This window comes from Dromiciops gliroides, chromosome 4 (genome assembly GCF_019393635.1).
Source record: "Dromiciops gliroides isolate mDroGli1 chromosome 4, mDroGli1.pri, whole genome shotgun sequence".
NCBI lineage: Eukaryota > Metazoa > Chordata > Mammalia > Microbiotheria > Microbiotheriidae > Dromiciops > Dromiciops gliroides.
This window is the reverse complement of record NC_057864.1, coordinates 391,440,688-392,314,223: the sequence shown is the minus strand read 5'-3', so window position 1 is coordinate 392,314,223 and position 873,536 is coordinate 391,440,688. Positions and strand designations below refer to the sequence as shown.

Here is an 873,536-nt window from a genome sequence, read left to right as displayed (position 1 = left end):
GAGAAAAGACCCCAGAGACTGCTGTGGATGAGCCAGGCTCTTGCAAGGACTGGGGCCCATGTGGTGAAGAGGGATGGCGAGAATTGATTTCTCCAGGACTCAAGTCCTTCAAGTGTGGGCCACAGCCCCGGCACACAGCTTGGGCAGGCAATGCCATTTCAGGCAGAATAGCTGGAGCGAAATCATGAACAATGCACATTTTCCTCTCCCTTTCCTTTAGGTTGTCTCTTTTCCTTTCTTCTATTTATTTCTATACTGTATTTGGTGGTGATTCCAGGGGAAATGTTTTTTTTTTTTTTTAGATTTTTTAAAGGCTTTCAACCAGGATTTTTTAAAAGCTTTCAACCAGGATTCTATCAGTCCTCGAATAAAGGTCAAGGCTTCTGGCAGCCATGAATATGTGGTTTGTAAGCCTTTTCCACAACGAGACTGATTTCCTAATGAAAAGGCATCTGATGACAGGGAGATGCATCCCCTAAATGAGGATCAGGAAAGTATAGAATCAGCCCTGACCACCCATATTGTCCTTATAGCTATCTGTCCCATAGATAAGGGTGAGGGGTGTAAGCAGCAGCCCTTCCTTGAAGTGCACTGATTCCCCTTGGAAACTGTCTCTAACAGTCTGGCCAGGGTCTTTGTCCAGTCTGTTTAATAGAGGTTGTCTGACTTCATCTATCAATCATCTCTCTCACATCTCTCATCTATCCATCCATCTATCCATCTGTCTGTCTATCTATCTATATCTATCTATCTATCTATCTATCTATCTATCTATCTATCTATCTATCTATCTATCTATCTATCTATCTATCTATCATCTATCATTTCTCTCTCTCCATACATGTGTGTATGTATGTATGCATGTATGTATGTATCTTGGGCAATGAATAGAGCTCCAGGCCTGAAGTCAGGAAGATACAATTTTAAAATCTGTCCTCAGAGCGGCAGCTAGGTGGCGCAGTGGATAGAGCACCAACCCTGGAGTCAGGAGGACCTGAGTTCAAACCCAACTTCAGACACTTAACACTTACTAGCTGTGTGACTCTGGGCAAGTCACTTAACTCCAATTGCCTCAAAAAAAAATCTGGCCTCAGACACTAGCTGTGTGACCCTGGCCAAGTCATTTAACCCTGTTTGCCTGTAAAAAGAGCTGGAAAAGGAAATGGCAAACCACTTCAGTATCTTTGCAAAGAAAACCCCAGAGGGGTCACAAAGAGTTGGGCATGACTGAAACAACTGAACGACATGTATATAGCTGGACTACATATCATATACATATGAAAAATATCACATATGAATATATACATAAATCTATGATAATACATATCTTCAAGTATACATTTAAAAATATGGTAGCATGGTGTAGTGCCATGGTATCAAATTCAAATAGAAATGGAGGCCACTAAATCATACATAAGGATCCCTGAAGACAGGCTATTGACTCATAAAACCACATATTAACATCATCTACACTCTCTTGTATTTTTATTTATTATGTTCAATATTTCTCAATCACATTTTAATCTGGTTCCAGCAGCATTTAGGAGTGTTGTTGGCCTGCATGTGTTTGACACCTCTGGTCCAGTGGACAGTGCAATGCACCTCAAATTAGGAAAATCTGGGTTCAAATCTTACCTCAAACACTTACTAGCTGTGTGACTGGACAAATTGCTTAATTTCTCTGAGCTTCAGTTTCAAAAGTGTGCTGAAGTCAGCTCATAATTGGTAAATTTTCAGTGAGATCATTTGTAACTCGTAGACAACTAGACAACTACAAATCAGAACTTAATTTACTGTTTTGTTGATTGTCTAGACTTAAGAAAGTAATGGAGGAAATGTTAATAGTGTAAATTAAACTTGAGTATGTCTTATATGCATTTCTTTCTGAGAGCCAGTTTTTATTTACCAGCACACTCCCTGTTCATCTCAGAGAGCATGTTGTTAAACATTTACCAAAGTATCCCTGTTGTAAAACAAGGGGTTAAACTCAATAATCTCCGAAGTCCTTTCTAGCTCTAATCTATGATGAAAGCTCCAGTGTGCTATTGTAGTATGAGCTAAACTCTGGGTTCTTTTTTTTTAATTAAAAAAATAAATTTATTGTCTTTTTAATTTATGGAATAAAACAAACATTTCCATAACAGTATAATTTAAAAAAAAAGATGATTGCACATGAAACTGCAAATCTAGTCTGTACAATTTGCTAATCCTTTTAAATATAGAATAAAGTTATTGATATGGGGTTGGGACATATCAAGGATTTTGGAACTATTAAAGTTTAAACTGGCCAGCTAAAGGACCGACACACCTTGAGAAGTAAGGGAGATAAACCCATTAGGCGTGGCTGCTGCCTAATTGGCCCCAAGGGACAGAGATAAGTCAGAAGTCAGACCCACCACCTTTCTTTCAAACTTTCCCCACCTCCAAAGGGAACTTTCCATTATCTACCGTCTATAAAAGCTTTTGACTTTCTTCTGTTTGAGGAGCTAGGTATCTCAGAGAATCTTGTCTCTGAACCATCTCCCCTTGAGGCAAAGTCTTGACTTCTCTCTAGGTCCCTTTCTCTACCCTAAATAAAAGATTATTTTATTCTAATTGAATTATATGTGAAAGGGTGTGGATTTTTTTTGGGGGGGGGGCGGGGCAATGAGGGTTAAATGACTTGCCCAGGGTCATACAGCTAGTAAGTGTCATGTATCTGAGGTTAGATTTGAACTCAGGTCCTCCTGAATCCAGGGCAGGTGCTTTATCCACTGCTTCACCTAGCTGCCCCCAAAGAGAGGGTGTAATTCTTTAAAGAGGAATACAACCTATTTCCCCATGATAGTTCTCATGTCTTTTTTTTTTTAAATTTTTTTCCTTCCCTCCTTCTCTCCCTCACCCCCACACTGCTATGTCCTAGACATGACTATTTTTATCCTATGCATATTTCCACTGATCAGTTCTTTCTCTGGATGCAGGTAGTGTCTTCCTTCATATGTCCCTTGTAGTTGGGTTGTCAAACACCATGTTCACAGAGCACAAACTCAGGAAGGGCTCAACCAAGTTGTAAAAAGCTTTAAGCATGTCCCTAGCATAAGGGTCATCCTAGCTAAGTTTGGGGCTACATTGGCAGCAGGAGACACTGGTGAATTTTTTGGTTGTGAAACTCTCAGGTCATATAGATGATGTGGGCCCCCTTCAGTGGAAGGAACACATGGTAATGGAATCCTGGATCTTTGAAGTATTGAAAAAGAACAGATCTGCTTCTGAGTTCCCGGCCTGGTTCCCTTCATGTCCTAATTCATGCTTTTGAACTATAGTGGTTTTCCCAGCAGAAGCAGAAAGGGAGAGACTTAGGGTTTGAATCTCAATCCTACTACATCAGAGAAATCACTAAATCTATGTAGGCCCCATATAACCTCTTCTGTAAAATTCATGCCTTAACCAAAATCACTCTGGCTCTCATTGATCACCTCAAGCCTCATTTGGCCATTGTTTGACCTCTTGATGGCTTACAATGGGTATAAATAGCAATTGTTTCTATTTTGTCCCAAACCCTGAGGGTCTCTCCCCACCCCACCCCCCACCTCATTAATTTGTTTGTTTATTTTTCTTTTTGAGTTGTTAAAAGAAGTCATTCTTTGCTTCTTTCTTCTTTTCTTACCTAGCCTTAAGTTACTGAATGAGCTTTGCTTCAGACAAACTAAGACCTGGAAAGACTTTAGCTTAAAAAGGCCAAGGAATCCCACTGCATCCAAGGCCATCCACAGTTGTCCTGATCTACATCTTGCTACTAGACCCAGATGGTTCTGGAGGAGAGAGTGAGGCTGGTGACCTTGCACATCCCTGCTTCACTTAGATTCAAGCCATGACATCACCTCCCTATGTCTAGGTCCACTTCAAAAGAAGGACAAACAACAACAAGATTAGATTAGATGAGGGAGTTGGTAACTTTTTTTTCCTGTCATAGTCCTCCTAAACCAATTATATTGAAATAAAAATGCAATTTTCCACCCATCTAAGTTCACAGATCCCTTGAAGTATAATCCAAAGACTCCTTGGAGGGAGAGAATTGGTGGACCCCAGGTTAGGAATCCCTAAATTATATGATCTTTAGAGTCTGTGCCAGTTCTAAATTCTATGATCTCATTCCTATGGATCCCAGATAATGAACACCATGATTGTGGTCTAAAATATCTCTCTCTCTCTCTCTCTCTCTCTCTCTCTCTCTTTTTTTTTTTTTCTCAAAGGTTTTCCCTTGTGTTGTTCAGCACATGTTGGGGCTGAGTAAAGATGAGCTGAGGGGAGGATGCATGCCTAAAATGTCATTAAGCTCTGATCCTGGCACAGTTGTTAATGAGTTCAAAACCCTGAACATCAGTGCCTAGAAATAGAGCCACTTTCTCTGCCAAGGCACATACAGATATCTTCCCTCAGTTCATCTCCATACTATTGACAGGAACTTGGCAAGGAAGGGAACAGGGCTGAGAACTAAAATGTGAAGGTATAATTTAGGAAACCAAGAGTTGCTTTTGCGCCTAAGTGTATTTTTTTTCCCCTAAATTAGGGACATCTAGAATATAGATGCAAAAATTTGTTTACCATTCAACTGAGCAATTGGACAATATGTGCTCCTGTTGGCCTCTTTTCATGGACTCCTCTTCTTCTCTCTCAGGACATGCCTGGCCCTGGTCTGGGCTTAATAAATACTTGTTAATTGACTCCCCTTTCCTTTTATCACTTTACTCTCCACATCTCTGTCCAAAACCTGGTGATTTATTCAAGATCAAGCAGGGCAAGGGGCTTGAGAATGGCAAACCCTTTTTTTCTAATGGGATAACTGGCATAGTTTACACCAAAGTAGGGGGGGTAGGCTAGATCATGTCTTCCAGCCCACTTATTTCTTTGTTTCAAAAGCTAATTAACTGATGGAAGTGGGCCATCTTCTGCTGCATCAACTGATCGACAAATATCAGTTGTGTGACTATAAAGCAGTAAAATTGATTTGGTGAAGGAGAAACATTTATGAGAATTGATGTACCCAAATAAATGCTATCTTTCAAAGTAGTCTTTATGGCAGGTCATGTGCTAATTCAAACAAGGCTTCCTTTGCCTCCAGTGAGTTTGGAATTCTTCAAGAACTACCTTCTAGAGGCAATATTCAAACTATACAAAAACTGAGTGCTAAGACTTTGCCATTGCATTTCATTTTCTACCCAATAGTATTACCTATATTGTTTACCCTCTATATTTGTTTCTAAGTGACCTTGGAGGAGTTTTTCTAAAAATTAAATCCATTTTTTTTGTTTGTTTTGGGGGTTTATTTTTGGTTTGTTTTTGTTTTTGCAGGGCAATGAGGGTTAAGTGACTTGCCCAGGGCCACATGGCTAGTAAGTGTCAAGTGTCTGAGGCTGGATTTGAACTCAGGTCCTCCTGAATCCAGGGCCAGTGCTTTATCCACTGTGCCACCTTGTTGTCCCTCCCAAAATCCATTCTTAAAAGAAAAGAAATTCACCACCATTTAGATTATTCAGAAGAATACCCTTATAATGATTGGAATGATGCCACCTACTGGAGACTTGCTGTGGGAAAGCTCCACCATGAGGAAAATGCCTCAGGGCAAGGCCATGTGGCTTTTCCTTGGCATCAGGAAATAACGTTTGCTCATGGGTGCTGCCTATCAAGGCTACCAGCCAATCAACTTGAGGAGCCTCCTATTTTCTGGGAGGAGACAGGAAGGAGGAAAGAGAGCCTGTGTGGAGAGCTCTCGCTCTTTTTGGGTTCCTGACTTGATGGTGGTGGTGATGGCAGAGGACTTCACAGGAAATTTGAGGAAAGATAGGAATGTCAGGCTGTTGGAATTCTGTTCTCAATCTTTTTCTTTCTATTTTCCAATGAACCCTTAAAAACCTAAACTCGTTTTATCAGTGATTTTAGTCAGTTTCCCCCAAAACTGGGGGAACAGATTAGAATCCACATTTGGAATCTTAAATTACACACCCTGCAGGATCCAAATTTTGATGTAGAAGCAGGGTTCCCAAAATTTTTGGATTTAGGGGAAATAAGTGAAGCTTCCCTTGGCAGCTGGAAGATAGTGATACTCATTTGGAGAGTCAAGTTGACTCTTATAGATCACAACATAACTGACTGCAGGGGTTGCAAAAAATTTGGCAATAGTAAAAGGTTATGTATACCTATTTTATATACCTCTATACGGGGGGGGGGGTCACATAAAAATTTTGCAGGTGAAAAGGGGTTGCAAATGGAAAAAGTTTAAGAAACCCTGTTCTAGGTACTCAATTGATGCTACTGTCATCCACTTAATACTTTGACTTATTTTTCTTTCCAGTAGTGAGGTGTTTGGCTGACCCCTAAATATATTCTTGATAACCTCATGACAAACAGGGAGCATTTGTCAGAAAGCTGTTCCTAGTTCCCCTACTAAAGTTGTCTTCTCAAGCCTCATTGTGACTTGGAAGCAATCCTGACTTTTAAAAGACAATGCCTGTGAAGCAGCAAGCTCTTTAGCCGGTCCTAATAAGAAAGAAAGTCTTCAAGCAAGGGCCTTTTGATGGTCTTGCCCTAGTCAGAGAGGTTCATCACCAGGTGGGCTTACTCCCCAACTGGGGAGGCCATAACCACCCTGAAAGACCATTGCAGAGGGGTGGTACTCTGGAGTGATGGAAGAAGTAGCAACTTTCCCCATCCCCAAACCATGGATGAGGCACTAGAAAGGATGCTGGATTCCAAGTTAGAAGACCAGGGTTCAAACACTAAGCTCCATTAGATAATGCCTATTGGACCTTTGGCATACACTTTCTATCCCTGGGTCTCAGGTTCCTCATTAGTAAGGAAAGAAGAAAATAAGCATTAAAAACAACAACAACAACAACAACACTTAATATTTACTAGGTACTGTGCTAAAAGACTGTGCCTGAATTTAAGGAGTTTCTATTCTAATGGGGGAAGAGAATATGCAAAAGGCAATTGAAAAGTCCGGATTCAGAAATGAAAATATCTGGTAGAGGATGGAGAGTGAGCATTGTTTTGATGTACAGAGGAAGCCCTGGCCCCTGGCATAGGGTCAGAGGGGAATTAAGGAAGACCAGATTCCACGCCTCCAAAAATTGGAGGTTTCAGGAGGTACTCACCGATGGCAAAAGGCAGGGTGCCTTGTGGAGGGATATTCTATTGTGAATGGGCTGTAGGGGTCATTCTAGGATGAGGAGGTCCCAGATATTGAAGGAGGCTCTAGAATGAGTCAATAGTAGGGGGCATGGTTTTAAAGTCCAAGGGAAATCAGGAACAGGACTGGAGGAGAATGAAGAATTAGGTATAAAATGGAAAGTTGGCCCCAGTGGCTTCCAAAGTCCATTCCAATTCTCTGTCTCTGTTGATCTGTCTCTAGATAAATAGATAGTCAGACAGACAGACAGATAGATACACACACACACACACACACACACACACACACACACACATACACAGACAAACAAGGTGGGCCAAAAGTCACGAAGGGGTTTCAATATTCAATAACTCCTTTATTTTTGTTTTTAATTTATAATACCATAGCGACATATACAGTATATATAGGAAATGAATTCATGTGATGTGTGAAAAATAAAATCTTGTAAATGGTGGAAAAGAAAGAAAAATAATTTTCAAAAAGTTATTAAAACATTGTAACTTTTGACCCAACCTGTAAACCCTCTGGTATGTCTATCCTATATTGCATGATACTTGAAGTACTAAAGCATTGCCCATACAACAAAGGAAGTCTAAGTAATCTATCCTAGCTTGATATTACTGGCACTAGTTTCCCTTTAAAAAAAAAATCCTTTTAGCATTAAGAATTTGAAAAGCATAAACAAACATGAATACTTCCTTATACCAGGAATGGAAATGTTAGTTTGCAAATGAATCTATGAATCTCTGCTACTTATAGCTTGGTTTTTTGTTTTGTTTTGCTTTATATACATATACATATACGTATACATATACGTATACATATACGTATACATATACATATATGTGTGTGTGTGTATACATATATCATATTTGGCACAATACTTCCAACACTGCCCTGCTTGTTTGTGTCCCCTTCTGAACTCCCTTCTGCTACTGGCACTATTTTCTAACCAATAGTAGCTTAGCATTTATGAGTAACCATGAATCCTTCTTATGTTTAACAACTCCTAAATTGTTTGGGATTATTTTAGGATCAAAGAATTAGAGGTGAAAAGGGACTCTGGAGGTCATCTAGCAGAGTGGTTTCAAACTCAAATTTTAAAAATGGGGGCTAAAAAAAACCATACATAAGGATCTCTTTATGCAACTTGGAATCTCTGTATTGACTTGGAAAACCACGTTATCTCTGCTTTATTATATTTTTATTGTTGTATTTTTTTCCTAAATATTTTTCAATTACATTTTAATCTGGTTCAGCTCACACTGGGGAATATTGTTGGCTATTGTTGGCCTATAGACCATGTGTTTGATGCCTCTGATCAAGCATAATCCTTCATTTTATTATTAAGGAAAGTGACTCTGAGAGTTACTCATCAAAATTTACACATAGTGTCAGAGCCAGGTTTCAAACTAGAGTATCTCTAGCAAGAGCACTCTCTTTCCCTGAATGCAGCTATCATTGTCTCATTGCCCCTCCTCCGAGCCCCACCTCCAGTCTTCTCTTTGAATGAACATTCCTAGTCTTAAAATTCCATCTTCATATGACATGAACTCAAGGGTCTTAATGATCTTGGTTACCATTGTTGATCTTTTTAAAAAAAATTTTAAACACATTATCATTGTTTTTGTTGACATAGTACCCTGAATTGACCCCAATACTCTAAATGTGGTCTGACGAGAGAAGAATACAACCATGGTTATCATCTCTTTGTTCCTAGAAGATACAACTTAATAGGACCCCAAATCACATTACGTTTCATGGTCTGGTATCAAAGAGGGCCTTAGAGATCATTTTACTTCAACCTCTTCATTTTATAGCTTAGGAAGCTGGAACGTAGTGTGATGTTTAAAATCTATATTGTGTGATCCCCTTAAATTAGAAGTTTCAGCACCAGTCTTTGGGCATTAAACATTTATTAAAGCATAGAGGTATTAACATGGAGTTCAGAAAGTTAAGAAAAGGTCTATCTAGCCTAGATTTCCAGCCTGGTTGGGTTCTTCCTCAGGTCCTCCTCCATGAGCCTGCTTTAATCAGGAACTCTCCAGCAAGCTGATTGTGGAAGCTTTTTATAGGTCTGGAACAGAGGCAGTCCTTACAGACTGCTTCAACCTGATTGGTTGGCGTCATCCAAATCCTTTGGTTTTGAAGGTGTTCTCAAGTTGAGTTCACAGTCTAGCTTCTGAGAACAATACCTTCTTAAGGGCTAGCCAGGTGTGATTACAATCCAGTTAACTTGAAGTAGGCTAATCAACAGTCAATCACTCTCACTTGATTCAATCAATCTAGATTAATCTCCAGGTGGGTCTTTGAGTATCTGCTAAATCCCATTATTTCATCACAGTAGAGAAGGGAAGTAACATTACAGAGGTTCTTAGTCTCTATTTCCCATTGCTACAATACTAAAATAGAACTTGAGCCCTTAGTTTGAGCCCTGCTCTTCAGATACTTCCCCAAGCTACAAAAGGCAGGTGTCCATTGGATTGTCGTCTTGCCTACCCAGAGAGACAGGCAAAGGACAGATGGTAATAGACAGGTCTGAGCATTAAATTACCTAAGATGTGCATACTACTTTGACTAAGTTAAGACAATGCGAAGTTTATTTTGTAAAGCTACCCCACACAAACCATAGTGGTAAAAAGGACCTTCAAGTATAGAAATGCCATCCATTCTGAATTAAATCTATTTACTGTCAATTAGACATGTCAAATTCTTAAGCTTTCACCAGATAGTTGTGTATATGGTTCCTGAGAACCCGAAGCAAATACCCTACAACAGCGATGTTAGGGCTCCTCATCTTGGTCAAACTGAAAAGTTACTTTTTTGGAAGACTCCCATGAAGACTCAGAGATATCCAAAGCCCTATGCAGCAGCAAAGCCAATTTCATGTGGATAAGTGTAAATCTGTCTCTAGGAAGTGGCAACCCAGGACTAACCCTGGGAAATTAGGTTGTAGGGCCAGGGGAAGCACAACAGAAGATTTGAGGTTGAATCTAGCTTCAGTTATATAATACTGGGCAAGTTAATTTACCTTTCTCTGCCTCAGTTTCCTCACCTGTAAAATGGGGATAATATCATTATCACCAACCTCATATGGTTGATGTGAAGCTCAGAGGAAATAATATGTGTGAAGTACTTTTCAAATCTTAATGTGCTATATTGTTAGCTATTTGCATAACAATAACAACAATAATAATTCTTATTATGTAGGATAATTTAAACAATTAATGAATTTAAATTAAGTTCATAAAAGGAATATCAAAGCAGGTTCTGAAGAGGAAAAGAAGTTATAGAAAGGCAACCTGAGGCTTGACAAGTGTATATGGAAGAAAGGATTATGATGGAGAAGTTTATGGACTGAATCACATTTCCCACATCCCCTCCCCCCCATCTCCCACCTCACCTGATTGCAATAATCCAGAACCTTCTTCCAATGTACCACCACACCAAGGGCAAGGCTGAGACAATTGGTAGTTCTCACACATTAGAAACTAGGGTTAGGTCTGGATATATTCATATAAATATATTGCTAGCAGGAATGGGGGGAAAAAGGAGGGTTGAGCTATTAGTAAGAAAGAGAGCAAGTGCAAACCAAACTGAGCTGCTTCTGTTTAATTGTTTATTTGAACATCAAAGAGATTGAGAAAAATGTCTACAAGTTCTTGAGTATCCCACCAAATTTTTTACTTCTTAAAGGTGCAAAAGAGGTTTACATGTGTGTTTCATTTAACAAAGCAAGGCAGCAACGAAACAAAATTACGTCAAAAAACAGTTATGCATCAGCGAAAGAGCAGAATAATCCAGCCAACACATCATGGCAGCTGAGCCTCCTCCCATAAAACAAAGACTCTACATGGAAAGACTATGTAGAGTGCACCAAAAAAAAAAAAAAAAGCATCATTATCTGAAGCTGTGAGAGTACATAGACTGGCATAAAGTCGCTTGTTAATTCAAGTCTCTGTGACCAAGGACCTCTCTTCATTCACAGAGGGGTCAGTTGTTGGTGGTACCTGGTTTCTAGTGGGGACTATGTGTTGGTTTTCCAGGTGCCCTGCTGTGCAGCACATACACGCTGAGGATGGGCTTGGAACATGGCAGCATTTACATATTTTAAAAGTTCAGGCACATTTGGATGCAAAAAAGATAATAGAAATTTTTTTTCCTTTAATCTCTAAAAGAGTGCAAAATTGAAATGCTTAATAAAGGCAGCAATCACTTAGAAAATAATCTTCAATGACTTTAAAATAGCCCACATTTTTAATCAAGACAGAAACACAGCTAGAAACAGAAGAAAATTGCAATAATGGAAAGATGGATATTTGGTACCCACAATTTAATTCATTTGACTCCAGTTTAATATATATTAAATTTCTGGGATACTGGCAAAGAAAAGTACGCAATAAGATATGTGTCCAACTCCCAGGACTTGCTCAAAATAGAACACTGATCAATGAGTCAAGGCTTATAATGACCAAAAAAAAAAAAAAAAGCTAGTTTCCCTTTGCAAATTTGCCTGCAGATAGATAAGACATCTATCAGAGTATCCACAGCCATCTAATCTCATTTTTTGAGACTGGGCAGGCCCTGAAAATAGACAATTCAGAGTTGGGCAAGTCATTATGAATGGAAAATGGTTTTGAATTGCTTCCTTTCAAGTGATGCTGCCTCAAATCCTTTTTGAAAGTGGGCATAGTATATATCCTAAATAAATAAATTTCATTCAGTACTTTAGACCAATTGTTTACATCTTAGTCATTCCAATGAATAGCAATTTCAATATAAGAGCTGTCCTTCCCACAAACCAACTCTTCCCAAAGGAAATAAAATGGGGAAAAACAGTATTACCCCAGTGTATTTAAAGATGAATGATAAATGTGTGTGTGTGTGTGTGTGTGTGTGTGTGTGTTTTCTCTCACATAAGGACAGAGGCTTTAGCTTTATTTAAAAGTGGATGAGGCAAATCAAATCAAAGACTGCTTTTCCTCAGGGGCTGGCTTAAGCAATGAAGGTTGGGTATTGGATTTGGTTTATTTACACTCTCTCATTACTGTATGATATCATTAAACTATCACTCCATTAAATCCATAGCTAGACTGAGGTTAAGAGAAAATGTAGTCCAGCTCTTTCTTTAGCTTTATTTCTCCAGAAAATATATTGTCTATCTGGGCCTGAAACAAGTCCTGTTCTTCCTTCACTATTTCTGAAAGCTCTAAAACTACCATTTTCTAAGTGATTGTCCATTTAAGCAAGTTATCTGCATGTAGTTTGTGGGGCAGTTTTGATGGCAAATCCTTGATATATATTTTACTAATCTGCCCAAGAAAGCATTAGGCAATTGACAATTGTTGTATTGTCCCCTAAAAGAAAATAAAGTAGATCCTCCCTTTCCATCTATAAGTTTCTCCAGAAAGAAAACTACCAACAATGGATCTCCAGCACATGCCTGAATAAGGAAGAGCAGTCTAAGCTAACAATTGTCAATCACTCACTAGTTGCCATTTCGGTTAAGGCCAGGAAGAAATTTCTAAAATTACTTAAGACTCAGATATAGCAGGCTAATATTGAGTCCATCCAACTTTTTTCTTCCCATCTTGAGTTTAGTGGGATCTTGACATGAATACAAACTCTTTGGATGAGCTAAGTAAAATATTCCACTCTATTTCTGTTTGGTTTCAGCTGGAATTAAGTCATCTATAGTTCTAGGGTGTTTTTTTTATTTGTTTTTTTGTGTTTGTTTTTTTTAAAAAGGAAATCCAAGTATAAACATTAAAAAGAATCCACCGTCCCAATGGCTACTGTCCACAAATATCATGACTAATATTATTTTGGTAAAAGCAAAATTAGCTGCCCTGAATAGTCTTCCTTCCCAGGTCTAGGCTCTGCTACATGAAATTGACCATCTTCCCATATCCAGCAATAGGCACCAAGATTCATGCTGCTTTTGTCTACTATGGATATAAAAGTTGATATGAAATGTGATTTTCATGTAAATGAACAATCACCAGGCCTTAAGTGATGGCATACATGATAAGGTTGCTTGAAGAGTATCTAAGAGTTAAACATTTTGTTGGTTGGTTTTTTTGCATGGTAACCCAGTCAACCAAAATCTAGAACACAATCGCTACATTCAATTGTCTGATAAGCAAGTGATGCAATTTAAAAATATATTACACTATATAAGGTGCTTTTTTTCCCCACAAAAATGACAAAAAAAGAAAAAATATATATATTTTCTGAACAAATTAGTGATGTAGACAAGTAAAATTGCCCAGAAAGTTAAATGCACATACATACACCAGAAATTAACATTGTTTTGTCCTTTCCCATTTCCCAACATTTCCATCATGGCTCACACTGGGTGTCTGGAAATGAACACATTTGAATTTGCTTTACATACTACATATATGATGAGAATCCCAAGCAGCTGATCCTAGTTGTGATTCACCAAGTAACCTCTGAATCTTGTTTTGAATCTTAGACTATGGGCCTATTAGGGAGGAAAGTGGCTAATAGCAGATGTTTATCTTAGTGCCCTGGGCCCATGTGTGTCCTAGTTGTTGTGAAATGAAAATCCCTCATGCTGCAGTCTAACAAGGGAACAGTTCCTGGAAGGTTGGGAGACCATTTCTTTTTTAGTTTAATTAGGAAGGATTCCTGTGGCCTTGGGCTAACTTCCCATTCTTGGCTTATGAAATGAAGTGGGCCATGGAGAAGACTTTTTCTAGACTGAATTTTTTGGGGGAAATTAAGGAAATACAACTTGATATAGTTTTGGCCAGCCCTCCCACTCTTTTCCAAATGATCTAGCCTAAGGCTTCTAAACCTTCAGCCTGACTATATGGGCACTACCTCTCTATATCAGAAGCACTAACTTAATGCAGTCCCCACAGGCTTAGTGTTCTGGGAACACAGTGAAGGCAACACTGCCTCTCTTGACAAGACAAGAGCACTATGACCCAAGCTGAACCTGCTTAAGGAAAATGTTGGAGAAATGTAAAGGCCGATGAATTTGCTCACTGGGCAACCTTAGAGCTAAGTTTGAAATCAGAAGACCTTTCCATGTATGGCTGAGGATTGCCACGCAAGCATAGCCATTCAGCCTGATCCCCTTCCTTCTTGTCTGGTTCTCTCCTTTTCTCTCTTCTAGAACTTTATAATTCTTGGACATAGCTTTTTATGACTACTGAGCTAGATGTCTCTGGCCTAATTGAGTCACTGTACCTTCTCTGGGGTCTCACATACTGCCAGGAGATAATCTACATGAGAGGAGACTTTTGTTACTCATCAAAATCCAAATTGTTCAAATGGAGTTCTTTGACCAGTAAATGAGACTCCATTGCAGGGAAGATCTTGTCAACCTCCCACCAGTTTCATTAAAAGTCAATAGGAAGGTTTGGACTACTCCAAAAAAAGTTGGAGGGAGGGGTTTAGTATGTGCATAGGGGGTTCAACAGGGACAAACTTGCCTGTAACTATTGGCAATGGCAAGCATGAATTAACCAGAGACCACTGCCTCAAATGCAATGCATGTATCCTCTAGAACACTGTCTTCAATGATGCAGTTCTCAGCAAGCCCTAGCATTTGATGCATGAAGCCCACAGAGCTTTGGCAATGAGGATCAATATTTAAGACTGGATGCATCTTGTATTGCTACAGTGGAAACAAACAAATAATCACAGGAACATTTTACTATCACCATGCAATAGAGCAAAAGCTGTAGAATATGACTTTAATAAAAATGATACATTTCTATAGGAATACAAGAGTAGGCTAAAACTAATGCATGACCTATCCTTTCCTAAGCCAGAAGTTAAAGAAGCTGGTTAAAATTTGTGTGAATGACCCATTCTTAGAGCCAGCCTGCAAAAGGCATGTGTTGTTTAACACAAAAGTTACCTGCCTACCTCCTAGGTCATGGCTTCAACATGGCTTTAAAGCAAAGGGCCAATTGAGACCCAACTCTTAGGCTGAGCTCAGTCATGAAGAGCTACAGGAATCCTTAAGCTAATTAATGCAGCAAAGGGGGTAAAAAGAGCCATTGCAAAAAAATTACAAGTAATTTGGCCCTGGAATCCCTATTGGCTATTTGCAACAACTGAATGTTTGCTGTTGAGAATGGTAGCAAGCAAATGAATGGCCACTCATATTCAAAATCACTGGTGATGGATGCATACTGGAGTGTGTTATGTGATATTATTCAGCTTAAGTGATGCATGAAGTAGGTTATTATGCTGCTGGGATTCTCAGGACCTCCTAGGATTTGGGACTCAGGAGCTCTTAGATTGTGGTGGGGAAACTCTCCTCATCCCTTGTGATATAATAGGTTTGCAAGGAATGCGCTGAAGTTGACGCAGTTGCTAGCTGGTTCTGGTTGTCTTCCTCCATAGGGGCACCCCCTCTGTTCCCTGGTGCATGTAAGCGGTGGGCATCCAGCATCTCCAGGAGCAGGTCATAGAGTGGGACCACATTCTTGCACTTCATGCTGTACAGGTGCTCCATTCCTTTGTTACTGTGGTTTCCAAGGAAAACAGAATGATGATTATGGGTTTAGCCAGATCAATTAATCAGTGACTCAACAAGCTTTTATTTAATGTCTTCTATAGACCAACTAGCCAAGAGTAGAAAAAGGAATGTCCAGGTTACCTCTGCTAGCCTGCCCTTAAACCCTGCCCAGCCCTTAAACTTCTCAGACTTTTCATCTTGACCTTCTAAGTATCATCCCTTTTGTTTCCTCTACCTCCCAGCTTTTCAAATATCTTTGAAGTGTTATCTTTGCTCATTAGAATTTAAGATCTTTAAGTGAAGGGACTGTCTTTCTTTTTGTTTGTATTTGTATTCCCTGAATTTAACAGAGTCTGGCTCATAGTACATATTTGATACTTGCTTTATTCTCTCTCTCTCTCTCTCTCTCTCTCTCTCTCTCTCTCTCTCTCTCTCCCTATCTCTCTCCCTGTGTTTCTGCCTATCTCGCTGTCTCTGTATTTCTCTCTGTCGGTCTCTGATCATTTCTACTGCTACAGAGAGAGGAAGGTGGTCCACGGCTCCCAAGACTTTTAGTCTATGGCTTATGTGTATGCTATCTCTCTCTCTCTCTCTCTCTCTCTCTCTCTCTCTCTCTCTCTCTCTCTCTCTCTCTCTCTCTCTCTCTCCCCCCCCACACACACACACACACACAGGGCAATAAGGGCTAAGTGACTTGCCCAGGGTCACACAGCTAGTAAGTGTCAAGTGTCTGAGGCCAAATTTGAACTCAGGTCCTCCTGAATCCAGGGCTGGTGCTTTATCCACTGCATCACCTAGCTGCCCCTGTTTCTTCGATCTCACCCCACAGTCGCTGGATATCCAAATTCCCCTCCTATTAGCTATGGTTGAAAAAGCTGTAGGAGCCATTGATATAACCAAGCATCAGACTTAATCAGTCTTCTGCACAGTTTTAATTTTTATTATTTTAAGAGGGACAAGACCCATAATAGTTCTGCAGTTGCCATACTTGATAACCCACCTTAATATAAAAACCTGAGTTTACTCTATGAGCCAATTCATTACAAATGAGCTCTTTCTAACTTCTATATATGTTTTGTTTTGTTTTTTACTTGTTTAGTAATGTCAGTTGTGTCCAACTCTTTGTGACCCCATTTGAGGTTTTTCTTGGCAAAGATACTAAAGTGGTTTGCTATCTCCTTCTCCAATATATGTAGTCTCTCATAATTAGAATGTGAGCTCTTTGAGAGCAGTAATCATCATGCTTTTTTTTTTTTTTGGTATGTATCCTCAGCCCTTAACATAGTACTTGCACATAGTAGCAGCATAACCAATGGTTTTTGTTGTTGTTGTTTTTAAACTCTATGCCATTTCATCTGTAAGTTGCTGTGAAAGAGAACTAAAGCATCTCAGATAATCAATAAATTGCCACCCTTTTCTGCTCCATGACTCTTTCCCCACAAAAGAAGTCCAACAAAGAAACTTCTATAGCTAATGTTTAGAGGTCTTTGTGGTGAGCAGCAGGATAGCATCAGAATACTACATTAGCTAAGTAGTGCAGTGGGTAGAGCACCAGACCTAGAGTTAAGAAGATGTGAGCCTGCTAACCTCAGATAACACTGGCTTTGTGACTCTAGGCAAGTCAATTAACTATTGTTGCCTCAGTTTCCTCATCTGAAAATTGAGCTGGAGAAAGAAATAGATAACCACTCCAAACACCCAAGAAAATTGTAAATGGGGTTACAAAGAGTTAGTCATGACTGAAATGACTGAACAACAACAACAAAATAGAGCAGAAAGTATATGTATTATTAATTGTCAAAAATTTGGCAAGGAACAGGAGAAGTGCCTTTGAAAAGTAGAACCAAAGTGTTATCACCACATCAGCCTAAATTCAATTTCTTAAATTGTTTTATTTTGTCATTTTAATTAAAGTATTGTCAAATTTCTTTTGGGCCCTGCAACTTTCTTCCTGGTAGAAGCTAATGAATCCCATTCACAGTCATGTTAAATTTAGTATAAGCCTTTTGAGAAACAGCATATGATATGGGTCAAGTTGTAACCCAATATAGTTTGTAGGCTAGATGGTCATCAAAATGCTATTTCATTTTCTTTTATATCATAACATTTATGGCTTGAAACATTTCCTGTAAATGCTGGTTGTTTGTGGCTTTTCATAGAATTCTGGCAAAAATTCATAAGCCCATATTTCCTGATTCCATAATCCCCTTACTTATAAACTGTATTTGGAAGGAACAAAGGTTGCATTTAGGCTACAAATCTACACCATGCAACTAACTAATTAGACATCTTTAAAAAGGCCCAGAGTAGGCTGCTATGTGGTACAATGGATAGGAGTACCAGGCCTGGCTTCAGAAGACTCATCTTCCTGAGTTCAAATCTGGCCTCAGACATATTGTAGCTGGTGTGACCCTGGGCAATTCACTCAACCCTGTTTGTCTCAGTTTCCTCATCTGTAAAATGAGCTAGAGAAGAAAATGGGAAACCACTCTAGGATCTTTCCTGAGAATGCCCGAAATGGGATCACAAAGATTCAGACATGACTGAAATGACTGAACAATAAGAAACAGGTCAATGAAAAAGCATGGTTTTGGAGCCAAGTAGATGGGTCCTAGTCTGGTCTCTGACAAATATGGACTGTGTAAGCCTGGGCAAATCACTTAACTTGTGAATCCCAGGCAACCCTCTAAGACTACTAAATGAAGAAAAGATTCCAACCTCCATTAGTAAAGGTGATTTCCTTATCTAGTAGTTACCTCTACCAGTGAAGACACAAGTTGAATCCCTAACTCTAAAAGTTCCAGAAGGTATTAATAGTGTTGAAGCTGTCCTTCCTGAAAACAAAACAGGAAATATCTGTATGGTTTCTACCATATTCCTATTCTAGCATAAGGAAGAAAAAGGAATGTACTTTCTTCAAGGCTGAGGTAAAAAATACCTATTTTGGAAAAGAAAATTTAGTTATGATCTTCCTTTCCCCACCTACTCCATCTTTATCCTGTACCCCTTATCAAGAGAATAAAATAATCCAGGATTCTCCAGTTAGAAATTTGTGCTGAAGAAAACAGCCTTCCCCTTCCCTACCTTCTGTGACCATAGGCATTCCCTCAGAATTAATACGGATCTCAAAGTTCATTTAGTCCAGCACTCTCCAAGCTATTGAATATAGACTTGGGAACTGTGGACCTGCAAATGATACCTTCATGGGCTAAGAATTCCAGAGCCTTCAGAAGCCATCTAGTTCATGTATAGTTGAGGAAGATGAGATCCAGGGATATTAAATAACTTGCCCAAAGTAACAAAAGAAGCATCCATTGAATGATGAATACATGAAAAAGTAAATATTCTGGATTGTACATTCTAAGATTATCCATGTGTATTACTCTTTTTCGAATGTATGTAAATTCTGTGATTAAAAATAAAATTTGGGGGCAGCTAAGTGGTGCAGTGGATAAAGCACCAGCCCTGGATTCAGGAGGACCTGAGTTCAAATCTGGTCTCAGACACTTGACATTTACTAACTGTGTGACCTTGGGCAAGTCACTTAACCCTTATTGCCCAGCAAAAACCAATAACAAAAAACCCCCCAAAAAACAAAAATAAAATGCAAATTCATTTCAAAATCTTACTAAATTCATAGTGACTTTTTGCCATTATACATTTTCTCAGTCAACAAATACTAATGATACAATTCTTATTATTAGAAGACTATGAAATTTTTTTGATGTTAAACAGGAGTCCTCATACTCAGTAGTGGTTGGCATCAACAGTGATCACGTCTACAATATCCGTAATAAGTGGTTTGCTTGAAAACCTCCAGTGAGGGGGAACCCACTACCTTCAGAAATGGCTTATTCCACTTTTCAATATTTTTGCTTGTTAGAAATTGTTCCATCAATCTGAAACCTGTCTCTGCAATTTCCACCCATTGTAACTATTCTTGCTCCCTGAGGCCAAGTAGAACAAGCTTTCCATAATCCCTCTTTCATAAGGCAATAGCAACATGGCATGTGGCAACACTTGAAGACAGTCATTTTATCCCTCCTTAGTCTTCTTTAAGCCAATTATCTCCATTTCTTTCAACTAATCCTTAAATAACACTGACTCTAATCCCCTCACCATCTTTGTTACCTTCCTTTGGATACACTACAGGTTGTCAATGATCTTCCTAAAATGTAGCTACTAGAACTAAACACATTACCCTAGATGTGGTTTTAAAAAACAAACAGAAAACACCTTTTTGAGCCTCCCTTTAATCGGGGATAATGAATGCTTCCTTACATCATTGTTCTAAAGAAAGCATTTCTATAAATGTGAGCATATTATGATTACTTTCACCTCTTGGATTTGAGCTGTTTCTCTTCTCTCAGAGATACTTTGGGAATCCGTAGAGGTTCTTTCTCTATTGCATAGTGGAAAGCATTAGTGGTAGATTACATTTTTTTCTTAAGTCACAGTTCAGGAAAGGACCTCAGGATTCAAGTGGATTGTCATTTATTCAACATTGATGATTTGAGCCCCTACCATTCGCAAAACACTATGTTAGACACTATAGAGCTTACAAAGATGTTTACTATAGAGACTCTGCCCTCAAGAAGAAAGCAATCTAATAGGTATTAGGAATACTGAAAAGTGAGGCCTAAATAATGTTTTCTCTTTTCCAGGACAGTCAAACAAACAAGTTTTTGTCCCTTTTCTACAGTTTCTGGAAAAGGGAAAAGAAGCTATAATTCTAGGATATTCTCCTCATGATGATCCAAAAATACATATGAAATATTTGACCCAAATTGGTTAATTTCCCTTGTATCTCCATCACTACTGAACTTCTCTAGCTTTCCTAGAGTCGACAATAAAGAATTAAAAATGCCTTCCTTACTTCTGACCAATTGCAGTCTTCATTCATTGCAGTTGCATCTAATTCATTCCCTGGGAACTCTAAGAGGAAAACTTTGTACCAGGGCTTAGAATAGGTTACTGCCACCTTCTGATATAATATATGCTTTATTCTGATAACATAGAGTTTCTCTTTGGCAGTATTGATGTCAATGGAGTGACTAACCATTCTTGGACTTTCTGAAAGACAGTAGTCAAATGTAAGTGGTAAAAAAAAGGAAAGAAGGACAAATGTGTGGTCCAAGTGTAGGGAAGAAGAGTGTGCTCCCAGTAGTTGTGCTGGCCTAATGGGTCAGTTAATGGGTGTCTGGCTAGCATCAGGCTTGACAACTTTATTGGCAACCATATCTAGAATCAATCATCAAATATTTACTAAGTGCCTGCTATGTGACCAGCACTGTGCTTGGCACTAGAGATACAAAGGCACAAACAAAACAATCTCTCCTATAAAGGAACTTTCATTATATTATGAAAGACATATGCCAAAAAAAAAAAAAAGGAAGGAAAGAAGGAAGGAAAAGAAAAAAATAGAGGAGAAAGAAAGAAAATAGAAAAATAGTGGTAGATAAAGGCACTAGGTGGGATCCAAAAAGACCTCATGTAGAAAGTAATGCATAAGGAAGAAAACTAGATTATACAGGGAAGATGTGAGGAGGAAGTACAATTGAGAAAAGAGAAGGAGTGTTGTAGCCAATTTTACTGGAGAGTTGAGTGCTTGAAAGGAAGAAATATAGAATAATCCTAAAAAAGTAGATTGGATCTAGGTTGTAAGGTATCTCAACCATCAAACAAGGAGTTTGTATTGACCTTAGAAATTACAAGGAGTTAACAGATTATAGTGTGTAGACAGCTAGCTTTGGAATGAGGAAGACTTTGTCTCTAACACATGCTAGCTGTGTGACCTTGAACATGTCAATTAACCCCTCAGGGTCCAGGCAACTTTCCAAGACTTCAAAGCTATAGAGGTATTGATCTGTACTGGTAGAGTTTCCTCATCTAGAGTACCTTATAACAATGAAATCATAGGTCTGGTCTTTAAAAAAAAAAGATACTTATTCTCTACTTCTAGGTCATCTAATAAAACTGTATGTCTTTTCTCTCTCTCTCTCTCTGCAGGGCAATGAGAGTTAAGTGACTTGCTCAGGGTCACACAGCTAGTAAGTGTCAAGTGTCTGAGGCTGGATTTGAACTCAGATCCTCCTGAATCCATGACTGGTGCTTTATCCACTGTACCACCTAGCTGCCCCTGTATGTGTCTTGAGTGTACATAGTTATTTACATGTTTTCTTACCAGTTAGGATAACAATAATAGTAACAACAATAATAGCATTTTATAGAGCTTTAAGCTTTACAAAGTACCTTACAAATATCTCATTTCATCCTCACAACAATTTGTGAGGTAGGTGCTATTATTATTCCCATTGTAGAGGTGAAAAAATTAAGGCAAATAAATGGTATATGACTTATCCAGAGTAACAGAGCCTGAATTTGAAATGTGATGCTCCTTGAGTGAAGAGGACATGGTTTTGTTTTTTGTTTTTCATCTTTTTTAGTATCTCCAGTACTTAGCATAGTGGTTGGCCCATAGTAAACATTTTTTTTTGCAGGGCAATGGGGATTAAGTGACTTGCCCAGGGTCACACAGCTAGTAAGTGTTAAGTGTCAGAGGCCAGATTTGAACTCAGGCCCTCCTGAATCCAGGGTGAGTGCTTTATCCACTGTGCCACCTAGCTGCCCGTATAGTAAACATTTAATAAATGATTCTCAAATTATTGACTTCACTATGATATTGGTTATATTTCAATATGAAGGAAGATATGGAAATACAGGGTATCCAGAAGCTCAATAGGCTACCTACAATCCAACTGCAGCTCAGCATATGGAACCACCAAAGACAAACTGTGGTGAGGACAGTTCTTTCTTGTTAGTAACGGTCTTTTGTCAAAGGAAAAAGTGGAGGGAAGATCTTAGCTCTGCAACTGATACCAATGCAATGACCTACAACCCATTAAGGTATCTCACCTCATGTGCCTAATATGGGAAAGAATCAGGAGGAGTTGAGCTAGGCGCCGGTGCTGTTGTTGCAAAGAGAGACCAGCTTTGGCCATCAGGTGAATCAAAGTATCTGTGATCTTATCCAGGACCCTGTGAATGTGGTCTTTTTCTTCCAAAGACTTCAAAGTGCTCGAAAGAAATGTATATACTCCTAGAAGAAAAAAAGAGAAAAATCCAAAAAAATGTGAGCTCTAGGGTTGGTTAAAGGTACTTACATCAAAACTTTATTTAAAAATTGTGTTGATTTCTTTTGCTTTTGTATCACCTTCATTTCTGAATATATCCCTCTTCCCTTCCTTACCCAGTAAGCCATCATTTGAAACAAAGAGAGGGGAAATAATGTAGCTTATTAGCAAAGCTATTCAACACATCAACAGAGTTCGACAATTTACTCAATGCTCCATACCCATAGCCCTCCAATTCTACAAAAAAGGAGGTATATTTATTTATCTTTTCTCTGGGCACAAGTTTGATCATTACAATTACACAGGGATCAGTTTCATTTTGTTGTTTCTGTCCTCTTCATTTATATCCTGCTAGTCATTGTTCCATCAATACTTTATGTCTTCGTGATTTCATTGGTGTGTATACAACCACTCCACACCATATTAGATCTAGAAGAAGAAGTAGAAGTTACCTTAAAGGTCATCAGGTCTAACTTTGTCATTTTATAGACTATGGAAACTGAGGTTCAGAAAGATTAATTGACTTAAGATCATAACATCATTGGGTTAAAGCTAGAAGGGAATTTAGGGGCCATGGAGTCCAAGCCCCTCATTTTATACGTGAGGAAGTATAGGCAAAGAGAGATGAAGTGACTTGCTCAGTCTAACTTGCCACATAGCTAATAAATGTCAGAGATAGTAAATTGCAGTTCTAGGATTCAAACTCAGAGCCTTTGCCTCCAAACCTAGAATACCATACATACTATTCAGAGAGTCTTTTTGAGTTGTTTCTGGAAAAAAATATGTCACCTGGTGACTAACCTTTTGGTGATGGAGCCTTTCTGTAATCAACTAGTGGGTCTATGACAAAATACATTAGGTTGATAGGCTTGTACTCAAAGACATTCTGGATTGGTAGTGTGTCAAGATAATGGAATGTGATAGATGAGATTTAACAGATACTCAGGGGCCCACCTCAGACTGGTTTAAACTGATTGAATTGGATAAGGTGACTGACAGCTGACTAGATTACTGGCTTACTTCCCTGGCTGGTACTTAAGGGTACTTAAGAAAGTAATTGTGGGGGCAGCTAGGTGGTGCAGCGGATAGAGCACTGGCCCTGGAGTCAGGAGTACCTGAGTTCAAATCTGGCCTCAGACACTTAACACTTACTAGCTGTGTGACCCTGGGCAAGTCACTTAACCCCAATTGCCTCACACAAAATAAATAAATAAAAATTAAAAAAAAAAGAAAGAAAGTAATTGTGCTCAGAAGCTAAAAAATGACACTAGTCAATAAGCTTGAAGAACCTCCCATTTCTGGGAAGGGAACAGGAAGGAGGAAGCAGATGCTGGAGCTTCTATTTTTGGTGCGAGAGATTGGCGTGGTGGCAGAGGACTACAGAAGTGGGATCTTAGGAAGGTTAGGATTGCCAGGTTATAGGAAATCTGTTTTCAATCTTTCTCTTTCTTTTACTATCTTTCAATAAACCCTTAAAAAACCTAAACTCATTTATCAGTGACTTTAGTCAGTTTCTCCCCAAAATTGGGGGGACAGATTAGAACCCATATTTAAAATTTTAAATTACACAGTTGGATCAGTCAGAGGTTATATTTGGACTACATAACCCTCAGGAACCCCAGGACAGCTTCATTCCACAAGGTAGACTCACAATAAGACTTTAGTGGAGACATTGAATATTTAATAATTGGATAGGTTAGGGATTGGACCTGTAATTTCATTGCCATAGGGAACTCCCAAGTGTGGAAACTCTTTTTCTGGAACTTATCATCTTAGAGTTGTTTAGAATACTGTAGCTTGTGGTTAAATGACTTGCCCAGGGTCACTGAGCTAGCATACATCAGAGGTGGCACATGAACCCCAGTTTTCTTGGTTTTCTATCCACTACAATACACTGCCTTTCAGAATAGCTGAATAAATATTTAAATATCAATAGCAGACATTTCTATCTTTTAAGATTTTCCTTTTCCTTTTTAAGTTTTATTGAGGTTCTTTTTTTTTTCATTACTCTCATTTCCCAGTGTCTTTTCACCCACCAAAAGAACCCTCTCATAACAAATAAATACAGTTGAGCAAAACAAATCAATCTGTTAACCATATCTGAAAGTGTGTGCCTCATCGTACCCCAATAATCAACCACCTCTGTGCCATGATGTGGGAAGCATACTTTATCACTCCTCTGAAATCATGATTGGTCCCCAAGCTGATCAGAATTCTGGTATTTCTTTTTTAAAAATTCTGTTTTATGGTACTTTCAAATGATTTGCCTTCTCTCTCTTCCACTTCTCCCTCAAATGAGAAGGTATCTTAAGATGTCCAGAGTTTTCAAGTATCTCATTAAGGAGAGGAAAATAAAGCATTATCCCAGCTCTTCCCCCATGCACAAAAACAAGAAAGCTTAGAATTTCTTTTGAAGAAGTCAGATATAAAAATGAAGACTCCTAATGAAAATCGGCAACAGGGAATGCAAATAGCCCTCACTATGCTAGAAAATCCCAAAGATCTTAAGAAGGGTCCATTTGGTGAATCATATACCTTAAAACCTTAAAGACAATGCTATCTACTATCTGGTAGACACTAATAGTTAGAAAGGTGTTAGTGAAGATAGAAAGTCATATTGTGAGAGCAGGATGGATGTAATCCAATTGTAGCAGGAAAGCTCATCTAAGCCCTGCTTGAACTACTTCATCCTACTTAATGGCTCTCATTTCTTATTGCATCCCAGCACACACCCTCTACTCTAGTCAAGAAATTCTCCTTGTTTTCTCCCTCCTCCAAAACTTATATAGGTTCATACTACTCTACTTGCAGGAATAGCTTTGTCTTGAAATTTGTCAAGATATGTCAATGTTTTGACAGTCCTTTTAAGCAACCACTTGAAGTCTATATCCTCCACAAAGGATTCTCTATTTGTGACAAACCAGTGCCTGCCCCAGAAGATAATTGGGGAGGAGGAGTGAGGGAGTAGGGGTGTGTGATTCCCTAGTACATGGAGCCATACTGATTCCTTATAAATTAGCTACAATTACAAGTCAGTAAGAAGCCAAAACACTATGACTTCCTAAAGGGTCTCATGGTGTCCCTTCCTCTTTTGGATGCCCTAGCCTTGCAAAGATTACTTATATGACTGTTGGGCCCATGAACACCACAGGACATCTAATATATCTGAGCTATGCATAGTATTTGATATAGGGAAGGGTGTTGGGAAGCAGTCATGTTTCTCTCCAAAGTATGAGACTCAAAGAATCTACTTTCCTCCTTTACTTAATCAACTATTCAATCAGCAAACATTTATTGGTACCTACTATGTGACAGACATTCACTCTCCACCTAGGCCTGACTTTTCCACCTCTTATTTTATAACTGCAGTTGGGTTGAGGTATTATGGTCATATTGCAAAGGAAAAAGGAAAAAAAAAACCCTACTCTCCAGAGAGGGGTCCATAGTAAATAAGGGACAATTACCTAAAATGAAACATAACCTTGAAAATAAAATCTCTCAGAAATCACCACATGCACAATGAAGATGTCTAAGGTCAATAGAATAATATGACCTTTGAATTACAGGTTCATAAAGTCAGAACTGGAAAACACTTCAGGGGTCATATAGTACAGAGGTATCAAACACACTACCTGTGGATCATGTGACAACAAAACTCCTGTGTGCCCTGAATCAGATTAAAATGTAAATAAAAACACAATAAAGCAATAATAATGTTAATGTATGGTTTTCTAAGTCAATATGCAGCCCCCTCCTAAAAGGGATTAATTTCTATTTGAGTTCAACACCAATGAACTAGTTGTTCTTGTTCCATTATTCAGCTGTGACTGACTCTTCATGAACCCATGGACTTCCAATCCCTTCTATCCTCTACTATCTCTGGAAGTCTACCAAAGTTCATGATCACTGTTTCCATGACACTATCTATCCATCTCTTCTTCTGTTGTCCCCTTTCCCTTTTGCCTTCAATATTTCCCAATATCAGGGTCTTTTTCAATGGATCCTGCCTTCTTATTATGTGGCCAAAGTATTTAAGCTTCAGTGTCAATTTTTGGCCTTCCAGTGAATAGTCTGAATTAATTTCTTTATGTCTTGACTGATTTGATTTCTCGTCTAAAGAACTCCCAAAAGTCTTCTCTAACACCACAATTAAAAAATATCAATTCTTCAGCACTCGGTTTTCCTTATAGTCTAAACCTCAAAGCCATACATTGCTACTGGAAAAACCATAGCTTTGACTATATGGACCTTTGTCAACAAGGTGATGTTTCTGCTTTTTAGTATGCTGTCCAGATTTGTTATAGCTTTCCTTCCAAGGAGCAAGCATCTTTTAATTAATAGGAGAATTTAATTCAGGTGATCATTACAAATACTACTATGGACAAGAATCCTTTAGAAGAAACGAAGTAGACCTCAGAGTCGATAAAAGGGTGAGAAAAACAGTACTGAGGTATAATCTTAAAATGACAGAATGATATCTGTTCAAATCCAGAGCAAACTGTTAAACATCATGGTAATATAAGTCCACTATCAAACCACAGATGCAAAGAGGACAAAGTTGATCAGTTTTTGTTTTTTGGGGTTGTTTTTCTTTGCAGGTCAATGAGAGTTAAGTGACTTGCCCAGGGTCACACAGCTAAGTGTCAAGTGTCTGAGGCTGCATTTGAACTCAGGTCCTCCCGAATCTAGGGCCAGTGTTTTATCCACTGCACCACCTAGCTGTCCTCAAAAGTTGATCAATTCTATGAAAGCCTTCAAAATCTTTAGAAATAACACTCAAAAAAAGACATCACATTCACCATAGGGGATTGGAATGCTAAAGTGGGAAATGAAAAGATAATTGGAATAACAGGCAAGTTTGGCCTTAGAGCACAAAATGAAACAGGGCAGAGACTAATAGAGTTTTGTCAAAATAACTTGTTGCTCATAGCAAAACACTTTTTAAACAACCCAAAAGGTGACATGTGAACATAACCAGATGGTCAAAATATAAATCTGATTAATTATATACTTTGCAATCCAAGATGGGGAAGCTTTATACAGTCAGTTAGAATAACACCTGGAGCTGATTGACTCATATCATGAACCTCTTATTGCAAAATTTCAGACAAATAAAAAAAAAAAGTAGGGGAAACCATTGGACAGTATTGGTATGATTGATCTAGTACAATCCCTAATGGCACAAATGAAGAAACTGAGGACAATAGAGGTCTAGTAACTTGCCCTAGGTCACACAGGCAGCAAGTGATGAAGCCAGTGTTGGAACATACATCCTATGAATTCAATATAGTGCTCCAAGTTCAATATGCTTTCCCCTTGGTGTACAAAGGTCCTTTTATCTAAAATCATAATAATAACGTCAGACATTTATACCATGAACTTTACATACATTATCTGATTTGAGTCATACAACAACCCTGTGAGGTACAGTACGTGCTATCATTATATTCATTTTACAGTGAAAAAACTGACATGCAGAAAGATTAAATCTTTTGCCAGAGTCAAATGTCTAGAGGAGAAAGAGACAAAGGGAGACATAGAGAGAAATTCTGATATAGATAAAAATAGAGAGATATAGATATACAGATAAATGTATATACACATAGGTACAAATATATGTGCACACAGACCAATATATACATATGCACATATGTGAATGTATATACACACACAACGCATACTTGCATATGCATTTATACATGTATGTAAGCATGTAAAGGCATGCATAGTTCTATTTATACATGTGTATGCCTCATATATATAGGTGTCCATATAAATATGCTCATACATATATATGGCAAAATTTTAATTTAAGTCTTTCTGCCTACAAGTCCAGGAGTCCATCCACCATACATGTCACCTATATCAAGTTTATAATGAATAGGCAGTTGGCAAGTGGTGGAAGACAATGGAACTGACTGGAACTTTCTGATTCAGTTTACAGAGAAAGAATTTTGATCAGATTTAGCCAACTGTTAAAAAAAGAAATAAAAAATAGGTTAGTTCTCAGTGATAGCTGCAATAGGCCATGGTTTTTAGAGATGATGGATGGTTGAAGAAGGTGAGGCCTGGGGAATAAGCGTAGCTCATTGCCAAGCTGTTTATTGACTCTGACTCTCACTGCTTCCCCTTCCAATCTACAGTTCCAAAACCAGTCTGATGACACAACATTTCCTCAGTTTCCCAGGAATTCTGCATGGGGAATGAGCTGAGCCTAATGAGATAAGCCAGAGAAACTCTGATATCAAACTTCCTACTAGCTCCTACTTGTCTTTGGCCTCATTCACCAAACCCTCTTATTATACAAATGACATACAAGCAGCACAGTTCTTCCTAAAAAGATAGTAAGAACATTAGATGAGGTTAAGAGTGCTTCAAGTTTTACAAGATTCCAAGGGGCAGCACGGTACGGTATGGAAAGGGTCAGATCCCAAAAGTTCTGGGTTCTCATCTTACCTCCAACACATACTGGCCATATGAAGCTAGGCATGTCAATTAACTTCCAAGTGTCAGAGGTGTCAAACACCATGCCCAGGCCATAAGCAGCCCACAAGACTCTTGAGTGTAGCCCAAACCAGATTAAAATGAAATTGGGAAATATTTAACCAAGTAAATAAAAATGCAATGAAACAAATAATATCAACATGTGGCTTTCTATATCACTATGTGTCTTGCAAAGATCCTTATGTATTAGTGGTTTAGTGGTTCTGTTTCTATTGGAGTTTGACATGACTGCTCTAGGAAAACCTTTAAGACTGTAAGTTTCAGAAAAGGTATTAAGCTACATTGGTAGACGGAGTTTCCTTACATGGGAGCACCAACGAAACCACAAGTCCAATTCTCATCCCTTTCCCTTTACATAAATTATGGCATTATCAAAACAACCTAAGGTAGCAACTTTTCCCATCCCTAATGAGTTCTTTCATCTCTTCCTTTCCAAACTGCCAACCCTTTTATGTCCGCATTCATCTCTGCTTTCTTCCTTGTAGTCTTCTCTCATGCCAAAGCTAACTCCTCCACTAATGTTTAAATCCCTGCAAAACTTGTCCTGCCTACACCCTGTTTGATTACAAGGGTTTGGTTAAAGAGTTATGGTCCCATCACTATATTAGCTCCACCTGTCCCCTCAACCTCATTCCTTCACACCTTCTTAGTGCTCCCATATGCGAAAAAGCATGCATTTTCAACCTCTTCCACTTGACTGGCTGCATCCTGTTGCTTATAAACATGCTCATTTCCCCATCCTAAAACAACAAAAGTCCAGTGCCTAGAACTAAATAAATGCCTTTGAAATTAATTGTGGATGGTTACTTGGGGACAAAGGGCACAAGGAAGGTGAGTAATCTGGAGTTTTCCTACCTCCAGGCAACAAAGTGGAGGTGTTAGTGGACCCATGGATGCCTGATAACATTCTTTGCTAAACCTCCCAAGAAGTGAAAGAGAATTCTAGATAGGGTATCCTGGGAGTAGGACCTGTGGTGCTGCAATCAGTAGCACCCCTGCTTACCTTGTGGGGCAAGAAGTCCTCTCCTATTGGCTTTAGGGACAACCATCATAATAACTGTCACCCCCTTCTAAGATGCTTAATTTAGCTTCTACGCTTTTTCCTTGTACTCTGTTCTATTATACTCAAGTCTGGAGAAGGAAAGAATTGACTGTGTCTGAAGCCTATAAAACTGGGATAGAAGAATGCACGTAGACCAGAGTTGCATTCTGAAAATATTTCCTATTCACTCCCTCCAACATGGGTGTGGTCATACTCAGATATGCCTGGTTTAGATGAATTATCTAGACATGTTCCCACCATTTTCCCATCTCAGTGGAGGGTACTAGCCTTTTCCTATCTCTTGCTTGAGACCAGATCTCACTCAGTATCAACATGATTGGGGGAAAGATCTTCCTTGATTGCTAATAGTATTGATGGAAAGGGATAGGCAAATGGGGAGAAAAGAATATCAGGGAAGAATGTGACCCAACCATGTTTAGTCTAAGTAATATCTAGTTAACAGGAATAATTGACTAAAATAGGACTCTTTAGTCCAATAAAAATAGGACTGCTGCCATTCATAGTTAAATTCCTAGAAAAAGTCATCTACACTCTCTGCTTCCATTTCCTCTCCTCCCACTTGCTTCTCAACCCTTTGCAATCTGCCTTCCAATTTTACCACTCAACTGAAACTGCTCTCTCCAAGGGTACCAAAGGTCCAATTGTGAAATTTCATAACTATTTCCTCAATCTGTATCCTTCTTAGTCTCTCTGAAGCTTTTAATATTGTTGAGGGACCTCTGTTTGGAGGCTGGATTGGAATAGGGAGAAACTTAAGGCAGGGAAGGCAATTAGAAGACTATTGCTATAGTTAAAATGAGAGGTGATAAGGGCTTGAACCAGGGTGGTGGCTATGTAAATAGACAAAAAGGATGGATATGGAATGATGGTATAGAGTTAGCAATGACAAGATGTGACAACTTGATTAGATATGTGGAGTGAGACAAAGTGAGGAATTTATACTGATGCTGAAGATGAGAACCTGGATAGTTGGAAACATGACTGTACCCTCAATAGAACAAGAGAAATTTGTAGGAGAGAGAGGTTTATTGGGAAAGATAATGTGTTCTGTTTCAGAAATGTTGAGTTTGAGATGACTACAGGACATCCATTTTGAAATTTCAGGTAGGAAATTGGTAATATATGATTGAAGTACAGAAGAGAGTTTATGACTGGATATTTAGATTTGGGAGTCATTTGCAAAGAAATTATAATTAAGCCCAGGGGAACTGATGAAGTTACTGATAGAAAAATGGAAGGAGATAAAAGGGATAAGGATAGGGCTTTGGTATACCCCATACTGTTGGCATATGATGATGAAACAGTAAGAAGACTGAGGAATCATCAGGCTGAAAGGAGAACTAAAGAGAACAGTAAAAAATATCCATAACAAGGTGGAGGTTAAAGGCATAGTCAAGAAGGATTCAGCAAGTAAAAGATTACTGGTAATTTGAAAGAGAGAATTTTCAGTTGAATAATGCCATGTGGTCAGAAGTCAGATTGTAAAAGGTTGAGAAGTGAATAAAAGGATAGGAAGTGGAGGCAATGTGTATAAGCAACTTTTTTTTAGGAGTTTGACTATGGAAGGGAGGAGAAAATTAGGGTGATGATCTGAGGGAATGGTAGGATCTAATGAGGGATGATATAATGTTCATTGATTATTATATCCATTTTATGGATGAGAAAATGAAGGCTCAGAGATGTTATGACTTGAACCTGGTCACAAAATTAATAAATATATAAAATGAGATTTAAATTCAGGTCTTTTTTACTCTAATATCAGCATTCTATCTATAATACCATATTGACTTTCTATGTCCCTATCACACCCTAGGAAAAGTAATATTTATTAAGTTGTTCATTTATTTATTTGCACATGATAAACTAACCAATATATTGTAAGTTCCTATTTGAAGTCAGGAACAGTACAATTTTTTACCTTCGTATACCATTTTTTAACCTTTGTATCTGACATAGTCTATTAATCTTAGCTATTGTTTCATCATGCTTTGATCAGTGCTGGTGTTTAATATAAGATTTGTTAATTTTTTTTTACAGATGAGAAAACAGGTTCAGAGAGTTAAAAGTGGCTTGCCAAGTGATAGCTAGATAGTGGAAAAAAATTTGAAACCAGTCCTGTGCTGTTTTACTCACATAAAATTGCTTGGAAGCCATTGGAAGTGGTTCCTTCTATGTGTTTACCCTTAATCTGGGTACTCTTGTCGCACACTGTACTGACCTGAACATCCTGAGTGCTAACATTTCATACAGCTTCCTTTCAATGGAAGTACGAGACTTGGCATTGTTATTTCCGACATTGGAGTTTTGTCCTATGCAGATGGGCCTTGTCTTTCCCTGGCCACAGAGCCTAGTCTGTTTCTTTGTTGGTCATTTTATCTATCCCTCTGTTCCTCCCTCCATCCATTGATCCATTGATATTTGCATCCATTTATGGATTTACTTATGTATGTCAATAGTATGCTAATTTCCTACCTATCCATTTGTCTTTTTCTTTTTTAAGTGAGGCAATTGGGGTTAAGTGACTTGCCCAGGGTCACACAGCTAGAAAGTGTCAAGTGTCTGAGGCCGGATTTGAACTCAGGTCCTCCTGAATCCAGGGCCAGTGCTTTATCCACTGTGCCACCTAGCTGCCCCCTTATCTTTTTTTTTTAAGCCATTTGTCTTTTTATATTTATTTTTAAGTGACAATGTTTAAGGAATAGTTTCTACATTTTGGAAAAATAGCTTTTCTTCACTGACTTATTAAAAAAGACATTCACAGGAAAAAGGTCCATTTTTGTTATCTCAGTCTGGCACAAGTATAGCTTCTCATCCTCCCAGGGCCATTGTGAAGATCAAGAGATAATATATGTAAATTTATTTGCAAACAAATGCTATAGAAATGTTGGCTGAGATTATTATTAACTTGTTCTTATCAGAATATATTTCCATGCCTCTTAAATACACAAAGTAAAACTACCTTCTTTGTTCTTGTTGAAACTCTGTTGAAAACAGCCATCACATTTTTTAGTTCTCTGGCAAAAAAGCTAACTGGTTGTGCCCCTCTGCCACCTTCAATCCCATGGAGCCATTTTAAAGAGACAACCGAAACATCCAAATTCCCAGAATGCTACAGGCACTCAGTCAGCGCTAATGAATACGAGCAAAACAGTTTTCTGTCAATTTCCATACTTCAGTTGCTTCACCCATCCTTGCACACTTACACCATTATTCCCCCCAGCACTAATTCCAGCTCCAGTGAGTGCCTTAAGAAATATTCAGGCAACAAACCCAGCTTTGACAATTTAGGAGGCTGCTCAAGTTCTCAAGCAGGAGAAAAAAAAATCTGTATGTCATTATCCACTTTTGAAGTATTGCTGGCATGCCTGAGCTTTGACATATCTTGAATACCGCAGCCAAAGCTGAGAGATTTAGAAACAATCTGTTAGTTCTAGAGGACAAGGTCCAGTGGTGGACATTAACATAGAGTGAAACCACATGGACCTCCCAAATGGAAATGATCCCAGTCTCTTGCCTTTTCCCTCCTTTCTGAACCTTTAAAGACAGCAGAATTGTTACTAGAAGTCTAAAGGCACCTGGGGGTGGGTTGTGGGAATGCATATATTACACTTCGTTGGTGGGATGGTTATGCAACTACTAAAGTACTTAACTAATCTCCACGAAATCCCACTCTGATTCCTACTGTTGGTATGGAGATGACCCTAAATTAGATTCTCAAAGGTTATGGTAGCTTAAGTTCTGGAAAGGTCTTCTAAGTCACTATTCTAGCACCAGATTGAGTTTGCTGTTTGAAGCGCAACCAAGCTAAATATGGAGAGAATCATCAATAAGTATGATAGAAATTAGGTCATCATTATTTCTTGGCTATGGCAATCCATTAAACCATGAAAGAAAAAAGTCTTAAAAGACTCCCCCTTATACTTTAGAGTCACATTATCTCAGAATTAGCAGTGATCTCAGAGATTATCTGGTCCGAGTAATACCTGAGCAAGAATCCCTTCTATAAAACACCTAACATCTGATTTTCTAGCCTTCTGGAAGATTTCTAATTATGGGGAACTACTTACTCCATCATTTCATGTTTCACTATCTGTCATAGCTTTGTGTCACCTAGAAATCTATTAAACATGTCACCTGTCACTTTATCGAAATTGCTGGTAAAAATAGTAAATAGTATAGATAAGGGTCAGATCTCTGGGCCTCTACTAGAAACCTTTTTCTAAGATGACATTGAACCACAGTGATTTTACAACGGGCCAAGCTCTTCAGCTAGTTCTGAATCCAGCAAATTGGGTCATTACCTAGCCCACTTCTCTCTATCTTAAAAAAAAAATAGCATGGTAGCCATCTTGGCAATATCTACATTCCTCTGAACTACAGTACCCAGCAAGTGATCTGTCACAAAAGGAAATGAGGTTACTCCATCATGACTCAGAGCCAGTGGTGGAGTGGTGGGAAAGGGGTCAGTGGGTCCTAAGAATCATACAGTTCAATGAATATTAACTTTATAGTTGGTACATTTAATGTGACACTGTTTCCAAAGACAAAAAAAAATTGAAATATTAATGGAATAATTGAACCACATCAATATGGACATTCTTGTGATAAATGAAACCAGGGAAGAAAATGACGTCTCAGAAGAGTGGAAGGATGACTAATAGCTTCTTCACTAAGAGATTAAACAAAGGAGCTAGTAGTATTTGTTTTATGGTGCACATTAGGTCAAAATGTTGCAGTATTTCATAGGACATTGGTCATCTTGTCTTAGAATGTTCATGATGGGCATAAATAAAAAGAATACCATGAAGATCATTGTGGCTTATTTGTCAACATTTGTTGCAGAAGCTAAAGAGATAAAGCACTTCTATGAAGAACTTAATGAGATCATCTAAATCAAAGCTGATACACAGTGATTCTGACCTTCTAAGTTGGGCACAGGGAAGAGAGCCAGAAAGCGTGATGGGTAATATGATTCAGGTATTAGAAATGAATGAGGGAAAGCCCTTAAAAATCTGGGTTCAGCCTTCATTTCCAGGCTTTTTCAACATTATTTCACTCTATGTTCCTACCAAATTAGCCTACTTATTATATTATTGTGTTGTGTTGTTGTGTTATGTTATATCAGCCTAATACACAACATTCCAAATCCCATTTCTGAGCTTTTGACCAGGACTGTCCCCCAATCCTGTAATTCATGTCCTCTCCTCTTAGAATTTCTAGTTCTCTCCAGAACTCAGCTCCAGTATTTGCTCCCTCAATAGCTTGTCCTGATCCTCCAGTTGCTAGTGTATTCCTCCCACTAATATTAACTTGTATTTACTTTAAATATGTTTTGTATTTACATATATATGCAACATATTTATGCATATAAACAAATATATATAGGTATAGATTATATGTTTTTCTTTGGAAATAATTCATGCTCTTCACATGCAGGGACTGTCTTTTCCTTTCTTTTAAAAAAATATCCAGCACCTAGAATAGTGACTGGCACATAATATGTTTAATAAATGCTTGTTGATTTATGGTAGACGATACTAAAACTTCATACCCTACATATATTTTTTTAAATTGTTTTTTCAAAAATAGTTAGAAAGTTTTGGGCATGACGAGTACCAAATCATATCACCCTGACCATCACCTCTGCCCCCCACATCCCCTCACATATGCATGCACATGAAATTGACCTTTTTTTAATAGTTAGGAAGCAACTGGTTCCTGATGTAAGAGTCACATCAGAATTACTACCATGTACAAGCAGACTATTGATGCTAGTTAATGAACACAAGTAAAAATCAATGTCAAATAAGATGAAAGAATAAAGCACACTATGTACAATGGCAACAGCATCAACCTGACCTATTAAATAGTCACTGATGGTGAGAAAAGGTAAATATAGATATATCTAATGACTCAAAGTTCTTAGCGTAGTTTTAGACTTTGAGATTTAAATTTTGTTTATACTTATTTAATTTTATGAATTTTGAAGAACCTATTTTTAATTTTAACAATATGGGGCACACTCCCATTATTCATTGTGTGTGTGACAGTTTCTAGATGCCACTTTCTCAAAACAATGGATTAGTAGGTCGTCTTACTTGGCTACCTCATTCACCTGATCTATCTCCATTAGATTTTTTTCTTTTTTGGGCCATATTAACACTGTTGTGGATGCATCAACACCACATTATTCGGATGATCTTAAAGCCAGGGTTTATAAATACAATCTTTCTACCCACTGAACAGCAGCTGATGAAAAATTTTACAAAGTTCAAAAACTGAAAAGAGAGAGGTATGTATAATATAAGGTGATGTTTATTTTCATTTTAATAAGAAATAGCAATATTTTAATATTAAATAATTAACTTTTCAAAAATTGTTTTTATAATTTTGTAGCATTTATACTTCTGAATTTATGAAAATATAAAACTACTAAGACTTTTGGGACATACTGTACAATAATTCTGATTATCGTTATTTCTCATAGAAGGTTAACTTGTGTGAGAGGTGTCCTCTGTTGTTCAGTCATGTCCAACTCTTCATGATCCCATTTGGGGTTTTCTTGGCAAAAGTAGTAGAGTGGTTTGCATTTCCTTCTCTGGCTCATTTTATAGATGAGAAAACTGAAGCACACAGGGTGAAGTGCCTTGCCCAGGGTGACACAACTAGAAGTGTCTGAGACAGGATTTGAACTCAGGAAGATGAGTCTTTCTGACTCCAGTGCCTGTACTCTATCCACTGGAGAGACCTAGCTGCCCCTTGCTGGTGTCACTAGAAAAGAGTTCAAATTCTACCTCAGATACTTATTAGCTTTGTAACCTTGGGGAAGTTGTTCATCCTCTCAGAACTTTAGCTTCCTCATCTTTCAAATGGCTATGATATTACTTGTACTACTTACCTCATTGGCTGTGAGATATGTTTACAAACTCTATAACTCTATGTAAATGTAAATTATTATTGTGTAAAGCAGCCAAAAGCAAATACACTGAAAGAATACAGAAAAATTCTCAGCTAGCAAACACTAGCCCTTGCCAAGTGTGGTAAAAATTATTTGTGGTAAAGATAAATATCGGAAGTTTTAGCTGAATCATTTGAGAGATTGCATATGCTACTGAAGCAGCTTTTGAAGGACCTCCCCTTTTGGGGAGGAACACATGAGGAACTTTCATGATGTCAACTTAAAAGTAAAGGCAGGAATGGAAGTTCACTCTCTCTGGCTGTTAAACTTAGCTGTGGCAGCGCTCGGGTGAGGGGAGTTCAGAAGCATGTGGTTGGTGTTCAGTCTTGGGTGTGCTGGTTCGCAGCCTGGCGGGCAGTTTGGGATTCAGTGAGTTTTATAAAGGAAAATCCTAAATTCCTTTAAACCAGCTTAATCTCTGGGATTGAATAGACTAAGCTTAGATCTAAGACTCTTCATCTGTATTTCTACTTCCTTATTTCCCTAATTGGTTTCACCTTTGTGGTCTCATTAATTCCCAAGCAATAAAAACTAATCCCTCACAGATTAAAGCTCAGAGGCTCCTTTTCTTATTGGCCTGGGAGATATATATATATATATATATATATATATATATATATATATATATATATATATATATATATATATATATATATATATATATATATATATATATATATATATAAAAGGTAAAGTTCAAAGAGGCAGCTTAATGCTCTGTATATCCAGTTTTGAATCTCACACAAGTTTAGAAACAGCTAATGACAATAATAATTTAGAATATGAGCTCATATGTAAAACACTATGGAGGAGGATGGGATAAGATTAAGCCTCATCACTTTAAAAAAATCAATAGAAATCCGTAAGAAGGGACAGGAGGAAGAGACCCCCCAAATGGGAAAACAAATCTCAGATGATATTGGGAAGTAAGAAGAGAACAATAAAAAGGACATCAGTCAACACTATCCCACAGACTATCTTTATAAACTCTTTAAGGCAATTTTTATATATGTGTAAATATGTACATACATACATACATCTATCTCTATCTCTATATCAGCTAGTTGAGTGTTGCTGTACTACTTTTTTTTCTTTGTTCTTTTTAAACAAATTCTTTGTTATAAGGAACTGCTTTCTGGTTAGGGGAGGACATCGATAAAAGTTTTGAAATAAATAAAAATATATACATATAATATATACATATATACATACATACACAAATGTAGACATGTATATCAAGGATATCATTGATGAAAATTAGAGAAGGGAGTAACAGGCAGACTTTGCTAATGTTCTCCTCAGAGTTTCTACTAGTTAAGTGAATGGTATAGAGGAGGCAAGTGCCCGCTGTTTTTTTGTTTGTTGATTAAAACCTAAAAATTAACTAATTATTTTTAAATAAAAGAATTGATTAATTATAAATTTACAAGATAGCATTTGGCTCAATAGAGCCAAGCCAAGCCTTCTGGACTCTCTTGTAAGTCATTCTCATGAATATGCTTTGATTCTAAAAGCTACCTAGAGAAATGCAAGGAGACAATTCTGTTCAATGATCCTCTAATTACTATTGAGCAAGGAATCAAACAGCAAGGTGTGCTCATGAAAGATTTTTAGTCACCATCACAGAGAATATCCCCTAGGGGTTTTTTTTGTTTGTTTGTTTGTGGGTTGTTTTTTTTTTTTTAATACCATCAGTGTCTACTTTACCTAAGGGGCATTTAACTTTAACTTTTAACTTTAATTCAGGGGCATTCCTTGACCTAAGGAGCATTTAACTTTGAAAGATATGTTTAAATAGCAAAAAGAATGCTCTAGATTCTGGGGCCCAGGGCATGGCTGTTTTAGACATGAATAGTAAATATCTGAGCAAGATAAAGGCTTTTAGGAAGTTGTCTAATCAAGAGGGAGTCCTAAAAACCTCTTCAGAAGACCTTTGAGATTTCTACCATGACATTTTCCCATACCTTAGGCAACTAGGTGGCTCAATGAATAGAATGCTTGGCCTGGAGTCAGGAAGATCTGAGTTTAAATCTGGTCTCAAACACTTTGTGACCCTAAGTAACTTACTTAGCCCTATTTATCCTCAATTTCTTTATCTGTAAAATGAGCTAGAGAAGGAAATGGCAAACCACTCCAGTATCTTTGCAAAGAAAATCCCAAATTAAGTTACAAAGAGTCAAACGTGACTGAAACTGAACAACAGATTGCTCCCTATGCTATTCTTTATATCTACTAATGTGACTCCTTGGCTGCTTTCTACTTGATGTCATATATGTCTGAACTAAGCAGACATGGAGCAATCGTGTCTATTCATATGTGCTTCAAGGTTTACAAAGTATTTTACAAGAGTCTTGGGGATATGACCTTTGGCATTACAACAGGAAGGCTAGTAAAGGCAGCTAGCCCCCTTCCCTCCAAGTGCTTCTAAAGCATCCTGAGGCGCATAGAAGTTTCAAGACAATTTTCTAGTTACTGGGGGTGAATGACGAGAATTGAAAAGACACACAAAAAACTTTCATTTATACCTATCCTAAGAAAGACTCAGCAGGACACACTGAGCAGGTAAGAAGCTGACAGCTTATACCTGAGGCAGGAAAGAGCTAAGAAGAATGCATCAGCAATAACTCTATTAGTAATAATATCTGAAGGGGGCGGCTAGGTGGCGCAGTGGATAAAGCACCAGCCCTGGATTCAGGAGTTCCTGAGTTCAAATCCAGCCTCAGACACTTGACACTTACTGGCTGTGTGACCGTGGGCAAGTCACTTAACCCCCATTGCCCCGCAAAAAAAAAAAAAAAAAAAAAAGAAGATCCAGTAATAATATCTGGGAACTTTCAACTAGGAAAGATAAGGAAAGTAAGTCTTATCACTTCCTTAAAGGCACTTTTTTTCTCATCCTGTAGGCAGAAGCCTAGAAATAAATAAATAAGTAGATAGATATGTGTGTGTGTGTGTGTGTGTGTGTGTGTATATATATATAGAGAGAGAGAGAGACAGACAGACAGACAGACAGAGACAGAGACAGAGAGAGACAGAGAAAGAGAGACAGAGACAGAGAGAGAGAGACAGAGACAGAGACACAGAGACAGACAGAGAGAGACAGACAGAGGCAGACAGACAGACAGACACCTCAAAAGAAAAGTGGCAAGAAATAATGGAGATGAATCTTTAGGTTGATGAAAGATAAGGAACTAGAGTAAGCAACAACGTGTATCTGGAGAGAAAAATGGATGGAACCATATTTCTTCCTCATTGATCCAAGTAATTTATGATTCGAGTGTTAAGTTGAAAAGTACTCTGATGCACATACCTCTGAAAAAACCTTCACATATTATTAAAATAACCCTACCACCCCCTTTCTTGACATCAGATAGCATCTTCTTATCTGATAAAAATCTAGAGCCTACATCTCCCTCTCTGTAGTTAGAATAACAACAGCAGCAAACAAGTTTATAGTATTTAATTTGTGCTAGCCTCTAGCTAAGAAGTGCTTTATAATTATTATTTCATTTTATCCTCACAACAACCCAGGCAGATAGGTGCAGATGAATAAACTGAGGTAAATAGAGGTTAAGTGATTTATCCAAGGTAACACAACTAGTATATATCTGAGGCTGAATTTTAATTCAGGTCTTCCTGATTCCAGGCCCAGCATACTATCTATTTGCCATTTTCTTCTCCTAGCCCATTTTATGGATCAGGTAACTGAGGCAAACAGGGTGAAGTGATTTGCCCAGGGTCACACAGTTAGTAAGTGTCTGAGGCCAGATTTGAATTCAGGAAGATGAGTCTTCCTGACTCCAGGTCAGTGTTCAATCCACTGCATCACTTTTTTTTTTTTAACTTCAGAAGGCCTAAGGTCATATTTGTAATTCATTTCTGAAATGTTTTCCCCTCCCTCAAAGCCAACAATACTAGATTTTTCTCATAGGAATCATGATCTAGAGAATACCTTGTCATCTCTTGGCTTGCTTATCTTTCATTCATAGCTTATCTTCCAAGTCATAGCTGACTTGGAAGTAAACCATAAGTTTAAAGGACAAAAAGACAAGACCAGAGTCATCTGAGTAGTTTAGTTTTCTGTTATCCAAAGGCACATATCCAAATATCTCTAAATGATTCAGAGAAATTGTCCCATACCATTTGGGAATTGATTTATCAACTTTTGAATAGGTTGGTGGATGAGCAAAGAAAGAAGTAATTGGGGGGAAGATTTCAACACGCCACCTTGCCAGCAACTCTTCACCTGAAATGTGAAACTACCATCTTTGAATCCAGCCATGATCCTAGAAAATGAATTATTGTCATGTTGTTTTGTTCATGGGAGCCTCTAGGCTCTCTTTTAAGTGGCTTTGAAGCTATGGAGATTCAAATCAGAGATTAGTACCATTACCACAATGCAACACTGGACCATGATCATGTTCAGCCTGGCACCATTACTTACCCACTGGAATCCTCCTTGCACAGATTGCTAGAAAAACCATATGTTTCTGATTCAGTGACATTTATAAGTTTGGAATAATTTTTCATGAAAGCAACTGAATGTTCTAAGAGCCAAATAACACATGTTTTTTTTTTTCCTCCAATTAACTCAGAAGATACATCTTCATACTGGTCTCATACAGTAATAATGTAATTTGATTATCTTGAATAGACACCTAAATATCTCATCCCTTCCCTATTACCACTACTACTACCACCTTTGAGCAGCAGTAACCTATCTAGTAATAACCATCAATAAACCTTAGCTTCTTATCATCTCCTCAAGCACATGGTTGAAATCTGTCATATGAGGAGGAATTTTGCCTTATGATCTTAATGGACAAAAAAAAAAAGTTAACATGAACAAATCTGTGTCCAAATGCTTCTCTGCATGACCTAAGTAAAGTGGGAGGGAGATCCTCTTTCTTTGGCCTTCCTTGGTTTCTTCATGGCTGGCTGAGACATTTGAAAATTTGAATCGTTTCTACAGAAGATAAATAGTTGGAAGGCAACTACTCATTGCACAACTTGTTGCATCTGAAGAGTATTTATCTGCATCTAACATAAATCCATTGGATGGTATTTCCTATTTCTAGGTGGAAAGGAAACCAAAATTGTTTCCCTTCTGGATCTCTCTTAAACTCTCATGTAAGTATTTGCTTGTTCTATTATTCCCTTCCCCAAGAAGAAGGGCATAAAGTTGAAAGTTGACCTAACTGAATGAAACTTCTTTACTTTGCACTAATGGAGCTCTATTTATGTTAACTGGTGATAATCAGTAAGTAACAGCTAGTGATGAAAGAGATAAGCAGGTCCTCCTCTATTGGTTCTTATCTCCTTTATATTCACTTCTGGGGCCACATTGTCCCAGGACTCCTGTTTTTCTTGTTGCATAAATATAATAGGGATAATAATGCTTTCTTGTTATGCCTATAATAATAAATAAACAAACAAACAAATACATAACAAGAGTCTCATGTCCTAAAGATAAATGGGGACCAATATATCAAATTTTCTTGAGATAATCTGTTATAACATTAGCTATACCTTTTGTTGTTGTTGTTTTTTGGTGAGGCAGTTGGGGTTAAGTGACTTGCCCAGGGTTACACAGCTAGTAAGTGTTAAGTGTCTGAGGCCAGATTTGAACTCAGGTCCTCCTGAATCCAGGGCTGGTGCTCTATCTACTGCGCCACCTAGCTGTCCCAGCTATAACTTTTAAAACAAATTCAAAGAATTATATAGACTGACTGGTGGTGACTAGCTCATTCACCCTAAGGACAAAATCATGACTTTGCAGTAGGTAGGATTGAGGTATTTAACACAGACCTCAAGAAGAACTTCCAAATAAATGGCTTGTGAAATATAAAATGCATTGCCAAAGAAAGATTGTAAGGACTTCTACAGAGATATTAAAGAAAAACCTTAGTCATATTCTTTCCCCTAGATTCTAGAACTGGTCAGTTTGGAGGAGAGGTGAAGATATCTGCATGACCTCTCAAAGTCCTTTCCATTCTTATAATTGCTAACACTTTATTGATTGTTGAATGTATAAAATAGAGGTTTATTGTGAAATTATATACAAAGGAGTAGCACTGTTGAAGTTATATTATCACAGTTATTCTTTTCATAATACCACTGCCATCTGTGATGCTGTTAACACTTCAAAAATGCTCAGAGTAACTTGTAGCTTTGGCAGGCACTATGAAGTAACAGAATTGTAGATAAATTATCATAGAAGCAGCTCCAAAGTAATAAATATTTTTTCTTTTAAAAATTTATTATTTATTTTAATATTCATTTTAAAAAATTATTTCAAAATTTTCTCCCTCCCTTCTGCCCTTCCCCCACACAATGAGAAGGCAAGAAATGTGATATCAATTATAGATGTGAAATCATGCAAAATATACTTTCATATTAGCCATTGGGGGGGAACTAAGAAAAATAAAGTGAAAAAAAATATGCTTCAATTATTGCTTAGACTCCATCAGTTCTTGAATTTTTCAGCATAAGTCCTTCAGAATTGTCTTAGATCATTGTATTGATAAAAAAAACTGTCATTCACAGTTGATCATAGCATTATATTGCCATTAATGTGTACAGTGTTGTCCTGGTTGCACTTACTTCTCTTTATGTTAGTCTTCCCAGGTTTTTCTGACCATTCTGCTCATCATTTCTTAAGAATAATAGTATTCCATTGAGATAATATGCCATAACTTATTCAGTCATTAATCAACTGATGAGTTTCTCCCTTTCTTCTAATTCTTTGCCAACACAAAAAGAGCTTTCACACGCGCACACACATACATATATATACACACATATACATATTGATATTTATATAAAACATACAGGTCTTTTTATTTTTTTCTTTGATCTCTTTGGGATACAGACCTTGTAGTAGTATATGTCAAAGAGTTTTATAGGCCTTAGCACTTAATTCCAAATTGTTCTTCAGAATGGTTGAATGAGTTCACAACAGCAACAACAGTTCATTAGTGTCCCAATTTTTTACACATCCTATCCAAAATGTGCCATTTTCCTTTTCTTTCATATTAATCACCCTGATAAGTATGAGGTGGTAACTCAGAGTTATTTTAATGGACATTTCTCTCAGCTATTTGGAACATTTTTTCAAATAACTATAGATAGCTGTGATTTCTTCTGAAAACTGAATGTTTATATCCTCTGATCATTTATCAATTGGGGAATGACTCACATTTTTATAAATTTGATTCCATGCCCTATATATTTGAGAAATGAGGCTTTTATCAGTGAAACTTGGTGTAAAAATATTTTCTCTGTTTTCTGCTTTCTTGGCTATATTGGGTTTGTTTATGTAAATTTCCTGTTAAAAATTAAAAATTTCACATTATAAAAATTTTTCCTGAGATCCTTTCTAACTCTTATTTGGTCATAAATTCTTCCCTTCTCCATAGATTTAACAGGCAAAATTTCCCATGCTTCCCTAATTTGCTCATATCACTATGTCTAAGTCATGTACCCATTTTGACCTTATCTTAGCATACAGTATAAGATTTTGATCCACATGTAGTTTCTGCCAAAGTGTTTTTCTGTTTCCTTAGCAACAGAGTTCTTATCCCCAAAGCTTGGATCTTTGAGTTTATCAAATGTTAGAATACTATGGTCATTTACTCTTGTATCTTGTATACCTATCTATTCCACTGATCTACTACTCTATTTCTTATTCAGTAGCAGATTGTTTTGATGATTAATGCTTTGTGAAACAGTTCAGAATCTGGTATGGCTAGGCCACATTTTTTTTTACCTTTTTTCATTCATTCTCTTGATATTATTGACTGTTTGCTCTTTTGGATGAATTTTGTTACAATTTTTCTATTTCTATAAAATAATTTTTTTTAGTTTGATTGGTATGGCACTGAATAAGTAAATTAATTTAAGTGGAATTGTCATTTCTATTATATTGGCTCCGCCTGTCCATGAGCATTTAATGTTTTTCCAGTTGTTCAGATCTGATCTTATTTGTGTGAAAAATGCTTTGTAATTTTGTTCAGCTATTACCTAGACTTGTCTTGGCAGGTAGACTCCCAAGTATTTTCTAATGTCTGCTGTTATTTTAAATGGAATTTCTCTTTCTATTTCTTGCGGGGGAACTTTGTTGTTAATATATAGAAATGCTAATGATTTATATAGGTTTATTTTATATCCTGCAACTTTGCTAAAGTTGTAAATTATTTCAACTAGTTTTTTAATTTGATTTTCTTGGATTCACTAAGTACATCATCATATCATTTGCAAAGAATGATAGCTTTGTTTCCTCATTGCCTATTCAATCCTTCAATTTCTTTTTCTTTTCTTATTCCTATAGCTAACATTTCTAATACAATATGGAATAATGTGGTGATAATGGACATCCTTGCATCTTCCGATCTTATTAGGAAGGCTTCTAGCTTATCCCCATTATAGATAATGCTTGTTTATGATTTTAGATAGATACTACTTATCATTTTAAGGAAAACTCAATTCCTATGCTTTTTAGTGTTTTAAATAGGAATGTGTTATATTTTGTCAAAAGCTCTTTCTGCATCTATTGGGACACTATTTTTTTGTTATTGATATGGTCAATTATGCTGATAGTTTTCTTAATATTGCACAAACCTTGCATTCCTGGTATAAATCCTACCTAGTAGGATGATCCTTATGATATATGCAGTGACTCTGTCTAAACATCACCACCTCCTTACTCTTCTACTGTACCTGTAAGAAGCAGAAGACTGTCTGCTCAGCCACATGAAGAAAAGCAGAATGAAGAGAGGAAGTCAGCACAACCTGTGTAGGTGGCTACCTCAGACCCGAGGGAAAGGTGACTGGAAACCAATGAAGACCAAATCTGACTTAAGGGAAGAGCCCCAAACATGCTTGTTTTGTGCAGTTATGTAAAGGAAAGGAAGGATGAGGTAGTCTGAAAACAGGCCTCCTCAGATCATGACCTTAGCCTGAAAATATAAAAAAGCATTTATCAGAACCTACTGGGTGCCAAGCAATGTGCTAGACCCTAGGGATTTAAAAACAAAAGTGGGAGAGGTCATGCCCTCAAGTGGGAGAATAAACACATATAGAAGGAGCAGCCAAGCAAAGGAGTCACAGAAATGAGAGGATCCATAGAGTACTCCATTGGTACCTCCTTTCCAAAAATGAGAGGCATTGTGGTAAAGTTAATAGAAAGCTGGTCTTGGAACCAGGAAGACCTGGGTTGAACTCCTGTCTCTGATACATACTAGCTATATAACCCAGAGCATATAGCACTCAGGTCTCTAGCAAATCTGAGACTATAATTTGCACAGAAGGTGCGCACTTACACTGATAAAAGGAATCTCCTAATCTTGGACCTAAAATCAGAGGAAAGCTCTCAATAGAAGCTCTTTACACAGATAAATCAATAGAGACAATTCTAACACTCAAAAGGAAAAATGCATGAAACTATGATGAGAACCAAAATATGATTAGCAAATATTATAATGTGAAGGAAAGTGAACAAATAATACTCGATGAAAGACAGAATCCTGTGGGAGACTCTACTATCATCACTCTACTCCCCTATTCCAATAATAGGATAATAAGAAGGTACCTCAGAAGGATTCAAAAGAAAAATAAATCTCAGTAAGGAAGACATTAGGAATTACTTGAAGTCAGAAATTAGAGCTCTCAACACAGAAAATAGAATGCTTAGTGTCAAATTGTAAAACAATTAGCAGATTAGGAAAAACTGAATATATAACTGAATCCATGATGAGGACTCTTTCTAAAGAAGTACAAAGAAGATTAATAGATTTGGAACAAAAACATACTGAGCTGGAGAAAAATTTGGAAAAAATGTAAAAAAGAGGCAACAACATTAAAAGAACACACGAATGCCATGAAAACCAAAGTAACTGACCTTGAAAAAAATGTACAGTGATAACTTAAGGATCATAGATCTCTCAAAAGAACAAGGCAAAAAACAAAAACAAAAACAAAGGAACCATCAATTGACTAGAAGTTCTGTCTACAGACAACAAGACATCAATAACGAGAATCCACAGGACTGCTGATAGAAAAGAACTTGGTGGTTAAACTCCAAGACACATAGTGCTTAGATTTAACAGTTTTAATGACAAACAACCAATTTTGCATTGGGGTAGGAGAAAGACCTTCATATGTGAAGGAAAAACAGTATAAATTATATCATATTTTCCTGTAGTTACAAGAAATCAGAGAATGGAAAGAAATAACATGTTTCCCAAAGCAAAGGAGCTCAAACTACAACCCAAAATGACATCCTGCAAACTTGAGTCTAATAATTAAGGAAAAAAGCTCAACATTAAATAGAAGGGAGACATTGGAGGAATTCTTAGGGGGTGGGGGAGGAGATGAATAGTTTACTTGACTTGAAAATATTCCTAAAGAGAATCACAAGGAATATAAATAAGTGAAATTATCAAGAAAAGACTAATTGTTTTAGATTTATAGATTATTAATTTTATAAATTATATAAAATACATCTATATATATTATACATAATTATGTTTTATAATTATAACTAAGCTATTTTATATATACACACACACACACACATATATATAGGAAGACTAATATTTGAGCAAAATACAAAGTGAGACCACAAAGTACCTAAGGGACTCAAGATTTCAGGGGAATTTATAATTTTGTTCAAAATATTGAGAGAAATGTTGACCACACAAGGGCCATGGGAAGACACAAGGGACACTCAAATAGAGTCACACTTTCCAAAACCAAATGAAAGGGCATAAGGTCTCACCTGTGAAGAGGCTGACTACTTTAGCTTTCTGAGTTTCTGAGATTCTTTCCTTTTGCTCTTGTGGAAATTGTTAATGTCAGGTTTGGAAGAACCTGCAAATGGTTATAGCCAATCTCTCACTTTAGCAGCAACACTGTCTTCAAGACTGAGCAGTGTACTTTTGGCCCCCAGTTCTACACCAGTAACACCGTGCTTTGATCTTCCTCCCATCAGCATCTGTTTGTGTTGTGTTTGGGCCAAATTTAGTATGGGGAAAGTTAATTGGGTGGCTCGCCATAATATTGGGGTTCAGGAAATAATGAGAGACCTCTAAGTCCAGAGTTAACTTTTTTTTAGTAATTTCACTAAGACTAATAAGAAAGGAGATTAACAGCCTCTTTTCCACAAACAAATCAGGTTTTATTAATGGGAATAAATTTACAACCCAAGTGAAGTTAATAGAGCTAGGGACAATGAGAAAAGGGATAGAGAAAGGGAAAAATATGACCCACTTCACAGATGGTTAGAATCTAAATCTCTAGGGTAAAAAAGGCCCCCAGGTATCTTGAACAAGCTCTGCTTCCTCAGCTACCCAGAACAGCCAGTCTCACTTCAATAACACAAACTTACAACCACCACCTGGAATCTGTAGTTCCAAGAAGAATCAGCTGTGCAGTGTCTCCCGCTTCAGGTCCTCTCCCTCTCCCTCTCCCTCTCCCTCTCCCTCTCCCTCTCCCTCTCCCTCTCCCTCTCCCTCTCCCTCTCCCTCTCCCTCTCCCTCTCCCTCTCCCTCTCCCTCTCCCTTCTCTCTTCTCTCTTCTCTCTTCTCTCTTCTCTCTCTCTCTCTCTCTCCCCCTCCCCCCCTTCTCTCTCACTTCCTTCCTGCCTCCCCCACTAGAAGGGAGGTTCTTAGCCATGCTGAGTCTCCAATTAGTTCAACAAACCCCCTGGGCTGTCCCATTATAATTTGGCCAGGCCCATGTGGGCGTGGGGGAACTCCTAGGTGGGGCTTTTTCAAGGCTACATCTTTTCAGTCTGACCATGATGAAGCAAAGATGGGGTCATAGAAACCCCAAATCACAATTAATTCCTTACAATTGTTGTGGGAAAATTAATTAAATATTCTATCTGTAACTGTAAAGACTTTTACCCATCATGTTTGGAACCAGATATCGGCACTGCTTGATGTTTATTGAGGGGCATGTAAAGCTTCTTCTTAGATCATTACTGATCAGAACTCAAAATTTTTAAAAAGAGAATGTTAAAAATAAGCAAATGAAAAAAATTTATTTATTTATTTTTAAAAAGATCATTACTGAGTTAGAACCACCCAAATCCCAAGGGCACCTTAAGAGCCAAGCTCTCCTATCCTAGACAAAGCTTAAAGAGATACATGCTTTTAGTTGTTTGACCTATAAGCTTCTTTTTTCTTTCCTTTTGTAAAAAAATGTCTTTATAAAAATCACATCAAGTGAACTGGCGCCATGGTAATAAAACATGATCCCTGCAAACTATGCTTATGAACTCAAATGCAGACACCGCACTATGACCATCATGGCATTCATAAAACCTGAAATATTCATAAACCATTAGTGGAAAGCCAATGGTCCCTCTAACAGGGTGACTTAGAATGACTAACAGTAGAGTCTACATGATTTGTGTGAAAGTGATTCCCCTTTTGTGCTTCTGCCTCTGAAAACCTCTCACAAACTGATAAAACAACACAAGCACATAGACTCTTACTATCTAACATAATCTCCACTAAAAAAAAATATTTTGAATCTGCACTTTGCTCTTTTGTTTAGAGTAAAGTCTCAGGGTGAATGGAAGTTTATCACTGGGTGAAATCACTTGATCCAAAAGGACAACAAATCACTTGATCCAACAGGACAACATGAAGCAGAAGCTGAGGGAAATCGGGACTCAAGGCAGCTTGAAAATTAATCAACCAAAGATTAGTCACTAGGTCCCTTGAGAGAAGAAGCTGGCATGGGCTAAAAAGTTGAGGTTTGTGTGCAATGGAGCTACTGTAGAGGGAGGGAAGAAACAGAGGGCAGCAAAGTCATGTTCTTTGTTTCTTCCTCTCCCTTCTGTTGCTTACTGGCAACAACTCAAAGGAACCACAGTTTCAGAAATGTGGAGAAAAGTTGCCTGTGAGGCTGCAAGTTGTACCAGCAGCAGAGACTCCAAGCAAATGAAATAGGCTTTTAGACCTAACTTGGTGAGGATTTTGATGTTATAGTAAAATAGTTTTAGAAAATGCTCTAGGCTATTTTGATGCACCATTTTAGTAGCTTTAGAAAATATGTGAGCTCTGTTCTGGTTTGGAATGACAGGTGGGGGGAAATTTCAGTTAAAATAAAAGGCAATATTTAGATTCAGTTAAGATCAGGGTTGAGGAGAACAGTGCAGTTCATTCTGGGTTCTGGCTCATGGTTCGTTCAGAAGAAGTTGATTTTCTTTCAAGAGAGAGGTAGACCAGTATATGGAAAAACACTTGCCATTGACTGTCAGCTGATTCTAGTCTATGGACAAGACAATATATGCATGCCTGGTTTAAGGAATAAGACAGTGAACTTTGTGACTGTTCTGTATTTTGACTCCCAAAGTAGAGTAAAGCCTTAGGTTACTTAATATTTCTTCTATAATTTGAAAATAGAGGTAATGTGAAGCTAATACACATGAAATAATGGTGTAGCATGAGGTTAGTCATATGGTCCTTTAATCTAGATATGGGGGAGAAGGAGGACCCTGAAACTATTTAGAAACCACTCAGTATATTGTCAGTAGCTCCTCTCTCAGAACCATATTTAATGAATCAATGAATCAACAAGCACTTATTAAACACCTACTATGTTCCAGATGTCACACTAGGCATTGGGGATAGAAAGATGAAGAATGAAACAAGGCCTACCCTCAAGAAGTTTATATTCTATCTGAGATTATAAATTTCTCATTAGATTGTAAGCTTCCTGGGGATAGAGGATGTCTTATTTTACCTTTGTATTAACAGAACCCAACACTGCCTTCTGTATAATTGAAGTGCCAAGCATTTAATTCATGTTCTCTGGGTTGAAAAAGAAATTCCAGTTATTAGTTTCACAGTATGAAGTTTCCTTTCATTTGAGCTAGATAAAAGCTTCTTAATCTGTGGGGCATGACCCCATATGGGGTAATTGAATGTTGGGGTCCTGAAAAATTTTGCAACAGTAAAATGTCATGTATACCTATTTTATATATACATACAGCCAGGGTCATGTAAAAATTTCTTGTGTGAAAAGGAGTCATGAGTGGGAAAAGTTTGAGAACCCCTGAGCTAGGTAAAAGAGATTCCCTGACATTTCAGAAGCAATGAGCTTCTTGCTTCACCCACTGTCCCCTCAAAATCCTTCCAGGAAGCAATAGCTACTTAATATGACACAGGGCATTTGGGCCAGATCCAAGGCAACTCTAAAGGATTTCAGAGAGAAGATATGGGGGTTGGAATAGTCTCATAAATTCAAGCCTGGTTGCCATATTGCTGATACTACAGAATTTCAGAATCACAGAACTTCAGAGTAGCAAGCGGTCTCATCAGTCACGTCCTCAAGTCACCACAAACATTAGGAGGCCTCATTCAAAGCATTTTGTTAACCTTGATTCTAAATCAGAATGGGTTTGTCATGGTGAGTTTTTTGGAGAAGGAAACTAAATTAAGAAAGCTAGCTTGATGACTGAAGGCAAGGATCTTATTAAGATCATGGAGCAAATTGGCAAAGCAAAGATTTGAGCATCTAGTTGAATTCTTATGGATTCAAGCTATAGAAGAGGAATAAAATGATTGTGAAGTGTTTAATAAATACGAAGTGCCATTTAAATAGAAAATAATGATGATGAGCATTGTCCTGGGAGAGGAAGCTTGATGTGACAGAGGGCTCAAGTGATAATATAATTAAAAAGAAATTCTCCACTCTGACAATAGCAGTCCCACCTGACAATGTGCCCATTTGCTAGTTCTAACTCAGCCGTGCTCCTGCTGGAAACCTTAAAGTGATGAGAATTAACCATTCTCCATGAGTGATGATGAGCTGCAGCTGAACTATGTTTATAGTCAGTGTGCTTTTTAAAATGTTCTTTGGTCTAAATATAGGGGCTTTTTGAATCATTGCCGTATTACAAAAAGGTAAAAATATAAATGCTCTAAGTAATTGGTCTAATAATACAGAGGGAGGGCAAAGTGTTCATCTTTGGAGAGAGGAAATATTATTTGTGATGAAAGCTGGTTATAATTAAACATTAAACAAATGCTACTTCTTGCCAGAATCTGGCCTGTCATGAACATGAATAAAAACCAAAAATTGATTTTATCCACCCAGTATCTTGTGTTTTCATCCAGGTAGCAAGATGACATGATTGGCTCTGTTAATAAAGGGAAATTGAAAAATGCACAAAATTCTGAGAACTGTCATTTCATTCACTGGGAGTTGCATTTGCTATGAGGAAGAGACTATGGTCCCAGCTTTGGGGTTTGAAAATTAGGCATGGCCATGAAACTAAGAGAAGGTCAACAAATAGATGTGAAAAGAAGCAAATTAGTTGGTGTTTTATGGTGATTTATTCTCATCAGTAATCACAGTCGAGCACTTTGGTCTTCTCTTTAAAGGTTCTTCTGAAACAATATGTCACTCTGCAAACATTAACATAAATCAAGATTCTATGATACAAGTAACCATGAAGATAAATATGTTCAATGAGTAGCTAATTATCAACATCAGGGAAGATATGAAATAGGAAGACACCTGCTTGCCAAAGAGGGTTTTTTTTTTATTTTCATAAATATTTTTTGACCCAAAATCCAAGTAGAAGACAGATTCTAAAGATGCTCCTGTCTGCAGTTAACATTGTACTGATTGCATTAAGAACCAAAAATCATTACCGGACACTTTCACTAAAATCCAAATTCATTCAAAAAAGATCAGACATCCACACAGGAAAAACAAAGTGGATGGAGAATTTTTATTGTCCATAACATGTAGTTGGATGGAACTATCCCATTGAGTTCATTCATGAGTACAAATATTTTGGATATTTCCTAATTATAAAGGCAATGAGCTAGGTTCAGAACTGAATAGGAGAAGGAAAATAGGCAGGATTTTACCCATTGTAATGGGTACAATGTGCAGTGCTTTCAATGAACCTAATGTGCTCTCAATCAGATGTTAAAATGGTTTGAAAGCATTTTTCAAAACATAAAGCACTGTATACATAATTATTATTGTTATTTGATTTTAACATAAATATTATCCCCTGCAGTACCTGCATTTCCACTTTTGGGTCTCATTTAGATTCTTTTAGTTCTGAATCTGTTCCATTACCTAGAACCCACTATTTATACTTGTCCCAACTCTTGAGTCTCAGAATACAACAGCCACCCTGGTAAGAAAGAACTCAGTCTGAATCTTCAACACACCCTTGTTTGCCTTCCAAGGTCTACCAAGGTAGGTGCTATTGTGGTCCCCATTTCACAGATGAATAAGATGAGGATAAGAGGCATTCAGTGACTTGGCCAGGGACATTCAGCTAGTACATGTCTGAAATAATATTCAAACCCAATACTTCCTCACTCTAAAACCAGCACTCTATCTACTCTACCACTTTGCTGCCTAGGAGTATTCCATCATTATCTACTCTAAGTTTAAAAATCTAGCACATTCCCAAAGTACTTGGCAGCTCAATCAGCACTAGATGTGCCGCATAGTAGTTTTCATAAGATTCAAGTCTGTTATTACTTATAGTATTAAAAGATTGAAGTTATAAAACTAAATGAAACCTTAGAGCTAAATGGAACCAACTTTCATTTTATGCATGAGAAAACTGAGGCCATAGAGGTTAAGTGATTTGTACAAGGTCACACAGTTACAAGTGACAAAGATGGGATTTGAATCCAGACCTTCTGATTCATTAGTCAGCTCTCTTTCTGCTGCCTACTCTCTATACTCCTGGACAAAAATAATCTGGGCACAAATGCATTGCTTCAAAAATCTGAATGGTGACACCCAATGTAACAGCCTGCCTGATTTCCCTCCATTGAACTTTTCAGTCACTAAGCCCAATAGGAGATAATAGATCTAATCCAAAAGCAAGATGCAACACTCAAGTTCCATTTACTGCCTTTCAAATGGTTAATATGTCTGCACTCAAGAGAGTGTTGGCCTCAGATGGACTCATATAACTCGTATGCTAATTATGCCACCCTTCTAGAAAACTCATAGCTGGTTTTCCATATGCACCAAAACCGTACAGCACTGGTAAACAGGAGCTTGCTCAAAACCTTACAAAGAGTCAACCATGACTTTTTGAGTCCACAACAAATATGCCCAGTCATATGAAGAGTGTCAGGAAACGACTCAATGGTCCACCAAGAAAGTTTGCTGTAATCTCTGCCAGTTACCCTTTGATCCTGGATGAGACCAACACTAGATTTTATCATAAACTTTCCCCCCCACATCCCATGATGCCATCTTGGTGGTGGTTTGACTACTTCTTCCTATGTCCTGAAACTCCCAACAAAGACCAAGGTTACTCATCTATTCCTGAGGACTTCTATGGTTTCACCATATTCTGTCTTTCACTTCTGATTGGGCTACCTAGTATATTTCACACTTCTTGACTATATTATATCTGGCTTTTCAAGTAAAGATCCACTTTTTCCATCAATTAATTATTTATTCAATGGGGATACAAAAAAAAGGCAAAAGATAATTCCTGTCCTCAAGGAACCTACAATCTAATGGGAGAGATTACATGCAAAAATATATATACAGGGGCAGCTAGGTGTCACAGTGGATAGAGCACTGGTCCTGAAGTCAGGAGGACCTGAGTTCAAATCTGACCTCAGACACTTAACACTAGCTGGGTGTCCCTGGGCAAGTGACTTAACCCCAATTGCCTCATACACACATACACACACACACATACACACACATATATATATATATATACACACACACACACATACATATTATATATATATATATATATATGTACACACAGGATAAACAGAGAATAATTAAAAGATAGAAAGCATTGGAATTAAGAGGGTTATGGAAGGTTTCTTGTAGAAGGTGAGATTTTAGTTGGAACTTAAAGCAAGCCAGGGAGATATGTAGTCAGAGTAGAGGAGGGAGCGTTCCAGGCATGGGGTACAGCCAGAAAAATGCCTAGAGCCAAGATATGGAGTGTCTTGTTTGTGGACTATCCAGAGGCTAGTGTCATTGGATCAAAGATTAAGGTATAAGATGACTTGAAAGGTAGGAGGGAGCTAAGTTATGAAGGCTTTGAATGCCAAACAGAACATTTTGTATTTGATCCTGAGGCAAAAGGGAGTCATTGGAGTTTACTGAGTAGGGGTTGGGGATAGAATGACATGATCAGACCTGCATTTTAGAGAAATCACTTTAGGGGCTGAATGAAGAATGGATTTCAGTGAGGAGACACTTAAGGCAAGCAAACCCCTCAGCAAGCTATTGCAATAATCAAGGGGTGAGGTGATGACCTCCTACACTCAGAGTAGATAAGGGGGAATATTTCAAAGACACTGCAAAGGTGAAAATGGTAGGCTTTGGCAACAGCTTGCAATGTGGGGAATGAGAGAGAGTGAGGGATCCAGGATGATTCTTATGGTTGAGAATCTGTAGAACTGGGATGATGCTGTTGACCTCTACAGTACTAGGGAAGGTAGGAGGGAAGATAATGAGCTCTCTTTTGGACATATTAAGTTTAAGATGTCTGCTCGACATTCTGTTTGAGATGTCTGAAAGGCAATTGGAGATGTGAGTTTGGGGGACAGCAGAGAGATTGGGGCAGCAAAAAGAGATTTGAAAATTGTCAGCACAGAGATCATATTTAATTCCATGGGGGCTGATAAGATGACCAAGTGAAGATGTATAGAGGGAGGAGAGAAGAAGGCCAAGAAGGTAGGTATAAAGAGTCCACAAGTTGAATACAGGAACATTATATCTGGGTTATATCACCCTCTATCAAACTGATTAGGCTGCCCTGAAATTCACTCTTCTATATGAACGATGGATTCCAATCAAGAACTTTTCCTTTATTCACTCTTTGTACAGTAGTTCTCAGGTAATCACTGATTAACTGGGATAGCATCAGGCTAACTTGTACCCACTCTACAAGCCAGAAGACTATAATACAAACATGGTATATAAACATCATTTTCTCTTCAAGGAACCCTTGTAAACTGGGGACCAAGTTCAACTATCCTCTTACTGCCTCTATGCCAAAACCCATTCCTAGAACTGGCAGATAGGGCAATAGACACAGTCCCTATTCATCTAGTGGCTTACCAGCTGGACCTGTCCTTCTTATTTAATATTTATTTCATATTCTATCAGCGTTTCTTGCAACAAACTCAAAACCAGATCCTCTATTCACAATCAAAAAATTATAAGAAAATTTTTTTTCAGGCTACCTCTGACTCAAGGATGTGATTAAAGTGATTCTAATATTTAGTGGAATGATTGTGGTTTGGAACTTAGAAAAGGACACAGGAGTCAGTGCATGCTGTTTATGCCCCAGAATTGGTAAATCCTTCCAAAACACCATGGACCCAACATAGAAGGAGGTGCTGTAGAGGGGAGGAATGATGGACATACCAATGGCTTAATGGAAGTGGCTGAGTCAAAAGGTGGCTTTGCAGTTCTTCCCAGAGAAAACAAGTTGCTATAATAAAAAAGACCAAAGTTTAGGGAAATAAGGTTGTATCAGATGCATGGTCAATTCCCTGGCTTCCTAATCTCATCCAAACTCCCTCAGCTCTGAATCTTTGCCCAGAACCCAGGCTTCTTGCCCATCTCAGCCTTTCTATCTTGGCATGCTGGTGGAGACCTGGACTGGCTTTTCAGTTTACATTTTCTCTTTCCAGCTCAGACCATGGCTGCTCAGCTCCAGGAAGGTCTGGTCCTTCCCCCAGTCCTAGGGATTGGCTAGTAGCCATCTGTTGTGTCTATTTGTAGGATACCATACTAAGGAATGTTCTAATTTGCTAGATATGGAAATATGCTTACAATCTTTATTTCACTACTATATTTACCATTATATAGAGAGACAGACACAGACAGACAGACACTGAACAAGTAGAATCACAGAATCTCTGAATTGGAAGAAATCTCAGTGGTCACGTTATCCATACAGGAATAGGAATTCCTTTTGCAATATACCTGAACCATGGCCATCCAACCTCTGAATGAAGACTTTCAGTTGATAAGAGGATATCACATCTTGAGTCAGTCCATGAAACTTTTAGAAAGCTCTAATTGTTAGGAAAATTTTCCCAGTCTAAAACTACTGTTTCACCTTAGTAATTGTTCCTAGTTCTGCCTTGTGGGTCTAAAACCACCTTGATACCTTACTCATTGTTCCTAGTTCTGCCCTTGTGGGGCCAGATAGAACAAGTTTAATCCTTCTATAGCTTTTCAAATACTTGAGGATAGCTATTATTTCCTGATAACACCCCTCTCATGCACATGCACATGCACACACACGGAATTATCACCCAGCCCATTTTGTTCACAAAGAGAGACTATCGATTGCATTGCTGGGTGTTCTAGATCTAAGGCAGCTCTGGGATCTAATATTCTAGCAACTCTACTTCAAAAATCAAGTTAGTTTTGCATGACCTGACCTTGATGAAGCCAAGGGGTTCTAAGTAATTGACACTTCCCTTTCTAAATCCTCAGAATAATTTTCAGGTTTATGCGGTGGCAAAGCAGAGATCTAGGAAAGAAAGATATAATGTCTCTGGCAAGCATGAGAAGAATCACACTCAGTGTAAGCTTATTGGGATGGAATAGCCATCAAAGCTAATATCAGTCAACTAACATCTATTATGAATCGATTATGTGCCAGGCACTGGGCTAAGTACTTTTGCTCTTAGGTAACCTAAATTAAAATAGTGTCCAGAATTAGGAAGGTGAGAGTCTTACTATATTCAACCCATGTCAGATCATTTCTAAAATATTATTTTAGGTTCTAGACATGACTTTTTGATAAGAATGCTGATAAACTGGAGAGTATCCAGTTGATAAAGGACCTTAAGATCATGCCACATTAGGATTGTTTGAAAGAATCAGAGAGGTTTAGTTTGGAGAAGAAAAGACTTGGGGGAGAAAAGCAGGATAGCTCTTTTCAAGTTTAAAGGACTAAAACATGGAAGAAGAGGTGCTTTGTTCTACATGATCTCTGTGAGCAGAACCAGGAGCAAGTAGCAGATGTGGTTGAGGGGAAAATTAGTCTTGATATTGGGAACAACAACCTAACAAGTAGAGTAGTTCCAAAGTAGATTTGAGCTTCCTCAGGAAATAGTGCTTCACAAAATCTGGAAAAACCCTTTTCAAATAAAATCTACAGAGAAATATTGTTCAGGTTCATGTTCAACTAAGTAGATTCTGAGCTCCTTTTCAACTCTGAGATTCTGTGATCCCATGTGGTTCTAGAAATAGGTCTTATACTCAAATGGATCAATGATCCATTGATTTGGAAATTCCATCTAACAATGCGCATCACAACCCAGTCATGCCTAATGAAGTCTGTCTTCTAAGGGCCCTCCTAGAATTATGGGGGGGAGGGGAAATCACTAGGAGACAAGCTCATCAATAAGCTGGTCACCTAGTATTGACATTTTTGACCATAGTAAGCCATAAAAGAAAGAAAAGTTAAAATTGTTCTCAGATTCAAAAAAATCAATATCACAAGGACAAGATGGGAGAGGCTTGCTTTGAAAGCAGTTTGTCTGTAAAAGATGTAGGAATTGTAGGGAAATGTGAAATCAAAACAAGTCAACAGTGTGATATTGCAGCCAAAAAAAAATGAAGCTAAAATAGTATATTTCTGGCAGAGGTGATCAGGGGTAGGAAGGTGATAGTCCCACTGGCCTCTGCCCTGATCAGACCACGGCTGGAATCCTGGACTCACTTCTGGATCTCAGTTTTAGGAGGGGCACTGATAATTTGGAGAGTACCTAGAGAAGGGTGATAAGGATGGTTAGGGGTCTCAAAGTCATGCCATATGAGGATATAATGAATAACTGGGAACAATACACAGAAGATGGAAAGAGACTAATTTAGGGTTGCCATTAGAATAATTTATAATAAAGGTTTCAGTGGCTACTTATTACATCTAGATTAATATACAAACTCATTTATTAGATATTTAAAGCCCTTCACAACTTGGCTCCAATGTCATTTCCTCTCATTTTACATATCACTCTGCTTCATACACGTTACAGTACAGACTAACACACATTCTTGCTCTTCCCAGATGTGACTTTTCTCTGTGCATTTTCTAGTCCATTCCCCCATAGAAAAAATACACTTCCTCCTCTCTTCTACCTCCTAAAATCCCTAGTTTCCTCCAAAGTTCAGTTCAAGTACCACCTTCTACAAAAGGTCTTTCCTTTATGTCCAAAGGGCTATAAAACTGTGCATACCCTTTGATCCAGCAATACCATTGTCAGGTTTATATCCCAAAGACATCTCCCCAAGAAGAAAAAGACTTATTTGTACAAAAATATTTCTAGCAGCTCTTTTTGTGGAGTCTGAGAATTGGAAATCAAAGGAATGCCCATAAATTGGGGAATGGCTAAACAAGCTGTGTTATATGATTTTAATGGAATATTTTTATGCTATAAGAAATGACAAGCAGGATGATTTCAGAAAAACCTGGAAAAACTTATATGAACTGATGTATTAAGTGAGCAGAACCAGGAAAGCATTGTGCACAGTGACAGCAATATTGTTTGATGAAGAACTGTGAATGATTTAACTATTCTCAGCAATACAATGAACCAAGACAATCCTGAAGGACTAAGAATGAAAGATATTATTCACCTCCAAAGAAAGAACTAATATGATACAACCCAGATGGAAGCATGCTATTTTTCTCTTTCTTTCGTTTTTTCTTTTGTTTCTTATGCAAAATGACTAATACGGTAATGTTTTACATAATTGCATGTTTAACCTATATCTGATTGTTTACCACCTCAGGGAGGGGGAAGGGGAAAGAGGGAGGAATAGAATTTGAAATGCAAAACTTTAAATAAAAATGCTTATTAAAATTAAAAAATAATAATAGTAAAGATTATGTTACATATCAAAAACATCAAAAAATGTCTTTATTGATCCTTCCTTTCAAGATGTACATCTCATATATACTTGTGAAAGTATATGTTGCCTTCCTGGTTAGAACATAAGCACCTTGAAGTTAGGGCCTATTTTACTTTTGTCTTTGCACCTAGCACCTTTAATGAATGCTAGTTAATTAATTGACATTGACTTTCTAACAAATACAGCTATCTAAAAATATCATAGGCCATTTTAGGAGGTGCTAATTTACTATTTCCTAGAAGTCAGTGAATATATCTCAGGCTTAATCAGGAAAAACTTTGTCTTTTGGAACAAGGTAGAAAAGTGAAGGGTTGGGTCACTCTGTGGACAAAACAGATTTTGGGGAGTGGGGTAATGAATTAAATTATTTTCCCCACAGCACATTAAAGTCATGATGAATATCATGGGCCTTTCCTCTGACTGCTAAACCCAGACTCAATGTGGTGGGATTTGAGGGATCTTCTTGCCTTTCTGGGAAACTATTCTAGGAGATCTCTTCTCCTCTGACCCAAAGTTAGAGCCAATGTAAATAAAGCAAAGTGAAATTCTCAGACAGTGGCCATAGCAACTCAAGGAGAAATCTGAGCCTGTTACATTTTGAGGGCTTGGGCGGTTGAGCAGCATGTTCAGGCCCCAGTTTTCTGTCTCCTTTCCCCTGTGGTTTCTTCCGGGTATGCCTATAGGAACCACTGGCTACTCCTCAGATCTTCTCAGGTTCCCATCCAGACCCCTGACCTCATTGCCTCCCTTGTTTTGTTTTGTTTTGAATTTTCCATTTCTGGAGGTGAGAAAATCACTGTTGACACAATTATCCCAATCTTTCATTAACTGTCTTTCTTTCCTCTGCAAAAGGGTCCCATACCATGTAGCTTCCTGTGTGATTCCGATATTTATTCCCCTTGACCTCACTTTTTAAGGAAGAGCATGAGGCAATCAGAGCAGTTCTTGGTAGAAAATCTGATCTTTGAAGTTACAGCTCATTTTCTACAGAGCTAGAGGGACAGATACTGTTTTATTATTGAGCTAGCAAAAAAGCAGCACTGTCCTTGATAGGAGAGACAAGCTGTCGCCTTGGTATCTCAGGGATTTATTTATTTTTTTAAATCTTGTCAATGTACAGTGTCTTATATCTCAAAAACAGGCTTTCAATCCCTCTGAAGGACTGCAAGTGAAGCTCATAGAAGCTCCAACTTTTACTCTGACTGGAATCAAAGATATGGGCAATGAATGAATAATTGAATAAAGCTCTAGCAAGAATCAAGAAGGCCTTGACTGGTATGAGAAGAGAGCAGGATTAATTCCAAATCTGGCTGTGGGCAATGATTCTGAGTTTACCAGAGCCTATTCTTTGACATGGAATTGCTTTTTTTTTTTTTAAACCTAGACTTTGTATGGTTCCAAAACCAATACAATTTAATCTTCTGATTACAAATGGCTTACTTTCTTATTCAGCATTAAAATGAAATGAAATGAAAACCTTTCATGTGAACAAAACATTAGTATAGGCAAAAGACTAGATTGATTCTGATCCATTCTTTTTGATTTCCTAAGACCAGAAAATAAGCTAACATTGATTATCCAGTCCTGGCTAATTTCACTTCCTATCTGAGTATTATTTCCTGGTTAAGGGGGGTTGGAAGGGGGAGAGAAAGCCCAACACTTCAAAAAAGCCTGCTTTCACTGAAGTTAGCCAGATTGCCCACTCAGAACCTATCAGTATTTGCCAGGCTCTCCATCTAAGAAGGAGCAGGTTCAAGACCTGGCACTGTCTAGCCGAATGGCACTGCTCCCAGAACTCTCATCCCACTAAAAAGCAATTGTGGGATCTGGACCCTTCACTATGCAGGACAAACGATCAAAATGAAAAGCACAATATATGTGAGTGGAACCAGAAACTTGAATCAAGTGGTAATCACTTCCTCAGTATAGACTAGATTTTTTTTTTTACCCATATAACTTTGGTCCAGTATTTCATGCCTCGGCTAAGGCAATAGTACAGATTTCCATTTATCAGTTGATAAGTGAATGTGATTACCATGATAACCATTGAGTAATGTAGGCTACTAGCATTGGCTGTAAGGAGTGAAAATTATTTTGCTTCCATTCTCAAATGGCTCAGGGGAGATGGAAAGGGATTAATATTGGTCAGAAAGATATAAAATGTGAAAATAGATGTCAGGTTGGAGAGAACTAGATGTACATTCTCCATGGCTTTATGAATGGGGTCTATACCAGATACATAGACTTTGGCAACTGGGGCAAAAAAGTAATTGATTCAGGATTTAGGGAACCTAAAGCAAAATATTACTGAGATGTTCTTGGGGGTAGAATGCACCCATAACCAATGGGTTGCTTTTTAATATACATTATACTTCTAACTAGTGGTTGCCTTTCATGTTCTAGAAGCTATCATTCTATCTAGGGCTTATATCTGAAGATAAAGATTTGGGAGAAGGCTGGACACTGATTTGGGCTGAGCTTTAGATTCCATCTGTGTGACCTAGGATGACTCTTTATATATCAGCCAGCCTCAGCATAAAAAAAACAGATGCCGCTCTTAGCTAAGCTTTCTAAAATGAATAAATAGGAGGGGTCCATGGAATTAGACTCCATAGACAAAATGAAAAACACTCCTTTTAGCTGGACCAATTTACTGCATTCCAGTGTTTTAGGCTCTGGTTCCTTCTAATGCCCTATTTCTAATCCAGCTATGCTTCTCATCCTGTCATTTTTGAGCAAGAGTGTTGTCACTCTCAAATATGTTCCTTTCTTTATGACTGAGAGCTTGCAATGGTCCATCATTTCCTAATGGGATCATCAACTCTGCACTTTGCAAAAGTATATGTGATGTGTACCCATAAAAACATTTGTTGATGGTTGAAAAAGGCAGTAATCTTTCTGACAAAAAGGAATCTGTTTTCTCCAGTACTTCAATACCTATTTGACTCCTTGGATCTGACCAGTACAACTTCAATTTCTTTGAGTCAATTCAGATAAGAAGTAGTTGGCTGCTTCTTTCAATTTATACCACTTCCTCCTTCAAGTATGTATACTATGTATGGTTGAAAAATGCAACAAACCTATCTGTCATCCTGAAACTTGGCATTCTCTGCTCCCCATCTCAGTAACTCACCAGAATTAAGTAAGATGATGGACTTGAGGCACACAAACTCTTCCCCCTGGAGATTCATCATTCGAAAGCGAGAGGATGTAGCCAGCAACATGTCAAAGATCTCCACCATACCTTCCACACATTTCCCCTGGTTCCTGTGAAAATAAAAACAGAGCTAAAGGCTGGTTCTATATTCATAGAAGTGAACTGAATTAAAATCTGTGATAGGAGTCTGTGGTCCATTTTTCCCTTAGAATAAATGAAAGATCATTTTGGTACAGGAAGACAAAGCACTGGCAAAGGCTTATCATCATTAAAAAACATTCATTTTCAAATCTTAGAAAAAAATTAATGTAAGGGAGAGTATAAAAGAGGTGAATTACAGCAGCCCTTGTTTGAATTGTGGATTCTTCTTAAACAACATAAGAAGAGGGGGCAGTTAGGTGGCGCAGTGGATAAAGCACTGGCCCTGGATTCAGGAGGACCTGAGTTCAAATCCGGCCTCAGACATTTGATACTTACTAGCTGTGTGACCCTGGGCAAGTCACTTAACCCTCATTGCCCAACCAAAAAAACCCAAACAAAAAAACCCAAACAAAACCAACCCAAAACATAAAAAGAGAGAACAACAGAGTTATAAAAACCACCTTGTAAGAGTGTGAACAATTTAGTAACATTACAAGTCATTGACCATTGGATATAGGTAACTAATGATCAGTCTGCCACTTATGGCCTACATAAAGGGCTTATTGGTCCCAGTCTGTGTCAGTCAGCTCTGGGAGTAAAGTATGGAGCTTTGAAAGACTTGCTTTTTACCATTTTCCTCATTGTGCTCAAAGTACATGAGGAAGAAGGAATTTTTCTCTATTAAATAGCAGTGTTGTCTTGTGACAGAGCACCATGGCCATAAAAGACAGGCACCAACACATAGTTTTAGAGGCAATCGTTGAGTGGAACCCCTTCATTTTATAGATGAGGAAACTCGGTCCCAGAGATGTTTGTTATTTTCCCAGCATCATATAGCTAGTAAATATCATATGCAAGGTCACAGAGACAGTAAGTTGTAACAACAGTTGTAAAAGCATGAGCAAGAAAAGTCAAGTCAATAAATATTATTAAGTGACTACCACGTGCCAAGCACTGTGCTAAGTATTGGGGATTCAAAGAAAGGTAAAAAAGATAGTCTGTCCTCTCAAGGAACATGACAGGGGAGCCAACATCAATGTCTACATGCAAAAAAAGACATAGGATAAACTGAAGATAATTTTACAAGGGAAAGAATGATCATTGAAGGGGATGAGGAAAGTCTTCATACAGTAGTTTGAATTTTAACTGAGACCTAAAAGAAGTCAGAGAAACCAGGAGATGGAGATGAGGGGAGATAGAATTCTAGGAAGGAGTGACAAGCAGTAAAAAAGCCCAGAATTGAGAGAATGATGCATGCCTTATACAAGGCATATCAGGCAGGACAGTATCACTGTATCACAGAGGGTGTGAAGGATAACAAGAAGGCTGGAAAGGTTGGAAGAGGCCACGTTAAGAAGGAACTTAAAAGCCAAACAAAAGATTCTATATTTGATCCTAGGGGTAATAGGAAGTCGCTGAAGCTTACTGAGATGGGCATTGGGGTATGACCTATAAGTCACCTATATAGGTCAGACCTATGGTTTAGGAAGATTGATTTGACCTGAAGCAAGGGAGAACAACTGGAATGCAGGAGGTGATAAGGCTTTGTATGAGGATGTTGGCAGTATCAGAGAAGGACGGAAGAATATATATGAAACATATTGTGAAGATAGAATTGACAGTACTTAGCAACAGATTGGATTGGTGGAGACAGGTTGTGATAAAGAGAAAAGAGTAGTAGATGACACAGAGGTTGCAAGCCTGTGTGACTGGGAGGGCCCTTAACAGTAATAAGGAAATTAGGAAGAGGGATGGCTTGAGGAAAAAGTTTTGGACATGATAAGTTTAAGATGTTTATGGGACATATAATTTGAGATGTCTGATAGGTAGTTGGAGATGTAAGACTAGAGGCTAGAAGAGAGGTTGGGGCTGGATAAGTGGATATGGGAATCATTAGCATAGAGATGATAATTGGATCCCTGGGAACTGGTAAAATAGTATAAATGGTGAAATGAGTGAAATAGAATAGTAAGAAAAATGAATAAGATCTAGGACAGATCTTAAGGAAACAGGGGACGTGACCTGGACAAAGCTCCTGCAAAGGAGAATGTGAAGGAGTTAAACAGGTGGGAGGAAAATCAGGAGAGAGATTAGTGTCATGAAAACCTAGAGAGAAGAGTGTATCAAGAGGAGGGTGATCAATAGTGTCAATGGCCACAGAGAGGTCATGAAGGATGATGATTGTGAAGAGGTCATTAGATTTGGAGAGTAGGGGATCAGAGGTAAGACTGCAGAGAGTTAAGAGAATAAGAAGAAAGGAAGTGGAGGCACTAACTGTAGATGCATTTATCAAGGCGTTTAGCCACAAAATGGAGGGAGAGATACGAGACATTAGTGAGCAGAGATGGATAGATAAATTGAGGGCTTTTTGAGGCTGAGGCAGACATGTATGTGTTTTAAGGCAATAGTGAAACAAGCAGTAGTAGAAAGGGAAAGATGGAGTGATGAAAGAATAGCGATGATAGAGTGGGTTATCTTCTGGAGAAGAAAGGACAAACAGGATCATTTGTGCATATAAAGGAGTTTGCCTTGGCAAAGAGAAGAGAGACCTTTTCATATGAGACAGGGGTGAAGGAGGCAATAGAAGCAGAAGACATCTGAGAGATGTGAGATGAGGAATAGAGAAGTGGAGCTCTCAGCAAATGGCCTTGATTTTTTCCAGTAAAATATGAAATGAGGTTCTCACTGAGAGGCATAGGAAGTCTGAGGAAGGATACAAAGATTTCTTAAGGCTGCTGCAGTGAATGAGATGGTGAATTAATTATGGAGGTGTAAAAAGATTGCCTGTTTCCCTAAGCACCTTTCTGCAACTCTAAATTCCTGAGAAGGTATTGTTCTGCATTGGTTTAAAAAAAAAAGTTTCCACCTTGAGAGTTCCCCTATACCAATTAAATCATAGATTGAGTCCAAAAAAGAGAATCATACAAAAACAATAGGATGTTGGCTTTCCTTAAGCTGTTCAAAAATGTCTAAAATGAATCAAAAATGAATTTTAATAGGAAGATCTGGTTTACTTTTCCTCATAGCCCATGTCTATTTGATTAGATGCCTTAAACCAGTGATCTCAGCATGTGTCATGTATAAAACCCTTTTTACCTTTATTTATTTATTTATTTATTTATCTATCTATCTATCTATCTATCTATCTATCTATCTATCTATCTATCTATCTATCTATCTATCTATCTATCTATTTATTTATTTATTTTTTGGTGAGGCAACTGGGGTTAAGTGACTTGCCCAGGGTCACACAGCCAGCAAGTGTTAAGTGTCTGAGGCCGGACCTGAACTCAGGCACTCCTGACCCCAGGGCCGGTGCTCCATCCACTGCGCCACCTAGCTGCCCCTACCTTTAATTTTTAAAATTCAGATTAAAAAAAAAATACTAATTCATTTTTTCCCCAGGAATTCAATTCACATGTGGTTTCTTTTCTTTTTTTTTTAGAATAAGATAATAGTTTATTTAGGGGATGGGGAAGGGGAAACCAAGAGAGAAATCCTTGAACTTTTCATGGGGAGAAAGCATGGCACAGAGCGTGGCTCCAAGATACCAATCTCCTCACATGTGGTTTCTTGCCTGAGATTGAGAGAAGAAAGAGTTTCTTAACTCTGAATTTTGCCTTGACTATAAAGCTGAATGCATGCATTAAGGGGAGGATCTCTGAGGCTCAGATAGGCCACATGTGAGAAAATATCCAAAAGATGGTCACTCAATAAAGGTGGTCACTCTGAATAGCAAGGTGGCCTTTTGTGTTGAGAGTGCACACAACAAATCTAATTGTTTTTAAACGTAGCAATTTTTCTTTCTAGTGAAAAAAATCAAACAAGGATAGAGAAAATGTTTGGAGAATGAAGCTTTAAAAATAACAACTCATAGCCAAAATAGAGAAATGTTCCTTTCTCAGTATAAAGTCTCTGTTTACTTAACAGACTGTACACCGGCAGGGGAGGAAGTTTAAGTGTAGGAGGAAACCATCATTCACCTGCTGTGAGCAAAAGTTCAGTTTAGAAACTGAGAAAGTAGTATCTTAATAACCATGCTTTCCTCTGATCCCTTTGGAATATTCTGTCATTTTCCCCATGAGAAGCCATATTTTTCATTTTCTTCTAACAAATTGGTTTTCCCAAGTCTTCTTCCTTTTTGTTTTTCATTGGCTTTTTTTTCTAAGAAGGTTTGGCACATGTTAAGGACCCACAGTATAAAGAAAGCTTTTGAAACATATGAAAAAGCAAGTAGCCTGTGCCTTGAGGGATGTTTCCATCTTAAACTGTCTAGGCTCTGGCCTCATCCATTGTTCTATTGTCCCCAAACATTTCAGTGGATCCAACAAATACTTCTTCAACATCTGCCATATGCTGTCCATCTGTGGCAGAGGTTTAGGATACAAAGGTTGAAAAACAACATAGCCCTTGCCCTCAAAGAGTTTACAATCTAGAAGAACTGTAGGTGGGGGTGGGGTGGGATTAGATGGGTACACATATGACTATTATTTCAGTCAGAATTCTAAACATGTGCAAAGAGGTCAAAAAGAGAGGAATGGGAGATGGAGAGGGTGAGGTCACTTTTATTTGGAGGGATCAGTCCACACAGTATTATGGATTCAGACCCAGAATGGCACTGAAACACCAGATAAGCCACATCCCTCATTTTACTGATGAGGAAATTAGGAGAATGAAAATGACTTGCCAAAGGTCATACAAGCCAATCCCAACAGAACCAGAACTTGAAGCCAGGCTATCCTCTGGTCCTTTCAATCTACTCTTGGTCATTATAGTACAGTAAATAGTATACATGACCAAGGAAGATGCTATCCACCTCCAGAGAAAGAAATGACAAATAGAAATATGTGTAGTATTATCTTACAAAGATGCATATGTGTGTATATGTATATAAGTATGTACATAGATATGTTTGTGTATTTTATATATACACATATATGCATGAACACATATTTAATGTTTAATTGTGATCTCTAGGGCAGGGTGGGTAGGGAGGGAGAAAAAATAAAATAAAAAGTATACAGTAGACAAAAGAAAATTTAGAAGGAAGCACAGAAAACCTGGGTAGTTTGGGATATGTATAGTATTTATTACATAGGTTTTTAAATAAAACTAAACAGTTTGAAATGGAAATTTATTGTTTTTTTTATATTGAATCCTTTCTATGTTCTGCTATATACATGGAAATGTTCTTTTTTTTTCCTTTTCTTGTTTTGTGCTTGTCTAAAATGAATTAATTTGTTAAAAATAGCATACTTGACCCCATGAGCAAGGGAGGAGAAAACTATTCATAGATTTAGTAAACCTGTGGGTCTTGAAAATAGCATTCAGTGCCTCAGAGCCATAATTGACTAAATTGTCACAATAGCTTATAAGCAGCTGTATGGTATCATAGATAGACTTCTAGGCCAGGAGCCTGGAAGAGCTAAATTCAGATGTGACCTTAGACACTTACTAGTTGTGTGACCCATGGCAAGATAATTAACTTCTGTTTGCCTCAGTTTCCTCAATTGTAAAATGGGGATAATAACAGTACCTACCTTGCAGGGTTGTTGTAAGGATCAAAGGAGATAATTTAGCTTAGCACAGTGCATGACATGTAACAAGTGATATATGCCAATTATTTATTTATTTGTTTATTTTTTGTGGTGCAATGAGGATTAAGTGACTTGCCCAGAATCATACAGCTAGTAAGTGTCAAGTGTCTGAGGCCAGATTTGAACTCAGGTCCTCTTGAATCCAGGGTTGGTGCTTTATCCACTGAGCCACCTAGCTGCCCGCTATGTCAGGTATTATTAAGGATAATAGTAGTAAACTATTTGCTCTCTGCTTCTTAAAATTATCACTGGGCAAAGTTCAAACTTAGTCTAAAGATCCAACCAACCAAGTCCTTACCTTCTCTCCAAGGTTCTCCCCCTCTCTAAAAGAGATTTACTCTAAAGATCCAAGTTATATTAGTGTTCAACCATTAGCAGTCTTACTGAGTCAAGTGGTTCCACTGAATACTGCCTGCAGGCCCTTCTCCATCATCTCTGGGGATGCTTGACACACAAAGTGATAAAATTGATATGAAAGCTAGTGAGAGGTTGATACACTAACCTAAGTCTCATAGAGTGCCATGCACCTTTGGAGGGCTCTGTAAATACTTCTTTGTATTTGTATCTGACACAGTGGAATCTCCTAGCTCTAGAGGTACTCACTCAGAAGTTACATGTCACAGCAAGCCAGAACTTGCTTTTTTTTTTTTTTTGAAAATCCACTGATTTCATATCTAACCTCCATTCCAAGACCCAAATAGGAATAAAGTATTTAAGAGGGTGTTAGATAAAATGATTTAATCAAGAGCTTCGGAAAGTAGGCGATTACTGAGGAACTTGAGATAACAATACTATAATAAGACTAGATCTGTCTCAATTTAGGAGGTGCTTCTGAGGCTGTGAAACACATGGGGACCAGAAAAACAAGATTTATTTTTAAAGGAAACAGTTTCAGTCATAGATCAGAAGAACAGAGGTTTATCAAGCAGCCCCAGCCTCTAACTCCTACTGTGAGACGTGACAGTCTGGAATGATTAACTTGTCCAAGTATTTTATCAGTCTGGTTTTCAGAGACTCTCAAAATCCCCTTGTGGGGGAATCTTGTTCTACTACTTATCCTTTCAAATGCAGTTGATTTGTTCTTAAGTGAAGGTAGGACACCCAAAGAACAGAATTTGAAGGAGCATTCGCTCTTGGCACGTACTAAAAGTTTCTCCTCTACAGAGAGCAAGTCAGTTTGTATGTTTTTCAGAAGCACTCAGGTACCCATTCCTCTGTATGGGATATCAGGAGCTCCAGGAAGGGGTTGCAGATGACATCTGCACTTACGCTGCTTAGAAAATGCATCTTACAAAAAGATAAATACGGATGTGAGAGATCAATTCTTTGTATAAAAGGAATTTAGTCAACAGGAGGATGAGAGAAGCTGGGAGGCTAGCAAAAGAAGTATAGACAACTTGTATAGTCTAGATAGAAAAAAAGTGTTGCGAATATTGGGTGCTATGATCCTATGTAAAATCTATATATTTTCAGGGTCATCAGCTCTTTGGGGCAAACCCTTTTCACCCCTTTCTCCATTCTTACTCCTCCCCACCACTACCATTAAAGAATGTTGGGATCATGATTAAAAGAATTAAATATATACCTTGCTAAAATATGACATTAGCTGTGTTATTCTGAGCAATTCATCTAGACTCTTTAGGCTTCAGTTTCTCTATCTCCAAAATAAGGGTTATGGATAAGGTGGTTGCTACCCTCAGGTTCAGTTCTAGTGTCTTATTCTTTTACTCAGACAAAGAAGTGTGGGAAAGAGGATAGCATAGCAGAATAAATCATATGGTCATATGGATCATCTGAATCCAGTCTTTTGTTGACAAACTTCTCAAAACTTAGCCAGGCTGGTACCGAGTGACAGACAAATGGTCATCCCATGCCCCAGGCCTTTCCAAAATGGTGAAATCTACCAGAACTTGCACTCTTCTGACATAGCCATGGAGAAGCCAGAGTCACTTCTACAGGGTGGGCCAAGAATCACGAAGTGGTCTTATATTTTAATGACATTTTTCATAATAAACATTTTTTATTTAAAGTTTTGAGTTCCAAATTCTATCCCTCTTCCCCTCCTTCTCCCTGGAGGTGGTAACCAATCAGATATAGGTTAAACATGTGCAATTATATAGAATATTCCCATATTAGTCTTTTGGTATAAGAAAACAAATAAAAGAAAAAATGAAAGAAAGAAAGTGAAAAATAGCATGCTTCATTCTGTATTCAATCAATATCAGTTCTTTCTTTGGTGGTGGATAGTATGTTGCATCATCAGTCTTTTGGGATTGTCTTGGATCATTGTATTGTTGAGAATAATTGTCATTCATAGTTTTCTATCATACAGTATTGCTGTTACTGTGTACAATGTTCTCCTGGTTCTGTCCACTTCACTATACATCTGTTCATATAAGTCTTTCCAGGTTTGTCTGAAATCATCCTGCTTTTAATTTATTATAGAACAATAATATCCTATTTAAAATCATGAACCACATTCCCCAATTGATGGACATTCCCTTGATTTCCAATTCTTAGCCACCACAAAAAGAGCTGCTATAAATATTTTTATACAAATAGGCCCTTTTGTCTTTTGGGGATGTCAACCTAGCAGTGGTTTTGCTGGATCAAAGGGTATGCAGTTTTATAGCCCATTGCGCATTATTCCAAATTGCTCTTCAGCATAGTGAGATCAGTTCACAACTCCAACAGCAATGGATTAGTGTCCCAGTTTTCCCACAGCCCCTCCAACATTCAACATATTCCTTTTTTGTTTCTTTTTTGTCGTTGAACTGCCTGTTCATATCCTTTGACCATTTATCAATTGGGGAATGACTTGTATTTTTATAAATTTGACTTAATTCTCTATATACTTGAGAAATGAGGCCTTTATCAGAGATACTTCTTGCAAAAACTCCCAATTTTCTGTTTTCCTTATAATTTTAGTTACATTGGTTTTGTTTATGCAAATAATTTTTTGAAAATAATTTTTTTCTTTATTTTTGCCATTTACTGGACCACATTTTATCTTTTCACAAGAACAATATGGAAGTATGTGACTGGGAGATATTTCTAAAAATATATCTGTGGGTTTTAATGAACTGAAATTTCGATATTATTCAAAGATGTAATCAGGTAATTGATGAAGCTAATATGACTTTATGCTGAATTGAAAGAGGCACAATGTCAAGATTTGTGCTCTGTGCAAGTGTGACTTCATCTAGAGCAGCCATAGAGTTTGTGATCAAGTCCAATGAAGAGTTAATAACTAGTCAGTTGCTTAGATAAATAAATGAAATAGGGTACATTGGGTTCTTCCTTTTCAAATTGAACTTTAAAAGTCTTTTCCTCTAGGATTATCATTCTGAATGACTCCCTAATACTGTCAGGAGTTTTGAAGTTTAAGAGAGGTATTGGTGAATATAATAATCATGAACTTGATGCTAGAGGATTTTCCAGAAGGATGCAGTTCAACAATGGAAGCTATTTTCCTTCTGTTCCCAACCTTCTCCCATACTCCTGTGTCTTGTCTTTCTGTAACAAACCCCCAGTGAGAAACAGGGCTGTGTAACTCCAAGCTCTTAATATTGGAGGAACATAATATTCAGTTAGCATAAGAGAAGTGAGGTGGGTCAAAAAGAAAACAAAGTAACCACCAACATTGCTCTTTCAATTCAATAAACCTATTAGCAGTATTGAGGTAGAGAAGTAGAGGACAAGATGGAAGAAATTACCACAAAATGAAAGATTTTAAGGAAATGCCAGGAGTACCATTTATAGTATATTCTGAGAACACTTATTCTGAGAAAAAAGGATTAAAAAATCAAGTTGTATGATTCATTTAGAAGGAGGAAATGCAGTCAAGTAGAAATGACTTTTGGTCCATTACCCAGAGGAGATTGGCAGTGACAATGAAACCAGTGCTATCTGTACTAAGAGTTTAGGGAGTAAATGCACTGAGCAATTTAGACAGTATTTTAGAAATGTAAAGTTCTCAGAAGGCATATTCCAAGTCAAGGAGACCTTATTGAAGAGCTTGGGCAGAATACACCTATGGGAATAAATGTTTCCTTCTTATCTTGGTTTAGCAACATCGTAGAATGTATTAAAGAATGAAGTCTCCCTTTAAATTGACTTTTTACATAAGAAGCTATGCAAATGATGTCCAGCTTCAGTGTCTTCACTGAATGAAAAAAATATATGTTTCCTGAGCAATTTAGAAAAAAAAGGAAGTTTTCCTATGGGAAATTCCTTACATTGGGATTATCTGTATGACCCTGGACACATAATTGGATTATAGAACTGAAAACTAGATGAGACTTTACAAGTGATCTAGGGCCAGCCTCTTCAGATTAAGATTCTGAGACTCAGAGAGGGAAAGTAGCTAGCCTGCCACAGTCATCCAGCTGATATGTCGACAGGTACATTGTCTCTTTCCATTGCCCCATGCTGCCCTCCAGCTGTGTTACCACCCCCACCCCTGCCACGTCAAGAATGCTTTCTGTTCAGATCTCTCTGCCCCCCGGCTTCTCTGGCTTTCTTCAAGTCCCAGCCAAAAACTCATTTCCTATAAGAAGCCTTTCCTGATCCATCTTATTGCTAGTGCCTCAGTGGACATATATGTGCACAAGTGTGTATGTGTATGTATTGTATATATGTGTATACATGTATGCATACAGTATAAATTGTACACACATATATACATATGTGTTTGTGTATGTGTGTATATTTGGGTATATAATATATGTATATGTGTGTGTGTGTGTGTGTACAAATCACATGGTTGTTTGCTTGTTGTTTGTTTCCCCTATTAGACGATAAGAGCAAGGACTGGTTGTTGTTTTGATTTTTCTTCCTTTCTTTGTTTCATTAATATTTATCAGAAGTGACACCTAACCAATGTTTTTTGACTTGTCTTAAACTCTCTGTATCTGTTTCCTCACCTATAAAATGAAGGTAATATCAGCCCTATCTACTTTACTGGGGAGGTGGGCTTAAATGAGATGCAGCACATGAAATAACTCTGATGCTCTGAAGAGCAAATGAGGTGATAGGGATGACAGAATTTTCTGAACTGGAGAGTGTTACACAAATAGAAGATATCATTATCACTAAGAGGAAAATCTCTTTGCTTCAGGGACCTCCTCAGCCTAGAAATGTATTGAATCTGGAGGACATTGATTTCTGAAGGTTTCTTGTCTGTTCTCACTCTAATCCCATTCCAGCTCATGACACCCTCCCCCCCCCCCCCGTTTCTTCCCCACATACTCTACAGAGGTACAGCACTCATTCAGAGAGACTTTCTTTCCATTCTTCTCCCACTCAACTACCATATTTGCAGAAATGATATAGCCCTCTGCCCCATCAGGAGTTGCCATGAGCCCTCTTTCTAGCATCTGAGTTACAAAGGACTCATGGATAAATCTATTACTAACACCAGAAAGATTTTTGGCCCTATTTGTTTCCACTAGTACAGATGGTTGTAGCAAGATTTACACAGGGAACATTGCTTTGACCTTGCCTGGAAGATCTTCTGACTTTTGGTTCTAAACACAGGGTCACATGCTGTTAGATTGCCTTTATTGGGCTATAGATCACATTGCAAACCACTGGGAAAAGAAGAGCCACAGTCTAGGGAATCCTTGCTGCCTATTTTTCTCAGATCAGGAGAGTAATGGTCAAAAGACCTGACTAGCCAAGGAATGTTTTAAAATAGAGGTAGTATATGTTAACCCATGTTCTTTTCCTGTACTTTTCTCTGCCAAAGTGTCAAGAAAAAAGGTTAGAGTTCAATGCAAGAGCAGCTTCTTTCAGAGTGTGTAAAACAAACTTTTCCTGAGTTAGAATCCTGTGCTGAAGATAGAGGAAATTTTGCATTGCTACAAAGAATTTACTTCTTTGTTCAATTTATATGAGTAAAATTTCAGAGTAGAATCCACCTTTCTATAATTCCCAGGGAGAACAATGGACTAAATGGCTGTGTGGGGGAAATTGCCTACAGAATGCTAAACCATCCAAATGCACGGTTAAAAAAAAATAAGCCATCCAGATGTTTCAAAGTATCCTAATGCTTGGCTAGACTAGGTAGGTGAAAGGAGGACAATGAATGAATCATACTTTTTATCTAGGTTTTTGGTCATTGCAGAGATATAGCTATAGTCTAGTCTTTCCTCCATTGAAAATAGAAGTGAATTTTTTTCCTCTGTTGAAAACAAAAGTGAATTTTAGAGGGAATTACTCTATATAAACAAAGAAAACAAAAATAAGACAATGATTGTCTATGAAATTCATATTCATCTTTCACAAACCATCTAATAACAAAAAACTAATTAAATCTCCAGGAGAAAATAGTATTAGCTGTTATCAAGGGTGATTCTTACATAGACTCCCTTCCCACCCCCATTTGAAATGAAAAGGAAATAAATAAAAGTTCTTTATTTCCTAATAATTCTAGATATTAGAATTTATCTAATGTACAAAATCCAGTGAGAGAAAAACAGTGACAGAAACAGAGAGGCAGATAGCATGAAAGATAGAGGCAGAGACAGAAATAACATGCAAAATCATATGGAGGAGAATGAAGGAAGAGAAAGGAGGGGAGAAAAGGGGGATAAAGAGAGGAGGGAGAGGAAAAAGTGGGACAGGGAAAGGAATAGGAGAGGAGAGAGGAATAAGAAAGGGAAGAGGAGAGGGGTGGAAGAGGAGAGGGAAGACAAGGTAAAGGGAAGAAGGAAAGTGAGAGAACACTTTTTAAATGTAGCAACAGTAGCTTTAGAAATGGATGAAGATGGTGGAAAATGCTCTCTATATCCAGAAAAAGACCTGTGGGATCTGAATGCAAATTGAACCAGCCTATTTTTACTTTTTTTTTCCTTTCTTGAGATTTTTCCTTTTTCTTCTGATTCTTCCTTCACAACATCATTAAAGTGGAAATATGTTTAATGTGAGTGTACATATATAGCCTATCTCAGATTGCTTGCCATCTTGGGGAGGGGAAAAGGAAGGGAAGGAGAAAAATTTGAAACTCAAAACATCATAAAAACGAATGTTGAAAACTATCTTTACATGTAACTGGAAAAAAAATAAAGTACTATGAAGACTGAAAAAAAAAAGATATCAAAAAGAAAGCCTGGGGGCAGCTAGGTGGCACAGTGGATAAAGCATCAGCCCTGGATTCAGGAGTTCCTGAGTTTAAATTCAGTCTCAGACACTTACTAGCTGTGTGACCCTGGGCAAGTCACTTAACCCCCATTGCCCCACAAAAAACAAACAAACAAAAAGAAAGAAAGAAAGAAATGGATGAAGAGAAATGAAGGGGTTTGTTTCTTCTTTTTAAATAAATAATATTCAGGATTCTCTAAGGGTAGGGCCAATATGTACTATTTTAGTCCCTCACAATACAACATGTGAATATTAGGAGAGCTAGAAATCCTCATGTTTTCTTTTTTTTCAGAGGAATTCCAGTTGTCCACAAGGCAGTTGAAATCATATTTTTTTTATTAAGGGAGTCGTAAAAGTATTTTGCTTCTAGGTAATAAACATATAAGTTGCTAGTTATTGGGATGATTGATTACTGTTCTTGGAAAAGCTTTTTAGGCTTTGAAACCCAATAGGGAAAACCAGCTGACACAAGTACTGCATCAAGCCATCCAAGTAACTCAAGATAGCAAAGTGGAAATGGAAATAGCATGAGCACAATCTTCCTCCTGCATCCCAGAAGCACTTCCCTTTATACCAGGCTGGAATAGGATCCAACATACATGCCATTTTTCTTTCTGTAGCAAGTTCTTAAGCTATTCCATGAGAAATGACTCGACCAAAGGTAACTACAATTCTTAACTTGAATTATGAGGCAATCTAGGTTGTTTTTTCCCCTTCTGAATTTGTCATCCTTTCTCTATACTTTCCATTGCTTTCTCCATGACTCTTATTTTGCCATCTTTCTTCTGGAAAGGTATCCTTTCTTGGTGTTGTTTATATTGTTGTTTTTTAAAGTACATTATTTCATACTCACTTCAATCCGGTTAGAGAAATATTATTTAAGTGCCTCCTCTGGGGCAGCTAGGTGGCACAGTGGATAAATTTCTGGCCCTGGATTCAGGAGGACCTGAGTTCATATCTGGCCTCAGACACTTGACACTTACTAGCTGTGTGGCCCTTGGCAAGTCACTTAACCCTGTTTGCCTCACCAAATAAAGAAAAAAATTTTTTTAATTAAATAAATAAATAAGTAAATGAGTGAATGAATAAATAAATAAATAGATCAATAAATAGATAATAGCTAGATAGATGATAGATAAATAGATAAACAAACAAACAAATGTGCCAGCTTTGTGAAAAGCTATCAGAGAAACAGTTCTTGTCCTCAAGGAGCTTATATTTAAAGGTGCAGAGGTGGGAAAAATCCATAGAATGGAGTGAAAGGGGGAGTGGAGAGATCAGACAAAGAAAACTAGAGGTAGGAGAAAGTAAAAACATTTAGTCAAGAGGGAATTAGGGAAAATTTAGGAGGAAATAGCATCTGAACTGACACATAAAGGCTAATGAATGAGTCTCAAAAAGTAAACATAGAGACTGCTTATAGGGGAAAGTTTGCACAGTGGAAGGAGATTGAATATCAAATTTAGTCAGTTTATCTGAACAAAAAATCAATCAATCAATAAACATTTAAGTGCCTGTTATGCTCCAGGGACTTTGCTAAACACAGGTGGCACAAAAAAGAGACAAAGATAATCTATGCCCTCAAGGGGTTTACAACCTAATGACAGGAAGAGAATAGTGTATAGTAAGGTGGGAAAGATTGGTTGAAGCTGGATCTTGGATAGCATTAAAATGTCATACTGGGTGGCTAGGTGGTGTAGTGAATAGAGCATTGGCCCTGGAGTCAAGAGAAGATGATATTTTACCCTAGAGGTAATAAGGAGGCTTTGAAGCTAGGGAATGAGATAATCACATCTATAAACCTTTAAAAGAACCTGAAATTGCCCCTTCAGGTTCTCTCCCTATGATCACCACTCAGGAACTTCTCCTCCTTTAAAGTCCATACAATTAACATCTTCCACTCAATCAAAATTTCAGTAGCTGTTGTCAATAGACTTCCAGGACACTCTCCTTTCCTCAATGAGGTCAGTACCTGGCTCACAAAATTTTTTCTCCCCTTCCCCCCACCAACTTTTCTCCTCATAGTAGAGTACTTCAACACACATATAGAAACTCTCTCAAACATGCTGTTTAATTCTTAACCCTACTCATTCCCCATGATCTACTCCTCCACTTTATTTCAATGACACACAAAGATGGTCTTACCTATTGTAGGGACCAATTTTTAATTGGGGAGTGTTAGCTAGGCGGCTCACCACAATATTGGGGCAAGGAAGGAGACCTACAGCCTCCCTCAAGACAGAGCAGGATTCATTTAACAAGAACAAACTTAAAAAAACACAAACAGGATCAGTAGGATTAAGGGAAAGGAAATAAAATGGGGAAAGGGAAATTATACAACCTGAATCACACCACCGCCCAGGAATCAGCTGAGAACACATAGCAGAGTCTGTCACCTTCCAACTTCAAGCTAGAATGGCAAAAATCCTCCCTTCTTCCCAGCAGACCCCAGGCTGACCACACACAGCCCCAAGCCAATTGGCTGGCTGCTCTGACAGTCACATGACTGCCCTCACTGGGCTTCCAGTCATTATAATTTTGCCAGGCCCATGTAGGCGTCAGTGAGTGGTGATGACGTGAGGTGCCAGCACCATTGCTATGGATACAAGCAGTGGGTGGAGCACCATGCCCTTTGCAGAGGCACTGCATCTGAGCCCCAGGCCAGTGAGTGAACTGGGTTTTTAAAAATTCTAGCCAAAAGATGGGGTTATAAAAACCTCAAATAACAATTAATTCTTTACACTATGACCTTTATATCACCCACAAATGCACTACCTCCATGGTCAAGAACTCTGAAATACCCTTATCTGACCATGATTGATTGGTTTTCCATCTCTCCCTCTGCTTTCTTATATCAAACTCTACTCCACCAAGTCTGTAACCTCCAATCCCTTGACCTCTCAGTTCTCTCCCAGGTCATTTCCTTTGCATTAGTTACTATCTTCGCTTTTCTCCATCTTGAGCATTTGGTGAACCAGTTCAATTGTACATTGCTCTTTTCTCTCAAGTCCCTGCCCCACTTAACATCACTGAGTATAACTTTCTAAGTCTTAGACTTGGTTCACTCCCACCATCTGTTGTTTATGCTGCTATATAGGTGGTTCTGAGTGAAGGTGGAGAAAATCACTACAAATTTATGTCACACAACCTGAACTGGGCTCTCACTCACTGATGCTAGACAATCCTTCTCTACCTCCCTCATCAACTCATTGTCTCACTCTCCACAGTATTTCTTCCAAATCTTTTCATCTCTCCTCTAATTTTCCATGGCCTCTGTTTTCCCCAAACCTCTCAGCTGAGACCTTTGGCTCATCTTTTACTAAAAAGAAATTGAAGACATTTACCTAGATGTTCTTCTTCCCCACCAGGTCCTTATCTCATATTACTCAGATGCCTTCTGCCACCATCTTCTCTTTCACTTCTATCTCAAGTTAAGAGGTGGCCCTAGACAAACCCCTCCACCTGCACAAATGATACAATTCCACTTCATCTCTTCCAGTAGTTTGCCCCTTCTCTATTCCCCATTCTCTCATGCATCTTCAATCTTTTCCTGTCTACTGGCTCCCTGCCTACTGCCTATAAACATGCTGATATCTACCCCATCCTCAACCAACTTTCACCTGCTTGTCCCAGCTCCATTAACTATCATCCATATCTCCCTTGCTCTTTGTGGTTAAACTCCTAGGGAAGGCTATCTACAGAGATGGAATGTTTACAACTGTACCCATATATATTAATTTTCAGAATTTATCTCTTGATTCAGTCTCTGTCAGATTAAAACATTATTCTTAAACTAAGCTGAAAAATTTTTCCTGTTTCATAAGAATTTTTTTATAAATACAACTTAAACAGAAAATTCAATTTTCTTTAAAAAAAGACTAGAAAGGAGAAGGCAAGTATGCCCAAACAGGGCCCATTTATGTGGTAGCAGGAATTCGGGGTTGTTCAAGATGTGTTGAAGGTACTTGGGTTTGAGCTTTTCTCTTGTTGCTGAATAAGATTACCAGACCAGGGCTGTTAATACTTATGGGGATCTCCATTTTGCTGATATAGAGGAGATCTGTGATGAGAGAAGAAGTAGTTTTGGGTGACCTAAAACACCTAGAGAATGTGACCTTGTGAGTTCCTAATATTCCTGCCTTCTTGTAAGAGTGACAAGAGGAAGTCTAAATCTAGGCACTCGAACTTGCTCCATATTGATCCTCACTGTCTAGCGTGGCCTCTTCAAGTAAAATCAATTTTGGATTGATTTTTCTTCAACAAATTTATAGCATCTGTATACCCTGAAACTCTATTTTCTGTTCTATTATATAGTAACCACTAGGGTCCAAGAGCTTCCTTATTACCCAACTTAAGATTATTCCCTGTACATTCTGATATCTTTAAACTACTTATATCCTTGTCTTTATGACTTCTCCACTACTCCAGATATTAGGTTTGCTTGTGCTAAGTCCACTGGTCCTTCACCTCTTATCCTCCAACTAATACTCCATTCTACAAATGACTTTCTTCTCAGTGACTTATGACCTTAGAGTCTATTTATCAATGAGCAGATCATAGGGAACAGTCAAATGTGTTTGAAACTTAATCCAAAGAAGTGATTATGAACTCAAAAGTATTACAAAGGTTTGGTAAAATTAGATTAGATTGTTCTGCAAAAATACCAGAGGAAGGAAATACTATGTTCTAAAATAGATTCAAAGAAGGGGATGTGTTAATATCAAAGTAAATCAAAAAGGTATCTGCATGGTAGGTGTAAAAGCCTTGATGATATATAGAGAAAAGCAGTAGTAATATGGATATAGGAGTACATTAAAGACAGCCTTGTTTGACAGAAAACATGAAAAATGGTTGCCTAAGGCGGATTAAAAAACTGGTATACATGCATTGTATGATAATGATATCGGACACTAAGTATCTGATGAAAAACTCACCCCACCAAAAGTAGATCACCTAACAGATTCTCTACTTGCTTTTTAAATCAATGTTGTCTTTTGGGGATTGAGAAGATAATGAATGAAGGGAACAATTATTCTGAACATAATTCAATTCCAAAAATAATAGGGAACTGATTAGTGAAGCTTAAGCACCAAGAACCTTGAGAGAAAATGTCCATGGCATTTTTCATTAAAAATAGCCCAGGATTGTCATAAACCTTCAAAGGACTCATAATCTAAAGGCTAACCTGTTTGTGATGAGACTATTTGTATTTAGTTAGGTTAGTCCTTGGACAACTCATTACCAGAACCAAAAGCTTAAAGAAATTACAGCTTGATAAGATGAATAAAGAAAGAGAAAGGGGCCAGTTAGATGGCACAGTGGATAAAAGTCCCTGGATTCAGGAGGACCTGAGTTCAAATCCGACCTCGAAAACTTGACACTTACTAGCTCTGTGACCCTGGGCAAGTCACTTAACCCTCATTGCCACACCCCCCCCCCCAAAAAAAGGAAGCGAAAGAGGAAGAGAGAGGAGGAAAGGAGAGAAGGAAAGAGAGAGGAAAGAAAGAGGGAAAGAAGAAGGAAGAAAGGAAGGAACAAAGAAGGACAGATAGAAATAAGCATTTATTAAGCTCCTGTTATATGCCAAGGACTGTGCTAAGTACTTTACAAATGTTATCTCATTTAATTCTCACAACAACCCTGGGAAGTAGATGCTATTATTATCTCTACTTTACAGTTAAGAAAACTGAGTCAGACAGAGGTTAAATGACTTAGCCAGGGTCACACATCCAGCTCAGGACAGATTTAACTCAAGTCTTCCTGATTCCAGACCCAGCACTATCCACTGTGCCACCAGCTTCTTCTAAAATCTATAGGGCTTGTATTCTTCTGGCATAACCTTAGCTAAAACAGAATGATGAGTTAGCATCATGACAGAGAGCCAGTCTCAAAGCCAGGAAGACCTTGGTTCAGGTCCTGTTTCTTACACATACTACCTTTGTAGCCTGGGAAAAGTCATTTAATTTCTCAGAGCTTTAGGCAACTTTTAATAACTGTAAATTTCAAAGATGGTGTTGACTGGCATTGGTAAAAGGAGTTTTCTAGACCAACATTAACAATTATAAGCACAATCCCTATTTTTATCACTAACAGTACAAATTAATTATGAATGTAAGTGGACCTTCTCAAGGCAATCCATGAGATAGACAAACAATATAAAATGCTCCTCAGTCTTATGTAGCCTCATTCTACTTCTGAAGAGATTTACACTAAGTAGTGTAAAAAGGGAGGTGTTAAGATTATATAGCTTCGGGGCAGCTAGGTGGCGCAGTGGATAGAGCACCAGCCCTGGAGTCAGGAGTACCTGAGTTCAAATCCGGCCTCAGACAGTTAACACTTACTAGCTGTGTGACCTTGGGCAAGTCACTTAACCCCAATTGCCTCACCAAAAAAAAAAAAAAAAAGATTATATAGCTTCATCTCTAAATGCTTACATGAATAAAAAAGAGAAAGAAGAGATCAATGAATTGGGCATGCAACTAAAAAAGCTAGAAAAAGAACAAATTAAAAATCCCCAACTAAATACTAAATTAGAAACCCTGAAAATCAAAAGAGAAATTAATAAAATCGAAAGCAAGAAAACTATAGAACTAATCAATAAATCTAAGAGCTGGTTTTATGAAAAAAATAATAAAATAGATAAGCCTTTGGTTAATTTGATTTAAAAAAAAGAAAGAAGAAAACCAAATTACCAGTATCAAAAATGAAAGGGGTGATTTTGCCATCAATGAAGTGGCAATTAAAGCAATAATTAGGAGCTATTTTGCCCAACTGTATGCCAATAAATTTCACAATCTAAATGAAATAGATGAATATTTACAAAAAATACAAATTGCGCAAGTTAACGGAAAAGGAAATAAAATCCTTAAATAAGCCCATTTTAGAAAAAGAAATTGAACAAGTCATCAATGAACTCCCTAAGAAAAAATCTCCAGGGCCAGATGGGTTTACAAGTGAATTCTACCAAACATTTAAAGAATAATTAATTACAATACTATGCAAACTATTTGGAAAAAATAGGTGAAGAAGGAGTTCTACCAAATTCCTTTTATGATACAAATATGGTGTTGATACCTAAACCAGGCAGAGCCAAACCAGAGAAAGAAAATTCCAGACCATTTTCCCTAATGAATATTGATGCAAAAATCTTAAATAAAATATTATCAGGGAGATTGCAGCAAGTGATCATCAGGATAATATACTATGACCAGGTGGGATTTATACCAGGAATGCAAGGCTGGTTCAATATTAGAAAAACTGTTAATATAATCAACCACATCAATAATAAAACTAACCAAAATCAAATGATTATCTCAGTAGATGCAGAGAAAGAATTTGACAAAATATAACACTCATTCCTATTAAAAACTATAGAGAGCATAGGAATAGGTAGAGCTTTCCTTAAAAATAATAATCAGTATCTACCTAAAACCATCAGCAAACATTATATGCAATGGGTATAAGTTAGAGGCATTCCCAATAAGATCAGGGGTAAAACAGGGATGTCTATTATAATCTCTATTATTTAATATTGTACTAGAAATGTTAGCTATAGCAATAAGAGAAGAAAAAGGAATTAAAGGAATTAGAATAGGCAAGGAAGAAACAAAACTTTCACTCTTTGCAGATGATATGATGGTATACTTAGAGAATCCTAAAGAATCAACTAAAAACTGCTTGAAAAAATTAACAACTTTAGCAAAGTTGCAGGATATAAAATAAACCCACATAAATCATCAGCATTTCTATACATGACCAACAAAGCTCAGCAGCAAGAGGTAGAAAGAGAAATTCCATTTAAAGTAATAGTAGAGAACATTAAATACTTGGGAGTCTACCTGCCAAGAAAAACCCAGGAACTCTATGAACACAGTTACAAAACATTTTTCACACAAATAAAATCAGTTCTATGTAATTGGAAAAATATTAATTGCTCATGGATAGGCTGAGCTAATATAATAAAAATGACAATTCTAAGTAAATTAATTTACCTATTCAGTGCCATACCAATCAGATTACCAAAAAATTATTTTATACAGCTAGAAAAACTAATAACAAAATTCATCTGGAAGAACAAAAAGTCAAGAATATGAAGGGAAATAATGAAAAAAAAATGCACAGGAAGGTGGGCTAGCTATACCAAATTTGAAGCTATACTATAAAGCAGCAGTCATCAAAACTATTTGGTACTGGCTAAGAAATAGAGTGGTGAATCAATGGAATAGGCTGGGAACAGGAGACACAGTTGTAAATGACTATAGTAATCTACTGTTTGATAAACCCAAAGACTGCAGCTTCTGGGATAGGAACTCAGTATTTGACAAAAACTGCAGCGAAAACTGGAAGATAGTATGACAGAAACTAGGAATAGACCAACTTCTTATACCTTATACAAAAATAAGGTCAAAATGGGTTCAAGATTTAGACATAAAGGGTGATACCATAGATAAATTAGGAGAGGAAGGAATAGTTTTCCTTTCAGATCTATGGAGAGGAAAACAATTTATGTCCAAATGAGAGATAGAGAATATTATGAAATGCAAGATGGAAGACTTTGATTACATCGAATTAAAAAGCTTTTGTACAAACAGAAGCAATGCAGCCAAAATTAGAAGAGAGACAGAAAGCTGGGAAACAATTTTTATAGCCAGTATTTCTGATAAAGGCCTCATTTCTAAATTATATTGGGAACTAAATTAAATTTATAAGAAACCAAGTCATTCCCCAATTGAGAAATGGTCAAAGGATATGAAAGGCAGTTTTCTGATGAAGAAGTCAAAGCTATCTATTGCCATATGAAAAAATGCTCTAAATCACTATTGATCAGAGAAATGCAAATTAAAACAACTCTGAGGTACCACCTCACAACTATGAGATTGGCTAATATGACAAAAAAGGAAAATAATAAATGTTGGAGAAGCTGTGGAAAAATTGGAACACTAATGCATTGTTGGTGGAGCTGTGAACTGATCCAACCATTCTGGAGAGCAGTTTGGAACTATTGCCCAAAGGGCTATGGAACTGTTCATACACTTTGACCTAGTGGTACCACTGCTAGGTCTGTATCCCAAAGAGACCATAGAAAAGGGAAAGGGACCCACATGTACAAAAATATTTATAGCAGCTCTCTTTGTGGTGGCAAAGAATTGGAAATTCAGGGGATGCCTATCAATAGGGGAATGGCTAAACAAGTTGTGGTATATGAACATAATGTAATACTATCATGCTGTAAGAAACAATGAGCAGGAGGAGTTCAGAGAAACCTGGAAGGACTTACATGAACCGATGCTAACTGAGAGGAGCAGAATCAAGACACCATTGTACACAGTAACAGCAACATTGTGTGATGAACAATGGGGACTTGGCTCTTTTCAGCAGTGCAATGATCCAAAACAGTTTCAAAGAACTAGTGGTAGAAAATGTTCTCAACATCCAGAAAAAAGAACTGTGAATTATGAATGCAGATTGAACCATACTGTTTCTACTTTTGGACTGTTTTTTCCCCTTCTTGTTTGAGGTTTTTCCTTTTTGCTCTGATTCTCCTTTCACAAGATGACTAATGTAGAAATATGTTTAATGTGATTGTACATATACAAAAAAGTAGTATTAGCCATATAATAAAAGAGGCACAAAAAGATTATATAACTTCTAGACAATCTACAAGAATTCATTTAAACTGTTCATACTCCAAATTATTACCAACATAACCATTTTCACTCTGCCCTTTCTGCTATACCTTGCCCAAGGTTAACCTTCATGTCTGGATCTCTCCTTCTTATTTTCTCTCTGTTGAAGTTCCTTTTCCATTCCTTAAAGGCCCAACTCAGATTCAGTCTCTTCAATGAACTCTTCCCCATGACCATTCCCCCCAGTAAAGATTCATTTACTTATCTAGTTCTAGAAGGCACTTTAAAGGCTACCTATTGCATTTCAGAGAGGTTGTGACTTACCCCATGCAATATAGGTAATAAGTATCAGAAGTAGGTTTTGAAGCCCATTCCCCTGACTCTAAAGCCAGTGAACTCTCCATGGTACCAAGCTGCCTGATTATCCCTCCTCAAATGTTAGTAGCACAATTCCTGGACCTTTCATTTGCATTCATGACACTCTCCCTTTTACCAAAATTGCTATTATTTGCATATGCGTATTTTCCTGGCTATTGGGTTGTAAGCTCCTTAAAAACTGGATCATTTGGGGTATGAAAAATCATCGTTTCTTTCCTTTGATTCTGATCTGTAAAATGCTTGTGAATTATGATATTTGCTACTTCCTTACCTCACCAGGATACTAAGAGGATTAACAACTTTGCTGAATGCTGGCAAAGAGCATTAAGAGCCCTAGAGAAATAGTGAGATATAAATCAAACATGTTGTTTAAAGTTTCAGGCTTCTTTCCATACTCCCTTCCCTCAGAACAGGGCTTCTGATTAGGCTTGATGGAAAGTCAGGCAGGGAACAAAGAAAGAATTCTGGGATCTCAGTACTGGAATGGACTTTAGGGCTTATCATATCAAACTGATACTTAAACAGGAATCCCATGTAAGCATATTCTGCCTGTACTTGAAGATATCTAGTGAAGGGACATTCGCTATTGTTATCACCTCCCATAAAAACATTTATCTATTTTATAAAAGCATTGGGGGAGGTTATAAAGGATTTTAAAGGTTTCCTAGGATACTTAATTTATGTCTATGGTGTCTCAGGAATCCCTTAGGAATAATCATACTGCATGAGATCAGGGGTGGCTTTCTATTGAGGAGATCTGTGACAAAGCTCAGCTTGGGCTTTGGGCTATAGTGTCTGCCAATAAGCTTTTGGAGGGCATCCCACACTCATTTCTTCTTTCTGATTCCCCCAGCTCTCTCATAGGAGAGGATACAGACACTCAAATGTCTGCTGACTACCTGACTGACATCAGAGTCTTCTCTCTTACCTTTATTAGCTCAGAACTAGAGAGAAAAGTTGACTGTTAAGGACAATAGCATTGGGAAGAATAGGAGGCCTACCAGCTGAGGTCTGAGGGAAAGGACAGATATTTTTCTTCAAAACTTCTGAGATGAAAGTGGAAAAGGTAAAGGAACCATTTCCATCTAAACTTCTTGCACAAATAAGAAATCATGGATCAATTATTAAATTGTGATACCACATGCCTGAAATGTACAGTGTTGGACACATGAGAGGTTATTTAAGAATCTGAAGATCCTCAGAGGTCATCTCTAGCCCAGCTAACTCATATTACATATGAGGAAACTGAGGCCCAAGAGAGCTCAAGAGACCTACCTACTCAATGTTACAGAGGGAGCATGAGGCAGAACCAAGACTGAAATCCAAACCTCCCAATCCCAATCCAGTGCACAGATTACACTAAAACATGGAAAACTACGTATTGATTAACAACTGCCAAAATGTCAAAAAGCAGAGAAATAATTTTTTAAGGTGCAAAGTAAAGACATGATAAAGAATAAATACATCTAAGGGGGGATTGTTTGTTTGTTTTCTTTGAGAAGCAGTATGGTATCTGTCAGTCAATAAACACTTATTAAGAGCTTATTGTATGCCAGGAGCTTTGCTAGGAGTACCAGATACAAAAACAAACAAACAAAGGCAGAAACATTGCCTGTGTTCTCAACAAGCTAATGGAGAAGACAATTGCATAATACAATCGACCAATAAATATTTATTAAGCTCCTACTATGTGCCAGGCACTGTGCTAGGTGCTATATACATATATGCAGTCTAGGGAAGATAGTTTTTTTTGTTGTTGTTCTTTTTCAGGGCAATGAGGGTTAAGTGACTTGCCCAGGGTCACACAGCTGGTAAGTGTCAAGTGTTTGAGGCCAGATTTGAACTCAGGTCTACCTGAATCAAGGGCCTGTGCTTTATCCACTGCCCCACCTAGCTATCCCTGGGAAGATAGTTTTAAAGCAGAAACTTTTGGATTTGGGGGAGGAGTGAAACTGGGAAAAGCCTCCTACCAAAGATAGATTGGGAACTGTCTTTCTTTAATGTAGGAAAGCTAAGTGTTTGAGGTTAGGACAGATAGTGTTCAGACCTAGGGACAAGTAGTACAAAGATATTAGAGACCAAAGATGGATTATTGTGGTCAAGGAATTTCATGTAGGTGAATTTAGCTGGATCATAGAGTGTATGGAAGGACATGAAGTATTGGAACTCTGGAAAAGTAGGTTGGAGCCAGGTTGAGAAAGGTTTTAAATTATGGAGGAATTAATGTTTGGGCATGGTGGTAATAGGGAACCACTGGAGTTTATTGAGTAGGGGAGCTATATAGTCAAATCAGAACTTTAGGAAAGTTACCAAAAGGAACAATAAGATAAGAAACTGAAACTTTCTAGAAGCAATGCTACTATTGACTTGATTATAGTTTTCAGCATCTGGGCTGAGACAAAGCTGGAGTTCAGAACAGAGTGACTTAGCTCAGGGCTTTTAAAACTTTTTCCACTCACAACCCCTTTTCACCTGAGAAATTTTTACACAGCCCCAGAATTATAAGTATATAAAATAAGTATACAAATCAAATATTTACTGCCAATTTTTTGGCAACCCCCACATTCAGTTATGCGACCCTATATGGGGTTGTGACCCACAGTTTAGCAAGTTTTGACTTAGCAAACTTGGCAGGATTTCCCAGAACTATTCTTCTGAGAGTATAAACTTATAAGCTTAGTGTAAACTCCATGTCACAATGAGGTATCAAAGTAAGATATAAAAGTAATAATAAGAGAAGCAAATGCATGTTGATAGTATTTAAAATTTACAGTATTAAACTCCTGGGATTCAGGTAGTACAATCCATGGGATTTTCTTGGAAAGATTTTGGAGTGGTTTGCCATTTCCTTCTCTAGTGGATTGAGGCAAATAGAGGTTATGTTATTTGCCCAAAGTCACATAGCAAGTAAGTGTCCGAGGCTAGATTTGAACTCAAGTCTTCCTGACTCCAAGATCAGTGCTCTATCCACTAAGCCATCTAGCTGTCCCTTCCACTATGCCACAATTTAATTCATTTGTTCATAGATAGCAGGAAAACCACAGTCATCATGCTTGAGCTAAGTGTAGTGATTGTTCCTTCTTCTGAGTTCCAGTAGTATTTAGTGTATCTACCATTAATATGCTGCCTCATTACTTTATTATACATATATCCCATCTTCCCTGTGAAAAGAGGTCCCTATCTTACCCTTGAAAGCAGAGATCACATCTTATAATATTTTTTGGAGATTCAGCACCTGTCAAAGTGCCTTGCAAAAGGTACATAATATATTTTTTACAATGATATGTTTAAAAAAGTGGTTTTGTCTTTTATTCTTTCTCTCTAACCCTAGAGAATGTAGGAAGCTTATAGCTATTTGTTAAATAAAATGAAGATGGAAAAAATGAATGAAACAAATTATTTTCTAGTTACTATTGCAAATGAAATTTCAATGCTGTCCATGTGACTTTCAATGCTTGGTGAGTTGTTTATAGATTTACCCTTGGCTGACCTAGGAATATTTTAGCCTTTATGGTTTCATGTGTTAGCATTTTTTGAAAATGGACTTCCTTGATCATCCTAATTTTAAAAGGCAATGTGTTTTGTGCATCTTTCTCTTTGTATTTATCAAATAGTTCCAAAGTTTCAGTTTGTGGCAATTCTAGATACCTTGACAATAGATTAAAAGAGTAACATGACAAAAATTATGGAATAGAATGAAATAATCATGCTAATTTACCAATGGCTTATTTGAGAAGCAAAAATAAAGGGAACTGAGATGGAATCCTACTATTTCATCAGTGATTGGTACTTCATATTTATTGCCAAGGAAACAAGCCCATAAGTACAAATTGAACCCAATGGTAGGCTTTTAGAAAAATATTTTTCTCTCCCTCTCAACTTCTCCCTGGTCTATTCCTGAGGGCTCCATGTGCACTCAGTAAAACCCCTAAACTTCAGAAGTAATTCTGAAACAAGGCAAACAAGGTCCCTACTTTAACTTCATGGAGTGCATCAGTCTGCAGAGAGCTAATGAAGCTCTTGAAATGCCAAGCTTCTCTTGGGCCTGTTATTTTATTGAAATGTTTTTGAGTCTTATTACTGCATTGCAATTACATTCCATAGAAAACTTGAAAAACATCCATTTCAAGGATTGGGCCCATGACTCTTACTGAAAGATTTCGATTCTGTTTACTTGAACATACAATCTCTAAATGCAGCAGTGAGTGCCCTTACCTTCAACAAGTATCTCCATTTCACAATTGAGAAAACTTAAGGCAATGCAGGCTGTCGGCTTGGTTGGTGATGGGCAAGAAGGCAGTGTCATTATCTGCTACTTGTTTATAAAGAGGCTCTGAATTTGTATCTTGGTACAACAGTAACAACAACAGAAACTTGGCTTCTTGTCTGCATTTGGGTAGTTCCATTTTCATTGCTTTGTAACTAGGCTTGTTAATAATACTTTGTACTTTCAAAGGAGTTTTGGTCATTAGTTATCGCATATTCAAGTAAGTAATACCTTTAAATTCATGTTCACAGTTAAATATGTTAAGATCTTAAATGTACAAGACACTTAAAAGCACTCTCATTTCTAAAGATTTATAGAGTGGGAGACATGCTCTTTTCCTTATGAGTTTCCTTATGTTGGAGGAACTTAAGGATTCATGGTATCATAAGAAACACAAAAATAGAATTACATAGGCATTTAGAGGTAGGAGTAATTTGAAAAAAAAAAACAATTCAGACATCAATATAAACTTAAACAGTAATAAAGTGAAACTGAGTTTTGAAGAGAAATAATTTGCTATTTATATCAGTAGTCCTAAAAAGTTTATCTGTGGACACAGAAAATTGTTTTCCAAGGTCTAAAGGTTATTTATCAAAATGTTACTAGAAGTGATTATATTAAATGTGATAAAAAAAAAATAGCTCATGAGGTGTGATGTATAACAAAGAGAAAGCTTTGCTTTGGAGGAAGTTCTGCCTCTGACACTTACTGGCTGTGTGCCCCAGCCAAGTCATTAAACTTCCCTGCTTTCCTAGCAGCTCTCTAAGACAAGGGTTGGCAAACTTTTTCTGTAAAGGGACAAAAAGTGAAAATTTTAGAATTTTCAGGTTGGGGCAAAAATCAAGAACATTGTGGAGGCATTTATATAACAAGAAAGAAAAACAAATTTCCACAAAAGTTTTATTGATGAAATTGAAAATATGATAATAAAATGAGTTGGTTTTTTTTTTTTGTGATACAAGTCTACAAATGAGAAGAATGGATTTTTTTTTATAGGGCAATGAGGGTTAAGCAACTTGCCCAGGGTCATACAACTAGTAAGTGTCAAGTGTCTGAGGCTGGATTTGAACTCAGTTCCTCCTGAATACAGGGCTGTTGCTTTATCCACTGTGCCACCTAGCGGCCCCCAAGAATGGAATTCTTTTGGAGAGAATATCATTTTGCTCAATTGTGATTCAAAATGATTGTTCCCTATCTTCAAAATAAATTTTAAATGTTAATCCATTAATACTGAGGTATAAATTAAGTTTTATGTATTTTACCTTTGAGAATGTCTTTTCACACAGATAGGCACTGCCAAATATGCATATAAATCCATGAACATATGATTTTAATTGAACCAGAAGGCTAATAGTTTTGAACATGTTTATTTTCTCTGTACACATTTCTTTATCTACTGCAATTAAACAATATAAGTAATTCATCTTCAGTAAGGTTTTTCTCTGCTTGGCTAACAAATAAATGACTTGGAAATATACTTTGGTTTCCAGTGTTGTTTTTTTTTAATTTATACTTTTTTCAAGAAATTCTTCTGTGAAAGAAAAAAAAAGTAGAAATAGTATGGTTCAATCTGCATTCAGATTTCACAGTTCTTTTTCTAGATGTGGAGAGCATTTCCCATCATGAGTCCTTTGGAACTATCTTGGATCATTGTATTGCTGAGAAAAGCTAAGACTTTCACAGCTGATCATCACAAAACATTGCTGTTACTGTGTACAATGTTCTCCTGGTTTGGATCACTTAACTCAGTATCAGCTCATGTAAGCCATTACAGAGTTTTCTGAAATCTGTCTGCTCATCATTTCTTATAGGACAATAGCATTCCATGACATTAATATACCACGATTTGTTCAGCTATTCCCCAATTGAACGGCAACCCCTCAATTTCTAATTCTTTGCCACCACAAAGAGAGCTGCTATAAATTTTTTTGTACATGTAGGTCCTTTTCCCTTTTTATGATCTCTTTGTGACACAGATCTAGTAGTGGTATTACTGAGTCAAAGGGTATGCATAGGCCTATATCCCTTTGTTTTTTTGGTTTGGTTTTGTTTTGTTTTTGATTTTTGCAGGGCAATAGGGTTTAAGTGACTTTCCTAAGGTCATACAGCTAGTAATTGTCAAGTGTTTGAGACCAGATTTGAACTCAGGTCCTCCTGAATCCAGGGCCAGTGCTTTATCCACTGTACCACCTGGATGCCCCCAGCCCATAGCCCTTTGGGCATAGTTCCAAATTGCTCTCCAGAATGGTTGGATCAATTCACAACCTCACCAACAATGCATTAGTGTTCCAGTTTCCCCACATCCCCTCCAACATCCAACATTTTCCTTTTTTGTCATATTAGCAAATCTAATAGGTGTGAACTGGTACCTCAGAGTTGTTTTAATTTGCATCTCTGTGATCAATAGTAGAGCTATCTACAGGAAATTTTGAACTGGGTGTCCCTTACACTTCTGAAAACACATATACACACATACATACACATATACACACATATCAAATAGAACTCAATATCTTTCCTCCAAAATTCTATCTTCTTCTAAACTTCCCTACATCTATCAAAGCGGGTACCATTCTGCTGGTCATCAAAGTTCACAAATTTGGACTTAGTCTCCATTCTCCAATTGAGTTATTCTCCATTTTCCAATTCTCATTCTTTCTCTGTCTCTCTATGTGTGTCTGTGTTTGTGTATACACATAAATATGCATATATACACAAATACATCTTTATATCTATATATGTATGTGTTTCATCTCTCTCTCTCTCTCTCTCTCTCTCTCTCTCTCTCTCTCTCTCATCAGTTAGCAAGCCTTGTTATTTCTACTTCCGCAAGATCTCTTGAATTTGTCTTCTTCTTTCTACTCATCTAGATACCATGCTGATTTAAGCCTTTATCACTTCTTACTTGGCAGCCTATGAATTGGTCTCTCTGCCTCAAGTCTATCCCCTGGCCAGTCTATTATCCCCTTAGTTACAAAAGTGATTTTCCTAAAGCACAGCATCTGACCACATGACTCACCTTCTCAAGAAACTTTAGTGGCTCCCTTTTAGCTCTAGAATCAAACACAAGCCTCAGACTGCCATTTGAAGCACTTCATACCCTGGTCCCAAACTTCATTTTGGGACATTTTATTCATTACCCCTCTTCCCACACACTAAGAGCCAGCCAAATAGGGCTTTTTTATTACTGTCCATCTAAGACACCCCATCTCTAGTGTCAGTGTCTTTACCCTGATTGTCTCTCATGCTTGAAATGAACTTCTTCCACCTCTGAAAATATTTAGTTTCCTTCAAAGCTCATTCAAATACCATCTCTTTGTGACCTTTCCTGATTTTGCTGTTTCCTAGGAAGTACTTGTAAGTTGGCTAATTGCTTGAAAAGTACAATGCAGTACTTGAAAAACACAGGCACAGAAGGACCACTTTTAGCACAATAAAAAAGCATATACGACTGAAACTAAAAGCTAGCATCTGAAATGGGAGAAATCTAGAAGTTTTACAAATAAATATTGAAATAAGTGTTATTATTTGCCATAATTTTAAAAGTAGTAATATTAAGAAGATAAGATTAAAAAATTAAAGGCACAAATATTTGCAAATAGGAGACAAAATTATTCCCATTTGCATATGACATTCCAACTTACTTAGAAAACCCCAGAGAATGAATAAAGGACCCAAGACAATGTAATAACCTCAGTAAAATAGCAGTATAAAAATTAAATCTACAAAAATCATCAGTATTTGCATATAACTGAAATAAAGTCCAGAAAGATATAGTAGAGAAGGATAATTTCATTCAAAATTATGATACATTTAAAAAATCTGGGACTCAGTTTACCAAGATACACACTCAAGACAACTATTAAATACACTTTAAAGTAATAAAGAAAGAAAAGTGGTTAGGATGAGAAGGAAAGTGATCAACTGGGAAAAAACTTTTATATCAAATATCTCTAATAAGGGTCTGATATGCAAAATATATAGAAAACTAACACAAACACTTAAGATTGACACCTATCATCCAATGGATCAAAGGATATGGAAAAAAAGCTTTCAAGATAAGAACCACAAATGATAAACAATCATGTGAAGTGTTGTTCTATATCACTAATATATATATATATATATATATATATATATATATATATATATATATATATATATATATATATATATATATACATAGTTTTTTTTTCAGGGCTATGGGGTTTAAGTGACTTGCCCAGGGTCACACAGCTAGTAAGTGTCAAGTATCTGAGGCTGGATTTGAACTCAGGTACTCCTAAATCCAGGGCTGGTGTTTTATTCACTGTGTCACCTAGCTACCCCCTAAATCACTAATATTAAGAGAAATATACATCAAAGCAACTCTGAGGTTTTACCTCAAAATCTTAAAATAGGTAAATGACAAAAGATGGAAAGGTTCAATGTTGGGGGGATTGTGAAAAAACAGGCACATTCAAATACTTTTGGTAGAGCTATGAATTAGTTCCACCATTCTGGAAAGCAATTTGGAAATACACCACCAAGATAACTAATATGTCTCTTCTCTCTGAATCTGAGATTCTGTGTTAGGCATATACCTTAAGGATGTTAAAGATGTAAGGTTCCACATATAACAAAATATTCATAGAAGTACTTTCCCCTCTTTGGAAGACAAGAACTGAAAACAAAGTAGATATCAATTGAGTGGCAAATGGCAAAATGGATGGTGGCACATTAAGATAATAGAATATTGCTGAACCATAGCAAAAGATAAACCTGAAAATTTTTGAAAAACAAGGAAAGGCTTATTAGCCTTGAATCAGTATAGAATGAAGCAGTCAAAGCTAGGAAACAAAATATAAAATGCCTACAACAATGCAAATGGAAAGAACAACAAAACAAACCTCAATGCATGAAATTGTAATGAAGCTTGACCATGGAGAAGAGTTTCTTAAAAATGTACTTTCATCCATTCATTACAGGAGGTGGGGGGATGGGGGGAACTATGAATGTAGACTATTGTTTATACTGTCAGACCTTTTTGGTGTGTTTGCTGGTTTTCCCAAACTGCTTTGTCCCCTTTAGCTTTCTAAATCCCTTTTATTTATTTATTTATTCATTTATTTATCTATCCATCTATTCATTTATTTGTTTATTTCTTTGTTCTTTAGCAAAGGATGACTTTGGTAGTAGGAGATAACAGAGTGTTATCTTTGAAATGAATACGATATAAAAATAAAAGATATTTTAAAAATAAGAGCTTCTCCTCTTCTTCAATTTTATTCTTTATTTAGCTATCCCTAGTTCAACCCATGTCATGTGACCACTTTAAAATGGGTCCTTTTGTACTTCAGAAACTACCTGTGGATGAAATCCAAGATAAACTTGCCTCATAAAAAACTCAACTGTTGAGTAAATAATTTTGTAGGGAGGTTCTATTATATCATTAAAATAACAGAATAATCCAGAGTATTTTCCATCTTGAATTTCCCTTAAATTGATTCTTCTGAATTTTCCTCAGAAATCAAACTTTTAAAAAGCCTCATTTCATCTCCCTCTCCAATTTCCCAGGGAAGTTTAGCAGCATACAGAGAATGAGATGACCTCCCTCCCTCTCCCCACCCCCATTCCCCACCTCCATTGGAAGAACATTTGCTGTTTTCAATAGCCAGAAAAAGTTTCCCATGAGCATAGACTTAAAGAATGCCACATGAACATTTTCCCTTGGAACCCCCTTCCAGAACTCTATGGCTTTGGTTTGCTCAGATGGTCTCCTAATCTCAACTGTGCATTCATTTTTAAGTTTTATTAGTGCCTTTTTTAAACATCATAGTCATTTGCAGATATACCCACCACCAACCACTATCCAATGAACATTTCTGTGTAAAAAAAAAAAAAAGGAAGGAAGGAAGGAAGGAAGGAAGGAAGGAAGGAAGGAAGGAAGGAAGGAAGGAAGGAAGGAAGGAAGAAAAGAAAAGAAAAGCAGACTGACCCAGAAAATACATATGATAGTTTGTGCAATATTTTCCACCTAGAGTTTCCTACCCCTCCAATGAAAGGAGTGTTTCTTTATTCCTTATCCAGAACCAAAACTGGTTATTACAGTTACATAGGATTCATTTTAATATTGTTTTTTGTTTATATTTTTGTAGCCATGTACATTGTTTTCCTGGTTCTGCTTCACTCTACATCAGTTAAATTTTTCTTTCCATGTTTATTTGAATTCCTCATATTCAACATTTCTTATGACTGAATAGCATACTATTACATTCATGTACCAAAATTTGTCCGATTCCTAGCAGAATGTCTGGCACATAGCACGTAGTAATTAAATCCTTATTGCTTGACTGACAGATTTAGCCATTCTCTATTCATGTAGCATACTTTGTTTCTTGTGTTTTGATATGGCAAAAACTGCCATTATATGTTTTTTGAAGTACATTGGACCTTTCCTCCTTTCTTTAATACCTTGGAGAGACGTAACCCAAAGTGAGCTTTTGTTTCAAGTTGCTGCCAGGGATCTGGTTACTGTTACTACCCCCTTCCCCCACAATGATCCTTATAAGCTGAGAAGAGTGAGACATTGTCCCTCACAACATAAAGGCAATATCAGCAATTGTATACATTTTTGACATGCCTATTATTCCCTCTGCAAGGGAGAGAATAATTGGTTTAATCAATGAATTGATGTTTTAGAAGATTAATATTGCCTTTTCTATTAATGCACAGAGCCTAAGAGGAAACAGACCAGTCATACCTGAGTAAGAATGAGGACTTCACTCTAGACCAGAAGACCACATAACCATGATGTTAGAAGACAATTTTAACTTGTAGTAGGCAAAGCAAATAAATATATTGACTTCATTTCATTCAAACCAACTTTCCATCCCCTTATAAAATAAGGAATCGTGGTAATGGGAAAATGGCTATGCAAGATGAGCTCCTAATATAATCAATGTTTCAAAGTCTAGAATCTTCTTGCAAATCTAGCGTGTGTGCTAAACTCTTTGATACTTTCTCAATGGTGCTGATGAGCCAAATGCTCTTACTTTTATAATCGCATATTTTAGAAACTTCTTTTTGGGAGACAAATTAAAAGCAATAGTTTAGGGGCAAAGGTTCATTTCTAATATGTAAATGCTGAGTATGAAGTAGGTGTAAGTTTTCAAACCAAACCTCTATCCTGCCAGGATATGAGAAAGATAAAATAAAAACGGACAATGTAGAATAAATCTGGCAAATCAGCATGTAGCTGTATCCAAAAGGAACAGATGCCTATCTAAATCAGCACAGACTGGATATCACCTTGAAAAATTCATGAAGTGAGGTGCAGATGCACCCCGACTAACTTCGTTCATTGTTTCCAGGAAAACATGATGTTAGAGAAAATAACATTATAGGAAAGTCCACAGGAACAGAGTTGAGGGAAACCAGCTGGGAGGGCAGAAGGCACTGAGCTGAATTCAGAAGAATAACTCAGAGATAAGCACTGAGTAGTCCTGTAAAGGCTGAGCTGGGTGAGGCAGGGGAAGAACAGATATGGGGGAGACCAAGGACAGCTATATAGAGAGCCAGGGAGCCAGTGCAGAGTTGAGTGACTCTTCCTCTGACATTATAGTGAGGGATTTGAAATATTCTAGTAGAGTTGTAATTTCTTAATGACCACATTTTGAAACAATGGTTAGGAAGTGTTGAATAGGCTTTGCCTATATATAAGGAATGACCCCTTTCCTTGATTGTTAGACCTAAAATAAATGACTACTGTACTAATATTAACCTACAGGGGAGATATCACTGTTAAAGACAGATAAAATGGAGGTGGGTGGGGTGGGAAAGAGGGATTTAGTTCTCTCTGAGTTGTGTGCTCATTCATATACATTAAGATGTTCTTAAATTAGGCTTTGTCTATTCTCTAATTTAGCCTATATTTTAGCTGGATCAATCCAAATAATGTTCAATTGATATGCAGAAAGTGGCAAATGTAGAAATAAGGTAATATAAGAAAAATCAAATTAACCTCCATTTAAGATTAATTCTTTGGTTGGAATAATGTCTTTTACTCTTTAGGAGATGTGTATCAAGTGTACTGTGGATTGAATTTTAGGACTTGTCAAGGAAACATGACTTTAAAAAATGAACTACCTCTTTCCAAATAATTATTTGGCATCAAAATGGAGACTCATAAAAACCAGTCTGATTTGTTTATTACCCAAACTGACTTTTCCTGAAACTCCTTTAGTAATTTACTTCATGACTAACACAGTGATGATTTCAATTTGACATTTGTGACTATTTCTCCTCTTTCCACTATTATTTTGCTCCTTTGCAATCTCTAGTTTCATATTCACTAAACAAGGCAGGAGAAGAGACTAAGAAAAGAGACATAGGGTACTCTGGAGGCCAGGAAGAGTACATTTAAAGGACACTTCCAAATAAACTTTGTTCAAGTGAATATATGTTCAGTTTCAAAAAATACCATTTGTCATGGCAAGTAGGTATTTTTTGTCTTATGCCTCACGCAATACAGTTAAACTATGAATCTCCTGTAACTCCTCTCCCAAAATGGGACCCTCTTTATTGGTGTAGATCTATACCCTACCCTGCATGAGGGGCAGAGTGGAGTTGGTGGGAGTGGAAGAGACTATCTCTTCAACTCCACCAATAAGGAAAGAGTCACATACCAATAGGCTTGGAGACAGGAGTTACATTCCATTGTATAATGGTATGCAAAAATGATTCATTTGCAAACACAAGGAGACACAACTTCAAAACAGAGATCATACATCAACTTTGTCCTGAATCATATGCCAGGACAGTAAACACAATGGAAATGGTGACTCCATCAATGATTAAATATGTTTCAGGACAGTATTGCGAAGAAATCAAAACACGGATCCTGCCCAGAGAGGGAGCCAGTAGTTAGGTTAGTGAGGCCCTTGATTTCCTTCCATATCTCTGACTGTGTTATTTTCCTATTTAATAGATCCCAGTGGTTCCCTATTGCCTATAAAATCATATATAAACTTCTGTTGGCCATTGAAGGATATTCACAACCTGTCTTTCCAAGGTTCTTATACATTCCTCCTCTTGCTGCCCTGCATATAGGTTTTCTTTTCTTCTGTCTAACAGAGGACACTCATCCCATCCCCTGTTTCATCTGGGCCTTTGCCCTGGCTGTTCCATATGTCTGAAATTCATATCTTTCTCACCTCAAACTCTGAAAAAAAATTGTTTTCTTCAAGTCTCAGTTTAAGTGCCACCTCCTGCAAGAAATGTTTCCTCAACAGGTCTCCCCAGACTTAGTTCTCTCCACAATTATCTCATATCTATGTGTATATGTATTAATACATGTGTGTCTATGTACATATACACTTACAATCTATGCCTAAATGTAATTCTCTATTCCTCACTCATATTGACTCCACACATCCAATTTGTGGCCAAATCCCATTGTTTTGACCTTTGCAAAATGCCTCCTATAGGTCCCTTTCTGTCCCAGGACCACCACCTTGGTGCAAACCCTCCACCTTACTCCTATACTATTGTAATAGCCTTCTCTAGTCTCCCTGCCTCAAGTCTCTTCCCACTGAAGTCCATCTTCCACTCAGCTGTCAAATTGATCCTCCTAAAGCACTGCTCTGACCATTTCTTCCCCACCCCTATTACCTCCAAGATCAAATATTAAATCATTTGTTTGGCTTTTAAAACCTTTCATAATCTGGCCCCACTCCTACCTTCCCCTCTTACCTCTTAGAATTCTGAATTCCTTTTAAGATTTAGCTCAAATATCAACTTCTACATTCCTCCAGCTGCTAGGAGCTCCCCACTCCCACCCCCAAATAACCTATTTTTATTTAACTCATATATATGTTATTTGTGCATAGTTCTTTTCTGTTGTCTCTCCCATGAAATTGTGAGATCTGTCACTGCAGGGACAATTTTTGCCTTTCTTTGTATCACTGGAATTTAGTTTAGTATCTGATATACAGTAGGTGTTTAAAAAGACTTATTGACTGGACTCAGGTTATATTACATATATTATATTATATATGTATTTAACACAAGAACCAGGACTATTGTATTTTTGTCATTGTGTTGCCAGATCCTGCCACAGTGCCCAGTGGATAGTAATGCTAATTCATTTTACCCTGTATTCATGAACTAATTTTATTTTTCAGTTGTTGCAGTAATGGCCAATTCTTTCTGACCCCATTTAAGGTCTTCTTGGCAAAGACACTGAAGTGGTTTGCCATCTCCTTCCCCAGCTCCTTTTACAGACAAGGAAACTGTGGCAAATAGGATTGTGTCTTGCTTATTCACACAGCTAACATATTGGGTCAAATTTGAACTCATGACTTCCTGATGCCAGACCGAGTGCTGTATCTAGTGAGCTGCCTAAATGCCCCATAAATTGATTATCAGAGCTATATAGAGCCTTTGATTCTTCTGCTGTAAAAAAGAATGTTAGATGTGGTCAGGGATTGGAAGTTTAATGATATGAGCTGTTGCAAGAATTCTATCATTTGAATATTTTTTCTCCTTAATGCTTCAGGAAACATCCCCACCCCCACATACACAAAGGCAAATCTTAAGTAAAAATGCTCATATTTCTAGAAAATATATTACTTTCCAGTTAAAAATGAATTTGTTATCAGAAAAGAGAATATTATTTGGAAGAGCAGAAGAAATGCTCCCTCAGCTACAACAACCTGTTTTTCTCCCAAGGCAGAAACTTATTACTATTCCATTCTTACAAGTAAAAGAGTTTTCTGTTGTCCAAGAATATTTGCTGCAGGCAGAGCCCAGGAACTCGCCTCATGATGGGGAGGGTTGTGGAAAGAGCGACATTAACAACATTCTGGCTAGAGACTGTGGTGAAGAGAACATTCTGCTTGTCAAATTGGTCTCTGCTTTTTGATTGGAGGGACAGTGTTTCCTCTGAGAGTATAGGGCAGCCTAGAGAGAGGCTTTGGCTCCACTGGGCAATCCACAAATATTTCTCAGAATTTGTTAGTGCCGATGGTGCCAACAGTGCCGAAAGAGACAGTCCCTTGGAAATTGGATGGTCTTACTGAACAGGCAATTTAGATGGTTTCCTCAAAAATGGCATTTGCCTTCCAGCCACCATAAATTTTATTTCTGCAGCAGCTAGGAGATCCCACAAGAAAAGAAGCATCATGAACACTTTTGCTTCTGTTTCCTCCTATATTTTTCCATCATGAGCATTCAGGCAAATCGGAGTGAGGAAATGCATTCCTAGAATATGCGGAGAAAATATTTTGTGTTTTCTGGTGCCAAAGTACACCAAACGATCAAAAGCTAGTATTAAGAGGCAGGCTAAACAGGGATTTTACCAACTCAAAATTATTTTTCTTCTTTTCCTGATTAATTTCACATGGATTCATTTTCTCCTGTGCTTTCTTCATATTAACACATCTAAATGTAAGGTGAAAACCACTCCATTTGACTCTGTAACCTTAACTAGGTGTAAAAACTTTTTGATCATTCAAGGAGTTATATAGGCCTTGTTCACACTCAGGTATAATTATTTGATGCAATCAAAAAGTCTTTTTATCTATTCAAGATACAAAAGCAAAATGGGTTGGTTTCAACCCCACTCATACAAAAATACCAATACGCACACACACACACAACAATGATGTAGTGCTTAATTTGTATTTTACAATGATCCCTCATTCCTTGGTTTTCAAAGAAATAGATGGATACAGCAAATGGTTATAGTTTATTTTTCTAGGATATAAGAAAGACCTAAGAATTATGAGTGGGCTAAGCATTACAAAAAAACAATGAAACTCATATAAAATTATACTATAGCATATTTACCAAGAAAATTAGTAAAGGTCAATGGAAAGCCAAATTCCTTTGGAATTAGAGGTCCTGCATTTGAATCTTGCCCCTGTTAATATTATCTATGTGACCTTGGCTAAGTTACTTAACCTCTCTAGGTCTCACTTCATTTATAAAACAAGGAGGTTGGACTAGCTGGTCTTTAAGGTCCTTTCTAGAACTAAACTATTGATCCTATGAGTGAAAGGAAAAGAAAAACAAAATCATTGTTGATGGTTTACATATCTATTGATCATTCAACAAACATTTATGACTACTATGTACTTGGTGCTGGGCTAGGTATTATATGACCCCTGCCCTCAAGGAATGTATATAGGAGGAGGAGAGACCTAACAGATGCTATATTTTCCATGTCATTAAAACTCATTTGTCAATCTTCTCACTTCAGTGACTCCAAGCTGAGATGAGAGAGCAAACTCTTCCCTCTCATATAGCCTTGTAATGAGCAACAAGCAATGTATGTAATAGGAGGTTAAGAGAAAACTGAGCCAGCCGACTAAACTCCAAAGGAAACTCTCTTTGCTCCTGTAGTGGAAACTTTTAGTTCAATTCAGTCCAACAAGGATTTGATCTGCATCTAAAAGACATTGTGCTTGTTACAGTGATACAAGCACAAAATATGAACTATTCTTTGCCCTGAAGGGGATCACATTCATTGAGACAGCAGTTTCCATAAGGAATGCAAACCTGGTTAAGAGTACCAGAGTTTCCATTTGCCTCCCACATTTCCTTATTCCTAAACAATCACAAAGTCTCCTATTGAGAGGAGGTGATATCAGGATATCTTCAGTATTCAAAGCAGTATCCCAGCTGGGAAGGGCAGGAAAGGCCTTAACTTCATGGAAAACAAGGTGGGAGTTTCCAAGCAGGACATATGCATAACACTTCCCTTAAAATAGTCAAGGAAATGCCATGGTATTTTTTTTCTTTTGGTGAGGCAATTGGGGTTAAGTGACTTGCCCAGGGTCACATAGCTAGTAAGTGTCAAGTGTCTGAGGCCAGTTTTGAACTCAGGTCCTCCTGACTCCAGGGCCAGTGCTCTATCCACTGGGCCATCCAGCTGCCCCCAAAGCCATAGTATTTTAAAGCTACCAAGTTTATAAATATTTTTGGAAGAAAAGCAAAAAACTGAGCATAACGTCCATCTTCTAGCTCAATGATATACTTCAACCTGACTAAAATTGGAGCCTTTGGCCCTAATATGGCAGGAAGGGCATGATCTCTCCATCAAACCAGACACTCAGAGAATAAAAAAGAAAAATAGAGAGAACAAGTAGGTCTAATTCAGTATCGTTCTTTTTTTTAAGAGGGATATTATAGAAGTCCATGCTCAGTCACTAATAGTTCATTTTAGAAAATGGGCTCTACTTATGCTCAGACCTGTGATTTCATTGTTATCAAGTACTTTAGGTGAAGAAACTCTCTCTACCAATGCAGATCATCATTTATTTTGTAATTTCCAATCATAGAGAGTTGCCTAGTGTCACACAGCCATTTTGAACTTAGGTCTCCCTGATTCAGACTATGGATCCCTATCCATTATGTCATACTGGCTATCAGAGGTATCTTTGGTCAGTATGATGGGCAGATAAGTAATACAGTTGACACAGTGTGGGGCCAGGAGTCCGGAAGACCCATATTCGTGAGTTCAAATCTGACATCAGACATTTACTAGCTGTATGGCCCTAGACAAGTCACTTAACCCTGTTTGCCTCAGTTTCTTCATCTGTAAAGTGAGCTGGAGAAGGAAAGGTAAACCATCCCAGTATCTTTGCCAAGAAAACTCAAATGGCAACACAAAGAGTCAGACATGACCGAAATGACTTAACAACAAGAATAACAAATAGTATGAGCCAGACCAATTAGGATTCAAACGTGTCCACAGACCTTACAATAGCCCTTGGTTTGCATCTATTTGATATGCTTTCAACATATATCAGATGTATTATGATATATCTCATTCTGTAGTCCTTCCTCCTTACGAATGGAGAAGTGATGAATATAAGGAATTCAGAAAATTTGAGATTTATATGAGATGATGGAGAACAGAACTAAAAAAGGAATAAGTGAAATGACTAGAACAGCATCAAAAAAAAGATTTTTTAAAGCAAGTTGAGGGTTAAGTAATTTTTTAAAAAAAACAATGAAGGTCTTGACAAAGAGAAAATGAAAAATTGATTCTTCCCTTATGGCAGAGAAGTAGGGGACTACTAGGACACAATGTTGTATACATTGTCAGATGTTTCTGAGTCAGGTGTGTTTGGCCAATAGTTTTTCTTTGTCACATGAGTGGGTTCAATCTGGGATGGGAACACTATGATGTAAAGGCAAAAGATATCAATAAAATGAATTTTTAAAATGAAAAAAGACATAGAAAAGACAGAGGCAAATATACATAATAGAGCAGGAATACAAACCTGGCATGGCATTGAAAGAATAATGTCAAGACTACTTAATCTAGGGGCCGCTAGGTGGCACAGTGGATAGAGCACCAGCCCTGGATTCAGGAGGACCTGAGTTTAAATCAAGCCTCAGACACTTGACACTTACTAGCTGTGTGACCCTGGGCAAGTCAATTAACCCTCATTGCTCCCCCCCCCCCCAAAGACTACTTAATCTAAAAAATGAGCTGGGGTTAGTAGGGGAAACTAAGGAAAATGAAAAAAAAAGATTTTAATTTTTTTTTAGAAATATGGGGCGGGGGGAAGAAGGAGAATGAAAGAAGGGTAGGGCCATTGATTGGGGTAGAAAGGCTGAAAAAATTGATAATGGAAAGAAGGTTGAGCTGCTCATTTTTCATTTAGTTGTTATTTTCTTTGTCAAAGAGAATGACCTTTAGACTAGAAAAGATAGAACAAAAATAGTCAATAGTGAACTGATATTCAAGGTACGTAGGAAAATAGGAAGGGAGAACTTAGCTGTCCTTATTGAGTTCAAGCTGCCTAGCCCAGATGAATAACATTTGAGGGTACTAAATGAACTGGCAGATGTGTTTGCTGAGTCAGTAAATGATCATGAAGAACAAGAAAATTCCTATAGGATTAGGGAAAGGCAAATGAACCTCTTTACAAAAAAGGGAAGAGAATGGAGACTGAAAATTATTTGCTACTAAGCTTGCCTTTTATTTCCATCAAGATTCTAAAATATGTCATTGAAAGGCTAACTAGTGACCATCTAGAAATGAAATCAATGATCACAAAGAGCCAGCATGACTTCATTAAGAGTATGTCATCTGGTCCTTTAAAGGACCGAAGGGCATGGAATATGATATTCCAGAGGGCAAAGGAACTGGGACTATAGTCAAAAATCACAAACCCAGCAAAACTGAGTATAATCTTTCAGAGGAAAAAAAGGGATTTCAATGAGAAAGAGGTCTTTCAGGCATTTGTGATGAAAAGACCTGAACTGAATAGAAAATTTGACTTTCAAAGAGTATGTCATTTGGGCAGCTAGGTGGCACAGCGGACAGAGCACCGGCCCTGGAGGTCGGAGGACCTGAGTTCAAATCCAGCCTCAGACACTTGATACTTACTAGCTGTGTGACCTGTGGCAAGTCACTTAACCCTAATTTCCTCACCAAAAAAACCAACAAACAAAAACAGAACAAAAGAGTATGTCATCTGAGATTGAACTGAGTCCTTTTTTTTAAATAGTCACTAGGCTGACCAATCAGATAATCCTACATAATTAATCCAGAAGTTAGCAAACCATTTGATAACCTCTTATGTTTCTCATAGAAAAGATGGAAAGATGTAGACTAAACAACAGAGCAATTAAATAGACTTAAAACTGTTTAAATGTCTAAACATAGAGTAAGTCATCAGTAATAGTATGTTGCCTTGAAAGGAGGGTCCAGGGGCAGCTAGGTGGCGCAGTGGATAGAGCACCAGCCCTGGAGTCAGGAGTACCTGAGTTCAAATCTGGCCTCAGACACTTACCACTTACTAGCTGTGTGACCCTGGGCAAGTCACGTAACCTCAATTACCTCACTAAAAAAAAAAGAAGAAGAACAAAAGGAGGGTCCAGTTGCCATGCCCAAGGATGTATGCTTAGCCCTGTGATATAGAACATTTTTCTCAATGACTTGAATAAAGGCATAGATGGACTGTTTATCAAATTTGTAGATGACATAGAACTAGGAGGATTAATATACCCTAAATGATCATCAGGATTGCAAAATCTCAGTAGACTAGAACATTGGACCAAATCTAATACAAAGGATTTTTTTTTTTTTTTAGTGTGGCAATTGGGGTTCCGTGACTTGCCCACGGTCACAAAGCTAGTAAGTGTTAAGTGTCTGAGGCCAGATTTGAACTCAGGTACTCCTGAATCCAGGGCCCTTGCTTTATCCACTGCACCACCTAGGTGCCCCTAATACAATGGAATTTCAAAGGAAAATATAAACTCTAATATGAACTCACAAGTCTGGTAAAAAAAAAGTCTTACATTTAGGTTTTTAAAGCAGCTTTTTAAGTATAATATGGAAGAGATATGGCTAGGTAGCAATTTGGGGGAAAAATAATTGGGGCTTTTTGTGAACCTTAAGTTCAAAATAAAGCTAGTGTAGACATGAATACTGTGTTCAGATTTTTGAAGGGCTGTCATTGTTTGTCCTTCATTTTTGAAGAGGACCATGACATCGGGGTGATGTCATGACTTGCACCGAATTGGATTTAAGTGAGGTAGGGCTGTGCAAAGTCACCAACCTCACTCTCTCCTCAAGAGCCATCTGGGTCCAGGGGCAAGATATATATATATATATATATATATATGTGTGTGTGTGTGTGTGTGTGTGTGTGTGTGTGTGTGTGTGTGTACACACATATATGTGTATATACATGTATGCATATATGTATGTATGTGTATATATGTTCATGTGTGTATTCAGTGACATGCTCAGGGTCACACAGATAGTGAGTGTCTGAGGTAAGAAGGACTGTGACATGGAAGAGCGATGAAATTTGTTCTATCTTCATTCCATAAGGCAGAAGAAAGGCAATGGATCAAGGTTTGATGTGGCAAGTTAAGCTTTATGTCAGGAACCTGAATTAAACACTAACCTCAGTCACTTACTAGCTGTGTGATCATGGTTAGGTTATTTAACATCTCAACTTCCTCATCAGTAAGCTGGGGATAATGAGAATACTTCCATTGACTCCTTCCTGGGCTGAGGAGAATGATTTGTATACCTTTAAAAAATGTTATCAATCAAAATCAGCATTACAAAATGCAATGGAAAATTTAAATGCTTAATTTTTGTAGGTAGCTAGGGGACACAGTGCAGAGTGTGTTGGAGTTGGAGTCAGGAAATCTGGAATTCAAATCCTGCCTCAGAAACTTTCTGTCTGTGTGACTCAGGACAAATAATTTAATTTATTTTAGACTCAGTTTTCTCATCTGAAAAATGGAGATAATAATAGCACCTACCTCCTAGAGTTGTTATAAGGATCAAATAAGACAATATTTGTTTCATTTTGTTTGTTTTGTGGGGCAATGAGGGTTATGTGACTTGCCCAGGGTCACACAGCTAATAAGCGTCAAGTGTCTGAGGCAGATTTGAACTCAAGTCCTCCTGAATCCAGGGCTGGTGCTTTATCTACTGTACCACCTAGCTGCCCCTGTGTTTTACAAATTCCAAAGTGTCATATAAATGTTTGCTATGACTAGGAATTTTTTTTTTTACTATATATGTGCATGTTTTTTTAAGTTCTTAAGGCTATTATATGATGATAGGGATAACTATAGAATAATTGAGGACAAAACAGTTCATGTATTACCTATTGCCAGGCAGCTAGATGATGCAATGGATAGATCACCATGTTAGTTGTATGACCCTGGACAAGTCACTTAAACATGTTTGCCTCAGTTTCTTCATCTGTAACATGATCTGGAGGGAAAAATGGCAAACCACTCCAATATCTTTGCCAAGAAAGCCCCAAATGTAGTCATGAAGAGTTGGACATAACTGAAAAATGACTGAACAACAACACAGTGTTAGAGAACTGCCTGGGGCCTAGAAATGTTAAGTGACTTGCCAACTCACACAGGCAGAATATCAGAGACTGCACTTGTATCCAGTCCTTGGCTTTGAAGTCAGCTCTCTATTCAATTCATCGCTACCCTTGGGAATGTAAAACAAATTAATATACTTAAGAAAACCTACTTTGATACAGCAAAGATCTTTGCCTTCATCGGTGTGGGTACTCCCTCAACTAATTATGTTTACTGTCTTTCTTTTTTCTTTTTTTTGGTGAGGCAATTGGGTTTAAGTGACTTGCCCAGGGTCACACAGCTAGTGTTAAGTATCTGGATCCAGATTTGAACTCAGGTCCTCCTGAATCCAGGGCCGGCGCTCTATCCACTGTGCCACCTAGCTGTCCCTATTTACTATCTTTCTACAATAAGGAGAAGATCTTTAGAAGTTGCTCTTTAAAAAAAAAAAAAAAAAAAAACAAAAACAAACAAGAAGTTGTTCTGACTGAAAAAAAAAGTTCATCTTCCTGTAATCAGTCTGATAAGTCTTTCTGACAATACTTAGACAATAATAAATAGTCAGCCCATCCCTGGGCCTGTAGAAGACAAATTTCTAGCTTGGTAAAATTTACCAGGGTTTCTGTTCCACTGGCCTGGGTATCATGTCCACACTGCAAGGAAACATTGGCAGAACCTGGCTAAGGATAGGATGAAGATACTACTTGTGTTTGTCTACGGTAGAATTCCCCTCAATTCTAATATTCAAGCAGTGCTCAGGGGTATAGGTGGGTCTCAGCTAGTAGTCACCCCTTGCATCCCCTCTTCTCCCTGGCACAGGGAGGGGGGCAATATTTGGGTCCCACGAGTGAGGCAGGGCAGAAGCATAGCCATCTGTAGTGGGCCAGAAATGGTCAGCAAGGCTATCACTTCTCACCTGTCACACAATGCAAATTCATGGGGAAACTGGTGATAAATCAGTCATAGACAACCTGTTTTTGAGTTGAGGGTTTATACATACTAGACCAGCTAGTTCACTTAGGGTCTATTGAAATAGAATCCTGAATGTTCTAAAAGAAACAGAAGGATTCTTAGAGCTGCGAGGAACCTCAGACTCCAACCCTCCAGGATACTAGAGAGGGAAAACAGAGATTTTAGTGGTTTGGACCCATGGAAAGCTAAAACTTATTTGAATTAGGCAGAGGGTGATTCATCATCTGAATAAGAGACCACATGGCTATGGAGGCAGAAAACTTCACAAAAGTATGCTGGCTTAGCGATCAGGATGATTTAGAAACCTGGTAGCTTTCCTTCAAAGTCTGTCTTTGGTCATTGCTTCTTGTATAAACTTGAACAAGCCACACTGCCTATCAGTTTGCCCATTTATAAAAGGAACCAAACAGCTCAGTAAAGTTTCTTGGCTTGCCTGGAGTATTCACGAGCAAAGTCTGGTGATGAGAAGGGAGGCTACAGAAGCAGCATAAAGCAGTCAGTGTACTCACCTGTCCAGCAGTAGGTTAGGAGCAAACAAAAGTTTTCCTGGATGTTCCATTGAGCGCCACACAAGGCCAATCATGAGGATCTCTAACCAGGCACATTCTAGAAGGTGGACTTGATCATGGAGCGTCAAATCCACGAAACCTAAAACAAAGCAAGAGGCAAAAGTCCATTAAAATGAGTGGTTCTCATTTTCTGCCTCAGTCATGCTACCAGGGTAAAATAGAAGTTCCCATTGGGTGGGATCACCTCACTTTTTTTATTTGTATCCTCCACACCTAGCATATACTAGGAACATCATAAATGCTTTCAAATCCCTCTCAACAGAGTCAAAGGTCACAGAGAGTTTAAGAGGGATAAAGACAAAGAAAAAGCCATTAGACTTGGCTGTGAAGAGAACAATGATAGATTTGGAGTTCTTTTTGAATGATGAGATTGGAAGCCACACTACAGAGAGTTAGGAAGAGAATAAGAGTAAAGGAAGCAGAAGTATCAATTGTAGATAGCCTTCTCAAGGAGTTTAGCCACAAAAGGAAGGAGAGATCTAAAACAATAGGAGAGGTTTAGCCACAAAATGGAGAAGAGAGAATAAGATAATAGCAGAATAGACAGATTGAATGAATGACTCTTCTCAAGGAATTTACATTCCACTGGGTGTCAGAGGTGAGAACAACACATATACACAAAATAGTCAGTATCTCCCCCTAAAGAGTAAGCAGGGGGCTTGTGGATTGTTAGAAGCAATAAAGAGGCTAAATGCTGTGTAGGGAGCAAAGGAAGAAGGGAATATAGTTTCTGTCCTGTCATGACTTTGCTGAAGCCTATAACAAACAACACCTCATCCTTAGACCATCTGCAAGCTTCAGTTATTCCCAATCCTATATCACTCCCTCTAATCCTGCTTTGCATGTTTCAGTACCGTTTCTAGTACAGGATGAGGTCTGCCTACTTCTCTCTTTTCCCAACCTGATTGCACAGGGAAAAGACAGAAGAGCTCCTCAGTTCCTATTTTTTCTTATCCTGGAGTCCTTCAGGTCTTTATTAGTTTGGAAAGGGAGAGAATGCTACACATTAAATATAAGGAAAAGCCCAGTCTTTTGTGAGATTCAATTGTGGGTCAGGCTGCTGTGCTACCTTCTTCTTCTTCTTCTTTTTTTTTTTTTTTGCAGGGCAATAAGGGTTAAGTGACTTGCCCAGGGTCACATAGCTAGTAAGTATCAAGTGTCTGGGGCCAGATTTGAACTCAGGTCCTCCTGAATCCAGGGCCAGTGCTTAATCCACCGTGCCATCTAGCTACCCTGCTGTGCTATCTTCTTAATTCCTTAACCATATGAATGAATGGTTACAAATAAAAATGGATCAATGTATGCTTGACCATTTGAAAGAACTTTTGAATGTGACCGATTTAATATATTTCCCTGACTTTTAAAATCTTAGACTGACTCCTAGGTGCAAAGCAAATTTATTGAACTCTGCACCAATCCTTTTTTACAGAAGAGAAACTATAAGGTATAAGGAAGCTCAAGGATTTTCTTTAAGTCTGGAAGATACAAAGGGACTAGGAGTCTAGTCCGAATTTGAACTCTAGTAAGTAAGCTGCTGCTTAATCACAGAACTGTTCTATGTCATCAGACTGCATAAAACTTATGACATAGTATAAATACAGGGTGTCATAAAAGTCTAGATGTAGTCTGAAGATATTAAAGTTTAAAAACCACAGTAAGGATTTGGGAACATCCTGTGTAAAATACAAGAGGGAAAAGTGTCCACATGAAATTAACTACGATAATATATCTATATTTCCTGATAGTTGATTCACAGATAAAAACTTCTCCATCCACAAAGTGACATTATAAAAACAACAATTAAAATGTACTTGAGGGACCAGGGCCTTAAAGAAATCATGCAGCAGTAGGGTCTTAAATTTGAGGCTAGAAGGGAAAGACTTTAGAGGTTATTTCAACCCCCTGATTTTACAGATAAGGAAACTGAGGTTCAATAAATCAATAGACATGTATTAAGTGTCTACTAGCCTCAGGGTGATGAATCCACTTCCTGAGGGTTGCAGAGCTCAGATGTGGAGCTCTTGTTCATGTCATCCCCATGCTAGCCTCAGAAGGTCCACCCAATGGGCTTAAGTCCTTCTTTACTTTCTCTTGATGTCTGGAGGATATCAGTTGAGCTCTTGATTCATCCAGCTGTTATCTCTTGCTTTTTCTCATATAACCAGTCCATTTTCTTTTTTGAATTATACATTTCCCCAATGGCATACTTTATTCCAGTTCTTCTTGGAAGTTCTTCATTTGTTGTATGTTGCAGCCTGCTCACACCCACCACACATACGCACATCCGTCCATTTGCCCTCTGTACAATACTCATTTTTAAGTCTTTGGAGACCACAGTTCCATTACTCAATCATATAAAAACAGTGGTAGAATATTGATATTAAAATATGGACCTTTGTTTCTGAAAAATGTTCGAGGGCTCATTAAGGGAGCTTTGACATTTCCTAAAGGCAGTCTAGCCTACTCTCTTCTTTCTGTATAATTCTGGACTAACTTGTCTGTTTGTATTGTCTGTCCCTATGTAAACCACAACAACAACAACCACACACAAAAATCTGGAAGTGATATACATCCCTTAATCAGTAGGTAGTCAAATACAGTTATCTCTATTATATTTCTTTTTCTTTTTTTTTTTTTTTACGGGGCAATGGGGTTAAGTGACTTGCCCAGGGTCACACAACTAGTAAGTGTTAAGTGTCTGAGGCCGGATTTGAACTCAGGAACTCCTGAATCCAGGGCCGGTGCTTTATCCACTGTGCCACCTAGCCACCCCTCTATTATATTTCCTAAGGAATCTTGAATAATTCTGATGGATGAATGGATTGTATACACCTTGTTGAAATAGAACATTTTAAAATGGTATTTTGTGCTCTAAATCTCTAATGATTAGAGAGATGCAAATTAAAACAACTCTGAGGTACCACCTGACACCTATCAGATTGGCTAAAATGACAAAAAAGGAAAATAATAAATGTTGGAGAAGCTGTGGGAACATTAGAACACTAATGCACTGTTGGTGGAGCTGTGAACTGATCCAACCATTCTGGAGAGCAATTTGGAATTATGCCCAAAGGGCGATAAAGCTGTCCATACCCTTTGACCCAGCAATACCACTATTGGATCTTTTCCCCAAAGAAATCATGGAAAGGAGAAAGGGACCCACATGTACAAAAATATTTATAGCTGCTCTTTATGTGGTGGCAAGGAATTGGAAGTTGAGGGGATGCCTATCAATTGGGGAATGGCTGGACAAGTTGTGGTATATGAATACAATGGAATACTATTGTGCTGTAAGAAATGATGAGCAGGAGGAGTTCAGAGAAACCTGGAGGGTCTTGCGAGGGCTGATGATAAGTGAGATGAGCAGAATCAGAAGAACATTGTACACAGTATCATCAACATTGAGTGTTGATCTACTGTGATGGACTATATTCCTCGCACCAATGCAATGGCACAGAAGAGTTCCAGGGAACTCATGATAGAAGAGGCTCTCCAAATCCAAGGGGAAAAAAAAAAAGAACTGTGGAGTATAGATGCTGATTGAACCATACTCTTTCTTTTGTTGTTGGTGCTGTTGTTTTTTCTATTTTGAGGTTTTTCATCATTGCTCTGATTTTTCTCTTATAACATGACTAATGCAGAAATAGGATTAATGTTATTATGTGTATGTATATATATATATATACATATATATATACATATATATATATATATATATATATATATATATATATATATATATATAAAACCTATATCAGATTACCTGCTGTCTAGGGGAGGGGGGAGGGAGGGGAGGGAGGGAGAAAAATCTGAAATTGGAAAGCATGTATAAACAAAAGTTGAGAACTATCTTTACACGTAACAGGAAAAAATAAAATACTTTATCAATTTTTTTAAAATGGCATTTTGTTCTGCTGAATCAAATGTTTTCTTATAAATGTAATCTCTATGTCCTGTTTATTACAGGATGGTAAAGATGTAGTCTACAGTGGAATATTTCTTTTGAAAAACTACTTTTTCTCTACTAACATCCTTGGTGTATGTGTGTGTGTGTGTGTATTCAGTAGTGCCATAAAAGATTTATATAGATGGAAAAGTAGACATAGATGTCAGTAGTTGTTTGTGTTCTCTCAGTTGCTATGTTATAGTATTATTAAGGTCTGAAAATTTACTTTTTTTTTTTTTTTTGCTTTTTTTCAGGGCAATGACGGTTAAGTGACTTGCCCAAGGTCACACAGCTTGTAAGTGTCAAGTGTCTGAGGCTCAATTTGAACTTAGGTCCACCTGAATCCAGGGTCGGTGCTTTATCCACTTTGCCACCTAGCTGTTCCCACGCATGTTTTTTGAATCTTGATTAAAGCACCTTATGAATGAACTGTTATTGGAATGACCATTATGTCATCTCCAGCACTGATCTCTTCTATATATCTTTGGTCTAATTCAGCTTCTTTTTCCATGTTTTGTGTGCTGTTTCTACCTCATCCAGAAGTATGAATTTAGGATTCAAGTGTAGTAGCCATACTATATCTGATGTTGAAAAAATTATAATAAAAATCTTTGCAGAATTAAAAATAAATTTTCTTATTTGTTGCCCAGCTTCAATTTTTCATCCCTAAAAACCTTTTGGAAGACTTTGTCTAATTTGGCCTATTACCAAGCCCTCTCTAAATTGGTTTTATTCTCCATTGCTTCTCTCTGTGTTATGAGGCAATACTGCTCATAATTGTCCATCATCCTTTTCCATAAAAATTTTAAAATGAGTTTACATTATAACCCAGTGTTGTATTTGGCTGCCATTATCTTTCTACTTGGCAAATAAAGTGATTGCTGTCTAAGTTTTTCTTTTGTTCTTCTTGTCATAGCAATGGATTTATATTAGTTAAACTTTCAAATGAAATTATTATTGTAGTCTGCTATACTGATTTTATTTGGAGGGTCTTGTGCAGTTCTTTTTATAATTTTTCTACCTCTTCATCATCTATAACAAATGTTTATGCAGAAAAGTCTTTTTTCAAGGTGGTCTTGTTGCAAGTATTTATCATAGGCATGGAAATATATGATGACCAAATGTCCCCTGAAATTATTTTATTGTTTTTATTTCCTTTGGCTACAATAAAACTGTTTCATCAATTCTTTTATTTGCCTATTCAAAGAGAATCTATGAGCTGTTCTTCCCATGACTCACAACTGCCTTCTTATAGTTTTATTTATGTTGAGAATTTCAATATTGATACAGTTTACTTGTTCTAATAGTACTCTATTCATTGGCCACTTGAACAAGACCTCACATTCAGGGTACTAGTAGACAAGGTAAAGTTTATAGGAAGCCCCTTCAATGTGTGAATGTTAGCACCCTTTCCCTCTTTTTCTACCATGCATCACTAGGCATCCAGGCTTCAAGTAATAAGTCTCTCTATATGTATGGATGCTGATCCTTGGAAATCACCCTAAATCTGGACTTGGCCCATACCTGAAAATTTTAGAATATGTCAGAGCTTGTGCTCCATTGAGGTAGTCTTCAAAACTCTAGGGTCATTTCCATGCCACAATGAGGAAACTTGCACACAGTGGACACTTGATTGTGTCTTAATGGAATTGAATTAAATCTCAAAAAGAAGTGTACTGATATCTAACTGTCCTGATAACTACATAGGTTAAATAGGGGATTCTAGCAGACTAACCTGGCTTATAAAGAAAATATGCCCTGAGGTCAGAAAGAAGTTCCTCTCCTATTCATGCCCAGTGAAATTCAACAGTCATTTATTAAGTACCTAATACATACATACATATGTGTATACATATGCATGTATATATACATACACACATGTATATATGTGTGTGTGTGTATATATATATAACTTTGTGGAGCATCAAATCCAATATACATTGTTCAAAATTAAAGATCAAAAATAATTTTGAAACCCTCAAGACTTAGCTTCAACTCTTTTTTAGAAAATTTAAATCATTATTTTAAACTTCCTTGAAAATGACATTCACTTTCATAAAGGTTAACATTTCAAAGGAAGGCTTTTACTCTCCCCTCCTGATATTCATTGCTATTTGCAAGATGCACAATCACATGATATTAAGTCACCTACTATATAACCTGTACCAGATTATTCATTCCTTCTAAAAAACCTCTAAAAACTATATGGAATGAGATTGGGGTGGACCTGCAGGAGCCACTATGGTTTCGACATCAACGATTTGCTGTTAACCAGATAATGTCTCCATTTTAAAGAACGTAAGGAGTGATTTTGGAAGGTAATTCTATGTATTTGAAATAATAACACTTTTTAATTTTCACATCATAAGTGCAGCATTGCTAAAGACTGACAGTTTTAAAGGTCTCTGGGGAGCCAAAAAAGATCATCGTAACCATTTGTACTAAATAGGCAGGATGATTACGAAACATGTCTGTCTGAAGAATGTCTATTTGTAATGGTTTTCATTGGAAGTCCAGTAGATTTGCTTGGTCCTGGTGTTGAAATGCTGTCGGTTTTTCAAAATGAAATGACCTATTTAATTATCTTTTGCAGCTGTGGGCAATGCCTGAGGACAAGAACTAATCTATTTTGTAGAGCATTTTCAGCAAGTCTAATGGGGATGGAGGGGAGAATGGGAACTAAACTGCTAGGTGTGAGAACTAATGGATGGAATGATTCCTCTCTTAAGCCATAGACTTAGCATGAATCTTTCGATCACTACTACCTAATACAGTAATGTAAACTTTATCATTGCTCAGTAGCTGTTTTATAGTTTAGTTTTGTGGCGTTTTTTCATAGATTTTTTTTTCCAGTTAAAAGGGGCTTTAGAGGCTTTCTCATCCAACCCATATTCCCCAAAGAATCCTCACAACCCACCCAACAGATTGTCAATCATTCATTGCCAGAAGACCTTGATGAGTGAGCAGCCTTCATTTCTCAAGATAGCCTCTTTTACTTTGGAAAATTAAACAGGATTATTTACATGTACAACCTGATGGGGAAGAGAATTTATATGAGGCATAGGCTATTTTTTCAATCACCAAATAGCCAACATATTTCATGAAATATCCATAAATTTCAGGTAGCACCTCTTCTCAGGGTGTCTTATTTGCATCTGTGTACAGCAATTTCACCCCCCAGGCATCAAGAATGAGCCAGAGTACATTTGCAAATGTTCCAAAATAGAGGAATTCAAGACAGCACATTTGCATTCATTTGGGGAAACCTTGAGAAAGTTATCACCAACTTGAAAATGGAAACTCTCTGGCAAACCTTGTATTTGCTAGTCCTCTTTCCAAGGATCCCTCAAGCTTTCCCCTGTGTCACAGATTCCAGGCAGCCTCCAGAAGAATTTAAAGAGAACAGTGCAGATTCAATATTTTTTCAGGGAGCAGAAGTCAGGGATTCAAGGTACTTTTCCTAATTTGCCCCGCAAGATGGTTAATAGTTTAATTTGCCTATACTCAGTTTCTCCTCAAGTAAAATAACACTTGGCTCTGTGTTTGCCTTCTACCTTCCTTAGTCATGATGGTGAGACTTTAAACAAATAATGTTGTAAAAAGCACTTTTAGATCCTTAGATAAATGAAGTAGCATAATATTAACTCTTGTTAAAGTCTCCCTTAAAATATCTAAAAGGATAAATTACAATGGTTGCAGGAAAATTCAAGCCAAGAAAAAATGACATGCAAGATTAGCTATATTTCTTATTTTCATGAGGCATAAATGTGGAGTCAATCAAATCAATTGAAAAAAATCTGTTGGAAAGTAAAAGTAACTATTCTCTGGGGAGCTATGTGTATAAAGTCAGAAACCAGGTGGTTGGGTCCCTAAATAAATCAACTGAGAAAATATTGGTTCTTTGACCTTCAGGAGGAAAAAATTAATCATGTTCTTACTGATGTGATGACCCTGATGTACTCCAAAATGTCAGTTATGAAATTGCTGCTTGCATTTTTTTCAATTCTGCCTTATTACTCAATGAGTGAAGATTTGAATAACTCATTTATTTCCCCTTCAATGCCAAAGAACCAGAGAAAAGTGGAATAAGGTGGAAAAGTGGGGAAAAACAGTAATCGAGAGATGGCAGTACAAGCAAGGATATGGATTCAGACTTTCCCAGGAGGAAACTGGGAACAATCCCATTAGCCTTAGAAAAACCTAAATGCAGAGATAGAGAATTCTAGAGCTTGAAGAGATCTAAAAGATTATCTAGCCCAGCTCTCTCATTTTATAGAAGAGTGATTGTGGCCCAGAGAGGTAAAGTAATTTACCCAAAGTTTACATAGCAAGTTAGTGGCAGAACAGAGACAAAAAGTCAGATATTATGACTCATGGGTCAGTATTTTATTTATTATAACAGAGCTTCCTTCTTCTTGGCTCAAACCCAAGGTATACTTACTTAATTTATCTTCATATATGATCTTCAGAGGGTCATCTAATAATTTGACATTTCATTGGAATGAAGTTCTATGCTTAGTTTCAAAAAGTCAACTTTACAAGTATAAAAAAGGAAAGCATGTTTAAACATTCCATATGGAAAAGGTCTGAGCGTTTTTTAGTAGAATGCAAGTCCAATGTGAATCTGTGGTATGATGTGTCAGCAAAAAAAAAAAAAGCTAATGAGATCTTAGATTGCATTAAGGGTGGGAGGTGCTACTATTCTTCTCTGAATTAGTCAAGCCTCACCTGGAGTACTATATTCACTTAATGGCAGCACATTTTAGCAATGGTATTGACAAGCTGGAGGGCATCCAAAAGAGAACAACTAGGATGGTGAGGGCCTTGGCTTGAGACCAAACCAAGCATGAACTAATAAAGAACTGGAAATGTTTATTTTTGAAAAGATAAGACTTATGGTGACATTTTAATTGTTCCCAAGTATTTGAAGGACATTCAAGTGGGTGACAGTGTCACACAGATAGAGAGCTGGTCTTGAAGCCAGGAAGACCTGGGTTCTAGTCCCACCTCTGACATGACCATGGGTAAGTCATCTAACTCTGGTCTCTCAGTCCTCTATGCAAATCTCTAAGACCATAAATTGCAGAGATGACCTAAATTGATATAGGGAGTTTCCTAATCCAGAAACAACTCACATTAGGGAAATCATAGGTCTGGTCCTTATCTCTATCAAGCAGGTACACATTAGACTAGTTTTAAGAGAGGAAAAACTAGGAGCAATAGACATTTCAGAAAAGTAGATATAAGCACAAAATAAAGACATCAATTCTATAAAAGCCAGACAAAAGTAGAATTGGATGACTCAGTAAGTGGTGAGTTCCTCTTTTCCAAAAGAGAATATAATCTTTCCTTCACAAAACCCTTCTCTCTTCTGAACTTGACTTTTTCTGTTGATAGTGTTAATATGCTTCCAATTCCCCAAGTTCTCAAATTGGGTGCCATCTTTCTTTCTTTGATCCTTCCACATGTGTTAAATCAGTTTCTAATTCTTGTCATTTCTACCTCTAAAATCCTTCACAACCATACTCTTTTCTTTGTATATAGAGGCCACTCCAGTTTAGGTCCTTGTCATGTCTCCCTTAAAGTAACAATAACAGCTTCCTGATGGACTTCTTTGCCTAAAATTTCTACCTACTCCAATCCATCCTCCACACAGAAACAAACATTTTCCCAAGGCATCAATCTGAACATTTTATTCCCTTATTCATTAAATACTATTTTCACCTCAATTTAATAACCAGTATTTTTAATGTGTATACTCTGTGTCACACATTCTGGTAGGCATTACAGATATAAAAACAAAAATGAACAATCTCTGTCTTTGAGGATCTTGCATTTTAGCCAGGAGACATGACATGTACACATATGAGTTAAGTATACATAAAACAGATACAAGGGGATTTGGGAGGAAAGGCTCTGTCACCTGGAGGAATCAGGAATGACTTGATGTAGATAGAAGGTAGCAACTGAACTGAGCCTTGATGGAAAATAGGGACTCTGAGAAACATAGAAGAAAAGAGAGAACGCTCCAAGCATGGGTGACATCCACAGAATGTAAAGGAAGGTGACAAAGTGTCATGTAGCAGTAACAACATGAAAGACAAAATATGAATTCTTCAGTTTGAAATTTAGAGGTATTCATAATTTGACTCTGACCTACCTTTTCAACATTATTTCGCATGATTCACCTTCATATATACCAAATTTTAGCCAGACTTGTTCCTTACACCCAGCTCTCCATCTCCTGATTCTATGCCTTCAAATTGTCTGCTCCTTCTATTTGGAATGCCCTTCACTTCCATGCCTTTCCAGCCATTACTTGGTTTCTTTCAAAGCTCAGGCCAGGATCCATCTTCTCCACATCTTCCTCATCTCCCCAGATGTCGGTACCTTTTCCCTCAAACACCTTTTATCAATTAAATCTATTTTGTATTTGCCTGCATATTTAGGTATGGTCATCCTGATAAAAAGAAAGCTTAATTTAAAAAGGAAAAACAATCTTTCTTATTAATAGCAAGGACTATTTTGGTCTTATCTTATATCCCCAGAACTTAGCCTAAGCACACTTTCAGAGCTTAACAAATGTTTGGTGATTGATTCATTGAGGGCTGGGTGACCATTTGGGAGGAATGTTGTAGAGAATATTCCTGGTAAAGAATTCTTGGGGTGAATGACCTCTGTAGTCCCTTTTCAATTTGAAATTCTGGGACACTGTGATTCTCCCTCACCCCACAAAAACAGCATTCTGATTTTATAAAACTTGTAGATCATATCCTCTATGACAGCTCAGCAAGGAGAAATTATCCCCAAATGCACTAGTAATAATAGTTCACAATAATCTAGAGCTTTAAGATTTAAAAGCATTTCACACAATATTGAGGTATATAGTAAAAGGAAGATGATTGACAGTTCATGGAAGAAAAAAAAATTGAGTCTCACATAGGTTAAGGAACTTGCTTAGGATCACACAGCTCCTCATTCTAAACTGAGATTCCTACCTAGTCCAGCTGATTCTAAATAAGAAAGCTCTTTCTACAAGCTGCAGCTGCCTTTCAATATTGATAAAGTAATCCAGCCTTATTCTTCCAATGCATTTTCCCCCTAAGCCTGGCTTCCTGTCAGCTCTGGGTATTTCTAATTACCTCAATTGGACTTATAAAATTCTCAAAGGAAAATTTGGTTTAATTCATTTAATTAAATGATCAAAATAGACTTTTATGGCATGCTGCACTCTTAGAGGGGAGTAGAATCGTCAAGACAGTGATAATCAAGGATCATTACTGAGGGGAAAAATCGTTTTAAGTTTGTGTTAGTGTGTCCAGGTTCTTCCTATATATTTCCTCTATGGCTTCAAGGAGATTTCCACTTTCTGCAGCTATAATGAAGAGCCTACTTATATTACAACAACCATCGCCTCTGATAAAAGCTCATTCCAGACTGAAATGAAGGCTTGGTTGACTCTTCCTTGAAGCAAAAGGAGTCCTAGGGCTATTTTTTGGCCTTCTGAGATGTTCTCCATCCTCCAGTCTAATGCAGTCAACAAAACTCTTTTTTTTTTTTAGAAGTGTTAACATACTGGGTTTAGAGCTCCAAAACTCAATACTTTATATTTCAGTATTTTTGCTTGAAGCAAGCCACGATGTCATGTTGTCTTTTTTTGTTTAATTTTCCTTCTTTAAATATAAAAATATTAATAAAAAAGAGATAAAAGACTTCCTGGACATGAAACAGCTCTTACAAAACAACATTTTCATGATTTAGTGAGGGAACAAGAACATGTGGGTTATATTTCCCTTAAAATACATATGCATGAAAAAAATCTTAGAAAAGTGGTCAAGAAAGCACATTTTGAGTTTTATTGCCCTTGAAGCATTTCAAGATGTTTAGCAAATCCCAAATGCAGCTGTGCTCATCCATCCCTCAAATGAACGGTCAGTGCTCTGCTATTATGCTCACCCATGTTTCACTTGGAGCTTATTCATTCTGATTTTACACTGGAGTGCAGAAAATAAAATTTGTTAACCTCTGGTGAGTTCTTGGCAGGGGAAATGAAGTGGTGGTCTCAAAACAGTTGTTAAAGTTTACAAAGCAATGATAAGTTGGAAATCACACATAATGAATTAGATATATAAATACATTTGTAATTAGTCATCTGTGGAGTGGCTAAACAATTTAGTTTGAGCAAAAATAGAAGAATCCTACCTAGAAAATAATTAAACACATGTCAACCCTACATCCCTGTATCATGTGCCTAAAATATTAGAATAGTAAACTGGTAACCCTGGTAATCCCAAGTGCTAGGTCATAAATGAGTTGATAGTCTCCTGAAATATTTCCCTATTGAGGATGTTAGAGCTTAGACTACCTGACCTTGCTACAATGGTACAAAATTGCAATGGCTGGGCAGTCCTGACAGTTTTATAACATGTTACTTCACAAGATATCAAATTAATGTCATGTATGAGATCATCTCACCATCTAAAGTCTCATTCTTGCACAGGAGAAATTCTTGGGTTTCAAAGATTATGCCAATAGAACAGCAGTTCTGGGCAATTCTACCAGTCTGGAAAGGCTCTGAAAATGGCCCTTCCATCTGTACACATACGACCAGCATAGACTAAGCTCAAAATGGTTTATCACTGGTAGACCTGCCATCAGACAAGGAGCTTTTTTCACTTTAGCAACAATCAAAGACTCTCAGCTAAGGTATGGGGAGGGCAGTGAATACCCACATCAATGAAATGATACATTCTTGAAATAAATCATTTACTACTAATCCTTTTTGAATACCAAAGAACACAATTATTATGACATAACAATTTGACAACTAGATGGCACAGTGGATAAAGTTCCAAGCCCAGAGCCAGGAAGACTCTCCTTCCTGAGTTAAAATCAAACCTCAGACACTTATTAGCTGTGTGACCCTAGGCAAGTTACTTAACCCTATTTGCCTCAGTTTCCTCATCTGTAAAATGAGCTGTTGAAGGAAATGGAAAATCCTGATTGGGGTCACAAAGAGTTGGACGTGGCTAAAAGCACCGAACAACAATAGCTCTTTATTTAGTGCCGGTCTAATTCATGCATGTATTCCCAGTCGTTTTAAAGTACAAAGTCACATACAGAGTGTACAATGAATACTGGGGCCAGCCTTGGACACAGGAGGACATGGGTTTAAGTCCTGCCCTTGAAACATATTAGTTGTGTCACCATGTTCAGGTCACTTAATCTGTCAGCTACCATGGCAACACTAAATTATAGACAAATAACAAATTTGCATCAGTGGACAGAATCTCCATTTTGGAAATTCCCCACATTAATTAAATCACAGCTCCAGATCCCTTCTCTCTTGCCCTCAACCACATAAATCCCAGACTCTAGGTAATGTTAACATCAGAAGATAGGTTAATGTTAACACTTGCAAAAAACTGAGAAAATTTGCATACTGAACAGGCTTAAGAAAGTCTCAGTCATATATTGGATATCACCTTGGATCTAGATCATAGCCAGGACTTGGATTTTGACTTTATGATTAAAGTCATGTAGACCAGTAATATCAAACTCATATAGAACCAGGGGCCACTAAACCATATATACATGTGTGGGTGCACCTTGACTTAGAAAACCTCATGTTAACATTATCTATGTTTTATTGTATTTTCATTTATTTTGTTAAATATTTCCAAGTTACGTTTTAATCTGATTTGAGGCATATTTGGAAACCTTGCGAGCCACATGTGGTGTGTAGACCCTGAGTTTGGCAGCTCTGGTGCAGATATATGGTTTCTATATATCTTTATGTAAGGAAAAGCATTTTTGAGTCCTATACAAGATAGCTAAGCCCTCCAAAACTTGCCAGTAAAGAATGCTATGATCTGTTTATGACATGCAATTATGGGTGAAAATTCCTCTATCTGACAATTGTAACATATACTTGTGTGCACTGCAAATACATGTGTGTAGTGTGTATATACATAGATACCATGTATATATGCACACATTCACAGGCATACATGAAAGCAGAGATAGACTTTTGCCTTTCTTTGTATTCTCAGCACTTAGCACAGGGCCAGACACATAAGAGGTGCTTAATAAATGTTTATAAACTGACTGACTGAAAAGGTATGCCTTCATCTTCTTATAGATCTTCCAAAGATCACACACTATATAAAGATTTGTACATGTGTGTGATTATGTATGTAAAATATGTGTTTGTATATATTTGTATGTATATATATAATATATATATATATATATACACATTGATGATATATGTAATGTATTTTTTTTGGTGAGGCAGTTGGGGTTAAGTGACTTGCCTAGGTTCACACAGCTAGTAAGTGTTAAGTGTCTGAGACTGGATTTGAACTCAGGTCCTCCTGACTCCAGGGCCAGTGCTCTATCCACTGAACCACCTAGCTTCCCCTATAATGCATATTTTTGTGCATTTATATGCACATATATAATATTATATATTAATGCCCTCCACCCAAGTCCTATCCCAACCCTTTCATCATCACATTATGAAAGTGACTTTGAGTTCTCAAAGGTTGCAAGGTCTGGAAAGTCTCACCAAGTCATAAAAGTTTCAAGGATGGGCTCAGTGACCAACTATTTACCTGGCACCTGGGGACCAGCCCAGAGAAAAGCAGTGACTCATAATTAAGTCAGTTGCAAGGTAAAAATTTGGAGGCATAACTTTCCAAATTATCTATCAATGATTTACTAATTATTCTTTGTGGCAGACATTGAACATTAACAGCTAATATTTGCAGTGGGTAAGGGTAAAGAAAGCTGCTGAACCAAATTTCTATTTACATTTATAATGTGAAAAATAGCTATTTGGGTTTTTTGGTTTGTCTGCTTTTCATTTTGAAAACAGGACCTGTGATTTCATTGGTAAAGACAACAATTAGTTACAAACACCCACTACCAAGGAAGATTGGCAAAATTTATCTTCTTAGAGAGTCTCTTGGGTTAAGTGACTTGTCCCAGGGCCATACAGCTAGTATGTGTCAGAGGTAGGCCTTGAACTCATATCTTTTTGACCCTGATGCAGGCTTTCTATCTACTATACTATGCTCCCTCTCAAAACAATTTTTAGCTTGATTAAAACCTTGTCTGTAAGTATTAACCGATGAAAAATATTACCTGAGTCTGATTCCCTTCTATAAATGATCATTATCACTAATGTCTTCAATTAAAGCTTCTCCTTTCACTTCATAGAGATTAATGGGGTTGACAACAGAAGTATATGTAAGATCTAGATTGATTAATCAGTTAATTGATCTTTCCTCCTATAGACATTAGTGTATGTTTAGTTTTAGCCACTGTGTATGTCTGTACAATGTATTACACTTATAATTAACGCATCCAGTAGCGTTAAACTATGTTTACCTACAGACATATGGCACCACAAATATAGATCAAGGAAATGAAATGTCTCTGTAGAGTAAAGCACAGCAGGTATTTGAAAGCATCTCAAAATTGCTATACACTTGGAATGGGAAATGAAATAGGTGTATCTAGATGTGTGCAGATATAGCTACACAAATCTTCATTTCCTATCACAAAGTCACAGAATCTCCAAGTTGGAAGGAATCATCCAATTTAGGTCATCCCTGAAAATAATCCCCTCCATTTAATACCATAAAAAGTCCTCTAGTCTTTACTTAAAGACTTCCAGAAAGGTAGATCCTACTACTTTCCAAGGCAATCCATTACAATTTTGGATATCTATAATTAAAAATTTTTCCTCCTGGGGAAGTTAGGTGGTGCAGTGGATAGAGCACCAGCCCTGGGTTCAGAAGGACCTGAGTTCAAATCTGGTCTCAGATACTTGACACTTACTAGCTGTGTGACCCTGTACAAATCACTTAACCCTCATTGCCCTGCCAAAAAAAGGTTAAAAATTGTTTTAAAAAAAAAAAAGAATTTTTCCTCCTATCCAACCTAAATGTGGCTGATCAATTCTACCCCTATTCCTGTTGGTGTTTGTCGTTCATTCTCAAAGAGGACCATGACAGACTTCATGACTTACAATGAATTGGATTTAAGTGAGGAAGGGTCATGCGAAATCACCAGCCTCATTTTCTCCTCCAGACCCATCTGGGTCCAGTGACAAAGATATGTTATCAGGAGAACTGAGAAATGGCCCCAGATGTTAAAGGCAACTGGGGTTAAGTGACTTGCCCAAATCACACAGCTAGTAAGTGTCTGAGGTCGCATTTGAACTCAGGTCCTCCCAACTTCAGGGCCAGTGCTGTATCCACTGAATCACTGAGCTGCTCTAACTTTGGTTCCTAGTTTTTTATTTGTTTAGTTTTTTACCTTTGGTGGCCAAGCATAACAAATTGAATCCCTTTTAAATAAAAATAGTTCATATGCTCCCATAAGTTCTTCCTTCTCCAGCATAAGCATTCCAAGTTCTTTCAAAGGATTCTTGTATGACTTGCTCTGGGGTTCCCTTCACAATTCCAGAAGTCTTCTTTTAGGTGTTTTCCAGCTTCTCAAAATCTTTCTTAAAGGTGATGCTTTGAACTAAACATGATACTTTATATATGGTCTGAGGATAGGGCCATAATGGGTTTAATCATAAAAGAGGCAGCATTGCATAATGGAAAGAACACTGACTTGGGAGTCAGGGGACCTAGGTCTGAATCCCAGTTCTACCACTGACTATCCACATGACATTGGGAAAGACATTTAACTCTCTGGGCCTTGGTTTCCTGCAAAATAAGGACACCTGCTAGGATCGATGATTGTTTGATGCTGTGACCTTCCCTTTCCCTCAGTCTTGGATATAATCCCACCCTTATTGTGACCCAAGATTGCCTTAGATTCTTTATCTGCCTTATCACAGTATCTGACAAGATTTAGGATTATAGACCACAGTGAATCTAAAAAGATACATAGAGGAATCATCCACTGGGTTCCAAATATTGGTTTGAAAAAAAAAGTATTCTCATGATTTTGGCTATCTTTTTTTATTAGTTTGTCACACATCATTCTCTTCTTTTTAGAAGCTAAGACCATTTTTTTTTACATTTTTTTTTTGTGAGGCAATTGGGGTTAAGTGACCTGCCCAGGGTCACACAGCTAGTAAGTGTTAAGTGTCTGAGGCCAGATTTGAACTCAGGTCCTCCTGACTCCAGGGCCGGTGCTCTATCCACTGTGCCACCTAGCTGCCTCCATTCTTAATTCTGATGCCATTGACTTTAGATATCCTGAATATACATCTGCCTTTTCTCCACAGATCAACCAGCAAGGCATCGGGATCAGAAAGCCTGGAGCAGCTTGTCACCTGGGAAATGGCAAACCTAACAGCCAGACCAGTAGAGAAGAAGAAAACAAGATGAAGACCTTGTAGCCCTAGGACCAGACTTAGGGATCAGGAAAACAGATCCCTCAGCTAAAATTAAGCAGATGGTAACACTACTTCATTACCAGCCCCGTCTGGATTACACTCTGAGCCTTGGTTTATGAAGAGATGGTTGTCATGACAATAAGCATTTGAGAAGAGTTGAGGGGGGGAGAAGCTGATGGATACAGGAGTGTCTCCTCTCCTGCTGTTCTTCCTGCTCCCAAACAATACAAAAATGGCACTGTACCCCTAAGGACAGAGTATTTCATCATTTTAAAAAGCGAAATTCATCTAAGCAGGGCAGAGAATCCATTAGCTACAAGCAGTTCCACATGAAGGTAAACTAATCTTTATTTTGAAGTCCACAAAACCAGTCTATAACTGCAACGTAACTTTCCTTTACATGCCTGGAGGGCAAATCAATGTTGGCTAAATGAGAAGAGACAAAAGAAAAATAAATGATTCCCAACTTCTCAGAGTAAGTTGCAAACTGAAACAGAGGGTGGAGGAATTAATAAACTATAAAAAACATACTTATAACTGTCCTTTTTAAGTGTTTGTCAAATGGACAGACAGGACTTGCAACCCCAGGGCAATTCTGAGCCTTCTGACAAAGGGCACTGACTGCTTGTATTCTAAAAGTCAACAAGCACTTGTACCTTGGAACAAGCATTTATTCCTTCCTACGCTCCTGGAGATATGCACACACACACACACACACACACACACACGCACACACGCACACACGCACACACACACACACAGAGTTCACTTATTGTCAGCAGATATTTTCTGATACCATGTGCTCCCTATAAACCTTAGGGATGTCTGTTCACATAAAAACTGAGAGGGACAAAGTTGACAAACCAAATGAATAGAAATTCTCTTCACCCTCCTCATCGTCCCTACAAATATTCTTGGAGCAACAGATCGGCGAATTGTATAATAGTTTGGGGGTATGCTCTTCTAGTATCCAGAGAAAACATCTGATTTTAAAGGAAGGGTCTATTCCAGAAGAATGTTTGTCGTCAGTGGTCCGAAGGAAAGCCAGCTGTATGTAGAGAAAATGAGAGGAGAGAAAGGGCTTGTTCTGCCATTATCCTCCTTAAATTTTAAAATGTTGCAGTTGGGACTTTTTTTTTTTTAAATAAGGCAAGTGGGGGCCAAGAAGTGTCACTGAAGCAAATGAAACACTCAGGGCTAAATCAGATAATAAAACTCACACAGGAAAAACAAAACAAACACACAGGGAATTGAGAGGACAACCTGCATTGCTTTGTGGTAGGGGACAGGGAGGAGAGTGAGGCTCGCTGACCTATAAGCTTCTTTCCACACAAGCTGGGGCATATCAGGGATTTCAATGATGTAGATGATGTTGTTTCTCTTAGTGCTCCCTCTTCCTGTCTGTCTCCCCCATCATCATTCACTTTCTCCTGTAATACTAATTTTAGCATTAGAGTATTCTCCATTCAAGAGGTCTCAAGAATTTGCAATTTGACCTCGCCTCTATCTCCCAATTTAAACTGATCTTTGTGGTAAAGCAGACAGCACTGGTCCCAGAGGCAGAGCGCATGGGTTCAAATCTCACCTCTGACACCATCTGTGGGATTTTGATCATGACACAAACTCTCTGGAACAATAACAACAACGATGATGATGATGATGATAATTTACACAGTAGTTAAAATTTATAAAAAGCCTTTATTTGATTATCTCATCTGATACCCACCCTTCTGTTTGAGGAAGGGGCTTTTATTATGCCTATACTATAGATATGGAAACTGAGTCTGAAAAAAGATTATGTGACTTACTCAGGGTTGCAACTCTAGTAAGTGTCTGGGGCAGGATTTGAATTTAGGTTTTTTCTGACTCCAAACCTATCACTCTATCCACTATGCCATGGTCCCTTCCAGTATATCTATAAGCCAATAATTCTACATAGATATAAGAACTCCTAAGAAATCATGAGGCAGTACTTAAGCTCTTTGGGTATAATTTAAGTGAAAGAAAGAGTACCCAGAAGGAGAGGGTGGGCCACAGGGTAAAATGCTATAAGGAGTTCAAGAAAAAGATCTAAAAAGAGGTAGTTATGCAGTTATCCAGTGATAAACATGAAGAGAGCTATTTTAGTAGAGTAGAAGGGGTAGAATCCCTATTGCAGAGGGTTAAAAAGTGGTGGTAGGGGCAGCTAGGTAGCGCAGTGGATAGAGCACCGGCCCTGGAGTCAGGAGGACCTGAGTTCAAATCCGGCCTCAGACACTTAACACTTACTAGCTGTGTGACCCTGGGCAAGTCACTTAACCCCAATTGCCTCACTAAAAAACAAACAAACAAAAAACCAAAAAAAACCAAAAAAGTGGTGGTAGACAGGGGGCAGCAAGGTGGTGCAGTAGATAAAGCACTGGCTCTGAATTCAGGAGGACCTGGGTTCAAATCTGGCCTCAGACACTTGACACTTACTAGCTGTGTGACCCTGGGCAAGTCACTTAACCCTTATTGCCCTGCAAAAACCAAAAAACAAAAGAAATGCTGATAGAGAGGCAGCTAGGTGGCACAGTCGATAAAGCACTGGTTTTGGATTCATGAGGACCTGAGTTCAAATTCGGATTCAGACACTTGACACTTACTAGCTGGGTGACTCTAGGCAAGTCAGTTAACCTTTATTGCCCTGCCCCCCTCCAAATAAATGGTGGTAGGGAGTAGAAATAATGTTTCATATAAAGTGGTTTAAATATTTTTCCAGTTACATATAAACCATTTTAACATTCTCTCTCCCTCCCTCTCATTCCCCCTCAATGAGAAGGCAAACAATTTCATGTTATACACGTATAGTCAGGTGAAACATATTTCAATATTAGTCATGTTATGAAAAAAAACACAAACTAAAAAAATACCAAGAAAAATAAAGTAAAAACAATATTGTTCAATCTGCATTCAGACCTCCATCTGGAGGTAGGCAGTATTTTTCATAAGTCCTTCAGAATTGTCTTGGATCTTTATATTAATCAGAATAGCTAAGTCATTCACAGTTGGTCATCATATAGTATTGCTATTATTGTCCACAACATTCTCCTGGTTCTGTTCATTTCACTTTGCATTACTTCATTTAAGGATTTCCAGTTTTTTCTAAATACATTCAACCCGTCATTTCTTATAGCATAATAGTATTCTATCACAATCATTTACCACAACTTGTTCAGCCATTACCCAACTGATGGGCATCTCCTTGATTTTCAATTTTTTTACCAACACAAAAAAGAGCTGCTATAATTATTTTTGTACATTTAAATCTTTTCCTTTTTTTTTATCTTTTTGGAATACAGGCCTAGTAGTATTATTGCTGGATCAAAGAGTATGTACAATTTGATTGCCCTTTGGGTATAGTTCCAAATTGCTCTCCAGAATGTTTAGATCAGCTCACAACTCCACCAACAGTGAATGTGTCCCAATTTTCTCATATCCTCTCCAACAGTCATCATTTTCCTTTTCTGTTATATTAGCCAATCTGATAGGTGTGAGGTGATACCTCCGAGTTGTTTTAATTTTATTTCCCTAATCAATAGTAATATAGTACACTTGCTCATAAGACTATAAAAAGCTTGATTTCTTCATCTGAAAACTGTCTTTCATATCTTTTGTCCATTTAGCAACTGGGGAATGATTTGTATTGTTATAAATTTGACTCAGTTCTCTATATATTTGAGAAATTAGGCCTTTATTGGAGAAACTTGCTATAATTTTTTTCATAGTTATAATTACAGTGTAGAAGAAATAACTTCAAGAAGTTTGGTCATAAAATCAAAGAGACAGTTTAAGAGCATCAAAGGAAATTTTTCCTAGGTCTAGGGAAGTCTGAGCATTTTTATAAGCAAATAGTACAGATGCAGTCAAAAGGAAAAATTAAAAATTCTTGAAGGAGGAAGCTTGTTGTAGTGAATTCTTGGAGGGGATGGATCAGGCTATAGGGATGTTAACCTTAAAGGTCAGATTAAATCTTCCTCAGAGGAAGGGAGGAGAGAATGTCTGATCATCATAAGTTTTGAGAACAGAAGGGAATTCTTTGTAAGCCTCAGTCTTCTCAGTGCAATAGAAAGACAGATAAATCCTCTTCCATTAGAGAAGGAATGATGAGGAAATTGAACAGTTGCTATGGGGAATGCAATTGTTTATTTGTCCAGTTGTGTCTAATTCTACATGACCTCATGTATTTTGACCATGGAGTTATCTTGGCAAAGATAATGGAGTGGTTTTCCACATCCTTCTTCAGTGTGTCCCTGTTTGATAGATGAGGAACTGAGGCAAATATGGGTTAAGTGACTTGCCCAGGGTCACACAGCTATTAAGTGTTTGAGGCTGAATTTTAACTCAGATAAATCGAGGACTCAATTGAGGTTGTATACCATAAAGCAACTAATATTGAGATCTGGCATGCTGCTTGGAGTCCCTTACTGTCCTGATAAGGGAAAATCCAAATTCTCTTAATAAAAAAGAGTAAACTAGGAATATGTCATATTTTATTAATTATCATTGTCATCAACCAATATTCATTGAGTACCCACTGTAAGCAAAGCATTGTACCAGTAAATGTGTACTTAAAAGGGTATAACACAGCTTCAGTTCTCAAGAACCTTATGGTAAGCTGTGATGCCTGTAACAACTCCTATTTCTATGAACTTAAAGGCTTATAAAATGATTTTTTGCAATTATCCCATGTATCATTACTTTCATATATTTTATAATTATCTCTATGTATTATTATTACTATTTCACAGATGAAGTTCAGAGAAATTAAGCAACTTCTCTATAACAATATAATGAGCAATTGGCATAGCTAGAATTTGAACCCACTTCCTCTATCTTCAAACTTAGTACTTTTCTATAATGCTGTGTATTACTTAGGGACCTTGGAAGAAACACCTGCCTGCTCACAGCTTTAGCTTCCTCATGTAAAATGAGGAATTGGGTTAAATATCTCTAACATCTCTTCTAGTTCTAAATTTTATGATTTATTAAGATTTGGAACCCACTGAAAACAACTGAACAAAAAGAAAGACAGCTCAAAACAGGCATTTTTAGACAATGTAGTAAGAGCAGTTGCTACAAAACATTCCTGCCATATGTGTTAGCAACATCCACTTATGTCCTACTAATCTATGAGCAATATCAATATGTAGTTTATTCTATTTTCTTTTTTTTTTCCCAAGGAGGCACATTTAATAGCAAAAAACCTTCCTTAGAGTCTGGAGCAATCCTGATGTCGCTGTAACATCAAACAAAGGACTCCTATCTTATCAAGACTCTGAAGTAGGGACAGCCCAGTTGGAACAAATATACAAGTGGCTCCCCAGCACAGAGGGTTATGATAGGTGATGACATGTCACTTAGATTGTATGGGTCAAAAAAAAATAAATGAAGCCTTAGGTTAGGTGTGTAGCATGGGTGGGGTGAGGGAAGCTACTTCCTCTCTATACTATCACAAAAAATAAGGGGCCAATAGCAACGAAGTATATATGTGCTAAAGGAAGTATAGATATGTCCACAGGATTATCATCTCTTTGTAAAGTGTAAAAACTAGATAAAATTAGAGAATGGCTAGCTATTGGCTGCCTACGAATAGGTCTTGTACCTTTTGGCCTTTAAAAAATTGGACACTTATTGGGGGTACACACACACACACACACACACACACACACACACACACAGTTGGGAAAAGGCAGGAAGTCGTTTCAAGAAGCATGACCTCTGGCAGCAAAGAAGGGAGCTACTAGACCAAGGAACTAGTCCTGGTCATTGATAGTTGACCTAGAGAGAAGAACAGACTGGGAAAGTTCAGCCAAATGACCTGAATAGCAGATATGCTGCACTCTTGTGTCATCCTCACTGTGTCCCTGAACCCTGAGTGCAGCATTGCGACCCTGTAATACACTAAAGGCAATGTGCTTCATTATCACTGTACTCTAAATTTGTGTCCATTCTTCCCACTGCCACTGTGCATATTTGGGAGAGAGTGTGCCTCGGGTTTATGGCAGGAATGTTTTGTAGCTACTGCTTTTACTACATTGTCTAAAACTATGGGTTTTGAGCTGTCTTTCTTGTTGTTCAGTTGTTTTCAGTGGCATCCAAATCTTAATAAGCCCATTTGGGGTTTTCTTGGCAAAAATACTAGAGTGGTTCATCAAATGGTGAACCTTCTCTACCTCATTTTATAGATAAAGAAACTGAGGCAAACAGGATTAAGTGAGTTGCCCAGGACTGCACAGCTAGTAGGTGTCTAAGGTTGGATTTGAACTCATGTCTACATGACTCAAGGCCCAGCACTCTATCTACATCTAACTGCTTTAACTGTATCTACTGGCTGATTATTGAAAGTAAAGGCATAGGTGGGGGCTCATGGGCTGTGGTTTTAGCAATGTAAATATACAGATTAATTCTGAACTCAATTCTGTTGTTATGCCTTCAGTGGAACCAAATCATGGGTGAAAGTTTGAGTTCGGGACTAGCTCCTAGAGTGGACAATGTATATATAAGCGATGTTGGAGATACTATTGACAAAAATTCATAATTGATTGAATATAGGGTTTGAGAGAGAAGTAGGAGGCAAAGAGTATGACACATGCTTCATGTAGCTTATTCTAATAGCTTGATTTGAATGAAGGAAAAAAAAAGAAACATTTTTTTTTTCCTTATGAAAAGAACCAAACTATCTCAAAATAGGGGGACAGGTGTTTTGGCCAATAGGGTTGAGTGAGGCATTAACACTAATGATGAATTTGATTGTAAGAAAAGATTGACAGTAAGTCCTTTGTTATCAGGAGTATATGTACTTCACTTATTCAAAAACTCTTCTGTGATTAGCTCTGTAAGGATTCAAGCTTTAGTCTGAGATGCAGTTTCTCTGCATTGGATATTGGGATACAAACAGTAGCAGCAGCAACCTGGACATGGTGTAAGGAACCAACCTCAGAGTAGCCTCACCTCATTTTATACATTAGAAATATACCTAAACGTTTTGTGTTATGCTAAAGTGGCATATTCCTATTGGCTTGCTTTATAAGTTCAAAATTAAATTCTAGTTAGGAGAAAAAAAAAACCCACCTTTGAATACTGCCACACTCAAGAAGTTTAACAGTTTATGTGTGGTCTATGTTCATTTAATTCTCTCCCTTCATGCTGCCCTCTGACACACACATGACCTTTGGAAAGAAATGATTTTTTTTTTTTTTTTGCGGGGCAGTGGGGGTTAAGTGACTTGCCCAGGGTCACACAGCTAGTAAGTGTCAAGTGTCTGAGGCCGGATTCGAACTCAGGTACTCCTGAATCCAGGGCCGGTGCTTTATCCACTGCGCCACCTAGCCGCCCCCAAGAAATGATTTTTTACTGATGATTTTTTTAAAGTCTTTTTTCAACATATGTCTAAAAATGGAAAAAGCAAGTGCTGACAACTAATCGACTTATCATCAACTGGCAGCAACTAGAAAAGGTAAAGTTTCCTTGGTGCTACACTGACCTGTAGAGAAAAAGCAGGGTGACTAGGTGACATTTGTCATGTAACTGAATCAGCAAATCCAGAGCTAGGGAATAGGTGGGAAACATGGTCTGGTAGCAGTGGGGTCCTGCTCTGTCTCTTTATTCTCAGCATTTAGATTGGGCAAAGTAAAGTCACAAAAAGTGGGAATGAGATGAGAGATGGACATTTTCCATGCTATTTTAAGTGGCTAGGTTTGTTTGTTTGGAATCAGTGGATATTATTGGGAGAAAAAAAAAGTCTATCTGCAGGGTAAACATCTTCACTCAAAGATGGAATCAATGAATTACTGAATTTGGGAGTGAGTCCTTTATGCAAAGCATGAATATAGTTTACTCTATCCCTAAAAATGAATTTTTCCAACTTCTTGAATCCCTAGTGATGGTGGCAAGGATTGGCTTTATGGAATTATTAGAGAGCTAAGTCACAATGAAGAACAGATCGGCTTAATAAGGCTACAATAACAGTAAATCTGTGGGCATAACACTAAACCAATTCTTCTCATTTCAAGGTATCACTTGTTGAATGGCTATTATGTGTAGGGAGAGAATAAAAAAAAATGATGTGGTCTCTGTTCTCATAGAATTGTCTATTGGAGGGACAAAGTATATGAAACATCTAACACATACAAAAATGACTATAACACCAAATACATGATGACTAGAAGCAATGGTACAGCAGGAGGAGTAGAAGATTCAAAGGTTTGGATTCAAATACTGGGTCTGTAACTTGCTAATTGTGCAACCTTAGTAACCTGTTTTGGCTTCCCTTTCCTCATCATTAGTGGAGTGGATTAAATGACATATAAGATTCCTGCCACCTCTACATCCTATGGGTCTATCAATGTAGAAGAGATACAAACAAAATGCTACATGAGTTCCCTTTTGATTTGTAAAATGCATTTATGGTGCCTACTATTGAGAGGTTTGGGGCTAGGCATTAGCGATATGGAGAAGATTTTAAAATAGTCCCTGCCCTCAATGTTCTACCTTCCATGCTACCAGGTCCAAATATGGAAAGCAAAGATGACTCCTTGGATTGAGCTTCAGTGCTTGGGAGAATGGTAGGAGCATTAAGGCAAATAAGGAAATCAAAAGGGGGAGCTGGATTGGTGCAGGAAAGATGATGACTAGAAAATCTATGGATATACTTTTCTTATAAATAAAAAATAATAAACACCTGTTCAGGGAACAACTATTAGTTCTCATTAAAATTTGAGGACATATTAATTAAATTGCTGCTAAGTAAGAGAGGTGCAATAATAGGCATTAAATAATGACTACTGGATCGTCTCTGAAGCTCATTCTACTTTTGTATCTTCTGAGTTTTCTTTTTGGCTTAGCTCAGACACTGATGATAACATCAGCTGAATACTATATTATTTTCATTCATTTCTTGAATTGATATTAACAATGAAAAGAAGCTCTGTATATAAATAGCCAACATGTTTCAGAGTTGAAAATAATAACTGCAAATGAACATTTTTTTCCCAATAGAATATCTCTAAGATAAAAGAGATACTGCATGGAGTTGTAGAAAGGGCTAAAAAAATCTCTGTACTCATTTGCTCCCATATTATTAAACAAACATAAAAGAAGAAAAAAAAGGGGCAGTTAAGTGGTGCAGTGGATTCAGGAGGACCTGAGTTCAAAATTTGGCCTCAGACACTTGACACTTGCTAGCTGTGTGACCTTGGGCAAGTCACTTAACCCTTATTGTCTTGCCCCCCCTGATAAAAACCAAAAACAAAGAAAAAAAGAAAAAGATTAGCACCTGTTACTCTCTTAGATGTCAAATCCAATGGCCTTTTCATAGTCCTCCTCCTTCTTGACCTTTACGCATCATTGGACATGGTTGATCACTGTCTTCCTGGATACCATCTCCTCTGTGGGCTTCCATGACCCTGTTCTTTCTTAGTTCTCCTCTGACCTGTCTGGCTACTATGTCTCAGCCTCCTTTGCTAGATTAGCATCCATGTTTCACTACCTATGCAAAGGGATATCTCAAGGTTCTGTCTCAGCAAACATTTTTAGCTCCCATGGGCTCAATAATCATTTCTAATCACATCATTCCCATATCTACATATCTAAGCCTAGTCTCTCTCCTGAATGCCATTCTCACATCACTAACTACTTACTAGAATTTCCAACTTGATATTCCATAGGCACTCAAATTCAATATATACAAAATAGAATTCACTATTTTTTTGTCTCTACATCCAATTTATCTTCCTAATTTAGCTATGTTTGTTGAGGGTACTATTATCTTTCAAGTCATTCAGGTTTGCCACCTTGTGACCTTTAACCCTCTACTCTCCCTCAGTTACTAAATTTTGTCTATTCTATCTCCACAACATGACTTACGTCTATGCCATTCTCTCTACTCACATGACCACCATGCCTGGCTCTGGCCCTTGAGGCCTTTTGAACAGACTATTGTAATGGTCTTCTAACTGACCTGCCTGCCTTTAGTCTGGCCCTTTCACAATCACTCCTCAACACTTACCAAAGTGATAGTTCTGAAGCATGGCACTATGTTATTCCCTTGTTCAAAAAACACTAAGGGCTTCTTATTTCCTCTACATTGAAATGAAATCCACTCTGAGAGTTTAAAGTCTTTAACAAACCGACTCCTGCCTATCTATCTTTCAAAGCTTACACACATACATACATAAATGCATACATACATACACATGCACAATATATGTATATATACATATAAACAAGCAGGTATATATGTGCATGTATATATGTAAGTGTATAAATGTATATGTGTGTATGTGAATACACACACACATATACAAACACAAATATATATGATACTCTAAACTCTGAACTCTAAGTTCAGGCCATACTGGTCTACTATTGCTTTCTATTTACATTCCATCATCCACCTTGTACACAGGCCTTCCCCCCATGATTCTAAGGCATTCCTTACTCATTTTTAGTTCATAGAATCTCTAGCTTCCTTTGAAACTCAGGTGACAAACCCCTTCCTCCATTCAGTTCTTCCTGATGCCCAGAACTGCTAGCATTCTCCCTCACCTCTTATTATTGTGCAACATACATATGTATATATTCATATAAAATGTATGCATATCATATATTCTGCATATATACAGAGAAGCAACATGTACACATGTCACTAACTCTATCTAGTAACCTTCTATATATACATATGTATGTACATACATCAATGTGTATACACTGAATATAATATGTGCATGTATCAGTTACTATATATAGTTACACATATGTAATATGTACATCACCATATATAGTAAATATAACTATATATGGATATACAATATAATATATGGTATATATAAAATATTTATCCACATCACTAACTATACATAGTTATTGATATGTGCACATATTGTATACATATATGTAACTATTTATGGTATACATCCGATATATCCACACTTATTACTATATATGTACACATAAGTGTGTATACATATTATATATACATATGTAACTATACATGCACACATACTATATATACTATATGTAGTTACTGGGTGTGTGTACATATTGCTTCTCCTAATAGAATGTAAGCTTCTTGAAAGCAGAGACAGTTTATTTTTGCCTTTGTATTCCCAAAGTTTAGCACAGTGTTTAGGACCTAATAGGTGCTTAATTAGTGATTTACATACTTTAACAAAGATATTTTCAATAGAAAGAATTCATTCAGGGGCAGAAATTAAAATGCATCCCTCCTTAAAAAACAAACAACAGGTTAGCATAGCTCCCCTTTTTCTAGATTTGGAGGATTAACATAACAAAATCAGTTCAATTCTTCCCCTCAGCATCCAGGAAGGACTCTGAGGGAGGGGAAGGCCCTAGCTGCCAAAAGCCTAAGCAGCTGCAGGCAGGAGTTTTGTTACTCCCAACATTGTGGGCGAACCAAAAGCCCGGTCAGGTAATAAATCAGCAGCCTCCACGAAGAATAATTCCCTTAACCCTGTAGCCAGCACCCCTCCCTCCACACACCTTGAGCTATGCCCCCCCCTACCCTTTGGGGACAAAGCAGGGAGTTCCTGGCTGAGCCTCTCCACCTGTGCGTGGGCCTTGGGAGCTTTCCAGAAGCTCCCTCCCCCTAGAGCAGTGGGCAGAGCTGGATGGAAAATGTTCTTCTTACAAAGCTGGCAAGCAAGGTGCCAGCCTGGAACCAAATTTGAGGAAAATGAAACAAAAAAATCACTTTGTGCATTTTGAATCCTTAGAGCTCTTTTTTTTTTCTTTCTTTCTTTTCAAAACAGAAATATTTTGGGGTTTGGGTGTTCCAGAGAATGTTTGTGTTTCTTCATAGTACATTAAAATTAGCTCTAGCTCTTCATTTGGAAGAGGAAGGGCAGTTGACTGTCAGCAGAGAGATCTCTAACTCTGGGAACACTAGCCCCACTTCCATAAACCCCTACAGCTGAAAGCTCTCCTGGAATGTATGCAGAAAGGATGATAAGGGATAAAGCCAAGGAAGGATTTGTCTCCCCCTAGGAAGGAGTAGAATGGTTTTTATTAGGGCCATTTTGCAAGCATGCCTGCCCCTAAGAATTCTTCCAAGAGAGGATCACTAGACTAAATCTCCCTGTATCACTTTCCCAAAGGCTATCCTGATACTTGGAAACAGTCAAAATAGGCTTCCAAGTATAAGGACAGTCGCTGTGCCAAAAGGAATGGGAGGAGTCTGGAGAGACTGGGGAAGGGAACCATCAATACCCCTCCAAAGCAGAGAATGTGTATTTATCCTCACAATGACATCAATGGATGGTCCTGGCATCTGGAACACTAAGTGAGCTCAGGTTTTCTTACATTAGACAGAAGGGAAGTGTAGTACCAATAACTTCTACCTTCTAGAAAGGCCAAACTCAAATCTTTTAGACCTAGATGGAAAGAAAGCTATATATTGTCTACCTGGCCTAAGTTGCTCTCTCTCCTCAGAATCCAAAAGATTTTCTGGCCTTGCCAATCTGTGGCCAATTATTACCATTGTTAATATTAGCCTTGGTATAGGATCCAAGATGTGCTAAGTGCTATACAGATCCAAGGGTACTGAAAAGAGCACTAGATTTGAAATATAGCCTTCATTCATTGCTCCTAGACCTGCTCTTTGGGAGCAGAGAAGACTGAGTCTCTAATCCGTCTAACTCATGACAGCCCTGCAAATACTTGATAGTTATTTTCTCTCCTCTAAGTCTTTTCTCCTCTAGACTAAATATACATCATTCATAGAATAATAGATTTAGAACTGGTTGGGACTAGAGAGGTCATCTAGTCCAATCCTCTCATTTTACAGATGAAGTTACTGAGGCCCAGAAAGGTTAAATGACCTGCCCATCCTGTAGACAGCAAGTGGCAAAGCTGAGATGCAAACTCACATCCTTTGGTTCCAAACCCTACACTCTTTCCACTGCATCATATGACTCCCAACCAATTCTTACATAGAATAATTTTGAAGCCATTCATCATTCTGATAGCCTTCCTCTGGATGCCCTCCAAATTAGCTATCTTCTTCCTAAAATAAGTCTCTCAGAAATAAACTGAAGCTTCTAGGTCTGACCTGACCTGACCATGGAGCAATGAAGTACTATAAAATCACATTTTTTGTATGATTTCTTTTTTTTTTCCTTTCTTTCTTTCGTTTGTGTGTGTGTGTGTGTGTGTATGTGTGTGTGTGTGTGTGTGTGTGTGTGTGTGTGTGTGAGGCAATTGGGGTTAAATGACTTCCCCAGGGTCACACAGCCAGTAAGTGTTAAGTGTCTGAGGCCGGATTTGAACTCAGGTCCTCCTGACTCCAGGGCCGGTGCTCTATCCACTGCGCCACCTAGCTGCCCCATGATTTCTTAATATGACCAAAGATCTATATACCATTTTTGGCTTTGATATCATACAGTTGATTCACATTGTGCTTATACTTCATAAAAATCTTTTTTCAGGTAGATTATTATACAGCCAAACCTCCCCATCTTATTATCCTTGACAATATTATAATTAGCAAATAATATCAAGCCCCCTTTCCAAGATTTGGAATTGATAGATGGGGACAAGAAATATAGTATAGAGGGGGAAAATACTGAATTTGGAGTCTGAGGACCTGGGTTTGGATCTTAGCTCTGCTGCTTACTACCTCTGTGACATCGGGTATCACTTAACTTCTCTTGGTCTCAGTTTCCTCATCTGTAAAATGAGGGGCTTTTACTAGATGTCCCCTAAGATCTTTTTTAGCTCTAACTCTGTGATCCTTCAATCCTATTCTCCCTTAACTCACTCAGTTCCAACCAGGACTAATAGAGGTCTGGAAAGACTGATTCCTCAATGGCTAACAAATTTAGGGACCAGCTTTCTATCATGAATAGGGCAGGGCCTATTTGTTTCAAGACCAAGCTCTTCCTTGGAAAAGGGGAAACTTCCTTGGACCTTCAAGTCTGGTGGAGCTTTGAATATACAAAGGACAATGTGACTTCCACCTCTACAAAAATATGTTAGGAAAATGTGGCTTAACTTAGCATGAAGTAATAGGCACAGTTCTAAGACATGTTTTCTGGGTCTTTCTCTTGGTCTTACTCTCTCTCCTCTTCCAAATGGTCATGAAAGTAACAGTCTATGTTCTACTTACCCCTGCAACCTTACTTGGAGACCAGGAAAAGGTGTTTGGGGTTCTGCTCCTTGTTCTACCTTTCCTCCCACTTGATATACCAGGGGAGCTGAACTCTTTCTCTGCCCTACTCCATCTTTTTTTCCTCATGACATTGGCTCCTTCAGTCTTCTCAGGTGACTCTGGAACAGGTACTTTAGTATCTGACATATCTGCATATAATCTCTTACAAGTCTAGTTTTTAGGAAGAATTATATATATTGTATTTTATATTTATTTCTATAATTCTATTTTCATTATTCGGGAGTGATTTTTGCATAGATTTGTCTATTGTTAGCTAGTTATGAATTTCCCCCTGATGTTATTCATAATGGGTCTGAATGATCATTTCTGATAGATTTGTATGTTTATGTTGTCTTAATAATGTCACCTATAGTCAATATACCCAATAGTTTCCATCCAATGGTGTCCTTCTTAATTGCCCTTTTCCTTCCTCACTCTTCCTAAATTTGTGTCCTTATTTTATGGGCTTCAGCTTTCCAGGTTCTCTATTGGCCAATGCCTCAAAGATCCTAAGATTTATGATCCTCAAAAAATCTAGGGTATGGCAGTGTTGGTAAGAAATTATAAAAGTTGCGACTATGAATTTTATTAAATATTTCCCCTTTTATACTAACAACTTGTAGAGATGATTTTCTGAATCCAAGTGCAAGACCTTATAATTATGCAAATTAAATTTCATCTTGTCAAATTTGGTTCATCATTCTTGCCTGTCTCATTGGCTCTATGATTTTGAGTAAGTCACTTCTTCACCCTAGATCTCCGTTTCTTACTTTAAACTGAAAGGCTCTGGTGTCTATACCAACTCAAAATTCTATTTCCATCTGAGGTTAGGCAGACACCCGATTTGCTTTCCCTCCTATAGCAAGATGGTAGAGTTATAGGTTCATTAAGTGCCCTGGCTGCCCATAAGTCTAACTAGCTATATTTGATAGGCAAGATATGCTTTGAGAAATCATAGATGTAAATCTCTTCCTAAAGTGATGAAAAGTTGCTGGCAAATTGTATGATGAAGATAAGATGTTCTTGTCAGGAAGATATAAAAAACATTCTGATCATTGAGTAATCCAGTAAATGAAATATTTTCCCTTGGTTTATATCACAAGCTTTAAAAAAACACCCTAAGAAACAAGTGGTAAAAATGGTGACAACAGTGACCTTTCAGTCACTCACTTTTGCTTGGAATTCCTCCATCAAATTGCTGAAGAGCAAAAGGGGTTGTAGATGATTGAGAATGGTTCATATTTGTAAGGCAAGGAGTAGTAATGGGGCATATAAAGAACTGGTCTAGGTAGGTAACTGCAGGAGCAGTTTCAGGGTATGGCTAATAAGCTCATGTTATGAGTGCATGGGAAATATTTTGCAAACATTTTAAAAATCTGACAAATATGAGTTAATGATCATTATAATTATTTTTGGAAATCATCAGGGATTTAAGTTAGAATGGATTGACAATATAAAGGAAAAAAATAAATATGGTAGAAGATAAGAGAATTAGCTTTAAAAGGCATCAAGAACAAAGTTTACTTGACAAAGTTTACTGTTTTACTAGTTTGCCGATTCAATCAATTTAGAGAACGGTAACACATAACATGTTTATAGAAAGCCCCAGAAAATATATGCCTCCCTTCCTTGGAAGGGTTTATTCCTTCCATGAATTTTTTTTAGACTTCTATAGAGTAGTCTTTGAAGCTAGGCTCACCATTGGATCTATGGAACCAAGGCTTCAGTATGATCAAAATAGTAAAATTGCTGGATGGAAAGGGTTGGGGAATAATTATTCTGAGCTGGTAGCATTATTAATAAAAAAATTCTGGTGGGTAGGTAGATGTCTTTTAAAAATTGATTTAATTTTTAGTTTATGGAATAAAACAAGTATTTCCTTTACATAGTGCAAAAAATAGATGATTGCAAATGAAACTGCAAATCGAATATGTACAACTTGCTGTTGCTTTTATATATATAATAAAAGTATCATGTAAATTTATTTTTTCCTCTTTTTTTCTTCCTTCCCCCACCCCCAACCTACAGAAGGCTACCATTAGACACAAATAGGTATATACGTATGTGTGTATGCATGTATATACACACATATATGTGTGTGTGTGTATATATATATATATATATATATATATATATATATATATATATATATATATATATATATATATATGCTATCTGCATCCAGAAAAAGAACTGATAAATAGAAGTATGTATGGAATAATTTTACACACACACACACACACACACACACATATATATACATATATACATATATACACACACATATATACTATATACAGTGTTCTCTTGGTTCTGCTCCTTTCACTCTTCATTGTTTCATGCAAGTCTTTCCATGTTTTTCTAAGATCATTGAGCTCGTCATTTCTTCTATCATAATAGTATTGCATTGCAATCATATAATACAAGTTTTTCAGCCATTCCCCAACTGAAGGACATCGTTTCAACTTTCAGTTCTCTATCAGCACAAAATTTTCTGGTTTAAAAATCAGGGCTGACATAAATGGGTGTGAACAGCAATGGATAAAGAAAGCAGTGCTTAGTGGCCAAAATGCAAAGATTGAAGGATGGTATATTATCATGGCATTCCTAAAACCCAAGAGGGCCAACAGGATCCTGATAAGCTAGACCCAAGTTGAGAAATTTTAGATCAGTTCCTTAGCCTCCTTCAAGACTTCAGCAGAAATTCATGAGGCACTGAACAGGGAACACTAAGTTTTTACCACTGGGTCATGATGTCAGAGATAACTATGTTCTACCATCAACAGTCTATGTCACTACTGAAAATTTAGGTGCAATCTGCTTATAATTTTTTTGGTGCCTGGGAGGAGTTGCACTTCTCTTTGATGGGGGAAGAAAGTCTTTCTATTATATGACTCATTCATGTTATTTACACTTATATGTCCAAATTAAGTGTTTTTTATATTGTATTTGTGGTCTTACATGATCTATAAATAGAGCATTAAGTACTGGTCAGGGTTCTATGGATAACCCTAAACAACCTGCACTGAATGATATATGGATCAAATTTCCCTGGCAACAAAGCCAAAAAGAGCATTTAGTTTAAAGAAAGGAATATGGAAACTATGAGACAATGCTATATTGAGAACTCAAGATGCAATAAGGGGAGAGAACACTAGTAAAAGAGTTTAAAAATACCAAAACTAGATTAAGAATTAGGCTGATAAAGTCCATAGAAATACAACCAGAACTAGAATTTCTCTTTTGATTAGTCCTAGAAGGTTTTGTCATCATCCTCTTAATTTTATTAAATTTACAATTATTGTTGCCGTTGCTGCTATTACTACTACTAGTACTACTTTATTATAATTATAGTTATTATTATTATTATATATCAGACAGTGACAGAGTTGGGGACAGAACTGATGTCTACTTGAGTTGCTTCCAAAGTAATGATGATGATAGCCAAAATTTATACAACACATATTTTAAAGATGCTCCTTAGAAATTTGATTTAATCCCAACAAAAATTCTGAGGTACTTGGCGAAATTATCATTCTTACTTTACATAAGAAGGAAGTTGAAATAGTTTGTCCAAGGTCACATAAACAACAAGAAGTGTCACGAAGGAATGTCTTAGTGACTCTTCCCTCCCTTAGCTTTCTTTAACATGCCTATTTTTTTTGTAGTCTGGCATCTCCATCATCCTTCTAGTGTTCTTTCCATCCATCTATCTATCATTCCTCTTCCCTACTCCTCTGCTATGATATCTTGTCAGCTCTCAGTAAGCTAACTGTGATTAGAAACTCTTGCCCAAAGGGATATTTTCATTCATTTTGGCCCATCTTGAAAGATAGTCAATGCCAAGAAAGCTGAAGAAAATGGAAAGGCAGGAGGTCTTTAGACCTCCCTGGCTTTCAGCAATCAGAGCTATTCTACACGATGCTTCTCAGAATGGAGTTTTCCTTGCTGTATCAGTATTAACAACTGTCTGCTGGAAATCGACTATACTTGTCCATTTGAAGCTCCTGCAGCTATATCGTTTACTGTCTGGGACACACGCTTGGTGCAATATTCCCAGACTTCATTTTGTCACAAAGTAGAGGGGAGATTTCTTTTTCCTTTTCTTTCTTTTTTTGCCTTTAATAGAACTATAAAAAGTGTGGTTGTTCCAGCTTTCATAAAATTCCTGCTAAAAGATTATTTAACTCAAGGAATAGCACATGTAGATACATGTTCATCTACAGACATGTGTTACAGGAAGATCCCCAAACCATTTACATGGAGATTACATATCTTCTACTGTTATCCTCAGGTAGCATTCAAATCAGGATATTCATCTTTGTGCAACAAATCGGAGCAAACTTAACAAACCAAGACAATGGGATTTTATCCATAAAAAAGGACACATGATTTTTTGCCAACTCTACTCCTTAGCAAGGTGACTAGGGTTGAGATGGATATCCCAAACATCACTCCATTCTCTATATGAAAGGGAAAGAGAAATTCTGTGTGAGAGGTTCCAAATTGTACTGTTTAAGAGGCAGCTTGATAGACTGGAAAGGGTACATTTTTGGAGTTATAAGACCTGATTTCAGATCATAGTGCTTGGCACAGTCCTTGGTATATATGTGACAAATAAATGCTTGATTGGTCTTGCAATCTGGGGCAAGACATTTAACCCAAGTGGACTTTCCCCCTCTTATCTGTAAAATGAAGTGTTAGATTATATGACTTTTAAGATCCTTTCCAGCTCTACATCTATGATACTATCAAAGGAGGGATTATAATCAGGGATGGCATTCACTTGAAGGATTTCTAAATTTTGCCAGACTGCCAGTCTTCTAGTATCGTCTTCAATAACAGACGAGCTACTTTTTGACATAATGAGACATCAAATGAAGCAAGCCAGTCAGTCTAACTGAAGCAGCAAGGCATATTGAAAGAGAGATGAGAGGAAGCAAGTCCCAGGTGGGTCAAAACAATGCCAACTTCAACCACAACATTCTTTTAGACTTTGGTGGTGAAGGCCTAATATTTAAAACCCAAGAACTCAGGGGACAAAAATGACCCCCTATACCCTTGACCCTGCTTCCAGCACACGCTCAACAGCTATCATCAAGGAGAAAACTCTATTAACAAAAAGACTAGTCATCTTCCCCATGACTGCCACCAATCATAGATTAACTGCTACTGACAGGCATACAATGTCCAAGAGCTTTGGAAATAGCAATGATCTCCTCCCACAGACTACCAGCCCTTTTTCCATTCTGGCCCCCATGACTAACATCCATGATGGATGCCACTTGTCAACTACTGTAATATGTTGTATGTATCAAGTTGAAATTTGTTCTATATGAGTTATATTTTGAAGAACTCTCACTGTTTAATTTGATCATTGACAATGCTATACTAAAGATTAGTGGAAATCCAGCAGTTCAACAGCTAAAGAAGTAAAAGTATCCAGAGACAACCAGAATCCAGAATCCAGACCAGAATCCAGTCCCCCTGAAGGCATCTTAACACTCAACAAAGACAAGATTTCAAGGACTCTAAATGAACCTTTTTGTTTTTCGTTTTTCCTTCTGTTACTATATACATCATGTGTAATATATATTTTCCATTTCCTATATTGTTATTAGTATATTGTTTGTTAGCATAGGTTATGATATTCTGTTATTTTATTTATTTATTGTTTATTGTTCCATCAAGGAAACACCCCGTGGTTTTTTTATTTGTATCTCTAGCTCTTAACACTTAATAAATACCTGTTGATTGACTGATTGATTGTTGGATAGGGTGGGGGCAGACTGCACAATGGTTTGGAATGCCAGATTGAATGGTTGAGACTTGATTCTGAACTATTGGAGGCTTTTAAACAGCAGGTTAACTTGATGACAGTGATTTAGAGAAATAATGTGGCAGCAGTGTATAGCATGACATTGGCAGGTGGGGATATAGACCGAGGGCAAGGAGACAAGTTAGGAGATGTTTATGGTAAGTAATCTAGGAATAAAGTATCAAGTTCCTGATGCTAAAAATGATAATAAGATTATTCTTTTATTAAACTGTAACTAGCAAAAAAGTACTTTTGTAAAAGTATCAGTATGCTTCACAGATGAAGATCTTTCATGAAAGAAAACATAAATTTGAAAGCAGATTCTTTTAGGGGAAAATTCAGAATTGTAAGAATTGTGAATTTTTTTGATGTTAAATGGTTTCTGCATCCTTTCCTACCCACATGGATTAAGAAAAAAAATTCCAGAATAAATATTATTCCATTCATGAAGCAGAAGCTAAGAATTTTAACTCCAGGTTCTTATCTAAAAGCCAGAAATACTGGCCAAGTACGCTAGTCAAAATCACTTTCCTTAACACCACATCTAGATTTTTCTAGATTCATTTTTCTCAACAGAATAGAAATAATTGAACCTCATTCAGTAAAACCATATTTAAGTCCAAATCCCTCCTGTACTTGGAAAGACTTGTATGAACTGATATATAGTGAAGTGAGCAGAACCAAGAGAACATTGTGCACAGAGACAGCAATATTGTTTGATGAAGAACTGTGAATGACAGCTATTCTCAGCAATACAATGATCTAAGAAAATCCTAAAGGACTGATGAAGTATATTATCCACATCTAAAGAAAGAACAGCTATTGATTGAACATAGACTGAAGCATGTTATTTTTCACTTTCTTTCATTTTTTCTCTTTATTTAAATTTTCTTATACAAAATGACTAATATGGCAAAGTTTTACATAATTGCGCATGTATAACCTATAGCTAAATGCTTACCACCTCAGGGAGGGCTGGAGAGAGGGAAGAAGGAATAAAATTTGAACTTCAAAACTTTAAAGAAAAATGTTTATTATTTTAAAAAACCAAATCTTTCCTATAAGTTCAGAAGATATTTACCAATCTTTCTCCTTGTATTTCAGGGGTTCATCATTTTCTTTGTGTCATGGATCCATTGCCATTATAATCAACTCTTCACAGTATAATGGTTTTGAATGCATAAAACAGGTGATGTAAGATCAAAAAGGACTTATATTGAAATATAGCTATGTATTTTTTTTTTTGCAGGGCAATGGGGGTTAAGTGACTTGCCCAGGGTCACACAGCTAGTAAGTGTCAAGTGTCTGAGGCCAGATTTGAACTCGGGTACTCCTGAATCCAGGAACAGTGCTTTATCCACTGCGCCACCTAGCTGCCCCCTTATCTATGTATTTTTAAAGAGACATTCACAGATCCTGGGTTTAGAATCCCTGCTCTATATGGAAGGAATTAGCTTTTTGATTTATAATCTCCATTTTGAAAATGGAAGGACTTGTGGTTATAAAATCCTATCTCCTTTGATATTTTATGCAATCTCAAAAAATTTTTGATATTAAAGAATGAAAGGAAAGATATTTTAAGTGAAAGTAGAAGACTTAAACTGAAATATGGATCAATTAATCTTTCCACTTATAAACTCACACATGTAAGTAACCCAACTAAACAGAAAAATGAATTCACTTAACTAGGTCTTTTTCTTTTTTATCAGCATCTCTGGAAGTGTTATGTTGTGAAGAGTATTTGTTAATGAGGGTGCACTTTAATAGGCTGTCTGATAATCTGGTAAAATACTATATATCTGCTAAAGAAAAAACGACAAAAACCTATTTCTTACCATGTCAATCTCACCTGTGAAATAACTACTATACCTGCCTTTCTACTCCCATTGCCAGCATTATAGTTCAAGACCTCATTGCCTCTTGATTGGATTATTGTACAGAAATGGCTTCATAACTTGCACCTAACCTCTCCCTTCTCCAATCTATCATTCTGATAGTTGCCAAGTTCATCTTCCTCATGCACAGGTCTGTACACACACGCACACACACACACACACACACACACACACACACACACACACACAAACCTTCAATGGCTCCCCATAACCTACACACAGCATTTAAGGTATAATACATAAGCTATATCCAACCAATTTTCTAGGTAATTCCCCATTAATACACTTTATTTTCTAAAGAAACTCAACTTGTCCTCAAGTACATGATAAACAACTTTGTCAAAGGCCTTGCTAAAAATTCAAGTATATTATGTGTGCTCTACAGCATTCTCTTGATCTACCAGACCAATAAGCCTCTTTATATCATATTGTGTGGGCAGCAGAGAATCATGATAGATTTCTTAACAAGGGAATGACATGATAAAATCAGCTTATTAAATATATTATTTTGACAATTGTGTGAAAGATGTATTGGAGGGGGCAGCTAGGTGGCACAGTAGATAAAGCACTGGACCTGGATTCAGGAGGACCTGAGTTCAAATCCAGCCTCAGACACTTGACACTTACTAGCTGTATGACCCTGTGCAAGTCACTTAATCCTCATTGCCCCGCAAAAAAAGAGGCTATTACAAAGGTCCACATGAGAGATGAATATAGCAGTATGAGTGAGGAAGAGATGATAAATGTAAGAGGCATTACTAAAGGTGAACCAAAAGACCTTGGTCAGCATTTGGATACTGCAGGGGTGGGAGAGGGGAAGAGTTAGAAAGAGGGAAAAGCTGAAGATAATGAAATTATTAAAGCTAATATAGCAGAAGATTATACTAACAAAAACAGAGAAATTGGGAAGAGGCAAACTGAGAGGGGAAAATATTCAAAGTTGAATTAAAGATGCTGGTCATCAAAGTAAGCATAAGCAAAAAATTGTTGGAAATTGAGATTAGAAGAGAAGAAATTGGCACTGCATGTGCAGATTAGAAATGATCACTGAAGCTATGGTAATAGATGAAATTATCAAGGAGGAATGTAGGGCAAAAAAAGATTAAGATAATGATAGCTAGAGCAAGGTCCCCCAGCCTTGAGTTCAAAAACAAGAATAGAAGAATTAAACTTGGTGTGTTGGAAGGCCATCCTTATCCAGAAGGAGGTAGGTAAAGAATAGGGGTTCTTTATTTTTTGTAGGACAATGAGGGCTAAGTGACTTGCCCAAGGTCACACATCTAGTAAGTGTCAAGTGTCTGAGGCCAGATTTGAACTCAGGTCCTCCTGAATTCAGGGCCGGTGTTTTATCCAACTCCAGTCAGCTGCCCCAACTCCAGTCTCCTTAACTCAGTCTCTTTAATTCCAGGTCCAGACTCTGGGCTCTATCCTCCTATGACCCTCTCTTACCTAGACCTATCTTACATGAAGATTGCCTAATTCAGTATAAAAGTAGTGCTCTGAGTTCAAGGAAATCAAAGATTTCATGTTATTAACAGGGTCCATGTTTCATAATTACCAAAAAATTTTGGTTTGGGAAATATGTGGTTTTGTTAATGAAGGGAGTTCTCTGGTGTAGAAACTTCCTCAATCATTAAAAATAGTACTTTCTCTTTGGTTTAGAGAGTTGTATGTGACATTTAAAGTTATTTTTATTATCACATACTTCGCCATAAAGTCATTTAAATTTTAATATCAGAACTAACATCATAATACATATTATACATCGTTATAAAAAAGATTGGAAATTAAATTGAATAAAATGTAGTGTTATCTGTAGTCATATGCACAAAATAATTTATTTACACATTCTGTGCAAAATCCTAGTGGGTCTAGGATAATAGGGTTCATAACAACAAGAATTAAGTCAAATTAAAGAGTAGCATGATTTTGTATCTGTAGACAGTGGCACTAAACAAGAAAATGCAAAAATCAGGAGTCAGAAAAATGTTTCTAGTCAAAAGAAAAAGAACTAATTCTGTGTTCACTTCTGGCTTACCCTCTGTTGCTTTCTGAAAGTCATTTCAACCTCAGTGAATCTCTACTTCCTCATCTTTACAATAAGCTAAATATAATGATTTTACAAGAATATTGAAGGAATTAATTAATGTTTTTCAGGTGCACAAGAACCAAAATGTCAGGCACAGTATGAGCATTACTATTTTATTTTTTCAATCAATGTAAAAGAAACATGTTTGAGCATCATAGGAAAACAATAGTAAAGGAAATTGCAGAATCTGCGTTATCATAAAAGCATTCATTAAAATTGAACTGCCTCATCTGTGTTTCTTCCCAAATAAAATGAATCATTTAAATATTTTAATTAAATATGCAAATATGAAAAAGCTAGTTTAATGTTGGTGCTAAATTTACTGTCTGAGACTCAGCTCCAAAGATCTTGAGAAATCTGGATAATTAGCGACCAAAGGCAGCTAGGCAGCATTGGTGAATGCCTGGAATCAGGAAGCCCTAAATTCAAATCAGACCTCTGACACTTCAATTTTTCAATTAAAAAAAGCTTATTAAGCACCTATTTTGGGCTGGGCACTATACTAAGTGCCCTCAAGGGTTTTATAATCTAATGCAAGAAGACAACACACAAAAGGAAGCTGGAAAAGGTGGGGGATGGGAAGGCCACATATCTTAAACAACCCTTTTTTTTTTTTTAATTTTGGTGAGGCAATCGGGGTCAAGTGACTTTCCTAGGGTCACACAGCTAGTAAGTGTCAAGTGTCTCAGGCTGGGTTTGAACTCAGGTCCTCCTGAATCCAGGGCCAGTGCTCTATCCACTGCACCACCAAGGTGCCCCGGCCACATATCTTGATTAGTGGAATTAAAACCAAGCAGAATTGCAGATGGTGTGACCCTGAACTAGTCACTTAATCTTTCTGCCTCAGTTTCCTCATCTGTAAAGTGGGGAAAATAATAGCACTTACCTCCTAGGGCTATTGAGGAGGCAAACGAAGTTATAGAGTAAAGAACTTAGCATAGTGCCCACTAGCTATTATCATTAAATAAAACCCTACACTTTAAGTTCATAATTACTATCCACTTTTTGTGGCGGGGGGGAAACCAGTGAGGGTTAAGTGACTTGTCCAGGGTCACATAGCTAGTAAGTGTCAAGTGTTTGAGTCTGGATTTGAACTCAAGTCCTCCTGAATCCAGGGCTGGTGCTTTAGCCACTGCGCCACCTAGCTGCCCCATAGTGCTATTCTTATTCCCATTCTACAGTTAAGGAAACAGGCTGAGAAAGGTAAAAGGACTTGCCCACTCCTGTCTAATCCCTGACCTTTAAACTACTAAGAACTAATGTACTGTGACCATAGAGGATAGAGCCATCCACAGTAGAGAATTTAGAGAATGTAATGTTCTCGGGGAAGGTTTTAGAAGTCCACTATTCTAGACCATAACAGTGATTCTTTTTTTTTCCACCAAAGATATGCCTTCTTATTTTTTCTTAAAATAATATTTTAATTAATATTCTTCTTCCTCATATCCAGTTGTTCTTATATTTTCTTCATCTTTAATTTCTCTCAAATCTGCACTCTTTCTGTTCCTATTGATATCACACTAGTTGAGGCCTTCATTAACACCTACTTGAATGACTGCAATTGCCTCCCTTCTCTCTTATTCTTCAATTCAGAATTTATACTGTTGCCAGATGAACTCAGAAACACTCCTCAAAAATCTTATAATGGCCCCCTATTACTTATCACAGTTCTACCTTATATTCCCAACATTAACTCATCATCGCTTCCACATGCTTTAGCCAAACTGAACTGTTTTCTGTGTTCTAGATGAAGTGTGTGTTTTTCCTTTGCCCTCACTGTTACCCCACTCCCCATGTGTAAGTCAATTATTTTAATCAGCCAACAAGTATTTGCTGTGTTTATTATGTGCCAAGCATTATGCTAAGTCCTGGGGATAAAAAGAAAGGCAAAAACATGGTCCCTGATCTCAAGAAGCTCATATTATAAAGGGAGAAATAATACACAAGAAATCGTGCTCATTCAAGATATGTCCAGGGGAAACAGAGGGCAGTAATGAAGAGGAGTGAGAATGGTTTCCGGCAGAAGATGGAATTTAATCTTTCTTGAGGGAAGTCAGAAGACAACAACAGTGAGGAGGAAACATATTCCAGACATGGCGACAGCTAGCAAAAAGACAGAAGAGGAAGAGGGAATATCGTGTGCAAGGAACAGTAAGAAGAACAGTGTCAATGGACTGTATAGTGCATGGAGAGGAATCAAGTATAAGAAGAAAAAATGTAGGAAGGAGCCAGGTAATAAAGGGTTTTAAATATTAGAGGATTGTATGTTTGGTCCTGAGGGTAATAGAGAACTACTACAGAGTTTTGAGTATGGCAATGACAAACCTGTGATTTAGTAACATCACAAGGACAAGGGTGGTGACTGTAAGAGTGGAAAGAAAGGAATATATGAGAGATATCATGAAAGTACAAACAAGCCGTTTGGATATGTGGAGTATGAGAAAAGAGTCAAGGATGTACCAAGATTGAAGGCCCGAATGACTGTGAGGATGCTGGTAATCTCAATAGAGAAATTTGGAAAATGCAAGGGTTCTGAAGAAAATATAATGTTTTAGGCTGTTAAGGGCTAAAATTCTAGCTAAACTGTCTAAAATATCTAATGAGTGGTCGCCAATAAATTATAAGCTTTAGCAAGAGTTAGACTTTTAAGCATTTATTAAGGAGAATACGAATTTAGTAAAGAGAGAGAAAGGCCTACATTCATCTATCTATTAAAGGGAGAGCACGTTTCTAGCTCCGCTCTCCACCAGAGTCCAAAGGAAAGAGAGTGAGACCGAGCGCCAGTCTCTTCCTTCCTCCTCCCACTAGCCTGCATCACTTCCTGACTCCAAAGAAAAGACTCCTGGTCTTGCCCTCAAAGACCTTCGCTTCATGGGCAGAACTCTTCTACAGTAAGTCTCCAGAAGGTGGCGTCATTCCAATCGTTACAAGGCACGTTTATGTTCATGTTCCAATTTGAGATGTCCAAGAGACAGTTGGTATTGTGAGATTGGAAGACAGAAGGGATATTAGGGATATAAAAGTGTGTGTATATATTTACACACACATTTGTGTGTGTGTGTGTGTGTGTGTGTGTGTATAGAGAGAGAGTTAGAGTTGAATTCACAGACAAAATCAACAAATGAAATAGTATAAAGGAAGAAAAGAAGAGCACCAATGTCAGAACTATAGGGTACACCCATGGTTGGTGGCTTTAACCTGGATCATGGATAAAGACTTAGCAAAGGTGACAGAGAATATCAGGAAGAGAGTGATGAACAATGTCAAAGTCTCAAGAGGTCAAGAATGAAGAGTGAGAAAATACAATTCAATTTGGCAATTAAGAGATCACCTGGTGACTTTGGAATGAATAGTTTCAGCCAAATGATGAGGTCAGAAGCAAGATTGGAGATTTAGAAAAGATTGAGATGAGAGGAAATGGAGGCAGCAAGTATAGATAGATTTTTTTTTTTGCAGGGCAAGGAGAGTTAAGTGACTTACCCAGGGTCACACAGCTAGTAAGTGTCAAGTGCCTGAGGGCAGATTTGAACCCAGGTACTCCTGAATCCAGAGCTGGCACTTTACCATTGAGCCATCTAGCTGCCCTAATAGATTTCTTAAGGAGTTTAGCTGAGTAGGAAAGGAGAGATAAAGGATCAAGTGAAGTTTCATTTGTTTGTTTTTAGATATGGCATGTCTGTAGGCAGGAGGGAAAGGGGCATTAGGATGAGATTAAAGATTAGAGAATGTGGATGACTGATAGGACAATCTCCTAGAAAAGATAAAATGGGATGAGAATGATTGAGGGCTTTGCTTGGCCAAGGATAAGGGCCACCTATTCATATGAGATGCAGTTGAAGGAAAAAGGTACTGATTAAAGATATTTGAGTGGTGTGAGATGAGAAGGAAAGCAGATGGGGCTCTTGGCAAATGACCCCAAAGTTTTTTTTTTAAAGTATGAATTTAGGGGGATTGCTATGAAAGGCTTGAGAAGGGATGAAGTGACTTGAAATGGCTGCTCTTTGGTAAGTTGAGATTGACTTGATTAGGTAGGTGTAATAAGATTGCCTTTCTTCATCAAGGGCCCATGAAAACCAGGTGACACAAATTTTCAGTTGACACAGTCAGTATGATTTCATGACTTTCTCCAACTTCATTCAATAGCACGTGAGTAAAATCAAAGGTGGAAGATAGTGGGAATAATCTAAGGCTTCAGATAGGTGATAGGACAAGGGGGCAAAGGATTCCAGCATAGACAGCAGTTCAGGGTTGAACCAACTCACCAAAGGATCAAGACAGGAAAACAATGGGAGTGCAGTCTCTTGTAGGAGTGATAACCAGGAAAAGAATGGAGAAGGGAAAGAACTTCAGGTCATGGTGAACACCAAGATCAAGGTTAAAAATCTACATAAACTAATAGTGCCAATATTTAAAGGCAAACATAATGTATTATCTCCTCCATGAAACACTTCCTGACACCCATTACCACTAGTTAGCATATTTTCCCCTTCAGCCTTCATATAGTAAGCACTTAATTGACACTACTCTCTTACACTTATCATGGACTGTTTTGTATTTTAGTTATTTATCTAGTATATGTTGTAGCTCTGTACCCAAGTTAGCTCCATCAGGGTTGAGACTGGGTCTTATTTCATCTTCATGACTCTATCAATATCATACATGATAAATTAAAAATGTTTTCTGAAGTTGAAGATAAAAATATCAATATTAGCTTAAATTCCTCTAAACATAATAAACTGACCATGAGAAGCACTCATGAGTATGTTAAGTGATAGTGGGAAGTAAGTTGGGGATTTTAAATTGGTTAATAATGACCCAGAAATGATTGATTTTTTATGCAGATGATCAAGAGCTGACCATAATGAAGTATTCAGAAAGTTTGTGGTAGAATAACTTTGTCTCAGGATAGTCACAAATACCCATCAGCATTATAAAAGCCATAGCAGGAGCTGACAATGGTATTTATGTTTGTTGGATACAACTTAAAGAAACACTTTAGTACAGCCTAGAAATCAAAAGTGGCAGGGTGGAGATTGTAAAGACAGTAATAGTATTTTCTACATTGGGACATCAGTATGAAGGCTAGTGATTCTGTGTAATTTATTGGAGAACTTATCAGTTCTATTTTTTTCTTAATATGGATTCTTTTGAGAAATGTTATTTCCTCTATGAATGACTTTACTAGACTTTTAGACTTTCCAGCTACTTATGCTATCTTTGGTTCTGCCTTCTCTGATACTTCTTAGTAGATAAAAAGGGAAATTGTATGAGTTATCTAGAATAGGAGTTTTACATTTCTATTAAGAACATGGAGAGAGTGAACAAACCTGTGTCACACCATGAAGGATTCAGTTTAGGTATTAGTAAGAACTTTCTGGCTAAAAGAATTATGAAATAGTAGAATATGTAAGATAAAATGAATAACCAAGGAAGATGATCTCCTGGGATATCTTTAAGAACAGAATATAAAGAAAAATATGCCTTTCAAAGTCAGATTGAATTTAGGTCTATCTAAAGACAGAAAACTGACTTGAGCCCTATTAGCTTTATCAGTTTATGCTTTTCATAGTTCTGTATAGAATTCTCTGGAACAACTAGAGAAAAAAAAAAGGAAAATAGCCATGATTGAAAAAGATCATAAGGCCAACTGAATAAACATTCACAATTGTGGAACTTATCTCAGCCTGGATAAAAACTCAGCACCACTAAACAACTGTGTTGACAGAGGATTTCATCTGGATCTAGCTGATGAGACTTCAGAATCTAAATAATTTTGGGCTTGTCCCAGGAACAAGGCCAGCTGTCCAGAGGAATGACATAAGGATGAATAACTATATCAATTAATGAAGAGTTGGGTATGACTGTACAGGTATTCAAAGGGAAGAAATGAAGACCGGCATGGAGTTTGGCTCCACAGAGAGTTGAATATCACTAATAAAACAAGCATGTTCTATGATCAAGACCCTCCATCTCTTGGCTCAGGGCATTTTCTCTAGTTGTCCCACATGCCTAAAACACTCTCCCTCCTCCACTCTGACTACTGATCTCCTTGACTTCCTTTAAGTCCCAACTAAAATCCCAACTTCTATAGGAAGCCTTCCCTAACCCCTCAATTCTAGTCCCTCCCATCCTTTATTTGCTCTCAATTTATCCTGTATACAGCTTGTTTGTAGTTATTTTTTTGCTTCCCAGGTGAGTTATTTGTTTGCTTCCTAGGCTCTTAACCAAAGAGCCATTCTTATCTTCAGGAAGCCTGCACTTTTTAACCAGTGAAAGGCTTTAGGAAGGATGCACATGACACAACGAGAGAAGATTTTCATACTTTTTTACTGAATGAATCCTGGTGATCAGTGGAAAGCCAGATGTAGCTTCCAGGTTGCCTTCATACCCAATTTGTGTGTGTATGTGTGTTTTGCAACAATGCCTACATCATTATAAGTTCTCCAACACTGAGTAGCTACTTTTCTGAAGAAATTATACTTTTGTACATTTGTGTATGCTATAAACCCAACAGGCATTGCTTGGAGGCAAACAGTTTCCCTTGGGCATTCCTTGACCTTTAAATATGGTTTTAAAACACACACACACACACACAAACACACACGTGTGTGCAGATTGGAGGAGGGAGGAAGAAAAAGTAGCCAATTTATTAAAAGAGGAATGCAGAAAAGTTTGTCCTTGATCTTTCCCTTGGTTAAAAAAAATGGTATTTCACACATCAGGACTGGAAGGGGGGATCCTTACAGATATAAAATTTTGCTGCATTTTTCTTATTTATCTCTCAAAATAAGAAATTCCTTTAAGCATGGCAATATAAGAGGGGCTGAAGCATTCTTATAGAGAATGATGGGAAAAGAAATAATCTGAACTTAAAAAAAAATATCACAAGCATAGAATGAGCATGAAACCTACAACTACATCACGACTACAAATAGAAACTGCTCAGAACATACTGTGCTGTCCATGAGAAATGAAGCATGACCCTAGAGTTCATGGTCTGGTCATTCTTTAGTCATTAGAAAATAAAATTAGTCTCCTACCAAGACACCTGCAGCCATGTTAAATCTTCAACTGGCTTAAATTTGGGAAGCTCTTCTATCTGAGTTTCTTTTGGGCAAGATAACCTAGACATCCTGGATGTGAAGTTTTTCCATGTCTAGGTCTTACCTTAAAAGTGTGTGTCCTATCATCAAATCCAGGACATACCTTGATTTCAGATTATTGAGACTTAGATGCCAATTAGATGTCTTTCATTCACCTATTCAGCACCAAAAAAAAATCTATTTTTTTAGCTCATGTCCCTTCCCCCACCCCTGAACAATCAAACTACCTTTGAAAAAAAGCCAGACAAATTATTCGAGGCCTCATATGACACATCAAAGGGAGAGCAGACAGCAAAATTAATTGCTACAATTTCCTGTGAGTACTATAATGACATGAGTGCTTTAGCTATTGTGGAGGAGTGTCAGAATCCAGAACAGCAAAGGGGGCTGCCTTATAGAGAGAGAATCATCATTTGGAATGTAGCTGACCATTTGAATTTATTTTCTTGTCTATTAACAAGTAGTATGTTCCAAGGAAACCCATCTCCTAATAAATTAGAGGGTTTGGGTTTTCCAGAATTAGTTTGTTCTAAAATACAAGACATATTAACTGTACATTCTTTGTCAATGTTCTGCCAACTTCAGACAATCAAATATTTAACAAAATATGTTCCAGATAGAGTAATGTGCCTACAGTTAGACTATGATACTGCACAAGGACAATTTTTTTTCTGATTGTCTTGTACAGTACACATATCAATTCCATTATGTATGCACTGAAATAATTCTCTACCCCTTCTACCAAAAATCAATTATTAAAATGTCACTCGGGGCAGCTAGGTGGTGCAGTGGATAAAGCACCAGCCCTGGATTCAGGAGGACCTGAGTTCAAATCGGCCTCAGATGCTTGACACTTACTAGCTGTGTGACCCTGGGCAAGTCACTTAAACCCCGTTGCCCCACAAAAAAAAATGTCACTGGGATATCAGATAAGATATTACCGTCATACAACTCAATTAAATTCAACAAAATCTGTTAGGCTCCTACTATGGGCAAGATCCTGATTTGAAATGGCATAGATAACTGAATAAATCAGAGACTATTTGGACAGTTTTGCTTTTCCATTACAGATAGTAAAGGGATCTGCTAAGAAAATCAATAGTGTAAACAAAATAGCAGAGAAAAGTGATGCTTACTCTAATTCACAAAACATTGTTTGCAAGAATTTTATAATTGAAATGTTAATTATTAATCATTCTTGTCTATTCACCAAAATGAATAGTCTATAGTCCCATAGTCTATTTGTATAAATAGTTATGATATATACTTTAAAGTGCAATCAAATTCAATTTAATGGAATGTCATGTGAGCAGAAATGTCAGTTTTACAAAATGAAACTTACACAAAAAATGGGATACTGTGAATGAACTCTGTGCATTCTTGTTAAATTGCATTAAAAGGACATCTCTTTTGTTTGAATTGTGTTCTATGAATATTGTTTTATTCACATTTTTTTTCTAAAAAAATTTTATGGTAAATTTCCAGGTTATATTTTCCTGAAATTACTTTGATCCCAACTCATTCTGTTTTTTAAAATGGGATTTTACTGTAATGACATTTTTTACATGACAATATGTGACAAATCCTGTTTTAGAATTCAGTCACATTTACATTATGAAGATGCCAAGAATATAGCTAAGCCAGTAGTAGAGGCCATGACTTACCCCTAGCAGAGACCATGACTTTCCCCTCTGGACTTTGATCATTATCTTTCTGTGCCTTTCTCCATCCATTCATTATGGTTTAAAAAAAATTTGGAAATCCCAATCTCCTGAACTGTTTGGTAGTTAATAAACCATTTCCTATTTTATAATTTAGCCTTCAAAGATTGAAAACGGAAGAGAATATGGTATCCTCACCATAAGCTAGACAACTCTGCCTGAAAGACCTAACATCTTAGACTTAGAAAATGACTAAGCCTGAAAGAATTAGTTAGCTGGGAGGGCCCTGCTTTTTTCTAGAGAGTTTGGCACTTGGGGCTAAGAATCTCCTAGTGGAAAAATGCGGAATTTACTAACTTAGACCTTGAGGAAGACAGAAGTTCTGCTAATCTCTAGGGCTAAAGTTTTTTGCCTTTTTAAAAATAGATAGAAAAAGCACAAACACACTCTGAAGAAGAAAGATATCTGAAGATTTCAGCCAAGTCTAACACTAAAAGTGATAGATCTATCAACAAGATCGACAAGTATTTATTAATCATCTACAATGTGCCAGACATGAGGGTAAGGCACCAAAGATACAAGTACAAAGAGTGAAACAATCCCTTCCTTCCTGATGACTTTATATTCTAAAGTGGAAGACAATAGGTACTTATAAAAATATAAACAGAATAAATACATAGTTAATAAATTACAATATATACAAAGTAGATAAATCAAAGTAGTTTGGAAGTAAAGATGAACTCTAAGGCAGGGCTTTTTTGGGGGGGCGGGGCAATGAGGGTTAAGTGACTTGCCTAAAGTCACACAGCTATTAAGTGTCAAGTGTCTGAGGTAGGATTTGAACTCAGGTCCTTCTGAATTCAGGGCTGGTGCTTTATTCACTGTGTCACCTAGCTGTCCCCATAGGGCAGGGTTTCTTAAACTTTTTCCACTTGTGACCCTTTTTTTTTGGTCTGGGGAATTTTTATGCAACTATATATAGGTATATAAAATAGGTATACATAACCTTTCACTGTTGCCAAAATTTTCATGACCCCCCACATTCAGGTACATGACCTACAATTTAAGAAGCTTTGCTCTAGGGGTACCAGCTGTGTGATCCTGGGCAAATCACTTAACCTCTTTTTGACCCAGTTTCCTTATCTGTAAAATGATGTTAATGATTGCACCTATGTCTCATTGTTTCTGTATATCTTTTTCTATGTTCCTCTTGATGTATTTCCCACAAGCTGTGCGTGTTAGACATGGAAGTCTTGGCAGTTAAACTCTTAACAGTTAAGGCACAAAGAACTCCAGGAAGATTAAGCAAGAAATGTTTGAGAGAAGATGCCTGCTTAGCTGCAGTTTGAACTAGATAACTTCTAGATACCTCTCCCTCACCTTTGCAATTCTACCCTGAATCCCCATTTACCCAAACTTTCTTTCTTTGCTCCAATCTCTAAGCAAAGAGGCCCTTCCTTTAGTCAAGGATGACTCCCTCTATGTGTACCTTTGATCTGATGCCATACACAAAAGTATTCAAGGCCTCATATGACATGTCCTTTGCTAATTCACCATCAACTTCCCACCTGTTATGCATGTCTGTTGCATACTTTGTTCTGGACCCTATCTTTTTTCTTTCCTTTATACTCTCTCCCTTAGTAATTTCATCATGGTACTTGTCATGACCTCAACATAGGTTCAGTTATTATCTCAACACAAATGACTCCCAAATCTATATATACAGACCTAATCTCTCTCCTGAACCCTACTCCCACAATGTTAACTGCCTGATGAATATCTCCACCAAGATGTACCTTTGGCTTCTGTGAGAATTGGAATGACACACCTTGCTGGGAGAGATATTGCAGAGAAGGTCCACCATGAGGAGAAAGCATGTGACTTGGAAACCATGTGAGTTTAGCATCTAGAAGTTACCTAGCATCCGGGAAGTTGCCTGGGCATCTGGAAGTTACATCTATAGAACCACCGTGAGACCTGTCAATCAGAGCTACCAACCAATTAGCTTGGAGTTGTATGTATGTGGACGACCCTGTTTCTGGTTTCACAAGGGGGATTCTGGGAGAAGCCCCTGAGGAGGGGCCTTTTGGGTGCCTGACCTCAGCTTGGCAGGTTAGATGCTGCGGTCTATTAGATAGTTAGAGGAAGCTTGCCTTTTACCCCTCTCTCCTCACCAACTTCTGATGCACTTTAATAAATACTTAAAAGTCTAAACTCTTGCTAAAGCTTCTAATTTAAGGCGACCAGTCATTAGATTTTGGACATCATAGCTAGAATTTTAGTCCCTGACACTTCTCAAATACATGTCTAAAGTGTTTTTCATATTTCCTCTTGAAGCTTCTGTTCCTCCAAATTTCCTAGTTCTATTAATGGTATCACCATTCTCCCATGTGCCCAGGTAGGTAAACTCAAAATTATCCTTAACTCATTCCTCTACTTTATTCCGACTACTCCCTCAACATTCATCCTATTGTCAAGTCTTGTCAAATCTACTACCAAAACATCTCTCACATCCATTCCCTTTTATCCATGCTGGTTTAAAGTGGACTCTTCATCATTTGCCTGGACCATTTTCATAGCCTTCTAATTAATTTTCCTGCTTCTAATCTCCTGACTTCCCAATATACTCTCTACATAACTGATAAAGCAATCAGGTCTGATAATGTCACTTTCCTGATCAGAGATCTTGAACAGTTCTCTATTGCCTCTAAAATAAAATAGCAATTCATCTACATGGCATTTAAAGCTCCCAACAATCTGTGTCCAGTGTACCTTTCCAGCTTTATTTTCTAGTACTTCCCTTCATAAATTCTATGCCCTAGGTAAACTGGACAATTAGCTATTTTCCAAACTTAGTATTTCATCTCCAACCTCCATCATTTTTTTTTTAGTGAGGCAATTGGGGTTAAGTGACTTTCCCAGGGTCACACAGCTAGTAAGTATTAAGTGTCGGAGGCCAGATTTGAACTCAGGTACTCCTGACTCCAGGGCCGGTGCTTTATCCACTGCACCACCTAGCCGCCCCAAACCTCCATCATTTTTACACAAGCTGTATCCCTTGCCTTAAATGCACTACTTTTCCATTGATGCTTTTCAGAATCCTTCTCTTCATTCAAGGTGCTTCCTCCTCAGCTGAGACCTTCCAGATCCTCTTAGCTGTTAATTATCTTTCCTCCCTCAAATCTCCTTACATTTATTTATCTGTCATTATGTTCTAAGTCTTCTTCCCTCCCTCTGGTAGAATGTAAGTTCTTTGAGGGCAAAGACTATATGTAATTTTCGTCTGTGTCCCCAGAGTCTAGTATAGCATCTTGCAAATAGTAAATACTTAATAAAGGCTTGATGAATTGAAATAAATGTTAGTGATAAAAATCTGGTAATCCCCACAATCAGATGCTGTGGTACCCTCACATTTAGCAAATACAAGAACACTTATGATAAGTGCATGGTAGATATTCAGAGTGCTTAAGAAGTGAAAAGAGGAGAGGCTTTACAAATTTACACTTTCCACCTAACTTCAGGCACCATGTCATCATGGACAAAATTTCATGCAAGTAGAGCAGCATCTCTGGGCCAAAGACCAGGTTGGAAAGATAACAAAGATCCAATATATTAAATTATTTTAAACTTTAAAAAATGTGATTCATATCATTGATAAAACTACCAGAAACTTAAATTGAAAGGAAAATTCTCTCACGACTTTGACCAGGGAAGTCAAAAACCATCTTCAGTTTTATGCATTTCTGACCTTCACTGTTAATCCTCAATTTATCAGTTCAGGATTATATGCTTGGAACCAATTGCAGGAAATTCCTCATGTTGATAAGTGAATTGTAATATCTTAAATGCTGCCAAGAAATTAGCAATGCTATTTGACTTACTACTAAGCTAAAGAAGACTACTTAATTTGTTTATTGAAATTTTAAAATTAGATTTGTTTTTTTTTCCCGTTCAAATTTCTAGATATTTGCTATGTATAAAGATTCTTCATAGAGATGTAATTCCCCATTTAGTTGATATTGCCAAAAAAGGAAATAAGCTTAGTAGAAATTATTAAGTATAGTAATGTAAGAAAAATTGCACCAGAGGGAAATGCGCACCAGACTTTTCCCCTTCTGCCTTTCCTTAAAGGTAATGGGCAGCAGTGAAATTGCTTTACTTAGACAATCTACCTAATAACCAGCTATGGGGCAAAAGCCAGGACAGGGAATGAAGGGCTGGTCCCAGAGGTCAATTTTTGACCCTGATGTTAGTTTAAGTACCATGAATCTTTGCACAGAGCAAGAAACAACTACACTTTTCAGTGTTTTTGTGGAATTGTTTTATTGTATTTCCTAGAAAAGTTTCTTTTGAAAAATTGAGATCTTTCCACTTAAAAAATAGAGCTGTTCCCAGGTAACACAGGTAAGTGGGACCAAGATCTACTTGGCTTGGCTGTTTTAAATAAAATGGTAAAATAAGCAGGAACTTTGCAGCTTCAAACAGGAGGAGACTGGGTCAGATAACTTATGTTTCTATTCTGCCACTACTGCTAATTCTGTTACTGTTTGAAGAATGAACACAGGGAAGTAGAGACATAATGACTTCCTATTGAAGTCATTTAGGTTCTGAAAGTGGCTGCCTTCAAAGTAGGAATGTATGCAAGAAGTCAGCAGCTCAGATCACATTGTTAAAGGGGAAGACATTGAAGCCTCATCTCACTTACCCAAGCTGATACCCCTCCCTCCATCTCTGTGTAGAGATCTATCTGGATATATACCTTGACTTACAAATGGTCAATACTTTGAAAAACATTTCTAAGGTTGAGTTGATTTTTTTTTTCAGTATAAGTTGTTGTTTTCCGCATGTCTATTGTATTTTTCCTAGATCACATTCAAATTCAGGCATGCCTCATTTTATTGCACTTTGCTTTATTGAGTTTTTTTTTTATTGAGCTTTGAAAATATTAAATTTTTTAAATTGAAAGTTTGTGGCAATCCTGTTTCCAGCAAGTCAATTGGCACCATTTTTCCAACAGCATATATGTTCACTTCATGTCTCTGTATCACATTTTGGTGATCCTCACAATATATCAAATGTCTTCATTATTATTATATCTGTTATGGTGATCTATGATCAATAGTAGGCTTCCACCAGTCGCTGACGACCATGGATCAGCGCCTTGTAGAGCCACAGGCCACAGTGTGGCTGTGTAGTCCTATAGGGGAGCCGCAGCTCCTGCCACAACGAGGACATCGGAAAACTGCTCTCTCAGTTGCCCATTGGTTCCTGTGTCTCAGTTTTTCTTCCTCCAGAGCTTGAAGGACCATCCCAGCTGCGCGCAAGCTCCTCCTGAGTACTGAATTCCATCCGGCACGGTCCTTGGCCATCTTCTCCCAGCTGTCCTTGTCTATTCCCAGAGCCCTCAAGTCTTGCGTACATCTCTGTAGTGAAGCTGGGGGCATCCAGCAGGTCTTTGGCCTGAGGCTAACTCGCCATAGAGTAGGTCTTTAGGAATGTATTCTTTGACTTTACTATTGTAATTATTTTGGGACTCCTTGAGCCACATCCATACAGGAAGATGAACTTAACTGATCTGACTATTCCATTGACCTGCCCTAGCTCATCTCTCTCCCTCCCCTCAGGCCTCTTTATACCGTAAGACACGATATTGAAATTAGGCCAATTAATAACTCTAAAATGACCTCTCAGTGTTCAAGTGAAGGGAAGAGTCAATCAGTGTGCAAACTTCATTGTTGTTTTATTTTAAGAAATTCCTAAAGCCACCACAACCTTTAGCAACCACCATCCTGATGAATCAGCAGTCATCAACATTGAGTCAAGACCCTCCACCAGCAAAAAAAATTACAATTTTCTGAAGGCTCAGAGGGTGGTTAACATTTTTTAGTAGTAAAGTAATTTTAATTAGGGTACATACATTTTAGACATAATGCTATTGCATACTTAATAGACTATAATATAATATAAGCATAACTTTTATATGTGCTGGGAAAACAAAAAATTCCTGTGACTTATTTTATTGTGATCCTCACTTTATTGCAGTGGTCTGGAGCCAAACTGGCAATATCTCTGAGGTTTACCTGTAGTGAACATATACTGAATACTTACTGTGTGCAAAGTAATGTGCTTGGTGTTGGGCAGAGGTTTTATAAAAATGAAGAAGACACTATCCCTCCATTTCTCTCAAGAAGCGTATAGTGAGAAAGAAGATATAGACATAAATAGCTATAATAAACAGTAGAATAAGAAAAGAGTACAAGGTAGAACATTCCATAAAGGTTCAGAAAGAATGATCACTTAGGGGGCAGCTAGGTGGCGCAGTGGATAGAGCACCAGCCCTGGAATCAGGAGTACCTGAGTTCAAATCAGGCCTCAGACACTTAACACTTACTAGCTGTGTGACCTTGGGCAAGTCACTTAACCCCAATTGCCTCACTAAAAACAAAAAAGAATGATCACTTAGGTCTGAGAGGAACAGGGAAGATTTCCTTTGAATAGCCTTGAAGAATAGTTAATATTTCAACAGGTAGAAATAGAGATGGAACAAATTAGAGGTATAGGGAACAACATGAGCATTGTCATGGAGGAGGCATATATTTAGGAGATAGCAAGTGTACCAACTGCTTGGGGCATTACTTAAAGGATGCAGTAACATATAAGGTTGTGAAGGTAGTTTGGATCTAGCCTTGAGGGTCATTAAAGACTACGCTAAGGAGATTGGCTTCTTTGGGGTAAATAATAGGAAGCTCCAGATCAAGAGAGTGGAATGAGAAAAAATGGACATTAGGAAGATCAGTTTGACAGAGAATTGTAGGTAGACTGTAGGAAGGAAAGGCTACTGAAATAAGGTAATGGTCTATCAAATTAGGATGCTTCTTGTGTCTGTTATTTCTAGCATCCTAATTTGAGCCTTACTTAGAAGGTCCTGCTTTTATTCCCATTTAAAGATGATGAAACAAAGATTTAAAGGGATTAACTGACCTGCTTATGGTCACCAACTAGGGCTAAAAGTGTGATTTGAACCAAAGTCTTCCCAATTCAAAATCATATTCTGTTTGCAACATTGCATTAGCTTATTAGAGAGCAGGATGGTGTTAGAGCTCTCATCGATAAAGGACAATTTAATTTTTAAAAATCAGCCAAATGCAATGACCAATTTCTAAAATCACTCAAGACAATAGCATTCATTGAATTATCAGAATTCTCTGTTGCTTTGTGCTTCATTTCAATTTGAATAGCAAGCTACTGAGTACCAGGGTTCAATGCTAGCTCTGACTTATAAATTACTAGTATTTGTTTACAATGATACAGGAAAATAAGTGTTGTCCCTTGGAGTGAGAGGATAGAAAGTAGGAAAGCAGAGGTGAAAAATCCACCAAAACCATAATAGGAGTTTTTGTTGCCTTCTGGGAATTCAAAGGAAGCAATGAATGATGAAAATTGATCCCTACAATTAGAGACCAAGTCTACACTAACAAATAAGGGCTTTTTAAAAGATTTAGGCCAGAAATTCTTCAAAAACTTGTCCTCCAGATCTTCTGAATTGCTAACAAATAGCCAAAATTAAAGTTTAATACTGGGGGAAAAATTCCTGATTTCCTTGGACACAGAATGTGACCTCTCCACATTTTTTCCCTTTTTCTTTTTGTTTTTGTCTTTTTTTTTGTTTTTTTTTTGTAGGGCAATGGGGGTTAAGTGACTTGTCCAGGGTCACACAGCTAGTAAGTGTCAAGTGTCTGAGGCTGGATTTGAACTCAGGTCCTCCTGAATCCAGGGCCAGTCCTTTATCCACTGTGCCACCTAGCAGCCCCCATTTTTTCCCTTTTTAAAAACATTTTTGTTTAAAGTTTTGAGTTCCAAATTCTATTCTTCCCCCCCTCCCCTACTCCCTTTCTGGGGTAATAAACAATTACATAGAGGTTATACATGTGCAATTATGTAAAATATTTCCATATTAGAAATTTTTAATAAAAAGTACCAAAGAAAGAAAGTAAAAAATATCATGCTTCAGAAAAAAAACTGGAAAGACTTATATGAATTGATGTATGGTGAAGTGAACAGAACCAGGAGATTGGTGTATACAGTAACAGTAATGTTGTTCAATGAAGAACTTTGGATGACTTAGCTATTCTCAGCAATATAATAATATAAGACAATCCTAAAGGCCTAATGATGAAGCACACCATCCACCTCCAGAAAAAGAACTGATATTGATTGAATACATACTGAAGCATGGCCTTTATGAGTTACTGTGGTCAAAGGATGTATAATGGTCAAAATTTTTGTAATGAGCTTCTTTAAACATAGATAGGTTCCCAGGCATACAGCAGGCATATAGTCCTTCATTGGGCATATACTTAGAGGTTAATTAGAACTGCCAGAGCTAATACTCCAATAAGATATAACCTTCAAGAATCCATAGTTACCTCCTATTATAAGATATCGAGAGTAGAATTTTTGACAAATAACCCAGCCTGCCCCAGAAAAGGTGAAGGCAGAGGCAAGCCAGGGCCCTTCTCAGAAAACTTTGCAGCAAGGGACTAGTGTCAACACCATCTACAAACATTCTTCATGTCCACCCATTCCTGAGGAGGAATAGGTACAAAGTCCAAGACCCTTAATGCCCCTTACCCTGAAACAATACCCCTTTAAGGCTATGAGCATTATTATTCTTTTGTTACCTACTAATACCCCTATGGCTAACAAACTACCACTATTTCTTTCCCCAACCTGTATTCTTCAATCACTGGTCAACCATCTAAAAGTATATTATCTCCAAATTCCATACCCCATTCTCTCTTTTCCTCCTTAAACGTATGTCCCTACTCCAACTCTTCTCAACCCTTCCATTGAGCCCTTTGGAATTTTCATCCTATACTTACCACACTTCTCTTTCTTCTTTATTCCTTCTCTGAAACCTGGCTTCCCCCAATAATATTGTATCTCTAGCCATACTCTGAAGAACTACATGTACCATCACTCACACCCATGACACTCTGGTGCTGGAGGGTGAATTAGAATACTCCTTGCTCCCCACTGCCAATTCCAGTCTTTTACTTTGATACCTTTGATTAGAAAACTCTCCTCCTCTGAAGTTCACAGTATCGAAATTTTACACCTTATTCAGATCATGGTGGTTATGGTCTACTGGTCTTCAGGTCATTCTCCCTTTTGGCACCAGATTCACTGTTTTATACTCCAATTGTACTCCAATTCCTATCCTTGGTCTAGGAGACTCCACCATCCCTATTGATGCTCCTTCAAATACCCTAACTTCTCCATTCCTCAGAGTTCGTAAATCCCATGACCTACTCTTTTATTATAAATCAACCACACACAGGGATAGTCACATTCTGAATTTCACTTACCCATGTGTTCCACTTCCTTAGCCCCAAACTGGCATTCTTTTATCTAACTATATCCTCATATCACATCATTTCTTTCTTTGCCTCACAGATCCTAAACCTAATCTTCTACCTCTTTGCAGCCTTCAAAGGCTCTACTTTTTAGTATCTTCTCAGGTCATCACCTCTGCTATGACTTCACTTTCCTCCCTTCTCAACATTAGTCTTATAGCTAGTTAATTCATCTCCATACTGTCATCAACTACCAAATTCCTTGCCCTCTTGTCCTATCCCCATGCATCCTTTGCCAAACCATAGCACCAGATATTCCTCTCACATGTTGCTGAATGTCAATTGTGTTGACTGGGTATACTGTATTTGTGTTATCCAACTATAGTTGGGTACTGACTGAAAATAAGATAATCATTATATTCCTCCATGATTATTTCTCTGTTTCAAAAGTTATTCCAAACCTTCTCTCCTTTGGCCTCCCACTGCTCTCAGTAATCTAGGTGATTCTCTAAGACTACAAATTCCAGAGGAAGTATAGAACTACATTGATAGAGGAGGTTTCTGCATCAGGGAATTTCCAGTATCAGTGAAATTCCAGGTTGAGTCTCTATCCCCTATCTATGTTTTTTTCTCCATTATGTTCCTTGAGTGTTCCTTGACTATTTCAGCTTTTGTATTTATATCCCTAGTATCTGCTATAGTATCTAGTTAGTAAGCACTTATTATTAATTGATTGATAAGCCAAGAAGATGCTTATTTCACTTATTTTCTTCATTAGAGAAACAGAAGTGGCTCAGTCACTTGACTCATTTCAAAAAAGTAGTATTTTCCCCTGCCTCTTACTACTACCCTGAAACAATATCCCTTTAAGATTGTGAGCACTATTATTCATTTGTTGCCCATTAATATCCCTATGGCTAACAAACTCCTGCAACCTATTTTAGGAAGTCAAAAAATGAAAGTGATTAGGGCACACACCAGGGTTTGGGCATTGGGTGGTTCTAAACCAGGATCCAAGTTAATATCAGCCAAATGTCTAGTATGAATTGTTACCAGCATTGTTGTTTTTCCAGAGCTTCAAAATCCAAGGAGTTAAGAGGAACCCAGGATTTTGTTGCAGGTGGTGACGTTAGCTGAGGAGGTGAAGAGTGAACTAGTAGGTAAGGTACAGGGCTATTGGGAGAGTTAGAGTATTTACAGGACTCAACCCTTGTGTCTATGGCTTTGGCTTCTTATGCCAACAGTTTGTGTTTCTTGTCTCCTGCCCTCATTGAGATATATCAATGTGGCCATATCCAGAGCTGCCATGACTTTTCCTTACTCAGCCATGCCAGTGTGAGTGACAGTTCAGATAGGTTTAAGTGTTGGCTTGGTCATTTTCTTGTCTTATATACAAAATGGCGATAAATAATAACCATATTAGGAACCTGGAAGTGATTGTTAAATGCAATTGAGATGTGTATATAAAGTGCTATATGATAGTACATATGCACTACATAAATAATACCTATTATTATTTCCCCAAGATAAAGGTATGGATTGGTAGTGAAATGATAAAAGGTAATAAATAGGAGGAAGAAGTAGTAAGTGTTTTAGAAAATCAGGCCTAAATAATAGTCAATGGTAATGTAATGTTTTAATTTAATAAAAACAAGGAACTGAACAGAACAAAATACCACTTAAAGACTGATGTAAGAAGGTATCTTTTGTGTATATGTTAAAATTGTGAAAGAATCCATAAAAGATGCCATGGAGGAAGATGTTTGAAAATTCTCTGGTTATTAATTTCAAGAAAAGCATAATATAGGAAGATAAATGTTTGCCAAAAAGTATTTGCTGCTGTCATGGAGGAAGTCAAGGTCAGAGTACAAACTGAAGAGGGGAGTCCCTCTGGATGCTAAAGTCCTCCAGAGGATCTTGTTTGCAAATAACAGCATGTTGATTGCATTACTTCTCTTAGCACATTGCAGAACCTCCTAGATTAGATCTATAATTATTTAGAAACCTAACTATCTACACAGGAAGAATCAAGAAAACCTATTGTTTGGATGTTTATAGATAGCTGGATACATAATTAATAAAACATATCTACTGGTTCAAGAAAGTTGGCTAGACACACCAGATATCAGACTAGACCCAGAACAGAAAAAGAGGTTTGGACTACTTTTGACAAACCTTACCTTGCTTTTCATGACCTCAAGCTCCTCCCTGAAACAAAGGCCCATATTTTAATGTCAATATTTCCTCAGCAATGCTGAATGGCAGCAAATCATGGAATAGCAAGACCTTTGAAGAATTAAAGTCTTTGCTCACCCAAGAGCCCCAGAGAGGTGAACAGTGGGAGTACCAGTATTACCAACAAAGAATTGCACAATAAAAGTGAAATAAAGCACAGCATTAAAGAGATCTATGACTAGAAAAAGAGATGGACTCAGTCATTTAACAAGAATAAAGGATAACCAATAAAGAGCCCATAGTTTCCTACTGTATACACACTCATTGTCAAAAGTTCTAGAAGAAGGCTGCCATTACATTGAATGGACACTCTGGATTTATAGGAAGACATGGAGGATTACGTAATCAAGAAAAATGTGTATTGGTTGCAATATGTATGCTGGGGAAAGTGCTCATATGAAAGAGACCATGGATCCATTAAAGCCTCCTAGTAGGCAAGTAAAAGTAGAATTTTGTTAAATGAACACTTAATTTGAAAGTAAAAGAAGAAATATTAAGGTTGAACAAGAACTTTTACTCCCCCTTTGACCTAGTGCAAGTCTTACTCCTGTGTCTTTCTTTCCAACAAGAAAATGGAAATAGAAATGATAATAATCACATTGACTCAAAAATCTTCTTTGATTTTTCTAAAATAATTATGAAGAGAATAATTAAAAGGCTTTGTCCTTATAAAGTTCTTTTCCCAAAAGGAATGCAAATTCCTTTCTAAGCATTAACTCTTTGGCTATCACAATGCTTTTGATGGAATGTGTGAGCAGTACAATTTATCATTGGAGACAATGCTTCTGTAGTATCTTTTCACTTCTGCAGAGCCCCAAAAGCCCACAAAATTAACACAGAGGGAGATAGATTGAACAGAATTTGCAAAAAAAAAAAAAAACACCGTGGGAATCAAGATTATCCCAAACTTCACTAGGACAAAAAGAAAACAATGGAAACTGTCATGTCTTAATGAATTGTTGAACAGAAGCCGTGCAAATGAAATGAAGTTGTGATCTGTATTTTATGGAGTCCAGGAATGATTTCTGCTCTCCTATCCATTTTTCTTGTAGTCAGAATGTCATGAATTTGATGAGAGCAAGCAACCAGTGATTGGTACTACATGGAAAAGTACAGACTCTGATGAGTGCTGACCTGAAGACATAATTTGTGGAGAGTGAAATAACTAGAGGCCAAAATGTTGGGAGATATCTTTATCCTGGAGTAGAGATGAGACTTGAAGACATGAGGAGAGAAGATATAGAAATGATAAGACTACCTACCATTTATTGTGAATTCTGTTGGGCTGGTGAGCTTATATGTAGAGAAGACTGATTTTCCTCATCATATTACCCTTTTCCCTTGGGTTTTTTTCAGTTATATAATTCAATGTAAATACTCTCCACATCATATTCTTTTTCATGAGCTCTATATACATGTGCTTGGGAATTTCTTTAACAAAACCTGAAGATCTTAGATGACAACTGGGAGGAGGTTTAAGAGATGGCTACAGGAAAATACCTCCATATAGGAGTGCTTCATCTATTGCTTTTCCATTGTAGGAAACATACAATAAACTGCATGGTCAGCATGTGCTAAGTTTTTTATTTTTTATATGCAGGGGATTTTGAATTTTCAGAGGTGAGCCCAGATGGGATTAGGACTCGAAATATGCTTCAACCTCAGGCTTTATATTTAAGTATTTTGAGTAATATTACATTTGACTCCCTAGATTAATGTTGGACCTGCCCAGTGGGGCTTAATCCAAACTATTTTTTCCCTAGTATAGAAGCACGAGCATGACTGTGGGAGACTAGTCCTGGTGTTCATAGGCTGAATGTCCTCTAGTAGCCAGGTAGTATACTACAATCTCTTGAAAAGGCCATCCATGAACTAGAAAGAAATTAATAAGATCACTGATCTAATAATGTCAGTAGAATGCTTCTTAGTGATCAAGTCAATTATTATACTCTTTTGCTAGATAATTAATGCAGTGAAATTCTATCTTCCTTTAAGCATAAGGAAGGCAGTGCTAGAGCCACATTACTCAAGAAACCAAGGTAAGGGTACAAAAAAGATCAGCCAGAGTCATATCTTTGTTTTGCCCAATGCAAAACCTAATCTCAGAATTTGCTTTCCTTTCTTTAAGCAGCACTCATCAGAGGTAGCAAACAAAAACTATACCAGATTAATGTTCTACAGTTGATGTGATGCAACTCTAGTACTGCCTACTAAGACTTTGCAACAAAATCTTCTTGGATGTCTGAGAAAATAATTATTAATAATGGATTTCTTGGCGGGGACACAGGGAACCAGTCTTAGTCAGCTTTCTCTTCACCCCCAACTTCAAAAAGTTTAGTTCAGGAATTTTAACTAATCTTTTTCAGAGCCAACCCAAAGGAAAATAGAGATAAGACTCTTTTTGTCTAGGCTGGTGAAATAAGGGGATTTAAACCACATCTATCTGAGTGGACCTCTGCTCCTCCATGTCTCTCCCATTAGACCCTGATGGCATTATGGTAGAGCTTATTTCCAAATTGCTCTCCAGAATAGTTAGATCAGTTCACAAGTCCACCAACAGTGCAGTAATGTCCCAGTTTTCCCACATTCCATCCAACATCCAACATTTTCCTTTTTTGTCATATTAGTACTCTGATAGGTATGGGGTAGTACCTCAGAGTTGTTTTAATTTTAATTTCTCTGATCAATAATTACTTAGAGCATTTTTTCACATGACTATAGATAGCTTTGATTTCTTTGTATGAAAATCGCCTATTCATATCTTTTAACCATTTATCAATTGGGGAATGACTTATATTTTTATAAATTTGACTTAGGTCTCTATACATTTGAGCAATGGGGCCCTTATCAGAAAGGGGGGTGACTGAAAGATTGGTAAAATCTTAAAAGTTTAATTCAGTCAATAAATAATATAGAATAAAGGAAAGTGAAGTCTTTAAAAGAAACAATTTGCCAACAGCTACCTACCCAGAATCTGACTGAAAAACCCTTTAGAGAACATAATATGTTCCATATAATAAACGAACGAAGATCCAAAGATAGAAAAATGTACATAACATCAATGAAAGTATAGGAAAAATGGTAGTATGAAATTCAACCACTTAAATGGGTGAATTTTCTCAGGAACAGAATGACCTTGTTCATGAAAAAAAAGATTTGAAAAAAGATATAAAACAAAATAAAACATCACAACTAGAAGACTGAGATCCCTATAAGTGAAGGTAAAAGAATAGAGAAGACAGATTGGTGAGACAACTGGAGAATTATTGGTTTCCTATAAAAATAATATGAAGACCAAATAACATGAAAATCATATTTCAGCTAAAGAAAATTTCCTGGAAGTACTAAAAACAGAAAACAAAGCAACATAAATGTGGTCACCAATCCAATTTCAGTGAGAGGGAGAAAAATCTTATAAGGATCCAAAAGGAAGTACACTGGTCAATGAGTTTAATTTCAAGTAATAAAATATTTCTCATTAAGAATAATGCATAAAGACTGAAATACAATAGAGCAAAAAGCAAGGGAAATTTTACTTCACCCTAAAATTGTTTGACTAACAAAAATTAGCATATTCCTTCATGATAGGGAATGGGTTTTAAATATTAATAAATAATTGCATGACATCCTTCCAAAGGCAAGCAAACAAAAACAAAAGAAAAAAGACAATTTTGAGCAAGACTTCTGACATTTAAGTATATGAAAAAGTAGGACTGTTAAGAGTTTTTTTTTAAAGCTTTTAAAACAAAGAATCACTAAGTGGCAGCACAACATTCACATGCTTTCAGAAGTAGAAAGACTATTGTTTCTTTGAAGTACCACCTTAGTGGAAAATTTATTTAGACCAATATTTTACATGTTGTATTAAACATCGTGACAATTTAAGGTTCCATTGTAAGGGCTACCCTCAGGGTACTACACACCACTTACATTACATTATTATGCCATGAGGAATGGTGAAGATTAAGAATTCCAAGTAATATGAAAATCGTTATATGAATTGATAGAAGGGAGACAGCAGATCCAAAAGAACAGTCACTTGCTTCAATGTCTTTTTTTTTCATTTTTTTTTTTTTTTTTTAGTGAGGCAATTGGGGTTAACTGACTTGCCCAAGGTCACACAGCTAGTAAGTGTCTGAGGCCAGATTTGAACTCAGGTACTCCTGACTCCAGGGCCAGTGCTCTATCCACTGCACCACTTAGCTGCCCCCACTTGCTTCAATGTCAATACCCCAGACATCCAATTCCCTAAATCTTGCAAGAAAAGTTATATTGTTTTCTTCCCTCTACCAGCTCTCCTCTAGTACACTAATGAAACTTCAAGAAGAAGGATCCAGAAGCCTCCTCCCTCCATAGTATTCCAAAGGATTCTGTTCCTAAAAGCCAACTCCTAAAAACATCCCAGATATTTTAGAACCTTTTTCTTCAGAGCTTTTTTTGTTACAAAACTTTGACAGATGTACAGAGAGAGAGAGAGAGAGAGAGAGAGAGAGAGAGAGAGGTTGGGATTTATGATGGACATTTAGCTCCCTTTGCTAAGGGCAGTAATTGTCTTTTACCTAATCAGAAAGTTTTCTTTACCATTTTAGCCAATGGGTACCAGGTTCTCTCCTCCCTTTGTCAGATATGTGCTTAAAATTTGAAGCATTGGCATCTTAACTTTAAATAATAAATACTCTCATCAGCAATGCTGTAGCTTCCTTGAAACTCTTGTAACCTTTTGACAGTGACTGTGTACAAACAAAAATACATAGCTAGAACATCTCAGCTAAATTAGAGCAAACCTAAAAAAGCTCACATAATTTAAAATTGCTACAAAAAGACAGAAAGCTTGTCTGGAGCTTGTCTTAGTAGATTCATTTTAGTATCACCTCTGCCTTTCAGTATTATTTTTCTAGCTATATCCTTTTTTTTTCTTTTTATAGCAAATTTTATTTCCCCCCAACTACATGTTAAGAGAATTTTTAACATTTAAAAAAAAAGTTTTGAGTTCCAAATTCTATCCTTCACTTCCCTCTCCCTTCCCTGAGACTGTGAGCAATCTGATATAGGTTATAAGTGTGCAATGATGTAAAATATTTCAATATTAGTTATTTTGTACATAGCTCTATTCTTAAAGGAACAAATTTTATTACTTTTTTTTTGAGTGGGTCAATGAGGGTTAAGTGACTTGCCCAGGGTCACAGAGCTAGTAAGTGTCAAGTGTCTGAGGCCGGATTTGAACTCAGGATCTCCTGAATCCAGGGCCAGTGCTTTATCCACTGTGCCATCTAGCTGCCCCCTATTACTTTTTTATAAAAGATAATAAACTATACACAAATACAGAAAATACTAATGAATTATTTCAGTGTTGCCATATTTAATCCCACTGAACATTTTATCTGGATCAAGCTCTTCCACCCAAGAAATTAAGGAAACCCTGTGGCTAGAGGGTTCTCTCAAAGCTCTATACGCAGTCCAGAGAGTGCTTTCTCCAACCTGATTGTTGTTGTTTCCTTGCAATGGCATGGCTCAGCTCTATTCACTCCACATTTTGGTGGTTTACCTCACCACAAGAAATCAGTAAAATAAGGTGATATGCATACACTTTTATTCTTGCTAATGGGGAAAAGAAAATCTCTGAGAAGGCATTCCCTTCTCTCTATTTCTTCTCCTCCACAAAAACAGCATGTTACTTCATTTACATTAGTCAATTTGACATCACTTCTCATGCTCTGTAATAATAGGTCCTTGTGATCTGAAGTAGTCTCCTGCACAGAATGAGTACTGATTTAAGGAGACAATAATTTAACATTTATAACAGCCTGGATTCATGTAAGCAGTGGGATCTTTATTTGTAAGAAAATGTAAGTGCTTCTCTTCACAAAATGGAGGACTCTCAATCTCTTTCAGAGCACTTCAGGGCCTCCTGGTAGTATATGAGAACTTCATTTTTAAGAAAATTATGAAATTCACCTTCTATCATCACTGTTATTACAGACTCTAACTAAAGAACTACTAATATTTGGGTATATCACAAGGGATCTATTGACCAGGTATACACTAAAGGCCATGGGGAAATGTCATAGAAGATAAAAAAAAAGGGATTGGATATTACTGACCTCCTTTGGCACTTCAGTCCTCTGAGGTCTCCCAGGTTGGGGGAGGTGTGTACCAGAATGGGTGGAAAACAGCCACTTTAGTCTACAACAGCTGTATCTGAGTTTCTTCTAATATAAGCGCCCCCCCAACCCCAACCCCCCTCTCCCCACCCACACTGGGTCTTCTGCAAGATTCCTGTATAATGCAGCAGAAAAATCCCAGCACTGGGCATCAAGACAACCACTTTTGGGTCAAAGTATTTCTACTACTTCTCAATGTGACCCTGGACAAATCATTTCTATGGCTCTCATTTAACCCATCCATAAAATAAGGAGGCAGGATTATATGATCTCTAAGGTCCTTTTAAACTTTAAAATTCTTCAACTATGATTTTTTGAAAAATAGATTTTTATTAAATCTTTTATTTTTACATCATATAGATTTCCCCCTGTGCTCCTGAACTTTCCCCCAACAGAAAGGCATCCCTTTAATGCAGACCTTTTTTGGAAAAAAAAAAAGAACAAAATTTAGTCAAACCAATCAATACATTTGAAAAATCTAACATAACATGCAATGTTTTATATCCATGGACCCCACCCTTACTTCCCTACATACACATATGAAAACAAGCACAGAAAGACATGGGGGAGGTATATGATTATGACACATTTTGGTAAGGTCCCAAAGTTTACAAATTGAACTTGGGACTCAGCAGAGCCCTTGGGAGATCTCAGATTTACGTGATCCTTTTTCCTGTTTCCTGTTCCCCTTGGGACTTAACCCTGTTCTGTATCACACCTGGTAACAGATTTGGGCTCTCCAAAAGAATCAGCTACATAGGGATATTCTCCTTCTGTCCCTCTGGATATTCTCCTTCTGTCCCTCTGAGTTTTCTCTCTCCCCATATTGGGTTCTCCAAAAACTTCCTGAAAGTACAGGTTTCTAGGCAGTCGGTTATGTCATTTTATACCAATGGACTTCAGTTCTGTGGATGATGGGGCTGACCCAGATGACTTTTGAAGGCCCTTCCAACTCTAACATGCTATGATTCTAGAATTCCCCCAGCATGAGGCTGCCCTGAAGTGAATGTAAGGTGGAGTAGAATGTTAATAAAGAGTAAAGGAAAATTTAGTAAATGATGGAGAAAATAGAAAAGCATAGTTTAAGCATGTTCATCTGTAGGAGAATGTGGGCTGTGCCAGTGGTTCCTAACAATGAATAGTTTGCATGCTTTGAACTAAGGCTAATTAAGGAAGTTATTAAAACAATGATGAAATGGGTAGAGCTTTTGGTACAACACCTACAGTTACTCTTAACATAGAAGAAATGAAGCTGCCCCCTTGGGAGTTTCATCCCTGAAGAAATAGTTCATATACAGGGTAGAATTTGCCACAGAAACTTCAAATAAAAGTTGGCAAACTACTTTAATAAGCAAAACCTACTGCCTGCCTCACAATGATGATACAGCCCTGTCCTTTATGATACATGGAGAGGACTTATCTCCTTCAAATTTACTACTCCTAAAGCCAAAGGAGAGGTATAGGTGGCAACCAGTGGGTAGCTTCGGGGCAAAATGGCTTACTGAGATCACTATTGATGGTAGACTCTGTATCTCAGGACAATAGCACCTTTTGATGATTTCTATTTATTGTCAGTATACCATTAACTTAAATGATAGTTCCATACTCCCTATCCTTAGAAATTCTCCCACTATTATCAAAGGGCTATTTTAAGCATGTTTGTGAATTTTGAACATTAGATTCATAAAATCCAAATATAAACAATTTTTTTAAAAATTCAGAATCTGATAAACAAAAAGTTGTCGCAAATTTTTTGTACAGAATCCTGAAAACCATAGAACATGCCCAACAAAGTTTAAGTACATGTTGTATTTTTTGAATGCTCCTTGACAGAATGCAGAAAGTGCAAGCACAGTGTCTTGCAGAGTGTGGGTGCTTAAAAAAAAAAAAGAACTAAAATAATAATAATGTAGTTATATTTATATATTTCTTAAATTCCTTACATATGTTATCTCATTTTATTATGTTAATAATCCTATGATTATATTAATTTTAGAGATGAGAAAACTGAGGCTTAGAGATACTAAATGACTTATCCATGGTGTTTAAGGTAAAATTCAGATGCAGGTCTTCCTGATGCTGAATCCAATACTCTATCAACTATACTGCACTGCCAAATGAATTGAATTGAAATGATATTAATTCAATTCCATTTTTTGGAGAAAAAAAAACAATTCAAAAATAATTCAGTATAGTGAACCTTGAAGTCAAGAAGACCTAGGGTCAAATCCTATTTCTGATATAGACTAGCTATATAACCATGGCAATTCATTTTGCCTCTCATTGTCCCGGGTATCTAAAATCATAAATTGAAGACTTCTTTCCTATCTGTATAGGTGGAAGGATTTTTTATACTAGGAGTTTCCTAGAGATATTAAATTATAGAATTAAACAAAAAATAGTGAGTTGTTTATGGTGTAAGTGCTCATAACTTATTAGAATATTCAATTCGAAACTCTCTGTTTTCCAAATAATTTAGAGAGATGGTACTTTAGTGTGTCTTAGGTAGAATAATGACTGTTGCACAACAGATGCTGGTTTTTAACTCTACATAATACATATTGCAATGAAACATTTTGATTTCAAATACCTTAATATACCAAATAATTTAAAAATATTCCACCCAAAATCTAGGTTTAATGCCAACCCAGAAAATTGGCAAGAGTTAATAAACCTCAAATTTTATTTATTGTTGTTGTAGCAACAAAGTAAAAGGAAAACAAATGTTGAAAGGAATCAAAACACATGATAAAGGAAAGATAGGAAAGTAGAAATTGTCCATCTGAGGGAAAATGAAACATAAATATTAAATAGTCATAGAATCATGGTATCTTAGACACATGGTAGGTGCCTATGCTAAATGAGATCTTCCTTTTGTAAACAGGTTCTAGCCTCTCAAAAGCCAACTTTATCAGATTTCATGTGTGGAAAGCCTGGGATTTTTCAAGATTTTTCAAGATACTGTAATTCAACAAAAAATAAACATTTGAATATAATGATTATGCATTTTAATTGGAGGAACACACACACATATATATTTATATATTTGTATGTGTGTGTATATGTAATTTAGCATGTAAATTCCTTTAGAATAGGGATTGCTTCATTCTTTGTACTTGTATTCCTAGCACTAAATGCAGTATTTGAGCATACTAGATTCATGTACCTCAATTATTGTTCATTTAGTACTTCTGAGAAGACAAGGAGGGTAAAAAATAAAACTGATATAGAGTAATCATTCAATCAGCCAGTCGATAAATGTTTATAAACCACCTACTATGTGTCAGGTACTATCTAAGCACTGGACAAAAAAAAAGAAAAGGTCTCTACCTTCCAGCAGTTCACAGTCTACTAAGGGAGACAATGTTCCACAAACTATGTACAGCCAAGCTAAATATAGGATAAATTCAGGAGATAAATACAGGAGATAATCAAGTCACTAGAACCAAGAGGGATTGGGAAAGACTTCCTATAGAAGGTGAGATACTGGTTGGGGATTTGAAAGAAACTTCAAATGTTCCTATTTGCTAGCCTAAAGTTTTTTCCCCCTTTCATGAAGTTCACATATGGAAATTAGCTATTGTTTATTTTCTAGCACTTTGTCATATGACTTTGCAGATGTATCACAAGCTTTTTGTGCTTTGATTTATTAATTTATAAAATTATCATGATAATAATGATTACATTTACCTCTATAAGGGCCTAAAATTCTAGCTATGATGTCTAAAATCTAATGAGTGATCACCTTAAATAAGAAAATGTATAGCACCAATCTTGGGGCATTATGTATTTATTAAAGTATATTAGGGGTTAGTAAAGAGAGATGCATGGATCAAGTATCCCTATTCTGCCTGTCCCTCCTCCCTCTGCCACCAAGCCAAGGTCCCACAAATGCCAGGGCCGCTCCTCAACAGCTTCTTCCAGACCTCTTGTGAAACAGGAAACAACCGTTCATACACACACAGCTCCAAGCTAATTGGCTGGTAACTTTGATTGACACAACTAACAGGCAATACCTTCCTGACGCTAAAGTTACATGGTTTCCAAGTCATATGCTTTCTCCTCATGGCAGAGCTTCCCTGCAATATCTTTCTCAACAGGTTGGTAGCGCTCTAAATATCACACCTACCAAGTGGGTAGAATAGGTAGTACCTATTAAAATGTTTCCTACTCTTTCTCTGAAAGGCTCTATCTAAATAGAAGGGGTCATTATCACTATTGTTTACACTTTCTTTATTAATTATAGGATCTTATATTATATTGCTTCCTGGTCCTTCAAAATATAGTGCTACTTTCATGTATTTAAATTTGTCCTCAATAACAATTGTTTCTTTCATGTACCTTAATTTTTCTATCCATTACTTATTAGCGTAATTTTTCAGACAATATCCATAAAACATTCATGTCACTTATCAAAACAGTCATGTGTATTCTAAATTTGAAGTTAGTTGTCTGGGAATATAATAACCTTTTTCCAATATATAATTTGTACTGACTATTGTAGAATCTGAAGAAATGACCTGTTATTTAGTAGGCAAGATAATTAAAGATTTAAACAGAAGTGGCTAATTTCTTTGCCTGGAGCCTCATGCTTTAACATTAAGTTGTTAAATGCCAATTTGATTAAAAATTATTTAAGATATACATGCCTTAATTTTTCATTTGAAACCTTTCTTGCTAATCTTAATGGTGTTTTCCAGTAACCAAGCTCAGAACCAAAGGCAAGAACACTGATTGGAAGGCATTCTTTGCAGTACATGATCTGTATTTCATGTCAGGTCTGAAAGTACATAAAAAACAAAGTCTGGGGTCAGCATCTGAGAAAAATAGAATGTGATTGCTTCCCACTTTCTGTCTCTCCTTGTACAAGGATAAAAAGGACCAACATGTAGAATGCATGCTTCAGAAAATTTCCCATCAATAACTCAAGGTCTCATAGTAGGGACATATTGGAATTCATAGTACTTAACTCCTAGATTAAAAGCATGCATTTCAAATACCCAGAAAAATCTGAAGCAAGCATCTTGACCAAACAAGAGACAAATTTTAAGTTCATGGAGAACATGTGGTTTTAATTCCTTTTGGGGAAGATATAAGCCATCATTCCCCCCTCCCCCTTTATTCATTTGTATTTAACACAATTACAGTGATCAAGTCTTTGTTATACCTCTCCCTGAGAACAATATTCTACTTCTACAAGTCTATAGACATTTTATCTTCTGTTTTTCTATATAAAGTGATCCCAAACTTCTATATTGCATTCATGTTGTCCCTCAATTACTTACTTCCCCAAGAAAAGAATCAATGAAGGGATTTGCTAACCAGAGAATCCTTGAGAATTGTTATCTTTCCACACATCTAGGCTTTCATCATTTTGAAAATTATACAATATTTAATAACCTTTTAAATGTTAATACTTCACCAAAGCAGCCTTCAAATAATTAAAATATTATCATTACAGAATCTTATTAGGCCAAATACTTTCTCTCTGTCTCTGTCTCTCTCTGTCTCTCTTTCTCCCTCTGTCTTTCTGACTCTTTGTCTCTCTCTCTCTCTCTCACACACACACACACAGTCATATAACAAAGTTAGGTTCTCAGAAATAATTCTAAATATCATCATTTGCTATTTCAGCATTACATTAGTACAGAAAAAAAATGGATTATTATCAGCAGCAGCAACAAACATTTTATTGAGTGCTCACCGAATCCTGCCTGGACACTATGCTAGGTATCTGAAAACTGAGTAATAAATTCTAATCTGAAAGAATATCTTTTATTTTGAAAATTAGACCAAAAGGAATCTCATTTGTCCTGATTCAATCAGGCATCATTTGCCTCAAGTATTTTTAAATGTCTTTCTTGAATTTTAGCATATCAAGGAGGTTGCTCATAAGGAAGATAGTTCCAAAGAGAAGCCCCCATTAAAAGTTCACCAAACTGCAGGGAAGAGCTTAGTAACCTAGGCAACAGGACTGAAACATTTAGATTCCCTGGAACCAAGGGTTCCTAACCAGGAACACTTAATTCACTTACTCATCCTGAAGCCTATGAACAGAACACTAGGCAGCATGCTGTGACCTCAGGTGGATTAAAAAAAAACACCCTAAACATAAACAACTCCAAGGATGCATCTTCTTCATGAGAACATTACAAAATCTTAGTGAAGTTTTGCCTTTGTGCCTGATTTATGCTATTTCTTCTATTAGGCACAGTGGTATTCTACCTACTGATACCTTTCCTTTCCATCTGTGAATGGCTTTAGGTAATAACTACACTCTTGAATCTAGTCAAGTAAAACTTTTGATTTGGGAGAAGGAAACAATATTCCCATTGTATATTGGATATAGCCATTACCATGAAATGATGCATTTGGGGCAAGCACCAAGAACTTTGAACAGGAGATATTGTACCTTCAGCTAAAGGGGGAGACCACCCCATAGTGTGGAGACACTGACTCTAGGACACTGGTCTGACACAGCTGCTATAGAGACCCATGTTTCTGACCATTGATCAGGAAAGTGAGTCACACCAATGCCAATCTCTAATAGCTTTATATTTCTACTGATTATTCTTGCTAATCAGATGCTAAACTCTCCTATTTCTATGCTGAGGACTACAAGGGTTGTTGGTGCCATCTAAATTTGGTACCCTAGGGGAGAACCTTCATTGTATTGCTTTGATAAGAGCTGTTTTATTCTTAGTAAAGACTCTTCCTCTTTCTAGGCCTCAGTTGCCTCAAATGTAGAAAGAGTAGTCTTTTAATCCTAAATTCTGTGAATTGTGCTATAATGTTTTTCCCACTGTTTTTTTTTCCTTCAAAGATTAGCCAGATGCACAGACTCTGATGTTCACTTGAAACAGTAGATTCTATATTTTCACACTGCCTAGAAAGACACTTGAAATGTCATTTTGGCAATTGTGTCAGTGCTATGCATTGTCCTTCAAATGCTTCTGGCAGTAATTATAAATATTGACCAATTTTCATAGAAGGATTAAGGATAATCTGAAATTGATCCTATCACATAAACCTGTCTAATTAACTAATGGAGTTCTTTGGTTCATATCATCCTGTCCTTGAGAGAAAAAGTACCATCACAGTCCTGGTATAAACTAAATTTGAATCATTTTGTGAGTTTTCTCCAAGAATATGTAAGCTCTACCTATAGCTATTTATCCAGCATCTATTATATAGAGTGATATTGTTCAGGGTAGGGAGAGGAAGGGGAAGGGCAGATTTCCCCCATATCTTCTTCTTTTATTTTGTTTTCAGGGCAATGAGGGTTAAGGAACTTGCCCAGGGTCACACAGCTAGTTAAGTGTCAAGTGTCTGAGGCTGGATTTGAACTCAGGTCCTCCTGAATCCAGGGCCAGTGCTTTATCCACTGAGCCACCTCGCTGCCTCTCCCTCATATCCTCTAATTCAATTTAAGTCATGGCAATTCATTTTCATTTTCCAAGTAACAAAGTTCTCACCAGGAGCTCACCATTCCCAAGTGCTCCCAAATGCTCCTCTTCCTTTGATCTCAATAACTGTGTTAGTGATTTCTTCTCTCTTCATATCATTCCATTAAAATGGCAACTCTTTAAGTTACTCATAAAAGTAGCATAATATCCTATGCAATGATGAAAACCTAAATCTAACCCAGCTATTTCTAGGTCAACAAGATAGAATAGTCTTTCTAGAGTTGTTGGGGCAGAGCCAAGATGGTGGAAAGAAGCCAGGAAGTTGCCTGTGCTCTCTCAAATTTCCCTTAGAAACAAGATTAAATCAAGCCTTTAAATGAATTCTGGAGTTACAGAACCTACACGAAGATAGAGTCAAACAATCTTTCAATTTAAGACAACCTAGAAGGACTTCAAGAAAGGTCTATTTCACTTGGGTAAAAAGAAAGCACAACATATTGCAGAAGGTTTCTGGGCAAGCCAGCAGAAGACTCTTAGCTACAGCACAGATCAACAGCTGAGGACCTTCTGTTCTGCAGACTAGTGGTATAGCAGGCCAGTTGTGAGGGCCCCAACCCCAACCCAGAAGACAATCTTTCAACTAGGTATACAATAAATAATAGGCACAACTAGGCCAGGCCACCCCCATGCACTGAGCAAGCCTTGAGCTGCTGCCTCAGCACAGAAAACCAGTGATCAGGCCCCTGGGCCTCAGAAAAAGAATCTTGGGACAGGAATAGTGCTCATATTTAAAAGGCATGAAATAGGATAAAATATGAGTAAAAAACATAAAAGAACCATCACCATATAAAAGCTACTATGGTGTCAGGGAAGACCAAAACACAAACTCAGAAGAGGACAACAAAGTAAAAATACCTACATGCAAAGTCTCAAAAGGGAAGATAAATTGGTCTCCAGAGTAAAAAGTCCTCTTGGAAGAGCTCAAAAAGGATTTTATTAATCAAATAAGAGAGGTAGAAGAAATTAGAAAAGGGAAAAGATATTAGAATTATGTGAGAGTCAATAGCTTGGGGAAAAAAACAACTCCTTAAAAATACAATTGGCCAAATGGAAAAGGAGGTACAAAAGTTGACTGGGGAAATAATTCCTTAAGAATCAGAATTGGGAAGATGGAAGCTGATGACTTAATGAGACATCAGGAAGCAGTAAAGCAGAAGCAAAAGAATGTAAAAGTAGAAGAAAACCATAACATACCTCATAAGAAAAAAAAAAACAGATCTATTTGATCCAGGAGGGACAATTTAAGAATTATTGGACTACCTGAGAGCCATGATGATCATAAAAAGAGCCTGGACAGCATATTTCAGGAAATTATAAAGGAGAAACAATCAATAATTTTTATCCAAGAATATGACAGTAAGGAGACAATATATCAAAACTTATGGGGTGCAGCCAGAGTAGTTCCTAGGGAAAATGTTATATCTCTAAATGCCTACATAAATAAAATGGAGAAAGAGGAGATCAATAAATTGGGCATGCAACCAAAAGGCTAGAAAAATAACAAGTTTAAAATCCCAATTAAATACCAAATTAGAAATTCTGAAATCAAAGGAGAGATTAATAAAATTGAAAGTAATAAAACTATTGAATTAATAAATAAAACTAAAAACTGGTTTTATTTTAAAAACAATAAAATGGATAAGCCTTTGGTTAATTTGATGTAAAAAGAGAAAAAAACAACAAATTATCAGTATCAAAAATGAAAACGGTGAATGCACCACCAATGAAGAGGAAATTAAAGCAATAATTAGGAGCTATTTTGCCCATCTGTATGCCAATAAATTTGACAATCTAAATGAAATGCATGAATATTTAACAAAATTATAAATTGTCCATATTAAGAGAAGAGGAAATAAAATACTTAGAATCAATTTTAGAAAAAGAAATTGAACAAGCCATTAATGAGCTCTCTAAGAAAAAGTCTCCAGGGCTAGATGGATTTACAAGTCAATTCTACCAAACATTTAAAGAACAATTAATCCGGATACCATATAAACTATTTAGAAAAGTAGTGGAGTCCTACCAAATGCTTTTTATGAGACAATTATCATGGTGATACCTAAACCAGAAAGAGGCAAAACAGAGAAAGAAAAGTATAAACCAAATTGCATAATGACTATATATGCAAAAATTTTAAATAGAATATTAGCAAAGAGATTACAGCAATTTGTCATCATGATAATACATTATGACCAGGTGTGATTTATACTAGGAATGCAGGACTGGTTCAATATTAGGACAACTATCAACATAATCAACCACATTAATAACAAAACTAATCAAAATAATATGATTATCTTAATAGATGCAAGAAGGTATTCTAGAAACCAAATTGTCCAACTACCTGTTTTTACAAATATGAAAACAGGCCCAGAAAGGACCTGCAATTTATCAAAGGTCACAAAAAGAGCAAGTAAGATAGCCAAGAAGTATAAGCAAATCTTTAGATTCTAGATGCAGTATTCCTTTTATAGTGCTACATACCATATCCCACTAATTCAAGGAAAGTAGAGATAAATATGATGTCAGTCAATAAATATTATGTGCCTACTATGTGCAAGGCACTTCTGTAAGTTATATCAGTGAATATGAAAAGTAAGGGACAAAGCTAGAAACATTGCAAAGAAGTGACAGGAGGAATTAGTGAAGAATGAGGCAATCAAGAACACTCTGAAGCTCCATTCTTCAAAGATGAAGAAATCAAAGTGGCATTGACAGTAATAAGCAATTTTGGCTGAAGAAGCTGGTTTGGGGGAGTAGAGAGATATTTTAAATATATTGATATTGGAATATTCAAGCAGTAATGTCCTTCTTGAATTTGAAAGAAGAAGACAAAACTTATTTGAGTCTTTGTTCCTGAAGAAATAAATGATAAGGGGGGCAACTAGGTGGCGCAGTGGCTAAAGCACCGGCCCTGGGATTCAGGAGGACCTGAGTTCAATCTGTCATCAAACACTTGACACTTACTAGCTGTGTGACCCTGGGCAAGTCACTTAACCCCCATTGCCCTGCCCTCCCAAAAGAAAGAAAGAAAGAAATGAGAGGAAAGGGAGGGATATGGAAGGAAATGAGTAATATAGAGGTAATCATTTATATATGGAGACTGTATTAACTCTTCAAGAAACCACCAACTCGGGGGCAGCTAGGTGTGCAGTGGATAAAGCACCAGCCCTGGATTCAGGAAGACCTGATTTCAAATCCAGCCTTGGACACTTGACATTTACTAGCTGTGTGACCCTGGGCAAGTCACTTAACCCCCATTGCCCCACAAAAACAAAAACAAACAAAGAAACAAACAAAAGAAATCACCAACTCTTTTGAGAAGGTTAAGCCTATGGATCTCTTCTTAGAATAATGTTTTAAATGCACAGGATTATAAAGGAAACCAATAATATTAAAATACTCTCTTTCTTTCTTTCTCCCTTCCTCTTTTCCTTCATATATAGATATAGAAAAGCATATGCATATACATGCATATTTATGTATTTGCAAAACAAGTGCACAGACCCTTGGTCAAGAACCCTGGTGTAGAAGAATTGTTCAAGGCCAATGACCAATATATTAGTGATATGGTAGCTAGAGAGCAGGAGGAGGGAAAGAGAAGTCTTGTAAGACCTAATAGTTTCTTTGGCCACATTGAAGCTATCATGCATTTTGTGAGTGATGATATGCCCCAATGATATCTCATCTAGCATCAATCATATTTATGGAATACCATGAACTTTCTTCTCATTTTCACCATTAGCCAAAAGTTGTGTCAATAAATACTACTACATGTGGCTATGAAGTAGTAGCCCTTCTCTATATTTCATAACTTGTAAGGAACCAAAATAATAACAGAAAATAAAAGTTTGCAAATAAATAACATTTCACTTTTCATTTTTGATTTCAGGGTCAGAAGAACACCCATGAAATAATGGACTTCATAGCCTTTCACAAAATGTTCTTAACAAGCAGCTTTGGAAGGTTTAACTAGAGAAAAAAGCCTAAAGAAAATCATTCTGGAACTTAAAAGAATCTTGTACAAAATGTTTACCTTGTAGATTTCATGAAACTGTTTAAAGTTCTATGCATTGAGAATAATCTAAGAACTTTGAAGCAAATGGCCTAATGTATTATTTTCAGAAAAGAGAACTGGGCAGCTAGGTGGCGCAGTGGATAGAGCACTGGCTCTGGAATCAGGAGTACCTGAGTTCAAATATGGCCTCAGACACTTAACACTTACTAGCTGTGTGACCCTGGGCAAGTCACTTAACCCCAATTGCCTCACTAAAAAACAAAAACAAAAACAGAAAAGAGAATCATTAAGGAGTGAATTATTATCTAAGCTTGTACTGGTTGACCCCCAAACTCCTCCTTAGATAAAAAAAAAAAAAAAAAAAAACCCTTTAGACTGCCTTTCTTCATGTTCCTTTAAAATGAAAGACTTAGAAACACTACTCATGATACCAAAGACTAAAGTCCACGAGGGCAGTCAAAAATATATTAAATCTTCTAATTTTGACAGAATGGGCCTTGTAAAGAAATTCAGGCACTTTCTGCCCCCCCTTCCCCCCCCATCAATAGAATCATTGACCAACCAAGCATTTTATCAGACACTTGTCAAGTACTGTGTTAAGCACCAGGGTTACAAAAACAAAAATGAAAGTCTTCAAGGAGAATCTATGATAATAATCAATATGTGCACCATCATATACCCACACAGATGTAGAAAAATAAATGTAAAGTTGGAGGGGAGGAACTTAAAAAATGGGAGGTTAATCAAGAAAGGCCTCTTATATGGGTACCATTTAGACTGAGTTTTGAAAGAAACTAGGGAATCTAAGGGGCAGGAGTGAGAAGCTAGTGTGAATCATGCATTCGAAGCAGCTCATGCAAAGTCATGGAGATGAAAGGCAAAAACTCAAGTGTGAATTGGCAAAGAAGGAAAACCTAATTGGTTATTTACAAGATGTAAAGAGGAGTAATGTGTAATATGATTTTGAAAGGTAGGTTGATGCCAGATTGTGAAAGACCTTAACTAACAAGAACAGGAATTTGTATGTTATTCTAGAGGTAATACAGAAATTTACTGAACAGAGGAGTGATATGATCAAACACATGCTTGTAATAGACACACAGAATTATCTATATGTTTCCTGGGTGATTTCACTTCATTCCTCCAATTCAGAGGTTCCTCTATGCATTCTCACTATACAACAAGAAGCAGGCTGCCCAAGCTTATCTTACTAATAGTTTGGAGGATTATATATTATTTATTATTTGGGTCAGTGGTTCCCTTTATTAGCACAGAAAATTATATTTTTATTACACTGGGATTTTCAGGATGGGATGGAGCTATTGCTTCAATGAAGACAAATGGCATTCAGACAGAATGATGTTGCAGAATTTAACCTTTGTAAATCCTTCTCAAAAACTTGTAAGCCAAATTAACATATTTTCCTGCTTCAGAAAACTTCATTTCTTTGACTTTTTAAAGTCCATAGCTATTTTTATTTTCTGCATGGACAAGTATACTTCTGATTTTTAACAGCTGTGGGCATAAAATTAATAAAAATACATTTTATTTGGGTCTGGTTTAAAATTCAAGTAATAAGATATATTTTGGTCTCAGGTTTAAGGAATTTGTTTGGGTTTTAAAAATAGCAATCAAGTCACAGAGCAATGGCCCTAGATACTCCATTAATATAAATTTGTGCAGTATGGGTAGAACATCTAAGAGAGGGATAATATTTTTCAGTTCCTTTTAATACATTTTCTATTTCTGGGTTGAGATGTCACTGTATGACTCATCTCTGATTATCAACAAGAATAGAGGTTCATAGCAGCTCTTTTAGATGCCCTTCAATTTCCCCCCTTTTTCCTATTAGAAAAATATATTGACTGCTATCAATTGAAAAAGATAAGAGAAAGGACTGTGTTGGATTCTTTAAATTATTCCAGAATACCTTAGGGAGAGAGGAAATATGTTAACGAATCAAAGGATGTTATCACAAAAGCCAACAGCTGTTCAAGTTCGCAGATGGAGGAAGTGAGCAGTCAGACCTACTGATATCAACTTTTTTCACCTTTCAAATTGAGGGGGGAAAATAACTTTAGATGCAAAGGGAAACAAAGCCAACTGACATACCACTTTGGGTTTCTTTTAAGATGTAGAGACACAAAATAAAACACTCACCCCTAGGCAGCCTATCCTAGAGGCCAGAAACTGGACAATCTAAGTCCTCTTTATAGAGATATGGCAGCTAAGAAAGATACTTCTAGAATTACATGCCTTCATATCTTTAAAACTGACATTAGACACATAAGGTCACTAGAAGGAAAGGTATATGTTCCAAAGAGAGTAGCAAAGCTTGTTCTGTTTTCCTGAAACTTTCTATACCATATAATTATGGGAATATATTTTTAAAAAGAAAGACAATAAGCGTAGAGTGTAGAATTAGAAACCAAAAGGTCCTAAATTTTCATTTTTTCCTCAGATGGATTAAACATGTGAGGACCAACCTCTTTGACTAATGCTTTCAAGTGGTACTGTAAGAATTTCAAGAGTATTACACAAGTATATTATTTATGGGAGGGTTTAAATGGATCTACAATAAGAAGTGAGGTTTGGATTAGTTAGTGATGAATTCTCAAGATTATTTCAAGAGCTATAACTCTATTATATAATTCTGAGTTCTATCATTCAAAAGCCTTTTATCAATATTTTGTGCTAAAGATCACAGCGTTTTCAGGAAGTGCTTTTTTATTTACAAATGCTCTAAAATCCATTAGCTTATATTAGTCAACTATCATTTATTAAATGCCTATAGCATGCCAAGCATTATGCTAAGCAATGGGGATACAAGGAAAAGAAAAGAAAAATGAAAAACTCAGTCCCTGATCTCAAGCAGCTCATACATAGTCCAACGGGGAAGACAATGTGCAAGGTTCCAAACAAGATGTATACAGGAGAAATTGAGGTTAGTATCAAAAGGAAGACAAAAAGATTAAGGAAGACTGGAAAAGGCTTCTCGTAGAAGGTGGTACTTAAGCTAAGAACTGAAGGAAGCTGGAGAAGCCAAGAGGCTAAGATGAGGACAGACAGAATTCCAGCAATGGGGGACAGCCAATGAAAATACTGAGTCAGAAGGTGGAATAGTGTGCTCAAGGAACAACCAGGATGTGGTGAGGAGTAACATTTAAATAGATTAAGATGGTAGAATGGGGCCAAGTTATGAAGGGCTTTTAAAGCCAAACAGAGGATTCTATGCTGGAGGTAATAGGGAGCTACAGGGGTTTATTTAATAAAGGAGTGACATGGCCAGACCTTTGTTTTAGAAGTAGTTTGACAGTCATGTAGAAGATGGATCAGAACCAGAAAAGACAAGGCAGGAAGAAAAGCCTGCAGGTTATTACAACATGATAATAGCCTGTACCAGTGAGTGCTGGCAGTGTAAGAGAAGAGAAGGGGTCATACATGATGCTAATCAGTAGAAATTCATGAATGTGATTTTGAAATCAGTCAATTAGATTCTTTCTGCTCCATAGCTACAGGCTACCCTTAACCCTAGCCATCTTACAAATGAATTCGGCTGGTCTTTTATTGATGCCAATTTGAACATAACAGTGAAGCAATGCAGGAAGAACTAATGGAAAATGTGTGGTTGAATCAGTACAAATCCAATACTTAAAATAATAATAATAATAATAATGATAAGTATATGGTCTTTTGAATGTGGAGAATGTTCACATTATCTTCATATCAGAAAATAATTGTCTTTACTTATTAACATATGGATAATATATGATATTTTCTAAATATACTGTAGTGGGAAAATGTGACTTTAGGTCATGTATAGACCTACAAATAGTTAGAAGTTTGTACTAAATAAAAATTCATTTTACTTAGATAATAACTATTCATATCTATTTTTTTAAAAAAGCAAAAAGAAGAGCATCTCTATACAATTCCACCAGTGACTTGCTGTGTAACCTCAGAAAACAAAAGTTTCACTGCTTTTGGTCCTAATCTGCATTAGATCATAAATGTAGATATAAGGTCAGGAAAGGGGGTGGGAAAAAGAACTAGAAAAAAAATATTGCTTCTCAGGATAAGCACAGTAATTTTGACAGAAATAGGGCCAAAGAGTACAATTTTAGCCCACTTCTTTCTCTCTCTCTCTCTTCTCCTCTCTCTCTCTCTCTCTCTCTCTCTGGTGGGGCAATGAGGGTTTAAGTGACTTGCCCAGGGCCACATAGCTGGTAAGTGTCAAGTGTCTGAGGCCCACTATTCTCTTTTTTTGGAAATCTATCTTCCTGGAAACCCCTTGAGGGCAAGGATCCAGCTTTACTACTTGTCCTACATACCACTCTCCACTATTACCTTAGACAGCACTGGGAAGAAATTAAACACTTGGCAAATAATTGTTGGTTTATAATCTTCTATTGGGATCTTATTAGTCCACTTCCTACAGTGACATGAGAAGCTTTTTAAAAATTCAGAGCCATTTACTAATAACATAATTGTTTTAATAATAATCTTGAACATGAAAGCTTTCATAGCACATGATTTTTTTTAATGTTCGGCCTCATCCTCCTCCATTATTATTCAATGAATTTGTTAGATGAAGTTTATTTTTCAATAGCATTTTAAAAGCTACGCCTAATTTTTAAGGGAATTCCGACACATTAATCTTGAAATTTCAGGAGAATTATCTATTAATTGTTATCAATTATTTTGGAGATTACCTGGAAACTAAGTAGATGAAGAGTTGTTGTTTTCATTGATTCTCCCATCAATCTACAAAAAGTTTGTTATTACAACAAAAGCTCAGACCCAGCATCCTTACCTGGCACCCTCTTTGCCCAGTTGATCATGTGAACAAGTTCCCTGTCTGCAGGTTGGTCAATAAAGTCATCATTGAAGCTTCACTGAAAGGTCTATTCGGATCATATTCAGAATAGAGTATCGGTGGCTCGGCTTCCAGCAAGGCGCTGACCATTTGTTCAGCTGTCAGTGACAAGGCTGGACTATTCTTCTTGGTATGTTTTATCAAGAGAGGACTTGGCCAAAGGGCAGAAGCTCTCATGTCAGTTGAAGGACCCGCTTCATTTCTCCCATCCTGATCATCTCTTTGGCGTTTATGCTTCAACATACGCCCACCTCGGCGGTCCTTCCGGATTCCTGTGGTTATAAAAACAAACTAGTTAGTCCCCTCTGCTTTAACTTTACACTTGTAAACTAAAACCACCACTATTGGTCCATTTAAAAAAAAAATTCTGTTACGGACACTAGGAAGATAATAAAAATGCTAAATTGGCTAATTATCTATTACTCCTAGGAATTGACTGAATTTTGAAATATCAATATTTTTGAAATAGAGATAACTTTGTTCTTAGACAAAAACACTCAATTCTCATTACTTTCAAAGTAAACCACTTTGTAGAAATTACTAAGGCACAATGACTTGCCCAAGGTGACTGCTAACTATGCCCTATGGGACACAAAACTGACAGTTCATCATTAATGATGTTTTGTCCTTTGCTGAAAGAATAGGGGTAGCTAGGTGGTGCAGTGGATAAAACACTGACCCTGGATTCAGGAGGACCTGAGTTCAAATCTGGCCTCAGACACTTGACACTTACTAGCTGTGTGACCTTGGGCAAGTCACTTAACCCTCATTGCCCTACCAAAAAAAAAAGAAAGACAGAATAGCTATCACTCAGGTTCAAAAATTTTGCTGCACTCTTGTTTTTCACAAGTGTTCTTCTATTTTCCCATCATAAGTTTCCAAACAGTTTATTATTTTCTGGCCAAATCTATACTCAGCTGTGGTTCTCACTAACAAAATTATGAGGACATATTCCATCTCTTTCATATTGCCTTTTTTTGGTTGTATCCCAGTTCACCAAAGGCAGCGCTACAAAACAAAGAGCAAGCTTGCAATTAAGTAGGAAGAAATGAAAGATGAAAATTAGCATGTCCCACTAAAAAGCCTTTAACTTCACCACATCTAGCCAAATTGCAAGTGTTATTAAAGCTTGGCTTGCAAGAACATTTGCATTAGTGAAAAAAAAGGTTTTGAATGTTTTGTTTTTGATTGAGAACACACAAGAAAACTTATTCTTTAGAAAATACGTCTTGACTAAACATAGACTTAATGTAGTGATATTGATAAACTGTTGTTTTTTTTCTTTTTATTCTTTGGATGTCTCTCTCAGTAGAGAAGATGGTAGGCATATACAGGGTGTCCCAAAAGTCTTTAAACTATTAAAGCTTAAAACTGCACTAAGACTTTGGAGTCATTTTGTATTTGGAAACAAAGATGGTATGAGAAGAAAAGACACCAATTTAAAAAAGATTTTTCTGAGCCAATTAAAACCAGAAAAAAAGATATGGAAGTGGCCAGACTCTTTCTTTAAAATGCCAAGGGACCTAGAAAAATATTTTCTTTTAGAGATATTAGTTTCACTTATTATTATTCTCCATTGTACAGATTTGGGACCTGAAGCTGAGAGAGGTCAAATGACTTGCCCAGGATTGAAATTAGGGTCTTCCTCGGGGGCAAGCTAGGGGACACAGTGGATAAGCACCAGCCCTGGATTCAGGGGGACCTGAATTGAAATCCGGCCTCAGACACTTGACACTTACTGTGTGACCCTGGGCAAGTCATTTAACCCTCATTACCCCACAAAAACAAAACAAAAGAAAACAGAAAAAAAAAAAAGAAATTAGGGTCTTCCTATTCCCAAGTCTAGCATGCTATCTACTACACAATTTGGCTCTCTCATTTCTTTTTTTTTTTTTTAGTCAGGCAGTTGGGGTTAAGTGACTTGCCCAGGGTCACACAGCTAGTAAGTGTTAAGTGTCTGAGGCCGGATTTGAACTCAGGTACTCCTGACTCCAGGGCCGGTGCTCTATCCACTGCGCCATCTAGCTGCCCTCTCTCATTTTTCTACTGTTAATTAGGATTTATATAGTGCTTAAAAGTTTTCCTATTTATGTGTGTGCATGTATACATGTATATATATATATATATACATATATATATATATATATACACACACATATGACATCGTTTAAGCCTCACAACAACCCTGAGAAGTAGGTACTAGAGATACAATTATCTGTGTTTTATAGATGAGAAAATTGAGGCCATGGTCAAGGTCAGAGATAAGATTTGAACCCAGACCTTCCTTGATCCGTGTCCCAGCAAGGTCTCTGTACATGCTCTGAGAAAGAGTACAGATTCCACAGTTAGAGGACCTAGTTTTATTTCCTACCTGTGATGCTTACTAGTTGTGTGATCTTGGCAAGTCACTTAAAGCTTTCTGCTCAGCTTCCTCATCTGTAAAATGAGGAGTTTGGACCAGAAGTAATTCCTTTCAGCTAGGTAACAGAGAGGTGGCACAGTATATAGAATGCTAGATTTGGAAACAAAAAGACATGGGTTAAGACCCTGCCTCAGGCACTGTGACCCTAGACAAGTCATTTAACATCCATCATCCTCAGTTTCTTCATCTATAAAATGAGGATAATTATAGCACCAACAACTGTGACAATCAATGAGATCCTATTCGGGCATTACGTTGCAAACCTTAAAGCCCTATATAAACGATAGCTATTGTTACTACTCCTGCTTTTAATGTTATTATTCTGGCTTTAAGTTTATAATCCTATAAGGTTATAATTAGTTAAACCTCCACTTATATTCAAATCGATCAGATAATTTTCAATTTGTAGTTAAACTTTAGCCATCACATAATGTAAAGAGTGGACATGCTCGGAGAAACATTTAGTTGGAAAAATGAATTGAGGAGAATGACTATAGTATTTGTATCAAGACTGAGCAGGCCCCCTCATCCCTTCACCTGAAACATCATGATAATCTCCTAATTGATGTTCCTCCGTCATATCTCTCTGTACTCCAATCCATTCTCCAAAGAACCACTTGAGCGATTTACCTAACTCACCTCCCCTACTCATCAAATGCCAGTGACTCCCTATTACCACTAGAACCAATTTCAGCTCCTCTATTTGACATTTAAAGTTCCTTAAAACTCAATCCTTCTTGCCTCATTACACATCACTTTCCTCCAAGCACAGTTCAGTCTGATCAAAATGACATTTTTTTGCAATTCTTCATTATAACATTCCATCTGTTTGGGTATCTTTGCACACTGGTTGTCCCCTATGCCCAGGAATTAATCCTTCTTCTTCTTCTCTGCCTCCTGGGATCCTCTATATTTTTAATATTTATCAAAGGCATCATCCTCTACACAATCCGATTTCTCCAACCTGTTAGTGCAGCTAGGTGGCACAGTGCACAGGGTGCTAGACTTGGAATCTGGAAGACCATTCAGACCCTGCCCTCAACCACTTACCAGCTATATGACTCTAGATAACTTCTTTCAGTGTCAGTTTCCTCATCTGTTAATGATAGCACCTACCCTTGAGGTTTGTTATGAGGATCAAATGATATTATGCAAGGTAAAGAGCTTGCCAAAAGTTGAAGCACTACATAAATGCTGCATAACATTATTGTTATGATTCATTGCTATGCCTCTTTCCAGCCCCCTTGCCTTGTATCTACTTTTTAATATTTATATCGCATCATCCTCTTTCCATTAGAATGCAAGTTCCTTGAGGTCAAAAACTGTTTTACTTTTGTCTCTGTATCCATCCCAGCACCTAACTAAGTCTCTGTCACATATTGGGTGCTTAAGAAATGTTTGTTGTTGTTGTTGTAAGGTTGATTTTTTTGTATTGAAGCTAAATTATTTCACTGTCTAATGTCTTAAACAAGAACAGCAGAATATGCTAGAATATGATAGGGCTTCAGAACAGAAGATTTTTAAAGCATGCTGAAAACTGATACTTTTAAGGGTAATCCATAGTTAGATGCTTGGTCTTATAGTAGAAGATAAAATCCAATTATAATTTCACTTAGATTGATGGGATGGATTTTACCTCAGTGTTATTAAGCCTCTTCCTGAAATAATTGTTTAGTCCTGGAGTCTACAACCTCAGAGAGTTAGTAAGGTAATTAAAATTTAGAAAATAGGACCTATCAGGAATGAAGAAGTGATTCAATTAAAGAAGGGATGGCTGAGGTATGTCATTAGCTTCATTAAAGTCAAAGCAAGAGTTAATCAGCTTCAAGTAAAGAATAAGAGATTTAGGTTAGAACCAAGGACTGACAGCAATGATTGTTAAATGTTGGCATAGTTATAAAGGTAGACTATGAACTCTTGTTCTTTGGAAGTATTTGAAATTTGTGCAGTTATTCATACGAATCAATGATGGTTTTGACAGTACTGGGTAACATAGTGGAATTGACTCACCCTCCCTTAAAGTCTCATGAAGGTATGATTCACTTTGGTACTTCTAAGCCAAAATGAATTAAATTTAGGTGTGAAGTAGAAAAGCAGGCAGTCTAATCCTTATAAAATTGCCTACCAGCTAAAAATAAGTGATGAGTAGAAATAGTCAATATTAAAACTCAGTTTATTTCCATGTCTTAAGCTTTCTAAATAGTGAAATTTAGTATGAGAAGGAAAATAAGGAAACCTCTAAATCATTAGTAATGAAAAAATGTAAATCTAAACAATTTATACATCATATCCTGCAAGTTGGCGAAGATGACAAAAGATGGAATTAAGTTCTATTGGAATCATAGTAAGACAGACACAGTAAAACACAATTAGTGGATCTGTGATTTGGTTGTGGAAAGGAATTTTATATTTGTTTTTGTATTTTGAAAAGTGGTCAAAATGTCTATACCCTCTGAGCCAGAGATATCACTGTTAAGGATACCACAAGGATGTCAAGAACAGAAAGGTTTTAAATACACTAAAAGATTTATAGCAGCACTTTTTATAGTTTGTTTTTTGGGTTTTTTTGGGGGGGATGTGTGGGGGAGCAATGGGGGCTAAGTGACTTGCTCAGGGTCACACAGCTAGTAAGTGTCAAGTATCTGAAGTTGGATTTGAACTCAGGTACTCCTGAATCCAGGGCCAGTGCTTTATCCACTGGGCCACCTAAGTGCCCCCCCACTTTTTTTAAATTTTTCTTTTTTTTTTTTTTTTTGCAGGGCAATGAGGGTTAAGTAACTTGCCCAGGGTCACATAGCTAGTAAGTGTGAAGTGTCTGAGTCAGGATTTGAACTCAGGTTCTCCTGAATCCAGGGCCAGTGCTCTATCTACTGCACCACCTAGCTGCCCCCTGCAGCACTTTAAAAAAAATATTAAATTACTGGAAATAAGTAGATATCCTACAATTGAGAGAATGACTAATCAGATTGTGGTGTATTAATGTAACATATTGTTATTGTACTGTAAGAGATGAGAAATGTAAAGAATTTTTTTGAAATATATGAAAAAATAGTGATAGAAAGAAGTAAAAAGAATCAGGAACGTAATAAACATAATTACTACAACCCAATTCAATGTAAAAAAGGAGAAGATGATGGTGATGAAGGAAAAGAAGATGAAGAAACTGAAAACTACATAATTATAATGACTACAGTTAGCACCAGAGAAAAGATGAAGAAAGTATATCTCCTTTTTTCTTAGAAGATATGTGGGAAGGGCAGCTAGGTTGCCCAGTGGATAAAGCACCAGCCCTGGATTCAGGAGGACCTGAGTTCAAATCCAGCCTCAGACACTTGACACCTACTAGTTGTGTGTCTCTGTGCAAGTCACTTAACCCTCATTGCCCCCCACACAAAAAAAAAGATATGCGGGGGGTGTAGGATATTTTATATGCTATCAGATTTTATTGATAGTATTGGTTGGTTTTGTGAATTTTTCTTTTGTTCTTTGTACAAGGGATGAATGGCTCACTAAATGTGGAGGACCAGAGATATATTCTGAAATTAGAATGATATAAAAACAAAAGGTATCAATTGGAAAAATTCTAAAACAGGATATATGATTTTAAAAACTTAAATAATCATTAAAACATTAATTGGACAAAATGTTGAACACATGAGAAAGACAAGTTCAAAGTATTACCAGACTGGCTTCTGTTAAAATAATTTTAACATTGACTTCACTGAAGATATATATGAAATGCTTATCAAATATTACATGAAACTATGAGGACTGGTTACTATATAGAAGGCAGAATCATGATTCAAAAGATCTAGACAATTTGAACAATAGGCCAAAACCAATAGAGTAATTTTCCCCCTGAACATATGAATTTCTTGATTTAGGAATTCCTGCTGAGAAAAATCCCTCTACCAATGCAAATCAAGAATGTTATCATCTTAGAGATTTTTCCGCAATGCTGGGAGATTAAGCTCAGGGTCACACAGTCAGTTATATGCCAAAGGTGGGACTTGAATGCAGGACTTACTGACTCCAGGGTTAGCTTTAAGCATTCTCCCACATTTTTTCATAGGGGGCATCAATATAATTATAATGTTCCAAAACACAGACAACATTTCTGTAATGATGTTTTGATCATCAATGACAAAGGACTACCAGATTTGGCCTTAAACCCACCATTCCCATTGGGAAAAAAAAATCCTAAAGTAACTGTGACACTTTATAGAAGAAGTTAGGAAGAATGGCTAGACAAGATGAAATATAAACTTAAGAGATTTGTGCTGAAAGCAACTCAGTCTTGAAAGCATTGAAGGACCTATATCACAAGATCCCTCAAGAATGTTAAGATAAGCTAGCAATGGAAAGAAGCCTGATTAATATTACTATATAGGAAAATAATTGAGAAGAAATAAAAAACTATTGATACATATACATAATTTCCCATATTTAAGCTTTATGAGGATCATCTATGTTTATATATCATGCTATGTAGATGGCTATCTATGTAAATATATAACACTTATATCTATATACACAAAGAGAAAGATACAAATAGAGGTTTTCTTTTTCTTTTTTTTTTTTGGTGAGGCAATTGGGGTTAAGTGACTTGCCCAGGGTCACACTGCTAGTAAGTGTTAAGTGTCTGAGGCCGGATTTGAACTCAGGTACTCCTGACTCCAGGGCCATGCTCTATTCACTGCACCACCTAGCTGCCCCCTTAGAGGTTTTCTTAATAAAAATATGAGAAGGAAAGTCTAGCTTTTGCAAATGACTTTCAAAGGAAGATCACAATGCTGGAGTAATAGAATTGACTGAAAGACACAGAGGGTGAAAAGTCCTATTATGTATATTTTTTCTTGACTAAAAAAGAGCATTTAACTTAGAACAAAATTGAAACCTTAAAGGCTGTCTTTCCAACAAGGACTTTCTAATGCATATGTTTTAGATAGACATCCAGATAAAGAGACAGATGGATAGATAGATGATGTTAGAAAAAACAGATGATAGATAAACAGATGGATAGATAGATGATAGACAGACAGATGAGAAATAAATGATAGATAATAGATGATAGATGAAGAGATAGATGATAGATGATTGATAAGCAAATATATACAGATATAGATATATAGATACTTACTATGTACAGGCACTATACTAAGCTTTGAGAATGCAAATAAAGCAAACAAGACACTCCCTGCCCTCAGTGAGCTTATGTTCTAATGGAGGAAGATAACATAAAAAGGGAAACAGAAAGGAGTGGAGGACTAAACCAGTAAGTTTCGGTAGAAGCTTGGTTCTAGGCAAGATAAAGGAAAAAACTCATTTGTCAGAATGCAGACAATTTCCTGGGGCAGAATTCAAGTTCCTGTGGAAGTTAGGAAGGAAGGAAATAAGCATTTAATAAGAAAGTACTATGTATCAGGCACTGTGGCAAAGCACTTTACAATATTATTTCATTTGATCCTCACAACAAACCTAGGAAGTAGATGTTTATTATGTCCTTTTACAATGAGGAAACTGAGGCAAACAAAAGTTAAACGACTTGAACAGGGTTACAAAGTCAGTATCTGAAGTTGGATTTGAACACAAGTGTTCCTGACTCCAGCCCAGCATTCTATCAACTCTGCCACCTCACTGCCTCAGGGAGGATAAAGTGAGGGTGATGACTAGAATGGATATGGCATGATTTGGAGATGACAGACAAGAGTATCTTGAACAAACCATTGATAAACACAACTATATAGGTAACTCTAACCAACAACCCAGAAGCAACAGCAAGATATAAAATAAAGATACATGTTTGCCAAAAGAATTTACTCTTCTCATGGAGAACGTCTAAATGGACTAGAGATTCCTTGTAGATATTGAGGTATTTTTAGCGTGCTCTAGTTTTTAGATGGCATTAAGTTTTAGTTCTTCCAGCAGTTTTACAGGTTCTTCCCAATAATATCCAGGATTATTCCAAATAAATCAGTCTAATAATCCACATAGAAAAAAAAAAGATAGGTAAAAAACACAAAATTATGCAATTGCATAGCCAATCCATTGAAATACTAGAGGTGGACAATGAGCTGGGACTAGAATTACAAAAGGGGCACAAAGTAGTCCAGATTACATTAAGAAAAATGCACAGTGCTTTAAATGTTCTTAAACTGTTCTTGTAAAATTCATCTTTTAACACAAATTGCTGCCCCCCGCCCCCCCGCAGTGATGCTTTATGGGTGAGTATCTTGGGACACCACAATCTCAAAAGAATAAAAATACAGATGCCCCAAAGGCCAACAGAGAGGTGAAGGATGGGTTGAAATAGGCCAGTACACATGTCTGATGATTACCCTATGCCTTATGAACAAGAAGTAATATAAGGGATATACAAAAAAATGTATAACCAATGAGGGGATGCAAAATCATGTCATAAGAAAAGAGTTGAAGGGACTAGAAATGTTTAGGTTGGGAGATTAGGGTTGATTATAATCTTCCCATTGTGGGGAATGATACATGAGTACCATCTTTCAATATTTTATGGGCTGTCCTGTGGAAAGGGAATATATATATATATATATATATATATATATATATGTATGTATATATGTATATATGTGTATATATATATGTTGAAAAAATATATATATATGTATATGTGTGTGCCTATATGTATGTATGTATGTATTGGGTGGGACAATGAGGGTTAAGTGACTTTCCCAGGGTCACAAAGCTAGCAAGTGTCAAGGTTTGAGGCCAGATTTGAACTCAGGTCCTCCTGAATCCAGGGCCAGTGCTTTATCCAATGTGCCACTTAGCTTCCCCCCATAAGATATATTTAATACCAAATGGAAAAAAATTAAGGGAGGTAGAGTTTGTACTCAAAATAGGGGAGAACTTCCTAACAGAGGTGTTACTGTTCCTGTTCCTCTTATTGCTGTTGCTAGTTTAATGGAATAGGCAGTTTGGGGAGCCCTGCCCCCCACTCACTGAAGCTTTTCAAGGAAAAGTTGGATGGCTACTTACTGGGGATGGAAAAAATTCTTCAAGCAGTATTTGGACTAGATATTCCTTAAGATTCCTTCCATTTCTAAGATTCTATGATTCTAAGTGCATGTGACAATCTTAGGATACTACACAGGGGAGGCATACATATCTGCCCCTAAGAATACATAACACAAGTAACAATATGGCAAGAAACTGAAAAATTCTCACTTTAATGGGAATCGAATTGGGAAAAAATGGACTCCATTTGTAGATCAACCTTGCTTTTAATGAAGTCTAAAGAAGCAGCATAATTTAATGGCTAGAGTGTTAGAATTGGAGGCAAGAGATATGAGTTCAAATTCCACCTCAGAATTTTATTGGTTCTGTGAATAATAAGCAAATCACTGAATTTCTGAGAGTCCCTTTCCTCATTTGTAAAATGAAGATAATAATGCTTGTACTTTATACCCCAGCATGTTACCAATGAGTCAGTCCACAAGCATTTATTCAGCACCTAGAATGTGCGGGAGGAGCTGCACTGTGGCCTGTGGCTCTTCAAGGCGCTGATTCCTGGTCGTCTGCGACTGGTGGAAGCCTACTACTAGAATGTGCCAGGTACTGTGTTAAACACTGGAGCTACCAAAAAAAAAGAAAAAAGATAGTTCTTGCTCTCAAGGTTGTCACAGTCTAGTTGGGGAGTTGTTTGGTTTAAGCACTTTACAAACTTTAAGGTACTACACAAACATGAGCTGCTATTATGATCCACTGTAGAATTAGACCTAATATAATAGAGACTGTGCCTATCTTATAGCCAATTTTTCCTTATTCAAGATTGTGGACAATAGGAATAGCATTGATAATTGAAATTCACAGATAATTTAAAAAAATGTCTTCTCTTCTCCTCAACCAAGACATTTTAAATAAAATTTCTAAGTAGCAAAAAAAAAATCCAGTTTAGTATATGGCCAAATGACCAACATGCCAGGTAGCAAAAATGAGAGATATAAACAATTAGTTTGGATAATAAAAAAAAAAACTAGATATGACAATCAAAATTGTCTGTTTAATTCATATTGTCTGTATAATACATAGTACTTTAGTATGTTTGCAAACATTGTGTACAATTTTTAATAGCACACAAATAAGATTTGCTGCCATCTAATTTAAAATAGATGCCACTCAAAATGAATCAGGATAATAAAGCAAAATATTTCAATAACATTATGAAAAGCTTCCACATTTATTATGCTGGTGCACTTGCCCTCATTTGTACAAGGTTATGGACCCCTCATAGGATGGGAAAGAAAAGGTTTGAAATGAGAGGTCTTACCAGAAGAAGATGCTCCCACCGGAAGGTGCTGCAAGGCCAGGGAGCACCCTAAAGATATTTGCTGGGGCAAGAGTAGGTGGATGAGATGTGAAGTGGAGAGGTTGAAAGGGGAAAGGAAAATAGGAAAATAGAAAAATCAGTCAAACATAAACTTCTTTAAAATAGAGTCCTCCCAATAATATTATTGTCAGGGGATTGTCCCACGGACCTCCTATGTCAAGCTTGCAATTCTGAAAGCCTATTTCTAATTATACCAGGTTGTCATTAACTGCTCATTTTTTTTCATTCTATCCTTGAATTCTTTAGCTTGGCAATTTGTGTCTCAACAAAATGCTAAAGAACTAGCTGAATATTCATTAATGATAGAATTCAATCTATTATTCCACTTTAAACGCAGGGTTAATTTTTTTAACACAGACTTCTTAAATGATCTTTTATTTTCCTTAATATTGTACACCCCCAGTGAAATCTTATATGTAAGGTTAGTCTCATAACTGCCTATAGACTGCTTTGAAATGTAATCAAATATATAAAACATAATAACTTCCCTTCTGTTCTGAATAAGGCCACAATGCTCCCTTTAAATCAAAAGACAAAGAAATAGAGCAAAAGATTTCTTAAACAAATTATTTAACATGTTGGGAGAAAGTGGAGTTCTAAGTAATGTTAAAAATCCATTTAACTAACACTTAACTCAACCGACAGGCTCCTTCTGAATTGATTTTTATCATTTCCCTCCAAACACCCCAGACGATACCAGCTTCCAGTCCACAGCCCAAAGTCCCAAACTCTAATAGTCCTTTAAATGGCAATCAACAGAGGGGTTATTAGCATGAGGGCAGTGAGCCAGGAAAGCCCTAACAAGGAATATGACCTGGAAAACAACAACAACAACAACAAATCCATTTCATGTTCCAACATGAACTTAACCAACCTAAACTATTAAAATATCCACCCAAACCACTGGATGAAAATAAAATTTACTTCAGAATTAAAATGGCGAACTTTGAAAACAAATGCATTGGTGTTTATGACAAGGTGTCCTTGAAAGAGAGCTTTGAGAAATGCTCACACCAAATGTCACAGAGCCATGATGGTGGGTAGGTAGTACCAGAAAGATCTGAGTTTGGTTCCTACCTTATACACATACTGTGTGACTCTAGATAAATCACTCAACTTCCCTGTTGTTTCAACTTCTTCATCTATAAAATGAGGTAGTTGAATGCAATAAACAGTGAAATCCCATCCTAGTCTAGGTAGTCCAATAATATTTCAAGTTATCTCTCATGGGATCTATTTCCGGGTCAGCTGTTTATTCCAAGAAGATATTTCACATTGCCCTCTTTTAAAAATTCATTTGGATGTGATTTATTTTGTTTTGTGTTTCTCAGAAAGTCACTAGCATCCATTTGTCCATGTCCGCAGTAAATAGGCAATTATTTCTTCAGAGAGCTTTCCATTTGGCTTTTCCAGCTGGTGACTTTTTTCCATGACTTTCCTGCATCATTCTCTTTTCTCTTTCCATTATTTCTCTACCTCTCTTACTTTATCTTCAAAGTCCTTTTTAACACTTCTATAGCCTGAAACCAATTCATATTTTTCTTGGAAGCTTGGATGTAGGAGCCCTGACATTGCTATCCTCTTCTGAGGGTGTACCTCAGTCTTTCTTGTCACAAAAAGAAACTTTCTATGATCTGCACCTTTTCTGCCTGCTCATCTTGCCAGCCTATTTCTTGACTTTTGACTCCTTAAAGTGGGAAGCACTGCTTCTTGGATGCATTGTCCTGAGCTTCAGGGGGGTCCAAGGTGGTAAGATTTAAGGAGAGGCACGTTCTCAGCTCACCTTGCCTGTGTTCTAGTCTGTAAGCAACCACAGTCTGCTTGCTTTTTAAACCCATACAATAAATCTGGTTCCCTTTGGTTGCAAGCACAGGTGTGCCTGCACCCCTCCCCCAACCTGGGACTGACACCCAAGACTGTGATCTGTATACAAGCCCAGACAAAAGGTCAGAGTTCCACTTAGTGCCAGCAGAGAACCCCTATAATGTCCCCCCAGCCAACTGCTCAACCCTCTCACCAGACTGTGAACTGAGTTAGCTGCAGCTGCAGTCACTTCAGAGGCTCTGGAAGTCTCTTTCTCTCGGTGTGTGGCCTGAGGCTGGATCTGCATCAGAGCAGCTGCCAGTGTTGGGCTCCACTCCCATCCTGGTATATCAGACCCCTCCTGATGAACTTCTAAGCTGTCTTTGGCTGGAAAAATGGTCTCATCTTGTCCTTTTGTGGGTTGTGCAGCTCCAGGAATTGTCTTATGGCATTATCTGCATTTTTGGAGTGATTCTGATAGGAGATCTGAGTGCTTACTGCCTTTCCTTCACTATCTTGGCTCCCAGGAGTTTACATTTTCCCCATCCTAGTCTAAATTGATGATTCTCAGGATGGGAGGAGGACCAACATGGCCATGGTATTTTAGTAGAAAGGGCAAAAGAACAAAAGACTGTGATAAGCTCTGCCACGATTAACCTACAGGATTTTGTGAGAAGAAGCAATATGACATAGGAGGGTGAAAGTATCATACCTAGAATCAGAGACCTAGGTCAAGATCATACCTCAGACATTTATGAGTTCTATGACCTTGGGCAAGTCACAAAGTCCTCAGCTTCAGTTTCTTCTGCTTTAAATAAGCATTCATGGCCTCAAATGACAAAGTTTATAGCATCATAGATTTAGAGCTGGAAAGGGATTTGCAGGTCAGTGAAGCCCCTCATTTTACAATGAGGAAAGTAAAGCCCGAAAGGCTAAGTAATTTGCCCAAGGTTATTCAGTTGTGTCTGAGTAGAATGGAACTCAGGGCTTCCTGATTCCAAGTCCAGCCCTATTTCTGCTATATCTACGTTGCCTCTTATGGGTCATAAATGACAAAGTCATTGCCAGGAAAATTCTTTAGAAGCATTATGTGTCATATAAATGCAAGCTGTTTTCATGAAATGTGATTTTTTTCAACAATGAAAGCTCTTTGCAAACTATTAAGTTTCTAAGGTGTTCTTATGATCTCATCCTCAAAATAACATGACTGTAGGTCTATTTTAACATTTCTCTTGGTCAGCTTTGGCATTATTTGGTTTATCAAATAGAAAATTTGTATTAAAAGGATTTGAAATGACGGGTTTTTTTTTTTTACCTTTTCATCTGATAAACTGTCAAGTAATGCAATTTTTACTCTAATGGCCCCAAGAAGCAAATGACTTTAGTAATATTGTTCTTTTTCCTTGCCCTTTTATCCAGTGATATAAGTACTATTCCCATTACTATATTTAATAGAAAAACAAATTATCGGATGACACCCAGCCTTGGAATTAGTAAGGCTTGGTAACAGTCTCATCTTTAACACATAATGGCTGTGGATGCCTTGGGTAAATCACTTTCCCAGGTAATTCTCCAAGATTCTAAATTGCACAACAGGTTCCAGTGTGAATTGATATAGGAAAATGGCCTCACAAGGAGTTCCCTCCACTAATTGTAATCAGCAGGTCAGGTTGAAAAAAAATGTAATGGACAAACAAAACCTAATGTAATAAGTACAACTAGCCCACATCCCCAAAACCTAATCTCAATCGCAATCTCAAAATCTCTCTCTCCATCTCTCTCTCTCTCTCTCTCTCTCGCTCAGTCTCTCTGCATCCTTCTCTCTCCTCTCATCCTCTCTCCTCTTTCCTTCTGTCTTTTCCTCCCTCCCTTCCCACCCCCGCCCCTTCCTACTTACCCTCACTCAGATAAGATGTCAAGCCCTCCTTTACATTTACATTCACACAGTCAACATTTTATTCTCAGCTCTTTTCATTAATAATAAAGTTATTGCAGTAGCCCCTGAACTGATTCTCTGTTATACTTCTCCAATTTGTTCTGCACTACTACTGCCCAGTGAATCTTCTAAAACACAATTTCACCAACTATCCTATGGTCAAAATCTTGTATGTTCTCTATGATATACAGCATACAATTGTTCAATCATTCAATAATTGAGCACTTATGCATAAAATAGCCTGGTCCAGTGATAATTAAGATGCAAAGATTGATAAAACCCAGTTCCTGCCCTACCTGAAATATAGCAATCTTCTCATATGCTAAAAGCAATGAAATTTTCCCCTTTGTAAAGTCCTATCAAAGTTTTTTTTTTCCTCTTTTTTTTGCAGGGCAATGAGGGTTAAGTGGACTTGTCCAGGATCACACAGCTAGCAAGTTTTCAAGTGTTTGAGGTTGGATTTGATTCAGGTCCTCCTGAATCCAGGGTGAGTGCTTTATCCACTGCACCACCTAAAGTACTATCAAAGTTTAAATTAATTAATAAATATAATAGTTCATATTTATAAAACTTCACAGAAAATATGCATATGATAATATTTTCCCTCAAATGGCAAATAAGGTAACCTAAAAGAACAAGTAAAAAGAAACATTAATCTCTAATATTAGCATCCTATCATGAAAATGTTCTCAAATTAACATAAACTTAAGCATAATGCATGCTTGCCTAATGGGCTTATTCAAAGATCATTTGGCTATTTTCTTTCTGAATATCATCTGAATGTCAGATCAAGGGAAGAAAGTGTCACCTAAAAACACAGAAGAATGAGAATGTCATATTACAATAATTTGACACTGATTGATTACAGAAAAAAACCTAAAATTAATACAATACTAGAAGAAAAAATTATGATAAAATTTTGTTATATGTAAAATAGAACAATTCCATCTTATCTATTTAAACAAGTTATTGATGCCAAAAATGGGAAGTGGATGGAGGAAAGGACATTAACGTGGATTGTAAGTTTCATAGAGTTTAACCAATGGAAATCAATTGCCATAATGAGGATCACAGGAGACCAAAAGAGGCGCAAAAGAAAAAAATTGCCTTAGGAGACACTTTATCTCCTTGCCAAGTGGAGAGATGAAACAGCCAAGGGCAACACTGGTTTAAAATATAAACTTGTTTGTAAAATCTTACAGAGAAGGATGGTGGAAGATTATGAGCAATATCTCCTCATAAAACAGTAAGAAGCAGTGGAAGAATAACAAGTTTAAAGAAAGTTTGGCGAGGCACTCAAAACTAAGCAAGTCAGCCCAAGGTCATTTAAGTACAAAAATGGGAAGGAGGACAGCAAGTAGCAAAAGATGGAAAATATCTGTAAATGTTTTATAACAAGCTCTTTTCAACAAACAAGGATGGAGGATCTACCACATTTGGACTGTAGTATCATAATTCTGGATATACTACTTGAGGAGTAGAACATCATTGAAGAAAACAAGACATGGAAAAGCAGCTAGAGTAGACCAAGCAGAGACAGAGGATGTCTCTACTAAAGGTGAGATTAGGAGGGTGTTTGGGAATTGATTCTCAAGGTATGTAAAGGAGGGAGATGTCAAAAGCATGGGGGGAAATCTTGGTCCTTATTATTAACCACAACTACCAAGGCAGCTGAAATTGGCAGCTAGGTGGCGATGGTGATAGAGCACTGGGCCTGAATCAGAGAAGACCTGAGTTCAAATCTGGCCTGAGGCACTTGCTAGCTGTGTGACCTCTGATAAGTCATTTATTCTCTCTATGCCTCAGGTTTTCTCACTATAAAATAGGGATAATAATAAGCATCTAAATAGCAAGGGTTGTTAAGGGTAACATGAGATAGTGCTTAGTACAATGACTAGCACATAGTAGATACTTAATGTTTGTTTCCTTCCTAGTGAGAAAACTCAATAACTATAATATCATATGCATACATTTACCAATCTACTGCATAATAAAATTTTATGAGAATGAACTGTACATGCAACAAGAGAGTCCTTAATGAGAGTATTAGGAGGAGAACAGATAAGTTTCTCAAGTGATATTTGCATGTTAGAATAAAATTAACTGAATATAGAGATTATAAGATACCAGTATATTTATTCTTTGTTGACTCTAAAAATGATTTATTTGGGGAGAAAAAAATTCTGCATTAAAGCTCTCCTCCAATACAATGTTTTCCATGAATGTATCTTCCCATGAATGTATTGCCCTTTGGTTGATCTCTATTTTACTTCTTTAGTGACAATATTATTCCATAATTTATAGCTACACAACATCATCAGAATATTGGTATGGAAATGAGTCTTTGTTTTAGGGGAAATTTTTTTCTTATTTAAAAAAAAACCTTGCAGAAATAACTTTGATAATCCTCTGACCATTAATATCTAATGAAGCATGAAATTGGGACAACATTTGCTTGGCCAAAGACTTGCTCCCCATTGTCACAGAAGAGATCCAGTGGAGATTCCGTGTTGAAGAGTGATTTCTTAGAGATAATAAGGTTCTTCAGATACTCCTATTGGATAGTGACATTGTGCTGATTGCAATAAGACCCTGAACTTCCCAATTGAGATCTATGAGGCACTCAAAAGAGTTTGACTTCACACTATCCTAGAGGAGGAGAAAAGCAAGTGAATGTGAAGAATGTCATTAACCTTGATGTTAAAATGCAGATCAATGGACAACTTATAGAGTTATATCACAGTATGGCATTTTAGACATATACCAATGCACATACATAGAATCATCTCACATCAAACCAGAGGATGACAGAAGGCTGGATTATTTTTGGGAAAATTACAAAGTTCTTTTAAAAATAATGTGCTCTCTCCCTAAAACAGAAGACCCATATTTTAACACCAATGTTCTGATCATGTCGTATGGATGGGATGGAATACTATTTTTTTTGGTGAGGCAATGAGGGTTAAGTGACTTGCTCAGGGTCACACAGCTAATAAGTGTCAAGTGTCTGAGGTCAGATTTGAACTCAGATCCTCCCTGAATCCAGGACCAGTGCTTTATCCACTGTGCCACTTGGCTGCCCCTTAGAATACTATTTTGTGCTAAAGAAGTGAGAGGATCACCCCAAGTACAATGAAATAGACTGTATTCATTTATTCATTATTTGTAAAACACCTACAATGTGCCCAGGTATCATGCTAGGCACTGAAGACACCAAGACAAAAAACCAAAATAAACAAAACAAACAAACAACAAAAAACAACCCTCCCTTAAGGAGCTTATATGCTATTGGAGTCAACACATTATAATTGAGGGAAAAAACTTCCATTTTCTCTGCCAAGATCTTATTTGTACATAATTATTTACCAGCTATCTTCACCATTAGGATTAGTATGTGAGAGCCTTGAGGATAGGAACAATGTTGTTTGTTCTTGTTTCTTTTTTTAAATTTTCTTCATGTCCCCAGTACTTATCAGTGTCTAACATATGGTTAAGTGCTTAATAAATGTTTGTTAATTGTGGACTATTGAGAAGTGGTATAAAGTATGACATGGGAAATGTATGATTGAAAAAGAATAAGTTTGGTAATATGTCAAGATAGATAACCTCTCTTAACCTCCTGATATTAAGAGAAAGTGAGGAAGATGCCCAGCACCTTAGGTGTACCACCTGTGGCAAACAAACAAGAGGACTGAACTAGAGGAATACATACTAGGCAGCCACAGATAGGTTATAATCCTACATTATTGGAGATATGTGTACATACTAATAATAACTAATACATTACATAACATTTAGAAAGAAGTTATAAAAGCATTTGGCGCACATTATCTTATTTGGTCATTCATAAAATCTATGGGAATAGTAGAATGTCTCTAAATGTAGGACACTAATAAAATCTAGCTTTAGACCTCCTTGGAGTCAAAGCTCAATCAGACATTCAAAGTCCTCCAAGATCTGTTCCAACCAAGCTTTCCAGTTTTATGCTCTTCCATACCAAAACTACATGGGTTTTCCCTACTTTATTTCATTAAGGTACAGATTACAATCTCCAAAATGTAAGGTACCCTTGAAGTATCTGTTTCAACCCCTTCATTTTATGGATGAAGAAAATGAGATTTCAAAGAGGATAGAATGGTTTCTCACTTTCATGGTATTTCCACAGAATATGGGTATGGTACCTTGAATAGCATAGGTGCTTAATAAATGTTTTTTCTTTTTAAAAATGTGTTCATTAAAACCAGATCATTTAAATTCTAAAGGAATAATTCAATGTATATAAGCTTTGCAAAAGTAAAATAACAGTATTGTCTCAGTGTACTTTGTTTCCTGTGTATATATATATATGTACATACATGCATATGTATACAGAAGGAAAGAGAAAATTTTAAATGCTCAAGGAAGATTAAACTGTTTCACATGTAACTTTAAATTATTAAATCTGGAAGATGAACAAGTAAAAATAATCCTGATCACCAGCATCAGTATGTTAAAATAAATATTGCATCACTGCACCCCCAAGAGTTATAGAACTAAACCTAAAGCAAAACAATTCAATAACATGCAATTGGTTTCTCAGGTAATGTGAATAAAGAATTCATGCATAATCCATTATTATTGACCAAAAATGATTTCTTCCTCTTTCTGCATTAAATACTTCCCACTCAAATCTCTTTTTCTCCTTCTAATGAGCAGACACTTCTTACATAGGATTTTGCTTCAGGCTCTGATTTAATTCTTTATAAAGTTTTGATTACTGAGTCATAGATGAAGGGCCACTCTTAGGCAGAATTTTGGGGTAGGTGGTAAGGTGAAGCTTGTAGGCATCCACCCTCTCTCTACCTTCTTCATCACCAGGTGCTCAGTGACAATTAGATACAGCCTCTCTAGCCTCATGCCCTTAATTACCTGCCTACCAACAGGGCTTATTCTTTCCTTGCTGGCAAGTCAGAACCTTTTTAGGCCTCTCTTTCTTATTCCATAAAATGAAAAGGTTGAATAAATGATTGCTAGGTTCTTTTCTTACATCTAAAATGACATGATTTTTATTGCATGGACAACTGCCTGCTTCGCCCATTCACAAGGCCATCCATCCTTCAATGTATATAACTCAATTCCATTGAATATTCAATATCTGCAATCAGAAATTAAATCGATTTTGATAATGAATCCAAGCCTCATTCTAGGCCTAGAAGTGAAAAATGAGCAGACTAATATTATCATAATCCTAACCATGCACAAACTTCCAAATAAATACTATGGATTTTTTTTCCTAAATAGAACAGGGACAATTTATTAAATTTTCAATTTACCAAATCAATATCTGTTATTTATTTGTAAAAATATTTTTTTTATAAAATAGAGAAGTAGCATGGTGTAGTGCAGTAGAGAGAGCTGATCATGGAGCTAAGATCTGGGTTTGAGTTCTCCTGGCTAACCCATAATGGTAGTCAGACATCAAGCCCTTGATAAGTCACTTAGCCTCTGAGTGCTCTAGGAAATTCTCTGAGACTAGAAGTTACAGAAAAAGTGCTACTCTAATTGGTAGAAGGAGTTTTCCTAATCTCAGGGATTTCCTATCTCAATTAGAATATAGGTCCAGTTCTTTTTTTTTTTTTTTTTTGCAGGGCAATGGGGTTAAGTGATTTGCCCAGGTTCACACAGCTAATAAGTGTCAAGTGTCTGAGGCCGATTTGAAACTCAGGTACTCCTGAATCCAGGGCCTGTGCTTTATTCACTGCACCACCTAGCTGCCTGAGGTCCAGTTCTTATAGCTATACCTATCCCTACAAGCAAATACAAAGAGTCATTCTCTAATACATAAGCGGTCAGAAATTATGAAAAAAATAGTTTCCACAATAATTTCAAACTACAAATGGCTATATGGAGAACATGCTCCAAAAAATAGTAAGAGAAATGGAAAAATTAAAATAATTAGAGGCAGCATGACATAGTAGAGAGGAGTCAGAAAACCTGTATGCAAATGTTTTTGTGATTGGAATTACAATATTATCATCCCTTGATTTTTCCTTCCTTGGTAATTTTTTTAATCCAACCTAGAAATGTAATTCAAAGATGAGAAGCCAACGTTATTTCTATACACACATATGCATGTACACACACACACAACACACATACACACACACTGTATCTTTATTGAACAATTCTGCTGGTGCTGCTAAGTTGGACCTATCAGCTCTAATCTTTGTGACTCAGCAGAGCAGTTAGCAAGGATGTACATTTTTTTTTAAGCTGGGATCATCAATGATATTTGTCTCATAGGATCATTGTAAGGGAGAATTATAAAATGATGGAAAAACCCAAAGGAAGTAAAAAGTGCTAAACCATAAAAAAATAGTATTGTCTTGCTCTTAATTCATTGTTGGGAATAGCTGGTATCCAATAAATATGTTGCTATATAGAAGGACCATAGATGAATTGGTCAAAAGAATTACAGTGAAAATAATCATATAACAAGTCTGTCATGGTACGTTCAGAACAGCGAGATAATGAGGAGAAAAATTGAGGGGTTTATCAGAAATTGGATGGGCCATAAATACATGGCTCCTAGTGATGAGTTTCATCTCCATTTATTGAAGGCAATCCATTAACAGTGACAGATCCCCTAGCCTTTCCCCAGGTATTTTCCCCTCAGCATCAGTCTAGATCTGTGTGCCAGATCAGTTTTCAGGTCTGCTGGAGGTCACTGAGCACCAATACTAAGCACTACCATTTTGTGTGTGTGTGTGTGTGTGAGAGAGAGAGAGAGAGAGAGAGAGAGAGAGAGAGAGAGAGAGAGAGAGAGAGAGAGGCAGTTGGGGTTAAGTGACTTGCCCAGGGTCACACAGCTAGTAAGTGTCAAGTGTCTGAGGTCAAATTTGAACTCAGGTCCTCCTGACTCCAGGGCCGGTGCTCTATCCACTGCACCACCTTGCTGCCCCAGCACTACCATTTTTAAGGGCTTTGCCATCTATTTTATTATTAGCACTCCTTCATGATCCCATGATTTGGGGGACAGGCTAATCCCATCTTCAGAGAGCTTAACCAGCAACTAGTCCACTTCTTCCTCCAAACTAGATTTCCTCATAATTATTCTGTACATTATATATATAAACATACATATATAAGTATATATGCATATATACACATATAAATATATATACATATACACATGTATATAAGCATATATACATATACATACACATATAAGCATATATACATGTATACACATATAAGTATATATACATATATAAGTATATATACATACACACATATATAAGTGTGTGTGTGTGTGTGTGTGTGTGTGTATATATATATATATATAAATGTACTTGCATATACCATGTTTATTACCTCTTATTTGAATACAAGGGCCTTAAGGCATGGAATGCTTTATTTTTGTCCTTGTATCTCTTATCAGGCTTAGCATAGTGCCTGATAAAAGGTACGCACTTTTAAAATGTTTATTGGCACTAGCATACTTGATGGTAGGAAATAATTAGAAATGAGGCTAATTTTTCAATACCTTTAATATTGAACTACCAAACTTCCAGATCTCTCACTGTCCTTCATATGCTCTATTTTCCAATGTAATTTGACTACTAGCTATTCATTGATCTCAAATTGTCATCTGTGTCCTGCATTTGTGCCTGCAAGACTGGCATTCTCATACTTGGAGATTACTTCTTCCTATCCTATCCCTTTCACAATCCCTTCCTTTAGGATTAAGCAGGGTATGATTATTTCATTGAAATTTTCCTTTGGTCCTCTCCTCTCCAATTGAAAATGTTTCTCCTTGTTCACATTTTTCTAGACTATTTTGACTGGATCTCTTTTTTCCTGTCCATCATGCTCTACCTTTTATTATACTTATCTATCTCCTTAAGTAGATGGCAAGCTTCTTAGGGACAGGTTTTTTCCTTCATCTTCCCAGCGCTTTACACAGAATAGACACTCAATAAATGTTCATTAAATTTATATGAATTCTCTCTTTCTTTAGATTTCAGAGGGAGGGGGCAGTTAGGTGGTGCAGTGGATAAAGCACTGGCCCTGGATTCAGGAGGACCTGAGTTCAAATCCAGCCTCAGACACTTGACACATACTAGCTGTGTGATCCTGGGCAAGTCATTATTGCCTCGAAAAACAAACAAACAAATAAAAAACTTAGATGGAGGAAGCAATGTGCCTTCCTGCTTCAACAAAATTCTCTCTCTTGCCCATCCCCATAATTCCCCTTGAATGAGATTTTCTGACAGCAGGAAAGCTATCATATTGGAGTAGTAAAAGAGAGTATTAGTACCTTAAAGAGGAAGAAAATAGAGTTGAGCTGACCACAGCCCACTGGAGGGGATATACCCATACATTTAAAATAACTTAATCTTCTTACTTTGCACATAGATTGGAGAAAACGCTATCCATAAATCCAAAGATCACTCTCCATAAGATTCATGTCTTCCTTAGTGCGAAAGCACATTCCCTTGATATGATACAATTGGAAACTAATTTAGCTCAATAAAATTGTTTTCAATTTCAATTCAACATGGTATCCCACACTTTATTCTGTAACTTGTTGCCCTTCCCTAAACGCTGAGCCTGAAAAACTCTGAAGTGACTGGTAAACATATGCCTAGTATAAGAACTTAACTATTAAAAATTTTCAGTGGAACTTACCCATAATCTAGGCAACTATCATGAAAGAGAAAATTGTCACTGACATACCTTTTGTAGGATGTAGGAAAAGACCTATAGTCTTTTCCCAATGACAGAGATCCTATGAGCCAAGAGTCCAACTAGCCAAAAGCATGCTATCTCATGGTCCTTAATACTGCCATTTTTTAGTTAGAAGTATATTGGCTTCTTCAAACTACTGTGCATTTTAATAGAAAGGCTGATAATAAAGCCTTTCTTTTCAGGATAGCTGTAGCACATTATTCTATAAAAATTTGATTTATTAATAACAAATTTATGGGGTGAGGAGAAAGGCAATACATATTTTCCTTGCCTGGCTCCCCTTTCCTGTAATATCTTAGTGATGAGTCTCCTGCTGGCAGTCATTCTGTGGCCAAGAGGAATAAATAAAGATACCAGAACTACTCAGCCTGTGAAGATTTCTCTCTCTCTCTCTCTCTCTCTCTCTCTCTCTCTCTCTCTCTCTCTCTCTCTCTCCTTCCCTCTCTCTTTCTCTCCCTCTCTCCATCTCTTTGCCTCTCTCTCCCATTCCAAAGTAGGCTACAAGTCAGACTTGCATTTTTCCTCTCCAGGTCTTAAAGCACACCCATTCTGTCTTCTCAGGTCCTGATGGTACCCTCCTTTGACTTGTGCTGAATTAATTCTACATCAGTGACAGGGGTCCATGCTCTAAAGAATGAACATGGCTAACTTTACTTCAGTCACCAAAGCTGAATTGAATCTCTGTGCTTCTTGGTTATGGTATGTCTGCCAGGGTGACAGTCATCCAACAACAATCCTACGACTAGTCTACTCTAAGTCCACCTTGTTCCAACTGGCTTCTTATCACATGCTGAACTAATGTCATCATGGAGTATTTATCATGCCTTTCTGAGATGAAAAAATTTTCCTTTTTTTTAAGAGATGTTCTCATGCATTTTTTAAAGAGATATTCTCACAGCAAATGAAGACCCTGAAAAGAAAATTCTTGCTACTGAAGTCTGTGGCACTATCAAATAGCTGAATATCAGAAACTAATGGTGATTTAAGCCATGCATATGTGTTGTTCAACCCATTAGAGAGAGCCTTGAGAGCAGGGACTATCTTTTCTATTTTTGTTCCCAGTGCTTAGCACAGTGCTCTGCATATAGTAAGTGCTTAATAAATGTTTTGTTTATTTATTCATTCATTCATTATTCTATCACTCCAGGAAATTCTAAGTTCATTGAGGTGAAGGGAAAACTTTATATCCTTAATATATCTCAATCAATGCTTGACATAGAAAACACTCCAATGGTATTTGTTTCATTGATCTGGGCTTTGGGAGAGGGGGCAAAGAAGTATCCTTTTATTTATCATCATTAGAAAGCTACTGATTTTTATGAGCCTAGGTTAGTAAAACACTTTTCTATCTGATATCATGGGCATTGGAGCTATTATAGAAAAAAGTCATAAGATCATAAATCATTTCTTTGTTGTCCATATTACTGATAGGACAGGGACTTCTGTTCTAACCCCTCTATACATCTCCTGCTACAGCCACCATTATCGCTCTCTCCAATTTCAAGGGTCCTTTCCATTCACACTGGCTGAATAAGTGGGAGAAGTGTCAGAGGAAGTCTTTCTCCTCACTATGCTTTTCTCCATCACCAGTGCATTCTGTTTTCATGGAGTAAAGAAGAGAAATAAGAAAAGCAGATCAAATATTTGTCTATATATACTTGACTGGGGCATCTCAGAACCTTTGTTTGGGTCTCCCAGGTAGAGAGAGGAGCATACATAATACTCAAATTGAAATCAGAGGGCACAAGTGACAACAAATGAATAAATTATCACCTAAAACCCCTTCATTTTCTTTCCGCTATCATGATTTTTTGTTGTTGTTGTTGAGTCATTTCAGTCACATACCACTCTTTGTAACCCCATTTGGAGTTTTCTTGGCAAAGGTACTGGAGTGGTTTGCCATTTCCCTCTCCAACTAATTTTATAGATGAGGAACTGAGGCAAAAAAAAGTTAAGTGACTTGTACAGGGTCATACAGCTAATGTGTCTGAGGCCAAATTTGAACTCTGGAAGATGAGTCTTCCTGACTCCAGGTTAGACATTCTATCTACTGTATCACCTAACTGCCTCATCATGATTTAGCACTAATATATTCCTATTTTTTTCAAACAAAGATGCTCATTTATTAGGCTGCATTTTATTTCTAAGTATCAGATATAACTCTGTAGATAACGTGAATTCCATTAATGTCACAAGTTCTTTTTTTCACAAGTTCTAATCCATTTCTCCTCCCCTCCTTCTCCCCTCACAAAAAAGCTACTAAATCTTGATGCAAGCAATATGTACACATCAATTTACTTCATAAAATACCAATGCTTGCAACTACCAAGTAGAAACTATATTGAGAATGTCTTAAGCATGTTTATCAAATGTCAAATGCTAAATATATGCTACACCAGAATACTTGTCCTTCAGTGGGTAGATACTTAGCAACCTAACATAACTACTACTTTCCTATTAAATACAAAATTTGTTGCTAGAGGGAAAAAATAGAGAAGGAAGCCTTCAGCTGAAATTCAAAGACTGATTTCAGATATCCTGTAATAATAGTAATAATAGCAATGATTATTGTTAAAAATAATAATAATAGCAGTTATATAGTGCTTTTAGGTTTGCAAAACACTTTACAAATGTTAACTCGTTTGATGTTCACAACAACTCGGGGGGACAGCTGCATTTTGCAGATGAGGGAAATGGGACAAAAAGAGGTTGAGTAGCTTGCTCAAGGCAACACAGGTTGTAAATATTTGAGGCTCAATATGAACTTGGGTCTTCCTGACCCCAGTTGCATACTCTATCCACTGTACCACCTAACTGCCTATTCTATAATAACTAACTCTTATAGTATCAACAGAAACACCCCCAATAAAGTAACCAGAATAATTGTCTTAAACCTGGGCAAAAAGATTCATTTGTAACCTCCATAAAACTAATGACCAAGCAAATAATTCAAGCTTTTCATTAACATAATGTAATAAGACTGATAAAGAAACTGCTTAGCCAACCATGGAACATGGATGCTGATTCTATCCTAAAGAGGGCCTGGGGGGGGGCTAAGTCCCTTTCAAAATCCCTGATTCTGAAAAAGAAAGCAAAATTTTCTCTCTAGTGTCAGAGTCTGACTAAGAGTGGTAGCTCTATGAGGTAAGTAGAAGGGGATGGAAGAGATAGATGTGGAGATAGAAACAAGATTAGGCAATCGATTGTATATGTAAGCTGAAGAAGATATAAAGAAGAGACACAAATAATTCAAGCTTTTCATTAACATAATGTAATAAGGCTTATAAAGAAACTGCTTAGCCAACCATGGAACATGGATGCTGATTCTATCCTAAAGAGGGCCTGGGGGGGGGCTAAGTCCCTTTCAAAATCCCTGATTCTATGAGGTTGGAAGAGTTTGTGAAGATAATAGAGCTGCCCTGGGAGATGGCAACCCATATATACAATCGCCTAAAACCAGGTTAGATTGTTTATTTGACCATGTGAAGAAGAAATCAGAAATACTTATACTAAATAATTGGGAATCAAAATGAAAAAGAAGATATCTTGGGATGAAAAAGAAAGCAAAATTTTCTCTCTAGTGTCAGAGTAAAGCCTTTTATTCTTTAGTCATAGCTCAAGAAAAAGCAATATAGTCAATGAGACATAAAATATAATATTTTATTAATGCAAAACAACAATAGGACTCTAGCAAGGAAGCACTTGATTTGTTCATGTAAATTAATTTCTTGGTAGATACTTTTCCATCTGTCTGGGAGGCCAGAAATAAAATTCTGAGCTATCCAGTCACATGGATAAGCAAGCATTTGAACTATCTCTCTTATCTCTCTTCTTTACCCCCACGAAAAATACACTATTATATTAAAGGATAATGCAGGGGACAGTTAATTTCACAGCAATGATGTTATAAATTGAAGTTATATTCCAATGTGGTCAAAATTTGTACTAGAAAGACCAAAATTGCATAGCTAGTATGTGTCATTTAACCCTGTTTGCCTTAATTTCCTCATCTGTAAAATGAGCTGAGGAGATGGCAAACCAGTCTAGTATCTTTGCCAAGAAAACCCCAAATGGGGTCGTGAAGAGTCAGAAATGACAGAAAAGACAGAGAAAAGACAATGGCATAACTATATAGGTTAAAAATGATAAAAGTCTGACTAAGAGTGGTAGCTCTATGAGGTAAGTAGAAGGGGATGGAAGAGATAGATGTGGAGATAGAAACAAGATTAGGCAATCGATTGTATATGTAAGCTGAAGAAGATATAAAGAAGAGACACAGAGGGAGATAGAGAGAAACAGAGACAAGACTCCTTCACATTGAGGTTGTAAAGCAGTTAAACAGGGTACCTGGAAGGATTGTGGTACCCTCAATAGAAATAGGGAAGTTCTCGAGTGGTTGTTTTTCCTCACACGTATCAGAGTGGCAAATATTAACAAAAACTGAAAATACTGGATATTGGAGGGGATGTGGGAAAGCTGGGATGCTAAGGCACTCTTTGTGGAGTTGGGAAAAGATCCAACTATTCTGGAGAGCAATTTGGAACTATTCCCAAAGGGCTATAGAACTGTGCACACCCTTTGATCCACCAGTACCACTGCTAGGTTTATATTCCAAAGACATCCCCCCAAAGGAAAAAAACCTTTGTGTACAAAAAATATTTATAGCAGCTCTTTTTGTGGTGGCTAAGAATTGGAAATCAAAGGAATACCCATCAATTGGGAAATGGCTAAACAAACTGTGGTATATGATGTTAATGGAACATTATTGTGCTATAAGAAATGACAATTAGGACGACTTCAGAAAATACATGTATCAAATGATATATAGGGAAGTAAGAAAAACCAAGAGAACATTGTGCACAGAGACAGAAATATTGTTTGATGAAGAATTATGAATGACTTGACTATTCTTAACAATACAATTATCAAAGAGAATCCCCAAGGACTATTGATGAAACATACTATCCACCTCCAAAGAAAGAACTGACATTGATAGAACAGACAGAACCATGCTATTTTTACTTTTAATCAAGTTTTCTTGTACAAAATGACAAATATGATAATGTTTTACATAATCATACATATATAATCCATATCTGATTGTTTGCCACCTTGGGGAGGGGAGGAAGGGAAAGAGGGATAAAGATTGGAACCCAAAACTATAAATAAAAATGTTTATTACAAAAATAAGAGTGGTTGTTTTAGGAGGAAGATAATGGAATAAAATCAGGTTCAGTTTCAACTTATCCATGCTTGCTTGTGCTGTGAGACTCACTTCACCCCTCCTTCCCCAAAATGAAAGTGGGAGAGGGGACACTGACTCACCAGCCACTTCCCCCAACAAACTATCAGAGCTCCAAAGTGATCTATGGTGGAGCAATAGGGAATTTGAGCAGTAGAAGGAAGGGGCCCCTTGAGGAAGAATTGAGATGTAGAGTAGGTCTCATTGTATTGGCAGACAATTCCCATGACTCATGGAAAGGCAGAATGTGCCCTATCTTCCTGTACTATGTATGAATGATCACAAACCCCTTGGAGTTAGGCTATAAGTAGAATAGTTGACTAAGAGTCTTTGTAGCTTTGATTCCCTTCTTCAGGAATCCCCTGATTTCTACTCTAAGATCAAAATACAGATGATGATTCATACATAAATTGTGTGTGTGTGTGTGTGTGTGTGTGTGTGTGTGAGAGAGAGAGAGAGAGAGAGAGAGAGAGAGGAACAATTTTCAGCAGATGGAGAAAGTATAATCATTCACTACATAGGAACTCAATGGAATAGGGGAGGGTAGATCAGAGCTAGATTCTCCCCAAACATCCACACCCAGGCAGCTAGCTGTTAGAGTGGATAGAGTGCTAGAGTCAAGAAAACTCATCTTCCTGAGTTCAAATCTGGTCTTGGACCCTTACTAGTTGTGTGACCCTGGGCAATTAACTTAACCCTGTTTGCTTCAGTTTCCCTATCTATAAAATGAGCTGGAGAATGAAATGGCAAATGAATCCAGTATCTTTGCCAAGAAAACTCCAAATGAGTCACAAAAAGTGGGACGCGACTGAAGGACTGAACAACAAAAAACACCTACTTCCCCCTCTTCTTCAAGAGGCTGGAGGAACAGGGCAATCAATAGGCTAGTAACTTTGACCTTGAAAAATGGGGTAATCTCAGATATTCTGGAGCCTGTGAGCCAAGGACTTTAAGACTGTTTAAAACTTTAAAAATATGGGGTCAGCTAGGTGGCACAGTAGATTAAAGCACTGGCCCTGGATTCAGGAGTACCTGAGTTCAAATCCAGCCTCAGACACTTGACACTTACCAGCTGTGTGACCTTGGGCAAGTCACTTAACCCCTATTGCCCCACAAAAAAAAAATAAAAATACATCAAGATTTGGGATGGAGGTCTGTCCTTTTTTTCTTTATATTTTCAGTAAAATTCATGCATTCTGCAATAAACCTTTCCTAGTCCTTCTTAATCTTAGTGACTTGTCTTTGAGATTATCTCCAGTTTATCCTGTATATATCTTATTTGTATGTATTTATTTAAAAGTCATCTCTCCCATTAGAATATGGGGTCCAGTTTTTTCTTGTTTATTTTTTAATTTTTATTTATTTATTTATTTATTTGTTTGTTTGTTTGTTTGTTTATTTATTTATTTATTTTTGCGGGGCAATGGGGGTTAAGTGACTTGCCCAGGATCACACAGCTAGTAAATGTCAAGTGTCCAAGGCTGGATTTAAACTCAGGTACTCCTGAATCCAGGGCAGGTGCTTTATCCACTGCACCACCTAGCTGCCCCACTGTTTATTTTTGTTTTGTATCCCCAGTGCTTAGTACCATGTCTGGCTATACTAAGTACTTATTAAATTCTTGTTGACTGTCTGATGGAAACCACAAGGTGAAAGATTAACTCTATGCACCTTTGTTATGACTGCTACTTACTGGTGGGATTCTGTAAAGGAAGTCAAGTCTAAGGGGAACTCTTTATATAAGCACTTAAAATCTCATTTTTAACCTCCCTCTTGGCTTTCTTAAGTTATCTTTCTGCAAGAGGCTTGAGCATTTGTTTAGTAGCAGGAGTAGCCAACAGAGCCATTTGCAGGGAGCAAGAATCATCAGCCTTCTCCTAGGGCTTAGAGGGGAAAAAACAAAACACCTGGGGTCAAGGAATTAAGAAGAAAGACTCAAACAGGGCTCTGAAGCTGGGCCAGTTTTAAGGTATTACAAGAATTCAGTTACAAAGCAGTTTCTCCATTTAGGATAGTTTGAGTTATAAATGAATAATGTATCTTAAACATTAATTATATTATTGATATTAGGAGAATACCATATGGACTATCTACACTACAACCTTATATTACTTGCATTACTGATGATGGTGGAAAATATTATATAGTGTGTGTTGATCCTTAAAACAATCTTATGAATTAGGTAACAGAAGCATTATTGTACCCATTTTGCAGATAAGAAAGCTGATGTTCAGAAGGGTTAGGTGATTTATGCAAGGCCATCTAGCTAGTAAATGGTGGAAGCAAGAATCAAATCCATTATGCCATGCTAGCAATAGAAAGCCTAAAGCAGTTTATCTTTCTTTCCACTGCATTCTAGAATAGTAACGTCCCATTATCAACAAATAGGCTTCAAAACTCCTGAATCTAATCTTAGGGTCTTTGAGACAATATCAACTTCAATACTTCTAGTGTTAGAATTTTTCATACTTCTGATCAATAAGTCAGTTTTTTTTAATGGGCTGTTGACCTAGTTGTAACTCTATACCCAGATTTTCACCTTTGTTTTTAGTGTAAACATCCACTATAAATTGATATTTCTATATAAATCCCTGGGGGATTCCATGATGCTATGAAGCTGATGGAAAATTTTTATATGCAGTGTTTAATTCACCCCAAAGTTACATATTTAAAAGAACCCTGCAAGATTAAATAGGGATGGAAAGTTTGGTTCAGTAAATAAGCAGATATAGTTTTTAAATATGTGCAATATACAGGTAATAGAGTAGAAAGAAAATTGGAGCAGGTTTTTTTTAATCAAAAAGTAGAAGCAAGTACAAAAGATAATCTGAGAAGCTCTAAGAAATTGTGAGCCTTGAATTGCTGAGAACAGTGCAGAGTAAAAAGTTCCTCACGGTAGACAGGAGAGAAAGGAGAAAATTGCCCCCCTGAAAATGATAAGAGGGAATTGGAGACAGGGATAAGGAAATGACAGTTATTTTTCCCATGTCTTTAAAGTAAAGGAATAGGACACAGAGCTACTGAAACTAAAGATCTTATTTCTCAAGTAGAGAGCACATAAAGACCAAGTAGAGTAAAGGAAAGACAAATTTAAGTTTTGATGAAATGTCCTGAATGGAAACAAGAAGAATAATGAAAAAGTTTCTATAGATGCTACTTCTAAAATTACCAGATTACCAGAAAGTCTTAAAATGCAATCATTTCTGAGCTAAGAAATTGATTCTTACAACAAGGATTTCCTGGTCCTTTTGTGATGCTTATCATTTGAAGTCTAGGATGGGGGCTGGCTGGCTGTTATTCCTCTTAATAATATTACAATGGGTAAAAGCTGAAATGTTACCCTGTGCAAGATTTAGTATTATTTGAGGATGAAATTAAAATTGAAGAGATTTGGGCTGAAATGAAAATTTCTCTATAGTAAACAGGTGCTATCAGATCAAATCCATTAGATAAATTGGGCCACTCTCTTTTCATACATGTTCCAATGATAACACCAAATCTTTTAGAGTTAATATCCACATATTAGGAACTAATAATTCCAGTGATTAAATACAATAACTGGCATGTCTGCCAAAGATATGAGTTAACCTATCATTTTAATAATTCTGCTTTGTGCCAGTGAATGCCAGTCTCCTAAATAGGGTGAAACTTAACAGAATGAACCTGTTAAAAAATAAATTGTATGCATCTCAAAATCTTAATTATAATTACATAGTCATTTGTGATCATTTTCAATAGTTCTTAGCAAAGACAAATGAGCATAATGAGTTCCTTTAGTGTACCAATGTGTTCTGTTTACATGTGGGGGAGGGACTTAATAAAAGTGTCCTAAATACCAAGAGGTATGGATAAGAATCCAAAAAATGCAGTGTGTGTACCATGTCCTGGAGACAGTATCCAAATTGTACAAGAAACTCTTTATTACCAGTAGTCAACAAATATTCAGTAGTTAAAAGAATGTACAATTTTCATTTTAAGTTTTTTGGCAAATTAAATGGTGTCAGTCCTTGTTCCTGTACTCTTATCTCTCTCAAGACTTTCCCATACCATTTTAGAAAGATGCAGATATTGATATAATATCCGTGTTTTATTCTCATCATCATGTTAGATTTCACAAATGTCATGGTACCAAATCCCTGGCACCATATTTTCCATTAGTAGGATTAAAAACCTTGGGACTATTTTGCCAGCTGTTCACCCATTTAAACAAAACAATATATATATATATATATTCTGGAGATCACCAATATGAGTAAGAAGGACGGTTTAGAACACTTTGGGAAAGAAAAAGAAAAATTACTGGCACATTCTTCTAAAAATAATTTAAGAACTATTAATAAAGATGTTACTGACTAATGTGGAAATGTTTAATGTGATTATCCGTGTATAACCTATATCAGATAGCTTGCTGTCTTGGGGTTGGGGGAGAGAAGAGAGAGAGGGAGAAAAATTTGGAACTGAAAATCTTATAAAAATGAATGTTCAGGGCAGCTAGATGGCGCAGTGGATAAAGCACCAGCCCTGGATTCAGGAGTACCTGAGTTCAAATCTGGCCTCAGACACTTAACACTTACTAGCTGTGTGACCTTGGGCAAGTCACTTAACCCCAATTACCTCACACACACACACACACACACACACACACACAATGAATGTTGAAAACTATCTTTAAATGTAATTGGAAAAAATAAAATACTATTAAGTTTGCGAGAAAGAAAGGTGTTACTAAAGAAATGGTATTGAAAGAGCAAGGCAGAAGGAAGTCAAACACCACTTTATATTAAAAACAATCATCTCTCACAAAGAATGATGGATTATAAATCCACCCACAAAACATGAGGGATTAAGGAATCCCTTCTTGCAACCACCCTGATACAATTCCTTCTCTCCTCAAGAATTTGTTTTTCCTCAGTAGGACTATTAGACCAATCTCCTGTGAGTGACTATCTAGCAAATGATAAGCACTTTTCCAGATTCATTATTATTAAGCAAGCAAAGCATTAGCCCAGGAACAGAATGGCCAACAGTCATGGTCTAACTTATGCCTGCAGGAGAATGGAAGCTCCTTTGGACACAGAATTTGTTGCCATTGTTGTTTTTCTTTTCTTTTCTTTTTTCTCCAAGTAGCCCCAGCACAATATCTGGCATATAGCAGATACACCATTAATAAATACTCATTGAATGAAACTGAATCAAACTCCTCATTAGACAGAAGCCAAATTATAGGGTAACTACATGTCTCAGTAGACATTTCAGTGACTATTATTGAAGATTAAACATTTCAATCATCAGCTTTATAAATTCCTCCTGTTCAAAAGGCTATAAAAACTATATATGGAGTTATAAAGAGGATAATTGTAGCAATAGTTGACATTTATATATTAACTATAATATATACTTATTTGTAATTATAGCCTGAATTTAGTGCTTCATATGCCATCATATCTTTTGGGACATTTTTATTAAGTCCCTCCCCAATATGTAAAGAGATCTTATTAATCCATTAAGGGAACTCATTATGCTCATTTGTCTTTGATAAGAATTATAGAAAATGATCACAAATAACTATGTAATCATAAAGTGCTTTATATCTTATTTGATCTACATTAACAGCCCTGTGAGGCAATTACTATGGGTTTTATTATTCCCATTTTACATATGAAGAAACCAAGGCTCAAAGAGGTAAAGTGACTTGCATATGATCACATAGCCACTAAGTATCAGAGGTGAAATTTGAACCCAGGTCTTACCAGAGTCCAATTCCAATATTCTATCACTGTAAGATCTAGAAAGAAGCCAGTTAAGTACAAATGTTGAACAAAGAATGGAGGGGGAGGGAGGGAGGAAGAAAGGAAGGAAGGAAGGAAGGAAGGAAGGAAGGAAGGAAGGAAGGAAGGAAGGAAGGAAGGAAGGAAGGAAGGAAGGAAGGAAGGAAGGAAGGAAGGAAGGAAGGAAGGAAGGAAAGAAAGAGGAAAACAGAAAAGAGAAGAAAAGACATTATCTTGAACATAAAGCTAGAAGTAAAGATGATCTAAGACTAATAAAAAATTTAATACAATTGCTAAAGGTTTGCTGATTGCTACCTGAGCATGGGAACAATATATGAAGCAAAAGAAGAAAAATAATCATACTCAGTGTTTCTGTTATCAAACTAGATTTTTACTTTGTGAACTGAGTACACAGTATTTTTTTATACTCTGAGCAATGATATTAAATATGATTTAAATGATCATAAAGTAAACTGTTTATTCTTTTGAGACAATGTTTGTTAAATTCTTAAATGTGATTGTCACAATCAAAATTTTTTCTAACATAAGGCAACTGATTTTATAATCAGTCAATTGGAAAATGGAAGTCACCTAAACAAAATTTTACTTTAAAGTACATTGTTGGAATGTCTATTCTCTAAAGGTTGTATGGTAGAGATTGATTGTAAAACAAAACTAAAACTTGTCCATTGACACTGTAATTTTTCATCCTGCTCCTAGATGGCAGGAATGATGCGTCGACCAGTGCCATAAGTTTACTTTTTCCATCAAACTTTAAATTATACTTAGAAACCAGCACCTTGGATCTGGGAGGTGGGAGAGGGGAAAAACAATAAAGCAAGAGAACAAAAAGACATACAAGAGCAGGGAGATTTTTTTTTAAGTCACAGGAGTAGAAAATCTGATATAAGAATAGTACTGCTAGAAAAGAAGTGAAGAAAGGGTAACAGCCATACCTGGATAAATTAGAGCACCCCACCACCCATGGTATGGCTATACTCTTTTATCAAGATGAGTCATGTTCAATATGTGGCAACTGAACAGATTTTTTTCTTCCATATGAATTTAAACTGGCTTGTATACCTGTAAACATTCTCTGTACAGGGAATGAAGTCCATGATCACAGTTGGCTTCATCTATAACAGGTTCTAATCAACTGTACCAATTAGACCAAATGTTTCAGGAATACATAAAAAGTCCAAGGTCAGAGATATGTTTGCCCCTTTTCCCATTTTACTACCTGAATATAGAATGCATTACCTCGATTGCTGAAGTTTGCTAAATAAAAATAATTAATCATTGAGATTTGTGGAACAACATTACTGCCAACACATGTGGAGAGGGCACTTCAAATGTTGTATGGAATATATAGTATGAAGTTACAATATTCTTTCCAATAGAAACTTGAAGAGAGAAGGTAGCCATTCTGGGATGTTACTTTAAACATAAAATATTACAGCTTTTAGCCAGTTTCAGTTTTAAGAAAGTAATTAAAAAAAAACACTCTTAAGATCATGAGTCATTGACTCATCACTGATCTTTATTTTCCCCGATTGAAGTTAGAAAGTTTTGGAAAAAACCAAAGTTTTTTTGATTGTTATTTTGTGTTGTTCTACCTGAATTCAAAGTATAAGCCAAAAGAACCTTAATAAAGACACTGAAAAATTAACTTATTTCCTTGGGGTTTCAATAAGTATCTCCTTACTGAATCTCACCAAACTGTTATTACTACAGTTTTAACAACCTGGAGGGGGCTGGAGACTCAGGTAGCTCTTTTTTCCTCCTTCTGTCCTCCGTGGTGTACTCCAGTGTCCCCAAAAGCACAAATACATCCTACAGATTTAATAATACCTAAGAAAGTACTTTAACAGAAGTTAATGCTGCTTCTGTTAAGAATTAGAAAAGCTACCTTGAGGCAAATAAAATTATTCAATTCAGAAAACTCATCAGCCAGATATAAAAAAAAATCAGTATGCATTTGTAAAAGGAAGGTATCTGGTTAATTTCAATAGAAACTCAGGTAGAAACAGTTAAAGAGAAAAAAGGGGCCATTAGTGGAGCCAATATTCCACCAATAAGGAAGATAAATATAAATTGTTCCTCAGTTAGAGATGGATTTTTAAGACCAAGATCATTTGTTTTAGTGGCTATACATTAAACTCCAAATTGTTGGTACACAATTCAGTCTGCATTATAAACACTACAAGCTCTCCAGGAGCCATTTTCCACCAGAAACAGATTTCCCACTATGGAAAACAAAGCCATACTACTATCAATGCTAGATAGCAGATTTTCTTATGACCCCAGCAGGGACTGGACCATGTCAAAGTCCCACATGACTATTTCTCAATAGAATTCATGGATTTGTACACATTGCTTCTTTTTCTTGAGCTGCCTCTCAAAAATCAAGAAACTCCAGAAGAAGGGAATAGAAATAACATTGGACACCAGATGGATTCCATTTTCAACAGTACTATTCCCATTCTGAATATTCTTGCTAACGGTGCTTTCATAGGCTGCCCCACCCCCAGCTATTTATTTTCTAAAATGTACATAAATATAGCTGTCGTAACACTTCCCCGTCCTTCTTAGGCCTAGCAATCAGTGTAGTATGTTTCAACAACTGAAAGGTATTACCTTCATTTGACTGATATAAAAAGCCCAACTACTGTGCTCAAAGAGGCAGCCTAGCACAGTGCCTGGCATGAAGAATGTACTTAAAAACAATGTTTGTTAGTTGCAAATTAATTTTGACCAAGTCACTTGACTTCCATGATGTAGAGCACTGGTTCTGGAATCAGAGGACCTGCATGTCACTTTGAACAAATCACTTAACCTATCAGCTTCACTTTTCGCATCTGGTTTGGATTAGGTGGGAAGGAGAGGTAAAAAGAGAATAAGCATTTATTGAACACCTATGCTATACCAAGAACTGTGCTAAGCACTTCACAAGTATTATCTCATTTGATCCTCACAACAAACCTGTGTGATAGGTACTGTTATTATCACTATTTTACAGTTGGGGAAACTGAGGCAGGCAAGGGTTAAGAGATTTGACCAGGATCATATGGCTATTAAGTTTCCAAAGCCAGATTTGAAATCAGGTCTTCTTAACGTTCGGCCCTACCTAACTGTCTCTGAGGTCCCTTCCAGATCTAATTCCATGATCCTATAATCTTAAGTCATAAGTTGTTATCAGCATCAATCCAAGGTGTTCTTACAGTAGAAATTCCCCATGCTGATCAAATCATAAATGCTTCATGTATTCATTTATTGAGAAGGAAAAAAGTAAAGACATCTGGGGTACAGTATGACCCTGGAAGTTCATAGCAAATATCATTAACTAGCCTTATGGACTCAAAGGGTAATGGGATTGAAAGCTTTTTGGATCTGATCTTGGTGGGTCATGTATAGTATAACAAGAGTCATAAATAGGTCAGAGGGGAATGCTTCCATTTAAGTTAGCTATAAACACTCTTCTAGCCCATTACCACTATTGTGGGCAGGAAACAAGCCCTATTCTTTGGGAGAAAACTATTTCAACATGTGATGTGAATTAATTCTTCACTGATTTCTTTTAAAGGCTTGGAAGACACAGTTGAATTGATAGAAACCTGTTGTCCTGGGGCAAGAATAAGATGTTTATCATCAAGGAATGATTTACTAGTCTAGACTTATCCTAGAATCAGCTACTCTCTTATTCAGTTCAAATGTCCAGAGATCTCGACTAGGAATTAAAAAGATTTGGGTGTTAAGGCTTAATACCTCCCTTCAAGAAACTTATAATCTAGCCTTATTAAAGATTCTCTCCTGTAGACCCTGAGAGTAGTTCAAATCACAGAAATTACAAATTTATATCTTCAATTATAATAGCTAGGTTGCCTTTAGCTGAATTGTGATTAGATGATTTAATAATCATGGTTAGCATATCCCCTGCCTAGAGATGATAATTAAATCCATAGGAGCTAATTATAGGGTCAGGTGAAAGAATATAGAGGGAGAAAAGAATAGGACCCAGGACGGATCCTTGGGAGAGACACATCATTAGCAGGCATGACTTGGATAAAGATCCAGCAAAGGAATCTGAAAATTGATCAAAAAGGAAGGAGAACCAGTAGAATAGTGAACAGTATCCCAAAAACCTAGAGAGAAGAGATGAGGATGAGCAGAAAGATCCTGAAGGACAATGATTGAGAAAAGGATGTTAGATCTGAAAATTAAGAGATCACTGGTAACTTTGGAGAGGGGAGATTTTTGTTTTTGTTTTCTGGGCAATGAGGGTGAAGTGACTTGCCCAAGGTCACACAGCTAGTAAGTGTCAAGTGTCTGAGGCTGGATTAGAACTCAGGTCCTCCTGAATTCAAGGCCAGTGCTTTATCCACTGTGCCACCTAGCTGCCCCCTGAGAGAGAAATTTTAATTGAATGAGGAGGTCAGAAGCCAGACTACAGAAAGTTAAGAAGAGAATGAAAAGAAAAAAGTGGAGACATCAATTGTAGATGGACTTCTCAAGGAGTTTAGCCACAAAAGGGAAGAGACATATGGGATGACATCTAGTTAGTAGGGATGGGCAGATCAACTAAGGGTTTATTTAGGATGGAGGGAGACATGGACATGTTTGTAGGCAATAAAGAAGCAGCCAGGAGACAAGGAGAGATAGAAGATGGGTAATAAAGCAGGGATGATAGAAGGTGAAATTATGGAGAAGATAGGATAGAATGGGATCAATTGCACATATAGAGGAATTTGTCTTGACAAGGAGGAGAGCCTCCTCTCTGTATACAGGGATGAAGATGGAGATAGAAGCAGGAGGTCTCTGAGAGATAAAAACATTAGATAAAGTAGAGAGGAAAAGAAAAAGATGCTGAATAATAGCCTAAATTTCTCAATGAAATGCAAAATGAGATATTCAGCTGAGAAGGTGGAGATGGGAGATTATGGAGAATGGGGATGATAGAAGGGCAATCAGTTTTTGACAACAAGGCAGCATATCTCAACCATTTTTTAAACTAGAAGTTCACTTCCTACAGAGTGTCATTCCTACATCTTCAGAGGTCTGAACCACAGTTCAGTTATCCCTAGAGCCCCCATTTAGGGGAATGGCTCTCAAAGGGTGTGCACTCTAGTGTGGTAGGTGCTTGCCCAAGTATGCTGGGAATTGTACACAGTTTACATTTACAATCACGTGTGAGAGTCAGTTGATTTTCTTTTAGAGTGCCCTGATTCTACATTTAAAAAAAAAAAAAGAAAAGGGGCAGCTAGGTGGCACAGTGGATTCAGGAGTACCTGAGTTCAAATCCGGCCTCAGACACTTGACACTTACTAGCTGTGTGACCCTGGGCAAGTCACTTAACCCCAATTGCCTCACTAAAAAAAGAAAAAAAAAAGAAAAAAAGAAAAGAAAAAAGAAAAATACTGTGCTATGTGCAAAACAAGCTTAAGAACCACTGATGTAGGGCCTCAGGTAATGTTCATGGCAATTAAGTTTTCTTTTTTCCTTTCTGTTTTTCTTTGTTTTCTATTTAATAAATCCTACAATACTGTTGCATTGGGCCAGCTAGGTGGAACAGTGGATAAAGCACCAACCCTGGATTCAGGAGGACCTGAGTTCAAATTCAACCTCACTTGACACTTATTAGCTGTGTGATCCTGGGCAAGTCACTTAACCCTCACTGCCCCACAAAACAAAACAAAAACAACAACAACAAAAACAAAACAAAACTGTTTCATCCCCATAATTGACTGATATATGTCAGTAATTAGAACTTTACCATAGAGTCTGAACAGGGATCCTACATTCCTAGATTTGGGGCTCAGAGGAACTTGAACATCTATTCTAATACTTTCATTTTATAGGTTAGGGAACTGAGACCAGTGAAATTAAGGAAGTTGTCTGAGACCATACAGCAATTAAGACCGGATGTCGAATTCAATTTCTCCAAAACTCTGAAATCCAAGTGGCTAAAGCAGAAGCAGCAGCAAGTTTTAGGAGCTAAAGGCTCAAACTGGGGCAGTCAGAACAGGATAAAGAGTTAATTACAAGGTGGATTTGCAAGGTAACTTTTTCTGACTGATTTGGTCTCTCCAAATCTTTGATCATCAATGGGTTTGTTCTCTACCCAAATCATGCACCAATGGGTGGATATGGTCACAATTTCTGCTATCCCCACAAACAAGCAGAACAACTTTTAAAGTCACACATTTCATGGATTATAGTCTTAAGGGAAAGACAAACAGTAGATAATAGAGATTTGTGATTTCATGGATAATCTCCTTTTTTGTATTCTTCTTTATCTGTGGAATATCTAATTGTATTGGATGTTTGTTACATTTAGAGTAATTTAAAAAAAAATCTGCTATACTCCCCCTACCTCAGCTATGCTTGTGAGACCTGGAACATTTACAGTCATGTCTTGATGAGAGATATCAGCAAATGAAAGTGTTGAATGATCTTAGCTCCTTGGTATAAAAGGCAAAATTGTGAGATTCCAAATTCTTGTTACAAAATAAATGGCAAAAGGTTTCAATCTACTAATGACTTGTAATAAATCAATGAAAGAGAATTGAATTTAGAGTCAGAAGGACCTGGATTAGAATTCCAACTCCACCACTTACAACTGGGGGATGGCTTTGGGCATAGTCACTTCAACTATCTGACCTCAGTTTCCTCATCTGTAAAATGAGGAGGATTGAACCAGATAACCTCTGAGTTCCCTTCTAACTCCAATTGAGTGAGCCAATGGGCTTGCTTCAAAGTTAAATAGAAGTTTGGAAACAGAAAGTTAAATAGACATAGAATTCTGGAACTTGTTATCTACTCTTACCTGCTATGTACAAAGATGACATAATTTTTGGTAAGTATTTATGGTATCATATCTCACAGTAGACTATGAGTTGTAGAGGCTGGGAAATTGTCTTGCTGTGCAACTGCCTTATTTCTAGAATCTTCTGCTACTTTTGAAACAAATCTCTTTTCCTTCCTATCTCACTCAGCCCAAACCAGCTCCTCTCCATGATGGGTAGGATGAGCAGTGGGGCTCTGCAAGAAGAATAGGGAGACTGGAGAAGTGAGAGCTTGCCAAAAATGCCCAGGAAAATAACTGGGATTTGTCATTATTTAGATCCAAGGACCAAAATAACCAGAAGTCAACCCAGAATTCACAGGGGGGGAGCCTGAAGGTTTGGCCTTTAATTTTAGCAGACAGTTTGACCTCATTGGCAAACAATATCCAAGAAGGGCTAAGTCATAGTCTAGGTGGGAAGTAACAACAGGAAGACATGTGAAGTAAAGGATTAAAGACATTAGCTTACTCAACTCAGCAACCTTGTTCAGTATTCTTCACTGATCTGACTGGACATACCTCCCCATTCTGACTAATAAGCCACAGCTACAATTAGGAATTGGACAAATTTTGATGGAATTCAAGTTATATGTTCTATGTATACATACACACATCTATACACACATATGTATATTTTCTCTATAACAGATAAGGTTATCCCATCCTTCCTATATGTACAATTATTCGATAAACAATAATACCCACTAGGTACAAAACACTATTCTAGGCACCATAGAGAGAAAAGATTAAATAGGACTTCCCAGGAGCATTTTATATTATAGTAAAGGAGATAAGACAAAAACACAAATATCTATAAGAAAAACTGGAGCATGCTAAGTGCATAAGAAGTACATGAAAAAAACATTCTTTAAGAGAACTAAATAAGGAGAGATAGATCTCACCTCAGAATAATACTAGAAGTCTTCCTATGAAAGATGACACTTAAACTAGACACATGCATATACCATACTGTAGTATTCCATATAAACATAAATGCATACAGTCTACAAAATGTTTCATAAAATTGGGTTTACCCTATAATGGTAAGAATACAAATATAAAACTTGTCAAAAACAAATTTATGTAGGCAATATGAACTACATGTACATTAAGGAAAAGGTTCACAAAGGCTTCTAATACATTGGAGTCTAGCCAGTGTCTCTAGGACTAGTTGGGTCTCATTATCTTTACCTATTCAGTTTCTGAAACTTTTTACTGTCATTAGTTGGGCTCCATGCCTGGTTTTGTTTTGTTTTGTTTTGTTTTGTTTTGTTTTGTTTTGTTTTGTTACTGTTAGAGTAGTTGGAACATTTGTTGGCATCATGTAATCAATCAATCAACTAGCATTTATGAAATATCTACAATGTGCCAGGCACCATGCTAAGTACTGTGGGTATGAAGACAAAACCAAAACAACCCCTGTCCTCATAGGGCTTCCATTCTATAGAGGGAGACACCATATACTCATTAAGTCTATGTAGAATATAAATAAAATAAATACAAAGTAATTGGGGTTGGGCATGGGGACAAGGAAAGAGAGACAAGAGCAGGAGCTGGAAGCAATAAAGGCTTCATATAGGAAGTGGAGTTCAGCTAAGCTTTGATGGAAAGAAACTACCTATTCTAAGAGGAAGAAGTGAGGAAGAAAAGCATTTATCTATTCATTCAGTTTTCATATTCTGTCTTCATAAGTTATCCACAGTTCTTGCTAAATCTATACCATTGTAACTATGTGATTGGAACAGGTTTTTACCATAGGCATGTGTGTTTTTACTTTTTTCTGAGACTGAACTAAGTATAACATTTTTCCATTTTCCTTTATCATCATCATAACACATTTGTATAATGCTTTTGCATTTATAAGTCACCAACAATACAATATTTATTATCTAATATGCTTGTGTGTGTGTGGAGAGAGACAGAGACAGAGAGAGAGACAGAGAGAGCCATAGCGCCATAGGGGCTATATGTATAGTTATTTATATATACATAAGGATATATACATGTTTGTATATGTACATGTATGTATACTTAAACATGTCCATCTATACATATATGTCTATGTGGTAGGCACTATAGGTTCCATATGAATAAGCACATAAGACATGGCTCCCAGCCTCCAGGAGCTTAAAATCTAGTTGAGGAGAAAAAACATGCATATATAGGGGAAAAACAAAACCAAAACAACATAAAATAAAATGCAATACATGACAATTACCACATGAAGAGTATAAACAAGTACTGTAGGAATTAAAAAAAAAAAGAGGTCAGGGAAAGTTTCACAGAGGATGTGGGATCTGATCTGAAATTTGAAAGATAGGTTGGATTTCAGTAATAGTAAAGAAGAAAGGGGCAGCTAGGTGGTACAGTGGATAGAGCACTGGCCCTGGATTCAAGAGGACCTGAGTTCAAATCCGACCTTAGACCCTTAACACTTACTAGCTGTGTGACCTTGGGCAACTTACTTAACCCTAATTGCCTCACAAAAAAAAAAAGATTAATAGTAAAGGAGAAAGAAGGGGAATCTCAGGGGATGCAAATGGTATATGCAAGGGAATTAAAGCAAGAAGGTACAAGGTGTGCTTGGTGAACAATGAAGAGACTAGTTTTGAATGGATGGTTTGTGTAGGGAAATAGTGGGCACTAAAGCTAAACTGTGGAAAGGTTTGAACATCCTTCTTGGGGCAAGGAAAGCATATTTTAAGTCTTTATCCCATATTAGAGCACCTTGCAGATACTAAATGCTTGATAAAGATTTGATGAATACTTGGGCAAATAAACTCATGAATGAGTGTGCTCATCATTTTATTAATAATGAGATCCTCATGGTCAGAGACATTATCTTAAGGCTCTTTATATCCCAGGAATTTAGCAAATATGACATGTTTAATAAACATTGCATTATTGATGATAATGCTACCCTAGTCAGACCAAGTAGGTTGGACTGTCTTAGATTTTCAAAGTCAGAAATATAACAATTAAAACATATGACAGATAGTGAATAGTAAAGTAGGTAGTCTTAGAGAACTCATTTTCAAATAATAAATGCACAAGTATGATTTTAAATGTTTCTCACTAATCCTCAACTCTATCCATCATAACTTAACTTAATCCTTTCCTCATTCCCAGTTTTGGCAGACCACTTCTAATTGATCTGCCCTGGGAGGGGAACATAGCTCTCAATCTTCAGACTAATCTGTCATAAAATGTATAACTTCTGAGCTATTAGTTATGAATTTCTTAGTAAGAGTTCTGATTTAGGATTTCATTTTTGCTGTTCAGTCATCTCAGTTGTGTTTGACTCTTTGCCACCCCCTTTTGGGTTTTCTTGGCAAAGATACTAGAGCGGTTTGCCATTTTCTTCTCTGGCTCACTTTACAAACTGAGGCAAACAAGGTTAAGCTAGTAAGTGTCTGAGGCTAGATTTGAATTCACAAGGTTGAGTCTTCTAGAATTTAGCTCCAGCACTCTATCTACTAAGCCACATAGCCACCCTAGGATTTCATACTCTGAGGTTTTTCGGCATTTTATACTATCAATATTTAGAAGCAGGAAAGAATGCTGGAATTGGCCCCAAGAGACCTGGACTGAATATCTCACCCTGGATATTTACTAGCTATGTAGCCATGGGCTACATATTCATGGGCTAAATATTCAGAACCTGTTTTCTCATCTGTTAAAAAGTTTAATAATAAGTGTCAAATCTCACAGGCTTATTCTAAGGAAACTGCCTCACAGAAATGTTAATAATTATCACTATTAGTATTATATTTCTAATATCATTTAATCACCTAACATGAAGAGACAACTGACAAATTTTTCTGACTCTTGGTTATCAAAATGTTAATTATGCTGGCTTTTTGCAAATCACAACGTTCCCTTGAACACAAAGAGTTTTGACCTATTTCCATCCCCATGATTGAAGAATTAAGAAAGTTATTATACCCATGTAGTCATGTTCTCATTTTGCCAATGTAAAACCAAAACCAGTATCTTTACCCAATCGGAAGGGAATAACTTCCTTTCTACTTAAATAGAGGTCTTCCCCCTTCCCAGCAGATATTTCTAGTTGATATTTCCTTTACTAGATGTCACTTGAATTTATATTACAAAAGTAATTTTAAGTAGCTAAGGCTGCCTTTAGAAACCAGAAACATTTACAAACTGTCTTTCGATACAGACAAAATCCTGAAATTTCATCTATGCCTGAGTTCAGATCACAGTTCATAGAATTTTAGAGCTGAAAGAGACATTTGACACTCTCTAATTTTAACACCTTCAGTTTGGTTTTTTTTGTTTTTTGTTTTTTGTTTTTTTTTTTTGGTGAGGCAATTGGGGTTAAGTGAGTTGCCTAGGGTCACACAGCTAGTTAAGTGTTAAGTGTCTGAGGCCGAATTTGAACTCAGGTCTGCCTGACTCTAGGGCTGGTGCTCTATCCACTGCGCCACCTAGCTGCCCCAACACCATCAGTTTTTATGGATGGGAAGTCCAGTGAGTTTATCTGAATTATTCCAGCTTACCCAACTAGTTGGTAGCAGAGACACTGCTAAAATTCAGGTCTCTGAACAACCACTTTATCATTCTACTATACAACACTAACTCTCTTTTATACCAGAACATTTTAAAATGCAAAACATAATGTAGTCTTTGAACAAAGATTTAAAGTGATTTCATGGCAGTAGTAAAAATGTTTAGTTTAGGAGAGATGTTCACTTTCAACTTTATTAATAAGAAATTAAGTCTAAAAACTACCCCTAAATAGGAATCATCTTTTTATAAGTACTTTGGTGGACTTCCTTGAAGGAAAAGAATTTCACTTCACAGCTCTGGGACCAGCTGCTCGTGCTGGAGGCCCAGAGGGCCAAAGTGACATGGCCAAACACACACAGCTTATAAGTAGATGGAGCTGGGGCAGCTAGGTGGCGCAGTGGATAGAGCACCGGCCCTGGAGTCAGGAGTACCTGAGTTCAAATCCAGCCTCAGACACTTAGACTAGCTGTGTGACCCTGGGAAAGTCACTTAACCCCAATTGCCTCACTTAAAAAAAAAAAGTCAGAAATAAGTAGATGGAGCCTCTGATCCTACAAGTACAGTGTAAATAAACATGGCTTGTGGTCTCAAGAAGCATCTGAAGATATAGCAGCTCAAAGAGTTTTTGCTCCAAACCCACCCACAGGTCCTCACAAGCTGAGTGTCTCCCACTCATCATCTTCCTGAGAAACCAACTCAAGTATGCCCTGACTGGAGATGAAGTAAAGAAGATCTGCATGCAGTGTTTCATCAAGATTGATGGCAAGGTCCACACTGATATTACATACCCTGTTGGCTTTATGGATGTCATTAGCATTGAGAAGATGGGTGAACATTTCCATCTGGTTTATGACACAAAGAAACACTTTGCTGTCCATTGTATCACAGCTGAGGAAGCTAAATATAAACTGTGAAAAGTGAGAAAAATCTTTGTGGATACAAAAGGTATTCCCCATCTGGTAACCCATGATGCCCATACTATCCATTACCCAGATCCTCTCATCAAAGTCAATGATACAGCTCAGATTGATTTAGAAGCTGGCAAGATCACTGATTTTATCAAGCTTGATACTGGTAATCTATGTATGGTGACCAGTGGAGCTAACTTGGGTAGAACTGGTGTGATTACCAACCAGGGAGAACACATCCTGGTTCTTTTGATATTGTCCATGTAAAAATGGCAATAGTTTTGCAACTAGGCTCTCAAACATTTTTATTATTGGCAAAGGTAATAAGCCTTAGATATCTCTTCCCCAAGGAAAGGGTATCTGCCTTACAATTGCTGAAGAGAGAGACGAGAGATTTGGCAGCTAAGCAGAGCAGTGGCTAAATGATTACAGATAAGAATGTGTAGGGTTTCAGTCAAATTGGGATGTTACAATACAATTTTTAACAAAAAATTACCCTACAAAAATATAAAATATACAAAATAAGAAATTGGTAGCTTAGCTCAAGTCTTATAAAGTGAAATTAAATGAGCCATAAATGCCTTTCTCTTTCCTTGAATTAGGGTACCCTGGGTATGAATGTTACATAAAATGTTAGAAGATGTAGCTGTATTGGTTTTACCTAACTGCTTCTTTTTTGTTACATGGAAAGACTGGAGGATAGGGAGAGGACATATCTCAAAATGGCTGATGTTAAAAAAAAAAAAGATACCAATAAAGGAAAACAAATATACTTGACTGATATGAATTTCAGGGATGTGGAGTGCTAGAAGAAAACTTCCTTATTGCTTCATTGTTATTTGTTCCAGCTGATGTTATGATTGTACTTCAGAGGGGGCAGCTAGGTGGCACAGTGGATAGAGCACCAGCCCTGGACTTAGGAGGACCTGAGTTCAAATTCGACCTCAGACACTTAACACTTACTAGCTGTGTGACCCTGGGCAAGTCACATAACCCCAATTACCTCATTAAAGAAGAAGAAGAAGAAGAAGAAGAAGAAGAAGAAGAAGAAGAAGAAGAAGAAGAAGAAGAAGAAGAAGAAGAAGAAGATGATGATGATTATGATTCTACTTCAGGACCAATCCCTTTTATGATGAGTTTAACCACATAATAACTGACATAACACTTTAGATTTTGCCAAACACTTTACATACACATTTGATTCTCACAAAAATCTTGTGTAATAGATACTACTATCCCCATTGTACAGATGAGGTAAGGATAAAGCCGAAAGAGGTTAAATGACTTACTTGTCCCTGGCAATATAGCTTTTAAGTGTCAGAAGAAACTAGATCTTAATACAGGTCTTCCTGGCTCCAAGTCCAGCATGTTCTCCACTGTTCTATTCTCTGTTACCATTTACTAGCTGCCTTCTCTAATCATAGCCATTAAAAACATGAAATGGGCTTGGGGACCTCTAAGCTTTTGAAGCTTATAGAATATGAAACTAGCAATTTGACATTATATTCAAATTTTATATGAATCAATGCTACTCATGCAGGGGGGCATAAAAGGAACCCATAAATATCCATTTATTTTCCAGTTAGAAAAGGACACAGGCAAGAGGGATCCTTTCTGATTTTTTTTTAGTGAGGCAATTGTGGTTAAGTGATTTGCCCAGAGTCCCACAGCTAGTAAGTATTAAGTGTCTGAGGCCAGATTTGAACTCAGGTCCTACTGACTCGAGGGCTGGTGCTTTGCCCACTGTGCCACCTAGCTGCCCACTCTGATTTTTTTTTAATAAGCTGAAACTTAAGCACATATTGCCACCAAAATTTCTTCTTCTAATCAAAAATTCTTTGGAATGGTTGATTAAAATTCCTTTCTCAAAAAATCAAACATATTTTAATCATATAACAGAGAAATAATATCTATATTGTTTTCTTCTTCCTATACCTTAATCTATAAATGTAGTATGAATATGACACATTTTGCTTAGAAAATCTAGCAGATTTCAAGCAGAAGACAAAAATGTCCTTCCATTTACATGGGATATTTTTTGGTCCATTCACTTCAAATTCTAACAACCACCACCACCAACCAAAAAGATAAATAAATAACTTGCATTAGGAGATAACTGCATGAATCTCGCATGTCTGGACAAAATCCATTTATTGCATTAAATATTGGCTTGCTTCTATTTCTGGGAATTTTTTTAGTAGTGCCCTGATTTTCTGCCTTTTTTATTAACTTAAAAACATGACATTATGAGTGTGTATATATGTATATAAACGCATATATAGAGACTATTTAATTCAAAAAATAGAATTTTTCCATAGTGGCAAAGTCTGTACAATTATCTTCTGATATAGACATTTTTTACCAAAGGGATAGAGGATTGTTATAATGGGTGGTAAAACAACAAAAAACTCAATTAGATAAAAGGATATTTCTATTTCGCATAGAAGGTAGCACCTAAACTGAACCTTGAAGAAAGAGAAGAATTCTGAATAGAATAGTCTTTATTTAAAAACTAATATTAAACATATCAGAATAGGCATTGATTAGTTTCAATACCTACTATTACAAATTGGCATAGCATTTGCATTTTTCAGCCCATAAGGTTATAGGTTGCTCCAGAATTAAAAACAAACAAAAAAATAGCTCCTCCAATAAAATATAAGCTTCTTGAAAGCAGGGAAGGTTTAATATTTTGTCTTGTATTTCCAATGCCTAGCACAGTACCTGACACAAGACAGGCATTTTTAAAATGTTAGTTAATTGATTTTACCTTTTCTCTGACTCTTTTTAAAATCAAACCCTTAACATTCATTCTCAACCCTCCCTTCTGAAGCATCTTTGATTTATTGTAACAATCCACTTTATATTTAGGTCATCCAAATGATATTTGGTTCTACCCTCTTTAATGACTCATTTGACTTTGCTCTATTAGTATTAATGATCTCTTTAGTAGTACTTATGGAGAATAGCCAAATAATACCAACAAAAGGTATCAACATAGAGGAGATGATTGGAATGGGAGCTCATTTAACAGAAATGCCAAAGGGGAGAAACTCCTGGCAATGAATATTAATTTGGGCAACTTAGCAAGATTGCATACAGTGCATTCTTTTGAGACTTCTGGCCATACAGGCTCATTAGCCTTCCTGTGTTATTAGGAAACTATGTTCTCAATTTTCAATAATGTGGCTTGTTATTTTAAAGCTACAGTAGTTCTTTCTTATAATTTCTAGTTTTGTAATAGTGGTAAAATATAAGTAATATTATTATCACTAGATTCACATAAGGTAAATGATTAGACATGGATCAATTTTCATTATAGGTGTCCTTTAAATAGTATTAGGAAACCCTACAGTATTACCACTAACTTACTATTTGTCCTAAAAGAAATCAAATAATTATCTATGTCAGTTTCCTCATTTGCAAGATAGAGAAGATACTATAAACCTGTTTCTGAACCTTTCATGAAAAAAAGGGTTTTTAAAAAATAAATTTGTGTTAAAATCAAGAATTATGTATTAAAATAAACAACACTATACCTCATTCAGGATTCTTCAATATCTGAATTTCATGAACATTTCCATGAAAATACATTTCAATCAACAAACATTTACCAAGCATCTACTGTGTACCAGGTACTATGCACTAAGGATACAAAGACAGAAGGAAGGAAGGAAGGAAGGAAGGAAGGAAGGAAGGAAGGAAGGAAGGAAGGAAGGAAGGAAGGAAGGAAGGAAGGAAGGAAGGAAGGAAAGAATGTCTGCCCTTTGGTTTCATTACTATAAAAAACAAAGAGACATTTTAAAAGGCTTTGACACCCAAGTATGAGTAATGAATGTTGTCATTTCACTTCCTGGTTGAGAAATATTGGAGATCTCAGACCTGACAAGATATCTTAGAGGTAGCTAATACATGTATAGAAACACTATATGAGCATTTAGATAATATGGTCACAGACATTGTATCAACACAGAAGAGTCAGAAAGTCTGAGTTATAGACTAAGTTGGAATAATCCCATGAGCATTTGGACAAATGTTTCCTGGTCTGCTGGGCTCCTAGCCCAGTCCCTCTTGGCTTCATCAAACCTACTTCTAGTCCAGGACCAATCTGCCTCCCAGTTTTCCCAATAACTTTCTTATTTCAACCACCCAGAAGCCTAAAAACCACATGGGAATTTTGACTAACAAATCCAGTGGGCCCAAAAAGAGAAATTAAGTTGAGGGAAAGAAGTCATTACAAGAGTAAAAAGACTTGTCTGAAATTTTCAAGATAAAATTGGTTAAAGTGAATGAGTAAGAGAGACCAAGTAAATAAAATAGAATTAGTAGGCATTATGTGGAAGAAGGGAGTATACCAAACCATATCTCATTGTCTATACTATAAAAAGTAGGGGCAGCTAGGTGGGGCAGTGGATAGAGCACCAGCCCCGGAGTCAGGAGTACCTGAGTTCAAATCTGGCCTCAGACACTTAACACTTACTAGCTGTGTGACCCTGGGCAAGTCACTTAACCCCAACTGCCTCACTAAAAAAAAAAAAAAAGTAGTCCAGGTGACTCTCAGAAGGTAACCTAACCCTAGTTGTAGGCTAAATGTTGCTACCCAATTCTAATGTCACCCCTGACAAATAACTGCTTTAATAAGAACAATGTACATGCTGACCTCCCAAGATATGAACCTCATTGATGATTATTTTGATTAAAATAATTATTGTATTATCTGGTCTATGACATGTAGTGAGATGAAATCCCATAGAGCTAGTCCACCAATTCATATTTATTAGACAAACACTGTAGATAATGAATGGGGCAGAATTGAACAGAAAGAAAAAAGTTGGGTTGCCTTTGAGAAAGCATCTCATTCTTCTCAATCTTTTCCCTGGAACAAAAAGCTATCTTTTTCACACTGATAGTCTTGCAGTGAAATTATAAGGCTGAGAATCACAGCATACCATAGTCTTTGAAGATGTGTAGTTGAGGATCATGTAAATGAAATAGAGAAATACATTGGGGAGGGAGGAGGAGATGATCAGGCTGTAACACATCACAAATGAGTAATTAAGCAAAGAGGTTGTATAAATGATGTCATCAGATAAAGGTATGACAAAAAGAATATGAGATGGTTGGGTAGCAAGAATAGAAGATAATAGTGTACAGCCAATCTGCTCCATTGAAATCTATGTAATATCAAAATGTGAAGACCTTTCAAGTCCTCAATACACTGAATAGACCCAGGGTTGCTTTAAGAGGAAATGGGAAAATTGCACGATAGGCAGGTATCAGGTATGGATGTATTACAATCTACTTTGTTGGTGAGAGAATCCATATTGACGAGATCATAGGCTCATTTAAGTACCGGAGTATCTGTGACAGACTGCTGGTAAGCATCTCAAAATGGATCAGCAATATTTTTCCATTTATCCTCACAACTAAGGAATAGACAGGAAGCACCAGAGAATTCAATGATACCCAACCAAATAACTCAAGCTTCTTTATTCTCAGTTCAAGTGTTCTTTGCTTTAAGATCTAGCTCTTTCTGTCTCTGTTCCCATGCTATTTTTGTACTATTTTCCTATGACTTGTCATCATTTCTATGGCTACATAAGTATAATAAGGTTTTGAAAGGTAAGATAGATGTCTACAGAGCTTTTGTCAGGAAGATACTAGCAGATAAAATTAAGGTTAAGTATTGCCAACTTCCAAAGAAGTGATATGAAGAAATATTAGACTTAATGAAATATAGGCTAAATAAGTTCAATATTATCTAGGTTTGTTCATATACTTCAGTATTAGTTCTTGTGTTATTTTGCTGGTTTGTGTCTCCTAGATTTTGAAACTATAATTATTAGATGTCAAATATGAAAATGAAACTAGTGATTATCAGCATCTTAGGTGCTTTTTCTGCTCAGGCAGGGGACAGGCTCAGCAAGTCTGTAAACACCAGGCTTTGGCTCTCACAGCTTCACTGGATGATCACCTGCTTACTACAAGGAGAAGGAAGCTCCTCCAACTGTGGCAGTTGTTGCCACTTAAACCTCAAATAGGGATTACCAGCAGAGTATCTCTACCTGTCAATACAGCCTCTCACAAAAGTGGTCATTCTCATCAGTGGTTATCCTCACCATATAGCCAGCCACTGAAGTTTATTGAAGGTCTCCAGTGACTGCACACTCACTCCGGTATCACTGTCCCTACAACTATCAGACGCCCCCTATAGTTTTCCTTGTCAACAGCATCTTGGTCAGTGGCTCAGGAAAGGGTAATTAGTATCCCTTGGAGAGTAGGAGCCTTCTGTTGGGCTATATTGAGTATGTGTATAGTTGCAAGTTGATGGTCCTTGGAATATGGTTTTACTTTGGTAAAAGACTCAATTGAAGCAGTGTTCTGGAACAAGAAAGAGTCTCTTATTGGAGGCACAATATTTTGAGATCAACTTTACTTACAGGCCTTGATTAGGGAGAAAACAGCTGCCTATTAAAGCTATATTGTTCACTCAAGAGTATTGAATGAATGAATGAAAAGGCATTTATCAAGTACTACTATATTGTCAATGAATGGATGAAGAAGCATTTATTAAACATTTAGTTTTACAGATCTCTGTGCTAAGCACCAGGCACGCAAATTTTAAATAAAATTAAAGAAAGCAAGAGTCCTTGCTCTCAAATTCATTTTCTAATAGGAAGCAACAAAACCTATTAGGAGGGTTCAGCTGCAGAAATGAAAAACCCCAGTGATCTTTAGGGTACCATGGCAGGGCAAATTCTATAGCTAGAGTAAAGAGATCAGGTTGATATACCTAAAACGACATTGGTGTCATTTTGATTGGCAAACAGCATCAATTTTTAATGTTGAACCATTTGATAATGTCAAGGACTTGGGTGGTAAAATTTTTTCTTTCAGGCTTTCAAGAACTATGCTACTAAGGAGATGAGGTCTACAGGGTGGGCAGAGAAAGTTTCTGGAGAGACAGATTTATAGGAGTTGTTCCTCTGGGTGATGGCTCGAGACCCCATACTCAGAGCACTGCTCTCCTCATACTAATTTCCCTATAATATCCTATAGAAGCAAAATCATTTCGACCTTCAAGACATCTCTCACATATACTCCCTATTCTCCTCTGACACTACCCTGATGCAGGCTGTCATCACTCCAAATCTGGACTACTGCAATTACCTGTTTGTTGGTCTTCCTGCCACAAGTCTCTCTCCACTGAAGTCCATTCTCTATTCAGCTGTCAACGTGATCTTCGTAAAGCACAGAACTATCCATGACATCTCCCTAGTCAATAAACTCCAGTGGCTCTCTATTGCTAAGCCCTTCAAAACCTGCCCCTTCCTACTTTTCCAGGCTTCTTTCATCTTATCTCCCATCCTTTCCCCCCTGACTTGTCCAGTCACAGTGACCTCCTTGCTATTCCTCCTGGGCAATACTCCATCTTCCAACTCCAGGCATTTTCAGTGGTTGTTATCCCTGTCTGCAATTTTCCTTCTTTGTCTACTTGTCATCTCTTTCCCAACACTACTTAAACTTAATGCTTCCCTCTGAGTATATCTCCAATTTATCTCCATATATATTTTATGTATATACAGTTGTTTGGATGTTGTCTCTCCATTAGAGTATGAACTGCTTAAGAGAAAGGGCAGCTTCTTAACATCCTTAGTAAGAATCTATGTAGCACACAATAGGTATTTAATAAATATCTACTGACTGACCTAGGGGCATTTCTATTCCAGAGGTTCTCAGCTTCTAGATCCTTGGAAGCTTCCATAGGTCCTGAAGAAAGGTAGTGGATGTGATATGGCTCTTCTTGATTATAGAGCTTCCTGTATCTCCCCTCCAAGAACCTTGCTAAATCAGCTAGAGTCATTTTCCTGCTTCTTAGTGGGTTTTGGTGAGGAGTGGTGGTGGTGGTGGTAGGAGTTGCTTCCTTGGATGCTGGGAGGGTAACAGATGGGACTGGATTCTGGAAGCAGGACAAGTGGCATGGGGGAGGAGGATCCTTCTAATGCTGTGCTTGGGACTTGGGCTCTCAACTCGAGACTAAGATTGGGAATACAAATACAAAATCTAAAAGTCTCTGCTCTCAATGACCTTATATTCTAATAGGGGTTGACAACAAATATAAGAGAATAGTTATTAAATGTGTGGACAAATTCTAAGTTACTCCATAGAAGGAAATTAAACCCTTATGGATAGGCATATGTAAGGGTATGGATGTGTATACATACACATACTTTTATACATATAATCTATCATTTGTTCAAATTAAAACATTCTTTCTTCATATAAACAAAAAACCCTTAAGATTTAATCTTCAAACTAGTATAAAGGATGATATCTGTCAGATAAAATGATGGAATCACTGGCCTGGAACTGAAGAGGACCTTAAAGATTATATAGTTCACCTTCCTTTTTTTACCCAGGTGCAAAAAGGTTAGGTGACTTGCCCACAGTCTCATAGACAGTCCGTCAGAAATGAGATTTGAACTAGGGCCCTGTGACTCCATTCTGTGCTTTTCCTACCACACCAAGAACCCTTTAATAGTTTTACTTTTTTCTTTTTTACCAGAAGGGGAGCAATGATTCATGAGAAGCCCAGCTAAATTATTTTAAATTGTCATCAAGATCCAAACTGCCATAACTCTACTTTACAACTAATGTTGAAGTTTATATTTAATCATATTTCCAGTTGTCAGATGAACAGATTTTCACAGTGGGATTTGAGAGGTTGATGACTGGGATTTTTTGCATCAGTTGTATCAAATATTGTGAGAAATATAATAAACTGTACAGTTTTATGGCAAATATTTTATGCAATTTATGCTCAATGCCTTCACAGCTTACAATTTTACAACTTGGAAGCCTGGCTTTTGCCAAAAAGCTACCTAAATTCAAATTTATCGGTGCATAGATAAACACACAACAAAAAATAACTGATCGTTAAGAAACATGCACTTTTGAGTCACATAAATATACATGTGTACCAAAACATATGTGGCAAGACTTTTTGTAGAATCAAAGAACTCGGAACAAAGCATTAGCAAAGAACTGAAAACAAACGCATCAATTGGGAGACGACTAAACAAACTATGGCACATGAATACAATTGAATGTTACTGCACCATGGCAGAGGAGTTCTGGAGCCAGCTCTAAGTACCAGCTCAGGAGAGTCAATTGTTGGAGGTTCAATGAGCATTTACACAGGAAATTGGCAAACTCTACAAATAAGGGCCTGAATTATGGCTTTTGAGATTGTCTAGACGTAATAAAGTATCAGAGAAAATGTTAATATTGCAGATTAAATTTAAAAGCATGTCACGCTACCATTTATTTGGGGGGATGGGAACCGAGAGGAACTGGATGTTGAACATTTACTATCACAGACGACTATAAGAAATAATAAATACAATTACTACTGAATAATCCAATGCAAAGTGAAATAAAGGGAAGAATGGGAATGCATGCATGTGTGTGTGTGTGTCTTTGTGTGTGTAAAACACATACACACAATGACCATTACAATATAAATGGAAAAAACAACAAAACCTAAAACTAAAAATAATCGGTGTGAAATTGTGCTGAATAAGTTTGGCTTCCACTAAGAGATTGAGAATGTATTCTTACCCCACTCTCTTCTCCCTTACTTCTTTTGAAGAGATAGGAGATTATGGGTATGGAATAGTACATATAATTGTGGACTAGACTGATATTTTAGTTTTTCTGAATTGCTTATTTTTCTTTTTTGTTTTTTATTTATTTTATTTTAAGAGACAGTACTGGGGAAAAGGAGAAGGAAAGTAGAATACAAGAGTAAATGAAAATTGCATAAAAAAGAATAGTTAGCATTCATATATTGCTTTAAGATTTGCAAATCCCTTTACAAATATTATTTCATTTGAACCTCAAAACATCCCTGGGAGATAAGTGCTTTTCCATTTTATAGATGAGAAAACTGAAGTAGACATGGTAAATGATTCATCCAGGGTCACACAACTAGTATCTGAGGTCATATTTGAATTTATCTTCCTGACACCAGGGCCAGTTCTCTTTCCACTATGCCACTTAGCTGTCATATCAATAAATATTTAAATATGTGTGTGTTTATTCAGAGTTTTCCCAAAATCTAAGCTATAACAGCTTAAAAGTGCACTAAGCCTTTGGGGACACCCTTCAGTAGAGATATATGACAAACTGTGTAGAAGGGAAACAATCAGTTAAATTGCATTTATGTTTCCTTTTCTTTTTAAATGGTGGTGATAGTTTTTGTTCAACTTAGGAAACGTGTTAAGTTGAACCAAGAGACATATCCACACATCATATAGAATATCGTAGAAAAGCAGAAGTCTTTTGGGTGATGGAAAGACTCCATAAGAGAATATCACTCCCATTTGGGCCTCCTCAAAGAAAAAAAAGCTAGTTTCAGACTCAACAAGTGGACACTTTTGGCTTTCTGGGGGGAATTTGGGGAATTTAAACAGCTGTTTTGAAACAAGCTCAGAAAGCAGAGCAATTTAACTTGGACTTTTACTGTTTCAAATTGCAGCTCTTTCGCATAACTATTAAATTCTTGTCACATATCAAGTTACCTTAAGTAGCTTTTTGTGAGTTTAATTAAGTCTTACTAATTCTCCAACAGCTCAGAGAGAGATGAATTCCTTAAATATTTAATCTGTTTATGACTCAAAGTGTCATTTTCTGAATAGAGCAGTAAAATTCTTGGAATTAATTACTCTTTGAATTAAAGCTGCTTTTTTATACACTCGACATGTAGTCATAGTTCATCCAATGTGTAAATCAAACAATCCATCTATGCATCATGGAAAATTTACTTCAAATGTTGCATTTAGCAATGAGCTACAGAGCCCCAGTGCTGACCACAGGCAAATTTCCTTACTGTTCTTACATCATCCCACACCCTCAGTCCTATCCAGGCTTATCTTTTCATTATTCCCACACTTGGTTCTTCCTCCCTCTCCTTCTTCCTTTTGTTCAAGTCCTTCTGAATGTTTTAAGCAGCCAGCTACCTCTTATTTGTCAAACCAGAAGTTCAAACCTGTTTTCCATATTACCCTTTTTAAAATCACAATTTAACACCTCCATTAGGACACTTTTTTCTTATTAGCACAGATGTCAAGCAAAATTCTTGTCCTATTTCTGTCCTGAATGCACTTCTGTACACGTTGTATCTATCTGTCTATAGGCATAGCAGGGGCAGCTAGGTGGTGCAATGGATAAAGCATTATCCCTGGATTCAGGAGGACCTGAGTTCAAATCCAACCTCAGACACTTGACACTTACTAGCTGTGTGACCCTGGGCAAATCACTTAACCCTCATTGCCCCGAGGAAAAAAAAATGCTTATTGACTGTTTATAGACATAGCAATAGGGATTAGTCCTATATTTATATTGCCATAGGGAACTCTCTCTCCCAATGGAGACTGCATTTAATAGTCTTGGAGAGTTGTTTAGATCACTGAGAAGTTCAATAATTGGCCTAGGGCCAGTATATTTCAAATGTAGAATTTGTACCCAGGTGTCCATGGTTCTGAGGCCCACTACATTGCACTTCCTTTCTATCTGCTTATATGTTAACCCTACATTTGTCCCCATGGCTATACTGTAATCTCTTCTAAAGCCCTAACCTGATCCCTCATTGCTGTGTGGAGGCAAGCCTGTGTTATCAAAGGCTACAAAAGTGTAGCAAAGTCCTGGAATATACTGTAAATGTATGAGGACAGAGACAGACTGTCTCTCTCTGTCATCCAAGGATGAGCCTAGCTGGGTTCAGAATGGTTTTTTACCAGAAGGTAATGAGGTCAAATCCTGACTCCACCACTTTGTACCTGTATAACCTTGGGCAAGTCATTTTTTATCTCTCAGTTTCAGTTTGTTCATTTATAAAAATAAAAGGGAAGGGAGTGGTTTGAACGAAATAATCTCTGAGGTCCCTTCTAGCTATAGCTCTTTGATGCTATGATCTGAATTTGGTACAATAATTTATGAAATCAGCTATTTGTAGAGGAATTATAATTTACATTGGGGGCAGGGGTATCCACTCAGGTTAAATCCTAGAAATAACAACGAAGTATCATAACATGTGCTTATGAGGATAGAGACTAGGTTAACCAAAATAAGCCTCCAACTGTGTGCACTCAATCACACAATTGTTCAATACCACTATGAGCAGAGCAGTCTGCTAAATGTTGTAAGAAGGACACAAAGAAATTAAAAGACAGTGTAATGGCAGAGATGAAGAACGTGTTTATACTCCTATGTAACTTGAGAATATTTAATATTTAATAGGTATCTTATGCCTAGCACTGAGTCAGGAATTATAAAATGAACATGGTTTGATTGATAGAATGATAGCCAGTCATTTCAGTAAAGACCCAGGTTCTTCTAAGATACAGTACTTTGTTCTTTCACTTGCAAGACTTGATTTTGAGAAGAACAAGGCATTTTTAAGCATAGTTTCCCACCCCCAAATACTAGCAGGTGGTAACAGAAAGATCATTTCTAAGATGATTTTTAAAATGGTCTCTTCCTTCCTTTTGTAATGTGGTATCCACACCTTTGTTTTAAAGCACATTGAGGGAACATGAAATAATCATGTAAGGAATTTAAATTCTACTTTCACATTTATAGATGCATACATACATGTACACACATATACACATGTGTGCATACACATTCATATACATGTGTGTACAATTATACATGTATGTATGTGTTTATATATTTGGGTGATGGATTGTGATGCTTTTTTAGTAATAATACTCTCACTAAAAATGAAATTAAAAGTATGATAACTAAATTCATCTCACTTATGCCTCTGACACTGAACAAGTACAAGATAATATGGTAATAAAGTGTAGAGTGTGTGGTCCTGGACAGGTGGTACCTACCCCCTTTCATCATGCCCACTTCATAGCACTTTCGCAGTCGGCAGGCCTGACAACTCTTTCTCCTGTTCTTGTCAATGGTGCACTGGTTGGTCGCAGGACACATGTAATCATTATGCCCTGTTCAAAGCAAGAAGAGACAACGAATATGATTTCTGGGAACTCAAGAAGTTCAATCTAAACACAATGGAGTTGTTTGCATAAGACTCCATCACACATACCTAATTATGTGGCTAACACTTTAAGTGATTCACATAAGCATCATTTTAACCAAATCAGAAGCCAATCATTTAGACTTTGAGGTCAATTGACCTGTCTTACACTCTTATATTAGGCACTGTAACAGTCAATCCTATCTCAGAACAAGGTCTTCAGTTCATCTTGTAGCTGCATGTATTTCATGTTGTTCATTTCATTTTTTTTAAAATTTCATTTTGATTCTTCTTTTCCTTGAAGATAAGGCCAGCATTTTCATCATATTTTATAACTTGTAATTCCTAGTCTACCTAGAGTGGCATATATAAGGCACAGTTATAAAGAGTGAAGAAGAATGTTATTTCTTTCTAGTTATCTACACCATTAAAATAGTTTATTTAATCTAATTAAGTGGAACTAAGAAGTTTTAAAAACCTATTACCATCATCATCATCACTAATAATAGTATTTTTTGTTGTTTAGTCATCTCCAATCCTGGGACTCTGTGACCCCTTTTGGAGTTCTCTTGGCAAAGATACTAGAGTAGTTTGCCATTTCCTTCTCTAGCTCATTTTACAGATGAGGAAATTGAGGCAACCAGAGGTAAGTGACCTGCCCAGAGTCACATAGCTAGTAAGTGTCTTTAGTCAAATTTGAACACAGGTCTTCCTGACTCCAGCCCTGGCATTTTATCCACTGAGCCACCTACTTGCCCTCAATAATAACAATAATAACTAGCATGTATATAGTGCTTTATGGCCTTTATAAATATTATGTCATTTTATACTCATTATGACCCTGTGAGGTAGATGTTATTACCATTTTACAGTTAAGGAAACTAAGGCAATCAGAGGTTGCCAGCTCAGGATTACACAGCTACTAAGTCTCTGAGGCCAGATTTACGCTCGGATCTTCCTGACTCCAGGTCTAGGACTCTATCTAATGCTCTACCTAGTTGCCTACTACTATCAATAATAGTAATACCTGGTTTTTATATAGTGCTTTGAGTGCTATATATAATATATAATATTATATGTGTATATATAATTTCATTTGATACTTGCAACAGTCGTGTGAGATAATTTCTATAGGCCATGTTACCCTCACTTTGGATAAGAGAAAATAGACTTAGAGAAACTAACTTGCTTGCTCACAGTTGCACAGATTGTAAATGTCAGAATTAGAATTCAAATATAAGCTTCTACTTCCTCCAAATAACGCTTCATTCTTATACCATGCCATATCAGGTAACTTTCCCTTTCAAACATTTTTATATTACCATAAAGAATTGGTTAGATTCCAGAAATCATTAAAAAAATTAAAATATCTATTTATATCCTCCTAATATTTTACTTTCAATTTTGAAAATCACAAAATCCACCCTGTAAGTCTGAAAGATAGGCTTGGGGGAATATTTCTCTGGACTCATAGTAAGAAAGGCCCAGATTAAAATCATGCTTCTACCTACTTCATTTTTCACCAAATCATGCTTCACCTACCAGTAGTGTTAACCCTATATAAATCTTCTGCAAACTGTAGTTAATAAGTGTCTAACTCACAGGGCTTTTGTGAGGATCAAATGAAATAATATGTGTGGAACATTTTCCAAGCCTTAAAGTATTATAAAAATGTGAGCTATCTTCAAATCTACATATGATCATCATATGGAATGTATATCTAATTAAAATAACTGTGTCTTTGTCCATGGGTATTCTCCCTCTGAAGCAACCCCTCTGTGGCTTAGTAGATGATCACGTGTGTGTGTGTGTGTGTGTGTGTGTGTGTGTGTGTGTGGTCAAAAACATTCTTATCCTATGGAAAATCTGATAATACACCTCTCTGAAACTCCTCAAACAAGAGGCATCACCAGCACTGTACTTGAAAATTTTCTAGTTTGTTAAGGCCTGTCAAAGCTTAAAAGAACCCAGGATCACCTCCATAACTCAATAAAGAATAGAGTTCTTGAATAGAATCATAAGTGGTAGTTATAAGAGAAAATATCATTCACATTTGTTGTTTCTCATCTATATTGATTTCTGAACTAAAGAAAATAATACCGAAGGGTTGGAGATCACAGATTTAGAGTGGCAAGGATCCTGCATTCATCTAGTCCAAATGAGACCCAGGAATGGTTACATTTTCCCAAGTGCACATAAAAATACTAAATAAACAGTAGAGTCAGTATTTGAATTCATATTAGCCCAAGGAAAAACAATTCATTGCCACTAGAACAAGTAACTGACAAAGACAGAAGAATCTCTTCCTAAAAAGCATTGATAATAATACAATTGTCTAGAATTGCTTATCACACTGTAATTTGAGATCAAGGAAAATGGAATTCTAGAAATTCTGATTCTATATTTCTATTCTATTTAAGTAATTCAAAAGAAAAGAGTTAACTTATATAAAGCACTTTGAAAACCTTAAAGCATTATGAAAGTGCTAGTTTATTATTATTGTTATTGTTATTAAGAAAGGATCCAGCCTGAGATCTGGACAGTCACTAAATGCAATACCAGATTAGAAATTAAGGGAATTAGTTGCTATGCATGCTAATCTCATCAGCATTACTAAATCCCTTTTCAAACCTTAAACAATATTTTGCTTTAATATCATGGGCTGTCGATGTCTTTCTCTCTGGTCTTCTCTATAAAGGAGACTTGGTTCAGGCCTGCTAAATAGTAGGCCTCAAAGACCAGGTGATAAATATAACCTCATTACTTTTAGTGAAAACTAAATTCTTGGGAAAGTGTTTTGGATTTGTGATTAAGGGATTTTTTTTAGTTTTTTTAATGTGTTTTCCATTTATGAAGAATTTGGGAGATGAGTTGCACTATCTAACAGAAACTTACTGGATAAAGTTATAAATTTTCCAATTTACTGAGGGCAAGATATGACATGCCATGAGATACTTTAGTTGCAGAACTCTTTGTTCTTTATTCAGCTCTGGGGTCAGCCCCAATTAGAGTAGGGTGGAGTGGGAACTTGACAGAAATCCTGGTCTCATAAAACTTGGTCCTCTATCCTTAGATATACATTATAAAATACAGTGTATAAACAGGCTTCAGATCAAATTAACATCTGCATTCTTTTGTTGCAGAATAGGAACCAAAGAGTCAGCTGAATTATAAATGTGTAACCGTGGTGATAGACCACACACTGCCTCAAACATACAGGCAACGGGGTTATTTTTAGAATTGTCCTTATTAATGGGGACAGATTAAGGAAGTAATAGAACCAAAAACTAATTCTATTTGGCCAAATTCCAACTCTGAGTGAGCAAAAAGAGTTGTGTAATTATCCTACCCACACCTAAAATACACTATTTTTGTGTTCAGACAGTTACACAGTGCATTTCATTCTGTATCAGATCCCAAACACTTCACAGGTTTTTTTCAAAAAGCCTACAATTTTGAGAAAGAACAGCTAGATCCTAAAGAGCTGTAGTAACTATACACAGTCATATTCAAAAATGATTAGCTGTAACTATGTATTGGGGGAAAAATACTTTGGACTTTCTCCCTGAATACCTTGAATTTTGCAAGCTAAAAGATGGGAGCCCTGAATTAGGCAAGAGGGATATTGGCTGAGCCTCTTGTTTAAGTTGGCCATAAAACCAGCCAACCCGTTTTAGATATATATCTTTATAGGGCTGAAGTGAAATTCCTGAACGATCTTGTTTAACATGGACAATGGTTGGGTTTGATGCAATTGAATTAATTCTCTAAAGTTAACAAAAGTCCAACCCATAGCAGGATAGTAAAATGCTTTTGTCACAAAGCTGTGTATTTTTTCTTCCTTTTAACATCTATGAAAATAAAGAACTGATAAACCATCAAGGAAAAAACTCATTAAAATCAAATAATTGAGTCATGCCATTAAGACAAACTCTTTAAACTCAATACCTAATAACAACTATTTATTTCTTGCAATAAAACACAAGAAAGAGCCCATAAAGTACAGAATGTCTTAATAAGCACCCTGAAATCTTACATCAAAAAAAGGAAAAATAAAACACCTACTAAAACAACTTGCTGTGTCTATGTTGTTAAAGTGGTCAGAGCCTTTGAGAAGAACTCCATTGCAAGATTTATTGCTTTATCTTGTAAAGACAATGCAATATCAAATTTCACATACATGAGAAAAACTCCTATTGAGGTAATGTTCTTTTTTTAAAAAAATTAGTTAAACGTTAATTAAATCTACAGGATTTGTAACATTGGAGACCAAACAAATTGCAGTTGTGCATCAGAAAGAGCCCTACAAAGCTTCCTTCTACTTCTCCACTCAGCTTGTCCAGTATTGGATCATAAACCACAAGGCATAGACCATGATTTGAGATTCATACCACAATTTTGAGAAATTCTAAATGTTTCCTTTATGTAAACACTCTTGGAATTTGGATGCTGAGTTAGGTGAACAGGAGGAGAGACCACAGGGCACCTAGAAAACAGAGAGACTTGGGAGCTTTACTATTGGGTCCTTGGAATCAACTGGCTTTCCTTTTGGTGTTTTGACGAGAGATGAGTTTATACCAACTCATCTCTAGCATGCCTTCCCTTGTCTCTCTTCTTCCTTTCTGATGCTCTTTGACTCTGAATCTGGTCACTGGGAAGCTAAGTCAACAGCAGGAAGCAGAAGGTGTGTGTTTGCTAGGGGGAGAGGTAACAATTCTTCCTCTCCTTACAGCAGGGGAAATATTTGTCAATAATGAAAGTAATACCAAAGGACCAAGAGGCAATGAGGTACACTGGAAAGCTACTGCCTTTAATGAGCTCTGGAATAGGAAAACTTGACTTGGCAACCAAATCCTGCTATTTACTTCCTTTTTTGTTGTTTGTTTTATTAATGTATTTTGTTTTTACATTACAAAAAATTTACAATTACCTTGATTCTGTAAGAGGTTTCATAACCAAGCAAAACAATTAAGCAAAACTAATAATATGTTGACAATCTGAAAGTACATGCTATTTTCCATATCTGCAGCACCCCTCCATCTCTCTATTTTTAAAAATTTAATTCACAGAAATCTATTTCATCTCCCTCTCTACCTCAGTGAAAATTTTAAAAGAGAGAAAATCAAAGAAAATTCCTTCTAACAAATATGCAGTCAAGCAAAGCAAATTCCCTCATTGGCCGCATACAAAAATTTTTTTAGTCGTGTCCAACTCATCATGACCCCATTTGGGGTTTTCTTGGCAGGGATACTGGAGTGGTTTGTCACTTGCTTCTCCAGATCATTTTATAGATGAAGAATTGAGGCAAACATGAATAAATGACTTGCACAGGGTCACCCAGTTAGTCTGAGGCCAGATTTTCCTGACTCTAGACCCAGGACTCTATCCACTGTACCACCCAGCTGCCCCTGAATACAAAAATAGCTAGGTCTTATTCTGTACTCTAAATCTATCCTTTCTCTGTCAGGAAGTAAAAAGCATGTTTCATCATCAATCTTCTGAAATCAAAGATGGTTATTGTACTGATCATAATTCTTATAACTCTCAAAGTTATTTGTCTTTACAGTATTGATATTGTATGACCTGTTTTCCCAGTTCTACTCATTTCATATCTCATCAGTTTATAAAAACCTTCAGATTTTTGTTCCTTTTTTATATTACTGATATTAGAGTATGTATTATTCTAGTTCTGCTTCCTTCACTATGTATCAGTTCTGTCCATGCCTCTTTGAAATCATATATTTCCTAATTTCTTACAACACAACAGTATTCTATCACATTCATGCACTGAAATTTGTTTAGCCACTCCTCAATTGACTGGCATTCCTTTGGTTTCTAAATCTTGTTGGGGGTGGGGGGGACAGTTGCCAACACAAAAAAGAACTGCTACAAATATTTTCTTTTCTTATTTCTTTGCTCTCTTTTGGATCGACTAGCGTGGTATACCTCAACTAAATGGCACACACTATTTACTAATGTTTTGTGTATAATTCCAAATTTCTTCCTTTGTAACTCTGGGTAAATCATCTAAATTCTCTGGGCTCCAGTTTCTTTAAATGACTGGCTTGGTCTAAAGGTGCTTTAAGATTCCTTCCACTATTAAGTCAATGATCCTATAAAATCAGGAGAGGTCCAAGAAGAATTAGGTAAAAATTAGGTAATGTGGTAAAAAGAAACAATAATCAATGCCTCTTTTTTTTCAGCATTCTTTTCACTGAGTTTTTAATAGAAATGTGTTCTTGTCTAGAACTAGTAAATTTGGGGGGCTACAGAAATATGCAGAGTCCTCATCCTAATTCTAACCTATCCTTTTAGGTGGGAAAAAGAGACTAGATTGTGTTGGCATAAGGGTGGAACTAATGCAATTCTGTGGGCCAAAACCATTTTTATGAGCCAAATAATTTTCAAAAATTATTTGCAAGACTGATATTTATGAGTCTGTATATTCCTGCTTATAAATTTTCTGTAAAGTGCTTGGAAATGTTAAGTGCCATGCAAACGTTAAGTGCTTAGTAAGTACTAAATAATATCAGTAATGTCCTGAATCACTATTTTGTTTTCATGACTTGCTATTTTTCTAATGTGAATATATTTTGTGATTGACATAAATTAATAATACTAATATAGTTCAAGTTTTTCAAATATATTAACTATGCCTAAAAATGTTGTCCTAATTTGAGCACTACTTTTTCTTCAGGTGGTTAGGTATGAATTTTGATGGGGTTGATTCTACTACTAACTTTTTAATATTCCTAGAGATGTTTTAATTTAAATAAATTTCTATACTTAGTTTTCCCAAGGGATGGCCTAATAACAGATGCTAATAATTTCATCAGTTCACCTCTGCTCCAAAAAAATTTACAGGTTTTACCATGAGTGTGACTGATCTACTTCATTGTTTTGATCTGAAAATAAAAACTTTCACAAAAGTGTCTTTAACAAGGACAAAGCTCTTAGTAAAAGAGATGGTACATCCTGCTGAAAGTTGTTTCACTTACAATAGATGATCTTAACCATTTAATGAGACTGTTACAATTTATATGGGAAGAAAAGCTAAGGTACACAGTGCTCCACCACAGACTTATTGCTTGAAGTATTAATCAAAATGGTTTGCTTGAATAACATACTGCATCAATCCAAAAACCAACCCTCAGCTTCACTTATCCCTGTGTTACAAATCACGTGCAATATTTGCTATGAAAGAGCCGGACCTGATTGCCTCTCAAAGTTACTTCCAGGTCTATATCTATGATCTTATGGTTGTCATCTATTGTTGTTTTTGTTCCTCTTATAGCAGTGAATATTGTTCTTCTGAACTTAGATTCGATTTTAATTTTATTTATCTGTGAATATGTCTTATCTCCCTCTACTAAAGCATAAACTTGAGGAAAGAGATTGTAATTTATCCTTCTGTCTTCCTCCAGTGATAATCACAGTACGTTACCCATGGTAGGTGCTTACTGAACAAGAAAATTAATGAACTCTTATTGAATTAGACAATGCATTTGAAGTTTATATGTCTATGTATCTCTATCTACACAATTGACCAGTGAACTTCAAAGAACCCCACAGGGTTACAGAGCACCTCAGAAAGTAGAATTCATTTTTGAAAATAATCAACAAAAGACTATAATAGTAAACATTATGTCAGATCTTTATCATAATTTTTATAAATGAACTGATTAAAGGGATACAAACTTTAAAAATACACTAGTGAAAAGCACATTTTTACAAGGATAGGAAAAAATCAAAAATCAAATTAGAGAAAGACTATACATCACCAAAGTATAATGGATCTGTTAAAATTTTTCACCAACCCAATATCAGTTTTTATCAGGCAGATCATATCCAACAATGCATGGACGATGTTTAATCCTCAAATCAAAGATAAATTCGTTTTTCACCATCTAAAGCATTCACAAACAAAATGAAAGCCATTTGTGTCTTTGGAGAAAATGGCTAGCATGCACCCTGAAGTCCCACTGGATGCATATTGCTCCTCCCAGTGATATTTCTTATTATAGGACAATGATAAGAACACTGGATTTGATGTCATAAGACCTGGTCTCCAATCCTGGCTCTGATGTTTCCTACCTGTGTGTCCTTAGACTATGCACTATAGCCCTCTGGAGTTTGGCATCTTTACCTATAAAATGAGTACACTAGATTAGAAGCTCTTTAAAAAAAATTTTTTTTAATATAATGGACTTCTTCAGCAGTTCACTGAAACCTATTGTGTCTTTTAAATTATTGTGCTAAATTGTGTTTTCTAGAATTATTGCTATTACTGTATTAATTGTTATTGTACCCATTTTGGCAGTAAGCATTTATTACTAATTAATATTATATATTAGTAAAGTATTGACTGCATGACAGCACAAGCAGGAGAAAAGCCCCAGACCCATGTTGTCTCTCAGAGAGACAGCATGTGGTATCAAGGAGAGTTCAGAAACCCTACAAAACCTACACTGTCCTAAGAAGGAGAGCATGCAGCACCAAGAGACAGCATTCTGAGCCAAGGGAGTGGGTTCAGGGAGCCAAGAGAAAGAAAACCTCTAGTGGTCAAGGTGTTTTCTCCTCTTTTGATAGAGGTGGGTCATTATACATTGATCAAAACTAATTGGTTAGCATCATTCAATTCCATTGGTGAACTTGACTTGAGGGTGGTCTAAATTAAAATTAACTCAACTAATGACATAATGGAAGAGACCCTCCCTGAGGGGCAAAGGCAAAGGTCAGTATCTAGGTGTGGTTGAATCCGACCAGTTCACTGAACTAGACAAAAGAATCAATCTCCATTTCTTTTGTACCCTTGGGTTTTTCCTGGACTTTCTGGAGTGGGGGATGGGGGTTGGAGAAAGGACTGAAACTGATCTCTGGGTCCCCCCAAGAAACTCATTATTAATTATTTTCTCACAGTATGAACCCCTGTTTTTAAATGTGTAAAATAAAATTCATATGCTTCAAAAGAAACTAATTATACTGAAACAATTGTCAAAATTAAAAAAAAAAATTCACAGTCAATATTCTAAAAACTCCTGCACTAGATAATCTCCAAGGTATGTTATGACTTTTTACCCTAACTCTATGATCCTAGGATACATTTAAAAGGGGATAGTATTGCCAGGAAACAGCTCTGAGGCAAAAGTATAGGTGAGAGTTGGAAATAGATCAAGCAAACATTTACCGCCTTCTGTGTTCAAAGGTTGTGTGTGTTTATGTTGGTACGAATTATGTGTAGGAGATTTGGGCTGCATGTGTTTGAACCCTCTGATGAAAACTGAGATTTATCACCCTGGAAAGTAAATGTTGATTTGGTCTCAGAAGTTAACTTGCTGATCAGTGGGTTTATTCAATGGAAGACAATGGCATTGATTCCATTTTAACCTATGACTAACCTTTCTTACAGCCAAAAACCCATGGATGCCAGTAACAGAGAATCTTCCCATTGTTACTGAAATCTTTATTGCTGTGTGGGAAAAGGGAAATTCCCCCTTCTGGGCACTGCCTACTGTGTCCTTCCACAATGGAAGGTCAATTTCTCCACTTGAAGGAGTGACCAAAATGACAACTTTTTGAAATTCACTGCCTAATCAGATGCTAGGGAATGAAGCAGTATGAGTTGTAGAATTATCAGGTGGAATTTCCAATTCAAGCCATAAGTTGCTGGTTCCTGAAAACAGTGATAACATTTTTTTTTAATTTTGATAATATTTTTTAAATGTTTAAACCATCCAAATATGAAAGCTTAGAGTTTAGTGACATGTTTTCTTGAATTGAAATACTCATAGGAAAAGATAATCATTGACTAAGAAAATGAGAAATGATAGTAACATACATTTAGGATAATATAGTGTCCTAAGATTAATGAAAAGATATGTGGTGGACACAGATCAGCTACAGCATGTTATCAAGAAATAACTCTACACAAGAAATCCCATAAAGATATCATCAGTGATATGCCACCAGAAAAAGAAGTGGACCAGTCATATAGCAGGAATGAAGGGTAATAACAGATGAACAGCCCATATGTTCCATTGCTACACAGGAAAGCCAGAGAAAGGCCCTAGCATGTCTATGGAGGATTTATGAGATGATATTGACAAGTAGGCATCAGTAGATTTCAGTCTTCCCTTTGGAGAGAATATTCATGAGGTAATATCAATGAGCTAACACTAAAGCATCAAAGTACTTCCTAAAAACTTCAAAGTCCAAACAAATTAAGGTGATCAAACCAGCAGTCCAATGAGACCCTTGACTCGCAGTCACTGGGAAGGTAGTCAGATGTTAGATAGGTACCTTCAAAAAATTTTAGAACAGAGAGAAAATCTAGTCTAACCATTCAATTTCATCCAACATTGATTTATCAAGTACCTACCATTTGTAGGGGCCTGTGATACTATTGAAGATATAAAGAAGAAAACTAAATAATCCTTGTGTCTAAAGAATTTGCATTCTACTAGCAGTCAAAAAGTATTTATTAAGTACCATGTGTTAACTATATGCAAACATAGTATATACAAATATATAATACATGTGTATTTATATCTATATATACCCTTTATATAACTAAACATATAATACAGATAGTGTCAATTCTATGCAGTTGACTTTACTAGGCTCTTGGTGGGAGATATATAGGTGAATAAAACATAGACCCTGAACTCATGACGCTTAGTACACATCCAAGTAGAAATATGCTTCCTGTTTACATTCTAATGGAAGATGACAACCCATTAAAGGAAGCTGAAAAGAAAGAGGTAGAAGGAGACAAAGGTACCTCGCAGGAGGACAGCCTGAAGAGGAATGAGACATGACTGACCTAGGTGCCTTCCTTAAAGGGAGGTTCTGGGAAAAACCATTACATCAGGGAAAGAGGCCACCTGGGGAGAATTATACAAATATGCAAAATAAATATTAAACTCCATTCCTTATTGATGCTAGGTCCAGAAAAATTCAATTAACTTTTATATAATTATAAGCAACTTAATGGCAAAATTGAAATTATAATCTAGGGGCAGCTAGGTAGCACAGTGGATAAAGCACTGGCCTTGGATTCAGGAGGACCTGAGTTCAAATCCAGCCTCAGACACTTGACACTTAACTAGCCGTGTGACTCTGGGCAAGTCACTTAACCCTCATTGCTCTGCAGAAAAGAAAAAAAGAAGAAGAAAAAAAAAGAAATTATAATCTAGATCCTCTAAATACAATATGCTGAACTTTGGGTTAGGTAAGATGAAAAAGAATCAGATGCCTGAGATTTCAGAAAAACTGGAAAGACTTTGGGGCAGCTGGGTGGCACAGTGGATAGAGCACCGGCCCTGGAGTCAGGAGGACCTGAGTTCAAATCTGGCCTCAGACATTTAACACTTACTAGCTGTGTGACTCTGGGCAAGTCGCTTAAACCCAATTGCCTTCCCCCCCCCCCCAATGGAAAGACTTGAGTGAACTGATGCTGAATGAAGTGAACAGAACTAGGAGAACATTGTACACAGTAACAGCAACATTGTGAAGATCAACTGTGATAGACTTAGTTCTTCTCAGTAACACAATGACCCAAGACAATTCCAAAGGACTCATGATGGAAAATGCTCTCAAGATCCAGAAAAAAAACTGTAGAATCTGAATGCAGATTGAACCATACTATTTCTCCTTTTTGTTCTGCTTTGTTTTTTCTTTTTTGAGGTTTTTCCTTTTTGTTCTAATTCTTCTTTTACAACATGACTAATGTGGAAATATGTGTAATGTGACTGTACCTATATATAACCTATATCTGATTGCTTTCTGTCTTGGGGAAGGGGGAAGGAAGGAAGGGAGGGAGAAAAATTTGGAAGGCAAAATCTTATAAAAAACAAATGTTGAAAACTAAAAAAAGGAATTAGATGCCTGAATTAGTCTGTCAATATTTACAAAGGGTGAAAATCATCACAGCATCTCCATTTAGTTGAGGAAAGCTTCATGGAGGTGGGACTTCAGAGGATGTTGGAATGATAAAGAGGACTATGACTGACATGCAGGGAAATGGGTTAGTATATGCATTTGTTGTTGTTGTTGAGTCTTTGTTTTTGTAAAGGTCTCATGACATCATGATAGTAGAGTAAAATAGTAGATGGTGAGTGAATTGGGTTTGAGTGAGAGAGAGTTGCACAAAGTCATCAGCCTCAGTCTCTCTTCCAGAGTCATCAAAGTCCAATGGCAAGACAACAGTCAAAACTAATGGTGATGGCCTAGGATGCAGTAGATGACCTTTGTATCTTCAAAGTCTGACCAAACTCTAAGTGCTCCACAGCACCTGTTTCAGCTGCCTTCGTGGGCATTTGAACAAATTGTTCTCATCTACCCATTCCACCCCAACACACTTGTAGTAGACATCCACCTAAATCACTGATGGGTCTGTGGTCTGTTGGTTACCTTCAACCTGGTTTGGGTCATCTGCCAAGATGTTTTTATTTGGGTGTGGCCACTGAACATGATACAGATTCATGGAGCCACAAATAAGAGTTGGGTGACAAGTGGACACCAAATGTGGATGAGTAGCCCTGAGAAGGGCTCAGCAATTCCTCAAACCAGAGGTGCTAGTCCTCCCTGAACACCCCATACATCCTAGTAGTACATATAGCACTACTATGGGAGGAATAGGACATAGTCAGAAAATAAGGTGGCAAAAGAAAAAAGCAGCATTAGGCAAATGAAGTGAAATTGTCAAAAGTGGTTTGATGAAATGCTTTAGATTGGATGATGATGAATTTTGTTGTTATACATCAAATGATAAAATGTCTTGAGAGATTTATACTAAAAGCAGCAAATGAGAAATAAGCTGGATTGATTGTGAGGATTGAGTTGGGAAGCTCAGTAGGAAAGGTTGCAGAAAACAAATTGTAATTCAGGAAATCCTAGGCTAAGGATTTCTATGTATGACTAAAGAGAGCCATTTATTAATATGTATACTTAAAAATGAGTGTCTGCTATATACACTGTACTAGGCACTTTGGTGGGAAATGCAAAGATAGATAAAACATGAACCTAGATCTCAAGAAGCTTAGTATCTAGTTAGAAAGATAAACTACATCATTTTTTTAAACTACAAGCCGTATGACTTCTAAGACAAGTCGAAGAGAAGGTAGCAAACTGCATTGGTAGAAGTTTCTCAAAAGGCACTCCCCATAACACTGAAATCACAAGTATAATTTTTATCCCCATTGCTATACTGTATTCCTAGACTAGTTCATAGGTAAATGCTACCCCTTATTCTATACTCACCAACTGTAGCAGTTTCAAACATTAATGTTTCAATGGTATACATTATTATTCTATGTACCAAAGTACTATGAAATCTTAGCAGGGCCATACTTAAAGATTACAGAACTTGGCTCTGTTTCAAAAACCCATTATTCGACTCTAATGCTAAAATGTGTTCCGCCCCCCCTCCCCCCAGGGCATCTAGCATACACATCAGGATAAATTTTAAGAGAGAAAAGAAAAATCATTGAGGAAAACAGTAAGAAAAGTATATCTAAAGAACAAAAAAAGAACAAGGGTATTATGTTTGGAAGAAAACTTTAATTCTTTAGAGAGAGTACTTTCTGACTTAGAACTATGACAAAATACCAACTAAAGAAAAGTGGAGTTGCCTGTCCCAGTGAACTTCTTCAACATTCCTTCAAATCTCATGAGACCACTAAATATGCTGTGATCTAGCTGTTTCATAATCTAATTTGAGTAGAATGGAATGAAATGCAAGGGATAAAATACTACCTGAAGAACCGTTACAACATTTTTATAGCTAATCCCTTTAGAATATTCTATCAGTGACTGCGAAACTTCAATCAATATTTCACTTTCAATTCAATATAGTATCTCTACATTCCATCTTTTTCTAAAATGGAAATTTATTCATTTTTAGAGAAGAGAATCAGTTAATGAGGGTTGTTTTCTTGTGTTCTTTTTTTTCCAAATTAAAATACACTCTTTAAAAAATTGTCAATACAGTTTGGCTGTGGCATTTGCAGATCTTATTGAGAAATCTGACTGGTTAAGAATCCCACTCCACTTCCCATAGGCAAAATAATCACAATTGTTTTAAGCATCTGGCACATGATCAAACAAGCAACGTCAACAAAGGAAAGAATAATCAGTAACCACCATCTCATTGTCCAGAGACAATGAACCATTTTCAATAATGCTTCTTGTGGATCAACAAATAAGCAAGTGCTGTTCCACACCACAGTAGAGGACTTTCTGAAATTATGCCTTCTGTAACATTAGATAATCATCAAACAAAGAGAAGAGAGGTGTGACAACTTATATGATTAGCTCAATACCCAACCAACCTGTTAGCCCAACATCCCGGTAGGGCTCCTTTCAACTGTTCAATTGTTAAGAGAGTTCTAAAAAAACTATCTTTCTACCTAATCCCATTGAAAATCCAAACATTAATGGTCAAACTCAGAGAAAAACAATTCTTGTCCTGAAGAATAATAAAGGAGGAAAATGGTCTAGTGATCATGGCAAAGGTATAGCAATCAAAAAATAAGATCAGAATTGTTCTAATAGGTCTAGATCTCTAGATGAATTGTTCCTATGCTTCTAGGAGTAAAAAGATAACATACACAGGACTACTGTGGACCTTGAGTATAGGTCAATATATCAAGTAGCCACTCTTCAATCTGCTAACTACTCTCTGATGATCTATAGCTCAATTTCATGTCCCCTCTGGACAGTTGTTCTGATCACCCAAGTGAAAGTTGATAGAAAAAAGTTCAGTTCAGTGAGCACTTAATAAATGTCATATTAAATTACATATATTTTTTACACACCTATATGTTCACATGCATATACACACCTACACATTATGGCATAGTGCTTACTGTGGAGATACCTAAAAGCACTATGAGTTTCAAGCTATTAAAGTTTAAGATACAACAGAGAACAGAGGGAAGATTATCAACAATTCAGAAAACAAAGAGAAGATTATCAACTAGGGGATCAGGAAAGGGTTGCATAGGAGATGTAAGCTGAGCTGAACTTTGAATGGAAGCTAAGTCAGCAGCTTACTTGTGGTCAGGAAACATCTGCAGCACATACAAAACATTTAAGCTTCAAAATGATTTATATTCATTTCTGAATTTAGTCCTAAAAATAAGCATATGTTGGTATGTTTGCTTGAAAAAATAAGGAAAGAGAAACACAATGAGGCCTAGAGCCTATTGCAGAACCTTGAATGTAGTAGGTACTCATATATTTGCTTGAATGAATAATTGAAATCAGCCTTGGAAATCAGTAGTAATCTGCTTTCACAGAATGAACAATAATTTGTACCAAGCAAGTGGAAGCATATGCTGATTTGATTCATTTTATCTTTGGGAGGCTGGAAGTCCTAGTTTGTACAGGTTTGGTTGGTTGGTTGGTTTTTAGAAAACCTTGCAGAGGCTGACAAATTTTTTATAACCAAGGCAGTATAACCTAAAGTTACACGCAAAATTATACTTCGTAATCTTCTTAAGGACAGAGGTTTTCCTTACAGTTTCATATCACTTGTAGCCTAGCATGTGCATATATCAATCAATAAATACTTTTTGAATGAATGGATCCTCAAGAGCAGAGTCAGTATATACTCCCTGGCTCCATTTCCTCATTACTGCTCAACTCTTTGAAAACTAATTTCTCATCCAGAACTCTACTGAAACTTCTCTTCCAAAGGCGACTCTCATTTGCCAAATCTTATGACCTTTTCTCGGTCTTCATCCTCCATAAGCTCATAGAACACTTAAGAATAAGAACTACTTCCTTCTTGAAACTTGCTCTTCTCTTGTCTTCTGTAATATGGCACTCTATCAATTTTTCCTTTTATCTCTCTGCCTAATTCTTCTCAGTCTCCTTCAGTCAGTCAGCTGGCATTTACTAAATGCTCATCATATTCCAGGCACCGTGTTAAGTGCTGGGGATACAAAGAAAGGCCAAAAAAACAAAAACAAGAAACAAGTCCCTGTTCACAAGGAACTCACAATGTAATGAGGCAGATAAGATGAAATCAACTATGTGCAAACAAGATATGTACAGGATAAACTGGAAGAAGGCACTAACATTAAGGGGACTGGGAAAGGCTTCTTGAAGAAGATGGGACTTTAGCTGAGCCTTGAAGCAAGCCAGGAAAGTTAGGAGGAAGAGATGAGGAGGAATAATGTTCTGATCACGGGGGACAGCAAGTGAAAATGTTTAGAGTCAGGAGATGTAGTGTCATGTGCAAGCAACAGGAAAGCGAACAGTGTTACTGGATCACAGATTACAGGGAGTAAGATATAAAAAAATTGAAAAAGATAAAAAGGGTCAGGTTATGAAGGGCTTCAGAAGGAGGCAGCTAGGTGGTGCAGTGGATGAAGCACTGGCCCTGGATTCAGGAGGACCTGAGTTCAAATCCAGCCTCACACACTTGATATTTACCAGCTGTGTGACCCTGGGCAAGTCACTTAACCTTCATTGCCCCATAGAAAATAAAGAGAATAAAAGTCTTTGTGTTATGGGCCCAGAGCCCCCAGTAGTTCTCTGGGGTATATCAAAGAACCTTCTCCTTGAGAAACTAAACCAAAGGACAGACACACCTAAAAAGATAAGTGGATAATCCTTCATCAGTAATTAGACTATAATCTACATGAGAACAAAAATGATGTCTTATCTAAATTTTTTTAAATTTAATCAAAGTCCCAACCCCTGTCTTTTGTTATCTATACCTAATGCAGTACCTTAAAAGAAAAAGAGCAAGTGAAAATGTCTTACAGCACTCAAGAGAAGAGTGACTTTTATTATTTCTTTGATGGGTTTCCTTTAGCAGGGTACAACTTTACTCCACCTTCTATTGTCCTTTTTCTGGAGTTTTATCTTTCCTGACCCTACCCTTAATTTTCTTCTGACTATTCTATGTGGGGTGATTACCACTTCTGCTCAGTAATCTTTCTAGTGTTTCCTATTGAAGCTTTTCCAGGATACCTCTCTGAAAAATAAGTAGGATAGAATGCAAAAAGGTATAAGATGTTTGGTATTTGGGGCAGAAGTTAAATATTCTTTATGAACTATGCAAAAAAGTTAAATATTCCCTATGCAACTATGTACAAACATGTAGGTATGCTGAGTACTACAGAAACATGACAATCAGGAAATAAAAAATGCTATTTGTTATTTTTATAAGATTTAGATCTTCAACAATGATATAGATGAATCTATGCTAATCTTTCATTTTCATATTTAAATAATTGTCATTTGCTACTTAAGTTATTCTCAACATGTATAACTTGATAGGTTAGACTAACACAAAGATAAGTATAAATAAACTAAGAATCAGAACTACACCCTTCTTTCTCATCTTAACTTCCTTATTCTTCACATAAGCCTAGCTGACTAAGCTAGAGGAGTATTCTAAGACTTGAAAAAGCAAGAAATATAATAATGATCCTAACTTATTGTATTTTTTACATTGTATGCCCACCAACCTCAGCAATAAGAAACAGGAATGTGACAGGGAGAGAGTCCAGGAATGTGGAAAGCCAAAACATCCCTTTACAAGCACTGTCATCAGACCAAGAATCCATTTCTGGGCTCCCAGAGTCATTTGGTTGATTCTGCTATTGAACTACAGGATAATATTTGTCTACAATATCTCAAAAAACAATTAATCCAGGGGTTGTTATCTTAGAGTCCATGAAATTTAAAAATAGATAGATAGATAGATAGATAGATAGATAGATAGATAGATAATTGTATTTCAATATAATTGATTTTTATATTTTATTTTATATAGTTTATATATATATACATATATATATATACACATATGTACAAAGTTTTTATAAATTTTAAAACATTATTCTGAGAGGAGTCCATAGGCTGCCAAATGGGGTCCATAAGACACAAAAGATTAAAAATTCCTAAAGTAAGTCATGATGAGGAAGAGAAAATGTATTCCTTTCTAAGATGCTTGATAATCATGTTAATTTCCTATGGCCTAAGAGGACAGGGAACAGTATCTGAATTTTATAGAACAGTTTTGAGAAAAGGTTATATTAAGTATAACGGAATTTTTGTGACATTTCTCTTTCTAGAGGTTAAAGACTTGTAATTCTGAAGGTTTGTTTGAAGTAATCATCATCTGTCCTTTAAAAAAAAAAAAGTTTTCCAGAAAACTCAACAAGTACTGTAGCATAATGGATACAGAGCAGGTCTTACAGTAGAAAGACCTGAGTTCAAGTTCCACTTCTGATGCATACTAGCTTTGTAACCATAAGCAAGTTATTTAACATTTGTGTCTCAGGCAGCTCTCTAAGACTATATATTCTAGAGAAGACACTGGTCTGCTTGGTAGAAGTTCCTCATTGGAGGCTCCCTACACAAAGGAAATACTAGATAAATTTATAAGCAAATAAACAAAACCCAAAAGATCATAGGATTATAGATTTACAGCAAGAAGAAACCTCAGGGATCATTTAGAAAGTTAAAACCCCCTTCCATTAGAGATGCTCTCATAGAGCATAAAGTCCATGTTTCCAGTTGTCTCTATCATATAAACCCACCAGGCTGAATAGAATGCTGACCTAGACTCACATTACAAAGCAAACATAGACTCTACAAACTGTTAGCCAGTAAGTTTCATTTTAATTCTTGGCAAAATCCAAAATGTGTTATAAAGGCAACAGTTGGTGAACACCTAGAAAAAGAAGCAGTGATAACAAATTGATCATGTCAGACTAACATATTACTTTTTTCAAAGAGTACAGTAAAAAGACCCATAAATTAAGGGAAGGTTATAGATAAGTTTAACCTAGATTTTAGAAAAGCATTAGAAGAGCATAGTATGCTATTCTTGGCAACAAGATTTGGAAATGTAGGCTAGACATTAGTGCAATTAGGTGGACTTGGATCTATAGTCTATGATCTTATCCCTCCCTCCACCAATGTAGATTACAATTTATTCATGCCTGCTCATTCTGTGCTTGTTCATTGCTTCACAAAAATTTCCCAAAGCAGGTCAACCTAACATGCTAGGGGGAAGAGGGAGTTTCTTGATTTCTTTACATCAAAAGCCTCCCAAGGAGCACTTGGGGTATGAAGTGATACTTCATTCTCACCATGTGGCTAGTACATCAAGAGTAATCAATCATTAATGTGAAAGGAGAGTTTTTTTGGAATGTCCCAGAATTTGCCCCAGTGCTAACATTTTTATCAATTATTTGAAAAAAGAGATAGATGACATGCTTATTATATTTGTAGACAACTCAAACATATGAAAGCTAGCTAGATGGCATTCAGGACATGAAAAGATCTTGACAAACTGAGCTAAATCTAATGAGATGAAATTTAAAAGAAATAAATATAAATTATTATATTTAGGTTCAAAAAACATCAGCTTTCCAAGTATAAAATAAGGGAGGTGATGTCAATTCATCTGAAATCTGGGTATATCAGTGTACTATAAACTTAATATGAGTGTGATGAAACAACCCCCAAAAAAGCTAATTTGATCATCAACTACATTAAGAGAAACAGAGTCCAGGACTGGGGAGGTGATAGACATGATACATTAAGATATGTAAGCCTATATTTGGGGTATTGTCTTCAGTTTATGGTGCTGAATTTTAGGAAATACATTGATAAGCTCTGGAGAGCATGCAGCAGAGAGTGACCAGGACTGGATATTTAGTCTGAAGAAAAAGAAAAAAAAAAACCTCAAGACTTAAGCAAGAAGAGGATAGGAATGAAAAGTATCTTCAAGTACTTAAAGACCTATCATAATGGGGGCAGCTAGGTGGTGCAGTGGATAAAGCACCAGCCCTGGATTCAGGCGGACATGAGTTCAAATCCACCCTCAGACACTTGACACTTACTAGCTATGTGACCCTGGGGAAGTCACTTAACCCTCACTGTCCTGAAAAAAAACAAAACAAAACAAAACTATCATACACAAGAAGAGTTCTGTTTGGCCATAGAAGACAAAAAAAGGAGTAATGGTAGGAAGTTACAAGGAGGCAGATTAAGGCTTGATGTAAAGGTAAAACTTCCTCTTAATCATAGATGTCCAAAATTGGAATGGGACTCCTTTAGAAAGTAATTCAACTTACTGTCACATTAGAAATATTCAAGTCAAAGCTGGGAATGACCATTTGCCAAATATATTTCAGAAGAGATACTTCTTCAAATATGAGTTAGTCTATATGGTTTCTAAGGTCCTTTCTAGCTCTGAATTTCTGTGGTTTTGTAATTTATTGTGTTCTTACAATTTACAAAAGCAGAATCTTAGAACCAAAGAGTTTGTTACATTATTAATTCTGTCAACAACTCAGTTACAGAATTAATTTTTAAAAAACTATTCTACCCCAATTCCATTCTAAAGTCTTACACATTTTTTAGTCTTACTTTAATACAGAAGTTTTCTATGTACCCCAAATCCAAATTTTAAGCAATCAAGGACAGGTTATCAGAAAGACTTGAAAATTATTAAAGTATTAATTACAAAGGAAATAGAAAGACCTATTCATTCATTTATTTAATAAATATTTACCGAGTGCCTAATAAGTATTTTCATAATATCATGCTCTAGCCTAAACATTCCAGAAGATGTAAAGGCATATAAGGCACATTCATTTCAAAGCACTTAATGTTTTCATTTAACTAAAAAAAGGAAAACTACCTTTTGAAGTAAAATGACTAAAGAGAAATTTTCCAAAATTCAGATTTTATTTCAGTTGAAGTTGTAGCAATAAAAATTAATGGAATGGACAGAGGTCAGAGGCATAAAAAGAGCATTCAATATCAGGTTGTAGAATAGGAAAAGGTAGGAAGAAACAAAACAAATGTCCAAGTGTTTGCTGGAAACATAAGAAAAATAATGCTGTTTCTGACAGGAAATTAAAAGAATAGAAAATAAAGAGTTGCTTTGGAAGAGAAAAATAAGAATTTAAATTCCTTGTTGCACCTTAGCTTCAACCAGCCAGATGGAATCCTTGAACAAGCATCTTATAGGCACAAATAGATATCTTGTACCAAAAATGGAAAAAAAAAAAAAAAAGAAATAGGAGATGGAGAATAGATTTAGAAATTTAGCAGAGGGAATCAACCTGTGAGAGGTTGAAGATGGGCATAAATGAAAGACAGAGATTCAGTGGCATATTCTTGCTTCTTGTTTTAAGCTCATCTATTGTCTATTCTGAACTTTTTAGATCTGTTGCCATATCTACATATAGAAAGTGCTTAGTTGTGTTATAGCTGACCAATATGAAAGTTTTTCATAGTGAAAAATACAAGTGTAATCCAGATCACATTTCTTTTAACTGTTCATCTCACTTAATTGGCAATTGAAACAAAACAGCTTTTGATTGCTACTACCTCATAGAGATAAAGCTGTCAGATCAGGTGGTTCATCTTATGATTCAGTCTTCTATATCTATTCATTCCATTTTGCCTGCCATTATGCACTTCACAGATTTCACACTACACATACCCCAACCCATTAGTCTCTAAAACAATTTTCATTTTCAGAATGAAGATGGATCTAAGCAGCAGCCAGACTAGGTGTGATTTTAAGTAATTCCCCTTTTTCAATAAATTAAACTCCCTAAAAAAATTAACTCAACAAGGGTGCTAGAGTTCACAGACATAATGTTGGACTCTTGGGGGCTGCATACTATCCAGATAGCAGAAAAGAATGATCCCAAGAGACAGAGGTATGACCTAAGTAATCTCTCAGGGTCACTTGAAAGCCTGTGCTTCTGTGGAAGATGTCTGGAAGGTCCACATACTTGGTTTTTGCAAGTCTGTCCAAGAATTATTGTTTGGGACTACATAACCTTTCCAGAAGCCAACAATATAATCTAATAATTAAGAGCATGCAGCACACTAATAGTCCATACCAATTTAAAAATGCAACAAAGCTTCCTGATGAAAGCTAAAATATAAAGTATGTTGAGGAATAACTGGAAAAGTCAAATTTAAATTAATTTGTGCAAATGCTTCTAATACTTTGATAACCAACTTGGGAGAATCTGGTTTCCTACATGTAGAAACTGCTAGGATTTAGCAGATAGATTTACTAGAACTAGATGAGGCACCTACTACTATTCTTGGAAAAGAAAAAAAAGCTCATGAAGGCACTTAAATGAAGACCAGGGAATAGCTCCTCTTTCATGCATAGGTGAGATGCCTTCATGTTATATCATCACGTAGTTGAGCCTGGCTCACAGTGACCTCACATCATAACATATTTTGCAATAAAATATCTGGAATACACTTTCTTTCAACCAGTCCTCAAATGTCATGAATTCAAGATGATTCACTATTCCTGTATGCCCTTTTCTTCTCTCCCCCTCCCCCAACCCAGGAATCAATGTCCTTCTGAAACTGTGGCAACTCAGAATTGAACACAATACTCCAGATTTGAATTGATCAGAGCAGAGTATAGCTGAACATCTTCGTTTTCTATAAGCTTTGTCTTCCCCTTTCCTTCTTAATCCAGTTTAAGGGCATGTTAGTTGTTTTTGTTTGTTTCTTTTTGGCCATCTAGGCCAGTTAATCCATATTGAGTTTACAGTCTCCTAAATCCTCTGGATCTTTTTCAGACAAATTGCTATCTATACATGCCTTCCCTAGCTTATGCTTGTTAAATTGATTTTTTTCATCTTATGTGCAAACCTTTTTATTTATCCCTATTAAATTTCATCTTGTTAGATTTAGCCCAGTGTTTTAATCTATCATGTTCTTTTTGTATTTTGACCTGTCATTTAGCTTTTAGCTGTCCCTTCAAACTTTATGTCATCTGCAAAGTTGATAATGGAACCATCATTGCTTTTACTCAAGTTATTGACTAAAATGTTAAACTATATAGGATTAAATACAGATTCTGGGCATTCTGTTGTAGTTCTCATTTCAAACTGACTTTTTTTGGTTTTTGGTTTTTGGTTAGGCAATGAGGGTTAAGTGACTTGCCCAAGGTCACACAGCTAGTAAGTGTCAAGTGTCTGAGGCCAGATTTGAACTCAGGTACTCCTGACTCCAGGGCTGGTGCTCTATCCACTGTGCCACCTAGCTGTCCCTCAAACTGACTTTGAAACATTAATTACTACTCTTTAAGTCCAATTTAGCTATTGTCATCTAGACCAGTGTTGTTAAACTCAAATAGAAATGGGGACCAATAATCATACATAAGGATCCTTCTGGAATTATATTGACTTAGAAAACCATATAGTAATATTATCTATGTACTATTATATTTTTATTTAGATGCACCTCTGATCAAGAATAGAAGGAAGAACTTTACTAAACCCTTTGTTAAAACCTAGATAAACTATGTAGCAATCCTCTGATCTATCAGTTTAATCATTTGTGCAAAAATGAAGGAATGAATGAATAAAAATGCATAGATAGATAGATGAATAAAGTTAGTCTGGAATGACTTCGTGAATCAAGGGTTAATCTTTGTGATAATTCTTTCCCTTTGTAGACTTTCACTATCTCTTAAGGTGAAGGAAAGGCAATAAGCATTTATATAAACATATGAAATAAACATGAATACTATGTGCCAGACACTATACTATGAACTTTACAAATATTATCTCATTTTATCTTCACAAGAACCCTGACAAGTAGCTGCTGTTATAATCCCATTTTATACCTGAGGAAACTGAAACAAAAAGAGGTTTAATGATTTGCCAATGGTTCCACAGCTAGTATCTGATGCCACATTTGAACTCAGGTCTTCATAACTTCATATCAGGTGTTCTACCCGTTGTGACAACTAGCTGCAATAATTCATTCCAAAATTTTTCCAGGTATTTCATTTTATATACCTAAGTTTATTATTTCTTTTAAGCTTGTCAAAGGCAGGAATTATCACATTGTACATTATGAAGTTTATTATAATCCTCAATAAGTTGTTATCAGAAAATAAGGCAGCATTGCTTTGTGATTAGCTTACTAAATTATTCAGAATCACTTTCATATACTGTCATTCATAAACCTCCCAGGAATTTTTTATTTAATGTGGTGGAAAGTATACTAATTTTCAAATTACAAAATTAAAGGATAGTAATTTGACAGACTTTGGCCTGTGAGTGACAATGTCAAAAATAAAATTTAGCCTCCTAATTCACTGTATAGTCCTTTGGTTTTTAAGCTAAAGTGTTGAACAAAAAATAAATAAATTCCTATTTTAAGGCACCAGGAGTCTCCATTATTCTGCTAGATTCAAGTGTAATGAAAAATATTGCATCACAAAAACTGCTTTACTTAAGTGGTTAGATTTTTAATATCCCTTTTGATATATTACAAATGTTCTTGGTAAATATGAAGTAGGAGGACTTTAGAAGATGGAACAAAGTAGAAAACTGCTCGATTAGGAAATTAAATTCCATGAAAATGAAATTTTTCATTTTAATAGTGTTACAGCCCTAGTACCATACAAATAAAATTAACAAATGAGAAATAAAATGTCCTGATAATTTCTTCTCTTTCTATAATTTTTGGCTGTTACAAACAATCCTTTTTCAACTGCATGGATAGAAATATCTCATCCTTGGTAGGTTCAACAAACTATTATAAAAATCCACATGCTTGGGCGTTATTAGTAAAGAAAAACATAGGTACCAGGAAGTTTTTTCATGAGTGTAAGGTTTGGAGTGAAATAAAACTTCTAGCTTCAGCGATCCAGCTTCTTATTGATATGAGTTTACCTTACTGTCTCTGCTTCATAACTAATAATAGGAAATTAGTCCCCTTGTGGTTATAGGAAAAAATAATCAAATACAGAAAATTTGGTAGTGACACAAATAAAATGGATGTTACAATATTTCAGGTCTCGGGGAAGACAAGTGGAATGCTAGTGATTGATGAGTAACTACACTGGAACATAAAGAGATCCTGTCCTCTTGTAAAAATCTGCAGATCAAGAATCATGTTGTCCTCTATTGCCTTCAGAAAATAATGCCTCCAAAGGAATCATTTAAAAAAGAAAAGTGAACATTTTTTCTGGAAAAAAGTTTGAATTTAACATGCAAGAATCAAGGGGTTTCAGAAGCAAAATGTTAACAAAGAGTGGGTACCTACATTTGAAAACGTATAAATAACTATATGATATGATGTAGCAATAACTTTATTTTTAAGGATTTTATTATTTTCCAGTTACATATAAGGATAGTTTTCAACATTTGTTTTCACGGGATTTTTAGTTCCAAATTTTTCTTCCACCCTTCCTTCCCTCCCTCCTCCCCAAGATGGGAAGTAGTCTGATATAGGTTGTATATGTACAATCACATTAAACATATTTCTACATTAGGTCATCTTGTGAAAGAAGAATCAGAGCACAAGGGAAAAATCTCAGAAAAGGGGAAAAATCAGTCCAAAAGTAAAAACAGTATGGTTCAATCTGCATTCATAATTCATAGTTCTTTTTCTGGATGTTGAGAACATTTTCCATCATGAGTTCTTTGAAACCGTTTTGTATCATTGAATTGCTGAGAAGAGCCAAGTCTATCCCCAATGTTCATCACACAATGTTGCTATTACTGTGTACAATGCTGTCCTAGTTCTGCTCCCCTCCATCAGCATCAATTCATGTAAGTCGTTCCAGGTTTCTCTGAACTCCTCCTGCTCATCGTTTCTTACAGTACAATAGTATTCCATTACATTCATATACAACTATTTGTTTAGCCATTCCCCTATTGATGGGTATTTCCTTGATTTCCAATTTTTTTGCCACCACAAAGAGAGCTGCTATAAATATTTTTGTGCATGTGGGTCCTTTTCCCTTTTCTATGGTCTCTTTGGGATACAGACCAGCAGTGGTACTACTGGGTCAAAGGGTATGAACAGTTCCATAGCCCTTTGGGCATAGTTTCAAATTGCTCTCCAGAATGGCTGGATCAGTTCACAGCTCAACCAACAATGCATTGGTGTTCCAATTTTTCCACAGCTTCTCCAACATTTATTATTTTCCTTTTTTGTCATATTAGCCGATCTGATAGGTGTGAGGTGGTACCTTAGAGTTGTTTTAATTTACATTTCTCTTATCAATAGTGATTTAGAGGGGGCAGCTAGGTAGCACAGTGGATAAAGCACAGGCCTTGGATTCAGGAGGACCTGAGTTCAAATCCAGCCTCAGATACTTGACACTTACTAGCTGTGTGACCCTGGGCAAGTCACTTAACCTTCATTGCCCCACAAAAAAATTAAAAATAAATAAAAATAAATAGTGATTTAGAGCATTTTTTCATATGGCAATAGATAGCTTTGGCTTCATCAGAAAACTGCCTGTTCATATCCTTTGATCATTTCTCAATTGGGGATGTCTTACATTCTTATAAATTTTATTTAGTTCCCTATATATTTTAGAAATGAGATCTTTATCAGAAATGCTGGCTGTAAAAATTGTTTCCCAGTTTTCTGCTTCCCTTCTAATTTTGGCTGCATTGCTTCTGTTCGTACAAAAGCTTTTTAATTTAATGTAATCAAAGTCTTCCATCTTGCATTTCATAATATTTCCTATCTCTCATTTGGACATAAATTGTTTTCCTTTCCATAGATCTGAGATCTAAACTATTCCTTCCTTTCCTAATTCATCTATGGTATTACCCTTTATGTCTAAATTTTGAACCCATTTTGACCATATTTTTTGTATAAGGTCTAAGATATGGGTCTATGCCTAGTTTCTGCCATACTATCTTCCAGTTTTTCCAGCAGTTTTTGTCAAATACTAAGTTCCTATCCCAGAAGCTGGAGTCTTTGGGTTTATCAAACAGTATATTACTATACTCATTTACTACTGTGTCTCATGTGCCTACCCTATTCCATTGATTCACCACTCTATTTCTTAGCCAGTACCAAATAGTTTTGGTGACTGTCACTTTGAAGTATAGCTTCATATTTGGTATGGCTTGCCCACCTTCCTGTGCATTTTTTAAATTAGTTCCCTTGATATTCTTGACTTTTTGTTTTTCCAGATGAATTTTGTTATTATTTTTTCTAACTATAAAATAATTTTTAGGTAGTTTGATTGGTATGACACTGAATAGGTAAATTAATTTAAGTAGAATTGTCATTTTTATTATATAGCTTGGCCTATGCATGAGGAATTGATATTTTTCCAATTACATAGATCTGATTTTATTTGTATGAAAAGTGTTTTGTAATTGTGTTCATAGAGTTCCTGGGTTTGTCTTGACAGGTATACTTCCAAGTATTTTATATTGTCCACTGTTACTTTAAGTGGAATTTCTCTTTCTATCTCTTGCTGCTGAGCTTTGTTGGTCATTGTAGCAATAACTTTAAAATAGCATCATTAAATAATGATTAAAGAGTTATCATATTTCATTTTCAAGATATTTTTACTCTCTATATTAGATTGCATGAAAGATAAAATGCCAGACAAAACTGCCAAAATTTCATCATTGTATCGTCTATAGCATTCATTCATTCATTCATTTATTTTGGTGGAGCAGTAAGGGTTAAGTGGCTTGCCCGGGGTCACACAGCTAGTAAGTGTCAAGTGTCCAAGGCGAAATTTGAACTCAGGTCCTCCTGAATCCAGGGCCAGTGCTTTATCTACTGTGTCATCTAGCTGTGCCTATAGTATTCATTTTGGTTTTTTTGTTTGTTTGTTTGTTTGTTTGTTTGTTTTTTTGCGGGGCAATGGGGGTTAAGTAACTTGCCCAGGGTCACACAGCTAGTAAGTGTCAAGTGTCTGAGGCCGGATTTGAACTCAGGTCCTCCTGAATCCAGGGCCGGTGCTTTATCCACTGCACCACCTAGCCACCCCCTATAGTATTCATTTTAAATGGCTTAAAGGGATGTTTTTACTATCACTAATATTTTGGTGATGTACTGTCTGTCCTTCATAGAAGTTTTTTTTTTTTCTTTCTGTTAAATTCCACAAAATGTGCCCTGAGTACAATATCTCATATATTTATTTACTTTCTTGTCATATTCTGGGCCCCAGGTAGTGTTTTGCTCTTGCCATAAAATCCTGGTTCTTCAAGGTTCATGAATGAATTTTTCCTCATTCCCTTTCTCTTCATTATACATCATCTCCAGCTCAACGCTTCTGCTCTAGACAAGCTAATTTATTTAACATACTTATTGCTCCATTCCTCACAGGATTTGTTCCTTTCTATTCCCTTGCACAAACTATCCTCAGTAACTGGGATGTATTTCTAGTCCTCTATATCAATCCATATCCTTTACCTTTTCACCCTCAAAACTATCTCAAATCCTATTTCCTGTAGGATGTTTTTTCTGTAAGATTGCGTCTTTTTCCTATGCTCAAAGGCTGAAAGAAACTATCATTCATCAATTGGTTCATATGATCATAGAACTATAGATTATTAGAACAATTAATATGTAGCAAGAAGGCACCTCAGAACTCAACTAGTCCATTTGGATAATAGCTTTAGAGCTTGGAGGGAGATCAGAGCTCATCTAGGCCGCAGGAGTACACATCTAGAGCTAGAAGAAGCCTCTTAACTCAACTACTTCATAACACCATAGCTTTAGAGGCTAAAGGGAGCTCAGAATGCATCTTGTCAATAGCACAATAACTCCAGACCTAAAAGAGAGCTCAGGATTCATACAGACCAAAAGAAAGATACAACCACAGAGCCAGAGTCAGAAAATGCTTCAGAGGTCATCTAGGTCAACTTCCTCATTTTATAGGAAAAGAAACTGAGGCCCAAGAAAATGAAGGAACCTGAGTAAGGTCACTCAAGCAGTAAAACATCAGATCCAGGTTACAAATCCAGGTCCTCTGATTCCAGAAAATCATACAGCCTTCCTTATTGTGCTCAGTTTAATTATTTAGAATGCGTTCTGTTCTCTCAAGGGTTTTTAGTTTAGCTATATAAACAAGACACATATGCTTATTTAAAAATTGAAATAATAATACAGGAGTTAAATAACATTATGTGGCAATACCACAGGAGAGGCCACAAAGCTTCATGGAGCCAAATGAGTGGTACAAACAATAGACTATGAGTCCAGGGTAAGGCTGAGATAGTGATGGGCTGCGCTAGTCAGGGAAAGCTACTCCAGCCACTCACTGTAGATGGTATCCTTCCCTCTCTCCTTCACCCCTGACGACCAATCTAGAACCTATAGTTTCTGAGCAGATGTTTAATATATCCTTGTCAGTAGGAGGCCTGTGCTAATCTAGTAATTTAAGTACTTTAGAACTTTAGACATGAGGTTTTAGAATAGTCTAAGGTTTCTTCTGTTTCCAACAAAAGAGACCTAAACAATGCTTCCTGCAGGAAGAAATAAGATTATTGCTTTAAAAAATAAGCAGAGTGGATAGAGCACTGGCCCTGGAGTCAGGAGGACCTGAGTTCAAATCCGGCCTCAGACACTTAACACTTACTAGCTATGTGACCCTGGGCAAGTCACTTAACCCCAATTGCCTCACCAAAAGAAAGGGGGGGGGGCGCAGCTAGGTGGTGCAGTGGATAAAGCACTGGCCCTGGATTCAGGAGTACCTGAGTTCAAATCCAGCCTTGGACACTTGACACTTACTAGCTGTGTAACCCTGGGGAAGTCACTTAACCCTTATTGCCCTGCAAAAAAAAAAAAAGGAAGAAAGAAAGAAAAAAACAGTAGCAGCAGCTAGGTGGCACAGTGGATAGAGCACTGGCCCTGGACTCAGGAGGACCTGAGTTCAAATTCGGCCCCAGACCCTTGACACTTACCCGCTGTGTGACTCTGGGCAAGTCACTTAACCCCAGTTGCCTCACACACACAAAAAAAAGGAGCTTTAGCATACTTGGAAAATTAAAATCCTTATACTTATTTCTAGAATGAAAGACATGGATATTTTGCCCAAGGATTGCTATTTTATTGGAAACTATAGAAGCTATAGTAATTCTCTGACATGTTGTTCGGTAATTAGTACTATAATTATAGATGATGTGGTTGATGATAGTTGGTATTTCTTATTATGTATATATTCATTGGACAAAAGTAAATTGATCTCAGACTGAGATTTCTTAAGCAAGGTCAACCTTAACAGGGTTTTCCTGTCTTTAACTGTTTTGATTTGATTTGCTATTTCCAGTTCTTTAAGGTACTCATAAGGGGCTAGGAATGGACTGTTAGTGACTTGTGCTTCTAAGGAATTCATATAAACTATATCATAACAAGAACCTATTAGTGGAAATTGCAGCACCAGAATGTGGTACAATTAGATTCCAATTTGTTTGGCCAACTTGTTGCCCTGATGCAGAATTTGGGGAAGGTGTGAAATGGTTTATCTGGGTTTTGTTGGTGTGACTGCAGAATTTGTGGTAGGAAGTCTTTTCTCCCTATTTTCTCTCCATCCCTTGGTTAAAGGCTGCCATTCTGGGTATTTATTGTAAATTTACAAAATACCAACTGCTAACAGAGTGTAGAAGTGTGTTCCTTATGTCTCATCATTATCCTGTCTTGCTACTGTGCTTTTATGTCCCATCATTCAAGCCCTGTGATGAAGAAGGAGATGGGATACTAACAAAGCTTTGATTTTGAGAGATAGCTCTTCTCTCATGGTGCCTTCTCCCTGCCTCCCATTGACTCAGAGCATGGAATTTGTGTAGAGCAATACAGTATCTACTACTGAATTTACCTTGCCTAAGATATTGGCTAATAGTTGTATAGCACATTAAAGACTGGACTTAGAAAAAAATAAATTTTAAATTTTAAAAAATTTTAAAAGATTGGACTCAGAAGGAATCTTATGGCACTTACTAGAAGACCAAAAAAAAGAGAAAATAATCCTACAAAGATTGTAATGTACTAATAAAAGAACCTCCTGAAATATCAATGGCAAAATACACCTCTAACCCTTTAAAAATGAATTTCATTATTAATAACTCTGAAATGCCACAGACAACATAATTATAAAAGTTTGCCAGTATTGCAGACTGCATTTATCTTTCATGAGGTTTAATATATGGAGTGACAGTGTCTAGAAATTTGTATTAAGAAGTATAATATTTAATCAGATATTTTAAATGGTTATATAACCATTCTTTTGAGTTATTGAACTAATTCAATATATTATATTATCCTATATTTATAAAATTTTCAATATAGTGATCCAAATGGATGAGCAAAATACCTATATCTACCCAGCTGTTCCATACTTAGCCCCCACCCCATAAAAATTTTGCTTCAACCTACTCAATTAGTCCAGATCCAGAAACTATTGATTTGCATCAAAGTTAAAATCAATATACTATTTCTCTAAAGAACCCAAGAAAATGAATGCCTTTTATAGAGAAATTTTCTAACTAAAATAATTAAACCATTTATACTTTTGTTCTTTGTCACACTTCAGCTGAAAAATAACATTTTAAGCTTTACGAACATAGGAAAATGGGAAAGAATATATGAGACTTCCCACTACAATCTTTTTGAATCAAGAATTTCTTAGCTTTGGTAAAAATGAAAATTCAACATGTTCTGAAACTCACAAGTACACTAAGGCTTTACATAGCAACAAAGGACCAATCTTCACAAAGTGGCTGCTGGTTTAGCAAAAGGAATTTTTCACACAAATTTGTTCAAATCTAAAAGACAAGCGTTTGAGTTATGGTACATATGGGTTGGGAGTAGGCTGCCTGACTCTCACATATTCCTTTACCTGAAGGAATACTGGAGTGTATATGAAAAGACTTCCCTTTTAAAGGATGCAGCATTTTACAGAGATCAATAGTTATTCATATGTGGAGGGTGACACATATGTGTGAAAGGAGAGATGTGAATTAGAACACTAGTCCACCATTATCAGGTTTATAGGAACCAATGTTGGCACATCATTTTGAAAGCTAGTTGATGACCCTTGGAAATGTGTCCATTAAAACCTGCCTGAAATATTTGCACTAAATTATGACCACTTATACACATGAATTTCTTAATGGAATTGTTGATTAGCTTAACCACTATCTGAGCTTAACCACACAATCTGCCATTTTAACACAAATGGCTGATGCTATTGCCAAGAGAGAAGCACTTATTGGGGAAATTGAAATTTTAATTTTGATGAAACAAAAAAAAATTAAGAAGAATATTTGAAGAGATAGTATGAAAACACTTTGGATTAAAACATTTGGAACCTTCCCTTATCCTTAAAAGATATTTGTTGCCATGGTTTTTAAAGAGCTCTAAAAGCTTCAGCTGTGACCAAGAGAGTTGCCAAGAAATAAGGGGTCCTACCTATACTGTATATATTTATCAGATATATTTTTTAATTATCTTCCAGGTAAAACACTTATTCCATCTCCCCACCATTGAAAATATATTCCATTATCATTACACTAATAGGAATAACAGTTTCCTATCTTGAAATAAACATGTACTCCCATGCTAATCTACATATTCTTACCCACGAGTGGACATCTGTGTATGTGCATACCTGCATACACACACATGCGCACACATACATACACCATTATTTCCTCCCCTTGGCTATATTTAAGAGCTATGACCATAATAAATGTGTTAGTGGGGCTGACATTCTTATAAAGGATAAGGTTTTCCAGTCTTGTCTTTAAAAATTGCATAGTTTCCTTTTCTCATCAATTAATAGCACCCAAGTATCTGGAGGTTAGACAGATTTTAAGACTTTTCTATAAGAGGTTTTCATTTGATTATTACATGATGATCCCTAAGTGTGCCCCTGGAAATTCTGTGGCCTTGTCAATGTCCTTGTACCATTGTTTAGCATGCATGAGTCTTTAAGATGAAAGGCAATGTTGAAGCAGAAATAAAGATTTCAAAAAGAAATAAAAATGTAGCAAAAAGAATTCCCAGGGTTCCCACACTGTTCAGCATTCTTCACAATTAAACCTACATGTGTAGTTCAATGTAGTTTCTTAAATTAGCATTTTGTCCTTACTGTCTTTGTGATCTCTCTTAAATCTTAAGACCTTTGCTGATTGGAATCTATCCAGAGAAAGGCAACCAGGGTAGTAAAAAGACAAGAAAGCTTAAACTAGGACTTAACCTAAAGAGGGCAAGTCTTAAGAAGACCATAATAGTTATCTTCAAGTACTAGAAGGTTTGTCACATGGAGGACGGGCCACTAGCTCTTGATTCTTGATTAAAAAATTGGGAAAATGTGTACAAGTCATCAAGCAAACACTTATTAAGTACTTACTATTTGCCAGGTATTGGGAGAGCCAATTTCAGCTCAACACAAGAAAAATCTTACTAATTATTAGAGCAATAGAAAAGTGGAATGGGCTAGCTCAATGGGGCACTGGAGAATAAGGGCACATGGCACATGGAGGCCATTGAGTTAGGTGTTATGTTAATTCAATAAGCTATTATTAGATCTGTTACAGATAAAATTCAGACAATAATTGGAGTAGGGGATGGAAGAGATGAACTATGATACCCCTATAACAAACTTTTAGACATTGGGTCAAGTATGGTTGATTCAATTTCTGTAGTGCTATGATACTCTGTCAGATGGATAAGGATTGAAACAAAATTTTTATTTCTTTAAAGAAATTCTTTCACCATGATGCCCGGTAAAATATTATTAGTGGAATCACAACAGAGTCTAATTTCAATTCAATTCAAAATAACAACTCTGCCATTTCCAATTTGCATCACACTAGGTAAGTCTTTCCCCCTCTCTGGGCTATAGCTACTTATCTTTAAAATGGAGGGTTTAGAATCAATGATTTCTAGTCTCTTTCTTCTGTAAAGCCCATCCTTTTATTTGAAGCATGAATTCCCTCTACAAAATACCTGAGAAATGAATAGTTCATCATCCATGGGATATTTAGACCCAAACTATTCCAGGCTCAATCCTTTGATGGACATTCTACCTACCCTTGTCCCTTGGTAGAAAAGTTTTATTGCTGAGAGGGTAAAGGAGAAGACAATTTGAAGAATCCCAATCCCTTCTTAGATAGATTATTAGATAATATCCTCCTAACTGGTTGTCCTTCCTCTGAACCATGGCTTCTTAAACTTTCTCCACTCGTGACCCCTTTTTGCCTGATAAATTTTTACACAACCCTAGATATATATGTATATGAAATAGGTATACATAACCTTTTACTGTTGCCAAGTTTTTCATAACCCCCACACTCAGTTACATGACCCCATATGGGGTCACAATGCAAAGTTTAAGAAACTAGGCATAAACTACCCTTTTTTAAATCCATTGTCACACTACTGCTTGAGTAAGCTTCCTAATATACTGCTTGTTCCTCTATTTAAAAATTTTTTGTGCTTCCTCATCAGCTAAGGAATAAAGTACAAATTCCTCATATTGGCATATTAGTTTTGGTCCTGGTATTGCCTCTTGTTTGGCCCATTTCAATAGCTTCTGAATTATTCTCCCTGCTTTGCAGCCTCTTCACTCCAATCTAGCCAGACAAATGCCAGCACAATTTCCCTAATATAACAAATCTGGCCATGTCTCTTCTGGGCTTGAGAATTTTGGGTGGATCTCTGTTCCTTCCTAGATAAAATTCTGATTCCTCTGTCATTTAAAACCCTATAGAGCCTTATTCTAGTCTTCCTTTCCAGATCTATTTTACATTGCACTTCATTCACCCTACATTTTAGTCATGATGGCCTATTTTCTCTTTGCCAAATTATTTCCTGCCTCTATGTCTTTGCATAGGCTGTCTCCTATTCCTGGAATATACTCCCATGTCTTAAAATCTTTAACTTCCTTCACTGCCCAACTCAGGTGCCACCTTCTATAAGAAGCCTTTCCTATTCAGCCTAGTTGGCAATGCTTTCTCTCTCACCAAATTATCTTATATTTACCTATATGTGTACAGATCAGTATCCCTAGAGGAAACTATAAGTCTTTCAATGACAAGGACTGTTTTTCTTTTAGTCTTTGTAACTCAATCACTGAACATGATGTCTTGCCTATTATTGGTGCTTATTAACTGCAAGTTAAATTAAATTGAATTGAATGCTCTATATTTCAGGCAAACTGTGTTGCTTTGTTCCCTAGTTTCATCCTGTCCTCTCTTATATCTGTGCCTTTGTTTATAATATCAGCCTAAAATGGATCACCCCCTCCATATTTCTATTTGTCGAAGTTCTCTATTCAAAGGCTTAAATTTCATATAGGAGATGATATCTCAGCTAGATCTTGAAGAAAGAGAAGAATTGTAATGGAGGAGGGCACTTGTTATACTCACTTCAAGCACAGTTTCATTATTAGCAATTTAAAATTAGCAAGTCTTTGAAGGCTTCTTTACAATTAATTGAACAACACAAGTCCCAAGGTATCCTGTATCCTGGGTGTTAATTCCAAACCTCCAAGTGAACAGTGGACATTTCTAAATATACCACCACCACCTCAAATTGATACTGTCCTGAAATTGAGTTCCTGATCTTCCCAAACCAGTCTTCCTTCCTTTGGTACCATTATTTTCCATGTCACTCAGACTTGACATTTCTTTCTTCCCTAATCTTGGCCGTTCATATTCATGCAATAGGATCACAGAATTTTAGAACTTGAAGTCATAGAGTCCAACTAATATCTGAAGCAAACAATCTATTTAAGCCTTCTGAACAAGACATTAGTCAGCCTCTACCTGAAGATTGTCAATGATGGAGAACCCATTATCTGCCACTTGGGTACAGTTCTAATTTTTTTAAAAAAACTTTTTATGTTAATATGAAATCTGACCCCTTCAATAACTTCTACACTTCAGTCCTTGTTCTATCCTCTGAGACCATGAAAATAGAAATTTTACTCAGTCATTAAGACCTATAGGTTTTTCCTTCATATTGTCTCTCACAACTATATTTTTCTTTCTATTTCCGCTGCCACCAGATGAGTTCAGGCACTTCTCAGCTCCTATGTAGATTATTGCAATAGCTAACTAATTATTCTCCCTGTCTCTATTCTCTTCCCCATCTAATCCATCCTGCATGCAGCTGCCAGACCAATTTTCTTTAAATACTGTTTTCATCATGTCACTCTCTAGCTTAAAAAAAAAAAACCTTTAATGGCTTCCCATTGTCTGCTGGAAAAAGTCCAAAATCCTTAGCCTAGCATTCAAGGGCCTTCATAATCTGGTCTCAGTCTGCCATTCAGTCATTCACTTCTTTTTGAAAATAGTAGGTAATGTACCCCAACTGAAATCTAAGAGGGATATAAAGAAGAATAAGACATAGTTCCTGCCTTCATGAAACTTAGTTCCATAGTTGTTTTCTATGAAGACTAAACTGGATGACAGTGGGCAAGGAAGATAGGAGTGAGGAGAATCTGCAAGTATGGAGGCCTATTAGGAGGCTATTGTAATAATGCAAGAAAGAGATGATAATGCCTTAACTGTGATAGTTAGAGAAATTTCTGAGGTAGTTATAGACATAACTTGGTGACTGAGTAAATGCAGGGAATGAGGGAAAGGAGGAAGTCAAAGAGGATTCCAACTCTTTAGGCATTGAATTACTGGGGACATGATGGTGCTATTAAAAGAGTGAAAAAAAGTCAGAAGGAATAGATGATTTTCCAGGGAAGGTAGTGAGTTTGGTTTTATACTTGCTGAGTTTGAGGTGCTGAGTGGATGAATGGCAGATGTAGCAAGTTGTTGAAAATGGGGGATCAGAGCCTAGGAGAAAGAATAGTCCTATAGTCATAGATTTGGGAATCATTCATGTAATGGAGAAAGATAAAACTCTAGGAATGGATGCCCCAAAAGGAGCAATTGTGGGGAAAGAATAAAGATTTAGGATAAAATCTTATTTTATTTAGAATATAATATAGAGCAGAAAATATAGAATAGAAAATAGAATCATTTTATTTAGAATCTCCTTCATTTAGGAAGTAAGATAAAGAAGAGGGACCAAAGAAGGAGACAGTTTAGGTGGCCTAGTCACTATGCTCCTAACTTTACTTATGCCAGTGCCTCCCCACTACTTAACAGTAATCCAAATTCTACCAATCATTCAAAACCCAGCTCAATCACCAGCTCCTCTTAGTCAGCCTGTAAGTCAACAAGCATTTATTAAGTGCTTACTATGTGATAGGGACTATGCCAAGAACTGAAGATCCAAAAAAAGTAGAAATAGTCCCTGCCCTCAAGAAGTATGTATTCCTTTGTCTTCAAGCACACTAATCCCAAATTAGCTTTGCCTTTCCCAAACCATAACAACACCGACATCATGTTCCATAACGTTTTGTGTATGTGTTATGAAAAACCCAATTCTGAGCATACTTGGCTAGTCTCCCAACTATATGAAAATTGAAGCACCCCTTCAGTGGAAGCTCAATCCATCCAGAAAATATGGTCTTTCAATCTGATGTAGAAATTAGAAGTTCTTAGCATAAGAATGATTTTCCATCTCCATAGGAACAGAAAAACCAAAGAAAGATCCAGGTCAAATGAAAAGGTCTGGGGCTCTGAGAATAAAGAGGACCCTGTATGAACTCAGAACCCTCAACTTCCTCATGATTCACTTATTCCTTAGCAACTTACCATCTAAACACTGCCACCATCACTTTACAAAAATTGCTCTTTCAAAGGTCACCAAAGACCTCCTTATTGGAAGATCTAACAGCCTTTTCAGTCTCCGTTCTTCTTAAACTACCTGGAACTGTTGACATTTGACCACTTGCTTCTTCTGGATATACTTTCCTCCATGGGCTTCCAAGACATGACTCTCTTAGTTCTTAATTTTCTTTGGCTTTATTCATCATCTGAAATACCCTTGGGTGATCTATTCTTACAGTGAATCACAGAATCTCAGAAGTAGAAAAATCTCCACAGGATTTTGTCTGCCATGCCATAGAAAACCCTTTGCCCTCAAATCTCAGTCCACATTTGGACTACTTCTCACCTTCTAAGCATTCCCTACCCCAAGGTCTTCCCTGTTAATTGGCTAGGTTCTCCCAGAACCTCCAGTTTTAGAAAAAGGGCAGACCAACCATGTCTTCTTCATTCCTTTCCAGGCTGCCCTATTGATTCATATGTACAGGACTTTCCCTAGAATATGTCCATCCAGGTACCCTCTGCTGCTTTCTGCCCTCCCCCACATCTTTTCAGCTCCATTTTACGTATTATCTTGCCCCATTCGAATATAAGCTTGTTTTGAGGGAAGGGACTGACTTTCTTTCTGTTTATACTTTTTCTCCCAGCACTTAGCAAAGTGCTTGAGGCATACTTAGTAAATGCTTGTTTCTGGTTGAATGGAAGAGCCTTAGAGACCCCTCCCATCTAGACCTCTCTCTCTATCATCTCCAAGAAGTAGTCATACAATTTTGCTTGGAAACCTCCAGTGAGGAAACTGCACTACCTCCCAAGACAACATATTGTACTTTTGCAAAGCTCCCTTGAGAATTTTTCCTTACATAAAGCTGCCTTCCTTCTTTGAAACTTCTACTGAGGGAGGAGCAACTAGGTGGCACAGTGGATAAAGCACCAGCCCTGGATTCAGGAAGACCTGAATGCAGATCCAGCCTCAGACACTTGACACTTACTAGCTATGTGACCCTGGGCAAGTCACTTAACCCTCATTGCCCCACAAAAAAAAAGAAAAAAAAGAAACTTCTACTGATTACTCACTCCTAGTACCATCCTTAGTAGTGAAGCAAAAACCAGCCTAATCATTCCTATAGATGACCATTTATTGACACTTGTTATACTCCCCTAAGTCTTCTCTAAGCTAAACATTCTCAGTTTCTTCATTTAAAAAATTTTTAATTTAAAAAAATTTTTGCAGGGCAGTGAAGGTTAAGTGACTTGCCCAGGGTCACAAACCTAGTAAGTGTCAAGTGTCTGAGGCTGAATTTGAACTCAGTTCCTCCTGAATCCAGGGCCAGTGCTTTATCCACTGTGCCACCTAGCTGCCCTTCTCACTTTCTTCAATGGATTATTGCCTGGCATAGTCTTGAGACTTTTCACCATCATGGTGGCCTTCCTGAATTTCTCCAACTGTCTAAAACATGGCAGCCAAAATTAAATGCAATACTTCACATGTGGTCTGCTCAGGGCCAGTAACAGAACTATCATTCTCTATGCCTCTGTTGATGAAGCTAAAGATCATAATATCATAAATTTGCAATGAAGAGAACTCAGAGCCCATTTAGTCCAATACTATTATTTTATTGATAAGGAAACCAAAGTCTATGAAGACAAAGTGATGCACCAAAGGTGGTATGTAGTAAATACCAAATTCCTATTTGGCCCCAAGGTCTCTGACTCCACAGCCAATGTTCTTTTCCCTCTACCCTGGTGCATTAACCATTTTTTAATGTCATAAAATATTATCGTCTGTATTTGAGATTGTAGTCCACAAATCTTTTTTTTTCAATCTAATCCAATAAATGTTTATTAAGTGACTACTATTTGCCAGGCACTGTGCTAAGCCATCAGTGATGTTCACTCAAACTGCTATCTAGCCATGTACTTTTAAGACTGATTTTTTTTAATTCAAGTATACAATTTGACATTTATCATAATTATATTTCATCTTGTTGGTTTGGGATATTTTGTATTCTAATTGTCATTCCTTCTATATTTGTGTCATCTGTGAGTTTAATAAGAATACTATTTGTGCCTTGTCTGAGTAATTTTTCTCTTCTATTCATCTCACATAGCCCATCATTTATCAATCCTAAATTGGCATTAACTTTTGTTTCTTTTGTATCTGTCCTATTCTCTCTCATTTCCCTTCCCAAACCCTCATTACTGTCCACCTGAACTATTGAAATAAACAACTATATGTTCTTCCTTCTATGAGTCTACTACCATGTAATGACTGCTCTCCTCACAACTCTTCCATTGCTTCTTCTTATGCACTTTACAAAGTTCAGACTCCTTAGCTTCCCATTTAAGACCTTCCACAATCTGGCATCATCTTACCTATCTAGCCTTAACTCACATGACTTTTATTACACATGCAATACATTCAACTAAAATGGAGGAATCACTATCCTTTGCACATATCCTGCCTTGTCCAATCTGCATGCCTTTGCTTACACTGTTCCACTTACCAAACATTCCTTATTCCCTTAGTTCCTTTCTCCTATCCTGATCTCTGCCATATCCACCTGTTGAAATTCAACCTATCCTTTAAGGCTCACCTCAAATACCCTTCATGAAACCTATACTGATCACTATCAATAAAAATCCCACTCCTCTGGGATGTCACAGAACAGTCTGTGAGGACTTTAAAGCACTGATCATGTTGTCTAATTCCTCTACTGGACATGAGTGCAGGGATTATGTTTTAGTTAATTTGTATATTTCACCCAACAATTAACACACAGCAGGTATAAAACATCTGTCAAAGTTTTGGTTTTCATAGTATTCCCAGGAGCTATCCAGGGTACTTGACTACCTTCGCCTTTCTTCAGTATTATCCTCACTTCAACTACTCCTGAAATCATCCATCAATCCCCAAACTTATTATGCCTATCTTCAACTAATCCCTAACCAGCTACCTGCTCCAACTTGGACACCTAGTTTAATTCCAACACACATTGCCTCCCCCCACCATCCCTCAAGGACCCCAACCAGGTTACCAGTATACACACACACACACACACACACACACACACACACACATACATATATATTATATATATATTATTTTTATGTATGTATATATATACCACCTCAATGAGACTAAATCTCTTCCATACTTATTTTGCATCCTACAAAGTACTGTATGCATAGTACATGCTTAAAAACATTTAATTAAACACCTAATATTCAAAAACCTCTAATGAAAGGTAAAATGGTTATGTGGTTTGAATTCATCAGAAAAAAGAAACTATGCAAATTTGATGCATCACTAACTACAGATTGTCTCAGGTCATTCTTCTTACTTAAACTGAAGAGTGGCATTTCATTGGGTCAAATACAATATATACAATTAGTCCATTAAAGTCTTTCACCATGAGCAAGGCAAAGTCTTCACACAGTCACACACACACACACACACACACACACACACACACATACACACAAGTTCCTAGGACTGCTTGTTTCCCATTGTGATTGCTTTTCTCCTTTAATTCTTTCCTCTTCCATTTAAAACTTTTGGGGGAGGGGGGCAACTGGGTGGTGCAGTGAATAGAGTACCAGCCCTGGAGTCAGGAGTACCTGAGTCCAAATCTGGCCTCAGACACTTAACACTTACTAACTATGTGACCTTGGGCAAGTCACTTAACCCTCATTGCCCTGCAAAAAAAAAAAAAAAGAATTGGTATAGGCAGGGGTGGCTAGGTGGCACAGTGGATAGAGCGCCGGTCCTGGAGTCAGGAGTACCTGAGTTCAAATCTGGCCTCAGACACTTAATACTTACTAGCTGTGTGACCCTGGGCAAGTCACTTAACCCCAATTGCCTCACTAAATTAAAAAAAAAAAGAATTGGTATAGGCGATAACATGTTTTCAGACATCAGTAAATTCTCTCCAGATCTAAATGGGCATCTTGCTAGCTTATTTGTCTGTTCAATATGAAAAATCCAGAGATTCTATGTGTATACATCTCCATATAAATATATACTTCCTAACACCAAAAGTATTGGATAAGGTCAGCATAGATTTTATTCTATAACTTTTGTTTCTAGTGAATTAGTAATTTGGGGGGTGAATATTCAAAGTAAGAAGAATACTGATCAGATGTTATTCACCGAAAAGAATGATAGTTTTGGACAGATAAGTAGATAAAGAAATATATACAATATAAGGCTACTCTCCTCAGCATGGTATAGAAGACAAGTAGATATAGAAGTAAGAAGGCTTTGGTTCAAATTTCAATTCTATTTCCTAAGTAGGCAAGTCTCTATGCCTCAGTTTTCTCATTCATAAAATGAGGAGGTTGATTGTCATAATATCTAAACTCTTTCAGCACTAACATGACTTCCCTTAAGCAAATAGTTGTTACCAACACAAAATGTTTCAGAAAACTTGCCACTTTTTCTTGAGATTTTTTCTTGGTCCTTATCTCACCCAGACTGGAAGTGCTACTCACAGGGCTGATCTTAATATGGATTGCCACAGGAAGCTTTGACTTGCTCTGTTTTCCAACTTGGACCAGCTCACTCCTCCTTAGGCAGCTTGGTGGCCTTCTATTCTCAGGGACTTCAGGACCACATTGGTGTTAGTAATGTGGACACTGAATCAGCTTTAGCCATACTGTAGCTTAGAATTTCAGAGTTCAAGTGATCCACAGCCTCAACCTTCTTCAGCAGAAAGGATTACATGTATAGACCACCACCCCTTCTCAATCACTGCCTTATCATGGTAGAGAGGCTTGCAAAATTCAATGAAACTATGAACTCTGCCATTCGGGGTTTTCCAAAATGGACAGATCATAGTGGAGAATTCTGACAAAAGGTGATACACTAGAGAAGGATCATTGTATCTAGTATCTTTGCCAAGACAACCCCATGGACAGTTGGTCCATGAGATCGCAAAGAGTTAGACATTACGGAATGACTGAACAACCACCACCACTCCTAGCTACTTCCTACTTTCTTTCCAAAGTTCTACCAGTTTTAATGCTCTTTTAATTATTCTGATTGCATCAGAGAGAATGCCTTACTTAAGTGCTTGTGCTCTTTAATATTTGTCAGTCTTCATTTTAACAAAACGCTGTGCCCTGGACTTTACACAGTCTACATTTAGCAACAAGAGGAATAACATGTGGGGATGAAGAGGCACCAAGCTAAATATAGAGAATCCTGAAGCCAGGAATAAAAAGGATTTCCTCTGTGTGTGTCTATAACATCTATTGGTTTTTCTAGTTATACTATTAGTTTTCTAGTATACACATTGGACTGGGGGAGGCATTTTCATTGTAAACATGAAGAAGTTAAGTAACCTTGTTAGCCCAGAACACTACCTAGCTGCCTACTCCAGGATGCATAACTATATGAATTACTATAGGGAGAAAAGCAAGCTGGCCATTATACCAAGGTCTGATCTTTAAACCATTCCGGAGTCTACCCTCACACATGCATCTGTTACCCAGTCCTAGGTCTCTAATATCAGTGATTTATAGTGCCTGGAAGTCCCCTCTGTCTACCCATGGCACCCTTAGTTCATTTTTAAAAACAAGATATTCTAAACCGGATGCTTTTCTACAAGTTCTTGAGTAATCAGGTTTGCACAGCAAGTTCAATATTAATTTCTAAGAAGCAAAAGTAGATTTAAATCTGGGGGCTTTTCCATCAGGTGCACTGCCTCTTCAGTTAAAGGATTCACTGCACTACAATGAGGAGATAGAGATTGTCATCTAATAAGCAATGGGAAAACTAAAATAGCCCCAGCGTTTTCACTGCTCTTCAACAGCAGCTCAGATTTTTCATTTTTCCCTCTGCCTTGTTGAGTGGGGGAGGGGAGGCAGTGTAACTGACAAAGAGGCAAAGGCTTTTTATCCTCACAAAGCTTTTCAGTACCAAACTATCAAATTTATGATGACAACATGAGAAGCAAAACCCTTATGACTCAGCCTAGTGTCCCCCATCAAGTTCACAAACACTTCCATCTAAAACCCAAAAATATAATTAAGGTAGGAAAAAAGCCACATCAGTTTTGCACATAAGCCTGAACCAGACAGTTTTCAACTCAGAGACAGTATTCAACTCATTATCTTCATCTTCTGCTTAGATATGTTAGCAAATTCACTTAAAAATAATAACTGGCATTTATATAGTGTTTTAAAGTTTGTAAAACACATTATAGATATTATTTTATCTACAAAATCTACATCTACAAAATCAAATCTACAAAATAAGGTTTTTTGAAGGAATAAAATTCCTTCCTTTTAAAATTCTATTTGTCCCTTCCAGGATTCTAATCAATTCAGATTTTGGATTCACTATATCACTGTGATGAAAGTACGTTGAAGACCTTACAAGTATACAATATGTAATATGTTTTATTCTAATAAAATAATAAATAATAGTATTTACATTATTAATAACAAATAAAGTAATAATAAAATAATATAGATTAATGTCAGAAAAGCAGAGCACAAGTAGTTAGGAGCTATTTTAATATACAAATCTCAATAATAATTTTTAAGGATTATAAAAATATAATAATTTCTAGGGATTGTAAAAAAATCTTCCTGTTTTATAAGTATGATCATATCTCTCCCTTATTTAAAGATCTTTGGTGGTTCCCCCACTGCCTATAGGATAAAGTACAAATTTATTATTATGGTATTCACCTCCTTTCTACCTTTTCAATCATATTCCACACTGGTTTTCACAGACCTAAATTTCAGCTGAACTACTAATTGTACCCTATTCTCAACCTGCCTTCTCCTGTCACACTACTGGTACACACCATCTTCTAGGTCTGAAATAGTCTTTTTCCACATCTTTAACTTTTGGAATTTTTCCCTTACTTCAAGGTCCAGTAATAAGCCCACCTCTTTCATAACTCCTTGATCATCACTACATACTTTCCCTCTTTCACCAAAACTTTAATCTGTTTGACTTCTGTTCACTTGTCTATCTTCTACTATAGTTATCTTTATATATCTTACTGCCCTTATTAGATTTTTTTTTTGCGGGGCAATGGGGGTTAAGTGACTTGCCCAGGGTCATACAGCTAATAAGTGTCAAGTGTCTGAGGTCAGATTTGAACTCAGGTACTCATGACTCCAGGGCCGGTGCTCTACTACACCACCTAGCTGCCCCCAAATTGGTTATTTTTTCAAAGAAAGGATGGAGAAAGCCTTTTTTCTATTTTACTTTGTAAAATATTGTATTTTGTGATAACTGGGTCAGTGGTTCACAAGATTAAGTTCTGTATTCTGAAAATAAACTCATTAGCTTTACAAAAAGTTATCTGAGACTGCAATGACTCTATAAACACTGCATGTATATGCAGTTATCCAACAAAATCCTGCTCAAAATCTCTAATTTTTAACCAACATAAAGTAAGGGAGCTCATCACAAGATGCAGTTTCACACTAGGGAGCATCCAGAATTGAACTGTAAGTCATACCAGTAAATGAATCTGTAGATATAAAACATAAAGAAAAGACAGGCCCATCTTTCCTCCACTGTTTCACCGTTGTGGGGACCAATTTTTAACTGGGGAGTGCTAGCTAAGCAGCTCGCCGCAATATTGGGGCAAGGAAGGAGACCGACAGCCTACCTCAAAACAGAACAAAATTTATTTTAACAAGAATGAACTTTAAAAAAAAAAAACCACAAACAGGATCAGTAGGATCAAGGGAAAGGAAATAAAATGGGGAAAGGGAAATTATAATACCTGAAAAAATACCACCGCCCAGGAATCAGCTGAAAATACTCAGCAGAACTCCTGTCCCTTTCCAACTTCCACCTAGAATGCCCAATTCTCTTCCCCCAAACCTAGAAACACCCCACACAGCCCCAGCCAATGGGATGGCTGCTCTGACAGTCACATGACTGCCCTCACTAGGCTTCCAATCATTATAATTTTGCCAGGCCCATGTAGGCATCAGAGAGTGGTGATGACATGGGGTGCCAGAGCCCTGGCAATGGCTACAACCAGTGGGTGGAGCACCGTGCAGTTTGTGGAGCCCCAGGCCAGTGAGTGCCGAGGCATAAAAACCTCAAATAACAATTCATTCTTTACACCATGGAATGTATGTTTTGTTTTTCTGTTTTCTGTAGGCTTAATGCTTATTAAAAAGGAAGTATAGGAGGGCAGCTAGGTGGCACAGTGGATAAAGACTGGCCCTGGATTCAGGAGGACCTGAGTTCAAATCCAGTATCAGACACTTGACAGTAGTTGTGTGACCCTGGGCAAGTCACTGAACCCTCAGTGCCCCACAAAAAAAAGCATCAGATTCAATACAAATGTATATTGTGTGGAACCTAAATATTAGCTACTAAAGAAAGGAACAAAAATGAATGAAGTGGGCTTTTTTTGTTTCTCCAAGAAACCTCAACTTTTTCCTCTTTGTTTAAATATCAAATTGTCTGCCTTTAGCTATTTAGCTTCTCTTGTATACTTGTTAGTTTTAATACACAATTGATCCTTAATTTTGTGTTTCGTTATAGTATAATTATACCATAAGGGTATTTTTGTCACCCCTCTCAAAGTTTTCTGTAGTACAGATCCACTCTTCTTTTGAATCCTTCAAGAAAACTAGTGCAGCACACAAGTAGGCATTCTAAATACTTAGAATCTTATAACTTTGCAACTAAGGTTTTTAGAATTCATCTAGAATACCCTCAATTTAGGGAAAAAGAAAAATAAGGGCCCAGGTGGTTAAGCAACTTATCTGAGATCTTAGACCTACTAAGGTCTAAGGCCCAGAATCCAGATCTCCCAACATCCAGGCCAGGGTAATATGCTATCTGCTTTATTGAAACACTGATAATTTTATTTTGCATTTTCTTTTTGTTTTTGTTTGTTTGTTTGTTTTTGCAGGGCAATGAGTGTTAAGTGACTTGCCCAGGGTCACACAGCTAGTAAGTGTCAAGTGTCTAAGGTCATATTTGAACTCAGGTCCTCCTGAATCTAGGGTCGGTGCTTTATCCACTGTGCCACCTAGTTGCCCTTGAATCACTGATAATTAAGATTTGATCAGATTAAACATAAAGTGAAATCACAAAGGAAAAAAGGCATTATAAAGAAAAATACAAATATGAACAGGTACACACTAAACCCCCAAAGTGTTAATATTATTTTTCTGAAATAAGATCAGTCATTATTAACTGATAGGGACCAGTTTCTCTGCCTGGAAACATCTTAAAAATAGAGATCAGACTTTTTAGAATGTCATCAATTTTACAGAAATACCACTGCAAAAAAGTCACACATAATTATAGCATGTTATGAATGATGTTGAAAGCATAAAAATGTTTTTAATTTGTACCGGGTTGACCTCTCTGATAACTTTATGAAAAATACTAACAGTTGTACAAAATCATGCAAGTGAAAATGGACCATGGGCACCATCTTCCAACTTCCAAGTAATTTCATGCAATGAAAAGCATTAATATCCAACCAATGAAGAGCAGTTCCCTAAGCATCTCCTAATAATTTAATAGGTGTCAGCTCTCAAAGAGTTTTATTATGCTGAAGATCCCAAAGAGAAAAGCACACAGTGAATAGTTAAATAGTACCAAAAGGAAATGTTGCCAGCCAGGCAACACCTGTGGTGTTCAAAAAACTAGACAATGAGGACTTCGAAAATGGCATCATTCTGAACAAATGGAGCTAGTTCACCGGGAACTTCTTAGGAACTCTCAAAGACTTCTTTAGTGCAATCATTTATTATTTTTTCTTTTCTTTTTTGGTGAGACAATTGGGGTTAAGTGACTTGCCCAGGGTCACACAGCTAGTAAGTGTCAAGTGTCCGAGGCTGGATTTGAACTCAGGTCCTCCTGAATCCGGGGCCAGTGCTCTATCCACTATGCCACCTAGCTGCCCCCAATCATTTACTTTTGAGAAGTAAACAGTATCTCCTCCCAAAGCAATTTACATAACAGACAGGATATTCTCCCTTTGGGATAGAGATAAAAACTAGCTGGCTTAAGAAAACTGTATTTGGGGAAAAGAATGGGCGGGAAAGGAAGACAAATTTTATAGGGGAACACTTATCAAATGTTATTTAATGCTGATGATAACTCCCTCACTACTGAAGTTACCAGCCAGTAAACTGATAGTTTTCTAAACTGAACTAAAGGATAAAATTTAAGATTGTGATGGGACTGCAGAAGAGAAATGCTACATATGGCATCAGATGCATTCATTGGGGTAATTGAATTCTGTGCTTAAAAGAGTTTTCTTGGTTATAAGAGAAGGCTCAGTGGGCTGGGACCAAGGGGTAAAAGGCTAGATCTGGATATGACTGTGAAACAAAAACAGAAGGCATCAATATTTTTTTAAAATATAAAGTGTCTTAATCTATTGTCCCCAAAATTTGCACATTGGCAAGGTATCTTTCCTCTCCCTCTCCTTCTTTCTATTTTTTTTTCCATTGAAGAAGGAAATGGTTCACTCTCTGTCCCTTTCTCTCATGTTCTTTTTCTCTTCCTCCATACATAAGATAAGATGTCATCACCTTAGAGACTTCAAAATTCATGGCAGATGCTAAAGAACTCAGTAACATCTATCCTAATAACAACTAGCCCTTTTCTCCTGATGCTCTTTGAGAAGCAATGCAGTGCAGTGAAAAGAGCACTAAACTTGGAGTTTGAGGACCTAGGATCAGTTTTCAGTTCTACCATTTACCATTTATGTGTCCCTGTGAAATTCATGTAACTTCTCTGGGCCTTAATTTCCTCATTTGTAAAATGTGGTAATTGGATTAGGTTACCTGTAAGGTGGCTCCCAATTCTAAATCGATGATGCTACAAACCAAGTCTTTCCTCTGTATTCACTTTTAGTTCAATTCAAGAAACATGCATCAAGTACTTGGGAGGGTAGAGATACAATTTGCACTAATCTAGCACGAAAACATCCAAGTTGGTCCCACCAGCTATCAGCTTATATGTTAAATGAACTCAGTCTCTAATATTTCTTCCTTCTTAATCACATCCATTTTTATCTGAGGGATAAACATGTTGATTAATTGTTTTCAACACACTATTACCTTGAATGCTTCTTTTGAAGAAGGCCTTACAGCCCTCGCAGGACCAGACACCGTAGTGGTAGCCGGAAGCATAATCATTGCATACCGCACAGTAGCGAGTCTCCTTGGTGGATTCCATGGCCATGGTTCCCTTGTCACCAGCACTGGCCAATCTGTCTCTACCACCCTGGCGTCGGTTGTCTGAACTTGGCCTGGAAAACAAGCACTGAGTGAATCCACTGACGTTAGGAAAGCAAAAATTTTATTCTCTACTAAAGAATGGAAAAAAAGACCCAAAAAGTCCCATAACAAATCCACCTTATTCTGACATTTTGAAATAATGAATCATAATGTAAGCTAATCTTTCATTAGCTCTTGCCTGCTGCAGCAAAAGGTGTTTGCCTATTATATTAACCTTGAGGGGAAATTGTTTATTAGGAACCTGCTAGGAAAACTGATCTCCTGCACCAGAATATATTAACTGGATCTTTACTCATAGAAAAAGGAAACAAACTGGTTTCTAATAGACTTTTAGATTTTTCACAGAGATTCACAATTAATTCAGAATCATTAGAAGCTAATGCACATTCTAATTGTAGTCCACACTAGGGCCTTAGGGAGGGCCAAGGCAGATCAGGAAGCAGCTATAGCACTTGGAATTTGGAGAAGTTTTACTGGTGTGGAACCAGGATGATGTAAATTAAGTCCTGTTGCCATCAGATAAACTTGGACATCAAGAAGGCTTAATCTAACTTCTCCTCTATCAAGTGAAGAAGTTCATAGATTACTTCTTAGGTTTTTCCAGTTCTAAAATTCTATTAGTCTTGTGATTCTAATTGGCTAAAGGTATCCTGTATACTTAGCAGCTAGCAACATCATTGTTCAAGCATAATACAAAGTTGATAATTGCAAAACCAGTCAGTCACAGTAAGGTACATCATAGTCAAGCAATGGTAAAGGTAAAGCTACCTTCTCTGTCTCTGAATTGTAATTGCTATTCAAGAAAATAAGATACTGTTGAATCTTTATGAATGATAATGGTGTAGCAGAAAGCAAATTGAATTTAGATTCATAATAGCTGGGGTCAAATCCTAGTATGCACTACCTCTGTGACCTTGGGCAACCCACTTAACTTTTCTGTAAAATGAAGTTTTCTCATCTGTAAAAATGAAGGAATTAGATTAGATAGCTTCTAAAGTTTCTTCTGGCTCTGAATCTGTGCTCCTATGATAATATACAAACATGATAATACTAATCAAAGTCTTTAAAGGATTTAGTTTATGAAATTAAGAATTTTTTTAAAAAAACAGGTAATTTTTACCCTTTCAAAAGTCTCTGGAGGGGCATCTATGTGGCACAGTGGATAGAGCACCAGCCCTGGAGTCAGGAGGATCTGAGTTCAAACCTGGCCTCAGACACTTGACACTTACTAGCTGCGTGACCCTGAGCAAGACACTTAACCCCAATCGCCTCACAAAAAAACAAACAAAAAAAACAAAAACAAAAACAAAAGTCCATGGAGAGTCCTTGTAATAAGGAAAAGTCTTGACAAATGACTAATTAAAAAGTCTGTTGGTTCTGTGCCAGTACCAACATAGACTATCAAAAGTAGTGTGTATATAGAAAAGATTGGAACAGACAAACTTTTTATCTAAACTTATATACTACAATATTATTTTTAAATAAAAAGGATAAGGAAATGAATAAACATAAATACAAATATACTTACAGAGTTACACATCTGTCAAAGCCTTCCATATTCATTTCAGTAACATTATTATTGCCTTTCAAGGGCAAGGACAAAGAAAAAACAACATTCCTGAACATAGTTTATCAATTCAAGTTATCAAAGTTCCTTTATTACATTTTATATTTGATTCCCCAAATTCAGAATTTTCAAATTGCCATGGCTGCCATATTTACATATGTTCTAGTTACATTTCAAGATTCCCTGATTCTATTCTATAGTTTCTCTTTTTGGGGAGGGAGGGAGAAGGTGGGGCAATGAGGGTTAAGTGACTTGCCCAGGGTCACACAGCTAGTAAGTGTCAAATGTCTGAGGCCAAATTTGAACTCAGGTCCTCCTGAATCCAGGGCTGGTGCTCTATCCACTGCACCACCTAGCTGTCCCTATTCTATAGGTTTCTAAGAACATAACAACAAGTGGTCCTCAATTAGAAGGGGATCTCCTAATTTTCTAGGTGGCAATTTATTTATGGGACTAATGTTACCAAGAGGCAAACTCCATTAAAATATTAACTCAAGAATAATATTTTCAGTGCTCAATATCCCTTTTCACAATTTATCAAATATTTCTATTTTGTTGAGCTTGAAGACTTTTTAATTGCAGGAGATTGTTTTGCTCAAAGAGTGTCAAATGTACATTGACAGAATGAAGCTTTATACACATTGGTTGATACAGGCACTACCATTACCTTTGTTGATATGAGGTTGGGACATATGGAGGAATTTGGAACTATTAAAGTTTAAACTGGCCTACTGGCAAAAAGGATGAACACAACTTGAGAAGTAAGAGAGATAAGCCCATTAGGCATGACTCCTGCCTAATTGGCCAGGGGACAGATAATTCCAGAAGTCAAGACCACCACATCACTCAAGCTTTCTCCCACCCTCAAAGGGAACTTTCCATTGTCAGGTGGTGATCACCCCATCTATCATCTATAAAACCTTTTGCCTTTCTCCTGTTCAAGGAGAGAGGTATCTCAGAGAATCATGTCTCTGAACCATCTCCCCTTGAGAGAAGTCTTTCTCTCTTGATTACTTTCTCTAGCACCCAAATAAAAGATGATTTTATTTTAATTAGATTTGTGTGTAAGAGGGTGTGATTCTTGAGAGAGGAATACCTAAAGACCTCCCACCACCACCTATTTGCCCTGTGACATTTGTGAATAAACATTTCAGTTATCCAAATATTTTTTAAAATTTTTTGGGGGGTGGGGCAGGGCAATGAGGATTTAAGTGACTTGCCCAGGGTCACACAGCTAGTGTTAAGTGTCTGTGGCCGTGTGAATATACATTTCAATCTGAGTTCATTCATATTTATCAAACTGAAATGTATACTACCTCTTATGGTCATACCAGCAACATCAACTTCTTGAGCTTTGAGTACCACCAGAAAGGCTTAACAATGGCTTTCAGGGGGCCCTCATCCATTGTTTACTCTAAGGAACAGACCATTCGACACATGGTTTACAATCTTGTATTCCAAAAACCCATTTCTTTCTTTGCTCTCTTATCAGAAGGGGTTAGCATTTTTTAGCTTTATTTCATAGGTATGGAAACTAAAACATAAAAAGAAATTAAAAGCCAGTCTACTCAAAGAACAACGCCAAATCCTAGGCCTAGACATGGGCTCCCTCTGCCATGGTCACCCTAAATGTTTTTCTTAAAAAAATTTTTTTTTAAGTGTCTGCTCCTTAATTTTTCAACTAATTGATAAGGCTAGTATAATTCTTTCTTTACTCTTTTGGATGGCTCAGGTAGAAATTTGATACTTTTTCCTCACACTGTCCCCTTTTTTAAACTGTCACAGGAGCTAAGGAACTGATTGTCATCTCTTAGGATAATATCAGTTCTTTCCTGATATCCTATAACCCTACAAGATGACTTTGTGAATAACTTATCTTCCTAAAGTAAACTAATAATAATAATAATAATCATTCCTCAATTGCCAATCCTTTGCTTTCCCCTCTATTCCTTTGGGGATTTTGCCATCTCCCTTCCTTGAGTTCTCATCCCAGAGCCCACCAGCAACCTTTCGCTAATATACCCATTCTCAAATCTGGCATTTCTTTTCAGTCCCTGTTCTCCAAAACAGTTCCCCCAAATGCTGCCAACCGAATTTTCTTTGTAGCTCTAGATTACATTTGCCATTCAGATGAAATTCATAAAATCTTGGCTCCTTGGGGTGGGTAAATCTGGCATTTTCTATTTAATCCATCGTGAATGACTTATGCTTTCAAGTTGGCAACCTCAAATATGGTTTCTTTGGGTTTTTTTTTTTAATGTTCCAGTGAGACTGCTGGTTTTGAACTCCATATTCTTATTCATTCTCTGCTACCCACTGCCTTCCATTTCCTCACCTCAGTACTATTTCTCAAACTAGCAATTCTAAACCTTTTTTTAAAAATGTTTGTTTGCTGGCATAATTCACACCAGTAGGAAACTACTGTGACTATTTAAATATATGGGCTTAGTGTTTTGGAGTCTATGGAGGTCGCTGTGTTTCAAAAAGTATGGAATTGCAGAATTTTTCTGAGATATTATACAGGAGGCAAAATCCAAATAAGACCCTCAGTCAACATTCTTCATATCTCCATCTGACCAAATCCTACCTATACTTCAAGTCATAGATATCATCTCCTCCATGAAATCCTCCCTGATTTCCTGCCCAGAAGTGTTTTCTCCTTATTCTAAACAATGTATTTTTCTTATGATTCTCATCACAGCCTATATTTTATTAAATGATTACTTCTGTGTGTGAGAATCAGGGTGGCACCCTGATTCTCACACTAGATTTTAAACATCACATGTGTAAACTTTCGTGTGGCCTAGTTGTGTTATAAGTTCTTTAAGGATAGGGACCACATCTTATTTATCTTTGTTCTTCTATTAGTATCTAATACAGTGCCTCGGCCATAGAAGTTGCATAATAGTTTAATCTCTCTCTTCCTCATGACAGTCCTTTAAATATATGAAAGCTGCTACTGTGTCTCCTTTAAGTTTGCCCTTTTGATTAGACATCAAAAGTAACTCAAAGCATCCCTCAAATGACATAATTGGAGACCCTTCACCATTTTGGTTTCCTTTCTCTAGACAAGTATCAGATTATTCATTTAAACGAGATAGCCAGAAGTCAATGCAATACTCCATATGTGGTATGACCAGGGCATAGTACGGTGGGGCTAGTCCCTCCCTTGTTCTAGACACTATGCCTCTCTTAATGCAACATTAATTTTCTTATCAATTACCCTAGGATTCACATTAGCCTTGTCGTCAATGAAATCTCCTAACCATTTGGTCATATTAACTGTTTTGAAGACAAATTCTTCCCAGCATACTTGCATAGTTAATATTTTTGGATGTAAGTGAAGGGCTTTACATTGATCCCTATAGTTTCAGCTCTTCTTGATAGTTTTAGCTCATCATTTCAACCTTTTAAGGGAATAAACATTTATATAGCTACTATGTGCCAGACACCCTGCTAAGCACTAGTTTGTTTTGGGGGTTGCCGTTGTTTCCTTTTTAATAAATATTATCTCATTTAAGGCTCACAATAATCCTGAAAGGTAGGTGCTATTATTATCCCCACATTACAGTTGAAGAAACTGAGGCAAACAGAGGTTAAGTGACTTGTCCAGTGTCCCATAGCTAGGAATTATTTGAAATCAGATTTGAACTCAGGTCCAATGTTCCATCCACTGTACCACCTGCTGCCTCTATAAGCATACTTCCGATTGTTCATGGAAACACTGATTAAAATGTGTGGTGTGCTAGAAAGAACACAGGCCTAGGAATCAGTTTGCCTAGGTTCTAGCTCTAGTTCTACTACTAAATACCAAGCACGTAACTTGGTTTCCCTGAACCTAGCTTTTATTTTTAAATTTAAAAAACATTATATCATTTATAAAATCCCTTTAAGGTCTAACATTCTATTTACTAGGTTCCTTCCTTTGCTGAATAAGACAAGTCTAAATACAAAGCTTTGTGGCTCATCAGTAGAGACTGGCTCTCCATTTCTCCATAAATTAATGATCTTTTCTCATATATGATAGAAGAACCTAGAGAAAAAAAGACCTGAACTTTGTCTTGAAGGTGGGGAAACTAAGATATAAAAAGAAAGTCAATCCCAATCTACACATTGAGCAAGGGTGGCTTTCCCTATGGCTCAAAGTTAATGGGAACCCTGTATTATGATGAGATAACCTCCAAAAACCAGGTGTTACACATTTCCATAAAACTCAGTAACTAGGTAGTTTCTAGTGGGTGACAGGTTACTGTAGCTCCTGTCTTTCATATTCTGCCAGAAGTATAGATTATCTACCTCCACCAATCTTAATCAGATAAGCCACTAAATAAATTCCTGATTCCTATCCAATCTAGCAAATATAAACTGAGGGCTGGATGGTAGAGAGGAGGAAGGGGAAGCAAAGGAGGGTGCAGGAAATCTATGAAATTTTGTTCAAAATTGACTGTTTTAGGGCATCTAGGGGTTCAGTGGATAAAGCACTGGCCTTGGATTCAGGAGTACCTGAGTTCAAATCCGGCCTCAGATACTTGACACTTACTAGCTGTGTGACCCTGGGCAAGTCACTTGACCCCCATGTCCCTGCCCCCCCAAAAAATGACTTTTGTTTAATGTTCATTAAGGGAATCCTTGCAAGTTGGAAGTTAGTATTGAAGTATTAAGTGAGTGTATAAAAAGAAAGTCTGTGTAACTACCCTCAGAACTTCAAAATTGAAAATGTTTCATAGGCCAAAGGAAAACTCCTTCAACCCTCCACTAATGTACAGAACTTGCAGCTGTGAAATCCCTTCAGAAATCTATAATTCTTCAGTATAATATACATATGTTTTCCCTCCATTTCTGAGGGAAAATACTCTCACTATGCCTTTCAAGTTTAAAAATTAAGCACTGTATGGAACCATCAAACCAATAATAAGCAAAAGAGGCTGTTTCTGTCAGTCACACACAAAGACGACTGAATGAAAGTATTGATTTTCTTTTAAAATTATGACAAATGAATGTCAAATTTGACTAATTCATCAACTAAAAGGCTAATAGAAAGAGATGTGTTATTCATGCTTGGCTCCAAGTGCCCTGCCAGAAGCCCTTTAAACATGACAACATCAGCCAGAGATTAATGTTTTCATTAGAATGTTTAGAAATTTCTGCTCACTTAAAAAAAAAATGTCTCCACCAAAAGACATAGCCAAGTGTTGATTTTCTGAGCTAATGGGGAGCAAGACTAATGTGACATGAAATAACCTAAAAAGAAACTTTGTTTAACCAATAATTGTAAATTCATTTCAGAGTTCCTAATAAGCAACATAGCTGACTGACTTGAGTTTCTCTCTCTCCTTCTTCTCTGTTTCCCATACACTGGAAGGACTAATGAGTAGTGAAACCAAAAGGTGGGAAGAAAAAAAAAAGGTGTGGATGACCAAAAAGAAGCCAATCAGGAGATACTTATGGTTTCTGACACCACACCTAGATGGAAAAGAGGTTTGACTAGAGGACAGATTTAAAAGCTTAATTTCAACAGAAAAAAATGTAACACTGAACTAAAGAATAATAAATGTCACACATGTGCAGAATTATTAAGCAGGAATGACATAAAGTTAAATGAATGTTACTCTAGAAATATATACCTATGAGAAAAGGATTTTCTAAACAACTCAAAACAAAGTGAGTGCCCATCAATTGTGAAATGGCTAAAAATGGTATTATATAAACATAATGAAAGATTATGTTTCAGCAAAAAAATAATCATGAGAAATTAAAAGATATTGGAAAGAAGTACACAAACTAATATACAATTAATAAACATACCCACATACCAATATGCACAATGACAACTACATAAGTGAAAAAGATTACTGTAACTTGAATTCTGAGTAATGAGAAAAATATAGTGAAAATTCTGGAGGAGAGGTTAACAAATCACAACTGCTAGGTAGTATAGTGGATAGTGTGCTGGGCCTGAAGTCAGCAAAATTCATATTCCTGAGTTCAAATCTGATTTCAGACACTTACTAGTTGTGTGACCCTGGTCAAGTCACTTAACCATGTTTGCCTCAGTTCCTCCTTTGTAAAATGAGTTGGAGAAGGAAACTGCAAAATCCAGTATCTTTCCCAAGAAAACCCCAAATGGGAACACAAAGAGTTGTACATGACTGAAAAACAACTGAAACTATAGCAGCAGAGAAGTGAAGGATCACTAGCAAGTCTAACAAGGTTCCTTTAGCATATATTTTTTCCTTAATAAATTTTCTTTGTCACAAAGACTCAATATGAGAGTGAGAGATGACTATGATGTGAGGAGAAAAGGCATGATATGTTGTTGTTGTTTTTTAATTCTAGACACTTTAATATGGAATGCACAAAAGGAAATAATTTTGGTGTAGTATTCATGGAGTATTCCAAGAGCTTATAAGATATGTTCATCATATATCAAGACCATGCAAACAACCATAAAAGAAAATGGAAAACCAGCCTTTGTTATTACTGTTTTGAGAACTGTCTGAAGTCTGAAGATTATAAAGCTACGATTTTTAGAAAGTTGGTTTTTGTGGCTAATATGGAAATGTTTTACATAATTATACATATATAACCTATATCAAACTGCTTAACATCTTAGGGAGGAGGGAGGGGAGAGAGAGAGAAAATTTGAAGGTCAAAATTATTTTTAAAATGAATGTTAAAAATTGTCTTTAGGGGCAGCTAGGTGGCGCAGTGGATAGAGCACCAGCCCTGGAGTCAGGAGGACCTGAGTTCAAATCTGACCTCAGACACTTAACACTTACTAGCTGTGTGACCCTAGGCAAGTCACTTAGCCCCAATTGCCTCACCCCCCCCAAGTTGTCTTTAAATGTAATTGGAAAAAATGCTATTATTTTTTAAAGAAATAAGCATTTTTCTTCATAGCTTGGGGTTCCAATTTTTATCCCTCCTTCCCTCCCTCCCCTCCCTCCTCCCTGAGGCAGTAAGCAATCAGATATGGGTTATACATGTATGATTATGAAAAACATTACCATATTAGTCATTTTGTATAATAAAACTTGAATAAAAGAAAAAAATGAAAGAAAGTGAAAAATAGCATGCTTCAGTCTGTTCCATCAATATCAGTTCTTTCTTTGGAGGTGGATGGTATGCTTCATAAATAGTCCTTTGGGATTGTCTTGGATCATTATATTGTTGAGAATAGTCAAGTTAATCACAGTTCTTCTATTGCTATCTCTGTGCACAATGTTCTTTTGGTTCTCCATACTTCACTATATAGTAGTTCATACATGTCTTTCCACGCTTTTCTGATATCATCCTACTTGCCATTTCTTATAGCACAATAATATTCCACAGCTTGTTTAGCCATTCCCCAGTGACCCCATTTGGGGTTTTCTTGGCAAAAATGCTGGAGTGGTTTGCCATTTTCTTCTCCAGTTCATTTTTCTCCCCCCCCCCCACTTTATTCTATTTATTTATTTATTTATTAGTAAGGCAATTGGGGTTAAGTGACTTGCCCAGGGTCACACAGCTAGTAAGTGTTAAGTGAGACCAGATTTGAATTCAGGTACTTCTGAGGGCAATGAGGGTTAAGTGACTTGCCCAGGATCACACAAGTGTCAAGTGTCAAGTGTTTGAGGCCAGATTTGAACTCAGGTCCTCCTGAATGTAGGGCCAGTGCTTTATCCACTGTGCCACCTAGCTGCCCCTGCAGTTCATTTTTCAGATGAAGAAACAAGATTAAGTGACTTGTCCAGGGTTACACTGCTAGGAAGTATCTGAGGTCAGATTTGAATTTATGAAGTGGAGTCATTCTGACTTCTGGCCCAGCACTCTATCCTCTCTGCCACCTAGCAGCCCACTTTAGGAAGTGCAGGGTTGAATTTGAAGGCTCAGGTGATAAAAGACAAAACACCGGCCTGGTAGTTGGGAAGCTTAACTTGTTTATCCCAGAAAACCTGTTTCATTTGCAGAAGCCTGGGTAAGTTAGAGCTTCTCTGAAATTCCAATTCCACATGAGTAAATAAAGGCGGTTGGACTTGATGGTTTCTCAGATCCCTTCTAGCCCTAACTTTCCATGCTTCTCTCCTTCTACTTAGTATCTCTGACTAAAATCCCCATCTCTATCTAGCTATCATTTCTTCATTGAGTCTATGTTGCAATGGAAAGAATATTAGATTTGTTCCAGAGGCTTACTGGATCTAGAGCTGAAGGGACCCTAGAGGCTATTAAGTTTAAGTTCCTCATTTTGAAGGCTAGCAAAAAAGAAGCTAAATGACTTGCCCAGGGTCACGCAGCTAGTATCTTGATTTCAATTTATCCTCTGCTACTTACTACATGTGTTAACTTGGTAAATTATTTCATTTACCTGGGCCGCAATTTCTTCATCTTGAAAAAAGTGAGATTGAATTAGATGATCTCCAGGGAAGGAAGCAAGAGAGGAAAGAAAAGGAAAGAAAAAAGAGATGGAAGGAGGGAGGAAGGGAAGGAAAGCAGGAAGGGATAAAAAAGGGAAAAGAGTAAGGAAGGGAAAGAATTGAATAAAGGTAAGGCGGGGGAGAGAGAAGGCAGCAAGGGAAGGAGAGAGTGAGAAAAGGAATGGAAAGAGGGAGGTAAAGTAGGAAGAAAAGAAAAGAGGAAGGGAAAGAGAAAAGCAAGGAGGAGGAAAAAAGGTGGGAGGGAGGAAAGGAAGGATGGGAGAAAGGAAAAGAGGGAGAAAGAAGGAAGGAAAGGAGAGCAGGAAAGAAAGGAGGGAAACTTGAGGACTGTTCTGTACTATTCTAAGGCAGTTGCCAATGTTTTGCCCATTGTGCTTCTAATGGGCAATATAATTTTCCCACATATTGTTCTTCTAACAGGAGGTGTATGAGAAGATAGGGATAGTTAGAACTGAAGGAAGCCAGAAAAAGGAAGAGGTAATGAAAGAGGAAAAACTGGTTATGCATATTTGACATACTCCAAACTCACTGAGCTCATTCAAGAATGATGAAGGTGGAAACTGGATCATAACAAACAACTGCTGGAACAATACAGGTCAAAGGAACCTCCCTCATCTGCTGCACCACTGCCCAGTCCTGCACATAGACTGGGGAAAATCCAAAACAAATGAACAATTCTAGAACCTAAAAATTCAACTGATTGAGAATAGTTATTTGGCTGTGACTTAAGATGAGTAGAGGCTTTGTCACAGAAAGTAAAAACATGCAAGAGGCTAACAATATAAAACATGATAATAATTATAACTCATATTTATTGTGCTTTATTGTTTTAGGGGGAAATGTTTCATTTGGACCTCATAATAACTCTGAGAAAAGGAGGAAAGGTATTATTATCCCCACTTTAGAGCTAAAGAAACCAAGCAGATTCTTGTTACTGTATGACTCCTGGTTTTTCCAACTCAAAGATTCACCAAGCTATAGGATTTTATGATTAATAAATTCTCCATTGTTATTTTTACCCTGTAGTCTCACATAGTTTCCTTTAGAAAATCTGAAAGTGGATTAAGAGGAAGCATTTTAGTAGAAAGAGCAACACAGTTGGAAGCAGAAGACCAAGTATGGCTGAGTGATTTGAAGCAAGTCACTTATATTTCTTCATCTGTAAAACTGGAATAGAATCACTATGGCACATTGTTGGTGTGAAGATCAAATAAATGATATTTATATATAAAGTACCTAGAAACCATAGAAAGTATGTCTAAGCATGACCTAGGAAGAAACAGGGAAGCCACTCATATGTCTCCTCAGGTGTGAATTCCCTAGACAAAATGTGAATATTCTCCTTGTCTTGAGTTTTCAATTGCCCCCCATTCACGAGTCCTTTGTTCTGACAATGGCTCAAAAAAGGAAATTGGACAGAGAAAAGCAAGGAGGAGCTACACAAAGGCATGGACTAAATCAAACCCCTGGAGAGAGAATTGTGCATCCACAAGTCTTTTTCAAGGAACTCCAGAGCTTCTTCTATGAGAAAAGAAAGTAATGTTAAATAAAGACACAGACGGACAGAGATTTAGTGACAAAAAGACAGAACCATCACTGTATAAAAACTCAAAGGGGAAAACAGATGGGCATAGCAGATAGCCAAGATTTGGGGGAGAAAAAAATGGACTTGTTCCCTTTGCTGGCAATGTGAGTCACGTATATGGTGTAGGTAAGGCCTGAAGGAGAGTGAAAACAACCAGAGATAAAAGTTGCAGGACTCTCTAGGACTGAGTTCATTTATAAATGGGATGGGCTTGAGGGGGAGTTAACCACCAGGGACAGTATTATAAATACTAGGAGTTTGTATGAGAGCTAAGGGCTCTTTTTAGACATATTCTAAATTCTGATATTCTCAGAGGAAACCCTAGGTGGGTGTATAACCCAAGGAATAATTTTGAAGAATCTTAAAGATTGATCTCAGTTCAAGTGAGCCCAGAGCCTTAGATCTGAGCCATGGGTAATGTAATCATAAAGTACTACATAGAAGCATAACCTGTTAAAGTTTTAAGGGAACTTTAAAATCTTCTAGTCCAATACATTCAATTTACAAATGAGGAAATTGCAGTAGACCCAGAGAAATGAAGCAATTTTTAAAAGGTCACAAAGATGATCCAGGAAGTGTGGTATACTAAAAGGTATTGTTATAATGGAAAAGATTATAAGGACTTGGTGTCACCACACCTGGGTTTGAGTCCCCATTCTGTTAATCCATGGTGTCTGACACATAGTAAATGCCTAATAAATTATCTATGTTACAACTTACGTGGTCATCAACCTCTCTAGGACACAATCTCACCATCTAACAAATGAATGAATTGGAAGTATACCAACTCTAAGGTTTCTTCCTGTTCTAAACCTAGGATTCTTGGTGGAAGAGCTAACATTTGAATTCAGGTGCTCTGACTTCAAATCTAATATTCCTGATATAAAATCTTCCATTTACTTCCACACAAGGTCAAAAAATAAAGAGTATTGGCATTGAAAACTGGAAGTGAAAAAGCCAATCAGTTTCTGGGGGCAATGGAAAAGAGGAAAAGAGTCAACTGGAACCCAACTCCAAGTGTCCCTGAGTTTACTAGCAGGAATCCCGGTTGCCCCCCATATACTCTCCTTATGGAAGTACTACTAAGCTCTCCGCATAAGTTTTCCCACATTCTGCTGTCCACCCAACTATAAACCTACTTGGGACCTTCAAATTTGTATCTGCTGCCACATGAGGCATTTGCTTATCTCAAAGGAAACCTAGAATTATCCTATGACACAAGCAACTCTACCCTGTCTTCTCAGAATTTTTACAACCTATATTTTGTTAGGTATTATAACAATTGGAATGACACCACCTGCTGGAGACTTACTGTAGAAAGGCTCTACCATGAGGAGAAGGCCTCTGAGGGCAAGCCATGCGGTTGAGGTCCTTGGCGTCAGGAAGTGACGTTTGCTCGTGGGTACTGTCTATCAAGGCTGCCAGCCAATCAACTTGAGGAGCCTCCCATTTCTGGAAGGAGGACACGAAGTAGGAAGCAGATGCTGGTGAAGGGGGTCTCTCTTTTTTTGGTTCCTGACCTCACCATGGTGGGTCAGATGATAGGGTCTCTTAGAAATAGTTAGATTTTTACCTTTCTCTCTGATCCTAATGCTCTTTAATAAATACTTAAACACTTAAATACTCTTGCTATTATAATTTGTTGGTGACCACTCATTAGATTTTAGATAGTATAACTAGAATTTTTAGCCCCTTACATTATCATAATGTATACATTATTAAAGGCCCCGAGAAATCATAAAATTATGGTTTCTCCAGTTCTAAACTGAGTAAAGGAATTGAACATTAAAGACCTTGACCCATAATAGGTCAATGAGCATAGGATCATCTACTTGGAAGGGACCAGAGAAATTTCATATAGCCTAAACTCCTGACTTTATAGATAAGAAAACTGAGGCTCCAAGAGATTAATGGGACCATGTTTTCAGGTGGGTTGGATTGGAAATCAGAAGACGTGGGTTCTATTACTAGCTCTGCCACTTAATACCTGTGTGACCTTGGCCAAATTACTTTGCCTCTGTACTTCAGTCTCCATATCTATTAAATAGAATAGATGTCCTTTAAAGTTCTCTGCATCTCTAAATCTACTATTCTATGATTGCTAACTGACCTACCCAAGGTTGTAACAGAAGCAAGTAGAAAATCTATGATCCCTTAGGATATAATGTCATTTCCATATTATGTTTCAGAATATCTCTGGGATGAGGGAGTCAGTGACATTATTGTAATAGATTCCAGTTTATCATTGAAAGCAGAGATAATCTTCCCTCTTAAAATATACGACTGGCTACACTTTACTAAAAGCCACCAGTTAAAAGGCAACAATTCACAAAGAGATTCTTGTCCTCCTGGTAGTGATTCTGTTTGTTTCTCCTAGTCTAAGCCTTAGCCCACTCTTCATTATCCCTGTAACACCACTCCATACATCCTCATCTTCTCCAGTTGTCCCCTAATCTGTTTCTAGCTACAACTCCTTTCCATCAGCTTGATTTTCCTGCTTCATAAAGGATTCTTGTCCTCCATTTTGTCTCCATCCTGACCCCTGACCCATCTAGCTCCAGCCTCCATTTGGAACCAATTCAATCAATCATTTATTTAGTGCCCATTTTAGAGGACACTAAATACTACTATGCACTGTGAATACAGAGAAAATAATGAAACCATCCCTGTGGATTCATGGGGATAATAATAACACTCATCTGCCAGGGTTGTCATGAGTATCAGATGAGTTAATATTTTGTAGAGGCATCTGGTGGGCCAGGGGAAACAGCAATGCTGACCCTGGAGTCAAGAAGACTTGAGTTCAAATCTGGCCTCAGACACTCACTAGTTCAGTGACCCTGGGCAAGTTACAACCTCTGTTTGCCTCAGTTTCCTCAAATGCAAAATGGGGGTAATAAAAGCACCTAGTTCACAAAGTAGTTATGAGGACTAAAAGGACTGATATTTTAAATACTTGGCACATAGTATGTGCTATATAAATACTTACTCCCTTCCCTTAAAATGCTTATCAGAGTGTCTGGAAATTAGTAGGCACTTAAAAAATACTGGTTCCCGGGGCAGCTGGGTGGCACAAGGGGCAGCTAGGTGACACAGTGGATAAGGCACAGGCCCTGGATTCAGGAGGACCTGAGTTCAGGTCTGGCCTCAGACACTTGACACTTACTAGCTGTGTGACCTTGGGCAAGTCACTTAACTCTCATTGCCCTGCCCCCTCCAAAAAAATTAATAAATACTGGCTCCCTTCTCTTCTTGATTTTTTGTCCTTTACATTCCTGTCAAGGAACATAGCAATCTATATCCTGCCTCTTTTTTCTTCACTCAGGCAGGTTTAGAAACACCCTCCTTCCTCACCTTCACCATTAATAACCATTAGTTTCCTTTAACCATAAAGTCAGGTGCCACCTGCCATGTGAAAGCTTTCCTGATCCCTGGGAAAATAAATGGACTCTTCCTCTTCAAAATTTTTGTTGTTCATTCATGTCCAAATCTTCATGACCCCATGTGGGTTTTCTCAGCAAAGATACTGAAGCGGTTTGCCAATACTTTCTCCAGATCATTTTACATATGGGGAAACTGAGGCAAACAGGAAGATGATTCTTCCTGACTTTAGGCAAAGAGCTCTATCCATTGCACACCTAAATGCCACCTTGAAATGATGTTATTTATGTATCCCTATGTTGTTATGTTATGTATTCCTATCCTATATGTTGTATCCCTCTAGTAGACTGTAAACTTCATAAGAGCAGAGTCTCTATCATTTTTACCTTTAAAAAATTGTCTCTTTGTATCTCAATCACCAATATGCCTTCAACATGTTATTGTTGTTACTGAATCAGATTACGATTTTATTGGTGTCAACTGCTTTGTAACTAAGAATCTTAGACAGTTGCCCCAAAATTAGGGGGTTAAGTGGTTTGCCCAGTGTCATACAACTAGTATTTGTCAGAGGCATAACTTGAATCTAGATCTATCTGACCTCAAGGCCTTGGTCTTTTTCTGTTATTCCAGGCTGCTTCTTGCTTTATACAGAGATAGGAGATGAAGTGGATAGACTGCTATGTCTGGAGTCAGAAAGACCTGAGTTCAAATCCAGCATCAGATATTTACTAGCTATATAACCCTGGGCAAGTCACTTCATCTCTGTCTGCCTCAGTTTCCTCATCTGTAAATGGGGATAATAATAACACCTACCTCCCAAGGTTGTTGAGTAGACCAAATGAGATAACAATTTCAAATAAAAGCACTTAGCACTATATAAATGTCAGGTATTATTATTATCAATAAGCACTTAATAAATACTTCCTGAGTTGAGTGTAGTGCAGGCATGGGGGATGGGACCCCCAAATGCTTGAAAACAGGAGATAAAATGTCAAATTCTGGGAAGAGTTAGTTGTCCAGTTTAGCTGGAATGAGTGCATGGCATATGGAATAAGACTGAAAAGGTTGGTCTGATGTAGATAGTGTACGGCCTTCAATTTCAGGCAGAGTATTCTCTATTGCCTAAGGCCTTAAGCAATTAGGCAGTGACAACAACCATGGCCCTTCAGCCTGAAAGCATCTTAATGTAAAAATTACCCACAGTTGTTCAGCCTGACCACACTCCCCCATGACTAGACAAGTGCCACAACAAAGTAAAGACCTAAATATACTTTTGGTTCTATTTTTTTTAGCACTTAAGCTACTTTTTATACTGTTTATACTGCTTCAAAGGAATAAAAAGAAAGAGATGTCATATTCTCTGCTTTAAAATAAGTATAATGCCATAAATTAAAAATAAAATAAAATTTTAAAATTATAAAGAGAGACAACTTCCCACAACTCACTATGTAGAGAAGACACATTAGCAGCAACTTGTCACCAACTGTTCTAGCTCTACATATGCTAGAGAGGATGAAGGTACTTGGGCTGTGTTTGGGGATATAAGAAAAGATGCCACACACAATGGTACATGTCCTCCATATGAAATCCAGAATCATGTGTTTTTCAAGAATGTGAATAGTCTATATAATTAAAATCTACACTTAATCCAAAAAGAAACTGATAACCTGACATTAAAATAATTTTTTAATTGATGAAAATGGTTAAAGAAACATATGCAAATACTTCAAAGATCTCTGGTTTCATTAATGCATATACTCCTTCCACCAATGTGGATTACAATCCTTTTTTAACTTTCACCTTTGTGGGTAGGCTGTAGCTGAAAAACTCCTTTGGCCAACCAAGTTATAACTTTCTTCCAATTCAAGCTGGCTCTTGGACAAAAGACATATGATGCCTCACCAGATCCATAATCAAAGCCTTTATATCTTATAAGACCTGCCAGAGACAATATGATACAGTGGAAAGAGGACTGGATTTAGGGTCAAAGGGTTGTTCTCTACAACCCTATGAAAATTTATGCTCCATTGGCTTAGATTTCAAGAACTTCAACTCCACACCTCAGTGAGTTGACATTATTAAGAGGTTGATAGTTGGGGCAGCTATGTAGTGCAGTGGATAAAGCACTGGCCCTCGATTCAGGAGGACCTGAGTTCAAATCTGGCCTCAGACACTTGACACTTAACAGCTGTGTGACCCTGGGCAAGTCACTTAACCTTCATTGCCCCCCCCACACACAAAAAAAAATGTTGAAAAAGAGGTTGATAGTCTATGAATAGATCAGGGACAAAGAGGTACCTCCTAGATCATGTAATACAACTCCCTTATTTTGCTGATGAGAAAAATAAGATCTACACAAGTTAAGTCATAGGCAATAAAGTGACAGCTCTGCCAGACTAGAATTTCTACATAATTGATATGCAAATCAACACAAATCTGACCATGTCACTTCCCCAATCAATCAACTCCAATCTCTCCCTATTGCCTCTAGGACAAAATATAAACTTGACTTTTTAGCATTTAAAGCTTATAATCTGATCCCACTCTATCCAGCCTCATTGGATGTGACTCCCTTACCATGCTCTGTGATCAGCCAGATGGTTCTTCTCTATGTCCCCCACACAAGAACCTACACCTCCCCACTCTATACGCATGCACTAGCTGTCCACTTTCTGCCTGGAATTAATTCTTTCACTTCTAGCCCACTGAATCCCTCTTTTCTTTCAAGATATAGTCAAAGCACTGTCTTCTACATGAAACTTTCCCTGATCCCATCAAAAACTAATATTCTACCCCCAATAAACTATTTCATATTTACTTTTTATTTATTCTCTTTATATTTATTCTGTATATACACTTACATGTACTTATTGTCATCTCCAATAGAATATAAAGCATTATATCATTCTATGTCCTTGCATTCCTAGCTCCTAGCACATATCTGCCACATATCTTAATAAATGCTTGTTGATCAATTGTTTATTGACAATTAAATGCGAAAGCAATAATTTTCTAAGGACAAATCTAGTCTGTATTCATCCAGTGAAGTATTAGTCACGTTTAATATACTCCTTTATGTGATGTGTTTAATTGTAGTGCAACCATAATAAATACTGAAATAAGCCATTTTTGCTGCAGGATTGCAAATCAATTTTGTATTTGCTTGCAAAGATATGGAGCATACAAGACAATACTAAGGCAATATTAAAAGGCTAACAATCATAACTTTGTACTGGACAAATTCTGAGAATTGTGCTTTCCACCTGCTGAAAGACTCCATAATGCAGACACAACTAGAAAGTGTCAGTCTCAGAAAATATATATGAGATCAGTATATGAGAAAATAACAAATGTCATTGTTTAAATGAATGAAAAATTCTCTCAAAGACTGAAATGTTGATTTAGGAATACTTTTTCCTATCTTCAAGGAACAACCTGGATTCAAAATACTAGGAAAAAGTTAACAGAAAATATAGCTCCCCTGGTTTCATTTTAATCCTTTGAGCGGTCAGCTTTTTACCTCCCAGTAGAGGCTTCAGATATGCACAAGAGAGATATCAATTCCTTTGGTTTCATTATGCTTCCTTTATGCATAAAGAGCTTAACAAAGGGGCCATGTTAATTTCATTCATTGTGCCTGATTTAAGTTGTTTTTCCATACATTAAACACATTGTTGTTATTGTTGTTCTTGCTTAGCTTTTTTTCAGTTGTATCTGATTCTTCATGACCCCATTTGGGGTTTTCTTGGCAGAGATACTTCTCCATCTCATTTAACAGATGAGGAAACTGAGGCAAACAGGGTTAAGTGACTTACCCAGGGTTACACAGAGCTAATAAATGTCTGAGGCCTGATTTCAACTCAGTCTTTCTGATGCTAGGCCCAGAATTCTACACACTGTGCCACTTAGTTGCCCCAAAACACATTAAAATGTTATTAAAATATATTAAATGTTATTAAAAGTCCACCCAATCTTCAATCCTCTGCTCTTTTCATATAATGAAACAGAAGCACGTTAATACTCTTTTAAATGTCAGGAGTTCTATTCATTCTTATAATGAGAGTATATTCTTTTTTACTTTTACTTTATTGCTTTTTAAAAAAATTTGGAGGTTTAAAAAAAGTATACCTTAGTTCATTCTATCCTAAAAAATAGAGATTGCTACAAAATAAGGCATAAATGTCTAAATGTTCCAGTATAGCTCAACAACCTCCCCCAAAGGTATAGTCTCCTTGGTCACGGAATCTAACTAAATTTAAAACAGATGGTTTACCTCCCCCCAACCATTTCTATTAAATTTACATTAATTTCCTGGAAGAGATATTAAAATATGAAGGAAATAAACAGTAGCAACCAAAATAAACAGTAGCAACTCAATACTCATTGAGTTCAGTAAGCCAATTTCAAAGAATGCAGGTGTTTCTTTAGAAGGAGTGACTAGGCAAATAAAGTTTCATTTCAGCATGTTTCGCCTCCATAAAACACTTCCTTTGATGCCTCATTGTGGCATAGAAGTGCCATTGGGTACCATTAGAGCCCTGCTCTGGCATGTCCTTTCAAATATAGATCAGTGATAGACTGACTGTTTAGTGTGACTCATCATTAACTTGCTACCAGGGTGATGATTTTTATAGCAACAGAAACTTTTGAATACCATCTATTAAATAATTGCAGGGGTTTATAATAGGCATTGGTAGTGGGAGAATCTATACAAAGAGAACCATAATCTTTGAAGTATTCATTGAAACTTTATTAGATAAGTGTTTAAGTATACATTGAATACTCTCTCCATGTGTATGTATATGCATGTGTATATATGTACACACATACATATACCTCAATAGTTCTGATATATCATTTCTACCCACCCTTGAAAATCAAAATCCTTCCAAACTTTCCTAATCCCGTAAAAATAATTATACTTAACTAATGCATGCTTTATTTACACACTAGAGTTATGGATGAAAATTTGCACTTATTTGTAGTTGGAATCTACAAGTAGTAGTTGCAAGTCTTCAGAGAAAATTGGTAAACCTCTACACTTTAACTTCAGGTGATAGAAGAAAAGAATAGGAACCTTCATTTATGAAGGGAAAAAAGATCAATTACCATTAGCAAGTCAACAGAACAAAACCATTTGTAACTCTATAAACATTGATTCTAACCACAGAAACAAAATTACCATCAGTAACCTAAACCTGAAGTAGAAACAAAGGTTAATAATGCTAATAATATAATTGTAATTTATATAAAATTTAATTATTGCAAAGTTCTTTATACATATAATCTCATTTATTCCTCACAAAAACCCTGTATAGTAATTATTATGAATATTATTTCCCAGGGGCAGCTAGGTGGCACAGTGGATAGAGCACTAGCCCTGGATTTAGGAGTACGTGAGTTCAAATCCAGCCTCAGACATTTGACACATACTAGCTGTGTGACCCTGGGCAAGTCACTTAACCCCCATTGCCCTGTAAAAAAAAGAAATTAATATTATTTCCCATCTCTAATGCTTAGTAGCTAAATAATTTTGTGTGGTTAATATCTGTGAACTCCAATATACTTATCTGTAAAGTGGGAATAATGATACCCGAAGTATCAGTCACAAAATGATTGTGAGGATCAAATGGAATAATGTAACCTTAGGGTATTATATAAATAGTTATTATTGTTGACATTTGCAGATGAGGAACTGAGGCTCAGTAAGGTTAGATGACTTGCCCAAAGTCACACAGAAGGGACAAGGTCACTTGCCCAAGATCACACCACAAGGACAGTGCTAGAACCCAGATTTTTTTTAAAATTCTAAGTCCATTATGCTTTCTACTATACCATTCAATTCTTAAAACAACTACAAGCAAGATGCAGATGGTATCTGTGTATTTATATCACTTGATAAAATGGAAATGTAGCCACTAACCAGTAAATTATATCTACAAAGACAGTGAGACCAGCCTTAAGGTCAAATTGGATACTTTGATTTGGTTTAACTGTCTACAACTTCAGGTTCCATTAATAGGCAATAATGGCTTAAAAGCAGGTTTAACTTAGTGGAAAGCAGCTTAAATTTGTGTCTTAAGAGCAGTTATCCCTTGTAAATCCAACAGGTGCAAACTCAGGCTATAGTCAAGGATAAAAACCATGAATCTAATTAACTCTATAAAATTCTATAGCTATCATAGTACTTCATGACATAGTTACATTCATTCCTCAATGAAAGAAAGAGCCTGGCCAATCTTGTGATAACTTTTCTCTAGGATTCTGGATCACTATACCGCCTCTTTCTTTATTTCCCATACTCCCTTCCAGTCCATCCTCTCAGGATACTCTTAAACACAACAGCATTACAGATTGAGTAACTAATAAAACAAAGCATATAAACTAAACATTGCACCAGAGTTCAATATGTGACAATCCTAGAATCTATAAGGAAAGAATGTTTCTATGCACCACAATATAATTTTGTTTATGTTGTTTCACTATTTGAGACCTACCTGTCTTCGGAGAGAAGATTGAAATTGTTATAGAAAAGCAAGTTTGGTTTGATCAGTCTTCATTTTGGACTCTACTTACCAAAGATCAAAAACAAAGAACAAAGAAATAGATATAGCCCTTGGCAAGTAAGTTTATATCCTTCAACTGTTTGTTTTATTCCTAGAACCTGTTATTCAAGTAGCCTGGCCACCAGAAGAATCAAACGTGGACTTCCAACCCAAAGAGCTACACTGCCACTTTTTTTTTTTTTGAGATTTTTGAAGTCAAGCTGTCAATCTCTGATTTCTGTTTTTCTTCAGAAAAACATATATTGTGGGTGCCTATGATTTCATTAATTTAAGGAAATCTTCCCCCTCCCCCAAAACAACCCCAAAAGGAAACTCCTTCTATCAATATAGAACAGTAAATGATCTGCAACTTATAGTTTCAGAGAATTGCCTAGGCATAGAAAGGCTGATTGACTTCCCTAATGTCACAAAACTAACATGTGGTTTGGACCCTAGTCTTCCTGATTCTGAGGCTAGAATATTTGTCCACTACCCCATATGACCTCACAAGAACAAAAACTTCTTCACACATTTATATAGTGTTTGCATAAAGTATGTCATTTGACCACAATCCTCAAATATCACACAATTTCTTTGTGCTTCAGACTTAGATGAGTTTTGAAAATTCAAATTTTTTATAAAAGACAAAATTAAAATCATGGCCTGCATAGAGTTTGCTGGATAGTATCATGTAAGTACTTTAAAATAGAAATTAGTTAATGGGGCAGATGGTACAGGCAGGTACCATCTAGGTGGTAGAGCCAATAGAGTACAAAACTTGGAATCAGGAAAACCTGAAGTTCAAATACCACCTCGACTCTCACTAGCTATGTGCTCCTGGGCAACTCAATCACTATATGCCTTAGTTTTCTTATCTGTAAAATAGAGATAATAATAGCATCTACTTCATGGGGTTATTTCGAGGATAAAATGAGTTTACATATAAGAACTTTGTAAACCTTAAAGTACAACACAAATGTTAGCTATAATTGTTATAAAAAAGAGTGCTAGCTCTGAAGTCAGAGGACGTGGGTTCAAACTCTGGCTCTGCTACCTCTGTTTTCTTATCTGTGAAATGACAGGAATGGAGGAATGGAGTAAATAATGATGAAAATACTGTAATTCAATACTCCCCAAAACTTGCGATTTAGCCCTTCTAATTAAAAACAAATAAGCAAACAAGTTTGTATCGAAACAATGCCAAGCATATGCTTACAAAAAATGTAATTGTCCTGATTTTTAAATAATGTGGAAACATGTATAACAGTTGGAAATATATTGATAGCTTATTAAATTTTAGGGTCCTATAAGTATATCCATAGGCTATGCTAAACAAACACCATAAAAGGAGCTGAATAGACTATCTGTAGAATTCAAAGAAAAACAAGTTCAAAACTTTAATGATATAAAGAAATGAAAGGCAAAGAAAACTGTGATGAATAAAAAGGAGTTTGAGAAGTCTTTAATTATCCAGATCATATTCATAATCAAAATTCATATTTCTTTTGTTCCCAATTAGTACAGAAGGTTTTAGAAATCATGCTAAAAGATTTAGGCCTGGCACCCTATCTTTGGCCCTACATTCAGTGGCCTTGTCACAACATTCTACTACTATATTCAGTGACTTTGCCACAACATTCCCCAGCTTCATCCTCATATCTTCCAGCCTTTTGCATCTTGATTTCTCTATCACCATCTTTCTTTTCTCTCTCTAGTCAATACCAAAAGCTGCTGCCATAAGGATTTTTCACTTCATTATTCTGGTTGGATCTTCTTTGTTTGAACACCTTCTGATACATTCCTTTCTTCTAATTTATGGAGATATTTCTGTTATATACCTTGAAAAGTCCTCTCCACCATGTCAAAATGCTACTTGTCCCAAATTCCAGCCTCAACCCTAACTATTTATCTTTAGGAAGATAATCTTGGGAGATTTTCCAAAGCCTCATCAGTCATCACTCTTTCTCTACTTTGCCTGTAGTAAACCCTATGTTCTTCAACATTAATAGTCTCCGTCTCATATCAAGTTATTTCTTTCTCTTCAAAGAGAAACAAAAAGGGTTAAATTCACCCCCACAATGTTTTTCAGCTACAACTACCTATATAAATGTCTTGCTGCACTAATTGTGTCATTGGATTCTTTTTTGTTTTTTATAGTCTCTTTCCCATTTCAGGCAAGCCATTCTCATTTTCTGATTTGTGTTGATCATTCTAGTTGTCGCAAAAGTCTACGTGGTTTTGTGATCAAGAGTCAATGTTCTGGGGCACCTAGGTGGCGCAGTGGATAGAACACCAGCCCTGGAGTCAGGAGGACCTGAGTTCAAATCCAGCTTCAGAAACTTGACACGTACTAGCTGTGTGACCCTGGGCAAGTCACTTAACCCCAATTGCCTCACCAAAAAACAACAAAAAACAGAGTCAATGTTCCAAGAGGTAGCCATAAGAATAATAACATTAGTAGTCACACTTTGTGAATGTTTAAAAGAGGCACATTAAATATTACAAAGAGGGAGAGGAGCTTAGTTAGTAAAATTTGTTATGGGTGTATTTACCTTCTGCAAAATGCAGGAGCATTCTTAATGATTAAGAACTGAATTAAGGGGCAGAAAGAATAAGCAACTTGCCTAAACTGAGAAAGAACTTACATAGCAGCTCTGTGGATCAACTTTCAGAATCGGTCCTGATGTGTAAATTGTTGTGTAAACTACTAATAACAAAGCCTCTTTTAAAAAATTGTTTCAACACTTACATTTATCCTACAAAAGCAACCACACAGAAAATAGTCATAAATCAAACCTTATTTATAGTCTACACAACTTAATAAATATATTTCATGATTCTAATCGAAGGAACAAAATAATTTATTGTATTGGATCCCTAGGTGCATTACCTTTTCTAGACAACTAAATGACTTCCTCACCACCTAAGAGTTAATGTAGCTTCAGGGCACCATCATGTTCATAGTATCTAGACCAAGTTCTCTGTTTTACAGTATAACACAAGAGGCAAATTGAATATCAGGAAGTGTTGAAATTATTTCCTAGAAAAGCATACACAAATACATTAATTTCACAAAATATGCAATCAAAAGTTAGTAATATTCTAATTTGTATATATTAATCAATTATTCAAATAGAAATATGCATACACCTGTACTGTTTTACAGGTGCAAGTGTATTTGTCTTAGGTAATTTTTCAGTTCACAAATTGACATATGAATTTTAAAATAAAGCCTATGTCCAATTCAACTAAATTTTGCTAAGTTTCAGATTCTTAGTAGAGAATATCTTCAGCAGAGAAAACATTTGTCCTATTTTGTCTTTTAACATTTAAAAAGAAGAATCATTATATGGAGAAGACATTTTTATCTAACCTACTAATCTGGCTAACATACCAAATTCAGGAGAAAAAAATTATACATGTTCATTTATTCACTCAATAAGTTATTTGTGGAAATCTTTGCTGGGCAATGCATTTTGCCAAATGTTTCAGGGGATAGAAATGAAATGGTTGTTGCCATTACAAAATTTTCAGAAAATAGTCTTTCTACCAATTGAATGAAGAATTTATTGTGTAACATTGTGCCTTGATAAGAACATGCATTTTTGATTTTATTGGTGAATAGCTTTCACCCTTAGTCATACAAAATGATAACAGGTAATTTTCAATCTAAAGCAAATTCTTACACTGTGGACTTTTCCTTCTTAACTTTTTATCCACCTGTGTCTTAAGTCCTATTCCAATGTGAGCTAAATCAATAGGTGAAACAAAGCATTGAGCTGAGACAGAAGTAGTACAGAAAAACCCATCAAGGATGAGAGAGAACAACTAGAAAACAATTGAGAAAAATACAAGACTGATAGGAAAAGAAGTCAATAGGAAGGAATAAGAACATTGGAAGATGAAGCAAAGAGAGAGGGAATAAGAATGAAAACCCACTGGTGGGAAAGGACTATTTTTGCCTTTCTTTGTATCCCTTACACTGAGCAGTGCCTGGCACATTATAAACACCAAAGAAATACTTGTTGGATTGATTGATTAGAAATAACTTTAATAAGATAAACCATCAAAGAAAAAGCAAAGATGTATTAATGCAGAGACTGTGACATTAAAATTCTAATTTCTGATTTCCAAGAAATCCCATGGTATTTTGTCTTCTAATACGTAAGCAGAAACAGGCTGTTCATCTTTGTATGACTAGGCTCCCATAAGAATCTGGGAGCCATAATATTTCTTGAAATAACTTGAAAAAATATTGGCACATTACAATAAGCTTTCTTCTAGTGCTGCACCGAACGTCTTAAGGGACACAAAGCATTTCCTTTACGACTTTTTTCATTCTCATAAAAGAGCAAAGAAAGCAAGAATGCCAGTAAGAAATCTCACAAAAGTCACTGGAATACAACTTCCAACTCTCATAGTACCCTACCCATATGATTACCTGTGCTTTTTTGCCCTACCTGGAATTGCATGGAAGCAGATGATGGTTTCTGACAACAGTTGAGCCCTTTTTTGGGTTCAAATGCACCACAAGTAAGATGCTAGGCCAGGTGTGTAGTTTCTCCTTTCCTCTCTAGTCCAGGAGAGCACATTACAGAAATGTTCTCATCCTTCAGAAGAAACTCAAGCTGAAAGTGTTTAATATGACCACCCCCAATATTTCTTAAAGACTTCATTCTAGACTGAGTTGAAATGAGCTTCCACAAATCACAGATTATAATGTGGAGTTGTTCTTTGAGATGAATGAGCAAATTGAGGAAGAGAGCATTAGATCTGAGTTCCAATCCCAGCTCTGCCCAATATTTCATTTGTGTATATCCTTGCATGAGTCACTTGACTCCTCTGGGCTCCAGATTCTTCATGTACAAAAAGATAAAGTTAGACTTGGTGTCTAAATCTCTGATGCTGAGTACCTACTATGTGCATTATACTGTGGAAAGTAATTGAGGGGGGTCATATAATAGAAACATTAGATATATTCCTAACCCTCAAAGTGCTTACAATTATATTCGTGGAGATACCGTACACACACACAAAGACAAACATTTAAATACAAATACCAGTGTATGTGCCAAAATAAATGGTACTAGAAGACTTCAAAGGAAAAGCAAGTGCTAGAGTACTTCTGAGAAGGAAGAAAGAAATCAATATTGGCCAAATGGATATTTTATATGGTCTTTGTTTAAAATGTTATAGTGGAAGAGCCAACTAAAGGAGAATACTAGCCTAGAGCCCTGAATCTCCTTGCTTTCATAGGCTACCTATGTTGTTCAGCTGTATTCAATTATGTCTGACTCCATGTGACCCCACTTGGGGTTTTCTTGACAAAGATACTGGAGTAGTTTGCCATTTCCTTTTCTTGCTCATATTAGAGATGAGGAAACTGAGGCAAACAGGATTTCCCAGGATTACACAGCTATTAAGTGTCTGAGGCTGGATATTAACTTATGAAGAAGAGTCTTCCTTCATCCATGAGTATTTAAAATATTTTTAACTTTTCATATAAATTTTAGTTTACATTATGATAATATGGGCATTAGCCAAATACAATTTAAGATGAGTATCTCCAGGTTATGATAGCTATGCCAAATTGATGCCCACTGTGTCATTTTTTCCATAAAGAGTACCACCACCATCATTATGTTTTGGTGGTATTCCACAGTTTTTACCATTTGACTGTACTCTTTTAAATTATTACTGTATAAAACGATTGTAAAACATGTGAAACAATACTTCCAAGACCATATTCATGTCTGTTTTTTCCTCTAACTTTCTTTCTCAAAGGGGCAAAAATCAATTTTGGATACATTCTAAACTAGAACAGCATTCCCCTCAGATATTTAACAATCTACCCTGAAGTAGAGAGCCTGAACATTAAAGGCATGTATTCAGATAAGAGTTGTGATTTGTTCATTGCAGACCATTCCAAAGGTCTTTTCTTCAAGCCATTACTCTCCAGATCACTAAGTATTCATTCTGTGGGCATTTTGTGTGAGAAAGAGCAAGTGTCAGAGCAAATACTTATGAAAACCAATAGAAATTACGAATTCTTTTATATTAATGCTTTAAGAGAGTTTGGGACATAAAACGAAACTGTCTGTGATGGAATTGCCTGTAAGCCAACACCCTACCCTGTACTGTGCACTTTCTGTTTGGGTTGCTTTCTTTTAAAGTAACCATATGCTTTATATTTACATAGAATGGCTCTTTTGAAACACTTTCATTTTGGAGAGTGGTTCTAATTAATTGAAGCAGTTAGGTAGAGACTATCATGTTTTTTCCCTTTTTCATTGGGAAAACTGAGGCACAGAATGGTTAACTGGTCAGGTACTGTAATGTGACAGTCCTTCTGATGGATCCCAAGAATAGAACTGGAGACTCTATACTCTATAAACTAACCAGTTTCTTTTAGAAGCAAAATTTCAAAATAAATAAATAAATAACACAGGAGGAAGAGGCAGAAGTCACTGCATACTATTTTGTGCTATCTGTAGACTTTGGAAAGAAAACATGTAACAAAAATTCATAAATTTTCATTTGCATAAAGACGTGCATTCACAACAGTAGAATTGCATGGATGAGTACACCCAGATAGCATCTACACATTGTATATCTGGGTGGAATTTATATATTTATACATATATAACTTCAAATTTGCTTTCATAGAAAATGATTTCTTAATTCTATTCATTTTCTCCAAACTCTTTACTCTGAGTAATATGAGAACTTAATCATCCTTCATCTGATTTCCATGCTGCCCCCCCACCCCAACACACACACCTAAGTTCATTCAAGCAACAAATATAAATAGGGGGTTGGAAGTCCAGTCACTGAGGTTCACATACTAAAAACTACTCTTCTGCCTTCATTATATTATGTCTTTTATATTCAATTTCTTGCTTCGGTCTTTATTTTATTTGTTATATGAATTGAAGATGCTAAATCTGAGTTATTTCAAATCATGATTTTTTTGTATCCTGCATGTATTCACAAAAGCAAATAGAAGGCACTTAAAATTCAGGTTTAAAAAATTAGTGAGAGAAGGAAGGCAAGAGAAAGTGATAATTAAGCATAAGGGTCTTGTTATTATACATACCTGTAAGTCACATGCAATGGGTAAAGATGAAATCAAGAATAAAAAGGTGATATTATTTGATAGTTTTCCTTCTAGAATATATACATATTATATGTGATTTGTTTGATTTAAAAAAAAAACCAACACAATGCATCAGATAATTTTTTTTAATTAAATGAGCAAAATGACTAAAAGGTGTTTTTTTAAGTGACTAGGGCAGAAAGGTGAGCAAAATGTCAACTTACTACTAAATTAATTAATGCAAAGTAATTAAGACAAAGTATTCAAATAAATTATCCTAATCCTTTCCTAGAGGTTAGTCTTATTTAAAATTGAAAAATAGTTCAAGTTTTTCATAAGTAAACTGTATCAATAAGTTGTCTAATGTAATTGCCAGTTTTTTGCAAATTTCAGGTATCTAACCCTAAAAACAGATACATTTTTGAATTTATAAATAATAAGGTGTGACTGGGGAATGTTACTTTCTTCCACATAAGAAAAGGAAGGCTATCTTGCAGGCATTTCCCACAATTTTTCCTTCTTTTCACCACAAATAGATATTTTGTACAGTTTTTAAAATAACACAACAAGAGAAGGGTTTTTTTTGGGGGGGTTGCAAGATTTTTGTTTTGTTTTGTTTTTGCTTTAATAAGTAATCCACTCTTAGGATTCATGAAATGGGGATGCAAATTCCTAGGTCAGCAAATCTATTTTAATTGGCTTACAGAGTTTAAAGAGTTTGCTAAGAAAGAACAAAAGTTTAGCCCTTAAGATATACAGAATTATAAAACCCTCCACAGACCCAATACAGTTAAGTAGGTAAGGCTAATTAATTATTTAATGGTTCAGTTAATTTCAACTTCAGGATTCTTTGGGGGGGTGTGCATGCGAGGATGTGTTTTATTTCAAGGAGGAAAAGTCCCCTCATTTTCATTTTAGAAAGTTCGATGTGATTGACAGTTATCATCTTAATTATTCTAAGTTAATGAAATTTTAGATAAAATGACAGCCTTAAGCTACAAACTTACAGTTTTCCTATTAACTAATTCAGCTTTCTAATATTTTTGGTACATAAGACCAACTCTCATCATTGGAATTGGATCAGAATGTTTCATTTAGATCCCAATTCCTTGCTATCTATTAAATCCTAGGCAAGTCACATCACGCTGCTCCTCACATTCTTCATCTGTAAAATGGGGATACTAATATTTCACTACCTGCCACAGAATTGCTGTAAGTTATTTGTAATCTGCAGAGTGCTATATAAATATGAATGTTATTCTTGTTATTGTTGCTATGATGTTGATGATGATGCTTTAGCCACCATAAACTAAAAGAGCAGATTATAAATCCTGTGATATATATCTATTTCATAGCTGTACAAAAGAAAAAATGAATTAGCACCACAGTAATTCAATGTAAGATACTTTGTTTTCAGCATTTGAGAGGAGTTCTTAGACTGGTGATAATACCACCAGGCTGGGAGATTTACATAGGCTAAAATATCATTAACACTTGCAAAAACATGAGTTTTAACTCAATTCCATTTCTTCAATCAATGTAAAATAAAAATAGGGAAATGGTCAAGAGGAAAACATGTTTTGAAGAAAAAAGTATCCTAAGTAACATCTATCCGTTCATATTTATACATGTGTATGGTCCTCATTCTTTGACTAATAAATTCTGATGTTCCACACATTGTCCAATACCTACATTTTAAATTTTTCTTTAAAATTGATTGCCAAATTTGCTTCTTAGACTGAATTTCTAACAGAAGTTCTTAACCTTTTTGTGTGTGTCATGGACCCTTTTGGCAGTTCAGTGAAGCCTTTGGACCTTTTTCTCAGAGTAATGCTTTTGAATGCATAAAATTAAATACACAGAATTACAAAGGAAACAAATTATGTAGAAATGCAGTCATCATTTTTTTCTTAACTTTAGGGATCCCAGCTTCAGAACCTCTGGCCTAATACAAAGTTCTTTGGAGTTGGGGAATACTACAGAGTTAAGATACAGTGTTCATATTTGCCATTGGGATAATAAAAGATGTAATTTTAAGTAAAATTTGAACTCCTCTTGATTTGAACAGGTTTGGTTTGCCAATTATTAGCAAGGCAACAAAATAATCTGCCAAAGCAGTCTCATTAGGGCCCATTAAAATTCAGTGACATTTAATTCACCATAAAAGACCTAAAAAAAAAATGAAAAAAGTTTCTGAAGTCCACTATAAAGTTAAGGAACTCACACCAATGCTTAACTACCAAAGAAAGTAAAATGCCTTGAGAATTACACTTAACATAAATTTTGTTCTCTTATTGGAAAGGGGTGGAAATACTGGATAGAAGAATACTTCCTCTTCCATTTTAATCCTGACTTAAAATACTTAAAGGAAGTTAGAAAGGAACTTAGAAATCATTAAAACGGAAAAGAAGATAATGCCACAGGTTGTGCCTTCAACAATTGGATTCTCATTGGTCCTAGGACATTAAATCCCTTTGAATTTGGCTTTAGCTGTATGAGCCCAACCATCTCAAAGGCCTACCATCCCAACTACCAGAACTTGGTTTTTCCATTGGGAAACACCTGCCCTTTAACCCTCTTTCCTCAGCTATAAATATCCCTGGGAATAGAATACCAAACTGAAGAGCTGCAATTTAGGATAGTAATTGAGTTCAGGCACTTGTATAGAAAGTTAGTCCTGAAGCCCAACACAAGAGGAATCAAAATTCAGCACCTAATTGTCCAGGTGCATTGACGACAACTCCATCTTTAGTCCTGGGGAGGAAGGGAGGAGGGGTGGGGAGCGGTAAGGGCGGGGGAGGTTGACAGTGAAGTGAGGACATTGGATCATTCTTCCTTGAAAATGAAATGTTCAGGGGTTATTCTGACCCAGACTGCTCTCAAACAAATTCATTCACCTGAAATACATCTGGGCAATACTAGAGATAAGGCAAAGGAAGAAAAAGTGAGGTGGGAATAAAGGGAAGGAGACGAATTTAGAAAAGGTATAGGTTAAAAAAAATCTCCCCCAAAACAGTGAATGAAAGAAACGCTTGCCACCAAAATGGGGTGGGGGGAGATATTCCTCCGATTTATACTGAACAGCAAATGGCTAGACTACAAAGCGCCGAGCTGCACTTGGGCCATTTTCTAGAGTTTTTTCTCCCTAGCAGGCGAGCTGGAGGTGCGCCGTTGACAGAAAATCTAACTTATCTGGCAGCAAAGAGTATAAAATCAGGAACAGCTCGGTGGGGCATGTTTTCTTGGTTACACGCTACCTATAAATTCCCTGCCGTCAGATGTCACATGGCATCATCTGCTCCAACATTGGCTCAGATACGTTTGCAGCTAGCAAATTGTTGAGACCTGTAGAACTTCTTTCCATTTTCCCTTTTGTTTTGTTTTGTTTTGCTTCTTCCATGGGGCAACACTGTCAAGAAAATGCTAGGGTGGTCTGAGGGCCGAGGGTAGCTGTGAAGCGGCCAAAACTGCAGACCGGGAAAGCGAGGGTCCCCTTAGCTTTGTACCCTCCCGCGCTCCACGCTGTCACTAACCTCAAACACCTCCAACCCCAAATACCTGCGCTGGACATTTACTAGTAAGTCACAGTTCTCAGTGTTTATTTGGGTTTTGTTCTCCGCCCCACGCCACTGACCGTCGCCGCCACCCCCACTCCCCAGATAACTAGTGCTTTGTATGTGCAGTTTTTTAAGGGTTTGTTTGGTTAGAAAGCACACGGGGTTCCTGACCTGTTTCTCACGGGGAGGGGAAGGGGAGGGGAGCTGGGAAGACGATTTTCAAAATGCAGCCAAGGGAGAAAACCTGGCCTCAGGAGATGGGGACAGAAAATAAGTCCATCTTTTCTTACTCTTCCCACTACGCCCAACCCACCCAACTTCTTCTGTCTCTTCCTGTCTATGTCTAATTCGTGTGTGTCTCTGGGGATCTCTCCGTTCTCTGTCTCTGTCCCTTCCAGTTTATTTCGTAGGTCTCGCTGTCTCTTTGTTTCTATCTTGCTCTTTGTCAATATCTGTCTCTTTCTCTTTGTCTCTATCTCTCTGTCCCCGTCTTTCTTCCTTTCCGTTTCTCTGTCTCTACCTGTCTTTGTCTCTCTGTCTCTGTCGGTGTGTCTCTTGTTCTCTTTATCTCTCTGCCTGGGTTTCTGTCTCTCCCTCTCTCTCCTCAGCCCGAGCGCAATTTGCTGCCCGACTTCCCCAGGGCGGCATCGGTGGCGGCGGCGGCCCTCCTCCCCTCCTTCATTCCTTCCCTCCTTCAGTCCTCCCCTCCTCTCCCTCGTTCCTCCAGCCAAGAGCCTGGGCAAGTTTCACCCTCACCTGCCCAGGTAGTTGGAGGGAGGGACCGAAGGGGGCGGGGAGTGTTCTAGCTCGGGCCCAAGGTCGCCCAGAGGTGCACCTCTGACCCAGAACAGCTGCTGAGCTGTCGGCTGAGCTCGGGGAGGAAGCCGCCCTCACCCCTAGGCCGCTAAACGCCCGCTCCTGCCCCGCAACTCCTGGTCCCCTTGCACTCTAGATCCCGGCCTGGAGGAAACACTTCCCCTAAAGTACCGAGGCGCGCGCGCACACACGCACACACGCACACGCGCGCTCTCTCTCCCTTTCTCTCTCACACACACACACACACACCGAGAGACACACTAGTCGTCCAGGGGGAAGGCGGGTCCCCCTCCCCCCCCCTCAAGATCTCGGCTCGAGGTACCTGTAGAAAGCCGGGGGGGCGGCCTCTCTCATGGCATAGCTACTCTGCTCGTTTTCCAGGTAATAGGGCACCTGCTGGCTGTGATGATGCAGGAAGGGCGAGAGCTGGGGCGGTGGGTGCAAGAGGACCAGCGGGCTTGGAGACACGTTATTCAGAGAGTGGAAGCCCCCCAGGCCGTTGGAGTTGAATGTCTCCGAGCTGGGGGCATAGGTGAGATTGGACGAGCCATAGACCGGCGCTGCGGCGGTGTTGAAGTCGTAGGCAGCCCCCTCTGGGTAGTTGTAGACCCCCGTCTTGTTGCTGTCCACGTACATATCGCCCAGGGGCCGATCCAGGGGGATCTTCAGCTGCTGGCGATTTAGGGGCTCCAGCTCATTGCCTTGGATCTGGTGGAGCAGGGCCACTCCAGACGATTTGGTGTGAAGGGTCATGGTCATGGTCAGTAGCAGCGAGCAAGGCGCATAACTGGTTCGCGGAGCAGCAGTGGGCTCAGCAGCCGGTGGGCCACCTGTAGAAAGAGGACAAGACGCAGTGAGTCCCAGCGCAGAGCATGTCTACTTGGGCCCTCCCCAGGTACCTCACTGGAGCAGGAGCAAAAGTGCACAGTGGCAGCACTCAGAAAAACTCAGTCTCTAACTTTAAGTACTTACTCCTCATCTGAGCTAATATGCATTACAAAGGTACTGGAAACTGGCCAGAAACTGTTGCCTTGCACTGACATTGGCTTAAACATCACTCCAGGCACAACTCATTTTGGAGAGAACCCAAAGAATTGCTTCCCTGAACTTTACTTTACTAGTATTAGTTGTTTAATTGAATCTGAATTTTACAAGGGAAGGGGAGAGGAGAGCCATTAATACTTCCCCAAAGGTAGCTAAGGAAAAACAGAACTTTATATCAAAGTGGGAAGACAAATCTAGTGGTCAGCTTTTTCTCATTTATTGCCTTCTGCCCCCTACTAGGCTCCAATCTATCTTTGTTTATCTCTTCCTCCGTTTGATTCACTTTTCATGTTTTCTAGAAATATGTAGTGTGTACAGAAAATGACCCTGGGTAGGCTTATTCTGTAACCAAGATATGGCAGATAGAATTGGGTGTGTGGTTGCCTATGCAGTCAGCCACAGACGGCAAGACTATATTTAGCCCCTGCAGGAGAGGATAGGAGGCATCTTTGTAGGGAAGAAAAAAGGAAAGGAACATATATTTTTATGTATATACTTAGTTGTCACTCATATTAGGAAGGGATGATACTGCCTGAGAATTGAACGCAGTTTCCTTATCCACAAAATGAAGTTGGACTACTTAATCACTAAGGCTCCCTCCAGTTCTAACCTTATCTGGTATCATGGAGTATAGTACTCACTACCATTACCTAAATGATTCTTTTGTGAATGACAATTCACAAATGTTCCCATACATGCTACCTTCGTGTTTGTGCCTCTTCAGGCTCTGCTACCAAAACTTCAAAAAACTGCCTGCAAAATCTGGTATTCTTAGACAAAATTAAATCTCAGGCCCTTAGCCAGAGTAGCAGCAAATGTGTAGTACTGAATAGATGACTAAACAAATAAAATTTTAAAATACAGTAGTACTTTTCTCCATTTCTCCAAATGATTCTCCTCAGTGCACTCTGGCTAGGCTCTTCAGCTGGTTATCTGTACTTCCTAGAATCAAATGTCCGGATTTAAAAAAAAAATTTAGCCAAATAGAAAAATTGAAAAAGCTTACAAACTGGATTTTAAACTCAGCAAATGAAACCATAGTTGGAACAAAGGTATGGTGAGTACATTTGTACCGTTTATCCATATTCTTCTGATATTTTTTACTTCTATTTTTTTTTTAATTTTGCACTGGGCTAGAACACTCCAATTAGCCCATTAGTCTTTCTCTCTGATCTTCCCCAACTCTTAACATAGGTATATAAGAATATGTAGATAATAGATGTAAATGTATTTCCTTTAACATCAACAATAGATGTGCCTTTTTTATCAGACATTTGTATAGACTAAAATTCATGCTTTCAAAGTCAATCTTCAATAAATTGTTGTGGATGAAATGACGTCTCATTAATTTTTCATTACCACAAAAATGAACTTAGTAAATATAGACTGTTGCCAATGGAAAGGTTAAAAAAAAACCTATAAAGTTAATCAGATGCTTCTCCATATACCTAACTCCAACTACTTTGCAAAACAACTTTTCTCCAAATTATTCATTTAGCTCCAATGAACCCTAATTCCATTGTTTTAAAACGCACTTCAGAGCATAAGCAAAAATCTTTAAATTTCTTTGGAATCAGGACCTGCAACATTTAAGTGAATAACACAAAGAAATCCTGCAAGTCTTAAGAGCACAAAACACACATGCCAAACCACAAGCAGCAAATCCTCTTCTCCTTTCTAGCAGCAGACACTGACCAAAACGATAAGGTGCACACATTCAAACCAGGCTGGGACTACAAATAAGAGAAAGAAACCAAAAACAATCTTACCCTACAGGATAGAGAGTGGCTTTCCTGAAATGTTCCATGGATATGCAGAACTCAAGGGCTGAGAGAGTGAGAATGAAGGAAAGAATGTGCGTGTATGTGCATGTGGCTCTGTGTGCGTGTGCGAAATTGCAGGGGTTCATGAAGCAGCCAGTAGGCAGGGCACTTGGCAGCTTCCTGTATGTAAGTCACAGCAGCTCTGCTGCTGCACAAAACCGAATGAATGGCAGTTGGGAGTTTAAGGTTCCTTTACTGCCAACAGAGAGCAACATGGGGCCACTATTGTGAATCTGCCCCGTGAGAGCCGGACCTCTCAGGCCCCTGACAGTATTCCTGGTCCTGCTCCATGCCCTCAGACCTGAAATCAGCCAGTACTTTCTGAAGCTATCCGGAGCAAGAGCAAAAACAGACCTACTGTAAATCATAGGCTTACTGATTAAATAGAATGTCAGTTCAAATGGGAAAAAAAGATATCAAGTTTGGGAAATTTAAACAGGGTGAGTTTTCCAAAAGAAAATAATTTAATGTCAAAAGCTTTATGATATATTCTTGGAGCAGATACCCCTTTCCCAAATCTCAGAACTGATATTCTCTTGCTATGCCTCCAATTGTACCAAACAACAAAAGTTTTTAATAAATATTTTGGCATCATATAGATGTTTCCGACTGAAATTTAATTCCTCCACCTCCCTGACCAGACCCATAAACCTCCATGAATAGTTCAGTTAATAGTGTTCTATCAACATACCGAGCATTTTATAAATGGCACAGGGTAAGAAGATTAAACAAGGTGAGTGCTTCTGTTGTAAATTGTTTTTGTGCCTGCAAAAGGTGCTGGTGTTATGTTCTACTAAGGGCGCCTCTTTCTGTGCTGAATATCTCCTCAGTGATCATCCTACTGGTTGACATTTCACTTGGCCATGGCATTGAAAAACTATAAATAGAGCTCCTGCTGGTCTCATGTTCAGGTTTTCAGGATTTGCCTGCTATCCTGTGCTATAAGGCATTCTGTCATTCCCTAGGATGTATTCCTTAGGATCAGGACCCACTAAACCAACCCCTGGCTAGCCTTTAACCCTCTAGTCCTAAGTACCTGTTCACAGCCTTGTGGGTGTCCTTGAAAGCATGAGGGGGTGGGGGGAGGGGAAGAATATCATTGAGAATTGCAATGATCCTAGGATTACAAGTAATATTCTGCTCTTGGGAAAACCCTAAAATATTACGATGTAGAGACACATGAGGGCGCTTTAACTAGCCAGCAATTTAAAAAATAGTGTTTGGAAAAAAAATAATTGTCTGCAGCCCTTTGTACATGACATTGGCAAATTCTGAACCTCATTTTTGTTCAGGTTAGTCACTCTAACACAAGGCCTATCCAAAAGGGGACCACTCAAAGGGGAAAAAAGGAAAAGAAAAAAGCCTTTCAAATTATGCTTTTACTGGAGATCGTGAGCTATCTTGTCAGTCTTTGTGTCTTTTAAGCAAAACAAAGTCAATCCAAGATGTATAATAAAGGCCATTTTTCCTTCTCTTTCCCCTACTCCCCACCTCGCCCCTCTTCCAAAATCTCCTCCATTCTAATCCTAGATAATTCTTTAGAAGATTATTGTCTCCTCCCTAGAATCTTAGAGACAAGAGAGAGAACCATTTCTTTTATGGGACACAATAGTTAACTCATTCATAATAGACTACAAGGATTTATGCCCAAAAGACTACCTCTAATTATCTTAATGTCCATCTCTAAAAACTAACTTACCAAGTAAGAGACACATTTTCCCCTTCTCTATAACTTATCCAAAATTATCTTGGTATGTTCATATGGAATGTATCCATAGATTCCAATTCAAGTGCATATAGATTTGGGAATTAAGCTTGCAATTCTCAACACCATGATTTGTATGTGAAACTGGATTTTTCCTTTATTGCCAGGTAATACCATGGCCAGGCAGAGTTTCTTTTCGAGCTCCATTAGAAGCTTCTTAATAATACAAAACATTACCCCTCCACAAGAAGAAAGAAGTAAATGAGTGTTGTGATGTCTTCAAAAGAGCTCCTCAAGGTATTATAACTGGTTCATTCCCTCTCACTCACGGTGGTTTGGCATTGCTCAATTTGATTATGGTATTGCATATAAATGCTTTATTCTTAAGCTGGTTCTTGAATGTTTTTGACATCACCAATTTTATTCTAAAATGGAAGAATAATAAAACTTTTTTTGCCCAAGTCTGTGGTCTTTGTACTATTTCCTAAATATGTCATGGCCCTCTATTTTTAGTGGTTTTGCTGTAGCTCTTAGACTTTTGCCCGGGGCTAAGATTTTTAATTTTCTCAGAATGTGAAATGGATCATTTTCAGCTTTGAACAGACTAGCTATATTTTTAACCAGTGACATAACTGGGCAGGTGCAAGGGGGTGTAGCCACACCAGGATCAACACCAAAAGGGTCACAGAGCCATCTTTGAGTCAGCCCCACCTATTTTGATGTGATCATACTCCCTCAAGCTCAAACGATTTTAATATGCCATTTTAATATGGACTTGCTAAGTTTGCAAAGATCCAAAGGAGTGCAAAATCAGAAGAATTTATTAGTTTTTAAAATCTATTTACAAGCTATTATTTCTGCATCTCAAAAAGATATGCATTAATTGATCCTAAATCCCATTGTTACCTTTTAAATACTACTGTGATAGATACCTTGATTTACAGACGTACAGAATAATTTGCTGGCCTCTTATTTTAGGAGTTGGTAAAATTGACCTAAATTTATGTTAGCAAGCAATAAAGCAGCCCCTATTGCCACTCTCAATTATGAACCTTCACAAGATTAGTATTCTAACTATAATGTGCATGGGAATTAATCATTTCTATTGTACACTAATTAGAAAATATTCTATTTCTTGTTTTGCGCAGTTTACAAAATACTTTTCTCACAAGAACTCAGGAAATTAGAATATGAGCTACTTAAGAGCAGGACTAGTTTCTTTCTTTTTATTATTATTATTATTTTTGGTGAGGCAATGGGGGTTAAATGACTTGCCCAGGGTCACACAGCTAGTAAGTGCTAAATGTCTGAGGCCGGATTTGAACTCAGGTCCTCCTGAATCCAGGGCCAGTGCTCTATCCACTGCGCCACCTAGGTGCCCCTGAACCACCTAGCTGCCCCAGGACCTGTTTCTTTTGCTGTTATTCTAATATCCTCAGTGCTTAGCACTGGGCTTGGAACATAGAAAATACTTCATGTGTTTGTTGACTTGAGTCAAGGTTAATAGAGAAAATGCTATTTCGCTTGTTTTATAAATGAGAAAACTGAGTCTCAGAAAGATAAAGGAACTAACAGAGTCTCATAGCCAGTAAATTTCAGGCATAGTTCTTGAACCCAGGCCCTCACAAATCTCATCACTGATCTAGGTCATCCCACACTTCAATACCACTTATGAACTAGGTCCTCCACTAGTGCTAAGTGTTAAACAGATTTTTAAATTATTTCAATGTCCAATAGTTCTAGAGCCCTAAAAGGAGAGAGACTCATATTTGTTATCTTATGTTACTATCCTTTCTATTCTATCCTGTTTTCCTGATTGTTTGAGGAAATTATATGATTTGTTTGGGGCATTATTTCTAAGCAGAAAGCATTTGAAATGATCTCTACCTTTTCTGGGGTGGTTAGGTGGCACAAGGGATAGAATGCTCAGCCTAGAAAAAAGATAATTCATCTTCATGAGTTTAAATAAAGCCATAGACACTTATTAGCTGTGTGATCCTAGTCAAGTCACTTAACCCTGTTTGCCTCAGTTCCTCATATATAATATGAACTAAGGAAGGAAATGTCAATCCACTCCAGTCCCTTTGCCAAGAAAACCCCAGGATTGAAAAATGACTCAACAACAATACCTTTTCTGGCCTTGAATCAAATACTTTTTGGTAGAGTACACTATACTGTGTTCAGTGTTGCATGTATGAGAGAATATAGTCACTTAAGTGACTTCTAAATCCATTATAAGTCTGAGGAAATGGATGAAGTATTAGTCTTCTTGGTTCTTGCCTCTTTAAGTGCTTTCTTCCCTCTCTCCCTCTCTCCCTCTCTCTCCTTCCTAACCTTCTAGACACCAAATGTTGAAGCTATTCACTGTCAGTCAACCAATTATTAAGCAACTACTATGTGCCACTCACTTTGCCAGCCTCTTGGGATACAAAGAGAAAAATGAAACCCCCTGTTCTCAAGGCCCTAATTGCCCTTATAAGGAAATTGGGATTGTTTCTTATGAACTCTGACATGACACCATACGTTGACAGTTTTATAGAGTTGAAAGACCTCAGGGGTTGTATAGGTCACAATCAAAGTTAAAAAAAATTGGCCACAAGAGTGTGAGTAGAAATTAATACCTTGGTCTCCTGAGTCTCAGAAGAGTGCTTTCACCCCCCATCAATCACTAATGAACAAGCAACTTTATGTTCCTACTCTCAAGGAGCTCACACCTAATGGTAGAGACAAGAACATAGAATAAATATAATATGTAATATTTCTATAAATATAATATATAGTATTTGTATGTATAATATATAAATATACCAAATAAATATAAGGACAATGAATAGAGATAAATGTAAGGGAAGAGATGTGATTCCCTCCTCTCCCCCACCCCCACCCCTGACTCAGTCACAGAAATTAGTCACAGATGATGTTTTCATGTGGTAACAAGGTGTTAGACTAACTCTAAAATTGGGGCCACACACAGAGATCCCTTTACAAAGTAAGCACACTATTCTGATTGAGTCAGAGGGAAACAACTTGATTGAGAAAAAAATAGCCATGTCCAAGAAGGATATAAATAGTTATGGCTTAAGGAACTTAAAAGTAAAAGGAGTCCTTTGGAGACTCCTAAAGTGGGACAAGGGAAAATGTTCTCTCTACTACTTCCCCTCCAGTGGCCACGGTGTCTAGCAAAAACTTGTCCAAAGGAGGACCTTCCACATCAGTTTTAGCAAGAAATAGAGGGAAAAACTCTCTACCCCACCCCCAAGTGGTCTCTTTAATGTAAAACTACTCATCCACTAAAAAAAAAAAACCCACTAAATCTGTCCATATGGACACAAATACAGAGGTAGTATGAGCTGGCTACACAATCAAGAGAAAGCTATCATGGCAAACAAGAGCTATTCTATAGAGAGGAGTCTTCAAATAAAGAAGAGGCATCAAGGCCCTGCATTGCCTTGGCCACAATTCTTCCTTTTGTGTCTCAGTACCATTATAATATGTTCCTATTTTTCCCATAGACACTGTGTATTTGTGGAAATGTGTGCCCCAGATGTATAGGGAAAATATTTTGTGGCTGTTGTTTTTTAGTTTTATCTTAATAAATGCCTTCACTAATTGCTAATTGCATTGCCACCTAACCATTTAAGAAGTACACTGATGGGAATTTATAAGACATAGAATTAGGAGTAGCTACCTATAGTGTACCCTCTAGAATCTATGCAAGGAGTAGTTAACTTCTGGAGACCCAAATCTCTAATGAAAATGGCAAGTTGATAGAGAATCCCAGAGGTATAAAATATAAACACAAGATTGAGGAAGGGTAAGGACTAAAAGTTGGGAATGTTCCTGTAGAAGATAGAGCTTGAGTTGAATCCTGAAGGAAGAAAGGGATTACATGAGAAAGTGTGTTCAGGTCATGACAGATGGTCAGTACAAAGACTTGAAGATGAGAAAGAGTGGTGTGTGTGAAGAACAGAGAGAAGGACAATTTGGCTGGATCGTGGAATGCATGGAAGTGAGTGATATATGAGACTGTATAGACTGAGGGAAAGATTATGAGAGCTTTAAAAGGTAGGCAGAAGAGTTTATACTTTATCCTTCAAGCAATATGGAACCACTGGAAGTCATTCAGTATCTTTACTTAAGGAAAATAACTTTGGCAACTGTATTTAGGATAAATTGTAGGGCAGAGAGACTTGAGACAGAAAGGCCAATTAAAAGGCTCTTGCAATGGTAGGTTATAGGTGTTGAGAACTTGAACTAAGGTGGTGGCTGCATGAGTTAAGAAAAGGGTTTAGATGCAAGAGAAGTTGCAAAGGTAGAAAGAACAAGTTCTGGCAACTGATTAGCCATGTGGGCAGAGGGAACAGAAAAATTGAGAACTCCAAGGTTACAAATCTGGAAGGCTAGAAGAATGATGTTTCCTCCAGCAGCAACAACAATAAAAGGAAGCTTGGAAAAGAGGGTTTCTGGGAAATGGTAATGAGTTCTAGTTTTTAAAATAATATTTTATTTTTCCCAGTCACATGTTAAAACAATTTTAAACATTTTTAGAAAGTTTTGAGTTCCAAATTCTATCCCTCTCTTTCTTCTTCCCTCCTTTTCCCCCTCCCTGAAATGGTAAGCAATCTGATACAGTTTATACATGTGCAATCATATAAACCATTTCCATATTAGTCATTTGATACAAGAAGATTCTAACAAAAAAATTTAAAAGAAAAGAAAAGGAAGGAAGGCGGGAGGGAAGGAAGATAGTATGCTTCAGCTTTATTCAGACAATATCAGTTTTTTCTCTGGAGGCAGATAGCATATTTCATCATGAGTTCTTTGGGATTGTCTCACATTATTGTATTGCTGAGAATGACTGTCATACACAATTCTTCATCTACAATATTTCTGTTACAGTGTACAACATTCTCTTGGTTCTACTCACTTCATTTTGCATCAGTTCATGTAAGTCTTTCCAGGTTTTTTTCTAAAATCCTCTTCCTCAGTACCTCTTATACCACAATAATATTCCATCACAATGCGATTTCTGTTTGAACATATTGACTTTGAGATGTCTCTGGGACATACAATTTGAAATGTCTCATAGGCAATTAATGATGGAGGAAATGACAAAATGAGTGGGTGAGACTAAGGACAGTGGAGGCAAGGAATACAGACAGCTATCTTTAGGAGACTAATGGAGAAAAGTAGAAGAGATAAAGCATGACAACTTAAGGGAATGGTAAAGTCTGTTGAAACTTAGATGGTGAGAATAGGGTAATATAGGAGGCTTGAGGAGAGAAGAAAAGGTTTGCAGTCATTTCTGCAGAGAGTAAGATAGGGAAGAATAAAAGAATTTCCTTGTTGCAGTGAGGGTCCAGTTATAGTTGGATAACATTAATGTAAGTAAAAATTAGGTGATAATATTGGGCTTATAGAAATGTTTTGCATGAGATAGAAATGCATTATGCATGACTTTACATGTATAATGGGCATCATATCATGTGACTTCTCAATGGGTGGGGGACTGTCAAGGGAGGGAGAGAATTTGGAACTCAAACAAATTTTTTAAAGAATGTTAAAAAGTAGAACTGAGTGGTAAAATATGATGGCGGCAACAGAAGAAAATGGAAAGGTAATTAATAAACTTCTAGTTAGGATGGTTATGTGAAAAGTCATAAAGGAACTCAGATCTACACAACTCCAGTAATGACCTTTTTAAAAGGTAAAGAAATTAAAAAGCATTGGTAATCTACATCTAGCTCACAATTATTCAGAAAGACACTCAGAAATCCAAGTGCCAGAAGAAACATCATGCTGTTATAACAAGGATCTGACATATGTATACTGGGTCTCTGAAGGTATTTCCCTATGTGATGAGTCTAAGAAGCCTGCTTTCAGGAGAGTCATGATGACATGGAATGTAGGTGCCTTGGAGAGACTGTGGAACATATGCAGATATTTTATAACTGGTTCTGGTCTGCTCAACATATGGTTAGATGCCTTGGCTGTAGAGACGGAACTAGGGGTGCCTTCAAAAAGGCTTAATCTCTTCCCCTCATTCTCTTCGAGCTATGGAGTTTTAGCTCTTCTAATGGCACCCAGTAAACATCAATATTGTAAGTAAATAGGACTTACTTTGGACCTTCTCCACTTCTACCCCTGCTTCAACCCCCAGACTAAGTGACTTCTAAAGAGGGACCCTTTGTTTGCCTCCATGTTTATTCTTTTTTATTTTAGTTGAAGAGAGAATAGCATATTGCCATCTTAGCATCCAGGTTTTTGCAACTAGCTGAATATTTATACACCAAAGAGTAAAATGTGATCTTCAGGACTTAGACCCAGGACAAAAGTACCTGAGACAAGGACAACCCAATAGCTATTCCTCATTTGAACATGAATTTCCTGTACTATGTACAAACTAAGGTAAGTCTGGCACCACTCTTCCATAGGTCTGAGGTGGGATGGGGGAGAGTGTGCCCTCAAAGGGTTGGAGGTAAATACTTGTACTTTTGTTCTTTTTCACATATTTGAAATAAATACTCCATTGTAAAAATTAATTGATTTAAATGGTTAAATGGAACTAGGGTGCAAGTCAATGGCACCCAACCCCAGGAGGAATGTAAACAATGGGGGATGAACTTTATTGCTTTAAAGAATTAATTTCCCCTAGAGTACCCCTAGAACCTTGAGAGGCCATATAATCATCATTGCTTTGGAAGAGTTAACCCAGAACAAACTCACTATACTTTGAAAGCCAACAACATAAGATCAAGTGAAGAGTCTGAAAGCTAATAGGAGTACCCAGATTAGGGAATGTGGAGATGGCAAAAAAGCCTACAGTAATACCTGGAATGGGGACACTGAAGCTTGCCAGCTCTCTGAGCACAGATATATCAGGGGAGGGAGAAGCCAGGAGCAAGAACCTAGGAAATTAAGGTCAAGACAAAACTGGATAGCTACCCCATTCAAGAGTACAGAAAAGAGTGGAACCTAGCCCTAGCACAAAAACTCAAATTAGAAATTAAGGCTAGAAATATGTCTGAACAAAAAATATAACAAAACCTATAAAGAAATGTGGTGGGTCAAGATACTGGAAAAATAGAGTAAGTGTACAAGCAAATTCTGAGTGAAAATATGTCTTGACCATAAGGAATAGAAAAGGACCTAGTAGAAATGAAGCAAGATTTTTTTTTTAAATTGAAGTATAGGGGCAGTTAGGTGGTGTAGTGAATAGAGTACCGGCCCTGGATTCAGGAGGACCTGAGTTCAAGTCCAGCCTCAGACATTTTACACACTTACTAGCTGTGTGAACCTGGGCAAGTCACTTAACCCCAATTGCCTCACACACACACAAAAATTTTTAATTGAAGTATAGAAGAAATAAACACTCTGGAGGAAAAAATTGGAAATGAAATTAAAATCTTAGAACAGAAGACAGAAAAACTAATACAAGTAACAGACCTCCTGAAAATTAAAATAAAGACCACACAGAACTAAATGACTCTATATGAGACAAGGGGGGATGTTAACATAAAATCAAACGATCTCAATGAATAGAAGACAACATGAAGTATCTATTTATCAAAAACATCTAATCTGAAAACAGACCAAGGACAGCAAATTTAAGAATTCCTATAAAAACCCTGACCAAACAAAAAGTCTGGACACCATATTCCAAGAAAGCCTAAATGAAAACTGCCCAGATTTACTAGAACCATAGAGCAAGTGAAAATAGAATCTACCAGTTATTTCCTGGGGGAAAAAAAAGTCCCCAAGGAATGCCATGGCAGAAATAGGAGCTTCCAGGTGAAAGAATAATTAATATAAGGAGCAAATAAAGATTCAGGTACCAAGGAAGCACAATCAGGATCACGTAGAAATTGACCACAACTGCTATAAAGTTAAAGGCAAGATCAACTTACCCTTGCAAGATTGAGTATAATACTATTACTACTAGTAATAGTATAGTACTATTACTACTAGTCTTTTAATGATAGATGACTTTCAAGCATTCCTGAAAGACAAGAACTGAACAGAAATCTTAAACTGCAAACACAAAAATGAAGAGAAGCCCAGAAAGGCTGAGTAATTAGGAGCTTAAACAAGAACAAAGTACTTATGTTCTATAAGGGGAAGAAGAGAAAAATATCTGTTCAAAATCCTAATGTCTTCAAGGGTAACGGAAAGAATTAAATAAGAGAAACATAAATATTGAAAGTAGTTTTGTTCTGTTTTGATTGCCTTAATAGAAGAAAAAGGAAAGGGAAATTTACTAGGGAAGAAATGAAGATAAAAGTAGAACTTAACTACACATCAGCATTTAGTGTGTGAAAGAAGAGTATATAAACATAGAAGAAAAGGAACCTCAGTCTTATAGAATTGGAACTTCACTCTTATCTGAACCAGAAAAGAGAATTGAGCGCACACACACACACACACAGAAAGAGAGACAGACAGAGACAGAGAGGAAGAGAGATGGAGGGAGGGAGGGAGGAGAGAAAGAGAGAGAGAGAGAGAGAGAGAGAGAGAGAGAGAGAGAGAGAGAGAGAGAGATTGGTGTAAAACAGTGTAGAAATAGGGGAAAGGGAGAGGAGCCAGAGAAGAAATAGTCACAGGAAAAAAATATCACTTTTGGAGGGTGGATTGGAAAAGGGCAATTAAAAGGAAACAGCAACTGGGTCTGAATGAGGGAAAGAGGAAAGTGACAAGAGTAAAAGCTATTTGACTGATTATAAATCACTGCTGTTGACCATATTTCTTCTCTTTCACTACTATCTTCTTTATAAAGAGTGAGATAGGGGCAAAGAGAGGAAAAGGGGAAAGAGGATATAATGAAGTGAAATGCAAAATTAATAGTCATAAACATGAATGTGAATAGCATGAACTTGCACATAAAACAAAATAGCATAGGTAAATGGATTAGAATCTAATAATACATTGTTTACAAGAAACACATTTGAAACATAAAATATATAGAGAGTTAATATGAGGGGAAGCAGCAGAATTTCTTTCTTTCAGACTAACCTAAAAAATAGGGGTAACAGTCATAATCTAGAATGAAGCAACAGGAACAATGGGAATGGTGAAAAAAAGATAAAAAGGGAAAATATGTTTTGCTCAAAGTCAGCATAGACAATGAAATTATATCAATACTTAATACATAATCACTGAATAGCATAGAATTTAAGTACTTAAAGGTAAATTTGGTCAACTTAGAGGGAGAAATAACAAAACTATAAGACATGGGAACTTTAATGTACCTTAATGGAAAAAAAAAAAGAAAGAAAGTTAAGGAAAAAATAAGAAGAGAAACATGTAAGGACACAAAGAGAATTTTTTAAAAAGTTAGATATGGCAAATCTCTGGTGATTACTGAGTGGAAATAGAAAGGTATTCTTGACCTGTCTATGGCAGCGGTATACCATGCATCAGGACATAAAAAGGTCATAAATAAATGTAAAAAAACCAAGTTGAAATATTAAACTATTATTAAAATATTAAAATTGTCTTTACTGACCACAATGAAACAAAAATTATCATCAATGAAAAGCTTTCAAGAAAGGATTCAAACATAAATGGAGGTTAAATAATTAAATACTAAAAAATTAGTGAATAAAAGATAAATTATTAAAAAATTAGATAATTTCACAAAAGAAAATTATAAGAAATGAGGCTTATGAGATGGAAACAAAATTTATATTCCTAAACATTTTCATTGACAGAGAAAAAACAGATCAATGAAATGTGCAGGCAACTAAAAAAACCTAGAAGAGGAATGAATGAATGGATAAATGAATGAATTTTAAAGAATTAATTGTTATTTGAGGTTTTTATGACCCTGTCTTTTGGCTAGAATTTTTTTTTAAATCTCGCCACACGCACTGGCCTCTGGGGCTCTGCAAATGGCATGGTGCTTCACCCACTGGTTGTAGCCATCGTCATGGCACTGGCACCTCACGTCATCACCACTCGACAACGCCTACATGGGCCTGGCAAAATTATAATGATTGGAAGCCTAGTAAGGGCAGTCATGTGATTGTCAGAGCGGCCAGCCAATTGGCTAGGGGCTGTCTGGGGTCTGCTGGGAAGAAGGGAGCAGATTCGCCATTCTAGCTTGAAGCTGGAAGGCAACAGGATGCTGCTGTGTGTTCTCAGCTGATTCCTGGGTGGTGGTGTTATTCAGGTTGTATAATTTCCCTTTTCCCCATTTTATTTCCTTTCCCTTGATCCTACTGATCTTGTTTGTGTTTTGTTTTGTTTTTAAGTTCCTTCTTGTTAAATAAATCCTGCTCTGTTTTGAGGGAGGCTGCCGGTCTCCTTCCTTGCCCCAATATTGTGGTAAGCCGCTTAGCTAACACTCCCCAATTAAAAATTGGTCCCCACAGAATGAATAGATGGATGGATGAATAAACAATCATGAATAAATAAATAAGTGGATGGATGAATAAATAAATAAATGAGTAAATGGATGAATGGATGAATAAATGAATAAAAAATGCATGCATGCATGCATGAATGAATGAATGAACAAATAAATAAATGAATGGCTAAACAAAATAAACAAATAGATAAGTAAATGAATGAATAAATAAATGGGTGAAGAATAAATAAGTGAATAAATCCAAATAAGAACAAGGAGCCTAGAACTACCAGAAATCCAACTGTAATACAAAGTAGTAATCATCAAATCTATTTGTTATTGATTAAGAATAGAAAGGTTGATCAGTGGGACAGATTAGGAACATGAGCTTCCAGAAGCAAACTAGTAGCATAATGTTTGATTTGCAAAAACTTCTGGGGAAACTGGAAAATGGTGTGGCAGAAACTAGGTTTGGACCAGCATAACCTAATTTTTAAAAGGTCACATCATAAAGAAATTAGAAGAATAAGGAAGAAGATATGAATAGGGGAAAGGTTCTTGACAAAAGTTTTAGAGCAGATCACAGAAGACAAAAATGGACACTCAATTACACAAAATGGAAAAAAACTTTTATACAACTAAAACTGATGTAGCTTATATTAGTATTGAAATGGTTAGTTAGGAGAAAAAATCTTTGCAACAAGATTCCTGGATGAGGGTAAAATATTGAAGAACTATAGGCAAGTATGAGGTGTGTGTGTGTGTGTGTGTGTGTGTGTGTGTGTATACACATTTGTATACATATGTATCACACATATATATATTACACAAATACACATATATATGTAAGCTCAATAGCCATTCCATGATAGTAAAAATAATGATAGAAAAATTCTTAAAAGAAGAAAGCTATCAATAATCATTAAAAATGCTCCAAATGGCTCTCTCTTTTCCTCAGAGCTTCCTGAGGAGGGGAAGCTCTCTCTTCACCGGTATCATGCCTGTCCTCAGACTACTCGTGAAGCCCAAAATCATCAAGAGGACCAAGAAGTTCATCCGCCACCAGTCAGACTGATATGTCAAGATCAAGAGAAACTGGCATAAACCAAGAGGAATAGACAACAGATTGTGAAGACGATTCAAGGGCCAGATATTGATATCCAATATTGGTTATGGAAGCAATAAGAAGACAAAACACGTTACCTAGTGGATTCAGGAAGTTTCTGGTGCACAACACTAAAGAGCTAGAAGTGCTGCTGATGTGCAACAAATCTTATTGTGCTGAGATTGCTCAGAATGTTTCCTCAAAGAATCGGAAAGTCATAGTTGAGAAAGCAGCTCAGCTAGCCATCAAGATCACCAACCCAAAAAGCTAGACTGAGGAGTGAAGAAAATGAGTAAAAATTTGCACATTTTTATTTATGTTAAATAAACTGCCAATGATCAAAAAAAAATGCTCCAAATGGGGGCAGCTAGGTGGTGCAGTAGATAACCAGGAGGACCTGAGTTCAAATCCAACCTCAGACACTTACTAGCTGTGTGACCCTGGGCAAGTCACTTAACCCTCATTGCCCTGTGCAAATTTTTTTTTAATGCTCCAAATCACTAATAATAAAAGAACTGCAAATTAAACAACTCTGACATTCTACTTTACCTATCAGATTGGCAAAGATGACCAAAAAAGGGCAAATGGCAGATACACTAATGAACTGGTGGGTGAACTATTGATTAATGCATCCATTCAGGAAAACAATTTCCAGCAACTATACCTAAAACACTATCAAACTGTGCATTCCCTCCGATACAAGAATATATTCCAAAGACATGTTTTAAAGGGTAGAATGTTCACAAATATTTGTAGCAATACTTTTGTTTTGTTTTTTTCCAAAGAACTGAAAAGTAATAGGATGTCCATCAATTGGGTAATGGCTAAACAAAGGTTTGCATAGCAATGTAATGGAACGTTCTTGCCCAGTAGAAATGAAGGGGATGAATTCAGCGAAAACTTCAAAACTGTGTATGAAATGATGCAGTGAAGAGAGCAGAACCAGAATAATGCCCACAATGACTGCAACATTGAAAAAAAAAATTTGAAAGTAATAGAATTCTGAATGATTCAGTGGCCAACCATAATTCCAGAGGACTGATGATGAATCATCCTTCCCACCTCTTAACAGAAAGGTGATGGATTAGAGGTGCAAATGAGACATACATTTTTAGATATGTGAAAGGACAAGGTATGGATTTGGTTTGCTTCACTATGAAAACATGTTAAAAGGGGGGCTTATTTGGGAGGGGTAGAGAATTGAGGGGAGGGGTAAAGGGAACAGTACAAAGAAGCTAGTGATAACAATGTGCCCAAAAAAGGAAGAAAAAAGAGCAGGGGTGAAACATTTAGAGAAAATGCTCCAGATATGGAGATTTAGAGCAAGACTGCTTTGGAACCAACAGGCTGAAATGAGTAAATTCTCTGACTAAAAAAAAAATCTGAAATATAACAAAATTTACTGATTCATATGCAATTTTCTTTTTTTTGCATGTTGGAATGTTAGGTTTTTTTAAAGTTTAGAATAGCAAAAAATTTAACATTTAAAAAAAAAAACTAATTAGAGTACATTGCAGCAAATATCTGAATCCAAGAAGCTAAGCTTGCTCTGGGACTGAGAAAGGTCAAGGGACTTGATGCCTTGAGGTTCAGTGATCAAGAAAACCTCAGAAAATAGCAAAAGCCCTAAGGACTGAAAGCAAAGGCCTCCTGAACCAGTTCCAAGGAGGAGCTTGGTACACTGGGAAGCTGGCCAAATTCATCGAAGTCTCAAGATCATGATAAGATCTTACACTGCTCCTCACTCGTGCCACACCTTGGCCCAACCTCCTAAGCAGTGGCTCATTCCTCAAACCTTTCCTGTTCCCCTCCTAGCCCATCAAAAATTATCTGTCCTATCTCCCATTATCCATGGGGCTCTGCTGTATCATAAGCAGCTAATAAACTAATTCTATACTATGGAATTGATCCTGCGTTAAATCCTCTTCCATTGTCTCATCATGGCATGGAGATGATTCTGAATCCTTAAAGACTATGACAGTGGATTGCCAGTTCTGGACATTTTGTTGTTGTTGTTGTTGTTGTTGTTGTTGTTGTTGTTGTTGTTGTTGTTGTTTTGTGAGGCAATTGGGGTTAAGTGACTAAATGATTAATTTTTTTTTTTTTTGGTGAGGCAATTGGGGTTAAGTGACTTGCCTAGGGTCACACAGCTAGTAAGTGATAAGTGTCTGAGGCCGGATTTGATCTCATTTTCTTGTGAATCCAGGGCTGGTGCTCTATCCACTGCACCACCTAGCTGCCCAGAGTTCTGGCCATTTTGATCAAGCTGGAAAGACTTTGAGCATGAGCCTGGCGGCAGATGGTAGCTAAAAATTCCCAAGAGGTATTCAAGCAAAGGCTGGTCAACCTCTGTCCAGTACATTATACTGGGGATTCCCTTTCATGCATGAGTTGGAATAGATGGCATCTTCCAACTCTCAGATTTAATGAATTTATAATTTTCTGTCACAGAACATAAAGGGTCAGAGGCATGGGGATGGGCTAGCTGTAAGGGGAGGGGGATTGAGAGGTGTCCAAAGTAGAATCAGGAACAAAAACAGGAATTATGAAATATACAAGGAGGCCAGCAAGAAGTAGGATGTGCAATTCAAGTTCAGTACTTGGCATGCAATGGTTTAAGCAAAAGAAAAAGTGATCTGAATTTGTCACACTAAATTTGACAGTCAAAATCCACTTATTTTTATGCCAAGACATGTGTGTTCATCCTTGTCCTCCAGTTTCTTTTGCAGTCCCTTCAGCTGGAGATCTGTAATCACTGTCTTTGTTATTCTACTCAGCCACTGACAAACCAATAAGATGTCAACCAGGGCAAGGGGTTTGGGAAAAGCTGTGGGAATTCCAGCACTATATGAGAGACATAAAAATATGTTTACAATTATTGAGAAGCTACTAGAAAGTATTAATTCAGAGAGCCCTAATAATATACATATCTTACTGGCATATTACTACCCCAAAGAGGCCTTGTTTATTCTTATGTATTTAGAATTTCTAATACTTCCAAATACTCGGGACTTCAACAGTGTGGATACTCATCCAATAATGCAAATCACAACCCTTGTATGTTTTAACAGATGGTTTCATGAGCTGTTTTGACCAAACTTCTTTTGAGTTTCAAAGCTTTTTAGTTAATATTAAAGAAAAACTTTAAATCATTCTATTTAATTGACACATTACTCAAATTTGTGAATGTGACAATCTCAACTAAGATTAATGATTTGAAATCACATTGAGATGTGAGTAAAAAATGAAAGATATTATCTATTTCAAGTTAGATGGCAAGTCCAGCTTCAGAGATGGGCAAAGTTCATTTTCATTCTGCTATCACGCTGACTTGACATCAAAGAAACTATTTCATTACTAAAGGTAAAAGTCTTCTTACATATTCAACAGTCTCTTCAAAGAAGTAGAAAGGGCATTAGGGATAACATTGTAAAATCTAAAGGACTAAAATGGATTTGGTGACAAAACAGTTGGTTCGTTTCTAAAAACATTTTTTAAAATAGCTGATAGCTTCTATCTACTACTGAAACAGAGAAAGGTAAAGAAAAATGAACATTCTGGATTTAGTTCCACTTCAGTGCTATTAGATCATTGGAGTAGGTGCTTCATACTCAGGTATTAATCACAACCCATCTACACCTTTTCATCCATTGTGATTCTTGTCTAAGTCTTCCGATCGATCCTAGTCATTGGACTATTCCATTACTTCCAGTGAAAGATTCAGACCATCCATCTATTATTATTCCTCTTGCCAGATGATTAGTATTCCCTCCTTTCCTAGTTGGGCATGTCCTTTGTTACATCTTTTATGCTATTTGCCTTGTGCTTGTTGGCAATGTGTGACATAATTGTCCCCTGCCCTGTATCTTTTGTGTTGTACTTTAGAACACCTACCATTTTAATTCTTCAGATATCATGGTATTCTATGGTTCACAGTCATAGTAGAATCTCTGATAGTATAGACTTTTTCAGGGTGAGTGGTCTCTTCAAAGACACAAATCAAAACCCCTCTACAACTTAGTTTAAAGGATTCAAGAATTGTTGCAGGGGCAATTAGGTGGCACAGTGGATAGAGCATAAGCCCTAACATCAGGAGGACTTGAGTTCAAATCAAGACTCAGACACTTACTAGTTAGCTATGTGACTCTGGGTAAATAACTTAACCTGAATTGCCTTAATTTTTAAAAAAAGAGTTGTTGTAGCCCAAGAATCATCATTCTTCAGCCAACCCAGATTCTGACCCTCACTGAACTTGGGTCTTCAGAAGAGTTTATTCCTTGGTCTACACTTGAAGCATTTCCACACTGATAGGACCTGGAAGAAATTATACTTTTCTGATGGGGTTACTTCTCACTATGATGAACTGGATTACAACTTCAGTGGAGGCACAAAAAGAATATCATGATTTAAACAAAAATGTGCTTTTGTAATATTATGGCACAGTTTTCCAAATTTGATCCGACCCATACTACTCCATTTTAAGCTCAACTCACTTAACAACTACAATAACCATCTAAGTTATATAGTCTGATGGACTAATTCAATGGGCTGCCATCTAAATGTACACAGTAATCTGAGTAATATGCATTCTTCTTACATGCTTTTTCCTAGTTGCCAATTTTTTTTTAATAACTGAGGATCTCATTTGGAGACCCTGGTGTGTTCTAGGGTTTTATGCAATCAACCGAACAGTGTCATTACCAAGCAAGTACATGTGGAGACACATCCTCCAAAGAGAATCTTACATGATATTGCTTTTTAAAAAAATCTCTGGGAAGCACTTGTTATATACTTTTGCTTGAGCAAATTTATGTCTGAGAGCATAGATTTTAATAGATACATGGAAAATGTCTTAGTATAGTCTTCAAGGCTGTATTCTATTTATTCTACTGACATAGTCATTTGAAATAATCAAGCAATAGGAGTGGTGGATCTTGTGTTTTCTATGCCTTAATTAATTGTGAGATACTATTATTTGCTATAGAAGACTGTGTGCAAAAACTTGCTTCTTCCCTTCTTAAGTTTTCATCATGGATACCATCAATATATGTACAAACCATTCTCATAAAGATTTTAAAGAGTTGAGGAAGTAAACTTATGGGTTGGTAGATGCTGATGTTAATAATCTTTCATCCTATGCTTTCATTATGATATTTTGCAAAAGCTCTTCCCCAGATTGCCCATGACTACATTACTTCTCTATTTGGCAAAAAGACCAAATGTTTCCTCAGTGAAGCAGCCTCTGGGATCCTTAAACCTCTTCAATGTGACAAATGTTTTGCATGAGAAAACTTCTCTAAGAAATGGCAGTAGTTAGGATCAGTGCCTTGGCTTTTATCTATTTTCCATTTTGTGTAGACAATAGCTTGTTTAAGCAATCTACTTAGAATGACTATGATGACTATACTGTCATGTTTTCATCTATATATTATCATTTGGTATTGACTTTTTCCTTTACCTCTAACCAGTTGATTACTTGAATCACATAGACAGCTAATTCTGTAATGACCCCCAAGGCATGGCAAATATTTCATTCAAAAGCCGTCTCTTAGGAATTGGCTGCTATATCCAAGAAACTCAGAATTCTAAGATTTTTTAATGACAAAAAATTTGGCATCAAGAAGCTTTCATTATTTTGGGTGAGGGAGAGAAGGGATATGACATGGACATATATAAATATGTACAAAATGGCACATGATGAAGGGTCAATGGACCAAAGATTAAGTGCTTTAGTAAAATTTGGGGAGAAAAAAATATAAGTTCCTTCTATTGAGATACCATAAGTTTCATTTTTTATGTTTACCATATGCAATGATTTATGATTCTCTTTTATTTGTTTTTTGTTTGGTTGGTTTTTTTACAGGGCAATGAGGGTTAAGTGACTTGCCCAGGGTCACACAGCTAGTAAGTGTCAAGGGTCTGAGGCCAGATTTGAACTCAGGTACTCCTGAATCCAGGACTGGCACTTTATCCACTGTGCCACCTAGCTGCCCCCTATGATTCTCTTTTAAAAGAAAATATTCCTAATATACAGGTATGAAAATATTCATGGTACACACATTTTTGAACATTAAAGTTAATTTAATAAGTTGAAGAGCATCCAGAGAATGACTGATGGGACAGTGAAGGACATCGAGGTGATGCCACAGGAAGATTAATTGAAAAAACTGAGGACATTTAGCCTGGAGAAGATAAGATTTAAAAGGGATGTGAAAGACATCTGTAAGTCTTTGAAAGACTGTTGTATAGAAGGATTAAACGTGTTCTGCTTAGCCCCAGAGAGTAGAACAAGGAGCAATGGTTGGAAGTTGTAATTGGGCTGAAGGCTATTTGTCTACTGGTAATGTAATGCTACAGATTAGGTATTATTTTGGTACAGGCTAAACCTGATGGCCTCTTGGTCCCCTTTTGAACCCAGATTCTATCATTCTGTTGGCAAGATTCCTAGAATGTAAACTCAACCACTGGTAGTCTAGAAGAGTGAAGCGGCTCTACCATATTTGGTTCTGGCCATTGAACACTTTTTTTTTTTAAGTTCAAAGTATATTCTTTAAGGGAGAAAATTTGAGGAAGAGATGAAATATGTAACCAAAATAGCAGTTCTTGAACCAATTATATGTTTCCAGTGGCCTACATCCATTCTATCCATTCTTCTATCTCTAAAGTAAGGTGACATTTTGTGGAGACTAAGAGTGCACAGTTAACAAGGTATATATGTGTCACCCAGAGCGAGCACCTGAATTGAATCATCTCTGATATTTTTCCTGGAGAAAGGTCTTTGTAAAAATCAACCTTGTCCAAGCTAATCAATTCCCAATAGTCGGTGATACTACAACAGATCCCTGAACAATCATTAGTCAGAATTCCAAGTTGTACCTTTACTTGGAAGATGCTCTCAGCAGTTTTCATATTGTAGTAACCATAAAATCATTAGGAACAGACTGAGAATGGAGGGAAACAGTTAACAAGAGTAATCATGAAAAAGAGAAAAGGGGGAAAAATTGTACAAAAAGTATTTATAGCAACTCTTTGTGGTGGCTAAGAATTGGGAATCAAGGGAATGTCCAACAATTGAGGAATGACTGAAGAAGCTGTGGTATATGATTGTAGTAGAATGGCATGGTGCTATAGGAAATGAGAAACAGGATGATACCAGAAAAATCTGGAAAGACTCATATGAACTGATGTATAGTGAAGTGAGCAGAACTGGGAGGACATTGTGCATAGTGACAGCAGTATTGTTCTTTGAGCAACTGTGAATTACTTTACTCTCAGCAATATGATGATCCAAGACAATCCCAAGGGACTAATGACTAAGCATACTATCCACCCCCATAGAAAGAACTGATAAAAAGAGCCCTTGTGGATTGTAGATATATAGCCTATATCAGATTGGCTGATGTCTTGTGGAGGCGGGGAGGAAAGGGAGGGAGGGAGAAAAATTTGGAAATCTAAATCTTGTGAAAATGAATGTCGAACAGTACTCTTACATGTAACTGGAAAAAATAAAATAAGTGTTTGTTGCACTGAAAAAAGCAACGGGTCTAAAAAGAAAAAAAGAAAAAGAAAAAAGAAAATCTGGTAGCTGAATTTTAGATGGATTGAAAAGGAAAGAAGGAAAGAGATTATCAGGAAAGAAACTCTTTCAATAGTCTGAGCAGATTTCAGAGAAACCTGGAAGGACTTATATGAACGGATGCTGAGTGAGATGAGCAGAACCAGGAGAACATTGTACACAGTATCAACAACATTGTGTGTTGATCAACTGTGATAGATTTGACTCTTCTTAGCAATACAATGGTCCAAAATTGTTCGAAAGGACTCATGATGGAAAATGCTCTCCAAATCCAGGGAAAAAAAGAATTATGGAATCTAGATACAGATTGAACCATACTATCTCTATTTTTTTTTGCTTTTCCTTTTTTCTCTGATTCTTCTTGCACAGCATGACAAATGCAGAAATGTGTTTTATATGATTGTACATATAGCCTAGATCAGATTGCTTGCTGTCTTGGGGAGGGGGGAGGGAGGGAGAAAAAATTGAAATTAGAAATCTTATAAGGGCAGATGTTGCAAGCTATCTCTACATGTAACTGGAAAATAATAAAATACTTTTATGGAAAAAAGAACAGACTGATAGCTATAGGGTGGGAACAAATGGAGCTTTGCCCAAGGGTACCACTATGGGGGGAGGTTATCACATGCTTCTTTCTTGGGAGATTCATTTCCATGTTCCCTTCTCTCAACAATCTACTGTTTACTATATATCACCCCTCAGAGTACAATGGAGAAAACTCACAGACTATTCTCAGTGATGAGGTTTCCCTTTCTAGTACAACTGTACCTTCAGAATAACTCCTTTTCATAACTACTATGACCCCTAGCTCAACTAAATTTGCCCCAGCCACACTTTCAGTTTGTTCTAGCAATGATCTCATATATCTTTGTATCTCTCCCAGCCAGCACCTAGAACGGTGTTTACACATAGTAGGTACTTAATAAGTGTTTGTAGAATGAAGTGTTTACTAAAGTATTGATCACTAGAATAACAGAGGGTAAAGTGTTGAGACTTTGATGTATTTGATATCTATGTGAGAAAAAAGAAAATGAAGTCAAAACTTCCTGTTCTGCCTTCATGGCCTACCACCTACCTTCTTGTGTTATTCACCCCACCTATTATAAAGTACATGAAATTCATTAACGAAGTGCCTCCTCGAAAATTCAAGAAAGAGTTTCAAGTTCCCCTACAGCCATTCAATTTTGACCAGCTTTTCATTCCATAAAAGGAGACCATTGCTGAGTTACTCCCTAGCACTGGACTTGCCAGCATGAGGACAGTTTCTGGAATGTCAAGCAGTTATTGACTTCAGCCTATGTGGTAATAAATTACAAAGCACATAAGTCACTACTCTAACACTTTGTCTTATGGCGTTGGAGGTGCTTACAAACAAAATGCCCAAAGCGCTGAGACCCCAATTACTTGTTAAGAAAAAACAATGTCATTTGCAGATCAGAACTGAGGACAAATTGACAAAAACCTGACCAGTATTGTGGGAGTCAAGAAGTTTGATAACTACCTTTGTGGTTGTGCTTTTATAATTTGGCCTGATCACCAGCCTCTTATGTTACTTTTTTTCTAAGGATAAGCCTACACCTTAATTATGCCACCACCTCTGCAGTGCTGGAGTCTTTTACTCATTATTTATTGACTATATTGCTGCCTATAAACCTGGAAGAGCAATGTTAAGTGCTGGTCCCTTGAGCTCTGTGACAAATCTTATCCCAGATGATATCACGCTACCTCCAATGGAAGTCCTTGGTCTACCTTTTCAAGATGGTCACATTGAACTGTGTATTGTCTCAGATTTACCTACGTCTTAAACTCAATGTAAAAGGTGGGGAGCCAGCAAAGAAAATGCCTGAGAAGTTTAAGCTTCTCACAGCCCCTCAATAAGAGTTAACTGCCCATAAAGAATATATTTTATTATTAATTCAAATTTTTGTTGCTGAAGGTGACTATTTCATTCTCTTAGCCCCACTGCACATACCACTTCTTTGAATGGTTTGAATGAAAGCATCATATAAAAACTATATCTGGGGGCAGCTAGGTGGCACAGTGGATAGAGCACCGGCCTTGGAGTCAGGAGTACCTGAGTTCAAATCTGGCTTCAGACACTTAACACTTACTAGCTGTGTGACCCTGGGCAAGTCACCTAACCCCAATTGCCTCACTAAAAAAAAAAACAAAAACTATATCTGGTGGTCTGGAACTGATTCTGATGTTCAAAAGACTATAAAGGACTATACACCATGCCAAACAGAACACACCAAAGGCACCTATTTTTCCATGGAAAGTGATCAAGAAAGAAGCTTTAGTCAAGAGTCATATTGATTTTTCAGGATCTGTTGAGAGAACTCAATCAACAAGCATTTATTAAGCACCTACTGTTACATTTGGTATTGTGCTAGATGTTGGAAATACAAAGACAGAAAAAAATGAAAACAGATATTTTGAATCATGGTAGGATTCTTTTCAGAATGATTCCAAAAAAAGTCTGCAAGTAACACTAGAGATAGGCAAAGGACCTATCCTTTCATGGATAAAGGGAATACCCAGGTGAGAAAATTCTATTTCCCAATGAAGGTCAGCACCTTCTCTGCAATTTACTGTCTCAGAGAGAACTGCCTAGAGCACTAAGGTTAAGTAACAATAAAGGTCACACAGCCAGAATGTGTGGGTCTTGCAAGACAGCAAGACCCCAGGCCTTCCAACTTCCAGCTCTCTATTCAGGAGACCTCACTGGTTCTGGTCATTATCCCTGTCAGTCCTCACGTTTACCCCCAATTAAGTATGTGGGTTTTTTGTTTGTTTTTTTGCCGGGCAATGGGGATTAAGTGACTTGCCCAGGGTCACACAGCTAGTAAGTGTCAAGTGTCTGAGCCTGGATTTGAACTCAGGTACTCCTGAATCCAGGGCCGGTGCTCTATCCACTGCGCCACCTAGCCACCCCCCACCCCCCAATTAAGTTTAAAGATTTTGTGGACAGGAACATATCTGAGCTACCACTATTGCAGCAGTTGTCTTTAATTACTAAATTCCAACTTCCTCCAGACTCATCTCAGATGCCTCCTCTATATGAAGACTTCCCTAACCACCACCCAGCCCAACCCCACCACATGCACACAAAGATCTTCCCCAGATGAGAAATGATGTCTCCTCAAACATTTTTAGAGCACTCTGTTCCCTCTACTTCTAGATCCTCCACCATTACACTGGGCATCCAAGAGATTTCTCCTCATCATTTCCTACCTGGCTACTTTCCTGGTGCTCACGATCTCCAGAAATTCATCATTCCTCATGATGAAATCAGCTCTGAAACTTACACCACCTCAGCACTCTCTGTCCCAGAGCCCCTCCCCTCTGTCTGGTTGGAAAAATCACTTTGTCTGGCTCACTTCTCCTCCCAGATCCTCCACCTTTTAAGGAGGACATCCAGGGAATTTGCCTCATCATATCCCACCTGGTTACTTTCCTGGACTCCACCATCTCCAGAAACTCATCATTATGCAAGATGAAATCAACTCTGAAGTGATCACTTCCTTCGATCATTTTCCATTCCATTTATAGTATTTCCTCATGCCTCTGCACCAGGTAACCTTTTCCTTCACACTCCCCCCACCCCTTACACACACACACACACACACACACACACACACACACACACACACACACACACACACAGAGTCTCTTTTTATATGTTGTCTTCCCCCATTACTTAGAGATTTCTTGAAGGTAGGGGTTGTCTTTATTTTTCTTATCTATATCCCCAGAGCTTAAGCAAAGTACCTTGCACAGGCTTAAGAAATGTTCATTGACTTTGACTCTGACTCCAATCACATTCTACTTGGCATCATACTTATTTGCATTCATATCCTATCTATTTCCACAAAGCCCCAGTTTGTTTAATTTTCATTTCTGCAGCCCCAGAACCAAACACTGGGCCTTGCCTACAGTAGGTGCTTAATGTTTGTTGCGTCTTCCTGACCTCAGGCCCAGTACTCTATCCATTGTGCCACCTCTCTGCCCCCCCCACCCAGGATAAATGCTTTAAAAAGTTTGTTGAACTGAAGTCAACTGGTCTAAACATAAAAGCTTCCTTCCCTGCCTAAGTAGAAAGGAGCCATGTGTCAATGGGATTTACAAGTTCAAAAGCCAAAACTCATCTGGTTGTAATGGTTATTCCTGTCGCTGACAACTGGAAATATAGGTGAGGAAACTTCAAGGGATTAGAGGTTTTTCTGCTTCCCAGCTTATTCGGCCCTATGAACTGCTGCCTCCTGATATTAGCAGCAGGTTTGACACTGAGTCCCAGTGCATTTGAGTTCCCCCTTGAAGTAGTTCATTAGTTAATGGTTGACAGACCATTTCAAAGCATTTTGTTTTATTTTTTCAAAAGCATTTTCATTCACGCCTGAAAAACAATGATTATGTCAACAATCTGCCTCATTTATTGAAGTTGAAAACCTGATGATGGATATTTACTTGTGGCCTACAACGTCTCAATGGGAGCAGCACAGGGCAGTTTGCAGTAGTTTTAAAAACACCACTGAATTGAAAAAACAACAGCCACAATGGCAACAAAGCATCTAAAGGTTCAACTTCAAAAGCACAATAGGCTCAAGCATTTTGTTCTCAGTTTTAAGCGTCTTATCCCTGGTATTGCTGTTCTATGCCTTTGTGGTCATTGTGCTCAGTGATTTTTTTTTTTACTCCTGAGGAAGCAACCTTGGTTTGTATTAGATTTTAGTGAATTTTGGTAAGTAGGCACTTAGAGAGAATCACTTAAATAGGGTTTACTTTCCTAAGGACAGCAGGACTGAATCTCATCTTCCTTAGGAGGGGGTGGTGATTTATGTGTTTAAAAATCATGACTATTCCTAACAAAGGTTATGGTTAAAACAAAGAACAGATGAAGACAGAAGTGCATCCAGGGGATGGCCTTGTTTGTCTTCTAAGTCCTCAGATAAGTCTAGGAGGAAATGGCTGAGGGAAGTTATGTTACTGTCATTTTTCAGTCATATCCAGCATTTTCTGACCCCATTTGGGGTTTTCATGGTGGAGATACTGAAGTGGTTTGCATTTCCTTCCCTGGCTCATTTTCCAAATGAGGAAATGGAGGCAAACAGGGCTGAGTGACTTGCTCGGGGTCACACAGGTGGTAAGTGTCTGAGGCCAGATTTGAACTCATGAAGTTGAGACTGCTTTTTTTTTTTTTTTGAGACTTCTTGACTTCAAGCCCAGCACTCTGAGTCAGAGAATGGTTAAGGGAGTTGCCCAGAGTCATACAGCTTTTAAATGTCTCAAGCTGGATTTGAACTCTGGTCTTCCTGAATCTAGGTTCAGTACTCTACTCACTGCACTACCTAGCAGTCTAATCAATTGCTAACCAGATCATACCAATAATGATAGTTACCTTCCTGAGTTCAAATCTGGCCTCAGATACTTACTAGCTGTATGACCCTGGGTAAGACCCTTAACCTTGTTTGCCTCAGTTTCTCCCCTGTAAAATGAACTAGAGAAGGAAATGGCAAACCACTCCAGTATCTTTACCAAGAAAACCCCAAATGGGATCATGAAGAGTCAGACATGATTGAAAAACGACTGAACAACAACAAGCATTTACATAGTACTTACCACATGTCAGGTACTATGCTAAGGACTTTACAAATATTACCTCATTTTTATCTTCACAACCACCGTGGGTATGCCCATTTTACAGTTGAGGAAAGGAAACAGAGAGAGGTTAAGTGACTTGCCAAAGGTTAAACAGCTAGTAAGTATCTGAGGCCAGATTTGAACTTACCAAATCCATCTACAAATCAAAAAATATTTATTACCTGTTATGTATTGGGGACTGGACTACAAAGACAAAAAAAGAAATAACCTGTGATCTCAAGGAGCTTAAATTCACTTGTATGAAGCTTGGCTCCTTCCAACCACCACAAGACCTGACTCAGGGGCTAAAAGGGTGAAAATAATGGTAAATAAAGGCAAAATTATTTATGTGTATGTGTGTAGTATGTGTGCATGTTTGTATATATATATATATATATAAATATACTTTTTGTTCAGTCATGTCCAACTACTCATGATCCATTTGGGATTTTCTTGGCAAAAATATTGGAGTGGTTTGCCATTTTCATCTCCAGCTCATTTGACAGATGAAGAAACTGAGGCAAACAGGGTTAAGTGACTTTCCCAGGGTCACATAGCTAGTAAATGTCTGAGGCCAGATTTGAACTCAGGTCTTCGTATTCATAAATATAACTTAGAACTGGAAGGAGTCTCAGAAAATATTTAATTCAACCTTTCATCTAGAAGATGAGAAAACTTAGGCCTAAAGAAGAAAAATAATTTGCCCCAGTTCTCCCAGGTTTTAAGTGTTGAAGCCAGTATTCAATCCCATGTCATCCGATTCCAAACCTAGTACTTCTTTTCCTATATAACACTGCCTCAATCCAGGTTCTGGTTTGCCACTATGCCTGGAAATTCATCATGCTGCCTAATCTCTTCAACTCATCTTTTTTCAAGAATTGGTGATAATAGGGGGAAGCTAGGTGGTGCAGTGGATAAAGTACCAGCCCTGGATTCAGGAGGACCTGAGTTCAAATCCAGCCTCAAACAGTTGAAATTTACTAGCTGTGTGAGCCTGGGCAAGTCACTTAACCCTCATTGCCCCACCCCACCCCCCAAAATTGGTGATAATGAAATATGGATGTGAAGGTTTCAGTTTCTATATTTAATTTAGTACATTAAGATCCCTTCCTGAATATCTGAGGTATAGTCACATGATGCTAAATAACAATGCTAGTTATTATCTTTTTTATTAATTTTTCCGATGGTTACTTGTGTTGAGTCATGTAGATGCGTGTTAAATGTGAGAGACTGTTTACAAGCTCTTTGACTTGGTCAGAACTCTGGGAGTGGAGGATCTATTGTGTTCTGTAGTAGCTGTTCTAAGGGCTGACTTCCAGCCCTGGAATATAGACACTTTTCTCTCCAGTCAGGCCCACCCTGGAATTCTGAGTTAATGGTTGTTCCAGGTCTCCCAAAGTCCTTCCAAATCAAAATAGATTAGTAACCCAAGTCAATCTCCCTTCTAAAGGGTCTTTCAGACCCTTCAGGGTCAGCCCATACCTGATACACCACTAAGCCAGCCCCCATAAGCCTACTTTGATCCAAACCAGTGCTAAAGTCTCTAGAATCCACCCTGACAAATCAATAGTGCTAATTAGTGTCGATTTTATGGTGTGGGGGCTCTTCCCAACACGACATCTCTCATAAATGTTAAACTGGGTAAGGGAATAAGCATTTCTTAAGGACTTACTATGTGCCAGGCACTGTGCTCAGTGCTTTACAAACATGATCTCATTTTATCCTCATAACACCTAGGAGAGAGGTGTTATTGTTGTCCCCATATTACAGTTAGGAAAACTGAGGGACACAGAGGTTATATGACTTGCCCAGGATCACATAGACAAAGAATATCTGAGGTCAGATTCTAACTCAGGGCTTCCTGACTCTAGGCCCAGCCCTCTAACCATTCTGCCACCCAGCTACCTCTAATTAATCACTTAGACCAAGCTATTCTATTAATCCTTAGTTTCAATAGCTTCATCCAACATTGATTGCTACCTTTCGTGTCCATTCATAAAAATGCCAAGTTTCCTTATTTCTCTTGGAGGCACTATCATTCATACAGTATCTCAGATTTGTAAGCTTGGCACCACTCATATTCAAACATTTTATCTATGCCTCCACAACCCCTTCTAGCATCTGTCCTTCTCTCTCAACTCAGTCACCACCCTTATTTCCTCCACAATAGATTATTACAATTGCCTCATTCATCCTCCTGCCTCAAGTCTCTTCCCATCCCAATCTATTCTACACACAGCTGACAAAGTGATTTTCCTAACCATTTTTACTCCTCTACTCAGTAAAAATCAGTGCCTTACTGTTGCCTTTGGGATAGAATATAACTTCTCTGTTTAGCTTTTAAAACCCTTCACAACCTGTCCCCAACCCATCCTTCTAACATCACTGCACACTACTTCCCCTTCCACATTCTACCCTTGAGCTAGCCTGTCCTTCTCTGTGTTCCTCACACTTGGCAATTCGTCTTTCATCTCCAGGCCTGAGCCTTGATTGTCCTCCATGCCTAGAATGGACACTGCTCTCGCCCGTCACCTCTTAGATCCCCTCTCTTTCTTCAAAACACATCTCAAGCATCACTTTCTATATGAAGTCTTTCCCCATCTGCTTATCTGCTAGTGTCCTCTCTCTAACTACTGTTTAAGCATCCTGCATTGATTTGTATTTATTCTCTTTATACAAGGTGACCCAAAAGGCTGGTTACATTCTGGATACATTTATATGTGTATTTGATGCTTCCCGCTTAAATGTGAGGTCCTTGTGAGTAGGCATTATTTCATTCTTAGACTTTGTGTTCCTAGCACCTAGCACAGTGCTTGACACATAGTAAATGCTTTAAAAATGTTAATGATGGACTAAGTGATTCTCCATAGTACATATCTAGAATAGGTATCGTGCCCTAAGACATTCATTTCACAAACGAGTAAAAGCAAAACATGGTTTCTTAATACTATGAACCATATTGGCCCAGATAAATAATTCTGAGCACATAGTAGGTGTTGAAAAATACTTGCTGTTGTCAAAACAAGCCTCCATCAAGATTCTACTGGTGTTTCTATATAATCAAAATTATCAGCCTGGTAAGGTGGATACTATTATTTTCACCATCTTAACACCTGAGTCAGGTCATGTGGTGGCTGGAAGGAGCCAAGCTTTACACAAGTGATCAAGAAGATGGTTAAAAATAGCTATATCCAATAACAATAAGCCAAGCTTATTGTTGTTGTTCAATCATTATCATTCATGTTCAATTCTTTGTGACCCCATTTGAAGTTTTCTTGGCAGAGATACAAGAGCAGTTTGTTATTTCCTTCTCCAGTTCATTTTACAGATGAGGAAGTGAGACAAATAGCATTAAGTGACTTGTCCAGGGTCACACATTAAATGTCTGAAGCTAGATTTGAATTCAGGAAGCTGAGTCTTTCTAACTCCAGGCCCAATACTCTGTCTACTATGCTACCTAGAAGCCCCACAACCTTAATTTACTGAAAGTTTTAGAAAGAAAGTACCAAAATTGGCACCTTTGGTCAACTGGAGAGCATTTACCATCTTGGACTGGCCACCTTATTGAGAGATGACTTTTTTAACAATACATTTCATATATACCAGACTATATTTCATGATAATCCTTGACATGCAGAATAAAAGCTTTTGAAAAACATCCTAAAAATGGATCTTATCATGCATGCCCTGAGATGTTCATTTCATAAGCTAATAAAAGCAAAACATGTCTCTTGATACTGTGAATCATACTGACACAAATAAAAGATGAGTATTGGTTTTTGTTTTAAGTAAAATTTCAAGATAACTATTCCTCATATCTGTGGACTGAACTTCAAATTGAATCAAGTCACTGTGGAATGATAAAAGTGACTATACATTTTAATGAGTTCTAGGCACACTAAGCCTTCTACCTTCTTGGGACTTCCCACTTGCAATTACCAACTTGTGCTTCAACTAGAAATGCTTCAAGGTCTGAAAAAGTCAGCCCAGAGGTGGTAGATGGAAACAGTCTGGCAGTGAGAAGGAAAGGATTTAAAAAGTGAAAAGATAGCTGGGCCTCAGGCTTGCCTTGGACCTAGCAGCATTAAGCAGAAATGAAGAGGGAAAGTGCTAGAAAAATGAACTACTGTTTCCCACTGCCCTACAGTCAGAGTTGGTAGCTACCACGTGTACATAATTTTAAAACTACAGAGTATATGATGGGTAGAGAATATGAACTGGTCACAGGGTGAGCTGGAGAGATGACAGATTGAAAGTGCAAGTGGTCCACTGGGACCCTTGGGATATTGGGGAAAATTGAGGAAAGGCTCCAGTATATTAGATGGGACTTTTGTAGTGAAAATCAGGAAGAACTGGGACAAGAGTCAAATAGGATGGGTAGGCATGGATGCAAGCATCATCATTGGAAGGAACCCCCAAATCAACAAGATAACAGATTCATTTAAGTATCAGTTAATAATACAGTCTGTAGCAGTTGCTTAATAAATGTCTTTAGGTTGAATTGAATCAGAAGGGGAAAAGAGTTTAAATTAGAGGAGCCAATAGTTGTTTATCTACATTCTGGTTATTGATAAGCCAAGGAAATTTGTACAACTTCAGGGCAAGGGGAAGCTTAAAAATTAGACGAAAGATTGATCTGAGAGAGTTCAGGACCCTCCTCCAGTCAAGCCTCAGAATGGAGACTTTTTTTTTTGGTGGGGCATTGAGGGTTAAGTGACTTGCCTAGGGTCACACTGCTAGAAAGTGTCAAATGTCTGAGGCCGAATTTGAACTCAGGTCTTCCTGAATTCAGGGCCAGTGCATTATCCACTGTGACACCTAGATGCCCCCAGATGGAATGGAGACTTTTTGAGTAATCTTTGACTTGCTACATGTTCTAAGCCAGCAGACATGGCCTAATTACTGTAATTGCCTCTCTTCATTTCCATTCTCACAAAACTTATTCAAATTTAGGGCCTTGTGATGCTACTGGATAGACTGCTGCAATAGTTTCAAAGGTGGACACCTGATTCTGGGCTGCCTCTCTCTCTTCTACTCTACCTTTATCACATAAGGTTTTCATTACATCATTCTTCCCCCACCCTCCACTTCAAAAACCAGTGTCTCCTTATTATCTAACATGACAAATCTTAACTTCCTCGTGTTTCCCTCCCTCATCTCACCAACCTAATTTCTTATTATTCCAATACACAGACTTCCCTCCAATAAAATTTGTCTATTTGCGATCCCCAGCAGACTACTTTCCTGCCTTACTGCTTGCTAAAATTCCGAGAAGGTCCCAGCCCTTTGCTTCTGGCTCTAACCCAAAATAAATGGTACCTGTGCATCTCCACCCCTCCCTGGCTGCCAACACACAACCTGTCCACTCTTGTCTGTCCACACTAAGTAGGAAGCATAAATGCAGCCCAGAGTAATCTTCACCCTATGGACAATGGATTTTAACCCAGTTGGAAGTGTAGCTTCTATTATCCAGCCTCTCTGTCTGTGATCTGACCCCTGTTATCTCATCATTCTATGCCCCCAGTGCCCCTTTCCCTGGGCTCCTAGCCTGGCAGCTAAGTAGTATAATAGATAGACAGAAAGACCTGAATTGGCATCCTGCCTTGCAGTTGTTCATCCTTCATTTTCAAAGAGGACGGATGATATCATGAGGTTGGGGCAAAATAGTGGAGGATGGGTAATGTCTTGACTTGTGCTTGAATTGGATTTAAGTGAGGCAGAGTTGCACAAAACTATCAGTCTCACTCTCTCTTCCAGAGTCACTGAAGTCCAGCGTGGGACAAAAGTCAGAATGACTATCGATGGGCCGGGATGCAGTGGGTGACCTTGTCATCTGTGGGGTTTTTTTAATTTTAAAATTTTTAAGTTTTAAAAAATATTTTGACCATCTTTTTTTGCATTTTTAATGTCTGAAGAGGTTCTAAACACTCCACAAAACCTACTTCAGTTGCCTTCATGGCCCAGTGGAACAAATTGTTCTAATTCACCACTTCTACCAGGGAAGGTGTCATGTGCATAGGGTAGACTTCCCCCTAACTCACCTATGGGTTTGAGGCCTGTCAGTTGCCCTCAGCTTGGTTTAACCTGCCTGCCAAGATAGTTTTACTGGGGTGTGGCCACTGAACATGCTATAGCTTCTTGGAGCCACAGGTGAGAGTTGAGTGCCAGGTGGATACCAAAGGTGTGTAAGCAGCCCTAAAAAGAGCTTGGCAAGTCATCACACCAGAGGTGCTAATCCTCCTTGAACACTCCATCATGCCTTACATACTTTCTGACTATGTGACTCTGGACAAATCATTTAAACTCTTTCATCCTCAGTTTATTCATCTGTGAAGTGGAAATATCAGTATCTACCTTGTAGATTTGTTGTGAGGATAAAATGAGTTAAAAATAGAGGTGGCTAGGTTGCTCAGTAGTTAGAACACTAGGCCTAGAATCAAGAATAACTGAATTAAAATCTAGCCTGAGCCACTTGAGCAATCACTTTACCTCTGCCAGCCTCAATTTCCTCAACTGTGAAATGGAGATAATAATAGCACCTACCTTCCATGGATATTGTGAGGACCAAATGAGATAATATTTGAAAGGCACTCAGGATAGTGCCTGGCACATCATAGACACTTAATAACTGCTGATTCTATCTGTTCATATTAAAACACTTTGTAAATCATAAAGTGCTATGTAAATGCTGGTTATCATTAATCCTAATCCCTGCTATGGGGCAGCTAGGTGGTGCAGTACCCTGATAGATAAAGCAAGCAGCCTAAGGTCAGAAGGACTAATCTTCCTGAGTTTAAGTCTGGCCTGAGACACTTACTAGTTATGTAACCCTGGGCAAGTCACTTAACCGTGTTTGCCTCAGTTTCCTCATATGTCCAATGAGCTAGAAAAGGAAATGGCAAACCACTCCAGTATCTTTGCCAAGAAAACCCCAAATGGGGTCAGGAAGAATTGGACACAACTGAACAACAAAGACAATCCCTGCTATATGATTTCTTCCCAACACACATACACATACACACACATACATACATCCTCTGATCTGAACCCTACCTTCAAGGATATCCACTACTTACCAATCAATCAATAATCATTTATTAAGCACCTATTATGTATCAGACACTATATTAGGTGCTGGTGTGATACAGGGTGGACCAAAAGTCACCAAGGGATCTGATGTTTTATTGAATTTTTGAAAATTATTTTTTCTATTTTTCACCATTTAGAAGATTTGATCTTTCACACGTAATGTAAATTCATTTCCTACATATACTGTATATGATGCTATGGTATTGTAAATTATAAACAAAAAATAAAGGAATTCTTAAATATTCACCACCTTTAGCCCATTCTGTAGAAAGAAAGGCAAAAGCAAACAGTATCTCCTCTTAAGGTACCTACTATGTGTAATGATTGGAATGACGCCACCTACTGGAGACTTGCTGTGGAAAGCTCCACCATGAGGAAAATGCCTCAGAGGCATTGTGGCTTTTCCTTGGCGTCAGGAAATGACGTTTGCTCATGGGTGCTGTCTATCAAGGCTACCAGCCAATCAACTTGAGGAGCCTTCTATGGTCTGGGAGGAGACAGGAAGGAGGAAAGGGAGCCTGCGCAGAGAGCGCTGGCCTTTTTGGCTTCCTGACTTGGTGGTGGCGGCAGAGGACTTCACAGGAAATTTGAGGAAAGATAGGAATGCCAGGCTGTTAGAATTCTGTTCTCAATCTTTTTCTTTCTATTTTCCAATAAACCTTTAAAAACCTAAACTCGTTTTATCAGTGATTTTTAGTCAGTTTCCCCCAAACTGGGGGAACAGATTAGAATCCACATTTAGAATCTTAAATTACACATATGCTCAAAGGATTATAAAATTGTGCATACCCTTTGATCCAGTAATACCACTGCTAGATCTATATCTCAAAGATATTTTAAAAGTGAAAAGGACCAATTTGTACAAAAAAATTTATAGTAGCTCTTTTTGCAGTGGCTAAGAATGAGAAATAAAGGGATGTCTATCAACTGGGGAATGGTTAAACAAGCTGTGGCATATGATTGTGATGGAATATTATTGTGCTATAAGAAATGACAAGCAGGATGGTTTCAGGAAAACCTGGAAAGACCTTCATGAACTAATGCAAAGTGAAGTGAGCAGAACCAGGAGAACACTGTACACAGTAACAGCAATACTGTATGATTAATGGGGCAGCTAGGTGGCGCAGTGGATAGAGCACCGGCCCTGGAGTCAGGAGGACCTGAGTTCAAATCCGGCCTCTGACACTTACCACTTACTAGCTGTGTGACCTGGGCAAGTCATTTAACCCCAATTGCCTCACTAAAAAAGAAAAGAAAAGAAAAGAAAAAAATACTGTATGATTAACAACTGTGAATGACTTACTGTTTCAGCGATACAATGACCCATGACAATACCAAGGGACTAATGATGAAGCATACTATTCACCTCCAGAGAAAGAGCTGATATTGTTTGAATACAGACTGAAGCATGCTGTTTTCACTTTCTTTCATTCATTCTTTTTCTCTTATTTGAGTCTTCTTGTACAAAATGATTAATATGGAAATGTTTTACATGATTGCACATGCATAACCTATATCTGATTGCTTACTTTCTCAGAGAGGGGAGAGAGCAAGACAGGCTAGAACTTGGAACTTAAAACTTTTTTAAATGTTAAAAATTGTTTTTCTATGTAATTGGGGAAAACAAAATACACTAAATAAAAAGATAAAGATTTTAAAAGGAGGATACCCCCTTGTTCTCCATCAATCCTTGCTCCTCACCTCCTTGGCAACTCATTTCCAGACTGACCTTCCCAAGTTAGTCACCCCTAGCTGACCCATCTGACTTTGTTCATCACTTCAAACTGTAATGCTTCACCACTTAAATACTCAATTCTGTGTTCATTTGCACTTGGAATATTACTCCACAAACATTATTTTCAGGCATTTTGTGTATTTTTGTCCATTGTGAAATATTCTTTTACCATACTACTTCTTGTCTTATCTCCCTATTCCTTCTACTAACATGTCTTTCCTCACTTCTGCATTTATCTAGAGACCTAATGGCTCTATGGAGAGCTGAGGCCTGCCTGAATCAAACGGATGGTATATATGATCTCTCAAGTCTCCTCCTGAGCAACAAGCCTACAGTTCTGTGACTGACAAAATTTGGAGGGTGTGGGGCATAGTAAAATGTGCACTGTAATTCAGAGTCAGAAGGCCTGAATTCTAATCCAGAATCTGTCATTTACTAGCCAGGGAATTGTGGGTAGGCTATTTATCTTCTCTGAGATTTGGATTCCTCCTCTGTAAAATGTATTTGAGAATACTTATACTACTTCCTGCCCCACAGGGCTGTTGTACACAAAGTACTTTGCAAACCTGACATCACTTTATAAATGTGAAATTGTTTAGAACAAGTCAATTAAGACTGAAATTAACATGAAATGGGTAACAAATCATGAGAAAAGTCATTAGAATGGCAGAATAATTATTTAATCATTAATGGTTATTTAAATTAAGCAAAGGTTTACTTTATCAACTGTCTAATCCTATTGCTGCAACGAGGCAGATGTGATTCTAGATGACCTGGAGTTTCCTGTTCCTCCAATTTTACCTACAAATTTCTGACTGTTGATTGAGGACATCCTTCTTTAACAGAGAATTATCTAATTCAGGAATCTCTAACCACCATCAATCATCATGAAGGAAGAACATGTGTTTGAGGCTTCTGTAGATGAGAGACAGTCAAAAGAAATTCACTCTAACCTTGGCCAAGAAACCAAGCTGGACCAAGGCCAGTGCCTTTCACGGGCTACTTAAGCTTTTAGATGTTGTAGGAAGACCACAAGGCAGTTTCATCTCTGTTCTGTAACTAATTGGTCCCTGGTGATCCAGAAACTGTTACTCTCTTGACAGATGTTGCCTTGTTCAGGGACAGAAAGGCTCAAATGACATACTTGACATCAGACAATGTCAAAGTTAATTATTATTTCCAAGCACCCTTTCTGTTTTCTTCAGTGACCTTTCCCCCTACCCAGCTGCATGCCCCTCCATTTCATTGGTCTCTCCAAGATGGCATACTTCCCAAAGTGGTAATGTTCAACATGACTGTTGATCTGAGATTTCAGTACCGGTTCATTGGAGTGGTTTCAGAAGAAACATCTCTAGTACAGGACAGTCTCTACATTCAATGACAAACAGAGTAAAATGGTCCATAACCAGGGTCAAGTGGTAACTAGCCAGACATCTTGGTGGAATTTTTCTTTCTTGCCTTATAAACTTACAGTGAGAAAGAAGCAAGTTAAAAGAGTCGTAAATCATCAGCTACCAATGAAACAGTAACCACATGAAGGCCTTAACTGCAGAGAAAGATCATGAGATTTTATGTCAGATATGTACTGGGTTGAAATGTTATGTCCTTGAGTTGTAGAACCAACAAGATAGACTAGTTACTTTCCCTCATCCCCAATAACTGAAAAATTCCCCCAAAGAAAAATTTGTTAGACATAGAACAATTTCAATCAAATGCAAAGGATAAAAATTACCGCCCTCCCAAAAGATAAAATACTCATGAATTAAGTTCATAGAATGCCAATCTTTCAAGTGTTTACTCAGCACTTTGGAACTACTAGCCTCCATTCTCCTAGCACGTCTATGTAAAGCGACCTAAATTCTGGGGCCCATAATGATATAACCTATTGCTAAGTTGCTCATACATCTCTCCCCTAAATGATCTCCAACTTGACAATAAATGGCAGATAATGTCCCATTGTAGAGAGAGGGAAAGTAGAGTATAGTGTCTTTTGCATGGGGCAATCCCTAAATTAGAACACCCAAGCCTATTGCCCTTCCTCAGTAAATCCAACTATGCAAAAAGGAGCAGATACTGATTCAGCCCATCTAGGGAAGGAGAGACAAGGAAGGAACCACTGAAGCAAGGGGAGATAAAACTCATTTAGGACCAGTCTTGCTCCCCCAAGGTCTACAAAGTGTAAGGACCAAACCTAGTGAAACAAATTCTCCACATGGTAGAAATTGAGGCAGCTTTACAGTCAAGTATCAGGAGTATATCCATTAGCAAAAGGAAGTTATCAGAAAGTGAGTAATGGGGGAATAAAACAAAAGCTGAAATATCAAAAATTGCAAGAAATTATATTAAAAACTCAGAGCACAAAAATATAAAATTAGCATAGAAGATCCTAAAACTAGAGAAAAGGATGAGTACTAAATAGCCAAAGAGATTATAAACTTGCTTTAAAACAACACATGATAAAGGAGAGACTGTGATAATGAGACAACAAGCAATTTCTGGGATGAAGCTGAAGTAGCTGTCAGGGGGAATTATATTCTAAAAACATACTAATAAGATAGAAGTGGATTAAAGAACATGTGATTTCAAAATTAGAAAGTTAACAAATAAACAAACCCAAAATATTCACACAAAAAAAGAATCTCAAAAATTAAAGGAGAAATAAATTTGGAACCAAAAAGATTGTACAACTGATAAGCAAAACTAAAGCTGCTTCTTAAAAATGCTAACAAAAGGATAAAACTTTCACCAATTTTATTATAAAGAGAATGGAAAATCAAATTAACAAAATATAAATTACAAAGGTAAAAGCACAACAAGCTTGAAAGAAATAAAAATAATTATCAAGACTTACTATACATAGTTATATACTAAAAAAAACCCTGAGAATTCAAAATAAAAAACTACCTATAAAAATATAGAATATCTATATTAATACAACAAATAAAGATATTACATAGTTGAATCACAGAAAAGAAAATTGAACTAGCTATAAAATTACCAAAAAGCAGGGTGGAATAGGAGAGACTCCTATTCCAAATATATTTACATGAGAATTCTGTCAAACATTTTAAATGAATAGGAGTGGGGAGCAGCTAGGTGGTGCAGTGGATAAACACCAGCCCTGGATTTAGGAGGACCTGAATTCAAATCCAGCCTCAGACATTTGACAATTGCTAGCTTTGTGACCCTGGGCAAGTCACTTAACCCTCATTGCCCTGCAAATAAAACAAGCAAATAAATAAAAATAGGATGAATACATGTACAATACAAATTATTCTCAAAAATTGAGAAGAAATCACTCTACTAAACTTCTTTTCTGAGACAAATAACCTCTTGCTACCTGAATTAGGGAAAAGATAAAACAAAAGAATAGACCTATAAACCAATATCAAAATGAATATTGATTAAAATTTTAAAATAAAATCCCGCCCCCTTCAAAAAAGTAGAACAATTTATTGAAAAAAATTATTCACTATGATAAAGTTGGTTTTATACCTAGGATAACCGAATGCTTCAACATTAGTAAAACAATTAACATAAGTAATCTCACTTTTTAAAAGTTCAAAAATTACATCTATTAAATCAATAAGTGTAGAAAAAGCTTTGATAAAGTACAATGATCATTTATGCTTCTAAAAATTGACAAAGTATAACCATAGAAGGATCTTTTTAATATGTAAAAAAAAGTACCTGAAACCAAAAACTAACATTATGTGTAATGAGAACGTTATATATAATAGGAAATACCAGAAACTTTCTCAACAAAGACAGGAGTAAAATAAGGCTGTCCCCTTTCCTTACAGTTATTTTACATTGCTCTAGAAATGCTAGCAACAACATTAAGAGAAGAGAAATGAATTAAATACATCAAAACCAAACGTAAACAGGAGAAAGCTATCTCTATCTAACGATGACATGAGGGTTTACTTAGACTATGCTAGATGGAAAAATAAATGTTTCTTGCACTGAAAAAAAAAATAGACTACACTAGGAAATCCACAATGGAACTAACTGAGATAATAGCTTCAGTAAACTTGCAAATTAAAAAATAAAGCCAGAAAAATCAATAACATTTCTGTATAATAATCACAGAATCCCTAAAGCAATAATAAAAAAGGAATTCCTACTAAAGATAACTATAAAATGAATAAAATATCTGGAAGATAATCCACCAAAGCATATTCAATGTCAAGTCTATTAGGGAACTTAAAATATAATTTCATATCCCATGACAACCTATAATATCCAGTATTGTTGGGGAGTTCAGTTTTTTAAGGAATATTCTTGCTTTTCTTAAAGATCTTATCCATTTATATTATGCACATCTGGGACAGATAGTACAGCTAGACAGTAAATTGGGCCCAGAATTAAGAGGAAAATGTTCTTTAGCTTTATTAATGACCCCAAACTTCTCCAAGAAACAAAGGCCCATCTTTTAAGGACCCATATCTTGACGAGTGTTGTGAGCTATAGTGGCTGTGAGCTATAAACAACTATAGTTTCTGAAGAAATAAAATTGAGTATGACAGAGAAGACATTGAAACAACTCATGGTGGATCAAAACAGACTATAACATAGAAAAATAAGGACCTTTGAAACCTGTTGTAAAGAAAGTCTTCAAGGAAATGCATGAGCAAAAAAAGATGGGTTCATCACATGGTAAAAACTAGTGATGTGAGATTTTTAAGCTTAATCTGCATTATTTTCTTCTCCATCGTTTTCTTGTTCTAAATAATCAACAAAAAATAAATCAACCCCTGATTTATAACATTTTCCAATTCCCGAGTTTTTAAATGCTCACACTGAAAAGTTAACAACTACCTGGCAACCTACACAACCATCCAAGAAGGCTCAAGAGCCCTTTCAAAATGAACTAGAATATATGTAACAACATTAGCAAAAAGTTGCTCGACTCCTCAATACATTATTCTTCTTGAGGTACCCCAGCATAGGCCTAGATTTTGCTTCATTTATAGATTTTTTTTAATCACACTAAAGTTTGGTTTGGATGATCTAGGGAAGAACTATGTGAGTTAGATAGCAATACAAAGCAATACGGATGATGACCTAAATAGCAATGGAGGCATTACAACTGAAGTAGGGATCAATCTCACCACCAGAACCACTGAAGTCCAGCATTTACATGTATAGAATAAAGAACTTTGTTTTTCCTTTGGTCACGGCCTTGGCACTACCTGAAAGCCTTCTCTTACACTCTGTAGTAAACATGTTTCCACCATAAATCAGTCAAAAAGAGAGGATGTTAGGAGCTCATGCTTGTGCAAAAGGGAGTACGTGAAGACTGGGAAACATCCCAGCCACACTATGAGTCATCTGGCTGCCCTCCTAGAGGCCTACTTTATTTTCCTGATAGATTTGATAAAGGAGCCAAATATCTCAGGTTGCTTGCTACCTTCTGCCCCGAGCTGGAAGAAGGCCAACTGTCTTTCAACTGTTGCCTTGTAACAATAATTGCCCCTGAAAGAGTTACTCTTCATCAAAAGAAGTAAGGCAGCTAGGTGGCACAGTGGATAAAGCATCAGCCCTGGATTCAGGAGGACCTGAGTTCAAATCCCACCTTAGACAGGACACTTACTAGTTGTGTGACCCTGGGCAAGTCACTTAACCCTCATTGCCCCGCCCCCCCTCAAAAAACTGTAAAAAAATAATAATAACAAAAGGAAGGATAGTTTTAAACAGCAATCAGGTCAGAAGAGGAGGCAGTCTGAGAGTTAAGGGAATAGTTTGGATCCCTGTGCTACAGTTCCTGGACAGGAGACTCTCCACAAATGGTTCATTGTAATTACAGTTTCCATTCACCTATATAAAATCTATTATCTATGTCAAAATATACAAATTTGGAATCTGAAAAGACCTAGGCTTTTCTTTATACCTTTTTTCTTTTCTTTTCTTTTCTTTTTTAGTGAGGCAATTGGGGTTAAGTGACTTGCCCAGGGTCACACAGCTAGTAAGTGTTAAGTGTCTGAGGCCAGATTTGAACTCAGGTCCTCCTGAATCCAGGGCCCATGCTCTATCCACTGCGCCACCTAGCTGCCCCTCTATACCATTTTTGATCAATAATCATCCTGATTATTTGAGCTCCTCCAGTGACAGAGATCTCACTACCTATCAGAGAAGTATGTTTCTTTGAGAAGGCTCTAACTCAGGAATTCTTAACATATTTTCAGTCACAGATCCCTCTGGCAGACTGGTGAGACCCGTCGACCCCTTTTCAGAATAATGTTTGATTTCTCCATTGAGAAGGAAATGCTAAATTTCAGTCAGAGGTTAATAAAAATTGATGCCATTTTTTCCCCATCCAAGTTCACAGACCTCCTGAAATGACTGGCATGAGGCTAAAACTCCCTGTTCTGTTTTTTCTTTATACTGGGCTGAAATGGGCCCCTTTTTGATTTCTCGCCCCAGGTCAACTAATTGACACAGTGGATAGAGCACCAGGCCTGGAGTCAGGAAGACCTGAGTTCAAATTTGGCCTCAGACACTTAGTAGCTGCATGACCCTGGGCAAATCATTCAACCCTGTTTACCTCAGTTTCTTCATTTGTAAAGTGAACCAAAAAAGAAAATGGCAAATCATTCTAGTATCTTTGCTAAGAAATTCCAAATGGGGTCATGAAGAGTCAAACATGACTGAAACAACTAGACAGAAACAATTTCTCCCCCCTTCTTTCCCTATGATCCTAGTTCTGCCCTCAAAAATAATAAATCTAACCCTTCTTTAACATTCATTCTTTCACTGAAACAAACTTGTTAAGTTCCTAATACATGTAATTTCACTATACTAGGTGCTGGGAGAGATAAAGAGACAAATATTCCGTCACCACCCTCACAGAGCTTATAATAAGTAAATTCACTATTCATATCTACAAGTTATATTTACAAGTTATTTCAGTACCACAGACCAGTCTGGGATCAATCTAAATCCACCTTCATGAACAGGGATCTTCTCAGCAAAAGAATATTTCTTTACCTGTAGAAGTTTGATTAGTGGTGGAGGAATTTTTTACTTATTATCTCTCAAAATTAAATCCCAGAGAAAATCAATTCTATTCCAAGAATCATAGGGGGAAAACTGGTTTAAAACTGAAAAATTTTATGTTCATTTTGTTTTCATGAACACATAAAACCCAACCCAGTCCATCCTCCTCAATAAGAGTTCAGAGAGAGAGAGAAATAGAAATAGCATGCAATATAATCATACATGTATAACCCATAGCTGATTGTTTGCCGCCTTAGGGAGGGGGAAGGGGAGGGAGGGAAAGAAGGATAAATTGGAACCCCAAACTGTAAATAAAAATCTTTATCATTTAAAAAACGTTTTTAAAAAATAAATAGCAGGGGCAGCTAGGTGGCACAGTGGATAGAGCATGGGCCCTGGATTCAGGAGGACCTGAGTTCAAATCCAGTCTCAGACATTTGACACTTACTGGCTGTGTGACCCTGGGCAAGTCACTTAACCTCAATTGCCTCACCAAAAAAAAAGAAAAAAAAGAAAAAAAAAGAAATAGCATACAGTACACATTATGTGTATGTGTGTATATATGTATGTATTTTTTAGTGTATAAATTTTACAAAGAACTTGAGAGCTGGTTGGAGCCGGATCCATCCAGCATACCTCAACACAACTATCCATACATATTGACATATGCAAGTATGTGTGTGTGTGAGTACCTACATACATATATATGTGCTTGTATCCACATTGGCAACATTACTCATTTGAGAGAGATTGAGATTGAAATTGATTTGGTCTAGACCAGTGATTTCATCATTGTAGGAAACTCCTTGAACCAATGCTGCTAGGTAACTCCCCTATAAATTATGGTCTTGGAGAGTTGCCTGGAACATGGAGTGACTTGCCCATAGTCACACATTAAGCATGTGTCAGGGACAAGACCCGAACCCAGGTCTTTCTAACTCCAAGTCTGGCCCTCCATCTACTATGCCAGGCTTCCAACTCTCATATTTAAATAATACTGTACAACTCAGAATGCATTTTTCTCATAGTAACCTTGTGAAGTAAAAATTTTATAGGTAGAGGCTTTGGAATTCAAAGAAATGACATGACTTGCCCAAGATTACCCATCAGTCTCTACTAAGTAGCAGAACTAGGGAGAATCCCCCTACCCCTGACCAACCTACTGGTCAGGTGCTCTTTCCATGACCCCAAACTGTATTTATAACAAGATCCCATTAAGCACATACCCCTTGAAAGATGGCCTATACTCCAGCTAGGTGTTTTTTTTTTCTTTTTTCCCCCTCTTACTTTTGGTAGTCAAGAAACTTAGGAGATGGGCGGCAAAGTTTAAAACACCAATCTTAAATAACATTTTGGGGTGCTGTGTCACAGTGCCCCATTGGCACCCCATTTCCTGTTGTTTAAATCCTTCCTTCTTGTTCTACTTTGACAAATGGACTATTGAAAAGCCTCATTTCCATTCATCCTGGCAGGGGGTACCATCCTGTTAAACACCCACATTCTCTGATCTACCTTAAAGATCTGCATGTAGCATTTATTACTCACAAAACTGAAATGAGGAATTTAAGCCAGAGGTGGGAAGGCTGTGCTGTTTATTTCATTAGAAATGTTCACTGTACCTTTTTAAGACAACCCCCTGAAAGAGGCAGGGGAGTTTTATTTTTGCAAAGGAGAATAATAGCCAAGCAAACTCCTGGCAAATTAATTATTTAAACTAAATTCCATTCCAAGTAATTTCTTACTTCATATTATCCTAAAAAAAAATTTTTTTTAAAAAGGTCTGGTTTTTTGTTTTGTTTTTCAGGAGGAACTGGTAAAGAAAGTATGAACCAAAATTCAACTCCATGGAAATGGGGTTGCTAGCATCACCCCCAAGAAATCCCTACTTTCTCTCTTACTCAAGACTGAATTCTCAATATAGGCTAAACCAGAAACAGTGGAAACTTTAGAACAAAGCTGAGTGAACGGTATTGTCTGTACCATGGACAAAGGTGGAGGATTTCATTACTTCCAAGTGCCCAATTTTTCTACTAAGAGAGGATAAACGCTTTCAATTACATGAATTCCCATCAGGCTGACAACAATAGAGACAGACACAATTCTATAGCTCTTGAGCAATAAAAAGTATATCATTGGGTAGGGAACAGGACAGAAAGAAACAGCTCTGCCTCCCTAATAAGGTGGAGAATGATCGCCTCCATCTGTAAAATGCTGCCAAAGCACACCCTTGGAAAGTTTTAAGCAAATAACTTGTAAGCTATAAATCAGTGACTTACAGTACTACTGAAATGTTGTAAAGCTATGGGATACTAGAAGCCCAAGTCTGACTTATCTTAAGTTTTCTCTCTCTTTTTCCTTCTCTCCCTTCTTCTCACTTTCCTCTTTTTTTCCTTTTCCTTTTATCAAGGCAGCTAGGTGGCACAAGGGATAACTGGGCCTGGAGTCAGGAAGACTTAAGTTCAAATCCAGCCTCAGACACTTCGTTCTCTCAAGCCTCAATGTCCTTATCTGTAAAACTAGCATAATCATTGTACTTATGTCCAGGGTTGTTGTGATGATCAGATAAGGTAACTGTTCCTTAGCACTTTAAAGTTAACACTATATAAATGTTAGCTGTTATAATAATTTTTATTATCTTCATTCTAGTGATGAACAGTTGACGTGCTCAAGCTAATAGACTTCAAATCCCAACTCAAAGCATAGGTGGGTCTCTAAGACAGATTTTCTTGTCTAATACTCTTGCCTGCCTTCTTACCTGAGTTTTGCTTTGTCATTGCTTAAAGCTTAGGTCTGATGTACATTTGCAAAGTTACTTGATCATTCAAAGAAAACCTAAATGGAACCCAAATGAAAAAAATATTTTTGCCCTGAATTTGAAGGTAATTTCCTCTGATCTCCATTTTACACATGTGGCTATAAAATCTATTAGTAATGTTATGATTTGGGGAATGAGAGGTAAGAAAAGAAACTACCACTCTGCTTTATTGAATATAGGGAACTACCTCTATTAACACAGTTTGGCAACTGCTCTACAACTTAGAATGGTTTCTTAATCTGGAGTCCACAAATAACCTAACGGGTTTATGGAAAGATTTCAGGAGGTACATTGCCTTGGATGGGAATAATATTCTCTCTATTTTCACTAACTTCTAACTGAAATTTAGCATTTGTTTTCATTGTGAATGTAGACAACATTCTGAGAAGGAATTCATAGCCTTAACCAACCTGCCAAAAGGGGTCTATGACACATATACACAAAAAGGTGATGAACTCCTGTTCTAGAGACTTGTTTGGGACATTAAAAGGTTAAATGACTTGCCCATGGTTACACAGCCTGAATGTATCAAATGTAAAATGTAAACTCAGGTCTTGATGACTCCCAAGTCAACTCAACTGTCTACTTCAATCCTGCTAATGATTCTTAAGATGATTTAATCCCTATCATTTTCAATTTCATTATATTGTCTTTATAGTTACATTGTTTTCATATGGTAGCTGAAAGCATGCATTCGTTTTGTTAATGCTGATCATGTTTTTAAAATGCTGTTACAAATATTTCTAGAGAGTTTTTCCCAAACAATCTATATATGCACACATATACGATATATATATATTTATGATATATACAAAATAGGTATAAGGTAACCCATATTAGAAAGGAAGGCGGGGGCAGCTAGATGGCGCAGTGGTTAAGCACCGGCCCTGGATTCAGGAGTACCTGAGTTCAAATCCGGCCTCAGACACTTGACACTTACTAGCTGTGTGACCCTGGGCAAGTCACTTTACCCCCGTTGCCTGCCAAAAAAAAAAAAATTATTAAAAAAAAAAAAAGAAGGGAAGGCACTGGTAACTGGAGAATCTCCTGTAGAAAAGATCTCCCATAAAAGGTTGTACTGGAGTAAAGTCTTGAAGGAAGTCAAGGAGTCCATGAGGCAGAGGTGAATTGAGAGAATGGCAAGCATATGAAAAGGCATGGATAGAGCAGATGGTGTTTATGGGTAAGGAACAGAAAGTATCCTAATATGGCTTGACTGGAGAATATGTGGAGGGGAGTAACATATAAGAATCTAGAAATATAGGAAAGGGATAGTTTGTGAAGTGCTTTAAGTGACAAATAATGGAACCTATATTTGGTCCCAGAGGCCACTGGGTTTTGTTGAATTGGGGGTGGGGGAGGTGACAGTCAAATTCGCACTTTAGGAAAAATCATTTGGCAGCTGTTTAGTTTATATTGGCAGGTGAAGAGACTTGATCCAGGAAGACCAATTAAGAGACTATTGCAACAATCCAGGAAAAAAAAAGCAAACTAGGTCAGTGGCTGTGTGGGTAGAAAGGAGGGGATGCATGGGAGAGATATTTTGGAAATAAAAATTAAAAGATTTGGAAACTGATTTGCTCTGTGCGGTGACAGCGAGCAGCCAAGGATAACACTAAGATTGCAAAACTGAGTGACTAGGAGAATGGGGGAAGTTCAGCAAAGGGGTGGGTATGGAGGAAAGATAATGAGTTGGGTTTTTTGAATGGCGAGTTTGAAATGCCTATGGGACACACAGTTTGAGGTGGCCAAAAGGCATTTGGTGATATGGGACTGGAGCTCAGGAGAGAAGCTATGGCTAGATATATAGATTTGGAAATTATTTTTATGGTTATGGTAATTAAACCCCATAGCATCTTACCAAGTCAGAAATTATAGACAGAATAGATAAGATGAATTAGAACAGAGCTTTGAGAAACACCCACAGTGGGTGTGCATGTATATTGAGAAGTGATCAGACAGGTAGGGGCAAAACCAAGACAGATAAGCATTTTTTTTCAGGGCAATGAGGGTTAAGTAACTTGCCCAGGGTCACACAACTAGCTAAGTGTCAAGTGTCTGAGGCTGGATTTGAACTCAGGTCCTCCTGAATCCAAGGTCAGTGCTTTATCTACTGTGCCACCAGCTGCCCCCTAGACGAGCATTTTTTAAAAATAGAGAAGAGAATATCCAGATGGAAAAGGTGATCAGGAGTATAAAATGATGCAGGAAATTTTTTTTTTAATTATGAGGACTGGAAAATGCCATTAGAGGAAATAATAATATCTTACATTTATACAATGTTTTGAAGTTTATAAAGTATTGTATGTGTTTTGTTCTTGCAATAACCCTGGGAGATGGGGACTATTATTACTCCCAGTCTACAGATGAGGAAGCTGAAGTAGACACAAGTTATGTGACTTGCATTTGTAAGGATCACACAGCTAGTAAGTTTCTGAAGCAGGGTTCAAATTTAAGTCTTTTTCTAGTCCAGAATTCTATTCATTATGCTAGCAGTTTCCGTTGGATAATGAAGTTGGAAGCCAGAATGCAGAGGCTTTAAAAGTTAGAGGAAAGTCGAGGTGCCAACTAGATGTTTGGGTTTTTCCCCCAGGAGTTGAGATGAGAAAGGATAGAAAAGATATAGGATGAAAACTGCTGGTAAAGTGGGATATAGTGAGAGTTCTTTTTTTAAGGATGAAAGAGACTTGGAGGTGTTTGTGGGCAACAAGGAAAACACCAGAAGAAAATGAGATATTGGAGATTAGAGATAGAGGAGGATGATAGTAGAGACAATCTAATGAAAAAAATAGAAGGGGATGAGATCAAAGGTACATGTAGAGTTGTTGATGTTGGCAAAGAAGAAAGGCCACCTTGTCCTCAGAGACTAGAGGAAAGAAGATAGTCAGGGATTCTGTCAGGGGCATATAAAATGAGAGAAAGTGATAAGTGGGAGCTTATGCTGAATGCTTCTAGTTTTTCAGTGAAGTATGGGTCAAGGTTTTCAGCTAGAGGGAAGGCAAAGAAAGGGAGGGCAAGTTAACGGAAGTGAGAGGAAGTTTGGAAACAACCACCATGGTAAATGGTGTAGAGAATCAATTAGGAAGGAGTTGAAGAAGTCTCTAATTACAAAGGAGGCCAAGTTGTGATAATATTACTTATATTTTTAACGAAAACAGAGAGCATAGTTTTGTGACTTCTAATTTTGTAGAGGCAGTTAGTAAAATTAATCTAGAGTTTAGCAAGGTATAAGCAGCAATAGGACAGTGAGGGAAAGATTTGAAAGTAGATTAAAGAGGAGAATTGAATTGTATAAAAAAGGTACAATTGGTAATAGAAAAGATGGGTAGTAATGTAGTGTCATTTGAGGGAAACCTGATCTCCATAAGTTCCAGAAGATACAAGGAGCAAGAGATGAAAAGGTTTAAAATGAAAGAAAAAGTCTGTTAACTATATAGCAGAAATTCCATAGGATTCAGTAGAATAAAGGAAAGCATTATGGGAAAAGCATTGAAGTGAATGGGAATAAAGGAATAGACAATAAGATTTGGAGAAATAGGGTTGTTTTTAGCATCCAAGGGTTTAGTACCACTGGGTTGCATAGAGTAAAATAGAATAAGGGAATATTAATTATTGTAGAATAAGTCCCCAATATGGTTTTTTAGTCATTATTAACACATGTAAGGAAAATAATATTTTTATTTACATCAATTTACCTAAAATGTAGTCCTGATCATTTTGGGGGGGAAGGGGGGGGTTGTACAGTTTGAATTAATACTGGATTATAAATTGATGTCTGCCAGCAAACTTATCAAAAGCCACACTTATGCTGTCATGTGGCATCTCCACTGCCAGTTACTTTAAGGCTAGAACTGAGTGTGAATTAGGGCTAACCTTGATATGAAATCTCTTTCTGATGCCATTATACCTTTTCCCTTCCACCAAGAGAAGTTCTTTCAGAAGTGAACCAGGAACAAGTCACTATCCAGTTCAAGATCAGTGATGAGACAAGCTACTGTAGATCGTACACGGAAGGTTCATTTGGATTCTTATTTTTCCCAGTACACACACACACACACACACACACACACACACACACACACACACACACACACGGCACAAAATAACACTTTTTTCCTCTTGCCTTTCTTGACCCCCGAGGTAATTTTAACTGAGTTATTTCAAATTGTTTGAAATTGCTGATTTTTTTTTCTTTTTCCTTTTTTTTTTTAAGTAGACCTCCACTCAATAGGCAGGGAGTATTAGATATAGTAGCTTCTACAAATCCTCATCAGTATATGCCAATCCATGGTTCTCTTGTAGCTTCTGAAATATTGTTGTAATAGAAAAGATGGGTAGTAATGTAGTGTCATTTGAGGGAAACCTGATCTCCATGAGTTCCAGAAGATACCTTATATGAGATTTAACATTTAGCATATAGAATATTTTGAAAATATATTTTAATTTGCCTCAGCCACTGATTTACCCTGGTAGCATTTCCCTTTTACAAATGACTTGCCCAAGACTGCAGAGAAACTCAGAGCCAAACTGAGCCTCCCAAACCATCCAAACAAGTTGAAAGCTTCCACTGCTTGGCTTTCTCTTTAACTCACCACCTCATACCACACAACCCCTTCTGTCTTGAAGCCTGCCCACTCTAGACTAATTTAATCTTAGCTCCCCTCACCCTGCTTGCCTGCAAGCTTCTCTTATGACAACCGTCTTCCTGGAACCGACTCTCCCTTCCATTTCACCAGGCTCTCTCCTCTTCATCTTTCAAAATATTCCTGAAATCTCATCCCCAGCCTGAAGCCTTCCCTATCCAACTGGAAAGGACATATTTATTTCCCCTGGCTTTCCCTGTCTGAACACACAAATTCTGAGAATTGAGTCTTCCTTCCCAACATCCAAAATACAATTGCACCACTGCTCATATTCATCAATATTTATTAATGCACGAACCTCTCTCTTTATTTGCTGGACTAAATCAGCATTGTCTGTCTGGCTGTAAACAACCAAGTCTCAGAAACCTTCTCTTCTCAGTCGCTTTAATAACCACACAGCAGAGCATTCCAGTGGGCCCTTCTGTCCTTTTTAGCATCATTGCTTCTGCTGATGGCTCCAGGATAGTCTGTGGCACCTTTTTAATGCTAAAACACCTATATTACATTAAGGTAATTGTATGAATTTGTAACAGTCAGAATAGAAAGAATAACTATATAACAGAATGTTCAGAACCTTCATAATGAGATGATAACCATACAACAAAGATACAGAGCTAGACACTCATCTCAAAAACCTGGATCATCTTCAGTGTTTTAATTAGATAGTATGAGGAGATCAGATAAATGGTCTACTCACTGGCCCCCAAACATGCAATGTTTATCTCTAGCACTATTCTAATTCTTTGCCTAATTTCCCATTGGGATTGTCCCTACCCCCAACTCCATGTATTTAGATCTATTTAACAAAGATTTATAGAATACCCATCACCAAAATTATTGGAGGCAGGCTAGAAAAACAAAACAAACAAAAAAACCCCACACAATGCCAAACAGAACATTTAAAGATTAAAAAAGGAACAAGTTTTAAAAATTAAATATAATCCTCAAGGAGGAGAACAGAAAAGAGATTACATAAAGGGGATAGGTGTTAGTAGGTACCTGAAATGTGCTAATTACTATAATAGACTATGGCTCAGAGTTTCCTGGAAGTTGTGGCAAAAAAGGGAAATATGATAGATGATACAGTTTTCATGGGTTGATTGAAAAAAAAGCATACAAATCGATCATCACAGAAACTTTTTCCTGGAACTAACCACCCAGAGGAAATTGCCATGTAGGTCCTTGTTGTAGAAGGGACACTAGATAATAGAGTGAGCAATTCCTTGTGCACATTTTTACAAAAGACATGGGAAAGCTATTCAAATGGATGTTTTCTATATAAAGGCAGAGGACATAATATGAAATTGAAACTCAGTAAAGGAATTTGGTAGGGAGCAGGAATAGGAGAGAGAAAGTTGAAATAATATGCTTTCACATGATCTGGCAACACAGAGGTAGAATTTGGACAATCTGAAAAAGTAGAAAGTTAATATGGCCATCAAAACTTCTCTTTCAAACCTCAACTATCTTAGCACAGTCAATTTATGAGTAAGTGCCTGGAGTACAGTCATTCTGTATTGTTGGCTAAGGTTAGAGGCAAGGGTTTTGGATACTAATCAATCACTCAATAAATAATTTTTACTATCAATACCAGAAGTAAGAGTAGTGGAGTTTTATGCTGGGATAAAAAACTTGAAAGCTCAACTTACATTTTTACCCAGATGGAAGGCTGACTCATTTCAGAAAACCCATGAGCAACCAGGGAGCCTACAGGTAGAATCAATATTGGAAAGGAGGGTGAGGGATGAAAGAGGAAAGCTTTTAAACATCTCAAGCACTTGTAAAAGTACTTGGTTAAGACCTACACAGTTTTCTATCATTTTGCATAAAATAGAGAATTTTAGCCTGAAAAGTTTTCAGAGAGATATTACCACATAATTGCTTTGTCCTTGAAAGAACTTCTTTTGGGGTCCATGGAACTTCAGGAGAGTTGGCCTCAAAGCATCCCTAACTAGGATGAACTGACTTTCTGTGCAGAGTTACTTGGGATTATTCATTTCAATGCTGGGGAATGCCTACTAAATACTATGATTTTTAGTTTGTGTCATGAATATTGAACTTATGCCCATAAGTAGATAATATGTGCAAAAGCTTCTTAAGACCCACTCTGGCCAATCATGTTATGGGTAAACAAGAGAATGTTTTTTTCCTAATTGTTCTGCCATTAAGTATACATCACCTAATAGCTGTTCCAAGTTGTTTAGTCAGAAATGTAAAAGAAGGGGCTCTAAGACACATAATCCATTTATCCATTTGACATTTTTTAGAAATGAAAGCTCCATCCCGTCGTGAGACTATTCTTATTCATTCTGTTTTTAGCAGGAATGTTGTCATAAAGGCTCCAAAGAAACATGTGTAGTTTGAGACCTGTAATGAAATTGTTTCTTCCATTGATGATTCCTACCTATGGAACGAAAAGCTGATCAATCAATGTTGCAAATAGTCTTGTTATTCTTCAATATTTTCCAAATAAGGTAAAGCTGAACAGAACATGAGTGGTAGTAGAATAATTGGGTCTGAAATCTTATTGTACCTTATATGAGATTCTTGTTTGTAAAACTCAGTTTTTATAATTTGTTGAATAGGCCTAGACATGACTTCTTTCTTTCTTTCTTTCTTCTTCTTCTTCTTCTTCCTCTTCTTCTTCTTCTTCCTCTTCTTCTTCTTCTTCCTCTTCTTCTTCTTCTTCTTCTTCTTCTTCTTCTTCTTCTTCTTCTTCTTCTTCTTCTTCTTCTTCTTCTTCTTCTTCTTCTTCTTCTTCTTCTTCTTCTTCTTCTTCTTCGCAATAAGGGTTAAGTGACTTGCCCGGGATCACACAGAAGCAAGTGTCAAGTGTCTGAGGTCAGATTTGAACTCAGGTCCTCCTGAATCCAGGGCCAGTGCTTTATCCGCTGTGCCACATAGCTGCCTCCTAGACATGACTTCTTAACCTGGGCTCTGTGAACTTTTTAAAAATTTTGATTATGTTATTTCAGTAAAATTGGTTTTCTCTATAACCCCATGTATTTTTATGCATTTTTTAAAAAGTACTCTAGGGGGCATCTAGGTGGCACAATGGATAAAGCACGGGCCCTAGATTCAGGAGGACCTGAGTTCAAATCCAGCCTCAAGACACTTGACACTTAGTAGCTGTGTGATCCTGGGCAAATCACTTAAACCTCATTGCCCTGCCCCCCCCAAACAAGTATTCTATGAAGCATCTCATAAGCTTCATCAGACTGCTAATGGGGTCCAGGACCACCAAAAAAAAAAAAGGCTAAGAACCCCTGGCCTGAGTTTTGATAGGCTGTCTAACAGAATGATCAGTGGAAAAATTGGGGAAGATAAAGGATTAGCCTTTTAAAAAATGGGACATCCCACATTGAGAAATCTATGCCTATGGAACTAGGAAGGAGGAAAGTCCAAATCTAGGATTTCATGGTTTAGGGGACTCCGACAATGCAGATAAGCAATTATTCTTGAAGTAAGTTGTATAGCATTGCCTGGGGCACTAAGGGGTTAAGTGACTTTACCACAGTACCATAGTCAATAATTATTGGAGGAGGTGTGTCAGAGGAAGGGCTTGAATCTAGGTACTCTGAGACCAGTTCTGTAGCCACTACATCAAGCTGAAGTTTGGCAAGGATTAGATCCCAACAAGATTTTGAACAATCCTCCTGGCAAGAATTCTTCACCCAGGATCTTTTTCAGTTTTAAATGGTTGATCCTTTTGTAAACAATTTATCTTCTCCAAAACACATTGGATTAAAATAGATCCCAATGGAAGGTTTTGAACTTAATGTCTAGGCCAATATGAAATATAGACCTGGGGATATCATTGTCTAGGAAATGGCTTTTGGCTACCCAAGGAAGGAGTCCTCTGGAATCTATAAAATATAGAAAGACCATTGCTGAACCATTTTTAGTAGAAATAAATAATCTTGTTCGTTCATCAACAGAGATGTGTACTTCTATAATTGTTTCAAAAAGCCATTACCTGGGCAATAATGTACCCAGATCTACATTTCATATTGACCTAGACATTAAGCTCAAAACCTTCCATTGGGATCTATTTTAATCCAATGTGTTTTGGAGAAGATAAATTGTTTATAAAAGGAACTGAAGTTTAAAAGTCTTTGGGTAGCTGCCACTGAAGTTTGCCTATGGTGGTGTCTTAATAGCTTTACCAGGGTACTATTTGACATTCTAGCAATCTACTGAATCAAAAGACAAAATGATAAATTTTATTTCTCCAGGAAAGGGACAATCAAAGTTGTTTTCAGACAGTCTACTCTATGCCTGTGAAAAGGGAATTGTTTTTTTTTTCCAAAATATAACATGAGCAAAGTACAATTGGAGCCTTAGGTCTCAAAAGTTTAATTAAGAAATTAAAGGAATTTTTATTCAAAGATATGAACAGGCAGTTTTTAAGAGGGAAAAAATGCATGTTATCAACAACCACATGAAAGAATGCTCCAAATCACTGATAAGAAGAGAAATTCAAATTAAAACAAGATAACAAAATATTTAAAAACGATAAATGTTGGAGTTGCTGTTGAAAACAGATACACTAACCTAGGTGGCACAGAGAATAGAATGCTGTACTGGCATCAGAAAAAAACTGAGTTCAAATCCAGCCTCAGACACTTAAAAGCTGTATGACCCTGGGAAGGTCACTTACCTTGAGGGTGTGTTGTTGTTTTTTTAGTTTCCCCATCTATAAAACAGGGATGATAATAGGGCCTGCTTCCCAGGATTGTTTGTGAGGATAAAATAAGATAATAATTGTAAAGCACTTAGTACAGTGCCTGGCACATAGCAAATGTTATATAATTTTAGTATTATTAGTTATTATTATATTGTTGACAAGCTGTGAATTGGCCCCAACCTTCTCGAAAACAATTTAGAATTATACTAAAAAGCCATTAAATGATACATACTCTTTGACCCATCAAAATCACTACTAGACAAACATCCCAAAAAGGTCGAAGTTAGAGGGTAAGTTCACACATACAAAATAGTTATAGCACCACTTTCTGTGGCAGCAGAGAATTGGAAGGAAAGTAGGTGCCCATTGATTGGAGAGTGATTGAACAATATGAATATAATGGAATATGATGGCAGTGTAAGAAATGAGAAATGTGATGAATTCAGAGAAACTTAGGAAGACTATTGTGAAATGATACAGAGTAAAGAAAGCAGAACCAGAAAATTTCTATAATGACCACGATGATGTAAAATTAAAAAAAAAACACATTGAAGATATTAAAAATACTGACCAAAAAAAAAATACTGATCAATGCAATGATCAATCAGATACCCACTGGACTAAGCATATTTCCTATCTCTCAGCAGATAAGGGACAACCACTGGTTAAGTTTTTCAGTTTTTCAGACTTGGTCAACTATTGATTTGTTTTTCTTAACTGTACAAATCTGTTACAAGAAAGGCTTAGGGGTGGGGGAGTACATTGGGTCATTGGGAACTGAGATCTTTTTAGAAGACCATCAATAAATCATTTTAGAAAATAGAAGTGCTAATTGGATTATAAATACTATATATCCATAAACTCACCATTCCATTTGCATTTGTACTCAGGGTCCAAATGTTTTTGAGGAAAATGATCATTTAGGTTACAATCCTGAATATCCATCTCTAGGGTTAACAAATGCAACTAAGGATTGATAAAAACGTTGGTCCCTTACTTTTAAAATTGCCATTTAACATTACAAGACTGAGATGCTAAATGAGTTTGGGCAAATACTGTATTTTTGGTTCAAACACTTGAATATTGTTTTTTCCTGAAGAAATGACCCAAAGGCTGCACAAAGTGATTTCTTCCATCCCTAAGTTTCTATGAAGCTGTCTTCCCAATTCAAATTTCCTAAACATAATGCCTTGGCAGAACCATTGCTAATTCCAACATTCAAGCCCTCTAAAATTACATCTGCTAATGGATGCTTAAAGAATAGAATGTTCAGAAACTATCAGATTGGTTCCAGACACCTAAGGGATCTGTGTATAAATTAATAGCTATTATACTTTCGTATACTTGAACCTAGCACAGTGCTTTACACACAATAGCCATTCAACCAATAATTGCTGAATGAATAGATGGAGGAAAGGTTCATGTACATTAAAGCACACTAAATTGGTCTTATCAGGAAACTGAGCCAGGAGCGGGAGAAACATGTCCTTCTTATATAGACCAGGTTGCCCCTCTGAAAGAAATGAAAATGCATTCATTCGGTCAGTCCATTAGTCAATAAATATTTACTGAATGCCTTTGAAATGCAATATATTCCACTTTTGAGCCTTGAAGGATATAAATATGAGTAAGACACAGTCCTCACTCTCATTGAGTTTACGATCTAATAAGATACACAACATATATAATATGTATTGTAATATAACATACAAATATACAAAGGCTTGGTGATTCTGTCAGTGTGAGGAATTCCTACTGTGGGGAACTCCCTCCATCCTAGGAGATTCAGTTGATCTCCTTGGATCTCAATTTCTTCATATGTAAAATGAGAGAGTTGAACCAGACCTCTAAGATCTCTTCCAGTTTTAAATCTGTGATCTTATGACTGATACAGATGGCCACCAATAGATAATTGAGTAGATAAGTCCTAGGAAGTTGCTTGGGGTACATAGAGGTTAAATGACTTGAATCGGGCCAAACAGCTGTTAGGTATCAGAGATAGAATTTAACCCAGGTCTTCCTAGTCAAAGCCTAGCACTCCTTTATGGACCATGTTGCCTCTTCTTGAACACACGAGTAACTATCACAAAAGGTAGAATTTAAAAAGAACCCTAAGGGAGATACAAACTAAATGTTATTGGAATTCAATGGAAGGAGAAATTACTTCTGGCTTAGTATATCAGGAAAGGTTTCTTGGACAAGGTGACACAATCTAGGCCTTGAGGGACAATAGGAAATGGAGATTTCCATGGAGAAAGAACAAGAGTACAGCAAAGAGGAAGGAAAAGGCAGGTATATTAAAAAAACAAAAACAAAAAAACACTTGACTTGGATTCAATGCAAAATTCTAGGCTATCTTGTGAAAAAAAGGTTTCTGAATATTTAGAAAGAGAAGCAAAGATCCTTATGAGCCAACAGGAGTTCATCATAAGAACCATAATAATGTTTATTTATTTCATTTATAAAGTGCTTTAGAGTTAGTAAAGTACTTTACAAATATTGTCTCATTTTATCCTCATAACCCTGGGAGGTAGGTGTGATTATGCCCATTTACATATGAAGAAACTGAAGAGAGTAGAGGTTAAGTGACTTGGGCAGGGACATGCAGCAAGTAAATGTCTGAGGGTGGATTTGAACTCAGGTGTTCCTGACTCCAGGTCTAGCTTTCTATCCACAGTGACACCTAGATGCCTCAAGAACAAGTCATTCCAGACTATCTCCCTTTTTAATTGTTATTAGACTTGTAGAGCCAAGAGACTACTCAGACAAAGCATACTCAAAGGCATTTGATAAAGCTTCTAAGGAGAGAGAAGTGTGGCCTAGATAATAGTCTAGGTGGGTGGATTTGGATTTGGTTGAATGACCACACCCAAGACTAGTAATTAATGGATCCACATTAACCTGGATAGAAGTCTCTAGTGAAATACCCCAAGAATCTGTCTTTGTCTCCATTTTATTTAACTTTTCATCAGTGACTTAAATGATGGCACAGATAGCATATTTACCAAATTTTTGAGTAATTAAAAGCTAAGAACTCTAGCTAATATATTGGGTCACAGAATTTTTAAAAATCAACAAAATAGAAGTTCTTCTAATAAGATGAAATATAACATCAATCAATCAATCAACTTTTATTAAGTGCCTACTATGTGCCAGGCACTGTACTAAATGCTGGGAATACAAAGAGGCAAGAGACAGTCTCTTCCCTCAAGGAATTTACAGTCTAATAGAGGAACTTACACTCTAATGATATGATTCTAGGTCTGAGTTTTTTTTTTCTTTATGAACAACAGCTTATCAAAAAAATATGAAGATCTTAGTGAACAACAAACTCAAGATGTTAACAAAACAACAGGGTAGAACAAACTAATACAATCTTAAACTATATTAATAAAGGCAGACAAAAAGGAGGTGATGTCTTACTGTACTTTGCTCTGGCCATAACAAATCTAGGGAATTAGCTTTAATTCTATGTACCATGTTTTAGAAAGGATATTGGCAAACTAGAATACAACCAGATGAGGATAAGCAAAATGGAAAGAGAACTGGAGATCATGTCATGGGAAATAGCAGGATTATTTTAGTAGTTTTCCTGATCTATCTTTGGATCTGATCTGATTACCCTTTGGAGACGGAGCTTTAAGGTGAGATTTGACTATATTCTAAGGAATTTGGTTGTTAGATATAGACCTGCAATCTCTCCATAGGTAAGCAGCCCTTTAGGTCAAGAGGATCATCTGTATCAGATGTTGGGTATCCATTAAGAAGGAGCATGATAATTGGGGGAGGGAGCAATAAAAAAGCAAAACACTTTTGAGGAAGGTAAAGATGTTCTGCATAACTGCACATGTATGACATATTAAATTGCTTGATTTCATAGAGAGGATTGAGGAGGGAGGGAGGAAGAAAGTTTAGAACACAAAAGTAGCTCAAAGACCTTAATTTCATCAGAGTGGGCTCAAGGAGGGAATAACATACACACCCAATTGGGAAGAGTAATCTACTTAACCCTACTGGAAAGTAGGAAGGGAAGAGGATAAGGAGGGAACGGCGGGGAAAAAAGGGAGGGCAGAGCGGGGGAGGGGGCAGTCAGAAGCAAAACAGGTTTGAGGAGGAATAGGGTAAAAGAAGATAGAAAATAGATTAAATATCATGGGAAGGGAATAGGATGGAAGGAAATAGTTATGATGATTGACTATAATGGCAAAACATATGGTACCTACTTTGCTGGGCTATTATGAAGAAAATTCTTTCTCAAGTTTAAGGTACTATATATACATCGTGATGAACAGGATACTATCAGAAAAACCTGGAAAGACCTATATGAACTGAAGCAGAGTGAAATGTACTGTATACAAAATAACAGCAATAGTGTAAGATGATCTGCTGGGAAGCACGTGGTTATTTTCAGCGATGCAGTGATCCAATATAGCTCTGAAGGACTTATGAAGATTACAATCCATCTACAGAGAAAGAATTGATGGTGTCTGAAAAAAAGATTGAAGCATATTTTTTGACAGTTCCTTAATCTGAAGTTTTGTTTTTGCCTGTTTTCTCTCACAACCTAATTAATGTGGAGATGTTTTCCATGACTGCTCATGTATAGCTTATATTGAATTGCTTGAGTTCTTGGGGGTGGCAGATGGGAAGGGAGGGAGGGGGAGAGGTTGGAACACAAAATTTTAAAAAATTGATGTCAAAATTTGTTTTTACATGTAATTTGGAAAACAAAATTCTAAACACAAACATGTGCGCGCGCACACACACACACACACACACACACACACAAGAAGGAGCATGATATAGGATATAGTGGAAAGAATACTGTTTTGGAGGGCAAGAGACCTGGATCTGAATTCTGAGTCTCCAATATTTACTCCTTGTAAGACCCTGGGAGAATCATTTAATCTCTCAATTTCCTCATTGGAAAAATGGGGATCATAACATTTGACTACTTTTCTTAGAAGATTTTTATAAGTATTCTGTAAACCCTGAAACATTATACAGATATTATCTGATCTGTAATTACTTGAGTTTATGAGGAACTAACAGAAAGGAAAAAATACTATCTTCTCTTTCCTGGGGTATGGGTTATCCACTCAACAACTCCCTTCAATTTATGCCTTTAGCTCCCAATGAAAATAAACAAACAAGTAAAATAACATAAAGAAAAAAAGATAATATTGTACAATTCAAAGAGAGTTGAACCTTTACCAGGGCCCAAGCTGAGACCAAGTCTAAATTAGTTTTTGAAAAAGGATAAAACTTTAAGGATTAAATAACTGAATTGATAGCCTGGAGTAACTTAGGAAACTGATGATGGATTTCTTAAAAGTGCACACGGTGAGCCAGCTAGGTGGTGCAGTGGATAAAGCACCAGCCCTGGATTCAGGAGGCCCTGAGTTCAAATCTGGCCTCAGACACTTGACACTTGACACTTACTAGCTGTGTGACCCTGGGCAAGTAACTTAACCCCAACTGCCTCACCAAAAAAAAAAAAAAGTGCACACAGGGTAGAATTCTTCACACACTGCTACTTCATGAAAGTTTGGGTTGTAGGTTGAGGATCCAAAGTTGGGGACTTTAGAATAACATTCCTCTATCAGAACCCTCCACATTTTATACCAGAGAAAGGAAGAGATACACCTCATTAATGAGCAAAAAAGTCAGATAGAACTACTCATTATCACTCAAGTATCACTTATAAGTAACAGAAGCACCCACCCCCCACTCCCATGGCCTATCTAAATCTTTCTCCTTCTCTTACCACAACTCCCAGTGATTTCCCTCCTCCAAAATGCTATAATATTTACCATCAGTATCACTTATCAGAGTCCTAATTAGCCATAATTCTTTCTGAGACAAGTTCAGTTGGAGATTAGATGAGCATGCAGGAAATGGGTAAAGCATCACCAGGAGAAGTAGTGTTCTATGCACCTGTTGGAGTTAGAAGAGAAGATAGGCCTCTGGAGTAGGGTTCCATAGTGGGAACATGGTGGAAGTGGTAATCTGAGGGAGGTTGTTACCACAGGATTCAAAGAGATAGCAAAGTATGGGGAAAGCAGGTCACCATAGAGAGGAAGCATCCCCTTCCACCACCATGCCTCCAACAAATATAAGCACCCTGGACAAAGCCCCATTCACCCCATACTAGTTTTGTCTTTGTTATTCCTTAAGAGCAGGCATTATTCGTTTTTGCCTTTATATCTCTAGTAAGTCAGTCAGTAAGTATATAGTGTTGTTCAGTTGTTTTTCAGTTGTGTCTGACTCTTCATGACCCCATTTAGGGTTTTTCTTGGCAAAGATACTGGAGCAGTTTTCCATTTTCTTCTCCAGCTCATCTTACAGATGAGGAAACTGAGGCAAACAAGCTTAGGTGACTTACTCAGGCTCAGGCCAGATTTGAACTCAAGTCTTCCTGACTCCCGGCCCAGAGCTCTATCTATTGGGACACCTAACTGCCCCCAAAGCATTTATTAAGTGACTACTATGTGCCAGAAACTGGGAATACAAAGAAAAGCAAAAGGCAGTCCCTGACCTCAGAAAGCTCACAATCTAATAGGGGAGACAAAAAGCAAATAAATATGTGCAAACAAATTATATACAAGAAAACAGGAAATAATTAACAAAAGAAAAGCACAAGAATTAAGAGGGATGGAGAAGCACAGTGCTTGGCATACAATAGACACTTCTTGCTGCTTGACTGATTACTACTCACTAAAATACTTATCATTCTTGAATTGATAATTATATTTTTATGTATATATTCTATATAGATCATATCTCCTTAAGGCCAGGAACATTTCATATGCATGTTTGTATGTTCAGCACTTTGCCCATAGCAAGAACTTAATGTTTTGATTGATTAATTGGTTCTACATTCTCCAATTCCATCCCTGGATATACAACTTGGCAACTTGGCTTGTGATTCAGCTGCAAATGTTTATCATTTACTGACACACACACATAAAAATGTGCACTTCAAGTTGAACATTGTGCTAGCAAACAGAGACCACTTTTCAGAATTTTACAATTTAAAATGTTAAAATAATATTCTTATAATTCATGTACCCAAACAAGAATATAAAACTTAGTTAGATTTTTGAAAGATATCTTTGATTTGTGTAAAGGCTTAGAGTAAATAAACTGAGTGAGTTGGGCCACCATAGAATGATGAGAGAAATTATTATTGTTCTCTTGTGTGGTGTTTAAAGTTATATGTGGTCATTTTATTTCTGTCCCAACTTTAGGGAAAATTAGCTGGGGTTCCTAATATATTGCTACTTATAAATTAAAAGTTTTAGCACCAGTTTGGGGCATTAAAAATTAATTAAAGCATACCAAATATTAGTAAAGAAAGAGAACACATGGCTCAGAAAGTTAAGAAGGCCTATCTAGCCTAGAGGAGAGATAGAGCTCAGCCTGGTTTCCTTCTTTCTCCAAGTACTCCACCACAAGTGTGTCTGAGAGCATGTCTGTATGGAAGCTTCCTTTGGGTCTGAAGGAAAGGTGGCCTTTCTACACTGCTCACAGCTAATAGGCTAGCATCATTCAAATCTATTGGTTTACTGGACTTCAGAGAATACACCCTCTGAGGGCCAGGCTTTTAGGTAGGTGTAGTTTTAATTAAGTTAACTTTAAGTGAGTTAATCAGCAAAGTCAATCCAATCAATCTTTTTTTGTTGTTTTGTTTTGTTTTGTTGTTTTTTGGGGGTTTTTTGGTGGGACAATGGGGGTTAAGTAACTTGCCCAGGGTCACACAGCTAGTAAGTGTTAAGTGTCTGAGGCCGGATTTGAACTCAGGTACTCCTGAATCCAGGGCCGGTGCTTTATCCACTGCGCCACCTAGCCACCTCCACTGTGCCACCTAGCTGCCCCCCCCCAATCAATCTTAATATTATCCCCTCCAGTGGGGGCCTCTGGGCTCCCAAAACCCACTATTTTCTCACACTTGTATTAATAACTAATTATTGAATCAGAACCAAATTTTTTCCCCTTTCCTACTCCTTCAGCCAGAAATCAATCAGTGGGGGAAATCTTTCTCAAAGATTTTTTGAGAACAAGATCTAATCAGACAGTAAAAGAAATTCTAAGTTTGGGCTAATGGGAGGATTCCTAATCATTGTGTTTACTCAGACAGGTTTGGGAAAATGTGGATCCTCCCTTTTGTCAGACAGGTGATAAGGAAATTGATACATCTCTTTGACCAAGACTTGGGTAACCCAAGTCACATACTTCAAGATCCTCATTGAAATACAGCCCAGCCCCCCATTATAATATTCATTTTCTCATTAATAGTTAACCAATCAGAATTGATTATCATCCTCAGGAACACCTACTCTTCCAAGGGTGTATAGACTGTGAGCCCAATATCATGAGATTCTTCAGCATTCAAGAGTGTCACTGATGTCGTTTTATGAATAAACATGCTCACCTTATTAATAAAATAATTACTCAAACTTTTAAAATGCCACAATGACAAAAAGAATCATTGAGCAAAGTCACTGGCTTTCAGCCTCATCCTCCATCTTCACAGTCCCCAATCTCCTTTACAGAACCATCATTCATGTTCTGCCCTAACAATACATATTCTCCAAGGTCCTCTTCTGGACTCTTTCTCTACTCTTAGTGATCTCATCAGCTCTCATGGATTCAATGATCATTTCTGTGGGCATGACTCCCAGACCTACAAATATCCAGCCTCAGCCATTCTTTGAACCTGTAGTTCTAGAATGCTGTCATTTGGACATTCTATTTAATTTTATTTTTTTGGTGGGGCAATGGGTGTTAAGTGACTTGCCCAGGGTCACACAGGTAGTAAGTGTCAAGTGTCTGAGGCCAGATTTGAACTCAGGTCCTCCTAAATCCAGGGCCTGTGCTTTATCCACTGTGCTATCTAGCCACCCCCTCATTTGAACATTCTAAACCAGATGTCCCGTAGACATCTCAAGCTCAGTATGTCCAGATCACAACTCACTATCTTTTGCCACAAAACACACCTTGAACTCAGGTCTTCTTGACTCCAGGTCCAGTAATCTATCTACTGTGCCACCTGGATGCCTAATAAATAATAACCTTTGAATCATCTCCACCCTACCCCAAAATATACCTCATTATCTTTCCCACAAATTGTACCTCTCTACAATAACTTCTCTATTTCTGTCAAGGGCACCACTTTCCTTCCTCATCCAGATTTCCAAACTTGCAGTCATCCCTGACTCCTTACTTTTTTTCACTCCATGTAATTAATCAGTTGCCAAATTTTAAAAATTCTACAGCCCAAACATTTCCTGAATCCATCCCCTTCTCTCTAGTCACCTAGCCTAGTCTTCTTAACTTCTCTTTTTCTATTGAGACTACCACTGTCCTTGTAGTCATTCAGTTTCCCAATCCTGGAGTTATACTTCACTATTCATTATTCTTTGCACCATGTGAGGTCAAAGCTTATTGAGTTTACTCCCACGACTCCCAAAATGAACTTTTATGTAATTTGGATATATTTTGTTTCTAATTCTACATGTATATGATGTATCTCCCACAAACTGGTTTGCTCTACATATGGTAAGAACTTAATGAAAGATTGTTGAATTAGATTTTGACTCAGTTTTAATGTCTAAATTTATGCTGAAGTTCTTCTGTGGGGCCTGTGGAATGGATCCTAGACATCTGAATGTACTCAGGCTGAAGAAACTTGGGATAAAAAGGACAGTTCTATGGTTGATCCTGGATTTTGAATTTGCTAGTAGTGGATTTCCCAGAGTTTTGTTTAATCTAGGACCCCAAACTCTCTCCCAGGCCTAAAATGAACCCAGAGTATGACCCTAAAAAAATTGGTCAGCTAGATGGCACAATGGATTGAGTGCTGGGTCTGGAATCAAGATTTATCTCCCTGACCTCAGACACTTACTAACTGTGTGACCCTGGTCAAATAACTTAACCCTGTTTGCCTCACTTTCCTCATCTATAAAATGAGCTGGAGAAGGAAATGACAAATCATTCTAGTGCCTTTGCCAAAAAAAAAAAAAAAACAAATGGGGTCACAAAGTAGGACACAACTGAAACAAATGAATAACAACAACAGCAAAAATGAATGTCCACCTCAAGGAAACCAATACAGATTTTCTTTTAAGTCATCAGTTTTTATCATTCAACAAAATTCACTTCAATATGATTCAATAGCAATCCACAAGCATTTATTAAGCACTGACTCTATGCCTATTACTGTTAGGTAGTGGGGATACAGGGATAAAAAATAAACAGTTTGTACTCTCAAGGAGTTTACATCAGATAGATAGATAGATATACATGCGTGTGTATGTATACATGTATGTATGCATGTATGTGTACATGTGTGTGTATCAAAATCTGTGCAAAGCATTGAGACAAGGTCAATTCGGTCAGAGAGTATAAAGGGGAAAATAGGTAATAATACTATAAAGATAGGTTGAAGGTAGATTGTAAAGGGCTTTTAGTTCCAAACAGGCATTTCTATTTTTATTCAAGAGGCAGTAGGGAGCCATGAGAGTTTATTGAACACGGGAGTGACAAAGTCAAACCTGAGCTTTAAGAATATTACCTGGGCAGAAGTGCAGAGGATGGTTTTTTGAAGAGAGAGACTAGTAGCAGAACAATTAGAAGGCTACTTCAATAGCCCAGGCAATGAATGACAAAGGGCTGAATTAGTGTGGGGGCCAGGTGACTAGAAGAGAAGGGAAATGGATGCAGGAAATGTTTGGGCTATAGAATTTTTTAAATCTGGCAACTGATTAAATTACATGGAGTAAAAAAAAGTAAGGAGTCAGGGATGACTGCAAGTTTGGGAATCTGGATGAGGAAGGAAAGTGGTGCCCTTGACAGAAATAGAAGTTATAGAAGAGAGGTACAATCTGTGGGAAAGATAATGAGGTGTATTTTGGGGTAGGGTGGAGATGATTCAAAGTTTATTATTTATTAGGCATCCAGGTGGCACAGAAGATAGATTTCTGGACCTGGATTCAAGAAGACCTGACTTCAAATCCAGGCTCACACCCTTACTAGCTATGGGAACTCCAGGCAAGTCACTTAACCTCTGTTTGCCTCAGTTTTCTCAGCTGTAAAATGAGATTAACAGCCTGGCAGGGTTCTTGTGAATATCAAATGAGATAATATTTGTATAACTCTTCATACAGTGACTGGCACAGAGTAGGGGGTATGTAAATGCTTATTCATTTCCCCCTTTTAATGACTACCTACTATGGGCAAGTCATTATGCTAGGCATTAGGGATAAAAAAGAACCCATATTCTACTGGGTGGGGAGTGCCAGCTAAGAGGGAGAATATGGCATTTAAACAAACAAATGAATAAACAGTAATTGACAAGCAAGAAAGCACAATGACAACTGGAAGTGTCTAGAGTGCTTCCTGGAGCTGGTGGCAAGTGAGCAGAGCCGTGAAAGGGTAAAAAGATTTAATTAAAAGTTTTAAAGAGACAGAGTTTAGAAGGGAACAAATTAAGACCACGGGGAAAATTTGCAGACTGTGTAGCACCCTTTGGACACAGATCTCTGCCCACAGAGGAATCTCTAGGGATTAGTTACATGGGGCTCAGTGATTCAATGTCTCAAAGAGACAGAACATTCCCAAATCAGGGAGGAAATGGCAAGATCTGGATTTGGATTTTGACCACAGACAACCAAGTTATTCCCCTGGGGAAGCTGGAATTAGTCTGCAAGGGGGACAGAGAAGGGCTACCTTAACTGTTGTTATTGTTGTTTGTCCTTTGTTCTCAGAGAGCCCATGTAACATAGGGGCAATGCCATGATTTTCAGTGAATTCTATTTAAATGAGGGAGGGCTGTGCAAGGTCACCAACCTCACTATCTTCTCCAGAGCCATCTAGGTCCAGTGGCGAGAGAGAGGGGGAGAGGGAGAAGGAGAAAGAGAGAGAGAGGGAGGGAGAGGGAGAAGTGGGAGAGGGAGATTATCTCTATCTATCTATCTATCTATCTATCTATCTATCTATCTATCTATCAGGATGAATGGAGATGGCCCTGATGTTTAAGGCAATTAAGGTTAAGTGACTTGCCCAGGGTCACACAGCTAGTAAGTTTCTGAGGTGAAATTTGAACTCAGGGCCTTCCAACTGTGCCACCTATTTGCCCCATTACCCCAGCAGCTGCAGCAGCAGCAGCAGCAACAAGGACTGTTCTGCACCTGCTCCATGAAATGACTCCCCCAACTTTAGGCCCATTCAGCCTGGAACTTCACTCGGCACCCAAAGGTGGAACAGTTAATTGTCCAGTTGAATTTATTCTTCTATTGAACTATTTCATAGGCTTGGCAGTGGAATAAAAAGGAAGTAAATAGTATAGTTCTTACCCTCAAGGTAAGAATAAAGGCTCTCCCAGTTTCCTTAAATGGAAATCTCCTTTAATGCTTTTTTTTTTTTTTGTGAGGCAATTGGGGTTAAGTGACTTGCCCAGGGTCACACAGCTAGTAAGTGTGTAAAGTGTCTGAGGCTGGACTTGAACTCAGGTCCTTCTGAATCCAGGGCCCGTGCTCTATCCACTGCGCCACCTAGCTGCCCCTCCTTTAATGCTGACATGGTCTTTACCTCATTCCACTCTTTTCAGGCCCATTTCTACATGTGGATCAGACCTTTCAGTCTCAAAGATGAGGAAAATAATATTCTTTAAAATGAGAATGTGTTATGAGAAAGGTAGACCAAATCTGAAAACCCACATTTTCGACATTATCTTTTCTGAAATATGAACATTCTGACTGTAAAACCAAGATAATCAAAAATATGATAAAAACTCAAAAAGAACATTTGATAGTCTATTTAAGGAAATGAGATTAGGTAATAATTAAAGAAATAAGAGCCTATGATTAAAAACCCATCAATCAAAGAGAACCAAGCAACCAAACCGTACGTTTGTGATATTCAGCCTCAGAGGGCTCTTGCAGGCTACAAAAGATCTATGGTGGGGGCTTCACAGCACCCACCCCTGAATCCCTCCCTTTTCTCTCTGCTGTAACCTTCCTCATATACCCTATTCTACTCATAAATACCCTGAAAGGATGTGGGTGAGGGCTCTCAGAAAATTAGAATGTAAAACAACCTTCCCTCCCCACCCCTCATCGTACCATGTCTACTTTGAGTATTTCACAAATTCTATTAAGTGTGTGTGTTTTAGATTTCAGCAGGCAGAATAATCTGGACTCTTTCCTATGGGCACCAAGAATTAAATTTTTTTAAAAAGCCCAATGGGAAATGAGAGAAAAGGTTAATATGTTTATGGTGTTTCCAGTTCTAATCAGCTATATCACAAGGCGTTCTTGAGAGGGCAACTAGGCACCCTCACCTAAATTTTGTGTCCAAAATGGGAATTGGGGAAAATGACTCATCTTGACCTTTTTGTAAAAACCTATTTTTCCCCTTCATTTTGATATGACCAGATCCCTTTTTCTTCTTCCTGGAATCTCTTTCCACTATTTTGTCACAGTCCAAACCGAGGTATTTTTAATTCACCTGCAGTATGTTGGGTTTGTGGCTGCCGAGGGTTAAAGATGGGCAGTACTTTGCCAACAAAGAATTTTCCACAAAACTGCATCACTTTCTGGCTTCCTTTTTTTTTAATGACAAATGTAGGCATTTGTGAAACAAATTCCTTCTTTCCCTCCCCTATGACCCTCCCCCCCCCTTAATATTTTCATGAAGGAAGTGCTGCCACCTAAAGGAGGAAGAGAAAATGAACAGCTCCAGTGACCACAGTCATTTGTTCAATTCCCAGTGAATTCAAAGCCTCCTCATAAAAAATGGGAGCCCTGGAAGGGGCGCTAATAGAATATCTATTTCACTTTACAGGTGAAATGAAGTGGTTTGGTGGAAAAATGTCAAAGAAAATGGAAACCAATGCAAGATTTCCTACCTGTCTTTTACAAAAGGCAAGGAGACAGCCAGGGACCCTTACACCACCCCTCAACACTGGTAACAAATCTTGATGAACGGAATTATGATTTTTACATGCCCAGAGACAAGTATTGGTGGTTAGGGTTGCTGATAAATGCTATGAATCAGAGATTGTGAATTTTATGTTCCCAAGTCACTCATAATGGATACACTTCTTGGTTTGGGTTTTGATTTTCTTTTGAAGCTATAAATAGCCTATTAGTTAGATGTATGTGTGTGGTTAGCATTTTTTAAAATCTTAGTGAAAGAACAGCAAAATATATAAGAAAGTTTCATGAACCTGTTTTTCCATTGTTGTACCCAGTACCCTGCTACATTTAAAGGCAGAAAAAACTGTCCATTTTCCATGTCATAGTACTGCAAGAAGACTTGGTCCATTTTCCATGGTTATAGTTCTACATCAAGACTTGTTTCCAAAAAAAAAGTTTGAATGTGATTGTACATATATAACTTATATCAGTTTACTTGCTGTCTTGGGGAGGGGGGAGGAAGGGGGGATGGAGAAAAATTTGAAACTAGAAATCTTATAAAAACAAATGTTGAAAACTATCTCTAAATGTAACTGGAAAATAATAAAATATTTGTATGGGGAAAAAAGTTTGCTTTCCTGACAGATCCAAAAATGAAAAGTGAAAAACAGATAACAAATACTTATCCTCATGTGTATATAAAATAGTATTTGCTGCATTATCTTTCCAGTCTTGTAGGAAATTTAGTGTCAGGGGCAAGGGGTTGGAATCCCAAATATGATATTTCCTAGCCCTTGTATCTTTAGTCAATTCATTTCATCCATCTGACCAACCCTTTGTTCACACATGTATACAATGGAAATGATAATATTAGCACTACCTATCTCATAAGATGGTTTGGGGGAAAAGCATTTAGAAACCTTAAGGCAATGTGTGTGTGTATATATATATATATGGGCATATATTGTTGTTATTATTGAAATGAAAAAAACTTTGTTGGTAAGCCCCCTCCTAAGGGAAGGAAAAGTGGCTCAAAATAGAGGATGTTGGCAAAAAAATATTTTTTTTTAATTTAGCTTGTGACTATGTGGCAGTAGCCACATAAGTACATACCTTTAAAAAAAATTCAAGAGATCATAGGCTGAGAGTTAAAAGAGACCTGAAGGAGAAGTATTGTCTAATTCAAACTCTCTTATTTTCCAGGAGGAAACTGGGACTCAGAAAGGTGAAATAACTTACCCAAAGTAACAAAAGTAGTAATGGCAGAGTTAGGCTATGAGCCCAAATTTTCTTTGTCAAAATCCTGTAATTTTGCTCTATACCACATGTATTAAGCTTCCACTTTCTCCATCATTTCCCATTGTTTTCTGCCCCCTTTTGACCTTCTTCAGGTCAGTAGATCAAAAAGAATTTTTAAGAGATAACTAAAGACATCTCCAAAAAGAGAAAAAGACCTATTTGTATAAAAATATTTATAGCAGCTCTTTTTGTGGTGGCTAAAAATTGGAAATCAAAGGTATGGCCATCAATTGGGGAATGGCTAAACAAACTGTGGTATATGATGGTGATAGTATATTACTGTGCAATAAGAAATGACAAACAGGATGACTTCAAAAAGTTTGGAAAGATATGTATGAAATAATGTATTGGGAAGTGAGCAAAACCAAGAGAACACTGTCCACAGAGACAGCAATATTGTTCAATGAAGAACTAACTGTGAATGACTTGACTATTCTCAACAATGCAATAATCCAAGACAATACCAAAAGAATATTGATGAAACATACCATCCACCTCCAAGAAAAGAACTGTTATTGACGGAACAGACTGAAGCATGCCATTTTTTACATTCTTTCATTAAGTGAAAAATATTATGATGTTTTGCATGATCATATATGTATAACCCATATGGGATTATTTACTGCCTCATGAAGGGGGAGGAGGGGAGAGAAGGAGGGATAGAGATTGGAACAGAAAAATATAAATAAAAATGTTTAACCTGAAAAAAAAAGTTAAAAAAAAAGGAAAGAAATAACTAAGACAGGTGTGGTAATTCTCACATGTAATCCCTGCTGCTAGGGAGGATTAAGCCAGCTCATCCATCCACTTAAGGAGTGTTAAACTGCAGTAGGGCTAAAGTTGATTGGGAGTCAGCACCAATATGGTGAGCCCCTCAGTGTGAAAGGCCATGAGGCTGCCCAAGGAGAGACAAAATGGCCTAAACAGAGTAGGTCAAAACTTCTTGAATCAATGAGTAATGGGATCAAGCTGTGAGTGGCTACTGCACTTCCAGCCTGGGTGACATAGGGAAACTCCACATCTCCAAAAAAGAGGTAGCTATGTTCCAGGAACTGTCCTAAGGACTGGAAATACACACCAAAAAGGTGAAACACTTCCTATCCTCAAAAGAATTACATTCTACTGTGGAAGATAACCTATACATATATAAGTATATGAATAATATAGACAAGGAAGTTTGAAGAGGGAGTGGACTGAGGTTCATTCTGAAGGAAGCAAGGGATTAAAGGAGGCAGAAATGAGGAGGGAAAGCATTATAGGCATGAAGGAAAGAAAATGCAAAGGCACATAAATACTAGATGAAGCATCCTATGGACTGAACATGTATGCCAGTTTGGCCAAATCACAGAGTGTGTTGAGAGACTCAAGGTGTAAGAAGACTGGAAAAGAAGAAAGGAACCCTGTTTTAAAGACTTAAATATCAAATGGAGGAGTTTGTATTTCTTTCTAAAAGGAATAGGGAGCTACTGGAGTTTGTTGAGTAAGAGAATAACACGGTCAGAACTGTACTTTAAAAAAAGTCCTTTGATGATGGTGTGATGGGTGGTATGGAGTAGAAAATGACTTAAATCAGAAAGATCAGTTAGGAGCCTATTAGAGTCTCAGTGAGATGTGATAAGGACCTGAAGCATATTAGTATTAATTTGAATAGAGAAAGGGGACTTATATGAGAGATGCTGTGGATATAGAAATGATAAAATTTGGCAACTCTTTGGATATTCAGGATAAGTGAGAGTGAAGAGTCAAGGACACTATGGCTACAAGACTAGATGACTGGAAAGCTAGTGATGTCCTTAATAGTAATAAGGAAATTTGGAATAGAGATGTATTTAAAGGTTAAAAATGTGTTTTGGACATGCTAAATTTGTGATATCAAGAGACATATGGTTTGAAATGTTCAATATTTAGTTTGTAATATGATATTGGATGTCAAGAGAGCCATTGGGGTAGACATATAGAGAGATCTTAGAGTAATCTGCAAAGAGAGAATGAATGAAACAATGGGAGCTGGTAAAGCCGTCAAGTAATAATGTATAGAGAGAAAAGTAAGCCCAGGACAGAGCCCTGGGAAGCACACACCTTTATTTAGCATGATATGAATGATTAATTATGAGAGTGAGAAAGATTGGTCAAACAGGTAGGAGGAGGGGCAGCTAGGTGGCGCAGTGGATAAAAGCATTGGCCTTGGATTCCGGAGTACCCGAGTTCAAACCTGGCCTCAGACACTTGACACTTACTAGCTGTGTGACCCCAGGCAAGTCACTTAACCCCCATTGCCCAGCAAAAAAACAAAAACAAAAAACAAAAAAAACCAAACAAACAGGTAGGAGGAGAGTCAAGAGAAGACAGAGTCACAAAGACGCACAAAGGAAAGAGTAGGAAAAGATGTTCAACGATGTCAAGTGATATAGGGAGGTCAAGAAAAATGAGGTTTGGGGGGGAGAATTAAATTTGACAATTAAGCAATCACTTTTAGCATTGGAGATAACAGTTTCAGTTGAGTTATAAGGGTAGAAGCTAAATTGTATGGGTTCAGAAACAAGTGAGAGAAGAAGAGAGGAGGTAAAGACAATGAGTTTAGATAACATTTCTAAAAGAGCTTTGCCAATAAAGGGAAGGGGAAATAGGGCAATAGTTATCAGAGAGGGTGAGATAGAGTGTGTTCTTTTCAAGAATGGGACAAATATTATGCATTTTTGTAAGTAGTAGAGAAGGAACAAGTAGATAGAGAGATGCTTAAAATTAGGGAGTTGGGTGTATGATGGTGGAAGCAATTTTGGAGAGAAGATGGAAGGGAAGAAGGAAATGAGCATTTTAATAGTGCCAGGTACTGTTTTAAGTGCTCTTTTACAGGTGTTATCTTATTTAATCCCCACAACAACTCTGCAAAGTAGGTGCTATCAATATCCCCATTTTACAGTTGAAAAAACCAAGGCAAATAAAGGTTAAGTGACTTGCCCAGGATCCTATAATTATTAAGTGTCTGAGGTTAGATTTGAATTCAGGTCTTCCATCTAATTCCAGGTTCAGTGTTCTATCCTGTGTGACACCAGCTGGCTCTAGAAACAAGAACAGGAGCAAAGGAATTTATGGAGAGGTTAGTCTCAGAAAGAAAAAGGTCAATCTCTACATTATATACAGGAATAAGGAGAGGATATGGTAGAAGATGATGTTGAAGAACTACCCGAGGAGGAATCATGAGATGAAGAGGAGAAGGGGAAAAGAAGGAGCTTATGGTGAATGAGCTCATTTTTTGTGGGGCAATGAGTATTAAGTGACTTGCCCAGGGTCACACAGCTAATGAGCTCACTTTTTAGTTAAAAAAGAATCAAGTACCTAAACTGACAAGGTAGGGGTGCTACCAGATGCTCTGAGTCTTGAGGAGAAAAAGACAAATTTTGGAATAGTCATTGTGGATAATAGTATATGGAATCAATTAGGGAGGGATAAAGGATTGACATTCAGTTGAGATCAGGTAACATATTTGTTGATGACCTGGTCAGGAAAGTTGTATGATTTCTTACAGTTCCATTTCATAGAACATGAGTAAAAGGGATGGAGGCAGAGAGTGAGGATAATGTCAAATTGACGTTTACTTAAGAGGGGCATACAAGATACTCATCTTTTCATTTCCCATTAAGCTATACTTCTCCATCATTCTTCATCTTTCCCTTCCATCTTGTCAGCATTCTTGAATATGTTGTCTTTCCCATTAAAATGTAAGCTCCTTGAGGACAGGGATTGTCTTTCTTTGGTTCTCAGAGAAGGCAAGTGACTTACCTAAGATCAGAGCTAGGATTCAATCTATGATTTTCTGATTTTGAATCCAATGCTCTTTTCAATATATTATGCTGCTTCAAACATTTATCTCCTATACAATTTCAAGTCCATCTCTGGCATTAACATAAGAGGGGAAAAAGAGAAGGGTATATTTACTTGGCTAGGGAAAGGAGCTGGATTAGAATTTGGGCTCTACCACATTGCATTTGCACGCCATTGGCAAATCTCACCAATTCCACAAGATTGCATTTTGTCAGCTGTAAAATGAAGAAAATACTTGCCCTTCTAACTTGATGGATGGCCGAAAGAAAGTCCTCTTCAGACCTTCAAGGGCTATAGAAATACAAGCGTAGGTGAGTTGCTGACCAACCTAGAGTTGTCACAGTCTTGTCATCTTTCAGCCTCTCAGTAGCAAAGGAAAGCAATGGAGGGGAGAACTTTGATTTCCATTGGTCTGCTTGGCCTACTCTCACCCACCGTGTCAACTATGGCATATGCCAAAACAAACACTGGCTTCCAAATGGAACAGTTGATTGTGAAGACAGAGACACATCTCCTTCCCAAAATGTTCTCCTTGACTCCTGTAGCCTCTAGCAGTTGGGCAGTCATGCCATACCACTAACCTTTGAAGCAGAACACCTCAATTTCATTTTCTGGCTTCCACTGGTGTTTTCCTCCAGAGCCCTCAGTGTGACTCAAAATGTTGGTCTTTCATTTCATTTCAACAAGCCATTCATTAAACACCTACTATGTGCCCAGCAATGTGCTGCACTAGGTACTGAGACAAATAGCAAAGAACTATGAGACCAGTTCCTGCACTCCAGGAGGCAAAAAGTTTTGTCATTCTACTACTGAAAGATGTGCACTGTCATCATGTGGAGTCACAAATGAAAAGAAGAATATGCTATTAAAGTTTGAAATTCCAGGTAACACCCAAACTCTTAGAAGCAAGGAAGTCTGCCCACACCATTAATCAACAAATCAAGTAACATTTCAGCTGGAATTATTTATCACTGAACCTGCTAAGCCTGAGGTACTTTTCATCTGTACCAAGTTATAGCTAATCAAGCCCAGCTGAAACAGCAGCTTCCTGTTAATAATCACTAGAATAATAGACTAGACTCTAATTGATGGACATGTCTTAATTATCTTTGCACTTGTTTTGTCTGGTCCCCCTCTCCAAGACCTATGATTTCACTGTTGTTGTGAAATCCAAGTACGGAAATTCTCCTCACTGATGCAACTCCTAGGCTTAGAATATTAGCTGGAGTGTGGAAAGGTTAAATCCTTCTATTGGTATAGTGGATAGCTGGAATTGGATTCAAAAAGACCTGAGTTCAAAGCCTGTCTCAGACACCTACTAGTTGTATGACCTTGGGCAAATCACTTAACCACTCTAAAGCCTAAGTGTGTAATATCCCTCCTTTGTAAAAAGGAGATAATAATAGTACCTAGCACCTATATAAATGCTAAGTATTTTTATTCTATCCACTGCATCATGCTGCCTTTCATTTTTGCATTTAATGTCCATTTAATAAGTGGGTTTTTTTTAAATAATTGAGGAAATTAGTGAATAATCCAAGGGAATTTTTCTACAGGTCTACATATTTATGAAGAAATATCTTTTTTTTTTTTTGAGGAACAAGAGTAGGGAGCAATGTCACATAAATTGAAAGTCTTTTATTTAACCTCATAATTTTACAGATGAGGAAACTGAGGATCCAACACTATCCAAAGTCTTACAAGTTTTTTTTTTAAATTGACTCCCCATGTCTTTTGCATCTAATTCTAGTTTTGTTTCCACTATTTTTTGATAGGTTGAAACAGTTTTAATATATGTCCATGAACTTAAGTCACCATGTTGCTTTTTTTTTGGATATAGCCAATGCTCATATCTATGACCAGAGATTTAGAGCTGGAAATATCCTAAAAGGTCATATAATCCAAATCTCCTCCCCTTCCCCCTGATACAGAGGAAGAATCAAGTTCATAGAGATCAAGAGATTTGTGCAAAATCATATCAGTAGTAACCGTTGGAGTCATAATTTGAACCCAGGTCCTCTGACTGCAAATACAATAAATATCCTTTCCATTGTACCAAGCAGAGCAATGTTGTCCTGCAAATACATACATATGGTCATATACTGGAAGAGTTACCTATAGGTACTACTTTGAAAATGTCTTCTAGGGGGCAGCTAGGTGGCGCAGTGGATAGAGCACTGACCCTGGATTCAGGAGTACCCGAGTTCAAATCCAGCCTTAGACACTTTACACTGACTAGCTGTGTGACCCTGGGCAAGTCACTTAACCCCCATGCTCGCCCCCCCCCCAAAAAAGAAAATGTCTTCTTGACTAATGATGAAGCATGCTTCATGACACTTGACAGAGAGGTGATGAACTAGGCAAGCAAAATGAAACATGCATTTTCAGACTTGGTCGCGCGAGCGCGTGTGTGTGTGTGTGTGTGTGTGTGTGTGAGTGTGTGTGTGTGTGTGTGTGTGTGTGTGTGTGTGTGTTTTGCTTGATTATGCTCATTTGTTTAAAAGGGAAGCTTTTGGGGGCTGAGGAAGAGGAAGGTAATGCCTGATGCAAACAAAAGAAAAGAAAGAAAAGATATTAATGGCATTCTTAATGAACAGAAGAAAACAGAAGGAAGTTATAAGAGATATAGAAAATCAGTTTTAAAACTAAAATTTGGAATTCCTTTTATATTTCAAAAATGTTGTATATAATATAATCCCATTGTTTTCAATGCATTCTTGTTTTCTTTTATATATAGATATGTTTATGTTTGTCAAAAATTAAAATCCTGGAAAAAACAAAGTAGGGCTTCTAGGGGGGAGGAACAATGAAAAGAATATAAAAAGAAAGAAAAGAGAATCTATAAAATATTTTTTAAAAAAGAGAAAACAAATAGAAGTTCAGAAAGGGACACACACAGGGAAACTTTGTTACTACCTATTTAAATTTCACATATACTTTTTTTTTTTAGTGAGGCAGTTGGGGTTAAGTGACTTGCCCAGGGTCACACAGCTAGTAAGTGTTAAGTGTCTGAGGCTGGATTTGAACTCAGGTACTCCTGACTCCAGGGCTGGTGCTTTATCCACTGTGCCACCTAGCCACCCCTCACATATACTTTTTAAAACTGCACATAGAAGAATTTCAACTTCTTTGTATATTGAAATATGTTTATTGATGATTATGTTCATAATAAAAAAGATTTTTAAAGTCTTCTTTACAAATTAATGTTTATCTACAGAGAAGGGAAATGGCCTATAGGTACTAACTCACACACAATATCCTTTTCTATAAGTCTATGAAACTTATCATTGAGTGCATATCTATATAACACAGAATTATAAATACATAATTGCTTGAAATAAAATATTCTATGTCATGGTATTTCATTTAATAACAAGGGGATAGCCTCAAGAGCTCACCTATATGGAAGAAAATTCCATACTCTGCATTTTAGGTGCAAAGCTGCCAGAAATAATTTTTTATTAATCTATATTGTTTTAATCTAAGCATTTCTGTTTGGAGAAAGAACCAAAAAGATGGTCAGTTACCCCATGATTCCAAAATCTCTTTCTCTCCCAAGCCATTTCAAAATTAATTACAGCATCCTCAGACAACAGACCAAATTCTACTATGAGATAAAACACAGACTCAGTTCTCAGAGCAAAGCCCAGTTCAGATTTTGTTTCATCAGACAGAACAATAGTCATTTAACTTTCAGCCCACCCGGGGAGAATCATTTTCCTACAATGATTCAATACCTCTTTGACCACTCCCTTTAAAGATTCTCTTTTCCAGCTAGTCAAGAGTGAACTCAATAGATGCTTTCATGAACTGATGGAATCAGAGACTTCTTCCCTCTCTTAAGAATATCATCACCCAAATCTAGTCATAGGTACTGTTTTTAGATGAATCAGTCAAGGGTCCCTTGCCCTGACACTATTTTAATTACTTCAGGAAGAAATCTTTCCTAGGCTGAGCTAGAAAGGGGGTGGTAACAGGATATTGTTTTGAAAGAGATAGTTAAAAACTTACAAGATGTCTCTTTCAGATTAGTTCCAAAGGCTTCAGACTAAGATAATTTTTGAATTCTTTCTTAATATTTCTGAAAGAAGGATCAAGTGAGACTTTAATCTCTTTCCACAGCTATCTAGAGATCATTTAACCAACCACCTGAATATCTACTCCATTTACTGTAAACAATAATGCCCATTCCTGGGGCAGAGCTCTCAAAAGGGTGGAATAGCATAGATCAAGGTCCAGTAACAGTCAACAGAAGAGTCTTACTTGACTGGCAAATACATACAAGTTGGTAGTATAGGAGATAAGGTTGGAAAGTAAAATTGAGGCAAAATAGTGACTAACCATGTTCCTTGATGAAAAGTCTTCAGTGGCTCCCTATTTCCTTTTGAGTAATGATCCAACAGGGCAGCTAGGTACCTGATACAGTGCATAGAGCACCACACCTGGAGTCAGGAAGACTTGAGTTCAAACCCAGTTTTAGACACATACTAGCTATGTGACCCTGGGCAAGTCACTTAACCCTGTTTGCCTCAATTTCCTCATCTGTCAAATGAGCTGGAGAAGGATATGGCATACCACTTTATTATCTTTGCCAAGAAAACATCAAATGGGTTCACAAAGAGTTGGACATGACTGAAATGACTGAATACACACACACACACACACACACACACACACACACACAAAATGATCTAATTCTTGTTTTGCACTTAAGGCCCTTCATAATATGGTACCTTTCCAGACTCATTCCATCCCCTCCCTGATGACTTTATGTTCTAAGTTGGATAACTCTCTGCCCCCTCGCCATGCACTGATGTTTCCTACCTTAGTGCCTTTGCTTGGAAAAACAGTATAATGTAGTGAACAGCATGTTACATGTTCCAAATCCTACCTCCAACAGTTCCTACTTGTATGACCAAGGATAGGTCACAAGCTCTTTGAGCTCCTATTTTCTCACCTGCAGAATGGGCATAATAATATCCATAGTACCTGCCATATAGAATTGCTATAAGACTCATATGAGTAGGGGGCAGCTGGGTGGTGCAATGGATAAAGTACCAGCCTGGGATTCAGGAATACCTGAGTTCAAATCTGGCCTCAGGCATTTGACACTTACTCACTGTGTGACCCTGGGCAAGTCACTTAACCTTCATTGTCCCGCAAAAATAAATAAATAAATTTTTTAAAAAATGATTTATATGAGTAAAGTGCTTTTCAAATCATAAAGTATTATATAAATAAGTTATTTTTTTTCATTCATCCCTATTCCTGTAATGGCATCATTCTTCATCTTCTAAATTCCTACCCATCCTTAAAGACCAAATTAAATGGTATCTCCTCTATTAAGCAAGCCATCCTCATACGCTACTGATTGCTAACATCCTTCCCTTTGGGACTTCAGATCACTTTGTTTTGAAATTTTTAATACACCTAACAAATGATATTACATAGAATAGTTACTTGTGTATGTGTCTTAGCCACCCACTGAAATATAAGCCCCATAAGGATGTGAACTGTACCTCATCTGAATTTTTGTATCTTCCCCAAATCCTGTTTATAATAGGAACTCAATAAATGATGAAGGAATAGCTATGCAAGAATTCTTATCATGCAATCTAAAATTCTCATCAAGTATCCTAGAATAAATCTGCAGTTCTAGCCTCAGTAGCTCAGCAGCATGTGGAAACATTCATTGGTTCAAGCCATTTCCATTGCTTTTTCACAGTATGTAAGTACATGGGCTACATAACATACATATGAGATGAAAAGGCCATTTTCAGATTATAAACCTTTCCTAAAGGAAAAAATTATAGACATCTGGTTTTTATACATTTGGGTCAAAAACATAGTGAGAAACCAACCTCTTTCCTTGAAGAAAGAATGCCGTTAAGTAACAAACTAATTTTTTTGGCATGTGGTTGCCCTTCCAGTTTTGCGGTGCTGATATTCTAGGAAGGAAAGGACATCGTCAATGATTTACTCATCATCAATGTCTTATACACTAGTAGAAGCTGAAATATCTTACAAAACATGCAGAGCACTTTTCGACCCCTGCTCCTTAGATTGTGAGCTCCTTGAGGGCAGGGACTTTTCTTGCTTCTTTTTTTATATCTTCACCACTCAACATAGTGCCTGGCACATAGTAGGGGCTTAATGTTATTGACTTATTGACTAAATGCTACATTCATTGTACACAACTTTTGGAAGAGGGTAAAAATGAATCTAATAATTTTTTGAATGAGTCTACTCTTTTGGCCCAATTGTGTGTAATGACCACCTTGATGCTTGCAACAGATATTTACAAAGTTCATTCTTCCTACAATTGTATTTCTTTCTGTCCGGTTTTCAGACCTTTCCAGGATTTGCCAAATTCTAGACATTGACCACCAGGGGGTGTACTAATCCCCTTCCGGACATTCCAAATGCCCCAGTCTTGCTATTAATATTAACATAGATTATTTTTTAATATTTATTTTTGGCTGAAAATTTCAGTTACAAACACAGGTCTCTCTATTCTAGGAGGGTTATGGCTTTTCTCCACTAGAATTCTGTGGAAAATACATTTGCTGTTCTTTATGATTCTAGAGAAATCATAGCAGGATTTATTAAGGTCTTTTTTTTTTTCGTGTAGTTTAATTATTCCAACTTTTATTATACTTGATATTTCCTCCTGTGACCAGAACACACAGAAAGAATTGTTTCAGGAATTATTTTCAGGAAGTATATTGTTCTTATTGTTTCTGTTGCAGAACAAACAGCCTGGGAATCAAAATCAAAAGGAAGGTCCATGAAACAGAGCCATAAAATCAAATGAAGAGACAAATGTATGACGAGCTTCATTGACAAAAAGGATCCCAAAGAGACCTTTGTAATAACAAAAGCATTTTGCCACTTAGCTGGTCTTTGGCTGCATCTGTCAAAAAAAAAAAAAGAACCCTGAAAAACTAAACCAAAAACAAAAAAACTACTCCCCAAACCAACCAAAGCACACAGATACCCTCCCAAATATTGTTCAGGGGTTTTTTTCCCCCTAAAGGCACCAAACTACAAAGGAACCACACGGTATAAGCACAAAGATTTCAAAGCTCCTGGAGATATCAGAGGTTTCCTAAAACAGAATCTTAACCCTGTTTCAGATTACATTAAAGAAAGAGATACCCATTCCTCATCCAGTACCTAGAAATAGAAAAGGTATATGGAGGTACACGTGAGTAGGTTCCTAGAGGTCACAGCCCTGCTTCATTACAGGAAGTTGGTGAAGTCAATACTGGCTCGGAATGTTTATAATGTTCTGCCTGCTTTCACAGTTTGAACACACTGACAAATAAAACATGATATGGTTTTGCCTATGCTGTGTATCTTGCTAATCAATAATAATAATTCACATGTATCTTGTGTTTTAAGATTCACAAAGCACCCTTTTCATGACAACCCTGTGGGGGAGGAGAGTGCAACTATTATTAGTCCCATTTTACAGATGAAAAAACTGAGGATCAAAGAAGTAAAGTCATTTACCTGTGTTAGCCCAGCTAGTAAGTGTCATGCCTGGAATTTGAATCCAGGACTCCTAAATTCATTTCCAATTATCTGCAACATACCCTGTTAGTGTACCACACAAGGAGGCAATTGGAAGATAGCTAGATGAGCAAAAGGGGAAATGGAATACAATCACTTTTACATAAAACAGCAACTAGATGAATCCATGGAAGGGGGAAATGGAGAATTCTATTTTCTGGAGAAAATCATTAAAGGGGTAGATTTAATGCCAGAGAGCCCCAGTTCTAGTCCCATTTTACCATGACTTGGACTGGGACCATGATCAGTCTCTTTAGGATTCCCTGGACTTTGCTTTCACCATTTGGGAAGCAAGGGAGGACAGATGAGAAGGAGAACAAGAGACAAGAGAGATGGAAACTTTTTAATATGTCCTTAAAAGCCTCTTTATAGAGATGAGTAATAAAAGATTGGGGCCAGCAAACATATTCAACCTTTCCACATTTTTGCTAAACAGTTATAAAACTAGGAGTATCCTAAGGTCACTGTTAAAGGCATACTGCCTCTTTTTATGCATTTAAATGAAAGGGAAAAAAAAGAAAAGTTAAAATAGCTTCATCCCTAGTAAAAATCCATGCTCTGTACTGCTTGATGACTATATTGCAGGAAGTGTTGAATCTGGCTCAACAGACTGCGTGGGTCAATGGAAAGAGTGGTGGATTTGAAGTCAGGAGACCTGGGTTTGAATCTCAGTTCTTCTAACTTGTCTATATGATCTGGGGTAAGTTAGTTAACTTCTCTGGGCCTCTGCTACTTTATCTGTGAGAAGTGAGGGTGGGCATCTAAGGTAAATCTATGGTGCTAATGGGAGATCCACAAAATTACAAAAAGAACGAGTTCTGCTCTCTAATCTTAGTTCAAATGCCAACATTTACCTTTCTCCTTTTATTTTCACTCAAAAACAAGTAAGATATTAGGAAATTCTGTCCAATTAGTACCTTTTTCCAATGAGGTCAATGAAGACTTGAATGTTACTATAATTGGGTCATTGACATGAGTGAAATAAGTCAGTGATTTCAATCCATTTTATAATGTTTGAATATCTGCAACCATTAATTGTCCTCTGGGTGACTGGATAAACTGAACTTTGTATATTGGTCCCTTAGCAGGAAAAAAGGGCTATTTTATCAGTTCACAAATGCACTCAAATTAAATTTTGGTTTTGTTTTTTGGTGAGGCAATTGAGGTTAAGTGACTTGCCCAGGGTCACACAGCTGGTAAGTGTCAAATATCTGAGGCCGGATTTGAATTCAGGTCCTCCTGAATCCAAAGTCGATGCTCTATCCACTGTGCCATCTAGCTGCCTCACTCAAATTAAATTTTAACATTTCTTACTATATGAACTGATGCAGGATAAAGTGAATAGAACCAGAAGAACAATTATACTATAACATCAATATTATACAGTTTTGAAATTTTTTATAAACTGATGAGCAGTGAAATGAATAGAGTAGAACAATTTATATAATAACAACTCTGTAACTATAAATAACTGAAAATTGTAAGACTTATGATCAATACAATGATTATTCTTGATTTCAGAGTATAGAAAATGAAACACATTATCCACCACCTGACCATAGTTAGGCCTGAGTTCAAAACCCAGCTCTGATACTATCTGGAGAACTATTGGGATAGACATTTAACTTCTTTGCACGTCAGTTTCTTCATCTGCAAAAACATGGGATGGGATCCCTAATATGTTTTCTGGTTCTCATTTCTATGTGCCTCCTAGGGCTCACCTTAAGATGATTGTTGTTAGCTATATTTTTGTTTTTGTTTTTAAGGGGCAAGTTTTTATGAGGGTTAAGTGACTTGCCCAGGGTCACACAGCTAGTAAGTGTCAAGTGTCTCAGGCAGGATTTGAACTCAGGTCCTCCTGAATCCATAGCTGGTGCTTTATCCACTGTACCACCTAGCTGCCCCCTGATTGTTAGCTATCCTAACAACATCCTTAAGTCACCAAGATTTTATTAAAAGCGTCCTATATGCCAAGAACAGGATAAAACAAAACAAAACAAAAAACCCTTGCAAGCCATTGTTGCTTTGATTTGTGCCATCAGTTTTAGAGAGTTAGGATGTATCAGGACAGGTAATTGATGTTTTCACATTGTTGGAAAATGACTTTTTAAAGGCAAAACCATTGACTTCTATAGTTCTTGAAGGGTTTTATCCATAATAACCTATGAGGTAGATGGTGGAAAGACTATTATTTTCTTTTTACAGATGAGTAAAATCAGGTTCAAGAAATGAGCCATTGATTTGGAAAATTTTCTGAAGGTTTTTACTTTTGAACTAAATTAGTATGTTTATGTGTGTGTGTGTGTGTGTGTGAGCCTATAATGTTGGCATTTATTAGTTAAAAGTATGGTATTGCACAGGGCAAAGTTTGCTGAGCCATTATGAATATTACTATATGTTAGATGCCTCAAGTTATGGTTTCAATTCTGTATATGGGAAATAATGGAAAGATTTATTTACCAACTAAAGCCTTACCTCTCTGAACTGATCCTTTTCTCTTTCTGCCTGGCGATTCTTAGAATTCATTATTTTCTGTCAGTGACATCAGTCTGTTGCTGTGGGAATGGCTAGATTTTTACAATGCCTGAGATCAAAATGGATTATGATATCTCAGTGGGAGGAGGGAGAAAGCTGTGGCAGTGATGGTGGAGTGATGGAGGATGGGGTGGAGGGAAGAAACCTTTGGCTCACTCACACAGACAGAACCTCTCCTTTCAGATAAGCAAATAAGAGAAAGAAACTGGAAAACAAAAACACAAATCTGGAAGGTAAACAGGGTTATCATTTTCTGTTTTTCCAAAGGCTTTGGAAGAGGAACAAAAAGTTCATTTTAAACCAATACAACTAAACAACAGTACCTCACTGGGTTTGTAAAATATGGCGGCAATTGCTTTCAGGTAGAACTAAATCTGACTTGGACCCAATATTTTGATTTTATGTTTTATTTATGTGTTTTGCTTTTATATTACAAACATTTCCACACTAAGAAAGAGATCTCTTATAACAAACTAAAATGAGTAAGCAAAAACTAATAAAACAGAGACTGTTTTTAAGAGTATATACAACATCCCATATTGGGAGCACCTTCCTTTTTATTTTTTAGTGTTTTTTATGTAGAAAACCCTTTATTTTTTACTCCCTCTATCCTCTTGCTTCATTGAAAAAAAAGGAGAAAAGACAAATTCCTTTCAACAATTATGCATAGTCAAACAAAACTAAATCCCTCATTGGCTTTATAAAAAATGCACGTTTCATTTTGTACCCTAAATGTATCCCATACCATGTTTTTGCAGATGAAGAAACTGAGGTTCAAAGAAGTTAAATGTCTATCCCAATAGTTCTCCAGATAGTATCAGAGCTGGGTTTTGAACTCAGGCCTTCTGATTCCAAATCCAGTGCTCCTTCCACTAGCTATCCTGCCTCCCAAACTTATGAAAGTATTTATGCTCAAGTCTTTACGGAACATGATATCAAATAATCAACAAGTATTTATTATTAATATTATTGTTTATTTACAGTATGCTAGGGACTCCCTTCAGTACTAGAACTGCAAATAGGAAAGAGAAATGAATTCTCCCCCCAAGGAATTTACACTATTCTGGGGAGGAGGCATATGATCACAGAGAAGTAAATACAGTATATGTACAAGATAAATCCACAATGATTTGGAAGGAGAGTGCAGAAACAAGAGGAATCAGAAAAGTGGCTCATGCTGAGTCTTGAAAGAAGCTAAGGAAGTCCACAGTTGGAGGTGAGAAGGGCAGAGACTGCAAAGGTACAGAGAAAGGAGACAGAATGACATGCACTAGAACACAGTGTATAATGGAGAGGAACGATAGGTTCTCACTAGACTGGAAAAGGGCTTTAAATGTCAAAAAGAGGAGTTGAGATTTTATCCTAAAGGCCAAACAGAGCCATTGAAGATTCTGGAGGAAGTGACATGGTCAGTCCTATGCTTTCAGAATATCAATTTGGTAGCTCTGTGTAAAAACAGAATGGAGAGGAGACCAGATGCAGGGAGACGGTAGGAGGCTCTTCTAACAGTACAGGAGAGAGGAGACAAAGACCTGATACCTCACAACAGAACTTTTCAATGTAGCAAAGAAATGGAAAAAAATGTGGTGCCTGTTAAATGGGAAATGGATAAACAAACTATAGTATCAAAATGTGATGGAATATTATTGTGCAGAAAGAAATTACCAGTATGAGGAAACCTGAGAAACACAGATTTCTATGAACTAATACTCTGTGAAATAAACACTAGAAAAACACAATGACTACAGCAAGATGTAAGTGAAAGCATCACTAAAAAGAAACAACAGAGTAATTGACAAAATGGTAATGGTCTTGAAGAACTGATGATGAAATATACCTCCCTCCCTTCAGCAGAGAGGCGGAGGATTAGGAGGACATTGTCAGACATGATCATGGTTTTGTTTGGTTTTGTATATTTGTCTTTGTTATAAGCAATATTTCAATTATGTTGGGTATGGGAAAGGTGGTAGAATATAAAAAGAAATTATTTTGATTTATAAATAAAAATATTAATAGAAAAGAAGCTTCCTGTCATACTTTCTATTTGTCCATCATGATCATATTAAATATGTGAAGATATAAATTAAAAAGTACCTTATCTGGGGGCAGCTAGGTGGTGCAGTGGATAAAGCACTGGCCCTGGATTCAGGAAGACCTGAGTTCAAATCCGGCCTCAGACACTTGACACTTACTAGCTGTGTGACCCTGGGCAAGTCACTTAACCCCCGTTGCCCCACAAAAAACAAATATATTGATAACTGTAATTTGACATCCTTTTAAGGGCAGCTAGGTGGCACAATGGATAGAGCACTGGCCCTGGAGTCAGGAGTACCTGAGTTCAAATCTGGCCTCAGACACTTAACAGTTACTAGCTGTGTGACCTTGGGCAAGTCACTTAACCCCAATTGCCTCACTAAAAAAAAAAAGTACCTTATCTGACTTCTGGCTTAATCAGAAACTATGCCCCATTTTTTCCCCTAAAAGTGGAAATTCCTTCCATTGAAATGATAGGGACCGAGCCATTAGTCTATTAGCCTCATTAAAACACCAAACAACTGGCAAAATGGTTGACTCAACAGATGGTCTGCTCCTATAATTTACTTTAGAAGAGGAAAAATGGGAAAATATAATAAATAAATAACACCCTAACCAGACTCCTCCTACATATTTTTAAAAGCAAACAAATTTATTTGCAAAAACAAACAAACCAGAGAACCAGCCTATTTGAGGAAAACACTGATGAAAACAATTTAAAACATGAACTGTGTTTTTGAAAAGAACACTTTGATTGCATGTCAGTTTTCATTGTGATGAGTGAAACATGTTAAAGAGGGGGTTGGATAGATAAGTTAATGTTCCATTTCTATAATTACTGCTATTTTTACCCTCTTTCATGGACAGGGCTTAGCACAGTTGAACAGAGAAACGTGAACAAGATGTGTCAGAGAAGTCACTGGAGCCAGTCTTTGTTTTCCTATAATCCGTACCCCAGAAAATGAAATTCACAATTTAAGAGGGAAAGAAGGAGGGAGGGAATGGATGCGAATGCAGGACTTACAGGTTTGTTGCTGGTTTTGAAAATGTCCATTGGTTTGGCAATTCTTCCAAACGTTCTTAACCAACAATAACAACAAACCCAGGAATGCTTACTTTTTGCCAATACTAATTTTTTCTTTGTTCCCTAGAGCAAATTTTGTGTAAGGCTCTTTTTAAAGAGCTACAACGAGGTTCAACCTCAGGGGAAAAAAAAAGGTTGAATTCTTAGTAACTGCAGGTGCATGGCACTTACTGCTAATTGGACATCATTGCTTTTAGCAAATCTGGTAGCCGCTAAAAGCTTGCTTTTGCAGTAAAACTGCCTTACCAGTATAACAGGGTTCACATATTACTTTTCTTCTGCTAAGGCAACATTTCAGCCAAATTTGCCTACCCAAAATAAGGAGCCAACTTCTTTCCCTCTGATGCATACAGGTAGCAACTCTCTTAAAGAATTCTCTTCCTGTGATCGAGGGCATACTGTGAATTCTTAGTACAGATTAATATTTTCATTTACATAGTATTCAAATGAGGGAACTAGCCATGATAAATGGCCAGGCTTTGTTTCCAGGTCTGAGACATTTATACCATATTACATAATGAAACTTTATTAGCACTTTCTTTATCTTGCTTTCCCATCTGTTATATCAATTGGTGGATTCAGATTTTGTAAAGCATTCTCAATTAAGTTTTTTCTTTATAGGGAAAACCAATTCACACTAGAGTATTATTTTTTTCAGCATCATCATTTGTGTTTACATAGGGTTTTGGCTCTGGGATATCTAAAACTATTTTATTGAAGTTGGGCTGTAGCCTTTCAAATGAGTAAGCTGCTCACCAGATTTGTGCATTGACTCTTTCAGACCACCAGAATGTTGATTTGGTTTTATTTTGCAATCATAGAGTTAGAATGTTGAAGATGGAAGAAATTCTAAAAGTTGTTCTGATCAGTAGTTTCCAAAGTGAGGAAATGGCCTGACTCCCAGTGGATGTGAAATAAACTAATCAGAGGGCAGAAAGATGGATCTCGGCACCCCTTCCCCATGATAGACTAGCATGGAGCTTAACTCTAACATAAGCAAGATTATTCCTGTGCCCATTATTCCTTAATACTCCCCATTCCACCTACTACCTTCACTTTCAAGTGTACCAACCCATCTTCTGAGCCCAGCATCAACCCTTCAGTGCAATCTGAAGTACTATTAGGCATCTAATGTAGTAGCTACCCAGGTACGATTGGTGAAATTCAACATTGCCATCCTCAAACATACCTGCACTTTGATGCCCAAATTGCCTTGTGGCTACACTTTGGAGTACTCTGGAGCAATGACCTGTGAATAAGAGCACTACTCTTTCCCTCTTCATTTTTTATGAAATGGAATGGATCTCAAAGGATAAGCTGGTATTCATGGGCTGTGGGCTATATCTTACATCCCATTTCTTGTCTTTCACCCCAAACCCACCATCTTATGTAATACTCTATTTTTGTCAAGGACACAACCATCTTTCCAGTTATTCAGGTTCATAACCTCAGTGTTGTATTCTGTTTCTCAATCCAACTCACCCCCCATATCCAATGTTACCGAATCTTGTGTTTCCACCTCAACAGTATCTTACTTCTGTTCCCTCCAATCCCTCACACAAGCAGCATCTTAGAGCAGGCTCTCATTACCACTCAATATTACACTAATTGGGGGTGGGGGCAGCTAGGTGGTACAGTGGATAAAGCACCAGCCCTGAATTCAGGAGGACCTGAGTTCATATCCAGACTCAGACACTTGACACTTACTAGCTGTGTGACTCTGGGCAAGTCACTTAACTCTCATTGCCTTGCAAAAGGAAGGAAGGAAGGAAGGAAGGAAGGAAGGAAGGAAGGAAGGAAGGAAGGAAGGAAGGAAGGAAGGAAGGAAGGAAGGAAGGAAGGAAGGAAGGAAGGAAGGAAGGAAGGAAGGAAGGAAGGAAGGAAGGAAAGAAAAGAAGGAAAGAAAGAAATAGTACCCTAATTCATCTCATTTTCTCATCAATCTTCCACACAGATGCCAAAGTGATTTTCCTAAAACACAGAATCACTCCTGTGATTCCCAAATACCATTAGGATCAAATATTTCATCTTTATTTCACCCTTTTTAAATTTCTATTTTGTGTAAGATTTCTAATGTATATAAATATTAACACAATGTTGTTGTTGAGATGTTTTCAGTTGTGTCTAACTCTTCATGACTCCTTTAGGGTTTTCTTGGCAAAGATACTGGAATGATTTGCCATTTCCTTCACCGGCTCATTTTTCAGTTGAGGGAACTAAGGCAATTGGTGTTAAGTGATTTGCCCAGGGTTAAATAGCTAGTAAGTATCTGAGGCCAGATTTGAACTTGGGAAGAATCTTTCTCACTCTAGACCCAGCATTCTATCCACTGTGTCACCTAGGTGCCCTCTAATACAATAGTACATGTATATAATTTATCAGTAAGTAAACATACATGTATTGGGGGTATATGCTCAAAAAATGTTGGGTACATTTTAACTTAGAGTAATCAAAAATGTTTAAGAAACATTAGTAGACCAACATCTTACATGTTATACAAAAATAAGGTCAAAATGTGTCCAAGATTTAGACATAAAGGGTGATACCATAGATGAATTAGGAGAGGAAGGAATAGTTTACTTCTCAGATCTTTGGAAAGGAGAACAGTTTATGACCAAACAAGAGATAGAGAATTTTATGAAATGCAAAATGGATGATTTTGATTACGTTAAATTAAAATGCTTTTGTACAAACAGATGCAATGCATCCAAAATTAGAAGAAAGACAGAAATCTGGGAAACAATTATTATTTTTTTTTGCAGGGCAATGGGGGTTAAGTGACTTGCCTAGGGTCACACAGCTAGTAAGTGTCAAGTGTCTGAGGCCGAATTTGAACTCAGGTACTCCTGAATCCAGAGCCGGTACTTTATCCACTGCACCAACTAGCCGCCCGGAAACAATTTTTATAGTCAGTGTTTCTGATAAAGGCCTCATTTCTAAATTATATTGGGAACTAAATCAAATTTATAAGAAACCAAGTCATTCCCCAATTGAGAAATTATCAAAGGATATGAACAGGTAGTTTTCTGATGAAGAAATCAAAGCTACTTATTGCCATATGAGAAAATGTTCTAAATCACTATTGATTAGAGAAATGCAAATTGAAACAACTCTGAGGTACCACCTGACACCTATTAGATTGGCTAATATGACAAAAAAGGAAAATAATAAATGTTGGTGAAACTGTGGAAAAATTGGAACACTAATGCATTGTTGGTGTAGCTGTGAAATGATCCAACCATTCTGGAGAGCAGTTTGGAACTATGCCCAAAGGGCATACTCTTTCATACTCTTTGACCCAGTGGTACCACTGCTAGGTCTGTATCCCAAAGAGACCATAGAAAAGAGAAAAGGACCCACATGTACAAAAATATTTATAGCATCTCTCTTTGTGGTGGCAAAAAAAATTGGAAATCAAGGGAATGCCCATCAATAGGGGAATGGCTAAATAAGTTGTGGTATATGAATGTAATGAAATACTATTGTGCTGTAAGAAATGATGAGCAGGAGGAGTTCAGAGAAACCTGAAAGGACTTAGATAAATTGATGCTAACTGAGCGGAGCAGAACCAGGAGAACAGTAACAGCAACATTGTGTGTTGATCAGCTGTGATAGGCTTGGCTCTTCTCAGCAGTGCAATGATACAAAACAGTTTCAAAGAACTCATGATAGAAAATGTTCTCAACATCCAGAAAAAAGAACTGTGGATTATGAATGCAGATTGAACCAGACTGTTTCTACCTTTGGACTGTTTTTTTTCCCTCCTTTTTTGAGGTTTTTCCCTTGTTCTCTGGTTCTTCTTTCACAAGATGACCAATGTAGAAATATGTTTAATGTGATTGTACATATATAACCTATATCAGACTGCTTTCCATCTTGGGGAGGAGGGAAGGAAAGGAGGGTGGGAGAAAAATTTGAAACTAAAATCCCATGAAAACAAATGTTGAAAACTAGCCTTGTATGTAACTGGAAAATAATAAAATACTTTTAAAAAACCATTAGTCTAGTTCACCACCCTCAATTTGCAATTTAGGAAACAGAAGTCCAATGAGGTTCAATGACTTGTCCAAGGTAACATATATTGGAAGAGGGGGCAAAACTGGGAATCAAATTCAGGCCCTCCGTCTGCCTGTTATCCCAAACTTTGTCCACTATACCACACTGCCTCCTGTTTTCAGGCTTCAGATCAAGGAATTTAGTCAACTCTTGATTTTTCCAAAGCCAGTTATGCAATTTGTAGACTAGCCATGTTTTAGGCTTCTTCTCCTGTTTAACCATTTTCACTGTTCAGTTCTACCTCTGACAGAAAATAAGCAGAAGGGTAAAAGAGATGACATTCGGGTCAGTCTATTTAGTTCTTGAAAGGTGTCTCTAATAAAAGTTGTGTTGAGAGAAAAGGTTGAAATTACAGGCTAAAATGAGGTTCCTGGGTTATTCACTCCATTTATCTTTGCCACATCTATTCCCTGCTACCATGGACATTCTATAGGAATATGTCTAGAAAGCTCTCTTACAACTCTATGGGACTACAAAATAGCCATTGGACAAGTGGTTCTCCAAAAAGGAAAATATGCAATTATAAACACACAATTAAAACCTGGAGTCAAGAATATGGTCCAAAAGAATGTGAAGAATTTGAAGAAACTTCTGGAAAATAATTCTCTAGTAAAAGAAAACCTTTTGGTCTTGATATTTTGGTGATTTTTTTTTAACTGAAGGGTTTACCTCCTACAACCCATCTGTCTAGTCGATGATTCATTCATTAAAGACATATACTTACCAAGAATGTATTTGGATGTGCTCAATTTCCTGATATTCCCTTCTCATTGAGGTTTTAAGAATATCTTATATACATAATGCTCTAAGTAGCTAGCTAGTGCCACATATTTCACTTCTTGTTTATGGAATATTTACAAATCAGGAAGAAAAACAGCCATTTATTTGACTAATCTAATCATGTTCATAACCATTAAATAAAATTAATGCCAATTTTTCATAGATAGCAGTATTGACTTCCTTTTGAATAATGAAGATACATGTTTCCAATCTAAAACCAAAAGGAATAATTTTTTTTAAAAAAAACCTTAGTGCATGATCAATGCTAGAAAATAAATCATTTTAACCTATTCCTTACTTAAATCTCCATGGCTAACCAAAACAGCCACAAGAGAATGTGAAACTCTATTAACATTCTCAGGCCAAAGCAAACCCCTTAATTAAACCCATTTATTCAGTGGAAGTAATGTTTCTATCACATTAGTATTCCTTAACCTGACCAACTTTTAAACTCTCTCTCTCTCTCTCTCTCTCTCTCTCTCTCTCTCTCTCTCTCTCTCTCTCTCTCTCTCTCTCTCTCTCTCTATATATATATATATATATATATATATATATATATATATATATATATATATATATATATATATAAAACTTATGAGGATACAATAGTATTTTAAATGTAATAGCAGTTTTATTACCTGGCATTTACCTTTGGGAAATTTTTTGTAGTCAAGAAGAGAATTACTATGGAAAAACTATAAGTAATTTAGTAAAATTTGCTCAAAACAGTTGGGAAAAATCAATGTGCTAATTCCCCAAATGATACCAAAATAACTGATTAAACAGTAAACAATTCTGCTAGTCAACTCATTATGGGATCTATACAATGACAAACAACTAACCTAGCTTTCGACAAATAATTGTTCTTTTTAAAGATTTATTGTCTTTTTTGCTGTATATCACATTCATTTTCAAATCTGTTCTAATCCCCTCCCCTACCCAGAAAACACTTTTTTAGAATCATGGAAAAATAAATTTTGAGTTGGAAGGTACCATAGAGAACATCTAGTTCAGCCCTTCAGTTTACAGACAAATGACTGAGGAAAAGAGTTGTTATGTGAGGAAGGAAGGAAGAAAGGAAAGAAGGAGGGAGGGAGAAAGGAAGAGAGAGAGAGTGAGAGCAAGCTTGGATAGATGGATGGACAGAGTGAGCACACCTTTATTAGGTATTTACTTTATGCCGTGGACTGTTAAACACAGAGGATACAGATACAGGTGGGGCAGTCTGGTGGTGCACTGCATAGAGCACTGGCCTGAAGTTGGGAGGATCTAAGTTCAAATCTCACTTCAGACACTTAGTAGCTATGTGGCCCTAGACAAGGCACTTAACCCCAATTTCCTTAAAGATATCTAGGGCCATCTCCAGGTGTATGGATGTATAATCTCACCACTGGACCCAAATGGCTCTGGAGGAGAGAGTGGGGTTGGTGACTTTGCACAGCCCTCCCTCACTTAAATCCAATTCAATGTAAGTCATGGTATCACCTAATGCCATGGTCCTCTTTGGAAATGAAGGACAAATAATACAAATAAACAGTCCCTACCTTCAAGGAACTTTTTTTTTCTGTTTTTTTATTTTTGGTGAGGCAATTGGGGTTAAGTGACTTGCCCACGGTCAAACAGCTAGTAAGTGTTAAGTGCTTGATTCCAGATTTGAACTCAGGTCCTCCTGAATCCAGGGCCGGTGCTCTATCCACTGCACCACCTAGCTGCCCCCCAGGAACTTATATTTTAATGGAGGAAAACAACACATAAAGTGGGGTTGAAAATCTGAGATGTAAGTTAGCTAGGCTACAAGTGAGGAGGTGAAATCCAGAAAGTGAGAAAAGCCAAAAATGAAGTCAGCATGAATGGTGTCCTCATAAAATGATGATCTGGACTAGGAACTGACCAATCAGAAGAGCAGGCAAAGGTATCAATCTTCAAGTCTTTATGAGACAAGCCAGGAATGAAATAAGTATGGTTAGAGCCTCTCATGAAATGATGGTTTGGTCCTATTCAAGGTCACACAGGTAATAAATGACAGAGCTAGGATTCAAATCCAAATCTTCTTATTCTAAAGCCAGAACTATTTCCATTTCCATCTTCCATCCATTATAACCAACTGATGGACTTCATTCCAGATGGCAAAGTGAATTGAAGCAGAATAGCTCAAATCTAATACAACTACTCCAACATGGATGAAAAAAGGGCTTAAAACTGAGCAATGATCAAAAATCCAGGGATTTCTTGCTACATTTTTCCAGTCCATGTTCCTAGAAAGACATAGACATAGGCCCTCTGGAAGGGCTCCAGCCAAAAAAGGCCTACTTTGGAGCTATTACACTTACTATGAAAATAGGTTCTTCATAAAGGCAATTGAATACAATAGATAGATATAAGTTTGGGCTTGAATCCTAGCTCACTCAGGTAAGTACTGAGTAACTACTGCTATTGTGATTGGTAGGTCATTACTTGACCTACCAAATTTCTTCTTTAATATAAATTTGGTCTTAATACCTAAAAAGGGCAGAGACAAACAAATAAAGAAAACTATAGTGCAATTAATCTAATGAATATCTACACAAAAATTTTAAAATAAAATATAAACAGACTACTGTAATATATAAAAATATTTTTCATATGACAGTTTGGACCAATACATAAAATGAAGGATGGATTCAATAAGACTAAAAACAATGAATATAATAGACTATATTGATAACAATAACAACAAAATCATATTATTATATAAGATGCAGAGAAAACTTTTGACAAAATATAAAGCCTATTATTCTTTTTTAAGCTATAAAGTGAAGGAATAAATGGGCCTTTCCTCAATATAATAAATAATATCTATTCAAAACCAACTTCTAGTGTTATATGTATGAAAATAAACTAGAGGCTTTTCAAAAAATCAAAAATGGGCAATATAACCTCTATTATTTGTTATATGTCTGCAAATGCTAACAGAGAAATAAGAAAAGGAAACAGGGAATAAGCATGGGCAAAAGTAAACAAAATTGTCCCTCTCTGAAGATGATATGACCTTTAAGTCCACTTAAAGAACACTAGAGATTCAACTAAACTTCAATTTGACAATTAACAAAAATAAAATACCTTCACAAAATGTCAACCTTTGTATATGTTACTATCAAAATCCAGCAAGAGATAGAAAGAGATATTACATTCAAAACAACTATCGAATGCACTTAGGAATCCATCTACCAAAGTACACACAAGAACTATATGAACACAACTACAAGATGCTCTTTGCAGAAATAGTCTGACTTAAATAAGTAGAGATGTTAACTGCTCATAGTTGGGCCATTCCAAGATAATTAAAATGACAATACTGACTACCTTGGTTTATATAGTAAGTGCCATAACAACTTATTCTTGCTCTACTTGGTGAGAAAGAAAACAACAAAATTCAACTGAAGAAACAACTGTTTAATAATCTCAAGGGGAATGATAAAAAGAAGTAAAAAAAGTTGGCCTCATAGTTAACAGGTCTCAAACCATACTACAAAACAGTAATTATTAAAATTATCTGGCAATTGTTGAAAATTGATCAATGAGACAAATCAGATATTCAACATATAGAAACATGAAACACAGTCACATAGTATTCAACAAACCCAAAATACCCAACTTCTGAGGAAAGGATTCACTATTTGACCAAAAAAAAAAGTTGATAAAACTGAAAAGTAGTCTAGAAGGAATTAGGTTTTGATGAACATCTCACACTGTATTAAAAAACAAAAACAAGCTCTAAATGGATACAAGACAAGTATAAAAGGCCATATAACAGATCAATTAAAGGAGCAAAGAAGAAAATACTTTTTGTAATTATGGATAAAAGAATAATTTTTGACCAAATAAATAATAAAATCACAGCAGATAAAATGGACTGTTTTGGTTACATCAAATTTATAATTTTTTTCACAGACAAAACTAATTCAGTTACAACTGTAAGGAAAGTGGTTAACTTGAAATTTTAACAACAAATTTCTCTCATAATGGTCTAATATCTAAGATATTTGGGAACTGTTTCAAATATATAAGAACAAGAACTATTTCCCAATAGAGATATTATCAAAGGACATGGCCATGGAATTCTCAAAGGAAGAAATACAATGCTGGAAGAGCTACAGGAAAATAATCTCATGAATGCATTGTTGTCAGAGCTGTGAATCAGTTCTGAAAAGCAACAGTTCTGGAAAGCAATTTGGAATCATGATCAAAAAGTCACTAAATTGTGTGTACTCTTTGACCTAGCAATAATTTTACTTTACCTATATTTCAAGGAGATCAAAGAGTCAGGTAAGGGATTCCTATATACAAATATGTTTAAGCAGCTCTCTTTTTGTTACAGTAAAGAACTATCAATTGAAGAATTTCTGAACACATTATGGTATATGAATGCATTAAAATATTGTGCTTTTTTAAAAATGATGGAATGGACAATTTCAGAGAAACCTGGGAAGTTTGGCATAAAGTGATGCAGAGCAAAGTAAGCTGAACCTAAAATTTTTGTGTAGTAACAATATTGTGAAAAAAGAAAAACAATTTTGAAGGAATTAAGCACTCTATTCAATGCAATAGACAACCATTCCAGAGGACTTATGAAAAATATGCTACTTACCTCATGACAGAGAGATGACTCAAGACACAAAATGAGAACACATTTTCAGATATGAAAAATTGGGTGTTATGTTTTACTTTATTATACATGTTTTTTACAAAAGTATTTCCCCTTTGGGGGAGGTAAGAGGGGAGATATAGGGTTGCCCCCCCAAAAGAAATTTATTGTAGATTTTTAATACACAAAAGAGCAAGAAAAAATGTCAGAAAGGAAAACAGACAGATAACTTGGACAGTTCTGAACACATATTGAATTTATTATATACTTAAAAGGAAAAGCAAACTATACATAATAGACATTCACAGTTCCCTGTATAATTCTCTATATTGTGAAAGGAAGGAGGTGCACTCTTTTATCTCTTCTCCAGGGCCATCATAATCCTCCCATAGCATTCAATTACATATTTTTTCTTTCTAGTTATATTGTAGTCAATGTGTATTGTGTTTTTCTGGTCCTACTTACTTCACTCTGTGACAGTACATATAAGTCATCCCTTGTTTCTCTCAATTTCTCATATTCATTTTCTTATATCACAATAACATTCCATTATATTCATTTTTTAGCCATTTCCCTAGTGACATGCACCCACTTTGTTTCCATTTCCATTTGCTGCTACAAATAGTCTGCTACATTTGGCTTCATTTTTCATTTATTTGAATGATTCTTTTTGTTTTGAACAGAACAATATTTTAGATCCATATAAATACAGACATTAACTCAACAGCAATGAGAGATTATATTCTTCCTGTTTTGTAACGATTGGAATGACGCCACCTGCTGGAGACTTACTGTAGAAAAGCTCCACCATGAAAGGAAGGTCTTTGAGGGCAAGGCCATGCAGCTTTTCTTTGGCATCAGAAATTGACGTTGGCTGGTGGGAGGAAGAAGGGGGAGCCAGGCGCTCTGTCTCACGCTCTTTTCCTGAGGACACTGGTGGAGAAGGGAGCTGGAAATGTGCTCTCCCTTATAGATAGGAATCTAGGCCTTTTTCTTCTCTCTTTACCAAATTCTCATTCTCCTTAATAGATGCTTAAAAGTCTAACTCTTGCTAAAGCTTATAATTTATTGGTGACCACTCATTAGATATTTTACACAGACTAGCTAGAATTTTAGCTCTTAACAGTTTATAAAGTCAATTAATCATTTTCCAAATTATCTGACTCCCTTTTCTTAACCTCAAGCCTTCTACCATAAAAAAGAGAAAATCTAAGAAAAGTAGCATATATCCCATAAGCTATGTGATGATAAGAAAAATTAGTAAAAGCATGCCTAAATTAAGGAAAGAAAACACCAGCCCAACTAAGTCAACTGGCTAGGTGATACAATAGATACAACACTGGACCTGGAGTCTGGAAAACCTGAGTTCAAATCCAGCTTCCAACATTTACTAGCTATATGCTCCTAGACAAATCACTTAGCCTTTGTCTGCCTCAGTTTGCTCATCTATAAAAATGGAGATAATAATAGTATCTATTTCCTTGAGTTTTTTTAAAGATCAAATGAGAAAGGAAACCCTTAAAGCACCATATAAAGGCTAGATACTATTCAGTGCAGAGAGACTGTTGGTCATGCGTTGCTCAATATTTTCAGTCACAGTAATACATAAATCATTGAGTGTTTGAAATATATAAGAATGGAGGAACCACTTTAATGAATCATACATATTTCAGTGTTAATCCCATAGCTTCATCTGTCCTCCTAACTCAGAAATCTGCTGCCTTTGCAGATTTCAAATGCAAAGACTTCAAACACAAAGATTAAACTATAGGTTTGTTTTGTTAATAAAACTTTGGGCCTTGACTATGGGTGTTAGCAGATGATGCTAGTGACTGAAAATCAAACACACTTATGAAATGCACACCTCATCTTACATATCACTAAGAGTTTCTAATTCTCTTGGTTTGTTGTAAACAAGGTATTTAGGTGTTGATAAAGTCTATCTAGCAGATGTCATAGAGAACAGAGAGGACATCAGAAAGGAAAAGAAACAGGACAAATGAGTCCCTGAAAGGCCAGAGAGAGAGAAGGGGCATATATGTGCTACATTTTACAGATGAGCTTCCTGGGATGAGAAAGACGACAGCAAACTATACTGCAATCAGAATAGTTGGCTGAAAGATGAGGCTAATGGTTAGATACCAAGACTGGGAATAGGAACAATATATGGGAAATCTCGATGAGTTCAATTGAATTGGACAAACTGTATCCTGAGGGAGGTACTCAGCTGGAACTGGCATTCATGTTATGCTACCAGACCTAAATACATTTATTGGAAGATCATGTGGATTTGGAGTTCCCAGTAAACCATTTGTGTATTTTTCTTGTTTTCCTTTCCTTTCATTTATGGTATAGCTGCCTATAATATATTGTGAACACAATACCTACAAAGGTAAAATTTGACTATAGTTCATGATTATTTTCTGGGATTCTATGTGGTATTCTGAGACAAAAATGGAAAAAAATAGCTCTGGAAGATGACCGGGACCATTAATGCCACAGGGGAACCATGCTATCAAAGAGAAGTCATGAGTTAGGCAGCAAGACTCAGGAAGTTTGGAGTTCAGGGTCTAGATAGACCGAGAGTTACTTTCTACATGAAGTCTTTCTTGATCTCCCTATGTACTGGTGAATCTCTTCTCCACCACCATCTCCACACAAACCCCGCTCCCATGCAAATTACCTTCTATTTATTCTTTACATACCATATATTCTGATATATGTGCATGTCTCCCCAATGGAATGTGAGTTCTTTGAGAGCACTGTGGGTTTTTTGCCCAGATTGGAACCTGAGTCTGCACTTAATAAATGCTTGTTGATTGATTGCCCAAGGTCATATCACCAGTTAGTGACAGAATTAGGATTTGAGCCCAAACCTCTTGATTCTCAGTTTGTTCTTCACTGTATGATATGTTTTATTATTGTTTTTCTATCATCCTGATATATTTTTTCAAGGCCCAAAAACATTTAAATAAAATTAGTCAAATAAATGTCAAGAACAAAGCAGAATAGGACATTTTGCCACCAAGGGGAAAAGGTATCCATAAATTGTGTAGTAGTGGTTTTGTTTTGGGTTTTTTTGGTATTGAATTTAGGGGGAGTGAGAAAAATGGGACTACTACATAGCTTGCTTACAGGTGGCTGATAATGGAAAGACCTTCAGTGAATGTTTACTTTAAAATAAGCTGAAGAATTCCTGTTGATAAATGTGGCCATGGTCCAAAATTCCCAGTGCCAGAATAAGCCAAAAAATCAGGAGTTTAAGAAGCATAAAGGCAGATGAAGGGCACAGTAAATGAGGTGTTCTGCAACTTTGGAGCAGAAGCTAATGTTGACAAGGGATGAGATTGAAAGTGATAAACAGAGGCAGCTAGGTGCCCCAGAGGATAGAGCACCGGCCCTGGAGTCAGGAGTACCTGAGTTCAAATCCGGCCTCAGACACTTAACACTTACTAGCTGTGTGACCCTGGGCAAGTCACTTAACCCCAATTGCCTCACTTAAAAAAAAAGTGACAAACAAAAGGAGAATCTTTGACCAGTGCCTTAATTTAAACCTATACAACCACCAAGAAACAACATCAGTGGATTCTTTTTAGCCCTTAAAGTGCCTGGATACTTACCCTCAACAACTTCTGCTAAGACATATTTGGGTTCTCTACAAACCAATATCAAGATTTTTTATGGGAATGATAATCATGATAATAACTATTTTTAATGCCACTTTACATGCATTGTTGATTTGATCCTCGCAGAAACCCTTGAAATGGGGTCCTAGAGGTATCATCATACTCATTTTATAACTGAGGAAACTTTGATACAGTTAAGTGACTTGCCTATGGTCACTCAGATGACAGACATAGAGATGAGATCCAAGGCCAGAATTCAATTGTGATATCAGTATGCTTTCTGGTTTAGCATGCTTCTGCATAGATACAAGAAGGTAGCTCCAAGATGGAGGAATGATCAAGGTGCAAATGTAGTTCATCCTAATGTAATCCTAATACTACCCTGCCTCTCTAATAATAATCATAATTGGGGCAGCTAGGTGGCGCAGTGGATAGAGCACCGACCCTGGAGTCAGGAGTACCTGAGTTCAAATCTGGCCTCAGACACTTAACACTTACTAGCTGTGTGACCCTGGGCAAGTCACTTAACCCCAATTGCCTCACTAAAATATATATATATATATATATATATATATAATCATAATCATAATCATAATTATACCTATCATTTATACAATGCTTTAAGGTTTACAAAGCACTTTATAAATATTACTTCATATTATCCCAGCAACAATGCTGGGAGGTAGAAGCTATTATTATCCCCATTTTACAGATAATGACACTTAGACTGAGACAGGTTAAGTGATTTGTGCAGCAGTCACACAGCTAAGTGAGGTCAGATTTAAACTCATCTTTCTGACTCTGATGGCAGAGATTTAAGAGTTAATTAACTTAGGTATTAGTAAAATATAATCTAATTCCAGTGAAGGAAACTTAGATACTGTATCTATAAACAAGGGCAGAGATACAAAAGGCAATTTGTAACAGAGAATATGTTAAGAATAAGTTAAAGGTTGAATGATTCACCTATCTATATTATATATTTCAATGCTTTCAAAACATTTTCTGAATATTCAGGGCCATTCTTGACTCAGAGTCTCAAATATTCAAATAGATCTGTGATCTCATTGATGTGCATTTTTCCTACAATGATGCAGATTGCAACCCATTGGTGGTTGCCCATTTGCAAGTCTTATACTTATCCTTCATTAAGTTCAACACAAGGGCAGTCAAAAATAATTTATTTAAACTTCTGAGTTATGTGACAAACAAGATGGAAGACTAGCCATTTTCTTTGATTTTCTAAACTTTTCAAACCTCTCCAAAACAGAAATTATGCACCAAAGAAAAGGCAACTCCATCTATCTTCATGGTCTTAGACACCCAGAATACAAAAGATTGAAAAAAATTACGAACTTCCACCTATTCTGAGCTCATATAGCTTCTCCTCCCCTACTACCTACAATGCTACCAAAAGCAAAGCTACACTAGCACTTAGCACAGTGCCTGACATATAGTAGGCACTTAAATATTTGCTGACTGATTGATTGATAGCTGACCAAGGATCCAACCCACACCCTTCCTCTCTCCATCTTTCCAGTACCAAAGGAATCTAGACTATAGAAATTTGCTTGGTCCTTGGTGATCAGTACCCAAAAAATGCTCTGGGTAGGAAAAGATCTCAGCAAAATAGTTGAGGAACAGAAGCGATGGAGCAGGACATGTGTCTGGACTCAAAATAGAAGACAATCACACACCTCATGTCACTTTCATACCAGAACCTTGGAGATCAAAACTCCAAATAACATAAATCACCCCCAGATACAGTGGCATTGATGTGACAGTGCTCTGAACTGCTAGACCAGACAGCTAAGGATCAGAGGGAATGAGACAGGACAGTATGGGGGGGGGGCCTGTTCTCCCAAATCTCTCTTATAAGGGTGTGGTATCCAAGATATATAAACAATGTATTTGTATAATAGCCATCGACCCTTCAATAGATGAGTGGTCAATGAATATGAACAAACAGTTCTCAAAAGAAGAATTGCAAAGTATTCACATGAAAGAATGCTCCAAATCACAAATAATAAGAAAAATTCAAATTGAAACAACCCTGAGGTTTCACCTCACACCCTACAAATTGGCAAAGATGAGATAAAATAGAAAGAGTCAATGTTGAAGAGATAGTGGAGTGATAGGCACACTAATACATTGTTGATAGGGCTGTAAAATGGTGCAGCCTAGGTGTTTACCAGTAGGAGTCAATGACCTATTACCTGAAAGACAATCAGTAAGATTTATGGCAGGTCATATGCAATGGCAGGACTATTAAATTATCCCTATGGACCCTGGTTTTAGTAAGATAGTTCTATCCCTCCCCATCACCCAGACTTACCTTCAAAGTTGTCCTACTCTTTGATAAGCCTGCTGCAGTTTCCATGCTTGGTGGGGGAAGGTGGAGTTGAATGGAAGGTATACCTTCCCAGATGCCCTGATGATATTCCATACAGTGTAAACTGACAATTACTATCAATCCCTCGATTCTTTTTATGAGGATATAACTATTTTGCTCCAAGGAACTAAGTTAGGGAGCTTCCTGGGATGACATCCATTCCCTGACATACAATGAGATTTTAGGAGTCTTCACTGCCTGTCAGGGAATATGAAATATCTTGACAAGAAACTTACTTTGTTAGTGGCCAAATTTTCCCCCAAGGGAAAAAAAAAAATCTCTGAACTTGAAAGTCAATCAATGGAAAAGTGTGATTTACTTCACCAAAAATTCACGTCACAAACTTCTTTTCAGCAATGTTTCATTTTGTTAAAGAGGTGCACTTGTCATTTGAAGGAATAAATTAAGTCAATTATAGACCAAAAAGGTATCATCTTGGAAAAAAAGTTACATTTTGATATCATTGTAATATCAAAGGCTCTTAACTAGAGAAGTTACCTTCAAATCCTTCTAGTCCAATCCCTTCATTTTACAGATAAGGAAACTAGAGTCCACAGAAGTTACGTGAGTTCCCCAGGTCATACATGTTGTAAGCATCATTAATGGGACTTGAACTGACATCATCTGACTCCAAAGGCTGAATTTTCTTGTGCACCACACTGCCTCAGTTCATGAAGTATATTCTTCATCATAACTGTATGCAAATATCTTTATCTATGGGAAAACTGAAGCTCAGAGATAGAATGTGATTTGCCTATGTTCAGGCTGCTAGTAAGTATCAGAGTTGGGATTGGAACCCAGGTCCTCTAGAACTCTAAATTCAGTGTGCTTTCTCCTACACCACCCTTTTTTACATAAGTGTAATAGTGTGCTCTTAAGGAGTGATGTTCTGCTTGCCAAATTCAGTAAATAGACCAAATACATTACAAATACAAATATCCTCCAAAGTGACATAATGCAATTATCTTTTATAAAAGGCTTCATTATCATTCCATTACTCTCTTGGTTGATGCAAGCAAACCACTGCCAAGTTCAACGTTGAATTAAAGCAAAACAATTCCAAAATTAAGATCACCGGATCCAAAGTTGAACTCCAGTATGTGACTATTATGAAAAAAGATCCTTGCTGTTTCACATACAAGACAAATGTCAGATAGTAATGACAACACTCAGAAGACAGAAAATTTCTCTCAACAACTTTATCGCAGTGTAGTACCCACTCCTGACAATGTTGAGCATGTTGATCTTGGAAACTATCTTTCAAAAAATGCTTAAATTGACAGAAAAGGTTATCTTCAAATATATGAAAGGCATTCATTTAGAAGAGGGAGCGGATTTGTTCTATATTGATTCAAAAGATGAAACAGTGGAAATTAGAAGAGAGTCAATTTTTCAGTTGAGCTTAAGAATTTTCGAATCATTGGAGCTGTCCAACAGTAAAGTATACTGCCCAGCAGACACTGCATCATGTGTAACTATAAGTCAGAGAAGCATAGAATATTTGAACTGGAAAGAATCTTAAAGCTTTTTTAATCTATCCATTTAGTTTACAGATGAAGAAAGCAACTTTCAAATCCTTTTCTGAATGTCAGAAAAGGAAGTAGAAAGCAACCAGAGGATGAACAATTGTTCTTCAGTTGTTTCAGTCATGTCTGACTCTTCTTGACCATATTTGGGGTATTCTTGACAAAGATACTACAATGGTTTGCCATTTCCTTTTCCAACTCATTTTACAAATGAGGAAGATGAGGCAAACAAGATTAAGGGACTTGCCCAAGGTCACACAGATAGTAAGTGTCTGAGGCCAGATTTGAAGTCAGATCTCTCTAACTTTAGGCCCAGTACTCTATCCACTAAACAACTATAAGGGATGATATAGTGATAATACATTTAGAGCCGAGATATCTATTAAAACACATTAAAAGGAGCATTGCCAAGATGTTGAAGTAAAGACAAGAACTCACATTCCCCTCCAAACGACTTTAAAATATTACCAGAAAATGAATTCTGTAGCAGCAGAACCAACAAAAGGGCAGAGTTAAATAATTTTCCAGCCCAAGACAACTTAAAAGGTATACAGGACGGGTCTGTCAGATTGGGGTGAGAGTGGAGTGCAGTCTGGCACAGATGATACCTCAGCAAGCCATCATAGGCTTTGGAGGAGACTGAATCAATGTCAGCAACTTACAGAGCTATCAGCCCACAGATGGCAAATGGATTGAATAACTGGAAAGAAGGAGCTTACAGGAGATACTTTGCTGGCACTGGGTGCAGAATTCTGTTGCACTACCCATACATGGATCCTGATTACAGGCTTCAGTTGCACTCTCAGGGTGTGGAGGAGCACTAACATACTAGAGCTCACAATCACAGGGGAGTGGGGACCCTGATTACAGTCTCAGGAAAGAAAAGAGTGCTTGTGATTGCTCCCAGATGAGAGCACAGGTTAAGAGATCAGTGACCACACCTCTCTTAGATAATACCACCTTAGAAGAACTGAAAACTTACAGGTTGCCAGAATTATCTCTGAAAAAAGAAACAGAACAAAAAACCTGAAACTTCAGACAATGCCCCTTCACCCCAGGAGCAAAGCCCAACTTTAACATAAAGTTAAGAGTCAAGAAATAGGCTGGAAATGAGCAAACACCATTATCATCATAACAACAACAACAACAATAATAATAATAACTTAATCATAGAAACTTACTATGGTGACAGGGAAGAACAAAACAAACTCAGAAGAAGACAACAATGTAAAAATGAATACAGGCAAAGCATCAAAGAAGAATATGATTTGGTGTCAGACCCATAAAGACTGTTTGACACTAATACAATGTTGGTGGAGTTGTGAACATTCTGGAAAGCAATTTGGAACCATGGGGAAAAGTCTATAAAACTGTGCAACCATGAATCACCTTTCCAGAGAAAGGAAGTATGATCCTTTGCAGGGAAATGGACATTTAATGAAATAGAAGATTTTCAAGCCTTCCTGGTAAAAATAAATAAAGACCAGCTAAAGAGAAAATCTGATTTTCAAATACAATACTCAAGAGAAGTATAAAAAGGTAAACAGGAAAGAGAAAACATAAGGAATTCAATAAGGCTAAACTTATGTTTACATCCTTTCTTGGGAAGATGATACTTGTAACTCTTAAGAACTTTCTCATTATTAGAGCAATTAGAAGGCATATACATAGACAGAAAACATGAGTATAAATTGACCTTAATGGGTTGATGTCCAAAAAAAAATTAAGGGGTGAGAGTCTTGCACTGGAAAAAGAGGAAAGGGAGAGGTAGAATGAAGGAAATTATCTCACATGAAGAGGTGCAAATGACCATTACAGTGAAGGGAAATATTGGGGAGGGGGAGTAATGGGCATCACTTGAACTTTACTTTCATCAGAATTGGCTGAAAGAGGGAAGAATATACACATTCAATTGAGTATATAAATCTAGCTTACCCTACAGGGAATTAGGAGGGGAAGAAGATAAGAAAAGGAGAGATGATGGAAGAGAAGGTAGATTAGAGAAGGTGTTGGTCAGAAGCAAAACACTTTTGAGGAGGGATAGGGGAAACAATAGGATGGAGGGAAATAGTTCATAATCATAACTGAATGGAAGCAGATAGACCAGAATCTTACAATAAATTATTTACAAAACCAAAATCTTACAATCTTACAAAAACCAGAATCCTACAAGATATTGTTTATAAGAAACACACTTGAAACAGACACAGATTGAGTAAAGGTAAAGTGCTGGCAAAGAATCCATTATGCTTCAGCTGAAGAAGAAAAAAAAGCAGGGGTAGCAATCATGATCTTAGACAAAGCAAAAGGAAAAATAGATCTAATCAAAAGAGATAAGCAAGGAAACTATCTTACTAAAAATATCATAGACAATGAAGTCATATCAATATTAAACATGTATGTACCAAATGGTGTAGCATCCAAATTCTTTTTTCCTTTGTTTAAAAAATTATTTATTTTAATTATTTTTTCCAATTATATGTAAAGATTTTGTTTGAGTTCCAGATTTTTCTTCCATCCTCCCTTCCCTCCTCCCTCCTGAGGCCAGCAAACAATTTGATATAGGTTATATATTACAATCATGTTAAGCATATTTCCACATTAGTCATGTTGTAAGAGAAGAATCAGAACAAAATGAAAAAATGCAAGAAAGAATAAACAAGAACAATAACAACAAAAAATAACAACAAAAGTGAAAAGAATATGCTTTAATCTGCATTCAGACTCCATGGTTCTTTTTTCAGAATGTGGAGAGCATTTTCCATCATAAGTCTAGCTGCCAAATTCTTAAAGGAAAAGTTAAATGAATTATAAGAGGAAATAGACAGTAAAGCTATACTAGTGGGAGGCCTCCACTTTTCCCTTTCAGAACTAGATCAACTAACCAAAAAATAAAGAGGTTAAGGGCATAAACAGTAGTTAGAGGAGAACTCTCAAGAAAATGTAATGGGAATAGAAAGGAATACATATCTTTTTCTCAGCAGTACCTGGCACCTAAACAAAAATTTGCGATGTTTAGGGCATAAAAATCTCACAACCAAATGAAGAAAAGCAGGCAAATTAAATTGCATGTAGTTCAGACCATAATGCAATATAAATTGCATTCAGTAAAATACCATAGGAACATAAATTAAAAATTAATTGGAAACAAAATAATTTAATCCTAAGGAATGAGTGGGTAAAATAAAAGATTACAGAAACAATCAATAATTTCATTAAAGAGAATAACAATGAGACAACATACAAAAATTTATGTGATGCAGTCAAAGCAGTACCTAGGGTAAAGTTTCTATCTCTAAGTGCTTACACTAGTAAAATAGAAAAAGAATAGACAATGAATTGGGCATGCAACTAAAAAAAATGAACTAAAAAAGAACAATTTAAAAATCCCCATATTGAAAATCTTGAAAATCAAAGGAGAGATTCATAAAATTTAAAGTAAAAAAAGCATTTAACTAATAAACAAAACTAGGTTCTGGTTTTATGAAAAAAAAACAAAATAGATAAATCATTGTTTAATTTGATTTTTTTTTTGCAGGGCAATGAGGGTTAAGTGATTTACCCAGGGTCACACAGCTAGTAAGTGTCAAGTGTCTGAGGCCAAATTTTAACTTAGGTCCTCCTGAATCCAGGTCCAGTGCTTTATCTACTGCACCACCTAGCTGCCCCCTAATTTGATTTTTTTAGAAGAGTACCAAATTACCAGAATCAAAAATGAAAAAGGTAAACTCAGGACCAATGAAGATGAAATTAAAACAACTATTAAGAGCTATTTTGCCCAATTATGTGCCAATAAATCTGACAATTGAAGTGAAATTGATGAATGCTTATAAATATATAAATTGCCCAAATAATTGGAAGATGAAATAGAATATTTAAATAACCCCATCTTAGAAAAAGACATTGAAAAAACCATCAATAAGCATCCTAAAGAAAAAAAAATCCCTAGGACCAAATGAATTCATAAGTAAATGCTGCCAAATATTTAAAGAACATTTAGTTCCCAAACTTATAAAGTATTTAGGGAAATAGGCAAAGAAGGAGTCCTACCAAATTCCCTTCATAACACAAATATGGTGCTAATACTTAAACTGGGAAAAGAAAAAAGAGAAATAAACAATAAACCTACTTCTCTAATGAATTTTGATGCAATTTTTAAAAATAAAACACCAACAAGGGGATTGCAACAATGCATTACAAAGATCATACAGCCAGATGGACTTTATACCAGAAATGCAGAGATGGTTCAATATGAGGAAAACTATTGGCATAATTGACCACATAGATGAAAAAAACAAAAATTATGATTATATCAAAAGATGCAAAAAAGTGTTTTGCAAAATGAAATACTCATTCTATTAAAAAGGCTAGAAAGCATAGGAATAAATGAAACTTTCTTTAAAATGATAAGTACTCTTTATGTAAAACCATCAGAAAGCATTGTCTGTAATAAGCATAAGCTAGAAGCCTTCCCAGTCAGATCAGGGGTGAAGCAAGGATGCCCAGTATCACCAGTATTATTTACTATTTTGCTAAAAATGCTAACCATAGCAATAAGAGAAGAAAAAGAAATTGAAGGAATTAGTATGAAGAAACAAAACTATTACTCTTTGAAGATGACATGATGGCATTCTTGGAGAATCCTAGAGAATCAACTAAAAAAACTACTTGAATTAATGAACAACATTAGCAAAGTTGCGGCATATAAAATAAGCCCACATAAATCATCTATATTTCTATATATTACCAACAAAGCCCAACAGCATAAGACAGAAAGAGAAATTCCATTTAGTATAACTGTAAGTAATAAAAATAGTTGGGAGTCTACCTGCCAAGACAAAACCAGGAAATATATGAACACAATTACAAAACACTTTCTTGCATGAAAGTCAGATCTGAACAATTGGGAAAATATTAATTGCTCATAAGTAGATCAAGCCAATATAATAAAAGTGATAATTATACCTAAATTAAATTACTTATTCAGTGTTATACCAATCAAAGAACCAAAAAAAAAGATTTTGTAGAGCTAGAAAAAAATAACAATATAATTCATCCAGAAGGAAAAAAGGTAAAGAATATCAAGAAAATTAATAGAGGGGAGCAAATGTAAAGAAAGGTGGCCTAGCAATTCCAGACTTCAAACTGCACTACAAAGTGGTAATCATCAAAACAATCTAGTACTGTCTAAGAGATAGAATAGTGGATCAATGGAATAGATTGGGTATGCAATGCACAGTAGTTAAAGACCATAATAATCTAGTGTTTGATAAACCCAGATATCCCAGCTCTGGGGACAAAAACTCACTATTTGAAAAAAACTTGGGAAAACTGGAAAGCAGTTTGGCAGAAACTAAGCATAGACCAACATCCCACACCATATACCAAGATAAGGTCAAAATCGGTACATGATTTAGATATAAATCTAGTCTACCTGCCAGATTTATGGATAAGAGAAGAATTTATGACCAAACAAAAGAGAGAGAGAGAGAAAGAGCATTACAAGATGTAAAATGGAAAATTTTGATTACATTAAATGAAAAGGTTTTTGTACAAACAAAATCTATTCAGCCAAGATCAGGAGGGAGAAGAGAAAGAAAATTCGGAATTCAAAAAAAATTTTTTATGAATACTAAAAAGTACTTTGACATAAAATTGGAAAATATAAAATATTTAAAATGCTATTTAATCCAACCCATTCATTTTTCCAGATGAGGTAACTGAGGCCCAGAGAGATTAAATGATTGGTATTCTTGTACTCCATGGAAAGTTGGGTGAAATTATCTTGAAAGTCCCTTTCTAATTCTACCTTCTTTAGTTCTATAATAATATAGAACAAATAAATTCAATTAAATAAATGGATGAGTACATCATTTGTCTACCTTGTATAATCATTCAGAAACAAAACAAAATATATGACCTATTATTCAGTGAACTCCAGTGGCTCCCTATCACCTGTATGATCAAAATAAAATCCTCTAATTTTAAGATCCTCCATTACCAGGACCTCTCCTATCTTTCCAGACTTATAATTTACTTCTTCTACTCCACATACTCTGCAATGCTGTGACACTGATCTCCTTGCTCTTCTTTGTACAAGACACCCCATATCCTCACTGCATATTTTTACTGGTTATCCCAGATGCCTGGAATTCTCTCCCTCCTCATTTCTGCTTCATGATCTCCCTAACTTCTTTCAAGTCTTGGCTAAAATACTGCCTTCTAAAAGAAGGTTTTCCCAATCCCCCTTAATGCTAGTCCCTTCCCTATTAAAATTATCTCTCATTCAGCCTGCATGCATCTAATTTTCATATATTTATTTGCATTAGACTATGAGCTCTTCAAGAGCAAGGACTGTCTTTTTTCTTTTTTGTATTCTTAGTACTTAGTACAGTTCCTTCCATAGTAGGTGCTTAATAAATCCTTGTTAAATGACTGATTATTTTCATCTTATTCTATGATACTGAGGACATAAAATTAACAGTATTAAATATGGGGCCAGACCATAAGAACACTATACTCAAAAGAGAGAAAATTCTATTAGAATATTTTACCACCAGCAATCTAATAAAACTGAAAAACACTCACTCTAATATTAGTGTTCTTACGCAATAAAATATAGACATTGAAGTCATGGTTGGCCATCAGCTTTCTTTGAAGTGCCACACCATTCCAATGCCAGCCATCCAAAACAAATCTTGTTTTTCCAGGAGGAGTAATGAGAAAACAGTGTGCAGAGGAATAACTCTAGGAATGTTCACAAGGCAATATGAAGATGAACAAAACTTTTACCAAACTGTTGGAGACTAATGACTAGTACCACATTATTTAGAGGAGAAATCTGTTGCTAGGATTCCAACACTTCAAAATTTGCAATAACAACAGGAAACTGATAAAATAGGCATGGCAGAAATTACAAGCCCTGGATCAACAGGCCCAGAGCTATGCATTGTGCCAAGAAAAATAATGGGGGAAAATGTGTCTGTCTTAGGTTGGTCTCAGGCATCTTCAGTCCCAGAGATAATACAATCAGCAAAGCTTGCCCAATGAAGACATGGACCAAGAAGACCATATGCTTGATCATCTGAGAATTTTATAAATGTCTTATTATTTCAGTGCTTATTATTCACACAAAGATTAATTCAAATTATAGACAATGCAAATTTACACGACTTTAACCCTACATATGGGCCTACAAAGCTGCCTACCTAATGATGTCCTGGACAATCTAGCAGGGAGCAAAGGATACCTACACTCCCCATCATATTAGTGTCTGAACCACTAAACAGCAGCAGTGAAATTGGCCACAGTTTGTGAGTTAGGATGTGACAAGAGTGAAGGAAAGCAGTGCCAACAAATCTCCAGGTGATTAGCTAGCATGTATGTAAGTCCTTCAAAGTGCTCGTGGTGTCTTTTCCTTGGCATAGTATTTAAGGAGCTTAGACCAGCCTATGGCAATGTATAGCACTGGTGCCAATGACAATAAGGGAAATGTTTTTCAACGCTAGTCTGAACAGTTGTCACTTGCCTGAACCTAGACTGAATTGCAAACTGAGTAAACTTTTTCTTGGAAGACATTTTGCCTTCCTTTCTATGTCCCTCTGCTAGGGCTAGCATTAGCACTCTCCAATCTGTGCAAATGCCCTAATGGGGTTATGTGACTGTCCCACATGTAGCCCTCCTTTCAGGCCCACCTGCTCTCTTCTGAACTGCTCAATACTCCAAAATTATCCTCATTCTTAACTTAATCAAAATCAAAAGTACTATTTCTCAGGGGCAGCTAGGTGGCGCAGTGGATAGAGCACTGACCCTGGAGTCAGGACGACCTGAGTTTGAATCTGACCCCAGACACTTGACACTTACTAGCTGTGTGACCCTGGGCAAGTCACTTAACCCCAATTGCCTCACCCCCCCCAAAGAAAAAAGTACTATTTCTCCACTGAGATAAGGGAAACAGCCTGATTAAAGTTAAGTTCTTGGATAACACAATTCAATTCAATAAACATTAATTAAACACTATGTCCCAAGCATTGTACTATGTACTAGGGATACAAAGACAACAATGGTAAAGTCCTTGCCCTCAAGGAGCTTACATTCTACTAGGGTGAAAGGAATAATATGTATACAGATAAGTAAATATGACATATAAATAATGAATACAAAGCAATGTTGGTAGAGATTAGGGGAAAGCACTAACTATAGAGAGCAGGAAAGTGCTTGTGAAGGAGGTGGCACTTGAACTGAGCTTTGAAGGGAGCTAAGGATTACAAGAGGTCTTGGTGAGGAGGCAGAATATTTCAGGCATAGAGGAGAGACTGTAGAAGCACAGAAATGCCTGATGTAATGTCCTGTGTAGGGGAATAGGAATTAGGCCAGTTTGACTATAATGTAGAATTAAAAAGGTGAGTAATATGAAATCAGTCTAGAAAACTAGGTTGTAACTATATTATGAAGGTCTTTAAATTCCAAACAGAAATTTGTATTTTATACCCTATGGCAAGAGGGAGCCATTGAAGATTCTTGAGCAGCCAAATCATTTAATTTTTCCAGGCTCTAGTTTCCTCATTTATAAAATGAAGGGATTGAACTAGATGATATCTAGGGTCCCTTCCAATACTAACAACCTACATATCTAATTTACAGTGTTATGAATGCCTGCAAGGCTTAAGCTTCCCAAGAGCTACTTGCATTTAAAAAGAAAAGTAATCTAAATAAATTTGTAATTGTTAGACTGTGTCAAGAAAGAGTTTTGGTTTGTTTTTTTTAACCAAGGGAGTCTTTCTAAGCACTTTGTCTACATCAGTCATCCTTGCTATTCTTCACCTCTCTCCAATGAAAAAAACCATGGTCAAACACTTGTCACCCCACTCTTGAAAAGTTAATGACTCCTGACCTAACTATTCTGTGTTCCTTTTAGGAGGGGGAAGATTTATGATTCTCATTTTTTCCTTTATCAACATCCAGGAAAATATTTAACTATTATGCCATTGAATAAAAAAAGGAAACTAGAGCCCATTGCTTCATTTATTTTTCTTTCCTTGCCCAACTTTTCTTTCATCATCTTCCTTTTTCTCCTTCTGATTCTCCTGTTCATGCTATATTTCTCCTTTTCCTCTCCTCTACCTCCAAAAATCCAATCCTGTCAAATGTGACTTTGTGATTAAAAAAAAAATTGTTTCCTGTCTCATCCTATGATCTTTTTCAGTCCTCTTTTCTCAACATATATTCTGTTCTTGACATTGCTGACCACCTTCCCTTCCTGGATATCTCTCCTCTTCTTTTCTGGTTTGCTTCCCACCTGTCTGACTGCTCCCTTTTAGCATTCTTTGATGGCTCATCAACCACATCATACCTCCTAACTGGGATTGTTCCCCAAGTTTCTTCTCTTCTCTCTCCATATTCCCCCTAATTGCTCTGCCTTTTTCAAGTCTCTCCTCAATCCAACATACTGCTGCCAAAGTAATTTTCCTTAAATGGATATCTACCAATGTTAGATACTCAGTTAATTTCACTGGCTTCCTTTTGCCTCAAGGATAAAATAAAAACTTGTCTTTTTATGTTTTAAAGGCCTACACAACCATTCCACTATATCTTTCCAGCTTCTTTGGACATTTCTTCCCTCTCATGCACTCTCTGATCGAGCCAAACTGGCCGCCTCTCTGTTCCTTACCCATAAGGGTCTATATTGGTGTCCCCTCTTTTACACTGACCATTCCCCATCACTGGACTGTAATACTCTTTACCACTACCTCATAGAGTCTCTCTTTCCTTTGAAGATGCAGGTTGAGCACTATCTCTTGCATGAAGCTTTTTCTGATCTCCCCAAATGGTAATACTATTCCTCCTAAACTACCTTGTTTTCAACTACTTTGCGTATATTCATATGTATTAACTTCATATTTATGCTGTATACATTTTATATGTACTTGTTTCCCTCATTGGAATGTAAGCTCTTTGTGAGTTGAAATTATTTTATTCAATATACTATATGTGAAACACCTAGCACAATGCCTAGCACTGTGTAGGTATTTAATAAATACTTCTTGATGGAAAATGATACTAATAGGGGCAGCTAGGTGGTGCAGTGGATAGAGCACCAGCCCTGGATTTGGGAGGACCTGAGTTCAAATCCGGCCTCAGACACTTGACACTTACTAGCTGTGTGACCCTGGGCAAGTCACTTAACCCTGATTGTCTCACCAAAAAAAGAAGAAGAAGAAAGAAAATAATACTAATAACATTTTCCCCATTTGTATAGTTAGCCATGTCATTATTATTACAATAGAGTTGCAAGAGACATTGAGGAATGGGTCTTCCAAAGCCCTACCATTGCTGAGGCATCCACTGGAAGGGTTCAGCACACCTTAAAAGCCACTAACAGTACTGTCCCTGAGAAGAGGGAAGGGGAGTGGTAAAAAGGTAGCAGTCCCACATCTGTGCTCCTGCAAGGCATCCTAAGCCCTCAGAACTAATTCTTATCCTGAAGCAATCCTTCTGACTCGATGACTTAATGTGCCTTTTTTCCAGCATGGGTTTGTCCTAGCAATTATACTATCAATAGCTCCAGATTCAGAGATCTGAACTCGACTCCCTTTTGATTCCTGAAAGATAGCTTTATGGACAATTTAAGGGATTTGAAAAAAAGGGAATTTTGACTATGCCCAGTTTTCATCTCAGCCACTGACTTTGAAACCTAATTCCCGAGGAAGCTGTGACAAGACTCTACTAGTATTATATAATAATACTAACAATAGTATAATAATAGTAACAACTTTTCCTGACCTCAGTTTCCACATGTATAAAATGAGGGAGCTGGACTAGATGATTTTTAAGGTTCGTCCTAGCTCTAATATTCTATGAATCTTTGATCCATAGGCTGTGCTAAATTTGTTCTTACACTACAAAATACAATTAACTATTTATCTAAGAATGTAGAGAAATAGCCATAACTTCCCCTCCCCACAACTTGAGTTATTTGAACAAATATAAGGATATAGCAATTCCTTCAATGAGGGGAGGATTCTTTCTTTCTTTTTCTTTTTTTGTCAAATTGAATGGTGTTATGTAGTGGAAGGAACACTGGGCTATGAGTCAGAAGGCCTGGAATTATCAACATCCATTTTTATGATATAAATTAACTGCTTGATGAGACTAATATCATTACTATAAAGTTAGGCAAGTTATTTATAGTGGCAGTTTTATGACTGAAATGTAAAAGTTGGTCCAGACGAAAAGGAATGCTACTTGCCCCCTTCTCATAACACCTCCTTCCCCTGCCAAAAGCCATCAGCAAAAGCAACCAATGATAACCTGAAGTTACTTGGATCTTGAAATGCTACCTTAAAAAATCAGCAGGGGGAGGGGGTATAATACCAAAGGCAATAATAATGTTTTGATAGACAAAGAGGAGAAGAAGTTCCCTGGTCTTAAAGTACCTGAGTATATGTCACTATTGTCCCAAAGTTGATGTATCCTCTTTTCTTGTCTCATTTCACATTAGAACTAATGTGGCACAATGACTAAGCAGTGTCTTTTTTAGAGCAGATGGAAAGTATCATTTCCTACTTGTGATCAATACTACCTTTTCTTATATTGCTTGAACCCTTGGCTTCACCTTCATCCTATTTCTCCACTTGTGAAATGGAGGAGAAAAGGTAGACAATATCTTTATGGGTACTCACGAATGTTGTCTATCCAGTCAGGCTGTAAGCTTCTTGAAGACAGGGACTGTTTTTGCCTTTCTTGGTGTCCTCAGTGTTTAGCAATGGCACAAAATGGGCACTTAATAAATGCTTGTTGATTTGACTTGATCCAGTCCAACCTTCTAGTGAGAGTAAAAAAGTGAAAGAAATAAAGTTATCAATAGATAACTTTAGAGATCAATAAGGAATCCACAAATCCATTTCACTGGGATCACCCAGACTCCTACTAGCTAAGGCCAGCAAAAGGTTTGGGTAGGGGCAGCTAGGTGGCGCAGTGGATAGAGCACTGGCCCTGGAGTCGGGAATACCTGAGTTCAAATCCAGCCTCAGACACTTAACACTTACTAGCTGTGTGACCCTGGGCAAGTCACTTAACCCCAATTGCCTCACTAAAAAAAAAAAAAAGAAAGAAAGAAAAAAGATTTGGGTAGTGTTCCAAAGCATATGAGGCCATAATGACAGAAACACCTACTTCCCCAGAGATGTAGAGAGATAGAGAGATAGAGAGAAAACATCCCTCTTGACTGCCCAGAAGCAAAGCCGCACTGTGATCATAATTTTTAATTATTAAGAAATTCCGTCAAGGAGTCATTGTAGTATGAGGAGATCTGCACATGTCTGTTCCCTTTCTGAATTTCTCTGGGTTCATATCTTACAATGTACTTGGGGCATTTTCCCCAAAGGAGAAAAGCCACTTCTTCATACCAAGAAAACCATTTGTTTTCTGTCTCTTTTGACTCAGAGAATAGCACAGAGACAGACATGTTGGAGACCAATATGTAGAAGAAAGGGATGAAAGAAGGAAGGATTGTGAAGGAGACTTCCCCATCACATTTGGCTACTATGCATGCAATCATCCCTGGGAGGAGAAGAAAATGACATTTTCACTTTATGACTAGATTTATGCAAAGATTTTTAACCGCATGATACTGTTCAAACAGCTTGACTAGAGGAGCAAATAAAAAAATTCTAATTACTCATAAGGAGTTTCAGCTTCCTGGAATGGAAGTTATTTCAAAGATAGAAAGGATGATTAGGTAAAACATTTCACTGAGAAAGAAACAAAGGTACTTCTTTGTCCTCATCTAACTAGTCTCTTCATTCAAGTGGTCATGTAAGCAACACACTGGCAGAGTTTCTTCATATGCTATAAAACATAAGCAGCAGACTCCTGAGTCCTTTCAGTGATGTGTCATAGCCATCAATACAATACACTGCTACCTACCAGGATCAGCTCCATAAAGGTGAATACCAAATAGAAAATCATTCATCCTGAAACCTAAGTTTTCTTGGTTTTAGTATTACTCTTATAGTAGAGCTCAAATTATGCCAAAAGAGAAAAAAAAACAAAGCAGGCAATTAAGAAGGATGATCAGTTTACAAGTATTTATTAAGAACTGACTATGAGCCAGGTACTATATTAAGTGCAGGGCCTACAAAGAAAAAAAGAAAATGGTCCCTGCCCTCAAGAGGATTACATTCTATCAGGAGAGACAACATGTACACATACGTGTATGATGTATACATAAAGTAATATCTAATGACACAAAGAGTTAGGGACATGTCCTTAGAGAAGGCATGAGAGAGAGAAAAGTGAAGCTAAAAGATTTCAGAGATAGAAGAAGTAGGCATAAGAAAAGCTTACATAGAAGAGAAAATTGAAAGAAAGGAAGAGGGGGAGAAGAGGGTTACAGGAAGGAAAAGAAAAGAAGACATGACAAGATAAAGTCTACAGAGCAAGCAGAGTGACAGGCTAAGTAATCCCTTCATCACAACCTTCTGCCCCATCCCAGATGCTTCAATTAACTGGTCTCCACCTAAGTATCCTAGTTCCCTCAATGACTTTAGCACCTGCCTTACCATCCTCCTCTACACCAACTCCCCTGAATTATCATTAGGGATAATATTAATATTAACAAAGCATACACATGCACACACACACACACACACACACCACGATTGCTCGATATCAACCCCAATGACTTTCTTCCCTGCCTCAATTCCATGCCATCAGACCACATCCATAGCCTCTCCTTTCATATATTTTATGTCCATGGTATTACCCTTTATCTTGCCTCTGATGTTCATCACTTTCAGTTCTATGAGTCTTCCCTCACTCTTACCTCTCCTACTCAGTCAGTTACCAAATCCAGTCTAGTTTATTTCTGCAACATCTCCGGGATCCATGTTGCCACAGCTTGAATAAAGAACCTTAATATATCTAGCTGGACTCTTTTTGATAGTTCACTAATATGTCTTTCCCACCTCAATTCTCTGCTACTTTCAAGCTATCCTTCAATACTTCCAAAACATGATTTCCTATGCCTATCATAGAACTCTTCTGCTCACAACTTTTCAGCTACTATAAGTAAAATTCAAATAAAATTCAAACTCTTGTATTTTAAGGCCACCACCATTAATTAGGTACTAGTCTGCCTTTCTAGCTTTAAATCATCCTATTCCCATCCTTGAACATTGCATTCCAGAAGAATTGACCTACTCTCTGCCCAAACTCTCATAGGTAAGCTTCTTTTTAATTCTTTGTATATGGAAATGTTTGTGTTTTGTCAATCTTGCCAAGTTCAAATTTTTTAATTGGTTAAATTACATTTTGAAAATTAAAAATAAAATTTTCTTTTAAGGGATTTAAATTTTTTAAAAGTTGGTTTTTTAAACAATGGAATTTCTTGAAGAAAGAGACCCTCTCCCATTTATATGTGTATCCCTTGCTCCTAATTCAGTGTCTGGAAAAGAGTAGGCACTTAATAAATGATTTCTGCTTATTTATACATAGTCTATATCCTGCTCATCTCCAGACATCTGCTCAAATTGCTCCCTACCTAACTCAAAAATGCCTTCTAACCCTCTGCTGAATTCATCCCCATATTTTAAAATCCAAATCAAAAGCTATCCCTTTTAACCAATCTCTTACTTCTTTTGTTGGTAATGACCTTCTCCCTCTGACCTTTGTTTTGTGATTCTCTGATGTACTTATCTTATAATAGTGTGCATTACAATGTTTCTGTCTCATCCCATGCCTAATGTGAAAACACTATGAGAGCTACATTTCATCAAAACTATGTATTTCTTCCAGTACCTATCCCAAACTGTTTTGCTCACTATAGGTGTTTTTAAAATGTTTGCTGAATTAATGCTATTTCTTTCCTTATTTTATGCTATCACAACATCGCATTCTCCTGGGTCTCCCCTTACTTCTGTAAGCACTTTTTCTCTGTCTCCTTTTCAAACTTTTCATCCCATTATTGATTCCTTTAAGATGCATAGTGCACAAGGTTCTGTTCTTGGTCCTCTTCTCTTCTCTTTCTATATTCTTCTTTGGAAATTACCTTCATTCCCACATAGTAGCAACTAATACTTCTATGAAAGTGTAGCCCATCGATATTTGAAGTCTTTATCTTTCTCCTAAGTTCAACATTTCTTGTTATCTACAGGACATCTCTATTTTAGATGTCAAAAACTAGAACTTACTCTTACTTCTAATAGCTCTATTTCTGTAAATGACAACCCCATTTCCATCTATCATAGAAGATTGAGAGTCAGCCTCAAAACCAGGAAATTCTGGGTTCAAGTCCTGCCTCTGAGGCATGTTGCCTGTGTGATCCTGGGAAACCTTTTAAGACCAAAAGTTGCAACAACAACGACAACAAAACCATCAAGTGCAGAGAAGTGCCATCTATATTGGGAGGGGAAGTTCTTCACTGGAAGCCCCTTCCACTGATGAAATCACATTTCTCATTGCCTCTCTGTCCGTTACCTCCTATATTCAATTGCCAAGTCCTGTTACTTTTACATCTACAATAGCTCTCAAATCCATCCCCTGCTCTATTCCCACTTTCACTGGGGTTGCTAAGACCGGCCCCCAATCCTCTTTGTCTGAACTGTTTCACCAGCTGCCCAGTAGGTTTTTCCACCTCTGTCCCTACCAAAATAGTCTTCACATCACTGAGAATTCTTATCCTTAGTATTAGATCTAGTCATGTGACTCCTCTGATGAGAGCCCTTCAGTGGCTCTCTATTACCTGCTGAGTAAAGATCAAACTCCAATTCCTGGCTTTCATCTTACTTGCCCAAACTTGTTTTATGGTACCTCCTCCATATCTAGGCTCTATCCAAACTGTACTCCTCATCACTGTTCATACATGTTCTATTCTTTCCCACTTCTATGCTTTTGCTCACTCCATGTCTTATGCCTAGAATGCCCTTCTGTATGATCCTCTTCACTTGTTGAATTTCTACCCATTTTTGAAAGTCTAATTCTTTAAATCTTCTTCCAGGAGGCATCCCCAGATGGCCCCAATGGATTCTGGTCTCCTTCCCTTCAGATATCACATAGCATTTCTTTGCTCCATTCTGATGCATTTCTTATGTATTATTTTTCATTGTAGTGATTTGTGTGTGTTATTATTTTCTCCTAGACTATAAACTCCATGAGGACATGTCTTTTCTAAATTCTGCACTTCACCCAGCCCCCAATAGGGTGCTCTGCCCTTAGGTTGATGCCTCACCAAATTGCAGTGAATTGAGTTGAATTGAGCTGAAATACAAATAGATCCCTGTACTTGGCCTAATAAGGACCTGCTTTGGGGTTTGGAGACAGTGCAGGGAAGGGCTTTTATATACATACGTTGTTTTATCCTTGCCTTTTCTGAAACCCACTTAGTATCTCAGCTCAGGGTTTATGTGACTTGAAGTATCTCTGTTCATTAAAATCCAGTTGGCCCTCTCAGTGAATAAGCACTTATGTTGCCATTTTCTGCTATATTTTCCAAGCAGGGTCGGACTGCCCTAAAGGGCAATCAGGCATTTTTCAAGGCCATAGGGGGAGTAACCTGAACTTTTTGCATTTTCCTAAGGTAGAAAGTAGAAGGATTGGCATAACCACCCCCTGAAGCCCTGCCTGGAGGCCTGACCTCATGGGAATTTGCCCAGCCTGCTGTGTAGAATTGGTTCAGGCCAACTTCTAAGGTTGTAATGTCCTAGAAAATGCATTCTTGATATTGCTGCTCTGCTGTGAATAGAAAATATTAAGGAAAAGTACAGGCAATAATCCCTTATTTACATATGCCCATCTTAGGTATGGCTTTCATTTGAATGACCACACTAGAATAGCTAGCCTACCCAGGTAGCCTTGTTGTAATGGCTTATGAAATCCCACAGAATCAGAGTTGGAAGGGACCTCAGAGACCACATCAATCCAATCCATACCTGAACAAGAATCCCCTCTACTACCTCTCTAACAAGTGGCCATCCAACCTTTACTTGAATCCCTCTAATAAGAAAGAACCTACTACCTCTTGGAGCAGAATTCACGCTCTGGAAAGTCCCGAATGTTAAAAAGTTTCTCTTGTGGCAGCTAGGTGACACAGTGGATGGAACACTGGCCCTGGGATCAGGAGGCACTGAGTTCAAATCCAGCCTCAGACACTTACTAGCTGTGTGGCCCTGGAAAAGTCACTTGACTACAGTTGCCTCCAAAAGAAAAAAAAAAGACATTTTTCTTCCATAAAACTTAAATTTGCTTCTTTGAAATTTCCACTATATGGTCCTAGCTCTGTGCTCTAGAACAAGTGAAATAAATCTAATTCCTTTTCTATATGACAGTTCTTCAGATAATTAAATACACCTGTCCCATTGCTCAAAGTCATCTTTTTTCATGCTATCATGGCCAGCTCCTGTAGCCAATCCCTGCATGGAATAGTTGAAGACACAACCTCAGTGTCTATGAATATCATTCCTAAATTGTAGTTCCCAGAACCGAACACCATAATCCAGATGTGCCCTGACGAGAGGAGAGTACAGAAAGAATATTATACCTCTTTTGGCCTCTGTTTTTGCAGCCTAAGTTCTAACTCATTTAACTGTTCATTCATAATAAGCATACAGCTCACTAATTCCCTTGTAGCCACCCAGATCTTTCAGGTAAACTTCTTGTCTAGCCATATCTCTTCACCATCTACTTGGATAATTGATCTTTTTGATCCATAAAAAGATATAAAACTAGATTTATATCTGTTAAACATCACCTTGAGAAGTCTAGTGATTAGAGAGCTGACCTTGGATTCTGGAAGCCCTGGGTTCAAGTACCATCTCTGATGCATACTGGTTCTGTGACCATTGGCAAGTCATTTAACTTCTCAATGCCCCCAGGTAACTCTGTAAGAGTATCAGTTACAAAGTAGGTGTGGATTTACATTGTTTGAAGGAGTTTTCTTTATTGGGAATTCTTTACACAAATGAAATCACAGATACAGCACACCAAACAAAATCATCTTTTTTAGACTCATCCCAGTGTTCTAACATGTTGAGATCATGTTGGATCTTGACTGTATGCTAGCTATGCCTCATCAGCAGATCTGATAAACTTTTATCTTCCCATCTATGCCTTTATCCAAGGCTTGATTAAAATGTTGAACACACATTGCCAAACATAAATCATGAAGACACTTCACTAGAGACCTTCCAACTTGACATTGACCCACTTTACCCCTCATTTGTCGAGCCCATGTCACCATCCTGTCTAATAGAGACTTTGTCAAGTGCTTCACTAACATTGAGTTTAACCATATCTATAACTTGTCCCTCATCTGTGTCTCTAACAACAACGTCAAAAATGAGCAAGCACAAGCTATCTGGCATGACCTGTTCTTGATGAAGTCGTCATGACTCTTTCTGATCCTGGCTTCCTTTTCTAGATGTTCACTAATATTCCCTTTAATACCGTCTTTTGCAATGGTGTCAAGCTCCCTAACTTATAGCTCAAAGACCTTATTCTGTGACACATCAACTGGTTCTGTGACCATGGGTAAGTCAATTAATCTCTCAGTGCTCAGAGGCAACTCCCTAAGACTGGAGGTTTTGGGGAAATCAGGCTATTTGCCCTTCACCAGTCCTGCACCACTTCTATTCTCCACAACCCTTCAAAACTTAGCAACCACATCTGCAGAATCTGTAAATACTCTGGAGTTCCCCAGAGCCTGACTACTTGAACTCATCAAAGGCATCCAGGAACTCTTACTATCTCCCTACTTATCTTGGCTTTCTACTCCTTAGCAGCCATGTTCCTTCTCCCTTTTCCGGTCCAAACACTATTTTCTTTGACACAGAAAACAAGCAAAATATGTGTTGCGTAGTTCTACTTTCTCTCCATTACTCATTAGGCCTGGTCCTATCCCTTCTTTATTTCCTCTTATTTTCTCCAGTACAGCTAAAAAAACAAAAAGAACTTTTACTTGTCTTTAGTATACCTGAGATTTAATGTCCTTGGCACTATTACCATAGGAACTTGTCATCTTTTTTTCTCTATTCCATTATCTACCTGCCTGTGCTTATATCTTCAGGAGTGCATATCTTTCTTAAATTGAAATTAGTCATAGAGTTCCCTCTATATCCTCATTAGTCTCTAGACAACTCCCCCCTTTTCTGTCTCATAGGAATTGTTTAACGTTGTGTCTTCAGAATTTCATTTTTTTATCCCTTCTGGGATGACTTGGCTTGTAGAATTTTAACCCATGGAATCCCATCGGTCCTATTTACTAACCCTTTGAAACCTGTTTTGCAAAATAAAAGATGCATGTCTTGTGCCTGGCTGTTCTGGATCTATCACAAATACTAAGCCAAATGCTGGTCACTTTCAGCAAGCTTTCTAGCCTTTATTTGTTTTCTTCTTCCTTTCTTTTTTCTTTCCTTTTTCTTTTCCTTCCTTTCTACCTTTCTATCTCTTTTCTCTTTTTTCTTCATTCCTTTCTTCCTTCCTTCCTTCCCCTCCTGCCTGCCTGGGTCTCCCTATATCATTTGGGCTAAAAAATGCAGCACTCATCTATGAAGCTGATTCTATGACTGATTACCACAGAAATTCTGACTTTGCTACTTTACTGTCTTGAGCCAATTCCTTAGGTAAGCTGCTGGACCTGCACTCCCAGGGGCTTACCATATTGGTTCCAGATTTAGTATGATTATCCAATTGGCTTAGGCCACTGAAGGTCAAAATTCTTTACCTTAAGTGATCCACCAGCCTCAGCCTTCTCAGTAGCTAGAATTACAAGTGTGTGCAACCATGCCCACTCCCTAGACTTTCTATTTCAGGTACCAGTTCTCCCTTGATTATAAGTATATCGGATCCCCTCTGCCTTTTGAAGAATGAAATTACAATTAAGGCAAATTAATATGACATTATTTGGTTTGATTTTTGTCAAAAGAACACTCCAGAAAACATCTGGATACTAGATAAGCCTCTATGTCAGGGATGTGATTTATTGTCTGAATTCTTTATCTATTTCTTCTCTCTGTCCAGATAGTACATACTTTGATGATATCACTTCTGTTTCTACTTCCAATAATCTTTACCAGGCCTCCTCTTTTAGACCCTGAATTTCCTCATCTATGTGTTTGTATGTATTTATATGTGTATATATGTATGTATGTGTGTATGTATAACATATAATACTATTCTTCCATCCAGCTGGCTCTCTACCTATCCTATTCCTTTTGGATAAGGCAAACCCTTTCAGACCTATATTCTAAGCATAGGTCCCATTTCACTGGATTTCAGAAATAAATGTACCTCCAAGTATTCAAGTTGATTATTACCTATGATTTGAACATTTATCTATAGACTTTTTATGTCACGGGGTTTAATGATGATTTCTCTTTTTTTATTTTGTATTTTGTCTCCTTCAAATTTCCATACATTTTCCTACCCACCATCACTTTGAGATTCCCCTCTCCCTCATGAACTTTACTCTCATCTTTTTTTCCCTTTCCCCAAATAAAAAGTCTAAGATCAGCTCCCTTATTTACCACTCTACCACTCCAATACTGCTTCTTTCCTTGTCTTCTGAAGTACATGTCCAAAATAAAGTCCAAAGACTGTTCTTCTGTCCTCTGGACTATTATGATACCATCAATGCTGGTCTCATCTACTGGTTTTATCCAGTAGAGTGGCCAATCTCTAGGTTGTCTCCTTCTTTCCTTCCTTCCTTCCTTCCTTGCTCCCTCTCATCCTTTCTTCCTTCTTTCTTTCCTTCTCATCATCTCTTCTTTCACTCCAGTGTTACATGGAAGTGGCTTTTCTCCTTAAAAAAGCCAAAGCCTCAATACATATACTTGATCCCATCTCCTCCTATGTTCCCCAGTAGATTGTCCCCACTATCATCTTTGCTTTTATCATAAATCTCTTCCTATATTGTGGCTCCATCCTTGCAACCTACAAATTTAATGTCTCCCCATCCTTTAAGAAAGATAAAACCTTCACCAGATCCTAATGTTCCCACTAGCTATCATCCCACATTTCTCCTCCTTTTCTTGGCTAAACTCCTTAAGAAAGCAGTCTACATTTTCCAAAGTATTGTGACTATGTCAACTCTCTTCCCCTATCCCAATTCAATAAGTTCTAGTGACTCCCTATTCTCTCCAAGATGAAACACGAAGTCTTCCATTTGGCATTTAAAGTATTTTTCATAATCTGACTCCTTCCTACTTTTCTAGTCTTCTTACAATCCACATCCTAATTCTATCCTTTTGTTCAGGATGTCTCCCATGCCTGGAATGTTCTCCTCCTCAACTCTGCCCTTTATTTTCCCTAGAATGTGAGCTCCTAGAAAGTGGGAATGTTTTTTTTTAACTTTTACCTTTCTTTGTTTCTAGAATGCTTAGCATAGTATCTAGCAAGTAGTAAGAACTTAATAAGCATTTGTTGATTCACTTATTGATTGATTTTAATTCAGTTGTTTGTATATCCCAAAATCCTATTAGTAATATCAATAACAGTAGCTGGGGCATCTAAATGAAAAACAATAGGGGTGGGGGGGAGGACACAGTGCACATAGAAATCATAGTGTCTTTGAGTTGGAAGAGATCTTAAAACACATATGAAGAAAATGAGACCCAGACATTGTGGTTTGCTTAAGGACACGTAGCTACTAAGTAAAAGAGTGAGACTTGAACCTGAATTTTCAGACTCCCATTGTGATGATCATTTCACCTTATCATGCTCCCTGTTAATCTCTTACTTGCTAACAGCAATGCATTTTCTTGGAAAACTTGCCAAAAGCTGTGTGATTACTTCAGGGAAGCCTATCAGGGAAGAGCTATGAAACTATATTTTGTTCTACAGTAAATCAAGAAAGGAGAAAAATCTTAGAATTAATCCATGGTGGCAGTGGAAAAGAAAGCAGGCAAATTATTCCCTGAGGCCCAGTGAAAAAAAGAAAAAAGAAAGAAGTGCATTGTGTCTACAGAGCCAGCCCAGAACCTAGAAGGGCTCCCAAGAGTTTACATAAGCCAGAGACTCTACTCCTCCTCCTCCTTGCTTCTAAATCTGGAAACTCTGTCTGTATTCCTCACAGCCTCCCCGTTCCTCTTTCCCACTCCTCATGGCAGAATTTCCATCCCATTCCAGCCCTACAGAGCCCTGAAGTCCCTGACTCAGGCCACAGAACTACCACCCAAATTTCAAAACTGGTATAGTCCAGACTCCCATTGCTTAGCAAATAGGAAAGAGAAAGGTGATGAGAGAAGAGGGGAGGGTCAAACTGAGAAGGGACACAGAGAGAGGCCCTGTTCCCCAAGACTGGCAGTTGAACTAGGGTGGAGGGGGGCCAGGTAAAGAGTAAAAGACGAATTGTTGGTATCTCAAATTGGAACTCAACTTTCTTTCTCCAGAAAGAAATATTGTCACTCATGATGGTCAGGTTCTTCCAGGTGGTTACTATAGCACAACAGAAGACACATTTTGGACTATATGTACTTTTTGGAGACTAGAAAGGGTGACCGACTACCATTTTTAACATTGTATATAAGGGGAGAATGTGTTCCAGGTTTGAAACAAGTTACTTACATGTGTTTTGGTTTTTTTTGGACCAAAACTCATTTGTAAATTGGGAATGGCCTCAGCCTAAAATCTTAAAGAAAATGTTATATGCCATAAAAGAAACACAAATTCTTAATTCTTCCATGTTGTAAAGAATTCACATTCATCTTTGGCATGTTTATAGGATTAAATTGTTAAAGCATGCAAATATAGTCATTGGACATGCAGTTTGGAGATGAAGCTACTTATCTGTGTGAGCTCTGAATCCCATTATCCTATGATCTATGAGCATCATGGGAAGAATGAGTACAAATATACAGAGCATACAATTTAAGATTTTTACATGATGTCCTTTCATATTCTGTATGGTACAACCAAACAAGTTTTCTTGTGTAAGACTCATATCTGTAATTCTATATTTTCCTTTTCATAGGTTGTCCCTTTTAACTAGAATGCTCTGCCTCCTCAGTTTTCTCTCTTAGAATCCTTTTTCCAAAACTCATTTCAAATGTTGCCTGTTACAAGAAACCTTTTCCAATGCCTTCAGCCGCTAGTGGCCCTCCCTGCCAAAATACCTTGCATATGTATATATATATATATATATATATATGTGTGTGTGTATATATATATATATATATATATATATATATATATATATATATATATATATATATATATATATATATATATATATATATATATATATATATATATATATATATATATATATGTATATATGTGTGTGTGTATATATATATATATACACACACACATATATACATATATATATATGTACATATACCCATAGATATATATGTATATATGCACATATATACATATATAAAGAGAGATAAGTATATCTATATATCTGTTTGTAAGCATAGTCTATTTCCTTGATAGAATGTAAGTTCCCTAAGGGTAGGAACTGTTTTATTTTTGTCTTTATATATGTAGAATATAACAGGCACTTAATATAATCTTGTTGATTGGTTGGCAACTTAATAGAGAAGTCTTCTACCCCCTCCCCCCACCCCCCGCAAAAAAAAAGATCTACCTTAGAGGCTCAATGATACTTGAAATTCTACAATTAAAGTTTTATCCTTTTAGCTTATAAATTCTTATCCTCCATTAACATGCAAATATCTCTGAAAGATAACTGGGTTAGAAGAGATTTTTGCCTAAATAATCTGAATAAATTTATAAGGCCCTTTCCTGAGGGCCATCTTTGAGAGGACAAAGGTTAAAAAGATATGGGAAGGATAGGAAGGAAGGAAATAAATATTTATTGTCAACCGTGAAGGAAACAAACATTTATTAAGTGTCAACCATGTGCCAGGCTAAGCCCTTTACAAATATTATCTCATTTGATCTTCACAACAACCCTGGGAGGTAGAGTCTATTATTATGCCCATACTACAGTTGAGGAAACTGAGGCAGATAGAGGTTAAATGACTTGCCCAGGGTCATAGAGTTAGGGAATGTCAGGACCTGGATTTGAACTCAGGTCTTCATGACTTTAGGCCCAGTGCACTGAGGCACCTAACTACCTAATCATACAGTTGGTAGTTTCTACCAACATCCAGATACTCAAAGGTAAAAAGTGATAACGTTTGAATAAATTGCAGTATTGACACTGAATGAGAACTATAAAGCCAAAAGAAACTGAGAGTGGGAAGGAAAATGCCAGAGTAAGTGCTGTGAGGTAATTCCTCGTGATTAGACCCACCTCAATGGGAAGTTGGGTATTTTAAACCTGCTTCCAGTAGTAGTAGACTCATAGCCATTTTAACCAGAGACTTTTCATTGCTAAAGCATGTGGTCTGCTATGATCTAGGAGCTATATTACCTAAGTGGTGTGGGAAACTACCTCCTTGATGCCATGTGAGGAGTGATAATAAACCCTCTATCCAAAAGATACCCACCCATGGGCCTGTTATCATGCCTGAAATGCCCTCTATTGAGGTCTTTCTTATTTGGTAAGATGTTAATTTCAGAAGACCCTCTCAAAAGAAAAACATGTTCTCTGAAAAGATCAATCTATTCTATTGAAATAGTCATTTCATATTAGTGTACTTTCAATTCCAATCAGACTATCCTGCTAGGGCAGTAGGGGTCAATGACTTAAGTCCTCCATGTCTGGAAAATGATTCCTTCTCACCTCTTCTCCTTAGAATGGCTTCTGCTAAAACATAGCTCAGGTACTATCGCTTACATGAGGCTTTTCTGATTCCCTACTGCCAGTTACACACTCTGTGTGTGTGTGTGTGTGTGTGTGTGTGTGTGTGTGTGTGTGTTCTCTGTCTGTCTCATTCTCTCTTTCCCCTCTGTGTCTCTCTCCATTTCTCTGTCTCCATTTCTCTCTGTCTCTTTCCATTTCTCTCGGGGTCTCTCTCTCTTTCCCCCCCTCCCACACAAAAGCACAGGCATGCACACTTTATATATAACTTCATTAAAGCCAAGGATGGTATCTTTTTTGTCTTTGCACCCATTATTGACTAGCAAAGTGTCTGACACATAGTAGATGCTTAATGAATACTTAATGTTTATTTGAATTGATTATTTCATTGAGCTAGGTAGTAAAGATCAGGGCCCTTAGGACAGAAATAGACATTGACAGGAAAAAGTAGATGAATAAAATCTGAAGAATGGGGAACTGCTCGGGGAGGGCATACCCAGGTAGAGTGAGAAGGGTAGTATAGTGTGAGACCCAGGGTACTCAGAAGGGAATATGAAAGTGCTAGAGAGGCCACTGAAAAGGAAAAGTTGGATGACAAAAGAGGAAATCAAGTATGTGTCAACAATGCATGTTGTCATCATCACAGTTTTACTTACAGCTGGCCCTACCTGTTTTGAATAACTTGGTTTGGGTATCTGAATACTGGTAGAAGATGTTGAGAGAACCAGACTAACCAACTGGTCCCCTCTCTACTGATTATTTTTGGACAATTGAGAAATAACCATATATAACAACATGCTGAGCTCACGAGAAGAAGAAGTCTGTATTGCCTAGATATACTGCCGACAAAAGGACAATTTCTGAAAAGCAAAAGAGAAAAAGTTGGCTGAAATGTAGGTTGGAAAATCCAACTTGTTTAGATATAGCCAATGAACTTTATAGAAGTATTCAAGATTTCAGACTGTCGTAAAAATTATTTGTGGTAAAAATTATTGCAGTTTTTAGTTGACTCATTTGGGAGGGGCCACACCTGGCCCACCCTGAGGTTATGTATGCTACTGAGGTCAGAAGGAGAACTCTCCATAGGCAGTTTTTGAAGGACCTCCCCTTTTGGGGGAGGAAAGATTGAAGGCTTCCTGAAGGGAGGCAGAGGGTTCTTCCAGAATGCTAGGCTTCTTCTGGAATGTGCTCTCTCGGACTTCTCCCCTTGCGGTGGTAGTGTGAGTTCTCTGTCTTGGGCGGCTGTTTTTCCTGGCAGTCACAGGCAACTGTGGACTGTCCAGGTTTTGGTGAGTTAATTACGGAAAACCCTAAATTCCTTTGAACTAGCTTAATTGGAAATGGTCTGGGGATTGCATAGGTTAAGTTTAGAGTTAAGAGTATTTATTTTTATTTCTATTTTCCTATTTCCTTATCTTTGATTTTTATTAGTTTCATCTTTGTTGTTTAATTAATTCCCAAGTAATAAAACCTGATCCTTCTGTGAATTAAAGCTGTAAGACTCCTTTCTTATTGACCTGGGAGAAATATCTAAAAAGAGCAGTTCAGAGGGGAGGGTGAACCTAAAAGGTCCCTTATTATTTCTGGGACCCCAATATTCTGATGAGTCACCCAAATAATGCTCCATATATCAAATTTTGGTCCTCACAAGACAAATATATAAGTTCTACATAATGCCAATGGAGACTAGAAACACCTTTGGTCAATGATTAGAAAAAAATTCTTAAGGTTGACTTGGCAGAGGTGAGAGAATTACACCCTAGGTTATTTTGGGTTTTTTTTTCCCCCTCTCAACAACTGACTTACTAACCTCTTACTTTCCCACCTACAAGTTTTTGCTCATGCCATTCCACACATTTATCATCCCAATTCTGTTCCAACTGTCCAAGTCCCACTCACTCTTCAAGACCCAGCTCAAATTCAGCTTTATTAAAACAAAACAAAACCTTTCTTAACTTCAGTCTCAGAATTTCTTTTCTCTGCATGAAGATTGAATAAGATATTTATAGCACTTAGCACAGTATCTGAAATATAGTAGGCATGTAATAAATGCTTATTCTCTTCCTTGATTTCACTCCTTTCACTTCAATGAAGTTATCATCTAATTCACTTAGCAATTAATCTTCTTCTAGTACAGTGGATAGAGTATTAAGCCTGAAATCAGTAAGACCTTGGGGGACCAATTTTTAATTGGTGAGTGTTAGCTAAGTGGACTGCCGCAATATTGGGGCAAGGAAGGAGACAGACAGCCTCCCTCAAAACAGAGCAGGATTTACTCAACAAGAACAAACTTAAAAAAACACAAACAGGATCAGTAGGATCAAGGGAAAGGAAATAAACTGGGGAAAGGGAAATTATACAACCTGAACACCACCGCCCAGGAATCATCTGAGAACACACTGCAGCATCCTGTTGCCTTCCAGCTTCAAGCTAGAGTGGTGGAAAAAACTCCCTTCTTCCCAGCAGACCCCAGGCTGACCACACACAGCCCCCAGCCAATTGGCTGGCCGCTCTGACAGTCACATGACTGCCCTCACTGGGCTTCCAATCATTATAATTTTGCCAGGCCCATGTAGGCATCGGCAAGTGGTGATGACATGAGGTGCCAGCGCCATGGCAATGGTTATAACCAGTGAGTGGAGCACCATGCCGTTTGCAGAGCCCCAGAGGCCAGTGCATGCTGAGGTTTGTTTGTTTTTTAATTCTAGCCAAAAGATGGGGTCATAAAAACCTCAAATAACAATTAATTCTTTACATTTTTGAGGTTTTTATGGCCCCATCTTTTGGCTAGAATTTTAAAAACTCACTCAGGAGCCTAAAGAACAACCTAATAGATTTTATGATAACCTAAATTCAAATATGACTGATCTCAGACACTTACACTAGGCAACTCACTTAACCTCTGTCTGCCTTATTTCCTCAACTGTAAAATGGGATAATAATAGCATCTAAGTCTCAAGGTTGTTGTAAAATGTAATAATAATAATTTGTGTAGTGCTTAGCATAGTGCCTGGTATACAGTAGGCACCTGCTAAATGCTATTTACCTTCTCTTCTGCCCCAATTTAATTTTTTCTTATGTTTATATCTTGTCTTCTCAACAAGACTGAAAGCTCCTTAAGAACCAGGAAGGGTCCTACAATTTGTTTAATCCTTGATGAGATGGGGTACAATACCTTGCCTATTGTGAACATTAAATGTATATTGATTTGATTTTTATTTGATCTGATTTGTTCCTTTGATAAGATGGTGGTGCCATTACTGGGTAAGAATAGAAGGCAATTGGCTACAAAGGCAATTATATTCAATAACAAAGAGGCTTCAGAAATTTATGACTTTTTATCCAGTTCTTTTTCCACTAATTAGAATAATACAACCAGCAGTATTCTTGGGAACTGGGTCTTTGCAATTTCTAAGAATTTATACAGAAAACTTCAAAATATTAAAAAATTTAGCCAGAAACCCCCAAACCCCAAACCAAAGAACATAGCCTTCAGATTTTTTGGAAAACTAACAAACAAAATAAGTAGTGTCTCTTAATGAAATCTTTGTTCTTACTGCTATATAACAGGAGAGTCTTAATTAGAACCATTCTCCTCCCATCCCTGATATCCCCAAAACTCATGAATTAAAATATATTTTGTTCATCAAATAAAAGAACAAGGAGACAACAAAAAGGGAAACTTTATGAATGGTACACAAACTGTCTTGGGAAACTGATATGTGCATTTGTCAAATGATCACATTTGTGTTCTACAAGAAGTGGTCAGAAATGGGATTTTAGTCAACTGTAAGAGGGAAGCCCCTCGTGGGATTGCTGAAGGAATAGAAATCTTTGGGGAAAGTGCAGTATGCTGAAATACACACTAGCCCTGGTGTCAGAGGTACTGGGTTCAAATTTGACCTCTGAGGCTTGCTACCTGTGCGTGACCTAAAACAATCCCTTTCATCCTCCTAGGCCCCAATTTCCTCTATTGTAAAGTGAAGGGGTTGGATTAAATGGGTTCAGAGGTCCTCTCTAGCTCTAGAAAAATGATCTCATCTAGCCTGAACTATGGATTGCAGAATGGCAGAGGAAAGAATTTTCTCCCCCTGTGTAGCTCCAATATGTACATTTTTCTGTATTCAAGAACATGAAGCAGAGAATGAAAAGTATGGTGGGTTTTTTAAATGTGTTAACAAACTGGAACCAATTAGTACAATGTTGTGGTGAGTAGAAATTTGTAAGAAATGGAGTTTCTTGGTAAATTATAATCGATTTTATTAATTATGGCTAGCAAATAATTAATAAAATGAGCTTAGTTGTTCCTCTTAGTGACCAAAGAGAGCTAACATGGGATACTTTGCATACTTATTGGAAGCATTTAGAAAAGAGGTGCACCTGAGGGTGGAAATCAACTCTGATTGGTTAACCAATAACGAAAGCATTGGTTAACAGGTAAGGAGAGAATGACTATTATAATGAGATATGGGTTTATTCTAATGAAGGGCTGGCTGATCACTCAGTCCTGGAGATAGAGACTTATCTCTACCCAGACCCCCCCAAAAACCCCCAACCCCACAGACCCCCACACCCCACAGCCCCATCTAGGGCAATGTAGACAAAAGGAGAAAATCCATTTCCATTCAGATCTCTCTGACTAAATCACAAAGGGCCAGAATTCAACAATTCACCTGGACTAGAATTTCTTCACCATTTGATCAGATCTAAGTTTTTCCAGTTGGGTAAGTTTCTCCAAAGATTTCTTCTCATTATGAGCCCTGTACTTCGAAGGCTGGATGAATAACCTACAGGGGCTGATTTCTGAATTAGGAAATAGAAAGGGGAAAAACCTTAGTCCTAGTTCAATAATTGGTTATAAATATAAGAGAGAATACCATTCACCTATGGACCCTTTTACCAGATAGATAGATAGATAGATAGATAGATAGATAGATAGATAGATAGATAGATAGATAGATAGATAGATAGATAGATAGATAGATAGATGAGTGAGAGAGAGAGAGAGAGAGAGAGAGAGAGAGAGAGAAAGAGGCAGATAGATAGATAGATAGATAGATAGATAGATAGATAGATAGATAGACAGACAGACAGACAGACAGACAGATAGATAGACAGACAGACAGGCAGATAGATATGGAAGAATAAACACTTAAAAAAAACCAAAAAATGCAACTTTTAAAAGATGAAGTTAGTTTAACACCTCCTCTTAAGCTTCCTAGATGAGCATTAAGGAGGAAAATGCATCTGTAAGAATTTAATCAGCATTATGTAAATGTAACCCAAGTGCAACAGACAACCTGTATTAACCTGTATTAAAACTCTGATGGAATCTGAAAAGAATGAGAGTTGGGATAAGAAAAAGTGGAGAGATAGAGAGGCAGAATGCTAGAAGAGCCAAACTAAAACTATACAGATTCCTTCTACCTCACAAATATTGATTTCTAAGTTGGGGGTATACTACCTGCTATCCCGAGTTCCCAATAGAATGGAGATCAAGAACTTTGGTCCAACAGGGACCAGGGCAAGGGATTGATGCTGCCAATCCGGGGCCACTATTTTCTATTGTTTCTCTAAATTTAATAGCATCCATGACTAGCAATGAACATATACTAGGCACTTGATAAATATTTGATGTTTGGTTTGATTTGATTAGAATGATTAATGGTTTGACTGTTAGTTATCTTTTTTTTCTTCTTTTTTTTTTTTAGTGAGCAATTGGGGTTAAGTGACTTGCCCAGGTTCACACAGCTAGTAAGTGCTAAGTGTCTGAGGCCAGATTTGAACTCAGGTACTCCTGATTCCAGGGCCAGTGCTCTATCCACTGCGCCACCTAGCTGCCCCTGACTGGTAGTTTTCTTAAAGAAACATCATGTTAAAACAGATTAAACAGATACAAGAATTTGAAATAAGATTGACACCTTAATGCAAGAATACTAATAATCAGAATTATCAAAAAGATATTTCCCTTTAAAAACAACTTACCCTTTGAAACACTGTCTTTTGGTTTGGCGAGGAGGGTTACTTAATTAACTTTAGATAAGTTACTTTAACAAAACATACAACCTGATATAAAAATTTGTCTTGGCATAATTTTAATAGCCAAAAAGAGATGCCCTATCCATCTACTCTCATGCAGATTTTCCTATAGATATGGAAAGATACAGATATGTGTTGGAGACAGCTTGAACCAACTCAAACTAGAGCTGATTGTAAAATTCCCAGTGTTAAGTATTTATACTTCAGAAATCAGCAAATGGTATAAATTAATGCTGGGTTATTGCATTGTTTATCTAGACATAAAAATGAGGGAGAAAATGGTAATAATGCAGATTCAGTGTTAAAGTGTTTTGTTCATTCTTTTTTTTTTTTTGGAGAGCCAATTGTTAAATATTTACTAGCATACTTCTATCCAAATGTATTTTTCAGGTAACTCCTACCAGTCTCTCTCTTAATCAGAAATTCTCTTGTAGGAGAAATGCTCTTGTATTTATTTTGAATATATTTTAAATCTACTTATTTGTGTGCATGTTATTTCCACATAGAGTATTTTTAAGGGTCAGAGACAGTTTAGTTTTTGTCCTTTTATTACCAGGCCTGCCACGTAGTAGACATCTAATAAAATCTTGTTGATTGTGACTATTTCCAACAATGAAGTACAACTTTTGAAAAGATTTCTGTTGTACATAGGTAAATAGGGTTGTATTCTCTGAAGGAAAAGAGAAGGGTTTCAAAGAGGTGCTAGAAGACATTATATTTAAACATAGTATCCATATTGTTGCTATCAGTTGTTTCAGTCATGTCCAACTCTTTGTAACCCCATTTGGGGTTTTCTTGGCAAAGATACTAGCATGGTTTGCCATTTCTTTCTCCAGTTTATTTTACAGATGAGGAAACTGAGGCAAACAGGGTGAAGTGACTTGCCCAGATTCATACAGCTTGTGTCTGATGCTAATTTGAACTCAGGTCTTCCTGATTCCAGGCCCCATGTGCCAACTACCTGCCATTGTATCCATATGTTGGCCTTATATCCTCTTTCATATGTAATATTAACAAAGTGGAAAGGTACAAGCATTTCTATAGCACCTACTATGTTTTAAGTACTGTGCTAAGGTTTTTACACATATTACCTCCATTTGATCTTTATAACACCCCTGGGAGGTGGGTGCCATCCGTATTTTACATTTGAGAAAACTGAGGCAGACAAAGGTTAAGTGACTTGCCCAAGGTCACACAGCTCAGAATTGTTGGTCTGAATTTGAACTCAGATCTAACAGAATTCTTATTTTGATCATTCTCTTGCTTCTAGCCAAGTTTCATTTTAGTGTCTATTATTTAAAAATATGTAATATGTAAATCAGAAACATAAATGAATATGTACCCACTCCATTACTCTGATATGGAAAGACACTTCTTCAGGGAAGAACTGGAGTGATCTGTAAATCAGTAGAAGTTCAGCAACATAGAAGGATTGATAAATATTTGGATGCATTAGATACAAAATTGCTACTCTAATGGAAAATATGCACTTATGTGATTTTTATGGCACGTCTCCATGTAGATGTCCTGCTGTTACCATAAACCCAACAAGCTCAAACCTGAAAGGCTCATCTTCTTCTCCAGAGTATATTCTACCTTCCAACTTGATTTCCGGTTGTGTTACATCACTCCCCTCGTCATGCAGCCTTGAAGTCTAGGAGCCATTCCTCGCTCTCCCTTTTCCTTCATCTCCTGCATGCAGTCACCAGGTCTTTGGGGTTGTTTTTTTCACATTTTTATATCACTCTGTTTCCTTCATTTCCTCTGTCACTACCTGCCTCTAGGCACTCTTGACTTCACACTGAACTCCTGTAACTGCTTTCTAATTGTTTTTTTTTTCTGCCTATCTCTCCCCCTCCATTATCTTCTAGTCCACTGCTTGAATTGTATCTTCCAAATACTATTTTCATTGTCTTGTAACATACACAAACATACATTCCCACAAACACATCCAATGACCACCACTACCCATGACTCTAGAATAAGCTGCAAATGCTCACCCCTGCATTCAAGGCTCCAATAATCTGGCCCCACTCTATATATTCAATCTTTTCATCCAATACTCCTCAATGCAAACTCAGCCCTCCAGCTGAATTAGTCTACACACCATTCCCTGAATACATGTTCAGTACCTTTGCTTATTCTGTCCTTTCTCACCAAAGAGTATGGAGAGATCTTCCTTTCCACCCCCACCCCAACCCCCACCATCCTATTACAACTCTACTGATCATTCAAGGTCCAGTTCAAAATCAACATCCTTCAAAAGATTGCTTTAGCCCACATTGGTTCTTTCCTTTTTTCTAAGCAACTAGAGCAATAATTTTCTATATCTTTGATTTGGTCACTAAATTCCACACTGCTTTGCAATATTATTTATTCCCTGTGTCTCTTAGTTTCTTGTTAACCAGCTAGTTTAGAAGGTCCTGAAAAGTAAAGACCAAGACCATGTTTTACATCCCTCATTATCCTTCCACCTCTACAACCTAGCATCTTGTATACTATGCATATAGTAAGAGTTCACTTACTGAGCTCTTCAAGGATGCATGAACAAATCTTCTTTGAAATAATCTTCACCATTTTCCCAAGTTGTAATTCTCAAATTTCACAAAAGTATTACTTTGCTACCTCATTATGGTGCAAATAGCCACTCACATGACAGGCAAGTCAACCTAGCTAAAGAATTGGGGCACCCAGAGGGGGAGACCAGAGGCAGCCCGGCAAATCAAACTACCAATACCACCTTGAGTACCATCTCCCCTCACACCCTCAAGGAGACAGTCCAGGGCCTTGAACCCAAGAACTTTAGGAATGACAACCAACCACCAGACCTTCTTCCAACCCAGTTTCTGCAGCCATTATTGCAGGTATAAATCACTGTGGAGATGGTAAGGGGCCCTTCTCCTTCACCACAACCAGCAACAGCTGTTGCCCAACTGCCACCATCAGTCTGATAGGCACAAGAGCCATGGGAGTGGAAGCACCTGCCAGACCACTGGTCCTGCTTCCAGCATAGCACTCACAGCCATCCAATACTGTGGAGAAGGGGTTAGCCGTCTCTACCACCTGCCAACCAACTGCCAACCATAGGATATACACACTAGCCTTGCTGAAACAAGGAAAGCACTCTTCAGGAGAGACAGGAGACAGTACATGTCAAGAAATTTGAGCCACCACCACCACACCTCTTCAGATCTTGATGGAGCCAGCCCAGGCCCTTTGAATTAGCAATGATTCTAGCCCAATGTCTGTAGCCATCATCCTGAAAAACTAATGCCTCCTATGGAGATGCAGCCTGGCAGCTCCTCTTGAGAGTGCTACAGCCCTGTTTATTGAAGACCCAGAAGAGAAAGTTTTCATCAGTAAAGGTCCTGGCACTGTTAGATGCCTCAACACCAGGAACTGGTGAGCTTTCATCCATGAAAACAACATTACAGAAGAAGTATTACCCCCTACTTTGCTACTCACTAACAAAACTCTGAATTTCAGCTGAAACCTCCCATATATATTTTCTCCCCCATTAAAATATGAGTTTCTTGAGACCACGGAGTCCCTAAAGCTTAGCATAGGGTTTTACAGATGATAATAATATATGCTTTATTTGGACTCTAACATCTCAGTAGTAAATATACTATATGAGAAAGCAGAAGAAATTCTCCAGAAGTTGGAGTCAGGAAGAGTGAATGGACCTGACTAAATCCATGACAAGGAAATTGTTCTAGAGGCAACAATTTTAATGGTAATTGATTTTCCTGATATTTCATTAAGGAAAGATTCCACAAGAATGGAAATGAGGAAGCCTTCTATAGGTGAGGGGGGGCGCATCACATGCAATGGGGAAAAGCACTGGAATCGAACCTAGCTTCAATAATTAGCTATGCCTCTAACTGCCTGTGTGATTTAGGGCAAGTCACTTAACATAATTGGACCTCAATTTCCTCACCTATAAAATAAGGGGATTGGGCTAACTGATCACTGAGTCCCCTTCCAGCTTTAAAACTATGGTCCTACAGCCACCAAGGACTCTGGTAGGTCAGGGTTACCTATATGAGAAAATAGATATTGCTGGTACCAGCAGCCTATCCCCCATCCCAACTTATTGCTGCCTTTTTCACATGCTGCCTTCTGTCCTCCATCACCATCAAAGGCCTGAGCAAAGAGGGGTGATGCTATGGAAGACAAAGGAGACACTGCTACCTATACACATCTTCAGTAAATAGGGAAGGCTTTGTTGAAAAATTACAGAGGGACAGAAGGCAGGGTTGTTTTGTGGTCTACACTACACTGATAATGACCATTGACATCCTGCATCCACAGAGTAAATGGGTAGAGAAAAATAAATGTAGGAGACACAAATGAATCAATGTTGCTACTACTGAGTTAAATTTAATATGCATTTTTTAAAAAAACTACATGTAACATAAATTCAGTTTCTCAGACAATGCTATTTCTTGTTCTTTATCATTGAAATGTTTGCATTTGTTGGTGATTGCTAAGTTCATCATAAAAAAGAAAATGGAATTTTTAATAATAAAGAGAAGTCTAAGAAGGAAGGCAGTGTGGTATAGTGGATAGGGCACTGGATTTGGAGTTGAGAAAACTTGGGTTTGAATCTTGGTTCAGACACATACTAATGCTGGGCAAATCATTCAACCTCTTTAGGACTCAGTTTCCTTATCTGTAAAAAGAAGATTTTGAATTCAATGCCCTCTGAAGTTCCTTTATTATTCTCAATCTATGGTCATTTTATCCTAGAGACAATTCCTTTAACCAGGCATAGTCATGCATGTGTGCACTCTCATATGTGCACACAACTGACAATCAGTCATAAGAGCAGCCTTGGTTTCATGTTCTTTTGGTCTTAAAAAATAATTATAATAATGTTAAAACTATGACTTACTCAAACATGTGACTCATGTATACAGGATAAAAATAGAGGCAAGGTTCAAAGACTCCCAGATTAACAAACTGTCCAGCCAGTCCAGCATAAGTGAAGTAGCATGATAAAAAAAAAAACCCCTCCCAATTCCAAGGTTACATCATTCAAGCAAACAGTTTTTCAAAGATGCTGCACTTGGCCTTGGGGGGGAAGGGAAGGAAAGAAGGAGGCACTGTTGTTGTTCCATGTATCATCCCTATTGGACACATTTCTTCGTTTGTTCACTTGGATTTCTAGCCACTAGGGATTTCTGTCCTTTGGATTTATGTCTGAAATCCTGAAGTGTTTCCCCTGCTCTATGCTGCAGCCTTCCTCACCAATTCAAAGGATTATGGATGATACGCAAGACAAGGACACTTATGTAGGAAGGCAAATGACCTTATATTGAGGGGACCTGATGCTATCTAATGGCACAACAAGGACAACCCACAATATCTGTCCTTCTCCCAGGAAACCTTCATGAAATTGACCCAATGCACTACCAAGATAAATATCAAAACCTCTGAGGCAGGCTGTGTCCCTCCCACTTAAGCACAAATCCTCAGAAGGACTTTTGTGTCAGGAAGCAAACAAGGATTCCAGGCTGCCTTTTTTTTTTTTTTTTTTTTGCCTCAGGGCCCAGTGTTGTTGAGAAAAACAGCTGAGGGACACATAGGTGGAGCTGGACAGAGTAGGCTAATCTCCTGTTGCCAAGGTAATCTGAAGAAATTCATCCTGTACCCTTGATAGGAAGAGAATGCACACAGGCATTCTGAATTTTCCTTAATTTCTTTTTTAAGTGAAAAAATACTGTTTTTACACTGATGGTCTGAGGGGGAAATGTCTAGTATTTAATATACATTAAAAGCAATAGCATTCATAAGTACTTCCCCTCTGTAGTCCTGTTTCTCACCTATAAAATGAAGGGGTTTGAATGAGCTGACCTCAGGTCTGTTTCATCTTTAGAAATATGATCCTGTGATTCTATGATGAGTAGTTAGCATCTTTCAAAGTTGAGCTTAAATGCCTCAGTCTACATAAGGTCTTTTGGGATCCTTTCTAGCTATTAGCAGCACACACCCTCTCTATTGCCTTGAATCTTATTTTATATGTGTGTGTGTGTGTGTGTGTGTGTATGTATGTGTGTGTATATATATATATGTGTGTGTATTTATGCATATATATGTGTGTGTGTGTGTGTGTGTGTGTACACACACATATACAGATATGTGTTGTTTTCCCCAGGAGAGTATCAGCACCTTAAAGAAAGGTCTGATTTTAGCCCTTTGTATCCCCAGTGCCTGGTATATAGCAGGCACTTATTAGATCAATTATTCTTTTATTTTATTTTATTTTATTTATTATTTTTATTATTTCTTTTTTTTTTTTTTAGTGAGGCAGTTGGGGTTAAGTGACTTGCCCAGGGTCACACAGCTAGATCAATTATTCTTAATCCTTTGGTGTGTGAGAATTGGAATGACACCCCCTTCTGGGAAAGATATTGCAGGGAAGCTCTGCCATGAGGAGAAAGTATGTGATTTAGAAACCATGTGACTTTAGGGTCCAGAAGTTACCGGCATCCAGAAGTTGCCCAGCGTCCGGAAGTTACATCTATAGAACCACCTGTGGGACCTATCAATAAGAACTACCAGCCAATTAGCTTGGAGCTGTGTGTGTGTGGACAGCCCTGTTTCTGGTTTCTCAGGAGGCTTCTGGGGAAGCTGAGGAGCAAGGGGGCCTTTCAGGAGGAGGCTTCAGCTGGGGAGCAAAAGACAGGCAGGATAGGGAGAGCAACCAAATTTCATACTTGATCCACGTGTTTCTCTTTACTTACCCCTAATATACTTTAATAAATACTTAATGCCCAAAGATTGGTGCTATACGTTTTCTAATTTAAGGAGACCACTCATTGGCCCCTTACAGGTGTCATGGATCCCTTTGGCAATCTGATGAAGCTTATGGATTCCTCAGAATAATTATTTTAAATACCTAAAGTAAAACACTTAGAATGACAGAAGAAACCAATTATATTGAAAAAGTTATCAGAATATTTTTATGAATAAATTCATGGATGCCAAGTTTGTTATTGTGTGATTTCAATTGTGTCTGACTCTTTGTGACCCCATTGGGTGTTTTCTTGAGAAAAGAGTGGTTTGCCATTTCCTTCTCCAGTTCATTTTACATATGAGGAACTGAGGCAAACAGGGTTTATTTAGTGACTTGCCTTAGGTTACACAGCTAATAAGTGTCTGAGGCCAGATTTGAACTCAGGAAGAGGAGTCCTCCTGACTTTAGGCCAAGCACTTTAACCACTGCGCCACTTAGCTGCCCAGATCCCAGGTTAAGAATTCTTTTTTAGATGTTTGTGAGTGAGGGATTGCATTGATAGCCACAGATCATCCGTGACTCGATATTCACAGCTGGTTCAGGCTTCGAATATTTGGCCTGTGAGCCAAACAACTGGGCTGACTGTAGTTTTCACTTCTCATCTGAATGCTCAAGTGTTGCAGAAAAACAACCACACAAATAATGGAAAGAGTTGGGTCATTGGGTTTCCCACCATATATTTAAAGAAAGCCACTGCCACACCACACGGCAAATTGAATTTACTAGACTTCATCTTTCAGTCCTACTGAAATATAATGGAAAGAGTATTGGAATTAAGAGTCAGAAAATGGTTCACTGGCTTAGAGTAGAAAGAACCTTCCACATGTCCTCTTTCTTTTCTGTTTTTCACAGCAATTCAGTACAGAGCTTTACACACAGTAAGGGCTAGAGGACACTTTGATTAGATCAAGGAGCAAGGACAAAGAAGATTACCAAAAAAAAAAAAAAAAATGGAAACCCTAAGAAAAGATAAAGATATTTGAAGCAGGAATTGTGCTTGTAACTTCAGAGCTGAGAATATGAACTCTAAAACCACAAAGCACTTAAAAGTAGAACAGACCCTAATTGTGACTTGTCGCCTCTTTGCCATGTTGTATTGGTTAACTCCAAGATGATAATTACATGAAAAGTACTGTGATAGGTTTGTGTTAAGCATATGATAATACTGAGGCTAAACTCCTTAGAAAGAATGGTGTCTGGTGCTTATCTGCATAAATAATAACTAGAAAAATGAGACAAACAAGTCTGGTCACCATGAACGGGCTTGTCTTACTGCTTTTATGATTCTCTGTTATAGGCCAGATGCACACCTTGTAGCCCCACCCCTAGTTCCCGTCCCAGGTTCAGTTATTGAGATCCTGAGGGCCTCCTCACTAGTGTTTATTTTCAAAACTCAACCAAATTCCCAAAGGGAGAAAAGGCATGGGTCTCTATGAAGCAGTCAGCATCATAGTTAAATCTTTAGGACTTTGAGAATCCTCTCTAGAGATCTCTAATGACATCTTACTTGCCAAATCCAAAGGACATTTTCACAGTTCTCCTTCCACTGGACCTTTCTGCAGTCTGTGACACCATAGATTTACTTGAACAGAAATTCATTAGGTATGAGGTACAAGGCGAACACACACACACACACACATTGTAACTGCCCTCAATGATCTTACATTCTACTAGTGGGATACAAATATGCAAACCACTAAAATAAAAGATTAAGAATGATGGGGATGGGGCAGCTAGGTGGCGCAGTGGATAAAGTACCGGTCCTGGATTCAGGAGGACCTGAGTTCAAATCTGACCTCAGACACTTAACAGTTACTAGCTGTGTGACCCTGGGCAAGTCACTTAACCCCAATTGCCCTGCAAAAAAAAAAAAAAAGAAAGAATGATGGGGATGAAGGGGGAAACAGGAAAAAATGCTATAGATATATTTAAGAAAATAGCAAACTCTATCCACTGGTGGAATTGGGGGAAAGATAAATAGTTCACCTGAGCTGAGCCTTAAAGGATGATAGAGAATCTGAAGAAGGTAAGGAGAGAGTAAACTACAAGCATCAGGGATGGTCTGTGTAGATATGCAAAGGTAAAAGACAGAATATCAAAATAAGGGAAAAGCTAGCAGTCCAGTTTGGCTTGGAACACTGAGTACATCAAGGGAAATAATGTGAAACAAGTCTAGAAAGGCAGGTTGAAGACAAATTGTGGAGGGCCTCAAATTTCAGGCAGGGGAATTTGTATTTTATCCTAAGAGAATGTTGGAGCTCCTGAAGGTTTTTGAGTGGAGTGATGTGGTCAGACATGTGCCTCAACAAGTTAATTTGAGCATCTATTTGAAATCTGGGAAGAAAATGGAGGTAAGAAAACAAAACAGAGCATTTATTCAGAGGCTATTAAAATAATCTAAGTGACAGGCAACAAAGGCTTGAAGAAGGATTGTGGTTGTGCAAATGGAGAGAAGAAGATGAATTTGAGGGATATTTAGTGGTAGAATAGATGTGATGTAGCAACTGATTAAATGTCAAAGGGAAGAACAAGGACAGATAAGAATCAAGGATTCTTGTATTTGGAGCATCTGTAGAATCTTTGGGTAAAATTGCCCAGTGGGTAGATGGAGACAGGGTATTGGAGTTTAGAAGAAAAATTAAGACTGAATACTTACATTTGGGAATCATCTAAAATTGTTACAGTTAGAAAATGGATGGTTAGAAAGCCTGAGAGCAGATGAGGTCATTTTGGCAAAAAGTATGGGGAAAAGAGAGAAGAGAATATGATACTAGACAGCATTTCAGATACACTCACTCTTAAAGGGCAAGAGATAGATACTGGAGTAGCAAAGGAGACTAAAAATGAGCAACAAGACAAATAGGGGAAGAACGAGGAGAAAACAACATCAAGGAAGTCAGGGGAGGGACAGAGTATCCTGTAAAAGGGGATGGTTAACAGTGCCCAAAGCTACATAAAGGTCAAGAAGAATGAGGGCTGAGGAAAGTCCATTGTATTTAGTGATTAAGTGACTATTGATATGGTCTTGAAAGATCATTTTGAAAAGTTATAGGGGCAGCTAGGTGGCACAGTGGATAAAGCACCGGCCCTGGATTCAGGAGGACTTGAGTTCAAATCTAACCTCAGACACTTGACACTTACTAGCTGTATGACCCTGAGCAAGTCACTTAACCCTCACTGTCCCACAAAAAAGAGAAAAAAGAGACAAAAAGAAAGTAAAGGAAAAAAGAAAAGTTATAGTGTTGGCAGCCTGATTACAAGGAGTTGAGAATTGAAAGGATAGTGAGGAAATAAAGTTATCAAATGTAAACTACTCCTTCCTTGGCTTCTCTCTCTTCTCCTACCTGTCTATCCTTCCTCAGTCTCCTTTCCTTAGTTCAACTTCTTCTTCACACCCCCTAAGTATAGATATCTCTTAGCCCTCATTTCTTTCTTCTCTATGATATCTGCTTTGGCGACCTCATCTACAGGGTAGGCTAAAAGTCACAAGTATTTAATAACTCCTTTATTTTTTGTTTTTACAATACTATAGCATCACATACAGTATGTATAGGAAATGGATTTACATCTTGTATGAAAAAGCAAGCCTCGCAAATGGTGAAAAATAAAGAAAAAATAATTTTCAAAAAGTTATGAAAACAGACCCCTTTGTGACTTTTTTTTTGTGGGACAGTGAGGGTTAAGTGACTTTCCCAGGGTCACACAGCCAGTAAGTGTCAAGTGTCTGAGGCTGGATTTGAACTCATGTCCTCCAGAATCCAGGGCCAATGCTTTATCCACTGCGCCACCTAGCTGCCCCTCCTTTGTGACTTTTGGTCCACCTTGTACTTCCATGAGTTCCATGATCCTTTCATGAAGATAACTTACAAATCTATATTTTCAATCACAATTTCTCCTCTGAGATCTAGTCACACATTTACAAACTGTCTACTTGACCTGGATACTTCTCTGAAACCTCAAATTCAACATGTTTCTTTATCTGTACACTGGATGATTGAACTAAGAGAATCTCCAACTTCCATTCCACAAATCTACTCCCAGCTGGCAAGCTCAACCATTAGGGGTACAGCCAATCATTTCCCTGCCATTGGTTGCCCTTTCCAATTCAATCAAAGAAAAATTTTCACATTTTGTAAAGGAATACAGTGTTGGGATCAGAAGCATCTTTACAAATCAATACTTTGTTATCTGCACCTTACTTTCAATATAACCACATTGACTAAAAGAAGGACAAATGGAGAGAAAACCAAATATCCCTCCCTTATACTTATTCCTGTGTTTCTTATTCTCCTCCCCATTAGAACACAAGCTTCTTGACAGTAGGAGCTGCTTCCTACATATAGGTGAAACAGTAAAAAGTGGAATATTTATGGAATTAATTTTAGTTAGGAGGGAGGATTATAAGGGCAATTCAAAGACTGAAAGAAGTAAGGAAAGTGATCTACCAAAAGAGTCATATATGGATTTGAATCTACTCCAATGGCCCCAACAGCACTGGTACCCATTTTGCTGATGCTATCATCAGTATCTTCTGCCCCCTTCCTTCTCTTACCTTTCTCTCTGTTCTTGTTCTTTTCAGGTCTAATTGCTTTTAAAATGTCTCCTTTCTCCTTTGCCTTTCTTCTTAATGAGTCTCTAGGAATGGCATGCATTTACCTAGGTTGTCCTGGCACATGACCTCAGACAGCCTGTGCGCAGAAGTAATAAGCCCTGGTCATTTCCTCCATAATTTAACTTTGAAGGTGTTTACCTTTGTTCATAGCTCAAAAATCATGGTAAAAAAATTAACAAGTGTACCTTTATAAGATCTTCAAGGCTGGGGGGAGGGGACAGCCTGCAGCTTTTCTTTCTTCGAGTCCAGTCAAAGTCTCCAGGCTGCAATGCAACAGGCTGCAAGTTAATTCAGTTATGCATACCCACTGACAGTTAAGATCTGCCACTCAGGCATGACTTGTTTGACCTGCTTACCAACCATGAGGTACATAGACAAAGGTGCAGCCTGCTATGGCAAACTGCTATGGATGTCTTGATTAGCCACTGATTAACTTCTCCCCACCACCCCACCCCAACCTAAAAACCTCTTGTCATTATTACAGAACAATGGACTAGATTCAACTAGGGGTTTCTTGAAGTATTAGAAGCAGCAAGGTGGATTGGCTAGAACTCTGGACTTGGAGTCCAGAAGACCTGCAATTCAAATCCTACTGTCAATACTTAATTAGCTGTATAAGCTTCTTTCCTTCCAGATCTCTTAGCCTACAGTCTCCTGGTCTATAAAATAGTGGTAATAATATCTCCAGTACTTATCTCACAAGGTCCATGTGGGGCTCAAATGAGATATGTACAAAGTACTTTGTAAATCTTGAAGTGCTATATGAATATCAGTTATCATTCTTTTTTTTTTTTTTTTTTTTTGGTGAGGCAATTGGAGTTAAGTGATTTGCCCAGGGTCACACAGCTAGTATGTGTCATTTGACTGAGGCCAGATTTGAACTCAGGTCTTCCTGACTCCAGGGCTGGTACTCTATTCACTGTGCCACCTAGCTGCCCCAGTTATCATTCTTATTTCGTTGAAGTGCCTTATAGAGAGTAGAAGCAAAATCAATATAAGATCAGGATTATTGAGCTGAATTTCACTTGAGTTGAATTTCACAGTCCTGTTATGCAGTTAAGAAGTTAACCAAGTTAATATGCACCTATTCCTGAAATAAAGTATTTATTTGTACTTCAGTTAGTACCACACAGCAGCTACTCAACAAGTTTTTGCCCCACAGTCCTAGACACTGTCAAATGGTTCAATGTCAGCAATTGATATGATTTTATCAATGAAAATGACATCAAGGAAGAGGCATTACACTGAAAAGGGAAGCTAGAACAGCAGAGAGAATGCTAGACTTGAAGTCAGGAAGACACATTACTGAGTTCAAATCTGGCCTCAGATACTTGATAGCTGTGTGATCATAGGCAAGTCACTTAACCCTGTTTGCCTCAGTTTTCTCATCTATAAAATGAGCTGAAGAAGGAAATGTCAAACCATTCTAGTATCTTTGCCTAGAAAACTCCAAATGGGTCATGAAGAGTTGGACATGACTAAAACGATTCAACAACAACATTACCACGAAGCATAGTAGAGCGCATGCTAGACCCAGTTCAAGTGCAGCATGAAACACTTAGTAGTTGTGGGACCCTGAGCAAGTTACTTAACTTTTGTATCCCTCAATTTCTTCATCTCTAAAATTGGGATAATAATAGTATATGTGGGCAGTACTTCACAGGGTTGTTATGCGGATCAAATAAATGAAAATTTATAAAGCAATTAGCATAGTGGCTGGCACATAAAAAATTAATAAATGCTTGTTTCCTTCTCCCTATCTATCTGCTCTGCTACTGCATCTGAAGATATTTTTTCTAAGGGATCTTTCTGGCTTATTTACAGCTGACATTTCCTATGTGCTCTAGAATGTGAGCTCCTTGAAAACAGGGACTCTCTGCTTTTCTATTTGTATTTACAGTGCTTAGCAGAAGGGTTTGCTTGTAAGTGTTGACTAAATGTTTTATTCATTCGTTCATTCAACAAATACTTGATGATTGACTGATGCCATGTTTGTCCTTTTGACACGACCAAATCCTTGGGGACTCTTCAGGGTATATAATAATGATAATAAACAATTCATATCATTTGTCAGCTAAATATGGATCTGCTGTTACCCTCCAATATCCAGAATGCTATACACGTCAGAAGAGCTTTTTGTCTTCTGTATGCACTGCTCACTAAATAAAAACATTGCCTTCAAGATAGCACTAGACAACAGTGCCAATAGGCCCCATCTTTTGAATTGTGGCTTTTGCCAAGGTTTTACAACCGAGCTTCTCCAAAGATTATTGCCTGCCAATAATATCTTGTTTGACAGTCTTTGAAAGAGGAAAAAAAAAGGGAAGCAGAGTGGCAATTGTATAATCAGCATATGGTTGTGAGACAGTAGAATGGCTTTTGTCTGTCCAAGTGACTTTGAAAGGAAGGCATATTCCTAAGTATTTTGAGGAGTCAGTAAATAAATGTGACAATTGATTTGTAGAGTGGTGGGGACCATGAGCACCATTTCATTCTTTTTAAGTAAAAATTAGAATAAAATATTACAGATCCATACTCTAAAAGTGATTTTGATTTCCTTTCTTGGGGTGAGAGGCAACATAGGTTAGTGGATAGAGGGGTGACTTTGGAAGCAGGAAGACCTGGGTTCAAGTCCTGTTTTGTAACACATATTAGCCATATGTCTAGCAGGTTGTTGAATCTCTTTGTGCCTCGTGCCAAATACGTATTTGAGATTGAGTTCCAGATCTTTGTCAATGGATAGAGTTTCCATCCCCATATTTCCCAAAAACCAAAAACGTAGGGTTAAACATGATTTTTCTTATTCATCCCAAACAATATATAAGGTAAATAAGGAGGTCAAAAAATATCAAGGCAGAAAAAGCTGTTTTAATGGATAGGGTGAAATTTCTTATTGGAAAAAGACTGAATCCAATGGCTAAAATGAGATTTTAAAAAATAATTTTCCCATATTGATTATATTTCTTCTATGTTATTTGTATCTGTAATTGAGAACTGTAGGTATACCATTAGTGCCTTGAACACTGAATTAGGATCATTTCAACTCCAGTGGGTTTAAGATGCTGGTATTTTATAGATTTTATTCTCCTGTTGATAATTTATTATATTTCTTATTATCATCCTCTTTATTACCAAGTGATCCTCATGAGTTAGAGATTAATTACTGTGCCCCACACCTGCTTGAGGGGTGGGTGAAATTAGTGAGAGCTGGAGAAAAGAAAGAACTGAGCTCTTCAGGCTACCAGCACCAAGAAAGAAAACACATGATGCCAACCTCTCTTTGGGTCTATGAAGGGAGAAATACTCTGGGAAGAAGTGAGCATGTTGAAAAGCTGACAATTGCTATCATGTCTCTATTCCCACTTGGTACAATGGAGACTTTGGGAAATTTTTCCTTGAGGGATATCTAAGGCTCTCTGTCCCAGTGAAACTGAGTTAAATCACTCTCAAAGGAAGAGTGCCTTTTGTCTATATTGTCTGATATATAATTCCATTTGAAAACTTTTTTTAATTTCTGTTTTCTGTTTGGATAAATGGGTTCATTTTCTATTTGTTATGTGTGTTCACTGTGGAATTGGTATTTGGTGGGAAGGACTAAAACCCTGGATAGATAGCTAGGGGCCCTCCTAGGATAGCAGTCAGGAGTGTAGCATGAACCTAAAAATTACTTCCCCTAGACCAACAATATTTAAAGGAAAAGAAAAATACAATTCCAGGCACACCCTTCTCTCTGAGGAGGGTAGAGTGGTAAACTTTTTGCCCCAGTCTTCTGTTTCCCATCGTGGTGGGATGGAGGTTGGAGAAAAGTGGAGGAAGAAGACCCTAGAGATGTCTTTTCTTGCCTCCCTATGAGGCATATTTTGACAGACCTATGTGGATATGCATAACTTACATGGGAAAAACAAAAATGGCAACACCATAGTCCTTCCCTTAAAGATAGAAAAAAGATAAAAGAATAGATGAGAGAGAGAGAGAGAGAGAGAGAGAGAGAGAGAGAGAGAAATTTAAAGGAAAATCTCTGCCTACTTAATATATTTAATGCACTTTTTTCATGAGAGACATTGGAGCAAGCCCATTGTCATGTACAATGCTCAAGATTGGTAGCACCACAGCTGAAGTGATCAGTATTCAGCTACAAATATCAAAGTGAATTGGTTCATTATATGTAGAAATCATAATAACCATCAATTTATGGAATTTCTTAGGATTTCTTTCACTTTCATACACAGAATTATAGCAAGTTACTTGTACAATGATCAAATGTGAATAACTTCGTTATCCCCAGCAATGTAATGATCTAAGACAATTCCAAGGGACTTATGATGAAAAATGCTATCCATCTCCAAAGAAAGAAATGATAAAATCTGAATACAAATCAAAGTAATTTTTAAAGATTTTTTTTAAATTTTCTTATTTGTTTGAAGTTTTTTTGGAGGGGAGCCTGTGTTTTCTTTCACAACATGGTTAATATGAAAATATACTTTGCATGACTGCACATGTATAATCTATATCAAATCACTTGCTTTCTCCAGGAAGGAAGAAAAGGAGGAAGTAGAAATTTTTAATGAATTTAACTCAAAAATTTTTCAATGACTGGTAAACTTAAAATTTTTTAAATGAATGTTTTAAATTATTTTACATGTAATTGGAAAAATATAGAAAAATCCTCCCCAAAACCCTCTATTGGGGGTTTCTTTATTTACAGATTGAGAGGGTTAGATTAAATGAGCTCTAGGGTACCTCTGAGCTCTAAATTCTATGACTTATAAGACAGCTCCTTCAATTCCCTAATTTATTAAATTTGATATCTAAATCCCATTACGAATTTCTCCCATATCATAGAATGTGTCTATATTTGCCTTGCTCAATTTGTAGAGCAGTATCCAGGTAGGGGATCCCCCAACCTAGGGATCCATTTTTTTCTTTTCCTCTAATTCACAGATTTTCCTCCAAAAATAATAAAAGTGATTTCAGTGTATTCATTGTGTATTTCTATTGGTCATTTCATTCCCTACCCTTTGCTCTTAAAAACCTCCAGATTTCTTTTTGCAACACTGTATGTGAGGAGAACAACAAAGGCCTATCCTAACTATGATATACCACAGAGGTGAATAACGGGTATACATAATGAAGGCAAAAATGGGAAATAGAAGCCAAAGTTAATGTTTCACTTGATCCTTCGTTCTTGTTCCCAGTTTCTTTTGCTTGCCAATCAGGGAAGTTCCAAGGAAAGAAGAGATCTTCTTCATTCTACCTCCTATAGAATTTCTGTGGGTTAGTTTTCCTTTGGGGGGGGCGGTGTGCAACCCCCAGTAAGGGTTTGGGGGACACAGATTCACAATGAGGAATTTAACAGAAGTTAAAAGGCATTTTTTTTTGGTGAGGCAATTGGGGTTAAGTGACTTACCCTGGGTCCCACAGCTAGTAAGTGTGTAAAGTGTCTGAGGCCGGATTTGAACTCAGGTCCTCCTGAATCCAGGGCCGGTGCTCTATCCACTGTGCTACCTAGCTGCCCCTAAAAGGCATTTTTTAATTCCAAGTGAAACAGTTGTCTGGAATCAAGGACCTTGAATGAGTCATAAGATACTGCCAAAATAATGGTTTAATCTTAACCTAGCATATTCTGCTGACTTTTCTTGGTTTCCTGGTTAGATGTGGTAGCTCAAAGCTCCTGCCATAGAGGAACTTTCTAGCCCCTGCACTCCAGTAGATGGTAGCAGATGGCAGCAATCAGTCTTGAAGAGGCTAAATGGTCCTGAACATGCTAAGTAGCTGAAACCCAGAAAATGGTAGCAGAAAGCCGCTTGATAAACACAAGATAAGGGAAGATACTCGCATTGATGACACAATGGAAAGAGATGTGAATCCAGCAGAGAATATTGACAGCTCTGTAACATTAGAGATATGAGTTAGCCTTGTCATCTGCATCCCCTGGACCCATGTGTCCCTATGTAAGTACCCTTGAAGCATGTTTCCTAGTCATATATGTCCACTGTGTGAATCTCCCCCCACTGATAGTATGATAACTTGAGGTGATGTGTACCCCACATATGCAAAGGAAAGTCTTTTCTTGTCATTATATTTGTTTTGCAATATGATTAACATGTCTTTGTGCTTTGAACTAATGTTTTCCAAAAAATAAATACATATGTGGAAGCTCATGTATTATGGATTAGAGTCAGTACTGCTCTAAGACACAAACCTCCTTCAAACATGGTGTAGTTTTTCTGGGAGCCCACATGTGGGCAGGGTGAAACAGGTGCTACATGTATAAGGACTCTCATGTACAAGACATCTGAGGGTAAAAAAAGAACTATTTAACCTCAACTTTGTTTTTCCCATCTGAAACATTAGTACATCTGTGTCTTTTCCAATCTAAGGCAGCAGTGATCTAATTTATGAACCTTTTCCCAATAAAAAACAACAAATGGAAAATTTAACGTGGAATTTAGGAGTCTTTGGAATTAGCAGGTACACATTGACAGATTTACAGGGGGCGATGCACCGATAACTACATTTTAGGAGTGGGAAACAGCTGCTCCAAAGAAGTAGTTTATGTTTCCCATATCACAGAGAGCAGAAAGCACCATACTCATCTAGTGCCTTTGGTAATTATTGCCTAAAGTTGTACAACAAAGTCCGTTCTCTTGGATTTGAACCACTTTACCATTTTCCCCCATTAAAACCTTGGAGAAAAGAAAATTAACCTATGAGGATACAATTAAGAAAACAACAGACTTTCAAATTAAAAAGCTTTAAATACGTGACATGAAAACCAGGTCAAGTAGCCACAATCCCCAGCTAAACTATAGCCAAATCCAGCTACCAAGAAGTCAACAAGCTCTTACTATGTGCCAGGCTTCTGTCATGTCAGACTGTGGGATGGCCTTGCTTAGCCATACTTAGTGACTACCTCAACAAGAGTGAAATCTTATTCCTGGAAATAGTCAAAACCAGGCATGCAGAAAAAATTAATAGAGTTAGAGCAATTCTGCACAAATATGAAGCAAGTGGGGTGGATTCACTTTTCTCCCAGGCTCCTAGGCAGTTCTAATAAAGAACTTAAGAGCAAAAGAAAATTGGCAATTATGCAGTGAAATTGGGTTGTGGAGGCTACCCAAATTGACTTGACATTTCACCTTCTGTTTTAAGCCTCTATTTTCCCTCCAGTAACTTTTTGGTTATGCATTATCTGGTTTTGGCTGTCTACACCACCCACTTCATCAGATAGTTGCTCAACCCCTCCACTTGGATTAAAGCCGGGTAGGCTTGACTTAAGAAGATTGATGAAAACAGCCAGTGCTCTCTTTTGATCTCCCTAGCAGTCCATATTCCACTGAATAATCTATTACAAATCCTGAATGCAGGGATTGACATCAACTCCAAATCGTGTCATAACAAGACACTCCTCAGATTTATTCCAGACTCTGTGAATTCTTAATTAATCAGAAGTCCATATTTCAGTTCGATCAGTGACAAGACATTTTTTCTTGGTTGTCTCCTTAAGAGCTTTGAGGGTCCCTGGAGTAATTTTTCTCCTCTGAAATCTACATTTTATAGGCCAAATGTTCTAACTGGCAATCTGCCACTAAGGTCTAAGCCTTGCAGATGTTTTCTTGTGACCACACTAAATACCACTCCTCTGAGAAACAGCTTGATAAGTTAGCAGTAAATTTAGGACTCTAGAGTGAGATAAAGAACTCAAATGCAACTCACTTTACCTACAGGTCTAGAAGAAGGCTTTGAAATGCTTTAAGGCAGTGAATGCTCAAGTATCTGTGATAATGGGTAAGAATCACATCAATAAATCTAAGTCAAAAATAATCCCCAAACCTCTTTCCTACTTAACAGTTTCATTCTCCTTCCTCACAAATCCTATCAGTAAAGCTGCTAACAAGAGAATATCTGGCAGATTTGTTTGACCTTCCTTGACTTCTTGGGACCCAACTTACAATGGAAGGGCTGAGGGATCAATAAAAATGGCAAAATGCAAACAGTAAGAAGAAGGAGAGAGCAAAGAAACAGATTCAGCTATTCTAAAACAACTAACGAACTGGTAAACAGTAAGTTCCTTGAGGACAGGACTCTTTTCCTTCTTTGTAATGTTTGGAACCATTTCTGGCACATATTAGGTGCTTAATAAATGTGTGTTGACCACAACCAACAGTAACATACATTAATATTTGTCCATTATTATTTGTTAACAATTCATTATGAATATAGTCATAAAATGTTTTGCTTTCTGAGTTTTATCCTGAGAAAATGTCACAGTGATTTTTTTAAAAGTTGTATTCATGAGCCAAAAATGGAAGCACCTAAATTTGTAAGGACTAGATTTGTGAAGTCTAAATAGTATGGAGGGATAGCTTCAACCCAACCAAAACAGTGTAGAATTCTGTGATAGTACCATCTCTCAAAAATTGGCCACTCAACATCTAAAATTCTTCTCCAGTCAACCACGGCAAAAGGATTCTTAGACTTTCTCAAATGGAACATTCTCTCACAAATAGAATATCATCACTTCAGATTTTTGGCAAAATGACATATTGTGTTTGGCCTTCCTGTCCCCCATATTTCCTTGCTTGTTATTTGCCATCACCCCTCACCCTCCTTGGAAGAGAAGAAAGAAGAGGAAGAGAAAAAAGTACAAACTGTTCCTTTTCCTTTACCCTCAAACCACTGAACTCCATTCCCCCATTCCCATAAGTGAAGAACATTTCTGGGCAGCTGCAGGAGTAGGTGCCTCAGCCCATCTTTCCATTTGGAATATTGAATCAAAGGAATGCTGAAACATGAATTCTTAATAATAACAATAATAACATCTATGTAGTGCTATCACATCCTCTCAAAAACTCTGTCAGGGAATTGCTCTTAATATTCCTATTTCACAGATGAAAAAATTGAGGTTGAGAAAAGTTGTGTCTTGCCCAAGGTCACAGCTGGTTAGTAACTGTCTAAAGAAGGATTTGAATTCAGGTCCTCCTAACTCCAATTCCAGCTTTTTGCCTAACTCGTCTAATATTTTAGGATAGCAGGTCCTCAGGGAAAGGGACATAGAATTATAGATTGTTAATGCTGGAAGGAATGCTCTAACCTATGCACAGAGATATGATATGATGCTTTTGATTAATACTGAGAGGTCAAGTAACTCGACCAGGATCACATAGCCAATATATATATGAGGACTTGAATCCATGTCTTCCTAACAACAAGACCAGTTTTCTATCCACTGTATCACACTGCCTCAGGAAAGTGCAATCACAGACTTCTTGAGGTACAATCAGTTAAATTATCTATCTTAGGATAAATAGACAATGCATAGAATGCTCTGGTTTCCCACCTGTATGAGTTCTGAAATGTTTCCAAGGTTATTGTAGGTGCACCACCATCACTACTCTTGGCATTATTAGAAGTTAACTTTAAAAGCATCTATTTTACATGGGTATGATGCCAAATCCTATGCAGAACAAGTTAGGCAGTCAAGGTGTGTCCATCCTTCCTAGAAAAAGATATCACCCACCCACATCAGATATGGACTTTGAGGCTACACTGAGCTTAATAAACTACCTCATCCTTTGCCTAGTATTAACCAGTAATATGTATCTATGAAGTGTCTAGACTCGATTAGGGATATATAATCTATGGCTCTAAAACAGAAATTTTTTCTGTTTATTGGTAACAAGCAATCCATAATGAGTTCAAACCTAGCACCTTGGCCCCATTTGAACTATGCTTTAAGTAAGCAGACCTATTATGGACAAATATGCAAAGAAAATACAGATATCATGAAAAAATGATGGAGAAGCCATCAGAAATTATTTCTAGCATATAGATGTCAAGTGTAAGTGTATTTGAGGGGTAGAAAGTAAGCATGTTGTCTATCACTCCCTTATTCCCCACCAAGATAGAAGGTTGTAGAGCTGAGAATAAATTTTAGGAAAGAAGATAGTTATGCAACTACATCCTCATTGCTAATTCAAGAAGCATGTGATCTGTCCCTCTCCCTGTCACAAATAAAATTTATATATATATTTCCACATTGCTAAGAAAAAGATTCTATTGACAAATGCTTTTATCTTAAAGCACTATATAAATATTATTATTTTTAGGGGGCAGCTAGGTGGCGCAGTGGATAAAGCACTGGCCTTGGATTCAGGAGTACCTGAGTTCAAATCCAGCCTCAGACACTTGACACTTAACTAGCTGTGTGACCCTGGGCAAGTCACTTAACCCTCATTGCCCTGCAAAAATTTTAAAAAATATATTATTATTTTTTAAATTAAGCCTGTTGCTCACTACTCAATATTAATCATGTATAAATTATTGAAAATTACTCATCTTTTTTTTCACTTAAAAGACCCCTGAAAACTTCTGCTGCAATATTTCAAGTGTCCAAAGGCCTAGTAGATACCATTAAGATATCCATGAAATAAAATAAATATTATGAAATGAAACCAAAAGAGGCTGCATGGAATAGTGATTTGAGAGCCTAAACCAGAATAGGAAAGGTCTGGGTTCTAGGTCCATCTGTGACACTTATTAGTGACATAATCTCAGGTGAATCCCTGCTACCAGGCAACTCTCTAAGACTATAAATTACAGGGAAGTTGGGGATTCACATTGATAGAGGGAATTTCCTTACCTGCAAGCTCCCTACACTGATGAAATTAGAGGTCTGAACAACAGCAACAAAGGGTGCTGTCAACAAAAACCATCTCAGATGATGCTTTCATTTAGCAAATAGAGAAATGGAGGTTAAAAAAATCAAGTACATCATTCATGAGTAAATAGGAAGTGATTTAAAACATCCATTTTAATTTCTTTGGTTCTTTGTGCATTTTTTTAAAAAGGCTCAGTGAAGTTTGAATGGTTAGCCTATGTTCATCCTCATCTTACACCCAAGCTAGTTTACAATTAAAGCCAAAAAAAAAAAAAAAGAAAGAAATTCACCACAAACAAGACAATTTTCCCAGCAAGCTCCTTCTCAAAGTTGTTCTGCAAGTCCATTCGCTCTTGCCCATGAAGCCACATGAAATCTGGTACCTTGAAACAGGAGTACATGCCGTGATTTAATGTCCAGATACAATCTAACCCTTACATATATATGCATACATATGTGTTTTTTAAATTATATCAGTTCCTATGGGGGGGGTAGTTCCTTTCTTGCTACAGAGTTAAACTGACAACTAAAATGAACGTTTCCTGAAACTTGTGGCTTTCCTCTCACCAAAATGAAAGTGTACCGTCCTTGCTGTGTGCTTGCCACATCATTACTGGACTAGCACCATGTGATGCTGTCATATGTGGTACAGTCATTAATGAGGACACCAGCCTGCTGAAACAAACAAACCAATATATTTTTTTTCTTCTTCACACAAAAGAAAACTGAGGTCAGGAGTCGAAATAAGTTGCTTGAGATTACAAAGCAAATCAATGACAAGCTCTTTCTTCCTAGGCTCATATCACTGGATTAGATGGCTTTTTGGAAATCTTCCTTTCCTCTAGGAAACAGCTTGTTCAAAATATTTGGTTGGAACTGCCAAAAGTGACTGTATTTATACTATAACATAACAGGTAGCTGCCATATGGTCTTGATAACTTCATTCTGTTTCAGATCTGATCAATGTGCATGGTTGGCTGGATAGAGAGACTTGAGTGATTCTGGAATATTTCTATGGATTTCATAGGGAGAGCTGTGTCCAAAAAATATATTTTTTTGGGAGCAATAAGTCCATCACTATTGCACTAAGAAAAGAGTACCCTTCTTGCCCTCTGACTCAGCTGATTATTATTCCAAAAGTGAATTTCCATTGCACTTAGTTCAGACTTAACACTTGAACATAGTAATACTCTTGCCAACAGACTTTGCAAAATATGCCTCAAGCCATATGGAAAAAAAGAAAGTGAATGCCTGTAAGCACTAGAGTTACAACATGCTTGTAAATAACATGCACACACACAAATACATATACACACAGATTCCCTCCCCCTCAAAAAAGAAAAAAAGAGGGGAAAAAATAAAAGAAAAAGAAAGAGAGGAGGGAAAAAATAGGAGTACCTACTTGGACAGAAGAATCTCCCTCACAGCCTGTCTGTCTTCTTATACTATAGAATATGCAGGAAGAAGGACTATTAACCTTTCTAGCCCATTAAACAGCTTCTGTGCATGTGCCCTTGCATTCTCTGTTTTGGTGAAATCTGCTCTGTGGCAATACACAGGAGGTTGTTATGACCAAGAAATTAGGAAATGCAATGCCTCAAAAATGAAGAACTAGCACCACCATTTGACTAGAACTGGAAAATCTCGGTTTGAAAAATGAAGGCCTGCCTTTTCTCCATGCTAGGCCAGATTTTTTAACTTTCTGAGCACTTCAGCTAAGATGGAGATTTGACAAAAAGTGGAGTGTGTGTCATTAATCTGCCAGCGAAACTCTAACATGGTCCAGCTGATGTGTTTTCTGCCTATAATAAAGCATAAAGCTCTTGACAGAGGTGAATCTAACTAGGAAAAAGCATTCGTTCAGCCTATAAATTTTGGCAAGCCTAAATTAGTTGCTGCTAAAAAGCCACGTGAAAACTCTTGTGTGAAAGGGATTCTAGCCATGCCATTCAGTCATTCCCTCAACCCATTTGCTTTCTTCTTGACACTGATTAAATGGGTACTTCACGACAGTCAATTTAGACTAGTTTAGCTTCTCCATGACTCTTAAGCCCTTCCCCCTGTCATATGATCTTCCTATAAACTGTCTGGCATTTCCTGCAGCGATTTAAGTTTCTCTCTGACCCAGGAGATAAACATTCTGAAGTAAAAAATGAACAAATAAAAGGACCTGGAAATTTAAAGAGGTTTTGAAACCTGTTTGTAATTTAAGAGCTTGTATCTTAAAGGTCTTTAAAAATTACTTAGTTGATGAACTTTGGTCTACTGTAAAAAAAAAATTAAGGAGTTTTGGGGAAGAGGAGTAGGTAGGAGGAAAGGCATCTCTCATGTCTACTTTCCTAGACATGTTGCCATTTATTAAATGGATAGGAACCTTAGAATGGGAAAAAGAGAGATGGACAGTCAGAAACGGAGAATGGCAAAGACAGACAGACCTAGATAAAGATAGGTAGACAGAGACAGAGAGGTAGAGAAACAGAGAGAGGAAACAAGAGGGAGGGAGGGAGGGAGGGAGGGAAGGAAGGAAGGAAGGAAGGAAGGAAGGAAGGAAGGAAGGAAGGAAGGAAGGAAGGAAGGAAGGAAGGAAGGAAGGAAGGAAGGAAGGAAGGAAGGGCAGGAGGGTGGGAGGGAAGAAGGAAAGAAGGAAGGAAGGATGGGCAGGAGCGTGGGAGGGAGGAGGGAGGAATGAAGGAGGGAGGAAGAAAAGCCAAGGGAGATGTTAAAGTTGGAAGACTGAAGGGTTGAAAAGGAGGCCCCTCCTCTTCATAAATTTAAGATTAGTAACAACTAAAAGATATATTATCCAATAAATCAGTTCTTTGAATGCAAGTTTGAGAAGAGCAACAATAAAAGCTTTTTCTATATTAATCAAATTATTCAGTTAAATGATTTACAAAGACTATTGAGTCAAGGCATGTAGTGATTTCTGCCTTTTACTGCCAAATCTTCTGAGTCACTCATATGCTCGATACATTGCTACCTGCACATGAGTATATGATTAAAGGTACAATAGTACTCTATCAATTGAGGGATCTATGAGAAGTACAATGAATCACTGTGAAGTTATAATGCTGACATTTACTTTACATACTCATCTGGGAACATATCTCATTTGATCCTCCCCAAAACCCTATGATATGGCTAACACAAGTATTATTTCCTCATTTTATACATGATGAAATGAAGGCTAAAGGAAGGCAAGTAATTTGCCCAAAATGACATGGCTACTAAGAAGAACTAAAATTCAAACTCAGATTTTTTTTTTGGCTTAGCCCAGGATTCTTTTCACTTTACCGCCCTGCTTTTCTAATTACACATCACCTTTCTCTTTCCTCATTAGTTTCTAGTAAAGCTGTGTAACTATTCATGTGCCCTCTCAAGAAAACAATATCCACGATGACCACAATAACATAAAGGAAAACAAGGCTTAAAGGTGTTAGAATTCAAATTAATGCATTGAGCAATCGATTCCAGAGGACTGATACAAAGATATTCCTTATTCCTCTCAGTAGAAAAGTGGTAGACTAGAGATGAGGAATAAGGCATATGCTGTCAGGCATGATCAATGTGTTGGTTTGCTTTCTTTAACTGTTCTGCTCTGTAGCAAGAGAAGGTTCTATCATTGGCAGAATGGCCTTGGAAAATGATAGCTATACCACGAAAAGCATCAATGAAACATTTTTTTAAATATTTTTCTCTCTTATTTTGTCAAAAATTGGTAACTATTTCATTAAATGGAATTTATCATCATCAACCAGAATAAATGATGAGAAAATGAGCAAATTAGTATTTTGGAACAAATCGTGAAAACATTGAACAAATTTATAATTAATACCATTTAAAGGAAAATGAAATTATATGTAATATAATTCAATGAGCATTTATTAAGTACCTACAGTGTTCAAGGCATGGTACTAGGCATGGGCATACAAAGACAAAATGAAAAAGTTCTAACTATGAGGAGCTTCCATCCCAAAACTCATAGATTTACTTCTCCAATGTAACTGATTCAACTGACAGATAAGGGCAACTATTTAATTGTAACTGGGCTAGCTCTAGCAATTTTGTAAAACAACCAGGGTCAGTGTATAGTTCATTCTGGACCACACTGTACCTAATATCCTGAAATATTTTATTAAGGATTCAAGACAATGGAACTGTGGCATCTCGTCACCCATTATTGTATCCCAATGTAATACAAGTTCCAACTAAAGGACAGGTCTCTACTAGCAAAGTAAATCAGATAAATAAGGCAACATATATGGGTCATTCAAGCAGAAATCTACTTTGTCTGAGTCCAGACTAAATCAGTTTGTGTTGTTTTTTTAATCTAATGGCTCAGATAATGGTTGGGTTTAGACTTGAATTCCATAGATCATCTCTTCCTGGCTTTAATAATTGAGATCAATCCAATGAGTCCCCTTAAAAATTTTTCCTCAACTTGATCATAATACCCAAGTGACCCAGAGCTTCTTTTCTTATTAAAGGTGAAGCTCTGCTCTCCAACTATATACATTAGCCAGCCTGTGGGAGTTTTCTAAGGCGAATGTCATTCTACATGTATAAGTTCTAGGCCCAGAAAGTCACATCATTATAGCTTTGCCCAGTCTCTGGGTATAGATTATTGAAAACAGTCATAAATCATAATGTAGTCAACATCCAGTACCTACTTACCTTTAAGTATCATTTGCTCAAAACGTAAGGTACTTAGAAAGCAGAAAGCTAAAGACAATTCAAGTCTCAAAAAAAGGTATAGCTTTGCTTCAGGAGCCCAGTCAATCAGAAAATATTGTGGGAGAAAAATCAACAAGTTCAATTAAAGTTCACATTTTATGTAAAGGTAGAGGCTAGTCAAATCTCACTGTGTAGATCACAAATGATTTGCATGTAGCAACCTTTCATTTATTCTATATGTAAAAGGAGATAATAAATCAAAGTTGTAAACATTTTAAAAAGGAAAAGAGCTGTGTGTGTGCGTGTGTGTGTGTGTGTGTGTGTGTGTGTGTGTGTGTGTGAGTTTTAAGAATTCTACCCAAAGAACAAAAACCTGCTTTCAGGATGACTTGTTTGTCTAAACAAGATCCCTGAGAGATTAAAGCATTTCAAAAGAAGAAAAAGTGTTACTTGGACATACCATAAATGGAGACAGATGGTAGTGTTCCTTTAAGGGACACTCCACAACACTAAATGCAGTGGGAAAATAGAGGGGTACAACCATCTGGGGCTTTCTCCTCAACACCTTGCTGTGCATATGGCTTTTCAGACTATAGATAAGGGATGGTGCTATTTCTAAGGAATATCAACACAAAACTGCCAACAATGGAGAAGCGCATAAATCTCCCAGTATTTATAAACTGTCCTAAAAAAAATGCAATCTACTTGAAGACAGAACCTGTTTTTCTTTGGTCTTTGTATTGTAAGAGTCTACCATAGAACCTGATATAGATATATAGATATATAATAGGTTTTAATAAATACTCATTGGATTGAATACAATATGAACTGAGAATTATTTTTAAATAGTACCAATAAAAGAATAGAGTTTGATCAGATCACAGATCTCTTTAAAAGCATCAAGAAGCTGAAGCCTAGTATCTTAACCAGGTGAAAACTCTTCACCATTAAATCAATCAATCAATCAATCAGTCAGTCAGTCGTGGGCTCTAGACTAAGTACAGAAAAAAGTCCTTGTTTGATCAACTAAAGTGACTTTGCACATGCATTATGTTCCCATTAATTGAGGGAATTGTCACGTCATATGGATAATCAATAAAATATCAGGCCATTTGGGGCCTGAAGGATTTGAGGAAATGGAGAAGAGAAAGCTTTCCATCAAAATCCCTAAGAAAGATTCCATGGGGAAAGGGGAAGCAGGGCCCTGGACATTGGTCTTCTCAGTTTCCTCATCTCCTCCTCCATACCCCCAGCCAGAGAAGAATCTCTCAAAGTTAGGAGGACCAAATTAGGAACCAAGGACAAACAAGACTTAGATTCAAAGCTCTGTAAAGATCAAAGCAGAAAAGCTAAACCATACCTAACAGGAACATCTTTATGATGCCAGCAGGAGGTTTTTCCAGAACCTGTGTTACCCTCTACCACACTTGTGCTTTCTAAACTTGGATTTACATTCCCTTGATTCTGTATATACTTACTGGAAAGTGTCACAGACTTTTTCTAGGCTGCTTTGTACCAACTCTACTACTCTAATAAATACCTCTTTCAAAAATTAATTGTCTGGCTGACAGATTGATAATCAATTTATCATGGGGCAGCTAGGTGGCACAGTGCATAAAGCACTTGCCTTGGATTCAGGAGGACCTGAATTCAAATCCAGCCTCAGACACTTTACACTTACTAGCTATGTGACCCTGAGCAAGTCACTTAACCCTCATTGGCCAGCAAAAAAAAAAAAAAAGAAGAAGAAGAAGTTGCTACTGATAATCAATTTATCATTTTGGCAGGATGCACACTGGTGGGGGCTCATAAGCATTAGAAAGATACCCTCCCCAGGAAAAGCCTTAAAGCCCTAAGGACATAGCTATACTCTTTGGACCTGATTTATCAGTACAAATGAGAGCTGGGATAAAGACCCCTAGAATCTACGATGCTATACAAAAAAAAAAGCACTTAAAGAGTTTATAATCTAGTCAAGAGATAAGACAACCTCATGAAATAATTAAAGAATGATGGAACACAATGCATGAGTAAAATATGATATTTAATGTAAACTATCTGATATTGATTGTATGTAACCAAAGAATAATTTGGTAAATATAGGGTAATTTGAATAGTGGCTACAATCAGGGGATAAAACACCCTTTGTTTTTTTGTATAGTAGAGAGAAACCTGGATTTGAGATTTATGAGAACTGGATTCTAATCATGGCTCTATTACTGATAAGCTGTTTGACTTTGGATGAATCACCTATCTGCACCTTGATTACTTCATCTATAAAACTGAAGGGGTTGAATTCAATGGCCTCTAACATAACTTTCAGCCTTAAAATCTCAACTTCATGAGGAATAAATATAATTTGGATAGCAGCTACAACAGGGTATCTGTCCATTCTGTCATTATATTAAAACTTTTGCTTAAATTGGGGGAATGCCCATCAATTAGAGAATGGCTGAACAAATTATGCTATGTTATTATGATGGAATACTATTGCAATATGAAAAATGATGAGCAAGATGCTCCCAGAAAAATCTAGAAAGACTTACATGAGCTGATGCAAAGTAAAATATACTGTGTACAAAGTAACAGCAATATTGTAAGATGATCAGCTATGAATGACTTAGCTATTCTTAGCACTACGATAATCCAACTCTGAAGGATTTATGATGAAAAATGCTATCTATCCTCAGAGAAAGAATTGATGGTATGTGAATGCTGATTGAAGCATACTTTTTTTTACTTTATTTGTTTTTCTTGAGACTTTTTTGGTCTATGTTTTCTTTCACAACATGACTAATATGTAAATATGCTTTGCAAGGACTTCCATGGCAGAGCCAAGATGGTGGAGGAAAGGCAGTGAGCTCTTGAACTCATGACAAGATCGCTCAAAAAAAACATCCAAATAATGCTATGGGACAATTCCTGGAGCAGCAAAATCCATGGAAGAATGTACTGAAATCATCTTCCAACCAAGGATGGCTTGGGAAGTCAGAAGGAGGGAGCTGCTGTGCTAATACAGGAGTGGAGCCCAAGCCCACAGTTACCCTGACACAGATCCAGTCCCAGGAAGGCCTCACCAAAGAAAGAGACCCCCATAGCCTCTGAATCAGCTGTTGCACCAGTGTTGTCTGGAACTAAGCTGACAGTCTGGTGAGAGGGCTGAGCCTTTGGCAGGGGAGAGATTACAGGGGTCTATGCTGGTAATGAGGCAGAACTTGGGTTTTTCACCCCTGCTGGGAACCAGGAGGTAGGATTGAGTAGCAGTAGCCCAGGTGGGGGAGGGGCACAGGCTCATTGGAGCTGACGACGACAACAACAACAACAACAACAACAACAACACACAAAGCTGGTTGATTAGCAAATTGGTCTGGGGTCAGCTATGAACCAGGGAACAGGCCGGGCAAGTGAAGATCCTGCTCCTCCTTAAATCATACCACCTGGGACCTTCTGAAGCTTCTGATACTGCAGCCTAGAAATAGTGCTTCACTTTAAGGAGCTAAAAGTCAAGTAAAAGAAAGGCAAGATGAGCAGACAGAGAAAGGCAAGGACCACAGAAAGTTTCCTGAGCGACAAGGAAGATTGAGGTGCACCCTAGAGGAAGATGTCAATGTCAGGGCCCCTATATCTAAAGCTTCCAAGAAATATGCTTTGCATGACTACACATGTATAACCTCTATCAAATTGCTTGCCTTCTCAATCAGGGGTGTGGGAAGGGAGGAAGGGAGAAAATCTGGAAGTCAAAGTTTTAAAAATGAATATTAAAATTGTTTTGCTTGTAATTGGGGCAAAATAAAATAATAGAGATATTTTAAAACAAATAAACAAAAAAAAGCCCTTTCTTTAAATATTGTCTCAATCAGCAAATTAGATTGGAACTTACTTGGAATAACCTTCTTTTGGGTAATGTTGTTTTCAAGGCAGTTAAACTGTTGCTGACTTAATAATAATAAAAAAATCTCATTTCCAGTTTGCTCCGTGATTTCCTCACAACAACCCTGTGAGGTAGGCAGTGAGCACATTTTTATTCTTCCATTTTTTCAGAAGAGGAAACATGTTCAAAGAAGTTCAGTAACTAGCATTTCAATTCAACAAGTATGTCTGAAGTCATCCTATGTACGTGGTAAAATGCTAGGCACTAAGGGTACAAAATGACAATGAAAACCAATCCTCCTCCTGAAGAAGTTTTCTTTCTGTTGGGGGGTTCGGGTAGAATACAACATGTAGAGAGGCAAGGATGATGAAGTGGCTTTTTGATAAGACCAATCAAATCAATAAATTATTAGCTGATTTGCTCAAAAAAGAGAGGCAAACCAAATTACCAAGATCAAAAAAGAGAAGGTATATTCAAAATAAAGAGAAGAGAAATAAAGAAATTATTGCTCAATTGCTTAATTAACAGTCACTTTATTTTTTTTGTGGGGCAATGAGGGTTAAGTGACTTGTCCAGGGTCACACAGCTAATAAGTGTCAAGTGTCTGAGGCCACGTTTGAACCCAAGTCCTCCTAAATCCAGGGGCGGTGCTTTATCCACTGCGCCACCTAGCTGCCCCCCTCTTCCCCCAATCACTTAATTTATGACAGGTGCTAGTACTATAGAAAGAAAAGTGAAAACAGATCCATGCCCTCAAGAAGTTCATATCATAATAGAAGAAACAACATGCATATCGTGTACATGCTATAAAAACATATATATGTGTGTGTATATACATATTATATATGTATATATATATATATAATAAGAAAGGGGAAGAGAAGGAGGAGGAGGAGGAGAAAGAAGAGGTAAGGAAAGGAGGAGGAGAACAACAAGAATAAAAACAAGAACAAGAAGACAACCTCTAAAAGAGACATAAAGTAAAACCACAAATGCTAAGAATATTTTTTTTAAAACTGGTCCACAAGGATTTGCAAATGCATGCTGGGAAGCTTTTAAAGAACCAAAAAAGTCCACAAACTAGTTACAAAGTAAAGAATGAAGGCATTTAACCAAACTCCTATTACACAGATAAGAATTTCTGACCTAAATCAAGGAAATATAAAACAGAGAAAGAAAATTATAGACAGTATCATTAATTATTAGTGGTGAAAATAGAGGCTATAGCAAAATATTTTAAAATCATTCATTATTAATAAAATTGCATTTATACTAAGAACACAAGGATGGTTCAAGATCAGACAACTTATTCACATTGAATCATATTAATAACAATATTTTAAAATACATTATTACATCAATGGATTGTGAAAAGCATTCAACAAAATAAAGTACCAATTTGTGTGTCTTAAATGCTTAAAGCATAAGAATAAAAACCTTTTTCTTAATAGGACAGATTATCTATCTGAAGCCAAGTGTTTACACTATATGAAATGGTGAAACATTGGAAACTTTCCCAGTAAGTTCAAGGATAAAATGAGGAAACTCGCTGTGTCCACTAATATTTAACAATGCTCAGACTTAGATATAGCTGTCTTCTAAGTCCTAGTTCAGTACATTATTTAATACACTGGATTTTGGGGGGTTTTTTGCAGGGCAATGAGGGTTAAGTGACTTGCCCAGGGTCACACAGCTAGTAAGTGTCAAGTGTCTGAGGCCACGTTTGAACTCAGGTCCTCCTGAATCCAGGGCCAGTACTTTATCCACCACTACACCTAGCTGCCCCTTTAATACACATTTTGCAGGGATTGGATATTGTATTTCATCCATGTAGAAGACCCCCAGTAAGGAACTCCAATACCAAACTGCTTTTCAATTTATTATCATACAAAACCAAGTTTGAAGTTTCATTGGCATATGATTGAGTATAGTAGCTTCTAGTGATTTTTATTCCATTTCCATTCATTTGGGGCTTTTGTGGTTTTGGAGGCAACCAGGGTTTAGTGACTTGCCCAGAGGTCACACAACTAGTAAGTGTCTGTGGTCACATTTGAACTCAGGTCATCCTGACTCCAAGACTGGCACTTAGCTTACACTCCAACCATTTTGAGAGGTAGTGTTGTGTAGTGGACAGCTGACTGGCCTCAGAAGCAGGGAGTTGTGCATTCAAGTCTTCCCCCTGACACTAGTTGTGCAAATTATTAAACTTTTCAGTGAAAGACAAATTGCCAATCTGCCTTGATGAGGGGATTTCTACAAGAGACACCTTGTGATAAAATTTCAAATCTCCACCAAAAAAAGAGAGAGAAGAAAATTCCAATTCCATTGCATAAAATAGCTCTGTCTTTACTTGCTAGAAATGATGTCCTTAAGCCATTATGAAAGGCAAAAAGGTAATTGTTTTAAAATTCATATTTAACATATCATATGCTTTTGCTGTTTTGTATATGCAAAAATGTATAACTATGTTAAATCATTTCTAAAATTATCATCATTTCAGAAGATGGTAACATTTTGCTACTATCATCTAACCTCCAAATTAAATGTAATAGGAAATTTTATACCTTATAGTTAACATATTTATGGATTTGGGTCCCTAGAAAACATGGATAGAGACCTGGATCTTTTTTTTAATATTGTAGCTATCAACACTTGATAAAGTTTGCTACCCCACCTAAGGGGTCAAAAAGAAATTTTAGCACAAGGATCAGCATCAAGAGACATGAAACTATGTTAATGAAGATTATACTTGAACTTCTGTGAGATCGGGAATAGACTTAGATTTGATTTTGTAGGCATACAGAATTCTCAGGTGAGGAACCTCCCCCTACCAATGGAGGTTGGTAGCTTCTCTGTCTTTAATACTCTATTAATACTCTTTTTTTTTTTTTAGTGAAGCTATTGGGGTTAAGTGACTTGCCCAGGGTCACACAGCTAGTAAGTGTCAAGTGTCTGAGGCCAGATTTGAACTCAGGTCCTCCTAAATCCAGGTCTGGTGCTTTATCTACTGCACCACCTAGCTGTCCCCTCAATTGACTTTTTAATCACCTCAGTACTACCTCTAAAAGTATGATATTGATACAATTGGGTAGTGGTTGAACTACAGATTCTTACTATCTGTGTGACTTGGACAAATCACTTACCCTCATTGAATCTCAGTGTCTTCATCTGTAAAATATGATTGAACTAGATGCCCTCTGAGGTCCCTTTCCTTCCAGCCCAATTCAAAGACCTTCGGATTCTATGGTAGGGAAAGTCCTTGAAGGGGTGAAGACCCTCGAAGCTTCTTTACCTGGGTGAAGGGGTCTTTAAATCCTATTCTTCAAAAAGAGGCAGAGTCACTCCAGACTTGATCACAACAATCTGACTTAATTGCTCACCCATTGCTTTCTCTGTTACCTGACCCCAGCATCCTGGGTTAATCTGACCTTACCTTTGGACGATGACCCCCAGCAAGCTCTGGCTCTAGCTCTGGCTTTTGATCCACCACTTCCTATCCAATACTGCCTGTCCTCGGTCAGTACAAACAGTATTCACTCTTGCCTCATGCATCTATCTGGATAATGGCCCTATTCTGTCCCTTGGCTTCTAAAAACTAGATCCTGTGCTCTTTCTAGGGTTGTGGCAAACCATACTAGGTGGTTCAATCCCAATGACCGATCCTGGGCATCGATCCTTGGCTCTTGACTGTCCTCTAGTGGCTGCTTGACATACAACTGACCAGGACGTTGACCCTTTGTGAGATGGAAGCGCAGACCTTTAGACTGGCCCTAGATCCCAGAATGCCATGCCTATTCTTTCTTTGGACTTTATCAACCAAAAACTGCAGGTTGGTTCTTTGCTTTGAAATGAAAATTTGTCTGGTGCCTTGATAGATTCTCCAATCTCAGAAGAAGATATTGTAAAGGGCTGCAGAACCAACAGAGGCCTGGAATCAGCTTGAATTGTAGCCACCCACTAAAACCTCCTAAATTGGCTAGAGGCATCCGAAGAGAGCAAAAGCAGAGGGAGGACTATTCCTTCAGGAGTTTTTACTCTCTGTTTATTCAGGCACAAAAAGGTACTTCCTTTCAACCAGCAAGGGGAAATGTTCAGTTATATAACCCTGAGGAAGAAGAGAGAGAGGCTTTTCCCCCCAAGAATTCAACTGTTGTGAAAGGACCCAGACACAGCCACCAGCCTCCGTTTCCCCAAAATGTTTCTTTAGCATAAGATCAACAGGAAAATCAGAATTCACAGGGCTGGTTTTATGGGGAAAATTCCCTCAGAGTCACGGAAGCCTTTTGAGTCTTAGAAACAGAAGGAGAAAAGGCCAGTAGAGATCACATACACTCTCAAACATGCACAAAGAAGACCTCTTCTTTTCTCTCTCGTCACTGTAATTACAACAAATCGAGAGAATGGAAAAAATTGGCCATACCATTCTCAAAAACCTGTTCTAAATAAACTTTATGTTTATCCTTCCAATTCTCATTCTACCTTCTCACACTTCAGTGCAATAGAAAGGGTGTGGTTTTTTTTAAATCATAAAAGTATTTTGTTATTTTCCAATTACATGTAAAGGAAAGAGTGTGTTTTTTATTTAGCCTGCTATCCAGGGCAGGACCTAGGCATGACTGAAAAGTGTCACAACCAGGGCTCAGGTGATGGGGAGATGATTTGATTGAGTCAGGCAAAGGCTAGGTTCCTGGATTTGGGAACAAGGCCAAAGAGCTGTTGTTCTGCTGACTCAGGTGGAGGTATATGAATACATACAAAGGTAGGTTTGAAACCAAAAGATGAATCCATAGGGGGAAAGATAAGTAATATCTGACTATCATTAGCGAAAGATCCAAACTGAGTTCAGGGTTTAAAGTACACAGTTATCAAAGCTGCATGACACAGAGTCCAAATCCTGCCTGTGCACAATCTCTCTGAGCCTCTGTTTCCTCAACTATAAAATGAGGGGATTTGATTTGAAGATCTTAAAGGTTCCCTCCAACTCAAAACCTCTGATACTGTGAGGATATACCTCTCGAGACATCTAGGTGGCACAGTGGATAGAGCACTGGGCCTAAAGTCAGGAAGACCTGAGGTCAAATACAGCCTGTCTTACTAGTTGTAGGACTCTAAGCAAGTCATTTAACCTCTGTTTACCTCAGTTTTCTCAACTTTAAAATGGGGTTAATAATAGTACCTACCTTGCAAAGTAATTGTGAGGCTCAAGTGAGATAATATTTGTAAAGTGGTTAGCACAGAGCCCAGCATATAGTACATACTATGTAAATACTTACTCTCTTCCTTTCCCTTGTCTGATATATGAGTAGGAGATCAAGAAAGGTCTAAATATCAGGTAACAAGCAAGAGACCTAAATATCCAGGTAGCATTAGAGAGATTAAATAACCTGCCCTATTAGTCCCAGGTGGGCTAGAACTCAAAGGCAAAATATCAAATATCTGAGAATTAATGTCAAAATCAAAGGGTTACTGAGGCACCAAGCAGGGATTTGGTCTTCTATGGAAAAGAAACCCACATAGAATGTTAGAGGTTGGAAAACAATTTGAGGATCATTTAGATTTGCCCTTGATTCTATACATGAGAAAAATGAAGCCCAAAGAAACTAAATGATTTCCCCAAGATTATACAACTAAGGGGCAAAGTCAAGATCAGAACTCCTGTTGGCTAACCTCAGTGATCCTTCTTCTCACTAGATATTTGGTTAAAGGGAGAAGAGGCAGGAGCCCAAGTACTGGTTTAAAAAGGCCAGAATGGGGCAGCTAGGTGGTGCAGTAGATAGAGCATGGGCCCTGGAATCAGGAGTACCTGAGTTCAAATCCGGCCTCAGACACTTAACACTTACTAGCTGTGTGACCCTGGGCAAGTCACTTAACCCCAATTGCCTCACCAAAAAAAAAAAAAAAGAAAAGAAAAGAAAAAGAAAAAGGCCAGAACAAGATCAAAGTAGATAAAACTAAGTCATTTGGTACACTGACCTAGGATTCCTAAAGTAGATCCCAAGATGGAGTCAGCCCAGCAGAACAAGATTCAGCGACCACCATTTCAAGGATCAGGACACCTCAGAGATAGCGACCCAGGAATATTTTCCTTGTATATAATTGTTTGTCATGTGGTCTCCCCCATTCAACTGTGAGTTCCTTGAGAACTGGGACAGAATTTTTCCTTTCTTTCAATCCCTAGTTTTTAACAAAGTGAGTCACACACACTTTGTTTTTTCAGTCATTTTTTTTTTCAGGCATGTCCCACTCTTCATGATCCCATTTAGGGTTTTCTTGGCAAAGATACTGAAGCAGTTTGCCATTCCATTTCCAATGCATTTTTTAGATAAGGAAACTAAGGCAAACAGGGTTAAATGACTTGCTCAGGATCAAACTGCTAGTAAGTGTCTGAGGCCAGATTTGAATTCAGGAAGGTGAGTCTTCCTCACTGCAGACCCAGCACTCTATTTACTGTACCACCTGGCTGCCTGAGTATACACTTAGTAATTGCTTATTGAGTGAATGACTGCCAACCATTACATTAAATAAGTAAAATTTGTTCTAAGTGTCTGTCCCTACACCACACCAGGCTCTCAGTATCCTCATGTTATTTTCTGGTTGTATCTGGTCCCCCAGTGAAGTGCTTCTAGCTGGATCTGCCTTCCTGGGGCACGAAAACATGGTCTATACCTTTACTTCATTCTTCCCCTTCCTCAAAATTTGCTTTTCCTATATCCTATCCTCTTAGAATCCTATCTTCTGATAGATAACAGCTAACCAGACTGATAAATTAATGCATGTTAATGTTTTAACACTCCAAGGAAAGATAGCAATATTTGTCATTAGTAGTAGTAATCATAATAATGATTGGTCTTCATATGGCACTTTATAGTTTACATAGTACTTACATACAAAATGTGCCTTCTAGAAGGGAATTTCTAAAGTTCTAAAGGCATGGCTCAACCCCAATGACTACAAGGCTGAGGATGTCAGAGTGGAAAGGGCAAAGGTAAAGCTGATCTGGGGATGGAGCAGCAATTAAGACTTCAGGGGAATCACTCAAAGCATTTTCTAGGAGCAGCCGGTCCTACTTACTGATGGCCAAGTACCTTTGAGGTAAGAAACAATATAGGTCATCGAGAGAGAAAAGAGATGGAGGGGGGAGGAAGGATTTTCACTAGCAAAACAAGGTATCCTGTAAATTTCCACAGCCTCATCAATGCCAAACCCACCTTTGTGTTTCTGTGTCATCCCCTAGTACTGTTGCCAACCTCGGAAAGGATAAAGTGCAGACAACCACAAACAAAAATTCTCGGTATTCACTCCACAGCACTAATCCTAAGAATTAATGCCAAAAGGCAAAAGACAAAGCTCACGTCATTGCGATATGTGACTTTGGTTAGGTCCTCAGAATAATGGACCTCATAAATGCTAGAATTTCTTGATTGGTTGGCTTCGATTATTAAGAGAGGAAGGAAGAGAGTTAGGGATTTAAGCCGTTTACTGTTTTTGTAGCACACTTGGGCAGTCAAATCAGTTTTGCTCTTGATCTGTGGTCCTGTTCAACTTGTTTTTTCAACAGACCAGTGACCACAGAGCTGTGGACTTGAGATTTCCAATACCACAAGGCTTAAGGTTGGGAAAGGGAGAAAAAGCTCTGAAAAAAGCACCTCATTGAGAGACAAGAAGAGCTAAATCCTTCTATCAAGAATGGCTCAGGTTATCACACTTTTAAGACTTTTACAAAGTACCTTCCTCACAACAACCCTACAAAGTGGGCCACGCCATTCTACAGTGAGCCTCAGAGAGGTTGAGCCATTTGTCCAATAGCACACAACTAATAAATATGACAACCAAGACTCAAACCCAGAATCCAGACTCCAAGGCTACTACATCATGCTTGTAGGTTACAGGAATCTCAGTCTTCTATGAGTGGCCCCTCCTTCATTTCCCAGGGGTACTGACATTTCACAAAGCCTTTCAACTATGAAGGGTTTTTTTTTGTTTTCTTTTAAATTCACCATTTATTTCATTTAGTGTTTTGATTGTGCCTCCTGTCATAAGTCCTAAGTGGTTTACAACTGATTACAAAAATACAACCTAGAGAAAACAAATCCTCAAGAGGCTAGAAACCATAAATCAATGACTTCCTATTCAATAATAGAATCAGTGCCAAAAGAACTGAGCTTTGGGAATCAAGTCAATTCAAAAGACATGTGTTGATATACATGGCATGTAAGGCATTGTTCTTGGCTCTGAAGAGGATATAAAGAAATATGACACATTCTGTACTCTCAAGGAGTTTATATTCTAGTTGTAAGGACTTGACTCTGCTAAGTTTCCTTTTCCTGACCATTCTTAGTAATCCAGTTGCCTTCACTCCATTCTGTTTTTCCACAACTGTATACCACATATGCACATGTGACCAAGCCAAAAAAAAAACAAAAAACCATTCCCCTGCCCCCATACTAATAAAGTCCATTCACCATACTGGCTTTTCCATGTTAAATGTAGTATTCCCAAATAGTCATAATCATAGTAGTAGTAGTCATTGTAGTAGTAGTAATGCTAATCATATGATGATATTATATGTAATTAAAATTACAATCTTCAATTGTTTTCAGTTATGTTTGACTCTGTGATCTCATTTGAGGTTTTCTTAGCAAAGATACTGGAGTGGTTTGCCATTTCCTTCTTCAGCTCATTCTACAGATAAGGAAACTGAGTGGAAAAGGGGTAAGTGACTTGCCCAGGGTCACACAGCTAGTAAGTATCTGAGGCTTGACTCCAGGCCTAGCATTCTATCCACTGTGCCACCTAGCTACCCCATAATTATAATAGCTGACATTTATATAGTATTGTAAGGTTTACTAAGCACTTTCTATACATGATATGCATTGGCTCACTATTCTTTCCTTTTCTTATCCATTTTTTTCATCAAATTTGGTTTTCATCTATTTAATATGGATCTTTAAGAGAATACTTTTTTACTGAAAAAAGTCCATGGGAGAGTCTCAGCATCTGAGAAAATAACATTTTCAGCTAAAACAATACAGACACCAAAGGAGCCCTCCATTTGCTGACTCTTCAGCAGAAATTAAATTACAAGTCCCACTCCCAGGATAGTTCTATTATTGACAATGTGGGTACAGAAGTAAACAAAACCAAAAAATAAAAAAAAGCCATGTTCATTTCAAGCTGCTAAGAATCCCAGGCCAAAAGAAAAATAAAATCAATCAACCTTTGCCAAGTGGAAAAGAACAAAAAACAGCAGGGAAAGAAGTTCTGCATTCAGCTTTTTCAGAGAAGGTTTCAAACAATGGAGAATAAATGCCCCGTAATCACTGCAAAGATTTACACACAGCCAAAGAAAACAATGAGAATGGAGATAAATCTATTGGATATCCATTTATTCACCCAAGGAACTACTGGACATGCTGAAGTTCATTAACAAAAATGTTCTCACTCATTTGCCTTCATTCACAGTGACCTTGTTGCCTAGAAAGCCTTTGCAAGAGCAGTATTATTTTTTTCTTATATTTCAATTAAAAAAAAAAAACCTCACATTAAAAACTCAGTTTCCACTGGGGACAAAAAAACAAAGGAAACTAAGTAACTGACCCAACAGTGTGGCAGTTCTCTGGCCATAGGGAAAGAATGAAAGTTCAAAGAAGATTTCCCAGTTATAGTATCTTCGCTAGGTTAAATTTTGAATATTTGTATTTTCAAACATAAGTTGTCAGAAGGAAAATACTTTGGTTAAACATAGATTTCCCTTCTATTTTCCCACAAGAATGCATTAGCAGAAAGAATCTATTTGTGGCTCAATAGCCAAGTCCTCATTTTGCTTCCCATGTTCAAGAAATTCTTCTTCCTCCCATTTTCTTTTCTTTCCCATTTTTTGCCTTTCTCTTTAAATTGCCTCATGTAGGGGACTAACTTCAAAAGACTGTTTGAAAGTCTTTCACTGTGTTGGAATTTGTTTGAGCTAATGTTAACCTGAATTGAATGCAACTTGTGTTTGCTTAGGAGTAGCTAGGTGGCCCAGTGGATAGAGCACCAGGCCTAGAGTCAGAAAGACCTGAGTTCAAATCATGTCTCAGACCCTTACTAATTGTATGACCTGGGCAAGTCACTTGACCTCTGTTTGCCTCTGTTTCCTCATGTGTAAAATGGTGGTAATAATAGTGCCTACCTCCCAGAGTTCTTATGAAGATCATATGAGGGGGCAGCTAGGTGGCACAGTAGATAAAGAACTGGCCTTAGATTCAGGAGGACCTGAGTTCAAATCCAGCCTCAGACACTTGATACTTACTAGCTGTGTGACCTTGGGCAAGTCACTTAACCCTCATTGCCCCACCAAAAAAAGATCATATGAGACAATAATTGTAAAGCACTTAGTACAATGCCTAGCACATAGTAAGTGCTATGTAAATATTAATTATTAGTATTTGGGGACTTGGTCTTTTTTTTATTCTTTGACATGATATTCATAGTAATAAGATTTGACCTACCTAATAACCGGCTTCTATGCAACATGTCTCTGCGAGTGAATCAGGTTGGGAATAAAATAAGGTAACATCAGAGAAACTTCTAAAAGGGTTCTTCAATTCAATGACCAAAACAGTTATGTGTTGGTTCCACTAACTTGATAATTATCATAAGATCACACACACACACACACACACACACCTATTTCAAGTGTAGTGCATTATTAAGTAAGCAAGAATGCTGAACCACTAGTATTTCCCAGGCTAGTGTAAAAAATATTCAGGAAGATGGAGGAGAGGAATCTGGGGTTTCTCTTTTTCTAATGACCCAAAGGAAAAGCACAAGAAAACTGCATAAACACAATACTGACAACTATAAAACAATCCTTTTTTTTTTCAAAATTGGTTACCATACTTAAAACATTTTCATTAAAAAAGTCAATTCAAAAGGGATTGACTATCACTGTAGCATAATAGCCACTTAATAAATGCTTGTCAAATGAATGTAGACATCTGAATACTCAAATATGATTAGAGGGAAAGGGTGTGTATGGACAAATGATTTCAGTAGAGCAAGGTGAATGCTCACACACATATACAGGTATACACACACTCAAATATATATGTGTGTGTGTATAATTTCATACATAGGTATATATCTAGATATTAACATTCTCTTAGATAGGTTATGGAAAAGGGGAATAGCTGAATAGGTGATAACATGTCCCTGTGTATGAGGAAAAAGAAGAGGGAAATAGTGGCCTCAAAACTATAAAAAGTATGAATATTTGATTATATAGCTAAAACCAACATAAAACACATGGAGATCAAAAAATCAAGTAAACTAAGGAAAGAACATCAAGTAACCTGTTTTTATAGATCATCAAAATTAGTGGTGTCAACTCAAATAGAAATGGGAGCCAATAATCTGCACATAAGGATCTATGCAAGTCACATATTTCATTTTTAAATGTAGTATTATCTATATTTTATTGTATTTTTCTTTATTTTATTAAATATTTCCCAATTACATTTTTGGTGGGGTAATGAGGGTTAAGTGACTTGCCCAGGGTCACATAGCTAGTAAGTGTCAAGTGTCTGAGGCTGGATTTGAACTCAGGTCCTCCTGAATCCGGGGCCAGTGCTTTATCCACTGTGCAACCTAGCTGCCCCTAACTGTAGTTTTTTTTCTTTTCTTTTTTTTTTTTTTGCAGGGCAAGGGCAGGGGCAGGGGGACGGTGTTAAGTGACTTGTCCAGGGTCACACAGCTAGTAAGTGTCAAGTGTCTGAGGCTGGATTTGAACTCAGGGCCTCCTGAATCCAGGACTGGTGCTTTATCCACTGAACCACCTAGCTGCCCCCCAATTACATTTTAATCTAGTTTGAGTCACACTCAGAATTAAATGAATTCAAGATTGAGGTGTCTTGTCTCAAAGACAAGAATTGTAATTGGCCTAATGGCTCAACAGTGATATTACACTATTTTAATCATATATGAGGAAATTCTTATTCTTTTCTGCAAAGCTAATATCTGAACCTTTGAATTCAATAGTAGTTGTCAGAGAAAGACTAACAAAATGAAATAAGAAAGAATAAAAGTGTTACATTCTAGTTAAGTGTGCCTAAGGGTAGCATTTGTTTCCATTTGTCCCCTATAGACCTTTAAACTCTGCAAGCAACAAGAGAAAAAACCAGCAGCCTGACTCAACTGCTTACAAGACTAACAATAACTCACACTTAAGAGAAGGAACAATGATGTATTATGGCAATATCCCCTTGAAAAGGACAAAGATGGCTCAATTCAAGTGAAATAAAATTCAATAGCTTGAGGGAAAACTAGACAGTCTCTTGGCATTTGAGGCTTCATCATAATGAATTTGTTCTTCAGATGTTGGAAAGCTGATACATGAAGTTTGTTGAGCTTGCATATAATTTTACATGAGTCTATGATTATTAACATATCAGTGCTGAACTTGGGAATTTTCCTGACAAGGGAAATCTTGACTTATGACACTTACTAGCTGTGTGACCACAGACAAGTCACTTCACCTTGGAGCCTCAGTTTCTTCATCCATAAAATGATAGGGTTAGAGTAGATGACTTCTAATCCCCTTCCAGTTTAGGTTTATGAATTTATGATCAAAGGAAATAACATGTACATTGCTTTGAAAACCTTTAAAGTGTTATATAAATGCTAGATATCTGATAAACAACCCAACAAGGTACGTATCACAAACATTTTTGTCCTTGTTTTATGGATCAAAGCTTCTTAAACTATGGGTCACAACCCTATATGGGGTCATATAATTGAATATGGGGGGAGGGTGGGGTCACAAAATTTTGGCAAGAGTAAAAGGTTAGGCATACCTATTTTATATGCCTGTATATCAGGGGTCCCATAAAAATTTCTTGGGCAAAATGGGGTCATGAGTGGAAATAGTTTAAGAAGCCCTGTTATAGATGAGGTGACTTGCCCAGAGAGGGGACGTGCCCAGCTAGTATGCTGTGAAGCTATGAATAGAGTTCATATTCCAATACTAGCACACATTGTCTCAAAATTCCTGGAGCAAAACTGGAGTAAGCAGACATTCCCATAAGCAACTTCCCTGCAGTGTCAGAAGCTGCATAAGCAGGACCTTGATCGCCCAACTCTGTCTCCACCCATTACCACACCAGTTTGACTTACATAATTAGATATTCTATCTCTAATTTGACCATTATTGCTTTACAAGGGCAACCTTTGTCCGTGGTTGTCTCCTCCTGTTGGTTGTGACATATGTACTTTCCCATAGCAGTTGTCTAATATCCTTCCTTAACCACCTTAACACTCTATATTACCATAATATTAAGTGCTGATTTTCTGTTGTACATTGTGGTTTACAAACCACTTTGCACACATGGGTGATCTCAGAATGTCTGTCCATCCTATCATGTTGGCGTCCATCGTAATGACTATTACTTCACTCTCCTAGTCTTTCCCCAAGTCCTCTTTGTGCATTAGAAATCCAAAAACTCTAATTCACTAGGGAGGTCACATGGTAGAACGAGGGAAAAAATGGCTTGGGAGTCAGAAGACATAAATTTAAATCCTGGCTCTGTCATCTACTAGATGACCTTGGGGAAGTCCTGTAACTTCTCTGGGCATGTTTCCTCCAATATAAGATGAGTAGGCTAGATTACATGACCTTTAAAGTCCCTTCCATTTCTAAGTCTTCCGTCCATCTGATGACAACAACAAAAATGTCTTAAGCACCTATTATACACAATGCAATATCATAGAGTCACATGAAGGGGTTGATCTAGAGATTCTCAAGGGACCCTTCCAGTTCTAAATCTATGATCCATCTCCAGAAACCCATAGAGACATTTTAAGTTGCCACTACTGGGACACTTTGTACCATATCCTCTTCTCATGTGCTCCTTTAAGAACAAATTACACACCCGAGTCCGGCAGAGCTCTGTGTAGATAAAGTCATCTCATAAATGCTCTACTAGTACTACACTTGTGAACAACCTTGGGTCGGCAGCACCAGTGTGTGCTACGGCAACACCCCCTTCCTGCCATTGCCTGAAATGTCAGAGCAACTAGCCACAAGAGAAGGTACTTCTGCCTTTGTGGACATCCATGAAATGCATACCTGCAGCCTTCAGGGGGCCCTCGGTAATGACCAGGCCAGTGAAATCACCAATGACATAGGCTGGCATTATGAACATAAGATCTAATTTCAAAGGCTATGAGGTGGATAATGGTTAAAATAAAAGGGCAGGATTATTACTCCTTCCCTACCAGCTCTAAATATTTTCTTAGTCCCTTGACTGGCAGAAGAAAAAAAGATTACATTACCAAAGTTCTATGAACCCTCAACATTCTGAGACTTGGGAATGAAACTCTATTTCTTCCGGGGTAGCTTTTCTTCTCTACTCCTGCTTTATATCAGTTTCAGAATGGCAATTACTTACAACATACACATTTCAACAATTTTCCACGAAAAACTGAGAGACTGAAAGTAGCCGATTTCTTCCGATCACTGTAGTTGTTTTAATGGAAATTTTATCTGTAATCCCTAACTTATTCAATGTAATTCCTTAGACCTTTACAAAAATACAATGTAATTTTTAAGTGATACAAGAAAAATATAGAAGGAAATAACTATCCAAGAGATTTAACCAAAAAAAATTAAATGAAACCACTATGATTTAAGAACTGGAAATGCTATAAAATTCCCATCTTTCTGTCCTCAGGGTAATAATTCAGAGATAATGCCTACTACTAGCCTAAAGGAGAATATGGAATAAGAATGAATCATTTCTTAATATGCCAATTTACTTTGAGAAATGTGATAAAACATTTTAAGTTAATAGTCTGGGGTGATTTAAAAATCATTTTTGTAGTTGAAACCATTTAAGCACAGGAAAAGGTGAAGAAAAAGGGGGACTCTATAGAAAGAACATGTAATCTGGCAGGAGAGCACTTAACTAAGAGTTAGAAGTCTTATTCCTAAAAGAAGAAGAAGAAAGAGGAGGAGGAGGGGGAGGAGGAGGAGGAGAAGGAAGAGGAGGGGGAGGAGGAGGAGGAGAAGGAAGAGGAGGAGGGGGAGGAGGAGGAGTAGGAGAAGGAGGAGGAGAAGGAGGAGAAGGAGGAGGAGGAGGAGGAGAAGGAGAAGAAGAAGAAGAAGAAGAAGAAGAAGAAGAAGAAGAAGAAGAAGAAGAGAAAAGGAGAAGAAAAAGAAGCAGAAGCATTAGTCTTATTCCTGGTTCTGTAACTAACTACCCACATGATCTTAACTTTTCTAGGCCTTAGTTTCATCATCTAGAAAATGGGGGTAAGGAAAAGACCAGATGATTGCTTGGGTTTCTTCCAGCTCAAAAATTCTAGGATTGAATTTTACAGCTGTCTTCCCTTTCTAAAATAATAATCCTAATGGGGACAGTTTAGTGTTGCAATCAAGAATAAACTGAGGAACAGCTAGGTGGTGCAGTGGATAAAGTACCACCCCTGGATTCAGGAGGACCTGAGTTCAAATCCAACCTTGGATGCTTGACATTTACTAGCTGTGTGAGCCAGCCAAAAAAAAGAATAAACTGAAATATGTAGTATAACAGGCCAACTTTAAAACTGAAGCATTGCTTTTTGTGGTGGCTGAGTTGGAAATCAAAGGAATGCTCATCAATTGGGGAATGACTAAACAAGCTGTGGTATATGATTGTGATGGAATACTATATTGTGCAGTAAGAAATGACAAACAGGATGATTTCAGAAAGGCCTGGAAAGACATGTATAAACTGTTGTATAGTAAAGTAAGCAGAACCAAGAAAACGTTGTGCACAGAGACAGCAATATGATTTGATGAAGAACTGTGAATGACAACTATTCTCAGCAATACAAAGATCCAACACAATCCCAAAGGACCAATAATGAGGCATTCTATCTGCCTCCAAAGAAAGAACTGATATTGATTGAACACAGAGTCAAGCACGCTATTTTTCACTTTCTTTCATTTTTTCTTTTATTAAAGTTTTCTTATACAAAATGACTAATATGGCCATGTTTTACTTAATTTCACATGTATAATTTATATCTGATTGCTTACTGCCTCAGAGGAGGGAGAGAGAAGGGAGGAAAAGAGGGATAGAATTTAGAACTCAAAACTTTAAATAAAAAAATGTTAAAAAAAAAAAGACTAAAGCCTTGGACTAGATTTGAAATATCTAGGTTCAGGTCCTATTCCTTTACCTGCCAAGGCTTCTTCTGTGAATCATTTCCCCATTTCCTTTATTTGTGTAGTTGTGGGGGAGGGAATGGAAAGGGGGAGAAAGCAGGAGAAAGTTATGCAAGCCAGACAAATTAACAATGGCCCAAAATACTGAAGAAATTTGTGCTGGGTTAATATGAAATTAGGATGCAGGCTACTAAATCTTTTAATTTTCTTGAAAATTGAAACTCTGCCTTAATATGTAATAGATGGCTTCTGAGGTCCTTTCCTGAGATTCTAAAAATGACCTGGGCTCATGGCCTTTTTCTGTGGCATTGAGTTGACATTGCTATAAAAAATAAATAAATAAATAAACAAACAAAATCCCTTGTAGTAGGGCAGCTAGGTGTGCAGTGGATAGAGCATCGGCCCTGGATTCAGGAATACTCGAGTTCAAATCGGGCCTCAGACACTTAACACTTACTAAATGTGTGACCCTGGGCAAGTCACTTAACCCCAATTGCCCCACTAAATAAATAAATAAACAAATAAATAAATGAATGAATAAATGAATAAGTGAATGAATGAATGAATAAATGAATAAACAAATGAATGAATGAATGAATGAATAAATAAACGAATAAATAAACAAATAAACAAATAAATAAATAAATGAATGAATGAATGAATGAATGAATAGATAGATAGATAGATAGATAGATAGATAGATAGATAGATAGATAGATAAATAGATAAATAAATAAATAAATAAAATCCCTTGTAGTTCTTCTAGAAGTTTGGACATTTAAATAGGTAAGTTTCTCTAACCTCTACTCGACTGAGTTCTTCACAGTTGAAATTAGTATGGCCATATCTGTATGATATTTAGATTACTTGACTTAACAGAACAAGAAAGTAAGACTTGGAGTCAGAAGACCCAAGGACCTGGTTTCAGGTTCCAGTTCTAACACTTACCAGCTGTGTGACCCTAGGCTAAGCAGTTAATCTCTCTCTGCCTCAGTTTCCTCATCTATAAAATAGATATAATAATGCTTTTTTATTGCCTACTTCACTTTGCAGTGGTTGTTGTGGGGAAAAGCATTTTTTTAAACCTTAAAGTACATTGAGAGAAAGAACCGATGGAATCTAACTACAGATCGAAGCATACTATTTTTTACTTTATTTTTTATGTGGCTTTTTTTTGGTCTGTTTTCTTTCACAACATGACTAATATAGAAATATGTTTTCCATAACTACACATGTATAACATCAAATTGTTTGCCATCTTGGGACGGGGGGTAGGGTAGGAAAGGAGAAAGGGAGGGAGAGAATTTGGAATTCCAAATTTTAAAAAAATGAATGTGAAAATTGTTTTTATATGTAATTGGAAAAAAATAAGTTCATTGAAATGAAGGAAAGGAGCAACTGTTACTTTGCAATGAAGTTTTAGTTATTTTTAGGAAACTTTTAAATTCCTCTTTCCAGTGAATCAAGATTATTTTAAGAATGATTTACAGGCTTTTCCTCATCAAATTCATATGTGGTAGAGTCACCATAAGTGTTTAGAATGCTAGGTCAAACAGCAAAAAACAGATGTGTCGTGCAAATCTTCACTGGGTTTTCGGGACAAAAAAGGATTTGTCTTTGGGGTAGAAAGGAAAGATCATATGTTATATATCCAATAGTAGAATTCATGATTACTTTTTCATAGTAAAAAAAAAAAAGATAGTTTTGCATTGAGAAAAAAATAATTTAACTGTTTCAGTCAGGCAGGTGCTGCATGTATAAACTTGTTTGGGTGTTCAATAGTTGACCTTTATCAGATTGGCTGACTAACAGTGATTTGGCAGGTCACTTTGTCAAAGATAAATCTTTTCCCAGGATTTTTCTGCCTAAAGAAAACTTATCTTCACGTGTTATCTCAGACCTCATCCTTACCATAAGTTGATACATTTTAAATAGCTATTTCTCCATAGTGTTTTTTTTTTATATTAAGCTACTGAACTAACTGGAAGATTATCATTTAAGTCAATTAATATCAGTCTTTCTATATCTCTGATATTTAACTCATTTGAAAAAAGTTAGTAATACTGTTCTTGTTTGTTTTCTATGACTGAAGGGTGACTAAAATCCTCCAAATAATCAAAAAATAAATTTAAAAAATCCTCAGTTCTTCATTAGATCCCATCTATTGGTAACAGGAACAATGATTTTTTTTTCCCAGCATCTCTTACTATCTAAGTATCTCCTAACTTTCTCTGCTGCCATTACAATCTGTTTGACTTAGCTTATACTTAGGATCATTGTACCATAATCCAGTGCTGGAAGGGAAGTCAGAGGACATTGAGTTCAACCCCTTGGTTCTGCAGAAGAGGAATTTGAGAGATTAAGTGGTTTGCCAAGGACATAACTGGTATTATGCATCAGAGACAATATTTGAACATGTCTTCTGAATAAAGAACCGGAACTCCTTCCACCATACCACTCTGCCTCAACTTGTCTGAGCTAATTATTGTTTCCTCATTAAATAAGAGTAAAAGGCAAGGAAATCAGTAATCATACACAATAGGCAACAGGAAACACTACATAAAGACCATTTGTTCATATGCTACCCTAATGCCTAATGTAATTCTCTAAGACTTAGAAAGGTGGCTAGGTGGCACAGTAGACAGAGTGCTTGATGTGGAGTCACAAAGACTCATCTTCTTGAGTTCAAATCTGACCTCAGATACTTACTAGCTATATAACCCTAGGCAAGTCACTTAACTCTGCCTCAGTTTCCTCATCTGTAAAATGAGCTGCAGAAGGAAATGGCAAACCACTCCATGATCTTTGCTAAGAAAGCCCCAAATGGCCTTTCAAATAGTGGGATACAACTGAAATGACTAAACTACAACAAAGACTTAGAAAATTGACTCATCCTAAAGGAGTAAAGCAGAACTAATGCCTAAAACATGCCTACATGTTCTAAGAGTATGACAATGGAAAATATCATTCTCAAGTCTTTCTTTGAAATTAAAATATTTTAACTTGGAGCATTCATATTGGTGACCTCCTATTCTGCCCATACCCATAGTATAGGTCCCTACTGTCTAGAACACTTTAGATTTTAATTTATAACATAAAGCACAAATAGCAGAGTCTTTATGGAATTTCTCTATTTTCTTTTTTTTTGGGGGGGGGAAGGCGGGACAATGAGGGTTAAGTGACTTGCCCAGGGTCACACAGCTAGTAATTGTTAAGTGTGTGAGGCCGGATTTGAACTCAGGTCCTCCTGAATCCAGGGCCAGTGCCTTATCCACTGTGCCACCTAGTTGCACTGAATTTCTCTATTTTCTGCATAGGTCTTGTCTTCCCAATCAAACTATAACCTTAAATGCAAGAGTAGGCTTTCTCTTCCTTTGTATTCTCTAGCTGACCTTACCCTCAGATAGCACCTAGCACCAGGTTGAGCACATTTTTATGTCTAGAGCTATCATTTTACCTTATAGGGAAACCCCACTATGGAAACTTCCTCAAATAATGCAGATCAGCAACTTTTCTAGCATGTTCTGAAGCCAACTTGAACCAGCTTTGAAAGCCAATTTTAAATTTTCAGTGTTGAGCCTTAGAAATCAGCAAACTCTACAAATCAGAGTTTGAATTATTATTTTGTCTATACCTAAGAAGGTGATAAAGAAAATGTTAATGATGCAAATTAAACTTTAAAATGTGTCATGTATACATTTGGAGGTTAATTTTTTTCATTTTTGTTGTTGTTATTGTTGTTGTTGTTCAGTTATTCAGTCATGTCTGACTTTGTGGGAAAATAGCCCATGGGATTTTCTTGGCAAAGATACTGGAGAGGTTTTCCATTTCCTTCTCCAATGAATCACCTTTTAAAAAAATTTTTGTGGTCAGAGCTCTCCACTAAGACTTGTCCGTTTTGAGTAACTGCACAGCATAGCTCAGAGTTTCATTGAGCTACACCAGCCTTTCTTCCACCACAAAGCAATGATCCAGGAGGGGGGCTTTTTTTAGACAAAAAATGATTGAGTGACTCACTTAGAGTCACACAAGTAGTGTCTAAGGCTGCATTCAAACTCAAGTCTTCCTGTCTCCAGGACCAGCACTCTACCCACTTTGTTACCTAACTGCTCCACCCCTTTTTTCATCTAACAGCTTATTAAACATTTACCAGAGGGGCAGCTAGGTGGTGCAGTGGATTAAGCACCAGCCCTGGATTCAGGAGGACCTGAATTCAAATCTGGCCTCAGACACTTGATACTAGCTGTGTGACCCTGGGCAAGTCACTTAACCCCCATTTCCCTGAAAAAAAAAACACAAATGAACAACAACAACAACAAACATTTACCAGAATACCCTCTTATTCTTAGTGAGTTACCTGAGGTACCAGGAGGATAAGTGACTGGCCCATAATCACACAACTAATATGTGTCACAGGTGGAACATGAACCAAGCTTCCTAGCTTTATGGACTCACAGTACCATGGTGCTTCTAACTGGGAACATAATTAGTGTAAAATAAATATGAATTGATTTGAACTGAACAAACCATTGGAGTGAGCCTAGTACTCATGTCATCAATTCTTTATAAATCCATTCAATTGAACAAACATTTACTAAGGGTTAGCTCTGTTCAAGTCATTATGCTAGGCCAGTGACTAGGGATACCAAAGTATCCCAAATGCCACAGTCCATGTGTTTCAGTTCCTTATTAGCAGTTTACCTAAAACAAAACAAACTGAGACCTCCTAACTGAGAGAATTAAGACTAGAACTCTGTGACTGCGGGTGTATTCAGAATCAACAGCTAACAATAAGAATTTGATTGTTGTTAGGTGAAAAAAACAAATTTTTCTCCTCATTGCATTAGAAGGAAAGATTGTAAAACAAAAGGTTCAATTAAATAGTTTGGAAGACAGAAAAAGACTAAGCAACTCATAATGATTCTGGTAATACACACAAGGTTAAACACTGGTCAATTCCCTTTTTAAACATTTCTGTCATTCAAAAAACATTTATTCAACAACTGTTTTGTACAAAGGATTATGATGGGAACTGGGAGAGATACAAAAACAATTCAAACATATCTATGCCTTCCTGGCATTTATAGTCGGGAGTGGGAGGAGAGCTAGAAGCTGTTCAGTCATTTTTCAGTCATGTCCAACTCTTTATGACCCCATTTGTGATTTTCTTGGCAAAGATACTGAAGTGGTTTGCCATTTCCTTCTTATTTTACAGATAAGGAAACTGAGGCAAACAGTGTTAAGTGACTTCCCCAGGGTCACATAGCTAGTGTCTGAGGCTATATTTGAACTCAGAAAGATGAGTCTTCCTGACTCCAATATGGGTTAAGTGACTTGCCCAGGGTCACACAGCTCAGTAAGTGTGTTTAACAATAGACTGGCTCTCTTCCTCCAAAAAAATGTACATATGATACAATTTTAATTTTAATCTGCACTATCAACATTTTCTCCATGACTTTCTTAAGTCTAAACAATCAACAAAACAGCAACTCAAGCCCTGATTTTTAGCATTTTCAGATTTCTAAGGTGTAACTACTTGCACTGAAAATTGAACAATCCCATGAGCCAATTCGAACTGGATTCAGGTCACCTCTCCATGTTTCCCACTTCTGATTTGCTCACAAAACCTAGTAATAATAATAGTAGCCATGGTCATATTTAAGATGGTTAAAGAGCCCAGATTCTTGGAAATTTCAGGAAAGACCTCCCAATCTGTTTGCACCTTGGTAGAGGGGCAGCTAGGTGGTACAGTGGATAGAACACCAGACCTAAAGTCAGGAGAATCTGAGTTCAAATCCAGTCTTAAGATACCTACTATCTGTGTGACCCTGGCCAAGTCACTTAACCTCTGTTTGCTTTAATCCACTGAAGAAGGAAATGGCAAACCACTCTAGTATCTTCGCCAAGAAAACCCCAAATGGGGTCATAAGGAGATGGACACAACTGAAATGACTGAACAACAAGGGCTCTCACAGAGATCCAGGGTACAATCTATCCAAGCCAAATGACTCCCTGACCTTTCAAACATGCCCTGTACTTATCTATCTCCACCTCTCTGTTCTTAGTATTTACTATGCCTGGAATACTCTTCCCACCAGTGCTATCACTGCCAAATCCCATCTCTATTTGATAGTCTCCCTGTTCCACAAGGTCCATTCAAATATCACCACCTCCAGAAAGCCTCCCCTAATCTCCCTCTACCTGGAAATGCTGTTTTCATCACTGAATCTTAAAGTATTTTGTATTCATGTAATTAATCACATTTTGATTTGTATTCCCATTTGTCTGTATACATATCTTAACACCTCTGTTAGATTGTTATCTTCTTGAGGGAAAGGGACCTGTTTTATTTTTGTATATCTCTCTCAGTGGCTAACAAAGTACAGTAAACATAATAGGTGCTTAATAAGAATTTCTTGACTGAATCAATGGATTTCAAGAATTGTTTATCAATTTATTCAGGAGCAATTAAAGTACTCCTAATTCGTAGTATTCAAAGTCACAAAATATTAAGATATAAAACAGAAAGTTTTTTTTTTTTAATTTTTAAAAAATGGCTATACCTTCCCAATGACTGTAATATAGGATTGTAAGAAGGAAGGAGGGGAGGTTAATGATATAGTGCCTACTAAGTGCCAAGCACTGTGCTAAGTACTTTTTAAAGATATTATTACCTCATTTGATCCTCACAATCCAGTAATGCAGTTGCTATTATTGTCTCTATTTAACAGGAAGTAATGAGGTAAACACACATTAAGTGACTTTCCCAAGATCACACAGCTATTGTCTAAAGTCAAATTTGCATTCAGGTCTTCCTGACCCCAGACTCAGTATTCTATCAGTGTGCCATCTAGCCACTTCCTAGTAGCAGGGCGCCTAAGAAATTCACGATGAAATCAGAAGGTTACTTGGTGAGCAAAATAATCTGAACAAAGCAGGTTAGTTGAATGGTCTTGTGGGATATTTCATTCAGCATGTTAAAAGTATCTAAAAATTCTGTGATTCTGTGATTTTTTTTTGTCATTCACACATTTTAAAATTTTAACTTAGATAGTTCCTGTCATCAATTTTATATTGTTATCTTTGGTTTGAAATGGTGATGTTTCACTACCCTGTACCTCAAATTTGTGATGGTTATATCCTGAGGTTTGCATCTCTATGTGCATATGTGTATGTCTCTCTCTCTTTTTCTCTCTCTGTCTGTCTCTGTCTCTGTCTCTATCTCTCCCTCCCTCCTTCTCTCTCTCTCTCTCTCTCTCTCTCTCTCAGATAGAGATGATAGAGAGATGATATAAATGTAGATATATGGCACCAGAGTCAGGAAGACCTAAGAAAAAATTTTATTCCAGTCACTTAGTAGCTATGTGACCCTTAGCAAATCACAACTTCTGTCTGTCTCAGTTTCCTCATCTGTTAAATGGGAGAACATAATAGCACTTACCTTTCAGAGTTGTGAGGATAAAATAAAGTCATATCTTTAAAGTGTATTGAAAATTTTATAATGCTATCATTATTAGATACTTTTGAAATAGCAATTATAATAATGTTATAATTACACAGAATTTTATCCTTTTTATAAAATAAAAATAGTATGAAGCAGTTCAGGTGAGTGAATAAAGTATAGTTAAGATATTGAATGATTGGGTAGAAATGTTGGCTCTAGAGCGACCTCCCTGGCAGTCTGGTAAAGCATATGGGCCACTTCTCAAAATAATTATTTTAAATGCCTAAAATAAAAGACAAGGGATCACAAAGGAAAGCAATTATATTGAAATATAATCATCAAAAAATTTTTAAGTTCATGGACCTCAGGTTATTCACTGACCTGCTCTAGAAGATGGACAGCACCTGGGAATGCTGACTCAGGAGGATAAGGGAAAGGGAGGTAATTGTCAATCATCAACCAGGAGCTACTCCAAGGCCAGTGTCAGAATCAAAAGGTTGCTGGTGTTACAAAACTGGTCAACATCATTTTGCAATGACAATGAGGTGCAGTAGGAGTTTACAGTGTAGTGAACTGACTGGGTCACATTGACCTGTGGAGTCCAGTGGTTCCATTTCTTCTACATAAATTCTCCATGACTGCGTAAGACATCTGTGTATCACCAGGGAATATGTCTTTTTATTTTTCTGTTTTCCCTATGGCAATTAGATAATAGAATACCACTCATTTTGTGGGTCTGAAGCTGTGAAGGTAATTAACATGAAGACTAGGGTTGTGAGGAAGAATGTTATCATTCAGTTACTTTTTTGAATTTTTGATGTTCCATCTTACTTCCCCGCCCCCAAGAATAAGGACTTCCCTTTTCCCCCACTGAGGTGCCCAGTCCAGAGGCTGTGGCCATTGAGAGAGAAAAAGGCTTACTGTTTTGTCCAAATTCACATGGCAGGCACCAGTGGAACCAATATAGAACCCAAATTCTGTATCCACTATGTACACAGAAGGCATTTAATAAATGCTTGTTGGATGTATGTAGTCAAGTGGGTCAGCATTCTAATTATTAAACCAATATTCCTTTAAATGAAGCTTTTCAGATTATAGGGTTTAATCCTAGCTTTTTATGTCTCTAACCCTAATCTCACCACTCACCCCAAGAAAATGAAAAGTTTAAAATAAGAGAAATTTCCAGATTGTTTTCAGAACAATTTCATTGAGAAAACATCAGAATTTAGAATGAATTGGGACCTGAGGAAACAGAAAAAAAATTTTCTTCTGTTGATTTCCACTTTATAATTATATGTACTTCACTCAATCTGAAAATTGATATACAGAAAAACTTTTAAAAGGCATCTTTTTAAAGAAAATTAATATATTGTTTCCCATATATGAATTTTTAATATGATAACTAATTCTAAGCAAAAATTTAGGAATAAGGCTGGAACCTATCCATTGGGATACTTAGGGGTATGACTCTTAAATAGGGTTTCTTAACTTTTTTTGCATCATGGACCCCTTTGGCAAAATGATGAAGCCCATGGACCACTTCTCAGAAAATAAAAGGGGGGGTTCATTCATAATTAAAGGAAATGTGAAGATTTAGTGAAAGGTTAGTGAAAATAAAGACTTTTTTCCCCATTCTAGTTCACTGATCATCCTGACATCATTCCATGGATCCCAGGTCAAGAATCTCGGTCTTAAAGGGAGACAAAATGGCAGTTAAGCCTTTGTCTCAACCAGTCACACACCAATGTCAGAGCCCCCTCAAGTTAACACCCTTATTTCTTAGTCCTATAACTCATTGAAGGAAAAAGAGATTAGAGCAGCTCTCAGACTTTTCTTCTCACTCCTCTTTGCTGCTCTATTCTCCAGAAAGTTGAAGTTACTCATGGCAGACAGAAGAAGCTAAACTCCTTCCATCTCTTCATGTGGGACATGCTGCCACTACTGCTCTTCCCTTCTTTTGTCCCCATCAGTCAGCTCTTCTTACCCTGGGGGGAAATGGTTCAGAGGGGGTATGAAAGGAATACAATAGGAGCAGGGCCAGGTATGAGAATTCGGAAAGCCCAGGAACTAGCTACAGAAAGTACAGTAAGGATCCATAAGATGGTGTTAGATTAAGTATCAAAATGTGATCATGCTGCTAGCCCTTTATGAAATATAAATACATCTACATAAGCTCATAGGCTTTGAACGCATAGGCCTAAACCTTCATTTAATAGATGAGGCAATTGAGGTCTGGAGAGGTTATGAAATGTGTCAAGGGCACACAGGTAGTAAGTAACAGAGCTGGGATCTGAACCCAACTCCTCTGACTCCAAACTTGATATTCTTTCCACTATACTACAATGCCGCTGAATCTCTTGAAGCAGTTATATAAGGAGGAGTGCAATTGTACAAGGAATGATTGTTCACACCTCTGGGTAACTCATAAAAGACAATGGAGGGGCAGCTAGGTGGTACAGTGGATAGAGCACCAGCCCTGGATTCAGGAGGACCTGAGTTCTAATCCAGCCTCAGATACTTGACACTTACTAGCTGTGTGACCCTGGGCAAGTCACTTAACCCTCATTGCCCCGCCAAAAAACAAAACAAAACAAAACAAACAAAAAAATGGAATGTGAAAAACAGAAAAACTTGCATGAAATAATGAAGAGTAAAATGAGCAGAACTAAGAGAACATTGTATACAATAACAGCAATATTGTTTCAAAAATGACTTTGAGCAAATAAGTTATTTTGAATATTATAAATATCCAAATTATATAACTATAAAAGACATGAAGAAAGATCCTATCTGTGTCCAGAGAAAGAACTGATAACTAGAAGTATACAAAGAATAATTTTATATACATCCACATCTTTTACATACATACGTACATACAGATCTAATGGAGCCATCTCTAGGACAGGGAGATAGGAAGGAAAGAAAAAAAGAAATTTACATGATAATTTTGTTGTATATTTGAAAGGAATAGCAAGTTGTACATAGTAGATTTGCAGTTTCATGTGTAGTCATCTTTTTTTATTGCACTATGTGATAGAAATGCTTGTTTTAATCCATAAATTAAAAATTTTTTTTTTAATTTTAAGACAATGGAATGTTCCAGAGTAAGCCCAGAAAATTCTCAGAATAATATTTTTTAAAATTCATAATTGTATGAAATATGAAAATTCAGTTAAAGGTTAGTAAAAATATTTTATTTTTCCTATCCAAGTTCATAGATTCCCTGAAATCAGTCCATGTATCTCAGCTTAAAAATCTCAACAAGGAACATGGATCCCTTTGAAGTAGGGAAAAGATGTAGGGAGTTAGAAAAGACGCAGTTTCCCAGCTTCCTCTCTCCCAACTTCGTGCAACTTCTTGCTGAGTTTTATAATGGAAAACTTCCATATTAGCCTCTTACTTCCTGTGGTTAGGCCCTGGTCTTTCACTATGTAATGCCTTGCATTATGTAATGGTGTGGTAAAGAAGACAGTGAAAGTGAGGCCTTGCCTTCAAATTCCTCCTACCCCTTCCTTCTCAACAGCTCAGGATATTGAGGGTTCAGAAGCATGAATTAAGGAGTAACTGTGTGTGTGTGTGTGTGTGTGTGTGTGTGTGTGTATAATGTGCATGTATATATAAATACATCTTAGATCACATCCTATAATATACAAATTCATTCTTGTAAGCACAAATTATTATGCGATATTTATTATTCATTAAGAGAATATTTTAATCCAGGTCAAAAAAATGGAATTTGTGTGCATGCTGGTTTTGAAGGGAGAAACCAGACCTATTATTTCATTGTTATAGTGGAACTACCAATTTTTTTAAAAATCCCTCTATCAATGCCAGTCAGCACCTGCTCTGTAATTTATACTCTTAGTGAATTGCCTTGGAGCCTGAGAGATTATGTGACTTGTCCATAGTCAGACAACCAATATGTGTGAGAGGCAAGATTTGAAGTCAGGTGTACTTAACTTTGCAGACCACTGACTATCCACTATACCACAGTGCCTCTCACAGATTGATTTAGGATGTGTTAAATTTTCAAAGATAACCAATTAATATTTGGATCTTTTTTTTCTTTTCTTTGGGGCAATGAGGGTTTAGTGACTTGCCCAGGGGTCACACAGCTAGTAAGTGTCAAGTGTCTGAAGTCAGATTTAAACTCAGATCCTCCTGAATCCAGGGCCAGTGCTTTATCCCCTGCTCCAACTAGCTGCCCTGATAACCAATTTATATTACTATAATGTTAACATATAATATAATGTTAATATTGCTCCACCAAAATCCTATTCTGATATCTGATAGTGGAATGAATTAAATGACTGAATAAAAAAGCATTTATTTAACCCTTGCTATGTGTCAAGCACTATGCTATGTGCTGGCAGTATGAAAGTAAAGTGAGTCTGTCCCTACCCCAAAGAAGTTTACATTCTAATAGACATATTTGAGAGGTGGAGAAGTAGCCAGGGAAGGGCATTTTGGTCTGGGAGGTCACTGGAATAATGAATGTAACCATTAAGGAGTCAATTGACACACCCTCTCTAGAAACAATGGCAGTGTTGATTTGATTATGCAGGTGACCAAGAATTCTCACATAATCACAGAATCTCAGAATTGGAAAAGACCTCTGAGAACATCTGGTCAAAGAGTATTCAAAATATGGTGAGGGGGGCAGCTAGATGGCACAGTGGATAGAGCACCGGCCCTGGATTCAGGAGTACCTGAGTTCAAATCCGACCTCAGACACTTAACACTTACTAGCTGTGTGACCCTGGGCAAGTCACTTAACCCCAATTGCCCCACAAAAAAATATATATATATATATGGTGAGGGTTCTCCTGGGCATCCCTGAGACCCTCTGCAGAGCCTATAAAGTCAAAACTATTTTCATAAGAATACAAAGACATTTTAATTTCTAATATGGTAAATATTGGTAGACATAAACCAGATAAACAAAAGCTTTTAAGAGTGGAAGGGGGTCTTGGGACCAAAAAGTATGAGAACTAATTTAGTTCAATCTGCAACTGATCAAAAATTCCCCTCTACAACATTGACAACAAAAGGTCATCTAGTGTCTTCTTTCAAGACCTCCAGTGAAGAGAAACCCACTAACTTCCCATGTAACATATTCTTCTTTGGGATATTAGAAAGTTTTCCTTAGAGAGAGTCAAAATTTGTCTACATCTAATGTTCAGCCATTTACTACTCCTCACTCTGCTCTATGGAGCTGTAAGGAATTAATCATGATTTGGGGTTTCTATGACACCATCTTTGGCTAAAATTGGAAGCCCCAGCACATGCCCGTGCGTGCTGACCTCGCACCAGACACCGTACGCCTGCATGGGCCTGCCCAGATTGTGCTGTGGGGAAGCCCCACCATGACAGGAAGTCTGGTAAGGGCAAGCCAGGTGGTCTTCAGCATCTAGAAAAGGCCGGCTTGCATTTGTAGAGTGGCCTGTTAGTTCTGTCAATCAGGGCTGCCAGCCAATTAGCTTGGGGCTGTGTGTATGGATGCCCCTGTTTCCTGTGGGAGAGGGGGCTTCTGGGAGAGAGAAGGGAGGAGAGGTTTCACTTTGGTGCATGAGAGAGAGGGAGCAAGAAGCTGGTGTGGCAGACCGGCAGTCTGGACCATGCAGCACTGCCAGCTGGTTCTCTTTGGAACTGCTGCTGATTTTGGGTGGTGGTGAGTTTACGGGTTGTATTTTTTTCCTTCCCCTATTCCCTTTTTCATTGTCCCTAGCTTTATTAACCTCACTTGTGTTTTAAATTTGTTCCCATTAATAAGCCCTGTTTTCTTTATTGAAAAGAGGCCATTAATCACCTTTCTTACTCCAATATTATGGTGAGCTGCCCAACTAACTTTCCCCATACTAAATTTGGCCCTTACAGAGCAAAGCAGATCAAGTCTAATTTCTCTTCCACTCTTTAAATACATGAAGAGAGTTCTAATGCTCCTTCTCCTATACCTGATTCTTTTTGTGTTGTTGTTGTTTTGGTTTGGTTTGGTTTGGTTTTTTTGTTTTGTTTTGTTTTGTTTTGTTTTTTGCAGGGGCAATGAGGGTTAAGTGACTTGCTGGGGGTCTCACAGCTAGTAAGTGTCAAGTATCTGAGGCCTCATTTGAACTCAGGTCCTCCTGAATCCAAGGCCCGTGCTTTATCCACTGTGCCATCTAGCTGCCCCCCTATACCTGATTCTTCAAGATTATTTCAGTGGCATGGGAACTTGGACTGACTTTACCAAGATGAAAGGGTTTCAAATAACATCTGACTAAATCTGGTATCTGAGAACCAGCCTCGCTTAATAGCAATAATGATTTGTTTTAGCCACAGCAATTTACAAAGATTACAAAGATTATCTGCAAAGGCATAGAGGGATTATAATCTGGATCTGTGGGGGGAGTGGCAGACAGGAGGGAGGAAAATAAACAATAGACCATTAAGATCTTACATTGTACTAGGCTCCATACTAAATCATGCAGACACAAATACAAAAGTGAGACAGTCTCTACTCTTGAGGAGTTTACATATTTCTAGGATAGAGTTTGAACATGACCAAGCTATACACAGCCAGCCAATTCAAGTATTAATTTAGACAAAAATCAATGTAAAATATGAGTAAACTATAAACTGTGCAACATAAAATAAAGTAAATTATAATTTCAGGGAATGTGGCAAAGGCAAAAACAAATGAGAATGATGAGTAACCAGACATCCTATCACTGGTATAAAGCATCAAAAACTGGTCAAGTTCATTGTGAGAAAAGCTTCCTTGCAGCCACAGGAATGAAAAGGCAAAACTACCAAAAATGATGGCCACAACCAAAGAATAGACACATGTATACTCAGTTTTCTTTAAAAAATAATAATAATGGGGCAGCTAGGTGGCATAGTAGATAAAGCACCGGCCCTGGAGTCAGGAGGACCTGAGTTCAAATCTGGCCTCAGACACTTTACACTTACCAGCAGTGTGACCCTGGGCAAGTCACTTAACCCCAATTGCCTCACCAAAATACATAAAGAAAAATTTTTTTAAAATAATAATAATAATAAAGGACTTCTTCAATATGTCTAAGTACACAATAACTTTGAAGATGTATATATAGATATATTTTGTGTTATGGGGTTGGGATATATCAAGGAATTAGGGATTAAAGTTTAAACTGGCCAGCTAAACTAAAGGATAGACACACCTTGAGAAGCAAGGGAGATAAGGGAGATGAGGCATGGCTGCTGCCTGATGCCAGAGGACAGAGATAAGTCCAGAAGTCCTGACTACCATCTCTCACTCAAGCTTTCCCCACCTCCAAAGGAAACTTTCCATTATCATGTGGTCACCCCATCTACCATCTATAAAAGCTTTTGCCTTTCTTCTATTCCAGGAGAAATGTGTTTCAGAGAATCATATCTCTAAACCATTTTCTCCCCCAGAGTCTATCTTTCTTGCTTCCTTTCTCTGGTGACCAAATAAAAGATTATTTTATTCTAATTGGATTTGTGTACAAGAGGGTGTCATTCTTTAAAGAGAAATATCTAAGGACCCCCACACCACCCACCAATTTCACCTGTGACATATTATATCCATATTAAACATCTAAATGGAAATCAAACAAGTCTACCAAAATGTAAGCTCCCTTTAGACAAAGATCATCTCACTTATGTGTTTGTATATCCAACAATTAACAATGTTCCTGGCAAACAGTAGTTAGTAATAAGCAATGGTTGAATGATTGATTATGGGCAGGTAGGCATAGTGGGGCCTAGAGTCAGGAAGACTCTGTTTCCTGAGTTTTATTCTGGCCTCAGACACTTACTAGCTCTGTGACCCCGGACAAGTCACTTAACCCCATTTGCCTCAGTTTCCCCATCTGTAAAATGAGTTGGAGAAGGAAATGCAAACTACTCCAATATCTTTGCCAAGAAAACCCCGAAGCAGGTCATGAAGAGTCAAACATGACTGAACAAACAACAAGAATGATCAACTGATTGAAGATTGATTTTAAAAGAGAGGTATCAACTGATGAGTCAATAACATTGGGCAAATCTCTATCCAAGGCTATCAAGTCATATATTTTAAACAAAAATTTGGGGGGTTACCAAGTTGTATGACCACCCTTCAGATCACAAAAACAAAATTAAACATGTTCCAAGAAAATAACCATGCTAAAAAGTAATTAATCTGTCCTGGGAAGATTTAGGCTTAACTGCTTGATACTAAAGCAAAAATAGTCAGCTTTGGAGGGCAGTGGAAAAACAGGCACACTAATATACTCTTGGTGGAACTCTGAATGGGTTTGATTATCATGGAAAATGACTTGGAATTATGTGAAAGAAGTCACCAAACATTTTAAAGCCTTTAATCCCACTATAGAGCATGTTTCGAACACTGGACAGAGACAGAAAGGTTTTATATTTTCAATTCAAGAAACATATATTAAGTGCCAAATTATGTGCAAGGACCTAAGAATACAAAGGCAGATATGAAATAGTTCCTGTGCTCAAGGAATTTGCATTCTGTTGGGAGGATTCAATAGATACACAAATAAGTATGCCACAAGATAAATTGAGGTGGGAGAGCACATTAATAAATGAGAGAGATGTGAGAAGGGGAGATCAAGGAATACTTCACAGGGAAGATGGCACCTGAGCTGAGCCTTGAAGATTCTAAGAAGAAGAGATGAGGAAAGGGTACAATCCAGGTAGAAAAATAGCCTGTAGGAAATCATCGTGGAGAGTCTTAAGTTCCAGGCTAAGGAGTTGATGCCCTCAATAAAAATAGAGAAATTTGGGAGAGGAAAAATTGTAGGGGGAAGATAATGAGTCTTGTGGACCTACTGAATTAGAGATGGCTGTGGTATATCCAGGAGATGTCCAGTGGGCAATTTACAAAACAGGACTGAAGTTCAAGAAAGATATTGGGGGGGCAGCTAGGTGGCACAGTGGATAGAGCACCAGCCCTGAATTCAGGAGGACCTGAGTTCAAATCCAACCTCAGACACTTGACGCTTACTAGCTGTGTGACCCTGGGCAAGTCACTTAACCCTCATTGCCCCACAAAAAAAAAAAGAAAGAAAGAAAGATATTAGGGTAACTAATATATAAATTAGAGAATCATCTGTATAGGATTGATACTTGAACCCATAGAAGCAAATGAGATGAGAAATGTCCTTTACATGATTGACCAAGGCAATCTTTGAAGAAGAAACCATCCTCCCTTAGGGGTCACCACAAGAAGAAAATTTTCCTACTGGCAAAACCCTTCAAGGAATATTCTCTGGTAGTACCCTGGACAAGTATTATCATAAAACAGTATTCAGGTTAGAAATATGGGACTGTGGCATCACATTAATTAGATTTATATCTGGAAAGGCCCTTAGAGATTATCTAGTCCAACCAGGTGGCTGGATGGGTTGGTTTGGGTGGGATATTTTTTATTTTTTACAAAGGAAGATGGCAGGTGATTGGGCCATAATATTGAGTAGTGACTGAAGTATTCTTGAAGAAAGAAAAAAAAAGGCAACAAAACAATTTTTTTAACTTTGTGCTCAAACCCAGTATTTAGCCTAAGTGCTACATTTACATAATCATTGATTACTTTTGCTAAGAGCAATTCCACTAGTGTTGTTTGCTTAGCTTTGGCCTAACCACAGCTCTCTCAGTGAGCTCATACCAGTTAGTCCTGGTAAGGGAAGGGGAAATGGGAAAAAGAAAGATCAACCAAATTCCACCATCAATTTGGTTGAAATCTTCCATTTCTGAATTTTTAAAATATTGGTCAATTATGTCAAGGCTAAAATTGAATACAAAATCAACAGTTCCACTTTCAAACACTTTTGAGGCTTCTGAGTAGACACGGTCTTCCAGATCAACCACAGTGTACACATACTCAATGGAAACATACAAAAAGGAAGTAGAAGGCACTATTCATGAAATGAAGTTACTTTGCTAAACACATAATGCGCACGCGCACACACACACACACACACACACACACACACATACACACACAAATAAGCAATAATTTAGTAGGAACTCATTACTTAACAGCAAATGCTGTTTTCTATTTTTGGAGAGAGCTCCTCTCAAAGATGAACTAGAATGAAGAGTCAGAATCCTAGTGATCTATGAATATACTACTTTGTAAATGGCCCTTTCTGGAACCAAGCAACAATACTGTCTGGTAAATTAGCATTAAAATGAGTAAATTCTATGAATTATACCAAGCAGTTATTCTAAACCTTTCAACACCAATAGCATATCCTGGAGTAGGGTCTAAGTCACCAGGTCTAACCAGGAAACAAAAGCATCCTTGACCATGAATTTCCTGAACCCAGATGCCTGGCTGGATTGCCATCCTGGTTCAACCCTTTCTTCCTTAGTGTTTGAGAGTATGTATTCAGGGGCAGCTAGGTGACACAGTGGATAAAGCACCGGCCCTGGATTCAGGAGGACCTGAGTTCAAATCCTGCCTCAGACGCTTGACACTTACTAGCTGTGTGACTCTGGGTAAGTCACTTAATCCTTATTGCCCTGAAAAAAGTGAGAGAGAGAGAGAGAGAGAATGAATATACCCAGGTCCTGTCTTCTTGTCTTCTTTCACCATGCGTCCCTGAAGTGTGAAAACATCAGGCAGTTAGGACTGCTCTAGGTACAGAGCTAGAAGTAGGAATGCCTCTCGATCAATTGTCACTGCAATTTCCAGGTCTTTACCTTTGCCACCTTCACTTAGCCATCTCTGCTGTTTTCAGGTTTATGTAATATAGTGACACCACCTAGTCTAGACCCTTGTGACAGCTTTCAAGTCAGCCTCCCTCCTTTCTCATCATCCTTGACCCTCTCTTTTCCTCACCAATCTCCCCCAACCAATTAGTTGACAAATCTTGTCGATTCTACTTCCACCATATCTGTCTCATCTATCTCCTCTCCACTAACATGAACACTTCCCTAATTCAGACCCTCACCAAGACTATTGCTGTATTGGTCTCCCTGCTTCCACTCTCTCTCTCCTCCAATCCATCCATACATCAACTCAGCTGCTAAAATAATATTCCTGAGATGTAGGTCTGATGATGTCATTGCCTTCCTCAACATCACACATGACTTCCTGTTGTCTCTAGCATAAAATACAAATTCCTATTCAGGTATTTAAAGTCCTCTTCTAATATCTGGTTCCCACCTGTCTGGACTTGGTTCTTATTATTCTCCTTTCTGTGTGCTATAGTTTAGCCCAACTGGCCTATTAGCTATTTGATAGACTCCACATTCTAACTTTCTGTCTCACCTCTGCACCCATAGGCTGCCCCCATGTCTGGAAAACACTTACTCCTCAACATGTAACTCTTCCTTTCAATGACAACTGAGGTGTCAAAATCTACAAGAGAGTTTTTTGATCTATGCAATTGGCAATGCTTCCTCCCTGGTATTTATATAACTGTGTATATGTTGTATAATTCTCCCCCACCACAATGGAATAGTATCTCCTTGAAGGCAGGGACTGTTTTGTTTCTGCATTTCCTACACCCAGTACAATGCTTTTACACATAGAAGTACTTAATAAACCTTTGTTTTCTTTAGTTGTACACAAGATTTTCATATTTTTAACTTTCAATAATGAGATAGGACTGCAGAACAAGAGAAAATAGATTCAATATCTTAAAGAGAGAATAGAGCCAACTGAAAAGGACAGTAGGGTAGATTTCAGTTATTTATTCTGTTTTTATTTTAAAGGTATTCGGCAAAAGGGCCAAGCTAAAGAGAAGTTTGAGATATTAGAGAAAGAGAAGCAAATGTGAAACTTAAAGGCAGGGGAGAGGGGATAAGGGACAACAATTGAAGAAAGAGGACTGGGAAACATTATTTTGTTTCAAGATATGCCATGGATTGTGCAAGAATGAAAGTGGGAAGAAAGACAAGGGGAATAGTGGCGTGGAGATATGACAGCAGAGAATAGCAAAGAATAGACCCAAAGGTGGGTGGGATGGAGGAAGGAAGGGGAGGAAGGAAGACAGGACCAAAAACTCAGCAAGAAAAGAATGGATTCAAGACATGGGAAAAGATTTGCATGTAAAATGGAACCAGCTGGAGATTAAAAAGTAGGCTTTTCTGACTGTAAAAAAAAAATAGAGACTGGGGAAAATAATGGTGTGCAGAGAGAATGGAATGAAAATAGGGAGAGAGAGAAAAGAAGCCATCTTATAAGAAATAGGGATAGGCAGTAATTAGGGCATTTTAGTGGAATGCGGCAAATGGAAGTTTGCAGCAACTGCTTTCCCTACTTTAAAAAGAGATTTGGCAGGCAAAGATGTTCAGAAAAGGACAAGGTGGTGAGCAGAAATAGCAACAAATGGCTGTGTGAAAGCCTATTTATCAAAAACTTTTTCTGAAAATAAAGTTTTATTTATCAAAAAGTAGTTGGACATTTGGCTATTGTTAATTCTGGTTAAATGTTTATGGGAGCTTTAAAAAATATACCAAATAATCCAGAAGAACTGATTAATTGCGGTCAGCTAGGGGGCACAGTGGATAAAGTATTAGAATTCAGGAAGACTTGAATCTGAATCTTACTTCAGGTACTTACTGGCTGTGTGAGTCATTGAATTTCCTTTAGCTTCAATTTCCTCAAATGTAAAATGGGGATCATAGCAGAACTTCCTTCACAAGGTTGTTGTGAGGAACAAATGAAATAACATGTGGAAAGTGTTTTGCAAACCTCAAAGTACAATATAAATGGTTGCTATTATTACTAATAATGATTACTAATACACCTAAAATCTTATTTTACTGAAAAAAATTTAAGTGGTCCTCTCCTAAATTTAGGATTATCGTCATCGACAAGTATTTATGAATAAAGCATGGTGCTTGTTGATGTGGGAGATACAACAAAGTTTAAAATATGATGATCTCCGACCTGAAGAAACTTTATTCTTTTTTTTTTTTTTTAGCGAGGCAATTGGGGTTAAGTGACTTGCCCAGAGTCACACAGCTAGTAAGTGTCAAGTGTCTGAGGCCGGATTTGAACTCAGGTACTCCTGACTCCAGGGCCAGTGCTCTATCCACTGTGCCACCTAGCTGCCCCAGAAACTTTATTCTTACTGGGGAGAGAACACATATAAATTAAATGACACTCAGAAAATTTTGGCAACATTCTTTATGAGCAAAGTCCACAGCTAGTTGTTTCACCAAGAAACATTTTATAGCTATAACATGTCCATACGCCCCCCATAACAACTTGTATTCCATCTACTGTAAATCATATGAACCCCCTCTGGGTCTTCTGGATCTTTGTGGAGAATTACTATATTAGATTGATATTATATGACAGATTAGATTGATAAAATGTGATAGATGAGTAGATGGATGGGTAGGTAGATAGATGCATAGATAGATGATAGATGGGTGATAAATGGATGGTAGGTGACAGATGATAGATAGACAGACAAATAGATAAATAGATGATTGGTAGATAGAGATAGTTTCTACTATCACAGTAATTGACATATATGAATAAAAATAGAGATTGGATTTGTGATATCATGGGTATAGAGAACTCTCAGACAAGGAAATTACCTCTATCAATGTAGGTCAGAACCTTCTCTGCTGACTAAGCCATACATATGATAGACATTCAATAAATATTGACTGGTTGATTCACATTCAGGAATCATTTGAAGAAAAAAATCTGAATTGGTATACTAAAAATGGAGAGGCAGCATTGCATCCTGGATAGAGAGTTGATATGAGTCAAGTCAGAGAAACCAATGTTCAAGTCCCTCCCCTTTGACACGTGGTAGTTGGATGACCTTAGGCAAGTCATTTAATGTTTCAGTGCCCCCTAGTCAATCTTCTAGGATTAAAATGCAGAACAGCTGCTAATCTGTACTGGTAGATGAAGTTTCCTCTTGGGTCTTTACCAAAAAATAAAAATGAAAGTATATCTGTGAAGCATAAAATGTCACTCAATTGGTTTGATTCTTTAAAAACAAATATAGTGTAAAATCTTAAGGATCCACATGGATGAACTTACCTGACAGTAAAATTTCAGATTCATTTTTATAAAAAAGAATTAAGTGATGAAACTAAGGATGTTTACAAAATGGTAGAGCAGATCTATAACATAGAATTGGAACCAAATATATTTAATAGTTACCAATTACTACTTACATATATCTCAGAGTTCAAAATGTCTGCTGTGAAATAGGAGGGTTGAAATTTTCTTTGTAAGGAACAGGTGTATTTAAAGTTGTTTTACTTGGTAAATGATGCCTTTTCAATAGAACAATGATTCTTTAAAGTCATGATTCATGTGTCCAATGAAAACAATAACTTCTGAGCTCTGAACAGGTTGAGTATTTCCTCTTTAACTCTTTTAAATGGATGAATGAATGGATAGATGGTTGGGCTAAAAGATTTTTTTCAAAACCAATTTTAAATCTCCACAGTAGAATTAAGTTATTGGGAACTTTCCCATAATGAGAATAAAAATCAAAATTTTGTTAAAAGAGAAGTATAGAGCAACCTACTTAGGTTCAGAGAAACCTAACAGGACTTTGCATCATCCTTTGCAGAATGTGACAGATTCATGCAGTTCTGCCCAAAGTATAAAAAACCACTTGATCCAGGTGATACAAGCTTATGGCCTCATTCATTGTCCCCGCCAATTGTGCTCTTAATTATTCAAGAAGGTTTGCTGCCTTCATCGCATTGTCTGAAAGCTCCCCCTATCAGAAAAATATGCAGATAGTGACTCCTAATTTGGAAGCTCAAAATTTATGGATCATATAGCAAAACTGAAAAAGTTATCCAGCATTGTTCAATGTTTCACACATTAGTATCATTTTGAAAACCAAACTGATGCCACTCTGATCTGTCATTTCTTCTATTTTGATGCTCTGGTTAACAATGAACAGCCTGGTCACATTAATTATAAAGTACAATTACATTCAATGAGAGATAAAGAGGATCATAAAAAAATTAGAACTTACCATTCAGGAGGAAACGCTAAAGAATGTAATCCCTAATGAGCTAGGGAAGATATCAGATTCTGAGGGTATTAAAAGTTGGGGTTTTATTTATCCCACAGGTTTAGAATCCACCACAATAAAATCAATTAACCAAATATTTTTCTGGACAAAGCTTAGGTACTTTATCCAATCACTGGTGACATGCTTTCAGGAATCATTTCTGTATTCTGATAGCTACTGTTTGTAGAGGGAAAGCACAGAACATTCCACGAAAGCTATTCAGTAAGTATTTTTCATGAGATGGGTTGATATCACATTTATATGGGGGAAGGTGAGGAGAATGTTGAATTGCCAGAAATGAACCTAAATCTGGGTCATCAATGCTTATGCACAAGCTGAAGAAGCACAAAGTCTAGCTACCTAAGCAAAAAAGGAAAAGAAAGAAAAAGAAAGAAAAAATGCCTTTATTCATTTTTAATCAGATTAAAAATGGAAAGGGGGCCTGTTCCTTTAGAGTACTTTCTCCTTCCTTTTGATGAGGGGGTTTCTGGGGCAGTAGTCCTGTATCCATTTTTTAAGATCTCCTATTACAGAGTTGGCTCTGTGGATAGAGCACTGGACTTGAAATCAGGAAGACCTGAGTTCAAACCCTGACTCAGACACTTAATAGCTATGTGACCCTGGGCAAATCATTTAACCTCTGCTTGCCTTAATCCACTGGAGAAGGAAATGGCAAAACAGCTCTAGTATTTTGCCAAGAAAACCCCATGGACAGCATTAGTGTGAATTGGTCCACAGGGTGACAAAGGGTCAGACACAACTGAATGACTAAACAGCCACAGTAAATTACCCATTATATGAGCAACATATCCTCTAAGATTAATGACAAATTTTCTACTGGGGGGAGGAGCAATCTAAGAAATTTCTTCCGAATCCTTCTATGTTCTGTGGCTTAGTTGATCCAATGCTAGGCTTGGAGTCAGGAAGACCTGAGTTCAAATCCTACCTTATATACTTCCTAGCTGTATAACAAGTCCTTTTTTAACAAGCTATATAACTCAACCTTTTTCAGCCTCAGTTTCTTCATCTATAAAATAAGGATGATAAAAGCATCTACCTCACAGGATTGTTCTGAGGAATGAATGAGATTATATATATATGTATGTATGTATATGCATATATATATATTCTATATATAAAGCACCTTATACAATTTAAATAGCTATAAAAATGTAAATATAAAACAGAAATATCAAATATAAAAATATTAGTTACTATTATTATTCTAAACATAATAATAGATACCACCTATTTTGGGATGCTGAGTTTCCAGGGTTATTTTCCATGAACCAGCCATGCCCAACTTTCTGATTCTTTGACCAGCCAGATTTTTTTCGTTATCAGCTTCTCTTCATATAAAGTCTCTATAGTTTTAGAGGGGGAAAAAAGATGAGAGTCTTTAGTTCAAAAATACCCTTTCTCATTCTTTCATTAAAATATTGTTTATGAGCAATTAAAAGGGATATTCAGACAATTAAAATTAAAAGCCTGGGGTAGCTAGGTGGCACAGTGGATAAAGCACCTGCCCTGGATTCAAGAGGACCTGAGTTCAATTCTGGACTCAGACACTTGACACTTACTAGCTGTGTGACCCTGAGCAAGTCACTTAACCTTCATTGTCCTGCCCTTCATAAATATATGTGCATATATGTTTTGTAAGATATATATTAGATAGAAATATATGTATAGAGTTAAATTCTTTCAAATGTTCTATCATACTTTATCTTCAAAACAAGCTTGTGAGCGAACTTCAGTAGATTAGGGAGGAGGGGAAAATTGGAATCTAGACCAATGATTTCAAGAGTATAGGAAATGCCTTCTGTCAATGAAAATCAACATCTGATCTATAGATATGATCTCAGAAAGTTGCCTTGGGCACTGAGGTGAAATGACTCACTCAGGTCTCCCCAGCCAATAAATGGGACTTGGACAGAGGTTTTCCTGACTCTGGGGCAAGTTCTCTTATAAATGATGCCACATTACTTCTTTGTGTAAATATTACTATTCCCATTTGACATAAGAAGAAACTGAGGCTGGGTAAATCAAGCATTTATTTCTGGACATACAAAGAAAGGCAAAACCACAGGCTTTGCCCTTAAGAAGCTCATATTCTAGTGGGGGAGACAACACTCAGACAACTATGTATGTTTAGGAATGAGAGGTAATCTCAGAGGAAAGGCACTGACAGGAAGGGGGAGGAAGGGATTGAGCTGAGTCTTTCGAGGAAGCCAGGAAGTAGAGACAAAGAAGGAGAACCTTCCAGACTTGGAGGACAGCCAGGGAAAAGTCATGGTGCTGGGAAATGGAATGTTTTGTGTAACATAGCAAGAAGGCCAATGTTGCTGGATGGTAGACCATATATGGCTTGCCTGAAGTCATAACTGGCTGGAACTAAAATTCAGATCTCCTGGCTCTCAGTTGGTATGCTTGTGCTTGGGTCATGCGTGCTCATAGTAAATTATGATGAACATTTAGAGATGGTACATCAGCCTATCTCGCCCAGAAATTTCTCCCTGATGAAACATCACTCAGGAAAATTGTGCCATTGGCTTTATAGGCTGAGTAATTTCTTTTTAGTTGTGTGTGAAAATAACTTAGTTGCAAATAAATATGACAAACAAGAAATAAAGTTCAAAATCCACATATAAAAGACAATTTCATACTACTGAAGTCTTGGCAGTCATATGGACACATTATTTTCAGATTAATATGAGTCAGATGACAATTCAAATTCTTGTGACCTTGGACAAGTCACTTAAATTCTCTGGACTTGTTTCCTAATTTGGAAATGAATGGATTGCATGAGAGGGCCTCTCATGTCCCTTTGATCACAGATCAAATAATATTTGTAAAGTGCTCATTCTGGCATATAGTAGGCACTTAATAAATGTTCATTCACTTCCCCCACTTTCCAGCTGTACATCTGTGACCTATGATCCTATAATCTTGGCAAAAGATGCTAAAAGGAAAAGATCTGCTGGAACCAGCTTATACTGACCCAGCTTATACTGACTGGTCATTAAATCGTAGGTGCTGAGTGCTGGATTTCTTTTAATTTATGAATATATGAAATTAAAACTTAAGCAGAGGAAAATTAGGGAATGAAACTCATTCTCATAATCCTTGCTATTTTGAGTACAATGATTTTTTCTCTGGTCCTCACCTTGATATCCCTGCTGCCTCAAGCTTTGTAAGGGCTGCTTTGAATGTTGGATGTAAATGTCTATATCTTAGGGGAGCCTGAAGCCTCAGACAACTTTTGTCAACTTAATACTTGCCCAATTCAGAGAATCAAAGGTGCTACCCTCCAGTGAGGTGTGGAGACTTCAGGTCTCTAAACTGGAAAGACTCTCAGAGGCTCTCTGAGAGAACCGCACTCAATTTACACCCAAATATGGACCTTTCCACAAAAGCCCTAAAAGTGCCTCTAGCATCTTTTCCAAAGTCTCAATACTATTTGGGAGGCAGTAAGGGATAGTGGAAAGAGTACTTGATTTAGAGAAAAGATTTCTTTGATTTAAATTTTGGGGTCTAATACTCACTTTGTGGCCTTGGACAAATCCCTGAACTTCTCTGAGATTCCATTTCATCATCTACAAAAGCATCATTAATTATATTTGCATTACCTGCATATCACAGGTCTGAGATGTTGAAAATGCTTCATGGGACAGCTAGGTGGTGTAGTGAATAAAGCACTGGCCCTGGATTCAGGAGGACCTGAGTTCAAATCCGACCTCAGATATTTAACACTTACTACCTGTGTGACCCTGAGCAAGCAACTGTAGGGGCCAAATTTAATATGGAGAGAGTTAATTGCATGGCTCACCATAATATTGGGGTTCAGAAAATAATGAGGGACCTCTAGGTCCAAAATTTCCTCCCCTCCAGACTGCTTTTTATAGTTATTTATCCCAGGCCAATAAGAAAGGAGCTTAACAGCCTCTTTTCCACAAACAAATCAGGTTTTATTTAATGGGAATAAAATACACAACAAAGGTGAAATTAATAAAGTCAAGGACAAGGGAATAGAGAAAAAGGAAAATGGATAATCTCCCTGGCTCTAGCAAGGGCTGTCTCAAATCCAAACTCGCTTTCAGCTCAGCTAATTCAAAGGGCTAGATTTAACTCTCCACCAGGGGTCCATAATTTCTTTGGGAGTCAGCTGTTCAGTCTGTATTCCTTTACAAATGCTCCTCCAAGGCCAGAGAGAGACCAAGAGTGTGTGTGTGTTACTTCTTGTTGGGGTCCCCTTTTCTACCTTTTTCTCCCTCCCCCAAAGGGGAGGTCCTTCAAGTAGTATGGCTGAGACTGGTTCCCTGTTGATGACGCAGTCCACAGCCTCTGAGGACACTCCTTCTCAGGATTGGTCAAGTTAGACTAGGTCTGACAGGGAAGGCCAGGTGTGGCTCAAATCTAATCATCTTTAAGTGCGTACTTAGTAATTCCTCATTTACACCCAATTCAAACACAATTAAATCAATCAAGTCAGATTCCATTGCCCTGTCCAAAAAAAAAAAAAAAAAAAAGAAGAAAAAGAAGAAAAGAAAATGCTTCATAATCCTGAAACTGTAGTGCAAATATCTTTTCTTTTCTTTCCTGAGGCAGTCTATTATTCCACTTTTGGATAGCTCTAATTGTTAGAAAGTTTTTCTCCCAAATCAAAACAATGTATAGTCATATTTTAAAATGCTCTAAATTACTATTGATTATAGAAATGCAAATTAAAAGAACTCTGAGTTTCTACCTCACACCTATCAGGTTGGTTAATATGACAGAAAAGGAAAATTATAAATGTTGGAAAAGATGTGGGAAAATTGAGACACTAATGCACTGTTAGTGTAGTTGTGAACTCAACCAACCTTTCTAAAGAGCAATTTGGAACTATGTCCAAAGGACTATAAAACTGTGCATACCCTTTGATCCAGCAATACCATTACTGAGAGTGTATCTTAGATCACAAAAAAAGGGAAAAGGGCCTACACATACAAAAATATTTATAGCAGCTCTTTTTGTGATGGCAAAGAGTTGGAAACTAAAGAGATACCCATCAATTGGGGAATGACTGAACAAGTTGTGGTATAGGAATATAATGGAATACTATGGTGCTATAAGAATTGAAAAGCAGGAAGATTTCAGAAAAAACTGGAAATATGTATGTTAACTGATGCAAAGTGAAGTGAACAGAACCAGGAAAACATTGTACACAATAACAGCAACATTGTGTGATAATCAACTATGATTGACTTAGCTCTTCTGAGCAATACAATGATCTAAGACAATTCCAAAAAACTCGTGATGGAAAATGCTATCCATATCCAGAGAAAGAACTGGTGAAATCTGAATGCAGATCAAAGAATTTCACTTTTTAATTTTTTTTTGTTTCTTCCTTTTGTTCTGCTTCTTTCACAACATGACTAACATAGAAATATGTTTTACATAATTGCACACACAAAACCTATATCAAATTGCTTACCATCTTAGCAAGGAGGGAAGGGAAGGAGGGAGGACAGGTAGGGAGGGAGAAGATTTGGAACTCAAAATTTTATTTTAAAAATGAATGCCAAAAATCGTCTTTACATGTAATTGGAAAAATAAAATACTATTTTTAAAAAGTTTTTCTCCATATGAAAGTCCTTCAAATGTTTGAAGAGAGCTATCTTTTCTTCTCTAAGTCTCTTCTACAAACTAACTGTCCTCAATGTTTTCATTCCCAATCTCCCAAGTGGTAGTTATTCCTTTCCTATGGCCTTGCCCTTGTGACCTTTAAGGTCAGCCTCAAAAAATCCATAAACTACAATATTTATATACAGTACCTATGTCAGCTTTAGACTTGTAGGACCAAACAACCCTTCTAAAAAAGTCATAACCACTCTCCTTCCTTTCCTTTTCTCTGATTTCTTTGGCACCTGGTGTGTTTCTACTAATTCAAAAAAGAGAGAGTTGCATTAACATATAGTTAGATAACAGATAGTTGTATTAACATATATGATAATATACACATATGTTGACATACATATGTATGCTATATTAGTTTCTGTACAGGCTACATTTTTCTCTCAAATATGACTTATATAAAGCCTTAATGAAACTATAGTTAGTGGGGGGTTTTGTATGTATGCTTTTTTTTTCTCTTTCAAGGATATTTCATTTTATAGGTACAGCCAACTAATATGATACCCAATTAATGGTACCATATTACTCTTAGTGGCCCCCAGTTAAGCTAATTCCTCTAACTCAAAAGATCCAGCAAATGGGAGAACCTGAGACATGTCTGTGAACTACCCCAATTTCTTCTAGTCGATGTGACTGAGGCTAACTGACAAGAAAACCCATTGTGTTTGGAGTGACCTTTGTATACTTATATATGATAGTTCACAGTTAAATATGGATAGCATGCTGCCATTCTTGGAATGTGGGAGATGCTGCTATCCACATGTCTTAGCAGGTAAAATATATAATAAAGGGACAGGCTAGCATAACAGAACTTTATCCAAGTCACATGTTAATGCTTTTTTATTCAAATGCCCTCACTGTCAAGTAAATAATTTACTAGAATGAGACCATCATTGAAATAATTAGGCAATAGGATTATTTATTTACCCATGACCTAATATCCATCTGATTTTAATATCTACAATGAAAACTTCAAAGCCTTTGAGTCATAACCCAATTCTTTGTAGGAACCAGAACATATTTCAGCATCTTTTACAAAAATAGCACCAAAGCAAATAGTTACACCAGCTGACCAATAGCAACAATGAGTTCTTCCTTGATTTGGCTTCTGGTGATAAAACCAGAGGTTAAGTTAGAATATAGGGGGTAGCTAGGTGGCGTAGTAGATAAAGCACCGGCCCTGGATTCAGGAAGAGCTGAGTTCAAATCTGCCCTCAGACACTTGACACTAGCTGTGTGACCCTGGCCAAGTCACTTAACCCCCATTGCCCTACCCCACAAAAAAAGTTAGAATATAGGCTAAAACTCTTACTTCCTATGTCTTTATCTGATCACCAGTCTATGCTCTCTCTGGTCAGCAAACTCCAGATGTAGCAAAGGGCAATATTTCTGCTGCTGGCAATACCCTATAATTGGTTTCTGACCATAGTCCCATGTCTCCTACTGCCTGTCTGAGCCACAATCAACTTTAGTGCTCCCACTCTTCAGTCAGCTGTGATTACTCCTACTGCAAAGCATCGACACTCAACAGTAAATATAAAAATATGAAAGTGGTCACAGGACAAACCAGATTTGCACCCAAACCAGACTCATGTCTATATTCCATGTGCTGGAGCAGTTGTCCTGAGCTACTCAACTTCCTGGATGTCATATCCTTCCTTACCCGCCTTGACTACTGAGACCTACACCTTCCCACTTCTACTTTGACATCCTGGTGCCCAGACCCCTGGCATGTTCTCACCAACTCATTCCTTGCATTGACCTCCTTTCTTCTGCTTTCTTGACCCCTAACTACCAAGAACTTCTGATGATCTGTTTTTGTAACACTATTGAGAGAAAAATAAAAACAAACAAGTGGAGCTCTATCAAATTGTATCCTGACATTGATAATTTCAAGTACTACCTTACATACATAATTGACTGACATACAGAAGAAAAGGGGTTCATTCCAGGGCTCAGATAATTTATATGGAAATGAAAGTTACCTCAAGTGAATATGATATAGAGATGAATTTCTGTGAAAGATCAGGATTGATTTTTTTCCTCTGTGGTCTACTATCTGAATCTGAAAGCTTCCCCTTCCATGAAAAGCAAGACACTAGGAGTAAATTAAAGTGATATAGGAAAGTCAAAAGACACCTGGGTTCAAATCCTCATGCATCCTTTACTTACTAGCCATGTAACTGACAATAGGCAAGTCACAGAGAGCCTTACTTCCCTTGATAAATGGAAATGTAAACACTGACTGACTGATAACTTTGATTATTAAAACTTCAATTATTCCTGGAAACAAAATTTTTGTCAAGTTTTAAAAGTAATTGAATGACAAATCTGATTCCTGGTTGTATTTTTTGTCATTATTTGAGGTGCTGGGGTGGCATTGCAGTTATAAATACTTAACAATATTGTTTGGTTCATCTTGCTAAAAAACCTGCTTGTTCTAAATATGTTGGTCAGTCCACAGACATTTATCAAGTGACTACTGTGTACTTAGCACAGTGCTAAGCAGTGGAGAAACAAAGGAAGGCAAAAGACAGTCCCTGCCTAAAAGGAACTCACAATCTAATGGGGGAGACAAGCAAATAAATATGTAAAAAACAATTTATGTGTAGTATAAATAGAAAATAATTAAGAGAGGGAAGGTGCTAAATATGTTTAGCACTTGGAGTCACCAAGAGCAGAATGATATTTATCAGGTTTCCTCCTCATTTTGCCCTGACCTTAGGACTGGCAAAGAGACTGACCTTGACTTACAAGCTCTGACCCCCTCCACCCTTGGATTTGGGGAGTTACAAGTTACAGAGGGGTTGCAGCTAGATATATAAATGTAGGACTTTAGAATCCAGGGTAGTGTAGACAAAGTATATACAAGTCATAAGTGGGGAAGGTCCTGTAGTGCTGAAATTGATTCTGACCCAAAACCAAGGTTGATAATCATTTTTCCTCTCCTCCCTTTCCTCCTCTCTCTGATTTCTTTGGCATCTAATATGGTTTGGGTTTGGGTTTGGTTTTGTCTTCTTATAGGGGGGAGAGGTCTGAGAGGATAGAGGGGCTTGTGAGGCAATTATCTTTTTGTGATTAAAAATTATTTTCAGCAGATATGATACAATTGCATTATCAATGGCTTGCTAAAAAAAGTACACTATTGCTTGAATGCAATTTAGTGATGGAGAACTTTGGAGAAGGGGAAAGAGATTTCCATCTACTTTATTTGCCAAAGTGAGATTTCTGACTGATAACTCCAAGTTAAAAGGAATATCTTATTGATTATTTTTTTACAATTTCCCTTAACAAAGAGAATATATTCACCAGCGTTTCTCTGAGTATGAATTAACAATAGTGCCTGGGCAGTTAATTGGATGGAAAGGTATTGACACAGGCATTCACGATCACTATAGCATGATTTGAAAAGAAAATGTTCTTCACCAGATGGTGAAATGCCATTCTATCATCCTCCCTCCAGGAGTCATCTGGCCTGGCCTGCCACCCTGGAAAGGAGAGAAATACCATTGCATCATACTCCCTCCATGGTTGCTTTACTGGACCTTCCTGAGCCTGACTGCTGGCAAAGAGTTATGGTATTACATTGACCTTTCCCCATTTGACACCTAGCTTGACCAACCTTCCCACAGGCACCACCACCTCCCCTCCACTTCCAGGTGCACACTCTTGCCTAACACTCTGAAAGGACTAGACCCTGAGGCTGAACCCCTAGGGAGGGAGATAGCACTACTCATTCCTCAATGATTAACAAACCCACATCCCATCATGCCCTCCCTATCCTACTGATTCTGAACTCTGAACTGTTATTAATCAAATGTCACTTTCTATCCCCTCAGTGCCTGCTCCATTATTCCCGTTCCTTCATGTCCCAATCTAAAGCTATACATACCTTCCACTGTGCACTCTAGAACGCCTGCTCCATAGGTAACAAACTTGCTTTCATCTTAAATCATTTTCCTGGATCACTACTTCCATCTTTTGGCTCTGAGACCTAGCCTCCCTCCTAATGATCCAACTTCCCTGGCCACCTTTTCCAATACCAGTTGCAATTTTACTTGCTCCCCATGATACATTGGTCAAGGTGGAGGAGTTGGAATAATAGGTTTTCCCTATACCACAATCACTCAGTAACCCCTCTTTCTTTGAGGTTCATGCAATCCATATCTGCCAACTGTGTTTTTTAAATTAATGTGCTAAACTGTGTTTTATAAATTAATTGCTACTTATATATTAATGGCTATTGCACCTGTTTTGGAAGTAAGCATTTGTTATTAATTAACATCATATATACCAGTAAATAGTTGATCATGTAGCATTTAGCACAGGCAGAAGGAAAGCCCCAGAACATCCATGCTGTCTCTCAGAGAGACAACATGTGGTCTCAAGCAGAGTTCAGAAGCCCTACAAAAGCTACACTGACCCAAGGGGGAAAGCACACACCAAGTAACCACATTCCAAGCCAAGAGCACGAGCCAGGATCAAGCCAAGATGGCAACTCTCATGGTCAAGGCTTCTTAACCTATCTTGATAGAGATAGGTCATTATGTATTGATCAAAACTAATTGGTTAGCATCATTCAGTTCCATTAGTTAACATGACTTGATGGTGGTCCAAATTAAAATGAACTCTACTGGGTGACATAAGGGGGAAGTGTACAAAAGACTCTCACCTAAATTGCACAAGGCAAAGTCCATTATATAGGTATGATTTAATCCCATCAGTCTTTCAATGAGCTGGACAAAAGAATCAATCTCCATCACTACTCTACCCTTAGGCTGCTCCCAAATAAGATTCCAGTGGACTTTCTGGAGTGGGGGAGAGAAAGCAACTAAAACTGGGTCTCTGGGTCCCCAAGAAATTCATTATTAAGTATTATTTTCTCACACACCCTAACAAAATTCTGGTAGCTATGGTTTACAGACCTCTAGGACACACACCTTCTTTCTTCAATGAGTTCAATGGCTGGCTTACAGTCTTTCTCTTCTTCACAACTCTTTCCCTTGTACTATTAATACTCCCCCGAATGCCCTAACCTCCCATTTCCTCAACCTACTCATTTCCCATGACCTCCTCCTCTATCCTTCCTCAGCCACACACAAAGATGGTCATCCCCTTGATCTTGATGGTCATACTCTTGATCACCCATAAATGCATCATTTCCATGTTCATGAACTTTGAAATTGCCTTTTCTGATAACAATCTGTTGTCATTCCACCTCTCCCTCTGCTTGGTAACCCATAAACCCTTGTTCGTCCTCATCATAACCTCCAATCCCATACTTTTCTCCTTTCCTCATTTTGACCCCTTGGTGAACCAGTGGAACCTTTCCCAGCCTTCCCCCCTCAAATAGTCTTGATTCAGTGACTGACTTCCTTACTGTTCCTTGCACAAAACCCACCATCTCCTAAATCTGCACATTTTCACTGGCTCTCTGCCCTGCCTAGAATCTCTGCTTCCTTGTGTCATTTTAAAGATTGGGGAAAAAAAGAAGCCTAAAACTGAGAGATTAAATCACAAAGCTCATAAGTATTAGAAGTGGGATTTGAACCTAGGTCTCTCCTGACTAATGTCCAACACTCTTACTGCCACACCACATTGCCTTATGACCCTTATGTTGCCAGTCTCTACCTTGGTCTAATTTATTTGTATTGCAAGTTGTATACTACAACTCCAAGGTGGCATCGTAAAATATGGTAACTATAAAACATTCTACCCATAAACCTCGGGTTTATTCTCCCACAAATGCGCACAGCATCCATGGAAGGAGTGGGACTCAGAGTATGATAGTGGTAAAGTGCTTGTGTATACATGTAGAAAAGGCAACTCACAATTCCTGCTACTGCAGGACAAGAAGTCCTTTCTTTTTTTATAGAATCCTAGCATGGTTCTGCTTGGGGACAGCATCTCCTCTGATCTGGTTGCTCAGCTGGATCTCTAAGGTCTACACTTCTCTACAAGTCAGCTCTCAATTGCTGGGGCTCTTTCACAATGCACAGTTGGTTCTCTTCTCAATACCAGGAATGCCATTCCTCAAAGCTGCTTTCCTCCTTGAATGACTGCCTCTCTGTATTTGTGGCAATCTGGAGTTCATGACCAGTCCATCTATCATATCTCAACCTTTCTCAAACTAACTCAAACTTTTGAATGTCTCCCTCTGTGCAAGTTTCTATTAGACACCAGGGCTGGTGGGATTGGGAGAAGGAGGGAGGATAGAGAAATCCTTTTCTCACCTTCCCATTCCCAGCTTCACCATGGGGGTCACCTCCAAATAGTGCCCCCAAACATGTACTTTTTGTTGGTGCTCCCTCTAGGGTTTAGCTATTTATTACCCTGCAAAGGCATATCAAATTTTTCGCTCATCCAATGAGATTGTTCCTTTTAATTCCATCTGGGAAAAAAAGGTTTCACACTTCATAAAGGGAAATCACCTTAGTATAACCTAAATTACTTTGTTAATTAATACCTCATTATTGGTGACTGAAGTCTGTGTTTATATCACCTGAGATGAGGGATGATCACACCCCAACTCCCTCTGTAAGGATCAAAAAGATCTCAATGTATCTGGAATTCTCAAGACTACTGTCTTTCTTGTTAGTCAAGATGCTCGTATTGCAGCATTCTTCAAGCTTTTGACTTTTGCTGCCTATATCCTATTTCTACACATATAAAATGAAAGGGAAGATAGAAAGCATTTTTCAGGTCACTCGCCTAAGGCAATTCAGGCCCAAACTACCTAGTTGCATTTTTTTTTATTCTTCACTTAGCATGTGTTAACACAACCTGACAGTTTTATTTGCATCATTTTTTAAAAGACAAATCATATGAACCTGCTATCTTTTACAGATTTGTTCGTTTAAATTCCATTCTAATTTGTAACAGTTTTTTCCCATAAGTCCACAGTGAATCTGGCTAACAGAGTCAATTATCCTGATAGATCTATTCTCTACTTTTGAGCATTCATTATATTACCAATTCTTATCTACTTCTTGAGCAGCAATAATATCTTTTACTGAAATCCATAAATCCATTTCATTAGGTCCTTCCCTTTCATAGAATTAATCTGATTTCCTAAAGAAATGGCAAAAAATTTTAAATGCTATTTCTGAAATTAGAACATGATTATTAACACAGTTTTTACTTCCATTGCATGGGTGTTCTAAAAAAAAAGAGGGGGGAGGCATTTGATGTTTGGATTCCACTCTATAACAAGCTTGATTTAAATTTCAACAATATCTTTTCTTTTTACCAAAAATCAAAGTTATTGACTCAAAATTGACCTACTGATTACATACAAGACACTACACTAGGCTTTAGGTTCTAATAGTGATCTTGTCACCCACTAGCTCTATGAGTCCCTTGGAAAGGCTGTCCACTTCCCTGTCCCTAAATTTCCTCTTATAGCAAATGAAAGAGCTTCAGTGCCTTCCCACTATGATGTCCTATTGTTCAAAGACCAAATAAGAGAGATGTTTCAATAGGTTATCATGGTCTACTAATCAGCAAATTTAGTGAGGGCCAAAAACAAAAAACAAAAAAAAAATAGAATAATATTCATCCAATAGCATATGAAAAGTACATTGTGTAATGTTAATAGATCTCAAAATAATGAATTCATTTCAAAAAAATAATAATTTTGTGTATCATTTGGGATGCAGTTTCAACTATCATCAGTTTATTCCATCTAATCTCAATGGGACTATTTTGTGGACTTCACCAAATGATGGGATTTATAAAGAGAATGAAATAACTTCTGGGGAAAATTCAGCTAAGGAATGTGGGATGTTTTTAATGAAGAGCACAACAGAAACATTTGTTCTTTTGATGCTTAGATAAACATCTTAATGTGCATTTTGTGTTCTAAGGGAAATCCAGAGAAAACCAAAGTTATTAACATTGCAAAGATTACAATTGAATTTTAATTCCGTACAATTTAACAAACATGTATAAAATAACTAACTGCTGCAATGATTCCTGTTACCTCTAGGATCAAACATAAATTCTTTGGTCTGGCATTTAAAGGTCTTCCCAATAAAACATGGCCCCTTCTTACCTTTTGAGTCTTCCTACACATTTCTCCTCTACAATCCAGCTACAGAGTTCCTCACTCATGACCCCCTCTCCCTTATCACTGCTTTCCCCCATCCATGCCTGGAATGTCCTCCTCACATTCCTCCTCACCCTCACCTTCTTATCATCCCCAATTTCCTTCAAACCTCAACTCAAGCACCATCTTCCAAAACAAGGTTTCCCTGATTCCTAGCCCCACCCGCACCAAGTTGTTAGACCCCTCCCTCCCTAAAGTACCTTGTATTCACTTTGTGTATATATGTATCTTTATATATATTTTAATAAAAGTCAATGCAATTCATATATGTGTATATGTGTGTATATGTATGCATAGATGAGCTGTGTACATGGGTACAGATGTGTCCACATGTGTCATGTACACATGCGCACACATGTAGGCTATAATATACCTCTTGTATATACATCATGTACATATGTGTATACCTGTGCATGTACGCACATATACGTGTGTGCATGCAGATTTAAGCTTACACCTATGTGTGTATGCATACATGTGCATGAACACATATACATTAATGTTAAAGTTGACTCTTTAGTAGAATGTAAACTTCTTGAAGACAGTAATTGTTTTACTTTTGTCTTCACATCCCTTGTGTTTAGCTCAATTTGACACCTAGAAGGGACTTAAATGCTTGTTAAATGATTGATTAACTGACAAAAAGGCACTGTGCTAGGATACTGTAGATACATAGATCAAAACCCAATAACCACTGACCTCAAGGAGCTTAAATTCTACAGAGTGGTGGAAAAGGAAGTCTACAACATATAGAAAGACCTACCAGGATAATTGACACTGTTAGCCAGATTCACTGTGGACTTATGGGAAAAAACTGTTACAAAGACTTCACATAGAGGCCAGCACCTGGTGGAACCTTAAAGGAAGCTAAGGATTCTAAAGAGCAGATGTGAGGAGGGAGTGTATTCCAGACATGGGAGACCAGCCTGGGCTATGTGATGCAGGCAAGAAATGGAATGCCAAGTCTATGGAGTATCTGACAGGCCATGTTCACCAGGGAATATAATAATGTGAAAGGGAATAGTAGGAAATAAGTCAGGAAAAGTATGTTGGGTCCAGATTATTGAGAACCAGACTACAGAATTTATAAATTATCATAGAGGCAATATGGAGCCACTGAAAATTTTTGAGTAAGGGAATAATGTGGTCAGAAGTGTACTTAAGAAGCTAATCCTAGAAGTTCTAATAAGATAGATTAGAGGGAAAAGAGATTAGAAAGAGGCAGGATAAATTAGGAATTATAATGACCAAAGCAAGAGATGATGACCTAAACCAGAGTATTGGCCGTATGAGCACCCAAGTAGCCAATGGTACAATGGATAGAGCCCTGGCTCTGAAGTCAGGAAGACCTCAGTCAGTCAGTCAGTAAACAAGCATTTATGAAGCATTCACTATGTACCAGGTGCTATACTAAGTGTTGGGAATACAAATAGAAGCAGAAAGAAAGGCCCTTCCCTCAAAGAGTTTATATTTAATGGGGGAAGATAGCATATAAAAGAAAGCTGAAAAGGAGGTAGAGAGAAAAGGTACTAGGTAGAGGTCTGATAGTGAAAATTCTGTGGATATAAGTCAGCAGAGCATCCTAGGGAGAGATGAGGACATCTTTGGCCTGGGCCTCTCCCTTAAATTAGAGGAACTTGGAGGAAGAACCTGATCAGAAGATGAGGAGAATACTTCCAAAGTGAGAAGTAGTTCAGAGGTGGAGTGAGCTTCCACGGTGAAGACATTTCTTTGGTATGGCAGAGAAAGTCCTATGGAAACAAGTCAGTAGTGCAGACTGGAAAGGGATGAAGCACAAATTTGAACCTAAGTTCAAATCCAGCCTTAGACACCTACTAGCTATGTGACTCTGAGCAAGTCACTTAACCTCCATCTGCCTCAGTTTCCACCTCTAAAAATAGGATAATAGTAGTCTACTTCCTAGGTTATTGTGAGGATGAATGAGATAATATTTGTAAAGTGCTTTGCAAACCTTAGTGTGCTATATGAATGCTAGCTATCATTATTTAGATCTCTATATAAATGGTAGCTTTTATTATTATTATTGAAAGAATGGTACAAATAAGAAAGACATTTTGGATGTAGCATCAACAAAATTAGATCACTGATAAAATTTTGAGGGAAGTAGGATGAGGGTAAGAGAAGAATAAAGGATGAATCCAAGGTTGCAAACCAGAGTGACTGGAATGTTTGATGGTGACCTCAACAGAAATGTGGAAGTTTTAAGCAAAGACGGGTTTAGGGAAGAAGATAATGAATTCTGTTTTGAATACATTGAGTTTGAGATACCATCCAGGTGGATATGTCTAACAGGTAATTGATGATGCAGGTCTGTTTCAGGGAGAGAATTGGCCTAGAAATTGTATGTGAATCTATGGAAGCTGATGAAATTACTGAGAGAAAATGAAGAGAAAAAGGGGGTCCCAAGACAAAGCCTTAGGGAAGAGCCTTACTTACTGGACATAAAAAGGATGATGGTCCAACAAAGGAGACTGAGAAGCAACATCATTCAGGCAGAAAGGAGAACTAGAAGGGAGTAGTGTTATAGTGGAAGGGCACAGATCAAAAGCTAAAGAGATGTCAAGTAGGTTGAGGATTGAAGAAAGTTTTAGCAGTTAAGATATAATTGGTCATCTTGAAGAAAGGAGTTTCAGGTAAGTGGTGGGATATGAATTCAGACTGCAATGATCTAATTATGGTGAAAATGAATTCTTGTAAGGAGAGCCAAGAATTTTGTTAAGTAAGTAGAGAGTGAGGAAATAGAAGCAATGGCTTATAGCAAAGTATTTGATAAAGTATTTCACGATATTTTTATGGAAAAGGATAGAGATGTTGGGCTGGACCACAGTACAATCAACTGGGTACAAATCTAATTGAATAGGTAGGTTCAAAGAGTGGGGTTCTGGTGAACTGGAAGTTCCAACAGTCAATAGTGTGACATGGTAAGTAACAAACAAAACAAAATGTGTTCTCGGAGAAACAGAGCAAGGCAGAAAGAGACGAGACAGAGAGAGGGACAGATAGAGAGAGAGGGACAGAGAGAGAGAGAGGGACAGAGAGAGAGAGAGAGAGAGAGAGAGAGAGAGAGAGAGAGAGAGAGAGAGAGAGAGAGAGAGAGAGAAACATAGAGACAAACAAAAAGAATGGTCAAAGGGGCAAGCTCTCAAAGAAATGGGAGGGGATGGGATGATCAAGGGAACAAGTTAAAAAGGTTAGCCTTAACAAACTGTGGTATATGATGGTGATGGAATATTATTGTGCTATAAGAAATGACAAGCAGGATGACTTCAGAAAGGTCTGAAAAGACATGTATGAAATGATGTATAGTGAAGTGAGCAGTACCAAGTGAACATTGTACACAGAGACAGCAATGTTGTTTGATGAAGAACTGTGAATGACTTAACTATTCTGAATAGTACAATGATCCAAGACAATCCCAAAGGACTATTGATGAAACATACTATCCACCTCCAAAGAAAGAGCTGATGATGATGGAACACAAACTGAAGCATGCTATCTTTCACTTTCTTTCATTTTTTCTTTTAATTGAATTTTCTTGCATAAAATATATGGTGATGTTTTACATAATCATACATGTATAACCCATACCTGACTGTTTACCACCTGGGGCAGGGGGAGGGAAGGAAAGAAGGCTAAAAATTGGAACCCAAAACTATAAATAAAAATGTTTATTACCAAAAAAATAAGGTTAGCCTTGTCAAGATAAAAGAATATCTCAGATAATGGAGTAAAGAAGGAGATAATAGAGGCATGTTGGGCTTTGATGGATAGAGTAATAGAGAAAAGTACACAGCAGAGTCTCGATTTTCTTAGCAGGACAAGAGGCAAGGTCATCTGCCAAGAGAGGGGTGGGAAAGAGGAGTATAGCAGACTTGAGGAGAAGGTTTAGAATCCACCTGCAAGGAGTGTTCAAGGTCAAAACTAAAGGGAAGAAAATAAGACCAGAGCAAAATGTAGAGAAGCAAGAATGGAGGTGACAAAAAAAGAAAAGGTTTCATGGGAATTAAGCAGAGGATGAGCTAGAATAATAAAACTAACCTTTATAGAACAAGTGAAGGTTTGCAAAATTATTTATATATGTTATCTCACTTCGCCCTCACAACAATATATGAAGTAGGTACTATTATTATCCCCATTTTACAGATGAGGAAGGACAGGAAGGAAAAGAACATTTATTAAGCACCTACTTTGGGCCAGGCATTGTACTAAGCACTTTGACAAATATTCTCTCCTTTGATCCTCTAACCACCATGGGAGGTAGGTGGTATTTATTAACATCATTTTACAGTTGAAAAAATTAAGACCAAGAGACATTAGGTGACTTGCCCAAGGTCACACAGCTAGTCAGTATCTGAGACAGGATTTAAATTCAAGTCTTCCTGACTCCAACTGCAGCACCTAGTTCCCATTCTAGAAGGATATGTGTACTATGATGAGGAGAAAATCAGGATCCAGGATTTTAGGGTAGCACAGCTATGAGTGATGGTGAAATCTAAGGCATGACCATTCCATGGGTGACTGAAATGGGTCATGAGATTTGAGGAGGTTAATGAACTGTGACAGGGTGTCTGAGAGGGTATCAACATGTATATTGAGATTCCTAAATAGGAGGGTGTAGATTTTGGTGGAAAGGGAAGCAGTACGTCAGTTAGATAAGTTTTAAGAAAAGATGGAGAGGGGCGGCTAGGTGGTGCAGTGGATAAAGACCAGCCCTGGATGCAGGAGTACCTGAATTCAAATCTGGCCTCAGACACTTGACACTTACCAGTTGTGTGACCCTGGGCAAGTCACTTAACCCCATTGCCCCACAAAAAAAACAAAAAGAAAAGAAAAGATGGAGAATGACTTGGAGGTGGTACAGTTACAGAATGAACTAAATTAAAGCTTACATGAAAATGAAAGTAATTTTAAGTGACATATCAAAATAAAGTATAAAAATGTTCTGATTGGTTTTGTCAATTCATTTACTAAGATGATTTTTTTTTGCCATTAAGTAAGGGTCTAAGCTAATTAAAATACAATTGTTGATCCATGGTGGGGAAAAAAAACATAAAAAGTGTATTGGGTGCCAAGTCATATTCATTCAGCTGCCAACAGAAAAAGGAACATATCTTTCATTGCAATGTTTTTAGATCTTACTGAGTCAGAATCTTCCAGGTTTCTTAAAATAATTATGCCATTATTCTTCCCAAAGCGACCACATGTTTTCGAAAAAGCACCGTTAGACTGCATTGGTAAGCACTTTCCAAATAAAATATTTGTTTCAGTAAACATACATTTTCCCATGTTTTGCTTGTAAACATTGGTTTTGATGGCAAATGAAAATGGAAGCTTCAGTGATTGTGGTGGGGCAGTTAAAATGCCCATGGGTTTTCAAATATTTTCACAGACCAACTGCCACTTATATCCTGGTTGTTGGCCATCCCATCGCTGAGGGAGATCTCAAAAGACTCTGTTTGCTTTTTGATAGAAATCTTTACCCCAAAAAAAGTCCATAATGTAAAAGTACTGCCCCTAACATTTAAAAAAATTCTTGGACCTCCTTATGAGAATTCATTTTCAGGATAGTTAGAGCATCGGTTGAAAGTATTGGATTCAGAGGATCTAGGTTCAATCCCTGAGGTTAGGCTAGATGACCTAAAAGTTTCCATTCAGCTCTAAATAAATGATCCATTTATTTTAACACCAGTTTCATGTAAGATTACTTCACCCAGTCATCTATAGACATCTCACATATATAAGATTTATCTCTTCAGGCAAAGGGAAAATAAACAGCATTTTGTTTGCATTGATTCATCATTGGATTGAGTCTCAGTGTTGTGCAATTGATGAACCTGATCAGAACTCACAACCTGCAGTGATGAAGGGAAAAACAAAAAATCTTTTGGAGGGCATCTTGTGTAGCTACTTGAGAGAAGAATAGTTTAACACATTAACATTTAAACATCAATGATCCTAATACCCTGATCCACTGGCCAGAAAGCAAACTCCTAGAAGTTCTCAGGCAGAGGAAGGCTCTTTTCCTTTGTGTTTTCCTACCTCGAGCTCCTGAGAAATGTGGTTTGAACAATTGTAGTCCTGCTACCCCAACAGAGCAGGGGAGCTAAGGGGGCATTAGCAAAAAGAGAGAGAAAAATTGTAACTTACACTCATGTTGCACTTACCAAAAGCTTTGCATACATGCTATAGGATTATAGACTTGGGAACCAAAATGAACTTTAGAGGGCATCTAAATCAAGCCCAAGAGTTTACAGATGAGGGAGCTGAGAGCCAGAGAGAAAAAGTACTTATCTCATTCAATTCTCATAACATGAGGTGCAGTACAAATATTATAATGCCCATCATACAGATAAGAAAACTGAGGCTCAAAAAAAAGAGGTGAAGTCCAAGATCACACAGCTAGCAAATAATAAAAGCACACCTGGGATACGAGTTTTCTGAATCCAATCTCAGCATCAAGGGGCCAAGTGTACAAATCTCTAAAAACTCCAGGACATGTAGCTGTCCTATGGGAGGTACATTTTTCAGGACTGATTACAAACCAGCCTCCTCTTTGAAGACTAGTAGCTATAGCTAAGTAACTCTTACAGAAGAGAAACAGGGTTTCCCCTCAGTTTTGTCAAGGTTCACTGATTGAGAACCTCAAGCTGAATATAAAGTGTAGATTTCTCTACACATCACAAAAATCAAAGAAGGATTTAAAATAAATCAATTGTATCCACATTAAAAAACCCATCAGGTTAGCCTCTCAAAATTATGTGAAACAAAGCTCTAAAAGTCGTATTTCAAATGTCCTGTCAGTTTATATGTCAGCTCAACCTTTGGTATAGAGTTAATAAAATCAAATAACAGGTGAAAAGGAACTCTAAACTTTGGTCTTTCTAATCCAATATTTTATTTATTTTTATTTACTTTGGCTAAATGAGGAAAGACTGAAAATAGAGCTGATATTAATAGTCAGCTTTTGTTTGGAAAAATCAGCCCTGCTTTACACATTTTAAAACTATTTAATATGCTACTGTGTGGAAACAAAGTCCTGCCCTTGACAGACCATTGTATTCTGTTGACACAATGAGCTAGCCTGTAATAATTAAAGATGTGACTTACAAGTTCTTCCAGTTCTCTTAAGAAGGAACATGAATTGAGGCTATTTAAAGTTCAGAACTCTAAACTATAACTACCCCCTTTATGATTAAGTCCAAAATTGAATATCCTTGGGGTTTTTTTAAGTATTTACATAGTACCCACTATGTCTCATGGGATATATGGAGTATTCAGGATGACTAGCACCTTTGGTGTGAGGGCTTGCTGAGCCCTTCTCAGAATGGCTCATCCATCCACCTTTCATTTCTGCCTGATTCACCCAACTCTCACTTGTAGCTCCAAGAAGCTGTACAGCTGCCACACCCTGGTAAACCATCTTGGCAGATGGGCTAAACCAGGTTGACAGTAACCAACAGACCTCAAACCTGTTGGTGAATTAGGAGGGTGTCTACCCCCAATCACGGGAAGACTTTCCCCAGCAGAATCGGTGAATGAGAACAATTTGCTCCAATGGCTTTGAAAGTGGCTGAAGCAGTTGCTGTGGAGAGTTTAGAACTTACTCAGATATCAAAGATGCCAAGGTCATCCCCTGCATCCCAGGGTATCTCCAGTTGTCCTGACTTTTGTCTTGCCACTGAATTTTAATGACTCAAGAAGAAAGAATGAGGCCGGTAACTTTGCCTCACTTAAATCCAATTCACACACAAGGGAAAATATCTTTCTGTGATGTTACTGGTCCTTTTCAAAAATGAAGGACAAAAACAACTATGTCCCAATCACTGGGCTAAGATCTCATTTGATCTTCACAACAGCCCCAAGAGGTAGGCGATATTACAATTGAGGAAAATGAGTCAAACAGTGGCTAAGTGACCTGCCCAGGCTCACACAGCTAATAAGTGTCTGAAGTCAAATCCAAATTCAAGTCTTCTTGACTCCAGACCCAGGGCTTTATCCACTGTGCCACCAGCTGCCTTGTTTTCAACTGTTGTTTGTACTGCATGTAAGAAGCATATTAAATGAAATGTATATATTAAGTAGAAATGAGAATCATTTATTCATGTAACATGAAAATATAAGGCTTCTCAACTTAAATATGTCCACCCTATTGTAAAAGCATAAAAAATAACAGGATTTGTTTTATTCCAGTAGTCTGTCAAGGTCTATACCCATTTCAAAAAACAGTCCATATCTGATGCATCACCTAAGTCTTGGCAAACAAAATATCACCAGATACTGGAAATTCTATACACACAAAGGCATTAATTCCCTTGCCAACCTTAACTCTGAAATGACAAATTGCCATCTAAACTGGAGGGCTGTGGAGCTGATCCCAGCCTGCAGACATAGGCAATGGTACTATGGCAATCTCTGTGTCATACATGCAGGCTTACAAATGAGTTCATGCCTATAGACACACACTCCACCTAATCCAGGCTGCCACTAGAAGCTGAGTCCTATGAAGGAAACAATAGTAATGTTCTATCCTTTAAAGTCACTTTCTTCTGATAAGAATGGTAACTTACCACTTTTTCTTTATTACCTCAGAAGCATTTAAAGGAGTTTGTAAGATTCCTTTTATCAGTTGTAAATATTTATTGATAATCTTTGATTTAAAAAATATTTTTTATCATTCTATGTAAGTAAGGGCATTTTAAATGCATTTTTTGGAAATCTCAATGCATGGCATATTTTGATCAAGAAGTCTGTTTTGGTCACAGAGAATTATTTCACAGAAATGACTTGCCATTTATATGTCACACTTCATTTGTCAACTTTAAACCACCTTTCTGTGAAGAATGCTAAGGGATTATGTACTTGCTCAGTCTCTCAAAGGCACTTTGGTCTATCTCAAGGGGGGTTGGGGAGTCGTAAGATCACAGAGTTGGACAGCACATTAAAGACCATTCATTTCATCTAAGCCTTTCAGTTTTACAAGGAGGTAAAGTCCAAAGTCATGCAATAAGATAATATCAGTGTCAGGACTAGAACTCAGGTGTCCTTATTCCCTCCCACTCTTCTTACTATGCATCAAGTCCCTGCACTGAGTAGTGTTGTACAGAAGTTTCACAGAAAATTCTCGGGGGAAAAGCAGGAACTACAAGGTCATAGACAGTTCTTTTAGACCCATCATAAGGCTCGGCACATGAAGGGACTCAACAGAGAACTGTAGACTGTTTTCTTTTCATCTCCTTTGTATCACCCTCTCTCCTAGTGTTTGGGGAACTACGTCTAGGGTTGGAAAAAAAATCAGGCTCACCTGCCTGCCTGTTCCCTAATATTTAGCAACAAATGCTCTTTAAATAGTTGGTTTATGTTGTAAATGTTCATTCGGTGCCACTAAAAAGGGGCGGGGGGGACTACAACTCATGAATATTTCAGCAGTGTTTATTATAGGCTATAAATTACAGCAGACTAGAGCTCAGTTAATAGTGAAATAAGAGTGTGAGAAAGCTGCCAAGATACCATTGGGTGCTTCCAGATGAGGAGAATTCTCCTTTAGGCTTATAGAGGTCCTGGTTCTCCCCCTCCTTTTTTCACATCAATATGAGCACCAGCATGCTCATGTAAATTTCAGAATAGGGCTTTAACAGCAATGTAATAAGAGGCTGGATTGTTCTTCATACTCAAGAAAAAGTTTTGTTTCTGACAACTTTTTTATCAAGAATATCCTATTTTTCTAGTGTTCTTGACAATTTGAGAACACTAATTGGTCAGGAGGTCCATTCCTGAGTTCATGGAGAGTATTTTCTCCATTCAAGCCTGGTCTTCATTCAGCACCCTCTATAACCTCAGCAACAGACACCTCCCGTCTGGTAGAAAAGCTACAATAGGCTAGTTCTCATCCATCTAAGGAGGATACACAAGGAGGATACCTGGGAAGTGGTAATTATCCCAGGGTGGGTGATCTGCTCAGCTAATAAGTATCCTGAGAATGACCTTGAAAGAAGCTGCTGTTATTTTGTGGGGTATGGGATCTGTGTATATGTGAGAGGTGGGTGGGAAACAAAACTTTTTGCAGAAATTAGAAGTGAACATACCCATTCAGCTTTTAACGTGCAAACTTATTAGGTTACATGTAGCTAAGCTTCACAGAAAGCTATTAACTCATAACACACAAGCAAAAAGAAAATGATTACAATAAACCATCCTTAAGGAAGGAGTCTGGGGCTACATCTGAAGTTTCAGTCTACAATAAGTTATAATAAGAACTCAATCTATCCCTTATCCTCAATTCCCTAGACAGAATTTTCTGCTTGAGTAGAACCTTAAACCATAACATGGGTCATGACCATCCAAATAAGAAAACTGACTAATGAAAAAGACAACCTAGGACACCCCCAGCTCAACCTGTCAATGGGATTGGCACATAGTAAATTGTTGATCCTTGAAGTCCCAAATCAAATTCCACATCTTCCATGAAACTTTCCTTGATCTTTCAGATATCAGTAATCTCACAGATCCTATGAGTCACCATAACCCATTGTCCTTCTCTTGTTGCCCTTTTGTGTTTTACTTCCAGTTATAGATACTTAATTATTAAATATAAGTTCCATGAGGGCAGGAGTCTGCCATGTATATGTCTTCTTTGTATTCCCTGCAATCCTTGAATAGTTTCTTTCTCAATAAGCCACTTGTTGAATGAAGGTATGAATAAATTAATGACAAATTTTAGGATCATGGAATATTCCTAAGAGGGGCAGGGTAGTTTCTCTTTTCTGCTCAGCCTTTAAAAGGACTTGTAAAAAGAAAACACCAATGAAAAAGTCTCCCTCCCTCCCTGTCCCTAAATTTTTCTTAAATATTTAAAGGAGGTTGTTATACCACTAAAAAAGCTGAAACTTCCCCCCAAAAGCAACACCAGATAGTTAGCTGACTTTCTACCAATGATAGGTAGGAATTTCTGGCAGCAACCAAAAAGAGATGTTGCAACCAAAATGTTGACAGCTGCAAATATAACTGGAACACTTTCAGTGAAACAGGATTTTAGGGCAAAGCATCTTCATCCTCATACTTTGAAGGCATGAACATAGCCTTTCATTATTTACTATTCCCAGAAAACCACTGGATTCAACCTTTTCCCTAGAAAACGAATAGCAGCTGGGCCACCTCCAGTTTTCCTGATAACATATCTTGCCACTGGACCCAGATGACTCCAGAGAAGAGAGTGAGGCTGGTGACTTTGCACAATCCTTCCTCCCTTAAATCCAATTCATTGCAAGTCATGACTTCTGTCATGGTCCTCTTTGAGAACAAAGTACAAACAACAAATAATAGCAGTTGGTATCAGTAGTTTAGACCCTCCATCTTTTCCTCACAGATAGCACTCTCTTCCATACTGCTTCTTTGCTCAAGGTCACTGCAAAATTATATGTGAGAAGAAGTTTAGTACAATTCAAGGGTCACTGAACTAGAAGCCAAGATACCTCAGGGAAGTTTACTAGTTCACTCAGTAACTGGGATGCTAAGCAAATCACCTGTCTCTTTTTTCTGCTTAGTTTTCTGGGAATATTCATACCCACCCACAAGGCTGCTATGATGATATAATAAAATGATGATATTGAAATTGATGTGTAATTTTATAAGCCCTCCACCAAGTCAATAAGATGATTCTGTATGTTATCACTATGCACTAGAAATCCATGTGATTATGGATGCAATTTAAAGTCCTGATACATTAAAATACACACACACATATCTTGGTATCTTAGTGTTCATACTGTATTCCAAGAGAGATTAATACGTATTTCCAAAATGAATAATACAACCACTACATAGTTTCATAGCAGCAGGTCTTTCTGACCAAAAATTATATTCCTAAAAGTGAAAATGAGCCAGTCTATATAGCTTTTCTAGCAAAAGTATTTGATTCTAGGTAGGAGTCAACAAATTCATATTCAACAAAGATTTATTAAGCCTTTACTTGTGCTAGGCACTCAGAATAAAAAGAAAAGTATAACTCTTCTTGCTCTCAAGGAGCCTAGAATCTAATGTGGAAAGATCAGGAGAAAAGAAAGGAACATGGAGACAAATAAATCATGAGCCTAAAGGAAATGAGATAAGTACAAAAAAGAGGCCAAGATAAAGTGCAATGAGAAATATGAAGAAGAGATCACGTTCAGATGGGCCAGGCCACTGGACACCTCCAAGAAGACTATTTCACATGTCCTTCAAATAGAGTTATATGTCCTTCAAATACTCTTTACTTAATTTAAGGCAAATGTATTCAGAAAAATTTGAAATTTAGACAAAGGAGAAGCAAATTGTTCATAGTATATCTCAAAGGCTCTCTAGCTAAATACAATTTCTCAGAAATTAGGCTCAATAGATGACCACAAGACATATCAAGGCAAATTTATCAAACAATGAGTATTACTTTTTTTAAAAGAATATCATCCAGGACATTGAATCAATTCAATGTATTTATTATGCAATATAAAATATGCATAGACTTTATTATGGAATACAATCACTTTCTTAGTAAAAGTGCAAATTGATTATAGACACACTCTGTGGCATTCATTCATCAACTGTCAAACCAAAAAATTTTCACTTAAAAAAAAGTTTTATTAAAATATTTCCAATTTTACATTTTCAAAATTATATACCAGCTACTATCTACATGAAGGTGTATAATATGCAAGGGATGAGGAATGTGTGTGTGGGTATATGTGTTTTGTGGGGTAGAGGAATATGTCAGAGGAAACAAGTATAGAAGATATGATGGTTTATCTCACATCCCTTTTCTACTAGAAACTCTGACTTATTTTAAATTTCTATATGTCTATATAGCATTATGTTATATACATATTATATTAACTTATAGAATGTTATATAATGTCTATATATATTAAATGTTTTATATGTATATATCTACATTTTGAAACCTGTAATAGAACTATTTTTAAATGGAATCTCATGTAATACCTACTATTTATCAATTTCAACTTCTTATTTGAACTTGAACATATATTTAGTTACCTTAATTCTCTAATTAGAAAAGAAAAAACCTGTGATAGTTTATATTTTTAAAATGAAAATGACATTAACAGAGAACATGCTAAAGCTACTTTTAGAAAATAGTCCAGACAAATTAAAGACAATTTACTTGACTAAATTTCAAAAGTAGACAAAAAAATTCAAACTGAGAAGATACTGTTAAAAAAAAATCATTCTTTCATTTAGCAAATATTTGCTAAGCTAATTATGTCCTGTGTTAGAGACTGGGACTGGAGGGGTGGGAGTGGAGAGTAAAGAACAGTGTGTGTTCAAACAAAGAGTTATCACATTCCATTCCAGTGCCTAGTTGAGCTGAGAGTTGTTTCTTGGGCTCCTTTGGCATCCATATCTCCACCAGATAACACAGATTTTGAAACAGCTAAAAACTGCTCATCCGGGAGTATGAGGAGGCATCCAGAGGCTGCAGCTGGGCACCTGGGAGAAGAATTGGCTGAGGCTGCTAGATCTCCTTCCCTTCCCCTCCCAACCCCCACACCACACACTACCGCCACACCATACCACACACCTAGGAACACCTTCAATCAAATCTGTGCATTTCGGAATGGGCGGTACAAATAGAAAAGTGAAATAAGTCCCTGCCCTGGAAGGAGCTCACATCCTAACTGGGAAGACAACACATAGAACAGGTTTCAGCTACAAGTCAGATGGAAAAGTCCCATGTTTCTTAGAGTACAATAGCAAAACAGATAGTAATGCATCCTCTTTAATGTCATTTCCACTGACAAAATCATATCATTTACAGATTTTGACTCATTTGACAGAGCTACGGACTTAGATGGTTAAAAAAAAAAAACCTTTTCTTTTCTCCCCAGATCTTCAGTAGCTGTGACTGCAGCATCCACAGAAGCATTTGCCAGGTTGCATCTTCCCCAGGGTTGCTTTCACAGGGATGATAGCTAGAGGAGCAGGATGATAGCAGGAAGGGGAGGAGAGTGCTATCATTTCCAAGGCTCCTGGGCTTAACTACCAGTTGATGACAGCTGGTGACAGTTGGTAAACATTTGGTGTAGAGATATTGAAAAAAGTGGACCGCTTCTCCATAGTGATTCCTCCTTTCAATGATGGTTGTGGGACCCAGGCTGAAGAAGGACCACTAGTGTAGAGCAGGGAGTGCTGCTGTTGAACTCAGAGTCCTGGGCTGTCTCTTCCTGGGTCAGAGGGAAGGTGGTGATGGTATGACTTGCCTGACACATGCCACCTCCTATTTATACCTCAGGATACTTTGATACTTCACCAAAGCATTACATTGAAGCTGGGAGAAACTTCTTTTTATAGGAAGATAAATGCTATGTTAAAGAAAATTTCAATACATTTTTCTCAGTGATATTAAGAATCTGATTCCCAGGAAAAAGTAGGCATGCAATGAGAAGACAGGAAAGGATCCAAGAAAAAGGAAGATAAAGAGTGGTTAAAAATAAATATGAATTTTTGTCTTAGACAAATGAAGGAAGAAGGAGAAAGGAGGAAAAATAAGTTTCTTAACAAACTGACTGACTTGTTTGCTTTGTAAAGGAATCAAAAATGGCACTTAAAGACCTCAGCTATGAACTTAAACTGTCTTTCCTTTTACACAGTGCCTGACATATTAAGTGCTTAATAAAGGATTTGCATTCATTCATTCCCAAGTGGAAGCACTCATTTATAAGAGATTTGAGAGATTCAATTTAAAGAGAAAAGAACATTTGCATCTCGGCGTTTTTTTCTCACAGAAAACGGGCCTTCATTTAATCCCTAATCAGCATTAGTGGAAAAATCACACAATTTAAACCATAGTATGTGGATGAAAGAAATCTGCCTCCACTGGCTGTATCTCCAAATGATGGCAAAAGAAATAATAGTGGATTAGGGGCCAGCTAGGTGGCGCAGTGAATAAAGCACCAGCCCTGGATTCAGGAAGACCTGAGTTCAAATTCAGCCTCAGACACTTGATACTTACTAGCTGTGTGACCCTAGGCAAGTCACTTAACCCTCATTGCCCTGCAAAAAAAAAGAAAGAAAAGAAAAGAAAAAATATTTTAATCTAGGCCTTGAAACAATTTCATCTTGTGCTTCAGTGTGAGATCTTCCACTGGACATGGGATCCAGACACAGAAACAAATGGCAAAGTGAAAATTCTTTCTCAGTACCATCTCCCTCATCTCTCAGTGCTACTTCCCTCAAGAGCAGCAGAGGTCAGTGTAAAAGTTTTAAGTGGCTCTATGAGGACCACTATCTAGTCCAGTAGTCATGTCTTTGAGGCAGGCACAGGGAACAAAGTGATGCTGATGAGAGTGGACGAGTCTTTCAAGACATTTGATGATTTCATAGTCAGGGACAGCGAGGCTGGTAATATTTAGGCCCAACATCCGTGAAACCACCTCCCTGAAGTCTACCAGCTGAAATTTAAAAAAAACAAAATATCATATATGGTAAAAGATAACCACTAAAAAAGGAAAGAGAATAATAAACTCTGTTCAAGGATTGTGCAAAATGAACAAAATAAATGCACCGAACAATTTTACTTTTAAGCAAATTGATGAAGATAAAATTTGTTCTTAGCACATCTCTATCCCTTTTCCCTTTTTTCCTATTTTCTTTTTTTACAAACTCATCCCTAGCCTGATTCTCACTCCCACCTATCACACCACAACCCCAAATCAAAAACAAAAACAAAGCAAATAATGTCTAGTCAAGCGAAACAAATCCCCAGATTGTCTGTGTCCAAAAATGTGTTTCATTTTGCACTGTGAGTTCATCACCTCTCTGTCAGGAGGTGAGTACCATGTTTCATCATTGGTCCTCTGATGCTTCATAGCTATAGAGATCAGAGTTATTCCCCTTTCCACTGACATTTCCCCTCACCTCCTAATTGTCAGGTCTTTGACTTGGGCTACTCAGGTTGTTCTCCTAGTAGACATACAAGACTTTTTCTTAGCATTGTGTCAAGGTCTTTGCAGGAAGGTGTGGGTAGTTAGTGGGAGGAAGGATTCCTGGGGAACTGCCAGGGAGGAAATTCCTTCTATCAAAGTAGGCTGGCAACTGCTCTGAAACTTTGCTGTCTTAGTAGCCTGAGATAGTGAGTGGTTAAATAGTAGGTTACTTGGCCAGTATGGGTCAAAGGTAAAATGTGAACCTAGGTCTTCCTGGGTTTTCTGAGACTCTGAGACTCTGTTCACTATGCCATGTTGCCTCTTGGGATCTTGTTAAAGAAAACTGAATGAAATTATTATATTCTAATGCCTAATAAAATTCTAGAAAAGAAACTAAAGGGAAAGCATCTGAGCACTTGGAAAGGGATTTAATCATGGAGTTAGGGCTGGAAGGAACTTGAAGATCATCCAATGCCATGTGCTCATTTTATAGGTGAGGAAGATGGGTTGTAGCATGGCTAAGTGATTTTTTAAAGGTCCAACAGGAAATAAATAGTTTCAAATCCAGAGGTGATTGCTACAAGGCAGCATGGATTCACTAAGCACAATTCATGCTAAACTAACCTTTCTTTTTTTTTAAGAGGATTACTGGGCTAATTAAAAAATTAAAGAATAGGGGGCAGCTAGGTGGCTCAGAGGATTCAGTAGATACAGGTGGCCCTAGATTCAGGAGAACCTGAGTTCAAATCCAGCCTCAGACACTTGACACTTACTAGCTGTGTGACCCTGAGCAAGTCACTTAACCTTCATTGCCCCACAAAAAAAATTTTTTTAATTAAGGAATAATGAATTGATAACAACTTAAAGGTCTCTATCACAATCCCCCAGAGCTCTGCCCTAGTACAATTCTGTTAATATTTATTTATTCAATAAGCATTTATTAAGTGCCTACTAGAAATACAAAGACAAAAATAGTGACTGACATATATTGAGCATTTAATAAATGTTTGATGACTTAATTTGATTATATTGGAGGAAACATGCCACTAGAAAATAAAATGTGAAATACAAGCAAAGTAGATTACAAAGTGGTATCCAGGAGTTGTGGTTTGATCTTCATTTTTGAAGAGGACCAATGACATCACAGGTTGTGTCTTGATTTGTACATGAACTGAATTTAAGTGAGGCAGAGTTGCTCAGAGTCACCAGCCTCACTCTCTCTTCCTGAGTCATTGAAATCCAGTGGCAGGACAAAAGTCAAGGTAATTGTCAATGTCCCAGAATGCAGTGGATGATCTTGGTGTCTTTGATGTCTGACCAAGCTCTAAGCACTCCACAGCATCTGCTTCAGCCACCCCTACAGCTACCTCAGCCTACCACAGCCCTCTCCACAATAAACTCCAGTGGCTCTCTATTACCTCTAAGATCTAGTACAAACTCCTCCAATCTACCTTTTCAGACTGATTATTATGCATTATTTCCTCTCTTACACTGTACAATCCAGCCAAAGTAATCTTCTTGCTATTCTGCTTGCATGACTCGTCATATTCCATGCCTGGAATGCATTCCTTCCTCCCTCCTTCTTCTTTACAAAACCCCTTGTTTCTGTCAAATCTAAGTTTGAGTTCCACCTTCGGGATGAAGCCATTTATGATCCACCTAATTCCCCAACTGCTAATGCCTTCTCTTAAAAAAAATCAAAGTAGCTTTGTGGCAAAGAGGTAAGAGCTTATCCAGTTACTACTCCCGCACTGTTATTAGCTCATTTTTATGCTCACAGAAACCCTAAGGGATTCATTCTCTCTGCTCTTCGAAGTTGTTCAAATAAGTTGATAACTTTTCTCCTTTGAATATGAGGCTTCATACAGAAATCTTACTCTGGAAGATATTGCCATCTTAAATCTTTTTTCTATCTGGATCTTTTCAAATGTATTCTCTCAATTCTCTATCCAATGCACTACTAGTAAACACAGATTAACCATGAATCAATAATTTAATAACATAAAGATTAAGGCAAACTGTGAAGATTGATCTATTGCTAAGTCTTAGCAGACAGAAGTGACTCCATGTTTGACCACTGCTTGACCAGCCTATGTACCTAGTAGCTAGTTTAGTCAGCTTCATTTAGACAAGGAATATTGGGCTCTCTTGGTTATAATCAGTGTAGCAAACTTCATCTATCTAATCAAAGGTTAGCAAAGTTTCCTAATCCCAATACCCTTGTGATCAATAAGGGGAATAAGGGTTGCAATTCATACCTCCTGCTACTTGACTGTTTCTAAGGCCCTTCTCCCCCATAGGTCCCTGAGAATCAGCCTGGCAACCCTAATCAAATATAATAGCAGAGACTCAGAGTTCTGCACTCTTGACTGACATTCACATCTCACTATATGCCTGCAATGCTACCCATGTTTACTTATAAGACTGAAGGGTGGGGGAACCAAAGGCCTGAATAACAAAATGCCTGATCCATAATCCTCTGAATGCTTGTGTTCCTTCTGGGTGCTTCACCCATGATCTTCCCACACAAACGTATATGAAAGAATGGTCAAAGACCCATGGCTTAGCCAGCCACTGAGAAAGAAAACAACCTTGCACTCTTTTCCCAAGAGCCATGGGAAAAAGGGATATGAGAAAAACTTTCCCCTATAGAGAATAATAAGCAACTTCCAGAGCAGATACCTGTCTTTGCCATAGATCACACCTCTATGTCATTTCCTGCTATTGTTTAGCTCTTCCCCAAACACCCTCACCAGCTCTAGCTTGCCAGCTTTCACCACCTACAAACTCTGCAGATCAGCTCTCTACTTGCTCCCACCATATGACTGTCAACAGCCACAATCTCTTGCCCTGCCTCTTTTCCAGTGACACTGCCAAAGTCAAGTTGGAGAAACTACTTAGCTTACCCAAAAATTACTGTGAGCCAGATGTGGCTTCAAGAAAACTCCCTTCCTTCCCACCCACCACCCAACTTACACCAGCTTCTGAGAAAAAATGGTTATGTCCACAGCTATTTGTGTATTTAAGCTAATAATAAGCTACACATTCTCTATCCATATAGACACATATGTATGTATGAGTGACTAGAAAGATGGTGGTACCCTCAACAGTAAAATTGAGAGATTGGAAGAACTTGGAAGGAAAGATAAGGATTTTTCTTTTGGACGTGTTGTTTGACAAGTCTAAGAGACATCCAGTTGGAAGTGTACAATAGGCATCCGATGATATAAGACTAGATTTCAAAAAAGCAATTAGGGCTGGATCTATACGTTCAAGATGAGTTCACCAAGAAAATGAATGTTGAATGATAAGCAAGCCCAGGATAAATTCCTGGGGCATACTTAGGCAAAGGGAGTGGGGCAAGAATGATGGTCCAGCAAAAGAGACTAAGAAGGAGTAGACAGACAGGTAGAAGAACCAGGAGAGAAAAATTTCACAAAAATCCATGGCGAAGAGAATATCTAGGAGGAGGAGATAGTTGACAATATCAAATACTGCAGAGTGATTAAGAAGGAGGAGGATGAGTTGTGTTCTTAGGATTTGGCATTAGAGGATACTTTGGAGAGAACAGTTTTAGTTGAATGGTGAAGTCAAAAGTCAGACCATAAGGGATTGAGAAGTGACTGGAAGTCAAAAAAGTGAACAATTTTTCTAAGAATTTCTGAGAGGAGAGATATACGATGGTAGCTTGATAAGATGATATGATCAACTAAAAGTCTTTTTTTAAAGAATGGGGTGATCTGGGAATGAATGTGGACAAAATAGAGGTGATAATAAGAAATTGTTTAAGAATAAGGAGAAATTTAAAACTGGAAGAGGAGATGATCAAATGGGCAAATTCTTAGGAGACAGGAATGACTAAAGCACAGAAGCAGAGGGATTGACATCACCAAGGAGAAGGGCCAACTTATCTAGTCATTTAGATGAAGACATTGATGGCATATTTATCACACCTGTGGATGAGATGAAACTGTTTGAAATGCATTGGGTGATAGAATAAGGATCCGAAAAGGTGGCTACAAGTTATAACAAAATGGCAAAACTAACAAGATACAATTTAATTGGAAAAAATGTAAAGTTCTGCACTTGGATTCATAATTCAACTGTTAGAGTACAATATGGGGAAAATACAGTTAGAAAAAAACTTAAGGGTTTCAGTGGACTGAAAGTTCCATATGAAACACTAGATAATAGAGCAGCCTATCCCAGGCAATAGGATAAAGTCCTGTCCCAATGTCTCATTGGGACATGAAGATAACCCTGGGTTCCCAAAAGCTATATGAATGGAACATAAACTATAGTAGATTCTACCAAAGTGGAAAGTTTCCAATACAGATGTTATAATAATCTGTATCTGGTGTCTAAGGGTCAACCCAGGTAACTACCACAAAGGCATATCCCCAACAGGTTGGTGACCCAAACACAATTCAATCTTAGGTTGCATTCATAATACTATTGTATTTATATACAGTTCTACTGTATGCCAACTCTGGTTGGTCCTCATCTAAATTATTGTGTTTAGTTTGTGGTGCCATATTTAAAGAGACAAGCAAAATGGAGCAAGTCCCCAGGCAAGATAAGCAGGTGATGAAAGAACTCAAAACTCTGAGATAAGATTAATTAAAGGAACTGGATGTTTAGCTTGGAGAAGAGATTCATATGAGACATAGCTCCCTCTTCAAATACCTTAAGGGCTGTCATTTAGAAGAAGGATTAAGTTTGTTTGTTTTGGTCCCAGACAACATGGAAAGTTGCATATTTGATGATATAACTAAATCTGATAAGGAATAAAAGAGGGACTTATCTAAAGAGATCAATGGAAATATGTATGGGATATATCAATGAGTTTAGAATATTTTGAGATACATATAGAATATAGATAGCTATACACAGAATAGGTAGCTAGAGATATATACAAAACTCTGGTATGGTATTGTAAGAATCATGTCAAGAGAAATAAGGCTCAGAATGAGCCTTAGACTATTGAATCTGAGGTTATTGAAGAATGCTAAAGATCAGAAAAGAGACTTTTTATATCTATGTTTGATCTTCAAAATGAAGATCAAAGTGATAAGAATACTTACTGAAGTACATAGAATGATTATAATGAACAACTGAAAGAAGGCTGAACTACTCATCTTCAATTTGCTTCTATTTTCTATATAAAAGAAAACAATACTGAGACCGGGAGAATAGCAAAGACAATTAAGAAGGCATTAAAAGCCAAGATAAGTCAAGAGATATGAAAGATAGTATTTAGTTGCCTTCAAGTCATCAGGTTTAAGTAAATTATATCTGAGGGTACTGGAACAATAGATTAATATGATTGCTGAAAGAGGTGCCACAAGATTAAAAATGTTGACCTTTTTTTCAAAAAGGAGAAAACAAAAGTCACTTCAAACAGTAAGCAGAAGAATTCAATACTGATTCTTGAAAAACACAGAAGTTATTATTGAAGGGATGGTTACTGAGTGTTTATAAAGGGAAGCAGTGAATAAGAGTCAATATGCTTTCATCATTAATAGCTCAAGCCAGGCTTACCTCATTTCCTTTTTTGACCAGATTACTATACTGATGAAAATACCATAGGTATAACATACCTAGATTAAACCAAAACATTTATGAAGTTTCTCATGATATATTGTAGACAAGAGGAAGAGATCTGGATAGATTACATGATCAATAGTTCATTTAAGTGTATTCAAAACTGGTTGTCTAGATATGAGAAGAATGATTAATGGACAGATGTCAACCCGGAAAGAGATAGCTAATGATGGTTCCCTGGAGCCTTAGTATTTGATATTTTAATCAGATTTTACATAAAATGTAAAATCCAATGCTATATTGTAGACAATCTTCATTCACTTAGTTTGTCCTGTGTGGATAGTTAGGGTAGATTTTTAGATGAGTAAGAATCTCATTTAAAAGGCCTTCCTGGGCTTAATTTAATCTTCACAATGTTATCTCACAGCAGGAGTTTCTGGAGAAGCTCAACAACTATAAGGAATCTTTCTAAAACTGGGAAACTCTTGGAATTTCTCCAATTTTTGGCAAATATATGTCTCCTGATTTTCTATCTTGCTTGATGTTAATAATCAGGACAAAGGTATTCTCTGTTATTTCTTTCAAAAAATCCAGTTTAATTTTGATATATGCTTAGGACAGACCTTGTTGAAGAAAAGCCTTTAAAGCAGTGTTTTGTTCTACCATACCAGGTCTTTTTTAAAAGTCAAAAAATAAGCATCTTGTATTTGCTACATATTTAAATTACTCATATGATGGTAAAGTTGTATCTAGTGTATAATATCACTTATAAAATCCTGCCTCTTCCTTTCAAATATCACTTAGGATGGCTTCAGTGTATGTATAGTTTTTCTATTAAAATTTTCTTATATGAAGGAAAGTAAGCCTATGGATTAGCAATTATTGCTAATTGTTCTCTTGGTTGCCTTTTTTCGTTAAAAAAAAAAAGGTCCGATTTTTTTCTCACATTTTGTATATATTTGCTTCATGAATACGTTAAAATTCATCTCCTCAATGGACACAAACTTGTTATACTTCCTCTGTATATACTTGGTTTTGTCTAGCTGTTTTTCCCATCTTCGTTTTCTCCAATGCCACTTCCACTTCTCTAAGAACCACATCTGGGAATGTAATGTTAGGACACAAATGTGATGATTCTACTTTCCTTGATAGTCATTTTCCCCCCAATATCAAAGTTAACAATTAATGTGGGAAATTAAGACACCATAGTAACCCAGGAGGAGAGATTTTTTTAAAAAAATTTTTGTGGGGCAATGAGGGTTAAGTGACTTGCCCAAGGTCACACAGCTGGTAAGTGTCAAGTGTCTGAGGCCGGATTTGAACTCAGGTCCTCCTGAATCCAAGGCCAGTGCTTTATCCACTGTGCCACCTAGCTGTCCCCAAAGGGGAGAGATTTTGAAAGCCAGAACATTTACCATCTACTGAACCTATGGAGGGTATGTTCTAGTACAAAACAAGGCAGAAGCAAACAAGCCAGAAGTGCATGGGGAGAGAGCACCATGCCTATTATGCCTAAGTTTCTGAGAAAAATTAAATCATTGACTTTAAGCTAAAAGGGATTATTTTATTTAATCTACTCATTTTAGAAGTGGGATAATTGAGGTCCAAAGAGGCAAAGGAACTTAACATGGAGTCTCACAGTAGAAGACCCAAGAATTGAACTCTGATATATTCATTTAAAGTCCTGGGTTATTGCCACTTTGTAACACAACCAGAATTTTCTGGGGGTAATTTTTATCCAACAGACTAAACATCCATTAGGTAAGGAAAACTCCTACCCCAATCTCACCCTTCCCATAATTTGCCCTCAAGTTCTGAGCTTGAAGTTCCATAAATATAGATTCTTCCTTAATACTTAGTCTCAGGGAGGAAAAAAAAATCTTCCCTCAGATTCTTCTTTTCTCTTCTTAATGTGGACAAGGCTCTATTTCTGTTGTTTCCTTTCTTCTTAGAGCAGAGACTCAAGGTGCTCAATATCAGAAAAAAGAAATTGAACAAACCATAAAGCCCCCACCAAAAAACAAACAAACCAACAACCCTCCAGGACCAGATGGACTCACAAGTCAATTCTATCAAACATTTAGAGAATAGCAGTCCCCACATTGACACATGAATACAAACAGAGCCAGCTAAGAGGGGGCAAAAAAGCACTCCGCTCAGTGTCCAGTCTATGCCATTTGGAGCTTTGGAAAGACAAAGAGAGCTGAAAGCCAAAAACAATGGGGGTCAGGCTGCCCGGTACATGTTTCTTTATGAGACTGACCTCCTGATGTAGCTGCCAGATAAACTCTCCTACTTGCAACTAGCAAGTGAATGAGGCCTTTTTTATGGTTTACATATGTGCTTGGTCTTCCATCAATTTTCTGTGCCACTGTTTGAGATTTTGTGGTCAGTTTCCTTCAACAGATCCCTGTCAGAGATAAGTCTCCCCTCTTGATGCTGGGATACTGGTTAACTTTTTAAAATTCTCATCAGTCTCAAGAATGACGCAAATGGTGAAAATAGTTGTAGACGTTATTTCAGTTCGGTCAAAGGCTCTACTCAACTTTTACAGGGTTTTCATTGCCCTTCAGAAAGCACTTTATGACCCTTAAAGCTTTAAATATGAGTTATATTTCCTATATCAGAAGGATGTCTCAAGCACTTCTTAACCTTTAAGTGCTAAAGAAATGCACTTTTAAATTAGTACTCCCAGAACTTCATCCCATGAAGATTTGGTGAAAACTCTTAGCAATGTAAAAAATTTAATGCAAAAAAAACCTAGAAAATGATAAATATGCAAAGCATGGCAGATTAAGGAGTTAGTTAATATCACAAAGCCTTTGCCTTCTAGGAAGCATTCTCTATGGATCACAAAGCCAACAAATATACATACCTGCCTCTCTCTTTTGGTTGTTTCTTCCAATGTGTTCTTCAGTGTCTTCATTTCACTGGTAACAACATCTAGCATGTTTCTAGCCCTCTCTTTATCCTCTTTTGCTTCATGTTCAGTTATATCCAGCTCTGACTTAACAGAAACCAACTGTTTTTCCACCTTCTCCTTCATCTTCTCCAGTTTGCCCCTGGATTTGTTTAGGTTTTCTATGGTTTTGGTCTGTTCCAGGGTTTTAATCTATGAAATCAAAGATTTTAGTCAGGAAAATAGACTGTTCAAGTCATTAAAACTGCATAAACAATCCAAAGCAGGATTCATCAGAACCTACTCAGTAAAACATTTTAAGAGCCCAAAACATACAATAATAACCATAAACAAGAATATAATTCCCAAACTTTTGTACACATGCTTTGTAAAGCATGCCTGCTAAACAACCTCATTTTAGTAGAGTTAAAAAGTTTGTTAGAGTACTATTGATTACAGAGGTAATGAAATAAGATAGGAGACAACTTGGCTTAGGGATTGGGTAATAAAGTAGAAATTCTGCCAATACCTTCTTATAAAATTTAAGATTTCAATGAAAATCACTATATTTCCATTTCCTCATCTATAAACTTCCAAGATGCCTATGGTACCAAGAACAGTCAAATTCATCATCCAAAAATATGTATACATTATTGTTGCTGTTGTTGTTTTCCCAGTGGATAGACTCTGCTAGGAATATCAGAAAATAATCTATACAGATCAACAAAATGGCACAAGTGACTCATTGTATGTCTCAGCCTTGAAGCCAAAATCAAATGTGAAATAAGGAAGGATAAGTGCCTCAGCAAGTACAATTATAAATTTTCCTTCCCTAGAACTTATTATAAAACGTCTCATACTCTCTGCCAACATTGATTTCTTTCAGCAAGAAATAGAAACAGACATATTTTAAAATGCTCTAAATCACTATTGATCAGAAAATGCAAATTAAAACAACTTTGAGGTACTACCTCACACCTATCATATTGGCTAATACGACAAAAAAAAGAAAATAATAAATGTTGGAGAAGCTGTGGAAAAAAATGGAACACTAATGCATTGTTGGTGGAGCTGTGAACTGATCCAACCATTCTGGAGAGCTGTTTGGAACTATGCCCAAAGGGCTATGGGACTGTTCATACCCTTTGACCCAGTGTTACCACTGCTAGGCCTGTATCCCAAAGAGACCATAGAAAAGGGAAAAGGACCAACATGTACAAAAATATAGCAGCTCTCTTTGTGGTGGCAAAGAATTGGAAATTGAGGGAATGCCCATCAATAGGGGAATGGCTAAACAAATTGTTGTATATGAATATAATGGAATACTATTATGCTGTAAGAAACGATGAGAAGGAGGAGTTCAGAGAAACCTGGAAGGACTTAGATGAACTGATGCTGACTGAAAGGAGCAAAACCAGGAGAATATTGTACACAGTAACAGCAACATTGTATGATGAATAATGGGGATAGATTTGGCTCTTCTCAGCAGTTCAATGATCCAAAACACTTTCAAAGAACTCGTGATAGAAAATATTCTCAACATCCACAAAAAAGAATTGTGAATTATGAATGCAGATTGAATCATACTGTTTCTACTTTTGGACTATTTATTTTTTCCTTCTTGTTTGAGGTTTTCCCTTTGTGCTCTGATTCTTCTTTTACAAGATGACTAATTTAGAAATGTTTGATGTGACTGTATATATACAACCTATATCAGACTGCTTTCTGTCTTGGGGAGGAGGCAGAGAAGGGAGGGGAGAGAAAAGAAAAATTTGGAACTAAAAAACCAGTGTAAACAAATGTTTAAAACTATCCTTATATGTAATATATAACTGGAAAATAATAAAATAAAACTTTTTTTTAAAGAAAAAAAGAAATAGAAACAGATCAGTAGCTAATTCAAGTTGGATGACGTGATTATCTACTTTGTGTTGTGTTTTTGGAGTTTAATGTGGTTTGATATTTTACCTAATCTTTTCAGAATTAACCATTTGGTCAGTGATTTACTCTGGACTCATTGCTCTGGGACTCAGAGGACCATGAGCTAAACTAATGGTAAAGACAGAGAGGCTACATTCTTTAGCTGTACATGATAGTGGCTCTTAAGTGATCTTTTTTCACTTTTGAGTCATTCTATCAGTCAAAACTGAAACAGCTCCTGCCCTCATGGAGTTTATAATCCATTAAGAAGATTATAATATGTTTAAAAATGAATAATTACAAAATATTTACAATTAATTTCAATAATAGCTAATATTTATAGAGAGTTTACTATGTCTAGTTCTTTACTATTATTATCTCATTTGATCCCCACAAAAACCCTACAAGGTAGATGTTATTATCTCCATTTCAGAGATGAGAAAACTGAGGCAAACAGAGGTTAAGTGACTTGACAAGGGTCACACAGCTAGTAAGTCTCTGAGTCCAGATTTGAACTCAAGGCTTCTTGACTCCAAGTCCAGTGCTCTATCTACTCTGCCACCTGGAGAGACAGCACTAACAAGGTGAGCTATTGGGCCTTGTGGATAAGGTGGGACCAAAGCTGATACTTGAAGAAAGCTAAGTACTTTAAGAGGCAGAGTTGAGGAGGAAAGAAATTCCAGAGATGGAAAACCACCAGTAAAAAGACAGAGGGAGAGATCATGAAATGGCATGTACAGAGGATAGCTAAAAGAACAGTCTGATTGGAACAGGATGTGTGAAATGGAGCAGGATGAAATAAGACCAGATTGTTCAGGATTTTAAATGTCAAGATTCTATGTTTTATCCTAAGAGACAATAGAAGGCAGTCTTGGAAGGATACCGAGATTTCTTCTCCAAGCCAGTACCCCAAGATTTCAACCTGAGTCATTAACATCATTGGGAAGTCCTGAGAGGCTGAATTTTGGAGAGTTACTGGTGCCTGAGGAATGGAAAGAGCAACAGCACTAAAATCTAGAGTGCAGTCATTACACAGCTAAGATGTAGAATGTACCTAGGAGACTACTGCTACTCTCTACCTCTATAATTCTAAGCCATTCCAGGAATAGACTTGAAGAATTACTTCTTTTAAGGACTTCCTGGGAGATGGCAGAGTAGAAAAGTCAAGAAAGCTAGTTCTGCCCTCCCAGATCTAAAAATATACTTATTCATCCTGAAGTATATATTTTAATGATTTTAAAAACCCACAAATATAATTTATTTCATTTGCTAGTCTTAATAGTTGAGATTAAGATAGATTTTACTCTTCTAAATCATGCCAAGAAGAAAATGACAAAAGACATCAGATTTGTTACTTATAATATTATGCACAAATAGCATTAATTCTCCTATTTTAAAAAAATTATAGAATGGATCAAGTTATAAAACCCAGCATTAAGATGCTTGTGTGATATAAAAAAGCTCTGGATCCAAGACAATTCCAAAGGACTATTCATGAAACATACTATCCACCTCCAAAGAAAGAACTGATATTGATGGAACAGACTGAAGCATGCTATTTCTCACTTTCTTTCATTTTTTTCTTTTTGTTTGTTTTTTTTTTTGCGAGGCAATGAGGGTTAAGTGACTTGCCCAGGGTCACACAGCTAGTGTCAAGTGTCTGAGGCTGGATTTGAACTCAGGTCTTCCTGAATCCTGGGCCTGTGCTCTATCCACTGCACCACCTAGCTGCCCCCATTTTTTTCTTTTAATCAAGTTTTCTTGCACAAAATGAATTGTAATGTTTTACATAATCATACATGTATAACCCATATCTAATTGTTTGCTGCCTCAGGGAGTGGGGAGGGGAGGGAGGAAAAGAGGGATAAAAATTGGAACCCAAAACTATAACTAAAAATGTTTATTATAAAATAAATAATTAATTGATTGATAGTCAAAGAAAAAAGCTTTAGCTAGAATAAAATTGAGATTTATTTAAAGTAAGATAAAGAACTGCAAATTCCAAAGAACAAGGGTGGCAGTAATGAAACCTGATAAAGAGGAATTCAACTTAGAAAAAACTGAAAGAGAAAAAGACATTACATAATGGTGAAAAGAAAAAAAATAACAAACACATAAAATTCCCAATTTCCATATCCAAAACAATTTGACAGTTAAATTTTTTAAGATTATTAGCTATATGAGTAAAAAAAAGATTTTTATAAATGTAATAAAATTAGAAAATCCCAATACTTCAGAATGTGATGGAACAAATAAATATTTGAAATAAAGAAATCACTGGTTTAACTACTTAATATGTTGTAATCATTAATTATATTCAGAGAACTAAGTAGGAGAAGCAGAAACTACAGTCTTTTCAAATATACATGGAATACTCACAAAAGCCAATCATGTTATATAGGTCATAGAGAAACAGTAAAAAATTCAAAAGAGCAGAAATTATCCATACTCCATTTTCAGAACATAATACAATAAACAGAATTAAACAATACTAATAATAATAGCAACAAAAATTATACAACTACATGGATAATGAAAAACAGTTTATTAAATAATGGTGGGATAGTAGAAATCAGAAAATGATAGATTATTTAAAAGTCAGTGACAATAATAGTGCCCCATAGCCACATCTCTAGGCTATAGCCAAAGCAGTTTTTATAAACAAATTTCTATCACTTGGCAGCTATATTAATGAAAAGAAAAAGAGAAAATAAGTGAATCAAGATTAGACCTAGAAGAAATTAGAAACTGTTTTCAAGCAGAGGCTAGATGACCTCTTGGTGGGAATATGATACGGATGATTTTTTGATGTGAGAGTTGGACTTGTTGGATAATGCTGAAATCCCTTCCAATTCTAAAATTCCATGATGGAACAAATCAGGAATTCAAGAGAAAGTTTAGAAGAAAGAGAAAGAGATTATTAACATAGGAGCCAGAATAAATATACAAGAAAATAATGTTGAACAATTGAATTGGTAAATAAAACCAGGAGTTGGCTCTTTGAAAAAGCCAATAAAACTAATGGACCATTAACAAATTTCATTTTAAAAGAGAGAGAAAGAAATAAAAAACACTACAGTCACAAATGGAAAAAATGGTCACATGAAAAACAAATAGATTAAAAATATTATTAAAGAATGTTACATATGACTATATTCTAAGTCAGAGAATTTTGTATCTGAATAATTTAAATAGATCAGTCTCAGAAGGGGGATAAAAGCCATCCAAGAATTACACACACACACACACACACACACACACATTCATGAACAAACTTTTGGGCCAGATAGCTTCACAATATGAAGCCTCTGATCATGGTAATTAGCATTTACATAGCACCTATTACGTTCCAGGTATTGTGCTAAGAACTTTTTACAAATATTATCTCATTTTGATCTCATTTTGATCTCATTTGATCCTCACTGACAAGTTGGTGCTGTTATTATCCTCATTTTAGAAATGAAGAAACTGAGGCAACAGAAATTAAGTGACTTACTCAAGGTCACACAGCTAGTGTCTGAGGCCAGATTTAAACTCAGTTCTTGACTCTCTATGCACTGAACCATCTACCTGCCCAACTGCAAGATCTTTTCAAATTTTCCAGGAACAAAATAATCCCTATAGTATATAGATTAATACAGAAAATATGGAATATTATCTAATGGCTTTTATGAGGAAATTTTGGTATTGATCAAAACATATTTGCAATTTTGCCTCATATCAATCAAGTTGACAAAAATAGAGGAGGGTAGTAGGATAGACTAGACATCAGAATCTAACAATGTTTTTGACAAGAAACACACTTGAAACAAATAAGGGTTAAAATGAGGATCTAAACTAAAGCCTGCCACAGGAGTAGTAATTATGACTTCACACAAGGCAACAGTAAAAATAGATTTGATTAAAAGAAATAAATAAGGAAACTACATTATGCTTGCTTAAAAGGACTCAAAAGAAGTATTACTCCCACAACCTCCCCACCCCCCCAAGCCCTCCCACAAATATTGAATGGCATAGCATTTAAATAAAAAAGTAACCATATTACAAGGAAAATCAAAGATACCCCTTTCAGATATAGACAAAGAAAGGCAAAAACAATCCCTGTTTTCAAGGAACTTACATTCTAATGGGGAGACAGCATGTAAATAAATAGGTACATAATTCTATACCTCAAAAACCCTCAAAATCATCCTAAATTTTCTTTTCCTTTGCTATAAAAGGTGGAGGTTGGGAGGGGAAGAAGCAGGTGTTTTGGAAGGCTAGAGGGCAGAAAAGGTTTGAAGCAGCCACAGTGGGACAACACAGTTGAGATTAGTTAATGAAAATTTGTAAACCTACATGGACCTACATTTTCCAGTTGTGAGATTTCCTCTAGCAGTGGTCAATGGCATGTGACTACTGTGGGGACCAATTTTTAATTGGGGAGTGCTAGCTAAGTGGCTCGCCACAATATTGGAGCAAGGAAGGAGACCGGCAGCCTCCCTCAAAACAGAACAAGATTTATTTTAACAAGAATGAACTTAAAAAAAAACCACACAAACAGGATCAGTAGGATCAAGGGAAAGGAAATAAAATGGGGAAAGGGAAATTATAATACCTGAAAAAATACCACCGCCCAGGAATCAGCTGAAAATACGCAGCAGAACGCCTGTAGCTTTCCAGCTTCCACCTCGAATGCCCAATTCTCCTCCCCCAAACCTAGAAACCCCCACACACCCCCAGCCAATGGGATGGCCGCTCTGACAGTCACATGACTGCCCTCACTAGGCTTCCAATCATTATAATTTTGCCAGGCCCCTGGCAATGGCTACAACCAGTGGGTAGAGCACCATGTAGTTTACAGAGCCCCAGGCCAGTGGGTGCTGAGGCATAAAAACCTCAAATAACAATTAATTATTTACATCCCCCCCTTTGTTTCGTCAAGAAACATGGGGTGTTTCCTTGATGGAACAATAAACAATAAATAAATTTTTTTAAATAACAGAATATCATAACCAATGCTAACAATATACTAATAACAATATAGGAAAGGGAAAATACATATTACAGATGATGTATATAGTAACAGAAAGAAAAACAAAAATGTCCATTTAAAGTCCTTAAAATCTTGTCTTTGAAGGAGGGTTGAGATGTCATCAGGGGAACTGGACTCTGGTCTGGATTCTGGCTGTCTCTGGATTCTGGTTATCTCTGGAACTGCTGGATTTTCATTAATCTTTAGCATAGCATTGTCCAAAAATGTTCAAATTAAACAATGAAAGTTCTTCAAAATATACAAAAAAAGTTTAAACTTTATATATATATATATATATATATATATACACACACACACACAGCATATTAGAGTCCCCCCTTTGGAGGATACTCATATCCATATGCAATACAAAATTGAGATAGTTATGACATTACTAGCACTTTTTACCTCTATATGTCTGGATCAAGGCCAAATTTAGTTATGTGTCCATGATGACACCTGAAAATGTTATGGAAAGGTTACCATACCACATCTCATGGTGCATAGACATCTAATAATTGTGGTAGGCCTCAGGCAGATCGATTCTGACCATGCCACCAGATTGAGTGAAGAAGCCAAGTTAAGTTAAACCAGGTGCATGCATTAGGGCTAACATGACACAGAACATTTTTGGAGTGAGAGAGGAAGAAACTGGACTATGTCCAGCAATTGTGCTCTACATAGCTGCTCTCATAAGCAAACTATGGACTTCCTGAATGTATTTGGCTGTTCTCTCAGTCTCTATCAGGGTATCTTACATGTACCTGTCTCTCCTCCCATTGTACATATATTCTCGCCAGGGCCTGTAATGTGGAGTTGAACCATCTCCATTAAGCTCATTGTAAGAGCAATTAATATCTGAAATGGTAAGTTTCCATAAATCATAAATCTTGTATTAATTTCACCAAAGACAATTTGATGGTAAAAATGCATGCTATACTGCATAACTTAGGAAATACTTGAAATATATATATATAATCCCAAACCATGCCCAGAGTATACAGTCACAATGACATACAAATGATAAATGAATGTAAATGGCTGATATTATTAAACATTATTACAGAATCTTCATTAAGCAAGTAAACCACATCATCTTGTCCATGAATTCTCTATCTAGTACAATGACAACAACAGATACTTGAAATGATAAACAATTTATCAAAAGGAAATAAAACATCAGCGAGACTCAATATGTTCATTAATTGCCTTATAAATCAAGCAATAAGGTTCAATAACCCTTTCTAGAAGATAGTGCCATGTGCTCTTGGTGGAGAAGTTCTTCACCTGTAGGAGGAAAAGCTTGTTTAAGATAAAAGCTTATAATGCTAGAATTTGGGGTACACCACATTTTTTAAACTGATTCCCCAATTCTCTGCATGCCAAAGTGGCAGGGGTTTCTGAATCATCATTGATTCTTCTAATGCTGTCATAATGACCATGATGGTAGAAAATATGGAGTTCTTTAGCATCGGCTTTTTCTGTGCCACAAATTTGCCATAGAGGTTCATTCAACTGGTGAATGATTACATTCAGTTGGTTATGTTTGGCAAAGGCTACAATGGTGTCATTCCCAGCACAAGTACCAGCTTTTTTTCAAATCAGCAACATATTCTTCAAAGGGAATATCTGTTTCTATAAAAGACCTAAAGTCTTCTTTAGGACTGAGCATATAATTAGCAGTTTCTTGTCTGTGTTTGAGATGGTTTTTGGAATGACCTTCTAACTGGTCTCCGAGGGCTCTGAAAAGACAATTTCCATCTCCTGATACCTTACGGAGTTTGAGTCCCAGGGTTTGCAATTGAGTGATAATGCTTGCAAATTGGAACTGTCTATTACCCCTGTGCTCTGTTTGGTTTCTTTGCTCTTTAGCAGCTGGTTGAATTTTATCTGAAATTACTTTACCCACAAATGGTGCAGGCTTCACATGGGAACAATGAATCCAAGATTCTTTTTCTCCAATTTTAACAGCAGTAGAAGTTGTCAATAATACATGAAAAGGTCCCTCCCAAATGGGCTGGGTCCCACTGGCCCACTGAAAATTCTTAATATATACATTGTCTCCAGGACTTAGATCATGCAAGGAAAAGTCTAAAGGACCAGCTTGTACAGCAACTCTTGCTTCATCGAGTTCACATAGCCTAGTTTGTAGTTCCTGGAAGCTACAGAAGTATCACCTCCCACCAGTGATGTATAGACTGGGGAAAAAGTTTTAGCTTGGATAGGAGGGTGACCAAAAAGCATCTCATAAGGAGATATGTGGAGTTCACCTCTTGGTCTACTGCGCAGATAGAATAATGCCAAGGGTAGAACATCAGGCCAATTTAAATGGGTTTCAGTACATAATTTGCCAATCATGCTCTTAAGCTCTTTATTCATACATTCAACTTGGCCTGAGCTTTGAGGGTGGTAAGGAGTATGAAATCTAGGAGTTACCCCCAAGAAAGAATAAATCTGGGAGAAAATTGAATCTGTAAAATGTGTACCTCTATCAGAGTCAATGTATGCTGGTGGCCCAAAGCAAGGAACAATTTCTTTAAGGAGAGCTTTGGCCACAAAGCCAGCAGTTGCTTGTGGGGCAGGAAAAGCCTCCACCCATCGAGTGAGCTGGTCAACAATAACAAGGCAAAATTTATATTGTCCTGCTTTGGGCATAGAAATAAAGTCAATTTGTAGATGTTCAAAGGGTGTATATGCCAAAGGGCGCCCTCCATATGCTTTAGCACAGAAAGCATGTTGATTGTAAGACTGACATGTGGAGCAGCCCGAGGAGATTCGAGATGCTATGTTAGTTATACCTGGTGCTAACCAGGTCCTTCTGAGTCCACAATGCCTTGTGTGCCAAAATGGCCTTTCTTGTGAATAGAGAGGCATACCTGGTAATAGAATTTCCGGGGAAGAAGTGGTTTTCCCTCCAAAGACATCCAGATTCCATTGATCTGTTTAGCCTTGAATCTCTTTTTCCACCTTTCTACTTCAGGAGTTGGGGGGGGGGGTGGTTAAAGAAATTCACTAGGTTAATCAACTCCTGGCTGACTCACCATTACAATGGAAAAGGCAGGTGGTAGGCATAATTCAGAGTTGGGGTTTGGCTCTATCTACATATAGTGTTCCATTTCTCTTTAACCATGCTTCTTTAAAGTTCGATTTATCCCTATGTTACATAAATTGTTCCAAAAGTGTAGGTCTGACCAGGTCACCCCTCTAGTCAATGAACATCAATGGATCCCTGTTAACTCCAGGCCCTATTGGTCTGAATATAGACTGTGGTCAAAAATGGGAAGGGAAGAGAAGGGGAGGGCAGGGAAGGGCAAGGGAGGGTGAAGGAGGGAGAGGGGAGATGAGGGGAGGAAAGGGCGGAAAGATGAGAGGTAATTTGCATTGCCAAAATGGAGGCAAAAATCATTCCTCTTTGCCGAAAAGATGATAATTTACATAGAAAAACTTAGAGAATTAATGAAAATAATTAAGACAATAACTTCAGTAAAGTAGTAGGGCACAAACTATTTCCACAAAAGACATCAACATTTCTATATACTAACAAAAGTCTCAGCAAAAAAAAAGAAAAAAAAAGAGAGAAATTCTATATAACTATAAGCTACATAAGTTCTGGGAGTTAAATTACCAAGACACATATAAAATTTAAATATAAATGCTAGAAAGCTACAGAACAATATTTAGACAAAAAAAGATCTAAACAATTGGAAAGATATTATATGTTCTTGGCTAGGCCATGACAAAATAATAAAAAAATATTTGATTACCTAAATTAATCTACAAATTTAGCACTAAAATTATCAAATTACCAAGGAAATACTTTATAGAATTAGATAAAATAATAACACAATTCATATGATAGAACAAAACGTCAAGAATATTAAGGGATATTAATGAAGAATGTATGAATGAGGAGGACCTAGCATTACCAGGACTTTAAACTACATTATAAAGCAGTAATTATCAAAAAATGATTTGATACTTTTTTAAAAACAGAAAAAGACAACAGGGAAAAAGACCTCCTCAATCACACCCAAGGTAGATAAGCAAGAACTAGACATAAAGGCAGCAGAGATGGTGGCAGAAAAGGGAGTTCCCAAAGCCAAAGAATTCATGACTATGTAGCCAACCTCTCGATGATGCTCCTCTGTATACTTAGTCTATACTGTGTCTCCCCGCCTCCAAAAAAAAAACTTCATTTGTTGCCATAATCATTCTTGAATATTCTCCAGGATGAAATAACTTATCAGAGTTTATGAACTATTGGTATAACCTTCAAGAGCTCAGATCACCTCTAAACCCAATAGTATCAGAGTAAGTTCTTATAGAAGTTATGGAACTTTATAATTTAGTCAACACACAATACTAAAGTGGAACCTTGTATTTGCTCAACTTTTCAGTCAATTGCATGACTATAGAAGTCACCTCTGAAAACCTACCTACTCCCTTCAGGCATTATTTTTATCAAGCATACATTTAAAAAACAGGTTGCAGGGTAGCTTGGTGGCCCAGTGGATAGAGAACCGGCCCTGGATTCAAGAGGACCTGAGTTCAAGTCTGGCCTCAGACACTTGACACTTACTAGCTGTGTGACCCTGGGCAAGTCACTTAACCCTCATTGCCCTGCAAAAAAAAAAAAGAAAAAGAAAAAGAAAAACAGGTTGTATATTCCAATGTCTTATTGAGGTGTGAAGTTGGGCATATGAGCTAATATTGTTGATTTTCCCACTTTTGTTAATAATTCCATTCATTGGTGTTTTTTTTTCCTTTTTCTGGATATCTTTCTCCTTTGAAACATGTTGACAGTGAATTCCATAGTGCCTTCAAGATTGTGTTACTTCCAGCATCAGATACTTACTACCTGTGTGACCCTGGGCAAGTCGCTTTAAACCCTGTTTGCCTCAGTTTCCTCATCTGTAAAATGAGCTGGAGAAGGAAATGGAAAACAATTCCAGTACCTCTGCCAAGAACATCCTAAATGGGGTCACGAAGAGTTGGACACAACCAAAATGACACAACAAATATGAGAAGATACCATATGCAAGTAGTAATGGAGAAGAGAATAGAAAACACCTTGACATTAGAGAAGACCACTCGATAAAAGATGGGATATCTGTAACCCCACCTATTCAAATAAGCTATTGACTCTGAAAATGAGAAATAACATAAAGACACTGATTTTGATTATCAGCATTTATTTGAGATTACCTATTATAAAAGTCACCAGAACAAGAGGACAAAGAGAGTTTTTCAAGTGCTTTAGCCAATATTTATTCTTGTTGCTCCCAGTAATCCATCACCTGCTCTAGCATCTAGTATTTTTTTTAAATCAATGAGATGGTTTAACATATAAATTCATTTACAAAATAAGAGAAAATTACATGAAAATTAAAGGACAAAAAATGGAGAAAAAAAGGTATTTGATTTGCCAGAAATTCTACAACAATCTATTTTCATCCATGATAAGCATTTAAGAACCACCACATTTGGCCTGTAAGATCAATGTGCAAAAGCTACAGTGTTGAAGTACTAGTTTGTATATATGCATGCACACACACGCATGCGCATACACACACACACACACACACACACACACACACACACTCAAGACGTCTAATACCTATACTTTCAGTGGCAATGTCAATGGTTGTTTAAACAATCCTCTACCAAACCACCTGTTAAAAATACTGCAATCCAACCAAAACACTTTTCATTCAAAAGGGCTTACTGACCAGTCACAATTTAGCAATTATAATCTTCATGTCTTAAGCTTTCCTGAATTGTGTTTAATCTTTCTAGATCCTCAGAAATTGTTTTATTTTTGTTTATATGTTGGGGGTGTGCTTGTTTAATTAGGTTGGTTTGGTTTGGTTTTGTAGTGAAAGATATTTTTTTTTAATTTGGGGCAATTTCCAGGTTCGTAGATATTCTAGGACTCTCAAAGTTCCTGAAAACTGGTCTCCTTATAACTATGGTATATTGTATATCATAGGTAAATAGTACTTCCAGAACATCTCCAATCATGTTGACTATACTCAACTCAGCTGGGGCCAGCTTCACTCCTTCCCTACCTGAAAATGGACTGTCCATAGAGCCACCCTGGGCTTTGATCATCTAGCTCTGACCTCATCTTTGGTTCCAGGCTTACACCACAAACCCTTCCTCAACCTCACTACCTCATGTATAATTCCAACCCCCACTCTCCAGCTCCTCAGTCTTCCCACATTAGAATGCAAGCTTCTTGAAGTTAAAGATTGCTTTGCTTCTTTTTATTTATATCTCTAGTGCTTAGCACAGTGCCTAGCACAAAGTAACACTTGATGCTTTATATAGCTGAATGATATATATATTTGAGTTGGATATATGTATGCTATAACATATACCAATTACAGTGGCACGAATGTGTGAGATGCTTTAAATATTTTACTCATGTCCATGTATATTTTTGTTTCCATTTCTTTTACATCAGAAAGACCTTGATTATAGTAAACACATTTCCAGTACCCTGCAGATTCCTAACTGTATCTATTATAGGCATGACATTAAGACATTATCTCATAAGCACATCATTAAATTTTTATGGCAGGATCTCTCTATAATGTGCTATGGACCAAGTCATACTATAACATCATTAGGCCATGTGACATCAGCTCAGGTCAACCCCAGCTTCTATCTGAACCTCCAGCTAAGGACATTCCCTACCTAGAGGGCTAGCCTATCACTTCCCTCAACTCTTTTCCTATTGGACTATCAGCCCTCTGCAACACTATTTCACCTAATGCCATTTTCAATGGAACCAATTAACAATGGTGGGGACAGGAAGCAGTATACCTGCATGATTCCACATACACAAAGGGACTTTGCTAAATGTTGTTCCTATAGTGACTGACCCTTCTCAATGAAGAACTATGTTCATTTTCTCAGACTTGCCATCACTGATTTCTCTAGTCAGAAGTGAGTTTTTTTCTATCTGCAATACCATTGTAGCACGTTAGTTTTTGCCTAATTGTATATTGCCAACAAGTATACGCCATGAGAGAAGGAACGGTGTTGTGGATAAAGAACTGGACTGTGAGCCAGGAAGATCAGGGTGTTCAAGTCCCGACTCTCTGAAATATCCTGGCTAGGTGACCCTGAACAAGTCCCTTAACCTCTCAGTGCCCTAGTCACTCTCTAAGACTACAAATCACATGACACAGTGGACAGAATGCTGGATAAGGAGTTAGAAAGACCTGAGTTCAAATCCTGCCTCAGATACATACTAGATGTGTGTAAATAAGTCACTCACCTTCTGTGTGTCTCAGTATTTTCATCTAAAAAATGGGGATAATAATACCTACCTCCCCAGGTTGTTGTGAGGATCAGAGATAATATTTGTAAAGTGCTTTAAAATCTTAAAGTGATATATAAGCAATAGCTATTGATATAATGATGAGTATCCACTTTGCCACTTAGTGTCTCATGTGAACTTTGGGCAGACACACGCTTTTCCTGGGGCTAGCAAAATATTAACAAAGATTCATAAGCTTGGCACTTGCCTTGAGCTCATTGGTATCTGAGAGTTTGGCTTTGAGCTCGGTGTTCAATTCCCGGGCTACTCTCAGGTCCCTCTGCAACCTCTCCACCATCTTCTGCAGTTTCCTGATGGTAAGGTTGGCCTCATCCTTCTCCACGGCCAAGGCTGTGCGAACCTGCCTCTCTTCTTCCAGCTGAATTACTTTCTGCCGTAGAAGGTTCATGTGTAGCTCTCGGCTCTCCAGTCTTTCTTTCTGAGCCTTTAGCTGTTTTAAGAGGGACAGGGAATTTTCTTTATAACTGAACACTCAGGAAATATAAGTGAATTACTGCCATCACATTGATCTTTATATTTCAATAAGACTCATTTGTACTGACCAAAAAGGTTATTGGACTTCTTTCCCTGATTGGATTTTTTATTCATTTTTTCCAGGAATTAATTTCATGAGCACCGAAGCCCTAGACAAAAGAACCACAGAAAATGTGTAGAGGAGGCAGGCTTTCAACTCTGATTCTCCCTAGCATTAGGTGCATCATAATAAAAATGTGAAATTGCATTTAAGACTACGAAAATGGATTCATCAAGGCCAGACTATAACAAGACGCAGAAAGACTCAATCCTCCGCAAACCCAGTAGCAGCCAACTCTGCACTGATTAATCTCAATCACAAAGTGTTGGGTTTAGTTGGCTACAAAAATTAGAGTTATTATGTTTTTAAATTACCTTTTTTAAAATCACCTTGTTCTTACCTGAAATGCTGGGGAAATTATTTTAAGAAGCCTTGGGTTTCATTTAATCAAAGAATCAATCCTAAGAATTGAAAAGAACCTGAGGAGTCATTTAATCCCACTCCCAACAGAGAGGTGAATCCCTGTAAAAAGCTTGATCATCTATCTCCCCTCTCCTTGAAAAGCAACAGAAGGCTCACTTGTTACTTTTATGAGCAACCTAATTCTATTTCCAAGCTGTTCTAAATATTGGGAGGTTTTTTTATTTTGATCTGAAATCTGGCTCGATCTAACTTCTTTCTTAGCCTGGTTTTGCTCTGTGTGGAACCAGAAAAAAATAACTCTAAGCCCTCTCCCACAAGACAGGCCTTCTAACATTTGATGAAATTATCAAGTACTTCTAAATCTTTTCTTCTTTAAGATGAATATCCAGCATGATGTAATGATAAAATAGTAAGCCAGGAGTCGGGAGATGTTCAGTGAAATCACGGATCAGATCTATATCTATCTAAACATACTCTCACCTGGGAAAAGACTGAGACTTGACCAACTTGGTTCAAAAGGCAATGGGTGGGAATTGACAAGCCAAGCATTGGACTAGTTATAAGGGAAAAACTTTTCTCAAGAATTAGAACTCTGCAAAAGAAGAGGGTCTTTATGCAAGTGGGTGACCATTTAATGTTATATGTTGAAGAGAGGATGCTTGCTCAGTTATGAATTGGACTAAATGGTCAATAATGTCCTTTTCAACACTGAGTTATAACATTGCCTGAGAGGGAAAATTATTACAAATGAAGGAAGATTAGGGAAGACTTCATGGAGGAGTAGAATTTGAATCGGGCTTTGAAGGATAAGCAAGAATTCAACCAGTTAAGAGTGGTAGGAGGACATTCCAGGTATGGGCAATAGTGTGAACAAAGAGACTTACATTGAAAAGTTCAATGGGGATAAAGGGATAAAAGGATAAAGATAATGCTGGAAAGGGAAATTGGTGCCAGATTGTGAAGGGCATTGAACAATGGGCAAAACAGTCTGAACTTAACTTGTAGAGAGTCACTGAAGACTGTTAGACAGGGAAGTGACATGACCACATCTATATACGTTAGAAAGATTAGCAGAGAGTAGATATGAGAAAACCCATTAGAAAGTTAGTATGGGGGCAGCTAGGTGGCTCAGTGGATAAAGCACCTACCCTGGATTCAGGAAGACCTGAGTTCAAATCCAGCCTGAGATACTTGACACTTACTAGCTGTGTGACTCTGGGCAAGTCACTTAACCCTCATTGCCCTGCCCCCCCCCAAAAAGTTATTACAGTAGTCCAAGTAGATAGGGGAAAAAAGACCCACACAAAGGTGTTATGTAAATAAAACGGGGAGAATCCTTTTAGATATGTTTTGAGAGGGAATCAAACAGCACTTAATGACTGATTAGATATAAGAGATGAAGAAGAGTAATGAAGCAAAAGACAACTTCACAATTCCAAAGCAGGTAGAGTGACTGACAGAAAATCAAGTGAAGGGGGGGGAACAGAGTGTTTAAGAGGAAAATATGGTACAATTTTGGATATGTTGAATTTGAGATAACAATGGGATGTATGGATAAAGATGGCCCATCGGAGTTAAAGGCCTCAAATTTGAGAGAGGTAAGGATTAAGGGCATCATCTGAGCAGAGATAGTAGTTGAGCCCTTAAAAGTTGATAAACTTGCCAAGGTAAATCAACCAACCAACAAGTATTTATTACTTGTCTACTATGTTCTAGGTACTCTCCTTAGTGCTGGGAAATGAAACAGAGAATAAAGAGAGCCAAGGATAGAGCCAAGGGCAGAATCTTGGGGAGCGACTAAATTATGGTTTAGGGAAGGGGATGAGGAACCAAGAAAGTAGACTGATTAGAAGTGGCGGAGACATTATAGGAGAACCAAGAGACTGTGGCATAAATAAAACCAAGAAGACAGAATGAAATAATGAGGAGATATTTATTAAGCACCTATCACATACCAAGCAATGTATAAGGCAATGAGAATATTAACACAGAAATGATACAGTCCCTGATTTTTCCCTGCCCTCTATGGGGAGGGGGGGAGGGGAGTGTCAACATACCAGTATACATATTTGTATGTATGTATACATTGTGGCTGTGTGTCCATATATATATATATATATATATATATATATATATATATATATATATATATATATATATATATATATGTGTGTGTGTGTGTGTGTGTGTGTGTGTGTGTGTGTGTATGCATATTCTGCATTGTGTGGCTACATATATACATATGTATCCATGTGCACATATGTCTGTATTGTGTATATAGTTGTATGTGTATACATTGTTTATATGTGTTGTATACACAGTGTGTATATGTCCATATACACACATATAACATACATTGTATAGATACATGTGTTTCTTATGAGCATGCATGTCTGTATATATGTGTGTATACACACATGTGTTGTGGGGGGGAGTAAATATCTATATACAAAATGCCTTTAAAAATAAATACAAGGGGGGCAGCTAGGTGGCGCAGTGGATAAAGCACCATCCCTGGATTCAGAAGGACCTGAGTTCAAATTCAACCTCAGACACTTGACACTAGTGGTGTAACCCTGGGAAAGTCACTTAACCCCCATTGCCCCATAATAGATAGATAGGTAGATAGATAAATAGATAGATAGACAGACAAATAGACAGATTGATAAGTAAGCAAATAAATAAATGAATGAGTAAATAAATAAATAAATGAATAAATAAATAAATGGATGAATAAATGGATGAATAAATAGATGCAAGGTAGTATTGAGGAAGAGGCACTAATAATAAGAGATATCAAAGAAGAACCCAATTAGGGGGCAATACCTGTGCTAAGATATGAAGTATAGGTGAGAAGAGAGTGTGGAAATGCAAAGACATGAAAGAGCATCGTATATAAGAAACAGCAAGATCAGTTTGACTGGACCACTGGAGGTGTAAATGGGCAGTATCGTATAATAATCTTGGAAATGTAGGCTGGAGCCAAGTTGCAAAGAACTTTAAAAGTCAAATAGCAAATGTTTTATTCTAGGGGCAATGTAAAGACTCTGCACCTTTTTGGTTTTGTTTTTGGCCAGACAATGAGGGTGAAGTGACTTGCCCAGGGACACACAGCTAGTAAGTGTCAAGTGTCTGAGGACAGATTTGAACTCAGGTCTTTCTGAATCCAGGGCCAGTGCTTTATCCACTGTACCACCTAGCTGCCCCCTCTGGATCTTTTTGAGCAAGGAAATGACATAGTCAGAGTCATGCTTTGAGAAATTCACTTTGGCAGCTGAGTGATGAGGGAAAAGATAGGGCAGCAAGTCCAATTAGGAAGCTACTTAAATAGCCCAGGCAAGAGATGATAAGGACCTGAATTGGGGTACTGGCCTTATGAGTAGAAAAAAAAGGGATGTGTGTAAGAGACCTTATGGAGGTAAAATCAATAGGACTAGCTTTTGTTTGATATATAGGTAATAACAACTAACATTTACATAGCGCTGTGCTAAGCACTGGACAATTATCTCATTTAATCCTTATGACAATCCTGGGAAGTAGATGCTATTATTATCCCCATTTTACAGATGTAAAAGCTGAAACAGGGATTAAATGACTTTTTCAGGGTCAGTATAAGCTACTAAGTGTCTATGATCGGATTTGAACTCAGGTCTTGCTGAACTGGAGCTCTATCTACTGTTCCACATAACTGTGAAGAATCAAGGAGAATTCAGGCTTGTGAATGTGATTAATAATGGTGCCAACAACAGGAATGGAGAAGTTGGGAAGATGGGCAGGTTTGGGTTAAAAAATGATGAGTCCTAGTCATCACTTCCTTTCCTAAAAGCACATGATCCACTAACAATTTATATCAGAATTTTGCTATGATCAACATAAAGCTCACCAGCCTATGGTTTGCACCGTGTACTTTTCCTTTCAAAAAATACTCCTTTCGCCTGTCCTGTCTTCTGGCACCTCTCCTACTTTCCATGATTCCTCAAATATAGGGCTTCTTCAAGGGATCACTAATAGCTGGTTCAACAATAACACCTCTTAGTTTTGCTTTGTTTTATTTTGTTTTCCAGCATCCCAAGGTGTAATTCATCCAGGTTAAGAGATCTGAACTCATTGAGAGTAAGTAGACACTTACTATCACCCCACCTATCTTTGGCTCTAAAACTTGTTTTGTTCTACCCTTTTCAGTCTGGGGATCATTCTCTTCGACAGAGAATGGTTACTTCCTCTTTTCTGTAATGTAAACCTCCCCCAAGGGACCTATCCTTTCTTCTTCCTCTTCTTAATCTAAAAATAACTTTTAAAGTCCTTTTGATCTTCCCTAATATTTTTTCACCATCCTCAGCTCATTCTGGGCTTTATCTTTCTTTTTTTTTTTCTTTTTTTTTTTTTTTTAGTGAGGCAATTGGGGTTAAGTGACTTGCCCAGGGTCACACAGCTGGTAAGTGTGTTAAGTGTCTGAGGCCGGATTTGAACTCAGGTACTCCTGACTCCAGGGCTGGTGCTCTATCCACTGTGCCATCTAGCTGCCCCCTTTATCTTTCTTGACACTATTCCTAAAGGTTTATGAGAGCACCACTTATGGAGCTCTAAGGGGCTCTGACCGTCATTTAATTTGTTGGCTTACAACATTTTACAGACTGTGTTCTCTCCCTCTCCCATAAAAAAATATCAAAAACAATTCATATCATTTGCAACTGAAATTAATGAATTTTGGATTCATTCATTTGAGTTAATGAAATTTTGGTTACTTCTAAAGAAAATGTAATCATTAAGAAAAAAGAGGAATTCAGTGTCATTGTTTTCCTTCTGAGATTACCTCTGGGGCAGCTAGGTGGCACAGTAGATAAAGTACCAACCCTGGATTCAGGAGGACCTGAGTTCAAATCCGACCTCAGACACTTGACACTAGCTGTGTGACCCTGGGCAAGTCATTTAATTCCAATTGCTTTGCAAAAAAAATAATAATAAGCTCCTTGGGGGCAGGGACTACCTTTCTGAGATTACCTCTGATTTACCCTCTATGTAACTTGCATGTATATAATTTTTTTGCATTGTTTGCATATCACAGTCCCCTAGAATGTGAGTTCCCTGAGAGCAGGTTTTACCTTTCTTTGTATCCCCAGTACTTAGCACAGTGTCTGGCAAACAGCAAATGCTCATTAGAAAATGTGTCTTGATTTATTGAAGAAAAAAATATTGTAATTTCAAATTTTAAACTTAATCACTAGTGTGTTTATGAAGTATAGAGTTCATGCTGAAAGTATGTGACACTGAATAATATATAATGATACTCTAAGCATAATTCTATTCAACTCTATTCTATTCACAACGGAGGTATCCATGTGCTGGAGACATTGACATTCAAAGTTAGCAGTTGGAAATAGTACTCCCTACATTTGTAAAATATACATATATAGTTGAAGGCATGAAAAATTCACTAAAATGTGAATTTCAAATGTTTTCCTTACTTCTTCTAAGTACCTTATAGAGGTTATTATACTTTAAAGTTACGAGGAGAGGCTCATTGTGATTCAGGATCTGTGCCAGGAACCTGCCTCATAGGGGAAACTTATTCATAGTAAGATTTTTTCAATATTTTACTAGGCTGTAAAAGGAAGTAGTGATCATCAGAATCCTTTTAATACTTCACTAACTAAACTTGTATGTATGACCTTTTTATACAGTATTCCATTCTATAGCAAATTATCATATTATATCATATCATATATCATATCATATCATATCCTATCATAGTAGTTCAAGTACCCTATGTCCTTAAAATACGGGAATAATGAAACCTGGAGTACTTTCATCACAGGGTTATCATGAGGATCAAATGAGCTAATGTAAGTAAAGTGCTTTATAAATCTTAAATGCTCTATAAAATTTTAGATATTATTATTATCATTATAGCTAATGGTCCTCATCTCCTTAATTGAGATCTAAGCAAAAAAGAATGGATGCTAGTATAGAGAAAGATGTATTATTTGGGTAGAACCTGGGAAGAAAATGTAACCCAATTTTCCCTTCCTCATGTAAGTGAATTTGTTGTATAAAATATCTCTAAAGTTACAATGATTGTGGTATAGAAAAGGTGCTAGTATATAGTTTCCCAGTACTCAACCATATTTCCCTATTTCTTTTGAAAAAAATAAACACCATGGTTTCCTCCCATTCTTCTTTTCATGTCTGAATGAAAGGGCAGCCTTTCTTCATTCTGTACTAACATAATCACCACCCTTCTATATTTAAGATGAGAAATTACATTTTAGAATTTTTAAAACAAAATTAGCAATCCCACTAAATTCTTGCTCTGATGTTTCATCATGGTAAGGAAGCCAAGGGAAAACAAGTTCTGACAAACCCTACAAAGCTGGGAAGATTTCCAACACAAGCCTCTTACTAGACTAAGTGTCTACCATCCACGAACTAGCGTCACTAATTGGGGAGAGGCTCATCACCAGCATACTGGGCAGCAGGTGATGATTTTTTTCTTTTGCCACAGCAATTTATGAAGCCCATTGAATACCTATCACCCACTTCACCTGATTACTTCTAACCACTTCTATGTTTTACGCAAGAACAAATGAGGTTGCCAAAAGGAATCCACAAAACATTACTAGGGATTGTGAAGTCTTGAGTAAGACTTCAAGTTCGGGATGGTGCTTAGGACCCCTTAGGAACACAGGTAGTGTTTTCATTCGTGTTAAAAGGCAGATTTGAGAAATCAGCAGTTGGTTAAGAAGATGGTGTCTGAAATAGGGTTTGCATTTTTTGACCCATGGCTTCAAGTATAGGACTAATGGGCTGTTCACCGAGGATGACATGTGGTTACAAAGGGTAAAAGTGTAAAAGAATGGTTTTACATCAAAGTAGGAAGTCATATTTGATTGAATGAATGAAAAAGCATTTATTAAGTGCTCATTTGCCAGGTACAATGCTGAGCACTGAGGATACAAATGCTGTCTACATTCTAATAGAGGATATAAAACTTTTAAGGTGGAAGGGGGCTTTGGTCACAGGAATGGTGAGTAGACATGGAACTATAATTATAGAGATATAACTATTTTACCTTTTCCAAAAACAATGGTAGTATTCATTTGATTGCTCTTTCCAAAAGAAGAAGTAGTAGGACAGCAGGAAAAGCCTATCAATGTGAATGGTAGTAGGAAAGATGATAAGATGCCAAGTATGGATGAATGAATAGAGGGATACATGGATGAATGGATAGTTGGATGGGTTGGAAAGCATGACCTGAAGCCAGCTAGTTATAGGAAATTAGGTAACTTTGCACTCAACCACTATATCCAAACCCCTGTCATCCCATGGGCACTACAAAAGGAAAATTAAGTATATCGAAGTTTCAAGAGCCAGAATGCTCCACTTTTACACAGATGTGAAGGATTTCCAGTCTATCAATAGAGAATTTATACAGATGACACCATAGATACCTAGAAGTAGTAAAGAAGTATATCTCAGCCAAATGATCAATAATTACTGATAAATGTGGAGTTAGTGGGGTTTTTTCTTACAACATTTGAGATTCCCCAGAAATTAACTTTTTTCAGCAAGGTTGAGACAGGCCACATTCTTACCTTCCTCTGTAAGCTATGGGCCATGGTCTTGTTTTCAATAACCGCATTGCTCTCAAGACGGACCAGCTGCTCTGCACGAGCTAAAACGGCATCCAGCCGCATGTCAAAGCCAAGTTCAGCAGCCATCTGGTCTAGCTTCATCTTCTCTGAAAGCTGATCCACAAATTTAAGATACTAAACCCCAAAACAAAAATGAAATTGATATAGAAAACACAGTTAATAGGTGAATTGAATTTGTTGGACTTTTCTCTTACTCTCAAGCAAGGAACTAACTGCTAGCTACTTTTTGATGCCTAGATTAAGCAGAACACTTCAATATTAATATTTTCAATAAGGAACCAACAGATTGGAAACAAATGATTGATATATATGTTTTGTTTTAAAAGCTGAGACAGCTACAGTAAATCTATATTTGCACTTATTTTTGTAGGAATATCAGAGTATTCCAGCTATGTAATAAGGATGAGGAAAAACATGAACAGTCTGGAGTGGTATGTATTATATCATATATACACATATATACATATATACAGAGGAAGGGAGAGAGAGACAGAGAACAGAAAGATGAAGAGAACAGAGAGAGAGGGAGAGGGAAGGACTGGGGAGAAAGAGGGGGAAGGATGGGAGAGGAAGTCAGAGAGAAGGATGACAGAGAGAGAAAGAGAGAGAGAGAGAGATGAAAAAGACAGAGACAGAGACAACAGACACAGAGACAGAGTGAGATAGTAGATAAAGGGACAGAGTTGGAGTCAAGGATACCTGAGGCACAAATTCTGTCACTAGGCATGTGATGGGGACAACTCATATTTAGCCTCTCATTATCCTCAATTTTAGAGACTAGAATGTCTCTAAAACTACAGTAGCCAATCAGCATTAACTGAGAGTCTTGAGGGAGTTTCCAAATGGGGACTCCTCATATTGATGAAATAATAGTTCTGGACCAAATTCATGTATACATATGTAAAACAGAGTCAATAGTCTTTAAGTGAAGGCACAAGGGACATTGATTTTAATGTATGGTTTTTGTGATAGCTGTTTCAGTCCCTTTAGTGTCCCTTTATGCTTATTTCTAGGTCTTGGTTATTCTGGAAAGTTGTTATTGCTGGAAGTCTCACCCTTGGATAAGTGGAGCCTTACCATATAAACTGCTTTGTTTACATATTGGATCCATTGCTCAGAAGATGAATAAACACAGCACTTGGACAGGACATTGGCATTCAGAGAGTTGCCATAGACAATGACTATGACAATGTACATAGAAATAACAACAACAAAACAATTGAAAATAAATGCTATGAAATCATGATGACTAAGTGCATCCCCAAAGAAAGGATATGAGAAGCCACCTCCTCTCCTCTTTGCAGAAGTAGAAGGACTTGGGTTATGAAACACTATGGTTAAATGCACACTTTTTCAATATGTTGGTTAATTTTGCTGAATTGGGTATTTTCCCCTCTCTTTTATTCGTTGTTATAAGAGTGGGAGGGAAAAAGAATAAATTGGGAAATGTAGATGATGTTAGAAAATGTGTCCAAAAATTACTTTTAAAATAAATAATAGGCAGCATGGAATAATAGAGAGAAAAATATATCTGCTAATTAAAAAAGAAAGAAAGAAACTGAGTCTCAAAGGGATTGAGTGATTTGTCCAAGGTCACAAAAACATTAAGGAGGATAGCTGGTAACTGAACCCCAGTATTATAACTACAAAAGCAAAATCTATCCATAAGACTTTATTATTTCATTATGTGATCCACATATTTTGAAAATAGTTCAATGACAGTATTTCTATTTAGATATGCTATCTGGGGACCTCCAATACACCCAAAGAAAGTAAACTGTGCTGTCTTCAATGCTAGGGAATGGAACATAATTCTAGAAAATTCCAATCAGTTGTCTCTTGGGCAGCAAAAAAAAATTAGGCTTAAATTGTAACTAAAAGTGTTTATTTAGCCATTAGGGGTAGCATAAGCATTCAAATAAATATGGTGAGCACCAAAATAACGTACAACTTTTCTTCGTATTTTCATATGCAATTCTATGGTCCTTAGATCATAGGTTTTATAGGCAGCCTAGAACATAGATGTAGAACTAGAAGGAATTTTAGAAGTTATTTAGTCCAACCTATTCATCTTATTGATGAGGAAAACTGAGACCCAGATATAAAGTGACTCACTCGAGAATTAAGTAACTGAATTTGGATTTGAACTCAAGTCCTGTGACTGATTTCACTTCTCCACCCACTACATATTATTTGAGAATACATATAATTTCTGAGAACTATTGGAATGTAGTATTGACTTAAAAATGTTTTTCAACTTGCTCTATTGCTACAATGTACAATCTAAAAAGTTAAAACAATCCAAATGAAATCTTTGCCTTTGAAACTTTTTTTCCACTTTATCCTCTTTTTTTTTTTTTTTGGTGAGGCAATTGGGATTAAGGGACTTGCCCAGGGTCACACAGCTAGTAAGTGTCAAGTGTCTGAGGCCGGATTTGAACTCAGGTTCTCCTGACTTCAGGGCCAGGGCTCTACCCACTGCACCACCTAGCTGCCCCACTTTATCCTCTTAATAGTAAGTAGTATAAATCTAAAACCAAGAGCTAGTATTATATGTAAAGGGGATAAAATAGAGAGTACTTTCCAATAAGATGAGGGATAAAGTTTGCCCATTGTCACCACTACTATTTGACATAGTGCTATAAATACAAATATATAAAAATTATACTGTTTGTTATACATATGTTTGTATGTATATGTTTGTTTGTTCATATGCATATAAAGGTAACTAGGAAATATAGTGGATAGAGTGCCAGGCCTGGGGTCAGAAAGACTTATCTTCCTGAGTTTGAATCTGGCCTCTGACACTTACTAGCTATGTGACCCTGGAAAAGTCACTTATCCCTTTGTCTGTTTCCAAATCTGTAAAATGAGCAACAAAGGAAATGCCAGTATCCAGTATTACTACCAAAAAAAAAAAAAACCACCCACAAAAGGGATCACAAAGGGTCAGATACAACTAAACAACAACATAAATTAAATTATATATGTATATATAATTAATATATATTATATTACTGTATATAATATTTTATATATATATATTTAGCAATAAGACCACCCAAAAATTACAAGAATAATCACAGGCAAAGAAGGAACAAAATTATTACTTTCTACAAATGATATGATGTTATACTTAGAGAACCATAGAAAATCAACTAAAAAGAGTATAACTTTAGTAAAGTAGATAAATCTACCTAAACCACTTTATTCTGTTGAGCACTGAACTCGTTTCTCTCCTTTACAAGTTCAGGATGGCACAAACAACACATCTCATCAAATGTGTTCAGTTGTTTTCAGTTTTGTCCAACTCTTCATGACCCCATTTGGGGTTTTCTTGCAAAGATACTGGAGTTGTTTACCATTTCCTTCTCCAGCTCATTTTACAGATGAGGAAACTAAGGGCAGCTAGGTGGCGCAGTGGATAGAGCACCGGTCCTGGATTCAGGAGGTCCTGAGTTCAAATACAGCTTCAGACACTTTACACTTACTAGCTGTGTGACCCTGGGCAAGTCACTTAACCCCAATTGCCTCACCAACACACACACACACACACACACACACACACATACATACACACACACAAGTGAATTCAGATGAGAAAACTAAGACGAACAGGGTTAAATTACTTGCCCAGGGTCACACAGCTATTAAGTGTCTGAGGTCAAATTGAACTTATAAAGATGAGTCTTCCTGACTCCAGGCCCAGCATTCTGTCCACTGTACCACCTAGCTGCCCATCTCCTCAGATGCTGAATAGAAATTCTCCAAAGTAGCTAAGTGTATGCTGCTTGAGGGTATATGACTAAAATCCGAGACTGATGCTGCTTTTCTTCCCTGAAAGGAAAAAGACATGAAAAAGAGGAGGAAGAAGAGGATAAGATTTTGCTAAAAGAACAGCCTCAGAGAGGTTATGATGGGAATGAAGCAAGGATGTAAAACTGGTTGCTACTTTGTTTCTAGCAGTCTCAGTTGATTTGTGTTCTGCTCTCAGATATCCAGAGAGTGTAAATATAGTAAAGTGGTTCGGTACCTAGTGGCTGACGGAGTAACTGTACTAGTTGTGCAGAATCTCAGAAATCATTCCATGCAATGATTGTCCATTGCTTAAGATTGCAAGCTTCGAAGTAGAGAAGAAGAGTGAAGACTAGCAACATGCGTTCCATATCAGCCCCTTCCAAGATATTACTGTAAAGGCAACCTGGTACAGTCAAAAGAGTTGGAGTCAAAGGGCCTGGGTTCAAATCTCAGCTTTGCTACTTGTAATCTGAGTGACCTTGGACAAGTCACTTCCAACTAAAACCTCTCAGTTTCCTTATCTGTAAAGGGATTGGGTTAGCCCAACTCCAAAACTATGATCAAATCTGAAAGTCCTGTGGAATCTCCCCTGAGCCCCTATTCTATCGTCCTCTGATTTTCCATAACATGGTACCAAAAAAAATAAAAATAAAAAGATGATTGCACATGAAACTGCAAATCTACTGTGCACAACTTGCTATTCCTTGCAAATATACCACAAAATTATCTCTTCCCCAAATCTAGCAATCTGGAAGAAAATCCAGCAATGCTTTTTCCTTTTCATTTAATTTAACAATAACACATATACTTTATAATAATTTGCTTGACCTTTTAGAAATGAAATAGCCACCTGCAGTGGGATTTTCTTGTTTCTACAAGACAAGGGTCAAGTAAGTACTTTACGTTTGGAAGCAATTTTTTTTTCTTGCTCCATTTTTTTACTAGAAATTAAGATCCAACTTTATTATATTCTGAGAAGTCCCTAAAATCCAGTACTGCCCCACTTCTCCAATGACGCCACCTGCTACTTGAGATTCTTTCAGGTGAACTAGGATTCAGGACTCAGTGTCTAAGTACCGTGTATGTCGGATACTTTGTCAGATATATGTTTATCTTATAACAGCTGTTTCCGTTCAGGGAAATGCCCCTAGGTTATTACTTTTTGTTTCTCGAGGCTCAAACTGTCTAGCAGAACATCTCCAGACACCAGCTCCCCCTCCAGGTGTGTCAATTGACCCTGGAGAGTCTCAAAATGCTTTTCTGCTTTCTGGGCCCTTTGCAGAGCTTTCTGGTGAAGTCCAGTCTCATTCTCCAATTGTTCAGTCAGTTTAGCTATCTGGGCTTCAAGCTGAGAAACCATCTGGAAAGGAAGAAACAGAATAGGGTTGAGCTTCATTTGAAATGCAAGAAAGTGTTTAAAAAAGAAAAGAGTGCTCAACCTTTCCAGCAAAACTATTTATATTATCACCTTACAGATTCAAATCACTTGATTTCTTTAGATGAAAAAAAAAATTGCCATACAAAATCTAAAAGAAAACACCAATCACATTTATCCCCTGATGCAAAAACAAATTCTACAAAATCTATTTACATTATCTAATATAGTCTGGTGCTCTGCCTGAGACATTGAGTTGGTTAAGTGACTTGACCAGGGTCGCTCAGCCAGTAATCAGTGAATCAGGCCCATATAGTAGCTCCTCCCTCTGATCCCTTCCACTAAGGCTAAGGCTGATGAATCACTTGAGTTTAGGAAGGAGCTAAATATGGTCAACAGGGTGTCAGACTATAGCTGACACAAACATGGTAAGTGTTGTTGGTGTGGAGGTAACCCTGGGTTATCAAAGAATCACAAGATTCAGAACTGCATGGGACCTTAAAGATCAAGAGAGATGTGGGGTATGATAGAAAGTTCACTGACTCTAGAGAAAGAGGACCTGAATTCAAAACCTGCCCTTGCTTTTTTTTTTTTTTACTACCTGTTTGACTCGGTACAAGTTACTAAATCTCTCTGAGACTTTCCTCATCTAAAAAATAAGGGATTTGAACTGTATGGCCTCTAATGATTTTTTTCAGTCCTAGATCTGTGATCTAACACAACACTCTTGTTTTACAGATGAAGAAACTGAAGCATAGGGAAGTTAAATGATTTGCCCAACATCACAGAATTTACGCCCAGGTTCTATGACTTGAACTCTGACTTCTATTATCATTCCCCCACTTAAAGCAAAAGCTTCAAATATACACCCAATGACTGATTCTGTTGGATGAGTTCAGAGAAGCTCATCACCAGAAGGTTGTCTGAAAGGAAGAAAATAAGCATTTATGGAACACCTACTGTGTACCAGGCACTGTGCTAAAGTTTTTTTTTTTTTACAAATATGATCTCATCTGATCCTCACAACAACCCTGGGAGGTAGAAGCTATTAATTACTATTTACAGTTGAGGAAACTGAGGCAGACAGTGGTTAAAAGACTTGCCCAGGGCAGCTAGGTGGCACAGTGGATAAAGCACTGGCCTTGGATTCAGGAGTACCTGAGTTCAAATCTGGCCTCGGACACTTCACACTTACTAGCTGTGTGACCCTGGGCAAGTCACTTACCCCTCATTGCCCTGCAAAAGATAAAAATTTAAAAAATAAAATAAAAGACTTGCCCAGGGTCACACAGCTCATAAGTATCTAAGGCTACATTTGAACTCAGGTCTTCCTGACTGCAGGCTTAGGCTGCTTCTAGGTGATGAACTGTTTTTGCTACAGTAACTAAGTAAGTAGTTGGCCAAGGTGCAGAAGGGTCATAATCCACCATCCATGGAGGGTGTACATCAGTGGATGCAATTATAGACCTTAAAGTGTTGAAGTACTTGCAGATGTCTTTCAAGACTATTTAGCCTTTTGGCAAAGCTTACTGCAGGAGGTCACACTTCACTTGTTCTTGGCAAGAAGAGCAATGAACAAACCCAGGTTCACCTGCAAGCCACAATGAGGCTTCAAAGCAAGGCATTGTGGAAGACCATAACATCAGACAAACCAACCTACTTCTACTACTAATTTTTTTCAATTATAATAAAATATAGTTATCAAAATATTTTTAACCTTTTTCACAGACTACAAGTTAACCCCCAAGATAGTGATGAAAGCTCTACATGTGGAATCAGAAGGCTTGGGTTTGCATCTTGATTCTGCCATTTGTTAGCAGTATGATGTTAGAAAGATTATTGGACTTCTCTGAGCCACCATTTCCTCATCTATAAAATTGGAGATGTGATTGTTTCATTGCTCATTTCACCTTTCTTATATGTAATCCCCCAGTTTTTGTGGGGTTTTGTGGGGCAATGAGGGTTAAGTGACTTGCCCAAGGTCACACAGCTAGTAAGTGTCAAGTGTCTGAGGCCGGATATGAACTCAGGTACTCCTGAATCCAGGGCCGGTGCTTTATCCACTGTGCCACCTAGCTGCCCCCTCTATTACTAAATATTAAAAGAGCTCACACTTGAACATAATTACAAGTTTGAGAGATGAGATTGCATCCTAAAGTGGACACAATGAGAGCAGAAAATAGATGTTCTACACTAGAACGCTAAGAAAAGGAGAGGAGATTCTCTCCCACCCAGTGAGCTCTGCCTCCCGAGGTTTAGAGAAAGAAAATCAGGTCTTAAGGCCAACCATGGTCTCCTTGTGGTCTTGTAAAAGTGTCTCATTAAAGATAATTAGGGGTTTCCCCAGAGACAAGTGATCCATTTCATCTCGTATTCATGTGTGCTACTCCAAAGCTTCTAGGCATCCTGGAATTTCTAATAAGAACATCAGCTCTTCCAGCAATAACTTAAACAGTTTTAATTTACTCTATTTAAAACTGACTAATTGTTTAATATACTGATTTAAAATCATTTCACTTACTCCAAAAGCAGAGCTTCTTTTGATGCTTACCTTTTACTCTATATGTTTTGTCCATCCAGTGGCAGAAAGCTCTCCCAAGAACCATGTCTTATGCTTCTCTGTCTCTCCCCACAAGGCCTAACATTGCACTATATAGTTATACAGACTCTCACTGAATATTCACTTAATAAATGCCGAATCACTGTCTCTATTTTGTACATTAAAAACAGAGAACTTCATTTTTCTCCTACATATTCATTTGGGGGCAACTACGTGGCATAGTGGATGGGGCACTGGCCCTGAGGTTGGGAGGACCTGAGTTAAAATCTCATCTCAGACACTTACTGGCCAACTGACCTTGGGCAAGTCACTTAACCCCAATTGCCTTAAACATTTGGGTCCACCTCCAGGCATCCTGATCTATAGCTTGCCACTGGACCCAGAGGGTTCTGGAGGAGAGAGTGAGGTTGGTGACTTTGTTTTTGGTTTTTGGTTTTTTTCAGGGTAATGGGGGTTAAATGACTTGCCCAGGGTCACACAGCTAGTAAGTGTCTGAGGCTGGGTTTGAACTCAGGTCCTCCTGAATCCAAGGCTGGTGCCTTATCCACTGCACCACCTAGCTGCCCCCCAGTTGGTGACTTTGAATAGCCCTCTCTCACTTAAATCCAATTCAGTGCAAGTGATGACATCACCCTGATGTCATGGTCCTCTTTGAGAACAAAGGACAAACAACAACAACATATTCATTTGATTCAAAGACAAGTCCAAAAAAGGAATCCAGAACTTCTCTGGGGACAACGGTATTATATAAAACATGCTCAACCTTGAAATATTAAGGAAAAATTATAAGCAATGAAAATAGTAAATGCCTAGAGATTTTTTCCAGTGTACCCAAAGTCATTTCACATGGTATAGTATAAGAGATAAGGAACTAACTAAAGCCAAGAAGACCTAGGTCTAGCTCCTTCCTCTCACACATATTTGTAGTATGACCCTAGGCAAGTCACTTAATGTCTCAATGCTCTAGGTAAATATAAGACTTAAAGTTGTAGAGAAAGTGCCAGACTGAATTCATGGATAGAGTTTCTTTTTTGAGGAATTCTATAGCACAATAGTGTCAAACTCCAAAAGAAACAGGGCCACAAAATTATATATAAACATCCCTGCCACCCTGCTATAAACTTAGAAAACAACATGTTAAGATTATCTGCCTCCTATTGTATTTTTATTTCTTTTATTAAATATTTCCCAATTACATTTTAATGTGGTTCATGCCACATTCAAGGAGTGGTAGCCTGTGAACCACATGTTAGACACACCTGTACTACAGAACAATGAAATCACAGGTCCAGTCCCTGTGCCTATCTCTAAGTATTTTTCCCTACGATTGCTAGTTAGCCAGGCTATTACAGCCTTGGAGATCATTTCTTTAGGAACTGAAAAGAGAGCTGAAGAAATTGTGCTAGAGCCAGCTCAAATGGGTTGAAAGTCAATTGCTAAATTTTCAGTATGAGCATTTTAACTCAGAAGTGGGCAAATGCCCTTATTGTCAAGAATAGAAAGTGATGAAAATGTTAATAACGTAGAATAAAATTAAACTGAAATGTGCCATGTATACATTTTTTAAGAGAGCCTGTTGTTAAATACTTACCAGCATTTCCCTGACTAGAGTTCATGCAATAGCTACCAAATCTACATCTCTACCCTGACCTTCCTCCCATACGGTAGATTTATAGTCAATCCTTATGATTCACAGATTCCATATTTGTAAATTGGCCTTCTCACTAACCTTTATTTGTAACCCCAAAATTAAAACTCAAGGCACTTGATCAGAGTGGCAAAAAAAAATTGAGAGTATTCATGTTCTCAGCTGAGGTTGAACAAGGTGACACTTAAGTATTTTCATTGTTACAAGTAAGGGGTCAGGGGCAGCTAGGTGGTGCAGTGGATAGAGCACCGGCCCTGGAGTCAGGAGGACCTGAGTTCAAATCCAGACTCAGACACTTAACACTTACTAGCTGTGTGACTCTGGGCAAGTCACTTAACCCTCATTGCCCTGCAAAAAAAAAAAGTCTAGACTCACAAGTAAGGGGTCAAAAGAGGGATGGATATATTGGGAAATCACTATGATGTAGAAATAAAAAGAATCAATAAAACTTTTAAAAGAAGAAGAAGAAATGAGGGGTAGGATTCAGACCACCCATTCAGCATTAGATGGGAACGAATAAAGTAACTTCATGAAAACAACTCCATTAAAACACCATCAAAATGACAGACAAATCATTATCTGTGACTTCTCAATAGCATAAACCATTTTCAGCCTGGTTGATTGGCCATTTAAAAAACAACCAAAAAGGGAGGAAGTCTTTTCTAAATACTCTACACTAAATAATCTACACTCATTTCTTAAGGTGTTGCAACTTAACACTTCATGTCTCATTGTACAAGAAGTCATAATTCCAAAAACACCTGCTGTGGGTGTCCTGAACTTTCAAGGGTAAACAACACCTAGGACCCAATTCAAATTCATGGTAACCTAGCAGTGACTATTATGAGAAAATAACTTTTAAAAAAGGAAAAAAAGGGGGCGGCTAGATAGCACAGTGGATAAAGCACCAGCCCTGGATTCAGGAGGACCTGAGTTCAAATCTGGCCTTGGACACTTGACACTAGCTGTGTGACCCTGGGCAAGTCACTTAACCCTCATTGCCCCACAAAAAAAAAAAAAGGGAAAAAAAAGAAAAGAAAATTTGCCATTGGCAGAAAGATAATGAATGTGCAGAAATAATTTACAGGAAAAGTGGGACTCTCCTAGATTCTACCATGAATTCTAAAGGTAGGAGAGTAAAATGAGATGGTAAACATTCTGCAAAGGATAAATAAAAAGCAATGTTCTGCAAACGGACACACACCTAGGTCAGTTTTGCCAAGCCAAGTCTGATTCTGCCTTTCGGCCTTGAGACTGGTATTACTCAACTATTTACAGTATGCTTGGCCACATCGGCTGGACATCGGCACATTGCCTCTTCTGCAAACAGATTTATCAAGTTGTAAAAAGTACCAATTCTCCAGAAATACTGTTAAAACAATATAGGAGACCTATTTTCTTCTAATGTTGCCCGAGTATGAGTCACACAAGAGAGCAGCAACTATATGCTTGATTTGGGTTTTTAAAAAGGAAAAGGAGCTATTGAAAAAGATTGCTGGGTAGGAAAGTTAGACAAAGGCACAAAAAAAGACTGAGTCATTCTCATTTTTATGGGGGTAGAGAGGGCGGAACCAGCTTAACCAATTTACATCATTTTGCTTTAGAAAATAAACAAATATATCATGCTGACAATTTTATGTTGTTTCACATGTTAGAATTAAAACAGTTTTGGGTAAAGCATTTGGAGGGAAATAGGGAAGGGAAACAATAACATGGATGCAGGAACAAGCTATTGAAGGCCATCCACTTCCACTCAAGGAAAAGAATTAAATCATTTTTCACAATAAAGATACATTTTGAAAAGAAAGGTTATGTTATTAGCATAAGCTTTTCTTAACTTCCTTTATTCAACTAAACAACTATATTAAATTATTCTATAAGCAAATTACCAAAATGCATACAGTACTGTAAGCTCAGTGATGATATCATATAATGTTACATTTTTAAATGTCACATTTTGCCACATAAGTGGCACTAACTCCTTGTTGTCAGTTTATATGACTACAACATTGTAAAAGAAAACAACATTGAAAGATTTAAGAACTCTGATCAATGCGATGAGCAATCAGAACTCCAGAAGACTAATGATAAAGGATTCTTCCAATCTCTTATAAGGAGATAATAGGTGTCATGAAATTTACATTTCCATATGTGACCAATGTGTGGTCACAAAATTTATCTTGCATGATTTTATGCTTACTTATTGTAGAGGGTAGCCTTTGGGTGTTTTTTGGTGGAAGAAAGGGTTGTAGGACAGAGGGAGTAAAATGATAATGATGTCAAAAAAAAAAAGAAGAAAAGAACATCAATTAAACATTTTAAAAATGTACAGAAGAGAGCAAAGGTAAGTATAGAAGAGTACTCTGACAAACAGAATAGTTTGGGCATTATGTTAAATTTTATATATACATATATACATACATACATATATATATATATACACACACACATACATACATACATACATACATTTTGTGAGGCAATTGGGGTTAAGTGACTTGCCCAGGGTCACACAGCTAGTGAGTGTCAAGTGTCTGGGGTCAGATTTGAACTCAGGTCCTCCTGAATCCAGGGCTGGTGCTTTATCCACTGTGCCACCTAGCTGCCCCCATATATATATATATATATATATATATATATATATATATATATATATGTACTTTTAAAAAACAAGCTATGTGTATTTAAAATTTCATGGTTTTATATACAATCCTCTTTTCCATTTATATGAAAATCTAACGTTCTATGTTTTGCAAGTTTTTAAAATGCTTTTTTAAAAAGAGTCATAGGATGAAAAAGAAGGAAAGAGAAAGAGAAAGGAAGGAAGGAAGGAAGGAAGGAAGGAAAGCGAGAAAGAAAAGGAATGAAGGAAAGAAAGACAGAGAAGAAAATAGGCTTCCATGTACACTCTGAGCCCATAATCTCTCTAGTTAGAGGTGGATAGTATATACCATCATGAGTCCTTTGAACCTGCGGTTGATCATTGTGTTGACCACAGTTACTGAGTCTTTCAAAGTTGACTATTTTTACAATATTGCTGTTAATTTTAATATTAATATTAATTAAATAAATGAAGTTAATATTATATAAATTGTTCTCCTGGTTCTGCTCACTTAACTTTGCATCAATTCACACCAGTCTTCCCAGTTTTTTTCCTCAAATCATCTCCTTCATCATTTCTTACAACACATTATTCTATTGCATTCATATGCCATAACTTGTTCAGCTATTTCTCAATTAATAGGCATTCACTCCGTTTCCATTTCTTTGACACTATAAAAAGAGGTGCTATCAATATTTGTACATTTTCCTCTGTCTTTGATCCTTGGGGACCTTTTAATGGTATTAATAGGTCAACAGATGTGTATGTGTTAATAAATTTGAAGACATAGTTCCAAATTGCTTTCCAGAATGGTTGGTCACTAACAGTACATAAATATACCTGTTTTCCCACAGCCTCACAATCATTAATCATTTTCTTTTTGTGTCATCTTAGCCAATCTAATGCGTGCGAGTTGATATCTCAGATAACCAACTCAGATTTGAAGAAGTTATGCACAGAAAATGAAAGCAAAAGCAGGTAACTGAGAATGATAAGGCAATAATGATAGATGGTAGAGGAAAGGCAAAATGACAACTCATTATTTTTTCTGTTTTCTTCTCCAAAAAAAAGAAAAAAGCAGAAAGTATATTAGTCAGCAAACATCAGACTTAACTGCTAGAGAAAAGTGGGTGCCAGAGGCAACCAAGTTAAAATATAAACTCATCTATAAAATCTGTTTTAAAAAAGGATGATCAACAATGATGAGAAGTATTATCTCAAAAAGTCAAGAAAGGCAGTAATGAGTAAAATCAGTACAGCGACAGTTTAGCAAGATATCCAACTAAACAAAGTCATCCCAAGGGTATTCAAGAATGAAAATGGAGGGAGTATACACAGAAGGAAAAAAGGGAAGGATCTGAAAACAAAAACATTTTATTAAAATGTTTCTTCCATCAAGGTTAGTAGAAAAAACATACTTGGACCCTCATATCATACTCCCTGAGATACTTATAGGGAAGGTAGAAATGGTACTAGAGAGAATAAAGAGAGAGAACGTAACCAAATTGGACCAATTATATATAAGGGAGATCAGTGCTAGAGGAAATGAAATTATGAGAGCATTGAGGGAAACCATATGTGAGGTATCTAAAGGAGATGATACCAAAGGCATGAAAAAAACTTCAGACCTTAATAATACCTCCCCCCCCAAAGAAGCTGACTACTGATAGAACATCAATAATTAGCAACCTATATGCCTCTCCTATTTATGCGACATCTTTATGACTCACACACAAATTAAGGATATCTTTAGTGAGAGTATTAGAAGAGAATAAATAGGCTTCTGAAAATTAAATACAACATTGGTCACATCTTTAAAAATCTCATAGTTAAGTGAAAGCTATAGGACCTATGATATCTCTTGTGCTTATTATTTGTTAATTACCAAAAAAAAAGTATTTGATTCAGCAGAACAAAATACTGCCTTCGGTATCCCCCATCCACATATCGAAATCTTTCAGAATTCCTTGGAAGATAAAATAAAAAGCAATATATGTTATTCAATGACCTTTTGATGATAAACAACAGGAGAGGCATAAAACAGGGAGTTATATGCTTGCCAAAGATATTTAACACTTCACTGGAGAAAACCCATCATAGAATCGAGAAGAAGGGATTCCCTCTGCCTGAGGTCCTCCAGATACTCCTGTTTGTGGATTAAACTGCACTGATTTCAACAAGGCCCAAGACATTTCAGAGCCTCCTGGGATATATCTGTAATTACTCAAAGGACTTTGTGCTGTCCATCCACACAAAAAAGACAAAGTGGATGGAGATGTGGCTAGGTTGTGCAGTGGGTAGAGTGCTGAACTTGGAATCAAGGAGACCTGAGTTCAAATCCTGCCTTAGAAACTTACTAATTGGATGACCCTGGGCAAGTCATTTAACCTCCATCAGGCTCAGTTTCCTCATCTGTACAATTAGGGGATTGATCTGAGTAGTCCCTTCCAGCTCTAAATCTATGATCTTACAAACCTGTAAATGTCTACTGCTCAGATTTCAACATGCATTTGGTTGGCTATCCCACAGAGTTTATCCAACAGTATGTACAACTGGAACAGGCAATACAAAGGGACAATTAGCTGGCTCCAGAGTTGAAAGGGAAGGAAAGAATGGGCTAGGTTTCATTCAGGAAATTGCAAAGTTCTTTTACTGACCTCAAGCTTACCATGAAAGCAAAGACCCATCCTTTTAATCTTTACATCTTGTCAATTTTAACACATGGTGATGAGAAGTGGAGTCCCACTGCCACCAAATACCTTTCTAAGGAAGAATAGCCGACAGAGGACAATGGAGAGGCACATCATGGGTGTGAGTAGGCTATAATGTATGACCAGTAGGGAACTCCAAAGAACAGTCATAAAGGAAATCATCAAAGAATATAATGGCAAGAAAAGAAGATAGTTAAGAGCAAGAGATCATAAATGTGCCATAGGTTGTTCTCGATTGAAGAGAACCATGACATCGGGAGGTGATGCCATGACTTGCAGTGAATTGGATTTAAGTGAGGCAGGGCTGTGCAAAGTCAACCAGCCTCACTCTCTCCTCCAGAACCATATGGGTCCAGTGGCAAGACATAGATCATAACAACTAGAGATGGCCCTCAATGAACTGGGAGACCTTGGCGTTTAAAGCTAAGGTTTTACCCAGGTCTCAGTTTTCTTGAGGCAAAGCCCATTCAGTGATTAAGGCTAGGTAAGAAATGAGGCCTTTACCTAGTCAAAAATAAATAGATGATAGAGAGATAGGTGGGTGGGTGGGTGAATGGATGGATATATGGATAACTAAGGAAGTAAGTAAGTAAATAAATAAATCTGTGAGGGGAAGACCCTCAGGGTTTCTGAACAAAACAGAAACAATTGCTATTTACACTCATGCTGAGCCATTAAGAGGCCAAAGGGGTAGCTATGTGGTATAGCAGATAGAGCACTGGCCCTGGAGTCAAGAAGATCTGAGTTCAAATCTCACCTCAGACACTTACTAGCTATGGGATCCTGGGCAAGTCACTTAACCCCAATTGCCTTAAACATCCAGGGCCATCTCCACTTATCCTGATGTATATCTTGTCACTGGATCCAGATGGCTCTGGAGGAGAGAGTGAGGTTGGTGACCTTGCACAGCACTCTCTCACTTAAATCCAATTCATTGCAAGTCATGATATCACTTCCATGTCATGGTCCTCTTCAAGAACTAAGGACAAATGGGGGGGGGAGGAGGGGGGAGGGGGAGGGGGGAGAAGAGGGCGGAGGGGGGAGGGGGAGGGGGAGGAGGAGGAGGAGGAGGGGGAGGGGGAGGAGGAGGAGGAAGAAGAGGAGGAGGAAAAGGAGAAGGAGGATGAGGAGGAGAAGGAGAAGGAGAAGGAGAAAGGCCAAGGCCAAACAATGGCCAAATGGGCTTGGGCTGGGACCTATTGTTGGCCAATCAATGCTCTGGAGGAGAGAGTGAGGCTGGTGACTTTGCACAGCCCTGCCTCACTTAAATACAATTCACTACAAGTCATGACATCACCAACAAACACCAACCAACATTCTGTGAATAAGACTTGTCCCACTGGGAACCCAACAGAAGCTCCAGTTAGAAAAGCAGCTCCCTCTCCTCTCTTCCCCTCTCTTCTCTCCTCTCCTCTCCTTTACTTCCCCTTCCTCTCCCTCTGTCCATTTAAGGCATCATACATTTACCTGTGGAGGCTCTGCTAAAAGGAATATGTTTTGATTGCTTAAACCTCACAAAATGTCTTGGGGTTTATGGGCTAGATTTTTTAAGGACCACACACTAACCCCAAATCACTCTGGCTCCACCAGTATGTGATGTCAAGAGAAAGTGAGGAAGACCTACAGTGCCTTGAGTGGAACCCCCTTTGGCAAACTTGTAGAAGGTCAGGGACAAGAGACATACTTCTATTCTCGAGTCCTCTATACCACCCTCTCCTTTCTTAAAAGATGATCTCACCTTTTCTTAGTGACAAAATTGAGATCACCCAACATGACCTACTTTTCTTCTCTACAAATCAAAACTCCTCTAGGTCTCATCCATCCCCACTTCCTTGGCCCTAACCTCGGAAGAAGAAGAGGTGCTTCTCTTTTCCAAAGCTAAACCCTCTACTTGGGTCCTTGATCACATTTCCTTTCCAAGTTGTTACCACTTTCTCCCTTTTCAAATTACCTTGTACTTGCTTACTTTTATTTTTCACATCCTTGAAGTTAAATGTAAGTTCTTTGAAAGTAGACATTGTTTTATTTTTGTCTTTGAATCCCTAGAACCTACTATAGTGCCTAAATATAGGAGAAACTTAGTAAATGTTTCTTCAGTTGTATTTGAACGTAGAGTGCCACCAAGCTCTATCCTTGACCAAATTTTTTTTAAACATTTTTATCAAGGACTTGGATGAAGGCAGAAATTGTATGCTTATGAAATCTGTGGATGTTGTAAAGCTTGTGGGAACAGTTAATACATTGGATCATCAGTTCTCAAAGTATGGTCCAGGGATTCCCTTGGGGGTCTCTAAGACCCTTTCATGGCATAAGGAAGGTCAAAACTATTTTCATAACAACACTAAGATGCTTAATCTCTAATACAACAAATAGACATACCCTCATAAACAAAAGATCTTTAGGAGGGAGGGAAGTTTTAAGGGTTTAAAGGAGTCTTACTAAAACACTGTTGGTGGAGTTGTGAATTGATATAACCATTCTGGAGAGCAATTTGGAACTATGCCCAAAGGACAATCAAACTATCCATACCCTTTCATCTAGCAATACCTTTACTACTTCTGTATCCCAAAGAGATCATAAAAAGGGGAAAGGACCTACATGTACAAAAATATTTATAGCAGCCCTTTTTGTGGTAGCAAAGTATTGGAAAGTGAGGGGATGCCCATAAAAGGGGGAATGGCTGACCAACTTGTGGCACATGAATGTAATGGAATACTATTGTGCTATAAGAAATGACAAGTAAACAGATTTCAGAAAAACCTAGAAAGACATGCATGAACCAATGCAAAGTGAAGCGAGCAGAACCAGGAGAACATTGTACACATTAACAGCAACAATGTGTGAGGATCAACTGATTGAAATAGCTCTTCTCAGCAATACATGAATCCAAGACAATTCCAAAAGACTTATGATGGAAAATGCTATCCATATCCAGAGAAAAAACTAATGGAGTCTGAAGTGAACTATTTTCACTTCATTTTTGTAGTGTTTTTCCTTTTATTCTGTTTCTTCTTTTACAACATGACTAATGTGGAAAAATGTTTTACATGATTGTACATATATAACCTATACCAAATCGTTTACCATCTTAGAAGGAGGGAGAGAAGGGAGGGAGGGAGAAAATTTGGAACTCAAAATATTATTTTAAAATGAATGTTAAAAATTGTCTTTACATGTAATTAGAAAAATAAAATATTATTTAAAAGGAAAAAAAGTTTAAAGGAGCCTTGAGACTAAAGTTTGAGAACTGTTACATTAGATGATAAAATCCACATACAAATATAATTCAAACTGGAACAATGGCTAAATCTAGATAAAATTTAATAAGGATTATTGTTAAATCCAACACTTGGGTTCAAAGAATCAACTGCTAAAGTATGAGATGGCAAATATATCGCAGACAAAAGCTCATTTGAAAAGACCTGGGTTTTAGTATACTTCAAGCTCAATATGAGTCAATACAACATGGAAGTCCCCCCCCCCAAAAAAAAAAGCTAACAGTCTTAAGTGGTATTAGGAGAGGTATAGTGTCAAGAGAAGTTGAATGAATGAATGAATGAATGAATGAATGAATGAATGAATGAATGAATGAATGAAAAAAACAATTACTAAATTCCAACTACCTACAAAGTAGACTGATAAGTGCTGGGGATACTTTAAATATAAACACTCTCCAGGGCTGTCAAGAGCCAAATGTTAAATTTTCAATATGAGTATTCACACCTCAGAATTCCATTCCTTGGAAGAGCACCAAACCCAAAGTAGTGCTAAGGCTAGATTAACCACATTGGATTCCTGAAGAAGGTGGGACTCAGAAGAGAAAGTTTCCTTGAGTCTCTGAATTTTGATACACATTTACTTTGGATTATTTGGTAAGTGACAAAATCATTCTATTTCCCATGCCTTCTTAATTTGTTGCTGGCAAAGGAAGTGAAGACACATAGGCAAGAGCTAGTCACAAAATAAAATCAGGGGCAGCTAGGTGGCGCAGTGGACAGAGCACCAGCTCTTGAGTCAGGAGGACCTGAGTTCAAATCTGGCCTCAGACACTTGACACTTACTAGCTGTGTGACCCTGGGCAAGTCACTTAACCCCAATTGCCTTACCAAAAAAAAAAAAAACCTAAATAAACAAAATAAAATCAAATGTGCCCAGGAGACCGTGAGTACTACAGATCCTTTTTCCTAGAATAAATGTCTATCTACCCTCAATTAATAAATGGTTATTGTTAAACATTTTAAAAACATATAAAAGTATGCAAAAATAATTTTCAAGTGCCTTTAAGCTTTCTTGAAACATGTAGAAATGGCATATGTTTATATATCATTGATGTAATAATTATATAATGTTCTTCTCTGATGCATTCAAAGGACCTCATAAAGAATATATAAGTCAATGATATCCTAGTTTAAGCTCCTATTTGTATTTGAAAGGGGCAAAGCCATATATTTAAACATCCTCTCAAACTAGATCTTTTTTTTAACCCACTCTGTCTCTAATCCCACTCCTACTAGTCCAAATTAGTGAAGCTTTATTAAATTATACTAAAGAGTATTAAATAAAAACAACTGCCACTTACTTGTTTCCTGTTTTCTTCCTGTTTGCTCATTTCCTGTATTCTGTCCAATACATCTTCCTTTGAAGGCTTAACCATCACTGAATTTCTACTTAGAAGGTCTGCAATTTGCTCCATGAATAAACAAAAGCGGCTCTGAGAGGTCTTGGCTTCCTCCATGCTGTTCTTCAAACTCTCCTCTGTTTCACAGGAATTTTTTTTCAGGCGGCTCAGCTCCTTCTTAGTGGCATCCCAGGCCCTCTGGCCAATAGCTAGTCTTTCTTCTAAGACCTTAATTTCCCTCTCAAAACTCTGTTTTGCCTCTACAGCAATGGTCAAGTCCTAAAGGAAGAAAAATGAGGGTGGGATAGGAAATAGTGAAGACTGGGTGATATTTTAGGTGTACACCCCCCCCATATAAAGCTACCCTGAACAATGTCATTTCTTACTAGCTATCTTAATATGTCTAAATCCCACCATAAAATAAAGATTGAGATGTAACATCATTCAACCAATACTGTGTTTATCCTGGGTTCCTCATTATCTCTTCCCTCCCAAATCCAAGCTGTTGCCAAGGTCTGTTGATTTCACCTTCTCAACATGTCTTGAATATGCCTTTTTCCCTCCTCTAATACTGCTACCATCCTGGTAAAGACCCTCCTTGCCTCATGCTTGGACTGTTGCAATACCCTGTTGGTTGTTCTGTCTGCCTCAAGTCTCTTCCCACTTCAATCCCTTATCCATTCAACAACTAAAGTGATTTTCCTAAAATGCAAGCCCAACCATGTTATCCCTCCTACTCAATAAACTCCAGTGGTTCCCTATTGCCTCTAGGATCAAATGCAAATCTGTTTGGCATTCAAAGCCCTTCATAACATGGCCCCCAAGCATTTTCTCTGGCTGTCCCCCATGCCTGGAAGACTGTCCCACCTTTTCTCCAACTACTAATAACCCTGGCTTCCTTTAAGACCCAACTAAAATTACACCTCCTACAGTAAGCTTTCCCTGACCCCTTGTAATTCCAGGGCTTTCCTTTTCTTAGTCATTTCCTAGATTGTAAACTCCTTGAGGGTAGGGACAGCCTTTTGGATCTTTTTATATCCTCAGTACTTAGTATAGTCCCTGTCATATAGTAGGCACTTAATAAATGTTTATTGAATTGAATTACTTGTTGAAAATATGAAACTAACTGCCCCTGGAATGTTGTTTCATTTGAACTCATGGTTTCCTGCAAACAATTAGGGACTAGAGGTGCATTGTGCATGTATTATATATGCAATTTGTTCACTTTGATTATTGACCAAATAATTTAGGGTGAGAGTCTTCTTCTATCCAATATCCTAATTATTTTAACCTTTTCTTTCTAAAGCTCCAGTTAGTACTCTAGATATGAAGGACACTCCATGTAAATTAGGAGTTGTTAAAAAAAAGAATTAAATCAAAATCAACAAACAATTATTACTACTATGAGTGGAGCACTGTCCTATGCAATGGGGAAGAAATTATGTTATAGATAGAAAATGATCCCTCAAGCAGCTATAAATTGGTACAGATCTAAATTTGTGGTCCTTTCTCATAATTAATACAGAAAGAAGCTAAAGAAAGGAAACAAAAATAACTAACCATTTTGCTGATGGAAAGAGAAGAAGGAAGGAAGGAAGGAAGGAAGGAAGGAAGGAAGGAAGGAAGGAAGGAAGGAAGGAAGGAAGGAAGGAAGGAAGGAAGGAAGGAAGGAAGGAAGGAAGGAAGGAAGGAAGGAAGGAAGGAAGGAAGGAGAAAAGAAAGAAGTATATACTTTAGAAAGAAGTGTTTTCTGTTTATAAAAAGTACATGTACATAAAAATAACTGACTGATTAATCAACCTGACAAAATCTTCCAGTTATGTTAAGAACTTGGTGGTCCTAAAAGCAAAATGGAGCTTCATGAATGGAAGGCAAAACCCATGATTAGATTATAAAGGCCTTCTGGAGTGTAGCCTATAATTTTCATCATCTGCCCTCCTTCTTTATAGAAGTGAGTGACCACTGGAGGATTTAATGACAACTGATATTTACATAGTACTTTCAAGTTTGCCTGGTACACTACCTATAGTAGCTTCTTTGCACCTCAGAACATCCTCTTTGGGGTAGCTACTACATGTGTTATCTCCATTTATACAGCTGGAGAAACCCTGGTTCTAGGAGATTCTGCAATTTATCTATTCATAGTCATGTAGCTAGTAAGAGTCAGAGGCACTTAAGATCTAAGTCTTCCTTACTTCAAATCTAGCACTATTCTACTACAACCCATTGCCTCTCTTGAAAAATGCATTCCCTGTACTAAGAGATTAGAAAAAGGAGAAATGATATGTGAAATAAATAGGTTGGAAGGGAGGGAAGTGTAAAAAACTTGGTCCTGAATATTATAGAAGATAGACTATCAGATGACTTACTGGATTAATCAATCTCTCTCTCTCTCTCTCTCTCTCTCTCTCTCTCTCTCTCTCTCTCACACACACACACACACACACACACACACACACACACACACTTACACACACTCAAATACACAAACTGATTTTTAAGTCAACTAAATTCTATGTGCTGATAACAAAAGGAAATTTAAAAAGTAGATGAGCAGTTAAGGTGCCTGTATCCCAGGGGGTAATAACTGAACTAATTATAGAACCCATTTCTAAAAATGCCTTGCCTTTCAAGTTGCTGGCAATAGTTGGCTTCATTTCCCCTTTGCCATTCTAAAGCAGTCTTCTCAGAGAAGCCCTACTGTGATTATTAATTAAATTATGAGTAGTAAAGTAAGAAATCAAGGATGCTTTCTCACAGTTACAATATTTCAACAGTTTGCAGACTTACTTTATTTTTCCCTCTTTAATATAGTATTTTATTATTTTCTAGTTACATGTAGAGATAGTTTTCAACATTTGTTTCTATAAGATTTCTAGTTTCAAATCTTTCTCCCTCCCTCATCTCCCTCTCCCCTTCCTAAGACAGCAAGCAATCTGATATAGGTTATATATGTACAATCCCATTAAACATATTTCTGCATTAGTCATGCTGTGAAAGAAGAATCAGAACAAAAGGGAAAAACCTCATAAAAGGAAAACAAAAAAAGTAGAAATAGTATGGTGCAATCTGCATCTAGATTCCACAGTTCTTTTTTCTGGATTTGGAGAGCATTTTCCCTCATGAGTCCTTTGAAACTATCTTGGACCATTGTGTTGCTGAAAAGAGTCAATCTACCACAGTTGATCAACACACAATGTTGTTGATACTGTGTACAATGTTCTCCTGGCTTTGCTCATCATTTCTTCACATTGATTTTTTTAAAACTTTGTGTTCTAGGGGCAGCTAGGTGGCGCAGTGGATAGAGCACTGGACCTGGATTCAGGAGGACCTGAGTTCAAATCCACCCTCAGACACTTGACACTTACTAGCTGTATGACCCTGGACAAGTCGCTTAACCCTCATTGTCCCACCAAAAAAAAAAACACCAAAAAACTTTGTGTTCTAAATTTCCTCTCTCCCTCCTCAATCCTCCCTATGGAATCAAGCAATTCAATTTAAGTCATACATGTGCAATTATGCCAAGCATCTTCATATTACTCAAATTGTGAAAGCAAATAGACAGAATAACTTTAGCAAGAGGAACTAACAAATAAAATTATACTTCAATCTGTATTCAAATAGCATCAGTTCTTTCTCTGTTGATGGTTTGCATTTTTCATACATCCTTCTGATAGTATCCTACTCATTATTTCTTTCACAGTTACTATTGCTAACTGTATTACCCTTCATCCTATTCCCTCCCCTTGATATTTACTCTACTTTTTATCTTCTTTCACCCTATCCCTCCTCAAAAGTGTTTTGCTTTTTACTGCCCCCTCCTGCAGACTTACTTTCATCAAGAAACATGATGGATGGTTAATTATAGTCCCCAGTCTCAGCAGTAATAAACTTATTTAAATATACTAAGATAAAATGGGGGAGGGAAGTTATTAGAATATTGACATTACCAATTAGGTAGGCTAAGAAAACATTTATATCCAATCACCCTGGAGTTTCAAATATGATATCAATACATAATGACAGACTTTTATACAAGGGAGAAAATAATCACTTGTACAGAAAGGGGCAGTTTTGTATGGTCAACTAAGTGAGCCACTCAACAAGTTTGAATAACAATAAATATATATTAAACATATATTAAACATTTACTATGTGTCACACATATTTCTATAGCACTGTATAGTTTTCAAAGAACTTTACTCACAACAAATCTACAGGCTAGGTAGTACAAGGAATAGCACTATTCTACAGAAGAGGACACTGAGGTTCAGACAGGATAAATTAATTGTCTGAGGCAATATAGCTAGTAAATGGTGAAACCACAACTCAAACCCAGGTTCTCTGACTCCAAATTCATTGTTCTTTCCATTATATACCTCACTGACTTTCATTAGAATCACTGCTCTTTACAAAACTCCCACAGGATATCTTAGTGTTGTGTATTATAGACTCACCAATAGATGTTTGATGAACTAACAACCTTTACTGGAAAAATAATAAACATGGACAAAATTTCAAACCCCAATTGAGACAGCATGCTGTTATTTGATTGTCTTAATGACAAAGGCCTAAGGAACTCTATCAAATCCTCCATTCAGTTTGGTACATGAACAGATATGAATTCAACAGTGTATGTACCTCACTGGGATGCTGTGAAGAGAGCCTTGTAAATTTCAAAGTGTTACATAAATTAGTTATTACTGTAACCCATACTACATCTGGCCCCTAAACCCAGACATGGTGAATCCAGGTGCAATTTGAGAGTTTGCTCGCAAAAATTCTCAAGCTCTTGCCCCCACCTAGAAAAATTCTAGAAATGTCATTGTCTGGATTATTTTGCTCCCAACAAAATAGTTCTTGATTCTCCATTAAACACTCAGGATGAGTATAAGACAAGTTTTATTCAACTCAGGAAAACATTCAGACTAGATCTACCCTATAACCTATAGTCATAAAAATTCTTCCCTCCTTCCCAAAGAAATCTTTAATGTCCTTTCAACCTATAATACTACCGTAAGTCATTCAGAGTTACTCAGCCATTCCCATCTCCTTTCCCAGTGAGCCTCACTCTTCTCATAGGAGAGGAAATATAAGTAACTAAGAGTCAGCCTTTACAACCCAGACTTTCACAGTCTAAATGATTCAGGGTATACATTAAGGAAATAGCCTCGATGTTCTCTCACATTTAAGTTCTTCATTGTACCCTGACACACATTTTTCCCTGCTGGGTTGATCTTTCTACCCCAGCAGAGGAGTGACAGGATCAGAACTATGATTTAGGAATATATGTTTGTTACCCTAATTAGAGTTCCTTAACAGAAAGAGATATCTTAATTTCCTTGTCAGTGCTTGACATATATAGTAAGCACTTACTAGTTCCTTTTCTATATATGTATGGCTATGTATGTACTGTGTATGCATGTATATATGTGGGTATTATGTACATAGATATAAATATTTCCCTGGATCATAAGTAGATTAGAACCACCATCCTGAGGGACCAATGCCTGAAGCAGGGGAGGCCATCAGCAGTAGGTAGAATATTAAGTTATAATGGGTAAAGAAGATGGAGTAGTTATGCTGGAGATAAAGCCACAAGTGGCTTTATCTAGGAATAGTGATATGAAATACATCTTCTTACTCTACAAATGATTACACAATAATAATAAGCACCTAATTCACAGGGTTGTTATGAGGATCAAATGAACTAATGTGTGAAGCCCTTTGCAAACCTTAAAGCCTCTATGTAGATGATGGCTATTACAATGATGACAATGACAATGAAGACAATGGTGATGATGATGCACCTGTTGGGGTCAGGGCACGCTACCCTTGGGGTAAAGTCACAGCTCCTAAACTCACTGCTCTAGGTTATTTTCATATCAAAATGAGGCATTGAAGTTAGGGGTTTATACATTTTTAATTCTCTAAAAATAAAGTACAACCCCAATACAACAGGGATCATTATCACACAGATTTGGATATTCCTTGGGATCAAATTGTGTCAGCAAAATATGATGACTATATATGGCAGGGTTATATGGAATTTGGCCCATGGAACATTTTCTAAAATTGTCTCTCTGTTGACCACATCTTTCCCCATTGTTAAGATCAACAAATAGGGCTGTGTGTACATTCAAAGGTTCCCAAGGCAAGATGCAGGTCCAGATGTCCTTTGTAGGTCCTTGGGAGAAGCAAACTCTAGGAAAATTGCCAGGAGGTAAATTTGGGTGGTAAAGGTAATGTCTATAGAATGGAGCACCGAGCACTGTGGGAGGCAATGGGGAGAATGGGAGGCAGGGAGGCAGGATGGGTGAAGGGGAAAAGAGCTTTAGTGCTTATGTGTTTTAGTAAGTTCTATTAAAAAAAATAATAAATAAAAAAGCATGCTAATGTCACTTTTTTTTGGTGAGGAAATTGAGGTTAAGTGACTTGCCCAGGGTCACACAGCTAGTAAGTGTTAAGTGTGTGAGGCCGGATTTGAACTCAGATCCTCCTGAATACAGGGCCATTGCTCTATCCACTGTGCCACCTACCTGCCCCACTAATGTCACTTTTAATCATGACAATAGGAGGCCATAACTCAGGTACCACTATTTACCTGAAGTGAGCAAATTCTAATTGCAGGCAAAATCCTTATGAAGAAATAGTTTCTGGAATAATGATCTCCAAAACTTTAAAGGGACAGGAAATACTGCCAGCAAAGAAAGAAGTTCTTAAGCCTCCTTTGCTAGCCAGTCCCATAGTCTAACCTAAATAGCCATGTCAGAAAATTCTTCTATATGCCTCATTTGTCTCTTAAAATATAGCTCACATCCACAATCTCTTCTTCCATCGTCAGTAGGTAACAGCTACATAGAATTAGGAAAAATATGATTGACAAGAATATGTTTGAAATGAACGATACCTAACTTTCTGACCCACAGATCCTGACCTCTACAATCTATAGAAATGTGTAGTTCCCATAAAGTAGAAGATTTTCTAAGTTTTAAGTTATTTTTAAAATAGGAAAGATAAGCTATTTCATTAGTAACATGTTATCTTTAATAGTTATTTTCAAAATGTTTTTATTATGACTACTGAAGCTTTTTTTAAAGACCAGCTTATACCATCTTTAGTGTATTTTAAATAAAATATCAGGGTTTAATAATTAGGAGCATCATTGAAATGAGCTCAAAAGCAACAATAAAACACAGAGGTCTGACGTTGTTGCAGCTTTTGCTGCTGCAGTCACAGCACTTAGCTCATAAAGAAACTTTTTCTACCTTAAAAACAGCACTTAGAAAGACTTCTAAATACTCTCCCTATGAACATTTATAGGTCAGCAAAAACTCTGATTGTCCTTTTTGTACAGCTTTAATTCTATGAATGAATGAGTACTTCCTTTAAAAAAAAAGTGCACATTCCTAGCTGCTTGTAAAACATTTTTTTAATATATATACTTTGGCAGAAACTTCATCTGCTTGGACTTATCCCCAAATCAAATATATTTGCAAAGTCTGAGCAAAGTTGCATCACTCATTTATAAGCAAAGCACTGAAAAGAAGGGGGATAAAGTTCTAATTTTTTGGAAAGTGCGCTGATGTGACACTTTTTAGTACTCAGCTCATGCAGGCTGGCCACCAAAACTGTATGCTTATTGTGCAGTATGGAATACTTCCAAATCTGATAATGAGAATAGCTTAATTAATAAAAAATAAATAATCAAATAAAGTATTAATTGACTGGAGGCTATTTACAGTGTTGATTGCACTGAATGCATATTTAAAAAATGGTCAATACCAGGCTTCTATCATCTAACAGCTGCACAAATACATAAATTGGTTAGATATCTAGTGATTATTTATATTTTAGAACTTCCTAAATGAAATCTATAATCATTCAAAAGAATTAGCCCTAACTATCCACACAGGAAAAGTCAAATGGATGAGAGATGCAGACCATAATAAGTAACTGCATGAACAGTTCATCAATCTGATTAATTAGTACCTATATCTTAGACAGACATTGCAAATAGAAGATGAGCTGAGCCCAGAATTGAAGAGGAAGAAGAAAGCTAGTTGGATTTTCTTAGGGAAATTTATCTTCTTCCTAAAACCCTTCTTTTTCACATCAATCTTCTATTGATACTTTATGACTATAAGTCATCAAATACTACAGTCTCTGAAGAATTAAAGTTGTGAATTTATTAAGTGCTTACTATGTGCCAGAGAAAATAGTCCTATTCCTCACACACACACACAAACACACAGACACATACTACTTTCCATCAGTTATGTGTGGGGTTTCTTTTTTTTAAATTTTTATTATTTTCCAGTTACATATTACATATAAGGATAGTTTTCAACATTTGTTTACAATGGATTTTTAGTTCCAAATTTTTCTTTTCTTCCCCCCCCCTTCCCTCCCTCCTCCCCAAGGCAGAAAGCAGTCTGATATAGGTTGTATATGTACAGTCACATCAAACATATTTCTACATTAGTTATCTTGTAAAAGAAGAATCTGAGCACAAAAGAAAAACCTCAAAAAAGAAGGAAAATTTTAAAAACAGTCCAAAAGTAGAAATAGTATGATTCAATCCACATTAATTTACAGTTCTTTTTTCTGGATGTTGAGAATATTTACTATCGCGAGTTCTTTGAAACTGTTTTGTATTGTTGCACTGCTGAGAAGAGCCAAGTCTATCCCCACTGTTTATCTGTGTGGTTATATATATATATATATATATATATAGAGAGAGAGAGAGAGAGAGAGAGAGAGAGAGAGAGAGAGAGAATGAATACATATACTACATGTGTATACATATACATACATATTATATGTGGTTTCTCATCTACATGCATGTATACATGTGTGTATGAGGGAAACCACACAGATAACAGATGCAAAGTAATACTAAGTAATTTTCAATAGGGAAGGCACAGGAGAGAGAAATTGGATGAGCTGAAGCTTAAAGGAAAATAGAAATTCCCTGAAGCAGAGATGAGAAGGGAGGGTATGCTAGGCATAGTGTCAGCCTGTGCAAAGGCACAAAGACTGGAGATAGAATATTATGTATGGTGAAGAAGAAAACAGATGAGTTTTATTAGACTGTGGAGTACATGAAAGTAATATGCAATAAGCTTGGAAAGGTAGGCTGGAAGCAGATTGTAAAAGGTTTTAAATGCCAAATAGAGGCATTGGTGTTTTGTCCTAGAGGCACATGGGAGCCACTGGAGAAGCATAAAGGATATCTATTATGAGATAAATGTATGACTAGAAAAGGAGGTAAGTTGGCCATGTGGACAGTCCATGGAATCCACTGGTATCTACACAAGGTCAAGAGATCCAGAGAAAGAACCTCATCATGTTGGAAGGACACTCTACAGAGGATTTACAGTAAGAAATTAACAAGATTTGGATGGGATGAGGAGATATTAAAAGATGCAGTTTCTATGATTGTAAGGAACATAACACACTGATGAAATCAAAGATCCATTGAGGGGCAGCTAGGTGGCGCAGTGGTTAGAGCACTGGCCCTGGATTCAAGAGGACTCACGTTCAAATCCAGCCTCAGACACTTGACACATTCTAGCTGTGTGACGCTGGGCAACTCACTTAACCCCAACTGCCTCACAAAAAAAAAGATCCATTGAAGCATTGAATTTGAATTGAAATTGAAGGACATTACTGAAAACTCCTGTCAAAAATTAGCATTAATTGCCCATAGGGTAGGGATGCAGGAATAGATTAGAGATACACTAACACAACAATAGTTATACTTTTGCCCACTTTAGGTCAAGAGGGACCAACTTCTACTTTTATAAGGCTTGAAATAATGATAAAAGATAAGAATAGTCAATGTGGGGAAGAGCTATGAATTGGTGGTGCTGTGAATTTATTCAACCATTCTAGAAAGCCATCTGAAATTAAACTAAGATAATCATTAAATTGTCAACACTCTTTGACCCAGAGATCCCATCACCAGCAATATGCCCTTAGGAGATTAAAAATAAAAAGAAAGGTCCCATGTAAACTAAGATACAGATAGCAACACATTTTATATTGGCAAACTATTGGAAACAAATTAGATGCTCAAAGATTTGGGAATTGTTTAACAAATTAGCAAACACAAGTCTAATGGAATATTCCTGTACCATAAGAAGCAACGAATATAAAGAATGTCAAAGAGCAAGAGAAGACGTAGGTGAAGTAAGCAGAACCAGCAAAACACAAAAACTACAACAATGTAGATGGGAAGAACAACCACCATGAATCAAAACTACACCATGTAATTATACTGACCAAGTGTGACCCTGAAGAAGAGATAAGAGAATCTACCAACTTCCTTTTATTTGCAAGGGGGTGGGGAGGGTAATAGATGTGTAACATTGTATATACTATTGGACTCAGTTGACATGTCAAATTCACTTTGCCTAAACTGCTTTTTTTTCTTTATTATCCCGATTTTACAGATGAGAAACCTGAGGTTCAGAGAAATTAAATGACTTACAAGGGTCACAAAGGCAGTTGTATATGTGAGAGGCAGGAGGGCTCAAGCGCTCCTGATTTCAAACCTACCATTCCTTCCATTATACTACACTACATCTCATGTTACCCATACTAAGCATCAATTATGTATGATTCAGTATTATGTCCTAGACTTAAGATCCATGGACAAGACTTAAGATCCATGAAGGCAGAGGCTATGCCTTATTTTTCTGACCCTCACCGTGGTTAGCACAGGGCTTTGCACAGAGTAAGCTTTGTGAATAAAGGAATAAAAGCAAGATTAGAAACAATGTGACAGGGGTGAAGACAAGATGGCAGAGAGAAGCCAGCAAGTTGCCTGAGCTCTCCTGCATTTCCTTCAAAAACAACATTAAATCAAGCCTCTAAGCAGATTCTGAAACTATAGAACCTACAAAAAGACAGAGATACAATCTTCCAACTGGAGATAATTCAGAAGACAGGGTAGGCTGTCAGCTGGAGGGCCACCCACAGGACAGGCACACCTGGACCAGGCCATCCTCGTACCTGGAGCAAGTGCAGGGAGCAAGCCCAGGGCAGTGAGGAATCCACAAGCCACAGAGGCCTCAGAGTAGAAAGCCAGTGACACAGCCATTATCCCCCAGCATAAGAAGATTGAAGCAGTGACACTTGTGCCCCAGGAGCAAACCTCAACTTTAAAAGATAACCCACAATATGAGTAAGAAATAGAAAAGGGCTCTTACCATTGGGAGCTTCTGTGTCAACAGAGAAGAGCAAAACACAAACTCAGATGAGGACAATACTCTCAAATTGCCTACATGTCAAGCCTCAAGAGGGAAGATAATTGATCTCAAGACCAAAAAGCATTCTTGGAAGAGCTCAAAAAGGATTTTAAAAATGAATTGAGAGAGGAAGAAGAAAAATGGGGAGAGAAATGAAAGCAACACAAGAAAATTATGAAAAAAGAATCAGAAGCTTGGAAAAGGAAGTACAAAGATTGACAGAAGAAAGCAATTCCTTAAAAATTCATTTGGCCAAATGGAAAAGGAGGTGCAAAAGCTTACTGAAGAAAATAATGCCTTAAAAATTCAAAATGGACAGATGGAAGCTAATGACTCCATGAGATACCGAGAATCAATCAAACAGAATCAAAAGAATGAAAAAATAGATGAAAATGTGGAATACCTCATTGGAAAGACAACTGACCTGGAAAATAGATCCAGGAGAGATGATCTAAGAATTATTGGACTACCTGAAAGCCATGATCAAGAAAAGAGTCTAGACACCATATTCCAGGATATTATCAAGGAGAACTGCCCTGATATTGTAGAATCCAGAGGATAAAATCATTGAAAGAATCCACTGATCACCTCCTGAAAGAGACCCCAAAAGGAAAACTCCAAGAAATATTGTAGCCAAATTCCAGAATTATCAGGTGAAGGAGAAAATACTCCAAGCAGCCAGAAAGAAGCAATTTAAATATCATGGAGCTACAGTCAGGATTGCACAGGACCTGGCAGCTTCAACATTAAAGGATCACAAGGTTTGGAATATGATATTCTGCAAGGCAGCAGAGCTTGGATTGCAACCAAGAATCAACTACCCAGCAAAACTGATCATTCTCTTTCAGGGGAAAAGATGGATATATAATGAAATACAGGACTTTCAAGGTTTCCTGATGAAAAGACCAGAACTGAATAGAAATTTTCATCTTAACATACAAGACTCAAGAGAAGTAAATGGGGGGGGGGGGTTATTCAATAAGGTTAAGCTGTTTACATCCCTACATGGAAAGATAATACTTATAACTCTTGAGAATGGTATCTCTATTTGGGCAGACAGAAGGAGTATACAAAGAGGGTATAAATATAAATTGTCTTTGATGTAATGATATAAAGAAAAATAAGGGGTGAAAAAAGGAGTATATGGGGAGAAGAGGAAAGGGGAGGTGGAATGGGGTTAATTACATCATATGAAGAGGTGCAAAAAACCTACTACAATAGAGTGAAAGAAGGGAGGGGTGAGCATTATTTTAACCTTACTCTCATCAGATTTAGTTCAAAGAGGGAATAACATACACTTACTTGGATAAAGAAAGTTAGCTTATTATTTAGGGAAGTAAAAGGGTAAGGGGAAAGGGGGCACTGAGAAGGGAGGGCAGAAGCAGGGGAGAAAAGGGTAAAGAAAATGGAGGGGGTTGTTAAAAGGGAAGGCAGATTGGGGGATGCAGGGCTCAGAAGCAAAACGCTGGTGAGAAGGAATAGGGGAAAAGAAGGGGGGGAAATACAATGGGGTAAATAGAATGGAGGTAAATAGACAGTTAGTAATCCACATAAATCAGCATCATTTCTATATATGACCAACAAAGTCCAACAGCAAGAGACAGAAAGAGAAATTCCATTTAAAGTAATGGTAGATGGGGGCGGCTAGGTGGCACAGTGGATAAAGCACCGGCCCTGGATTCAGGAGTACCTGAGTTCAAATCCAGCCTCAGACACTTACTAGCTGTGTGACCCTGGGCAAGTCACTTAATCCCCATTGCCCCACAAAAAATAAATAAATAAATAGAGTAATGGTAGATAATATAAAATATTTGGGAGTTTACTTGCCAAGACAAACCCAGGAACTCTATGAACACAATTACAAAACACTTTTCACACAAGTCAAATCAGATCTAAATAATTGGAAATATATCAATTGCTCATGGATAGGCTGGGCTAATATAATAAAAATGACAATTCTACCTAAATTAATTTACTTATTCAGTGCCATACCAATCAGACTACCTAAAAATTATTTTATAGAGCTAGAAAAAATAATAAAAAAATTCATCTAGAGGAACAAAAAGTCAAGAATATCAAGAGAAATAATAATAAAAAATACACAGGAAGGTGGGCTAGCTGTACCAAATATGAAGCTTTACTATATAAAGCAGCAGTCATCAAAACTATTTGGTACTGGCTAAGAAATAGAGTGGTGGATGAATGGAATAGGAGACATAGTAGTAAATGACTTTAGTAATGTCCTATTTGACAAACCCAAAGACTCCAGCTTCTGGGATAGGAACTCAGTATTTGACAAAAACTGCTGGGAAAACTGGAAGATAGTATGGCAGAAACTAGGCATTGACCAACATCTTACACCTTATACTAAAATAAGGTCAAAATGGGTACATGATTTAGACATAAAGGGTGATACCATAGATAAATTAGGAGAGGAAGGAATAGTTTACCTCTCAGATCTATGGAGAGGAGAACAGTTTATGACCAAACAAGAGAAAGAGAATATTAGGAAATGCAAAATGGAAGACTTTGATTATATTAAATTGAAAAGCTTTTGCATAAACAGAAGCAATGCAACCAAAATTAGAAGGGAGGCAGAAATCTGGAAAACAATTTTATAGCCAGTATTTCTGATAAAGGCCTCATTTCTAAAATATATCAGGAACTAAATCAAATTTATAAGAATCCAAGTCATTCCCCAATTGAGAAATGGTCAAAAGATATGAACAGGCAGTTTTCTGATAAAGAAATCAAAGCTATCTATTGCCATATGAAAAATGTTCTAAATCACTATTGATTAGAGAAATGCAAATTAAAACAACTCTGAGGTACCACCTCACACCTATCAGATTGGCTAATATGACAAAAAAAGAAAATAATAAATGTTGGAGAAGCTGTGGAAAAATTGGAACACTAATGTATTGTTGATGGAGCTGTGAACTGATCTAACCATTCTGTAGAGCAATTTGGAACTATGCCCAAATTGACCCAGCAATAACACTATTAGGTATTTTTCTCAAAGAGATCATAAAAAAGGGAAAAGGACCCACATGTACAAAAATATTTATAGCTGCTCTTTTTTGTGGTGGCAAGGAATTAGAAATTGAGGGGATGCCCATCAATTGGGGCATGGCTGAACAAGTTGTGCTATATGAATGTAATAGAATACTATTGTGCTATAAGAAACAATGAGCAGGCAGATTTCAGAGAAACCTGGAAGGACTCACATGAATTGATGCTGAGTGAGATGAACAGAACCAAGAGAACATTGTACACAGTATCAACAACATTGTGTGTTGATCAACTGTGGTAGACTTGACTCTTCTCAACAATACAATGAATGGTCCAAATAGTTCCAAAGGACTCGTGAAGGAAAATGCCCTCCAAATCCAGAAAAAAAGAACTGTGGAGTCTAGATGCAGATTGAACCATACTATTTTTACTTTTTTTGGTTTTTGGTTTTTGTTTTTTGAGGTTTTTCCCTTTTGCTCTGATTCTTCTTTCACAGCATGGCTAATGCAGAAATATGTTTAATATGATTGTACAAATATAACCTATATCAGATTGCTTGCTGTCTTGGGGAGGGAGGAGGGAGATGAAGGAGGGAGAAAAATTTGAAACTAGAAATCTTATAAAAACAAATATTGAAAACTATCTCACATGTAACTAGAAAATAAAATACTTTTATGATTAGAAACAATGTGGCATAGCAAGACTAAGAACTACTAATGAATTTTATCATTCTATTAAGTATTTAAATCTACAGTTATTTATAATTCCTTCTTTAAAAATTATTGTGATAGGGAAGCTAGATGGCACAATGGATAGAGCACCGGCCCTGGAGTCAGGAGTACCTGAGTTCAAATCCAGCCTCAGACACTTGACACTTACTAGCTGTGTGACCCTGGGCAAGTCACTTAACCCCTATTGCCTCACTAAAAAAACAAAAACAAAAACAAAATCATTGTGATAGGGGCAGCTAGGTGACACAGTAAAGCACCGGCCCTGGATTCAGAAGGACCTGAGTTCAAATCTGACCTCAGACACTTGGCATTTACTAGCTGTGTGACCCTGGGCAAGTCACTTAACCCCCATTGCCCTGCAAAAAAAAAATCAATGTGATATAAGGTCTTAGGGCTCAGACACCAAAGTCTGTGACTAAGTGAGCACAAATTTCCTTAGTCCATTCTGTCTAGTTGGCCCTAGGTCCCAAAACACCAAACTATGCTTCCCCATTGCAATCCATCCGTTTACTGAGAATATTTTGCCACATGCCTGTGTCTCAACCTCTGCAGAAGAAACCCAGAATCCAAATCTCATCCCTAGAAGAGTTAATCCATTCATCTTTCAGACTCCTGCCTTATGACAAAACTGGCTTTATTAGTGAATGAATGAATGAATATAAATTTACTTACTCCACCATGTATTACAGAAAAAAGACTCCAGATAATTCGACCATCTTCCCATCTTATCCCATCACCCAAAGAGGCCATCTTATCATCTGCCCACTGCTCTGCACCTCTCCCTACCCCTCTCCTGCCCTGTACCACTCAATACCATCTTATATTTGTTGTCCTACTTTATTAGAATATAAACTCCTTGAGGTCAGGAACTGAAAAACTTTTTGAATTGGTATTCCCAGTGTATAACACAGCACCTAGAACTTAATAAATGCTTTTTCATACACACATACATTCATTCTTTCATTCAATGGATCTATGATTTCATCAACATGTGTATTCCTTCCATGGGTATAGATCAAAGCCCATCCATATCTTCTCATCCTATGGTATTCCTTTCATGTTCTCCCAGAGATCCACTGGGGGCTGGAGCCCTTCCTCAAGATATTTTCTTTTTTTTCCCCTTTTCTTTTTTTTGTGAGGCAATTGGGGTTAAGTGACTTGCCCAGGGTCACACAGCTAGTCAGTGTTAAGTGTGTGAGGCCAGATTTGAACTTAGGTCTTCCTGAATCCAGGGCTGGTGCTCTATCCACTGCACCACCTAGGTCCCCCAGTATTTTCACACCTTGTGGTTACCAGAACAATCAGTCAACACATATTTATTGTTTACTCTGTGTCAGGCACATAGTAAAGAAAACAAAACCATAGTTCCTACCCTTAAGGAGTTCACATTCTAACAGGAGAGATCATGTGAATAACTAGGTAGGTACAAGATATATACAAGAGTAAACAGAAGATAATCTCAGAGTGAAGGCACTGGGGGGTAGGGCAGAGGAGTGGAAGGAAAGGCCTCCTTCAGAAGGTAAGAGTTAAATTTTGAAGTAAGTCAGGGAAACAAAGAGGAAGATGTGAGGAGGGAAAGAGTTCTAAATGAGGGAAAGTCAATGAACAGCAGTCAAAATATGAAGTATCATATGTGAGGAGTAGCAAGTGAACCAGCGTAGCCAGATCATAGAGTACATGGAGGAGAGTAAACTATAAGAAGACTGTAAAGGGGAAGGGGACATACAGTGAAGAACTATAAACATGAAATGGAGGTCTTTATATTTGATCCTGTAAAGGATTTGATCCCCGCATTTACTGAGAGGACAGAGGGAAATGCTGTTATACCTACATTTTAGGAAGAACATTTCAGCAATTGAGTGGAGGATGGATTGAAGTAGGGAGAGACTTAAGACTAATTAAAAGACTATTACAGTAATTCTGGGTCACATAGCAACAAGATAGAGGACTAAACATTTTCTCTGATCCCTACAACCTCTAAAGACTCTCCAAAACAGAAATCATGTGCCAAAGATAAAGTGACTTAAGCTGTCTTCATGATCTAGGACACCCGAAACCCAAAATAAGGTTTTAAAAAATTATCTGATGCTTATTGACTCTAAGCTAACTCAACTCCCCTCCTCTACCTTCCATACTACACTAGCAGACCCAAGGACCTGACACACAGGCTTGCAACAAAATCCACCCCTTCCATATCTTGGTCCTCTCTCTTTCTTTCTAGTGCCACAAAGAACCCAGTTTCTGGGTATGAAAGTTTGCTCAGGCTGTGGCAAAAAGCTAGCGCTACAGCAGACAAACCTGTGGCACCAGTGCTGGAGAGCACTGAACTTCTGGGAGGTAGGGGTTGGAGGGAGACAACACTGTATCATCAATGCTGCCAAGTTTTAAACTGCCAGTGCTGGAGCGGAAAACCCTGCAGCATCAGTATGGCAGCTCTCTCAACTGCTAGTGCAGGTCAGAGAAGAGGGAACAGAGAGAACCAGACAGAACACTAGGACAGGATACTGTGCATTGGAAGGGGGTGCTGTGAAGCACTGCACTGAGCCTAATGGAAAGAGCACATTCTCCAGCTGAGGCCAGTTCTGACCACCCAAAAATCACTTGGGGCAGAAGCTGGTGAACAGTGAATTGCCCAGCATGGCAGAAGCCTGAGATGTTTCCCTAAGGAACCATCATCAGAGGAGACACAGTCAGAAAGTGAATAGTAGATCATTAGAGAGGAAAAAAGACTGAAATTACCAAAGATCTCAAGAAGAAGAAAATTCAAAGAACTTGAACATTAGAAAGACATATCATCAGGGGAAACATTAACAACAGAAGGATCCATGGCCTCCAGATCTAGTCAATAAGTTCAGTTATCTATGAAAAAATGTTGCAAGACAAAAGAAAATCATTCAATATTTGATGAGACAGAAGACCCTATGGAACGTAACAACACAGAACCACAATATACTATTACTAAGTGGAGAGATTATGGCACCATCTTGTCTACAAATTAATCAATGATTTTGTGGGAATACATTACAAAATAGGAGGGTGAGAGAAAGGGGTAAGGGGAACAGAGAGATAAAAGAGAGTATATGATGTGCTAGGTACAAATCGAAGGATAGCAATAAGGGGAAAGTGATCCCTGTGATTTCAGAAAGAAAAAATCCTACAGAGGAAGTGAGTGAGGAAAAGGGAAGAAGGATTGAAAGGGGTGGGGGGAGGAAGGAAGGAGGCATTCCTTTGGTAGGAGTGTGGGGGAAGTTCCACTGATGAATGCTCCTATGGGCAAAGAGACATGGTCTGTAAAGTGAGATGGGAACCTTGTGCTGGATGAGGCTAAGAGATTTTGTGCTTGAAATGTCTACTCAGGAGGGAAGGAGTGGAACTCCTGAGGGCAACTGGACTCAAGGAAGAGATTTTGAGGCAAATAGTGGGGGAGGAGGAGAAGTAACCAGAGGAAGATATAGATCAGTGATGGGCTGCCTAATCAGAAACATTTTGGAGAAGGGGCCCTACCATGCATCAGTGTCCTCACTAACACTTGAATAATTGGCATTGTTTTGGAAGTGAAGCACAATGGAAAAGGGGAATCAATGGGCATCCATCCTACCTAGAGGGGAGAGCCCAGAATGGATATTTTGGAAATTCTGTTTACATGAGGAATATAGAGAAAAGATAAATCAAATAATAGTATGTGTCATCAGAGAACAAAGTTCCAGAGTAAACAAAAAAGGATGGATAATGAAGTGAGAAAAAATGAAGTTTTTTAAAAAATAGGATTAATTGAACAGAAGGAAATGAAGAGGGAATCTGCTAGACTGAGAGGGGGAAAGGGGCAAAGAATTATATAACCAGATAAAAGCAGGAGGGGACAAGGAACTAAAAGGGAACAGGAGTAAGGGGAAGAGAGCCAGTGGCAACAGCCACCTTAAAAAAAATTAAGGTAAAATAAGTGAAGGAACACAGTACTATGTTTACAGAAGAAGGGAAAAAATCATAACTTGAAAAAATATTAGAAGTAGATAGAGGAAAATATAAGACTAATTTCCATAACTTTATATTGGAATAGGTTAAATAGTACAATAAAATGAAAGACAGTTACAGACTGGATAAGAAAACAAAGCTCTACAATCTGTTGCTTACAAGAAACATTTAAATATGTATGTATGTGTGTGTGTGCATGTACATACCCACAAGATAAAAATTAGATGGGAAAACATTTATTAAATATCAAGTAAATGAAAAAAAGCAAGAATTGAAATCATACTAACAAAGCAAAAACAAATATTTTAAAAATAAAAAGGGATAAATAAGGAAACTATATTATTCTGAAAGGAATCATAGAAAACAAACTAATATCAGGAATAAACTATACAACAAATGCTTTAGCTTCCAAATTCATAAAAGAAACATTATCTGAGCTACAAGAATGCATAGACAGTAACATAATAGTACTAGGAGACTTCAATATCCCTTTCTTGGTTTTGGATAAGTCTAAAAGAAAGATAAACAACAGAAAAAATGTGGAACTGAACAAATCACTGGAGAAACTATAGTCAAAAGACTTAAGGCATCTTTTAAAAGAGACAGCATAAGAATATATATATTTCTCAGTATTACATGAAACTTTTACAAAAACTGACCATGTACTAGGGAACAAATATATTGTAAACAAATATTAAAAAGTCAGAAATCATTCATACATCCTTTACAGAGCATAATACAATAAAAATAGCCATTGGTTCTAGGACCACAAACAAAAGACACAGACCCAAATGGAGACTTAACAAAGAAATCCTAAATAATGTGTGGGTCAAAGAATAAATCATAGAAATAATGAATAACTATGCAGAATAATGATGAAACAAGATACCAAAACTTCTGGGATACAGATAAAGTAATCTTTAGGGGGGATATTATATATCTACTGCTAACTTACATAAAGAAAATATAAAAACATTGATTAATTGAATATGTATTTTTTAAAATTAGAAAGCCAACAAATCCACAATTTTAAAATAAGCACAAAAGACAAGATATTAAAAACTAAAGAGAAAATAGATCAATTAGAACCAAAAAGTCTTGGAACTGTTTGATAAAATTAAAAGCTGTATCTTTGGGGCAGCTAAGTGGCGCACTGGATAGAGCACCGGCCCTGGAGTCAGGAGTACCTGAGTTCAAATCCGGCCTCAGACACTTAACATTTAACTAGCTGTGGGACCCTGGGCAAGTCACTTAAACCCAATTGCCTCACTGGAAAAAAAAAAAAAGCTGTATCTTTGAAAATTTTAATAAAATTTATAAGCACTTATTAATCTGATTAAAAAGAAGAGAACAGAAAATCAGATCAGTAAAATAGCAAGTGAGGAAGGTGAAATCACAGCAAAACCAAAAGAAATAAAAATAATCACAATATAGTATGCATAGTTACATGTTAACAAAACTAAGAATACAAAAGAATGAAATTAACACCTTCAAACATATAAAACGCTCAAAGTAACAGAAGACCAGGTAGAGATCTTAAATAACCCAGTCTCAGAAAATCAACTACATCTAGTTATAAAGATGATCCTGATAGATTCACAGGAGAATGCTTCAAACTTTACCTATACTTCACAAATTATTCTGAAAAATTGAGAAAGAAAGTAACCTACCAGAATTCTTTTATGAGACAAATATAGTCCTACTACCTAAATCAGGAAAAGTTATAACAAAGAAAGAAAACTACAGGCCAATATCATTAATTAATATTGACTCAAAAAACTTTTTAAATCCTGTCAAATAGACTACAGTGATTTATTTATCTAAAAAATTATTCATTATGACCAAGTGGGTGCAAGGAAGAAGTTTCTTCCTTGTAGATAGGGAGAGATAGAAGATTAGAGAGAATGAGTGATAAAAGGGGGAATCTTCTGGAGAGGATGGGAAGGAAGGCTGGATGGGATCAAAGATGGAGTTTGCCTTGGCAAGAAAAAAGGCTACCTCTTCAGCAGAATCAGGGGTGAAAGAGATGGTAGTGAGGAAATATGTCTGTATGGTCTAACATAAAAAGGAATAGAGAAGTGAACTCTTCATAAATGATTTCAGGTTTTTTTGGTGAAATATGAAGCAAGGTTTTCAGCTGAGAGGGAGAAAAGCCCATGAATCCTCACATTGACTTTGGAGTCGCATTCAAACCTGATTCTTTTGAGATTTCACAACTATATCATACAACCAGAAAAACATTTGAGTTATTAATTACAGCAATAAGTATAAATAATTAGCATTATGCTTGTTGAATTTGTTGATATACAAACTCATTAGTCTATGGAAACCAATTAAAGGGTAGTAGATGAGGTACATCTGCTAAAATCAGAGGTTATCATGCATATCATCAATTGTCAGCTATTTTGGATCCCTTATCTGTAAGTTCACAATAATAGGAACAGAAGAGGTGCTAATGTATTATAGAACTACTGTTCTTTTCTGGCTTACTCCACACCATGGTCTACTCTCACTATCAACTCTACCTCCTCCCCACTGACGACTTGGGTTCTGCCCCTGGGTCCCTCAGCTCTGATCGATAAGCATTTCCTTTATCTTGCCAGGTTCCCAGCTTTCTTGTCACTTCCTGTCTAGCTCCACACCATGCCAACTGGTGGGCATCCTAGGTCTTCCTCCTTCCAGTTACCCTTTAGGTTTTGTCTTCCCTCCTAGAATTTAAGTTCCTTGAGAACAAAGACTGTATTGCTTGCATGTATTTGTATCCCCCACTTAGCACAATAACTGGGATATAGCTAAGTGGCACAGTGGATAGAACACCAGCCCTGGATTTGGGAGGACCCGAGTTCAAATCCGACCACAGACCCTTGACACTTACTAGCTGTGTGACCCAATTGCCTCACCAAAAAATAAATAAATAAATCCTTCATCTATCTAACTGTCAATGAACTATTATACATAAATATCTGGTCACCACTGATCATCCTGTCTCAGCTGAATACCACTGTTCTGAGTAGAGACAACCAGAGGAAATATCCTTAATGTTTAGTCCATCTTGCCTATGGATATCCCTTTCTATATCCTGCACCCAGCTTTTGAAATATAACCTCTCATAAAGTAGAACTGCCTCTAGTTGTCCTCATTTTCAATAATCATTTATATTTAAACATGGCCTCTTTTAACAACAATTTAATTTTCTTTCCTTATGGTTTCATTGCTTCAAGTGTTCAACCCAGTCTACTTTTTCCTTTTTAGAAACTAGTCATTTTAATAGCCTACAATTATTGGTTTCTACAAAATAACTCGCTGTCCCAGGATTTTAAAATTCAAGGCTGAAGGTTAAGAGTTAAAATACAGCGCCTATTTAATTCTTGTTTTCAAATGGATAAGACAAAATAGAAGTCAGGTAGATGAGCTTATTTGTTTTGCCTGGATAAATATTAGAACTAAATATTCTTTCTCTACGATGTCACTTTAAAGAGGCATATTTTATCAGAAGCATTTCTTTTTCAATGACACACATTAGGAAGAAATAAATGGTACATTCAGTTCCATTGGGCCCTACTGCTCAAAGCTACTTCTAAGGAGATGCTTGCCTTTTTTTTTAATCTCACTAAAGTCAGTTTTCTCAGAATAATGACTCTGGCCAACTCTACTTTACAAATGTGAGCCCCACAAGTGTGCATGCACACACACAAACATGTACTCTCTCACACACACACACACACACACACACACACACACACACACACACACACACACACACACACCACACACTTCACATACTGTACCTTGTTCAGCATTTCTTTCTCTTCAATGCAGGAGGCAGTTTTTTTCTGCTCTTTGTTTACTTCTGAAACCAGTCGCATGATGGTCTGTCTGCTGGCTTTTGCCTCCATCTCATGGACATTTATAGTCTCTTCAAGAGTAACAATCTGTTCTTTCCTAAGTGTGTTTTCCTTATGTAGCTCCCTAACCTGAAGAGAATAATAAATAAAAATAGACAACTTTTTACACTGCTTTCTATGAGCAAGTGCTGATCTCTACACAATTCACTGGCCTAACTGAGGGCAGCTAGGTGGGGCAGTGGTTAAAGCACCAGCCCTGGATTCAGGAGGACTTGAGTTCAAATCTGGCCTCAGACACTTGACACCCTAGGCAAGTCACTTAACCTTCATTGCCCCGCCAAGTAAATAAATGAATGAATGGATAGATAGATAGATAGATAGACAGACAGACAGACAGACAATTCACTGGGCTAACTGATCCCAGAAGCAAAAATGACAAATGTTCCACTGGCCTGAAAGATCCCATTTTCAAAGGCAGCCTCTAAAGTCTGCAGATATTAGTCTACTGAGCAGTCAAGTTAACATTAATCCAAGAGTAGCCTTAGGGAAATAGTGGCAGGAGTCACTGTGACATTTTCCAAATTGTAAAATAAAGCATATATTTATCAAGTTTCTGGCAGCAGTGTGACAGGAACAGAAATGTTCTTAATGCAGTGAGGCAAGAGGAGATGACAGTAGTAGTAATGGACGTGAAACACTTGTAAGAAGACTTTTTTCATTGGGGATCGCATGTGTCACAGCACTGCATGCAATTTTCATATAGCAGTCATAGTGTTTGTAGTACTTAGTAATAGACACTATATAACACTTTATGGTTCGCAAAATTCTTTACAAATATTATCTCATTGTATTCTTACAAGAACCATGAGAGATGAGTGTTATTATCATCCTCATTCTATAGAAGAAGAAACTGGGGCAGACAGTGACTTGCCCACGCAACTATTAAATGTCTGAGGCCAGATATGAACTCAGGACTTCCTGACTCCAAGTTCAGGACTCTATACACCTATCCATATGTACTTTGTTTGATTTCAGTAAGAGGTACTTTTTTTAAATGATTTTTTTTTCAAAAATAGATCCTAGTTTTATTTATTAATTCAAGGTTTTTACTTTCTTTTTTCCTTTTACTTCTGTTAATCTCTTTGTTGATTTTCAGAATTTCTATTGAGGATCAGTGATAAAGAATGCTACCAATCTTTTGACATTCAAGATGCAGAATAAAAGATACATTATTAAATGTGACCAATGTGAACATTTGTTTTGCTTGACTATGGTTTTAAGTTTTTAAGACTCAGGACATGGAAGTCATAATAACTAAGCTAGGTCCAATGAGAAAATGCATATCTCTCCATTCTTTGTAGAAGTAATGGGCCTGTATACAGGTGTGGAACCAGAAAGTTCTGGTTAATGGGAAAGTGGTAGATTCTACTTAGCACAGACCAAGTGCCTAGATTCTTGATCGAGACCAAGGGCAAGGAAAGCTTGAAAGAGACTAGATCCCGCTTCTCCAAGGCCCAGTGAACATTAGATTAGAGTCTCTTATACCAGGGGATGTAAGTTATTTTTAATTTTCTAAATAAATCCTAAAGGATGAAGTGTATGAAATAAATGCTTTTTATTTTAATTTTAGTGACCCTGTTTTAACACCTGCAACCTGATGTTAAAATTTTTAATATAAAAGGTTTAGAGTTGACTTTAGGCTATGTATATTGCTACTTATAAAAGTAGAAAGATCCAAAGTGAAATGTTAATGTAATTGAAATAGGTTTTTCCTTTGGTTTTGTTTCTAACTGGAAGGGTGAGTGATGTCACTTTAAAACACATGAATAGCCACATACATACATTCATGCATCTGTACATAGACATATATGTGTCTGTATATAGCATATATTTATTTATGTACATATTATCTCCTGCACTAGAATGTAAGTTCCTTGAGGACAAGGATCTATTGGTTTTGGTTTCTATTTGTATCAAGAGTGCTTATCACAATGCCTGACACATAATAAGCACTTAATAAATACATATTTGATGGATTGTTGATTAAATTTACCAACCTAAAATATATTTTAAAATAATTAAGCAGTCAGCATAATCCCATCAAGGTCAAGTAAGCTAGGGAAAAGGCCTTCAAAATCATGTTGTCTAACTCTTTCATTTAATATATGAGAAAAATGCAGCCCGAATATATAAAGTGACTTAATCAAGGTCACTCAGTTCATTAGTGACAGGTCCAGGGCTTGGTCTCCTTATCTGAGTCCAATTTCCTTCCCAAATATTTTTTTGCCTTTTCTATGGACAGTAAATTTTGTTAAATTTGCAACAAATACCTTTGAAATCAAATTCTCCTCTGGTTCCTCTTCAATCTTCATGTCCATTTCTAAGCAGCCAGAAAGTTGGATTACGAATTCCTCAAGTTTCCTGCTGTTCTTAGCTGCTTGGTTCTTGCTTTCTTCATTTTCTTTTAAACACTTTCTAACCAGCAAATAACAAATACATCAAGATTAACAATCATGAAATGCAATGTTTCTGAAGCAAAATTGAGAATCGTAAACACTTCTGTAGATGCCAGTTTATTGTTCTCGTGGGAGCTTCAATAAGAATGCTCTTTACCAAAAAATTGTTAGGGTTAGGGACCAACTTTTTTTTAAGCTAGCAAAGTACATGTTTTGATTAGAGGCTACAACCCATTGTGAAGCCAGAAAGAACAAAAATAATTCCATACATGCATTCTCTTTCCTTAGGCTTTGTAACAAAATGATTCTCACAAGTACCTTCCTCCATCACTTATTCCTTTTATTGTGGGAACTTGCAACCTGGCATGTTGTGGGAGAACTTCTGACCTGGCTTGGGAGGGCTAACTCACTCAAAGAATTGGAAGCTCATAGCGAATCTTGTAAAAATAAAAAGATTTATTAGGAGAGAGGGATATATGGCCAGGAGACAGAGTCACTATGGAGACTGTCTCACTGAGTAAAAAAAGAGCTGGTCTCCTTATATGTTTCAAAACAACTGGGGAGGGGATTACAAAACAACTGGGAAGGTAAACAACTGGGAGTGCCTGGAGTTTGAATAATGGGCAATCAGCATCCATCCATATTTTGTATATCATCTTTGTTCCTTGCAATGTACCATTCCTGAGGTGGGAGACCTTGGGAAAGTTTATGGATTCGTGGCAGGTTAGGGTCTTTGTGTTTCTTAGCGTCCTGCATCCCACTATGCCATGATCAGGCACAAAATCTGTACTGTATTCAAGTTCAGTGATATACAGTGTAGATTTAAAACATTTTTAAAATAAACTACCCATTATTGAGCAGCTATAACATCATAGGCCCTAAAATAATGCATGTTTTCTCATCTTAGCAGCCTATAATTTGCCTCTGTCCTTTTGACTAGAGGCTAGAGGGAAGAGTATAGAATTCCACCCAAATCTTCCCTTTAAAGAGGCCCAAGAAGCTCAATCAACTCTTCATTTTCTACCAGTTGCCCTTCTTGGTTTCGCTCTATCATCATCATCATGTCCCTGCCTTGTACCCTATGTTCCATCTTTTCTCTTACTTTTGTGTGCAGTCCTTCCCCCCATTAAGATTTAGCTTCTTGAGAACAGGGATTTTCTTTCTTCTTAGTTCTATCTCCAGCACTAAGCACAGTGCTTGGCACATAGTAGATGCTTAATAAATGTTTCTTTTATTATTTAATTGCAGAATTTAAAATTGGAAGAGAACTCAAAAACCACCTAAATTCAACTTCCTCATTTTGCAAATGAGGAAAATTAAGATCCCAACAGATAAAGTGACTTCCCTATGATTACACAGAGCTGAAGTAAGAACCCCTCCCCTATTAAAAATAGTTTAAAATAAACTGTTTAATTTTTTTACATATTGTATGCTGACTTTTTTCAACTTTTTATTTTCATTGCATTAGCAACAAATACTTTGGGTGGGTAAGGGGGAAACTGCTTCTTTGTATAAGAAGAGAGAGATGTTTTGCACTGGTAGGAATAAATATACAATTAAGATTTCTGTAGCTGGAGAAATGGCAGCAGGTGGCAAAGTGGATAGAGTACTTGGAGTTAGGAAGAGTCATTTTCATGAGTTTGAATCTGGTCTTAGACACTTCCTAGCTGTATTACCCTGAGCAACGTCACTAAACCCCATTTACCCAAATTCCTCATCTGTAAAATGAGTTGGAGAAGGAAATGAAACCACTCCAAGAAAACCCCCAATGGTCACAAATAGTAGGACACTATTGAAATGGACTGAACAACACATATGAAATATATAGTAAAAGCAGAAGTGTAGGCTAAAGCATGGAGGACAATCACCTTTTCTCATCACTCATTTTTTGGTTCTTGGCCAAACGTCATTTAAAATTCATATATAAGAAGACTATGAGAGCAACGTAGGCTTCCAAGTACCTCCAGTCTCCATCTAATGCTGTGCATTGTTGTTTTGAGGTTTTGTTGTGGGGAAGGAGGGAGTGGGGAGGCATAGCCCCTGATTTTGGTATAGAGAACTGGATCACCACAAGGGGTTAAAGCAAGTTGCAATAAATTTCAAAACCCTAAATCAGATAATTGCCTGGGACAACAGACTTTGAATCAGAACTAAAAACAGGTAGTTTAAACACATAATCACAAACACACACACACACACACCCACACACAACACACACACACAACACTTTTAGCCTGGGTCTTGTTGGCTGACTTTTTTGGCTACCCTTAGCTAAGTTCAATGGTTCATAATTTCAGCTATAGACTAAAGAACTATTCACTTATCATTGTTGGGAGAGACATTTTCTAGACACTAAACTTTAGTCAATTTGTGCCAAGAAACTTAAGAGATGGCATGGACAACTGAATAATTAAATTACAATCATAACTAAGAATGTGGCACTTTAATAGTAGCAAAGTACTTTACAACACATTTGTTCTTCACAATAGCCCTGAGAAATAGCACAGAAGCAGAGGCAAGATTAATGACTATGAGACCATAGATGTTTAGCTCAATGAAGAAGAGAGACCCAATAGCCATCAGAGAGCAGAAGAAAGCATGATCACAAGAGGTCATCAGCATCTCTATAGCATCACATCATCCTAGACAGTCCCATATAAGTATGTGTCTTCCATGCATGTGTCCTAAGCATACAAGTTTTTAACATGTGTTCCTTCATGTATGTTCCCTGGATGTATGCCTTCCATTTATATTACCTGTTCACATGTGTATACCTGTATGTGTTCTCCCCCACTGGTGGCATGGCAACTCATCTGGAGAATATATCTTACATGTCAGTTAGGTCATTGTTCAAAGTCTCTCTCGATGTGAAAGGATAAGGAATGGAGGCAGACAATCATCTCATCTGGACATTGTCTCTGTGCCTCTCCCACCCTCTCATCCATGTGAGAGAATGGAAGGGCTTGAAAACTGAGAAGCTCCTGAGCTATCTGGTAGTTTGAGGCCAAATAACTAACCCTGATTTCTAGCCTTGCCTTCACAACTGAAATGAAAACCTCATCACTAAGTAGAGAAAGATCTCTAAGAAGGAACCCAAGCCACTGGATCAGGAAGAAAAGTCCAAGAAAAGACTATGCTGAGAAGATTAGTTACCTGAAAAGGTACCGTTCTCTTTATCTGTTTTGTGTCATGCACTTCTTGGCAGGCTGGTGGAGCTTATAGACCCCTTCTCAGAATAATGTTCTTAAATAAATAAAAATAAAATACATAGTATTCCAAAGGAAATCAGTGATATTGAAATGGGTTTTATTTGTCCTTTTGTTTTTACATTCAAAATAAAAAACAAACAAAAGAAATAGTTATCGATATTTTTTTAACAAGCTGTGGCTATGTGACTCTAGGCAAGTCACCTAACTCATAGACTAGAAACAACCTCTCAGATTGTAAATTTGAGGACCGTTACAGATCTACAGTAAGAGAGGGGGTTTTCCTGTAAAGACAAAATTATACCTCTTTCCCCTCAAAATACATGGAAACTGCAAGGTTTTAAAACAACCACTGAAGGGGGAAATGTTTTAACTTATAAGAAGTTGTTACCACTTACAGGAGCAGAAATCTGCAGTCTTTAATCCTACTGGAACCCAGTCCACACAATTGTTTTTTTCCTAGCTATATACCTTCCAGCATCCCTATGTGTATCATCTTTCCCAATCATAATACAAGCTCCTTAAGCACAAAGACTGCCTTCCTTTCCTCCTGGTATTTGTGCTTGTATTAGTGCTTAGCTAAATACCTGGTACCTAGTAAGTGCTTAATAAATGTTTTATCATTGAATCAATCAAGAAGTATTTATTTAAACACCTACTATGTGCCAGGCACTCTGCTAGGTGCTAGTGACACAAGAAAAAGGGGAAAAAAACACTGTCCCTTCCCTCAAGGAGCTAACATTTTAATAGGAGAGACAACAGGCAAGAACTAGACAAGTATATGAGATCCATACAATGTAAATGGAAGGTTATGCCACAGTGAGGGGGGCCAGGAAAAGCTTCTTGGAGAAAGTGGGATTGGAGCTGTCTTTAAAGAAACCAAGGAAGCCAGAAGATGGGGGGGTTAGGAGGAAAAGCATTCTGGACATGGGGCCAATGGCAAGGATATTTCAATATTCCCATGTTTCCAGAAGAAAGGTCGTCTTGGGCCATTTCTTCACTGAAAGGAATGTTTCCTTCTAGTTGCAAAGAGAACAATCAAGTTTAATGCCTGGAAATGAGAGTAGCTAGACCAAAGTCCCAATCAACTACAAGTCTTCAAGAAGCATAAAGATGGGCCAGCCAAACAAAATCCTTCAAGCTCACATGAGCCTGCACTCCAATATGGAGTTTTCATTTCCGAATTTCCGATGGCCATTTCTAATACTCTAAAAGGCCATTAAGAAGCACTTTAATGGTAAAATGGACTCATTACAGTAATTGGTACCCACTTTTTACAGACAGTAGATGGTAATCATGATTACTGCTTTCCCTCTTTACCATGTTTATTTTTTCCTACAAAACTCTTCTACTGTGCTCCATGTGAAATAAACCTTATAATTATATGTCCTCAAAAATATCTCATATTTCTATTTAGAAAAATGTAGAAGAATAAAATATTAGCTTTGCTATGAGTCATTTAGCTGTTCTTTTGTGAGCTTATAAGAACTATATTCATTCTTTGGGACTCGAGAGAGTCCCACACATACCCCCCACCCAAGATACTCTATTTTCATCCTCAGCTACTCATCAGAAAGTGCCTAAAAATTATGCACGGTAAGGTTAAAAACCTGGAAAGAGTTGAGGCCAAACTACATATTCTTTATTTATTTATTTATATTTTTTTTTTTGGTGAGGCAATTGGGGTTACGTGGGTCACACAGCTAGTGTCAAGTGTCTGAGGCTGGATTTGAACTCAGGTGCTTCTGAATCCAGGGCCAGTACTCTATCACTGCACCACCTAGCTGCCCCTACATATTTCTTTATAAAAGCAGGACTCTGAAACAAAGTTGACCTAGATGGGGAGCCATCTCTGAAATAATTTCTCCTCAAAGGTTCAATTATTTGCCTTTTCCCCCTTCCACTCATTTGCATGGGAAATCATCTACTAGGCCAGTTTCAACCCTTTCCAGGGTTTGGTCCCCTCCCCTATACTTAATATCTTATGATCTCAATCTTACTTTCACCTCCCAAAAAAAGGATTTACAAACTCTGGCTCTCTGTATTTTTAGTTAATTTACTAAAAATAACAATGGCTAGCACATATAACACTTTAGGTTTTAAAAGTGCCTTACACATACTAATTTCATCTCATCCTCATAAGCCTAGAGGAAGGTGCTATCACTTTCCCCTTCTACAGATAAAGAAATTGAGCAAAAGAGAGGTTCAGTGACTTGCCCAAGGTCACATAGCTAGTGTCTGAGATCAAATTTAAACTCTTGTCTCCTAATTCCAAGTATAGGTCTTTATCTACTTCACCACCTAGTGGCCTCAAAAAGTCTTTACTGCAATTTGTGGGGGGAAGGGTCTTTTTTAAATGCTTACATGTTTCAATCCTTATCTAGCTAGCTTTTCCCTTTTACAAAACATCACAAATTCAGTTCAGGGTCAGTTACTAGCCTTTCAGAATTCAATGGGCTTGAATGGACCCTGCTTACGAACAGGTTCTAAATGATGAGTGCACCCCATTGTCAATATCAGAAAAGTGGTCATTTTTCTCACAATTATTCTACACTTTTCATGTTTGGAAGGCATGTAGTACAAGGATTACTATTCCTATAAATCATCCAACAAACATTTATTAAGTGCCTGCTATGTGCCACATACTGTGTTAGACACTAGAAATAAAAAAGACAAATGTTATGGGTAAGGAAGCTAAAGCATCCAGGGGAATTACTTGATTTGCCTAGAATTGCTTTAGTAGCAAGAAAATGGAGGAGCAGCTAGGTGGCACAGTGAATAAAGAATCAGCCCTGTATTCAGGAGAACCTGAGTTCAAATCCAGCCGCAGATGCTTGACACTAACTAGCTGTGTGACCCTGGCCAAGTCACTTAACCCTCATTACCCCAGGGGGGAAAAGAAGAAGAAGAATATGGCCAAATTAATTCTCCTTGTTCTAAATCCAGTCCTTCTTCCACTATACCATGATGCCTTAAGAAATATACCAAAACTGTATAACCTATATCAGATTACTTGCTATCTTGGGGTGGGGGGAGGAAAGAAAGGGAGGAAGAAAAATTTGTAACTCGAAGTCTTATGAAAATGAATGTTGAGGTGCAGCTAGGTGGCGCAGTGGATAAAGCACCAGCCCTGGATTCAGGAGGACCTGAGTTCAAATACGGCCTCAGATACATGACACTTACTAGCTGTGTGACCCTGGGCAAGTAACTTAACCCTCGTTGCCCTGCCCCCAAAAGAATTTCTGTGGAAAATTAATGTTTAAAACCATCTTTACATGTAATTGGGGGAAAAAATAACATACTATTAGGTAAGAAAAGAAAAGAAAAAGGAAACATACCAGAGTATATGCTGGATCATGACACATCTCTCTGAAAGGGTTTATAAATGAATGTTGTCCTCCACCTATATCTTTGACTCCACAATTTAAATTATTGCTCTAAGCAGAAGTTTCAACATTTAGATCTGATATTTAATGCAATGCTCATTCCATTTTGAATGATACTAAAGATCATTATATTTGTTGAGGTTATTGTTGGCATGTAGGAAGAAAGGACTTGTAAATTTTTTACAGGATTAATACAAAATATTTGGATCAAAAGACATTTGAAAATTGAATTGCAAGGCCAGAAAAAGGTGAGATGCCCATCACATGACTTTTGTCCTTCAGGCTGTGGTCTGGTGGCTTAATATCAAATGATATGACATTTTATTTTCACCTTGCTTACTTTAATTTAGCTTCTAAGTCAGTGATTTTCTTCTTCAAATTCCTGGTTTTCTCTGGGTTGCAGCATTAAGCTGTTATTTCTGTTCTCATTTTGGACGAGGCAAGTGCTGCAGATTCTTTCTCTATCTCTGAACCCTGTCTCTCAATGACATGAGAAAGGAGAAGACATGTCTTGCATTGTTTTTTTATAAATCTCCATTTCAGCCTTCAATTCTTGCATGAGACTTCTTTAGAAAACATCTTAGACCGAAGATCCAGAAGCTACCAAGAAACAAAGAAGTAAAAAAAGAAGAAACTGAGCAACTTAGCACTTGAATTTAAGAAACCTGATATTGTAGTATCATCAATTGACCTATATTTATATTATTCTCTAACTATCAGACTGCCATTCTGAACTGAATCGTCGTCTATATCTGAATATTAAATACCCAAAGAGAAAAATGATATCTAAATAAATTTCATTTATTCAGACCTTCCCTTAAAGCACTTAAGCAACTTCTTGAGTTTATTTTTATTCTCTCTCAAAACACATTTGTGGGTATATCTTTGCAATTGTGTACCCATTTTCAAATCTATATGCATATTAATATTGCTACATACTGCTTTGTTAAAATTGAAATTAGAAACAAAGAATTCATGCTGTTTGTGATTTCCTAAGTATAAATAGCTCTACACACCCACACCACACACACCACACACACACACACACACCCACACACACACAACTATTTACCATACAAATTACTGTATCCTTGTTTTCTTTCTGGTAAAAAAAAAATGTAAATGAGGAAGAGAAAACAACAACCAGAATCAAAGGAAAGCCTCTACAAAGTTTATACTAAGAACAAATTTTACAGTACTCTGAAACACTAAGACAGTGAGATTCTGAACAATGTCCTGGTGAGGCCATGATCCCAGTACATAATATACAAGCGCTTTCTGAACCTAGAAGGAGATATCCTCCTAGGATATCTCTTTTCAACCATCTGGGCAACAACTTCATTTGTCATACTCCAGTTCATTTAATCATCTGGCAGCCTTGCAGTCACAGTGAGTTACCCCCCCAGATCATTCCTATGAACTTGAAGGGTAGCGAGGTGGTACAATGGATAAAGTGCTGGGCCTGAAGTTAAGATGACCAAGTTCAAATCTGACCTCGACACTTACTAGCTATGGGACCCTAGATAAGTCACTTAACCTCTGTTTCAGTTTCTTCATCTATAAAATGGACTGAAGTTGTTGTTTGTCTTCCATTGTCAAAGAGGACCATGATATCTGGGTAATGTCATGACTGGATTTAAGTGAGGGAGGGCTGTGCAAAGTCATCAGCCTCACTCCTGCAGAGCCATCTGGGTCAAGTGGCAAGATATGTATGCATGTATGTATGTATGTATGTATGTATGTATGTATGTGTGTATGTATATGTGTATATGTGTATATGTATTCTTTGATATATGAAGAATACCTATCTCTTAAGGAAAATTTCATTGCAATCACTATAGCTAATCCATTAGGAGGTGGTATTAAGACATTTGCTTTACCCAAGCCTAGATAATGGTATTTGCTACCTGCTGTCCTGTTACTATTTACTTCTCCTTTGCTACAGAGGAAGTAAGGGTCTTTCTCAATAGTATATATGGTTAATTGTTATTTACAAGAACTGAGTCAACACAATTAAATTAAGAATGAAAAAAAGAGGGGCAGCTAGAAGGCGCGTGGATAAAGCACTGGCCCTGGATTCAGGAATACCGGAGTTCAAATCCAGCCTCAGACACCTTAACACTTACTAACAATTACTAGTTGTGTGACCCTGGGCAAGTCACTTAACCCCAATTGCCTCACAAAAAAAAAAAAAAAACAACAAGAAAAAAAAAGAATGACAAAAAGAGAGACCTTACTTCAGACTGAACACATTCAAATTTGACCAGAGAAGCAGCAAGTTCACTGAGGGCATTTTCTGCAGTTTTACGATAGTGGTTTAAATTGCTCACGAGTGACCGGGACATCCAAAAGATGATCCTGGAGAGGTCTCCACCTAAAAAAAGCTAAAGCAGAAAAGTGTGCCAAACAATACTTTCCTCCTCAGAGAGTCAATGCCACATAAAGATTCAGAATCTTTTTTTATATTCCAAATGAGTCATGTCATGTGCTTCTCACATTCTATTATTCCCATTTTCCTGAAAGCTAAAAGAGATCCTAATGTCTTTTCAAATCAAATGAAAACTTCAAGTTATATCTTTTAGGGCATTGCTTCAATGGATTACTTTTTGATTCCCCAATGAAATCATAATTTCACTATTATTCTGCCTCATGTCCTACATGCTAGTCAAGCAAATAAAGACTAGATAAAGCATATAAAAATGTGGTGAAACAGATAGTCAACCTTGGAGTCAGGAAGACATGGATTCAAAGTACCACCTCTTGCACATACTGGCTGGGTGATCCTAGGCAAGACGGTCAACGTCTTGGTGATCTATCCAGCTCTTTAAGTTACTGATTGCAGAGAATGCCAATCTAAATTGATTAAGGGTATTTCCTCACCAGGGAACTCCCTTTACCAGTGAAATGCCAGCTCCCTAAATCAGTTGCTTGTATTTGGACGTCCAGTACTTAGCTCAGTACCTGGCACATAGTAAGTGCTTAATAAATGCTTGTTATCTTGATAGAAATGTAAAACTATTATTATTATTATTATTAAATCTGCTTACATTTTTATTATCTGTGACCCACTAAGCCTTCATGTGGAGCATTCCCCTAATCCTACCTTCATTCTTCCTTTCCACGTCCCTTCTGTCCTTCAAAACATTGCTAAGGAGTACCTTCCTCCATGGAGGCTTCTCAGAGTAGATCAATAAAAAGCCCACATGCCCTCAGATTGGCTCACAGAATCACAGAGTAGAAAGGACACCTAAGAATTCATCAAATCTGGCTCATATGTGAAACAAGGATCCCCTTTACAATGTCCCACCAAACAAGCACCCAGATGAACCACTACCTTCTAAAGCATTCCATTTTGGGACTTCTAATTGTTAAGTAGTTTTTGTCCTGACATAAAGCCTAAATCTCTCTCTGATATTTCCACTTATTGCCTCCTGGTTCTGCTCACTGGAATCAAGCAGAACAGTCCAATCCCTCTTTTTATAAAATAACATTTCAAATACCAGAAGACAGTAAAGTAGACCCTAAGTGTTCTACATGCTAACTATCCCCATTTGAATCAACCAATGCCCCTATGTTGTGATCTTAAGAGCCCTCACTATGCTATTTATCCTTTTCTAGAAATTTTCTAGCTTTCTCAATGTCCTTCCTAAAATGTGGCAGCCCAATACTTGAGATACAGATTGACCGGAATGACTAGGACAGAACACAGTAGGTCTATCATCTTACTCATTCTACCTCTCAATGAAGTCTAAGAGAACATGAATTATTATTAGCTGCCATGTCTCAGTGTTATATTGAGCTTCTGATCAATTAAAATACCTTGATCTTTTCCACATGAACTATGCCTCTCCTGTCTTATGCTTGTGAAGTTCATTTTTTTAGCCCAAGTGTACAATTTTATGCCCCTGCTCAATTGACTTCTCCCCAGACCAGTTGATGAAATTACAGAAAAAGGAACAGGTAAAAGGGACAATGCAATTTCTAGGTCTTAAAATGAATTAAGGGACAGAAAAAATAAAATGCCATTCAAAACAACTACAGAACATACAAAATATCTAGGAGTCTACCTACCAAGAAACATATAAGAATTATATGAATACCAAATTGTTTTCAAAGTCTGACAAAGAAAAGAAATAGCAAAATCTCCAAGATGTAGAAAATAGGTTTACTGGGCAGCTAGGTGGCGCAGTGGATAGAGCACCTGCCCTATATTCAGAAGGACTTGAGTTCAAATGCGGCCTCAGACACATGAAACTTCCTAGCTGTGTGACCCTGGTCAAGTCACTTAACCCCTTATTGCTCTGCAAAAAAAGAAAAAGAAAAAAAAGGAAATAGGTTTATTGAGAGGAGGGCCTATCTCACAATAAAGCTAGTCTCAGGCAGGGGGTAGGACCTGAAAGACCCCAAGCCTGGGGCTAGACAGGGTTTTTATACCCCTACAGGGCTTCAATGCTTTATATCCTAATATTTTTGGACAAACTACTCCCACATATACAACAGATAAAACACTCATGTACAGAAAGACAGAAATCATGAACTAGTGTAGGATGCAGTCCCTTGTCCCAAGTCACTGTTGTAGACCCATATCTTCTTGACTTCCTCCAATCTTTAATGCTGATTGGTCCAATCTGATCAGGAGGTACTATCAAAATACAATCTTAGTCTCAGAAGTTACTATCCTAGTCTCTTGGTCTTTTATTCGTGTCTTGGTCACTTTCTCTGAATCTGATTGAGATCCTTCATCTTAGAAGATACTATTTTGGGAGCCTTGGTTAACCACAAGTTACGACAATGAACACAGTAAAAGGGACTTAGTTATGCTGATTCCTGACGAACACATCACAGAATTCACTTAAACCACTAAGAAATATTTTAGAGTACATTAAGAATAATTGCATAATATTGTGCCCTATACTATAGTATTATTAACTAAAGAGAACAGAGGAACACTTCAAAATGAGTAAATCACCATTTGTTGTCTATTATACTGATTACTAACACAGTTAAATCACATATTTAACGGGTGGGGAATATCTCACTCACAAACTACAAAACACTCTCTTGCATGTTCTACTGCCTTCTGAGGAAATAGAGAAATACCAATTCATCAAGCCAGGTTTCCCACATTCTTTGGAGAAAAAAAGAGAAACACCATTCTACATGGAACTGGTCTCCTTGACTTCAGGGGAAGTTGAAATGCCATTCTATTAGATCCATCCCTAATCCCCTTCCCTAAAAGGACTCCAGCCTGAAAACAAATCTCAAGGGATATGAATAATCTATCTGAACACATTCCTCATTGATTAAGAAATTCTACCATTATTTAAATATCTCTTCTGATCAATATCATAATTCCTTATAGCAAAAGCAACTGTTTCTTCCCAAAGGGTCCCTCTCCCCCACAAGTCAAGTAGCAAGCATTTATTAAGCACCTACTGTGTGCCAAGCATAAGGTATAGAAGGAAAGGTTTAAAAAAAACAGTTCCTATTCTAAAAGAACTAATGAGGGAGACAGTATGCAAACAACTATCTATGAACAAGATATATACACAAGATTCACTGGAGAAAATCAACCAAGGGAGGGAAAGTGTTTGCATTAAGAGGGATCAAGAAAGGCTTCTTGGGGCAGCTAGGTGGTGCAGTGGATAGAGCACTGGCCCTGGATTCAGGAGTACTTGAGTTCAAATCCAGCCTCAGACACTTAACACTTACTAGCTGTGTGACCCTAGGCAAGTCACTTAACCCCAATTGCCTCACCAAAAAAGAAAGGAAGGAAGGAAGGAAGAAAGAAAGAGGCTTCTTGTGGAAGGTAGTGAGGCTTGAAGGAAGTCAGGGAAGTTAGGATATGGAGATGAGTGGGGGAGAGAGTTCCAAACGTGGTGGGCAGCAAGTGAAAATGCCAGGAGTCAGGAAATGGAGCTTCTGGTGTTTAGCTCATTACTACAAGACAAGAATTACACCCCCTCATATCAAGCCAGAATGATACTCCCTCTTCGCCTACGCAATCCTACGATCAATCCCCAACAAACTAGGATTCCTGTTCTTCTTTCATAACTCTTTCACCACACTGTCTATAGGATATATAGGATCATAGAGCCAAAATATGAGTTCTTAAACTAATGTCCCCATAGTTGGATTGCAAGGGGTCTGTGAACCTGGATCAGGAATAAACATTAGCATTCTCTTCAATTGTTTAAAAACTTTATTCTGAAAAGGGGTCCATAGACTTCATCAGACTGCCAAAGGGGTCTGTGACATTTTAAAAGGTTAAGAATTGATGATACAAAACTCAAAGGGATCTCAGAGGCCATCCAGGTCCTACTTCCTCATTTTCCAGATAAGGAAACTGAGGCCCAGAGAACCAAAGTGACTTCCCTAAAGTCACACAGGTATTATGTGGAAAATGGAATTGAACCTACAATTGATCATCAAAAAATATTACTGTTAATATCACTAAGATTATAACATGTTTAACATAAGATGAAATGATAGTATGGTGGGGGAAAGGTATACATGAAAAAATACTACTACTTTGTAGGATAATGATGCTGTTCACAATCAAAAAGATTCAGTACAGAACCTTTAGGGTAATGACCCTAAGATTCACATGACAAAACCTTGTGGTGGGATAGTATATTAAGAGTCTTCTTGGGGGCAGCTAGGTGGCACAATGGATAAAGCACTGGCCCTGGATTCAGGAGGACCTGAGTTCAAATCCAGCTGTGTGATCCTGGGCAAGTCATTTAACTCTCATTGCCCCACGAAACAACAACAACAAAACAAAAACAAAAACAAAAACTCATCTTTCTAACTACTTAATAGAGTATTCCTGTTATCATCAAAGTGACCAGCTGGCTGACTTAGAAGTCAAAGATTGTCTCATGAATAATGAATTACCCAAGGTCTAGTTTACTATCCTATTTTAAAACCTATTTACTCCCATTCTATTGAATTGACCTCAATAAGTATTTATTAGACCCCTATCAAGTACAAAGCACTCTGGACTACATCTCCCCAAACTCCTGCTTTTGTCAAGAATCACTCCTCTGCTTAGACACTCAAAACCACACCCAATACATTTCAGTATAGTTTGGTCTTTTATGAAACATGCTCCTCCAAAAGGTAATTCATTGAGGGGCTGCTAGGTGGCACAGTGGATAAACCACCAGCCCTGGATTCAGGAGGACCTGAGTTCAAATCCAGCATCAGACATTTGACACTTAGTAGCTGTGTGACCTTGGTCAAAGTCACTTAACCCTCATTGTCCTGGGGGGGAAAGGCAATACAATAATCCAAGACAATACCAAAGGTCTAATGATGAAGCATACTATCCATCTCCAAAGAAAGAACTGATAGTGATTGAACAGAGACTAAAGCACACTATTTTCCACTTCATTTCTTAGATTTTTTTCTTTTATTTGAGTTTTCTTATACAAAATGACTAATATGGTAATGTTTTACATAATTGCACATGTATAACCTCTATCTGATTGCTTACTGCCTCGGGGAGAGGGGAAAGGGAAGGAGAGAAGGAGGGATAGAATTTGGAACTCAAAACTTTAAGTAGAAATGTTTATTATCTTTAAAAGGTGATTGGTTTTTTCTGGGTCTGAAGATACTCTGATAAAGTGGGATTTCCTAGATTATCTACAAGTTATTTAGGGGAAATACCAGTAAAACCTGCTTTGGGATAGCACCGTGACTCAGCAGCTGAAACTTCTACCTGGAAGTCATGAAAGCAAAAGTCACCTGACAGTCCTCTAACTTTCCAGTGGGAGTTGTCATGGCCACTATGTTTCAATGTACAAAGCCCCCAAACAAATCTCTCAATGAGCTTAGTGACTATTTACAATTGTTATTCAGAAGACATTCAAAGAGGGTGGCAAGTATGTAATCTTGCACAGAAAATATACACAATTTAACTAATTCTTCCACAAAGTAGCCACATCCATTCTACCTCACTCAATGGCCAAAGAGGACCTTTTATTCCTACCCTAACCACTATGGCAGCCTTTTCTAAAATAGGTCATACTCTTGTAGATCTCTTGGGGGTGGTTTGAAAAGCAGTCTTTTTTGACTGACAGTTTTTCCCAAAAAATTCAACAGGAAAATCTATTCTTTAAGACTACAAATATTGCTTTAGAGGCTTAACTTGCTAGAGATAAAAAGATAGTAGCCATCCTCCTACTCTCTTATATGTCTTTTTTTTTTTTTGCAGGGCAGTGGGGCTTAAGTGACTTGCCCAAGGTCACACAGCTAGTAAGTGTCAAGTGTCTGAGGCCGGATTTGAACTCAGGAACTCCTGAATCCAGGGCCGGTGGCTTTATCCACTGCGCCGCCTAGCCGCCCCTCTTATATGTCTTCTTCATCATCATCAGTTTAAAAATAAAAAGCATTAATTCAGCATCTATGTGAGTAAGGTGCTAATTGTGCAATATAAATCAGAAGTAACCCCTTCTTTCCACACTAGAAGAAGGTAAGGTCTTTAAAAGCAGGTAACAGGGTAGAACATGTTTCTGCATAAGACAGTGGGGGAAGGGGGCTGTCCTGAGAAACTTGGGAAGAAAGGTGTCACAGAGAATGGGCATTTGAGCTGAGTTTTTTCAAATGAAATCAACAAGGGGGCAGCTAGGTGGTACAGTGGATGAAGCACCTGCCCTGGATTCAGGAGGACCTGAGTTCAAATCTGGCCTCAGACACTTGACACTTACTGGCTTTGTGACCCTGGGCAAGTCACTTAACCCTCATTGCCCCACCCAAAAATTTTAAAATCAAATCAAATCAACAAGTATTTCTTAAGTACATACTACATTCCAAGCATTGTGCTGAGCACCAGGAACACAAATACAATCAGAAAGAAAGATAGTCACCATCTTGTAGAGGCTTACATTTTAATAGGGGAAGACAATAAAGAAAAGGTATTAAAAAGTGGGATCTTCAGGACATGGCAGAAAACGTTGAGACCCTGAGAGTCAAGAATGGCACCTGAAGAGGAATAAAGATGTGGCTATGACCGGTGTAGGTGTTTTCCTTGAGATAAAGGTTCTGGGGAAAAACCAGCCACTCCAAAGGAAATGGCTACATGGGGCATGAGGTTTATTTCCAATGTGAGAAGTCCAGGGATGAAGAGAACTTCCAGGGTGAGGAGGGTTCTGTGGCACAACAGAAAGTCCAGAGGTCCAGGAATGGCACTTGTGAGGAATGAAGACATGACTTACGTGGGCACTTTTGAAGTTTTGAAGGAAATGGGCCTCAAAGGTGAGGAGAGAGTGCCTTCCAGGTGCGGGAGACAGTCAGTGTCAAGACACATAGGCAGGAGATAGAAAGTATAAGGAACAAAAGGAAGTGTCACTCAGGCTAGATCACAGAGTAGGGGAAGGAGAATATATGGGGAGAAAGATAGGTCATGGACACATTTCTTTAAAAGCCAAAGAGATTTTGCATTTGGTCATGAGAAGGACCTTAATGGACGGAGCCAAGATGGTGGAGGAAAGACATTAAATGCACAGAGCTCCTGATACAATTACCTCAAAAACAGCAATAAAAGAACCCCTGGAGCAGAAAAACCCACAAAAATATGGGCTGAGATTATTTTCCAGCCATAGACAGATTAAAGGCGGCCATGCTGAGTTATCGGTAGAGTCTAACCCCGCGATCATGCCAACAGAGACCCCAGGTATGCCCCACCAGAGGAACTTAACCCATGAGCCTCCGAATCAGCTGCAGCACCAGTGTCTCCTGGAACTAAGCTTGCTGTCGGGTAAGAGGGCTGAACAGCTGGCCAGGGGGAAAGTACAGGGGTGTCAGCAGGACCTAGGGAGGAATTTAGCTGTTCCCCCCCCCCCCCCGCCGCCAAACAGGGAACCAGGAAGAAATGCTGAGTGTCAGGAGGCCCAGGTCGGGGAGGGGTGCAGGCTCATAGAAGCTAAGAATCACACCACATATAGTTTTGCTGGTTGGTTGTTTAGTAAGTAGGCTTGAGGTTATCTTCAGACCAGAGAACAGGCCAGGTAAGAGAAAAACCTACCCTCCCTCAAACCAAAACACCTGGGACCCTCTGAAGCTGGGGACAGTAGTATAACCTAGAAGCAGGGCCCCGCATTGGGGAGTTAAAAGAGAAGTACCTTAAAAAACCAAACATTTTATTTGAACCTAAAGAGAGTAGGGAGCAATTCAAGTTTATTGAGTAGGAAGGGCTATATGGTCAGACCCATACTTTAGGAAAATAACTTTACCAGCAGTATGAAGGACAGGTTGCAGTTAGAAAAGCCTTCAAGTAGGGAAACCAATTAGGAGGCTATTATAATAGTCTAGGCAAGAAGTGATGGGAGCCTAAACTGTGGTAGAGGTGTGAGAATTGGAGCGCCACCAACCTACTGAGAAAAACATTGGGCAGCTCTGCCCTGAGGAGAAAGCATGAGGTGACCTTTATGGGGTTTCAAAGGTCGGTTTGGAGTCCAGAAGTTATGTCTACAGCCTGTGGGTCTTGTCTATCAATGCTATCAGCCAATTAGCTTGGAGCTGTGTATGTAGGAAGAGTTTTCTTGGTTTTTCCATTGGAGGTGGCTGAAGGAGCAGCTGCAGGTGCAGGGAGCAAGGTTTATTGCTTTCTTTCTCCACGTGTTTCTCTTTGCTAACCCCTAATATACTTTAATAAATGCTTAATGCCCAAAGACTGGTGCTAAAGCTTCTAATTTAAGGTGACCACACAGTAGATTTTTTCAACATCACAGTTAGAATTTTAGGCTCTACAGCTGCCTTCTGAGCAGAGAGAAGTAGATAAATACAAGAGACGTTATCTAGAAAAAGATTTGGCAGCTGATTAGAAATCTATGCTGAGGGAGAATAAGGAGAATAATGCCAAGGTTGCAAGCTTGACTGACTAGAAAAATGACAATAACTTTGATAGAAATAGGAAAGTTTGGGAAAGTGGCAAGTTTGGGGGAAAGGGCAGTAAGTTCTGTTTTAAACATGTTGAGTTGGAGATATCTAAGGGACACTCAGTTTGTGATGATTAATTACCAGTTGGAAATGGATTACTGTAGGGGGGCAGCTAGGTGGCACAGTGGATAAAGCACCAGCCCTGGATTGACGAGGACCTGAGTTCAAATCTGATCTCAGATACTTGACACTAGTTGTGTGACCCTGGGCAAGTCATTTAATCCCCATTTTCCTGGAAAAAAAAGGAGGGGGGAAGGAAATGGATTACTGCAGTCAGAAAAAAGACTAAGGCTAGATATACAGATGTGGGAGTCATATCCATTCTCCATGCTATCTATACTCTTAGCAATCTCCTCCACAGAGAAGATTCTGCTCTTGAAACAATGGGCTCTAATAAATGAGCTTATCTTTCCCAGAAGCAGGCCTCCAAGACACTTCCCAGCTATCTCCACACCATACTCCCCTTAGCTTCTTTCTAACTCCTCTTTCCCCACTAGAATGTAAGTTTCTCAAGGGTAAAAACTATTATTTGGTTTGTATTAGGCTTAGCATAGGGCCTGTGCTTAATAAATGCTTTATTTCTCTAACTAGCAATCATCTGAATTGAGATGATAATTATAAGGATCAAATGAGATAATATTTGTAAAGTACTTAGCACAATGCCTAGTTTAATAGTGCTTAATAAATGTTTATTCTCTTCCCTTGTAATTAAACCCATGCAAGTTGATGAGGTCACCAAATGAGAGAATACAGAGTAGAGAAGATGAAGAATTAAATTGATTTCCTTCCAGGAACTTCCAAGCAGAAACGGATAATACTGGTGGTAAACACATCTTAAAACACTAGTTGCTTAAATGAGTACATATCATCAAATACAATTCATTGACCTCATACATCTGGCACAAGCATCAAACCTACATAAAGTTAGTTAAACAAAGTCTCTGCCCCTGAGTAACAGCACTCATGCTACAACCACAAAAACTTCCATTCAAAAATGTCTTCTCTGTATTTTCCCAATAAGAGGAGCATTGTTAATTAATGATGATGTCACCCATTAGTTCCTGGATCAGTTGAAGAACAATTAAAATGTATTTTGTGGCCACCATGATTCTTTTAAGGATAGAAAAGCTGATGGATCAAAGTTATCCTACAATATAGCTTCCTGTGGTTTTGTGGAGAATCAAACCAATATAAAAACTTGGCCAGTTTTACAAAGAAGAAACCAGCTGGCTGCTGAATATGAAAAGCCTATCAATTACCTTAAAGAAATTCAGCTTCCATTCTTTAATAAAATTTAATGCTGTTAACATTTTCCTGAGAATAATTTGTTTGATCTAGACTTGAAATTGTTTTCTAATCTTAAATTGTTTCCTATCAGCAACTTGGTTCATTGGTAAAAGCAGTGTTGGGGAGTAGAAAGAGTGTCTGAGTTTTAATCCCAGCTTTGCATTTTACTCCCTCTACATACATGGGAAAGTCACTTAATCATTCTAGAGCTCAATTACCTTATCTGTAAAATGAAGACATTGGATTCACCCAAGTCTAAATCAATGATCTTTTGCTCCTAACAAAGTGAAGGAGGAAGAGGAAGGGGGAGGAGGGGGAGGAAGAGGAGGAGGAGGAGGGGGAGGAGGAGGAGGGGGAGGAGGAGGGGGAGGAGGAGGAGGAGGAGGAGGAGGAGGAGGAGGAGGAGGAGGAGGAGGAGGAGGAGGAGGAGGAAGTCACACTAAATCACAATTCACTCTTTAAAGGAGCATGGAGAGTATAATCACCAACACTCCTAGGTGGTATACTAACTGATAGAATGAAAAGAAGAAATTTTTAGTTTGAACTAAATAATTAGTTTAACCCAGGATAGGCAATCACAGATCATCATTCAGGTGTTCACTGTGACATACTCCAAAAATGTAGACTTCTGTCATGTACTGAGGTTAGAGTAAGTCCTTTTGGGGGGAGCAAATGCTCCCAAAATTTCCTTGATTTTTCCTTTAAGAAATTTGGAGCCATCCTTGGTTTTGTTGAGGATTTAACTCCACACATAAGGCCTTACTAGAAAACTGAAATGTTTCCTTCCTTACTACCAGAGAGGACTCAATCTGTGCTATGCTTCACAGATACCACTTGAAGCAATCTCATGTTAATTTACCAAAGACTGCAACATAGGATTTGAGTCTGCTGCTCATTATAGGAACAGTAGAAATTGCTGCATAGGCTAGCTCAATCGAAACCTTCTATAAGAAAAGGATAGCTTGAAAGCTTAAAAATAGAGATAAGCTCACTCACAATTGAGCGCACAATGCCCCCTGGCCCACAATGCCTCCGACTGGCTCCGCTTCTATGATATCTAGTTGTCTTATTATCCCATGAATAGAAAATAAGAAAATGAATGTCTGCCTCTTCAACACAAAAGATCTTAAATTCTACTTTATATCTCCATTTTCCTATAACTAAGCTTTTTTTCTCCTGTCATTATTCAGGGTTCAACTATACAGCAGGCCCTTCTATGGAATTTCTCCGACTCTTTTTTTTTTCCTTTCTCCCTTAATCTGTTCAAAATTCTGGTCTTGCTACAATTACCAATTCTTTCTAATTCCCTCTCCCCAGATCTCCAATTTGGTTTTCCTCTCCAAATCCAAGGTTCTCATCTTACCTACATAGTCCTATGAATTCTAAAACTTTTACATATCCTCTTTGTTCCCAATGCGGTTTTTCTCCTGCCCAAATTTTTGTCTGGTCTTTCCCAGAATTCACATTTAATTATTTTAGGGCTAACACAACTTTAGGCCACACTAAAAGAAACTAGGATTAGGAAGAAATCTACTCTTTCCCAGACAGATCACATGTGAAGTAATTGGTTCAGTTTAGGGTATCGTATTTTAGCAATGATATTGACAAACCAGGAAATATCCAGAGGAGGATATCTAGGATGGTGAGAGAGCCTCAAGATCGTGAAATAATGAAGACTTGGTTGATGGGAAAAGAAATGTATTAGCCTGGTGAAAGAAGAGTTAGGGAGAACATGAACACTTTTTAAGTATTTGAAAAGCAAAGCCCCAGAAGATAGAAATATTATAGGACCAAGAGGAGAAATCTTCAGAGGATGAATAAGGCTTGGCATAAGGGAAAACTTCCTGGCAATCAAGCTATTCAAAAGCAGAACACACTGTCTGAGCAGATAAGGAGATCTTCAGGACTGACCACTAGCTGAGTATGCAGTAGAGGGGGTTGCTTTTCATTTTTATTTAGACTATATCACCTCTGACGTGCCTTCCAACTTTGAGGTTGTGTAATTCTATTTACAGATTAATTAGTCCTGATATTTAAAAGGAAGGGAAGGGGGGGCGGGTATTGAAGGTTTCTGAAAGTTCTTGATGCTTCCACTTGCTTTTTTTGCTGAACAGCAAAAATACTAGAGAATTTTTAAAAAGTGAAGTTCAAGTCTCAAGTCTGACAAGGATGTTTTTTGTTAGAAGCTATGGGGAAAGGCTTGAGAGGTTGACAAATTATTTTAAAACTTTATTTTTCAGCCTCTTCCTATTTCCCACTGACACAAATGATCAAGAATTGTCTCCATTTCCTGACTTTCCATCTGATGGTAGCCCTAACTCAGCTGTCTCCCATTCACCATCATTAACAGGAAAATTAGGGAAGTGAAGCTATCTCTGTAAATCCTAGTTTAAAAGCCCTCCCAAGTTCACTAAGAAAAAAATTGTCAAGGGCTCTTTCCTATAGTTCCAGGACCCCTTCTCTTGGTTTTCCATGTTTCCCGTCTTGTTGATTTTCTGCATTAGCTCTTGATTCTGATTTTCCTCTCCTCCTGGACCCCCTTCTGCTCAGTTCTACAAGCCAATTCCTCTTTTATATGTAATTGACCTTCTGCCTATGAGCCCTTTGGATTCTACTGTGGCTGGTTCAAATATGACCTCAGACACTTACTAGCTATGTGACCCTGGGCAAGTCACTTAACCCCAACCTTCATAAAACTGGAGAAGAAATCGTAAACCACTCCAGTATCTTTGAGAAGAAAATGCTGTGGTCAGTTGGTCCATGAGGTCATGAAGAGTCAGACATGACTAAATGAGAACCACAAAATATGTTTATAGACAATATGAGAATGCTGGAGGAAAAAGTCAAAAAAGAAATGAGAGTTATGGAAGAAAGAAGTGGAAAGGGAACTAACAGTTTAGCATAAGAGGTACAAAACCTTTCCCAAGCAACAAACTCCCTGAGAATTAGAACTGATGAAACAGAAGTCAGAAAAGGAAAGAATACACATATATAGAGTTGGCTAAAATCTTTAGGAACCATACTTCTTTCTGGAGTTTATTTTGGGGTTTTGTTACTTTGTACTGATCTATATCTCTTAACATAATTCTAAAAATTAATAACTTCATAGCAACCTATCTAATCTAAAAATGTTTTTTAAAATAGACTCCTCATGGGGCAGCTAGATGGCTCAGTGGATGAAGCACTGGCCCTGGATTCAGGAAGACCTGAGTTCAAATCCAGCCTCAGACACTTGACATTTACTAGCTATATGTGACCCTGGGCAAGTCACTTAACCCTCACTGCCCAGCAAAACAACAAAAACAAAATAGACTCCTCACTCTCCCTGACCCCACCTATCTAATCAGTTGCTAAATCTTGTCATTTTTATCCCTACAATGTGTCTTGTAAATAGCCCCTTCTCTCCACTTATACAGCCATCACTCTGGTTCAGGCCCTTATCTCCTCTCCAGTGAGACTGTTAAAATGGTCTCCAAATTGGCTTCTCTGACTCATCTCTTTCCCACTCCAATCCATCCTCCAAACAGCTGTCAAAGTAGTTTTCAAAAAACCCAAGTTTGGTGATGCTTAATTACTTCTTACTCAATCATCTTCAGTGCCTCCCTATTATGTCTCAAATCATATATAAACTCTTCTGTTTGACATTTATAGCTATTTGGCATCTGGCTTCTTCCTACTTGTCCAGTCTTCTCACATTTCACTCCCCTCCAAGCACTCTACATTGGAGCCATGATGGCCTATTTGCTGTTCCCTCACATACCCCATCTCCCATGTCCATGCCTTAAGATCATACATTTAGAGCTGGGAAGGACCCTAGAGAGCTTAGAGCCCATTTAGAGCTCATTTTACAGATGAAGCACTGGGGTTGTTATTTGCCCAGGTTCGTAATTCCCAAACTAATAAGTGTCTAAGGCAGAATTTAAATCCAGGTCTTCCTAGATTTAAGTCCACTACCCTAGGCAGTACACAACATTTCCTGTCCTCCATAGCTGTAATGTTGTCCTTCCTTACCCCCACCACCCAAAATCTCTTGGTTTCCCTTTAAGATAGCTCAAGCATCACTTTCTGCAAGAAGTTTTTTCTGGTCTCCTCTGTCGCTAGTGCTTACCCTTTATATCTATCTTGTATGTCCCTTGTAAAGACAGCTACATAGCACAGTAGATAGAGCTCTGGGCCTGGAGTCAGGGACCTGAGTTCAAATCCAGCATCAGACACTTACAAGCTATGTACTAACCTCTCCCAAGTTATGCTAGTTTTTCCTTTAAAAGTCTTGAACCCTGGGGCAGGTAGATGGCACAGTGATTAAAGCGCTGGCCCTGGATTCAGGATTACCTGAGTTCAAATCCAGCCTCAGACCATTGACACTTACTAGTTGTGTGACCCTGGGCAAGTCACTTAACCCCCATTGCCCTGCCCAAAAAAAAAAAAGTATTGAACCCGGGGGCAGCTAGGTGGCTCAGTAGATAAAGCACTTGCCCTGGATTCAGGAGGACCTGAGTTCAAATCCGGCCTCAGACATTTGACACTTACTAGCTGTGTGACCCTGGGCAAGTCACTTAACCCTCATTGCCCTGCAAAAAAAAAAAATTATTGAACCCATCTTCGAAACTTGAATGGATCAATAATCTAAAGTCTTAGGCTGTTGTCACCTAAGTAAAAATAGGCAGGAAGAGCTCCAGACCTTCTTTCTGACACTTGGCTTTTGGAAAACAATGAACAATTCACACAAGGGAGAATCACTCAGTTAAATCAACTCAAGGTCCCCTCAAATGCTCATCCTTATTGATAACCTTAACCTGCTATGGCTAAGTAAATTTCTTTGTTAACTGTTAGACAATATCCAAGTGTCTTATTTTGTTCCCATAACCCAAACTAACAATGCCTGGCTCATCAGGGCCAGCCCAGAATCAGAGATATGTGTGTACGGATATCTACATATGTGCGTGTCCATTTATGTGTATATATACATATATGCATATATGTGTATGTGACAAAGTGTGTGTCTGTATACACTTCTTGAGAGTAGAGACTGTCACTTTTGTCTTAGTATGGTATCTGGTCCACGCAGTGCTTACTCAGTGTTTGTTGATTGATTATTTGATTGAAAAGACCATTTGAAAGCATATTTAATGAAGCTAAGTGGATAGAGTACCAGGCCTGAAGCCAGGAAGACTCATCTTTGTGAGTTCAAACCCAGCCTCAGACAATTACTAGCTGTGTGACCCTGGGCAAGTCACTTAACCCTGTTTGCCTCAGTTTCCTCATCTGTAAAATGAGTTGGAGAAGGAAATGACAAACCATTTCAATACCTTTGCCAAGAAAACCATGACTAAAATAATGACTGAACAACAAAGTTTGCAGTTTCTATCTTCCACACGCTGGTCTCTTTATGCTAACAGAATCTGATATATTCAAAGTGTGGTGTTTGTCATGTCCTTAACAGCCAAAGCAGTGACAGAGAACCCTGACCTTTGACCTTGGACAGCAAAAGAAAAGAGAAAGGGGAAGGTATCACTGAATTTCCAATAAAATATCTGGGTTGTGTTTATTTTTCAACTATAAAATTTTCCTATTTGGGATAGGAAGTTAGCCATTTAACTCAGTGATACATAAATAATCTCACTGACAAAATCTTAGATGTCTTATCAGTTATTAAACCTATAGCACAACTTTTACCAAAAAAAAGAAGTCTACATCTGTGGGGAAAGTTTACACTAAGTGATGCTATTAACAGACAGAAAGAGCAACTCACCAGAATTGCTTACTTCTTTGCACTTAATTATAATCGTCATGAATGTTTTGTAGAAGGATAGAGGTGAAAGACTTGGATCTAAATGATCCCTATTCAAACAAGGCCATCAAACTCATTTGAGAGATCAAAATACCAAGGGGCCAGTGAGATTAAGTGAGTTAACCCAAGATCACAGAGCTAGGGGCAGCTAGGTGGCACAGTGGATAGAGCATCGGCCCTGGATTCAAGAGTACCTGAGTTCAAATCCAGCCTCAGACACTTTACACACTTACTAGCTGTGTGACCATGAGCAAGTCACTTAACCCCAATTGCCTCACCAAAAAGAAAAACAAAAAACAATAAAGATCACAGAGCTACTAGTAGGAAGGCAAGAATGAGAAACCAGATTTCCTGACTCCTACTTCACCAATCTGTCTGCTATGGCTTTGTTTGAAATTATATCACAGTTTCCTAAGCTGCTGTGACATTTACTGGCCTCTGGGCCAGTGTCAGCTACAGTTAGCATCCACTGCATACCTATAAAAAGTAATGTCTCCACTTAGCCCTATTGCTATATGAAAGTCAGTTCTCATCCTAGATCCCCAATCTGAACTAGTTGGCTCTGCTAAGGAAAGTGTTCCTAGCTGACCACACACCCTACAGAATTAATGAGGTTCCACAACAGAGTCCAGATTCCAGGACAAAGCATCCCTCTCCTGGGGCCAATGGCTGGAACTAGCCTTTGACCTTAGACAAGGCACAAGCAATTCATAAGTCTAAAGAAAAGGGCAGAGTGCAAAATGCACCTCAGTCTGGTCCAGCATAGCACAGAGTTATAATTCTCCCATTCTGGAAAACCCTGGTGAACTACAGAGATGAGAACAAAGTAGGGAACTGGACTGGTACTTTGAGTGTCCAGGAAAATAGTGATAAGCATTTTAAATTGTTGGGTACTCTAGCAAAAACACAAACTACCTATGGCTCAAAATTAAAATATTCTTGATTTCGGTAGTACAGGGATTACAGAATTCATTACTCCCTTGCCTTTTCAGGTCATATATATTATTCATTTCTTTCCATTTGATTTTAAGATACATGGATGATTATTATTACCACTAATAATAACCAATAATAATATAAATACTATTGTTATTCACAATAATAGTAGCACCTATATAGTGCTTTAAGGTTTGTAAAGATCTATACGTGATATCTCATCTGATCCTCACAACACCCTTGTGAGATGGGGGCTAGTCCTTCCTACAAGTGAACATCTGCCATTATTGTGGTTGCCATATGGAGGGCAGGCTGCTAATAAGTGGCAAGATCATCTGCAGAGTCCCATGGTAGGCATGAGCCTAGCAACTGAAACATGGAATCTTTGAGAGAAGGGAACTTAAAGGTCATCTAGTCCTAGTTTCAACCAATTCAGTAATCTCTACCAGGACTCCGATGGAAGATTATCCAGTTAGTCTTTCAACAAGCATTCATTAAACACCTAAAATGTTCCTAGCGGTGCTAAACACTGGGGAATTCAAAGAAAGACCAAAACACAGTCTCTACCCATAAGCAAATCACATTCTAAGGAGGAGACAACATGCAAATAACTATGTATGTCCTAGACAGATTCAGTGTAAATGGGAGATACTCTCAAAAGAAAGTCTGAAAAAGGCCTCTTGCAGAAGCTGGGATTTGAGCTGTCTTGAAGAAGGCCAGGGATGTTCAGAGGCAGAGATGATTGAAAATATTCCCTGTCCACATGATAGCCAATGAAAAGGCACTGTGTCCAGAGATAGAATATTACATGTAAGAGATAGCAAGAGGCGGCATTGGGTCATAGGGTACATGGAGAGGAGTAGGAAGACTGGAAAGGCAGGAAGGGGCAGGAGTGTGCCAGAGCCAACTTGAATTAGACAGCCAATCATTAAACTTTCATTGTGAGCATTTACACCCTGGATATTGGCCAATGATACAAATCAGGGCTTGATTTATTGTTTTGTTGATTGTCTAGACTTAAGAAAGGGATGGAGAAAATGTGAATTATGCAGATTAAACTTAAGTGTGTTTCATTTTTCCCCCCAAAGGCCAATTGTTAAACATTTACTAGCATACCACTAGAAAGAGGCCAGATTGTGAGGACTTTACAAGTGAACCAGGAGTTCATATTTTATCCAAGAGGTTATAAGGAGACACTGAAGTTTATTAAGTGGAGGGAAGGAGGTGAACACTTCTAGCTACAGAAAATTCTTTATGACCTCGAAAAGTTATTCCCCTACTGAATCACTCTACTTTCTTTTTTTAAATATTTTAAATGTTTTGGTATCTTGTTTATATTCTTTTCATTTCCAAAAATATCCCTCCACTATCCCCTACCCATCAAGTTATCCTTTGTAAGAAAAAATTAAAAAGAAAGGGGATGGGATGTAGTTCAGCAAAACTAACTGCACATCAACTGAGTTTGACAATTTGGACAATGCTCCACACCCACAGTCACCCACCTCTGCAAAAGATAAAGGTATGTTTGTTATTCTTTCTATTAATGTTCTCATAGTCATTTTTATATCGGGTTTGGGTTTTTTTTGCTTTTTGGGGGGGGATTTTTTGGTGGGGCAATTGGGGTTAAGTGACTTGCCCAGGGTCACACAACTAGTAAGTGTTAAGTGTCTGAGGCCGGATTTGAACTCAGGTCCTCCTGAATCCAGGGCTAGTGCTCTATCCACTGTGCCACCTAGCTGCCCCTATATTGTTTTTCAGGAGATCTGGATGGTGCAATGGATACAGTGCCAGACCTCGAGTCAAGAAAACATCTTCCTGAGTTCAAATCTGGTCTCAGATACTTACTAGCTGTGTGAACCTGAGCAAGTCACTTAACCGTGTTTGCCTCAGTTCCTCATCAATAAAATGAGCTAGAGAAGGAAATGGCAAACCACTCTAGTAATTTTACCAAGAAAATCCTAAATGGGGATTTCTGCTTACTTTACTTTACATCAGTTCTTCTAACTCTTCCCTTGCTTTTCTGTTTTCTTCCTATTCAGCTTTTCTCATGATGCAGTAAGATTCCAAAATACCCAAATGGCACAATTTGGTTAGCTATTTCCCAGTCATTGGGTATCTACTTCCCATCACCTTCAAGCTATCATGGTCCCATACTCCAGCCTCCACTTCCAATGAGGAACTCAAGTTCTCACCATAAGACTCTGGGCTTCTGATTGCTGACCATTCATATCTTACCTGCTCAAATCTTACCTTCTACAGGAGGCCTTTGCCAGTTCTGTCCCATTATCCCACCCCAGTAGCTTTCCACTGAAACTACCTTCCACCTGTCTCTGTTTTTCTATATCTGTCTATCCATGTTAGTCTCTCTCTGTCTCTCTTTAAATATATATATATATATGTATATGTATACACCTATATGCATATATGCACACACATATGTATGCACATACATATATATATATATACACATATATGTGTGTGTATAATAAGTGGATACTGCCAACTTCTTTTTGAACTGGGGGCTTCAAACATTGGAGCCAAGTTTAGACTTCCATTTAGTCTCTCAAGCCTGACAAACGACTGCTTCTTCTAGGAAGGTCTTTCCCTCACCACCCTATGGTTGGACTCTAATTTCTGGCATCATTGGTTAAGGCCCTGAAGAATGAACAATATTGTTGTCAAACCCAGAGCTCCATGTTACCCTATATGCCTGGAAAGGTGGGGTTGGAAAAGAAGTTTAGGTGATTAGCACAGCTGCAGTAGACTTCCGTGGGAAAGGATTCCCCTCAGCTGAGAGGAGCATTCACATAGTATCACAGGGTCATGGACTTAGAGCTGGAAGAGGTCTTAGCAGTCACCTACTTGTAGCCTAAGGGGCAGCTAGGTCTCACAGTAGATAGAGTGACAGACCTGGAATCAGGAAGATTCATCTTTCCAAGTTCAAATCTAGCCTCAGACACTTACTAGCTGTGTGACCCTGGGCAAGTCACTTAACCCTGTTTGCTTCAATTTTCTCTTCTGTAAAATAAGCTGGAGAAGGAAATAGCAAACCACTCCAATATCCTTGCCAAGAAAACCCACAAAGGGGTCCCAAAAAGGAAGACACAACTGAAAAATGACTAAACAAAAAAACTCGTAACCTTAATAAGCTCCAAGGATCCTTGTCCTAACTCCCACCCTCACCTACAAGACTCTTGGAGCAACTTCTCCCCCTCAGGGTTCTAGAGATACCCATAAAGAGTCAAGGATGATTTTTTACTGCCATTGAGCCAAGTCCCCACCACTGAGCCTCCTCAACAAGACTATCAGCTGAGGACCATTTTGGTCATCTTGCCTTAAGTCACTTTTAGAAAGAAGTATTCATTTATATTAAGAAGAGTTGGCACAAAACGCCCCTAGAAAAGTCTGGCTTATTCTCCCACAAGTACATAGAGAAGCCTTGGGAAAGTGGGTTCAAGCCTAGAAAGCACATTTACAAAGGAATAACCCACAACTTCTGGTGTTTGGAAGTACTGTCTCTTCTCCATGGTTTGCCTAAGAATTTCCCCTTTAGGAATGGGATTTCTTTGCTAGGCTTTCTGTAGATCTGTGAACCCATGTCCAGTCTGTCCTTAGCTCCCAAAACAGACACTGCTATCAGCTGCTTTGGGGTCAACACTAGGGCACAGATGGGAATTTCAAAATCTTCCACACACAACCATTAAAATTCACAAGGTCAGGGGGCAGCTAGGTGGCACAGTGGATAAAGCACCAGCCCTGGATTCAGGAGGACCTGAGTTCAAATCCAGCCTCAGACACTTGACATTTACTAGCTGTGTGACCCTGGGCAAGTCACTTAACCCCCACTGCCCTTCAAAAAAAAATTCACAAGGTCCTCTTCTAGCCAAAGTAAGGAGAGGTAGAAATGAGGGAAGAAGAAGATCTGGCCAAGGCCAAAGTCAAGGCCTCTCCTTCCCCACCCCCCTCCAACCCCAGGGAGTTCTTCTTCTAGGATTTCACTGGAAAGTTACATTTGATCCAACTTCTGCAATGACCTCAGTTCTCAACTAGGTTGATCATTTATAGACTATCCCTGGGGTGTGACCAAGTTTCCCCAGCCTAAGGTCTATTTGAACCTTTCTGTGCAATGTCATTCCAGGTCCAAGTACTTTTAGCACCTTAGTCTATAGCCTATAATTGAGACTTAGAAAGTTTGATTCCATGATAATTTGACCCAGATACAAGTAGCCATGAATCTGCCTAGATTCATCAGACAAGCTTTAAAGCTTGCAGAGATTCACTACTGAGCCACACACTAGTGATAAAATGAGAATGTCTGTGAAGGGATGGGCAAACCTTAAAGTAATCTATAAATGCTAGCTGTTATTATTAATGGATGCAAGTCCTGCACTTGAATTCTGAAGACACCTAGGGTCAAATCATGTCCCTCTACTACTCAAACTTCAGTGGCTCCCTATTGATTCTAGGTTGAAATATAAACTCCTCTGCTTGGCATCTCAAGTCCTTCACAACCTGGCCCCATCTTAACCTTCTTGCCTCATTCTACATTAATGTTCTTCCCAAGTTACAGTTCATTCAAATCAAATAGGCCTTCATACCATTCTCACCCAAGCCTTTGAACCAGCTCTTCCCTGTGTTGGAAATAGTTTCCCTCTCCATGCTCACCTCTTAGAATCCCTTATTACTTTTATTTTTTTTGCAGGGCAGTGAGGGTTAAATGACTTGCCCAGGGTCACACAGCTAGTAAGTGTCAAGTGTCTGAGGCTGGATTTGAACTCAGGTCCTCCTGAATCCAGGGCCAGTGCTTTATCCACTGCATCACCTAGCTGACCCCCTTATTTCTTTTAAAAAACTCAGCTTAAGTACCACCTTCTCCATGAAGTTTTCCTGAGCCCTTCAGCTGGCTAATACTGGATGTCTAGACCTCAACTTAGACTCAACATTTCCAAAACTGACCTCATTAATTGAAGAAATTCAAAACCCCCATGACCTGGATTCCAGCAGGTTCTGGTTCCTTCACTGATCTGTGCTTATAGTATCCCCATCTCCTAAGTTGTACATATATTAATTGGGGGGAAAGGTACAAGAATCTTTATTCAAGTCAGAAACGGTTACCCTGGTGTTAACATTCACATAAGCTAGAATATTATGATCTCATGATTCCAAGAAAAAAGAACATAGCCAAAACTGATGGGCATGATTCAAAAAATACTTTTTTCCCTGATAAATTAAACTTTTAAAGTTGATTTTTATACTCCCATGTATTTAAATAAGTGGTGTATACAGATAGTACTTGATTTATGCATGTAACACTTTAGAAAATTTAGTCCAGCAACATCTGAACTATAAGGCAATAACTAAAATAACAATTAGCTTTGTTGGTGTTAATAAGGAAAAGGGGGAAGAATGAATCTGGGTTTTCTAAACCATGTCTTTGAACTCTTTTGCCTTAGATCAACGCCACTACACCAGCAGTTTCGAAGGAAAAATTGGAAGGAAAACAAAGAAACAAGGAAAAAGGAACCTTGGATAACAAAGCATACTGTAAATAATTCTTAGTGAAGCAAGTTACTCCCCTCTTCAATTTAAAAAAAAAAAAGTTTGTCCTTGAACTTGCAAAAGTAAACCTTTGGGGTTGGTTTAACAATTTAAATATAAGCTGAGCAACAGTCTTTATTGTTTGTAGAAAGTCACTACAGCTGCTAAAAAATACATTTAAATTCATTACAGAAACCAAAAATTGATGATCCTTTGTTTTTATTTTGATTACTGGTCTGCTACCTTTTCTTTGGATCCTTCACTTTTTTCGGAGGAGGGTGAGGATGGAGTAAAAGGGCTGACATAATTTGTTTCCACTTATACAGGATGGCAGCGCCTCTATAGTTTTACAATCACAGAGAAGTGGGTTCAGGAGTGACTTGCCCATGATCACACACTCGGTATGTATTATAGGCAGGATTTGAACTCTTCTAACTCTAAGGACTCTAAAGTCAGTGCTTGCATGCTTTTCTCTCTCTCTTCGGATAGATAGATAGATAGATAGATAGATAGATAGATAGATAGATAGACAGACAGACAGACAAAAAATATATACATACATATATATGTGTATGTATGTATATATGTATGTGTATATATTAAGAGATATATACACATATACACACATACATATATATATACACATACATGTACATGTATACATACACACATATGCATCATATTACCTCCCTTGTCTTACTTTATCCACAGTGCAAGTAGATACAGGGAATAATTGTGAAAATGTCATTAGAATAACTGGAAACATCCATATGAAATTAATAAATTGATCAGTAAAAGTGGTTTTTGTCTCATATAGTGTATTATGAATAGCATTACTATTGAACCATTCTAGTTATCCATGTAAATAAAGGCCCAAAAGAAGAAGAAAACAACCCAATAGTTCATCCAGTCCAATTCTTGTCAACATAGTCCACCTTTCACACAATTGATTATTTCACTCACAGCCCAAAATGATAAGCTTTCTACAACACACTGCTATCTTGTTGTTTTTATCTTAATGATTCTGTTATTTACTACAAATATCTGTTCAGTTTTTCTTATGCAATATTTTGCCAAAACATAAATGTTGAGTTCCTTTGATGTTTTCCTAATAATTTCTCTGATTCTTGTCATGAGATCTCTGTAATTTGTTTGCAGATTTCTAAGATAAACAACTTGACTAAGAAGGAATGCTTTTTTTTTTTTTAAATCTTCACAAACAAGGAGCTTCCTGGAAGAAAGTGAATTTGTAAAGAAATATTTCTTTTATAATTAAAATTAACCAAAAAGTTTGGGGGGAACGGGGTGTATCTCCCTCCACCCCTCATACACAGACATACCAAAAGATATTAATGATTATGAAAAACTCCTTAAGCATTATTTTTTACTTCTGATTGTACAAGAAAACAAACATATGCACTCCATGTACATATTTAATTCTACAAAAAGCCAATTGTGATGCTTCATTTTTGAGGCAGCACTTTTCATAGTAGCAAAGAATTATAAACAAAGTAGATACTCGTTGTTGTGGAATGGCTAAATACACAGATGAATGTAATAGGTCACTGTAAGAAATAACAAATATAAAGAAATTCAGAGGAAATTGAAAAAACCTGTATGAATTGATGTAGAGTGAAGTAAAAAGAACCAGGAAAACTATTTACAGGAGGATGATAACATAAAGGAAAATAACATTGAAAGAATTCAGATTCTCAATGTTGTGACCAACCATGACTTGAAAGAAATTGGTAGTGAAGCATATGTTAGCAGAAAGTGATATAGAAAGAGTAGGGAGAAGGGAGGGAGGGAGAGAAGGAAGGAAGGAAGGAAGGAAGGAAGGAAGGAAGGAAGGAAGGAAGGAAGGAAGGAAGGAAGGAAGGAAGGAAGGAAGGAAGGAAGGAAGGAAGGAAGGAAGGAAGGAAGGAAGGAAGGAAGGAAGGAAGGAAGGAAGGAAGGAAGGGAGGAAGGGAGGGAGGGAGGGAGGAAGGAAGGGAGGGAGGGAGGGAGGGAAGGGAGGGAGGGAAGGAAAGAGGAACAGAGTGGAGAGGAGGGGAGGGAGGAAGGGAGGGAGGGAAGGAGGGAGGGAAGGGAGGGAGGGAAGGGAGGGAGGGAAGGAGGGAAGGAAGGGGAGGGAAGGAAAGAGGAACAGAGTGGAGAGGAGGGGAGGAGGGGGAGGGAGAGGGAGAGAGGGGAGGGAGGGGAAAAGAGAGGGAAGAGGGGGGAGAGGGGAGGGACAGGAGAGAAGGGAGGGAAGAGGGGGGAGAGGGGAGGGAGGGAGAGAGAGGGGAAGGGGAAAGCGTTAATAAAACCTTTTTAAAACTGCAAAAATAGACCCAAAAAGAAGGGTGCAATAATGGTAAAAAAACCAATAATAATTATATCGTTTTATACTGTCTATAAAGATTTACTTTACTCTTGGTACTCTAAATGTGAGAACTTTATCTAATAATAAGTCAGTACATCATAGCCACCTCAGTACAATTAGTGCTTTTTCCATAATGTACTCAACATTTTTGTTGAATTGAATTATTGAAAAACAATGTTCACAAGTAAAATATGAGAAAGAAGTACACATTAATAAAAAATGTAGTCAGCTAAAACTACAAATAAATATTAGTCATTAATTGCATAGTAATTCTTAAATGTAGATACTGCACAAAAAAGCAGTAACACATATAGAAACCATTTTGCAATCCTCACTGAATATCCATTAGCATATTGAGTCCTGAAATTTAGAGACATGCCTACAACTAAAAGAAAGTTCAAAGAGGAGCAAGTATGGGCAGCTGGGTGGCACAATGAATAAAGCACTGACCCTGGATTCAGGAGTACCTGAGTTTAAATCTGGCCTCAGACACTTGACACTTACTAGCTGTGTGACCCTGGGCAAGTCACTTAACCCTCATTGCCCCGCCAAAAAAAAAAGAAAAAAGAGGAGCAAGTAAATACTTTGTTTATAAGATTGGAAAAATAATTTTAATGAAAAGTTAAAGGAATTGAAATCATAAATTCATATATTTAGAGCCAGAAGGGATCTTAAGAGATCATTTAGTTCAGCCCCTTCCTTATCATATTAAGAAACTGAAGCCCAGACAAGTTAAATAATTTGTCCAAAGTGTCCCAGGTAATAAGTGGATGAGCTGGAATTGTAACCCAGGTCTTCTTACTCCAAATCCAGATCTCTTTGCATTATTCCACCCTTAATTACTGGCCCCACGTATAGTATCTGGAAGCTCTTGGTCTTTGAAACAAATTTTGAAATAGTGCTCATCTTCAGGCAAAGAAATATGCTAGTATCAGGGGAGAAAATATAAAAACAGGTATGAATATGATTTAAGTGAATCAGAGTTTACTCCCAGATGAGAAATTCATAACTAAGAATACTCTTACTCAGAAAGCTCCGGTTTGTAAACACACCTTCAAATTGGGTCTCTCCAGTGCCTAAATCATCCCTTTAGTTTGCATTTACTATTTTCTGCTTGAATGCAAAAAATAACAGTTCATATTCCTTTAAATCTTTACAATCCTCCCTGTGCTGTGGTAAAGCACAACAGAAAAAAAGATAGTTCCCTTTATTTTACTTGATACTGGCACAAGAACATTGCATAATAAACTGGAGAGAATACCTTGAGCAGTGAAGTCTTGTAAGTGCTAGGACTAAATAAAAGTTTTTGTTTATGGTTTGGGATATTTGACCTCTGCAGAGAAACCTAGTGAGTCAGTTTGTAATTTAGACACATTTCAAATTCATTGCTTGAGTTGAATTTTCCACTACTACTGCCTACTAGCAGACATAAACTATCGTTGTAACCAAAGAAACGGGCCAGTGTTGAAGTTAGTCCCACTAAATTTCAGACAGACTCTTTTACTGACTAGACCCAAATCTTTTTTTTTTTAAACTGAGGTGACCCACCCAATTTTATCCAGTTCATAGATTATTTTCTTTTGAACCTCTTCCTATCCTTTTAGTCCCCAATTGAATAGAGACTGGACCTGTGATTTTCTCGGTGTCGGGAACTCGCAAGCGAAGGAACTCATTTTAATAATGAAGGTCGAGACCTTTCTCAGCAATTTAGAAAGTTAACTCAGAACAAAGCAAGGTTAACTCAATTACTTACTAGTCACAAAGCCAGTGTAGATCAAAGGGGAAGCTTGAACCCAGGTAATCATTTCCCCTTGCACCTTTCTTAGCCCAATAAGAACTTTTTTTGTTGTTTGATAATTGCAAAAGGCAAAAAGAGAAGGGGGAGGGGGGAATATGGAGAAAATCTGGGCATATCCATTCGCCCCTCCTGAATTTTTCACCAGCAGCTACACCCAGAGTGCCTACTAAGATCATGGATACCTCGGGCGCAGCTCCGGGAGAGAAGGCATTGAAGGCTGCGTTGCTAGTCATCTCAAAGAGCCTAGAGCAGGTGGAGGCCGGCCGCGAGCTAGCCCCGCTGCTGCCGCTGCCGCTACTACTGCCTCGGCTCATGCTTGGCCAGTACGCGAGGGTGCGCCGCCTCTCCAGGAATCCGGACCCTCGTTCCGAACTCGAACCTCCTGCCCGGGTGGCTGCTCCGCAAGCGGTCTGCCCTGGCCTGGGAGTCTAAGAGAGGGTGAGGATTCTATCACCTAAGAGCCGTTTCCCTTAACAACGCGTAAACATAAGCAGTTGGGGTGGAGTAGAGAGAACTCCTGTCAATTCTCGCGGGAAAAGTGAGCTTGCCTCTATCCCCGGGAGGAAATGCACGCGTGGATGCAATGCATCCGCTTGCCGGCCTGCAGCCTTGTATTTATGGCCATTGTGGGAAAAGGCCAACAACTCCGCGAATTCCTCTCGGGAGGGTCTCTCCCTCTCCCTCTCCCTCTTCCTCTCCCTCTCCCTCTCCCCTGCGCCACCAAGCTGCCCCTCGGGAGGGTCTTAAGGCAGTCAAGGGATAAGTTGACCACTAGTGTGGCACAGGGACTAGCATTGAGAATGCTTCTCCTTTACCAGGAGGGAGCCTGAAGAGGCTACCTAGAAAAGAGAAGCTGGACTCTTGCTCCCTACTTTGACTAAGAACTCTTGATGTCATCGTATGGCCAGCCATGGTAGTTATTAAGGGACTCCAATGACCTCCAGGCACGTCATCCAGAAAGTGCAAGTGAGACTTTAGCTGCAGCGATCTCCCAGCCAGGAGAACCCAACCCCTTTCCACCTCAATCATTGACTCCTCCCTTTTCCACCCCACACCATCAGTTGCTAAGATCCGAGGATTCTTCCGCAAAGTTTCTTGCTCACCTCTTAATTGGTCTCCCTGGTAGAAACTAACCTAAACCTCAGATTGATCTTCCTAAACATCCCTCCCCTTTCTGTTCCAATCAACAACCTTTTTTTTTCCCCCATCAACTACCTAATAAAATACAAGTACCTTCCCTGGCATTCAAAGCCCTTCCAAACTGACTCCAACCTGATCTCTCTATGTGCTCCCTACAAATATTCTCAAGATCTAGCCAAGCAGAATTGCTGATGCAGAAGTCATTCAGCTCTTTCTCATAACTGCATGTCTTATCTCAAGCAGTTTTCTCACCCGGGAATTCCCAGTATCAGGAAAATCACATGTCCAGTTCCCAGAATGCAATACCTTCCATCTGATTTCACATGTCAATCTATTGAAATCCTTATCAGATTAAAAAAAAAAAACTCTGAGGTATAACCTCACAACTATCAGAGTAGCAAATATAACAAAAAAAAGGAAAATACTGTTTATTGGAGGAGATGTGGGAAAACTCCATTGTTGGTGGAGTTGTGAACTGATCCAACCATTCTGGAGAATAATTTGGAACTATGCTGAAAGGGCTATCAAACTGTGCATACTCTTTGATCCAGCAATACTGCTGCTAGGTTTATATCCCAAAGATATATCCCAAAAGAGAAAATAACCTATTTGTACAAAAATATTTCCAGCACCTTTAGTGGTGACTAAGAATTGGAAGTCAAAGGAATACCCATGAATTGAGGAATGGCTAAACAAGCCATGGTATATGATGGTGATGGAATATTATTGTGCTATAAAAAATGACAAGTAAGATGATTTCAGAAAAGCCTGGAAAGACTTGTATGAACTGATGTATAGTGAAGTGAGTAGAACCAAGAGAAGTGCAGTAACAGCAATATTGTTTGATGAAGAACTGTGAATGACTTAACTATTCTCAGCAATACAATAATCCAAGACAATTCCAAAGGTCTAATGATGAAGCATGCTATCCAAATCCAAAGAAAGAACTGATATTGATTGAACACAGACTGAGGCATGCTATTTTTTCATTTTCTTTCATTTTTTCTTTATTCAAGTTTTCTTATACAAAATAACTAATATGGTCATGTTTTACATAATTGCACATGTATAACCTCTATCTGATTACTTGCTGCCTCAGGGAGAGGGCAGGGGAGGAAGAGGAGGGATAAAATTTGGAATTTGAAACTTTAAATAAAAATGTTTATTTTTTTAAAGAAAGAAATACTTGCTATCCTGAAAAGTATAACACAGTAGCAACTCTTCCATAACCTTGCATTTTTTGCCCTTGTCAGAAATAAACTCTCCAGTGTCTCACAGCTCTTTATACTTCTATGTACTTCTCAAATTCTAATTTGTACTGTAAATAGTCGTGTCCTTACCTTCTCTCTCCTCTCAGTTTGTAAATTGCTTGGGACCAAAGGCTATACCATATTTATTTTTTCATAGCACACTACCTAGCACCGTGCCTTTTAGAATAAAAGGAGCCAGGTTCAAATTCTAACTTTGCTACTTATTCCTTCGTGACCCTGGGGAAGTTATCATCTCTGGTTATTACATTCCTCATCTGTGAAATAAAGGAGTTAGACCAGATTATCTCAATGGTGCCTTCCAGCTCCAAGTCACTGAGGAACCATAGATTTACAGTTGGAAGGAACCTTTAAAGGTCACCGAGCAAGCGCCCTCATTTTACAGATGAGGAAACAGGACCAGAGAAAAGGATTTGGTAAATGGTACATCCAGGACTTCAACAACCTATGTCCTCTGGCTTCAAATCCAGCCAACTTTGGGGCAGCTAGGTGGCACAGTGGATAAAGCACTGGCCCTGGTTTCAGGAGGACCTGAGTTCAAATCCGACCTCAGACACTTGACACTTATTAGCTGTGTGACCCTGGGCAAGTCATTGCCCACCAAAAAAAAAATTACCAAATCCAGTCAACCTGTTTTTGCACCATGAAGCCCAGAGTAGTAGGTCCTTGATAAATGTACCATACAAGAAGTAGAAACTATATTGGACATATATTTGGCATATATGCATTATTCTTTAAAACCTATATTTTTCAGAGATGTGACAGACTCTTCTGAGTTCTGTAGAATCACTACTTGCTTAGGAATATCATCAGTTAGATCTGTTCATGCTTGGAGGTTTTATGTGTCATAAAAAGACAACATCATAAAATCTCCCCATTTGTCTCATCTTTCCAAATTGGCCCCTATTTCCGCAAATGCTCCAGAGGTTTCTTAGCAACATTAGATTTTATAGTATTGTAAATAATTTTAAGGTATTTTCTCACTGCAAACATGATATGAAGATGATAATTTTTAATGAACCAACACAACTGGGGAAAAACAAGTTGCTAAGCCAAGTACTAGAGAATTATCCTAAGACGATGCCTACAAACACACATGGTGAAATTATTACAGAGGGTCATTCTGTGGAGTGTCACTTTCAGCTCTGTAAATGGCTGAGTTTCCATGCATCAAGGCCATTTAAAAACAGTACATCAAAACTGGCCATATCATATGGGAAATAGGACTATCAACTGGATGTGCTCCTTGAAGACTCCTCAAGCGGAAAGGAGCTTCTGGAGAGTGGGGAGGAGAGTGAACCTATTCTATAATCAGTTGGAGTAGACAAAAAAAGAGGGATGCCAGATAATTCCAGAGTTGCATCTAAAATATTTGTATTTTAAGATCTTTATTTCGATTAAAAAATTAAACCTGAGTTTTTCCAGAATTGTAGCAAATGTTGAAGATGAAAAGAGAGACAATTATCTATCTCAAAGAACAAAACAACTGCATGGAGCCTGAAGCAAAAAAAAGCCACATTCGGAGGAAAATTTGCATTTAAATAAAAATATTTAGAATCTACCTATTGGAAAGGGGAGAGGGACCCACATGTACAAAAATATTTATAGCTGCTCTTTTTGTGGTGGCAAGGAATTGGAAGTTGAGGGGATGCCCATCAATTGGGGAATGGCTGGACAAGTTGTGGTATATGAATGTAATGGAATACTATTGTGCTGTAAGAAATGATGAGCAAGAGGAGTTCAGAGAAACCTGGAGGGTCTTGTGTGGGCTGATGATGAATGAGATGAGCAGAACCAGAAGAACATTGTACGCAATATCATCAACATTGTGTGTTGATCTACTGTGATGGACTATATTCTTCTCACCAGTGCAAGGATACAAAAGAGTTCCAGGGAACTCATGATAGAAGAGGATCTCCAAATCCAGGAAAAAAAAAAAAGAACCGTGGAGTATAGATGCTGAATGAACCATACCATTTCTTTTGTTTTTAGTGCTGTTGTTTTTCTATTTAGAGGTTTTTCGTCATTTCTCTGATTTTTCTCTTATAACATGACTAATGCAGAATCTACTTGTATCCTTCATCTAAAACAGTGAACATTTCTTTGGAATATGAGGTATGCATGTTTGAAGATCAAGGAGAAAGAGTAACGGTAGGTTAAGAGATTAAAGATAGTAATGAATGTAGAAATACTGTCAGTATGGGAGTAAGGCCCTGAAGGAGGCCAGACATGGTATTTAAAAAACAGGTGAAAAGACTTAACTTTAGAAAAAAAGAAGGGATACTTCTTCCTCTGAAACTGAAAAGTTGAAAGAATGGGTATAGAAATGTTATTTCAGTTAGAAAGATAAGTGCATGAAGGATCTCAATCTGGATGGCTTCAATCATCTCATTAAAGAAGTAAATGAGATCATTTAGTAGCAACTGAGGGGGCAGCTAGGTGGCAAATCAGAAAGAGCACGGGCTCTGGAGTCAGGAGAACCTGAGTCCAAATCTGGTCTCAGACACTTGACACTTACTAGCTATGTGACCCTGGGCAAGTTACTTAACCCCAATTGCCCCACAAAATAAATAAATAAATAAAATTTTTTTAGAAGTAATGAGTGAGACAAAATTAGGACTGAATATTTTAAAAGAGTAGAGTTGTGAAATATCTGCTAGGTATGGGGGCCAAATTTAATATAGGGAGAGTTAATTGAGTGGCTCACCATAATATTGGGGTCCCAGAAATAATGAGGGACCTCTAGGTCCAAAGCTCCCTCCCCTCCCAACTGCCTTTTTATATATTTCTCCCAGGCCAATAAGAAAGGAGCCTAACAGCCTCTTTTCCACAAATGAATCAGGTTTTATTAATGGAAATAAAATAAACAGCAAAGGTGAAATTAATAAAATCAAAGACAAGGGAATAGGGAAAAAGAAATACGGATAATCCCCCTAACTCTAACCTAAGACTATACAATCCCCAAACTCACTTCCAGTTGAGCTAATTCAAAACAGCAGGGCTTGTATGTTAACTCACCACCTGGGTCAGTACCTTCAATGGAAAACAGCCAGGGCCGGTAGAACAAAACTGCTAAGAAAGAACCTCTTTCTCATCTGCTCCTGCAGCTTGCCCCACCAGAAAGAAAGTGACTCCAGAAAGAGAGACAGAGCTCCTCTCAATGAACTTTCACTCTCCCTCCCCCAAAAGGGGAGGTCCTTCAAACTGCCATTGGAGAGTGGTTTCTCCTGCTGACATCAGCAGCATACATCACTCAGGACAGAACAGGTGTGGCCCATCCCAATCAGTCTCCCAAATTCCATTATCTTACCACATAGGGCAGAATATATTAGAGAATAAGCAAAAAATAAAAGTTGTGTGAGTGAGCTATAGCAGAGGTCTGACCGAAGTAAGAGGGTACAAAATTTGTAGTGAGCAGGATTTCAGAGTTGAAGCAATATGTCTTCTTGTTATTGTTGAGACATTTTTGTTGTGTCTGAAATTCTATGATCCCATTTGGGGGGTTTGGGCAAAGATATTGGAGTGGTTTACCATTTGCTTATCCAGCTCATTTTACAGATAAAGAAACTGAGGCAAACAGAATTAAGTGACTTACCCAAGGTAACACAGCTAGTAAATGTTCGAGGCCAGATTTGAATTCAAGTTCTTTTAACTCAAACAAAATACCAGGGAATCAAGTGTAAGTCTGTTTGACATAATCTAGAAATTCTGTAAGAGTTCAAAGAAGGAAAAGTTGATTCACAGAGGTTGAGAAAACCAGTCTACTACAACTACAACAACAACTAAAAGAGGCAGTAGTTGAGAGTTATTTCCATAATCAAATAACTGTGTATATTTATGGTATCAACATTTGCTTTGGATAATATTGGTTGTACTAAAATCATAATATAATCATAGACAGTGTAGAGTAGAGAGAACCTATTCAGGTGTACACTGGTAAATGTTTAACAATTGGTTCTCTGGGGTGGGGGGGAAGGGCGTGGGGAACCTGGTTCTTTTGTTTACCATGACCTGGAATATCAATCTTTTTTTTTTTTTTTAGTGAGGCAATTGGGGTTAAGTGACTTGCCTAGGGTCACACAGCTAGTAAGTGTTAAGTGTGGAATATCAATCTTATAAATGTGATGTTTTCCAAAGAAAGAACTCATGGAGTCTGAATGCAGATTGAAGCATACTATTTTCACTTTAATATTTTTCATGGTTTTTTTCCTTTTGCAAACTGTTTCTTTCACAACATGACTAATATAAAAATAGGTTTTACATGATTGTACATATATAACCTATATCAAATTGCTTACTATCTTAGGAAGTCAGAAGGGAAGGAAAGGAGGAAGCAAATTCAGAACTCAAAATTTTATTTTAAAAAAATGTTAATTGTCTTTACATGTAATTGGAAAAAAATAAAATACTATTTTAAATAAACATGATGTTAGGTTAGTGCAAGATAGTGATGGAACAAACAAAAATTAAATAAAAATAATTGTTTTAAAAAACTGATTCTCTGACAAAAGGTATTCAATACACCCTTTTAAATTTAATCTGCATTATTTACATTTTCTCCATCACTTGTCTAGAGAATCAACAAAACAATAAATGAATCCCTGATTAGTACCATTTGCCAATTTCACAGGTATAAATTTTTCACTCTAAGAATTCAAGGGGGGTGGGGCAGCTAGGTGGCTCAGTGGATAAAGCACCAGCCCTGGATTCTGGAGGACCTGAGTTCAAGTTTGACCTCGGAAACTTAATACGCACTAGCTGTGTGACCCTGGATAGGTCACTTAACCCTCATTGCCCTGCCACAAACAAACAAACAAACAAAAAACAAACAAAAAAGAATTCAAGGATTGGCTCTTGTGAGCCAGTTTGAACTGGCTCAGGTATATGAATAAACTAGACTTAAAGTCAGAAAGCCTGAGTTAGAGTTGCAGTTCTTCTACTTATTAGCTGTGTAACCTTAAGAAATGTATGTAACTTCCCAGGGCTTCCATATCCTCACTTGTAAGATGAGAAGAATGGAGTAGATGATTTCTTCCTTCTTCGACTTTCCTTTAGCCATCCTCACATGAATTCTGAAGTTGCCATACTTCAAAAAGTCAAGTTTTCGTTGCTTTTGGCTAAGAGAAGTGGCAAGACACATTTGAGTTAAATTGAATGATAGATTTTTTGTTTTGTTTTTCAGGCGTAAATATCCTAAGCTTCTTGAGGTACTATGTCAACACAATATTTTGCAAAAAATGGGTGCTCAAATAAATGTTGAGTTGCAAATCTGTTATATGTTTATATATACAAATCTTGAATGTTACAAAATAGTTAAAATTTAGCAAAACAAATTCAGCAAAATTCTAAATGTAAAAATCGCCAGTGTTTCAGACAATTTCATCAGACCAATTGTCAGAAAATAACAAATCAACATCAATGTTGTTTAGCTGTACTGTCTAACTTTAGCTCTCATTTTTTTTGGAAGAAGAAAGAAGGAAGAAGAAGAAAAGAAGAAGAAGAAGAAGGAAGAAGAAGAAGGAAGAAGGAAGAAGGAAGAGGAAGAAGAAAGAAGAAGAAAGAAGTTGTTAAAAGGGGGGCAGCTAGGTGGCACAGTGGAGAAAGCCCTGACCCTGGATTCAGGCGGACCTGAGTTCAAATTCAGCCTCAGACACTTGACACTACTACTTGTGTGACCCTGGGCAAGTCACTTAACCCTCATTGCCCCACATAAATAAATAGATAGATAGAAAAATAAATTTTTGAACAATTTATTTTAAAAAGAAGTAAAAATTACAAGGTGGTGGTTGTTGTTCATTCTTCATTTTTAAAGAGGACCAATGACATCATGGAGTGATGTCTTGATTTGCCCTTGAATTGGATAAGGACTCAATCAGTAACTTGAATTTTCTAACATTATTTGCTCATACATGTAAGGCTAAAAGGAATTTTAGAAGTTATCTACAACTCCCTCATTTTGTAAATGAGGAAGAAGACTTAGAAAGATTTAAGTGATTTACCCAAGGTAACATAGGGAGAAACCCGTATTCGAACCCTGACTATATAAATTCAGGGCTATGGGCAAGGAGAAGCTAAAAAATTCACCATCTGATCAGAAGTATCTGTATGTAGTGAATCCTAATTAAAGTCACTCACAGCAACTTCTTCACTTCTAGCTACAAAAGGCAATATAAGAGACAATGTGGCTTCTAACACAGGAATTCCACAGATACTGATTCAATAGTTGGGGTAATTTGAGTAACAACTGTTTCCAATCAAAGAAAAGGACCTGCTCTGGAAACTTATTTCTATCAAAGTTTGTTTGCACTTGAGAAGGGTAAAATTTACCATTTAGTAATCTCTTATAATCTTAATCTTTCAATACCACCTGTTGTTTTTTTCTTGAAATCTAAAATAGCCTGTTGGGTAAAATATTCTAGCTATAGATAAAGATCATGAGGATTAGTGACTTTCTAAGAAATGCCCTGCGAATCTGAAAGGATAAAACAATTGAAAGAGTTCATGATATTTATAAACTCTGTCCTTACCATTCTATAGCTAGACGCAGCAAAATCTTGACAGATAGTTCCCAAGGGAAATATTAAGTTTCTTGAAGTATTTTATTTTGGTTTACGTACACGGGCTATGCTTGAGGGGAGTTCAATTTACTGCAATAGAGCAGCCAGGACTAGGAGCACATGTAATATGTTTTTTGGAAACTTTTGTAAGGTTTCCAGATTTGTAATCTGTCTTTGATATCAGACTCAGCTTCCTCCTCATAAAGCATTTGGACTGCAATTATACTAATGTAGCAAAGTTACAAGCTCTGGGCTCACTTTCCTAACCCCAGTTCCAATTGCAGGTCAGCTTCCCAGAGCAAGACCACTTCTTCCTCCCAGGGCTCTAGGAGTATTGTGAGGAATTGTGGAGTATTACTCTTTTGTTGTTGTTCAGTCATGTCTGACTCTACATGATCCATGGACTTTGTCCATAAGGTTTTCTTGGTAAAGATACTGGAGTGGGTTGCCATTTCCTTCTTCAATGTGTTCCTATTTTACAGATGAGGACATGAGGCAAACAGTTAAGTGACTTGCCCAGGGTGACACGACTAGTAAGGCAAGATCTTAACGTAGATCTTCCTGACTGTATGCCCAGTGCTCTATCCAACTACCAGTACCTCTACTACTTTGATTCAAAAGCACTCATTTTGGGGGACAGCTAGGGTGGCACAGTGGATAAAGCACCAGCCCTGGATTGAGGAGTACCTGAGTTCAAATATGGCCTCAGACACTTGACACTTACTAGCTGTGTGACCCTGGGCAAGTCACTTAACCCTCATTGCCCATCAAAAAAAAAAAAGCCCTCATTGGTATATTCTTCCCAACATTAATCATCAGTTAGTATTTCCCCGAAATGACCAAATCAATAATTATTCCCCCAATATCGATCAATCACTTGATATCCCCTTTATATCACTGATAACTAATTAACAACAAGTATATTTCACAAAAGGATATTTATTGAAAAGATATACAGATGATTTAATAAGATCAAGTCCAAAAACTTCCAAAACTGAGAGCCTACTCTCCTCTATTATCTGGTCCCTAGAGAGTAGATTCAAACTTAGAATGGATGCTACAAAGCACCTCCATTGTCAAGCTCATCTTTAGGGATCACATAGCCACTGGAGGAGACAATCCCTTGCTTGAAGAACACAATGTGTCAATTGCTGAGTCCATTCACTACTAGACTGGATCAAGTAGGGTTTAAGGATAAAGGATAGATAGTACAGTCTTGAAGGGATTCACCCAGGGGTCAAGATAGGGAAAGGGAAAAAGTACAGACAATGGGGGGAGGGGGCTGGGAAAGAATTGAGGGAATGAAGTCTGGAATGATAAAAGTTTATGATCAGGGGGCGGCTAGGTGGCGCAGTGGATAAAGCACAGGCCCTGGACTCAGGAGTACCTGAGTTCAAATCCAGCCTCAGACACTTGACACTTACTAGCTGTGTGACCCTGGCCAAGTCATTTAACCCTCATTGCCCTGCAGAAACAAAAAACAAAACAAAACAAAATCTATTGGTTTACTGGATTTGAGGGTGGTCTGGAGCAGTGCGTCCCGAGGTCAGAGCCCAGAGAACAGATCCTCTGGCGAGAACAAGGCCTTCAGGTGGATGTGGTTTTGAGTGAGGTAACTTCCTGACTCTGGGCTGGCCTTAAGAAAGGTCACTTACTAGCTGTGTGACCCTGGGCAAGTCACTTAACCCCCATGGCCCCGCAAAAACAAACAAACAAACAAACAAACAAAAAGTTTATGCTCAGATAAAGAAATTTCAAAATTCATGAACATTAAAATGAAATACTTGTGGTTGATGACAAAATCAAGATTATGACCAATTCTGTGTTTTAGCTAAGGTGGAATAGAGGAGTATGACATAGGAATTGAGTAGAATGAGGAACTTGGAGGTGAGGGTATTTAAGGGAATGATATGTATGATGAAGTTCCTGGTGATATAATAATATTGAGAATTTAACATGTCACTTCAGCCAAGGCTCACCAAAAATCCTATCAAACAGGTGCTATTATTATACTCATTTTACATGGGGGCAGCTAGGTGGAGCAGTGGATAAAGCACCGGCCCTGGATTCAGGAGGACCTGAGTTCAAATCTGGCCCCAGACACTTGACACTTACTAGCTGTGTGACCCTGGGTAAGTCACTTAACCCTCATTGCCCTGCAAAAAACAAAAAAATACAAAAACAAAAATGAAAAAAACAAAAACAACAATCAATAATAAAGAAGTATTTGAAATATTCTTAGAAAGAAAACCAGACCTGACGAGATTATTTGTTTCTCAAACACCCCAGACAACAGAAATGCAGGAGGGGTGATTAAATGCTGCATTTATTCAACAGCTAAGGACAACAGCAGCAACACAGTGACAGCAGAGAAACCAGTGAGATACTTTTTTCTAAATGTACACAAGGAAAAAGAGTGAAGGAGGAAGTCCAGTGAAAATAAGAATAAGGAGACTGGCAAATAGCCAAATAAAAGCAGGAAAGAAAAAGGAATTTATAAGCAAAACCCCAAAGGGAAAGGAGTTAACAAATGGGAGGTATCATAAAGGAGAGAAAGACAGTTAAAGGGAACAGGGTCACCTTAAAAAAAATAAGCTAAAGTAACTGTGGCATTTAAAATTAAATGTGGTCACCCTATAATTGTCCCAAGTTTAGGGAAAATTAGCTGGGGTTTATCATATATTTGTTACTTAGAAATTAGAGGCTACTGCACCAGTTTGGGGGCATTAAGCCTTTATTAAACCATATTAGATATTAGTAAAGAGAGCACACATGGCTCTGAAAGATAGGAAAGCCCAGCTAGGATCTAGGGGAGGAGAGAGAGATAATGGGGAACCATAGTGGGCTGGGTCTGCTCTCACCCAGTTCCTGGGCCAAGAGAGCAAGTCACTGTGTAAGCTTCCTGTGGGCAGCAGGAGAGCCTGCCTTTAGACATTGCTCAAAGCTAATTGGCTAGCATCATTCAAATCTATTGGTTTAGGGGGCAGCTAGGTGGTGCAGTGGATAAAGCACCAGCCCTGGATTCAGGAGGACCTGAGTTCAAATACGGCCTCAGATCTTGACACTTACTAGCTGTGTGATCCTGGCCAAGTCATTTAACCCTCATTGCCCTGCAGAAACAAAAAACAAAACAAAACAAAACAAAATCTATTGGTTTACTGGATTTGAGGGTGGTCTGGAGCAGTGCGTCCCGAGGTCAGAGCCCAGAGAACAGATCCTCTGGCGAGAACAAGGCTTTCAGGTGGATGTGGTTTTGAGTGAGGTAACTTCCTGACTCTGGGCTGGCCTTAAGAAAGGTCAGGCCAGACTCTCTCAGCGGCGGTCTCTGGGAGTCCCAAAACCCCTATTATTAATAATTTTCTCACATAACTAAAGGAATATAGTACTATTTTTATAGCATAAGGGAGAGGGGGAAGAAGGGGTAATCATAACTTGAAAAAAACACAATAGAGCAAATGAAGGAACATATAACTCATCACTTTAAATGTGAATGGATTAACAAATGCAATAAAACAAAAAAGAGTTACAGATCACGTAAGAAAATAAAAACCCTACGATCCTTGCTTACAAGAACCACATTTTAAAAACAAAGACATTAACAAAACTAAACTGTGGCCATAGAGAAAAAAATTTACTATATATCAAGTAAATCAAAAAAAAGCAGATCATGGATTATGACAAAGCAAAAACAAATATTCAAAAAATAAAAAAGTGTGTGAGAAAATTATTAACAATAGAGCTAGGCCTGACCTTTCTAAAGGTCAGCCCAGAGTCAGGAAGTTACCTCATTCAAAACCACACCTACCTGACCTCAGCATGTTCTGCTCATGGACCTCCCTCAAGTCCAGTGAAACAATGGATTTGGGTGATACTGGCCAATTAGCTTGGAGCTGTGGGTAGGTAACTTCTACTCTCACAGGCAGAAGGACTTCCTCTTTTTGGCCTGAGACTCAGAGGTGGTGGCAGCACCTTGTGCTAGGTATGTAGGGCTTCTGAACTTTCTGAACTCCATGTGTTCTCTCTTTACTAATATTTAACATACTTTAATAAATGCTAAATTGATTTAGCCTACTGTTCCTGATGGAGCCGCAGAAAAATTTTATCAAACTTTTAGAGGCAAATTGGTACCCATACTTCACAAATTATCCTCAAACATTGAGAAAGTAACCTACTATTCTTTTATGAGACAAATAGAGAGTCCTTATACCTAAATCAGGGAAAGATAAAACGCAGAAGGAAAACTATAGGCCAATACCATTAATGAATATTGACTCAAAAATGTGAAATAAAATATTGTCAACCAGACTACAGTGATTTATCCAAGAAATCATTCATTATGACCAAGTGGGATTAATGCCAGGGATGAAAGAATGGTTCAAATTTAGAAAAACAATCAATATAATGAATCATACTAAGAACCTAAACATCCAAAATCACATGATTATCTCAATAGATGCAGAAAAATCCTGTCACAAAGTACAGTACTCTAAATAAAAAGGGAGGAGCTAACTTGGAACCATACAGAGATTCTGAGGGCTGGAAGAAGAAGAATATGGGGAAGGATGTGGGAGTATCATCTAGAACAAAACCAAGAATCACTGGAATAAGCAGTAAAAAGAGAGAGGAAGTGGGATTGAGTTGTGACAGAGAAGGGAGATATTGAGAAGGGCCATCACTTCTCAGAATAGAAAACACAACTACTTAAGGACTGAGGAAAATCTCAAGAAAAGAGATTCTCCCACTTCCTCTCCTGCTATCTTGTTAGCCAAATGTTTCCAGGAACCTAAATTTTACCCCAACCATGAAGAGGCCAGGGGTTAACTAGAGTCACATACAACTATAAATTAAGCAGAGGGCCCAACGTCAGCATATGTTAGCCTCCTTACTCCAGGCCCTGTACTCTATCCACTGAGTCACCTACCCATCCCAAGGGTTATGTAATTCTGGACACAATGTCTAATTACCACTAAGAAACTCTCTAAGACAAATTCTCAAACTTTTTGGTGTCAGGACCTCTTTAAGCTAAAAAAATTGAGGACTCTCCCACAAAGAGCTTTTGTTTATGTAGCTTTCCTCCAGGAGTATACTGGAACCAGCTCAGCTATGATCACTAACTAGCTGTTAAATTTTCAGTGTGAGCATTTATACCTCAGAAATGGGTAAATCACACATCAAGGATTGATTTATTGTTTTGCAGATTTCTAGACTTTAAAAAATGAGGAAGAAAAATGTTAATAAGGCAGATTAGGGGCAGCTAGGTGGCACAGTGGATAGAGCACTGGCCCTGGAGTCAGGAGGACCTGAGTTCAAATCCGGCCTCAGACACTTAACACTTACTAGCTGTGTGACCCTGGGCAAGTAACTTAACCCCAATTGCCTCACTAAAAAAAAAAAATAATTCAGATTAAATGTAAAAGTGTTCCCTGTGTACATTTTTTTCCCCTAAAATAGGTGTTAAACATTACCAGCACACACCTGGTTAATATCTATCAGTATTCACCATATTAGAAATTAAATCATCTTAGTATTACTAGGAAAATAGTTTGGGCTTTGAAGACCTGAAATGGTCTCTTGGGGGTCCATTAGGAGTTCCCTACTCACAATTTGAGAACCACTGTTCTAGGACTATAAATTACATGAAAATTACATCTGTATTGGTATCTTCCTTGTTGTGGAGTTCTCTATACTAGTATTCTGGTAGGACTCATCCAAAAAATAGTGGGGAAGTGGGCCATTTGCGGTGGAGTATAGATTACAAAGACCATGTTACCTCCATGTGGAAAAAGCTGAGTGGGTAACAATATTTACACTTTCAAAGGTACTGGAAATTTTCCAAATGCCATCCAAGAGAGCCCCAAACTGTATCTGTTGCTACTTCTTCTCAAGACTTGCTCTTCTTCCATAGGGCTCCTCTCCTCCCTTCTATTACAGTGTGACAGTTACATCCCATCTTTGTTTTCTTTTCTTTTATGCCACCTATGAAGCTAATTAATTTGTAGGACTAGATGTTTATCCAAATTATCAGACTACATTAAATTATTGAACTTGGATCCATATGGATTAGTTCCTACTCACTGAGAAGAATTAAGGAAATTATTTCAACCTTAAAATATAAATTTTTCAGTATGACTGTGAGATTATTTTTGTTAGCATATTTTTTTCTAATTTATTGTCCAAATAGTATTGAACTAATAAAAAATGGGCAACTGCTTTAAATAACAAGTACTGATGACAGTACACTTTAGAGTCATATAAACAATTTTGAGCTTTGAAAAGACCTCAGTGACCAAACAGCTGTTGTTTATATCATCTGAAAACAGAACTCTGTATTAGATTTATTACTTTTATCTGTATTGTTCAGTTTGAAATCAAATAAACAAAGTTTCAAAAATAGACAATGTAACAAGAACATTTTCTAGGAAAAATGTTAGGAAGACTATTAAATATAGATAAGGCAAGACTCTTGCCTTAGAAGAAAGGACCATATCTTCTGTTTTTGTTGTTCAATTGTTTTCAGTCATGTACAATTCTTCATGACCACATTTGGGGTTTCAAAGAAGTGCTTTGCCCTTTCCTTCTCATTTTACATATGAGGGAAACTGAGGCAGACAGGATTAAGTGACTTGTCCAGAGTCACACAATTACTAAGTGTGTGAGGCCAAATTTGAACTCATGAAGATGAGACTTCCTGATTCCAGGCCTAGCACTCTACTATCTACTACACCACCTAGTTGAAATATCTTCCTACTCCTTTAGAAATTGTTCTTGGGGCAGCTAGGTGGCACAGTGGATAAAGCACCAGCCCTGGATTCAGGAGTACCTGAGTTCAAATCCAGTTTCAGACACTTAACACTTACTAGCTGTGTGACCCTGGGCAAGTCACTTAGCCCCATTGCCTAGCAATTAAAAAAAAAAAAGAAAGAAATTGTTCTTAAAATTCAAGCAATTAGAATTTGATCCCTGACCACTATAATTCTCCTAAGAAGGAGTTACTGTAGATCCAACCATTCTGGAGAGCAATTTGGAACTATGCCCAAAGGGCTATAAAACTGTACATACACGTTGACCCAGCAATACCACTATTAGGTCTTTGTCCCAAAAAGATCATAAAAAAAGGGAAAAGGACCCACATGTACAAAAATATTTATAGCTGCTCTTTTTGTGGTGGCAAAGAATTAGAAACTGAGTGATGTCCATCAATTGGGGAATGGCTAAACAAGTTGTGTCATATGAATGTAATAGAATACTATTGTGCCGTAAGAAATGATAAGCAGGCAGATTTCAGAAAAATCTGGAAAGATTTACCTGAACTGATGCTGAGTGAAATGAGCAGAACCAGGAGAATATTGTACAAGGTATCAACAACATTGTGTGATGATCCACTGTGATAAACTTAACTCTTCTCAGCAATATAATGATCTAAGATAATTCCAAAGGACTCATGATGGAAAATGCTCTCTATATCCAGAAAAAAGAACTGTGGAATCTGGATGCAGATTGAACCATACCATCTCTACTTTTTTTGCTTTTCTTTTTTGAGATTTTTCCCTAATGCAGAAATATGTTGTGTAATTTAAAATTCTAAATGTGGGTCCTAATCTGTTCCCCCAGTTTTGGGGGAAACTGACTAAAATCACTGATAAAATGAGTTTGGGTTTTTAAGGGTTTATTGAAAGATAGTAAAAGAAGAGAAAGATTGAGAACAGAATTCCTGCAACCTGGCAATCCTATCTTTTCTCAACTCCTCTGTTTTCCTCTGCCACCACCACCACCACAGTGAAGTCAGGAACCAAAAAGAGACAGACCTCTCTGCGCAGGCCCTCCTTCCTCCTTCCTGTCCCCTCCCAGAAAATGGGAGGCTCCTCAAGTTGATTGGCTGGTAGCCTTGATAGACAGTAGCCATGAGCAAACGTCACTTCCTGACACCAAGGAAAAGCCGCATGGCCTTGCCCTCAGAGGCATTCTCCTCATGGTGGAGTTTTCCTATGGTAAGTCTCCAGTTGGTGGCATCATTCCAATCATTACACTGTTTAATGGGATTGTACATATATAACCTTTATCAGATTGCTTGCTGTCTTGGGGAGGAGGAAGGGAAGGGAAGGAGGGAGAAAATTTTAGAACTAGAAATCTTATAAAAACAAATGTTGAAAACTGTCTCTACATGTAACTAGAAAATAATAAAATACTTTTATTATAAAAAAGGAGTTACTGGGGCAGCTAGGTGGCACAGTGGGTAGAGCACCAGCCCTGGAGTCAGGAGTACCTGAGTTCAAATCCGGCCTCAGACACTTAACACTTACTAGCTGTGTGACCCTGGGCAAGTCACTTAACCCCAAATTCCTCACTGAAAAAAAAAAAGGAGTTACTGTAAGTCAGGGAATTTTTTTAAAGGGAAAAGTAACTTTGTTACCTTAGCTACCCATCAAGCATTACTGTTTCTGGTTCCCATACTATGAGAATTGGAATGGCACCCCTGCTGTAGAGATACTGTAAGGAAGCTATGCCATGAGGAGAAAGCATGTGATTTAAATACCATGTGACTTTAGCATCCGGAAGTTACATCTATATAACCACCTGTGGGACTTGTCAATCAGAGCTACCAGTCAATTAGCTTGGAGCTGTGTGTGTGGATAGCCCTGCTTCCTGGCTTCCTGTTTCACAGACAGCTTCTGGGAGAAGCCATTGAGGATTGGCTTCTTTTCATCCAGGAAACGAGTGTGGCAGCAGATGGAGAACGGGGGTGGAGGGGGGGGGGGTGGGATGCCCTCTTAGTCGTTCAGACACCAGCATGGGCATGGTGGTGAGAGATTTCACGTGGGCTGCTAGGAAAGGAAATTGCTTTCTTTCTCTCTGGCTATACTGAATTAGATCTGAGCTAGGATTTCCATGCTATAAGGAATCTGTTCTCAATCTCTCTCTCTCTTCACTAACCTATAATATATATTTTAATAAATCTTTAAAGGCCCAAACTCTTGTTGAATTTATCAGTGATTTTAGCCAGCTTCCCCCCAAGACTGTGGGGGGGCAGATTAGAACCGACAATTTAGATTTTAAACAACACAGTTTGGTGACTATCAGTGATTTTAGCCAGCTTCCCGTCAAGACTCCGGGGGACGGCAGATTATAACCTACAATTTAGATTTTAAACAACACAATACAATATCCAGTATCTACCACAGTGGTGAAATGACATAGGACCTCACCATTATGTTGGAGTCAGGTGCTAAAGACAAAATTCAATCCTGTGATAATGGGCTAGCTGGCCCTGAAATTAGGAAGACCTGAGTTCAAGTGCCACTTGTGACACATACTGGTTATGTGACCTTAAGCAAGTCACTTACTCTCTCAGTACTAAAGTCAATTCTCTATGACTGTAAGTTGCAGAGAAAGTAGCTGCATTGGTATGAGATGTCTCTCCCTGGGAATTCCCTACATCAATGAAATAATAAGTTGAGTTCCTATCCCTATGACACAGTGCGGTAGATATTGAGCTACTCTTGAAATCAGGAAGACCTAGGCTCAAGATCTGCCATTGGAACATAGTAGCTGTGTGACCACATGTCATTTAACTTCAACCCTTTGAGACTAAATTATAAGATGGAAATAGATGACCAAGGCACTAAGATGGCAGCAGTATGTGTTACATGTTCCCATGTATCTACTGTACTAGACCACCATGTTGGAAGAACTGAAGAATGAATTGTTGCTGCCCGTGCGGCCCCACCATAGTGTTCACTACCACCTTGAAGATATTATAACAAGTATTTGAGATCTATATGGAGTGCAGAGAGCTGGTAAAGGTGCTAAAGGAGACGACTGAGTCAAAGACAGTCTGTGATGCCTTCCCTTTTGATGGGCAATGAAAAGAACTTCATGGTCAAGGTAATAACTGAAGGCAAAGCCAGGCTTGGTACTGCATCACCCCTAGAACTCCCTGTCCCCACTACTGCCAATAAATTGGAGCCTGCCACACTGGCCCTGCCAGTTACCATTACTGCTGTCTTGTCCCTACCTCATCAGTCCTCAAGGAAGGTAAAAATTCTACCAACCAATTGGCTGCTGGGATACCTCCAGAGGCTGGTTCTAGATATACTCAGATCCCAATGTAGCAACTTTATTGATTGCTATTTTTTAACAATTATCTATTTACAGAGCTGGAATCAATATAGAATATTGGTTCAGGTTCCACTTTCTCAGTCACTCAGCTACACACAAAGGAGAAATTATCTTTTGGAGGCCTAATTAATCAAGATGGCAGCCCTTGGGAAAACCCCTTCAACATTGTCAATAACTAGATTAACCTAGTAAATTTATTGGAGCAATAAAATAGGCATGAAAATTCTGAGTCATTTTAAAACACCATCCTCAAAATCTATTTGTCATCAAGCACAATATGTCAAAAGAATGTTCTCCAGTGCCCTAGCCTGGAATTACGAATCTGTAGTAAGTTACTTTACACATTCATCTTTATGTGTCAAAATACAGAAAAAGTCTACGTATCTCCACATAGTATTTTGGGGGGAGAAAGAGTTGTTGATCCCAACTCTTCTTCTCCCTATTTTGGGAGGTGGGGAAGAGAGATCATGACACTCTAAAGCTACAAATTATATATAATAATAATACTTTCAACATTTATCTACTACTTTATGAGAAGGTAAAAAAAAAAATCTCTTGGTTTAACTCTCTAGCGTACAATGTAAATGTAGCAGGTTTGCACAAGACAGTTCTACCTGGTACTACAACAAACTCTCAAAGAAAATGCATTCAATTCTTTCAAGTCATTAAGTTGCCATTTGTTGGAAGTGTGGCCTGAGAAAATATTTCTTTCTGTACTACCAGAAAGTGACCAGGTGGATGGAAAATCTGGTTTAAGGAAAAGAATAATATTGGATTTGATGAACTAACAACTTGTTTTATTTTCCTTTTGGGGGAATGTTTGATAAATCTGGCTAGCAAAAGTCAACTAATTGGGGGGCAGCTAGGTGTCACAGTGGATAAAGCTACAGCCCTGGATTCAGGAGGACCTGAGTTCAAATATGGCCTCAGACACTTGACACTTACTAGCTGTGTGACCCTGGGCAAGTCACTTAACCTTCATTGCCCTGCCAAAAAAAAAAGGCAACTAATATAACACAATTTATGTTCAATTGAATATGTTCTGTTATTTGTTTACTTTCTGAGGACTCTCTCATGTTGTTGTTGTTCACTCATTCAGTTGTGTCCCACTCTTTATGACCCCATGGACCATAGCATGCCAATACTGTCCATGACCTTTTTTGGTGAAGATAATATAGTAGTTTGCCATTTCTTTCTTCAGCGGATTAAGGTAGACTTGTACAGAGTCACACAGCTAGTAAGTGTCTGGGGCCAGATTTTAGCTCAGATCTTCCCGACTCCAGACCACTCAGTGCTCTATCCACTGCACCACCTAACTGCCTCCACTTAGACTGTCTTAGACAGATTATAAATGGATATGGTCTTATTTTGTTTCATATGATGCTGAGAATTTCTTTTTTACTTTTTGAGTATTTAATACTCATTCTTTTAAAGGAGCTATGATCTCATACATGTGGGTATTCCCTCCAAAGAAGCTGATCCCAACCTGTCCATACCTCTCCATTCTAGGTGACTCTTATCAATGTCCCCTCATAAGTCCACTTGTTCCACTGGGGCTCAGAAATTACTTACCTAGGTTTATACAGAAAATGTCAGATATAATGTCAAGGAAGACCTCAAGAAGTAGAGGTTTCCCTGGAAGGAAAAAACTTTGCTGAGCTCAGGGGATTCACTCATAAAAGCTTACAAGGCTGTGCTTTCAGGCTGGTGGGGAGAAAAGAGAGAACAAATTCATCAGCTGATAGAATTAAAATAGCAGTAATTTCCCTGTAGGCTCTTATTGGAGAATAAACTCACTAGAGCTACAATAACCCTAATTTGAGGCTTCTTTGCCAAATTAAATAAGCTTGATTCCTTTCTAAGTCTCCTGTGGAAGTCTTACCATGATTCATCTGATAAAATCATAGCATTTTAACATTAGACATCATCTAATGCAACCTCCCCCCACCCCACTCCAATGGATAAAATTTCTTCTATAATTGTCCCAGAGGAAAAAGCTTCAGGGAGCAGAGCCAAGATAGCAGAGTGAGTTGAGCATTTTTGTAAAGTTCTCCCAACACACTCTATAAACAACTTTTAAAAGTATGTCAAACCAAATTTTGACCAGGAAAAGCAAGAAAAAAGTCACAGTGAATCATTTTTCCAGTCCAAGGTAGCTTAGGAAGACAGAAAGATTCTAGGGTGGGGGCTGAGCAAAACATGGAAGAAACAGTACCAACTAGGGGCCTTGGGGGTAACAACAGTGGTGGGGGCACCAGTAGCAATCAGTACCCAAGGACAGTAAGGGGACTGAATACCTGGGTAGAAAGAGGTTTGAGGAGACCTCTATGCCAGCACTGAGAAGAAGATTGGTGTCCCTTTGTTAGCTCCATCACTCATTACCTAGTACAGGGTCACAATTGCAGGGCAGAGGAAAGTTTTTGTGGTCATGAGGGAGCAGCAACTCTACCTGGGTAAGGATCAGAGCACAGCAGAGGGCTGTGACTAGAACATTCCTGAGATCTCACTACTTTGAAAGCATGAAAAATGTGTAGGTCCCTAGAACAAGCTATGAAAGAATCAGATGTGTATGTGTATGTATGTGTGTGTGTGTATATATATATATATATATATATATATATATATATATATATATATATATATATATATATATATATATATATATATATGTCTGTGTCTGTATATGTATATATGCATGGGATATCATATATATACACATACACACACATACAAACATACACAAACACATAAGTTATTTACAAATAGGGAAAGTTCTCAGATATGCCATTGATATAATATCCTGAAATTCTTCCCCCGAAACTTTTATAAGTAGAAGCCCCTCTGAGGTAATCCCCCCAATAAAATATATAGGCTAAATCACCTGGGGACAGACTAGTCAAAGTTTAAAGGTGCGGTGTAAGATTCAACACCTAAAGTTATAGTCATAAATGCCAACTAGTAGGTTAAATCTTACTGTAGTCAGCCAAAGGAAATAATTCACTCAAAGCAATTTTAATTTGAAAGTTTCTAGATTTTCATTGCAGTTTCACTTACTGAAACAGCAAGTAAAAACAGAAGCAAAGAATATCTCCCTGATAAACTGGAGGTATATTTTCCCATAAATACACAAAATATCAGTGAGAAGAATAGACACAGAGTTCAAAAGTAGAGAAGTACACACACAGTGAACACACACGGCCAAGTTGAATAAGAGGAGAGGAAGCACATGCTTCCAATGCTGAAGGCATACAGGTGGGCCCTGAAGTCCTTATACTGCTCCCACTGACCTTGGTCCCTAGGTCCGTCTTTGCTGCCAGTTGCTGCCTCACTGCTTATAGTCATCACTGTCTCTAGTTTGGGGCTCAGCTGATTGACATGCTATCTTGGGGTACTGCTAGGCAGTTGTGAAAAGAATTTGAGCCTTTATACTAGGACCAGTAAGAATCTCTGCTCTAGGGCCTGCCATCCACTGAACGGGATCCCAGTTCTTTAACTCTCAACTCCTCTAATCACCTTCACTCAACTCCACAGCTGGACTCTCCTCCACTGGATGCTAACAGCTGTGGCTGCTGTAAAATACCATTCCCCAAAGGGTGGGGGCAATGAAAAAGAAATAAATCCCTTCCCTTCAGGACTATACTCTCCAATGGACATAAGTGAAAAGATGAGGAATGAACTCTTTCCTTAGATCTCACCTTATAGTGGAGTAAGCTTGCTTTTTCTCTAAGCCACAAAGAGTGTGACTGATGTCCTCAGTTCATCACTGGAAATTTTCTGTTTTCTTCAGCTAACTTCACCCAGTGGCCAAGGCCCTATAATCTCATCGTGTTCATGAGGAACTTTTTTTCTTATCTTTTTTTGTACTCTTATTATTCAGTTACAAGTATCTTTTCCTCTTAAGTGTTTTCTTTACCTATAAATTGAAAACATATTGACAAAATAGAGCAGAGCCTCAATCAATATTCCTGAGAAAAGTATTTACCTTTAAATTGCCCTGAACTTGGAAATATTATAGACATCAAGCCAATTGCAAATTACTAAGAAGATTAAACCATTTATTTCTTTAACAATCCAAAAGAAGGAAAAGAAGGGAGCACAGAATAGAAGACACCAATTCTCAACCACCCCAACTCAGAGCAGGTTTAATTTTAAGAACAGCTGCAAGAAATTAATACTGCTTCCAGATTATTTCATCAGTAATTGTGTCCCAGGTCCTGAGGGACCAATGCTAAAACTTCTCAAAAAACATTGGACAATTTGCCAAGACCTTCATCTAAAAATTATCATTTACTGTCATGTTCAAAAAGCAATTTCTGTTTTTAAAATAGGGAGGAAACCCACTCCATTCGAATGAACAGATACTTATTCTCTTAATTTATTTTTAATCCTTCAGGCTTGGGGGGAGGGGAACGGGAAAGGATGGGTGGGGAGTGTGGGATTTGCCTGACCCTCTTTTAGACACGCTTTGGGCTTCTTTTAAAAGCATGCCAACTTCCTTTCAAAAGGCAGCAATAATTCTTGTTAATAAAAAATTAAAAGAGGTGTTGAGGGAAAAGTCTTTGTTCCTCCTTATGCACTCCTCTGGCTTCTTAATGTTGACTGTAACATCTTGCTTGTTTTTTGGGGGGAAAAACATTAGAACACTTTTGATGATTTTTCAAATTCGGACCAGACTAGATTTTATTACAAACTGAGATGCATCCAACACTATATACGGAATGCTACCCATCTAATTCTTCTAGCAACATCATAAAAATAAATTAATCTCGTTAGTTTCGGGGGGAAAAGATCTTTATCTTTTGGTGATTCACAAATTTGGCCTCAACTAAAATACATTGTTTATAAGCCTATCTTAATGGCCAAAAAACCAGTTCAGTGACAGTTTCCCTCTTTCCCCCTCTCTCCACCATTTTTTAAGGAGGGAATAAATAGAAGGCAGAGCAACCAATAACTCATTTTATCCTTGACTGTATGGTGAAAACCATGCATCAGAATATCCTCCCTGAAAGTTTTGAAATGGTACAAAGAATGAATAAATTAGCTTTGTAGATTTTATCTATCTGCATTTATTATGCTCTTTTGTTAAGCAAAGTGCTGTAAGAAGTACAAAGAGAGATCTGGCTTGGGAATCAAAAGCCCCAAGTCTAGTACAAGTCTTTTCACTAGCCTGTTGTGTGACCTTGAACAGGTTCTTTAACTTCTCTGTGCCTCAGTTCCCTCAATTGTAAAGTGAGCAGGTAAAAGACTAGATGACTTCTAAAGTCTCTTTTAAGTTTCATCATTCTATGGCTCTGAGTGAAAAAGATGGTGGGCCAGAGGACTGATGACTGCATGCTTCCCCACCTCCTGACAAAGGAGTGATAGGGTCAAGGTGTACAATAGGACACACATTTTTGGACATGGAAAATTTGGCAAGGGTTTATGCTCAAATTATGCTTTTTTAAAGATGGCAGGAGACATAGTCTTTATCTTCAAAGGGCTTACAATTTATGAAGGGAAATTGGATGAATGTAAGTGAACATAGGAACCACAACATAAAATATACAAAACCAGTCGCAACAAGATAAAAATATATTAAAGATAATAAAAGATTACCAGAATGGATAGGGTGATTAAAGTCAAATGGGATGAAGTCACTGAAAATTTCTTGGAGGAAGTGAATACTAAACAGAACTTTAAGGACAGAACCTCAAGGATTTAACAAAACTGCCACATTAGGTCAGACCCATAGTCTACCCAGGCCAATATTCTGTCTTTGAAATATATTCAAGCGTCATATTGTAGAAGGGCATAGCGCGCTCTCTCTCTCTCTCTCTCTCTCTCTCTCTCTCTCTCTCTCTCTATATATATATATATATATATATATATATATATATATATATATAATTCATTTATTTATTTATTGGAGGGGCAGGACAATGAGAGTTAAGTGACTTTCCCAGGGTCACACAGCTAGTAAGTGTCAAGTGTCTGAGGCCGGATTTGAACTCAGGTCCTCCTAAATCCAGGGCCCATGCTTTATCTACTGTGCCACCTAGCTGCCCCCAGGCATAGCTATTCTTATTCATTCACTTACTCACTGCTTCATTCTTCCCCATATATACATTCAAGACACAATTTTCAAGAAAATAATTTAAAGTTTTAGGATTATACTGCCAAACATCCTTAGTTTTTACTAATAACATATAAGTCTATTATCCACAATATAAGCATATTTTAACTTTGTCATATTTTCATCTGGTTCCATTCTTCTTTATCAGTATCTCAATACTTCTGTCCCTTCCTTTTTATTCCTACTCTGATGACCCTAGTTCCAGCCTTTATCAATTTTGTCTGAACTATTGCAGCCTACCTGGTTTCTCGACTTCCAGACATTCTTCTTGAGCCCCAAATTTATTCTACACTGCCGAAGATGCTGCTCTAAATGGGGTATTTCCTTTCTCAAAACACAACTGTATTAAACCCAAGTAGGATAGCAGGGTTTTATTTTGTTTTGTTTTATAATGATATGGGACCCAGTGGTGAAGAGGATAAAGACAAAAAGAGAAAGTTTGTTTCCCCTATGCTTTTGAGAGAATTAAGCACATAGGTCTGCAAATTCAATGACTCTATTTGTGTATACAAATGACAACCCAGGAGACTTTAGGCTAGTAAAGTCTCCGTTCCTTCTTATCATTATCATCAATATCTGCAAAGTTGAATCTCTTTACTGACATTAGGTCTCTAAATTTGTCATAAAGTCTAAGGCCTAAAAGACTTGTGATTTCAGCACAGATACTTAGACTTACTTCTTCCCTAACTTCAAATTTTAAATGCTACTACTTATGCTAGTTTATTTCAGTGGCCTCCAATTTTTTTTTAAATCATGCAACCTTATCAATAAAAAATTTAAGTGAGGTTTAACTCCAATATACCTATATTGATTTATAAATTCTGTATATCTACTATTATGTTACTCTATTGCATACATTATAAAACAAAAATTCAAAGGATGAAATAAAGAAGAAATTAACAATATTTTTAAACTTTTAATTTTGGAATGGTACAAAAAACCTTTTTTGTTTTTGAGAACAATGTGCTGAATAGGCTTCATTAAGTGAGAAATAGAGTGGACTAGTAAATGATAATTATTAATAATTATTCAGTTAATTTGAGTAATGTACCTAGCCAAGCAGGTAAATTTCTTATTATAGATACTTTTTACATTGAAAGAGGCACAATACAACAATCAAATAATAGGTCATGAGAGTCAACACGGCTTTTTAGCAAATGTCATTAGTAGACCACTGAAGTAGCCCAGGCAAGACATGATGAGGGCCTGAACCCAAGTGGTGGATGTGTGGAAAGAATAGGATGCGTGCAAGAAGTTTGGTGGAGGTAGAAGTGACAAGATTTGGGAACTGCTTAAATCTGTGGGGTGAGGTAAAGTCAGGAGTCTAGGATGACATAGTGGGTGTAAAGCTGGGTGACTGGATGATGGCATCTGTTACAAAAATGAGGAAGTTTGGAAAGGAGTGGATTTGGGGGGAAAGAGAATGTAGTATCTTTGGTACAGATTACAATCCATCAAGGCCTGCTTAGCCTATATGATTCACTGTCACATCCAAAATGAAAAGGGGGAAGTGAGATTCTTGCTCACCATTACTTCCCTGGAGCACAGAGCTCACTCTCTAAAGGGAACATACTCAAGTCACAGGGCGATCTGGGGGGAGAGGTACAAATTAGGCATATGTGTAATAGCTGCTGAGGGTGCCCAGGTCAGAGTTAGGCTATAACTGCCTTTAGAGACCAACACCCAGAGCAGAAGGCTAAAGATTGGAATTGTGGAAGGGAGGAGGACTAGTCGTAGTGGGTAAAGGTTAGGTGTGGTTGTATTGAAGACAAGACTCATGATTGGCCATTTTGGAGACCATTACTCTCTTTCATGGGCAATCTCTAATAATTAAGGGCTCTGTAAACATAAAGTTGAATATAAGTAAAAAATTTGGAGTCTTCTTTTGCACCACTCTTATTCACTATATATTCTTCTCCTGTGAAGTAAGAATAATGTCTTTAACATGTAAAATGAAAAGTAACATTACAAATACTGGGATACAAATCTGCACACATTTCCCTCACATCAATTAATTTTTCTTTTTGATCTTTTCTAAGTGTCTGAAAATAGGATGCAACAATAATAAATCATGCAAAAAAGGTAATCTTAACAGCTCAGAGGAATACAGGCACATGATGAGAAACCCCTGATAAAACAGCTCCATTTCCCCCCCCAAATGGCCAAACCAAGTGGAAAATACAATGGGTGAAGGTCTACTTTCAGCTGGGTAGGAATGGTCATTGGTAGCAGGAAATTATATTTCCTTCAAATCATAGATAGCTTTGGAATCCTCTAGTCTACTTCTAGGAAGTATAATATTTAAAGCAATTTGGGATCTTGGAGTCCCACTCCAAAATGGGCACAAGGAACCTGATCAAAAATCCCAGTTAAAAAGAGACCTAAGGGGCAGCTAGATGGCGCAGTGGATAGAGCACCGGCCCTGGAGTCAGGAGTACCTGAGTTCAAATCCAGCCTCAGACACTTAACACTTACTAGCTGTGTGACCCTGAGCAAGTCACTTAACCCCAATTACCTCACTAAAAAAAAAAAGAGAGAGAGAGAGAGAGACCTAAAAGGAGACTGAATCAATAGTAGGGATCATTCTCTGAGACTACTCTTTCATCAGAATTTCAAGAAGTGGTCTCACAGTTTATTCTGGATCTCATGTGGCTCTTTGAATATCTTTCTGTAAAAAGACTTAGATTAAATCCAGACCAGAATAGTCTCCCTAAACCTACCCAGTTCAAATCCGCATTCCTAGAGAAATCTCTATAAAAGACTCAATACTTTCCCATCATTAAACAACTTGGACAAATATTAGTATATTCTGGCATTCTCTAGGGGATGCTGGAATGTCAAATTTATTTCGGAACAAACCCAGCCTCCCAAGGGTTTTCAAGGCTAGGGATTAAATATATTTTAAGTTTATCAGCAATAACTTTCTGATTTCCAGTAAAATTAGGAAATAAGACTTAAGGTCACATAGTTAATAAGAGAACTAGAATCAGAAATAAATTTGCAAGGCAGTTAGGTGGCACAGTGGATTGAATGCCAGGTCTGGAGTCAGGAATTCAAATACAGCCTGATAATTAGTAGCTGTGTGACACTGGTCACGTTCCGTAACCCTGTTTGTCTCAGTTTCCTCATCTGTACAATGAGCTGGAGAAGAAAATAGGAAACCACACCAGTATCTTTACCAAGAAAAACCCAAATGGGGTCACAAAGAGAAACAATTGAACAACAAAAATTAACCATGTCCAAATATATATTTCAGTAGGTACTGACTAGAAGGCTAGAATAAAGGTATACAAAATTAAAATGAAAAGTAATCCAGAGGTCCTAAATTCAAGATATAACTTTTCATTTGTTTATTCTTCTGCCACAATTGAAAGAGTCAGCATATCATGGAAGAAAACATACTAGATTTAGAGTAAAAGAATTTGGGTACAAATCTTATTCTGATACTTGCTACCTACTTCCTGTGTGGCATTCATCCTTTAACCTTTCTGGGCCTCAATTTCATCATTTGTAAAGTGAAGGTAATAAGATGACCTTTAACATCCTTTCTATCTCTGAAGCTATCATCATATGATCTGGTAATTAGAATCATATAACACTCATTTTAAATTTAGCTATTCATCAAATAGGTTTCTCCTAAAGCATTTTCTTTTCCCATATGCCTAAATGTTATTATGATAAGTCATAGGATGTAACAAATATAATCTGCCACTTCATTATTATAATATTGTATTCTTTATATTATTATAATGCTCTTTCCTTTTTTTTTTTTTTTGCAGGGCAATGAGGGTTAAGTAACTTGCCCAGGGTCACACAGCTAGTAAGTGTCAAGTGTCTGAGGTCATATTTGAACTCAGGTCCTCCTGAATCCAGGGCTGGTGCTTTATCCACTATACCACCTAGATGCCCCCCTTTACTTCTAAATACATAATTTAATCATTTAATACAGCATTCCTCTAGTATATAAATATCCCCAATTTTTGTTTTCTACTTTTAATTTAAAAGTCCCCAAAAGGCAAAGAAAATACATATTTGGACAATATTTGGGAAATAATGGTCAAAATATTAAGTTAGTAAAAGAAATTAGGGAATAAGTATGATAAGTAAGGCAAAAACCAAGGATGCTGAAAGAAATATCTCCAAAGGCATTTTATCTGACACAAATAACTTATTCAAAACTCTAGGAAAAAACAAACTCAAATAACCTCGTTTATTCAGTATTGTTTCTTCAGTGTGAGCTATATATCATCACTGCTACCATGTCTAATTGTCTACCCTTCCCATAGTCTCTTCTTTTTGTGTTTAAGAGGGAACATGGTTTTGTGGATAGAATGTGGGACTTGGAATCAAATCCAGCCTCAGGCACTAAGTACCTGGATGACTGTGCAAATTACTTAACATGTCAGGGTCTTGCTTTGGAGTTAGATTTGGGTCTCTTCTACCCATAAATCTATGATCCTATTATCCAATCCCTCCCTCCTTTCTGAACAGAGAATTATATAAATCCATCTTACAAAAAAAGTATGACCAAATCTGTAAACAGCATTCATTATAAGATAAGAAATTAAGAAACTCTTTGTTGATGTACATTTATAGGCATAAATACAGATTTTAATTGCATGGGTAATCTAGGTCAAACTTTCTGGCCAGTCTCTCTGCACTTTACCTAGCCTGGTCTTCAGACAGCAGATACAGGTTTTAAAAACTTTCAAATTTGGGGACAGCTAGGTGGCGCAGTGGATAGAGCACCGGCCCTGGATTCAGGAGGACCTGAGTTCAAATTCATCCTCACACACTTGACACTTACTAGCTGTGTGACCCTGGGCAAGTCACTTAACCCTCATTTCCCCACCAAAAAAAAAAAAAAGACCTTCAAATTTAAGAAAGAGAAGTTTACACTTGGTCCTGGATGTAATAGGGAGCCATTAGAATTTATTGAATAGGGGGAGTGAAACTGTTAGATGCACACTTTAGGTGCAGCTTGGTGGAGAGTGGATTAGAGTGAGGAGACACCTGTAGTAGGAAAGCCAGTTACAAGGCTGTTGAAATCCTCTAGGTAAGAAATGATGAGGCCCTGAACTAGACTGGTGCCTGAGTGCGGGGGGCGGGGGGGGGGGGAAGGTTGTGTGTGAGTAATGATGGGGAGGCAGAAACAACCCGATGTGATCGAATCTGATTGGATGCATGGGATGAGCAAGTGAAGAGTTGAGAAAGACACTGAGACTATTCAGTCTTTCCAGCTCAGCAAAATCTGCCAGCATTTATCATCTGTTGGCATAGCCATAAAAACCAAGGACCAGGGGACTTCTGGTTAAGGTAATAATGTGAGAGGTTGTAAAGGAGCCTCAGTCCTCCACTATGTATCTAAAAGGGCAAGAAATGACCAAGAAGACCAAAGAGAAACAGCAAGAAGCTCCTCCATCTAGTCTGAGACTTCAAAAGAAGATTGCTCAAAGACTGAGAGCAAATGTGGCAGAGGAAGCAAAAGCTGGCATGAGTTCCAACAACCTGCTAGAAGGCTACAGGTGCCCCAAGCAGAGATTTGTCAGACTGCCTGAACCCACCAAGTCTCTCAAAGGCAGGGCCTCTTTGATCTCAGAGGGCCTGAAGTACATAGGTGGCGACATGGAAGATAAGGTTTATAAGGGGTACACACCAAAGGAGGTGAAAACCAACTAGGGCTCTAACAATTGTGGCCTGAAGCTAGTGGTAATTTTGCCCTAGCCTGACAGAGTACCATCAGTAAGAAGACAGCCCTATGCCCTGCACTGCATGTATGTGCAGGGGTGTGACTACAGTTCATTGTGTATCCACACTTGCTTTGTCACTTGCCTGTCAAACACTGGACTTTTAGGTGGGCAAAAATGGTAAAATGGTAAGTGTGATGTCTTTTGACTCATGCGTAAATTGTTTTTAATGTGAGGAAAAGTTGCTCGAAGCCATTGGTCTCGCTCTCTTCCAGAATCATCATAGTCCAATGGCAAGACTAAAGCCAAGAAGACTAGGGATGGCTTGGGATGCAGTGGATGATGTTGGGATCTCTGACGTCTAACCAAACTTTAAGCACTCTGCAGCAGCTGCTTCTGCCGTCTTTGTGACCTGTTGGAAAAAATTGTTCATACCGGCCTATTCCACCAGGGAAAAGTATTCACATGCTTGGCAGACCCCCCCCCCCCCCAATTCACTGACAGGCCCTTCAGTTATTTTTTTTTTTTTTTAGTGAGGCAAGTGACTTGTGGGGTCAAGTGACTTGTCCAGGGTCACACAGCTAGTAAGTGTTAAGTGTTAAGTGTCTGAGGCCGGATTTGAACCCAGGTACTCCTGACTCCAGGGCCGGTGCTCTATCCACTGCGCCACCTAGCTGCCCCGCTTCAGTTACCTTTTAACTTGGTTTAGTCAGTCTGTTGAAATGGTTTACTAGGGTGGCAGGTAAAAAGCAGCCGTCACCCCAGAGGTACTAGTCTTCTCTGAACATCCATATACTCCATTATAAGCCTAAGCACAGTAACAACCACAAGAATAGACTGGGACAATTTAATCACCAAGTACATGCAGCAGGGGCCTTGCAGGAGGTCTGACACAAATACAATCTCCAACATTTTATTGGAAGATATCTGTGCTATAGCAGGACAGAAGCAGTTTCCAGTTAAAGATCATTATTAAATATTGATAAATAATTATTTGGTAGGTAATTATTAATAATAGCTAGCATTTAGCACTTTGAGGTTTGCAAATCATTTCACAAATATCCCATTTTATTCTCAAAACCATGCTGGGAGATCATGCTATTATTATGATTCACTTACCCAAAGTAGAAGCCATTGTTTAGGGAATCCAGACTTTTAATTTCTTTTAAAATTTCATTCAAGTCCAAGAAGCCTCATGATTAGGGTAGGAAATGTAATGTGTATTGTTCATCGATCAATAACCATTTATTAAGGCCTATTAAGTGCCAGGCACTGTGCTAAGTACATCATCAGAGAACTAACTAGCTAATAGTTAAAGAGAGAATGTGAACTAATCTGACAAGCTCCCTTACCTGATTCTCAGGGTATTAATATAGATGTCTATAGTCCTACTGAACTAGGAACACAGCATTTACATGACAAATGAATACAAGTTAGAGGAGCCATTGTGAGATCTAGAACCTTCCTCCAATAACTGTACTATATAGTCTGCTATTTGGTGAGATTCTCAGTCCTAGAAACTGCTGATGGAGGTGGTGAAACATCCCCAACCAATGTTGAAGAAGTGAAATAGCAGCAAGGGTGGGGGAAAGAAAACTTTAATGGAGAAAATGCCCTCCTTTTTCAAGACACATATTTCTCTGAGGTTAGCTGAACACTTTTTTGAGTGCTTAAAAATAAACTCCTTTGAGGGAGAGAAGGCTGTTTTCAGGCTTCCTTGACCAGTCCCACATCCAGCCAGTTTTTCTTCTTCTGTCTTTCCATATACTATTCTTCAGACTGAGCTGTTCTTTTCTCCAGTGTCTGAATGAGGAAGGTTGTTGCATTATGAACTCTTGGAACTGCTCCATCCAGCTTGATGGTAGGCACCCAGAAGGATCTTTTTCCTTTTGCTATTATAGACTAAGAGTGAGCCTGTTGAGGGGCTGTTGCCACTGCTGACATCTAACTCCACCTGAGAGGCTCAGGTTCTGTGATTCTCTTTATGTGGAAGTGGTGGCCTTGTCTGCAGGTTAATGGGTCAGGTGAGATGGGCTCACCTTTCCATTTTCAGAGATGGCTGCATATGATCACGTGTGGGGATTTACTAGGGTCACCAGCTGGGGTTCTGATTTGGATATGTTAAGTCTGAGGTCCGTATGGGACATCTTGTTTGAGAAGTCCACAAAGTGATGTGGGACTGGAGCTCTGGAGAGAAACTAGGCCTGATTATATAGATCTAGGAATCATCTTCATAGAGATGATAACCAAGCACAAGAGGTGATGAGATCATCCAGTGAAATAGTATAGAATAGGGGTTGGCAAGTTCAGAGAGTGTAGTTTCAGTTGAATGGGATAAGAAACCAGATCATAAAGAGTTTACAAGAGAGGAAAGGAAGTGAAAGCACTCAAGTAAGGAAAGAGCTGGTAGAGATCGATGATTAGTGTGGCTGATAGGGACATCTGCTGGAGAAGTCGGGAGGGGATGGGATCCAGGGTGCTTATAGAGGAATTGCCTTGACAAGAAGAAAGGCCACCTTCTCATTTAAGACAGGAGTGAAGGATAAAAGGAGGAAGATGTCTTGAGTGGTAGGAAATGAGGGGTTAAGTGGGAATATTCTCAACTTTTTCAGTGAAGTATGAGGCAAGGTCCACCTCAAACCTATCAAATTAGAAAACATGATAAAATACATAACTGTTGGAGAAGCTATGGGAAGATAGGCATGCTAATGTACTATTGGTACAACTATGAGTTGATTCAACCATTCTAAAGGGCAATTTGGAAATGTACCCCAAAAGTTGCTAAATTTATGTATTACCCATTGACCCATCAACCCCATTACTAATCATACAACCTGAAGAGATCAAAGACAGAAAGGATACATCTATCCATACAAAAGGCAGTACTTTTGTTGTAACAAAGAATAGGAAAAAAAGAGGAATTGTTCATTGATTGGAGAATGGCTTTACAAATTATGGTGTATCAGGGGCATCTAGGTGGTGCAGTGGATAGAGCACCAGCCCTGGAGTCAGGAGGACCTGAGTTCAAATATGACCTCAGGCACTTAACACTAGCTGTGTGACCCTAGGCAAGTCACTGAACCCCAATTGCCTCACCAAATTATGGTGTATCAATATAATGGAGTATTATACCTTAAAAATGACAGGGATAGTTTCAGAACCTGAGATTTACATGAACCTATGCAAAGTGAAGTAAACAGAACTAGAACAATTTAGACAATGACTATAATACTATAAATTTAGGAAAACTTAAAAAAAGAACTCTGTTAAATACAATTACTAATTGTAACTTGAGAGAATTAATGAAGTATGTTTACCACTTCTTGGCTGAGAAGTAATGAACTAGAGCAGTAGTATCCAAAGTTAGGGTTGCCACCCCCCCCTCCCATTCCAATGTGTGATCAACCAGCTGGATTTTGAGAAGACAAGTCCCATCACCACCCTCCCCCCAATTATGGCTTGTCTCTAACACAATCACATTGATTTTATCCCAAACCATCCCCCTACTATGTTCTATTTGCTGTGCAAATTCCCAACCTTCCTTACTCTGGTTGGGTGTCAGATTCCCTCACAGTAGCCTAATTGCTACACCCCTGGCTCCATCAGATACCCTCTTGGGATTTGAGTTCTGCTCTTGGAGACAGTGACTGCTAGGAGCCCTGTTATTTTCATGGTAAAGTGAGTCATAAATGATGACCAGCCATTTTCCCCATCCCATCTCATCTTCTAAATGTCTCTCTCCATTGCTCTTAAAGTCACCACCATCCTTCCAGCACTCAGGTTCTCATAACCTGTCATCTTTGACCTCACACTTTCCCTCACATTATATTCACATACCCAGTCAGGTGCCCCCTCTCACATAGCCGCTACTCCAAGTTAGCCCCTCATAACTTCTCCTACTCTTCCCCACTCTAATCTACTCCCCACACAGTTGCCAGTGGATTTCCTAAAGTACATTCCCTAATCAATAAACTTGAGATTTTTAAATCTTTTGTCTAATTTGTTTTCAAATGCATACAATTATTGTAGTGGTAAATACATGTAATTTTAAGGTGATTATACACATATCAAGCATACCCCCAAATTTTAAATTTCACTGGACTAGTTATAGAATAAAACGTGTTTACAGACCTAACCAAGATATGTATTTGTTTTGCTTCACTAAATGTATTTATTATGAAAGGACTGGCGCAAGGGGAGGAGTTGGAAGGGTGGGTGTTACAGAGAAGAATACGGGGAAGGTTGGTGATAGTGATATAAAAGGCTGTCAATAAAACATACATAGAAGCGAGAAATTCAGAAGGGAAACAGACAAAGACAGTGTTGATACATTCCCAAACTGTATTAATAGTCACAGATTCACATACAATCCTTTTTCTGGGATTTTTTTAAAATGTAAAAATCATGCTTGTCGAGTTTTAAAAACATTTTTAAAGCAAGTGTCAAATCTTGACTTCAGAAGACTGATGTTCATGAAGCATGCCTCTCTGATAAAAAGAGATACAGAATAAGGTATAGCCAGATAATATCCATTGTATTGATTTGTTTTGCTAGACTATATTGACAAAAGTGGGTGCCAACTGAAGCAGGATAGAATTAGTGGGAAAACATAGTGTGGAAAAAAAAAGTACATCAATCAAATATTTTTAAAAGAACCAAGATTCATGCTACATGCTACATAATTTAGGAACAATACAAGAAAATGCTCAAAATTTTTTTCAAATGCAAATTTTATTACAGCAATTTAACCCCATAGTACTTAAAAATTGGGAAACTTAGAAAACTTGAACTGAAAAGTTTGTGAAGTGAAAACTTCAGTTTTCAAGTTCATTATGAGTATTGCATTTCATTTGACAAAATTGTTAATAGCTATTGTTTTATTGTCTAACAAAATGTAATATCAACACAAGAGCCAGCACACTACTTGAGTAGTCCATATAAATGCTTTTATCCCACTACAATGTGCTGTGAATAACCTCATATTTGTTGATACTTCAACTTTCTATGTACAGAATAATTTATCTTTGAAAAGAATTAATGAAACTATATATAGAAATAAATTAGCTGTTATTTTATATATACATTGTACTACCAAACTTTTTTTTCAGCCAAGTAGGAAGCTTTGAAAAACAATCTCATGTGTAAACTGAATTGTATAAGGCCTGCTTTTGTGTTATTGATGCATTACTTAATTGTACTGATTGGGCTTTTAATTGTCTATTTTTAATTCTGGGATGGAAAACAAAACCAAATGGAATTTGAATGCACTTTTATTTTATTAGCAAAGCCCCAGAAAACATATTCAGTTATATATGTATATTTTCAAACCAAGGTGGTAAAGATAAAAATTCAAGTTCAAAGCTGGCCCTTGGTGGAAAGACATCCTTCCAAATTCAAAGTATGAGAAATAAATGCTTTTTCAGTCAGGGGCAAAGTCTAAATTTTCCCAAGCAGGTTAATACATAAAATTCCAGAAAAGGAATTTGTTCATTTCTAAAGACAATTTGATCAGAATATCTTTTAATTTCTATGGATATAATTCATAAGCATGAAGAAGATATCGCATTCTTCAATAATACAACATCCTTTCAGTCTGTTTAATATTTTCTTGGTTTTTGTAATTTAACAAACCATTCAAAAAAGTAAATATGTTATAGGAATGCAGAATGCCTATGAATGCAGGCTACTATCATTAAAAAAAAATCAAGTACAAAAGGGAATTCCTCTGAATTATTAAAAATCTCAAGCTAATTTTCTACTTCCATGTGGTTCAAACATTAGTTTTAAGAAATTCACCCTAAGGGTAAATAAATTAGAATTTTTGCCACCATATGACTTGTGTTGCAGCAGTACAAAATTAAGTTAAATAAATTTAATATTTCTCAAAATATTATATATCATGTAGTTCACTATTTTTAAATGGCAAAAATTAAATAGAAATATACGTATAATTAATTATAAATACACTTTTTACATAAATTTATCTCAGTAGCTTCTTCAAACCACTTGAAATGTTGGATGATAGATATAAAACTGCAATGAATAACGAGATATTAAATGTCTTTAAGACTCCCAGAGCAGCTAAACTTAAAGACCCTTAATCAGCAACATCAGTACATAATAAGGACAACTGCTACTGAAAGGGTTAAGCTTTCAAAAGGAAACCCAAAAATTCTCAAAGTAATTAAATTTCAAAATTACTTTCCTGGGGAGGAAGTGTGCAGGCTAAAGCTCCTCTTCAAAGGTTTTAAAAGCCCAAATCAAACTGACCCATCAAATTGAAATATACCATATTTTCCACTGGTCATCCAATTAGGGTCAGAAAGGGCAAGCTGTTCCCCTTGCCCAGGTTCCAGACCAACTTGAACTCCAGTTTTTACTGTTCTTAAACTGCAGAGAGGTGCAGGATGGAAGCCATTCAAAGCCTGATGAAATGGAACTGTAAACTCCCATTTTCTGTCTGCTACTAATTTCCTATAGTTCAGATCACCTTTGAACAGAATTAAATTTGACTTCTGTAGTTCAGCATACAAGTCAGGAGCAACCTGAGCCATAGTACAATACTCATGAGGAAGAGTCCAAAACATATGATCTTGGTAAATCCATGTATGCTTAAGATAGTGCTCCCAGTTAACCCCACACTCGGACATGCACTTGATATTAGCAGCTTTTAATTGTTTAATCAACCAATCCATGTCATTTTTATTAGTATCTGAAACAAACCAGGGAATACTTTTTCCATGGAAGTGGATCTCAGTAACCAACTTAGAGGCTAACAGGAAGTCTGCCATTACCAAATCTGCAACAAGTTCAAACCCTGCATTATCCATAATAAAATCCACTCTAGTAGCAGAAAATGTCTCCTGACTCATTTTCTTTCTCTTTATAAGTAGTGACCAAAGGTAGTCTGTATTATTCACTACAATAAAAGGTTTCAGGTCTTCCAAAGAGGCTAGTGGACTAGATGTTTGAGGGACGCTCTGATCAGGTGAAATTGCCAGATCACACTTATTTCCCCATAACATAATCTGAAAAAAAGTACAAAATAATCAGTGTTCATTATCCATAAACAATTGAAATACTTCAAAAGCTACATCTTGAGTGGCAAAAACCAGTGTAATTTCCATTTTAAACTTTCCCTTTACAACTCAAAGGTGATATTAAATAAGCTTTACATGAAAAATCATTTTGCTATATAGCATAGATAATATTTAGTTTGATGGGTTTTTTCACTTTTGAACCAATTTTTTTGAAACTGGAAAAACAAATTACTTGAAAGTGAAAAAATTCATCTAACAAAAGTAAGGGATAAAAGAGGAACCCAACCAAGTACAAACTAAAGGATAAGAGAAGGGTGGAAGCCTCCTCTACAGCGGATTTGTGGGAAGATATGAGTAAGAATCACACTTGATAACAATATAGAGCTAGGTTATAATCTGCACTGGTGGAAAGAATACTCACAGATGAGATTACAGATCTACTGAAGAAATTGTGTATCTATCTATCTATCTATCTATCTATATTCCCATATACATATATGCACATTAATCTGAGATGGTAAAAATGGAAAATGAACTCCAGGATAAATGTAAAATGTATTCTGCCAAGACTGATATTCTTTTTTTTTCAATATATATTTTATTTTACCTCCAATTACATGTTAAAACCATTTTTAAACATTAGTGGCGGTTTTTGAGTTTTGAGTTCCAAATTCTATCCCTCCCTTCATCTCCTCCCTCCCTAAGATGGTAAGCAAACGGATATAGGTTATACATGTGCAATCATGTAAAACATTTCCATATTAGTCATTTTGTACAAGAAGACTTGAATAAAAGAAAAAGAATGAAAGTGAAAAATAGCATGCTTCAGTCTTTATTCAAACAATATCAGTTTTTTCTCTGGTGGCAGATAGTATGCTTCATTATTAGTCCTTTTGGATTGTCTTAGATCATTGTATTGCTGAGAATAGCTAAGTCATTCATAGTTCTTCACTGAACAATACTGCTATTCCTGTGTACAACATTCTCCTGGTTCTGTTCATATCACTTTCCATCAGTTCATGTCAGTCTTTCCAGGTTTTTCTGAAATCATCCTACTTGTCCTTTCTTAGAGAACAATAATATTCCATTACAATCATCTACCATAGCTTGTTTAGCCATTCCCCAATTGATGGGCATCCAGCCAATTTCCAATTCTTAGCTTTAGCTAAGGCTAAGGCCAAACCTTAGCCTGGTCTTTTGATTCTTTAAATACATCAAAGTAACTAATTGGGGAACTAAAATGGGACAAAAGAAACAAGAAGTGTAATTCTTTTTGGGGGGGTTGTTGTTGTTTTTTGTTTGTTTGTTTTTGTGGGACAGTGAGGGTTAAGTGACTTGCCCAGGGTCACACAGCTAGTAAGTGTCAAGTGTCTGAGGCCCGATTTGAACTCAGGTGCTCCTGAATCCAGGGTTGGTGCTTTATCCACTGTACCACCTAGCTGCCCCAAGAAATGTAATTCTTAACAAAAAGAGCTGCTATAAATATTTTTGTATAAATAGATCCTTTTCCCTTTTTTTGCATGCAATAATGATATTAAGTCAATTAATGCCCACAAAATTCATTTATCAATATTAGAAAGTATTTCAATGGTTGAGATAAGGAAGATGCTCAATAAATTTTGATTTGAAAAAGTAGTATGCTTCATATTCATACCTTTTATATTTTGCCTCCTGATTATCTGGTTCCTCCTCCAAATAGTCTGTGCTTTCAGTTTTTTTTAACTTCTTGACTCCTAAACCCATTCTCTAGCCAAATGAATCAGAACACACTAAATTGTTCTCAGAAGAACAGTACTAATAACATTTAAGAGTGTTTTAAGTGAGAAAAGGGGAATGAGAAGCAAAGAAATATAAAAAAGGTATAGTGTTTCACAGTCGAGGAAACATCTAATGAATTGGCTCACTGCTGAAGCTTTACTTATACATAAAGTATTAAGGCAGATGGTTTTCTATGCTACTAGCTAGCAAGGATCTCTAACAAAAGGAGAAAAAGTCTAAATTGACCTAAAAATCCATTTCCAAGCATTAAAATGAATTTTGTTACTTTAATAACATTATCATTTTAAAAATCTACTGCAAGTATGTAAGATTAGCCTTAAATGACTTGACAAATTTAAAGAAATATATGTAAAAAAAATTAACTTTTTATACAGTATTACACACACACACACACACACACACACACACACACAGAAAGAGAAAAAGACTAACATTTACCTGCAAAAGTTTAAAAAACTCATCTTTCAGTTGATTTTCATCTAGGTTTTCCATCCCTTTTTTTAACTCTTGTAGGTAATTACATAAACTCTTAATAGCTTCTTGTGATTCAAAGAAATTCTGGTGTTTTGATTCTTTAAATACATCAAAATAACTTATTGGTGAACTAAAATGGGACAAAAGAAACAGGAAGTGTAAAAATAATCACAATGCTAGATTTCAAATAGTTGTTAATATCATCTTAGCAATTAAATAGCCAAATCTCAAAACATGGCAAAGGCTGAGAAGCATAAAGCTTCTTGAAAACTGAAATCTTCTATAATCCTAAAAACTCATTCTGACATATCATAGCCCTTTCCCAATATACAGTATTTTACAATATTGACTAATTTGGTATTTTTTCCTATTTGCCAAGTTCTCCTTCTGATGAAAACTTCAAAAGTCAGGAAGTACAAGGGAGTAGGAAAAGCTACTGTCTTAAGAAAATAACAACAATCATTTATACAGCCCTTTAAAGGTTTCCAAAGCACTTTATTTTTTAATTATTTATTTAATTGGGGGGGGGGGGAGGCAATTGGGGTTAAGTGACTTGCCCAGGGTCACACACACACAGCTAGTAAGTGTCAAGTGTCTGAGGCCAGATTTGAACTCAGGTCCTCCTGGATCCAGGGCCAGTGCTCTATCCACTGCACCACCTAGCTGCCCCCAAAGCATTTTAAATATGTTCTTCCTATTTATCCTCACAACAACCCAGTGAAGTAAGCACCAATTATTATCCCCATTTTGCCAATGAGGACACTAAAGAAGAAAGACTTGCCTAGGGTCAGAAAACTAGTAAGTCTTCCACTGGGTATTTAAACTCAGATCTTCCTGAGTCCAAATGCAGCACTCTATCCCCTTGTCCAAAAGCTGCCTTAACTTCATTATACGGTCACGTTTTGATTACCTATGTGCAGGTTATCTTCAGACAATTTAAATTCCCATCCCCTCTCCTCCCATCTCCTCATCCCCATACTTGACATCAGTTATTTTCCTGGCCTATCTCATTCTTTTGACTGGCCAGTACATATTAACAGAATATGGAGAAATAAAATAATGTTAACAAAGAAAATAAACAGGAAGCAAAATCTGAAGAAAAAACATGATGACACAATTTAAATTGAAGTCCAAAAGATTTGGGGATTATCTTCTATTCCAGATTATCCATATTATCCCTACCCCTTCATATCCAGGTGAGAAATTGAAAATTTATGGTGTATAAGTTGTGACAAGAAAATAACATGACTGATTTTTAAAAACACACCTACCAGAATTTGTACATCCAAATGAGTATTTTCCCCTTGAAAGGAGTCAAATTAGGAGAAAATATACTTATTCCAACGATGTTATCATTGCTGAGAATATTTTTGGACTTCCTCTTTTGGTACTTTCTTCAGAGCCTGTGACACAGTCTTTTGGATATTTTCAATGGTGGCAAATCTTCATCTTTTGATGGTAGATTTAATTTTTGGAAACTGCCAAAGTCCTTTGGAGCCACGTCTGGTAAATAAGGCGGGTTGGATCGAACTAAGGAATACCATCTTGATTCTAAAATGAGGTATGACCATAAGATAATGAGACCTTTCTTGTATGGCTCATAAGCTGGTTCTGAAGGCAATTCCAAAAGAGGAATTCTACAATGTTTTTGGAGATAACAGTATGATTGGAATAAGTATATTAATTCCCAATGTGACTGAAGAAAAACATCCATTTACATGTTTAACTTCTACTCTGTTTAAAAATCAGCCTCCTTAATTTATAGTCACACCTCATATTAAGAATAAACTTGAGTTTCACTGTTTTTATACAAAAATAAACAACCATTATAATTCCTATATAATTCAAAATAACTTCATTCTACTGTCACTTTTCAGTGTCTGAAAAGTACAATTCTTACATTAAATGTCATAAATGACTAAACTTTTCATTCTTACCTCTGATTTACAGATAAGTAACTATTATATGATTAATATTGGGCCATTAGGACTTACAGAAAGGCTAAAAGATAGTGGTTTTATTCTCTGAATGATCTTGAGCCAAAATATAAATAAGTGTATCTAAGACCTTTGACCTCCTACATATATTTTCATTAACTATACTGTCCCCAAAGAAAGAATTCCTTCAGAGCCTATACTCCCAACCATCAGGGAAGAGTATCCAGTACCATAGGCTATGTTATAGTTTCTTTTACACTAAGGTTCATCATTAACATCTTTGTGTTGGTAACAGAAATTAAAGCAACTGCTATAAATTAATAGTCTCCCTGGTAACTGTCCTTAAGGCTCTTTCCTACAGAATTTCTTAACTTAAACCCAATTTGGAAAAAAGAGAAACCAATGGGCCATTTGGCAATATTTATATAATTACCATAACCCTAGACTGAAATATAGAGAGAAATCCATAAATTCTTTAGTTCATTCCATCAAAGAACCCTGAATTAATAACATGTAAAGAATTAATTGTTATTTGAGGTTTTTATGCCTCGGTGCGCACTGGCCTGGGGCTCCACAAACCGCACAGTGCTCCACCCACTGGTTGTAGCCATTGCCAGGGCTCTGGCACCTTACATCATCAGATGCCTACATGGGCCTGGCAAAATTATAATGATTGGAAGCCTAGTGAGGGCAGTCGTGTGACTGTCAGAGCGGCCATCCCATTGGCTGGGACTGTGTGAGGTGTTTCTAGGTTTGGGGGAGGAGAATTGGGCATTCTAGGTGGAAGCTGGAAAGCTACAGGCGTTCTGCTGCGTATTTTCAGCTGATTCCTGGGCGGTGGTATTTTTTCAGGTATTATAATTTCCCTTTCCCCATTTTATTTCCTTTCCCTTGATCCTACTGATCCTGTTTGTGGTTTTTTTTTTAAAGTTCGTTCTTGTTACAATAAATCTTGTTCTGTTTTGAGGGAGGCTGCCGGTCTCCTTCCTTGCCCCAATATTGTGGTGAGCCACTTAGATAGCACTCCCCAATTAAAAATTGGTCCCCACAAACATAAGATTCCTTAAAATTTTTTTTTACACATTCACTCAGCATTGTAGATCATCATGTCAATTATGACATGATAATATAACTATACTAGCAGTTATAGAATGGCTTGACGAGTTACACTGTCAGCTAAAGAACAAACGAATTATAGCAACAATTCAATAATAAAGGAAAAGAGCAGACTCCATTCAACATCTACATTCTTTTAAGTTCATGGATAAAAACACATTAACAACAGAAAAAGAAGAAATTCAAACATCAAAGGCAGGAATTAGAATTAGCTGTATGGGAAAAATAGTTAGATATGAGACCTAAGTGTCACTGAATCAACAAGGTGGTATAGTGGATAGTGTTGGGCTTGGAACCAGGAAGACCTGAGTTCAAATCCTGCCTCAGTTTTTTCATCTGTAAAAAAAAAATTACCTCACAGAGTTGTTATGAGAAGCAAATAAGATTATATGTAAAGCACTTTGTAAACCTTAAATTATTACATAAATGCTGTATTTGTTTACTTATTATGGGCCTGCTATATGCAGAATACCATGCTTGGCAGTAGGAGAGACACAACATATAAATAATTTACACTCCCTGCTTTCAAGTAACTTGTATTTTAGTAGAGAGATAATACACCAACACAGCTAAAATAAACATTATGACTTAAATACAATAGTTATTAAACAACATGCAATGTTAATTAAGCATGAGGATAAAGGAAATCAAAACCAAATTGATCTTTACAATATGGGAAGCAGGCAACATTGAAAGAAGAGGACATTCCAAACCATAGCAATAGCCTAAGGCAAAGGCACAGAGAAGAGCTCAGCAAGATGTCCAGTTTGGCTACAGTGGCAGGTTGTGGGGAGGAACATGAAGGGTAAGCAAAAAAATTTTATTCAGAAGGCAACAGCAGTCACTAAGACAAGTGACCAAAGGAGTGATTAGCCAGAATCTCCAAGGGACATTTTTCTGGGAAGGCATACAGATGCATTAGAAGGGTAAAGACAGGGGGCAGCTAGGTGGCACAGTGGATAGAGCACCGGCCCTGGAATCAGGAGGACCTGAGTTCAAATCCGACCTCAGACACTTGACACTTACTAGCTGTGTGACCCTGGACATTGCCTCACCAAAAAAAAAGAAGGGTAAAGACAATGGAAGCAGGAGGAGAGTCTGAAACAGGGTGCCGAGAATGGGAAAAATGAACAAATGTGAAAGATGTCATGACTTATAGCATTTTGGGGGGAGGGAGGACTGGCTGAATTTTAGACAGTATAACAAAAATGACAGACACAGTGATATACTGGTCTGATGTTTTCTTTTATGAAACAAATGCTGAAATGTTACCTGTTTTTTACTCTTAGAAAATTTACCCTGTTTTGCTTTTTATATTTCTTAATTAAAGGTCAGATTGTGTCTATACACTAAGTCTTGAAACAACATTTGACCAAAAGCTATGAATTTGGACTTTGTACGAAAATAAAACTTTAATATAAAATAAACAAAGCCATCAATTTTCCAAAGATTTTAAAATGGAACGTCAGGTACAATCTAAAGGAAGTATATGCACTTCAGTGAAACCTAGCACAATTCTAACATATTTATAACATAACTTTTAAGAAATGTGGAAACCTTTCTGCAACTTATGTATGGTCCCACTAATACATTTTAGCTAGCTAGCTCTTATAGCTCTAAGAAGTTTTAAAAAGCAAAGAGATATGGTTTGGGAATGAACCTGTGATTTCCTTGCTATGATGAGGAAGTTCTTCTATCAGTGAAGATCAGCACTTTCTCTGCAACTTATAGGTCTTAAAGATTTACTGAGAACACTGAGAAATTAATTTGCCCAGGGTCACACAGACAATATGTGTTAAGAGGCAGAATTTGAATACATGATTCACTGGCTTCAAGGTTAGCTCTCTTTCTACTATACTACTCAACCTCTCAACAAAAAAAAAAGTCCTAAAATACATTAAATAACATAGAATTTGACAAGATATTAACTTACCTTAACATTAATGCTTCATGAACTCTACGGTACATGTAACACTCTACATACAACCAAGGAGAATGAAACCAGCTTATTTTTTTGTTATTTCCATTTAAAAGACTATGGTGATATTCCAGGTATTGGTTCCATGTATCAGTATCAACACAGTTATCAGTCAAAGGCAGAAATGGCTTATCAGTCTGTAGTTCATTTCTTAACTTAGAAAGAAGAGAGATAGCTTTCTTTTCTGCTTCCGTACCTTCCTGGAAAAGAGGATAAAAAGTACCTCTCACAAATTGTATTCATCATAAATTATACTTTTAGGTATTTGAAGATCAAAAAACAAAATTGCTTTTTGAGTCTTGGATATTGCAGCTGCCAAAATCTGTTTAGAATGAAGCATGTTTCAATCTAGAATTTCAAAATTCCAAATCACTTCCTATTCTTGCAGGTCTCATATAAATATACATAAATGCACTTCTGGAAAACCCAATGCTAGATGGTGGTAACCAATGGTGAATTGTGTATTTAGTACAAAACCCAGCCCCTCTGCCCTCCCCCCCACCAAATAATGATATATATGACAATTAAGAGAACAAAAGGAAATAAATCACAGAAGATTAACAAAAATATTGTACAAATAAGCAGAAAAGAGGACCAAATCCAATGAACAGATATTATAGAATAAAAGAAAGCAAGGAGAAATCATTGTAAGAAAATAAAAACTACATTATCAGCAACTTACACTCCTAAAAGAGAGGATAAAATATGGTAGAAACTTTCAGACAGATTAAAATCACAATAATAACATATGTTTATATAAGTCTTTATATAGAACTTTTAAAACTCAACATAGCATTTTACATAAATTATTTCATTTTGGCTTCAAAACAACTTGATGAGGTAGGAAAATGAGTATTATCCACATTCTACAGATGAGGAAAACATAGCTTAGAGTCATTAAATGACTTGCCTCAGACAGGAGTCGAACTCAGGTTCTCCTGACACCAAGGCCAACACGGTCCACTATGCTATGTTGTCCCCAAGGGATATAAAGATCTGGAAGGTCCAAGACTGTAAGTTATAACATTATTAAAGGAAGATATCTAAAGAACAGTGGAAGAGCTCAAAGAAGTAATTGATTTTCTGAGGAACAGAATGGTCCAAATAGAACAAAAAAGACAGATGGAATAAGAATAAAATTTTTTTAATGGTAACACTGGGGAAAGACCTATATAAATCAAAGCAACAAAACTAGAGTACAGAACTTAGCAAGACAATCAAAGGACTATCATTCTCCTGGAAAAACAAAACAAAACACGAAGAAAACAAAGAATCTGAGTATTACATTCTAGGAAATAACCCAAGAAAATGACACAGAAGTAGCAGAAACATAAAGCAGACAGAGTACACACTGAGGGAGCCTCAAGTATAGTATAGAACTCTAAATTAAATAACTCAGAAATGGAGATGATGAATACTACAGCTACCATATCAAAGAAAGAATTCATAACTATCCAGGAGGAGGCAATTTACATTATCAGCAAAAAAAAATTCAAATTTTGAAAGACTATTCAATAAAGATAAAGAATAAGAGGCCAAAATGGAAAAGACTAAGAAAGACAAGGGAAACTGCCCCCTGCCCCAAATTGTCCATGTATCAAAAAGTTATAATCTGTCAGGAAAAAGGTGGTTCATCCACAAAATTTTTTTAAAAAAATGTTTATTCCCTCCTGATCAGAAATATAGAACCAGAGAAGGCATTTGACATGTAAACTGATCGAGCAACTTTAACTTAAAGGTAAACTAGAACTGTATTCAAGTAAAGAATAAAGGATGACTAAATGCTAACATGCTTTACAATTGTATTAAGTTTGGGGGACAGAGCCAACATGTCAGAGTAAAGGCAGAAGCTTGCCTGAGCCCTCCCAAATACCCCTCCAAACAACTTTAAAATAATACCTCAAAAGGAATTCTAGAGCAACAGAACCAAAAAAAGGATGGAATTAAAACACTTTTGTAGCCTAATACAAGTCAGGTCACTGAGAAAGGTCTGTCTCACATTGGTAAGAGTGTAAGACAGTTTATTGTAGGCTGTGCCCCAGGCAGGTCAGCAGTAGGCCTTGAAGACAACTGAATCAGTAGAGACTTTGAGAGCTCTCAGTGCATACACTTGTGTAATTTAAGATTCTAAATGTGGATTCTAATGTGTTCCCCCAGTTTGGGGGAGACTGACTAAAAATCACTGATAAAACGAGTTTAGGTTTTTAAGGGTTTATTGGAAAATAGAAAAAGATTGAGAACAGAATTCTAACAGCCTGGCATTCCTATCTTTCCTCAAATTTCCTGTGAAGTCCTCTGCCGCCACCACCATCAAGTCCGGAAGCCAAAAAGGCCCGCGCTCTCTGCGCAGGCTCCCTTTCCTCCTTCCTGTCTCCTCCCAGACCATAGGAGGCTCCTCCAGTTGATTGGCTGGTAGACTTGATAGACAGCACCCATGAGCAAACGTCATTTCCTGACGCCAAGGAAAAGCCACAATGCCTCTGAGGCATTTTCCTCATGGTGGAGCTCTCCACAGCAAGTCTCCAGTAGGTGGCGTCATTCCAATCATTACACACGGTAACAGGGTCAGACAACTGGTCAGAAGATCACAGGGGAGGGGCAGCTAGGTGGCGCAGTGGATAGAGCACCAGCCCTGGAGTCAGGAGTACCTGAGTTCAAATCCAGCCTCAGACACTTAATACTTACTAGCTGTGTGACCCTGGGAAAGTCACTTAGCCCCAATTGCCTCACTAAAAAAAAAAAAAAAATCACAGGGGATCCTTTGCTGGCACTGGGTGTAGGACTCTGTTACATTGCCCATACTTGGTACTAGGTCGCAGTCCTAGGGCAAGGAGGAAAACTAGTACACTAGAATGTATGACCCCAGGGAAGCAGGGATCCTGGTCACATTCCAGGGTAGAAAAGGGTACTTGTGATTGCTCACAGACTAGAGCAGAGGCCAGGAGAGCAATGACCACACTTCTCCTTAGATTACTCCACTTTGGAAGAACCAAAAACTTAACAGAATCACAAAACTAGCTCTGAAAAAAGCAACAGAAAAACCTGAAACTTGGGACAATGCCTCCTCCATCACAGAAACTTAACTTAAACAACAAAAAAAAGAGCCTAACCACAAAAAGTTACGATGATGACAGGGAAGATCAAAACACAATTTCAGAAGACAACAAAATCAAAACTGCTACATCCAAAGAATCAAAGAAAAATGTGAATTGGTCTCAGGCCCAAAAAGAATTCTAGGAAGAGGTTAAAAAGAATTTTAAAAATCAAATAAGAGAAGAGGAAAAATTAGGAAAAGAAATGACAGTAATTAAAGAAAATCATGAAATAAGACTCAACAGCTTGGTAAAGAAGGCACATGCACAGAAAAGAAACAAACAAATTATTAACACCTTACAAAACAGAATAGGCCAAATTTTTTTTTTTTAAGGCACAAAAATTTAATGAAAAGAAGAACTCCTTAAAAAGTAGAACTGGCCGAATGGACAAGGAGGTATAAAATCTCACTAAAGAATTCTTTAAAAACTGGACTTGAGCAAGTGGAAATTAATGATTCCATGTGATATCAAGAAACAATAAAAGTCAAAAGAATGAAAAAATAGAAGAAAATGCGAAATATCTCAAAAAAAAAGATTACCTGGAAAACAGATCCAGGGGAGACAATTTAAGAATTACTGAACTATCTGAAAGCCATGATCAAAGAAAGTCTAGACATCATCTTTCAAGTAATTATCAAGAAAAATTTCCCTGATACCCTAAAACCAGAGACTAAAATAGAAACTGAAAGAATCTATCAATCACCTCCTGAAAGAGATCCCAAAATGAAAATTCCTAGGAATATCATAGCCAAATTTCAGAGATCCAAAGTCAAGGAGAAAATATTGCAAGCAGCCAGAAAGAAACAATTCAAGTATTGTGGAGCCACAGTCAGGATAACACCAAGCAGCTTTTACATTAACAGAGGGCTTAGAATATAATATTCTAGAGGGCAAAGGAGCTAGGATTACAACCAAAAATCATCTACCAAGCAAAAGTGAGTATAATCCCTTAAGGGAAAAATTAACATTTAATGAAATAATGATGAAATCAAGCATTCCTGATGAAAAGACCAGAGCTGAACAGAGAATCCAACTTTCAGATACAAGACTCAAGAGAAGAATAAAAAGGTAAAGAGGAAAGAGAAATAAATCATCAGTGATTCAAAAAGGTTAAACTGTTTACATTCTACATGGGAAGATGACACTTGTAACTCCTAATAACTTTAGCATTATTAGGGAAGTTGGGAATATACAAAAAGATGTGATATGGATGTGAGTTGAATATGATAGGATGATATCCAAAAAATAAAATAAAATTAAGGGGTGGAAAGAGGGATGACTATAATGGGATATCTAAAAAATATAATTAAAGGATGAGAAAGATGCACCAAGAAAAGGGGGGAGGCGCACAAAGGGGTAAATTATTGTATATAAAAGTGGACAATGCTTGAACCTTACTCTCATCAGAAGTTGCTCAAAGAGGGAATAACATACACACTCAGTTGGGTATGGATTTATCTTGACCTACAAGGAAGAAGGAGAGGAAAGAGACAAGAGACGGAGCAGGGGGAGAAGAGAGGTAGGGCAGATATGGGGAGGCAGTGGTTAGAAGCAAAACACTTTTGAAGAGGGATAGGGTGAAAGGAAGGAGACAAGTATAAACAGGGGAAAAAAATAGGATAGAAGGTATCTACAACTGTGAAAAATTTTTTACAAGTTTCTCTAATAAGGCCTTATTTCTCAAACATAGAGAACTAAGTCAAATTTTCAGAATACAATGAATGTAATGGAATACTATTGTGCTGTAAGAAACGATGAACAAGCAGATTTCAGAAAAACCTGGAAAGACTTACATGAACTGATATTGAGTGAAATAAGCAAAACCAGAAGAACCCTGTACACAGTATCAGCAACATTGTGTGTTGATCAACTGTGATAGACTTAACTCTTTTCAACAATACAAATGATCCAAGATAATTCCAAAGGACTCATCAGGGAAAATGCTCTCAACATCCAGAAAATAGAACTGTGGAATCTAGATGTAGATTGAACCAAACTGTTTCTATTTTTTTGGGGGGGGGGTGGTTTTTTTGAGGTTTTCCCCTTTTGTTCTGATTCTTCTTTCACAACATAACTAATGCAAAAAATGTTTAATGTGATTGCACATATATAGCCTATATCATCAGATTGCTTGCTGTCTTGGGGAAGGAGGAGGGAAGGGAGAAAGGGAGAAAAATTTGGAATAGAAATCTTATAAAAATAAATGTTATGGGGCAGCTAGTTGGTGCAGTGGATAAATGAGAACCTGAGTTCAAATCCTGCCTCAGACACTTGACACTTACTAGTTCTGTGGGCAAGTCACTTAACCCTTATTGCCCTGCAAAAAAACCCCAAAAAACAAAAACAGATGTTGAAAACAATCTCTACATGTAACTAATAAATAATAAAATACTTTTCTGCTATTAAAAAATTTCAGAATATAAGTCATTCCCTAATTGATAAACAGTCAAAGAATATGAACAGGCAGTTTTCAGATAAAGAAATCAAAACTATAGTTATATGAAAAAATGCTCTAAATCATTATTCATTAAAGAAATGCATATTAAAACAACTCTGAGGTACCACCTCATACTGATAAGATTGGCTAGTATGATAGAAAAGGAAAATGATAAATGTTGGAAGGGATGTGGGGAAATTAGGACATTAATGCACTGTTGGTGGAGTCATGAACTGATCTAACCATCCTGGAAAGCAATCTGGACCTATGCCCAAAGGGCTATAAAACTGTGCAACTACTAGGTCTATATCACAAAAAGTTTTTTATATATTTACATATATACATATAAAGGAAAAGGACTTATATGTACAAAAATACGTAAAGCAGTTTTTCTTTTTGTGGTGGCAAAGAATTGGAATTTGAGTGGATGCCCATCAATTGAAGTATATAAACAAATAGTGGTATATGATTGTGATGGAATACTATTGTGCTTTAAGAAATGATGAGCAGGATGATTTCATAAAAACTTGGAAAGACTTACATGAACTGATACAAAGTAAAGTGAATAGGACTAGAAGAACATTGTACACAGTAACAGCAATATTGTACAATGATCAACTGAGAATGATTTAGCTATTCTCAGCAATACAATGATCCAAGACAATTCCAAAGGACTTATGATGAAAAATGCAATCTACCTCCAGAGACAGAACTGAAGTAATCTGAATGCCGATCAAATCATATTTTTAAACTTTCTTTATTTTTCTTAGTTTTATTTTTGGTCTTTGTTTCCTTTCACAAAATAATTAATATGGAAATATGTTTTACATGACTGTACATGTATAACCTATACCAAACTGCTTGTCTTCTCAATGAAGAAAATTTAGAACTCAAAAAATTTTTTAAATGGACATTAAAGTTTATATATACTTGGAAAATATTTTAAATTAGAGTAAAAAAAAGACTGTGACAAGTTTGTAGCCTTTATGCCCTAGTTTGCTTTTCTGTTTTGTTTTTAAGGTTAAGAACTAGACAGAATAATCTTTGAAAAAGGAACCAAAAGAAATAGATCTGAAGGACTCAATGAGAGAAGTGAAATCTCTTGAAATTAGGTACCAATCAGAAAAGATGGTGGAATAAGAGAACATACAGACCAATTCCTCTTACAATCATACCAACAAAGATCTAAGAAGAGTATGAGACAAAGTAGTGGTTTGGAAATATAAGGCAAAACTACAGTGGGTTGTATTTCTAAGCCTAGGAGGACAAGGTAGGCCTACCAAAAAATGACTGGGATAGAAAAAAGTGCCATAGTGCTACCACTGTAAGCACTGAGCAAGACTGGGGACAGCGACCTGCAGGGTTAAAACTGGGACAGGCTTATGGTGGCATTCATGATTCTCTGACCCCAGGTTGAAGTGAAGATTCATCCTCCAGCTTAGACCAGGATTATAGCAGCAAAGGATCAGAAGCTCACATCAGGATAAGCAGACAGTGGGTTTGCTCTGAACCTATAGGCCCTTCAAGCTAGCTAACTGGAAAGGGGGTTAGGGGTACAGGGTGGGATGGGGCAATGGCACATGCATAACATCAACGACCATTTCATGAACTTCAAGAGGCAGGTCTGCAGATGTATTTGCCTAGAACCAAACCAAGGAATGGAGCCTGGAAAAGTTCAGAAAGGCAGTGGTTTGCAGCATGTCTTAGGTCAGACTGCATAGAGCACAATTAAAGTTGGCCATTCCCATACCAAACTACCCCTGTAATCCCTGAAGAACACAGAAGAAGGGGTATATCCTCAGATCAAAAATAGTGGGGACAGGGGCAGCTAGGTGGCGCAGTGGATAAAGCACCGGCCCTGGATTCAGGAATATCTGAGTTCAAATCCGGCCTCAGACACTTGACACTTACTAGCTGTGTGATCCTGGGCAAGTCACTTAACCCCCATTGCCCTGCCAAAAAATAAAAATAAATAGTGGGAACAAATGAGGCCAAAAAAGTCCAGGGACAAACAAGGTCAAAAAAGTCCTGTCAGAAATGCATAAAACCTGGCCTGTTAACCATAAGTTCCAATTTGGGAAGTAAGGAGAAATTTGGCAGTATGGATACCCAAGAACCAAACCCAGAATGGAATAACTCCAAAATACCTATAATCACCACATGGTCAATTAGTATTTTTGGCAGCTGGTGGTGCATAGCCTAGAGTTCAATATAGACTCCAAACACTAGCTGTATAGCCCTTGCCAAGTAACCTAATTAAACCTATTTGCCTCATTTTCCTCATGTGTAAAATGAGCAGGAGAATAAATGGCAAACTACTCCAGTATCTTTGACTAGAAAACCCCAAATGGGATCATGAAGAATAGGACGTTGACTGAAACAACTGAACAATAATTATTAGAAGAAATGAAGCAAGAGTTTAAAAATGATAAAATGAATGAAATGAGAGTGCTAGAGGAAAGAACTGGAAAAGAAATGATAACTTTAGAGGAAAAGCTCAGGAAGAAAACTGACAGACTAGCATAAGGGTTACAAAAGCTTACCCTATTAACAGACGCCTTGAAAATTAGAATGGAGCAAACAGAAGTTACTGTCTCAGTGAGACAAAATAATTTTTAAAAAGTTAAAATTGAAGAAAAAAATTGAAGGTTATCTTTAAAAACAAAACAAAAACCCTGAAATGGAAAGCATAAAGGGAAAAAGAATTTAAGAACCTGTGGACTACCTGAAATGCCTAACAAAAAAAAGAGACAGGATATTGTATTTCAAGAAATCATAAACTACCCAAAATTATTAGAATAAGAGAGCAAAGTGAAAATAGAATCCACCAATCACCTGAAAGAAACCCCAAAATGAACTGAGAGCTTCCAGGACCAAAACTATAAACAAACCAACCAAAACAAAACAAAAACAAAACAAAAAAACCCCCACCCCACAACACTGCAAGCAGTCAGGGGAAAAAAAAGTTAAGTACCAGGTGATCATGGTCAAGATTGTTAATATTCCGGCTTTCTTCCTTTGAAAACTGCTCTACTTATCCTTTGATCACTTATCACTTAAGGATCACTTATCAGTTAGAGCCATCTCCAGTCATACTGATCTATATCTTGCCACTGGACACAGATGGCTCTGGAGGAGTGAGGTGCTTAACCTTGCACTGCCCAGCCTCACTTAAATCTAATTCACTTGCAAGTCAAGACATTGCCTTCTTGGCAGTGGATAGAGCACTGACCCTGGAGTCAGGAGTACCTGAGTTCAAATCCGGCCTCAGACACTTAACACTTACTAGCTGTGTGATCCTGGGCAAGTCACTTAACCCCAATTGCCTCACACACACACAAAAAAAAGATATTGCCTTCTTGATGTCATTGTTCTCTTCAAGAATGAAGGATTGTAAAGAATTGTTATTTGAGGCAAATCTCCTCCCTTCTTCCCAGCAGACCCCAGACAGCCCCCAGCCAATTGGCTGGCCACTCTGACAGTCACATGACTGCCCTCAATAGGCTTCCAATCATTATAATTTTGCCAGGCCCATGTAGACCCCGGTGAGTGGTGATGACATGAGGTGCTAGCGCTGTGGCGATGGCTACAACCAGTGGGTGGAGCACCATGCAGTTTGCAGAGCCCCAGAGGCCAGTGTGCATGGTGAGGTTTTTTAAAAAAATTTCTAGCCAAAAGATGGGGTCATAAAAACCTCAAATAACAATTAATTCTTTACAGGACAAAACAACACTTAAGGAAAGCAAAATGACTTTGACAAGCAATGTGTATGATTGATTGGAGTGGGGGAAAATTCGAGGCAGGAAAACCAATGAGGAGGCTGTTGAAATATTCTAGGTGAGAAGTGATTTGAACCTGAATTAGGGTGACAGCTGTGTAAATAAAGAGAGAAAATTGGATATGAGAGTTGTCGTTTAGGGGAAAAAAGCAAAATTTGGAAACTCAGTGGGCATGTGGCTAAGGGGAGAGGAATACAGGATAATGCTAAGTTTACAAGTCTGAGACAATAGAAGGATGGTAGTACATTCAACAGAAATAAGGAAGTTTGGGAGAGGAAGGGTTTTAGAAATTCTGAATTTCAGATGTCTCTGAGACATCAGGTTTGAAATGGCAATTAAGGGTCTAGGACTGAAGCTTATGGGGAGACTGAGGGCTGGATTTTCAATTTGGGAGTCATCCTCACAGAGATGATAAATAAGATCATGAGAGCTAATGAAGTTACCAAGAATACTGGAAGAGAAGAGAAGAGAAGAGAAGAGAAGAGAAGAGAAGAGAAGAGAAGAGAAGAGAAGAGAAGAGAAGAGAAGAGAAGAGAAGAGAAGAGAAGAGAAGAGAAGAGAAGAGAAGAGAAGAGAAGAGAAGAGAAGAGAAGAGAAGAGAAGAGAAGAGAAGAGAAGAGAAGAGAAGAGAAGGAAACATTCACTGTATAATTACTATACTAATGGTACTATATAATAACTTACATAAAACACTGGGAGTTTCTATGGGTAAAAAATTGTGTTCAGAGTTCCAACTTAGGATTTTCAATAAGTATATTAGAAGGGGTAGGAAGATGATCCCCATAGCATCTTTCAGCTGTGTGATCCTGGAAAGTCCTTAACCTCTCAAAGACTGTTTTCTCTAACCCCTAAGTTCCCTTCAATGATCCTTAGCATATTTACTCACTCATGAAATCAATTGGAGCCTGAGAAGACAGATACTGGAAATGAGAAAATACTAAAAAGAGGTAGAAGGATGTTCCCACCACCCAGAACTAAGGCCAATACTGAGTTATCAAACAGCTAAATTATGAGACAAATAGGCTTTTGTAGCACAATCTTAGGAACTAACCATCATTTGTAATATTTTTAGTAAAAACAGATCAGTATCATTATATCCAACTAAAAAAAAATACTGAAGTCAAGACTTGTTTTAGTAACATTTACCAGGTTCCTATTTAATGGCTAATCAATCAAAAGATAATTATTAAATATACAACCCTTACCTCTCCATGCTTCTCAAAGAACTCACTTTTATGTCGATGCAATGCATCGATAGCCTTAGTTAGGATCGGTGGTGTTTGGTCTTTAATTCTAAGATATGGAAAAGATCTAAAAAAGAGAGAGGTAATACATACTAGTACGTTATTTAATGATAATAAAATATTAACAGCAATAAATCTAGGGGCAGCTAGGTGGCACAGTGGATAAAGCACTGGCCCTGGATTCAGGAGTACCTGAGTTCAAATCTGGCCTCAGATGCTTGACACTTACTAGCTGTGTGACCCTGGGCAAGTCACTTAACCCCCATTGCCCCGCCAAAAAACCAAACCAAACAAACAAAAAACAGTAAAAAATCTGATATCCCTTCACTTACAAAATACATCTCCTCGCAACTACTTTTCACCTGTTTGCTGTCATTATTAGTATGTCAGTGTATAATATTTTGAGATTTAGTAGTGAAATGTAAGACCTCTACTGGAATGCTATTCAAGTTATTCCATTAAACACTTATCAAATGTCCCTGCTTTAAGAGTTTAGAATCTAAAAGAATCATTTTCTCATTAATATTTTAGTTAATTGTGTAAGTGTATAGAAATCAATCTTGAATGACCTGTCTGCTTGGTACTTCCATTTCTTTATGAGCAACATGTCTACCTCCCAAACTTAATCATTTTACCCAGAAACATTGACCTAAAAACAAATTGATTCTCCTATGTACTGGCCCCCTAGTACTTTCATTACTATTCAGCTAGCCCTAAAGTCCTACCCCAAAAGCCAACACACTGGGGCAGCTAGGTGGCACAGTGGATAAAGCACTGGCCCTGGATTCAGGAAGACCTGAGTTCAAATCCAGCCTCAGACACTTGACACTAACTAGCTGTGTGACCTTGGGCAAGTCACTTAACCCTCATTGCCCAACAAAAACAAACAAACAAAAAAAAGCCAACACATCCCTATTTTTTCCTGCTTGTTCTTTCCTTTATACCCTTTGGCTCACACATTCCACTATAAATCTCTCCTTTATGCTTTATCTCTTCCTTTTACACTCCTTCTATTTCCTTGCATTAAATGAAACCTAGTTTTCAGTTTTCCCAAGGATTCTAAATCTCTCAGGTATTTTTCTCCAATGCTGACTGCTCCATCTTCTACCATCCCTCATCCCAATTACTCCCCATTGCAAATTCTTGCCCCCCCCCCCCTTCCAGGGCAATGAGGGTTAAGTGACTTGCCCAGGGTCACACAGCTAGTACGTGTCAAGTGTTTGAGGCCAGATTTGAACTCAGGTCCTCCTGAATCCAAGGCCAGTGCTCTATCCACTGCGCCACCTAGCTGCCCCTCTCCCATTGCAAATTCAAAACCCTTGCTCTTTAACCCTTACTCAAGTCACTCAACAATGAAAAAACTCTGAAACTCTATGCAGCAGAAACTTTTTCTGGTCATAGTACCCTCCCTGATCTGCCACTCATTTATTTACTCACCTTGGAGATCCTCTTCCTTTTCTCTAAACCTCTAGCATCTGACTTAGAATCGTTTATGTTGTCCCTTTCCCATTTTTTTCAAGGACTCATTTAAATGGCTTAGGACTGCTTCAAATATATACATCCTCTCATTATTTTCTCATCCTAGTCTTTACTAATTCCAACCTTGGGTCTGATAAGTCAAAGACCTGATTGTAGAGAGGATAATTCTCACATCAATTATTCTTTTTCTGTATATATATATATATATAAATTCTGTTTTTATAGCGTTATTTGTTGGCCATCATTACCAGCACGTACCACTTCTTTTCTTGAAGAACATCATGATACTGAGGCATGAGTCTGCTGAGTAATCTACAAATTTTTTGCCTTTTTCATTCCTTCTTCCTGAACTATGCTTTCCCATATATTTTCTCTCCAAATTTAACTTTCTTCCCTTTGCATTAAAATCTCCAAGTAATGGAGCATATGTGAATTTAATCCATTTGTATAATCAATCAACAAGCATTTACTAAAGATAAGCACTGTGTTAAATGGGGTGGGGGGGATAGAGAAATTAAAAAATTTACTGCCTTCAAGGGGCTTATATGATAAAATAAATACAAGGTAAGAGAGGGCAATCAGGCAAGGCTTCATGAAGAAGGTGGTGCTTGAGCTGACACATGAAGGAAAATTGTTTTCTAAGTGGAGGCAGATGGAAACTATTCCACACATGGGAGAGAGCCAATGCAAAGGCATGGGAGGTGGAATGAAACATGAAAGGAACAGCAAAAAGGCCAGTCTGACTAAAACACTGGACGTATATAAAGAGTAATTTATTACTGTAAAGTTGGTTTGGGCCTAGGTTGTGATAGGCTTTCAAGTATCAATCAGAAATGTTTATATTTGATCTTAAGAGGATCCCCTGGATAAAATGTCAGTTATGGGCAGGAACTATTCGATATTTATCTTTGTAACCACAATGTCTATCAAAATTCCTGATATATAGTAGGCCCTTAATAAATGATGGTTTATTGATATAAACTTTCAACAAAAGTAATTCATAAGAAAACAAACAGGAAAAACTGGGAAACCTACAAAAACAATTTAGGCAGGTAGGGACAATAAACCATTTTTTCCTCAACTAAATCAAGTTTAACACTGTTTAAATCAACTGACTCTTTTAAATTTATCTCCATTTCATTTTTAAAATTTATGTTGTATTCTCAAATGGTACTAGTTAAGGAAAATTCTTATTCCTTAATGATTTGAATAGGATTTAAGAGTACATATATTAGTAAAAACTACATATAAAACATAGGGTGTAGCATAAAAAGATCAAATATGGAATCAAGAAACCCAGGTTCAAATATGTGATCTAATAGTTGCTTGCTAGTGACTAATAACCCCTCTGAGCCTGCATAAAAATGGAATAATTACTCACTGTTTTTTCCTAAAGAAAGGGCTCTGTTAACCTTAAAGAACTATGTACATGTGAATCATTGTTCTTAAATGCTAAGGAATATTCATTAGTTCTATTAAATAGATTAGATCATATACTTTTGTGTTTTTTTGAGAAGGTGGAATAGTTTCAGTGTTAAGACAGTGGTCTCTGATGAAATTTTTATAGCAAAATATCTTAACAAAAAGACAGTTCTATGAGATTTGGCTGTGACTACTGCTCACTATAATTTCTCTAAAGGAGCCACATTTCTGGGATAAAGCTGTTTCTTCATGTGACTATGGGGCCATGTTGGTGAAAAGGAAACAGTGAAGTACAATGAAGAGAACACTGCATGTGGACTTTAAAGACCCTGCCATTTAACCTTGAGAAAGTAACCTTTTTAATTTTTTAACTTCAATTTCTTCACCTACAAAACTAGAGATGGACAATGAGACATGAACTACCTGTAAGACCTTGGTCATGTCACAAAACTTCCTTGGGCCTCACTCTGTAAAATAAGTAGTTGGAACAAATAATAATGGCCTCCCTGACAAGATGGCATAGGTCTACAACTACATAACATTTCATAAGGAAATTGTAGTTAAATTTAGGGAAAACTAGGGGCAGCTAGGTGGCACAGTGGATAGAGCACCGGCCCTGGATTCAGGAGGACCTGAGTTCAAATCCAGCCTCAGACCCTTGGCACTAGCTGTGTGACCCTGGGCAAGTCACTTAACCCCAATTGCCTCACCCCCCCCCCAAAAAAAAATTAGGGAAAACTAAAGTACCATATATGACTGACATTTTGAAAATGAATTTGAGATAATTTTGGCCATTAAGTTTAAACAAATACTCTTCAATCTTCATTCTTTCACAGTTCTTAAAAAAAAATTTAAGGAACTTTTTTTAAAAGGTTACGAGTTATGCGGTACAGTAGATAAAAGTACCGGCCCTGGATTCAGGAGTACCTGAGTTCAAATCCAGCCTCAGACACTTGACACTTACTAGCTGTGTGACCCTGGGCAAGTCACTCAACCCCCATTGCCCCGCAAAAAAAAAAAAGGTAGGAGTTATGAATGCATTAAGTGCATATGGTTGACCTAACTTTTCAGAGAAAATAACATCAAATCATATATCTTAAATGCTTTGCAAAAGTTCAAGACACTATATAAATATTCACCATTATTATTTTACAGATATAAAATTGTGTTCCCACAAGGAACTTCATAAATTATTTAATTTAATCCCCTCATTTTTAAACTGAAGTCCTGAGAGGTTGTTAGTCAATCAATAAGTATTTATTAATCACCAACTATGTGCTGGGGATACAAAAAAGAGGCAGAAGACCATCCTACCCCTCAAGCTCACAAACTAAGGAGGAAGACAACAAGCAAGCAAACACGTACAAACAAGATATACAGGCTAGACAGGAAATCATTAAAAGAGGGAAGGCACTAACATTAAGAGAAATTGAGAAAGGTTTCCTGCAGAAGATGAGATTTTACTTGGGAAACCAGGGAAAACATTAGGCAGTAATAATGGACAGCATTCCAGCATGGAAAAAAATGTCCAGCCCAGGGGGAAGCTAGGTGGTACAGTGGATAAAGCACCAGCCTTAGATTCAGGAGGACCTGAGTTCAAATTTTACCTCAGACACTTGACAATTCTGGCCTCAGACAGTTGACACTTACTAGCTGTGTGACCCTCATTGCCCCGCAAAAAAAAAAAAAAAAAAAAGATGGAAAAGGCTCTCCAAATCCAGGGGGGAAAAAAAGGAACTGTGGAATATGGATGCTGACTAGATCATACTATTTCTTGTTTTCGGTGCTGTTCTCTTTCTTTTTTGAGGTTTTCCCTTTATGCTCTGATTCTCCTTGTATAACATGACTAATGCAGAAATGTGTTTGATGCTATTGTATATATATAACCTATATCAGATTACCTGCTGTCTAGGGGAGGGGGGGGGAATTTGAAATTTGAAATCTTATGTAAACAAATGTTGAAAATTATTTCTACATGTAAGTGGAAAATAATAAAATACCTTTATTTTAAAAAAAACTTTTTAAAGAATTAAAAAAAAAAGAAAATGTCCAGCCCAGAGAGGTGAAAATATGGGAAAGAAAAGTGTTCTGTAGTTAGATTAAAAATTGGGGAGCCTGGAAATAGGAGATTATAAAGAGCTTTCAAGCCAAACAGGATTTTACTTTTGATCCCAGACATAGGAAGCCACTGGAGTTCGTTTGTTTTTTGGGGGGAATGACATGGTGGATCTGTGATTTAAGAAGAAGGCTATTGCAAGAATCCAAACTAAAGTTGATTAGGTTGTGATTTGCCCAAGGTCTTGCAGCTATGTGGGTGTTAGAGCCAGAACTAGAACCCAGGTCTCTTCTATATTTACCTCTAATTTTCTTTCACTACATAGCACTTTTATCTTAGAAACTTACAAAGTTCTACTTAGGGGAATACCACTAAGGGAAAAGTGGTCTCCTAAAACTAGAAAACAGCTCTAAAACGCTTTAACATTATAACCCTAGGGGGGATGAGGGGGAGAAAAAGAAAACTTCTCAAAAGAAGCACTTCAAACTGAGATTCTGGGAAGCTGTGCCTTGCCCAAAATCACACAAGAAATGACAAGTGGTGTGTTGGAGCCAGGCTCGTACCAGCTAAATTTTGAGGGTGAGCGCGTAGGCAAACGGTACAAAGCAGGGCTTGGTTTGCTGTTTTCTTATCTAGACTAAAGGAAAAAATATTAAAAATGCAGATTAAACTTTAAAACCTATCGTTAAACATTTATCAGCACACTCCTTGGGTGGCAGAAATGGGACTAGACCCTAGATCTCCTGAATTTTAGCTCACCGCACGAACAGCGGTGAAAAGTTCACCTAGGGTGAGTAACTTCAGATAAGAGGCCTCCTAAAAAGAATAAGAGGTGTCGAGTCATAAAAGAGCATATGGAGGAGTGGGCGGGGAGGTTTGGCAGGGAAAGGATGTGAAGTAATGGTTTAAAAAAAGGTTTCTTTTACACTTAAGTGATAGATCCACAATGACTTATTTCATAACGGATACAAAACAAATGATGTGAGGATAGAGGAAGGGGGGGAGGGGAGGGCAAAGTCGAGCAACCGTAAATTCTAGCCGCGCTTCCAAGGCATCTCCCGCTCGCGCCCGGTGTCTCTTCCCGGGGAAGAGCCTGGAGGTCTCACTCTGCGGAGGAGCCTGAGCAGCCGATCGAAGCGCCCACGACGCGCCGCGGACAGAGGGAACGAGCGCCTCGGGCCCCAGAGAAGAGGGCCCCCTTCTCTGCCCACCTCACCAACGCCCGAAGCCGCTTCACATCGCGCAGCGCCCCTGGCGCCGTCTTCCCCAGGTTCGGGTCCAAGACCCCGACCTTCCCTATGCGCAGAGGCTGTGGAGCCGGGGGAGAGGGGGAGGGAAGGGGGAAGGAGGATATTCTCCTTAAGAAAGAGGAGAGCTAAACGAACCCTTCCTCTTCGGGCGTCATCCGCGGCGGAAGCTCGTCCATCCCAATTCCCAGGCCTCCGGCCTCAGCTCCTTCCAGTTCCCTCGAAGCCACAGGAAGTAAGGTGAGCACTCCGAAGGAAAGGGGAGGAGTAAAAGTCAGTGACGAGGAAATACGTCACCACACCCGCAGCTTCCAGGGCCGCCTCCTCCCCACTCACAGGCACGCGGCGCGTTTGGTTTCAACGAAACAAACTTTATTCAACCCCTCCTTATAGGGCAGCCAAACATCTACGAGGCCCTGCTACGGGTCCCAACCAGAGGCAGGAGAAGGGGCGGGGGTGGGGGGTGTGGGGGGGAAACGAGGAGTACTGGACAAGCTGTCATCTGAGCATCGCTGCGGGTACGTGAGTGTGCGCGTGCGCGCGGGCACGGAGGCTGGCGTTCTCGGCTAGTAGATGAGATGGGTAGGAAGTTCCTGGGTAACTTAGACTTGGCAGAGGAGGGAAGTTTATAGCCGCCGGCGTTGCCGTCTTCTCCACCTCTAGTGGAGGTCAGTAACGCCCCACCCCGGCCATCCCCGCCCCTCTCCAAGCTGAGGGGAGGCTTTTCTCCCTGCCCCGTCTGGTTGGGGTGTTTGGCCTCTCCTTCCCCAGCTCCTGGGTCACGTGGGCTATCCCCTCCCCCACTGACCTATGAGATTCTATGAATATTTGGATACTTACGAGATCCCCGAAGCCCCCAGGGATAAGAGGAGAAATGAGCTCCCTTCCCTGCCAGTGGAATTGACACATCTGCTTGGGGGGGGGGTGGTAAAACGTGGGCTCTTGGGGAGAACTTGGAGGTCATCTAGACCAAACAAACCTTCATCGTTAAGTGACTTACCCAGGATCATCCAGTAAATGGAAGAGCTGAGATTTCAACTCGCTACCTAGAATTATCGCCTGAGAGTTTGTTGTTTAGTCGTTTCAATACCGTCCGACCCTTCATGACCCCATTTAGGGTTTTCTTGGCAGAGATCCTGCAGTGGTCTGCCATTTCCTTCTCCAGCTCATTTGGATGGGGAAACTGGTGTAGACAGAGGTGTCACACAATAAGTGTCTGAGACCAGATTTGTACTCAGAAAGATGAGTCTTCCCCCACTCCAGGCTTCCCACTTCGCCACCTACCTGCCCCTCACCTTAGAGTAGGAGCATCTTTTTCATGTTAAATTCAGCGAGGTGTCTAACGGGATAGAGCCCTGGACCCAGAGTTCAAAGCTAGTCTCAGACTCATATTAAATGTGAAACCCTGGACAGATCACTTCAGCTCTGCTTCAGTTTCCTCATCTGTAATATGAGGATAATAATAGCACCTACCTACGAAGGTTATTGTGAGGATAAAATGAAATGATATTGTAAAGTATTTTGCAAACCTTACAGCACTGTATAAAATGCTAGCTGTTATGTAATGGGCCCCTTTAGCAGCCTAGTGAAGCCTTCAGACCCCTCTCAACGTAATGTTTTTATTTTAATTAATAATTGAAGGAAATGCTCGGTTTCATTTAAAGGTTAGTGACATAAAGATGGTTTTGGGTTTTGTTTTTTGTGAGGCAATGAGGGTTAAGTGATTTGCTCAAGGTCACACAGCTAGTAAGTGTCAAGTGTCTGAGGCCGGATTTGAACTCAGGTCCTCCTGAATCCAGGGCCAGTGCTTTATCCATTCGCCATCTAGCTGCCCCAAAGATGTATTTTTTTTTCTTTTTTTCTTTTTGTGGGGTAATGAGGGTTAAGTGACTTGCCCAGGGTCATACAGCTAGTAAGTGTCAAGTGTCTGAGGCTGGATTTGAACTCAGGTCCTCTTGAATCCAGGGCCAGTGCTTTATCCATTCGCCATCTAGCTGCCCCAAAGATGTAATTTTTTTTATTTTTTTCTTTTTGTGGGGCAATGAGGGTTAAGTGACTTGCCCAGGGTCATACAGCTAGTAAGTGTCAAGTGTCTGAGGCTGGATTTGAACTCAGGTCCTCCTGAATCCAGGGCTGGTGCTTAATCCACTGTGCCACCTAGCTGCCCTGAAAGATGTATTTTTTATGGAAATTCACAATCCCCTTGAAATCTGTTCTTGGACTCACAGTTAAGGACTCCTGCCTAAAAGGTCACCTAGCCTGACCCCCTAATTTACAAATATGGAAATTTGAAGCCCAAAGAGGCTAAGGGTGTAGCCCAAAGTATAGAAGTTTAAATAAGTACAAGGATTTGAACTCAAAGGTCCTCACTCCAAGTTTTGTACTCTTTTTATGATGCCAAATACCTCACTCTTTCTGTTATTATTATTAGAAGACAGTCTGGGCACAAGTGATATCACCTTTGTGAGAATCAGATTGCTACCAACCTGCTGAGAATGATATTGCAGGGAGGCTCTGCCATGAGGAGAAAGCATGAGGTGACCTTTCTGGTGTGTCAAAGGTCAGATTGGCATCTGGAAGTGATGGTCTGCTGCCTGTGGGTCTTGTCAATTGGTGCTAACACCCAATTAGCTTGGAGCTGTGTTTGAGGACAGCCCTGCTTCCTGTTTGACAGGGGGATTCTGGGAGAAGTCTCAGAGAAGCAAAGTTTTTCGGATCCGGACTTTGGGGTGGTGGCAGAGAACTTCATGTGGGGTGTTAGGGAAAGGCAAGTTTTTCTCTCTGTCTATACCAAATAGATCCAAACTAGGGTTTTCCTCTCTCATTCTCTTCACTAACTTCTAATACACTTTAATAAATACTTAAAAGCCTAAACTCTTGCTGAATTGATCAGTAAATCTTAGCTAGTTTATTCCCCCACACTGGAGTCAGATCAGGCGACCACACATTATATTTTAAACATCACAGCTAGAATTTTAGATTTTAGACCTTACACCTTAAAAAATCAAGCTCATTATAACCTGAGTAAAACGACCTGCCTCGTGCTCTGGTCTCTTTTAGCTTTTGAGCCACATTAAAAAAATAAATAAATAAAAAGTCATAAAAATAAACCAAGGATCCAAAAAAAAGAACATTAATTGAATTTATTTTAACAATATTCTAGAATCTTACCCCTAGCAAGTGCACTAATTTTTCAGCTCTACAAACATTAAGTATATGTGAAAGGTCCTCTAGAAAGGGAAAAAAAAACCCAAACAGTCCCTGCCCTCAAGGAACCTATATTTTTACTGATGGATAGGTTATAACATTTGCACAGATAAGTAAATCCCAGATGGTTAGGGGTGGGCAGAAGGCCAAAGAATGAGGGGAGGGTGGAATCAGAAAAGAACTACTCTTGAAGGTGGTATCACAGCTGAAGTTGAAAGAAGCCAAGATTCTAAGAGGTAGAGGTGAGGAAGGGAGTCACTCCCAGCACAGGAGGACAGCCTGGGAAAATGCACAGAAAGGAGAGATGGAATGTTGAGTCTAGGGAACAGCTCTGCTGAAAGATAGACTGAATGAAATTGAGTAATAAGAGATATAACTGGGAAAGTAGGTGAGAGCTAGACTGGAAGGCTTTTAAATGTCAGCATGAAAAAATTGGGTTTTTCTTGATCCTAGAGGGATAAAAAGTCACTGAGGTTTTCTGGCTATTGATAGGGAAAGACCTATGTTTGAAGGATACTAATTTGGCAGCTGTGTAGAGAATAGATTGGAGAGGGAAGAGACTAGGAACATGTTGCTGTAATCCATTTGTTAAGTGATGAAGGAGGACCTCAATTAGGGTAGTGGTATATAAGCACAGGGAACATAGTAAAAGTTTTATAGAGATGGAATCAACAAGACTTGCCAACTAATTGGATTTAAGGGGAGGGGTGTAAGAAAGGAGAGTTATGGATAAATTCAGATTTCAAACTTGAGTGATTGGAAGGATAACGTTGCCCTCACAGAAATAGACAAGTTTGGAAGAAAGAGAATGAATTTAGTTTGAGATGTACAATCATACATTTAGAGCTGGAAGGAATCTCACAGGCCATTTGCTCCATTCCTCTAATTGGACTGTTGAAAAACAGTCCAAGAGAGTTTGTGACTTGCCAAAGGTCCCTTGGGTACTAAGTGTGAGAGCAAAGATTCACATTCAAATCTCTAAACTTTAGCAGTTTCCACTGTAATGTGTAGGTGGAGATGTCAGTGGGATATCCTGTGAAATGTCCAGTAGGCAGTTGGCAACTCAAGACTGGAATTCAAAATTAAGAGATGAGGATCACAGAATTTGAAGCTAAGAGAAACCTTCCTTAGGTCCAGAGAGAAAGGGTCTTACAAGTGAATAAAACAGACTAGGTATGGATATGTGTGTGTGTGTGTGTGTGTGTGTGTGTGTGTGTGTGTACATGCATAAATTTATCTAAGTGCACATATAAGATTTTCCAAAAAAGTCTTAGTGCAGTTTTAAGGTTTAGTTGCTAAAACTGCACTAAGACTTTTGGGAAATCCTGTATATGTGTGCATGTTTACCAACAAATTTTATAGACTTTCCAGATCATGGGGGTGCCACACCCTTAACCCTGATGAATTGGAAGGGATAACTGTATGTGAATAAAGGATCAATCTGGCCTGATCCCTGTGGTTTTCTACATACCCACAATTGACAAATTGATTTTACTGGTTCTCCTCCACTACAGCAGGACAAGACTGAAGGTAATACTTATTCAGGATGTCAACTTGTAGTGCTAGTAATATTACAGGGGCCCCCTGCTGTGTGAGCATGAGACGGTGTCCTCTGGCAATTCCAGGGAGATGCCACCATCTGGAGAACAAGATATGGTTGCTCTAAGTTAGTTTACAGAGGATGTCACAACCTAATAGATTTGCAGGAGAGTTGGACATAAGTAGAAATGAATGTTTTACTGTTAATGGGCTGTAGATATCATTCAAGGGGTTAATTTTGCAACTGTTAAAGAGTTTTCCCTGAAACTCCAACTACATTTAGAGATCCAATAGATGTACATTCCGGGTCAGGTTTGCTCACTAGGACTAATCTCGAGGGTCCAGTATCTAATAAACAATCATAGTAAGTGTCCCCAACCTTAAGGGTTCATGGGGTTCATTATTTTGGGGAGGTGAATGGACTGGCACAAGAGGGCTAAAGATCTTGGGGTCTGGAAAGGTAAAATCTTCAGATTCCACCATCCTTCCCCCTCCCCTACACTATCAGTTCTCTGTTTCTCTCTGAAAGGATCTATAAGTAGTTTGGTTCTGCTCCTCTGTACCCCTTTGAGGAGGCCTATAACTGTTTTCATTCTGCTTCTCTGTACAACTCTGAGAGGATCTACAACTGTTTCGATTCTGCCTCTCTGTACTCCTCTGAAAAGATCTGTAATTATTCTGATTCCATTCCCTTTTCATAATCCTACAGTACCATATTATGTGGTAGTAATAGCAAAATCTCGGGGGTTGATAGCAATTCAGGGGTTGATAGTGATTTTCAACTGCTTGACCTTGCTGCCTCATGGTTTCCTGTAATGGAGCTAAAATGCTCTGCCTGATCCTTTCTTCCCTCTCATTTCCTTCATAAATATATGTTGCTATTTCTTTAATTCTATCAGTATTCAGGGCATTTAACCTGGACACTCCTTTTCAAAATATTTCCATATTTCTGGCAAGGATTGAGACACAAAATGATTAGAGATAAAGTGGGCATCTCTGGAATCTAATGGGTCCAATCTATTATATTGTTTGGCACTCTTACACAATCTGTCATAGAATCTATTAGATCTTTCATTAGGTCACTGAACTGTATCTATAAATTTTTTCCAGTTTTCAGTCTTGCTAGCACAGGATTCCATTGCCTTCAACAATGTTTCCCTTGCTTCCTGCAACTCATCAAAATGCTCAAGGATATTGGGGTCCCAGTTAGGGTCTTCTAAAGGCCATCGAAGAGTAACTTTTCCTGATGTTTCTAAGGAGTTCACTGCAGCTAATATATCAGCTCTTTCCCCTGGGGATAATATTGTTTCCATGAGATCAGTAACATCACCTCAAGTGGGCTGATATCCTCTGAAAATTGCTCTGAACTGGCTGATAGCTGTTGTGGGATCCTCATCAAATTTAGGAATATTTTATTTCCATGAACTCAAATCTTTAGACCCAAAAGGTGTATATTGTCTGAGCTTTACTAAAGTACCCTCTCCCTCATGGGTGAAGATCTCTTGAAGGGGAAGAGTTTGGGGTTTTTCTGTCTCCTCCAAAGGTGAATTTTCTGTAGAAGAAATAGAAGTTGGGCTGTTTGGCATTCTAGCCTGAGAAACAGGCTCAGTTTCAGACTCAGGCATGGATCCCCCTTCTCTTATATCCCCTTGTATCAGTTTTCAGCTCACTTTACTCCAGACTTTCCAATAAAGTAAATGTTTAGGTGGCCAGTGGCAGAGCATTCCTTGTAAATGCCTCAATCTTTGGAGATTAAATAACCCATGTTCAGGCCATTCTTCCTCTAATAAGCTATGCCATATAAAACACAGTCCAATGAGATTTCCCTTGGTCATGTTTGATTTCATTGTAAGTTTTCCTTTGTTCCAATCCATGAGTAGCTTTCCTAATGGGGAGTCCTGGGGTATGCTATTTCTAATCCTCTCCTTGATATTCAAAACTTCCATTACCACAAAACAAAAAAAAAAAAAGGTAAAAATAAAAATAGGAATAGAATATTCAAATTCAAACTGTCCAGGTGTAAACTTGATCTTAACCTCAGCTTGTCTGATTAACCAGACTAAAGTACTTAAGAGGTTGAAGTGATCCATTTGAACTTAAAGGGACAGATACATGGAAATAGGAGAAAATTTCTTACCCAATGTGAGGACCAGAAGATTGCAGGTTCGGGTCCCATTTGGGTCACCAAAACTGTGATGTTTTGTAAAACTAAATGTGTGTGGTCACCCTACCTGTCCCCTTGTGGGGAAATCTAATGAGGACAACAGTTTCACAGTTTAAACATTATCTAACATTTATTAAAATATATTAGAGGTTAATAATGAGAGAACAAGAATAGGAAAACCCTAACTACCTCAACCACTCCTGGTTCTGCTGCCAACCCATAAAGTTCCAACCACAACTCCCTAAACCTGAAACTGACAAAACCAACTGCCTTATACACTGCTTCAAGCTGATTGGTTGAGGGTGGTCACATGCTCACACAGCAGGGGGCCTGTTCTCTCACACTGTCTCCTGCTCACACAGCAGGGTGCCCCGGTAATATTAATAATATTCTCACATCTCTTACTGAGGCAGCCAATCAAGACTCTTTAAGAATATGTCCTTCTTCCATAATGACAGTTAGGTGTTGCACTGGATAGAGCTATGAACCTGGATACAGGAAGACCTGAGTTTAAATCTATCCCAAGACACTGACTAGCTGCGTGACTCTAGGCAAGGCATTGAGCCTCTGTTTCTTCAGCTGTAAAATGGTGATAATCACAGCACCTAAAGTTGTTGAGAGTGTCAGATGGATAATTTTTGTACAGCACTTAGCACACGGCCTGGCATGTCATAGGCACCATTGAAATGCCTATTTCCTCTCCCTGTGGGCAGCCTCCTGCCATTGCCTCTGCTCAGGATACCCATTTTACTAGGACCAAGGTCTAGGATTGAGCACTTTGTCTTCACATTGGCTGTGTTTCTCATCTTCCACACATTTGGTATCATGCATGGAACACCCAAATTACCTCTAAAACAACAGTTTTTCATCAAACACCCCAGATTATTGAAGTGGTTGTGCTGTCTTGCCTTGTCTTTAATAAATCAGTATGACTCCCAAGAAAGGGAGAGGGCCCTCCTGGAGCTAGTTTTCAGGGGAACTTAGCTGAACAAGACCACTGTTGGATATGGTCCTACTTGACTCTTTCTGGCTCTTCCCTAGTACATCTTTCCTTTCATTGATGGATCAGAGAACACAGACACACAAGTAGAGCAGTACAAGGTGAATCTGGGTGTCACCTTAGATATCAGGAAACGTTGCATGCAAGAGGCAATGAACTCTGGGCTGTTAATTCAGATGATCCAGACCTCTTGTAGGGCCCAGAGAGATCATCAATCGATCAGTGAGCCTGGGTGTTTCCGGTCCTCACAAGTGTTTTAGCCATAGAAGACATCACTCTCCCCCCTATTAGGAGAAGATTGATTATACTTTAGCTTGTGCTGCTCTAGTGCTTCTTTGCTTTTGCTGGGGTGACTTTAAGAATATTTTAGTGGTGGAAGTTCACTAGGATGTTTTAGGAACCCCACTTCAGGGGGCAGGATGAGGTAGGAGATAGTACCTGTTTGGTCTTATGGGAAGGGCATCATCTCTTCCTGGGCTGTTCCTTTAAAGGTCCATTGAGGCTATTTTCCCTCCTTGCCCTCTGTTATGTGAGTCCCAGCCCATAACAAGTTGAAGTCAGATGCTTCACCTTGCCTCTCTAGCTGCTCTTTAGGCAAAAGCTTTCCAAGAATTGTTTGCAGTATTGATTATTCAGGAGAAGTCAGGTGATATCCTCTTCTCCTCTTGTCCTTTTTTAATGGATCATTTTCAATTGACCCTTAAAAAGCTGGTTTTAATTGTGTTTCATGTTCCAAACACGTTTATTGCATGTTGAACCTAATCGAGGCTTGGCCTACAGTATTTTTTTCTCCGTAAAAGTATTTTGTTATTTTCCAGTTACATGTAGAAATAGTTTGCAACATTTGTTTTTATAAGATTTCTAGTTTCAATTTTTTCTCCCTCCCCCCTCCCCAAGACAGCTAGCAATCTGATATAAGTTATATATGTACAATCACATTAAATATTTTTCTGCATTAGTCATGCTGTGCTAGAAAAATCAGAGCAAAAAGGAAAAACCTCAAAAAACAAAAAAAATAGAAATAGTATGGTTCAATCTGCATCTAGATCCATAGTTTTGGTTTTTTTATTCTTGGATTTGGAGAGCATTTTCCATCATGAGTCCTTTGGAACTATCTTGGACCATTGTACTGCTGAGAAGAATCAAGTCTATCACAGTTGATCAACATACAATGTTGTTGATACTGTGTACAATATTCTCCTGGTTCTGCTCACTTCACTCAGCATCAGTTCCTGTAAGTCCTTCCAGGTTTCTCTGAAATCTGCCTGCTCATCATTTCTTACAGCACAATAGTATTCCATTACATTCATATACCACAATTTGTTCAGCCATTCCCCAGTTGATGGGCATCCCTGCAATTTCCAATTCTTTGCCACCACAAAAAGAGCAGCTATAAATATTTTTGTACATATGGGTCCTTTTCCCTTTTTTATTATCTCTTTGGGAAAAAAACCTAGTAGTGGTATTGCTGGGTTGGCCTACAGTCTTAAGTCAAGATAGAATGTAAGCTTACTGAGGGCAGGAAGGGTTTCATTTTTGTCCCTGTATCCTCAGTTCCTATCATGGTTCCTGGTACATAGTTGGTATTTAATAAATGTTTGTTGCTTGCTTGATTGAACACTTAAAGTAACACATTCAAGCTCATAGATATATCTTTTGGATTCTAATTAAGTGTTCTGTTATGCCTTCAGGATTTTTCATATCTTTTTTTTTTTTTTTTTTGCCAGGGCATTGAGGGTTAAATGACTTGCCCAGAGTCACACAGCTAGTGTCAAGTGTCTGAGGCCAAATTTGAACTCAGGTCCTCCTGAATGCAAGGCCTGTACTTTATCCACTGCGCCACCTAGCTGCCCCCAAGGATTTTACATATCTAAAAAAAAATTTCCGTGGGGCATATTACTCTCTATATATCTTCTATTTCCCTAAGTTAGTTGTATCCCCCACTAGAAGATGAGCTTCTTGAGTGCAGGGAAAGTGTTTTGACTTTTTTTTTAATTAATAAATTCTTGTTGACTGTTAAATGTTAAACTCTGTATTTTGTTTTATTTAGTGTTGAGTGCTTTCATGCAGGTTAAACTGCTCCAAGATCTGGCCAAATCTCCTTGCATTTTAACAAAAAATATGTCAGTGCCAAAGTGTCCCTAGACTTCTTTGTCCAACACTAAAACCACTAAAAGAATTTGAAAGGACAACATGCAAGACCCTGACAATATATTGAAACTTGGGTTTATGCTTTTCTGAAACAGCAGCTGGTGGTTTGAAATATTCATTTCCTGGACACATCAGCTGGAAAGTGTCAGCTACAAGCATAATATCTCAGTTGAAGACTGTTCTGCAGAATTGAAAAAATGAATGTTCCATCCCTGAAATCTTTTGGTACTTCCAAGAAAATTAATAACAATGGGGTAGCTAGGTGGCGCAGTTCATAGAGGACCAGCCCTGGATTCAGAAGGACCTGAGTTCAAATCCAACCTCAGACACTTGACACTTACTAGCTGTGTGACCCTGGGCAAGTCACTTAACCCCCACTGCCCTGCAAAAAACAAAAACAGAAACAGGCAAAAAAAAAAAAAGAATCACAAACTAAGTCTATTGTATACTAAGTGACCTAATGAAAATATTAAAGAGGCATTATTCAACTATGCCACCTGGAAAACTAGAAGTTCAGCAAATCAAGAGACCACTAAAAGCATCTAGGACCAAACAGCCATCCAGAGCTAACCTTCCACTTTCGTCTGTGAATGAGGTAAAGTTCATATTGTTACTGAATTCCCTGTTTAATAATAGTCATGCATTCTAGGTAGCAGCGAATGTAACCCAGTAAGTATTTGAGAATCAGCAAGTTAAACTCACTTAACTGGTTTTCATTGTTAAGAGCTTTGACATGCCTAAAGAAAATCAATTCCTGATGTTTTAACTGTTGTTAACAATACAGGTAAGAACACAATATAAGTATACATGGGTAAATAATTTCCTAGTTATTGGCCATGGAACACTTCACTGGCAGCACACCTAGATGCATTATACATAGCATTCTATACTATTAGTGGGGGTGGGGGAGGTAATAAAAGAATATTGATCATAGTGTCCTAAGAACTGGGATGAAAATCTAAACTTTTCTACTTAGGAGCACCTCACACCTATCAGATTGGCTAATATGACAACAAAAGGAAAATAATAAATGTTGGAGAAGCTATGGAAAAATTGGAATACTAATGCATTGTTGGTGGAGTTGTGAACTGATCCAGCCATTCTGAAGAGCAATTGGAACTATGCCCAAAGGGCTATGGGACTATTCATACCCTTTGACCCAGTGGTACCCCTGCTATGTGTCAATCTTATTTCAAATTCTTGTATCTGTTTAATCTGTTTTAACATGATGTTTCTTTAAGAAAACTACCAGTCAGTGGCGGCTAGTTGGCGCAGTGGATAAAGCACCAGCCCTGGATTCAGGAGTACCTGAGTTCAAATCCGGCCTCAGACACTTGACACTTACTGGCTGTGTGACCCTGGGCAAGTCACTTAACCCTCATTGCCCTGCGAAAAGAAAAAAAGAAAAAAGAAATGATGAGCAGGCAGATTTCAGAAAAACCTGGAAAGACTTAAGTGGACTGGTACTGAGTGAAGTGAGCAGAACCAGGAGAACACTGTACACAGTAACAGCAACATTGTGTGATGATCAGCTGTGATCATCTTATCTCTTCTCAGCAATACAATGATCCTAGACAACTCCAAAGGATTCATGATGAAAAATGTTCTCCACATCCAGAAAAAAGAACTTTGGATTCTCAATGCAGACTGAACCATACTGTTTCTACTTTTCTTTTTTGTTCTTTTGAGGTTTTTCCCTTTTGTTCTGATTCTTCTTTCACAACATGACTAATGAAGAAATATGTTTAATGTGATTGTACACATATAACCTATATCAAATTGTTTTCTTTCTTGAGGAGGAAGGGAGGGAAGGGAAGGAGGAAGAAAAATTTGGAACTAGAAATCTTATGAAAAGATATGTCAAAAACTATCTTTACATTTTCCAGTTACTGGAAAATAATAAAATACTTTTATGATTTAAAAAAGAAATGGAATTGGGGAATATTTAACAAAATAAATAAATAATGCAATAAAACATTTTTAAAAAGGTAATCTTAATGAGTGTGGATTTTGAGGGGCTCATAATCTAATGGAGGAAACAACATGCTAATAACTATGGACAAACTATATGTATAGGATCGTTAGAAATAATCAATAGAAAGGCATTAGAATTCAGGGAAATTGAGAAAGACTTCCAGTGGAAGGTGGGATTTTAACTCGGACTTCATAGAACCCAAGGGTTGGAGAAGAGGAGGCAGTGCTATGTTGGATTTCTGATCATCCTTTTTAACCTAAATCATTAGCTTTCTCTGCTTTCAAAATACCATGAAATGCTAGAAAAAATTAGATATGGGTAAGTAGTAGGATTCCAAATGAAATAAATGACATCAAGGTACAATGCTTGAAAACTAATATTTTGCCAAAAATAAAGGAAAAATTCTGGTGATGTTTTATAATGGGAAAACAAAGTACATTCTACTCTATTTTCTCTAAAGAGTTTCCTGTTTTCATTTAAGTAATGCTTCTACGCAAAAAAATTCTGTGGACTTAAAGTGTACTGTAAAACTTTCCTTTTTCCATAGCTGTCTAGTGCCACCTACTGGAACATGTTTTCTTTAGCCAGAAAATCATGTGGAATATACCTTTTGCACAAAATATTACTGGTAGATCTTGACTTGTCCAAATACTATTCCTTGATGGGTTTGGCGCATCCATTTTCTCAATACAGATTAAAACATTTTTTTGCTTTATTGTTCTTGAGTTTTTTGTCTGTTTTCTTTCATAACATGAGTAATATGGAAATGTTTTGCATAACTACACATGCATAACCTATATTGAATTACTTGCTTTCTCAGAGGGGATGGGGAGAGAGGGAGGGAGAGAATTTGGAACTCAAAGTTTTAAAAATGGATGTTAAAAGTTGTTTTTATGTGTAATTAGGGGAAAATAAATACTAAATAAAGAGGGGGGAAAAAGAACCCAAGACAAAGTAGATGCCCATTGATTGGGAGATGGATGGCTAAACAAATTATGGTATATGAATATAAGAAATGTATGCCATATGGAAAGATGAATAAGAATTCAGAGGAGCATAGGAAATTTTATAAACTGATACAGAATGAAGTAGATAGAACCCATGCAATAATGTATACAATCATAGTAACAATCTCAAAACTAAATTCTGTGTAATTATAATGACTAAGCTTGGCCCTGAAAAAGAGATGGCAAAATGTACTACACCCCTTCTTTGTAGAGATGAGACACAGTGGGTGGGGAGTATATATAATGCTATATTCACATGATGTTGATTAATTTTGCTAAACTGCACTTTTTCCTTTTTTTATTCTTTGTGCCTCAGGAAGAAGAATATTTTCAGAAATGGATTAGTGTTATGAAAAGAAAAGAGAATGGAAATGTTTAAATAATATAAAATATATATGGAGATAACTTAAAAACAAATATAATATAATTTCAATATTGGTAAAGATGACACCTCATTTTTTTAGGGGAATTAGATTAGTTAATTAGATTTTTGAAAATTATCTGAAGATTCTAATTATAAAAGTATATCATGATAAAATAGGTTCTAATGCTTCTTTAAATTTCATTTTCTAATTTTGGGGAACTTAATCATCAAAAACAAGAAACTTTGAACTATTATGTAGATTTTTTAAAAGAAACACACATGTTTCTTAACATACATCATTATAGGCATATATCCTTAAAGGCATTGTAAAAAAAACACACGCAAAATCTGGGTGATTTAAAAAACTCATGTCAGTCTGATTTTCTAAGCACTTATCCCAATGGTTTTAGAAGTGGGGAAAAAGCCACACAAAGATTTGGGTCATTTTAAAATTTTCCTTTGTTTCATAGCTTCCCAACATCCCAGAATTCATCACCTGGTGATCAATCTTCTGGAGCTGCATCTCTGTACTTAGCTAGGCTAGTATTCAGACAGCAGACTGTGCTTAGGACTGTACTTGCTCCTTTTCCTATGCTTTTCCAATGCAGTACAACCTTTACAGTACTTATACTTTGCTAATATACAAATGAAAAGATGAAACAGAAGAGTGAGAGTTATTATATCTTCTTACAAGTATTTGGGAAAACAGCTTTAAGTTGAGATGTTGAGGAAGTGACTGGACCCTTATTGAGATTTTAAGTGGGATTACTGGCCACTTTTAAAAGGTGGATGTAGCTGTCATTTCAAAAGGTATAATGAACCTTTTGGAGAATGATTTTCAGATATATCAAGGGCATATTTGATGAAAATATGAGAAGGAACTAGACAGTATTCACAGTTTTATGCAATAAAGCACATCTTTAAAGTTATATAATTGACTAAAAGGTATACTAAATACCTCACCCCAGTGTGTTGAATTCTTGTTAATCACAAAAAAGGTGGGGCATTTGTCTCAATAAAGCAAATTATACCCTTTGAGGCTCTCCCTTGACTAGGAAACTCTCAAGTGTATACTAAGATCATATACAATTTCTTCATAAATGACTGTTCAGTGACCTTGTCATGCAAGGCATCAAAATGGGAAGATGTGTATTGGATTTGTCATAAGTGTTTGCTGCTATCATTGAGAATTTCATAGACCAGGGAGTCTTAATCTTAACCTTTTTTGCATGTGTCATAGACCCATTTTCATCATTTTTAAATTCATGAATTAAAGTATATAAGTTTAAAAAGGAAACATTATATTGAAAGTTATCAAAAATTTTAGGGAAAAAAAAACAGGTTCATGGACTCCAGACCTCAGTAACAACAGATGACCTATACTCATGAGAAATAGTGACTGAGCAGGTATTATCCTCTTCATTGTAACCCTGATTGCTGCTGCTTCTTAATGTTATTTCTTTATGTCACAATGAACTGCAAAATGTTGGCATCACCCATAACCTGGACCATATTATTGAAATCTAAGCTTCATTCCTTCTGAATGGGAGAGCTGAACCAAGCCTATAACTTCAAGTCTTCATTCTCCCACATTTGGTCACTCAGGAGCACATTACATTACTTGTTTTTCATTTTGTTTTTGCTGTCTTTAAGGTTTATTTTTTTCTCCTCCAGTGCTGCATGTCAGGCTTTTCACATTCCTGAGGTCAACATTGTTCAGTTACCACCCTAAAACCATTTAAGCAGAAAAAGGTTCACTAGAAGGTATTTAGGACCTTGCCACTAAGGGGTCTGGTAAGAGGAATATCTACCAGCATCCCCCACTATGTGAACTGGGTTAGTTCTTTTTTTCTTAAAAGGTATTGAAACCATCCTCAAAACGTAACTGACTAGGGGGCAGCTAGGTGGCACAGTGGATAAAACACCAGCCTTGGATTCAGGAAGACCTGAGTTTGAATCTGGCCTCAGACACTTGACATTTACTAGCTGTGTGACCCTGGGCAAGTCACTTAATCCCCATTGCCCTACAAAGAAAAAACAAACAAACAAAAAAAACCTTAACTGACTTGAGGGCAGCTAGGTGGCACAGTGAGAAAAGCACTGGCCCTGGATTTGGGAGGACCTGAATTCAAATATGGCCTCAGACAATTGACAGTTACTAGCTGTGTGACCCTGGGCAAGTCACTTAACCCTCATCCCCCACCCCCACCCCCACCCCCCGAAAAAAAACTTAATTGACTCAGAAGCCCAAAGGTCTAGGCCATTGACATTACTTCCTGGTCTTCTGAGTACAAAAAGCCATGGAGAAGTTCAGCTTCTCCCTGATACTTCATTGGCAAGACCACCAAGGTCATCTCAGGCATTCAGCCAAATTAACACAGTGTGTCCTTGCTGAATATTCTGGTTGACTATCCTTTGCCTGCTAAAGCCAAGTAAATTTCCATTTCTCAACTGTTAGATGGACTATGAGTATCTCATTTAGTTTTGTTTTGTTTTGTTTTGGTGAGGCAATTGGGGTTAAGTGACTTGCCCAGGGTCACACAGCTAGTAAGTGTCAAGTGTCTGAAGCCGAATTTGAACTCATGTCCTCCTGAATCCAGGGCCGGTGCTCTATCCACTGCGCCACCTAGCTGCCCCTCATTTAGTTTTAATAGTGATGACTACTGAATTCCATTTCTCCTTTGCCACCCTCATTTCCTCTCCTGTATAATACTTATCTGTATTCATTTTATGTTATACCATGCTAATATAAGCTTCTTTGGGGTAGGGCCTTTTTTTGTTTTCACAACACTTTGCATATAGTAATGATTTATCATTTCTCAAATTTAATTGTCCTGTGAAGGTAGGGCTTAAAATTTGGGGAATCGGGCAGCTAGGTGGTGCAGTAGATAGAGCACTGGCCTTGGATTCAGGAGGACCTGAGTTCAAATCTGGCCTCAGACACTTAACACTTACTAGCTGTGTGACCCTGGGCAAATCACTTAACCCTAATTGCCTCACCAAAAAAAAAAAAATTAGGGGAATCTCCTTATCTTCTTTTGATGACAGACTAGTTGTGTTAAGGTCTTGTTCTGAAATGATCCTTGAGGTCTATTACAGGCACAGAATAAATTAAACATTTGCTATATCAAATACAGAACACCTTCCTTAAATCAGCTTAGCACCAGAAAGTAGAGCCTACATATATGAGCCTTACCTAGTACCTCTCATTCCTGCAAGGTCATAAGGGGACAGATATTAAGTATAGGAAACTTCCAGGTCCCCCAGTGAAGGGGGAGAGAGAGAAGGGATAAAACATTTATTAAGTACCTACTATATGCTAGTCACAGTGCTGAATGCTGTACAAATATTCTCTCACACTCTCAGTAACACCCTTTGCACTTTACTCCCACCAGCCTTTTCATGAGTCTGTTCTTTGTACATCCTTGTATTATACCTGTGAACATGTGTGTTTAACCCTTTGGAAGTTGAGATTCTGCCAGTGCTAAGTAACAGTTTTGTATTCACAATGTGCAGGTAGAAACAAAGAAGCAACAGTGTCTGAAGAGGCAGAGAGAAATCCCAAACTCTATCAGGAGTCCATAGGGTGGAAGAATGGAAGAAAATCATTTGGTGCTAAGTAATAGGTATGGGATTAATTTTAGGGAGAAACTGAACCTTGTATTTCAATAAGTAAAGATATGGATCAGTGAACAAAATGAGATTGTGTGTGCGTGCATGCATGAGAGAAAAATGAGAGAGAGAGAGAGAGAGAGAGAGAGAGAGAGAGAGAGAGAGAGAGAGAGAGAGAGAGAGAGAGAGATTGAGATTGAGATTGAGATTCCTGCCTCAGGTTTAGCAAGTATACCAGGTGTATCAACTAGACATAGATCATAGAGACCTGTTACTTTCCTAGTCATATGCTTGGGATATGACAAAAATGCCTCCTGAGACTTATCAAACCTGATAGCCACTATTCTTGATGTTTCTGCCAGAAGGAACCTAAAAGTCATTACTGAGACTTACACAGTCCTGGGGAGGAAATTGATGATTTCAGGTATACAGTTGGTCTTAGTACTGCTAGCATTTAACTGTAAAGGCTTCAGAAAACAGTTGGATTTAGGAGGTAAACAACTAGATGGGAAAAAGCTTTCTGTACTTCTGGACTGTACCTCAATATAAAGTCATGACAAATTCTTGGTCAGGTATAGAATATACCTAACAAGGACCTACAGTATATTTGCTGGAAGGCTTGCAAAGCTGAACAAGTCTATTTTAAGCTAAAGAGGAAAGAACAAAACTATCTGAATATAGCTAGAGACCTTACAGTAGTAAGTCTCTTGGTTTTAGACTACAAGCACAATATGATTCAGAATAGTAGCTGAACAGCAATATGATCTTAGATTGCATTAAGAAAGGTATAATACACAGATTAAGAGAGATGAGAGTCCTGCTATATTCTGCCATGGTCAGACACATTTGGAATTTCTTATAAGTCATGATAAGAATGACATTAAGAAGGGTGGAAGATGACCAGGGAGGTGAAGGGCTCTGAATTCATAATATATGAGGATTGCTTTAAGGAACTTTAGAGAAGAAATGACTTAATGGAGAATGTGGGAGCCCTCTTCAATTATCTGAAGAGTATCATGTGGAAGAGGGATTCCGTCTCTTCCCCCTGGTTCCAGAAGACAGAACTTTGGAGTAGTAGGTTGAAGGCTTAATGGAAGCAAAACTTCCTAGAAGTTTGATAATGTCTAAAAGTAGAATGGGCCACAAAGTCATGGCAATATGAAAATGATTAGAAATGATAAGATTTTTTACTCACTTTTTCAACCACCTTAATGTGAAAATCGGTTGTTATTTAATATGTACCAAATGCTTTTATTGTACTAGAACCTGTTAGAAGACAGAACCTTATCAACAGGGATGTCAAAGTAGAATCCTGGGCTGACTTTTACTGCTTTAAAAATAAATCTAAGGGGCAGCTAGGTGGCACAGTGGATAGAGCACTGGCCCTGGAGTCAGGAGTACCTGAGTTCAAATCCGGCTTCAGACACTTAATACTTACTAGCTGTGTGACCCTGGGCAAGTCACTTAACCCCAATTGCCTCACTAAAAAAAATATAAAAAAATAAAAATAAATAAAAAAAAATAAATCTAGTTACAAGTACAAAAAAATCTCTAGTGTCACTTTGGATCGATCATTACTTATTTTCAAAAACTTTGTGAATCTGGAATTCTAGTTTTACAAATCCAAACTTATGAAGTGATAAATTGTAGTGACTTTTACTAACCTCTGTTGTGTTACTCTGATTATACAGGACCTGATGCACTGCACAGCCTTTGCAACAGCAGATGAATATCATCTTGGTAATCTGTCCCATGAATTGGGATCTCATGGATACATGGAAATAACCAACTTGCCTAGAGGTATATTTTTCATAGGAAAGCTAGATATATTAAAAATAGAAGAAATGTGAACTATCTCAGGAAAAACAACTGAACTAGAAAGTAGATCAAGGAGACATAACTTAAGAATTATTGAACTACCTAAAGGCCATGATTTTTAAAACAGCCTAATTATCATATTTCAAGAAATTAAAATGGAAAAATGCGTAGATATATTAGAACCAGAGGACAAGGTAGAAATTGAAAGAATCTACTGGTCACCTCCCGAGAAAGATCCCAAAATGAAATTTCCCAGGAACATTATAGCCAAATTCCAGAACTCCCAGGTCAGGGGGAAAAAGACTGTAAGCAGCCAAAAAAAGTAATATACCTTGGAGCCACAGTCAGGATCACACAAGATTCAGCAGCTACTACTTGAAAGGAATGGAGGGCTTAGAATATAATGTTCTAGAAAACAAAGAAACTAGAATGACCACCAAGAGTAACCTACCAAAAAAAACTGAGTATAGTTCTATGAGGGGAAAAAATTAAATATTTAATGAAATAGAAGATTTTCAGACATTCTTGATAAAAAAGGCCAGGCTAATCTGAATTTAAAGATGTTTTGTAAGATTAAACACTTAAACCTGTAATCCTAAACCCCAACTAGTATGGTTAATTTGCCTGTAATCAGCCAGAAGATATAATTAGCTCAAAGCAAAGGTATTTACTGAAGTAGTAAGAAAAAATAGAAGCAAACATCTCCCTGATAAACTTGAGGTATATTTTCCTATAAATACACAAAATATCAGTGAGAAGAATAGACACAGAGTTCAAAAGTAGAGAAGTACACATGTAGCAAACACACACGGCCAAGTTGAATAAGAGGAGATGAAGCACATGCTTCCAATGCTAAAGGCATACAGGTTGGCCCTGAAGTCCTTACACTGCTCCCCCTAACCTTGGTCCCTAGGTCTGTCTTTGCTGCCAGTTGCTGCCTCACTGATTATAGTCATCACTGTCTCTAGTTTGGGGCTCAGCTGACTGACATTCTATCTTGGGGTACTGCTAGGCAGTTGTGAAAAGAATCTGAGCCTTTATACCAGGACCAGTAAGAATCTCTGCTCTAGGGCCTGCCATCCACTGAACGGGATCCCAGTTCTTTAACTCTAATCACCTTCACTCAACTCCACAGCTGGACTCTCCTCCATTGGATGCTAACAGATGTGGCTGCTGTAAAATACCATTCCCCAAAGGGTGGGGGCAATGAAAGAGAAATAAATCCCTTCCCTTCAGAACTATTCTCTAATGGACACAAGTGAAAAGGTGAAGAATGAACTCTTTCCTTAGATCTCACCTTAAAGTAAAGTAAACTTGCTTTTTCTCTAAGCCATAAAGAGTGTGACTGATGTCCTCAGTTCATCATTGGAAATTTTCTGTTTTCTTCAGCTAACTTCACCCAGTGGCCAAGGTCCTATAATCTCATTGTGTTCATGAGGAATTTTTTTTCTTAACTTTCTTTTCCCCCCATTTCCTTTTATTTTTCAATTACAAATATTTATTTTCTCTCCTCCTCCCTCCGATGAATTTAAAAGAAAAATGCCCTTGTAACAGATATGCATAATCAAAACAAATTCCTACATTAGTCAAATCCACAAATACATGTCTCATTCAGCATCTTGAATCATCATCTCTTTGTCAAGAATTGGATTCATCATGGCATCCTCTGTCCTTTGAAATCTTGATTAATCAGAGTTCTTCAGTCTTTCAAAGTTACTTGTCTTTACAGTGTTTTATCATATAAATTGTTCTTTTGGTTCTGCTTACTTAACTCCGTATCACTTCATACAAATCTTCCCAGGCTTTTATGAAACCACCTCTTTAATAATTTCTTGCAACATAGTAGTATTCTGTCACACACATATACATATATTCCATTACACACACACACACACACACACACACACACACACACACACACCATAATCCATTTAGCCATTCCCCAATAGATTGACATCCCCTTAATTTTTAGTTCTTTGTCACTACAAGAGCTAATATGTGTGTGTATGTATATATACGTATGTTTATATGTTTGTGTATGGATATATAGGTCATTTTGAGGAAGTTCTTACTTTGTGGTCAGGTTGTTTACTTACACCTTTATCAAGTTTTCTGGGAAAACTCAAGTGCTTCTGTTACATATAAATTGAAGAAAACATTGATTTAAAACTGAGCACAAAGCCTCAATCAATATTCTTGAGAAAAGTATTGGAAAAGCTAACTTCATTTTTGTCTTTACCTTTAAATTGCCCTGAACTTGGAAATATTATAGGCATCAAGCCAATTGTAAATTACTAAAAAGATTGGACCATTTATTTCTTTAACAATTCAAAAGAAGGGGGGCAGCTAGATGGCACAGTGGATAGAGCACCAGCCCTGGAGTCAGGAGTACCTGAGTTCAAATTCGGCCTCAGACACTTAACACTTACTAGCTGTGTGATCCTGGGCAAGTCACTTAACCCCAACTGCCTCACTAAAAAAAAAACAAAAACAATTCAAAAGAAGGAAAAGAAGGGAGCCCAGAATGGAAGAGACCAATTTCTCAACCACCCCAACCCAAAGCAGGTTTAATTTTAAGAACAGCTGCAAAAAATTAATACCGCTTCCAGATTATTTCATTAGTAATTGTGTTCCAGATCTTGAGGGACCAATGCTAAAACTTCTCAAAAAACAGGACAAGTCACCAAAACCTTCGTTTGAAAATTATGATTTATTGTCATGTTCAAAAATTAATTTATGTTTTTAAAATAGGGAGGAAATCTATTCTAATGAACAGATACTTATTCTCTTAATTTATTTTTAATCCTTCAGGTTTGGGGGGAGGGGGACGGGAAAGGATGGGTGGGGAGTGTGGGATTTGCCTGACCCTCTTTTAGACATGCTTTGGGCTTCTTTTAAAAGCATGCCAACTTCCTTTCAAAAGGCAGCAATAATTCTTGTTAATAAAAAATTTAAAAAAGGGTTGAGGGCAAAGTCTTTGTTCCTCCTTATGCACTCCTCTGGCTTCTTAATGTTGATTGTAACATCCTGCTGAGGTTTGAGGGGCAAAAAAAAAGAAAACCATTATAACACTTTTGATGATTTTTCAAATTCAGACAAGGCTAGATTTTATTACAAATTGAGGTACATCCAACACTATGTAAGGAATGCTCCCCATTTAATTCTTCTAGCAACATCATAAAAATAAGTTAATCTCATTAGTTTTTTGGGAAAGAGGTTTTTATCTTCTGGTGATTCACAAATTTGGCCACAACTAAAGTACATTGTTTATAAGCCTTTCTTAATGGCTAAAAAAAATTTTAAAAAACCAGTTGTGATAGTTTCCCTCTTTCTCCTCTCCACCATTTTTTTTTAAAAAGGAAGGAATTACAATTTATGGAGGGAAATTGGACAAATATAAGTGAATATAGGAACCACAACATAAAATGTACAAAACCAGTTACAAGAAGGAAAAAAGTGTATAAAATATGATAAAAGATTAACAGAATGGACAGGGTGATTAAAGTCAAATAGGATTAGTCAGTGAAAATTTTTTGGAGGAGATGAATCCTAAACAGAACTTTAAGGACAGAAACTCAATGATTAAACAACAAAACTTCCATATTGGGTCAGATTCATAGTCTACCCAGGCCAATATTCTATCTTTGAAATATATCCAAGAGTCATATTGTAGAAGGGGATAACTATTATTATTCATTCATTTACTCATTCCTTCATTCCTCCCCATATAAACATTCAGACACATTTCAGTACCTAATGTCTTATTGGATAACAATTTTAAAATGTTAGGATTATATTCCTACTGTGATGACCCTAGTTCCAGCCTTTATCAATTGTGCCTGAATTACTTGTTTTTCTACCTCCAGTTTTTCCTGAGCCCCAAATTGATCCTACACAGACCAAGACATTGCTCTAAATGTGGTTCTTCCTTTCTCAAAACTCATTAGTTTCCCAGTGCCTACTGAATAAAGTACAAACTGTCCAACTTGGCTCAAGGTTTTTCCATAGTCTGTATCTCACCTTCCTATCTTAGTTCCCACCACTCCAGACAAATCTTAGTACTTAATATTCTCTGAATCTGCCTTGTATTTTCTCACCTCCATATCTGCCTATGATTTCCTCCACCAGGAATGCCTTCTCCATCAGGCTATTTTGTAATATCTTTCATAACTGTCCCTGCCTTTCTGTGACTATACTCTCATTTCATATCCACCTTCGAATAGCTTCCTAACTTGTCTTCCTGCCTCCATTCTCTCTACACTATGTAGTGCAGCTAGATTACTTATTGTCTCAGCACCTATCCTTGAGGGATTCTACTGTTTTAGGTTTGGCTATGTTGAGAAGTGTCTATTTATTCCTACTCTTTGTTCCTGTCTCTAATGTTTTTAAACACTCTACTCAATCTGAAAATGAACTATTAAAGAAAAACAATAACAAACTAGAAACTTTGTGTGCAACTTTTTAAAAAGTCCTTTTGGAAAGCATCTATAATGTCAACTGATTCACCTTTTTACAAATGCTTAATGTACTTCATTTAGTTACCTTTCAAAAAAAACCATAATGTCAGTATGTCCCCCATCAATAGGAAGATGAATTTCACTTCCATATAGAGCAAGTTTCAAGAACCTCCAATAAAAGGAAAGACTAATGTATAGTTTAGCAAATAACATGTTAGATAAAATTCTTTACTAGTATTAACTAAGTAAAAACAGTTCAAATGAGAGCGGGAGAGTACTGCACCTGTTTCAGACTAGCTCCCTAGAGCCAGCTGTTAATTTCTCAGTGTGAGCATTTATGCCTCAGAAATCAGAAAACACTCCAGATCAGGGCTTGATTGAGTGTTTTACTGATTGTAAAGACCTAAGAAAGTAATGGAGAAAATGTTAACAATGCAGATCAAATTCAAAAGCATGTTCTGTGCATGTGTGTGTGTATGTATATGTGTAGGTGTATTTTCCCCCTCCAGATAGCCAGTTGTTGGGCATTTATCAGCTCACTTCTGCAGATAAGAAAAACAAATTGTATTTGGTAGACCCGATAGCATTGTGGACAGAGTGCTGGAGGATGTTAGGAAGACCTAGGTTCATACCCTACTTCAGACACTTACTATGATACCTGGATAGATAGATGGATGTATAGATAGATAGACAGATGATAAATTATAGAAAGTATCGATAAGGCAGACAGAATGGATTATATGATAATATACAATAGACAGATTGATATTATAACAACTGGATGATAGGTAGATAGAACATATTAGACTGATAGATGATAAATAAATAGATCACATTATTTAAGCCTTACTATATGCCAGACATTGTCCTAAGAGCTGGGAATACAAAAACAAGAAAAGACAATTCATACTCTCAAGGAGCTTACTTTCCAATCATTCTGATAAGGAAAGACAAAAGATAAAAAGGAGCTGGAAAAGTAGTTGTTTTTTGTCCTTCATTTCCAAAGAGGACATGATATCATGACTTGTAGAGAATTGGATTTAAGTGAGGGAAGTTTGTGCAAAATCACAAACCTCACTCTCTCCTCCAGAGCCATCTGGTTCCAGTGGCAAGATAGACATTAGGACAATTGGAGATGGTTAGGTGACATGCCCAGGGTCACACAGCTAGTACACAAGTGCCTGAATCCAGATTTGAACTCACTTCCTCATTCCTGGGCCAATACTCTATCCGATGTACCACCCAGCTCCTCCAACTGGAAATCGGTAGAGGAGAGAGGGGTGTGGGGTGTCAGTCAAAAGTGAAGAGAGCAACATGCCTAGGCCTTCTCATGATATGGAGGTTTCAGATACCTATGTGGGAGGACTAAATGAGATAATATAGGTCAAGTATTTTTCAAATCTTAAAGTGTTATGTAAATGCTAGCTATTGTCATTGTTTTGTTTTGTACTATGGCAAGAAAGAAGTGTCATAAATTGTTCATTTAGAGCCACTATAAAGCCCTGATACAGGAGTTCTTAACCTGGGGTCCACTGATACCTCCCCCAACCTGGGTCCAGTGCCTGAATTTGGTTAGCACATATGGTTAGCAATATTTTGATAACTACATTTCAATATAATTGGTTTTCTTTTCCTATGTATTTAAAAACAATACTCTTAGAAGGGATTCATAGGTTCCAACAGACTGCCAAAGGGGTCTATGAGAGAAAAAATGTAAAGAACTAAAGAACTGTTTTGTTCACTGTTGAAAAGTGTAAATGAAGCAGATGTCAAGCAAGCACATCAACTTTTTTTTCCCAGGGCAATGAGGGTTAAGTGACTTGCCCAGGGTCACACAGCTATTAAGTATTAACTGTCTGAGGCCGGATTTGAACTCAGGTCCTCCTGTGCCACCTAGCTGCCCCCACATCAACTTCTAATAAAGAAAAGAAAGAAAATCTAAACACTTACTTATGACACTTGTATAGAAAACTTGGCATTTCAACTTCTCCAGAGACAGGGACAACACATGGATTCTTCTCATCTCATAAAACTACTTTTTGTCCAACTCCCTCCCCTCAAAGCTGCCTCTCATGAGAATTCTTTCTTTTAAGTGATGGAGAAAAACCTGTAACATGGAAGTGGCAGCAACTCATATCTTTTTTTTTTTTTTTTTGGTAAGGCAATTGGGGTTAAGTGACTTGCCCAGGGTCACACAGCTAGTAAGTGTTAAGTGTCTGAGGCCAAATTTGAACTCAAGTCCTCCTGAATCCAGGGCTGGGGCTCTATCCACTGTACCACCTAGCTGCCCTGCAACTCATATCTTGACGAGGAAAAACAAAAAAGCAAAAATGTTTCCTAATGAGAACAGTGACATCTGCATCACTAGGACAGCTTTAACCTCACACAGCTTTTCTTTGGTGGAAGAGGAAAAGGAGAGATATTGAGATTTCCTCCAAAGTACCTGACAGGTTTGCAGGGGCTGCATCCTCACAACTGAAGAGTCAAGTGCAGCTTCATACAACCTTCTCATTTTTTTAGATGAGAAAACTGAAGTACATCTACTATGAGACTTTCCGAAAGCTGACTCAGAGCCCTGTTCTCCTGACTCTTATTTATAGCCCTGTTCCACATCAGTTGCCTCTAGAGACAAGAAGGCAACTTGATGGAAACCCTAGAAGACCATACTTAGTGATCTTAAAAGAACAATTTGCATTCCACATGAGAACTGATGATGATAAGAAATGTATGTAGGATCCAATTATTTTTAAGTTAATAAAAGGATCAACTTTGATAGGTCAGTATCACAACATTCTATCCCATGCAGTGCTCTAATTTTCATGGCCTATACAGCAAGTTAACAGAAATATTATCAATATCCAAAGTAGGATTTGAATTTCTTTTCTCTTTTTTTTTGGCCAGGGCAGTGGGAGTTAAGTGACTTGCCCAGGGTCACACAGCTAGTAAGTGTTAAGTGTCAGAGGTCGGATTTGAATTCAGGTCCTCCTGAATCCAGGGCCGGTGCTTTATCCACTGTGCCACCTAGCTGCCCCCATGAATTTCTTTTCTCACAAGATTTGGGATTTTGTCAAGACTGGAAAAAAAATCGGTACCACTCCCTTTGGAGAGCAGTGATTCTCTTCCAAAGGGAAGGAAATCCCTTTGGGAGTCCCTCAGTTAATACTCAGTAAACTACTTCTCATTATTTTTCCTCAAAAGAAATCTCTTTTAAAATTTACCTGTTCACAAAAATAATTATACTGCAATGACAACCTATCTCTTTGCTGCTCTATGTCTTAGTTTTTACTTAGTCCTATGTACTAAATATTTTAGAGTACTCTTCACTGTGGATAGTGGGACAGATTTTTAATTAGCTTATAAGGGCCATACCAAGTATTACATGCCCAGAACTAAGCAAACTTGTGAGGACTCCAGGGCCTGGTGCTTCTGTATTTGAGCATTTCAAAAATGACTGACTTTTCCATAGATGTATCCAGTCATGTGGTGATCCAGTGCAGAATGTACTTGACATTTTGGGCCCAAATAGCAAACCCTGGGTGGTCTCTTGGTCTTCTTGTGCCCAATGGGGGAAGGGTTGTATTAACTACAAAGAGAGGTTACTCTCTTCCTTCAGCATTCCAGGGTGGCATCATATAACCCTGAGATTTGAAGTCAAGTTATGGAAGAACTGGCCCTTCTCTAGCATTATCATGACTGACTCAACTAACTTGACAAGCATGTACCTAGGATCCTGGCTGTCTTTTTCTACTTTTATATTTGTTCTTTCCTAATTCCAGGTGAAAAAGTATCAATTTGGAGATAGATATGAACAGTTACTAGCTGTGTGACCCTGGGCAAGTCACTTAACCCCAATTGCCTCACTAAAAAAAAAAGGGGGACCTAAAAGGAGACTGAATCAATAGTATGGATCCTTCTCTGAGATTTCCCTTTCAGCAGAATTTCAAGAAGTGGTCTCACACAGCTCATTCTGGATCTCATGTAACTCTTTGAACATCTCTGGAAAAAGACTCAGATTAGAATCAGACCAGCACAGTTTCTCTAAGCCTAATTAGTTCAAATGTGCATTCCTAGAGAGACCTGTATAAAAAGCACAATACTTTCCCATCATTAAACAATCTGGACAAATACTAGGATTTTCTGGTGGCCCCCAGAGGATGGTGGAATGTTAAATGCTTTTTGGAATAAACCCAGCTTCCCAAGGATTTTCAAGACCAGGGATTAAATATATTTAAGTATATCAGAAATAACTTTCTGATTTCCAGTAAAATTAAGAAAAAGTGACTTAAGGTCGCATAGCTAATAAGAGAACTTGGATCAGAAATAAAATTGCAAATGCATTAACCATATTGCTATGCCAAATATATGTTTTAGTAGGTACTGACTAGAAGGCTAGAATAAATGTTTGCAAAATTAAAATGAAAAATAATTCTGAGTTCCTAAAAGTTATAATTTTGGTTTATTCTTCTGCCACAATTGAGAGAGGCAGTATAACATGGAAGAAAGCATACTAGATTTAGAGTTTAAAAATTTGGGTATAAATATTATTTTGCTACTTACTACTTACTTCCTGTGTGGCATTCATCATTTAACTTGTCAGGGCCTCAATTTCATCATTTGTAAAGTCTAAGTAACTAGATGGCCTCTAACATCCTTTCTATCTCTGAAGCTATCATCCTATGATCTGGTAATTAGCATGATATAACACTCATTTTAATTTTAGGCATTCATCAAATAGGATTCTCCTAAAGCATTTTCTCTTCCTATATGCCTAAATATTATAACACAAAATAAATACAATCTGTCACTTCCTTATATTATTATAATAATTCCCTTTAATACTAAGTGCATCATTTAAAATGTTTCTAGTATATGAATACCCCCAATTTTTGTTTTCTAATTTTAATGAAAATGGAAAAAAAGAAGCAAATAAAATACATATTTGGAGAATAATAGTAAGATTAGAAAAATTAGGGAATAGGTATGATAAATAAGGCAAAAACCAAGGATTCTGAAAGAAACATCTCCCAAGGCATTTTATCTGACACAAATAACTGATTCAAAACTCGAGGAAAAAACAAACTCAATTAACCTCATCTATTCAGTATTGTTTCTGCAGTATGAGATATATATATATATCATCACTGCTACCATGTCTAATTATCTACCCTTCCCATAGTCTCTTCTTTTTGTCTTTAAGAAAGAACATGATTTTGTAGATAGAATGTGGGACTTGGAATCAGGAAGACTTAGAATCAAATCTGGGGCAGCTAGGTGACACAGTGGATAGAGCACCGGCCCTGGAGTCAGGAGTACCTGAGTTCAAATCCGGCCTTAGACACTTAACACTTACTAGCTGTGTGACCCTGGGCAAGTCACTTAACCCCAATTGCCTCACTAAAAAAAAAAAAAAGAAAAGAAAAAAGAATCAAATCTGGCCTCAGACACTAACTACCTTTGTGCAAGTTGCTCAACATGTCAGGGTCTTGCTTTGGGGTTGGATTTAACAATTAGAAAGGTGTCTTCTAGCCCTAAATCTATGATCCTATGATCCAATCCCCCTTCGGTCCTGCACAGAGAACTATAATCAGTGCATCTTACAAAAATGGATGACACCAAATCTGTAAATAGCATTCATTACAAACAATAAAATTTAAAAACTCCTTGTAGATGTACATTTATAAGCAAAAATATAGATTTTAATTGCATGGATAATCTAGGCCAAACCTTCTGACCAATCTCTCTACACTTTAACTAGCCTGGTCCTCAAACAGCAGATACAGGTTCAAATTTAAGACAGAGAAGTTTACATTTGACCCCAGATGTAACAGGGAGCTACTAGAGTATATTGAATAGGGGGAGTGAAATTGTCAGATGCACACTTTAGGTGCAGCTTGGTGGTAAGTAGATTGGAGTGGAGAGACACCTGCAGTAGGAAAGCCAGTTACAAGGTTGTTGAAATCCTCTAAGTAAGAAATGATGAGGCCCTGAACCAGACTGGTGCCTGTGTGAGTGGGCGGGAGCAAAGGATGTGTGGTAAAAATTATTTGTGGTAAAAAAATATTATTGGAGTTTTAGCTGACTCATTTGGGAGGGGCCAAATCTGGCCCACACTGAAGTTATGTATGCTACTGAGGTCAGAAGGAGAACTCTCCATAGGCAGTTTTTGAAGGACCTTCCCTTTCAGGGGAAGAAAGATTGAACGCTCCCTGAAGGGAAGCAGAGGCTTCTTCTGGACCGTGAGCTCTCGTTCTCTCCGGCTTCTCCCCTTCTGGTGGTGCAAGCAACTGTAGACTTTCCAGTTGTTGGTGAGTTAATTACAGAAAATCCTAAATTCCTTTGAATTAGCTTAATTGGAAACGATCTGGAGATTTCATAGGCTAAGTTTAGAGTTAAGAGTATTTATCTGTATTCCTTTTTTCCTATTTCCTTATCTTTGATTTTTAGTAGTTTCACCTTTGTTTAATTAATTCCCAAGTAATAAAATCTGATCCTTCTGTGAATTAAAGCTGTAAGGCTCCTTTCTTATTGGCCTGGGAGAAATATCTAAAAAGGGCAGTTCAGAAGGGAGGGTGAACCTGAAGGTCCTTCATATTTCCGAGACCCCACTATTCTGGCAAATCACCCAATTAATGCTCCGTATATCAAATTTTGGCCCTCACAGATGTATGTGAGTAATGATGGGGAGGCAGAAACAACCTGATGTGATCGAATCTGATTGGATGCATGGGATGAGCAAGTGAAGAGTTGAGAAAGACACTGAGACTATTCAGTCTTTCCAGCTCAGCAAAATCTGCCAGCATTTATCATCTGTTGGCATAGCCATAAAAACCAAGGACCAGGGGACTTCTGGTTAAGGTAATAATGTGAGAGGTTGTAAAGGAGCCTCAGTCCTCCACTATGTATCTAAAAGGGCAAGAAATGACCAAGAAGACCAAAGAGAAACAGCAAGAAGCTCCTCCATCTAGTCTGAGACTTCAAAAGAAGATTGCTCAAAGACTGAGAGCAAATGTGGCAGAGGAAGCAAAAGCTGCCATGAGTTCCAGCAACCTGCTAGAAGGCTGCAGATGACCCAAGCAGAGATTTGTCAGACTGCCTGAACCCACCAAGTCTCTCAAAGGCAGGGCCTCTTTGATCTCAGAGGGCCTGAAGTACATAGGTGGGGACATGGAAGATAAGGTTTATAAGGGGGTACACACCAAAATTTCCCTTGGAAACAACTTTAAATCAAGCCTCTAAATGGATTCTAGAGCTATAGAACCTACAAAAAAAAGATGGAATGAAACAATCTTCCATCTTAAGATTAAAACTTAGAAGGACTTCAGGTTTACTTGGGTAAAAGAGGAGTGCAGTGCAGAGGGTGTCTGGGAAAGCTGTGGGAGGCTTTTAGCCAGAGCACAGATCAGCAGCTGAGGCCACTCAGTCCTGGCTCTGCAGGCTCATAGCAGAGAAGGCCAGTTGTGAGGCTCCAACACAAAAGGCAAACTGCTGGGGAGGAGAGGGGGTAACCGCAACAAGCACAACTAGATCAGGTCACCCCAGCACAGGGAACAAGATGAGCCTCTGAGGCCTCAGAGCAGAAAACCAGTGGTCAGGCCCCTACCCCACCCCCAGCAGAAAGAATCTTAGGACAATGCCCCCTGTGCCCCAGGAGCAGAGCTCAACCTCAAAAGTCACAAAATAGGCTAAAATATGAATAAAAAAACAGAAAAGAACCCTCAGCATAGAATGCTACTATGGCAATAGGGGAGACCAAAACACAAACTTAGAAACGGACAACACTATCAAAATGCCTACATGCAAAACCTCAAAGGGGAATACGAATTGGCCTCAAAACCAAAAAGCCTTCCTGGAAGAGCTCAAAAAGGATTTTATAAATCAAATAAGAGGTAGAAGGAAAATTAAGAAAAGAAATGAGTTATACAAGAGAGAAAGTCAATAGCTTGGAAAAAGGACAAAAAACTGATGGAGGAAAACAATTCCTTAAAAAATACAACTGGCCAAATGGAAAAAGAGGTACAAAAGCTGATTAAAATAAATAATTCCTTAAAAATTAGAATTGGGTAGATGAAAGCTAATGACTCATGAAACATCAGGAATCAGTCAAAAAGAACAAAAGAATGTGAAAAAATAAAATACCTTTTTGGAAAAACAACCTGGAAAGATCAAGGAGATACAACTTAAGAATTATTGGAGTACCTGAAAGCCATGATCAAAAAAAGACTGTGGACAGCATTATTTCAGCAAATTATCAAGGAGAACTGCCCTAATATCCTAGAACCAGTATCACTGAAATAGTCACTGAAAGAACCCACCAGTCACCTCCTGAAAGAGACCCCAAAATGAAAACTCCAAGAAATATTGTAGCCAAATTCCAGAATTATCAGGTGGAGAAAATACTGCAAGCAGCCAGAAAGAAACAATCAGGATTATACAGGACTTCGCAACTTCAACATTAAAGGATAAGAGGGGGGGGCAGCTAGATGGTGCAGTGGATAGAGCACCGGCCCTGGAGTCAGGAGTACCTGAGTTCAAATCCGGCCTCAGACACTTAATACTTACTAGCTGTGTGACCCTAGGCAAGTCACTTAAACCCAATTGCCTCACTAAAAAAAAAAAAAAAAAGGATAAGAGGGCTTGGAATATGATAGGAAGGCAGTGGGGCTTGGATTGCAACCAAGAATCAACTACCCAGCAAAACTGCACATAATCTTTCAGGGGAAAAGACAGACATTCAATGAAACAGGGGACTTTAAAACTTTCCTGATGAAAAGATGAGAACTGAACAGAAAATTCAATCTTCAATTAAAAGATTCAAGAGAAGCATAAAAAGGAAAACCAGGGGGGAAAACACCATGCTATTCAACAATGTTAAAATGTTTATATCCCTACATGGGAAGATGATATTCATAACCCTTAAGAATTGTGTCTCTATTAGGGCAGAGAGAAGGAGTATACATACAAGGTGTGGAGATAAGTTGATTTTGATGTGATATTAAAATAAAATCTTAAAGGGTTAAAGAAAGGGATGTACTAGGAGAAGAGAAGAGGGGAGACAGAATGGGGTAAATTACATCACATGAAGAGGGGTAAAAGACCTATTACAGAAGAGGGAAAGAAGGGAGGGGGTGAGACCCCTATTTTTTGAACCTTACTCTTATCAGATTTGGCTCAAAGATATAATAACATACACACTCAATTGGGTATAGAAATTTATCTTACCCTATAGTGAACTAGGAGGAGAAAGGGAAGAAAGAGATTGGACACTGATAGAAGGGAAGGCAGAAGTAGTAGGTGAAAGAAAAGGGAGGGGGCTGATAGAAGGGAGCTCAGGCTGCAGGAGGCAGTGGTCAGAAGCAAAACACTGATGAGGAGGGACAGGGTGAAAGAGAAAAGTATGAAGAAGGGGAAAGATAGGATGGAGAGAAATATACAGTTGGTAATCATAACTATGAATATGAATGGGATGAACTCTCCCATAAAACAGGAGCAGATACCAGAGTGGATTAAAAAACAGAATCCTACAATATATTGCTTACAAGAACACATTCGAAGCAGAGGTATACACACAGGGTAAAGGTAAAAGGCTGGAACAGCTAAATCACTATTGATTAGAGAGATGCAAATTAAAACAACTCTGAGGTACCACCTGACACCTATCAGATTGGCTAAAATGACAAAAAAGGAAAATAATAAATGTTGGAGAAGCTGTGGAAAAATTGGAACACTAATGCATTGTTGGTGGAGCTGTGAACTGATCCAACCATTCTGGATAGCAATTTGGAATTATGCCCAAAGGGCTATAAAGCTGTGCATACCCTTTGACCCAGCAATACCACTTTGGAGTCTTTTTCCCAAAGAGATCATGGAAAAGGGGAAAGGACCCACATGTACAAAAATGTATTTATAGCTGCTCTTTTTGTGGTGGCAAAGAATTGGAAGTTGAGGGGATGCCCATCAATTGGGGAATGGCTGGACAAGTTGTGGTATATGAATGTAATGAAATACTATTGTGCTGTAAGAAACGATGAGCAGCAGTAGTTCAGAGAAACCTGGAGGGTCTTGCATGGGCTGATGATGAGTGAGATGAGCAGAACCAGGAGAACATTGTGCACAGTATCATCAACATTGTGTGTTGATCAACTGTGACAGACAAGATTCTTCTCACCAATCCAACAGTACAAGAAAGTTCCAAAGGACTCATGATGAAAAAGGCTCTCCAAATCCAGAAAAAAAAGAAACTGTGGAATATGGACACTTATTGGACCATACTATTTCTTTTGGTTTGGGTGCTGTTGTTTTTTTTTTGAGGTTTTTCCTTCTTGCTCTTATTCTTCTTGTATAACATGACTAATGCATAAATATGTTTAATGTTATATATCAGATTACCTGTTGTCTAGGGGAGGGGGCTAGGGAGGGAGGGAGAAAAAATTTGAAATTTGAAATCTTATCTAAACAAAGGTTGAAAACTTTAATTAATTAATTAATTTTTTTTTTTAAAAGGCTGGAGCAGAAAATATTATACTTTAGCTAAAGTAAAAAAAAAAGCAGGGGTAGCAATCCTTATCTCAGATAAAGCAAAAGCAAAAATAGATCTAATTAAAAGTGATAAAAGGAAGGAAACTACATCTTGTTAAAAGGTGCCACGGACAATGAAGTAATATCTATACTAAACATATTTGCACTAATTAGTATAGCACCCAAATTCTTAGAGAAGTTAAATGAGTTACAGGAAGAAATAGCAAAACTATACAGGTGGGGGACCTTAACTTCCCCCTCTGAAAACTGAATAAATCTGACTACAAAATAAATAAGAAAGAAGTTAAGGAGGTGAACAGAACTTTAGAAAAGTTAGATATGATAGACCTCTGAAGAAAACTAAATGGGGATAGAAAGGAATATACCTTTTTCTCAGCAGTACATGGCACCTATACAAAACTTGGCCATGTATTAGGGCATAAAAATTTCACAGTCAAATGCAGAAAGGCAGGAACAGTGGATGTATCCTTTTCAGATCATGATACAATAAAAATTATGTGTAATAAAGGGCCATGGAAAGACTAAAAATTAATTGGAAACAAAATAATCTCATCCTAAAGAATGAGTGGGTCAAACAACAAATCACAGAAACTATAATTTCATCAAAGAGAATGACAATAATGAGAAAACATACCAAAACCTATGGGATGCAGCCAAAGCAATTCTTAGGGGAAATTTTATATCTCTAAATTTTATAAAAAATTTTATATCTCTAAAAGAGAAAAAGACCTATTTGTACAAAAATATTTATAGCAACTGTGGCATTTAAAATTATATGTGGTTGCTTTATTTCTGTCCCAAGTTTAGGGGAAATTAGCTAGGGTTTCTAATATATTGCTACTTATAAATTAGAAGCTTTAGCACCACCTTTGGGCAATAAGCATTTATTAAAGTATACCAAATATTAGTCAAGAGAGAACACGTGGCTTAGAAAGTTAAGAAGGCCTATCTAGCCTAGAGGAGAAATAGAGCTCAGCCTGGCTTCCTCCTTTCTTCAAGTCCTCCACCACAAGTGCGTCCAAGAACGTGTGTGTGTGTGTGTGTGTGTGTGTGTGTGTGTGTGTGTGTGTGTGTAAGCTTCCTCTGGGTCCAGAGGAGAGGTGGTCCTTCCACACTGCTCAAAGCTAATTGGCTAGCGTCATTCAAATATATTGATTTACTGGACTTGAGGGGGGTCCATGAGCAGAAAGTGCTGAGGTCAGAGTTCAGAGAACACACCCTCTGAGGGCCAGGCTTTCAGGTAGGTGTGGTTTTAAGATAACTTTGAGTTAATCAGCAAAGCAATCCAATCAATATTATCCCCTGGGGGGAGGGGGCCCTATAGGCATCCCAAAACCCATTATTTGCTCACACAGCTCTTTTTTGTAGTGGCTAAGAATTGGAAATCAAAGGAATGGCCATCAATAGGGGTATGGCTAAACAAAATGTGGTATACAATGGTGATGGAATATTATTGTGCTATGAGAAATGACAAGCAGGATGACTTCAGAAAGGCCTGGAAAGACATGTATGAAATGATGTATTGTGAAGTGAGCAGAACCAAGAGAACATTGCACATAGAGACAGCAATATTGTTTGATGAAGAACTGTGAATGATTGAACTATTCTCAGCAATACAATGATCCAAGACAATCCCAAAGGACCATTGATGAAACATACTATTCACCTCCAAAGAAAGAACTGATATTGATGGAATAGACTGAAGCATGCTATTTTTCACTTTCTTTCATTTTTCTTTTAATCGTTTTCTTGAACAAAATGACAAATATGGTAATGTTTTACATAATCATACATGAATAACGCATATATGATTGCCACCTCAGGGAGGGGGTAGGGGAGGGCAGGAAAGAGGGATAAAAATTTGAACCCCAAATTATAAATAAAAATGTTTATTATTTAAAAAAAATTTTAAAACATGAAACACTATGGAAATATGTTTAACATGATTGTACTATATAATCTATATCAAATTGCTTGCTGTCTTAGGTAAGGGGGAGGAGGGAGAAAAATTTGGAACTCAAAAATCTTACAAAAATGAATGTTGAAAACTGTCTTTACATGTAATTGGAAAAAATAAAAGACTATTGGGGGGAAAAAAGAAGACACAGGCATCCTTGCAGACAATAAGGAAGGAGCTGATGGTAAGATGACTAGAGAATGTAGCCGATAGAGGGGGAAATCTGCTGGAGAAGTCAGGAGGGGTTGGGATCCAGGATGCTTTAGAGGGGTTTGCCTTGGCAAGAAGAAAGCCCATATTTCTCATCTGTCTCATCTAAGACAAGAGTGAAGGATAAAGGAGGAAGATGTCTAAGTGGTGTGAAATGAGGAGTAAAGGCGGAAGCTCTGGGTGAATATTCTCACCTTTTTCAGTCAAATATGAGGCAAGGTCCACTTTAAACCTATCAAGTTGGAAAAGATGATAAAAAAAAAACAAATTGAAACAAAGGGGAATTGTTCATTGATTGAAAAATGGCTTTACAGGAGGGCAGCTAGGTGGCACAGTGGATAAAGCACTGGCCCTGGATTCAGGAGGACCTCAGTTCAAATCTGTCTTCAGACACTTGACACTTAACTAGCTGTGTGGCCCTGGGCAAATCACTTAACCCTCATTGCCCCACCAAAAAAAAAAAGAAAAATGACTTTACAAATAGAATTATTATAATACCATACCATACACACACACATACACTCACACTCTCACACACACATATATTGTACCAATTATACTACCATAAAAATGATAGACGTGGGGTCCAAAGGTGTTCAACCTACAATAAAAGAAACTGAGGCAGAGGTCTGAGCCAACAGGACTTTATTGAAAGGTCTATGGCCCTCTCTAATTGAGTGGACCTGAGATTTTCCTCACAATCTGAGATGCCTCCTTCCCCCAGAGGAAAGTGCTTGATACCCAGATAATGCAGAAGAGGCACAGTAAAATAAAGTGCTTCATTGGTTGATAGATCTTGACTTTGATCCTCCAGAATGGTCTACACAAAATACAGAATCCCATTGGTTGACAAATGAACCAATGAGCAGACTTTGATAGACCTATCTTGATCTTTCAATATGTCCTACCAATTTGATGAGCAGACCTGTGGTATGAGCTGACAAACAGATGTCAAAACATCTACAAGGGCAAATGGGCTGGTAGGCAGGCCACAAACTGTCAAAGAGGGAACTTGTTCATTGAATGCTCATGGCCATCTCCTCATGGTATGCAATAAGGGATGACAAGGGATGAAGAAGCAATAAAAATAGCTGGGGACCTTTCCATGTCATTGAGTCACCTTAGCTATACTGGACTTGGTCATCATAAGCAAAAACAAGGAGAGAGGTCCTCTAGTTAGCTTCCTATGATTAAGCAAGTGAACTTAGAATCTTCAGTTCACAGCTCTGGCACCTAATATACAGAACTTATCACAATGCTTATGGAATCATATCAAGCTGATTAATAGTGAGTGGACTAAAAGAGACCATAGGAAAGGGAAAAGGACCCACATGTACAAAAATATTTATAGCAGCTCTCTTTGTGGTGGCAAAAGAATTGGAAATCGAGGGAATGCCCATCAATAAGGGAATGGCTAAACAAATTGTGGTATGTGAATGTATTGGAATACTATTGTGCTATAAGAAATGATGAGCAGGAGTTCAGAGAAACCTGGAAGGACTTACATGAACTGATGCTGACTGAGAGGAGCAGAACCAGGAGAACATTGTACACAGTAACAGCAATATAGTGTGATGAACAATGGGGATAGACTAGGCTCTTCTCAGCAGTGCAACAATCCAAAACACTTTCAAAAACTTGTGGGGGCAGCTAGATGGCGCAGTGGATAGAGCACCGGCCCTGGAGTCAGGAGGACCTGAGTTCAAATCTGGCCTCAGACACTTAACACTAGCTGTGTGACCCTGGGCAAGTCACTTAACCCCAATTGCCTCACTAAAAAAACAAACAAAAACAAAGAACTTGTGATAGAAAATATTCTCAACATCCAGAAAAAAGAACTGTGAATTATTATTATTATTATTATTTCTACTTTTGGACTGTTTTTTTTCCCCTTCCTGTTTGAGGTTTTTCCTTTGTGCTCTGATTCTTTCACAAGATGACTAATGTAGAAATGTTTGATGTGACTGTACATATACAACCTATATTAGATTGCTTTCCATCTTGGGGAGGAGGGAGGGAGAAAAGAAAAAATTGGAACTAAAAATCCAGTGTAAACAAATGTGAAAACTATCCTTACATGTAATATGTAACTGGAAAATAATAAAACAAAAAAATGATTGGACTAAAATAAGGGTCCAATTAATCTATTACAGAGGCATGGTTTCAGAAAAAACTGAAGATTTATATGAACTGAAACAAAGTGAACAGAACTATAACAATTTAGACAATGACTACAATACTATAAAAGAAAACTTTAAAAGTCAAGGACTCCAACACAATTATTAATTGTAACTTCAGAGGACTAATGGAGTATGTTTACCACTTCTTGGCAGAGAGGTGATGAACTAGCACAGTGGTATCTAAAATTAGGGTTGCCCTCCCTCCCCCCATCCCAAGAGGTGGGGGTCATCTAATTGGATTTTGAGAAGATAGTTTGTATTATCACCTCCTCATCCTCCTCCATAATAACCATTTGTGGCTCATCTTTAACAAAATCACATGGCTCTTATCCCTCACCATTCCCCTACTATGTTCTTTTGCTTTGCTGTGCAAACTCACAATCTTCCTTATTCTGGTTGGGTGTCAGATTCCCTCACTGTAGTTATAGTCCAATCACTATACTCTAGATCACCTCCTGGCTCCATCAGATACCTCCTTGGGATATGAGTTCTACTCTTGGAGACAGTGACTACTAAAAGCTGTTATTTTCATGGTAAAGTGAGTCATAAATGATGACCAACCAACTGATAAGACTGAGTAGAGTTACAAATAACATTAAATCATTTTCCCTGACCCTTCTCATCTTCCAAATGTCTCTATCACTCTTAAAGTCACTATCATCCTTCCAGCACTCAGGTTCTCACAACCTGTCATCTTTGACTTCACACTTTCCCTCACATCATATTCACATATCCAGTCAGGTGCCACATCTCACATTGATCACTCTCCACTCACATAGGTACTACTGCAGTTAAGCTTCTCATAACATCTCACCTGGAGTACTGCAAGCCTCCTACTTTTCCCTGCTCATCTACTCCTCACACAGAGTTGCCAGTGAATTTCCTAATCAACCTATGTAAGATGAAATATTTTTCATCTTTCTCTCATTCTTTTACTTTCTATGTTAAAGGTACACAATTATTGCACTAGTATATATACACATCAAGAATATGTGCTCAAAAACTTTCAGTGGACTAGAGGTATAGAACAAAATGTCTATCTTCAGACCTAGCCCAGATATATATTTGTTTTGCTTCATTAAACTTACCTGTTATGAGATGGCTTTTCGGGGGGGGGGGGGTTGGGAAGACGTTACAGAGAGAACATGGGGAGGGTTGGTTATAATGATATAAAAAGTTGTTAATGAAACATACACAGAAGAGTGAAATTCAGGAAGGGAAACAAGTAAGGCAGTGTTGATACAACCCAAAACTGTATTAATAGTCACAAATTCATATACAATCTTTTTTTGTGTTTTTTTATGTAAAAATTTATGCTTATTGATAGTTATCATTTTTAAGAGATTTTTTAAAACAGGATCAAATCATGACTTCAAGACTCATGTTGTTGTGCAATGATCAACTATGATTGACTTTCTTCTTAGCAATACAATGATCAAAGACAATTTGAAAGACTCATGATGGAAAATGATATCCAAATCTAGAGAAAGAACTGTGGAGTCTTAATGCAGATCAAAGTATACTATTTTCACTTTTCTTGTGGTTTTCCTCTTTTGTTCTTATTCTTCTTTCACAGCATGACACATCAGATTGCTTGCTGTCTTAGGGAGGGGGCAAGGGAAAGAGGAGGGAGAAAAATCTGGAACTCAAAATCTTATAAAATGAATGTTGAAAAACATAAATGAATGAATTAATAAGCAAACAAATAAAAAAGAATACTGATGTTGAAGCATGCCTCCTGCCTCCCTGATAAAAGAGGTAAAAAATAAGGCATACTTATTCAGATATATGCAATGTATTCATTTGTTTTGCTAGAATATACTGGCAAAAGAGGGTGCCAGTTGAAGCAGGGTGGAAGGGTGCAAGAATCAGAAAAGACAGTTTTGTTTAAAAAAAAAAAGGGGTGGGAGTGTGAGATTCAAAATTGGATATACGGAGCATTAAACTCCCCCTTTTATATATATATTTCCCAGACCACTAAGAAAAAGAAGCCTCTGAGCTTTAGTCTGTGAGGGATTAGTTTTTATTGCTTGGGAATTAATTAGACAACAAAAGGTGATACCAATTAGGGAAACAGGGAAGTAGAAATACAGATGAATGACCTCAGATCTAAACTTAGTCTATTTTCCTTTATAAAACTCACCGAATACCAAACTGCCCGCCAGGCCGTTTCTCAACTCCTCTCACCCACGCGCGTGCACCGCCACAATTAAGTTTAGCAGCCAGAGAACACCAACTTCCGTTCCCCGCCAACACTTTGAAGTTTGAATCCCGGAAGTTCCTCTCCTTCTCCTCCCCAAAAAAGGAGGTCCTTCAAAAGCTGCTTCAGTAGCATACACAATCTCTCAAATGATTCAGCTAAAACTTCCTCTCTCTCTCTCTCTCTCTCTCTCTCTCTATATATATATATAGATAGATAGATATCTATATAGATATATCTTGACCACGAATAATTTTTACCACAGGAGGGTGCATCAATAAAATTTTTTTTTAAGTACCAAAGGTCATGTCACATGCAACATAACGTAGGAACAGGAAAACCAAAAATGTTTTTCAAATGCAAATTTTATTATATCAATTTATATTGTTTAAAAATTGGCAAACTTATAAAATGTAAAAAGTTTTTAAAGTAAAAAATAACTGTAATTTTCAAGTTCATTCTAAGTGTGTGAAAATATTTTGTTAACTAGGGCTAATTTTGGGGGGCTAAACTATGGATGACTAAACTGGGGACTTTTGACTATTTGGCTATCTGACTTCGTTAATTTAATGTGGGCCGTTTATAAAGTTCCACCACACTGCTCCCAAACTGATAGACTAAAGATTAAGAGGCCTCTTAACCAAATAATCAAAGCAGAGTTTATTTATGAGATACTATTTCAAATTAGGAATACAGGGAAATAAAGTACAACCTGACTGCTTTCCTGGGGCTCTTTTCCACCTCCTGCGATTTGGAACTTCTTGAATACAATAAGGGCCTTAGCCGCCTCCGGCCTCAGGGCACGTTACACTTTCCCTGATTTGTATTAAGGCCTGTAACCTTGTCAGCCCCATCTCTCCTTTTCCCAACCGAACTCTCCTCCGTCCTTGTCCGTGCTCCCCTCTAGTCATCCCCCTCCTAGTCCGTCCTTGAGTCTCCCTCTGCTGTTTAACTCCCAGGTCTATATATACCTTTTCTTCTCTCCACTCCAATATCGGGGCTTCCTTCGCCCTCACAGACCAAGCTAATCAGCCAGGCAGAGCTGCAGCTGGTGGGGGGCAGGAGTGTGCTCTCGAGCCTCATGCCTCAGCACAGGCTATCCGGAATCTTTCAGATAGCTCCGCTCAGGTCGGACGGAGCTGGGGCTTTTTCCCCCCAGCTGTCTGACCTGGCATCTTGTACAGCCAACGGGGCTTTTTCGCTCAGCTGAAGCTGAGGAGGGGGAGAGACCCTGAGGGCCTAAGGCTTTCTAATCTCAGCCTAAAGGTAGGGTCCCCAAATCAAAATAAATTTCCACAGTGAGTGTTGTACTTCATTTAACAGAACTGTCGATAGCTACTGTTTTATTCTCTAACAAAATGTAATATACTGCACAATAACTTATCTTTGAAAAGAATCATCCATAAGTGCAAATATAGAGAGAAGTAAATAAGTTAGATGTTATTTTACATATCATATTGTCAATATAGCATTTTATTTTTTAGCTAAGTAGTGAGAGGGACATAGGGATATGACCCTCCACTGAGATGGAAAGTGCCCCCCCTTCGGCCTAGTGATCTGATCTCAAAGTCTTAAAGCCCTTTAGAGCCCCCTATTTCTCTCTATTTTTTCTCTAGAGAGGCAATAATGGGAAGCTACTATCCCCCTTTCTAAATATAGGCATATCAACTTAAAAATTGTTTCAAAGAGTCTGCACCGAGACATTACGTAGACATGATAAATTTTTGCAGAAACAGAAAATGTTGCAAAATAATTTATCGCTGAACATTCCAGGAGAATGATTTATTGCTGAACCCAATTACCACATTTTGCTCAAATTAGATGTCTGTAAAGAGTATAAAAACTGCTTGATTTCCTAATCCTGGTGTGTCACACCTCCTGGTTGTCCCAGTGAGTGTGGTGCACCTTTCTTTCGAAAGAAATAAAATCAATGCTTTGGCCTCCTTTCTCCTCGAGTCTCTATTACAGGGGTCAGTGAGTGTACTTCCCATCCCACTCAGTAGGAAGAAAAGAAAACCAATCTCATATGCAAATTGAATTGTATAAGGCCTGCTTTTGTGTTACTGAGGTTATTAGTTAGCTGTATTGACTTGGTCTTTTAATAGTCTATTTTTTAACTTTCTGGGATGGAAAATAAAATGAAGAGGAATTTTAATGCAAATTATTTTATTAGCAAAGCCCCAGAAAACATATTCAGTTATATTTTCCAAACCAAGGGGTTAAAGTGGTTATACTTTCTAAAACAAAGACATCCTTCCAAATTCAAAGTATGAGAATAAATGCTTTTTCAGTCAGGGGCAAAGTCTATTATAAATTCTCTCAAGCAGCTAGAACATAAAAATTCCAAAAAAGGAATGTATCCATTTCCAAAGACAATTCGATCAAAATATCTTTTAGTTCCATGGATGTGATTCAAAAGCATGAAAAAAGATGTCACATTTTCACTAATACATTTCATTCTAGTCTGTTTAATTTTTTCATGTGTTTTGTAATTTAACAAACTTCATTCAAAAAATTAAATGCAAGCATAAGGATTCAGAATGCATATGACTGCAGGCTACTATCATTAATAAATTCAAGTACAAAAGGCAATTCCTCTGAATTACTAACACTATCAAGTTAATTTTCTACTTCCATGTAGTTCAAACATCAGATTTAAGAAATTCACCCTAAGGGTAGATAAATTAGAATTTTTGCCACCATAAGACTTGTGCTGCAGCAGTATGAAATTAAATTGTAATAATTTTAATATTTCCCAAAATATTAAATACTTTCCAATGACAAAAATTAAATACAAATATAAGTACATTTAAGTATAAAAACAAAATACACTTTTTACATTTATCTCAGTAGCTTTTCTGAACCCCTTGAAATATTGGATGACATAAAATTTCAATAAATAATAAGAAATTAAATGTCTTTAAGATTCCCAAAGCAGCTGAACCTAAAAAACCTGCATTAGCAACATCAGTACATATAAAGGACAAATGATACTGAAAGGGTAAGCTTTCAAAAGGCAACCCCAAATGCTCAATGTAATTAAATTTAATACTCTTCTGGGGGAGAAATGTGCTGTTAGAATTTCTCTTTAAAAGTTTAAAAAAGCCCCTAAACCAAATCAAACTGACCCATCAAATTGAAATATACCATATTTTCCAGTGGTCATCCAATTAGGATCAGAAACTGTAACCTGTTCCCCTTGCCCAGGTGCCAGACCAACTTGAACTTCAGCTTTCACTGTTCTTATGCTGCAGAGAGGTGCAGGATGGAAGCCATTCAAAGCCTGATGAAATGGGACTGTAAACTCCCATTTTCTGTCTGCTACTAATTTCCTATAGTTCAGATCACCTTTGAACAGAATTAAATTTGACTTCTGTAGTTCAGCATACAAGTCAGGAGCAACCTGAGCCATAGTACAATACTCATGAGGAAGAGTCCAAAACATATGATCTTGGTAAATCCATGTATGCTTTTTAAAATAGAGCTCCCAGTTAACACCACACTCAAACATGCACTTAGTATTAGCAGCTTTTAATTCTTCAAGTACCCAATTTATGTCATTTTTATTAGTATCTGAAACATACCAGGGAATACTTTTCCCATGGAAATGGATTTCAGTAGCCAGCTTAGAGGTTAACAGGAAGTCTGCCATTACCAAATCTGTAACAAGTTCAAACCCTGCATTATCCAGGACAAAATCCACTCTAATAGAAGGAAATTTCTCCTGACTCATTTTCTTTCTATTTATAAGTACTGACCAAAGGTTGTCCATATTATTCACTAAAATGAAAGGTTTCAGGTCTTCCAAAGCGGTTAATGGACTAGACATCTGGGAGCTGCTCTGACCACCAGAAAGTGACAGATCACACTTATTTCCCCATAATGAAATCTGAAAGTACAAAATAATCATTATTCATTATCTATATACAATAAAATACTTCAAAGGATACATCTTTAGTGGCAAAAAGAAATAATGGTTCCACCATACAATTCAAAGGTGATATTAACTAATCTTACATGAAAAACAATTTTGCTATGCCACAGATAATATTTCAGGTTGACTGACAGAATTTTTCACTTTAGAATGAATTATTTTGAAATCAATAAAAGACTTAGAAAAATTCAGCTAGTCAATCTACTGCTATATATGGAAAAACAAAATTTCCCCCACTTACTTGGTCTGAGCACTTATTAAGATGCTGAATAGAAACAAAGGCTAGGTAAGACTGTTAAAAGATAAGGCTTCAAATGGTATGATTTATTTCAAGAATAAAGAAAAACATGAATTCTCTATTTTTCTAATATTCTAAAAGTAAAATCAACATTTCATTTTATTAGTAAATTACTGACTTTAAAAGTATTTAAGCTTTTTTATTTTTTATTTTTAGGCAATGGGGGTTAAGTGACTTGCCCACAGTCACACAGCCAGTAAGTGTCAAGTGTCTGAGGCCGGATTTGAACTCGGGTACTCCTGAGTCCAGGGCCGGTGCTTTATCTATTGTGCCACCTAGCTGCCCCAGAAACACATTTTTAACTAGAACCTTTAATCAACTTATATTAATCAGATGTTTTCAACAAAAACCCTCATTCTTAAGAGATAAGTGAAAATTGATTAAAATAGTTTTTTAAAGGTTCAATAATGAATTGTTTTTAAATATTTCTATTTATTACTAATCCTAACTCCAACAAAAATAAAATTACATATAATGGTATTAACACTGTTTATCAATGTAGACTATTTTGATTAGGATTAATGAGTCTGCGTTTTGTTGGTTTTTTTTTTTAAAGAAAAACTCAGTTAATTTTCAATATTTAATGTATTTGTTTTGGGTTTTTTGGAGGCAATTAGGGTTAAATGATGTGCCCAGGTGTGTGACACACCTAATAACTCTGTGGCCAAATTTGAACTCAGATCCTGACTCCTGGGTTGGGCCATATAGCTGCCCCTCAATATTCAATTTAAACTCTCATGCTAATCCTTCAGGATAATTTTAGACATTAAAAATAAAAGTTCCACGGAAACTCCCTTCTCCTTTGCTCCTTGGCTTTGACTATGGAATAGTGTGGTAGTTTGGGGTTGCTAAGTAAAACTGGTATCAAAAAAATGAGAAATACTCTCCCACATATCCCACATCCCTTTGTGGATTACATCAGGCTGGGAAGAGAGCTGTGGGAATGAAGATTCGGCATGAAATAAAGGGTAAGCTTTTCTGTTTTAAAATTCCATCCTTAATTTAAAAGTATAATTTATAGGGGGGAAATGTTATATAATTTTATACAAACACTGGAGTATTCCAGCCATCCATCACCATTCCCTTACATCTTTTAATTAATTTCATATAGCTAACCTGTTTGAACAAGGAATGGAACTTTAGTTTCAGTAAAGTTGTCTGAAATCAGTTTCTGAAAGCCATAGGATTCCATAAGTAGGTTATTTTAGTATTTATGATTACAAGTTTCACACTGTCAGTAGCACAATGATCTGTTACAGATCAATTATCTCACTTCCATAGATACTCACTCAACATTTCTAGAGTTTAGTTGTATACAAAACAAAATAGCTAATTAGAGTTATATCAAATATAGGACATGAGTCAAAAAAAAGTCTGCAATCTGTAGAATCAAACCTTTTATTTCCAAAGGAAAACTTGTTGAGGTTGCATACATGAAACATTTTATTGGAAATAGGACTGAATAACTAGTTTATAGGCTGAACTTCTAGAATATATAGATAGACTAATTATGTAACAAAAGTGAAGCATAGAAGAGGAACAAGCTCAAGTACTATACTATTATGTATAAAATATAGTAAGGACCAGAGAAAGGGTAGACACCTCCTCTACAGAGGGTTTATAGGAAGACATGAGTAAGAATTATATGTTATAACAATAAATAGCGAGGTTATAATCTGCAGTGATGCATAGAATACCCACACTGATGAGATCATAGCTATTGAAGAATCTGTATCTATATATTCACATATACATACAAGCATAATTATCTGAGTAAAAATAAAAAATGAACTCCGAGATAAATGTAAAATGTATTTTGCCAAGATTACTCAATATTGCCAAGAATACTCAATATTCCATTAAGTAAATTACCACCTACAAAATTTATTTACCGATATTAGGCAGTATCTCAAAATATTTCCTATTAGCATCTTGAAATGATATTTAAATCCTTTATTTTACTTATTTAAAAAAAGTCTTTTCCCCCAAAAACTAGATTATAAGCTACTTGAAATAACAGAATAAGATTGCGAGAACCCCAATAGTTCTCTGTATTTCCTGAAAATGTCTACTTCAGTGGCTTGGATGTGGAAGGATGATAAATTTTGACTTGAAAAAGTATTCTGCTTCATATTCATACCCTTTGGTTTTTTCTTCTTGATTATTTGGTTTTTCTTTAAAATATGCTGTGCTTTCAATTTTTTGCTTGTTGGTCTCTGAACACACACTCTAGCCAAATGGACAAGAGTATACTTCCAAGAAAGTATTCAGAAGAACAATACTAACAACATTTTAAAATGTTTTAAGGGAGAAAAGGAAAAAGAGGATGACAAAGAACTATAAAAAAATTTTGTGTTTCACAGTCAAGGAAACATGTAAGTTGAATTGGTTGACTCCTAAAGGTTTACATATATGTATGTATCTATGTATGTATGAATAATTTTAAGGTATTAAGGCAGATGGTTGCTGTGACTAGCAAGGATCACTAGCTAAAGAAAAAAGTTCTAAGTTGACCTCAAAATCCATTTCCAAGTATTAAACTGAATTTTATTTCTTGAATAACTATCTTTTTTTTTTTTGTGGTGAGGCAATTGGGGTTAAGTGACTTGCCCAGGGTCACACAGCTAGTAAGCGTCAAGTGTCTGAGGCCGGATTTGAACTCATGTCCTCCTGAATCAAGGGTTGGTGCTCTATCCACTGTGCCACCTAGCTGCCCCATAACTATAATTTTTTAAAAGTCTGTATGAATGGCGTTAAATGACTGGACAAATTTAAATATATTTATGAATATGTAAAAAAAAACTTTTTACATCCATAAATGATGTATATGTGTGTGTGTGTAGACAGAGAGAATCGAGTAACATTTACCTGCAAGAGTTTAAAAAACTCATCTTTCAGTTGATGTTCATCTAGGTTTTTAATTCTTCTATTTAATTCTTCTAGGTAATTACATAAACTCATAATAGCTTCCTGTGATTCTAAGAAATTTTGGTCTTTTGATTCTTTAAATACATCAAAATCACTGATTGGTGAACTAAGTGGAAAGAAAAGAAACAGAAAATGTAAAAATAATCATGATACTCTTTTAAATAGCTGTTAATATCATCTTAGTATTTCAATAGTCAATTCTTAAACTGTAGTAAAAGCTAAGAAACATAAAGCTGCTTGAAAACTGAAATCTTTTGTAGATAATCCTAAAAACTTACTCTGTCAAATCACAGCCCTTTCCCATTATCCAACATTTTACAATATTGAATAATTTGGTGTTTTCTCCTTGTTTGTCAAGTTCTGATGAAAACTTCAAAAATCAGGAAGCACAAGAGAGTAGTAAGATAACATCTTCTTAAGATTAAAACAACAAACATTTATACAGCATTTTTAAAGTTTATGCTCTTATATTTATCCTTATCCTGTGATTGGGTATTACTGTTATTCCAATGTTACAGATAAAAAAATGAGGAAGAAAGGAGTTAATTTGATTTTGTCCAGGGTCAGAAAACTAAGTTTTCCAAGGGAAATTCAAACTCCCATCTTCCCAAGTCCAAATGCAGCACTCTCTCTACTTGGCCAATAGCTGCCTTTTCTTCATTATACAGTCAAGATTTGATTACCTATATGTAGGTAATTTAAAATTCCAAACTGGTTACTCCCATCTCATAGCCATGCTTGACATAATTTTTTTTCGTGGGCCATCTTATAACAGAATATGTAACAATAAGATTGACGTTAACCAAAGAAAACAAATAGGAAACTAAATGTGAAGGAAGAAAATGACATTTCTGAAGTACAAAGTACAAGATTTGGGGGTTATCTTCTATTCCAAATCATCCATACCGTGGGTCCCCCTTTATATTCTGGTGAGAAATTGAAAATTTATGGTGTATAAGTTGTGATAAGGAAATAATATGACTGATTTTTTTAAAACTAGCCATTGGAAGTTGTACATGTGTATTTTCCCTTCAAAGTGGTCAAATTAGGAGAAAATATACTTATTCCAACGATGTTATTGTCACTCAAAACATTTTTAGACTTACTCTTTTGGAACTGTCTTCAGAGTCTGTGGCAGTCTTTTGAATAATTTCAATGGTGGCAAATCATCATCTTTTGATGATAAAACAGATTTTTGGAAACAGCCAAAGTCCTTTTGAGCCAAGTCTGATAAATAATGCGGATTAGATCGAACATCTTGATTCTAAAATGAGGTATGACCATATGATAATGAAACTTTTCTTGTATGTCTCATAAGCTGATTCTGAAGGCAATCCCAAAAGAGGAATTCCACAATGTTTTTGGTGATGACAGTACGATTGGAATAAGTATATTAATTCCCAATGTGACTGAAGAAAAGCATCCATTTGCATGTTTAACTTCTACTCTGTTTAAAAATCAGTCTCATTAGTTTAGTCACACCTCATATTAAGAATAAACTTGGGGGGCAGCTAGGTCGCGCAGTGGATAGAGCACTGGCCCTGGATTCAGGAGGACCTGAGTTCAAATCTGGCCTCAGACACTTGACACTTACTAGCTATGCGACCCTGGGCAAGTCACTTAACTCCAATTGCCTCACCAAAAAAAAAAAGAATAAACCTGAGTTTCATTATTTTTATATAAAAAAGTCAAATCAACATCTATTATAATGCCTATAATTCAAAATAACATCATTCTTTTCAGTATCTGAAAAGTATACATTAAATGTCATAAATGACTAAGAAACTTTCAATTCTTACCTCTGACTTACAGATAAATAACTTTTACATAAGTAATGTTGGGCCATTAGGACCTGCAGAAACACTGAAAGTAAGGGTTTTTCCCCCTGAGTATTCTAGGGTCAAAATATAAACAAGTCTATCTACTCAAAAACATCCGAACTCCTACCTGTTCACTAATTACACTGTCTCCAAAAAAAAAGTCACTTTGGAACTTAAACTTCTAACCATCAGTAAGCGTATTATGTAACACAGGCTATATTACCATTTCTTTCACAGAGATTTATCATTAATACCTTTGTGTTAATAAAAGAAATGAAAGCCATATCTATGAATTAATATTCAATCTCCCTGATAACTGTTTTTATGGCTCTTTCCTACAATTTCTTAGCCTGGAGCCAACTTGGAGAAAGGAGAAACCAACGAACCATTTGGCAATATTTGTATAATTACCAAAACCCTATGCTGAAATATGAAGATCAGTCTTTTTGTTCATTCTATCAAAGAACTATGAATCAATGACACAAGATGCCTTAAAAATTGTTTTTTACATGTTCACTCAGCATTGGAGATTATTATGTCAAGTATAAGCACATGAATCTATACTAAGCATTTGCAAAATGGTTTGATGAGTAACATTGTAAGCTAAGGAACAAATTAATTATAGCCAACAAAATTTAATAATGAAGGAAAAAAGGCAGATTCCACTCAACATCTACATTCTTTGAAGTTCATGAATAAAGCTCTTTAATAACAGAAAAAGAAGAAATTCAAACATCAAAGGCAGGAATTAGGAGTATCTATGTGTGAAAAAAGTTAGACATGAGACCTGAGCGTCACTGAAATCAACAAGGTGATACAGTGGACATTCTTGGGCTTAGAACCAGAAAGACCTGAGTTTAAAACCTGCCACAGGGGCAGCTAGATGGAGCAGTGGTTAAGCACCGGCCCTGGATTCAGGAGTACCTGAGTTCAAATCCGGCCTCAGACACTTGACACTTGCTAGCTGTATGACCCTGGGCAAGTCACTTAACCCCCGTTGCCTGCCAAAACAAAACAAAACAAAAAAAACCCCAAAAAAACCCCCTGCCTCAGACACTTATTAGTTGTGTTATCATAGGCAAGTCACTTAAATGCTCTCTGCCTCAGTTTCCTCAACCGAAAAACTGAAATACCTCACAGAGTTGTTATAAGGAGCAAATGAGGTATCATGTAAATCATTTTGTAAGATGTAAATTGTTACATAAATGCTGTATTTGTTTACTTATTATGGGCCTATTATGTGCAGAGTACTATGCATGGCAGTGGGCGAGATACACATAAATAACTTATATTCTCTGCTTTCAAGAAACTTCTATTATAATAGAGGGATAATACATCAACATAGCTAAAATATACAATGACACAAGTATAACAGTTATGAAACAACATGCAATGTTAATTAAGTATGAGGGTACAGGAAATCAAAACCAAGTTGCTCTTTTCAATATGGGGAGCAGGCAATGTTGAGGAAAAGATATTCCAAACCATAGCAATAGCCTCAAGCAAAGGCACAGAGGAGAACTCAGAGAGGTGTCTGGTTTGGCTACAATGCAGATACATGAAAGAAAGTCCTCGGGGCTAAGGTTCCAAAGGAACCTTAGGTGTTGCTACTTTGTGAGGGGATGTGAAGGATAAGCAAAAAAAAAAAATTTTATTTAGAAGGCAAGAACAGTTACTGAAGACCTGTGGCCAAAGGAGTGACTAGCCAGAATCTCCATGAGACATTTTTCTGGGAAGGCAATAAAGATGGATTAGAAAGGTAAAGAGAAGGGAAGCAGAAGAATGATCTGAACCAGGGTATTGGGAGTGGGAAAAATGAACAAATGTGAGATGTCATGACTTTTAGCATTTCTTTTTTAGACTGGTTGGATTTTTAACAGTGCAATAAATATTACAAGGTAATGTACTACTCTGATGTTTTTATGAAATGAATGCTAAAACATTTTTTACCTTTAGAAAACTTACTGTTTTGCTTTTATATTTTTAAACAATTTTAAAGATTAGATTGTGAATTTGGATTTTGTGGGAAAATAAACCTTTAATATAAAATAAATGAAGTAATCAATTTTTCTTTCTTTCTTTTTTTTTTGTGAGGCAATTGGGGTTAAGTGACTTGCCCAGGGTCACACAGCTAGTAAGTGTTAAGTGTCTGAGACCAGATTTGAACTCAGATCCTCCTGACTCTAAGGCTGGTGCTCTATCCACTGCGCTATAGTAATCAATTTTTAAAAGAATTTTAAAATAGAATACCAGGCACAATCTCAAAGAAATATATCCACTTCAGTGAGACCTAGCACAATTAAAACATTTAAAACATAATTCTTAAGAAACATGGATCTGAAAACTTCCTGAAACTCACTTAATGTTCCCACTAATACAATTTAGCCAGCTAACTTTTATAGTTGTTTTAAAAACCATAAGAAATAAGATTTGGGATTGGATCTGTGGTTTCAGTGCCAAGATGAAAAAATTCTTCTACCAGTGAAGGTTCCCTGCAACTTATGTTTTAGAGATTTAATGAGAAGTGAAGTTGCCCAGGGTCACACAGACAATATGTGTTAAAAGACTGAATTTAAATCCAGGACTCCCTAGCTTCAAGGTTAGCTCTCTTTCTACTACTACTTTCAACAAAAAACATAGGGTCATAAAATACATTAAGTAACAAAGAATTTGACAAGATATTAACTTACCTTAGCATTAATGCTTCATGAACTCTACGGTACATATAACACTCTACATACAACCAAGGAGAATGAAACCAGCTTATTTTTTTATTATTTTCATTTAAAAGACTATGTTGATATTCCAGGTATTTGTTCCATATATCAGTATCAACCCAGTTATCAGTCAAGGGCAGTAATGGCTCATCAGCCTGTAGTTCATTTCTTATCTTAGAAATAAGAGAGACAGCTTTATTTTCTGCTTCAGTGCCTGCCTGGAAAAGAGAATAAAAAATACCTTTCACAAACTGTATTCATCATAAATTATATTTTTAGACATGTGAAGCTCAAAAAACAAGATTGCTTTGCAAGAGTCCTGGATTTTACAGCTGCCAAAAGCTGTTTATAGAATGAGCCATGTTCCAATCTAGAATTCCAAAGTTCAAAATCATTTCCTCTCCATACAGGTCTCATATAAATATATATAAATAAAAACTCTTCAGGAAAACCCAATACCAGATGGTAGTAATCAAGATGTTTAAATGTGTGTTCAAGACTAAGCCCAGCCTCCCTATCCCACCTCAAAGCAACGATATATGTTACAAGGTAAAAGAACAACAAAAGGAAATAAATCACTAGAAGATTAACAGAAAGACTGTACAAATAAGCAGAAAGAAAACCAAATCCAAAAAATGGATACTATGGGATAAAAGAAAACAAGGAGTGGATAAAGCATTGGCCCTGGATTCAAGAGTACCTGAGTTCAAATCCGGCCTCAGACACTTGACACTTACTAGCTGTGTGACCCTGGGCAAGTCACTTAACCCCCACTGCCCCGCCAAAAAAAAAAAGAAACCAAGGAGAAATTACTGTAAGATGATACAGACTACAATGTCAGTAACTATACCCGTAGAAGAGGATGAAATAAGGCAGAAACTTCCAAAGAGATTTAGAATTACAGTAACCACTGACATCTATATGGGATTTTAAAGTGCATAAAGCATTTTACATAAATTATCACATTTCATCTTCAAAACATACTTATGAAGTAGGGACTATGGATAAGCTTCCCATTCTGCAGATGAGGAAAACAGCTTAGAATCATTAAGTGACTTGTCAGGTTTTCCTGACTCCAAGGCCAACAGTGTCTACTATGCTACATTGTCTCTAAGAGATAAAAAAAATATGTGGTAGCTCTTAAGACTATAACTAAAATTACTAAAGGAAAAAATTCAAGAATATAAAGAATTTATAATGTTGAAAGTACAGTGGAAAATCTCAAAAAAGTAGTAGATTCTCTGAGGGGAAGAGTGGTTCAAACAGAAAAAAACCGCAGAGATGGAAAAAGAATAAAATTTTTTCAAATGGTAAAAGTGGGGAAAGACCTTTATAAACCAAAACAAAAGAATCAGATGAAGAGATTAACAAGACATTCAAAGGATTACTATTCTCCAAGGAAAAAAAAAAATGAAGAAAAAAAGAATCTTGAAAATCACATTCTAGGAAATCGTCCCAAAAAATGACAAACAAGTAACAGAAACATAAGGCAGAGCACAAAATGAGGGAGCCTTCCAGACAAAAAGAAAACAGAACCCTAATTTAACTAACTCAGAAATGGAGCTGATGAATTCTAGAGCTACTGTGTCAAAGAGAGAACTCATAAGCATCTAGGAGGAGGCAATTTACATTATCAGCAAAAACTAATTCAAATTGTGAATAAGAACAAAGAAATAGAGGCCAAAATGCAATATACTTAAAAGGAAAAGAGGAACTAGCATGTGTCCCAAAATTGTCTATCCATCAAAAAGAAGCATATTCTGTCATGAAAAAAACAAAGTTCACCCATGAAGTTTAAAAAAAAAAAAGAAAGAAATCTGAGGTGAAAACACAGTGGGCTGTACTTCTAGTCCAAGATCACAAGGAAATGACCATGGTAGGAAAAGTGCCATAGTGCTACCACTCTGACCTCAGAGAAGAATTAGGGACAGCAACCCCCAGGGTAAAAAAACAAAACAAAACAGGGATAGGCCCCAGTGGCATTCTTGATTCTCTGATCTCTGGGCAGGAGTGAAGATCCAGCCCCAGGCTCAGACCAGGACTACAGCTGCAAAGGATCAGAAGCTCACATCAGGATGAGTAGACAGTGGGGTTGCTCTGAACCTATAGGCCCTTCAAGCTAGATAACTGAGGAAGGAAGAGGATGGGATGGTACATAGGGGCAGCAACCATTTCTTGGAACTCTAAGAAGCAGCTCTGCAGCTGTGTTGCCTAGAAGAAAACAAAGACTGGAGCCAAGAAAGTTGAGAAAGGAAGTGATTAGAACATGTCTTAAATCAGATTGCATAAAGCACAATGAAAATTGGCAGTTCCCATACCAAGCTGCCCTCTATAATCCCAAAAAAACCACAGCATTCAATTCCCAGAAAAGTGGTAGGTTCTCAGATAATCCAGGACAGGGGCAAACAAAGCCATGACAGTCAGAAGTACATAGAACCAGGCCTTCAAAGTCCCAATCTGGGACCACAATAAAGATCTTTTGTGGAATTAGGAATAGCTAAGATCCAAAGTCAGAAGGGAATAACTCCAAAACATCTATATGCACGACAAGATCAATTAGGATTTTTAGAAGAAATGAAGAGTTTTAAAACAATATAATGAATGAAATGAGAGTGCTAGAGGAAAAAACTGGAAAAGAAATGAGAACTTTTAGAGGAAAAGCTCAGAAAGAAAATTAATAGCCTGCCATAAGAGTTACAAAACCTTACCCTATTAACATGCTCCTTGAAAATTAGAATGTACGAAACAGAAGTTACTCTCTCCATGAGACAAAATAATTTTTTAAAAGTTTAAATTGAAGAAAAAAAATTGTAGGCATCTTTTTAAAAAAAACTGAAATGGAAAGCATAAAGGAGAGAGAATTTAAGAATCTGTGGACTACCTGAAAGGCATAACAAAAAAAGAGACAGGATATTGTACTTCAAGAAATCATAAAAGGAAACTGCCCAAAATCATTAGAACAAGACGGCAAAGTGAAAATAGAATCCACCAATCACCTCCTGAAAGAAACCTCAAAATGAACTGAGAGCTTCCAGGACTAAAAAAAAAAAAAAAAACAACTGTAAACAAAACAACCACCACCACCACCACCCCCCACAACACTGCAAGCAGTCAGTTAAGTACCAGGTGGTCACGATCAAGATTGTTAATATTCCGGCTTTCTTCCTTTGAAAACTGCTCTACTTATCCTTTGATCACTTATCACTTAGGTATCACTTATCAGTTAGAGCCATCTCCAGTCATACTGATCTATATCTTGCCACTGGACCCAGATGGCTCTGGAGGAGTGAGGTGCTTAACCTTGCACTGCCCAGCCTCACTTAAATCTAATTCACTTGTAAGTCAAGACATTGCTTTCCTGATATCATAGGTACTCTTCAAGAATGAAGGACAAGGGGCAGCTAGGTGGCACAGTAGATAAAGCACTGGCCTTGGATTCAGGAGGACCTGAGTTCAAATCCGGCCTCAGACACTTGACATTTACTAGCTGTGTGACACTAGCTGTGTGACCCTGGGCAAGTCACTTAACCCTCACTGCCCTGCCCCCCCCCCCCAAAAAAGAATGAAGTACAAACAACGACACTTAAGGAAAGCGAAATGACTTTGGCAAGCAATGTGTGTGATGGAATAGAGTAGGGAGAGACTCAAAGCAGGAAAACCAATGAAGAGGCTGTTGAAAAAATCTGAGTGAGAGGTGATTAGAACCTGAACTAAGGTGATATCTGTGTAAGAGAGGGCTGGATATGAGAAATATTGTTTAGGTAAAAAAAAAAATTAGAAACAGTGGACATATGTGGAGAGGAATCCAGGATAAGTTTACAAGTCTGAAACAATAGAAGAATAGTAATATCTTCAAAAGAAACAAGGCAGTCTGGAAGAGGGAGGATTTAGGGGGACAGATGAGTTCAGTTTTAGATATTCTGAATTTCAGATGTCTCTGAGACATCTGGTTTGAAATGGCAATTAGGGATCTAGGACTGAAGCTTGAGAAGACTGGGGCTGGATTTTTAATTTGGGAGTCATCCACACAGAGATGGTAATTAAGCTCATAGGAGCTAATGAGGTTACCAAGAATAACCAAGAGAGAAAAGAGAAGAGGCTCAGGACAGAACCATGGGAAACATTCATTGTATAGTTACTATATCAATAGTACTATTAAAATAACTTACATAAAACATTGGTAGTTTCTATGGGGAAAAACTGTGTTCAGAGTTCCAACTTGGGATTTTCAATAAGTGTATTAGAAGGAGTAGGAAGATGATCCCCTAAGCATCTATTAGTTGTATGATCCCAGAAAAGTCCTTAACCTCTCAAAGACTGTTTTCTCATCTGAAAAATTAGGGTGTTGAACTAGAGGCCCCTAAGTTCCCTTCCAGTTCTAACTTAATGATCCTTACCATATTTAGTGACTAATAAAAGCAGCTGAAGCCTGAGAAGAGAGATACCAGAAATGAGAGAATATTAAAAGGAGGTAGAAGGATGTTCCCACCACACAGAACTCAGGTCAATACAGCTAAATCATGGGACAAATAGGCTTTTGTAGCCCAGTCTTAGAAACTAACCATCACTTATAATATTTTAATAAAAACAGACTGGTATCATCATATCAAAATGTTATTAAAAAAGAAGGCTGAAATCAAAAGACTTATTTAGTAACATTACCAGGTTCCTATTTAATGGCTAATCAAAAGATAATTATTAAACATACATCGCTTACCTCTCCATGTTTCTCAAAGAACTCATTTTTATGTTGATTTAATGCATTTATAACCTTTGTTAGGATTTGTGGTATTCGGTTTTTCATTGTAAAATATGCAAAACATCTAAAAAAGAGAGAAGTAACACATTAATGTTATTTAGTGATAATAAAATATTAACAGTAATAGATTCAGTATCCCTTAACTTATAAAATACATCTACTCTTCACAATTACTTTTCACATTATTTGCTGTCATTATTAGTATGTCAATGTATACTATTTTGAAATATAATAGTAAAATGTAATACCTAAACAGTATGCTATTCAATTTATTCCAGCATTTATCAAATGTTATATAAAAGGTACCAAGGATACAAAGATTTAAATGGAAAAAAAAAAGTCCCTGCTTTAAGACTTTAGAATCGAGTAGAACTAATCATTTTCTTACTAATATTTTAGCTAATTGTGTAAATGTATAGGAAAAGTCCATTTTGAATGACCTGTCTCCATGGTACTTTAGGGGTAACATGATGTACATATCTCCCAAACATAATCTCTATTACCCAGGGATACTGACCTAAAAAAAAATTCATTCTCCTATGTACTGGTCCCCAGTACTTTCATTCCTAGTCACTTAGCCCTAATTCTCTACCCCAAGACACTACACATCCCTATTTTTCCCTGCTTGCCCTTTCCTTTATGCCTTTTGGCTCACTCATTCAACTATTAAACTCCCTTTTATGCTCAATCTCTTCTTTTACATTCCCTACATTAACTGAAACCTGGTTTTCCCAAGGACTCTAGATGTCTGATATTCTCCAAATGCTGGCTACTCCATCTCCATCCCTCAACTTCAGGTAGAATTGGCTTCCTTCTTACTCCCCACAACAAATCCTAAACACTTGCTCTGCAACCCTCACCCAAGTCATTCAACAATTCAAGATTCTATGAAACTCTCTTCAGTAGAAATTTATTCTGGTTACAGCATCCTCCCCGATCTGCCACTCATCTATCTACCTTGGAGACACTCTTCCCTTTCTCTGAAACTCAGTCTTTTATTTTGTCTCTCTTCCATTTTTTAAAGGACTTAAATGGTTCAGGATTGCTTGGACTGTACACATCTCTTCCTCATTATTCTTTCATCCTGCTCTTTACTAATTCTGAACTTAGGTCTGATCAGTCAAAAACCAGACTCTCCACAGAGAGCTTATTCAGGAATAAAGCACAAACCAATCATTTATTTTCTGTTCAAGTATATAATCCACTCCATTCTTCTTCTTCATTTTTTTTTTTTTGCGGGGCAATGAGGGTTAAGTGACTTGTCCAGGGTCACACAACTAGTTAAGTGTCAAGTGTCTGAGGCTGGATTTAAACTCATGTCCTCTTGAATCCAGGGCCTGTGCATTATTTACTTTGCCACCTACCTGCCCCTTCTACTCCATTCTTTAAGCCATTATTTGCTAATCACTATTTCCTGCACCTATCAATTTGCTTTGTTTACATTTCAAGTTCCAAGCTGTCTTCCTCCCTCCCCACCCCTAACTACAGAAGACCACAATTTCACACACACACACATATATATACGTATATATATATATATATATATACACATATATGTGTATGTATGTAAAACTATGCTATGCATACTCTTCTATTTATCAGTTCTTTCTCTGGAGGTAGTTATTTTCTTTCATAAGTCCTTTGTAGTTGATCTGAATATTTGTAATACTTAGAATAGCTTAATTGTTCACAGTTATTCTTCAAACAATATTGTTACTATATCCAATGTTCTCTTGGTTCTGTTCATTTCACTCTTCATTATTTTGTGCAAGTCTTTCCATGTTTTTCTAAAATCCACCTAGTCATTATTTCTTACAGCACAGTAGTATTTCATCACAATCATATACCACAAGTTGTTTAGCCATCTCCAATTGATGGACATCCCCTCAATTTCTTTACCCCCACAAAGAGAGCTGCTATAAATATTTTAAAACATATATGTTCTTGGGGGCAGCTAGGTGGTGCAGTGGAAAAAGCACCAGCCCTGTATTCAGGAAGACCTGAGTTCAAATCTAGCCTGATACTTGACATTTACTAGCTGTATGACCCCGGACAAGTCACTTAACCCTCACTGCCCCGCAAAAAAACATAAAAAAAAACAATCCACACACAAACAACCCATATACATTCTCTTCCTTCTTTCCCAGGTTACCTTGGGAAACTGAGTGGTGTTGCTCGATCAAAAAGTATACAGTTTTGTAACTCTTTAGGCATAATTCCAGACTGCTCCCCAAAATGGTTGGACCCATCACTTCTTTTCTCAAAAAGTCATGATACTGAGGCATGAGTCTTCTGGATAATGTCCAAATATTTGACCTCTTTGATTTCTTCTTCCTGTACCATCTTTTCCCCTTTCTCCCCAAATCCAACTTTCTTCCTTTTGTATTAAAATCTCCAAGTATCAGAGCATATGTTAAATTATTTGTATATTTTACTTCAATCAATGAACAAGCACTTTATTTATTTATTTATTTTTCAACAAGCATTTATTAAAGACAAAGCACTGTGCTAAATGGTGGGGGATAAGAAGAAAAAAAATGAAAGTTACTGCCCTCAAGGGGCTTACATGACAAAATAAATACAAGTCAAGAGAAGGCAAATACAAAGACAGAAGGCAATCAGGCAAGACTACATGAAGAAGGTGGTACTTGAGCTGAATCTTGAAGGAAGATTAGGTTTTCTAAGTGGAAGGGGAGCAAAACTGTATTCCACACATGGGAGATAGCCAATGAAAAGGCATGGGAGATGGAGTGTCATGTGAGATAAACAGCTAAAAGGTCGGTTTGGCTGAACCACAGAGTGTATGTAAAGAAGAGTAACATATAAGGCTGGAAAGTTGGTTTGGGGGTATGATGGGTTTTAAGTACCAAACAGTACAAGTTTATATGTGAGCTTAAATATATGCTTTTCCCCCTGGATAAAATGGAAGTTATGGGCAAGGACTGTTTCATTTTTGTCTTTGCAACCACAAAGCCTCTAGAAATTCCTGTATACACACACACATACATATACACACATAAAATTCCATAATGATTGTCAATTAATATAAACTTTCAATAAAAGCAATTCATAACAAAAAAAAACCAGGAAAAACTGAGAAAGATAAAAAATAATTTGGGTGGGTAGGGACAATGAACCACTTTTTCCTCAACTAAATCACCAAGTCTAGCACTGTTTGAATCAACTGACTCGTAAATTTGTCTATGTATACTCCATTAAAAAAAATTATGCTGTAAGTATCCTCAAATGGTACTGGTTAAGGAAAACTCTTATTTCTTAATGATTTGAATACCTTATAGCCGTGTATGTGTCATTAAAACTACATAAAAAATAAAGTGGGGCATAGCATAAAAAGGCTGAAATATGGAGTCAAGAAACCTAGCTTCAAACCTGGGGTGATAGTTACTACCTTGTGACTAATACTGAGCCAGCTTAAAAATGGAATAATTATTTGTACTACCTCAGTGTTTTCCTAAAGAAAGATCTGTTAACCTTAAAGAGCTACATATGTGTGAATCATTATTCTTTTTTTTTTTTGGTGAGGTAATTGGGGTTAAGTGACTTGCCCAGGATCACACAGCTAGTTAAGTGTTAAGTGGTTGAGGCCAAATTTGAACTCAGGTCTTCCTGACTCCAGGGCCAGTGCTCTATCCACTGCGCCACCTAGCTGCCCTGTGAATCATTATTCTTAAACAATAGGAATAAGGAATAGTCATTAGTTTTGTAATGAAATAGATTATATCACAGACTTTTGCAGGGTTTATGAAAGGACAGAATAGTTTCAGTGTTAAGACAGTAGTCTCTGATGAGATTTTTGATAAAATAAATATCTTAACAGAAAGACAGTTCTATGAGATTTGGCTGTGACTATTGCTTACTATAGTTTCTCCAAAGGAGTCAAATTTCTAAGATAAGGCTGTTTCTTCAAGAGCATCTATTCATGTTTCTCTCTGGGGCAGGCCACATTGGAGAAAAGGAAACGATGAGGTACAATGAAGAGAACACTGGATGTAGACTTTGAAGACTCAGCCACTCAACCTTGAGCAAGCTCTTAACTTCAATTTTGTTCCCTAAAAACTGGAAATGGGTCATTGTCCATCTCCATGACATGAACCACCTGTAAGACCTCGATTGTATCACTAAACTGCCCTCTGCCTCATTTTCTTTATCTGTAAAATAAGTCATTGGTTGGAATGAATAATGATAATAGCTTCCCTGACAAAAGAGCATGGGGTCCCCTTCTAGGTCTACAACTACAATAATATTTCATAGGATATTGTGGATAAGATTAGGAAAACTAAAGTAGCAGTAGGCCTCCACCAGTGGCGGAAGACCATGGATCAGTGCCTTGAAGAGCCACAGGCCACAGTGTGGCTGTGCAATCCGATACAGGAGCCACAGCTCCTGAGTGACTTATAACCGGTAACTGCCACATTCCGTGTTGTATCTACCCCATGAGGAGTAGCTGGAGTGTCCTCTCCAAGGTGCTGGCCTGGGTGGATCAATATGGAAAACAAGCTGCTGCCCACGTAGCAGGTTTTCACTCTCCGCAACATTGGTGGATCCAAAGGAGAGGCAGAGCCAATACAGTTTGGCACCAGTGCCGCCACCACAGGAGTTGCCAGAGAGATGTGATGTCCAACATCCAACTGCCTAAGGGACTCTGACTCCTGATTTTTCCTCAGGGTTATCTCCCGAAGCCTTTCCCATTGATGGGTATAGCCACAAGGCATCGGAGGTTTAAAAGCAGGGTTTCCTTCCCCTAGGTGGGTTGCTTGCCTAGGCTAACGAGCCCCACCTGCCTGAAGTGACTGGTTTTAAGGTGCCAGTGGCATGCTGGGGTGGGAGTGGGGATAAGCTCCCACTCTCTATAAAATGCTCCAATGGTATGTGTCTCAAATAGCCTCTGATAACGGAAGCCCAACTCCTGGCCTTCTCGTGGCAGAACTGTTTCCACTAACAGGAGAAGGGGGGTGAAGGTGAGTCACTGGAAACTAAAGTACTATGTAAATAACTGACACTTTGAAAATGAATGAGATATTTTTGACCTTTAAGTCTAAACAAACACCTATCACATTATGTTTGCTCTTTCAAAGTTCTGAAAAAAATTAAAAACTTTTTGAAAAGGTAGGAATTATGAATACAATAAGTGTATATGACTGATCCAACCTTTCAGAGAAAAGATCAAATGTTATATTTTAAATGCTTTGTAAAAACTTAAGACACTATATAAATGTTTACCATTATTATTTCTAAAGGAACATATTATTTTATAGCAAGAAGGAACTTCACAAATTATTTAATCTAATCCCCTCATTTTCAAACTGAGATCTAAAGAGGTTGTCGGTCAATAAATATTAAGCTATGTGCCAGGCACTGTGCTAAGCACTGGGATACAAAAAGAGGCCTCAAGTTCCCAATCTAAGGAGGGGGGACCATAAGATATATACAGGATGAATAGGGAATAATTAAAAGAGGGAAGGCATTAGGATTAAGAGGAGTTGAGAAAGGTTTTCTGTAGAAGATGGGATTTTGCTTGGGAAAACAGTAGGCAGCCTGAGAAAATGCCCAGCCCAAGAGATGGGAATGTCTGGGAGAAAGATGTTGTGTAGTTAAGACTGAAAACTGGGAAGCCTAGAAGTGGTAGATTAGAAAGAAGGGCTTTCAACACCAGAGGATTTTACATCTGATCCCAAAGGCATAGGGAGCCACTGGAATTTGTTGGGGATGCAGGGTTGGAGGGGAACAACATGGAGGATCTGTGATTTAAGGAGAATGGGCTGGAGTACGGAGGGGCTTGAGGCAGGCAACACCCCTCAGCAGGCTATTCCAAGAATACAGACTTTAAATTGATTGTTGACTTGCCCAAGGACACACAGCTATGTGGGTGGTAGAGCCAGAACTAGAATCCAAGTCTCCTCTAAATTTACCTCTAATTTTCTTTTCCTACATAGCACTGTTATCTTAGGAACTTACAAAGTTCTACTAAGGGAAAAGTGGTCTTCTAAAACAAGAAAACGGTTCTAAAACGCTCTAACCTAAGTCGAGGGGGAGAAAACTTCTCAAAAGAACCACTGAGGTCCTGGGAAGCTTGTGCCTTGCCCAAAGTCACACAGGGTATTGTATTATAAGGTGTATTGGGGCCAGCTCACGGCAGCTCCATTTGTGCTCGGGCACCAAAGGAGAGGGGGCGCCCTTCCCGAGACGAGGGGCCTCCGCTCAAGAACGCCCGGCCCCCGCGGCACCTCGTGCCGCCTTCCCTCAGTTACTGGCTCAGCTCTGCTCTAGTTTAAGGCCCCGACCTATTAATGGGCAAGGGCAGGAGGGGACTACGAGAAGAGAGAGGAAAGATAAACGAACCCTTCGTCTTTGGCCGACATTTGGGGCGGAAGCACGTCCATTCCGATTCCTAGGCCACGGACCTCAGTTAAACTTCTCTCTTTGACACAGAAGGTGAGTACACTGAAGGAAAGAGGAGGAAGAAAAGTAGGTGACGACGAACCACGTCACCACGGCCGCGCCGTCAAACGCCCTCTCCACCCCACCCCCCTCGCCCATATATACAACGCGCTTACTTTTGAACAAACAAACTTTATTCAACCTCGCCTCACCCGGCAGTCGGACCCCAGCAAGGCGCAGGCTCCGAGTCCCAAACAGAGACCGTGGAGGGGGCGGGGCGGAATGAGAAGGGGGAAAAGCTGTCACATGAGCAGCACGCGCGCTACGTGCGTGCGCAGGTATGAAGGTCAGCTGGCCGAGCCAGGTATGGAGGCTAGATGGCTCGGATCTCCGTTTCAGTGGTAGGAGGTTCCGGGTTAACGTTGCTGCCGCAGCGAACGGAAGTTTGTAGCCGCTGGCGTTGCCGTCTTCTCCCCTTCTAGTGGAGGTCAAAAACGCCCCACCCCCGGCCGTCTCCGCCCCTCTCCGGGCTGTCTTTTCTCCCCGCACCGCCAGGTGGGGGTGGTTGGCCTCTCCTTCCCCTGCTCCCGGGTCACGTGGGCTATCCCCTCCCCAGCTGACCTAAGAGATTCTACGAATGTTTGGATACTTCCGAGATCCCCGAAGCCCCCGGGGATCAAAGGAGAAATAAGTTTCCTTCCTTGCCAGTGGAATTGACACATCTGCTTGAGGAGGTAAGACGTGGGGTCTCGGGGAGAACTTGGGCCAAACAAACCTTCATCGTTAAGTGATTTGCCCAGGGTCATCCAGTAAATGGAAGAGCTGAGATTTCAACTCTTTTCCTAGAATCATCGCCTGAGAGTTTTTGTTGTTGTTTAGTCGTTTCAGTCCCGTCCGACCCTTCGTGACCCCATGTGGGGTTTTCTTGGCAGAGATCCTGCAGTGGTCTGTCATTTCCTTCTCCAGCTCATTTGACAGATGAGGAGACTGGTGTAGACAGGTGTCACACAGTAAGTGTCTGATTTGTACTCAGAAAGATGAGTCTTCCCGACTCCACTACTTCCCACCTTAGAGTGGGGACATTTCTTTTATATTAAATTTAGTGAGGTGTCGAAGTGGCTAGAGCCTTACACCTAGAGTTCAAAACTAGTTTTAGACACTCACTAGCTGTGTGATCCGGAGCAAATCACTTAACTGCTCTCTGAGTTTTCCCATCTCCAAAATGGGGATAATAATAGCACCCCCAACTCCCAAGGTTACAAGGATAAAATGAAATAATAATTGTAAAGTACTTTTCAAAATTTACAGCACTATAGCAATTATGTGTCAGACTCTGGTAGCCTAGTGAAGCCTTTAGAACCCTTCACTGAATATTTTTTTTCACAATTCATAATTGAAGGAAATGCTCAGCTCCATTTAAAGATTGTTAAAAAAAAAAGACGTATTTTTTCCTATCAGGGTTCACAAACCCCTTGAAATCTATCCATGGCCCCACCACCAGTTAAGGACCCCTACCTTAGAGGGCAGATAGCCTGATGCCTTCATTTACAGATAAGGAAACTTGACCCAAAGAGGTCAAAGCAAGTAGCAGAAGAAGGATTGGAACTCAAAGGTCCTCACTCCAAGTCTTGTGCTCTTTTTATAGTGTCAAATCCATCACTCTTTACATCACCGTAAAGAAATAGTTACTACAAGAAACTCTGGGCACAAGTGATATCCCCTTAAAGAATGAAGCTTATAATACCTGTGTAAAAGAATCTGCCTGGTGCTCTAGTCACTTTCAGCTTTTGAGCCCCATAGCTCTAACAAAACAAACAAACAAAAATTAAAAATAATGAAGACAAATGAGACATCCAGAAAAAAGGACATTAAATTCATTTTAACAAATTTTGTTCCATAATTTCAACCTTAGCAAGAGCACTAATAAAGTGCACTAATTTTTCAGCTCTACAAACATTAAGTTTATGTGAAAGGTCCTGTAGGAAAAAGAAATCAAATACTCCCTGCCCTTGAGTAACTTACATTTCTACCGATGGATAGGTTATAACATATGCATAGAAGAGTAAATCCCAGATGCTTTCAGGTGGGCATATGGGGAGATTGGAATCAGAAAAGAACTACTCTTGAAGGTGGCACCACATCTGAAGTTGAAAGAAGCCAAGATTAAATTAAAGGAACACCCATCAATTGGGGAATGGCTAAACAAGCTGTGGTATATAATAGTGATGGAATATTATTGTGCTATAAGAAAAGACAAACAGGATGATTTCAAAATGGCCTGGAAAGACTTGTATGAACTGATGTTTAGTGAAATGAGCAGAACCTAGAGAATGTTGTGCACAGAGACAGCAATTTTGTTTGATGAAGAACTGTGAATGACAACAATTCTCAACAATACAGTAATCCAAGACAATCCCAAAGTACTATTGATGAAACATACTGTCCACCTCCAAAGAAAGAACTGATATTGATGAAAGAAAGAAAAAAGCCAAGATTCTAAGAGGTAGAGGTGAGGAAGGGAGTCACTCCTAGCACAGGAGGACAGCCTGGGAAAATGCACAGAAAGGAGAGATGGAATGTTGAGTCTAGGGAACAGCTCTGCTAGTAGGCTGAAAGATCGACTGAATGAAATTGAGTAATAAGAGATATAGCTGGGAAGGTAGGTGAGAGCTAGACTGGAAGGCTTTTAAATGTCAGCATGAAAAAATTGGGTTTTTCTTGATCCTAGAGGAATAAAAAGTCACTGAGGATTTTTGGCTATTGACAGGGTCAGACCTATGTTTGAAGGATACTAATTTGGCAGCTGTGTAGAGAATAGATTGGAAAGGGAAAAGTCTAGGAACATGTTGCATGTTAAGTGATGAGGGAGGACCTCAATTAGGGTAGTATTATATGAGCACAGGGAACATAGTAAAAGTTTTATAGAGATGGAATCAACAAGACTTGCCAACCAATTAGATGGGGGGACGGGTGCAGGGCGTAAGAAAAGAAAGAGTCAAGGATAAATCCAGATTTCAAACTTGAGTGATCAGAAGGCTAATGTTGCTTTCACAGAAACAGACAAGTTTGGAAGAAAGAGAAAGAGTTTAGTTTGAGACGTACAATCATACATTTAGAATTAGAAGGAACCTCACAGGCCTTTTGTTCCATTCCTCTAGTTGTACAGATGAGAAACTCAGCCCAAGAAAATTTAATGACTTGCCAAAGGTCCCTTGGGTACTAAGTATAAGAGCCAAGATTCACATTCAGGTTTCTAAACTTTATCAGTTTCCAGTGTAATGTGTAGGTGGAGATGGCAGTGGGATATCCTGTGAAATGTCCAGTAGGCTGTTGAAGATTCAAGACTGGAACTCAAAATTAAGAGATTAAGATCACAGAATTTGAAGCTAAGAGAAACTTCCTTAGGTCCAGAGAGAAAAGGTCAGATGAGTGAATAAAACAGATTAGGGATGGATATGTGTGTGTATGTACATGTATAAATTTATCTAGGTGTACATATAAGATGTTCCCAAAAAATCTTAGTGCAGTTTTAAGTTTTAGTTGCTAAAACTGCACTAAGACTTTTGAGAAATCCTGTATATGTATGTGTGTATGTTTATATATATATATATATGTATACATATATGTGTGTGTCTCTGTGTGTGTTTATAATCGATACACTTGAGCATCATCTACATAGAGATATTTGAACTCTTTGATGTTAATGAGATCACTAAAGGGAAAAAGTGTAATAAAGACAGGAACAGAGATGAAGGACAGAGCCTGGGAGTCAAAGGTCTTGTTTTGCCATTTTCTGTTTGTGAATTGAAAATTTCCTATTTGCTGAAAACATTCTGGCTTTTGATAAAATCGAGAATGTTTTGTAACTCTTGGTAAGACATAGTCTTTAGATTATCTCCAAGGGCCTTTCTTGCTCTCAAACTCTTATATATGCCTGCATGAGAGACAAAGTAGCTGCAAGTTTTGAAGATGGACGGAGAGAGAGTCTAAAAAGGCAGATCAAAAGAGGAGTTAGACATAACTGGCCAATTGCTTGAGCAGAGTATCTAAGCAAGTTAGCGACAGCTCAGATAATGTGTCAGGCTTCACTAGCAGAGAATGGTTGTGACTTTCTTGGGATGGCTATATACCTTGAGGACTATATGAGGAAATTGAGGCAGAGTTGTTAAGTGCCTTGAACTAGTAAGTGTCTAGGGCTAGATTTGAACTCAGGTTTTCCTTTACCTAAGTCCAGAGCTCTATCCATTGTGGCACTGGAAGAAGGATGTATTCTTAAAGGGCATTGACTGGCTGCCTTAGTAAGAAGAGTTAAGTAGGACTACAAGCTGATATCCTGAATATGTATTGACTGCTGTGGGGGAGGAAAGCCAGTAAAATCAACTTGTCAGGGGCAGCTAGGTGGCGCAGTGGATAAAGCACTGGCCTTGGATTCAGGAGGACCTGAGTTCAAATCTAGCCTCAGACACTTGACACTTACTAGCTGTGTGACCCTGGGCAAGTCACTTAACCCTCATTGCCTCTTAAAAAAAAAAATCAACTTGTCACTTACAAGTATGTAGAAATCCATAGGGATCAGGCCAGACTGATACTTTAGAGTTATATACTCTGGAGCAAGGAGCATATTTCCACTATTACACTAATCCTATGCCTTTCACAACTCCTCTCTCTGGAGATTGGTTGAAAGTTAGCTGAGTTTTTAAAATATTATGGTACGGGGCAGCTAGGTGGCGCAGTGGATAGAGCACCGGCCCTGGAGTCAGGAGTACCTGAGTTCAAATCTGGCCTCCGACACTTAACACTTACTAGCTGTGTGACCTTGGGCAAGTCACTTAACCCCAATTGCCTCACTAAAAAAAAAAATATATATATATATATATATATATATATATATATATATATATGTGTGTGTGTGTATATTATGGTAGGGGGCAGCACGGTGGCGCAGTGGATAGAGCACCGGCCCTGGAGTCAGGAGTACCTGAGTTCAAGTCTGGCCTCAGACACTTAACACTTACTAGCTGTGTGACCCTGGGCAAGTCACTTAACCCCCATTGCCTCACTAAAAAAAAATATATATATATATATATATATATTATGGTGAGCTTTGTTTAGCAATGTACTAAGAAGCTATTGTGAAAGATGTGTGATGTTATGCAGGGTCATGCAGGGTATACAAATATGACTATATCTAGAACCATGTAATCCTCTGGCTTCTTCTTTAACCTTCCCATAATATAAAAACCTTAAAGTAACCCGAAAAAACCAAACACACCTATGCTATGATTTATTTGACAGGCAGCAAGACCACAAATTTGCCTCTAGGACCTGGATACAAGAAGCCCTGTGTTCAAATCTGTCCCAAGACACTGACTAGCTGTGTGACTCTAGGCAAGGCACTGAGCCTCTTTTTCTTCAGCTGTAAAATGGTGACAATCACAGCACCTACCTTGCAAAGTTGTTGAGAGTGTCAGATGGATAATTTTTGTACAGCACTTAGCACACGGCCTGGCATGTCATAGGCACCATTGAAATGCCTATTTCCTCTCCCTGTGGGCAGCCTCCTGCCATTGCCTCTGCTCAGGATACCCATTTTACTAGGACCAAGGTCTAGGATTGAGCACTTTGTCTTCACATTGGCTGTGTTTCTCATCTTCCACACATTTGGTATCATGCATGGAACACCCAAATTACCTCTAAAACAACAGTTTTTCATCAAACACCCCAGATTATTGAAGTGGTTGTGCTGTCTTGCCTTGTCTTTAATAAATCAGTATGACTCCCAAGAAAGGGAGAGGGCCCTCCTGGAGCTAGTTTTCAGGGGAACTTAGCTGAACAAGACCACTGTTGGATATGGTCCTACTTGACTCTTTCTGGCTCTTCCCTAGTACATCTTTCCTTTCATTGATGGATCAGAGAACACAGACACACAAGTAGAGCAGTACAAGGTGAATCTGGGTGTCACCTTAGATATCAGGAAACGTTGCATGCAAGAGGCAATGAACTCTGGGCTGTTAATTCAGATGATCCAGACCTCTTGTAGGGCCCAGAGAGATCATCAATCGATCAGTGAGCCTGGGTGTTTCCGGTCCTCACAAGTGTTTTAGCCATAGAAGACATCACTCTCCCCCCTGTTAGGAGAAGATTGATTATACTTTAGCTTGTGCTGCTCTAGTGCTTCTTTGCTTTTGCTGGGGTGGCTTTAAGAATATTTTAGTGGTGGAAGTTCACTAGGATGTTTTAGGAACCCCACTTCAGGGGGCAGGATGAGGTAGGAGATAGTACCTGTTTGGTCTTATGGGAAGGGCATCATCTCTTCCTGGGCTGTTCCTTTAAAGGTCCATTGAGGCTATTTTCCCTCCTTGCCCTCTGTTATGTGAGTCCCAGCCCATAACAAGTTGAAGTCAGATGCTTCACCTTGCCTCTCTAGCTGCTCTTTAGGCAAAAGCTTTCCAAGAATTGTTTGCAGTATTGATTGTTCAGGAGAGGTTGATCATTATCATTTGACCTTTAAAAAGCTGGTTTTGTGTCTTTTGTTCCAAAAATGTTTATTACATGTTGAACCTAATTGAGGCTTGGCCTACAGTCTTAAGTCAAGATAGAATGTAAGCTTATTGAGGGCAGGAAGTGTTTCATTTTTGTCCTTGTATCTTCAGTTCCTATCATGGTTCCTGGTACATAATTGGTATTTAATAAGTGTTTGTTGTTTGCTTAATTGAACACTTAAAGTAACATATTTGAGCTCACAGATATGTCTTTTGGATTCTAATTAAATGTTCTGTTATGCCTTCAGGATTTTGCATATTTAAAAAAATTCCTTTGGGGCATGTTTGTATATATCTTGTATTTCCCTAGATAAGTTAGTTGTATCCCCCACTAGAAGATGAGTTTCTTGAGTGCAGGGAAAGTGTTTTGGCCTTTATTATTATTATTATTATTATTATTAATGTTTTTTGATTGACTGTTAAATGTTAAACTCTGAAATTTTGTTTTATTTAGTTTTGAGTGCTGTGATGCAGGTTAAACTGCTTCAAGATCTGGCCAAATCTTCCTGCATTTTAGCAAAAATATGCCAGTGCCAAAGTATCCCTAGAGTTCTTCTTCCAACACTGAAACCACTACAGGAATTTGAAAAGACAACATGTAGGACCGTGACAATAAATCGAAACTTGGGTTTATGCTTTTCTGAAAATTCAGCTGGTGGTTTGAAATATTCATTTCCTGGACACATCATCTGGAAAGTGTCAGCTAAAAGCATAATATCTCAGTTGAAGACTGTGTTCTGCAGAGTTGAAAAAATGAATGTTCCATCCCTGAAATCTTTTGGTACTTCCAGAAAAATGAATCACACACTAAGTCTATTGTATACTAAGTGGCCTATGAAAATATTAAAGAGGCATTATTCATCTATACCTACTGGAAAACTAGAGGTTCAGCAAGTCAAGAGACCACTAAAAGCATCTAGGACCAAACAGCCATCCAGAGCTAACCTTCCACTTTCATCTGTGAATGAGGTAAAGTTCATATTGTTACTGAATTTCTTGTTTAATAATAATCACACATTCTAGATAGCAGTGAATATAACCCAGTAAGTATTTGAGAATCAGCAAGTTAAACTCACTTAACTGGTTTTCATTGTTAAGAGCTTTGACATGCCTAAAGGAAATCAATTCCTGATGTTTTAACTGTTGTTAACAGTACAGGTAAGAACACAATATAAGTATACATGGGTAAATAATTTCCTAGATATTGGCCATGGAACACTTCAGGGCTTGAAACATACTGACAGCACACTTCATTGCTGGCCTCTAAGGCTCCTCCCAGCCCTAAATCTATAGTTCTTTAAGTCTGTGATCCTGGTGTAGGTGTATTCTGTGCCTCCAGAGATATAAAGGAGAGGGTTCAAAGAAATTCTGAAACAACAGAGGGGAAATGAAGACCATTTACCTACTAACACATTGTTACATGTAATATTTGTGATACTTATATAACATCATATTTAATATCTTAGATGGATAAATATTTAATAACATCAACTTGTTACCACAAAACCCATTTTGGTCACTTAGAACATCAGGATTTTGTGGAACACAGTTTGGGAGATGCTACATTAGATTGTCAATACAAGATCCTTTAAAAGAGAAGAGTGGCATTTGTATAACAAAATCCAGTTTGCCAGCAGGTCTATGGCAACAATTCATCTGACTTTAGGGTTTCACTGTGAAAAAGTGCATTTTGCATTTTAGCATAATCCATGCATATATATAATTACTACCTTATCTATATGAAGGAGGGGAGAAATCAAGCAATCCAAGTTGGGAACGTAACGGGTGGTGGTGGGTGGTCTGTCGTTTTTCAGTTGGGTCCAATTCATTGTGATTCTGTTTGGGGTTTTCTTGGCAAAGATATTAGAACCTGTTGCCACTTTCTTCTCTAGTTCATTTTACAGATGAGAAAACTAAGGTAAAAAGGGTTAAGTGGCTTGCCCAGGGTCACATTTCTGAGGCCAGATTTGAACTCAGGAAGATGAATCTTCCTAACTCCTGGCCCAGCACTCTATCAGCTGTCAGTAGATAGCTGCCCAAGTGATAAGGTAGGCTTCTACTATTCATTTCTTGATATATAATATTCAGGTTTTTTCATTTCATTTTGTTTTTCTGGGAAGCCAATGAATGATTCTCAGTGTTAAGGGCTAAAATCCTAGCTAAACTGTCTAAAATAATCTAATGAGTGGTCGCCAATAAATTATAAGCTTTAGCAAGAGTTAGGCTTTTAAGCATTTATTAAGGAGAATAAGAATTTGGTAAAGAGAGAGAGAAAGGCCTACATTCATCTCTCTATTAAAGGGAGAGCACATTTCTAGCTCCCTTCTCCACCAGAGGCCTCAGGAAAAAGCCTCAATCAGAGCGCCGGCTGCCCCTTCTTCCTCCCACCAGCAAATGTCACTTCCTGATGCCAAAGAAAAGACTCATGGTCTTGCCCTCAAAGACCTTCACCTCATGGCAGAGCTTTTCTACAGTAAGTCTCCAGCAGGTGGCGTCATTCCAATCGTTACATCAGATTCTTTCTAAGCTCTGTTTTCCAGGTCAGTTGTTTTTTATTGAATATATTTCAGGTCTCCCAATTTTACTGTATCTTTTTATATTATTTGTTGCATCATTTAATTTTTGAGTTCTTTTTTTTCCTTCATTCTATTCCAAGGTATCTACTATTTCCTAAGGTTTTCCAGGTTCTCAGCTCTCCTTTTGGATTTTTCATTAAGAGCTCCATTTTAATTCCTTATCTTTTCCATCCTTAGGAGTTCCTGTAACCGTTCTGTTTTCTTTGCTAGGGTTCCAGTGGTAATTATTATAATTTTTTCTTTTCTTCTGGGTTCTAGTCTGAGATAAACATCACAAAATCAAGTTTTTTGTTGTTGTTTTAATAACAAGTGACTTAAGTAGAGAAAAAATTTATACATGGTTATTGATTGCATGGAGTTATTTATTAATAACTTATAATTGCACAGTTCTTTACAACTTATAGCACATTGTTTCATACATTAAATATTTGCTTTTCATAGACTTATGAGGTTGGTGGGACAGGGCTCATCTTCGTTTTATAGCTAAGAAAACAGTCCTTACTCCAGGCCTGGAAGTCTGTCCACTGTGCCATCTAGCTGCCACACATTACATACAGGATAAATAGGAATATTTAAAAGAAGGAAAGTACTAGAGTTTAAAGGAGTTGAGAAAGGCTTCCTATAACAGCTAGAACTTTAGTTGAGACTTAAAGGAAGCCAGGGAAGCCATTAGGCAGAAAAAGGAGGAAGGAGAACATTCCAAGCATGGGAGATAGCCAGAAAAAATACCTAGAGCTCAGAAAGAGAGTGTTTGGTTTGTGGAGCAGGAAGGAGGCCAGCGTCACTGGACTGAAGAGGATATGGTGGGGAGTAAGGTGTAAGAAGGCTGGAAAGGTAGGAGAGAGCTAGGTTCTGGTGGATTTTGAATTACAAGCAGCATTTTGAATTTGATCCCAGAGATGATGGAGAACCACTAGAATTGATTCAGTGTGGAGTGGAGATGAGGATGGAGATGGGTATAGGGATGACATGGTCAGATCCTGGTGGTTGAATGGAGGATGAATTAGAGTGGTAAAAGACTAGGAGCAGGCAGATTCCACCAACAAGTTATTGCCTTAGTCCAGGCACAAGGGGATGAGGGCCTGGACCAGAGTGTTAGCAGTGTCAGAGGAGAGAAGAGTATGTATTCAAGAGATACTGAAAAGGTGAAATGGACAGGCCTTGACAACAGATTGGATGTAGAAAGGTGAGAAATAATGTGGAAATGAGGATGACCCCTAGATTGTGATCCCTGTGGACTGGGAGGATGGCGTTGCCTTTTACAGTAATAGGAAGCAGGATTTAGGAGGAAAGACAATGAGTTTGTTTTTGGACATGTTGAGTTTAAGATGTCTTCTGGCCATCTGTTTCAAGTTGTCTGAAAGGCAGCTTCAGATGTGAGTTTGAAAGTCAGCAATTAAATCAGTGGGAATTGATAAGATCACCAAGTGATAGAGAGAGAAGAGAGAGCAACACAGAATAGAACTCAGTAAGGAGGGTTCTGGGCAGTGAGACTACTGAAAGAGAGAGAGAGGCCAGAGTCAAGAAAAACAGGTAAGAAATTATTTAAGGAGTTGAGAGGAGATGAGGGTCCTGAACTAGGAATAGTGGCTATGTCATTGGAAAGGAAGGGACAGTTGCAAGAGATATTGTGGGAGACAGAATTTATAAAACTTGATGGAATAATTGGAAGAGGAGAAAGTCAAAGAAAATTCTGAGATTTTGAACCTGGGTGATGGATAAGTGCTGAGGCACTTAGAAATAAAGGCAAATGTGCATACCCTTTGACCCAGCAATACCACTTTTGGGTCTTTTTCCCAAAGAGATCATGGAAGGGGGAAAGGGACCCACATGTACAAAAATATTTATAGCTGCTCTTTACGTGGTGGCAAAGAATTGGAAGTTGAGGGGGTGCCCATCAATTGGGGAATGGCTGGACAAGTTGTGGTATATGAATACAATGGAATACTATTGTGCTATAAGAAACGATGAGCAGGAGGAGTTCAGAGAAACCTGGAGGGTCTTGCATGGGCTGATGACGAGTGAGATGAGCAGAACTAGAAGAACATTGTACACAGTAACATCAACATTGAGTGTTGATCTACTGTGATGGACTATATTCTTCTCACCAATGCAATGGCACAAAAGAGTTCCAGGGAACTCGCGATGGAAGAGGATCTCCAAATCCAGGAAAAAAAAAAAAAAGAACTGTGGAGTATAGATGCTAAATGAACCATACTATTTCTTTGGTTTTGATGCTGTTGGTTTTTTTTCTATTTTGAGGTTTTCCATCATTGCTCTGATTTTTTTTCTCTTATAACATGACTAATGCAGAAATAGGATTAATGTTATTTTGTGTGTGTGTGTGTGTGTGTGTGTGTGTGTGTGTGTGTGTGTGTGTGTGTATAAAACACCTATATCAGATTACCTGCTGTCTAGGGGAGGGGGGAGGGAGGAGAAAAATCTGAAATTGTAAAGCTTGTATAAACAAAGGTTGAGAACTATCTTTACATGTAACGGAAAAAAATAAAATACTTTATTAATTAAAAAAAAAGAAAGAATAAAGAGAGTAAAGAGAAAAAAAAGAAATAAAGGCAAAAACACTCTCATGAGCCCATATCTAAATTATATGCATCCAAGCTATATACAGGTAAATTAGAGATAGTCTTAGAGGGAGGTTTGGAGTGGGGGGAGGGGGCGGGGGAAGGATGAGATTTTAATTATAGGTAATTTGGAGAGATGTAAGATCAGGTTCCTTTTCTCATACTCTATGCCTCCTTATATTACAACTCTGGCATTGGCAGACCAGATTTAAAGCTTCATAGATGTGGAGTGAGGGAAAAAATAATGTGAAAAAGATGTAGGGATTCTTATAGTCCACAAGTTTATTATGACAGTATGACAGACACCCATGCTTCTCATTCATGATAGACACTGTGAGCTGTGAGTTGAATTTCAGACTTAGCATAATTATTATTACCCTGTTTACTATTATTAATTTGATTCTTTGGAACTGTTACAGGATTGTTGGGGCAGTGAGTCTGGAGTACTATATAAATCCCTGAGTGAAAGACTACTCACAGAAAAGGGGATGGGGGGATACCTACTCTCCTTTATGACCATTCTGCATTTTATGTGGGATGAAACACAGGCTTTCTTGTATCTGAAAAGAAAATAAAGGAAAAAAACCCACAATGTTAGGTGAAATATAGGGAAAAGTGCCTCAGGAAATGTTTAAAAGGGATAATGAACCAAGCAATCTTTCTACAAGATTTTGCTGTGCTTTGGTGGCTTTTGTTTATTTTGTATTAAAAGGTTTATTTTTTTATCATAAAAGTATTTTATTATTTTCCAATTACATGTAAAGATAGTTTTCAATATTTGTTTTATAAGGTTTTGAGTTCCAAATTTTTCTCCCTCCCTAAGACAGAAAGCAATCTTACATAGGTTATATGTACAATCACATTATACGTATTTCTGCATTAGTCATGTTGTGAAAGAAAAATCAGAACAAAGGGGAAAAAAACTTCAAAATTTTTTTAAAAAACTAGAAACAATATGGTTCAATCTGCATTCAAATTCCACAGTTCTTTTTTCTGGCTGTGGAGAACCATGAATCCTTTGGAGTTGTCTTGCTGATAAAAGCTAAGTCTATCACAGTTGATCATGATACAGTGTTGCTGTTACTGTGTAAAGTGTTCTCATGGTTCTGCTCATTTCATTCAACATCAGTCCACTTAAGTCTTTCCAGGTTTCTCTGAAATCTTCCTGCTCATCATTTCTTATAGCAAAATAGTATTCCATTACATTTATATACCACAACTTGTTCAGCCATTCCTCAATTGATGAGCATCCCCTCAATTTCCAGTTCTTTGCCACCACAAAGAGAGCTGCTATGAATATTTTTGTCCATGTGGGTCCTTTTCCCTTTTTTTTTTTTTTAAGTGAGGCAATTGGGGTTAAGTGACTTGCCCAGGGTCACACAGCTAGTAAGTGTTAAGTGTCTGAGGCCTGATTTGAACTCAGGTACTCCTGACTCCAAGGCCAGTGCTTTATCCACTGCACCACCTAGCTGCCCCGTCCTTTTCCCTTTTTTATGATCTCTTTGGGATGCAGACTTAGTAGTGGTATTACTGGGTCAAAGGGTATGCACAGCTCCATCGCCCTTTGGGCATATTAACAGGGTTATTGTGAAAGTGGTCAATCAATAAACATTGTGCCTACTATTTGCCATGTACTGGGAATTTTTTAAAAAAAGGAAAGATAAAAGACAGCCCCTGCTGTTGTGAAAGTGAGGAGCTCACAATCTAATGGAGAAAACAACGTGCTAATAATAAGTACATGCAAACAAACTATATATACAGGATCATTGGAAATAATCAACAGAAGGAAGGCATAGAATTCAGGGGATTGGGGAAAGACTTTCTGTGGAAGATGGGACTTCATGGAACCAGATAGGAGGTAGAGAAGAGGAGGTGATGCCATGCTACATATGTCTTGTCCTTTTTAACCTAAACGACTAGCTTTCTCTGCTTTCACAATACCATAAAATGATAGAAAAATTAGTTTAGTAAGTAGTAAGATTCTAAATGAAATAAATATCAAGGTACAATGCTTAAAAACTTTCAGTAATATATTGCAGAAAATAAAGGAAAAATTATGGTGATTTTTTTATAACGGGGGGACAAAGTACATTCCACTCTTATTTTCTCCAGCGATAGAACATTGCTACTAAGAATTTTATGTTTTGCTTCTATTGTACAAAAAAATCCTTTGGACTTAAAAAGTGTACTTAGCACTTTCCTTTTTCCATAGCTGTCTAGTGCCACCTACTGGAACATGTTTTCTTTAGCCAGAAAATCATGTGGACTATGCCTTTTACAGAAAATATTATAGAAAGACCTTGTTTGACTTATCCAGCACCATTCCTTGATGGGTTTGGCACATCCATTTTGCAGCAAGATAGTGATCTGTAATAGTCATTCCTATGCCTAATTCAATTTTTTTTTTTTTTGGTGAGGCAGTTGGGGTTAAGTGACTTGCCCAGGGTCACACAGCTAGTAAATGTCAAGCATCTGAGGCCAGATTTGAACTCAGGACTCCTGACTCCAGGGCCGGTGCTCTATCCACTGTGCCACCTAGCTGCCCCCTTCATTCAATTTTTAATAAAAATCAATCACCATAAAAATTTACAGTAAAAGTTCACATGAAACTATAGGGGATTCATAAATTTAATGCTACACAAAGAGAAGAGAGTTCAAAGACAAAGACCCTACTTGAATAAAATTAGAGATTTTTAAAAATTACTTTTTATTGATATTTTACAACACCTCTATCTCCCAATATATCCCTCCTTCTTCTCCCAAAGAGACATCCTATATAATTTAAAAAAAAAAGGAGGGGAAAAAAACAATTTAGAGACACTAACCAATATAGGAAAAAAATCTGCTATTATCTGCAGTATTCCATACCCGTATCTACCACCCTACCCCATACCCCAACCCCAAAAAAAGAAAAGAGGGAAGTGTCTTTTCGTGAGACAAGACATTCTTATGCCTAACAAGAATTATCTGGGAAAATTTATCAGGTGAGATAATACCCTCACCACTAGAGTAAGTCCTTAGGCAGTGCTAGCCTGGTTGGGAGTGAGTACCTCAAACATTCTTCACTTTCCCATAACTGTCAGGCAGGAACAACAGGACATCTGCCCCGTGCTGTTGCACTTGCTTCACCACTGTCCCCCGTTGTCACCCCCAGCCCTACAACCCTCTTTCTTAGGATTCAAAATCAAATCAATATCACCTTGTTCCTCGCTGAGAGTGCTCGGGTCAAATTAGCAAGCATTTATTAAGCACCTGCTGTTTATTTGCCAAGAACTGTGTTAACACTGGGGGATACCAAAAAAGGCAGAATCCAGTAACTGCTCTCAAGAATTCACAGACTAATTTCATCTGCACTGATGAAATATTATTCAGACCAAAAAAGTAGTAAATAGAGGTTGTGTTGCAAAGAGGGTATATTCCATCACATTCTTTAGTAAACCAAAAGTGGAAGTACTTCCTTCTAGCTCTTAACATTCTTGACTCTACTCGTGTGCTTTTTTTTTTTAAGGCAATGGGGGTTAAGTGACTTGCCCACGGTCACACAGCTAGTAAGTGTCAAGTGTCTGAGGCTGGATTTGAACTCAGGTACTCCTGAATCCAGGGCCGGTGCTTTAACCACTGCGCCATCTAGCTGCCCCCCTACTTTTTTAAAGGAAAAAAAACAAACAAAAACAAGAAATGTTGTCCATTCTTTAAGCAGAAAGTGTGCCATTCTTGCCAGGATAGACAGCAAGTCAGATTTAAAAAATAATTGCTACTGATTGGAGTGACTTATCAGTTCATAATCCTTCACCCTTTTATCCTCACCATCCTATGCTTTCTCCTTCCTTTTTGCACTGTGGTAAGGATGCTAAATTGTTAGCACCCTCAGAACACTTCAAACCCCATAGTAGCCACGTACTCATTCTATTCCTGATAGGCCACTTTGAGTTTTTGAAACACCCATTTTTCTTTATCTCCAACAGCTGTAGTTACCCTAATGGAACTTTATTTTGCCTAAGTTGCTCACAAGCACTGCAAGTTGACACCACCAAGTGTTTCTTATTATGTTTGGGAACTTGATAAAACTAACTCCTGGGTGCTCCAAGGAGAAACCGATGAGCCATCCATCCATATGTATGCAACTTTCTTATGTCTTTTGGTTGTGTTTAGAGTAAGAATGTTATTAGTGATATAGGTCAGTTCCTTCAGTGACATATGAACTTAGTTAGTAGGTGGAAAAGTATCTCACATTGGGAGTATCAACAGATAAGGTAATCTTTATAGGCATTTTTTTTTAAGTTATTTCTATTTTTTTTCATTTTTGATATTGTTTTTTTTTCCAATTGCATGTTTTTTCCACATTCATTTTTGTAAGATTTTGAGTTCCAAGTTATTCTCCTGCTAGCCCTTCCCCCTGAAGCCAGCAAGCAATCTGATATAGGTTATACATTGCAATCATGTTAAACATATTTCCACATTAGTTGTGTTAGGAGGGGAGAATCAGTACAAAAGAAAAAAAAGGCAAGAAAAAAGAAACAACAACAACGAAAACAACAAAAAAAGTGAAAATAGTATGCTTTAATCTTCATTCAGACTCCACAGTTCTTTTTCTGGATGTGGAGAGCATTTTCCATTACAAATCTTTGGCATTGTCTTAGATCATTGTATTGCTGAGAAAGCTAAGTCTGTGATAATTGATCATCACACAATGTTGTTGATACAGTGTACAATGTTCTGTGGGTTCTGCTCACTTTGTTCAGAAACAATTCATCTAAGTCTTTCCAGGTTTTTCTGAAATCTGCCTGCTCATCATTTCTTACAGCACAATGGTATTCCATTACATTCATATACCACAACTTGTTTAGCCATTCCCCAATCAATGCGCATCTCCTCAGTTTCCAGTTCTTTGCCATTACAAAATGAGCTGCTATAAATACAAAAATAGGTTATTTTAACACCCTCTGTCAGCCCACTTTTCTAGCTAGCACTTACCCTCTGAGTATAGCACGGGAAAAAGCCACAACAAACACTTGGTTCATTTTAAATTTTTCTTTCTTTCCAAGACCCAAGATTTCATCACCTGGTGGTCAGCCTTCAGATGCTGCATATCTATAGTTAGCTAAGCTGGTCCTCAGACAGCAGCCTGTGCCTAGTATTTAACCTGCCAGTGCTTATACTTTGCTAATGTACAATAGGAAAGCCATAACATGAAGTGATAATTATTGTTTTCTCTCGCCTAAAAGTGTTTGGAAAAGCAGGTGTAGGAGGCAGCTAGGTGGCGCAGTGGATTAAGGGCTGGCCCTGGATTCAGGAGGACCTGAGTTCAAATCCATCCTCACACACTTAACACTTACTGGCTGTGTGACTCTGGGCAAGTCACTTAACCCTCAGGGCTGCCCCCCCCAAAAGTAGGTGTAAGTTAAGATGTTGAAGAACTGATTGGACATTTGGTGAAATTTTAAGTGGGATTACTTGTCACTTTTTTAGAGGTGAATATAACTGTTCTTTCAGATTTACCCATCTTTGTGCAGTCAGAACATAAACTAGTTTTAGCAGTGGCCAAAATCAACATGAAATTAGAAAGAAGGATAAAGATGAGATGACTGCAAATAGTTGCAACAGCTTCAGCTTTCCCTATTCAGACAAACCATCAAAATAAGAAAAGGTAAAAGACAAAGAATTTGACCTTGATTTTCATGATTTCCCATAAAAATTGTGATATAATGCAATTGTGACTTGCTCATATTTTCTAGAATGCTTTTCATATCAATTTTATATTAATGAAAATATAAGAAGGGAATGGGCAGTCTTCACAAGGAGTTTTGTTTTTTTTTTATTGGGTCTTTTTGGTGAGGCAGTTAGGGTTAAGTGACTTGCCCTGGGTCACACAGCTAGTAAGTGTCATGTGTCTCAGGTCCCCCTGATTCCAGGGACAGTGCTCTATCCACTGCACCACCTAGCTGGCCCCACAAGGAGTTTTATGCAACAGATCATATCTTTAAAGTTACATAACATGCTAAAAGGTATAATGAATACCTAACCCTGATTTGTTGAATTCTTATTAATTAATCACAAAAAAGGAGGGACACTTGTCTTAATAAAGTAAATTGTAATCTTTGAGGTTCTCCCTCAACAAGGAATCTCTCATGAATATACTAAGTTCATACAACATTCTTTTATAAATGACTGTTCAGTAACCTTGTGATTGTTACACAGGACATAAAAATGGGAAAATATGAAGTTGTCAAAAGTGTTTGCTGCTAGCATTAAAAATTGCCTAGACTAGGGATTCTAAACTTTTTTGCATGTGTCATGGACCCATTTTCAGAATTAGATTTTTAAATGCATGAAATAAAGTATATGGGTTTATAAGGAAAACAATTTTATTAAAACAATTATCAAAATACTTTTTTAAAAAAATGTAATGGCCTTAAGCCTCAGTGACAACAGATGACCCGAACTCATAAGAACCAGTGACTGAGCAGGTCTTATCCATGATCACTGCTGCTACTTCTTAATCTCATTTCTTTATGTCACTATGAACTGCATAGTGTTGGCATCACCCATAACCTGGACCTTATTGTTTAAATCTAGGCCTCATTCCTTCTGAATGGGAGAGCTGAACAAAGCCTATCACTTCAAGTCTTCATTCTCCCACATTTGGTCACTTGGGAGTGCTTTACATTACTTGTCATTTATCATTTTGTTTTTGCTGCCTTTAAAGGTTAATTTTTTTCTCCTCCAGTGCTACGTCAGGCTTTTCACATCCCTGAGGTCAACATTGTTTGGTTACAACCCTAAAACCAATTAAACAGAAAAAGGTTCACTAGAAGGTATTTAGGACCTTGCCCCTAAGGGGTCTGATAAGAGGAATATCTACCAGCATCCCCCACTATGTGAGCTGGGTTAGTTCTTTTTTTCTTAAAAGGTATTGAAACTGGGGCAGCTGGGTGGCACAGTGGATAGAGTACTGGCCCTGGATTCAGGAGGACCTGAGTTCAAATTTGACCTCAGACACTTAACACTTACTAGCTGTGTGACCCTGAGCAAGTCACTTAACCCCAATTGCCTCACCAAAAACAAACAAATAAATAAATAAATAATCTTTTTTTAAAAAGGTATTGAAACCATCTTAAAAACTTAATTGACTTGGGGCAGCTAGGTGGCGCAGTAGATAAAGCACGGGCCCTGGATTCAGGAGGACATGAATTCAAATCTGGCCTGAGACACTTGACACTTACTAGCTGTGTGACCCTGGTCATGTCACTTAACCCCCATTGCCCTGAAAAAAGAAAAAACTTAATTGACTCAGAGGCCCAAAGGTCTAGGCCATTGATATTACTTCCTGGTCTTCTGAGTACAAAAAGCCATGGAGAGGTCCAGCTTCTTCCTGATACTTCATTAGCAAGACCACCAAGGTCATCTCTGGAGCTCGGCCAAATTAACAGTGTGTCCTTGCTGAATATTCTGGTTGACTATCCTTTGCCTGCTAGAGCCAAGTAAATCTCCATTTCTTAACTGTTACATGGACTTTGAGTATCTCATTTAGTTTTTTTGTTTGTTTGTTTTTAGTGAGGCAATTGGGGTTAAGTGACTTGCCCAGGGTCACACAGCTAGTAAGTGTTAAGTGTCTGAGGCTGGATTTGAATTCAGGTACTCCTGACTCCAGGGCTGGTGCTCTATCCACTGTGCCACCTAGCTGCCCCTTCATTTAGTTTTAATAGTGATGACTACTGAACTCCATCTCTCCTTTGCCACCCTCGTTCCTCTCCTGTGTATACTTCTCTGTATTCATTTTATGTTGCCACAGGCAAATATAAGCTCCTTTAGGGTAGGGACTTTTTTGTTTTCACAACACTTTGCATTTAGTAATGACTTAGCATTTCTCAAATTTAATTGTCCTGTGAAGGTATGGTTTAAAATTTGAGGAATCTCCTTATCTTCTATTGATGACAGACTAGTTGTGTTAAGGTCTTGTTCTGAAATGACCCTTAAGGCCACTGGTCCATTACAGGTACAGAATAAAGCAAACATTTGCTATAGCAGATACAGAACACCTTCCTTAAATCAGTTTAGCACCAGAAATTAGAGCCTACATATATGAGCCTTACCCAGTACCTCTCATTCCTGCAAGGTCATAAGGGGACAGATATTAAATATAGGAAAATCCCAGGTCCCCCACTGAAGAGGGAGAAAAGGGATAAAACATTTATTAAGAACCTACTATATGCTAGTCACAGTGCTGAGTACTTTACAAATATTATCTTATACTCTCAGTAACACCCTTTGCACTTTACTCCCACCAGCCTTTTTATGAGTCTTTTCTTTGTACATCCTTGTATTTTATACCTGTGACCTTGTATGTTTAACCCTTTGGAAGTTGAGATTCTGCCAGTGCTAAGTAACAGTTCTGCATTCACAATGTGCAGGTAGAAACAAAGAAGCAACAGTGTCTGAAGAGGCAGAGAGAAATCCCAACCTCTATCAGGAGTCCATAGGGTGGAAGAATGGAAGAAGATCATTTGGTGCTAAGTAATAGGTATGGGATTAATCTTAGGGAGAAACTGGATTCTCTAGGTATAATACAGATTGGGATCAATGAACAAAATGAGATTAGTGAGTGAGTGTGTGTGTGTGTGTGTGTGTGTGTGTGTGTGTGTTTCCTGCCTCAGGTGTACCAACGTAGTTATTTGTCATCTAGACATAGATTATAGAGACCTGTTACTTTCCTAGTCATATGCTTGGGATATGACAAAAATGCCTCCTGAGACTTATCAAACCTGATAGCCACTATTCTTGATGTTTCTGCCAGAAGGAACCTAAAAGTCATTACTGAGACCTACACAGTCCTGGGGAGGACATTGATGATTTTAGGTATACGGTTGGTCTTATTACTGCTAGCATTTAACTGTAAGGGCTTCAGAAAACAGTTGGATTTAGGAGGTAAACAACTAGATGGGGAAAAGCTTTCTGTACTTCTGGACTGTACCTCAATATAAAGTCATGACAAATTCTTGGTCAGGTATAGAATATACCTAACAAGGACCTACAGTATATTTGCTGGAAGGCTTGCAAAGCTGAACAAGTCTATTTTAAGCTAAAGAGGAAAGAACAAAACTATCTGAATATAGCTAGAGACCTTACAGTAGTAAATATACAATAGGAAGAAAAACAGCAGTGGGGAGGACTAATAATAGGAGACAGTATCTAGGGGCAGCTAGGTGGCACAGTGGATAGAGCACTGGCCCTGGAGTCAGAAGGACCTGAGTTCAAATCTGGCCTGACACTTAACACTTACTAGCTGTGTGACCCTGGGCAAGTCACTTAACCCCAATTGCCCAGCAAAAAAAAAGAAGAAGAAGAAGAAGAAGAAAGAAAGAAAAAGAAAAGGAGACAATATCTAAGAGTAAATAAAATAATTTTTCAAAATGGCTTCTGATCACCATCTACAAAATATACCCAATAGGTAAAGTACTGACTCTAATGCAGGAAGGCAAAAGGAAGCCTCATGTGCATAAGACTTTATAGGTTAGGCCTTATGAGTGGAATGTGGCAGCTATATGGCTCTGTGGATAGAGTGCTGGGACTTGTCAGGAAGACCTGAGTTCAAGTCCCGTCTCAGACACTATATGTGTGACCCAGGGCACATCACTTAACTGCTGTCTGCCTCAGTTTCCTTAATCTTAAAATGAGGATCAAGAAATTGTGAGGATCAAATGAGATAATATATATGAAGCATTTAGCACAGTGCCTAGTTCAGAGTGGCAATTAAATATTGGCTGAGTAACTGATATGGGATCTCAACAACTGAAATTTTCTCTTAGATTCTATCTCTGCCAAAAATAGAGCCAATGAAGTAATCATAATGACAAATTTTGGTCCAGAAACTTGAAGAGGAAACATTCTTCCTTCCTAGTAGGGGAGCAGGTTATGAAGAACGGGCACTATAAATTCAAAATGTAGCAGGTTGCCTTTTCTGAAATATTTCTCTTTGTTTTGGGGGGTTGGCATACGTGGCAACAGGATTAAAGAGAATTTTTATTGGTCAAAAACCATTTAAAAAGCAAACTACTAATACATCTTTTGCTTGCCTTAATTCAACAGATATTCAGTGCCTACTACAAGGCACTGTACAAGTGATATAAATATAAAAATTGAAATAAAATAAGCCTTGCTCTCAAGAAGTTTATATCCAATTGGGAGAACAAAGTATAATTTAGATAAGAATACTATAGCTTAAGAAATTAAGGTAGGGGGCAGCTAGGTGGCGCAGTGGGTAGAGCAACCGGCCCTGGAGTCAGGAGGACCTGGTGTCAAATCCGACCTCAGACACTTAACACTTACTAGCTGTGTGACCCTGGGCAAGTCACTTAACCCCAATGCCTCACTAAAAAAAAAAAAAGAAATGAAGGAGGCATAAGGGGAAAATCTAAAGATATTTATGTATAAGCTAATTAGTACTCTTGGTATCAGGAAGGCCGAGAGTCATATTGGACCTCAGACACTAGCTATGTGGCCATGGACAAGTCACTTAAACCTCTCTCTGCCTCAGTTTCCCTATCTGTAAGATAAAGATAATAACAGCACTTTCCTTCCCGAAGTGTTGGTTTTGAGGATAAAATGAGATAATGGTTGTAAAGCGCTTTGTAAAACATAAAAGCCCTTTATAATAATAGCTAATGTGATATAATAGCAATTTGGAAGGGAAAAAACACTAAAGACTGTGGTAACTGAGGAGAGAGCTTCATGAAGGAGTTAGCACTAAGATGAACCTTCTCATGGTGGATAAATATTTCTGAAAGGCCAAGATGAAAATGCTTCCCAGGAAAGCTCATATGAATCACAGAAATATGAGATGGCCTGGCATCTTTAGGGAATAGTAGTAGTGTTTGGCTGTAACCTAGAGTGCTTGAAGGGGAGTAATGTAAAAAGACTGGAGGATAAAGGTCAGGCCAGAGGGAGGGTCTTACATGGCAAACTAAAAAGCCGGTTAAGTCACGTTTTGCAAAAGGTTGATCAGAAAAGGTGTAGAACCACTTCTTGGGTTAGCTGGTAACAGATGGTGCAGAAAAGGCAGGAATATTTAATCCTGTTGTGTTTTGATATTGTTTTTGTTTTCTGCCAAGAAGAATGATCTTTGGATGGGGAAAAAAAGACTGTCAGGGAGTTGGAACCTAAGAGAAGTGAGGAAATAATAAAACATCCTGGCTGCCCTTCGCATTACCAGGGCTGGCTAAGCCATCCCAGGGTATGGAAAAACTGGCAGAAGTGATTGCTGAACTTTCTCCCTGTCTTTGAAAGTTGAGAATGGCAGAGATGCTTGCAGGACTAGAAGAGAACAACTGTCCTTCTTTGTTAAAAGAAAAAAGTAAAGAAGATGGAGTCTCCAAACTACAGGCCAGTGAGTTTTAGCAAAAGAAAACAGGTTGCTAAGAGACAAGCCATCTTTTGTTTCCATTTTTTGACACTAAACAGCTAGATTGGCAGAATACTATAGGGAGACAGACTTGATCTTAACAAAGCATTGACAAATCTTAGAAGTGATGGAAGTTACAAAGCAGCATGTTCAGGCTTTATATTTAGAAAGCTTCTTAACAATTAGAGCCTTCTAAAAGTGGAATGGCTTTACCTAGGAAGGGAATTGGATTGTCCTACACTGGAAACCTCAAGCACTTTGAGTATGTTGCAGAGAGAGAAATCTTTCAGTTATGGTTTTGGACTACATAGTCACTTAGTTGCAATTCTGAGAGTCTGTGATTCTGTTAAATTTAAGGTTTGGCCTTGATGACAGTATAGTTAAATGGATTTAAGATTGGTCAGATGACTAGAATAGTCATGAATTGATATCAGCATTAAGGCTCCCTGCTGGAATACCTATAGGAAATGTTCATGGCTGTGTGATGTTGAATATTTGTTATCAATGACTTAGGATGTAGATATCAAGCTTCTCACATTTTCAGGTAACATAAATCTAGGAAGGGTAACTCACATTTAGGATGGCAGAATCAGGAACCCAAATGATCTCAAACCAAAATGGTCAGCAGAATCTAAGAAGAAATTTTTTGCTTAACCTTACACTGGGGTTTAAAATAAGATCCTAGGATTGGAGGGACATGGCTAGAAAACAGATCAGGGTAAAAATATCTGTTAGTTTTAGACTATAAGCACAAATGATTCAGAATAGTAGCTGAACACCAATATGATCTTAGATTGCATTAAGAATGGTATAATGTACAGATTAAGAGAGATGAGAGTCTTGCTATATTCTACCATGGTCAGACACATTTGGAATTTTTTTTTTCAGGGCAGTGAGGGTTAAGGGACTTGCCAAAGGTCACACAGCTGCTAAGTGTAAAGTGTCTGAGGCCAGATTTGAACTCAGGTCTTCCTGAATCCAGGGCTGGTGCTTTATCCACTACGCTGCCTAGCTGCCCTGGATTTTTTTATAAGTCATTATAAGAATGACATTAAGAAGGGTGGAAAGTGAACAGGGGAGGTGAAGGGCTCTGAGATCATAATTTATGAGGATTGGTTTAAGGAACTCTGAATATTTATCTTGGAGAAGAAATGATTTAGTGGGGAATATGGGAAGCCCTCCTTCAATTATCTGAAGAGTATCATGTGGTTCTAGGAAGACAGAACTTTGGAGTAGTAGGTTGAAGACTTCATGGAGGAAAACTTCCTAACAGTTTGATATGTCTAAAAGTAGAACGGGCCATAGTCACTGGGGATCTGAAAATGTTTAGAAACGATGAGATTTTTTTACTCACCTTTTCAACCATCTTATGTGAAAATAGGTTGTTGTTTAACATGAACCAAATTCTTTTATTGTACTAGAACCTAGTAAAAGTCAGAACCTTATCAACAGGGATGTCAAAACTGGAATTCTGGGCTGACTTTTACTGCTTTAAAGTACAAATAACCAGTAGAAATCTAGTTACAACTATTTAAAAAAATCTTCAAGGTATAGTGTCACTTTGGATCAATCATTAATTATTTTCAAAAACTTTGTGAATATGGAGTTCTAGTTTTGCAATCCAGGCTTATAAAGTGATAAATTGTAGTGACATCAACCTTTTAGTAACCTCTGTTGTGTTACTCTGATTATACAGGACCTGATCACTGCACAGCCTTTGCAACAGCAGATGAATATCATCTTGGTAATCTGTCCCATGAATTGGGATCTCATGGATACGTGGAAATAACCAACTTGCCTAGAGGTATATTTTAATATGAAAGCGAGATATGTTTAAAACGTAATTAGAAATAGAATTTAAGTAAACAATTGTTTTGTCATATCTATTTGAAGAATTGTGATAATCCATATTTAGTACTCACAGTTAAAGCTACTTTTTATATCAATAATACCTATTTATATGAGAAAAGCAATAATGTATTTGTACATAAATCGTCTAGTACAAAAAATAAACAATTTTTTTACCTTATTATAAGTTACTTTGAGGTGGATGCGTCCATTCCTTTTCTTTATTGTTAAATTTAAACTCTAATACTGCTACAAAATTACTATGTTCATAGGGATGCTGAATTAATAAACCTTTTGGAGTAAATTGCCCATTGCTTATGCATTCAAATACTTACAAAACATAAATTCATGTTGTAGTAAGTATACCAGACAGATTCTTTTAGGAATAATATAAAAGACTACCTAAAAAGAGGTGGTTGGCGATAGTCCACATTTTAGTTACAATTTTTGGGATTGTCTCAGTGAACAGCGGTTATTTGAATAAACGCCATAATAGTACTAGAAGACTGATTAGAGACACTTTACAAGCAATTGTGCCAAGCTATCCCTTAAACCCAAAGTAGAGGGCACCACACTAGGGACTCCACTGTATTTTCACAACCCTGTGAATGAGAATACCTACTCTGCTACTTGGTTGCAAAGACAGACTTAGCTCATCAGAAGTGAGGTTTAGGGTTAGGTTTTAAAAATTCTCCCCTCCAGCCTTCCACAAATTGGACTGGGAGAAACCATATCCTAAATTTCCCTTCTTTGTGGATTACAGATAACTTAAATGCCTGTAAGAGGAGGGCAACTTAACTAGCATGGAAGGAAGAGGGCAAGATGATTTCAATAAAACTGCCCAGAAAGTTGGGATGATGGTAATGTCTAGAACCCAGGAACTAAAGACACAGCAGACCCCCTGTCAGTTTAGACACTAATAAAGTGATGTTGCTGAAACATAATGTCAGGATAGTGGTTGCTATTGTAACTCTCTAGTGAAGGGGTTCTGGAAAAGCTTTATCACTTCTGATGAGCTAAATCTTTATCCTTTTCTCATTTCTGTTGTTATCTCTTTTTTGAGAAACCTTGGTAGACAATTATGTCATATAATCCTTATTTTGGAGTGGGGAACTTAAGAATTTCAACAGAGCTGGTTTTCAAAAGAACTTTATAGCTTTTCCATTTACTTTAAATTATAGATGCAGCAAATATTTTGGTGATTGGTGTAGACAATTCTGAAAAAGAATGTGATCCTGGAACAATCTTTTTCTTCAGGTAATGAAAAAACCAAAATCTATTCTAGGTAATCTTGTCTGTATTCTAGAAATTGGATTCCTTTATCTTGTATAGTAAATGGGACAATTAGTCTTGCTTCAGATATGCTAAGGAGCTTATTATTTAAAAGAATCCTGTGATGCATCCTTTTATAAGATTCCTTTGAAGAAGTGAATAGTCATTCCCCAATTTGTCTTTTATAATCTAAATTTTTCCTATATTGGATATATTTAATAGACTCTATCTATAAAAGCTTCATGTTCTAATTTTAGCATATTGCTGGTCAAAATCTCCATAGTGGTTATTGTCATTATTGCCTAATTATCTTTTCCCCACTCTCACTATTTCTCTTGTAATTTCATGGCCCATTTCCTCTGGTCTCCTGACATTACTTTCCAGCTCTTTAGAGGCCTGATGAACTGGATTCCATCCAAGAGACTTCATTCAGCAACTTCCAGACTAATGTTGATCCCTTTCATAAGCATCAAATTAGGCAAGTTTACCATGGCTATATACAGGCTTTACATTCTGGCAAAGTCTTAAGCCACTTTGAACAGTTGGAGGCATCATCATAATTTTCTCTTGAGCATTTTGAGTGTGGCACAACCTCTTCTGTCCCCTGCCCACCTGCCCAGAGCTCTGCTTATTTTAGTCATCTTACTGTACATACTTTCAGATCGTGTTCTCCTGGAGTTCTTTTCTTATTGCTTAGGAACTAGAAGAGAGTTCCTGATTAGTACTGAAGAAGGAAGCTAAAATGTGTCTCTGGACTATCTAGATTTTTGTATATCCTGATTATTGCTAGTCTGAATTGATCAAATTATTTAAAAGAGTAGCAGAGTAGCAATTAGTTGGGCATTAAGGGAGAACTATAAAACCAGTGATCTTAGAAAAAACAACCTTCGTTTAAGTATAAAAATATTTCTTTAATTGTGATTTGACCTTTGTTTAATTTTGTCTCTTCAGTCTGTATTGGACAAAAACATCCATTACTTTCCCCTGACAGAGTCGAAAATCATTTTAGTGAAAAAGTTTTTATTTTAACTATTCTAGATAGAAACCAAAGTTTCACATGAGTTTTTTTAAGTTTATTCATTTTAATAATACTTAAAATTGGAAATATTCCAGGATTCATATGAATATGTTTTTTGGCATCAAACAAAATAATGTAACTCTTAAACTGTATGAATTCTTTCATTTGTTTTATACAGGGAAGGAGCCGTTGTATTTTGGAATGTGGAGAATAAAACTGTAAGTATGAAAATAAACTTGAAAACTCAGAAGCTTCTAGGAACACATTTTCTTTTTCTTTTTTTTTTTCGGTGAGGCAGTTGGGGTTAAAGTGATTTGCCCAGCGTCACACAGCTAGTAAGTGTCAAGGGTCTGAGGCCAGATCTGAACTCAGGTCCTCCTAAATCCAGGGCCAGTGCTCTATCCACTGTGCCACCTAGCTGCCCTTAGGAACACATTTTAAAAGTTTTTACATAGTTCTTAATTATTTGTCATAATAATGGATGAGAGCAGTGGTGCAAGTAATCTAAAAGCAGTAGATAAATCTTATTTGTTTCCTTTTTTATTTGTTCTTTATTACTTTTTGAAGATTTGTCTTCCTAATTATTTTTCTTTTGCTCTATGTGAAACCAGAGGCAATATGGTATGTTAGAGAGAGTGCTAGATTTAGGAAGACGAGTTCAATTTCCTCTGCAGATACTTAGTACCTGTATGATCCTAGGCAAGTCATATAACCTCTTTGTGCCTCAGTTTCCTTAATTGTAAAATGAGGGAATTTGGCTTGATAGTCCCATCTACCTTTTAATCTTTGATTCTATGTATTTTATGAATCAGCTTAATATGCTAGAAAGACCTGGACTTGAAGTTAGGAGAGACCTTGAGTTCTAATGTACCTTTGATATCTATTAATGATTTAACTATCTAGTTAACTTATTTGTGGTTTAAGTCACAAACTCTTTGAACCTCAGTTTCCTGTATAACATGGAGATGAAAAAACCAGGGGTTCCTACCACATGTGGTTATTTCGAAGTTCAAATGAGATAATGTATAAAGAGTAATCAATGGGAGAATAGGTTGCAAGCCGAAGCCTACTTGTGATTAAACATTTGCAATGCATAATCTGCAAGGTAGATAATTTATCCATTGTTCATTGAGAATGGGCCAAACTAAACCTTACAAGAGTTTTTTTTTTAATTTAAACATTGAAAACCATACCCTACCAACATCAAGATCAGGATTAATTTATTGTTATAATAGTTGAATTTTAACTTTAAAAACAAACTTAAGGAGCCAAAAAGTTAACAAGTATTATGGAAAAAATGTAAATATTAACATCATAGCATACTTGTGGTTTAAATCATCTTTTATTTGGGATTGATTTTTATTTTCTTATAGATGAAACATGTGATGCAGATTTTGGAAAAACATGAAGTTCAGCCTTATGAAATGGCATTAGTTCACTGGGAGAATGAAGAACTTAACTACATGAAAGCAGAGTAAGTGGCTTTTCATTAACTGTACTAAAAGAGTATATCTCCAATACTCCAGTAGATCTGTGATCTCATTAATGTGGGCATTTTCTCCTGCAGATTGCAGCCCACCCAAGCCTACCCATGCCATCTTGTCTGTTTCCGAATCCATCCAACATACCAGGGGCCTTTCTTGAATACCCTTGACATTTCAAGGAAACCAGTGGTGCAGATATAGGCTGTCCGTTGGTTATTCCTTTTTCTCACCAAGTGACAGCTTCTTTTTTAATCATAAATTTCTTTGACATCCTTTTTACTACTTTCCCATATGATTCCTTATTTCTGATATGTTGCAGGATATTCATGCCTATCAGGCACCCCTTCATTGCTCTTTGAGTTATATTCAACCTGAATTATTTAGAGACTGCAGTAATCCACAACTCACAACATTATTATGAGATCACTGGAGTAACATGGAATAACACTGACTGAAAAATATGAGCCTTTTTTTAGGGAGAAGCCAAGGGCCATTAAAAGGACTTTGCTCATTCCCAAAGGCAATCTCAACATTCTTCCTCCTCTTCAGTTCTGAGTCTTATCCACTATCCATTTGCAAAACATTGTCCTGCATTGTCAGATATCTCTCTCACTCACACACACACACACACACACACACACACACACACACACACACACACAGTTGAGCTGTAGGTTGTCCATCTTACAGTATACTCAACATACACATACACACGGACAAACTCTCTAGGTTGTCCATTTTACAGCATCCTGTGATTCTAGACAAATAGGTATTCTTTATTCAGTAAGCTTTTCTTTTGTGAATAGTTAGACCATCCTCTTGAGAATATCATTTGGCAACTTTGTGCTGTTTCAGGGTTTGGTAGTATCTGCACAGTGTCTTCTACAAAGAAGAACATCTGAAGAACCTCATCATTTAGAGGGAATCATTCTTTAGCTTACACTCTACCTTGAATTCCCTCCATAGTAGTCCTTTGAGAACACCTTTGGTGATAGACATTTACCTGTTTTCTGGGTTGCCTCGTAGTAATGATCAGAGTCGTTAAACCAGATTCTCTACTATTTTTCAAGGAATTTGATAAAATGTTGGCATATGCAAGGGAAACACTTTGATGGAGGAGTCTAGAAGGTGGTGCTTTTGCTGAGCTGATGCTGCTTTTTTCTTGTTTTTTGTCTCTATTACAAAGGATTGCTCTCTGTGTAGGGAAGAGGGAAGGATATATTTGGAAATGAATATGACATAAAAAGAAAAAATAGCTGTGAAATTTTTTTCTTTATCAAACCTATGATTTCATCAGGACCTTAATGAGGCCCTCCACCTATGCACGTTGGTACTTACAATTATAGACAGTTTCCTAGGCTACCAGGAGGTTAAAGGTCTTTCCCAGGGTACCAACTTTAAAAATATATATTGATTTAAAGAATCGTATCAAATTCTTTGTGGAATTTCCCTAACATCCTCTTCAACAGATGTTGGCACATAAACAGCTTTTTTTTTTTTTCTTGGTGGTCTTTTTGCAGATATTTACCATGAGCACTGCACTGGGAAATACCCAAATACCTCATCTGCTACAGCTTTCTAAGTACCTATTTTACAATAAACTAACACTGGTAGCAAAGCAAAAGTTATGCTTCATTATATATACTCCGGTACTATTAGTAGTTTTTCAGCTATTCAGTCTTTCCTTTCCTTCAGCAATTTTTGCTTTGGTAATCATTGTGTATATTGTCCTCTTGGCACTGCATATAAATTCATATAATCATTCCCATGTTTCCCTGAATTCTTCATAAGTCATTTCTCATACTTAATTAATATTCCATTACAAGCGTATATCATACTTTGTTCAGCCATTCCCCCAATTGATGGGTACCCACTTTGATTCTTTTTCTTTGCTCTTTACTACCACAAAAAAATACGACTGAATATTTTGGTTTATATTGCATCTTTGTTTCTGGATTTGACCTCCTTGAGGTATATTGTGAATTTGTATTGCAGGTGTGTTGAAATCTCTTGAAATTGTTGAGTTAAAGGAATGGACGTTTTATTTTTTAATATTTTTCCCAATTACATGTAAAAACAATTTTAACATTCATTTTTTTTAATTTTGAGTTCCAAATTCTTTCCCACTCTCCTTCCCTTCCCTCCTTGCTGAGGAAGCAAGCAATTTGAAATACGTTTTACATGTGCCATCATGCAAAACATACTTCCATATTAGCTTTGTTGTGAAAGGAAACACAGACAAAAGAAAACATGAAAAAATGAAGAAAATAAAAAATAGCATGCTCTGATCTGCATTCAGATTTCATTCAGATTCCCATCAGTTCTCTTTCTGGAGATGGATAGCATTTTTCATCATAAGTCTTTCAGAATTCTCTTGGATCTTTGTATTGCTGAGAATGGCTGAGTCTTTCACAGTTGATCGTTGTATAGTATTGCTGATACTGTGTATGGTGTTCTGGTTCTGCTCATTTCACTTTGCATCAGTTCATGTAAGTCCAGGTTTTCCTGAAAGCATCCTATTCATCATTTCATATAACACAATAGTATTCCATCACTGTCATAAAGCACATCTTGTTCAACCATTCCCCAGTTGATGGGCATCCCCTCAATTTCCAATTCTTTGTCACCATACAAAGAGCTGCTATAAATATTTGTGTATTCTTTTCCTTTTATTTTATTTTTTTTTTGGTGGGGGAAGTCTCTTTGACATACAGACCTACTAGTGGTATTACTGGGTCAAAAGGTATGGTTAAATCAGTTCACAGCTCCACCAATGCATTAGTGTCCCAATTTTCCCACATCTTCAGCATTTGTCATTTTCCTTTTCTGTCATATTGGCCAATCTGATAGGTGTAAGGTGGTACTTCAGAGTTGTTTTAATTTGCATTTCTCTTCAATAGTGATTTAGAATATTTTCTCATATAACTATAGATAGTCTGAAAACTACCTGTTAATATCCTTTGACCATTTCTCAATCGGGGAATGACTTGTATTCTTATAAATTTGAATCAGTGCCATATATATTTGAGAAATAAGGCCTGTGTCAGAGAAACTTGCTGTAAAAATTTTTTTCCAGTTTTCTGCTTTGCTTCTAATCTTGGTTTGTGCCCCCAAAATTAATTTAATGAATCAAAAGTATCCATTTTACATCCTGTAATGCTCTCGTTTGGTCATAAATTCTTCATTTACACATAAATCTGACAGATAAGCTATTACATAGTCCCCTAATTTGCTTATAGTATCACCCTTTATGTCTAAATCATGGACCCATTTTGACCTTATTGTGGTGTGTGCTATGACATTTTGGTCTATACCTAGTTTCTGCCAAACCGCTTTCCAGTTTTTCCAGCAGTTTTTGTCCCAAAAGCTGGAATCTTTGCATTTTTCAAACACTAGATTTCTATGATCATTACATACTTTTAAGCAAGTTTGGTTTCCTTGCTTATCTCTTTTAATTAGATCTATTTTTGCTTTTGCTTTGTCTGAGATCATGATTGTTATTGGCTTTTTTTTTTTACTTCAGTTGAAGCATAATAGATTCTGCTCTAGCCCCCCCTTACCTTTACTCTGTGTGTGTCTCTCAGCTTCAAGTGTGTTTCTTGTAAACAACATATTGTGGGATTCTGATACTTAATCCACTCTGCTAACTACTTCCATTTTATGAGTAAGTTCAAAGGGTGGACATCTTAGTCATTTTTTATGAATTATTCCAAATTGATATCCAGAAACCATTGGATAAACTAATTTTTTTAACCAAGAGTGTATTAGAGTGCCCATCTTCCCACATTCCTTCCATCATTGACTGATGAACTTTTTATCTTTTGCCAATTTTAGATGTGAAGTGAAACCTTAGAGTTATATTTGTAGGATCCTTTTGTTTTTTTTTAAAAAGTGTGTTGATTCCTTCTGTTTTATATATCTTGATTTTCATGTATATCTATCTACCTTCTCTTTCCCAGAGGCTAGCCTTTATTACCAGGAAAAAAAAACCCAATTCAGCAAAATCAACCTAGACACCAACCAAACCTAACAGTATGTTTATGGTTCCAGACCCTTAATCTCCCACCTTTGAAAAGAGGAAGGGTTTTTTCATTTTTTCAGGGAGAAGTTTCATCATTATAATTTCATAACAAAACAGTCGCGCATTGCGGGGGGGGGGGGGCTCTTTCTGTTTACGTTGTTGTAATCTGTGTGTGTGTGTGTGTGTGTGTGTGTGTGTGTGTGTGGTTTTCCTGGTTCTGCTTTGTGTATCTATTCATATAAGTCTTCTCACACTTCTCTGTAGTTTTCATGTTCTTCATTATTCATGGCATAATAGCCTATCATTACATTCACATACCACAATTTTTTTTAGCTATTCTGTAGTCCTTGGCTATCTACTTTGTTTCTAATATATGCAACTATTCTATCATTGCCCTCACTGTGGTATAGCATTGGGTTCCCCAGGTTAAAGAAGATGAATATTTTAGCTACTTTATTAGCTAAATGCCAAATTGTATTCCATTAAACTAATCCAAATTTCCACCAATAGTTGTTTAGCTTGCCTTTTCTTCCTTAGCCTCTTCAACAATAACTATTCATATCTTTTGTAATTTTTGTCAGTTTGCTAGATAGCAGATAAAACCTCAGAGCTACTTTCATTTCTATATCTTTTTTTATTAGTGATTTGGAGCAATCTTTCATATGATCATTAACAGTTTAGAGTTCTTTTGAGAACTGTTACATCCTTTGAATACATCTATGACAGAACTTTTAAAAAATGATTTTAATAGGTGAAGCATTCTTAAGCATTAATACAATTGTTTAGCTAAAAAATGGCATCTAAATAATGTGAATCAAGAGAATATTGGACATTCAGTATACATCAAACTATTTTATAGAGATTTTTTAAAGTTAATGCTTTGCTTCAGATTTCTACTTGATTTTAGAAACTAAATATATCTTAATTCACAGTTGTCCTCTTCACTGCTTGGATAAGTAGACAATTCTGTATTCAAATAATAATCATAAGTAGGATTTATATAAGGGCAGCTAGGTGGTGCACCGGCACTGGATTCAGGATAGTTGTAACCTACTGATTCATGTACCATGTATCTTACATCCCTATATAAAGTAAGTAGTTTTTAATAAGAAATATTTGTAAAGTGATCTCTAATATAGGATTTGTTTATCTTTTTATTTTCCTTTTCATAGGGGCCAGTCAAAACTTCATAGGGGGGAAATCAGGTTAAATTCAGAATTGGACATAGATGAAATCATACTGGAGAAATTTGCCTTTTCAAATGCCCTTTGCCTTTCAGGTAAGCTGTAATTTCAGAGTTTACTGTGTTTCACAGCTTGTAGTAATCATTGAGAGTTTATAAATTAATAAAAGAGGTTTTTTTGTTTTTGTTTTTTTGTTTTGTTTTGTTTTTGCAGGCAATGGGGGTTAAGTGACTTGCCCAGAGTCACATAGCTAGTAAGTGTCAAGTGTCTGAGGCCGGATTTGAACTCAGGTACTCATGAATCCAGGGCCAGTGCTTTAACCACTGTGCCATTTAGCTGCCCCAATAAAAGAGTTTGATATTTTTTTTCAAAGATTAATTTAACTGAGGGTAGCTAGGTAGCAAGGGGGCAGCGAGGTGGCACAGCGGGTTCAGGAGTACCTGAGTTCAAATCTGGGCTCAGACACTTGACACTTACTGGCTGTGTGACCTTGGGCAAGTCACAACCCTCTTTGCCCCACAAAAAAAAGAAAAAAAGATTAATTTAACCAACTATTAAAAAAAAATAATACATTAAACCTTCAGAATAAGGAGCAAAAATCTTACATAAAAAATTTAGCATTTTACAAGTTAGAACCAAATTAATTTTAATACTCAACAAAGACTTTTGTTTTGTGCCCTCTTCTAGGTCTGTCTATTAAGGTGCTACCCATTGTGTTCTTTAGAAAATATTTTAAAACACAATTGTTGTCGATGTGTATGTTTCTAACAATCTGGATTTCCATCACTTCCTGTAGCTCTTGCAGTATTTCCTCTTTTATTTCATATTTACTGCTTTTTACAATTCCACCATCTTTCATTACATTAATATACCATTTATCAGGCTTTCTGTGATTATTAAACAGACTTTCTAATTTTTTGCTATTTTTACAAAGGGAATACTGTTAATACTTTTTGTACAACTAGGTAACCTTTTCCTTTATTTTTTGGGGTGTGATCTTTAAAATCTAATGTGTGGTAGCCTTTTTTCTGCCCCTAGTGTGTGTGTGTGTGGGGGGGGGGGGACTAGCTAGGGTTTACATATAAGTTAGAAGCGTTAGCACCAGTTTGGGGCATTTAGTATTTTTTAAAGAGTAAAGAGAGAACACTTGGGTCAGAAAACCAAAAAAAAAGCCTGTCTATCCTGTAAGAGAGATAAGGGTTTAACCTGGCCCCCTTCTTCTCCCCAGTCCTCCACCATGAGGATGTTCAGAACCAAACTGAGATAGGAAACAGCCCTTCCTCTTCCTGCCTCCCTCACCTGGAGAGGCCATCCTTCAAGCTGATTGGTCAGTGTCACCCAAATCCCTTGGTTCACAGGACTTGAAGGTGGTCTTCTTGTTGAGTTCAAAGTCCTTAGCTTTTGAGAACAATACCCTATTGAGAGCTGGCCAGGTGTGGTTTTGATTTAATTAACTTTAAGTAGGTTAATCAGCAAGTCAATCACTCTCAGTCAGTCTCACTTCAATTCAATCAGACCAGATTAATTTGCTCTGGTTGGGGCCTTTGGGCGTTGACATAAAGCCCATTATATCTTACAAGGGGGAGGGAGTAATCTGAATTTAAAGCACTAGTTAGGAAGATATGATTAGTTTTATGATGAGTGTTGCCTATTGCTTTCTAAAATGCCTGTCCCAGACTACTGTCTTACCAACATGTACTAGTACTAGTGATACTATTACTAAGACTGTAATAGTATTTCTATTTTTAATAATATTTTAGTTTTTCTCAATTACATGTAAAGACAATTTTTAACATTTATTTTTAAAATTTCAAGTTCCAGGTTCTCTTTCCCCTCCCCTTCCTTGAGATGTGAAACACTTTGATATACATGTGCAATCATGCAACACATTTTCATATTAGTCATGTTGTAAAAGAAGACACAGATCCCCAAAACACAGGTCTCTGTCTGGGGCAGTGACTAAGGGCTAGGTAAGAATTAAGACAAAAGATGACCTAATTTACTGTCACAGAAATATCAGTCTGGGAGGGGAAGACCCTCAAAAGTTTGTGGCCAGAACAAAAAAACAGTTACTATTTACACTCATTCCTGGCTATTAAAAACTAAAGACCGAGTCAAGTAGTTCCATTTGAAATACAATGGGCTTTTAAAAAACCTGGTTTTTTCAGAGCTATATTTCAAGAAATCACAAATGGAAATTGCATCAAACAAAAGGTAAATTGTCCCAGCTTTTTGTAAAAATAATAAGAAGAAGAAAACCACAAAAAAAGTTGGCCTTGATAAGGAGAGGGCCATTGCTTCATTAGAAACTGGAGTAAAGGGGGGCAGCTAGGTGGTGCAGTGGATAGAGCACTGGCCCTGAATTCAGGAGGACCTGAATTCAAATCCGGCCTCGGACACTTAGCACTTGCTAGCTGTGTGACCCTGGGCAAGTCACTTAACCCCAAATGACCTGCGCAAAAAAAAAAAAAAAAAGAAACTGGAGTAAAGGATGGGAAATGTATATCAAGAAGTTCTGAGGTGTACAGAAGGGAAGAAGAGGGAGCTCAGAATGAATAGTCTCTATTTTGTCAGTATTGCATGAGGTTGGCCTAGTAGAAATGGGAAGGGGAGGTGTAGGAAGCTTGAGAAGAAAAGGGGTTTGTAAGAACTGCAGTGGGGAATATGGTAATTCGTTAGGGAGGAATAAAAGGATTGCCTTGTAGTGAGAACCCTCTTGAGATTAGATAATATAAATTTGTAGTGGAAACAATTGATATAATTGTCTGATTTTCTCCAGCTCTCTTCAGCATCAAGTGAGTAGGAAAAGATAGGTAGTAGAGCAGGGTGGGTCAAGAGATTTGAAAGTTTGAAAGTATAAAATTGAACTAGTTAACAGTAGAGTCAGGAATGGGAAAGGAGGAAAATTAAGCCACAGTAGAGGATTTGATGTACTGGAAGAATTTGGAGGGACTGGAGGTCAAGTTGAGGATGGATAGGTTTAGGAGTGAAGCATAGGAAGAGATGGAATAATAGGAGACTGTGATCATATCAAGATATTTCAGAATTCTTGCTCATGGAAGTAGAACTGAGTGGTGGAAAGACCAAGGGTGTGACCTTCCTCCCCAGGATTGAGGTAGAATGCAAGAGTAGGTTTTGGGAGTTGAAAAAGAGAAACTAGGGAGACTAGGATATTTTAAGAGAACATTGACATATAAACTGAAATTCCCAAGTAGAAAGGCATGGACTGGGGAGGGAAAAGAAAACTATAAGCCAAATACTGAAGTTCTAGAGAAAGGAGAATGATGCAATAAATAAATGACACGAGGTCTGGACTAAGGTGATATCTGAATAGAATGAACTTTACAAGAGAAGAGATTGTCAAGTGATGATAGCACAAGGAAGATGTAGGAAATGGCAGTGGAAAGAAAGGCACATGCAGATTCCTCTAGGACCAGCATGTTAGGGAACACAAGAAAAGTGGCATGGGGGGGGGGGGGGGCGGGGCGAAGCCAAGATGGCAGAGGAAAGACATTAAAGGCATAGAGCTCCTGATACAATTACCCCCAAAAAACAGCAACAAAAGAACCCCCGGAGCAGAAAAACCCACAAAAATACAGGCTGAGATTATTTTCCAGCCATAGACAGATTAAAGGGGGCTGTGCTGAGCTGCAAGTAAAGCCCAATCCCACGATCATGCTGACAGAGACCCCAGGCATGCTGCACCAGAGGAACAACCCCTGAGCCTCTGAATCAGCTGCAGCAATAGTGTCTTCTGGAACTGAGCTTGTGGTCGGTGAGAGGGCTGAATGGCTGGCTGGGGCGGGGGCGGGGGTGGAGTTGGAGTGCAGGGGTGTCAGAGGAACCTGGGGAGGAATTCAGCTGTCCCACCCCAGCAGGGAACCAGGAAGAATATCCTGAGTGGTGGGAGGCCCAGGTAGGGGAAGGGTGCAGGCTCATCAAAGCTAAGAACCACTACAGTGCTCTGCTGGCTGGTTAACTAGCAAGTTGGCTTGAGGTTATCTTCCAAATCAGAGGACAGGCCAGGTGAGAGAAAAACCTGCCTTCCCTCAAACCAAAACACCTGGGACCCTCTGAAGCTGGGGACAGTAGCGTAGCCTAGAAGCAGCCCCCCCACCCCACCCCAGTGGGGAGTTAAAAGCCAAGTAAAAGACAGCAAGATGAGCAAGCAAATAAAGTTGAGAACTATAGAAAGTTTTTTCAGCAACAAGGAAGATCAAGGTGCAGCCTCAGATGAGGATAACAACCTCGGGGCCCCTACATCCAAAGCTTCCAAGAAAACTATGAACTGGTCTCCAGCCATGGAAGCTCTCAAAAGGAACTTTGAAGAAAAAGTAGTTGAGATAGAAGGAAGATTTAGAGAGAGGGAGGAAAGAATGCAAAGAGAAATGAGAGTCATGCAGGAGAGTCATGAGAAAAAAGTCAACAGTTTGAAAAGTCAAATGGAAAAGGTGATAAAAAAGGTGTCTGATGAAAATAATTGCCTAAGAATTAGGCATGAACAAATGGAAGCTAGTGACTTTATGAGAAACCAAGACATGGTTAAAGCAAATCCAATTGAATGAAAAAATAGAGGGCAGTGTGAAATATCTCCTTGGAAAAACAGCTGACCTGGAAAATAAATCCAGGAGAGATCATTTGTTTTTTGTTTTTGTTTTTGTTTTGCGGGGCAATGGAGGTTAAGTGACTTGCCCAGGGTCACACAGCTAGTAAGTGTCAAGTGTCTGAGGCTGGATTTGAACTCAGGTCCTCCTGAATCTAGGACTGGTGCTTTATCCACTGCACCACCTAACTGCCCCTAGGAAAGATCATTTGAAAATCATTGGACTACCTGAAAACCAGGACCAAAATAAGAGCTTAGACACCATCTTCCAAGAAATTGTCAGGGAAAATTGCCCTGATATTCTAGAAGTAGAAGGTAAAATAGAAAGTGAAAGAAAGCAACAATCACCTCCTGAAAGAGATTCCAGAAGGAAAACCTCCAGGAATATTATAGCCAAATTCCAGAGCTCCTAGGTGAAGGAGGAAATATTGTAAGCAGTTAGAAAAAAGGAATTCAAATACTGTGGAGCTGTGATAAAGCTAAAACAACATCTAGCAGCATCTACATTAAAGGACTGGAGGGCATGGAATATGATATTCCAGAGGGCAAAGGAACTTGGACTACAGCCAAGAATCACATACCCAGCAAAACTGAATATAATTTTTCAGAGAAAAAAAATGGGACTTCAATGAAAAAGAGGACTTTCAGGCATTTGTGATGAAAAGACCTGAACTGAATAGAAAATTTGACTTTCAAATACAAGACCCTGGAGAATCATAAAAAGGTAAACAGGAAAAAGAAATCAAGAGGGACATTAAAAGGTTAAACTGTTTACATTCATACATTGAAAACTTTATTGCCACATTACAACACCTGACCTCTCCTCAGCATTTGACACTGTTGACCACCCCTTCTTCTGGAAACTATTCTCCCTGGGTTTTTGTGACGTTCTGTTTTGGTTCTCCTACCTGTATGGCCAATCTTTTCAGTTTCCTTTATAGGACTGTCACCCATGTCCCACCTCTTAATATGAATGTGCCCCAGAGCTGTTCCTGGGCTCTTTTCCTCTCCCGACCCTCAGACATCGCATCAATTTCCATAGATTCAGCTGTCATATTTATGGAGATAATTCCCAAATCTCACTAGTCCTTGTCTCTCTCTTTACCTCTAGTTTTGTATCACCAGCTGACTACCTGATACCTTGAACACATATCCAAAACTGAACTCACCTTTTTTTCCCTAATCTTATCCTTCTTCCTCACTTCACTATTTCTCCTAAAGGCATGATTATTTTTTTCACTTATCAAGGTTTGAAACAGAATCATTCTGAGCTCTTTACTCTCACTTACTTTCCACATCCAGACATTTAACACATCTTGTTGATTGTACAAAATCTTTCACATCCCTCCCTTATTACAGTCTTCCTAGTTCAATCTCACTTCTCACTTTGACTAATAGCTTTGTAACTGATCTCCCTGTATATATCCAGTCTCTCTCCCCTCTCCAGTCTAAGAAGCTGCCAAATGGGTATTTCTAAAGCACAAGTCTGACCATGTCACTACTCTGCCCATGTCTTCCTGGCTTCAAAGTCAACATTATCTATTATGCCATCCTGCTGTTCATCAGTATTCCTTCATTGGTGACAATGCTAGAAATACCACATTTAGATCTTTCACCTCTGGGGCAGCTAGGTGGCGCAGTGGATAGAGCACCAGCCCTGGAGTCAGGAGGACCTGAGTTCAAATCCAGCCTCAGACACTTAACACTTACTAGCTGTGTGACCCTGGGCAAGTCACTCAATCCCAACTGCCTCACTAAAAAAAAAAAAAAAGAGATCTTTCATGTCTACTCTATAAAAAGTAAGATGAAGTCGAGTTGCCTGGATCTTAGTAAATATATACAGAAGAAATCCACGCTGGAGGCAGCACAGTATAGACACCCAGACATAGCTTTTCAAGGTATATCAAAGAGAAGATTTACAAAAGAATGGTAACAATGTCAGATTGTTCTTTTCGCTAAAAAAGTGACCAGGTCATCAGTAACTTTAAATTGTAAGATTTAAAACTGGATACAAGAGCATTAAACTCCCCTTTAACCTTTCCCTTATGTATATCTCCCAGACCAGTAAGTGAAAGAAGCTTCTGAGCTTTAGTTAGAGCTTTTATTGTTTGGGAATTACTTAGCCAACAAAACAAGGTGATGTTGATTAGAGGGATAGGAAAGTAGACACACAAATAAATAGTTTTAGACCTAAGCTTAGTCTGTATTCCATATAGAACTCACCAAAAACCCACAGCCACCTCTGAGGCTGAGAACCGCGTCAAGCACATGCTGTTAACGGAGGACCAGGCCGATCATCAAGGACCTGAGTCAGTGTCTGTGTACCGAGCGAACCAGCCAGGAGCGAGTGAGCGAAAAAAGAAAGCTCACTTCCGTTCTCTCCTTGCCTTTAAGCTCGCACCCCAGAAGTGGAGTGCTTAGCAGACGCACGGGCGGTTCGTCACAGTCTCCTCCCTGAACGGGTGGTCCTTCAAAAACTGGCATCTTTCAGTTATCCTAACCAACTTGTTAAAAGCTTTCACTTTTTACCACACAATCCATGTATCTACTTTATCACCTCTATAAAAATTTTGAGGAAAATGGCCTATATGCTTGAGATTATTCTTGATAAAAATGTGGAAACAGAATAGACAGGTTTTCACAGGTGAATTTCTACAGCAAACCACATCTTTGCAATCATACAACTAACTAAAAGATATAAGGGATATGAAATCCTATTGTGTCAGTTATCGATTTTTTTTTAAAAAGTCAAGTGTAAGACTTGGTTGAATAAGACAGCTTTAAAGGACCTCCTCCAACAAAGTGTTGCATACAGATGATAAAATAAAAAATTCTGTAACATCTTTGACTATAAAACAAACTTCATGACAGCAGTAATAACTGACATATATATAGTGCTTTTAAAGTGTATAAAGTACTTTATACATGTTACCTCAAGCCTCACAACAACCCTTTCAGATATATACCATAGATATTATTCCTCTTTTACAGATGAGGAAACTAAGTTTCAGAGAGATAACCTTCCCATGGTTACACAGTATCAAAAGCAAGATGTAAACACACTTCTTCCTAATTCCAAGTCAGTCGTTCTAGTTACTATGTCACTTTGCGGTTCCATCAACTCACTGAGGAACAAATGGAGCATAAAACAGGGAGAAGTATGCTCACTTATGGTGTCCACCAAGAAAAGGATGTCCTGCTTGAAATCCAGATATTGGGGCTTCAAGTTGATAGCACTGATCTTCTAATGCCCCTATTTATAAATGGTATTAGACACCATACCTAATTAGATATATAGATATTTTTAAAAGCATGACCATAAAAGTAACTGAGTAAATTCCAGTCTTTCTAGTCTAGTATTATTTCAGGATTATTTCATACTATCTTCCTGCATATGCTATATGTTCCAAACAAACTATACGATTAATTAATTGTACTCCATATATGCCCCATATTTTCCTGCCTGTATGCCTTAACTCACTTTGTACCCTCTGCTTGGGATGTACTTCTCATTTGTTAAATTCCTGCCCAATCAGGAAACCTTCCCAGTAATGATGTTTTCTGTGAAAAAAAAGTACCCTTCCTATACCTGTCACAAACTTAACGTGTTATTTTTATTATACAAAATTGGGGACAAGGACAATGATTGTAGCTCTCTTCTTGTTCCCCCTTCCTACCAAAGCTCAATATTAGATTATAAGTTTCTTGAGAGTAGGAACTCTTTCTTTTTCCCTAAGTACTTGGAAGAGTTCTTTGCACATAATAGGCCCTTAAATGTTTAATTGTGCCCTATGTACATAATAGGAACTTAATAAATTTTTTTTAATTTGAATTTAAAAATATAAAAACTGTTCTTTTTAAAAATTTCTTCCTCAGTGAAACTGGCTATTTGGGAAGCATCACTGGATGATTTTGTCGAGTCCATTCAGTCAATTCCTGAGGTAATCATTCATGTCAACTTTATATGTATTTTAAAGTAAAAAGGAATTAATCTTATTTGAGAGGACACTTTAAAAAGTTTTAAATCACCAGTCAATTTGGTAGTAAAACAAAATAATAATAAGCACCAGGAAAATTATATACATAGGAACCCCAATCTCCTATCTCTCCCTCTCTTATTTCAGGTGGAACAGGATACAGGAATAGAGAATAGGCACCATAATGTGTTTTTTTTAGTTTGAGTTTAAATTGCAGATAACTTTTATTGAGATTTTGATGCAATTAAGCTTACAAAATTTGACCAAAAAAAAAGTGATGAAATATTTCCTTTCTCCAAGGAAATAGCTATCCCTAGCCTCCAATTGAAAATGCTGGAAATTATTTTGCTGTTGGACAAATATTTTTCCAAATTGTAATTAGAGTTAAGTAGGAGCTATGACAGGAAAAGGTTTACAAAAAGAATATTTCTATTTCATTAATACTTCTTTTTCATTTATTGACCTTATTTTTAATGTGAAAGGGTTTTTCAGTTATGCTTAAGTGATGAGGTAAGAAGCCATAGTCTCTACAAGACTAGATAAAATTAGTGTTTCAGACGAATTCATGAGGTGAAGATGAACACAGAACTGCTTGCCTAACAAGATTTTAAAGCCCTATGAGGGTAGTGATACTGTACAACTAAAGACATTCATGTATGAGACATTTTAACTGATACAAAGTATCAGTATAAGAACTCTGCAACTTCTTTATGATCTTGTGAGGTTTAATTTAAAAATAAAAGCCACATCCCAAATCATATGTCAAATTGCTATTTTTTCCAGGCTTTAAAAGCTGGAAAAAAGGTGAAACTTTCTCATGAAGAGGTTATGCAGAAAATGGGACAACTTTTCTCATTAAGGTAAAGATTTCCATTGAACAAAACATCTCTTATGGTGAAAAAAAATCCTAAAATACATAAAAAGGGTTTTTTAAAGCCACATTTGTGTTAATTGTAGCTATTTTCATAATAACCATAAACAAACAAAAAGCCCTTTCTCAGAAACATAAATGTGTAGGACAATTATATCAACTTTTATGCTTTGGGGTAATAAATCCTAATTTTGCAAAACATGCTTGCTACTCAAATGGATCTCTGATCTCATTGATTAGGAAGTTTCTTCCAATGATATGTATTGTAACTTAACCTTCCTTTACAAATATTGTCCATCAGCTTCTGTAAGTTTTCCACAGAAAATCCATCCAGTGTACTAAATAAATACTTTTCTTCCTTTCTCCTGACATCAGAAAGGTACCAATGGAGTTCACTGGCTGTCAGTCTGTCATATTTCACCCCTAAAATGTGACCAGACCATATTTTCTTCCTATCATGCAATTCTTCATTGATGTCTTTTGCTCCTGTTCATCATTAGCATTTCTCATTAGTGTTATATGTAGCAACCTATTCATACCCTCCATGTTCCTCTCTATTGCCCTGATTTTAATTCTTCAGAGACTCTTGTCTTTCATGTCAAGATTGGCAGGTTAGAGAAATAGGAAAGGAGAAAGAAATGTGTGTAAACATATATATATGTGTGTGTGTGCATTCATGTGAAACAATCAAGAAACCAGAGAGAAGGGTAGGATGAAGAAAGGAAGGTTGGAATATGATAGAGGTCTTTTGTGTGGAGATCAGTGAAGGGCAGAGAGAAAAAAGCAGTTTTGTCATCAGCATCTACTACAGACCACCTAAATATACAAATGATATACATGAATTCAAGAAACATCATGAGCCTGGTACATAGACATGATACAGTTGTGATAGGGAACTTCAGTTATCTAGATATCAAATGCAGCTTTTCAATAGCAGAACAGCTAATAATTGCTTGATTTACTTTAATGATTCCATCTTACAAAAAGTAGAGGAAATAATAGAAAATTTTATTCTAGATCTAGTTCTCACTGAAAGGGAGAAAGTACTTGATGGGTTACAAATTATGTTACCACTGCCTCTTAGAGCTATGATAGAGAAAAAAGTTGCATAGACTTAGTTCTGCACCTTAAATTTGGGGAGAGCAGACTTCAAAGGGAGAGTACACAAGATCTCATGAAATAAAATTTCTACAAGTGAGCCCAGTAGGAATGGGAAATTCTCAAGAATAAAATTCTGAAGTATATACACAAAAGGAAACAATTCCAGTGGGTGGGGAAACTGGGAAAACTCACCAAATAATTTAGGATTTAAAAGTGTGCATACCAACATACCTTCCTCCTACATTGTACATATAGTCACACTTGGTTGATATGTTAATTTTCCTAAACTGCTTTGGTTCAGTATTAGGAAAGGGTAGAAGAAATTTGGAAATGTAAATGATATAAAAATAAAAGATCTATACAAATTGAATTTTTCATAAAAATGTAATTATAAAATATATTAGCATAATTGCATGAGGAGAGGTCTTCACATTGACTTTATCAACTACTAAAACGCTTAAATCCTGATATACTTTTATTATCTAAATAAAAATTTAAGCTTAACATATAGAAGTAAAAACATTTATACTTTTGCTTTTTTTCAGACACCGTATAAATTTGAGTTCAGACTTCCTGATGACCCCTGATTTCTACTGGGACAGAGAAAACTTGGAGGCACTTTATGATAAAACTTGTCAATTCCTTAGCATTACTCGTAGAGTGAAGGTAGGTTTTCTGTTCTTTCCAGAAAGAAAAAAAATAGAAGCAATCTTTTTGTCCATAATTGTTTATAGCAGTATGACATGGGTAATTCCATTTGGAATGATTATTTTTATCTCTTAGAGGCAGTACGATATAGTGGCTAGAGAGATGGTCTCAGAATCAGAAAGATTTGTATTCTAGTCTCATTTCTGACACATTGGCTGTGTGACCTTGGACATGTCAGTTATTTCATTTACCTCAAGCAACTCTTTAAAGACTACAAGTTGAGGGGGCAGCTAGGTGGCACAGTGGATAAAGCACCGGCCCTGAATTCAGGAGTACCTGAGTTCAAATCCGGCCTCAGACACTTGACACTTACTAGCTGTGTGACCCTGGGCAAGTCACTTAACCCCCATTGCCCTGCAAAACAAACAAACAAAAAGACTACAAGTTGAAGAACAGTTACCAGTTTGCACTGATAGAGGAAATGTTCTCATCAGAAGTTCCCATCAGCAGTGAAATCACAGGTTCAGTCTAAAAAATTTTTTTCTTGACTAATCTTCCTTACCCCATATAATAGCAACTTTGACTTGTGTACACCAATAAGATGAAGCAGTGATATGACTGATATGAGCAGAGCACTGTTTAGAAATAATGCCATTCTTGTCCACAGTAATTGCCTTCCCTTTTTCTCCTCTCTTCTTAACTCTTACATTCCAGCTTCATCATTCCATCCAAACTGTTCTTTCCAAAGTTGGCAGTGATCTCTTAATTGCCAAAACCATTGGCCTCTTTTCAATCTTCATTCTCCATCTGTCTGCAACTTTAGACAATTTTGATCTACTTCTCTTCCTTTATTCTGTCTTCTCTCTAGGTTTGCAGAACACCACTGTCTCCTGGTTTTCCTCCTATATATCTGACATCTCCTCAATCTCCCTTGCCCAATCTCATCCAGATCATGCCCTCTAAAGGTGTCCTACGGGATTCTGTCCTGTTTCTTCTTGCTCTCTGCTACTTCACTTGGTGATATCAACAGCTCCCATAGATTTAATTATTATCTCAATGCTAATGATTGTCAAACCTACCTATCCTCCCCTAACCTCTTTCAGACATCTTGGACACCCAGTAGTTAACTCAAACTCAACTTGTCTAAAACAAAACTCAATGCCTCCCCCACCACCCCCCCATACCCATTTTCCCTATAGTAGAAGGCAACACCATCCCAGTCCCTTGGGCTTGTAACCTAGTTGTCTTCCTCAATTCTTCACTCTCTCACTCCCATATCCAATCTGTGGCCAAGGTCTGTCCATTTAATCTTTGTAGTGTCTCTACTTCTTTCTATTGATGCTTCCACCACTCTGGTGCAGGCCCTCATCACCTCATACCTGAACTACTGCAATAACTTGCTGCTGGGCCTGCCAGCTACAAATTGCTCTTCACCCCAATCCATCCTCCATTTTGTCACTAAAGTGATTTTCCTAAAGTATGGGTCCAACTATTCACCGCACCACTGCTCAAATTCCAGGGGTTCCCCATCAGTATCAAATTCAGACTCCTTTGGCATTCAGAGACCTTCATAACCTAGCCCCCTTCTACCTTTTCAGTCTTCTTACACCTTACTCCCTACCATGTACTCTTTGATCCATTGACTGGCCTTGTGCTATTCCATGAATAAAGTACTCCATCTCTCAGCTCCAAGCATTCTTTCTCTCTGGCTGTTCCCGTCTGAAACTCTCTCCCTCTTCATGTCAGCCTACTGACCTCCTTGATTGCCTTTGAGTCCCAACTTAAATTCCATATTCTATAGGAAAACTTTGTAAGCCCCTGTGAATTCTAGAGGCTTCTTTCTTTTAACTTTTTCATATTGATCCTATATATAGTCTGTACATATTTGTTTGCTTTGTCCCTCCCACTAGGTTGAGTTCCTTGAGAGCAGGAACCGTCTTTGCCTCTTTTTGTATCTCCAGATCTTAGCACAGTGCCTGTCATATAGTAGTCACTTAATAAATGTTTATTGACTTTTATTGCCTAATAGCTAACATTCATATAGTGCTTTAAGTTTTGCAAAGCACTTTACAAGTATCTCATTTTGTCCTCACTGCAATCCTATGAGGTAGGCACTATTAATCCCATGGCAAACACAGTTAAAGTGATTTGTCCAGGGTCATTTAAAACTAGTAAGCATCTGAGGCTGAATTCAGACTCAGGTCTTCCTAACTCCAGGCCCAGTGATCTACCCAGTGCACCATCTTGCTTTATGACTGAACCTGAAAATCTTGTAGTATGCCACATAAATTGTTGGGCAGAGGCAAGGAGACCAGCCAAGTGACTGTTGCAGTAAAACATTCTCAAGTTAATAAGAGTCCACATTAGCATGGTAAGAGTAGGACAGATTCTGGAGATGATTCAAAGGAATGCTCAGCAGGATTCGTCAGTTGGCTTCAGAAATGGGAGATGGATGAAAAGGAAAAACTGTTTCCTGTGCTCACATACCACTACCCTGTACTACAATCTTGACACTTACAGGCATTGCTTCAGCCTAAATAAGTAACTAAACTTTGCTTTAGAATTTCACATCTGGTAACGGTGGTAAAAGTGGGAGATAGCTATACAAATTCATGTCTGAATTGCATATTATAGTACTATGGCCAAAAATGCTGCAGTCAGGGTATCAGTTTTCAGTATGTCTTATTATTAGAGGGATGAGGTTTTAGCAGTAGAAGGTGTGAAGAACCTTGTTAATTCCATTACGTGTATCTGGGTCCTCTGCAGTGGTACCAGCAGTAACAAGGTAGTGTTTAGATAGGTTTAAACATCTTCCTGATGGTCTGTCACCCATCTGTCAGTGACCTCGACATTATTACAATAAATACTAATAATTCATATTTAATTAATGATTACAATAAAATATTAACCATGTAGCTTTAATGGTGAATTTTAACATGCTATTTTTGAGTTTAAATCTTTGGTTTTAAATGGTGCATCTTTTTTTTTTCTTTGCCTTGACATGATTAATAAAGGGATATACCTCACTGATGATTTGAAAGTAGAGGCAAGAGAAAAGTGATATTTTATAGTTATATGTAACACATTGCAGAATACAAGTAACAATTTAGATATACCCCTTTCTAGAATACGTGATACTAAAGAAGTATGTAATATTTATCCTTTTTGGATGAATTCACAAATCCTGCTTCATTCTTGGAAGCCACCATTTTGGACTCAAAAGAATTTTTAGAATTTTAAGTAGTGCCATCTAGTGTTGAATTTGTAGCAGTTCACATTTTTAGTTAATAGACTTTTTTTTTAAATCTTGGAGTTCTTTATATTAGTGAATCAGTTTCAGCTCTTAAGCCTCATCTTTACTTTTTATAGGGATTTCACTAATATAAGCACTTCAGTATGTGACCAGTTTCTTGTATTTTTTTAGTCTGAGCTCTAGACGGTTTTTGGTTTGTTTGTTTTCTTTCACAGGTAATGAATGAGAAGCTTCAACACTGCATGGAACTAACAGACCTGATGCGAAATCACCTGAATGAGAAGCGAGCACTCCGCCTAGAATGGATGATTGTTATACTTATCACCATAGAGGTAAACAGGGAATTTTGATGACAACTATTTTCATCATCTTTCTTTAAGATGGATCTGTAGTTTCATATTCATTGGGTACTTTTCTCCATTGATGCAAATTATAGCCCATCCACAGCATCTTCTCATCTTTGAAAACAAAGATCTGAGGCCCTTTATCTTCAGTCTGCATCAACATCTGCCTTTTGGACATGTTGAACTGCTTAACCCAATAGGCATCTTAAACTGAAATTGGTTAGAGAAAAAAAGAAAAAAAAATCTTCTCTTGTGAACTTCCCTCTTGTTGTCTGTCCTTCGTTCTCAAAGAGGACCATAACAGATGTCATGACTTGAAGTGAATTGGATTTAAGTGGGGGAGGGGCTGTGCCAAGTCACCAGCCTCACTATCCTCCAGAGCCATCTGGGTCCAGTGGCAAGATATGTTATCAGAACTACTGGAAATTGCCCTGGATGTTTTTAAAAACATTTGGGGTTAAATGGCTTGCCCAGAGTCACACAGTTAGTGTCTGAGTTCGGATTTGAACTCAGGTCTTCCCAACTTCAGGGCCAGTGCTCTATCCCCTGCACTACCTAGCTGCCCCACTGAACTTCCCTCTACCACACTAGCACTTTCCCAATCACTCATCATCCTACACTCATCATTCACACCCCACATATACAATCACTGTCAGATCTTTCTCCCTTCACAGTAAGTCATATCCTCTACTATAGAGCCACCACCTTGTTCTGGACCTCATCACTTCTTGCCTGAGCTGTTGAAGCCTTATAATTGTTCTCTCTGCCTAAAGTCTCTCCTAGCTGCAGAATTGATTTTCCTAAAGCCTAGGTCTGACCGTATCATTCCACTGCCTGCTCAAAAAAACTCTTACTTCAAATTACCTCCGGGATCAAATGAAATCTCCTGTTTGGCATTTAAAGCTCATCAGGATCTGGCCACTAGCTACCTTTTTGGTCTTTTTTTTTTCCCCTTGTGTTCTATAATGCAGCTATATTGTCCTATTGATTGTTCCTCATACATGGTACTCCATCTCCTCTCTCAAGGTCTTTGCACTGACTGTTCCCCCAGCCTAGATTGTTTTCCTTCCTTGTCTCGGCATCTGAATTTTCTTTTTTGAAGACAGCTTAAATCACTTCTGCATGCCTTCTTGGGTTCCAACTGCTAGTGTCTTCCCCTTTGAGACTGCCTTGCCTTCCATCTACTCTGGATAAATCAAGTGTAGTCATTTACGTCTCCCATGAAATGTTTTTACCCTTATTTCAAAAACTTAGAATTCTTAGGGTATAGTCGGCACTTAATGATTTTTGATTGATAGCTCAAGAATATCACGATACTACTCAGTTTTCTTTTTTTTTATCCTTGATTCTTGCTGTGACAGATTAATTCCTCTTCCCTTCATAACATTAAGATGTTTACACCTACCATGCACCTAATATTTCCTCAGTTGGTTATTTGTAATTTTCATTATTCTGAGATCATTGTGTTCATTAATTTGGAAGAGTATCACCAAGAAACACAGTATTGTTAATTTTTTTTTAACAGTAGTGAGTAGCTTAAGATCACACACTCAAATGCAAGTCATCCCACTTCTGTCTTTTAGTTCAATTCTATCCCGTTCATCATCCATCTGTAGCACTTATTAAATAAACACATATTATGGACTAAAGTTTTCACCCTTTTTTTTCCTATTATGGACATTTTATACCAGTATCTTTCATGTTTCTCTGAATTTCATTTAGGAGTCTTACCAAAGTATGACCAAAGTTGTAACGGTGTTTTGATGTAGAAAATAAAACTTTTGATTTAACTCTTTAGTGGTTTGCATAGGGGTTTCTAAGTTTTCTAGCTCGATATACCATTTAGTAATATTTAAACATCCTCAGTATTCTTTAAAATATTAGTGAAATAGTAGAAGTTTGATTCAGTAAAACAGAAAATACCTGTGCCTCCAGCTCAAAACCCACCTTTGTACAGAAAAGGTCTTGTTTGATCTCACATTGAGAAATAAGTTTCAACTATCATAGCCTTTTAAAATATCCTTTTCATTTTTAGAATTTGCTTTGTAATCTTTGTAATCAATAAATAGAACTAAGTTCATAACCATCTTCTTTATTATTTCAACAGGTAATGTTTGAACTTGGCAGACTGTTGTTTTAATTATGTGAACAAAGATGTGGATAACTGAAAAAATGACAGAAAATATACCAAAAAGTGTCATTGACAAATGTGTAAATAATAGGAAGTAAACAGGAAGCAAATGTTTCCTTTTGTCTGATCTTTTATAGTGCTTCTGATCTTTGTATATATCTTTCTGGTCAAATAAAAATTATTACTTGTACTCAAGTTGCATTCTCTCCCTCTACCCGTAGTTCAATTTTTAAAAATAATTAAGAAATTCAGATATTGGTATTCCTACATGCAAGATACAATAAAAAATTACCCATTTTATCTTGTGTGATACTCTTTGTCATGAATTCATCTATCCATAGGTATTAAAATATACCTAGCTTGCCCTTTTCAAACAATTCAACCACTTTTTAATATTTTTCAATATAATTTCTCTTACAAGTGAACACATTCTCTAGCCTTCTAAATACCTAATTTAAGGTAGCACAATCTACTCCTATATAGAACCTGCTTCTTTATGGCTATCAAAGATGGATATACCTTGATAGAAATCTCCATGATTATTAACCCTCTAATACATATATAAAATTAAAACATACTTTTATTGAAGTGTTTTCTTTGGTGAGGAATGAACATAATCAGTCCTGTTGCATAGCTACGCAATACTGACAATTTGGAAATGCAAGTAGAGTACTTCTTAAGATTTACATGTATAAAAACAATTTTCTTCCAGATTTTATCAGTGAAATCTATATTTGGTTCTCAAAAATCATTTAACTTAATGTACCACTTAAGACACTTACTTAAGAAGTATACTTCTCTTTACTGTAGATCCCTACTTAATAATGGCACAAAATAAAGTGAGTTCTGACTGGCATTTCAGTTTTTTTCCCCGTCTTCTACTTTTCAGCCTGTTGTCAAAAATATTTCACTGAAATGTTCCACGATGAAGTTTCTCTTCTAAAATTTTCTAAAACTAATTACCTCGAAAGTGTTTTAAACTTATGAATTATTTTCATATGGGGCAAATAAAGTTAGACATTTTAATTTCATTTACTAAATGCTGGAGGAAAACTCAATAGTGAGAATCTTCACATTTCGTTTAGAAAACTGTAAGAGGGAAGTTAGGTGGCACAGTGGATAAAGCACCAGCCCTGCATTCAGGAGGACCTGAGTTCAAATCCAGCCTCAGACACTTGACACACTTACTAGCTGTGTGACCTTGGGCAAGTCACTTAACCCTCACTGCCCCACCCCCACCCCCCAAAAAACAAAAAAGCCAAACTTTCGTTTATTTGAAGTTTTCTACTACAGTTTCAAAAAGCAAACAAAATGGATAACCATCTACCAAAATCCCTTCATCCCAGCATTATTCTTACAATCAGTTCAGTTCCCCAGCTAGGTATAGTATAAACCCCTCTTTATGAGTTCAAATCTAGGCTCAGACACTAGCTGTGTGACTGGTCAAGTCACTTAACCCAGTTTACCCCAGTTTCATCTGTAAAATAAGCTAGAGAAGGAAATGGCAAACCATTCCAGTATCTTTGCCAAGAAAACCCCAAATGGGTCAGAGTTGGACACAACTGAACAATAAAATTAAAAATGAAACGGGGCTATAAACAATAGTGAACACACAGGCAGCACCCATAGAATTCACTGACTTTATTTAAAATGATTATACAATTTCAGATGTGTTTTAACATCAACATAACCAACTATTTACATTTAAATTCTTGAATGCATTTTCATTAACATACTTTAAGTTCTCAAGATTCTTTGGTTTGTCCACTTTCACTTTTCTACTTACACAGTTAAGAGTTATTGTGTGCTCCATTCTCCTGGGTTGTTTTTTGTTTTATGTTAATTACCTTGGTGAGTCTAAGATTTTGAGAATTCACACAAAAGAGATGGAAAATAATCCCAACTATCCTAGCCTGGTCTTTACTGAGAATTTTCTTGGTTCAACCCTCCCAAACAGATTATATTTTATAAGGATGCAAATTACCACTCTAAGGTGAAATGAAAGTTTGTTACATTTGCATTTTTTCCATTCCTTTCCTGTTAGAAGCACTCAAGCTGGACCATAAAACTACACAAGCAAGAAAGGTATTGCCAAAGTTTTATTTCCTAGTGATTTGTTTGAGATCCAGAAGTGTGATCTTTAAAGTAGATGGTGATTACATCTATTATCCCTCAAGTTCTATAGTTCAAACCAGCATATCCCAGATTTTCTCAGAACTTGAAAAGCTAATAGGAATTGGATATATGCTAGAACAGTGGTTTCTAACCTGTAAACTAAGAATGATTAGAAGACACCTCTGAATCCATAAAGAAGCATACCTTCTGTAGAGTAGATAAATGTCTCATACATATGTATTAGTTTTTCATAATAGTATATAGATACTGTTGAGATTTACAAAAGTTCATCTAAAAGTATTACTAAATTCAAAGATTGTCATATTTGCCAATTATGGGGAAGGTAGGGTCCATGAAAGTTTTATAACAGAAGAAGGTGCTCATACTCAAAAGGCTGGAAACCAGTATTCTAAAATGTTTATATTTCAAGCCCAATTCTATAAATATAGGGATTAGATAATAAACGTGATATATAGAATATATATATATATACACACACACATACATACATACATACATATATACTAGTCCTCTTTCTAAGGGAAAGGATGTTGTGTTATTAAAAAATGCAGATGGATCCAAATTTAATTATCCAAAGATGGATAATTAAAGTTGTCATTCATTAACTGAATTTTTTTTTTTAAGTGAGGCAATTGGGGTTAAGTGACTTGCCCAGGGTCACACAGCTAGTAAGTGTTAAGTGTCTGAGGCCAGATTTGAACTCAGGTACTCCTGACTCCAGGGCTGGTGCTCTATCCACTGCGCCACCTAGCTGCCCCCATTAACTGAATTTTTTAAAATTACTAAGAGGAAAAATAGACTATTATAAACCAAAATTACGGACATGGTTAAAATAAGCAAAGGAATAGATGTTTAATATTTCAAAACTTGGAATAAGCTAGGTAAGCATAGTATAAAAATAACGTGGCTCTCTCCCTTCTAGAAATTTAAATGTACACAGTATATGTCAATATTAAGAAAACATTTTTTCTAGTTATTAGCATGGGGGGATTGGGGGGGGGGGGATTAAAAGCATCTGAGACTTAAAAAGTCCATAGGAAGAAAATTTCCAAAGCTTCACAGAGAATCCTACCAATTTACTCTAAAAAGGCATCTTAGAGGCATATAAATTGTACTTTTACCCAGAGTCAATATTAGAAAATAATACTTATGACAACTGATAAAGGCACAGTAATTATTCTTATCAACTGAGTTCTCCAGTGCTACAGAATAGCCTTTTCTTTACCCAAAGTAAGTATTCTACTCTCATCTCGGATAAACTTGCTACAGTTCTGTACCTCTCGAGAAAAAGTCTTTGCTAGGATAGTTCAGAAGAGCTAAATACAAATAACTAGAATAAAATAATTACAATATTAGTACTTAATACACATTAGGGTGGCTTGAGATATTTAAGAAAGATGGACTATTCTTCAGTTGTGGAAATCTGGTAATAAAATGATACCCAAATTGGACCTTGAAAAACATCAGTCACTAAGCTAGACACTTTGTGGGTAAAGATAGGAAGACTCCTTCTAGGCAAAGAATGCAGCTACTTTAGTCTGGATGGAGTATTTCCTGCACTTGGAAGATTACATAAGAAGATGCTCTTTTAAAAAGTAACCATTAAAATGATTTGGCAATGGTTTAAAAAAAGATCAATGCCAAAACAATTCCAAAGGACTCAGGATGAAAAATGTTATCCAGTTCCAGAGAAAAAAATTGATGAAATCTGAATGCAGATCAAAGCATACTATTTTGCACTTTTTTTTTCATGGGTTTGTGGGTTTTTTGGCCTGTGTTTTTTTCACAACATATGGAAATGTTTTGCATGATTGCACCTGTATAACCTATATCAAATTGTTTATTCAGAAGGGGGAGGGGAAGGAAGGGAAGGAGAAAGAATTTGGAACTCAAAACTTTAAAAAACAAATGTTAAAAATTGGTTTTTTACATGCAATTGAGGAAAAAATTTTTTTTAGAAAAAGCAGTGAAGCAGATTAGGTACACAAGATACAGAAATAAATATACATAGCATAGTGTTTGAAGAACCCAAAAATCCTTGTTAATATAGGAAGGACTCACTACTGGGTGGGAGAGGGGAGGCGGGGGAACTGATGGGAAAAATAAGAGGGTATCTGGCAGAAAATGGGTTTTGACCAACAACACACCAAGATAAGCTCTAAATGAATACATGACATATAAAGTGATATCATAAATAAGAAGATCAAAGAAATTACTTTTGAGATTTATAGGTAAGAAAGTTCATGGCTAAATGATGGTTAAGATCACACAAGCAGATGGACAATTTTGCTTTTATAAAATAAAAAGGGTCTGCAAACGAATGCAGTTTTAAAAGGAAGAAATCAAGTTATCAACAACCATATATAAAAATACTCTAAATCACCAAAGTTTAGAAATGAAAATTAAGAGATTCCACCTCACACCTATCAAACTGGCAAAGATGACAAAATGGTGGAAATGCAATGCAGGATTGTTGGTGAAGCTGAATTAGAAAACAATTTGAAATTATAAGTAGGAAATTATCAAACTGTGCATGTCCTTTGACCCAGCTTATATCACCACTAGGCCTATACTCCCAAAGAAATCAAAGGAGGAAAAGGGCCTATATGTATAGCAACTATTTTCATGGTAGTCATTTAGTGCAACCTGATTTCCCTGCTTGTTAGTATTCACCCTTAAAAAATAACCCAACTTACTCACATGTAACCTATATTTATATATGAACTTTTATATCCTCAATAGAATTTAGGTTTCAGGGAGCTTTTGTATTTGTTTCTACCATACCTTAAACTTAGTAGGCACTAAAAAATGCTTCTTAGTTGATTTCACAAATGAGGAAACTCAGTGCTAACAAGCCCAAGATTACACAGGTAAATCACAGAGGTGGAAAACTTTTACACTGTGAAAGTTACCAATATAGAGGGAATGAACAATTAATTGAGCAAGGTCCTGGATGATGGATAGGAGGAAATGAGTGGAAGGATGAGCACTGGCAAGAAAGCAGGACATCTCACCTTCTAAGACTAAAGGAATGGCAGGAAAGATGAGTATAGACTTGAAAAGACTGGTCTTAAATTATAAAGCTTCTAAAAGATAGAGTTAAGAGTCAGACCTAAATTCAAATGCTGCCTCAAACACCTCCTTAGCCATGTGACCCTAGACAAGTCATTTAATTGCTCAGCTTCAATTTCTCTAACTGCAAAAGGGACATAATCACACTTAACCTCAGGTTTGTAATGAAGGTCAAATGAGATGATAGACAGACAGGTAGATAGATAGACAAAATAGCATTTTTGGAAATTCTAGAGAATTTTATGTTATTCATCATTGTAATTCTCAGAAAAATAAGTGATCTTATTTGCTAAGACACCAAAAAGTCTGGAACAGCAGCTGAGGTTGTGTGGTATGAATTCAATTGGAGATAAAAGAATTGTGTGCCAACAACAGCGAGTGCCCAGCTGAAATCAGTGAGCATTAATTTGTAATGGACCCAGGAAAGAGGCAAATGATCAAAAATTACCAGTGTTCAAGTCAACACTTATTAAATGCTCACTATGTGCAAAAGTGTGCACAGCCTCTCTATCCTCTATACCCCCCTAAAAAAAACCTCTAACCATTCTCAGTCCTCAAGAAGCTTATATTCTACTGTGGAAAGAATGCTTGACCTTCAGTCAGGAAGATATGAGTTCAAAATGTGACCTCAGACACTTAGCTGCATGACCCTGAGCAAATCATGTACCTCTGTCTGCCTCTTTCTCTTCTTCTATAACATGGGAATAGCAAATTCCTCCAGAGTTGTAAGGATAAAACGAGTTGTTTGTACTTTTGCAAACCTTAAAGCTCTATGTAAATGCTATTCTTATTATAGAAATAAGTAAAGGATTTTTGGAAGAGTTGACACCTGAAATGCATTCCAAGCATGTCAAGCAAGTCCAATCTGTTCATATGTATGTGGACAGAAGGTATGTTGAATTTAGGGAACAGTTTAGATAAATAGGCAGTGTCACTAGAATATGGACTGCATGAAAAAGAGTAATAGTGTCAGGAAAAAAGAGCTAGAAGCAGACTGCAAAGGTGTATAAATACCAAGGTGTTTGGATTTTATCTTAGGAACAGTAAGACACAGATTTTTAAGCAATGGAGTGAAGTGCTCAGAGTTGTGTTTTAAGAACATTCAGAATAGCTTTATGGAGAATGGATTAGATCCAGGAGATTACTAACAAGATTAGGAGGGAATGAATTTGAAAAATGGCCAGAAACCCAATAAGATCTGATAACTAACTAGAATATGAGTGAAGAGTAAAGAGTCAAGAATGATTCTTTCAAATACGTGTAATAAAAGTGGAGTCTTCAACAAGTTTTGGATGTGCTAAACTTGGGATGCTGATGTCTTTCCATCCATCCTTCCCATCCCCCAAGTGCTTCCCCACCCAGATTAATTTCTATTTATACTTTCTGTAAATAAAGTCATCATCTTATACATAATTTTTGCATATCTCCCCTATTAGACTGTGGGCTCCAAGATGGCAAGGACCATTTTTGCCTTTGTAATCTCACAGCTTAGCACACAATGCCTGCCATATTAGAAAGTGCTTAATAAAAACTCATTAAATGACAAGTAGAGAGATCCAGCAAGAAAAGGAACTGATAACACCTCTAAGAGAGAACAAAGCTTTGAGAGATAATTCATTTAATGAGAACAAAAGAATGGTCAAACATAGGAGGAAAAACTAAAAGAGATAGTATTCAGAAAAAGAGCCCATTTAGGAGCATCAAAAGCTGCAAGAGGTCAAGGAGAATAAAGTTTGAGAAAAAGCCATCAGATAAGCAGTTATATTTGTTGGAACCTTTAAAAAAAAGCAGTTTTCAGTGATAGTACAGGAAGCCATCATATTTCCAAGATAGTATGATTCTTAAAGGGAGATGGTATGGTTGTTTTTTTTAAAGGATGGGAGAGACATCTTCCCATGTTTTTAGGCAACAGAAAAGGAACCAACAGATGAGAGGGAATAAGGGGAAAGGATCAAAGGCACAAGGAAAAGGGGTAATCTTGAAAAGAAGGGCCACCACTTGAGAGACTTGGAACAAAGAAAAAAATGATCTTCTCTATCAAGAAGGAGGCAAGGTCTCTTGGTTTTGAGAGGGAACAAAAGTGATGTCAGGAATCCAAGGTGGGGAAAAAATTGGAATAACCTCTTCAGAGGGAGCATAGTAGAGAATTGTTGTGCAATTAAAGGTCCAAGAAAGAATTAGTAACAAATCTGTAGTAAACCTAGATTGAACAGTTGTATTACCTTTTTCACCAGCAAGTCAAATGGTGGGATTAACTCCAAGCTTGGTGTTTGGAAAAGTGGCAATAGGGCAAAGGAGTTAAGAGAGAACAGGATTATAGCTGAAATGGCACTGGGGATAAAAGACTGATAAAGGGTTAAGATAAAATCTAGATGATACATCAATAGTCTCATAAATAATCCTTTGTTCTTTGTATACTGAAATGTTTAAATTTGTTGTTTAAATTCATAATTAAGAAAATATGTAAAAAATAAAAATTGGCCCAAGATATATAAAAGAGAGGTCAGAACATGCCATTGCTAAAAGATGACCTAGAAAGTGACCACACCACCAGCAGGCCATAAAGAACATGGAGCCAGCCTTCTGAGGATAACCATACCGCTAAAAGGGAGCCAAGCAGGAAGCTATAGAACTGCAGACAAAGTTGAAGTGTCCAGCATAAATAGCAAGGCAACCAGAGTGCAGCAGGTAAATTCCAAGGAAACATTGCACTTTCACCAAAATCTGCAAGTGTATTGGTGAAGTGCTAGACTGTGAGTTTATAGGGATGGTGATGAATCTCCTTCTCAAGTGTTTTTTCTTCCTTTCATGTTAATGGGGGAGGGGAAAGAGTAGAATTGGAAAGAGAGAGATCCAGATCACAAAAGATGAATAGTAGGGGCAGCTAGGTGGCGAAGTGGATAAAGCACCAGCCCTGGATTCAGGACTCCCTGAGTTCAAATCCAGCCTCAGACACCTGACACTTAACTGGCTGTGTGACCCTGGGCAAGTCACTTAACCCTCATTGACCTGCAAAAAAAAAAAAAAAAAGATGAATAGTTATAGGTGATGATGAGATAAAGAGTATGACCACTTATGAATGGCTGATCTGGTGGTTAAATCAGGAACTTCAAACACAAGCAGCAGCAGTATTTCTGTGCAGGTATCTGAGATAGTAAGTAACTCATGTTCTGATCTCCCAGACAGGATGAACTCACACTTTGTTGAAGTTTGAAGTTCATCAATAAAACAGCCCACTACTCAAACTCCAAATATCCAGAAACACATGATTTCTAAATACCTCCTGACAGGATGAGACTCTGCATCTCCAAAAATGAGTCACCTTTAGAGCAAGCCCTATACAGTAGCCAACTTCCTCAAGATGTAAAGACTGAAATCCCAGTAGCATTACTGTGACTGGTACCCAAGGGCTGGACAGAATTCATACTCAGCACCAACCTTGTACCTCATCTCAGTATGGCCGGGAATGAAGTATAGGCAAGAGTCACAAATACTGGAGCACTCAAATCCCAATCTACTATCATCTGCATCTCAAGGTGCCTTTATTACTCTTGGCATCCTCAGCCTAAGAATCTCAGATAAGAAGCCGACCCCTCCCCCACAAGAGTATGGATTATATGCAAATTGGTTATAGGGATAAAGATAGGGCCAGACTATGTAGAAAAGGTCAAATCCCTGCCTTCTACCTCATTTTAGGTACTGCACAGATCCATTATAAATGTCACCTACATTGTTAAAATGTTTGAAAAAGACCTTCTGTTGGACTATATGTGATGAGGAGATACGGTGTAATGGAAAGAACAAATTACATAGTCAGAGGATCTAGGTCTTAGATCACTACTCTTATTTACTTACCTGTATGATCTTAAGGAAAAGTACTTCCTCTATCTAGGCTTCAATTATTTACCTCATCTGTAAAATAAAAACAACAAACTAAATGATTGCTAATATTCTGAGTACCTCTGACTGTCTTAAAGGATACTACTCCAGGAGAGAGAAATAAGGAAAAATATTGGAGGTTGTCAGAAAGTGTTCAGTGCAATAGTACACTGGTTAGGTTTTTTTGTTTGTTTGTTTTTGGTTTTTTTTACTGGTTAGGTTTTAAAAATTGAAAATTAAAATGAACAAAATAGAAAAAAACCAATTGTCACAATGGAGAAAAGTTTCTAGAGAAGTTTAAACTTCAAAGTAAAAGTTAAGGAATTTACCTTTATTTTATTGCAAAAAAAGCCAATTATCTAGATCTACAGGCTAATGAGCTATGTGTTTCCACACAGATTTGGGAAGGGTGGCAACCAAATCGAGAGATCAATTCAATCTAGTCAGATCTCAGAAGTCCTTAATTCAAAATGTTAATTCAAAATGTTGATCTTAATCTGGAAGCCCTAAGAGGTTTGGGTCCTGGTTACCTCAGAGCTTGCCTCTTTCCAAACAACCTAGTAGCAATTAAGATTTGTAAATGCAATTGCATCGCAGATTTTCTAAACTCTTGATAACCAGAAGTCCTATTTTTATTTTTTGCAGGGCAATGAGGGTTAAGTGACTTGCCCAAGGTCACACAGCTAGTAAGTGTCCACTGTCTGAGGTCGGATTTGAACTCAGGTCCTCCTGATTCCCAGGACCAATACTTTATCCACTTTGCCATTTAGCTGCCCCCTATTTTTATTTTGAAGTGTTTTTGTTTAAATTCCTAGACCAGTGTAGTGAATAAAGCACTAGGCCTGGATTTAGGAGGACCTGAGTGCAAATCCAGCCTCAGACACTTAACACTAGCTGTGTGACTCTAGGCAAGTCACTTAACCCCTCACTGCCCTACAAAAAAAAAAAAAAGGCATTGGGGCAGCTAGGTGGTGCAGTGGATAAAGCACTGGTCCTGGAGTCAGAAGGACTTGAGTTCAAATCCAGCCTCAGACACTTAACACTTACTAGCTGTGTGACCCTGGGCAAGTCACTTAACCCCAATTGCCCCCCCCCCAATTTCCTGGACCATGAGAATAGAGAAATTTCAGTAATATGACCAAAAGGCGAAATGACTATCTTTGTGAAAACTTGAAAATTTTAATACTACTAATGTTTTACTGATGATAGGTCAAAAGCATCTTCATAAAGGCAGACATTTAATAACATGTACCAAGCTATGAGAATGTACAATTCTTAGAATGCTTTACTATTTCAGCTATTTTTCACATGCATGATTTTAAAAAATCCAAAGTAGCAATGACAGCAATATGGCACAATGGATAGTACACCATACTTGAAATCAGAAAAACCAGAGTCTAAATCCTACTTCTGCCACTCTGCAGTTATGTGATCATAGACACTGCCTTTGGAGGGAAGAGAAGTCACAAAATGGAGTTTGTAGAAATGCAACAGATACATCCAATGTCCCATCTGACCCTGTGCTTTCCACCTCCTACTGAACTTGTCTCCAATCCTATCCAGCCTCCTTTGGGAAGAAGAATAACTTCTTCCACTCAATGACAGCTTCACATCCAAACATACCCTACACATCCCAGAGACTCTGAACTCCTATTCAAACCCTATCCCCATCCTGATTGCTTAATCTACATCCCCCTTTGACCTTCCACCCCAAAGTTTCAAACAAATACCTTGTCCCCCTTCCACTGGACCCTCTGGAATGCCTGTTCCATGGACAACAAACTTCCCTTATCTTAATTTTTTTTTTCCTCTCTCACTACTTCCATCTTTTAGCTGTTACAGAAACCTGACTCCTCGATGATGATACAACACTCCTTCTAGTATTGGCTGTACCTTCATTCACTACTCCCCTCTGTTCAGTGGTCCAGGTCAAGTTGGAATACTTGTTCCCCACTGCCACTTGCTAGTTTCCTCCCTATCTCTATAACTCAGTAACCTTCCTTCTTTGAGATTCATACTATTCATCTCTATCACTCAATCAAAACCCTGGTGCCTGCTGTCCACAGACCTCCAGGTCATCCTCCTTCCTTCCTCAATAAGTTCAGTATGCAGTTCACAATTTTTCTCTTTCCCAACTCGTACCCTCCCATCTAAGGTTTTCATGTTTACTCTCAAGCATTCATCAGTAAAAACATATGAGTAGTATTAAATAGTTATAAAACATTTTAGAAGCAACCTGAAATAACAGACAAAATCCTGTACCTGAACACATAAAAACCTGGATTCAAATCTTCCTTCCTACAATTACTATGTGAACCTGGGCAAATCACTTAACCTGAGCCCATTTATAAAATAACAATGATATCTATAGTATCCATTTCATGAGATTGTTGGGAAGTTCAAGTGGGATATTGCTTATTTACTACAAAAACCTTCAAGTACTATATAAATGTTTCATTTTTGTTTTAAAAACACACTAACCTTGTGAAGTATGACAGTTTGAATATAGTCCCCATTTCACTGGAGCTCAGAAGTTACTTACCTAGAGTCATACAGAAAATGTCAGATACCGTCAAACTCAGGTTTCATGAACTAGAAAATCAAAGTACACGATTGCAACAGTCTAGGTGAGAAGCTGGTCCTTCCACCCACTCCATGTTATTTTGTATCTATTTTCTGTGCTTTTTAGAGGGAGGTGGTATATACCTATAATGCTATTTTTTGCCACAAAAAAGTTATTTAAGGGTAGGGACTGTATACTCAGTGACTACCTTTTACAGTGCCTGAATTGCTTGTCAGTTGATTAATTGCCCTCATCACTTAGAACCAGAACCTAGAAATCTTCCTCTACCCCAGTCAGTTGCCACATCCTGCTGATTCTTTCTTCACATTCTCTCTCCTTTCCCATTCACACACAGCCACCACAGTAGTTATGGCCCTTTAAAACTGTCTAATATTTAAAGTCATGAACCATGCACATCAAATTTGCACATGACACGATGCTGGGAGGGACTTTATGCACATCATGTGAGAAATGGATGATGAGACTATGGTTATTTAGCCTAGAGATCTGAAGGGCTGCTATGTGGAGGAAAGGTTTGGTTTGTTCCACTTTGCCCTAAAAAGCAGAAGCAGGTACAAGCAGAAGTTGAAAAGATGCAAGTTTAGGCTTAATGTCAGGAAAAACTTCCTAACAATTAGAGCTGTCCAAAAGTATTATGAGGGAGACAGGTTCCCCATCATTGAAGTCTTTCAAGTAGAAGTGATATTCCTTGTAAGACATGTTATAGTAGGGATTTCTTTCAGTGGATAGGTTGGACTAGATGGCCATGGATGTCCCTTACTCAATTGTGTGCCAAATGCTACAGAGGTTAAGAAGGATGAGGACTAAGAAATCACTGTTAATTTTGCAGGGAGGAATGTCAGTTGAATGATGAGGTCAGAAGACTATCTGACCCCTTCTCTTCCCTTACACAGTCATCACCCTTATTCAGGCTCCCATTACCTCCTTCTTGGACTATTGCTCCCCAGTTCAAAAACTTCAGGGCTCTTTTGCCTCCAGAATGAAATATACCAAATGCTTATTTTACCTATCCTCTTTCGAATCCTGTTCCATACAAACTGGCTGGCCTATTTGCTATTTCCTGTACAAGGCATTGTATCTTCTTGTCATGTTTTCTCTGATTCCAGTCTCCAAAAACCTCTAGCTTCCTTCAAAGCTCAGCACAAGTGTTTCTACTCTACCTATGGGAAACCTATCCTGATCTCACTAGTTGCTAGTATCCTTTTTTCCATTCAGTAAGTACTTTGTATCTACTTTACATTTATGTATCTACACTGTTGCTCAAAATCAAATGTAAACTCCTTAAAGGTAAGTATGTTTAAAAGAGTGACTTGCATTTTAAGTCTCATTTGAGACTTATTCCCAAGAATTGGTTCTACTCTCAATTCATCAAGTATTTGACTCCCTTCTGTATGTGGCACTACAATAATTTCCCAAGTCAGTGGGAATGGATTCCAGTTCTGGATCTTACGCCCATAGACATATCCTGTGACTTGTTCTCTAAGCCTCAGTTTCCTCATGTATAGGAAGCTAACCTATAAAAACTATTTTACTTTCAAATCCTAAAATTCTAACCTGACATCCTATAAGTTATTTGAAAATTTGGTGGATATAAAAATCTAGTTAGTTTTTGTTATTAATATTCTACTCTAAACATCAATAAACAAAAAACACAGCCTCGGGCAGTAGTTTTCAAAGAGATAAACTATCAGCTCCTTAGGGGGAAAAAATATGGCCCAAGTGTCTATTTTGTGCCCCTAACTAGAAATATTTTCCATTAATTTAATGAGTCAAAAAGTCACTGTATTTTTAGGAATGGTATAAATTCTTCAAATTAAATATCAGGTGAATTAAATAAAGATACAAAAGAAAGCTATGGGCTGTTTCTGTCCAGTAAATCCACAATGAAATTTCTACTTTGTTTAAGTTGGTAAAAATAGTAACTTATGTTTAACAGAACTACCATATAACTGCCTATATTAATGGAGAGAAATAAATTAATATATATGCTTTGTGACCCCACTCATTTTTACTATTTCCATTTCCAAATGCTTTCCGCATCAACAAGTTATAGGATCAATATAAAAACACTTGCTTAAGTTATAGCAAAAAAGATATCAGCAAAACCAAATCAAGATTTTTAAAGTAAACTACTATATATTCAACTTTTAAAAATACTTAATCTCTTGATTCTTAAAAGTTCCATGCTTTTTGTAATCTGCATCAATACAAGTGAGTTGTATACCTTTCGTGGTTATACTTCAGCTTATATGCTTCAGGCATATGATACAAAAACAAAACATGAGGTAGACCAAAAGTAGCAAGAGAAAAGAATGGCAATACAGTGTTCCACTAGTACCCCCCATGTGTGTGTGTGTGTGTGTGTGTGTGTGTGTGTGTGTGTGTATTTCGCTCTTCTAGCACATCTGGTAGATTTCCTATAGACCTACCATGTTAATATCAGAGTTAAGAATAACATAGGATTAAAAAGAATAACACACGATAGACTTGAGAAGTTGTGCTGTGCCTGTGCAAAATGTACTGATGTATCAATGGGATCATTGGAGTAGCAAAGTATGCTTGAATATCAAAGTTTTATACTAAACATCAGTGAACCTTATTCCTTTTTTCATTTAAAGTCCACTCTTAGTATTCTACTGGCTTAACTCAAGGTATTATTTGAATACAGAATTATATTTCAATTATTAATTCATCTCCCCTCTCCCAAACAAACTGGTACACACTGACCAAAATATCCAACTTTTAAAATACTACCTGGTACTCACATATCCTTACTGACCAAAGGACGGATAAGCCTCTCTGGTTCTCCTCTTTCTGTATGTGGAATTTCCATAATTAGTCATCAACTCACTTCTTTATGGTCATCTGCTAAAATGTCCTGAGCTCTAAGAAGCAGATCTAAGTATCAGGATAAACCTCAGTGGAACACCAACTAGAGCACATCTAAACAACTTAAGTGCATTTTGAGGATAACTACAAGTCATAGGATGACAACAGAATTGGAAAGGATGTCAGAGGAGTAAACTGAGACCCTGGCAGATTAAAAAATTTGCCCATGGTAATAAGCATCAGTGAAGATTGGAACCTGGGTGTTCTGA

The 873,536-nt window shown here is 37.5% G+C and overlaps 5 protein-coding genes and 1 pseudogene across 8 annotated transcripts; 2 read left to right on the top strand and 4 right to left on the bottom strand.

The window, feature by feature from the left end:
- Nucleotides 1-10,765: 10,765 nt before the first annotated feature.
- On the bottom strand, nucleotides 10,766-541,874 carry ESR1 (estrogen receptor 1). The gene is given in 12 exon segments (XM_043999817.1): nucleotides 10,766-15,678; nucleotides 22,587-22,770; nucleotides 63,377-63,510; nucleotides 109,878-110,016; nucleotides 194,047-194,097; nucleotides 194,100-194,381; nucleotides 253,554-253,670; nucleotides 302,245-302,435; nucleotides 335,708-336,215; nucleotides 453,545-453,687; nucleotides 484,208-484,285; nucleotides 541,824-541,874. Coding segments are annotated over 9 exon segments (1,767 nt in total). The 5' UTR covers nucleotides 336,145-336,215; nucleotides 453,545-453,687; nucleotides 484,208-484,285; nucleotides 541,824-541,874; the 3' UTR covers nucleotides 10,766-15,446.
- LOC122752871 lies at nucleotides 239,129-241,073 on the top strand (annotated as a pseudogene).
- Nucleotides 541,875-570,757: 28,883 nt separating the features above from the next.
- CCDC170 (coiled-coil domain containing 170) lies at nucleotides 570,758-683,081 on the bottom strand. Its single transcript, XM_043963117.1, is given in 17 exon segments — nucleotides 570,758-570,921; nucleotides 570,924-571,100; nucleotides 579,994-580,230; nucleotides 594,487-594,729; nucleotides 602,829-603,002; nucleotides 607,846-608,046; nucleotides 622,162-622,479; nucleotides 644,959-645,144; nucleotides 647,346-647,490; nucleotides 654,404-654,527; nucleotides 654,530-654,586; nucleotides 654,589-654,618; nucleotides 654,621-654,663; nucleotides 656,301-656,384; nucleotides 656,386-656,431; nucleotides 669,612-669,616; nucleotides 682,902-683,081. Coding segments are annotated over 17 exon segments (2,226 nt in total). The 5' UTR covers nucleotides 683,034-683,081; the 3' UTR covers nucleotides 570,758-570,897.
- A 34,841-nt stretch (nucleotides 683,082-717,922) lies between these two features.
- LOC122725434 (damage-control phosphatase ARMT1-like) lies at nucleotides 717,923-745,049 on the bottom strand. Of its 2 annotated transcripts, XM_043962549.1 has the most exons (5): nucleotides 744,821-745,049; nucleotides 738,440-738,545; nucleotides 727,879-728,123; nucleotides 722,857-723,022; nucleotides 717,923-720,627 (listed from the first exon to the last, which is right to left on the bottom strand). In XM_043962549.1, exons 1-5 carry the CDS (start codon nucleotides 744,859-744,861, stop codon nucleotides 719,860-719,862), a joined length of 1,326 nt encoding a protein of 441 aa, XP_043818484.1. In that variant the 5' UTR covers nucleotides 744,862-745,049; the 3' UTR covers nucleotides 717,923-719,859. The 2 variants fall into 2 exon arrangements, with proteins under 2 accessions (XP_043818484.1, XP_043818485.1); XM_043962550.1 differs by lacking the exon at nucleotides 738,440-738,545 and having other exon boundaries at nucleotides 744,821-745,041.
- Nucleotides 745,050-788,039: 42,990 nt separating this feature from the next.
- On the bottom strand, nucleotides 788,040-808,218 carry LOC122754252 (damage-control phosphatase ARMT1-like). 3 transcript variants are annotated; one of them, XM_044002506.1, is made up of 6 exons: nucleotides 808,091-808,218; nucleotides 807,876-807,977; nucleotides 801,474-801,579; nucleotides 796,730-796,974; nucleotides 792,160-792,325; nucleotides 788,040-788,948 (listed from the first exon to the last, which is right to left on the bottom strand). In XM_044002506.1, exons 2-6 carry the CDS (start codon nucleotides 807,914-807,916, stop codon nucleotides 788,178-788,180), a joined length of 1,329 nt encoding a protein of 442 aa, XP_043858441.1. In that variant the 5' UTR covers nucleotides 807,917-807,977; nucleotides 808,091-808,218; the 3' UTR covers nucleotides 788,040-788,177. The 3 variants fall into 3 exon arrangements, with proteins under 3 accessions (XP_043858441.1, XP_043858440.1, XP_043858439.1); XM_044002505.1 differs by lacking the exon at nucleotides 808,091-808,218 and having other exon boundaries at nucleotides 807,876-808,034; XM_044002504.1 differs by lacking the exons at nucleotides 807,876-807,977; nucleotides 808,091-808,218 and adding an exon at nucleotides 803,668-804,691.
- A 51-nt stretch (nucleotides 808,219-808,269) lies between these two features.
- On the top strand, nucleotides 808,270-859,623 carry RMND1 (required for meiotic nuclear division 1 homolog). The gene is made up of 13 exons (XM_044002507.1): nucleotides 808,270-808,648; nucleotides 814,911-815,425; nucleotides 824,911-824,917; nucleotides 832,709-832,816; nucleotides 834,042-834,117; nucleotides 835,329-835,368; nucleotides 836,524-836,624; nucleotides 841,828-841,934; nucleotides 850,319-850,383; nucleotides 851,203-851,279; nucleotides 852,937-853,057; nucleotides 856,508-856,624; nucleotides 858,744-859,623. The coding sequence occupies exons 2-13, from the start codon at nucleotides 814,925-814,927 to the stop codon at nucleotides 858,774-858,776; spliced, it is 1,353 nt and encodes a 450-aa protein (XP_043858442.1). The 5' UTR covers nucleotides 808,270-808,648; nucleotides 814,911-814,924; the 3' UTR covers nucleotides 858,777-859,623.
- The last annotated feature ends 13,913 nt before the right edge of the window (nucleotides 859,624-873,536 follow it).

Bases quoted from the DNA above. Each gene is read 5' to 3' on its own strand.
- LOC122754252 (XM_044002504.1), bottom strand. From the start codon at position 803,729: ATGCCTAAAGAGTTACAAAACTGTATACTTTTTGATCGAGCAACACCA. The intron at 801,580-803,667 runs GTAACCTGGGAA...TCTCTTTTTTAG, and splicing joins ACACCACTCAGTTTCCCAAG to ATGTTTTGCATATTTTACAA. The intron at 796,975-801,473 runs GTAAGCGATGTA...TCTCTTTTCCAG, and splicing joins TCTTTGAGAAACATGGAGAG to GCAGGCACTGAAGCAGAAAA.
- LOC122725434 (XM_043962549.1), bottom strand. From the start codon at position 744,861: ATGGACGAGCTTCCGCCGCGGATGACGCCCGAAGAGGAAGG. The intron at 728,124-738,439 runs GTAAGGGTTGTA...CCTCTTTTCCAG, and splicing joins TCTTTGAGAAGCATGGAGAG to GAAGGTACGGAAGCAGAAAA. The intron at 723,023-727,878 runs GTAAGTTAATAT...GTCCCATTTTAG, and splicing joins CATGAAGCATTAATGTTAAG to TTCACCAATAAGTTATTTTG.
- RMND1 (XM_044002507.1), top strand. From the start codon at position 814,925: ATGCAGGTTAAACTGCTTCAAGATCTGGCCAAATCTTCCTGCATTTTA. The intron at 850,384-851,202 runs GTAATCATTCAT...TATTTTTTCCAG, and splicing joins CCATTCAGTCAATTCCTGAG to GCTTTAAAAGCTGGAAAAAA. The intron at 853,058-856,507 runs GTAGGTTTTCTG...TTTCTTTCACAG, and splicing joins GCATTACTCGTAGAGTGAAG to GTAATGAATGAGAAGCTTCA.